The following is a 1,089,473-nucleotide window of genomic DNA, read 5'->3' on the forward strand; positions in this document are numbered from 1 at the left end:
GTACACTCACCCAGCTTAATAACCAGGCTACAGTCTACATAGACTGCCAGTACACTCACTCAGCTTAATAACCAGGCTGCAGTCTACATTATAGACTGCCAGTACACTCACCCAGCTTAATAACCAGGCTACAGTCTACATTATAGACTGTCAGTACACTCACCCAGCTTAATAACCAGGCTACAGTCTGCATTATAGACTACCAGTACACTCACCCAGTTTAATAACCAGGCTACAGTCTACATTATAGACTGTCAGTACACTCACCCAGCTTAATAACCAGGCTACAGTCTACATTATAGACTGCCAGTACACTCACCCAGCTTAATAACCAGGCTACAGTCTACATTATAGACTGTCAGTACACTCACCCAGCTTAATAACCAGGCTACAGTCTGCATTATAGACTACCAGTACACTCACCCAGCTTAATAACCAGGCTACAGTCCACATTATAGACTGCCAGTACACTCACCCAGCTTAATAACCAGGCTACAGTCTGCATTATAGACTACCAGTACACTCACCCAGCTAATAACCAGGCTACAGTCCACATTATAGACTGCCAGTACACTCACCCAGCTAATAACCGGGCTACAGTCTACATTATAGACTGCCAGTACACTCACTCAGCTTAATAACCAGGCTACAGTCTACATTATAGACTGTCAGTACACTCACCCAGCTAATAACCAGGCTACAGTCTACATTATAGACTGTCAGTACACTCACCCAGCTTAATAACCAGTCTACAGTCTACATTAGTGTGTTTTTAATTTTATTAATTTTATATTTTATTTTATTATTTTTCTCTCTACGTGACTTTACCAAATAATATGGACCCCCCCCCATCCCCTTTACATTTCCCACAACGCACACGCGGCGTCTGCCACATGGCGGCGCTTCCCTATTGGTCAACGGGCGGGTCGCGGTTCTGGCTCCTCCCCCTTCCACGCCACGCCCACGCCAATTGACCAATGGCGCGCGAGAGGCGCCAGTGCGCGCTAGGAAATTCGAGAGCGAAGGGTTCGCTGCGAAGTCTCCGTGGTGCAGAGCTGCGGTGTCGGCTGCTTCGTGCTGCTGCTGCCTGTGTCTGTCGTGTTGTGTGTGTTGTATGTGTTGTGTGTGTGAGGCTCTACGGGGTGACCAGTGCGGTGCCACACCACCCACCACACGCCACACCGCATCTATCAACGGGAAGATTTTTTCGTTCAACGAGCACCGAACGCCGTCGGGGACGTGCGGCTCCGCGTTGGGTCGCCTCGTTTGGAAGGTGAGTTCCGTTGAGGCCTAGCGCACCCACCACTACCAGCACCCACCACCACTACCACCCATCCACCACTACCCACCACCTCCACCACCACCACCTCCACCCCAACTACCACCACCCACCAATTCCACCACCACCCACCACCCCACCAACACCACCACCAACACCCCCCACCACCCCCACCACCCACCACCACCACCACCCACCACCACCACCCCCCCACTACCATCCACCACCCCCACCACCACCCCCACCACCACCAACACCCCCACCACCCCCACCACCCACCACCACCATCCACCACCCCACCACCACCACCCACACCACCACCACCACCCCACCACCCACCACCACCCCACCACCACCACCCACCACCACCACCCCCACCACCCACCACCACCACCACCCCACCACCACCATCCACCACCCCACCACCACCACCCACCACCACCACCCCCACCACCCACCACCACCACCCCACCAACACCACCCACCACCCCACCAACACCACCCACCACCCCCACCACCCACCACCACCACCACCCCACCAACACCACCCACCACCCCACCACCACCACCCCACCACCCCACCAACACCACCCACCACCCCCACCACCACCCCACCAACACCACCCACCACCCACCACCACCACCCCACCACCCCACCAACACCACCCACCACCCCCACCACCCACCACCACCCCACCAACACCACCCACCACCCCACCACCACACCCCACCACCCCACCAACACCACCCACCACCCCACCACCCACCAACACCACCCACCACCCCACCACCCACCCACCACCCCACCACCACCACCACCCCACCAACACCACCCACCACCCCACCACCCCACCACCACCACCACCCACCACCCCCACCACCCACCACCACCCCACCAACACCACCCACCACCCCACCACCACCACGAGCCTTGCCCCGCACGCCGCTTGCCTGGCTCGGCGATGCGAGAGGCCCCCCCGGGTGGGGCCGAGGGTCGGGGCGGCCCCCCTCGGCCCCCTTTGGCCCCCCTCGGCCTCCCTCGGCCCCCCTCGGCCTCGCTCGGCCCCCCTCGGCCCCCCTCGGCCTCGCTCGCGGGGTTTGGTGTCAGTGTCTTTCGCCTCGCCGCTGTGTGCGGGCTTCGCGTCCCCTTGCGCTGGTGTTTTAGTGGCGCGTTCAGTCGGGTGGTCTCGTGTCAAAAGAGGCACGAGTGGCCGGGTGTATACATTGTGAAGGTACCAAGCGTCTGAATGCGACCCTGGTGTGTGTGTGCGTGCGGGTGTTGTGAAGTGTTTGGGAAGAGGCTGCTCCTGATTTGTGTTTTGGGTGGTTGTGGACCAAAGCAGAAGCGGCGACATGGAGGGGTCGCACACGGAAATGTAAAGTGTTTACGTTTTGATTTACAACCACTGTACGTGCCAGGGGGGGGAACGCGTGTGTCGATATGTCCAGGGGGAAGAGGAGGGACGTGATTGTGTCTGATGTGAAGGTGAGGTTTCAGGGGCAGGAGAGAGGGCGAGAATAAGATTTGCATGTGGACAGTATCGACAGCATTAAGGTACAATTTGAATGTATAAACCTTTTAAGTTGGAGACATTTAAGACGCTGGGAACGGAAATTAGTGTCGGGTTGATTACACATTTCCCTGTACATAATTGAACGCCAGTTTTTTTTATTCGACTTGAAGATTTAACAAAAATACAACCTCAACTCGCTTCCAATTGTTCACTTGATGCCGCGTTCAAAACAAACCAATCAGTTTTTGTTAATGAAATAGGCCATGGGAGTGGACACCTTGCAACCCCCGTGAACAGCAGCAGGGATTCTGTTTTGCAGAGTTGTTAGTTTGGAAGGCGAAGAGCCAAGGTTGGGGAACAAGACAGGGGGAAGGTGTTGGAATTTGAGACGACTTAAGGATGACATCTAGAGTTGATTCGTGCCTCATACATAAGCCCATGGGGTTTGTATGTCCCCACCCCTGGGGTTTCTCCTACAGCTGACAAACATCCACTGCAGCTGGTCTTGCCCATTGGAATCCCAATGATGGAAATGACCTGCATATTACAGAAACATGTAGGCGAGCCGGACTCATAGGGAGGAGCACTGGTCCGGAAAGCATTTAGAACAATGGATATCTATGTAACGTTATAGACACATAAAAAAATACGTATTGAAATTGTATTTTATGTACATTTAATTCAACTCTGTAAAATGTGATAAAAATCCATCTTTGAAATAAAAAAAGCAACCTACAGTATAATACGGTTACTGTGTTGTGTGTATTAGTTTATGGAAAGTGTTGACCATTGAAGTGTGTGTCCCTACAAGACGGCAATCATCAGACTACAGTTGCCGCAAAAGGTTTGGTGGGGAGGGATGACCCCTTAAACAAATCTGAGCAGGAAAATGAAACGAATAAACCTAAAAACGGTAAAAAATACTAAAACACCCAATAACTGAGCAAGAAAACCAACCATTCTAACACGGAGTAACACAACTGCGTAAAACATCCGCTTCTTTAAAAAATTCTACAGATGCGTTATAGTGAAATAGACGAGTTTGAAATGCTAACCCTGTCACTAAACATTTAGTGAAACACACGTGCCAAAGGCAGCCTGAATGGCACGTATAAAGCATGTACATGCTGTCTGCTGCTGAAGACAATTCCTTGGGAAAAGAGACGAAGCAAGGATAGGTTGATGGTCAGTCAAATAGAAGAGAGACCATCTCTTAAGCCTGGACTAGAACAGGAGGATGGAGTTTTTGCAGTGCCGATGACCAGAAGGAAATGCCAGGAAACGGGGGGCAGAAACGGAAACGGGCTTGGTTTTTTTTTACATTTTGTCAGCTATTATCCGCCTGTGAGATTTTAAGGTATTGAGAGATAGTGAAACTCAGTTTAAAAAAAAGTATTTTTTCCGCCCCATCGTGTACTATTATATACCTTTGTACAGTGGTTTAACATAACAAATAACAATAGTAATGTGTGATAGGATTAAGCTCCCACAATGGTTAAACAGGCATAATGCGCCCTTTGCTGCTCGTCAATCATGCATATGAGTTGTCATTTATGAATCATGCCTCAAGGTGTGGACTGAAATAGAATAGTTAACCCCACTTCGAACGAGATAGTAGTACTCTGTGACGACTGTAAAATAATGCAGCTTTCCATAAGCCATGAGTCTGCAATTAAAATCACTTTCCGTATAACCATGTCCAGACATGTGTTAAAGCAGCTGAACGCCCATTATACATTGCATGTTTTAGGTTTCCAGGTCTGACGTGCTTTGTTTTCTGTTTGCAGTGTTACTGCGTTGGTTAAAATATTTGCAATGGGTCTGTCTTGCCATGTATTGTGTCCATGAGCAGTAGTCTAGCGGTTAGCGCGCTGCGCTACAAATCGGGCCACCCGATTTCAATTCCTGCTCACGGCCGACATCAGTGACCATTATCTGAACTGATTCCGGGCCTCCCCTAGGTTGGCTCAGCCTCAAATGAGTACCTGGTGGGGCGTGTAAACATTGCCACTAGGGAGACAAAGGTGGCTGGGCGTGGTGCTGGCCACCCTACCCCCTCGTACCACACCGGCCTTCATAGGTACTCGCTAACTGCACTTCACCCAACACTGTGTTCAGGCTACACGGGGGATCTTTGTGTACATGACAACATTTGTTAGCGTTATGTAATATTTTGTGATGTTATTTTCGTTTTTACATTTGGCATGCACCACATATGATTTGGTAATTTGACATGCATTAATATTGCATGTTTACTACCCCAGAACAATGAACTTAAATGTGCCTCACCAGTTACATCTTTTATGCTATTGAATGTTCCTTCGTTCATTGTTCTGTCGGTTCAATGTTGAGAACAATACTAGAATAATAAATTAACGTGTTGTGCCATTTAATTGAATGTAGTATCCGTGAAACACATGCTATATGTTTGCTACTTATTGCTATTTTTCTACACAACCTGGTTATGCATGTTGAACATTTCGCACCTTATGTAGCCAACCGCGGTAATCGGAGGTGCGGGGGAAGGACAACAAACTAAACACAAAAAGCAGTTGAAACAGCATGCACAATCATATTCATTGCACCATACTGGTGAGTACACATCTTATATGTCCTCATTCACATCAGAGAGCTTCTGACTTGGCCATCTGCTCCGGCTTGCAGAATGTAGCAGTTCAGCTGCTGAGGTCCCACTGTAGCACATCAGGCTGCTGTAGCTTGAAGCTTAACAGTTTGCTATGCGGAATTTGTGTTCTTTGTGCCCTGGGGTTTGCACAAAGCAGCGCTGCAGCATCACTGTTGCTTGAAGCATCGCAGCGTGATGTTCCTGCTCCCTGGGTGGAGGCTGGTTCCGGATGGGGGTCAGCACCATGGCTTTTTGCCTTGCATCGTTCTTGCAGACACAGTGAATTTAGACGTGCATTTTTTTCGGCCATAAACACAGCAAAGTGAAAGCACCTTGATGTGCACACTGGGCATTATATATTTTCTGAAATGATGGACATTGATCAGCAACGCAGTAGTGCTTTCAATGAACCCAGTAAGCCCGCCAGATCACTTAACACATCCACCTTGATGATCCTTGCCCAGCTTTGATGATAGTCTACCTTCTGGGGCTTTTTTAATTTGACCTTGTGTGGTGAACAGAGAGGTTTGCCGTGAGTTTTCACACTGGCAGCCTTGGCAAGAGTAGTTTTTTTTCAAGAAGTCTGTAAGCATTTCATTGGATAAAGAAGCCTGGAAATTAAACCCTTTAACTGTTGAGCCTGTGGAAAATGTAAAATGCCTGTCTCACTATGCAGTGTAAGCTGCTTAACAAATGTACTAAAGATTAACAGCGTGTTCATAGAGGTTATATCTACAGTGCAGTTAACAAAAAGCGTAATGGTCTTATTATTGTTCATAATGCTCTGTTGCTTTTCATGACGATAACTTGACATTTTCACGCGTAGCTATTTAACATGATTAAATTGCACATTGTTTGTATATGATTCATATTAAATATGCATCTGTAAATAAGTGTGCATGTGTACAAGAACGTGTACAGCACTTTGGTCAATCCCTCGTACAGGCTGTGGGGGTTATTTAACCATACTTCACCATGCCGGTCAGTGAGGGTTGGTGAAGGCAGGGAAAATAGACGTGGGAGCATTGCAGCACAATACAGAAATGAATGTTGCTGCACTGACCTTTGTTGTTCACATTGTAGCCCCCACATCCCGATGACAACCTGTTTGTCAGAATCAGAATCTTTATTTATACTGGAGGAATCGGATGACCTGTAAAGCTCTTTTTCACAGATGTCCAGTTGGGGTGGGTCAGAATGTTACACGGTGGTTGCTGCCCAATCACTGTCCAGTTTCTGAGATCTGGCCATCTTGGGTGTATTCCTGGTGATTTGGTCATAGACAAACAAATGTGAGCAGCACTTGCAGTTCTTAAGCACAACCGTGTGTCCAGGATAAATTTGTTATTAATTGTAATGTTGTTCTCTAAACCCTTTCCCTTGTTATGAGATGTATTATTTGATATTCTTTGGTTCTTTCTGGAAAGTCACGTAGGTAGAGAAAATATATATATACATCACGACGTTTCGATCGCAACGCAAGCGATCGTCCTCAGATCAAGATATATTTTATTTACATGAAAATGACGGTGCCTGCCAATGGTGCAGCTTTATTCGATCTATAACCTCACAACTTTCAATCTGGCCTTATTGGAAGACTTGTAATGAATATTTAATATTCTCTCTGAGCCAAAGTGGATGAAACTGCATATTGATTTGCTCAATACCTCCTGTGAGTTATAGAATGTGAGCGACACGGACCTTCTAATACACCGTAATCCATAAAGTAAATATATTTACTAAATATGGAAAATGTTTTGAATACAGTGGAACAATTATGTTTCGCAGTTTTATTTATTATTTTTTTTACTCTTAACTGTTTTAATTACTCTCAGAATGTTCTCTCAGACAGGAATTAAATTACGGTAATGTACTAGTTTTTATAAATCAGAATGGGAATTGCAAGTCTATGCTTTTTATATAGAAAGCATTGAATTACCACTGCATTGCAGTATGATATCCACCTTAAAATAAGGATGCTTTATTTTTAGCCATAGTTGGACTCATTACCATTTTCTAACATGGGATGTGAATTACATTTTTCTGGATTTCTGAGACCCTAGTTTTATTTGTTGAATGTCATGATTTTTAATTATGATTGATTCTATAATATTTATAGTGTTGAACAGCCTTCATTTAATTTCCACATTCTGACATTCACAGCTTGACACCATGGATGGTAATTTTGTGTGAAATTAAACATCAAAGCTTTTGACGTAAGTGGAGCAGTCTTGTAAACGTATTGAACATGTTAGGCAGGAGTGGGGGGAGGTTACAAAATCACGTGCAGTTATTCAGTGTACGAATGGATAACCTTTTTATCTATTTTGGGTGTAGATAAATTTTTACTAAAGATAATGTGGCTCTTCATCCACGTGAATGTCACCTTGAACAACATTGTGGGAGGGAGATAATGTTGTTTGGGTTTGGAGGTTTTCTATGGGATTTGGCCTCATGGAATGGGGACTAGTGTTAGGCTTAAGTGGGTCAGGATAAGGTTTAAAGGTTCATGAGGTTATAGTTAAAACCAGGATTTACCTGCTCTGTGTGAGAGGTGTGGCATTTGTGCATGCCTGGTACTTGGTGCAGCACCTTGGGGCACTCCTTAATGCAGGTCTGAGAGGGGGTCATTGAGGTTTTTTTTTGTAGTTACGCAGCAACTTAAATGTGTTGGCTGCTCTAGAGCCACTGAAATTGGGCATCGTTCTCCAGCACGGTTCACTGAATTTGTGGATCATTTCTTTGTGTAACAAGTATAGGGGGAGGTAGGGAGATTTTGTACCCCCCTTTACCTATCAGTATTTAGCAAATTACTTACAACATATATGAATGAAAACACATCGATTATTATACATTGTGAGGGTAAGAAGGGAAATGAATAGTTGAATCGATACATAATTTGCAGCGATGCATCAAAATTATGTTTCAGAATAATCAGAAAAAAGCAAACCGTTTCACCTACAACAGACACATTTACATCATGAGTATATGTATTTAGTTCCATGGACTTTAATAATATGTCAAGATTGGGGAATGCAACATCTACAGTACTGTACTTAATGTTGGGCTCATAGTTTTAGTGTACTCAGCTTAATGTAGAAATAGTACATTGATGTTGCTGTCACTGTGGTATATTAAAAAACATGAAAATTACTGGGTCTGCATGCTTTTACTATCGTATTTTTAATAAGTTGCATTATAATTCTGAAACATTTTACTTGCATAAAATGTATTTCATCACATGACGGCATTTTTTCAACATACAAATACCATACACACAATACAGTAAATGACATTTGTGCGTTAAAAATAATGCTGTAAATTAGTTTTTCTCGTAGGCATCTTGACATTACATTGAACATTGTACAGCATTTCCAGCTTGGATGTTTTGCCGCATGAGGATTTATTTGCAGTGTTATGTGTGTGTTTATTTTTCTGGGCTGTCTCGCATGCAGCCGAGCGTGAAGGGGGGTGAGAGCCTCATGTTGATCTGGCAGCAATAGGATGGAGCCGGCCACGCCTGACGCAGCAGCGGAGAGTGAGCACACCCTGGTGAGTGGCACCTGTCTCATGAGGCGTGCGTGATCGGCCACGCTCTCACATTCCCCGGGGGTCAGCCCCCCTTAACCCCCACGGCTCCGTAGCAGGACTGAACCCCAGACTTCCACAAGGGCTAACGTGCGCCCAGAGCGTGTCTGCTGTGGACAAAATAATAAATGTTATTTTCTCCCAAAACACTTGTATTCATCTCAAGAGGCTTGATGTGGGTTCCCCCAGGTTGGCATGTGTTAGGTCTCCACTGGGAATTGTTTTGGAATTGGAGCTCAGGTTGATTTAATTGGATTGCCAAACTAATTCCACTCCTTCCTTGAGGCGTTGGTTTAAATATCTCCAGTTACTAAGTTGATTTTGTTAACATTAAGTGAAAAAAACCCTCAAAAATTCTGAATTCCCACATATAAAAGCCATGTTTGCATTTATCAATTATTGAAGCTGTACTGTTTAGATTATCTTGAAACGAGATATTTATCCTCGCTGGATCAAAGGTTGCTTCAATAAAAGATTGCGTTTTATGTGTTCACTGATGCCATTTGAATGATTTTTTTTGCCTTATGCTCAAGACTTCCACATTTTCGTGATTTCTCCAGTATTTATGTATTTCGTGGTAAGCATTGTAGTTATGAAATAGTTTTAAATATAATATTTCCTTACTTAAACAAAGCCCACTTTTGAGGTTTACATTGGAAATAGTTTTTATTCAAAAAAGGAAATGAAGAAAAACAACACCATAGTCTTTTACAAAAATCGTGTACAGTTACCTTAGCTACAAATTATGTTTTGTGCAAATAATTTGCTTATATTCTGTGCAGACTCGTGTACGCGCTTGCTTCAAAAAGCTTCTACTGTAGGCAAAATTCATATGCACTGAAAAGCTTTTTTTGCTCTTAAAATAGCAGGCACCACGAATATAATTGTCTGGCACACACCTCATACGGTTTCTCCATTTCAAGCTGTACCTCCCAACTCGAGCCTAGTTTGTTGATAATACTCATGGCGCCTTTACGTCACGGTACAGAATGGCGCTTCCTTCTTTGTATGGCTGATGTTGGTGTCACGCAACAACCGTAATTCAACATTGTCGTGGTTGAGCCAGATAATTGCGTTAGCAGCAGTGGAATGCATCGTTGCGATGCCTCCTTCGTATTTGTGAATTTGGCGTTGAGTCGTTATGTTTTATTATTTGTTCTGGGTGACCACAGTCGCACATATCGAAGAAATTGTTATTTTCCATTCGTGCTTCCGAGCCTTGCATCCCTGTGAAGTCAGTTGGGCAGCTCTGCAGCGAGCATGTAAGAAATCCCTCCCTGTTAGGCAGGTCTCACTTTTCAACGATATATGTGCCACTACCCACAAAAACACTCCAGACTATGCTCATGTGGTTAGTGACTCACGCTCATATCCGTGAGCATGTTGACAGCATTGGAATCTGTCTCCATTTTTGCTGTGCTATTATTTGTTATAGTAGCTTGTGCTGTACCCAAAGGGGGAATTTACCTTTAGGCAGTCTCAGCAACCTCAACCAGATTAGCACCTTGTTCTTCAGGGAGTGTGGACACAATTATTTTGACAGTTTTTAACAATCGTATCTTTTCTGCTGCATGTTTGGTAAGGTTATAAGAGATATGTTCTCTCTGCCCATGAGTAATGACATGTATTAAATGGGTTCATTATTATAAGCAAGTACAGTTCTGCATATTGGAGCTTCAAACATTATTTCGTGATTGTAAATCTTTTTCAGTGTGGCCTTGGTATTTATATTGGAAATGGGGTTAGGTTCCCGTGTCTGGCTTAACATACGGGAAAAAATTAATGTTTTGTAACGTTAATACTATACCATCCACATAACTAAGATCCATATACTTCATGAAATTGTGCAATAATACAATATTTTATAACACAAGAACATAGAATAGACGAAAATAAAACACATCAACACAAAACGTCATGGTCACTTGAGCGTTAGTGATACGCCATCTAGGCTTTCGTATGAAACGTCCTAAACGAGTGAACGGCTAGATGCACATGGTAACGTGTGCACATTTGCGCTGTGCGCGAGCATGCCACCGATGGGTTACATAACTGCTTCGGTGTGCACACGGGGCCCCTCCGCCACGTTGCCAAATCGTGAATAATCCAGGGAAAAAAGGTGCAACACTTGAAGTGGTATACAAATATGAAATTGCGAATATTTTAATTTCGTGAAAAAAAATCCACGGAATGTAATGTTTTCCTGTACTCAGAATGCGTACTGTATATAGGTTTTATAATTTTGATTCTGTAAATGTTGCTTTGAAACGACATTGAGAATCTGCTATGAAGTATTTGTACTGTATCATGAATAAATAAATATATGCAGCATACCGTAATTAAGTGTTCTACCACATACAGACACTCCCAGGGTGTGTTCTGGGGGCCAAATAGTTCAAACACCTCTGTGCAATGGCCAGCTGATGTAACACAATGACGAGAAATGTCAGCCTGCCCAGCATTCATGTCACCTTATTTCCTTGTGTTCTAATTATTATCACTTGGTAAATGAATGCCTTAGCATTGTTTACCGTCAGCCATTGTTAGATGTGAAACTGAGACGAATGAACATTTTTATTTAGTCATGGAAAGGTGGGTTTTATACAGTCTGACCAATGGTTGGTTGTAATTCCACAGGGTTTGCAGAAAAAATACCGCATGCTAACCATTTCCTGCTGGGTATGTTTACGGTAACTTGATCTCAGAAGACAACATTTATTTTACAAACCACTGTGTACATATAGCCCATTGTCTAGGGAAATGTCAAGTTGTTCAGGTGTCTTGTGATGCCATGCCCCCTTGTTAAGCCTCTAATCATATGTACTCCTCATTTGACTGCTGCCTCATCTAGTTTGTTTTCTCGGGAATAAATATACCTGTTTAAAATCCACTTGGTAATTTTAAATGAGTAGCGTACCTCGGAAATATGTGTACATTCATGTACACAGTTTGGTTATTTGAAACTGATTGTTAAGGTTTAGCTAAGTCTTCTGAATACCCTCCTGGATACTAAACCACTCATCGTGCTGTGCGACCCAAAGCTTCTTCATGAACGAGTCTTCTGTGCGGTGTGTATGGAATTTATATTCTTGCATATGGCAAGATGTTGCGGAGTGAAATGCCAATGTTGTGGTCTGCTAGCATGGCCAGAACCACACTGGCTTGTCTTTTAATTTTCCACTTATGATGGAGATGTGCATTGGCCTGTTGTTTTGATGTTGTTGATGATACACCAGTGTCTTTGAGCAATGTTAAAGCCAGGAGATGCGATGTTTGAGTCTGTAATGAGTTGGCTATTCTGGACGTCCACGTTGTTCCGCTCTGTTCACCAGCATCCTCATGAATTTGGGTGAGATTCTAGGATGGTGACAGCACGATCCCAGAAGGGGGATCGGGACTTGAGTTGGGGGACGAGGTACATTGTTGAGGACTTGGTTAAGGAGTATGTTGTCGTTGGTATGAAATCACGTGAACTCCCTTGTGGTTTTTGTTTCTGGATATTTCGTGGCAGAATGTTCCTATCTAAATGTGTGGAGGAGATGGGTGTCTTACAGGCTGACCAACTGCCAGTTGTTGGGGAAGTTAAGGTACACACCCAAAAAGTAATATTTGTTACTGAAAATTTACTTTAAATTGTCTGTAATCGCTCGGTGGGAGTTACCTGATAAATTAAATATTTTAGTTTTAATGCTATGAGTAATTTCACACTTAAGCACAATTATGTAAGGCTTTTCTGACATCTCCAGCCATGCCCGTGGGTGCCTCATTCTTAATCATCATCTGAAACACATAGGCGATAAAGGCCCATTCCGCAAACCAGTGTCCTCATTCCACCGCATTGTAGAAGGCATCATGCAAGGTTCGGCCGGTGTCATGGCAGATCTAACGAACCCACGGGTCTCTCACACGGCCGTCTAGATGGTGCCAGTCGACATCCTCTCTTTGCCTGGATGGATAGAAGAAGGGCATGCTCGATGTACAGTGTAAATGTTAGCATTCTGCACACGGCCAGGATGGTGGAGAGAGCATATAAGGGTATGGTGGTGGGAGGGGAATGTTACTGGCATTAATTTGGTTCAGAAATTGTACAGAAACACTGCATTGTACAGTTTTTATTTACATCCCCGAACACTTCGCCGCTCACAGATCAACAGAAAGCAGAGGCATCTGTAACTTTTTTACAAACAAAAACACATTTCATTGGTGGCAGCTGGACTATAGAGGAAAAAGACATTATTTTTCAAATGCATCTTGTTATTAGTGTAAATCAACGTACAGTAAATCCATAAAAATATAAGGGAAGCTAAAATAAGGATATATCATTTGTGATTGTTTTTAGTTTCAGAAACAGACCCACTGAAAATTTAAAGGGCTGACATTTTTAACCTTTTATTTTTTATTAGAAAAATGTAATTCTACACATGCTTGAGATTATATGACAAAAAGTCAAGATGGTCATCTGTATGTGAAAAATTTATATTTTCAATGGATATGAAGTTTTGTGTGCTAATGAAAGTTTGATATGCTCATGATTACAACGTCATGGAAGCATTTCAAATACAATTTAAATATATTTTGGCACTTCTCTGCAACTCGTGTTTCATGTACTGTTTTCAGTCACTCAGCCCTGCAAGCCATTTAAAACTATGAACAGTTACTTGATTTCAACCATTGCACATTTGTCAAATGTATTTGAAACTGGTAACTTAAGAGACCCCAATAATCGCAGCTGTCTCGCTGAACACGTATAATCTTGGGAATAACTTGTTATTGCTTTGAGACTTGCTTTTGCTTTGAAAAATCAATGGTGCAAGATGTAACACCTCTAGAACAACGTGTTAACTCATACACCATGACTGCTCCTGACCTTTTAAGCACTGCCTTCAGAGAGCCAAGGTGCCAACTTTATTGGCCGATGTATCAAGAGCCCTCTGCATGGAATGCTGTACTGTAGATCGAAAGTGTAGAGTTTACAAATTGCCCAAACAAATGTGCTGGTACGTCTGCCACTTCGTATTTGACAAACTGAACGAACGAATGTTTATAGTGAAATCTAGAAATGGTAAATCATCACCGCCTCAAAGCGATACATCACTTAATGGAGAAATGCCTTTTGTTTAGGCCATTAGGTGACCGAGAAGATGTGATTGCCATTTGCATTCTTGCTCGCAGAAATTGTCTGACCATATCAATACATAGAAACTGTAGAATTTCTGTGCGTTTTTTACGTGCACGGCAAGATGTCTACAAAACTGCACTTTCAAGTAGAATTCTGTCTCGTGCAGTGTTTCTGCATTATGTGCGTTAATGGTTAATTGATGGTTTTTTTATGCGTAAGCACAGTGATATGTCACGAAAAATGAATCGTAACATTTGTGCCACATCATAAAATGTGTTCAATAAAATGTAATACATCATAAAATTTGTGAAAAACTATTTATTTATATAAATCTTTCATTTAACGACGAGCACCATGATCGTTAGTCATGTTCTATTCACTGGTGGATAAAGGCCTCCACCAGTTATTGCCGCTGCCCATGGTCTCGTGGATTCACTATCCATCCCTCTCGCACGAGCTAATCTCTTTCCCCAGGAAGCAAATCATTTTTCAGATGAGGATAAATATATCCCAGATGTCACAGTTGAAGTGGTAACCACTGCCCTTTGCAGTATCAAAAATGGGAAAGCTTCCGGACACGATGCAATACTGTTGGAAATATCGAAGAAACATGACAAGGTCCTGGATCAAAACAAGTGGACAAATGTACTGAATATATATTAACGTAGCCATTAATTACCTCGATTTCTGGAACGATGCCTCAATTTTTACTTCATAAAAAATGGAGACAAAGCTTATTTGAAGAAATTTCGACCCATTATCCTCATTCTGTGCATACACATTGTTCACAACATGATAGAAAATGCAATAATGGACAATTTAGAGGCCAACCTACCACTTGAGCAAGGTGTTATTATAGCGCTCGCTCTGCCATTGTCCACATAAATGCTATCAGATTATGGAAGAGGGAAATTAATATCAGATACCGCTATGCCTATCTTTCCTATACGTGGAAAATATTTTTTATTCGGTAGAAAAGAAGCAGACAACCAAACGCTAACCCAGGCCTCATTAAAATATATAATAATTATAAAAAAACGTTTATTAAGGTAGTACAGTTACTTTGAGATTGAATGCGACAGGAAACACAATACAGATCCGAAGAGTGTGGCAAGGAGACGCTGCTCGCTGAAGCTATTCACAGGGACGTTGCACAATATTTTTCAACAATTACATGTGAGAAATAGAGGCATACGCATGAATAGGGATTGTATTAACCTTCCCATATTTGCTGATACAAGCCATAACAACCAATATAAATTAGCCACAATAAATTATTAAAGAACTTCACAAAGTTTGACCCAGTTGGGATCCCATTAAACATGAGTGACTAAACTGGAAAACTACGGAATTATTGCAAACATGCCTCAATATATAACTCGTTGGCACAGAAAAATATAAAGCCCAACTAAAACAATTTGGTTTATTTTTATGTTGGGCATTCATGAATGATGTAAATATATTTTATAATCAACATCTTTTTATGCTGGCCATTGATAAATGCTCTACATGAAACAATTTGTCTGGCCGGGAGCTTAAAGTATCTACATTCTAGATAGTTATTATATATTAAAGACAATGCTATTTTATAAAGAAACTGGGTGTTTGTATATCTTTCAAATTATGGGCCTTCTTGATAAACGTCAAATGACATTTGTTTTTTCACAGCAACATTGAACCAGTTTGGCAGACTTCCAGTCTATCAAACCGTAGCGTATCGTAGTGCATTTTATGGGCAATAACACTTATTTGGCAAAGTAATGCATTAGTTATAATAATAGTTTTTTTACCCTTTTATCTGGCAACAAAACTGACACCTTTTTTTACAAGGATTCATGTTTGCATTGACCACAATACCTGTGGTCGGAATGCAAACAAAAAACACAACTCTCATAATGTATGCACTGTCCTTGAAGTTGATTGGTCCACACCCGAGACAGCTTTTCTTAGAGCCTAGTCTCACATGGTGTTGGACCAGATGACGCCAAAAGGCGCACAACCCAAAGACAATGCACCATCAGAGTATGAGAGCTCGGGGTAAGCATTTACACCATTGGAACCTCCTTTGCCTTAGTGTTTGCACATGCACATCCTTTTTTGCCAGACTACTGCTGGATGAGGGCCTTCTCATGCCATGCCAGTCGTGGGGGTTGTTTGACCATACTTCATCACGCTGGTCTGTAAGGATTGGTGGCGAGCATAGACATTGTAGCATATTACAGTACAATGGATTTTGATGTACTGCTCTTTACTGAAAATGTAGCCCAGCATCATGATACATCATACTTGTTTAGCTATATGTATGTTGAACTTCCTTCACACCGTACATAGCCAACTGCGCTAATTGGAGGTGGCTGACCATCCAAGCACTAGGCACGCAATTTGCCTACTTAGCTTCCGAGATCTGATGATGTTGGCTGCATTCTAGGTAATTTCGTCACAGGAGCAGATATGTTTAGATTTGCCTATATAAGGTTTTACAGCTTTGTTTTGTTGAATTGATAAGTGTGAGGAATTGTCACGGGACAATGACTTTTGTATAATTGCTGGAATAAAAAAGAATACGTTTATTTTATTAGCCTACAGGCATTACAGAGCTATTTATCCCAGTGTGAGTGTTATTTTTTTCAACACTGCAACCGCATCCATGTATAACCTGATATGTTTATAATCATTAAATAGCGATGCCTTTGGCACTACACAACACCAAATTACAATGTACTGTAAATATGGAACATCTGATACTTGGTATCAAGGAACAGCAAACATCCGTAAAAAATATGATTTGCAATTGTAAATAGAAAAGGCAGAAAAGCAATTATTGACTTCTCCAGTGCCAAGCACTCGCATTCGGAATTTCCTTTGGTCACTAAGCTCGCAAGTCCTGCCAGCGCTCGGTCTTCACTGCAGAACCCACCCTGACTGACCAGAAAAGGAAACAACAGGATGGTAAGGGCGTATCCCCTGCTGTGTAGAACTTCCAGAAATACAAAAATGGATGTCGGCGTTTAGCAACAGACATTTACTGTGGGATTACAGACAAGACAGCACTGGCAGTGCACATTATGAGTTTTGGATATATTTTACATAATCGCAATTTTGACATGGTATTTTTTTACAACTTTGCCAATAGCACTGTATTTCATATATTTTTTTTATATGTATAGCGAAACTAGCACTGCCTACGCATTTGCACAGGATCCAGTGCTGGGTGGGCGGTAGGTGTGATAACGCCCGGCTCACTGCCGTGGGATGCGAGTGATGTCATCACGCTGATGTGTGCGGTGACCGCCCCACCGCACACTTGTGTGCCAGCCAGCAAAACTTGTTAAGTGCACACGGCTATCTTAATTTGCTTCATCTACATGCACTTGAATTTATCTCCAATCCAACTTTTCAAAAACATCGCGTGTCCCTGTGATTTACGAAATTTCAGTGTCGCTCTTCCATTTGGGATTTTTTTTTCCTTCTAATTTTTTAATATTTGTCTTGAATTCAGATGTTGCTTTTTGGAGAGCTTTGATTGAGTACTGCATACAATTATTTTGAGTTGCCAAATCTGTCATAGTATCTTAACACTTAATTATGCTCACATTCCACTGATACACTCCACTGACATGCCCAGCTTTTCGCCTGTCATGCGTTTGCTCCTTTTTGTTCGAGCCATGCTGCCTCTATTTGGCCTGAGCCTTCAAACAATGCAGGGACTGAGCTCAACCGCTCCCTAATTAGGCAGATAAGTCGGTGCTGTTTCCATATTGTTCGTGAGTTGTGGTCGATGTAGCAGAAGTGTCATATTCAGTGACATGCACTGAAATTGAAACCCATTTCTGTGAAATGTCAGCTTTTCAACTATTAATGATCGTAGTTGATCTTAGCAGTCAACGGTGTCCCTGGCATTTTGTGTCCTTTTATTTGGCTTTCAGCAAATGAGGTTTACCTCTCAGAAAGGCTTTTCACAGAAACTCCAGAATATGTTTTATGAAGATCTGATTGAGGAAATAAAGATTTAAACGTGAATCGTGAAAGTATTCACGATGTTTGATTAATTAATGTGATACATTTACAACCAATGGAACTGAACCACCAGACATAAGAAAAATAACTTACGAAAGAAGCCTGGAAAAAAAGTTGAACTAAAGATAAATATTTGCAAACTAACAGTAATAAATAAATAAATAAATCTTTTGCTGTAAACATCTTCGTTGGAGGGAGAGAACTAGAATACTCAAAAGTTTATTGACATCTTTGGTAATCATTGAAAGCAGTCGAGCATAAAAATGATGAAATCCGAAGGCAATTGAGAGCATAATAGAGAGATTTTGGAAAATTGTTTTTGATGAGAGTAATTCCATTGTGCCGAAAGATGATCATTTTTCATCGAAGCATATTATTACCTGCTATTACTTTAAGGATGGGAAACATGGAATCCCTCAAGTAACATGGAGATTTATTGAAGGTATGCACATAAACATGGAGAGATGCATTCTGGGAATTACAAGTGAGTCATAAAGAGTAAACGTTGATCAGAGAAGCAGTGAAAATTAGAGACATTGACCATGAAGAAAAATAAGTTCACTTAGGCTGGACGCATTATGAAAACGAATGGTAGCTGGTAGACGAGCATGGTGATGAAATGTCAGCTGAAGGAAGAAAACAGGCCTGAGAGGGTGACCACTGGAGCAGCCAATGCATGGATTGTGGCATTGCTCGGTGCGGATGACCTGGGGCTCCTTAATCGGCAGTGGATAAAGCATAGCAATTGATGTTTCATTTTCGGATACCATAATATATACTGTTGAAATGATACGCACATGTTAGGTTATGTATGCAGTGAACGGTTAGCAGACGTTCTATTTCCTTTAACCTGTGAAGGACGTTTTTCTTATTTATGAATGGACTATAACATATACTTATAGTGTGCGCTATGGAACGTTCAGAAATTGACACCATCTGTAAACAAGGCAAAATGCGTGGATGATGAATTAGGAAAAGGAGTGAGGGTCCGGGCTCAACGCGTTGCAGTCAATTTTTCAACAAAGCTGAATGTCGGATCTTTTTTTCCCACTTCAGCAATTGTTTCTTGCTGTGGTTATCCCACCTGATGACGGACGCTTGTGTTGCGCCCGAAACGTCGTGATGTAATTTATTTTATTTTATACCTGCGTGACTTTACCGAAAGAACCAAAGAGTATGTCGAATGGATTGTTTATGGTATTACCTTCGAATGTAGTCACTGTTGTGTCAATTTATCACTTGTTTCCAATTGATTACTATCACTTTGACTGCTACTCATAATTGTCGTCGTTATCACCATCATCACTTACGCTTACAAGGGCTGCTCTATCAAGTTAAAAACGTGATAAAGCACCGTTTGGTGGTGTACTTTCTTGCTCAACAAAACAAATGGCCTCAACGAACGTTAACCCTTCCGCACATTCCAATTCGTCCTCTGTGTAATGCACACTAACCTCGTAACGACGCGATATTTTTTATTGACCGCTCGCCCACGTTTCCCTCTCTTGCTGTTTCTTCCTCCACACCCCTCCCTCTGCGTTTCTCCTTCCCTCTTCCTCCTTCCCTCCCCCTCCTTCTCACACCCACTGCCGGCTTCTCCACTTTCCACTGGACCGCTGCCCACAGGACTATGGGGCAGAGGCTTCTCAAGCACGCGACAGCCATGCATGTGAGTAGCACGCGGTCCCCGTTTCTCACTCGGTACCTCCCGTTTCCTTTGCACGGGGCTCTGGGGTGGTTGTGAAGCGGAACTTCCAATCGTACATTTCAATGGCCTGCTGAAGCAGATTGCATAGAACTGCTTCTGTGATCAATTTGAGTGACCTTGTAAACGAATCTTTAGAACTGCTTTTTGTGTTTCGTTTTGTGTCCTTTCCCCGCACCTCCGATTAGCAGGGCTTGCTACGTACGGTGCGAAATAAGTTCACTATACATACTACGGTTCATTTGTGTTGGCGGGAAAATATATAGCAGCATCAAGTCTTGACACGGTGGATATGTTTTGGTCTTTTAGTGTGTTTCATAACTCAATTTTTTTTAGGGAGTGCCGATTTATTATTGTTTTTGTATTTTCGCAAGTGATTATATTGCCAAGTTAATATATTTTTTTAATCGTTGACTCAACATGTATGACAATATAAGACATGTATTTCACACTGGGCATGGTTAAGTTATGATTGTTATGGTTTGTTGTTGCAAAAAAATTTTTTTTTAAAGGACAGTGTTACACACTGTGTGTGCAGGAAGGATGTTGCGATATTGTTTGCTTTTATCAACAAAGGTAAACTTAGGACGTGGCACAGTATGTTCATAATTTATCGGCGTGTGGTTATGTTGTGCAAAGAGATGGACACGGTTTGTTGTGATCCTAAAATTGGCATTATCCGAAACGGGCAACTTCGCTTTAGTGACATTCACGTGGATGGAGGAGGCCACCACTCTCCATCCACCGAGAGGTCAAACATTGCCACTCGGGCACAATGCAAGGAGCGTGTAATTTCTTTATCAATTTCACCATATATCCGTCAATTAAGCGTGGCGGTTGTAGGTTGATGAGCAGTGACACTGGAATGAATGACCTTGTGACCGCCGCATGCTGACAGGATGTGCGCTCAAATGGGCCTGTGTTCCCCTTGCTCACCGTGGCGTTCGCCTCCCTACCTCAGGTGGAACGTGACGCCTTCGCGAGCAGTCCTCGTGATTGATGGGAGGAGGGGGGGGGCTGTCGTGTGCTTGCGACCGAGTCGGTGGTTCAGTTTTCACAGCCACCGTCTAATTTGTATGTGGAAATCGCGAAAGCACGCCGTCTCATATAAGAGGCGTGTGAAATAGTTTCTTTCATCAAGTGGCATGGTCCATATCTCGAACGTATAAATTATGCACAAGTTTTAAGAACTTAATAATAACTGTTACTGTGAAATTAAAGATGCTCATTTATTCAAAAAGGATAGAAATTCACTTGGCTAAATGACATACATTGATTGGTAATGCCTTTTATTTAGCTAGTAGCGTTCTCTTACTTTTTTATTGAAGTTGTATTGCACAGTCAGCAATTGATCTTCTGCTAATGAGTTCACATGAGAGGGGGTTTCCTCTAATGCATGTGGCCATATATAGTCCCTGCAGTGGCGTTGCAACTCACACTTCTGTTTTTATCGATGAGCAGCAATTTCCCTGCTGCTTGTCACAAAATGACGAGTGTAAATGAATTAGCTGAGACACATCATTTATATAACACAAAATAACTAAGCATGGTTGTGGAGATTATGAATAACTATAAGTCAACAGGAAATGTGTCCTTCATGTAATCATCTCTCTACATTAATAATGAAAGTATTTTCCCGCAACCGCTTAGCCCCATTGCCTTCTGGAAGTGCACCATTTCAGCAGCATCAATCCAATTTAAGCGAATTCTGGATCGGTTTGGACGTACAGTGATGATAGTTAGATAATTAGCAACACTGTATGACTGAATGCGCAGCCATGAATTTTTATAGACTACACAGAGTAACTGTAAAAATGATGGAGATGAACATATGGATAATTTCATGGTCACATAGAGTTGAAAATATAACATTTTCTGTAAATACATTAGCATATACACTTACTATTATTCAATAAATAGCTACACTGTGCATGGCTGAAATACATCCAGTAATTTTTTATAGAATACATATTGTGGATGTAGACAAATTTTAAGATGGACAGATGAATAGTTGCATGGCCTATGAACTGTTTGGTTCAACGTTCACAACGCTTTGCCATCCACACGAGCAAGTGTTTGTTGCAAGCTCTTTTGCCGCATGTGTTTGTGCTTGCCTGTGGTGGCAAGGCTCGCGTTAGTTTTGCCAAGTCTGCGCAATCGGAGTGGCCCTCAGTCGCCATCGTATCCGCAGGCGAGTGTAACTCACGGTTGTTATGAACGTGTTACAAGCTTCAAGTGTGCACTTTGTTTCGGTTTTTCTTTCTTAGGATCCACCGTGCTCTCGTTAACTTCTTTGGAGATTGAGAGCTTGCCTACGCTAGTTTTTCCAACGGTAGTGGAAAATTTAACCGGTTATACCATTTCCTGTTTCGTACAAATGGCACCTATTTAAAGATGGATGTGCAGAGGCATGCTTGATAATCGTTCTGTGCATGGCACGATAATCCCACTACATTATGAAGCAGCAAATCAACTTCACTCACTACGAACGTGAATTGGTCACAGCTGTTGCAAATTTAAATACTTATTGACTACCACTCATTATTTATTTGTATCGTTCTAGGTGTAATTCAGGACATAAAAATTGCAATCTGGTATTTTAGGGTAGTCCTGTAGATTAATAAAATCGCACGAGAAAGCCCTCCAATATAGTAGTTTTGTCAAATGGCTGTAGATGATTGTTATTATATTGTACCTGGTGATTGTTGTATAATCTGATTAATCATTTATACACAGCAAGACATGTTGTAGTGTAAGCAATTAAACATGAATAAGAAGTATATAAATAACATGATTTTGGAATTGCTTCTTCAAAATAATAGAAAATAGGCGGTTTGCCATTTTTTTATGTCTTTAGTGTCCCATTGTGGTATTGTTTTACATTTTAAATTTGAAATGTCTATATACTATTTACTTAAAAAAATATCTTAAAATAAAATAATCGCAGCAAATGTGGGCTTGAAATGGTATTTCACACACAAAGATGGCGATTGAAAATTCTGTAGAGATTCTGCTTATCTTATACATGTCATGAGTTATAAAAAAAACATTTTGTGAATAGATAGGTTTTGTATGCTTTGCTTAAGGTCAAAATAATTATTTAAGTTTCCCATCTGCTTGTTTAAGCAAATGGAACTTGCAGGCTGCTTTTTAGAGGTTCATTTGCTGTCGTTATTTTATGAACGCATTGAGCTGTTTTTAACATGGCAAGTGGAGGCATTTGATGAAATGCACACTAAATATGCATGCACTCCAATTTTTATTTTTTTTGGGAATCTTAAGAGCACTACTGTATGTGCAATTTGAATATTTTAAATCCCTCTCAAGAGCTGTGGTGTGCCCGATGAACCGGGTGACCTGAGTTCAATTCCTGGCCATGGCTAACATCGATGGTGAGTGATATCTGAACCGGCCTTGAGCACCTATCTACCAACTCGCATTGGCCAGCGTGGGGAAGGAACCTCAAACGACCCCCATGGCTGACACGGTGTTGGGGGAGGCCTTTATTCCACAGTGGATTGTCAACGGATTTAACGAATTGTTAAATATAAATGCAGATCATATGTAATTGTTAAAGTAGTGTTTTTGATGTCTTCATTTAATTTACTTTCATTGATTAGAATAATCATTTTGTTGGGCATCCCACTTTGATTTTGGACATTGTGCTGGTATTTTTAACATCTCCTTGTGCGACATATTCAGTTTTTGTGTTGGCTGCCATTATGCACAAAATGTGAATATGCTTTTGTCTGTACAGACAGGACTGTGTTCCCATTCTGGATGAACACCTTTGCCAAAACACAAATGTAGCTGCAGCCATTTGTACACCCCAGTAGTGATCTTTACATCAAAGAATACACATTCATTTGAGTAGGGAATAATCTGCATTTACTTGATGAAGGTGAACAGCTGCATCAAATCGTTTGGACTATAATAATTCATTTTCCTGAATGTAAACCCGGCTAGTGTCGAGCGTTGAGATATGTTGCCAAATGTATGGGTGTTCATCTTGTGCCATTCGTGTGTCACCTTCCAATAACCTTGCCACCTACTTGTAAAAATATTGAGCACAATTATTTCTCAACCTAACCCTGATAACATTTATTTCTTATCCCTCGGGTCAATCAGTTTTTTTTCCATCCGTCTTTTTTGTTTTCTTCCTGTTTCAGTCTTATGAGTTATTGCCCTGTGCACGTACAATCCCGACCGTAATGCAGCATGCCCATTTCTGTTGGAGTATGAGCTGTTTGTTTTTATTTGTGCTTTTTTTGTGTGCGTGCTCGCGTGCGTGTCCGTTGTGCGCTGCAGTCCTACAACCCCTGGACAGTGAGGACACGTTGGCAGGGAAACAGAGATTGAGCCTTCGCCCGGGAAAAGAAAACATGGCAACTCCCATCCCCAGCCCGGCACACGGTTGGTTTTATTGGCCCGGACAGACAGCTGATGCTGGCTGTTAGTGCTGCCGCTCTTATTTCTGCAGCATGGGCAACGAGTAGGGGCACTTAACAGCACTCCAAGTGAACGGCCACAGACTGAGCTGACGCAAGGAGTAGAAAGTCACATGACAGGGTTTTCTGCTTGCGTGTTAAAAATACTTTTTGCGAAACGCTGCATGGCATAAACAAAAAATATAATGATAACAATGGGAGCAAACTGCTTTTACTGCACGTGTTGGCAGCTTACGTAAAAAAACACTAATATAACATGAGATTTAAATTGCATATCGGGAGATACGCATTTGTTATTGTTGGTTACTGGCAGGAAACTAAGTTATGTGAGTAAAATTCAAACTGCTTCATGCAACATAATTTTTATGAAAACACATACTTGGGCATTTATCCCGTGCCCTCTATATATTTTATTATTGCTCAACTGTTCATATGTGCGTTTCTGCAAGCTTCAAGGTAGGTTTAATTATTGAAGGTAAGTGCCCCCAGCAAACGCAAAACTTTAACTGCTGACAAAAATCTGCATGGTTTTATGTGGGTGTACTGTGTTCTGTGGTGTTTGGATGTCGTGTTGTGTCTGTGATGTCCTTGTACATTTCCGTATGTTAAAACTGCGATATTTAAGTATCCAGCACTGCAAGCAGCAGACCTCTGGAAGGTGTGTGATCAACCCAGCAGTGGGATGTGACAATTTTTTTTTATCTTGGACAAGACCCCTGTAGTCCTTTGAGATTAGCCCAGCAGTTGCTATTTTTGTACCGATCAAAAGGTTTAGCTTTCTGGGGGAATTTAATATCCATCTGCTAGAGATATGTTCTATTGCCTGCTTGTTATTAAGAACATCTTTGGAGTTCTGACGCTCACTGTTAAAGAATGGCGCAGACTTGACTGAAACGTAACGCCTATAGATGACCTTTCTCCAAAATAATAATAAAATGATTCAATCTCCCATAAAGAAAAAAGTGAGTGGGTTTCTTAACATTCCACTAGTAATTGGTTCATTAGGCATCTTCCCAATTAGAAGCACATCCAGCTCTGGTGGCTTCTTGGAGTGGTCTGTGTCAATTGGAGCCCCTCCTCCTCCTTGTGTTGCAAAGTCTGGATGCCATGGTGTGTGGAGTGCAAGCTCTGTGCTGATCGAACACTTCTCGTAGTACTTTATCTAAATGTGGAATCCACATTTATGCTGTACCGCCTTTTGCTGGCAAGCCAGGGTATGAGACCTCAATGCTCACGGGAAAGGAATTTTGAAGACATTTTTACGAAATTTGCTGGATTACAGGCGTCTGCCACCTTTGACCAGTTATATATGATATCAATCATATACTACGAATATTGCATTATATACATTTTCGAAGTATACAACCACTTATATTGGCGTAATAAATGTCCACAAAGTTCAGGAAAACTGCTGATGAAGGTACAGTAAACCCTTAATATTTACAGGTTTTATAATCGCGTTTTTTGCGTATTCGCGATTAATTTACTGTTGTGCTATTTGATATTCGCGGGTATGTATTTTAAATATTGGCGGCTGGAGCATGCGCTACCATTTGACAAGAAGTGTTATTTTGTAGTGAGGCAAGAGAGTGGTGTAGATTTAGACCACAAAATATTTCCCACGCAACGCTCTCCCCCCCAGTCTGCCTTTATCTGCCGCACTGTTTACACACGGGCACTTTCCTTTACAATGTTTTGGAATTACTAAGTGTGCAATATTCACTTATTTATTGATTGCTATTTGCACTTTTACATATTTGTGTGTGAATCGTTATTAAAGGTAAGTTAAATAACTATACATTACTTGTGTAATTGTGCATCATGTGACGGCTTCATAAAATATACATTTAATTAAAAAGACAAACATTTAAAGATTGTATTGAATTTATTTAATCAAAAATTTGTCTATAGCACATTTGGAGTAAATTGACGATCATCTCCCAAAAGTTTTCCTTGAGATGAATTTTGTTGAATCAGCATTTTGATATTCTTAGGTTTTTTCGGTAAAGTCACGTAGGTAAAAAAAAGTAAAATTAATAAAAGTAAAATAAAAAAAAATTAAAATCACGACGTTTCGGAGGCAACACAAGCTTCCGTCTTCAGCTTGTGTTGCCTCTGAAACGTCGTGATTTTTATTTTATTTTTATTTTACTTATAGTAATAAAAAAAAAACATTTTACCTACGTGACTTTACCGAAAAAACCTAAGAATATGAATCCTTGCAGTGACGAAAGCTTCAAATCTAGAATCAGCATTTTGATGTTGGTTGGAGTTTTGCATCTTGACAAATCAACATAAAGTTTTCCATCGGGGAACAAAACCAGAATTGTTGAGATAAAGTCCAACATACTCAAAAGTTTGTCCTCGTGACTTATTGCCAGTGATAGCAAATGCAGGAATGATTGGAAACGGTCTTCGCCCCAAAATTAATGGTAAATTCACATCAGACGGTGCCAGATCAATTCACGAATCACCGGACGTGTGCTATTGCATAATCCTTTTTTGGGGTTGAGATTTGGAATCGGCATTACAATGGTTCCTTTTTTCAAAACCAATTTATGAGGTGGCATTCCAGATGATGGTGTTCGCGTGTGCAGATATTCTACTGGATAATTTGTGACATCACTCGGATCCACGTAGCCTCCCCAGCGTTACACAGTGTACAGTATCAGGCGTTAGGCACAGATCACCTAAACTATATGAATAAAATATGTACGAATTAATATATACATTCAGTTTATATGTTTATGATGAAACATAATATGTTTATCCCCCCTGATCCAATTTTCCTCGTAATATTTTAAAGATGAATATTCGCGGGACGTATCCCCTGCGAATATTAAGGATTTACTGTGCTGCATTTGCACTTTGGTGAGGTGGTCAGTGTTTATATATCTGCAGTGTAGTGAAATACGCGGTGCGCACAGTTAACCGAGAGCAACTGAGGGCAAACAGGTGCGCGTGAGGTTTGCACGGGCAAAAACCGCCAGTTGTAAGGGGCGAAACAGGTGCAAACGTGGTCGACCGGTTGTGCACGCTGACACCGGAGGTGTTGTCAGGGAGACGGGAGATAAGGGTTGATTGATGGGCCGACAAGCGCCAGCCTAAAGAGACGCACGAGAGGTCTTGGATAATTAGCAGAGGAATATAAAGTCGTGTGCGTGAGCGGAGCGGGGAGTTGTTGCCGGGGACCAAGTGTGAAGACATCTCGCCGCTGCCGCTACAGCCGTCAACGCAACCTCAACCTTCATGCTGTCGCCGGGCGGGTGATGGCTGATCCCCCTGCCCGGGACAGATGGGTGAGCGGGTCTGAGGGAGCGTAGGTGAGGGCAGCGGTGGAAGTGTAGAAGCTGCTGTGTGCGAAGACGCTGTGTGCGAAGACGCTGTGTGCGGAGTCGATGAGAGCTGCTGAGTGCAAGGGAGGTGAAAGGTAGATAAGAGTGGGGAGAGGTTAAACATAAGTGACCGTGACCGTATAGCTCGTTATAGGAGTGCCTACAACTAGTGCAATAATCTATATATATCAAAGTAAAAAATTGTCTGTGGGTTTGTGGTGGGGTTTGTGTGTGGGTTTGTTTGTGTTTGTGCGTTTGCGAAGGATTTGGCTCTCCAACGGTGGGGTTTACGTTAAATAAAAATAGCCAGGTACCACGCCGTAAGCCCCAGCCGTGAGCAAGCACTATTCCTTTTTCACATCCGTCAACTTGTAATTAGTTTATTTAGCGATTTAGTGCGATTTGTGTGTGCTTTCTTTTTATTTATGTATGACGCATGCACGACTGTACCAACTCACGCGCCTTTGGTGGAAGGGATGGCCCATGCCAAGCTGCACGGCTTCGGTGGGACTGAGGGGGACATTTTATTTCGTGTTAAAATGCTATTCAAATATACTAAATGCTCAGGTAAATTCTTCACTGTGTGATGTCCCCCCCACCCCGATATGTGCAGTTACTACTATACAGTTGGTAGATGCTACCACTATAGGCCGTAGATATTACTGCAGAGCGGCCGGGGAGATCGTGGCTGGGGGGGTGGTCAGGGGTAGCAGCCCAGCCCCAAACTGCCAAGATGCCACCTCGGCTGGCTGGACAATCTAGGCGAGGCTGGAGGCTCTGCACGGGAGTAGGCCTCACCACGCCACTCTGTCAGGTGAGTACTTTGTGCTATAGAGTCGATAAATACTGCTATAGAGTCAGCATGTACTACTGTAATGATAGCAGGTACCACCACAGTAGGTATGCACTGCTGTAATCATAGCAGGTACTACCACAGTCAGTACGCACTGCTGTTACATTTTTAAGAGTAGTTTTTAAATATTTTTTGGCAACGCCGGGTATATCAGCTAGTAGGTGAATACAGTGTAAGCAGGTGACTTGTTACAACGTGTCGGTGTGAGTATTTTTTTAAGACACTACATATCTGTAAACTGTGCTGAATCTGTCGTGCTTTTCAACACCTGTCGCATTTCACAATTCTGCACATCGTTGCGAAAGGTTAAGTGCACTTGTCAGATTTGGTTAAAAGGTCATAGCATTTTGAATGCATTAGTTTACATGGTTGCCTCGCCAAATCGGTGACAAACCAGTCATGTGCTAGAAACACTTGAGCAACAATCCCATGAGTTAAATTGTGCTACGTATAAAAAATGTTATATATATGTGAATTAATAAATAATTACATTTAACAACTTATACATTTTTTATTCTTATTTTGTCCACTGGCTGTGGTCGTGTGACATGAGAAACTTAATGGAATTTTATTTGGAGTTCTTTGCAGGCCTGGCTTTAGCTCGTCTCGGACGGGGTGGGGGGGGGGGTAATACTATCGTGTGGGCCATCGTAACAGTGGTAGACAAGGGGACACGAGGCAGAGGTCGCAACCGGGTACCCGATACCCGTACCCTACCCGATACCCGGCTACCCGTACCCGGCCAGGTACGGGTACCCGTTTGCGACCCTGGTGCGGCCGGGTACGGGTACGGGTAGACCGTGACTCACTGGTGAGTAACTGTTTGTCACTCATTTCCCAACGTCTTGTCTCTTCTCACAATTCAAGTTCCTAGAATCAACCCACCCGCGCCTGCAACATGGCTTCATCCCAGACGTCGCAATCAGGTACCCGATATCCGTACCCTACCCGTACCCGGCCGGGTACGGGTAGGGTACGGGTACGGCCTGGTATGGGTACGGGTACCTGTTTGCGACCCTGGTGCGCCTGGGTACGGGTACAGGTAAGGAATCAAAACCCGTTTGCGACCTCTGACACAAGGTGGTGGAAGGGCCCACCCCAGCATCCACCTCGTGCCGGCCTTGTGCTGAGCCGTGGCGTTGGTCCCATATTTGTGCCGTCTGAAATGTTGCTATTACAGTCTTTCCAGTGGGAAAATAAGTTATCGGTGTTTGCGTATCAGTTAACAGGTCCATTACCGTGTACTGACAGCAGAAAACTATTTTGATAAGTATTTCTAATGAGGATTGTTAGAAGAACCCAAATAAATCGAAATTGTGTCCGTCAGCCTATGACCAAAGCATCCATTTTATTGAGGTTTCTAGGTTATATTCCATTTATATTTGAATATTTGAAACCAACGTTAGTTTGCAATTTTAAGTGGAAAAACTGCATACCTACTGAACATATAATAATATAATAATTTACAGCCAAATGTCAATCCATTGCTTGATCTAGGCCTTTGCACACTGAGGGTCATGGAGGAGGTTACTTGACCATACCTCACCACAGGGGCCATCCATTTAGTACGTTTGCATGGAGGGGGAGGGGGGGTTAACCCAAATGCGTACGCTTGCGTATGGGGGGGTCTGCTGACAATGTACGTACGCATAGGAAACAGGGGGGGGGGGGCGGGTGAAGCCTTGATAATAATTTGTCTACATTGGCCTTCAAATGAGCCACAGTTCAGTTTCTTCTGCTGTCAGACAAGTACTACCGGGAGAAGTGGGACTGTGGGAGAGGTGTCACTTGTATGCCACCGTGCCCCTGACTGCAGCTATCACGCAGCTCAGCTGTGAGTCTGACGTAGTCTGGCGGCCTGCCCCATGGATTAGACATCCTTCAATCTGGCCTCACTGCAGACTGCCCCTGCCTCAAGGTGCTCTGTTCGTGCTGCTGCTGTGCCCGGACTACAGTACTGACACTGTTCTGTCCATCGGTCTACTGTTACAGCAGATGTTCAGTCGACGCACTTTATATAGAGACTAGTTCACCGAATTTTAATTGTGTTTTAAGATAATAATATACGTTTTTTGAATAACCAGTCAGGATTGATAATACGGTCAAGTATAACTGTTTGTACAAAGCTGTGTGTAAAGCTTGGCCGATATTTAATCTGCGTGGATTAAATATCGGCCGTTCTATAGGATTCGAGTGGGGGGGGGGTGCGTCAAGCGTACGTACGAACGCAGGTGGGGGGGGGGGTGTAAAAAGTACACGTGCGTACAGGGAGGGGGGGAGGGGTCAAGTTTTGACAGATTTTTGCGTACCTACTGAATGGATGGCCCCTTATTCCGTGGAGGACCAGTTCAGATATCACTCTATTGATGTTAGATGTGGCCAGGAACATAACTTCGCGTCGTTTTTCGCACACGGGGCGAAGAACAGCGCTAGCTCTCCACCCAGATGAAATAATATTGATATTTTGAAGAACATTGTGACAAGCAGAGTCGGCTGCGTAAATAAGCCTGCGTACAGAAACACTCACGGACACACGCGCACCATACGTAGAAAGTACGAGGAGTGCAAGGATTCTCCCTCCTCGCGAATTGGGGAATTGTGATTCTGCATTATCATTCAATCCGAAAGTCAAGTGGAAAGTTCACATGCTTCGATTACATAGAGAACGTAGACGAATAATTTATTGATTAATCCATTGTTACCCCCATACAAAACTGTTACCAACGTGCTCCCATGGCGAATTTTGGGTCATCGAACCACTGATAGCAGCATGTTTTTTTTTTATAAAATTCACGTTTGTTGACAATCTTTCCAAAAAACAATAATTGTTGGCGGGCATTGTTGTTGACAATGGTGTTACAGTAAGGCTCTTGGTTAGGAGTTTATGGTTAACGTGAGAACATGTGAAGTGGGTTCAGACGAATAGATGGTGTATTTATCTTGCAAGCAAAGCCGGTTTGAGCCTGGAGAGTGATTATATGGATGACCACCATAAGCTGTGCGACTACATGGTGGGAAACGAAGCCCACTTCAACAGCATTAATTGTCGTACGGTTAGGCTAAGCACAATGTTCAAATAGCCCCGATAACTCATGACATGGAGAGGCGATCATCCAGCAGTGGATTGACAAAAAGTGCTGTAGATGAATACTGCAGTCAGTCGTGTATTGCCTGCCCTTCGTGTTTATTTCGCTTGTGATGCAGAGTGGTATTCAGGACCACAAGGCAAAATGTTATAAATCAATGACAAGTTGAGTTGCTTTCACACTCGTGGTCAATCAGTAACTAGATTTCAATAAAATTTTATGCTTATTGACTGCATAGCACAAACATGATTGTGCCATATGCATGGTTAGGTAAAGCTCTTAATGTGATTAATCACTTTTCGATTTAAAGCTTTCGTGACTGCAGGCATTCATCTTCTTGGTTCTTTCGGTAAAGTCACATAGAAGGGAAATAATAAAAGAATAAAAATAAAACAATAAAATAAATCTCACGACGTTTCGGCCACAACGCAAGCAGCCGTCCTCAGGTGAAGAACAGGTCTGTCGGAAAGGACAGCGTAATTATTTATTGATGAAATAGTATTATTTTGCTGACCCAGCCCACTTGAGTTTGATTCCTGGCCATGGCTATAACATAAATGAAGATCTGGGGCCCCTTTCACCAGCGTCCCCTTACCAGTATGGTGCTGTATGATTTACATACATGTGGGAGGCATTTGTCCAGCGGTGGATTTACTTGTAGAGATGAAAATTATTATTTATTTAACAAGAGGAAATTCGTTGTTTTGTGGTTCCATTTTCACTGACTTCCCAAGGCCACAACTCATTACTTTGTTTAGAATGAATTTCCTGCCGGGTCAGCTTTGAGTTTAGAATAAACACTGCACTCGTAATTTTCTTAAAATACTCTATCACTTCAGAGTCCTTTTCTGTTCTCGTCTAGAGAAAACCAGCTTGTTGGCTTTGCTCCGGTTGGTATCACATTGAGAACATATCCCAATGAGCTATTTTAAGTCATCGTTCATGGCCCCATAAATGTAAAACCAATGTTTATTTCTGTTACCCGCACACTTGGTTAAAACAGAATATTGTATGGCCGTAAATGTGTTTATATATGAATAACACACTATATTATCCTGCTAAACACAGCCATTAGCTTTCATACAGTCACTGGATGGTCAAGTATCTCAAGAGCCGAACAAGCATTTCAATTGAGTATGTATCCTAGCTACGGTATAACCCCCCCTGTAGACCCGAACTTGGCGTGGTCTTTTTTGGCAGCTTCTATTACACTGATTGATTCGCACAGACTTCGTGGGGGCAGTGGTAGAGACACCCTTGTCTGTACTGCTATGCTCTGCATGATTGAATACCCCTAGCATAGATTTAAACGAAAAGCTTGTGGCATTTTGGAGATTAAGGCAATAGCACTTAGTGTGCCGGCAAAACAGAGGGATTGTCGGGATTGATGGCATTTAAGTGATGCCACGATAGAGAACGTAGAATAACCCGCATGTATGCTGGCCAGGGCTGATTCCGCTTATTCATAGCGTCGTCATGTGATGTGTGCTGCTTGGGACTTTTGGACTTGATACTCTGATCAAGTGTTCATTAAGTTGCTCGCCGTGTTGAAATTTGAAATGTGCTGAGCGCAACTGCACTCGTGTTCCAGTCGCAATGCATAGCCTCTCTTGCTTGCCATATTCTTCATACAGTGGGGATGAGCGTTTAATGCATTAATTGATACGGAAGCCTTTTTCTCGAAGTAGCGATTGATTTTTTTATATCATCGTAGACAGTTGCTTGGTTCATGGAAATTACCTGCAAACAGTTTAGCTCAATGTGATATTCCATTTTTAGCAGAGTGTGTGCATATATTGTTTTTGGCTCGCATTACATAGTTCTTTGCAGGGCAGTGTATATAGCTGTATTATGCGCTTTTTCAAAGCATCCAAGTCGGGTGATGACATGTGTAGCTAAAAATCTCAGCAAGTGGAAGTCACCCAAAGTGCACTGTGCAGCAAAAATAAATGGCTCAATTAAATGTCAGGAAAATGTCAGCTGCCATTCTTAGTCATGTCTTGTGGAGGGACACTTTTGTTATTTTTTACAGTGTTGTGTTGCATTGAAACACCAGCCATCCACCCATTTCACCTTCATGTCGCAGTGCATCTCCAAGTTCACCTCAATTCGCTATGTTTCCATTACTTCAACGAGAAGCAGTAAATCATATGCTGAAGATTTAGGTAAACTTTGTTTTCTACATTTATTCGCTCACTTTTTAATTGCACAAAGTAAATGCACCTGATTCTAAGTCGAGTTCATTGATAATTGCAGGTAATTAAATAAAATGTGCCATTTCGGCTATAACGAGAACACACATTGACCCACATTTTCAAGTTACATCACACGGTCTTTCACATTCATTATGCAGCTAACTGTGCATCTAGAATTTCTAGCAGAAATGTTCATCAGAATCAGAAGAATCCGAATCTATATTTATCCTGGGGAAATCTGATGAGCTATGAAGCTCTTTATCACAGATGTCAAGTAGGGGCACGGGGTCAGAAAGTTACAACAACAAACAACACAAAAAGCGATCGGAGTGCAACGTATAGGAAAGGAAAACGAATAACTAAAAACTAATATATAAAATAGATAAAGTATATAAGTTCAAATTTCATAAGTACATCAATTCCCAGGCTTGGGCAGGGCAGCAACACAACAACAAGAACACTCCCAGACCACACTCACGTCAACACACGGTCCCGTCATGAAATTGCGCATTCAAATTGAACTATCGATACATGGGAAATGATGAAAGTTACAAATCACATTTGCAAATGCAGTTTTATCGTGAACATAAGGCAGATCTGAAACATTGTAGGACCAATACCTCAGCCGTGGCTGAACATTGTTTTACCGCTGTGGGAACATAGATTTTGCCAAGACGAGGGTACTCTGCAAGCCCACTGGCTATCGGCAAAGATCCGTTCATGAAGCTATTCAGATATATAAACACAGACACAATTTCAACCGAGAAGATGGGTACAAACTGAGCAATCATTGGAAGGACGTTATTAACCAGTTTTGGTCATAACTGGCTGTGATGTTCCCTCCCTACCTACTTATGTTAGCAGTTATTTTCGACTCTGAGTTACATTCGCTAACACAGCCACCGTTAGCTGTATTAGTAAATGGCGGCTTGCCATCCTTTTCCACCTCTGTGGCGATGGCTCTTTCCGAGCTCTCTCCGATTGTACATTTACAAGCAAATTTCTTACATTGACGTGCTAATCTCTCACAATACAATAGCCACCCCCACAGCTTCGTTTGTCAAGATTTTTCCGATCTTACATTTACATGCAAATTTCATCTCTAGCTCCGCCCACTGACCCTTGGGCTACACGCATCTCAAACCTTTAACTCCTTACCTTAGCAGCGCTCCCACCATATATTCCCAACAGCTCTCCCGCTATATTGTTCACCTGATGACGATAGCTCGTGTTGTGATCGAAATGTCGTGATATTGTTATTATTTTTATTATTTGTTCTGTCTACGTGGCTTTACCGAAAGACCCAAGAAAGCTTTAAGTCAGAATTTAGTCTGAGTGTTTCATCAGTAACTGATCTGTAAGTGTCACTGTTGTCAAAGTTGTAGAATGATACCTTAAATAATTAGCAGATGCATTTGAATGGGAAACCAATGTTTGTTTTTGTATAAATACCTTCTTTTTTGTTTGATTTTCTTTGAGATGTGATCACTATGGGGTTGGAATATAACGTTTTAATCAATCAGTAAACACAAGTATTGATTTGAAGCTTTCGTGACTGCAGGAATCCATACTCTTTGGTTCTTTCGGTAAAGTCACTTAGGTAGAAAAATAATAGATCACGACGTTTCGATCGCAACACAAGCAATCGTCATCAGGTGGGACAACCACAGCGAAAACTGCTGTAGTAGCTACTACAGCAGTTTTTTCTTGCTGTGGTTGTCCCACCTGATGACAATTGCTTGTGTTGCGATCGAAACGTCGTGATCTATTATTTTTCTACCTACGTGACTTTACCAAAAGAACCAAAGAGTTTAAACACAAGTATTTGAAGCACTCCATTTGTTCAATGATGTTGTTTCTGATATCAGCAATAGTTGAATGGAATGAAACTTGATTTTTGTTTGAAGAAAATAGCATGATCTTCAGTTTTTTAGGATTTTAGAGCAATTTTAATGATGACATTGATTTTAAATTCAGTGGAAATTGTGTTGGAGATTGTTTGACTTGGTTTGGAGATTTACCCAGTGCTTATATAACAGGGTCATCAACAAATGTATTTGGTTCTGAGTGAATTGAGTTGAGTCCGAGATTGTTGAAATATATTGAGAACAGGATTGGACCCAGCATGAAACCTTATGGAACACCCTTTGTTATTTGAATATTTGTGGACGAGATGTTATCACTGTGCACTTTTTTTGAGAATGGTCTGAGAGGTAACTCTTAAACCATTTTATTGTATCGTCTGAACATTTTAATTGACCCAGTCTTGTGAGTAGAAGATTATCGTAGAATATCATCGTCAGTAGTTGACCCAGTATTGTGAGTAGAATATCATCGTCAACAGTGTCAAAGGCTTTTGACAAGTCAAGGAATAGTGCCCAGCAGTTTATACACTTGTGGGAATCGAACCGATGATTCCGTGTAAATTGGCTCAGTGGCGATCACTCAAGACTATGGCATTGCCTACCACCATTGTTCAGAAAAGCATACGTGGTAGCCATGTCACGTTGCTTGATTAATGCATTAATATTGATTGCTGTTCTTACGATTCATGCACGTTATATGTTAGATTTAGGCAAATTGAGCTCATAAAACTGTACGAATCGGAGTGGAAATAGCAAGGTAAAGATATTAATGAAAAGGTAAAAATGCGGTGAGCGCACAAGAGATGTTTTGAAACAATTGCCTGTTCTCAAAATATCTAATTTATCTTACATAATTTTGGAACTGAAAATTGTATCAATTCATCACATCTCTGGGTGGGATGGAATGTGGTGGTAGGCATGTCTAGTACATAGGTTGGCTGCATGTGATATTCCAAGCAGGTCATTAACAGAACTGTATTAATGACCATTGGATGTTGCTTCATCTCGATGATGAGCTGGCACAGTAGTACAGGACAAAGTCACTCACCTCGGAGGGAAAGACGAAATAAAAAGCCAACTGGCTCTCAATTTCTTTGAATCAGCAAGGTCATAATTCCTGTCTGCATGTTTTTGTGCAAATACATTGTGGGAGTTTGGCCTCTGCAAGGTGGAGCTCATATGGCTTTTTGAAGATCAGCACAACTTAGTGACGTGCCTTTATTTCCATCGGCGGGCACTTCGGAAACCTTGCACAACTCAAAAACACCACATTCTTCATTAGCTCAGCGTTACGACAGCACTATACAGGAGGCCGACGTTCAGGCAAAGGTACTTTACAGCAGTGAGAGAAGGGATATTGGCTTATACTGGGAGATTTTTAATGCACACTCTGGGGCCTTGAATAAACAAGGATATTTTTTTGTATAAATTGATGAACAGTTTCAAATGTTACTGTTCTTAGACATTAAGTATGATTAAACCCTTATGCAGTAAAAGTCGAATTTTTAAACAAGACACAAATGTGTAAAAAGCACACAGCCTTCATGCATGTGTAAAAAAAACTGAATTTCATAAAGAAGAGCATTGTCTTGATTGTTGCATTTCATTATGGGAAAAACAAGGGACTTTTCTAACATTCAATAGACACAAGATATAATGTTAGGTAAATCTATATATTTTATATTCATTTAGCCTCGCTGGATGAATATTTTTCAGTTTGAATACAGCATGTGTGTTCGATTATAGTTACATTTTTACTTGAAATCAGATGAACATCACGGACAGACTTATTGTAACTCTGGTCAACACTGTTGAAGTGAAGCGCCGCTGGTTTTAACAAGTCACCACGTCAAGCTTGTCGCAGATAGCAGATATAAAGAGCTAGTAAACTGGTAAGACTGGTTCGGTTGTTCACCTATCATATGCTAATATTCTTCAGAGAGACGCTGTCGGTCGTGGGAGTTGTTTGACCATAATTCGATCTGTAAGCATTCGATTAATTGATGATGAATATTTACTCAGTATTAAATTCAAAACGGTGGGCTTTCTCAACATTTCAAATATTTCTCAATACTGTGAAGTACAATCTCCAACTATAAGTCAAATCACCCAGCCGTTTCTCTTCCTCTTCTACCCTGAAGAAAGGCCATTGTCAGAAATATAAAAATTATACTTTGTACATGTTTCTGTTAAGATAGTTTTAATGACACACGTGGTGAGTTTAATTTTTTTTGTGTCCACACACATCTGCAAATACATTCCCTTAAATGTGTTTTTGTTTTATTTGCACAGAGCGCTCCTTTGTCTTGCCACCCCCCCAGCTCTTCCCAGAAATTTAGCCTCTGCTTTTCACTCCTTTTCATTTGAAGGAAATCAAAACTTACCACGCATCCTCAGCTTGTGAACTCATTGTTTTTCCCAGTTTTTCACGTAATTTTTGTCGTTGTGAAAGGCAAAAAAAACATTTTTACATCATAAAATATTCCTGTAAGGAGAGCATCGTTAAAAGAAACATTTTACTTTCATTCCTGAGATTTCTTTTTTACCGATTCACTATTCAAAGAGGGGAGAATGTGTTAATAAATGGAGTAGGTTTTAACAGGCCTCACTTTAATTCACAGTACAGTATAGACACAATTGCCCTAAACAAAGATTGATTCCTTAGGCTTTACAAACACGACAGTCTTATAGCCACATTCAGGCCTTGTTACACCAGTGTATTGCCTGGGAAAGGTGACAATGTGGTGCATCTAATGAGAGATTGTGCTGTAATACATAGAATATTGGCCGATGTTTGTTTCAAGAACTGTGTTTGGTGGTCAATGTAGGTGCACATTTTGGCGTTTTAAAGGTCAACTACAAATGATTGTTTTTTATTATCTCCTCTGAGATCAAACGAAGCTTGTGCTGGAGGCCCCACGGGGACAGACGTCTATGATGTCTGCTGACCAAACCCCATTTGGCGGAGCCAAGAGATTGAACCTGCATCCTCGGAATTCCTCTAGAAACAGCAAAAAGCCACTGCGAGTGGCCACGGGGAATGTTCGAACACTCAATTCGGAGGAGAGGCTGCCACTCCTCCGTCAGGATCTGGATCACTACCCACCTGGATCTCTGGTATTTAGGAGGTCCGGTGGACTGGTTCTGGCCCCTGTCACTGAGGGGTGGACAGTTTTCCACTCGGTGTCAGAAACTGCCAAACAACAGGGAGTGGTTCTTCTTCTGAACAAAATAATGAAGGGGGCGTGGGAGCATGGCGTTGAGGTGTGGGAAGCTGTACGTTCCAGGCTACTGTGGGCTCTCCTCCCCATCAATGGGATGCGAGGAATGGTGGTGGTGATGGGGTGGTGGTTTTACCCCCCCACCGATCATGAACATCAGTGGAGGGATGCTGGCAAGGCCAATGAGTCACATGCCTTCCATGACTTGTCATGGGTGCTAGCTAAAGTGGCCCCTCAGGATAAAGTGTTTTCCCATTGGGTTACTTCAGTGCCCGAGTGGGTCATGACGCAGGCACCCGGGCTGGAGTGATTGGAAGGCATGGGCCAGGTGAGCTCAATAACAACGGTAGGAGTCTATTGGACTTGTGTGCCGCCCATGGGCTTGTAATTACCAACACTCTGTTTTGGCATTGGTGCATCCACACAACATCATGTATGCACACTGGGTTAAAGCAAGAACATCTGCTGGAATACAAAGTGAAGGAACAGTGGATGCAGGCCAATGTCCTTGGCACCTGGACCTACCATGGAGCTGATCTGCCCACACGATCCATCCTGGGTTTAACCAGGCTGGATTGTGTGAGGAGCTCACAAATCCTTGAAAGATCTGGGCACAGTCTGACCGGTGAGCTCCTCTGGTAAGCAAGGCTGTGTTGACTAGGGCCATGTAGCCCGAATGCCCAGCCACCACATGCCTAATCGGCTTTTGTGTGGCTGGATAGAGGGGGCTGAACGGGCATGGCACAGGCTACGGAAGAGATGGACTGATGTGGTACAGGAGGATATTGAGCTGAGTGGACTTGCCTGTGACTAGTACCAGCAGTGTCAAGATCGGCCTCTCTGGAGGAGGCTCGTGAAGGACGCTACTGGGCAGTTGGGAGGCAATTGCCCTCCAATTACAACGAGCAGAGCTCCAGGTGGCTAATACGAAGCAAGTTGCCACAGTATTAGACACAGGTGATGCATCTGCCAGTCATTTCAGTCCATCAACCCATGGCACCTGGGTCTGTCCCCTGACCTGCCAGCGAGCCTCCGACAACTCACGTGGCCTCGAAGTGCACCTAGCCTATCACAAGCGCCGTGGTAATGTCACATCCACTTAGTTGTGAATGTCGATTGTTATGTATTTGGTGGTGAACGGTAGTATACTGGTTAGCGCAGTGCACTACGAACTCGGTGACATGACATTGGTTCCTGCTCACAACCAATAAAATTGGCAAATATTTGAACCAGTCCTGAACCTCCCCTAGGTCGACTCAGCCTTAAATGAGTACCTGATGTGGTATGTAAACATCCGCACTGTGGAGACAAAGACAGGGCGTGGTGCTGGCCACCAACCACCTTGTGTGCCATGTTTCAGCCTTCATAGGTGCTCGCGAACAGCATTTTCCTCAAGCCTGTTGAAGGCGATAGGGGGGATCTTTGTACTTGCGTGTATGTGGTCACACATGCATTACTGCCCGTTCTATGTTTTTTTTAATGTCGCTAATGTGGGCAGGGCAACAATTGTGATTCAATGGTATACACACAATTTGACACCAGAACCTTACATTTGTGGGCAATGGGAATATGAATGCAATATTATAATGGATCAATACGTTTTTTGCTACTGTAATTTAACATAAATGTATCTTTTGAATTGGTATTCAGTTAGCGGTAGAGCAGCTTAAGAAGGGGTAGGATGCAGAATGCAAATGGCAGTCTAACATTGTGCTTATGTGTTGCAGGCAATGCCATTTGTACTGGCAAATTTAACCAAATGCAAAAAATACCTGCCAGAGCACTGTGTGCCAAGAGCATTTGGATGGTTGCTGTGTCAGCAGCGAGGGAATATCCTCTGGTCAGCATTCATGGTGACATATGAAGCTGATAACTTGTTTGGCCACCAAATGTTCCACAGCTGTCGAAAATCACTTTGCCTTAACCAGAGCCTGTCAATGAATTATTTAATGCCCCAAGTTAAGCTGCATATAACAGCACTGAAATGCATGATTTAAAAATGTATCTTTGCGATTAAATATCGTGTCTTATTCTTGCTAATGATGTAAAATTATCAAACGTTCTACATTTTTTACATTGCGTGAAGATATTTTGAATCTAATTAAATCAGAAATTATTGAGCAGGCCTCATCATAGTTGCTCGTGATTGAAGGGGCAGCTTGCTTACTAGCGTAACCTGAAAGATAGGGCGGTTGTCTGCATGTGGTGATCCAGTGCACAATGGTGATGTATTGTTTCATTACACTCGGGTGATTCTGAGCTTTCTTAGACACCTGATGCTTCCCAAAAAATAGATACATACAAATGTGCTTTAACCGAGGATACAAATGTGTTATCATGCTCATGGAAATTGTCCTTGGTGAACTTTCCGGAGCGTCGCTGTTTGATGTAGATTTGCTCTTTTGAAATGTATAGTTTTAGCCTTCAAAAATTGAGCCTAATGATTCTATCCTAGCAGCACTTAGATGGCTATGAATCAATGCTGACGCATGGCAGTCTTAGATTGACAGCGGGCATGCTATTTATAGGAAGTTAGATGTGAGATATATGAAATGGATTTGTGCTATTATCTCCGTTAGGCCCAGCAGGGCGTACTGTGAAGAGGGAGGGGGAGGCCTCATCGTGACGGTAGAAGCGAGCCGAAGATAGCAGGTTTTCTGGGAGCTGAGTGGCAGGCACGGAGGGGGACACGCTTGTTTCCCCAGCTTGATGCCTAATGCTGCACATTGATGCTGCATTCTCAGGCCATTTTTCATCACGAATTCTAATCTGAAGACATTGCAAAAAAAACTCTTAATTGTGTGCTACAGTGTTCCAGGTCATGCCCTCTTGTGAAAAATGTCCTTCTCCAAACGGAACAGGGTCGTCTTGTCAAAAACTGTTTCGACCCCCACCCCCCAGAGCTCTTCAGCGTAACGATATAATTTAAAAGCCTTTTGGAACTACTTGTTAGTTAGCAATATAGTTGTTCGGTTGATGAGTGAGCCAGTTTTGAGTCGGTTGATAGTTTCAGGATTTACATTCAGAAACAACTCTCACAATTAAGGCTTGTGCTGAATTCCGAAAGACTCTGTAAATGTTTTTTTTCTACCGTCAAAGCAGAAAGGTGTGGTCATTTGCAAATTTTTACTTTAGATGGTAAACTGATCGAAAGGGTATTTTGTACAAGTACCTAGGCATCTGGTTAGATGAAAAAGCTAAATTTTAAAGAGCATATTGAAATATTGGAAAGAAATTGAAGTTGAAATTGGGTTCTTATTTTTAGAAACAAAACTTGCTTCTCTAAGTCAATTAAGAAGGATCTTGTGCACGGTACATATGTATCTGTATTGGATTATGGTAACATTATTTATATGCGAGCAGCCGCCAGTACCCTTAAGGTGCTGGACACAGTACACCATGGAGCACTTAGGTTCATTACTAATGCAAGTTTACTCACTCACCATTGCGAATTATATAACATGGTGAAGTGCTCTTCCCTTCACACCAGAAAGCTGCAACACTGGTACGTGTTTGTGTATAAGGCAGTACTTTGCCTACTCCCAACATATCTTTGTTCACAGCTCACACAAACATCACAACTCTACAGCCTTCGTTCTGAGTCAGTGCTCTCTTTAACAGTTCCAAGGACAACGACTAAAATGGGGAAATAATCATTTTCCTATCATGCTCCTTAGTCCTGGAATGAATTACAAAGATTGTAAGACCTGAGAAGAGGATATTATTGTCTCATTTCAAAGCTCTGATAGAATAAAATGTCATTGACCATTGTAATTGTTTTTAATATTTAGTATTGTACTCTTTCATATTGTGTCCGTATGTGTGTGGGTGTGGTGATTTATTTTTGCTGACGTCTTTCCAGGTCCACCTCGCAAAAGAGGTTTTTAACCTCAAGGGTTTTTTTTACCTGGTTAAATAAAGGTGAAATAAAAATTCCTACTCGTGTGATGATTGTCAAGGGATTTTCTCGAGTGTGATGTCCATAGTGGAGTTAAAGTCTCACTGTAAAATTCTATTCAAGAGCATTCGTTTGTCTGCCTGTCATGTGAAGAGTACCAACATTATATTTGTAGTCCAGTTCAGGTCTTCTTCGAAAAACAGAAACTATATTTAAATTGTTAACATAGCATTCAAATAAATGGATTAATAATTATACATTGTGCATCATTAAATTGAGACCACAAGAATTGAAACAGATGCTTTGGCATTAACGAAGCAAAGTTAAACATTTAGTCAGAGATCAGCCCGCAGCGCTTGTTTACTGTATTTATAAGTCAGGGAATCTTTTGGAACAGCAGTGTGAATAATTAAAAGGCGCAGTTCAAGTTGTGAATTCTAAACTGACCGGCTCAGAGGAAAATTCCAAGCAAATTGCAGCTCTGATCCGAGCGCTGAGCGATGCACAGCTTAGGTTTCTGAAATTTCAGCTCCGATGTGGCAGTGTGCCTTTTTTCTTTCCATGGAGAGATGCTGATCTCACAGGGATGATTGTGCTGCATTAGGCACTGCTGGCTCCACCAGGATGACTTTAATTACCTTACCGGAATTACTCAACTGTGTTCTGCCGTGCTTACCAAGAGATGGCTGTGATCCCTGTGTGAGTGCATGCGTGTACCCGCATGCATCATTCTCACGCTTGCGAAACGGCAACTACATATTTCCTGCCTGTTGTCCCGAGTACCCTCCATCATATCTCTCTTAGCATCCTGCCCATTTTTTTACACTGTCCTTCCGAACGTGCTATATTTGAGTTTATTTCTTCAACATTTAGTTTGAAATTGGCGACTGCTCTCTTAAATCGATTGTGAAAGCATGTGCGGCCTCATTGTGTTGTATTTTATTTTACCGACCCAACATGCGGCTGTAGCTACGTACTATTAGCGATCACCTGTCTTAAAATTCGTTAAGTGCCAAGGAGGACCCGATAAATCACCGTCTTTCTCGTGTGCCCTAAGTGGCATTTCCACTATCTTCCTCCCTGCCTTTTGTTTAATTATTTTTTCTCAGAATAGGATGGTGTATTGGCAGAATAACCAGCTTCCTCTATTGCAAGACTAGTGAAATGGAAAGCCCCTGCAAAAAATATTGATCGCATTATTATTAAATCACAGAACTTTGCAAGGAAGAGGGATGCCTCTGGCATGTTGTCTTGGCCTTCTTTAGTTTCCACACAGCATGACATGCTGTATATATTGATTTTAACTCAAGTGATTCTTAGGAGGCAGCAGACGTTTTGAACAGATAGTGGCACGCATACTGGAAGGGTGGGATCCAATCGCAAAGTCTTGCCTTGCAAACAAAGCAGCAAGTGGTACCTGAACGCCACTAAATAGGAAGCAGATTTTACCCAATGCACAGTCGTACCCAGTTTGTATACATGTCAAAAACTATGGATAGTAATGGTAGTTGCTTGCCCTATGAAGGGCACCATTGGAAAAGTGTAATTACAGTTTATTTTCAGATGGCAACATTGTCTTTACCTAAAGATGTTCACTTTCATAGAGGCTCTGCTGCTTATAATATTGTACAATATGAACATTTTATGTTTGTACTTTATTTCCAATTTGAGATCATACACATTGAATTACATGTAAAAAGAAAACCAGTAACATGAACACCTTAATAATTAGGTTATACTATAAAAGTATTGCCGTTATCACATCACTGTTTTTTGTTGCCATTCTTGGTGTTGCTTTAAAGTGTGCTGCTTTCCTGTAGCTTGCCTCCATTGGAACTCTCATGTAAACTAAACATTGTCTAATTGAACACTCGTGGGGTGGTTGGATGTTAAATAAGTAAATAGCTGTCAACGTGGTCACCAAGCGGTGAGTACTTTGGTTGCATTCGGGGTAAAGCGAGCAGAGCCAGACGTACTTTTACGGGATGGAATGGCAGATCCCAGCACTTGCACACCAGCTATCATCTTCATCAGCATCAGCCATGATCTGGCCACTGCTGGATACAGACCTCCCCCAAGCCATCTCTAACTCTCACAGTCCTGAGATGCATCAGTCCATATCGCTTTTTTGTGAAATTTACAAAATGAGTCACTGTAAAATAGTAATGGAAATTAACTATGGGAAATGTTTTGGAAGTACCAAGTTGAGAAGGCTGCAAAGTGGGGCTCGATAAATATGCGCGAAACAAGAGTCATATACAGCACCTCCTAATAGCACGTTTGGCTACTTATGGTGCGAAAGAAGTTCAACATATGAACCTTATGGCGGGACTACGGGGTCCCAAATAAACGGATGTCAAAATCGTAATTCATTTCTTTTTGGCAACTCCGTCCCACCGCGCACATAAACGCCACGACCCACCTGGTGCGGATCATTCTGTTGTCATGCCGTCCAAGAGCAGCGAGGATGAATGCGCAGAAGAAACAAAACTTTGAAACTTTGGTTAGCGCATCGTGTAGAGCTTGTCAAGAGGAATAGATTGCCGTATCGTTCGCCTTCAACAGACATAATGACGTCGCAACGCAGTTTATGCGAGTGCCTGGGGTCCCGCTATAAGGTTCATATATACATATAGCAAATTTGCTATAGAATGGAAGAGATCTGTTGATGGGACACAACCGGCATCCAGATCAGATTGAACAAAAGCTGAAAGATGCGCAAAGAAGTATGGGAGAGGTGCATGCTTGGAATGTTACACGGAGAGATGGAGAGAGGAACACATTTATTAGAGCATGCAGGTTTACATATGTCATTCTGACTGTTAGGAAAAGTTAGTGGACTTCGGCCCGGCATGTTGCACACTGTCCATAGCACATTTGAGAACAAGGTGCAAAGCCAGTCAATAACGGGATGTTTGTCTCTACATGATCGCCATGTGTGCAAGGGGGAAAAGGAAAGCACACCTATCAATGGATGCCACACATTAGGTTCATGAACTTACACCCATGTGTTCATGTTATAATGTGCAAGTGCTAATCATGTTAGTTTGTAGCATAGTGTAACATAAATGGACATAAACATGATTATTTTCAACTACTTTAGCCAATTTTATCCAAAAACTATAGATGATGGTATTTTAATGTTAGAAGCCATGTGGTAAGTTCTGTAGCATTTAGTGTCAAGCTTTTGCAATGATTATTTAAATGTGAGGTGTCGATCGATGGACAAACGAACATAATATGCCCTGATAATAGCAAATGGTAGCTTATCAGCTGCCTTAATGACAACTCTGTTGATGCAGCATAGTGTGCAGAAAAAGACACTTAGCATTTAGAGACCTTTCATACGAGAATACAGTATACAAATACATCATCTCAGTGTCTTTCAAGATATTTAAGGCAATAAATAGTAGAAATGTACCAGTAGTACAATAAAGAGCCTTTGATTTGTATCCCATGGGGCTCAGTATATGGTCCAAGTGCAAAGGAATGTGGCGTGAAAGATTTCAGAGTGACTGATCACACTGTGGCCTGGCCAGCGCAGACAATCATTAATGGGTGCTGAGTGTCGCCAGTGGGATGCCTTATGCCCGGTTAGTTGACTATTACCGACACTGCCGTTCTGAACGCTGCTTCGTTTTGGGTGATCTGGTGACCTGGTGGTGTGTCGGCAGCACCCGTACGAGGAGATTTCACAGTGTTCCCTGCAACTAGATGTGGTACTTTACAAACCAATGTAAAAATATGATTTGTAGACATCTTCAAGTCTATATTTAGTGTAATAGTTTGGAAATGTTCTGGCGGTGTCTGATAATACAATTCTTCGTGCAAAACTCAGTGAATGTTTCTGTTCTATAATAAAGTGAGGAACCCCATGGACAATCCACCAATTTAGGAAGTTCTGCACACCGTGTCAATCGTGGGGGGGGGGGTTGTTTGACCGTACTTCAACACTGCTTCGTAAAGCTTGGTGACGAGCGGTCACAGGACCGGTTCAGACATCGCTCGCCGATGACACAAGTCGTGGCCGGGATTAGAACCAGTGTCACGAGGTTTATTAGCGTCGTGAGATAACCCCTACACCACCGCTGCACCCCATTTTTGTATATAGATGACAGTTGTTCTGCATCCAGGTGAGAGCCCACATACCAAAGGTCTGTTTAGCAAATGAAACCTGGGGTAAAATACAGGCTATATAAACAAAAGCTAACAATTTTCCAAATGGTATTTTTTAAATTTAGTTTTCTCAATTGTATTGTAACAGTGAATATTGACATCACGCCATGAGGTGAATAAACTTCTGTTCAGCACACTCGTAGGCACCAGTGCGTCTTACCATATTCGGGAGCAGTCTCTGTTATTGCCTGGCTAGTGATTAGAGGTAACTTATGGCATCGTTTCAGTTGTCTTTTATCCATGTGTCGTGTTGACCATGGAGACACACACTTGAACTTGAAGGCAACACGTTTATTACAACTCCCCAACAGGGTAACTAACGAAATGTAAATTGGTTCTACTGCTAGGTGATAGCTACACGGTTAACTATGTGAGCAGCGGGTTAACTACACGAACGGGTCAGCCAGCATACACGCTGCCTGACCCACGATGCCGAGCGAAGACCGAAGAGACGTAGCACCCAGGGTTGATTCCACAGCCCCCCCCCCCCCACCGAGCGTGGGTTATTGCCCAGGTTAGAAACCAGAATTTTACCAGTACCTGACCATCTCATACATAAAGATAAGCACCTAAAATAATAAATAAATAACCTGAAAAGAAGGCTTTATTCGAATTATTTTGTGACATTTTCACTGTCTGGACTGTTTGGTCAATTTCGACTGGAAAAGCATGTTATGAAATGAACTGTTACTAAAAGACGTTTACACTTACTGTAGTCTGGCATTCGCACACATCATACCAAACCCACAGTTGTGTACATGGCAAGCACAGACATGGAGGCTGAAGACTGCGTCTTGCGGTCTCGGATTCATACAACGCCGTCTGGCAAAGTTGGCATCCTCAGTGGATTGCAATGTGCGTTGAAACTACACACTTCCTCTTCTTGGTTCTTTCGGTAAAGTCACGTAGAAGGAAAATAATAAAATAATACAAATAATACCGAAAGAACTCAGAAGATAAATCCCTGCAGTCACGAAAGCTTTAAATCGAAATTTACACACTTCCTGTTAAGACAGTTCTCGTCGGCATCTGAGTTCGCCGTGTGCTTCTGCCGTAACACGTCATGTCACACTTGCTCACACCCACATCATCCCACTCTCCATCTCGCTTCTTCTGCAGTGCTTTTATGCCCCTTTTAGCCACAGACATGCACGTTTATGAGTGGAAATCAAAGGGTTTTGAAAACTGTACTAATTCTAGTCCAGAGATGGTGGGTATGGCATCAAATGATTGGCATCATTTGCGTGGAGAAAGAGAGAGTGGTGAGGACATTTTGGAGCAGGTTCAGAAAGAGGGAAGTCGAATTAGAACAATCCAGAAAAGGTAAAAGATGTGAGTTTGACACATTCTCAGAAATGAAAGCTCCATGAAGGAAGGATGTTGGTAAAGAGGCGAAGGGGTAGAAAATGAAGGATGCTGTTTGACACCTTCAAGGGAAGGGGGGGGGGGCATACGGTGACTTGAGAAAGAAGGCGAGAGATTGGGCAGCATGGAGGGAGCTTGAGTAAAGGACATGCTTTTGGGCAGAGGACCAAAGACACCCACAGAGAGAAACGAATTGCATGTGAAAAGTGTCCCTGTAAAGTACGGTCATCGGATTCAGAAAATGTACTTTGGTTATAAAAGTGACCAATTAATTCAACTGTCGCGGTGGTGCAAGACAGACGGTGACGCACTTTGTTGAAGACTCATTTTCTGACCCGTCCCTATTGGACATCTATGAAAAAGAGCTTCATAGCTCATCGGATTTCTCCAGGATAAATACATATTTGGATTCTGTCAGCTAACCAAGCGGGCAGCGGCTGTCTGAGGACATCACATTATGCAAATGATGAAGCTACTGCCTGGCTTCTCGGCACAAATACGCGCACTAAATAAAAATAACAATATCCTCTTTCATTTTTGCATTGCAAGGTGTGTGTTGAATATTAATGTTAAACCATGTATATCAAACTGCTGCAAGGCATTGTCTGGCACACAGATGATGTAAATAGAAAACGTATTAGCATTATTATCGAGGCACAGATTTGGTTGTGCTTTTAGCTTTACTTCATGGTGATAACAACATATATGATGGGCCGTTTTTGCTCCGTTCTTGTTTTTCATTCTGACCGGACATTGTGTCTGTTGTGTGTTCCTGTGGGGACGCGTCCCGGTGATGTTTGAAACCTCGTTAGCCCCTGCGTTGCTTCTGTAATGAGATTCCGTGACATGCCGCTAAAGCGTCAGCAGGCAGCCGGCACCTGCAGAAACTTGCCAGCCGTGTTGTCTTGTCGCGTTCGTTGTGTGTGAATGCACGTGTTGATTCACCTTCGTTGCGTGTGCCATCTATTATTCTTTTATCTTCTCTATGTTCATGCATCCAGTGGCATATCCATCCATCAGTGCGTTCATTTCCAGGCGTTTCGCTGTAAAGGTCTCGCTGTGATGAAACGCCTCATATTTCAGTGCGGTCATCTTGCTTTCCGGCGTAATGTAATTTGAGCGCACCTAATAACGTTTGACAAAATTGCTCCGCTAATTTCGGGTCGTTTCGTGTTATTCTAGTGGTATTGTGATATTTGGGCAGAAGTGTGTTTTGAGGCATTTCTCAATAGCTATTTGAAACATCCCTGTGGTTATTCAGAAGTTGAAGAGACTGGTATAATTGTATGTGCTAGCTTAGAGGTCAAATTCAAACTTTTGCAAAGTTGTATGTATAGTGGCACAGGAGATTTGTTATAAAGGGGTGGAGTTATTGGCATTGGTGTTACACGTCACTGGCGTGGGAAATTATTGAATATATTTTATCTTGAAGCCTTTAAATCGGGAACGTTTTTTTGCGAAGGCTCTAGAAACATGAGCCAGAATCCGTTCGCAAGTTTATACCTGTGCCCTGGGCTCCAGCGAGCAGTACCTGCCCTTAGGCTTCTCGTGTGGTGCAGGGTTGCAGCAGACAGCCGGGAGTTGTCTGTGTCTGGGGAAAGCGTTTAATGGTAAATAAGGGTAAGGTTACCACTCTCATTTTTTATCTCTTCTTTTTTTACAGCACTCGCTCATCGGCCCTCCATAGTTTGTGAGTCGCACAGCCAGTTTAATATATTTTGTTATGAACCGTGGGACTATCTGCTTGCTAATTGTTTGCCATAGATTCCGTGCTCCGTTATTATATTAGCTTTCAGGATGCACTTAGTAGTCCTGCCTTTAAAAGACAGTTGGACATATTGCATGTGTTTATTAGCTTACGAAGTTTATATTCTTGGTTCTTTCGGTAAAGTCACGTAGAAGGGAAATAATAAAATAAAATAAAGCAAACAATTAAATTCTCACGACGTTTCGATTGCAACACAAGCAATCATCATCAGGTGACTTTACCGAAAGAACCAAGAATATGAATCCCTGCAGTCACGAAAGCTTTAAACCGAAAAATACGAATTAAGTTTGCTATTTAGCTGCCTGTGTTGGTCGTCTTGATGATAGCCACCAGTCTGTTGTGCATTCAGGAAAAAGATATCCACAATGCAAAGTGCTTCAAGATATGTGAATCATGTACAATGCTGCTATCCCTTTGCGAACTGCGCAAGAAAATGTGTTTCAAGGTAATCGGTTTCATAGAAAAGTTAAATTAGATGTAAACTCACGTCTTTTTAATGCAGTTTTGAACAATGGGCATCCATTTTTTTTACCAGGAACATCTATGAAACTTTGTGTACATTCATTCACTTAGCAAATGCAGCAGCCATATAGAGCTTAGAGATTAAAGCGTGTAACGTGATTATAAAGTAGACCATTAGTATTATTGATCTGTTGGACTACGCTTCATTAATCTAATGCCCACGGTATCTCATTATAAACTAGCTGCTATCACACAAATTGAGTTACTATGCGCAAATAGCTTTCCGAAAAGAATTAGTTGACTGATCAATTAAATAAATAAGCATATAAATACATAAATAAACATCATCGCTGTGATTACATTCACAACAACAATCCATTTAAATTCACAACACTCCTTTTCAGTTAACTTCGATAAAAATGCTGCACTTAGGCATGGATAACCGCAGTAACATTAATTCAAATGCATTTTTAAATCGAAAAATCAAATGCATTTGCTACCTGCCTGGAACAATATTCCATAATATAATTTTACGCTTGGTTTACATTTCGTAACGCATAGTCTGCATAGCTAGAGTTTTCTTGATTTCTCTCTCTGTCGCTTGCAGTCACGACATTATTCTTCAAATTGTATTTTTCTCCACCTCACAAGATACCGATGAAGCACGTTTCCTCGAGTAACATTTACTTGAAAACGTCAGCAAAACAGCATCGCTGCCTGGTTATATAGCGGCAAAAGCAAGTGCTCCGAATAAATACCCGCACGGACTCGGTTAGATAATGGCAGGACACCACATGCGCTTAGTACAGCACAGTTACAATGAATATGAAAAGGCCTTCTCGTTAATTCATTTGTAAGCTCCACACTCCGCAGTCCGCAGTGATTGCCTGTGATGGAGGGGGTGTGTTCAGTTCCCATTGAACTTAGAAAGGCCATTGACAAGTGCTGCAGTTTCTGTTGCGCGTTACGAGTGCAGTTGTCTTGCTCGTAAATGCCTGTGTGCATCGGTGCATTGTTGTTAGCAACCACTGACCGCTTCGAGTCCAGTGTGTGCCCGCTTGGTGACCAGGCGAATTATTACATTTAGTGTATTTTTGTTAAGGGTGGGCAAGCAAAGTGCATTTTTAAGACGTTGCGCATGGGTTTTGTTTAGCCCGTGAAACAACGGTGATGTCCTGCAGAAGCAGCGAGCACTGTGGCAGTGCTCATCTTCGTTTTTACAGCCCTGAGCCGCTGGTGGAAATTCCATGTTCATATGGCCAGGGGTGAGTATAGCCCTAGGACAACCGCTGTGAACGTCCCCACAAAGTCGTACTCGTTTTAATCACTCCCGGTTGCAATGATGAGACAACGATAACTGTCATAAACCTTTCCTCATCAGGCCTTGCAGTGTAATGTACGTTTTAGGAAGTGTTGAAAATCTAAAATGTGCAACACGCCGAATGGTGACATTGTCTGTGCATTAAAATCGACGGCATACCATGCGCACAGTGTGATTTACCCCTTATTGTTGCTGCTGCAGAAATATATATATGTTCCGTATTTAGAAGCACGTGTCGGATGAAAAGCATAGCAAACATTTTTTTTTAAGATGTTCTTGTTTTTGGTCACGTTAAATGGTGTGCAGATTACCACTGCACAAACCAACATTTTCCAGCGTGCACACAGCTCCCACGGGGCCAAGCGCAGGTCTGAGCAGGTCTCTGCAGTGCGCATTGAGACACATGTGGGAGGCTAAGCTGGCTCTGGTTTCCACGGCTTTCTGCCCTCTCTTGTGATATTGGAATGTTCTATATTTATCCTTGCAGGCATGAGCACTATATTGCATACAGACTGATATGGCATAACTCTAAAACCCTTTTTTGTATCAAAGTGAAAGGTCACAAAAACGTTGTGTGCAAGACTAACGGCAGATAAATGTGTGTAATTTGCTTCTAAATTTGGAGTGGCATGCAATCATGCGATACTCTTCTGGTCGGTGTCACGAGTTATAGCTTTGGACAAGTTAATAGTCATTGATATACTTTTAACATCCACTTAGTTGATTACCAAACATATCGGTCTTGTTGATAGGCACAAGAGTAGGTCCTACTGCATTCAATGTTCGCCTGGTTTTGTGATGTGTAGTTTACACACTGCCCGCCCGCTGCAAGAAAGCATTGTCTATATACCCATTGTGGAAAGTCAACTTGCTCCGCAGTGCCTGGTCTTTGGAAGAACGGTTGTAACCTCCTGGGGTGTTTGCTCAGAGTCGCTGAAGACGTGTGCTGGTTCAACGGATTCGAGATTCAAACAATTGTTTCCAATATTTCTGCCTGCGCTGCTGAAATACACGGCTGCGTTTCTGCATATTTACAGTTGGTGCCAAATGCATGGAAGTAGCTCGCATTTGTTATTTCCTCTTAGCATACATTCTGACTCCAAATGATTGTGGGCAACTGTTTGTAGAAAATAATTTTCAAGGGTTAGCATTGAAAACATTCAGTACAGTGTCTACTCAGGGTGGTCCGATGCATCCATTCATTGATCGAAATAAATATCTTAACCCTTTCCGGTTCCAAGACAACTGCAAGTTGCAGGGTGTGTCCCGTTCGCCTCTGAATCTCGGACGTGCAAGAAGTTAAGCGTTCATTTACTTGGAGAGGCATAGCGCCGTTGTTTGCAAAGACATTGCATTCGCCGCAGAGAACTGGAGCGACACGACCGTACTCTGATAGCTGGCACCAAACTGTGCCACATGTCCTCCCGCTTGGCCTTGTGGGAGCCTTGGTACCGATACATTAAATTTAGTTTTTTCATATTTTCGGAACAAAGACTGATGACGTACATGTACACATACGTCATGGGAACGGGAACGTGTTAAGCACACGATACATGCACCAAATAGTGCGTGTAATAATGTATTTGTTACACAATGGTTAACTTGACCCTTGCAGTCACTAGAGATGCTACTATCCACCACAGTATTGAAAAAACATCCTGAATCACAGCAATTCCAAACCAAATTTACAAGTAACATTTCTAATATGGTGGTTTAATGTTGTTACATTAGACCAAGTTTCTTTACAGTTTTGTCACTGTTGTGTAATTGACTTTTACGTTTTTAACACTACATAGAACACGTGTCAGCCATTATTTGAACTTCTTTGCTGATGCCTTACAAAGCTTTGCCAAACGGCCTTGTATGTGTGTACGTTGAACTTCTTACGCGTCGTACGTAGCCGACCGTTCTCATCGGAGATGCGGGGAAAGCCTTGAGGACTCTGAGGTTGTAAATTTGAGGTCGCTCGTTTTATATATTGCTCGTAAGGCCTATACAGCCCTTAAATCTTGCTTTATTTTCACTGAACTCACTTTACTGATGTGAGAAACAACAAGTCTTAACGAGTTTTATTTGAATTGGTTTGGCCTTTCAGCTTAATAATGATTATACATTTCAATTAATAGGGATTTTTTTACAGTGTCCATATTAACGCACATGGCATTGCAGTACTCTAAAATCCCACCTCATTTGAAACTCATTAAATTCCTTAATTTATATCTACTGATATATTTCTCTATACACAATTGTGGCAGCCTCGCCTGCCTTTCCCATAAACAATTACCCCCCTCCCCCGCCCGTAGAAATGCACAGCTGTCTCTTCAGACTCCTTTGCCCTAGTTTAGATATAAGCCTTGAATAATTGATAAGAAATATGGTTCATATTTCCCTACTCCGTCTGCTGTTGAATAAAAAAAATCCCATTCTCAGCACGACTGCGGTTGTAGACGGTGGTGGTGCTCTGCTTGACAGGAGGTGTCTCGCACATGAAACTGCTCATCCTCCCTTGGGGGTGGTGGCAGCGTCGCGGGCGGAGACATGCGTACGTGGCACGGGCGGCCAGCACATCCTCGTGTTTGTTGCTGATTAAACACAGGCTCCCCGACCACTTGTGCCCTGCGGATTACAGGGGGCGGCCATCCGCGAGCACGCACGTACACGCGTTCGCACCCGTGCACGCGCGTTCGCACGCACGCTCGCTCGGAACCCGTGCGCGCACGCCCCTTTGCTGTTGGGCTGAGCGTCGCTGCGCCCTGGGCTCGCCGTGATCCGGGCGTCACGTCAGTATAGCGCCGGGGCCGGTTCCACGGCTTGTTCACTCGCACGCAGCCACTCGCACTGTGCGTTCCTCTCGTGTACGCGCACACGCGCACAGCCAGCCTTACCACCGGACCATGTAAGTATGTATAAAGGGGTTTATTATTGTGTGGTGTTACGGTTTTTGTTGAACTCTTAGTTCTTGTCAAGAAAAATAGCTGAATTAAAGACTCGTGTTCACGCAGTTGGGGTAAAATCAAAGGAACATTTAAGTTGTTGGGTGGAGTAAAGAGCATTTTTATATTGGGATGGCAACATTTTACACGTAGACAATGCTATAAAAACAGGTAGTTAATGTTTAAAAATGTGGCTGATATTTCCAGTGTTTTAAAAATAATGAATGTACATTTTGTATTTTTCTCTTGATTATTTTTGCTATTTTTTAAACCAGATCTCTGCTGACTATTATTATTTTCATTTTGAGGACTTATAGTGTTTAGTGCATACAGTGGATATCTGATATTCATAGCAAGAAATCTTTTAATTTTAATGAATGTAAGACGGCTTGTAAGGAATAGATTTTTATCTTTTGAAAATATTGAAGTAAAAGCGATTGAAACAGATCGTGAGAATGAAGATCAGCTACATTCATTCCACAGCGAGGATTATATTTAGAGTGCATATGTGTAATGCGTAGGCGTCGGATATTAAAGATGGGGGACTTTTCAGATAAACAAATGTAACTTTACAATATCAATCGTCCAAAGAGCCGGGGATAAAGGGAAAACATAATACATCAATCTGAGTTAGATGGCAGATGAGGAAGTTATTTAATTATGCTTTGAATGATGCGGCTTTCTTGAACAAATTCCCGAATGTGTCTACTGACGGTTTATATCCAGAATAAGAAAAAAAAATTGAAACAGACATCTCGAGTATGAAATGAGAAGGTAAACTTTGAATAGTGAACAAAACAGGAACCTGTTTCACTCGCATTGCTATGCTATGCGCTAATAAGTGAGGGCAGGGCTCATTGTACCAATAGATGACAGCCTCATTCAAGACTGCTGCTGGAATGACAGCCAAGAGAGGTGACACGTATAAAGGATCAACTGAAGTGGACATGCGATGATGAATTTGGGACACGTGTTGAAAGCCTCTCGCCAATGGTGTCGGCACCGCAAGGCACACACTGCAGTGTGGATTGAAAATCGCTGCCTATTTGTTTTTAAATAAGCAAAAGTCCATGCAAGACATTGCTTTGATGTTGCAATGTATTTTAATATTAGTTTTTTACCCAAATTTAATCTTTATTGTATCGGGCAATATAACCCCATGAGACTAATAATGATGAATCAGGATCTCTCGCAGAGAAATACACAGCCCTCGAGTACAGAACACCGATATAAGCAGACTAGCTTTACTACCCGGCTTCGCCCGGGACTTGGATTCTTGTCTTAAATTGATACACGGCCTACGCGGAGGGTTGGGGGGGGGGGGTTGGATGCGTGACGTCAGCAGGCACACTGCGTGACACTACCGCATGCGGGTGACATCACAGATGTGCAGGTGACATCACAGATGTGACGTCACCGCTCACTTGCCATGCAAAATATATCCATTATTGCGCCCCCCCCCCCCCCCCCCCCAAAAATACAAAAGTCTATTTTTATACTTTTTGCATTGTGTACAGTCTGGAAACTACCCACATGCCAAATTTCAAGTTTGTTGCATGCCGGGAAGTATGCTAGACATTTTGAACAGACACACATATTCACTAATTTCCCTTTTATATATAGATAACAAATAACTAATTCTGAGATCCCCTTAAGTGGTCCACACAGTAAGGGGACATCCTTACCCACCCACCCTGTTACAAAGTGTAATGTTGGTTCCATGACAGTAAAACCCACGTGTTTATTTCTCAGAGCTAAAGAATGTATCCTTATGTATGTATTTTGAACGTCTTTCTCACCATACGAAGCCAACAGTGCTAATCTGAGGTGTTGGGACAGGACATCAAACTGAACACAAAGCACTTCTAAAGAAATTAGTTTTCAATTTAGATTTCAAAAATGTATAGCTCCAGTGGCTTCCAAATATTGGAAGGAAGAGCGTTCCAGACGGCCATAGAAGCGCATCTGAAAGCACACGAGGCGGTGACTGTCTTTATTCAATGGGTTAGCTAAAATCCGTTGCAAGGATGACCAGAGTTTGCGTGATGGTTTATGCTCCTTGAAAAGACCAGCAAGATATAGTGCGGGACCAATGTGATGCGATGGGATTTTTGGATAGTCATTGGGGGGCCGGACTGAGGTCAACTCTCTACACTTGAGAACCCGGTCAAATCACAGCTTGTGGCCTGGTTTCAAACTCATGATCTCAGGGGTGCCAGCTCAATACTTTCACCTCTGAAACCACCTGGCCACCTCTACAGTGATTGAATATCTACATGTGGTGGAGTGTTAGAGCACATGGCTGTAATTTGACGAATGGCATAGAGAGAACTTTTACATCTTTTATGTTTTCTTTTTTTTTATTATTATAATCGAGTTATTCTGTTGGTGTCTTAATAAACCTCTAGAGAACAGCCAGGAAGATGACATCACAGAACTGCTTTTAATAGTTACTCCAACCATCTTTATTCACACTGAGCATTACTACACCTTTTACAACATCCTGCAGTAAATATTGTTCATCGCACGTTAAACCAGTATTTTTTTTTAATTATCAGAGCTGCAGTAAGCAAGTGATCCACCAAATCAACTGTTGTGTGCAGTTATTGCAACTGGGCTGAGATCATCTACTCGCTGCACTTAGTCGTAGGCACCTGGCCAGCTATATCCAAACCCAGGATCTCAGTATTGCTGACCCGGTGCTTTGATCCAAGTGAGTCGTCTGGCCATCTCGAGAACCTTTTCAACATGTTTTTAAAGACGACATTTGCACGAGTGGGGGCGACAGGTGATACTCCACCGTGTGCACGCAACTACTGAGAGGGCATGATCGATTCTTAAACTGGCAGTGCAATTATCACCATCTTGGAGTCAACTCCTAACTATTTTTATTTTACCAGTTAAGGCCCACTCTTTTTTCAGAAGCGACCTGGACGCAAATGATAGCTCAACAAAATGGCTTCCCACGGGTAAATTGATAGCAGCCAAATACTCCTAAACGCATACTGTCTATATGTGGAGACAACAACCGGAGGACACACGACCACAGGGAGAGCACATGCAAACTTCAAATATACAGCAGGCATCAGGGTCCCGTAGAGAAGACCTGCACTTAGCGGATATCTTTCACGTGGCTTTTCTTAACAAAACAGCCGGTGATTTGGAACAGCCACCTGCCCGACATGACCGTGCGCAACTCGATTGCCTTTAAACATATACCACATCGTCGCGGATGCTCATGTACGATTGTTCTCTCTCCCTTACACATCGGCTGATGCTGAGAGACGTTTCGTTGATGAAAAATGTATCGTGTGCTCCGACATTTCTAGCGTCGAGCTCCGCCGGGGAACACTGTATTTCCAGTAGTGCAGGTAGCTAACCATCCACAAAATTCCTATCCCAATTAACACTGTTGCGGTGTCCAGAACAAGAGGAGCCCAATTATCTAAAGTGCAAGGCTGAGTGTTAAACAAGGGGACCACCGAACACGCTAACCTACCCCCTTAATCTTTAGAATGAGAACTTTAACTTTAAGATAATATCGGTTTTCTTTACAACAATTAAGAGCCTTTTCATGGTATGTTTGTTGTTGTTAGGGACGTAGGTTGAAAGTATGAAAACGTCAACACAATTAAATATTCAATGAGGTATTTCCTATATTTTAAATGATGTATAGTGCAGAAAGTAAGTGACTTCACGCATGCAAGTGTTTATATACACGTGCTTAAATCGTTGCTGGAAAAAAACACGCATGCTTGCACACATTGTCTAAAACACCCAAAATAAGGCAAGCTTGAATCGACTTAGAAACCCAGTTATTGTAAGACCATCCACTTTATCATTATATATCTCACTCACTGGACAAAATAAAACCTGCACTTCACACTGATGTAGGATCATATTCTTTGGTTCTTTCGGTAAAGTCACGTAGATAGAAAAATAAAATACAAATAAAGTGAATAAAAATAAAAGTAATAAAAATAATAGGATCATTGCAGAGAGTGATTCCCTATTTTTTAAAGCTTTTTAAAGCTTGCAGTGTAGCCATCTGACTGTTTACGCTCTTTAAATGACTCGCCACTCCGAACCCGTGTGGTTTTATTACTGTAATCATACTCTTTGGTTCTTTCTGTAAAGTCACGGAGGTAGGAAAATTTAATAGATCACTACGTTTCGATCGCAACAACAAGCGACCGTCTTCAAGCGATCGTCACCTGAAGACGGTCGCTTGTTGTTGCGATTGAAACGTCGTGATCTATGAATTTTTCTCCCTACGTGACTTTACCGAAATAACCAAAGAGGATGGATTCCTGCAGTCACGAAAGCTTCAAATCAAGATTCTCTAAAATCACTTGTGTGGGCAACTCTCCCCCAGAAATAGTTTGTTTGAAGAATGGGCAAGTATGAGGCTATTTATAACAATGAGTTATGTTTTCATAGTACAGTGGTTTGATTTAGATGGCCCAAATATCCATTGGCTGGATTCCAAGGAGCACCCTGCTTATTTTATGATTTCTTAAAGTAGTGCATTTGGGATGAATTCCCTCAGCTGAGTGAAACTAAGCAGAGGAGGCGGTTTTATAAAGTTGGGGTCGATCCGCTTACCTATAGGTCAGGCTTGTGCTTGCGGATTGTAGAATGGCATGTATGTTAAGTGATAGGTTTTTATTGTGACTCAGTAGTGGTTTTGTTTATCCTTTTCATATTACGCAACTCTTTTTAAGTAGACTACGTAGGTTTTTTGCAGCCGACATAATTCATAGGAGATTTGATCTAGGCCACGTAATAATTTGGCCAAATGTCTCTGATAAGAGCATATACAACCCGACTGTCAAACACATTAAATTGTCACGAGGTCTACAGGCATTTAGCACGGCACTTATTATTGTTGCAGCGAAACCGATGAATTTAAGAAAAATTCTTCCAACCAAATCTAGCAATAGATCACGACGTTTCGATTGCAACACAAGCAATCGTCATCAGGTGGGACAACCACAGCAAGAAAAAACTGCTGACGATTGCTTGTGTTGCGATCTAAACGTCGCGATCTATTATTTTTCTACCTACGTGACTTTACCGGAAGAACCAAAGAGCATGGATTCCTGCAGTCACGAAAGCTTCAAATCCAAATTAGAGACTGGTTTTGTTGTCTTCTTCGTCCTCATCGTTCTTAATGGTTTTGCACAGATATTTTCTTGTAGGAGCAAAAGGGCTCACTGTAGCTGAACATGGCTTTTAATTTCAGAATGCAATGGTCCTCTCGCTTTGATGCTTTCGCGCCTGCGACGCACAAGCGTTGTTGTTCCTTTGGGTGTTGGAAGCGCCTAGGCCAGAGTTCCAACCTGGAGCTCAAGACCACAGCTCGTTCAGCCCCCCCCCCCCACAAATACAAAGATCCACCGTGTAGCCTTTCACAGATTGTTGAGGCAAGTGCTGTTCGCGAGTAGCACCTATGAAGGCCGGCACTGTGGCACATGAGGGGGTGGGTGGCCAGCACCATGCCCGGCCGCCTTTGTCTCCCTATTGGCGATGTTTACACACCGCACCAGGCACTCGTTTGGGGCTGACATAGTCAAAACACCTCTCACACATTGCACTCGAGTCTCTCTCAGAGTCTTGTACTTTTTCTTATAGTTTAGTTGTTATTTTTCTGAAAAATGTTTTTCACGGTATTATTGTTGTTCATAAAATGGAAGTTTTTTTCAGAGAAAAAGAAAATCCACTGACAAATTGAATGCTACGAATGTTACCACAGAATCAGTTTTGGTTTTGTTAAACTAACTATAGGTTTTACAAGTAAACAAAGGCCACTTAATATATTAACTTGAATTGTTATCCTGTTACTGCTCTTTCTTGCATGCTTGAAGGATGAAGATTGTATTTCAATTATAGTAAAATAATGTTCACAACACAGTCATACGTACAATTTAATTGCAGTGGATGGTGGTAGTGAATTTAGCCACGTGAATTGTCTATACACTAGTGTATTGAGTTTTCATGGGGTTACCCTTGAGTTTAAATGGGATTCTTTTCAATAGGCTGCAGGTCTAGTATTTTGTTCTGAGATAATGAACTATGATTTGGCCTATAGGGAAATTTTAGAAAGTGTCTGGCAGATGCTTCTCGTTCAAATCGACATGGATTATGGGGTTGGGCAGCACAAATTTAAAGGAATTGTCCAAATGATGCATGGAAATCCCTCGATATGACCCGATTACCTCCACACATAGCACCATATGCACAGCCAGTGCCGACACTGACCTTTTAGGTAAGGATAAAGGCATCTAGCCCATTATAAAATACATTAATATTGAACAAAGTGTGCAGTCGGAGAATTTAAGTGATTTGCAAGCAGAAGTGTGAGTTGTATTAATTGCTTCTATGATGTTCTGATGCCCTTTAGCTGACCTATCACCTCAAGGCCAACGTGGTGGAAAACGAATTTGGGAATGTATTTTGTTATTATTACGAATACATTGTAATTGGCGCACAATAAAGTACAGTGCTTACAAACTGCGGTTTACCCTGCCCATTCACTTAAACTGTTTGAGTTGACAGAATGTCGGAATAATTCTAATTGATAGGCTATAAATAAAGAGTGTATACAACGTCCAGCCGCATCTTGTGCAAAGGGAAACAAATAGGTTTTGACATTAGGATCGTCTTTTCTTCTACTACCACCACAACATGAAGGGTTATAAGATACGAAGCGCGATTCATGTTTATTTGCATGTTCTATGTAATGCCGTGATGAAATTTGGCTACAAGTTTGTCCCTTCAGTGTGCCAAAACTGTCACATGTTGACTTAGCTGCACTCTGCCTATTTTTCTCAAGCTAAGTACTTAATTTTGTTTTATTTTCCGTACATATAAATAACTAGTGGGCAGCCTATCCTACTGACGGTGACATCACACTCAAATTACACTTCCCTGACCCGTTTGGAATGTTCACTACTCTCCCGACCCGAACCACATAATTGTCATCAGTCACCAGTCATCTACTCACCTGAGCCTCACCAACTCATGTGACTTTCACCACTCACCAGTCATCAACTCTAAATGACCCTCACGATTCACCAATTTATATGACACGGGTAAAGGCTGGCTGCTCCCACCCATGCAAACACCCCTCCCCAAAGGCACATGCCTACCAGTTGCATGATTTTGAAATGAGGCTATGGGGCTCAGTGCATTCCTGGTTGTAATGTGAAACGATTTCGCGGATAAGCAGCGCTGGGGCCGATAACCTGCATAATCAGGTAAAAGGGTCCATTTTGTTTGTAATTTTGACCTCATTGGAAAAATCTGTGCATCGTAAGCTTCCAAATGACTCATCGTCCATTGAAATTGTTGAAGCGGTCTAGGAGGACTTTGCTGTATAGACATGCATCCAGATTAGTTTCTCATGTACGAATGTGCATGTACAGGAGTTGTGTTCATCTACTGCTGGATGAAGGCCTTCCCACGCCATGCAGGTCCGCGATGGTTATTGGACCATAATTCACCATGCTGCTCAATGTAGGTTGCTGAAGGTTGGAAACATGTACCGATACTTGTGAGAATAGAAGCACAATGCAACAATGTATTTTGTTGCACTGCCCTCTGTTGCCCACAATGTAGCCCCACAATTCTGACAACCTTATTGTTCATGGTGGTCACCGATCTAAGTTCCGTCCATGCTCAGCCCTGCGAAGCTTCTGAGAGCTGATGGGACACATGAGCAAGGTGGTGATTCATATGCAGATTGCAGTTTATATAGGAATAACCACGGATCAAATTTTTTTTTACCATTTTGCACAATATAACTAAAGTCTTTCATATTTATGTAGAGTACTGTTAGGTTTTTTCGGTAAAGTCACGTAGGAAAAAAAAGATAGAGATAAAATAATAATAAATCAATTAAATCCCGACGTTTCGGAGGCAACACAAGTCTCCGTCTTCAGGTGGGACTGTCACAGCTAAATTTACTGTATCAACTTGATGCCTCCGAAACGTCGTGATTTAATTGATTTATTACTATTTTATTTCTATTCTTTTTTATTTATATTTTTTACCTGCGTGACTTTACCGAAAAAACCTAAGAGTATGAATCCTTGCAGTCACGAAAGCTTTAATTCTAGAAGTATTACATCCTGTTGTATCATGTGCCGCTTTACCTTGCGTACATTTTGGCCATAACTGTTCAGTTAAACCTTGTGTTGGCCTTCATTGTGTGCCATGAATTAGCTTCAAATGTTCAGCGTCGTCTAATGTCATACAAACTTTTAATTAACAATGATTCAAAACTTATATTAACATTTAAGCAATTAACTCAAGCCTTTATCGCATTACTGAATGTTCTAAAGATTGGCGCTGGCCGATCTATATTTAACCGCATTGTGTTACGGAAGTAGGGCGAGCCATCAGCAAGGTCCAAATTGGAATGAGAAAGGCATGTGAATGAATATGGTAATACACTACAATGGCATCAAGGCTGATACCTATTCTTTACGTGTGATCTTTTAATTGGCCAATCACTTATCCTGTGCTCATGTGCCCAGAAACGGTGTTGGCAGTGGTGCAAGAGAATTCGTACGCTCAAGATTGATTTTCTGTAAAATTAAGCAAGAATGGGAAAAAGGTACTGTATAAGAAACTAACAATACACAACTGGCCGCTGATCATAGCTGCAAATATAGATATCCTTTCATGTATGTATGTATGTTTAAAAAGAAATTCGTACCTTATGTAGCCAACTGCGCTAATCAGAGGTGCGGGGTAAGGACAACAATATGTGCGGTTTTCTAGAGGGTTTGGTTTTTATATGAAGTCAGCGTTCACCTTGTTAGTTTATCAGTTGGTATATCAATACTTTAAACAATAATGCCTACCTGCTTAGTTTTGTCCCCGCAGAGAAAATCTATTATTAATATAGATAAATCTCAACCGGCACCCATTTTTCGACTCATTTGCTCCATACGGCATAAAGAATCTTAATAACCCGTCGTGTCCATTTCCTGTAAGTGAGCCCCGGTGGCTGGGGATGTGACAATGCACAGACTAGAGTACCATCTCTCCGGCTAACTCCCTCCGGACACGTGTACACGCAGTGCACATATGCACCTCTATGCAAACACACAGGCAGCAGCTTTTGTATGCCGCTGTAATCTCTCGAGGCTTGGATTGGACCATTGGCTTGCACATATTGGGCCCCTGAGGGTTTTTTGGCTGGTACATTATTAATGAGCCTCAGTACCTCAAAGGGGGAGAGTTGAGAACGTTTCTTTGCACACGTGAGAGATCCCTCTGGTCCCTTGGCAAGAGAGAGAGACAGCGTGTACTGCTCCCGTAGACACATGAAGAACATTTCCTCCATTCATATCCTCATCATCACTGTTAACCATGCTTTATCCACTGTGGGATTAGAGCCACTCCCTAAGCTATCACTGCCTCTCATGGCCCTGTGTTCACTCCTTTGGCTGCCACTTCATCAATAGCTTCAATGGACATCATCGGATGATGTAGTCCTGCCTAATTACTTTATAATCGGTCAATACGATGTCTCGAACTTGTACATATTTTGTAATACAAATGTACCTCTTTGTCTCTCAGAACATCTACCTCTATGCTTCTTTGCACACTTTTCATGTAATATGCACTGATAAAATATTATCTCCATTATGCACGTGGATATTTAACTTTTCGTAATTAAGTTCAGTAGTCCAAATGCCTTCCATCCTGCTGTTGTCCTCTTCTTTATTTCATCATTGATTCATGCATGTAGCGCAAAGGTCCTCCTACGTAAACATTCCATATGCAGCGATATAGTACCTCCTATATGGGCACAATTATAATATTCATTATAATTTATTAAGAGCGAAAGTAAATTGTGATGCGGGGGTATGGGATGGCAAGTTAATGCCATCATCTCTTGGGAACGATCATGAAGCTAGAGTGGAATGCCTCGGGCCTGGCCTGCCTTTGTCTTATCAACACTTTATTATAAAGTGTCTGATTAACTTGTGCACAGCTAATGCCATGGTACTTTACATAATTTGCAGTAAGCAAAATAAATATCCCGAAATAGTTAGGGACAGTTTCAGTGGATTAAATTGGGAGTGGTTCAGGAGTTTTCAAAAAATCCTCGTATTTAAACCACTTCAATATTTCAGTCGATAATGTCAATGCACATTTTACTTTAGTAATTTCAATAATTCATGGATTGAAACATTCAAATGAACCCTGTGTAATGGTGGTGCATTTTTTTATTTTTTAAAACGGGTTCACAAGCCTTTATTGCCATCAGTCAAATGAGTGTGCAAATGCATTTATACACATTGCACGGAAAGCCAGTAATGTGGGAATCGGGGGGATTTAGGTTTGACTTGGAAATACATTTTAAAGCGCTTCAGAGTCCTTGGTGCAGAGCTGGCTGTGGGACATTTGAGACAGAGATAAAATAGAGCCTTGGATCGTTGGGGACAATCATTCGGCCTCAATTGTTAACGAGGGACTGTGCGGACATCCGCCCTGTGACCTTCTGCACCACACGGTTGCATCGTTAGATTGTGTGCCGGTACATTTCCTTCTCTAACAGTGCAGTCAAACAATGTCCATGGGGCAGACAAAAGCAGCAAAGCTGGGTTTGTTTGTCAGTGCATGGAGGCCATTGAGCTTCCTGGTTGAACAGAAAGCATTTTAACAGAATGGGATTTTCAAAACATTGCCCTTATAGTTTTCCACCGGCAAACATTGAAACACCCAGGTGAATTCTCTCGCTAGCAGAAGCTGTCACAATATAAATGTGATACGGCACAGTGTTGTTCTTTGTGTTGTAGTGGCAAGTTGTAATTTTGTGACTTTTGCAGACATACAAGGCAGTTTTTTCTCAAGTATTCTCTTAATAGATGAGTTTTATTTGCGGTCATACATTGTTGTACTGAATTATGAATGAAAAATTCAATAAGTGTTTGGTATTTATACTATGTAATGGAAAATATTACTTTGATTTTAATTCTGTATTTAGTCAAGTAATGCCATGGCAGTACATATGTCGGCTATAGCCTGTAAAAATTAGGATAACATAACATGATAATATGAAGTTGTGTTTATACTTAACATAAATCTTCTCAAAGCCATGTAAAGTGTTGCCATTTCAAAAAATATACAAGAATATGTTTGCAATGAAAATCACATTTCGCCATTCTTAGCAGTGAACATTTATGTTGATTTACAACTGTTAACATAGAAGTGACTTATATGGACAATCTTCCCCTTCCACATACTATCATCTATGTATATAGTTAGTATAGTAAAGTCTGTCACGGTTACATGACTTGAAGAATCTGAGTACAGTTCTACATTATTTTATAAACATTGCATATTTTCATACATTTGACTATGCACTCAAATGTAAGCAAGCAGTCAAGAAATACATATTTTAAGTCTTCTCCAGCTGTTTGATTGGCAGCCATGCATGTACGGCATGCGTGCACGTTTACGGATGTGTACAACCTTCTGGAAACGGTTCAATTCTAAGGCGGGCGTGAGTTACTGGACACGAGTACATCGTAAGGCACGCGCGAGTTTTCATTTGGCGTGGCAAGCCACGTTGGTTAACTGCCTCTGCCCGCCACGGCCACATATCTCTTAGCGGCACGGAGTGCTGCTAGCATGCGGGAGGAGACGAGCGGCGCGTCGAGGATGTCTCTCCACGCCAGGGCTTCCTTCCCGCCGCCCCTACCCTCCTCGGCCACCGCGCTACCTCTGAGTAAGCGCCATCGAACCAGCCGGCTGGCCTCCTTCGAGGGGTTCCACCATGTGTGGCTCTGCCCAGGTGTGTGTGCATGCACCGCGCGCTCGGACGTGATTACATTTTCGCCACGACATTCGCTCTGAGCTGCACGTTCGCCCACATTCCCAACCGCTTCCCTTGCCTCCCTTCCGCTGTGCAACAGAGCCGTGGGCTCGGGCAGGGCACGGTGCTGCTCAGCAGATGTCGGGGTTGTTTTTTTTCCCGGCGCACAACCCAAAACTTGCTGCTGACGTCACATTATCGTCTCTTTCCTCGTATCGAAATAATTACCCTCGTCGCTGGCCTTCTTGGCCTTAAGCCAGATTCAGGTGTTTCGTGAGCCTAGAAATTTACCGGTTTTGTAATGGCCTGGCTCGTTAATTGCCCAGATCGCCGGTATAGTTGGGAATCCACTATGCCGTGATGGCCTTGCACTGCCGTGGCTCATCAGGGCAGACATTGGCTGCCGTAAACCTAAAAAAAATGTTTGCGTTACTTCAGCAAGACTACACTCACATTTTGAGACATGAGGAATTTGCGATCTCGTCCTTTTTAGCAGTCACAGTGGTGGACACAAACGGCTGTTCGCTAACTCCTGTGGGCAGTAAACGTCAATTGGACATGCGTGCCAGGGACCAATTCCTCCATTGAATGTCTAAATGGGTTTAAGCAGAGAATAGCCAGCATTGACATTTGTAGCACAATGTGAACAGTGATGATGCTTACAGAACAAAATTTAGATTAAATTTGCATAAGCACCAATTAATGGCAGGAATAGCTGAATTAAATAATTACGAAACACCACCACGCAATGATAGTCACAAATCAGATAATTGCATTTTCCTTTTTATATTCATGGGTGTTAAATGGAGCAGCATGCATCATTTGAAGTACAACCGTAATTATTGTTATTCGAGAGTACTGATGCAATGTTTAACACGTGGTGCTCTGAACCCGGAAACCTAAATGTGTATCCCGACCACGGCTAACATCAGTGGTGAGTGATATACGGACTGGTCTTGGGTGACCCTCTTAACCAGCTGGCTAGGATGGTGAAGTATGGTCACACATCGCCCTTGACGGACATGGTGTGTGGGAAGCTGCCATCTAGAAGTGGATTAACAAAAACATGAAAATTGCAATAACAGTGACCGACTTTCACTTCACAATTGCAGTTGTGGATTGCACAGTACTGCCTGCGTTGCTGCTGGGGGTTTTCATGAATACGATGAGAGCGATTTCCAGGTCACCTTTTTGGCAAAATTGGCGTGCATGTAATGGAGGCTGTTTAATATGCTCCGTGCATTTCAATGTCACTTAATTCTCAGATGAACTTAAAGGAACTTTTATTTTTGCAATTAAATGAAGCCAGTTTTGTATGCTCAGAATTTGAATTGCACATGCTTTAATTTACTCGGTGAAAATGTTTAATTGTCATAAGCGCGATGAGTGCATGTATTTTCTTGTGCAATACACACTGTTTCACGAGGTTCATTTGTTTCACGTAAATACTCTTCTAGAACCGAATGTTCTTATTCCATTTCCATAAAATTGAAATGGAAATGAGTATTACATTTATTATATATCTCCCTTCAAAGTTCATTACACAGAGAGGGGGGGACCTTTTATTAACATATTGATCCGTGTATAAAATATTATCTCACTTTAATCAAACTCATTAGTCTAATTCATCCGTGTCGCACGATTGTGTTCTTGAACTGCGTTTATCCGGACCCTAAGAAAAAATTCTAATTTACTTCGTATTGCTGTGTCAGCATTGGGGGAAAATCGATTACATTAATTCTATGAAGAAAAAACAAACATACGGTCAATGTTTTAGCCCAGAGGCATTGGTCACTAATCACTGATGAATGAGGAGCCATTGTTCATGCAGAATGGTGACCTCGTGGTCCGAACATTGACTATTGCGTTTTTTTTTTTACCCATTTGCTGTTTTGACATCTTTTTTATTTGAAAGAAAATCACGGAAATATACTCAGTTATTATACATTATGATATTAATGCTCAGGCTTTAGCCTAAAAGGTCAGATCCCTCATGACATTGAGCCAATAGATTAGCTGTACTCATTACTGTAGTCCAATATGGATGTGTTTATAGCGTATAAGATAATTCCTTTGTAATGTATATTTTGATGGTAATATCACAGCGCTTAGTTGTAATGGGATGCTGCAGTCAAATTGTGAAATGGCAGTGGGAAAAATGCAAATGGTTCATCCGTGTTGTTATTCACAGCATTTTGGTGTAAACGTGTTCTAGGACTAGGCTTAGCTGTGGCAGTTGCTTAAATGGCACCTTGTGAGCAGGATTTAATGAGTGTCCTGCCTGCCGTGTTGAAAAACGGCACAATTTAAAGTGAAACGCTAATCTCAGATGAAAGTTTGAATTCTACTTTTCCAATCGCCACCTATTCTGTTTAACGGGTATTCATATTCCACATACGTACAGTGCCTACAGGCTGTGAGATTATACTAAATGGATCGCACACCTTTCCAAGATGCACTGCAGTGATTGAGTATTGGATCAGAATTATTCATTTGTGTTCTTTGTCGTTGATGCTGTGGATCGTAGTTTGTATTGTGTTGTGCGTATCTGGGTATTTATTGATTAAAAACTCCATGTTCTCAATGTTGTGTAAGTATTGATTTGTAAAATAAAAGCAGTTATCTTATTACAAGTGAAATGTTGGCTTGAATATACATGATAATTTATATTGACAGTCATGTTTGGGTATTTACCATAATCGATGCACTTTTTTGTCAACACTTTTTTCCTTTCAAATGAATTAAAAATGTAATATCCACAACTGAAATGTACACGTGACTAAATAATTCATACCACGTAGCTCGTGCTTGTATCAACAAATCAATCACTGCTTCTCAACAGTTGCTTGTGCCCCTGCGTGTGTTGCCTTAAGTTTTTATGTCAGGATTAACTTTTTCCGCGCTCTTGTTTCTCGTGCCGCTTATGAATTGTGATGAACTGACGTTCGTTTGTGTCTCACCGTTTACCAGGGAGTGAGAGGGAGAAGGAGGAGTCGGACATTTCCAGGGACGACTCCTTCACAGTCACAAAGAGCAAAGTGAGAACGACCGTTCGTTCGTCATTAAAATCGTGCAACGCGTTTTCGCACGCGATGTTTTTCCTATGTATCTGCAATGACAAAATATTTCATCTGATCTCTTGCAACTTCGCACACTGTTTAATAAATGCGTGGAATGATGATTGTATATTTTGTGGTGCGTTGTAACGCTGGAGAGTACGTTTGCGTATTTCTCTTCTTTGTTCCCCCACTCCGCTTTTAGTCGGAAAGCGGCTTGTACAATGGCAATGAGACGTCAACCCCAACAGTCAAGCTTACCAAAAAAGAATCTCTTAAGGTAGACTTTTTGCTTGTTAATTTATCCTGCAAGAAGATACTTCTTCCGTTCTTTGATTGTACTGTGCTCGTCTTTCCTTTTGCCACACATCTACAAATCTAAGGTTGATATGGAATGAAAATTCTTACTGGTAGGAACCTCCTGGTTCCACCAGCCCACAGGGGATTATTGTGTCCGTCTGTCATGCATCAAAAAATGGGGCTGGGTAGGGGAGGGTGGAGAGGGGCTGGGTGGGGAGGGTGGGGCTGGGTGGGGCTGGGTGGGAGGGAGGGGTGGGGCTGGGTGGGAAGGGGCTGGGTGGGGAGGGGAGGGTGGGGAGGGGCTGGGTGCGGCTGGGTGGGGAGGGTGGGGCTGGGTGGGGAGGGTGGGGCTTGGTGGGAAGGGGCTGGTCACCCCGTGGTGCCCTTATAAAACTCAAAGTTTAACCTACTCACGCCGGCTTGTGCCCACCCTCACAGTCGGGCATATTTGCGGAATACACCACGCCGCCGTTGACCCTGGCCATTGACCGAGCAACCCAACGTTCCTACCAGCTCCCTCCGCAGGAGGAATGTGTTGACATCTGTTTGTGACATCCAGACATTAACATCGCTTGATCGGGTAGTTTTCTTTTACAAAACCACGATTAAAAATACAAATTTGACATAATAGCAGCAAAGGGGATATTCTAGTGCGCAATAGTGCCGTGCGGTGGTGGTGTTTGGAAAGGGATTGTCGCAAGAAGCTTGAAGCAGAAAGCCAAGTGTGTGCATGCACTAAGACTCGGAGCACTTGAGTGGATGACTAAATACCATCCAAACTTTAATCAATTTATCAAAGGTCCAGAGATTCGCTGGAGAAAAATCCACAGCGATTAGAAACATTACTTTTTTTTAATAATCGCTGTAAAGTGCCTTGGATAATCTAGGTAGGATAAGCCACCCCGCACATCTCCATTGTTCTGACATATAATTCGGCCTTCCATTGGGATATTCAAGCCCTCTCTCCACTTGTGATTTTGAACACTTGGCTCCAAATCTCGCATCGCTGGGTCTGTGGGGGTCACCACGTGTGAAGTTTCCACAAGTCTCACGGGGTCTGATTTGTGCCAAGCAAGCACATTTCTGTCAAGCTTGCCTTGTCTGCACCTGTCGACTCCTTGGGGAAGGCCATTATACATCTGGAAAAGAGATAAACTTACGTAACACAAATGTTTTATAATGTTCAGCTCACGTAATTTCCATAAATTTTTCCTCATATATTAAATAGACAAATCACGGTTGTGTAAAAAATATATTCTTTTGTATAGTAATATCTGTAGAATAACTAATTACAGTTGAAACTTGTGTAAATGACGTACAAGAAACCTCCTAAAAATACCATTTTGCTCAAATTTTCAAATAGGCGCTACGAAAGTAACGACCAGTCTGATGTGTATAACATGTCAAGGATCAGACGTGGGGTTTCACATGGTCTTAAAAAGGCAACGGAATTGGAAAATGCATCGGATGAATCACACTCTGAAGTAGCAAAACTTCATACAGAAGTTTTGTGGGCTACACATTTGATGTTGTCAAAATAATGAACACTTTGTTCCTAACATGCCACGGCGCTTCCTTGGATTTTATTTTAATGGCTCCACATGCAACCATTTGCACAGGTCCTTTGTCGCTTTAATAGCAAAACATTATTTGCAAAATACAATAAAACTGCAGTCGATGTACTATAATTCAATTATTTAGAATTGAAGAAAGTTAAAGATCTTTGATTGTTATTGATATTTTTTTATTGGCTGATGCTGATTTTGACTTGTGTTTTCACATTTTACAAACCTCAATTTTCAGGTTCAAAAACAGAATTACAAGCAGGAAAAGAAAAGGGCTACTAAAGAGCTGCTTAGCAACCTGAAGGACCCCACCGTGGTGATCATGGCAGACTGGCTGAAGGTGCGTGATTCACTGATTATTTCGTTAACCAAGAATTTCTACATTATTCGGAAAATATTTTAATGAATGTTATCGTTGGAGCACTGCTTAGAAGAATAATCAAAATGTTTCTCGTGCAAGATATATTTGTCCATGACAAATCAACAGGATGTAAATTACCCTGAGTTTTTTAAATATATGTTTTTATAAATTGGGTATTGTTTCGAGGCCTCGCTGATCATCTGCACATTGGCACATATTACACAGCACCAACAAAATTCTGCGCATTAAAACGACATTCCCAAATAACCGGTGTTGCTACTAAGAAACATGCATATGTGTCTTCTTGGTTCTTTCGGTAAAGTCACGTAGAAGGGAAGTAATAAAATAATAAAAATAAAACATAATAAAATATTTTTTATTATTTTATTACTTCCCTTCTACGTGACTTTACCGAAAGAACGAAGAAGATAAATACCTGCAGTCACGAAAGCTTTAAATCGAAATGCATGTGTTTTTTCTATTTTGGCAATTGAATAGACTGTCTGAGGCACGGTGCCAAATTAATTATTTGTGTTGTGAGGGGCTGAGCCGTCAAGGTGGGTTAGTCCCAGTGGTTAAAATTAATATTGCAGAAAGATTTTTTTAAGGTTTTTGGGGCGAAGGACTCTTCTCGATTTGAAATGATTCATTGATGATGGACGGACATTTTACGTTGTGTGTGCCGGTCTTCTCTTTTCCATTAAAAATGGTGCCATCCACGATTCATTTCGGACGATTGATTGCACAGGTATCAACTGGGCACATTTTAAGTAGAGCTGGAATATACCAATGATTTAAGCAATCAAATAAACCAGCGAACATCGGTTCACTTGCTCAACTGAGTGGATAACACCATTTTAGTTGGGAAAAAATTCTCGCCGCCACATGTGCCACGGGACAGGAGGTGATGGGCAGCGCTTTTAACATCTTGGGCATCATTAGCCACGTCACGCTGGGCATGGTTTGTTCGGGTTTCCCACCTTCTGCAAAACAGGATGTCAGGGCACCAATTTTGTACCACAAACAAAGTATTCATTTCAAATTGTTTTCAACTGATGAGCAAAATCTTGCAACGATTGGCGTAACAATTGCATTAAAGAATCTTTTTAAAAATATTCTCTCGTATTCTGATTTGCAATATACAAGTTGCACATCCTCATTGATTGCGTGAGCCAACATTATTTTCAGAATGATCAACAAGTAATTTTATACATCTTTTGGCACTAATTAACACTACGGTATTTGTGTTCGAAAGGGCCTGGAAAACGGCATTCTTCATTGCTATTTTTTTCAAAACGGTAATGTCATTTGACTGTGTTGCAAACATGATGCTTTCGCTTTACTTTATGGCTCAATGCGTGCTTCATGACCACATGCGACATTTAACACTGGAATGGAATATTACTAAATGTGTTTTGCTAATTAGGCAAGTTAATCCGCTTATTTTGTTGCGAGTGTGCACAGTTTTCATACTGTATTTTGGAGCATGCTAAGCACTTTGTGATGCGATGCATTTCTTCAAACTAATTGATGCCAGTGTGTGTATGCACACGTGATAGAAGATACAATCTCACTGCTGGAATTGGTTGTTTTTATTAAACCATATCAACACAGGGTTGAAGAAACAATATAAAGTATAGAGTTAAGTTGATTAACGTGAAGCACCTTAAAGCTTTGCTCCACTTACTACTGTTGGAAGCATTCGCTCAAAATGGCATTCACACCAAATTATTTTGTCTTATCTTTTCGTATAATTTGGTGTTTTGATTTTCACTGTTGAATGTATTGTTACTACAGAGTGTGCATTGCTTCAACATCTGGATGGCTAAGAGGTCAGAGCATTGAGCCTGGTGCTGCTGAGATCCTAGTTACGAATCCTGGTAGCCACCTGTGATTGAAGGTGCAATAGTGTGATTGTCTTAGCCGAGTTACCAGTTATTGCAAGAAGAACCAATCACATGATGATTTTTTTTACTTCATTTGGATAAACTCTTGTTTTGAAAAAAAAATGCAATGATTATATCTCTTCTGTAGGGTATGTGGATTAAAATGTTGCTTGAAGGAATTACAGAAATATTTCCAAGTTATATGATTCTGCAAGTAAGTTTCTAATATTTGTGGTGATCCACTGTTCTGAAAAATGTATGAATGGATATGCCACCTCAGGACATAATTCTGCTAGTGCAATTATAATAACATTGGGAAAAAGCCAAACACATCTTGGTCGGGGTGTATCCATTTAATATAGTAGCCATTGCATGCAGGATGAGCACCAAATAGACGGTGAATGATGGAGAGCAACTGACAAATCGGTACTTCAACTGTACGAGAGACACATTCGGTACTAAATGACGTGTAGCATCCTCGTTCATGGCACGGAGCATCAAGCGGGATAGATGTCCACCTTCGGTAAACAGCCTGCGCGTGGCAATTTCAAGGGCGATGTACGACATCCTGCTGTTGGCTGCAGATCCGTGGCACGTTGAAGAGCTGGACCAAGCTGTGGTGCGTGCTCAAACCCGGCGTGCTGCTCATATACAAGAGCCCCAAGAACGAGCACTGGGTGGGCACGGTGATGCTCAACGTGTGCCAACTCATCGAGCGGCCCTCCAAAAAGGACGGCTTCTGTTTCAAGCTCTTCCACCCGCTGGATCAGTCCATTTGGGCCGTCAAGGTAGACCTGTTCATAATCAACGTTTTTGGGTTTAGATCGCGTTATTTATAAATGTGTCGTAACCCTCCACAACCCGACACGGCCAATCAGTAAAAAAAGTGTCACGTTGACAAAAGACAAATAGTTCACTGCTTTAGCCCACCGGTGTGTTGAAGCGTGAAACCACAACATTTACAATTTGAGTACGACGTTTCGCTGGTAATTGCCTGGCTCACTGACCTCTCTCACAATCTGCCTGTGCCGCCAGCCTCTCAACCCCCGTCCCCTTCTCTGTCCTTATGCCTCTCTCAGTTTTCCTTCAACGCCTCGTGTTTACGCGAACCACCCCCCCCCCCCTCCGTTTCATTGCTTCAACCTGGCCCGGCCACTGACCCCGCTGCACCTTGCCTTGGATGTCTTTTCAAGTTTGTGAACGCGGTGGTGCTTTGCCTGAAACCCTCGGGTATTCCATTAGCGGTGTATGAAAACAAAATGTATTTTACCGACTTGGCAGGGTCACGACAAATGTCATGCATCCCCGTACGCAGCGTTATTTCACGTGCAGGGTGAGGGTATATAAATACGCACGCGTGGTCCGCTGCACAAAAGGTGAAGCCAAGAAGTGTGATAACCTTGGGCAAATGATGTTAAGGTGGTTAACGGGGAAGAGATTTTTAATACCCTTTGTTGCGCATTTTTAAAAATATAGTTTAGTGCTATCTTCGTTCCGCCGCAAGACTAAAAATATATATTTTAAATGAATATTAAACGTACCCATGAATTTAGATTGGTGAAAGGCCAGTGGAAAACTACTGTAATGTTTGTTATTCATCCTGAATGAGGTGTTGATCGGTCAAGTCATTGGGGAAGGTGACATGTAATGAGATGTGGCCACAGGATTTAGGGGACTTGATGAGATATTTTAAGTTATGTTGCAGGAGTGTGTGATCTAAAGGGGGGACATTTTGTTCTGTATAGTGTGGTAGGGTTTTCTCGGGCTTGGTTAGTATTCCTATAATGGTGGTTTGTTTGGGCGTGCTCTTTGCCAAATGAAATGTTTCCTTACTATCTTTTTGAGATTATGTGTAAACGTAATTAGTATGATAGCAACGCCCCCGACCCCCATCCAGGTCATTAAGGCTTCATCCATAGGGATCAAAATGTCAATCTTTTCCTGAAATCAGGCAACATGTACACATACCTCTGTTGCCTCTTTGCCTGCCTGCGTATTCTTCCACGTAGTATGTTCGCCCGGCCTTCGGCGAACATATATAGACGTTCTGTGTTCCTTGAGCGCATTGTCCTGCAAGTGTGCGCGGAGTTGTTATTCTTGCTGTCGAGGATGAATGCGTAGAGGATGATGGGGACAATGTGATGACATTTAACATGATGAAAAGAGACTGGCATCCATGTCATTGCTAATTCCCAAATATATAGGACCATGCCATGTAACAGCTTACCCAAATGTGTTAAATGACAACCCATGATATGTACTGGATAATGTATTCAATTTGTGCAAGCATTGATCATCACTTATAAATCGCTTATTTTCATTCAACAGCCTGGGTAGTGTCCGGTGAGATATGAGAGTTATAATAAACTTCTATCCATTTTTCCGAGTGAGTGCTTTCCTCGTAATGTAAATCTTACAATGAAATTTGCTGTAAGCATTTCATTCTATAGTATAGTCATCGTATGCAAGTGTATATGTGTATGTTTTAAAAGTGTATGTGTGGCATTAGGTTTTAGAGATTGAATTTCATATAAATGATGACTAAATTATCGTGTGCAAAATGTTCATCAGAAAGATATGCCCCTAATCTGAACTCCAGTTTATCTCTATAGTTATAATTGCTGCAAAGCAATACTTTCCACACGGACAATGATAACATCACATACAATACAAAGACAAAGTCCCCCTTCCCTCCCATATAGGCTTAACAGACTGTTGGGCCAAGTTCTTTTAGTGAGAACGTATTAAAGGCCAGCATGGAAAACAAGGGGGTGGGTGACCAGTACCAAGCCAGACTCTCTTATGTCTCCCCAGTGCTGATGTTTACACACCACACCAGGTACTCATTTAAGGCTGAATCAGCATAAGTGGCAAATATCTGGTGTGCTGTGTAAACAGTAGCACTGGGGAGAGCAAAGGCGGCCAGATGTGGTGCTGCTCACACCATCCCCTCGCATGCCGTCCCTGGCCCTAATTGGTGCTTGCAAATAACACTTGCCCACGCAGTCTGTTAAACGCTATACAGAGGTATCTTTGCCTTTGATGTGCAGCACGTACACGCATACATCGTCGTAAATCTCGCCTGATATTTGTGATAAAATGGTAACATACCCTTCTCGCTGCAGCACATTTTTGTCCAAAAGCAATTATCTCTGTTTGCCCTTGAGCAAGCCGTGCTGTCTGCCCACACTGCTAGGGCCCGGAGGGTGAGACTGTGGGCGCCATCACTCAGCCGCTGCCTGGCAGCTACCTGATCTTCCGTGCCATCTCCGAGTCAGACGGTGAGCCCACGCTGCGCCGCACACGGCGATGTCCTTGCACGCGTCCGTCTGGTGTACCGAGCACCCCAATTACACTCGGGATCATCGTTTGTGCATTGGCGCCAAGTTCGTTGTGAACTGAATGAGCTTTGATCATTTCCTTCCTGTGTGGTAATTAACTTTTATTTTTAGATATGTGTGGGTTTTGTTCAGACTTCATTCCCATGTGTTGTAGTTAAGTGGGAGAAGTTAACTTCCCTGTTTATATTGACACACAAATAGTGATCAGAATCCGAATCGTTATTTATACTGGAGGAATCTGATTAGCTATACAACTTTTTTTCATAGATGTCCGGAAGGGGCAGGTCAGAAAATTACAACAATAATACAACAGGAGTACAAGAAAATCACAAAAAGATCATGTTTTTTTTTATTTTACCAGGTCAGCCCCACTGAGATTATTTTTCAGACTGCGACCTGGTAGCAAATGACAGCTCAACGAAAGTGGATTATCATGTGGAAATGTATAGCAGCCAAATAATAATAAGCAGAGTACAGAGTGACAAAGAATGGAACTTAAACACGGAGACCTGTAGATATGCGGTTGTTTACTGACGGTCACTTCAGTGTGATTTAACTATTGATAGTGGACTGGGTATTGCTGTGTTCACAACAAGCACTGCCTGAGGTCGGTTCTCTTGGCATCCATCCTCCTTCCATCCACATGGGTAGGCCGCTCACAACATCTACTGTATATGTTATTCCTTTTTTAATTTTTCTGCTATTTTATCCAAAATGTCCAAATGTCGCCATGTCGTGAAATATCCTGTTGCATCGCGAGCAGAGCATCACACGCTGCTTGCTCGTGAATGGCCCACAGAAGTGGATGTCACAGAGCTGCCTCTGATCTCTATACAGTAGACGACAGCCCTTTCCCACCTGCTGTGCCACACAGGAATTGATGTTCATCAGATGATCGTGAAATCGATATTATTAATTCCTAGAGCTGGATTTGATCCAAATTATAAGCAGGACCAAATTTATTCTGATAGTTTTTTTTCGTCTTCTTCCAGCTGAGACATTTAAATCACTTGACTTGAAAACGTGGTTTAAATACGGGTGGCTACCAGGAATTAAAACTCAAACTCAGATCTTAGCTCTGCCGGTTCAGAGCTCTGAGCCACCCAGCCACCTCACAATCACCTCTGCACATTTGCACGCTTTTTCTACGTCCTTCCCTCCGCTATGTGCACGCACGTATGTATGTGTGTTGCACTTCCTTTGCACCGTACGTAGCTAACCGCGCTAATCAAAGTTGTCATCTCGCTGTAGGCCGCTGCTGGATGGACGCCCTTGAGCTGGCGCTGCGTTGCTCCAGTCTGCTCAAGCGCGCCGTGGTCAAGGATGGCAAGGAGGCTGAGCTCAACAACTCGGTGGATGGAGGCCACATGGGGCTGCTGCAGCTGCTCAGGGCCAGCGCCCCATTCAGCCCCCAGGAGAAGTACGGGCACGCAGTTTTGATAATGGGAAACTTGGCCTGATAATGGGCAACTGGGCAATCGGGTGGTGGAGAGGGTATCAAGAAAGCTATAGCCTCATTTGGTAACTTTAAGTGTGTTTATAAGATTAAGGTGCGGCTTGCCAACCAACTATGCCACCTTATCCTCAATTGATTATTCCAAAGCTGCTCTCTCCCAGGGGGATGGATTTATATTCTCCAAGGTTTCCAGCACACAGTGCAGATGATATCTTCTTGTTATTATTATAGCATAGGTAGAGTAAATTTGTCAGATTCTTGACATTGTGTGGATTGTACAATTGGGGCGTAATTGGTATAAAAAAAACACATTTGGGAGAGGAAAAATTTGAGCACAACTTAGCATTAATTCAGCATTATGAATGTGTGCGTTTGCATATCTTGAATATATGATTGTCATTACCTACTTTGGCACATCACATAATTTCGAGCTCTCTCCGATTGTACATTTACAAGCAAATTTCTTACATTGACATGCTAATCTCTCACAATACAACGGCCCACCCCCACAGCTTCGTTTGTCAAGATTTCTCCGATCTTACATTTGCATGCAAATTTCATCTCTAGCCCCACCCACTGACCCTTGGGCTCCACCCATCTCAAACCTTTATAACTCCCTGCCTTAGCAGCACTCCCACCATATATTTTTCTTGCCTCAGCAGCTCTCCCACTATATTTTTCACCTGATGACGATTGCTTGTGTTGCGATCGAAACGTCGTGATATTGTTATTATTTTATCAATTTTATATCTACGTGGCTTTACCGAAAGACCCAAAGAATACACATCACAGTGATGACAGACATCGTGCTTAACTGTGGAAGCTCATATCGTTCCGTACCAGGCCACTGCAAACCACAGCGCCATGGGGGCATTTCGCGACAATGTCATCTCGCTCTCGCCACGGCCTCTGATGTCACGACGCATCACGTTACACCTCGCACCGAGTCTCGGCCTGTCCCTTCTCTTCACGTCTCTGGCATCGAGGCTTCGTTAGCAGATGTGCCCTTTAATATCCCCTCCCACAGGATCTGTGCTCAGCTCATAGAAGGAGATGTGATCTTTTGCAGTGGGTTTTCCCATCATTGTACAGGGAGGTAAAAAAGAAACCGATGAGTGCGTTTAACCATAGTTACGTTACAACCGGCATACATTTTATTTCATAATGTTCTAGTATACAAGTTACTTCCTGAAGATGACTAATCTTGTAATGATTAATCCAGCACTTGTTCTTAAATGATTATTTTAAACGTATATACTTATATGCTTAACAATATGTATCATTGGTGTTTGAAATGACATTGCATCAGACTGACGTGTTTTATTACAGTATCAGGTTACATTGCAAAAACATACAACATTAACCCAGTTCATTACACCTCTCCCCCGATCTCATGTTTATTATATTTATACCCCTATTTAAGGTGGATTAAAACATGTTCATCGTCTTGCCTATTTTTACCGTGACATTTCATTTTTTTTTTTATTGTCCTGGGATACAAAATGTAGGAACATTTTTCAGAAACATAAACAGGTCACACTTGCGGCACACGAAGCCTATATTTTGCAGTGGGCACTGCTTCATAAACTCCCAATGTCATAAACATCTCTACAGAACCATTTGACCATTCATGAGCAGGCCAAGCAGCATGCACTCGTCCTGGCGGTACTGCCCAAATGCTCGTGCTTGAATATCATGTTGCGTTAAAACGGGAATGGTGCAATTATAACGGCTTTTCTGTGCATCAAAATCTATTGCAAAGCCAATATTTCATTACATGCCTAATTAGAGCTCGATGTTTTTGCAGACGAGTAATTCGCTATTAATACGTAAGCTTTCAAGTTAATGCAGAATCATCGCAAGCAAACATATTTTGCCGACCGTTCAAAGGGTGCTCCGGTGTTCACCTTTGCACGTTCCACAATTACTAATTGGTCACACAAATGGGTTACAAGACCTCAAATTTATGGGTGCCCCTCTGCAGCCTCGACCCACGGCATGACCCTGTGTTTAATCGCGCTAACATGGCAGCCTTGTCTGCACCTTGCTATGCACTCTTACCCCACGTGTCACTTCTGAGTTGCGAGTTGTCCGTAATTATCACTTTCTACGAGCAATTCTCTTTTTCCCACAGCTTTACCGCGCCCCTACCCAATGATTTATTTTTTTAAATCTTATATTCTATCAAAGGTGATGAAAAACACGTTCATCATCACCATGATAAATGTTGTGCATATTGAAATGCATGTATGTTATTGTGCTCATGCATTGTACACATACAGTGCATTTACAGTTGGTGTAGGCATTTTTTACCATCTGTGTAAATCATAACTGTTTCTACTGTAACATTTTATTTTATGTAATTTCTTAAGGTCCTTAAATCTCAGATTCACTTAGCTATATTGGTCAGTGTGCCCCTTCAAATTTGCCTGGGGCCGTTAACATCTCTGTTTGATGTCCTGAACCAAATTTAGAAATTCCAAGTAAATCTGGCAACAGCCCCCCAGGAAAAAAACACTCTTTATATACAAAATCAGGAGACAACCCTCAAACTACAAAGACAGGCTGGCAGCCCATTTGCTTTACTTGCCACCTTCTAGTTCAAGAGGCTGGGAGTCTCACAGCATGATGAATTCTGCGTGACCCACCCAAACCCACCTCCAAGGCACCGGATTACCGGCATGCATCACCGATGCCCGTTGTATTTTGTCCCCAATATCTTCCTTGCGGAGATATTTTGTTCCATCTCAATTTCTTTGTTGCTCTGGCCCCTCCAGGCTGCGCTGCGTAGGACGAGTGGCATAAATGATAAAAATATGACCGACGTTTATGATCGTGATGATATGGCATTGATCCGTGCTCTCATCCCTCCGACTGTCCACCTCGCCCCCACGTGCCTCCCCCCGTTCCTCACGCGCCATTCCGGGTGGTCGCAGCTTGAACGAGAGCGAGATCGAGAGTGCTCACTTCGGATCGCACCACCTGCCCTGGGAGGGCTCGAGCCGCTCCAACGGCGGCGACGGCGACGGCCAGCGCGAGGAGTCGGACGAGGACGGCACGGCCGACAAGACGGACGACAGCGACTCAGACGTGTCGGACCGGCCTGACGCCGCCGTCGTCACCGCCACGCCAAGCAACGGCTCTCCTGCCAACGGCTCCCCGGGGAACGGCTCCCTGGGAAACAGCTCCCAGAGCAATGGGTCCCCCCCGGAGCCTGTGGTGGAAACGGGTTATGTGGCCGAGCTGGGCGAGGAGTTTGGGGAGGTGAGCAGCCCCCCGCCCCGCCCCCTCCCCCGCTCGTCATCGGCTACGGTCGATGATTGCAGAACCGCACCGATGACGACACAGAGCATCGCGCTCATGTTAACGCGGAAAGAGAATGATACTTGTCAGAACGCGTGGAGCATTAAATATTGTTCCACCCATCGGAATGCTTTTTGATTGTGCAAATGATTTGCAAATAATACATAAATGTTAGATTTTTGGATGAGGGAGAAAACGTTACTTTGCAAATGGGAGTGAAACAATTCTAAACAATCCAATGAATCTGTCAAAAGAGGGGAAAAATGAATGGATTCTTCAGTGGAATCCTATTCCCGAATCATGACAATTCATCATCATTGCGGGTGAATTGTTACACGCCAACTAATTGGTCTGTAGAAGTCAATGCGCAAATTAGTTGTTGACTCACTTGCAGTCCTTAGAGAGCTGTCTAGCTCGATGCATGGGCTTTCTCTTCGTAATTTGGTTTTGCCCACGCAACAAAAAAACACGTGAAAATCTATGTAGAATCCTCCTGAAAGAGACTTGTGCACATTTCCTTTAGCAAGAGACAGATGTTTGAAACAAAACCCCACCTAACAAAATAATCCATTATCGTTACTCCCACAAGTACAATGCTACCAAAAAAAGAAACCCTGCAATGGCAGCTGTGGACGAGCACAAATAAAATATTCTTCCTTACAACATAAAATATATCATAGGCCAACATGTTTGGCAATTAATGTTCTTTAGAGCCAGTGGCACTTCTACCTGAAGGACGGGCCATCACTTGACACATCTGTATTGTATTTTTCTGTTGTAATGTGCTGTTTGTGAATAAAAACATGGCTGTTTTTAAATCCTTTATATTAAGTTTGCTTGCTTGCTTGCGTGCTTGCTTGCTTGCTTACGACCGTGCAAATCTTTCGGTCGTTTTTTAACCCACTTCCCGTGATCCAATCGAGCTGACATTTTGCACACAGACTCGTTGTGCGAGACAATTAATGTTCGTGAAATTTTTTTTCCAAAATTTTACACTGTTTAGTGAAAACAAATTCAATATTTAATTACCAATTGCTTAATACTGGCAGACAATCATCTGACCCATAGGTGGCAGCCATCTCAAGCCAGAGGACGAGAGGACTCTAGCCGCCACGCATATAAAGGATTTATAGTGAAAAACTTTGTTTTTACGGGTTATACTTATTTTGACTTGCGCTGCAGAAGTGTGGGTGATCAGCGTTTGCAGTTTGACCTCTCAGTTGGGGTGTTTGCGCGCATGCAACACAGGTTGGCGAGGCGGCTCAGACCGAGACCGTCTCGGAGGAAAACAAAGGCTTGATCTGGACACTCTTGAAGCAGCTGCGGCCTGGTATGGACCTGTCCAAGGTGGTGTTGCCCACTTTCATTCTGGAGCCGCGTTCTTTCCTGGACAAGCTCTCCGACTACTACTACCACGCCGACATCCTGTCGCAGTGCGTACTGCATCACACGGGGAGCACACCCCCCCTCCTCCCACACAGTGGCCTGATCTCTGCATACATATGGAGAGACGCAGATCCACTTTGCAGATTGAAACTTCGTTCCCCCCGATGAGACCGGGTCTTTGTTTCATGTAGTATGGGCACACAATGAGGGATTTAACTTCTATGCCCTTGTGGGCTCATGGTGAGTGAAGTGAAACGTCGCAGCAGCCCTGCAGCAACTGAAGCGTATTAAATGTACATCCCCTGCCTGCCAACTCAATTTGTTTCAGAATATTGTGAAAAAATTAAACTACACTGTTGGCCAATTTTGTTCAGGATGTGCACAGAATTAAGTCTTGACGCATCACTAAAAATCTCTTTCGAGTGTTGTCCAAAGTTTTACTCGTATGGCTATGCATACGACATGAAGTCCATTCATGTTGATCTACAAGGCAGTTGTCTGACAAATGTGTCTATTTCAAGAGTTTTATAAACTTGTCTTCACATCCGTTTCACCTGTCGCATTTATCTTTATTTTTTCCGATGTTTATCGTTGTTTTTTCCCCGTCTTTTCCAGAGCTGCTGTGGAGGAGAATGCATATGATCGTATCAAGCAGGTGGTGCGGTGGTACCTGTCTGGCTTCTACAAGAAACCCAAGGTATGAGTCATGTTGTTAATCTCACACAAGCAGCTTTATTTCGTTTTATACTGTTCGGCCAAGTGCTGTTAGTACACACCTATTAAAGATGGCACATCAACACAGGGAGGGGGGGTGTGATCAGCACCATCGGTACAGCCAGCTGCCTTTATCTCCACAATGCTGATGTAGGGATGCAATACCAAGTACTCATTCAGGCTAGAAAGGGACTCGAACGATGTTCAGATCACAGTTGCTTTTGGTGTGCTTGGTCAATACATTTGTAGTGATGTATATTAAGTCACTGTGGTGTTAGTATTAGCCACTGTGAGAAGAACTGTGCATCTTTGAGCCTCTCTCTGTCAACAGAGTGCGTATGGCATACGGGACAGAATAGGTGAACCCGAGAGGGCACGTGACCAGGAGAGGATAAGGATGGGGGCCAGAAGGGGACCGAGGGGACACGTGATGTGAGGTCCCAGAACCCTCTGGGAAGATCCCGAAGGGGGCGTGGCCGAGGGCGGCGCAAGGCCACACTCAGGGGATACGAGGGGATCCTGTGAGCCGAGCGGGCTGTTCTCTGGGATCAACTCTTCGTGCTACTCTCAGTTCTTTCGGTAAAGTCACGTAGGTAATAAAATAAAATAATAAAATCACGACGTTTCGAAGACAACACAAGTCTCCGTCATCAGGTGGGACCGTCACAGCCAGATTTTCTGCATCGTGGTGATTTTATTATTTTATTTTTATTACCTACGTGACTTTACCGAAAGAACTGAGAGTATGAATCCTTGCAGTCACGAAAGCTTCAAATCTTCGTGCTACGCTAATCGGGCTTCGCTCTTAGATCTTCGCCACATGACATCGTGGACCAGGCAGCGTGTTAGCTGACCTGGTCCGATTATCTCGTTATCCCATCGAGTGTGTATGTAGTTACCCTGTTGGGGTGCATAATTGACGTGTTGCCTCCAAGTTAGAAGTGTCTGCCTCCATGGAACCCATGTCATATTTTTTAGGAAATTATGTAAAAAATTCCTGTAATGCTTTGAAAACCAAGCCAGGTATTTAGGCCGCATTCCAGTATGCAATACTATGTGCATACTTGTGTGTTTGTTTGTGCCCCATGTGTGTTTGTTTGTGTGTCATTGTCCTGTATGTCTGCTCCTTGCAGGGTCTGAAAAAGCCGTACAACCCAATAATTGGCGAGACATTCCGTTGCATGTGGATCCATCCGCAGACCAGCAGCAAGACTTACTACATCTCTGAGCAGGTGTGTGCAGGGTTAGACGTTGGAACGCGCAGCTCTGGAACAGTCCGCAGATGTGGTCACGGCGAAATAAATGCAGGTAGCATTCAGCTTGGTCATGGCTAAATCACATTAAGGTTGGTGAGCTCGTTCAGGCCATTCCTTCAACTCCCTATTTACTTCCAAGTTGTGGAATTATACGTCACTGAGCGTTTATAAACCATGCGCTTGGCAGCAGAGTTCAGTGGAATTTTCACGAGAGCTGAAGTGAAGCAGTGTATTTGTTTGACATGTAACACTGTCACAAGAAAAGGCTTACTTCAGTTGAATAGACATTGTAATGTGCTGCTCACTGGGCTATAAGGCTCTTTTTAGCAGCGACCTGGCCACAAATGATAGTTCAACAAAGTGGCTTATGTGGAAATGTATAGCAGCTAAATACTGAAAACGCATGTTTCTAAATGTGGAGGGTAAAATTATTTTGAGAGTGTATGGTTATTTGAGTTTGTACACGAGCTGGTGAATGAGATTGCAATATGTTATTGTTTTAATGCTGAGATGCAGGGAGCAAATGAAATGAACAGTGTTAAATCTTGTTGTGTCCTAGGTCTCGCATCACCCTCCCATCTCTGCCTTCTTCATCAGCAATAGAAAAGACGGCTTCTGCATAAGCGGAAACATCTTGGCAAGATCAAAATTTTACGGTGAGAACCTTTAACACCTTCAAATGCAAAGCATGAAAACACATTCCTGCGGAGGGAGTTGGTAGGAACGTTGGGTTGCTCGGTCAATAGCCAGGGTCAACAGCGGCGTGGTGTATTCCGCAAATATGGCCGGCTGTGAGGGTGGGCACAAGTCGGCGTGAGTAGGTTAAACGTTGAGTTTTATAAGGGCACCACGAGGTGACCAGCCCCTCCCCACCCAGTCTCACCCCTTCCCCTCCCCACCCAGCCCCTCCCTCCCCACCCAGCCCCTCCCCACCTTCCCCTCCCCACCCAGCCCCTCCCCACCTTCCCCTCCCCACCCAGCCCCTCCCTCCCCACCCAGCCCCTCCCTGCACGACGGACAGACACAATAATCCCCTGTGGGCTGGTGGAACAAAGTGGGTTCCTACCAGTATAACCAAAACAAAATAATATCTTCAGAAGAATAAGTGTCCTAACGGTGCATATTAAAATGTAATATATGAGCATGAGCAGCATTCTTCGTTATCTCGTCTGTATTTCCGATGAGCTGTCCAGGTTTATATCTGCACGTCATTTGACTCGGGCTTATTTTTTCAGGCTCGTCGTTATTTTACGACAAGCTTTCTGTTGAGCTTGGAAGTTTCGACGCTGCCCACGTTCAACCGCGTTTTGCCCTTTCTCAGGAAACTCGCTCTCTGCCATTTTGGATGGTGAGGGGAAGCTGACATTCCTCAACCGGGGCGAGGAATACTTAATGACGATGCCCTATGCGCATTGTAAAGGTGAGGCATCGTCGCCCGGTTGTGCGCACATACTTGATCAGCTGTCATTGCATCCTCAAGTAAACCTGCCACAGTTATTATCCCAGCAGAACTGCTTGCTTTGGCACGTTCTTCAATACTACACCTCGTGTGTTGATTTTTTTGTTGCTGGTACAAAACACGATGTCCCCCTAATCATCTTCGTCATACTCATTATCAACAAATAAACTGCAGAGGGTCTTTCACAGCACAAATTGAGGAACATTTAAATATGCATTATATTGTTCCAGAAAACCATTCTATCGTGTAACTCTGTTAACCCTGCCTTCATTATTACCTTCACAGAAAGTGCCCAACTATGTTTTGGGATTATAATTACTTGTACTTTTATGATTATGCTTTACATTTGGCCTTTGTGCAGCACACTATTTCACTCGGGTTCTGGAGAACGCGATTTTTATGCAGTCATGTCCAGTTGTGCCTAGGACACACTGTCAGTATAACTGTAAACATTCCATAACCCCGTGTAATATTAAATGGCATTAAGCACTTGTTTTGTAATGATATTCTTCTGCTTTGCACCGCCGAGAGTAGCATGCCAAGCAATTGTGCACAAAGCGCTTTTGAAATTATCACCCAGCCTTTGGTTATAGATTAATAAGTATCTGCTGTGAAAGCTGGTGCGGCGTCTTGGGATTAAATGGAATGTTAAGTCGATACTGATGGGCAGCTCATAGCCATTCAGAAATGGGGCTTGAGTTGCATGCGAGCTCGTGGAAACTTTCCTTTTGAACCCACAGGCATCCTTTACGGCACCATGACGCTTGAACTTGGAGGCAAAATTGTAATCGATTGCGAGAAGACCAACTATAAAGCCGAGATTGAATTCAAACTCAAGGTAAACAATGTGTTATCTATCGATGTAAAGCTTTCGTGACTGCAGGGATTCATCTTCTTGGTTCTTTCGGTAAAGTCACGTAGAAGGGAAATAATAAAATAAAAAATAAATATTTTATTATGTTTTATTTTATTTTATTATTTCCCTTCTACGTGACTTTACCGAAAGAACCAAGAAAATGTGTTATCTATAAACACCAATACAATAGTTGTGGAAGTGTGTTCACGTTTATATTTTTACCTTGTCCGTACGGTGATTTAAAGGGATTTGGCGCGAATAAAATCTTTCCCATAATAGTCTGTTTTTGGGTGGTAATAACCTTTTGTCTTTAATTGAAAAAATAATTGCAGGTTTTGTATTTTTCGTCTCGTTGACATGCAATGTTGATGAAACGTACCTTTTTATTTTGGTTCGCGACACTAAATAACAGTTTGGTAAATGTTAGGATTGCATTTATGGTAATATCGCAGAGCACCCAAAGGTTGACCACGCATATTCTGTGATGGTTACTTTTCAAAGCTCGCTTTCAATGTTGACTCGTTATTTTATCATGTGTAATTGCTTGAAATCTATTTCAGCGTGGTTAGTAAATTAACAGGTTTTTTAATCTATTGTTTTGTAGAGGATCAGATTGGCAGTGGTGCAAAAGCACAAAAAAATTAAACGCACCACGTACCTCATTAACACTGGCTTGTAACGGGAAAAAAATGTGAAAGCTTTAATAACCCGGCACAGTTTTTATCCAGCAGTGGATTGACAAGTGGCTGTAAATTAATATTGTGCATGCCGGCTCTGTTATGAGACTATTCATGACCCATCTGGTGAGTCATTTTTGTGTGTGTTTGTGCACCGCTGCCAATGGCAGACCCTTACATTGATTTTATCTGGCAATAGTGAAATATACAACGGGCCAACTTTTTTTAGGACAATGGCACTCTGGAGGCACTGAAGAAGTACCATTGCCTGAGATTACTAGCCTACTTTTTTATGTTTCTCTCATAAGGCGGTGTTCACGGTAGACATGGTGCATTGTTTGCGTGCTTTGTCACAATTCATTCCTGCAGCCATTCCTGGGGAGCTCGGACAGCGTGAACCAAGTTTCTGGGAAAATAAAGCTTGGCAAGGAGGTGTTGGCCACGCTGCAGGGGCATTGGGTGAGTTGCTTCTTCATAATTACAGCAGGCACTGAAAGTACACACACACACGGACCCTAGGGAGAGACCTTTTTAATGACTTAATCACTCTGCCAGCTGGCAGTAGTACTAAACATTCTGGCTTTTATAACTCTCCACGTATATTTTTTGTAAGCAATATCTGTGGTTGAAGCTTCACCCATTACATTTGAATTCGGGAGTTTTTTTCTATTATGGCCTATGAAGTGTTTAGGGTGAAATTATTGCATGTCAGGTGGACGTTGTCAGTCTGGTGGTATACATCATCGCTGTTTTCAGAATGGATTACCTTTTGGTGCGATTGCAGCTGTTCTGGATTGGAAACAAATATAAGGAAATATGGCCCAAATTTCGATTTAAAGCTTTTGTGACTGCAGGGATTCATATTCTTGGTTCTTTCGGTAAAGTCACGTAGAAGGGAAGTAATAAAATAATACTTTTCCCTTCTACGTGACTTTACCGAAAGAACCAGAAATATGGCTCGCCAACAGATAATTATTATAATAATTGTACTGTAAGTAAAAATGACTCGCGATTTTTAAGGGATTGGCAAAATGGCCAATTTGGGTGAGAAACCTATGGTTTATGATGTTTTCGTGACTGAGAACCATTTAATAACAAGAGTTGCTGACAAATCATTGAACTACAAATTAATCTACCATTAATTTAACAAGCACCCATTAACTTACATAATCTGCTATCGATGGCCTGTTCTTCAACTCTAAACTTGACTAATTAATTCCACTAAGCCCAGTAACTGTACAAAAAACTGTCATACATATATTGTTTTATGCCTACTTTGACACATTCCAATTCTAAGGACGAGCACACTTCATTTTGATTGGTATGCGACAAACAACGCTTGCAGGGCAAGTAGTCAGAATCAACCATGTACAAATAAGAGGCAGTTGAAGAGACTTTGGAAGTATGTATGCGGTAACTTATTCTCAAAGGCGTGACTCTACCATAAATATATGCTGGTTTCTGCAATGGTCCCTAATGAAAGATGCTGTAATTTGGAGAAAAAATGTTAGAGCACTTGTTCGACAAAGGGAACTTATTCTCTCACAAGGCCACGTGATTCCTCAACATTAGCCCCACTGCGTTCCACGAGGCCTATGACGACCAAACAAAAATTTTAATTTGTGCAACGTCTAAATATGGCCGAATCTCAAGATGCTTTCAAGAGGTCAAAACGTACATTAAGAAAGAAAGGGAATTGGGTTTCGGAAGGGAGGGGAGGATAGGGCAGAGAAACTAGAGATAAACGATGGAGAGCAACACCGTGGCACAGCCCTGGGACATAGCAACGAGAACCAACACAGGGGATCGGGGACAGCCAGAGGATATCCAGGGCAGCACTGACAAGTCCCAGGACATCCACTGGGGTCCCGGACAGGCAAGGCAGCATGTTTGAGGGGCCATGACAGCCTGAGTGTTGAGCATCCTTGAGCGGCCTCAATGTTTGTTCTCACCCCACTCAGGACCGGGAGGTGCTGATCCACGAGCTGTCGTCTGGGGTCACGGAGGTTTTCTGGCACCCGACGTCAGATGTGCGGCACCAGCGGCTGCAGCGACACACGGTCGCCATGCACGAGCAGGGCGAGTTTGAGTCGGAGAGGTGAGGCCGCGCGAGGCACGGGGGGCGGCCGTGCCGCCTGTAGCTTTTTGAATTTTTCTTTGCATCTTCCTTTCACATGGTTGTGAATAGCGCCGGTGTAAATGAAAAAAAGTTCACAATTGGAACCTCATTTGCCAGTAAAAAATATGATAATTGTTTTTTTACCCTTTTATCTGGCAACAAAACGGACACTTTTTTTTTACAAGGAGTCATGTTTGCCTAGACCACAATATCTGTAGTAATAATGCAAACAAAAAACATAACTCTGGTAATGTATGCACTGTCCTTGAAGTTGATTGGTCCACACCCGAGACAGCTTTATTTAGAGCCTAGTCTCACATGGTGTTGGACCAGATGACGCCAAAAGACTGCAGGTATTGTGGTCTATGCAAACATGACTCCTTGTAAAAGGGTAAAAAACCAATTATCATGAAAAAGAGTTATTTTATGGGACTGGAGATTGCCTGGGGGGTTGTTTTTGGGATCAGTAGACATCAGTAGACATCAGAAGCTGCCTCACTTGTACTCGGGCTCCCGTTTAAAAATAATTTGAGACCTTTCCATAATACCAGTTTGTGCAATTATTCAACACTTCAAATTTGTCAACTGAATGTAACTTATATTTCTACATCCAGTTGGTGTATTATTGCAATCATTGTGGTGTTCTATTTAATTGGGAAGAACCAGAAAAACTCACTTGAGATTAAACATAATTTCCACAGGTCCTCCTGTGTATTGTGTAATTGGAAAACAGGTGGTATTAAAATAAAACTGAGTTTTTTTTCATCTCTTTGGTTCACTTATTCTTTGTATAATTCAACCCTCATTTACCAATGGTAGAATATATTGGAGTAGCGAAAGTGTGTGCATGCTGCTGGTCTAAATGTTGACAAGATCAAATTTCCCTTTCACAGTAAAATCAAGTGGCACTAAGTGCCTTCAAATTAGGAACAAAAAAAGTCAATATATTTTGTGATGTAGACATGTTGATGCTTTCTGAAGCAGTTTTACCTCATTGTAGTCAAAGGATAAGTTACAGTACAACGGCCACATAGTTTGAAGCTGTTTGCATCAGTGAAAATGTTTTGGCAAAATAAAGGGATAGGGAATAAACTCGTGTGGATTTAAGAGCCATCTGTAAATTATCTCAAAGCCAAATCCTTCCTGGACTCGAACATTGCGGTATAATGCTGTACAGACGAAGAATGTCCTCCTGAATGACTAATGTGTTGTATTGTGCAAAGTAACGTGTTGTATTTTTGTATTGTGCTGCGTACTTTGTTATCTGTGGTTTCTGAGTGTGTTTTGATGACTGTTAGCAAACCATGCATTAGTTCCTCATTGTCTTTAAATGCAAAAAAAACTATAACATTTTTCCATTGAATTGTTAACAAGCTGATGAATAATCTCCAATTAATATCATCTCCAGGATAAATAAAGATTCTTATTTTGTAATTTAAAAAAATTATGTAATAATTAATTGTTGCTAGCTAGACGCGACCTACAAAACCACGATTGTAACCACGATCTGTGCTGCATAACATCTGTACCATCCCTGGACACCCATGATATAGACCCTAACAGCTCATTTTGCCCTTTCTGTTGAAATAAATAAAGTCTTAAAGTAAATGTCAAATATAAAGCTGTATAATGTGTTTTTTTTATTTGGATGCGACTCTATTGACGTGTCATGGGATCTCCTTTGCCAGTACCAAAATATACTAATAGGGTTTTTCCCCTTTTTTCTGGCAACAAAACTGACACCTTTTGCAAGGAATCATGCTTACATTAACCACAATACCTGCAGTCAAATGCAAACAAAAAACAATACTCTGATAATTTATGCATTGTCTTTGAAACTGATTGGTCCGCACCAGAGACAGCTTTCTTTGGAGCCTAGTCTCATATGGTGTTCGACCAGATGACGCCAAAAGGCGCACAGTTCAAAGACAACGCAATACCAGAGTAATGAGAGCTCGGGGTGAGCAGCTACATCATGGGATCTCCTTTGCCAGTACCAAAATATACTAATAGGGTTTTTCCCCTTTTTTCTGGCAACAAAACTGACACCTTTTGCAAGGAATCATGCTTACATTAACCACAATACCGGCAGTCAAATGAAAAAAATAAAAAAAAATACTCTGATAATTTATGCATTGTCTTTGAAACTGATTGGTCCGCACCAGAGACAGCTTTCTTTGGAGCCTAGTCTCATATGGTGTTCGACCAGATGACGCCAAAAGGCGCACAGTTCAAAGACAACGCAATACCAGAGTAATGAGAGCTCGGGGTGAGCAGCTACATCATGGGATCTCCTTTGCCAGTACCAAAATATACTAATAGGGTTTTTCCCCTTTTTTCTGGCAACAAAACTGACACCTTTTGCAAGGAATCATGCTTACATTAACCACAATACCTGCAGTCAAATGCAAACAAAAAACAATACTCTGATAATTTATGCATTGTCTTTGAATCAGTTTCAGTGACCAATCAGTTTCAAAGACAATGCATAAATTATCAGAGTATTGTTTTTTGTTTGCATTTGACTGCAGGTATTGTGGTTAATGTAAGCATGATTCCTTGCAAAAGGTGTCAGTTTTGTTGCCAGAAAAAAAGGGGAAAAACCCTATTAGTATATTTTGGTACTGGCAAAGGAGATCCCATGATGTAGCTGCTGACCCCGAGCTCTCATTACTCTGGTATTGCGTTGTCTTTGAACTGTGCGCCTTTTGGCGTCATCTGGTCGAACACCATATGAGACTAGGCTCCAAAGAAAGCTGTCTCTGGTGCGGACCAATCAGTTTCAAAGACAATGCATAAATTATCAGAGTATTGTTTTTTGTTTGCATTTGACTGCAGGTATTGTGGTTAATGTAAGCATGATTCCTTGCAAAAGGTGTCAGTTTTGTTGCCAGAAAAAAAAGGGGAAAAACCCTATTAGTATATTTTGGTACGGGCAAAGGAGATCCCATGATGTAGCTGCTCACCCCGAGCTCTCATTACTCTGGTATTGCGTTGTCTTTGAACTGTGCGCCTTTTGGCGTCATCTGGTCGAACACCATATGAGACTAGGCTCCAAAGAAAGCTGTCTCTGGTGCGGACCAATCAGTTTCAAAGACAATGCATAAATTATCAGAGTATTGTTTTTTGTTTGCATTTGACTGCAGGTATTGTGGTTAATGTAAGCATGATTCCTTGCAAAAGGTGTCAGTTTTGTTGCCAGAAAAAAGGGGAAAAACCCTATTAGTATATTTTGGTACTGGCAAAGGAGATCCCATGATGTAGCTGCTCACCCCGAGCTCTCATTACTCTGGTATTGCGTTGTCTTTGAACTGTGCGCCTTTTGGCGTCATCTGGTCGAACACCATATGAGACTAGGCTCCAAAGAAAGCTGTCTCTGGTGCGGACCAATCAGTTTCAAAGACAATGCATAAATTATCAGAGTATTGTTTTTTGTTTGCATTTGACTGCAGGTATTGTGGTTAATGTAAGCATGATTCCTTGCAAAAGGTGTCAGTTTTGTTGCCAGAAAAAAAAGGGAAAAACCCTATTAGTATATTTTGGTACGGGCAAAGGAGATCCCATGATGTAGCTGCTCACCCCGAGCTCTCATTACTCTGGTATTGCGTTGTCTTTGAACTGTGCGCCTTTTGGCGTCATCTGGTCGAACACCATATGAGACTAGGCTCCAAAGAAAGCTGTCTCTGGTGCGGACCAATCAGTTTCAAAGACAATGCATAAATTATCAGAGTATTGTTTTTTGTTTGCATTTGACTGCAGGTATTGTGGTTAATGTAAGCATGATTCCTTGCAAAAGGTGTCAGTTTTGTTGCCAGAAAAAAGGGGAAAAACCCTATTAGTATATTTTGGTACTGGCAAAGGAGATCCCATGATGTAGCTGCTCACCCCGAGCTCTCATTACTCTGGTATTGCGTTGTCTTTGAACTGTGCGCCTTTTGGCGTCATCTGGTCGAACACCATATGAGACTAGGCTCCAAAGAAAGCTGTCTCTGGTGCGGACCAATCAGTTTCAAAGACAATGCATAAATTATCAGAGTATTGTTTTTTGTTTGCATTTGACTGCAGGTATTGTGGTTAATGTAAGCATGATTCCTTGCAAAAGGTGTCAGTTTTGTTGCCAGAAAAAAGGGGAAAAACCCTATTAGTCTATTGACGTGCTTTATTTATTGTCATTACTGTGCATTAAAGTGGAGTTGCTGCCATAGGGTAATGGTTAGCTCGATAATCTTGTAATCCTGAAGATCACCTGTTCAATCATCCACTGCTGTGGTTGAAACAGTGGTGCAAGTTTTTCAAATGCCACTGCCTCTATTCGCCCAGCAGTATAAATGGGTACACTAAAGTCGGTCGAGCGACAGTTTGCATATGGTGGGTTAAAGTGTGGTGCTACTCTTATCTCTTCCAAGACATTTGATCTGCATGAAAGAGTAGGCCAGATATCCTCTGGAGGGGCTCTCTACTTCTCCCTCTAGTAGCGGCCCTTCTGTCGGCAGTGGCGTGACCAAGAAATTTGCACGACTGCACCTCTTTACATTGATCACTTTCTGAAATAAAGGACATTTCTCTATGGAGACAAGTCCAAGTGTGAATGACTGAGCGTGCCGTGTCGACACGCCAGGCTGTGGCAGCACGTGACCAGGGCCATCCAAGACAGGGACCAGAACAGAGCGACGCAGGAGAAATTTGTGTTGGAAGAGGCCCAGCGAAACGCGGCCAAGGAGCGCAAGGAGTCGAACTCGGAGTGGACACCCAAACTGTTCCGGCAGGACCCCATCACAGGCGCCTGGTGTTATAAATATGCAGAGTGAGTGGCCTTTTGCAACCTCGTGACTCTGCGACTTTACGTGTCGTACCATCAGCACACGGACAATGTTTACTTCCATATTACGCTATCTTTAAAACATTCACAATGTCCTTCATGCCAAGGATTGACCATTGCCTGAAGCATTCTAATTGGTAAATATTGTGTCATTTTTGATGGGCAATAGTTGAATTTCAGATTTGAATGTCGTTAAGCTATCCCCCTTTGACTATAATAGCCTAAATTTTATTATGAGACTTTGTAAAACTGAACAGGCATGCAGTAAATGTTAAGTATGTTATTTTCACATTGCTGGATATACTCTCTAGCCCTTTGTATTGCAGGCTTTAACTAAATGTAATAAAAGCAATGACCATTTCTTCTAAAATCACTCTAGGCTATACAAGCACACACACGTGCAACCACCACCGCCATGTTGTGGAGCCATTCCCCCCACAGATGCATCCAGCCACACCGTGCGTCGGTTTTAATTGGGCGCCGTCGGGCACGGGGGTCTCCTGTTGTTGTGGCTGACAGCACCAGGCCCTGGGATATGCTCAACGACATGGTGCAGTTTGAGAGAGACGGCGTGATCCAGACGCACATGCGGCACAGGGCGGCGCACAGTGTGGTGAGCCTCGCCGTGCCGTCGGCATCTCACAAGGGCTTTCAGGCGATGGGCCCGGACCTCAAACCACTCAAGGGTGGCCTGCGACACCGGAAAAACCCCTTGCCAGACCACCAGCACTTGGACTCGTCCGACAACGATGGTACAACGCTTCATTCCTTGCCGTGCGGGCATCCCTGTCGTGTCGGTTTGGTCAAAAGTAGAGCTCGTCGTGTATGTTTTATTCTTGAATGCTAAATGATCAAATTAAGTGGTTTAAATGCTGTATATCAATCGGGGTTAATCTAGATCATTGCCACTCAGTTGTCTCATTTGTATTCGTTTTGAACAAATGCATGTCGTAGTACCTTTCCGTCAGAAAATAACAAAATAAATATGTGCGCGTAGTTCAGCTGTTTTCTGCACAATTGTCGATTGCCATCTATTGGCTGCAACTATTTCTTCTCCCTGTCTGCGAACAGACGTGAGGTCGCATGGATCGAGGTCTCGCAGGAGGCATGGGCTGGTGGAAATCCACGAGGCCATCGATTCAGTCCGGAAAACACAGGAAGAAATTAACAAGTATGGCTTTGGAGTGTCATTGTTGGGCTTGGGATTCAGGCAGTGATAAATGACAGCTTTCAAATCCTACGTTTCCCCTAGATCAGTAGTTCCCATCCTGTTGGAACCCATGGACCACTAACCACTGCTTTAGACCATATGCTAAAGGAGGGGGGGGGTGAGCTGTTGGTATGAATTGCGTAAATACAAACCTTTTTTACGTGTGATTATGCATTCATTAATTATCAGGTGTGCGTCATGCCCACCGCAGCATTATACACTTATTGCAGCAACTGCCTGCAGGTGCAGTGTTCATTGCATTTTTATTAACCTTGCAGTTTAATTTGCTCCAAGCGCATTTTACTGCAGTGGATAACATAGCTAATCATAGTTTTCAATTTGGTGACGCTAATTAAATTTGATATCTACTTGTTTTTATTCTGTCACATTTGTAGGACAGGTGCTAAGTGATGTGCCCACTGATATGAGTGCTAAGTAAATATTAACAGTTTACATTGTTAACATATGGTCTTACAGTTTACATTATTAAAAGGTCGCCGGCCGTACTACTTTCATATTGTGAATTTTAATCGCATTTTGTGGCTCCATATGTATGTGTGTGTATCGACGCCTACATGTGTGCAAAGATTTGCATTAAATCGCGTGGCTCCGAGTCTAATTGCCTCCACACTAACCATGTGTCCCGTGTGCACGCACAGGAATCTGGCCTTCCTCGCTCGCAGGGTGCTGCCCAACCACCCCGCAGAGGAAGAGAGCCTGTTGCAGGCTCGAGACTGGATGCTCATCTTCCTGCTGTTGCTTTCCCAGCTCCTCATCACCTACATTCTCAAATAGGATGCTCGCCACCCTCTGCGTGCATGCCGGCAAATTCCCAGACACGTGCCCCACCCCCCCCGGGCTGCTGTGAGGTGGAAAGCGGCAGCCGTCGGAGCTGAGTGGGCTGAGCCCTTAGGCTGAACACAGAGTGGATCCTTGACTGCGCGCGAGAGCGCTCGTCCAGAGCGGACGTGTATGCCGGTCTGCCGGGGACTTATTAAGCAGTGCACGGTGGAGTCCTTCGACGTATCAAGGGGAAGCCTTGAGCGGAGCAGGGTGGAACGCTTTGTCAGTGGCTGTCTGCAGCAGTCATAATGTCCAAGGCCTCTGCTGCGAAAGGAAAATTACGAAAAATGGAGCAGCTGTGGCTGGACCCTTGCCCTCTAATAATGCCTGTGCACACTTACAAATATAATATATATTTTGATTGCCAAGAGCACATCTTTTACACTCCATTTGCGAGTTATCGCATCAACGTCAATTAATATTGCAGTTAATGTTATTGCGTGGTTGTCTTCGTAAGTGTATAACTATATTATACAATGTGGAGGCTGCTGATCCACCAAGTGGGCGTGTGTGGCTTCTCGATTCTCTGAGCTGTTCGTTGCTCATCACATTTACAGCGTATATGTACCTGGTATATATAGGGAGCTTTGCATATATTACACCCATGTTGCAGCAATCAAGTTGTCTTTCAAGTCACAATTTTTATAGTTGTGATGTAACTAATATATGAGCAAGTGGAATGAGTTGGGGTGAGTTTAAAATTACACGAGGAAGAAAACACGCGTCATCTTTGGTAACGAACGTTCATTCTTGTCTTGTTAATTCTTTTTTGTTGGCAAAAACACTGTTTGCCAAGGCTCGAGCTCGGAGTGGAACAAAACGAATTCACTAATTCCCATTGCTCACGCCGGTTTTTATTTCAGCGAAGAAATGAAGGTGCAAGTGAAATAAACGAATATGTCTTCCTTAGTGCCATTTTAAATCCCACAGTAGCTGGTGTTTTCGAGTCGACTGTAATATTTATCTTGTCATGCCGCCACGGTCAATACGCTCAGCCTGAGCGTGCTATCTTGTCTGGCAGTTGTGCGTGTGTGAGCGCGTTTCAGCACTTGGTGAGGTGGGCTACGGATGATTATCAATTTTTGGTATTGCCCATCTTCCCCTGCCTACAGATGTGCATCAAAAGGATCTCAAGTAGAAATACTCTTCCATTTGCTTCATTTCCCCACTTTTGAGTGCTTCAAGCCTTACTATTACCTACTTTACCTTTTACAATTCTAATCCTATTACGATTATCAAGTCAGCCGCATGTTATACGTCGTTACTGAACTCTGCATACTGTGTGCATTGGCAGTGATTGTATTTTAGGTGTCTGGTAAATGTGTCAATTATATTTATACATTTTTCACTGTTTGTGGCGCTAGTAACAGCTTACTTTAATGTAATTAGCCATCACTGCCAAGAAGTCTAGTTACAGAAGGTTTATGACATACAGTAGTAAATACACTGTCACACATTGCACATGCACTAGTAAAACACAGCTTGAGCGATTGTTGGCCACCAGTATTGCAGTTATTGTGCAGTCTGGCAATACTTTGGTTAGGGTGTGTATGGTATTAAAACGAGACACCCTGGATTTCTCTGAAGACCTGCAAAGCCATGTGACCAGTTCACATAAGTGTGTGTCTGTACAGTTAATGTTAACTTTAAACGGTACACCTACTTAATGTTTATTTTTTTTTTGCAGAATCCTGGGTGACTCGTTGTGACACTGACTATAAATTAAAACGCTTTTACTTTGCACCAGAGGATAAATGTGATTATTTGTACGTACAATTGGGTCCACGTGTAGTCTTAACCATTTGTCTTAACTGATCAAAACACAGGAAATGTAATTTAAAGAGAAGGAAAAAACGATGTAAATACTTGTATACAAAAAGGTGAGATGGACGGGATTCCTGTGTACATTTTTTACTTGCCATCTGTTTAAAAAAAAATCTGTTTAATGTATTGTTCCGCTGGTATATTCATCTTGCATATGCCACATTCTGGTTACCGTGAATATATAAATTAATTATTTGGAAATTCCGAAGTTAATAGACCAGATCTCACTTTACCACTGATATAAGGTGACGTCTCGTAATTATAATCATTCCTCGCCATGCTGTGTAAATCCGTGTCTAATTTGTCACTTATTTCGTTTTTGATAGAAAGTTACATTTTAAGAGGTAAAGAACATGATGTTAAAATTAGGTTATCTTGCGTCCCAAAGCTGGAAATCCTTGTACTTAAGTGCTGAGAGCTTGCCTTTGTGCGTGTGAGAGTGAAATGAGCTTTGCCCAAATATATGCAACAGGCAATAATATGTTACATGATCACCTGGATATATTTTCTACTTGTTACATTTACTGTTATATTGTGCTTAATGTTTGCATTTTTATTTTCACTCCGCCACTAATATTTAATAAAAAGTCACAACTTCTGTTAACAGCAATAGGGTAAATCTTGATTGTAAGCCTTTACTTTGTTATAGTACGCAAGCTACGCGATGACACATGCATAAACGGTGGACACTGTAAACATGCACACACACTCGGTCATGCTTGTGCTAACCTCTGCAGGACCCCCACAAGGGGATTATGACCCACAGAAGAGGACACACCACTTCATTCACCAACATTTTTGCTTAAATTTGAATAAAAATAAAGCACCCCATGACCATTGAAGTAAACGTTTTTTTTGTCTTTCGCTCAATTCACGAAAGTGCACCGGAAAGTTTACGGAATATTGCTAGAAAATAAGTTGGTACTTCACAATTCTGATGGTGGCACAAGAGCTGGTCTTGAATATGTATGGTGGTGGCGATGATGGTGATGAAACCTTTGTGCAATAGCGGATGTTATTCCATTACTCTCGCTTTGACTAAATAGCACAAGACGCATCCACGTTGTTATTGTAATGTGTTTTGCCGGTGAAGTAAAGACGGTTTTTTTTAAAGAATGGAGTTGATGCTGAACTTTGTGCAGCCTTGTTGATATAAGCAATGTGGCACCACGCCTCTCCGAGGATATCTCCAGTCTTGCACATGTAATGGTGAACTTGTAGGTTTTGCCAAACAGCCCATTTCAAGTACTCAATCTCAGTGCCTTGTTTTAGTCAGTCTAAATATAGAATAATGGGGGTCTTAAAATAAAACATGATGTTGTATAATGCACCACTTGTCTTCATAAAAAAACGCAATGCTTATGGATTATGAAATAACCATCATAAATTGTTACAGTTAAGGTCGTCGATGTACATTTAATGCAGTACTACAAGGTATATTGTATAAATGACTTTAAAAAAAAACGTTTACCATTATTGTGAGAGAATATGTACACTGTTAAGCTAATTTTAAGTAATGCATGCCATTCAAAATAACATGTTGACATTTAATAAATATTAAATACACCTGATAGTTGTCTACTGTGCAATTAAACAGTTGTCTTACGTGAAGGGGTTTTCTCCCAGTGGCGCTTGTTGGGAATATATTAAATAAATATATTTCCATAAGGATGTATAGATATGCATCTTACGGGTGTCATGTTCAACAGTGGTATTTATTTATTGTGAATCAAAACCCAAGCTAGCTTACAAAATATAACTAGTTAAAAAAAACACGAGATTCAGATTACTATTTGTATTAATGTGTTTATTAAAAGCTAAATACCTGTTTTAACGTGAATTGCATATTCGCATGAATTGATGAAAATGTAACAAACATTGGAACACGGTGCTAATTTGAATTTAAATTGGAAATATATAATCAGCCAATGTCAATCCACTGCTGGACGAGGGCCTCCTCAATTGACCGCATTCTCTCAATCCTGCAATGTTTATCATCCACCCAGCACCTGCACAGATGGGCAGATTTAATAGTTCCGTCACATCAGCCGACGTCCTCTCGTGCATCTCGTCCCTTCGCTGCAACTCCGTGGCCCGTCTATTCCTCTTCGTCCCCAATCTTCTGTCTCTTTCTCTCTGTCCCTCCTCCGTGCCGTTTTCGGTCCTCCCTCCTTGCAACTCCTCCACTGGAATCAACTTCCCTTGTACATTTAAGGAACCCCCCCCCCCTCCGTTATTTACCGCATTTCATTGTTCATTGCTCTCTCAAAGCCTCAGCTCTTTATTGCTCATTCTCTTCCCTTCACTCCTTCCCATCCCTCCTCTACCCTTCGTGATCCCTATCGCTGTCACTCCTTCCTCAATCCTTGTATGCCCCCTGTCTTCTAAATCACGTTCTGTCCCCGTTGTGTAAAGCTGTCAAGCGCGTTGAGTGAAGCAGCTCTAAAAATATTCATTTTATTGGGTTATTCTTGACCATCTGATAACATTACCACTGGAGATGTGTCCTCCTGCAAGCCCCACTCACAGTTTGAATGATATAAGTATGTTCTCTCATCATGTGGTTCCTCTTTCTGTTTCACTGTAATACCATGCTTCTCTGCACACTTTAGTTTTAGTTCAATGTCTATGTCGTGACCTTTCTGAACCACGTGTCATAGCCGGCAGTACACAGCGTTAAAATATACTTGGGTTTTATATTTAGCGATGTTTATTAAAATAACTTTAAGACAATGGACATGCTTTAGTATTCACTCATACGGCCCAGGGTGTGTAAGGAAGTTTAGAATGTTACTAAATTTAGAAAGGGTGTGTTTGATATCTGTGAATGTAAAGCACAATACTCATGCATGTTTGTGTTATCTAAGCTAAACTATTTTAAACTATTTTTTATTTTACCACGTATGTCCCACTGAGCTCTATATCTCCTATTCTAAATCGACCTGGCCACAAATCATAGCTCAACGAAGTGTGTTATCATGTGGGAATTGACAGCAGCCTTTATACTCTAAACGCATGATTCTAAATGTGGAGGGAAAAACCGGAGAAAAATCCACGCGACCACAGGGAGAACATGCAAACTCTAAATATATCGGCGTCAAGGTTGGGTTTAAACCCATGACCTATATACCAGGCGAGGTAGTGAACATCTCGTCGCCGTGAAACTTCGCGGTGATCTCGATCTAATTCATCACGGTGGTCAGATGATGGTAGATAATTCCTGCTGATGTCACCCGGCTATTGTGGTCTCATGTGAAGATCCGCTCATCTTTGTCATAACATTTGTCTGAGACTCAAACCATAAACACATGACACGGACAAGATGTTGCAGGTGTACATATTAACACGATGCAATTTGGTTGTAATACTTTAACACCTATTTTAGGAATGTTAAACACCATAAACATACCATTAATTCGAAACCATTGAGGCATTCACAACGTTTCATTACGCTGTTATTCATTTCACATCCTGAAGCCAAGAATAGTTTCTCAGTAGCTTATATAATTACATGCCATGCCAAGCCTTATTCCCTCTGCATTAGCCCACAGTAAACTTGAGTTTAACATTAACGTCTTTATTAACGATTTTTCAGAACTGGTTAACATTAACCACAGAGTGAAAAACAGCATTCGGTCTCATTGGACTTTCGCCTGGTGAAAGGACCGATTCAGCAAATGGTCCTGGTTGTGTGATGATGTCCACAGTTTTATCGCCTGGCCCAGGAGCTTTCCCTTTGTCACAATGTGAAGGTGGAAGAGTTTACTTCTTCGAGAGTGACATCTGGAGCTTGGTCATCTGCATCTGAGAATTGGTTTGATTTCTGGGATGTATGGATGTTTTACTGCCATTGAGATTTATCTGAATAAGTTGTCCACTAATTAAAATAATATATCTGCCAGTTGCATATTTCTTCCTAAGTCTTAGCATTTGTGAGTTGCCCATCATCAACCTTTTTACTGATTTGACGCTCCAATTATTTGCTGTGGCATCTTAAGTCATCTTTGCGTTGTAGTCGGATTCATTTTCTCATGTTTTTCCTAATTGTCTTTTTTGAGATGTGTTCAATATTTTGTTTGGCATCTCTATTAATGTGTGTAGCTCTTTTCCTAAACAAATTTTTTTAAATGGATTTAGAGATTGCTATCTGCTTTCTAAATCTTTACCCCACTCTTAATATACTATATTATCCATAATATATATTATGCTAGTTGATGAATTATTTAATCTATGTATTATGTTATTCTCCTCGAGGAATTATAATATTTTGTTCTGGATTCGTCTAAAACTTTACTGATGTTCATCATCTTGGTTTTCCCTGAAATTATCTTTGACATCTCTGGCAATGTTCAGTTCAACTTTATTTGTTTCGCCAGGAGACAAGGATTGAGTCTCATTTGCAAGCGAGACCTGGGTCACCAAAATGACAAAATAAAATAAAGCATAGCAATGAAGCAAATAGAAATAAGAGTAAAAAGAAGTCACGTGAGAAATAGAAAATATTCATGTAAAACAATGTTAAATATTAAATTCCCTGTCGTGTAAGTTGTCTCGGACAGATTATTTGACTTAGTACGTTGACAAACAAGTTACACAAACATTAAAGAGATTTTGCGTGACCTACAGCATGTGCAAACATACACGGATATATGTAAAATGCAATTGTAAGTGAAGTTATCTTAAATAATCAATAGTTTTGAGTCATGTTGGGATGGCGATGGGAAAGTAACCGAGGACATTTTTCAAGGGATGGAATTGCAGGTGTTTGGGACATTAACGAAGAACAAGTGAGAATCATGGGAATTTTTTTTCCTCCCAATTTTGAAATGTAATGTGTATCTCACCAGTCTGTGATCACATCGTGTGTGAAATGTAAGGACACAAACGTCTCTGAAAATAAGGGTTTACCCATCGGATTCAAGTCATTCTCATTTCTAATGTCACCGTTAGGGCTTCTCCGTGTCAACTCCCTAGAATCCTTTTTGAAAAAGGAATTCATCATTTCATGTTGCTGCTGCACGCCCTAAAAGATCCTCACATCCTCATTGCTCACTCCGTTGCCAGACTTACCAGTCACCCCGTTTCTGCACATTTTACTTTAGATTAACATCACCTTTTGGTGTTCGAATGTATTTTATCCTAATATAGTAGTTGGGTAATTGCTTCATACACTTTATCTGCTTCGTCATCACGGCTTGTTGCTGGAGCACCTTTTGAATATTTTGTTGAACGTTGTTGAACTTCTTTCGTACCGTGATAATCAGAGGTGCGGGGGAAGGACATCAAATAACACAAAAAGCAGTTCGAAAGAAAATCTTTTCAATTTAGATTTTTAAAAACGCAGTGGTATAGTAATCTCTACAACCCACTTTTCTTCTCAATGGGCTTTCACATGATATACAGGCTGCTTCAATTGATTTTAACACTTCGGAGAATTTGCAACAACCCCACAAGAAATGTGCCACCGAGCTCTGGAGACCACCTGGAGAAGATTCCGGGCACGCGTTGACAATGATGGTGAACAAGTGCAGACTCTTTGAAGCTATTAACATCCATTTGTTATCATGTTACAATGTATTATCCGTTATTTTTCCTTTAAAAATGATAGTCCCATGTAAGTGGTTCAATCTTGCCCGAAGACGACCGCTTGTGTTGCGATCTAAACGTCGTGATTTGTTTTATTTTATTTCTAACTACGTGACTTTACCGAAAGAACCAAAGAGTATGTCCCATGTAAGTGTTAAAAAAAAATTTGAAACACCCTCTATGAAGCACAAGTTATATTGGCGTGGAGTGGTGACGTAGACGTTAGTGCACTGCACTGTGAACCCAACGATCTGAGTTTGATTCCTGGCCATGGCCAACACATGGCAAGTGGTATAAGCCTCCCTACTAACTGACAGTGACCAACAATGTGACGTATAGTCAACAAACCCCCATGATAGACACATACATCATACATCAATGGCGTCAATCTTAAATGAGACATTTTCACAGGAAGCCCTAATTTCTCTTTAATAAAGCACTCGCCATGAACATTTATATAAGTGATATTGTAATTAGTATTAAAGAACTGTCATCTCAAGTGTGCTTCAATCCACCTTATTTTTAATGACCGATTACTGAAATCTATTAGGCATACTGTTTCTCAACGTGCTCTGTCATCGTTCAGAACAGATTGTTATTATTGGAACATGTTCATAGTGAGCTCTCGTCTGACGTTAATAAAGGGCCGCCTATTATCAGTACTCCACTTGTGGTATTGCAATTACTATTCACCACATGGTTTCAATGTCAGCTGTCTTAAAAGAGAACTTTTTCAGTGATCTTTCACCAGTATTTAATAAAGGACTCAGTGTTGTCATTAATGGTATTGGAATGACTGAGCAGTGGTGACAGCAGCAGCAGCCCCTGAGTTTTAATCCAGGTCACGGCTAACATCTGTATCTTAACCAATCCTGGGCCTCCCTTCGCTTCCCCACACTAACCAACGTGGTGAAGTACGGTCAAACCAAACCCATGACCAACATGATGTGGAGAGGCCTTTGTGCAGGAGTGGATTGACAAAATATTGTAAACCATTCATAACAATTATCAGAATCAATCAGAATATTTATTTGCACTGGAGAAATCCGATTTACTCCAAAGCTCTTTTTCACAGATGTCCAGTCGGGGTGGGTCAGAACGTTACAACAACAATACTAAAAACATGATAGGAGTCCAAACTACAGGAAAGGTAAACAAATCACTGAAAATATAGAAACATTTTTTTTTACACGTAAAGCCCACTTAAGTATTAACTTATTTTACGGAAGCGTCCTGGCCACAAATGATAGCTCAACAAAGTGGCTTATCAATTTGGAAATGTATAGGAGCAAAATAACCTAAATGATCTCAATGCAAATAATTGAAATAATTATGAGTTACGATAATAAACACGTCTTCTCAATGGGCTCTCACCTGGTCATACGTGGACATTCGCTTGGCTTGTTGTCAAACCCACTGCTGGATGAAGGCCTCACACAGGTGCAGGTCATGGGGGTCATTTGACCATACAGGCAAAGTGGGAGCAGACAGGTAAAGTAAATAACTATTGCTGCACTTACTTTATGTGGCTCACAATGGAGCCCCAAAGCAAACTATAACACAACCTATGTTATATACTGTAAATGTAAAAACGATGGTTGCCAAGCATCTCAGAGTGGCTGGGAGTCTCTACAGGAATTGGCATGGGTCTCCCAGTGACTATTAAAAGCAATCCAGAAGATTGTAATTGGATAGTTTAAGAACATTTGTGCATTAAACAATATATATCCCTTTCGATTTAAAGCTTTCGTGACTGCAGGGATTCATCTTCTTGGTTCTTTCGGTAAAGTCACGTAGAAGGGAAATAATAAAAATAAAGCATAATAAAAATAATTCTCACGACGTTTCGGCCACAACGCAAGCAGCCGTCCTCAGGTGAAGAACAGGTCTGTCAGACACTGTCTTTCCGACAGACCTGTTCTTCACCTGAGGACGGCTGCTTGCGTTGTGGCCGAAACGTCGTGAGAATTTTTTTATTGTTTTATTTTATTATCTCCCTTCTACCTGACTTTACCGAAAGAACCAAGAAGATGAATATATATCCCGTACTAGCTTCAGTCAGAGTTGGCAACCTGAGTAAAAACTGTTCGTGATTTAATTCGTAATCATACTCTATGGTATATAACGTTCTGTCCCAACTCTCATCCCCACTACGTCTCTATCCTCTGCATGTACCGGGAAGAAGGGCCATTTCCCTAAATGTTGCTTATTACATACTTTTGAAGGCCCCTGTGTTATTGACGAACGTGTTGAGATATTGTTTTGTTGTGTATGTATCCAAGCTCAGCAGAATTGGCTCAATACAAGCAACGTCTTGACTGCTTTCGTCACGTATGTCAAAAATGGTCCAGGGTTTGATTGCATTGAACGAGCCGTGCTGATATTTCTCCACTCCCAGAAGGCCTTTGTGGTTGATGGGAAGTGTTAAACATACTTGTATTCTTCAAAACGATGCTTATGATTATATTGTGTTTTATATGCAGATCATGTGGTCGTCAATCCAAGCCACTATCCGAAGCTCAACCTTGCTTAGCTTCCAAGATCGAACGAAATGAGGCGCATTCCTTGTGAATTGATCGCAGGCGGTCATGCGTAAAGGTCGACATTTTTCATCGAGCTCTTGTATTTAATACATTTAAAATCATGAATGTTGGCGGTATGAGACCTGTCGCCTCGTCAAAGTAAGTGCCATCTCTTTTATAATGAGATATTTCTCAGTGAGCTCTCGCCTGGACTTAATGAACGACTAAAAATAACTGCCCACATTCGACAATAGAGTGCTTGGTTTTTTAGGCAGTGTTATAGACGAATTTGTTGTTTTGTGCTGTTGTTGTTGTTATTTGTGCTTGTTCACCACAGCTGCCAACGCAGCAGCAATCACCGAACATGAAAAAAGACTAATGATTATTGCCACTAATTGTGTTGCAAATTACAATAAGCGACCTGTCATCCTAATGGGCCCTCACCTGGCTTGTAAAATACAACGCAAGGCGCGTGTGTGTGTTGTGTGTTGCGTGTTGTGTTGTGTGTAGTGTTGTGTGTTGCGTTGCGTGTTGTGTGTTGTGTTGCGTGTTGTGTGTTGTTGTGTGTTGTGTTGTTGTGTGTTGTGTTGTTGCGTGTTGTGTGTTGTTGTGTGTTGTGTTGCGTGTTGTGTGTTGTGTTGTTGTGTGTTGTGTTGTTGTGTTGTGTGTTGTTGTTGTGTGTTGTGTGTTGTGTTGTGTGTTGTTGTTGTGTGGTGTTGTTGTGTGTTGTGTTGCGTGTTGTGTTGCGTGTTGTGTTGCGTGTTGTGTTGTTGTGTTGCGTGTTGTGTGTTGTTGTGTGTTGTGTGTTGTGTTGTTGTGTTGTGTGTAGTGTTGTGTGTTGCGTTGCGTGTTGTGTGTTGTGTTGCGTGTTGTTGTGTGTTGTGTTGTTGTGTGTTGTGTGTTGTGTTGTTGTGTTGTGTGTTGTGTGTCGTGTGTTGTGTGTTGTGTTATGTTGTTATGTTGTTGTGTGTTGTGTACTCTGTGGGCCACCCACGCCCTCGTGAGCCGTTCCAGGCTTCATCGGTGCTCGCTGACAGCACTTGCCCCAATAGTCTATTAAGGCTACACGGGGGATCTTTGTCTTTCGTGGGTTGGGGGGTGTGGGGGGAGGGGAGTTGGGGGGTGAGGGGTGGGGAGGGGGGTGGCGAGGGAGTGGGGGGTTTGGGGATGTGGGGGTAGGGTGGGGGGTGCTGTGGTGGGGGGTGGTGGTGGGGGGATGGGTGGTGGTGGGGGGAGGGGGTGTGGGTGGTGGGGGGAGGGGTGGTGGGGGGTGTAGGTGGGGGGAGGGGGGTGTGGGAGGTGTAGGTGGGGGGAGGGGTGGTGGGGTGGTGGGGTGTGGGTGGAGAGTGGAGGGGGTGGTGGAGGGTGGTGGTGGGGTGTGGGTGGAGAGTGGAGGGGGTGGTGGGGGGGGGTGGTGGGGTGTGGGTGGGGATCTTTGCTCTGCGCGCGTCACCGCGCCCCCAGGCGGCACCTGTCAAGGCTGCCCCCCCCCCTCTACCTGTCGCACGCAGCTCGTGTCTCTTTAAACAGCAGCGGCAGCAGCAGCAACAACACCCACTTAATAACACAATTTAACTCTTAAATAGTCTTACACGAGAGAGAAAACGACGCAACGAGGACCACCAACACCACCATCATCATCGTCATCAGGTGGAAGTGGAGCGCTGACCGACCGAGTGGATTGAAGGTAACTTCACCCCGAGCAGCGCCCGCACTCGGGTTCCCGTACAAGCGGCTCGCTGTCATCCCCCTGCCCGCACACTCACCCACTTGTTAGCGTCTCACGGCGTGTTGTGTGTCGCGTGGTTGTCGTGGTTGTTGGTGGTGGTGGTGGTGGTTGGAGTCGTGAGTGAGACGGTGTTTTTTTCTTTCTAGTCGAGGAGTCGGACAGACGGGGGACTGACTGCGTGGGACGATGTCTGCGAGCTCGCCACTGCTGCTGTTGTTGCTGTTGCTGCTGTTCGTGTGCGTGGGGCAGCGTGGGGCAGCCCGGGCAGGTGAGAGAGCTTCCACGAGGGTTGGGACTCCCAACTCGCACGCACAGCTACCACCAACATCACCAACATCACCATCACCACCACTACCATCACCACTACCATCACCACCAACATCACCAACACCATCACTACCATCATCACCACTACCACCATCACTACCAACATCATCACCATCACTACCATCACCACCAACATCACCAACACCATCACTACCACCAACATCACCACCACCATCACTACCATCATCACCATCACCACCAACATCACTACCACCACCATCACCACCACTACCACCAACATCACCACCACTACCACTAACATCACCATCACCACCACTACCATCACCACTGACATCACCACCACCACTACCATCACCATCACTACCATCAACATCACCACTACCATCATCATCACCACTACCATCATCATCATCACTACCATCATCATCACCACTACCATCATCACCACTACCATCATCATCACTACCACCACCATCACCACCACTACCATCATCACCACCACTACCACCATCATCACCACCACCATCACCACTACCATCACCACCACCACTACCATCATCATCACTACCACCACCATCACCACCACTACCACCATCACCACCACTACCACCATCATCACCACTACCATCACCACTACCATCACCACCACCACTACCATCACCACTACCATCACCACTACCATCACCACTACCATCACCACCACCACTACCATCACCACCACCATCACCACCACTACCACCATCACCACCACCACCATCACCACTACCATCACCACCACCACTACCATCAACCACCACCATCACCACCACTACCATCACCACCACCACTACCATCACCACCACCACTACCATCATCATCACTACCACCACCATCACCACCACTACCATCACCACCACCACTACCATCACCACCACCACTACCATCACCACTACCATCACCACCACTACCATCACCACCACTACCACCATCACCACTACCATCACCACCACCACCACTACCACCATCATCACCACCACCATCACCACTACCATCACCACCACCACTACCATCATCATCACTACCACCACCATCACCACCACTACCACCATCACCACCACTACCACTATCATCACCACCACCATCACCACTACCATCACCACCACCACTACCATCACCACTACCATCACCACCACTACCATCACCACCACTACCACCATCACCACTACCATCACCACCACCATCACCACCACTACCACCATCACCACCACCACCATCACCACTACCATCACCACCACCACTACCATCATCATCACTACCACCACCATCACCACCACTACCATCACCACTACCATCACCACCACCACTACCATCACCACAACCATCACCACCATCACTACCATCACCACCACTACCACCATCACCACTACCATCACCACCACCATCACCACCACTACCACCATCATCACCACCACCATCACCACTACCATCACCACCACCACCATCACCACTACCATCACCACCACTACCATCACCACCACTACCACCATCACCACTACCATCACCACCACTACCACCACTACCATTACCACCACTACCATCACCACCATCACCACCACTACCATCACCACCACCATCATCACCAAGATCATCACCACCATCAGCACTGCTGATACAAACACTACAGCCGTACTCGCATTACAGTGATACTACAGTGATACTATATACAGCCATACTCACTACAGTGATACTACAGTGATACTACAGTGATACTATATACAGCCATACTCAATACAGTGATACTACAGTGATACTATATACAGCTATACTCACTACAGTGATACTATATACAGCTACACTCACTACAGTGATACTACAGTGATACTACAGTGATACTATATACAGCCATACTCACTACAGTGATACTACAGTGATACTATATACAGCCATACTCACTACAGTGATACTACAGTGATACTATATACAGCCATACTCACTACAGTGATACTACAGTGATACTACAGTGATACTATATACAGCCATACTCACTACAGTGATACTACAGTGATACTATATACAGCTACACTCACTACAGTGATACTACAGTGATACTATATACAGCCATACTCACTACAGTGATACTACAGTGATACTATATACAGCCATACTCACTACAGTGATACTACAGTGATACTATATACAGCCATACCCACTACAGTGATACTACAGTGATACTATATACAGCCATACTCACTACAGTGATACTACAGTGATACTATATACAGCCATACTCATTACAGTGACTATTGACTTTGTTAAGCAACTCACACTCAACTGAATTACACTTTTATATACCAGCCACCCCCCCACCCTCACCTCCCACTCAAACTTGTCAACTCCGAGCTCTTATTCGGCCCTAACTTAACACATGGCGAGGCCGCTGATCTACCCACGTGCTCAAGAAGCTACCCGGTCCCCATTCCCAGAGTTATTGTTGAACTTCTTAAAGTCAAACAATGTTCGTGTAAAGTCTGGTGGCAGGCAAGGTGGTGAGAGCTTTAGTTGAGTTAATGAGTCGTGAAATAATGATGTGGCAATTATTGCGTTGACTGTGGTGCACAGGTAATAATACAAACTCAACACATTTGCCAATAACGCTGCCTTAAATGAAAATGTGTAATACGGTGTACCTACTATAATCACCCAGGAATGTATGTCATTAACGCTCGTGACGTCACTTCACAACGACCAGCCCCCCTCATTAATATTCATGAGCAGGTGACGTCCTCCAAATGGACCCCCCCCTCCATTCATAATAACTAGCGGGTGACGTCACTACACATGGGGGGGGGGGGGCGAGGCGCCTCCTCCCCCCTCCTCGGCGTCCACTCACAACCCTCACTACAAAGGCAGAACCCTCACGTCACGCTGATCTCCGTCACGCTGTTGAGACATCGAAGTAAAAAGGACGTCATGATGAACAAGGGATTATAACCTTTAAATGAAATAGGTCTGAGTCACCGCGCCCTTACAAATTGCACATTAATGCAATGAATATCACGTCCCGGTCTGCTTTTTGCTTGCAAGTTTCAGATTTGCTGAAAAAGGCTAGTATGAATATGCTATGAATAAGGACCATTGCCCGAAACGTCGCCTGACATATATTATTTTAAAGGCAGTGTTGTATACATAAAAGCACATCTTATTTCTTACCATTCTGTCTAGTGGCTCACGTTTGTTGAAAGATGGTTTCACGCTGTGTCGCAACCCCTATTTAAACAAGGTCATGATACAGGACTGTCTCAACACACACAGACACTCTACTGAACTCGTGTGAACTTAAACTCAACGCTCATTCGCCTCGTTTATCATCTCCGCCTCGACTCAACCCCAAATCACACACTCGCTGCTCAACACCCAGCTCGTGCCGAAATCTTCATCGACTCGTTCACTTCAACTGAACTCTTCACGAAACTAAACCTCGCGTACTCCTGATCCTTATTATCAACGGGAATTTCATCCATCATCACCCACGAAAATCCCATCTTTGTCGTTTTCATCATAAACTGTACACTAAACAGTTTTTTTTTTATTTTACTCGGTAATGCCCACTGAGCTATACAGCCCTTTTTCAGAAGCGACCTGGCCACAAATCATAGCTTATCATGTGAAATTTATAGCAGCCAAATACTCTAAACGCATAATTCTAAATGTGGAGGGAGCAACCAGAGGACACGCAGACAAATCCATGCGACCACGTGGAGAGAGAAATGCAAACTCCACATTTCCAGGCGTCAGGGTCGGAATTGAACCCATGACCTCCTGTATACAAGGCGAGGTCGTTAACACCTGACCTTGAATGAAAGAGGGGTAGGAGACCTCAAGTAAGGCCAGGTTGTCATCTGGCCTTAAACCATCATCAATATGCCTTCACGATGATATAATTGCCATCATCAGTAGTATCAGAAATATGACTTGCCTTCATTATCATTATCGCCATATTAACTATCTGCATAAAATTGGTCATCATCATAGTCATTACATCGTAGCAGCAGCATCAACACAACTTGCGTCAGTTCTCATCTATAACATACCACCATCTTCATGACTACATCTCAATTATTATCAGCAACATCAAACTAGGACCTCCATTATCACATTCTAAATAAGTGTACAATTTTCGATACAATAAATGTACTTTTTAAAAATAAAATCGATAGCCATATAAAACACAGTACAGTAAAATTAAGTTATTTTAAATGCCTGTGTTGAATGAAACTATGAGCCGGCAATTATTTCTGTCTCCTACCCCTCTTTTGCATCTGCTTTAAATGTTTAAGAAGTTAAGAGGACATGCTTACAATGGGACTTGGCTAATGAAAGGGAATTGAGAATATTTGTTAACCTGTAGGGGACTGTTTGGAAGCATAACATGTTTAAAGCCCTGGGGTCTTGAACCTAGTTTGGAATGTTCTTGTCTTAGCAGACTGATTAGATAATTCAGTACCAGCTCTCCGTTGGGATCAAAGCATTTCGAATGGTAGAGCCTCATACGCGCACACGCACAGCGCATAGATCACGAGTTTTCTCGCTCGCTGCCTGTGTGCCGAGATTGGCTGAAAAGCAGTGGAGAGAGAGGGCACTTTTCACCATCTATCTCCAGCTGTCTGCAGCCACTTGTGTTTGAGGTTGCTCATTAAAATGGTCAAAACTTCTGAGCCTTTGTGAAATTAGTGGCAGGCTCCATGAAACACTGGATGTATCTGGGCAAATTAAAAAACCCACTTCTGTCGAATTTTATGAGCAAAAATAGCGACGCAGGCCATACGCTTGCGAAACATCGGAGTGACTGCCTTTCTGTAATTAAAAGTTGCTTGAACGTTATTGAACGTTTCTTTGTTAAAGTTCAGCAATGGAAAGAAAAGTGATGGCTAATAGTAAATGATAATGGAGTGGCGGACAAGGCATGAAACGTGCTTAAAAACACGTCCGTTCAGGAGATGGAGTAATGAAATCGGCTTGTGCACAGGTCAACGGTAGAAAATGACATCGCAGAATTGTGATCGATGGCGTCGACTTGCGCAGGCCTTCGTCCAGCACTGGATTGAACTTGGCTGATGATCAATAAAAGTATAATAAATTGTACTCTTTGGTTTTTTCGGTAAAGTCACGTAGGTAAAAAAAGGAAAATTAATTAAATCACGACGTTTAGGAGGCAACGCAAGCTTCCATTTGTACCTGGGTGTACCTGAAGACAGAAGCTTGTCACGAAAACTTCAAATCTAGAATACAGTAAATTGCTTCATCATGTGTTTTGTGCACCTGGTCACATGCTATAAGGTTTCACGACTGATGCCATGTTGCAAAGTCTGGTTTAGCAAGATTACCCCCAATCAATGTAAGCTCTTTGTCTGCACTGTACTTTCATTATATTGTTATCAGATTGAAGGTGTAAGATGAAGGCTGGTTTGACCCTGACTTGGCCAACACTAAGCACTGCCGTATGCACAAGGCCTCAGAAAATGTGGCATTTGTGTTGCACATAATGTGAATGTACTCTCACACTACTCTAAATTGTATTAGCTTATATATGAAAGGGGTAGCACATTACACGGTGTTGATGCATATGTAAGTCATGTTGCCTTTTAAGCCACGTTTACATTAAACCATGGCTCTTGTTTAAATAAATCTCCGAGCTTGATGCATTAAACATAATATTATGGTGATACTTCGTTGGCAGTCGTTCACAAGCACAAATAACACAATAAACTTCAGCACTGTTTAAAAAAAGAAACGTAGAAAAAGGCATATTATAGAAATAAAAAAGTATATACTTGGCATATCATATACTTTTCTTTTTCAAGGCAGTTACTGACGATCGTGTTGAGATTTAAAGCTAGAAGAAAGATCACCGCGTGAAAAAAGCAATACTCAAGTTGGTGGAGTCCACTGAGGTTTTTGGACTTGAAGGGCACAGGCAATGATGTTGGTGTATTATTTTGATAGATGGAGTCCTGGAATCTGCTCGTGTGCAGGTGCTAGATGGATAGCTGCACTGCAAGGCTGTGATATGGCAAAGGCTTGAGGAGGCCTTCAGCCAGTAATGCCGTGGTCATCACATTATGGATGATTGGTATATTTCTTCAACATTTAATCTGGAGGAGTTGAGTTACGTTTCTAAACTGGGTCTGTTCAACGTAGATTTAACGAGACGAGGATCGCTTGTCATTAATGTTTATTTGTGTTTTAGTAATTACAAGCGGATCAGCATTACTAATCTGCAAGTGCCTTTCAATGCTGCGAAGCAGAGGTCGCAACCGGGTACCCGATACCCGTACCCTACCCGATACCCGGCTACCCGTACCCGGCCGGGTACGGGTACGGGTAGCCGTTTGCGACCCTGGTGCGGCCGGGTACGGGTAGGCCGTGAGCCACTGGTGAGTAACCGTTTGTCACTCATTTCCGGTAGGGTACGGGTAGGGAACGGGTACCCGTACCCGGCCGGGTACGGGTACCCATTTGCGACCCTGGTGCGGCCGGGTATGTGTACGGGTAAGGAATCAAAACCCGTTTGCGACCTCTGCTTCGCAGCATTGAAGATCCCGAACAAAATTAGCACATAAAGTTATTTGTCAGAACTGCGAATCTTAAGTACATTTAAAAAAAATCATTAATTGGCTTTTCGTCATTTAAGTCATTGTGGGATTATTGAGTTGATAATAGCATTAACATGCATTAAGAGTGGGTTTCAGGAAATGACCTTATGAAGGGTGGATTTTAAAAATGTGTTTTTTTTTTATCAAGCAAACCCTTTAATTAATGATCTATGAAAATAAGTATTTTATGGGATTAATTCCACTGTATTTTATCAGATTATTGCCCTGTTAAATTAATCAAAAACATTTGCTTCATGATCTATAAGGTCCCAAGTGGACATATTGGAACTGTCATCTAATTTTCAGTGTGCTTTCTCACAAGCACAGAAAAAAACCCCGTCTTTGATCATTTACCTGAATGTTCTTGAAAGTTGCCCAGAACAGCTCTTCATTGTGATTCATAATAGTTCTTTTAGAGTAGAATATTAACGAGCAACGGCATGTCATGAATGTGGTAATGGATAACTGATATAAAAAGGTAAACCATAGAAGTATGCGACTTTAGAGAAACAAGTAAAAATGACGTTTGTATAGACATGTATTTTTTTTGTTATAAACATTTAATTATTTCGTAAAAAATAAATATATATAAGAGTTTAGTAACATTTGTATAGACATACTGACTTTGTCAGTAAAAAAAGTTAACACATTCATCAATAACACTGTTTTGGGAGAAAATATATAAATAGGCGACGTTTTGGACAATGACCTTCATAGCACATGGTTTATGTGCTTGCCCAAAATGTTGCCAATTTGAGATTTATTTTTCATTTATTGATTGTGTTGAGTTTGTTAATTCTGCTTGTGCACCACTGCCAAGGCACCATCAACAGATACGATGTTTATACCTGGACCATACAATATTTGCGAGTGTTCTTAGAGTTGACTTTTTCATTTGAACCGTAAATGATGTTTTGACACTCACATACCCATGTTAAGGCATTGTCAGGGTTGAAAGAAACGAACAACATTGTGGCAGATGTGCATGATAGAAGATGGAATGTTCAAGGATGCATCTAATGGTGCTGCCAAAACAAATTCGCAGTTGATCCATAAACATAAATAGTTACACATACCAAAGGTGAAACCCCAAAGAACGTTTCTAATATGCCTGCACTATCCCTGAAGCTTTAAACTTCACAATGCCAGCACAAGATAGACCAGTCAGAAGGTAAATAAATACAATGAATACAGTAATCTTATACCACAGGTTGACTCATTTTGTAAATCTTTTACTGAGTTTAAAGTGAACTTTGGGTCTGTGTTCTCTTTGAAATATCGAACTTTTACAAAAGCTAGTGTGTGCTTCTGAGCTTTTGGCGGTGGCGGTGTAGTTCAAAATCTGAATCTTTATTTTGACTGGAGGAATCCGATGAGCTGTGAAGTTCTTTTTTTACAATTTACAGAGAGGGCCCTGGCAATCGTGACTCCCTGCTCTCACCATGGAGTGTTCAGTTGGCACAGTTTACAATTTGCCGACCTGTTAAAAATCAATTTTTTCCACTGTTGATTTTCCTGTATGTTGGTCCATATTTGTACACGGTAAACGATTCGCCAACGGATGTGAATTTTTTTTCAAGGTTTGAGACAATTAACCCATACAACATTACTCCCAATGAACACGTTTTAATATCCCATGCGTATGTTGAATTTATTTAGGTTTTGCTGGAGCATTTAATGGTTTCTTGGTTCGCGACCAATATCCATAATAGAGATTTTTTGGGTTAGATCGCGTAAATATGTGTCGTTAACACCCGCCACCACCCGACACAGCCAACTAGTAAGGGTTGTCACGTAAATAGAACATGCCAATTCGTCACTAGTACAGCACACCGGTATGTTGGAGAGCAAAGCCACAACATTTACACTCTGAGTACGACGTTTCGCCAGTAATTACAACTAGCTTCTTCAGGCAACAGCCAGATTTGTGGAGAAGTCCACCTGTTTCTTTCCTCATATAGAGGCGCAGATGTGGTGACCAAACTTCTGCGCTTTTGCGCAAAGTGTGGGGGGGGGGGGGATTTGACAAGGTACATAAAATACAGAAATTAATATCTGGTCCAAAATATGTATTACTGAAGCTATTAACAGAAGGTGTGCACAGGATTAACTGCACGTGTGGCAAATGTTATGTTGGGCAAATAGAACGAATGATCAGCACGAGACTAAAAAGGACATCAGATAAATATTCAATACTCTCAAATACATCTGTCATCAGTAGCAGAACACCCGTGCCAACAATGAAAATCAATTGATTTTCATAATGTTGAAATTCTGTGCAAAACTAGCTACTGCTGACCAAGACTAATTAGAGAATCTATCGAAATTGAAAGATTTGCTTCGACGCCTTAGTGAAGCGAATCATCAAATAATACATTGTTTAAATGCATGCCTATACAGGGCACCATACTTCAATAGGGATTACCGTTGGTAATGCTATTTTAATACACACAATAGACAGGAAGGACAACATCAAAGGGCTCGCATAATGCGCACGCATAATGTACATTAACTCATTAATCCCCCCCCCCCCCCACTTTGTGCAAGAGCGCAGAATTGTGGTCACCACATCTACGCTTCTATACAAGGAACGAAACAGGTGGACTTCTCCACAAATCTGGCTGTCGCCTGATGAAGCTAGATGTAATTACTGGCGAAACGTCGAACTCAAGAGTGTAAATGTTGTGGCTTATCTTTCCAACACACCGGTGTGCTGTACTAGTGACGAATTGGCCACGTTCTGTTTACGTGACAACCCTCACTAGTTGGCTGTGTCGGGTGGTGGTGGGTTTTCACGACACATTTATATATTTACGCGCTCTAACCCAAAAAACCTCTATTATGGATATTTTTTGCACATTACTCACCCGGGTTGGGAGACTGAAACAGTATGATATGTAAGTGTGATTCAACAGTGCACATATTTCTCAGAACTGGCACGTGCTGTGTTGTCTCTCCCACAATGGTCTCTTGGCCGTCTCTGCAGGCTCTGCTTCCTGCCTGGCCGATGATGAGCCTACGAGCAATGAAGACCTGTTGGCCGGGCAGGAGAACGTGACACTGAACTGCCCCATTAACGGCAACTGCTCCAGCCCCCAGTGCCCGGTGGTCTGGCTCAAGGACTGCCAGACACTCAACCTGTCCGTGGAGGGGCACGTGCACGCCATCGACGTGGGCCTGCACTTTGTGAGCGTTGCTCTGGCCGACTCGGGGAACTACACATGCCGCGGCAGCGGAAACCTGGTCAACTCGAGTCACACCATCATCCTCGCCGTGAAGGGTGCGTTACTCCTTTTTTAAATTCTTTATATTAAGTTCACTTGCTTGCTTGCGCACTTACGACCGTGCAAATCTTTCGGTCGTTTTTTAACCCACTTCCCGTGATCCAATCGAGCTGACATTTTGCACACAGACTCGTTGTGCGTGACAATTTATTTTCGTGAAAAAAAAATTCCAAAATTTTACACTTTTTAGGAAAAAAAAATTTAATTACCAATTGCTTAATGGTGGCAGGCAATCATCTGACCCATAGGTGGCAGCCATCTCAAGCTAGAGGACGAGAGGACTCTAGCCGCCCGTTTCAAAGACCAATGTGGGCTGGATTGTGGCCCATTGAACACGTACTGTAATTTAAAGGATTTATAGTGAAAAACTTTGTTTTTACGGGTAAATTTTTTATTTTGTACGTCAGGGGGTGGGGGGTGGGAGAGGTTGATCGGCAACATTTATATGTTCATGTCGAGATATTCGACCCGGCTACTCCTGAGGCCTTCCACTGGCTTGCCAACCTCGCCATGGAAGGTTGGTTTACTCACCAGGACTCTTAAAGAAAAATGTGATTGCGTTTTTATGTTGTTTCTGGTTTCATTTTCTACAAGTGTAGCACTTTGCCTCGACATAGCCATTGGCTTGGTGTTTAATAGTCTCACCCCTCCAATCATTCTCTGAAAATATTGACTGCACAGTTGTGATAAATAGAAATTGGTACTGTGTGACCATGCATATCCGGAGTAAAATTGTAAGAGTGATGACTTTGAGTTGAACTTCCTTAGCTATTTATTGCTGTCTTCTCATTGGTCATCCTGTAGGAGTCACCTGATCTGTTGTGAAACCACATTGGGCCCACCCATCAGGCAACGGCACTTTTTTTGAACAGACCCTTAGCTGCTGGGTTTTATGTTTTATCGAGAAAAGATACAATTTGTTGAAAGACAAACATGGATATCTTTTATTTAACATTTTACTAACAACACAGTCCTCGTTGCACCATCAAGATAGACGATTTCTAATAATTGGCAGCTCATTTTGAATTGGCCATGCTCAAAGAATTTGGCCAATTGGGCTGACACTACATTTGGTTTTTCTTTGATTCACAAAAGTGCATAAAGAGTGTCATTGGTCACCTAAATTTAACACAAAAAGGGCTTCGTAACTAACCCTAAGATTTAATATTCCTTCTAAAGTAGAGTACACGCAACCCTTTGTGCTGTGTTATCTGTCCACCCGGCTTCAACCTGTCACGCTGTCAGGGGGCTATGCTGAACAAGTTCTGGTCAGGGCAAGGTCTTCGTGCAGCCAACTTTCACCGTTGGGGTATTCATGACAACCCATACCGCAGCTTTAGCTCTGTACAAACAATTTCGCACATTGTTGATGACTGTCCACTGACTACGAGAACTACATATGTCCACCGAGGAGGCTATCGCATGGCTCGGCACTACGCACTCGCTCAATTAATGAATCCTGCATGCCACCTTTGTCCATAGGGCAGTGCACGATTACCGTTTTGGTCAGTTTTTTTTATAATTTTGGAAGATAAAAATTCGAAACTTAAGAATGCATCAGAATAAAGGTGGTAATGAATTGATTTAAAGCACTATCAACCATTATTTAGCTATCTATCTTATTTATATATTTCAAATTGTTACATAACATATCATGGGCTATGTCAAGATATCCATGGTTTTATGGCAACAAAGCAACTTAATCTTGTGTTGCCTAATTTAACGTGTAAAATCAGTTACATCTTTATGGCCATGTAACTGCCAATTTAATTGTTAGCAATTCGATAAGACTATAGGAGAGACACCAACCACACTTAAATGTTAGGCAGTGAATACGCTTTATTATTCATGAATTCTGTGTGGTCTCATAGGCCGTGAAAAGCACCATGTGTGTATGTGTTTGGTGACTAACATTGCAGCCAACTTATTTTCTCTTTGCTATTGGTTTTTTATGATTACTTTCCACTTGTCACAGTACTAAATTAACTCAACGTTTAATTTCACAAGTCGAAGAAGTTTTCATTTAATACCACAACTGCTCGCTTTATTATGTTTACATAGTGACAGGCCTTATATGATAGACGTTTATGAAATTGGCTCATGGGCAGTGCTATCTAATGATATAAATTACCACCCACCCCTACAATTGTGTTCATTGTTAATGCTGAAGGTCACGGTTCAAGTCAATATCATATATTTTTAGTCCCGTTTGGATGGTCTTCTACTATTTGTAATATGTTGAGCAACTGTCCACTTAATTCATATAACATTTTAAATGATCATGAGCATAAATGGCTAATAATTCTCACACGCGCTATTACAAAGCGTCTTCCACGAGCATAAAGATTGATTTTAATGGGTGCATCGTTAAATTGCCTCGTGTTTTCCCTTCACTGGTTCTAACGTTTTTAAATGCGTTGTGTGTTTTTTTTGCACCGCCTGTTAAAGCCGTCGCCCTGGCAATGATGATGAAGTGAATGCTGTGGTGTTGCTTTGTGTTCAATTCCAATTCTCACGTCTCAAATCCATGCCCTGAATCAGCCAGCCACCCGTGATCTCTCCCGTCGTTCACGAGAACACACTTCTTCTCCCAACTAGCTCCAATCTCCACTATCGATCAGAGTTCTCGCCCTGTGACAAATGTAGAAATTGAAAAGAATGATGTGATGAATGTCCTACTGGGATGTACAAGTAAATACGGATACCAATTTGTGTGTGCGTCCAATGGTCCAGTATTCAGCACGGTTGCTGCTAGATTGAAAACTAATTTCTTTATGACTGCTTTTTGTGTTTACAATAGTTATATTGTCCTTCCCCTGCACCTCCGATTAGCATAATTGGCTACGTACGGTGCGAAAAAAATTCTAAGTACATACAAACAAGGCTTGACTTATCTATGTATATAACTCCCACCTATGCCTCATCATCAATGTATTTTTTTTCGGATGACTGATGTTCATTTTAGAGGAGCAACTATAAATTTTCATTGAGGCGGTTGAACCCGATTATTTCATCAGGAGTGCATCACTGTGATGCCTCCGTAATATTTGTGAATTGGGCATTGAGTCGTTTAGTTCTACGGTGATTTATGAAGAGGAAGGTCCTATTTGTAAAGTACCATAGCCAAAATTTGACATCAGTCAATGAGCTATATAGCATCTCTGAAACCAATATTTGAATATGAATAATAAGTATTCGTGTCTGTCATAATATGGGCTTCTATGGTGGGCAGAGGCCTTTCCCCATGTTCTTTCATTCCTTTCCTTAGTTTTGTGTCTCCATCCCTTCCGCTGTCTTCCTCTGTTTCTTTTGCCATTTCTCAGTATCCACTCTGTCGTTAATTTTTCCATCTCACTTGAAATTATTATTCCAGGCACATAAGAGCACGTCTGCGTTATTCACAGCCAATTCAAACACATCAACAATGAGAACAACCGGTATTGAACTTCATTGCAAATCAGAGAGCACATGGTATAGCTCACGAATTGTAGTATTGTCTTGAAATCACATGGTCCCACCTCCTTCAAGCAGTCATTCCAGAGGTTTACAGCACAGTGATGTTTGCGCTGTTTTGAATAAAAGTTTTTAATTAAATGATAGATTCATAAGAGTGTGCATGTGAGCTGGTTTAATAGGCACTGGCTAGCAAATGCCACGAGTTGCTTAATCTGCTAGATATATTTAAGAACACTTTTTTTTCATCAAAGGGAGTTGCCTTCAACATTAGTGCTTCTTTGCCTTGTAAATATGTTTAACATTTTGAAAATGAATCTTGGTCAAGAGCTAATGTATGCGCCACATTTGCTAAACAGGTGCATGTTGAATTAAAGGTCATTTTATATGCAGCTGAAGCAGACTTGTGAGCGCTTAGCACGCTTGCTCTGACTATTGCACTTCTAATCTACTTTTGCTTTCTTTGTGGGATCCCAGTATTCGAGGTGGAAGTAACAAAAGTAAGCATAACATCGGCCTACTTGGTGGGCATCTTGCTAAATAGTCCTGCCATGGGGTCAAAGTGAAAATTAGAACACACCAGGAAGGTGAAGGTTTCTGGAGAAGAAAAAAGTTGTGCATACATTTTGTCCTCGGAGGTACTGTATTAGCAGTGATAATGTTACGTTCCAAACTGCACGAGTTGATGTCACATGATGCATGGCCCCATCGGGAGGGGAATCGAGGCAATTGTATCATTGGTGACGTCATCTCGCGATGTCGTGTGCTATGTTATTTAATTCGCCTTTTAGCACTGGTTTTATCACCAAGCTTTGGCCAACCCTTTGGTCAAATTTCATAGCGTAACATAATTTAAAGAAGCGAACATTTATTAAAATATTGTGAATTGATTAATGTTTATGAGCGCTGTGTTGATCCTGTCACCACCCCCCCCCCCCCCGACTCATTACAAAGAGACATAGGGATAGAGCGAATACGTCAAAGCTTGATTTCATCGTCGGTTGGAATCGGTTCGAAAGCTAAACCTTGAATTGAAGGCAATTACCAATGGCCATAGAATTTGTGTTACTTCACTGCCTTGTGACAATGCACGTGTTCACTAAGCACTCAGCACTTGTGCAGTAAGAGAAAAAATAGGCGAATGGTAAAGGCGCCGCATCATCACGTAGATTTTTCTCTTAGCGATTTCACATTTGCTGGGCCTTTTACAGCAAGGCGTGCACTCTAAAAAACAGACTATTAAGCTGTTACATTTTATTATTCCCCCCATTTTGCATCGTATATGGGTTCCAGAGACGTCTGGATAATTGGAAAGCCATTCCAATAAATTACTCTTAACCGTTTTAGTTTTGAAAAGCAAATCCTCTAATATTCTGTCTGGGCCATCAAAACATGTTTGATTATTCTGCTGTGCAACCCACATTTGAAACAAAATGCGGTATTGTGAATTCAAGTTACTTGAATGTGCAATACTTTTTGAATGATTATCTTTAATAATATCCATGAGACTAGCATGAAACTTTGAATGGGCACTATTGCAAAATATGTTTAGAAAGTGTCTACTGAAACTACAGCATTATATTGATTTATTGAAGGTCAGCGTCTGTGTATCTTTTTTATTGCTTTAAGCGCTTTTATATTCTGAATAGATTTCTATTGTCTCTGTTTATGCAATTCCTTTTTCAATTAGTTTTTATGTTTGTTTGCTAAACACAGCAATAAATACTTCGGGGAAATGCATATGTCAGGTGGGATGTTGGTGGGAGGATAGAAAAGAACATGAAAATATATGAAATGTCAAGTTTAGCAACAAGCAAGCCTCTTCTGTCAGGTGTGTGGGAGCAGTACAATGCTATTGCATGTGAAGCAGGATTTATGTAACAGCATGAAACTGATAAGTTTCTCACCACACAGGGATGCACAATCATCCATAACGAAAACTGCTCTTGTTCCCGTGCTTTTTAAAGATGCTTTGCCTCATTGATCCTTCATATTAGAGATTAATTTCTGATGGAAAATGGGATGTTTGAGAGAAATTTCGCATCTTTTTCAGATAATTTACACCTTGTTTTACTCTTTGTCATGAAGCTCACAACATTTACATCATTCAATGCTTTGCGACAACATTTTTTGCAGGAAAACGGCATCATGTCATTGATCTCACTTCTCTTTGAAAAATAATCGTAAACAATATTCTTTACAGATCGTCTGAAATTTCGTGTCTAGGCCTACAATTTTTTGTGGGGGGTTAATCTGAAAACTGGGAGCACATGACTAATATATGTATTTACCATTTATACACACCATTTCAATACCCTCGACACTACACCATCAAACAATGTAAAATAGTTGGATTTTTCATACATTTCTACGATATTGCGAAAGCACACTTTGAGCTTGCTGGTGTGCAGTTGAAAAACCAAAGCTGAGTAATGCAAATCAAAGCGATTCAAAGTTAATGTATTCAAACTGAAACGTCCACCCACAGAATTGACAGCAGCTCCATGCATGACCTCCCCTTCGCTGCTTTCCCCACCTGGGCCGGAGCGGCACAACATGCCGATGGGCGCATCCCTGTCTCTCAACTGCACCGTGGAGATCGGCACCAACAGGAGCGATGTCACGTGTCCGACCTGGGTCGTTTGGCGCAAGGACGGCATTGCGCTGCCTTCAAATTCGTCTGCTTACAACATAACCGTCCAAGACGCCAGGTGATAGTCCTATTGAATAAATAAATAGTGTTTATATTCTGAAGAGCATTGTGTTAAGAACAAGGTATGGCATTGGAAAACTACCACAGAAATACATCTGCAGTCAAATGGCTTACATAATACAACAATTGGGGGCCAGCTGTTCAATTTCCCAGCGTTCAAGGCACCGCACTTAAAATTGTGATCTGTCACTTTAAGCTAATCAAGCCTACTTCAATCAGCTGCGGCCCAAAATGTTTGCCTCCTGTATTAATTTATGTTATAAGGCAGTGTTAATAATGAAAGTTCCAAGTTGTATTCATTATTCTGTAATGACGCAAGATAATTCAGTTTCATAAATGTCCCACTTAGTCATGCCATGTCAATTATGTTTTGCTGCATTGTATCCATTTAATTAACTGCACTTTAAATTTCACACACAATAGCTGAGTTATGCCAATTTAAGTAAAAAAAATTCTCCTGCCCAAGAACCACTACATCGCTCTGAAACTTTGGATATGGCTTAATGACAACAGGTGGTTGTGCTGATTTCAGACCTCATTTCTCAGTGGTTCTTCCTCAGGTGTTGTCATTTGTGCCTTGAGCCACTGAGCCACGCTTGGTAGGCCGATAGTTGATTTAAATGTGTGTGTGTCTGTTCATGCGACAGGTTTTCAGATGAGCTCTCAGCTGTGGTCATCACAAGCCGCTTGTCTGTGAGCACTCTGGAATCTTCAAACTTTGGGGCGTTTGGATGCCATTTCCACACTACGGCTGGAAATATCAGTGCAAGCTTCGTTGTGGCGATGGAAGGTGGGTTATGATAGCACGGTGAATAGAGGTACAAAACAAGTCCAGCCAAAACAACTACAGCCAATCCATGAGGATTTACCCTGACTTGGAAAACGATCAAGCATTTTGGCATCAGAATTGCCATCAAAATCCATGCTCCTGTACCGTTCCCATTCTACTGTAATGTGCACTGATGCCTACTTTATTGAGGGTGATATTGGCACATACAAAAACATTTGATTGATGGATCTGCTGTAAATTATGAGATTTAAAAAAAAATCTGAACTCTTTCAGTCTATGGGGCATGGCATGATGTCAGGTACAGCCCTGGAAAATCACCTTCCATAACTAATGCTGAAGTCTCTTCAAAAGGCTTGTCTTACCCAACACCAGAAACATCGTAATTAAATTAATGTAGTTCAGCACATTTCCATAATTAGAATGGTTATGTAATTGTGTGTCTTCGAATTAAGATAGTTAAAATTATTAAACTATTAAAACTATTTTTATTTTACCATGTAGGCCCACTGAGATGTTAGCTCTTTTTCAGAAGTGACCTGACCATAAATGATAGTTCAACGAAAGTGGCTTATCACGTGGTAATGTATGCCATCCAAATACTCTAAAACGCGTGTTTCAAAAAATTGAAGTGAAACCCAAAGTGTAAAATTTTGTAATTTTGCGCATTTGACGAGCAGGTCAGAGCCATTAACTTGCCATCTTTAGTTTGTGTTTTAGGGTAGCGGGGTGAGCGTGGGTGTTGGCCTCTGGGTCGATCATTTGGCGGTGCTGTGTGTGCAGATAAGGGCCTTGCTCCGAGCCACGTGGTGAGCGCCGTGGCCGCCCTGGTGCTGCTGCTGCTGCTGGCGCTGTCCGTCGCGCTCTACTCGCGCTTCAAGCTGGACCTGCAGCTGTGGCACCGCAACACTTACGGCGACTTCGAGACCAACGGTGCGCGCTCGTGTGTGCGGGGCAGCACACTGCGCTATGAACGCGTCGACCGAGTTCATTCCCGCTCACAGCATCATCGACGATTATCTGAATCGGTTTTGGGCCTTCTCTAAGTCATCTCAGCTTTAAAAGAATACCTGGTGAAGTGTTAAACATCATTGGAGAGACAAAGGTGGGCGGCTATTGTGCGGGCCACCCACCCCCTCGTGTGCCATGGCACCTTTTGTAGGTGTTCGCTAACAGCACATGCCCCTACAGTCTGTTAAAAGCGATACGGGAGATCTTTATAGCTTTGGGGTCATGAATAATAAGTGGCAGAAGAGCAATAGAGATAGGGGCAAGTTTTGGTCATCGTAAACAACAGCGGTCATTGATCCGGTAGAAACATTGGTACTTTTAAACTTTACTTATTTCACACCAACACCCATTGTTAATGATGAAATATGAAATGGTTACTTCCTGGCCTATTGGATGTAGCTTATATTTGTGTGTGCGTGGCAGCGACACTATACGGGGAGAAGTGGTGCAGTGGTTAGGGCACGCCACTAAGATACTGGCAGCCGAGTTTGATTCCTGACCATTAAGATAACATCAGTGGCAAGTGTTATAGGGTGTAAACATTAGCAGTGAGGGAACAAAGGTCTCCGGGCATATTGTTGACCACACTAGCCCCTCATGTGCCTTCCTAGCCAAATTAGGTCCTTGCTATCCCAACAGTTGTTCATGGCTGCACAGGGAGTGTTTGTCATTGTGCGTGCATCTTTCTCACTTCCTTATTCTGAAATCTAAAGCGGAAATGTGCAGATGTGCACTTTGATTAATGGTGACATAGTTGAGTGGTTCGACCTCTACACTGCGATCTATCTCTGGCAAGGTGAATTTGAGTCCGAGCAGCGCTGCTGGCTCTGGGTTAAGCGTGAAACAAACGACAGAGGGTTAAAACAAAAGTGAATTGCTGTTATTTTCACTGAGCATTCCCAACAATAACAGGGGAAACCTGACACCCCCCGTGCGATGGCGTGTGCATGCGCTCGGTATCCCTTGCCCGCTTGCCCGCGTGCTCGTCCCCGCAGACGGCAAGCTGTACGACGCGTACGTCTCCTATGTCAACACCGAGTTCGACCGCAAGTTCGTGCACTTCACTCTGCGGCCTCACCTGGAGATGTGCTATGGTTACCGCCTGCACACGGATGACAAGGACATCCTGCCGGGCTTGGGTATGTTCTCCACTCGAGCAGTTGTGTACCCGTTAATATATGCACATGTAATGGAGGAGCTTGTGCATGCCCTACTATTGCACAATGCGACCTTGCCTTCGTGGCTGGAATGTGGATATGGTCTGTTGCTAAGTCTATATTACCCAAGTACTAAGCCGACGCTGCTGGCTTCCATCCATTGTTTGAATCTGATCAGCATTTGCATGAATAAACCACATTTTCAAATGTCGAGTGTTTGATACTCTCAGCCTGGTCACCCCTGCCAAGGTCGGTACAAAAATAATTTGTATAATTTTATTTCATTTAAATTAGCACAAGCTAGGATTGGGGCTAAAAATGTATAAACACGTGAAATTATTGACGTGCAAAAGATAGAGCATCCCATTAATTATTAAAATGAGCCGTGTCGTGTTGCGCGAACGAGTCCTATCCACATTACTTCGCCACTAGTTCTGCAGCGTCTTATTCTGGGGCCTTTCCATCGCTGGGGCTTAACATCGGTCTCCTGCTGTGTCGTGGTGGCAATAACATTGCCTGACTTATTGGAGAATTGGCAGGCACACCCACACAGTCATTATGCATGGTATGCACTTGAGAAGGAGCAGGGGGATAGAGGCTTGAACAACCACGCTGCCGTCACGAGCCATGTGAGTGTCATTACGCAAACCCTTGGTATATAGCTGGAGGTGTTGCTGTAACCGGAAACTATGTTGTTGGCGTAAAATAGATTCTGACTTTTCCTTCCCCGCACCTCCGATTAGTGCGGTTGGCTGTGTACGGTGTCAAAGAAGTGGAACACACACACACACATGTGACGGAGGTCATGGTGACGATGAAGGGGCACGCAGGGCAAGATAACTAACACAGGGGATGTAGACTGATAAAGTCAAGGCACCTGCACCAGTCATTGATCTAACAAGTGGTATGATGGACACAACATGATGATGACCTGTATGAATGAGATCAATTTCGTCAGCAGCAGCTGATTGGACACAGAGTTGACAAGCTGAGGATTTGCTGTATTGAAGTTGTACATCTGTGAAACATGCTTAGTTATTTATTTGAAAACAATTTAGTGCTGCAGTCCGTTAAGGAGTTCTTAGCATGCCAGCAATGCTGCGTCCCCATCGCAACTGTTTATGGATACTTTACTGTGTATGGCTACTGTATTGTACTGAACAGGATTTGTAACATGCCACAGAAATAATATCTGTATAGGACGTGGAATGACAATGCGAGCGCAGAAACGCACAGCAGGTGCAGGCTTCGAATTAAACCTTTATGTTCGCAAAATAAAACTTACATCGCTTGGTGTGTGCGGAGTGGAGAGCGGTGTCACCACAAGTGACCATTATCTGAACCGGTTCCAGACCTCCCCTTGGTCGATTCGGCCTCAAATGAGAACCTGGTGCGGTGTGTATACATCGCCACTCTCGTGTGCTGGTGCCAACCTATACGGGAGATCTTTGTCTTTGGAGTGGAGAGAGAAGGGTCGCAGATATACACGCATCATGCTGTGATGCTGTTGACCTAAGCTTGATTCCCGGGCCACAGACATCGTCGGTGGCAAGTGGTGCCTAAACCTATGGTCGGCCTCCTTTCCAAAGTAGACTAAGACCTAATATGCGCACTTTGTGACAAAGGTGCCGACCACATTGGGTTTGGCTTAATATGTCATCGCTAACAGCGTTTGCTCCGACAGTTTGCTCCGACAGTTTGTGTGGCTACGTGGGAAACAATTGTCTGTGTGTGCGTTTACTGTGGGGAGATATGTGTCCTTGGTTGTGACTCGTTTAGAGGAGTTCAAGTAAGAGGGCTCAGGAGATTACTCAGGAAACCGCCCTCATGTTATAATTCAATATCGCACCGCTCCTTTTAATGGGATTCTGTCAGTTACGCTTACTTCGTTTGGCCAAGATAAGCGGGCAGCTGTAGGTAGCGGCATACTCTTCTATAATTATCAATGCATTGTTTTTTAATGTGCCTTTACTGGAGGATTAACGCATTAATTTTTTTGTGAACTTAACATATCAGCTTCTTGGTTCTTTCGGTAAAGTCACGTAAAAGGGAAGTTAAAAAAAAATAATACAATTCTCACGATAGGTCTGTCTGAAAGACAGCGTCATTCAGACGCTGTCTTTCCAACAGCCCTGTTCTTCACCTGAGGAACGGCTGCTTGCGTTGTGGCCGAAACGTCGTGAGAATTGTATTTTATTATGTTTTTTCCCTTCTACGTGACTTTACCGAAAGAACCAAGAAGATGAATCCCTGCAGTCACGAAAGCTTTCAATCGAAATTCAACATATCAGCGTTATTCTACTGTACATTGGTGAAAAAGAGCTTTATAGCTCATCGGATTCCTCCAGTGTAGATAAATATTCTGATTCTGATACAGCAGGAAAGTAATGAAGGTCAGCATTTCGTCTGGCGGTCGTCATTGTTATTGTGATGAAACCACACTCTAAAATTGTTTTTATTTTTTCGGATGCACATCTTGAACAAATGAACCTTTTACTGTAAGATTATGCGGCATTCATTACGTCGAGAGCGCTGTGGTGGCTTAGAAATGCGCTTGTGCGCCGGATGGTAGGGATTCCGCGGAGATTCGATGCCCTCGTCGTTTTTCGCTCTTCACGTGGCAAGTTTCCATTTACCGTTCCATTCTCTCCCGGCACGGAGGACTCGTGCTGAATAATTAAGCAGCTCGGCACCAAACTTAAATGAATAAAAGACCCTCTGTTAATACTCATGCCATCACCGGCCCTTATTGGCACCGGTTGCCAAGCACTGTATATTACGCTTCACATCGGTCTGTAAAGAAGGATGTGTTTTGTTACTCGCAAAGGCTCTGTTAGGGCAAAGTACACCGTGAGTTTATCACAAGCACCTGTCCCCCTGCTCACTCGCAGCCTTTAGTCCTGTGGGATTACTTGCATGTGCGCGTGAATCCGCGTGTGCGCAAGCTGCAAGCGGGCGTTCACATGTCCCTGTTTGTGCAATGATGCGTGTGGCAGCCTGCCATGTGGATGAGCCTCATGCACTGTTGTCGCGACTGTCGAATTTATAATGAGTGAAAACAAACAAAAGGACGCAAATAAATAAGGTTAAATTCTTTCGAGCAATTTAAATTGACCTTGACGCATCTCAATATGGGTGGGTGTTTTGCTGATTTTTGTGGGTGTATTGTGATATTGGGCTGAACCAGTGGCGCAGTGGTTAGCGCTCTTATCTATGTAATTAGCGAGTGATATTAATCCCCCTTTACCAATCCGCACTGACGACAATTTGTTCAAACAACCTCCGTGATCAACACGGCGTGGGGATTCGTTCTACAAGCAGTTGATTGGCAAAGTACGGTAATATTTTGATTGCTGTCATATACATGCGTGGCTTTATATATTTGGTTATACCTGTGAATGGAAGCTTGTCTTATTTCAAATTCAAAACATGCCTTTTTGACTTTGCAACATTACATAATCTCCTGCCACAGTGGCAATCCTATGGATTCTGGATCACTGTCATTGTGGATGATTTGACTTAGCTCGAACTTTCCCAGTTGTGCAAGTACCATACTCCGATTAGCATGGTTGGCTCCGTACGGTGTGTGGAAGAAGTTCAACATACATATGTCTATACATACTCGTTGCTCATACAACTGCTTTTTAACTTTTCCAGACAGTTGCTAACGATGTACGGGCTCTTCAACGTTATACGAAGCGTGACGATCTTTCTGTGTTTATGTGTCTTCGTGTGCACGTGTCTATGTTCACACGTCCCACACGATGGCAGAGCCGTCGCCCGAGCTGCTCATGAACCTGAGCCGCTGCCGCCGCCTGATCGTGGTGCTGTCTGGCGCGTACCTGGCCCAGGAATGGTGCTCCGAGGCTTTCCGGTACCCAAGCATTGAAATTAAAATCAAAGCAATCCTTTGGTCATCCGAAGGAGTATGAGTTTCAAACTGTAGATTGAAATTGGAGAAGCTACCAACATATTGTGACATCATAATCGTCATCAAACGTGCTCAATCTATGATAATTGGTTCTTTACCCTTCTATCTGGCAACAAAACTGACACCGTTTTGCAAGGAGTCATGTTTGCATAGACCGCAATACCTGCAGTCATAACACAAACAAAAGAACATAACTCTGATAATGTGCACTGTCCTTGAAGTTGATTGGTCCACACCCGAGACAGCTTTCCTTCGAGCCTAGTCTCATATGGGTTGGACCAGATGACGCCAACCCATATGAGACTAGGCTCGAAGGAAAGCTGTCTCGGGTGTGGACCAATCAACTTCAAGGACAGTGCACATTATCAGAGTTATGTTCTTTTGTTTGTGTTATGACTGCAGGTATTGCGGTCTATGCAAACATGACTCCTTGCAAAACGGTGTCAGTTTTGTTGCCAGATAGAAGGGTAAAGAACCAATTATCATATTTTTACTGGCAAATGAGGTCCCCATAGTGTGCTCAATCTACTCTTGGATGAATTCCTTCAAGTCGTTGCTATCTCTCATGGTTCTGTGATTTAACAATCCACTGAGCGCTACCACAAAAGTGTATTTACACTATTCTATTTTCTAAGTGGACATACTCTCAAACACATTCCATTCCTTGGCAGTATTGTGCATCAGCAGGCTTGTCCTATGTTATTTTCTGTGGTTTGCAGTGGCTTACAGTTTTGTAGCGGTGCCTCCATGCCCAAACAGAGAGTTTGCTGGTGCTCCTTTGCATTGGCAACCGCTAAGCCAGTCATAATACTCTTTGGTTCTTTCGGTAAAGTCACGTAGGTAGAAAAAAATATCACATTTCCATGGCAGGGGCCAGTTTTTACAAAAAATAGTGGTGCACATTCTACGAACAAACCCCCAACTTGTACTTCACACACAAAGTAGCTAGATTCATACACTGGCCACTGTGAACAATGTATGGCAAAAATATACAAGTGTTTCAATCACCAACAATTGGGCAAATCGCCAAGGTTGTGTTTATTTAATGATGTGTTTATTTCGGACTTTTTTTTTAAATGAAATACCAATGTCCATCTGGCCCTCATTTGCAACCTACCATGGTGCGGGACAGTTCTCCTTCCTTGCACTGCTTGATTTGGAATGCCCTCCCACTATCTTTATTCCCATATCTCTATGACCTCACTCAATTATAATAAATATGTTTCGTTGTTTTCTGCTACCCTGTACAATAACCGTCTCTTACTGGCTGTCTGCTTTGTACGAAACACCTTCAGGCCTGTACTTGGCAACTGTAAAAAAAACAACATCTGTGTAAATGAATCTACCCAGGGCCGGATTAAGGTTATTAGGGGCCTAAGGCTAATAGGAGGGGGAATACATGTAATACATATTGAAAAAAAATATAACAACTCATCAACATAATGTATTTGACTGAAGGTAGAGCTGTAAAATATAAATCACTCACTGCACTCATATCTGCAAATAAACAAAACAATTTCCAAGCTTTAGCTGTGGCAAAGTCATGATGTCATTGTAATTCAAAGACAAAAAAACTTCCGATGGCTGCGCTACCATTGCTCACCTCTTACTTCAATATCGAATGGAGGGCCTAACAGAGGGCCTACAAAACATGAGCCTATGGGTTAATCCGGCCCTGCATCTACCACATTCTTTCCTCCCAAGGCAATACCGACCTTTCTTTCTCTTGTTTGCCACGTGGTCACGATCCCGGCGTCTGCCAGGGAGGGCCTGCTTCGCCTGCAGGAGCTGACGCCACGGCCTGTGTTCATCACGTTCGACGATGGCCGCCGTGCGGCCCCCCACCCGGCCCTACAGCTCTTGCACCTCTCCCGCCCGCACCCCGTCATCTTGCCATGGGACTCCACCTCCGCGGTCAGTGGCAGCGCTAGGCGCAGGCAAACCGAGCGACGGCTTGGGACACCCCAAGTATAGCAAGGGGCCTCGGATTCACGACAAAAAAGGGGCGTCTAATATCGGCTCAAATTCAGATCCTAATAAATAAGAGAGATCAATTCTATTATCTATCATCTCGCTACAATTGTATTTTTCTCGACGTTTGTCGTCTCGCCAGGATTTCATAGATTGAAACAGGAGTTCCCAAAACTAATTTCTGTTTGGGGTCCCTAATGGGGCAACACCACCACTGTCTTCGATACTACGCCTCTCCCCCCACCCGCTCTCACTGTGGCGGTCCCTGGTCCCACTATCACCTTAACCCGGTGTAACAGGCTAAAATAACCTCTGCCCCGATTAAACCCGGGTATAGTTTGGCCCAGGCCAGAGTATACCCGGGGGGATAAAGTGTCCTCGGCTAAACTAGACCCCCCGGGGGTTTAAACTAGACTGGGCCAGACCATACCCCTCCAGGCCAGAATATTTCCCATGTGAAAGTTCAAAGGCAATTATCCATACAGAGAACAGCCGACAACGAACTTCAATCGATATCTAAAAAGCATATAAATGGAAGTAAGAATCTCAATTTGATCAATTGAAGCATTTTTAGAAGCAGTCGAAGCCAGTGAAGTCGAATACGCGTGCAATTCCATTGAAGTGTTGTCGGAAGTCACGGAATAGGGTTAGGGTTAGGAACTAAGAACTACACGACTACTTGGACCGAGATGTCAATGAATATGTAAACACCTCTGGCATCTCTTGTGATAGAGTCTGGGCAACAGATGCTGAGATCATGGCCACAGAAAATTAATGTGTATATCGCTCAACACTATTACTATCATGGGGGTATGATTTGGCCTAGAGGGGCATCATTTGGCCTAGGCCATAATATACCCCAGCGTATAAATTGGCCTAGGCCATAATATACCCGGGTATAATCTAGCCTAGGCCGTTTTAACCCCGGGTATACTACGGCCTGTGGGTATACTACGGCCTGTTACACCGGTCCCACTTGCTATGAGCGGTCTCTCAGTGGTGAGACACAGAGCCTGTGAGCACAGTCGAGAGGGAAGATCATAAACCAGATTTCTTGAGACAATTCCTTTCTGGGCCTCACTGTCAAATGTGGCTCTGCTCTACCAGTTATGCTGGACAGTTACATTAACATTGACACTTGTGGTCGGCAATAGCTGTGAGTGTCCTTGTACTTCGTGTCCATGATGCAGTTATTGGCGATGCCTGCAGATACTGCATTTGTAAGAATGTTAGGTATTTACGTTTTCTTGCTTTGTTCAGAGTCGACAACACAATTGGCATTGTTCAATTAATATTTTACTTTTATGGACTTTCGTGTTCAGCCCAGATACAGACAGGAAAGTGTGGCTGGTTTGGAAAGCATAGAAGACTTTTTATTGGCATAAAATATTTATATAAGGAAATAGATTTATGTATTTTTTTTACAAGGAAGTTTTGTTTAACCATTACTATCTCACAGAACTCGTAGGGTGAGCAGCAAGCATTCCTTTGGCTTTGGCAGAGTAGCAATGGGGTGGAATGTTGCAGCTGTACACTATCATGTAACCGAGTCGGTGTTTCATCGCCATCAGGGCCCTTAATTGGGGTGAACATGAATGAGAGGGTCTTTTAAAAATAGTGCACGGTGCACCCTGGGATTGAATGGGTAAAAGTATTAGGTTGAACGAACAGGATCGTACTATAACTTGTTCAATATTAGAAATAATAACAGCAGTTGGGGCACATTTGGAAAACATAATCTTCGTCTATTGGGGTCCATTGATATAATTTCACCTATTAAAGCTTTTTGCAGGCAGAAACAGCACGGCTCGTTTTTCATTACAACAAAAGAGAAAAGGTGGCTTGCCATTCCTCTAAAATTACCTGTGCATGATATCACGGCTATTTTTAGACATTGCCTGTGAAATATGCTCTACCAGAAGATTATGTACCAACTAGCTTTTTTGCCCGTCCAAGGACGGGTGTGAATTGCAGTAAATCTGAAATATTCAATAGAAAAATTGTTTAGCTCATAATTATTACCTGCTAATGGTTATTGTGGAGGGGTGCGGCATGTGGAGTGACGTCACCCGCTCATGATTATTAATGAGGGGAGGAGTGCGGCATGTGGAGTGCGCGACCTTCTTGTGCGTTAGTGTAAATGTCCACGTGGGCATGAATATTAATGAAGTGGGGTGGGCCTCATGTGGAGTGACGTCACGCGAGGGGGTGGGCCTCATGTGGAGTGACGTCACGTGAGGGGGTGGGCCTCATGTGGAGTGACGTCACGCGCGGGACGGACAGACATTTCTGGGTGATTATAGTAGGTAATGAATACAAAACCCCACTGTACCATATCATATGAGACATCTGATGAGAATTCCAAAACCAAGCCTCCTCCCTCCCCCTAACCTTCAAAGCAAAATACCACATTTCACAAAAAGTAACCTTTTCCAGTGCTGTCAAGGTTATGTGCGTGGCCTCGCAGGAGTTGACGATCATCAAATGGGTGTGAGCAAACGGTGTGGAAAAGTTTTGGTTTTCTACACGTATTTTTAGTTTGGAGAAAACCGACCTCCACCGGCCACTCGAGGGTTGTACTTCTGTAAATAGATTACGTCCTGTAAAACGTGGGGCAGTTGTAACGTAGGCATTGGTCCTTGTACTTTACATGAATACTGCGGTACACACACACACGCACCTTCCCTAAAACCATGTCAGTAAAACGTTTAGGCTCGTGACGATGTGCATATTCATCGTTTAAAATGTATTCTTATCTTCACGTTAGATGCATAGAATCGTGTGGGTGAGAATCAGTTGTTTCAGGTTTATATACATTTTATAGTTTCCCTACAGTCAGTCGAGGCACTGCATTCCTGATTTTTTATTATTATTGTTGAATTCAATCGTGACCCCATATCATAATGTATCTAATTACTAAAAGTTTTCAGGCGTGGTTTAGTGACTTTACGTTTGAGAGCTTGTAATTTATTGGTAATTTGTTGAGGAAATATGTACTTTTGCATTCCTGTTCCAGCAGTCCACCAGCCCTGCCCCCCCCCCCCTCTCAGCATTGCATCACCTTTTTTAAAAAAATGTTAAAAACCTCATCCTTGTGAATATACCTTTTTTTACTCAAAAGGCTGAATCTGACTGGTATTTCCAGTTTTCATTCCAGGATGTAACTTTGTAGAGTCAAGACTGACGTGTTCTCTCTTTGCGATAACAGAATCTGTGACATTTCACATCCACAGCGTAAAAGCTTAATTTGCAATTTTTAAGTGGAGCAATGCATGCTTTCAAGCTTGGCTGAGCAACTATTTAAATATGAAGGCATGCTTGGGGCCATAACGAAACTTCACATTCATAATCACTTCCTCTTTAGAGACTACTGTCGTAATTAACACCATGATACATTTACTTCCAGCAATTAGTCGATCGCAAGTTGCGTGTGGTGGGGTAAAGTGTGGGTAACTCGATTATTCCAGGAGACGTCTGCCCAGTGTGGAAAAGTAGGCCAAATACTCCCTAGAGGGGCTGTCTCTAGTGGAGGCCCTTCTGTCAGCAGTGGGATGAGTCAGCAATTCCAGGGCTACACCATTACCAGCTTTTTTACCCAACATTTACTGTAATTAACACCTAACTCGTTTGGTAATGAATGCCCGTGTTGTTTTATTTTTTGCATAAATAATTGCCAAACTTGTTTAGCGTTGCAGGATTTGAATATCGGCTTTGAATGACGCATGTCGATGCAGCATGTGTGCCAAATTGAACTCGGTCACCATGTGAAAATATTTACAGGCATGCTGGGCTTTATTTAGCCATGGAGAACATGATATAAACAATGCCTTTTTACAGAAATTATATTGTTTCTACTTTGTTTCGCGAAACGTCTTCGTTATTAAACTGTCTTCATTATGCCAGCGGTAATTATGACTAGTAATACATCAAATGTCTGTGTATATGTCTGTAATTAAATTCTCATCCAAGCTGAAAGTCTCACAAATATCAAAGCTCATCCAAATCTTTAACGCTGCTCCTTATTAGGGTACCTCGGGAACGTGTTGATGCACATTTATTAATTGGCATTATTAATTTGTCTATGCTCATTACGTCTTGGCTGGCAGAACAACACACCACCATGTTCCCCCCCCTCCTTCCGCCTGTAGCCTTAAGGCTCACATTTCTACACAGTCGAAATATGCCATCATGTAAGGTGCCGTCCTCTGTCATTGAGTCTGCCACTGAGGTATCCGAACCTGTCTAACCTCCAAAACAACAGATCCTGCTCCTAAAATAGCATCAGCTAAGGCGTGCGCACGTACAGGTGTGGAATTTAACTACAGTGCATTCCTTTTGGTTGTTAACGCCTGCTCTCCCCAGGGCTCTCAAAGTTAATTACACACAAATACAACTATGCATGAAACATCTCACTCGAATTTACCCCGGGGAGGGCAGTAAGTATCATATGCCCACGAATAGATCAGATCGCACACTAGATTTTGATCAGCCTTAGGTATTAGCTCTGAATGTCAATACTGTACTCCTGTGTGCTACATATCATTCGGCCATATATTTTTGCGTGCATGCTTTTGTGGGCATGTGACAAGAGGCATTGTTGTCACATCAGCCAGTTCTTAGCCACAGCACGTTGTCAGTACACACTGTCAATATGTATACTACACAGCATCCTGGAAGAACCCACTAACCACCTCACAGGGGGTGGAGTGGGGTGGCAGCGATGAACACACTGCGCTCTGAACCGTAGCAACCCGAGTTCAATTTCCAGCCACAGCTAACGTCAGTGGCGGGTGACATCTGAACCGGTCCCGAGTGATGTGGAGACATACTGTGAAATAAAACCCCCATGACCCGAAAGGCATGAGAAGCCACGGGCTCGAACATATTGTATCGGTATCGTTAATAAATACTGCATCTGTGCAGATAACTGCATGCTGGTTTTACCCATTTGTATGGAAACAGAAGATCACAGCCATGCCGTTGTGCTGTGTCATGCTTGTGCACAGGGTTTGTTACATAAAACAACAGCACTCCCTTAAAACCAATGTCGCCATTCAAATAGAATGTGTGTATCCTGAAGGCTCTGGCACCCCGCTATATTGATTGCTTCATTGCTGTACTTGATACTGGTAGGAACCTCCTGGTTACACCAGCCCACAGGGGATTATTGTGTCCGTCGTGCAGGGAAGGCTGGGTGGGGAGGGAGGGGCTGGGTGGGGAGGGGCTGGTGGGGAGGGGCTGGGTGGGGAGGGTTGGGTGGGGAGGGGCTGGGTGGGAAGGGTGGGGCTGGATGGGGGGTGGGGCTGGGTGGGGAGGGGCTGGGTGGGGAGGGTGGGGAGGGGCTGGTCACCCCGTGGTGCCCTTATAAAACTCAACGTTTAACCTACTCACGCCGGCTTGTGCCCGCCCTCACAGTCGGGCATATTTGCGGAATACACCACGCCGCCGTTGACCCTGGCTATTGACCCTGGCCATTGAGTGAGCAACCCAACGTTCCTACCAGCTCCCTCCGCAGGATGTGTTTAAATTTGTTTTGCACGTTGCATTTTTTTTATTACACGCTTTCTATTAACTCACTCTGTTGTTTTTGTCGTATCCTCAAATTTTCTAACTCAATTTTAACCCACTTCCCATATTGATGCCGATACTATATTCTATCAAGAAATTAAAAATATATTTTTAAACATTCATTTTTAATATGTTATGTTTCGGCTTGGGTCTAATTGTCCACGCTCAACTGACGTTGGCTGTAAATCACCACGGCCCCTTACGTTGTGGCAAGCCTCGCGGCCACTTCATAGAGTCGTGGAGTTCTGCCATTACGAGCACGGTACATTTCATTAAAGCGTGTTTAAAAAAAAGTATTTGTAAATATTACTTACTAGAGACCCAGGTGACTCTTGCAAATAAGACTATCTCCTGGTGTCTTCAGTTCTCACCTGGTTCAACAAAGCGAACGTGAAACTCGATTGAAAATCTGAATGTAAACATGCTTACTGCACGAAGTAATGAGCAATACAGGTGACCTTGACAACACGCTGTAAGCCACATCTTGATAGCAATGCTTAACTGCATCAGGAATTTAACGCCAACACGTGCTAAAAATAATTTTTTGATTGTGACTCACCTGCATTGGCTTATTGAAATGAATAATGACACTATAAATATTCTTAGTTAGCATCGCTAATTATTTACATGAGGAATTCATACACAGTGATTCCCTTTAGGTTGGTAATCCCCAAGATAGGCATCCTATATCTGTCAGTCAGTGGACATTTTCAAAATGCATCTTAAAACCTATTTATAAGCTTCCGCTTATTCAACGTTTAGTTCATTAAGTAAATGGATTCTTAAAATGTATTTAAAATATTATTTTCATGTTGAGTGTCTACTGCTGCTGCTGCTGCGTCCGCACTGTGCAGTGCAGCGCTTTGAGATCCTTGATGAAAAGCGATATGTAAATTAAATAATTATTCTATTGAGAAACACATTTGGATGTATGAAGTTCAAAGGCCATCATGATCCCAGAATTATATTGGCATTGCTGGCATTTAGTGATCTCGTTGCTGATATCACGTAGCCTGTGGAGATTGCCAATTCTGGCATATTGGGCACTGGGTATAATGCCAAATGGCGTCTCAGCCCTAATTTCAGCTCATGGTAAATCTGTGTAAAGTGAGATTTATACCTGTGTGTATGTATATACACATATGTGTGCATGTATGTTCATGTTTGTGTACGAGTGTGTGCTTTGTGTGTCAGTTGGAGTGGTGGCACAGTGGTTAGCACAATGTGATGGAAACTCGGTGACATTTGTCTGATTCCCAGCCACAGCTCACATCAGTGGCATGCCGGCCCTGCATTACCGACCTGTACTGATGAGCATGGTGAAATATCTTAAAACAACCTCACGTGACTGACATTAAATGGGGGAAGCCTTCATCCAGCAGTGGATTAACAAATGACTATGTTATTTAATACTCTTTGGTTCTTTCGGTAAAGTCACGTGGGTAGAAAAATAATAGATCACGACGTTTCGATCGCAACACAAGCAATCGTCATCAGGTGGGACTACTACAGCAAGAAAAAAACTGCTGAAGTTGTGTTTTGTGAGTCTACATGTATTTGTGTATGTATGTATGTGTCGTGTGTGTATATGTATGTGTGCATCGTTCTACTTGTGTAGGCCGTATGGATATATATTTTTCGTGAAATTAGAGAACCCATTTATGCTGTGATGGAGCATCATGAGTAACATAAAAACAAGAAAAGACAAAAGTACTTCTTTGCTCATAAAAATGAAATATTTCTTAGTTTATCAGGCTACAAGCCTTCTGGACTATTGCTTGTGAGTCATTACTTGTGCCATGAGGCCCATTCAGCAAAAAAAACACAATTGTAAGTAAATTGTTTACGATTTTGCTTTTTAGAGTTTTGATGTTCTTTGCTGAATGGGGGCCATGGCTAAGAAAATGGCTTTTGCCAATAATATCTGGAAAGACGGATTACTTTTTCAATGTACGTAATGCATCCAATGAGTCTCAGGAAGCTGAAACCCGTCCAAAGTTTGTTGTTTTTCACAACATGCTGCTGTAAAACATTGGTTTACAAGGCCATGAAAAGATTTTATGTTCACATATCGAGACTGCTTTTCTGCGTTATTTATTTATCATGCGCATGTGTGTATATATGTTGAACTTCTTTCGCACCGTACGTAGGCAACCGTGCTCATTGTAGGTGCGAGGGAAGGACAACAAACTAAACACAAAAAGCAGTTCTAAAGAAATTAGTTTTCAATCTAGATTTTAAAGTGCATAGCTCCAGTGGCTTCCGAATATCAGAAGGAAGAGCGTCTCAGACGGCCGCAGAAGTGCATCTGAAAGCACGCGATGCAGTGACCGTCTTTGTTCGATGGCTCGCCAAAAGCCGCTGTGAGGATGACTGGTTTATGCTCCTTTGCATGTGCGTGTGGGTCTCACCAGACTGCAACATCCAAGTTCTGGAAGCAGCTGTGCCTTGCGCTGCCCAAGACTGTGGAGATGCGTCACTTCTCGGTGGGTGGCGGTGGCGCGGGTGACCCGCAGGTGCAGGCGGTGGGCGACCGCGACCCCATGCTCATGCTGAACCCCGAGTACCTGGACAGCCGTGGGGACGGACTCGATGGTGGCGGGCGGCAAGGTACGACCCCGGCTACGGGCACAGCGACACGCACGGGCAGTGGTAATGGGCCCCTGGTGCAAATTACAAATTAGCGGCCCATCATACAATTTCGCCCAACTTTGCAACCTGGTGCTTGAGCACCTCCAACCGTTGTGCATTTGCACCGCCTGCACACTTGATAGCTACGCTATTGCACGTGGGAAAAAACACGACATTTATGATGTTATAACTGGAGGCTTTTTACAGTGGTAGTTCCTAGACATGTAATTATTCACCCCCCGCCGGCAATATGATGGAATGTCACGGTTCGTGGTCGTTATACGATCGAGTGACATTTTCTGTCTCATTGCGTACTGTCTGTTCTGTATTAAATAATAAATATTTATTGCACTCGCGTGTGCTATCCTGTGTGCACACGCGTGTTTCATACACATAGTTATCCATTTGTAGATTTTTTTGCCGCAAGTGATTTCAGGCTTCTACAAAAGAATTGTAAGGTTAGCGCGGATTTATATGACAATTATGCTCTTCTTTTAGAAAAGCTTTTTACTAAAAATTGTAGTGTTTCTGCCTTTTTTTTCTGTTTCACATTATCGCCCACATGGCCTAGTTTTGTTGAACTATTACTCATGCGCTATTTGGCTTCTGAGGGGAACAGGGAATTTTGTGTTCTGCCACCAAAATATCTCGATTGTCACATGGTGAATGCTCATTAATTGGACCAGCTTGCCCAGATTTTTGATCATATTCAAACAATAGGGGTGGAACTCTTGTAAAATGTACATTTTATGTTTAAATTCCTAAGCATTTCACATGCATTATTACAGCAGTGAAAATATTGCTGCCTTTTTATAACTGCACCTCAACCTCCAATGAGCATTACTTTTATTAATAAGTCAAGCGCTATACATGCAAATTCTTCACACAGATGGCAACCTACATGTGTGCTCGCAGGCCTCATTCTCGACCATTAACGACCTCGCTTGGTATACATGAGGTCGTGGGTTCGATCCCGACCCGAACGATACTTATATAATTGGAGTTTGCATGTTCTCCCCGTGGTCACGTGGATGTTTGTCCAGGCCCTCTGGTTTTTCCCTTCACATTCAGAAATATGCTTTTAGAGTATTTGGCTGATGCAAATTTCCACACGATAAGCCACTTCGTTGAGCTATCATTTGTGGCCAAGTTGCTTCTGAAAAAGAGCTATATAGCTCAGTGGGCCTTACCTGGTAAAATAAAAAATAGTTTAGTTTAGACTGACTATAAAAGCACTTTCATAAGCAACCTAGCCATCGTAAACTTTACGACACCCAGACCGGGCTGTTGATGATGAAATCTATCAGCAGATTATGGCAAGATGGAGCAGTGCACACTGCCCCTTTTGTTCTTCCAGCTCTCTAAGGCAGCCCACCGTCTTTGTTCAACATGAATGTATTCTCTCGTGTTATAGCGTGCCCTCGACAGGTCTGCACAATGCGGAATGGTGATGCCGGGCAATGTTGTGTACCCACCATCCCTGTAGGGTCACGGGGGCTGGAGGCTGAGTCTTCCTGTTGAAGGCCCAAGCCCTCTTGAAAATTCTCATAGTCAAGGCTTCGCAGGCTTTCCTCATACACATAGAGGGGGTGAGAGCTCAAGAAGAATGCACGATAGACAAAAGGAGATCATATAATTACTCATTTTATTTAGCTTATAACACGTATTTAAAGTTTTCCTAATATTGACAGTGTCATGCCTCCTACCCTGAGTTCTGGTATGCCCCCTTTTAAACAAGATCACGCTTACAGGCTCGTGTGCCTCTGCCCTGACACAGATTCCCGGCGTGGGCGGGCTGGCGATGGAGTGGCTGAAGTCGCCATCCTCTCGCTGTCTGAATCCACGCAGTCATCGGCGGTGGTGTCACGGCCCAACCGTGGCCCCGACGAGCTGGATCCCAACCTCGACATCGAAACCCTGGAGTCACGCAACTATGGCGTGCGCAGGGACTTCTACTGTCTGGTCACCGAGCAGGAGATATAACCTCCGGCCGGGGCTCTGTGGGAAGTGATATTGATGCATCATCTGTTCAGGTCTAGTCCTGTGAGTGGACGAGGACGTCTGTGGTCCGTAATGCGAGCAAAATAAACTCAATCTGGAATTGTGGGAGCTATCCAGGTTACAGCGTACCGGGTCTTCGGAAGAATAATGAAGTCTTTGTGTTGTGGCGTCTAGCAGACTTGAAAGTCCTTTGAGTGACCTTACCTCTGCCAAGGGAAACTTATATATAACAAAAATGCAGTATATTCATTTGAAGTCTGAGTCGAACAATGTTTTAGTTTGTGGAGCTTAATCCAGAGCAATTTACTACGATAATGAGCCAAGAATGTCTGTGTGTCCTGCACGTGACGTCACTCCACGTCGGCCAGCCCCCCTCATTAATAATCATGAACATGTGACGTCCTCCACATGGACCCCCCCCCCTCATTAATAATTATGAGCGAGTGACATCATTCCACATGGAGCACCCCTCCCCCCCTCATGAATAGTTATTAGCAGGTGACGTCACTCCACATGGGGGGGGGGGGCGAGGCGCCTCCTCCCCCCTCTTCGGTGTCAACTTACAACCCTCACTACAAAGGCAGAACCCTCACGTCACGCGATCTCCGTCACGCTACTGAGACATAACAGTTAAAAGGACGTCATGGTGAACAAGGGATTATAACCTTTAAATGAAATAAGTCTGTGTCACCGCGGCCTTCCAAATTGCACACGAATTGATGCAATAGCACGTTGCGGGCTGCTTTTCGTTTGCAAGTTTCAGATTTACTGCAATACACCCGTCCTTGGACGGGTAAAAGGCTAGTAGACTATACTTACAAGAATGATGGTGGCCTTTTAATGTCATCTATATTTCTAGAACTTAAAATTGAAGGGACACATACATTGTTGATTGTAAGAATGTGAAATTGTTTTTGCCTGTCAATTAATTTGTAAATGAATTATGTGCCTGGTATACACAAGTATATTGGATAAGTATCTGTATGTGGCATTGTGTCGTTTCACATGGTATTTTTACACTGCAAAGGTAAGCGTCAGTGTTGAGGTTATGTATAATTTTATGCAAAATGCTACCTTCGTTTATGAATGTTTTTTTTGCTAAGCGTGTGCGTGTGCAAGCATGTGAGAATTCTAATATGTCTGTGTGACGTGTAGACCAGGTTTTGGAGAGAGTTTAATATTTTAACTCTTTTTTTTAAAGGGAGAATTCTCCCATATTTAATGCTGTGGGTGAGCATTTGGCTCTTTGAGAGTGGCGTCTGGAGAGAGCGACAGTTGAGCAGCTTTATTACGGGTACCTTGAGCACCACGGTGCCTCGGCTCCAGCACAAATATTTGCATTCTTTAAAATGTCGTATCTGCAGTTTGTCAGATTTGTTTATGGCTTATAAAAAGACATTTTAAATTGCAGTTGAGAAATTTGACTTCAAAGTGACCTAGATTGTTAGTTTAAAAATTAAATCGTGTAGTTAATTTGGTGAAATCTTTTTTTATTCTTATGACAAATCGTGACTCGTTTATTCATTTCTGAAAAAAGGGGGTATTGCAAAACTGAACCATGTCACTACCGCATACCAAACTATGGATTGTGTTCAGAACTGTGTGCCTTCATGTGCTTTCGTAATACCCACGAGCGAGATGGTGCACATGTGCTTCACGCTCATTCTCCATTTCCTCTGCTATTATTATTACAAAGAGACTAGAACGTTTTAGGTCTTAGGACGTCGAGTAAACCGACTTGATTGAAATTAATTTAAACGAAGCAATGCAGTGGGGGAAAAAATGTGTTTAATCATGACGCTGCTGTATATAATTTGCAAATATATTGAGCATAAAAATGCAATATAATGTAAGTCAAAAATGTTGTACTAAATATGCAGTTTCTAAGCACAGAAAAAGCACCTCATTTCCATACTCTGATAAAAAAAATTATTTTGTCTTGTCCATTAAAAAATATTAATATTACCTGTAATGTTTGTCCCTTTTAAGAACTTTAGGAAGTTTGTTAATTGTTTTGTATGTATAATAAATGATAATTTAAATAAAGTGGTAATTTATCAGTCGTGTTGACTTGCACATTTTCTGAGGCATACATATATCGATATAAACGTCGTAGTTTTTTGTTATTTTCTTTGAACCGATCTATACGTGACTTTGCCAAAAGACCTAAAGAATATGAATTTCTGCAGTCACGAAAGCGTTCAGTCAAGATGCACTTGCGTTGTCCCAGTTATACCCTTGTGCACAGGTATGATCATCTTGGAATACTTAATATTTTGAGTAACCTACATGAGACAATTGAGGTAAAGCGCGCACATGTGAAAGATGCATAACCATCGCACCATCGTCAGTGTGAAAGTCACTGCCGCGTTTGGAATAGCGATCTACAAACGAAAGTGGGAGATACATCCATTCTACAAGGATACACCCTAGAAAGCTCCTCCTTGGCAATGCGTATGGTCAAAGACAGCTGCGATGCAGAGCCTGAAGGTCAAATATGCCATGTGGCGGCACCAATTATTCATTTTTGCCGATTTGTCAACTGCGCCTTAAGACGTCCCGTGCACAAGCGCTAAAATACAAAGCAGCCGTATAATACAAAGCAGCTATATAATACAAGACAGTCTTATAATAAAAAGCATCTATATATAATACAAGACAACTAAGACGAGGCAGATGACGCCGGCATCCGCTGGATGACTTCTGCCAGTGCCACTGCGGCATTGAGTCGACAACCACAACCACTCAGGAGTCTGGTGGGAAGAGGGAACGCGCATTGCAGCTTATTACAAATCGTCGCGGCAGGAAACACTGCCGTCTGCTGGAAGGAAGGATTGGAATGATTGCTGTGTGCACAGTGGAGTACTTGGAGAAGAAACGAATTTGCCTTGCCAGCGTGGTAGTTGAATTGCTGCACATTTGAACCTGAACACACAAAATATTCCTGCGGAGGGAGCTGGTAGGAACGTTGGGTTGCTCGGTCATGGGCCAGGGTCAACGGCGGCATGGTGTATTCCTCAAATATGCCCGACTGTGAGGGCGGGCACAAGCCGGCGTGAGTAGGTTAAACGTTGAGTTTTATAAGGGCACCACGGGGTGACCAGCCCCTCCCCACCCAGCCCCACCCCTCCCACCCAGCCCCTCCCCACCTAGCCCCTCCCCTCCCACCCCCCACCCAGCCCCTCTCCACCCAGCCCCACCCCACCCTCCCCTCTCCACCCAGCCCCACCCAGCCCCTCTCCACCCAGCCCCACCCTCCCCACCCAGCCCCACCCAGCCCTTCCCCACCCTCCCCTCTCCACCCAGCCCCTCCCCTCTCCACCCAGCCCCACCCCTCCCATTTTTGGATGCACGACGGACACAATAACCAGGTGGTTCCTACCAATATAACATGTGTTGTGTAGTACTTCTTGACACCCAGTAGACTTGTAGAACCACACTCTGTCCACTGCACACTCACTGGTTGGTTTCACTCTATGCACTCGACGCTGACACCCGCTATGGCGCATGTCAGAACTCTGTCCTTTAGGGGCCGTCCATAAATGACGTCACACACCTAGGGGGGGGGGGGTGGTCAGACATTTGTAACGATTTGGAGGGGGGGGGGTTGAGAAATGTGACGTCACATCAAAATGCGCACCTTTAAATAAATATAGACAACACGTTCTACTTAATTAAATATACTTTCAATAAATGTTTTCTCCTACAACATCAGTGTGCAGCGCCACATTAAATACGCACTACAACGACAATAGTTTAAAGCAATTTGAAGCATGTTTTATTTGGGGGGGGGCAGAGCTTTGTGACGTCATATTTGAGGGGTGGGGGGGGTCTGACTTTTTGTGACGTCGTGTGACGAAGGTGGGGGGGGGGTCAAAAATCGTCCAAAATCGCGTGACGTCATTTATGGACGGCCCTTTCCCTTCAGCTGTCTACCCCCTCGTGTGCACCGGGCGAGACGTCTCCATCTCGAGCCCTTCTTCGGCGGCGGCTGGGGATGTCGTCCACGCAGGCTCTCGTTCCTCTCCCTACGGCGACCCCGGCGTCGTCACGGGGTCCCCCTTCAGTAGCCCCGAGCTCGGCGGACCCGCCTTTGTTCCCGAAGGTACCCCCCCCCACCTCCTTACAGCACCCGTGACATGACGTCATTCTCCGCTGTCATTGTAGCTCTACACGTGTACAACAGAAATCAGTGCATTGTCTGTGAAGCCACCGGGCGAATATTGACCAAGTGCAAGACGCGGTAAATCAAAAGGACAAGTTTGAATTAAAAAAACCGCCCCAGCGTTTAATTGTAAACATATTCCAATCTTCCCAGCCATGTTTTTTGTTTAAACCAAACCACACCCAAAAAACGATTCATCACTCCTAAAAGTCAACATTAACACATTGAAATGTAACATTTACATTAACTTCACATTATCGCGTACAGTGTACACACATGCAGTGTGTATATATTAACATGTCAAGCAAAGTTTGTATAGTTACATTCTCTAAAATATTCATTTCAATTTGGCACCATGCAATGAAACACCATCACGTAATTTTCTTTTATCACCCATATCTTATTGTTAATTATTTTAATAAAAACAACACCGAGCAGATAATAACTATATAACATAGTGAAGTTACTTTCATTTCCCGGTCTAAATTGCACTCCTAAAAGTAAATGGGTTCTGTACAATTGTTCAAATGTAATCTAACCCCTCCGTTTGACGATTCATTTTGGTATTGAGCGAGATTCTAAATCAGTGGTTCTTAAACTGGGGGTGCACCATTGCACCCCCTGGGAGTGCGAGATGCCCTTTCTGGGGGTGCGAGACACGGGCAGATTTTTGTTAGAAGGTAAATAATCGAAACACAAATTAAGCACAGGCACCAAAAGTACAACTACCTTGTTTCGTCAAACCCTATGTATTGATTAACATTACAATTTTTTTTAACTATTGAGATCCAAAGTGGGTGCAAGGCTTCAGTGAAGGTTAAGAACCACTGCGCTAAACCAACCTCAGTGTAACACGCAGGCTTTCGCGACCAATATCTTCCATAATACGGGGGGGGGGGGGGGGGTTAGATCGCGTATATAAATGTGTCGTTAAACACGCCACCACCCGACACAGCCAATTAGGAAGGTTCGTCACGTAAACAGAACGTGCCAATTCGTGACTAGTACACCACACCGGTGTGTTGGAGAGCAAAGCCACAGCAATGCAGGCACGCTGCGAACTTGCACATTAACTCGTGCGCGCGCGCACGCGTCACCGTTGACGTGCGAACGTTGAGCTTGTGACGTCACAAGACTCGTGCACGCGGCTTTTGCTCCATCGGTGACATTAGAGTCGAACGTCGATTGTCCAGCTGAGGCCCACTGAGATCCATACAAATATTACATCCAGTACATTATACACTACATACAGTAGGAACAATGTCACACTCTTGTATGACATTGTTTTTAGGTTTTGTGTATGTTGCGTTTTTTATTTTACTATGAAATTGCCATAGATAAAAATATAAGCATCCTACTTAAAAAAGTGACTGTACTGACTGTACTATACTTACCACTCCAATCTCGAAGACTGCATGGGGTTATGTATATATGCAGTATTTTCATTAAGTTGTATGTAGTGTATAATGTACTGTATGTAATATTTGACACAAATCAACCATTGCTACCTTTTTGTCATGTACATGATTCCGATCGTCGGACTGGTTACAGCTTTTGGCGCAGTTTTGCCGCTTTCTCCGGGACCGCCAGATAATGTTGGAAGCCGGATAATCGCTTGCCGGATAATTAATCGATGATCAACTGTATTTGCCAATGCAATAACTTAGCATTTGGCCCGCATGCCTCGAGTTCACAATGGACAATGTATAACGTACTGAACTGGCACAGCAATGTATAGCGCGTCACTGCAAGGTAAGTTTTTAGTATAACTTTCTTTCAGTACTCGTGGTCAGTGCTTATATTCTGGTAGGTACTGTGGTAACTATTTTTTGTGCGCGTGTACGTTGAGTTAAGTTTCCGTCACAGTTGTACAATTCCCCAATAGGCATGCATTTGTGGCAAAACACATCTTGCTGTGTGATTTGAAAATGACATGGAAAAGTGTCAGAGCAATTAGTATCGCATTCAGTTTCAAGCAAATTTGCTTTACTTGTTTTTTAAATACTGTAATGGATAGCTAAAATGATACCATGTGTTAATGATAAAATGTTGGGATTTCAACTGAAAAGTGCATAACACCGCAGCAGGAGATTTTGTTCATATGTATTTCTTGTGATAAAGGTAGCAGAGGGCTATTCAGAAGATGGTTTAACGAGCAATGTTTTGCAAGTATACAATGACAGTGCACTGGCAAATGGTATTTGGTGGCATTAGATACTGATTAGACTTTAGTAGTTTTTTGCAACCTTTTACATAACGTGTTTATTAACACGTTCCTTCGGAGTGGGCAGGTAGGAACTTGGTTGGACAGCGCATTCGTGCACGACAGACAAATATGCACGACAGACAGACAAATAATCCCTGGTGGGCAGTGTGGAACCTGTTGTTCCTACCTGTATTAGTGTTTTGCACCCCGAGGACTGAAAACTGGAACACTTATCCTCCTGCTGCAGGTTACACACACTCTGGCATTCCACAACTGTCTAAAAGTATAATTGAAAGCAAAATTATCCATAAAATTAGCTGATTAGGCTACAGCAGCACTGAGTTGTTGGGGAATGTTGAGACTTCATTGGGTTTCGAGGTGCGTCGCTCCATCTGCGTGCGTTTTCCTGTGACGCTTTGGAGGAGGGTCCTCTTTACCCTTGGCCTTCTCCTTAGCCTCCTGCTTCGATGGGGCGAGCTCGTCAACTGGCGTTGTGATGCGGCGCGTTTTGGTTGTCCCCAACCTTGGTTTTCTCGTTAGCGTCCTGCACGAACAGAGCAAACTGGCGGAAGGCGCCCTGACCTCCACTGAGGGTGCTTTGGAAACGAGCATAAGACTTGGCCAAGTCGCTCACCGCAGACAACGGCACCCCGCTCAGCCCGGCCTTCTGCAGGCAGCCTGCATCCGAGCTGTCATAGCCTGAGTTTGGTATCAGAAGCAGAAAAGCAAAGGGGGTTAGATTAATATCTGCCAGCAAAAGTGTTGAGAGGATAACTTTTGAAAGAGAAGTTCATTACAAAAGATTCAACTGTGTACAATGGTAACAATCGGACTGTAATTGTCCTTTTAAGTATTTTGAGGGTCCTGCAATGGAATGTTTGGTCAATACCATTAATGAGTGCTTGACACGTGAGAGAAAAAACAGATTCTCCTGAAAAAAAACCCAACACCTGATGTGAACACTCCAAAGTGTTACACTCGGACTCGCAACCCAATTGTGATACTGCCATCATGTGGTCATCTCTCAGTCCTGTCGGTTTGGCTTGGTGGTTACACAAACCTTCGCTATTCACCATGAGCCACCACGTCCAGCTCCATTATGAACAATAATGGGATAAGTTATTCTCGATAACAACTTACAAACTATTTTATTATACTAGATCAGGATCTCCCTGGTATTTTTCTGTACACAGAAGAGTTTTAAAACTATGTCAATGTTGGTAACGGTTCCTTACCAAAGTAGGCAACTTGCTCCCAGCCGAGGCCAAGCTTCACTCTCCACGAGTTCAGCTGGGAGAGCTTGTCAGCAGTGCCCTGCTTGAGCTTGCAACCAAGCTTCTCTGCGAATTTTGTGTGCACCGTCAGATTAAGGTCCGAGAGAAAACGCACCTGAGGAGAAAGACAGTGACAAGCAAATAAAAAATGGGTAGCTCACTCCTCCCGAAGTCTTGTCATGTGACACTGTCAAGGGCAGCGAGGTGCCTGTATGAACCAACACAGCAAGTAGGTTGTCGAGCAATCCATAGCAAATTTGCATTTCATAACCTGGAAAGTATACATTTATCTGGGCATTCACTTTTCCTCTCGCACGTAACAATACCCAGGTGTAATAATATTCATTAGATATTGAGCGTTAGTTTTTGTTTTAAATAAGTGTCATTGATGCGATGAGCCTGGCGCCCGTCCCCATACCTCCACGCCCTTCCCCTGCAGGGTTCTGATAGCCGCCATGTCGCTCGCGCAGAAGGTGCTGTGCTCCTCCCCCGACGACGACACCCGCAGGTGGTCGTCAGTTAAGCAGCCGTCGATCGCGCTCACCACCAGCTGTATCCCTGCGGCCTGCTGCTCCCCACAGTACCCGTAGCTGCCGCGCACATCACATCAAACGGTTGTATAAACCCCACCGGTTTAACACGCGGATCACGATGTCCGCGGCGGAGCTGCCGAGCAAAAAATTGTTCAGATGTTGACGAGCAGGGATAATGAAGGTTCTGCGTTGGCAGTGCGGCGCAAGTACAAACCAAATATATACGAGCAGGCTAATGTCCGTTTTAAGGCGGGTGCTTCATACACCGTGTGACACACAGGGACAGCTTCCACTGGGGGTACCCTTGGCTAAACTACAGCAGGGCACTGGAATGGTTGAGATGAGAAATGATGGTAGGCGCTTTGTGTTGTTTAAGCATGGTTTGAATACCAGGATGTCAAGAGTAAAAAAAACACTTAAGATTAAGCAACACAAATGATGAAAACAACAAACGCTACAAATGGTTATACTGCCATTTAAATGTAATGTAGCCAATAACATAACCAGCTCTAATGTAGCTATGATTTATTGCAACTGACTAAGCAAAGAGTAGCCAAGGGTGGTTTGGAAGATGTGGCTCTTCAGAGAGAACCTTAATTGGAAGTGAGACTTTGCAGTACAGTTTGTCAGGGGGAAAACAAAATAGAATGTAAGGCTAGCAAAAGATGAACAATTGCTAACTCAAGGGTGGTTAAAGTTGGGATAGATGAGGAAGCAGTGAAAGCTGGACAGGATAATTCAGTAGTAGGATGGAGCATGTATGTTGAACTTCTTTAGCACTGTACCGAGCCAACCATGCTAATCCGAGGTGCGGGGTAAGGACAACAAACAAAATACAGCTCTAAAGAAATTAGTTTTCAATCTAGATCATGTCAGACAAAACGTATCCATGTGTTCATATGGGCTACCTTACCAAAGAACACGCTGCTCGGCGATGGGCCAGTCAATGTCGATGTCAATGTCCACGCTGTGCTCTGCCTTCATCTCATAGTAGCCAACCTTGCCGTGCTGCAGAGATGGAGGGGTTAAAATATCAGTATGCGCAGATGCAGTAAAAGCCCCGTGCATTGTAATGCAGTGCATTTTATCACTGGTGGAGTCGGTAGAAACTATTGTGTGAAATAACCACATGTAGGATTGTAGCACAGTAAGTATGCTGATAGGCTTATGTGTATGAATTGTATCCCGTGATATATGAACCAGTCCCGGACACCATCCCCCCCACCAAACTCCCCAGAAAAAACTCCCTCCAACAACCCACACTGACCAGTGTAGTGAATTATGGTCAAAGATTGCCCGCGACCCACACGGTATGGCAAGGCCTTTATCCAGCGGACATACAGAGTCCACAGCGTGCTTTTATATGTCGACTTAACTCATTATAAAGCACTGCAGGCTCAGGATGATTGGTAGGCGTTCACCTGCAAGTAGCCGTCCTCTATGATTTTCCGTGTGGCGAGATAGATGGAGCCATTCTCACACAGCTCCCCGCTCCAGTCCTGGCGCCGCAGCCTTTTGGCGGGGTTGTGCCCCAAGGGAACCGTCACCTCCCCTTCTGCTCACACAGCGGAGAGGAATTAAGACATCGCTGAGCCAGTGCAAACCTCTATTATTAAGCACTGCGGAGGTTTTCGCAGTTGCGCTGTGTTGCTCTCAAATGCGTTTTCGAGTTTGTGCCGAGTGTTATTCGACGTGCTGTCCGACGTGAAGCCATTAAGCAACGGCGTAGTGGCTTGGATATTCATCACAGAGTCCAGCTCCGATTAGTACGGTTGGCTACGTACTGTGCGAAAGAAGTTTAAAATACATACATGTTGCTCCATGCACCGGGAGCTTCTTCAAGAACAGACGCTCCCAGCACGTGGAGCAAAATGTAGGACATGACGCAGAAAAATACGTGGTATAATCCGCAAACACATCAGGGCGCTATCGTTACAAAACATCAGACGTCTAGCAATTCACCCTCCACCCCCAGGGATCTATGAATTGTCACAACTGAGACTGAAAATTCAATTCAGGAATCAATCATTTTTCTTATCCCGTGGCGAATTTAGTGGCAGCTTGGTTTCACGAGAACCCATTAAATTCAACAAATCGAAAAACATTTATTCTTACTCACGCCATTCGATGTATTGTAAGCTTAGGGACTGATGTTACGCCTACACCTTTAACATCTTATTTTATTGTGGTCCCGCTAAACCTGTAAATTAATATTATCCGACTTAATGCCTTGCTGACGCTGATGAGTCGGCATGTGCAGGCAGCCCACTCATGGCGAATCGAAACCATTCCTGTCTCTGCCAAGTCTGTCTGGTTTGGGAAATGTGAAGCCCAGATCCAACCCATCTTCCTCAATATTGTCCAATCATTTTTTCTGTTGGTGACCTCTAGTCATTGCTCCACTGTTGCTATAGGAGGATGCTTTGCAATCTCTCTTTGTACATCTAATGTCTTTATTCCCAGCTCTTTTTCATTATCAGTATTTTCATCTCCTGTCTCTCCTTGATATTCCCATCATATATTTATCAGTATAGCCATAATGAATATGAAAGTCAGACTAATTTCAAATGAATATTGGATATTTAGAATGTGATTATTTGTCTCGACTCTCATCAAGACTGATCAATTGTTACAATTGGGGGTCACAATTTAATTCAGAAATCACTTTTTTAAAAATCTAAATTCCTATAACATTTGTATTTTTCTGGCTTGTTGTATCTCATTATCTCCATTGACCTAAATTGAGCATTTGGTAAATAAGTGTAAAAGTGTAACGAGTTTACTCTTAGAAATATAATTGGATGCATGTTACAGAAGCATACAAATCAAATCGAAACACAAATCGTTGGCTATTGAACAAAGACTAAGGTTGCAAGAAAATGTAAGAAAATCAGTTACATTCATAAAAATGTCCAAAGACATTGATATCTAGTGTTCCAAAAAAGTGGTTACCAATATATTGCAAAAAAGCTTTTCCATTCAGTCGTAAGATGGAGACGCACCTTCAATTAGCATGGTTGACTGTGTATGGTGTGAAAGAAGTTCAACATACATACAAAAAGCTAATTGCTATTAAGTTAAATTGCTGCTGAGCCTCCGAGAGGCTTCACCTTTGATGTTGACCTCCTGCCAGCGAAAGTGATGTCGCCGCACAACTGAGAAGATTGAGTCGTATTGTCCACTGCGGAACATGCTGATCACCTCCTGCAGGTGCTCAGGGTGAAGGCAAGGCGAAGTGGCTTGGATATTCATCACCGAATCCACTTCTAGGGAATCAAAAACACACACACGTCATATCTAGTCTTAGAGTTGAGTGGCGTAACTATTGAGTGCGTAGGTGGTACAAAAGTGCTGGGACCCACAATCCAGAAAGACCCAGGCACCGGATTACGAAGAGGGACAAATTAATACAGGGGGCCCCATCCATTTAATTCCTTGCACCAGGAACCACGCCAACCATGCTACCCCACTGATAACAGACTGGGTAAGTCAATTTCTCCTTCCAACATTAGGAAACCACTGGAGCTATGCACTTTTAAACCTCGGTTGAAAACAAATTTCTTTACCCCACACCTCCGATTAGCATGGTTGGCTACGTATGGTCCGAAAGAAATTCAACATACATTCTCGAGTACGTAATTATGGCTGACATAACACATATGATGGCTGTAGCCTGTACCACGAAACTGGTGTCTCCTAACTGCTCTTGATGATCACACTACCTACCACACCATGCGCATTGAGAGGCAATGCCATGAGACCTCTCCCCAAAAGTTTCGGGAAAACTTACATTATCTGTGATAAGTATTTGTTTGTTTTTCCAATCAGAGTATGGGACACACACAGTGGAAACCACTCACCGTCATGGTGTTTCAGAAACTCCTGAATAGTCTCCAAGGATGAGGTGGAATCCTTGGACACTTCGGGGGATCTCCGGTGGACTTTGGCTCCAAATTTCTTCGCCACTCGCTCAATGTCGTCATTGTCAGTCGAAACCCAAATGCTGTTGAGTCACAACATTTAAGACCTTTAAAACTAAAGTGTGCTCTTATCCACCACTGTTTACTTTGTGGGATTAATCAGACAACTGCAGATCAAGCAAATACATCTTACCACGATTAAGCCCACAGTTAAGTCTCGATTATCCCTAGTGGGCGGATCATCCGGGTTGCGGATTGGCCGTGATTGATTAAAAAAAAACCTAAAGCATTGCTACACAAGCCCCGGGTTTATTAGATGCTCATCACCCGTTGGGGGTTCTGTGCTCACGTGGCCACAACTCGACGAGTCAACCGATTCACTTTAAAAAACAATTAAAACAAATTCTACGTCTTCATTCCCATTCCACGTAGGCTAACAATAATTAGTTTACACCCCACTTTAAGCACATTTTGTAGAACCCGAGTTGTTTTTACCAGGCCACTCCTCTTCCCATTACCCTAGATAATCAATAGGCGAATGCTGGTATCAATTATTTTTTTTCTAAGTCTTTCGTATAATCTGAGTGATCTTTGAGCCCAAAATTGATAAGCCTTATCTCAAAGCAGATGAAGGCCTTTATATACTGCAGTGAAAACAGTGCCATTGTAAATGACAGCAAATGCTTGTACATTTGCAACGATGCCTGCTTGAAGTAACCTTTGAATGGTTTATTGCTCAAGTAAATATTTTAAATAGTTGCCGAGAACACGCAAATGGTCAGGAATAGAGCCCCTCAAAGTGGGTGTGACACCTTGAGTGGTAGAACTATAAAACATTTTAAACGAGTTTCCATTCGGCTAGTTATTTTTTGTTCTTAGGGGCCATCCATTTAGTATTTACACAAAAATCTGTCAAAACTTGACCCCCCCCCCCTGCTGCTTCTGAAATACCGTATCACCAGTACAACTACACACTGCATACACATTCATTCACACTCCTGATGTACAATACACATACCCCCACGGATAGACGCGTCAACACACTGACACGTCGCTCACAAGCACACCCCCAGAGTACACAACACAGGGGCCCCACAGTTTACACGCATAACCTTACACACACCACACGCCCCACACATAACCCCCATACACCACACACATACCCCCCCCCATACACCACACACATACCCCCCCCATACACCACACAGATACCCCCCCATACACCCCCCCCATACACCACACACATACCCCCCCATATACCCCCCCCCATACACCACACAGATACCCCCCCATACACCCCCCCCATACACCACACACATACCCCCCCCATACACCACACACATACCCCCCCCATACACCACACATACCCCCCCCCATACACCACACAGATACCCCCCATACACCACACACATACCCCCCCATATACCCCCCCCCCATACACCACACAGATACCCCCCCATACACCCCCCCCATACACCACACACATACCCCCCCCATACACCACACATATACCCCCCCTCGCCCCACACAATCCAAAACGCGTACCCTCCACACATTTCCCAAAGTGCACACCACTCCACAACGCGCAACCATCCCCAGGCCGCCCAACTGCCCCACCAAACAACAACCCCGTCCCCACCACCACCACCCCCGTCACCACCACCACCACCCCCATCACCACCCCCGTCACCACCACCACCCCCGTCACCACCACCGTCACCACCACCACCGTCACCACCACCACCGTCACCACCACCACCGTCACCACCACCACCCCCATCACCACCACAGTCACCACCAGCACCACCACCAGCACCACCGTCACCGCCAGCACCACCACCGTCACCACCACCACCACCCCCGTCACCAGCACCACCACCCCCACCACCGTCGTCACCACCACCGCCACCCCCACCACCGTCGTCACCACCACCACCCACACCACCACCACCACCCCCCGTCACCACCACCACCACCCCCACCACCGTCACCACCACCCCCACCGTCACCACCACCGTCACCACCACCCCCACCGTCACCCCCATCGTCACCACCACCACCACCACCACCCCCCCCCCGTCACCACCACCACCACCGTCACCACCACCACCACCCCCACCACCCCCACCACCACCACCACCACCCCCACCCCCGTCACCTGTCAAACACCGCCGAGTGTTTGGCCGCGCGCAGCACCCAGCCGACGAGCGGCACTCCGGCGAGCGGCTTGATGTTCTTGAGCGGGATCCCCTTGCTGCCTCCCCGCGCCAGCACCAGCGCAGACAGGTGCCCTCCGCTCGGCATCGCCGCTGCTAAGTAGTTGCCCTCACACCGCGGGGCCGAGCGAGAGACGCGAATTTTTGTTGTTTTCTTGACGGAGCAGCCGCGGAGCGCTCCGCTCCACCGGTGCGATGGAGTTGGGAGTGTGTCGATTCGGCGATTCGCACGAATCGTTTGTGTCGATTTTAGAAGAATCGAAAGCTTCGATTAGAGGTTGTTGGGGTGTGTTTTTTTCTCTTCTGTGCGCGAGAGAATTGTTTCTAGGCCGGCGAATCGTGGGAGGATCGGTGCGGGCAATTCAATCTCGACAGGGTATAAGTGTTTCTATACAAGCGAGATAACGTTAATCGATTCTTAAATCGAATTGGTGGAGCCGCAGATCGGGAATCGATCCGCCGAAGGTGCAAACGTGGAGGCGGGCGAGGCCGCGACGGCGATGACGTCATCTCCACAAGCCGAGTTTGTATTTCCCAGAGCATACAAGCACCGACACAAGCCATCTCATTTCTGATTGGCCAATACTCGCCCGGAGAGGGCGTGTCCTTCAAAAGTTTTGACCAATTGAGGAGCGCCGTCGCTTATCAACACTGCGGAATACAATCGTGAGTCACGAGTGTTGCGAAATGTGAACCCCCCACCGTGTCAAGCGGCTGCGAATGTTGACTTAGTGGGGGGGGGGGGGTCCGTATTTCGCAACGTTCTCATGCGCAACGTGTTCAAGTTCAAGTTCATTTATTAGGTATAGCCCTGTGAGCCATTCAGCTCTTGAATCGGGTGCAACCGCAACAAACAAAAAAACATGAACAAAAAACATCTTAAAGTGAATATGTGACTAAGTGCAAACAGAAAATCCAAGAAAAGACAGCAAAAATATTGCAGAAAAAACACCGTACACCATGTGCAGGCACCCGCCTTGCTCACTCCACTGCAGGATGAAAGCCTCCAGACGTGGCGGGCGCCGCGGTGGCCAGATGTCATCTTATATTTATAAAGCGTCTTTATTGAAGGCGCTTTTACAAGGGATATGAGTGGTACAGTGGGGTGGGGGGTGTAGCTTTAGGTCAGGGGTCGGCAACCAAAATAACAAGAAGAGCCATTTCTTTCCAATTCGGTACAAAATTCAGTATTTCAAGAGCCGCAATGCATCTGAGTACATACTGTACATACGTACATATCGTCAAGAAGCAGCCCGTAAAGAGCCGCATGCGGCTCCGGAGCCGTAGGTTGCCGACCCCTGCTTTAGGTGATACGGTGAATCGGGATGGGGTAATGGGGAAGGTGGGTTCAGTGGGTAGGGGCATCACGGTGGGGTCACCTGTATTTTTGTATTCATACTCTTAGGTTTTTTCGGTAAAGTCATGTAGGTGAAAAATAAAATAAATAATTGAAAATAAATCAATAATTTATTATTTCATTTCATTCTTATTTTACCTACGTGACTTTACCGAAAAAAACCTAAGAGTATGAATCATTGCAGTCACGAAAGCTTCAAATCTAGAATGTATATTTGGAGTTTGCGTGTCTCTCATCATCATCATCACGGTGGCTATGAGATGTTAATTACCTCGCCTGGTATACAGGAGGTCCGTGGGGTTCGATCCCGACCCTGACGTCTGCTGGATTTTTGGAGTTTGTGGGGTCTTGACTCCTGTTTTCTAACCACGCGTTTAGACTTTATTGGCTTACTGCTGTACATTTCCATGCTATAAAAGCCACTTAGTTGAGCTATCGTTTGTGGCCAGGTCGACTTCTAAAAAAGAGCTTTATAGCTCCTGGTAAAATAGAAATAAAGTGTTTAGTTTGATTGTGATTCACCACCCTGATCCAGTGTGTGCTGAAGGCGAGGAGCGAATTACAGACACGTGGATCTTGTCGCCACGTGCAACCTGTAGGACCTGTTATTTAAAACTTACAGTGGTCCCACAGACAAGCACTATCCAGGCTCGAGTCTTCTTAGTTTACGAATAATAAATGCACCATATTCTTGGTTCTTTCGGTAAAGTCACGTAGAAGGGAAATAATAAAATAATAAAAGATAAAACTATAAAAAAGGATTGTTTTTTATTTTATATTTTTATTATTATTAAAACAATTAGAGTTTTTTATTGTTTTATATTTTTATTGTTATTAAATAAAATAAATGCACCGTTTACAGGATACGCTTTTAGCATGTATCTGCTCTGAGTTCGTTTCAAATTGTCAAAGTAGTTTCACCTGTTGGCTAACATTAAACATTTTGCTGTACATAATATAGGTGCTGTACTAGTGACGAATTGGCACGTTCTGTTTACGTGACAAACCTGACTAATTAGCTTTTTTATTTACGCTATCTAACCAAAAAAAACTTATATTATGGATGATATCGGTCGCGAAAGCCGACTAAGTGTTAAACTGATTTTGCTGGACATCTGCGAAAAAGAGCTTTATAGCCCATCGGATTCCTCCAGTATAAATACAAATTCTAACACGTAGGCTTTCACGACCAATATCATCCATAATACAGAGGGTTTTTTTGGGGTTAGATCGCGTAATATTTTTAGAATGTATATGCTAACCCAAAAAACCCCTGTATTATGGCTAAATAAAGATTATTGGCACGGAAAATTGAAGCCCCCGCGCATTTACAAATCGCGTTTTTTTTTTAAGGGAGGGGTGCCTGCGGCGCTTTCCGTAGTCGCCGCATAGACACGCGATTGGTTCCGCGTGAGACGACCTCTAAGCCAATCGCGGCGCCGTGCGGCGCTCCACGTGATCCTGCCTCAGCCAATAGGACGCGTTCCGGGGTGCTGGTGGGGGTGGTGCGCGCCCACGTGGTCAGTCCAGAGTGGTCGTTCTGCCATGGAGGCGAGAGGGGAGATGAGCGACGCAAAGACGCGCAGGGGCAAGGCTCCTAAACACAAGATGCCGAGCAGCAAGCGGAGGCACGGGCAGACGTTCAAGAACCCGCACGCGGCGTTCAGAGAAGGTGCGGTGCGCGGCTTCCTCGGCCACGTGGAGGAGGAGGCAGGAGGCGTGAGGTCCGAAACGTCGCCGTCTCTTGCCTCACGTCGGGGCCGGCCGGCCCAGGATCGCGACGTGGTGGGGGGGGGGGATAAAATTAGTAGCAGTTTGTGCCGAGTCAAAATGTACAGCTGTCCTCATTTGTTTTTCCTTGGAACCTTGCTAGTTGAGTAGTTTAAGGCGATTTCCATTCGGTCCCGTAACGACAAAGACGTGAAAACTAAAGTATCAAAGTATGAAAAAATAATAGGTTTTACCCTTTCTGGCAATAAACGTTTTCTGGGAAAGGGTAACCCCTATTTTTTCATACTTTAACAAATTTTGTAGCTGCTCACCCGAGCTATAAATGCTCTCTGATAGTGGCATTGCCCTTGTACTGTTCGCATTTTGGTGTTCTGTAGTCTGACACTGGCCTTAAAGAAGGCTGCTGTCTCTGGTGTTGGGTCAATCCGTTTCAAAGACAAATATCAGAACGTGTTTGTTTACATGTTCACCACAAGTGCCGTATGTGGTTTATGCAGACTTGATTCCTTGCAAAAAGGTTTCTATTAGGTGTTTGAACACCGTAACGCCTGTTTTATTGCCAGAACGGGTAAAACCTATTCTTATACGTTAATAGCGGTAATCGAGTCATTAAATAATGCAAAGCGCTGATTACACAACTTGGGGGTCAACAGTAATCGCCCCTTTTCGGAAACGATAGCAGCTGGCTCGCTGTATCTGAACACGTGCGCTGCTACAACATCTGCAACCCCGTGGCGATGTGGGCGCGTTCTTCGTGAGGTTCCTTTAACACCAGGGGTGTGGGCGAGAGGCATTCGAGCCTGATGTTCTGTAGCGTCTAACATTTATTCAAAGTATTGTTTCATATTTATTTTCGTACTCCCCGCCCCCTATTTAAGCAAGCTCGCCCTACTGCGTTCCGTCGTCATTATGGATAGGATCAGAATCCGTATTAATACTGAAGGAATCCGATAAGCTATGAAGCTCTTATTGTACAGATGTCCAGTTTGGGGTATGTCAGAAAGTTAGAACAATAAACAATACAAACACGATAGGAGTTCACAGTATAGGAAATGTAAGCAAATCACTTTTGTGTAACTTGTTTATTTTACCAGGTAAGGCTCGCTTAGATATAAAGCTCTTTGTTCAGAAGCGACCTGGCCACAATTGATCGCTCAACGAAGTGGCTCATGTTGAAATGTATAGCAGCCCCGCCGGGGGATGAGGAATTTTCACCACTGGCTTTAGGGTCGCCCCCAAACCCCCGCAAATGATCGCGTGAGCAGGGGACTTTGATTTCGAATTAAAACTTTCGTGACTGCAGGGATTCATCTTCTTGGTTCTTTCGGTAAAGTCACGTAGAATGAAATTAATAAAAATAAAACATAATGTAATTCTCACGACGTTTCGGTCACAACGCAAGCAGCCGTCCTCAGGTGAAGAACAGGTCTGTCGAGAAGACAGTCTGAATGTTTCAGATTCTGTCTTCGACAGAATAGGTCTGTCGAGAAGACAGAGTCTGAATGTTTCAGACTGTGTCTTCTCGACAGACCTATTCTTCACCTGAGGACGGCTGCTTGCGTTGTGGCCGAAACGTCGTGAGAATTATTTAATTATGTTTTATTTTTATTTTATTATTTCCATTCTACGTGACTTTACCGAAAGAACCAAGAAGAACAGGGGACTTTGCTTAACGCAACCAAGTGAGAGGCCCAATTGGATGTGTTCCAAGGATCATGATTCACCCGGCATACCTTGAATATGTACAGATTTCGATTTAAAGCTTTCGTGACTGCAGGGATTCATCTTCTTGGTTCTTTCGGTAAAGTCACGTAGAAGGGAAGTAATAAAATAATAAAAATAAAATATAATTCTCACGACGTTTCGGCCACAACGCAAGCAGCCGTCCTCAGGTGAAGACCAGGTCTGTCGGGGAGACAGCGTCTGAAACGTCGTGAGAATTATTTAATTATGTTTTATTTTTATTATTTTATTACTTCCCTTCTACGTGACTTTACCGAAAGAACCAAGATGTACAGATTTGTGGGGAGGACATGAAGATGGCCCAGGACGGGAATGAGAAGCAGACACCACATGAGTGGGGGAATACCAGAAAAAAACTATTGACCAACTGGACCCTGCCAAGCAAATGCAGAATTTCCACCACTGGTTTTGAATCTCATCACTGATCGTTTGAACAGGGATATGCTTTAGCGTGAATTAAACCATAGATAAACCATAGTGGGCTACGAAATTAACCACCTCAATCCTTGCTAAGCTATGTGAAAGACCACTGAGATGAATTATTTCCTGTAATGATACATATTTAATGTGCATTTCGTAACCCCAGGGATTCCATAATGGTTGTGATATTGAGTCTACATATATTTAACTTATGTGTGGACTGCCTACCCCTTGCGTTTTTGAGCATGGAAACACTTCGTTTAGGCATTGGTCATTGTGAATGTGTTGTCCGTTACAAATCCCCAAAAACCTAAGTAAAATCTATTAACCGCTGGGGCATATTTGTTGGGGCCCTAATTGAACATGGGTTATCATAGGTAAATAACTCAATTATTAACTATTAAGCTTCCAACATTGCATAATGAATCTGAAAGTAATGTTCACCAGTGCTCTTGACTTGGAGTACTATTGTGGTCAGACTTCCAGTCAGATGTAACACTTAATAGTAATTATTTCACTAAATAATACAAATGTTATTGTTTCTGACAAGTTTACATTTGTTTGTACTATTTCAAATCTTAATTTCTTCCTACGCTTGATGTGGCCATTTCTCAATTTCTCTCCTATAGATATGATTGCAAAAAAGAAGGAAATTGTTGTGCATAGGTACAAGAAGATGTTGCGAAAAATGGGGCAAGGGCCCTCCCTCCAAGGCCGAGTGACAACACAGCAGGGGCCGAGCCAGAGGGCAGAACAGGGAAAGGGGACAAGGTGGGGCCGGCCGGCCCAGCCATGGATGGAAAGGGCTCAAGCGGGCAAGGGGGCGACACGACAGGCGACCGAGCAGAGCCCATCACCGGAGGTGGAGGCAGACTACCCCGAGCACCTGCGGCATCTGTACGAAGCGGAGGAGAAGGCACTCAGTGTCGCTGAACCAGAGATGACGAGTCGAGTGCGGTAGGCATGAGCAGTGGCGCAAATCTGACTTGATGCTGTCTTGCCAATATCTTTATTAGGAACGCGACGAAGCATCGATTTGTCAATTTAAATATTGTGTATGTGTAGTATAGCATGCTTGCAATTATACGTGTAAGTATTGATTGTATTTTGTTAATTATGTTGAAATGTTATGACAATTTTGGGATGGAGTGAACTAGACTGCACAAATGAGATAAAAAACTGAAAAAATATATAAATGGGACTATAAAAAGCTGAAAAAATATAAATGGTGTTTTAATCATATCATTACACCAAATCGTAACAGTTAATATCACTGAGGATAAATAGTTTTATGCCTAATGTTTGACTCAATTAAACGTAATTTTTTTTTTAAAACATTGACTTAATTATCAGGGTTGCTTGTGATAATACTTTAAACTGGCATTTATATCATTCACATTTGAATTGTTTGTATATAGTTATTTCCAAACAAATTTCTTAGAAGTTAACGAAAATAACTTTTGATGGAAGTTGATGTACAATATTATTTATGTTCTATCTTTCAGAAAAAAGAAACCAAGTTTATATCAGAAAGCCAAACAAGAATATGAGAGAATAAATACAGAAAAAGCTAACAAAGCAGAGGTAAGATTATTGCATGAATTTTACACGAATGCAACAAATAGCAACTGTGATTTACACCATTGGAACCTCCTTTGCCAGTAGCAAAATATGATAATTGTTTTTTACCCTTTTATCTGGCAACAAAACTGACACCGTTTTTTAGTTTGCATTCCGACCGCAGGTATTGTGGTCAATGCTAACATGACTCCTTGTAACATAAAAGGTGTCAGGTTTTGTTGCCAGATAAAAGGGTAAAAAAACAATTATCAACTGATGTTTATTAAGCGACATTAAGCATTATTTAAAGTAAAATGTGTATATGTCAACATGTTTACCATTATGACAGTGAAAGGGTCATTCTGCAACTGTAAATACATTACCTTAAGTAGGTCGCCTCTGTAATTTGAATAAACAAAGCCTGATTCCTTTGCATGAATTAACGCGGTCTTCAGGAAATCCAGCGGCGAAAGGAGGAGAGGGAGAAGGCAATAAAGGAGCACAAGCAGCGCAGGCAGGAGACGTTTCGCATGCTCTCGCAGAAAACCAAGAAGGGGCAGCCAAGGCTGCAGCTGCAAATGGAGCACCTCCTGTCGAAGATCCAGGCAAATCGTGATGCCACTCAATGACCACTGAAGCTTGTCACCGAAGTCATCGACTAAACGACTGATATTTAGCTTAAGTATTCTCTGCCTATATCTGATCGAGGCCAATGTAAAAAGCTTTATTTTTTTTGAGCGTGTAAAATAACCATGAAATGAAATACAATGCAACGACATCTGTATTAGTCGGAATTATATTGTAATTAAATGTAAACATTTAACAGAAACATTTGTGAAATCCACGTGTTTAAATCTGTAAAACCCACCTAGCCTAGTTCATAACAGTAAAACTTGTCTGTAATCGCATTTTTAGGAAAAGGGTTTAAAGCATCAGGTCCTGTGAGAGAACGGATGTTTGCAGAGCTTTAACTAGCATTTCTAATGTGTGAACCCGGTGCAGGAGACAATATTTCTTAGTGTGGTCCAAACAAAGACAATCTAGCTCAGAGGACACGTTGCAGAATAGCATTGCACAGCACAAAATGTGTCAGCCACCAGCATTGTGTTGTAGAAGGAAGTAAAAATTGAGTTTTTGACCTATTTCTGTGGACCTTTGTTCATGTGCTTCCCTTGTAACGTGAGCTATTCATGAATTCTGGACTATTTTCACAATTTGGTATGACATTTTTCTGGTAATTACAACCAGCATCATCAGGCAAGATATCTGAATATTTGGCCGTCTTGGGCCTTAAATAGGAGGTGTGATGTCATCAATGTGCATCCGCAAGATGGCAGAAAGTGATACAAAGTTAATTGTATATGTATTTTTTTATTCGCTCTATTTTTTGGAAATGCAAGAGTTGTGATACAGCATGGGGATGTCATCTTTTTCAACCCTCTGATTTTAGGATTCCTTTTTAATTGTGACCACAATTGACGTAAACCATTGAGGTGCATCTTTAATATTAAGTTTCTGGTGAGGAGTCCCATTATCACATTAAACAAATCAAAACTTGTATATTTGATTGGATGCGTGTATCATGAATGGAAGACGATTCGATGTAATCAGTTAATGATTACGTGTCTATTGTAATGCCTCCGAAGCTTCTTTCAAGTTATGCATATTGCACGAGCGCTTTTCAGATTTCTATTTCTCACAGTTCCTTTTACATGTATAAAACATTGGTTGAATAGACTACATAATGTATTGCTTCGCGATGTTGATATTTGTTTGGAAACTTTTTTCAATAAAATGTGGAACTCGACTTTCTCTTTTGTGTCTTATGTCAATTGTGTTATCGGTGTCTTGTGAAAACCCACTCATAACTCTCGCAGAGAAGTACTCCCCTTCTGAGAGAACAGTCCCCTGAAGAAGATATCACAGATCTAAAATAAAATTAACCCGTAAAAACAAAGTTTTTCACTATAAATCCTTTATATGCGTGGCGGCTAGAGTCCTCTCGTCCTCTGGCTTGAGATGGCTGCCACCTATAGGTCAGATGATTGCCTGCCACCATTAAGCAATTGGTAATTAAATATTATTTATTTTTTCCTAAAAAGTGTAACATTTTGGAAAAAAAATTTCACGAACATTAATTGTCACGCACAACGAGTCTGTGTGCAAAATGTCAGCTCGATTGGATCACGGGGAGTGGGTTAAAAAACGACCGAAAGATTTGCACGGTCGTAAGCGCGCAAGCAAGTTAACTTAATATAAAGGATTTAATCACGCGACCTCTTTCACACCAGGAGCGTCACTTTACAATGTACCCTACTACAGAGAGCTGCCATTCACAATAGTCAAACCGAAGTTTATTATTCCTAGCACTTGAATTTAGCGCATTAAGTGAAGAGTTAAAATGCATCTTATTTGGGGGGAGTTGTGTATTCACTGGGGACTGGGCTGAGATAACGACCTGTTGAACGGTTAATCACAACTGACTGGATTTCAAATCCACAATCTCAACAGTGCCAGCTCAAGTGTGTTCTCACCTCTTGAGCCCACCTGGCTTTGTTAATTTAGCAAAGAGAAAAAATAATCGTTTTAAAAAATGTCCATGTTGAATATTCCTGCTTCAAGAACTTAACGATTTTAAAGTTTCCACATGAAAAAACGTATATGGGTTTTGTGGACTGCACATGCCAATAAAACACCACGGTGGTAAGGCCGTTGGATGAATTCGTCCAGTATTTTCCACTTGGAGGAAATTAGACTAATTAATTGGAGATGCGCACATTCATAATACAATAGATGCACGTGCCCCTGATTTAGAACCCGATTTGATATGCTGCAGCTTAGCTCGGTGGAAGAGCATCGAGAGAGCCTTGTGTGAGCTCAGTGTTTGTGAATAATGGGAGGGGGAGACCTTGGGACCTTATTGAAAAGGCCCCGTTGCTGGGAAAGTCAATCTCGGCTGTAACCACAACACTGCAGCCCCCTTCCAGAGGGAGGAGGCCGTGCAGAATAGAAGGGTGTAGATTTAGATTTTGTATCTCACTAAAAACGAGTATAGTCGTTACCCTTAAAGTGTTTCTTTAACAGTTTTCCATCAAAATGTTTTAACGTCAACAATTGTGGTGGCACTACTGCTGTTGAACAAACATAACTATCTGGTAAGTTGTGTTAAAGTGGATTAATCACACTGCAATAGACGCTCATTCAATTATTAAAATCACACGGTAGCTGTTCATTAAACTTAGTCACGACTGTCGTGTTAAATCTCAAGTTGTAAAGGAATCCATTCTGAGTAAATGAAGGTACAGTTGTGTATTCGTGCCTGTACCAATATGAAACAACCTAAACTGGAAGTGACGTGTAAACCTGTGAAATAAGCGTTGATGGTGTTTATTTGTTTATGACATTCATCATGCAGTTACAACGTATCCGTGGGTGTTATTAAGCACACGTGTTGGTCGTGTACAAGTTACAAATGAACCACCATCAACTTCCAGTGGGATCCCGACTAACTATATCCATAAAACCGTGCGAATCGGTCCGTATAATTTTACTGCCCATTACACAACTATTTAGTTTAATCAACAAAAATCTAAATAGGTTAAGGTTTGTTAAATTAACAGTTCACAGTGCTTTTAGTGTACAGTACTGGAGTTTTATTTGTGAAACAAATGTTGAGGGTTGACAGTGATCAATCTGCAGGCACCACCAAATTCGTTTGAGAACCACTGCAAACACGATCCTGTGCTATTATAATTATTATTATGACACACCACTCTGTCATCCACTCTCTGCAACGTGTGATATATGACTGCAGTAGATCATCTCTTGTTTTTAAAAATGATAATCTTGTTTTTTATATTAACTACAGACCCAGAGTGTATGCAGTATATATATGAAAAATACATGCTTGTTCCATTAGCATCGAATCAATTATAGCTCGTTCATATATGTAAAGTGTCCTGCAACGATACAACCAACTCGGCGACAAATCACAGTTGTATTGAAATTTCAAACGCGTGAAGGCTGCGACAGTGGGGGCGGTAAGAATCGATCCCCTTGGCGAGTCGATAAATTGGCCCACGAATTCGTTGTCACCATTTGATCAAGAAACGTTTCATTCGCATTGCGCCGATCTGCAGCATCGTCGCCAGTGGCCGCAGAGGCGACGCGCACCAGGTCAATTCCGCGTGACCCCGTCGAATTATAACAACAAATCACGGGGCCCAACGACTCACATTCTAACACACGCTCTGTGATGTTAATGCACCTGTCGTGATCCTAAGAGTCAAAAACACATTCCTCCTGCGGAGGGAGCTGGTAGGAACGTTGGGTTGCTCGGTCAATGGCCAGGGTTAGGCCTCGGCAAAGTAAGGTAAATTACCTTTATTACCGGGTAAAAGAGTAAAGATTTCGACATGCCAAGGGGTAAGGTAAAGAGTAGGGTAAAGGTAGCTCAGAAGAATTACCCGGTAGGGTAAGGGTAGGGCGAATAATTACCCGGTAAATACAGTACCTTGTTTACCGCTAAAAGTTCCGTGGCGCAGTGACGCAGTCCGTGGCCTCCATTTTAAAGTGATGGCGGAGCACGTGGAGACGGTCCACGTGCTTGAGGTCGAGGTACGAGAGGACGAGGATGCCAGCAACGGCTCTTTTGGGGTTGCTGCGAACAGCAATCGAAAGAGGCAGCGGTATGCGTTCCCGTGGGAGCACACACTCGATTGGATGGAGGGTGATCCACATGCATAGCAAGGGAAGTGGCAGTGCGTGCACTTGCGGCAGTGCGTGCACTGCCGCAAGTGGTTTTCCACCCACACGAACGCGTCGGGGTGGAAAGCCCACCTCAAGAAACACAACGTGCTCGCCCCAGGCAGCGAGGTCGGGACGTCGGCGTCGGCGAGCCGCCTAATACAGCAAATGCTGAGCCGGCCAGCAATCCCGGATCGCCTCCTGGTAAAGTTTGAGAACGCGGTGGTGGATTTTGTTATCCAATGTGCAATCTCTTTGCGAGCCGCCGGCAGCGACAAGTTCAAGACCTTGGTCAACACATTGACGCAGGGATACGAGGGCCCATCGACCCGCACCATCATTCGCAGGATTGTCGAGCATCACGCCATCATGCTGCCCATCGTCGGGGCGTTCTTCTCCAACCTGAACGTCGCCATCTCGCTCACCATCGACGGGTGGTTGAACCGCAACCTGAAGGGATTTTGGATGGTCACGGTGCACTGGATCGACAGCAAATCTGGTGCGTCAAAATCCATGCTGCTGACAATCCTCGATGTGCAGTCCGGAAGGGGTGTCGGCAAGCGCATTGGGGCCGCTCTGTTTGAGCACCTTCCAAAGCCTCGGGCACAATATCTCGACCAAGCTGCTCGCTGTCACCAGCGACAATGGCTCCGATGCGAGCAGTGCTGTCAAGACGTTGTTCGCCCTGGTCAACGTGGATGCCGGATATGAACAGTTGCGGGCTTGCTACCATATTCGATGTGCGGATCATTCCGTCCAGATCGGTGTCGTCCAAGTTCTAAAACTGATCAAGTCAACAAATGCCGAACTGCGCAAGGCGCTCGTCAATATCAGGCGCAGCAAGGTCGTCCGGCAGTCGTACCGCCGCGAGGCCGAGATCGCCAAGCTCGCCAGCAAGGAGCCGACGCACCAGGACTCGCCGACCAGGTGGCATTCGACGTTTGACATGGGCGACGACGCCATCAAGAAGCGTGTCCCATTGGACATTATCATGGCGCGCTTCCAGGATGTGATCGGTGTCGGTGCTTTATCTGAACTGCAGTGGGCAAACATCGAGGGCGTGACAGCATTCCTGCGAATGCCGCGCCAGGTCATGGCCTCGTTGTCGGCGGACCACAATTCGACATTGGATCTCGTGCCGGTGACGATGGAGCACCTCGTCCGTCATTGCGATCACGGTGAAGCCGCCCTTAGAGCGATCGATGAGCCCTTGACTGCGACGGGGATGAAGGCCGAACTGGTGCGGTACCGCCACCTACTGGTTCAGGAACCCGCCATTGTGGCATCCTACATGAATCCACAGCTGTCGAAAACGACAGACCAAGACGAGCTGGCTACACGGAAGGCCACAATCCGCTTTGTCCTGCAGCATCGCTACTCGGACGTGCTCACGATCTCGCCGAAGGCAGTTGCTGCCCATATGGAGGAGCGGTCGCTGTTCAGCACCCTGTTCAGCAACGTCGGCAACTCCATAGACGACGGCGATGAAGTCGATCGTTTTCTGAGCATGGGCGTCACGACCGCCAGCGCCTTCATTGACGTAATGCAGTGGTGGTTTCTCCGCAAAGAGCTGCTCCCTCTGCCCACTACAAGATGGCCTGCGACTACTTAGGAGCGCCGGCGACGTCAACTCCCTGTGAACGTGCGAATAGCAGAGCCAGGCGGGAGTTCACATGCGTTCGCCAGTCGCTGTCAACGACGCTCTTCATAAAGTCCATGTGCTTGCGCTCATGGATTATGGCCGGCTGCCTGAAGGTTCCGTCTAACTGGGCTGGAGCGGCGCAGGATCTTATTGCCTGTCGTCCGTCCAAGGATGATGGCAATGACGAACTTGATCGGGTTGTTGATGAGATCGCCATTGACCAAGACGACTGGGACGAGGAGGTTATGGAGGACGGTGTCGTCGACAGCCTAAACGCCTGATTTGAGAGTATTCTAAATGAATAAAGCGTCTTCTTGGTTCTTTCGGTAAAGTCACGTAGAATGGAAATAATAAAATAATTACAATAAAACATAATAATATAATTCTCACGACGTTTCGGCCACAACACAAGCAGCCGTCCTCAGGTGAAGACCAGGTCTGTCGGGGAGACAGCGTCTGAATGAAACACCACCACGCTTGGAGCGTATATTTAATCTGGGTTGGAAGGGGGGGAAAGAGCGCCTTGACAAAAGAATTTGCATATCAAGAGGAATTTAGCATATTTATGGGAAATGCAGGTATGTGAATAGTACTATTTATGCCCGTGTATTATGCAGGATTAGCAGCATCAAAGGGAGGGGATATGGGAAATGCAGGTATGTGATTAGTACTACTTATGCCCGTGCATTATGCAGGATTAGCAGCATCAAAGGGAGGGGATATGGGAAATGCAGGTATGTGATTATCACTACTTATGCCCGTGCATTATGCAGGATTAGCAGCATCAAAGGGAGGACATATGGGAAATGCAGGTATGTGATTAGTACTACTTATGCCCGTGCATTATGCAGGATTAGCAGCATCAAAGGGAGGACGTATGGGAAATGCAGGTATGTGATTAGTACTACTTATGCCCGTGCATTATGCAGGATTAGCAGCATCAAAAGGAGGGGATATGGGAAATACAGGTATGTGATTAGTACTACTTATGCCCGTGCATTATGCAGGATTAGCAGCATCAAAGGGAGGGGATATGGGAAATGCAGGTATGTGATTAGTACTAGTTATGCCCGTGCATTATGCAGGGAGGGGATAGGGGTAGCAAGCGAACTTAATATAAAGGATTTAAAAAGAGTCACGTTGACAAAAGACAAATGGTTCACTATTATAGCTCACCGGTGTATTGAGAGTGAATCCACAACATTTAACATGTTTGAGTAGTACGACGTTTCGCTGGTAATTCCATCCAGCATCATCGGGCAATTTGCTAGAATAGTGAAGCCCTCCACCTGCTCCCAGTCTTAAATAGAGCAGCAGGGTGACGTCATCATTTAACTCAGGGTTCATAACTCCTTTTAGGAGTCCCAATTCCAGCGCAGTGCAATTATAATAATATTCTGCACTATATATTAATTTTAATACTAATCACCGTGTTCTATACTCAGGAAAGCCACATTGAGATCTAAACACTTTTACTGGTAGGAACCTGGTTACACCAGTCCACAGGGGATTATTGTGTCCGTCGTGCAGGGAGGGGCTGGGTGGGGAGGGTGGGGCTGGGTGGGGAGGGGAGGGCTGGGTTTGGGAGGGGCTGGGTGGGGAGGGTGGGGAGGGGCTGGGTGGGGAGGGTGGGGAGGGACTGGGTGGGGAGGGGCTGGGTGGGGAGGATGGGGCTGGGTGGGGGGTAGGAGGGGTGGGGCTGGGTGGGGAGGGGCTGGTCACCCCGTGGTGCCCTTATAAAACTCAACGTTTAACCTACTCACGCCGGCTTGTGCCCGCCCTCACAGTCGGGCATATTTGCGGAATACACCACGCCGCCGTTGACCCTGGCCATTGACCGAGCAACCCAACGTTCCTACCAGCTCCCTCCGCAGGAATGTGTTTTTCTTTTCCGAAGGGTCCTGCATCGGAATGTTTGGCTCGTTCCGTTGATGAGTGGTTGGCTTCCCCATATTGTTACAGGCTCATGTTCAGGGGTGCCACGGTGGCTAGGAGATGTTAACTACCTCGCCTGGTATGCAGGAGGTCTGAGGGTTCGATCCCGACCCTGACACCTGTATATGGGGATTTTTCGTGTCTCTGTCTCTCTCCGTGGTCGCGTGGATTTTTTTTTTCATTCTCCGGGTCCTCCAGGGTTTTTCCTCCACATTTAGAAACATGCGTTTAGATTATTTTGGCTGCGATACATTGCCACATTGTTAAGCCACTTCGTTGAGCTATCATTTGTGGCCAGGTCGCTTCTGAAAAAGCGGCTAATAGCTCAGTGGGTTTTACTTTATAAAATGAAATATAGTTGAGTTTTTTTGTGTGATTTGCTGACCTTTCCTACACTTTGCACTCATATCGTGTTTTTGTTTTGTCTGTTGCTGTAACGTTCTGACCCGCCCCGAATGGACATCTGTAAAACAAAACAAGAGCTTTATAGCTCATCGGATTCCTCCAGTGAAAAAAAACCATGCTGATTCTAACAATGAGACCACGAGTCAGGCTCTGGCAATGACCGTCGTACAAGTGACAGATCCTCGGTGTGCCGCACTTGGCGTGTCGGTCTCATTTCATCCATGTCCCTCCACGTGGCAGGCGGCGAGGAGATGTCTCTGTCCACGAGGATTCGCGGATACACCGCCTGGACCAACCTGCGCATGGCGGCATCTGGTTGCAATGGTCTCCAACGTGCTCGCTGAAGCTCTTCACTGGGACCAACCTCCGAGCTCTACTCCTGAGTATGGGGTGCAACCCAGAACGTCGGGGAGGCACGACACAGGTTAATGTTAAACTCGAAACGAATGTGAATTGGACACAAATTACTAGTCGTGGCATGGCCCGCATTTGTTTAGCATGCCGCCTTTTGCTCTAGTTTGATGCACATACAAGGTGCTTAAATGTTTTTTTAACACTTCTTTGAATTTGCAACAATACCACAAGAAATGTGCCTTCCGGCCTCTGGAGACCACCTGGAGAAGATTCCAGGCAGCGTGTTGACAATGATGGCGAACAAGTGGAATCTCTTTGACTTTTTGAAGCTATTAACATGACATTTGTTATCATGTTACAGTGTATTTAACCGTTCTTTTTCCAGTAAAAACGATAGTCCCATGTAAGTGTTAACATTGTTTTGAAAGCACATTGTATATAAAGGGGAAAAAAAAACTTCCACTGCTGTTAAATACTGTATCGTCAATATTTGACTTGATTCAAATGTTGAAGGTGGGCTGAGGCCTGAGTTGAGACGTTGCAGGCCCGACTGAAAACTCATTTCTTTAGAACTGATTTTTGTGTTCAGTTTGTTGTCCTTCCCCCACACCTCCAATTAGCACGGTTCACTACGTACGTTGCGAAATAAATTCAACATACATACTATACATGAGAGGCAGCATTCTAGACTCGGATATTAATCGGTGGAGTTGTGGCTTAGTGGTTAGAGCGCTGCTCTGTGAAACCTGCTACTTAAGGTCGTTTCAAGACCACAGCTAACATCAATAGTGAGTGATATTTGAACCGACCTGGGCCCTCTTTAGTCAACTCCAAATGACCAGCGTGGTGAAGAATGGTCATACAATCCCCATGATCGACAGGGCATGGGGAGGCCTCCAATACAGTGGATTTACAAAGGTCTGTTAATTATATTTGTACATAATTATATGCATAACACACAGATGCAAGGCATGCAATAATGCGGTTGTTCACACGGTGTTCACCAACACCATTGACCTCAAGTCTTTTGCCAGGCACTTCAGAAACTCATGAATTAATCAAAAGCATTTGACAGATTAGCCCCTTAGGGCTTAGGGCACGGCAGGGTCCCTTAGATGATATAACACACACAAAACATATACAAATGCGGTTCAATATGAGCAGGTTTTGTGTACTTGCGCTCCCCTGAATCAACTGTGTGGGTGAAGTGATTTTAATGTTGTAAATGTTCGTGTAACCGCAACCTAGTACGAGTAAGAAATCCTGTCTTTCTAGTACATATTTAAATTTTTCGTGGTTACCCAGAAAAGCTTAATTGAGTCCCATGACTTGTTCAGCAGAGTCCTGCCAAGCTAGTTGCAGCAGTAGGCTATGGTTGCCATAAATATATTCCAATTGAGTACTTTATATATATTTCTTGTTGAGGTAACATGTATGCTGTATGTGAAATAATATGACAGAGGCGTCCCAGGACCGGTTCAGACTTTGGATATCACTCGCCAGGAATGAAACCTGGAGTCGTTGGGTTCATAGGATATGAGTGTGTGAACCACTGCACCACCATTCTGCCGGAATTAGACATGACCTTGGTATGATGATATACTGTTACATGCTTCAACGCTGATACACCTGAGTTGGGTAATTTTATTGACAGAATCTCCTTAAACATATACTGTACTGTAGATATTAAGAGTGTATATCATAATGTACATACTTCCAGACCGTTACTCAATCCGCTTCTGAAGGCCAGTACGGCTATTACATTCTTCAGTGAGATGCAGATTATAGCTGTCAGTGAGTGTAAAAGCTGTGCAACATCATCTGAAGCAGGCAGCGAGATTACAGTTTATATTAATCAAGTATGAATGTCTACGTTAGGCCAGTGAATTCAGCTCTATTGAGCCGTATCTGGCAGGAATACTGTTCGCGCATATCAATTGCAATCACTATCTGCTGTAACAACTCTCCAAAAGCCAGGTCTGAGAGACATTCAGTGTTTTTGTTTGATGATTTGCGATGCTAGGAATGGGCAAATCTATTGCTAATCTTTGCCTGCACGAGCTGTACATCTTCAAGTGTCTCCCGTAATATACCTTCATAGTAAATTGGTATCCCGCGTAGCTCTATGGTCTCCAAACTGTATCGGTAGATTTTCCTGACGGCTGGAACTGCTGCTGCAGGCAACTTATCTACCTCATCCCTCCTTGAAGTTTGAATCAAATTTAGAATGGATTCTATCTCACTTCAGTTTTAAACATGGCTGCAAATGATGAGGCACGAGGCCTCCTTTGAGGTCCCATTGGTCCTTACAGAGGCCCCCCATGGATTTGAGGCCACCTGACCCACCCCCATCTTGGCACAGCGAAGGGTTTATGTTTGCCATAATTGTCATTAGCACTGGAGCTATGCATTTTAGAATCTAGATTGAGAACTCATTTCTTTAGAACGTAATTTTGTGTTTAGTTTGTTGTCCTCCCGCCGCACCTCCGATTAGCACGGTCGGCGACGTACGGTGCGAACGAAGTTCAACATACATACATTGCCGTAAAGGAGGTGAAACAATTGTTTTCTGTCACCAAAATCCAAATTGTACGTTGATGTACATTTTTTTAAATAATTGCACCATGGACGACATAATACATCTATTGGACATTTTTTAAAAGTGATTTAACAGTTTGTTTCTGCTTTGTTGTACTATATTTATTTAACCCCAGGTCTCCCTTGAAAGATAAACTTCTGGTCTCAATGAGCCCTTACCTGCCCATAAATAAAGGTCATCTGTGTACAGTATATATCTTGAGGTTGAGCGGTAGACCATTGGTTTGCGCCCTGCGCTGTGAACCTGGCCACCTGAGTTCAACTATTGTCCAGGGCTAACACCGGTGGTGAGACATATCTGAACCATCCAATGGTGCCCCCCTTCACCAATCCGCACTGACCACTATGGTAAAGTATGGTCAAACAACCCCCATGACTGATGTGGCGTGGGGGAGCCTTGATCCAACAGTGTGTTGACATTGGGCTATGTTTTTTTAAATCTAGATCCAGTGGTCAAAATTTTTATGTAGAAGTCCCAGCATGACACCTATTTGTATTGCCGTTTCCCTCTACGTAAACATCGTAGTAGAGGAACAGTTCTTAAAAAGTGCCAATATACATGTTTGGTGTTCTGAGAAGTGTCAGTATGTCGTATACCGACACATGTTAACCACGGTCTATATCTGAATTACTTTCACTTGGCTTAACATTACCGCATGTCTCATGCCCTAGATGAATTAATTACGTGCTGCCCTTACTTGCGTTGTATGTGTGCAGGCCTGGCTGGTCATGCGCCACAGAGGTTGCAGGGCCTGGATGGGCTTACAGAGCAGCAGAAGGAGACGCGGGCCCGTTGGTTTGTGGAGGAACTCAAGCGGGCCGGGGTGGTGGCAGCCGACACTTCGATAGACGCTCGCATGTTTGCCCTGGGCAGCAACGAACATGTGAGCCGTACATTGTTAAACTGTGGTCACATATAGTGGCTTACGTGAGTGTTGCACAGCCGGTTTGATTTGTATGGTAGCCACTTTCGGATTTTGGAATATTTACTTATCTTTTAGAAGAGGAAAAAACAGCTGATGATTTTTGTTTACAAGTTTAACGTGCATTTTCTATTGATAAATTGTATCTGTTGTGGTTTTCGGGATTAAGTTAGATGGCTCTGTGGCTTCAATTTTGGTCCTCATCACCAGCATGCTGTGTAGGCAAGTGCTGTTTGGTTGGGTTTCATTCACTATCCACTCCCGGTCAAAGTAAATTGAGATTAATTTCACCTAAATTCTGAAAAATTACAGTTACTGTTTTCACCTGGACTCCATTAGTACTTTCAAACAAAACGAAGGCCCCATACTAGGATTTGTTTTACCTGTTCAATGCGGTAATAATAACGTGATGTATTTACCAGCAAAATCTCACTGAGTCACAAGACTCTTTTGCAGGAAGATCCTGAATTGGGATATGTGGTCAATTATTTGAAATTATATATTTTTTGCATGTAGGAAGAAATCAAATGAGCTGGAGAAAACCCATGCATATAAGGCAATTAACCTCAAAGGTTCACACAGCTGGGTTCGTGAGCCCATTTTCTTTTATGCCAACCCCTGGCCACATCACAACCAAATTTGTTTGGAAGTTTAACAAATCTACATGGCCCACCAACCCTTGACTCCAAAGTGCTGAATTCCAAGTTCGAGCAAATTCCTCCACCAATGTATCCTTTAAGGGAACACTTTATTGTTTACAAGAATGTGTGTTATTTCAAGGTGTTTTCTACGTGCTGAATGCAGGAAACACGTGTTTTCTTAACTTTCTGTCTTATTAGGTGTTTGACTTGTTTTGGGACCTTGTGGCACGTGACATCTGGTTCACGTGGGAGAGGTCCTGCCACCTGCAGCTCGATGACGATGAGGCACTCTGCTCCATCCCCTTCAAGGTGCTCTCTGCGTTGATGAATTCCTTGGTTTGAAACCAGGCAGCCGCATCTGATAAAAAATGTTACTCTCATATGATGAGCAAATGGTAAAGTGATGCCTTCTAAAGACGGTTACTGCATCGCTCGGTTTTCGGATGCACTTCTGCGGCCCTCTTGAACGCTCTTCCTTCCGATATTAGGAATCCACTGGAGCTATGCACTTTAAAATCTAGATTGAAAACTTTTTTCTTTAGAACTGCTTTTTGTGTTTAGTTTGTCCTTCCCTCGCACCGACAATTAGTGTGGTTGGCTACGTACGGTGGGAAAGAAGTTCAACATCCATACGTACGTAAGTGTGTGGACCAGAAGCAACTTGAAGGGACCTCAGAGGTAGCTCTGTGATGTCTGCTTCCGTGGGCCATTCTCTGTCACGAACGGTCGCGCAGCTATTGCGAGAGATCCGAATGGATACTTCGTCTGACGACATAATGCAGCGCAATCCAGATGAACTTGGTGTCAAATGGCAAAAAGTTAAGCGAAAAATAATTCACGCACAAAACAACAATTACAGCTTCAACAATGTTCATTGGCATTTGAGGGGAGATGCGAATACTCTACGAATTTTAACCTGAACCTTCTTGCCCTATACTGTGGTCTGGAATGCAGTGGACACCCAGAGTCCCTGCTACGAACAGAAGTTTAGGGTCGCTGAGCTCCGGAGAGAGTAATTCTCTCCTGCGAGGCACCTCTGGGTTTGAAAGCCTGCCAGGACATAGCCTGGGCTCTTCCCCTAAAACCTCCTTCAACATCCCTCCAGAGTCTGAGCCATTTCCAGGTAACACCTGCATGCGGCCTGTCGATGAGGCGAACAACACACGATTGCATTGTCAATGAGGCGATTGCATTTGCTTGAATTAAATGTGAATAAAGTACAACGGCGCATATATGACTGTCACATACCCAACCTGATCAATTGACTGCCTGCCCACACAGTGATGTATTAATGCATGTAACTCTCATTTTCTATAGATGTACAAAAATCTAACTTTTCACACGCAGTAAAGTGTTCTTACTCTTGCATACATGTGTTTCCTTCCAAGGCCCAGTGAAGCATTTCCCATGTTTAAAGCAGTCCGTGCGTCACTTTTTGTGCAGCAACCTATTTGTGGTGCATGGTGTAACTGGCATCTTCAGTAGGTGTCCACAAATCTGACCTTTTCACATATCCTCCTGTACATCAGGAACCATTTGGGGGTACCCTCTTACCAAACCCGCATTGACCAGCGTGGTGAAGTATGGTCAAACAGCCCCAGTGACCAACACAGCGTTGGGGAAGACCTTCGTCTGGCAGTGGATTGACAAACAAGCTGGAAATGATCCATTTCCCCAATTGTAAAAATGGGGGTTGTAACCTCGTCAGGTTTCATAGGCGGTGTGGTCTTCTCTGTAGGTCATGAGGAGGCTCAAAGGTACAACACGAAGCTTCCCAAGGGAGGCCGTGAACACTACCCATCACCGGAGAAATGCATCCTCAGCATGGTCAACGCTCACCTTAAGGTGCTTCTCAAACTCGGTCTACAGAGACACGAGACACATTTCACGTAACGTTAAATAATTAGCAGCGTCCAATATAGAGGATATAAAAAAAAATGAAAACCAGACAATGCCTTCTTCATATATTTATCTACCCCCCATGAAACAATAAACCAGTCCAGAGTTTGCTTGTGCTGAATCAATGTTGATGAAATAATACAATGCCAGAAGGCCGTGTGGCCGATTGGTTGTGTAAGATATACTTACATTTGACGTAGGGAGCGGGATATATGAAGGAGCCAATGTCTGCGTATATATTTTGCTATTGATATTCTCCAAAATTATGCTTATGATTATTTAGAGTTACGTAATATATAATTTTGAATCAAGATAGGGCCGATATCTTGCCTGTATCAGCCATTAACATGTGCCATACCTTGACCTGTAACATATGGCAGTTCACCAGGATTGATTCAAGCATGCCTGATTCTCAGTTTCACGTAGAGGTGTGTTGCAAGACATGTCAGTCAAGTATTCATTATGAAATAGAGATTTTTAAAGTTTGCGTATTGGTGAAAACATATGCTCCATTTTCACTTGAGTAATGATGAAGAGCCGACATAGCATAAAGAGAGAACAAGTCGTTTGTATTCATCATTGGTCGATTGTTTCACGAGCTTGATTACATTTGAAGAAACGGCTGATAAAGATCCATATGCTGTATCTTATCGTACACCAGAGCTACCCGATCGTAACAGCTTGACAGTAATTCTTCCTAATTACAGGTCATTCCTCGCATTTATAAATCCCCCAAGTCCCTTGTAATGTTTTAATGGCACAATTTTAGTTTTTTGCTAACAGAGAGCGCCATCGTGTGGCATAATAGCAAAGTGCACAGGATTTTATAGTTTGCGATGAAGGGAAATGTTTAACACGTAGGCTTTCGCGACCAATATCATCCATAATACAGTTTTTTTGGGTTAGATCGCGTAAATATATAAGTGTATGGTTACACCCGCCACCACCCGATACAGCCAATTGCTAAAGTTTGTCACGTAAACTTAACAGGACTTTTCCACAAATCTGGCTGTCACCTGATAAAACTAGTTGCAATTACTGGCGAAACGTCGTACTCAGATTGTAAATGTTGTGGCTTGGCTCTCCAACACACCGGTGTGCTGTACTAGTAACACATTTGCACGTTCTGTTTACGTAACAAACCTTACTAATTGGCTGTGTTGGGTTGTGGCGGGTTTTAACCACACATTTATATATTTACGCGATCTCACCCAAAAAAAAACGCTATTATGGATAAAGGGAAATGTTTCCCAACTAAAAATGTGTTTTTCTGTTCAGCGTCATCTGTGTTGCTACCTTGCTCCCAAGGGGTGTGCTTATACCCAGCTTCTAAGCATTGCGATCTTAATACGGTATCGATAACGAACCAGCAATGTGCAGTATATTAAATCTCGAGGAAGGAAAACAGCGTTCCGCTTGTTGCATACAAACGTATCCCGTCAACCGAGCGAGAATTTAAACCGTAATCACGTGTGCGCGTGTGCTTAGGTGGAGGCAGAGGGTAGGCAGGGGCTGTTGGTCTCTTGTATGGAGGACCTGCTGAACTCTGCAGTGCTCTGTGGCCTGGTCAACATCTTCATCCCTGAGACGCTCCCCACTGAGCTCCTTCCCAATGACCGGTAAGGGAAATATGGGCGCTGGGGTAACTCCACTCATGCGGGTCAGAGAGACTCAAACTAAGTTAGAGCAGTAATGTTTGGCTTCCGCAAAGTGCGAAACTCAAATATTGGGGGCCCCACCTGACCGATTGCCGCACCCTCTGAGCTGATAATGTCGTCACGCCACTGCTCCCCACAAAGCATATACACACATATACTCTAGTAATCTCAAGTCAACGCACGAATCCTGTTTACATTGCATGTGAGTTGTGTGTGTGTATGTGTTTGTGCATGTGGTGCGGAGAGTGGTGGTAGTAGAGTGGTGTTCACAGTGCACCATCAACCTGGTCACCTGAGTTCGATTACTAGCCATAGATAACACCAGTAGCAAGGTTAACCTAGCCTTTAAGAAAATAAAAAAACTATCTCCATTGGCTCCACCCTGGGTGAAAAAAATATATAAACTAAACTAAAAATAAGGGCCTAGTTAAGTATTCACTATTGGCATATCGGTACTGGGGAAATAACGGACACACCACCTTGTCATGTGCCCCAGTACATCTCCTTGCTAGCATCACTCCCCAGCCAAGAGCATGTAGGGATTATTAGGGAGTCTTTGTGGGCTAGTGCTCACTTAAGGGATACTTGCTCCACCAGTCTCTTTGGAGAAATGGGGCACCTGTGTCTTTGTGGTGTGTTACAAAGATGGACGATGAACTTGGCTCTGAGGACAATGGAGGAGATGCTTCACATCTCCACTTCTTTTGCCCCCGAAGACCTGGTCGAGGTGAGACTTCTGGAACTGCAATTGTGCCTCGTAATTGTGTCATAATTACTCTACTCTTAGGCACTAAAGCTGCGACAATCGATTCTCCATCTGTAATGGGAACAAGGTTAAAGGTGCAGCCCTGAAATGGCTCGCTCACGGCACTGATAGTGGATGGCCCTCCACTAGAGGGAGGACTATAGAGCCTTCTCTGGAGGGTATTTTGGCCTAGTCTCCCTCTGGGATTCGTTAAATGTCCAATAATTGAAATGGCCGAGACCTCCAGCAAAATTCTTCATTTAATGTTTTCTCTCTCTCTATACAAACGTTCACACTTTGTAGAGTGTGTGGTGTTCACAATGTTCAGTTAAGGAATATATGGCTGAATATGAATTATCAACATATGACCTCATATAATAATGCATTACTTTTAAAACCCCAGTTATTATGGTTGGTTCATAACATGTTTACACCATCACATATGCATGCAACATTATTCCTTATTCCTTAACAAGGGCAATCTGGGTAACATGAAGACAATTGATGCACACACAGTGTTGACAGCAGGTTTTATCCGCAAGCCATTTGACTGATCGCTTGGGGTGAAGTAAAGTGAGGGAACTCAGAGCTCCTAAAAACTGCCTGGCCAGTGTAATGAGAGACCTCGTCACGTCTCAATACAGGATGCCCTCTGCTAGCAGTGCTGTGGGCACTACGGTTGCAACCTGTCCTGGGTTGATAATTGGTCTTTTTACCCTTCTATCTGGCATCAAAACTGACACCTTTTTTACAAGGAGTCATGTTTGCATAGATCACAATACCTGCAGCCATAATGCCAACAAAAAACATAACTCTGATAATATATGCACTGTCCTTGAAGTTGATTGGTCCACACCCGAGACAGCTTTCCTTAGAGCCGAGTCTCACTGTCCTGGGTTTTTCCACGATCATCCTCTATTCGGGGTAGCTGCCGTCCTGGGAAAATTGTTGAAGTCTTCCTGGGACGTGATGTTTCAGTTGTGCAATAAACGCATCACTCGAGACAACACAATTACACAGGATGTAATTCTCCACTCCATTGGTATTGAGATATCTTTCTTACACTGTTACGCCCCAATATTAACCTCGCTGCGTTTTACCTTGGGGCTGACTCTCCATTCCGCTGTCACAGGCTGACCCTGAGGCCGTGTGCGCTTACTTCTGCTTCCTCTTCATGGGCGGGTACAGGCTGAGGCAGAACGTGGCCGTGGCCCGCCGCAAGGTGAGCGTCTCATTACGGAGGCCCCCGTGTCTCGCCGCTGTCTATCACTGCTCTCACCGGACCGCAATGTTCCTCCGAGCGAAATCAGCCGTGCATATCAACAGGTGTATGCGTGCGAAAATAGCCCCGTCAATCCTCCCCACACCGTGATGGTTCTTCTTCTTGGTTCTTTCGGTAAAGTCACGTAGAATTGAAATAATAAATAAATAATAAATAAAATATTAAATAAACAAATTAACATAAAACAGAATAAAATAATTCTCTAGTGAGAATTATTTTATTATGTTTTATTTTTATTATTTTTTTATTTCAATTCTACGTGACTTTACCGAAAGAACCAAGAAGATGAATCCCTGCAGTCACGAAAGCTTTAAATCGAAATTTAACCGTGATGTTTGTCAGGGTGATTTGACCATACTTCGCCACGCTGGTCAGTGCGGGTTGGTGAAGGCAGGGATAATAGACATTGGAGCACGGGTAGATACAACGGATATTGTTGCACTGCCCTCTACTGACAACTTGCATTTTCTGTTTGCACTTAGTCACATTAACTTTAAGATGTTTTCTTGTTCATGTTTCTACTTTTTGTTTGTTGCGGTTGCACCCGATTCAAGAGCCGAATGGCTCACAGGGCTATACCTAATAAATGAACTTGAACTTGAACCCCGCAGACGCACACACACAATCATGTACCCACAAACACATTCCTCCTGCGGAGGGAGCTGGTAGGACACGTTGGGTTGCTCGGTCAATGGCCAGGGTCAACGGCGGCGTGGTGTATTCCGCAAATACAGTATGCCCGACTGTGAGAGCGGGCACAAGCCGGCGTGAGAAGGTTAAACGTTGAGTTTTATAAGGGCACCACGGGGTGACCAGCCCCTCCCTCCCCACCCAGCCCCACCCCTCCCACCCCCCACCCAGCCCCACCCTCCCCACCCAGCCCCTCCCCTCCCCACCCTCCTCACCAGCCCCTCCCCACCCAGCCCCTCCCCACCCAGCCCCTCCCCACCCTTCCCTCCCCACCCAGCCCTCCCCACCTCCCCAACCAGCCCCACCCCTCCCCAACCAGCCCCACCCCTCCCCACCCTCCCTCCCCACCCTCCTCACCCTCCCCACCCCCCTCTCCACCCAGCCACACCCTACCATTTTTGGATGCACGACGGACGGACACAATAATCCGCTGTGGACTGGTGGAACCAGGAGGTTCCTACCAGTGTAAAGTACATGTATGTAGACACGTACGTGAACATACACACAAAGATAAATATCGCCCATATAGTTCCATGCACAGTGCTGGGGCAAGTGCTCTCAGAGAGCCCCTATTAAAGCTGGCACGGCACACGAGGGGGTGGTGTGCCCAACCCCACGCCCTGGCCAATTTTGTCTCCCCAGTACATACGTACACACAATACACAGACATAACACTTCCTCGCTGTTACAATAAGTAGTCTTCACGGTCGAGTAAAAAAAACAAACAGGTAAGGGGCCGTCCATAAATGACGTCACGCACCTGGGGGGGGGGGCGGGGTCAGACATTTGTGACGATGTGTGACGAGGGGGAGGGGGGGGTTTGAGAAATGTGACGTCACATCAAAATGCGCAACTTTAAATACAGACAACACGTTCTACTTATTTAAATAGACTTTTAATAAATGTTTTCTCCTACAACATCAAAGTGCAGCGCCACATTAAATACGCACTACAATGACAATAGTTTAAAGCGATTTGAAGCATGTTTTTTTTGGGGGGGGGGGCAGAGCTTTGTGCTTTGTGACGTCATATTTGAGGGGGGGGGGTCTGACTTTTTGTGACGCCGCGTGACGATAAGGGGGGGGGGGGTCAAAAACCTGTGAAGGTTTCCTGTCTTGGTTGGGAAGTTGGGACTGCGATCTGGGATGTGTAGTCGTCGCCCTCGTAGACTCTTTTCTTCGTGTTTGTATGTTTGTGCTTTTTGATTTGGTGGCATTACTTAATTTGTGTATTCATTTTTGTTTTTCCTTGGTAGTAGCCAGTAGGGTTGGTCTTCTTTTGCGCCGTGCGTATCTAACCGTGTGTATGGGATTTGGTCATTATATATTTCGCTGTTTTTTTTTGCCCGTCCAAGGACTGGTGTATATTGCAGTAAAAATGAAAAATTCAATAGAAAAATTGTTGAGCTCATGATTATTAATGAGGGGGGGGGGGGGTTGCCCCATGTGGAGTGACGTCACCCGCTCATGATTATTAATGAGGGGGGTTGCCCCATGTGGAGTGACGTCACCCGCTCATGATTATTAATGAGGGGGGGTTGCCCCATGTGGAGTGACGTCACCCGCTCATGATTATTAATGAGGGGGTTGCCCCATGTGGAGTGACGTCACCCGCTCATGATTATTAATGAGGGGGGGGGGTTGCCCCATGTGGAGTGACGTCACCCGCTCATGATTATTAATGAGGGGGTTGCCCCATGTGGAGTGACGTCACCCGCTCATGATTATTAATGAGGGGGGTTGCCCCATGTGGAGTGACGTCACCCGCTCATGATTATTAATGAGGGGGGGTTGCCCCATGTGGAGTGACGTCACCCGCTCATGATTATTAATGAGGGGGGGGGGTTGCCCCATGTGGAGTGACGTCACCCGCTCATGATTATTAATGAGGGGGGGGGTTGCCCCATGTGGAGTGACGTCACCCGCTCATGATTATTAATGAGGGGGGTTGCCCCATGTGGAGTGACGTCACCCGCTCATGATTATTAATGAGGGGGGTTGCCCCATGTGGAGTGACGTCACCTGCTCATGATTATTAATGAGGGGGGTTGCCCCATGTGGAGTGACGTCACCCGCTCATGATTATTAATGAGGGGGGTTGCCCCATGTGGAGTGACGTCACCCGCTCATGATTATTAATGAGGGGGGTTGCCCCGTGTGGAGTGACGTCACCCACTCATGATTATTAATGAGGGGGGTTGCCCCATGTGGAGTGACGTCACCCGCTCATGATTATTAATGAGGGGGGTTGCCCCATGTGGAGTGACGTCACCCGCTCATGATTATTAATGAGGGGGGGTTGCCCCATGTGGAGTGACGTCACCCGCTCATGATTATTAATGAGGGGGGTTGCCCCATGTGGAGTGACGTCACCCGCTCATGATTATTAATGAGGGGGGGGGGGGTTGCCCCATGTGGAGTGACGTCACCCGCTCATGATTATTAATGAGGGGGGGTTGCCCCATGTGGAGTGACGTCACCCGCTCATGATTATTAATGAGGGGGGGGGGGGTTGCCCCATGTGGAGTGACGTCACCCGCTCATGATTATTAATGAGGGGGGGGGGGTTGCCCCATGTGGAGTGACGTCACCCGCTCATGATTATTAATGAGGGGGGGGGGGTTGCCCCATGTGGAGTGACGTCACCCGCTCATGATTATTAATGAGGGGGGTTGCCCCATGTAGAGTGACGTCATCCGCTCATGATTATTAATGAGGGGGGTTGCCCCATGTGGAGTGACGTCACCCGCTCATGATTATTAATGAGGGGGGGGGTTGCCCCATGTGGAGTGACGTCACCCGCTCATGATTATTAATGAGGGGGGTTGCCCCATGTGGAGTGACGTCACCCGCTCATGATTATTCATGAGGGGGTTGCCCCATGTGGAGTGACGTCACCCGCTCATGATTATTAATGAGGGGGGGGGGGTTGCCCCATGTGGAGTGACGTCACCCGCTCATGATTATTAATGAGGGGGGGGGTTGCCCCATGTGGAGTGACGTCACCCGCTCATGATTATTAATGAGGGGGGTTGCCCCATGTGGAGTGACGTCACCCGCTCATGATTATTGATGAGGGGGGGGGGGGGTTTACCCCATGTGGAGTGACGTCACCCGCTCATGATTATTAATGAGGGGGGGGTTGCCCCATGTGGAGTGACGTCACCCGCTCATTATTAATGAGGAGGGGGTTGCCCCATGTGGAGTGACGTCACCCGCTCATGATTATTAATGAGGGGGGGGGTTGCCCCATGTGGAGTGACGTCACCCGCTCATGATTATTGATGAGGGGGGTTGCCCCATGTGGAGTGACGTCACCCGCTCATGATTATTGATGAGGGGGGTTGCCCCATGTGGAGTGACGTCACCCGCTCATGATTATTAATGAGGGGGGTTGCCCCATGTGGAGTGACGTCACCCGCTCGTGATTATTGATGAGGGGGGTTGCCCCATGTGGAGTGACGTCACTCACTCATGATTATTAATGAGGGGGGTTGCCCCATGTGGAGTGACGTCACCCGCTCATGATTATTGATGAGGGGGGTTGCCCCATGTGGAGTGACGTCACCCGCTCATGATTATTAATGAGGGGGGTTGCCCCATGTGGAGTGACGTCACCCGCTCATGATTATTAATGAGGGGGGTTGCCCCATGTGGAGTGACGTCACCCGCTCATGATTATTAATGAGAGGGGGGGGGTGCGGCATGTGGAGTGACGTCACCCGTTCATGATTATTAATGAGGGGGGGGGGGTTGCCCCATGTGGAGTGACGTCACCCGCTCATGATTATTAATGAGGGGGGGGGTTGCCCCATGTGGAGTGACGTCACCCGCTCGTGATTATTGATGAGGGGGGGTTGCCCCATGTGGAGTGACGTCACCCGCTCATGATTATTGATGAGGGGGGGGTTGCCCCATGTGGAGTGACGTCACCCGCTCATGATTATTAATGAGGGGGGGGGGTGCGGCATGTGAAGTGACGTCACCCGCTCGTGATTATTAATGAGGGGGGGGGTGCGGCATGTGGAGTGACGTCACCCGCTCATGATTATTAATGAGGGGGGGGTTGCCCCATGTAGAGTGACGTCACCCGCTCATGATTATTAATGAGGGGGGGGGGGGGGTTGCCCCATGTGGAGTGACGTCACCCGCTCATGATTATTAATGAGGGGGGGGGTTGCCCCATGTGGAGTGACGTCACCCGCTCATGATTATTAATGAGGGGGGGGGGTTGCCCCATGTGGAGTGACGTCACCCGCTCGTGATTATTGATGAGGGGGGTTGCCCCATGTGGAGTGACGTCACCCGCTCGTGATTATTAATGAGGGGGGGTTGCCCCATGTGGAGTGACGTCACCCGCTCATGATTATTAATGAGGGGGGGGGGGTTGCCCCATGTGGAGTGACGTCACCCGCTCGTGATTATTAATGAGGGGGGGTTGCCCCATGTGGAGTGACGTCACCCGCTCGTGATTATTAATGAGGGGGGGTTGCCCCATGTGGAGTGACGTCACCCGCTCATGATTATTAATGAGGGGGGTTGCCCCATGTGGAGTGACGTCACCCGCTCATGATTATTAATGAGGGGGGGGGGTTGCCCCATGTGGAGTGACGTCACCCGCTCATGATTATTAATGAGGGGGGGGGGTTGCCCCATGTGGAGTGACGTCACCCGCTCATGATTATTAATGAGGGGGGGGGGTGCGGCATGTGGCGTGACATTGTGCGTCAGTGTAAATTTCCACTTGGACATGAATATTAATGAAGGGGGGGGGGGCTCTTTTGCAGTGACGTCACGCACGGATGTAGCACTGTGCTGCGTAGATAAATTTTTTTTACCGTCACTTTCTATAAAGAAACTTCATATTTGAAGTGACTTTGCGTAATAAATGATTTAACTCAGCTCTACCTTCCTCTGCGTTAGTGTAAAAATGCACCCACTCATGAATATTAATGAGGGGGGGGTGGTGGGCCTCACGTGGAGTGACGTCACGCGGGGGGGTTGGGCCTCATCTGGTGTGACGTCACGCGGGGGGGGTTGGGCCTCATGTGGTGTGACGTCACGCGGGGGGGGGTTGGGCCTCACGTGGTGTGACGTCACGCGGGGGGGGTTGGGCCTCATCTGGTGTGACGTCACGCGGGGGGGGTTGGGCCTCATGTGGTGTGACGTCACGCGGGGGGGGGTTGGGCCTCATGTGGTGTGACGTCACGCGGGGGGGGGTTGGGCCTCATGTGGTGTGACGTCACGCGGGGGGGGGGCTGGGCCTCATGTGGTGTGACGTCACGCGGGGGGGGGTTGGGCCTCATGTGGTGTGACGTCACGCGGGGGGGGGGGTTGGGCCTCATCTGGTGTGACGTCACGCGGGGGGGGTTGGGCCTCATGTGGTGTGACGTCACGCGGGGGGGGTTGGGCCTCATGTGGTGTGACGTCACGCGCGGGACGGACAGACATTTCTGGGTGATTATAGTCGGTCATGAATGTGCAGCGTTGTGGGATGGCTGTTGGCATGAATGACGCAATATAAAATTAAAGTAGCACTATTATTAATCTTGGTTCTTTCGGTAAAGTCACGTAAAGGGAAATAATAAAATAATACAAATATAAAACAATAAAACAATTTAAAAGCACTATGATTGCTATAACCAAAGCCACCATGAGATTATATGAGCTCCCACGTGGAGTGGCATTGTATGCAGCAGAAGGGCTGCGTGCTCACCTTGCATTGTGTGCTCCACGTGTGCTCACACAGGGCTCGCTTGTGCACAAGCTCAGCTACTGCGAGCATCGGCTTGAGTCAGTGCCCGTGCACACCGAGGAGCCGGGTGACCTGCAGAGCAGACTCCAGCTCCTCGCAGAGTCCGGCAAACACCAACGAGGTGACCGACGGTGCTGTTAAATTTCGATTTAAAGCTTTCGTGACTGCAGGGATTCATCTTCTTGGTTCTTTCGGTAAAGTCACGTAGAAGGTAAATAATAAAAGAATAAAAATGAAACATAATGAAATAAAATTCTCACGACGTTTCGGCCACAACGCAAGCAGCCGTCCTCAGGTGCTGTCTCCTGGGTCTCATTGGAACGCTATCTTTCCGACAGCCCTTTTTTTCACCTGAGGACGGCTGCTTGCGTTGTGGCCGAAACGTCGTGAGAATTTTATTTTATTGGTTTATTTTTATTATTTTATTATTTCCCTTCTACGTGACTTTACCGAAAGAACCAAGAAGACAGTGCTGTTGTAAAGGATGGCTCTGGGGGACAATGCCATTGATGGGTTAGTGAATCAGTAATACCCCTTCATGGGCAGGGGTGCAAGGTTAGTGCTGTCTCCTGGGTTAAATCATAATGATTCTCGCTTTCAGACGGTTTTGTGGTCGAAGGGTTTTCATTTTAAAATAAGTCCTTTCTTTGAATCCTACCTTTCACTCTTGCCAAACTTTTTAAAATAATCCTTTGATACTGGCTCTTTCAATATCCGACCTGCTTTCTCTGTTCTGATACACCGTGCAGGCTGAGGTCAAATCCAGCCCCTCTAGTTTGCCCTGCCGCCTCCGATCAGCATGGTGCACTCGTACTCAGCAGCGGTTGCTGTACCCTGCTGTGTTGCTACAGAGCTGGACTGGCTGGAGAGCACCTACCCGACGGGATTGTGCGAGGAGTTGGCGAAGCATGTGAAAACCGTTCAGCGGGACACAAGGAGGATCATTGCCCGCAAAGCAGACATGAGATTTGAGGTCATCACTGTGCCCCGGTACAATGCATCACTTATTAGAAATTCCACATTCATGATGCAATTCGCACCTCCGATAGGCAAGGCTGGCTACGTACGGTGCGAAAGAAGTTCAACATACATGCCGCGCCAACCTGGTGTTTGGCACATCCTGGAGGAGCGTTGGTGGAGCGGTTAGCGCGCTGCGCTACGAACCTGGCGACGCGGGTTCGATTCCCGCTCACGGCGAACACCAGTGACGGTTATCTGAACCGGTCCCGGGCCTCCCCTAGGTCGACTCAGCCACAAATGAGTACCTGGTGCGGTGTGTAAATATCGCCACTGGGGAGACAAAGGCGGCCGGGCGTGGTGCTGGCCACCCCACCCCCTCGTGTGCCGTGCCGGACTTTATAGGTGCTCACTAACAGCACTTGCTCCTACAGTCTGTTAAGGCTATACGGGGGATCTTTGTGCTTCCCATGTTGTGTACGGTAATTGGTATAATAATCATTATAATGTAATGATAATGTGCGGTCCTGTATTGGTGCATTGTAGGATGAAAGCCTCCTCGTAACCGCTCTTCACCACGCTGGTCAGTGCGGGTTGGTGAAGGGGGTGTAAAAGACCGGTTCAGATATATCACTTGCCACTGGTGTTAGCCATGGCTGGGATTTAATTTAGGTCGCCGGGTTTATCCGACACTGCGCTAACCATGGCACCACCGCCTTACCCCTAACAATTGATGACATGGAGTGTCATGACTGATTTAGGAAGGCCCTGCTTGAAATGTTTGGCGAATTCCTTATTTTGTGTATTTTTTCTCTGCTTTACAAAATGTTGTTATGAATTTGAACAGAATAGAAGCGAAATTTATAATAACTTGGCATATAACACTTTCAGTCACAAATCAAAGAAATGTTATACGTTCAGATGACAGCTGGTGAATCCACGGAACCATAGCAATATGACGAGCAGCCTTATGCATGCTCACTTAAAAATCGCATGTTAGCATTGCTTAACCACCAAAAGAGTTATCTTGATTTTCACTACAAGGAATGCTATACTTCTCAAAAGCAGCTTGGCACATAATTAAATGTTAATCAAATATAATGCACCATTTAAGTTTCATTCCAAGTTTCTATTCATTTATCCATTCATTCATTCCACCATTCATTCCTCCATCCAAATGCATAAAGAATTTGGGCAAGCCATCCACTAGCAATGAGTCATTGTTCTCGTTTTAAAACCCAAACACGCGCTCTGGCATTGGTATCGACATGTTCCATTTATACCCCCGCGCAAGTCAGCGTCATGTACTCGTCTCAATTATTAACTCTTTGAGGTTAATGCCGTTATGTCGGCAAATCAATTCCCACGAGTGTAGAGCAATACATGTAAGAGGTACGTGTGCGTGCGTGTTCGCTCTGCAGGGCGATGACGGTGGCTGACCTCTCCTTGACCCTAGCCGTGGACCTATCATCCAGCTTCGGCTTCTGCTGTTGCACCGCCACGGAGAGCTGCCCCCCGGACCGTCGCATAGTCCTCCGCCAAAGAGACACCGGACGATTCTTTGACAGTGTCTCCAAAAACAAGAAACGAGGTGGATTGTTGTAACCGCCGTACGAACACCATGTGCACGTGTACATTATATCCATTGCGTCTGTCATCCCATACCTCAATTGATTTGCGGCAGTGCCTGTTATACGCGGATGGATTTGTGCAATGATTAGCGTTTTTATATATATAGCGATAAAAGGAGTCAACCAGAAGTAATGACAAATCCATTCTATTAGGCACATTTATTCGTGGAAAGAACCTAGGAGTCACCCACAAGTGTTAAAGTCATTCTTAATATCCGCATCTCAAAGTGGACGTACGTGTACAGCTCTTCGTCAATCCACTGCCGGATGAGGGCCTGCCCATGCCGTGCGGGTCATTGGGGTTATTTGTCCACACATCTCCATGCTAGTGAGTGTGGGTTGGTGGAGGAGTGCAAAACAGATGTTCCAGAACACGTAGAGTACACCAGTGGGTTCTTCTGCACTGCACTCTGCTGCCCACATCTAGCCATGGAGCCCATAATACCTGAGTTTAACAAGTAGGCTTTCGCGACCAATATTATTCATAATAAAGGTTTTTGGGTGACCTGTTATGCATGTTCGTCACCCATCCAAGAACTATTTTGGCTCATCTCCCGCTTTTAATTTTCGAGATCTGACAAGATCGGTCACAATCCAGTAGATTTCCCAAAAGCCTGTACAAACATAGTAACACATCGATACACGTGAATTTGTTCCGCGCGTACATGTCGGCAAGTGCTCAGTGTGGTTGGCAAGAAATAATAAGCTTTGGATTTCATTCCATCGAGGATGTGAAAAGATGACACGAAGTGTGTCCTGCGTAAGCCAACGCTTATTGAGAAGCGGCAACTGACTCGGTACATAAGAATTCCACCTTAGTGCATTCGCATGGGGACTGCTTTTGCACTAAGCGTCACTGGCGCCCCTTCCAGACGTAGTTGCTTGTGGACCTGATGGCGCTTGTGAGTGTTCGTGCAGCCTGCGTGCATCCGAGACTTTAGATTAGGACTGTAATGTCTGCTTGGGCCAGCGGCGAGTGATTTGTGAGCAGCCCCGCGCCTCCACACTTAGCGTGAGAGCCGCTGCTCTTATATTAACACTATTGATCCCCGTGCGGACAGGAAATTAAAATTCCACATCTCGTGCTTGGCTCGCAATAACGCCTACAGTACAAACCGTATGCAGAGCGTGGTGAAATCTCATCACAGCAGCGTGGGATGAAAGCTTCTGTTTGAGTGGGATAACATGACGCATATTGCGGAGATCATAACGAAATGCCGATCGAAAGTCTCTGCATGTTTTGAGGAGCCACAACTTTGTGAATCAAAGTAAATATGATGCACGTGTGAGTACATAAAAAAAATCTATAAAATGCACAAAGGCCAACTTGCAGTATCATTCAGCGTTCATAGTGGAACGATATTTATTTTAGATACTTTTATCTATTTAAACAGGTACTATGTGTTGGATGCCGATTATTATTCCTTACATCTAATCTACATTTAAATGTATTTCAAAGCCCATTAAGAAATGAACAACGCACACTTCCATTTTGGGCTGGTAATTCAAATGTCAGGGGTCCTCATTTGACGCAAAGGTTGCCAATACCCGAATGTAACTCTTTTTAGTCACCGAATAGTTAGTGTGGTTCTAAACCATTCACGTCAGCCTTACCGCATAGGCTTTCATGAACGAGCCTCTCGCTATCTCTCGTCGCCTCGTGGAGCCTTGCCGCCCTTCATATATAGCACGTGGAGTGAAGCGTTCATTCTCCGAACAACGCGTGGTTACAACCAGAAAACGCATCGCAGAGCGGTACAGCTCACGCCTTTGATGGGTGCAAATGTGCTCTGGCCGGGACTTGGGCCACATTCACGTCGGTTGTGGGACACCTTGGTGAAGAGCGCTGGCTCGACGCTCCAATTCTAGACAGCGGCAACAAAGTCGTCCTCGGGTTTTTCCCAGCGTCAAGTTCTCCAGTCCTCGGGCAACACACGCAGGATGTTTATATTGAAGACATTAAATGTGACAGTTGTGTATGTATGTTTGTTTGCAACCGTTTTCACAGACCAAACCGGGACACATATCTCAATTATCCGAGGCCTATCACGCAGTATACGTGAATAAAGTAAATAAATAATCCAACCACATCTCGGTACGAATCCATTCCTGCCACCCGAATCTAGATGCCAATTCCCGAATTATCCGGGTCAAACTTGGACAGATGGCAACCCTACAGTCGTGGTTTCACTATCCCGCACCTCCGATTAGCACGGTTGGCTATACTTTTAGTTTTTTCGGTAAAGTCACGTAAGTAAAAAATGAAATTAAAATTAATAAAAGTCCTCTTCTTCCTAGCGTTGTTCCCGCTGTGGCGCAGGGTCTGCTTTTCGGCATTGTCTTCTCCATTTGGCTCGGTCCAGGGCATCTTCAGGGGATGCGTTGACCGTCTTCATGTCTTCCTTTATTCGATCCATCCATCGCTTCTTCGGACGTCCGCGTGGACGGCGGCCCTCTGGCTCAATACGCACGGCAGTCTTGGCCACTGATGACTCTTCCTTCGCATCACATGGCCGTACCACCGAAGCCTTGCCTCAAGCATCTTGTCCGCAATGGGGGCCACACCAAGTCGCTTCCGAACGTCTTCGTTCATGACACGAAGACGTTCGGAGGCAACACAAGTCTCCGTCATCAGGTGGGACCGTCACAGCTAGATTTGCTGTATCAAGACCTTGATACAGCAAGACCTTGATACAGCAAATCTAGCTGTGACGGTCCCACCTGATGACGGAGACTTGTGTTGCCTCCGAAACGTCGTGATTTATTATTATTTTATTTTTATTAATTTTTATTTCATTTTTTACCTACGTGACTTTACCGAAAAAACTAAGAACGGTTGGCTATGTATGGTACGAAAGAAGTTCAACATACATTCATACATCAGAGCCTTCTTTACCAGACCAGCACATACAAGTTCACAGAGATTCCCAGGAGAGCTGATCTGGTCGGTGCTTTGAGCTAACATATAATTACACTTTGCAATTCCCATCAGCAATTGAGCTATTCCAATTATGAATTATGTCAATTCAGCAATTAGGTTTTCCCAGCCACTTGTAATACAAGTGTGGCCTTCCAGGTTAGGGTGCGTGTTGAGAATATCTTCTCTCTGTGCACTATCAAGGGCCTCTTCAGGAGTTGAAGGGTGTGTGGTGACAGCTTGAGAGAAGAAATGCTCAACCCAGAAGATCACACTCCGATATAAATTAAGTCATCCGAAATTCCAAAATAATTGAAGTGGAGATTACTGCCTTCTGAAACTGTCGTCATGATTTGAAGCCCTGTGAGCTGCCGCTGGTCATGAGGCCCCGTCAGCGGATTTTTGTCGTGCTTATAGCGCGAGTTGAAGAGAGAGCTCAGCTTCTCGCCGCCACTGTCCCGCTTGCTGTCCTCTCACTGTCAGTGTTGATTAGGAAGATGCTGAAGCTGCCGCTTTTTGGAGCAGTGGACCTGAACCCTGCACACCACCCACTGGTATGATGTGAGTATCGTTGGCTTGGGAATCATGTGGGGACACACATTTAAGCTCAAGCCCAGTGCTTTATCAAGTGGGATCACTGAGCTGCTTTGTAGATGATGCCTCTTCCTTTTCTCGTATGGTGTCTTGCAGGGATAAAGTAGCAGGTTTTTGGAAAAGCAACAAATGTTATGAATTGATCTCAACGTTCTGTAGCCATTCACTGGCGCTGGTTGTGAGCTGATGGATTGTTTTGGTGCCACCGTTCAATGGGTTTGATGGGCAGCAGTTATGTGATGATGCCTATGCATCGAGTGTATATAAAATATTAAGATCCCCCGTATAGCCTTAACATAATTTTGGGGCTAGTGCGTTTAGCGAGCACCTATGAAGGCTGCCACGGCACACGAGGGGGTGGTTGGCCAACACCATGCCCAGTCGCCTTTGGCTCCCTAGTGGCAATGTATACACACCGTACCAGGTACTCATTTTAGGCTGAGTCCACCTTGGGGAAGCCCAGGACCGTTGAAGATAACTGTCACTGATTTTGGCCATGAGCGGGAATTGAACTCGGGTCGCCGGGTTCGTAGCGCGGGCACGCTGACCACTGCACTACCGCGCTCTCCAATTTCTCTGTGAGCGTATATATGACATCCACACGCTAAGTCAAGTGCTCCAGTACAACGTTGGTACCTGCACGTGAGATATTGCAAAACGCCGATGCTGTCGCGCGCCCCGTGACCCCCAGAGTAGTGCCGTGTGAAGAGGCACTTTGATTTCACAGCCCTCGCCTGCCCCAAGCAAAGTTCTGCGCAGCGGCACCAGTCACACGATGGCAGCAGCGATTAGTGACGGTCACTCCGCCGCTAAGTTGCCGCGCGTGGGCGGCCTACCGGCTGATCCTGCATGGCCCAATGTAGCGTTGTCAGCTTGATGAAAGACCAGCCAGTCGCTTTTCTCACCCACGGGGTCCCAAGTGACATGGCAGCTGGCTATTAACGCGCGTGAAAAATGACCCCGTTGGGTTCACGCTCGCGGTCGTTGCCGCTTTGTGACTGCAAGGGGGCGCCGTGTCAGCCTTGGCAGGCGGATTAACCGGCTGAAATTAAAATCGAAAACTTATTGTATTCCACTGTCTGCATGACAAACGCTGATTAATGTTTTTTTTTTATTCTCGTCATGAAACTTTAATGCTTAGCACACGAAAATGGCATTGTGTGCGCTTGCAAACGTGCGTTTTAAACGTTTAATGTTCAATGTTCGACGTTTTTTTAAGCTTCTTGAACGTCCTTAGATAGTTGTTGGTATCAGTGAAAAAATTATCGAACTGGCTGTGAGCAGTCCGAAGCTGCTGGCACACCACCGTGCCTTCGAACTCAAACGCTCGCCTCTCTGCCCGTGCTCTTGTCAGTGCATTCACGTGAAGGGCCAGACCGATTCAATTCACACACGACTATTTCAAACTGGAGTTTTACAACTATTATTACGAATCCCTCTTTGCCCCAGCATGACAATTGCACAGGTGTTCCATTTTGATACCGCACAGCGGCCGCTGTCAGCCTCAAATGTATGTAATTCACGGCCACAGTCCCTCGTAGGTATATACAGCCTTTTCGATCGGACGTAATTTCTAAACTGCATTCTTGAGTTGTTGTGCAAAGTGGAGAAGACATTTCCGGCAGGAATTATCTGGGCAACGCAGGAAAATATGTTGGTGGCTGTCAACTTGAATGAAGCTCTGCTTTAACGCAAAAGCAGCAGTTGGCATTTTTTTTTCTATTCTTGATGGTTGTACTTACAACAGTTACAATTTTTTTGTAGGCTCAAACCAATTATTTGGGTGCACACTGAAAAATGTCAATATTTATTCACTGCTGGTTGCAGTGTGATTGCCCCCATCAAAACGATGCTTTGTGTGCGACATTGCAACTAGTGCTTACGGTTCGTAAATATTTTACTCAAATAAATAATAGTAACAATAAATTAGTAGGCCTCCCCACACTGCATCGCTCATGGGGGTTATTTGACCATACTTCACCACGCTGGTCATTGTAGGTTGGCAGCAATAGTCCAATATCTAACGTCAAACATTGTACATAAAACAACAAACCACAAATAGGACCTGTATATTGAATATGAATGCTTTGAAGGAAACGAGAGGCTATTTTTTTGTTCTCCACCTTGCATGAATTTTCACCAACATGACTGTGATAGCCTGTAGTTATTTTGGCCGAGAGACATGATGGCATAAAAAAAATAACCCCATGGCAGTTGTATTATTTATTTACCGTATTTATTTTTACGCGAATCGAACAAAACGGGAGTGCAGTGAGCGATCATTAAAATGTATAAATATGGGCGTCCCAGTCAGGGCCCGCCAATTCAGAAGCCAGGATGGTTATTGTTGGCGGTGAGGGTGGGCGATTAAGAAGCAGGGGGGCTAAACAGCAGGAGCCCATCCCTCCGTAGCAATCTCACCAGCGGGCCGTTCTGCTTCGGCGAGTCGTGGGAAGGTTCCCGCGGATAGAACCATTGGCAAAACAAGGGCGGCGCTCGGTCAGCTCCACACAGATGCGTCAACACCTATTATTGATCACAGACTCCTGTAGAGTAAAATGAGTAAAATTTTTTTTTCCTCTCCATTTGGTCGGCTCTCAGGAAGGTCCGATGTGCTGCCGTGTTATTGGAAGGTTCAGGAATTGTGGAAAGTGCGTGGCTGGTGCTGAGGTCGTGCCATTTTCCCTGCGACTTAAAAATCTGAGTTGTTATTTAATGTATTGTAGCATGTATCCGCATTCATAATCAACGTTTTTGGGTTTAGATCGCGTTATTTATAAATGTGTCGTAACCCTCCACCACCCGACACGGCCAATCAGTAAAAAAGTGTCACGTTGACAAAAGACAAATAGTTCAACGCTTTAGCCCAATTACTAGTGAAACGTCGTACTCAAAAATTGTAAATGTTGTGGTTTCACGCTTCAACACACCGGTGGGCTAAAGCAGTGAACTATTTGTCTTTTGTCAACGTGACACTTTTTTACTGATGGGCCTTGTCGGGTGGAGGAGGGTTACGACACATTTATATATAAATAACGCGATCTAAACCCAAAAACGTTGATTATGAATAATATTGGTCGCGAAAGCCTACGTGTTAAACTGTATCCGCATTATCAATGGCTCCGATACATTAAACCTGATTTGATACGTAAGTATCTATTCATGGACTCTTTGTACTTATTAGGGGTGGAATGGATGGATTAATCAATCTTAAGCGCACAATATGTGCATCAATTTGTATGTGTAAGAATCAATGTTTTTATTTATTGGCGTATGTTATATGTAATTGGTTACGTGACCCCTTCAGTAAAAAGAAGTGCTACAATTCACCATTATGTTACAGAAAATATCCATCCTTGAATCAAATCACAGCCCTAAATTGTAATCACTGAAAGAGGGTTTTTTGGCCAAAGTATTCCATTTTCATGATTCATATTCAAGGCAAATGATATTACTTCACACTACTTTAATATCCTATGCATGGTTAACTGACGCTTTACCAAAGCTGGCCAGAGCACTTTAAAATTATGTACTACTCTGTGAGAATGACGATTCAAAGGGGCACTGTAGGAATAAAACAGTCAATACTTTGCTTTGTTAATAGATGGGCCTCGGGGGCATAGCATGATTGGAATGGGCCCTGCTACGAGGACCCCTAATCCACCTTCCTCCCTCTTCGTACCCCGGTACCTGGGCCCTTCCAAGCCAATTGCGCCCCAGGTGCAGTTGCACCGCCTGCATACGATAGCTGTGCTCACATGTCAATACCGTGGAAAAGGGCTCTTTAAATGAAATCTAGGAGTTAATTTGAGTTTGATTGAACTCAATTCCTCACCTCCTGGCATGGCGTTTGTAACAATGGGCACATTTCTTAATTGCCCCCCCTCGCCTCTGTCCACCCAACGAGTATAATGGATACACAACAGTTAGTCGACCGGTATTTATGTATGTTGAACTTCTTTTGCACCATACATAGCTAACGGTAGGTCGTCGTGTGTGGTGGGGTCAAGTGTGTGTGCTCCCACCTTTTACAAGATGTCTGAGCAGCGTGGAGGAGTAGGCCAAATACCCTCTACCGGTGCTCACTGGAGCTTCTTCTCGTGGATGGTGCTTCCGCCAGCATGAGCATGAGCGAGGAATTGCAATGCAGCACCTTTACCTTAACGCATTTCACGTGCTCAAAGTTATGGTCTCGTCAAATTGTGTCTCGTTTCAGATTTACTTTGAGAACACCTCGAAGAGCAAGCGTCTCGGTGCCAACACAAAGTAAGTTTGGGTACATCCGGTCATCTTCTCCAAGCCATTGGGCCGCATGATTGAGGAGCGAGATGTCCTACTTCAATATATTGCTTGTTTTTATTATTATTATACTTATTCAGTGAGGTGAGCCCTGAATTATAAATAATAATATTTATCTTCTTGGTTCTTTCGGTGAAGTCACGTAGAATGGAAATAATAAAATAATAAAAATAAAACATAATAAAATAATTCTCAGAATTCTCAGAATAATGTAAAATAAAACGTAATAAAATAATTCTCAGAATTCTCAGAATTATTTTATTATGTTTTATTTTTATTATTTTATTATTTTCATTCTACGTGACTTTACCGAAAGAACCAAGAAGATGAATCCCTGCAGTCACGAAAGCTTTAAATCGAAATAATAATATTTAATTATCTAACCAGGAAAGCCACAAAGGCTCTCTTTCGGGAGGGTCCTAATTTGGGATGTTCGGCCAATACTCATGAGATTGATGTTAGCTGTGAGAGGAGGCTGGAGCACCTGGACGAAACCCTTGCAGAACAAGGGGAGAACGTATAAACTCCACGCAGAAAGGTGCTCCAGTTGGGAATGTTACCCAGATCCTTGCTGTGAGGCGCAAGTGTTATCACTGTGCCACGGTGGCGAGACGTTAACTACCTCGCCTGGTACGCAAGAGGTCGTGGGTTAGATCCTGACACTTGGATATTTGGAGTTTGCATGTTATCTCCATGGTTACGTGGATTTTTCTCCGGGTTTTCTGGTTTTTACTTATCATGTGTGGCCAGGCCGCTTCTGAAAAAGAGCTATATAGCTCAGTGGTAAAATAAAAACGATTAGTTAAGTTTTCTGTAAAAATACCAGAGGTGTGGACTCGAGTCATGTGACTTGGACTCGAGTCAGACTCGAGTCATGAATTTGATGACTTCAGACTCGACTTGGACTTGCATAACAATGACTTTGTCCCACCTCTGAGGTGTGGACTCGAGTAATGTGACTTGGACTCGAGTCAGACTCGAGTCATGAATTTGATGACTTCAGACTCGACTTGGACTTGCATAACAATGACTTTGTCCCACCTCTGAAAAATACATTGGCTTTTTTTTGTCATTGAGCAAAATTGAACACTGGATCCATCAGCCACATTTGTCCTTGCAGTGAGGTTTATCCAGATGGGGCTTGCACAGCAAAGATTTCTGTGAAATGCGCATGCATTAAAAATGGTAAAATAACACAAAGTGGGACGGCCCCCTGGGAGTTTTTATTGACGGATCGTGGGAGTGAGCTCATGATGCATACCTACCATGGATCGGTACATCTGTCCCCTATCGATCACTCCATTCCCATGGATTCATTCAATCTTTCTTCCTTGGTGGCCTTCATGATTTGCATGCTTGGCAGTGAGTATTTAAGTGCGTGCTGCTATTTGAGACATGCAAGGTACAGTAATGTGATGGCAGCTGCTCCATCAGGCATCAGTATAGGAGAGGGATAATAAACCTGCTACATTTGGATTCCCACTGATAGTTGTTGCTTGAAAGCGAATCACAAACATAAGCTAAACACTTTATTCATATGAATTTAAAACGTGATTGTTGCTGTGTTTCATGGCCTTGTAATTTAAGCAGATGAAGCGATGATTGAAAGAGATGGACTGAGACCAAGGTGTGCAAGAATTGATTCTGTCTAAATTGACCTGGAGGAAGTAAGCACCGGGCACGTGACCCTCTTTTAGTTGTGGGTGTCGAAGCCTACCTTGAGTAGGATTACGATTATTTTTTTCGAAGGGTTCTGCTTATGATGTTTTGCCTATTTAACTTTCAACACTTCTACTTATGGGAGGAAGCTCAACTGTCACGAGCAATGCAATATAATACAAGGAGATAATGCACACATGTATTGTATTTTCATTAACCTACTTGCTATAGTTTTTGTATAGGAACCACATTACCTTGTAGGTCAGTTTCTTGAGTACACTGGCTCCAGCCCAGTGTCATTCACCAACACCCATCCAAGTCACCGGATTTTAGGCATCCACCTTCAAATCTGGCTGAAACATTCCGGTTCGACACACCAATAGGAATATTACATTGAGAGTCAACCGAAGCAAAGCTGAGTGCTGCGGTATTATTGTGTTACTGGAAGGCTTGTTTTGGCAGGTTACTGAATTAATTAATACAATAATCACATATTAAATTAAGTAACTAAGCAGTCAACCAATTAAATAATGTATTGAGTTATTAATTGAGCAATCAATCAAGAAATTAATTGATTACTTCATTACTTTATATATTTTGTTACGTTAAGGTTCATCCCAACTCATTGCTTGCAATGGGCCAGTAGGACTCTCACGTTGTAACTGAACACATTTCGTATGAACAAGACCACAGTCTGGAAGCAAGGTCTCTAAGATTATCCACATCTTTATCTGAGACAATATTACTCGGTGTTTTATGAAACCCTACGTGTAATATCCAGATCTAAATTTGTACTTTCGTTACCCAGTATACCGCTAAGCTAACACAGCCACGTACATTTACATTTTTAACATGACTGTTGATTCAGAGTGACAGATTAATTACCAGAATGAGACCTAAAAAGCCATAGCTGCCAAAACACCGATTTAATTTCACTGTTGAGCGCAGTAAATTTTTAATATTTTTTTTACTCACCAGTACTTTACGTTATGGCCGGCAGTTGAACGTCAGGAGGGGATTGGAAGCGACAGTTGATTTATGAACAACATCTTTTTTTACAAGAAATGCACAAATCTCACTAATTGCCTGCACTCGTACGTATCGCCACCGACTTCTCGATTGTACGCACTGGATTGGTGTAACTAAACAACACGCCGTGTTTGAAGTACATTGATGATTTGGCAGCACATAAAGCCAGGGGGATCACTGGGGGAGCTAGTCTCCCCGCAGTGTATGCCATACGCGTGACTTAACCTTGTACACGGACGCTTGATGGTGAATATTTGGTTATCCAGGGGGCTGCACCATCCTTCTGCACTCCTCAATCTTGACACCTCCTTCCGCCTAGAGATCCCCCCGGTTATGAATGTCTGCTTCAACCACTGGCGTATGTTCTTGGTTCTTTCGGTAAAGTCACGAAGAAGGGAAATAATAAAATAATAAAACATAATAAAATACAATTCTCACGACGTTTCGGCCACAACGCAAGCAGCCTGTCCTCAGGTGAAGAACAGGTCTGTCGGAAAGACAGCATCTGATTTATTTTATTACTTCCCTTCTACGTGACTTTACCGAAAGAACCAAGAAGATGAATCCCTGCAGTCACGAAAGCTTTAAATCGAAATTTCACTATCGTATGCTTTTTATGGCTTGTCTATTTTGGCAGCTAGATTCTCACTGGCAAATGGTAATTTTCACGGAGAATTACAGGGATTACCAGAGTGTACCATCTGCTGTAACTTGGAATTTAGAGGGCCTGTGATATAACTTGCAAGGGCTACTTTCTGATGCTGTGCACTTGACACGGTCCAAACATCTTAAAATGTGAAAGCTCGCAACACAATAAAAGTTGCACACGAAAAAACCGAAATTTTTCTCCCTGGTTTGAGCGAAGGAATCTGAACGAGCCGTCGTGCGGTGAAGTTGAGCGCAACACTTTAAATGATAGCGTACGCTGGCGTCAGCTCTGTAGCACGGGAGGGGGTGGAGGGAGCTGAGGCCCTCCTATTTAAGATTTTAGCCCCCCTTCTGGATTCTAATAGTCACGCTAAGAAAACGCTGCAACAATATTTAACACGACTGGCTGATTTTCATGGAAGTTCGGCAAATTTTTGAGAGCTCGAGCAGAATGTACGACAGATTAAAGCAGACCAAATCGTCGCTGTTTAGCGACTGACATTTATTTAAAGATTGTTTAGCAATGACTATATCACCCCGCCCCCCCCTTCGTGTTTCTAGCGCCCCAGCCTTCACACGAGTTCATGCTGCGGTGTTCTTCCCTTCCTGCCTCCCACTTGCACAAGGTTCCTGTACGAGGTGTTTGTGAGCGACGTGGACTGCGTGGCGGAGAGCGCTGTTGCGCGCCGTGCAGGAGCCCGCGCCGCGTGCCGCCCGCAGCGCCGCCGCATTCCTTCGAGTCGCCCGCCTGCCGCTGCTGGACGCTCGTGACCCATCCAGCGGGGACGCCCCGCTGCACGTCGCCGCCCGCCGAGGACATGTCGTGAGAGGGGGGCGGGCGGGCGGGCGGGCGGGCTTTGCCTCCCCACCCAGACTTTCTCAACCTAGAGCTCTTGATGCACCGAGGCAGCGGTTCTCAGCCCGTGGGTTTGTCAGATCAGAATCTTTTAATTAGACTGGAGGAATCCGATGAGCTATGAAGCTCTTTGTTTTTTTACAGATGTCGAATATGGGCGGGTCAGCAAGTCACTTGATGCAGCAAATCTGGCTGTGACGGTCCCACCTGATGGAGACTTGTGTTGCCTCCGAAACGTCGTGATTTTTATTGTTTTATTTTTATTAATTTCATTTTTTACCTACGTGACTTTACCGAAAGAACTAAGAGTAAGTTACATGCCTTCAGGGAGGGCCCAGACTGCGGAAATGGATACCGTGCAGGAGAAATTTGTAACGTCTGCTGGGAACATCAGCGCCGCATTGTGGCGACAAACCACATTGAAAATCAACATAAAACAATTATATTCTAACCCCGCATTGACTAGAGACATGCTCTGTAATACAATTCTAGAAACCTCAGTTGGATGTTTTGGGTCTGGAGGGTGTGTGTGGGGGAGACGCAAGCAGCAGTGGTCTTGATTGGGAGGCCACTATACTGAAGACTTTAAGAACCACTGCTAGTGCCTTACGCACACACGGAGACTGAAGGACATTGCCAAAGTGCGAATGTGGTGAACAACTGTCCCCTGTTACTTCTTTTCCGGAAATGTCTCTGAAATTCACTCTGGATCTCCCAAAGCTCTTGAGCATATATACAATTTTAACATAATCCTGTAAATGTCACTGTTTTTTCTGTATGATCATTCTGAATATTACTTGGGAACAATCGCTGGCAATCAACACTGGCAATGGTTACCGCACTGATCTCTATTGTAAAACATGTTGGTACCCAATCCTGGGCAAATCGCATTGCGGCTTCCCCTGGTGGGCAACTCGGGTGGCAGGTTCCAATCAGATTATAGACAGAGGTCACATCGTGGACTCGAGGTTTGTGCACTCTGTAGACCAATGCTTGGTTATTTAAACATGCGTATAGGTAAACTCTGTTTTCATTGGTTAGACAGAACATCGTCACTTTACGCCATTGCCTATTACAAGTTGCTATAGTTGCCCATAGTAAATGCATTTCAAGTGATGATTGCTGGCAACAGTTGCCTTAAATTTACCGAAATGTATCATGGCCCAGATGGGAACATCTTTCACATTGTCAGTGGCTTGCAACCTGCCATTTACCTTAATTAAAAATAATAATCGAAGCATCTCCCTATTTAAACTAACATACTTTAATTTATGTCCTTGGACCACTGTTGGATATTCAACATTCCCATGGTGGGAGCCAGCCTTCCTATTCGACAAACACAGATTATGATCTCACAAAGTGGAACTCGCTTCATCGACAATGGAACAAAAATGTAGGGCAGAGTCTATTTTACTCTACACGTTCCCCCCCCCCCCCCCCAAATAATTGTCACCCTCTACACTCGCTCTATTTCACGCACGTGTACATACGCGGCACCCTCTTTCATAACTTAGAAATGCGTGGACACGTTCAAGATGGCACACGGGGTAAAACACGCGTATGCTTCCACGCGACCTGCAGACGTTTATACTCGCCGCAGACGGCGATTACGCTCTTAACAGGATTGCTGTGCGGGCGAAGGTCAAAGTGAGACCTGCCGTGGCTGCGCGCAGGAAATTGCCGAGTGCCTCCTGCAAAATGGGGCCGACGTCGATGCGCGGAACAAGACCCGGGGCACGGCCTTCTCCCTGGCGGTGGAGGCCTCCCACCGCACCCTCGCACAGGTTACAGCTCGTCATGTTTAATTGCCAAACCGCTCGTCAAATGCTCTGTCCGGTGCCACGACTTGTTTCGTCAAAGCGAGGTGATGCATGCAAAGTTAAAATCGATGATCAGGTTTCCAAACAGCATGCGGTTTGTTTTAACATGTTCATATTGAGAAATTAAACGGGCGCATCGTTTTAGTGCTCGGAATAAAGTGTTAAATGTGGTTTTCTGTAAGTAAGCTTTGGTGTAAAGTTACTCTGCTTTATGTGGCATTACAATTGCTATTTATTGATAGTTAAAAGTGCTTTGCTCGTGGAAAAATTGCAATGTCAAATATGTATCCAGTTTAACATGCATAGCACAATAATTTCAGTTTTCCACTTCACACTAAGAAATCTTCAAGCCTATTGTAACCAAATGAGTGGCAGTACTAATAACACATGTAAAAGAAATGCTATTATTTTGTGATACGTATAACATAACGTTAATCTCGCATTGCACTGCACGTAAAATGTCAGTGCACTTCATCGGATGACAGAAAATTGCAATGTAATTGTGTGAACGAGTGCATATAAAAATACAAATCCAGTTATCGTAATAATATGAATCATTCTGAAAAAATAGTTCAATAAAGAAATATAATCTTAATACTCATCCTAAAGATAGTGACAATCAAAGCGGCAGTGTTGATTAAATCATAAACTCTTGTATTGTTCTCATTCTCATCAGGCGTAGCATCCTTTTATAGAAAAATTCTGCCAAAGTGTGAGATTGTTGAAATACGCTGACGGAAACATGCCAGTGTGCATTGAATGAATATATGACAAAGAGAAACAGGACATTGTTAAAGACAGTTGGCATGTACCGCATTTTTATAAATTGGCCTTGTCCAGTGGCATCCGTTTTACTTTGTCCTCACATGATTTATTTAAGAGTCTTACACCAATCATATATTTTACATATACTTTAAGTCGCTTGTTACTCGCCTTATGGCAGTGCGACAAATTAATTTATCTCGGCGTGAGTAAACGCACTAAATCATTTCCGTAAATGGAATTCCTTGCCGTAAAAACGCACCACAATCACCAACCCGCCGTTGTTGCTCCTTGGTCTCCCGTGTGCCGGCGTCAGCTGCTGATCGAGTGGGGCTGTGCTGCGGGTGCCGAGGGAGGGAGGGTCCCTTCTTCACTCGACGGCGGACGCACGAGACAGCTTCGGAAACAAATGCTGGGTGGGTGGCGCGTCTCCCCGTTGGCGCAAAGCGCAAACCAAAGTCGGTAGCATTGTTACAGTGGCCTTACAATGGAAATCCGATATAATAGGCGACGTTTGTGGGTGCTACGGTGATTGATGCTTTTGGTGCCGCTCTTCATAGCATGCAAACATTTTACGTGCTACGTTGAAGCGTCGTTTCACGAAATGTCACCTGTTACATATTTTTCATTTCAAGGCCAACAGTGTTATTGACGAATGTGTTGATTTTTTTCTAAATTTCATTTGCGCTTGTGCGCCGCTGCCAACGCAGCGTCGCCAAGTGAGTTAACAGTGAGATCAAAGTTTGCAAGCTTACAAGACAAATTACCGAGTCCACTTGTTTGGTGCTGGGTTGGCTCAGTGGTGGTGACGTGGGGGAAACCAGGCTGAGCTTGACAGCTCAGTTCATGAACCGAGTTGGCTCCCTTCCCCAGCGGTCAAGGAAACGAAGTTGTAGCTTCATTGAGTGCCCAGCTAAAGCAATGGATGCCACATGAGAGCATGCGAAATCACATTCCGCTAAGGGGGGATGCAACCTCTTCGATCATTTCCGCTTAGATTTTTTTTTTACTTTCAGATAAAAACAATCATCATGATTACACGCATGCACATTGTAACGTGTTTCTTGATGAACAGTGGTTGAGCTATTTGATAATGATAATCGTAATCACCATCTCTTAGATGAAAACGTCTCCTTGCTCGTTTTCACTCGAGATGTTTTGTTGTGCTTAGAAGCACACTGACTTAATTGTTTCCTCTGCTCCCCTGTTGAACGTTGTGTTTTTTGGGTGTAAATCAATTCCGTTTGTTCAGCCCTCCTCCCATAAAATTGAGGTTAATTCAGTGAACGGTGGTGTACAAAGAGTAATGAATTTATTTACCAGCATGTGCTTTCCAAATGACTGAGCTCACTGTTGCAGGCTGTGTTTACTTCATTAACCACTCGTAATGTCGTCCATACCCCTCTAAGGCAGTCAAGAAATAACTTGCTTTATCCCTTTATGTCAACGCACATTTTGAAACTGAAATTCTAAATAAAGAAAAGGAAATTCTTTGAAGACTGAAGCAAATGTTTAATATTAGGTTTCAAATAATCACCGAAACTATCGGCCTCAATATATGAAAAGCTGCAATTTTCAAAATGTGGACTGATGATTAAAGAAAGCAATGTGTGAATGTTTTGCATTTTTGATCATTTTAATACTGTAAAATTTTCCTAATTTAAACTATAATTAACATAACGTTGATCAAAGAACTTCTAATAACCTACTGACAATAAAAAAAAGTACTAATGCTCTTAAGTGACAGCCACATTCCTATGCTCCCTGACAAATCCAGGAAATTAATTCAGGGCCAAAGTCTGCTGAACGTTCTTGTTAATGCTTACATTTTCACAGTTAAATGTTTGTGCTGCTGTTACTGCATCCTCCAAGCTTTAATTACACCTGCATTCTGAGAATCTGAGATGGGAGGGCAGCCGGCCATGAAACATATCTCCATAGAGGGCTTGATTATGGAAAACCATTCAAGTATTTGTGATTGCACGGAGAATTTTAAACCAATCAAACACCACGATGGAAATAACCCCCCCCCTGCCTCCCCCCCAAACCTTGTTGCTGTGTATCGCTGCATTCTGCATTGTATTGCATTACAACATATTTCATTCACATGGAAGCCCCACTGTGACTGCTGATGTGCTCACCTAAAATTGGGTGCATGCTGCCCACCCCCAAACCACAAACAGCATTGTCATTCTGTCTCGTGTGACACGGACTAGTATGCTGCATCATTATTTCACGTGCAGCGCAGTGGATTTACCTTGAGTGATCCCTGCCACGCACACACGTGTCCCCCAGTGGAGTCTGATGTGAAGCAGCTGCTCCTGCTTCTTCCATCGCACTTTTCGGCCATTAAACTACAAAATGTATAATTACAGTACAGGCCTTTACAAAAAAAACTAGCTCGTACGGTAATTTATAAAAAAAATTACCCATTGGATAAGATGTCAGATAATCCGCCTTTTTACAATTTTTGTTCAGAGAATCATGCTCAAGATCACGATCCGATTAAGTGGCCATCACTGCCGAAGCCTTGAGATGTCATTACACCAGGCCAATGCTTCTGTTCTGCCAGGTCCTACAGCCGTTGCACACCCAACCTCAAAGGGTCACCCGCACAGAATAATACCCCCCATTTGTCCTTGGCTTCTCCTTGATCTCCGACCATTGGTGACCACTCCAATGCACGTCTCACCGACTTGTCCTTAACCCTTTTCCGATCCGAGACGACTGCAAGTTGCAGGGTGAGCGTCCCGTTCACCGCTGCATCTCAGAACGCGCAAGCGGTTCGCCGTTAATTTTATTTAGAGAAGCATAGCGCCCTTGTGTTTATAGACGTTGCACTCACCGCAGAGAGCAATAGTGACACGGCCGCCACTCCATAGCATAGTCTTGTGGGAGCCTCAGTACCGATTAAGTAATTTTATTTAAGTTTTTCTTCCAGTCCGTGTACGTCATTGGAACGGGAAAGGGTTAAGATTGTGTTTTGGAAATACAACATATGTCCAACATAAGGTTGGTGAGATTTTTTTGGTCAGTCTACCTCATTTTTAGTTGCCCTTTGGTAGCATAGCAAGATTTAGTACGGACTCATCTGGCAAATTTCAATTGATGGATGATAGTCATTGCACACACATTGGGTTGTTGTTTTAAAGGCTACTTATTGCTATGAATGGGAAATATTACTTCTGTCCATCCACGTGTTTTATTTGAAGCTACAACATCCCTAAATTATTCTCTACAAAACTTACCACACAGCTTACCAATATCACTGCCTAGATCTGTATAGCTTTGGGGCAATATTATATCCATTGTATGTGCAATTGAATATTTCCCCCTGCACACTTCTCTGTGCAGTCGAATGATGTGACAAAATGGAGTCCTCAATGCACTGCCTTGCCATATTGCTTTTTGCTCTCTAACCTACAATGTTTTGTGCTTACAGCTGCTAATCTGGATCATCTAATGTCGCCACACAGATGCATGTGTCAGCATGTTATTGTAGTCTCTAGAGAAACCCGCGTATTGTGATGCAGGTTTGATGACATTGCCAAAGCCATCTCAAAATACGTATGATACCTGCTATACCTCCGTGCCGAGCACCAAAGGCATTGACGCTATATTAAACAAATTATGGTGATGAACCTGCTTTATGTTGGGCTGTGCTGTGGAATTTATGATTCTCCAGATGGGTAGGGGTCAGAGGGCCTGATTGCATCCCATTTTCTGACTGCCAGTTTTCTAATGGGCATGCGTGTTAAATTCTCTTGGATTTGCAATTCAATGTCCAATATAGTGCTCTTTCCCATGCCTTAAACACCTATTTTACTTCGAAAAAAGCCTCAGAACATTATTTAGGTGTTAATTGTAATACTTTAAGTATATTTTAGTGTAACCGTCCACTGGGCCATGTAATTACAGTAATGTAAATGCGATTGAAGAGGCTGTTGATCACCCAGACTGAACAGCAATTTGAATTAGCTTTATTATCCTTATCAAATAATCATTTTGTGAAAACACAGGACGGACAAATACAAGTTTCCGTGATGCATAGGGAATACATTGATGTCGCAAAATCACAGATGTCCAGTAAAATCTGTGAAAAAGAGCTTCATAGCTCATCGGATTACTTCAGTCTAAATAAAGATTATGATTCTGAATTGTGACCGATATAAATATACCGATGAGGTTGTGGGCGAGGGAACAAATGTAATAACTGGCTCTACAATAAAAATACGCAACAGACACAAGATACATACGTTTACTGTGTGGTGTTGTGGTTAAAGCACCTAACATAATCCAAGAGTGGCGATTTTAAATCTCATTGAGGGGGTCGATAAAATCGTATCACTTTCTGGTGTGTCGAGGGTGGTTGTGCTGTGGATAGGGCTGGTTTCTGTCATTGAGACGGTGACGAGTCCTCACGAGATCCTGTGATGTCATTCGCAAGAGTGGGCCATTGTGTGCTGGTGTCACAGTCCAAATATGAATAATTCCCCGCAAATTACGCGATTGGAAAACGCATAGTGATAATCGCCCCCTACTGCAAAGAAATTGGTAGTAAACTACAAGTTCCTGGGTAAACAAGCTTGATAAAAATATAATAATAGGAATTTGGAATTATCAATCGTGTAATAATGGAGCTCAGTTTAGCAAGGAGACACTTTTTTGTGCATTTCCTTCAATGCTATCCCAATTGTGCTCTCAGCCTCATATTGTGCGATGAACTCTCCATTTGGATCTCTCACAGAGCAGTGCAACCCTTCTGTTAGAGAATGGCCCATGGAAGCAGATATCACAGAGCTACCTCTGAGATCCTTTCAAGTGACACGTGGTCCACACACTAGAAGTCAGCAGTTTCCCATCCCACTCTGCCAATGAGAGTATTTTTAAATACTTTATATTAAGTTCACTTGCTTGCGCGCTTACGACCGTGCAAATCTTTTGGTCGTTTTTTAACCCACTTCCCGTGATCCAATCGAGCTGACATTTTGCACACAGACTCGTTGTGCGTGAAAATTTATTTTCGTGAAATTTTTTTCCAAAATTTTACACTTTTTAGGAAAAAATAAATTATATTTAATTACCAATTGCTTAATGGTGCCAGGCAATCATCTGACCCATAGGTGGCAGCCATCTCAAGCCAGAGGTCGAGAGGACTCTAGCCGCCACGCATATAAAGGATTTATAGTGAAAAACTTTGTTTTTACGGGTTAATTTTTTGTCACGCGACAGTCAAAATTATATTTTTAATTCTCAGAGCTGGCTTTTTGCCAAATTCATTGTAGAACCAAATTTAGTCATTGGTGACTGTGCTGAGACCTATTAACTCTCTACACTTAAGAACTTGATTTCATCGTAGGCGACTGCTTGGATTTCAACCAAGGATCTCGATGGTGCCAGCTCAATTACGTTTTTTATCATGTTCAGTAATCACAAATCAACTAACTATGAAAATTCGTTTTTAACCAAATGGAGTGCCTTTTCTCCATATAACATTTCATTCTGATGCTATGATTAAGCAAAAATGTTCCAATCTCTGCCACTTCTGCACAGATTGGCAAAACATCTGAAAGCATGACTTAAACCCACAAAAGTAACCTTCATTAAATGTTTACTATAAATAGCATAGGGATTATAATTTGTAGTACAATTGCTTCCAGCTGCATATGCATGTTAGGAATGCTGCACCATATTGGCATAGACTTTGGCTACAATCCTGGCTGGATCATGAATTATGTACATTTCCCATTACAGTGAGTCAAGAAATGAAGGTTCTGTTAGGGGTTCATGAAGGCATGGATGTGGCCAATGTCTCGACGAAGGGACCATGACTTCCATATCTCAGTAGTGTGGGCATGGCATTTCATGGTGTGGTGCTGGAAAACATTGTCATCACAATTCAAGTCAAGTCACCAGCTGGAAATTGCAGACTCCAGTTTTTGACTTCAGCCACCGAAACTCAATTCTGCCATGTACTCCAGATGTGCAAATATGTTTCCATGAACTGTTTATCAAGCAACTTAGCAGGCTCAGTAGTGACTGGTCCATCTGTCTAAGTGTTTTTTTCACGTTCGTTTTTTTTCCTCTTTAGAGTATGGAGAATTTTGGAGACAAGCTGTGTCATCAATTATGAATGGAGATACTGCTGAGCTGAGAGCCATAGTTGGAGACCACATCAGTGGCAAGCGACAGCTGACGAGCCTGAGTTGCAGGTAATTAAACGGCAATGATAACAACAAAATAATCATATTGTATCACAATATTTAAACACATATTTCTTAATTTTACACTTGGGTTTTCACAGCCAATAATTTTATTCAGAATATATTTTAGGGTTAGGCCACTTAATGATCGGGACAAATTTTTGTCATGTTATCCTTCATCACCGGATATACCCAAACAAATCAAGTTGTCAGGTGTACATGCTTTTAACGCACCAATTATTGCTTTGGCTCACCAGTAAATTTAAGAACAATTCTCGCCACGAAAATGTATCAATTAGACGTGACATTTCACTTTAAACTGCACCAAGCATCCTGCTCAGGATGCTTGAAAAAATGTTCGTCAAATTATTACATGGCCTCATTGGAAATCATTATCGTGTATGTAACTACAAATATTTTCTTGCTTAAACTTAAAGTAATCGTTGAAAATTTTAATTATTGGAGATGATGCCGGTAAAAAAATGTTCACCCTTTTTCAAGAAGGTATGTTTGCAGGTGTGATTGGTTTTTTAATGCAAGATAATTACTTTGCTAATGTGTATTGCCAAAAATGTGCAGAATGCCTAAAATAATCTATAAGGTAGAAATAATTACATTAGAATTATGTACATAAATTTTAGGAAAAATACACATACAGTGCATAAATAAAAATAAATAATATAAACGCGAATGCATTCTCGTTGAGGGCATGTGCCGTGCCACCTATATTCAGTGGTGAAACATTTTTTTGCATGTTTTAATCCGAGTTTCTGCAGATTTATATTTTATATAGCAACACGTGAAGATTTAATTGGCTTAAAAATCTAATTACAGGCTCAACACAAGCAAGCACAAGGCATAAATAGCGTAGCTCGGTGTTTCATTACGACCATTAAAGCAATGTGGGTGCAGGTTTGGAAGCCGCTCAAGCGAGCCCTGCACTGTGCAGGAAATGGCGTAAAAGAGCGGTGAATCGGGTTGTTTACAAACTGAACAAAACTACTCTGAGAACATTTCACCGCCTACGCGTAGCATGTCAGCGAAACAACAGAGGGCTTGCTCTTAAGGATATAGCAACATGTCAGACTCGATAATGTCTGGAATTGACTCCAAATGTTTGCAAAACACCAACAGATTTTTTATAATTATTGCTGTTACCGTTTAAGTGGAAATTCTGTACGCTGTTTCATTCCCAAGTAGCCCTCTTAGATTGAGCTCTTTCAGAAACTTCAATTGGCAGATTTGCATAATAAAGAGACAAAATAACCCTTGCTAAACTGATACAGGTGTAGATTCCTTCACATGTTTTGCCTTTGAGCCGGTTGCTCTCATTTGGCAAATGTGCCTGGGTACACTGAGAAAATAATGTCCCAACGAGCAGATGGAGCGATGAAATTGGCTCGTCTGCAGGCACTAGGTGGATTGCTACATCGTAGGAGAGGCAGAGATGGCTTGAGGAAGCCTTCACCCAGCAGTGGATAGGTCATGACTGATGGTGATCATACTATCTCCGATTAGCACAGTTGGCTACGTACGGTGTGGAAAAAGTTCAAACTACATGCACGTGCACGCAATGCTAGAGTTGGCTAAATGAGTTCTATGCTGCCGGGGCTGTTGTTTTCCATGAGAGACTTGCCTGGTAATGACCTCATATGCCTGTTCGTGGGTGGGAGATGATTATTTGTAGAGACAGTTCCTCATGTCGTCTTTATTTGAGAGTGTGCGTGTGTGTGTATAGGTGTGTGAGTGTGGGGAGCGGTGGAGTAGCCGTTGGCGCGTTGTGCTACGAACCCGACGACCATGTCCACACATTTGTTTTTATACTATGAGATCTCTTTTACCAGTTGCCAAATATAGTAGTAGGTTTTTACCCTTTTAAACTGGTACAAAACTGACACCTTTATTCAAGGCATTATTGCCAACATGATTCCTTGAATAAAGGTGTCAGTTTTGTACCAGTTTAAAAGGGTAAAAACCTATTACTATATTTGTTTATATGTTCATATCTATATAATTCTATGGTCATACCCGTAAAGGATTTTTGCTTGGGTATTGTGCTGTGCGTGTGCACTCTGACGCAACAAAATACATTAAATCAGCAGAGTTTGTTTGGCAAGCCCGACTCTGCTTACGAGATCCCGAAAGTTGAAACCGGTCCGGGAGTTTGCAAATGTAAACAAATGTGGCTGGGTAACGCGAGTCTCGAAGGCCAGTAAACTAAAAAATATTCGAAGTCTGTGTGGAGATACACATCCGAGGTCAATGCATTAAGTATGTTTGACATATAAGCCCATGTGTTTTCTTTACACCCACAAAATTTAACGGTTCAAAACTGTCATATTTACAAACCCATAAATAAATAGTTACTAAAGAGTGCCACGTTACAGTGACCAAGCAAAGGCCGTTTCGCATTGGGATCAAACCAGTTTACACAACAAAGGCCCATTCCTAACAGCGTGTTTCAGCCGCACCGAACCTCACAATAATAGTATCCAGGTGCCTACCTTGGCTCCTCCCACCCTCAACCAGTATATATACAAGGACTGTGTTCTTGGAATTTCTCTCACTTGATACAGCTATCGTGCTGTGACGGTCCCACCTGAAGACGGAAGCTTGTGTTGCTTCCGAAACGTCGTGATTTTTATTTTATTTTTATTTTACTTTTATTAATTTTAATTTTTTACCTACGTGACTTTACCGAAAAAACCTAAGAATATGGTATCAAACCGTTTATGTGTTACTCCATTGGCAGTGGTGCACAAGCACAAACAACAGAAACTCAACCTTCGCCAATAACACCGCGCTCACGAGGAGCACACTAAGGATAGATTCTGCCATGAAGAAGGGCCACCTTTTGAAACAAACGTCGCCATGCTATGTTCTCCCCCGTATGACAGTGCTCAATGCTCACAACGTCCACTGCAAACAGATGCCACAAGAGGGAGACACGTGGGGTGTTCCCCGCACTGCACAGCAGGCACCCTCACCGTGTCCTACCTGTGCCGGTGGCACTCCCCTAGGTCCACTCAGCCTCAAACGAGTACCTGGTGCGGTGTGTAAACATCGCCAGTGGGGAGACAAGAGGCGGTCGGGCGTGGTGCTGCCTACCCACCCGGCCTTCATCATAGGTGCTCCCTAAAGAGCACTTGCCCCAACAGTCTGTTCAGGCTCTGGTGTGTGGGTGTGGGTGGTGAACTTTGTGTGTCGCCCTGCCCCACAGGTGCATCAATGGGAGCAGCCTGCTGCACACAGCCGCTCACTTTGGGGACACGGAGACCATCCAGGTGTGAGGTCACACGGTGTGGCTGGGCCATCATGGCCTGTCGTTGAACTCGGATGGGAGGGGGGGGTCTTTCTACCAAACGCTCATTTGTGGTCCGAATTTCGGCTTCGTCTGGGTTTGGTGCCACGCGCTTGAGCCGTTCTTTCTGCTCTCACGTTTTCGCCCTGCAACGTTCGTCGCCGATGTCCCCTGCGGCTGCTGCTGCTGCAGGAGGTCGCCCAGCTCCTGTCGATGATCTCTCAGTTGTGCGTGGCGAGAGCTTGAGAGGAGAGATGCTCAAACGCGCGGCTCCACCCGGAAAAGCCACACGAGGATTACATGGTTTAATAATTATATGCATTGCTACGTAACAATAAACATTATTTATACGTGCATACTGAAGCACTGCGCATACTTTGAACATGTGCTACGTACGCGTTCGCGTGTATCTGAGCACGCGTGTGTGTATACACACATACACACACACGCGACTCAGCCTCAAATGAGTACCTGGTGGGATGTGTAAACATCGCCACTCGTGTGCCATACCAGCCTTCATAGGTGCTCGCTAACTGCACTTGCCCCTACAGTCTATTAAGGCTATATGGGGGATCTTTGTCTTTGTGTGCATGCACTGGCCAATGGTGCTCGTTTAAGTGATGAGCTGCCGAGTTTAAACCATTTTACCACAGCGATTTTCAAAGGTAATCATACCGCATTAGAAAAATGTGGAATATTTTTTGACACTGTTCTATTTTTATTTGGAAATAGAAATATGCCGTAAAAGGGCTTACGGCTTAATAGTGGTTGCACACGTGTGCATCTTTCCTTTACAGTCATACGTATGCAGTGCATCGATAATTATCCATTGCATAACTGTAAGTTCCAATAACTGCATCTATTACCCAAAATAAAAAGTCTTTTATTTTTCTCTCCATCTCGAATCCGTCTATCTCAGTGAAATACAGCACAGGAGACATTTAAGCAATGCCTTCTGATTAATGTGTGGAACCAGCACACAAATGTATTTGTTTTCACATGCACTCACGCCGATTTTCACTCATGGGTTCTTTAATTATTACGTACAAATGCATTTAATTATTAATTTGCTGCGGTCCCATGCCAGCCCAGCCCCGCATTCGTTCTACAGCATAGGCAGGGAGAATCGCTATTGATTCAAGCGGCGTTACATAAAAATTTACCCCGGTTTGGCAATCGACATACATTTATAGTGATTGACCTCTGGAGAGTGATGAGCATCTCATGCTTGCGTTCTCACTGGGAAATGATGAAGGCGACCTGCATGAGCACTGAGCAGCGGTGCCTCTTGTTGTAGCTGTGTTACTCTTTGGTTCTTTCGGTAAAGTCACGTATAAAGATAAAACAAGAAAATATTATTTAATTTATTATTTTATCTTTATAAGAAATTATTATTTAATTTATTATTTTATCTTTATACGTGACTTTACCGAAAGAACCAAAGAGTAATCCCTACAGTCACGAAAGCTCCAAATTAAGATTGTAGCTGTGTTGTCCAGCATTCAAATATGTTGCAGGAGGGAAGAAAACCGAAGAGGGTCTTGCACGGCAGATGACCTGGTCCGCACTTTCCTCCCCTGCCGCTTGTGCCCGCAGGATCTGCTCGGATGGGGTGTGGATGTCAACCTGCTGGATTACAGGGATGCCACGCCTCTGCATCGCGCTCGGCACGGCCCAGCTACTCAGGTACCTACCTCGCCCTGTACAGCTGTGGACGTTGCCAGCCGTCGAGGTGGCCAAATTTCAGCCTCCCGTGACTCTGCCAAGTTGTCAAGTGCAGAGACTAAATGGTCTCGGCATGATCAACAATGACCGCACAGAAAAAAGCCTCATTACATTAAGTTTGGGGTTTAACTTGAGGTGGCTCAGAGGTCAGAACGATTCGCTGGCACCGCTGAGATCCTGGGTCTGAATCTCATCGGCCACATGTGATTATATTGCAAAGCGTTGATTATCTCAGCATGGTAACAAATTACTGCACCAAAAACCTTAATGTTACATTTTGCACCGCACTTAATTTTGCGAAATTAAGCTCTGAGAATGAAAAATATTTGACCGTCAAGTGAGAAACGTCACTCTTGTGTCGAACAGAGGTGACTTGAAGTGATCTCAGAGGTAGCTCTGTATATCCACTTCAGTGTTCCATTGTTTGACACGAAGGGCTGCACTGCTCTGCGAGAGCTCTGAATGCATACTCTGTCTCAAAAAATGACACCAAGGACAGATTCAGGATAACATTTGGGGAAAAGATGAAAAAAAATGTCACGCACACTTTAGAAATTTCTGCTGTCAGATTAATATTCATCATTCTTTGCTCCAGGGCTAAAATAAATTCTTTGATCATACAACTTCATTGTTAGGGGACTGTGAAAATCGTAATCACTGTCGTCATCATTATTCGTCACTGTCGTGAATCACTTTCATTCGCTTATTTCTATCGTCGTGATGATCGTCATCAATTGTCATCACCAAACATCATTATTTCTCATCAAACATCATTGTCCTGAGTGTGCAAAGCTGAATATGCGCCTCTCTCATGCCTATCGCCTGCTTGTGCGGGCAGAGATATTCTAAATGATCAGCCCCAGCTTGGTACGTATGGTCAGTTTCGTCTCCTTGGAGCCTTGTTCTCTCAACGTACAGGCGTTGTTAGCCTCAGCAGAGTCACGTGTTTGATTGATATCGCTGATTGGAGATCTCAGAGATGACTCACCAAGCCGCCCTGGTTGCTGCTTAGTGAAAATAAAAATACCCCCTTGACATTATTCACAAAGTAGGCCACCGTGTGCCGGTTTTCACAGCCCAAATCTTAAACCGGATGATTAACAAAACTAAAATATATTTTCTTCACACTCTCAAAAGAGCTCGGCCTGCATTGAAAAGTAATACTGGTAGGAACCTCCTGTTCTTAGGTTTTTTTCGGTAAAGTCACGTAGGTGGGGCAAGTGTTGCCTCCGAAACGTCGTGATTTTTATTTTATTTTTATTTTACTTTTATTAATTTAAATTTTATTTTTTTACCTACGTGACTTTACCGAAAAAACCTAAGAATATGAATCCTTGCAGTCACGAAAGCTTTAAATCTAGAAGGAACCTCCTGGTTACACCAGCCCACAGACGATTATTGTGTCCGTCCGTCGTGCAGGGAGGGGCTGGGTGGGGAGGGAGGGGCTGGGTGGGGAGGGGAGGGTGGGGAGGGGCTGGGTGGGGGTGGGAGGGGTGGGGCTGGGTGGGGAGGGGCTGGTCACCCCGTGGTGCCCTTATAAAACTCAACGTTTAACCTACTCACGCCGGCTTGTGCCCGCCCTCACAGTAGGGCATATTTGCGGAATACACCACGCCGCCTTTGACCCTGGCCATTGACCGAGCAACCCAACGTTCCTACCAGCTCCCTCCGCAGGAATGTGTTAACGGGCGATGCTCAGGTGGGCTCCGAAGTGAAGAGTGCTGAACTGGCGTTGCTGGGATCCTCGGTTTAAATGTGGGTTATCACCCGTGATGAAACCGGATTCTCAAGTGAAGTGAGTTCATGTTTTCAGCCAAGTCACCAATCGTCACACAAAAACACCCCATGATATGTTATTTGGTATTGCACTTGGCTTGGTTAAATTTCAGCTATGAGAGTAAAAGAATATACAGATATGAAAATCAATTTGACTGTCATGCGACAAACCATCTGTGATAATAGTAGAGCGTGTGTAAAAGTGTCACCCTGCTGTGTAATGGATAAAGGCTCTTCTGCAGTCGCCATCCTCTGATGCACCTCCGATTAGTACGGTGCGAAAGAAGTTAAACATACATACACACAGTGCAGTGCTCTCCTAGATTCCGAATCGATATTTCATCTCGTGACACGAAACTGATGGCACAGTTGGAATACATTTAGGCACAAAGATAAAAAAAGAATACAAGATGAAGAGGAAATTAATCTCAGTGGGATTTTTAAAGAAAAACAAAGGAATATTAGTAAATAATTATAATAATTATAAAATAAGACAAGTAAGCATCTGCTGTGTCCTTGCAAAGAACAGAGAGACACTGCACAACAAGCCATCCTGACGTCACTCTGGAGGCGCCAGATTGTTTTTCCAACTTCAGGAGCAGAGACGTGCTGCCGACATCTCACGTTAGTCACTTCAGCGTGACGGACATCAGTTGCCCCCACCCCTGGCCCTGCTTGGAGCATGACCTCGACAGATTGAGATTATCTCTAGATTTGAAGCTTTCGTGATTGCAAGGATTCATATTCTTAGGTTTTTTCGGTAAAGTCACGTAGGTAAAAAATTAAAATTAATGAAAGTAAAATAAAATAAAAATAAAAATCACGACGTTTCGGAGGCAACAAAAGCTTCCGTCTTCATGTGGAACTGTCACAGCACGCTTGCTGTATAAAGTAAATAAAATCAAAAGCGTGCTGTGACGGTTCCACTGAAGACGGAAGCTTGTGTTGCCTCCGAAACGTCGTGATTTTTATTTTATTTTACTTTAATTAATTTTAATTTTGTACCTACGTGACTTTACCGAGAAAACCTAAGAATATGAGATTATCTCGTGAGGTGCACACTTCGGGTTCTGGCTCGTCTCACCACTTGTGGCGAGAAGGGCACCCTGGCGCTGGCGCTGTGGCGCGGCTCGGACGTGCCAGTGGGAAATGCGTTTTACAGCGCGGTGCTGAGCTGTGCTTGCTATGTTCTTTCGGTAAAGTCACGTAGAAGGGAAGTAATAAAATAATATTATTTATTTTATTTTATTATGTTTTATTTTTATTTTATTATTTCCCTTCTACGTGACTTTACCGAAAGAACCAAGAAGATGAATCCCTGCAGTCACGAAAGCTTCAAATCGAAATGTGCTTGCTTTGTTGCTACTCACTGCAGCTGCTGCTGGAGCACGGTGGGGCCGTGAACGAGCTGGATGCGGACGGAAACTCGGCGATGCACATGCGCTGCTATGGGGAGCCGGGGCAGCCCAGCGCGCTGGACGCCGCTCGCCTCCTGGTGAGCGCCACACTGGGTTCTTTTTATTGGAATACGCCACAACTCGGAGAAGGGCGAGACCTCTCGCACGTTTGTAGCTCCGTGCTGGTTAAAATGCTGTCGGTACTGAGTCATTGGTTCTGCAGCACGTGTTGAAATGTCCAAACATTTTTTGTTGCCGAAACGTCGTGAGAATGATTTTATGATGTTTTATTTTTATTATTTTATTATTTCCCTTCTACGTGACTTTACCGAAAGAACCAAGAAGATGAATCCCTGCAGTCACGAAAGCTTTAAATCGAAATGTTCAAACATTGGTATGTAAGGTTTTTAAGCACTAGGCACAGAAAGTTTGGTAGTTGCCATTCATGAAGAAAAAATTATCCAGTGTGAGTAAGCACAGTCTTCCTTGCCGGTTCATTTCTCATTTTCTGTACACAACCCCACTGTGTGTCTCATTGTCTCATGGAACTGCTGCCAACAGCATAAATTGACAAGTTTGCATACTGGAAGAACAAAACAAACTATATTTGTTTCATGGAATGAAATATGCATTGCCTATCACACATGTATACAACATAGCCTAGTTTGGGCAGTTTGGAAATGCAGACTTTGGGAACTATTTTTAGTTTAACCGCAGGGGTTTTAACCCCCCCCCCTCCCCTTTCTTCCATTTAGACAAAATCCATTCTTTTTTTTATGCCGGAACATGAAACGTAACTAGAATGTGTTTAACCTGTTCAGCTGTCAATGCGGCTACATTCAGAATATCAAATTATAAATCCCAAAATATACGTATCATCCAAGCATAATGGGGACTATTGAGGGCAGGTGAAACATTTTCTCGTGATACCTGCCGAGTCTAAACGTGTACAGCGAAACACAGACCAGTGCACTGTAACCGCAACTTGACTCTGGCTTCAGCAATGCCTAATGCATCTGGAGATTAATTTTAAAAATCTGTTAAAGTCATGGATGTGGGTGGCAAAGGTATTATGTGATGGCTCGCGCCATACGTGGTCATCATTATCGTCACTGTATCAACAGCCATTGTCTCTCCACTGCTGGATGAATGGTCTGTCCACGCCATTGCGATCCCTCATGATTTTGCGATGGCACAATCCATATCATGCCTGCACATGAGCGTGACTCATCGCTTCATCTCCTGGGGATGTTCCCTCCTTTTGCTGTCATTCCATCATCAGTCTCATCCATCGGCTGTCATCTCTATTACTGATGCATCCTACCCAAACCCACTTTCCTGTAGTCAATAGGAATACAGTATGGCCATACACACTCGCTCATGATGCTTACACATATGATATTAAATGGCCATTCTAAGTAAAATAATGTGCAGAATTTTTACAGAAATAATAACAGCAGGTCTCTGTTGGATGAAGGCCCTCCACACATCACTGTGGTTGTTTTGACCATCTCTATATAACTATCCTTTTGCCCATCCAAGGACGGGTGTATTGCAGTAAATCTGAAACTTGCAAACGAAAAGCAGACCGCGACGTGGTATTAATTGCATCAATGCGTGTGCAATTTGTAAGGCCGCGGTGACACAGACTTATTTCATTTAAAGATTATAATCCCTTGTTCATCATGGCCTCCTTTTTACTTCTATGTCTCAACAGCGTTACGGAGATCACGTGACGTGAGGGTTCTGCCTTTGCAGTGAGGGTTGTGAGTTGACACCGAGGAGGGGGGAGGAGGCGCCTCGTGCACCCATGTGGAGTGACGTCAGCCGCTAATTATTATGAATTGGGGGTGGGGTCCATTTGGAGGATGTCAGCTTACAATGATTATTAATGAGGAGGGCTGTTTGATGTGGAGTGACGTCACCTGCTCATGATTATTAATGAGGGGGGCTGGTCGACGTGGAGTGACGTCACGAGCGTTGCACACGGACATTCTTGGGTGATTATAGTAGGTAATTATAATGGAGGAGGGATGTCCATTTGGAGGACGTCACCCGCTCATGATTATTAATGAGAGGGGGGCGGGTGTCCATTTGGATGACGTCACCCACTCATAATTATTAATGAGGGGGGCTGGTCGATGTTGAATGACGTCACGAGCGTTAAGAACAGACATTCCTGGGTGATTATAGTAGGTACTAGCTTCTTTGCCCATCCTAGGATGGAAGCTGTAATATTTACGAAAAAAATTATCAGAGTATAATTGTATCTTGTGTTAATTTAATGGCAGTGAATCTTGCACGAAAGTATGTCATCAAACACTTCACTGCATTTCATCTCATTGTAGCACTGTATTAATGGCAGTGAATCTGCCACAAAACGAAGTCATAAAACACTTTACTGCAGTTCACTGTAGCACTGTGTTAATGGCAGTGATTCTTGCACAAAACTACGCCATAAAACACCTCACTTCATGTCATTGTAGCACTGTATATAACTGACCTTCAATTTGTTCAAATTCACTGCTCTGATACTTTATTCTCTTCTGCTTTCAGTCACTGGGGTTGAAATAAATTAGAATTCGATACAATTTCTGGAAAATCACCGAGAAATGTCTATTTTACCATAATGTAGAAGCATAAATTAGACTTACATTTTGTCTCAAGTGTTGAAGAAATATATAAAGACACTAAATCCACACTGTGTTGCTGTGTATAATAATTTATTAGATTCACTTTCAATAAAGAAACATTAAACTTAAAGCGAATTTGCAGAAAAAAATATTTCCGCTCAACCTTCTTCTGCTTGAGTGTAAAAATCAACCCGCTCATGAATATTCATGACGGGGGGTGGGGCATGTGGAGTGACGTCACGCGCGTTACACACAGACATTCTTGGCTCATTGTAGAAGTAATCATATGCTTGTTGGTATTTCTGTAACGCTGGCCAGGTGGAGAGAAGGGGGGTTGATTGGGCTGAGGTGGAGGGGAGGGGCTGATGACCTCAGAGACACTGGTTACTACTATAATGAGCCAAGAATGTCTGTGTGTAACGCTCGTGACGTCACTCCACATGCCGCACCCCTCCCCCCGTCATTAATATTCATGAGCGGGTTGATTTTTTTTTTTACAAATTTCTCCTGATGACGATTGCTTGTGTTGTGATCGAAACGTCGTAGTTTTTTGTTCTTTTCTTTGAACATATCTACGTGGCTTTACCCAAAGACCCAAAGAGTATAGTGAGAGGAGTTAAGACGTCACGCAAGATTGGGGTGACGTCAGGTATGAGATGGGAGCAGCGATGACGTCATGTGATACTGGTGAGTTGTAGCAGAGGGTGATGACGTCATGCTCAATTGGGGTGCGTTTGTGATGAGAGGGGGTTGACGTCACGCGACATTGGTGAGGTAAAGAAGAGGGATTTAAGATTTTAAAAAACCTACATATTCACCACACTTTTACCGGTGGAGTTCCGCGGGTACCTGCTTGTGTTTCACTAACCTTGGATGTGGCTGGAAATCTAGTTCAGTGCACTCAGAATTTTATCAAATATAAAATGACACCTTTTAAAACAGCACAGTAACTACAGACAGTCAATATTAAGGCTAAATCTCGGAGCTGTAGAGATTATCAATAGAATGTCCGTTTAAAATTAATATAACAAAAATAACACGTGGATGCACTGCATATTTTCCATGTAATGGAATGTATAATCAATATGCATATCCTTAATTTGTGCAAAATAAGATCTGCAAGTACGAAGCATTTATACTGTGAATATATAAATAATGCCTAAGTGTGCATAATGATTCCACAATTTAACCTAGAAAATGATTACAATTTTTTATATAGAACAGCAATTATTTCCAAACAGTGATTATTTAGCATGCAGCCAAGAGCTAGTTTATTTGTATGCTAAGTTACGTGCCTCGGTTATGTACAGGGTTAGCATAAGAACGTGTTATTTCCATCAGTAATGAGCTCAGGTTTTTTTTTTCTAATTGCACATTTAAAAAAAATCGTCTGAAGAAAGATTGTAATTTTTTTCTCAAAAATTAACTTGTCACCGGGCACAGGAGTCTTAGCGCTGAGCCGGAAAAGTGACAGCATGCAATTTCAGACAAAGGATCTGATTTCGACCTTGATATGCAGCTAAGGTGAAAGTAGGCGCACAGAAATGTAAAGTTTGCTTTGCAGCGTTAGGCCTTCTGGAACGGGTTTGTCTGCTCTGCAGGTTACACTTCTTCCCTGAAGAGTTTTCATTTCGCAAAAAAAGAACAATCATCAAACTCGTATTACGGTAGTCGTGCAATTATCTGTGGTTATCGCAATAAAAAAATAGTCATTTCGCCAACATACAATTTGGTCATCTTAATGAATACTCATTTAAAATCTCCAACCATTATAGAAAACACAAAAGCCAGCATGTCACTTTGCTGGCAGAGCCAGTGCCAGCATGACATTTTTGGCCGCAAATCTACATGACAACGAAGCGTGGCTATCGAGATTAAAAACACAACATGCGAGTGCAGAACCACTGTGTAGAGGGCTCCAGGCATATCCTGTGCAATTTCTCACTGTCAGATTGTCTTGACTAATGGCAAAGTTGGAATTGCATACGTATACTTGGGAAAAAAATAAAACCCCATCATCAGTTGATGTCATAGAAAGAAGTTTCTGAGTTTTCCCCAAGATAATGACATGTTTGAAGTTTAGAGGTTGCGAGGAGGAGAGTGCTGCAGTGTTTTAGGTTATAAGAATATAGCGGAGAAACGTTTGCACTTGTGTGCTTTGTGCAAAAAGATTACTTTTATTATGTTGAGAATATAATACACTGCGAATAAAATGGTTGAAATCCCCCCTCCCTCCGCCCCCCACAATACCTTAAATGCTTGTTTCAAATAACTTTTCTTCTTTCCATTACGAACAGGAAATGTCATGTTGGAACGATGAGGATTGCTTAAATTTGGTTTCAAGAGCCATAGAGCAATAAAACATACCCTACACTGTAACGTGCAGAAAATGGGTTTAAAAAATACGAATTTTTAAAATGCGAGGTAGTTAGGTTATTCATAATTAGTTGGTTTGTCGTGAAAGAATTTTATTTTATTTTTGATACATTTGATAAAAAAAAGTGTGAACAGTGGTGAGTTTAAAAGTTGAGGCCAGAAGCCACACGTACAGGATCGTCTGTCTCTGTTTCACGTTTAATGGAACGCATTGTCTGTTTTGACTTGAAAAGTAGATTGATATTAAAATGCATTCATCCATTACTCTACCATCTGCTTGATGTGGCCTTTCCTGATTAATTTTTCACTTATTTTTTGTGTATCTTTTTTTTTAAACTGGAGACCAGCTTGTCTTTAGCCTGTTAAAAAAAAATTAAAGATGCAGCCCGAAAATGTCTTCCTCACACCACTGGAGGTCTAGAAAGCCCCTCTAGAAGATATTTGGCCTACTCTTCCATGCTGGCCAGACGTCTTGGACATGACCTGCTGATCGAATAATTGCGGTTATACCAATTTATACTGCTGGGTGGATTTATTAAAAGTCTACATCATTTCAAGTGCCATGCCGGGAGATCGATTAGAACCTGCAAACCTGTGGATTGAAAGGCTAGTGTGCTCACCGTTACACAATGTCTGTTCTACCATCTGCTACATTTACTATTGTTTTATTTAATTTAGTATCGATCACAATGACAGTGATATGATCAAGATGAAGATTACAGTCATGCTAATAACTTGAGAATACCAATGACTAATAAATCATAAAATATATACTGACAGGTTTTAAAAGATTTCGGTTGGGATGATAAAAACATAAATAATCCGTGATTACAATGATTTATGACTGCGTCAGGATGCAGTCCAATGTTCATTATCCACCATAATATTTTGAGAACATTCAAACGTGGAATGAATTCACATTTGTTTAGTGCAGGGAAGAGATCCGTGCAGGCAGTCTCAGCATTGCCTCTTCTAATTTATTTCATTTATCTTGTACCTACAGGCCATATGAATAGTCATAGAGTTGCTCCTGGCATGGAGCGGTGGCACAATGCTGCGTGCACTGCACTGTAAATCTTAGTCTCCTTCATCAACATACAACTGTCCAGAGTGGTGGGGAAACGTAGCCATGCAACCTCTGTGACCAACACAGGTATGGGAAGGCCACCATCTAGCAGTAGATTGTTGTAGAGGTGCTACTTAATTATTTGGCTTAGTTCCTTCATATTACAGGAAGATGAGTGGGAGTCTGTGTTGCAAACATTGAGGCATAACCTGTAAAGTAAACAGAAGGTTCGGGAATAAAAAGGCTACTCCTTATGATTATTATCTCCGATGGAGTAATTACATTGCTCTGGTTCACAATAAGAGCAGGGCAATACATCGTGTGGAATTCTGATAATGGTATTAGTTTTTTTATCAAAGTGTGTATCTGTGCATTGACGTACGGTGACTAATGCCCTCATGACATCGCAATTTAATTTCCGCGTTGTTAGCATTGCAAAGGTGGTTGCGGAATACCGCGGGGCGATGCCTCAATCGGCTCTCGTGTTGTCCGGGTCACGTGGCAGCTGTTTTAGCAGGAATTACTGCTATTTTGCGATGAACAACCCCCATCCACGGCCCTTGCCGTGCAATTCTGCTGCCTCGGTCGGTGGCGAATAAAGTCCAGCTGTGTGATTACCCTCTAATATTATTCATAACAATGCCCCAGGTGAGTGTCAGTTCTCTGTTTGATGTGGGCCTGACTGCCGTGGTGAAGTAGAGTTAAACTCTTACTTCCTCACATGACTGACATAACTCAACCGTGGCCCTCAGTCCCCCATCAGTTCTGAATCCGCCGACCATGGCGTGTGATGGAGCAGAGGTTCCTAATAATCATTGGGTACCAGGGCCGGATGAAGGTTCCCGTAGTCCCTAGAAACTTATGTTTCGTAGGCCTTCAGTGATAAATCTCTACGGTTGGAACTACTGTCCATCTTCTTGGTTCTTTCGGTAAAGTCACCTGAGGACGGCTGCTTTCGTCGTCAGAATTATTTTATTATGTTTTATTTTTTGTATTTTATTATTTCCCTTCTACTGTGACTTTACCGAAAGAACCAAGAAGATGAATCCCTGCAGTCACGAAAGCTTTAAATCGAAACTACTGCCCATGTTACTACTGCCACTGTCACTCACTTGTTCATCTCCCGTGTAAATGTATCTCACCTTATGAAGAAAATAAAAGATTCACATTACTCTGCCTCTATGTATATACACTGTGCCTATCCTTGCTATGTACATATATTTATTGAAGAAGATATATTGTTTAGATGTTTTATCGCACGAAAAAAAATGATCAAATTTGTTTTTCATAGGCGCTTTAGTTTTCATCGGCCCTAGGCGCAGAGCCTACTGTGCCTATTGGATAATATGGCCCTGCTGGGTACGAACAGAACACCTCGATTTGATTATCACTCCTCATGCTCGTGCTTTGCAAATTAATTCCATAACAATATTAATCTCTCTTGCTGTAACTACACTTTAGCAGATGTCATAGCTGGCTGCGTAAATTTATCATACTTCGCAGCTTTTCAACTTCATTAATTTTTTTGGAAAATTGCTGCTGAAAGACACGCTGAGATGGCCAAAATAAACCTTTGCCTAACAACATGATTGTTTATTTTATACCATGAATCAGTATTAGCTGGGACAATATAAACACTTTTAATAATTCACACTGTGTTAATTTGTATGCAGCAAATCAAACGGATGAGTTGCTGCATCGGTATTCACAGCTTGCGTCTTTTCGCCTAAGAAACGCTTTACCTAAAAATACCATCATACATTCATTAGATCCCAGACCGTTCCTTAAGTACTAAGCAAGGTCGGGGCTTTAAGGGAAGTATCCATGGAATTATTACGCTCCAACAATGAAACTAAAATTTCCACCTCCGCCTCCACCCCCCCCCCCCTAATTATATATCTGAGCAGTGATTTTTTTTTATTTTTAACACGTAGGCTTTCGCGAACAATATTTTACATAATAGAGGGATTTTTTTTTACTCTCCAACACAACCGGTGTGCTGAACTAGTGACGAATTGGCATGTTTTGTTCGCGTGACAACCCTTACTTTTGTCCAGGTGGTGGCAGGTTTAATGGCACATTTATATTTATGCGATCTAACCCAAGCAAACCCTCTAGAATGGATTTTCTTTGTTAAATACATTGGACTGTTAATATATTGTCAGTTGGACTGACCCACATTTTCATTTACGCTGCCTCTTGGGCATAGAGTTGAAGCTGCCAGGATTCATACCCAAAATGTAATTCCACGTAGCCATGATGCAGGTGCGGCCCAAACTGTCCATGTGGGATTACGAGTATCTGTAAACGCTGTGTCTGTGGCCGCCGATGGATTTAATGAAGTGTTTTGCACGGACGGTCGGGTGTCACAATGAATTTGCTATGCTTAAGCAGCAGCGCATCTAATTTTGCTGAACGTTTGCTAAATGAGCATTGCCAAACTGCATTGCTGAGCCCTGGAGGTTTGTTGGCTTCAAGATGTTTTTTTTTATTCTTCTATGGTTCAAACGAAATTAACTATTTTTGATCGAAATGTTTTTTCTGATTGTGAAAGCCCAACAAAAAATTGCAGCCCTGGTTATTTTTAACAAACAAATGGTAATTATAACAGCAATGATAAAAACATTAATTACTTAAAGGAGGTAACAGAATGTTACACCTATTGTTTTTTTGTTCCCCCCCCCCCCCCCCCAACATTTGAGCAACACAGATTACAATATGTAACGTAATTTTTAGTTCCTGGGTACTAAGTGTTTTATTTTTTTAATTGCTTATGCCTAAAAAGTATAGAAAATTGCTATTATTCCCCACAAACTTTTATTTTGTGACCAGGACTTTGTGTCAACGAAAGACACAAATGCACACCACGTTTTCTCTTTGAAAATAGGTAAATTTCAAAATATCACTGTCCTGGTCACAAAAGCAAAGTTTGTGGGGAATAATAACCATTTTCTGTACTTTTGAGGCATAATCAATTAGGAAATAACACTTACTATCCAGGAACAAAAAAAATAGTTTTGTTACACAGTGTTATTTTTATGATAGCAATTTATACTTTAAATAATGCATAGGAAATGTGTGGTTTGCAGTGCAGTACTGAAAAATGTGGTCTTGCGTTTTTACGCCACAAAATTCTGACACACTTTCCAGCCGTTGCCTTCGTGCTGCTTTACCAACTTTTATTACCGTGACATTTATTCCTTCGTGATGTTAGGCTTTTTGGTATTTTATTTTATTTCGCTTCTTTATGCAGGAGAACCTCAGTTAGTCTCATGATTATTTAGGATGCTCTCGCCAAGTATTTTTTTGCAGTTGGCGGCGAAGCTTACAATGTATATTCCAATGAAGAAATTTGTGGGTACGTTACAACATTTGGCACATTTTTTTTATTTGTTTTATTTTACTTTTATTAATTTAAATTTAATTCAAATTTTTTACCTACGTGACTTTACCGAAAAAACCTAAGAGTATGAATCCTTGCAGTCACGAAAGCTTCAAATCTAGAATGAACACATTTGGACCATCACACAATGACCTACTCTTGCGAATGATGCCATGGGATCTTTAACTCATACTCTGAAGCAGACGGCACGAATTTCTCTTAACAGATAATAAAGCCACAATTATAACCAGGGCGGCCTTTGGATTCGAACCGTGATCGTGTGCAACAAGTGGCCAATGGACTGCCGCTGGGCCGCGTCACCAACACAGGTGTTCTGCAATTTGACAAGGAGATAATCTAGGTATAATATTCGGAACGGTTAAGTGCCAGCCTTATCGGGAGTGTGTGCAGGCATAATCAGTGCACGGTCGGATGGAGCGCTGTGCGCTTATAGCCATGGTTAAGAGTGTGATAGCAAACCAACTTAATTGATGAAATACTGACTAAATACAAAGACACTCTGTTGATTTGGAAAGCCACTGGCAAATGAAGATTTAATTATGGTCTAAAATAAGTAATGCATGCACTAGCACGTAGCGTCTTTAATTAAAACAAATTGAATGAGAAGTGAGAATAAAGTGAAGTAAGTTTCTCACACTTTAATAATGATTTCTTAATGTGTGGTCGACTGTGTATTTCAGCGTTAAATATTGGCTAAATCAGCTACAATTAACGAAAGCGTAATTAGTAGAAATATATAGTGGTGGTGAATGGTCATGTAGTTATTTGTTAACTTATTTATTTCTGTTCACAACTTTAAAAACTAATATTGATATTTTTCCCCAACAGCATTTCCTATTATCATTATGATTATTATTATAAAGCAGAATTATTATGGTAGGAAAACTGAAGACTCAAGACAATATAAACTTGAATTGTAACAGATGAATAGATTTTGGGTATGTTATTCCAGTTCTCTTTAGGTTAAACAGTATTTGTTATTTGAATAAATTACATTGTGTATCATTCGTTTTTTTTACCTGTCATAATTAATACTGGGGTGGAGTGGTGACGAAGCGGTTAGCATACTGCGCGATAAACTCGTTTATCTGAATGCTATTCGCAGCCACGGCTCACGTGAGTGGCGAGTGGTATCTTAACGTGAGTGGTGAGTGATATATTAACATGAGTGGCGAGTGGTATCTTAACCTGGGACCATCTCACTAAAGTGCGTTGTAAAGTATCGTCAAACAACCCCCACAACTAACAAGGAATGGGAAAATCTTCATCCAATAGTGGATTGATACAGAGCTAAAAAATATATATTGCTAATCAATGCTACATCTGTCAACACGGCTTCATTTCTTTAAGGTGTTACCCAGATCTGGCACCGCAGTGCGCTGGTTTCACTTTCTGCTATGGTCTATCTCAATTGAGATTCTTACAGCTCATTTAAATGCTAATGCACAATTGAATGTGTAGGTGGATGGATTCCTAATTATGTGCATTATTGCGTGTCTCCAATTTTGTGCTCTTTTTGTCTTATGTCGAAACACGAATATAATTATAAGGGCTCGTGTACGAGTTGGGAGTGCTGTAAAATGTTCCAAGCCCGTGCAGCCTACCCGTGTGAAATAGACTCGCGTTGACGGGCACACAATTTTGTGCAGGTGTCCTTAAGCGGTGAGTTGATCGCCTTCGGACCATGGGCACGATCGAGAGGTCGATCGGGGCCGATCAATTTAATTATACGCTTGTGCGCTAATGAAACACTTGCAAAAACGTGCAAGGCTTGCGAAGTCTGAAACTCGCAAACATTGTTGGTGTTCACAAACCCGTGGAGAGTCACGCACTTAATCTTCTCTGTAGGGTTCTGTGTTCATAGGAAACGATCCGATTTCTGTTCGCTTCATTGCGCCACTTCACATTATTTGTTTTGCTTTTGGCATTTTGGTGACCCAGGTCGGTCTTGTAAATGAGGCCTATCCCCTGATCTTCTGAGTTCTCACGTGGAGCGCTGCGGTGGTGATATGTTGCTTCCCTGGCCTGGTTATAAAGGAGGTTGTGGGTTCGATCTTGACCTTTAACACCTGTATATTTGCAATTCACATGTTTTCCCCTGAGGTTGCGTGGATTTTTCTTCGTGTTCTGGTTTTTCCCTCCAAATTTTAAAAACACGCTTTGGGAATATTTGGGCTCCTATAACTTTCCACGTTTGATAATCAAGCCACCGCGATGGGCAATCATGTGTGGCCAGATCGCCTCTGAAAAAGAGCTAATAGCTCAGTGGGGTTTAGCTGGTAAAATAAAGTAGTAGCAGTTGACTTTGGGGCATTGCATGGCAGTGGAATCTCGGAGGCGGTAGTTTGAGCTCTGACTTTTGGAATTGATTGGGGAGGGAGGTGAGATTTTAAAAATAACACATTTCCTGGTAGACGAATGTAACATTTACTTTAACGATGAAAACTACCCAAAGTGTTTGGGGTATGAACCATGTATATCTAGATGCTCAATGATATGTAGATGCTGAATGATTTTAGCTCACATCCTAGGAGGAGGGGGCTTTGTATTCGAATTGAAACCACTAAGTGTGATAAAAAGCATTTAATGTAATGACACATTTATCCAATTTGCAATGTTTTGGTGACCCCCAACAATTTCGATTTAAAGCTTTCGTGACTGCAGGGATTCATCTTCTTGGTTCTTTCGGTAAAGTCACGTAGAAGGGAAATAATAAAATAATAAAAATAAAACATAATAAAATAATTCTCACGCTGTTTGTTAATGCTACCCCCATCCCCTCCCTTTGATGCTGCTAATCCTGCATAATGCACGGGCATAATATGACTTTGAAACCCCCCCCCCCGCCCACCTCCTACGCATTTCCCATAAATATTCTAAATTTCTCTTGATATGCAAATTATTTTGTCAAGGCGCTCTTCTTCCCCCTCCAACCCAGCTTAAATATACGCTCCAAGCTTGGTGGTATTTCATTCTTCACCTGAGGACGGCTGCTTGCGTTGTGGCCGAAACGTCGTGAGAATTATTTAATGTTTTATTTTATTATTTTATTATTTCCCTTCTACATGACTTTACCGAAAGAACCAAGAAGATGACCCCCAACAAGTCTCTTGTGACGCATTACATGCACGTGCGGTGACTTGCTGAGCGGTTTCGTCTACTTTACACGAACAACATCGTGCCCCGTGTTTTCCTGCCTGGTCAGAGCAGCTGGAGAGTGGAGCATCGCTGCTGCAGCCCAACAACCGTGGCCTGCTCCCCTGGCATTGTGCCGCCATGCAGGGCCGGTGCGACATGCTGGCGCTGCTGCTGGCCGCGTGGCCGGGGGCTCGCGAGAACCTCGTCCGAGAGGGGGCCTCGTCTGCGTCACCCAGCCCGGCCTACCTGGCCACGGCGTGCGGATTCTTGACTTGTGCTCGCTGGTAACTTGGGAGGGTGGGGGCAACGTGCGCTCGTTGGTAACTTAGTGGGGGGCAACGCTACGTGGTGGTGGTGCTGGGCGCTGACCAGCCCCTTACCATCCGGGAGGTTGAGCTCCCCCCCCCCCCCCTGCCGAACACTGCTCCCCCCCCCCCTTCTGACTTTTTAGAGTTGAGTCCAAATTTGTTGGGACAACCTTTCCGCTCTTGCATAGAGGGTGAGAGCTGGAGCAAAATGCATGATAACCAAAAGCAGACCGTGTCATTCATTATTCTGTTCAGCATTTAATTGTGTTTAAAGTCTGTTCAACATTGGCTGTTTCTTGCCCTCCCTCAATTTCTGAATGCCCTTCTTTAAAAAATGTCATGCTTCCGGTTTGGCCTTGGCCGTGTCAGAATATTTTTCTCATAAAGCCATAGTCATAGTGTCGTCATACTCGCGCAAGAACTTGGCGGTGTTCACCTCACTTGGTTGTATTGAGCCAGAGGTGGAAATTCAACGTTATTATGACGGAGGCCAGTCCAACTTGTAAAGGATGACCATTGTTAATCTTTGAGACGTGGTACTATTATTTTATTAACCACAGAGAGATGATCGGCTGAGTCAACCGCTAGCCAGGATGTGAACCAGCAATCAATATAATTTGAGTCAAACACTCTTATCATAACATTACTGTCTTGTGTTGGTTGGTGCTATTTTTTAGTGAACTAGTTTTTTTTTGCCCATCCAAGGACGGGTGTATATTGCAGTAAATCTGAAATATTCAATAGAAAAATTGTTCAGCTCATAATTATTACCCGCTAATGGTTAGGGGTGGGCCTCATGTGGACTGACGTCACGCGCAGGATGGACAGACATTTCTGAGTGATTATAGTAGGTAATTATCAAAAATACCAATGGCGAATTACATGCCCGGGAGATTTTTCACCGCAGAGATTGAGCGATGAAATCAGCTCGTGTGCAGGTGTTAGATGAATTGTTATACCGCAGGACCCTTAGAGATGGTGATGGCTTGTTGAAGTCTGCATCCAGCAGTGGATTGATCATGGCTGATAAATATTTAAAAAATGTGGGCATTAATGATAACCATAATATAATGATCACCATTGCATAGTTGATTATAATTTTAGTGCATTAACTTCCAATTACATGAAAATAATGAAGAGTACATTCGGTGTAATTAGGAACATTTGGCTAACAATTAAATTAGTAATTGTTTTATAAGTATTGCAGAGTTCTAAGGAAGATATTAAATAATGAATTCGTTTTACTTTAATCCCAACGTTTATTCTGACGTTGCAAACATTTGCTTTATGAAATAAAACAAACAGCCCTGTTTGTTTATACATCTTAATGGAAGTCCCAGCGAAGAACATTCCATTAACTAGGCACACATAGCTGTTGCAAAAAATGTTGGGCTCGGGCATGCTACGTCTGGGATGCTGTCGTGTGGTGTAATGGTTTGCACACTGTACTTCAATCCAGAGGTCACCAGGTCACTCTCCCAGCACGGCAGTTAAAACAAATCCCACCGCCTCTCTTCACCAAGCAGGAAAAATGGGAACACTACAGTCGGTTGGCAGGTCACGTGTGGCGGGGTAAAGTGTGGGTATTCCCACCTCTTTCAAAACGTCTGACCACCTTGAAAGAGTATGTAGTACGCCCTCTAAAGGAACTCTCTAGAAGGAACTTCTAGAGGTGGTCCATCCACCAACAGTGGCACGAGAATGACATTTCAGGGCTACACTTTTGCCATCTACCTTTTCTGCAATGTCCATCCTAATGTTGTGTGTCCACAGGCTCTTCTCACAAGGCTTCCCGTTCAAGGAGAGCGAGGCAGACAAGCTGCTCCTGGGCATCCTGCACAAGGAGATTGAGCTGTAAGTTGCTCACGAGGCCCTCGTCACTAAATTGCGAGTCTAAGAATGGAGCGACGGTGCTGTCTGCCGCATGATGGTACCGTCTCTAACCAGCTAACTCTGCGCCGGCTATACCCCCGTGATCAGTGCTGTCACAGCCGAAATGGCACAGAGCTGATGATTTGATGTGTACAGCCACCTGATGTTTTTTTTGGCAATTTTCATGTCAGATACCCCATCACCTTATAATTAGCAAATTTGAAATATTTCCTCAACTTGATTATAAAAAATAAATACCAGCCCAACTTAACTGTCTTTGTTTCACAAGAGATAATGAATGTCAAAGATCTTATTTCGTGAAATGAAGGCCTTTAATTGATTGACAGAAAAGCAAACCCACTTGGAAACAACTTATATGAAACCCAGAGATCAATTAATCACACCTGACATGAATGATTGATAAAATATAGAGGTGACCGGCTTCCTCTTGAAAAACTTGACCCCATGCCTCACCACTCAAGTCCACTTCAGAACATGGCACCCTGCGGGGATGCCGAGTTAACCCACAGTGGGAGCAGCGTGCCGCTGCCCACAGTGACTTGGGTGATGTGTGTTGTTGGGCCGCCTCAGGTTCAATTGAGAACTGACTAACCACCCACCCACTACTGCCTGTTTAGAAGTCAGATTGCGTCGCTCACCGATCTCCGTTCGGGTTGTACCGCGAGTCGTTCGGCACGACGTTCCGATGTTATCACTCCTAGTGCTGAGAGCTTCTGCTCCTGAATAAGCTCCCCAGCACATGGACCGAAACGTCGGACGTCGTGCCGAACCACATGCGGCGCAACCCGAAAACAATCGGAGAGCTGTACGACACAACTGCTAAAAACCTACACAGCGGTGTAAGTTTGTGCTTTTCTACTCCCACACAATACCGCTTTGTTTTTAGTATTCTGTGGGCCGTAGCTTCTCTTCAAACAAATACGCTGCTCTGTGGAAAAAGCTTCTGCTGTTCCGCTGCACTTCTGTTGAAATCGAATGCACTTTAACAAGACAATATGCATTACCGTGAGACAAAATTCACAAATCAACTGCAGAAGTGTGTTGTTGTTTTCTGCACCAGTGCAGAAAATCTGCTTCGGTGGGAAAAAAACTAATATTTGTCCTGTAGTCGCCAGGGCTATGGTATGACTATCCATACAAGAAGTTTAAAGTGCCTGGGCGAATGTACGGTGTTTTTTTTTTACAGTATCTTGTCTTATGATGTTCACAAAATATCGTTTACTCATTGTTGTTATTATTTATATTTTATCAACCATTGATGTCAACGTGTTATCATATACAGCACAATTGGAGTGATGCAGTAGGGGAGGCCTGTTATATAATTAGCTGTTGGGGATAGGGATGGGGGTACTCAGGGTAGGGTTGGCACCTATCCTGGTATTTTCAGGATCGACCCTTCATTTTTGGTCGCTGCTGTTCTGGGAAATCTTGAAGTCTTCCCGGAACATTACAAGTCCCAACTTTTGTCAGTTGAGTACAGTAATAATAATACGGCAATACACAAATCAAGACATTGTATTGACATAAAGTTCTCCCCCTCAACTAGTATTGTGAGATCATCTTCTCATGATATGTCCCAGTTTTTTGTTGTGCCTCAGAGGTGGCAACCTGAGAACTAGGACAGATTATGTCAACCACGTGTATCTGCACAAACGGCTCCTCTCGTACTCGAGTGGTACAGCACGGACAAAAAGGGACAATACGATCACTTTGCTGTCACTTCTGGCTCACGTCTCGTATTCACCCACAAGCTTGGATAAAATCATGAGTTAGAGCCTTCTGAGTAGATCCTCTCTTCCATGCAGAAGCCTCACAATATGATTAATTTTGAGGCACTGCCAGGCCGCTCCCTTTTATCTCTGCGGCGCATCCGATTATATTATAGGAAGAATTGTCACGTGGATAATCGGGATATTGCACAGATCGAATCTGGCGCAACAGATAAAAGGCAGCCTGGAATATTCGGTGTATGGATAAGGGAAGTTTCACGGCATTTAACTTGAGCAATAAGTAACATTTAGATTTTTGTTTTCTTCCAATGTGCTCCCTTCCTGTGTGGCTCTTTCCATGGGGCACGGAGTAAATAATTTAATGAACGGTTGAATGAATAAATAATGTCTTAGAAATCTGTGTTGTCGCTCAAATAAATTGCACAACAGTAGCACTATGCCAACAACACAATAACTGAGCATCTGGGGCATTAACCAAAGGGCACTGCCCTTAAAGAGAACCTTAATTGTCTGACAGTAATTAAGTATGCAACTGCAACTGCAGATTTTATTCAAAATATTAATTGTGTACAAAACTTCTGCAGGGTTTTAAGTGACAAGAAAAATATATGGATGTAATTAATTTAGACATTTTAATAGCTAGGCAATAGCTTCCCAATATATTGCAAGTGTATTATTTTGTATGCAGATAAAAAGCTAAACAAATATCCGTGAATGTTTATGCAGAGGATGTTGAAAAATTATATGCAGTGCGTGTGTATGCATGTACTGTATAAGTGAGCGGTAATGTAGCGGTTAGCTCAATACGTGGTTAGCGCGCTGCGCAATAACCACTACAACACCCGAGTTCAATTCCCGCTCACGGCCAACACCAGTGACGATTATTTGAACCGGTCCTGGGCCTCCCCTAGGTGGACCCAGCCTCAAATGAGTTCCTGGTGCGGTGTGTAAACATCGCCACTGGGGAGACAGAAACGGTCGAGCGTGGTGCCGACCACCCACCCCCTCGTGTGCAGGCCTTCATAGGTGCTCGCTAACAGCACTTGCCCCAACAGTCCTGTGCTATTGCCAATTGTTTACACAGAAAGCCTCACCACGTCTCAAGGCTCTGTTTAGGGAGTGTCCTGCACTGATATATTTGGCCATTACCATTAATTATTGAGTTTCCATTTGACTTGTTTTTATTAAAATATTAAATACATAAGTGCTATTTATTCCGATAAAAGAGGTTTAAAAATATGTATCGTGAGAATACAAAATTGTATGTCCTTCCATAAAACAATTATACTTGCGGACAGGAAAAATCAATACATCCTATTTATATTCTTTTCAAACACAAATTTAGAGAACAGTGAATATGTTTTAATTCAAATTAAGCCACACTGGATGGATTCTATACAATTTCAGACCGTTTTATAATCAGGAGCAAACTATAAATACAATTCTATATTGGAAAATGTATATTCAATCAACTTACACTCATACATGTTAATCGAATTTGCCGAGCTAATTCTCATCCTCATCATTAAAAACACGCCCATTGGAGGCCAAGGGATTGAGCCTGGATTGTGCTTGTCTGGGCCATCATCCCACGTTAATCAGGTGTCATAGGCTCTACATTGTCAGCAGAGAGCCGTGGGTGTTGTCTATGTTTCCCCTACATTGGCAACCGACACTGACTTGGTGTGGTGAAGTATGGTGGAATAACCTATCGTGATCTTCCTCTCTGTATATATATGTGCATCAGACAAGGGAGGTGGGTTCAAGGTTTCCTCTTTTACCATGTGCCACTTTTTAATATGTTGTTATCAAAACCTTCGGATCATCTTTACAGCCACTACAGTGTGTAGACAGCGTTTTAATATAAATGTTGAAACTGTGTAAATGTGGAATGGTGCAAAGAAATGTCAGGACGTTGTGAAGCGCTTACATCCAAGCATTGTATATCCCGTGTTAAATGCCACCTGGATCTCATTCTGTTTTTTGCGTTTGTAAAAAAACAATTTGGCCATCTTCCAGTTTACCTATAATGAGCGTCCCAAACCTTTTAAAGTTTCTGTTTTGTTACAGACTGCAAAAATATGTCCCGTGCAATTTGCTTCCTTTGGTTTCACTTAATTTGCTCCTTTGGTACTCTCCGCTGTGTGTGTGTTTAACTTATGAAACCCTATATAATTACGGTCACATATTGGTTCAATTTCATTTGAGTATTTTTATTATTTCTCTGCAAGCAGCAGTGGCTCATGACTCCAGTGTGGAGAGTCCACAAACCCTGTTACTGGTCGTCCAATTGCAGGTGACACGTCATCATCATTATCATCATGAACCATGATCAATACATTGCTAGATGAAGGCCCAAACCCACTTACTTTTCTTAACAGGTTATTAGTTAACATTTTATTAAGAGGTGACGTGTGTTGATGGTGACATGTTTAGTGATTCACCACTCCCTCCCCGGCGATTGGATGATTTATTGCAATTCAGGGTGATGACTTTATTCAAACTATATTTACGTGTTTACATTGAGGTGACTGTAGTGGCCTCTAGTGGCTACATGAGCCATCTCAATCAATCTACATACAACACATGTAATGCAGTATATGAAGCTTTGTTAATCCGCTCCTGGACGAAGGCCTTCCCATGTCGTGTTGGTCGAGGGGAATGTATCCACTTCACCACGCTAGTCAGTGTGGGTTGGTAAAGGGGAGGCCGAGGGGGAGTTCAGATATAAACTAAACTATTTTTTTTTTATTTTACTAGATAAGGTCCACTGAGCTATAAAGCTATTTTTCAAAAGCGACCTGGCTAAAAATGATATGGAAAAACCAGAGGACCTGGAGAAAAATCCACGCGACCACGGGGATAACATGCAAACTCCAAATATACAGGCATCAGGGTCGGGATTGAATCCGCGAACTCCTGAATACCAGGCGAGGTAGTTAACAATCTGCTACCGTGGCGCCCACATATCACTCACCACCGATGGTAGCTGTGGTCAGGAATGAAAAAGAATTAATTTTAAACAGATTTTTTTACACACATTTTTCAATGAATGTATCATTAACTTAAAAATTGTTAATAATCAATAAATGAGTGCATCGTTGCACCCGTAGTACAATTATTAATTTGAATGTGGAGGCAATGCATTGTGCATCAGTACTGGGTCATCAATCATTTCCTCTTGGAAGCTGCATGGATTTTATGGGAATCTCAAAGTGTAATATTTCTCTTTCCTAAACGAGAGCCATGCACCACTACTGACGACACCCCAGAAACAAACCAACCCATCACGTGATCCCATGTTGCACCATAACAGTCACAGCTATGCTGAGTGTGATTGTTTTTTGTTGTTGGTTACTGCCACTGCAGAGATCATAGTTCATTGAATCTGTTACAGTTCCTGTTCTGGACACATTATTCACTTACACAAATTACAATCTTGGGAACACTCAAAGGTGCCAGTGGAAGAGGAACACCATGATCTGACTGGACATCAAACATTGCATTCCACATGAAGCTGTCTCATCTGAAAGAAGCAGTGATTGACAGAGGAGTGGAGACATGACTGCGAGGAAACATTGATGGTAATGCCCCAAAGGCCCAAAAGTCCATCGGACTAGAAGAAATCTCCCAAGAGGAACCATGCAGAAGGTGTTCACTAGAGGCTGTCTTTTTTTCTTTTCTCTGTTACGACAGAGATGATCCGAGAGAGACGGTGGAGTTTCTGTTGAACAACGGTGCAAGTGTCAACGCTGAGACTCCACAAGGCGACAGGTACAGCCGTGCACACACACACACACATGTCGCACTCACTCTGACAAACGGCACTGATAGCCTCGTTTTGCTTTGGTGAATGAAGGCTCTCCGCTCTCAGCGTTCCTCGCCGCATTGCACTCTTTATTTTCACTATTGTACAGCTGAGAAAACACGAATGTGCGTCTGTCATAATCAGTGCATTGAATATTTGGCACCAATAGAACAAGAAAACAGTTTACACATCACTTTAGAGGCCCAAAAGGAGTTTGCTTTTTGGTTAAATTAGCGCATTTCACTGGTTTAGTAAAGGACAACAAATGTAAATAAGTACGTGCCCATTGTTTTGATATGTTGAAAGACAAATGAGGTACGTGTATTTTGAACTTCGTTTGCACAGTACGTAGCCAACCATGCCAAACGGAAGCGTAGAGTATAGTGTGGTCAAAATAATTGTACTTGTGTTTTCTAACTAACTGTGGTGACTTGGGCTGTTCCAAATTAAATGGGCACTGTTAAATGCTACAAGCTGCTGCTGTGCTTTCTTTGCTGTTAGCCCCAGGGATGGTAGCCTTGTGTCTTGTGTCTGGGATGGCATCATGAGGGTACCCTCGTGAGATTTTGGCCTCAATCAAATGCTCTGAGAATGCTTTGTGCTTGAGCTTTAGAGACAGAGGAGCTCTCCATCTGCCAGTAGCTTCATATTGGCATCACTCTTGTTCCAATATTCTCACGCTCTTTTTAGAATAAGATCCGTTGTCATACACTCACCATTACTGTAGCATGACTATACATCACCCAGAATGCGCATGATCTTGTCAGATCTTGGAAGCTAAGCAGGATTGAGCCTAGATAGTGTTCGGATGAACAGCGACCACCGTGACCAGCGAACAAGTATATATAGGGCAGCGCAGCAATATGGATTGTGATTTTTCACTCCTCCTAACCTTCACCAACCCATACTCACCGGCGTGGTGAAGTAGAGTCTTGTCGTCATATATCCCTCATGGCCTGCAAGGCATGGGGAGGTTCTCATCCAACAGAGGATTCCAAATGGGCTGTTCATGTACCATTACAGAGTTGTACTTACTCCTACGCAGGAGCGCTAGCGATAGACGCTGTCCTTTGCCGCGGGCAAGTGGACCACATGCGATGATATTGGGATCCAAAAAGCGAAGCTTTTAATTTGGAGGGGCCATGTGCTCCGAGTCCCCACACACGTTGTGGTTGATGCGCCACTGAGATCGGCGCTGCAATAAGAATACGCTCACAGATGCACATTGTATTAATTTCAAAATGTCACACCTTTCAAGTGAACATTTGTGTGGGATCCCATTTTGATTAGCATGTATCGCGCGAAAGAAGTTCAACATACATACATTTGGACCAAGACTATTTTTTGTAGCTCTGAACCAGCAGTAGGAAATTTCCCCAATCCCATGGTCGAGGCCAGTCTATCCTAAAGACAATCAGTGTTCATTTTCTCTGGGTCTTTTCGGTAAAGTCACGTAGATAGGTTCAAAGAAAATAACAAAAAAACTACGACGTTTTTTTTCTCCTGATGACGATCGCTTGTGTTGCGATCGAAACGTCGTAGTTTTTTATTATTTTGTTATTTTCTTTTAACCTATCTACGTGATTTTACCCAAAGACCCAAAGAATATGAATTCCTGCAGTCACGAAAGCTTTAAGTCAAGAATCAGTGTTAACTTACACAATGTGTACGAGATCAGCTGTGAAAGATGCGCATTGAATATGCCACTCGCTGGCTTGGATTTGAGCTCTTGCAAACCCTCCTGTTAGGAGTTAAGCTCTCTGTGGACCATTCTAATTTTTTTTTAAACTGCAACGTGGATCTGATTGTCTGTCCATAGTTCCCAGATTTCACACACAATTTAGATAAAAAGCATTTAATGTAGCTGTCCCAAAGAGTTTGGAAGCACCTAGTTTCGTCTCTTGGTATCTCCATTCTGCCATCTCTGTCCACATTAAACTGACTCTTTTAAAATCACGAAAGTTTAAGTTTGAATGTAATTTTACAACAATTGCTATTAAGTTTTCTTTCTGTAATTGTTAAATGTTTTGATGTTGTCTGCCAGCCGAGTCGCCCTTGAATAAGAACTTGTTAGCTCAATCGGGAAATACACTTCTGATGGCATCACCATGTCTGTAATTCTAGATTTGAAGCTTTCGTGACTGCAAGGATTCATATTCTTAGATTTTTCGGTAAAATCACGTGACTTTACCGAAAAAACCTAAGAGTATGAACCATGTCTGTACATCTTATTATTCTTCATAATTGTATGCCGTGCCAGATGACCGTTTTTTTCACTACCATGGTCACAAATCTTGGGGGTTGTCTGATATAAATAATGATTTGTAATGATCTTGTCACTTCTCAAACTCATTGAGGATGGCATGTGTTACTCCGGGCAGTGTCATTGGCTTTACAGCCCAGGAGATTGGCTATAAAAGGTTTCTTTATTTTGATTCAAAAAGTTTGGGCAAGAAATCAAACTGTTCGCTCTGATAGCCCAATATAAAAGAAGCGCTCACAACACCATACGGATACAGACCACTTCTCTCTCTTGCTCTTTTTAAGTATAAAGTAAAACAATGTTTAAGTAATTGCCAGTTGTGACGATTTTCTACCTAAGGTTTCAACGTATGCACAATCTGTACGAGTGTTTATGCAGTGAAAATTAAATCCTGCGATAATGCAGCTATTCCTGAGCATAGCATGCTGCTGGTAGTGCAATGGTTAGCGCACTCGACCAGAGTTTGCCGGTTCCATCTCCCGGCGCGGCGTTTAAATCATGGACAAGTTTTGGTCGGAAATTTACATTTGGTGAGGTAAAGTGTGGGTACCCCCCGTCTCTTCCAGGACAGACTTGTCAGCATGGTAGAGAAGGCAAAAGATACCCTCCAGAAGGGCCTCTCTAAAGCCCCCTCTAGTGGAGGCCCTACCACTAGTAGTGGCGTACGCAAGCAGTTGCAGGGCTGTATGTGGCACATTAGGAATGGATCACTCTTTTAAGTGTGTCCTTGTGCAGCAAGGGAGTAAAGTGTGGTTCTGTGAAAGTCCTGATGTGCTGTGCAATGCATCAATGCATGTGTGTACAGCAGCATGTAATGTCTGAGTCGGGCCTGTAGGTGGCTGGCAGGGTTAATGAATAACCGCACGTGTAAACCAGCCACGTGGTTAATGGCGTCTCGGAAGGATGGCTGCGTGTAACACGCGCTGTTGCATTTTACAGAGTGACGGTGCTGTTCTTCCCAAGATTCATATGAACCACAATAAATAAATGTGCTTGCCCTCGATTTGGAGCACCTGCCCACGTCCTTCATCTCGAGTGTGCAACATGTACCTTTACTGAAACACATTATGACCTTAACAGAGATGGCCTACTGCCTCCTCTTCCCACTCCTGCAACGCAATCATATTTTTTGTTGTTGCAATCAATGGATTAGTGGTAACTGCAGGTGACACTGAGCAAAGCATATGGATTCAGTAAAAAAAAAAACCCGCATAGAACCAGCTCAATTTCAGTAAAAATATGTTGTATTAGCTAATCGTTTTAATTTATCTAGCACTGGTGGCCTTATCGCACAGAAGCACGTGTGTACTTATAAGGCGGCTCACAGTAATTGGAAGCAGATGTATTCCTCGCATATCGGCGTTCGCGGTACTGTAGGGAGAGCGGCGTTGCCTTAATGGACCATGGTTAGGGCTTCCACCTGTCCAGGTTTTAACCAGGATAGTCCGGGAATTGGCATCTGTGTTCCGGTGGAAATGATTGAATATCTTCCACGATCCGGTGTATGTATGTATGTTGAACTTCTTTCGTACCGTACGTAACCAACCATGCTAATTGTTGTACCGTGTTAAACATTGCAGTGCACTGCTCAGTATTGTTCGACTTAGGCTTTGTTTATTTTATTTTTATTTCTAACTACGTGACTTTACCTAAAGAACCAAAGAGTATAAATATGTCTGGGTTTAGTCTGCGGAAAAAGGTGGAAACCTGGGCAAGGTAGTAGTTCTAGATTTTAAGCTTTCGTGACTGCAAGGATTCATATTCTTAGGTTTTTTCAGTAAAGTCACGTAGGTAAAAAATTAAAATTAATAATGTTCCACCTGAAGACGGAAGCTTGTATTGCCTCCGAAACGTCGTGATTTTTATTTTACTTTCATTAATTTTTAATTTTTTACCTACGTGACTTTACCAAAAAAACCTAAGAATACAAGGTAGTAGTGTCTGCCTGGAGCCAGCCCTGTCCTCAATGTAGCGCCATGCAAATGACTTTATATGCCAAGGACTTTACACGTCCGTGCCCAGTGAGAAATCAATCGTGGGGCGTTCGCTGTGAGAGCCAGAGCAGAGATTAACAACTACACTCGCTGATTGGCTCATGTATTTTTCAATGCTGAGTTAAAGCACCTTTAATTAGAAGCCTGGGGCGTGTTGGTGACTGGCGAATAACCGCTGGTAGATGCGTGTCTGGCTGTGGGGCCTGCCCACCGTACACCATTGGCACACTCTGGAGAACAAGTAGAGGGACACGGGAAGGTCGTTCAATAAAAGGGACAGCTCTTTTGGGCCACAGTGAATTCACAGCTCTGGGATTAACCTTTTTTCTTGCAAACCTCACACTACTTTGAGTTAATATGAACTCTTGTCATCATCATCATTATCACCATCCCACCACGTTGTGTAACTGTCATGCCTGTACGTGCAAAATATAAAGGCTTAGAAATCCTTGCCCGGATGATGTGTGGCATTAAGGGAAGTCGTGTGAGTATTGGGAAACAGGGTCGGTGAGGTTTAGACGAGTGTTTTACCATTGCATTACTTTATATGTAGTGAAGCCAATTTAATATATAAAGATGCATATGTATATGTCTTTGTACGTGGAGAGCGGTGGCGCAGAGGTTAGTAGGCTACGAACCCGGCAACCCGAGTTCGAATCCCGTTCACGGCCAATACCAGTGACGATTATCTGAACTGGTCCTGGGCCTCCCCTAGGTCGACTCAGCCAAACATTAGTACCTGGTGCAATGTGTATACATCGCCACTCGAGAGACAAAGGTAGCCGGGCATGGTGCTGGCCACCCACCTCCTCAATTGCCATCCCAGCTTTCATAGATGCTCGCTAACAGTACTTGCCCCAAAAGTATGTTAAGGCTATACAGGCAAGGGGATCTTAGTCTTGGTTTGTATGTATAAGAACACTCACTAAAAGATAAGGATGATGCATTCATTCGCTGATTAATATCCATTCTTAAGTCACAACATGTGCCTCACATCACATGTATGAGAATTCACATTTTTCGATTCACACATGTTGTATGTAATGGGTTCACATCGCCTCTCTATAGCTGCTATAGGCTGCTACATTCATCGTAATAAAAAACAATAGAAATCGATTATTGAATTGACTCATGAGCTAGAGTCACGGTTGTTGATGATGAAAATGCATTTAATCGTGGGAGTAGGAAGGGATGGCTAATTGTTACACACTCTTCCTGAAATCTAATCTTTATTGCATCAGTTGAGAAGGTATAACAATAATATTTTATAATAATGTATAGTCCAGTGCCAATCCACTGTTGGATTAAGGCCTCCCCATTCCAGGACCATTTCAGATGCCACTGTCCGCTGAAAGTATCTCTGGCCAGGAATCGAACTCAGGTGACCAGGAACCACTGCTCCATCCTGACAAGACGTAATACTGAATATTGATTCATATAAATCATAGGGAATTATGATCACCCCAATTTTACATTGGAATAGTCTAAACAACTGTGAGCTCATACTTGTCAAAGTATGCATCTATTTTGAGTCCCAATGCAACTTAAATGTCACGCTAGGGTTAAGCGCCTCTGTCAGTGAGCAATGGTTGCTTTGTCTGTACTGGCAAGTCAAGCCCAGAACCACAGATATCTCAAGTGCATACCAGAAATAGTTTTCTTAATACTTGAATGCCAGTGCATGAACATATCAATAAATCAGTGACGAAGGTATACAGGGGGTCGTGGGTTCAATCTCGACCCTGACGCCTGCATATTTGGAGTTTGCGCGTTCTCCCCGTGGTCGCGTGGATTTTCCTCCCGAGTCCTCCGGATTTTCTCTCCACATTTAAAAACACGCGTTCTTAGAGTATTTGGCTGCTATACATTTCCACGTGATAAGCTACTTCGTTGAGGTATCATTTGTGGCCAGATAGCTTCTGAAAAAGAGCAATATAGCTCAGTGGGCCTTAGCTAGTAAAATAAAAAGTTTAGTTTAGAATTTCCACGGGACTGTTTTAGCATTTCCGATGTAATTTGCACGCGCTCTGCTAGACTGTACTTTGTCGTGAGATTTAATTCAGCGTTGCACATTTACTAATTGCGCATGTAGGAAGCGAAGTGCCTTGTAAAAATAACTTTCGAAGGGTTCACTTGTTTTGAAAACATGAAGGACAGATTGCATCAACCCTGTGATTGGCGCTCTCACAGTGCAGCGAATTATGTGAAATATCTGCTCGGCTGAAATTGACCCTTCAAAAAAAAAAGCATGAGATATTTTAATGATGTTCGAGTTGTATTTCGAGACTTGGCTGCATAGAAAGCCCGGAGACTTCAACAGGCTGACAGTTACGAGGTGTTTTTGCATTGTCTGAGAGACTTGTTGTTTTCGCCCCCGTGCTTTTGTCAGCCCGTTTTTTTTTGCGCGTTAGATTTTTCTGATTTGCCTCCAATAGCGTTCACGGTGCATCACCTGAATCCTAAGAAGGTATTATTGTGAGCACAATCTTCAGCAGGCATTGTGAGTATATTGAACTCGGATATTCTGAGATTGCATCACTTTTGCCATTACGAGATTATAGAGTACAGGCGTTGATACGGCTTTGTGATTTACAAAACAAGTGCATTGTGCGCTTAAAATAAAGTTTAGTTTCACCTCGCACAGACTCCAGCACAGTTTTTTCTAAAGGAGACGCCCATTGCTTAATTGGCTGAAGGCATTCGTGAGAGGAGCTTGCCTCCTCTGTAAAGTTTTGCATTGCCTATGATGCCCTTATTTTAAAAAAATACATTGGGTGTGATTCACAAGTTGGCAGAGGTGTTAAGCTGGGTGGAGCTCTCTTGTCTTTGCAAATGTTCCGTGAGCACGTCACCACGACAGGGTGACCTGCCAGGATCAGCTGGCCCTCCACCATCATGTGACTCATACCCCATACAGTCTTTATTCCATCATAAACACTGCAATGACATGGTGCGCATTCAAAAATGTCACGTATTTTTTTTAAATATGGGATTGAAATAACTGTCAAACCCAGGCACAGTATTTAATTCGGAATGGTCTGGCTAGACATTTGGGGTGGAGTGGTGGCGGCAGTGGTTTGCGCACTTCTTTACGAACCCAGCGATCCAAGGTTGATGCCTGGCCAGTGCTTGACATCAGTAGTGAGTGAAATCTGACCGTGTCTCTGGGTAAAGAATATTCACGCAAACCCCCGGACTAATGGTGCACGGAGGCCTTCATCCAGCAGTGGCTCGACAAAGGGCTGTAAATCATTGTGTCAGTGATACAATTACTCTGATTCGCATTCTATGAGAGTATTTTGTACTCATTGAGCGCAAATGTGGCAGCTGATATAGGTGATGGTGCTCACACTTTACCCCATCCATAAGCAATCCACCAATCAAATTACAAGAGGAAAACTGAATTTACATATGATCAGGCAGAGAGCAATTTTACAGACGATTTAATCAGCTCAACCTGGATTTTAATTCAGCACCTAGAGTGTGTGAAGCTTGTTTTGCTGATCTCTCCACTATACTCACAGCAGCTCCAAAATCATTTCTAAATCAATTTCAAATAACATTTCATTGATTTCGCTGGTAGTGTGACTGTGTGTGCGCATGCATTATATTATGCGTACGTACCGCGGTCTGCACGCGTGTGTGTCAGTGTCTTGTGTGTCTAGTGGGGAGCGATAGTGCAGCGGTTAGCGCGCTGCGCTATGAACCCGGCGACACAAGTTCGATTCCCGCTCACGACCAACACCAGTGACGATTATCTGAACCGGTCCCGGGCCTCCCCTAGGTCGACTCAGCCTCAAATGAGTACCTTGTGCGGTGTGTAAGCATCGCCACTAGGGAAACAAAGGCGGTCGGGCGTGGTGCTGGCCACCCACCCCCTCGTGTACCTGTTCCTGGCCTTCATAGGTGCTCGCTAACAGCACTTGCCCCAACAGTCTGTTAAAGGCTATACAGGGGTTCTTTTTGTGTGTCACCCTCCTCATGTGTCGACTAACAACGACTGCGCCCCAACAGTCTTGTTCAGGCTAGAGGTGGGATCTTTTTTTAAAATCCTTTATATTAAGTTCGCTTGCTTGCTTGCTTAGGACCGTGCAAATCTTTCGGTCGTTTTTTAACCCACTTCCCGTGATCCAATCGAGCTGACATTTTCCACACAGACTCGTTGTGCGTGACAATTAATGTTCGTGAAAATTTTTTTCCAAAATGTTACACTTTTTAGGACAAAAATATTATATTTAATTACCAATTGCTTAATGCTGCCATGCAATCATCTGAACCATAGGTGGCAGCCATCTCAAGCCAGAGGACGAGAGGACTCTAGCCGCCACGCATATAAAGGATTTATAGTGAAAAACTTTGTTTTTACAGGTTATACTTGTTCGTGTGTGTGTTGTGTGTCTCTTCGAACCGGCAGTCCACTGCACCTGGCGGCACCGGAGTGCCCGGAGCTGGTGGAGCTGCTGATGGAGCATGGGGCCACCGTGGATGGCGTGGACGCGAGCGGCCAGAGCCCCCTGTTCCAGGCCACGCGCACCGGCAGCATGGCAGCCGCCGCCCTCCTGCTGAGCCACGGTGAGCCGAGCTCACGGCCGCCTCCGTTGTGACTCGTGCAAGCAAAGCGCACGGCGGTGGCATGGGCCACCGGGTGTGAAGTTGCAGGGCTGAAAGATTTAAAATCGCAATTTGAAACAATGCGATTGGCAAAGCGCAAAGGCTGCGATTTGAAAAGTCCTATTACTTTCATCTTCTTGGTTCTTTCGGTAAAGTCACATAGAAGGGAAATAATAAAATAATAAAAAGAAAACATAAGAAAATAATTATCACGACGTTTCGGCCACAACGCAAGCAGCCGTCCTCTAGCGTTGTGGCTGCTTGCGTTGTGGCCGAAACGTCGTGAGAATTATTTTATTATGTTTTATTTTATTATTTTATTATTTCCCTTCTACGTGATGACTTTACCGAAAGAACCAAGAAGATGAATCCCTGCAGTCACGAAAGCTTTAAATCGAAAAGCACGATTATTTATATATATGTTACTTCCACACATTAAAAGTTGACCGAAGTTCAATTCGAATTGGCTAAGCCAGTACCCAAGTAACAGTTTGCTAACCACCATACCACAGAGCTGCACATGTGATTCATGAATTCAAAACAAAACAAATACTAAGGATGCCTCGTCACTTGCAAATGTTAGTGGCCAGATGGCCTTGAGGTTTTGCTCTTTGATGGTCACAGAGCAAAACCTCAAGGCCATGTCTGTTCTGGCAGTCCACCCCAGTTCACATCCCCAGCCACTAATAAGAACGTGTTGTGGGAACAGTTTTAAATAAATTAGCTGTCCTATCTAGGGAACATCCCGTCGGGTTAACTTGTGGATATAAAACATCCTGTGACATTGTTCTTAAAAGTAAGCTATTTCGTGCCGGTATATTACAGCTACATCTTTTTTTCTTCGCTAAATTGTCCACTATTTTTGCTACAACGGGCCAGTATGCACGGCTCGGGGTCTGTCACAATGCAGTGTAAATGATGGACTGCTTTATGCACGTAAAAAAAAGAACCTCCACTATGTAATATTATTGTTACGTTAAATATATTTACATGCCAATTTAATTTATTTTTTAAAAGATCGCACAGTGTTTCAACGGTGCGTCACAAAAGACTGTACAGTACACGTAACAACAGAGGGTGGTAAAAGATGAGGGAAAGAATCGCATCATATTAATCGCCACGATAGGGCTCGAAATACAGATTCAACACGCAGGTTTGAAAGTAGGCAAACAAATCATAGGCGTGAAAGTCGAACGCACCGAAGCCAATAAACCTATCAAACATGCGCCTGATCTCTGCCTGGTAACATCTTTTACACATCTGTCAGCAAAAGTGCATATGGGCCTGTCCAAGATGTAGTAGGGGTTTGTAAAATGTTTATGGAGGGGGCCGAGAAATATGTGTGAGATAGGTGATACACTCCACTGTTTTCATCCAAAGGGAATGTGGAAAAAGATATAAAACGGAAGAGGAGTATTTTTTCGTTTGCTTTATTGAAGTCATATTCTTGCAAGTGAGCCTATAAAAATAACTGCACCGATGTTGGAATAAAGTAGGTACAGTATTAAAGTACAGTATACAAATATGATGGTTGTTATTTCATTGATTTTTTTCCTTCACTGCCAATGAGAAAGGGAATGAGAAGCCGCGTTTGAATACCTGAAATGTGGCGACATTTTTGGACACTATCTCCAGAGCAATTTGACCAATCTTTTCCTCTGATAGGTGCAGTGCCACAGAGCTTTTCTCATCATCACTGTGCAAGTGACACAGACAAATGCAAAGGTTAGAATTTCCAGAAGAAAAAAAAACCTCTCCCCATTTGTTGTTATCCTCCACTGCCTTATTTTCTTTGCCCTAACCTGTTATCTACCAAAGTAGTCCCCCATCTCTCAAGAATGTTTACGAATGCTTCAAGACAACAGTGCAACAGAATGCAACGAGCTGTTGTTCGATTCACGCAGAAAATAGTACAGCACCAGAGTTTAAGCATTGTACAAAATATCAGCGAACATTGCCACGTAAAGATGGTGATGTCATAAAGGGCTGATAAGAATATGCTTTTTAGATTCCTGCAGAGTGTGTCTATTACAAATGAAGCAAAGTAGTAGTGTTTCGTTTGAGTGATCGAGACGAAGTGCCTCTGACAAAAAGCCATTGTCCGGGGTGTATTGATGTCCTCGCACATTTAAATGTCTGCCACCTGGCTTTTAATACTCTGCTGAATTGTACACTCTTGTGTTTGCATTCAAAGCTCGCTGCTTTTGAGAGACCTCCCAATTGTTTGCTTTTAAATGAGGCCCTAAATCAGTGCACGATAATAAATTACCGGCGCTGTCCCGGGGCAGGAGAATGTGGCCAGAGCGTGCGCAAGAATAAGCAGGGAGGAGAAACCGCTGAACCTGAGCCGAGAGTCGATGATGCAGAGCACAACCCAATGATGTTTAAATAATAACACGCAGTTCTTCATTGTGAAGTCGAGATATACTTTTGTGAGAAAACGCAGGGAGTGTGGGCCAGGCTATCAAATGTGCCACACATTCACACAAAGGACCGTTAGCTTTCGGATGCAATTTTTTTAAGAGCACAGAATGTGCACTGAGGTTTGAAATTCCCCACATTGGCTTTAAATTTTTAAGGAATTGTCACCCTGCAGATATTCTGCAATGCACAGTATTATTTAGGTTGTTTCATGTTGTGCAGGGGTTACGGTTTAATTCCTCTCCCACATATACATACGTGCCACCTCCCCATGTCACCCTCATCCTACAAAGCACGGTTGTATGGGAAAATAACTGGTGAAAACTGACTGTAAATGTCCACGCTCATGATATTTCATGAGCCCAGTGTTAAGACTTCAGCATGTCACTGCCGGAAACATTTACAAGGACAGAGCTTGTTCGGCAGTGGCCATCCTCTGGAGAGATTGACACGTGGCGGGTTAATGTGACATTTCCAAACCCCCTGGATCACGGCCTTTAAAAGAGAATAGTGTCCGTTGCCATTGCTCGCTTGAGCATGGAGAGTGTTGACTTCAGCGGCTTGACTTGAATGCATGGAAGACTTTAGAAGGAAAGTGGACGCACGTTTTGAACACGCCCAGCCTAATAAAAGATTTGGCCGTCCTTTGTCGCGCGTGAACTGCGCTCCACCCGTGCCACCGGCTCCTGTTACTTTGTCCTGCCACGTCGCGCCCCCCACACATCGCTTGGAGCTCAGCTTCGTCGTAGCTTCGTCGTAGCTGGTGCGCGCAGGCGAGCGCACGTGCGCACGGCGCCCCGCCATAAATTCGATTTCCCATCCGTGCCGCGGCGCAGGCAAAGCTGTGATTATTGTGCACGGTCAGGATTGCCGATAACGTTAAATCACGTGACGTGCGCGGAAAGTTAGAGCGGCCGATGTTGGAGGCGCTCGCTGTTATTTATGACAGCGGGGACCCGCTGCCTTTGTGCCGCGTGCGCCGCGTCTCGTTTGCGCGTTGATGCGAGGCCGCTCTGTGCCCGCTTCTCAGAGCCCCGGTAGCAGTGGCCACTGCGTCGCATGATCACAGAGGGTGGCTTTTATTTTTTTCTCCGAGTAGGCAGTGACACAGAACCAGTCCATTCAAAGACCGTAATTCTAACGTGCACGTACATGTAGAAGTTATGTTTTTTTTTCATCAATCCACTGCTGTATGAGGGCTTCCCCATTCCATTTTGGTCATGGGAATTTTAAACCATATTTTACCACGCTGTATCTACGTACACTAATTATACATGCAGTTATGTATGAAAATATAAATACGTGTAAATATGTCATCATTATCACCAGCCATAATCTATGCACTGTTGGATGAAATCATTACCATCCCTCATAGTCTCTTAATGCCACAATCCATCTCGGCGGCAATTTACTCGGTTGTGTTCCCTCCTTGCGGCTGCCATCATCGCTCCATCTCCGTGGCGGCCTATGAGGAGTTAAAGACTTGCATTTATCGGGCGCTTAAATGCCTCGGCATCTCAATATAGCGCGCCGCGCTATAAACTGTCTCCGTAGCGAGCGCACTGACCATTGTTGTAAAAAGGATCTCAAACGAAAATCGTGGGAGAAACCATTATTTATGTTCTTCATTGCCGGTAACTTTTTTGTGACAAAAGCAACAACATATGGATGCTATGACCGCTGAATTCTGACTCATCGTAACCATGTTGCATTTCTACAGACATTCTAGTTTTCGCTCACACTCGAAATTACTCAAGAAATTGGAAACAAGAACCCAAAGTTGAACTGTTCTGAAGAAAATAAAAAAACGCTTTATACTCAGGGAGGTTTATTTTGTGAATACAGAATTTATGCAGTATTCCCTCGTTATTCGCGAGGGATACGTTCTGGAGATACTCGTGAATAGAACATTTCACGGATAATGATATTGGCCTACGAAAACTTGTCTTTTTAATGAATTCCCGTAAATAAATGCATCCGCTATTAAATACATGAAATTATCATAACGCAAAAACTATTAAATTGGCAATAATAAACATAAAGTTAATATGAAAGTATTAAATAATAGTTTAGAAATGAACTTACCTTAGATTATGATGATGCTGCGCAGTAGCATCATCACTTTATGTCATCACTTTCTCTCTCTCTTTCTCGATGCAGTCGTGTAGAGTTCCAGATGCCATTCGTGGATAGCCAAATTTGCGGATATCAAGTTTGTGAAAAACGAGGCAATACTGTGAAGCAGAATATATTGATTGGAGTGGTGGTGCAAGTGGTTAGTCCACTGTGCTATGAACTCGCCCACCCGAGTTCAATTCCCTTTGGTGATTGGGAGACCTCCACACACTTTCACGGCGTGAAGATGGCCTTCAGCCAGCAGTGGATTGACAAAGGGCTGTGAATTAGAATATGTATATTGCTGTATCGACTGTAAAAAAAACACATGCGGGCTATATAAATGCTGTACAGCACAGCAAAAATATATAGCGATGCGTTGTGACAGATGAGTCTGGGTGGCTTTGGGAACTTGATGCAGCGTGTCGGTGTATGGAGCCAACTCGCTGCAGGCTTGGGGGTGTTAAGTCCTCAAGGCACACACACAAATAGTTCCATCTCACCAGAATGTTAGTTTCAGCCTGGCCACTGACAACAGAGTGCTGCTGGACGGAGGCCTCCTCATTTGCCTCGTCACTCTTGGGGGTTGTTTGACCATAGTTCACCAAGCTGGTCACATGCGTGGTTGGTGAATGGGGCTTCAGATATCGCTCACCACTGATGTTATCCATTGGTCAGGAATCAAATTCGGGTTATCCGTAGGGTTCATAGTGCAGTATAAGCATCAATATGATGATACCATTATAATCTGACCCCCAAGTCAACTCTGTGTCTTCCATATTTATCTCTATATATACACAAAACTTTTTTTCACTGTGTCATTTTAATCTCTGTGCTCTGAAAATGTATTAAGTGCACCCCAGAGACAAAGCACTGTTGTGTTCATTTCTGAAAACTTAAACATAGAGCAGATCACTTTTATTTGGCCAAGAACAGCTCTGGTTATACACCATGAATGGCTCAAGTCTTTCACCCTATTGTACTCTCAGAGTTCAGTGCAGTGTGTAAACTAATGAAAATAGTTTTAATTTTGAGGACCTCATTTCAAAATAATTGAGTGTCACCATAAGTGACCGTGCTGACGCGAAGCTTGCTGCACGTGACAGCGCCAGAGAGGCGACAGGTTTGTTTTTCGCATGGACACCCTAAGGGCCTGTGAATACATTATGTGAGATGTCCTGGCTTAATTCTCAAACATGACTCGTACCCTCTCTGAGCCACCCAGCTGACCTACCCCATATTCTCTCCTTCTGCTGTGTGCAGAAGAAACAACAATGTCCAACTACACAATGCTTTGCTGCTGCTGTCAATGAAATAGACAGAAGCAGAGAGACATAATAATACTTTCATGAAGATATATAGATACGTATACACACACATTTCGGAGCAGTGTATCGAGAATGTGAGGTGTCAGAACATCGTAAATCTTTCCTCCGCACCCTCACACTTTCGTTGTCGTGAACAAAGAGATGAAAATTGGCGCATTGCGAGCAAGGCATGGGATTGCATCCGGTGAATCTTCGGTGACTCTGCCGGAATGGGAACGGAAATTGCAACGAGCTCAGTGCGCCTACAGAGTGTCGCTCACCCCAGCTGATGGATGGCACTCTAAATGACACTGTGAATAAAGGCGGCGTCGATTCAGTTCTAACCTTCCGAGGCTCCCTTTGCTAAGTCTCGGGTTTTCGCAGTGCCACTGTATAAAACGTGATTGGGATAAAATATTGTATGCAGGACTTTAGGCACCTTGTCACATAACAAGGTAATGTGACTGAATTCCAACACTTAATTTGGAGCATATATCAGCGCGGATTTTTTTTTTTACTTCTCAACGAGCTGACACACATTCAAATTGAATTTAGTTTTAGTCGGCAGTGGAGCAGTGAGACCTTGGTCACGTACACTCGTGTGCGCTATAGGTTGATAATTAATTAAGCCCTCAAATTGTTGGCGATGCCAAATTCATCTCTTCCTTATTGACACTTATTTGTGAGAATTAAAAATATGGACTTGCGTTTATCGGCATTAACAATTATTTTACACCATGTCATTTTATTAAGTAAACGTAAATTTCGCTTTGACTTCGTAATTTGAGCCAAATGGAAACGTTATGGTAAATGTAACACCATGCATGGCGTTCCGTTATTGATTTTTTTACACATATCATCTGCTGTGGTATCTTATTTTGTATGAGGAAGGTATTAAGGAAGAACATGTGAAAATATTACAATACTGGTTTCACCAATGTTTAATGTTGATAGGTCACCGATAGGATTGAAAGATCTCAATATTTGGAGTCACTAGTCTCTTTGAGGATATATTTCTTGAAATAATATTACTTCAGGAAGCATAATATCAATTTCCTCAAATATTCCAGTTGGCAGAAACTTACAGACATCTTATGTAAAAAATCACAAGTGTGTTCTTTACCTTAATGAACGTGTTATTGTATAAGTCCATAGTGTAGTGTTGATCGTGGTTGTGTGTGCTCAGGAGCTGACGTGAAGATGCGAGACAGCCAAGGCCTGACTGCATTTGACTACATCCACGACCATGCTGAGTGGATTGAGAGCCGTCTCTTCACAGACGAGACTGTTACTTGGCTCAAAGGTACCGCTATCAAGTTTATGAAATAAAAATTCTGAACATGTTTTATTTCAAAGATCAGCAGGAGGGTTGTTATGAAGTTGCGGAGCTAGCAAAAACATGAAATACTTTTGTCTTGTTTTCTGAACTGTTTTAGCTTCCATACCTCTCACACCTCTCAGTCAATTACTATTTTGTTTTATTGTGTTCAGTCGCAATGATTATTGTTACGCTTGTTTACCCAGTAAAGCCTTGCTGAGTCGCAGGATTCATTTTCAGGAGGGTCCTGCAAAGTTTTTCGCTGTCGAGGGCAATGTTGCTCCCAAATGAGTAATTTGCAGTTCATTTTTCAGCTTTGAAATGTTTGGCCAATGCCGGGTTTCACCGTATGTATTTAGCTATGGGAGGAAACAGAAGCAGAGCCTGCAAACTCCACACAGAGAGGCTCCCGAGTCAGGAATTATTGCTGTGAGATACAAGCATAACCACTACGCCAAGATGCCATGCAATATAATAATTCTCATTATTTGTCGTCAACAGCCCACAATCTACCATGTGCTTGAAAACTAATGACCTAAAACTTTCAGTGGCACATCCTGAAAAGGGATTACATTTTTTATAGTGTGTGTGTGTGTGTGCGGACACGTGTGAATGTCAAGCGTGCATGTTCATCGGTGCTCATTAGCATTCGTGTAGTCAAAACCGTAAATCACATTTCACTTCATCTCACACGCACCTTCAGCTGGATGAGCAATGTGGAGCCTATTGGGGTGCAGAGAACACGGTTGAATTTTCGTACTGCTGGTTCGACCGGCACCACTCGGTTGGGGCAGCGTAGTCCAATGCGAGACACTGACAGGGGCAATTGTTTGTGTAATTTTCCCAATGGTGGACAACTTGAAAGGATCCCAACACATTTAAACGGCTGTATAATTGCACTGCCATTGCCAAACAAATGTTGCCACTATTCTGAGAAAGTGTCGGTATATTGCATAAATACTGTGCCCTTGTTTTTGCAGTCAGCACACGATTCTCTTGGACATCATTAGGTCATTTAAATACTGTCTACTTCCTTACAATGGCAAGCGTTCCTTAATGAGGTCAAGTGCTTTTTAAGCGAGCACCTATTAAGGATGACACTGCATACGATGCAGTGGCATAACCATACTTTGACACTTTTGATTTCCCTAGTGCCGATGTTGACATTCCGCATCAGGTACTATTTTTGTAGCTGAAACAACCTAGGGTAGGCCCAGGTCAGGCTTAAGAACCAGTTGTCAATGATGGTATGAATGGCCAGAAATCAAGCAAAGGTCATGGGATTCACAGGGCATCACGCAAATCACTGCGCCACTCCTTCAGACATGCATGCACACACACACTCAGACATACCCAGAACAGCATTGAAGGGTGCGGGCCAAAAATCTTAATTTAATTTTATCAGCAGGAAACAACCTCATTTCAAGTGTTATGGCTTATTTTTAAAGCTACTTATTTTCGCTCAGTTTTACTGCATATTAAAATGTACGATTGTGTGTGTGTTTTTTTTTACCCCACGGCAGAAGGTCATGTTGTTTTGTTCAAGCTGAGCCGAGTCATAACATCTCTCAGTACAATTTCTGTTCGTGGAAAAGTGCCATCACCATCTGTCTGCTGAGTGAAATGGCAGGGCTATTGCCTGGCGTCACCGGGCCAGGCAGGCCACCGGGGCGGTCCTGCACGTTAGATAATCAGCGCCGAAGCCCTCTGCAGGGAGTCGTTAGTTCTGACTGTAGATCACTGAGTGGCAGGCAGCGACCCCGGTGACCTCGCCCCTCGTCGGCACAATCGCTTGTGTACTTGCAGGTGGCATTGCTTCAAATTTTCAGATGAATTAACATAAATATCAGGCTAATGTCAACGATTGCTTTCTGGACAGTTGAGTCTTTGTGCACTCATTGCAACTTAGCGAAATGTAGTCGATTAGCATTTACAAAGAGATAATTTAGTAATGGTGAGTAATCCGCCAATTCAGCCACGACTTGAGCACGCAGTGACCTCGCCTTACAAGCAGTGCTCACATGTTGATTTCAACCTCACAATTCAGCAGACGCTTCATTTCATGTGATGATGCTCCTCCCGGCAATGGATTTCATATCAAGAATGTAGACAGTTCTTTGCTATTTATTGGCTAAAAGATTTCCAAACAGATAAAATGTCGTAATGGACAAAGTATATCTTTGCATCTGTTGACTGCGAATTATAATCACTCCATCATAGTCAAAAGTGAATCAATTAGCACACAACAATAATAATAAAAGTTCGGCACATGTTAAAAAAAAAGATTTATTTTATCACGAATTTGGCGAGTTAGCCTAGTTTATGAGCCAAACTAAAGTGCTCTTACAAGACAAGGGTGATATGAACCTTATGGCGGTACCCCGGGGTATCATAGTGACCCCGGCTCTCGCATAATGTCCGTGATGCAGTCACTGTTAGTCTGTTGATGGTCGACGATGCGGCGATCGACTCATCTCGACGAGCTGTACACGATGCACCGCTACGGTGCGTACCGCGAGCGTTCAGGGTTTCAGAGCAATCGTCCTCGCTGCGTTTCGACATCGCGGAGTAGCACTGATTGCAGGACTGATTGGTACCCCAGTCGCGGAGTTAAGTACACCCCTGGAAAAAAATAGTGTCCCAGAAATTAAATATTGTATTGCTTCGGCCAGTTTGTATCATTTTGTACCCCGGGGTCCCGCTATGATAATCATATGTCGCATTGATCGATGCAGTCATGTCCAGCATGGTAAATTAAATTCCATGTCAATTTTAATCATTCCAAACATAATGTTCCTGTTATGGTGGGTTTTCTCGTCAATTACCGATTTGATTATCATTTCAAACACCATTCTTGAATTTAGATTGTTTCAATATACAGTACTTTCACGGAAAAATTTCTAATTTTTTTCTGCTCATCAATTGAGAGCACTATGAAATGATTGTGCTTGCTTGCCAGAACTATAGCCTGCAAAGGTGTTCGTGCTTTCAAATCAAAATAATGCAATGTTATTGAGGAATTGTTGAGTTGTAATTGTGGTTTAACTTGCTTTGTAACTGGAGATTCGGTGTTACAAAGGCGTTGTTCTTCAGGTGTCTCACATGGCCCTTAAAACCAGTGAACACTGCTCAGACAAGGCATGAAGATGTTAAAGCGAGGATAAATCCAGTGAACACTGCCTAGACCAGGTATTAAGATGTTAAAGCGAGGATAAAAGCAGTGAATACTGCCCAAACAAAGCATGCAGATGTTAAAGCGAGGATAAACACAGTGAACACTGCCCAGACAAGGCATGAAGATGGTAAAGCGAGGATAAACACAGTGAACACTGGATATAAAATTATCCATCAGTCAATTATGAATGAAATGGGAAGTTGGATTTCAGCCAAAATTAACTATATGGTACAGGTAGTGGAAACAAAGTTGGTGGGTGATGTATGGTGCTGGCCATATTACAATCTCATGTGCCGTGCTGGTCCTAATACATTCTGACGAAGAGAATTGCCTTGACAGTCAGTGCTGGTTGATTAAGGAATCATTGTCTCTTTTTTTTGCTGTGCGTGTTTGTGTTGTGTGATTGTATGCAGCATATGAGCTGAAACAAGGCAGAGATCTCATCAAAAGCATAACCAGAAAATTACAAGTACGAAAGCGAAGTGTGCAGAGCAGTGGCGTCCTTCACAGCCAACTGTCGAAGACCTTTGGAGACTCAGTGTCCTCCTGGATCAAGTCAATGCCACCGCTGTGCTTCGGGTCTGGTCTCCAGGCCGTGCTGGCCGAGGAAGTTCCACGCAACCTTTCGTTGCGCCCAGAGCAAGCGGCAAAACGCAGCCTCGGCCATCACATCGACAATACTGCTGTTGCTGTACAGCCAACCGCGAACTTGATGATGCACTGCAGCAGAGAGGCCACTTTAAGATTAAATCCTCAGAGCAAATTTTCTCATCTGCACCGCCAGAAAGACCTTCAATCTGAACTGCAAAGCGACGGAAATGTGGGCCGTGAACCCAGGAAGCACGGCATCCTCGCAGGCCAGTGTTCTCATTACCTCTGTGGCAGTGTTGCACCTGCGGGGTCAGGAGGTCGTACCGTCCAGGAGATTCTGACAACCGCCTTGGCAGAACTAAATGGGGGCGATGTTGTCGCGACACCCAGGCCCACGATTGCCCTGCCTTACACAGAGCTCCCCGGAATGCTGCCTCGTGAGCCAATTTGCCAAAGAAAACAAAACCTGCATTGCTGAATGCGCAAATGAGGCCCTTGCAGCCTGGCTTTATGTCCCACATTAGCATTTGATGCTATGACATGAGACTTGTTTACACCACAAGGCTGCCACATTAAACACACATTTGTATTTTACAATAGATTACTTGAATAAATGGTTCATTAAGTTAACAAGCAAATGAATAGCAATAGGAATGCAATATCATGAGTAAATGAAAAACTATGTATGTCAGGAAATAGATAAAACAATTAAAATAAACAGGCCAAGGCAGAGCCAATGCTGGCTGTGTTAATGATGCTGGCATCAGTTCTTAATATCTGCATTTACTTTAATTTTCAAGGAAGTGAATATGCAATATGTATCTGTAATTGAAGATGACAATATAGTTGTGTGTGCTGATGATGAACCGGCTGCATTAATGTAGGTCAATGCTCATGCCTATTGATTGTGCATGTCTCGTATACATCTTTGTACCCTATAGTGAGCATTTAAAAAAAATCCACACATTCTTTCCCCTGAAACCTGTGAAATGAGGCACCGGGGCTGTGTTTGAGAATTTTAATGACTGTTTAAAACGTAGGCTTTCGAATTGTAAATGTTGTGGGTTTACTCTCCAACACACCGGTGTGCTGAACTAGTAATGAATTGCATGTTCTGTTTACGTGACAACCCTTACTAATTGGCTGTGTCGGGTGGTTCCGGGTTTAACGACACCAAAAAAACTATTATTGATTATTTTAATGACTACAGTCTTAAAAATTTCATTGGAGGTCATCACAATTAATGGATTTTTTTATTTTAAAAAATCTGAGATATAATTGACGTGTGAACGACATGACATTTCACCCGGATAGATTTGGGTATTTTTAAAAATAAAATACACCGTAAAGAAATGCATCCATATGTGGACCTCAAAATAACACGTAAAAAAAATTGTTTAAACAGTTCACTATATACGTTTTTCTTTTAAGTTAACGCAGATATTATTGCTTAGTCTATTATGCATGTCCAATGGAATGTAAAATGATCTGCGTTGAACGTGTTTATTTTTGTCAAAGATTGTTTTCATCTCAATCCTATGATTCAGTATAACCGAGGCAAATTAATAAAACGATTATGCAAACAGCAGTGTGCAATCATTTTCCTAGGAACATCTAAATGCGTATATCCAGCACAGATAGGAGTTAAGAACATCAAGTAATATAGCAGTTTCAAAGGGTCAGGGCACTTTGGCAACATTCAAATTTACTCCCGTGGTGTCAGCTGGAGTGGTTTTCTAAAGCGTGATATCTCACGCAAGGAGCAATGCCTTAAAGACTGTGCAAAAAAACTCATCTGCATTCACCGTGCTTTATGCATGTATGTTGAACTTCTTTCGTGCCGCACGGACCGTACCGTGCTAATCGGATGTGCGTGATGAGTCTTTCTAAGGCCTCGTCTTTCCTCTCCCAGGCTCTGTGTCTCGAGTTCTTTGCAAAATGCCTCCGGCCTCCGTTTGCTCATCAGCACTGCGTGTGCGTGTGTGCCCACACCGTGTGTGAATCGAGATGGGTTTACAGTCGGGTGTGAGAGATTACAGAAAAGCTCTATTCCTGAGATAAGGCAGTGCATTGGACTTCGCCGGTTGCAGTTGTGCTGCTAAGCCCCGGCTTTTGTTAGATAATGCGTCTGGCAGCATCTAAATTTGGATGAAAGCTGTCTTTCCATTAAACTATGACTGTGTGCGGCAATTTTCAGGAAACTGGTAAAAGAGTTACGCTGACAGACGAGAAGTATATTTGCACATCGTTTACATATTTTACAGATATATAGGGAGCTGAATAACCTGTCGCGCTGGCTGTCCACCCATGGCAGATCACCTTGAAGGTCAGTTTACAGACCTACAGTGCCTCAAACGATCAGGGTCCAAGTGATTTGCAAGACCTTTGCCCCTGCTGCTGCTGCTGCCTCCGCTCCGCTCCTTTCTAACCTGGCGTTGAGTTTTCATTTCATGTTGCCTAAGCCGATAATTCTCATCGGAGTTCAATTATCATTTTGTTTTTTGTGTACATTTTGTGAAATGCGCTGTTTTATATATATATATAAGTTAATACATTGATTATTTGAAGATGCTCAAATACTCTCTGTCAGGCGTGTCGGTATTGAAAGATTAATAATCTCGGCTACATATGCAAAAGCTACAGCACCCATGGGTCTTCCATCTGAAATGGTTCAAATGTGTTCGCATTTAAAATATTCAACCTTGGTTTAAAACATGCTAAATAAGTGGTAATTTATACTTTTCCAATACTTCCAAGACAGATTGCTACTGACAGTCAATCTTTTTCAACATTTGTGTGTTGTAATTTAAATATTGCATACATAAAAGTTAAGTAATAACATTTAACACAGTTGGAAAGCTTCATTTTGTGCAGGGCATGGATAATTTAAGCTAAACTGTTACAGAAGTAAGAGGTGATTTTCTCTCTGCCCTTAACTTTGCAGTTATGCACTGTTGATTGGCTTCTGTGTGACGTTAAGACAGAGCTGTACGACAATCAATCAATCCTTTTACTACAGAGCATGTTTAAAGCATGAGGCCAATGCATATTGATGTCCTGTTTATTGACTCACTTTCATTCGGTGGCAGTTTTACTCACAAAATTGTCTGTCAACGCATATACTCTATATAAAACAAATTATGAGAATCTAATTGCGACAAATAACATTGTGCTATGAGAGAGCAGCTATTTAAGATAATTATAAACAATTTCTGTAGTCGCGAGTGCTTTGTGATGTATCAGTAGTATGCAGGATCTTCCAGATGAGTAGTCCATCCCCAATGTATGTACGTTGAACTTCTTTCGCACCGTACGTAGCCCACCGTGCTAATTGGAGGTGCGGGTATATTGTGGAGCTCTTCATTTAAGAGGCCCTCTCTTGTCGCTATTTTCTCTTCTTGCCCCTCTTCACTGGAATAAACTCACCCCTCCACATGAAACAAGTCACATTCGCGCACTCGTTTCCACTCCCCACTCAAAACTCACACTTGTTGTGACGTAGCCCACCCCACGACCCCTTAATCTCCCCCTCACAATCACCACCGTTCATTTTCCCCTCTTCGTATTCTCATTACATGGCTTTCACTCATTGCCCATTCATTCAATCCATCTGTAGAGGACCATTCATCATCGTTTACTGCCATCAATTTCGCTTTCACCAAATTCACGCATCACAGATTTGCCCATTGCTTCCTCTCATCTACTTCGTTCACCTCATCTCCACCATTACCTTCATGCACGTTGCACCGTTGTTAATTCCTCGTAAAGCGTCTTGGTTAGGGCGTTATATTAATTACTTTAAGATAAGATGAAATAATTCTTTTCAGGTGCTGTTCCACAAAACCTATGCTGTAGCTCACATTTTTTTGTTCTTTTTGACGTTGGTTGGCACAGACGCACCATGAATCATATGCAAATGCCTCATATGCAAATGAGCCATACATGCCTCAATTAGACCGCTGTGGCTGACATTGCTTCGGAACTTATTCTTCAAGATTTGGAACCGTCACCTCGAACAGATCATAAAATACCGCGCATCCAGACTGATACAAAACCAATGATGCCCCCTCCAGCCTTGACGGACTGTCGGAGGCAAGTGCCGTCGGCCGGCACCTTTGAAAACCGGCACGGCACACGAGGGGGCAGGTGGCCGGCACGACGCCCGGCCGCCCTTGACACGAACATACTGACTTGGATGCACCCACAGCGCTCTGCACACACGCACTCGCAGAACGAACGTCACAAATTACAAAAAGCAGGTCACGTGATGTAGGAGATTATACTCTTAGGTTTTTTCGGTAAAGTCACGTAGGTAAAAATAAATAATAAAAAGAAAATAATAAAATGATAGAAATAATAATAGAAATAAAGTAAAAAAAATATATATTATTTCTATCATTTTATTATTTACTTATTTTTTTTCTACGTGACTTTACCGAAAAAACCTAAGAGTATGAATCCTTGCAGTCACGAAAGCTTCAAATCTAGAATATAGGAGATTGTTTATTTCATTACGTTGTGGTGCGCATAGAACTGCACTTTCATTTCCCCAAATTTCAATATATTCCTTGTTACACAACCAGTTATTGTGCTTTTCCACACAGCAAAGCAAACCCCTATATGAACTTTTAAGCTGTAAAGAAAACAGGGCAGTAAAAAGGCGTTATAGCCGTAAGGGGTTTACAACAACTACAGCTTTGCCTCAAAAGATTTACAGAAGCTGCTTTAAAATTTTCACACCATTTTCTGAAATGTTTAGTTTCTGTGTTTTGGCCAAGTAAAATATATGGCCATCTAATAACAATAAACCTGTTTACAGCCCCACTGGGTTCAATCGCAGCAGGGGGGGGGGGGGCTGTTTTATTTTGTTTCCACGATCCATTTTCAGTTGAAGCCTAGCCCTATTTCATAATTTTATTTCCATATTCTACCAAGTATGCAGAGGTTGCCCGGTGTCATTCTTCGATCTTCTGCCACAGCAGTTGAAACAATAGGCAAGGTTTATTAAATGCAACCACCCCTCTTTGCACCCAGCAGTATAAATGTGCATAACCATATTTAGTCTATCGGCATGGTCATATGTGGTGGGGCAAAGTATGGGTAGTGCCACCTCTTCCCAAGAGGGAGAACCTTCTGCCAGAATTGGTGTGAGCAAATGAATGCTGGGCAGCACATTTTTTTTTACCTTTTATGCCACCGAGTAATGGTGATAAAGGACAATGTCATGGCGTCAGACACAGTTCAACGATTGTTAACATTTGAAGTTCATGCAATTTTAATTTTCCACCCGATAAATACCGACAGGGTTAAAGGTGGTTTGTTTATGGCGACTAGTGGAGGTGCTTTTACCACGTTATACATCGACAGTGACAGCAGACGGCCCTTGCAAACCAATGTTTGCCACTCGGGCATGCATTTCAGCCGCACGGTTGTTGTGCACTGCGCACATTAACAAACACATTATCTGGGCACGTTATCCCTGTGTGACATTTAAGTTCGCTTTATTGCAAGATGGGAGATCAGTCCAACGATCGGCAAGCCCCGCATGTGGTGGGTGGGGTAAGGTGTGGTGGCTACTTGCAACCTATTCCGAGACGCCTGGCCAGCGTGGAAGATTAGGCCAAATACCCTGCAAAGGGGGCTCTCTAGCGCTCCCTCTGGCGGGGACCCTTCCAGCAGGAGTGGCACAATCAAACAGTTGCAGGGCTGTATCCTTTACTGAAAGGGCATGGTAACCTGGGAGATGTCCCACTCTCTCCTCTGCCCACTCCTGTTACAGAATCATAATTGTGTTGTTGGAATCAGTGGATTTGTGATAATTGCAAGTGACACTGAGAAAATAATTTGTATATGATATATAAAATATGCTCTGACTCTTGTAGGTATAATATTTGTTTTAATGCCAGTAGTACTGTACTTTACAGTCCCGATTATGGGATTACAGTATTAACTTTTCATAAATCCTGAGGGGGGGGGGGTACATTGTATACCTCATTCAAATTTAAGAGCATGCACCGCAATTGAATTGCAATATATATTTGATTAATTTTCGCCATTTGCATAATAGGTTAAATATATTTAGCAATGGATTTAATGAAATGTTTTCCCTATTAACAATACTGTATGGAGGTAAATTACCCTGCCAAAATATAATTGATGAAAGAAAAACAAAATTCTTACCCTTCACAATTCTGTTTTCCAATTAAATTTTCATCACACATCGTATGTCTATGAATTGAAACAACAGTTACACCAATTAAGTAATTTTAGTTTTTGAATTAAAAGACTCGTCTCTGCCCTTAAAATATATGGAAGCGTCAGTGTATTATTTCAAAATAGCTTTAACCTAAAATAAATACAGTGTGGAATTAGAAGATGCAGTGCTGGATGATGATAATAAAATAGACTTTAAAACAATAGCACTCGAAGAGGATGATACCTTGTAATGTACCCTAAGCAGCACAGCAAACTCCACACCACCTTGGTCGGCCACTTAGTTCCACAGATAAAGAAGGCAACGTGGCGGCGCACGTGGGCTGTGTGCGGTGAAGTTGGTCACGGATGGGCTTTGTATCACGGCGTTTCTCATCGGGTGGTAAGAAATACAAACGGCGAGGCGGCCCGCCTTGGCACAGACACCGTCTGGCATCTATCCAGAGACAATTATTCATTCAACTTTGGACAGTTGTAATGTCGCACGAGTGCTCCTGTGATTTGTCACGGGCTGTCCAGACGCCGGTGGTGTTTACGGAATTTCGTTTTTTTTTAGCTGGACTATGAGGAAGGGATAATGGAGAGAGGGAGGGTTCTCCATTGGCAAAGCTTATGGCTTGCAGGAGGTCCTGTGTCTGTGCGAGGTCCAACGAGTGAAGCACATGGTTGGTCGACCTCATCCAGTCGTTGCTTTAGCAATACTGAAGTGAAGACAAATATATATCGGGCTCCATTGGTGATTACTGTTGACAACTCTAAAATATCTTCTTGGTTCTTTGGGTAAAGTCACCGAAAGAACCAAGAAGATGAATCCCTGCAGTCACGAAAGCTTTAAATCGAAACTCTAAAATAATGCTGAGGACAGAGCTAAAGTGCAAATTTCTTAAAATCCCTGCCCCTGTCCACCCAGTAGTGTAGAGTATTTGGCTGCTATAAATGTACCGTGGTTAGTCACTTCGTTATTGCCACGTCGCTTCTGAAAACTAGCTATAGAGCTCAGTGGGCCTCACCTGGTAAAATGAAAGTCGTTTGATCGTTAGTACTTAAGATTCTTCAAAAATGGTACAAACATTTATAATAATAATAAAAGTACGACCTGATTTGCATCGCCTAAACCCACACTCGCATTGCTGACAGCAAAACCCGTCCTTTCTCGTATCCGTCGCCTCTCAACCTTCACTTCCACCTGCCCTGCACACGAACTACTTTGCTTTGGGCATAAATAAATGTACTGCAGAGTACAATACTTTATTAACGAACGGTATTTTGGTGACTTTTATTTACGTCGTTTCGATATTAGTCACACCTTTCGGGAACGTGCATCCCCGACGTAAAATAGTAAACCGGGTATTGCTCTATGGCAGGGGTCCTCAAACTACGGCCCGCGGGCCACATGCGGCCCGCTGAGGACATTTATCCGGCCCATGGTCACTAATTGGGCTGAGCTTGTGAGCACTAATTGGGCTGAGCTTGTGAGCACTAATTGGGCTGCGCTGGTGAGCACTAATTGGGCTGCGCTGGTGAGCACTCATTGAGCTGCGGCGGTGGGCACTGATTGAGCTGCGGCGGTGGGCACTCATTGTGCCCACCGCACTGCGATCTGTGAACAAAACTGCAGGTGTAATTAACTTTTTAATGGCACCCGCACCAGTGTGAGCCTGGGGTAAAAGCGGAGTTCCCCCAATCAGACTGCATTGATGGGCAGTGCAGTCTGTATGTCTCTGTGTGGGCAAAGTTATTGCTGGTATATTGTTTTTGTAGCGCTGTATATATATTGGTATTTTACTAATAGCAATTTTGACTCCCTAGGAAACAATGATGTCAAGAAAGAGAAAAATTTACTCGGAGTGCAGGATATTTAAATAACAGTGGACTTATGATTACTTTTTCATGCAGTACAAGGAAAGAGCTGTGTGTCTGATATGCCAGAATATACTGTCTGTGTTCAAAGAATACAATTTACGTCGACACTATGAAACTCAACATAAAGATATATATGATTGTTTGGTAGGAGAAGTGAGAAAAGATAAAATATTAAAACTGAAAAATACATTAACAACTCAGCAAAATACTTTTGTAAAGCAGAAGCAGCTAAATATTTCATCACTGCAAGCAAGTTTTCAAGTTGCTAGCTAATAGCGTGCACTGGCAGACCATTCGTGGAGGGAGAATTTGTTAAAGAATGCCTTCTTTCTGTTGCCAAAGAGATGTGTCCAGAGAAGGCCGATTTATTTAGTACAGTGAGTCTTTCAGGACCTACAATTACACGGAGGATTGAAGAAATGGGAGACAATTTGCATCGGCATTTGCAAAACTCCACAAAAAAAACTTTCCTATTTTTCCTTGGCACTCGACGAAAGCAATGATGTTCGTGATTCTGCACAACTTCCAATTTTTATTCGTGGGACGAATGACTATTTCAAAGTCACAGAAGAGCTTGCTGCACTGCAAAGCATCAAAGGAACAACTACAGGAGAGGATATCTATGAAAAGGTTTGCCAAACTGTGAATGGTTTGGAGCTGAACTGGGCTAAACTAGCCAGCGTGACAACTGATGGTGCTCCTAGCATGGTGGGGTCTAAGAAATGAGTAATTGCTCGCATTAACCAAGAGATGGATAAACATAACCATTCTCATCCAATAGCCATACACTGCCTCATCCACCAACAAGCGCTGTGTAGTAAATCACTGAAGTGGGACTCTGTTATGAAAATTGTGGTATCTTGTGTTAACTTCATTAGAGCTCATGCACTAAACCACAGACAATTTCGGGAATTTCTGTCTGAGCTAAATGTTGACTATGAAGATGTTCTGTACCACACAGAAGTCCGTTGGCTGAGTCGAGGGAGAGTTTTGAAACGTTTCTATGACTTACTTCCACAGATTACAGCTTTTCTGCTTTCAAAAAACAAAGAAGTACCAGAGCTCAATGATGGCACCTTGCCTTTCTGACAGATGTAACAGAGCTACTCAACAGTTTTAATGTGAAAACTTCAAGGAAAGGGGAAGCTCATCTGTGATATGCAATCACATGTCAAAGCATTTGAAGTAAAATTAGGCCTCTCATCAAACAAGTGAAGGAGGAAAACTTCTGCCATCTCCCCACAACTCAAAATCTATTAGCGGAAAAACCATTGGTTGCATTCCCAAACAAAACATGTGTGGATTCACTGGAAAAATTGCAAAAGGAGTTCCAATTTAGATTTAAAGAGCTTCATCTCCATGAACAGGAAATACAGCTTTTCCGTAACCCATTTTCTATTGACATTGAAAATGTGGATACAATTTACCAAATGGAACTGGCTGAACTGCAGAATTGTGACTCTCTGAAAGACGCATTCAAGTCAAGCAGCCTTCATAATTTCTATGCATCTCTCCCCTCTGAGACATATCCTCATCTCAGGAACCATGCACTCAAAATTGCAACCATCTTTGGCAGCACTTATGTCTGTGAACAGACTTTTTCCAGAATGAAACATTTGAAATCTCCAACCAGACCTAGACGAATGGATGCACACTTGCATCACTTGTTATGACTAGCAGTGACAAATATGTAACCGGACATTGACCATCTCATTAGCCAAAAGCAGGCCCATAGTTCCCATTGAAATACTGGCAAGTTTGTTGATTTAACTTTACTTGTTCTTCATTTTAAATATTGTATTTTTCCCGTTTTGTTTCTTCACTTCAAAATAAGATATATGCAGTGTGCATAGGAATTTGTTCATAGTTTTTTTTAACTATAGTCCGGCCCTCCAACGGTCTGAGGGACAGTGAACTGGCCCCCTGTTTAAAAAGTTTGAGGACCCCTGCTCTATGGGAACCTCATTTGCCAGTAAAAATATGATAATTGGTTTTTTACCCTTCTATCTGGCAACAAAACTGACACCTTTTTACAAGGAGTCATGTTTGCATAGACCGCAATACCTGCAGTCATAATACAAACAAAAGACATAACTCTGATAATGTGCACTGTCCTTGAAGTTGATTGGTCCAAAGGTGTCAGTTTTGTTGCCAGATAGAAGGGTAAAAAACCAATTATCATATTTTTATTGGCAAATGAGGTTCCCATAGTGTAGATTCTTACCCCGAGCTCTCATTCTGATGGTGCATTGTCTTTGAGTTGTGCGCCTTTTGGCGTCATCTGGTCCAACCCATGTGAGACTAGGCTCTAAGGAAAGCTGTCTCGGGTGTGGACCAATCAACTTCAAGGACAGTGCATACATTATCAGAGTTATGTCTTTTGTTTGTATTATGACTGCAGGTATTGCGGTCTATGCAAACATGACTCCTTGTAAAAAGATGTCAGTTTTGTTGCCAGATAGAAGGGTAAAAAACAATTATCGGGGTATTGCTGTGTATATTGGACTCGTTCATTCCTTTGAAAGTTTTGTATTTGGATTTGCATTGCGAGTTGACTCCAGATGCGCTGGAGATAATGCAATGTCTACAGCACGTCACTTGCACGAGCTACACCATCTTAACGACTCACCAAAGCAATTGCTCAGTTTGTCAGCCAAGGAACCAGATTACTTGGAACAGGTTTGTGCAAGTGCCTGGTGTGAAAATAAATATTTCCATAGCAATAACAAATGAAAATGTATGGGTGGAACGTCACGCTTTAATGAGAAATACAATTGGTTTAGTTTTGGCAATGGACACAAGTGGGATGGGCTACGGATATTGTTTCTGCATAGAAATTGCTTGTGTCAGCTCTCCTATTGGTTTCTCAGGATCTCCCTCGTCCAAACTAAATTATAGTTAGTCTATTTTTTTGGACATAAAATCCAGCATAATGCTAAAGCATATGAAAATATGTATTTTTCAGTGATCATAAATTAACGACGCAGCGACTTCAGTTTTTTCAGTGCCAGGTTTGCTAAAGGTAATCGCAGCTTGGCAGCAGAGTAGGCAATGGAGTTTTTTGCCTTATTAGAAAAGCGATCTGAGCGTTTTCCCAAGCGTGAATCATGCACACTCTCATGCTAATGTGAAGGGAACTGCAGCACTGACCTTGTGTGAAGGAATCCCATGCACACCTGGAGTATGTGTGGGAGAGTGGAAACACTTTTTTCTGGGCAGTCACTGATAACGTGAAGTCTAAAACTGATTGTGGACATTGTAGTTAATCAAATGGTGGTCATATTGAACATTCATAATGGTAGGGACATAGACGCGATGTATTTGAAAGTCAATGTTATGCAATTTTAAATCTAAATTGAAAACTAATTTCTTTAGAACTAATTTTTGTGTTTAGTTTATTATGTCCCCCCCCGCACCTACAATTAACACAGTTGGCCATGTACGGTGCGAGAAGTTCAACACACATACATACATTTGTTCACGACAAAGTCTTCCACTGCATGGATCCAACCTTTGTAATTTGGACATCGTTAATTTCTGTATTTAAAATTCCTCTGCATTGTTTGTGTTGTTGGCTTTTTCTGGCCGATGTGAAATGGAGCAATTGAAAGGCAACAAAAAAAGGAAATAACCTCTATTTAAATATAGTGTGAAAAATAATTGCATACTTGCGTTTGATCGTTTGATTACAGTTAGAATTGGCATGGTCTCATACGAGTCCACACCAATTTGCTTGTCATATCACATTAGAAATGTACGGTGATGCAACATTTACTGTATTGTACTCTACATTTGTTATTAAGTAATTTTTTTCCAAACAAACTTCAAACTCTTCTCGCTCCCCCTTTTATTTAATCATTTTAATTACAGCCTTCGTGATACATACGCTCATACGCTCAACAGATATCTTCAATTATTCACTGAAATAATATATCAATGTGCTTTAAAAGAGCTCTTAATCCATATGTATATTATCTGCTGCAACACATGGATCAAAGACATGGACATTGAGAGGAAAAATGAAACAAAAGCTGAGAAGTGGGCAACTAAGTGTGTGTGTGTGGGGTGGGGGGGCTTACCTTCTCATTGGTGCCGGACGACAACGCTGTGGTGGGCAATGCCGTGGGGGGAGGGCCAATTTAGATTGGCCATTCCCCTCATGGCATTTATAACCCCCACAGCGGCCAAATGGGGGCTCTGGACAGGTGCGAGGGGCTGGTAACCCCTCCACCTTCAATGAATTACCACCAAACCACGATAAAATTTTTTTTATTAAGCTTGTGTCAGAGGCCCCGGGGGGACAAGCATCCATAGCATCTCCTGGCCAAACCCCATTTGGCGGAGCCAGGAGACTGAATCCTTACCCTTGGGGCTCTTCCACAAACAACAAAAATCCACTATGGATGGCCACATGGAATGTTCGAATGCTCACTGCAGAGGAGAGGCTGCCACTCCTCTGTCTGGAGCTGGCCCGGGACCGCCTGTATCTCTGTGGTATTCAGGAGGTCTGGCGGTACTGGCTCTGGCTCCTGCCACCATGAGAGGTGGACAGTTCTCTACTCGAGTGGCATTATCTTTTCATTGGTTGCGTAACGCTGTGTGGAAGCTACCTGGTCTGTCGCTCCGCACGAAGCTTCAGGTTTTCTCGGCCACAGTCATTCCCTACCTTCTCTACGCTTGTGAAACGTGGACCCCCGTAATGGAACATCTTCGCCGGTTAGAAACATTTAGGCTGGCCTACCTACGATCCATCCTGGGTTTAACCAGGCTGGATTGTGTGAGGAGCTCACAAATCCTTGAAAGATCTGGACAAAGTCCCATCGGTGAGCTCCTCCGGCAGGCAAGGCTGCATTGGCTGGGTCATGTAGCCCGCATGCCCAGCCACCGCGTGACTAATCAGCTTTTGTTTGACCGGATCGACGGGGCGAAACGGGCGTGGCACGGGCTAGAGAAGAGATATCGTGATGTGGTACAGGAGGATGTGAAGCTGAGTGGACTTGCCGATGACTGGTACCAGCGGTGTCAAGATCGGCCTCTGTGGAGGAGGCTCGTGAAGGACGCAGTTGGGAGGCAGTTGCCCTCCAACAACAACGGAGGGCGGAGGAGCGATGCTCACAACAACGAGCGGAGCGCCAGGTGCCTAAAGCACAGCAAGTTGTCACAATAGGAGGCACATGTGGTGCATCAGCCAGTCATCTCAGTCAGTCCACCCGTGGCACCTGGGTCTGTCCCGTGACCTCGTGCCAGCGGGCGTTCGACACTTCATGTGGCCTCAACGTGCACATAGCCTGGCACAAGCGTCGTGGTGACGTCACCACCGCTTAGTGGGCGAATGGCGGTTGTTGTTAGAGGTGCTTTTAATTACACCAAGAGATATAAAGATGTAGACATAGATCAGAGAACAGACGTAAGTTACAGACATTGTATTGACTATTTGGAAACGTTTGCGAGGGATGATGGCCACTGGTCGAGACTAACTATGGAAAGACAGCCAAAGAAGGCAACCACGCCTGATAGGGACGTCCAGCAGGAAGATGGAGAGATGGAATCTGCTGGTGTGTAGTAGGAGTGAGATGGATGATCGTGGCTTGAGGAGGCCTTCGTCTAGCAGTAGACAGATCATGGCTGTTGATGATGAGCGTTTTATAGAGTAAACTGTTTTTAACTCTTTTTCACACATTGGTAGTTTCTGTGCGGCGACATTTTCAGTGCTTTTCTCTTCAATTCAGCTTCATTTTGTGATTGAAAAATATACACATCGCAGAGCCCAATGGATTATCAATAGATTCATTATTTTCCTTGGCTCTATTTAGCCAATGAAGGACTATGCTAGTTACATACGAGATATATGTTCCATATTTATAAACCCTGGGGTTTCGGGTGAAGCATATATGTGTAGTACAGGGAATATATGTGTATACAGTCTGGGTATGTGTATAATGTAATATTACAAAATTAACTAAATGTAACACATTTTCAGCGCAGATCGTTCAAATTATTTGTAACGGAATGGCAGAATTTGTAAGAGCTCGGTGCACCACAAGATGTCCTCTTTGATAACTAAAACAATAATGCTTAGGTATTGTACTCCACATCAGTTGCGCTATGAAGCAGGGTACATTGCAAAATATTTTCTTGCCTACTTTCAAAATGCATCTTTTCTCAACGATGTCTGGGCGCCCACTGCAACCTTCCCTTGCAGAGCAAATGCCATTCTTATGCCCAGCCTACAGCCTGCAACCCACACCCTGCCATCAGAATTAATGTCTCAGAAGAAATGCTAAATTTCATATCAGCGTTTTAATCCATGCTAGTGTGACCTCATTTATATTTATAATCATGCCCGGCCTCTGTGCCCGCACAACCTTGTGACATAATACAGTCAGCTCTGCATACGTGTGCCACCACCCCTCTAATGTTCAACGGAATGCAGTGCAATTTAGTTTTGTATAAAGTCTACGTATGTCAATATCTCAATGTGTTGTATGGAATGTAGGCTGTTTAATCACGCACACAACAAACATTCTTCTGGAGATTGATACAGATTGGCTTCATTTTGGAATTAATGAAATATGGAATGTGCATTCTGCATTGAGGCCACGTTAACCCGTATACGTTTTAAATGCGCTATATCAGCTACAGAGGGTGCATATGCTATGGAGATTACACAAGTAAAATGAACCTACAAATAGGTCACCATAGTAGACAGGATAAAGGGTTCATCTTCTTGGTTCTTTCGGTAAAGTCACGTAGAAGGAAAATAATAAAATAATAAAAATAAAACATAATAAAATAATTCTCACGACGTTTCGGCCACAACGCAAGCAGCCGTCTTCAGGTGGAGAACAAGTCTGTCGAGAAGGCAGAGTCTGAATCTGCATTCTCGACAGACCTGTTCTCCACCTGAAGACGGCTGCTTGCGTTGTGGCCGAAACGTCGTGAGAATTATTTTATTGTTTTATTTTTATTATTTTCCTTCTACGTGACTTTACCGAAAGAACCAAGAAGATGAATCCCTGCAGTCACGAAAGCTTTAAATCGAAAGGATAAAGGGTGTACGTACGCTATGCACATATGGTCTTCACGAACTGAAAATGTCAAATTGTGAGAACATGTGTAAAGTAACAAACGCCTGAACAATTAGAAAAAATATGTACCAGTAAGTTAGCTAAAAGCCACAAGTATACAGGGAATGTCCATTTTTAGATGTGAAAGGTGGACTAATCCACTTTCATTTCAATTTATCCCGAGCAATTACAGCACCAGATGCTGTGGCAATGCATTGTTCAACACACCACTGTAATGAGGGCAGGTTCAAAAAAAAAGATAGCGGTTTTAGCAAGCGGAACTGCATAATACATAACAGTGCATTGGAACAAGCGCAAAAAATCCGTACGTAATTGGTAATGCTGTCTTTCTTAACTTTGGAGCTTTCGTGACTGCAGGAATTATTCTTTGGTTCTTTCGGTAAAGTCACGTGACTTTACCGAAAGAACCAAAGAATAATGCTGTCTTTATAAATTATATATTTTCTGCAGGTTTGAATATTTAGTGTTGATTATAATGTGGTGCATTAAGTAACACAACAGGTACTCTGCTGAGCTGCCCAGTGAACGTGTGAGTGACGTATCGTTTGAGACATCAATCTGACAATACAAGTCTGAGCAACATTGGCTGCCGTGAAGAGCGACCATCAATAATGCAGTTTTTACAAGGGTTTCAGAGCGTGTTTTTGCAACGTGAAATGTGGGTATGAAACCACCCGCTGTGAAGGCCTCCACAGTGGCTAAGTTCTCTCTTCACTGCCGAAGCTTTGTCGGAGGCAAACAGCTATTCTCAGGCCAGTGGTAGAGGCAGCTGTGGGTGATATGGGCGGTGTTGGTTTAAATGGTGTTTAGGGGCCGTCCATAAATGACGTCACGCGATTTTGGACGATTTTTGACCCCCCCCCCCTTCGTCACACGACGTCACAAAAAGTCAGACCCCCTCTAAAATATGACGTCACAAGGCTCTGCCCCCCACCCCTCCAAAAAATAAAACATGCTTCAAATCGCTTTAAACTATTGTCATTGTAGTGCGTATTTAATGTGGCGCTGCACTCTGATGTTGTAGGAGAAAACATTTATTAAAATGTCTATTTAATTAAGTAGAACGTGTTGTCTATATTTAAAGTTGCGCATTTTGATGTGACGTCACATTTATCCCCCCCCCCCCACACTCGTCACACATCGTCACAAATGTCTGACCCCCCCCCCCCCTTAGGTGCGTGACGTCATTTATGGACGGCCCCTTATACATTTTTCGTTGCGAGTAAAAAGGCCATTCCAACACACGATGTGTGCCTCCCTATATGGCACCTGCCACTCTCCGACGAGCAGTCACAATCAATGTACTCAACGCTGTGACGTAACCTTTACGTTTAGCGTTCACCTCTTACAAGTCAGCCCGAAGGAATGATATTTTTCTGGATCATGGTATAAATATCCAATGTAAAAATACATATTATAGATTTGAATCATGAAGTAAAGTAACACATTTTAAGTATTACGTTTGCACAAACCATCATAATTTGTATGCTTCTGTATTTTTTGCATGGCACTGGGACAAAATGGCCTATTCTTGTGGAAAGTATTGTTGCTTTGTTTGATTGGTTTAGTATCAACTAAGAATGGTACACACTGTGTGCTGTCCACAGGTGTACAAAGAGAAAGAAGCCAAGGTTACGTTTAAAAATAGAACGACATTTTTTGGCTATTATTCCGATTATGCTCAAACTTGGTAGTTTTAATGAGCAAATTGTGTTTATTTGTTTCCTCTTTAACATTTAGCCCCTCACAGCCAACCAAAAGAATTGCATCAAAGGTCTTTCTGAGAAGAGATACTGACACACAAAGTGTGCGGCTAAGAGAGGCCAAAATTTTGTCAAATTGCTTCCCCCTACATTCGCAGTCCTATTTGGCTGTTTTCAATTTTACAATGTGTAATTGATTGTTTCCACAGAAACCAACATAAACTTAGCCTCACATTTTTGCAAACGGTGGTGTTTGAAAATTCCCTTATGCATGCATTTGTCACCTGGGCAACTGTACTCCATCACTTCAATCCTCTCATGAAAAATTTAAGCACATGCTGATTTTATGTCCAAGCATGAGAAAGTTTAACCATTTATCGTGACCGTGGAGAATAATGATTTTCAAATGACTGATTTCAAATGTTTTAATGTCTTTCTTTTTCTCATTATTTTGGTAGTTCGTAATAGTTTTTAAACAAACCGTAACAAGGGCATGGTTGCAAAAATAATTTGCCCATTTTTCCTCATTACTGTAATAAGCGGATACAAGATTCAATTCTTCAGTACAATTTTATTATGAGAAAGGGAAGCACTTGCACCGAGGGATAAAAAGATGAATTTGAAACTACAATGAACCTTACAATTACATTTAATGCTATGTGTTTTATAAATGGACCTCTTTTATTGGGTCCGTGCTAAGTTTTGATGTATGAACAAGCTGTTAATATTTTTCACTTCATATTGTAAATCTGGCAACAAAACAATGTTGCTTTAATGAAACAAAGCATTCATTTTACTTAAACATACTCAAGGAGCCTGTATAAAAAAAACAACTAATTTTTATGTGGGGAATTGACAAAAGAACAAATATTTTACCTTACAACCTTTTAACATAAGAATTTTCCAACATGACAAATGCAGCAAATACACGCACAGTGGTACAATACAAGGGTCTAGGATTCATTTAGTACAGCGAATACAAATTGACATCTGTTCTAATGTTCTTTATTTATTAAGCAAGATAATGATGCACAGTGAGGGCACTCACCATGATTACACTGTCTTATTTCACACCAACGTACATCATGAGAACAAATCCCATCTTGACAAAACAACTTGTTTTTGTGAATGAAGCCTCATTATTATTGTGTAAATAAACATAAAAGACGAATGAGATGCAATTTGTGGAGAATAATGACTGATGTAAATGTAGAGGCCACATGAGTAAGCTGCATTTATTAAAGTTGTATCTACTGCTGACCACACAGTATTGATCAGATTTTGGGATAAAAATTTAAAAGGAAGTGATGAAATATATACTGGGGAGTTGGACAAGGAGACATGCTGTCGCAAAAAAAAGTTATTCACTGCGACAGATGTTTTATGAAAATGTATGAAATTTAGATTTGGGAAATAAAGGCGTAATTGTAATTGGAGAAAATACTACTCATCTCATGCGTGAATGATAGAGGAATTTAATGTCGAAGGCTTAAAAGAGCATCTCAAGTTACATGAGCAAAACTAAAGTTGCACTAAACAATGGAATATATCTATCGGAAAAGTGGAAAACACATCAGAGTATGGATACCTATAGTGTTATACTGTAGTTAAAATTGGTCGATGAAAGATAACTATTCCGGAGCAAAAAATACAGAGAGATCCTTCAGACCACGGGCTTAACTGATGGGCGATTTTGCCCACGGATGTAACGTACACGCAACGTGCTCCCGTCTCTGTGATTCCCGAAATTTGTTCAGCTGTATGAGAAAATGTTCTCTGCTACCAAAAACAATATTTGTGTGAAAACGGGCCTACGTTTGTACATTTTGCTCGTGCAAGGCAATGGGGGCAATGGAGCAGAGTTGATCGAGCTGCAGGGGCTGATTCAGCAGTCGTCACTTTTGACCGCTTGAGACTGTGCAAACGAGGCCGGTGCAGTCAGTGAGCTAAGGAGAGGAGGAATTTCATAAGAGTTTTTTTTTTCCATCGAGTATAACTTTTAATACTGGTGCTGGTTGAAAAGGGTATTTAATGATGAAGAATGTTTGTTTTGACTGGACCTGGTTTATTGAATAATGACTACATACATGAGAAAAGAGCGATGTAATTGTTTCAATGCAAGGACGTGTGCCTCTATATTTCATCATTACAGGGTGGCTTGCAAATGGGAACTGTTTTGCTCCCATATTTGGGTAAAATTTTCTGGACCGTTCTGTAAAGTGGATGTTAAGCACCCTGTAACAACATCCATTGTGTGGCCATGTCAAAGGCAGATATCCTCTGAAGCTAGAGATCTCATCTTCATCATCATCTGCTGTCTTATCCACTGCTCGACAAAGGCCTCTTGAAGGCGCTGCCACCATTCATCTCACTCCTGGACATGAATGTTTCTCATCGCTCCATCTGCAGTGGTCATACTCATGGACACGTTTTATTCTTTGGTTGCCATTCTATCATCAATCTCGCCCCTCAGCCATTACCCCTTCTAGCAATTGTGTGCTGCCTAACCCCATTTACTTTTCGAAAGTTAGTGTGATGTCTCTGACTTGTTTGTTCCGTAATCCACGTGTAATTTTTCTGTGCCTCAGTATAATTACTATGCATCTATCCATGGTTTTCTGAGATTTTATTCGTGACAAATGAGAATTTAACCAAATCAAAATCCTGTATAATTAGACAGATCTTTTAAAACTTATAATCAAATGAGTATCCATTGATATAATTAAATGATAAAGATTTTACAACACAGTAATGGTACTTTTCACCTGCATCTGTAGGGTGAATGGTAGGCATCCCATGATGACTCATTAATTATATTTTACTTGCAACACATGCATCAACTTATGCATCTAAGAATTACTTGTTATTTGGGCCAATGATAAGCAAATTATTTGCTGCTACATCTGTTAATTGCGATTACAGATCTTTGAAAATAAAACGCAATAATAAAAAAGAGCCAACGGAGCCATAGTAACGAATCGTGGCAATCCATGGAATCGCTTTGTGAATGCTTTTTGGGAGATTGACAGCATGTGATTGAGGGTTTAGGGGTTATTTGGGATGTTGATATGAGGCGATTGGCAGCTTGAGGCATTTATCCAGCAGTGGATTAATTAGGAGCACCTGCTCTGGATGTGAATTCCACTCGGCCACGTGGCAATAGCTCCTCTTCCACCCCCATGATGCATTATGGGTAACATTAACTATTTTTTTTTATTAGGCTTCACTTTTGTATTGCTTTACTCATCTTTACTGTTGTGCTTTGTGCATATTCCCTTGAGCTGTACTGTATTTGCTTTGTAACACGAGGTCTCCGTTCAATAAGGGTCTTTTATTCTCAATGGGCCCACATATTCTATTCCTATACAGTCCCCAGCCGACTACACGACATAGAACTTATTATATTTTACTTACAACACATGCATCAACTTATGCAGTGATTTTGCCTGTAACGGTTCCACCTGAAGACGGAAGCTTGTGTTGCCTCCTAAACGTCATGATTAAATTTTGTTGTTTTCATTCATTTTATTTTTATGTTTTACCTACGTGACTTTATCGAGTATGAATCCTTGCAGTCACGAAAGCTTCAAATCTAGAAAAAAAGAGAACTTATTATTTAACAGTAATGGATGTTTGTGAAATCATTTAGATATTTTTTTATGGGACCAAATTGTTTTCACTCCGATTTCAATCTCTTTGATTGCTGTACTTTATTTTAGCTTGTAATTTTTGGATACCCAGAGCAGTTCAGCAAATGAGGCTTTGCTTGCTCTCCCGAGTTTTCACCTGGTTAAAAAAACCACAAAAACGTCAAACCATACTTGCATCCGTCACTGCAGGGTGACAACCTTGCACTGCACGCAGGTAGCAAGGCAGCACGTGCACTGGCCCACGTGCCGCAACGTCTCACAGGGCTCTCCCCGCCACCCTTTTTATAGGGGACGGGACATCCCCGCTTCAGGCGTGAAGGGGGAGAGAGAGGGGGGGGTGTTCGCTTTTGACCAATCACGAAGTAGGATTCGCGGCTAAAGGGAGGGGGTTGCGGATGACAACGAGAGGGGCGGAGTCGAAAAACATGGGGGGGGGGGGGGCAAATCCCATGACTTTAAAGGCGTGTTCTTGGTTCTTTCGGTAAAGTCATCACGTAGAATGGAAATAATAAAATAATAAAAATAAAACATAATAAAATAATTCTCACGACGTTTCGACCACAACGCAAGCAGCCGTCCTCAGGTGGAGAGCAGGTCTGTCGAGTAGACAGTGAGAATTATTTTATTGTTTTATTTTTATTATTTTATTATTTCCACTCTACGTGACTTTACCGAAAGAACCAAGAAGATGAATCTATGCGGTCACGAAAGCTTTAAATCGAAATTTAAAGGCGTGGCCAGCGAGTACAGGGGGCGTAGCTAATTAGAAAGGGGGCGGGGTTTAGATTGCAGGGAGTGGAGACGGGGGGGGAATCTGGTCAATGGCTTTGGGCCGTATTCAAGCACGAGGTGGGTTCAGGGGGGGAGGGGGCTTTGGTGACTGTTGCAACGAGGCGTGGCTAACGGACAAGAGGTGGGGGCTAGGTGGTGTAAGGGGCGGGGCTAAACGAGGCACCAGGTGAGGGAGGGGGGAGTGGCGCAAGGGGCGGGGCTATAGACGCAGGAATTTGCACACATTCCCCCCCAGGTAACGGGGCGTGGCCTCTGAGTGCTAGGGGCGGGGCTAGTAATCTAAGGGGCGGGGCTATAGACGCAGGAATTTGCACCCCCCCCCAGGTAACGGGGCGTGGCCTCTGAGTGCTAGGGGCGGGGCTAGTAATCTAAGGGGCGGGGCTATAGACGCAGGAATTTGCACCCCCCCCCCAGGTAACGGGGCGTGGCCTCTGAGTGCTAGAGGCGGGGCTAGTAATCTAAGGGGCGGGGCTAAGGGCGCTAGAGGGGCGGGGCCTGAGCCAATAAGGGGCGGGGCTACACAGCCGAGGGGCGGGGCCCCCGGGAGTCCCGAGCGGAGCGCTCAGCTTTGGCAGCAGAGAGGAGGAGAGCAGTAGGGGAAGAGGAGGAACACCGGGAGACGACAACAACAACCAGAGGACACAACACAGAGGACACAACACGGGGGACACAGCATAGGAAGAGCTTCTATTGTAGTGACAGTACTCCAGAGGATTCGAGGAGGAGGAGGAGGCAGAGGAACCCGCCGGCGAGGTGGAGTTGATGCAGCTCATCACACGACCTCATCCCGGAGGAGCGGCGGCGGTGGCGGCGGCACACACCTAGACCCCACGCGCGGGGACGAACACGAGACGCTGACAGCCGAGGCTGGAGGGAGGGTGGGTCGTCCAGTTCCCTGCACGGCCCGACCATGATGTGCGAGGTGATGCCGACCATCAGCGAGGACGCGGCGAGCTCGACCCGCACCTCGCAGGACGACGCAAGCTTCGAGCGCCTCATGGTGGGCATGCTGGACGAGCGCGACCGCCTGCTCGACGCGCTGCGGGACGCGCAGGAGACGCTCGCCCACACGCAGTCGCGTCTGCACGACGTTTGCCACGACCGCGACTCGCTGCAGCGACAGCTCAACTCGGCCCTGCCGCAGGTGAGAAGGGTTGAGGGAGGGAGGTAGCAGCAACAGCAGCAGCAGGAGGCTGTTGGATGGAGCGGCGGCCACCGGCACGCCGCGGAAATCCACGCCGGGTTTTGGCGGGCAACCCGAGCCGCTCCGCCGGATCGCGTGGCCGTGTTTTGTTTTGTGTCGCCCTCCGGATTGGTCGGTGGCCTCGTCACGTGGCGCCGCGCGGCCAATCGCGAGCGGCGAAAGGGAAGCGCGGCCGTCTTTGCGAAGGGTGACGTAATGGTTTTCGGGGAGGCCGGTCGCCGGGAAAACCCGGAGCCGACTTCCAATTGGAACGTCCCCGCGTCAGTGACGTCCACGCACGTGCGCGTGTGTTTCATGGTGGGGAGCGGTGGTGCAGCGGTTAGCGCGCTGCGCTATGAACCCGGCCACCCCCCAGGTTCGATTGCCGCTCACGGACAAACACCACAGTGACGATTATCTGCACCGGCCCCTGGGCCTCCCCTAGGTCGACTCAGCCTCAAATTAGTACCTGGTGAGGTGTGTGGGAAAACTCGTCAATGGGGAGACAAAGGCGGTCGGGCGTGGTGCTCGCCACCCCCCATCTCGTGTAACCGTTCCGGCCTTAATAGGTGCTCGCTAACAGCACTTGCTCCTACAGTCTGTTAAGGCTACACGGGGAATCTTTGTCTCTGTGTGTGTTTCGGACCACGTGCGTTTCGGTAGTTGACGTTGGTCAATTAAATGTGTCGCGAATTAAATCGAAACGTTTTGAAAGTGAAACGTTCTGTGGTGGTGTTCATTATTCCGATCAACAAAAAAACCCAAGTCGGAAGTGATTTCCTGCTCCGGAGTGCAGTGCTCCTCTAAGCGTTCACAGGTCTCCGAGCCACAGTGGTCGAAATGCAACATTTCGCATGGCGGGGGCGAGTCCTCGCCACTGTTGATTTCCCTCTACAAATCGGTACCAATTTTATCTACCGGGGAGGGATGATGGTCTGAGTCAACACCCCTGCCCCGCCCCCCCAAGCAGGATTTGAACTCAACCGCTGGGCCATGTGGTTGGGTTTATTCTCCCATGGGCTCATGCAATTGTCCCACACGCAGATCGTTATGGGTCCTCGAGGTGCGCACAGAATGCAGAGAGAGAGAGAGATGCCGATTATGGCCATTGAGGGCCCACTGCTGCTGGCAATCATTGACAAAAAATGGTAAACGAATAAAGACACGGGGTTCCATTATTAATAAAGATGCTGGTGATTGTAAAACTCGTGGTGCTTCAGGTGTCTGCGTTGTTTTACGGGGTCAGCAATAAATGTGGCAGAGCTGAGCTGTAATAATGATGTCATTTATCTCAATTCCAATTATTTAACTAGCAGAGCTGAGCTGAGTGCCTAGACTTCTTCTTTAAGAGGGTCCTGCTTTGGGATGTTTGTTCGATTCGTTTTCAAAGAGCGTTTTGCATGCAGGAGGAAACCGGGAGTGCCTGGGGAAAACACAACGGGGCTCATGCGCGGATAGCATATCCTCATCACTGCAACCCAGGGGGTTTGGAGATTTATACATTATAGATTTGAAGTTTTCGTGACTGTAATGATCTATACTCTTTGTTTAAAATAAAGCAAATAGATTTATACATCTTTGTGGCCCGCCAACCCTTTAATCTAAGGGCATGATTACAGGCAATATTCCATTACACCAACATTACCTGGGTTTTTAAAAATCCAAATTTCAGTCACCTGCGATTAAAGCTGGTTACCTTGGTTAGTGAGTTGATAGTCCCATCGCAGTCACCAACTACTCGACAAAATAACCGCCATCGTATTAAATGTATGGTTTCCCTTAATTCGACATATGTATCTTCTCCTTCGGGCAAAAAAAAAAACATTTGGTTTTATTGTCAGGTGGTGAACACTGCTATAACGGCATGAGAGAACGTTCACTGCCTACTGTGGATAAAAGGCATTTGAAAGGTTCTTAGAAGTACTATACTTGTGTGATGTCGTCTTCCAGTGCTCGTTTTCTAACATGAGGTGATGCACTGCTTTCCACGATAGCTTTGAATGGATATTTCTTTGACCCGTAACAAGATGCTGACAGCACGATTGCAATATAATTGGTGAAAAGACAAAAAAGCATACATTTTCCTTCATATCAAAGTGAGAGCTCAATAGAAATGTTCCTTTTATATGGGAGTCCTTTGGTTTGTGTTATAGCAGAACTCCAATTTTCACGTTGACATTGGGGGGGGGGGAGGTCCGTATCACAGATCCTGTTATCTGCCGCACACTCTGGATGTGCCATGCGTTACAGGAGGAGTTGGTTGCGTGACTCCGTTAATCCGCAAATAAACACGCGGTTAACAGAGAAAGCATGGAAACGTGACTTGCAGCTCCATGCATCCGTGATACATTTGCAGATTGAGGCTATGCATTTTTCACGATTGAAATGGACCAAATGCACCATATGGGTCCATGTTAAGAGATGTTAAAAGATATATACATGGTTATAAAGTCTATGTAGATTTTGTTATGACCAGGTCAGAGCCGATTGAAATGACATACGTTTCAAACAGAGACGTCTTATGTATCTGTGACCAGGTATTAAGTGCTGCAGGAAACACATTTATCAGGCCCAAACAAGATGTACGTTAATTTTTCTCTTATGTAATCGGAAGCAGATATAAAGAATTTCGTTTTCAATCTCGATTTCAAATTGCAAAGCTCCAGTGGCTTCCTAATAAAGATTAATTGATAAATCCGCAGTCTCTTTGTTGATGTTATATTTGTGTTGCTATATCAGTGAAGTAGTGGAAGCCCTTTGAGAGAAGTTCCTATTGCAATGGGACTCAGGTCTTGATTTTCAGGTACCCTCATTTTCTTCTAGGAGTGTTCTGACCAAGCCCACTCAGATACATTGTTGTAACTGTGGGCCATCGATGATACAGTTGATGAAGTTCAGTAATTGCTTCATGAAAAGACGGGAGCCCATTAATGTACTATTTCCATTTTTCAATGGAAACCATTGTAACCGACAATGGACAATTGGGGACAGGGATTTAAATGTATACTTTTATTGGTGTCGATTTTAGAATAAAGAAAATAATTATTTAAACTACTATCATTGATAATTTATGGGAAAAGTACCATTATGCATGCATATTCCGAATGGTTAACAAATACATGTGACATTAGTAAAATGAGTACAGTACCACCTAGTGGGAAAGTCAGCAGTGACGATTGTGTTCAGATTAACCTGGCACTGCATTTACCACATGTGGAACTTCAGCTACTCGCATCAGTGCAGATGGGTACAGTACTGCTTTTAGTGCTTCTCAGAGCATTGAGAAAATGTTGGCTTTTTGGTTTGTGCAGCATTTGTTTGACTATGTTGTAATATTTGGAGTTTTGGAAATATTTTGTTTAAAACAGCAATTATTTAGCTATGCAATTTGTTTTCTGGTTGTACCGGGTGTTGACCAACATGGTGTCCAACGTTTTTATCCACGTATTTGAAGCTTCTACAGTTGCTTCTTCAGAACCTGAAGAGGGAACTGAAGTGGCTGAGATCTTTAGGGCACAACCTAAACACACATCGGAGAGCCTTGCAGTACAACCGCGAAAACATGTGCAGTGGTAGATATAGCATATTCTATATTCTGGAGTTTGCATTGGAAATATACTGTTATTTTCAGGTAAAGAATTTCAACATGGACACTTTTGCAATTTCATAGTCAATACTGAAAACAGCAGACAGCACACAGCACAACCCAAACAAGCAGTAAAGATGGTAATTAATCATAAGTGTTCTCTGTTTTGCTAAATGGTTACATTTTTGGTGTTGTTGAGCACAGAGTGAGCTGTAATAGTACTGAATGGATTGGCCATGGAAAATGATGGTGTGTACTTAGCCACTGGGGTGGCACGTTCAGTTTTGTATCCCTGGGGAAAATTACGATGGAACCTGCATCACAGTACTCTAATGAATAAAATGTCCCATGCAGATGTCTTTATGGAATTCCCAGTGAGCCCTCCAATTCTTTACAAATTACAGGCAGATAAATATTTATACTGATAATAGAAATGTAAACAAACATGTGAATTGTATTTAAAATATACCATGTGTCTGTAATTGGCTGTTTCTTTGTGACATTTGGATGTTGTGGGGCAACTTGTAATGTCATGTTAGTCATTGTTGCTATATTTGTTGACTTGCATGGTTAAATATAATTTCTCATATATTTGGAAAGAGTTCATCGTGTATACAAAAAATTAAAGGACAACATGACAACATCTTCTTGGTTCTTTCGGTAAAGTCATGTAGAAGGGAAATAATGAAATGATAAAAATAAAACATAATAAAATAATTCTCACGACGTTTTGGCCACAACGCAAGCAGCCGTCCTCAATTGAAGAACAGGTCTGTCGGGAAGACAGCTTTAAATCGAAATATGACAACACTTTTACCAAATTTCCAAAACGTAGAGTATTATTGCAGCACTGCTGTCATGGGCAATGTTGGCCCATGTGTCCCAAATTAGGTTTTTTTTGGAAGATGGTGGTTGTTACACATTTGGAAATTAAACCACACTTTTCCCCCATATACTTTATGATTTAAAATGCGTGATGTACCAGCAGGTCAAGGCTCAAATCAAGATAAAATTTCTCCATCGGTGATTTGGTGACCCAGAGGGAATAGTGCCATTTCGGGTTAATCTACCAGACAACTGGGCAGGTTTGAGAAAGTGAGAATGCTGTTTGAACTGCCTGGTCGATGAAATTGCTTGTATGCTTTTCATTACCTGTCAGGTTATTAGTAATTTGCAGAATATAACCCATCATTTCCTTAAAAGTATTGTTCTTATTTTTTTCACAAAAGCAAAACGGGTTGAAATGTACACAAACTTGCACAGTGGAAAGCTTTTTTACGTAGTAAGTTAATTATAGCACACGAGGAGGGAGCTAATTGTACATCTTTATTACTACATTAACTATGAGAGGTATGTCTTGTTTTGTGACTGGAAAAGTTAAAAAGGGAAAATTGTTCTGTTCTTCATTTATGGTTTCTCAGTGAATGCATACAGGAGCAGAGACGAGAACAAGAGAACAGGAAGGAAAGAAAAGAGAGGCTGAAAAGCACACGGCTGAATGGTGTAGAAAGTATTTCGAAGAAGCAGTACAATTATTGCAAAACAACCATGACCATTCCCAAAAACCCGTAGCACGCTCACAGATTTTCTCCAAGGCAGGCCACTTTTCAGTGATGATAACAGCAAAGTTGTTTCGTGCCAAAGTTATACATGGCACTGCTTGTTCCTGATTCACAGTCGGGAATAATTTGCGGTTGATGTGATCTGGCCTCATTTAAAAAGAAAACACCCGCTGTTTGAAACATTTTTTTTCCCATGGTGGTTGGGTATTCGGGAGTGGGGGGGGGGTTGAGTGGCTATGACAAATTGACACCGCGCCAGGCCAGTTCTGCTTGCCCACATCCGCAAACTTTCAACCAAAGCGTCAAAAATTGTGCTAACTTTTTCTGAGCACTTCATCCACAAGCACGGTGGGGCTATCTTCGTTACGCAGTGTGTGAACTGAAGCCCATGGCTCATCGTCGATGTCACGCAGCCCACGTTTTGATTAAGCGTGTTTTGTTGCCACACCAACTCCCCCGTATGATTTGTCTTGCAGCCAACTAAGTAGGCATGAACGTTCTGTTTAACAAACTTCTTTCAACTCCGTGACTAAAGTACACCCTGTACATAGTTGTACTTGTATCGGGAAATGGTTTTGAAGTCCAATTGTGGAATAGATGTATGAATGATAGAGGCGATTTTATCAAGGGTATTGAGTGCAGTATGTGGATGTGTGCTAACACGTATTAAGCCAGTTCCAATACCTATCAGCAGTTCATCATTTGGGAAATGCCTTCTCTTTATATATAACGTGTGTGTGTATATAAGGTTTGTATATATAGGGTACATTTAACCATGCATGCCTATTTACTACTATAATGACCCAAGAATGTCTGTGTGTCCTGCACGTGACGTCACTCCACATTGGCCAGCCCCCCTCATTAATAATCATGAACAGGTGACGTCCTCCACATGGATCCCCCCCTCATTAATAATCATGAGCGGGTGACATCACTCCACATGTAGCAACCCCCCCCCCCCTCATTAATAATCATGAGCAAGTGACATCACTTCACATCAAACAACCCCCCTCATTAATAATGATGAAGAGGTGACGTCTCCAAATGGACGCATCCCCCCCCCCCATTAATATTAATTAGCGGGTGACGTCACTCCACATGGGGGGGGGACGAAGCGCCTCCTCCCCCCTCCTCGGCGTCAACTCACAACCCTCACGACAAAGGCAGAACCCTCACGTCACGTGGTCTCCGTAACGCTGTTGAGACATAGAAGTAAAAAGGACGTCACGATGAACAAGAGATTATAACCTTTAAATTAAATAAGTGTGTCACCGCGCCCTTACAAACTGCACACGAATTGATGCAATGAATATCACGTCGCGGTCTGCTTTTCGCTTGCAAGTTTCAGATTTACTGAAATACACCCGTCCTTGGACGGGCAAAAGGCTCGTGCTAAAATATATAGTATGTAAAATACAATACATATGGTTCCGTTTTTGAACTTTACATGTATTACACATAAAAGCAAATATAATTGTTTTGTAATTGTATCACTTTCGTGACAACGCCTCCATTACATTTCTTCAAAACCTTCCTTTTTCGGCGCAATTAAATGTATCAAGCGTTGATTGGTCATCATCGCACCAGCAGCCTGTCAATTTCTGCATCAAAATCCTCGCTTGCTCATTTCCATTTGTGGTTAATGAAGTTGGCTTAAAAGTCTCATTATTGCATTTGCACCAACTCTATTGACGGGCACACGTGCTTGCAATGGCATGCAAATGAATTGCAGTGAAGTGTGACCGCAGTTAAATGGGCTGTTGAAAGTCAGAGATAAATTGAACAATTATTCAAATACAAAGCTAAACGCTTGACCCCCCCCCCCCCCATTTCCCAGTGTCTTGGTAAATAGAATCTGCATTCTGTTATTTTATGTATAACACTATACTTGAGAATAGGTTTTCCCCTTTTTTCTGGCAACAAAACAGGTGTTCAGATGTTTAAACACCAAACTGAAACCTTTACAAGGAATCATGTCTGCATTAACCACAATACTTGTTTTCCTTAAAACCCTCTGCTGCTACACCACCCAAATTGTATGGCTTACCAAAAATCCATAAAGAAGGGACAGCCCTTCGTCCTATCGTCTCCACCATTGACTCACTCGCCTACAAACTGCCCCGATTTCTTTTTATCTTACAAACATTCACTGGTAAGACCACCTCAGCTGTACTCAACTCAGCTCACTTGGTATCATTAATTAAGGACATCTCACTATCTCCAGGTGATTTGCTCGTTAGGCGTATTTTGTTTGCATTCTGACCACAAGTATTGTGGTTAATGCAGACAGATTTCTTGTAAAATATTTCAGTTTGGTGTTTTAACATTTTAAAACACCTGTGTTGTTGCCAGAAAAAAGGGGAAAAACCTATTCTCATATTTTGGTACTGGCAAAGGAGGTCCCATAACGTCGTAGCAACACTATACTTACAAGTGATGTATGAATTGAAGCATAACAGACATGCCATTAAGGATTCTGCACTGGTCCAATTGATCAATGCGTGTGCCTTATTTATACTGCATAAGGTGGATGTCGTTCACTAAGCAGTGGCACTTTAATCATTTGTATTTGTCACATTGTGCTGTGCACTAACGAGTTGGGCGCTACCGCTGTGTAGAGACCATGTTTCCTCTGCCTGCTGGTATTGGACGCCCCTCGCAGTCCACGGTTATTTCATTCCCGCATGTGCACGGAAAGGGCTGCCCCCTTGTTATGCAAATAAGAGGGCACTGTTCTAATTTACGTACCGCATTTATTTTTGGCATGACGCGTCTTGGTTTGTGACTGCAATTTTACAATTCATCATCATCAACATCATCATCATGAGCAACCAGGCTTCATCCAGTGCTGGATGAAGCCTGGCTGCTCACAGGGGCCTGTGATGCCACAATCCATCTCACTTGATGCACATGAAGCTGATCTCAATGCTTCTATCTCTGAGCTTGGTCATCTTGTGTTTTTTTTCCTTTTGTGATTCTATCACCATTCGCATCCACTGATCGTGTCTCACAACACACATTAAACATGTTTTAAATGCATGTCTATCTACATAAAATGTAATACAGTCAGTAAATATGGTGTGGACATATCAAATTCTGAACCATAAAAGAGTATTCACAAACTACTATTCGTGCTATATTAAATATAGTCGTACAAATTAATACATTTAAAAAATGTTGATGTGAACTATTCGTCTGACTGGCCTTCATCAACGTGATTAACACATACATTTTAACATCAAAGCTGGCCACATTCCTCATTACCACTGCCTTATAACAGGAAATAAATAATGGGCTGACATTTTGGGCATTGGCCCTTCTTCTTCATAGCAACGAGAGGGCAGAGCGAGTTACCTCCAATGACGAATCTGTTATCACAGTCCCTTCCAGCTCATGAATACAATTGAAAATTTGAAAAGCGTTGTATTTGTATGAATGTAATAATATTCACTTTCTTTTTCAATACTTGGACTGCCCATCGTGTGTTAGATGAGGTGATTTAAAAGTATATAGCCAAACAGGAGAGGTGCTGCAAAAGCTGGTGCTTATGTCACTATAATACATTACTTTGAGAAGGATGGCCATTTTTATAGCATATATTAACCAAGTAATATTTACAGTCTTTTTGAATCCTCTTGTATTCGAGAGTACTGAAATATGCAGAATTTTAAAACAAACCTACAATAAACTTTGGGAAAAGCGTAGATAATCCTGAGTACTCTGGAGAAATATATACGAAAAATATAAGGATATTTGGAAACAACCCATATTCATCACTGCCTTCCAGTGCCTTCCACATGTTTCCACAGTTAAATAATCACTTGTGATATAAGACATGTGCTCATACATTGATTGGTGCTGTGAACAAAATGTATGGCTGAGCAATGCAAAGTTCTCCAGGTGAGGATTACAGATTTGACAAATCAGTGGACTTGAGTGTGTGACCATGTAGAGTAATAACAGCTTCATCAAGGCCATTCATTGCTTTTTATATCAGACCAGAGACCTTTTGATGATCACTTTATATACTATATCTGCTTTGTATATGCCTACTGGATATGCCGTGGTTTTGAGCCACTGTTATTTTGAAATGCAATGATGCCGAGTCTCTGTGGTACTGCATATCTCTTATGTGTTCATTAAATTCCCAGGGGTTCTCCACTACTGCCCTTAATGATGTCATAGGTGTTGCTGAGGTCCAGGCCAAACTCGTGACAAGTTCAGCTTCCGAATCACACAGCACCGTATTTTTGATATTTGCAGCGTTTATATTGTGCTGGGTTTTTTGTTGTTGTTGCTTCAAAGAAAAGCACAATCGCATTCTGATGAAGGGGAAAAAATCACATTCAAGGTGCCATTAGAAAAAGGTGTCTATGCCTGCACATGTCTAAATATAAGCTGAATATCCATTGCAAACGCCAATGATTGATTGGTTTACAAAGAACGAAAGCTATGCTCACGTTTGCTCTTTGCAATAGGCATACAACTATTTATGTACAGTATAATGAATTAAGACAATATGTTGGGGTCGTGATACATGGATTTAATTATGCGTGTAAGAGTTCATTATTTCCACTCGCTATGTATACTCAACTGCATTATTGTGCATTGCTTGTGTTGGAGTGGTGGGGCAGTGGTTTGCTCACTGTGATGTATACCAAGGTGCCCTGAGTTCTATTGTTGGCCATGGTTATACTCAGTGGTGGGTAATATCTGAACCTGTTCTGGGCATGACCCTTTCCTAACCCGCATTGACCGGATAGTGTGGTGAAGTATGTTGAAACGAGCCCCGTGACCAACATGACAAATGACTACTACAATGAGCCAAGAATGTCTGTTTGTGTGTAACGCGCGTGACGTCATTCCACATGCCGCACCCCCCTCATTAATATTAATGAGCGGGTGGATTTTTGCACTCGCACAGAAGGTCGAGCGGAATTTTTTTCGCAAATTCGCTTTAAGTTTCACGTTTCTTAATTGAAAGTGAATCTAATAAATAATTCTATGCAGCAACAAAGTGGATTTGGTGTCTTTATTTATTTCTTCAGCACTGGACACAAAAGGCTAGTCTAATTTATGCTTCTACATTATGGTAAAATATACATTTTCTCGGTGATTTTCCAGAAATTGTATAGATTTCTAATTAATTTCAACCCCAGCGACCGAAAGCCAAAGAGAATAAAGTACCAGAGCAGTGAATTTGAACAAATTGAATGTCAGTTATATACAGTGCTACAATGACATGAAGTGAGGTGTTTTATGACTTCGTTTTGTGGCAGATTCACTGCCATTAACACAGTGCTACAGTGAACTGCAGTGAAGTGTTTTATGACTTCGTTTTGTGGCAGATTCACTGCCATTAATACAGTGCTACACTGAAATGCAGTGAAGTGTTTGATGACATACTTTTGTGCAAGATTCACTGCCATCAAATTTACACAAGATACAATTATACTCTGCTCAATTTTGTCGTACATATTACAGCTTCCATCCTAGGACAGGCAAAAGGCTAGTGCATATATATAGCGTCTTGTACAGCCACAGTGGGTTCTATGTGCATAAATGTAGGAACAATTGATTCTTGAAACAAATCATGAGCCCCAGAATTGTGACAATTCATTGAATTGTTGGTTAGGGATGAATCGTTATATATCTAGTTGGCAGGTCCACACTCGCTCGGATCGGTGGCCCTGAACACCTATGTTATAAATAGACATTGTGCTTTACACACGTATGTGCCGTATTCATTTAAAGTGACATAAATTATTGAAGTGTTTTTGTTTTGCTCGCCATCTTTCACGCACCTCAGCGTTATAAAACATTGATTTTCATCGTCATGCTTTTTGCCAGATACACTTTGCAAATGAGATATTGTATCTCGATCTAGGTGAATTTCTACCCGGTTATAAATAGATCATTTGGCTCTGTGGTACCTGCTGGAAAACATAGAAATAGGACGTCTACATTACATCTGATTAGCTGGAATTTACATCACTTAGGATATAAGACAACTTGCATTGTTAACTAACAAGATATATTTTAAAGCAATGGTGAGAAATACCCACCTTAAGTTACCAACACTGTCTCTGCATTGTCTCTGCCATCCAAAGCACCACAAGCGTTTTTTATCAATACCAAATGTCAATGAATGATGGCAGTGAAAGTGGCACCTGGCCACTCAGGAGGATTATTCGTGAGTCTTGCTCAATCCAACACATTTCCCTGCTCATCTCATGCTGTGGGGCTTATACGGCGATGGAGATCGCTGTCTGTGTAGAATTATATGGAGGGAAGTATGGCCTCTTCTCAGCTTCCCAGCTGGATTGTTGCCTTCCTGGTGCTTATAAGAGGCTCCCTGCAAAACTGGGACATTAGCAGCCAACTATATTTCTTCGAGAATGTGTCTGCTGTGGGCCAATGTGTTTGTTTTGAAAAAGATTGGCATGCAATTTCTAAGGATGCTCTAATCTAGCTGCGCTTTGATGCCATCCTGCAGATGTAAATAATGATTCCGATGCTAATTGTTGCCTCATGGCTGTTGAGCCTTAAGGGACTCCTTCGAGCATGACGCTTGGGCATGTAACCTCAGCCAATTTTCCAAATTTGGGTATAAACACACACACTGGCAAAGGAGGATGTAAGACTCTACGCAGTAAGGGTTAGTGTAACCATTGTGAGACCATTGCTCTGTGTTTTTTGTCAGATTTATTAAAATTCATTATCGTCAGGGCATTTCTGCTGCTTCAGCGCCTTGCAGGTTTGAACATTTTATTATAAAAGAAATGCGGTCTTGCCAAAAACGAAAGAGGCAGTGTTATGCAATGCAATTTAATATGCTACAACATTGCAGTTACACTCTTTCCCACAGTGGGGGAAAAATTTGACTTTTAAAGAATCTTAATTTTCAAACTGTTTAAGCAAACTCCAAGGTCCCACCGTGCACACTCCTTAGAGAATTGTAGAGCTGACAGATTTACGAAGTCGTCCACTGTGCCGGGAAGAAGCGTGCCGGCTTCGCGTTCATTAACCAACCTCGGCGTCGCTCTCGACTCGGAAAGCTGAATATTTCCCACGCCAGACAAAGCTACGGTTACCAAGCAAAGTACGACGAGAGAGAGAGAGCCCGATTCTCATCGTCCACTTAAAATAACGGGAAGCTCTCTATCCCGTGTCCCCATTCACTGTTGCCATGAGCGCGCGTAATTCCAGACTCGGGGACAAACGTGTGCCGGTAGTCAGGGACATCCGTGCAATCCTCGTAAGGAAGTCCCTACAATTTTTCGCTTCCTGCACTACTGCTGCCTATAAAAGGCATTACAAGCCACCAAGTCACGAGAATATGATACCGCATGTAAAATGTATCTGTTGCCTGATTTTTCAGCTGGCAAGTAACCGCTCCCGGTACTATTGAAGGGCATGAATGTTCTAACAAAAGTACAGCCGCAGAAGAAACGTTCAAGTGCCTTTTTGCCATGGGTCTGGCATAATGCCTTTGCTCAATTAACCCATTTTTGGGGGGCGATTGAATGTGGCAATGTTGACACTTTCACAATGGACACATAAAGTTAGGAGAATGTGGCTGCCAAAGCGAAGTCCCAAGTATTCTGTGATTTCACTTAATGGTGTTGTAATGCGTGCAATGCTTACCTAAGCTATCGTCAACATTGCTAAAAGAACAGTGCCATCGGAGCCACATGTTTTTTCCAGCACCACTTGTGCAATAGGTCAAGGCTGTGAGCCGTCTTGTCTCTCCAAGGGAAATGATCCTGGGAAAAGCTTAAGAAAAATGAGAAGCTTAATGCGATGGGACAGAGCAATTGTACTTGCTCCTGGCAATTGAATTTCGTAAAGACTACAAGAAAAAGTTAAAATTGCTGCATTTGCCCTAGTTGTGATAAAAATAAAGAATGCGTCATTGAGTTTTCTCTGGGGCTACAATCACAAATGTTGTTTCATGTGTTTTTGTATGCACACTGTTGAGAAGTTGATGTGCGGTAAAACAATTGTGTCCAAGGCATAACAGACGGCTCTTTGGCACGCGTTGGAATACAAATCTCGAACTTAATTCATCGTAGAAAGTGTAAACCTTGTAACGAAAACAATACAGGGGTTGTACATCAAAAGAAAAAAAAATTAACACTGATAGCAGCAAATAACTAGGTTTGGATATCATAGGAAATTAAACGGTCTCTTTACTGTATGTTGATATAACAAACCTAGTCTGCCAGTGTGATCGTTATGATTTACAACGTTGCAATATTTAAAAATAACTTTCCCAAACGTGTCTGTGTGTGAGTGCTTTTTTTGTATGTTGGTTGGACATTGAGTTGTATGTTTAGTCTGCGAGCTTCCCTACACACACACAGGTGCCAGGATATTGCCTAATGTAGACTGGCTTACAAAGGCCCACTGTAAACATGCAAAACGAACGTGTCTCTTTCCCTCTTGTATTTAAATTTCAATAAGTAGTCAAATGTAAGCATTGACATGCTTGTGCATTTTTTTACCGAATTAAAATATGGCAATGGACTGCTCTTTTGGCCAAAAAAATAGTGCATTTTGTTTAAAAGGAACCCTTCTACAGATTGGCATTATATAATAAGGCCTAGGGTTTAAGCCCGTGTGCTTCTTTTTTGCAGCATATCGCGCTCATGCATGGGTTTCATATTAATATTGATGAGCATTGTCTGTGGTTTGTAATTGTATTTATGAAGCGCTATCTGTCAATGGTGAAATGATTTTCAGCCTAAACTTAGCATTGCAAATAGTTTGGAATTTTCTTGTATTGCTGTAATGTTAAAATATAATAGTATGATGATGCAAACATTCTATTTAGATAATATTTTTCATAATTTGTTATTTCATTTCACAATTGGGGTTTAGTGCTGACATTTAACACTCATTGAAATTACCACAACGTCTGCTTTGCTATCACTCATCACTGTCATCCGTTCATTATGTCGTCTCTTCCTAATCATCCCCATCATCAATAAATCAATCATCGGTCAGTTCTCTGTATCCAATCCGTGACCTAGCCCCTAAATCTTCATCTTCCGTTTGTTAAACGAATCTATCTGGAAGTCGAAGCCGGTGTTCTAAGGTCCATCTTAACAAGATCTTCCCTTTGTAAGCTTTGCTTTGCTTAGTTTTCCGTACCCCTTGCTTTGCTGGGGTCTTATGGCCTTAGGGAGCCTCCTTATCTGTTATTTGGGAGGCTTAACATGCCCTGCAACATCTGAATTAGCACACCGAGGCGCCTGCTCAGGCTTCCCTTGCAGGTCGCAACGAGGCAGTACTCTCTTGCCTGTTAAATGACGTAAGGATGCCTGCAGTGCGTGTTGCAGTTTCTTGTAACCGTGTGAAATATGTTAATTGGAATAATCTGTCCTCTTCGTACATTGCTGTATTTACCTCGCAGCAGAATGACCCCCCATGGGAACCTTGGCAAGCCTGGCACGGGTTAATCTGCTCTAGGAAGTGTTCGTGAATAGAGAATTCAGGTGCTGCGAGTCATTCTCGAAAATTATTCACGACACTGGCATATGGTGACCCATTTTTGTAAATTACGTGGACTCTTTTCTTCCCATCCACATGCTGCCTCCCTGTAATGCTCAACGCCCTTGTTTGATGATGCAGTCGTACCGTAACAAACTATCCGGGGGAGTTGCGGCTGGATTCGGACTGGAACGCGACGAACGCTGAAGAGAGCGCGCCACTCGCTACAACACCAGCAGCAGCAGGAGAAGAAAACTAAATCGCGACAAAAAATTGAACAAGGTGGATGATCCTGAGAGCATGTGGCTGAATGCTGGCTGCAGGGATTCCCGTGCATGCGAGAGGGGGGTGACGTGACGAGGGTGGGGGACAGGTGTAGCAGGGGGGTGAAGTGGGTGGTGAAGTGGGTGGTGAGGAAGCGTTCACCGTGCCCTAGCAGGGGTCTCCCTTGGGTCGCTTGCATAACCGGGCCCTCTTGGCCGCTGTCTCGGCTCACGCTTCGTGCGGCGGCTGCCACCGCCGCTGCCGCTGCTGCTGTTGCAGGGAGACGAGCGTGGGAGTTGACGGCTCCGTTCTGAAAATGAGATGGGGCTGGTGTGACAGGCTCGCCCAGAATTACGAGAGGGGCGCTGGCCTATGCGCGTGGCTGCGGGCGCGAAAATGTGGCACGGGTTGAAAGGTGTGGGGTGATGGAAGGCGGTGGACTGGAGGCGTGAAAACAAAAAGACAGGCCGTGCAAATGTCAACATTTGATAACATTCACACTGTTAGGCAACATCGTTGGTGGCATTATCCATCATTAATCATTGTCATCGTTATTTGCTTCATCGTCATCAGTCTTTAGACAGTCTTGCAGAGTGTTTCCATCAGAACCATTGGCACAATCACAACTCTCGTCATCATCGTTATCATCTCTGGCATCATCGTCGTCATCATCATATATGCAACTTACCTTTTCCATCTTCATTATAAATGTCTTGTGGAAGTTAGGCAATAGGTATTTCATTCAGCTGATCTTTCAATAAATTCCTAGAAATAATTTTAAATGAGTGACATTCTTCAAATTGGCCATGAAAATGAAATTGCAATATCCTGCTTTTGTGTGTTATCATCATGAACTCTGTAACATCAGCATATTATCACGTGAAATATATTGTAACAATGAATTACAAAAACGCACGTGCTTTGTTTTTAAAAAATGGCCGAGCAGCCACTGAAACCAATAGTGTCTGTTTAAGGGGGACCTGGATCACAGAAATCGATCATCTTGCACACTTTTGCCCCACTCGGGGCATTACTATGATTTTTTAAAACGAAAGCTTGTGTTTGTCCTCTTCGTAACAATGGGCATTTGCCACAGAGTATGAGATGGCTATTTATAAGACTATCTGATAGCTTAATTTCTCCATACATTTTTATTTTTTTACATTCGATTATAACATCTACCATCGCAAGTCAGGCTTGTATGCAACGAAATACAGACAAAGGTCCCTCCCTCCTCCTCCCACGAGGCTGCCGTTTAACGCATTGCACAGAGTCGTTTAAACGTGTTCTCTGGTGAAGGCTGCTGCGGTGACATGGTGGGATCACTGGGGTTTCATCCAGCTCCTCTGAGACCAAATCCCATCACCTGCTGTGATATGACCGTCATGACATTGAGAAGAGAAGCCAGATTTCCATATCCTTGTGCAATGTGGACTTGGTAAGAATCAAATTCCGTGGCAGAAAAAATTGTACCAGGTGAATAATTTCTTGGGAGACAATTGGCTGGAATGTAAAAACTTCTTCCTGTTTTCTTAGTCACTTCAAATACACTATTGTTACTTTTTAGGAACCAGCTATTTGTGTTAACTGAATGGGCAACTTTATGCATGAAATGTATTGTTACGCAATACTAAGTTCATGTACTGTCATAGAAAGTAGTTGTGTAATGATGGATATGGTTTATCGATAATATTTTTTATTGTGTTCATGATTCGTGGATCAAAACGTGCATGTCAGAATCAATTATTGACCGTTTGTAAAAAAAAATTACATGCTAATGCAATATTTGTGCTCGTGATACGAACAAAGTTTTAAAATGAGTAGGAATGAATAAAAAATATCCTAACGGCACTTTAATATGACACGAATGATTGGTTATTAATTATGATAATTGAGTTGCTTGGAGGGTGAATTGTTACAGGTTCAGTAGAAATGTTTGTATTGAAAATGTGGAGTGGTGGTGCCTTGGTTTGCCTACTGAATGATGGACACAACGACGAGAGTTCGATTTGAGGCCATTGCTCATAACAGATGATGATGATGATGACGACGATGGATCAGAATGCGGAGCAATTATTTTTTGAAAATGTACAGGCCTGTTTAATTTTATCTTTGGGTTTACCACCTCCAGTCTTCAGGGACGACCACCATGCTCTCATTTCACACATCTCTCAGCGACAGGGAACTGCAGTGTTATTAATATACCACACGATACCGTGGTTATGAGCATAACACGGTTTCCTAGCAAGCATGGTATACAGCATTTGACACTCATCACAGCCAAAAGATAAAACTTGACCGTCACTTTTTAAATACGGTAAGTAAAATCCGGAATGCATCTGCTCGAATTAAACCCTCACCTTTACAACCCAATGCCTAATGCCCATGCAATTGTTGAGCTTAGCGGCCGTGACTACACTACAGTAGTGGATGTTGCAGGGGACTGTAGCTCTTTAGCATTCTGTGGCCATGCCTAAGGCTCAGAGCATCACGCTAAAGCACATTAACGAAACACGGCCACAGAAATAATAAAGCACACATAACGGCACATAACAGCATTAACGGGCCAAACTTGTGATGAGAAGCCTCAACAGCAATATCATTGTCTGCTTGTTCAGATATTTTCCATTCGGCTATGCAGTGTGGTGCACAAAATGCACACTCAACTATACAGTAATATATATATGGAGTGTGCTTCTCCGTGGTCTCGTGTATAGTCTTATCTATTCATATTACCTTACAAGTAAATGGTAGCCTGCTTCACCTTGCATTCTGTCAATTTTAGCGTCTCAATCCATGGGATGTGAATTATTTGGTTCACTAATGATGAGGTGTGAACATACGAGAGTGTTGCGTGATTTGCACGCGACTTAAAACAACGTAGAACTTCCGAGTCTGAGCCTGCCCCGTGAGGGATAATGACGAACTTCTGTGCCGTAAATCTTGGGGGCCCAAACTCGAAAATGTTGGGTTACATCGCAGAACCATGAGAAGTGGGGATGGTTATAGGAAGCCTTTATCCGGCAGTGTACAGATAATTGCTGCTGCTGATGATGATGCGGATGGGGAAAATATGACACACACTACCCCCCAAAATAATTGTTTGTTTCGAGAAGCCCTCGGTGTATCCCACGAGACGCGAGGTGTTTCCTCTACGCGGATACCGCTATCACGAGCTGCACACTCGTTGGTATTTTGTTTTAACTCTCAACTCGTAAGTCGACAGCATGGCCCCTTCTCTGCTCGCACCCTTCCAGAGCCGCCTCTGTGTTTTAACCAGAGTTGGCGTTTGGCAGTGCTTTGATCAAGTGAGACGTTCCAGATTAAGTAGGGTCCGCTCCCCAGATTAAAGTACAGGGCAGCAGCAGCAGCATCATCATCATATGATAGGCTTTCACCCAAAGACTCGACATGGCCACGTGACAATACATCAAACACCTTTTTTACTTGTATCCATTCATTAACTACAACAGAGAGGGCATCGCATTGTGACGCCAAACACTAATACTCGTAATGCATTTATGAAAGACTTACATGTACTCGGTGCCCTGCATAAGCTACAGTATACCATTTAATAAAGCAAAGCGCATATGCTCTGGCTACAGAGCTTAGGGCATCATCAATAGATGGCTTTGCTGAATTTAAAGCTGCTTTGTTCTTCCGCGGAGTAGAGATGGACCAGGTGTACGAATGTGAGAAGTGAACTGCTGATTTACCTAGGGTCTAGGAACGATGTTCTTGTTCTGTGAGTCGTATCGCATCCCCTTGGATTCAAGGTCTCCTTGTTTCTACAAACACAGTAGCGAAATGGCCCACTGCTCTCTTATTTTAGAAGTTAATGTTTTATAACGTGTCAAATCATATCAAATCCCTTCATCCCCTACCAGCTCATTTATTAAACAGTGCCATATTCGTTTTGACTTTTGTTCGTTCCTCACAGATTGCGACCACCCCGGCAGTTCGGGAGGGAGGTGAACGGAGAGAGGAAACCAATTTTAGCCCGAGCATCAGTTGATTACATTCTGCCAGCAGGCGTTAAAGTCTCGACCGCTTGGCTCAATTTGATTTACAATTGGCCCCTCCTAATCACATTATGCCGCTGTCACAAATATCAGAGAACGGATTTCATAGCGAGCAGCAAAACAGTCGGCGGTTCGGTCGTTACCGTACAGAGAGTGTGTGTGTGTGTGTGCCGTAGCCCTTTGCTGGCTTTTCTTGTAACCCTCCAAACCAGCGGTCGGGAACCTATGGCTCGCGAGCCATATATGGCTCTTCCAGTGACGGCATATGGCTCCCAGACAATTTGGAGTTGGAAAAAAAAAATCAGTTTGGAACTGATTTTAAAATACTTGTGATATTGCTTAATAATACTGTGTCATGTTAAAGTAAACAGAAATTAGTTTTGAAGATAAATTTCACGGGTCACGCCTGCACGAAGCTCAACCTCACCACGTATGAACCAGACTACAAGGCCATCAGCAAAACCATGCAGCACCAGAAGTCGCATTAAAAGTAATACATATTTAATTTATTATACGTTAAAAATACTATATGGCTCTCAATGCAATATATTTAGAAATATTTGGCTTTTATGGCTCTCCCAGTCAAAAAGGTTCCCGACCCCTGCACTAGAATCATGACAGGTAGTGGTCGACAAGCACACGGACAAGTGATATCCATTACACTGGTCAACAACAAAAACACATTTTTTTCTACCCTGGACTTTTGCAGCTGTTTTAGACTAATTTCAGGATGCTGATTCCAAATCTGATCTCAGATTTGCTCCGTCACATCATTTTTATGCTATCGGCATACCCCATTTTCATTGATTTCACCCGAAATTAACTCCGTCACTTATGATTGGAAGTTGTTGCGAGTCAGTGACTGCTTTAGTGTTAAAATATGGTGCTGTATTTTTAGGATAGTGTGTTTATAATATCATTTTATGTAGATATCCACATTTATTTAATATTTTTCTTCTGCAGTTTTTATTGAAAATGCAATATTTGATATCTCAAAAATCTGATGTGATAGACAAAAACTGATGCCAGCTTTGGAATCAGCACCCCAAAATGACCTTAGCACCGTTGGAATACCTTATGCCAGAAAAAGTGTGTTGACCAGTGTTATCACTTCCTACTTGGCTCATTGAGAAGCTGGTGCCACAGCAGTTGCACAGCAGAACTCTGTCCACAGTGAAAGCGGGTGATGAACATCACGGGATCCTTCATCATCCACACATTCATTCCACCTTTTGCCACTTACTATATGGATTTGTGTGTGCTGTGAAGAAGGGTTACTGCCAAAAACGTCACCTATTATATGTTTTCCCTTTTTAAGGCCAGAGTGTTATTGTTGAATGTGATATTCTTGGTTCTTTCGGTAAAGTCACGTAGATAGAAAACAAAAAATAAGGAAAAAAACCAATAAAAATAAGCAATACAAATAAAAAATAGTAAAATAAAATAAAAAATGTATTGAAAAGAATAAAAGCAAAATAATCCATGACGTTTTGATCGCAACACAAGCAGTTTTCATCAGGCGGAGAGAGTGAGTTTATTTTGTCACTTATTATTGGGATTAATAGAAAGAATAGGAACCCGACTGCAATACGATGTACATATAGCGTTTACTTGCAACCCCATCTCCAGTTGCTTCACGTGGGGGGTAGGGGGGGGGGGAGAATTATCTACGTGGATACATGGGTTGGAATTCAGAGAAGTTCTCCTGGTACATGTCTTCGAGTACAAAACCTTCACGTAAACAAAAGTGTTAGTGTCACGGCACACTGCTGGGGGGCTCTGCCTGCAATCCGAGTTTTCCTCCAAAAGTGTTCGCACAACATTCTCGTGCGGGATGTCATCTGTGGGTCACGAGCGCAAATTTTAATTTCCACACGTGCGCGTATACCCATGGATCGTGTGTGTCCCCAGCAATGGCCCGTAAGGACGGGAGACTTGACTGAAAAAACCCCACGTCCTTTTCGTCCAGCCTTTTGATTCACCCCCCCCCCCCCCCCCCATTTTCGTCCGTGTACACTTCACATGTTGAAGGGAAAACTCGCGCTCCGAATAAACGGGAGAGGATTTTTTTTTTATTAAATGAGCATTCTCTGCGGCATCAGCGGGGTTGAAACACGGCGAACACTGTATGGCGAGTCAATTTGCGCGACCCGGTGAAATCGAGCGTTACGGCACAAATCCATCGTAAGGCTCCGTTGCTGCCGGCGTACCTGAACCTTAATCCAACTCGCCCGTGCAACCCCAACAGCGCATGTTAAACTAATTTGCTAAATGAAGCTTCCGCAAGTGTTAAGGCCGCTTGGCTTCGTGTCTGCACACGACTGGTTGCGGTGTTTGTGTTCGGAACGGTGCAAAAACTGCTCGGGTGATTTCATGATGGGAATACGTGTGTAAGTGTTCGGTAGTGGAGCGGTAGGCGCGCTGCGCTATGAACCCGGCCACCCGAGTTCGATTTCCGCTCGTGGCCAACACCAGTGACAATTATCTGAACTGGTCCTAGGCCTCCCCTAGGTCGACTCGGCCTCAAATTAGTACTTGGTGCGAAAGTTATTCACTTGTTGACCTACATTTTTATATTTTTTTATTTATACAGGGTGTTTCAAAGAGATGGACTCGATTTGAAATCGCTATATCTCTGCAACCACGAACCGCCCATGAATGGAACTCTTACCACTTGAAAGGGCGGGGCCTAGAGAGGGCGGGGCATAGAGTTTCAAATGATTACTGCGAGATGCCTCTCCCAGCGCACAAACAGCCCCTAGCCTCAGTCATTCGCAAGACGGTGACCCCGCAACACAACAAGGCGTTTTGCGTTCTGCAGTTCAGCAAGACTGAATCCGTAATTGTGGTGCAGCGTGCGTTTCAACGGCGTTTTGGCATTGATCCGCCAATGTCAAAGAGCATTCGTCGTTGGTACCGACAATTTGAGGAAACAGGCTGTTTGTGTAAGGGGAAGAGCACAGGGCGACCACGCACCCCGCGCAAGTCCACTTGTCATGCCAGCCGAGAACTTGCGATCCCTCATACAACTGTCTGGCGTGTGTTAAGGCGACGTTTAATCATGAGCCCTACCAGTTGCAAATGGTACAGGCTCTTCGTGCAGGTGACAAAGGAAAGCGTGTAGAATTTTGTGATGCGATGTTACAGAACATGGAGGACGACAGCTTTTTACCGCGTTTGATTTTAAGTGATGAAGCAACGTTTCATCTCGGCGGTAAAGTTAACCGTCACAATGTGCGCATATGGGGAATAGAGAATCCACACGAAACTTCTTGGTTCTTTCGGTAAAGTCACGTAGAAGGGAAGTAATAAAATAATAAAAATAAAACATAATAAAATAAAAGAATTCTCACGAATTATTTTAAAAATAATAAAATAAAATAATTCTCACGAATTATTTTATTTTATTATGTTTTATTTTTATTATTTTATTATTTCCCTTCTACGTGACTTTACCGAAAGAACCAAGAAGATGGATCCCTGCAGTCACGAAAGCTTTACATCGAAATCCACACGAAACTGTAGAGCATGAGCGTAATTCCCTGAAAGTGAACGTGTTTTGTGCTGTTTCTGAAAGAAAGGTTTATGGCCCTTTCTTTTTCGAGGGAAACACAATTACGGGTGCAAGCATATCTCGAATGCTGCAGAAATGGCTCTTTCCACAACTTGATGAAGATTCCTATGATTTCATTTTTCAGCAAGATGGAGCACCGCCACATTGGCACCTGCAGGTTCGACGTTTTCTAAATGACACACTGCCTCAACATTGGATAGGTCGCATGGGACCCCAAGACTTGGTGCTACACTCTTGGCCCCCAAGATCCCCAGACATGACACCCTGTGACTTTTTCTTGTGGGGATACGTCAAAGACCGTGTTTTTGTGCCACCGTTAGCGACTAATCTGAATGACCTCAAAACAATCACGGCAGCGGTGACTTCAGTGGAAGAAGACACTTTGAGAGGCATTTTGGACGAATTCAACTATCGTCTCGATGTTGTCCGTACAGCAGGAGGGCACATAGAGCATTTGTAAAATGGTTAGTAAAACTTGATAACTCATTAAACCGTTTGTAACTTTTTGTGTAATTGTAACATGTTGCCATCGTGAAATATACTGCTTTGAAATTGGGTCCATCTTTTTTAAACACCCTGAGTAATACTGAAAATTAAATGTAATGTCCTGCTTTGGGAATACTCATATTTTGCCAACAAAAGTTTGTTTTTGTAGTAACACGTGGGCAGGTATTAATTTGTTGCCAGAAAAAAGGGGAAAACCTATTCTCAGGTATTTTCTCTTCTGTAATGCTACGCTTCCAAATGATGACTTGCTCAGGACACATCGTCATTGAAGTTTCACTATCCACTGTAACGCAGCATGCTTTGTCAATTCCCTTCATACTTTTAATATTTAGCAAACTGATTTGGTTGCAACCCCATATGCAACTGGGGCACCAGCATGAATATGTTCACGTATGTTTACAAAAATAGTTTTTCCTTAAGTAGAGATGCTGCTTTTGTATAACTCTATTCCATTTAGTGCAACACAATGTATCCAATACCTGGCTATAATCCAGGCAGGTCTTGTCATTCCATCTTCCGATTATAACACGGCGATGATTTGGTGATATCTTGGACTAGCTGTAACTGGCCAACGTGCACCTGAGCACAGATGGGCACATTAGCCAGTCATTTTCCATTGTTTTCTTGATGCAAAGCAGGGCATATTTATTTCCCCAGTGACGCATACTTCCTGTCACTATTTTTCTATATCATTATTAACACGTCTGGTGATATTTTAACAACTTTATTAAGCTGCAGTGTATACATACTGTTTTCAAATAATATATATACAGCGCACATACATACGTACAGAGTATACGTAGATACTGTAAGTGCACAAAGATGCTTAGAGAGATGCATGCTTGGAATTACACTGAGAGATAGACTAAGGAACACTTCATGTTGACAATTAAGAAATGTAAATGGATTTGGGCCGCACGTACCACTGGACAGGGCGATGGCAGGGGACGGAACAGCAGCAGCCAAAGGAGGAAAGCGCTTCTAAGAGGACGACGACGATGACATTGGAGATATGGGGCAAGATCTGTTCGTGTGCAGGAGAGAGATGGATGGTAGCAGCACTGGACCATGAGGGATGGCGATGGTGTGGGGGAGCCCTTCATCTAGCAGTAGATAGACTGGCTGATGAGATATCTACGTTATTAGTCATTTTTGTGATATTTTGTCATGCCCCAGTGAGCCGTAGTTAATTCTCAACTCCATTGACTGTGGAACTTTATTGGGATTGGAAATCCGAATTGTGCAAGTCAACGACCTTACTGGTTTACCAGTGGCCCACTCCCTTGCCAATCGCATAGATAATGAAACGCGATTACGTAAACTGTGCGTGCATGTGTTCTGTGAAAACCCACACATAGTCATCATACATCACGTCCCAAGCTGTCACCTTAAATCTCGGCTCGCCATTCACCAACTCCTCTGTTGCGTAATGTTGCTATTGACATGTAACTAGTTCTTTAACCTTCAAAAATCTGGCCGTAAGCAGATTAGTACCGCTTACGGGAACCTCTCTCGCCCGCGCCCTTGCCATCCTGCGCTAGAAACACGACGCGCCTTGTGCAAGCTGGCGATATTGGAGGTCGTTATCGCACGCGTGTGCAATGTGCAGTAGGTCCCGCCTTGAGCATTTGCCACCCTGAGCTGCAAAGTGGTCTTACCGGATACTGGCTTTTAATTAAGCCGAGGAACGGCTTGCGCAGTGCCCAGCATCTCTGTAAAAATACATGCTGCTGTTATGAAATAAGCAGTGACTCAGTGTGGTGATGGAGATGGGTTTGCATTGACTGTACTACTGTATATGTTAACAGGGTTACGTTGGGAGCGGGTCTGTGTCCGCAAATTTGAGTTTTTCACTCGGTCTGGTGACTTTTGAAGTTATTCGAACGACAAACATTTTGTCCAAGTGACCACCGAGTCAACATGGAGTGCCGGGCCAACGTTGGTCCAGCGGTTCCAACCACATGCCAACATTGTTCCAACATTAAATTTGTACTGGCTCGTGCCAAATCTAGTGCATTTTTGGAGAGTGTGATATGCAGATTTGAGAGCAATTCCATGCACTCTGTAAGGAATCCTGCAATCAATTTACCACGTGTGTGTTATACTGTGCTTTGAGAATCGTCTGGTGATATTTTAACAACTTTAGAAGATCTAGTAACGAATTGGCATGTTCTGTTTCCGTGACAAATCTTTACTAATTGGCTGTCTCGGGTGGTGGCGGGTTTAACGACACGTATATTTACGCGATCTAACCCAAAAAAACGCCTGTATTATGGATTAGAAGATCTTCTATAGAGCCACATCTATGAACTTTCTGGAGGCCGGTCATGGTGACGGTGCTGTTTTTTCTATGGCCTTTCCATTAGTCTTAACGATGTTCGCGTTGGCGGTTCGTGCGCGTTTCTTGCCCGTGAGGGCAGCTCCGAGCCCGTGCAGGGACGTGCCAGTGCCAGCCTGCCATGGTGAACTTGGCCGCATACGGAATTGGCTTTGCGCTTTGCGTCAGGAAGGTTGAGTTCCCGCGTGTTACTCTGTGCACACACATTAGTGCTGGAGGGCACCCCGCCAGAAGCTCTACGTGGGGCCAGGTATCGAGAGAACAACTATTCATGTGGTGCACAGGACTTGCATTATTCCAGCGCGTTTTGCATGTATTCTATCACTGCCAGGACGATGTTGCTCTCCGTACTGCTCGCGATTCGTGAAGAAGTATTGAATGGCAGTGGGCTCTCGGATGGTTACAAACACATTCCTGCAGAGGGAGCTGGTAGGAACGTTGGGTTGCTCGGTCAATGGCCAGGGTCAACGGCGGCGTGGTGTATTCCGCAAATATGCCGGACTGTGAGGGCGGGCACAAGCCGGCGTGAGTAGGTTAAACGTTGAGTTTTATAAGGGCACCACGGGGTGACCAGCCCCTCCCCACCCAGCTACACCCCTCCCACCCAGCCACTCCCCACCCTCCCCACCCAGCCCCTCCCCACCCAGCCCCTCCCCACCCTCCCCTCCCCACCCAGCCCCTCCCTGCACGACGGACGGACACAATAATCCCCTGTGGGCTGGTGGGACCAGGACTTGTAGCAATGAAGAATCTTAATGGACTCTCACCTGGTTAAAGTACTAACTGTCAACATTTATTTTATTTTACCAAGTAATGCCCACTGAGCTATATAGCTCTTTTGCAGAAGTGACATGGCCCAAATGGCTTATCGTGTGGAAATGTATTGCAGCCAAATGCTCTTAAACGCATGTTTCGAAATTTGGAGGGAAAATTCCGGAGGACCCGGAGAGAAGAATCCACGTGATCACGGGGTGAACATGCAAACTCCAAATATACACACAACAACAATGTTGTTAACGTGGAAGAGATAACTGCATCTCAATGGGCTTTCGTCTGCTTAAAGGACCGGAATAAGTAATGAATCCTCAATGGCCTCTGAGATGGTTAAATTAAGGACCTGAATAATACGGATGTCTCCTGATATGATCAAATGAAAAGACCTGAAGAGATAATGATTTTTAGACCGCAAAAGGTGCGATTGTTATTGCGATGATGGGAATACCAATCTTATGGTCACAATCACACCTTGTGCTGTCTTAAAGAAATAACTTTTTAAGTTTAGTATTACTCTTCATTTGTTAACCAGCCTCTGCACGCAGTTCTGTTTGATGTTATTCCCTAAATTTTTACAAAATGTGTTAGAATTAGAACGTACTCTTTATGCATTAAAACCAATCAATGCGTCTTTGAGCTTTGTTTGAATGTGTTAAAAGGTTGGGAATCACACCACAGATTTCTATGGGAATGTGTGAAAAGTTAGATTAGTGCTGTGTTATATTACGAATGAGTCGGTGGTAAGTTGTGTGAATTATTGGAACATAGGTGCTAATAGCTGAAATTCAGAACATCTTCATTGGCGATGAGAGAGTATAACACCCTCCAAGGCAGTGGAGCAGCGTTGCTGTGTTTCAGGATGTGAGTGAGTAATGTAAGTGATGATGATATTTACGGTAGAAATGACAGCCCATCCTTCACTGTGGTATGAAGTCTGATCCAGGTTTATGCTGGGAAAAAATGTTGCTAAAACATTAAAATGCGAGTCCACCCATGTTTGTTACATAATACAGAATATAATTGTTTTAATATATACCTACTTGGGCCATAGGGGAAAGTGAAACTCATAGCAGATGCTTTGTACCAAAGGGCATTTGCTTGAACTTTGACCTGGAGCTTTCATGACTGTTAACCAGCATCATTGTTTTGGTATCGGAGTATAGTGCACTTTTCGTAAGATAATATCCAGCAGTGGCTCGATCGTAGCTGCTGATGACGATTGTGTTGATGGTGACGATGGTATTACTGTATCTAATGCATTGGGCATCATTTTTAAAAAGCTAATTGTCAAAGCAGTATGTTTGACTAATTTTGTAATGATACCTGCATCAGACTGGATGGGCATTGATGGCAAGGCCCCAGAAGGATGACTATACTTTAACACTATTGTCGTATATCATTTCATCGCAATAGTAAGACGAGGAATGTTACGTAACCGTGGGAACTTTATTTTGCATAGCTTAGGCCAAATGTTGGGGAATATATTAAGTTACAGGGCACCCATTTTGACTGATGGGAGAGTCTGCACAGCTCGTCGCTACTTGCAGCACTCGCATTTCCTCGCAAGCGTCGTCTGAGGGGAGGGGGGGATCTTAATGTCCTGAGCATAGGCACTGGTTGAGTGGGTGGATTAAGGAGATGAAAAACGTTCAATTCGTAAGTTCATTGTGTGACCAATCTGTGTTGGCAGATGATAGTGTCTCAGTGAAGCCAGCTTTCGTTTTCAAGCTTTTTCAGGAGGCCCCCTCTCAAATGTGAAATATTGAGATTTTTTTTTGGCTTTTTTTGGTAGCTTTGGAAACTTCCCCATTATACAAAACGCACCTCCCCATGAGCACGGTTGGTTACATAAGGTACGAAAGAAGTTCAACATACACACTGCCCATAGACTATCACTGCCCATAGACTCAACACTGCCCATAGACTAACACTGCCCATAGACTCAACACTGCCCATAGACTCGACACTGCACCTCCGATTAGCACGGTTGGCTACGTACGGTGCGAACGAAGTTCAACATACACAGCATTTCAGCACGAGGACTTTTTAAATCCTTTATATTAAGTTCGCGTGCTTGCTTGCTTGCTTAGGACCGTGCAAATCTTTCGCTCGTTTTTTAACCCACTTCCCGTGATCCAATCGAGCTGACATTTTCCACACAGACTCGTTGTGTGTGACAATTAATTTTCGTGAAAAAAAAATCCAAAATTTTACACTGTTTAGGGAAAACAAATTAAATATGAAATCCTTTATATTAAGTTCGCTTGCTTGCTTGCTTGCTTACAACCGTGCAAATCTTTCGGTCGTTTTTTAACCCACTTCCCGTGATCCAATCGAGCTGACATTTTCCAAACAGACTCGTTGTGACAGACAATTAATGTTCGTGAAAAAAAAAATCAAAAATTTAACACTTTTTAGTCAAAAAAATTTATTTTACATTTATTCAAATAGAACTCATTCATGGCTTTGGCTGAACGTCACAGTGTAAGAGCCCAGAGCGTAACCCCTCCACAGGCCGTGGCGGAGTAGTGCAGTTGGTAGTGCCCTCGCTTCCCATGCCAAAGGTCGCGGGATCGATCCCCGCGTCCTCCACAGGCGAATATATTTTTAAATCCTTTATATTAAGTTCGCTTGCTTGCTTAGGACCGTGCAAATCTTTCGCTCGTTTTTTAACCCACTTCCCGTGATCCAATCGAGCTGACATTTTCCACACAGACTCGTTGTGTGTGACAATTAATTTTTGTGAAAATTTTTTTCCAAAATTTTACACTGTTTAGGGAAAACAAATTAAATATTTAATTACCAATTGCTTAATACTGGCAGACAATCATCTGTCCCATAGATTGCAGCCATCTCAAGCCAGAGGACGAGAGGACTCTAGCCGCCACGCATATAAAGGATTTAGAGTGAAAAACTTTGTTTTTACGGGTTCACTTGTTTTGTCAACTATACACTCATATTTTGATATTTAAATGGAGATTATGGCACCATTAACACATCATATGATAAATGATCACGTGTGAGTTCATGGGAATATTTTAATACATAAAGGAAAGCAATACTGTCACATGTAAAAAAAAAAAAATTCATCTTCAAAATGGAACTGCAAATGCTATGCTGTTTGTCAATTTCCGCTTCACAACTCCCTTTCATCAAGGCTCACTTGGTGTTGTCAATCACGCTCTGAAAATCGGAACACAATGGCCAATGTATAATGTACTTGAATTAATATAAGTCATTAATAGCCAAGGGATAGTGACATTGCATGATTGAGCATGAATGCCAGCAGGTCTGTTTTAAATGCATGTCATTTTGTACGGAACACAAAGTAATTATATTACAAATAATGCAAGTTGTCCTCTTATAGATCTATGTATTTATAAGTTGTATATTTTAATTCGACAGAAATGTACAGAATGCCTTGTTTTTGCTATTCATAGAGATGCTCATTCAAAATGATAGAAATTTTTTTTTTACCTTAACGTGTTTTCCTCCGAAACAACTTCTATTGTACGTTTGTGTACAGCCCTGCGTGGTCATTCTCAAACGTAGTGTGAGTTTTTGCCGACTAATTTTTCATGTAATCTCTGCTCGGAGACCCTTTCATACACGGTCTCAAGTGTGCAATTTTAGGTGACCATCAACCGTCATTCATTTGTGGCACCTTGGTATTTCTTGGGTCAGTGTGATCCAGTTCAAAATCGATCATGCCCACGTGATGCCCGTACTTTGATGCAAGAAAATCTGCGTGCAGGCTGTTAATAAACCCCCAAATAAACACCAGCACTTGAATGAGGGGGAAGAAAAAAACCTACCATGAAAAATATAAAACATAAGAGCTGAAAAACCCCCAAAACTCTGGCACGCACGCACACGGTAAGGAGGATGGTGTGACACGAGGCTGCCTGCACGCTTAAGCGGGTTCTGAATTTGACACGTGCTTAAGTGCGTGCCAACAAAAAAAAATCCCAGCATTTCCTCGAAACTTAAACAGAGAAAAGTTTGAGTTGCACAAACCCCCCCCACGGAGCGCCATGCCTCCCATCTGGCGTGCACCGTGAATATATTCGATGTCATTCGCATAAGGGGCTGTCCATAAATGATGTCACGCACCTGGGGCGGGAGATCAGACAATTGTGACGATGTGTGACGGGTGGGGGGGGGTGAGAAATGTGACGCCACATCAAAATGCGCAACTTTAAATAAATATAGACAACACGTTCTACTTAAATTTTGATTTAAAGCTTTCGTGACTGCAGGGATTCATATTCTTGGTTATTTCGGTAAAGTCACGTAGAAGGGAAACAATAAAATAATAGAAATATAATACAATACAATTCTCATGACGTTTCGACTGCAACACAAGCAATCATGTGTGATGATGATAGTTTAAAGTTATTTGAAGCATCTTTTAATTTCAAATTGGAAATATGTTTTTTTTGGAGGGGGGGGGGGGCAGAGCTTTGTGACGTCATATTTGAGGGGGGTGACGCCGTGTGACGATGAGAGGGGGGGTGTAAAAAATCGTCCAAAATCGCGTGACGTCATTTATGGACGGTCCCTAACCAAGTGCGGTTGGGGGTACTTTGATTAACGGACTGCTGCACTTTTGACGAGCTCGTGCATACTCTGAAAGCTACGGCCAATGGACGCAGCTGTCGTGAAACGACGCGGATTTTCAAAGGGCATTAACCCCTAACATGTTTCGTGCTGGACATGCCAGTTGTGAGTGGCAGGGAGGGGGAGGTTGTGACCTGCACTTTACCTCGCCGCAAGTGTGAGGCCGTCGGTGCGCTAGCAGATGATGTATTCATCTGCAGGTCTTTATTGATTCACTGCTTTAATGTGAAGGCCTTCGCATGCCATGTTGTGTTGGTCGTGGTGATTAGTCGGATGCATGCACGAGTGGACCCGTTTAACTACGGATGAATAGAAGCAAGAGTGGGGTAGGCAAAGGTGAGGAAAACTGCCTTCCCGTTTTACTGCCTTGACCGGAATTTGAACCTGATCAGGAATGCTGCCGTGGTGTTACGGTCACCAGCGTGGTGTTAAGGTGAGCGTGGCGTTACGGTCATCAGCGTGGCGTTAGGGTCATCAGCGTGGCGTTACGGTGAGCGTGGCGTTACGGTGAGCGTGGCGTTACGGTCATCAGCGTGGCGTTACGGTGAGCATGGCGTTACGGTCATCAGCGTGGCGTTACGGTGAGCGTGGCGTTACGGTGAGCGTGGCGTTACGGTGAGCGTGGCGTTACGGTGAGCGTGGCGTTACGGTGAGCGTGGCGTTACGGTGAGCGTGGCGTTACGGTGAGCGTGGCGTTACGGTGAGCGTGGCGTTACGGTGAGCGTGGCGTTACGGTCATCAGCGTGGCGTTACGGTCAGCGTGGTGTTACGGTCAGCGTGGTGTTATGGTCATCAGCGTGGCGTTACGGTGAGTGTGGCGTTACGGTCATCAGCGTGGCGTTACGGTCAGCGTGGTGTTATGGTCATCAGCGTGGCGTTACGGTGAGCGTGGCGTTACGGTGAGCGTGGCGTTACGGTCAGCGTGGTGTTATGGTCATCAGCGTGGCGTTACGGTGAGCGTGGCGTTACGGTGAGCGATCGCCGGTTAGATCCCATCTCCTCTCTCCACCCAGCAGTGGTAAATGAGCACACCAACGTTAGTCGATCGGTATAGGTCACGTGTGGTGGTGGGGTAAAGCGTGGGTACTCTCACCTCCTTCCAAGCCGTCTGCATTGCATGAAAGAGTAGGCCAATCGACGTCTGGAGGGGCTCTTTCCGAGTCCTCTCGAGTGCATGCGCTTTGCCCCCCCCCCCCATTCGTGGTGCAAGAAGGCAGTGTGCAGGGCTGCACCCTATACCTCTTCACCTGCCGTCCGTTGTGCCTGCAAAGCGTTCTACTGTGGTTTGGCGTCCTTGACAAGCCACAGAGGCGGAGGAAAGTCTTCCGAGAAAACGTCGTGACTCAACAAAAGGGGGCCAAATTTCTCATTCACAATTGTGCGCGCACTCCATTCGATGACGCTCATAAGGAGCTGGCCATAAATGACGTCACGCACCTGGGGGGGGGTCAGACATTTGTGACGAGGTTGAGAAATGTGACGTCACGTCAAAATGCGCAACTTTAAATATAGACAACACGTTCTACTTGATTAAATATACTTTTTTATAAATGTTTTTTCCTACAACATGAGTGCAGCGCCACATTAAATACGCACTACAATGACAATAGTTTAAAGCGATTTGAAGCATGTTTTATTTTCAAATTGGAAATATGTTCTTTTTGGAGGGGGATGGGGGCAGAGCTTTGTGACGTCATATATGAGGGGGGGGGGGTCTGACTTTTTGTGACGCCGTGTGACGAGGGGGGGGGGTTCAAAAATCGTCCAAAATCGCGTGACGTCATTTATGGACGGCCCCTAAAGTCCAGCGGGCACATTGCAAATGTCGTATGGTGAAAAGGCGGGGAATGTCGTTGCAGTGAAAACTTTGTTTCTCATTAACGGCATACGTGGACAGAAGTGTTGCGCCTTTAATTCGGCTCGCTAATTAAATGCCACGTGTAGTTTATGGGATTTTTTTTAAAATTGAGTTTGAATGTCACGAAGAAATCTTATGGAGAATTAGCTACATTTGTGGGTGTGATCCATGTTCATTTTTGTTTTGTAAACGTATGTACATATAACTGTACTATATACATGGCAAGTCAGTGTTTGGAATACTTAAGAAAACACACATATATATACTGGACACTGAAGGAAACATGCAATGCCATTTTTCGAGCAATAGCATTTCACCAAGAATAATACTCCACAATTAAAGTTTCGAACGGCGACTGGAATGTGTTTTGGCAACTGGAGAGCTTTGGAGCATTGGTGATAATGATTTCTTTTCACTTGGTCTCCATCCATCAACATTCTAACGTTTAAATCACCCTTTGTCAGAACATCTGAATTCCCTTCATCATTACACGCAGTAAACGTTTTCCAATTATATTTTTTCAGTTGTTTTGGAATCATCGATTTATCCCCCCCCCCTCCTCTGACCCCCCCCCCTCTTAAATACATAAATGATTTGAGCGTGCATCTTTTTTGTCAGTGATGAATGATGGGTAATTTCAGGGCTATTATATTTTTCCCTCCCCCCCCCCTCTCTTCTCCTCCGAGCCTCTAATAGATGGTCTCTCGTCAGCATTCCGGAAAATCGCGAGATGATTGGGGATGTTGACGTCTACTTGCGTTGATGGCAAATGTTTCCCCAGACAATGAGCAATCGATAGGCGGATTTGCTCGCCATGCAAGTGGTATGCTTTCCCTGGCAACTCTTAAAGGTACTTCCTGCCGAAAGAGACGCTTAGACACGGCTTCAGAGCCTTTTATATTGTAAGAATAAAATATCTTTACATTATCAAGATTAGAGCCCATGAATATTGACAGCTGGGCTGATTCACTATTGGATGTACATTTCAGACACTTGAAATATGGTGGGTAGTCATTGTTATTTTCATTAAGTGGGATTTTAGTTGTAATTCAGATATATATCATGTGTCCATCTTGCTTGAAATAGAAAAATACTCGTGAAATGCCATGGTGTTGGACATACTCAGACTGACTTGCAACATCATACTTGAATGGCGATAGCATATTCTATCTCGTGTGTGCGTCAAACCATTTACTTTTTTTAAATTATAAATAATTCATTTACACCCCATACCTATTACTGCATGAGGATGATTCAGAAACGTGTATCAAACCTTTTGAAACAGTCTGCATCAGCAGCAGACCATGCTTTCCCACCTGATGACAGACGCTTGTGTTGCACCCGAAACGTCGTGATCTATTTTATTTTATACCCACGTGACTTTACCGAAAGAACCAAAGAGTATGTGTATCGCAAGATTGCCTAATCTGTGGGTCTGCCCCCAACATTACGGCAGGGTTAAGTGAGAAGTTTAAATTGTCTTTACCACGTTAACAACATTGAACAGGACGTAACTCCAGCGTTGTGTTTTAAAATTCAGCATTGAGTCCATAATTACGAACACCGGCAAGCTTTTCTCACATAGCGGAGTTCATGACTTACGAGAGCTGTTTGGGGCCGTCGCTTATGGTTGTTGTAAATGTTTCGCTTCAACTGACGCTTTTCCACTGCATTCACGTGACGTTTAGACATTGCAGTAGAAAATGCGCGACCACATCAGACCGTGTTGTGCAGTGCAAGTCAAGTTCTGCGGCCGTCGATCAGTAAGAAATAAGCGTGCGTCGTTAATATCGGTGTTCGATTTGCGTTCTACAGCAACAGTGTGGCCGCTCCATGCATCGGTCTGCAAAGTTGGTATTTTCCCAGGGCACTGGATCACAATCGTATACGGGAGGTCGTGGGCTCAATCCCGATCCCGACGCCTGTATATTTGGAGTGTGCATGTTTTCTCCGTGGTGACGTGGAATTTTATCCGGGTCCTCTCATTTTCCCCTCCACACTGAGAATTGTGCGTTTAGAGTATTTGGCTGCTATACATTTCCACATGACAAGCCACGTCGTTGAGCTATCATTTCTGGCCAGATATCTTCTGAAAAATATCTAATTAGCTCAGTGGGCCTTACCTGGTAGTATTAAAAAAGTTCCCTTTTAAAATATTTTTTGGTAAAAATGAAGTTTAATCGTGGCCTCGTACGACGACATCTGTGCGTTTTTAACAAATACCCTGGATCCTGTTTATGTGAATTGTGATGCAGTCTTTTCGTTAACGTGGTAAATAAACCGGTGCGTCAGACTCATTGGCGCCTATTTTAGACGCTTATCTTATTAAAAATTAAGTACAGTATTTGAATTCGTGAATACCTTAATTTAATAAATTAGTAAATGCAGCAGTGCACTTTGCTTGATTTTGGAGGCACGGCTGCATCTAATCAATTAATCATAGCAATCACAGTGGGAATGAATATATATCTTGAGCACAATTTCCAAATGCAGAATCTGCACCTGCACAGTTTGACGTTCTTTTGTCTAGACGATCTGTGTTGTAAATGACAACAGCAGGTGTTGGTTTCCCTAACCCACAGGTCCCTGTCGGCAAACGTAATTAAATGCATAGTCGGTATTCAAACGGCCTGTAGAATTAGTAAACAGGAAATACGATCCCCATCAGTCCAGACGCACAAACTGCGAGACACCTATGGGGCCACCATGAACCCATTGGCTTGGGTTTACGAATCCACAGGGCTTCCCGGCTGTAATTGGGATGCACACTGTGATGTTCGTTACAAGGGACAACATTGGTAATTGTTCAATTCTATTTGTAGTGCATTCATAGAGCATACGCTTAGCATTCAACGTCAATACATTTAAAATAAAATACTCTCAATGGAATTTAAGATGTGGAAATATTTCTTTGGCGGGGGGGTGGGGGGGGCTTGTTTTATTTTTCAGGTTGTATTATATTTAAGAAAATGTTATAATAATTTATGGACCATTACAGCTGCTTGTAGACCTCCTGGAGGTTTGTTTGATGCGTCGCCACTCTGGGTAGCACGGGTTTGACAAAGTGGAGATGCAGGACCGGTTCGGATGTCACTCGCCACCGATGTTAGCTGTGGGTGGAAATCAATTTCGGGTTACCGAGTTGATGGCACAGTGCACTATGAAACGCAGTGCTCTATAAACCGCTGCGCCACCGCTCCACTCACATCTAAGTGTTTTTCCATGTCAATCGGTGCATATTATTACCTCCTGTGATGTGTGGTTTAGAAACACCAATTTCGAAAAACGTTTAACAACTGAAAATGCGCAAATAAGCATGGAGAGTTGCATGCATGGAATTACACTGAGAGACAAGTGGAGGAGGAACACGTGGATTTGAGAACATACACAGGGTGGTGACATCGTTGAAATCGCTTTAGAAGAATAAGTGGCCTTGGACAAGACACGTTGCTCAAAGGAATGATGGTGGATGGTCAAGATAAATGACCGAGGAGATGGAGCGATGAAATCTGCTCTTGTGCAGGTGCTGTGTGGATTGTAGCACCTACAAGATCTGGAGAGGTGGCGGCATATTGGGAAGGCCTACGTCCAGCAGTGGATTGGCCATGGCTGTCCATGGATTGACGATATTCCTTATAAAGTTGATGATTTCAATGTATGTCTGTACTTTTAACTGCTTGCACACCGTACGTAGCCAACTGTGTTAATCGAATGTGCGTCCACATCACAGTAATGTTTTTATGATATTCCTCGTATCTTTGTTGCTCGTGTTTGCTTGTGGGATTATTGTGGTCGGTCTTAATCGGATCTGCTTCGCATTGATGGAGGAATCCTGGGTACATGCTCAATGAAAACACAAGAACCCAAACTCTCCGTGCCCTGCGTGATCACACGGCTTATTGACTCATGCCCACCATTAACTTGAGGTCCTGGCTTGCTCTTACATGTCTTGTGGTCTCCCCTGCGTGCACGCCTATGTTACACGTTCATGCTATACCAAATTTTCATCCTATACCAAAATAGTGCTCGCGTATTCAGGCAAATTGCCACTTTACCCGTTCCCTGGTTTTATTCGTTATTAGAGGTGGAACTAATTACACCGTGGGTTGATGGAATACATATTTTGTCTGTAGCTTCATAGTGAATGTAGCAGCCTCTTTGTGGCTGCATAACCCCGAGAATTCAACAAATATGCATCTAAAATGTATAATCATCCCAGACGCACGATTCCGTGCACTCATGTTGAGAGTAAGAATTTATATTAATATATTATGCGTCGTTACACATTCATGATTTAATATACTCTTTGGTTCTTTCAGTAAAGTCACGTAGGTATAAAAATTTAAATCAATTACATCACGACGTTTCGGGCGCAACACAAGCGTCCATCATCAAGTGGGACAACCACAGCAAGAAACAATTGCTGAATTGGGCAAAAGGGCTGCTGTGACAAGAGGCTATATAGGTAAGAGGGGGGGGGGAGGAGCCAGGGAGGAGGGATCGAGAAGGTGGGGTAGGGGGAGTGGAGTGCTGCAAGCTTATACAGGTAGTCCCCGACTTACGATGGTCCGACTTGCGATATTTCGATCTTACGATGGCGATAGCGATATGACAAAATTGTACGAAATTTTACATTTCGCGCGGCAGGCAAACGCAGAAGTGTACGAGGTACGATACTGTAGGTTGGGATGCTGCCGGGATGTACTGTATAAACTATATAGTATATACACTACATAGGCCATTTCGACTTACGATAAACTATATAGTTTATACAGTCCGGTACTGTAAATTGGTCTGTTTTGCTAAATTATCACCATTCTTTAAGACTCCTGGGTAGGCTAGGCCATTTTCGACTTACGATATTTTCGACTTACGATGGGGTCGTCGTAACGCATCTCCATCGTAAGTCGGGGACTACCTGTACCTACGTGACTTTCCCGAAATAACCAAAGAGTATGGATCCCTGCAGTCACGACAACTTCAAATCTAGAATGATTTAATATGTTTTGGAGAAATATATTTGAAATTGTTCTTTCAAGCCCTCGTTGCTGACTGATCAGGGATTAATGTTGTGCCCCCAAATAAACCATTTTTATTTCGGGGTATTAGAGTAGAACTTGAGTCCAGGATCACAGACGCGATTCTTGATTTCGTTGATATGATCACTGACCACCTGGTCTACCCAGACATACACATCACAGTATTTGCTTTTGTCAAAAGTCACTCTTTGTGGAAACTGCTTGAAAGATACCAACCGAGACCGATGGTATAATGTCATCCGTTCAGTGTTCAACCACTGCACTGCACATCACCAAAGACCGCTTCTCTTCCTGCGCCTTCCCTTGCTCTGCTCCACTTTGGAATCGCCTCCCATCGTCTTCTTGGTTCTTTCGGTAAAGTCACGTAGAAGGGAAGTAATAAAATAATAAAAATAAAACATAATAAAATAATTCTCACGGCGTTTCGGCTACAACGCAAGCAGCCGTCCTCACCTGAGGAGAATTATTTTATTATGTTTTATTATTATTATTTTATTACTTCCCTTCTACGTGACTTTACCGAAAGAACCAAGAAGATGAATCCCTGCAGTCACGAAAGCTTTAAATCGAAATTCACTTCCCATCGTTTGTTTTCTCAAGCTCTTATAACATTGCCCAGTTCAAGAAATGTATTAACTCTCATCCATTATAACTTTGGGTCAATTGCCTAGAGGGGTATTGGGTCAATTGCCTAGAGGGGTATTGGGTCAATTGCCTAGAGGGGTATTGGGTCAATTGCCTAGAGGGGTATTGGGTCAATTGCCTAGAGAGGTATTGGAAAGCCACTGGTGCTTTGCACTTTCAAATCGAGATTGAAAACGCATTTATTTAGAACTGCTGTTTGTGTTTCGTTTGTCCTGCCCCCTGCACCTCCGATTTGTCACGGTAGGCTACGTAGAGTGTGAAAGAAGTTCAGCATACATATTTTGGGCCTGTGTTCAGCAACTGTTTATAAAAATATGTGAAGAATAATTAAAATAAGTTATTTGAAACATGAAGGTAATTATGACCTATTTTATTTGATTGCACTGATGAGCCAGTTTATTCTCTGATGGCATCCCATTGTAGATTGCAGGAAAGTTACACAAATTTTGAAGTATGTAGACTGTGTTATTGATTCATTCGCAAATTAGTTGGACTATGAAAATAAGCAATACATTACTGTGAACTTTAAGGCGGCTGAACAATACGGATATCCAGGGTCTTAAATGGATTGCGGAAGGTTGAGATTGAGTGGAGAAACAAGCCAGGCACTTGACAACTTGAACAATGTGTCACGTGTCTTAGAAGAGAAATAACTTGGCAACATAAACCGTGAAGGGAATTGCCAAACTCCTCGGCCAAATGTGGAGTTTGAACAACGCGCGCACACAAACATGCACGGCTACGATTCAGGAAGTGCACATATCAAATAACTTCACTTTTTTTACTCGTGCCATATTAATAAAGGGGAAATGTCTATTTTCAATGAATTCTGTTAATTAAAGCGAAACGTGTATTACAGTAATTTTAAAACGCATTATTGTGTATATATAACTGATTAAACGACCGTGTGGGTTTTACATATATAACGGTATTTGCGTTTTCATTTCATGCACACGTACACACCAGGTCTGTAGAATGCCACGAAAACACTTACTTAAGTGTTATAGTAAAGTTAATTTAAAAAAAACAGCTCTGTCCAGACCTGTCCAGGCGTTTCTGGCAAGTAGGGAGCTCAGGATTGTTGACTGCCAGAAGTAGAATTTCCACATTGTGGTAACGTTTACAATGATATAATCAATACAAATTGTGGTTTGGATTGTGGTTTTATCATTGTCCCCTTTGCGTAGCCATGTCGTCCAGCAGTCTGTGAATGTAACTGTTCTTAATAAAATGCAAAGGTACAGCTCTGCAATTGCTTTCTCACGCCACTGCCGACAGAAGGGCCTCCACTTGAAGCAATATTTGGCCTACTCTTCCATGCTGACCAGACGTTTTTACTGCGCCGCACGGGAACTGCCGATAGACTAACGGTGATTTGATGTTGCGTATAATACAGCAATTTCCTCCAGTGTCTAAATGCGACGAGCTCATCTCAACGATGTGCATAGTGGGGGGCACACCCAGGAGGAAAGGGGAGATGATGATTATGTGGATTCAAGGGCAGACGGGCAGGGAGACGGGGAAGGGTTGGTATTCGAGATGTGACCACAATCTTCCCGGGGTTCACTTGCAAGTTCATCATGTGCATCTCACCTGTCTCTTACCTGTGTACATAAAATACACGAGTTACTATGTGCGTATTTAAACAAATCCCCGCATTCCATTTGCACAGTTTTCACATTATACATATGTTTGGAAAGTAAAAAAAACCCCAATATATGTCCCTGTAATGTAGCAGTTCTGTACGTATTCTTAGGTTTTTTCGGTAAAGTCACGTAGGTAAAAAATTAAAATGAATAAAAGTAAAATAAAATAATAATCACGACGTTTCGGAGGTAACACAAGCTTCCGTCTTCAGGTGGAACCGTCACAGCCCGACAGCTGTATCAAGTAAATGAGAGATTACAGGAGATACCACTCCGTATATATAACGTGACTTTATCGACAAAACCTAAGAATATGAATCCTTGCAGTCACGAAAGCTTCACATCTAGAATTAAGTTCTGTACGTGTAAATCTGCTCTGAATGGTGCCACAGAGCCCTCAATTTCGCACAACGTGGTAATAAGTTGACGTGCAATCTGAACACCCCTAAGCCCTTGTTCGTATCATCCCCATGCTCTCTCCAGCATCTGGTGCACATCAGCGTAATGTGGGTTGGCACAGCCTGATGAAACACTGTTGGGGTGTTTTTGAACCAGATCCAAGCCAGTCCAAATTCCATTCTATTCCCACTCACTTGCTGTGTAAGCCCCTTGTTTTTATGGCTTTCATAGACTGTTCACTTTACCGCCTATCTCACTGGCGAGATGCCAGACTGACTTAAACAAAAAACTGCCAAGTTCACTGTATGTGGGAGGAAGGAGCCCTGGAATGCAAAAGCTGAACCGGTGGTCTGGTGAACTAACTGGGCACCGATTAATATATTACTCATCGTTAGCCATAGGTCAGTGTTGTTAAAAAAAGGACATCAAACTTTAGCTCAGATTCTTTGATATTCATGGCAAATTGCTGTGCAAGTTTCGATTTTAAGCTTGCGTGACTGCAGGGATTCATCTTCTTGGTTCTTTTGGTAAAGTCACGTAGAAGGGAAATAATACAATCTTTTTTAAATGTTTTATGTTTATTATTTTATTATTTCCCTTCTACGTGACTTTACCGAAAGAACCAAGAAGACGCTCTGCAAGTGTCTAGCAGTTGAACTTCCATCACGTGCAGGTGAAACTCGACAAGTAGCTCCGATGGCACACGCAGGTAGCAGACGTGTGCAACATGAAATCCACCGTTCAGCTACTTAATAGCAATTGACCCAAGTGAGCGCTGGGGATGAAGCTCTTGTATACCACAGGGACTGCGGTTTTCTAAAGCTTCCATGGGCACGTAGGACCGGCCGCTATTCTTGTCACATACTTTGTTGTGGCACAAAAGGTGTACGATTTCATTTAGGATGTGACCCAACGTGGCTGCAGGAACCTTTGGTGCGGCTGTTGTTTGAGGTCATTCCGAGTGAGCTGCTGTTGTGCTCGAGCATGCCGACGAATCGGATCAAACGTCCCGCGCTCGTCACTTGTGAAATTCGAATCGCGTTGTTCCACATTCACAGACACTTGAAACGTGCTCGCCCATGCCAGGTGGTCTCGGGGACAGATAAAAAGAACCCATTGGACGCACTTAGCAGGGGTTGAAACGCACCTCTCTCGTTAGCTTCTGAGCCAGCGGTTTGATGAAACTCCACAATTCGCACCGGCGAAGCACTTGGCCGCATTGTGACCACAGGGTTTTTACGGACGGACTGAGTGTCCCGGTGGATAGGGCCTCAATGATCCACCGTGCATTCTCGTCCGACGGACGATCGTGCACTCGCTTGGGCTATGCGGAGTGCGCTGTAGAGGGGTGCACATTCCGTCGAGGGTGATTTAAGATTCCTCGACACGGCAAGTGTTTTAATGGGTGCGAGGGAACATTTTTTTTATTCAATAAGAGAATCGGCCAGATTGGTTCCTTGGCCCTTTGTGTTCGTGAAATGTTTTCATATTGTACCCATTCGCTGCTTCCTTTCATGAAGACACATTCGTGCTCGGTCTTTGTGTTCTGCGATTTTATCGTGGATTTTTTAATTCAGTTTCTAAGGCATTTTTGTTGGCCTCTGCACAAAAATGAGGAATTTAACGAGTACAGAGTGCATTTAAAAATGTATGGAGGCGTTTGTCAATCTACTGCCAGATGAAGACCCTCCCCGTGCTGTGTTATTCTTGGGGGTTGTTTGACCATACTTCACCATGCTGGTCACTATGCGGTTTGGTTTAAGGGGGGGGGGGGTAACGAAGACTGGTTCAAATATCAGTCGCCACTGATGGTAGCCGTGGCTATGAATCGAATTCTGGAACGCAGTGTGATAGATACTGCACCAAAATTTTCTAATTGAGTGTAAGCACCGTTTAATCGTGTACAAAATAACTACGTTGACAATATGCCTCATTCCCTTATTTGTCTCTCCAATACTTGTATTTTTTTACGTCCCATCAGCCACACGGTCATCTGGTTTAATTAAAGAAAACTCTGGACTGGATTCCACGTTCAGTGCCTCATCAGCAGTCAATCTTTCTTAAACCAAAGCTGGTGAATTGCCATATGCTCCGTGAGATATGGGTCTTCCTAGTTTCGACACAAAACTACGTCACACGTAACACGTTAATTAACAGTTCAGTCATTAAAGTTAATCACATTCGGGTGATAATTTGTTTAAATATAGCCAGAATGTACGCCTATTTTGGCAGCGTCAGTATTGTTTTGCACGCACTGCAAAACCGCCCGCGTTGTGGAGCGGCGCGCGTTTCCACGTGCAAGTTCTAAGGTTGTCGCTCTCGCTCAGAGACGTCGACAATTTGGGACAAACGTATAAACGCAGCCATCACGACGTGAAACACATGGCTTCCTACTAACTGCAGCCGCCGGTTTAAAAAAATGAACCCATAAAAACAAAGTTTTTCACTATAAATCCTTTATATGCGTGGCGGCTAGAGTCCTCTCGTCCTCTGGCTTGAGATGGTTGCCACCTATGGGTCAGATGATTGCCTGCCACCATTAAGCAATTGGTAATTAAATAGATTTGTTTTTCCTAAAAAGTGTAAAGTTATGGAAAAAATTTTCACCAAAATAAATTATCACGCATAACGAGTCTGTGTGCAAAATGTCAGCTCGGTTGGATCATGGCTAGTGGGTTAAAAAACGACTGAAAGATTTGCACGGTCGTAAGCGCGCAAGCAAGTGAACTTAATATAAAGGGTTTAAAAAGAAGAAATGGAATGACGCCGTCAGAGCAGTGATTTATTTCCGAGCGCTTTTCAAAAAAAATATTTTTATTCTTATTTCAGTTTTTTTTTCGTCAGTGATTTCAAAGCCGAATCGTTTTTTTTAAAGCGTTTCAGTTCTGCTTACAGTGTCTAAACAGGACAGTTTCTTCCTCTTTTCTTCAACGATCGAAGGAAACCACTTTGCTTGTGTTGCCAACAATTATAGCTCCTTGAGTGCATTCACAAAATAGGGCAAAGTAACTTTGGGCTGTTGATGGATTTCACAAAGTCAGTGGGGTTTACAGCCTGATGACCCATGACAAATATCTTTACCCTGTGTCCTTCATGCGTCTGCTTTTGAATGATAAAGTTATCACAATGTCAGCATTTGTAAGAACACATTAAATATATAAAAAATATATTGGGTAGTTTGTATTTGGCTTTAAACTACTGGTCACCCCCCCGTTTTCTGTACAATTTGATAACTTTTCATGATTCAGGGTCCCAATTCATTTCAATTGGCAATGTTGTTGTCTAAACATTTTAACATTGTTGTGAATGTAGTACCTCTGCTGCCTGCAGGGCTCACGTTATACCCATTACATTGCAACACGTGAATCATCTAAAGCAACGGCACTCGTATCTCGCGTGCACGATTTAATCCTCGTATCACGAGCGTAAGAACAAACTAAAATCGACGAATCATTGGATGCCGGTTGTTGGTATGTTCCTCTTCACTTGAAGTACTCTGTTTCGTGGGGGGGGGGGGGGGGGGAACTCTGGCTTTCAGGGAAAGTATGCCGAGAGGAATTCATCACCGATGACTTGAAAGTCGTTGACCTCCAGACGCGTGCCCTGCGTGACGGGGCTAACCTGCCTCGTGTGCTCGACCTGCCAGTCACGGACAGCGCTCATGAATCCCAGGCTCGAATTTACGCTGCATTTCCCCAGAGTAGAGAGCCATTAGAAATCCACGGATGCAACATTTTCGGATTTTTTGTTGTTGTTGTTAAAACCTGCACAGAATAAGAAAAAATCACACAAACACGTGACCACATTGTGCAACTGTGCGCAATTGCCCAGTGAGCCGATGTCTGATGTGATGTGAAAATCACTGTAATGTTGTTGAAATAAGTTATGACTTCCTCGCATTTCTTGTAGCCATGTGCTCTTGGGTTACTGCAAGCCAAAGTGCTCATTGGAAAGCCACTTATGGGTTTTTAGCTGCCCTTAAAAATTGCCTTTCTTTGTGTTGTGGGACAACTGTACAGTTTTGTTCCTATGATGGGAACATGAGTGGCATTTATTTGGGTGGGCAGAATAATTCTATTAAGCCATTATTTGGGCAACAATGGTTGAAATTCTGGATAGCTGTGAGCCAAGGTGAAAGTGAACGATAAAGCAACGTTGTGTACGTTAGTGTCTTTGTGATAGAATAAATATGTACAGTACAGTAAATAATGTCGGGAGCCACGGTGGTGTGATGGTAAGCACACCGGACTTGTAAATCAACTATGTCTCTTGCTGCGGCAGTCGAAGCCTTGTGCATGTTTCTTAAAATTCATTTGCCCCGTCTCTGTCCACCCAGAAGTATAAATGGGTACCCCACGTTAAATTTCGATTTAAAGCTTTCTAGACTGCAGGGATTCATCTTCTTGGTTCTTTCGGTAAAGTCACGTAGAAGGGAAATAATAAAATAATAACAATTAAACGTAATAAAATAATTCTCACGACGTTTCGGCCACAACGCAAGCAGCCGGTCCTCAAGTGAAGAACAGGTCTGTCGGGAAGACAGCGTCTGAATGAAACACCACCAGGCTTGGAGCTATATTTAAGCTGGGTTGGAGGGGGAAGAGCGCCTTGACAGAATAATTTGCATATCAAGAGGAATTTAGCATATTTATGGGAAATGCAGATATGGGATTAGTCACTACTTGTGAAATGCGTAGGAGGTGGGCAGGGGGTTTCAAAGTCATTATGCCCGTACCCCACGTCATTCAATCGGCATGGTCGTCTGTGGTGGGGTAAAGTGTGGGTACTCCTACCTCTTCTGACATGCCTGGTCAGCATGGAAGAGCACCCTCTAGTGGATGACCTTCCGCCGGCAGTGGCATGAGTCGGCAATTTCAGGGCTGCACTTTTATCTTCTGTACAATTATTTTCTGAAGCGCATATGTTTTTGGTACCCCCCCCCACCCCTATGATGCTTGTAATTGAAGAAGTGTGAAATATTTTCCATCTGTGGTGCGCGTGTGTCTGTGCGTACATATTTCCCTTGACGAGTCCCAGTCTTATTTCGATATATTTCCATGGTGAACTGAAAGCAACGAAAAAACCCCTACACATTTTTGAAGAAAAAAAACTGATGAAGAATTGAAAACATTGAAAAATATTCCAGCTGTGTCCACTTATAATATACTGCCATTGTAGCAAGGTAACCTTGACAAATGTGAGCGAATAACTCTCAATGGAAGCAATAATAATGTTTGTAATATTAAAAAGTATTAGGCCATTCTTTTTCTCCAAAGTAAAGCTTTTTTTTCTCCAAAAAACAATCATCATTGGTTAAATTCATTTTTTTTCAAGTAAATCACCAGCCTTGAATTCATTGGCCCAGAGTAACAACAATATTCTCCTTTGGGGTTTTCCGATGTGTTTGCTAAGCAATGTTCTTTCAAAGGCATTACGTTTTTGTGGACTCTTTCCCAAAGTGTTTTGTTTCATTTTGTTTTCAACTTGAGTTCAATTCGACACATTTCTTATGAAGATTATTTTGACTAAAGCGAATCATGGCACAATATCGCTTTAGGTAGCATGTAGGCTTTATATCACCATCATCATCGGTTGAATATCCATCACAGAAAGACATTCACTCATATACTTTTCTAGCTCTGCTAACAGCTGTCACACACTGTAACACAACTATCTCTGATATAATACACCCGGATGTCTTTCTTCATCTGTGGAGGACACGCAGATTGCAATTGGTCTGAACACAGGTTGACGTGATGTGCGTGCAACGTGCTTTTCCCCTTTGAGATTGCAGTGCTGTTTTGTCTGCACAGGACAATAGTTCCAAGTCTGTCCTGACCCAAAACAAAACGAGGATCACGATGCCAAACTGTAAATATGTTGATATGATTTTCTGGGGGATGTCGAGTCGACAAACTCTGAACTGTTCCGTACAATGATCACAAATGGCGAGTGAAGGCTCGTGCCACGAAAGGTCTTGGCCGATGCAACCTGCGGCATAAGTATCAGCTGATCAGCACACGCCAAAGCTGTTTTGGTCAGCTATAGCAGTGCAGCCCGTGGCCCAATGGTTATCTGCCCACTGCGCGAGTATCTGCCGTGCATTCACAATGTAGCCCAGCCATTGCTGTCCTGTGGATGCTTAGGCGGTCGTTTGCGTTCGCATTCATCATACAAATAATAGCGTATGGCCCCTTTTGTCAATACGTTACCGGATGAAGACCTTCCTATGCCATACTTCATCATCATTGAGATTTCTGCTTGGTGAAGGGGACATCCAGCATCGGTTCAGATATCACCCGCTGATACTGAAATGTTAGCCAAGTCCAGGAGTGTAAAGCAGGTTCATCGTGCTGTGCAATGAAAACTACTATGACCTTGCTCTAACCATTTGCATTTACCAGTGCATGGGTCATTTGCGATACACAGAATATTTATCTTAAATCATAGTTGAAGTGTGTTTTTTATTGATACTGTATTAAGTATAGACCCAATTATCAACTTATATTTATTGAGCCCGGGTAATTGGTGGAAATTCCACATTACTATGACAAGAACTAATAATTTCATAGACTGGCCGCTATTTGATTATCACAAAGTCTTGCTCATTTTATTTACCGGTGAGAAACGAATGGTCATCACACCAGTAATTTGAACTCATGACCGTCCAATTATGTGCATTGCTTTAGTCAAAAATTTTCCTTTTGATGTGGCCAGGGGATGGCAGTGCCGAGTGCTACCACCTCGTATGCATGGTGGCTTCTCCCAGGGTTCTTCAGTTTCCTTCGACACAAACCAAACCCACCCATTACTTGTCATGGCCACTCACCTCCAAACACAGGACTGCCCTGACAACGAGTCTCGAAACCCAGCGAGGTTTTCCTCGGCAAATAAATGCCATTGTTGTACCCTAAGTTTCAGATTCTTACTTGTGGAGGTACTCATTTGCTCAACAGTAAAACATTTAGGCATTGTGCCAAGAAGATATTAAAAGGTGTTTTGTTGCAAGCTAATCTTCATATTTCAGGAGGGCGTTTGGTACGAGCTTTGTCATTATTACGTTTCTAAAGCTATTTAGAAAAACGTAGAGGTTTAGGGATTATGTTGGTCGCATCAGGATCCTAATGTATATACATTACCAGGAGCCAACGACTTGTCACATTGATAAATGAAGGTGCTTTGTTTAGTTATTTATTTCTCCTGCTCACGTTGTACGCGGTTTGCATCGTGAATAGATAGGCTTTCGGATGGAGTGTATGTCGTTGGGTGGCGTTCCATAAACTTTCGTCAGAATCCTTACAAAACATTTTGTAAGGATTTTGACAAATCTGTTAGGTTCTACCTCATAGCACAGTGGTGCTGTCCTTTTTGGCAGTCATCCACTAACTGTGCAGCAAATTACTGTAGCCCCTTAGCTGGGATATCCAATTATTTTAGTATTGTATTTCCGATTATTTTTTTCATCGATATGATTACATGCTTATCTATGTTGTTACTAATATCAGTTATTTACATTGACGAGACACACCCATCGTAACAGAATCATGGTGCAGGCTGGGAAACCACAAGTTTCAAACGTGACGCAAAAATGTGTAAAAAGCAAACAGCCATCGTGCGTAAAAAAAAAATCATCATTTCCTGAAGAAGTGCATTGTGGTCCTTTATATAGCATTTTGCATCGTACTAGGTCCCATATATTCGACATTACAAAAGAGATGATTGTAACAAGACAAACGAATCGATTATTGAATTGTATTGTGACCCTGAATTGTGATAATCAAATTGCTGGGGGTGGAATTTTCACAAAGCTCATCATGCACAACCTCACTGCTCTAACGGAGACTTAACTTGTTTCTAGTTTATGCTCTGCTCTCCCCAGCGCTGCTTCTTTAACCCAATGTAAAACCAGTCCAGTCGATTAGTGCACAAGCAAGAGCATTTGTCACGTGTTTGCAAATTAAAAACTTGGACGAATAAGAAGCCAGACACTATCTTGGCGTTGATTTGTCGGTTCCTTTGCTGGCCCTTGCGAGCTTTGGCGGTGCCAACCGTCACTTGGATGTTGGATTTTCAAAGTTGTATTTTAATGAACGATTTAATCCCATCCCATCAGTTGTGTGACGGCATCCCCTTGCAGACGTGTACGCGTGGCTCTCGTCGCAGAGAGGCAGCTGAGCCCACCATTGGGACGGCTGTGGCGTTAAACGGGTGTGACGGTGGGGGACCTGTGTGGTGACCAGCGCACCTCCACGTGACCGCCGCTAGCGGGAGGGGATGGTTGGCATTAATTTTCAATTCCGTCATGAAATGTTTACATTTCACATCGTATGCATGTTTTTAAAACAAATCTCATTTCTGCATTCCCCCCCCCCCCCTCTCTTTCTTCTACCTTCCCTGTGTCCATCGCCATATCACCACAGTCCGTCTTGATTTAAAAAAAAATATAAAACTTACCCTGAACCCCTCATGTATCCGTGGAATACGAATGACTTATTGTATTGTGTGTTTACTGTGTTCTATTGATCTACACGTTAAATCTATGTATAATTTTCGGAAAATACCAATCGGATGTTGCAGAAACGTCTGGTATACTCATTGAGACACGCATCAACTTCGTGTTATGCTCATGGCTGTATTTTCAAGTTGTTTGTTCAATGAACGGGCAATGGCAATCAAAATGTGTACGTATCATGCTTACTTAAGCATGCCAGTAATGTTAAACACAGCATGCTATTTACAACGGCGATTACATTTACAATGTTAAGTAACTTGGAGTAATTTGGAGCCCATTGTTCAATCCACTGCAGGATTGTCTGTCATGTCGGCATGTTTTGAGCATTCTTCACCACAATGATCAGTGCAGGTTGAGGAAGTGGCCATCGTCTCATAGCCAGTTCAGATATCACTCGCCACTGATCCAGCAACCCGAGTTCGATTCCCATCCACGTAGTGCAAGTGCACTACCCGCTGCATCACCACTCTTATCGGCATGCAAGACTTGACAAACGTGTGACAGTGTTGCGTTCCGATGTGAAGATCTGTCCAACTACTTGCCATTTGCTGAGAGCTCACTATTATGACACTACATTGGGTTTGTAGTTTAATAATATATCCATTCGTGATTGTCCATTAAAATGTCTCCAATGACTCAATCAAGCATTGAGATGACACTGTACTCTGTTGGTGGCCCCAAGCCAATTGTGGGATCCCACACTGCCATGGCAAAAGTCAGATGGCAGGGCGTTGACATGTCCTTGACGAAGCGCTGTTGCAGCTTGTCATTGAGGTTGATGGTTCAAATCCAGCGGCCGTCCTGTGTATTACTGCGGTTGTCATAACCGTGATAAAATGTGCTGTTTGGCCGACGTCGGGGTTCCAATTGCCAAAATTCGAAAATTATCCGCAAAATTATTCAATGAGAATTATACCTCCGAAATCGTCGCCCCCTACTGGCAGACTAATGCCCCAGGTGACTTTCAAACAAGGCTACCCTGGTCTCTTGAGTTCTCACCAGGTTAAACAAAATAAACCTGAAACTTGAGTCTCTCCAATGCCGTTGTCTTCCCACAATGTTGTACTAATTTTGAGGAATTATTTAAGCAGTGCAACAACAGCCGCCATTCGCCACTAAATAACGGTGACGCCACCACAGCATGTGTGCCAGGCTAGACTCACTTTGATTCCACGTAAGGTGTCAAAGGCTCACTGGCAGGAGGTCATGGGACTGACCCAGATGTAATGGATCAACTGAGTGAGTTGACTGGCAGTTGGGTTAGTTGGCTGAGATGACTTGCAGATGCACCAGCTGTGTTCTCCACTGTACCAACTTGCCGCGTTTTAGCAGTGGATAACTATGTATATACTGAATACATATTTAATACCGGTCCTGGGCCTCCCCTATGTCGACTCGGCCTCAAATAAGTACCTGGTGCGGTGTGTAAACATCGTCACTTGGGAAACAAAGGCGGCCGGGCATGGTGCTGGCCACCCCACCCCCTCGTGTGCTGTGCCGGCCTTCATGGGTGCTCGCTAACAGCAATTACCCCAACAGTCTGTTCAGGCTATACGGGGATCTTTGTATATACTGAATGCACACATATGCACAAGCATACGTACACATGATTGTAGCTTTTTCGTTTTAATATTCATACAAAAGTGGAAGGAAAATGGAGAAGTGATACTGACGAGAGAGCAAGAGAACCGTGACGGAGATTAATTTGATGCCATCGTCGCTAAGAGCTGACAGAAGTGACAGATGATGATGAAGCTTAATATCTGTCAAAGCTGAGACACTGACTTTTTTGTTTTAATGTCTTTACTGCTAAAAAACACGAGTATTTTTTTTATAACCCAGGCCACTTGGAATCTGTCGACATCGGACCTTGGATGTGCCCTGACAATGTGCGATGTGGTGACCCTGGTCGGACGTGCCGCTGTAGTGCGCGTGAGACGGGTTTTGACACGTGGCATTGACTTATAGCGGTGGGAAGTGTTCAAATTGCTCCATGTGATGCTTTTGTGAATGCTTCGCTTGCCATAATAAACAGGCCATTTATAATGCATGCTTTGTCCCACCAGCTGTATGCCAGGCCTATATGACACGCAAGAGTGGTGTAATGTTAAAGCAGAGAAGCTCATTTTGTTAATCGTTCACTATGCATGCTTGTGTTTCGGCAGCAAAGGACAACGGCAATTTGTTCAGAATAATATTTCTAAGTAGAAATCGGCAATATAATTTTTAAGGAAAGACGCATTCTTTTCCAAGATATATTTGCGTTAAATAATTTTAGATGCTATCTGACAGACATTGAAAAGTTATTGCCATTTTTATGGTTTTAACATGAATAGCAAATTAAATGTATCTACTGTGATTAAGGTTGCACCATGTGTGGATCAGATAATCCAATTTAATTGTTTCCCTCATGATATTATCTGCGGTCAATTGGTTCGACAAACGCAATGCAAAGGTCTGCTGAGTGCACATGTGTATCACCCACAGTCTGCTGCTTGCCTGAGGGCTACATTTTATGATTTTATGATCTTTATATTGGAATAAGAATAAAATATAATTAAAGCACATCAACCTGTTTTGAAATAGCAACAATTAATCTCCTGCATAGTATGCAGTGAGAGTTTACAAGGCGATAAATACTTTACATCTTTAAACCACGAGACATTTTATAATGATTGTGGGCCCATATTTATTATCTCCTTTTATATAAAAAAAATTTATGATCTCTTGGCTTTGTCTCCACGTGTTGTACACTTGACATTTCAATAAACATATATGGTCCAATCAATTACGTAAAGTCACAGCCGGCATTCATTGACTGCGTACGCTATCATAGTTACGTAAGTTCTCAGTTCACCTTGAAGCAACTGAGTTTTCGACAGCCAAAATTGACCGGCTCCTTCCCGCTTATGGCAGAGTCACTTGCCTCTCTGTGCTAATGAAAAACCTAACAACTATATAAAACATACAATTAATGTAAATTATTGCAGATTGCTTGGTTTTTCTTAAATTTCATTTACCTACGACTTGTAAAAGCCTCAATTTACGTCCGGACCTGAGATATGCGCCGAACACTTTTACTGGGACGGTAATGTAACATCTTGAAGTTGTGAACGTAGATGGGCCGTGTCCGGGAGGTCTTCATCCGGAAATATGCTGAGTGTAATGATTTGACCACTGTGACCTGGTGTAATGGCATGTGACCCTTTGCAATCGCCATGACCACACTTTACATGGGACAGTGCATCTAAGATGTGTTTTGTGTTATATGTTTGATTAACAAAAAAACTCACAAGCATTGGAGGTATACACTTTAATGCATTTTTAAATTTACCGAATGTTTGTTTATTTGGTTAAATCCAGTACGGTGTTGCAAAAGCTGTGTGTGAATATATCCATAAAAAATAACAACCGTCTCGAATTCTGGTAATAAAGTCCATGATTCGAGAACTCTTTCACAGGCACACCACGCCGCATTAATGTAATTAGCGGAGTGCCAATCAAGCAATTGGAATTCGAAACTATTCACATTCCAAAGAGATAAACTTCGTATCACGATTGCCTGGATTTTGATTTTCAAGTAAATTCAACGTACTTTGCTACATCTGACCTGATACAATTCCACAATAGAGGCTTGGATATGCTGTATGCAGAAAGGATCCCCTCATTATTAATATTCTTCGTTATTTAGATATAAGCAGATTTTTACACTTGAGACTTTGGTCACAACACTAACCCGTGTGATGTATTATTATACATTTTATGTAGTCCTATAAATAGAGGCAACGTCTTGGGCAAGATCAAGGAGAGGTAACGAGAGGCAATGGTGCAGACAGAGAATTACGTGGATATTGTAGGCATTAGTCTTGAGGACATCCCCGGTTCAATTCCAAACAATAGGAGATCAATGACGTTAATCAATGTCCAGTGAACCGTTGCAATGTTGTGTAACAACAAATGTCAAAGTCGTCATTGGTTAAGAGCTGTGGAGAATGGCAGCCATGTTGTCACTTGTTTCTAAAGGATATATTTTGCCTTTATGATATTGAAAAATCTGACTTATCAACTAATTGTTACCAAGCTGTCCCCACCACGAAGTGCATTTCCTAAAAAAATATATTTTCTAAAGGCCTTTCCTCCCACCTTGCATGCCTGCTATGGACCCTGCATTATTATCTAGTGTGTCGGAGGTCGTTTTTGTAGCGTTAATATTTGATGAAGTTTGAACCACAGAGGGCTATATTTTACCGCTGAGAGGGCCAGACCTAGATTTGCACGCATTCAGAAGTGACCACACTCCCCCGCCTGCTTAGGACATTTGCGCTCTGTCGTATTGGGAAGCGCGTTCCTGAAATGCATCCGCACAAAGGGGGTGGCGATAATTTACTTCGGTTCTTTGGTGAAAGGGGGACTTTGCCGTGTGTGTGTGTGTTTATAAGCTGCATTTGTTCAGGGATGAAAATGCGTCCATGAAGCCACGTTGATGGTCACGTGTATTTCCATTGAATTCACACGGGGTGTTAACGACAGCCCACTGTGCAAAATGCCAAAATAACAAATATTGCTGCTCACCTTGAAGAAATGAGGCCAACATGTTCATCTTGCATCGCACTCGCCATCGCAGTAATTCTGGGTTCGCATTGAAAATGGTCAGGGGGTTTCCCCGGAGGTGCAGGTACCGCAGCAAGGTGTCCCGTTGTGACTTCTGGACCCCCTCCCTCCCACCGTCATGCGTTCACACCGCAGAAAACTTGTGCCCTGCATTTACACTTGACTGATTATTTCAGTAATCTATTCACCGCTCAATGACAGCTTTAATACTATCGTTCGTTCCAGGCGTGCCGGAGTGCGTTTTCACGAGCCGCCGGCCGCCATTTGGTGTGAAGGGGACGCTCGTCACATTAGCGTTGCTCTGCTTGTTCCTGTGTGCGGGAACCGTGCATTACAAGGGTGGGAGGGTGGGAGGGTCGGCAGGCAATTTGTTTCGGAGGGTCCTTTCACAATTTCACGCTTTCCACGAGCCCCGGCCGCGGCGCCGCGCGGGTGGTCGAGCATCTGAATGGACACGCGTGCGCTCTCACTTTGTGTCGGCTCGCGCAGTGTGAAGCTGTCGCACAATGCCCTCCGTCACTTGGCGAGGTCGCGTACGAGGTCACGGAGGGCCTCTTGGTATCCTGATGTCGATACGCAATGAGTAGCGGTAAATATAGGTGTGTAACTGCGTCAGTGAATGCGCACCTTTGTCTAGAACCAGCCCACCGATGCAGTGTCTTCTTGCAAGGAAGAGCCGGGGTGGGGGGGTGGGTGCGTATGAGAATGTAATAAGAATATCAACATGACTGAAAATATTTAAGAAAAACTCATCTTGAAATGTTTTCAGAAAGTCACCAATTATAGATATCAGTAAATTACAATGTGGTGATGCAATGCAAATTGTGACAATAAAGATGTACCTTGCTATCTTTTTTATCAAAATTATGCAGTTTTACAATAGCATTCTACAGCATGTAAAATTTACATGAGTGTGTGTCATGGTGATTGCATTGTTCATTATGATGCTTTACTCCAAACCATAGCACAAGAGCACACTTAAAACAGAATTCACCACTGCAATATCGAGAGCATATAAGGTTTCTTGATGGTCCAAGGTTTTTTTTATCCATTGTTGAGCACTTTTTTGTAAATTGGGGCTTGTAGGTCCAACCCTTTGTTCAGTATTCCATCTCTGCCCATATCTTTCGGTTTGACAATTTGTACAATACATAACCTGTACAAGATGGTGGTGAGGCCGCTGCTGTTGTATGGGGCCGAGTGCTGGGGCACAAGAAAGAGGGAGGATCAAGCTATGTCAGTCACAGAGATGAGGATGTTGCGGTGGATGATGGGTTTAAAAAGGAAGGGCAGGGTGAGAAATGAAGAAGTGAGAGGAAGACTCAAGGTGGTAGAAATCACAGAGAAGATGAGAGAGAAAAGGCTGGTGTGGTTCGGTCATGTGGAGAGACAGCAGGAACATTATGTGGGTCAGAAGGTGCAAGGTGATGCAAGGAAGGCAGAAAAAGAGGTGAGGCGATGTGGATGTGATCGGACATGGTGGCCCGAGGAGCGGAAAGAGAGATTGCACAGGACAGGGCAGTGTGGAGAAGGTTGGCAAGGACAGTGGGGACCCCACATGAGTGGGACCAACGCGTGGAAGAAGAAGATCACGTCTATCATACGCATATGCTGATTGGTACAAGAGCAAATCTGGACGAGGTTACAGCTTAAAGATCAGTGGCCGTTAACCACAAAGGCCTCGTTTCTATTTGTTGTCAATGTTTATGATTTTTATGTTTCTTCTTGAATATTATATTTTCCTCTGATAACTGTGGGTGAAAAAGTGCATGCACACATGCACACATCACAGCCTGAATACAAAGTTTCATTCTCTGAATGGGGTACTGTGCATTAATATTTCATATGGAGCTTGTGGGAAAATAAAATCTGGTGTTTTCAAATTATCCTCCTGGTCAACTGGGTTTTCCAAAATTCTGAGGCCTCCATGAATAGCTTGACTTTGGCGCACAACAAAGGTCAGAGGATGCATGGAAATGACCAGATTTTGCAAGCCCCCAATTTGTCTTGATTTGCTACAAGTGGCATAAGTACACGTGGGAACAGCTGCTCGCTTTATCTACCAGCTTGTAAAAAAAAAGTGTAAATACCCCCTCGGGTAAGGTAATGATTGCACTGCATCAACAACAACCACCATTGGCAACTAAGTGGCGGTGACGTCACCACGACGCTTGTGCCAGGCAATGTGCACCTTGAGGCCACGTGAAGTGTCGAACGCCCGCTGGCAGGAGGTCACAGGGCAGACCTAGATGCCACAGGTTGACTGACTGAGACGACTGGCTGATACACCACCTGTGCCCTCTACTGTGCCAACTTGCTGTGCTTTAGCCACCCGGTGCTCCGCTCATTGTTGTGAGCGTCGCTCGTCTGCCCTCCGTTGTTGTTGGAGGGCGACTGCCTCCAACTGCCAAGTAGCGTCCTTCACGAGCCTCCTCCACAGAGGCATCTGACTCATCGGCCTTGCCTGCATCCCTCCACGGATGTTCGTCTTCAGTGGGGGGGGCATAAGTAACCATGACCACCACTCCTCGCCTCTGGTTGATTGGAAGGTGAGCCCAAAGTAACCTGGGACTTACAGCTTCCCACACCTCACCGCCACTCTCCCACGCCCCTCATTCTTTTGTTCAGAAGAAGAGCCACTCCCTGTTGTTGGCAGTCTCCTGCTCCAAGAAAAGGACTGTCCACCCCTCATGGTGGCAGGAGCCAGAGCCGGTCCACCGGACCTCCTGAATACCACAAAGATCCAGGTGGTACCGGTCCAGCTCCCGACAGAGGAGTGGCAGCCTCTCCTCCGCAGTGAGCATTTGAACATTCCACGTGGCCACACGTAGTGGTTTTTTGTTGTTTCTGGTGGAGCCCCGAGGGTAAGGATTCGATCTCCTGGCCAGGAGACATCATAGACACCTGTCCCCCCGGACCTTCCGGCACAAGCTTGTCAATTAAATGTTTACGTCGTGGTTTAGTGGCACTGCATCAGGCATTGTGGTACAACCTCTCGCTTTCTGATGTATAAAGGTTTACAAACCTTTTGCCTGTGAATTCCATTTCATTTGACGACTTTGCATTCAGGTTCATACTCAAATGCTATTCTGGCAGAATAAATAATAATAAGCCATCATTTACTTTCTCTTTTTTTACGTGGACACATTCCTTCATGAGTCCTTACATCCAGCTGTGATTCAAAGTCCTCGCCTTTGATTTGGGCCAGTGGAATGTGAAAGCGTTCAAGCCACCTTGAGCAAAAGTTCCGGTGGGGGGAAGGGCCTGCTTAACGCGCAGGGCACGTCCCCAACACGATTTTATTTGTAAAACGTCCACTTGGAGACCCTGTGAGTGTTTTCATCGGGCACTGCAGTTTCACACATCTGCCCATGCAAAACGTCCAGCTGCGCATGTTGGTCACCGGCAGCGTTTAAGAAGACCCCTATCAATCTAAGCTTCATAATTGATTGTTTTATTGCTTTCCGATATGCGTACGTTGGTGGCCGCTTGACAAATCGACGAAGATGGATGCAAAAAATATGGTGCGGCCGAGTGGACTGAAGTCACAGCCACAGTCTGATTGCTCTCTTAAGACAGAATAACGTCTCTCGGTGCTGCAGGGCTTATCCTTATGAGTTCCGTGCAACTTCTGCCTTCTGGAGAGTGATGTTGATTGCCAGGCAGTGGCCTCTTTTAAGTGAGCTCTTCCATTTGTCACGTAAATGCATCACGTGTAACACGACTGAGACGAGGCTAGTCCCACTGTACAAAACATGGAAGCGGAAACTGATAATCTACAAGTACAGTTGAAGGAAAAAGCCGATGTTTGGACCGCACGCTCCAAAAGCTCTGCTTGTAGCTCGCGGCAGGGCAATTGTACCTTCTGCTCTTTTGAGTAGTAAGCGACACAGGATGTGGTGAAAATTGAGATTCGGCCGTGTGGAAATAAGAGAGTCCCGTTCCATTGAGGTTTTTTTTTAACAGCTCTTACTTTTCTGCGATGGTGCCCATGTTTTGTCTAGCGCTGATAGCATATTGTTTGACATGCATAACAGCAAACATTGTCCCTGTTTGTGCAATGGTTTTGAGAACGCCACATGCCCTATTCAGGACCTTTCAGCAGCCTCCGGCGAGGGAAAGAAGCCTTTATTTGTAATGTATTCTCATGTTTCGTAAACATCAGTACGCGTACTCTTTAGTCTATCCACTGCTGAATGATTACATGAAAGTTGTTTGACGTACTGCAACCACATTGGTCAGTGTGGGTTGGTGAAAGCTTGGGCCCAGGGACTGGCTCATACATCAATTGTTATCGATTATCCATGGCCAGGAATCCCACTCAGGTCACCGGGTTTGTCATGCAGAGTGCTAATTACTGTGTCAGCAACCCACCACCCACAGTGCTTATACTGCAATATACGGTACCGCACATCTAATTTTCAACTTTATTTCTACACTGCAGTATATATCTCATTTCAACGTTATTTCGAGTTAAAGTAATGTCAGTGACTCACTCTGCAATATGTCTGTTTTAGATGATTCATTATAAAGTTGATTTGAGCATGTTGATTGAAATCCTTTAAAGATAAATTTGGAATCTTGCATGTTTAGAACATATACTTTAAATGTCCCCAAACCATTTTAGACTTGATTGCAGTTATTCTCAGCATCCACTATGTCGGTATGTGTCCGTATAAATGTCAATGTACACATTTATTCATGGAAATTTACTGCCTTGACATACAGTATATTTATCGCATGCAATTTTGGACTCCCCTGAGTGATTGGGAACTGTGATATTTTCACTGTAAACCAGTTTATGGGACATAGGCCCTTAAACATATACGATCTCTGCAGACCCTGACCCTTTATCATGTGAAACAATCCCTGACAAACGGGAACACCTGTGCAATAAACGGCGTTGACAAGCAACTCTTGACACTGTTATTGTTATCATTGCAGCTTGTACACAACGACATTGGGAGACAAGGCTCTTAAACCTATACCATGTGTCACCACATGTGACCTACTGACACTGGCAATGCACCTCCCCTGTTGGTTTCTACAAATCTCTTAGGCAGTGTAAACGACTGATACATCTCAAGCAGTATCATCTGGACATTTTTGAAAAAGAGCTGTCTATATCATGGGACCTCCTTTGCCAGTACCAAAATATGATAATAGGTATTTCCCCTTTTTTCTGGCAACAAATACAGCTGTGTTAAGATGTTAAAACACCAAACTGAAACCTTTTACAAGGAATCATGTCTGCATTAGTAGCCGACCGAAACTGAATTTCTGGTTTCGGCCAAAACCGAAACCAGACCGAAAGTAAAAAAAATTACTTTTGGCCGAAACCAAAGCCGAAAGTTTAACTACACTTTCGGCCGAAACCGAAAGTTTAACTACACTTTAGACCGAAACCGAAATAGAAAGGTATATAACCGAAGTTACCGAACACAAGATTTATGAAATATGTGATGATGTAATGCTACTTTAATTAAAAAGAACTCTAGAACTAATCATTCAGAGCCTGCAGTCAGAGTTGCTAAATATCAAATCTTTAGGTGTTACTTAGTTCAAGGACAGTGCATACATTATCAGAGTTATGTTTTTTGTTTGCATTATGACTGCAGGTAGTGTGGTCTATGCAAACATGACTCGTAAACAAGTATAACCCGTAAAAAAAAGTTTTTTCACTATAAATCCTTTATATGCGTGGCGGCTAGAGTTCTCTCGTGCTCTGGCTTGAGATGGCTGCCACCTATGGGTCAGATGATTGCATGGCAGCATTAAGCAATTGGTAATTAAATATAATATTTTTGTCCTAAAAAGTGTACAATTTTGGAAAAACAATTTCACGAACATTAATTGTCACGCACAACGAGTCTGTGTGGAAAATGTCAGCTCGATTGGATCACGGGAAGTGGGTTAAAAAACGACCGAAAGATTTGCACGGTCCTAAGCAAGCAAGCAAGTGAACTTAATATAAAGGATTTAAAAAGGTGTCAGTTTTGTTGCTAGATAAAAAGGGTAAAAAAACAATTATCATATTTTTTTACTGGAAAATGAGGTACCAATGGTGTGAATGCTTACTCCGAGCTCTCATACTCTGATGGTGCATTGTCTTTGAGTTGTGCGCCTTTTGGCGTCATCTGGTCCAACCCATGTGAGACTAGGCTCTAAGGAAAGCTGTCTCGGGTGTGGACCAATCAACTTCAAGGACAGTGCATACATTATCAGAGTTATGTTTTTTATTTGCATTATGACTGCAGGTATTGTGGTATATGCAAACATGACTCCTCGGTCGTATATACATTAGCAGACCATGGTTGCGGCTGTAACCTCGCTCCCAAGCTGCTGCTGCTGACGTGTGTGTGTGTTTGCAGCCTATCGCATAGGATTGCCTAGCGCCGACTGACCGGCCGATAGGCAGAGTGATAGACTTAGCACTAGCGTTATATTCTAAAAATAGATCTTCGGTTGGCGAATGATGACCGAAAGTCAATATCAGTTTTGGCTGAAGCCGAAACCAAACCAAAAGTCAAAAATTTACTTTCAGCCAAAACCGAAAGTAAACCAAAAGAGGCCAATTTGCCAACCCGAAACCGAATTTCGGTCGGCCTCTAGTCTTCATTAAGCACAATACTTGTGGTCAGAATGCCAACAAAAAACATACTCTGATAATATATGCATTGTCTTTGAAACTGATTGGTCCACACCAGAGGGACAGCTTTCTTTTGAGCCTCGTCTCAAACGGTGTTAGACCAGAGGATGCCAAAATGCGCCTTTTGTGTTTTTTGTTTGCATTCTGACCACAAGCACTGTGCTTCATGCAGACATGATTCCTTGTGAAAGGTTTCAGTTTGGTGTTTTAACATCTTAACACCTGTTTTGTTGCCAGAAAAAAGGGGACAAACCTATTATCAGAGCTCTCTATAGCTCATCGGATTCTTCCAGTGTAAATACAAATTCTCATTCCGATATAAATTAAGATTCTGATTCTGACGAGCGTGCCCGTGTCGCGTCACGTCACGTTAGGGGAGGAGGGGTCGGCGCAGTGGGTAGTGTCCGCACACTCTGGTCCCGGTGATATGGGTTCAATTCTAAGGCCATTACACAATTCACTCGTGGAAATTTCACATATCCCCAATGGTGGGGCCGCGAATTCCAGAGAACAACAACCGCCTTGTTCACCCCGCAGGAGATGAAGGGTTGACCTGACCCCCCTACCGAAATTTGAACTCGTACCCTTTGGATTGCGAGTCGTGGCCCCCGCACTCCTGCGCAGCCCATCGTTAGCGGACGTGTGCATCAGTCGCGGTCGGTATATCTGAAGTTGTCATGGGCCTTCTGTAGGTTGGCTAAGTTATAAATAGGTACATAACTGCACCTGGTGTCACCTGCGGCCCAGAGGCGGCTGGAAGTGGCTCTGTCCGCGCCTTCTCTTTGTTGGGTTTACGTGTGGGTTAGCGCGCGTGCATCTAAACATTCATTTACGGACTTGCTGGCCTCTAGGAGATGCAGCTCCATTACTATACTGGGATTTATCGGATCGGCATTGGAGGGACTGGTGCTAAATAATTCTCAGCAGCTAATTATAAACTCGGGCAGAGATGAGAACATGCTGGAGTGGACGCGAGCGGAGTCCTCTCGGCCCACACGCAACTGCTCTGTCCTAGTTCCTCAAAGTTTACAACACAAGTGGTTGTTCTCACCCGTAGACGGTGCCGAACTCTGCCCACAGTGGTCAGGGAGAGCGTTTGTCCGCGAATGACCACCTGGGGCACAGTGCAGAAGTGCAGTAGTCGACAACGGTGGCTTTACTGTAGTGCGGATTCCTAACAATGATCAAACTGGTATACTCTACAGTACAATTGTCTCATTGTCCTGCTGCTGGCTAACACGATATGACCCCGGTTGTAATTGTTTTGCGTTGGTCTCAAGCAAGGCTCGTGTGTGTTGTACACCCAGTGTGGTGCTGTCACGGGCCATGCAAGCCACGATGGGAGGGCAATTTCTGACGTCGGCTCAAGTTCAAGTTCATTTATTAGGTATAGCCCTGTGAGCCGTTCGGCTCTTGAATCGGGTGCAACCGCAACAAACAAAAAACATGAACAAAAAACACCGCCTGCCTGCCTTCCAGATTGCCTGTAGTTTCTCCGTAATAATGAGATGCAATTTTGCCTGAACTACACGATATAAAATGAAACATTATTGCATTTGGTCTTGTTTCGCATGTCCTTCTATTACCGCGAGGCCGCTGCTTGCAATTTGCACATTTGTTGAGACTTTCATTGATACTTAGACGCACGGTTTGGCGCACGTCGCAGGGTGTGATCGCAAAATAATATTTGAATTGATCAGTTAATACATGGTGGGTATTTACCCCTCGCCGGGATCAGAACTTGTGGATCCGCACACCGGGATGCCATCTGCTCACTTGCTGCACTGTCCTGCGGCTGCACAGGCTCGGGGTCCCGATTACGCTGCACAAGACACGACAGAGACTCAGCATGGGCAAGCTTTGACTATGCTATGAATTTCAGGTGTTTATGGTGCATTTAAGCTGGAGTGATGCTTTGGATGTGACAGCTTTGACACAACTAAATTGCTCTTGGTACATAATTGCTGCAGTTAGTTAAGCCATTATGGGTGATTGTATGTATAGGAGTGCATTTGTGTTGGTGCTAAGTGCTGTCTTTTGTGTTGGATGCGTCCTTTTATAGGCCCTTCGGACAAATCCTGAAATAATCATCTTGTATCCCTTAAGACAAAGATAAACACCACTCCGGGGGTTGCTTTTCTTCAGAAAATTTAAATCGTCTTGTAATTGTTGTGGGTTTGTTCCAAGCATGATCTGTTTGTAGTTGTGCGTATTCATGTGAACGGGCGATCTTGTGTAGCAGTTAGCGTGCTGCGCTATGAACCCGGCGGCCCACGTTTGATTCCCGCTGACGACCAACTCTAATGATGATTATCTGAACCTGTCCTGGGCCTCTCCTAGGTCGACTCAGCCTCAAATTAAGACCTGGTGCCATGTTTGAACATCGCCACTAAGGAGACAAAGGTGGTCAGGCGTGGTGCTGACCACCCACCCCCTCATGTACCGTACTGGCTTTCATAAGTGCTCGCTAACAGCACTTGCCTCAACAGCCTATTTCAGCTATATGGGGGATCTTTGTCTTTAAATATATACACGGTACAGTACTGTGTGATATATTTCCCAAAGGTAATGTTGGTCGTGGGGGTTGTTTGACCATACTTCATCCTGTTGGTCAGTATGGGTTGGTAAAGAGGGGCCCAGGACCAGTGCCACTGATGTTAGCCGTGGTTGTGAATCGCACGCCGGTTTCAGGATTTGTAGCGCAGCGAGCCCAACCACTGTGCCATTGGTACACAACACACAGTACATCTATACTGTCTATACAGACTGCATATATTGCATTGCAGTATGTTAACAGACCATATGATTGCTTTCCTAAAAGTATACTGCTGTATTGTATGCCATGTCATACAAGAAAATAACATTATCTGCTGCTAATTTGCAAATAAATATCAACTTTCAGATAACTGTGACTTTCCAAGTCTCTTCCAAAAGTTTAGCAATATTTATACAATATAACAAGGTGAGAGATAATTAATTGGTTAAATAAAGTATATTACATTGGCATTACCTGAGTGAACTGCTTTGACAACACTCAACATAATGACCTTCTGTTACTGCAAGGCAGCAACATAGCCTCCAAATATATCAACATCTGAACTATATCCAAAGGTTATGCAAAACGTTGCGCTTTGAGGTTGTACCCTGATCAGATGCAGCCCATTTGTGTACAGCTATGATTTATGCATCCAAAATCCGCTTAAATTTTACTTCCTTTTGAATTGAACATCCTGCACGTCACGCTGTGAAGGTATGTGCGTCAAATTAAGGTTTCTTATCTCCCTAAACATTTCCATCCAGATAAATAATAAATGCCAATGCTGTGGTTTGGAAGCAACAATGTTGGCACGTGTTGCTGACAGGTGTGTGTGTGTGCGTGCAGCTTAAAGAGGTGCTGTAAAATGTCTCTGTTGATGCGGTGTTGGGGTGTACATCGATTTGTGCAAAGTGTAAACGGGATGCAGTCCAACATTACCACGCTGGCAGGTGTTTTGCGAAGCTTCGAGACCATCCTTGTATCTGTGAAAAGATTAAGCTCTTATACTATGCGTCGTATTGTGCCAACTGTAAGATCCACCTGAACATGACACTTCATGAGCTATGTCCTTTGCAGTACAATTGATCAGGCACACACGAGTTTGCCACAGGAATAGTGCATTTTTACGAGATTACATCTTGACCATGAAACTGAATTCGTGATGAACTGACTCAGTCTTCTGTATACACAATCTGATTTTCTTAAGTGAGCCCTCATTGACACGGATATGCCCTCCCAATTGCTAATCATATCAAGTGGCATTTGGGCCACAATTATCTTCTGATAAATCAGCTCTTGTTCAGGTGCTGGGTGGATTATTCCATCGCAGGATCGTGAGAGATGGCGACGGCTTTGGGGGTGGGGTGTGGGAGGCCTCCATCCAGCGGCAGGGCGATCATGGTTGATAACCATGACCCACGATAGGGAAGTGACTCACGGAAAGTTGGCGTGGCTTCAAAAGTTCCCGCAACCTCCGATTAGCACGGTTGGCTGCGAACGGTGCGAGAGAAGTTCAACATACATGCATGCATCCTCCGTGGGCAGCCCTGAACTGCATGGAGAATTCACGCAGCATAGGTAAACACGCCGGCGATGTGGTGTGGCTCCACGCAGCATGCTTGGGTAGTTGGCGGTGGAGCAGAGGCGCTAAATCAGTGGCGCGATGTGAATGAAACATGAACGAGGGCGGCGCTGGAATGTGCGCATACATTGGGGCGAGGGCTGAGAAGAGAGAAAGCACCCCTGAGGAAGTGGAATCGAGCCCATATTTACTGCCCTTCAAGTCCTGTCAGACCGCCTGATGAATTGCCCACACATGAGCAGGTGTGCAGCTCACTCTATGATTTCCCTCAACTTTATTGCCGTGTATAAAGCAGGCTTTTTTTGTTGTTCACATTTTATGACCCTTTTTATGTGAGTTTTTTTTCTTTCTTTATCACCATGGTTGCCCTTGGTGTGTTGTGATTGAACGTGTATAATACGAGCAAATTGTTAGCCTCCCTCTCCACTGCTTGATGAAGGTCTCTGTTAATTTAGTGGCATGTCGGGAAACTTTGCGACACTGTGGGTCATGACCTCGAGTTCGGGAGGTGGCCAAGTGGTCCAAGGATCAGAGCATTGAGCCACCTGGGTGACCCTGGGTTCAAATCTGGGTTCAAATCTCAGGTTCAGCTGCCTTTAATTCTACCCGGTTCTCAATTGTATGGAATTATGATTCTCAGCCCATCCATTGATATTTGCACCAAAAAAAATGTCATGAAATTCGATTTTTGACTTAATTTGGCATAACATCCCAATCTTAGAATTTTAAACATTTCTTGTCACTGTTATGCCTTGAAACACTCTATAGTATGACATGTCGTCAAGTGCCCTGTGCCCTACTGTGGGTAAAAGGGATCTCATAATCGGTTCTGTGATGGCATCTTGTGTGAGCAATTCTCTAACGTGAAGTGATGCTATGCCCTGCCAGAAATCTAAGGGTTTTTTTTTTATTCTTGACCTAACACCAATATCACAATTGGTAAAAATATTGAGAAGTATCTTTGAATTTAGTTTAATTATATAGGAGTTTGGTTGCACACAGAGACACCTGCCCATCATTGGTTGATGTTGACTATACTCTTTGGTTTTTTCGGTAAAGCCACGTAGGTAAAACAATCAATAAAATAAAATAAATGAAAACAACTAAATTAAATCACGACGTTTCGGAGGCAACACAAGCTTCCTTCATCAGGTGTAGCGAGAGTTATTTGTGATGAGACTTTGTTATATAGGGTCAGAGGAGGGGGAGGAGCCAAGGAGGTGGAGGAGCCAAGGAGCACGGGTGCAGGATGGGGGGGGTGTTTGGGGTGTGGGCGGAGCCAGGCAGGTGATAGAGAAGGAGGGGGAGGAGCCAAGGGGGACGGGCGCAGGGTGGGGGGGGGTGTTTGGGGTGTGGGCGGAGCCAGGCAGGTGATAGAGAAGGAGGGGGAGGAGCCAAGGAGGACGGGTGCAGGATGGGGGGGGTGTTTGGGGTGTGGGCGGAGCCAGGCAGGTGATTGACAAGGAGGGGGAGGAGCCAAGGGGGACGGGCGCAGGATGTGGGGGGGGGGGTTGGGGTGTGGGCGGAGCCAGGCAGGTGATAGAGAAGGAGGGGGAGGAGCCAAGGAGGGGGAGGAGCCAAGGAGCACGGGTGCAGGGTGGGGGGGCGGAGCGAGGCAGCTGATAGAGAAGGAGGGGGAGGAGCCAAGGAGGACGGGCGCAGGATGGGGGGGGGGGGGTTGGGGTGTGGGCGGAGCCAGGCAGGTGATAGACAAGAAGGGGGAGGAGACAAGGGGGACGGGCGCAGGGTGGGGGGTAGAGCCAGGCAGGTGATAGAGAAGGAGGAGGAGCCAAGCAGGATGGGGGGGTTGGGGTGTGGGTGGAGCCAGGCAGGTGAAGCCAGGCAGGTGAAGCCAGGCAGGTGAAGCTGATACGAAACGACGGAGCCACGGATGGGGGAGGGGGGACGCAGAGCGGGGGAGAGTAGCGGTTGAGGTTTAACATGTCATTAACATGTCATTAACATGGTTAATCACATCTTTCCAATGATTGCTCAATTTGAATCCATCTTCTCGGTTGAAGTTATGTCTATGTTTGTATATCTGTATGGCCTCATGGACAAATCTTTGGTGGTATCCAGACGGCTTGCAGAGTACTTTGAAGGAAGCTTGTGTTGCCTCCGAAACGTCGTGATTTAATTTAGTTGTTTCATTTATTTTATTGATTGTTTTACCTACGTGACTTTACCGAAAAAAACCAAAGAGTATGAATCCTTGCAGTCACGAAAGCTTCAAATCTAGAGTTGATGGTGACTGTCATTCACTAATAAAAAAACTAACCTTTTTGGTGCAGCAATTCACAGGTATGTATGTTGAACTTCTTTTGCACCAAATATAGCCAACCATGCTAATCGGGGGTGCTGATTAACATGGTTGATAGTAGATGCAGAACATATGTAAAATACGTGGCAAGGATTTCTACACCTGCCACCGTTTTGCACGGCAGCACCTGTACACCAAGCCAATTGATGTAATCATGTAATGCGTTTCTCTGCACGTGCACCTGCTTAATTGGTCCATTCATGTTTCCACTTTGGTCATCTTCTCAACCAGGCTTGCAGTCTTGACTCCCAGTCCGTCAATATACAACGTTTCACAGGCAGTTATACACTCCGGACTGTAGAATACCTTGGGGGAAAATACTTTGGAATAAGGCAATTGCTGATAGCCGTTACCGTTGTTTTTTTCCTTGCTGGATTGAATACAATCATACGCAAGCGATCACTCACTTTGCCATGCAGGACAACGTTGGCCTTATAGATGTGAACATGAGCCTCTTTCTATTTTCAGATGACAAAGAAAGCATTGCTGATTAAATAACATTTTATTTTGGATGCCCAAGATGTGTGTAAGCATCGAGCAATTCGTGTCGAAATGCTCAACTTGTTATTTTCCAGCCAAAGTATACATTGGGAGACAATTGAAATCAAGGGTTAACTTTATACAAATTTTATTTTCGGAAACTCTAAATGTGTACGCTTTGCCAAACTTTTGGAGAATCGTTAATATTTAATTTGAGGCTCTTAAATTTTTTCCCCCAATTGCCAGGCAGTACAATTACGGCGGGTTATGTTTGGTTAGACCTCAGGTAAACCCCAGTGGGGGCCGGAGAAGGTGGCTTTACTGATGAGAGTGTGAAATGTATTTCATCAGAATTCACTTGACGCTGCTTCTTCGTTCTGATTGCATCGGGATAGAATACATTGAAAGTCTGAAATTCACACCCGTCTAAATCTTGCCCAAGTTATGTCAAATGGTAGTGTTTGTAGCCTAGCAATAAAGGACTATGTGTTTGCTGACGGTGGGAAACTAAACGGGGTTAATGCTGTGAAGTGTTTTTTATTGCCACGTTAATATTGCCACCTACCTCAGTGCAACACACGCAAGCGGACATTAGTTTAGAAGGAGCAATTGCTATCGAGTGATGTCGTTAAGTAGTTTTACAATGGCACATTTGTTTTTGTGTCCTAAACAAGGAAAAAAATGGGGAGATTTGTTAAAAGCGGCGCCCTGAACGTCATGGTATTTTTCTGGGGCCAATTTCCTCGATTGGTCCAATTCTTTAGTCCACTTTAAAGCTTACATGAAAATCGGCTGACAAAAGTAATTGACGAGTCTAATCGCTGTGAGCCTGCATGGTGCTGCAATTATAGGGCATTCGTAACTCAGGATGATGCTCCTGGCAATGCAGGCACGTGGAATATACAACTACAGACCTTATGGGCCTCACATATGCTCACCTCTGCATGTTGATCAATATTCTCAATTTATTTTCTCATTTCGCTTTACGATTGCGTGTCATTGGCGCATGCTTTTAACCCGGCGTGCGTAATTTTGGGGGCTGGTGGATCGCGTAAAGATGTAAGTCTTAATTCACTGGTTCTGGAAAGATCCATACGAGACACCCAGCTGCTGGACAATGGAATACCTGCGGGAAGGGGGGGGGACAGTACATCAAGTTGATTTTATCACTTTCGGTGCCCAGTTTAAGAGTTCTACTCTCACATGCATGTGTTTTATCCAGGCATTCCTGCCCCCCCCCACCCGAAAAAATACTACTCAAAAAGGAAATGGCTGAACAGCTTACGTGTATTCCTGATAAAAAGGACATTGAAGCCTGAGAGAGGCATTTTTTGGATGAAGATAAGAAGTGACCTCTTAGTTTTGATAAAACATTGCGTGCATCTGTTCAATGATTGAAGTGGGAGAACTGTCTGATGTTGACATTCTAATCCCTCCCGTAAAGCTGTTTAAAAGAGTTTTTTGCTGGGTTTAGAGTTATTATTGCCTCAGCTTTTATTGAGTGTCCCAGGATGAGCAGAGAACACATTCCTGCGGAGGGAGTTGGTAGGAACGTTGGGTTGCTCGGTCAATGGCCAGGGTCAACGGCGGCGTGGTGTATTCCGCAAATATGGCCGACTGTGAGGGCGGGCACAAGCCGGCGTGAGTAGGTTAAACGTTGAGTTTTATAAGGGCACCACGGGGTGACCAGCCCCTCCCCACCCAGCCCCACCCCTCCCACCCCTCACCCAGCCCCTCCCTCCCTACCCAGCCCCACCCAGCCCCTCCCCACCCAGCCCCTCCCCACCCTCCCCTCTCCACCAAGCCCCTCCCATTTTTGGATGCACGACGGACGGACACAATAATCCCCTGTGGGCTGGTGGAACCAGGTGGTTCCTACCAGTAAAATGTAGCAGCTTATTACTGATAGCAGTTATACAGTGACTAATCATACATGTTGAGAAGGCCATGATGAAAATTTTTTATGACATTAAAAATCTTCCCTCATCACCCCGGGTTGTCTGTCCCCCACTCCCCATCACCCAGGATGCATTGGGTACATGGGCCTGGTGGATATTCGCGTGTGGTTGTTTCTTGTCGCCCAACGTTCTGCGGCTGGCCTTTGTTTTTGTGTGCCGCAAAAATCGAGTGAAAATATTTTAAACAAATCTTCACTCGTGTATAAAAAGGGCAGATGCAAAAATGTCACCAATCAAGCAATGGCCAAATGTTTTGCCACTTCGTGTCAATAATTAACATTTACTGCAAAAATCTGACTTTTAACGTAGGTGACGATGTTTTTATGCTCTATTTCGTGTGTGGCCGGGTGTTGTCTCCGATACATATTTTAGCCGCCGCAGTGCCTAATTGTTACTTCCATCCAGAGGTCGCCGGTTTGATTCCGTCTTCCGGGCCGGCGCGTGAAGCGATGGGACAATTTTATGAAATCCCCTGGCCTCTCTCGAGCCAGCAGTATAAATATGTTCAACCACAGTTAGTCGATCGGCAGGGTCGCCTGTGGGTGTGCCAAAGTGTGGGTAGGCCCCCCACCTCCTTCAAAAGACGTCCAGTGGAGGCCCTTCTCCCAACAGAGGCGCACGAGCAGGCAATTGCAGGGGCGCACATTTATATTGTTTACATAGTTTAAGATCCAAAAGGAGTGATGCGATGTTATTCCTTGTTTACGGGATACGTGGAAACAGCCCTTTTACTTAATACGCTGAGACTTATTACGAATTCCTGGAAATGTGGGTATTGTGCATTAAAGTCTGGCGAAATTATATTCCACTAGACACCTCCCTTCCCTCAAAGAAATTGGGTGTCCTTGTGATCTATAGGCTCATTATCCAGAGATTCCCTCTACATAAGTACGTATTCAGTTCATAGTCATAATAATATTAATGTTTTAACACTGAGAAATCAGAAAAACAAGGGGTTTATTTCCTTCTCTGATTGTACACCTTCTCGTTTGAAATTTTTTTTGTGCTCAGAAATGATTTACCAGTGTTATTGTTCTCATAATTAGAGTGTTAGGATGAATTAAATGCCTTTTGGTACCTTGCTTTCCACATGTTTCAGCCGATAGAGCTGCTGCTTTGAATTGTTCCTCGCACCAAAATTGCCACTCCACAAAATGACTTTCATAGGAGTCGTATGTAGACCCACATCTTTCTCGTAACGAAGTACAAATAAAATAAACAGTATATTTTTTTCTGATTGAAAAATAAGGAAAGTGGCATTTCGGAAATTGACCAGCACACCTTGTGGGCCATTTGAAGTCCATTTAGCAAAGAGAAACGTTTATTTAATTTTAGAAATGAGCACATTGACTGCGAAAGGAACGTTATGTGTATAACTGCCTTTTGTAGCTGATGAAAATGCATTTGGCTCAGTGGAAATTGATGCAGTTATCCAGACAATCACAAACTAAGTCAACATGCATTAAAATAATCTTACTATAACAGGACAGCTATATTTGGATGGCATAAATAAAGTAGCTAACTATATTTTAGAAGGTGAATTATACAAGAAAATGTAATCATATATTTTCCGTGACATTTGATGATGTTTTCCAAAAATTTGATTAGAGAAATGAACGCACAAAATAAATGTATGAAATACGAATGATCAGATTTGCTGATGAGATGGTCATGATAACAACCAATGAAAATAACGACAGAACATGATTAAATAACTTAATCATATTGTGTTTATATACCTGGGGGCCATTATTTAAGGCAATCTGGGTGCTACGGTGGCGAGATATTAACTACCTCGCCTGCTATATAGGAGGTCGTGAGTTCGATCCCAACCCTGACGTCTGTATATTTGGCGTTTGCGTGTTCTCCCCTTGGTCGCGTGGGTTTTTCTCTGAGTCCTCCAGATTTTCCATCCACACTTGGAAACAAATGTGTTTACAGTGTTTGGCTGCTATAATTGTCCACATGATAAGCCACTTTGTTGAGCTACCATTTGTGGCCAAGTCGCTACTGGGCCTTACCTGGTAAAATAAAAAAAAATTGTTAAGTTTAAAAATAGTTGCAAATAGATTCATACAAGAGTAGGCTGGAGTGTTTTTTATTTTTATTTTACTTGATAATGCAAAGCAACAAACCAATGTGCCTAAAGCAGAACATGTTCTAGCAGTGCATATAACTTAGTCTGACATGGATCACTGATACAAACATGGAACAAGATTTTAAAAGTGTGCAAATAAGGGGGGGAGGTGTGCATGCTTGGAATTACCCTTGTAAACAGATGCATTGATTCGAGCACATAAGCAGGTTAATTTACATTCGAACTGTTAATACAAATGTGGGCTTGGCAGGATACGTCACGAGAAGAGAATCATCGCCAATGGTCGAGGCTAACCTTGGATTGGCAGCCGATGAAGTGAACACGCCTAGGCTATGTGTTCACCATGAACATGAAGCAGTGGGATCAGCTCTTGTACAGGAGCTAGATATATTGATGCATTGTAAGACTACGAGGTGTGGCAATGGCTTGGAGAGGCCTTATTTCAGCAGTGGCTAGGTCATGGATGATGATGAATGACCCCAGGGAGAATTGAATTTGAGTACAGAAAAAAGCCGGATAACAAATGGCAATGTGTAAAACAAAGCACCATTTATTCATACCACTAGTAACCATAGTTCAGTGGTTGCTAATCGGAGGGTGTCGGCGACCAACCTATGAAAACCGGTTTTAACGTAGCTACTTATTAAAACTCCATTGAAATATCTCCCAGCTCAATTCAGGAGACGTTTAACATTTTTACAAAAATATGGTAACCTGTCGTGCTGTCTCTTAAAACGCAGTGGATCACAGTTGTCTGCAGTGACACGAGGCCGCAAATTGAAATCGCGAGGCAGTGCAAGCCCTCGGAGCTCTCACAACAGTTTTCTTATTGTTTGATGCATGGCTGCTTTTAGCTTGCACTCGTGTATTCTTTTTTTTACAAGGTATGCCACGTGTCAAGCTGCAGCACTGTACATATCCACTCTGCCTTGTGCTCCTAACACTACGGTAATTTTTTCTTAAGACAAGTACCATTTTGTGTTCTGCTGTTTGATGATCGGTTCTGGCCGCTTGACATTTACAGGCCTCTGGGCCGAAGCTCAGCAAGTGTGTACAAAGTAAATAATTCAAATAATAATAATAACAGTGTTCTGTACATAGGTCACAACGGGGGAGCGGCGGGGCAGTGGCTAACGCACTGCACCATGAAACTGGCGGCAACCTGAATTTGAACCCTGCACGCGGCTAACATCAGTGGCGAGTGATATCTAAACCGATCCCACCCTCCGCCGCCACCATCCCTTCACTAACCCGCGTGTTGTCCAACAAGCCCCCATGACCGACATGGCATGGGGGAGGGTGGGGGGGAAGCCGTTATACGGCAGTGGATTGACAAGGGGTTAAAACAAACAGAAACTATGGTGAGAATAGCACGGCACGGACACCTACGATGGGAAACCTCAGGCCGGCATTTCCCACAGCCGAGGCGTCTTGCAGTGCTTTTGTTCATCACGTTTTCTGCGTCGCGTCTTCAAAGTGTTTTTCATACCATAATTAATTGACCAACGTGAATTTAATATGCGCTGCGTTACATGAGCAACAATGCCACGGTATAATGTCAGCCACGTTGGTGTTCATACTCAGGGATATTTTGTTGGTTACAGCTCGGCTCTGGTTTGGCATCCAACACTCGAGAAGAAGCATGAGCGACCCAGCTGTGGCTTGGCTGAGGCTCGGATCAAGGAAAATCCTGAGCATGGCTGGGACCATGCTCAGAGCTGGCTCAAGTTCAGCACATGATGGCCTTTGTGCTGGCTCGCTTGAGCCAAGCAAGCCGAGTCGTGACTAAGAATATGGGCCTCAGGCTAGGACAAAAGCACTAATGACAGTGCGAGTGACGTGAAAGTAATTGTACACTCTTCGGTACATTTTTGCCCAGTATATATATTTTTACTTCAACAGAACTGTCTGAGTTCAGATGCTATGTCGTCTGTGGACAAGATCAAATACACACAGTGTACAACTGGGCAGGCGATAAGACCTTAAAAGGCATACCAAGACATGTCTAGAGATACAGTGCCCACATCACCACCACCAGCCTGCCTACACTCGGATTACAGGTGTCTGTTATCCATAACTGGCCACATGTTATTTGTGGTCTGAACTTATCTTGGGTCCATAGGGTCATTGGTTATCTGATCATCATCATCATCACAAGCATTCCATATTCCATTTGTGAGAGTTATCGCGCCCCCTAACATGACGGACAGCTAATGCACGACAGCTTTTTAAGCTGCATCGGAAAGCGTAATAAAACCCATGGAATTTGCTAAAGCTTTCTTGCGTGAATACATTACATTCCTGTACGTTAGTAATCATGCTTGGTTTGTAGTGCCTGACGTGTGGGGAAGGTTGAGCCAGTTGGACTGTTGCCTTACAAATGCATCTGTTATACTGGTAGTATTCTCCTGGTTACACCAGCTCACAGGGGATTATTGTGTCCGTCCGTCGTGCAGGGAGGGGCTGGGTGGGGAGGGGCTGGGTGGGGAGGGTGGGGCTGGGTGGGGAGGGGAGGGTGGGGAGGGGCTGGGTGGGGGGTGGGAGGGGAGGGGCTGGTCACCCCGTGGTGCCCTTATAAAACTCAACGTTTAACCTACTCACGCCGGCTTGTGCCCGCCCTCACAGTCGGGCATATTTGCGGAATACACCACGCCGCCGTTGACCCTGGCCATTGACCGAGCAACCCAACGTTCCTACCAGCTCCCTCCGCAGCAGGAATGTGGTGTTCGAGTCGTCATGAGTGAATTGTTTCCACCTGCTGTGTTCGCCCCATTTTAACGGAGTTCAGCCTTTGCCAGAACTTCACCTGCATGGGTCCCCCAGCCTGCCTCGCAGCCTCTCCGAGGGCCTTTAATACAAATCTCACAGCAGCACAGCCACAATTACAGATTGTCATGGAATTCGCTGCACTAGATTAATGAGCAGCACTCTGCACACTCCACGAAGGAGTGTTTGTTGTTTTTTTATCATTTCGTCTCGGTGAAGTTTCAGGAACGGTGCCAATTTTCCCAGTCGTCGCGTCACAACGTTACCCAGGCATGGGAACCATCATAAAAAATGTGGCTCTTATTCTGTTGTACATTTATGTTTTACATTTTTTTCTCATTCTCATTAAACGTTAACTTTTTTCAGTACATAAGCAGCATTTCGAATGGTTTGAAATCAATATATTTTTTCATTGTGTTTATTGACTTTATATTCTTGACTTAGGTTTTACTAATATATGCAGGTTTCTGGCATGCTTGATGATTTATTTCAATGAGGGCACGAAGACAAAAGGGGGATGTTTTAAAAATTCTTATCAGAGTTCTAAGCATGCCCGAAGTTGCTGGAGGTGCTATTGCAGAAGTAGTTGCAGATTAATTACTTGTTTAAAGCTCTTGAGAATTTGATGGGGTTGGGGAAAAAAACGTATTTCAGCTCTTCATAAACAATTGTAATTTAGAACAAACAGTATCATAGAGGAAGTCAGCAAGAATGCTAATATTTACCATCTGCTATTCCTGTACAGCAAAATGCAGAATGCTCATTACACCGACAGCGAGCAGACAGTTCAATACAAGAACAACATATGGTATAGCATAATAATAACCTGACGACGCAGTCAAGGCAAGTCACTTCAAACCGGCTCGTGTGCCAAACTTTTATATTCAGGGATTTGCCACCACCAAACAACCTCCAAAAGCCAAGCAACAAAAGAAACCTTGTGCGTCAGCTGGGAAATGTAACGTGTGCAGCGTGTATACATACGGCGAATGACAAATAATAACAGCAGTGATTTACAGCCCGGGATGAAGGGGCCTGCCTTGGTTGTTCGACCATATTTCAGCACTGCCGCTCCGTGCAGGTTGATGAAGACAGATAGGGTCGGAAAGAGGGGCTACTCCACAGGCTGCTACAGATGCCACTCGCTGTACAGACTGGTACAGATGCCACTCGCTGTACAGACTGGTACAGATGCCACTCGCTGTACAGACTGGTACAGATGCCACTCGCTGTACAGACTGGTACAGATGCCACTCGCTGTACAGACTGGTACAGATGCCACTCGCTGTACAGACTGGTACAGATGCCACTCGCTGTACAGACTGGTACAGATGCCACTCGCTGTACAGACTGGTACAGATGCCACTCGCTGTACAGACTGGTACAGATGCCACTCGCTGTACAGACTGGTACAGATGCCACTCGCTGTACAGACTGGTACAGATGCCACTCGCTGTACAGACTGGTACAGATGCCACTCGCTGTACAGACCGCTACAGATGCCACTCGCTGTACAGATGCCACTCGCTGTACAGACCGCTACAGATGCCACTCGCTGTACAGACGGCTACAGATGCCACTCGCTGTACAGATGCCACTCGCTGTACAGACGGCTACAGATGCCACTCGCTGTACAGATGCCACTCGCTGTACAGACGGCTACAGATGCCACTCGCTGTACAGATGCCACTCGCTGTACAGACGGCTACAGATGCCACTCGCTGTACAGATGCCACTCGCTGTACAGACCGCTACAAATGTCACTCGCCACTGATGTTAGCCATGGCCAGCAACGGAATTCAGGTAGCTAGGATCATAGCCCAGTGCACTAACCACTGTGCCACTGCTCCACCTACAGTTAATATATATGAAAAAGAGCTTTATAGCTCAGTGGGCCTTACCTGGTAAAATAAAAATATATTTTAGCTTTAAATAGTGTATCAGTTCCACTGGGTAACATGTTGACCTGCATGTGTGGGGTCTAACTTGCCCTGTTTGTGTGTGTGTCTTTCTCTGGCTTTTTCCGGGCGATGTCCGTCATGCGCTGCCCTTGTCACCGCCGCCTGCACCCTCCCCTCCGATTGCCCTCGCTCAGGTACGTGACTTGCCGTTCACACTGATGCGCGCGTGTGTGATGAGTGTGGGTGCGACCGTGCGTGTGGATACAAGTTTATTTACGCAGAGGAGGCAGCGGGGACGTTTTCAAAACACAGCTAATAATGTGCGAACTCCAATTTACCATGTATCTCTCATTCTTATTCTGTAAAGTGGCGCCTATTGCCGAGGCACCAAATGTGTGATTTGGTGAACAATCTTGAAGGCTTGTGTGGATATATTTAGTATTTTATTTCCCACTTCGTGCGTGTGTGTGCGCCATGGGGAGCAGTAGTGTCGCGGTTTGATTCCCGCTCACGGCCAATGACAGTGGCGATTATTTTAACCGGTCCTGGGCCTCCCCGAGGTCAACTCGGCCTCAAATGAGTACCCGGTGCAGTGTGTCAACATCACCACAGGCTTGGTGCTGGCCACCCTCCCCCTTCCTGGGTGCTCGCTAACAGCACTTACCCCAACAGTCTGTTCAGGTTATAGGGGGGTGGGGCTCTTTGTGCCATTGTGTGTCCATGGTCTTGTGTATGTTCATGATGCATTTTGCCACACGACTTCAGTGCAGCCTTTATAGGTGGTAAGTTTGAACACTAAGTGAGTTTTAACAGTCTGTTTATTATAATCGTGTTAATTTATCAGCAGATGCCATAGCCCAAGCCTACACAGTTATGAAAAATAAATATTTCATTTTGATTTGAATGCAGCTCTTGGTCACCTGCAAACTTGAAAAGATAAACAGCAGGTTTGCAAAGCAAGGAGAATATACAGTTTCTTGGGTGGAGGGAAACTGAAAGGGCACACTTGCCTCGCCATTGGTATGCTAGATATGAACAGGAGCTTACAGATGAGAGGCAGACTCGTCTTATCTTTCATTTGCCACCTTTATTGCAGTTCGCATCATTGAGAGATGGGAGGCCCCTGCTGCCGGATCCGAGAGCCAAACACAGAAAAAGGAAATTCCAACGTTTAAAAACTTTCAATTTGAAACCATTGAAAAAAGAAAAACTTTCTCCAGCTTATCTGGGATGTACAAAATGCCTCCTTGGCATTTTTATTCTTTCGAAACTTTCCAAGGTGGCAGGAAATCAATGCCATGTTGGTTTTCGTGTTAAACTTCAACTTTTCTGTTTGGTGACCTTAAGGCACCTGTTTGGCTTCGTTTGCACAACTGCATTCCTCCCTTCCCCCCCCCCCTTTGCTTTCACTCGGAGAGATCAGCCCCACTGTCGTCACCGTCGCCGGTTGTGCTCCTCAGTCTTGCGAGCGCACATTGCGACGAGTGCTGCCACGGTGCAGTGATTTTTTTTTTACCAAGCTCACACAAGAGGTACACAGGCACAGCGAAGGTGGAACAACACGAGGACAAATGGGCTGTAATTGCCGGTACAGCCCAATACAAATATTTTTTAAAAATGTACACATCGGTTTGCACTTCTTTGAGAGCACGGTTATTTGTGTTCGTGACTTAATGTACAAAGTGTGGGAAGGAGAGATGTCCCATTTTTGAGAACACATGGCATTGCGAGACCCAATCGGTGACTGAAAAACTTTTTGTGATGATGATGAGGAAGATGGGGAGGGGGGACAAGTGACGTTCAGACACCAATGCAAAGTATCACGGCCACAAATGCGTTTTTTTAAAATCCTTTATATTAAGTTCACTTGCTTGCTTGCTTGCTTACGGCCGTGCAAATCTTTCGGTCGTTTTTTAACCCACTTCCCGTGATCCAATCGAGCTGACATTTTGCACACAGACTCGTTGTGCGTGACAATGTATTTTCATGAAAAAAATTCCTAAATTTTACACTTTTTAGGAAAAAATAAAAAATATTTAATTACCAATTGCTTAATGGTGGCAGGCAATCATCTGACCCATAGGTGGCAGCCATCTCAAGCCAGAGGACGAGAGGACTCTAGCCGCCACGCATATAAAGGATTTATAGTGAAAAACTTTGTTTTTACGGGTTAATTTTTTCTTTCCCTACTCCACCTGGAAATGCGAATCTCTCTCTGCTCATCTGCAGTCCGAGTGGGCAATGCCACCGGTCCAATTACGGTGTTCATTAAGCTGCTGCCACGGGTGTTGGTGAGCTTCGCAGCACAATGTTACCCAGCTGTACTTGCAAGCATGCACCGTTGACACAGCCGTCGTACTGATGTCCCCCCGCGCGGAATGCCGTGCAGTAATATGCAAGCGTCTAGTCGTGATGACTCTATATATTTAAATGTGATTTATTAATTTTCAAATGGAATTATTTTAAAGAGTTCCTAGATTTAACGCTGTTCATATGACCCCCTATTGTGTGATGTTTTTTTAAAATATTTCAAATCATTTCAGATCATTACATTGCAGAACTTTAGACTAGATAGTAAGCAGCTACCCTCCACACGATGCAGCTTTGTAGTCTAACATTGTATTTGTTTAATATTTACATCAGTTTTTCATACATTACATGTCAGCACGTAATATTTACATCTGTTTACCTCTACCATTGATGAAGGGTTTGCTGGTTACAGTACTCACATCTGTTAATGAGAAACAAAAACTGTTCATAAGTCAATTAAAAACCACTCGTGTCAACTTAAAAGTTCTTAAGGAGCCATACTTTATTGAACAAAGTGCAATCTCCAACTATTAATTTGTAAAACTTCCTTTTTCTCTTGTTCCAAAGAAGGACCATTGTCTGAAAATGTAGCTTGTTCATGGCGAAGTTTATTGCTCTATGTCCATGTCAGTGCCTGCCTCGGTGCTGGTCTATCACTGTCAGAATATTTCTCCCATACCTTTAACTGCCGCTGGAGAGGGGACTTCACCAAAACATCTCTACCAGACGAGGTAGCCTGCTCACGTGATAACCCCAGACACCGCACTTCTATACTACTCAGGTTGAAACTAGTTATGCAAGAGCTCTGACCATTGGTTGATCTGTCCATCTGTCTATCATGATACATTCTTGTAAAGTTGATCGAATATAAATTGCATTTTAGTATAAAAGTGTGTTTCTATTAGGTACTTACTGCTTAGATAACTAGCCAGATTGATCAAAGGTTTCAACGACTTGGTAGCACAAGCCATCAATTTAAAGAACCCGCCTGGGCATCCTGTCCTTGCCTGCTGAGTTGCACGCGTCCCTCCTGGAAGGGGCCATTGTCTCATCGTGACCTATCGACCCAACTTCTTCCTCCGCACCCGGCATGAGCGGCTACCGTTATCGCAAGTTAACGTATTCTCGAGGGAAAAAAAATGCACATTGGAAAGCGTGACAGAATCCGTGCATATTCACGCATTTTCTCCCTTGCTTTTGTTTGCTTGGTAACAACGGTGGTGAAGTGCAATTATTCATGCTCACTTAGAACTGGCAATGCAAGTCCCCACATTTTATATTGGCTTCTGTGTTCCCTCGACCAAGGACGCACTTCATTGCCTGAAGCAATTGTGAAGCATACGGTATGTTTCTCAGTTATAACAATGCAGTATTTGTTCACGATTCTAGTGGTCAGAGATTGGCATGTCCTGTGAGCAGCTGTTGCTCAGGTATGTTCATATTATACAGTGACTCAGAAAACCAGGTGTAGAGTGGCACGCTCATCTTAATAATTAACGTGTATATATATATAATTAACTGGCATCAAATATGTGCGTGTCCTTATTCTGTTTGTCTTATCATTATCAGATTTCTGTGCATCACAATATTCGCCGTTCACAATCGGCGGTCGAGCTCACTTGAGTGAGCTCTCGTATGAGCTGTTCCACAGTAAGCACGTGCACCTGATAGGCCCATTTGATTTCATTAGAAGGGTACACACACACACTACGACTTTAAGGAAGATCTCTGCTCCCTTTATTGCAGCTGGCAGTGAGGGTTATTGTACATCGTGGGAGAGGGCGCGCCCTGTTTAAGATGCATCTTGCGTGCCGTGGTGGTAAGGACAGGTCATGTGTGTGTGTGTATGATGGTTTCGGAGACTGTTTTTGTTTTGAGTTCGGCTCAAGAGATATTTAGGTAATCGCAATTCCAAAACATGTAAATGCCCTGCAGATAAAACGTGAAATCAATACGACATTGTCTGTTCGTTGGCGTTTGGGAAATTATGGCCCGTGGTCATATTTCTTGTAGCTGTGCCTGAAAAAATGAAAAAAGGATTTAAATAACTGTGTAAGTATGAAACATGAACACCTTTCAGAAATAATATAATATCCTAACAATACCATTTCACTGCTGTGGAATCACATTTTCTAAACACAGACATAAATTGTTTGCATAGAACCATCAGTTTTATTTTATTTTCTGTATTCATTCCTACTTGGTGGGATGGTTATTCATCGGTAAAGCAGTGCACAAACAGTTGTCCTTAAAGCTTCATGCATTTTTGGCCTTTCATGTAGAAAAGTGCTGCTTATAACCCGTAAAATGTGAACAACATCTATAAATCTATAGCACATGGTGTTAATGTAATGCATTCAGATTTATTTCCGTGGGAGTGTGAGCTGCATGATTTTCTTTCCTTAGATCCAAACGCTTCCTTGGGTCGCAGAGGGGTCTCAGAAGGTCCCGCAAACACAACATTCTCTTTCCACTGCTGCACTGCAGCCATGAAATCCATGTCCGTGGGCCATGCCACACAACCACCGTACAATCTGTGCGCAGTGAAAGTGTTGTCCAGGCTGGGGACTCAGCATCACCGCTGCTAATTATGTGTCAGCAAGCTTGTACCTAATAATAAACTGTCTTGGTCTTAGGACTTAATTTTTAGGTTTACGTCTTTTTTAATCATTTATTAAATCCTTTATATTAAGTTCGCGTGCTTGCTTGCTTGCTTAGGACCGTGCAAATCTTTCGGTCGTTTTTTAACCCACTTCCCGTGATCCAATCGAGCTGACATTTTGCACACAGACTCGTTGCGCGAGACAATTAATGTTCGTGAAAATTTTTTTCCAAAATTTTACGCTGTTTAGGGAAAACAAATTAAATATTTAATTACCAATTGCTTAATACTGGCAGACAATCATCTGACCCATAGGTGGCAGCCATCTCAAGCCAGAGGACGAGACGACTCTAGCCGCCACGCATATAAAGGATTTATAGTGAAAAACTTTGTTTTTACGGGTTATACTTATTTCTACTGCATTGGTCTAATGGTTGAGGGCCTTTAAGACAGGTGCTGGCAACACGTTACTTTGTTTAGCTTATTAGTTTTTCTACGAATAGAGTGCTTTTGGCTCAACGGAAACTACTAATTTATATCCTTTATCGCCCACAAAGTGTAATTTGTTTACCCAGGAAAGCCTCACCAAGACTTATCATGGTGGCTCCACCGTTCAGACGTTGAGTACAAGTTCTATTTTTTGTTGGGGTCTTTTGCACGAGGGAGGGAATTGGAGTCGAGAGTGCACGAACACGAGGGAATGCGACGCTCAAGGTGGTTTTTGTTGCCTGTACTGTTGTCCACACGCCATGCCTGTTGCTCAACGCTCTAATTCATACCAAAAAAATTATTCTAACTCTGGTGTGTATTTACAGAGATGCCAATGGGTCACGTGGGAAGTTTTGGTGCGTGGCATGAGTATTTTCACGTGGCAGTTGAAATGTTTAATAATGTATTGGCGCTCCAAATTCTGTGTAGAGAGAACATATTGAGATGGTAGAATAACATTCCAGTACTTCAAATACATGTTAAAATCCCATCGAAAAAACATGTGAGATTAGAATGCCAAAGGCTTCAGTAGCTTTGATTTAGTTTCTAATGTTGTTTACCACAGCTGGCTTTCAAACTATTGGCTTAGATGTAGGTACGGTACACTGTGTTTAGGCTTGCCTCGGGAATGAATAATGTGTTTTAGCCAGATGGCTTAATTTAGGCATACATTTTGTGATATCCATTTTAAATATCAAGCTGTTATTGGAATAAACGGATTCATTTTGGTGTGTCCAAAACTTAAATGTACTGGCCCACGATACTATGCCGTTTCATGTATTGTAGAGGGATGTCCAGCCACCATCTGCGGGAAATATGTTATGAATTTATAGTCGCATCACTCCAATGATCGATTGTGGTGCGTTGTCACCTTGACATCAGCACACATTGCCCTAATCGTGAAAATTATGTAACCACAAACTTTAAGCCCCGGTCTCCATCACACTCTCGGTAGCAACACACACATTTCCGCTCGGCTGCGGCATTTGAACCGTCAAGTGTTGAGCGTGTGAAGTACAAGCCAACCCAGCCACGACGACACAAACTATTTTTTATGCCAAGCATTTAGTGGTTAAATAAAGAATTTCCTCTCTTGCAGGGAATGTCATATTTGTACGCTTTTGGAACATTCAGAGTTATTTAAAAAAATAAATGATGAATCCATAATCTTTACCGCTCTTACAGGGAAATATGATCTATGTAGCCAGAAATGTGATCCAGCACACGGCTATCAAAACAACATTTTCGGGGTTTTTTTGTGTGGAGGGGGAGAATTTACTGCTTTGACCTTAACCATGAAACAGGTTACAAAGTTGTCAGTCTGGTCACGCGGAAAATTGCCGCACTTAAGTGTGGAGGAAACCACACCACCCCCCCCCCGCCCCCCAAAAGGCTGGTTTAAACAACAGGGGAGCCGGTGACATGCGGCCCATGTAAAGTGTAGCAGGCAACTGAGGAGTGGCATTTTTCACCGTGGAAATTGCGGTGCCTCAAATTCCTGCCTTGACTCTTGACCGTGTGACTTTGGTTGCACATGTACGTTCGTTGTCATGGCGAGAAGCTTTCTTGTGGATGTGCAACACACTTTTTGTAATGATATAGATTTTCTCAGTTAATCAAATTTCTGCAATTACTGCAAGAAAAAACATTATACTGATGAGTTTTCTAATGCATTTGTTTTGATCGTGCCCCCTCCCCGCCCTTGCATTATTATTTTCTTGTCGCCTGGCACTAGTGGATAGCACTACGTGGTATAGCTGTGCTTTGTTTAATGCATGTCATACCTTTTTATGAGACTCACGTTGAAGTCGGTGTATTAGTGTGTACTGTTGTCATCGTGGGCAAGACATTTGCGCACAGACCTTTGAAAAATGTTTTTTTAATTGAGTGCACGGTGCACAGTCCTCATTCAACAAACAGCAACACTTTGAGCTTGCAGTGTCACCGTGTGAAGGCTTCAGTTAATTTGGACTGCTCTGCACAAATACCTTCAACGGCAAACCTGCCAATCTCCCATCGATTGGATTCTACTCTCTGTTGCATGCGGAACTGCAAGGGTGGCAAGCCCACGACAATAAAGGACGCAACGTTTTGCCTCGCCAAATCTGGTTACGGCCCTTCGACGCGCACTAGGCTCGGGGTGGCTTTTTCAACACAAGGACATTTCAGTGTTGTAACCCTTATTCCTTCTCATCTTGAAAATTAATGGCATTCATTTCGGTGTGTATCCTGAACGGGCACCGTCGAACCCATTTCTTCTAGTCCCAATGACCTTGTCTTCCCTGCTTCCACGGCCAGGCCACAAATGAGACGTGACATGTGGGGAATCTGTGTTCCCGGCAAGGTATTTAAAATAAATACGCTTTTCCTTTGAGCCTGGTAAACAACCAAAGCCCCCCCCCTCCCCATACATATCTCCAGACAAACGAGCGAGCCAACGATTTGTAGCTCCCCCGCCGCCGTGTTGTGACAGCTTTGACTTATTGAACTTGGCATCGTCATTGGGCCCCCTCCCCTCGTCCGGTCTGCTGCAGGTAAACTTTTTGTTTTCGAGTTGACCGCTCTTCAGGCTTTAAGCAGTTTATTAGACGAATATTAATCTTGCTAATAGCCTGTGTTGGTGCGTTGTCATGCAGAGCGGTAGCAAGTGGACAGCCCACTGCACTTTGATCCTTATTAAGCTCTTCATTAAAGATTATTTTACCATAGTTTACTCACAATTGGAGATGGAATATGATGATGCAAGTGACAGCTCTGCAAGGCAAAAATGAGCGGCGTACATTAATCACAACCTGAGTAAAGAATGAAATGGACAAGTAGACAATATGTCTCCTGCATTTTTACCTGTCTTTCCACGTAAAAAAAAAACTTTACTAAAGCCATTGGCCATACGGCCTTCTGGGAGTGCATAATTTCAGCAGCGTTGATTTAGTACAAGCAAACTCTGGGCTGGTTTTGACGTAGTGTCTTATCGGCAGCCAGCCTTGCTTGAATCAATGCTGGTGAACTGCCAGATGTTCGAGGCAAGGACCTTTTGATATATGGGTCCTAGTTTGAAGCAATGTTATTATCATACATAACACAATACTGTTGTGGAAAGAATTGCTCATTTTCGGTAGAGAAGCAAACTCCAAATTGTGAGATAGTGAGTTGAAAAACGAATCGGGGTGAGCTGAGCCCATCATCTCACATGGGACAGTAAAATACGTACCACCTGGCGAGATTGCATCACTAGGTGTAAAGTCAGCAACTGTTCTGTAAATGCATACTGGTTTATACAACCGGAATGTGGAATGTCCACCAATGGATCAGTATTACCAATGGAGATGAGCAGCATCCAATTCTTGTCTGAGCATCCAGACCCCTTACAATCGCCCCTTTCTCTTAGTAAGCAGCCACTTTTATCATTTTACTTTGATGAGACATTCTCGTTGCTTGTGCAGCTAACATTGCATATCCAACTCCCTCCGGACTGAGATTACAGGCAGTTATGTGGAAAGGTCAGATATGTGAACATCCATTGCAAATTATAGGTGCACTGCGCGAGTAGGTTACTGGACAACAAAAACGCGCGGGCTGCTGAAAACATGGCAACATGCTGTCCAGCGCTTTACAAGTGAACAAATGTATGCAAGGTTACCTGGTGTGAAAAGGTTGGATTTGTGAACACCTGTAATGACGGTTACATCGTGCACAAGTACTGCGCTGGGTGGCTATTTGGTCAGGGTGCATACGCGATGGCTGGATATTATGCGACGTGCTTTATGTATTTAGGCAAGTGTAAAGACAATTATGGCGGAGATAGGCGATACAGTTCAGTCTTAGCCTCAGGTTACTTACCTTTAAATTATAGCGCAGGTGGTATTCTGTTTGCGTTACATTACCTTTCAAGGTGAATCTTGCTCGTGTTGTGCTTGTATGAATCTCGCCTATTTTTCTACATCTGCGGATGTGGCTCTGTAAACAATTGTACATGCTTGTTGTCTACCGGGATACCATGCATTGCCTTTCAAAAGTTTCCTCTCAGACGGGCTTGTGCAAACGCAGCACAGTGATTGTCAGACATGCAGGGCTAAACAAGCCACTCTTTTATACGTATGTAGAGTAATAGCGCCGGCTAGTGGGCAGCAGCGGCAGCTGGGGTGGGGGGGGACAGACGGTGCACACGCGGGGGAGCGTGTGCATGGGGGGGGGGTTGGCAGAGTGGGGGAACTGGGGCAGGGGTCACGAAGGGAGGCACCTGGAACCGGCGGGAAGGTTCGAGAAGGGAGGCGCGGTCAGGGCGGGGCCAGGCCACGCCGGGAGGATAAAAGGGGGGCCGAGAGCGTAGCTCGCGGCTGTCGGCTTTGGGAGTTGACTCATCTCGTCGTTGCTGCCGTCTTCACTAGATATTGCGCTGCTGGAAGTTGTTTGCTGTCTCCGTCAGTGCCGTCGATGTTACCCGGTTAGGGTTGTGTTTAGGCTAGGGTTGTGTTTAGGCTAGGGTTGTGTTTAGGCTAGGGTTGTGTTTAGGCTAGGGTTGTGTTTAGGCTAGGGTTGTGTTTAGGCTAGGCTAGGCGACTGTGGGGAGTGTGAGGACGAACCTGTGGAGTGTGGACGAGACCGTGTATCCGATTGAATAAAGAAGGTGCCTCCTGGAAACTCTCGTCTCTGAATCGTGACACTACACATAATGTATTGTTGAGGAAATATCGCCATGGCACAGCACGTAACATTGTATTTACGTGTGTATTTTTAACTTCTTTCGCACAGTATATAGCCAACCATGCTAATCGGAGGTGCGGGGGAAAGACAATAAACTAAACACAAAAAGCAGTTCTAAAGAAATTAGTTTTGAATGTAGATGACTTAAAAGTGCATAGCTCCAGTGGCTCTTTAACATCAGAAGGAAGAGCATTCCAGACGGCCGCAGAAGCGCATTTGAAAGTGCGCGATGCAGTGACCACAACATTGCATGTTGAATGCTGCGTAGGTTTTCACGATGGTGCTGTTTGGCTCTCCGATATGTTTTCGGTTTGTACCATTTGTTGTTCAGTATGATGTCTGACGTTTTGCTCCACGTGCTGGGAGCTTCTTCAGGAAGAGTGTTCATAAAGGAGCGCCCAACACGTGGAGCACATGGTGTGAAACGTCGGACATCACCTGGAATGACACGCGATATAACCCAGTAACATTGGGGAGAGATGTTCTACTTTTGCAAGCAATGTTAGGGCATCTTCTTGGACTTCCAAAAAAGTTGGATTTGTTGTGCTTCATGATTTTTCTGCAGCATGTTAGTAAGCAATTGGGGTTGTATTCAATTGTATGTATGTTGAACTTCTTTCACATCATACGTAGTCACCCGTGCTAATCTGTGAATGTATAAGCCAATGTCTAAATGCCTATCGGTAGGCCACTCATCTCTGGCCAGCCTCGTAGTGGTTTTTAGAGATGAAATTTTGCAGGCTGGAGGAGGTGAGGTTGGTTTGTGGAGGATTTCTCATCTCTGTGATGTACTTTTCTGGGAAGACTTTTGAGCACACTATTTTTTTTTCAGCCACAAACACAACAACAAAAAGTATAACCCGTAAAATAAAGCTTTTCACTCTAAATCCTTTATATGCGTGGCGGCTAGAGTCCTCTCGTCCTCTGGCTTGAGATGGCTGCCACCTATGGGTCAGATGATTGTCTGCCAGTATTAAGCAATTGGTAATTAAATATTTAATTTGTTTTCCCTAAACAGTGTAAAATTTTGGAAAAAAATTTTCACGAACATTAATTGTCTCGCACAACAAGTCTGTGTGCAAAATGTCAGCTCGATTGGATCACGGGAAGTGGGTTAAAAAACGACCGAAAGATTTACACGGTCGTAAGCGCGCAAGCACGCAAGCAAGCAAGCGAACTTAATATAAAGGATTTAAAAAGACACTCTCAATGGAGAGAATTCCTCCCCCCCTGCCCCCCCGAGTGAATGTTTATACATGGCCAGAGGCTGATGGCCACTTTGACTTGTATTGCAAGCAGTGCCGAAAACTTCTCATAATACGGGGGCATACGGTGTGGCTACTTTAAAAAAATGTTTTATAAGCCTCGGTGAAAAACCGCTTTATTTGCCTTGCCTTTGCAAGACATTGTCGTTTACTATATGAGCCGAGTACTATTGGGCACGAGCATTTTCACATAGTATACATAAGGGCTAGTCTCTTGTTGCTGATCTGCCGTTCCATTATTCAATCCAGAGCCGCGTGTTTTAATTCAAGTGACAAGCCAGAGGCTGTGGCATTTGAATGCGTTATCTGTAATGAGGCATGGCTCTGCTGTGGTTCGGACTGCAGCGGGGATGTTCTACGGTTTTAAGCATGTTGCTTAATGAGATATGCTAAAAGGATAATTTTAATTATTGTTAAAGTCTCACCCTGCAAATTATAACCCAATTACCTATGGTTCCTTCTAATAACCCGTATAATTTTACACCCATTGAGATGCAATTTATTAGGCAAGATTAAATACCGTTGAAATAACTTTGATGAATCTTCATGGAGAATGCACTGAAGCATTGCATTTCGCTTGCAAAAGTGACCCATCCTATAAATTCACTGTGTCTTCAACTGTGAAAAATGTAACATTTGAGAAGCTGTGCATTGCACTTAAGAAATAGTAAATGTCCATTAGACACCCATGCATATGCGATCGTACACACCATTGTAGCATTATAAACCTTTTAACACCAGTTATAAAATGGTAATTCCTTTACGGCATATTCATTGTGAACCTGGTCAAATTAGTAAAGTACGGTATTTAACGTATACACTATAGTTATTATTCGTTATCACTGTTATTAAATTGGTTAACACACCATTGGGAACCTCACGTGGCACCGTTGGCAGTGGATTAATGAGGCATCTGATGGGCCGAGATTAGAAGCACTTGACAATAAAGCCATTTTATTGGCCTTGTAATCTATTCAGGGCGTTTAAAACGTGTTTTGACATCACAAATATTTTGACAATATTAAAGAGGGTGTGACCCCGTGCAGTCTCATGTGAAATTTGACAACCTGCAGACAGCCACGTTGGCACCTATTCTTCTGCTAAACACACAAACTAAATATTAAAACCGAAAATAGAACTGTGTAATTGTGCTAATTTAGATGAAGCAAAAAATAGAAGCAGCTGTCCGTGCAATACTTTGTGGGCATATCTTACGGGCCACATAACAGCTGATTGTTGTACAGCATTGTTTGCTATGGACCAGTCTCTCTCGTGGTAGTCACAATGCTCCGTGTTTGCCTCGAGGCTTCTTTGCGGAGAAAATGAGAGTCTTGTTTTTGCAAGTGGGTTGGGATTTTGTGCCTTTTAAGGCCAGAGATAATTTACAACTGACCTTCTTCCCCCAGCCTCAACACCAAACCTCCCATTAATGTCTCGTAATGCGACAATCTGCGCTGCAGATTGCATCCGAGGGTTTCCACCAGATTGTGTTTCGCCGACCGAGAAGTGCAGTGATTGTACCTCTGTTTCTCTGCGTTAATGTAGCGTTGGTGCCCTCTAGTGACAAAACTAAATGCAGCATTTTTTTGCAGTCCGTTAATCCACTGCGACCTACTCGATTGAACTTCAAAGTGCACCTAACCTGGCACAAGCGCCATGGGCGATGTAAGGATAACTTAATGGAGTCTATCGTATTGTTACTGCTGTGTGTTGCTGGAATATTGTTGAAGCTAGTATAGATTGTTTTTGTGATACAGGTCGCTCCACATTTAGATAACCCAACTGATGTCTAACGAACCCCTGGTCTCGTGCTGTACATGATTAGAGACGTCTGTGTGTTGGATTAGCCGAGGTGGAACAATGTTCATGGCCATTCCGTTCACCTGACATGACCCCAACTGGGTCTCTTCTCATGGAGTCAACTCAGAGGCTGTGTGTGTACGCTACATGGGCATGACACGGCCTGGAAAAAAAGAGATGGACTGATGCAGTACAGGAGAATGTGGAGCTGAGTGTACTTGCTGAAGACTGGTACCAGGGGTGTCAAGATCCACCTCTATGGAGGAGACTCATGAAGGATGCTACTGGGCAGTTGAAGGCAGTCACCCTCCAACAACGGAGGGCAGAGGAGCGACGCTCACAACAGCGAGCGGAGCGCCGGGTGGCTAAAATGCAGCAAGTTGACACAGTTGGAGGCACATGCTCAGTTAGTCAACCCATGGTACTTGGGTCTGTTCCGTGACCTCCTGTCAGAGAACCTTCGACGCTTCACGTGGCCTCAAAGTGCACCTGGCACAGGTGCCGTGGTGACGTTGCCACCACTTTGTGGCGAATGGTGGCTGCTGTTGTTTTTGTCCACGACAAAACCGGGAGATAGCCACGAGCTCGCCTTGTGCATCTTTGAATGTCATAAGCAACCATCACCGGCTACGTTACACAAAGTGTATCGGGAGAGCGTTGAAATATTTAATATAGTGTCTTGAGATTGGCGGCAAACGTGTAGAGGCTTTGAGATGAAATGTTTATCCAATAATTTCCCTTTTTATTTTTTGCGGAATATAGCGTTGTGTTTCGATCTCGTTCCACGTACCGCAGCGATAGCGTTTCCTTTCGTTATTTTTCACGGTTACGCATTGCCGTGTGGTTGACAAAACCCATCTTGCGGACCGAATGTCCCCCATTTTACAATCGCATTTCTCACAATAAAAACAACAACAACACGAGGACAATATTGTCAGCAGGGTATTCCGGGAGGGGTGGGGAGGGCATGTTTTTCTCCCACGTCAGGGTGTTGGTCAGATAATAAATCGTGGCTTTGCATGGCCGAGTGGCGCGTGTGCATGTTATGAACGCGTTGAAAAAAAACACGTGTCGTGTAAGCTGGTGGAGGAAATACAGTGCATGAATACCCAATGCGTGGGTTATCCATTAGGCCAGATACGCCATGATATGGATCCCTCGTCTACAGGGAGCCCATAGAAGCACCGCTTCAAGGTTTTCTCTATGCGAGCCATGACGGTGGAACCCATGGGTACGGCTGACACTAACGAACAGCGGCCATTGAGCCCGGTTGCCCAGCGGTCAAAGCAGGCTGCTGCCTGTGGACAAGATTCAGAAGGAGATCTGTTCAAATAGATTCAGAGGCAGTGACTGTGTTGCCATTGAATTTTTTCAGCAAATGCTGCTGCTACTGCACAGCTTTTTTGTTCTACTACTGCATAGGTTTGCATGCATACACAGATCAAACAACAAACAATGCAATCATACAACAACCCGACAATACCGGTTGTTGTATGATTGTATTGTTTGTTTATTATTGCTGTTATGAGGGTGATTTTGGGTTGCTATAATTGCTGGTGATATTTTCACTCCCCCGGAGAAGTAGCAAACTTGTTACCATTCAACAGTTTAACAACAAATTTTGATTCCAAGTAAACTCCATTATTTCGCAGTATGCCGGCAGTGATCCTTGTTATACGCCGCACACGGTCATCGGGGGCGTCGCGTGAAACAGGGGCCCCACCATAACACATTTCTGCGGAGGGAGCTGGTAGGAACGTTGGGTTGCTCGGTCAATGGCCAGGGTCAACGGCGGCGTGGTGTATTCCGCAAATATGCCCGACTGTGAGGGTGGGCACAAGCCGGCGTGAGTAGGTTAAACGTTGAGTTTTATAAGGGCACCACGGGGTGACCAGCCCCTCCCCACCCAGCCCCTCCCCACCCCCCACCCAGCCCCTCCCCACCCAGCCCCTTCCCACCCAGCCCCACCCCTCCCACCCCCTATCCAGCCCCACCCTCCCCACCCAGCCCCTCCCCACCCAGCCCCTCCCCACCCTCCCCTCACCACCCAGCCCAACCCACCCCACCCAGCCCCTCCCCACCCAGCCCCTCCCCACCCAGCCCCTCCCCTCCCCACCAAGCCCCTCCCTTCACGACGGACGGACGGACACAATAATCCCCTGTGGGCTGGTGTAACCAGGAGGTTCCTACCAGTACTAAACCACAGCGGTGCGAGTACTGAGAGAGGTAGGGATTCGGTTATAGACCAAAACCTCCAAATCTCCTGTCGCAAAAGAACGCACCGTTACAGGACGAGAGTGTGCAGTGTTTTGATGAACGGGTTTCTCAGGATGTGGGCAACCTTCTAAAGTTTAGAATTGTCTGCAATGAGTAAGTGGATTATTCTTTGGGTCTTTCGGTAAAGTCACGGAGATAGGTTTAAGAGAAAATAACAAAAAAACTACAGGTTAAAATAAAATAACAAAAAAACTACACTGAGTAAGTGGCTTGTTTATTTTGTAGGAAAGATCGTGCTAAAGTGAGAGGGGTCTCGTGGGAAACAAATGATATTTTTTCACTTTCTATTCAAACTGGGAACGACTGACTCATTGAACCTTGACAAAAAAAGTGATTTCAATTGAGGGTGTGTATATGTGAAATGTCCCATAGAAAAATAGCGTTAGTCACTTTCTTTTAAAAGAATCACCCGTATGTGATATGGCTTGAGATAAGCCTCACCCTGCCGATGTTTTTGTTCAATGTTGGCGTCGGTATGTGCAACTTACCGCTTTGTGTCATGTTCCCAAGCCTGGGCCACACAAGAATTCGATGGAGGGAACACTGATAGCATATCCTGTGTTTCAGAATGTGAGCTTATTGCGGATGGACCGCAACGTGGCGTTCACAGCATGGGGCAAACATACAGAGGTGTGCCCCTAATGTGAAACACAAAAAAATTAACCCGTAAAAACAAAGTTTTTTCACTATAAATCCTTTATATGCGTGGCGGCTAGAGTCCTCTCGTCCTCTGGCTTGAGATGGCTGCCACCTATGGGTCAGATGATTGCCTGCCACCATTAAGCAATTGGTAATTAAATATAATTATTTTTTTCCTGAAAAGTGTAAAATTTTGGAGAAAAAAATTTCACGAAAATAAATTGTCACGCACAACGAGTCTGTGTGCAAAATGTCAGCTCGATTGGATCACGGGAAGTGGGTTAAAAAACGACCGAAAGATTTGCACGGTCGTAAGCGCGCAAGCAAGCAAACAAGTGAACTTAATATAAAGGATTTAATTAACATGCGCATGTGTAGCCATCGCGTTTGTGTTATCCACTGTTGGATGGAGGGCCCCCCCCCCGCGCCATGCAGCTCGTGTGGGGGGGGGGTCATTTAACCATAGTTCACGCTGTCAGTGCTGGTTGAGTAGAGACGAGGAAGCATATAAGTGCAGTACAACAATGGATTTTGATGCACAGCCTTCAGCTGCCCCTGGCGTCGTCTACACAACAGCCTATAACATACTCTTAGGTGTTTTCGGTAAAGTCACGTAGGGGAAAATAAATACATAATAAAACAACAGCGACTAATAGAAATCAAATAAATATGTTATTCTTCCTATTTTTTATAAGTAAATAATAAAATGAACTTCTTTCGCACGGTATGTAGCCAACCGTGCTAATTGGGGGTGTGGGGGAAAGACAACAAACTAAACACAGAGCAGTTCTAAAGAAATTCGTTTTCAATCTAGATTTTAAAGCGCATTGCTCCAGTGCATTGCAGTGCTAAATATAATATCTGTAGACAAAATGTGTAGTGTTTCAGACTGAAGTTTCCATGCTTAAAGGAGATGAGGTATCATTTATTTTCCGTTATAGTGTAGAACTAACTAAAGTTCGAAAAGTAAGTGGGCATGGGCAGGACACATTGTAAGAAGGGAATGATGGCTGATGATCAAGAGTAGTGACGGAGTGGCAGCCCAAGGAATGGAATGAGTCCAGCGGGAAATTGAGCGTTGAAATCGGCTCGGTGCTCATTTCAATGCTGATTACGTTGAGATATGGAGACAACTTGGAGTAGTCTTCATTCAGCAGTGGATTGATCATGGCGGATGATGATGGTGATGGTAGCCGTGAAGGTGAGCAATTGCTCACTTGGGGGCTTCCCCTCTCCCGAAGCGTTAGGCCAAACCTTTGCGCTGACCAGATTTGCGGTAATAGATGGGAAGGTAGCAGCGCTGCACTCCTCTGAAAGCCAAATAACATTCGAAGGCAAAACTGGAGGATCATGGAGAGATTCATAGATTCGTGCAAAGGAATGATTTCACCTTTCGGGGTTTGTGGTGGAGGCAGGTAGTAAGGACTAAATGACATTGCACGATGTGTAATGGCTTTGAGACCCACCCCGGCTGTGGGAGGGAGGCAGTGTTTGTGGAGAGGTGGGAGAGACGAGGCTTCAGAAATCGAATATTCTGGCAGTGTCCAGTGCGGTGGCAGGAGCCACCATCTGAAACCTCACAAATAACCTTGTCACAAGTGGTTTATATCAGCCACGCACACAGGCAATCCTAACTGTTTATTCTGAGAATTTTTTGTTAATAATGTTTTATTTATTTATATTATATCATTGCATTCCTTCGAGCTGAACATCACTATATTAATATAATAATTCACCTCTAGACTTTATGGCTTTCCATTACTTGGTTATAGGAATGACTATATATTCTGTTTGAAACATATTACTTTTGACCCAGCTGTGAGGCTGATAAACTGAAATGATATTATTTTGTTGAATTATATGAGCAGTATTCCAATAAATTGCGACAGTGGTTTCTTTCATCGAGCCTTATAGGCACCAATTATTTAAGATTAGTGTCAAGTGGCTTAATTTGCATCGGACATTGTTTGCGAATGCTGTCGCACAACAAAGAAACAGTGTTTCCATTTTCATTGTGTTGAGAAATAAGATCTGAAAGCGTTTTTTTTATTTTCAAAGGATTCTAATATTTTTAGGTTAATTAAAAAATATGTAATTTTAAAAAAAAGTTTTTGCAAAAGTTTAACTCTGTAAAATAGAATGTGCTTCATGAGCATATCAAACATGAAAAAACACATTATAAAGCTCAATGCTGTTTGTTGTGGAGCTCAGATAGGAATTTATCATTAATGCCAGATCATCATAAAGCCATTTGCTTGATTACGTTCCTGTCTTGTTATACACCTCTACATAGTCCCCGTGGTTACCTTTTGAAGCAGGTGATGATGGGCAGCTTGTCAAAGTGATATCATATTTAGATATCATTAGACCTCCTTTGCCAGTACCAAAATATAATAATAGGGTTTTTCCCCCGTTTTTCTGGCAACAAAACAGAATTTTTTTACAAGGATTCATGTCTGCATTAACCACAATACTTGCAGTCCCTTGGTGTGGACCAATAAGTTTCAAGGACAATGCATATATTATCATAGTGTGTTTTTTTGTTTGCATTTTGACTGCAAGTATTGCGGTTAATGCAGACATGAATCCTTGTAAAAAGGTTTCAGTTTTGTTGCCAGAAAAAAGGGGAAACCCCCTATTATGATATTTAGATATTTACTGAAAACAAGCCCATTGTGCTTGGATCGATTCCCATAATGCAGCTGGGGTTAACGGTTCAGTTGCCTGAGCCACAAACGCCTCCGTTTGATGCCAATGACCCTCTGACATCATTTATAACAGTGTCATTGTCTACTTATCTTATCGCCCAAGCTCAATATTGTCTGATTCTAAATTATACAATGTGCCCCTATTGGTGGTGCTCTTTTGTGTGTATCAGTGTTCTCATCTGCCAAATTGAAATGAGACTGTTCATTGTAAAAGTACGCCAATAGATACGGAGCGGATGATGAAAATGAAGAATTCTGTAATACCAGTAACATTTCAACGAATGCAGCTTGAGAAGCTGACGGTCCTGAGGAAATGTTTTCTCGGTGTTATTGGGTTCAATTATTCCACATTTTACAAGCGGCCGTTCTCTGCTATGCAGCGGTGGATGCGGTATTGCTTTTACAAAGCCCTTAAGTGGGGGTTGCCTTGACAAAATGGGTGACATTTGACTGTCATTTGCACATTGAAAGAAAATATCTTTGATGCTATGGCTCGGTGTCCCCACTTAACCTTTGACTCCACTGAAATGAGACAGGGTAAGACTGATGATAAAACGCACCTGCATGTTCATATAGAGAAAATGAGCTAATAAATTATGTTTATTAGCATGGCTCGCATCTTCTCCCAAGTGTGATTTGTCTGTGAAGTATATGTACATGCACAGTTTACCGGTGCGTGTCATACAGTGTAAATGTGTTTTTTTTCTCCGTTAGGAAAACCACACACTACATTGAAGTAAACTCCTTAAATTGGATTGTACATTAAAATAAGAACCCCGTAATTGCTTTTTAAAAATACCACTAACTTAACAAACTGGTGACCAAATGTAAATGTTCTTTTTTTATGAATGCGGTGTTTTTTATTTATTTTTATTGCTATAATTGCAAACCTATACGGATGGTTTAATTGGCCGTGTCGCGATAAAAATGTCTTGGAATAGGTCATTGGATGCAGCACCGCGCTCTGTCTTTGTTCACCTTCAATGTCGCCAGGCGGTGGCGCTGGAATCTCGTGGAAATGTCCACCCGTGCATTTGTATTTGGCCATTGCAGAATTTCAGATTGCTAATTGTTTTTGATGCTTTTTTGGGGCATTATTTGTGAAGGTGTTAATCTGGTGGGGGGTTTTTTTAATGAAAAAAATGTGATAGTTTTCATTTGAAAATTTTGATTTAGAAAATGAATTAAATTTTATGATCTGGAAGTTTTCATTGCAATTTTTGCTCCAAATGCGCACTTTAATTACCACGCGGATGCCCATGCTCTTCCTGGTAATGCAGAGCACATGGAGGAGCACATGGAGGTCACTAATTGTATCTATTGTCTCTTGCACTTAATTGTTATGAATCATTATTGGATTCCGCCCAAATGGAATTGGGCAAACATCCCAAAAAGAGCCTTAATATTCAATAATGCTTTTATGGATAAAGGACATGATTATTATTTGTATTATTAATGTTACAAATGCAGAACTCTTACATGCCTTACATTGTTACCTTGCTTCTGCTCTGACAGTCCAACAACAAAACATTAAACGTCGCATACAAATGCAGGAACTCAATCGTTCCAAATCAAGTGATAAATAAAAAAATATCTTTAATTGAATATATACTCTTAGTTCTTCTTTCGGTAAAGTCACGTAGGTATAAACTAAATCACGACGTTTCGATCGTAACACAAGCGGTCGTCCTCAGGCAGAAAAAATGTATATATAATCCAGCAGTGGAACTGCTGAACTAGCGAGAGAGCTGTTACAACAAGGAGGTTATATATGTGGTGATGGGCAAGCACTCTCATGTTCACGTCCTTTGGATTGCACTCTCATGGTGCTAATCTCTCATTAACACTGCTGTTGTGCGCATATGCGGGCATGATACTCTTATGCGGCGATGGAAGCTCATTCATGCTAATCTCCCTCCCTAATCCCTCTCTCCCTAATCTCCCCCATTAACACAACTGAGGTGCTTGCGTCCGGGGGTGGAATTCCTTTCCAGCTCAGACCCTGCTTGCTTGCCCATCGCCACATATATAACGTCTTGTTGTAACAGCTCTCTCGCTGGTTCAGCAGTTCCACTGCTGGATTATATATATATATTTTCCACCTGAGGACGATCACTTGTGTTACGATCGAAACGTCGTGATTTATTTTATTTTCTACCTATGTGACTTTACCGAAAGAAGAACTAAGAGTATGGATTCCTGCAGTCACGAAAGCTTCGAATCTAGATCTTTCATCGAACAATGACAAGCACTGTTCGCAAAACCATGTGCGAGCCGTCGACTTCCCGAGTTCAACATTTTAAAACTGCATCCCGATCCATTTGTAGAGGGGTTCAAATAGGTGCACAGTTACACTGGACGCTCTGCGAAGACCTTACTTACACATCCAGAGGAACGTTCACATGCTGATGTAAAACGTCCATGCGGTTACTTTTCCCATGATTAAGCCTTTGCGTCCCGGTGTGACGGTCAATTATTCCTGGCCAGCAACAGGTAATAAATCTCACTTTATTTCTAACACAGAGTGTGGTCGGTCTTCAATTTATAACCAGCTTGTGGTGCTGAGCATGCCTGTGATGTTTGGCAGAAAGGCAGCAGGGGGAGAATTAATCGAACAAATGGACAGATGGACGGACGGATATAAATGTGAAGAGATTTGTGATAAACACAGATACACGAACGCACAGACAGGAACTGAGCTGCAAGCCAAGTCGGATATTTAGATGATCAGTGTCTAGAGAGAAATAGACAAGTCTGATACAGACTTTGTGATGGGCTGTACCATCGCAGGACCTTGAGGGATGGCAACGGCGTAGGGAGGCCTTCATCCAGCAGTGGATAGACAATGGCGTTTGATGACTATACATGTTGGTTAAAAAAAAACAGTTAAATATATATTTCTCATCAAAATAAAATTATTAATTTAAGCATTCTTAAAATGGGATTTTTTTTACTTCAATTAAATACTAAATCAGTCATTTGTTCTCTATTGCCTAAGTAAATCGTTTCCGTCTTTTGATTTACACTGCCTATCGTCAAAGACAGTATACGTGTTCTGTGTGTGCATACAAAGTACAATATATGTACTTATGAATATGGATCCAGCTTCAACCATATATTCTCGTCCATAGGTGTACGCTTACGCGTGCACGCTTGTCCTTACACGGAGCTACTCGGGTCTGCATATCTATTCATGGTGAATCAGGTGGTGGGCACGTGAGTGATGCTGCATCCCGTGGACAGACGGGCGGTTTGCTCGAGAAAGACACGGGCTTTCAATCAGCTCGCGAAGGTGGGAAGGGAGGGCGGGCGGGCTGGTGCCCAGGCGGAGATGAGTTGCCGCTGACCTTTAGTGATGGTTGCACCTTTAATCCGTCCTGATGAAAAATAATGCAAGCGGCCGGTCATTAAGGCGGACCTCAATATGTGGAGGGGGGTGGGGCACGAGGATGAATGCAAATACCCCCGCCACCACCACCGCGGCTGAATTATGACTGCCACGGCAATCCCGTGTGACCTTTTCAGCGGTGTGGCATTAACCCCCGATTGTGTCACACACGTGTACCACAACAGGTCCTGTCGCGAGTAGGGATGAGTTTCGGATTTAAACGATTTTATTTTATTTTGGGTTTTTAAAGGACAATTTCGGATGTTCTGTACACTGTGTTGTGTGTAGTAATAGGTTTTTACCCTTTTAACCTATTGCTATATCTTGCTACTGGCAAAGGAGGTATCGTAATGTGTTGTGTGTGTTTGTGTTTGCACGCTAACAAAGTGACACCTCTCGATGACGCCTGAGACGCTATTTTGGGCTGGAAAAGCATGGAAGTTCAGTTAAATTATTAACGTAACTTCCGATTAACATTCTGAAACAATTTTTGGATTACACTTGATTATTTTTGGATTTATTCAAAAGTTGTGGCATGCAGATCCCTCGCTGGGAGATTATTATTATTTTTTTATATTTTTTATTTAACAAATTCTAGATAGAAAGTCATTGTCGTCGTTCTTTTCTAATGTTTATGGTTGTGTGCATGTTGAAAATGAAAAATGTAACCTTCAAAAAGTTTGATGGGACTTTAAGAACTGGTGGTCTCAATTTATATGGAAATTGTCTTTACGAATGAATCTAAAGAATAGTTTTGTGGCTGGCATGGCGCGCTTAAAAAAAGTAAAATATGCTGTATTTTGTAATACTTTTTTGTACAGTGGTCAGTATAACATTTTAACTTTAGTGTGATTTATAAAAATGTTATCATCCATGATCAATCCACTGCTGGATGAAAGCCTCCCAAATTATATTCTTGGTTCTTTCGGTAAAGTCGCGTGACTTTACCGAAAGAACCAAGAATATGAATCACTGTAGTCACAAAAGCTTTAAATTGAAACCTCCCCAAATTTTTGCTATTACACTTTTATAAACATCAACTGTACTTCAAAGCAAGGCAATAATGTAGTTCCACTTGTGAAATGGTATAAGATTGGAGATAACAGCAGTCCGTGTATAATGAACTGCTGAATTGTGATTATTTTTCACACTTATTTTGTTCGATGCCATTGATGATGGCCATACCGACTGGCCCAGTGAGTACATTCACAAATAAAGTAAAACTTCTCGTCCGTGCTTATAATGCACAGTATTCCCCTCGTTATTCACGAACTCGCAATCCGCGATGTTTTGCTGTCGGCGAATCCCATCTGGAACTCTACACGACTGCATTGAGCGAAAGAGAGAAAAATAAAGTGATGAGTTCAATTGATGAGAGAGAATGTGATGCGAGAAAGTGACGGGATCATCATTACTGCATCCTTCTGCGGCCCATCATCACAATTGAAGGTAAGTTAATTGATAAACTATGATTTAATACTTTAATATTGATTTGTATCTGCTTTATGTTTATTACACCAATTTTTTTGTCTTGTGTTTTTCATGTATTTAATGTAGTTCATTCAATAGATAGGTTTTTGTAGGCCAATATCATCATCCGCGAAATTTGCTATGCACGAGCATCTCCGGGAACGTATGCCTCGTGAATAACGAAGGAATGCTGTATAAATAATGGGAACGAATCCTTCAAGCTCACATCCAGGTTAAGTTCACTCACCTACGAATCCATCACGCGATAGCTGGCTGCACAATGCATCCACACGGCAATAAGCAATGCTTGTACATGAACCCACCGGCCCCACGGTGAAGATTCACAATCCAACTCTGGACCAGGCCAAACCCCCGTTTCATTATTAAATATGTTATGATGAGAACGGCGAGTACTTTGATTGCAGGCTCAATACTGAACAAAAGTTTTTTTTTGAATCTTCAAGTGGTGTTGTCTCCACACAATGTTCTTTTCTGCCACTGTGCAGTGATGTAGTCTGACAATGCTTTGTATGGACACCGTCTTTCTGTACCTTTAATCAGGAGATTAGAATATGTAGCTTTCTCATTGGGCTTCTGAAACTCTTATTTACTGATGTATCCTGATAGAGCTGTGTGATGATTTGAGGACTAAAGCCTACTCAAAATAGTGACCAGGCCACGTACAAGCAGCCCAGGTTTGCAATTATTTCGTGTAAACTTCCAAAATCTGAGATTTTGGAAGAATTTAACTGGGATCAACACTTCCACAAATGTAGTTGACCCTTCACTGCCTGGAAAGTAGAGGTATTCTGACAAACAGTCGGTTCACCTCATTGCACACAGCAAGGGGATTTATTCTACCAAGATCAGGGGAACCAGCTGGAAATGGCCAGCTCTTTAAAAATGTGTTTCTGTGGAGCTGCACATGGCATGCTTGGCGAGGGTGCCATGGCCATGTAGAGTAAGTAAGTGTTCCTTCAAAGGCGTTTAAGAGATGACGGGTATTTATGTGTTTGCTTCTGTATAGGATTCCATCTTTAACCTTAAATGGTAGGTTTTAGGCGAGTTATGTTTGGAAAGATGATCTTTTCCGGTGTTATTTTTGCCTGAAACTGCCCTCGTAATTTTCTCCGTGCATTTATAGTCAATTGTCAATCCACCCCTGGAGGGAGGAAGCTGTGTATGCCCTGGTCAGTCTTAAGAGTTGTTGTTGGGGGTTGGTTGATCACGCTTTTACCGTGCTGGTCTGGTTGGGTTGTTAAAGGCTCAGGACCATTTCAAGTACCACTCGCCAATGTTCTTAGCTGTGGCCAGGAATCAAACTCACATCGCCGGATGTGTACGTAATGTGCTAACCACCGTGCAATTTTTCGATTTAAAGCTTTCGCGACTGCAGGGATTCATCTTCTTGGTTCTTTCGGTAAAGTCACGTAGAATGGAAATAATAAAATAATAAAAATAAAACATAAAATAATTATCACGACGTTTCGAGACAGACCTGTTCTCCACCTGAGGACGGCTCTCTTGTGTTATGGCCGAAACGTCGTGAGAATAATTTTATTTTTTATTATTTCCATTCTACGTGACTTCACCGTGCAATTGCTGTTGCATAGGTTTGAAGTTTTTTTTTACTCTAATGAATAAACAGCGATTAAAGACTCTGATAATCCTATTTTCCATGATAAATAAGCACACAGTGTGTCTCCTTAATATCGTGGTTCATTGTGGCATATCGTAGTTAAATACCACAGGTATATTTCTTCTGAGAATGTTTGCTTTGTTACTAATATTTTACAGGGAGTGTAGGTAGGCTGAGTTTGCGTCTGACCAGGAGTCTGTTGTCGACCCAGGATTATTGATGCTGTATGACTGCCCCACATTGTTCATGTGGAACAGAGAGAGCGAGAACTTGGATAAGACTAATTTAAATGGCCTTGATTAATGGTATCTCTGACAGAATGGGAAAAAACCCCAGTTTTTAACTTAAGCAATACACGTGCCATTACTATGTAGACAACGCAATTGCAATATTGCTTTTGAGCGAGATAAGAAAAAATACCTTGAAAACGTACATCAATTGGTTGAATGAGGCTTTCTTCCTGCTGTATTTGAAAGCCATTCTATTGAATGTGGGAGAAAATATAGTGGCAGGAGTAATGCCCAGGGCACCATTTTCTAGATAATACAGTTCCTGGGAAGGGATAGAGTTGTGATTTGAGCTGCAATTATACGGCCAAGTTTGTAGCTTGCCTATACTGCATTGCTCAGTCGCTGTTGTATCAGGCAGTTCTCTTTATTTTTGATGCAGAAATAACAATTTGAGTCAACATGTGGCATAAAAAGCCTAATTGGCAAACCATTACCCCTATTCAATCATCACATTGTGACTGTCAATGGAATGGGAGTTAAAGGAGGGAACGTGCGCTGGAGGAAAACCATTGCGGAGAGGGAGCGACGAGATGGCTTGTGCAGGGTCGTGGTGGATTGTTGACGATGAAAACCCGCGAGCGATGGAAACGTCGTGGGGAGGCCCTCAGAGTAGCGCATACACAATGCTGCTGGAAGTGGTGACCATGTATTATGTAATTCAGCGACTTGGAAAGTGGAGTTGGTGGGTTTCTGGGAGATTATATTAGTCACATCAAGGTCCTTATATAACGCAGAAGACCAAAGTTGGTTGTTGATTCCACGTAGAGGTTGAGTGGTTTTTCTATCGAACACATGGGTACTATCCAGTCATTTTTATTCGCACTTTTTAATCATATACACTGCTGTAATTAAGCAGAAGTGACGTTATGAATTTTTGCGTGTGAAGACGCATACGCCGTGAAGTATTGCACTTGGACAATCACAAGGGTGTGATGAAATGGACAATGATTTAATGCCTTGGGCAATCAGCGATTTCGATTTGAAACTGAACTTTAAAAAAAGCCCTATCACATTCAGCCACGTTTGCTTTTTCAGCACCCTCTAAGCAACTCTGCAGAATGTGCTGGCGAGGGTTGAATGGGGTCCAGGTACATGGCACCCAGGTGTGTTTTAAAAGTAATAAATGGTGAAGGTGTTTCCTCAACCATGACATTGCATGCCATTCTGGACTAGAGCACCCTGGAGCAGACATGGATTTTATAAATGATGGGACAAGCTGTTTTGGTGAGAAAGCACCTTTATCATTGGTCGTGTTGGCCCAAATCTCCGGCTGGGCGATTTTTCAATGGGTTGATTAAAAAGAAGGGTCTTGGCACAATTTTACATTCTTGAAGGGTCTCAGTCGGTGCATTTATATTGAAAAGTCAACTGAGTTATGATGATGAGATCCAGTTATGATGATGAGACGCACACTTGGACCCGTGAGTAAGTGGCTGCAGTAAGACACGCACCATTTCTCGCCCCAGATTGAGACACCTTCAAGGTCACTGGCAGGCGATGCAGCCGACTGTTTAGAAGACTGCATTCCCAGGCACGATTAGAACTTATTTTTAAACTAATGGCCACGGCGTTTGTGCTGCAAGTAGAGGTCACTTATTTGGTGCTACAAAGGCATTTCAGAGCTACAACATCAGCGGTTGCGGACATATCCTGATAAATAATTTCAAATTTAGCTCTTCACTTGAGCCGATCACTGCAAGTTTCCTATCATATTTCAGCTGCTTTCACATTTTCTCTTGATAACCTAGGCATCTGAAGAAATGCCATGGTGCTATACGATTGCCTGATTTGATCTGAAAGAAGTGTTATACTTATTTGACACTCAAATATTTTTCATCTTACAACCCTTTCCCAAAATAATGTAATTATTTAAGTTGATGATGAACTTAGTTTTATTTTAGAAGGTTCATATTTCCACATGTTATTGCACCATCAATAGTCTTTTCTTAAACGTTCTGATATTGAAAAGTGCCAGGAATATATGCAAAAAAACAGATTTGTTCGTAAGCAATACCTTTATAACTTATTCTAAAATTATTTTTTTCTCTTCAAAATGGGGTTCTGGCCAAACTTTTCTCCTAACCAAAAAATCCTACATCTATATTCGCGATTTCACTTCCATCTGCCTTCTCAAACAATGTTCTATGCATACATCAAATTAACCATGCTGGTTATAATTAATCTTACAAGGTATCACGTCTCGCTGCGATATGAAGACATTGGCCTGATGTGATTATAATAACTGTATAAACGGCTGCCTGATGGGAAAGAATATACTGCACTGTATAAATGAAAAATAACCTCTGTATTGTTTGAAAAGCTGTATTGTTTTGTTGCCCCAGTTTTTCACCTAGAACTCTGTTGTTATGAACCACATTTGTACTTTTTGCTAGGTTGTCCGTAATAGTTCAAAAGCAGTCGATTAAATGATCAGTTTGGTATCTACCATTCTTTGCCATCTATTTGGTAGAATATTTTTCTAACTTAAAATGTTTGCAAATAAAACACATTGAGATATGTTCACATGACATGACACCAACCCAACATACATTTAGATGTTGTTAAGTCTGTGTTATTCAGCTTTTAGTGTCTCGCTCTTAAAGTATTTTTAAAGTTTTTTGTACACCCCCCCCCCCCCCCCATTACATTTCGAATTAATAAAGGGTCCGCTTTATGAAACATGTCTTCTCCGTAATATTGTGGTGAGGAGGGGCCGGCGCTGATGGGGTTGCAGCGAGACCTCTCAGGCCTGTCTGCTCTCTGCAGATGAGCCATTAGTCCTGATTTCAGTCGCAGCTGGCTTCTGTCGCCACAGGTTCACTCTTATCCATCGGCGGCTCCGATCCCACGCCCCAAAACAGTCTTGCCTTCTGCCGGGGTGAGCTGTGCGTGGGCATTATCCCAGCTGAGCTTGCAGCCTTAAGCTGGCACTTTCAATCTCCGAACTGCCAGCAACGTGAGGGAAAAGCATAAATCTAAGCAGCCCTTATCCACAGCCAATATCCTCTGGTGTGTGTCCTTTCCTTTTTTCTACGTCTTTTCTCGTATTCGTGATGCAGACCGTGAGATTCCAATCATTGTTCTGTTCGTTACAATTCTTGATTGCGTTACACTTTGAATATGACGTAAGCTTTGAATAAAAGGCTGTTTACCTCGCACCATGGGGTATTTTTGTGGTGGACATTGTGAGAACGTTGGCTGAGGGAGTGGGACGGAAAGGGCCTCCGTTCCTGGGCACCCAACACATCAACATTCATAGTCCAACACTGAATAGCTCTAAACGCAATGATGCTTAATTAAACATTGACTTTCTTTAGCAACGAATATATAATTTCAACGAAATGAATAAATGGTTGTTTTGTTGTCATTATGATCCACGTTTGTTTATTGTTTCAGTTGTCAATTTAAATAGCATTTAAATCGGCTAGAATTGGAACAGTCTTCAGGTCCAAGCTGATGTGGCAGATGGGTTTATAAACTGAAGCTTTAGTTGGAGCCATTCGTTACGGATTGTGCACAGAGACATTTTGTGAAACCCCAATTTCCACCATCACCGAGTTGTTTGTTGGACCCACTTATGTCCCACTTTACAGGGTGCACGTGAACTAACCTAGATAAATAAAACATTAATATCTGTGTCATCTTGTAGTAATGTTCCCCGAACACTCATTTGTGTTGCACTAATGTCAATAACTGCAAACAAATCAGTGCCGTGACATTTTTTGGAGGCAAACTTTTTCTATTTGGTAGAATGGAGAATGAAATGGAGATCTGTATTGTTCGCAATGAAATAGTTTCCACCCACATCAGAAGAAATCAATTTTTGGCTTCTTAACATGTAAAGGGTTGATTGTGTTGTATGTAATTACTAACTTAATGATAACTTAAAAATGCAATGTTTCCCTCAAGCACCATGGTTCGAAAACCTAATTACAGTGCAGGAAAATTATTGTTAGAGCGTATACAACTATGCATATTTTACTGGCTGCAAATAGATTGGCTAGCACATTTTAAATGGTTGACTGCCGAATAAGTTTTTGATTCATTATAAGAGTGCTTAGAATCTTACCAGAATATAGAAAAACGTACCCATGGTGTTAAATCATCCAGATAAGAGCGGGAAGGCTAACGCATTTGGCAGAATGAACCAAAGCTGAGACTCTTTTTCCCTCGCCCTTTGTTTCATGACCAGGTCTTTTCCTTTTCTCCTTGGCCACCGCAAGCAGCAGTTATTAGGTGCGACAGTCAATCAGCAGCAAGACATGGTAATTACGCTGATCAATAGGCGAGAGCGTCAGGCCTGCCGTCTGTGCCAAGAGCGATCCACGTACTGCCCCACCACTCACGCACGCACGCACTGCCATGGCGCGTGCCTGCCTGCGTCCTTACCTGTGCGTCTGCCTGCCTACCATGTTCATCCGTCCGTTCGCGCGTCTCGCCATCGAAACGGGTGCGCTGGGAGTGCATTTATCCATGCGGGTGTGGGGGATGTGTGTGGGTGTGTGTGTGGGGTGTTGGTGTGCCAAACGCCCACCACCTTTTCCAGATGCCCCCCATAGTGAGTGGGAGATGCTTTGCTTGTGGTTGCCTGGCTTCATTGCAGTCTCTCCAAGGGTGTGGCAGTCGTCATGCATGCACGAGTTTTTTTTTAAATCCCGCCGCAGTCACGTTACAAATGTGGAGAATCAATCCCAGGGATAGGTAGAGTTGGTTTCCATCGTCGAGTCAATGTTAACGCCTTTGGAGGTGCCTTTTTGACTGCAGGCTAAGATTGTTTACTGGAGTGAGGCCGCAGCTGTGTCCCATTGAAGGGCAGATGATTGGTGTTACTAGCTGCAGCACTGCATGCTCATTACACCAATCTCTGTTCGATTTCACCCGTCGGCGCCCAGATAAGGTCTTCATCAAGTTGCCGCTGCCCGAGCAGGTACGCAGCACTGCAAGTGGAATACTATCTGTGCCTGTGGCCCTCTTCTTCATTGTTTGCGAAGTCTGGGCACAAGCGCGTACCTGGAGCACTCAGGTGGTGTTTTAAATGCGGTGCTCTCCAACGACATTAGTGAGTTTGGCAATATGATCAATGAATTGTCTTATATGCTGGGTTGAGTGTAGGAAAAAAATGAGGGCTCACAACTTGTGAACTCTTTTCGAGGGTAAATCTGGTTTTTACTTTTCAGTGGAGGCTAGTGAAATGCAATGTGAAGGAATACGTATATAGTTTCATAGAGGAAACGTTTTTTCCAAAATCTCACCGTCCTCACAAATGGCAGCTGGAATACTCTCATAGGCAGACGTGATGGGATTTCAGTTGCGCTCGGCTTAAACTTGTTTCATGGTCAAAAACGTTCGCTGCTATATAAAATATTGTTACTTTCAAGGTGGCTGCACTGTTTAGTATTCCCTCAGCATGGCGGAGAGCAATTAGTATTTTCTGCACAAGGTGGCCAGGCAACTGCGGGAGCTTTAGTACCTTTTGTTGCTTATTATGCTGTCCATTAAATTTCGCTCTTTGTGGTACCCATTGTCACTGCCTGACTCCATTTAAATGTGTCTGCTCACAACACCGTCTCAGCACTCTGCGCTATTGCGCTCGGCAGGGGATTGGGTTGTGTGCCTTTGCCCCCAGGGTGCCATTGGCTCAGATGTAGGACACTCGCCTCGGACGAGCAATCGTCACCGGTCAGACATCCCAATTCCAGTGCCTCCATTGTTGAAGGGTTTGGTGGATTTGACATGAACTTGTTTTGAGCATGAAACATGATGTCCCTTCTCTCCGCAGACGTTTATGGTTCTCCCATGTTCTGTCGAGTTGCGCCACGTGTTGTTCTCAGTGACGTCTAAAACGTTTCACTCCACGTGCTCGCAGCTTCAGGAACTGAATCCGTCGGACATCATTTTGAACAACCTTATAAGATTTTGATTTAAAGCTTTCGTGACTGCAGGGATTCATATTCTTGGTTCTTTCGGTAAAGTCACGTAGAATGAAAATAATACAAATATAAAACAATAAAAATTATCACGACGTTTCGACTGCAACACAAGCAATCACCATCAGGTGTGAAATCCACAGCAAGAAAATTTGAAAAACTGCGACTTTTTTCAAACTTTCTTGCTGTGGATTTCACACCTGATGATGATTGCTTGTGTTGCAGTCGAAACGTCGTGAGAATTTGTATTGTTTAATATTTGTGTTTTTTTATTATTTCCCTTCTACGTGACTTTACCGAAAGAACCAAGAATATGAAACCTTATAAGAGTAATACAGCACAACAGCGAAAACACATGCGGTAGTATTGGTGTTTCTCTTCTGATCAGGAACTCACAGACGTCTGCTTGAAACGATCTACAGTATTGATATTGGGTAACCGTGCTTTCGAGCAGACGAGAACATACATTTTGGAACTTGTGAGCCCTAGAATCCCTCGTGGTACATGACGTAGCCGGGCGAGGTGGCGAATTCCTGTGATCCAGCACTTTTGATGGCAAACGTTGGTGAATCACACAGATTTATGAAACTTTCAAATCTGTCAGGCAATGAGGTGGTCAGAATATTACAAAACAGCATGTGGGTTTGTGACTTTGTTTATGCAGACGTTTTGAGTGTTATCCCCGTGTATATATGCAGTGTCTCCAGCTACGGTTTTTCCTCCTACATGCTTATGACTCATTAAAATGTAGTTGGCCAACCATCCCAAAACAAAATAAAAAAGTTGGTAAGCTCGGTGTAAGGTTTTTATGGATTGAGGAATTATGCTACGATTGCATTATTAGATGTTTTAAAATATTTTTTTAAATGTATAGATTTTAAAAAATTAACCCGTAAAAACAAAGTTTTTCACTATAAATCCTTTATATGCGTGGCATCGGTTTTATTTTATTATTCATTTCTGTTTTTATTGAGTAAGAGTTTCATTTTTATCACATTGGTATTTTAAATTAAATATGAAAAAAATTTTTTCCAAAAAAGTGGAAAATTTTGGGAAAAATGTTTCACGAAAATAAATTGTCACGCACAACGAGTCTGTGTGCAAAATTTCAGCTCGATTGGATCACGGGAAGTGGGTTAAAAACGACCGAAAGATTTGCACGGTCGTAAGCGCGCAAGCAAGCAAGCAAGTGAACTTAATATAAAGGATTTAAAAAAGCGTGGTGATGAAATTGTGGATTGAATACTAGGTAGCTTAGAATGCCAGTGAAGTGATGTAAACCGATGGCGAAGGGCTGGGAGAAACTGCACCGAGCCAGCGTGTGTGGCTGCAAGTTCAATAAGTGTACCTCAGTGGCACTACGTTATGTTACGGTGTATGTCCTGGCTGCTAAAATTAACCATCTGCTTTCAGGCACTATCTTTCCACTCCTTGGCTATAAAGCGGTAACTTTGTGAGATATGATGGTTGGACACCAACTCTGAAAATGTTCCCGTGAAATTAGTTTTTATTGTTCTAGAGGGAGTGGAACGATCTGTAAGAGTAAACACACACGGTTAGCCATCTACTGCCGCACCTCCAGTTAGCATGGTTGGCTACGTAGAGTGCAGAAGAGGTTCGACACACGTTCGGACTGACGCTTATTTCTCCAAGCAACCTATTGCAACAAATGTTGCTGTCAAAAAACCATCATTGCGGGCCATGTTGTAGGATGTCATACCAACGTCAATATCACAATCCATATATCGGGTCTCTCAGAAACAACTTTTGGCATTCAGTGGCCCCAGGGACGAACTTGAGAGTGTTGCTTTGTTATTCATAACCGCAATGGGCACTGCCTGTGGAACCAGAGGGAAGAGGGCCACAGTATTGAATGCCAGGCTTTCATTACATCTCAAACGACACCACCGCGATGAATTATAGGCACGTTCTTGGTAATTCACGCTGAGCTAAGGTGCCGTATCGTCAGTGATCTGTCATTGCTGCCATCCCCTGATGCAGCATAGCTCCTGAACATTCTGTACCAAATCACAGGACTCAACCCAATCCCTCCGTAAATGAAAACCGTGGCGTCTTTAGACATGGCGACACGTGCGCCATATTGGATGTGCTACTGAAATATATCAACATGGTGGTCAGATAAATGTTTTGCATGTTCAAACTTACAGTGACATACTTTACACGTGTATATTATTTGTATGTGTAAAGTTATCATTTTAAATGGTATTTTAGACAAATTCCAATGTGTTCCACTATCTCACGTAAATATTTGCTCAGATAAGTGGTCGTTATATGCAGCAACTTCTCCTTACCATGGGAATGTGGACTTCCCTCTCCTCCACTTGGCTTGAGGCTGTGGGATAGGGAAGAGTGCTCATTTGAGTGGGAAACCACCTCGACTTTAAATATTGACTTTGAAATATATCGACAGTTTATTTATTTTTGTTACATCTCGTCATGTCAGTGAGGAGTTAATAAATAAATAGACATTGCAAGTCCGCGTAGACGGTGCCACTATGGGACACGCTTCAATCTGCGGTGGTTCTCTGCCTAAGCCTCCAGTCGGGAGGCTCATTTCTGTCAGTTCACATCTGAACCAGTTGACGTTTGCACCGCTGCGACACGAAACTGGGCTCCAGAGGGCCAGCAGAGTTGTGTTTGGAGGACGCGTCATTGTTATCGCTTGGTTGGTAGACCAATGAATTATTCATTCGGGGCCTTTGGGCTCAATTGCAAAACAGCAGAGTGCTATGATGATGAGGGGTATAAGCAAAAGGTCAGAATCTTTCTGTAGAGCGAAGTCCGCTCGTACAGTTATTACAGAAATGTTGTCATTGTTATACCTGCTGAGTAGCAGGAGTGGGCATTTCTTTTATTCATGTCTCTAAATGTTTCTTAAGCCTTTGGACCGCTACGTTTTTTAAATACTTGTCCATTCTGTGTTTTAATTTTTATTTTCTTGATTTTTTTTTCATGGTCTTCTGTGCTCTTGGCCGTTTTATTCATTTGGACGGGACTGATTTTAGAATAACATAATGTCCCCTCTGTAGCACACTCTGTTAGCATTCCACTCCTCATCCCAATCCCTGTATTTTACATGTCCTTGCTCTTCTTTTCTTACTTTTAGATCTTTTCGGCTGAGAAGGGGCCATTCATCCACTCCTGTTCCAAGATTCTTTCCTTATCGCCTAACAAATCTCTTACCTCTCCGAGATTGAAAATGAGAAATTTCTTGTCCGCAGTGTACAGGATATTTATGTTTTACAATTTAGTTTACATAATACTGCCTGTTGTGAAATAGGCATTGAAGACCTTGTGACATAATTTACTACTTCAGTGGACTAATGTGTACAAGTTGTCACCACGTGAATCCCAAACTTTCCATTTACCCATTGCTAAATTATTCAATATTACAATAATACCCCGAGAGATGGATGCTCCGCTATGCTGACATGCTTACAGAAATGTAGACGCCTTTTTTTTTATTTTTTCCTTATAAAAGGATGTAATACATGTCAAGCTCACTTGAAATAAATGTATCTATTGAACTTGACTTTACACAAAAACGAGATTGGGTTTTTTTGTACAAGTCGTTTAAAAGAAAACGGGACAATGAATGAATGGAGTAGCTATCAAACTCAGCTCGGTGACCTGAGTTTGATTTCTGGCCATGGCTAACATCATCTGAACTGCCTTTACAAAACTTGCACTGAGCAGCAGTGAAGTCTGGTCAAATGACCCCCATTACTGACACGGGGTGGGGAGGCCTTTATGCAACCATTGGTTGACAGAGGGCTGTAAATTATTGCTTTTATTGAGTTTTTTTTTTTAAACAACGTTGTTGGCAAGTTCCTGCTAGGACATACCCAATTTCATGGCAGTCATATTTGGTAATCTCACTTTGATGTTTGCTCTCCCAGCTATGACCATTTTTTACCTGTTCCAGCACAAGAGAAAAAATCGGGTGACAATCTGCACAGCAAGAACGTGTTCATTCTGCTTCTCTGTATTCTCGAAGAGCCTCGCAACAATATGTGTGCACAGTGCCAAGGTCAGAGATGACCCATGTAATGAACGTGTTGCATTCCAGACCGCCAATCACTCACTTTAATTACTTTGGCCTACTCCTGAATACTGTGGCCTGGAAAAAAACCTGGTTAGTATCAGGAGAGTGGCAAGAATTATGAGCCAAGCCTTAAAGGCTGGAGTTAAACCTAAAACATGACAGACCGCACCATGTGCATGCAATCTTTGTGTTTTAGAGGGTGATTGCAGAAGATTAACAAAGGACGTTTGGCTGGTGCCTTTTGGCTGGGTCACCTTTTCGTTTTTGCTTTGCACCTCGACGTTTATTTTTCGTAGCACAGTGAGGTGTCTGATCAGTTCAAACATCTTCAATTTCATAATTGTATTCATAATCATAAGTCTTGCCTATTTTGAATTCATTCGAGTTTTAAACTCTGCATCAATGTGGACACTCAGCTGATAAACTTTTACTCATCCCTAATTTATATTCTCCATGGTTTAAAATGTAAAAATTTTAATTATAAACATCTGTGTAGTTTTAAATTACACATTAATTTACGTTTTCCAAGAAGTCGTCTGTACTAAAGATGAGTTTGGGCTAAAACAAAGTTAGATCTTTAAGGTCTATTGCATCTCTATTTGATATTAAGATCCTTTTGATTATGTTCTCCTGTAAAATGTGTTTGCGCTAACGATAGTGAAGTAACTCAATGGCACGTGTGATGCTGCTTCTTGTGGGACAAGCGTGGCAGTGACGGCAGCTGTCGGATAAATCCAAAGCAAGGTTGTGCGGATCATCCAAAATTGTACAACTCAAGACTTCGACTTGATTTCAGTTGGTAAGGCTCATTGAGCTACGCGGCTCTGATACGACGATGACTGACTCGGGCCAAGACCGTTGAGAGTGTTGGCAGTCACAGGACATTGCAGGGAGGGAATGTGCAAAAAAGAGCAAACAAACATTGAAACAAAACATACATACAACATACTGCAAACAGGATAAACAATAAATAGTGCTATTTCGATTTAAAGCTTTCGTGACTGCAGGGATTCATCTTCTTGGTTCTTTCGGTAAAGTCACGTAGAATGGAAATAATAAAATAAAAATTAAACATAATAAAATACAATTCTCACGACGTTTTGGCCACAACGCAAGCAGTCGTCCTCAGGTGGAGAACAGGTCTGTCGAGAAGACAGGACGGCTGCTTGCGTTGTGGCCAAAACGTCGTGTGAATTTATTTTATAATGTTTTATTATTTTATTATTTCCAGTCTACGTAACTTTACCGAAAGAGCCAAGAAGAAAAAAAAATTGTGCTTCAATACAAATCTAATCAAAATTTGGCCCAGAATTTTCAGATTAATCTAATTGATTGGAAAAATGTCCTTAATCTATTCCTGCTTTTTAAACCTCTTCGTGGTATTTATACATTAATCATATCAGGTAACCTCGTATGTGAATAAATGTAAAAAAAAACAATTCACTGCATTAAATATTCAACTCTCAAGAGACTTAACAAAAGCATTTCCAGATATATTTAGGTATGAAGTAATGCTAGTGTATTTATTAATTAAAAGTTTACGCTAATATATTACTTTGTAAAGCACTGTGGCATTATAAATGTGTAACACAATTTGTTTAATTGCTCTGTGGCTTATCTGCTCTGCACAAAGGTGCGGGGTTCAATGTTATGATGCAGGATAAGGGTGTTCACACCACGCTATGCTTTTTAAGTCTCCTTTTATTTCTATTTTTCTTATTACTGTTCTGTTACTATCAATCTAATGGGGACGTATGCACTGGAACAAACCGCTGAGAAATATGTTTCTTTGGTATCGCTCACTGCTCTATGGATTATCTTTATTCCCAAGGATTACACTGGTCAACACACTTTTTCTGGCATGAGGTATTCCAACGGTTTTAAGGTCATTTTGGGGTGCTGATTCCTAATCTGGCATCAGTTTTTGTCTATCACATCAAAGTTTTTGAGATATAAAATATTGCATTTTCAATAAAAACTGCAGAAGAAAAATATTAAATAAATGTGGATATCTACATAAAATGATATTATAAACACACTATCCTAAAAATACAGCACCATATTTTAACACTAAAGCAGTCACTGACTCGCAACAACTTGCAATCATAAGTGACAGAGTTAATTTCGGGTAAAATCAATGGAAATGGGGTATGCCGATAGCATAAAATGAGATGTGATAGAACAAATCTGAGATCAGATTTGGAATCAGCGCCCTGAAATTAGTCTAGAACAGCTGCAAAAGTTCAGGCCAGAAAAAAATGTTTTTTTTTGTTGACCAGTGTTATTGGCAAATTTTGTCACCACATTTAACTGTGCCATATAAAAAAAATAGTTATTTCAATAACTAAATTAGGGATAGGTTAGGTAAAGGCGCAGCCCAACAATTGCTTGCTCACGCCACTGTTGGCAGAAGGGCCAAGACGAGAGGGAGCTCCCGAGAGCCCCTCTAGAGGGTATTTGGCCTACTCTTCATTGCTGGTCAAACATCGAGAAAGATGTTGGAATACCCACAATTCACCCCACCATATGCACCCTGCCAATAGACTAACTGTGATGTAGCCATTTACACTGCTCAGTGAACAGAGGTTGGGGTGGGGATTTGAGAAACTTGCACCATTGTTTCAAATGGGCGAACCGGTGACCTTTGGATTTCAATTCCAGTGTGCCAAGAATCACAGTACGGCAACATCCCCTTAAATAAGCACCCTTCCTCGAATAATTGAACAAGCACTGTGGCATATAACAAACAAATAAAACCACCTAAATATTCTATTTTTGTTCATTGTACTAAATCGCATTGCTGAGTTGCATCGGAGCCCCATGAATTAATCATCTTAAAGCAGAGAGCTCTGGGCGGGGGGGGGGGGGAGAACGCGCGAGTGTGCATCCACTTTATTTTACAAGGAGAGATCACTTCACGTCCCGACTGGCTGCTCCGCCTCGTATGACCGATGCCCTGGGCCTTCGAAGGGTGAGTGCAGCACGGCGAATGCCAGCTAGCAGTCGACACACAACTGAATAGTGCATCGTGTACAGCTCGTCGAGATGAGTCGATTGCAGACCATCAACAGACTAAAAATGACTGCCTCACGGACATTATGCGACAGCCGGGGTACTGTGCTACCCCGGGGTACTGCCATAAGGTTCAGATGTTGATGGGAGGCACGACACAGCCGCGGTATGGTTTTGCTGTGCACGTACCATACTCGTATGCATGGGTATAGAAACGTACGTTGTGCACAGTGGCGATGGTGTTTGCTCACTGTGCTCCAGGCTCGGTGGGCCCTAGTTGGATTCCACAGCTCTGCACAGTAGCGATGGCAAGCGGTATCTGAACCTGTACTTGATCTCCCAAAGGTCAGCGTGGTCTTGAATGATGCAAAGGTGGCCAGGGGTTGGTGCTCGTGGAAGAGGTACCCACTCGCTCGTGTACAATTTTGGCCATAATGGTTGCTCGCAGATAGCACGTGCTTCTATAGTCTGCGAGACTCACAAGGGGATCATTGTAAATGAGTTTGTATGTGCTGTATAGTCATTGCTTTCCATTGTGAGCACAATTTCCGGATATATTAATGATTTTAATCGGTGAATATATGGATCAGTTGTACCCCTATTTAAAAGGCAGAATTTGAAATGACCTTGGTCGTGACCTATGTCCAGCTTGTGGTTGTGCATGTGCCACAATGTGCTTGTATGTAAGCAGCAGAAACTATATATTTAGTGTCTGGCTCTCAGACTTTGGTTGGTGCCTCGGTATGTAAATCCTTATGTGTACACGAGTGCAATTTGGTGCCACGGTGGACGCAAATCTTTTAATTTGATGATGTGAACGATAGGAAAGAGCCAACAGCTATTCATCATTGCCACACGCACAATCCTCACCCCCAGGGTCAGCTGGAGCCAGGAATAATTTGAAGCGCATTAATGCGGTGAACGGCGCACGAGGATATTAAATAGATAACGGGCACCTTAACGTATTAATTTTCCCGCAAGAAATTGCCAGTGCTTCGAGGACCGAGTGACTCGTTCACTGTGATTTGCCCTCGAAGCTCTTTGCTTTCTGCTTGAATAGTTTGTTGTAAAAAAAAAAGTGTGGGGCTATGCTCCGCCGCCACTTGGCTTCAGCTGGGCGTTGTAATGCCCATGTGACTTAACTTTGAAAGCCAGGAAGTGGCTGGGTGGTCATGGAGTCTGGGACCGATGTCAGAGCACCACGCCAGCATCGCTAAGTCGGCATGGAACAATTCACTGCACCACCCTCTACACCCCCGTAGATTTCGTAAATGCCTCGATTTGGGGGTCGCGATTTGATTTAGTAATGGGTTTTTTTTCTCGTCTTGATTTTACTTGGCATGCAATGAGCGATCCGCCCAAGGAATCAGATGAAATACCACGATTTGGTTTCTGTGTCAATCCGAGAGTTGTTTCCTGTTTGTCTCATTTTTACCGTCTCATTTTTACCATCTCATTTTTACCGTCTCATTTTTGCCATCTCATTTGTGTTGTTTGTTTGTGTGTTTTTTATATATTATTAGTAGTTTTGGTCACTCCTCCAGCCTAAGCATAACGTTAGCATACAGTAATTTATGAATCTCAAATAATTTTCTTACACATACAATTTGATGCGTGAAATGTGATTGTAAGGATCAATTTTGATTGATTAACAAATGCATCGTTACAATGCCTACTGCTGTAGAATTACCCAGGTTTGCCTCCCGAGATTACACGGTGCTTTTCGTTTTTGCGAGACTAATCTCATCCTGGCCAGCAATACAAGATAATAAAAAAAGTTTTGCCCATTTGTGTAAATATGTGGCCGCGCTTTAACGAGCAATGGGAGGTGTTCATCCCATTTTGATTTTCTGGGCCAATGGTGGAGATTTTCATTTCTTTGGTCGTGGTGCGTCTCTCCGTAGGACAACTGTCGGTTTCACTCAACATAAACCATGATGATGATGAATGTGTTTAACATCTGACTATAAAACTGTGTGGCTCTTGATAGAGCAATACTCTCTCTTAGTCCTGAAACATGGTGGGAGGAAAAAACAAACCAAACATTTAAAAGTTGTCAAAAATACTTTGATTTTCGAATTGGGAAATATTCTTCACAAATTCGATTAGACATATTTTACGTTTGTAAATGCGATACCAACAAACAGCAGTAATGTGTGCATTCAGTAATCGTAGCCCAGCCTTTAGTGTCAAGGCTGGTTGGTTTTGGTCAAGTGAGCGGCTTGCAAAACTGCAGTCTGCATTCTAATTTTAAGCAATGCAAATGAATATTGTCAGCACATTTGTTTTAATTTATGCCCCTAAAAGTTGCTTTGCCTTCCACGTCGTGCATAAGGATGGTTGCTCAATGAGGCTTAAGAAACCCTTTGATATCTGATTCTCCAGAATAATACATGATCTGCTTCATTGTACAGTAATTTAGAGCACTTTCTTATTATCATCATCATTGCTATCCTCATCATCACTATCCCTAATAAGATTAGTCCATAAAAAAAGAGAATTTATACTTTTAATACTGAATAGACCCTCATCTGCAGCATCATCTTTGCTAGTACTCTGTGGTTATATAAACACATTGTTGGCTATGTATAGACAGTATGTGGCAAGTGTGTCATTGCACACATTCAGCTGAGTCCATTTATGTCTGTACCATTTGTGTTTTTTTTAAGTCTTGCGCCGATAAAGCAAACATTAACAAGGGAATTACATCACATGTTGGCACTCCATTCATCTCATTTGTCTTCAATTTCCTGCAATTGCTGCTTGGGAAGTGTGAATTTCCTCCTATTCATTTTAAATGGTTATTTTAATTTTGATGTAATCTAAAGTAACACAAATTTTCCCTGATGTAATTTTTTACAGTAATTCTCATTTTAACGGTTTAAAAACAATTTTCGCTTACAGAATATGTTATCGTGCAGTTGTTAGCAATAGCTGAGGTCGGTGTAGGAGTCTCGCTGGAGATTCGACCCACCTGCATTGCTTTATTTATCTGTTTTACTCTCAGACCCACGTAGAAACATGTTAGCCAAACTTTTAAGCAAGATCATCCTAAGTCTTGTCGTTTTTCTGAGTAAAAACAAATCACTTATCCTTTACATTAATGAATATCAACAATCTTTTGCTCGCATTGCATTTATTCGTGCTAAATCAAAGGAGACATAGCCTTCAACCGCTGTTGAAAATACCCTTCATCGTCACTACGACACTGCTCCTCTTCACCGCATTGATGTGGGGGACGCACATCATTGCGGATGTTGTTACACAACGGGCCTACGCATTTACTTCGTTTATCCATGAAAAAAATGTGGATAATCGGATGAATTTGCCACGAGAAATCTGTCGTGCATATGATTTATAGATAATAGTAGTGATATTTCTCTGCAGTAAAATTCCATGAAAAAACACGACTTAAACCCCACGGATTTCTCGCGGATAATAGGATTTTGTTTGCAATTCCACTTATCCACGGGAATATCACGGTTAATAATGCAGGGTGTAAAACATTGCGTGTAATCACGGATACTTGTAAGAACATGGGTGCAGATAATTGGAGTGTTTTGCTGACCCTCTATGTTCCGTGGATAATCGGAGACACGCGGATGATATGGTCGTGGATAAGACGAGTTCTAGTTTACTAGCATGTGTAATGTCATCTTGTGTAGGTCTCAGTCTTAAAGGTCAGAAACCAAGGGAAAGATCTACAGCCAGATGTTGGTGTGGTGCATGATAAGACCTTGGGGGCCGTGTGAATATGCAACAGTCATGAGATCCGACGGAAGGAAGTGATAATGAAGTGTGGCAGATTCAACAACGTTGGCTGTGCCTACATTATGAGCTCAGTTAAGTGTATATGTTGATATGGAAATAACATCAGTCGCGTTGCAGCTATATTAAATTTATGTTGTGTTTTTTTTCTGTACCGATTCAATAACTGTGGTCGCAGAAATTGAATTTTGTTTACATGAGATTAGGGCCTGTGTACAGCCTGTAATGGATGCCTCATTTCATAATTTGATCAATTTGCATTATTGACGGATACGGGCCTCTGTAGGTTTTCAGAAGTAAATAAATATACACACGTACACACGCAGACGATGTCATCGATTGCATCTGCGTTTGTGCGAATTCACACGCTCATCAATCGCAGTGCATCAGCCAGGGCCCCCTGTGGGATAGGTCGACAATTATTACAAATTTCAGCAGAGTGGTTGTGGGCACTAAGCCAAATGTCATGGGTGGTTGCAACATTGCATTTTAACCGCTTTTAAATGAGATTACAACCAGCCCAGTGCTGGAAGATTGTCTCCAGGAAATATCATGTGGCACACGCATATCTCTTCGTCATTATTTACTTTAAATGTGTGTGCATGTGTCTTTGTCATTTTTTGTGTTGGGGGAGCGGTAGTGTAGCGGTTCGCACGCTGCGCTACGAACCTGGCGACCCGAGTTCTATTCCCACTCACGGCTAACATCGGTGACGAATAGCTGAATTGCTCCTGGACCTCCCCTCAGTCGACTTTGCCTTAAATAAGTTCCTGGTGTATGATAACATCGGCACCGGGAAGACAAAGGCGGCTGGGGCATGGTGCTGGCCACCCCACCCCTGAATGTGCCGTGCTGACCTTCATAGGTGTTCGCTAACAACATTTGCCCCAACAGTCTGTTAAGGCTATATGGGGGATCTTTGTCTTTGTGTAGTTCAGTGGTCAGCCCTTGCTATGAAATTGACAACTTGAGTTTGATTCCCCACCATGGACACTGTCATTGGAAAGTTGCATCTGAACATGTCCTGAGCCCTCCGTAGGTAGACTCAGTTGAAATCACTACTTGGTGTTATGTGCAAACATCAGCACTGGGGAGACGAAGATTGTGAGGTGTGGTGCTGGCCACATCACCTCCTCGCATTCTGTACCAGCCTCAATATGACTTCTGTGCCAATCCGGCCAAAACAGAATTTGCCTCCATAGTCTGCAAGGATGTCGAGGCGTTGTTGTCTTTTGTGTGCGTCGAGTGTGGGTCATACTGGAAATCCAGCTTCGTTTCCTGGGAATGAACAACGCCAGTGGGAAGTCGTATACGAACGTTCCCATTAGGCTTGCAACGATTCACCGCCTTTCTTCCAAAGCGATCGAATTAATTGTCACAATTCAGGTACACAATTCAATCATCGGTCATCTAATTTGCATCGTTTTTTTTATTAATCTGTCTTGTATGTACATTTTTGTTTCTCCGCGAGTCTAAGTGAAATAATTTCCTACAATGTGCATGAATCGCACATCATTGATTCTCGCGAGCACGATACTATTTATGCGTTACTGAGCTTAATGATCGCTTGAATCTCTGAATTAATACATTGTTGCATGCCGATATGCCTAGGCATTTCTTTATGCCCAAACTATCGCCATAACTCTCAAGGAATAGTGAGGCCTTAATCTAAAAGTATATTGACATTATTAAATTACATCTACCATGTAAAAAAAAATTGCAAGTCATTTTACTTGACTACTCAACCTATTTGCCATTAAAATAAATCCATGGAAAAGCAGTAAATGCTAACTCAAGATCTTTTTGAGGCCAAGACTGGGACTCAAACGTCTCTCTTTTGAGTGTAAAATCACTCGAGATGCACATTACGTGTGGCGCGCTAATCTGCTGCCTGTATTTGAAGACATGCCTCTCTTCCCGCATCACGCAAAAGAGCAAGGTGGTGTGGAGGGTTTGTTTTGCAGCCTGATATTCCAACATCTCTACTCTGGTTAGAGTGAGATGTGCTCCAGTGATTAGAAAAGGTCGGCGCCTAACACGACAGTTTAATTTGGAATCGCTCATGAGTAGGCCTAAAATCATGTTGTGGTTTCACCTAAAATCACAAAACCAGCATAATTCAGCTCCTGACAAAATATACATTTAGAATGAAAATGTAGAGTAATACAATTGATTTAGTTTTCAGGACATTCTAGTGTAATTGTTTTGTTTTAGGTACGTCAAATCGAAATGAATAAGAACAGACTGTAAACAAATTGATGCAAAACAAGTCACGTTGTTATAAATAGGTTTTTGTTTGTCTGCAATCATCTTATGGAATGGCACGATGAAAAATATAAATCCAATTACCGAATCGAATGAATGCTTTTCAGCAAAATGGGTACGTTTGACCGGTGCAGATTATTTTTTTGTATATTTACACAAATGACCTTGTTTTAGTTACTTTGGGTGAGCCGCTTCTGCGCAGGTTTAACAACAACGATGTTTCACCCACAGCTGCCCGCTGTTTCGCCCGCTCTCAATGGTGCAGGCTCCGATCTGCTGCGACAATTGAGAGCGCACGATCGTCCAGACGATTGTCACGCGTGCATCCAGCGTGATGAATAACGCACGCGACAAGTTCGCCAAGCTGCGCGACAGACTCGCTCCAGTTTTAGCGCCGAGCTTCAGTTTTGACAGAGATGCGGAAGGGGACGGGGGGGGGTGGGATGCGGGTGAAACAAGAAATCGGTTTGTGCGGAACACCGGTGGGAATTGGGCTGGAGATAGATGAGCGCGTTAACGTTCTCTTTGGATTGAAGACGCTGCTCCATATTGTACTGCTGTGCTCAACAATCGTGATGGAGCGGCAGCCACAATGGAATGGAATACGTCCAAGAAATCACGTCCATCGTGGAGATGGAGCGATGAAATTGGCTCCCGTGCAGGTCCGAGGCGACCTACACTGCGTGATCGTGAGAAACGGTGACAGGGTTGGGGCAATGCCTTCATCCAGCAGTGGATCAATCGTGGCTGACGATGACGATGGATGCTCTGAGTGTGGAAGTCACACACTCAGCTGATTTGACATCGCCGTGACAGCGGTGCTTTGCCAAGCGGCCTTTAGCGTGGACCGCGTGCGAATGCGCTGCCCCGTTTCTCCCTTTCCCTACCCGGCACAATCGGCAGCACCCCCCAGAGCCGCACACCTCTCGTCGTTCCGCGGGCCACATCTCCCTGCAGCTGCATCCACCCCCTCCCCCCACTACTCCATACCTCGCCAACCCCCTCCTCCCCACCAACCCCATCCTATCTTCGCTTGACGATAATCAGCGGCGGCAGATGGGGAGGGGATTCAGATTCATGGGTTGCCTCGTATTCATACGCTCTGATAATACGGAGCCCGCGGATGCTGCTCTCTGTAGCCCGTTACATTAATCTGCAGCTGGGAAGGCAGGACGACAGCGACGGGGGAGGGAGGGAGGGAAGAGAGACAGACGCGGGGGAGAGGGGGGGGGACCGGGACCCTCCCCCCTACACCCTTTCCAAAAAACCAGAAAGCAGCCAGCCTGTAGCTTCACACGAAGGAGGATCGATTGCCCCAGTTGTGCCTCCTCCACACTGGGTCCGCTCTGCTCCTCTCTGGTGCACCGAGCAGCCGGCGTGAATGGGGGACAGGCGTCGTACGTAGGCTACTGCCCCTTGCCGGACCCCCCCCCCCCCACCCGCTGGATTGTGTTTCGCTTTGCGCTCATCGGCTTCCTGGGAATGGTATTTTCCGAAATGAATCGCGGGACTTCTCCCATCAAGATCCACCTGCCCAACGGGACATGCTTTTTCACGTACCAGGTACGGTGCCGCGGGCGCGTTGAGGTGCATCAAGACCCCCCCCTCCCCCCCCATCAATTATCTCTGCACGCATGGCATTGTGTTAGTGTCTCTTGCTGAGCGGGTACCATTGGAAATGCTCCTGGAGAAATGGGGTGGGAGTTAATTCGGATGCATTGTATGCAATGACAATGTGCTGCTATATTTATGATGAGGATGGGTCAGATTTGTAATTAAAAACTGCACATTACAGTTTGTATTGTTTTAAAAATAGCAAGTGATAAGCTCTTTGGCCAGGTAAATTTCTATTGCACGATGTCAATTCATTACCCAGTTTTGGTCCTTCGATCTCGATGCATAAACTCAAATACACAAGGATCCAATTGTTGTTAAATTTGTTCTCAAAAATTCCATGGTGCTATACCGGGGTTTAAAACCATTCAGTGTATTGCTGAAGTACAATGTATGTTTTCGGATGGACTGCATTTGTGTTCGTTGTTGATGCGTGATTTTTTTTGAGCCAATGGAAATCGCCAACATGCAGTGTCCAGAATGGGGTCATATACATTAATTTGTGTAGGCGCCTGTGATTTTCATCGGTAAAGTAACCCAATATGCCACCGTGTTGAAAATCGGGCAGATTGGCACGCTTGTAATTCGATCATTAATAATAACCACGGCTTCTTTCAAACGAATCGCGGTCTGTGGTTGGGGACATCCATCGCGTTTCTTTCTTTCCTCCCTCAGTCCCTTTCCTCCCCCTGCAAATGACTTCTTTGTTAAATACTCATTGGGTGTTTAATTTGTAAGTGGCATGGGGGATGTTTTAAACGGGGGAGATTAATGATGGGAAACATGACGTGCCTCTGTTTTTGGAGGTTGTTTTTTTGTTTGAGCTTTTGGTTAATTATTATTAGTAGCACGAGCGAAAGAGCAAACATTTTACCACTGTTTTATTATAAATCGTATAACTTTCCAACGTTTTACACGGCAAAATCACATTTATTGACTCCAGGGAATTTGGGGAAAACATCCATCATGCATTTTTAAAATACAAAATATTGTTTTTATTTAACAATAATAAATACACAAACATGACTATTCTAGTTAAATATGGATATCCAACTGGTAACTTGAGTATTGCCATACATTTTCTTTCAATTTTCATGGAAATGTTTTGGTGCTTACTTTGACATCGAGGTTGAAAGTTGGTAGAGTGTGCAGAGTTAGCAATGGATTCATTTCCAAGCCATTGCTTTGCTTACATCACTTTTAAATGTCCACAAGGGAAGCCTTCATCTGGCGTGGCCAGGGTTTGCTTCTCATATGTACAATAGAAGCATTTTGATCTGGATGTCAAGTTGAGGTTCCCAGCCGATTTCAAGTCACTTTGCGGGTCTATTGATCAAGGCATTTCGGGGATAAACCGTCTGATAAAGAAACGTATTGGAGATGTGCATGTCTTTAGATTCAGATGCGTTCCATGTCTCTACGAAGCCAAATTCTACCGTGTTATTTTTGGTTGAAGTACAATGAGAGATGTTGAATAGATCCATTGAAACCATTTAAGTTGAAAGAAATCCACGCTGTGTTTACGTGGCGATATAACTACCGAGAAGTGCGTGTGCTGTTCACACATGTTAAAATCTCATCATCATCATGTTGTCAAACGTGTTGCTTTAAGCTCGGTACAGTTTACGAGTGCACGCTTACGTGCTCGCAAGCATGCACGCGTCTGCTCTTAGTGCAATTTAAAAAGCGCCCGTTTGCCTTTCACACTGAAAGCATTCCCATCAAGGAGACGCGTGGAGCTGTTGCACGCATTACACATCCCGCGGCTTTAGTGGCGAGGCGCCGAGACACGCACGGCACCGTATGTTGGTGGGAGTGCCTTGCATCCTGTGGGACCCTGCCCTCATCTCCCTCCTGCAGGGCAACTCCTGTCTTCCCTTGCTTTGTCATGGAACCCTGCCGAGGGGGCACTGGACATTAAGACTCCTAACATCCACCCAGAACAGAAGATGTCTATGACTTTGCAATTGACTTCCACCCCACTTCCCACCCCATTGTTTAAATGTTAATAGTAGCTTCACGATTTGATGCACGTGGTCGTGAGCTTAAGAATTGATATCGAGCTGGGAACTGATACATGTATACACCCCTGCTGTTAATCTTAATGCAGCTATGGCATGGGCTAATGTGTTGACTGCATATTTGCAGTAGACCCTGAACGATGATTATGTGAATTTTTTATTTAAAGCTTTCGTGACTGCAGGGATTCATATTCTTGGTTCTTTCGGTAAAGTCACGTAGAAGAGAAATAATAAAATTACAAAAATATAAAACAATACGAATTCTCATGACGTTTCAACTGCAACACAAGCAATCATCATCAGGTGCGAAATCCACAGCAAGAAAATCATCAGGTGTGAAATCCACAGCAAGAAAAATTTATTGCTGTGGATTTCACACCTGATGATGATTGCTTGTGTTGCAGTCGAAACGTCGTGAGAATTTTTAGTGTTTAATATTTTGGTTATTTGATTATTTCCCTTCTATGTGACTTTACCGAAAGAACCAAGAAGATGTTTATGTTGTAAGACCGCAACGTCTAAGCATCGCATTGGAACTCAAGTCTTATCAATTTCACGTATAAGTTACAAGGGTTAACCTGAGGAAGGGGCCCAGTGTTGTATTGAGCAGAAGTGAATGACCAAATGAGGTGAACAATTAAAAAAAAAAAACCTTTGTGCACAATGAATGAGATGGTGTGCGACTGTGTGCAGACAACGAGACTGGCCTCTTCACAGCAGTGATTTTGTCATTCAGTACAAGTTTGCGACTTGAGTTTTCTCTGTATAAAACCTGCAACCCATCGTTGAAGTTGACACTACAAAAATGGAACGTTGCATAATTAAAACTGGAGAAATGAATTGAGCACGGTCGGCTATGTGCGGTGCGAAACAAGTCCAGCATACGTTTACATGAATTCTGAGTTCATGGGCCTGTGTTGTTTCTCGTGTGAACTACCTGCATGAGAGCTGCGCGCTCTCTCGTCGTGCATCCGTCGCGTGTTCCTTGCCAACTCCCACGATTCGTCGAGCATATCACAAGTGAGCAAATCGTCATTTGGTAACTATTTCGCCTGATAGAGCTGGCCTATCAGGTTCTCTGATTACATCAAATATGATCATATATAGCTTTGCTGTGCAGAAATGTTTTTTATTTTTCTCGGTACTCTCTCTCGTGACTATAATTAAATATAAATATTTTGTCAAAAAGCTTTCGGATATGTAATTGGAATACAGCTCTGCAGAGTGGAATTCACCCCAAAGCAGCTTTCGCTCCCGATGAATCCCGTGCAATAACAAAGAGAATGCACCCTTTGTTGATGTAATGGGAGACATTTTGCGTTTCCATGAACGCGTAACGTCCAAGACTGAGGCGTAGGGGACACGATCATCCGCAGCTCCACGCCGCATGGGATGTGCCGTTTACAATGCTGTCGTGGGCGTGGATTGGGTCATGGTCCCTTCGATGTAGTATTTTTAGGAAATCCGATACATCTCGCCAATTTTCTTAAAGTAAGTGACAGCTTGTCAGGCAACATGCTGCTCGCGATTGTGCTCCGTTGCACATACCACACGTGGCGCTTGTTAAATGCCCTTTTCGGATGCCTGTATGCGTGTAAAATTTAAAATACTACAAACTTAAACAACATCGACCCCACAACGATATATAAAATGTTGCGGAGTGATGCCTTTTTCAGTGCATCCGTAGTACACAGCTCAGCCATGCACGGATTTGTTGTGCACTGTTGCATTGCTTATTTCATCATGAGTCACATGAACCGAACCACAGTAATTTTGTTGCTTTCGCAGTTTTCGCTGCGATTGAAGTTACATTTCAAGTCCTAAGATACAGCAAGTTACCTCGAGGAGGGACTTGACACCTATTTGACATTTTTATTGCCCAATCCGACGTCACCGCTCGCAGCAAAGCTTTCCTTGCCAGCGTAATATTCATAAGGCGTCTGTACTGCGTTCGATGTAAAAATAAAACCCATAAAACACAGGTGCAACTTTCACAAGATATGAACGTTGACAAAATGTGCGTCCCGTTTTTCAGATGCAAGCGGTCGTCATGGCCAACGTTGTTCATCACCTTCCTAATCTATGCCAGATCCAATCTTCAATGGTCATTCTTCCGCCTTTTCACCGGCGAGCTGCCGGGCTTGATTGCTGACCTCTGGGCGCCAGGTCATTGCCCTTCTCGGGAATCGCCTCCATCCAATCGGCACTGCATGCCCCGACCAACTTTAACCTCCTGTTCTTGATTACATCTGAATCATTTTGTTGCCACGTTTTTCCTTTTACTTCCAAGTTACCTGCCCTACTCTGCCGTGAAATTTCTATTATTGATTGTTGTGCACCGGTAGTCAAAGGCGGCCCAACGTTTTATTTTCTGGTTGTATCGTTCAAAGATTAGCTCTGCACAGTAATTGCAGCAGTTACCTCTTGCCTCAAACACACACCTGGGTTGTAACGCGAACGTTGACCTATTCTTCCAAAGTGCCTTGCGTAGTTTATAACAAAACGGTTGCTCCTAGGACATTGTATTCCTTGACCTCCTCAGAACGCTCTGTATTTTGCAAATCACCAACCGCTCAGTCCTCTACTATCTCCATATTAGCACGCTCCTTTTTACGCTTTTACAAACATCGTGTTTGGAAAGTTGCTTAAATCTGCCAAGAGCTGCGGTGCTCCAGTGGAGGTCCAATCTAACAAACTCGCACCAGCCACATACTCGGAGTGTCTCGGGTGCAAATCGCACTCATTCTTGTCCGTTAAGACGGCTCAAACACTGATGTTTACCTCGGACCACAATAACGTTTTCTTGAAACCAAACAGCAGTTTGCTTATCTTACCCAGAATATCATTTTTCTATTCTGTGGGTCTTTCGGTAAAGTCACGTAGATAGGTTCAAATGAATAAAAAATAAAATAAACAAAACTACGACGTTTCGATTACAACACAAGCGATCGTCATCAGGAGGATAAAAAAAAGTCAGAATATAATGATTTATTATTCTGTCTATGCCTGTTTATCCAGGAAAGCCCTCACTGAGTCCCAAAACTATTTTGTAGGAGGTTCTTGCTAAGTATTAATCCGAATTGAGTAATGTGTCAGTAATTTTTCACAGTTTGGACCATGATGCTGATGCACAATGACAGCAGAGGGCTCGGGTATTCGTGGGATCTTTAATGTCCGCTGGAGCAGACTGGGCGTGTTTTTTGTTTACGATGCAACCACAGTATTAATCAGGGCGGCCGTTGGATTAGATACCAGAGCCTCTGCTTTAAGCATCGGACACATCCCCGCTAGGGCACAGCAAAGCCCTAACAGTCTCGACGTTCCTATAGTTCCCGATGTAACACGTGCTTTTATAGTCTCGATGAAATCCTGCAAAACAATAAAAATATCCTAATCCCCCAAAGTCCTTCTCTCTCTGCTCTAAACTCTCACCGGTTTTCCCTGAAGTAGCACTTATGTCTGCTTGTTTATTCTGTTCAGCAAAACTCTAGTAAACACCTTCCCGGGGATGCTTTGTAAACACATACTTCCAGGGAGGTAGTTTATTTTTGTTTTAATATCTATAATCCCTTCACCTCCAGTGTTTCGTAATTAAATTGCATTGCATTGGTCTGCAAAACTTTGAAACATGAATTCGTATTTTTATTCTGCATTGGTAAATTGTAATTTAATTAAACTGTGATAGTACACTGTGGTATGAATAATAAAGCGTGTCTTTATAGCTGGCCTTTAATTACTTCTGCAGTGTTTAGTGTGTGCACCATGCAGATAGAAAATGCCGGGGTAATAAATGTTAATAAGCAGCAGGTTCAGCAGACTATGCATTGCCAGTCTCGAGTCCTCTGTCGAGGTTTTGCTGAGCAGATGTAGAATAGTGCATGCTGCATCCTCCAAATGATGTATCTAATCATAACTAGTATTTCACAGGCATGCATTGAACAGAAGTATAACATCACAAACACGACATTAAAACAGAACGTACAAAGAGGGAGAGGAGCAGGCCTGAAATTACTTGCTCATGCCACTGCTGATGGACGGGCCTTCCACTAGAGGGAGTGTCAGATCTTCCTTCTGAGAAGGTAGTGGGACTTCACTCTTCTGTGGTGGCCAGATGTCTTGGAAGATGTCAGAGTACCCACACTTTACCCTACCACACAAATCCTTGCCATTCATAGTGGACGGGGGGTGGAGTTGGAGGGGGATTTAAGAAACCTGCCTCTTATTTCAGTTGGCGCACTCCAGTGTGCTGACCGTTATAACAAAGCAGCATTCCCAAATGTAGAGGACAATTTTGTTTTATTATATAACAATGCTACTGGAGTTACGGCGTGGGTAGTGGGATGAAAATGAAACGGAGTTGTGGTTGGAAAGAGTCGGTAGGACGAGGGAGCGACAGGGGGCGAATGGAGTCAAGGGCGACTAATCGGTGAAATTTCACTGCACAGAGTCTTTATGTTGTTAGTTTTGTCATTCGCATATATGTACACATCTATTGAACCGCTTGTAAAATGTCATTTATTGTACATCCACATCTCGTCGTTAATACAATACAGCTGGATAACGGCCTCCCCCCCCCCCCCCCCCCCCCCCCACTATGTCAGTCAAAGGAGTTGTTTGACCATATTTCACCGTGCCAGTAAAGACATCACTCACCCATTGATGTTAGCGGTGGCTGGGAATCAAACACCGGTTGCTGGGTTCATAGGGCAGTACGTTAACTATTGTGCCACCACTCCTCCCTCCTTATAACATAATAGCGCAATACGTTCAATGTCGCATCGTTGGCTTTTGACATAATCGCGTGCGATAAATCCAATGCTTAATTACCTCGAGAACTCCTAACAATTATTTTGGAAGTGGCTTCGATGAGCACACTGGTGCACGCCTTTGCGAGTAACAGTTTTCTTTCGGGCAATTATAAATCGCCGTGGGTATTTATAGATTAGCCCTGAATGTGGCACGCATTGCACTGCATTGTGATGTGGGCGGCATATGAAAAGACAAGCCAGGAAAATGATTATATTCCCCTCCGGTGCCGTGAGCGATTTGGGGTTATTGCGTAGGTGAGTCGGTCTGTTGGATTGTTGATATACTTACTGGGCGTGCGATCGAAAAGTCGTGATTTATTTTATTTCTACCTTCGTGACTTTACCGAAAGAACCAAAGAGTATGGACAATCTTTGCCTTTGGGTTATTGATTTATCTCAAGCTGATTGACTCGTTTCTCTCCTTTCATTCTTGCACCCGTGCTCGTACTACCGCGTGATTTTTATTTTATTTTCCTTCTTATATACCTCGCTGGATTTTCAATTGTTTGTGGAGCCCTCAAAATCAAATGGCGTGGGGCCATGCTAGATGCACTTGTGTCCAATTTAAGTGATCTGTTATTACTCCTATTCCATGTATAAAGTGTCACCAAGTGCTTTGTAATCGTTTTGCTCAACCGTGAACAGAGGACACTTCTTGGACGGCGATGTTTTACAATTAAACGTGGCAGTAGAGCAGTTGTTCTTGCTGTGTGTTTGTGTTCGGTGCATGCGTGAGTCAGCCTACTGTACTTATATGCACGTACACACGCATTTGCTTTGGGGTGGGCTCTGGTTGTGCTTGGAAACATGAGCTGCGTTTCCAGGCGCTGTCCTTCAGCACCACCAGGCCCCTTTTGTTCCTCTCTGAATCATGCCACCCCCCCCCCCCCCCCCGGCTGTTAATCAGGTGACAAACAACCAGCAGATCTGTTCCTCTGAAATAAGCGTAACGGTTCAGAGATGATCATGAATGCCCGCTCAACACAAGGCACTGAAGGACAGTGCTCCTATCACCTCAAATGTCCCTCCAACTCCATCCGATCAGACATTGCTTTGTTGTACAGCATTACCCATCTGTCTCTCGTCAGACTTGTGCCGTGAGGCAGTGATACTGATTCTCAGGCCTGTAACGAAATCACCCCAATCTTGGAGGTGAAACAAAGTTGTAGCCTCACCGGCACATGGATGGGGGAGATGAACGAGGAATGGCTGGTGTTGTCGGTTTGGACTGCCAGGTGACCAGGAGATTGCATTTTCCTCCCACATGAAGCCAAACACCTATTAATGAAATTGACCAAGCATTCTAATGCAGGACCTACCTACAAAATCGTCTTGAGACTCGGTAAGGCTTCCCTGGATATAAAGGACATACATTTTAGTCTTAAAACCCATGCTTTTTGCTTATATTTAGCCTCATAAAATGCTCACCAGCTGTTGCATGTTTGAAAGCCTTTAAAAATAACTTTTTGGATATTTCGTTTTGAAAAATGTCCAGTACATCATCATATTTTAAGAAACAAATAATGAATGCTGACAATATTTTGTCTGGTACGAATAATGTATTACAAAACTATGCATGCAATTGTCTTATTTAATAGCTGTCTTTATGGACAATGTTAATTCGACATTAAATGTACGTATTTTAATGTTTGTACATACTTTTGAATCCAATGTCCATAACACTTTTTGACATGGCTTTTCATAGCGGTTAAACTAGTAATGATTTAATTGCTCCTCAATCCTTCCTTGTGTGTCAACGCAATCCAAAAAAGTGTCCTAGGCAACAGAATGTTTTCACAACAGGTATTATTCTGATTTATACATTTTATTTGCCAATGTATCACAACCCAAATGGGAGTTTTGTAAGGGTCAGAACCTTTGTTTGTCTGTGTCATGGCCAACTCAATCACATGCTGTGAGTCATTTACCCCTAGTTCGCTGGCCAATCTCCTTACAAACAGGACAGCTGAATTGAAATACCCTCTAAATTAAAACACCAAGGCTCGTCAAGTCTCCATGCAGCTGGAATGAGTTGATCTGTATAAATATTCTCATAATTATAAGCGCAGCACTGCCCTTAACGTTAGGATATGCAAAGGATTGCCATTATTGAGCTGGGTATAGCCCTGTGTGAATGCCTGAATTAAGAAGATGCAGGGTGTTCTTGTAGACAGGATTTACATACTCTGGTGGAATGAACCTGAGTTGAAGATATCTGCTAAAACGATCATTGGCTCAGTGCTGTTATTGCACCTCAATGCTCAGTCCTCTACCAAGCGTGTGCATACGACGTTTGTAGCAAAATGTAAAGCAATTGTAAAATCGTTAAAAAAATAAATTTTCTCACATATGCTGCATGTTCCCTGCAGTGCCATCCTCTCAGTTAGGATCGCCGATGTAGTAAACAACAAAACGGCACATTAAACATTCATCGTGGCAAGTCGGTCAATATATTTTTCACATGTCTGTTGATAATCTTTATCACTTGAACAAATACACTGATCAAATATTAATGTTAAAATACTTTTTGTTGAATGACAATGCAATTGTTTTATTTTGTAGCTTAGCCTAATGGTGAATAAGCATTTGTGCCATGCGTGAATTTCTAAGATTTCTGAAGAAACCATCATCTCCCAAATGCTACAACCCTGTCGAGTCTAGTATTCAACAAACTTATCACTGAGCTAGTTTGTGTGAGGTTGGATTCCTCCACAGCTGGCTCGTGAACAAAACGCACACATGAATGTATCCAGTCTCTTTACATCTCAGAAACTAAGCAGGGTCGACCCTTGTTAGTACTTGGATGGGAGGCTGCCCTGGAGAGGTCACGTGTTTTTGTAGGTTTGCGTTGCAAGGTGGTTCAGGGATGGCAGTAGAAACAGTGGGTTCTGGAATCTATCTGTGCGGAACTTTGAGTGCCCCCCTCCCCCTTTGTACATGTTGGGTTTTCTCCTCGGATTACAATTCCCTCCCACGTGCCAAATCTCAACCACTGAAATTGTCCAAACATCCCAAAGCAGCACGACCCTCCTGAGTAAGTCTTGGGATTCAAGGAGGCTTTCCTGAATAAAAGGTAATTTTAGATATATGGTGTAAACTACCAAAGTGTGTATTCTGCTGTAAAATGTATTTAAGAGAATCTATGGCATTTGAGAAAAGCTAGCCCACGAACCAGTCACCATATATAGCCAAGTCATCATAGGATATATATATAATACTGCAGTTCTACATACAGTTAATCGCTAACTTGCTTTCCACGATTTTGGCTATCCACGAATCGCATCTGGAACTCTACACGACTGCATTTTGAGAGAAGAAAGTGGTGAGATAAACTGATTCAAAGAATAGTAATAATAGGTTTTTACCCTTTCAACTGGTACAAAAACTGACACCTTTTATACAAGGCATCATGTTTGCAATAACCGCAACACAAGCAGTCAAAATGCAAACTAAAAGAAACAACTCTGATAATGATATGCACTGTCCTTGAAGTTGATTGGTCCACACCCAAGACAGCTTTTCTTAGAGCCTAGTCTCCATTGGTGTTGGACCAGATGACGCCAAACGGCGTACATGATGCCTTGTATAAAGGTGTCAGTTTTTGTACCAGTTGAAAGGGTAAAAACCTATTACTATATTTTGCCACTGGTAAAGGAGATCTCATAGTGATTCAAATAATGTGATGTGAGAGAATATGATGATGAGAGAGCTAGAGAGAGAGAGAGAGAACTTCTCAAGTTTTGAAGCATTTGCAGACGTTGCGCGTAGAGTTTTCGTAGAGCCAATCTCATGACCCGCGGACATTTACTATTCGCGAATAACGAGGGAATGCTGTACCCACATGCTCTATCCACTGCTCTATGAAAGCCCCCACCCCAAGTCACCGCAACACATCAACGGTCTCTTGGTGCAACAATTCGACGCGCACGAGCTCTCATTGCTCCGTCTCTCTGTGGCGGTTGTCCACTCGGGAATATCCCCCCTCTTACTTACTTACCCCTTCTGTTACCACTGCTTCGTCAGCCTCAATCATTGGCCATCATTTCCTCCAGCGACAGCACGTGGTACTGCCCCAGCAGTTGCTTTTCCGAAACGTCAATATCCTTTGATGGCAGAATAATATACAGTAGCTTAATATTATACGGAGGCTTTCAATGTTGTAAGATTGCTCTCCGACAACGAAAACGGAATTGTGCTGCTGAAGCCGTGATGAGTTTGACACTTATTGATTGTTGTTTTTGTCAGTTGGAGGTGCGTTTTAAGACGAAAAAAATTGACGACCGAACCCAAAAGTAACCAATTATGCCTCGGTAGCTTAATAGATTACAGGTGCAACAACATTCATTTCCAACTTAAACTGCTGTTTCTACTTTTTGACGCAGTACAACCTACTTATTATGAACCATATTAGAACACGCTTAGAACAACTCTTGAAGGTGCCAAACTATATCTTTTTTATTATGGGTATGCTCATGGACGCATTCAGTCCTGTGACATTCCATTTGCGTCTGACATCTGTTCGTGTTTTCCATCAATTCCTAATGCAGGATCTTTTTTGCATCATGGATTTTGCATGCATTTTTTTATTAACTTTTTAAAACAGTTAAATGCAACATTAAACGATGTATACAAATAGCCGACCTGTACTTTTATATCCTTTATGCACACATCATTTGCTCTCCCATGCGCACACAAGGCAATTACACTGTGATCTGTATGGAAACAATGTCTCTGCAATTTGGTCTCTTCTAAATAATCACGGGGGCGTTTTGTTTTGTACCGCATTCATCAAGCACTGTACAAACACCATGCTCCATTGGCGAAGTCTTAGATCCAGAATTTTTTTAAGAGTTCCAATCTCACCATCTTCCGACACACATGCTGTATTACAGTTCCCCCACCCCGCCCTCTCCCCCCGTGCATACCAGGAGGGAAGCACTGCACCCCCAGGTACGTCTCTCCAGTCAATTCAGATCACTTCGATGGTTAAGTCTTCTCAAAAGTGCCAATGCCGACTCCGTGCGCAAACCCATTTCTACACGTCAACATTGATTTAGCTGATGTTTGTCCTTCGTTATTGCACACAAGCTGATTTGCGGGTATGTGCACGCTCGAGACGGGAGACGCCTTGTGCCGCACCAGCTTCACTTTGACCGGGTTTCCTCCCCGGCTCGCTGAGATGCCACCCCTGCTAATCTTGTGTTTGTGCTTTCGCCCTGGGGCCACTTTTCTCCAGTCACAAGGCACTGCGAATATTGCCTTCCAGATGGTCGGCAGCAGACCGTGTGCTTAGCAGTGCGTTGCGGGCAGATGGCCCGAACAGGAACCTTGCCGTCTTCGATCGGTCCCATGGCCATTGGCAAGGGTTCGTAAACGGTCCGCCTCCCTCGGAGGCGGTGGGAGGATTCCATCTGTGAGCGATGCTTATCTGGTCACTCTGCGGTTTGGTCGGCTCCGTGTGCCCCACCACCTGATTGAGATTTATGTGGCAATTTCTGCCATCCACAAGGATGCATATTGTCACTCAAGCGCCCCCCCACCCCCACCCTGTGCAGCAGAACTAATCGGGTTGAGGGATGGGGGCAGCCACAGCCACACGGCTGCTCGCCCCGTGCGTTTAAAGTTCATCGATGCAAATGCCGCCTCACAGACGTGTCGGTGCATACGACCAGCGGTTGGTGGGTTTGCTTTCCATGCTCTGAGAGTGTGTGCAAGAGATAGGCTGGCCTCCGCAGCTAGAGAACACTCTAAATGGAGCAGAATGAGACCGCCGGGAGAAATTCTACCTCGTCTCATTCTGGACTTGTTCTCTGCCAGTGTCTGTTTGCCATCAGTGAGGGGATCACAGCACGAGCAGCAAAGCCTCGCATGATAAACACGAACGCGCAGCGTTGGCAGTCTTGTAGAGCCACAAGATGACTGCGCTTGCCTGCCGTCGGCAATGCCATTACACGCTGACTTATAACTGAAAGAGTATTTAATAAGCCAATGTTTCGGAGGGGTACGGACGACGCGAGTCTGTTGACATTTTATGCAGCAGTTCACATCTACGTTGTGCTTTAAAGAGACCAAAACATTTAGCGGGGGGTCGGGGTTGGGGTGGGTTAAACTGTCGGTATGTGCATTATTTTCCCTGAGCAGATATTTGTGATCATGATGAACCATTTTGTAACATCACAAAGATAAAAAAAAATTGTATGTAAATTAAAAAACAAAAACACCTTAAATCTATAATGTCCTTGTGTCTGTCAGTGTATTTTTTAAGTACTGGGAGGGTCACAGGTATGGAAATATAAACATAATGATGTTCTAGACTTCCCATCAAACAGACAGTAATGCAGCACTATCTAGCATCGCCACGGTTAATACATGAAAAAATAACATCCCAGTCTTCTTCGTTCGTATGGCAGGATGGAAAAGCAACAACTTTGAAACGTGCTATAGTTGAATGCTAAGTTCCTTCAACCAATCCGACGAGGCAGTCGATGCCGTATGGAGCGGAGTAACCCCGCCAGGATGTTGCACCGATGGCGCATTCGTCGGTGATGCGTTTGTTGGTTTTGACTTTTCCACAGTCGCAGTGCGGTGTTTCTCTGGTCTTCCGTTTGTGGAAGGTGGACGCGCATCTGTCACATTGTGTCCGAGCACGGTCATCGTGGGAGATAGAAGGCTGTTGCTTCCACAGTCTGGGGTTGTTTGTATGGATGTACGTTGAACTTCTTTCTCACCATACGAATCCAACCATGCTAAATGGAGGTGCAGTTAGCACGGTTGCCACATACACAATTTATTAACAGTTTGCCTTTAAAAGCTATAACCCCCTTTTCCTGATGACGGCCGCTTGTGTTGTGATCGAAACGTCGTAGTTTTTTGTTATTTTCTTTGAACCTATCTACGTGACTTTACCGAAAGACCCAAATAATACATACACAATTGTTTTCCACGTCTAAAATCCCAGTGAAAGAATAACTACGTTTGGGCAGGACTTTGAATTTGGTGATATAACATTTCTCTGCGTGCATGTCGCTGTCCACTGACTACTTTGTTAATTCTAACAATTAGCAATTCCTGTTAGGGTCATATAAAGTGATGCAGAGAGAGCATTGGGACAGGCACAAAGTGTCAAGTTACAATCATTACATACATTGAAAGTGCCCATTGCAGTTAAAATGTCAGAAAAAAATCTGCCATGGTCAATCCACTGCTGAATAAAGGTTTTCCCAAATCCGCCATTACACCTTAATCCTGCATTATCATAATCCACCTCGCACCTGCACATGAGCTGATTTCACCACTGCAGCTCCTCAGGGCATGTGCTCTGGGACGGGTCGTATTTTTTGGCTGCCCACTCTATTATTATTTTGACCGTCGGCCATCAGCAAACTTCCCCACTAAAAATGCAATGAATAAAGTTTTTATTACCAAGTGGGATACGGTCGTTTGCATGCCGATATCTGAAAATGTTGTATATAAAATGTTAGCCGGTGGGCTGCCCACTGGATATCAATAGGAGTAGTTATACATGAGTGAACCAGTGATCGTGGCATTTTCTACCAACACATTTCAAACGGCGAAGCAGTGATGTAGAGGTTAGCACATTGCATGATGACCTCGAAGAGGTGAGTCACAGCTAAGAGTGACTCACCTCTTTGAGTGATGTCTGAACTGGCCCTTGGCACTCCTTCACCAACCCGAATGGAACAGTATGGTGAAGTATGGTCAAACAATGCCCACAACCAACATGGTGTGGGAATGCCTTCAGCCATCTATGAATTGATGAAGCAGTAACGAATTGTCACGTTTTGTTTACGTGACAAATCTCACTAATTGGCTGTGTCGGGTGGTGGTGGGTTCACGTCACATTTATATTTACGCGATCAAACTAAAAAAAAACTTTCTTATGGATATTATGATTCATTAAGAGCATTAAGAGTGGCTGTTTGGCAGTTGGTGATGTCGACATGGAGCCCAACATGGGTGTATGTTAGCATCTGCTGCGATGATTGCCAATTATTGCTACTCATCTCCGTTGTTGAGTGTTTTTGATATGAAAACACGAGTTAACATTGGGAGCCTCGGCGCAGTGTACACTACCCCTGAGAGAATGCTTTCCTGGCAAATGGGGCGAATGCATTTGCTCATGAGCCAGTTTGCTTGGAGTTCATGGCTCCTTTAGAGCATCACCAAAGTGTCTCCTCTACTGGGAAGTGCACATTCAAGATCTTGTAATATTTGCAAGAATCAACCATTAAAAGTGATTCAATGTACACGGTCCCAAAACCTAATAACAAAAAACGCATTTGCTCATCCACTGGTCAAGGAAGTTGAAAGCGTATGGGGTTACTCATTATTTACCTCGCCGCAAGCAGTTTGCCAACTGACTTGATGCATTGTATCATAATTTAACTTGAATGAATGTGACAGTTATAGGTGAGGTATAAAACCTTGCCCATTATTTCAGCATCGGACTTAAAGGGGCATAGTTTTGGCCCATATGCCACAGTGGATGAGCCAATTTAATTACATAAGCAGCTTTCTTATGTACGGTGCGGCCTGAAAGTCCACATGTAGATCACACATCCAACAACTTTGTAAGTGACTCTGCATACTTGTGGGATTTACTAATTAAAAATGGCAGTACATCTTACAAATCTTGTTATGGCTCTACTGCCTCTTTAGCATATTTTCATCAACCACTGCTTGATTTTCATTAAAAACTCCAGGATGACTTTATTGACACGTGTAGTTAATACCGTGACATATTCAAGGGATGTTTTGACTGACGGCAAAGCGGTTTTCACTTGAAGAATTAAAAGTGTACCGAATGATCTTCCGTTCCTACTGGGCTTGCGCCGATAAGAGCTGAAAGTAAATTTGCAATGCTTATCGTGTTAGACATGTAGAAAAATTGTGCTTTCAAATTAATATGTACTATTATTAGTTTTTTGCACGTTGAATATTCACCATTGTTGATCTTTGTGATAACACCTTTACACGGGTATAATAATTGGAGCCATTATCTATCATTTGTTGCGAAATAATTACCACGGGCGTACATTACCATCGCAGGCCAACAATTAGTGAAAACAATAGCAGTCCATGAGAAGTCAGAAGATCAAGTTAATATGTTGTATTCAGACGCTGTCTCCCCGACAGACCTGGTCTTCACCTGAGGACGGCTGCTTGCGTTGTGGCCGAAACGTCGTGAGAATTATTTTATTATGTTTTATTTTTATTATTTTATTACTTCCCTTTTTCGTGACTTTACCGAAAGAACCAATAAGAAGATAATATGTTGTAGTCTGTTAAATCCAGCAGCCACCTTCCCACATTGGCCATGTAGCAGCATAATGAAAATTTACTTTCACAGCCGTTCGATGCAGTGTGAGATGGTGCACTTCAAAATAGGTGAGGATGAATCTGGTATGTGCCACTAGTATTTCCCAAAGTATCATCAATACAACCACACCGCCGTCACTTCGACCACACCACCGTCACAACAACTCCACACCGCCGTCGCCACCACTGCCACCTCTACCATCATTCCACCAACACAAATACAATCATCGCCACAAGTACCAGGACTGCTTTCAATCACCACAGTACTCATGTGTTTGTGCAAAATCATAAGAACTTGGTGCTAAACCTCAATAAATTGCTTTTGAAATGGCTTTCCCATTGCTTGTGAACTGCAGAATCATGGCTGCCATAATTGACTTTCGCTTGCACCGAGGAAATATGCATACATTTAACACATGTCAAGCCTCAAAACTAATGGGTATTAATTATCCATGCTTATACCCCCCCCCCCCCCTGCAAAAAAAAATCTTCAACCTAAAACATTGGAAAACTCTCCCATGAAGTACAGGATATAAGTGTTTGAGTTTTAATTGCACATATTCAAAAGAAAGGGATTTTTTTTAACTAGGCCCCTTTAGCTAATATATGAACACCCTCATTGCTCAAATTAATTAAGCTTGCAGGGTTATTTTTTGTGAGGAGGAGTTCTTATAATAGTGCAGAGGCAACTATTTTCTCTAATGAAAGAAAATGGTCCCATAATAATCTATCACTTTAATTATTGTTTTTGCTGAAAAGCACCCTCCCGTAACTAATTTTTGGGCAAATATCCTTCACTCATTGTCAAATTAGATATGGTTTATTACGTAAATTATGGAGCCCCGGGCAGTCATGAGGGCTTCGAATAAGTGCTTATCCTTTAAAGTCCTTGCTGTCGGCTCTATTTCAAATTGCTTTTAAACAGTTGCATCTTAATACATGGAAAGATTGCTCTTTGAAATTGAATATTGCTCAACAACTGTGAATAATATTTGCCAAAATCATTAAACCACATTTCACAGAAGTGTGTACCTGGCATAGGAGATGTGATCTTTGGTAGTCACACCATGAACACAATATTTGTAACCCTTTAATTATTAAACGGTGGATGTTTAGGGAATTAATAAATGAAGCAATTGTAGTACACCATTTAATTGCACGCATGAAGCACGTTAAGATAAATGCTTTGCCTGGGAAAGCATTGCAGGTCGCTACGTTGTGAGATTCAGGGAGGATTTCCCTGCTATGCCAGCAATCGGCCTCTCCACAAGCTCATCTCAGGATATGCAGTTCAGCTTGAGTCATTTATAGGGAGGCCCTCATGGGTACACGGGTCAATTTAAAGTTGTTGCAATTCCTCACTTTTGAAGGTGGGAACTGGCCTGTGCATTGCAATTGCCTCCAGTAATGCACAGAGAGAAGCAATAACAGCAATATAGGCTTTCCAGATGGGTTTATCCATTAACTTGCAGATACCAGGTGTGTGTATGTGATGCAGCATTAACAAAATGCCCATGCTGTGTTGTTTTGTCCCCAAGATACGTCACTTGCAGGGGAGCAGTGGCAAAGTGGTGGGCACACTGCACTATAAGTCCAGTACACACCGAGTTCGATATCGTAAGTGGCGAGCGGTCTCTGAACCACTCTTAACCCCTTCCCCTGTCTGTCACCAGCCCGCACTTCAGCTGCAGCTGAATTTAAGAAAAATTGTTATCTGCAGCTTCCCTCTGCAGTGCAGTGCAAACGGCGAAGCTCATAAGTTCTGGAATGGGGGGGGGGAATAAGGTGGCCATACATTTCGGTGACCCGAACGGGGAATTTCTTTGCGTTAAGATTAAGTGAGTGAGCGAGCAGTGGGCGGTGGCATGGACCAGAGAATGTTTTTTTTTCTACAGTGGAACAAACACCTCATGAGCAGCCCGTACTGAAGGGATGCTCCAACAATCCCCACGAAGGACAAGAAGGCTGATAATTGTTTTTTTTACCCTTCTATCTGGCAACAAAACTGACACGTTTTTTACAAGGAGTCATGTTTGCATAGACCACAATACCTGCAGTCATAATGCAAACAAAAAACATAACTCTGATAATGTATGCACTGTCCTTGAAGTTGATTGGTCCACACCCGAGACAGCTTTCCTTAGAACCTAGTCTCACATGGGTTGAACCAGAAGACTAGGCTCTAAGGAAAGCTGTCTTGGGTGTGGACCAATCAACTTCAAGGACAGTGCATACATTATCAGAGTTATGTTTTTTGTTTGCATTATGACTGCAGGTATTGTGGTCTATGCAAACATGACTCCTTGTAAAAAAGGTGTCAGTTTTGTTGCCAGATAGAAGGGTAAAAAAAACAATTATCATTTTTTTTACTGGCAAATGAGGTTCCAATGGTGACAAGAAGGCTCTTAACTGCAGTACGTTGCATGCTTCTTCCCTGTCATCTAGGACGGCCCACAGGTTTGTTTGCAATCGGAATTCCGTAAACTTTATTGGTAGTGACATGATTAGGTGGCTCGTTGTGCAGAGCCTTGCCCATTATTGTCCTGTTCGTGTGCCGTGAATTAATTTAAATCACGTTATGGTTGAGTAATACAACATCCTAGTTAATGTATTGATATTTTGTTTGGTTAGTTCCACAGTAAAGATCTACGTTTAGCCAAAATTGCCCATTGCATCAACTTGTTAGTTGTAATTGTGAAATAATGAACTCGTGGCGGAGACACAAATATGCAACACTGACGTTGCATTTCACGGCGCCTATGTTAGTGTGACACAGTAGCATTACATTGGGAAAATAATACACCCATTGTACATCTCTCTACATGAGTTGCTAGAGGGGCTTATGGTCAAGAATAATGTTGAAGTGGCAGCCGAGGAACGGAACCGATCTGATAATACGTCCAACGGAGAGATCGAGCGATAAAATCAGCTCGTGTGACGGTCCGAGATGGATAATTATTACATTGGAAGATCATGAGAGATGGTGACAGCGTGGGTAGCCTTCATCCAGCAGTAGAATGAACATTGCTGTTGCAGAGATGCACTCACACATTGTGTGTTCAGGATGGCAAAGACAGATATCACCCGTATAGCCTTAACAGACTGTAGGAGCAAGTGCTGTTAGCGAGCACCTATGAAGATGGGCACGGCACACGAGGGGGTGGGTGGCCAACACCACGCCCGACCGCCTTTGTCTCCCCAGTGGCTAGGTTTCCAGACTGCACCAGGTCGTCATTTCAGGCTGAGTCGACCTATCAGAGGCACATGACCGGTTAAGATAATCGTAACTGGCATTGGCCGTGAGCGGGAGTCCAACTTGGGTCGCCGGGTTCGTAGTGCGGTGTGCTAACTGCTCCGCCAATGCTCCCCACACAGCACACGTGATACATCGGGCTGCCTCTCGCGAAGCTAAATTGAACGCCACTCTGATTAGACTATTAGACCACGCTAGTCCACACATCAGATGCGTCCAATACGGTTAATGAGAATTGAATAGGAAGGTATCGATCAATTAATGACTTGCATTGGCTGCACCTACTGGTGGCGAACAGCAGATAGCCATCAAGATGATTTGGCTAACCAGAGTCGAGTCCAGATTGAGCTTCACCAGAGAGCGGTGTACATCTAAAAGGTACTGTTGTTGTTTCTCCCCGAGTTATTTAAATGGAAATACAAACATTCCATCTTTCACTGGGCTGGACAGCTTACTGCATAGCTTACATCGTGCATCGTTATGTTGGAGAAGCCATGGGCAGGTACAGATTAGTTAAAAATTAGGCACGATTATTTTGATAAATGCTCCACACTTAAGCCGTTGCATGGCCATTAAGGTCAAGGTAAATTGTGTGTACATAGCCTTCTCACACCTATTCATAAATGCAGAATTTTATAATGTATTATTCCCGGCGAGGGCCTGAAATTAATGGCCCTCCGTGCGTCACGTGGCCCGCGATACTCGCTGACACGGGCCCTGCAGTGCTTCTGAATCGTGCAGAGAAAGAAAACCACCTGCCCTGAGAGGAGATTAAGCGCCTACGCATAGTGGCACGTGCTGAACCGGTGTGTGGCCATTGATCAGGTAATCGACAGGTGCCCATCCGGCAGTCCATACTCAACCGTGGTGCCTCCTTAATTTCGGAGTGGTACCTTTTCTGTGTGTTTTTTTTGACACTGTCCTTGAGCATGCAATGTTCCATTATGGCAATTTAAACAGATCCCCTTTCATAATTGGATTGCCCTTTGTAATTGCACTGTGCCCTTTCACGGGGCATTGTTTTATTTGTGTGCCACTGTTACAACCGTGCCAGCGTCATGGCGCCAGCCTCTGTTGCCGTGCACATAACCTTTATCGAACAGTTATCTGCGCTAATGTGCACGTCATTAGTGTTTTTTTTATATTACATAAAACGTGGGTTTAGTAGAATGTATGTACTTTTATAGTGGCGTAATGAATACATTTACATACTTAATGCAGGGCATAATGGGATATGCATGCAAGTTTAGAAATGTCATTGATTTTTTTCTTTCGATCATAGTACCCTACAATGGCATTCGTCAGTTTTATAGTGGTGACGGGTTATGACTCAGAAATCTGTGCCCTTAGCAATGATTGAGGACTGTGCATTTTGATGAAAACAGCTATAACATATCAGTGTAGTGTTGAGGGCACAAGATGTGCTTATGTTTAACTTTTCTTGACACAAAATTGTCTCATTTTGGGAGATGTCAAAGGAAAATTGTTCACTGCTTAAAATCCTGTGCAATCTCTGGCATATCGACTTTTAAGTCTCATAGATTGGCCTCATGAGGGTTTCCTTTGGCCTCTTGAAAACAATAAAATTTGTTTAATTCGCAAAATTAATTCCAGCGAGTTGGCTTTGAGGTTACGCAATCCTTAAGAAATAATAACCACTCACCAGCTCCACTCTCTACTGAGTACACATTCCGTGTCTCTTGCATACTGCCTAAATGCAATGAAATAAATGTATTTGAATTCACAAAACCGTTTTGTTTTATAATGTGATGCAATACATGCAAAGTTATCTCTAGACACCTGACAATCATGCAACCCAAAAAAATAAAGTTCGTTCAAAATATGTTTTTACACGTAATATGTATCTTGTTAAGCAACATAAATGATCATGAAAATGAAACATTAATCACCTGACTGAAGACATGGTGTTGTGTAAATCATACGAGTTCTTCGCTATTCAAGGTAGTATCATCAGTAATGGAGAATTAAACGCGATCACCATTCACGACTCTAGGTCGGATGCCCACGCCATGCTACATGACGGCAGTTTCGGCGCAATCTTGACTTGCAATTACCACCAGAATCACATTTACTACGACCAACTGTGGCTGCTTGGTATTGCATTTGCAGGGAGTTGACGGGCTTCTTTCTTGCCAGTTATAATGAGTTAATTGAAAAGTGTGTTTGAACATTGATTGGTGTATACAACCTCGGGTGGTCATGTGACCTCCCGTCTGTGATGTGATTAGAAGTTGCTATCCCTGTTGCCTATGTTCAGATTTGTCCAGTTTTTGCACCACGAAATATTTTCCAGCAGAAAATGGTGCCGCAGCTATAGCTGGCAACCGTTGCCAGCGATGATTGCACTAAAATGTGTGGAATGTATCGTAACCTTTTGGGGATTGCTTCAGACCTGTGCTGCAGTTTGGCATTTGCCCAGTTGACAGGGTATTTTGCTGAAGAATGCAATGCAGTTCTCCCCTGTTGACATGCAAGTTCCCTTATAGTAATACAATGAATAATAATGTACTTTTTCTTGTCATGGAAAGCCCCACTGAGTCTTTATTTCAAGTTGTATGTCAATTCACAATCGTTTTTTGTGGGATATAGACACACGTACAAGATGCCTTTGTACAGGCACTGCACACTGCCAAACATTTGTGGTAATATTCGGCAGTGTGCAATACTTGCATATATAATATATGGTCACGTGCAAACTTGTGTACAAATAAATGACTTTTTTTGGTTTCGAGGCAATTAAATTATATTGCATTGTGCAAGCTATAAAACAAGTGTGCCATCCGAAAAAAAATCCTCTAGGCAATACAAAATAAGGCATGGGATTTTATTGTTTTTATACACAGCAAGAAGTGAAACATTACCCTTCAAATTTAAATTAGCTCTTGAATTTGTTTCATGGTCAAGATGCACAAACCTGCTTTGCGTTTACAAATAATTTGGATGCATTCTCTTTTAAGTTATTCGAAGGGCACGCCGTCACTGCGCACAGCCGCACGATATCACAAATGGAAGTTTAGAAAACCGCCGCTGTCTGTTTGTGCTGTATACTTCTTTTTTCCTCTTCTTAGCGGTGTATTTTTTATGTCGAATGCGAACTTGTATCTCTTGGCATGAGCAAAGCATTACGATTGCATGCATTTGACCACGATGATGCTGATGGCGCAGACACCACGCAGTGCATTTATTGAGCGTGTTTTTATGCAGGCTGAGAAGCATTATGCTGTAAACCGCTCGTTTACAAGCAGACTATTTTTTTTTAGGGTTTTGTCAATGATGCATCTCTGTCCGCAAATGTGGTCATTACGCCGGCATGTAACGGCTAACTCGAGCAAAGAGCACCATGAGCACCCTAATGCTCGAGAACAGGAACCAAAACAACCCTAACGTCATTCTGTTTTGCCAGCCTCCTCTCCATTCCCAACCACGTGACCCCCTTCGCCCAGAAGATCGCAAAGCTTTGATTATTAGTTATTGGTTTTTATTTCAGCATTGATTCCTTTTAGCGTGCACACACGCAGCGGAAATGGCATCCGGATGCAATGTATACTGAAATAAATGGAATTTTTTTTTACGTGAACTATCTGATGCAAATAAACGTTTTTGGGTTCGATCGCGTTATTTATAAATGTGTCATAACCCTCCACCACCTGACACGGCCAATCAGCAAAAAAGTGTCACGTTGACAAAAGACAAATAGTTCACTACTTTAGCCCACCGGTGTGTTGAAGAATGAAACCACAAATTGTAAATGTTGTGGTTTCACTCTTCAACAAATTGTACATGTTGTGGTTTCACTCTTCAACACACTGGTGGGCTAAAGTAGTGAACTATTTGTCTTTTGTCAACGTGACACTTTTTTGCTGACTGGCCGTGTCGGGTGGTGGAGGGTTACGACACATTTATAAATAACGCGCTCTAACCCAAAAACGTTTATTATGAATAATATTGGTCGCGAAAGGCTATGTGTTAAATTATCTGATGCAAACGCCGGTATAATGCCACCCTGTTGCCAGTGTTTGGAAACAAGTGGGCGAGCAGGATTGTGGTCTAAAAAGAACTCGGCCCCTATCCCTTTGCTTACGTTTGACCATTTATTATTGATAACGTTTCAGTTTTGAGCAGCGTTGTGGTTGAATTTGGGTTCAGCCAAGCATCTTGGCTGCCATTTAGGGCCTCCTTAGGTCTTTGCTGCTCCACTGACCCAAAACCTGTTCCTTTCATTGGGTTTTAAGGTTTTTTTCTCTCTTTTGTAAAAATCTCTTCCAGAGTCACGCATATACTAATTATATAATATGTTTTATATATATAGAAGATGTCGGCAAATGCCACCGGCCATGTCTGATTGAAAAATCAATGGCTGTCAAATATTTCACTCAATACGTCTACAGTATATGCATAAGTATACGTGAAACAATGTGTGCACGTATCACATGTCGCTCCTTAAATAATTAGCGGTCACGTGACATTTGTCAAAAATGCAACCCTGTATTTAATGTACTATAACACTGGTCAACAAAAAAAAATTCTGGCCTGGACTTTTGCAGCTGTTTTAGACTAATTTCAGGGTGCTAATTCCAAATCTGATCTCAGATTTGCTTTATCACATCTTATTTTTATGCTATTGGCATACCCCATTTTCATTGATTTTACCCGAAATTAATTCTGTCACTTATGATTGCAAGTTGTTGCGAGTCGGTGACTGCTTTAGTGTTAAAATATGGTGCTGTATTTTTAGGATTGTGTGTTTATAATATAATTTTATGTAGATATCCACATTTATTTAATATTTTTCTTCTGCAGTTTTTATTGAAAATGCAATATTTGATATCTCAAAAACCTGATGTGATAGACAAAAACTGATGCCAGATTTGGAATCAGCACCCCAAAATTATCTTAAAACCGTTGGAATACCTTATGCCAGCAAAAGTGTGTTGACCAGTGTTATCAACAATCGTGTTTTTCTTTTACACGTGCCTCGCAGTAGAACGTCGGGTCAACTTGCTGCTGTACGGCATTCACGAGTGTACAGGTTAAATGTTATGCTAATGGAACGCACAATTTCTTTGATCTTGTGGTTAGCTTTCGGTACGTTGACTGCACTCGGTTTTGCATTGAACGGGAACTTGTACTTGCCAAACCGTATTTTCATTGTATTTTCTTGCCTTATTGTGCACGAGTAGCATCCACGTCATTTTGTCCTTGGGTGTGTGTGTGTGTATATAAAATGCCTTTTATTATTATTGAACTGCGGTTTACAATAAGCCATGGGAGAGAAAAAAACTACGCATTGAACCACAAAAATAAGATGTTCTCGGCCTCTGATGAACCAGTGAAGGTTATCAATAAAACAACAGCTTAAAAATTAAGAGTTCTGTCGTACATTGGCGGTTGAAGCTCTTCAACCCTACTCGATGTTTTTTTCGGTAAGTCACGTAGGTAAAAAAAAAGATAACTAAATTAAATCACGACGTTTCGGGCGCAACACAAGCGTCTTTCTTCAGGTGGGGACAACGTAGCGAAAGCACAACCGCTTAGGTGTGCCAACCCTGTTAGGCCATTGAGTGAGGAAATTATTCCCTGGCCTTGACCCTGTTTTGTTGGTGTTGTTTCTCAGTTGCATTAATAATTTTTAACAACGGGAGGGAAAACAACAACACACACTTAAAGATGTTTATTTGTCATAATGAGATTTGTTTTTTTATATTCTTGGTTCTTTCGGTAAAGTCACGTAGAAGGGAAATAATAATATAATACAATATAAAACAATAAAAAATTCTCACGACGTTTCGACTGCAACACAAGCAATCATCATCAGGTGTGAAATCCACAGCAAGATTGTTTTTATTTTATTGCTGTGGATTTCACACCTGATGATGATTGCTTGTGTTGCAGTCGAAACGTCGTGAGAAATTTTGATTGTTTTATATTTGTATTATTTTATTATTTCCCTTCTACGTGACTTTACCGAAAGAACCAAGAATATGAATCCCTGCAGTCACGAAAGCTTTAAATCAATATTTGTTTTTGTTTGTGTGCAATAATGGCCAGTTGTTTTTTTACTTTATGTCAAACTTACGGAATATATGAACAAAGCAACTCATTACTAGATTGCTGAATCTGCCTTGCGTGAGGAAGAAAACAACAAAAAGTTTCTATGGTGTCGCATGAAGCACGCAACTTTTTGATCTCAAGTGGTCAAAAAATGCTGCCATTTTATCCTTCATAAATTTCACACTTTTGTGCAACCCTATTCAGTATATATATTTAGTAATAAACTCGATACATGTCCATTACAATGGAGTTATTCTCTACCAGTTTAGGCCTCCTTGGTACTGGGTTTATTATATCTTAATAAAAAAATCCAGACATTGGTAAGGGGGAAATACATTTCAGATGTATTGTCTAAAAAGCATTACATTTTTTACATCCCATATTTGTTTTCTTTAGAATTATTTGCTGCACTTGAAAGGGCCTGGGTCCTCTTTCGAAGGACCTTTGTTGTTGTTGAAATTATATTCCTACAATTCAGCTGATAATATGTAACCTTCAGCTGTTAATTCCAGTCCAGTGTTCATGACAAGCGCTCTCTTCTTCTACAAACTCTATCCCAGGTTTTGGCCATTTGTTCTGTGGCTTGCTGTGTTTTCTTTGCACTGCTCTTCATTGTTCTGCATGATAAAATATAACGACTGAAGAATAATACAATTCTAAAGTCCACCTGCTGATTGTGAAAATTAGATATTTTTTTTATTTGATAGAGCATTCAAATTCGAGAAGTGAAAACAATTTGTGTGCAAGCATGCACGTGTTTTAATTTAAATTGAACACTGCAAGCAGCGATGAGGTGTGCCATGTCACTGTGCAATGTATAGTCCCGTAAATTCACCCCCCCCCCCTTACGGTTCAATGATATGAGGTCACAATTTGATTCAAGAATCAATTCTTGTTTTCAACATTGTGGTGCATTTTAATGCCTATAGTGACAGAAAGGGGTCACAACTAATTCTATACGAGTACAACGTATAGAATGAAAACAATAATGTTTCACACGAACGATTCGATTCGATGTTTGTAGAGTGAGACGAGTCGATGACGCATTATGCACCCAATAATGCACACGTATGTAAACACATACATGCTTACACATTAAACAGTATAATGTGAATGTTATGCAACATGATTAAACAATATAAATTCGAATTTTATTTGCCACTGTACTTTTAGAATATGTCACAGCTTCGAGGAAAGTATAATTGGCTTAGATGGCCCCCTTCAAATTGCGCACGAACCAGTGTGAGGCCTTGACATTGGAACTCGCTCCCTACCACGAAGTGATAACTTTCCACAGCCAAATATGAACCATTGGAGAGGGATTTGTGTACATTTTTCTGTTTTGTCAGATAACTTACACAGTCAATTAGCCTCCACAGCAACAGGGAGTTCCATTAATATTAATAATGAAGAAGGATTTCGGCTCAAACTTTCAGCGTCTCGTAATGGACGCACGGAGGAGGAAAATCAAACATTTACAGTCACTTGAGAATTTAGGCAGTGTACTTTGGAGCATGACTGCGCACCATCAATTACATTTCCATTTGAATTATGAAGATGGCATCTTACAATAGCAGGGAGAAACAACCAATTATTGTAATTTAGCAGTTGTATGCATTCGGTCATGGACAGCATTTTTTAAAGCATTGATATAAATATAGTAGAAACTATAACGTGATCATTTTAATAGCTCCATTGCACTTCCTGTTGTGACGCCACACCTCAAACTCAGAGAAAGGGACACCTGGAATTTTAATTTGAAATCTTGGAAATATTCCAACTATCAGTTATGAAAATTATATATGCATTGTACCAACACATGGACTGTTTATTTATTATAACTAGTAAGAGTCCACTGAAACGCACTCTTAGAGGGCATCTAGGATAAATATAGACCAATCGAGCCCTTGCAAAAAATGTCGACCCGACCTAAACCTGAACAATGTTGGCATATCTTGCTAACGTTCCCTGTCACGGCATTAGTTGTATTTGAATAACATTACCGGTGAAAAAGCGAATTGCTGATGTAAATACCTAAACATGTGTCCAGAGGAAAGGTAATTTAGCGCTGAAGAATAACGATTGCCCCAGAGGTTAAAGCAGCCTGCGGCCAGGTTGTTTGGATTCACTCGAATCGGCGATGTTGAACCGAGAGGGCGGGGGGGGGGAGGCTCTCGTTCACGGATGGATATCTGCCCTGAATAATAATAACAACAACCATTATTTCGTTAAAATCAGCAACAACAACAAAACCTAGCACACGTGTGCGCACACTGCGGTGGGCTCTTAAACCTGCCTCGTGTGTCAGCAGGGCAAAGACTGCTCCAGAATCATGGCTGCTGACCTCCAGTGCATCAGCCACTGGCTGCACCCCAAAGCCAGGCTTGACAGGGCTGTACAGAGCTGTGTCGGCGCTGTGGAATATATTTGGCTGTTTATATTTATTTATGAGCGCTCGTTCGACGGAAGCGTAGAGGCATCCCCCGAATTACAGCAGAGCGCCAGCAGCAACAGCAACTGTGTGGCGTCGAGGGCACAAACAGAACCGGCAGATTAAAACCATAAATTAAGAGCCAAAAAAGTCTGCTTGTGTATGAAACAAGGAGACCTAATAAATAAGGCATAATGCCAGTTGTAATGTCCAAAAAAAGAACCTATTAAACCGGTTATATATTCCGAGGAATAAAAATGCCACTCGCATGGCTCTTTAAAAGGTTTCCTCATAAAGAAATATTCACAGCGAATCTGCTGTGAAGGCCGTGTTGAGAGACACATTTATCGGTGGTAATCACTCAGTGTCACTGCTAAGTCTGGAACATCAGGATGCACGGAGCTGTAGATTCAGACATGTTGTGCTAGCTGCTATACATTGGTAGAAGCTGAAGGATGTATTTTGATCTCTGTTTCTCGAAAATCTGAACTCTGATTGTGCTAGGCCCTTTGATCAATGCACAGTAGACCCCCCTATAATTTTTCTAATTTTAACTTGCGTACAAAGTGCATGCTTGTGTGTAATGGTGCACAGTGTGTCATGTCTGCTTTTATATGACGATGTAAATTTACTTGGCCACTACATTTCATATATACTTGATGCTCTTTGCCTTTTGAGAGGAGTTTTGTGGGCCGTTATTGTGTAAGGGCTACGATAGAAGATTAGTTTATTGTGTTTTCCAACATTCACTTCAAGTGTTTCCCGCCTTTCAGCGGCACAAGGGAAATGCAAAAACAACGACAATTGCTTCTCCTGCGGTACCATCAGAGTGGGTAGCCTCAGACACCATGAGATGTGGCAGACATGAGGTGACAGAACAGATGCCCAATGAGGCCAAGGACAGCAAGGCCATAGGGCTAAGGTCACGGCACCTGGAGGACAAAAACTGATGTGCCAAAAGGGACGCATGCGTAACAAGTCATGGCTCGGAGACGTCAATCTTGAGGCAGAGTGGACAGCTGTGGAGGAGTGAGCAGTGCCGCCACCTTGGGGTTGAATGAATGCTCCGGGGTGGCTGTTTCAATAACAGGTTAGCCACATTATGGGCAGGTTGCTGGAAAGGTGGGATAAGGAACATTTGTTATCACCTACGAACACGGCATCTCTGTTTGAGCACGTGGATGTTTCATCAGATAAAGGTGCTCCGCGAAATCTGCAGCCTGGCCACTCCCGGTGGCTTTGATGCCATCGTTTTTATTCTTGATAAATTGTTCCAAAACGACGATTCCTCCAGACGGGTCAAGGGAATTGAATGGGATCACACGAGAGGATCTCCAGAAATGATGTCTGGGGCTCAAAGCGTGACCTGCAGGCGGCAGGCTCAGGTGGCAGACACTGTGACCTTGTGACGGTGGGAAATGCAAACGAGTGGAATCTCTTTGGGGTGGTGAAACTAAAGACAATGAGGTATTTGAAGACCACAATAAGACCACAATTGGCGTGACCACTTGAGATTCTTTTATATTTGAATAAAACGTACGTTTCATTGCATTTCACCTCCCGATGGCAGGTGCTGAAAGGAGAGCTCCACTGTGTCTTGTTTAGGTGCACAGATATAGTATTTTTTTTATGTAAAAGATTCATATTCGTGTATTGGTTGATGTAATATATTTTTATTTGGGGGAGGAAAATAATACAATGGCTGAAGCTAATAATCCTCACAGTCTCTGTTATTGTTTTAAATATACCCTAAGCTTATATTTACATTTGAAAACTTCAAATTTACAATGTACAATATTCGTACTTAATGAAATCCATAGCTTTAAAACATTTCTAAAAAAAATCTGTGCACACTTTATATGTAATACCTGTCTGCTGCGATAGCGCCAAAGTGAATATGGCTTTTCATTGCGCAATCATTGGTGGATCTTGCCTGAGGGGTCAAAGGTCCTTGGAAATCTCCATGCCAATCGTTAGAGCCGGGCGACAGCCTTAATAAACAGTCTGCAGGGGCAGCTGTGCGCTGCGGTGTGACCCCACGCCTCTACCGTCTCCCCACGCTCTCCTGTTGGGCAAACCTCACCCGACCTCGGGTCACTGCCTAATTGATCTCAGCAGACTGTCTGTGTCAGGTTGGAAATCTCGCTGGCGATAATCTTCCAGTTCTCTGTCTGCGGCAGGTGAAGATAATTAAACTGGAAGCGCACGCGAGAGCAGGCAAGTTGCCTTGCACACTCTATTGACCTTTTGATGTGTACGCTTTGGTCCGCGTGCCCAGTCAGGCCTATCCCAAAGCCATCGATGTGCTCGGAAAAATGATCTCGCCGTCGGTTGGGGAGGGGTGCAGGGGATGGCTCACTCGCCCTTAAAAGTCACAACACGGAGGCTGAATCGGAAGAAGAAAAATTGCTTTGAAATGTGATATTATCCTGCGGGAATGTGCCTGACTGGCACAAATAATAACCTCGTGAACCCGAGCCACTGATTGAATCATTACTACTGCATGTGCATACAACCAGTTCTCCTTTGGTTTATGGAACAGTTTGCAGTTATACGAGGGGTTTGCAAATCGAGGGGTTCGCAGATTTCTGTTTTATGACACGGGTATTAATACATCATAACTTGAATAACTGAGTTTGCATGTTATTAAAAGCTTCACTATCGCGAGCCATATTTTCTCAGCCTCCCTTCAGGCATATTTCCACATTTATCTGATTCTAGCTTTCCTCACCGGCTAATATATTTTTGTTACATATATTCCATTTTCAATTTTCTCTTTTTTATTTTGTATACAGAACTTCCAATCGTGCCATAATACAATTAAATAATTTCATGACAAATGAATTGAATTTCGTTAGAAAAGCACAGCACACCATGTTTGTATTTACATGAAAGTAGCTGTAGAGTAATATTTTTAAATACGCAATTTTAAGGTTGGCCAGTGCCATAAAAGTAACGTTTACGTAAAATGATGATGAAAAAACTTTCTACAAAGGAGGCACTAGGGTGGGACTATTTACGACGCTTCACATTGCAATGGCTTTACAGTGAAATAGAGTAACAGTTGGAATATCTTTCGAAATATTTACAGATATACACTATTTCAAAACATTGCATGGCTTTCTTTATTGTCATTGTCACGGTGTATAAATGGCAGTAAACAGTTTAAACAATTCCACTTTATTTTTTTAAAATGTATATACAAACCTGTGCTACTGTTTACCACTGAATGCAGCCTATTTAATTGTACGGATTGACGGCTCTCACAGTCTTCTTGGTTCTTTCGGTAAAGTCACGTAGAAGGGAAATGATAAAATTATAAAAATAAAGCAGTAAAATATAATTATCACGACGTTTCGGCCACAACGCAAGCAGCCGTCCTCAGGTGAAGAACAGGGCTGTCGGAAAGACAGCGTCTGAATCTGCGTCTGAGTCTTTCCGACAGACCTGTTCTTCACCTGAGGACGGCTGCTTGTGTTGTGGCCGAAACGTCGTAATAATTGCATTTTATTATGTTTTATTTTTATTATTTTATTATTTCCCTTCTACGTGACTTTACCGAAAGAACCAAGAAGGTTGAATCTCTGCAGTCACGAAAGCTTCAAATCGAGGCTGTCACAGTGTTTCTCCATACTCCTTCATCGCGTATTTTTTTTGTCCATCTCTTAATTCTTCCTGGCAGTATGCATACACGTGGAAATTATGCTCTGTCATCGTGGATTTTCTTCATACACGCTGCAGAGTTACAGCCTAGCTGTATTACATGGGCACTGTCATAAATAGAGATGCATTAAAATCTTAAGTATTGATGATGTGATCCAGTGGTTCATGGGTCAGAGCACCGAGCCAACACGGCTGAAGTCTGTGTAACCAATCTCGATTTGAAGTTTTCGTGACTGCAGGGATCCATACTCTTTGGTTCTTTCGGTAAAGTCACGTAAGTAGAAAATAAAATAAATCACGACGTTTCGATCGCAACACAAGCAATCATCATCAGGTGTGCTTGTGTTGCGATCGAAACGTCGCAATTTAATTTATTTTATTTTATACCTCTGTGTGACCACCCATCATCTTCTCCGTCTCTCTCTCTCACTCCTTCTCCCTGTCCCCAATCCTGTTTTCGGCTCTTCTCTCTTCTCGCACCCCTCTCCTGCAATCAACTTATCTTGTATATTAAGCAGTCCCCTCTCCTTAACTTCCTTCCATTCCTCTATTAAAGCCTCACCTTCTCTATTGATAATTCTCTTCACTTCCCTCGGCCCTACACTCCTTCAAGTCCCTCCCCTACCCTATCATAATCCCCTAGTAGCCTCTATCGCTGTTACTTACTCAATCCTTGAGGCACGCCCCTGCCATCCACATCATTCCATTCCGCCACAGTTTTGCAAGCTATTTCAACTGCCTTGAGTGAAGGTGCTCTTATTATGTTTTATTTTATTATTTTATTACTTCCGTTCTACGTGACTTTACCGAAAGAACCAAGAAGATGAATCCCTGCAGTCACGAAAGCTTTAAATCGAAATTTGAAGGTGCTCTCTCTAAATATAATCAGATTAGATTAAACCAGATTCTCTAGTGTAGTCAGCTCATGTTCTCAGCCCCCCGTCACCAATGACTAAGTGAAAAACATCCCCGTTCGATTAAATTAGTACTTTTCTAAATAAAATGTGGCTAAATTGCGGAGAATTAAAAATACTGGCTTGATTGCGACGCGGTGAATATATATATATGGCAGGGCTTGTGGGAATGCGTGTCGATGAAAAAGGTGGCCTGAACGGATCTCAGAAGTTCTGTGATGTCTGCTTCCACGAGCCGTTCTCTACGACACGGAGGGGGGGGGGGATGCGCTACGCCGTGAGAATTCCGGACTAATAGGTCCTCTCAGAACACACGATGCTCACTGCACAATTGTAATATCATTCAAAGACAACTATCTTGCCGTCTTATTTTCTACGGCTGATGTAGACGCAGTGCAACGACTACAATTTCACATTCAGGTGTGTATCGCTGTGAGGTCTACTTTGCATTTGTGGGTCGGCATTGTGTCGTTAAATGTTGCGTAGTCTGTTCTGGATGACAACAGTCGCACACTGGAGAGTTTTTCATTTTACATTTGTGCATCAGGTATCCGCATCTGCCATGGTGTGTGGGGATGCAGTTTAATTTTATTTTTTTTTACCTACGTGACTTTACCGAAAAAACCTAAGAGTATGAATCCTTGCAGTCACGAAAGCTTCAACTCTAGAATTAAGTGAACCATGAGCTTTGTGGAAGATCAAACCCAGGGATTTTCTGTGTTGGATCTTTCACAAGACCCAAGTATAAACGATGCACCCCAACGCGAGTATGTCACAACGATCTTCTGATGAGCAAGTATAAATGTACCATCAATTGTATTAATAATGTAAAAAATAATATGCCTTTGCGTGGATGCTTTGCGATTAAAATCATGGTTATTTGACCACATTCAATAATGCAGATAATAGGTTTTATCATGAAAGTTAACAGCATGTTCTATAATTTTCCATCAATCGTGCATGAACCGCATTGGGCCATGCATGATCCCGGTGTTGTTAGTAGTCCCGTATTAATCACTCATTCTGTTGTGAAATTTCTAAATATATCACAGTCTTAGTCCAATCAAATAATTTGGTTTTTAATCCCGAAATATTGTTTTGGATTATATTAATTGTTCCTCAAACTTTTTCTCCAATACACTTCTCACACTAATTCCCTCACACCATCTCTTTTCCCAAGTTACACATTACTAAACATGTTAACGCGTTCATTGCAAATTTAACTATGGCTCAATCTTGATTTGAAGCTTTCGTGACTGCAGGAATCCATACTCTTTGGTTCTTTTGGTAAAGTCACGTAGGTATAAATGCATCAGCAGCAGACCATGCTTTCCCACCTGATGACGGATGCTTGTGTTGCGCCTGAAACATCGTGATCTATTTTATTTTATACCTACGTGACTTTACTGAAAGAACCAAAGAGTATTAACTATGGCTGTTTGTTGTTGGCCGCCTTGGCATTTAGGGCCTTTGGGCCTCTGCTCGGCAACCGTGATCAACCAAGATAGTTAACATCTCGCCATGGTGGCGAGATGTTACATACCTCGCCTGGTGTACAGGAGGTCGTGGGTTCGTTCCCCGACTCTGACGCCTGCTGTAATATTTGGAGTGTGCATGTTCTCCCTGTGGTCGTGTAGATTTTTTTTCGGGTTCACCGGTTTTTCCCCTCCACATTTAGAAATATGCGTTTAGAGTATTTGGCTGCTATACATTTCCACATGATAAGCCACTTTGTTGAGCTAATATTTGTGGCTAGATAAGGCCAGATAAGGCCCACTGAGTTGTTATATCTCAGTGAGCCTTATCTGGTAAAATAAAAATAGTTTAGTTTATGAATGATTTCAACTTGGATTCGCATGGGCACTGCGATGTTTGCCAACGCAAAATACATTAAGCACTGAGCACTGAAGCCCTCTTGTTTCACTCCATCCGGCACTGCCGTTTTGTCAATTTATTTAAAAAAGCATAAAAAATACTCAACAAAGCAAAATCAACGATGTGAGTTGTGTCGTTGAAACTGACAGGAAAGTGGGGTGAGCAGTGTTTTACGCACGATAAAGCACAAGCTGATGATGTTAGTTATATCATGGGTAGTGTCTGGATATATGTTGTTGTAAGCCCTAGGCTGCGGATGACTTTCAGTCTTATGTGCGTGGGGGTAGAGTCTGTGTGCGTGTGCACTTTTCCATCTGTGTGTATGTCTGCGAGTGCATTTATGCACAGTCTTATGTCTAGAAACAAGCTATTATTCAGTTCTTGAAATATCCTTTGTTCTATACTACTTGCAAATAAAACAATGCTAAATTCACATAGCTATTGGTCAGACACAAATAGCATTAATACGATTAAATTAAGGCAGATGTTGCTATGTTAGTATTCATTAGTTCGACACAGTTTATTTTTGTAATCATTTCTATTTTCCTTTATTGCTTTACTTATTTTTTTTTGGCATTTGTAATTTTCACGACCCAGGTCACACTCGCAAAGGACATTGCCTTTGTCTCTTGAATTCTCACCTGGTTAAACGAAATCAACTTAAAGCTTAAGTAATCATGAACACAAATTATCTTTGAACTTATATTGCAATGTGTTTTCCTAATGGTCTGTTTATTGATTAGTTTATAAAGATCAACTTGAAAATTTGTATTGAGTTTTACTCCAGACAGTCCACCTTTGTATTCTTGGTTCTTTCGGAAGAAGCAATAATATTAATTCCTGCAGTCACGAAAGTTTTAAGTCTAAAAGTACACCTTTGCTTACAACTGTTTACATGTGGATACTGTTTCAATGGAATGTAATTGCACGCTACATTCAATGGTTGCTGCAACCTTTGTTTCATAAGTGCACGCAGCGTGGGAATGATGCATGATGCTCTATCCTGGGCTGACGTTCTCAAAGCTTGGGCCCTCTCTAATTAATGGAGTTCCACTGTGCTATTTTTACACACACGACAGCCACGACTCGTCAAGAAACCGACCTAATTGCAGGGACATCTGAATGTTATGTAGTGGCTTGAACCAGGCTGTCAAATTAATGTTCTGTGTAATATTTTTCAAGAGTTTTTCCTTTTACTTTTCAGCGTCAGCACCCCCCCCCCCCGCCCCCTTAGATGTTTAAAATAATTATAATGACTTATTTGCCCGGGAAGCAACACTGAGTACACTGACTCTTTTTAAGGAGTATCCTGCATTGTATGTTATTATATTAAGATGTATTCAGCCAATGAGTGAGTTGTTTATGCGTCCGATATGAGGAAGCCACTGGAGCGATGTACTTTGAAATCTAGATTGAAAACTCACCTCTTTAGAAATACTTCTTGTGTTTAGTTCATTGTCCTTCACCGCACACCACCGATTAGCACAGTTGGCTACGTACGGTGCAAAAGAAGTTCAACAAACATGCATGTTGGAGGAAACCCACACATACGAGGGGGAAACACTCTATCCCATAGAGATGGGATGGATGATATTGGTCCACCTCCTGACCAGCCCGACGCTGAATGGGGAGGGGAGTTTCACAACATCCGTGTGATCCACCAAGCCCCTCGCTGCCTCGTTGCTGGATTGCGGGCACGTGCCACCACCGCTCGGCTAAACGGGTGGCAGCAGTCTCTCCGCGGTGGAAGCTGCTGTGGTCAGAGAGGGCAGCCCACGAAGGCCAAGTCTCGGCCGGTGCATGCGCCCTGTCATGTGACCTCGCTGCCAGCACCACCCTCTCTCAGAGGTCGCAACCGGGTACCCGATACCCGTACCCTACCCGATACCCGGGTACCCGTACCCGGCCGGGTACGGGTACCCGGGTACCCGTTTGCGACCCTGGTGCGGCCGGGTACGGGTACGGGTAGGCCGTGAGTCACTGGTGAGTAACCGTTTGTCACTCATTTCCCAACGTCTTGTCTCTTCTCACAATTCAAGTTCCTAGAATCAACCCACCCGCGCCTGCAACATGGCTTCATCCCAGAGGTCGCAATCAGATACCCGATACCCGTACCCTACCCGTACCCGGCCGGGCACGGGTAGGGTACGGGTACGGCCGGGTATGGGTACGGGTAAGGAATCAAAACCCGTTTGTGACCTCTGCCCTCTGTACCTGCCGTGGATTGCTGTGGTTGTGCTGAATACCTTTCCAAGATGTTTTTTTATTTTTAGCAGTCGAGCTCATTTTGTATTCACAATCACGTGATTAGATGCTAGTACGTCTATATTTCAGCAGAGGTTCGTCTCCGGTTTGTGGTTGTTGCGCTTTTGCTTACACTAACCTCTGTTCTGTACACTTATCGGTTTCGCTTCCTGTGAGAACAAATAAATCATTGGTTGGCTAATGGATTTGTTATTCCCGAGTGATGGTGGCAGTGAGGTCACGTGATAGGGCCCTGCTGCTGCAGGAAGCGAGTTCGCGGTTTTGTGGTGTCCTCTGCAGGTGGCGGCGACCGCTATGGGCTTACACTTACTGTTTTTGGAATCTATACTTCTCTACGATTGCCAACAATACATCTTTAAAAAACAACTCTTACTCAGGTGTTACATGTTTTACAATTTCCATTACCTTTATTCAGCTTGTTTCTTTTGCATTGCTCCGCTTTCTCCCTCCCCTCGTCTCGATTCCCAACACCTTACAACCTCGCTCTCAAACCGAAGAATCGTTTCAACTCTTTATATTTTACACACTTTAATGGTGCTGTTTGTTGCTGGCTGCTTGGAGTTTTGGGCCTTTGGGACCGCGCTGAGCAACTGTGATTTTTGTACCGGAAGTATTTATTTAATAAAACCAGAAGGTTAAGCTTAATGTTATCATGCGAATAAGCAAGCGATATAGATTTTTCTAAAGTATTTGAATCTTTTCCAGGAAGCATTGCAACATACAATGTCCTTTTAAAATGGGCAATACAAATATTTTATGGGCTGCATTTAAAATTTGCAGGAAGGAAGGAATCGTTGAATTAGATGGGTAGGATCTAAATAGATTATATTAAATATCAATATTTAAATAAAACAAATGTATTCAGGAACCGAGTGGTCTAGTGATGGTGAAAAGCAAAAACGGGCATGTCAGGATGTGTACATATGAAACCCCTTTCTGGGCACAAAAACATCGAAGATTAAGAGAGACTTTAAATCCCCCAGTAAAGTCGTGGAAAATCAAACAATCTTCCAATGACAGCGACGAAAAACAAAACCTCCTGCAATGAACACATCCTATGAGATCAGCCTTCTCAACGGGGTGAGAATATTGATCGGACAGAGCCCTCCCAAGTCATGTGGCGCTGTGGTTAGAGCATTCGGCTTGCAATTTGAAAAAGCGCGAGTTCAAATCTTGGTTGGAGGTCAACTCAGCCCCGTCATCTTTCTGCGGTCATAAAATGAGAAACACTATGGCAAGTCAACAGTGGTTGTCATAGAAGACGTTTCCTTCCACAGGAATATAAAATTCCCAAGGCTTATCTCAGGGCTGCCGAAGGAGATAAGCGCTGACCCACGCTCACTTGAGCAGAGAGAGGCGTGAATTGTCTTTGACAACTTGGAAACGATATGTGCACTTGTAATTCTTCTATTTTGCACAGTGTATATTTGAAAATGTGTCTTATTGCGACTGGGTTTGCAAAAGCAGCAGTGAAATCCCGAATTCTAGTGGTGCGGCGAGAAGCTTAATGTTGGGCAACTCCTTTGCCCCTCCATGTGCAACCAAGCGGGCCTGCGAATAGCCCAATCAATGGACACGGCGCTAAGTGGCACGAAGAAGAAACGCGACAGGACGGCGACGGTGACGGTGATCATGAACGAGTGCCTTCTCGTGCTGATGTGTGAATTTGCGAAGCGGCCAAATGAGCCCCAAGCTCCCCACCCACCCACCCACCACCACCTCCTCCTGCCCCTTGTGGAGTTGTGGCACTGAGGTGGAAAGCGCTCGCCACAGGGTGTTGTCTTTGCGAGGGCAAACGAGCGGAGCCCGGGATGTTACTGGGATGTGAACAGGCGATAAGGACTGCAAATATCAAGTAAATGAGAGTGAAACGAGTCGTCCTGAGGAAAGCGAAAACGTATAAAAAGGAAATTTTAGTGGAGCTGCATTTACATCTGGAGCAAAGCAGTCTGTTTGGTTGAATGTAGCACCAACCTTTAGACCTACACACTCTTAACACTGCACATTTATTTGATAGTCTATTAATGTTGGAATACGATGAATTGTGAGATGAATTTAGTTGTTTTGTTGAAAGTGGGTTATTTATGTGATTCAATACTTTCAGCAAGGTTTTTAGTGGGGCTCTGAGCAACGGTTACATATGTACTCACATCGTCATATGCATTATTACTTTTAAATGCAGCACTGTGGAGACCGAATTAGCTTTTAGACCACTGCATGCTGAACAGACTACCTCGTGTTTGAGTTTTAGCATTTGAGACATTCACTGTAAATCACTGCAATGTACTCACATCTCAAATTCACTTTTAAAATCTGTCAAATATCCACTTTTGTATTGACACACCACTGTCATTGATTGCAGGCGTTGTCAAGTATTGTCGAAACGTTAAAAACGAAGTTAATCGAACTCCCACGCACAGTCCAATCATGAGAGAGACGGGGAGGGGGGTTCTCGTTATTAGACTCGACAGAAATTTATTTTATTTAGTTTGCTCTTCTCTGGCTACTGTTGCAGTGATTGCGTGTTAGAAGGTTCATTGGGTACAACATATTTAACAGCAGGAAGTTTCCAGCTGACTCGATGTGTTTTTTTTTTGTCGGCTGGCTTCTATTGGAAATAAACTGTGTGCATGGGAGATGGGCTTAAAAGTCATTGTCAAGTGGCATTGGGGGTGCACCCTGGTCTGGGCTGCAAATGGAAAAAAAGGGTGGCCTGTATGTTCTCTGTTCCATGGAAATGTACTTTATGCTTTTATTTGTAAAGCCCCATATCCGTCATGCACGCCTCTCTGCATTCGTGGCGGCGAGTGAATGGTGATTGAATGCAGTAATCCAGGCCGGTAATTACCTCGTTTAATACAAAGCCTATTACAATATTTAATACGTAAAGAAATACTTCTGTGTCACTGTTGTACAAGTGAATAAAATGCTTATGAGACTACTGGGGACTAATATTTTACGCGGTCTCTTTCGGTGTAAAAAAATGTGTGTAGCTAAAACCTAAATGGGAATAAAACACGTTATCGCTGTAGCATCATTTAAGCTCAGAGTTCAGTGAGACGTGGCATTTTCATTGTGGCTGCCCATAAATATTGCCAACCTGTAACGGTGTTTCACTGTTATGGGAAATACTTCATTTGCCAATTATTCATTTCCAATTAATAAATATTTGGGTGGAGAGGGTGAAGCAGAGATTTGAGTTTTGATTCCCAGCCACGGCTACCTTTGGTGCCAAGCGATATCTGAACTAGTTCTTGGCCTCCCTCCTTCACAAACCCGCACTGAGCAGTATGATGACAACCCACGATCGAACAAGCCCCTATGATCGACAAGGCAAAGGCGTGGAGAGGCATTCGTCCGGCGGTCATTTGATATCGGGATATAAAAATATATATTATTACTCTTGATACATGTATTCTAGAAAATTATACTACGTTATATCTGTGCGCTGCTGTATATTTTACGCAGCACAATTAGTACATACATAAAAATGAGCAAATTCTGATCCGAATTGTGACGATTCTTCAAGTGATGAATCATTGCACGCCTCCTACCCCCTTCAGGGGTGTCGAGAGTGATGGGGGAAGAGTGTAGCACATTGTGTAGTCATAACATCACTGCCAGAAGGCATTTTTTTTACCTTGAGGATAATAAATGGTAGAATTATTCAATTGTAAAAACAATCTTACATTATTTGAATTTCCATTGCACGAGGGACCCCATCAATTAAGACAATTCTTTAGAACGTTACCATGAGGACCAGTTCAAGCATACTTTCAGAAAATGGAAATACAAATGTCTGTGGGCTTGTGGAAGATAGCCGTAACAATCTCTGTGGCCCTTTGTAAAGCCCCACTTGTTTGTGCTTTCGAATCGCCTCTCCGTTTGGTGCCAGTGTCAATTGTAGCGTACACTTGGACTAAACCCTCACTTAACTCCCCTCCACCGCAGCTCAGAGCTCTGGCAGCAAGGCCAAGGTTAGAAGGTCATCAAACAGAGTATACCTTCACAGGAAATTGTAAAGCGCACCCCCCAGCAAGTGCAGCTGAGAGCTGTAGCAGCTCGGAACAGAGCAGCACAGCCCTTCCTCATTGCACATGCACATGTGATCATTAGGGCTTCTTTGGAAATCTTTTTGAAGATTCTGGCAAAAAAAAACACATGTTAAAACTGAGCTTTCGCACCCTTCCCGTTATTTGTGAAGCCCCCTGATCAAAAGGCAACGACGCTGGGTTCTGTGATTTTGGTGTCCTGACGGAACCAGGGCTTCTTCACCCCGGCCACAGGAACATTATTCTGGGTTTCCTTATGCTGCTGAATTATGCACATGAAGAATGAGCGAGTGTGTGTGTGTATATATTGGCCCCTTTGCATTGTTTATTGCAACTGATGGTTTCTCAAGGCTCATTAATCCTGGCGACGCGCACGGTATCCTGCACCAACCCTCCTATTGCACTGTGAGCTTTTGTGGTGCGGAAACGGGCTTTGAATATTGTTCTGGTAAAACGCTGCACGGTTTAACTGTTGCTCAACGCATTTCTACTAAAGAGGCATTCTGTTAAAGGTGGCAAATGATTGAGGCTGTTGCAAAATAAGAGCTTTTGAATCTGTCTGTCTAAAGTCGCTGCTAATTCTAGTGCAGCTGGACAGTTTTTTGATGTGCTGAACGTAGCAACGTATATAGCACTCTCAATTTCTGTTATACTGGTAGGAATCCACTGATTCCACCAGCCCACAGGGGATTATTGTGTCCGTCCGTCGTGCAGGGAGGGTCTGGGTGGGGAGGGGCTGGGTGGGGAGGGTGGGGAGGTGCTGGGTGGGGAGGGTGGGGAGGTGCTGGGTGGGGAGGGTGGGGAGGGGCTGGATAGGGGGTGGGAGGGGTGGTGCTGGGTGGGGAGGGGCTGGTCACCCCGTGGTGCCCTTATAAAACTCAACGTTTAACCTACTCACGCCGGCTTGTGCCCGCCCTCACAGTCGGGCATATTTGCGGAATCCACCACGCTGCCGTTGACCCTGGCCATTGACCGAGCAACCCAACGTTCCTACCAGCTCCATCCGCAGGAGGAATGTGTTTTTGTTTACTACGCCATGTGGCTGCACAGCACCAACCATGGCAGCGATGACGTAGTGACATCATCACGTTTGGGTACTGATTGGCGGTTGTATAATTGTATTGCTTGTTTTGTGTGGATGACACAGGCGCACAGAGGGCACAAATCCACCTTTTGCAATACACTGCAATACCGTTCGAATTGATGATGCATCTAAAACTGTGCAAATTCATCTCAAGACGTGGTGCAGGCGAAGGGGGAATTGCGTGGGGCGGGGGAAAGGTAAATCAAAAGATGGGAAAGAGGAGAGGGGAGGCATAAGGAAAGGAATAAGTGGGCTACTGCATAACAATGGCGTTGTGTGGGAGATGCCGTGAATGATACGTGAAGGAGGAGGAGAGAGCAACCTTGAATGTAAGATCTTGGAATGGGGAATGAGTAACGCCCAATAAACCTGCCGGAACTCGCCCAACCTCCATGCAGGGCACAAGTGCTTCAAGTTGTCCCATTTGTTCTGTCATCATACGTATTCAGAACGTCATTTTCCCTTTCAGTCTCGCTTTAAAAATATATAAATCCATGACATCTGTGATCCCAATTACCTCACGTAACCCGTTTTCATCTCCCTTTAGGCGCTTGCTGGGTGTGTGCGTGTGTGCCTTATCTGTGCGAATGCACCGAATTGACATAAGTGCCAAAATCTAATGTAGAAAATGCTATTTAATTGAATTTTGACATTTTCCATCTGATTAACATGGTAACCTTCCATAGATCTGTTGACATTTCATGACTGTAGGGCTAATGATGGAGCATTGCTTTGTCCATTAATCTGTAGGAAGTTTTTCTGATGTAGGAATATACATATATAAAACACTGTGGCTACTGCAACTTGAGAACACAAATAATGTACCACCAAAAAAATGTTGTGATTAATCAAATATTAATCATCTCAGCTTCTGGTGTTTATTTACAAAACGGATGACGTGGATGCCCCTCGCATGTCCGTGATGTGTCTGGGCCCGCTGCTCCGTGTCCGTGATGTGCGTGCGTTTCGGAGTCGGCCTGCAGTCAGCAGCCCCCGCTGCAATCTAACCGCCATTAATCCAATCAAGTTTGATGAACACACAACGACGGCCCGCCTGCGCACCCGCTGTGTCAGCCAGGGCATCTTATCCCCTGTCCCTTATCTCCAGTGGTCTTAGCATCGAGCGAGCGGTGTCTTAATGCACCGTTGCCTGTCGGGGTAACGCGCGCACAGCTCGCTGCTCGTTATCGCGGTGCGAGCGCGTGCAAACACACACAAATGCGAGCAGCACCAGGCCTGTTACAATGCGACCGATTTTAGAATAAGAAGTGAGATAAAGCTCGCGATGCGTACGCTGGTTTGCATGAGAAGCGATCGTGCCAATTTCACGTAAATATTTCCTTTAGGATAATGGCTGGAATGGAATGAATGAGACGTGAACAAATTAGACCGACGGCATAGACGAGGTGGAAATCAGGGGCTCTGTTGTTATTGTTGCTGCTGCTGCTGCCGTGTGACATCCCTGCCTGTACAACACATTGGGAATTCCTCTTCTCCTGGCTGTAGCGGACGCTTAACCAAAACACAAAGCCAGAGGCGAGCTCTGAGGGCGACCTTGAGCTCCACGGTTGGAGCCACCCTCTGCTCTTCCTGTGTTGGGGCTTGGCACGTGCTGCCCGGTGGCTTGTCGGGCACTTAAAATAATTACGTGCCAACTGTGCCCCCTGCTTGCGGCTTCACGCGAGGAGCGTGTCGCACTGAGCACTGCCCAGCTGTTCACGCTGGGAGCCGGGATCTGTTGGCTCGGTTTAAAATGACACGTCGCTCGGAGGGGAGGGGGGCAGATCCCACACACGTTGCGTAACATCTAAAATGAGTTCCGAATCTCGTCAGTGGATGGTGTCAATCTTTGATGCGTCAACACGAGTAATACAGGCGGTAAATTGCATATTGCTAAACTTTAAAACCAACTTGCGTACGAAAGCACCCGGTTTCCGCACGTGTAATACATCGTGTATAAACTGTGTGCTTTTGTTCGTAGGTAAGTGCTGGTTTTAACGTTCACATGTGAAGGGCTGACGGTGCAAAACTGTCTTGGCGGTCAACTCGGTCCATCATCTATCTGCGCTCTAAGTAACACTTTGTTCGAGGGCAACAGTGGCCACCCACTGAGGAGACTGATTCTCACTATGGACATGTGGAATTATAGCCACCGGTTCAGAGCCACAAAATAAATTGAGAGCTAATGCAGTTCTCATTTGAGTATGGAGATACTTGGACTCTCTGACTTAAGTTTTTCCCCCATCGGATGTGTGTAGAGCATATATCAATGTAAGCATAATGCTTTTGCGTTCCTTCCCTGCATCGCACACGCAACTAATTGTATCTAATTTGTAAATGAGTGCACTGAATGTTGAATGAGTCTTGTACGCATGTACCGATTCACCTCACTGCTGTCTGATAAGTCATAATTGCCCTCTTGTTTGCACAGTTTGTAATTGCTCGCTCCTGGACTGTGGTGGTTTGTTTCATAAGATGATTACTTTTGACATGAGATCAAGATGACAATGCCATCATGGCCAATGCTGTTGGTGCCACGCTGAGAACACTACATTTTTAAAATGAGTTGCTACAATTTCAATATGCACTATTAAGCCAGGGAAGGCAATTTAAAACAAAAAATTCACTCACATTTTCATGGCACACAAGTAGAGCGGCCAGCGAGATGCAAGCGTTGGAGGTGGCACTTTACACAACATCCACTGTCACGTCATTGTCAGGTCACGGTGTGGTGAGGCTCTCTCACTCAATATGAACTCACTAATGTTGTGTCTGAATGGAGAGGCTGGCCCTTGTAATTGGGATGTGCAATTTCCCCCAACAATCTCAGAAATGGCAGTGGAAATGAGCATCACCCAATATTAATTTTAAACTATTAAACTAAACATGTTTTTTTTATTTTACCAGGTAAGGCCCACTGAGCTATAGAGCTCTTTTTCAGAAGCGACTTGACCACAAATGATAGCTCAACGAAAGTGGCTTTTCATGTAGAAATGTATAGCAGCAAAATACTCAACGCATGTTTCTAAATGTGGAAGGAAAAACCGGAGGACCAGGAAAAAAATCCACGCGGCTTCAGGTGTCAGGGCCAGGATCCATGACCACCTGTATACCAGGCGAGGTAGTTAACATCTCGCCACCATGGCGTCCTTAATATGGGCTATAACTTAAGTATAAGACTTTATATTGAGCTCAACATTTGGCTGGCACATTTCATATCGCCTTGTCTTCTAAAACTTCTGGCTTCGCCCTGTAATACGCGCCCATATTATGCGGCACTTAAATTTTGAATAAGTAATATCCCTGAATAAATGAAACGCTTAGAGGAAATAGCAAAATGGAAAGCCCCAATCTTGCATGAGTAAGCCATGGAAATGGCAGTAATCTAGCAACGTAGCCACACTGTCTTTAACATAATAACCTTCTGGACTATAATCATGGAGCCAAGTATCCTGGACATTACCCATGTGAAATGTAATTGCTTATTGCTGACCGGGTAATCCTTATTTCAGTGTAGTTAAAGCACCACGTCATTCGATTAATGTAACATTTTTCTACCTTCATAATGGCAGTCTATGCACCAGCCCATATGTTTTTTGGGTCCTTTTAAGGATGCTTAACTGATAGATACATTTCAGACTTTTTTTTAACCGTACAAAATGTTTGTAAATGTTGGAATTTTCCACACGAAACCTACGGATTGAAAGTTGGAATCGTTTAAATATCCCAATGCAGGAGGACCCTCTTTAGGCTAACGTGGATAAATAAAGGACGCAATTATGAATATGTAGGTGTATGTATCTATGTTGAACTTCTTTCATACCATACGTGCCAACTGTGCTAATGGGTGTGAAGTAGACATGGTTAATATTACGTTTACCTCATACTCTTTGGTTCTTTCGGTAAAGTAACGTCGATAGAAAATGAATAGATCACGACGTTTCGATCGCAACACAAGCAACCGTCATCAGGTGAGACAAACACAGCAGGAGAACTGCTGACGCAGGAGAAAGCTGCTGACAACACGAGGTTATTTTGGCTTTGAGGGGGGCTCCAACCCAAGGGTAAATGGGGCGGAGTTAGAGATGGAACTTGTATGTAAAATTAAGAGATAAGCATGTCAATGTGAGACGGCTCCAGCAACTTTGTTTTTTTTTAACGTTAAGTCGTTACTTCAAGGATTTTCCCCCCCAAGAAATGTACATTTGCTGTGAGGGATGTATGCCTAATGAAGCTACATTCTTAAAATTCTGGGAATTGTTTTCTTAGAAATCACTCCACCATCACACGACCGCATATTTACCAAATATCTCCTTTCAACGAGCGTATTAAATACATGTTTTCCCTGCAATATTACCCTAATGATCTGTTTCTGCTATGATGTAGTAACCATTAGCAGCTTTCATTCTTTACATATAAATATGGTTGATGATGTATTCTGCAGTTCCTCTTCCGCTGTTCCAGATCAGCCCTCCTGCTGCGTAATCTGGTCCAATAATGAGCCATCTATTTTGATGAGTGGCATTCATGGGTCTCTGGCTTCCATCAATCAGCAAAGCTGCATCCTGTTGCAGACGTATAACAAATAATGAACTCTTACGGGAATAGAAATGAAGCATCAGCAAAAGTGTCTATCGACTGGAGAGTGCATCACGACATCTGGGACCTGTCATTGTTGGGATATTGATTCACCTGTACTTACATTTTTGTTATCAAAATGGCAGCCTGCAGTCAATTGAACTTCCTTTTTAAAAAAATCTGCATCTACTTAAACGTTGTTATTGCTGGACACTACGAGCATGCTAATGGGAAGCAATAGCAGATTGTTAGGCACGCGTTTACCGTACAGCCACGATGTTCAGAACAGAGTGTTTCAGCTGCATAGGACATAATTCCCAGGAATGAATGAGAACAATACAATTGTAATTATCGATCATTAGTTCAACGAATCAACTTTGCTTTAAAGGATAGTCGTGGTTCACATTTCTGCAGTGGCTATCAAGCAATTGGACGTTGTGACGAGGGTACACGCTGTGTACCTGAGTTGACGCAAATGAAAAGCAAACATTTCAAATTTTGTTAGCTTCATGAACTTGGGGAACGTGAAATAAAAATTTGGCTGCACGCTTGTCAAGAGCGGTTTATTCACAATGAAGTATTTTTCAAGGGAAATTGTAATGATGTTTATTAATACCGCGGTGCTACGGCAACATTAAATAACGCGTATTTTAACTTGCGTTATTTGAGCACAATATTGGATGGCGTTTTAATATAGGGGAAGTATGCTGGCCAAGGTTAAAAAAGGCAATATATGAATACAATATTAAAATTGCAGACAACAATTTTGTAGCTCGATTTTCTGAAACCCACATTTACATTTTGTCTTATACGTATATTCAACCCATATTTTATTAACTCCACGTGCTGTTTTGGCAAAAGCTGACCCTGGTTTTTACCCATGCATTATAAGTAAATATTTTTTTTGTTAAGAAAATTCAAATGTTATGCAAACTAAAACCGCATGATAACTATAAACAAGTTTCGATTTAAAGCTTTCGTGACTGCAGGGATTCATCTTCTTGGTTCTTTCGGTAAAGTCACGTAGAATGGAAATAATAAAATAATAAAAATAGAGCATTAAAGAATTCTCACTAATTATTTATTTTATTATGTTTTATTGTTATTATTTTATTATTTCCAATTATACGTGACTTTACCGAAAGAACCAAGAAGATATGAAACAAGTTTCAATCAGTGATTCCTTTTGTGAATTATTGCGTGAAAATTGATCACGAGACTGAGGAAGAACGTTCATCCAAAATACAAATAGTTGACTTTATCTTTTTCATATTAGAATTGAAAGGAAAACCATTGTCAGCATCCCCCTCCTAGACCAATATTAGCTTATTTTAAATTTTAAAAATGTGTGTGTGCAGGTAAATAGGTGGCTCAGGGATCAGGTTACTGAGCTGGGCACTGCTATTTATCCAGGTTTCAAACTCGGCGAGCTACCTGTGATTAAACCAAGATCGCAGGTGTATTCATTGGTGATCAATTTCAACCCAAATGATTGCTTAAAACAAAATCACATTACTGTCGTGTTTTTATTTAACTTATTTCATATCTGAAAATTAAACAGCTAAGGTGTATAACGGGTGTGTCCCTTGTGTGGCATTCACACGTGGTTTGGTGATGCCATCTCCTGAGGCCCTTCTCTGAAACAGGGTGGGGGCATTGCACACCTCGTGGGTTCCACACAAAATACAATTGTCTCGTGACATAACGCCGATAGCACTATCGGGGAATATAATCGGGATAAAAAAGCAACAATAATGTTTACAAAACGAATGCAACTAAAAGTTTGTGAAACTGTAACTTGTACACTATGCGTTATTGCTTTCATGTCAAAGGCCGTCCATGACTTGGATAACCGATGAGGCGGGGGTGATGATAAGGCTTATCTAATTTAAGTTTGACGCCGCTATAAGCAATCATAACCACAGTATCGCGACTGTTGAGCCCTCGGCACCGATCATAGGGGGTTTGAGTTCGTCTAAACCCAACTGCTGACACCACCATTCTGACCACACGCAGTCATCCCTCTTCCGAGCAACGAAGCGGGCTGCCTGGGATGTTGAGCTGTCGTCGTGAGGAGTGGAACAGTGGCGAGTGCGAGGCGCTGCTCTTTGGCGTCGGTGTTAGGCTTTGCTGTTGTTGTTCTCTACTGATGGGGGGGTAACAAAAAAAACCCACCCTGTGTTGGCTGTGGCCACAGAGACGGAGCAGAATTCGTGTTCGAGAAAGTGAGATCACATTACGACGCATTCTGTTTAGCGTTTAACATTTTTTGTTTGTTTAATATTTACTGTGGTGGTGGTGGTGGGTAGCCCACTTCTCCCCCTGGGTTTTGTCTGCCCCCCACTTTAAACAAAGGTCGGGCATCTCTCAGTCTTCACGCGTGGAAAGTCTTCACACTCGGCTCCTCCGGCGAGGGTTTGGCCTCGGAGCGCAGCGAAGTCCGCTTGTTGGGAGGCTTAACAAAAAAATTGGCTTAGGGAGAGTTGTTAAAACAATATTTTTGAGTTTAATGTTTGTTAGGGCAAACATTGCTAGAGCAAACATTAAACTTATGTGTTGGAAATGTAACATGTATCATAATGCTATTCGTTTTTAAAGATAATTTAGGTTCGAAAATTTGAATTGCTCTTCCCAGCGAGCTGTTTTATGAAATGCCACAATTCAAGGTCACAGTTGGAATTGATATCATCAATTCCTTTTTTTACATGGTGTTGAATTGTCGTGCCCCTACAGGCTCCAAGGGGGGGGGGGGGCACCTAGAGCATATAACCTATGACATATAGTATGTACATATGAAAAACAAACTTTAATTTCTATACATGCGATTCAATGCCTGTGTGACGATCTTAAGAAATACATTTTAATTGATAAATCTATGCAAAGTGGTGCTGCTAGCGAGCGCCTGTTAAAGCTAACATGACATATAAGCAAGGTAACATTTAAAATTAGATGCTCACTTCAGCTTGAGTCCACTTACAAGAAGTTCACACGACACTTTACACTGGAGGGCTGGAGATATTTTGGTAACCTCTAAATCACTATTCGTACTTTATTTGGCTTTTTTTACACATAACCAATACATTGTTATTTAAAAATGTGTACATTTTACATAGAGATCTTTATCTATGCCAAACTTCATTTGATCCGTTTGCCACGTGCATCCAAAACATAGGTATGATTAAACATGTTTTAAAGCAGAAAAAAACACGTGACATCCATTTGTCTTTAAAAGAAGAGCCTTCTGGGAAATGATCTCAGTCCGTCTACCTATCTCTGCCAAAATGAATAAAGTAAGTAACTTGTAAGCATTATTCGGCATTAAAATATTTGTTTAGACATTTGTAATGACTATTTGTCTTCGAGCAGTGGTGCAGTGAACGCTGTATTTTGTGTGGACCTGGTGACTGGAGTTCACTTGTTGGCCATGGCTACATATCAGTGGCGCGTGATATTTGCACTATCCCTTCAAGCCACGGTGACCAGCGTGGTCAATTATGGTCAGACAACCCCTCGATGATCGACAGAGCATGGGGAAGCTTTCATCCAGAAGTAGATTGACAAGAGCTATAACGTATTATTCAATTCTCTCCCCTCCATCTGAACAACTGCCACAATCCCTGTCCGTGGTGCTGACGTTAAGAAAAAACTGCCACTTTTTTCAAATTTTCTTGCTGCGTTTTTCACACCTGATGATGATTGCGTGTGTTGCAGTCGAAGCGTCGTGAGAATTTTATTGTTTAATATTTTTATTATTTTATTGTTTCCCTTCTACGTGACTTTACTGAAAGAACCGGAATATGAATCCCTGCAGTCACGAAAGCTTTAAATCAAAATATTAGTGGAGTTCATGTGAGTTGTTTTACCCTAACTCCACCACGCTGCTTCGTTCAGGTTGGTGAAGTCGGGGCCCAGTACTGGTTTCAGATATGATTTGCCTCTAATGTTAGCCATGGCCAGGAGTTCAACTCGGGTCATTGGGTTCATAGGGCAGCGTGCTCACCTTTGTGCTGCCACCACTTCCCACTGTTGTTAATCATGATTGATGCATAGCATATGCATATTAAATGTTGCATACAATTTATTTTAGTACATTATCCATGCATGAGACCAATGAATTGTTTGCATATAGTCACTATTAAATATGTATGTTCATTTTCTACCTAAGTAAAAATAATGAACAGAAATATCATTGTTGATATTCTTTGTTTTGAAATATAATATTGAAATGGCTTGCTATACCTCACTGAGCCTCCTTCCTCTGCTACCTTGTTTAAATAATACCTTGCATGCACATATGAAACCATGAGTGTAATTCCACAACCATACTTGGCTGCAGCTGACATGCATTACACAGCAACCAAAATGGTTGCATTAACACGATAAAACCAGCATTTGGACAATAACGACTAAAGTGCCCGTAAGTGCATCCACGGTAAAAATGTGGTTAACGTGTCGGTAAGATTTATTTTGGGGGGGGTGCTGCATTGCGCTTGCTGTGTTGTTGCCGAGTCTTGCGTTAATTTTCACCGTCGGCAGGAGTCTGTGTCGAAGCCATTTTCACGCGGTGAAGGCTTCAGAATAAGCACCACCATGCCTCACTCTTTCGCGTTAATTCCATTGTCATATTGCGAGGTATTATTCTGCGCTTTGCACATGTATGCCACGTCAACCACACTATTTTAGTGTTACAAAAAATATTTTTTAAATCAGTAGGTAGCAGCAAGTCCTGCTGGATCCAGGCTCTAATCGCAGGACAGATACAAATATATAGATATCATTACAAGAAAGTGGACACCATCTGTCAGTTGTAATATGCAGAGTATTAAAATGAACCCATTATATCGGTTTGGTATATATCTCTTGCACAAGATAAAAATGGACGGACAATCTGTTATTTTATAACAGGTTCGAGCTTATTGTGAACATGTCCACTTCAATGGACGTGTCAAGTATTTCCTTAAACATTCCGGATTATTTTATTGTTGACGCATGGTATAACTTTAAATTCTGACGTTGAGAAAAAACAATTCTGAGAATTGTAACGTGAAAAACTGACACAAACCACTATCAAAACTAAAATGTCCACATAAACCAGGATTTGAACATACAAATAAAATTGTGAGTTTAATCGAAGCTGAGATTGCAAAGTTAATTAAAACTGTCCCGAGCACTGGTGGGGATCGGATGTGCTGATAAACCTGGGGTTTTTTCATCCCACTGCTTGGCAGATATTATGTTTTAAATGTAACAAACTCTCGATTCTGACAAGGGTGCTAATGCTGAGACGTCTTGTGACCTGATTAAAACGCTGTGGATGTCTTGCTCTGAATTCCATCCTGATAAGTGATCTTTACAACTGAAATGCTTCAGGCGAGTGCATACTCTGTTTGGGGTCCTATTATTTCATGCCAAAATGATGCATTTCCCTTATTATTAAAGATTTAAGCTCACATCTAACAGATCTTGCAGTTTAACCAAAGATAAACCAATTCAGAGGATTCCGATTCAGCTTTGGGGAATGTGCATAAGAGCTCTGCAAGCCAATTAAGCTTCAAAACAAGTAGTGGCTGTTAACAATGAGAAAGGCCTTGTGATTAATGATTGATCTGATGTTTTCCAATGTTTTTTTTTAAAGTTCTTCAGCCAATTAATGCATTCATTTCGAGGGGCAGCCACCTTTACTGACGATACATGATGCTCTTTTGCCCCAGCAATCGGTCGGTTTGAAAATTTATGTAAATGCCTTCAGATCAACATTTTCTCACTACGGCGTAGATATTTACAAAAAATATTTTCACGCATCGTTGTCGAATTTTCACCGCAGTTGACCGAGCAGATGTTGTCTGTTTTAGGACGTCATTGTGTTCAGCGCCACTCTTAATTTTTTATTCCACTTGCCAAGCAATAGGCAGACAACTAATGCCGATATCAAATGCATTTGAAATAGAGGCTCCATATAGTTGAACAATAGGTGGCATATCAAGTGTTGTACTTGATTTAATAGATGAATCTTGACTTAAACCTTTCGTGGGTCTTTCGGTAAAGTCACGTAGATAGGTTCAAAGTAAATAACAACTGCCCGATGTTTCAAAACAAAAAAACTACGACGTTTCAATCGAAACGTCGTAGTTTTTTGTTATTTTCTTTGAACCTATCTAAGTGACTTTACCGAAAGAATATTAATAGATGAAGTAATGTAAAAAGTGGACTTGTTATTGTATCAGCTTTGTCAACTTGTCGAACTGATCTTTTGGCTCCTTCTGTACATTTGGTGCCACTGACGGACGCTACAACAGTGGCCGTGTTTAATTAGCCAGTGGCGGCCCCCCCCGGCATAGCGTAAAGGTTTGGTATATATCTCTTGCACAAGATAAAAATGGACGGACAATCTGTTATTTTATAACAGGTTCGAGCTTATTGTGAACATGTCCACTTCAATGGACGTGTCAAGTATTTCCTTAAACATTCCGGATTATTTTATTGTTGACGCATGGTATAACTTTAAATTCTGACGTTGAGAAAAAACAATTCTGAGAATTGTAACGTGAAAAACTGACACAAACCACTATCAAAACTAAAATGTCCACATAAACCAGGATTTGAACATACAAATAAAATTGTGAGTTTAATCGAAGCTGAGATTGCAAAGTTAATTCAAACTGTCCCGAGCACTGGTGGGGATCGGATGTGCTGATAAACCTGGGGTATTTTCATCCCACTGCTTGGCAGATATTATGTTTTAAATGTAACAAACTCTCGATTCTGACAAGGGTGCTAATGCTGAGACGTCTTGTGACCTGATTAAAACGCTGTGGATGTCTTGCTCTGAATTCCATCCTGATAAGTGATCTTTACAACTGAAATGCTTCAGGCGAGTGCATACTCTGTTTGGGGTCCTATTATTTCATGCCAAAATGATGCATTTCCCTTATTATTAAAGATTTAAGCTCACATCTAACAGATCTTGCAGTTTAACCAAAGATAAACCAATTCAGAGGATTCCGATTCAGCTTTGGGGAATGTGCATAAGAGCTCTGCAAGCCAATTAAGCTTCAAAACAAGTAGTGGCTGTTAACAATGAGAAAGGCCTTGTGATTAATGATTGATCTGATGTTTTCCAATGTTTTTTTTTAAAGTTCTTCAGCCAATTAATGCATTCATTTCGAGGGGCAGCCACCTTTACTGACGATACATGATGCTCTTTTGCCCCAGCAATCGGTCGGTTTGAAAATTTATGTAAATGCCTTCAGATCAACATTTTCTCACTACGGCGTAGATATTTACAAAAAATATTTTCACGCATCGTTGTCGAATTTTCACCGCAGTTGACCGAGCAGATGTTGTCTGTTTTAGGACGTCATTGTGTTCAGCGCCACTCTTAATTTTTTATTCCACTTGCCAAGCAATAGGCAGACAACTAATGCCGATATCAAATGCATTTGAAATAGAGGCTCCATATAGTTGAACAATAGGTGGCATATCAAGTGTTGTACTTGATTTAATAGATGAATCTTGACTTAAACCTTTCGTGGGTCTTTCGGTAAAGTCACGTAGATAGGTTCAAAGTAAATAACAACTGCCCGATGTTTCAAAACAAAAAAACTACGACGTTTCAATCGAAACGTCGTAGTTTTTTGTTATTTTCTTTGAACCTATCTAAGTGACTTTACCGAAAGAATATTAATAGATGAAGTAATGTAAAAAGTGGACTTGTTATTGTATCAGCTTTGTCAACTTGTCGAACTGATCTTTTGGCTCCTTCTGTACATTTGGTGCCACTGACGGACGCTACAACAGTGGCCGTGTTTAATTAGCCAGTGGCGGCCCCCCCCGGCATAGCGTAAAGGTGCTTCCCTGCAATGTCGTGTTCAGGCTGAAGCTGGTGGAAGGGCCTCCCCTAGAGGGAGCTCTAGAGAGCCCCCCTCAATTGTATATTGGCCTACTCATCCACACTGACCAGACGTCCTGGAAGAAGTTGGACTACCCACACTTTACTCCACTACAGGCCATCTGCCAAACGACTAATTGTGGTGTGAACCGTTTATATTGCGAGGTGGACAGAGGCTGTGGGGGACGATTTAAGACAGCTGCCCGATGTGTCAACTGCCGCCCTGGGAGATTGAATCAAACTGGCGACCTCTGGATTCTTAGGTTTTTTCGGTAAAGTCACGTAAGTAAAATATTAAAATTAAAATTAATAAAAGTAAAATAAAATAAAAATAAAATAAAAATCACGACGTTTCGGAGGCAACACAAGCTTCCGTCTTCAGGTGGAACCGTCACAGCACGATTGCTGTATCAAGTAAATGAGAAATTCCAAGACATACTACCCCGTATATATACTGGTTGAGGGGGGGATGATTCAGCACAGGCCCCCTTTTTTATTATTATGGTAAGGTTGGTGCGGCGTGAGACTACGGTTAGTCTACATAACAAAGGACTGAGCCTTTGTTATGTAGACTGGCTGAGAGGGGGGGGGGGTGCCAGAGTTGTTAAAGTATAACTGCTGCTAATGGCGACCTCTGGATTGCCCCTCTGGTGTGATGGCCATCACACCGGGGCTGCGTCTTCCCACGGCGGCGGTAGCCTGCTCATCTACACAGAGAGGACGTGTTAGAGGACGTACACGGTGGTCATCCCATCGCAGACGCTTTGCGATCGCAAAAGTTACCTGTGCAAATGATGTGCTCCACAAAGACAATTGGGGACTGTTCATTGTCTGTTTCTTGTGAGTTTTAGGCAACCGGGTGCTGACCCAGTGAAATTCGTCTGAGCCAAACTATTGCCAAGCAGTAAATGTACATGGCAATGTAATGACGGTGGTAATGTTCCCTCTTCTGTTAAATTGAGCACGATTTGTATGTAAAATCAATGTGATCCCATAGACCTGGAAACTACATTGATTTCGCAAACTACCGGACAAGGCTCAATGGGTCTAACATTCTGCTGCATACGTAATCGGTGCTCTTCGCTTGAGTGATTGAAGACGGGCGATCAATCCTCGTCGGAACATTTGCTGGCTGTTCTGCACACTTAAATATCATTTCACGGGTTGCGACGTGTTAAATAATCATTGAATCGTTCTAATGGGAGGGCATGCAAATGTTTGCATCGCATATCCATTGCATCATAGAGTGAAATTAAATATCATCTCTTATTATTGTTCATTGTGTTCAGGCGTGGATATCGATATTTACTGCGAATATCGATATCGATTCAATTCCCTCGTCTGGTGGAGTGGGGGGTGTTTAATTGTTGCCTGTAAATGTGTAATGCTGCACAGTAGCGTCGGGTGGACCACATGGGGACTGAGCCCCCCCCCCCCATCCGCCCCCCTCGGCTAGAGGCTCTCGGGGGCCCTCCTTCTAAATTAATTTCGGTCGTGTCAAAAATATCTACATTGGCACAATTCTTGATAAAGGAGGGCAGAGATGGAGCAGAATTTGTGTTCGATAAACTGAGATCACATTTCTTTAAAGTTCGTTTAACATTTACTGTGGTGGTGGTGGTGGTGGGTGGCCCACCTCTCGCCCTGGGTTTTTGTCTGCTGCCCCCCCCCCCACTTTAAACAAAGGTCGAGCTTCAGGGTTGGGGCACTGTCTTGTGAGATATTAACACCGAGCTGAGCTGCTATTAATGTAGCCTATCAGGAATTACCCTAAGTCTCGAAACCCCAGCCGACAGGGAAAAGGCAGCTTTGTTTGGTATCGCCTATGTGAATGGTTGAGGCAGGAGATAAATTATTGCCAATTTGACGCGCTTTCCTCCAAGATGTGAAGATCATAGCGCCGACTTCTTTCAATAATCCCTAGGTGCACTCTTCCACGCGCAAACACATCGAAAGACACAGCAATATTTTATCGCTTAGCACTAAACCCATGGCACGTGTAGCTAATCACGCTGAAGCATTCTTGATCACAGTGGTTTTCTAAACCAATTAACACGCTGTAATGGAGGTCATTTATCAGTTTTCTGTCGCACGGCATTTGATTTATAAAGCCCAGGTGATGTGGAATATTTACACGAGCTGGGCTACACGGCCTCCCAGTTCAGTTCCGAGCAGTGCGCGCGGTGCAGCAATCGATTGCTGCCTTACATATTGGCTGATGGGTGGTAGTTGGCTGTAATGATGCTGGCCGGAGACCACTCGTTACTCATGCACACCACCCCCCAAGGGAGTCCTTTAGAATTAACCAATGAGTGTTAATCAGAACGGATCCTTGAGCTGCAAATATTGTTTGAGATCTCCTGTGTGTTTCGGCCGTTGGCAAGTGTGCGTGTGTCGTGACGTTTAATCCATTTTCACTGGACACAGTCGAATCGGAGAAAGGCCGGGTGGCATCGTGGGTAGAGCATGATGTGACTTGCAGTGGGAGGGTTTCTGAGTGGAAATCCTCGGCGACGATTGACTCTGCTCTGCATCCCATCGAGACTGATGTAAAGCGTGCCGCTTTGTAGAAATTCCATAGCGCGGTTCTCCTGCGGAGCGTTTATTGCTGACACTCCAGTCCTCACGACTCCCCGCAGTGCACCTTCCCACTATTACCGATCTTTATTGTTCACATGCAAATCAAGCTGCTGCAAGTTGCACGTAAATGATACTACAGCCATGAACCAGTGGTATAAATTCCAAATTTCTAAGGTGCCGAGCGAGTCTCGCCCATAGGACAACTGCTGTTCCGACTTTCCCACAAAGTCTTAGGAATTGTATCAACCCCCGGAGGGATGATGGGCCGAGTCATCCCCGGGACGAGGATGTGAACTCGCAACCTTCCGACTGCGAGCTGCGCGCTCTGCCACCGAGCCATCTCGCCGGCTGTCAAACATAAGGACGTGCAAATAGGATCGTAAAAATTATTACAACTTATGCATAAAATGGCCATGATTGAATAGCGGACCACACGAGCATCGATAGCAATTAACAGTAAATCGCATGCTTTTCAGTTGTGCCTCTTTCTTAGTTTTGTACGCCTGCATTTCCGTTTTGTGCGACAGTTTTTTTTGTTCAACATTTATCCCGAGGGTTGTATCCAATTTGCTGTCACTATCACTCACGCAATCTTCGCTCCAGCAACTGCCCTTACGATAGTTTTCCTGACTGAGCAGAGGATCGTTGAACTCCAATTTTTGTAATCAAGTTCTCTTTCTCCAAACGGATCCGTATCGGGTGGAATGACAGCGTCGTCATTGAGCTGGTTGGTTAAACATCCACCCCATTTAACGCACCGTCAGACGTGAAGGCAAATGCTCGCATGGAGGCACGGACTCTAAAGCCACGCATTAATTCCCGCACCGTTCTTTTCTAATTGTATCAATAGCTTGAATGCTCTTTATAGCTCGTAAAAAAAAAACGTAATACCTTTGTGCAAGAAAAAAACGCGTTGACAATTTTTTTTATATAAATGTCTGTTATTAACTTGCAAAGTTACCGGTGTTTTTAATATAATGCATAATTAAATTTGCAATAATAGAGCCAAGGGGGTTTGGCTGAGGTCGGCACAATAACTCGCAATTATAAATTAATACGATAATAAACTGACGGTAAAGTGCACACCACAACGTTTAAAAAAAACAATTAAATATGCATTATTGGAAAATAAGTGTAACAACTTAATGAATTTGTTTTCACTACTTGCCTGTTGATTCACCCAGCCACTCCGTGTGAGATGATTAATTCCGCCGTGTGATTGGCCGTCCGCCCTTGCGAAAGGCCGTTACGTAGCAGTGCTGTAAAACCAAACGGCACAAATAACCAAAGAGCCTTGATTCACAAAACCCCAGAACAGTCATGCCCAAGATGCTGTCATACAGATGGCATGTTAAAAAAAAAACTTGCTGTGTACCCAACAGTAATGCTTCTACAAAGGCTCATTAGGGCTCGGCATTGGTTATTTTTTTCACGAGAATACAGTTTGCAGATGGGCACAGACTATTCGCTAACGGAATAAACAGCCACGTTTCGCGAGGGCCTTGCCAATGCATGCCGTGCCGCGGGTGCTCTCGATTGATGCGCCCGCCGAGATGCCCTCACTTATTGGAGCGGCGTGCACACCGGCATGGGTGGAGGGGGTCGTGCGACATGATGAGATGTGGATGCTCGCTCACGGATATGACTCAGACGCTAACAACCTCAGCACCGAATTAGAGCCTGCCTTTAAGCGACGGGTTGACGATGTTAACCATGCACGTGCGGCTTCGGGGAGGGAAAGGAGAGAGTGTAGAGAAGATGCTGCCTCTTCTTGGTTCTTTCGGTAAAGTCACGTAGAGGGGAAATAATAAAATAATGAAATTAAAGCATAATAAAATATCATTCTCACGACGTTTCGGCCACAACGCAAGCAGCCGTCCTCAGGTGAAGAATAGGGCTGTCGGAAAGACTCAGACGCTGTCTTCCCGACAGACCTGTTCTTCACCTGAGGACGGCTGCTTGCATTGTGGCCGAAACGTCGTGAGAATAATGTTATTGTTTAATTTTTATTATTTTATTATTTCCCTTCTACGTGACTTTACCGAAAGAACCAAGAAGATGAATCCCTGCAGTCACAAAAGCTTTAAATCGAAAGATGTTGCCTCTCTCTGTGTGGTGCTCGTAATGCATTGATCAAATACATAGCTGGCATTTATTGTGATCAGATGTCACTCGCCACTGACATTAGGGTGGCCACAAATAGCACTCAGGATAATGTCACTGGTTTTATAGTGGTAAATCCCTTTGTGAGCTTATCATATATTTCATGTACAAATATAGTCTAAATAGCAAAGAGGTGTTTTGACATTGCCTATAGCCTTGGCGTGCTGAGACGGATACACGTACAGTTTCATACTAGCTTTGAGGTTTAAGCTCTCATTTGAGATTTTAAAAAATTGTATTAAATAATTATCAGAGAGCATACCCAAAATGAATTAAGCTCATTGATATTTTGGCTAATTCATAAGGCTCAGTCTTAGAACCCTTTAATGTCTGTTTTTTTCTGGTTCAAATCCATACGAAGCTTATTCTGCTCTTTATTGAGCTTTATTAAGTCATGCAGGGCATTGCACAGCCGCTGAAGACACATCTTAGACACGTGCGGTGTTAACATCCCTGTACGTTCAACGTTGCAGTGGTGGTGGTTGCAATGGGTTTTGCGAATTAGAATTTCGGCACAAGCCGAAATTATATAAAATGGAAGGATCCAATAGCTTGTTTTCTAAGCTGACTGGGGCTGATGCGTGCACAGGAGACCTAGGGTTTCCAGGAATCAAGGCGCTGACAGATGGCATGGGATTGCAACAGCTCAGACTTGTGAAGGCTCACATCTGCGGTCAGCAAGCGCCGCATGACTGTGCCACGGCTGCCACAGGTGTAGAAAAACATAGGCGTGGGAAATATGTTTTGAACACATGCACACCAAACTCCATTCTATCTCAAGCAATTTATTTTCAGAAATTTTCAGATGTTGAGAAGGTCACGTGCTGGACATCTTGGGACAGGCAAATGCAAAAGCTGGCTTTGATTGTGCACCAACAGGAAACCATGGTTTAGGCAATTTTTTTTACGTTCATAAATTAATTTTGGACCAATGTCACCTAATTGGAAGAGATGTAGTCAGATTTTTTTTAAAGAAGGCTATCGAGCATGTCCAGATAATTAAATACTTAATTTGATTTTAAAACAAGCAGTGAATTGAGTCCATTGACTCCGTGAAACAGTTTGGTACAGAAACATGTCACTTCACACGGGACTAACACGGGGCTGCTGTCAGGAATATTATAGACTTTGCCTCAAAGGCAATGAAGACATCGTCACACAAAGTGGTACAAATCCATTCGGCAACATACACAACAGCGGATTGCTTATCTCTTATTGGACGCCACGGTTGTGAGATGTTATCTCTCTCTTGCCTGGTTATGCAGGAGGTTGTGGTTTCGATCCCAACTCTGACGATGCCTGTGTATTTCGAGTTTGCATGTTCTCTCTGCCCGTGGTTGCGTGGTTTTTTTCTTCGGGTCTTCGAGTGTTGCCCTCCACCTTTTAGAAACATACGTCGAGATTATTTGGCTGTGGCTATCAATTCCCACGTGATGATGATATTCGCCACTTCGATGAGCTTTCGTCATCATGCGTGGCCAGGTCGCTTCTGCAAATGAGCTCATACCTAAGTGTGCTTTACCTGCTAAATACATATTTTTTTTGCATCTGATGGATCAGAGACCACCGAGTTCCAATATTGTTTTCTGCTGGTTTATATGTTCAGTTAATGCCGTATATTTTTGCAAAAAAAATATCTTATTAAAATGGCTTCGTCCAGATTGGTGCTTTTTCTTTGTTTGGGGTGGGGGAGGAGGGCAGTGGGGGTGGGCGGCTGTTGTCATCAATACGTTTTGTCTGCCCAACAAACACCAATTTTAAAATCACGAATTAACTTGTTGTTGGCACTTTATAACAATGCACTGTACGTAATACGCTCGGTTCACCAGCCTTTATATTTGCATATGCGAGCTATTTGAAAAATTTAATGTTGCTGGTTAACATAGCTTTGGAAGGCTAACAGGCCTAAACACAGAACACCATATTTTATAGCGAAGATACCGAAGGGATTTCGACGTCTTTAATTCCTACAAATAATTTTGCATCGCCTACCTTTTCCCCTGGCAATTTAACCAGCAGTGGTAGACCAAGAAAACGTGTTAAACTGAGGCCCAGATGACTGTTAGGCAATCGTCACGTAGGCTTTATCACGCACAGCCTTGCACAAGGCTCCACAAATGTGAACATTGCACCGGGACCCAATCGAAGATGTCACTCACTGTGGTTAGCAGTCGCTGCAATGTAATATAAAAATTACATTTGTTTGGCGGTTACTTGCGTGGCAGACAATGTAATCAAGCAAACAAGGTAAGGCAAATAAAATGCTGAAATTTAAAGCGGTAGGAATCATTGGATATTTAGAAAAAATATATCTACAAATATAAAGAGAAAGGAAATAGGATGTGTCGATTAATTCAAGATACAGGGAATATAATTAGTGGACGGCAAGAGTGCTTGTTTTTAAATATGCATAACGCATTGAGGTTCCTGCATGAGGCAATGCAGCAAGTAGGTTGTTTGAAAACTAATTTCTTCAGAACTACTTTTTATGTTTAGTTTGTTGTCCTTCCCCCGCACCTCCAATGAGCACGGTTGGCAACATATGGTGCGAAAGAAGTTCTACATACTCGTAATTATCAGTCTGATGTTTTCCCACGCAAGAGTGAAAAGGTGAATCTGGTTCTCCACTCAAATGCACATGGGCAAGAGCTTATCTCTTGTTTTTCACTCCTGAACCAGTGGTGCAAATTCCACATTCCTATGGTAAGGATAAAGTATATCCATAGGACTCCTGCTGTTGACTTCTCATGGAATAGAATCAATTTAATTACCATCAGCCCTCGACTGGGGTTCAAGCTCACAGCCCTCTGATTATGAATCGCACTCTGACCACTGTGCCACTCGGCCACACCGATACTCACAAAGCAGCTGGCTTCCAATCCAAAGCAGAGCCCTTGTGAAAATAATCTTGATACATATTGATGAGCTCCAAAATAAGCAATCAAATTATATTGTTTTGTTCGTGAGAGCGGATAAAAGTAGATTAAACATCCGTTCAGAATACCTTGTTTATTTTTATTTTGGACATGAACCAGTTTCTGTTCCACATGACGCCCGACGTTTTTGCCCCACGAGCTTTTGAACTTTCTCAGAAGAAGCACAACCTTGTGATCCTACGCAGTCGTAGCATCATCACGGCACGAGTCTGCTTGTCCAGGACAGGGCCACGGGTGCAGTTTCCTCGAGGTGCACCAGCCGAGCAGAGCGGCCATTCCCAGCCCCGGGCAGCGAGTCACCTTGGGAAGACCCAACAATGCTCAAGAGGCAGCAGCAACAGCGGAGGCAGCGGCAGCAGCAGCTCCGCCATTCATCAAGGCAGTGGAGCAAAAAAATGGCATGTTTTATGGTGCATTTTCATGCCTCTCCACCAAGGCGCCCCTCTGTGATTGCACTCGCTAAGCGGCAGTGAATTTTGTAGATTTTTTAAAGTTTTTGTATGTAATAATAAGAGACAAACTTTTTTTTGAGGATGCTCAAAATAATGTAGATATGTTAGCTTTTAGGCATTCGTGGTGTGCTTGTTGACACAGTAGTAGTGGTGGTGCGTGCGAGCAATCGAGGAATTAAATTGTAGTGTTTGCACCATGACAAGAATGCACCTTAAAAAAAATTGCATCCACTGCTGAATGAAGTCCTCCCTATGCCGTGTTGGTCCATGGGAGTTGTTTGGTGAAGGTGTGTGCCAGGACCAGTTCAGTTATCGCTCGCCGCTGATGGTAGCCATGGCCGAGAATCGAAACCAGGTCTCCGGCTTTCATCATTTGGTGCACAAACCACTGCTCCACCACTCCGCCCTGCTTGCATTGGTATAAGGCAGGGGTCGGCAACCAAAATAACAAAAAGAGCCATTTCTTTCCAATTCGGTACAAAATTCAGTATTTCAAGAGCCGCAATGCATCTGAGTACATACTGTACATACGTACATATCGTCAAGAAGCAGCCCGTAAAGAGCCGCATGCGGCTCCGGAGCCGTAGGCTGCCGACCCCTGGTATAAGGGAACAAGTTGAGAAGTGCAGAATTTGTTGTATCACCAAATTGCTTCATTCGTTTCAATGAAAGCGAAAAACCCCAACAAGGTTTTCTTGTTCGGATATCACAAAAAATGGTTTATACAAATCCTGTAACGTGTGGAACCAAATTGTAAATGGATATTTCCATATCGGTCATTTCATGTAAGGTGTTGAATGTACATAATATTTTGGTGATTATTAGAAAATGTACCGTGACGTTACATGGGAGTGAAACTGATTCCATCTCCTGGGAGGCAGTAACACTGTAGATTCAACCCACAAAGTCACGTTGTCAGAATAGCCCACTGCCTTCTGGGCTTGCTGCCCTGGGGCAGAGCCAAATATATATTTTTTGGCAAGTCCTACAAGATTAATTTGGTACAAGTGACCCAGCCAGGAACAATGTGATTCCGTGGCATAATTTGAACGCAGCAATTCCCTTGATCAGAGCGAGGTTTGGAAAATTACATATTTTTACACTTTCACTACAGTGTGAAGGCACAGCTGCAGCATCACTAACAGTGATAATGAGGACGCGGGTAAGAAAACAAAAACTGTGCAATATAAACGATGTCGTACGTGCTTGAGGCAATGCTTTGCATGGGTTGCCCAGCCGCCCTTGGTGTGCACGCAGTAATTTAATGTAATGCTTCATTTTTATGGTGGGCACCGTCAGTTCGTAGCTCCACCAGCCAGTTGCCAGCGGCGCTGGGCTACATTTTATCACCGGGACTTGGGTCGCTCCTAGAATTCCCACTCTTACAGCCCCCACACTCTCCAATGACTGTAGCGTTCTGAAACAGCAGGCGGAATGGCAATTAAAACCAAGAGTGTACGAATGGCAGCAGTCGATTGTCTGCTCTGATTTTAAGCCACGTTCAAAATACTGAGGCACATTCAACGGTGATTTGACTCAAAAATATATAATTGTATGTTTCCCCAAGTTTACCTTGATTGTGCTGTCAACATCGTGTCATGAAATGATTCAGAATTGATTTGGATCTCTCCACAGTTGAGTGTACCATCCCCAGTTGAAGAGCAGTTTGTGGAATGAGATCACAGAACAACTTCCGGAATATCTTCAAGTGACCTCGTTATCAATACCAGAGGGCGGCACGCTGCCACCCACCCTGCTGGAATGTATCCGAATTAAGTGCCAAATCTTCACGCAAATATAATACGCTGGATTTTTTTGTGCAGTCAGTGATAACTCGGTTTTTAATCAGGGGTTTTAGCTGCCTGCATTCTCAGCAGGGCCAGCTCAGCGATCAGACCTTTGACCCCTCGGCCACCTCAATGAATACACTTTTAAAAGATACTTCATAATGAGGAATGGAACAATTTATTTCTGACGATACGATGAATTGCAGTGATTTAGAGTCGCAATTTAACTCAATAATCTATTATTTTGCAACGTGGTGAATGGTAGTATACGGAGTGGCTGCCGAACTGACATGAACCTATGATATGCAAAATAAAATCGTCAACCATCATCAATCCACTGCCAGATGAAGTCCTAGAACAATTGCTGTCCCTTGCAATCCAACTGATGTAACAATCCACATAGCGTCTGCACGTGAGCTCATGTCATTACTCTTTCTCCCGGTTGGACGTATTTGCCCCGGTGGACAACATATAAGAATCTAAAAACTTCTAGATTTGAAGCTTTCGTGACTGCAATGCTTCATATTCTTAGGTTTTTTCGGTAAAGTCACGTAGGTAAAAACATAAAAAAGTAAAATAAAATAAAAATCACGACGTTTCGGAGGCAACACAAGCTTCCATCTTCAGGTGGTACCGTCACAGCCACGACAGCTGTATCAAGTAAATGAGAGATTGCAGGAGCTACCACTCCGTTTATATAATGGTTGGAGAAGGTGGTGACTTTACCGAAAAAACCTAAGAATATGAATCTAAAAACATTGATTGCATTGCTCTACCCGTAATTATTACCCCTGAATTTAATCTTACTCTGCGAATTGATTCATTATGGCTTTTTTTGACGAGCAAATATCCAGGCCACGTGGTTGGCTGCTCGCAGCGTAGGCTGCAACGCGAAAAAAAACCCCAGCGGCTCCTTCAGCAGCCCTTGTCAATTTGTGCCCCGGAGGTACAAGAAGACGTCCGTATTTTTGGGAACATCTCTCGTACATCTCCTGAGCATCTTTTGCTTGCGCTGGAGAAAAATGAAAATAAAAAAAACACACACAAATGAATGAATTGCAATCCTTGCGTTACTTCCCCGCGTGCACCGTGATGATCTTTTCACGTGGCCGTGTGCTGACTGGATAATGCAAGCCATCAATTACTGCCTCTCTTATGGTAAGTGCCGAACGAAAAGTGCACAGACAGGCAAGGTGTCAAGCTCCAGATGCTGTTCTAAACAAGCACATCTGGGAATTGAGTGACTGCGGGGTTTTTTCCCCCCTCCCTCCCTTTGTGGTTTTTTCGTATCGCCGTCTTTTTTTCCCCTTTGTTACAAATGACACAGTATTTCGGCAAACTGCTCCGCGTGTCTGATTAGAGGCGGCAGTGATTACGCAGACGAGTAACGCTTCGCGTGCCTGGGCGCGTGCATCGTAGCCTGCGCAACATAGCGTGCGCGCTGCAGTTTGGGGAAGTTATTGCTCCGAGCTACTCAAGCGGGGTTGCAACGAAATGAAATAAATGTAAAAATTGTCTTTGTTTCTTCGTCAATGCAGCCATCCACGGGGACAACTCTTTTTTTTGCTGTTGTTCTTGCTGCATCGTTGCGATTTGCAATTCTTGGCACGGGTCACGGACGTGTCCGGAGAAGGCTAGCAGACGGTTTCGTCGTTATTGCAGGGATGCCAAGTGTAGTCACATCACACCACGAAATAGTTAAACAAAAATCAACCTGTACCACTACGATACGTGTCGCTATTTTTCACTGTGAGTTGCAAGCTGCTGTGGAGGGATGGTAGGGTGATTAAAGCACTGCGTTAGGAACCTAGACATCTTACTGAGTTTAATTCCTGGAAATGGGGGGGACCCCCCCCCTCACCGCCGTTTCCCCAGTCACACTGACGTGGGTGGTAGTCGGTTGACAAAGAGCCGTTAAATATTATTGTTCTTTATAATTATCCAAGCAGCCGCTCATTTAAACATGTTTTAATTGCGCTTCAAGAAAACTCGGCGGCTCAAAATGCCTTTGGAAATGTTTTGCTCTGGCCAGAGGAATGTGAGATTTCTTGTGGCCCAGCTCCTTTATGCCCAGACGTACTTCTACTGTAAATTGCATCATTGCGTGATAATAGAATGTCAGAGTTTCCCTTCTGCAATTTGACGATGTCCCGTTGACACTTATTACATGCGTAGCGACCGGATAGAATATGGGGTGAGCATGAGTGATAGGGAGGTGTGGCAAATCACAGAGAGAGAGAGAGAGGGGTGAGGCGTATGCAACATCGAAGTGTGAGCAGAATGAAGGAAGGTGACCACGAAAGCAGCATTTGTTGATTTCTAGGGAGACGGAATAGATTGAGACTGCGTGGAGACATGTTACCAATTACCAGAGAGGTGCCAGGTGGGAAAAAACAATAGGGACAAGTAATTGGGAGGAATATAAAAATGAGATGATAAGACGGCTGGGGAAGCTCTGGGGTTTGGAAGATGAAGGTATCGTGGAGCCGAGCTGCCACCATAGGTGATCAAGGGAAGAGCAGGGGAGGGCCAGGCAGAGGTCGCAAACGGGTTTTGATTCCTTACCCGTACCCGGCCGCAACCAGGGTCGCAAACGGGTACCTGTACCCATACCCGGCCGTACCCGTACCCTACCCGTGCCCGGCCGGGTACGGGTAGGGTACGGGTATCGGGTACCTGATTGCGACCTTTGGGATGAAGCCACGTTGCAGGCGCGGGTGAGTTGATTCTAGGAACTTGAATTGTGAGAAGAGACAAGACGTTGGGAAATGAGTGACAAACGGTAACTCACCAGTGACTCACGGCCTACCCGTACCCGGCCGCACCAGGGTCGCAAACGGGTACCCGTACCCGTACCCGGCCAGGTACGGGTAGCCGGGTATCGGGTAGGGTACGGGTATCGGGTACCCGGTTGCGACCTCTGGGGCCAGGTAGTGGCAGAGGAGGGCCAGGGAGGGGCAGGGGAAGGCCAGACAGGGGAAGGCCAGGAAGAGGCAGGGGAAGGCCAGAGGTGGGGGGCAGGGGAAGGCCAGGGGGGGCAGGGGAAGGCCAGGGGGGGCAGGGGAAGGCCAGGGGGGGGCAGGGGAAGGCCAGGAAGGGGCAGCGTGTTTGTTGGAACATGTAAAGTGACACAAACACATGCGTCCGGGGCCGGTAACATTGTAACATTGTTTGTTCTATGTGTGTCAAATTATCATACACCTTAGATAATAAAAATTAAAGTAGAGATTTATTCGGCTGCCGAGCGTTCACTTCACATGTGTTTTTGGTGGTAGCTGAATAATAAAAAATACCGTTTGGAAGTAGAGGTGGAAAGCCTCATTAATCAAATAAATTGCTGAGGAGGTTCAAATATGCTCTGTCGGCATAACAAAAGCTATTAAGTGTACCCCACGTAGTTTGCAAAGCAGCTAAGGTTGCATTTTAGCAAAATGTTCCTCAGCTGACCTCCAGCAACTTATAGTTTATCTGATTTAAATCAAAATGTATCTGATTTGTTTAAAGATTCCGAGCATCCATTCACGAACAGCTTTCTACATGGAGTCGCTGCGTCCGAGGTCAGCTGAATGTTGCGTTCGCTCTTCATGCGCGACAACTCTTTTTTTAAATGTATCCGTTGGTGTTGACACCCGCATCGTCCCCATTACGCTCAGCAATGGGGGCACTGACGCCGCCAAGATGCTGCCACTGCAGAAAAAGAGAGTCCACTCGAAGGGGAGAAGCCAGAGGTCGCTACCGGGGACCCGATACCCGTACCCTACCCGATACCCGGCTACCCGTACCCGGCCGGTTACGGGTAGCCGTTTGCGACCCTGGTGCGGCCGTGTACGGGTAGGCCTTGAGTCACTGGTGAGTAACCGTTTGTCACTCATTTCGGGTAGGGTACGGGTACGGGTAGGGAACGGGTACCCGTACCTGGCTGGGAACGGGTACCCGTACCTGGCCGGGTACGGGTACCCATTTGCGACCCTGGTGCGGCCGGGTACGGGTACGGGTAAGGAATCAAAACCCGTTTGCGACCTCTGGGAGAAGCCCCCTCACTGAAGAGGTAGCCGGAGTCGCGTAATCAGCCAGATGGGCTCGCTCGCTCACTTCACTTTTCTGCACCAGCAGCGAAAGAGGGCAGCTGAGTTTGACGTTGTCTGTCGGTGAGCATAACGTTTAGGAACATTGAAAAAAAATATTAAGGTGTGCTCATGAATCTACATGTAAATGAAGGAATGGTTAAATCAATAAATGAAGGAAAGAATTGTTAAAGTAAGATGGTCTAGAAGATATACAGCGAAGAAATCCACAACTTACAACTAGTTGCCTGTGGCCCCTTGATCTGTTTCCTGTTGGTGAGAGCATTCATTACATGAAGCTGTCACTGCACACCTGTTAAATATTAATTCGCCAAATGTCTCAGGAAAATGCTTGTGGTGGTCACATCCGCAGGATTATTTGTCCACAATTCATTTCATTGAGTTGATCTGAAAACATTCCAGGTTATGTTTCATGGCTTGGGGTGGCATGCAGCAGAGTCCCACGTGCGAGTTGTGATTGCAGCACTGGCTAATCTGAGCAAAAAACACCCGTAGATCAACGCTACCTTCCCATAAATCTACATTTGCTCGGAAAGCACGATTTGTTTTTGGAAGCCTTTAAAAAAAAATCACGTTTAAAAAAAATCTCGTGACAACAATACGGTTATAGGTTTGTGCTTGGTTGTACGAATAATTAATTTCAATTTCCAGACCGTGTGGGTCACTCAGATGCTGAATGCAGTGACTGCACCTGTTTGGTTCGTCCCAAACATGAGAAACTGCTGAATTGATTGGCTTAGAGACACGGGCATATTTACAAAGCTTAGCACTTAACACAATAAAGTGCTTCCAACTTTTAAGTGGTTTATTAAACCACAGTCACCGCTAGGCTGAATGTCGCTGTTATGTGGTTGACTGCTCCCACAGGTAAAGAAGCCAATTTTAAAATAAAATTACAGGCTGCTTAATGGACCATAGGTTTTTGAAGATTCAATTGCCACCTAGGCAGTCAACTTTAGGTTTTTAGAGACGTCACTCTGGGGAGACGGGCTTCGGTGTCTTTACTGTGATGGCTTATAATTTGGCCATGATGTGAATACATAATGGGATTGTTTTGTAAGGTAACATAGTATTTTCATTTACCTTGAGTCGCTTCATTGTGTTAATTTAACATAGGTAGATAAATAAATACGTTTGACTTCATAAAATGTTTTGCAATACACTTGGGCCCTTTCCTCCTATTAACATTAGGCGCCTCATAACCTTACTCCAGCCCTGGATGCATGCATCGTTCATGAAGGTTTAATCATATAGATGCGTATTTGTCGGCTCTAATTTAGTCTGCTGCTGCTGGTGTCGTGCAATGGTTAGTACACTGGACTTGCATTCCAGAGTTATCCCAGTGTGGTGGTAAGAGCAAAGGGAAATATCAAAATAAATCCCCCCCCCCCACACCTCGATCCGTGCAGCAGGATCAATAGGCACTCCACAATTAGTCACTCGGAGGTGGAGTCTGCTGTGTTTAGGTACGGTACTGTCACCTCCTCGGATTGTTTGGCTGCTGCTATACATTTCCACATGATAAGTCACTCCGTTGGGTTATTATTTGTGGTGAGGTCGTCTTTGAAATACAAGCCTAAAGCTCGGTGGACTTTACCTTGTAAAATACAAATTTTTATTTTTTGTTGTTTTAGTGATTTGCTTACCTTTGCTATACTTTGCACTCCCATTGTGTTTTTGTTTTGTTTGTTGTTGTAACAATCTGACCCGCCCCTCCCTGACATCCGTGAAAAAGAGTTTTATCGCTCATTGGATTCCTCCGGTATGAATAAAGATTCAAATTCTGAGACATCTGAGCAGCTTGGAGTAGTCCAAAATACCTTCTAGGGGAACCTTCTAGACCTCCCTCTAGTGGAGCCCCTTCCACCATGAGCAGTGTGAGCGAGCAATTGCAGGGCTGCACCTTTACCCAAGTTTAGTCTACCGCTGAAATTTCTGTCATTAAGTTTGCGAATGTAGAGTGTTAAGTTGGAGGCTTCAAGACCTATCACACTATTGAAGACACTTAGATTATATTGCAGGCTGTATGAAATGCCAATGTACTGCCGTACAAAGGCTCATAAAAGGTAATTGCATGAGACACTGGAAATGGGTTCTGACATCGCAACTCTGGGCACAGCCAAGATGCGTGATCTTCTTTTGTGGCAGATTTCACCACAAAGGGGAATAAGTGCTTTCTTTTTTCTGTTTCTGACTTCCATAGCGCACGCATTGTTAGAAAACATTTTTGTTCAAGTCATACAAGTCCCATTTAATATGAATCTATACATGTGATATCTGGACCTGTCACTCTGAAACACACTAATGTAAATTGGTCCATTGAAATGACAAAATACGCTGTCAAAATTGAATTACAGCAAAGAATGCTTTGACTGATTTTTTTGTGTCTATAATGGACATTCATTGGGCCCTAACCTCCAATTATATGAAGGGCAAAGTGCTTTATATCCTTAAAAAACATATATCACTGTTCAGACTATAGTATACACTTTATACATTACACATTATTATTGTAAATCCTTTTGTATATATAAACAATTCGCTATAATGTTTGCCTGTTGAAGATGTCGTGGACTATTTCCCACCTGATGACGGACGCTTGTGTTGCGCCCGAAACGTCGTGATTTAATTTAGCTGTTTTCATTTATTTTATTTTATTTTTTACCTACGTGACTTTACCGAAAAAGCCTAAGAGTATGAATCCTTGCAGTCACGAAAGCTTCAAATCTAGAATTAAGATTGTTTTAATGCCAAAATAATCCTCGGCCAGTACCTTTTCCAAATGTACAACTGTCATACGTTTACCGGAACGCCAACATATTTCTTGTATTGGTGGTCGTCTAAATAGTTTAGAGTGGGCAGGACTTGTCTTGTTGTTGTCTCGAATACCTTTAAATGTCCACACAATGTAATGCAGACACAAGGGTATGATAGTTACATTATGCTGTATTTGTATGAACATATGATTGGCCATATGTGCCTGAGCGTGCACATGTGCCTGAGCGTGCACATGTGCCTGAGCGTGCACATGTGCCTGTGTGCACAGATGCGCAAGGCGTTTAATTGATTAATGAAGCCAGCATCCCATGTACTCGTATTTTGACATTGTATCACATATGTCATTGCAACACATTTCATTATGTTTCATCATCCTTTTACGTCAAAGTATATCGTTTACTATATACACACACACACACACATGTAAATTGAAGGTAAAAACATACGTAATGTAAACAAAATATGGGTATGTTTACACAACTAATTTCACAAATCTCCCTTCCCTGACTGGACAGGGTTCGGAGATTCTTAATGATATGAATCAGATGTCATTTAAATCCCAACGCTTTCGTTGTATGACCTTGTGTCGTCTTGTGCGCACGTCTGTATGTGTGTGGTGTGGGGACTGGCCGCATAATGAGTCGCGCACTGCCACACATCCTTCAAACCTGGGTTCTATTCCCGTTCATGGATATCATCAGGAGCAATTGGTGTATGTGCCTGTCCCGGATCTCTCCCGAGTCCTTAAATGAGTTACCCGAGTTCTGTGTAAACATCAGCCCTTGTGTTGGTACAATGCTGTTTGGGTTATTTGACCATTCTTCATCACTCTCGTCAGTGTGGGGATTGTGAAAGCGCGGAGCAGAAACAGGTCACAGTACAGTACAACAATGGATTTGTCTGCACGGCTTCCTGCTGACAACATTTCAGCCTAGAACTCCTCCGGTTAGACACTTGATGACCGCCCATGTGACAACGTCGGGCAGATTCCCCGGTCGTTCGCTCGTAATTTTCGTGCTCGCGAACAACTCTACCCACCGTGGTCTATAAATCTCAACGGCGGGGGGCCTTTGTTCTCTGCTTGGTTTTGCGTGTAGGAGTTCGCGGCGCTGACGAAAGAGCTGAACTCGTGTCGGGAGCAGCTGCTGGAGCGCGAGGAGGAGATTGCGGAGCTCAAAGCCGAGCGCAACAACACACGGGTGAGCTGCCGACCGACGCCCACGCATCCGCTGGCCACTAATTGCTCCCAATCTCGCTTCAGTGCTCCCCCACCTTGCACCACCCCCCCGCCCTACAACGACAGCAGCCAGTCCACCATCTCCGGCAATGTTCGGAGCAACCCCCTTTGATAACCCAAGCAAGCGGCGGAGGAATCATCGCCAGTGATGGCAATTGCATAGGTGGGCGCATGGCTGAGAAACAGCAGATAGGGGAGGAGGAGGGTTTTGCACGCTGTGAATTGTCAGGGAGGGCGGGCGTGCGAGAGCAGTGGTTCAACGCATTTCTCCACAATTCAATGGGACTGAATGATGGGGTGTTTTTGTGGCTTGCACTGCTGCCTCGATGCTTGCTTTTTCGTTGTTCCTGCTTGTTGCTCTTCACGATGTCCAACGGTTTCGCTCCACGAGCTGGGAGCTTCCATAAAATGACAATCTGTGGTCTGTTGAAATTGTATCAGGCGAGCTTCTGACATGTTGCTGTCACATCCATGAATTATGTTGTTATTAAGCTCATTGATGTTCAAGCAAAGTGGTTGCAGAGGTCTTAAAACAATGCTAAAGTATGTGGCTCAGCAGATTGTTCCTGTACCGATGGAAGAGAGCTGCATCCTGCGAGAGATAGTGTCGTTTCAGTTACCTGAGAAAATACTCACGGAGATCAGTGACGTAGCATAATAAACAAATTCAACACATTCGTCAATAGTTATCGAGCACGGTTGGCATGGTCCTTGGTTAATGGAATAAAATCGGGTCGCCTATCTAATTTTCCCTCCATTTGGAGCCTGGGAGCTGGGCCCATTCAGCCCATGGGCCTCGGTTTCTGTTTCATTTATTAGGTACTAGCTGTACTACCCGGCTTCGCCCGGGACTTGGATTCACCACACCCGGGCCGCCTTTGTCTCCCCAGTGGCGATGTTCACACACCGCACCACTTACTCGTTTGAGGCTGAGTCGACCTAGGGGAGGCCCAGGACCGGTTCAAATAATCGTCACCTGTGGTGGCCGTGAGCGGGAATCGAACTGGGGTCGCCGGGTTCGTAGCGCAGCGCGCTAACCACGACACTGCAATGCGTTACGCTTCCACATGCACGGGTCACGTGACAGATTTGACGTCACAGCTCACTTGTTGTGCAAAAAATAAATGCATTATTGAGCTCCCCACCCCAAAACAAAAGTCGATTTACACAATGGGAACCTCATTTGCCAGTAAAAATATGATAATTGGTTTTTTACCCTTCTATCTGGCTACAAAACTGACACCTTTTTACATCTGGTCCAACCCATGTGAGACTAGGCTCTAAAGAAAGCTGTCTCGGGTGTGGACCAATCAACTTCAAGGACAGTGCACATTATCAGATTTATGTTTTTTGTTTGCATTATGACTGCAGGTATTGTGGTCTATGCAAACATGACTCCTTGTAAAACGGTGTCAGTTTTGTTGCCAGATAGAAGGGTAAAAAAACAATTATCAAAAGTCGATTTTTTAAATTTTTGCATAGTGTACAGTCTGGAAAGTACCCACATGGCAAATTTCCAGTTTGTTGCATGTCGGGAAGTACGCTAAACATTTTGAACAGACACACATAATCATAACTTTGCTTTTTATATCTATGGAGATAGCCCTGTGAGCCATGCGGCTCTTGACTCGGGTGCAACCGCAACAAACCTAAACATGAACAAGGAACATCTTAAAGTGACTACGCGCAACATAAAGATCCAGGAAAAAACAAGCGAGAGGAGGTGCAGTTGAACCGCCTGCATACTCGATAGCTCACACATGATGTGGGTAACATATGGGCACACCATCATCACTAGTACAAGGCCAAGGCAGTGTTAGCTACCTTCATAGTGTAAACTCTATAAACATTAATGAGATAACATATGTTCGAAATAACAGGTTGGGAAATAAATGTATAGCTTGAATAATAAAATTCAAAATGTCACCATTTAAATGTCAAAATTAAAATGTGCTTAATTAGTGTCAATTTAAATGTTAAAAAATGCCCTCCATATGTTGTCAGAATAGGTTTGTGAAACCGAATAAATTTGTTTTAAATCTAATATTTTATATTGATATCATATTGTTAAATATCGCATGCGTTAGTTCAACACTGTGCTAAATGACCTCGCTTTCACGCACGTAATTCCCATTACGTCCCCCTATTCCCTTGCCAAAACTCCTAGGGTACTTATAGAGTCCGCACGATCGCTAATTTACCATTTATTGATTAATAAAGCTGCGGGAGCGATGGTTCGAATTTCCCTCGTGTAATGCGAAATATTTAATATTGTTCTTGTGCAGATAATGCCATTTACCGCTGGTGTCTCTGCAGGTGTCTCATTAGTGTGCGATAATGGCTGGTCCGTGGCAGCGATCGAGTCGGCCACGATGCTTCACATTTGCATTCCTGGAGATGCCGCCTCCTCGTGTGTCGTAAAGCATCGTTATGGCTACGGGAAAATCTGTCGCTGAAAAAAAAACTACGCCGGCCATGGGAATTCAATTGGATGCTGAGAATTAAACAGACGCGGCCCCATGGAGGTAGTTAGCCGTTATTCACCCGGCTCAGTCAAAAAAAAATGTGTAAACACCATCGCAAGCCGTACCGCAGAGGATGGCTGAACCAGGTGCCAGAGGTCCGGATGGAGTTTAGTGAATGACAAACAGCCGGGTTAATATGTAAATTGTACGTGACTTTACAGCACGTCTGAGGTTAATAAGCTCGTACAGCGCCAGGGAAAGAAATCTGTGTTGTTTTAGTATGTTTAATGCAAAGGCTCGCTTAATTCTGGCATTTGTGCAGAATTAACTTGCTCAGAAAAAAGGCCTAGCATGTTCTCAAGGAGAAAGATTGAGGAAATCTCCTCCTTGAGCTGTCGACTGCCCCTGTTGATTGTGCAGGCCATGCGCTCGTATGACCCTGGTGGCTGAAAATCCAGGAGGTCGGAATGCTTATGTGAACCAGGCCAATTTGCACTGAGTTGGTGGTTCACTTCCCTGCCGTAATGATGTCGGACATTATCCAAGCATGCATCTCTACTGTTAATTAAATGTTTGAGCATCTGATAGCATTATAATAGTAAGCTATTCTGTGCCAGTGTCTGGGCTCAAATGCCAAATGTAAAAGTGGCGTTTAGCTTCATGTTAAAATTAAACGAGTCACTTTCCTATATAGTGCCCTGGTCTCTCGTGAAAATTGTCATTTGTATCTCAGTAGATTCCCGCTTGCTTTAAATACATTAGAGTTTCACATATGTATTTTTGCTATAATCAGAGCTGCATTGCTATTTTCTAAATTGCTTCAACTGTTCCTTGGTTTTAAGATTTTTTTTGGGGGGGGGGGGGGGTGTGGAATTAGGTTGCATTAAATGCATCTCATAGTGCTCGAACATTATTTTGCAAAAATAATTGCTTTTATTAAATTCATCTTATGGTCAAGGTTGTGTTGGGCAAGAATATCGAGACAGATTGTTGGCAGATTCCCCAGAAGCAAATAGAACTGGGATCTCTGCCAACGAAGGAATGGGAGCTCAGCCAAGTCCCACTGCGCTCTGTCCCTCCCTCAACACCGGCTGGAGCCCTCCAACGATGGCACTGGTTAGGAATTCCCTGCGTGTCGCACACATTGTCATTGTTTGTATAAATTATAGCGCCATGTGTTTAATTACGACCAATCTGCATGTTTCAGAGGGCACATTTGTTGGAATAATTGAATTTATTTGCAGCTTTAATGAAGATGTACAGCAGTGGTAAAATGAAAAATGTGTATATATATAGGAACAGACGTTTAAAAGTCCTGTCGGTGCAAACTCACTCGGTTGGATTTAAACGTGAATACTACAACCTTCAGCGTGAAGGCCTTTGGGATTCTAAGTATACACAAATACGGACTTCCAAACTAACCCGTTACTCTGTCGTGTTTGTGTAACATTTGTATGAATCTGTTATTAAAACACTTGATAAATCAAGCAGGGCATTTTGGTACATGGACAAGTCCTGAGTATCCAATTTCAATCATTACATTCTCCATTCATGAATAACGTGGTTACCAAGGGGACCTAGACATTGTTTTAAATCAACCTGGATTGCTTACACCCTTTGTTTAAAATGCACACCATATGCACACGTAATGTAATGTTAAATTGAATGAAGATATAAAGCTATGTGCCCAACGTTATGTGTTCCTTGCATCAGAAACTACATTTCAGCCATTGCAAGTGACTTTCATTGGCCATAATTTCTGACATTAAGTCAAGGGTCCTGTTGTATTACCATCAAAGATAAAAATGCATCCCCCGGGTAAATACAAACCCTGCCACAAGCTTTATCTTTTATTTTGCTATATGCATTACATTAAAGCAGCGTTCTGGATCATCTGAATTTATGGCGCGTAACGTTAATTTAGTTTTATTTATTCTTCCGCACGCTGCACATTAATCTTAAGAGGGGTCCTTCTGTCTTTATATTTACGCGTGCAACATTGCGCATCTGTGTCAGCCCTAGAACATCATACCAGGAAGTAAAACTTTGTAACAAGGATATATAGGTGTTGAAGTGACATTCAGATTAACCACCAAACTGTTACCATGGCCCCTTAGAATATGTCATGGATACGTCATAAGTGTCCTGCGTGTGAGCGTGTGATTCATCGCAACATTTGTTAAAGCCATTGACAGGAGGCCAGACAGTAACTTGTGATTTTATTGCATAAAAGTTACGGGAAATTACCCATATAGCACGCTGCACGTTGAATAAAGATGCCCGTGGACATATATTTATTGTGGTGAACACTAACGGGAGGATGTTTTCCAAAACCTTATCCAACACATCCCAAGAAACTTTCAGGATTAAGCTAAGTGTTGTAAAACTGGAATTCCAGTTTTTCTTTTTTTAACATTGATGAACGCTGCTCAATAAATGCCCCTCTCCAAGCCCGTCAGTCCTCATCGCAGGATTCTACGTACCATTCCGTGCCACGTGAAGTTTTGTTAAACGCAATGATAACCTCTGAATAATGGGAGAAAGCATGAAACGTTGGGCCCAAAGTTGGTCCAACGGTTTCAACCACGTGACAATGTTGACCCCCACATTGGGTCCTGGGAAAAAAAAACTACGTTCCCAAAAAAAGAAAGGTGTTAATTGGTTGCATATCACTGGCTTGCACTTGGTTCAGAAACATTGACTTTGACAGCATCTGAACAATGTGCAACGAAAGGTGGATGGGGGTGCGTGCTTTGAATTTCACTGGGAGACTTTGTAGAGGAGCACCGGGATCAGAGAACATGCGCAATTTAGAGTCGTCATATTCACTGACCGGTAAAGAAAAGTAAACGGAGGTGGATAGGGCCCTTCGCCAGAAGGAATGATAGCCCAGCGGACGAGAGAACGATGGAGTGGAAACCGAATGAGAACACACCGAGAAGGCATCTACTGTGTAGATGGTGAGATGAAATTGGCTCGTTTTCAGGTGCTGGTGCCAGATGGATCGCGCTGCAAGGCAAGACCATTAGCGATGGCTACGGCTTGGGATGGCCTTCATTCCGCAGCGGATAGATAATGATGATGACGATAATCGCTGATTACGGGTATGAAGTGATGATGGAGAAGTCATGCGTGATCCATAATTGCAGTGCTTTTGGTCTGCCGTTATTTAATATCCAACTTATTTTCTGCCAAGCACGAGAGCGAGTTTGCCGCAATAGCGTTCCACTGTTTAGCATCGTGTTACGCAATGCATTTGTCGTTTTTAGTTTTTACTGGGAGCAGCATGGTTGGCCACAGAGAGAACACAATTGGGATTTTTTTTTCATGAAAAAGCCATGCTCTGCGATTGTAAATGGCTGAAACGTGGTCAAGAAGATAAGCTGGAGGTGTATTGGCGGTCTGAAGCGTCGCAATGTGTCGTCGTATGGTAGGAAGCAGTGAGCACATTTCTTACGCGATCCAATGACTGCAAAAGTATGAATCAGAGCCTTGCGCATGCATATGCTTTTCAGATACATTGAGTGCGGTAATTGATGATGGGAGGTCTCTTTTATTAGCATAAACTTGTGGGTGACTTTTATATTCACTTTAAATTAAGAAATATCTTGACGTGGGTATATTTATTTTAAAAAATGTGTTTAATTGTTTCCTACGTATAGCTCATCTCCTTTAGTTACCCACTGTTGGCCATTATGCACACACCACATATATGCCTTCGTGTACAGTACTGTATAATCCTCGTGCTAATAATGTATCGGTGTTCTTTTGGTCATAACAAGTTGGTGTTTTTCACGATATCACATATGATGGCATTATTCCCTTTTACTTGCTGTTGAAGGGAGAGAGTAGAACTATTTTCACGCACTAAGAACAGGGTCCAAGGGCACCCCAGGCCCCATAGTGAATGGCACCCTTATCATTGTGGACTTAATTCAATTCACAATATAAGTCGTATTTATACTATTGATGTATCACAATTAAAGCCGAACTGACTCTCACAACTGAATAGTGCATTTGGGAAATATAGGCAATTCATTTTAAAGCCATGTTTTAAATTGGGATGCAGTAGCATTTCTACCATACTTAAATCCAAATTGTGTTGTATAAACTCGAATTAGAAAGTCTATCCTTGTGACATATCCCCACACACTATGACGTACGCAACACATGCTTTAAGTAGAGGTCGTGATCAGGACAGAGGGAGGGTGGTGATCAAGAGTTGAGGAATGGGAAGGAGGGTGTACTTGAAGTGAAAGGGAGACTTCTCAACATAGCGTTATACCCGACTGTGACCAAATCACAGTCGTACTCTGTGGGCATTTCCAATGCAACTGCCTCAAAGGCTGCTGACTGAACTTGAAGCCATCGGTTATATCAGCTTTAGCCCATCTTCTTGGTTCTTTCGGTAAAGTCACGTAGAAGGGAAATAATAAAAATAGAACATTATAAAATACTTCTCACGACGTTTTGGCCACAACGCAAGCAGCCGTTTTTTTTTAAACAATTCTTTTGTCAAGGCGCTCTTCCCCCTCCAACCCAGCTTAAATATACGCTCCAAGCCTGGGGTGTTTCATTCAGACGCTGTCTTCTCGACAGACCTGTTCTTCACCTGAGGACGGCTGCTTGCGTTGTGGCCGAAACGTCGTGAGAATAATTTTATTATGTTTTATTTTTATTATTTTATTATTTCCCTTCTACGTGACTTTAACGAAAGAACCAAGAAGATGAATCCCTGCAGTCACGTAAGCTTTAAATCGAAGCTTTATCCCACTTATGCTGCACTTTTTTACTTCACATTTTGCACTGAAGCCCACAGTTATTGTTGTGAATCTTGTAATTATATTATTAAGCAAAATAGTCAATGTTCGATTTTGGGTTCCTAACTTATTGAATGGTTGTGCGTGGCATTGAATGGCCGCAGTGCATCCCTTGTCTGACGTGATTTTAAACGGCTGTGGCACAGTCACGAATACGTGCTTGAGCCTCTGTCCAAGCAATTCACATTTTATTTCAAAAGCTCTTGCTTAAAAATAAAAATTTGCTTAACATTAAAAAAGATCATGTTGGCTGTGTCTCCAGCAAGGATCATCTTCGGGTGAATCACCCTAGAATACATTTGTGCAAGGCTCTTGGGAGTGCTGAAAGGGCGGCAAGGCATGCTGATGCACTGCCCTGAGTAACAAGTGCTCACTCGTAGCACAGTCCCCGCAGACCTCGAGGGCTTGAAACGAACATGGCCTGCTTAGCAACGGCTGTTTGACTCTGGGGGGCTCGCACCTGCTAGCAGACTTCCGATTCGCCACTGCTGAGCTCCTCTGGGTTTGATTTTTGGAACTATCACTTGAGATAAAACCAAATTCTTACATGCGGCTAATTGAATGGTCTAGCCTGGTTACCAAAGACTACAGACAATCCTCCACTAATTTGAGTGATAGATGCTCAGCCAACACCCGATACAGGGCATGAAGAAATGACATCTGCAGGATGCCTGTAAAAAGTGCTTGTTTTTGGTTGAACATGGGAAATACTTGAGTTCTGTGGTTAAAGTCTTTCATTGTTGCAATGTGCTGTTCCTCCCAAGCGTAGTTTCCGGAACAGGCCACCGCGTTGGTGTTGGTTTTCGCCGTTGTGCTGCTCCTAGGCCCTGTGATGCATTTTCGGGGTTGTGCCGCATTTCGCTCCGCATCACCGCGACAGAGCCCCCGTGCCCAGCAACAAACAGTACGACCCGGACGCACACCGGAGGAGCAAGACCTATCACGATTGGCAGCCTGTTACACGGTCTCCTCTTACCCCTGTGCCCTCCCCTCGCCGGTTGTATCCCACACGCAGCTCCTGCTGGAGCACCTGGAGTGCCTGGTGTCTCGCCACGAGCGCTCGCTCCGCATGACGGTGGTGAAGCGGCAGGCGCAATCTCCGGCAGGCGTCTCCAGCGAGGTGGAGGTGCTCAAGGCCCTCAAGTCACTCTTTGAGCACCACAAGGCTCTCGATGAGAAGGTGCCCTCTCACGACGCGTCTCCTCGATTCCCCCTCCTGTGTGTGTGTGTGTGACGTGGGATTGCCGCGATGCCGTCGCTCACGATGATGCGATATTAGGTTTACGATGACGATTATCGCAGCATCAGTTGACCATAACATTCTAGATTTGAAGCTTTCGTGACTGCAAGGATTCATACTCTCAGTTTTTTCGGTAAAGTCACGTAGGTAAACTTGATACAGCAAATCTGGCTATGACGGTCCCACCTGATGACAGAGACTTGTGTTGCCTCTGAAACGTCGTGATTTTTTATTATTTTATTTTTTATTAATTTCCATTTTTTACCTACGTGACTACCGAAAAAACTAAGAGTATGGACCATAACATTGTTTGCAAGTTTCATAGTGTTTTTGTCATGCTTTGCTGTGTGTATGTTGCACTTATTTCGCACCGTACGTAGCCGACCGTTCTCTTCGGAGGTGCTGTACTTTCCAGCATGAATAACGATGATTTTACTTAAGTTCTTCAGCTCCTGTTAATTCAGCATAAGACTTCTAATCTAGAAAAAAACGGTTACATTTACTCCAGAAATGGTGACGCTATATTACCGCCATGCAGTCAGTTACTCTGAAAAACATTTCAGGAAGCATTATTTGCTGGGTAACCGATACTTATTTAAACGTTCATCGAGTTTGTTATTTCATAAAACATTTGTCAGCATAGAAAATATTTCTGAGAGATTATATGAGCAATAACAATCGCAACGCAACAATCATTTGTGGGATTGACAATACTATTATTGCATTATTGTGGATATCGCATCTTGTGATATCGCGTAGTTTCACCAAATTGCGGCAACCCCAGTGTAAATTGACCTGTACACCCCCCCCCCCCTTTTCTTGTCCAAATCATGGTGAACTAATCCGATGTACATAGAACACACATCGCGCCTTGGCAGTGAAACATTCAAAGTGCATCTGCAAACTTAAACGAAAGCAGGCGACGCTCATCTCAATTGACAGTCTGAAGCCAATGTTGGAAATTTCATATTCGTATGACAGGGATCACTCTCACCGTACGACAAGGACTGGTGACTACCCACAGAGTAGTATCTATTTTATCGACCCCAGATAATCGATGTGCTGAGTTAACACTGAGCCTGAATTTTTTACTCGCAACCCTCCGAATATGACGTTGGCGCTCTGCCAGCGTCGCACAGATGGATAACCATCTGTGGTTGAAGCCGGTAAGGAAATGCATGCGAGGTTTGTCTGTCCGCACATGTGTACGTGTGTGTGTGGGCGTGCTTAAGTGCATGCATGTGTGTGATTATTTCACCAGAAGCCGAACAGGCAACCGAGACAATTTGTTTGACGCTGATAGTAAATTGCTTTTCATTGTGCCTCTTAGAAAAATCAATCTCCTAAAGCCATTATTTTTAAAATACACATGCATACAACTTGCATACATATTCATTAGACTGCTTTTTGTGTTTAGTTTGTTGTCCTTCCCCCGCACTTTTGGCTACATACGGTGCAGAAGTTCTACGTATATATTACGGTCGTCTTTTTAAAAGGCACCGCAGAAAGGATTGCTAGACATAGTTCAAGCAATGCAATGAATCAATGTGTTGCATACATTATTTTGAGGCTTGCATTATCGCTCACAATGTGAGCAGTGGCTGGGGGCCGCTGTGAGTGTAAAACATGCAACAAGCAAGAAATGTGGTCCCACAGTGCAGATAACATCATCTTGCCTTGTTATTCTATGCGGTGTAATTATCATCTGAATCGTGGCTTTTCAATTGAACAAACTTCAGCGGATTGTAATTAATTTTACTTAAAATATTGCCTGGGGGGAAATTAAGTGTTTGGCAGGTGATTATTTTTCATTTTTTATGTGATTAATTATACATTCATTATAAATGAAAGGCAACAATGAAGAGCAGAGTGAGGTGAAGTTTGTGAACTTCAGAATGTATTACTGACCGAAATTGTTTTCCTAAATGCAGACATTTTCCTGGACAAAACGGTGACAGAGATTGCTCACTTAGCCACGTAGTCCGTGCTGCATCACTGACTCCATCAGGCAACCCAGTACCTCACGCCTGTGGTGGTCTCTGTGTTATCACCTGGAGCTCTTCCCAGGTGACACACTTGCAGCACTTGCAGATGCTGAAATCGTCTGCACTTTAGCTCATCAGCAGTAATTCTTTATCTTTATTTGCCATTTTCTGGGACTATGACCTTGCTGCCCCCTTCTCTCGTGGCATTTACCACAGCTAATGCCCAGGTCTGAGCTCTTTAAAGTAATCTGGATTGCTTGATTTCCCAGACTTTTGTCTGTAGATTGGACCAATTGTTTGTTCCATATGTTGGGGTGAGGGCGGGGTGTTCCCAAACGCGTAATTTGCTTTTCCTTTTCCAAACCCTCGTTTTTATTTCGCTGTCACATCTTCCATTGTTTGCGACATTATTATTTTCCAGAAAACAAAACATCATGATTCTGTCCCGTCTCTCTTTCCTTCCACGGAGATAGTCGCGATTGACTCTTCCACATATTCTCGTGTAGGCTGCCCCAATTTGACCATTCGGCTGGACTTATTGTGACAAACCTGCATCAAAGTCTCGAATAGTAAAAGCTGCCACAACTTCCCCCCCCAGGCAAGGGGGGGGGTACTCATTCATAGCTGGCTAATGAGTGATTGCTACGCCTGTGCTCATACTTGTTCGTAGAATTTCTATTTTTTTTTCTTTCAACCCTTTGCAAGCCATAATATTATTTCGCACATTGAAGAACACGAGAGATGGCATTGGTATGGGGATGTTCTCATCCAGCTGTCCGTGGACCAGGACTAATGATGATACAGAGCATTGGGACCCACGTCAAACTATACCTCCATGTGTCATGAATATATGAATAGTTGGTGTGTGGAATTGTGCCCAGCATGCAACCTCATATTGTTGCCTGTGACATATTACCTCAATATTTTGCCTTTTTTTCTTTGCTACATTTGACGTGTTATGCCTTGCCCCTCAATCGTGACATGGCGATGTTTTGACTTTGGACAGGTTACTTGGCTTTGCAATTGAGATGAACGTGCATCCTCTATGACGGTTTTATATGTGTGTGTGTGTGGCGTGCGATGATGCAGCAGTTGGCGCCCTCCGCTACAAACCCAGCGACCTAAGTTTGATCCCAGCCACACCCAGCACCAGCCCTTTGCCCTCACACTGGTTGACTTGGCCATCACAATAACATAATTACTGGGGAGACAAAAATGTCCAGGCGTAGTACTGGCCACACACCACCCCCTCGTGAACCATGCCAGTCTTAATAGGTTATTGCTGACACCACTTGCACCAGCACTCTATGTAGGTCGTCTGGGTGATCTTTGTCTTTGAGTGTACATGCATCTATATGTGCATGTACATGTGTATGTTTCTTCGTGTGTGTTGTTTGTATTTAGAAATGACATGTTTTTAGCATATGCGTGTTTGTATAATAATTGCTCGCACCATGTGGACTTTGACATTGGCCGCCTTGGTACGAGTTGTGGCCTTGATGTTAACACCTGATACAACTGAATCTGAATCTGGCCTGAGCCTCCCATAGGTTAACTCGGCCTAAAATGAGTACCTTGTGCAGTTTTGCGAACATCTGTGTCGGAGATACAAAATAATAATGAATTGTTATAGGCCCAATCACGCCGACGCGCGCCAGCCTTTGATAGATGCTCACTAACAGCACCTGGCCCCAGTGTGTATCAGGATTAATGGGGATCATCGGTGTCTTGGTGTGCGCGTGGGCAGGTGCGGGAAAGGCTGCGGGTGGCTCTGGAGAGAGTGGCAGTCCTGGAGGAGGAGCTGCAGGCCACCAATCAGGAGGTGAGGTTCCTACCCCCCCCCCCCCCCCACTCTACTACCAGCAGCAGGCTTCACCAGAGCTTCACTTACACTTAGCCCTACCACTCGCGCCGCCTTGACTCCGCAAATCGGCACAAACGTGATTCTCAGCCAGCTGTGTTAGTGAGCCACGGTCTTTCCACAGATATCAAAGAGCACTCAGGTCCCCCGCCGCTCGGGCTTTTGCGATCGTGCCAGCTCGCTCTCCGACGTGTTTTCGGGCTGTTACCACTTGCCGTTCGGCCTGATGTCCGACGTTTCAGTGCACATGCCGGGAACCTCTTCAGTTTTAGTTCGGCAAGAAGGTACAACCTGCAGAGCTTGCCATCACTGGAGTCTGGTGAATCGCGGCCCCTTTAGTGCCAGGCTATAATTATAGAGCAAGCAAGATCCTAGCTAGCTTGGAATATTCACACACGTGGCCTGACCTTGAAGTTCAGAAGAGGTCGGGTCACCAAAGATGAGGATATTGTTAGGTCTGGTGTTCGGAATTCTTTTCACATATTTTAGGTCTGGTGTTTGGCATTCTTTTCACGTATGGAACAGATTTAGGATATCCAACTGAAAATTAAAGAATCAATGATGTGTGGTCAAAAGCAGTATTTGACTGTAATTGATTTCACTTTACACCTCTCATATGTGGGCTCCAGTCATGGAGGTGGACTGGGCTGTTTTGGGAAATGGTTTTGTGAGAAGAAAGGTGGTCCACGCTGGCCTACAAAACCTTCAGTTCTATTGATTAAAGCCGTCAATTATAAATATTCTACAAGAATCACATCCACATTGTCCTTACTGTCTCGGTAACCTGGGTCGTGTTTTACATGCCTCAGTTGTGGCACGCTTGCATGCGAGTGTTTTTTTTGTCTTTCACTGCCTCATCGTTTTTCACATATCTCCCGATGTAAAAGGGCTGTTGTATTTTAATGGGCTGTCTTTTGCCTTTACGTGATTGATTAATTGTATAGGAAGGACTGGATTCTGCTCAGCACAGTGAGTCACGTATGTATTCCCTCAGCCTTGGGAGGGGGACCAGCATGAGCTGCAATGAAGGAGAATAGATTTACATGAAGCATTTCAATGAATGCGAGCGGTCTTGCCTGAACGGAATTGTGACGGGCGCACTTGCCAATTTTTAATTAACCGCTTAGCAAGATTGATTATTGATCATTTGTTGTGTGAAATACATTTTGGCAAATGTTGTCTTAGTGGGAAAATGTTCTCTTTCAAGATGACTTGGTAAAAAACGTTTTGAACTCATACCTATTTGAAATGTGGGTAGTGTTGTTACCCTGTTCTTGCTATTTGAGTCTGCTTGGTTAGCAGATTGTCTTAGCTCTCCCTACCGCTGATTCTTTATGACTTTGACTTTGGCTGGCACAACCTTGGCTTTATATGCACATAAAAATTCGTTATTTTTTTTATTTTATTGCTTTTTGCATTACTCCCGGATGATGGTGTATCTCACTGGTGCTTTATTCACAACGAATATAAATATATTCAAGTGTCTAATTAACCAAAAATTAGTAGCGGAATGAAATTGGACGAAAATGTGAATTAAATTAAGAATGGTTATAACGGGGGTATATTTTGTCTGCGAGTGGCTTGCGTTGGGCTTGAAATTGCTCATTGAAACGACATCTTTCCTGTTCAAATATATAACCAGTAACACATTGGAATGAAGATGTCGGCTAACATGTTGCAAGATATTTTAAAGTGGTACTTTAAATGTAACCCGTCAAACGAATGTGTTATTTCTCAAGTGTACTGAGTGTTGTGGCTTGTCAAAGTTGTCACGAGCCATTATGGAACCAAGTGAATGCGGCGTCAAAATATTTAAAGCGTAAAAACTTTGTTTTATTACAAAGATGTTACTACGGTGGCATATTTTTAGCTTCACAGTGTTAATGTGTTTACTTGGGTAATGTTGGGGACGTTGTAAAAAAAAATTACTTTTTAATGTGAATGGTTGATAAATCCAGTGAAGGATGAACCCCTGAGGCGTATTATTCAAATACCTGGCAATTCACCAGTAAAGTAAATCGGAGCGATCTGAAATGTGCACCCACAAAGTCACATACGCATACATAGACACTCCACCACACTGCTTTCCAAGCTCTATGCCTTTTTAAGTGCAATTTGATTGATCTGTATTTACTGTGGGATCATGGCAAGGCCAAAATGTTAATATGGATTTGACTTATGACAAACCAACAGTGGTGTGATCTAGGTTAGGGTTATACCTTGAAAGGATTGGCTTTTAGAGTCAGAATTGAATGGTAATGTTGTGTGCAGTGTTTTGGTTCATATTATTTTTCTTAAACAAATCAGTAGCGAAAACAGCAGCGGGGAAAACTACTTAACGTCTCGGTTATGGTTAAGTTGTCTATTACTAAACAAATACATTGTTGCATTGCTTATGATTGCTTATCCAGATTATTACCGTGAAATTGCTGCATTATGAGCAGATACACAAGCTTTGGGCTATGGCAATAATATGCAACCAATGATGATAATAATTCTACAACAGATGTAACAAATGTTGGAGCATGGTACGGGGGGGAAAAATGAAGGAATTATATTTGAGCCGTTGGCCGTAATTGAAATAATGCAACTATATGTGGCTGGTGTGCAAATATGGCAAGTGGTGCAGTGAACAGTTTTTTCAGGACTGGTCACCGTTATTCACGTTCAATTCCATATAGGGAGAAGCGGCATTGTAAAGATTGTAATTGCATTTTATATATTTAAGTAGATACCTGATTTTATGAGCAGTACAATTTGGTGTTAAAATGTAGCATTGCTGTCAAAAAGTTGTGGTACTCGACAGATATAAGATGCTTCATGCCTCCACCAGAAATACATAAGCAGTGGCATCTCCCATGTAACTTTTCTCTGGTGCATTTAGGGAGTTTAATGCAGCTCACTTGCACACAAGGAATTCCGTAGGTGTATTACACATAAGATATGTAGGGACCTACCTGATGGGCACAGAAAAAAATAAACACTTGCAACACCACTGTGTTCGTGTTCAGCAGCTGTTTAAGACAGCGCACCGATTCATAATAATTGTACCTTGCAATGCACCGTGTAGTATTAGCTCGCTGTCATAGAGAGAGAATGACTCGGAGGCATGAGGAACCACGGACAAGTAGGAAGGCAGCCATGCAGTGAGCAAGTGCCAACATTTGCCCAAGCTCTGGGCTTCTCTGTGTGAAGGTGTTATCGGCCAAATAATAATGAGTGCTTCAATTGGGGAGGAAACCAGAGCGCCCGGAGCAGACCGGCGCTTGCAAAGGGGAAACACTCCGTCACATACAAACGGAACGTGGAGACCATATTTTTGCCCTGCTTTGTTCTCCTGGCAAGCCAGGGATTAAGCTCCCTCATTGATGCCCACTGGAAGGCAGTTTTGTAACATTTGTGCGGTCCACCAACCCTCGCTCCCTCCACAGCGCTGGATTGCAGGTGTGCGCAGCCACCTCTGCCAGGCTGGATTGACATTCAGATTTAAGTGCCGTTTACTTGACTCAGGCCCGTTTTGCTTCATCAGGGACATTTTCTGATGGCTGTTGCTGATTCAGGAAATCCTCGAGTCAAGTTTGCAAGTGTACAGGGGGCAGATTCGTGGTTTAAAGCCACCATGAAGAAGTGTAGGAGAGATCAGTTTGAATGAAGCGGCAGTGAATTTGGCAGCTTCAACAAAACAACGCTTGTCTGACACGAGCAGCACGTCCGGTATATCTCGATCATCGCTTTCCTTCGTGGATAAAATGAGAACAGATGTCGGTGTGCCGTACATCCAATTAAACTGTAGCTGTAAAACCGTCAGCGATCCGTTTAGTATGCAGATTGGGAGGTGATGAATGGATGACAGCTGGAAGCTACAAGGCCATGTGGTTTCTCGGTGGGGGAGTGCTCTGGCCAAAGCCCTCGGTTTATCCCCCATAAAGGGAGTACAAGTCTGTTAAGTACCTTATCAGTTGGGTGTCTGGGGACTACAGAGTAGGGTGTAGAGAGATAGGGTCATACAAGGGGCATTGCTTAATTTCATGGGGTATCCATTGGGAGATACAAGGAACATTTGGTGTTCTCTCGTAGAGAAGAACAGTGGATTGGGAGGGCGAGTGGTGCAGGGGGCGTTCCGAATGATGGGGAATTGGGTTTTGCGCATCGGGTACCAGGGCGGAGCGTAGAGTGTGGGACAATCGGAATAGTTTTGGTCTTGTAATGTGCGCTCTCAATGCGTGTTCTTTCTTATTGAATCGTCATCAGCCATTGTGTGTCCACCGCCGAATGACGTCTCCTCCACACCATCGTTATCCGTTATGGTATTGTGATTGCAACAGTTCACCCAGCTCCTGCACATTAACTGATCTTGTCGCGCCATCGCTGTGGTGTTCGTAAGCATTGGGCAGATTTATTCTTGAACCGCCATTCCATCACCGGTTTCTTGCATTGGCCGTCGTCAGCCTACTTACTTTCCTTAAAAGTCAATAAGGTGCCTCCCGATTTGTGTTTGTTTCTCCTTCTGCCAGTGTAATTCCAAGCGTGCTTTTTTCAGCATTTTTAGCGCACTCTGCAACTTTTGTTTCAGTTTCATCGTCCATGTCCACGGTGTGTTAAAAGTATTTTGAATGCTTCATGTTTATGTAGAATTCAGTGATCCGTTATGGGTTATGTTGTATGTTGTTGAACGCCTTTTGCGCCTTACGTAGCCAACCGTACACATAGGTGCTTTTGTGGTTTAGGAATGGAATGGGCTACTATTTAGAACAAGTTAATAATTTTATTATCAAATGTGCAGGCGATGTTTTGATTGCTTCTCCATCACATTAAATGTAATAAATAATATAAATCTTGAGGAATTTAAGCTTTTGACTGCATCTTTATCCTGCGCTTTTGATTAGACTATGGCAGAAAATGAAACGTTTTTTTCTTGCGAAACCTAACATTGAATGGTAGTGGAATTTTGTTAGCCAATGTTGGCAGTCATCACAGCTGCCTTGTATGTCTTTTAATGCATTTGGAGTGGGTGCATTTGTTTCCACAGACGGCTTTTTAAATCATCTAAAGCCACGGCGCTAATGTGAAACAACCAAGCGTATTCCCTCGCAGGCCCTTTATTTCAGTGGAGAGTGCAGTGATTTTTTAAAAGACAGGAAATGGCATGTTTTGCAAGAAACACATCAGTCGGGACAGGGCATGGAATGTTGCGCCTGGTCCATGACCCATGGGTTAGCAACACTAACGCCCCCTCCACTTCATTCAATCATGCAAACAACAAACACCTATGTTTACTGGATTTGAAATGCAGTGTAACTCCTCTTATCCGTAACCCTATTACACTCGGCTCCTATGATCCCTGGGACCTGTATGGTCTGGGAATAGTCATGTTATGTGCACCCCCTTTTATTCCTAGCTACCCACAAGCCATTCTGCAATTGTTTCTGCACTGCATTGCAGAACGGCTTCCTTACTATCCATGTTTTCTTACGGATTCATCAAGTTCATTGGCAAGTTCATCCTATCTGCAATTGTTCTGTGGATAAATGGAGACAATTCATGAGACAACCTCACAGATAAGATCTGGGGATGTTTGTTCTCCACATCACCACGGATAAGATGGGTTCTACTTAATTGCAGTTCAGAAACTCAATGATTTAAAACACAATTGGTGACACCACTGCGTGAAGGCCGTGGGGGGGAGGGGGGGGCAGTATGAATAGAGTACAAACGATCTGCAGTGACGTGAGATGCAGAATATTTCTCATCGGTGTGGCACATGCAGGTTAAGATGAAGACATTTTTTTTTTATTTGGCCGTGCACAACGTGACCAAAACTAAGTCGTACTGATAGGGTCTCGCTTGAGTGCCGGCAGCCGAAATGATGTAGCTTGACAACCTGACCCTCAAGCAAGGCAGAGAGGTATGCAGTTGGCACATCCGGCGCACTCGCAAAAAAATACACATTTTGCCCGCACAATACATTAATGGCATACCCCCCCTCTGAGCCCGAACTGAATTCGGCTTGAAGAAATTAGCGACATCCTGCGTGAAAGTGTCGCCAAGCTTGTGCGGCGCCGGTGAATGATTCCGTTTATGCCGTGCGTTTCCTCGCCGGTCATTGTGTCATCGTGTCGGGCGGCAAAAGTGGCCAGGCACGATGCTCAGCGCCCCACCCGTTCAGTTCCCGAGCAAGTCTGCAATTACACGCTAACAGCACTTGCATGATCAGCCTAACGGTGGACTGGAAAATAAGCTGAGGCCACAGGGATAACTTTACTTTGATGTTGTTCTTTGGAGGTGAATGAAATGTGCGCGAGTTGTTAAACAAGATACACTTAAACTTTGCGGTTTTACGTACTTTAAATGCTGATAAGCATTACTTAATGCATTATCTCAACAATAGTTATTGTATTGTGTTGCGCTATTCTTGGTATACGCTCACTTGGTCATGAATAATAGTATATACACAATGTCTTGAAATATAATTTCACTGTGTTTCTCATTTAAACCCTGTATCTGAGTGCCCCACACTTCATTGCAAGAATGCCATATATCAAGTGAATGTTAATGAATGAATCGGATGTCTGTACCATATGCTGTTCAGTGTGGATCTAATCGCAAGCATCTGTTCACCTCACAAGTGTCCAAATGCTCCCTATTGCCTGGCATTATAGATGCGTATAAAATATCAACCTCCAATGAGCACGTAACGCTGTTTCACTGGAAATCTTTGAAAATATATAAATTGCATACTTGTCAAATGTTCTGTGAAGTTTACATTGTTTTTGCACTTCAAGTCCGTTGTTTTCAAATCATACCATTTTGTGTGTATGTATTTTGAACGTCTTTCGCACCGTACAGTAGCCGTTTTGCTATAGAGCGGGAAAATATACGAGACTGACATCTTTTTTGCGTTCATGGAAAATTATTTTCGCATGGGAAGCAATTTGATTATCAAGAATCTAGATTGCTCTGACATGATCTAGAACATATCCTGGTCTGGAGATGGCATTTTTTAGACACAGCCCTTTACAACAATTACTTCACAGCGATTACACTTTATTTCAGGGTGCATGGAGAAGACAGCAGAAGCTCTCACGTGGCCCACGACCACACATCATCGTGATCACATCATCGTCATCGCACTGTGTGCATAGACCAGGCCTCGGGGAGCCTGCCTGGTTTGATACGTTGATACTCTTAGTTTTTTCGGTAAAGTCACGTAGGTAAAAAATGAAATAAAAATTAATAAAAATAAAATAATAATAAAAATCACGACGTTTCGGAGGCAACACAAGTCTCCGTCATCAGGTGGGACCGTCACAGCCAGATTTGCTGTATCAAGTGAGGCAGGGATTCCAAGATGCAATTTTTGACCTACGTGACTTTACCGATAAAACGAAGAGTATGAATCCTTGCAGTCACGAAAGCTTCAAATCTAGAATTTGATACGTTGACTCGGCGAATGCAGAGTGCTGTCGTCTATGAAACATCCCTTCCAGTACAGAAGCACGGCTGTCTTGCATTGTTGGTGGTCAGAATGCTGAGGTTTATGAGATTGTTTTGGAGCTGCGTAACATCTTCTCGTTCACATTCAGAGTTGTTGTGTGTGTGCGCGTTTTCATTCACAAGTCCCGCGTTGTTGCCTCGTGCTGTTCTCGGGACGTGCTGTGGTCTTATGAGGGAATATTTAAGCCTCTCGTCCTGTCTGCTTACCCATGCATAAAGATGACATGCCTTGCACAAGTGGGTCATTGTGTGTTGTTGTGGCGTGGCTAAATGAATCATCTGTCTTAAGTAGGTTATATTCAGAATGCAGTGCTTGCACTATGATTCTGCAAATGATCTTTTGAATTACACTTTAACTTGGTCAAGTACAGGATCACATTTGTGAACAACATGCACTGTTGGATTACCGACTGTTCTTTCAATCATGTTAACTGTGAAGTTTATTTGTATATTATTTTATTCTTCAAATTTTATTCAAATTGTACTTTTGTCATCATGCCACTGGACAAAGTATATGTTCAGCTCTCTCTTAATGGGCTGTGCAACCCTGTGTAAGCCCTCGGAAAAAAATATCATAAAACAGCTTCTACGATTCATTGGTGCCTTTTTTTAATATGCAAACAAGTGGGCACATTTTTTTACACATCCAGGTATGCAAAACTATTAATTTGGTTGGGAGCCAGACCAATATTATTTACAAATTTTCAGCGGTTGGAATTTCTCCAAAAGAAGTCAACCAAATGTAATGTGGTGGGTTTTTTTTGCATGTCGTTTTCGGTGACCAGGCTAAGACCATCAACTGGCATCACTTAAGAACCCAGTATAATGACTGGTGGTTTTGCCTCAATTTAAAGCCAGGATCTCAGCAGTAGCTCTGACTTGCTGAGCCACCCAACCACATCTGCAATTTTCTTTGAATTTTTGTATTTTTAAATCCTTTATATTAAGTTCACTTGCTTGCTTGCTTGCGCGCTTACGACCGTGCAAATCTTTTGGTCGTTTTTTAACCCACTTCCCGTGATACAATCGAGCTGACATTTTGCACACAGACTCGTTGTGCGTGACAATTTATTTTCGTGAAATTTTTTTTCAAAAATGTTCCACTTTTTAGGAAAAAAAAAATTCATGTTTTATTTAAAATACCAATGTGATAAAAATGAAACTCTTACTAAAGAAAAACAGAAATGAATAATAAAATAAAACCGATGCCACGCATATAAAGGATTTATCGTGAAAAACTTTGTTTTTACGGGTTAATTTTTTATATGATAGCCCTCCTTCTCATTATATCTCTATCGTTAGCATTACAGTGGAGTGGTGTCGCACTAGTTGGCGTATCGCGATATGGACATGGCAACCTAAGTTGGATTCCCAGCCGAAATTGACCATGAGTGGCAAGTTATAGCTGACTTAGTTTCTGGACTACCTTAACCTGCACTAATGAGCATTGTGACATGGCATGAAGGAGGCCTTCATCCAGAAGTGAATTAACAAATGCCCATTAATTTTAATATAACATTTTATCATTTTGTTATTATGTGTTGTGCTTTACTGTTTTATTTTTAAACCCGGGACTCTATTGGGGAAGATAATTGCTGGCTAAGTTGGTTCCTATTTAATAATAAAAGGTTGTATAACATTTCAACATGTTTATACAGTTGTAAATATTGGATTGACCAGGACAGAATTCACGTGTGTAGCATTGGTGAAATCCCATTCTCCCCCATTCCTCAGTGGTGGATCTAGGGGGGTGGGTGAAGATGACTCCCACCACCCCCTCCCCTTCCCTCGAGACCTCAACAATTTGTATTGTGTTGATATTTATCTGAGAAAATGCATTGAATGTGTCTTTTTTTATTGTTAATTTAGAGCCCTACTTAAAAGTCTTGAAATGCGGGACTGCCCCGATACTCCCCTTGGGAAATGTCTAGATCGATCTCCTCTGCACCGTCACCTACCCAGCCGATGCTATGGCTGGTGGACCCAGAGCTGCTGGGTATTGGGGACAGTGGTTTAGACTTGGTGTCCATTTTCTTGCAACATTTTGATGGTATTGCAGCACCAACATTAAACTTTAATTTAGATTTTGCAATTTTATTATCATCATCCTCATCCTCATCTATGGTCAGCCCACTGCTGGATGAAGGCCTCCCAAAGCTGCCATGACGTCTGATAATATTCCCATTTGCATTTACATTTTAAAGTGATCCTCCAATAATTACAAATCCCGCGTGTCTACCCACTCCAGATAATTAATCCGGACCTGGTAGTATGGAGAAATGTTCACATGACATGTATTGCTTTTCCTGCCTGTATGTGTCAACCAATATGTTAAATACGACAACAGCAGCTGCCATTCACCACTAAATGGTGGTGGCATCATCACAGAGCTTGTTCCAGTTCCCGCTGTACGTCTGCATTGTGCCCTAAAATACTGGGCCAATTTCTCAATGCAACACTTGTGGTCCACCATTCCGACAGCGCTCTGTGCTTTATTTACTTGATGGTCTCTGCTCATTATTGTGCCACCAATATACTTATTAAATATACACACCGTCTACCCTGCAACTGGCTAATGCGGCTTAGCTGGCACTGCACTCGCCATGAATTCAGAAATAAATAAATGTTATTGTGTTTTTTTTAACGAGAGCATTTCCATAAGTCCTATTATGTCAACATTTTCCTATGAGAGCAGAAATTTTCAGTTTAATTGGCTGGGGAAAAAAACATGAATTACAGAGTAAACACGCTGGTAGAAAACACCGCCGCACTGTTGCATTTATTAAAGAAAATACCCATCTGCAACGTCCCCTGTGTGCGGTTTATCGACATTGTCCCGGTAATTGAAATACACGCATAGTGAAGCACATGCCTTTCAAAAAGATGAAGCATGATCTAAGATGGCTGGGGTGCAGTGTGCGATGTTCTTGTGTGTAGGAGTGATGGCAAATATCTGGCACTGTGAAGTTATCGCTTTCAATCGCAGTGCCATGCGCACATGCAGATGCTTGTGTGCATCACGTAGAATTACGAAAAAAAGAGCCACTTTCATCTTCTTGGTTCTTTCGGTAAAGTCACGTAGAAGGGAAATAATAAAATAATAAAAATTAAACATAATAAAATCATTCTCACGACGTTTCGGCCACAACGCAATCAGCCGTCCTCAGGTGAAGACCAGGTCTGTCGGGGAGACAGAGTCTGAACAGACCTGGTCTTCACCTGAGGACGGCTGCTTGCGTTGTGGCAGAAACGTCGTGAGAATGATTTTATGTTTTATTTTTATTATTTTATTACTTCCCTTCTACGTGACTTTACCGAAAGAACCAAGAAAATGAATCCCTGCAGTCACGAAAGCTTTAAATCGAAAAGAGCCACCTCTCAGCCTGATACACTGTTGGAGCAATGACTCTTTATAATCATAATAATTACAGCTCTTTTGTCAATCCACTGCTGGACGAAGGCCTCCCTGATGCTGCGTCGGTTATGGGAGTTGTTTGACCGTACTTCGTCGTGCTGGTCAATGCGGGTTTGTAAAGGGGCGGGGGGGGGGGGTGAGGAACCAAGACCGGTTCAGGTATCAATCGCCACCAATGTTGGCCATGGCCGATCGATTTCTGTTTTGTTTGTGTTCATGCTGTAATTGTCACCTTCTTTACAGTCCAATACTCTGCCCACATGCTGGTGCCTGCTTTACTTCCTTCAATAGGTTGCTGTCTTTGTGGGGACATTTTTTTCTTGCTGTTCTTGATTGGTGTTCTGTGGTGAGTTTTCTGACAGCCTCACATGTCTTTTGGCTGTTGGTGAGAATAATGAATTCATGATCATGGCTTTGAGTTTGGAGACACGCTCTTCCTTTACTTCCCTGAGTGCAGTTCTGACAGCGCTGTGGCCTTTTTTTCTCCGTCACATATCCCTACACTACATCGACTACTCTATTAGATGCCAAGGTCTCTGATCTTCTCGTAGTCACCCATATTTTGCCTCGCCTTCGTTCTCTCGCAAATAACTTTCAACATTTTGACTTACATATATCCTGGTCTGTTCTTATATGAGCACATTAGTCACTCTATATTTGTAAAAATATTATCGTCTAAAGTGATTTGTAATTTCTTATTGTACGATGCCCAGCATAAAAATAATCCGCCCATAGGAATTTATGCTGAAGGGAATTTATTATTTAACATTCAATGATGTTTGCACAATATTTTTAGATTTCTCACTTGAGAGTAGTTTTTGCTCTTGCTTGATTGTTGTGCTTCATTTGATTGGTTTTGGGTTTTGTTATTTTGGTTGATACCGGTCTTTCTTGCAAATGGACTCGGCCTGGTCTCTTGAGTTCTCACCTCCTAGGTTAATCAAAATAAACCTGAAACTTCTGCCACCAATGTAATTTTTTAAAATCTTATTTATACTTGACTGGAAATGTCTTGACGACAGTTTTTATTTAACGCAAAGCAAAACAAAGACAAAGATTTCCCATTGAGGTCTTCACACACTTTTTGGGCAAGTGCTGCTAGCAAGCACACGATGAATGCCGGCATGGTTCACTTGATACAGCAAATCTGGCTGTGACGGTCCCACCTGATGATGGAGACTTGTGTTGCCTCCGAAACGTCGTGATTTTTATTATTCTATTACTTTTATTAATTTAAATTTCATTTTTTACCTACGTGACTTTACCGAAAAAACTAAGAGTATGAGGTGGTGAGTGGCCAGCAGCACGCCCGACCGCCTTTGTCTCCCTAGTGGCAATGTTTAGAAACCACACCAGGTACTCATTTGAGGTTGAGTCGACCTAGGGGAGGCCCAGGACTGGTTTAGATAATCGTCACTGGCGTTGGTCTTCAGCGGGAATCGAACTCAGGTCGCCGGGTTCGTAGCGCAGCGCTCGAACCACTGCATTATCACTCTTCACATGCTCCAACACACACTGGCACATAAACGTGTGTTTGGTGAGCTAAAAATAAAAGGGCATTAAAACACTGCAGAAGACAAAATATACACGTTAATCAATGCCTTCGCCAATTGGCTTTTATCAGACTCGATTGGCTTGACAGTTCTGATGAAGACCTATTGACCGAAACATTGACCGGCTCTGCTTTTTGTTCACATCAACGCATTGTGTTCCCCCATAACAGCAAATACCTGTGAACAAAAAGCCTTTCAGATCCAGTCCAATTGTACTCGGGAAAAAAATAGACATTTATTGGTCTCCCAAGATTATGGGTGACATTTAATAACGACGAAGAGTTGTGATTGAGAAAAAATAATGGGCTGCATTGCTGATTTGGTTATGGTTGATCCAGATCTCCCTGTGGATTGACCCTGACCACTTTAAAAAAAGAGGCTCCTGGTATTGTCTCGATTGGCTCACCATCCTCATCAGGCATGATCTATCCACTGCTGGATAAAGGCCTCTTAAAGTCGTCGCTATCCCTCATATTTTGGCAATGTCACACTTCATCTTCCTCTTGTCCACGAGCTGACGTCATTGCTCCATCACTGGAGTGGCCGTCCTCCTCAGGGCAGTTCTCTCATTTAGCCATTCGACCATCACTTCTTGTGATGAGTCCTACCCACAGCTCACCTCCTCCTCTGAACAGTCGTTCTGATGTCTCAAACTTCTCTTTGCATTTCCCAGCTTGCATCTGCCCATCATTCCCTGCATGCTTTTCAGCTTGGGCTCTTGCCATGGCCATGAATAAAGGTCATCCTCCATGAAGTGCAGTAATAGTTTGAAATATTGTTTTGAGAACGCAAGTATATTTGCAATTGTGTGTTATTGTCCTTTTGTGTGTGTGTGTGTGAACGCGTGAAAATAGTGGCGCAGTGGTCAGTGCACTAAACTCCCTTCCATCTGAGTTTGATTCCTGGCTGCGGCTGATATTCACTGGCAAGTGGTAGTGTAATTTGTCCTGAGCATCCCCGAGGTCAACTCATTCTTAAACAAGAACCCTGTTGCAGTGCATTGTGTAAACATCGACATTGAGAAGACGAAGCTGGTTGGCCGTGGTTGTGGCCACACCGCTGTCACGTGCTCTTCTAGCCAGAATAGCTGCTAGCTGACAGCGCTTTTGTCCCATCAGCCGGTACGAATACATGGGGGATGGCTTCGTCTTTGTGTGCATGGGTGCATCTGAACTCATGCGCGTGCAGGTTATTTCCCATTTTCACGTGTGGTATTTTTAAAAAACTGAGTCAGCTGAGCTCCTTCAAGCTGTTTTGAACTGCAGAGAGTAACATCTTCAAAGGATTGTGCAGCTCTATCCCTGTTTGCCTGCTGCGACTTGTGGTTAAGTTGAGCACTCGGAAACATTTTTGGAGCGAGCAGATGAGTATTAATATAATTGGTGCGTGCGGCGTAGCAGGACTTCACAAGGCAAGCTTAGCACACCATATGAGTCGCTCGTTTACTCTGGGAAAACTGGGTATTTTGTAAATGCCTCTGAATGTTACGGCTGCTACAAAGCTTTTACAAATCAAGGAGATTTAATGTTTATGATTACCAACTGTGTTTACTCAACCAAGGCATGTTTAGTCGCCTATACCCGTTTGGTAAGTTTATTACATCATAGAATATGGCATTTTCAGCTACGTGAAAGCAGAAATAGCGTTTCTCAAAGAAAGTACCAGTACTGTACATGTATTTCCGGTTTTACCTCGTTAAACAAAAAAATGTTTAACGAGGTAAAAACTGGGCTATCCAAAATTTATTATGATGCTTGATTCCTTATAAAAACAAATTTTTGTGACGCTCCATTAATGCAACTGTGATATAGCTACATGATTTAATACAAAATTATTGCAGCAATGTCAAATTAAGTGGCACAATAGAACACCTGCTTTTTGTGTTTAGTTTGTTGTCATTCCCTCACACCTCCGATTATCACGGTTGGCTTCGTACGGTGCGAAAGAAGCTCGACGTACGTATATACCCGACCATGACTTAGTAGTTTTTTGTTATTTGTAAAACGTACTTTCAAATTTGTGTTGGACAGCTCTCGACGCGCACCATAAGTATCTGCATGTTTTAGCGCCTTGAATTTGTGGCTTTTGTCTTCACGCCCCCTTCATATTTCACGCCCCCTTCATATTTCATGCCCCCTCAAGGAGGGAATGAGACATGAGAGTGGCGTCGCCAACGCAACTCCTGACCATCTTTCTCTTCCTCGTGGTGATTGTTCGAACGCCATAACCGGGTGCTCGCATTAGGCCGAGCCAACTTATAGGAGGCCCAGACAGAGCATGGAACACCAATTACCATCGGTGTTGTTCATGGCTAGAAATTGAACTCAGGTTGCCAGGATTGCAGCAAAGTGCACTTACCGCTTATCAGGCTGCACACCACAAACACCACACACCACACCGTGCTGTTTCGCACTCTACATTGCACGTGTAAATGCGCCGGTACCGTAAAAATATTACGCGCGATGCAGCCGCGCATATCGAGGTGCACATGCGCAGCAAGAGGAAAACACGCACATGTACGGACGGATACGCTCAGGGCTCCTCTGAGCCCTTCATTCTGCAAAGTCACATGATTGTCACGATCTTGTCGAGTGTTATCCCTCAAGACGACAAATCACCACGATGGCTGCTGTCACTCAGCAGCCCGTTAAGGCAGCGCGCAATGAATCATCGGCGTCGTTTCGCTTATTAAATAGAACCGCAGTGCAGAGTAAACACTCCTGCTGTTGTTGGTTCTTTCGGTAAAGTCACGTAGAAGGGAAATAATAAAATAATATAGATTTGAAACAAACAAAAATTCTCACGACGTTTCAAATTTTTTCAAATTTTCTTGCTGTGGATTTCGCACCTGATGATGATTGCGTGTGTTGCAGTCGAAACGTCGTGAGAATTTTTTATTGTTTTATATTTATATTATTTTATTATTTCCCTTCTACGTGACTTTACCGAAAGAACCAAGAATATGAATCCCTGCAGTCACGAAAGCTTTAAATCAAAACTCCTGTTGTTCTTAAGGTAATAATAATTTTAACAGTGAATGTTGTTTTATTTTTATTATTGTATTATTTCCCTTCTACGTGACTTTACCGAAAGAAGCAAGAATAATACATATTGTGTTACACTGAGTTTCAGTAGAATTTTGGTGCTTGAAATTGTTGCTATTTTCGTTGTAACGGTGTGCGAGTTGCCCTTGGTTCAACGTGCTTTGCAATGCTTGATGGCAACCTTTCACGTTCACGTTTTCTGCGTCCGGGGAAACTCTTTGTCGCCACTTGTGCAAGGTCGCACGATTATATAGAAGCGTGTTTTAGCGACAATATGGAATGAGTTTAAACAACAACAGCAGCAGAAATGACAAAATCTTCCCCGAATGCAGTCGCTCTCGTTTGATCTCGGAGGCTGAGGGCCTCGGTTCGTGTCTTGATGGATGGGCACCGGTGCACACCAGGTGTTGTAGGTTCATTGCTGCTAAGTACCAGTAGGTAGCATTACAGCCAATGGGTACGGCCACCAGATATGAACGGGCCACTCAGTGGACCGAGTAATTTTTGGCGGATTGTCCGTTGAGTCCATCTGTGTGGAATTTTGTACGGTCATATGCTCGTATTTTTTACTTCATTTTTAAATGTAAATCTTTCCACAATAAGACCGCTTGTATGTTTTTCATTGTTGCATGTGCAATTAATCGGTCGGTGTTTATATTGCACTCTTTACATCAATGAAGGTGTATCAAAGCACTTTGCAGAAAAAAAAATTACTTGAACGCCCCAATACTTAGAAAATGTTAGTTTCAAATAACGAAGCATTTTAACCTAGGCAACATTATGTAGGTTAATATGCACCTATGTCCATAAATATATATTTAGTCCTGTATCGTCATGCACAGCGAGATGTGTATACCCGACCGTGTGCCCCCAATATCACAAACATCTGCGTCGACTTTCCCGCTGCCAGGCCCAACAGAAATAAAATATTAATAACAATATTTGTGCCTACATGCATATTGCATTATGCAGTGGGAGGAAAACACACACGAGTATAAACACTCTTGTTTGCACGTGTTTACTTTCTTCCTTCACGAAAATAAACCTCATTGCGCACGCGTATAAACACAACAGTACGTGAGATTATGACTGCTGGAGTTGCTCACGCCGCTGCAATGCATCTGCCAAAAGCAATGAGAATCTCGCCGTGTGTAGTTCATTAGAACGACTGCGTCGCCTAAATCATGCTCATCGAAGCTCACTGGAGAGGGACACTATACCACCTCCGGCATTACGTGCGCGCATAGATTTTCTTAGCCTTCGTTAATTGTTGCAAAGCAAATTCCTTCACACTCGCGATCGTGTTTTGCCTTTGTGCGTCCCTCTCCTTTGTTGGTGACGAACGCATCTCTTGTTTTTTTTTCCCCTTCAAATGTTTCATTTTTTGCAGTCTGACGGCACAAGTAAATTTTCGTTTGGCGATATGTGGAGTTTGTGTTTTGTTAAACGTGTGCAATGCGTTCAGTGCAGCAGTTCCCTTCGGAGTTAATTTACTCTCCTGATTGGTTTGTTTGGTGTTTGTTTGGTTCCCTGCGTTCAAATGAATCATTTATGATGTTTGATTGCGTTCGATGCTGCTTGTGCACAATTCAGTCTGAAACATGAGTTTATAGTGACAAAATGATTGCGTAGCAAAACAATAATCACCATCATGTATTACTTGATGTCGCACCGTGCACAATTCTAAAACAAGTATTAAGAGAACGGAACGTAGAGCCGTTCGTTTAAAAAAAAAATAATTCGGAATAACTCCTCCGTGTATTTTTTCTAACGTCGAGCAAAATTATATTTTGCAATCTTGATTTGAAGCTTTCGTGACTGCAGGAATCCATACTCTTTGGTTCTTTCAAGTAATACAGATTTGGACATTAACCTGATTTGCATTTCACTGATGGTTGCATTGACTTCTGATTTGCTAGATTAAATTTCATTTTCCTTTCATGTCCGTGGCAGATTGCTACAGAACTACCCTGGGACGTCTGAGCTCTGCAAGCAAATCCCCTCTAAACCGTGCTGCATGAAAGCTAAAGCACTTAAGGCCGTTGTATATGCCGCAGTATTGTCAGGTTATTGAGAGGCATCCTACAATCCAGCAGATTTAGTGTCGCCACTTTGATCAATCTTGCCGGGGTCACATTTGTGTCACCATGCATCAGCCACGATTCCCTGTGAACCGACACGTTAGAGGAAATTAAGTGTAAGGCTTGTGTGACCCACGAATACAGCTGAGGAATAGATATTGCCTGACCGCTGGCTGGGGCAGGGTAGACGCATTTGCTTCTCTGTGTGAGTGAGTTACAGCCCCATGGCTTGAACTGTTCCCGACAAAATTTTTTCTTAACTATGTCTAAGAATATGTCTAAGAAGCCTCCAGACAGGGGGCTGGGTAGCTCCGGGATGGGGGGGGGGCGGTTAATATCTATCATATCAGAGCAGTGAGGCAGCAGTGTTGAGATCTTCGGTTTGAATTTGGAGAGCCACCTTTGTTTAAAACCGTGTTCGTTAAGCACAGTGAGTTGATGGTCTCCGCCACCTGCCCATTAATGGTTGCATTGAAAATAGAAAAAAAATCACGTTTACTTCGGTTTTGCACGTATACATATTTTTTCCGCTCTAAGGAATTAGAAATTGCTTTAGATTGATGGCCAATGAAATCTATCTGCAGGACAATACATAGGACTGCATAAGTAGTTACCCGATGCTGTTTTCTCATGCAGGGGAGTTGCACTTCTAGCTGTGAGTTTGATTGGAAGTTTTGTTGTCTCATTACACATTACTGATTGCATAAGCAACCGTTTTTCATATATATACAAAACCCTACTCGTTTCCGATGGGTTACTCTCCGCAACCTTGTGACCTGGACATAAATATGTACAGTATATACTACAGGAATTTCATTCTAACTACCATTTAGTCCTATCATTGCGACATGTTCAGCAACACAACTACCACTTTGTGGTAATTTTACCCTTTTGGCCCCGCCCCCCTCCCTCCCGATACGTTCCATTCATTGGCTACCACATTCTGATGAGCCTCCCCCCTCTCCTCCCCCCTCAACTCGCTTTTAAGGGATTACATCTTGAATCATTGCCTCACTTGATGCAGCTAATCTGGCTGTGACGATCCCACCTGATGACGGAGACTTGTGTTGCCTCCGAAACGTCGTGATCTTTATTTTATTTTATTTTTATTCATTTTGATGTTTTACCTACGTGACTTTACCGAAAAAACCTAAGAATATGAATCCTTGCAGTCACGAAAGCTTCAAATCTAGAATTAATTTGACAGTGGTTATTATATGGGGAGACTGCCCCAGTTATAGGACTGTGGAATTTAAGCCACTGCCCCCGAGTAAATATATGCAACGTGTCGTGCCTTTTTGAGCAATGGAAACATTTCAATTCTTACTCGTGTAACATTTTAGGTAACGTTAAGTTCCACCCTGACTTTTGCTCGTGACCTTTGAGCTGGATATGAGCCACTGTGACAAATTGAACCCGTGTGACAAAATTCGTACAAACTCAATGACAGCGTTGTATCTGTGACTTTAAAATTAAAATAATACATACAAATTTAAATATAATTATAATATGGACACTGTGCCTGTGTGTGCATGTTGAACCCCTTTCCCACCGTATATAGCCAACTGTGCTAATGGGAGGTGTGCGGGGGAAGACAAGAAACTAAACACAAAAAGCAGTTCTAAAGAAATTAATCGGCCACACCAGAAATACAGTTGCTGTGTTTGCTGTTTTCCTATAACGCCGTAGTTGCGTTTCTGAAGAAAAGAGCATGATGGTAAAATCGCGTTGTTATAATAAAAAAAAGTATAATATAGGGTAAAGCATAGTCCACGATAACGCGTGAGATGCGCCTGCAGGCTGGACAAAGGCTGAGGCACATGGGTCGCATCTAGAAGCATCCAGCAGCATCCAGCAGCATCCCACCTTGTGCGATGCTACGCCGAGGCAGCCGTACAACCTCTTATTCCTACTCACGCGACATAGTTCTGTTCACTCAATCGCGTTATAGCCAATCCGCGTTATAAAAACACGTTTCCACTATATATTCATCGCGGTATATCCAACTCGTGTTACGAAACACACGAGTTAGAGGAGAACAGACGGGTACGTGTGCCTGTCATCGAATCGCCCAGAATATTCCTCATCTCCTCCCATCTCAGAAGCTAAGCAGGCGGAGGGGGGCGGCCTGGATAGTGCTTGGATGTGGCGACCATCGTGTACACCGAGTTGACGTTGGGGTGCTGTGGAGCTGTGCTAGGGCGGTGATCAGCAGAGGGCGATGCAACAAAATGCATTGTTGTACAGGGATTCCATGCTCCCTGCTTCACAAACTTCCACTGATCAGTACGGTGAAGTATACTCCAAATATCTTTATTACTCGCATGGCTTAGGGAGGCTCTCATCCAACGGTGCACTGACAAAACGGCTTCGCCGTAGTAAGTGAGCATGCGTAACAACACCAGCCACCAATCACCACGAAGTGGCGGTGACGTCACCATGGTACCAGGCCACGTGCACCCTGAACCGGTCTTTGGCCTCCCCTAGGTCAACTCAGCCTCAAATGAGTACCTGGTGCGATGTGTAAACATTGCCACTGGGGAGACAAAGGCGGCCGAGCATGGTGCTGGCCACCAACCCCCTCGTGTGCCGTGCCGGCCTTCATAGGTGCTCGCTAACAGCACTTGCCCCTGCAGTCTGTTAAGGCTATACGGGGGATCTTTTGTCTTTGTGTGAGTATGCACACAAACATTCAGCATTATTATTCCTTGGTTCTTCAGCTCTCTGCCCAGATGTATGTGTATGTGTGTTGAACTTCTTTTGCAGCGTACGTAGCCAACCGCGCTAATCGGATGTGCCGAACGACAGAACATCCACGTCAATGTAGAGTGCTGGAAGATAAGAGGGGGGGGGGGGGGGGTGGGAGTTCGAGAAGCGCAAATGCAGTTAGGTGCTGCATAGCCGCGTCTGTATCCACCCCGGCCAGGCGCGGCGATCTGCAACGCTCTTAATGGGAAGAAGCAGGCATTTCCCAGCTGCTGATCGCTATCACGTTGCCAATACGGCGTTGGACACGGCTTGGCACGTAATAAAGTGTAGCGCACCCTGCCTGCTGCTTATCAGCTGTCCCCTGACCCAGCAAAGTCATGTCCTGCACTTCCCCTCGAAGGAGAGGCGAGACGCACAGATTATGGTTTCGCATTTATTCCAGACCAGCATAACCTGTCATGCAGTAGTAATCCCTTTGAAATCAAACCTAAAAAAACCAAACCCTGTCTTCCCTGCATTGGTACGGAAAGCAAGTGACAGTGCAGACGTGGACAAGCCGAGCACCTGAACGCCTTGAAAGTGTGTAATTTAGTAAAGTCGCGTAGAAGGGAAATAATAAAATAAAATAAATAAAACATAATTAAATAATTGTGAGAATTATTTTATAAGGTTTTATTTTTATTCTTTTATTATTTCCCTTCTACGTGACTTTACCGAAAGAACCAAGAAGATGAATCCCTGCAGTCACGAAAGCATTAAATCGAAATTTACGTGTAATTTAGTTTTTGATATGCAGGCGTTTTGGATGGGAATGTTTGGGGAATTTGTTGGTTCGATGCTTGCTGTCCTCGGGAAGCACAGAGTTGCCTGCCCGAGGCAGCTCAAAGGGCCTGCCCTGCTGGAGCATTCGTGTGCGGTACAGGTTTGTCAGAGGTCGCAATCGGGTACCCGATACCCGTTCCCCCCCGATACCCGGCGACCCGTACCCGGCCGGGAATGGGTACGGGTACCCGTTTGCGACCCTGGTGCGGCTGGGTACGGGTAGGCTGTGAATCACTGGTGAGTCACCGTTTGTCACTCATTTCTCAACGTCTTGTCTCTTCTCACAATTCAAGTTCCTAGAATCAACCCACCCGCGCCTGCAACATGGCTTTATCCCAGAGGTCGCAATCAGGTACCCAATACCCGTACCCTACCCGTACCCGGCCGGGTACGGCCGGGTACGGGTACCCGTTAGCGACCCTGATGTGGCCGGGTACGGGTAAGGAATCGGAACCCGTTTGCGACCTTTGAGGTTCGTGCTTCAATTGTCAGCTGCAGCTTGGCAGGAAGCGAATGTCGAGTTTAAATGTCAACAGTCATTTGGCAGCATGTGATTCGCCCTGCTGTGTATATAATTGCGAAGTAAATTCGAGGTGAATGTTTTTAACTTTGATCTTTTGTCTCTTTGTTCAGCGGCGAGTAAAATATCCTCCACCGCAGCCTTTTTTACCCAATGATATCCTGGTCTGGGACTCTAGGAAAATGGTTGGCACTTACATTTGGGTGTTTAAGGGACTGCCGGGTGCATGTGGCCAGATGCCATTTGTTTAAAGGATGTGATATCCTCTCATTAAACCACACCATTTAACACTGATAATTATCACACAATCACAATTAATCACAATGGCTCAAAAGGGTGGCAATGTTGCGTTTCCAACTGTCACAGATTTCCCAGCATCCATTCCACTTTTTAAAGTACGGTAGATGTCTTCCGAAATCTGTCAGTGTTTTCATCACTCAAAGGTGGCAACCCCGGTTGTATACATTGGCAAACCACTGTTAGAACATCACGTGGCCCCAAGAAGATAAAGATTGATTCGAAACGATTTACTGCGCCGACATTTGCTGCATTGCTCTTTATGATGCGCCGTTGACGTTCGGGACGGTACATCCATGGCGGTGTTTGTTTTGTGATGTAATTCATCGCTCGCTCAAAGTGCCGGCACCAGTGAACACAACCATTTTCATACAATAACATAGTTGTGTAATGGACATAATGCCTGCAGGATGGCACCGTGCCTGCCTCGCAATTGAATGGTTGTAATTTTGCGTTCCAGTCGGGGGTCCACTCAGCACCGAGTTAAAATGAAGACCACATCTTCTTGGTTCTTTCGGTAAAGTCACGTAGAAGGGAAGTAATAAAATAATAATAATACTAAAACATAATAATAATACTAAAACATAATATTTAATTATGTTTTATTTTTACATAATATTATATTTTTACATAATATTTTATTATGTTTTATTTTTATTATTTTATTACTTCCCTTCTACGTGACTTTACCGAAAGAACCAAGAAGATGAATCCCTGCAGTCACGAAAGCTTTAAATCGAAGACCACATCGTGAGACGTTCACAGCAGTTGTCGTGCGGATGGACTTGACCTCACCAAGATAAATTTTGAATTTGTACCTCTGTCTCAAAGGTTCCAGCAGGGAAACACCGCATTTGGCTGACAAATAAATATATGGGCAGAGAGATGCATTTACTTGTAAAAAAAAATATTAATCACTAACTCTAATTCGGGTTTTTGTTTTATGGTATTGGTGAAGTGGTTAGCACACGGCACTGAGTCCAACCACCCGAGTTGGGTTGGTGGCCACGGCTAACATCGGTGGCGTGAGACATCCATACCGGTCGTTAGTCCCTCCTTCACCAACCGGCACTGACCAGCAAGGTGAAGTATGGTCAAACAACCCCAACGACCAAGACACACAGGGAGGCCCTCATCCAGCAGTGCATTGACAACGTTTTTTCAATTACGGTCACTTATGTGTTTGTGATATGAAACTACAATTAATTAAGGCTCTAGCGATCATTCGATTATGTGTGGCATCTGTTCAGGAAGTATTGCTTATTACGTGGCAAAAAGTTGGACTGTTTTCACCATCTGGCCAGGCATTATGCGAGATGACTGCAGAGGTAGGCGAAAGAGATGCACATCCGATGTAAACGTTAACAGTGATTGAACAGCTGGTACTGAGATCCAAAACAGCAATACAATTCGCCCGCAGGTGCCTGTGATGCAATTGACATGTGTTGTTTGATCTAATGCTAAGTTTAGCAATGATCTTATCGAATGCTCTTTGTGCGGACATCAATTCGCTCTGTTTGTGTCTCTTCGTCGGTTGAATCACTTCATCGCAAACGAGAGAGCAACGCCTGCATTTAATGTTGTAATTCAGCATTGTTACTGACTTTGCCCACAATAAGAAGGTGTCCAAAAGTGAACGATGTAAACTACCGTGTCGGCGTGTTTCTGATGTATGTCGACTCGGTAAAGTGCCGAAGAAGCCAAACGGTGCCCAGTTGCAGTGCTTCTACTGCTGCTCGTGTTGTTTGCTGTTTAAGGTCACGGCGTGATGCTTTGGTCGCCACTATGTATTCACCGGAGGAAGCAAGCGCAGTGTGGAGACGCTTCGCAGCCATTGTCGCAGCTGGAGAGTTTCCAGTTCAATCGTTTGTCTGCGGAAAGGACATTCTGTTAACCGTTATGCTTGGGCTGGATTGGGCAGACTACCCTAAAAATGAAACTTAGACTTTCACCAAAAGCCACGCAGCATCTCTCCGGCAGCTGGTCATGCGACAACGATTGGCCATTCACTCGGGAAATCTTCCAAGCGTGAGCTGATGTATAAGAATATTTGCTTTGGGCACACCCAGGAGGTGGCCTAGGGCTGCGTGCAGAGTTGTCTGTTGGTAAGACGGCAGCCTCCACCTACGGTTGCGCACAGCGTGACGTAAGCCACCTGCGCAGAGGACCCGGTGTTTGGTAAATTGAGTCTGTGATAAAACCCGTGATTCCACGGAGCGATGGAAGATGAGAGAACATTGAGGCGCATTCTCGCGTCCTAGCGTCCTCGCGTCATGAGTCTCTGTGTGCCCGAGCGCTGTATTGAAGGACCTTAAAGACGATGGCGGCGGTGGAGGAGAATGTGTGATTTTTTTGTTGCTGTTGGCTCAGCGCCGTGGTGCGGCGTCACCTGGAGAAATCTTGTGAACGCGAGCGTGAAACCTTTAGAAGCCCCGGGCCAAAGCATGGGGGGCTCGCGGGTTCCCACTGTGAGGCCCCCCCCTCCCCTCCCTTGGGTCCATTCTGTGCATGGATTGCTCCATGGGAGCGGACCTCATTGTCATTGGGTTGTGGAGCATTGCAGAGCTACTGGCTCATGGGCTGTGGTCGCAGTCGTGCTGACATTGACCTTTATACACACGCCTGCACACACACGCACACGCCTGCGCACACACATACACGCCTGCACACACACGCGCACGCCTGCGCACACACACACGCCTGCGCACACACGCACACAAAGAACATGCGCGCACATGTGCTTGTCATTTTTCTCTCCCTTGTAAAACCACTTGCTATTTGTGTTCATTCTATTGCATTACAAAGTATAATGAAATAATTGGTGCCATTTTTGGATCCACTACCAGATGAAGGCTTTCCGTGTATTGGTCATGGGTTTTGTATTTTATTATTATTATACTTCACCACACTGGTCAATGTGAGTTGGAGAAGTGGGAAGTCAGGGGTAGGGCTAGTTCATGTATGGATTGCGACCGATATTAGCTACGGTCGGGAATTGAACTTAGTTCGCCAGGTTCCCCATTGCAGTGTGTGCTAACCATTGTCCTGCTGGGTGAAATCACGTGTGTAATTTCATATACACCTGTGGAGCCATGTTTCTGGGCAGATATGCAGGATACATGCCTGTTTAGCCATCCGTTCTGACGGCTGAGCAATTGAAATGGGCTGAGTAAACAGCATAATCTGGTGGGTAGTAAGTACCAAAGCGACTTAGGTGATGTTGTAAGCCATGGAGCCAACATAAATTATGACAGTATTATAATTGGAAATAATTTCCTTCAGGTGCCATTGTGAACAGAGGTGCCAAACAGCAAAACGGGCAACACGATCATTAAAATAATGTGAAAGTTTTAACTTTTATTAGTCCATAAAAATGGAACATTAGTGCAGTGTCATCACACGCAATGATAATAAGCGTTAAATAGTTTAACTTTTTTTTCCTGCAGGTATTATGAACAGATTTGTGGGTGTAGGTTTCCTGGATTTCTGAGGCTCAGAGGGGGCGGTGTGTCAGAGTGATGCAGCGATGGTAAAATCAAACCACGGAATGACTTCTATTTGCCGGAATCTTTTTCGCCAGTGCGATGTCGAAACGTTTCAGGATTTCAATCTTTCCCGTTGCTCACGCCCGCTCTCGTGTGCGCTCTGATTATTCTCCCGTCACTCTTATTCCCTCACGCGGTCCTTCATTCTTAGCGGCGGTGGTGCTGTTTTAATAGCCTAGGGCTTGGCACCGGGGTATTTGTCACTGTTTATGGGCATTCGAATTCATTTATTCCAAATAATGGGGAGGGCATTTTAAATGTGATCAGCAGCCATCCCCGGTGTATTATTAAGCATTTCTTTGCTAAATTCCGTACACATTTTAACGGCAGATGTTTAAATGCTCTGACCCGAGCGCTCGTGCCGAACAGCCAAATGGCATGAGAAAATATTGTATGTCAGTGACGATTGCCATTAGTCTCATATTTCTAGCTCGGTTGCTGGAGCAGCAGGACTTTCAATGATGATGATGCTATGAGTATATATCTTAGCTCTGGTAAACTCAGCCCATACTCCCTCCAAGCTGCACTGCTCAGTAAGAAGTCAACATTGGTTGCCTTTTCAACATGCGAGCAGCTGCCATATAAATGTACAATGATCTCCACTGGCTATAGACCACCAATGTAGATAAACACCATCTAAAAACATGTCAGCTCAGCAACACATTTTTATTTTAACAGCCAAAAGCCACAGTGTCTACTTGTTAAAATTTAGTGATGGATTGACGCATATTACCATCGGTAGCCCCAAGCGAGTGATGGAAACTCTACATTTCCATGGAAGTGACCTCTTTTCCTACAGTATGAACACAGTTTTCTTCCCACGAAATGGTACGAATTATTCTGAGCTCAGAAAGAGAATGGGCCTGGTTAAATGGAACCAACACGAGTTTGGTCAGTGACGCGGCCCAGCATTAGCATGTTTGCCACTTTTCGATTTAAAGCTTTCGTGACTGCAGGGCTTCATCTTCTTGGTTCTTTCGGTAAAGTCACGTAGAAGGGAAATAATAAAATAATAAAAATAACTATTTTATTATATTATATTATTTTTGAATGTTATATTTCTTTTATTATTTCCCTTCTACGTGACTTTACCGAAAGAACCAAGAAGATGTTTGCCACTTGTTGCAGAGGCTCGCCATTCAAATCCAGTGGTCACTCTTTTTTAATTATTATTACTACTACTACGGATGTAATAACCACGTATGTATGGTGAACTTTTTTCACACCGTACATGGCCAACCGTGCCAATCAGAGGTGCACAGTTGGCTAATCGTGGTCAACCGTGCTAACCATGATGGACATTAAAGATCCCCTGACGTCATTCGCAAGAGGAGGCCATTGTGTGCCGGTGTCGGTGCACAAATTTGCCACGTTCAAAAATTACACGGCTAATTACTCAGTCGGGGCCATACACAGCAAGCATTGGCCCCGACTGGCAGGCTAATGCCAGTAAATTCTTGCAAATGAGGCCATCCTGGCCTCTTGGGTTCTCACCTGGTTAAACAAACTTGAACGCTCACTCTTAGGGTGCGCGCGGTAGTTTGGCTTGTGTTGTTAACATTGTGCCACTCATTGCTTTGCGTGTGTCCCCACAGCTCATGCTGCTGCGCGAGCAGGCGGCTCACGCCCAGCGCAGGGCCGGGGATGGCTCCGAGGACGCCACGGAGATCGAGACTCCGCCAACGCAGAACTCCGCAGAGCTGCGACCCCTTACCTCGCACGCAAAGGTGGGACGGCCTGGCCGAATGACAAACCTACATTCGGAAACCGCGCTGGAACACAAATTCATTTTACAGGTATCGTTAAATTAATTGCTTGATGCATGGGCATGAAAATATGAAGAACATGGCAGCCAGCTGCTGTCCCCTCCCCCCCCTCCTCCCCCTCCTCCCCACATGCCCCCAACTTTTGAACAGATGGGACAAAGCAATATGCTGCGTCCTTTCAATTAATAGCTCCCTGGCCCCTTGGCTACTTGACATGAGCCCCCATGGCTACTTGCCCCAACAGCTTCCAAATGTGTTCCCGCACGCCTAACATGTCACAGTTTAAAGCGTGTTCCTCGAGTGGTTTTAAATACAAGAGAAACTTAATTCTCGCCGATGACACTTTCATAAGTCTCAAGTGCAAAGTGTGTCAAACGCTGCTTTTAAGATGGGCTGGGGGAAGGGGGGGGAAATATTTTTTTTTGCTTAATGAAAAATCTATTTTTTTTACTTAATGAAAAATCTTTTTTTTTTTACTTAATGAAAAATCTATTTTTTTTTACTTAATGAAAAATCTGTAAGTTTCGTCGCTGTTTTTTCACCAATTTCAAGGTCCATGAAGTGAGAAGAGAAACGCCACTGTTGGTCCGGTATCAGTGCTGATCTGTCCACTCGGGTGCACTTTAAAACTTGGCCATGGTCAATGTGACGAGTGGTTATCCTACAAAACTGGAGGAGGTCTCATTCTGGGTATCGTTCCGTGACGTGCGGATTAATTGCATAATCCAGAAATCGCAGTCATTCCACTTCTGCTGTTGCCACATTGATTTATTTTTCTTGAGCTTTTGATCCCAACTGCCGCTCATTGTAATAACCGCGTGCAATAGACCGCGCGCTTTTAGATGTGCTTCTGCGGCCGTCTGGAACGCTCTTCCTTCCGATATTAGGAATCCACTGGAGCTTGTGTACTTTTAAGTCTAGATTGAAAACTCGTTTCTTTAGAACTGCACTTTGTGTTTAGTTTGTTGTGGGCGAGTAAAGAGAGGGAGGGACTAGGAACAGTTGAGATATTTCTCGTCACTGATGTTAGTCATGACTGCGAATTGACCTCGGGTTGTCGGGTTAATTGCCTGCTGTGCCACCACTCCCTGAGCATCAGATGACATATACAGCATTAAACGGGGAAGTATAGATCCATTGCGCCACTGCTCCTCCCTTTTTCCAGAATGGCAGCACATGACAAAAAAACATTATTTCTACTGCTTGATGAGCTTATAATAACAGGGCAAATAAGGAGAGAACCTGGTTCAATCACGCGTGGCTTTTTGGGATTAAAACCAAAGATCTCAGTCGTGCTGACTCAGATGTTCAACATCCTCTTGATCCCCGATACCTAGACCATCGATTTTAAATGTAAATAGAAACACAACATTGAAAGAAGCACAACACTGTCGCCCTTCATATGCATGAAGGCACTCCTATTTGTAAACATCTATAAAGATCAAATTGAAAGAGCAAAAAGTTGTTTTATTTTGTATCTTATGAACAAGTACGTAGGGTGTATGTCTAATGCTATGCGACACTAATTTGCCGTGACCAAACTAAACCTGAAAGCTACTCCAGTCAAGTGTGTCATTATGTATGTTGAATGTCTTTCGCACCGTTCGTGACCAACCATGTGAATCAGAGGTGTGGGGGAAGGGTAACAAACTAAACTCAAAAATCAGTTCTACAGAATTGAGTTGTCAATCTAGAAGGAAGAGGGTTCCAGACGGCCACAGAAGTGCGTCTGAAAGTGCGTGGTGCAGTGTTCAGTGGCTAGCTTTGTTCAATGGCTAAGCCAAAAGCCCTGTGAGGATGACCAGAGTTCGCGTGAGGGTTTATGCTCCTTGACGAGATCGGCAAGGTATTGTGGTTTATCTTTGGCAAGCACTTTGTGTTTAACGAGTGTGACCTTATAATGTGTTCGTTCAGCAACTGGAAGCCAATGCAGCTCAGCGAGCACTGGACCAATACGGTGGGATCTTGCAGTACCCGTCACGACACGCGGAGTTGCTTTGTCGAGTCTTTTTTTTTACTCACGTGTGCGCCCCTGTGGACTCCAGGCTCGCGTGACCAATGGCACCGCTCTGCGGGACATCGAGGGGCCCGGGCGGCTGCTGGAGCTGCAGGATCTGCTGGACAAGCGGAACGTGGAGGTGGCGCAGATGAAGGAGCGCCTGGGCACGCTGTCGGCGCGCGTCGGAGAGCTGGAGGACGACGTGGACACGGCGAGGAGGGACCTCATCAAGTCCGAGGAGATGAACACCAAGTACCAGCGCGACATCAGGGAGGTCAGCTGATGACAGCTCACGCTCTAGAGGAGTGACATGGCGTACCTTCAGGTCTAGAAGGGCACTTGAGAGCTTGCTATAGCGCAGGGCCCTTCTGTGGAAGTCGTTGCTCGGCTGTAATTTTTTTGTACAATTTTCATCAACGTGGGCAACACTGCCGTGTCATTCAACATTGGCGTCAGTGCCACGTTCGTGTGCATGGACATCAGGACCGTGTAGTCTTTAACGTGCACAGTTCACAAATACGAACTGTTTAAATGTCTTTCTCAGGCTATAACTATGGCTGTAGCTCGTGCTTAACAGGGGTGCCACATCTTCTTGGTTCTTTCGGTAAAGTCACGTAGAAGGGAAGTAATAAAATAATAAAAATAAAACATAATAAAATAATTCTCACGACGTTTCGGCCACAACACAAGCAGCCGTCCTCAGGTGAAGAAGTCGTGAGAATTATTTTATTATGTTTTATTTTTTATTATTTATCACTTCCCTTCTACGTGACTTTACCGAAAGAACCAAGAAGATGAATCCCTGCAGTCACGAAAGCTTTAAATCGAAAAAGGGGTGCCACAATTCTCAAGTTGAAGTCCAGCCCCGGGGGTCACCATTGAACACTCAATGCTGCTCTGTGACCTGCGCAGGCAATGGCCCAGAAGGAGGACATGGAGGAGCGAATCACCACGCTTGAGAAGCGTTACCTGGGGGCCCAGAGAGAGGCCACGTCGCTACACGACCTCAACGACAAGCTGGAGAATGAGCTGGCCAACACAGAGGACCTACTCAAGCAGGTGAGTCATTCAAGCCCCCCACCCCCTCCCCTCTAGGCATTGGGCAGTGTCTGTACGTGACCGGTACGTCTGTGTTTTTTCGTTGTCCTTTCCCCCGCACCCTCCAATTACCACGGTTGGCTACGTATGGTGCGAAAGAAGTTCAACATTTCCAGCATCTCATTTTAATCATTCACAATGGCTTCCAGTGTTGATGGGTTTTGTTTTTAATTCCTGAACCGCTTGTGCTGGCGTTTCAGTTTACGTTGATTTTCAGCGACCAAAATTGTTTTGTTAATTCTCTGTCTCTCTCTCGGCACTTAAACACATGAGGTAATTATAGACCCGATTGTTTTACTTTATAACACATCATATCCCATTTTTTTTTACATTCTAACAACGTATACACGTGTAGTGTTACTAATTTTAATTGAACAACAATTCGGATGTACAGCGTCAATGCACGGTGGTTCTCTCCACAGCAGAGGCTCCGTCACATCGTGAACCTGGCAGCCTGATGTCAAGTTATGTGTCGCTTGACATCCATCAGTAAGTGAGCCATACCTGAACTGGTCCTGGGCGCCTCTTTCACCAATTACACTGGTCAACAAAAAAAAGCATTTTTTTTCTGGCCTGGACTTTTGCAGCTGTTTTAGACTAATTTCAGGGTGCTGATTCCAAATCTGATCTCAGATTTGCTCTATCACATCTCATTTTTATGCTATCGGCATACCCCATTTTCGTTGATTTCACCCGAAATTAACTCTGTCACTTATGATTGCAAGTTGTTGTGAGTCAGTGACTGCTTTAGTGTTAAAATATGGTGCTGTATTTTTAGGATAGTGTGTTTATAATATAATTTTATGTAGATATCCACATTTATTTAATATTTTTCTTCTGCAGTTTTTATTGAAAATGCAATATTTGATTTCTCAAAAACCTGATGTGATAGACAAAAACTGATGCCAGATTTGGAATCAGCTCTCCAAAATTACCTTAAAACCGTTGGAATACCTTATGCCAGAAAAAGTGTGTTGACCAGTGTTATTATTATTGTCCTGTGCTTTAATCCCGATGGGGCAAAGTGATAGGAGTCGTTTAAAGACACCCGAATAGCCTTAACAGACTGTAGGGGCAAGTGCTGTTAGCAAGCACCTATGAAGGCCGGTACGGGACACGAGGGGGTAGGTGGCCAAAACCACACCCGGCCACCTTTGTCTCCCTAGTAACATTGTTTACACACCGCACCAGGTACTTATTTGAGGCCAAGTCGACCTAGGGGAGACCAAGAACCGGCGCAGGTAATAGTCACATGAGCGGGAATCTAACTCACTGGGTTCGTAGCGCAGCATGCTAACTGCTACACTCCTGCTCCCCAGAATAGTATGGGCACACCTAGACACTGCCTGAGTCGTAATGGACCCCAGAGCCAATGATGTTCTGCCGGCAAGAGTCAATTAAGTGGAATTGTTTGCTGCTGGCTGACAGTTCACATGTCATGGTGCACCACATACCTGCAGTGAATACTTAGTCGTAATGATCTGTCACAGCAGCCTTGCTCCAAGGCACTGGTGGATCAACGTCCACATGGCTTACGGATGCCCTCACCGCAGGAGACGTGGCGCCTTGCGTTTTATTATCCTTCCCTTGGCTCTGCCTTCCTTTGTGTGTTGGTTTGTTTAGATGTTTGGAATCTGCTGTCTTTGTATGAGACAGAATTGCGGTATCTTCTCTGCTTTGTCGTCTGAGTGGGGGGAAGTGCATATGCGTTAAAGATTGGCTGGAAGAGGAGCAGTTCTCAATTCCTGTTGACTCACTCCTTGGGCTCCTACTGTCCATATTTACATCGCAGCCTCTTGTCTATTGTACCGTGTCCATTGGATGTCAATTGACATCTGTGAATTTGATACGTCAATTGAATTAGAAAAATCTACTTTTTTTCCTGCTGATGTCTTAGCCCTAATAATTCGTGCCGTCCGGTTCACACAGGGCGTTGAAGACCCTCTGGCGTCATTCACAAGAGTAGGCCACTGTCTGCAGGCAGCATGGTCCAAAGTTGCCAAAATGTTAAAACGTGCCCGCAAATAACTCAATTGGTATCATATACATCGCAGTGAGGCTTCTCTTTTGTAAAACAAGCCTCATAAATCAATGTAGTTATAATAAAATAATTGCACTCTTTTTTTTGTTTCGAAGGAAGCAATGGAGATACAAATAAATGAGACAATTTATACCAGATGTGGTCTCAATCTTCGACTGAATGTTCTATTAGTTGAATAGGTTTATTCAAACAGGTTTAGTGTATCTGCTACATCTCTTTGCTCTTCATTTGGCCCAGACACAGGAGCTAAATCAAGAAGAAAATCACAACGTTGTGGCGATCAAATCGATTGTGACCTTTCACGACTTTTCTCAGCAGGACGGAGAGGTTTTGGTTCCTGTTGTGTGACTTTCTCCACTTTACAGACCAGGTCCGCAGCGCGGATGCGTGAGCGCGTGGAGCACGTCAATATAAAACGAGGGAGATGAGGCAGGACAAAGCATTTATACCCCCCCCCCCGCCGCCCAACTCCAATCCCACCCTGCAGAGCAGGCAGGAAATTCTCCCTTTACCGCTGAATGAAGCCCTGCTGACAGGCATGTCCTGACATCGACCGTGCTGCGTGGTGTATTATCCACGTGTTGCTCTAACAGCGTATACAGCAATCCACTTACGTTTGTTGATCCAAAAATATTTGTGTGTGCGTGCGTGCTTTGTGGCTTCTTCAGGTTCATCTTTTAGCCAAATTACACGGTATATGTTGCCTCCATTGTTGCAGCGGCAGGCCCAATTTATAATAGATGCTGTTGTGTTTTTTTATCACAAGGAGAATTGCGATTAATTTGAATTGGTGGTTTTTCACGCTTGCACATTGTGATGAACAGACTCTGAAGTTGTAAATAAATAAATAACTGGCTTGTCAGAAGTGTATTTCATCTGCGATTTTGTTATCTAATATTGTAGCTTCAGAGTTAAATAAATAAATAAAACCAAAGGGACACAAAAGGGAATTTGATGGAAATATTATAAGCCCCATTAAAAGTGCAGCACGGACAAAAATGCGTTTTATTTATCCTGCCCGGCATTTATTTGCGTTTTTGAGGACTGTTCAATTATGTCAGCCCCTACAAGATTGTAATCATGAATTACTCAATGGAAATATGATTTTGGATGAAATATTTACATTGTTGCTTCTAGGCTAGGTCAGAATGTTAAATGTAATGCACCTCGAAATTACTACAATATTAATGTCAGAATTCAAAATAATACAAATAACTCATACCATCACTGAGAATAAAGAAGAATGGAAGTCAAAATGCATAATCTTTTACAGTTTTTACTGAATTATGGTAAATAATTTGCTTTATTTAATTAGTCACAGTTTGTTTAATTTCCACAATTAAAATAATCAAGAACAATTCTTAAAGATGGATTCTGCTCCAGAAATATGATTAACCTCTAATTGTTTACATGTGTTTGATAACTATTTCGCCAAGGAGTTAATCAATATTTAAATGGTAGTAAGGTAAAAATGTATTGTATTTATTAATTATAAAGATGTTAAATTATAACTCGTATGCAACATGTACATCGGCAATGTCGCTCAACTTTTTAGAATCAATTCAGAAATGACTGTGAAAATGTTTTCTTTGTCATATGTAGCCTTTGTGCCGTAATATCTTGTGATTTTTGAGATAATAAAGAGTTTAATAGAGGATGATTGTGATTCAAAATATCCATTTCTAGCAATAAAAAACTCAAGTTATATATTTTTTAGATGCATGGCTATTGAGACGTGGAAATTTATTCAATGCAGAGTTGTGTTTTATATATTTCATGTTTTATTATTTTTTTATTTGACACATTTACAAGATCATTTACCTTTATCAGCACGAGGCAGGCTAGCAGGTTTAGCTGGTTATTAACGTGCATTGCAAAAATGCGCTTCAGTTTTTGTTTCTCTTCTCGTGCGTCTTCATCACGTGCGCACGCCTGCGGCAAGAAGCAGGCTTGCCCCCCACGAGCTGTAAGGAAAAGTCGAGAGCAAACGAGTTCACGCTAAATCACTCTCGCGGGCTTATACCGAGCCACCGTGCTGATCGCAGAGCCCTGCCCACGACCTGTTGATGTTGACTGTTAGGATGCTTCTCTTAAAGCTTTCGTGACTGCAGGGATTCATCTTCTTGGTTCTTTCGGTAAAGTCACGTAGAAGGGAAGTAATAAAATAATAAAAATATAAAACATAATAAAATAATTCTCACGACGTTTCGGCCACAACGCAAGCAGCCGTCCTCAGGTGAAGAAACAGGTCTGTCGGGAAGACAAACTCTGTTTCTTCACCTGAGGACGGCTGCTTGCGTTGTGGCCGAAACGTCGTGAGAATTATTTTATTATGTTTTATTTTTATATTTTATTACTTCCCTTCTACGTGACTTTACCGAAAGAACCAAGAAGATGTTAGGATGTTGTCACGGCCCATGACGGGTTCTCCTGTGTTCCCGCATCGCCTCTCCGTGTCGGACTGCACGTACAGGCGCCAGGTTCGAGTACGCAGGACACGCTCGCACGAGCGCGTACGGGCGCAAGGATGTGGCGATACCACGATGTGCATTGCACGATACAATCTGTCGTCTGCTTTGATTGTTATGTCGTGATTATCGTTGCTCATTTAATAAATATTAATTTTAAAAAAATCTTAGCAAAATGTCTTCCGAATTATAAACTCAATCGTATCATCAAATGTTTTGCTATTATCTATAAAATGAACGCCTTCTAATATTTTTGCAGAGTAGGTCATGGCATGGAGATCATATGACGTCATTCTTTTCATAGTTCATTTAGTTATTTAAAGTATGATTCGTGTAACTGATAGCATGTGCATTTTATAGCGCTCATAGATATTAATAATCGGAACCTCTTATGGCATGCTTAAGTTGGGTGAAATGAAGTGGAATAACTTTTAAGTACACTTCATGGTTACAAGATAGTGCAGCAAAGTACAGCATCAATAAATAATACATGTGAAATACAAATACCCAGTTATGGGAAACTTATACCGCATTAAACATGTCACGAAACAGCAGGGGGTTGGGTAGGTCTTGTAAAATATTCCACGAGAAATTAATCTGTGATGATGTCAGCCTAAACATCGTGAATGATATTGTGAAATCCCAAGCGTGCACGCACGTGCATCGGCTCTTTTCTCTCCATCTCTTTCTCGGTCTCCCTCCTATTCCCCCATTGCCTGCGGTGTATATCCGTGCTCTGAGACGCTCGTTACGTTGAGGCTGCATTCTAAATGTGTGTGTATACGCCTCTGTGCGTTTCCCCCTTTATGTGGGGAGCGGTAGTGCAGCGGTTAGGGTGCTGGGCTGCGAACCCAGCGACCCGAGTCCGATTCCTGGTTACGGCCAACACCAGTGACGATTATCTGAACCAGTCCTGGGCCTCCCCAAGGTCGACTCCGCCTCAAATGAATACCCGGTGCGGTGTGTAAGCATCGCCACTGTGGAGACAAAGGCGGCCAGGCATGGTGTTGGCCACCCACCCCCTTTCGCGTGTCGGCCTTCATAGGTGCTCGCAAACAGCACTAAAGCAACACGGGGGGGGGGATCTTTGTCTCCCACCTGTATGTGCGTCGCAGAGTGAGGACAAGACGCGGCAGCTGCAGGAGAGGCTGGAGCTCGCCGAGCAGAAGCTTCAGCAGACGATGCGCAAGGCCGAGACGCTGCCCGAGGTGGAGGCCGAGCTCGCACAGCGTGTGGCCGCGCTCACCAAGGTACGGCCGCTGCCTGGGGGGGGGTGGGGGGCTCTCACCGACATTTGTTCCGGACCGTGCATGCCTGACGGCCACCGCCGAGTCATCGTTGCGGATTACTCTTCCGGCATCACCAGTAAGATGCATGTAAACACGAGCAAAGAGAAACGGAGTGTTTTTTTCCAGCTGCCCCCCTCTCCACCCTCCGTCCAAAATGTACATTTTGCAAGTACGTATTTTTTGGTGCTGCGTAGGTGTCCACGTTTGTGCTGCACAGCGGCTCCGGTGTGTTCTCGGGTTCGTGCCATGCGTTGTGTGACACGATGTCCGACGTTTCACTCGGCTGTCTTGGGAGCTTCATTGGCAGTGAAAATGCGGGGGCTGGAAGAAAATCGTCGGACGTGCTGTGTGCAAAGTGTGGTACAAACCAAAAATACATCCGAGAACATTTTAGCGTTGCTCGTCTTTTGATTTCTCACGCTCACAGTTAGGCTGTTTTTAAAGAGTATGATACTCTATAATGTGTGCACGACGTGTTGGTATGTTTCGAGTTCACTTGAATAATATCGCTTCATCTATGAATCCACACTTGTATGCTATAAGAATTAGTTGCGTAGATACAGCAGCCAACAAAATGGAATATCTGTGTTTGGCACGCACTGTTCCTAAACATATAATGCATGCGGGAGTTGTGGAGTAAATGTTCTGTGTAGACAGTTCATTTGATCAAATCGCTTGTGGTCACTCATGCCATGCCCAAAATAAGCATGCTCCATGTCACAGAACTATAGTCCTATTTTTTCATCTCACGTTTGTTCTCTTGTTTAATGCTTTATTTATCCTTCCTCCATACCATCACTTTAACGCAATACCATTATTGCAGTTCGTCGCTCAGACAACCTCAAAATAATACTAACAGTGCCTCTGCTTCAATTACCACGTATACCTGTATATATCACTCAAAGTAGTTAAAACATCCAAACCCTAATGAGGAACATACATGAATGTATTCTGATGAGTGGAAATGCAATTGTTTTTGAAGCGGTTCATTTTTATATATATATATTTTTTTACACACCGTCGCAGGATGTTGCTGTGTGCTGTGTGCTGTGCATGATGTTAAGTTGCACACTGAGGGTCACATGTCCCCCCATGTGCATTAACACTGTGTCATGAAACTGCATGCAGCATGCACCGTGGGGGATTCAGGCTGGGACGTTTGATGTCTCGGAGTTCTTGTTAATTCTCTTCCAGCCTGCTGCACTTGTTTTTCTTTTTCTGTGCTGTCTCTGTGCTTCTCATGACTTGGTAATAGTGCGTCGTACCTTTGAATATGTTTTTTTGAAACCTTGTTCTTTCAGACGAGAACATAATCCATTCTTTAGATGAGCTCTGCCAATGTAATTCACGGATTATTTCAAACGTATGCGTTTCTTTTTTGTGATAGCGCAAATATTGTAATTACATAACGTACCTTCTGCTCACTTTGGCCTTTAGAGATAAAGCGTGGATGAATCATTTACAGGAACAAAATGTTTTGAAGAATTAAACTGCTTTAATGGTTGTGTAATATATATTTGAAGGTTGTAGAAAATATAAGAGTGTTTGGTTTTAAAGACTTTTAGTGAAATTAGCTGTTTTAAAATATCAAAACCTTTTCGATGTTGGGGAAATTTTGTTCAGGCAATCTTTAATAATACTTGTAAAAAACAAACAAACTTCGTACGGTGTTTTACATTTATGAATTTGAAGCATAACTAATTTCTAGTATAAATTTCAATGCTTGGAGAGATTTTCATCTTACTCGATGAGACATTTTATTTGTCGTATTGTCTTAATTGGACTCTGCTTTGCATGCGAGTAATTTGTGCAGGTAAGTGGGATGAGGCTGTTCAGCATTTTTCACGGTGCTGATTGTGCCTCAATAAGTAAAACAATATATTCCCGTAAAGTTGTAATGATGGCTTGCAGCATTATTTGCAATTAGTATGCAAGCTAAATTTAGGACGTTTTACCACCAGCCGCTTTGTCAGTTTTGTGTTTCAACCTGCAGCTGTGATTATGGTCTCACCTCTTTGAGCTGGCGGTGTTAATTTTTCAGAAGAATATGTTGATTGAAGGATGAGCCTTTAAATGAATAGTGCTGATGTGTAATCAGGGGAGCTCACAAATCATATTTTTTTGGTATTTATGAGTCCTATATTTCCCCAAATATTGAATGAATTACCCTTTCTCTTAAAATGCACAGGTAACCTTCACTGGGAGTTAAGTTACAATAACATAGCATTTCTTTTAATGGCCACAAATTATTTAACAAAAAGTACAAATTGCATATCAAACCCTCATATTAGACATGGTGAAACATCTTGACCCGAACTCCGTGAATGATGCCGTTTGTAAAAACAGTTCCAATTGTGTCACAGTCTCTCGTAAAAAATAACAAAGATATTTATTAAAAATAACTGAAATATGGAACTCGAGATGTCAAAAACGAACGCACTGTTTTGGAACATTTATCCGGTGGAAATCAGTGTCGAAGCATCGGCGTTCAAGAGGTGTGACTGTACTTAAGTATTTCATTTTCATTTTGTTCCCTCTTGAATGTGTTTTCTTTCCTATTGTTTCCTCCCCTTTCCTTCTCCTCGCTCTCTCAGTACGATCCCTCCTCTTCACCCGATGACTCCACTATTCTGGAAGTTAAACTGCAAGACATGAGCATCTTGCTTAGGAAGGTAGAGCGTGCCCAGCCTCCTCTCCTCTTCTGTCTCCCTTCACTCCGTCTCCGCGCTCACCGCCACCACCAACGCCGCCTGGCTTTCAAGCAGGGCCAATAGAAATCTGCGGAAGCACTCGAACTTCCTCTTTTGTGCAACGTATCCGTCGATTGCAAGGTTCTTGGAGACCGCCACCTAAACATAACGACTCGGTAGTCTAATCCCATCTATTGCAGGCTTGTTAACAAAAGAAAAAAGCATTCTTAAGAGATATGTATACGTAAAGGGGTTTTTTTTTTAACGAAAATTTACATTGAATGAAGTTGGAGCAACTGTGCATTTCAATTGGCCTTGCATATTTATTGTAGATGTTAAAATGGGAATGTAGCTTTACCACGGAAAGTATGTTAAGTCTTATTAATACTAAAAATGGTTTTCCATTATTAAGATGTGCCAAAGCTATGGCCTTTTGATCAAGTATTATTTTGGAGATTCTTAGACTTGCATTACTTTTCCTTTGGAGAACTTGACATTTCAGCTCTTGGGATGTACTTCATATTCAGCCATTAGAATTGTACAATATGCCTGGGCTGAAAATGGCGGACATTTATTTACATCTTTCCAACGCGATTCTGTTGTCGATGCGCAGTCACTGTGGATAATATGACGCTTTTAATCTTCATGAAATCACGACTTTTCAAAGTGTACGGCCGTCTTAACTTTCTGCACTTTTGATTCAAAGCATAGTGTTGTATGTCACGCTAGGAAATGAGATCTACATTCACTGTTGATCCACTGTATAGTTAATCGTACACTTCAAGATTAGCGGAGAGAGATCATGGAGATGAGCAAATAAAAGTACCGTGACGAACGATGTGAAAGATATTAGTTTTCAGGAAATTATAGAGGCAGAGGGATGACGCAATAACTGAGATGATAAAGTGAGCAGTGCTTATTGGGTTACCTTGGATGATGGAGGCACAAAGAGAACTTAGGGTTGTATTTGTTTGTCTCGGAGAAGAAGAAAATCAATTTGGATCAATTCATAGGGCTCAATGTGACTTTAACATATAGACGTTTTGACACACAACTAAAAAAAATATTGGCAAGATCTGGTTTGTTGTTTTGTCTTGTAATTTCAATTTTACATCGTTCACCGGATCAATTTTGTATGGACAGATCTCTTTGTTAGTGGTGGAGTGGTATCATTAATTCCTTGATTAACTTGGGCAAATTGCAAAGTAGTTTTGGATAAACGCATGGATATCCATCAGTACGCGTCTTTGCATGTGTGTGTGCTGAATATATTCAGCGCAATTTTAACTTATTTTCATTCGTGCATTTAGAGGCTGCTTACATTCGCATGGAAATATGTGTGGATTTAGTTGGTCCTTGCCAACCATTTGCGAATCCAGATTGAGTCCGCTAATCCAGCTTCTGTATGTAAAGTTATTTTATATGACAGCATTCGCTGAACAATAGCCTGCTTTATTTAACGTAATAGTTGCAATTGTTTGATGGGTGTTTAGTGATCCAAGCAAACCGTTGGCAACAAATTAAAGCGAGCAATGGGGAACTTAAAATTAAAAGTTGTAATTGTTATCGCAGTCACTCAAATTATAATGTGCGAGCAATTGTACAATAAAATAGACAATAATTATCTGAGCGGAAATATAAGTACGATCTTTATTTGTTTGATCTATTAGGTCAGACATTCTAAATCTGTGTTTCACATATTTACCTACATGTTTATTAGTCGGATCCTTTTTAACCTACGCGTGTAGTGTCCTCCATCGCAGACTTCGAATCACTCATCTGCATTTGCGCATTAATCCCCAAGAGCCCGTGCCACTTCGGCATGACTCGCGCCCCCCTTCCATGCATCGCGTGCACACCGCTTTGCCGAGCTCTCCAACCTCAACCGCGCGCTCCGACTAACTAGCAGGGGAGAGAGCATCGCACGGCGGGCCTTGACGCTGCCGCTCTTGCCGCGGTCAAGGTTTTCTCGCGGCATTGCCATTCACCCATTGCAACCTTTTCATTCATTGCAGCAAGAGAAATGTCCCTTTAATGCTCCACTCTCTGACTTCTGATTTTTGCTTTTTATCACCACCATTCTCGTTTTGGTTGACAGGCGGAGGAGCGGCACGGGGACATCGAGGAACGTCTACGGCAACTGGAGACCCAGTTGGAGGAGAAGAATCAGGAGGTGTTGAGAGTGAGTTCCCTGTCCCTCCCTCCCCTTGGGCATCACTCAGAGAGCAGAGAGCATCAACTCTCACGGTCACCTGACTTCAAGGGCAGCCACTATCTTGCGAACCGTTTGGCTGGTATTTATTTCACTGCCATGCGTATCCTTTTATTAATCTTCATCATTAACCGTGATCAATCCACCACTTGATGAAGTTCTCCCCAAGCCATCGCCGTAATGTCATGGTTCAGCACGAGCTGGTGTCATCGCTCAAGTTCTTGAATAGATGTCCTCTTGGATGGATTCCATTTCGTTCATTTTGTTATTGTGTTCTTTTCAACTCCTCTGTATGTATTCTATATTTGTTTGTTTCCCTTCTCGGATGCTATCTCATTATTTAGATAATATTCCTTCTGAAGAATTGTCCTGTGAGTGTAAAGCCGCTGGAAATAATTGGTTGGTTGGCCAATCCATTGCGCCCTCTTTGACGATAGGAAAGCGCAACACAAAATTCCTACGGCTCCTTATTTGTAGATACATACCCAGGATGTGCATCCGGAGCTTTCTGACAATGAGCTTAAAGCTTCAACAGCTAGGAGAAAAAATGACTTTGTCTGTAGGTTCATGGCTCTGCAGCGTAATTCCCATGCTTCGTAATGCAATGTCATTGTTGTAAAGTCACTTCAGATGAATCCTTAAAATTACTTCATTTGTTTCCCACGAATGAAGCTGCATGTTCATGATGAGCAGTCGAGAGAACACATAGACTGGGGTGGTACGTATCTGCAAAATATAGGTTGGAGTATTTACAGTTTTTAGTGTTGTTTGTATATATTTTTTTATTGCGCCTTGCATTCAAAACTTTGAAGCAAGGGAGCTTGGGTAGAACACACGACAAGAAGGCATGATGGTCAGCGGTCGAGATTAATGTTAAAGTGGCAGCCAAAGGAGGAAACGTGCTCGAAAGAACGTCCACCACGCAAGATGGAGCGATTAAAATCGGCTCGTGCGAAGGTACTAGAGAGATTGGTGCATCGTGGGACCATCCGTGAAAGATGGCTCTGGCCTGCGGAGGCCTTCATCCAGCAGCAGATCGATGAATGCTGATGATGAGTGGCTTCCTCGAAGTGACTCGTGCAATTTAATTACACAAAGCAGCGTGTGGTAGCTGCCATACAATGGTATCTACAGAGTGCTATCGTGCAAAAAGAAAGGTACTGAAAGAAATCCTTTGAACTCTAGCATACATTAACATGTCTAGGCATTACCTTACCACTAGCAAGCTTAGTAATTATACCAAAGCGAATATTCATTTTGAGGTGACGATATGTTTTCACTATGCTACGGCTATAAATGTTAACATGCAATTAGTATCCGTGGGTCTCTGTGTAATTTAACACCTAATCCTATTACACGGCAAGGCCAGTTACTTGCAGTCACTTCCCACATACACCGATGTTTTGCACTGTGACCATTTAAATAATGTGTGATTTATATGATCATCTCGGGATTCTCTGTGAGTCTCAAGACTCTTTTTTATTTCTGTAAGGCCCTGCTGGAGTTGTTTTGGTGCACAGCACCCGTAAATGAGGGGAAGACTTGTAAACTGCACGCAGTCAGCAACTGAACTGTCATATAGGAACCTTTCTAATTTAGCAAGTGGCTGATTAATGTGTAATTACAGTACTTCCACACTGAATAAAGTCAACTTGACGAATTCATCTTCTTGGTTCTTTCGGTAAAGTCACGTAGAAGGGAAATAATAAAATAATAAAAATAAAACATAATAAAATAATTCTCACGACGTTTCGGCCACAATGCAAGGACGGCTGCTTGCGTTGTGGCCGAAACGTCGTGAGAATTATTTTATTATGTTATATTTTTATTATTTTATTATTTCCCTTCTACGTGACTTTACCGAAAGAACCAAGAAGATGAATCCCTGCAGTCACGAAAGCTTTAAATAGAAATTTGACGGATACATATCGTATTCTTCAGGTCGCTGCTGTGTGGCTCGGGAATAACAAGCAATGAGCTGGCGCTCCTGAGGCCTAGGTTTAATTCCAGGCAGCCACACGTGATTGAACCCGATTCTCAAGTTTTGTGCGTTGATGATCTCAACTAGGTCACCAGTGACTGCACCAGGATACCACAACATTCAGGGAAGCCATTACGTTAATTTAGTTTTTAAAAAAATCTGTAAGTTTTGACACAAATATGTACATTTCATTGACGTCAAATGACTAATTAGGAAGGGCTTTTAAAGGTGTGTGTCTGTTGTCGATATAGGTCTTGTAAAAGAGGCTTGAAGAAATACTTCTGTGATGTCATCCTCTCTGACGCAGGGTGATCCACTGCTTGCTGTAGAATGGAAATGTTTAATTTCATGACATGATGCTGAGATCACAATTGATCAATACAAATGTATGTATATATGTTTAAAACTTGAGGATTTAAAACAAACGTCAGCACACTTAGGAGTCAGCTGATCTCTGGCATTTTATCAGCCAACTTAATTATACTTCTTTTTTAAAGATGCGAAATATGCATAATTATTAGAGAGACAATGCTATATTTCACTGACAATTGCACAGTAACCTAATTGAAATTCACCTACTGGAACATTTTAGCTGTTGGCTGGCCTGGGTAGTGAGGAGATTGAGTGGGCTTGGGTCCAAATCCAAAGTTAGTTTGGTTGAAAGTCTGCAATGCTCCATTAAGCATTATCCTTGATTCAGACGCTCACAGTCTCATGGCAACTCATTGTGGGGGCATTGTCCTCTGTGCTGCTGCTTTGGGCACAACTTATCGAGCCAGTAAATTGCTGATGGCTAATCGAGGTTGAAATCACTCGGGGCATGGGTGAACATGTGACAGTGGCCCCCTCTCTGGGGTCCCGAGGCAGTGGAATGTCTCGCTTCAAATGGACACCAACTGTTGACTCTCCCATGAAGTAGTACAACACACTTTGTGGGCCCAACAGGCTGAACATCTGAGTTGATGCCCGACGAATATTTTCACTCGCAAGCTACTCATTGTAAATATAGTGCATTTTCTAAAGTACTTGCGGACGGCGTAACTGTCATTTTACGTTTACATATCCGACCTTTTCGCTCACACATGTGACCTTACCTCAGTCCCCAACGAGTCGTATATGTGTGTATGTATGCTGAACTTCTTTCGCACTGTACGTGGCCAACTGTGCTAATCGGAGGTGCGGATATGCGACTCTTGTCTTGAAAATTCATACTTTGCAGGATGCCCCAGCGGGGAGGGCAGCTTGGAGAGTGTTTGATGACCTCCCCCCCCATCTCCCCCGGCCGCCGCCACGTGCGTGCGTGTGTGTGTGTGAATGCAGGCGAGGCAGCGAGAGAAGATGAACGAGGAGCACAACAAGCGGCTCTCGGACACGGTAGACAAGCTTCTGTCCGAGTCCAACGAGCGGCTGCAGCTGCACCTCAAGGAGAGGATGTCATCGCTGGAGGAGAAGGTACGTGCCGTCGCCCAGGGTGTGGAAGCCGCCGTGGCCCCGTCGTAGCTGATAAGTACTTTTAATCGCCGCCACAGGACGCAAGGCTTAAAGGCCCGAACTGCCAAGTGGCCACTTGATACAGATATTTTGCTGTGACAGTTTCACCTGAAGACGGAAGCTTGTGTTGCCTCCGAAACGTCGTGATTTTATTGTTTTTATTTTTTATCAATTTTAATTTCATTTTTTACCTACGTGACTTTACCGAAAGAACTAAGAGTATGCCAAGTGGCCGCCAGCTCACTTCTCCCGCTCACCCTGCACCGCGCGAGCGCGAAGGGACGAGCCCGCCGTGTGGGGGTTTACGTCCCATTGTTTCAGCGGGGAGCGACTAACATCGACGTGGTCGCGAGAGAGCGCGTGTCACAGTTTGGTGGGCGAAGGCCAAGTGAATAGTTACGTGTTTGTTTTTTTTTCATTGAAATAAACAAAAAACAAATACATTTCATGCCCTATAAACTGGATTGCATCAACACATCCATAATTTTAATAGTAATCTATTTTAATCTGGCTTTTGACTTCATATGTACCTTACGTTAAGATGATGTTGCTTAACTAAGCGTTGGTTTTGAATGATTTAATTTTGAATGATTTTTCTGGGCTAATCTCATTTCCTTGATTGAAAGCCAATAGTTGTTACAATAATTTTTCAGCTGCAGCTGATTATTTCATAGACATGAGCAAAAATTTGCTTGCACAAATCACAAAATGGCAGGTTTCAAGTCAATGCATTCGCTTGTTCAACGACATTGAATTTTATTTTAATCAGTAACGATTCTCTTCAACTGTCAATTTGTCACTTGCTTATTTCACAGTTGTATGTGTGTGTGTGGCATTTGTAATGATGCATTCTCTTCATGTATTTGTTTAGAATGCACTTACCCATGAACTTGATAATACAAGAAAACAGTTGGAAGAGGCCCACATGGATAAGGTAAACAAAACTCTTATATTTTAGCGGTTTGTATTTTGAGTGTTTATTTCATGGCCAATTTGCGTTATTGTGTCCGTCGTGCAGCTCGTTCAACTGTTGTGATATATGTATATTCTATACTCTCACAGAGCACAATTGCATCCATTGTCAATGAACATTTAAAATCCCACTGATTGCCAGTTAATATTGAAAACTTTGGGGGTGATGTGGACAGTGGCTGACAAACAGACCCCATTTCAAACGTAGTAAGATGTGATTTTAAAAGAATAATAAAAGGCATTAATACAGGAGGTGCTAAGATGTTCAACCACCAAATGCACAGCTATTTGGCCTTCTTTGGTTGAGCAACGGTGAGACAAGGCCATAGAGGAGGCTGCCTCTGGTGCAGGTCAATCAGTTTGAAGGACAATGCATACATTATTAAAGCATATTCGTTTGCATGTTTTACCACAAGTACAGTATATGTGGTCAATGCAGACTTGATGATGCCTTGTAATAGATGTTAATTTGGTGTTTGATCATCTTAACACCTCCTGTATTATTGCCAAATAGGGTTAAACCTCATTTTTTAAAATCATCATAATACCGGCAGAAAGGGTTCTTTAGATCGAGGCATATGTGCAAGATGAAGCGCCGCTGACAAAGTCGCATCGTATTACGCGAGACGTGAATTTGTGCGACATCAATTTCACTCCGGCGGTCTCGCTGCGCTCACTTCGGACAACAAAAGTGAGGCCAAGATGAATCATTAAAGCAAACCGACGCCGTAAAAAAATATTCTTCCTCCGCAACCATCCGGGGCACGGCACGTCCACGCACAGCAAGTTCAATTCGATCGCCGCTTCCCCTTCGTTTGTCGCGTTCCGTTCCATTTTCGTTCGCGTTGTCTATCCGTGCGCAAAACCCTCACCAACAGCATGGGGCGTGGGATCCCTGTGGCTTCCTCATTGGCATCGCAGCCTCTCCTCAAGAACGAGCTGTGCCTGCTCCATCGCACTTGAGTGCGCCGCTGTAACCGGGGCTGCGTCGCGGATGATTCAAAGTCCCTCCCTCAGCCTCTGCTTTGTGCAGAAGTCAAGGTGGGGGTTAGGGGTGCATGGGTTATGCCACCATACGAGAACGGGAGGCACGTCACTCAGAGTTTTACACGAGCACTCCATTAGGGCCTGCAGCCTGCTCAGGTTATGGGGTCAAGGGTTAGGGTTTGTGGCAGACCAAGGTTTCGGCTTCGCCCGTCCGTCGCCTCTTCGTATTCGTGTGGCATCCTCGCTGGGCACCCGGCACAGGGGACGGGCTAGGGTGAAGGGGTGAGTTTGTGTGTGCACCGAGTGTCATCATGCTTGTGATTTGTCTGATGACTATTGCAGATTTATTGATGAACAATTTTATATATGTATATATGTGTAGACAATAAGCCTTTTTTCCAGCATCAGCTAATTTGAAAAGTTATTTTAGCTAAGTAATTTATTTTTGATTCAATCTTCCACAGCTTTATATATTGTGATGTCTCTTTCGTACACACACGTCTGCAACAATGTGTAGTTATCATCTAAACGTTTCACAACAGCAATCATCGTCTCGTGGATTTAATTTGATTGAATCAGGAGCTTGTCTGCCTGGTGTGTCCCCTTTTTGGAGGAACACCTGCGCAGCCCTGATGGCTAGAGGTGTCTCTCTGCTTGCCACACCCACCGTTTGGCTCCACTAGGACCTTCCTCTGCCGTCTATGTCATTGGCGTCCTCTCTACGCCATTCTTTGTTACCGAGGATGGCTCCTCGAGCTCCCATCATGCTTTGCACGAGCAAGGCTCTCACCTTGAGCAGGAGATAGGTCTTGGTTAGATCAGAGGCTTCAGAATGAGTGTTGCACTTATGGTTACCCTCCGATTCTAGATTTGAAGCTTTCGTGACTGCAAGGATTCACACTCCTAGGTTTTTCGGTAAAGTCACGTAGGTAAAAAATAATAAATAATGTAATTGAAAAAATAATAGAAATAAAATAATAAATCACGACGTTTCGGAGGCAACACAAGTCTCCGTCATCAGGTGGGACCGTCACAGCTAAATTTACTGTCTCAAGTGAGGCAAAATTCCAAGAGTCAAGCTCTTAAATACAAGTTAAGGGGGGGAGGAGGGGCTTATCTGAATGTGGTAGCCAGGGAATGGATTAGCACGGTTGGCTACGTACGGTGCGAAAGAAGTGCAATATATATGTATATACCCTGGGTTGGTGGACCAGTACCAAGGGAAGAGGCTCTGTGATGCTGTGCCTCGCCTGTGGAAGGTGATATCCATGCAGAGCCCCTTGAGCCCTTGTGGAATATGAAGTTGTAATTGTCGCTCATTTGGAATTATATTGTGTGAAAGGTGAAACACGTTTGTGTGAATGAACTAAATCCTCCAATGAAAAACTTTTTTTCTGCAGCATTGGGGAAAAAAAAACTATATTCATAGCTTAATTAATATCAAAAGTAATTTTGTGTGTAAATCGTTTTGAAAAAATTCATGAAATGCTGTTTGTTTAAATGTAAGCGTATTATAGTTTTAAAATGTGGTGCAAAATATATAGACCTGTAAAATGTGTTCCCAGTCTCTTTTAAATTACAACTTTAATGAAGCCGTGAACTGAAGGAAGAGAATTGGTGGTTATTGTAATGTGTGAATTTTACATGAAAAGTTAACCGCCTTTGGGTATGATGAATTCCACATTCCCACGCTGGGAACCATTCTATTGATAGGCTGATCACTTTTGACTGCCCACAAAGTTATACATATTTTATTGACCCCCCTAAAGGATGAATGACTGAACTCACAATATTACAATTGTGAGTTGAAGGCCTCCCCAGCAGTAGCACTGTGGACTTATCACGAATTGAGACTCTTGCTGTTTCTGGGGATCCCAGGTCACAGCATAAGGGCTGTGGCTGGGGTCACGTTCTAGAGGGGAGAGCCGTGGTACAGCGGTTAGTGCGTCGTGCTACGAACCTGGCGACCCGATTCCCACTCATGGTGACGATTATCTGAACCGGTCCTGGGCCTCCCATAGGTCGACTCAGCCTCAAATGAGTACCTGCTGTGGTGTGTGAACCTCGCACCACGTACTTGTGTGCTGTGTCGGCCTTCATAGGTGCTCGCTAACAGCACTTGCCTCAACAGTCTGATAAGATACCCTTCCCGCATAACTTGTATGGACCTGTGTCTATCACAGACACACAGTCAACATTCAATGCCTTGGTAAGTTCCAAACAAGGTTTGATTGCCATGATGTACCCACCATATGACAGGACCTATACATTATGAGATGAGATTTATGTCATAATGGATTCAGCCGAGACACGTACACACACTCTGCTACAGCTCTCAGCTCTCTGTATCAAAATGCATGATTAGTTTGAAAAGGGGATTGACCTCTCCCATAGCTTTTTGGGGGGAATTTTGAGGCTCCAATTCAAACAGAAAATTGAAAACGTAATAACCAGCTTACTACATGCTGCTCTGTGCAATAAGATGGTCTGAAAGCATCTCTGTGGAATTTACAAAAAAACTCTTTTTTCTTGCGACAGAATAGAAACAGTGACATGCAATAGTCCCTTGTATTCATTTCATTGCTTTAGGTTTCCCTACCTTTTGTATATCCTTATTAAGAGTGACAAAGGCTTACAAATGCTTGACTGCTTCACCAACCTTGCTGCTGGCTGCATGATGTGAGTGCCATTTTTTCGCTTATTCGGGTCAGCAGGTGCGATTGACTTAAAATGATTTCAAACTACATTTACTCTTTGAGAGACGGCACTTCATGGAGTTCACCTGTTTGCGATGAGCACTGATGATCATCACAGTCGCCTCGCTATGATGCTGAACATTAAATTACTGCAATACAGCTGTAACTCTTTTCTATTCGAACAGTGTTGTATGCAAGTTATACATTGCGTGCTATGGACCTTCGAGAAAGTTATAAAGTTAAATTGGTTCAATGACCTGCCTGCAATTGCTTGACAAAAGGTCACAAGTGGCTGCTGGTCACACCCTTCAAGATGTTACATTTGAGCAAATAAGGCCAGCACAGCACATAGACACGTGATGGGCAGCTAAGTTCCTGGAGCTCATAACTAATCCCGTAGTTCAGGCTCCTCTAAATCTGATATTGAGTGAGGAATTGTTTTCTTTGCAATACCAATTACTGTACTGTATTGCATAGCTCGGGTCACTTGATTGCCTTGATTTTTTTCCAAGGAATATTTGACCGTGAACTCGCAGACTGGACTTCTGCAGTTCACAAGGAGAGCATATCCAGTCAGATGCACGTTATCCACCCTTCCTTCTTAAGAGATGTTCCTATTTCCAGTACCCCCCAACTCAATCCGTGGATGTAAAATCCAGTTTGCCATGCATTCATTCTTCATATTAACCTGCTCTTGTCTGTGATAATGGGAGTGACACACAAGTTGTGGAAAATGTATCATATGAGCTACATTTATATGTGGTTAGCCACATGAATAACGGGAGTAATTTACACAAGTAATTATTGACAATAGGATCTGTTAAGAGGGCCCACCATATCACCACAGATAAGAGGTTTTTGACCGTACTGTGTTCGGACCTAAAACAAAAAGTCTGCTTAACACGTAGGCTTTCGCGACCAATATTCTCCATAATAAAGGTTTTTTGGGTTGGATCGCACAAAACAAAAATCTACTCGCAGGTGCAAGGGTTGAACTCGATTGAATGTTAGCAGTGGTTTTTCGATGGATTCATTTGTCCCTGCCATATCAATGAGGAATTTCCACCACTGGCTGAGGACCACCAGCGGGAGATGAGAAGGGAATCACTGGGCTTGCGATGGACATGCATCCACCAGCAGCCACACCCTCTTTCCCTGGAACCACTGTCTCTCCCTTAACTCCATTACTCACAATATGCACGGCATTATTCCACTTGATTTTGTCTAACCGATTTTTGCAGATCAACAAAAAACAATACTGTACTGCAGTCGTGCCCAAGTATGTAAAATGTAGTATTACCTTTCAGATTCGATTTTAATTGAAAATGTATTTCTTGAGAACTGCTTTTTGTGTTTAGTCTGTTGTCCGTCCCCCGCACCTCCGATTAGCACGGCTGGCTACGTACGGTGCGAACGACGTTCATCACGCATTAAATTTGGTTTAGCAAACAACGTATATATATCTAGATATATGATGAGAACAGATTTCCAAGGAGAGAATTCCATCTTTCAAAACGAGACATTTGAAATGCACGGAAGAGAGACGTGCTTGAATATAAATGGCCACAAGAAAATCGGCGGTGCACTTGTTGAATGAAAACTGGATGATTCGAGCACCTGTGCGCTCTTGGGATAATGAGCTTCACAAATTGTCGCAAATTATTTAGATGGAAAGAAAAGTTACGTGTTTTTTTTTTCCTACCTGACAATGTTATGTTGTTAAGAGCAGCTTGAAATAATACTGAACAATGTGCTCCTTATTACTGGATAGGCTTGGATTCTCTCAACAGTCAGTGATTTGTGATGTCTTTGCCAGTGTCCTGTGATGTTCAACGCACAAGGCAGGCTTTGTAAGCAGTTGATACAGCCGCTTATGAAAAGCCCACTGCCAGAAAGCAGGATTAACCTCAGATATATTAATTGCAACACATAACAGCATGAGATGAAATATATGCATGCATGATTCATGTCGCCATTAGGAAAAGTGTGCAAATATTTACAAGGCATTAACATTTAGCCATTAAGGGGGGTAATAATGTAGAGCCTTTAGAGAAATTATACAAATATATGCATTAATAAGCATAACATTAACGTTCCCACACACCAATTGTTTGCTCTCCTGTTTATATAACCACACATTTCCTTTAGGTGAACTCAGTTAGGGGTAGGAGAGATGGTATGGTCGTTCATGCAGTGTGCCGCGAATCTGGTTATCTGCGTTCGATTCCTGACCGTGGCCAGCGTCCGTGGCGGGTGGTGTCAGAACCATAGCTCCCTTCCACCATTCCCGTTCACCAACCCGAGCTGACCAACGTGGAGAAGGATTTTGGTCAAACATCCTCCGTGACCGACATGGCATTTGAAGGACCTCATCCAGCACGGTGCTATATTTAATAGCTTTCAAGTTTAAAACCTTTTCACTTCTATTTGCTGTACATGCATATACTGGAGTACGTTTTATAAAAAGACTTGCACCAAATAAGCACATGTGAGTGTATGTATTGATTACTCCGATAATGCGGGTGCTGAACCAGCAACTGGTGTCGGTAAGAAAGCTGCCATTGGTAAGCAAGCTGCCATTGGTAAGCCGGTTGCCATTGGCAAGCCGGCCACAGGTGGCAAGCCAACTGCCATTACTGGTAAGCCGGCTGCTGTTAAAAGCCAGCTGCCACTTGTAAGCCGGCCACAGTTGACAAGCCAACCGCCATTGGCAAGCCGGCTGTCGTGATAAGCCAGCCGCTGTTGTTAGGCCCGGGCGCTGTTGGCAAGCCGGCCACAGTTGGCTAGGCGGGTACCATTGGTAAGCCGGCTGTCGGGAAAAGCCAGCTGCCCTTGGTAAGCAGGCTATCATTGGTAAGCCAGTGCCACAGTTTGTGCTATAATAGTTTTGTTTATATCTTCCGGCAGGAGCGTATGGCGGACGAAGTGGAAAAGGTTCGTCTGGAGATGGAGCAGTGGAGGCTTAAAACAAGCTCCATGGTCGACCCGGTCATTCCACGGTACTCACTCGTTGTCGCTTAGACATCGCACTCACGATTTCAACTAAATTAACTGACTCTCTATATAGAGGACCGCAGAGTTTGGGGGGGGGGAGGAATTTTGACGCTGGCTCACTGCCCGGCTGCCTTCCCACTTCTCTATGATTCCTCGTGCCTTCGAGTCGTTCTTACTCTGCGAGAGTGAGCGGAATGCCGTGCGGGGCATTACAAGTTGGAATCATCATTTCCCTGCAGCAGGGCGCGTTATTGGAACATGTGCCTTTTGTGTATGAATAACTCAAGGGTCATTCGAGGGGGAGGGGATTTTTTAAGCAGTTTGGTGATATCACCATTCACAGGGCCATTATCTTACACACGGGGTAATGTAGTATTCCTTCAAGAGTTCTTAATGGATATTTCAATGGCAAGAATTTAATAATGTTTGGGGAAAATCTAAAACCGCAAATTATGCAATTGTCAGTCTCGCTCGGTTGCCATCCTGATCCTTTCTACTTGGTACCAATGGTTCAAATGACATGGTAATAACAGAAAGATTGTGAACAACATTCACAACATTTCTACTGCAAACACAACTAATATTTCTGCCTATGGTGGGAACCTTTGTAAAAAGAAAAAAAAAACACCACGTGAAGAAACCAGTCATAATGATGTCATATATAGTTAATTTAAAACATGTGGTTTTTTTCTTTAATTATAAAACCGTGGTTTGTATAATGAACGAAATTAAAATGTTCAGTTGTTTAATGGCCATCGCCGTAGAAATCTGGAATTTCCACCGCCGCCTCTGAACCGTTAGCGGAGCTTAGCGCCACCCCACACTTTGCCTGCACAGAGATAAACTTTGTGTTTTAATATAAAAGTGTCAGATAGGTTAGGTGTAATATTCGTAGAGGGTGTTAATGGCACTGCATTTTCACACGTTTCACTGTACATTGTGCCAATCCTGTGTACTTCATATACTGTACATGTGCCACCAAGCTGGTCAGTGCGGGTTGGTGAAGGCGGGGAGCATATACCTGAGTGCATAGACGTCCAGTTCAACATTTCTAGTTGATGCACTGCCATCTGCTGCCCCAGGACAGGGCCCCCGTATAGCAGCCTATAACACCTGTTTTGCATGGCATTTACTCACTTGTACAAGTGTAGCGAGTCACTTCAGAGACACTAATAGTAGGAGGCATACACGTTTATTCGACACTTTCCACAGTATAGGAGATAACTATATATGGGTCAGGACAGCCGGCACACTGCCTGACCCAACACCGACGAGGAGGTGAAGACTTGTGAAGACGATGGGTTCCATTCCCAAACCGCAGCAGCCCCGACCTAGCGTCGGGGCCTCCCTTTTATCCTCCCCATCGTGGCCTGGCTCCGCCCCCCACCACGCCCCCTTCTGGAACCTACCAGAAGATTCTGGGCTCTGCCCCACGTGTCCCCTCTTGTCACCTTTACCCTACATCAGTGCCTGTCACGTGCCCTACTGGCAGACCGGCCGCTGTATCCTCAAATGCCCTTCACTGCCAGCAACCGGCGCCGCGCGCTCCAGGGCACACTTCACCTGCCCTGCTGGTAGACCGGACTACTACACCCACGATCCCGCTCTCTACCAGTAACCAGCGCTACGCGCCTGTAGTGACCCATTCTATGTCACTACACAAGTACCATCCACTTTCAACCCTGCTTAGCTTCCGAGATGTAGCCAGATCGGGCACATTGCGGGTAATGTGGTCATTAGGGTTACTTATGGCATTGCCCAATATAAGTCCACATTCATGATGGTTCATGACCAAACGACCAGCCCCGTTCTGTGTACAGCACTCAAGGCACTGCAGACAGAACTTTCCACCACCCAGAGCCTATGCCGACGACTTCGTTCAATTTACAAAATGCATCAGTGCATTATACGAAAAGCCTGTTATTTAACTTGGTGTTGGCGTACAATTTAGATATGCAGTTTTTTTTCCTGTCATAAAAGTGTGCCATTGCTCTGAGCACCATATAATTTCCCGTGCAGCTCCGGTATTATTTATATCAAATTTCTGATCGTATATTCTTCGGCAGCTCTCCTGCCCCTAAACCGCTTAAAGTAATAACATTATCACCTTAACTAAATGCTGTTGCTCTGTTTGGCTCTAAAACTTTCCGATGAATCTCGGTCATTTTTGCAAATGTGCTGTGGGGAGGAGGGGGAGGGAGCGGAGGGGGCAGCTCTACAATAAAGGCAAGATGCATTGTGTAGTGATCGTACGCACCCCTGGGCGTGCTTGTCAAAATGACAGAAAAATGCTTGAAATTGTTTTATGATCGTCTTCCATCGTTAATATTTGAATACATTTGTTAAATTTGTAACCTGCAGCTTACAGGCATCAGATAAGCGATAAGTATTTTCATTGTGTCCAAGAAAAGTGAATTACGCGACATTAGGATTGCGTGCAGTCCAATATAAAATCTGTGATTGGAAAATCCACTCCATTGTTTGGAGGGAAAGCAATCAAATATGTTTGATAACAAGTATGCATCGATTCATAATTATAGCAACATTTTATATTTTCAAATAAGAAGTCAAAAGCATACATTCAGAAAGATAATTTATCAATCTAATTATTTAGTGTGTATTTTATTTGCAAGTTGTAGTTTTTTTGGTCTTGGAGCTTTTTGACTGCCATTTTGAGCTGCTGTCACGACAATTGCATGCAGTTACGACTTTTGCAAATTGTCACAAACCCTTTGTAGCGACGTGCATGCTTTTGTAATGTTCCACGGCATTACCAGATGGATGTGATCGAGTTTGCACCAAGAATCTCATTCCATCTGGCTCCGTGGCGCACGCCCCAACTACAATAGTAGGCTATCCATCTGGCTGCAATGGCGTCCAAGGATAACCTTGTCCAGAAATTAATTCTCATAGAGACCGCATTCCAAATACTCTCAATGTGGGCTTTAGATATGTGAATAGAACGGGAAGAGTCGTAGTGGGCTTGTTTTGTTAATTTTCAAAGCCCGTGCTCGCTCTCAAAGGATGAGTGGCAGACTGCTTTAAAATGAACGTCTACGCTGATGACAGTGACGGTCGATGTGTGCGCCTTTAAAGCTGACCCAATGCCATACGCCAGTTGGGTGGCTACGTCACTTTAAGCATTGTCTAGCCGGTGATGTATGCCCCTTGGTTGAACCCTGCTTTGAAAGGCAGCCTTTGACCTCACTGGTGGTGGGTGAGCGTCCTCTAAGCAGGTCAAGGTCCCACCAATTGTTCTTCAAAATCCTCTTTGAGAATCCGATGTTCTATCCGAATAAGATCCAATGAATAATTTATGTTTATTTTATATATATATATGTTTTTAATATATGAGTATGGTGTTGTTTAGTGATTTTATTCCTTCTGTTCAGTGTCAGGTGTGGAGATTTTTGCCCTCTTTCCTTTGTTTGAAGGTCACATCTTGGTAGCTCGTCAGATATTCGCTACTCGCTGGGCTCATCAGTTATTCTGGAGGCACCAGGAGACCCGTTTGGAAGCTCAGCGGTGCTGCGCCGCCAGAAGGGACGCCTGTCAGCACTCCGAGATGAACCGGGCAAGGTATGCTGGGAGGGGTCAGAGGTCAAATAAGCACGTGGTAGGCACGGGGCGGTAGTGGAAAACAGTTGAGGATGGCCATAAATTCACAGCTAAAGCATGCATCACCACAAGCCAAAGCAAAAAATGTTAAATGTACATCTTGACTAAGTGGTGCATTTATATTCTCACTGCAACGAATGCCGGCGAGAGAAAGAGAGAGAGTTAGGCATAGTATTGCAACATTGAATCATTGTTAAAATTTTCATTAACATGATTAAGTACATACAGCGCTTTGTCAATCCAGTGTTAGATGGAGGCTTTCTCATACGATATCGGTAATGGGGGGTTGTATGACCGTACACCACCTTGCTGGTCAGTGCGGTTTGGTGATGGGGGGCGATGGTGGGGCAGGACCAGGATCAGCACGAGTTCAGATATCTCTCGCCTCTGATGTTAACCATGGCTGGGAATTGAACTTGGGTTGCTTGGTTCAAAGCAGGAGTGTGCAAACCACTGGACCACCACTCCACTCTGTTAACTGTTTTAAAGTGTTTAAAATATTTGAACAAAAAAATAAAATGTTCTCCTTGGTTCTTTCGGTAAAGTCACGTAGAAGGGAAGTAATAAAATAATTATTTTATTATGTTTTATTTTTATTATTTTATTATTTCCCTTCTACGTGACTTTACCGAAAGAACCAAGAAGATTAATTCCTGCAGTCACGAAAGCTTTAAATCGAAAAATAAAATGTTGTTTACTGTTTCCCCAAATTATGTCCTTAAGGCAGGAAATGCAAGGTATTTAATTAAAATAAATGTAAACTTACCAGTATATAAATGTTTAAAATGTTTAAACATATCCTTGTTTCACGTTAGAATACTTTTTGCAAAATAATGCAATATCTGTAATGTTCTTTCGTTGTTGTTCACCAATGTTGTCTCTCTAATGTCTGAATTGCTGACTCTGTCTGGACTCTAACGCTCCTGTAAGTTCATCCCTCTGCTTTGCTATTCTATAATGCTATAACATGCTGCGACAATTGCATAAATTGAGTCATTCATGGATTGCTTGGCTCCAAAAAAGTTTAGGCCGTAATCGTCATCATTTTGTTATACACTAAAATATAACAGAGAGTATTTACAGAGAATAAGCTTTTGTTCAGCACCGATCTCAATACACGTACGAATTATTTAATGACTCTCATAATTCGCTTGTCCCAGGCATGGAGCCATCACTTTCACAATGTCCAATCATCTGTTGAGAATAAAATAGGAGGGGTCATTATAAGTCAGTGGGATACCTAAAATGGGTTGCGCTGTACTGATGAGAATGTGCAGTGCACAACTGAATGTGCAGTTCAATTTGCAGCACCATGGCCAGTTACATCAAACACCTTCGGTGAAAATGTTTCTCTTACAATGACGGAGATTAGAAAATCAAGGATAAATTGTATTAAGCTGTTTCACATCACAAAGTATCGATCTCAATGTGCAACACCCAAAACAAACTTGCAGATGCACGTACATTGAGCCACAAAGATCTTACAAATTTTATCAAATGCGTGAGACTTGTCTGCGCATTATGTAAACCCATGGCCATCCACATATTTCGGCCTCACTTCGCTCCTCCACCTCATGCCCATGTACAGGGCCACATTAATAGAGTGGGTTTAGGGTTTGCAGCCCATGGACTCGTGCATTTTTGAGGGAACCCCAAAAATATATACACAGCTATATAATGGTATAAATGCAGTAATATATGTCTGTGATACGTCACGTAGGTAATTATTTAATGGAGGCCATGCCATCACTACATATATTACGACGAGTTACGTGACAAAATTAAGATAATTTATCCACTTTTACTTTGATTTAGCTTCACAATTCATATGTTACATTTAAAAACGAGAACTGAAATAACCAAAGCAAAGCAAAAAATCGAGTGTTTGCCATTGGGCATTGCTGAAAGTTAAACATCAAAAGGCAGGAAATTGAATATACAAAATAATGGGCCCCTCAAAACTACAACGGCCCTAGGCCCCCATAATGCCTAACATGGCCCTGTCTGTGTGCCCAGGTACAAACGCTGAATGAGCAGGAGTGGCAGCGCATGCAGCAGGCGGGCGTGCTGGCCAGCGTCGCCCAGGCCTTCGAGAGCGAGACGGAGGCGTCCGACCAGGAAGACGACCGCGATACCATCTTTAGCTCGGCCGACCTCCTGTCGCCCAGCGGCCACTCGGACGCGCAGACGCTCGCCCTCATGCTGCAGGAGCAGCTCGACGCGATCAACAACGAGATCAGGTAGCACGGTCCCGCCGAGGCTGCCCGCACGCACTCGCGCTCCCTCGTTCGCTCGTTCGCTCGCTCGCACACGCGTACGTGCATTGTACACGTGGCCCCCTCTGGTCAGAGCACCTGACCCGCATTTAAATCCCGGTTGAAGTTTGACTGAGAACATGAGCACTCAAGGGTGGATAAAATCAATCGTCATAATCAGACTTCATCCCGCCACTGCTGGATTGAAGCCCCATGCCCCAAGTCTTTGTGTTCCCTTACAGTCTCATGAAGCAATAATACATCCATCGATCTTTTGCATGTGAACCAATCTTATCACCCCATCTCCATGGTTGTTGGCTTCTTGGGCATGCTCCCTCCTTTGGTTGCCAATCCGTCTTCAGTTTCGTCCAAGAGCCATCACCCCTTAGCAATACGTGTTGCCCAAGCCAACCTTTCTTAAGTGTCCCTACGATGTCTGGGCTATGCATGATTACTTTGATGCACCAAGCTCGTCTTTCTGTCTCTCAGTGTCATTCTGAGCATGGATTTCTTCCAAAATAAATGGGCACACCAACATTTGTTTTACTGTCAGGTCACGTGTGGTGAGGAAAAATGTGGGTACTCTGACACATTCCTAGATATCTATCCAGTGTGGAAGAGAAAGCCAGTTACCTCGAGGGGAGCTCTCTACAGCTCCCTTCAGCGGAGGCCCTTCTGCCAGTGGTGGCATGAGAATTGAATTTCACGGCTGAACCTTTACCGTTTATTACAAAGCAGGTCTCATACCAAAGGGCCTGCATACATCAGCTACAGATATATATATATAGCTTGCATCAAATTTTCTCACCATGTATTTACATGTTTTGACGTGTTATATCCACCATGCAATCTCATGCACCCATAAAGCAAAAGCATCGGTCAAGACTCGGTGACATTTCACTGGCCCCTGCCGGGGAAAACATTCACGATTGCTTTCACTCACAAATCTGCAAGCAGGGGGGGGCTCCTAATTGTGACATTTTCTCACAAATTGGAGCCAGGGAATAAATGCAACCCTGAATGCGGTTTCCTTGAATGAATTTCCCAGGAGTCGCTGGCCGAGGGATTTTTTTTTTCTCTCCCCAGAGGGGCCGAAGCTGCATGTGGGCAGCCTTCCATGTTGGTCAGAAAAATCTGTGTTTGTTTCTTTGACCTTTGTTTTATATAGATATGAGAAGACTGCCAAGAAGAATATGCCCTATATCCAAGAGCAGTTCTAAATTTAAAGGGCTGTTCAGTCACATCAATTTGTTTGCACGCTTCGTATAACCTGCACAACTCTTCTTTTGTTAAATCAAAAATATTTCAAAAGCAAAGTGACATTGCTTCAGATAAGTTCATAAATATAGTTTAATGTGCCTTCTAAGAACATGCATTTATGGAAAAAATTACGGTCACGTAAAGAGGCCTATGTAACCATGAATCGTGTTCCCTAATTTGATTGCTTAACGTTTCCTGCTACTGTAAGAGTGCAATGTGCAACACATTTTCACTTCGCTTGCAGGCAGATGACAGCAGAGCAGTTACAGAGCATTGAGTGAAGGAGCTCTGTGATTCTACATGAACACCGATTACATCCCGGTTGTCTGAGGTGGTGGCAGCTTTGGCCATGATGACGTCTGAAAGTGTGTTATTCTGAACTGCTTTCACTAACCAGCATTTAAACTATAAACTCTGTAATATTCATAATTGTACATTATTTCAAGCCGGTCTGTGGTGTATCTCAGCTATGAATCATCTGTTCGTATTTTTGGGGTGTGAATTGGAAAGCAATGGTGACTCGCAGGCTATCAAAATGTAGACAAAGGCATGTTTGTAATTCATTATGATCACCACTGTGGCATGTGTTAAAGACATTACACTTAAAATAGATATTTCATTGTTGTTTTTTACAACACTTAAACATAGAGCAGCCGTGTTATGGTTGGCTTGACTGACATCTTTGCATCTTGCGAGACACATCGATAAGGATTTTGCTTCGATCAGAGTGCAATATGTTGTTCCCGAGCTCTGTAAAGAATGCTGGCTCAAGCATGATTGAGGCTTGAAGATGGACTTTCTGTTTTCACTTGTCTTGACGTAGCCATGTGTCAGTGCACACGTGACCATATGAAGTACAGCAGTGTTGGGAGCAGTAGTGTATTGTTTAGTACTCTGCGCTATTAACCCCGCGACCTGGGTTCATTCCTTGCACTCGGCTAACGTTGGTGACGAATGTCTGCAGAGGTTGTGGGCCTCCCATAATTTGACTCTGACATGAGTACCTGGTGCATTGGAAAGTCAAAGGTGGCTGGGTGTGGTGCCACAGTACCCCCTCATGCACCATGCCGGCCTTCACAGGTGCTCGCGGACAGAACTTGCCCCAACAGTCTATTCGAGGCTATACGGGGGATCTTTTTTCTTTCTGGGAAGTACATGATCATTGAACTGATGGGCATGCAGGTGTATTTGAATACGAATGATTATATTATCAATCGCTATTTAGTAGAAGCGCAGATGAGCATATGCCAAGGAAGCATTGTCAATATAATGAGGAAACCGAGCTCACGCTGGGTGGGGCACATGTGCAGGATGTAGAAGAGGATGTTGCTAAGACAGGCATTGGAGTGGTACCCAGAATGCACTGCCCAGGGGGGAAGACCTTAAGCCAGATAGTAGAATACTGCACAGTGACAGTGGACCTTGGTGACCTCTCGACCTTGAACTGCTAATACATTTATTGACATAATTTTAAATTGCTCCAATTAATCATCTTATCGGCCATCATACCTCCCCAAGCTCACTTAATTTCTGAACAGTCTGCAATGGATTAGATCATGGCTGATGTTGATGAAGTGACATAAAAAAAACCCAAGTGGTTTAAGCTTGTAGACGAAATAAGTCAAAACCTGTTGAACAGCGACTAAGAGGATTGTACGGATTGTTGTGATTTTGTGGAGCGAGTTGTAATGCATAGCCGGCGTAATCTCTTGCAGAGGAAACCCTGGATGGGGCTTCTTGCTGCTCACAAGCTGATAGGAATTTGTATCCTGATCCCACTGCAAGACATTGAGACTGCAGTGCTGATGTGCTTGCTAGTGGGAGGGAAATAATGGATTTGTCCTGTGGACATGGCAGCATTTTAAATCTGGCACAACCACAGTGCTGTGTCATTGCAGCAAAGCCACGTCAAAGTTCTTGATCTGCCTGGCATGGGTAGCATGGGGTTGCATTGATGGCGCAGAAATTTACAAAGTTTGAACATATTCAATCATGTTAATACATCATTTGTGTAGAATTATGTTGGCATGATCTTGAAAATATATCTGATCCAGTTCATTTTGTTTCTGTCTTGGATAATGTCAAGAATGGACAATACCCTCTGCAAAGAGCATGTCACAGGGTTCATCTTTTTATATACAGTATATGCAAGATGTTACTCTTTCCACAGGGCAACCACTGTTGACGTCTCACAAAGTAATAGTAATTTAATTTACCCTGGATGGACAATGCGCTGAGTTGACCCCCTGGCCGACATTTAAACACACTAACTGGCAGGCTGACATTGTACTTACTTAGCTTGCCAAGTGATACGGTATCAGGTGGTCAGGGAACTTACTCGCTGACAAACTGACATATCACCTTTTGGCCAGACAAAAAAAGAATGTACAACATCATTATAATTGAGTGAAATTCAAAACTAAGCCAGTATATTTTAAAATCGTGCACGTTTTACACAGCGAAGCATGATTGCTCGTGTTGTTTTAATTTTCCCGCAAACGTGCACCGAACGTTGCAGAGTGATGACGATCCCACGCGTTAATCATGCCGGGCATCTAACACCGGGGATCCACTCGCATGCAGAGCAGCGTCAACCCTCGTCCGCAGCTGTGCCAAACGAGTTTTAGCCCTGATTTAGCGAGGATTTGTGCAATCCCGAAGGAAAAGAAAATGTAAGCATCCGTGGAAGCGCTAACATTGTAAAATTGTGGAAAGCAATTTGAACAATCGTTGATATCTGGAATATAATTACCTAATTATTTTTAAAGTTATTCGCAATGCAAAATTTTGATTGTCATTTATGTACAGGTATTACTAGAAAATCTAACTGTTCTTTTGTGAAATGCAGTTCATTGTGTTCACTCAGTTTTACTGATTCCATTAAAAAGGCCATTTGTTCTGTTGTGCTGATGCTGTGCAAATAATGAATATGATTACACAAGCATTAAAATCTAATCCATTATAGTGGCTGCATGTAAATACATGCATCCATATTAATTTAAAATAAAAAATAATTCTATTGGTGATTAAAGCTGTCAATGTCTACGTATCATCATAGATGTTGGCCCTTCAAAATGACAGATGGAATAGGAAAGCAATTGTTTTAATCCTTGGTACATAAAGGGATTGAAATCTGTTTAGTACACAAAGCAAGGCCAAAGTAATCTTTTGACTCGGGCTCAAGTGCGTAGCTAACAGCTTAGTGCTCAACAAATTAACATTTAAATCAGCGCAGAATCCCCATTTTGCCACCAAGCAATCAGCAATCCCAACCGCCGGGTGGCAAAACGACACCGTTGGTACCGTCTCGTCTAGTGTAACATTTATTCTTTCCGTTTTTAAGAAAATTGTGAATATACCAATCTTACGTATTCTGAGAGGGTCGTTTATGCCCCTGTTTTGGTTCCAGCGGAAATGCCAAGGTTGATTTGTGCGGATAGCATTGTGGACATTCAGACATGACTCATATTGTGTGGTGCAATCCACCATCCAAAGCTTTCACGGACATTGGAGATGGCCCTTGTCTTTTCTCTGGAGCAGTGAGCGAGAGGGAGAGACACGGCAGAAGATTGTGACATTGTCAGAAACGGTATTTTGCAATGCGGCTCCTCGAAGTTCCATAAAATTAAATTAGGATATAATTATTGTTCTATGGTGTTTGATATCAATCAACAAATCAAACCTCAGGGAAACGTGTTCGTTTTCCATTTACATTGTAAGACCCCCTCCCCCCGTCCTCCCAACAGTATCAATGGGTACACAAGCTATCGATCGGCATAGTATCCCAACTCACTAACTAAATAACAAACTATTTTTTATTTCACCAGATAAGGCCCACTCGGCTATATAGCTCTTTTTTAGAAGTGACCTGGGCCACAAACGAGTGTACATTGATAGCTGCCAATTGCACGTTGATTCTAAATGTTATCCTATGGCAGCATTGACGCTCTTCCCGAAACCACGTCGCGCGTTCCCCCAGGCTGATCCAGGAGGAGAAGGAGTCGACGGAGCAGCGCGCGGAGGAGATCGAGTCGCGCGTGGGCAGCGGGAGTCTCGACAGCCTGAGCCTGGCGCGCCTCCGCAACAGCGCGACGGCGGCGGCGGGGGGGACGTCACTGCCCGTGTCGCTCACGGGGTCGTCGCTCGCCAGCTCCTCGCCGCCCGTCAGTGGCCGCTCCACGCCCAAGTTCACGCCGCGCAGCCCCGCGCGCGACGCAGACCGCTCGGGCGCCGGCGCAACCCTGGTACGCTCGTGCCGGTTCCACCCTGGTCCACTCGCGTGCGAGCGTCGTGCTGTCCGCGTTGGGCGCCCCGCGTCGCCGGTCAGCGTTCACAACGTGGGGAACCTGCTCGCAACGCCGGTCTCGAGGGCTGCTGCCGTCACCCGTGGTTTTTGTCGCAAACTGAGCTCTCGATTTCCGAATCGAACTCTCAGTCGAAGTGGTAAATGGGTAAAGGTGCAGTCCTGCAATTGCTTTCTCAGGCCACTATTTGTAGAAGATCCTCCACTGGAGACCGCTCTAGAGATCCTCTCTTAGAGGGTATTTGGCCTGCTCTGCTACATTGGACAGACTCCTTGGAAGAGGTGAGAGTACGCAAACTTAACCTCACCGTACGTGTCCTGCCGATCAAATGATTGTGGAGTACCAATTTTTACTGATGGGTTAACAGAGGCAGGGAATATTTTAAAGAATAATGTCCATTTTTTTTTACTATCGCATCCAGCAAATGAAAGTGAACTGGAGACTCCTGGGTTAAGTGAAGTAAATACTTTGCTTAATTACACCGGGTGTAATGTTGCCCCCCCCCCCTCCTCGTGTGCCTGTGCCAGCCTTAATAGGTGCTCGCTAACGCTAGGCTACATGGGGGATCTTTGTTTTATTATGACTTTGTGCTGGCCTGGGGAGCAGCAGTGTAGTGGTTAGCGCACTGCGCGACGAACCCAGCGACCTCATTTTAATTTTCCTCTCATGACCAATAACAGTCGTGAATATTTTAACCGGTCCTGGGCCTTGCCAAGGTCGACTCAGCCTTAAATTAATTCCTGGGGTGGTGTATAAACATCACCACTGGGGAGACAAAGACGACCCAGCGTGGTGTTGACCACCCACCTATTTGTATGCTGTGCTGGCCTTTAAAGGTGCTCGCGAACAGCACTTCGCCGAACATTTTCTTAAAAGCTACGTGTAGGATCTTTGTCTTTGTATGGCACAGTGCAGGCCACAACACACCATCAACAAATGAGATCTTTGTCTGTGTATGTGTGTGTGAGTGTTCGTGTGTGTAACTGTGTATATGGAACTTCTTTATCACTCGCACACAATACCCCACTCTCATTCCGCTCACAGCATGACTCAATTCTCATGTTTCACCGCACTCGCGCCTAGCCTAGCCCACACCGTTAGCTTAGCGGTTGTGTCAATAGAAGGCGAGCTCAGATGGAAATGCTGGCACTGCACCCGTGGCAGTGTGGCTCATTTAAAAATTAATGGTGTATTTTAAACATTCAATATAAAATAACTCTTAGCTCCCTCTGTATTGAGCTAATACACACACAGAGCCTCGCTTTTGATGGCTGCACGACAGAGTGAATCGGGCATGTGAATGAATAATACAAGTACAGGGGGCAGCCCACGTGACTCTCCACGGTGAAGCGCACGTGGGTGGCTGAAAGGAAAACTGGAGTATTCGCAATTCTTTTTGAAAAAAAAAAAAACCTCACGTGCTGTGCACTCGCAACATTTGCTGGTAGGCCGATGACTAATGCGGACGAATGGTTGTCGAGCATTATAACAGTATCGGCGGCAGGCTTTCTCAAGTTGGCCTGTTTGCTAGATGACCGCATGGGGGTGAGTGCTTTGAAACGTTTTAATTCTAATGGCACGTCATGCATAGGCAATAGTTTCTAAACACGGGGCGAATATCATCATCACCACGATGCCATTTGATGCGCGGGGAGGCCTTTGGTCTCAGTCCAGCGCCGTTTCCGCTGTGGGCATCGTTCAACATGGACCCAGCCGGGTCGCTCAGCGGCAGCGAGAGCAGCTCGCAAATCCGAAAGTTTCCGAGTTCAAAGCCTGCTTTGGGGGTTGACTTGGCGCCTTTCTGCGGAGTCGATAAAACAAGCACCAATTTTGTGGGGGAAGCTTTTAAAGTGGTTGTCCTATGGGATAGCCTTGCCCCCACCAGAGGAATGGGAATTTCTGCCACTTGCTCAGGGCTCTAAATAGATGGGCAACCGCCTCATTGCTCATTTGTGCAAGAAATTACTTTGTCATGTGACCTCCTTTGCCAAGTACCAAATTATTCGAATCGGGTTTCCCCTTTTTCTGCCAACGAAACAGGTGTTAATATGTTAAAACACCAAACTGAAACCTTTTTGTTGCCAGAAGAAAGGGGAAACCCTATTCTCATATTTTGGTACTGGCAAAGGGGAGGTCCCATGATGTAGCTACTCACCCCGAGCTCTCATTACTCTGATAGTGCATTGTCTTTGAGCTGTACGCCTTTTGGACGGCCTCTGGTTTAACACCGTTTTGAGACTAGGCTCAAAAGAAAGGTGTCTCTGGCGTGGACCAATCAGTTTCAAAGACAATGCATATATTATCAGAGTACGTTTTATGTTTGCATTCTGACCACAAGTATTGTGGTTAATGTAGACATGATTCCTTGTAAACGGTTTCAGTTTGGTGTTTTAACATCTTAACACCTGTTTTGTTGCCAGAAAAAAGGGAAAACCTATTCTCAAATTACTTTGTCTTTTATTTTAGAAAAGCTGTAGCAAATTATCAAAATAAATTCGAAACAGTAAACAGTGTTAACTGTCATTCGCCCAATAGCAGACATTGCAGCGTACTTGAATGAGTCATGCCGGAGCAGGTCATCAGTATTCTTTTAATCGGTGGGTCCCAGTCGGAATCCTGCGATTCCTTATGCAAGTTTTATAGTACCGATCAGTGCTCTTGCTTATGCGTAGGCTTTGTACTCTGCAAGGCGTGAGTGCAGGAGCACCGCATGGACATCAAGAGGCATGTGGATCGCCTGGGGGTCAATTTCACTTGCCACTGAACCATGTGCTCGATGGCTCGACTGCAGTGGCCGGCAAAAGCCTTCGCAAAATTCAAGTTAAACACAACTAAATAAATACGTATTTTTTCCCTTCCCCCCCCCCCCCTACAATCCAACCATGGTCATGGGTTCTCATTCTTCACTTGTGGCGCTGAGCAAATTGGCAGAAAATTCTACATTCCTATGCCAGGTCACCAGTTTATTGTTTTGAACAAAAATTCTCAAGGCAAAATAATAAGGCATGGCGGTTTTACATCACATAAATAATCAATTGATGGTAATTACATCAGAATCAGAATCTTAATTTAGACTGGAGGAGAAATCCAATGAGTTATGACGCTATTTTTCACAGATGTCCAGTATGGTCGGGTAAGCAATTTACAAGAAATAACAATCCCCCCAAAAAAAACATGAAGAATATAGACCATTTTAAATGTGTTTACGTGGTTTTGTGTTTGTCTAATGTGGGTTATCATGCTGCTGGTAGGCACGTGTAGATGACGTGCAGAATGAGGGGGGTTAGCGCAATGGATGTAATGGTATGACAGGTGGGAAGGGCACTAAGGTTAGACGAGTACGCAGCGTGCCGGCTCTCCGTCAGGCGAACACGGCCCGAGTATAATTCTTCCTCTCATCGTAAGCATTTACTCTCGACGACGACGACAAAAAACTATTTAAATGAGTGCCCGAGACCATTGCCGAGAAATGAACCAACCAGAGCGCCTCGTGGCCCATGGCCGCCTCCTGTTGGGGGGGGCGGGGGGGGCAGGGGGGGGGCAGGGGGGGGCCCTCGCTATCGACGACAATTACAAAATGCTGCGTTTCAGTCGGTGTTTTCTATTTCTTTCCCCCCCCCTGCTGCCCGCTTTCTATAAATGTAATTTTATCACGTGAATGTTTAACGCCGGTCCCTTTTGAAGACGGACGTGCATCAGCACCGGGTCACGTATTGCGAGGCGGTTTAATTGCCGCCGTAAAAACCTGATCAATTTTCATCTTGGGTCAAGACAGCGTAGGGGGAGGGGAATAATGAATTACCACACATTAGCCTCTTGAATTGAGGTTTTTTTACCCCCCTGCCGTGACCACAATGCCGACCGCGATGATTACCGCTCATAATTAACCATTTTCACCTGTAATGCTCTGAACATGTGGATTTAATGAAATTAATATATGTGGTAGGCTTGCTGGAAGGTCCCCTCCACATGCACATCATCATTAATTGCATGCATTCGTTAATCGCGTGTCCGTGCTCTTGTTAGGTGTGTTGCAAATGGTTTAGTGGTTTGCCGAGGCATTTAGAATATTTAAAATAGATTAGATAATGTAATGGGTGCTCTTTAATTACCTCAGAAAGTGTCACAAATTCTCAAAACTTTTTATTTATTTTCGAGTCGGTTCGTCAATATACTTTATCGAATGAGGAGATTAAACGTTTTGTCTGTTGCATAACAGAACGCTTACACTTTAGATGTTTTTTGTTCCTTCGTAAAGTCAATCCTGCTCCAAAAAATGTTGTTAAATTGTCCACAAGAAAGTTAATCTCTCTTTCATTGTACGTGTTCAAAGTGGTAATTACAAAAAAGTTTACTTTCATAGGGTTTTATAATTGCAAATAATAGTGTGTGGTATTTTTAGAGAGTTTTGTATATTTGTTTTTGGTCAAGGAAATGCATGTTAGCAAAGGTGTTGATAATTACTACACATTCAGCATCTTAAGTGTTCAACAAATATGTTATTTCAAACCGTACCTTTTCGTAAATGTGTTTACTCAGCTTGTAAAAGTAATTATCAAGATACCCTGACGTCAAATATTTCTGGCTACATAGACAATAATGTTTAAATCAAGCATGCAATATCGTGCGCTTTTGTGTAATACAGTATTTGCTTCCTTTAAAAAATCACATTGTTGTCTTGCCATTGTGCCAACGTAGTTTTAATCATTCACCCCGTGACTCGTCGTGCGTTGTCATTCACTTTAGTGGCGACGAACAGTTTATGCTGAGGTTTTTTTTTTGCTTTATGCCTCTCCTCGATCAAGAACCCATTTGAAATTCAAAACGGTGGAGCTCCACACCTTGACAGTTTTGTCACGCTGTGCTCTAAAGCCAAAGGCCCCATCTCCGGTGCTCCGTTTCCATTGCGTATGCTCTGTGCCAGCATGCCCTCTAATCCCTGGCACTCAATACGTAAATAACTGGCGAAAGGAAACAAGCAATGCCATCTCATACTGGGCTCGCAAAATGTAACTCTTTTATTGATGACCCACACATTTAAGGTACACATGGATACCATATTTCTAAAGACGCCATTAGTGCGGGCCACTTATTCCTGAACCAAAACGAATGTTCATTGTTTTTGTGTAAAACATAGCCATCACGTTTCCTAGCTCAGCGTTGTGAACATAACGTGCATTGAACAGTGAATTATCGTGTCGAATAAATATCAATGATGAAACTTGTCGCTTGGAACAAGGGAACCTCATGTGGCGCATGACGTTGGTTTTGGCTGATGTTCCTTCATTTAATATTGTTTCACAAAAATCTAACGGGTTTCTTCTCTCACAGGAGTTGCCGTATCTGGAGATGTTATGTCCGTTGATCCCCCAACACCATCGTTTGCTCTGCTCGTGGCCGCTGTCTCCATGACATGTGCGTGCGCGTTGTGTGTGTGCGTCTCATTCCTGTGTGTAGCCCACCATCCAGTCCGAGTCTTCTCCCCAGCCTACAGTGACCTCATCCTCTTCAGTCTTTCAGTTTCCATCATCTGTGCCTGCAGCTGTCAATGCTCCCTCCCCCCCCAGTCTTCCCTCCACCGCTGTTCCATCGCAGGTATTTCCATGCAGCTTTGCTTTATGTACCTGCTAGGCATTCTCATTTTCCAGTGGTGGTTGAGTGGGTGAGTTGAGGAGCGTTTTTAAAAGGACGCATGCGTCATGGGCGCTTTTCATTTGTAACCATGGTGCAGAAAAGCCTATTGCCTATCACCATGTTTGTATTACTGTTATCATCCACTGGCAACATTGCAGAACTGGTCATAGATATTCTATGGATCATGCAAGGTAATCCATTGGTGCTAAGATTCGAGCGCTTAAAACACAAATGGAATCTTTAAATTCAATCCTGGCCTCGATTGACTTGTTATACCTTTGAGGTCAATAAAATTAGTAGCGCTTTACACGTGTCGTCGTAAAAAGTGAGTGTCAAACGTACGGGCCTATGCTCCTGCCATTGTAACGTTGAATTTCCACCACTGATTCGGCGCTGCTGTTGGAGACAAGGTGCCACCAAACTGCTCACTTGAGGAGGGAGACTCTCTGATTTTGACTTGACGTTCAAATGAAAGTGACACGCCCGCTATGATGAACCGCATCCTTATCTGCCGAACGCTCGCCTGGCATTGCACGTCAGGCGTGGGAATTTGACACGCATCCAGACATCCAAGTCACTTTTGTGACCCGGAAAAAGAGGGCCCCAGCCAGCGCATGCATCCCGGTGCCGCTCTCACTCGTCTCGAGCGGTGATGCGGCAGCGTGCTCGCCGCTCGTGGCAGAGGTTCACAGTTCGAATCTAGCGGCTGCCCTGATTAATACTGTGGTGTGTAAAACCATAATGATACTACGTGCCGTCTGCTCTGCTTCGCAGTGGATGTTAAAGTTCCCTGGACTTAATTTACAAAGAGGAGACCGTTGTGTGCTAGTGACATGGTCAAAGTTTGGCAAGTATGAAAATTACCCGCAAACTAATTAACTGGAGATTTGTACATGCAATCATTGTTGGCAGACATGCCCCAGGTCGCTCTTGAAAATTAGACTGTCCTGGCCTCTTGATTTCCTACCTGGTTCAACAAAACTTGAAACGTCTTCCCCCCCCCCCCCCCCCCCCATTGTATAGTCCTCACGCATCGGGATTCGGTATTCATTCGGTGAAGAAACTTTAGCGAGTGCTTTATGGCCCCCGAGTTTCCTTCTTCTTCACTTGCCCCACACATAAACTCTCGTTGCCGGCAGACCTTGACACTGCGCAGACGTGGCTGGCAGGGAGATAAACGCAACGTCTTGTATTTTATTTTAACACCTTTAAGCTTGCTTGGCTTCTGTGGCTGCCGCCGCCGCCGTTGCCTTGTTTGCAATGACATTTATCTGAATTATGCACACACGCGTGTCAGGAGGCAATTAAAACGGCGATTTTACCCCGAGGGCAGCCACCGTGCATGAATAAAATAGTTACATTTGAGTAAGCTTCATGTTAATAGTGGCTTTTTTGCGTTTGCCTTTATTGAGTTTAACATTCCCTTCACTTGAGCTTTTCTTCATAAATAGGTGCAGTTTTAGCAAAGCCGTGTTTTGGTATTTGCAGCATACATGTGCTATCACAACTACTTCCGCGAACCAGGCAACACATTTTCTTGGTTCTTTCGGTAAAGTCACGTAGAATGGAAATAATAAAATAATAAAAATAAAACATAATAAAATTATTCTCACGACGTTTCGGCCACAACGCAAGCAGCCGTCCTCAGGTGAAGAACAGGTCTGTCGAGAAGACAGAGTCTGAATGACACACCCCAGGCTTGGAGGGTCTATTTAAGCTGGGATGGAGGGGGGAAGAGCACCTTGACAAAATAATTTGCATATCAAGAGGAATTTAGCATATTTATGGGAAATGCAGATATGCGATTAGTACTACACAGACCTGTTCTCCACCTGAGGATGGCTGCTTGCGTTGTGGCCAAAACGTCGTGAGAATAAGTTTATTATGTTTTATTTTTATTATTTTATTGTTTCCATTCTACGTGACTTTACCGAAAGAACCAAGAAGATGAATCCCTGCAGTCACGAAAGCTTTAAATCGAAATTCAGGCAACACATTGTTTGACGTCATATGACACGTGTTGGATGGTTGTATGACTATTAATTTTCTATATAGGAAGATTATGTTTGTTATGAGCAGTAGTTTTTTTCCCAGTTGCTATGTATAGTACAACCCCAAACGTCCAACACGCAATGTAGCCTAGCATGAAATGTCACCATTGAATAGATACGTTAATGCATTTCTTATTGCATTTATTACGATTGTAAGAAGTTGTGAAAGGAGATCATGGGATGGAATTCCCAAGTTAAGCAATAAGGGGAGAAACAGAAAGAGAAGTTACCTGAATTCTGTGAAGTGGTCAGTGTGATAATCACAATTGAATGTTCCATTCCCATAGTTGACACACAATGTTTGTGAATAATTACCAATTCCGGACATTTGCTGCCGTGTGCACCTTAAAGAAGCCATTAGTTTGCAATTAAATTGTAAATGATAGAAATTAAAAATAAAACGGATCACCAATCACCCCAAGTTTCTTAAGAACACCTGAGCAAACACATTTATTCATCTTATTTCACGTTTAACAGTTAATTGACATATATTACAATGAAGAAATTATAAAAAGCACATTCATCATGGAGCATTTTAAGTGTGCGCACCATTACAGTAAATCCTAAATTAGAAACTGCCATTTGTATGAGTTTGTAAATGATTTGTGCAAAAAGTTCCATTACGTTTTTTTTATAAACCTAATTAGTTTGCACACATTAATTATTGAGGAGCCATCCCATCCTCTCAAGAAGACAAATGTTTAAAAAAACACTAAATTCGAATTTAATATATTTACACTGCAACCAATTCCTCATTGGCAAAATGAGTGTCGTTATTTAACGTTTACCACCAGATGCTCCAATTCCATTCCGTTTAGTTACAATTCGCTAAAAAAATTGTTCACAATATTGATTTAATTATGATTAGTTGCTAAATACCTTTTCTCTTAAATGTTTTGAAAAATGTATTGTGAAGGGTTTTAATATCAGTTTTAACCCCATTCAAATATGTATAACTCCCTCTAAATGATCTGTGATGTGTAATTGAAAGTTAATCATCCTCAGGACAATTATACTTTCCGCATGTTTAATTTTCATTCTGGAATGCGTATTTTTGAGCATTTAAAATGTTTGTATTTTTTTACTGCATCTAAATGCTTGTACGTGTAATGACTTGAATTAAATTTGCTAATTTAAAACATATTTTAATTTGTAAAACAAGATATCTGTACATGTTACGAGAGCCTTACTTGTTACTAAAAGTTGAGTATATTTTAATGAGTTGGGGACAAAACGTCACGATAACTTTGGCTGTCAATTTAAATTAGGTGTTTCTTTAGTTGAAAGGGTGTACAGTTGTCGACACAGTCTCATGGTGCTCGTAAAAATTCAAATCACCTCTGTGCCTTCAGAAGGTGTTCTCAACAAGCTCAAAACAAATTATTTTCGAATTATTCGCAGATAGGCGACACGGTGTGTGCCCTGTCAAACGTGAATGCGCCTGAGTGATATATTTCCATAACTGGGGGAGAGAATGTGAAAAAATATTTGTATGCGACCGCTGTTGATTCATCACATTGTTACATTTTTACGGCATTCCGTACGCTTGTGCTGATGATGAATGTATTTTGCAGCAAACAAAATGACTTTGAGAAATACGAAGATAAAAAGAATTTCACAGTAAAATGCACGAAGACAAAATTGAAGGAAAGTAAGAATGAAAACCGATTTAAACTATGATACGAACAAACTTTGAGCCCAACAAAATATGGTTTTCACCACTCCAACAGTTAGCCATTTTATTCCAAACATCTACCTTTACAAGGGCTGAAAAAAAATGTCTATCTTTTTCAAACTGAATATTTCCATTTAAAAGTGAAAATGTTCCAGATAGCATTGAAATGTTTCTACTCCCAAGTTGCAAAAAAATATAATATTCTGTGGGCTTGACAGATTAAAACTGCCGTACAAACTTTCACTTACCAATCCTCTTTTCCATAGAGCGCGAGAATTCTCTTCGGATTATTTAAGTATTTTCACTTGCAGCGGTAATGTCAAATCCATCATTAATATATTTAATATACCCTAAAGGCTGCTGTTTGAAATTTTACTGCGTTAGCTTTAGCCTCCCGGGCAGTTGCATAGAATTTTCTCACTTGGATTGCGTCTGAGGGGCCTACGCATATGACTCTATTTTAATTCTAGGGAAAGAGAAAAAAAATCAAACTAATTACAAAAATAAACACAGCATGCAGGTAGTCACACCGCTAACAAAGGCAGCTATGCCCAGTTTGACTTGCTATGTTCAGCTTATCTCTGCGGCCCAGCGCTCTGGCCCTTCGTGACTCATTTCTAAGCCGTCCCCAGGGATCACGGATGCCTTGCATTACATCAGCAGTGCCTGACAGCTCAGTAATGTACCTTCACGACTGGCCTGTTTTATTGCTTATTGTTTTCTGTTCTCCCCTTTTCCGTTCGCTCACTTGTCTCTGCCAAGCGAGTGATTTAACGAAGTGTCACGGGGAAAAAGGTAGCACGCCCAGCGCTCAAACGGTTGCCCGTGTTGTGTCGCTGCCTCCATTTGAAACCTGGCTGCTGCTGCTGCTGCCAGTGCCGGAGTCGCTGTATATTTGGCTGACGTGTGCCAACAGGGCGATGATAAAGCTGGAATACGTTAACAAAAATGTACCCTCTACTCAAATTAATTCCTTTTGTGTTTCTTGATTTTTTATTATATTCCCTACTCGCGTTATATTAATTTTCTCTTTCAAAATGAATGGACCGAAAAAAAATCTATGAAATGCAAAATATGCTTTTGAAACTCATCAGGAAACTGTACGATTTCTATCTCTGTGGAGCACAATATAGTTAGTTGCATCTTTGGGCCGTCATAAATTTGAGCGTTGTGTGATATTAATGCAAGGGGTTTCTGTGGAATGAAAAAGAGAAGGATGATAGGATAGAATGGAGATGCATAAAGCCTTTTTATATAGGCAAGAGGAACCCGTTCTTTTGTTGGCACACAGCATACTATCCCCTCAATGATTGACAGCTGTTACCAGAACTTTATGAAAGTGCTTATGTCAACTGGCTTACATTTTGTTTAGGTTTTGTGTAGCCTTGCGAATGTGTGCATTAACATTCACCAAGAGCCGGTGACGAGTGACAGTTTCCAAATTGAAATTATTTGCCTGTAGATAGCTCCATTCTAAGATTATGAGGTCAATTGTGTTATGATATTCGGCAATAGTTTCACGTGCAGCTTAGAGAAGTCATGTTTAAAGTTGGGACAATGCACTCCACACCAAATAGAATATTTCTAGATGAATATTTCAAAATGAAACATTCCCAAATTTACATTTCTATCAGGGCCCCATGGTGTCGACAGAAATGCAGTCTCCAACTATCATCCGCTCAAAATGTTTGGGCCCTCTAGCTCTCTGTATAAAGAGGGGGACCATGTCCAGACAAGTTACCTATCATATATGTTTTCTTCGTTAGGGCAAAGTTATTGACAAATTTGTTGCGTTTTTGTCATCTGTGCTTGCGCCTCACCGCCAAAGCAGTATCAAAATCATTTTCTATAATTTTACCCATGTGAGGGATGTTCATAGTCACAGCCTCGCATCTAATACTCCGACCCTCTCTCCGTCCATCCCTCAATCTCCCCCCCCGCCGCACCCCTCCCCCACCACGCCAGCCGGCCGGCTCGCGGGACGATGCGCGGGAGGACAAAGCCACGATAAAGTGCGAGACGTCTCCGCCGCAGACGCCGCGGTCTGGCCGCCTCGACCGCGTGTCGCAAGCTCTGCACTCGGCCAGCCAAGAGGACATCCGAGGGTAAAGGGCAGCGCCGTTAGAAACCCCTCCGAACGCGCCGGCTGCGTTGCAGTGGCGCTTTTGTTTAGGCCGAGGAAGGCATGTAGGCGCTGGTCATCCGCAAGGTGCCCGCTCGGAGTAGGGTTATCCGTTTTGCTGACGGAGGCAAATCGCACTGTCCTGTTGAATTATAGTCCGAACAGTGTCTGGGTGGGAGTGACAGAGCACGGAGCGGGCGACGATCTTCTCCGCCAGTGTACTTGCCTCCGCATCATTAAAACGCATGGAAGCACCCGGCAACCGTTCACATTCCACCGTGATTCCCTTTTACCGTGAGGATGCCATTGGGGTTTGCGTTAGAATGTCTTCCCGTTAGCCAACTGACACAATTGCAATGCATGGGAGACGAATGTTGAATGGGAAACATTAAACCACTAACGAGCGTAAATGGGGCAGACGTGCGGTGGTGGTCGGATGGGGTTTGAGATCACGTTTCAATTTTCCCTTTGCCGTGTGCCCGGAACGTGATTTGCTGTGAGCAGGTCGTCTGGCTTGCAGGACGGAGCCAGCAACCCAAGCTCCAGCAACAGCAGCCAGGACTCCCTGCACAAGGCTAAAAAGAAGGGCATTAAGTCGTCCTTTGGCCGCTTGTTTGGAAAGAAAGAAAAAGGGCGACCTCTCACACCCAGCAAGGAGCTGGCATCACCTGGCCAAGGTGGGCAGAGCTGCTCCTTTATCTTATGGCTGTCCATTGTTTTGGACAAATGCTCTGTCTCTTTCTTTTATGGGTCATCAACTCAACGGCGGGTCTCTGGGGTCTTGGTTATAAAAGCCTGTGGAAAATTTGTGCCGGTCTTGGCATGTGCAAAGAAGGATGCTAAACATTTTAAAATTTAGTTTTGAGATTGTAACATGTTCTGTTGTTGAGCCGTTCGTCTGCACTGTTTACACGCGTGTGTTATTTAACATAGCTACATATTTGGCCGTTGTTATGTTTTGATGTTTAAAATATAAAATACTAAAACTGCATTGATATATAGAACATAAGAGAGAACCCTGTCGTAGTTGTAATTTTGTGTCGTGGTCATAAAAACTATACAGCAATACAATTATTTCCATATTGTGGTAAAATCTATTCGTGTAATGTCATGGTAAATTGTGGTCGAGCGGCACAACCCTCGTAATTTTCTGGCTCACTCCAAAGCACCATTAACCCGTTCCAATTCAGTTCGTTTCATTGCCTCCTGACCAAGATCCATCAGGAATCCCCACTTTATGACTCATGACTGGACACATTTCCAGCTTTAGGGTATTGTGGTGAGTGTAATTAAAAATGGCGAGCCGGGCTTCAACCGCGTTGAGATTATGACAATGGTATACCATGCGTGCCCTCATCACAGAGTACGTGAGAACAACTCAATTGAATAATCGTTTTTTCCTGTGCAGGGTGGCACTGCGGGTAAGAGTGCTAAACGAATAACGGGAAGGATGCGAGTTCAAAACCCGGTCATCAGGGCTCGTCCCTCTCGCATCTCACTAAAATGAGTACCGCTTTGTGAGAATTCAACAGTGATGTTGAGTGGTTTCGAGACTTTCCCTCCACCATCGGAATGTGGGATTTCCACCAGTGGATCGGGGAAACGTGCTGCTGCATGTCAATTTGAGCAGGGAGACAACTAGACTTGACTTTGGTTTTTTTATGAAAAGGAGGGTGGAGAATGCCGCTTATTATAAGTACAAACAAAGCGTAACGGACACGAACATGTGTAGTTGTCATCGATTGTGTAAGAGCCAATTACGTAGCTTTATTATCCGTAGCACGCGACAGTGATGCGGACGTAAGGCAATGGTTGAGAAATCACATTTTTAGCCCCAGAAAATACCAGCGCATGTATGGTTTGTGTCAGACCTTCTGACAGATCTGGCTGTATTTCGATTTAAAGCTTTCGTGACTGCAGGGATTCATATTCTTGGTTCTTTTGGTAAAGTCACGTAGAAGGGAAATAATAAAATAATAAAAATAAAACATAATAAAATAAAATTAGGACGCTGTCTTTCCGACAGCTCTGTTTCTTCACCTGAGGACGGCTGCTTGCATTGTGGCCGAAACGCTGTGAGAATTTTATTTTATGATGTTTTATTTTTATTATTTTATTATTTCCCTTCTATGTGAGTTTACCGAAAGAACCAAGAAGATCTGGCTGTGGCAATGTTTGAATTGTTTTTTTTTACTATGATAGGGGTATATTTTCATGCACCATCACAATACTTTGTAATTCCTTTAGAATTTCTAAAATTATTTCTTTTACACTCATCTTTCTTTTCCCAGATAAATGGATTTGGTAATCCGTTGTCATGGATTCACACGGCAGTGTTAACTATATTGTGTAAGTTTACCCATGTCCTTAAAATATTCGGATAAAAGGATTTTCACTTTATTTTTTATAGTGGTGTTAAGCAGCATAGCATAATCTTAAATTCAACTCTCATTGTACCAAGGGATATGGCAAATAAATACAAACATACCAATACACTTTGGCAACAAGCAGTAAAACAAGATTTGATAATGAGGTGCTTATAGAAATTTGGTATGTGATTATTTATTTGTGTTTATTTATGGGTGTTTTTTTTTTACGTGGCCAAAATATGATCAAAACACGTTAATAGTTTCTCATATACACATACATTGTGTAATACAGAAATGTATATATTTTTTCCTTGTTTACTCAGCAAAGCCTCACTGAGTGTCATGGCTGGCTCTCCCTCCCCCTCCCCCCTGCTCTTCATTAATGTCATCAAGTTCGGACTGACACCCTCCTTATTACACTTATTTACCCAAGAAACCCATCACTGCATCTCAAGACTCATGAGGAAAAAGAAGTTTTTCACAGTGGGGGGGGGGGGGGGGGGGACTGGTGATTGCTTTGTAAAATCGCATTTAATCATTTGCAGTATCATTTTTTGTTTACGTTTTATTAAATAATATTTGGTCTCTGACGCCAGGTGCACAATGGCCCACTCTTGCGAATTGGTGTCACGGGGAATCTTTAATGTCCGCTCGCACGGCGCGTATTTAACGAAACAATAGCCATGTTATTAATCGGGGTGGCCCTCTCGGCTCGAACCACGAGCCCTCCGCGCGAGACCGCTGGGCCGTTTCACACCGCGATTAGAGCCTCGCAACTTTTCAATACTAAAAAAAGGTGATAATTGTACCCACCAAAAACTTCTATTACCTTCGCAGTGAATTTACATAATGTCCCCACTACTTGGGGTGACCTTTTGCAGGTATGATTTCTCCCTTGAGATGAGGCATTGGTCCCTTGAAGCCCAGCCATGGGGTTCACATTTCCAAACCTCATTTAAAATCCAATTTGGTGTTGGCAAGACCAGACTGTGTGCATTCCATGCACTTTCAAAGTTGATTATGCGGTACTGGAGCTCAGCTATCTTTGCCATAGCAGACGTTTTGCTTCTAAACCTCTGAAATGTGCGATGCTTCTCAGCAGCTGTACGCCAATGAGGATACTATGATGGGTGTTATTGTTCGCTTTTGGATGTCGTGGTATTACATGAACAAAATATGATTATAGAGCCCTTGTTTACAGATGCTGTGGAACATTATTTTTTAAACTATTTGCCATGTGAATGCAGATAACAGAATATTGTGTTTATCTGCCCTGAATAACACACTCAGAGATTATTCCAACTTCTTATGTCCAGCTCATATGCTAGATAACTCAACGAATTATGACCAGTGGTTGATTACACATACACGTGTGAGTTCAATTCCCTGTCCTGATTGTGATTCCCAGCCACGGCTACCATCAGTGGTCAGTGATAACTGAGCTCGTTTTGGTCCTCCCCTCCTTCACCAACCTGTACTCACCAGCATGGTAAATTATGGTCAATCAAACCCTATGGCTTGACACGGCATGGGAAATCTTTAATCCAGCAGCGGATCAAAAAGGAGCTGAAAAAAATCGTCCAATAAAGATTGTAAAGTGGCCATCTGCTGAGATGAGCAAAAAGGGGTGGTGCTCGTCCCCATTGGAGGCTATTGGCTAGTGGTGGGAATGCTACGTTTCCATGGTAAGGGATATGTAGGATAACCATGCAAGACTCCTTACAAACTGGTACTTATTTCATCAACCCCAGAGGGATGGTGGACTGAATCAACCACCAACTGCCAGTTGAATATATCTGCCTTCTGATTACGAGTAGAGCTCTCCACCTACAGTGCCACCCAGCCAGAATAATAATGTTAACATAATTAGAGCGATCATGCACGACTTCCCATGATTCAAGGCTCTGCTTCCAAACAAGGCCCCGCAAGTCGTATTTGACGAGCGAGCGATGACGACGCTACGTTAAGCACACATGTAATGCACCGAGATGTTTTATTGCTAAGAGCATCTCTTTGATTGTGTTTTTTATGCAAACAGGCGACTGTGAGTATACGTTTTTAAGGTTACTTGTCATTTGATCCGTGATTAAACGCGGCACTGCATGCTAAGCATTACACAAAAGTAACCGACACATTACTGAACGTTTTGTGCAGAAAGAAACGTGTGCATGAGCGTCCGTGTCGGTTCACAAATGCATTGTGCACGGCTACGTTGCTCCATTATCAACCAGCCTCCCTAAACCTGCTGAACCGGCCTGCCCTAAGCAAGCATGCATGCACCCTGGCCCCCCGTGCTCTGCTTCATCCCCATGCTGACCAAGCTCCGCCGGTCCCACCCACTGGTGCGTTCAGCCACCGCGTGACGGCCACGTCAGATGTGTGTGGCCGAGGCTCTGTCTGCATCATCATCATCATGCTGTCGCCAAGTGCGTGCCGGCAAAACGAGTGCGCATGGCTGCGGTGCTTTGTGTGCAAAATGAGCTTTTCGTCACACTGCCACTAAAAAAGGACAAATGTTTAATATTGGCCAAGGGTCCTTCTGCAATGCAGAGATTTTGAGGGGATTTTTCTTTTTTAGAAGATTATAATCAGTTGTGCTCGTGCATCACAACCAACGCAGGCTCACTTTGTTATTCGCTTCTCTTCATTTGCTCTGCGATTAATATTGCGCAGAATTGCCTTTGTCGCTTGCAGTGGCTGTCTTATTTGGAAGATGTGTCAGTAGATGCCATAACAATTTTGAAAAAACGAATAATTCATCATTTGTTTATTTTCCTCCCTGATAATATGCATTTCTTTCTCAGAAACGTGGTTGTTGTTTTACTATCATGTCTGAATTATGATAAGCATCCTTAACATGTCTTATTTTAAAATAAAAGAACATGCTCGATAAGTCTAACCAATTACAACTTTATTGTTGGAGGGTGGAGCAGTGGCATAATGGTTAGCACACTTCATTGTCAACCCAGTTGATTCCCAGACATGGCTGATATCATTGGTGAAAAGTACCTGAACCTGTCCTGGGTCCCCCCTTCATCAAACGACAATGGCTAATGTGGTCAAGTATGGACATACAACCTCATTAATTAGAGCATCAGAACCCACATCTGCTACACTTAGTGATGCCTCTGTAAGCTGTGTTGTAAGGTGTGTCTCGTTGACGAATACCAAAGTGAACATTTAGCTCGCTGTCATGTTTCTGTGGCTGGGCCTCGTGTTGCCCGACCTGGTGTCCGAAGTTATTGCTCCACCTCCTCCACGTGCCGGCAGTTTTTACTTCCTGAAGACGCTGCTCCGAGCACTCGGAGCAAAACATCAACCCAAACAAACGGCACAACCGCGACAACCTACAGGGGAAAAATGGGGACTCTCTTTCTCTGTCGCAGGGGGTTCGGCTGAAGGTGAGGGAGGCTCTCCGGAGGGTGTTGGCCTCGCAAAGTTGGGCACCCAAGCGGAACGGGACCGGAGACTCAAGAAAAAGTGAGTGGAACCTCACAGGAGCCCTGCCATTCAGTCAGCCAGTTCACATCTTAGTGCCAGCGTTCAGTGTTTATTTAAAAAGTCGCACGTGTCAAAGCGGTTTCCTGTTTTTTTTGACCATCGGCATTAGGCTGTGTTCAGCTTTGTCGTTTTAATCCACATTCTGTTGGTGTGTGCCAGTCCCTACTTAGATTTAACAGTATTGTAGGACAACCACACTAGTTCTCATGACACTTATGTATACATATGTAGAACGTGGTATATGCTACATGGCATTGGTACCAAGTAGTCCAGTGTATACATGCTCTGTGGCAATTTGTATAAAATCGATAGTTTGATTTCCAGGGGAACACCAATGACATTCATTGCCCCCCCCCCCTGCTTTAGTGACCATAAATCACGTGCATAAGATCAGTGCTTCACTGAATGCAGTTCATTTTCAGATTTAGAGTTTGAGATATGACCGAAGCACTCGGTGGCCAAGCCTTGCGAATAATGTGGTTTGTGTCGTTAGCCACTGCGCTGTACAGCCACTTAATTATTAAAATTAAATTATAAATTGTTGTAATTATGCCCGTGGATATTTTCTGCAAATGTAATATATTCCAAATCTTGAATGTTAGTTATATTATGGCACGTGGTTTCTGTTTTATATTCACCGATTTATGTTTAGATGTTTACATATTTGTACCTCCACCCCTTTCTGTAGCATGTCTTGCATTTCCTCCTAGTCTCAGCTGGTAATTAGTATAGGTGGAATATAAAATAAGGTTCAAGTATATGTGTGTATTAGTCTGCCGTGGTATAATGATTAGCACGGTGGACTTGCAATACAGATTGTTTGGTGATGGCAGCAGCGTACAAGCTCAAATAATAACAACAAAATCAATACATTCGCCAATGGCACTGCTGTAAAATATAACAAATATATACATGTTATATTTATGTGTCGGGCAGTGGCCCTTCATAGCACATAAAAGCATGATTACATATATAATAAATATACAATAATATTGAAAATATAATTGGTGAGGTTTCGGGTTAAAAAAAAATCACGATTATAAATTTTTCTATTTTAAGGAAGTGTTTTAGAAAAATGTTTTGAGTTTTTGTTGTAAATCTAGAGGTTACTGTTTCGTTCTCCTGTTGCAACAATTGGGCAAGTTTCTTAAATTCCTCCCCCCCCTCCGTACAGTAAATAGGTTCACAGCACAGTTAGTCAATCGGCAATTGGTGTGTGGTGGGGTAAAGTGTGGCTACTTCCACCCTCTAGAGAGGTTCTCCAGAATTGCTTCTAGTGTAGGCCGTTCTGCCAGCAGTGACGTGAGCAAGGGAGTGCAGGGCTCCGCCTTTATCACGTTACAAAGTAAGGTACAAGTGCATGCGTTTACTCGGAATTAAATTTGTACGTTATTCACTATCCAGTAATTGCTGTTGAGACATTGGAAGTGAAAGTATTTTTGACATGCTTACGTCTGCTTGTCAAGCCTTATTGTGCCCCAGCATCTGTCATCACATCCCATTGTGGACATGAAGATGAACATGATTGCTTGTCTGTCTTTAAAGCAAGTAAAAGCTCGTTGCGAGCAGATGCCTCTTCTTCAAAAGAGACCTGGGTAAAATATAAAGAGACTAAACAGTAAAAAAAACCTATAGAAAGTAACAGGCTCCCGATTGTGGGAAAAAAAAATCGAAACAGCAATTAAATAAATGACGTCAACAATATTTAGAAATATAAAACAGAACAATACACTGAATTCCTAGTGTATTGTTTTTAAGCTTAGGTAATCATATAATAAATTTCGATTTAAAGCTTTCGTGACTGCAGGATTCATCTTCTTGGTTCTTTCGGTAAAGTCACGTAGAAGGGAAGTAATAAAATAATAAAAATAAACATAATAAAGCAATTCTCACGACGTTTCGGCTACAACGCAAGCAGCCGTCTTCAGGTGAAGAATGAGACACTGCCAAGCTAGGAGCTTATATATAAGCTGAGTTGGAGGTGGAAGAGGTGGAAGAAGGCGCTCTTCTTCCACCTCCAACTCAGCTTATATATAAGCTCCTAGCTTGGCAGTGTCTCATTCTTCACCTGAAGACGGCTGCTTGCGTTGTAGCCGAAACGTCGTGAGAATTGTTTTATTATGTTTTATTTTTATTATTTTATTACTTCCCTTCTACGTGACTTTACCGAAAGAACCAAGAAGAAGAATCATATAATAGTTTTTACTCAACTATTGAAGAAGTGAATATTATTGATTTCAGACTAAAGAAAAAAAAGTTCAGGTTAGAGGTCATGGAACAATACGATTTTCAATCGTGCGCGACCAGAAATAAAACTCCCAAAAATCAATTTTATTCCTTGAAATCTGTTCACAGTCACTTGTGAAAAACATTCTGAGAGGTCAGTTTGACATTGCTACTGGTCATTATAACCTTTGGGTGATTTTATACACAGTGGAGGCCTCTATACATATAAAATATGGTTTTCTTTAAATTGGATACAACTCTGCAGAACTGCAATCATCTACCTTTTATGGTATGAACTCATTATGAAATAGAACATCTGTTTAATAATATTTAATTCCGTTTCATGCTTTGATGTTTATTTGTATCACCTGTCAAGTAAGCACCTCTCTGCACTTGGCAATTTTACGAGTTTATATTTTTATCTTTACATTATTTTTAGCTTAGTAGCAAACAAAGACTTGTGAGAATGTAACAAATTTGCTAACAAATACTAATTAAGCAATAGACTTGAGCTGGCAATTAGAGCCCGAATTGATGATTGAACTGCTCCGTCCTAAAGGTTTGATTGCTAAACTATGACGAGCTTAGCAGTAAAGGACACTTATCTGGGCATTAGCACAACACCAACACCGTCTCAACCTCGAACAATATTTTATATGTTTCTGTTAACGTGTAAGCCTCAATGATTTTGTTCGACTTGTTGACCCACCAGTGTGTTTTTGCTGTCTTAATTATCGATTGGCATGAGTGAGGTTCATAGGGTAACACAAAGTCACCCTGTGAATCAACGCCGACATGACTGATAGGGTGCAACAGTGAATCGCATCGGGCTCTTTTGCTAGCCATGTAACGAGATGCTTAGTCGCACGCTTCAGTTTTTGATAAGCCAGGAATTTCCAAAAATAATTCCCTAACATTTTCGCATAACACTACTGTGTTATTAAGCCTCACACATATTTTATCCAGCCATGCCTTTTATGGGCTTTTGTAGCTGCATTTCTATGATTTGGCATTTGATGTGTGGCAGCTATTGAGTTTAAGTACATCCTTTTTTTCTATCCCGCTTCACATTTGCAGCATTCAATCTACTCCTACTTTTAAGAGACACTTAAAGGCCCCACCTCATTCGCCTGGCGTTCAAATGACACGAAGCTTGGCTGTGCGCCTCAGTTACGAACCTTAATATTTGCGAAATATTGTGCGAGTTACAAATTGCCTTCTCGTTGAGGATATACTCATCATACCATAGGAATGTAGAATTTCCACCACTGGCTCGCAGCCACCACTGGAGATGAACATCTCATGCTTTTCTTAGCAGGGAGATACTTACTTTTGATTTCGCATTAAATTCACATGCAGATGCTCTCGGCCGTTGTCAGATTGCGTGTGCTCACGAATGCCTAATATAATTGGCACTAACAGAGTGAAACCATTATTTACATCAGGGTTCTTGAGTAATTTTCAGAGGGCGGCCACTTTCGCCGATTGAGACATCAGTGTGAGGGCCGCTACACATTTGATTGAAAGCATTGGGGTTTGATAGCAGCACGACGGGGGTGTTATCACGTGGTGTGTATCGTCGGGGGCCACACGTCAGGGGCTGCACTAAAGGCCACCAGGGGCTCTCAGTGGCCTGCGGGTCTTGCAATCAAGAAAACTGATTTACATCAATATGGAAAGATTAATCATCGGTAAGCTTCTTCTTGGTTCTTTCGGTAAAGTCACGTAGAAGGGAAATAATAAAATAATAAAAATAAAACATTTAATAATTCTCACGACGTTTCGGCCACAACGCAAGCAGCCGTCCTCAGGTGAAGACCAGGTCTGTCGGGGAGACAGCGTCTGAATGAAACACCACCACGATTGGAGCGTATATTTAAGCTGGGTTGGAAGGGGTGACTTTACCGAAAGAACCAGAAAGATGAATCCCTGCAGTCACGAAAGCTTTAAATCGAAATTCATCGGTAAGCTGTGAGCATCACACATCGAAAAACACAAGAAGCCATAATATCAACAGATGGTACGATGAATCGTTTACAAAACAGTTGGGCATGCCTTATAATTATACACTTTACTTGCTGTGTTTAATGTTAAGTGTATTTACATATCTGCCCCATGTAGATGCTAGGCTACGGCCATGGCTCTACACACATATGTTTATCCGTGTACGGCCCAGGTTTCGCTGCCTTGTGTCTCCCAGTCGTGCCTTTGGCATGGGTGTAAGGACTGTGCCTGGGCCGGCCTCCACTCGGCCATCATAGTTCCACCAGCCCTCCGCTCGTGTTGCCCTCTACACCATGCTGGAATCGAGGTGGAATCATGCCAATTGCTGGCACACAGCTATCAGAAATATGTTTCAACGGTGATTCTGGTCAATGATGGCAGGATTGTATTCACCATGATACCGAGCATGATCACTCTTGAAGCATGCTACATATGCATTTTCTATATGTTTCCATTGGTAATTGCTAAATAAAAAGTTTCAAAGTATTACATTGGCATTGGCCATTTAAATGTATGTCCGATTCCTGTGCAATACATTTCAGTGGCTTATTACATAGGAATTGATTATACGTTTCCACGGTGATAGCATTAAGCCCACCAGCCCCCATGGGTTCTCCATTCTTGCCTGAAAGCCACACCAGGCCCCATGCAGCCAGGGCCTCCCACAAATCAATGATTCCACCTTTCCCATAATATTGTTCGGAATCATATGCGATTTTAAAACCTCAAATTGTGATTCAACACTGCGTACCGCGAGATTTTCCCAGCTCTAGTGACTGCCCCATCTATAAAGACATTCCACACACAATCTGGGCATTTACTAATAAAGTATTCGCGCTTGTGGAATTATTAAATTAAAGTATAATCCTGGAGGTGTGATCGCCTGTGTCTATCGTGTAGAGTGCCTCGTCACTGTGCCTTGAAATAGATATCACTTTCTGGAAACGTGCTTTGGGTGTGTTTTCAGAAATGGAAATAATATGCCACACCAGAATACCCAGCACAATTGTTTTTATTAATTGTTAAAAGTAAAACTTGTGACTGCTCTGTTAATTTACCAAACTAAGAATTTTGTTTCACGCGTAAGCAACCATGTTTGCCACACGCATTTTTATTCCAATGACATGCATTCAAATCGTGTTCTCACAACCTTTATAAAGCAAGTGAAACATTGAAAATCTTTCCAGCTTCTACTTTAGTGCTGCAACGGTGTTCACGCCTGACAAAAAGAAAAGTCAAAGTAACTTGGATTTTTTTTTAATGTTCAGGGCCAAAAATGACGTCGTTAATTTGTTTTATTATTTTATTAATATGTGACCATGAAACATCTCACGGTTCCTATCGTGAATTCCATCTTGTTGCCGCGAAGGAAAGGTTCTTTTCAGATCTACAGACATGGCCTTTCGTTCAACATTAATGCAAAGCAGTCCATTGCTCATAAAAAAAACTATCACATTAAATGGTGGGATCGTTTGGTCTAATTTAGTGGCTGGAATTAAAACTGCAACTTGCTAATGCTCTCTATCATTAACAGAGGTATAGGAAATGCAAATGTCAGCGCCCACCCTAAACCCAAATGCACTGTGCTATAGTGAAGACATTGAGTGCTAATTCCACAATCATTTTCTGTGACCAGGAACTTAACGTTCATTTGCAAACCTAACAATCACTTGTTCTAGCCAATCGCTTGTGGGTTTTTTTTCCCATCGCAGAACCTGTTAGCAATCAAACGTACTGCTTGTTTCGAGCACACTGCGAAACCATGAGGCAGGCAGACGCGCAGACACATTTGCACAAGCATAAAAGACAAAGAAAAAGATCCCCCGTATAGCCTTAGACTGTTGGGGCAAGTATTGTTAGCGAGCACCTATGAAGGCCAACACACACGGCGCCCGTGGGCGTGGGTGGCGAGCAGCACCATGGCCAGGTTTGTCTCCATAGTGGCGATGGTTACATTCTGCACCAGGTACTTATTTGAGGCTGAGTCGACCTAGGGGATACCCAGAACCCTTTCAGATAATCGCCCCCAGTGTTGGCCGTGAGCAGGAATCTAACTCGGGTCGCCAGGTTCGTAGCGCGGCGCGCTAACCTCAACACTTACTGCTCGCCACGCATGTGCACACGCGCGCACACGCACGTATGCACTGAAAATCACAACACAGACACTAATTAATGATTCCAGCCGTGTGGCGAGAGAGGTACGGGCATCAGCGTTTCATTTACTGAGACTGGGCGGGAGGAGCTGCGAGAGTCCATTCTGAATTACGTTTATGGGCCCCCATTTGGCTTTTGATGGACACGAGACTTGTTTAATAATTTGAAAACTTGTGCAGTGTTCTTAACTGCCGCGGGGCTGTTGGCGCTGCCCGTGAGAGTGATGGGTAAATCACTGGACGGATCGCAGCCTCGACTACAAAAAAGATTTCGGGCAGTCTGTTCAATATGGACAGCAGCATAGAGGGTGGGATTTTTTTAATCAATATAACATTACCGGCACTACCTAAGGCCGATAAATCTTTATCTAAAATGAAAGGCCCAGCTGCTTGTCTCATTGCCCTTGCAGGCTGTTATGAAGAACAGTGATCTTACCATTCACTTAATCCCTCGTGATCTAATATGAATGGAGCTTATGGAGGACCCACGTATCAATTTGCAAGGTCAAACGCTTACATAATTAGACTTCTCAATACAGATTTGCCTGTTCTTTCTTTTGCTTGTGTCACCAGATCAAAGAAAGTCGTGCTGATAGTTGTTTGTCTCTGCTGATTGAAAAGCACTGGATGTTACAAGAGAATACATTTCTCAATGTGTAACTCGGAGACGGGAGGGAGAAGTCGGCTTTCAAATTAATATTTCACACATTTAATGAAGTTCAACGACTGCATGATAATGAATACAAACATTCATAAGAGAGCTCACAAGTGAAATAACCTTCACCCGAATATTTAAGCTTCGTGGAAGTGCATATTAAATTTGTGAGAGTGTGCCATGTTTACTTAACGTATTTCTTTTACTGCCTTCATCGATAAAAATTAATGGTTATTTTAAATTAAGCACATTTTTCCAAGGACATAAAAAGAGCAAAAAGTTAAACATTATTATATACGTGTGGTATCAGCAAACAATATCAATCTTGCCGTTTAATTACGTGAGAACACTGTGATGAGATGTTAACTACCTTGCCTGGTATACAGGAGGTCGTGGGTTCGATCCCCACCTTGACACCTGTATATTGTATATTGAGAGTTTGCATGTTCTCCCCGTGGTCGTGTGGTATTTCTCCAGGTCCTCCGTTTTTTTCCTTCGCAAATTTCCACGTGATAAAGCCACTTCATTGGGCTATCATTTGTGGCCAAGTCGCTTCTGAAAAAGAGATGTATAGCCCAGTTGGCCTTGCCCGGTATAATAAAAAATAGTTTATAGCTTAGTAGTTTAGTCGTGTTCTATACACTGCTGGGTCACGTGCTCCTGATGTTGCCTGGTGTCCGTCATGGTTCTGCAAAGGCACACAAGTCATCTTTATCTTGTGCGTAAGCCGATCTCTCCGCTGAAAATGACTCAATTGGGAACGACACTTGGTCAACATCACCTCGACTGTGAAAACTTTGCAGAACACTTTTGATCACGTCTTGAGACTCGGTGAGGCTTTCCTGGGTGGCAGATTTGTGCCAGGAAGGTGTCACGTATTTTGATAAAAAATAACATTCACTGGACCTGACTAAATAGGTATAAGAATCATCAATAATCAAAGTAATAATGGAGATTGCAATGTGCCTGTATTTTAGCAGACGTATGTGCGTATAGTAATAACACGTTCACTCTGAAACATTTGTTTTCACGATTAACAATGCGTTATAATGGAAACTTTACATGCTTAAAAGTTCCAAATAATTGTAATCCTTGTCTTTGTTCTATTCATTAAAAAAACCTTCCACAATCTGTAAGCATATTCTTCGAAAGACTGTGTTTACCAATCTCTATGAAACAATTTACAGAGATTGTGTAAAGATTCGTTTGAATATTATCTAATGTAATAGCAGTCTCATTATTGCGTTGTATATTTCTCATTATGTTATGCACATTGATGAATGACAAAATGTAATTCAATGGTACTTGAGTCTATCTGTATAAAATTGGTTTGGAATGAGATGCCCCGGTATGACGCTAACATGGCAGGGCACTGTCTTGGTTACTTGTTATCGCGTATGCTATCAATTGGGCACAGAAAATTCTACCCCAACATTGGTGTGCATTTTACAGGTCAGAGCCAAACACATTAATGTATTTGCGTCATCCGCCATCAACTGTGCTTCTCTCCTGTATGTTATCATGTGGCTATGACTGGAGTCACCGATTATTTGCACCCATCGCTCACGGCGGAACGATCCTTCACAAGAGGCAGTTCTCTCAATCAAGCATTCGGTCTAGTCTTCCACTATTCTTAGACGAGGTGGAAGTACCCACAATTCTCGACCCCGCCATGGTGACCTGCCCATCGACTCACTGTTGTGGTGTACCCATTTTTATTGCTGGGTGGACCAAGGTTGGGGAGGTGGTGGGGGGGGGATTTATTTTATTTTTATTAATTTTAAATTTATTTTTTTACCTACGTGACTTTACCGAAAGAACTAAGAGTACAAATCCTTGCAGTCACGAAAGCTTCAAATCTAGAAGAAATGCTCACATTCATTTGCCTCGTCAAGATATTGAACCAGTGTGACCTCTTGGATTTGCAAGTCCAGTGTGCTAACCGTGACACCATTGTTGCATCCCGTTGCTCTTACAAATTGTACATCGATCTCTCGCCCTTGTGTTCACTGCGTCCAGGCACGAGTTACTGGAGGAGGCCCGGAGACAGGGCCTGCCCTTTGCCCTCTGGGATGGGCAGACTGTTGTGGCTTGGCTGGAGGTAACACCACCCATTCGCCACGTGAACAAGGACACAAAACCACACACACATGGATTCTATATCACTGTCGAACTTGCCTTTGTCCTCAGATGTATTATTTTAAATTTACAGATTAATATGCAGAGGTGGGACAAAGTCATTGTTATGCAAGTCCAAGTCGAGTCTGAAGTCATCAAATTCATGACTCGAGTCTGACTCGAGTCCAAGTCACATGACTCGAGTCCACACCTCAGAGGTGGGACAAAGTCATTGTTATGCAAGTCCAAGTCGAGTCTGAAGTCATCAAATTCATGACTCGAGTCTGACTCGAGTCCAAGTCACATGACTCGAGTCCACACCTCAGAGGTGGGACAAAGTCATTGTTATGCAAGTCCAAGTCGAGTCTGAAGTCATCAAATTCATGACTCGAGTCTGACTCGAGTCCAAGTCACATGACTCGAGTCCACACCTCAGAGGTGGGACAAAGTCATTGTTATGCAAGTCCAAGTCGAGTATGAAGTCATCAAATTCATGACTCGAGTCTGACTCGAGTCCAAGTCACATGACTCGAGTCCACACCTCAGAGGTGGGACAAAGTCATTGTTATGCAAGTCCAAGTCGAGTCTGAAGTCATCAAATTCATGACTCGAGTCTGACTCGAGTCCAAGTCACATGACTCGAGTCCACACCTCAGAGGTGGGACAAAGTCATTGTTATGCAAGTCCAAGTCGAGTCTGAAGTCATCAAATTCATGACTCGAGTCTGACTCGAGTCCAAGTCACATGACTCGAGTCCACACCTCAGAGGTGGGACAAAGTCATTGTTATGCAAGTCCAAGTCGAGTCTGAAGTCATCAAATTCATGACTCGAGTCTGACTCGAGTCCAAGTCACATGACTCGAGTCCACACCTCAGAGGTGGGACAAAGTCATTGTTATGCAAGTCCAAGTCGAGTCTGAAGTCATCAAATTCATGACTCGAGTCTGACTCGAGTCTGACTCGAGTCCAAGTCACATGACTCGAGTCCACACCTCTGTTAATATGACCTGCTGTGACATGGATATTCACCAATAAAGGAAAGAAAACGTGTTTTTTTAGAAACGTGGAGAGGTGCGCGCTTACAATTACTTTGAGAGACAGGAAGATGAATGTACACATTAGAGAACGCACAGGTTAAATGCATCATTCTAACTCTTGTGAAAAGTGAGTCGGCTTATCCTTACAGACAGAGGATAATGCATTAACACTCTCAACCTTAGTTGAATAGCGTAAAAAAATCACGATGTTGCAATCCCGTTAAAATAGCCTTGCAATTCGGCCTTCTGGAGGTATTGAAGGACTGCATTGGACACACTCAATACACAATGGTATACAAGTACTGATATTTTAATTTTCTTCTCTTGAAACATTGCCTCCTCCCTCTTTGTGCGTGTCTGTGTGTGTATATATATATGTAATGGGGAACAGTAGCACATTGGTTATTGTACTGCACTATGAACCTGGTGATCCGAGTTCGATTCCTGTTCACCAGCCCTGGGCCTCTCCTAGGTCGACTCGGTCTTAAAATTAGTACTTGATCCGAAGTGTTAACACCACCACCAGAGAGACAAAGGTGATTGGGCGTGGTGCTGACCACCCACCCCCTCGTGTGCCGTGCCAGCCTTCATAGGTGCTTGCTCATAGCACTTTCCCCAACTGTCTGTTGAGGCTATACGGGGGTCTTTTTTTAAATATGTAAAAACAGTATATAAACAGCACATTCAAGTCAAATGTCTCCCTGCCCAAACCAGTTTTGGGGATCGCAGTCCCTCTGAGTTGGAGATAGAAATTCCGCTTTTCCGTAGCAGGAGCCAGTGTTTCTTTATCTGGTGACCACTTGGGCATATATAATATGTAAAGTAAATGATAGTTATGCGATAAATAATAGTTATCCGATTAGTGTGGTTGGCTACGTACAGCGTGAAAGACGTTCAACATACATACATTATAAAGTACTTAGTCAGTACAGGATGAAGGTCATTCCACACTTTGTGGGTCGTAGGGGTTATTTGAACATGCTAAACCATGCTGGTCAGTGTGAGTTGGTCAAGGATGGGGTCCCTGGACCGGTGGTTCAGGTACCACTCGCCACTGAAGTTTAGATGGTTGGGATTATAGTGTGGCACTGCGGAATCATTTAGCCCCGTTTACAGTATGTAGTTCAGTGCTTTGTTTATTTCATAAAATCTTGAAAAGGTATTCTGTTGAATAATATTAATGGATTATTGTATTTATGAGTGGAAGTCATATATACAATTCCATAAGGGATACTATAGAATCCTTTAAGAATTTCAATTTTTGGAGGATTCCTGAAAATAATTTCGGTAATCTGATGTGATTTTTCGCAAGTGTAGATAATGGAATAAAAACAGCTCTTGAGTGGTCTATAAGAGCTGTCTGTCAGGATCCCGTCGGTCACCATAACCAGATTACCGGACTAATATTCAGGTGAGGGCCTGGGTAGGCCATTGCTACAACCAATTTTAGATTTGAAGCTTTCGTGACTGCAAGGATTCATATTCTTAGGTTTTTTCAGTAAAGTACCTACGTGACTTTACCGAAAAAACCTAAGAATATGCTACAACCAAGTCTGTTTTTTTATAACAGTCCAATCTTGAATTTCGATTTAAAGGACGGCTGCTTGCGTTGTGGCCGAAACGTCGTGAGAATTATCTTATAATGTTTTATTTTATTATTTTATTATTTCCATTCTACGTGACTTTACCGAAAGAACCAAGAAGATGAGTCCAATCTTGATCAGTATACAATTGATTTGCGTTCACCTATGTATGCGTGGCGCAGTGGTTGGCACACTGCACGATGAACCAAGCTGCCTGTGTTCGATTACCAGCCACGGCTAACATCAGTGGCGATTGATGTTCAAACTGGTCCTGGGTGCACTCCTCCATAAGCAACCGGCACTGATGAGCGTGGTGAGGAATGGAAATCAACGTGACCCAAACGGCCATGGGGAGGCCTTCATCCAGCAGTGGATTATCAATGGGCTGTACATTAAACAAACAGCAAGTGCAACACGGTTTTCCCAAGCACGCTAATGTAAAAATGCTCGGTGAGTTTGCATTTGTTTATTTTACTACAAACCCTTAACATGACTTATTGTACACCTGAGATATTATCAATGTACATTTCGTTATTTTACTGGTTTATTGTATTTTAGGCAGCAAGCAGCAGCAGTAGCGAAGAGATGACAAAAATATTGCTTCACGACTGATCTGTATTTTTATCTCTCCCCTCTGTACAATTAAAGTACTGGCACAGCGTGTCGTAGGGCCCGTAGCTGTGGGATATTCTGTGCAGTACTCGGTGATAAGGCACGATTATATCGGTGCCGATGTTCACAAACAGATATAAAAACAATTTTGCAAGGGAAAAGCAATTGAAGATTTTTTTGGGGCATTCTATTATGGGCAGGAATGTGTTTCTAACCGGCTGTCAGGGGGAACGTTATTGCGATGAGCACACTCCATTTCAAAAATGTTTTTTTTTACACGCGTGTCCAGTGTCATTTTAAAATCACGTAGGATCTCAGTTGAAGTTGAAATGAACCCTTTACTTTTAAGCATGTTTGTGCAATTCTTTTGAAAAGAAAATCGTTTGAGAATGCTGGAATAATGTGTATTGCTCATTCGTTATAGCTGCAGGATTTGTGTAATATGGATGTCGGTAAACTTCTTACGGTCTATGTAAGAAATCTATTTCACATGTCCTCTTGAGGATTTGCAATTATGATAATACATTTTTTATAGTTTTGTTTTCATGGATATTCTCAAATAACGTCTGACATATTTTAATTTATTAGCATTTAGATTTATTGTTTTTCCAATATAACATACTAGGCAATGAAACCCAGGAAATTGAAACTTTAGGACCAAGTGTTATTGAAGCACCAGCAAAAAGTAAATTTTGTTTTGATATGAAGTGGCATTCTATCCCAGGAACGCTTATGAAGAGGTGAATGTAATACGCTCAACTACATTTTTGTGAATATATTTTAATTCTAGAAAATCGACAGCTCGGTGTGCTGCAGATGTAATCTGCACGGGTTCAATTTATAGCTTGGGTGCTTCCCAGCATAATGTATATACCGGCGGCAGGAAAGAAGGAGACATTTGCCCTCTTGGTGTGCCATTACCAGAGGTGACCAGAGCCAAGACCTTTTAAAATATTTATTGTTCCCAAATTATTATTTCGAGTGTGTTATCACTGGAGCCGTGTCAAGACACAAGGGATTCGTTCAGAACTCTTGACAGGGCATCCCCACCCCATGTCACAGAACGGTCTTTTGTAGAAAAATATCGCAGAAATGCTTCTGATCTATATTTTTTAAATGACTTGTCCACGCTAAAGGGGGAAGCACTTTCCTACCCTCCCTGCCACAAAGAGTAATGGTCATCGCACGATCGTCAAACTGATCATTTTTGTTGTCATAGAGCTGGAATTTTTTTTTTATGATGTACAAAATTTAATTGAAAATATGATGCGTTTTTGTGCAGTCACTGGTGTTCAGCCTGAGACCAACAAGTTGCTGCACTTGGTCAGGGGGACACTGCCTTGATTTGAACCCAGGGTCGCAGAATTCCAAGCTCTGCACGTTGACCTCTGAACTAGCCGGCCACCTTGCAGAGCCAAATACATGAGCTCAGGAAACTTTCCTCTTTACCAATTTTGAATCCGGGCACTGCATCCCCCACCCCCACCCCCCACACACCTTGAAGTTAGTGGCAACAACAAACGTAATAATAATGAATTTTAATCTTGCAGATCATTACATTGTTAACAAAAAGGCACACTGTGGCCTGTAGAACATATGAGAACTGCAGTGTCACAACACCCCTAATCCTCTCCACAGTCGGTCCACAATATCACGACGTGTTACCCTCCCCCCACCCCCACCCCCCACCTCTCAATATTCATCCTCTCCTTTCTGTGAGCATGGCGAGGATCCTAACAACAGAGCAAGTGGCTCGGCATCAGGCCAGCAAGGCCGTGGTTATTGTCCCTATGTGTGCGTGTGCACGTGTGTTTCAGCTGTGGGTGGGCATGCCGGCGTGGTACGTGGCCGCGTGCCGTGCCAACGTCAAGAGCGGCGCCATCATGTCGGCGCTGTCGGACACCGAGATCCAGCGCGAGATCGGCATCTCGAACCCGCTGCACCGGCTCAAGCTGCGCCTCGCCATCCAGGAGATGGTGTCGCTCACCAGCCCCTCGGCGCCACCCACCTCACGCACGGTAGCACCGCGCTCGCTTGTCTCCCGTCCCTTCCGAGGGCTCGTTAGCGACGCCGGGGCCTAGTTCGTGTCTCGTTGGTGTCTGCCAAAGTGCTCGGGCACTGCTCCTTGTTGTAGTGCGGGCCCCAGTGCCTCGCGCGCGCTCGCTCGCTCACTGCTCCCGCTCACGAACCAACACACAGACACAACGACCCCGCATTTTGCTTTCAGTGAGCGAGCATCTACTCAGGCCGGCAGAGCACATGCAGGAGGAGGTATAGACCTACGCCATGGCTGGCCACCTGCATCTCCCCAATTCTGATGTTTCTACATCATTGTCATCATTGTCATCTTGAGTCACAGTCAATCCACTCTCGGATGAAGGTCACCTGCACACGAGCTTATTTCATTGCACCATCTCCTCGATTGACATCCTCCTAGACACGTTCAATTCCTTAGCTGCCACTCTATCATGATTCGTCACCATCGGCCGTCATCCCTTCTAGCTGTGATGTGTCCTGCCTCAAGCCCCACTTACTTTTCTTAACAGTTTGAATAATGCCTTTAACCTGCATATTTTCTTTAATCCCTGTGTTGTTCCTCTTTCTCTGTCTCCCTCCTTCTCAATGTTGTACAATGTATCAAATATTAATTGTTGAGGCTGAGTTTGCCTGGGGGATGCCCAGGACAGGCTTAGATATCTCTTGCCACTGATGTCGTGCATGCCTGGAAATCCAAAGTCTGGATGATAAGAGAAGAGTGCATAAACCTCTTGCTTCACGCACCCATATGCAAAGGACTTGTACTATATAATGTGTGTAGTTCCAATTGTGCATTTTTTTCATGTAAATAACATTTTGTGTTTTTTATTTTCAGAGTATCATGAAAAAAATATTTTTTCAGAGTACCATAATAAATAAAACCACTAACCTATTTTAAAGAATCAACTGACTTGATTAAAATTGTAAATAAAAAAAATTGTATCCATTATTATTATGAAGTACGGTTATGAAACGTAATGCTCGACAAAAATGTTTTTTATTCAACACAAGTTTGTAATGTAACCAGGAAGGGCCTCTTATCATTGCGTAATACATCCGTGATTGGTCTGATCAACCGGTACATTGCTGCATCACATGATCTTCACATGTCACCATGGCGTTATGAACTATCACCGTGGTAACATGATTTCACAACATATATATCTGGAAATGCAATCAGAGCAGTCAGTCGCAGTTGTATAACCGTACTTGGCAATTATCGTGTTGCCACGTTACTTGTCAGTGTAAACAATATCATAATTGTTTGTGCTTTGAATCTAGCACCAACTGCGAAATGTAAGGTGTAGATTAGGTATAAATGTGCCAGTGGACTATAAATCAAAAATATCAGACCCCAAGTGGCCGCAGTACATGGCAAAGGATCTCTTGAATGACCTGGGGATTTCTCGTAAAGACGGCGGTTTATAGGGTAGCTTACAGCACACTGCGAGTCTCTAGCAATGCAACACATCTGAGCTCTTAGCACAACAAAGACCTTACCTTGAAGGCCTCAGAAGGTCAAGCTATTTGACTCTTTAGGGTACCATATCAAACCCACTTTGACCTTATTTCTCAACGGCTGTCAGCTTCCCTCACTAGAAATACTTCACGCAAACTGACCATTTAAGAAGAGGTCAAATACTGTCTTGTTTAGGGTTACGTCTGATTATCGACTTGCCCTTTTTGCAGTCTAATGGCTCCCTGACCTTCGGCCATGTAACCCTTGTAATTAGTCAGGGACTTGGTGATTCTCGCGACACATGCTCAGTTCGGTCCTCCTACCTATCCATTTCTCAAACCAGCCCCTGATTACACAGCCAGAGGAAGCATCTGCCTTCCTTATGCCTATTAACCTTTGTGAGGTTTGGGGCTAAAGGTGATCCCATTGAAGCCGTTTGGCAATTAAAATCATTATCTGTGGATTCACCAACGTCACCTGGAACATCACAGTACACAATACAGATGCATTTTAGCCTGTTTACTCACGCGTTCGTGAAGATGGTGTCTTTAGAGAATGTGGCTCACGTCAGCCATTTGACAATTAAATAAAGTCAATCGCTATGAGACATCTCCTTTACCAGTGGCAAAATATAGTGATAGGGTTTTACCCTTTCAACTGGTACAAAAACTGACACCTTTATAAAAGGTATCATGTTTGCAATAACCACAACACAAGCAGTCAAAATGCAAAAAGAAATAAACAACTCTGATGATGATAATGATATGCACTGTCCTTGTAGTTGATTGGTCCACACCCGAGACAGCTTTTCTGGTTATTGCAAACATGATGCCTTGTATAAAGGTGTCAGTTTTTGTACCAGTTGAAAGAGTAAAAACCTATCACTAAAGTCAATCGATCAAGAGGGTTTTTTTTTGTTGTTGTTGCAAGGGGGTGGTGGAGCCATCTACAGACTTCAATTTTTACTGCTTTGCATTCTAGAGAAGGTGGTTACACAACCCTAAGGATGATCCCTACCCTTGGAAAATTCAAATACGTGGGCCGGCTGCTAGAAACTGGGTTGCGCGGTGGTCCAGTTATTTGTACACCGGACTTTGCAGCCAGCAGTCTGAGTTCGACTGCTGGCCATTGCTAACGTCACTTGCAAATAATATCTGTACGCCGCTTCACCGCCCTGCGCCAACCGGTGTGGTGAAGTATGGTTGAACAACCTCCATGTCCAGCTTGCACGGAGAAGCCTTCAAGAAGCAGTGGTGTGACAAAATGATTTAAATTGTTTATTTATGGTAATGTAAACAAGCAAGAATCCTCACGTGGGCAAATTGGCCACACATCTTCACATAGCGAGTAACCAATCAACATTAATACATGCTGCATATACTGTATATTAGGGGTAGAACGATGCATCTATTCATTGATTAATACCGATGCTCAAGCTCACGATGCAAGAATCAAAGTGTGCATGTGAAAATCAATGTTTTGCGATTCATACATTAGGCTCACATGACGCCTTCAGACTCGTATAGAGACCCATAGATTGATATAGAGACCATAGACTCACTAAGAGACCCATTAGCTTGCACTAGACATGAGTTCACACAGACCCATAGGCGTGCAATGGCCATGAGTTCACAATGCGTTCCACTGCTTGTCGTGGTGTGTTAGGTTATTTACATCTGAACACTCGTGGCTCATGGAACATCCAGGAAGGGGAGTAGAGTCGGCGCGAGATGAGCAGGGAAGGGATGTGCGGGACGGACGTACCCCAAGACGGACAAAGAGGCCACGGCTCAAGATGAGCAGCAGGAAGCAAGGAGGATTGCCGGTGCAGGAAGGGAAAGGGGGTGAGAAGGAATGACTTGGCCAAGATGTCAGCGATGGGAGGGGAGGGAAGAGGAGGGAAAGAGTAGGAACGAACAAGCGTGACTGGGCTACGCGGAGCAGCGTTTGTTCTCACAGGGGGCGGGGAGAGGGGAGTGGCCGCACAGAAGTTATGTGAACTACGGGAGGCTAGAGTTGATTTAGTTAGACAGATTTGAACTTACAATTGAACATGCAAATTAACGACCGCTGTGGCATGTGTCTAATGGGGGTGGGGGTGGTGGGAGACTGCTAAATCCCAACAGAAACGCCCAATGCATGGGTTTCATTTTGCACATTACCATTCAGGCTTGTATATGCAGTTTGAGTCTTAGCTCCCTGTTAAAAGGAAGTCACTGAGATATATTGTCAGCCGTTAAAGCCACAGCACACAGGCGCAGGGGCAATAGGATGATCAAACGGGAAATATTCACTGACGTGAGCGGACGGCTGTCGTCAAATAGCGGCGAAGCAATGCGGCTTCTGCCTAGTCATTGGCGACAAGTTCATAATTTTCCCCATGGGTCTCTGTCCATGAACATAATCTGCACGTCTGACCTGCGAGTGCAAAAATTATCATCTTGGCGGTCTCTGAAGTGAAATCTTACAGCCAGTCTAAGCGTAGCTGGGAATTACTGATTCTTCTAAGGGTTAATTGAATTTTATTCCCTCGGACGCGAAAATGAAAATTTCTGCAAATCGATTTCGTGTTCTCGAGGGTGCGTAGCATGTAGTGTTTTACAGGGACAATATTTTAATCCAAAGATGATTTACAAACCGCTGAATTGTGGTGACTCCACATCGGAAAATGTAATTTCCATATAAATAAATAAGTTTTATATGCTTCATCCAAACATAAATAATGCTGTTTGGTCAATGTTAGGCGCCAAAGGAATCAGCCTCGGTTCCCATAGTAGTTATATTTGTATAAGTTATTGTGTATTCGCACCGGTAAAAAACATTTTAATTTTACATTATGGCATGCAAGTTGTCAGCAGTTTTATAGGCAAACATTTCTCATTTGATTTAAAATGTTCCTTTAAAAAACAATGAGTTATTGGTAGCCGTTTGTATTTTTTATATTTTACTGAACTGATAAATCTTGTGGTTTAATAAGTCCTGATGGGTCACCGGTGTAACTGCTGTTGTTAGCTCACTCAGGTGCACTTGTTTAAGGCTCATACCACCCAGCCCGGTCACACGTGCTACATTTCCACGGCTATTGGCCATGCGGAAGCGATCTTAAAATAGTTTCAAAAGCTTGACCTAGACTTGTGTTAGCAGGCTAGGGGTCTCCGAGCTAACATTTCGTTTCTTTTGTAATTCTCACCGCGTGCTTTTAACCAACACGTGGCCTTGAGGTTGGACTAAGTGACCACGCATCCCCTTTCCACAGTGACACTATGTCTGCACGTGTGTATGTTGAACTTCTTTCACACCGTGCATAGCCAACCGTGATAATCGGAGGTGCACTACGATGTCACTACAATGTCACGATGGTCCTGTCAGCCGGGTTAAAATTGTTGCAGCTTCCTTCACGTGACGGTGAGCTCGTGAGCCTGGGTAACCAAGTCCGCTTGTTTTGGGGTTCTCAGGTTGAGTACCAAAGTTGGTACCATTCCCAGTACTCGTTGGTTCTTTCGGTAAAGTCACGTAGAAAGAAAATAAATTAAATAATAGAAGACGACGTTTTGATTGCAACGCATGCAATCGTCATCAGCTAGAACTAAATTTGAGAGAGAGATAAAACACAGACACGGAGACACACAGACAGACACACAAGCAGAGAAAGACAACACAGAGACACACAGAGAGAGACACAACATAGACACACAGAGAGAGACACACAACATAGACACAGAGAGAGACACACAACATAGACACACAGAGACATAACATAGACACACAGAGACACACAGACACAGAGAGACACGCACAACATAGACACACAGAGACCCAATGCCTCTGTGTCGTGGCCTCAAATAGAGAGGAGGGGGGTTGGGTTGGAGCAGAGAGAGAGAGGTGGGTCTGCGAGAGGAGAGACATTAGCATGTCAATGAGAGAGCTGTGTGGAAATCCACCCCGCAGCGGCAGGGGGAGAGAATAACCCAGCAGTCACGAAAGCTTCAAATCAAGTTTGAAGCATTCCCAGTGTTTCGTGGAAACACAGCACCGTCTCTCGCATCATCTCTCACAGCACCTGGTATTACTCACAGTCAGAGACAGATTATCGCTGCTGCTGCTGCTGCAGGAACACCTCACTATGGCCAATGATTGAATTGTTACATTCTGGTCCTGTATGAGAAAGTCTGTTCATAGGCAGTGAGGACAAAGGAATGGGGTGCCCTAATCAACGATCAACACCCGGAGTGTACTATTAACGACTGATGTGAAATGCACAAACTTTGTGCCTCTGGTTGAATTGAATGATGTTGTGTAGGGACACCCACCTACATCATAGCATGGTGCCTGTAGCAAGACATGTGAAGAGTAGGGTGACAACCTGTACAGTAATCTCTCATTTAACACGGGAGATGTGTTCCTGAAAGGTCCCGCGCGAAGCAAAAACCGCGCGATAGGCGTGGAGTTGCCGCGCTGAATGGCATTTGCTCTGTCACTTCAGCCTGCAGTCGTCCCGTGGCGGGACAAAGAACCGAGATGGGGGTACGCCGCCACGTACCGTATCACTCCGCGTACTCTACCGCACTGCTCGGCCGCGGAGCTCAAGAAAGTAGTTAGTCGTCAACAAAAGGCGTTATGCGTTGCGCTGAAAAGCGTTCCTCGAATGGAAGGAGCGCGTTAAAGTGGAAACGCGTTGTGTGAACACACATTAACCGAGGACTTGCCGCATGTGTACAATTTGAAAGGCATTTCCTAACTTGAGTCGCTATTCTTGAGGCAATTTTTCTAAACAGCAAGAACTGGTCAAAGAAGTGACCGAACATCCCAAGCAGTACCCTCTCAAAAAGCCTTGACTCAACGACGCATTCTTTCACGACTATTTATCCCGATTTTCCCCCCTGCCCCCATCTTCCTGCAAGCGTAGCTTTACAGATGTTAAAATGCACACCCGTCAACTTTCCTGATTTAAAAAAAGAATGTGAAAATGAAACTACATCGCTAAACAGTCCATTATTACAGCATTGGAATCGACATCGCAGTCTTCTTATTGATTCTGTCTAAGATTTAGTGAAAGAGATGCCACAGAGTTGAACATCCGTCATATCATTTCGGCATCACCCCCAGGCTAATGCCACAACTGGTCCTTCTGCACACACACACACACACGCCGCCATGGAGCGTCAAGCACGCAGTGCTCCTGCAGCAGACGTTCCGAGTACGCTGACCCCCCGCACCTCTGTCCTCTAGGCCGGCGCTCCGGTGGCTTGCGATGCAACCCGTGTTTTTCGCTTGCGGTGCCCGCTCGACGCCGTGCTAACCCTCTGCTTTGCACTCTGCCCTCTCTCCCCTTGCGGCCTCCGTGTGTCGGTCGGCCGCCTCCCCCTCAGACCACAGGCAATGTGTGGATGACTCACGAGGAGATAGAGACGCTGGCGGCGGCCGCACGAGCGGTCAGTGCTGCGCCGCCGCGTCCTCCTCCTACCCTCGACCGCCACACGCTCCTCCTCCTTGACCACCCCCTCTACGAGGCAACTTGAGCTTTGCCCCTTTTCGCTCGACCGTCCCGTTCACCGTGGCCTTCTCTCTGGCGTGCGCGCGCGCGCGCTCGCCCGGTCGTATGCCGTCGCTCTCCCTCTTCGGCTTATCCACTCTGCTCGACTGCTGTTATCTTGTCTCCTTCTTTGCAACTCCCATGCATTTTTCATTCTCACTTCTCACCCATCTCGCTCTCTCTCTCTCCACTGCCCTCACCACTTCTTGTCCGTCTCCTGTCATCTCGTCACCTCCCACCACTATCCAGATTCTATTTTTTTTCACTTTCAGTCTTTTTACTTGCTTATGTTTTAAACTTCGTGGTTACATACACCGCTTTTATGTAACACACGTTTCATTCCACTTTGTTTAGTTGAACGACTTCTTGGCGTGAGAATTTACCAGAGAAAGCGTTTTGTGCCTAATTCGAAGCACCACTACTGCTGGGCTGCCTTGAAAAGTTATACTTGGTGGATTCCTGTCATTTCAGTAACTCATCGTGCCAAGGTGCCAGGCACTCAATCGCTCGTCACATTCTAACTTTCTAGAGCTCTTGCTTAAATCCGATTCTCGTTGGGTTCTTCTTCAAGCGGCTTGTACGCGCTTCGTTGCTCTGAACCTGACTTGGTAATCTCTGTGATATTCTCCTGCCGATTGTATTCACGATTGTCTCGGCTGCGATGTCGTGCGTCCGATTTTTAAACTGCATGCCCTCTAAAGCTGCCTTTGCCTGCTGCAATGGGGTCCCCCTTTTGTTCGCAGGAGCACGCTGCCTGTGCCGTGCTCCGTGGTGCATGCTCTGTGTGTGCTGCACGAGTGTTTTGTTTTACCAGTAAGCAGCATTGTGTTGTTTGAAATGTGTTTAAACACAAGCATGTTTTCCGTTATACTCTATATGCATAGTTTCCTCTCTCCCACACCGATTAGGAATGTTGTATCGCACACCTTTGGGAACAAGCAAACATTTTCAAATATCTGTGCATAGCAAATGCTGCACTTAAAAGTCCAACGTTCTAAACAATGTAGAATCAAAACGTCCAATGTCCTTAAAGCATCGTCATGTTGAGGCTGTGTTGCCAGGGTATTAATCATTCCAATTTTCCCGCTGAAACGTTAAAATAATGAAACCATCAATAGTTTAGAATGTTCAGCTTAATCGATGGCATTCACGTCCTCTGATTAGTTATCCCACACAAGTAAATTGACATTCTACTCCCCCCACCGGGTACCGGTCTCACAGTGTGGCAGTAGAAACAATTGAAACAATGGGGCAAGTTACAAGAATAGGTTTTACCCTTTCTGGCAATAAATCAGGTGTTAAAATGTAATTTTTTGATATTGGCGAGGGAGGTCCCAAAATGGGACAGGTTTCTTTGAAAAAACTCCACCACCTTACTCCCCCCTGCAGTGTAAATGGGTTCACCACAGATAGTCGATTGAGAGGTGATGCGAGGTGGGGTAAAGTGTGAGTACTCTCGCCTCTTCCAAGAATTGGATGCTATTTGCCAAATTACCCTCCGGCGTTACCCTCTCGTGCTCCTCCTGGAGGAAGCGATTCTGTCAGCAATGAACTAAACAAATATTGACACCATTGGAACCTCATTTGCCAGTAGCAACATAAGATAATTGTTTCTTTTACCCTTTTATCTGGCAACAATACTGACACCTTTTTTACAAGGAGTCATGTTTGCATAGACCACAATACCTGCAGTCGGAATGCAAACAAAAAAATGAGGTACCAATGGTGTAAATGCTTACCCCGAGCTCTCATACTCTGATGGTGCATTGTCTTTGGGTTGTGCGCCTTTTGGCGTCATCTGGTCCAACACCATGTGAGACTAGGCTCTAAAGAAAGCTGTCTCGGTTGTGGACCAATCAATTTCAAGGACAGTGCATATATTATCAGAGTTGTGTTTTTTGTTTGAATTTCAACTACAGGTATTGTGGTCAATGCAAACATGATTCCTTGTAAAAAAGGTGTCAGTTTTTTTGCCAGATTAAAGGGTAAAAAAACAATTATTATAAACAAATATTGTTTTTTATTTCCGTCTACCATTCTTAAAAAAACACATGGATGAGTGCATCATGCATGAAAACGTTACACAAAGGCATCTGGAAAGAAAAGAACATGGATTTTACATATATCTTTTTTTTTACAAATCCTACGGGAATTTCAAAATCTAATTTGTGAAATATTCAAATAGGATATTGATGTTGACTGTAGTCTGGCCAATATTCATTGCAGATGGAAATGGTGCCAAGACTTGTGTGTGGGCCCTACCATTTTAAGCATCCAATCAATCGCTCTAAGCCATAAACAGTGAGATGTAGTTCAATTGCAGCTTTGAAAGGGAGTGATGATTTCGAGGCAATGTACCAAGAAATGTGCAGTCATAAAAACCCACATTTCTCCGCATTATTTTGCCCATAGTTATTTTTCTTGCTCCGAGACAAAAACGGCAACTTTGTTTTCTTCATACCAGATTCGTTTTGACGTTATTTTGTACGAACATTGTATCTGAATATACTGTTTTCCATCTGATCATTATTCAGTGCTGGTGGGGGAACCAATTAAGCGGGGAAATGATGTGTCCTCCCTAAGGATAAGGGAATTAAACTTTTGTGTTATTCTCATATATATAAATAAAGCCCTTCACCGAAACACTCTTAAACCTCCTTTGCAAGAACATCTTCATCTAAGAATTTGCAAATGAATCTTACATGGTCCTGATGGAATTACAGTATTTATATTCACAGCCCTTTAGGAAGATTACATGATTTGTTTCAATTCCACAATTTATTTTTTACCTATAGGACGTTCTATACCATTCCATGCTCTGTAAAATGAATCAATGCCGTAATTATAATATATAATCAAATATGCTCAAAATGTCCCCCCCAATATTTGTTTTTAAATGTGCTATGCTATTTAAATAAAAACAACAATTTGCTAAACCTTGGCCACAATATCTGGACTTGTCTTCATATAACAATGCATAGATTTCTGTTCATATGATTGTGGTTTTGGTTGTACTTTATTAATCCCTCATCTCTGCCATTACATGCAATGAAACAAGAAAAGGTCAAAAAGAAAAAAAACAGAGCCATGTAATACAATACACCATTAGACATTATTGTTAAATATAAATAAAAAGTCAATCCTATGTGTTAGTGCATTTTAAAATATTTTAGGCAGGAAATTCGTTTTAAAAATTATATTATTTTTTCTGGGGGGGGACCCCAGACCCCCTGGAAGATTTGGTCCCCCCCAATGTTGACTCCATGGCTACGGCCTTGCAAGGAATACGTACGCTTAAAGATCGGCGATGAATATTAACACAGACTGAGTTAACAATCGGTGCCGGCATCGGTTTCTTTCATGAAACAACAACAGTCAACTTTCAAATGTCAACTTTTATACTTTTCCCACGAGATTCAAATGCTCGTGTGAATTTCAGGCCTCTGCTGCTGCTTTATCGCAAAAACTCTTATAAGAGGCCAATAGTTTCAGTGTTTTGTGTTTGATTGTATCAGGCTGCAGCATTTGGCATGAACTGAGATGGCATTAGAACCACGTAATATTGCTGTTGCACATGCGTTCTTCCATGAGTACGTGCATTTATCAAAAGTATTAAAATACAGTCATTTGGCGTGACAAATACTAACCACAGCAATGTTATTTGTAAGTGTTATTTTACAGTCATTTGGCGTGACAAATACTAACCACAGCAATGTTATTTGTGTTATTTGTCTCTAAGCTATCTTATCCTTCCTAGTATATTTAAATTGCATAAAGCCAAGTATAGCTATTTTAATTATAAGGGTAATTTTCTGCCCTGGAAACTAATTTGAGATAGCAATTGTCACTTAGTCAAGTTATGTAAGGCTCCTTTATAGAGAGTTGTACTGACTGTAGTCATAAAATTCCGCGATTATGTGCGTGCGTCTAGAAATAAGCTGGACTGACCAATTCCTCTGATCTAATTTAAACACCTGTTCGTGGTGCCAATTTATTTTGTGATAATATCACGTGTCACTGAAATCTTGCTCTGAGTTTCAGAATTCATTTGCGATGTTGTCGTCTTGCAGAGCCACGCAAGATCTCGCTTGAAAATGCATGACACTGGTACCTTGTGCACTCAATCGGTCTGCCTAACAGTGGATGTAATGAGCATGCGTTGATTGTATTTCATCCGCTGCTAGGCGAAAGGGTTTAACGAGCGGCATGCCAATTCCTAAACGAACGTATATGCGCTGGCAGTGCGAGGGTTGCCACCCCATCATGGTTTTCCGAGGATTGTCCTCGGTTTGAGGTAGCTCTCCTAAGAAATCTTACGTAACAATACACCACTCCAGTCAGTGCATATGAATGCAGTACTCCCCTATTCCGATATTGTGGGATATTCTTCTTTCCATGATACGCCCTGGTTTGTTTTGTACCTCGGAGGTGGCAACCCCCCAACTCCGTGTGTTTTCAAATGAGCTCTTCGACTCTGGCAACTGTGGGTGACCAGCTTCTGCCTTCCAGCCCTCTCACGCCTTTCTGTCGCTCTTCCCCGCCCGCACTAATCGCTGCCTCGGTAATGTCAGGAGGATGAGGAGGGCAGCTGGGCACAGGTAGGCTCACTTTAACGCACACATCGTATGTATGTGTGTTGATCTTCTTTCGCGCCGTACGTAGCGCACCGCGCTCATCAAAGTGAACGTTTCCTTCGTGAGGCCAGGCTGTGTGGGCCTGTCCTCCGTGGTCAAATGCACAGTGCTTGGAGGTGTGTATTCGGCAGGGATTTGGGTAGGCTGCTTTGAAAGTAGTCATCCGAATTGCCTTTGAAGGTAATGCAGAACTTGCCGAGACGGTTTAATAATGGAAATTTTCTATAACGTTTGAACATTTGGTGATCCAATTACAACATTCTTAAGGGGTAGTTAATTCATTTGTCCCACTGCAATGTTTCAGCACCTTCAAGCTAAGGGCTTGGTAGAATTGGGCCCACCGGCAATCAATACAATAGCTTTGAAAGAGTGTGTTTTAAGATTAGAGTATATCAATGATTTAAAAAATGTAAGCGCCGTTTAAAAGAGAATAACCGTATGCCGGTTTGAATTTTTAGTGTAAATTCCACTACCACAAGATGTGTGGTTATTTCCACCTGCAAGCCACTGTTCGCTAAGTGCTGTGAACGAGGACTTTAACATTCCTAGATGTTTTACATTTTATTTGAGTTTCTATGTCAGATTCCTTTTTATTATTATTAGTTTTTGTTGTGAAGAATCACTGCCAAGAAACGCATTTGTGTATTGCTTTTAAAGTTTCAGGAGGTATGCCTGCATGAATACACATGTGGTATAACACGTAGGCTTTCGCGACCAATGTCATCCATAATAGAGGTTTTTGGGGATAGATCGCGTAAATATATGCATTCTCTCTTGTATTATGAAAGCAATTTTGTAATGTTCAATCTTGTTTGACCTCGTACCATGAAACGTAAATTAATATCAGGTCTTGAAAATAAAATCTAGAAATACTGTTTGAACAAAAAAAAGTGTATTTTTTAAATAAATCATAGGGCCTGACATTATACTGTAGTTTAAAAATATAAATTAAAATAAATTGTTGCAAAAGGTTCCTAAAATGTATTCATGCTCTTACAAATATGCATATGAATATGTGCATATTGGTTTGGGCACTCGAGTTTCAGTTGTAGTTGGAAAAATAAATCTGCTTCGACTGGTAACCAGAGGCAGGTAATAGCAATTACATGGTCATGCTGCGTTGGTATTGGGTGCACAACCACCATTTAGAACAACAACAAAAACTCAAACGCAAGCGTCAAACAAGAGGATTTCTCCACTACTCTGGCTGTCGCCTGATGATGCTGGCTGTTTTAATTGCCGGCGAAACGTCGCGGTACTCGAATTGTAATTGTTGTGGGTTTACTCTGCAACATGCCCATGTGCTGTAATAGTAACGAATTGGCATGTTTTGTCTACGTGACAAACCCTACTAATTGGCTGTGTTGGGTGGTGGCGGGTTCAACAACAAATTTATATTTACAAAAAACTAACCCAAAAACCTATATATTGGTCAATAACACTATGCCCCTGAAAGAGAAAATATATAAACGGGCAACGATTTGGGCAATGGCTCTTATTCATAGCACGTGAAATGTGCCGTTGCTTGAAACGTCGCCAAATTAATATATATTCCATTTTAAGACACTGCTTTTGGTTTTAATTGTTTTTGTTATTTGGCAAGAGCCCGGTACAGAATGCGAGCAATGAAAAGGGAAGGGGGAAACAGAAATTTCCGCGGGCAGAATCCCCGAACGCAGAGCTCACGGGTTGGAGTGGGAAAGGGAGAGAAATGGGCTCCTCACCATGCCCGACTTGCGTAGGTCACTGAGAGCGGTGGCGACGCGGACTCATTTTAAGACACCGTTATTGACGAAGATGGTCGGAAGTAATTTTTTCTCGGGTTTTTTTTTTCTTTTCCCCGGTTAACGATGGTCCCGTTTGTGTTTGCTAAAGAGTTGTGGTGTGCGCGCACACATGCATTCATGTCACTGTGGAGCTGTAACTCCCGGAGCGCGGGTGTGTAATATTATATGCATTGACAATCGAGCCTGGAACCAAAAAAAATGCCTTCAGGGCCAATTAATTATGTTACACGTGACCAAAAAAAAAACCAATTGCTTTCAACTTGTCATTGTGGTTTTAGAGTTGAGACTCCAAAATTAATGCGCATCTTGTTAGACTGGGAAATAATTTTGCATTTAAAATTTCCAAAGCGCAATCACCGCTTTCAATTCAGAAATGGTGTTGGGTTTCTAGTTTATTTCCCACCGTGCTTTATTGCATTAATAAATTGTGCCCCAAACTTTTTAGACTTGTCAACGGCAGACCTGGTTATTGTTGGGAGCGCTGCGCATGCATGACGCAAACAATTTTAAATTACATTAGCATCTTAATGAGATGAGGACATGATGAACCTCCCTAATAAATAGGCTTTTTCGAAGATGTGTGTGTGTGTTTGTGTGTATATATTTATTATTTACATCCAGGTTATTGCTTTATCTTGGCTCTATAGGAATGAGGAGCCAACTACATGTGAAAATATTTACGATATTTATGCAGGCATTTAAACGATGTCTACATGTTTTAATTTTGGAAAAAAAATGAAGGATGGGTTTAATGGTGTGTGTGTGTGTGCGTGCATGTGTGTACGTGTGTGCTTGTGTACGTGTGCGTGTTGCTTCTCTGTACATTTCACGCTTCCTGTTGCTCTGCTTTCTCAACTCGACACGCGTGACATCGCTTGTGCACGTGCGGCTGCGTATCTTGGCGCGTGCCCATCCACGTCCGTCCCCTGCCACCTCTGCTCCTGCGCGTGCTGTGTGTGTCGTGCGTACTTGTTTCGCTCGGTGCGTGCTTGCGTGCTGGCATGCCTCTTCGCCCAGACGCTGGCGTACGGAGACATGAACCACGAGTGGATCGGCAACGAGTGGCTGCCCAGCCTGGGCCTCCCCCAGTACCGCAGCTACTTCATGGAGTGCCTGGTGGACGCACGCATGCTCGACCACCTCACCAAGAAGGACCTGCGGGGCCAGCTCAAGATGGTCGACAGCTTCCACCGGTGAGCGAGAGACCATGGGACGGGCAAGGCACTCGCCTGCCTTGCCTCGCACTCTAAAGCGGCTGGATATCTGAAGAGTCGGCAGCGCCCGCCTTGAGCCAGTTCACTTGCTTGAGAATGGAAATCTGGCGACAGCTGTCCAGGCATTAACGACGTTCACTGTCCGCCATAAAGGCAGGCCTAAGTGTCTCCCTGCTCAAGCGAGCAATGGGGCGATGCTCGTCCCTTGTGTGTCGGTATTCACGTTTGTGCTGTATAGCTGTCTGGTGTATCCTCGTTTGTTTGCCGTGTGTTGCTCGAAAAACTCTGAGGTTTTACTCCTGCAGAAGCTCCCAGCACCGTGGTATAACGCGAAAACGCAATGGAGAGTGACGCTCATCTCAGTTTCTGTGGTCCTGAGCCAGTCGAGGATATTTCACATTCTCATGATGGGAGCCGGTCTCTTTACAGTCCGGACCACCACCATTGAATTCCCACAAAGTGGTGCGCATTTTTCCTCCAAAAAGTGGACATTCACATGGAATTGTCATTGAGCGCAACAGTCATCACCCTGAGAGCAAAATACCCTCAGTAATTATTTTGTTAATTCAATGCTTTATCAACCCACCAACCTTGAATTCCATTTCTTGCCATGTCATTATGGGAGTGATAACCTTAACAGGTCCTGGCCCCACTTCCTGCGCTTCAACTTGCACTGACCAGTGCGGTGAAGTATGGTCAAACAACCCCAACAACCGACACGGCATGGGGAGGCCTTCTTCCCACAGATTGATAAAGGACTAAAACATATTTTTACTTAATTCTTACCATGAAATACACTTTCAGTGGCAGCCCATGAACAAATGTGTGTTAACAACAGGTGGCAACATATATCGCCTTCATATGCATCACATTCTCTTGCATTGGCATAGCTCTCCAATGTTCAGGACTGATGTTTGTTAAGTTGGTTGAAGTTTATAGTGAGCAGAATGAAGGCCCCTACTTCACTGATCGACTGTCGGTCCACACCACATGGATGCTAAATCACAGTGCAGCTGCGGGAGATTTTAGTTGCCCCTCTCCATGGGGGAAGAAAAGGTCCCTTTTGTAAAAGGTAGCGAGTATAAAGCTGCAGCCCTGCCACTGCTTGCTCTCACGTCACTTCTGGCGGAAGGTCCAGCAATAGGAGGAGCACAGTAGAGCCCCCTGCAGGGTACTTTGGCCTACTTTTTCCACGTTGGCCAAACGACTTAGAAGAGGTGTAACCCCCATCACGTGCGACCTGCTGGTCCAGTCAAATAACGGTGGTGTTACATTTCGATTTAGAGCTTTCGTGACTGCAGGGATTCATATTCCTGGTTCTTTCGGTAGAGTCACGTAGAAGGGGAATAATAAAAAGATGTATTATTTTATTATTTTATTATTTCCCTTCTACGTGACTTTACCGAAAGAACCAAGAAGATGAATCCTTGAAGTCACGAAAGCTTTATATCGAAATTTAAGTTCTTATTCATGTTAAGTCTAACTTGTCAGCCTCCTTTGTTAACTTCTGGTTTAATGAAGTGTCCCATGAGGATGATGGGCAGAGTCAACCACCAACCCGAGCCCACCTAGAAACATCGTGGGACCTCCCCTTTGCCAGTACCAAGATATGATAATAGGTTAAATTTCGATTTAAAGCTTTCGTGACTGCAGGGATTCATATTCCTGGTTCTTTCGGTAGAGTCACGTAGAAGGGGAATAATAAAAAAGATGTATTATTTTATTATTTTATTATTTCCCTTCTACGTGACTTTACCGAAAGAACCAAGAAGATGAATCCTTGAAGTCACGAAAGCTTTATATCGAAATTTAAGTTCTTATTCATGTTAAGTCTAACTTGTCAGCCTCCTTTGTTAACTTCTGGTTTAATGAAGTGTCCCATGAGGATGATGGGCAGAGTCAACCACCAACCCGAGCCCACCTAGAAACATCGTGGGACCTCCCCTTTGCCAGTACCAAGATATGATAATAGGTTAAATTTCGATTTAAAGCTTTCGTGACTGCAGGGATTCATATTCCTGGTTCTTTCGGTAGAGTCACGTAGAAGGGGAATAATAAAAAAGATGTATTATTTTATTATTTTATTATTTCCCTTCTACGTGACTTTACCGAAAGAACCAAGAAGATGAATCCTTGAAGTCACGAAAGCTTTATATCGAAATTTAAGTTCTTATTCATGTTAAGTCTAACTTGTCAGCCTCCTTTGTTAACTTCTGGTTTAATGAAGTGTCCCATGAGGATGATGGGCAGAGTCAACCACCAACCCGAGCCCACCTAGAAACATCGTGGGACCTCCCCTTTGCCAGTACCAAGATATGATAATAGGTTAAATTTCGATTTAAAGCTTTCGTGACTGCAGGGATTCATATTCCTGGTTCTTTCGGTAGAGTCACGTAGAAGGGGAATAATAAAAAAGATGTATTATTTTATTATTTTATTATTTCCCTTCTACGTGACTTTACCGAAAGAACCAAGAAGATGAATCCTTGAAGTCACGAAAGCTTTATATCGAAATTTAAGTTCTTATTCATGTTAAGTCTAACTTGTCAGCCTCCTTTGTTAACTTCTGGTTTAATGAAGTGTCCCATGAGGATGATGGGCAGAGTCAACCACCAACCCGAGCCCACCTAGAAACATCGTGGGACCTCCCCTTTGCCAGTACCAAGATATGATAATAGGTTAAATTTCGATTTAAAGCTTTCGTGACTGCAGGGATTCATATTCCTGGTTCTTTCGGTAGAGTCACGTAGAAGGGGAATAATAAAAAGATGTATTATTTTATTATTTTATTATTTCCCTTCTACGTGACTTTACCGAAAGAACTGTGGTGTTCACAACTTGTACTGCTGAGCAGACAGAGGCAGGGGGACTTAAGGAACTTGCATCATTGTTTCAACTCCCGTTCTGGCAGATTAAACTGGTGACCTCTGGATTGCAAGTCCAGTGTGCTAACCATGGGAACATCCCTACATTGAGTGGGTGATTGAATGAGATGGTGAATGAGTGAATGATTAAGATGAGTGAGCGAGCAAGTTCAAGTTTTCAGTAGATTTTTTTTGTTTACCAGGTGGTAACTCAAGAGAGCAACAGGATAGTCTCAGTATAAGATTGACCTTGGTGATGATCGAGTTGGGTGGGTGTTTGGGTGAGTGAGGAAGTAAATGGTTGTGTGTTTGCTTACAGATGCATTTGCATACAATAATACTAATAATATGGAGGATACAATTTTTTTCCTGTATTGGCATTGCAGTGTACATTTGCCAAGTTTGCGTTCACAAACGCAGGTGCATGACGCTTGTGCCGAAAGGGACTCTGTCCAAAAACATTACTCTTAGGAGAGGGCCCAGTTCCGAGTGGCCACCAACCCCTGCCCGCTGCTTAGCAGCAATTAGAATGCATCTCGCGGTGAATTATTAATTTACATCCCACCTTTTTTCCCACCGATGCATCTCGTTAATTCATCCCCAGGGCACAATTTCCATTGAGTTTCCATGGGCTAACTGAGCACATAAAGGAAATTCTGATGAAGGTGATAATTTTAGAGGGGCGGGGGGGGGGGGTGTGTAAGGGAGGAGGGGGAGAGAACGTAATTACGGACAAAGCTCCCCTCCTCGGCGTTCCCAGCCGTTTTCAAACACCGGGCCACTCGAAACAATTAATTCTCACCTTTCACACGCATCGAGACATCTCTTTGTGCCGTTGAACACTGGCGAAGGGCCCCTTTCACACCGTCATCTGCTCACTGTCTTAAATTATAATTATTTAATAAATCATGATTTGTTAAGCACAGGTCTAAAGGCTCCCTGCATACGTGAACTTGGGTGGAAAATTACCATGGTGCCGAATTCCAAAGTGTGAAGCGGTGGATGGGGGAAAAGCAGAGAAAGAAGCTTGATTTTACCTCCGATGTTGGTAGTGGTGGTGGAACACAGGTGGTGCATCGGCCAGTCATCTCAGTCAGTCGACCCTGCCACCGGGCGTTCAACACTTCACATGGCCTCAACGTGCACATCGCCTGGCACAAGCACCGTGGGTGACATTACCGCCACTTAGTGGCGAATGGCGGTCGTTGTTGTTGTTGGTGGTGGAACACATGGTAGATGGGCCAGCTTTGAAAGTCTGGTGAACAGAGTCCATCACCTGGGTAGAGAAATCAACGAGCGAAGTTCACGAGAATGACAATCATGTTAATAGCTCGAGAAGAGTGGTATGAAGGTGGGTTGTGATCTCTCGCATGTGCATAGCATTCGAGCGGACAGTGTATACCCGTTGCAACCGGTGTGTGTAAATTAATGATTTCTTAAACCAGGAACGATGCAAGACGATACAGGAGCGCGTAGACTTAATTTCAATTGTGCAACTAAGCCAGCCACGTGAGTTTTGTTAAGATTGTGGTCCCATAGGTTCCTAGACAGTAAATATATCATAGCTTATGTTATAGCCTGGACCCAAGATATTTCGTTTACGTGCAAAGTGAATAGCACATTTGCGTGCAATAAAACTGTGCCGTAAAAACAACGTTTGCATTGGAATAGTCTCAGCCTTTTAATGCATAATACATGCGCACGGCGCAGCGTTTGTTTTAGCCTCGTGCAGAGGTCATGTTTTTAGTTTAAAATAATCTTGTGCACACATCTTGCTTTTACCGCACAGTAGACTGTCCTGAGAATTTATGAATTTGAAATTTGGAAAACATTACACATGGTTACGTAGCATATATGTAAAAAAAAAATCAGGACATGTAAGACAAACCGTTTGTCCCACGTAAATGGAAGTAAAAGCCTGCTAAAATTGCACACAACTTGCAGCATTGAGTGGCACAGTGGTAGTACTTGTACCTCACAGCAACAAGGCCCCGAGTTCGGCTCCCAACTAGGGCGCCTTTCTGAGTGGAGTTTGATTGTTCTCCCCTTGTTCTGCATGAGTTTCCTCCAAGTTTTCGGTTTTCAGAATCAGAATCTTTATTTATCCTCTCATCGGAGAAATCGATGAGCTTATAAAACTCTGTTTCACAGATGTCCAGCAGAGGCGGGTCAGAAAGTTGAAACAAATAGTAAAAAACACGATATGAGTGCAAAGTATAGAAAAGGTAAGCAAATCACTAAAAACAAATAAACAAAAACTATTATATTTTAGTAGCTAAAACCCACTTAGCTGTTAGTTCTCTTTCAGTAGGGACCTGGCTACAATGAATCGCTCAATGAAGTGGCTTATCATCGGTTGGAAATTTATAATTCTTGGAATTTCTCTCACTTGATACAGCTATCGTGCTGTGACGGTTCCACCTGAAGACGGAAGCTTGTGTTGCCTCCGAAACGTCGTGATTTTTATTTTATTTTTATTAATTTTAATAGTTTTACCTACGTGACTTTACCGAAAAAACCTAAGAATATGAATCCTTGCAGTCACGAAAGCTTCAAATCTAAAATTATAATGGGAGTCGCGCCATCTAAAATAAATTAAAATAACTCATATTGGCCAAACGTCGGACTGCTGAAAATATACCTTCAAATGACTCAGTTGGGTTTACACAAAGCAGCAACATCACCCCCAATGTGAGAACTTGGTAAGACCCTCCAGGAAAAGTTTTGAGACTCGGTGAGGCATTTCTGGGGTAAACAAGTGAAACAATGACACGAAAAAAATTATCTCGCTCTTACATTCCGAGGAGCTGCCAGGCGATTGTTGTTGATTTTCAATAAATTTTACTTTTTTGCCTTAATAAAAAGTGGTTACATTCAGACCAAAGCAATAGGGCCTGTGTGTTTTTAATCAAATACTAATAATAGGACTGTTTTTCAACTGCCGCTATTCTTTCTTAATGTGCACATCTCAGGAAGAATATATCCGACTTGCACATTTTTTTGGCGGAAATGTTTTTAAATTATTTCAGCACACTGTACATCACTGTCGGGTGTGATTTAAAAATATATATTAATTTTATTTGCGTGTGTTACTGTGTGTGGGTGCATATGGCCTTGATTTTAAATGCACATTTGAATGCAGTTTATGCTGGGGAAATTAATAATTTACCAAACGACAGCTTCTAGGCATGTGCAATATTCATGTGCATAGGGCAATTCAGATTTTCCTCCGCCTTGAGTGAATCACTTTATAATGATTATATACATATGTTCAGGCTATAGTACAATGTAATTCTATTAAAAGTATATTCATATTTAAACATTTAATATTTATTAGTGTATTCATATTTTTAAAAAGCACAAGACAGAGGATATAATTAATTGTATTTAATAGATAGGATCCTTGCCAATAAACATCAAACAGTTCACCAGAGTTGGTTTAAGCATAGCAATGCTATTTAAAACATATAACTCCCAGAAGGTCATGGGGGCTATGGGTTGTGTAAAAATACTTATTTTTATGTATTTGGAGGGACAGATTTGGGAGGAGGCGTTTTGTCTGCTTATTTATTTTATTCTAGGCAGGATTGCTGAAGAACAAAGAGCAATATAACGGCAGTAGTGCAAGTGTCATGACGACTTCGACGCACTTGTCTTGAGATGGTTTCTCTATTTAAGGAGCCACGTGCTCGCACTCGAACAGGCGGAGACTCTACTGCTCCAGCCCCGAGTCTCCCGCACATCTCCCTTATATACGGTCCGAGGCCAAGCCCCCATTCCCGTACCTTCTCGCTGGTTCTAGACCGCTCGCTCTACCAGCAGACTCCACCTTCCTCTTCCGTCACCTGGCCACACTCCTATTCTCGATCATTCCCGTGGCCACCAGTCCATTCGTACTGCAGGCTGACTCCCCTGTCATTACCTCCTGTGGCCACTAGTCCATTCATACTGCAGGCCGACTCCCCTGCCATTACCTCCTGTGGCCACCAGTCCATTCGTACTGCAGGCCGACTCCCCTGCCATTACCTCCCGTGGCCACTAGTCCATTCGTACTGCAGGCCGACTCCCCTGTCATTACCTCCTGTGGCCACTAGTCCACTCATACCGTAGGTTGACTCTACTGTCATTACACAAGGACAAAGATGAGACGGTGCATTGGTTAAGCTGTGATCCAGGCAGTGTTTTTATCCCCATGCATTGGGCTGGCTTTAGACTTGCCCTTGGATTAATACGTAAAAATAACATGTAATATTCTGTTAAATGTGACCTATTTTACCACGATCGTGTCATGCCCTAAATGAAACGCACGTGTCTTAAAAGCTAAATATTTCATAGTATATTCAACTAATTAATTAATGGATTTATATTGACGGTTGAAACTAAATGTATCACTCCGTAATGTATTATGGGCATCGTATAACAAGTTTGGTCCTTGCTGTAGTATTGGGGAATGTTCACTTTGGCTCAGGGCTGGCAAGTGTAGATGACCACTGACCACCCAGTGCCCATATAAGCATGTCTGACGTCTTAAACTTCACCAAAAAAACAAACAAAAAAGACATAACGAAACTGGATTTCATAAACTTTGTGTACATATGCTCACATGTGTGTGTATGCGCACACGCACACCACACACACGCACACTCCCCATACAGGACAAGTCTGCAGTATGGCATCATGTGCCTCAAGAGATTAAATTACGACCGGAAAGATCTGGAAAGGAAACGGGAAGAGAGTCAACACGAGATGAAAGGTGAGCCTTCCTTGCTCATCACGCGTCGTTTGTCCAAAGCAATTTTCCTGATTCTCTCTATTTTTTTTGCAGACATTTTTAAGTAACGAGATGCACGTAATTTTTCACGGGTTAATGAGCCGTGTACATTTCCCTTTTATCTACGTGACAATAATCACATTCACGTCTCCCCACCGATGGTCGCGATAGAATTTCAGGTATGCTCGGCAGTGCATATTGAGTGTTCACGACTACCCCATGCTACGATAAGCCACCAGGGTACGCTAGCTTGCCTCACGCAAGTGGACCCTAAACATGTGTGCAATGGTCTGCATTGACTGGCAATTAATCAAGCTATACTCTTAGGTTTTTTTCGGTAAAGTCACGTAGGGGAAAAAAAAATCAACATAAATAATAATAAAATTCCGATTTAAAGCTTTCGTGACTGCAGGGATTCATCTTCTTGGTTCTTTCCAAGAAGAATAATAAAATTGTAGAAATAAAATAATTAAAAAAGATTATTTTTCCTTTTATTTTTTCTTATTTCTTTTTATGATTTATTTTTTACCTACGTGACTTTACTGGAAAAAAACCTAAGAGTATGAATTCTTGCAGTCACGAAAGCTTCAAATCTAGAATCTCCAAAATCAATTAATCGAGTGTTTCGCTAAGTTTGGTGTGAAGAATGGTAGAATGGATTGATGCCCCGGCTTCAGCTTATGCCGGTGTGGATGTTTAGACTTACCCAACGACTCACATCTAAAGCAGCAAACAGCTCTGTGGAGTGATTCATGCAGCTCGTTTTGTGTGCCAGCTCAAACCTCTTGACCTGATTTTTAAAGACAGATTCAGGTGCCATCCAGTCTGTGCACAAGACCACGACAAACTTTATTCCCCAGTGGAACTACGTGCACTCATCTTTTCACTGTTATGAGCAGTAGCATTACTTATTAACATCATCGTACCATCATCATTTGTCACGTTTGAAAAATATGCTACCGAGATCTTGCGACAGATTTTTCAGTCTGGTTGGGCCTTTAATTTGCACTTCCCTCAACGTTAAGTTCGTCGTTCCTTGCGTTCAAGCAACTGGGTTTAGAGTTTGTATATTTTTCGCAAGTTGTGTACGGGGAAGGGAAAAAGATGAAGGTTTTTTTTTATGATGATGATGAAAAAAACTATGGAAGATTCTTTTCACTGCGTGGGCGATGTAAATTTCCAAATTCAGGTCACGGGCCGGGTCCTGGTGCATCCAGTGCGCATCTGAGAACACAAGTGCCACCCTTCCATCGCCTGTGATGAAAGTTTTTTTCGGAGATGGAGAGAGGTGACATCGTCCTGACAGCAAACACGTCAAAGTTTACGGCCGTGTTGCTTTCCCCTTACCCAGCGAGCGCCTATCCACTCACGCCCGCAGCTGTACGACTGCACCTAACCCAAGCCCAGCATCAAAGCTTCCGAGTGTGTCATCAAAGGAAATGAGCACTGTTTTTTTTAAAGTGCGGGAGCGAAATTTGTGCATGCGCCGGCACAGAGGCTGCGGATGCTGTTGAGATGAAAGCGACGTGTTGTTGGCTACGTTTATTGCTGCTGCGTTGTTTTTCTTACCAAAGCCGGGGACATTGCCATTGAAGATCACAAAAGCAAGTGGCCTCGTGTAGAGAGCAGCAAAAGCTGCACTCGAGCACATGCACACAGGGCTCCCGAGCTTTAGATGGAGAAAAACAAATGCTAATTGAGATCTCCCTAATAAGTTCACAAGCCGTTTGTGTTTGGAGACACGGTGTGTGCGTGCGTTTCATTGTTGTCACGCGGCTTGCTCCTGTTAGTTGTGGACGTGTGTCAAATCATCACGTGCCCTTTTTCTTTTGTTTTAATCCGATCAAAAAACATTCATGAATGCCATGGTTTTCTATATGCCAGTAATTTGAACATTGGAATTTTAATTCTAAATGCAATTGACACGTCTAGCACACAGAATACAATGTAAAGCGCTGCAAATGATTGGTTACAATGATGCACAAATTAACAGGGCATTTAATACCAAAACCAATTCAAATAACAAGAGCATTGAAACTGCCCAAGTAATTAAAACGATCAAAATACCGTACATTGCGGGAGTAACTGATAAACTAGCCAGATGTTTGTCAAACCAAAACATCCGAGTCAGATTTGGCACGGTACATAAAATACATAATTTAATATCTGGTACAAAGATGTATTACCGAAGCTATCAACAGAAGGTGTGTACAGGATTAGCTGCACGTGTGGTAAATGTTATGTTGGGCAAACAGGACGATTGGTCAGCACGAGACTAAAAGAACTTCAGAAAAATATTAAATGCTCCCAAATGCAAATGTCAGCAGTAGCAGAACACTCGTGCCAACAAGGACACTCAATTGATTTTGATAATGTTGAAGTTTTGATAATGTTGAAGACTAATAAGAGAATCTTTCGAAATTGAAAGAAATCTAAATAACTGTAACCGTTCGGATAGCTACCGTCTTAGTGCTGCATGGAAGCGATCATCAAACAATACATTATTTAGATGCATGCCTACAAAGGGCAGCGTACTTCAATAGGGATTACTATTGGTAGGGCTATTTTAATAAACAAAATAGACAGCAAGGACAAGTTCAAAGGGCTCGCATAATGCACATGCATAATGTACGTTGCCTCAGTAATCCCCCTCCCACATTGTGCAAGAGCGCAGAAGGGAGGTCAACACATCTACGCCTCGATATAAGGAACGAAACAGGTGGACTTCTCCACGAATCTGGCTGTCGCCGATGAAGCTAGTTGTAATTACTGGCGAAACGTCGAACTCAGATTCTAAATGTTGTGGCTTGGCTCTCCAACACACCGGTGTGCTGTACTAGTGACGAATTGGCCACGTTCTAACTTGATTTGAAGCTTTCGCGACTGCAGGAATTACTCTCTGGTTCTTTCAGGTAAAGTCACGTAGAAAGAAAATAAATTAAATAATAGAAGACGACGTTTCGATTGCAACACAAGCAACCGTCATCAGGTAGAACTAAATTTGAGAGAGAGACAAAACACAGACACGGAGACACACAGACAGACACACAAGCAGAGAGAGACAACACAGACACAGAGAGAGAGACACAACATAGACACACAGAGAGAGACACACAACATAGACACACAGAGACACACAGGCATACACACAGACAGACACACAAGCAGAGAGAGACAACACAGACACACAAAGACAGAGACACACAACATAGATACACAGAGACCCAATGCCTCTGTGTCGAGGCCTTAAATACAGGGGGAGGCAGAGAGAGAGGTGGGTCTGCTGGGGCAGCTGCTGGAGCAGAGAAATTAGCATGTCAATGAATCCACCCTGAAGTGACCGAGGGAAAGAATATCTAATGACCCTACGAGAGCGTCTTCATCAGGCGGAGATGATGAAGACTGCTTGTGTTGCGATCGAAACGTCGTGGGTTTTTCGCTTTTGTTCCAGATTTTTTGTTTTTATTTACGTGACTTCACCGAAAGAACCAAGAATATAATCATCAACAATCAACAAATCAACAGCGGTTGTCGTAATGATAGTCGCGTCCCCGAACATAGTAATGTGGATGATCCAACACCAACTTAAGCTCGGTTGACCGAGAACAGCCCACGCACTGGCTCGAGCACGGGGACGTCGTTGCCTCTGAACGAAAAAGTCACAGCGGCGGCGGCGCGGCATCAGCGTCACGTGGATGCGGGGGTGGCGCTCGTGACGTGTGTTTCAGACGTGATGGTGTGGAGCAACGAGCGCGTGATCCGCTGGATCCAGTCGATCGGCCTGCGCGACTACGCCAACAGCCTGGTGGAGAGCGGCGTGCACGGGGCGCTCATCGCCCTGGACGACACTTTCGACCACATCGCGCTGGCTCTCTCGCTGCAGATCCCCACGCAGAACACGCAGGTGCAGGAGGCGCGGCACGGCCTCGCGGCCCCGGGATCGGTTCGGCACAGGAGGGCTTCACGTGCCGCTCGTTTTTCAGATTTCGGAATCTTTGTTGAGACTCGAGGAGGAATGCAGTGATCCGGAGTGGTTGGGCTGCGCGTTGTGACCGCGAGCTTTTGCCACTCACTACTGGGGGCATCTTTAACTCCTCAGGGTCGTAGTTTTTGGAGTAGCTGCTTCTGTGACCTTACACATTAAAACGCCATATTTATATACATATATAAAAACAATGTACTTATTGATTTTGCATTTGAATGCCTAATTCCCACCTAAGATTAAACCTGGGTCTCAAGCAGACAGGTTACTACTGGCCTTGGTATATTGTATTTACCAACAGCTGCTTCTAAAAAGCATCGTATAAATGTTGAATTCGTTGAATTCAGCCAAGCCTATTTCAGATAGATATTTGACGATGACTGTCAATAGACCACACGATATTAAATGGCTTATGTTGTAGCTGTGGTGAGAAAGCACTCCTGAAGAGACACTGGATGTAGTTTTTTGTTGTTGCGATGCCCTGCAGTCGGGAGGGAGTTCACAGAACGAGTGTCTCTTCACTTGGTGTGTCTGCACTCCGAGTTACAATAATTGGTGATATATATTCGGCATGTAAGGGTACAACAATTCATCTTTTGAAATGTATTGAATGCTCATCATATTAAGCTGGCGACCTGAGTTCCATTCCCAGCCACGAGTAAGCCAATGGTTAGTGCCAGTGCTGAGTCATGTCTCATCTGGTCTTGGGATCATCCTTTTCAACAAGCCACGTGGTGAAGTATGGTCAATCAGCCCCCATGATCCAAAGTCATAATGAGGCCTTTATTGAGCAACAGTCGATGAAGGGATATAACTTTATGTAATTTGTGCACATAGCCCATGTAGCCACTAGATGGCGAAACATTTAGCACAATGCTGAAAATATAAAATGTCTTCTTGAACCGTGACAATTCATTCAATCGCAAGGGGTTAGTGATTATATGCCATAGATATATATATAAACACACACACAGTGGATGAATGAGCATGTTTCAGATAAGGGTTCTATTACCTTCACGGAAAAACAAACACAACTCTGATGCACACTCAAATCCTTTCAGCGATACCAGCATCAGCACCACTGTTTTCCAACCCTGGAACATTTTGAACGCAACCAGACGCCTGCGACGTGGCCTGCCCGCTGTCCCTGCGTGCCCTCAAAGTGCACCCCAGACACAGGCACCAGCGTGACATCACCACCACTTAGTGGTGAATAGCCGGCGGTATCGATGCCGGTGCGCGGCGCGCACGCGCGCACGGACGCTGTGTCGGATACGCGGGTGACACTCGTCCGTTTGTGCTGCAGGCTCGGCAAGTGCTGGAGAGGGAGTTTAATAATCTCCTGGCACTGGGCACCGAGCGTCGGCTGGAAGAGGTAAGAGGAGGCATCTCGAGGAAATCGCTCATCGTGTTTTAGTTTCTTCCGCCGAGAGATGCGACTGCCACTGATCACAGCCGATGTCTGTCTCGATGGTTTCCGTCACTGCTGGGCCAGCCGCTATCAACGTGCCATGAAACGGCCACCCACATCGTGTTTTAGTATCTTCCGCCGGGAAATGCGACTGCCACTGATCACAGCCGATGTCCGTCTCGATGGTTCCGTCACTGCTGGGCCAGCCGCCATCAACGTGCCACCAAACGGCCACCCACGAGTGACTAATTGGAACTCATGGAAAATGTGAACTTGTCACTCTTGTATCGTCGCAACTACCATGGCCACTGTTCTCATGAACTTCACTGGTTTACTCCTCCAAACGTTGAGAGGACTCTGGAACCCAGTCGCTGACTGCTTTGCCTCCTCCGTCTCTTTTTGCCAAGCTCTTATAATCACCTTTCCCAATTAAAGAACCTTGTTCACTCTTCACTTTTTTTTACAACTTGGCAAGTGCTGTTTGTTGCTGGCCACGTGACAATTTGGGCCTTTGGGCCTGTGCTCAGATACTGTTTAAAATAAAATAAAAACAAGGTCATGAACATCTCAAAACTTATTTTTCATTAAAAATCACGCCAACGTGTCTTGATATAAATAATAAACTCAGTGGTTAAGATCGCGTGATCACATAGCCGCCTTTTTATCGTGAATGTTTTTGTTGGAAGCATGGGGAAATCGGTTCATAATTGGGAAAGCGGACGTATAAAACGTGGGGAAACTGCTAAACGCGATCGGAAGTCACATGTCAAACTTTGTGGGAAACAGTGTTGTTGTGAACCTGGTGATCCGAGTTCAAGTCTGGATCCACGGCTAACATCAGTGGCAAGTTGTATCGGAACCAGTTTGAGGCCCACCCCTTACCAACCCGTACTAACCAGTGTGGTCAAGTATGGTTAAATAACTCCCACCACCAACACAGCATCCAGTAGTCGATTGATGAAGGGCTGTAAATTATTATAAAGTTGTATTATTATTATCATTTAAAAGCAGGATGATACTTTGTTTAAAACTCTCTCCATTTCCATTTTAGAAAATAACAATCCTTACAAGCACCTAAAACCTACATTCATTACTTTTCGCAGCACATGTGAAGAGGACGCAATGCGATGGGCAGTATATTTGTCTTTATTCAGTCAATACGTATTGGCACTGGCAGCAATGACTAATCTTACGGCCCTTTTGCACGACCACATCTCAGCCGTGGCAGCTCAGAGTCCTCACAGGACAGGTACATTTTTTCCATTGGCTATTTGCCGAGCCGTGCCCAAACCAAACCATGAAACTCTATCCTGACAACACATCTGCCATCTGGCTTGGGGGCAAGCAGAGCGAGGCGTCGGTTTAAACGTTTTAGTCGTATTTTGCGTCAGTCAGTTGCACTTGAACATGTGACGCTGACGTCACGCACGCGTTGACCGTGTGTGTGACGTTTGTGGGACGGCTCGGGTTCTACGGTGGAAAAAGTGCCCGGTGCCTCCTAAGCCGCACGCCGGCTTAGCAAGGCCCTGGCTCGGTCGCACGGTAGAAAAAGAAGTTTCGTTGTCCTCGAGCAGTGCTGTCCTGTACGTATGTATGTAGTTATTTCGCACCGTACGTAGCCAACTGTGCGAATTAGAGGTGCGGGGGGAAGGACAACAAACCAAACACAAAAAGCAATACAAAAATGTTCATTCGAGATGAAAAAAAATGCCCAATTGCGAGGTCTTTAAAGCTACACTATAAAGTTTTGTTTGCTCACATGACAGCTCTTCCTGTGTGCACGTCCGGCAGCTTCAAGACGGTTTCCCCCTTGTGTTTTTTTTTGTCCTCTTCTCCCCAAAAGGACGCCCTCTTTCAAAACGAAGACAAGAATTTCCAGCGCGGCCCGTCCTGGCGGAAGCGCTTCCACCCGCAGGAGGCGTCGGGCGTGGGCGTCATGGTGCCCGGCTCGGCCGAGACACTGCCCGCGGGCTTCCGCGTCAACGCCACGGCCGCAGCGTCCCCCACCGCCCTACCCAAGAAAGCGCAGCCAGACGGTCCGACCGGGGTTCACGGGGTCGCACCAGTTGTTATCTTCCTCGGCCAGTTAGCAGAAGGTCGGTGGGTTCGATCCCGACCTTGACGCGTGTATTTTTGGAGTTTTCGTGTTGTCTCTCTCCACGTGGTGGTTGTGTGGATTTATCTCCAGGTCCTTTCGTGGTTTGTCCTCCATGTTTAGAATCGTGCGTTTAGATTAGTTGGCTGCTCCTATTAATCAATTAGCTATCACGTGTGGCCAGATCGCCTATGCAGAACAGCTAATAGCTCAGTGCACTTTACCTGCTAACTGAAATATTTTAGTTTAGTTTGATGAGTCTCTACTTATATATACAGCTTTCTAATGGCTGAAATTCCAGACGAGTACTCCTATACACCCTATAAGTTATTTCGTAATTATAGCTGGAGCATCACTATATGTATGACCGATTATGGGCTAAAATTGACAGTTATGTTCCTTTTAATTTTCACTGAGCTTTATAGTGAATATCACATTTAAAAACTATAACTGAAACTATAAGTAATTAACAATGCTCCTTTTTAAGAGAGCCATTAGCCAAAGGGTCACCGATTTACGTCCGTATTTTCCATTTAAGGCACAGTCATCGATGAATGCGTTGAGTTTCTAAATAACAACAGTGTGTTTTGCATAGGGCATGGGTGGAGGTTAAACCATTAAAGAGGAGCGTATTGAATTCACGAACACAAGCCCTCAAAACTCTTTGACTGCCCCCATCAAATTTAATCCGGCCCTGGGCAAGACAGCCACCCCGCGTGACTCAAGCATGCCGCTCTGCGCAGGTGTGGACAATGCACCGCATGTGATCCACCTGATTTGTGAGATATTTGCTTTGTTAAGACAAAAAAGCCACTGCTGGGTTGCATTGATCGCAGAGGCCTGGTTTGTGAGTAGATTAGATGATATAGTGGACGCAACTTCTGTGGAGTAGCTCTTTGGAGGCAAGGATTGGTGGTGAATCTCATCGATTTGTGAGGCCAGGAGATTGCAGAGCAGCAAACGGGTTGTAAACACGTCAGTGGAGACCTTGGACTTTTTATTTGCTCAATGTGTGTTTTGCGGGTTTTTCCCGTAACATGAAAGACACTGCATAATGGCAGTGGCTAAACAGGTACCTATGAAACAAGAGTCTTGAGACTCAGCGAGGCCTTATTGTTACATTATCTTATAATATACTAGCTGTACTACCCGGCTTCGCCCGGGACTTGGATCCACCACGCCCGGCCGCCTTTGTCTCCCAAGTGCCGATGTTAATACGCCACACCAGTTACTCGTTTGAGGCTGAGTCGACCTAGGGGAGGTTCAAATAATCGTCACCGGTGGTGGCCGTGAGCGGGAATCGAACTCGGTTCGCCGGGTTGGTAGCGCAGCGTAGCGTTAAGCACTACACCCACCGCTCCTCACACACCACACACGCACAGACACACACACAGACACACGCAGACACACACAGACACACACAGACAGACACAGACAGACACACACAGACACACAGACAGCACGCTAAGCACTACACTACCGCTCCCCACACACCACACACGCACACACACAGACACACACACAGACACACACACAGACACAGACAGCACGCTAAGCACTACACTACCGTTCCCCCTACACAACACACGCGCGCGCGTCCATAGGTACACATACACGCGCTTGCTGCAGACACACACGACTTTCAGGGTGCGTAAGGCAGTAAACGACTGAAATAATAAAGCGGCAATGCTGTGCGAGGAACGCCTTAGACCAGCAACACATTTGTGTAATGCGAGCGTAAACACACAAACACATACAAACACATACACACACATACATACACACACATACACACAAACACATACACACATACACACACATACAAACACACAGACATACACATACACACAAACACACACATACATGCACACAAACACATACACAATACACACACACATACATGCAGACACACAGACAGACACGTAACACACATACATACACACACATACATACACAGAAACACATACACACACATACATACATAGACACACACATACATACACACAAACACATGCACACACGTACATACACACATACATAGAGACACGCAGACATACACATAAAGACATAAAAAAAACCCACATACATACACACACACATACACACAAACACATACATACAAAGACAAAGATCCCCCGTATAGCCTTAACAGACTGTAGGGGCAAGTGCTGTTAGCGAGCACCTACATACACATACATACACACATACATAGAGACACACAGACATACACATAAACACAAACACACATACACATGACCCGGCTTCGCCCGGGACTTGGATCCACGATGCCCCGCCGCCTTTGTCTCCCCAGTGACGATGTTCACACACGACAGCAGTTACGCTTTTGAGGCTGAGTGGACCTAGGGGAGGGCCAGGTCCGTTTCAAATAATCGTCAGCGGGGGTGGGCGTGAGTTGGAATCGAACTGGGGTCGCTCAAGCAGCTTAATGACTGTTTGTACAAAGAACATATAAAGAATCGATTATAATAACCAGGCAAGAGTCCACATTATAGACTGCCAGTACACGCACTCAGCTTCATAAGCAGGCTAGAGTGTACATGATAGAGTGGCAGTACGCTCACCGAGCTCAATAAGCAGGCTACAGTGTACATGATAGACTGGCAGTACGCTCACCCAGCTTAATGAGTATTTGTACAGTGAACATTAAAGTAATCGATTGTTGGCGCGTTGGGTTTAAAAGTAATATTAATAGCACACATTGTGGTGGGGGTGTAGTGAAGAGTAGGAAAAACTTTGATGAATTTACCTCAGAGTGGCCTGGTGGGTGTCGAGGCCTAGTAGCGTGCAAAGCCTGCGGCCTCGCCTAAAATTGTCGGCTTGGAAAAGGCAGGGTACGGGTGGCGTTCCTTCCCCCCCCCCCCTAGCGCTCCAACAATACTGTGTAATGGCTATTATTTAATTAAATACGGAGCTTATGAAAGTGGCGAAGGCGTGGCTAGCCGTTGGCAGGGGCAACCGCCGTCCAATGAAACTGCAGCCCTTGGCGAAGGCGTGGCTAGCCGTTGCCAGGTCCAATGAAAGCGGCGAAGGCGTGGCTAGCCGTTGCCAGGGGCAACCGCCGTCCAATGAAAGTGCGTATGGGCCAAAGTCCACACACACACACACAGACAGACAGACATGAACGATTTTATATATATAGATGAATACATTTTATTAGATCGACACTGCAATAGATATTTTCCAACGGCACTTGTCCCCTGAGAAAGCGTGTATGAAGGATCAGTTCCTTAAGTATATGTACAGCATGAATGATAATATTTAAACGTGCACTATATACACATATAAAAACAATATACAGTAAGAAATCGGGGTCGGCCTCATCACTTCCTATATCCATCGCTCGTAACACCGTGCAGATTAATGGCAGCTTTAAAAAGTGTGCGGAGCTAATTTTGCACGGCTCGTTCTGAGACGAACGCTCTCAATCTGCCATGCACAGCGCCTCCGAGGCCCCATGTGTGCCGCCTTAGCCCCCGCTGTGTTTGCATAGGCACTGCTGCTCCAAGCTGATTAGAGGATAATGAAGCGGTGATCTGGGTCTGCACGCAAGAGGTCCCCCCCCCGCTGCCCTTCTCTAAGTCCCGGCAGGTCTCGGATAACGCTTTAGTAGAGGAGGGCTCCGCTGGGCAAAAATTATTTGGTGTGCGGACATCTTCAGCGCCTTTGTTGATACGAGCGGTCGAACCTGCATCCTGAATAGAAGCTTGAGCATGCGACTGCAATCGTCCGATTGTCATTTGGTACCTCAAAGGGCACTCGGCGAGGTCATGGAGATGCGTTGGCGCAATCTTCCGACACACCATTCAACAGTCCATTCAAACACGGCAAATCGCTCATGCTGGATGATTGTGTTGGTCCGTATATAACCTCTTGTGTTCTGGTATGGTTTAACGAAAAATAACAACAACAAGGAATGAAAGAAATAGGCAAAACAAATTCAAAATACATGTTATCATAGTTCTATCAGGTTTCTGCGATTGCTCAAAGGCATGGAGCGGCATGCAGGAGAGAGCGTTTCAAAGTAGCACTCTCTCCTCTCATCCCCCCCCTCACCACGGCAACCTCCTCTCCCCACTCACTGCCTCCGCGTCTGCGCTGTGATTTTCTGCTCCATCCAAGTGCAGCTGTGAAGTGCAAACATGCCCCCTGTAGAATGGCGACAGATATTCATTCCCATTTAAAATTCAAAACGAATGGCCTGTATGAATGACGCACGGGTGTACCTTAGCGGTAGTGTAGCGGTTAGCGCACACAGCATGAGCAACCCGGCGGCCCGAGTCGGATCCCTGCTTGTGGCCAAAACCAGTGCCATTTATCTGAACTGGTCCTGGGCCTCCACTAGGTGGACTCAGCCTCGAATGAGGACCTGGTGTGGTGGATAAACATCATCACTGGGGAGACAAAGGTGGTCAGGTGTTGTCCTGGCCACCCACCCCATCGTGTACCGTGCCAGCCTTTATGGGTGTTCGCTAATGGCACTTGCCCCAAAAGTCTGTTAAGGCTATACAGGGAATCTTTGGTTATTTTTACATGAATGTGTATGTCTGTGCGGAGCGGCTGTGCAGTGGTTAGCTTAATTTACTACAAACCCGGCTAAATGGGTTACATTTACAGCAACAGATAAAATCAATGGGAAATATCTGAATTAATTCTGCACTTCCCCTCGGCTGACTTGGCTTTAAATGAGTACCGCATGTGTAAACATCAACACTGGGGAGATGAAGGCGGCTGGAAAAGGTGCTAGACACACCCACCCCCTCAAGTGTCGTGTTTACCGTTATAGGTTCTTTTATCAGGCTTGCCCCAGCATTCCCAACAGCAGGATCGTTGTCTTTTTACACTATTATAAACTATTTTTTATTTCACCAAGTAAGGTCTAACTGAGCAATATAGATCTTTTCAGAAACGACCTGGCCACAAATGATCGCTCAACGAAGTGGCTTATCACGTGGAAATTTAAAGCAGCCAAATACCCTTAACGCATGTTGCAAAATGCGGAGGGAGAAAAGCCGGAGAACCCGGAGAAAAATCCACGCGACCACGGGGAGAAAATGCAAACTCCAAATATTGAGGTGTCCGGGTTGGGATTGAACCCGCGGCCTCCTGCATACCAGGCGAGGGAGATAACATTTCGCCACCCCTGGCGCTTCACGTGTGCACACCATGCACGTGTATTGGGCACGTGGTGGTTCGTTTGCTGTGCTCCAATCCTGTGTTGGCTCCGGCTCGACTCCTGGACACCAAGGCCTGATTCCACACCAGTGGCAGTGGACATCTGAACATGGTATGGGCCTTGCCTGTGTGCATTCAGCCTAAAATCCAATATAGTGCAGTCAACATCAACATCGGTACTGGGGATAACAAAGGCGACTGAGCATGGTGTTGCCTACACCACATCCTCGTGTGGCATGCCTTGGAGTTAAATAGGTGCTCGATAACAGCCGTAAGCCTGGCAGTCTGTAAGGGCCATCTTTGTGTTTGTTCTGTAAATAATAATAAAAACATAATTTATAGCCCCTTAGTAGTAGGTTTTTACCCTTTAAACTGATACAAAACTCACACCTTTGTACAAGGCATCATATTAGTAGGTTTTTACCCATTTAAACTGATACAAAACTGACACCTTTATTCAAGGCATCATGTTTGCAATAACCACAACACAAGTAGTCAAAAAAGCAAACAAAAAGAAGCAACTCTGATAATAATGATAATAATATGCTCTGTCCTTGAAGTTGATTGGTCCACACCCGAGACGGCTTTCTTTAGAGCCTAGTCCCCATTGGTGTTGGACCAGATGACACCAGAAGGCGTACAACTCAAACACAGTGCAATATCAGAGTATTGAGAGCTCGGGGTAAGCATTTACACTGAGATCTCTTTTACCAGTGGCAAAATATAGTAGTAGGTTTTTACCCTTTCAAACTGGTACAAAACTGACACCTTTTTTCAAGGCATCATGTTTGCAATAACCACAACACAAGTAGTCAAAAAGCAAACAAAAAAAAGCAACTCTGGTAATGATAATAATATGCTCTGTCCTTGAAGTTGATGTTGCACTGTGTTTGAGTTGTACGCCTTCTAGTGTCATCTGGTCCAACACCAATGGGGACTAGGCTCTAAAGAAAGCCGTCTCGGGTGTGGACCAATCAACTTCAAGGACAGAGCATATTATTATCATTATTATCAGAGTTGTTTCTTTTTGTTTGCTTTTTTGACTACTTGTGTTGTGGTTATTGCAAACATGATGCCTTGAATAAAGGTGTCAGTTTTGTACCAGTTTAAAGGGTAAAAACCTACTACTATATTTTGCCACTGGTAAAGGAGGTCTCATAGTGTTATAGCCCCTTGTCAATCAACGGCTGGATAAAGACCCTCCATGCAGTGTCCGTTACATTGGTTGTTTGACCATACTTCACCACTTTGGTTTGTGTATGTTGGCAAAGGGTGCAGAGGGTTGGGCAGAACCGGTTTAAAGAAACCTCGCAGCTAATGCCAGCCATGGCCAGGAATCAAACTCAGGTCACCGGGTTGATATGGCAGTGGCACTTACCACTGCACCAACACTCCCCACCCCCTTCCTCTCGTTGTGTGTGCGAGCGTACCAGCCTCATACGATCTACTAGTTTGCACTTGAATCATTCAAAACTATAGAGAGTGTCGACAGCCTTCTGTTTTAGTGTCATCAGGGGGCTTTGATGCATTTGTCTCTTGATAGTCAGACGGGGTTTCGTGTGAGTCTGCTGTTCAGCGGAGTACATAAGTGCTTCGAAGTGCTGTCACTAGAATAAATGTCCAAAGTGTTCGGCGCAAGGAAGGATCTATCGTACAACGTGTACTTTAGCATTGTTAATTTCATCTGAACAAAACGCATTATTTTAATTACGCGTACTGTATCCATAACAGGGAGGGGGGGGGGTGTTTGTGGAAGAGCATTTTAAATGAGTCGATAAGCATCTAAACTAATTGAGAATTCAATGTGCAGGTTTTTTTCTGCCAATATTCGTACTGTAATTGATTGTTGAGTTCGACCACTAGATGTCATTGTGACCTGTCCCAAAAATAATGTATTTAGTGATGTTATTTATTTGCAGTAGAGAAAGTCGGTGTCTCCTGACTCAAATACGCTTGGGGTTGTACTCCTCTTCGTTTTACAATCCTGAGCCGATGTTTGAAATCCCACATTCCTATGGCGGGCGCCAGTCTCATTGACTTCCCCCAAAGTCGTAAGAATTTTTTGAATACAGAGATGATAGGCGAGGTTTATGGGAAATTTTGAAGAATTAATTTACTGGGTTTTGAAACTTAATTTAAAAAAACAAGTATCACCCAGCAAAGCCATTGAAAATGCATTCGCATGTTAAATGATCTGACAAATTGGATTTTGTATTTCTCTAATCTCAATAACGTATACCAACTCATTAATGTTGCAGGTCAAGCCAGCGTGCATTGCTGTGCCGCTAAAAAATCCTATTACATACGTTCCTAGAAATCTGCACGCGAGATGCAGCAACGCATTGTCCAATTCCCACTGTCCGTAGCAGCCCAGCTCTTAATGGCTCTGAGCCCCAGGGCTGCTTGCAGATCCCACACGCGGACTACGTTGAGTGCACGGATGCGTTCATGGATCATGCTGGCTTTCTGGAAGTCATCACTTTGTGTTTAATTGGCCTAAAGTGGAGCACTAATGTGATCGCTTCAGAACAAACGGCATTAATGCCTGATCTCTGGCTATGTTGCCCGTGCGGAGCGGTAGCGTGTGGCGGTTATGCACACTGCCTTACAAACCATGTGACCTGAGCTCTGCTGCGTGGCAAGTGAAATCGGAATCCACACTGGCTCTCACTTAGGTCAACTTGACCTTAAATGTGTGTACAGAGTGCACAAAAGCGGGCTCTGTGTAGTGCTGGCCAAACAAGCACCGCATGTGCCCATGTCATCCTTAACAGGAGTTCGCCAAGACCACTTGCCCCAGTCGTCTATTAACAGCTATTTGGGGGATCTTTGTCTTTGTACCAGTGCAGTGTTTACATATGAGCACTGTTTTCTAGAAGCTAATTTATTGGAAAAAATAAATAGGGCCACTTTTCAAATGTAAATAAATGCCAGTTCTCTTTTTAAATAGTAACATTTGTCATCTTTCGGAGACTTTGTTTTAAGTTGCACAAGTGTTTGGAGAAGATAACAAATATGGTCATTAAACATTTTACTCGCAGCATGATGTTAAATGCTCATCACACATTGCTGAGAACAAACTTGTGGGTTTATTTATTAAATGCAATTTTTTAATACGCTAAAATTCTATAAAAATGCAAATATAGATCAACATTTCCATCATTTGTGGAGATTTTTGACGAAACTGGAATTATACATAACCCAATCCTGTCTTTATGTATCGCATCGATGACCAATGCACGTATAATTCATTGATTCTTTCCAAAACTTTCCTGCACGGAACTTCAAGTACACACGTCCCAACGTCCCACTGAGATAACAGTTGTGCTGCAAAAGTAACATCGCGCAAGTGCAACATATTTAAAATATTGATACCAACAGCCTCACGAGTTTCTGTTCACAAGAATAACTTCTCAGGGTACACCAGAGTGCCGGGTTTGTTGCTGAAACGTGGAAACTTATGCCACAAAGCAGAGGGGCGCGCCGTAGTGGCAGGATGTTGACTACCTTGCCTGGTATGCAGGAGTGCGTGGGTTTGATCCCAACTCTGACGCTTGTCTATTTGGAGTTTCCATGTTTCTCTCTACGTGTTGGTGTGGATTTTTCTCCGCGTCCTCCAGTTTTTCCCTGAAAATTTAGAAACGCACATTTAGAGTATTTGGCTGCTATCAATTTCCACATGATTAACCGCTTCATTGAGCTATCATTTGTGGCCAGGTCGCTTCTGAAAAAGAGCTATATAGCTCAGTGGGCTTTGCCGGGTAAAATAAAAAAAATAGTTTAATAGACCTCGGGCAAAGATGTTTCTCCAACGCTGCCGCAAAACACCGGCGAAATTACGCGATGCCAAAAGATGTCGTTGCAGTCGGGGGTGAGGTCCGAAGGAGCTGAAACTATTTCTGTGAATCTTAACGGCAGTCTCCTGCCGACAGTCGTTTATTGATGAGGCAGGTGACCTTTCAGCATGCGTGGGATGCAGATGTACCGCGCTCCATTAATTGTCAAGCTGCCTAACATGTGTTTATGTTGTTTGGTGCATTGTTTCCTTACCACGGATGGCTTTTGCCAGCATGATGAATGGCAGTGTGGCAGCGCATACTAACAGAGAGCTCTGTGTGCTTGTGTTGTGTGTCTATGGGCACGTGCGCGTGCATGTGCGCCTGCGTTCAGAGTTTTTGGACGTGTAAATTATTTTACGTGCTCTTAAAGTTTGTGTTTACGGCCTGCCGTGGTTATAGTTGAATGCGCGTGTGTGGTTTTGTCTTCGAAACTATTTGGTTTATTATGCTTGTCTGCTTATGGGTTTGTGTGTGCGCATTCATGTCTGAGTGTGCGTGTATATGTTTTATATATATAGATCGACTCGTGCGAGTACCTGGTGCGGCGTGTAAACATCGCCACTGGGGAGACAAAGACGGCCAGGCATGGTGTTCACCACCCACCGCCTTGTGTGCCGTGCCGGCCTTCATAAGTGCTCACTAACAGCACTTGCTCCAAAAGTCTATTAAGGCTGAGAGATGTTTGTCTGTATAGGGTAAATCCTCGCTTAATTCGTGGTATTCACACTACAACTCGTTTTCACTATATCGCGACTCTTCCGTGATTGACCACGCCATCATAACGCGGAGTGCAGCACCGTTATAACGCGGTTTCTAAACGGTCAATGACAAACTACTTTCTGGAGCTGCGCAGATGAGCGATGTGATACAGTACATTGAATGATACATGACAATCCCGTCAGTTTTTAGTCCCGCCATCTTACTGTGTGTGCGTACATCGTTTCTCGCCAAACTTTATCGTTATATTATTTGTAGGGGAATAGTTTTCGCTTAACGCGTTTTTCGTTTCACGCTGCACTCTTCACGAATGCATCTACTTCGTTAAACGAGTACTCGCTGTGTGTCCAATTCTTGCCTATATAGTCTACAAGGTTACATGGGTGGTTTAATTTGTGTGTGTACATGAGTGTCTCTTTGTCTGTCTGCTTGCATATGTGTTGTGTATGGGGAGCGGTGGCAATGATGGCCAGCGGTCAAGACTAACAACAGAATTGCAGCCATGGGTGGGAACATTCCCGGGAAAGACGTCCACACTGCCGAGATGGAGGGATGAGATTGGCTCCTGCAGGAATGAGGTGGATTGTTGGGCCCGCAGAACTCTGGGGAGTAAAGAACGTAGGAAGGATTTCATCCGGCATTAGATTAAACATGAGCGGTGATAACGGTGTGTGGACATCGCCAATGGAGATGCAAAAGCGGTCGAGCATCGTACCCTACTGACAGGTGCTGCATCTGCCAGTCGTCTCAGTCGGTCAACTCACGGCACCTGAGTTTGTCCTGTGACTTCCTGCCAACGGGGCGTTCGACACATCACGTGGCCTTAAAGTGCACATAGCCTGCCACAAGCGCCGTGGTGACATCAGCACCACTTAGTGGCACATGGTGGTTGTTGTACTGACCACACCGCTCATTACGTCGTCGTCTAGTAGCACGAGGTAATCGTAGCGCTTGTTGCCACGATGCTCTCTCAGGCTATATGTGAAATATGTGTATGTATGTGCGTGCGTGTGTCTGAGTTTGTGTGGTAGTGTAGCGATTAGTACGCTGCGCTGCGATATGAACCCAGCGGCCCGAGTTCGATCGGCGCTCACGGCCAACACCAGTGATGATTATCTGAACCAGTCCTGGACCGCTCCTAGGTCAACTCAGTCTCAAATGAGTACCTGGTGCGATGTGTAAACATCGCCACTAGGGAGACAAAGGCGGCCGGGCGTGGTGTTGGCCACCCACCCCCTCGTGTGCCGTGCCGCCCTTCATAGGTGTTCGCTAACAGCACTTGCCCCTACACTCTGTTAAGGCTATACGGGGGATCTTTGTTTTTATCTTTTATATACGTGTGTGCGTGTGTGCGTGTGTGTGCTGGTATCCCCAGGTGCAACGGCGGGGACGCAGCGGGCTGACCCATCCTCGGTCGTGCGGACGTACTCGTGCTGATACCCGAGACGTGCCACGGTCCCTCGCGCCATCCAAGTGAGTGTCGGCCTAGCCGAGGCTACGGCCCCCCCCCCCCCCCCCCCGCAACGTTCACAACACGTGACAGTGTAACATCGCTGCACGATGGGTGCGGCTGCGTCCCGCATGTCGCTTGTCCGTCTGTGCGTTCACCCTCGTGGTTGAGACGCAGCTCCCCGACGTGTTTGCCGGGTTGTACCGCGCGTTGTCCGGCACGATGTCCGCCGACGTTTCACTTGCTGGGACTGAATTTTGAAATCGGCCAGGCCGGGGATCCCGGCGCGTGTGGGAGCGAAACGTCGGACATCCTGCCGGACACATCGGAGAGCTCTCCAGCAAAAGCCGTGAAAATCTACACGGTGGTTAAACGTTTCGAAAATATTTCGAAAATAGTGATTTTGCAACAATGTTAGAGTCGCATTGAGCGCCAATCAGAATGCACGAATTAAAATAGGTGGACCAATGAATCGATTCCATGATTAATATAAATGATTAAGCTCATGGTACATGATAATTGGTTTTTTACCCTTCTATCTGGCAACAAAACTGACACCTTTTTTACGAGGAGTCATGTTTGCATAGACCACAATACCTGCAGTCAGAATGCAAACAAAAAACATAACTCTGATAATGTATGCACCGTCCTTGAAGTTGATTGGTCCACACCCGAGACAGCTTTCCTTAGAGCCTAGTCTCACATGGTGTTGGACCAGATGACACAAAAAAACACAACTTTGATAATGTATGAACTGTCCTTGAAGTTGATTGGTCCACACCCGAGACAGCTTTCCTTAGAGCCTAGTCTCACATGGGTTGGACCAGATGACGCCAAAAGTCGTGGTACGTGCCTCGATTCGTAGATGTTGTATGTCATGGGTTCTTTTTACCCTTGCAGCTACTCGAGGTGCTACATTTACCAATTTTTTTGTGATCAATTCTTGAATCAGAACGTGATCTTAAATCGTGGGATTGAATCACTGGTGGGAGAGGTGTCACAGCGCTATTAATGATATAAAATAATACACTAAAATATATCATAATCATACAAGGCACTATTCTGCATTGCCCCATATCCCAAAGTAGTCTGATGTTAAACAAGAGTGGCATTAAGGTTGTATGTAATTTCAGAGGGGGCTGGGTGACTCAGTGGCACTGAGCTGGCATTGCTAGATTCGAATCTAGGCAGCCACTTAAAGCAGGTTCACGAGTGTAGTGAGTTGATGGTTCTCCGCCCAGTAACCAATGACTCCACTAAAAAAAACTTACATTAAGTTTGGTTCTGCTCCTAGTTTTTGCATTTATATCAACTGAGAACGTGTAATATACTCTGGTTCTTTCGGTAAAGTCACGTAGGTGAAATTTTTTATTAAAAATAAGAATAAAAACAATAGAAATAAATAAATTTAATCACGACGTTTCGGAAGCAACACAAGCTTCCGTCATCAGGTGGGACAACCACAGCAAGAAACAAAATTACTGTAGTGGGCAAAGAGAGCTACTTGTCACGGAAGCTTGTGTTGCTTCCGAAACGTCGTGACTTAATTTTTTTATTTCTAAAAAAAAATACTCTTATTTTTTTCACCTACATGACTTTACAGAAAGAACCAGAGAATATAGATTCTTGCAGTCACGAAAACTTCAAATCTAGAACGTGTAATATCTGTTTCAGTGTCATGTGAACTGCAAACCTCTCAGTGGCAGAGCAGTTGGGAAAGGGGCCACCTCATTCTGTGGATCAGAGATCACGTCAGGCAATTTCAGAGATAGTTCTGCGATATCGGCTTCCATGGGCCATTGTTTCACGTGAAGAGTTGCACTGAGAGAGATTCTAATCAATAACCTGTCTCGTGACATGACACTGATAACACAATTGTAATTTAATACAACTGGCGGGAAAAGACAAGCTATTTAGTACATTTGCCAGGGAGCGCGTATTGCAGTGTGAAATCTTGTTTGCGAGGAGGTAATGGGTAGCTGGGAGGTGAAATCCCCTTATAGATTGTTTCAGCATTGCATTAGTTTGGAAGTAGTCTTTTCTCATTCCATTTTGAGTGTAAAGCTGAATGTTTTCTCAGCAGCACCCCACAGTTGAAATGTCCCAAGCGATTTGAGAGTTCTTAATTACTTGTCACTTCTTTCCCCCTTGTACCATGTGCCCGCAAGTTCATTTTTTCAGTCTCGGTTTAAAGCTTTCGTGACTGCAGGGATTCATCTTCTTGGTTCTTTCGGTAAAGTCACGTAGAAGGGAAGTAATAAAATAATAATGACTTTAAACCCCTCGCCAAACCTCTTACGCATTTCACAAGTAATGCTAATCGCATATCTGCATTTCCCATAAATATGCTAAATTTCTCTTGATATGCAAATTATTTTGTCAAGGCGCTCTTCGCCCCTCCATCCCAGCATAAATAGTCGCTCCAAGCCTGCAGCGTGCCATTCAGACTCTGTCTACTTGACGGACCTGTTCTCCACCTGAGGACGGCTGCTTGCGTTGTGGCCGAAACGTCGTGAGAATTATTTTATTATGTTTTATTTTTATTATTTTATTACTTCCCTTCTACGTGACTTTACCGAAAGAACCAAGAAGGCATTTATTCAGTCGTTTGGTCATTTGTCCAGAACGGTGCTCCTTATCACAGCGCTGAACTTCACGGACCTGTGTAAGAGATGGCATTCACCTGCAGTACCCACTCATTATGTTAAAACTATTAACTATTTTTTTTATTTTACCAAGTAAGGCCCACTGAGCTATGTCGCTACTTTTTCAGAAGTGACCTGTCCACAAATGATAGCTCAACAAAGTGGCTTGTCATGTTGAAATGTATAGCAGCCTACTACTCTAAACACATGATTCTAAATGTGGAGAGAAGAACCAGAGGACCCGGAGAAAAATCCACGCGACCACTGCGAGAACACTGCCGACTCCAAATATAGAGGAGTGAGGGTTGGGATTGAACCCACACCCTCCTGTATACCAGGCGAGGTAGTTACTCAAACAACAAGAACAACAACAACACGTGATAGTGCATTGGCAGTGCTGTAGAAGCTAAAATAACAAAAACACAGTCCATCTGTCTCAAGTCCTGCACTATTTTTTTCTTTTTTATTGGTATTAGTTTATTTTATTATTTTATTTATATTTTCTATCCACGTGATTTTACCGAAAGAACCAAGAATATTAAAATAAATTATTATATTATAAATCATTAATATTACAGGTGACGTTTCAGGCAATGGCCCTTCTTGACGGCAGACGAAATGTGTTGATTTATTGTCACGCAGAGAGCACTTCTCAGCTAATTGTGCGCTATTGCCTGCCGTTGGTTGATTGGCGGATGTATCTGCTCGTGTTGCTGTCATTGTTGCTGCAGTGAGCGCCCTTTACCTCCGCTGATTGTGGAGTTCCACTTGACGACAGCGGTCGGTGACCTGGCATCACCGCCATGAAGTGGGGCCTTGCCAAGTCAAGGACATCCCTCTATGCCTCCCGGGAGGACCTCTCACACGCGGCATGGACCAAGCGCGCTCCTTGTACAATCTTTTGAAAGATCAATTGTCTTTCATTTTGTAATTTCTCTTCATATTTATATTGCCATCGATCCAGACCTTACGATGACTGTATTGTGTAAAATTCTTCACTTTCGGTAAAAAGAACCTTTTACTGTCTGCTCTTGCATATCATGTACACAATGACATTAATCTGCTTGGAAATTTATTTATCGTTTTACGTTTTTTTTTGCTGGCGACGGCTGCCTTTTTTCGTGCTGTTCCACAGGTTGTGTACGATACTAATGTATGTATATGTACCTAAAAGGTCGAATTGTGCTTTGAGGATGTTTTGTAAATTTATCGGGAAAATGTAATTACCAGGTAATATGCAGATTTTCTTTTTGTAAAGCTGCACAGGTGTGTGTGTGTATGAGAGAGAGAGATGTCGGGAAATGTCAACAGCACAAAGAGTGCTGCACCCTCGCTGCGGTCAGGTCTACGCGGCTACGTTACGTTTGTTTTTTTCCCGCGACGAGAATAGTCACGCGTGTTGGCGGGCGTTTTGAGCGAGCGTGGTCTACTTTATGAGCGAGGACGTCACTCTTGAACCTATACCCCCCCCCCCCCCCCCGGCACGGCTGTCGGGCTCACTGCATTCGCCAACCTCATGCGTATACGTATTTTTCTTTTTGTCGAGAAATGTCTATACCTCTCCTGAACAGTGGCTGGCAAGATTTTGCGATATTTACCCACCTCACGTTTGAGTCGCGCATTCACTCGCACGCAAATGTGCTTATGTTTTGATTGGTGTTGAGTTCCCTATCAAATGGATCCCTGGATTTCACACTGGCAAATATGTAAATCCTCGTTTTTTTTGTTTTGCGGTTGACCAAATGGTGTGTTGCTATGACTGCTACCGATGATTTATTTTAGAATCATTGCTTGTTCGCATTGTTTGATTTGAAGCAACATGTATTCTCTGGGAATGCACTCCAACAATAAGGTGTTTTAATTAAATAAAAGTAATATATTTTAGGTATGCTGTTATCATACATCATACACACCAGCCTGTCTCCGATTTACAATGTGGAATCCAATTTTGCAGGCATAGGCCAAATTGATCGGCTTTTAAGATGGGGCAATGTTTGTCAGTCGGGCGAATTAGACAACACCAAACCTGCATTCTGGGTACGTGGAGCTGTAAGCCAAAATAAATCCTTCCCGCTAAACCTCGTTGGCTGGCTGGACACAACTCTACTCCACTGCAAATGCCACGGTTCTACAGCCACAGAGAACCAGGTTTTGCGAGCCCAGTGGCCCACTCCACGTGGTCACGTTCCCACGAGCCTCGAGTCTCTGTGGACACATCGCCCACTGCTGCTACTCCCCCCTAAACCCATGCCTCCCTCTCCGATACTCCCCCCATTCTCGAAGGTGGCGGTCTGAAAGTAGTCTTAAAACGTTGGTTTTACACAAAGTTGAATACAGGCGTCGGTTAGGTTCGGCAGAGTCAGAGGTCGTCAATCTCGCGGCCAGGGAGTCGCATGCGGCTTGCGTCGTGACGTTATTCACGTGCATTCCGGCTCTTGAAATATTGCTGGGATTTTTTTTTGTTACCGCACTCGAAAAAAATGCCTCTTGTTATTTTGATTGCTGACCCCTCCTGGGTTCGGCTGAGTGAAGCTTGAGTCCACTCTTTGTGTTTATTTCACCATGTGCTTTTAATGTAACAGGCCTGGCAAGACGATCAAGTGATGTTCACGTTGACCCCACGATGATGATGTCGTCACGCCAGGTTACGGGGTCGGCCCAGATAAAAAGGGTGCGGCACGGGCTGGCACTGCCTGATAACCCATGCCCGAAGATAGGATGCCAAGCTTTTGCTCTAGGATTAGTTCAGTTAAGGAGGACTGCCATGGGGATTACGTTGCAGAGATCCAGGCCGGTTCCCACTGACCATGGACACGACGAATGAGATCTCCCGAGGAAGCAGGAGGAAGGTAAATGTGGCTGCAGGGAGTAAAATAAACAATGCGACAGTCATGTGGTGAATTACTCTCTTGAGGGAGGATTCACAGGCAGATCATGCAGGCTCAGCTCAACAAAGCAATTTCTACACGCAGGTTTTTTGTGAGTGTAATTGGGTAATGCATGCTGGTCGAGGTACGTAGCGTCCATTTCACGGTGCCAAGTAACAGCAGTTTATTTAAAACCCCCACTGACAGTCTCCTCCTCTTGCGCAATTATGTGTTCTCGTGTGCAATTACACGTTCAATTGTGCAATTACATTCTATGATGACATTCTATGAAAGCACAGTGTGTCCGGCTTGTGTTTCCGTATTTTTGGAAACGCGGGGCAGTATTCCCAGAGAATTTTCTCCTTTTTGACCGCAGTACAATCGTGTTCCTGCAAAACACGGCAATGCATTTTAACATCCACGTCTCACCCCTGCAATGCATGGGACAGCTCCGAGCTGAGCTCGCTCACCGGGAGAGAACGCGACGGTGTGACCGGTTGGATCTTAGCGCGTGCAGTGGGGGTTCACGGTTGAATCTCGAACCCCGTGTGGGTTGACAAGACTTGGCACGTTTTCATGGGACCCTGATATGGTTGTACCCGCTAGTCGCACTGCCAAAGCACAAGTGCTGCACTGCCGTGCAACTCGACGTTGGGACTCTGGGCGGTCAAGTCGAGCAGCGCCGGAATTTAAAGTTACGGACGGTTTCTTTGGAAACTTGCCTAGAAAGGGGTTCGGCGATGCATCGAGTCATCGATTGGTAGCGATTCTTGAGGTGTATACGACGCACGCATCGCACCGCGTGCGTCATCAATGTTTTTCACTTCATACATGTTGTACGTAAAAGGTTCAAGTGGATCCCTACAGGGCAGGGCTGCCCAGAGTTGGGGGGGAAGGGGGGGGGCTAGGCCTCGCACAACAGAGGGGGGCCCACAGTGGGCCTATGGATGGTGGAATAATGGGGGCCTCAAGTGACATTTTATCCCGGGCTATTATTGAACCTCTGGGCAGCCTGCCCTACAGTCGCCAAAGGCTGCTGCTACATTCACCACGATGTAAAAACAAATATTAAAGTGAATAATTTCTTAAATCTGATCGTCGCAATTCATTATCGAATTATGAGAGCGGTGAATTGTTACACCTCTGCTAATGAGGCACGGAGTGTGCAATCTTTTTAATATTTACTTTACCATCTGTAATGAAAACTTGCCAAGCAATTGATTAACTTTATTTAAAGAAGGACCAAAATATACTTGCATGTGTTCTATTCTGCCAAGGTGTTAACCCTACAGGTGTGTTAGATATTTTATTGAATAATCCTCGCACCAAAAGAAAATATTTATATGTAATCAACGGTCATCATTGTCATCGTTGGCCTGATCATGCGCATCGCCATAATTAGTATCTGGCACGGTCATTGTCATTTGCATCATCACCTGCATTAGAAGTTGTGAATCAAGAAAAATATTATTATGATGCCATCTTTTTTTTATGCCACAAGACCTCGGAATTCACCCGACCTGGGCTCCAATATTGTCTGGGTCGCTGGTGGACTGCGGTAGGTGGCACGCGCGACTCGTAGCCACAGCCATAGCGAGGGGTAATGCTGAGATGTGTTTGTTTTTGCCTGCCCTGAGAAGAACAACAAAAACCCGGGTCACTGATCCAGATAGACCCCAGGTTTAAGTTTTTAGCCCGACTGAACCACCCCCCCCCCCCCCCCGTTAAACCCACAGCGATGCCACGCAGTCATATAAAAAACTAGGAAAACATTAGGATGGGGAAAAGACAACATGTATGTTTATTCTACGGTTAACATAGTCTCTGCCCTTGCTTTTCTGGCCATCCAGCAAGGAATGAAAGTGTCCCAACTAACAGCAACAAAACGGTAATCCTCCTGCGTGGTAAAACCAGTTTTTTCTATTTGCCCGACTTTTGTAATGGGTTTTTTTGTGCTGTGGCCAAGCCCAGGTGCTGTTTCTCACGGCAGCACGAAGGCGGCCAAATGACTGCAGCAAAGCCACTCGCCCCCCTCCTCCCCCCCCCCATGCCTGCACCCAGCTTTGTAAGCAAGTCAACGGCAGGTTTTGTACAGTGTATGTGTCCTATTCATGCTCCAAAAGCTGATCTGGAACAGTGTTATTTCATTTTAAGAGGTAATTGCTTCTCTGGTCAATGCCACTGCCAATAAAAAAGAGGATGAAGGTTCAACAATGTCTCGTGTGATTATTTAATTAACTATATGAATTGCGGTTGATTGCCTCGTCTTTCAGCATGTTATGCCTCGACCCAAGATGCTGCTAGGGAAGATCTTCGAGGTATATTGTCTACGGTGCAGCAGTAGTAGGATCGGGGAGAGGGTAGAAAGTGTTGGTGAGGTTGGGTGCTATCGGTGGCTTTGGCCATGATGAGATCTTGACCCAAGACTCTAAGAAGAGACTGGAACAATACAAAGTAAATGTGTCTTGACTAGCCACTGTTTGAGTACATGGCCTGCTAAGAGAAATGCTGATATGAAAGGAACCGTACAAGATTGCTGGAGTGGCACAATTATTTTTGGTCCCTAGACCTGTCTGCGCAAACGATTGCCCTGACTTTAGTGGGCATCCAAAGATTTGGAGATACAGAAGAGGTCGTTTAATGATCATATTTTCTGTACTATGTGGTTGCTTTTGCTATTGTGGTAAAACATCGAGTTATTTTATTTTAAACCATGTCATTTGGTTTTCTGTATTACATCACATGCCGTCTGTGTGCTTCAAGATTCGAGCTTCGCAGATCATAGCGGTGCTTTGAGAAACAGCCTTGGGAAGACCTCTCGAGACATGAGTGTCGGAGCATCCGCCGAGAGAACAACGTAGGATCATTCACCCTCCGGTATCAACCCCCAGGGTCCCTTCTGGAAAAACCACCAAGCGAGTTTGGTATCTCCAGGTGTTAAGAGCAAAGGTTGATCTGATGCAGCCATGAGGCCTGTGACCATCTCTCGGCCTCCACCTATGAGGTACAGCAGAACTATGAGAGGCACGTAGTTCAGTGATACTGGTAGGAACCACGTGGTTCCACCAGCCCACAGGGGATTATTGTGTCCGTCCGTCGTGCATCCAAAAATGGGAGTGGTGGGGCTGGGTGGAGAGGGGAGGGTGGGGAGGGGCTGGGTGGGGAGGGGAGGGTGGGGAGGGGCTGGGTGGGGAGGGGCTGGTCACCCCGTGGTGCCCTTATAAAACTCAACATTTAACCTACTCACGCCGGCTTGTGCCCGCCCTCACAGTCGGGCATATTTGTGGAATACACCACGCCGCCGTTGACCCTGGCCATTAACCGAACAACCCAATGTTCATACCAGCTCCCTCCGCAGGAATGTATTTAAGTCTTTGGATTCTACCACAGAAAATATTTCATAATTGTACAAAACTCGTATAATTATTCTACTTAGAATAAATATTGACTTGTGGAAATATAAGCTTGGAACGAGTATATTTAAATGTAATAGTCGCAGGTCAACAAGCAGAGTAGGGTTAATGTCTTTGGACATTAATCTTTCAAAAGTAGTTTTCACTTAACATCTCTTCATACTAAAAAACATTTCTTAAGTTGCTGTCAAGAAAACGTAATCGGCCACGTTTTGGACGACGGCCCTTCCTCACAGCTCATTTCTCTTTTTCAGGCCACAGTGTAATTGATGAACGAGTGTTGTTGATTTTGCCTGTGCATCACTGCCCATGCAGCATCACCAAAATTGTCAGACTATCTCACGTGATAAGGTCATTTCATGCAGCAATAAAATAATCCGATGGCACCTAGAATGTTGGATATACACCATTGTTTATTTGTCACAGATGTACATATGAATCAGTTTCATTTCAGTAATGCCCTTAAATAACATGGCGATTTTAACTGTGCAAATTTGTATTGTCAACATCATTCCATGACTGTCTTGCATATATTTTTAAATACATGTTTGGTTACTTGGCATGGCCTGTAAATAACAATGAGAGCATGGTGTGATCATTGGTCTGGGTCATTTTCACAGAGCAGGCTAAAATGCATTGTAGAGTACGATAAAAACGTGTAATATCTAACGCGGTATAGTGTCTCGTTTTCATATGTATAATATCGAAAATAGTGGATACATTCCAGTAACATTGAAGAATGTCAAGACAATGTAAGTGTTTTCACATTACATTATTAAATTACAGATTTCCACCTTCCCTAGGCACTTTATCGACTACATTTTGGTCACGTCATTTTTGTTGGTCAAAAACCGTTATTGTACACGAGTGGATTAATGGCCTCTGTGCAATTCATCACCATTTGCATCCAGTGGATAAAAAAAACACGGCCATTGATGTATGCACACTCCACAGAGGGTGTCAAATTGTATCGCGATTAACACAGATAAGCAGCGATGCCACCAATTGTCGCTGCTAATTGACTTGCAAGTAGAAGACCCTGTAATCCAGACTTCTTTCAAGAGGTATTCCAATCAGTGCATTCTACGAAAAGCATTTTCTAAACTTGCACACGATTTTCTCGTGAGTGCATATGTAATACAACGTGCTCTTCAGAGCAGTATCATTATCTGCAATGTCAAGTGGTAAACGATCACTGACAATACTCAAATGTACACCGCAAATATTTATATTTTCAATGGCTTTAGGCAGAGTGTTGTTGGTGAGTGGTACGAGTACATGGCCTGTTTTACATCAGCATCCTCTGTAAAACTATAGTATATATTGTGGAATTAAAAAAATAAACCATCTAATCCCAGACATTTGCTGCTGTGTTTGATTGCACGCTCTCTGACTAGTTGTAAGACAGTCAGCAAGGTGCCTGGGAATGTAATTTGGAAACTCGAAGTTTCTAAAGGCAATGTATTCAAACAAGACGAGGATAAAGAATGACCAAACTTTGAGACTAATTTAAACGAGTGTGAGTGCACGTTCAAAGGGTGTAAATCCATTACATTTGGCAAAAGATGTTTGTTTTAAAGCATTTGAGGTATCAATATGTATTAACACTTTAGGCCATGCAGACAACAATGGTTTTAAAACAACTTAACTTATTGCAATCTTATTCGACCAAAATACCTGCCTCCCAAGATAGGGAAACTGATTTTTTAAAGAGTTTGTCGAACTTAAATGTAATTTATCTAAAGTTAAATGTTATCTCTTTTCTTATAATTTAGGCAAATAAGGCCTTTTGCCAACCACTGTCTGTTTACACTGTAGTGACACCAAAAATGTATTCTATGCGTTGCTTGCCTTTAGGTATCTTATTGTTTAAAATATATATATACAGGAAAGGGTAAAAAATAGGTTTGTTTAAAGAATACCTCTTGCATCTGTCAGAAAATGAAGTATTTCAGTTGTGTAGCCCAGCACCAAATTGGCCACTTACAATGCCCGTGTGTGTGTGTGTCAATCTAAGGTAACTGCCCTTCCACAGGCTACGACTGCTCTACAACGCGAGACCCCAGTGCACAGGTCCCGGTTTGGTTTGTGGCATTTCACAGCGTTCACTTCACATTTTTCATGGCCTCCTCCAGCTCTTTAAACACGAGCGGCTCTTCGATGGTGGAGGTGATCTGGGGGGTAAAAACCAAAGCAGAACACATCCGGAAGCGTCAGTACCGGTCGGGTATTAAGTCATGCACCTAATGAATCACGCTGGCCAATGTATTTTCTTGTATTAGCACAGTCATACAATCCATTTTTATGCATGTTCACATTGGATAAGATCACATTTCTTTAGCTGTGCATTCGTCATCATCGTAAACAGCCATGTTCTATTCGCTGCTGGATGGCGACCTCCCCATGTTGTTGCCAATCCTCATTGTCTTGCAAAGCAATAATCCATTTCACTCCTTGCACATGAGCTGATTTCACTGCCCGATCCCGATCTCTGTGGCGATCGTCCTCTTGGTGTGTTCCCTCCTTCGGCTGCGATTCCATCACTCTGTCCATCAACCTTCAAGCAATGCGCCGTTGGAAAGCCTGTTTACTTTTCTAAAAGTTAATGCGATTTCTCCAATTTGCATGTATTGTCAGTTCCGTGTGTTTCTCTCTTCACCTCTTATTGAAATTTCCATATTGTACCCGTCCATGATTCTTTGTGTACATTTTCAGTTTATGATCCATTTTATTTAGTGCCTATCTTACTGATGCATATGCCGTAACAGAATGTAATTTTCTTGTTAAAATTTTCAAAATGTAACTTTCTAAAATAACTTTAGCCTACTCTCACTCACCCCTTTATTTCACTATTTTAATGCCAGCAACATGCTGTGCATTACTCATCACGTAAATAAATGCATTAATGCTACATCACAGTAAACTCGTGCACACCCAGAGCATAGCGAAATGTGAAATTAGAATAAACCATGTGTGTGGAATGTTGCTATTTTACAGTAAAACAGTGTGCACATGCAACGACATGTCAAGAGAGTCGTAAATAAATGATCGATACCAGCGCTGAACTCAAACCATCTCTCCCTGGTATGATCAGCTACATCGCATGGCAGATGCACGAGCTACCTCCTACATCAATAATGGACAATTAAGAACAACCCACAGTGCAACTGCAGCCATCAATCTCAAACCGTGGATCACAATTTTGATTTAAAGCTTTCGTGACTGCAGGGATTCATCTTCTTGGTTCTTTCGGTAAAGTCACGTAGAAGGGAAATAATAAAATAATAAAAATAAAACATAATAAAACAATTCTCACGACGTTTCGGCCACAACGTCTGAATGACGCTGTCGCCTCGACAGACCTGGTTTTCACCTGAGGACGGCTGCTTGCGTTGTGGCCGAAACGTCGTGAGAATTGTTTTATTATGTTTTATTTTTATGATTTTATTACTTCCCTTCTACGTGACTTTACCGAAAGAACCAAGAAAACGTGGATCAAAAATTGACAGCAGTTCCCGCTTCTATCATTATTCGCAATTCTAATCCTGAAGCCATCCACCAGCTCTGCACTCTCGATATGAACAAATAAATGTTGCTGATCAACTCCCCGACATACGAAATAACCAGCTACTTGCATGGGCCACATTTTACAAAACTAAGCACATTGCACATTTACCATCATGAGAATTATCATACAAGTGGTTGTCAGTCTATCGCTGGATGAAGGCCTCTGCATGTTGGGAACATGCTCTGGTCCTGTGTGATTATATTCCCATATGTGTAATCGCAAACTCATTCTACCTATATCCATACATAATTCGTGTAATAATTTTATCGTTTCAGAAATAGTTTGCACATTAAATAAGATGTTTAATAAAAAAAAACTAGTGGCAATAATTACGACGTAGCGAAATTTTGCAAAACAGATGATACGATTATCGCGGGCATTACAGCGCACGTTGTATCGTAACATCGCCATATCGCGGCAACCGCAATTGTGAGCGAGCGCTATCAAGGCGTCAGGGCTTGCGCGTCCGTGGGAGCGAGGGCCTCACCGTGTAGGGCTTGCGGTTGACCAGCGCGGCGATGGTGGAGCGGGGAACCTTGCCGGAACGCGTGCGCGGCAGCCGCTGCACGAAGATGGCGCGCCGGAAGGCGGCAACGGGGCCAACGCTGTTACGCACGAGGTCCACGACCTCCCGGAGCAGCTCGTCGTGCTTCTTGGTCACACCTGCTCGCGCGCAGACACAGACCCACACCCCGCGTCGCCTTTAGCCGACTGCTGGTCACTGGTTTATGGACGGAGCGGTACGTGAGGGGGTGATTCGTCACACTCCGACCAGTTGTCCCCTTTTCAACTCGTTTTGCGCCGGCGCTTGGGAATTCCCTCGCCATGCACGCTTGGACTTTGCGCAGCTGCTCGGCAGACATCTCGCCATCTTAACGATAAACGAAGTGACACTCTTGTGCCAAATAGCGCCGCAAAACCTTTTGCATTAACCTAATGCAAGCAAGCGTGCAAATGACAAACGCGCGAGCCCGTGCATTCATCATGGGTGTTCTCCGCTCACAAAGCAGAAGGCAATAAATAGATGGCGCGTGTTTTTAAATTGTAAATGATTTAATCCACCACGGGTGGTTAACTGCTACACTCGTCGCATATTACACGCTGTTTATTACACAGGGCTGTACTTAATTATCGCCATATTTCTTTTACGAGAGTGCTGAGATGTGGATAGGGAGCGGGGAAGAGAAACCGCAACGTGCGTTCTCGCTTGAGCCTGCAAAAGTGGCGGTGACTGCAGATGGAAACAAATATCCGCGACTGGCAGCTTGATTAAGGGAGTAGGGGAAGAGTGGAGAGATGCTTAGCCGACGTTAAATAGCGCAACTTTCCCCGCCGCAGTGTTATTGATAACATCGCAATTGAAAGTTGCACCGCTCAACGTCAGCGAGTGTGCCGTGCCGCGCGTGTGGCTTTACCGCTCTTGAGGACACACAGCGCGAAGGGCACGAGGCCCTTCACGGAGTCCTCCAGCCCCACCACGGCGCAGTCCACCACCGCCGAGTGTTGCAGGATGGCCTGGAGGGGTCAAGCGAGCGTGGGTGAGCCACACGTGGCAGTGATGATCAAGAGACGATCAAGTTTAAACTTTTTTTTTCCACCAGGTAAGGCCCACTGAGCTGTCTAGCTCTTTTTCAGAAGCGACCTGGTCACAAATGACAGCTCAACCAAGTGGCTTATCACGGGGAAATTATAGCAGCCAAAAACTCTAAATGCATGCTGTTGCTAGATTTTGTAGAGAAACATCCCCGCGACCACAGGCAGCACATGCAAACTCCAAATAAACAGGCGTCAGTGTTGGGATAGAACCCACGACATCCTTCTGTACCAAGCGAGGCCGTTAACATCTCGCCACTGCGACCAGTAGCACGTGGAGGGACGCAGGCTAGGCAGAGGTAGGCAGTGAAAGACAAGGCCAAGGGAACGTGAGAGCAACCAATGACAGGCAGGGCACGACAAGGGCAGACGAGGCAAAGCAAGGTCAAGTAAGGCCAGATGAGGTTCAGGTACACAGTGGCTGGTCAGGGTAATGAAAGAGTGCAGGTGAAGACCGGTAACGTGAAGAGAGGACCAGCAACTAGAGGCAAGGTGAGGCAAACGACAAGCAGGGACCGCTATGGACAGGAAAACAAAGCCAAGAGAGACAATTGTACCGCAGGCACAGACCAGGATCGCTGGACAGGACATTGTAATCAAGATACACGAAGGGAAAATCAGAATATGTAGACACTGGAGGAGGAATCCGATGAGCTATAAAGCTCTTTTCCAAAGATGTCCAGCAGGGACGGGTCATCAAGTGACAACAACACGCAATAAAAAACATCGTAGTGTAGGCAAGTCATAAAAATAAATTAATAAAGTACATAAGTACAAATTGCACAAGTACATACATTTCTGCCGATGTTTCAATACCAAATGCAAGCTTTAGCAGGGCAGCAAACAACAACAACAACAGTCCCAGAACACACCAAGAAATCGCACAGTCTCTCAATGAAACTGCACATTAGCATTGAACTATCGATACATGGACACGGATCAAAGTTACAAATCGCGTTTACAATTGTGGTTGTATCCAGCACCAATATTCTGCTTCGCGATATGTTGTGAAGGAAGATTTACGACGTTAAGGGAGGAAACAAGGTCAGGGAAGCCGTGGGTCTCCAGAGGCAGCGTTACAGGAGGGGGTGGGGGAAAGGTGAAGTAAGAAACAGAAGACGTGGACAGCAGCCACTGAAGATCAACAGCAAGCGGGAGGGTTACACGAGGACAGGAATTAATAGTCGCAGAGGTTTTTGCAACAACAACAACGACGACTAAACAAGCCAATGAGTGGCAAGCTGGCAGGCACAATCAGGGCCAGTGAGGTTTGGATAAAAGCGGATGGATGTGAGCAGGCGGAAGAGCCGAAGAAAGAGAAGACCTGTAGAGCAGGGACGGAGGAGGGGAGGTCGTACGAGGGCGGCCTTCAATAGGCACGGGGAAACCAGGAGGGTCACGGGGAGATCAGAGAGGAACAGGTGAGGGTGGACCTGGTCGAACGGAACTCGGGTAGAAGGAACCAGATGAGTTCTTACGAGGCAGCAGTTGTGACAAAATAAGGAAGGGAAATCCGACCTTAACTTCAAAGAAAACATGGCCATGTGCCTGGGACTGATGAAAGAGACAGATTTAGAGACCTGCTCCAGCCACCCTTTGCCTGCATGGATTTGATGTTTGTGAACAAGCTGTTACCCATGAGGTCAGGCACGTGAATGCTACTTGAAGAAAATGCGAGCGCTGCGATGTAATCCTCGGCGTGACAGCAACCGCTGTACACGTGCTGTTATTGCCACATGCTGGTACGTTTGTTGATTGCTAAATTATTTCACAAAGGTTGTGTCACCGAGCCGTAAGATAATAATCAGTACATTTCTGTTGTGGTGCTATACAAAAATAGGCGGGCATGAATACGGATAGAAAATATGACACAAAGCACACTCAAAATAGGACGCACTTGTGCAATATTCATTACAAAACTCCTTTGACATGGATGAAACTCAGGGCACACAAAATCAGTTGGCAGATTCTTGACAATGGCGAGGAAGTCAATTGCCATGTAAATTAAGTTATGCGACAACCAAGCCGGATGTTGAGAACCTGACAGTTGTTTTTGAAGTTATTTATTTACCTTCATTGGACTTAATTCCAAAGTGCATTCAACATTCGTGCACGTTTTAAGCATCACACACAATCAAATACATCTTAGCTTCAGTAAAAAAAATGGATATTACTGAGCCGGGTCTATGAGTTTGCAGGTGCTCACAGGGTGATTGATTTATAGGAGTCCTACTGATTTATCATGACCCTCTTACTTTAATCTCGACAGGCAATGAAATATTGTGAAAGCAATGGTGCCATCATTTACAGAGGAGAGTGTTAACAGATTCAATAAGTGTGTTGTAATTGGTGGTGCCTTGCTGCCGTGGTGTCACGGATAGCACACTCGTGATGAGTCGCTTCCAAACCAGAGCTCGCTTGTTCGATCTCCCAGCATGGCAAGTGAAATGAAAGGCAAGATTTAATAATCCCGCACCCCCCCCCCACCCCCCCACAAGGCCCCTGTCCACCCAGCTGTATAAATGGGTTCACCACACCATTGGAACCTCATTTGGCAGTAAAAAATATGATAATTGGTTTTTTACCCTTCTATCTGGCAACAAAACTGACACCTTTTTTTTTACAAGGAGTCATGTTTGCATAGACCACAATACCTGCAGTCATAATGCAAACAAAAAACATAACTCTAAGGAAAGCTGTCTCGGGTGTGGACCAATCAACTTCAAGGAGAGTGCACATTATCAGAGTTATGTTTTTTGTTTGCATTATGACTGCAGGTATTGTGGTCTATGCAAACATGACTCCTTGTAAAAAAAGGTGTCAGTTTTGTTGCCAGATAGAAGGGTAAAAACCCAATTATCATGGGTTCGCCACAGTTAGTCAATCGGCAGGTCGCACGCGGTGGGGATAAAGTGTGGGTACTTCCACCTCTTCCACAGCGCCTGGTTAGCTCAAATAACCCTCGAGAGGGGCTCTCAAGTGGAGCCCCGACTGTCAGTAGTGGATTGTGCCAGCGATGCACCTTTACCACGTATTGAGGATGGTGGGATAAAATTCTGTTTTCTCAAAAACATGTCCCCATGACGGCTTAGTAGGCTGTCTATAAATGGATCACCCTGCAATGTGCTTTTGTCGCACCATCAGTAGCCAACAGTGCGCTAATCGGCTGCACACAACACACCGGCCGCGTTTACTTCGACAGCGCCGCGTCACGCGGAGCGCCTCCTCGCCGTGCGACGGCGCGTCAGGGCATCGTCTCGGGTTGGGGCGCCGCACCGCGCCGTTGCCGCGTACCTCCTCGATGGCGCCCGACGACAGCCTGTGACCAGCCACGTTGATGACATCGTCGACACGCGCCATCACGTACACGTAGCCATCCTCGTCCATCTTGCCGGCGTCCATCGTGTCATAGTATCCCTGCGGTGCGTGCGTGCAGGGAAAGAGAGCAGGAACAAATAGCATTGTTGCGGGATTCAACGCACGTATAATGAGCGTACGAATCAATATTTATCAATGTCTCATTGCGCTCGTACCAGATTGCATTCATTTATAAGCACGCGATGCAAGACCGTGTGTTCTCTGACTATGCACTAAGGCAGGTAAATCTGCCCAGGTCGCCGTGTGTACGTACGGGGAATGACTTGAAGTACGTGTCTTCATACTTCTGGTTGTTTTCCCAAAGCGTGGCCATGCAACCAGGCGCCAGGGGCAACCTAAACAGCAGCACGTAGACATTAATCACCACCACCGCCACTGTCATCATCACTATTATCATCTCGTAATTACTATGCAAATAGGTTTGTGCAAGACATGACCTAATTCTCAACACGGTGATATCCTCACCAGTAATAATAAAGTCGTGACTGTTTTTTTTTCTATTTTCGAATTAACTTTGTAATCAACTTTGGGGCCAGGTGATGGGCAGTAAATGTCAGTGCAGGGAAATTAATTGTTGTACTGTGCTTCTATGCTTCCGAGTCTGTGCTCCTGCCTTCGCCAGCCTGCACTGACCAACGTGGTGGACTATGGTCAAATATTACTCACAAATAATTCACAAGGCATGGGCAGGGCCCTCATTCAGCAGGAGATTGACAAAGGGACTGTACGTGAGGAATGCTAAACACCATCAATACCAACACAGCACCCATTACTGCCACCTCATTAATCCCCATCAACGACAGTGAGTGATTATTAAGATTATAATGATCGAGTCTGTTGTAATTATCCTCATGTTTAGCATAATAATAATAATAATTGTATCATGGCATTGTGGTCAATTGGGAACAGTGATTTGTGGATTCCTTGTATTAAATAATTTACATTTATATGTGAGAAATAACTAAAATAGAGCAACTAGAATGCGAAAACACCAACAATGAATGGTCATATCTTGTGAATAACATTTTTTAATTTGTTGTAACTTCATTTCAAACAGAAAACATGTGCGGAAGGAGGAGCAACGTGGGACACTAGCCACTTGCAGAAGAGCCAGTCTAGAGTACTCCCGGCATGCTCCCGCAGATTTCTAAATTCAAACTCCACATGCAACCGGCGCTGCGTGACCACCGTGTGTATCCTGTCTCTACTCTTTGGTTCTTTCGGTAAAGTCACGTATAAAGATAAAATAATCAATTAAATACTAGCATACGACGTTTCGATTGCAACACGAGCAATCATCATCAGGTATAAATGAAATAGAAACACAAATCTAGTATACTTAGAAATGTAATGTAATACAACAGAGAGTCGGATAACATAACATCCTGTCTCTCTCGGTCATATGTAGATGTTTGTATCTGGCTCTTAGCAGTGACGATGTGGAGTAATCGCCTACCCCAAACGCCAAGCATCGAGTGGACTATAAGATCCTGCTGCTGGCCTATGTGTTAGCCCCACAACATTCACAGGAACTTATCCATTTTCAAACTCGAACGATGTCCCTGAGAAATCTAGATTTGAAGTTTTCGTGACTGCAGGGATCCATACTCTTTGGTTCTTTCTGAGTACTCCAAGGTCAAGGTTCTGTTCCTGGGGTAATCGGGGAGTTACCAGTTGCAGTTCCCAGACTATTTAACGCGTTGTCTTTGGCCATAACTGCAATCAAGAGTCGTTAGAGCTATTTAAGTCTTGTCTTGAAAACTCAACCTCTTTAAATTGGCATTCATCCGCTAGTTCTGACCATTTACACTGGCCCTGTTGATTTCCTGCTTTCCATACATGCCGTATCGGGATCTACGGATGGAACGCACCGTACAAATTATTACAATAATAAAAAGAATTGGTATTTTATTTATATAAATCAGAGGAAAAAAAGACATGCACTTATATGTTTAAAATGCCACGTTTCTGTAACCGCTTCTGGGGTGTAAGGTCAGCACAGGCAGTCCCCGACTTACGAGTGGGTACCGTTCCCGAGACCCGCTCGTAAGTCCAACGTTTCACAAGTGGGAACACAATAATGTGCTGTATTTAAATGCACATACGGTCAGTTTTATGAAACATGTTACGGTTCAACAATAAATGGGGAAGCATTTTTAAACTCATAAATAGGAGGTAATATTGTAGATTTTCACGTGACACTGCAAAATAGTTCCGCGGTTCGGTTCACAAAGCGCGAGTTCGCGTTTGCAAGTCGGACTGGTTAAATAAGTATAACCCGTAAAAACAAAGTTGTTCACTCTAAATCCTTTATATGCGTGGCGGCTAGAGTCCTCTCGTCCTCTGGCTTGAGATGGCTGCCACCTATGGGTCAGATGATTGTCTGCCACCATTAAGCAATTGGTAATTAAATATTTAAAAAAATTCCTAAAAAGTGTAAAGTTATGGAAACAAATTTTTATTGTCTCGCACAACGAGTCTGTGTGCAAAATATCAGCTCGATTGGATCACGGGAAGTGGGTTAAAAAACGACCGAAAGATTTGCACGGTCGTAAGCGCGCAAGCGCGCGAACTTAATATAAAGGATTTAAAAACAATCTTACGGAAGCTCATTCGTAAGTGCGGCTGTTCGTAAGTCGGTGTTCGTAAGTCGGGGACCGCCTGTAATGTGGCCGCTCGTGCAACGTCGCCGCTGCGTGTGATGGTGACAGCCGGCAGAGGGCAGGACACCCAACGCTCACCTCGTCCCGATCGTTTGCGCAGCACCATCATCATAAGCTTCCAAGATTTATTTTTAATCAGCAGTTAATCAACGTTCCGATGCATTGCTACCACAGATTTCAGTGAAGGTGCTATGATACAAATTCAATATGTCAATGAATTCGTGGCTCAATGGAGATTGTATATATGCGTGTAAGCGCAGGCTTATGCGGAGAATATATAACAGATCAGTGCCTTGCGGGCATAAATATTCTATTGAGGCACTGGGCTGTAATGCTTGATACAAGTTTATACAGCAGGAATATAATAAATCCAGAAGCTTATTAAATTGGCGGTTGTACGAAAAGACAGTGCATTAATGAGCTCTTATTAAATACCAATGAAAGGAGGCACATGCATTGAACTGTTGACCGCATTTGTTTTAACAGTAAAGGAAAAGTTTTTACTGTCATTTGCAAGCATTGTGTAAAACGGATATGCATGCCAGCTAAAAATGCACGCACAAATATTGTTCTTCATTGGTATGTATGGCGCGTTGGAGAGATAAGCAACTGATTTCTAGAACAGCAACAGAAGTTATACACTGATGTCTCGATTCATTAGCTATTCCAGGGCACAGGTTGTAAGCTGATGCATTACATAAGATACACGTTGTATTCCACGCTAGGTATACATCATAACTGATACCATTGCCAGGGCAGAACAAATGCGGGTATACAGCCTCTTTCGTCTGAACGTCGGTCAAACAAGCAGCCAAAGACAATGATTGTTCATAACCTCGTATTCTAGATTTGAAGTTTTCGTGACTGCAAGGGTCCATACTCGTTGTTTTTTTCGGTAAAGTCACGTAGGTAAAAATAAAATTAAAATAAATTAAATCACGACGTTTCGGAGGCAACACAAGCTTCCGTCTTCAGGTGGCACCGTCACAGCAAAATTGCTGTGATACAGCAATTTTTTTCTTTTTACCTACGTGACTTTACCGAAAAAACAAAGAGTATGAACCTCGTGTTCGTTCAGTGTTAGGGATTCTCTGGAATGGACTTACTTGACGACAATGTTTCCCAGGTTGCCTCTCTTTGACTCCTGGTTATTGCTGTCCACCACTTTCACTGTGGAGATGACGGCACATCAAGGCACCATACTTAAACCTCCATGCAGTGGACACTTACTGCAATGCGGTATTTAACGGAACATGAGCATGCAATTGTCTCTAACTTTTTTGACGAGTGATAATACCAACTCTTTTGATAATACACTGAAAGTACAGACAGTCCAACATTTATTACCGTACTTTTAAACATCTACACCAGTGGGGGGGGGGGGGGTGACACGTGCCCCCCCAATGATCCGATCGAAATCCCTAATTTCGATAAATCGGCATTTTGCGACCCCCACTGCCACTGTGTAGCATATTATTACGTGCTATGGACTCTTATGAGATTATAAGACAATAGTCTGAGTCCATAATTGTCAATAAGTAACGGCAAAGCAAAGCAATTAAAGTGACTCAGAATTGTGCGCAGTTGTGTATACAGTACACGACTTCCCTGAAGGCAAACACCTTCAGCGAGCGCGATGCCGATCACACACGGTTCGAATTCGAACCTCGATTGTCGAATAAAAAGCAAGGGACAAGTCCTTACTTACTACAACTCCTATCATTTTTCATTGCTGGAGGGGTTGCCCACCCTCCCTGAAAATCCTGGCTCCGCCATTGTCTATAATCACATTCAACATAATTAATTTAACTTAATGCATTGTGATGACCATAATTATGAAAAATAGTTAAACACACAATGCTTTGTTTCAGTATCAAAACTTTGAATAACAATTTGGGCCATAAGCCATCTTTAGGACCCATGTTGTCCAGCATGAATGTGGAAATAAAACCCTGAAAACTCCACAACATCAGGGGTCATGTAGTAAAGATGCCAATGCTGATTAATAGTCGATGATCTCAATGAAAAACAGAAATAAACACGTGAACAAAAGAAACGTTTTGAATATCCATCTGTACAAGCCAGGCATAATGGTATCTAATATTAGTTTGCTTTTTTTTCCTCTAGGATATGATTCATAGTAATTATGTGGTCAATACAAAACAAAACTTTCCACATCCACGTTGCTCACGTGGTCGGTAGGCCTCTGTGAAGTCTATTATGTTCATGAATGTTGTTGTGTTCAGGTGCTAGGAGGCTAAAGTTCCTGATTTCTTGAATCAGTGTTGTCTGCATTTTTGAATAGAAAACTAACTCGGGTACCATTCCTCAATTGAGGCATTTTATTTAAACGTAAACTGTTACCAGCACGTCATTTTGTAAACTAGCTTAATCAGAGCTCAAATTTAGCATTCCCAAGAGTTCAGTTAAGTAAAGGATGACCATTGTTATGCAATTGGCTATTAGCTTAATAATAATTCCCCCCTACTGGCAGGCTGCAGTCCAACTTCAGGCCAGGCGCTGAGTCACCATGTTACCACGGACAGGTGCCACTCGTGGGATGCCCTTCAAAGAGAAAAAAGTCATAAATGAGATGCGATGCAAGTCGCCTTTCTTGAATAAAGCGCTCCGTGACGTTCCAGCGTAAAAAAACCGTCACGTAAAAAAAAAATTCTTTATCGTAACCCTATGGAACAGTCAACATGGTTGTGTTATCATGGCTCGCTTTCACGTGATCTGGGGCTGGGCACCTCAATGTCACATCTGAAGGGTCACTTACCGTCGTATCCCGGCACGGCTTTTCCACACTGCCCTGCTGGCGGGTACAGAGATCCGCCGAGTCCTACGCAGGTGGCCGTTATGGCCGAGCCCGTCTCTGCAAGCGCCCAGTAAGGGCAGGACGACACAAGCAATCGTAAGTCGCCAGCCGAGCGCTTCAAAAGGCAGGCGACAGCGCTGCCCGCGGTGTAGCCTGTCGTCGGTGTAGCCTGTCGGCGATGATTTGCGTCGGGCCTCACCTGTCTGCCACCAGTGGTCTAGCAAGGGGACATTGAAGGTAGCCTTTCCCCAGTTGAGAGTCTCCTTGTCGCAGATCTCACCGGCAACAAACATCGAGCGGAACCTGGGACCGCAAGGAGTTTTTGATATACAGATGGTTAAATATACAGGTACAAGATTATTTGTTGAACCGGAAGTATGGTACAGCTTTATCCATACGCCATGACGTTATACACTGAATAGTGCCTTGCAATCATCATTGTCATCATTATCATAAGTAATCGATTTATTTAACCAAAAACGCGTCATCTAAGCTCAAGGCATCTTTCATGATTGCCCTTGATATATTTGGTACATTTCTGCAGGAAGTGTGCTGCATTGGATTAGAGATGACAGTTGCCAGAATGGGTGCATGCAGGCTTTCCACAAACATTGCATGAAGAGTACTCATTATACAGTGGCATATCAGTACTCTTGATTATGCATTTGAGGATGATGATGATGATGATAATCTTGGGGGCAGTGGCCAAAACCCGGACTGAGAATGCCAAGTGACGATGCTGACGATGGGCACATGGCTGAGCTGGAGAGGCGGTAGGGGGGTGAGCCTCACCGGCTTATGTCGTACTGGCGGCCGAGCGAAGCTGTCGGGTCGTGCTGGTTGATGACGCGCAGCGCTGTGGGCGACGTGAACATGGAGACGACTTTGTGCTGCGAGATCACGCGGAAGAAGGCTCCGCTGTCCGGCGTGCCCACGGGCTTGCCCTGCCCAAGCACACAAAGACAAAGATCCCCCGTATAGCCTTAACAGATTGTTGGGGAAAGTGCTGTTAGCGTGCACCTATAAAGAGCGCAACGGCACACGAGGGGGTGGGTGGCCAGCACCACGGCTGACCGCCTTTATCTCCCCAGTGGCGATGTTTACACACTGCATCAGGTACTAATTTGAGGCTGAGTCGACCTAGGGGAGGTGGCCCAGGACCAGTTCAGATAATTGTCACCGGTGTTAGCCATGAGCGGGAATTGAACTCACTGCACTACCGCTCTCATACAAAGACAAAGATCCCCCATCTCGCCTTTAACAGACTGTTGGGGCAATTGCTGTTAGCGAGCATATACACATATACACACGTGTAATCAACTGTATCCCCAACTATAACTCTAGCCCTAACCCCAGCCTTAACTCTAACCCTAGGTCTAACCTTAACTCTAACCCTAACCCCAAACCTTACTCAAACCCCAACCCTATGTGAAGTTCATAGTGCAAGACTGCCACAGTGTAGAAATGTAAAATATAAATTCTAATTCCACACCTGTCTACCCGTTATCAGTGCCGATCTTATTACAGACCAATTCAGACATTAATGGTCACCCCGTGCCCTTATAAATCTCAACGTTCATCCTACAAAATCCCATCGCAAGGGAGAAACACAAACAAATTGACCATTTAAAACGGCATCATGTCGTACGGACCTGAAAACTCAATATCCCTATACAAGAATACAGGTAAACCGTTTGGGTTGACATGTATGTAATTCATACAACCTCTATACATTGCTGGAACAAGTGTCATTCGTAAACACCTATTAGGGGTAGCATGGCACGAAAGTGGGGCTGGGATATTTGCACAGGGTTGGTGTACGGTGATTTTTCTGCAATATTTTGCTGTCTTTTCTTGGATTTTCTGTTTGCACATAGTCACTTTAAGATGTTTTCTTGTTCATGTTTTTGTTTTTTGATTGTTGCGGTTGCACCCGATTCAAGAGCCGAACGGCTCACAGGGCTATACCTAATAAATGAAACTTTGAACTTTGATGTGGTCACCGCTGCACCTGTTCCCCATCTCACCTCGTACAGAACGGTGGTGTTCCCGTGCAGCAGTGGACCGTAGCAGATGTAGGAGTGTCCCACCACCCAGCCCAGGTCAGAGGCAGCCCACCACACCTGCAGGCCCGAGCACGCACGCCCAACTCCACACTCAATTCATCACAACATTGGCTAAATACACTGTGCTACCAATTCACCGTTTGCAAACACTTCACGGTGATATTCGGAGAGCAAAACCACAGAGTGGCAACATTTACAGATATTTTAATTGGGGTCAAGGATTCGATTTTTGTACTACACATAATCGAGCTTGTTCCTTTAGAAAATGGATGTTTACCAATACAATCATTCCCCTACATATCAAAAATCATTAAATGCACTGAGCTAATGAACGAAACGTATATTTTTAATGAGGTGAGAAAACGTTTCTTAAATTTGCAAGCCAGACACATAGATTGTCTCGTCTCGTGACATTATTAAAATAAAAATACCATTGTGCTGCATTTATTAATTTGAAGTCTACAACTTTTAAAACCCCAATTTATGTAGATGTATGTCTTTGGATATTATTTGTTTAATTGTTTAAAAAAAAATTCTGTCTGAACTTTCATATACTTACGACTGAGGACTAAAGGAGACATACAGAATGCAGCAAAGTATATTTACCTAAATAATTGGACAACGCTTTGATGAATTCCTCTTCCAAACAGGGTTTGATATGGGAGAGTATCACTTGAGTTGGGATTTATAATTAAATTGTTAAATTACATAACGTATACCCTACATAACCTCGCCCTTTAATGAGAAAAATATTAACGAGTAACTTTAGAAACATTTCACTGATCAATGTTAATAGTGCAACATTCAGACCATAATTTTTTCCTGAGCGTTTCAGCAAAAATAACTTTTTGATAGAATAATAATCTTATAATTCCATCGCTTACAACCGTGTATGTCAGAAGAACAAAACTGAAAATATATATTAACATTTCATGAATTCTATATTTTCTAAAACTTACTATGACTCTTGACTTAAGGCTTTCGTATTACTGCAGGAATTCATACTCTTTGGGTCTTTCAGTAAAGTCACGTAGATAGAAAAATAATAAAATTATACAAAATCACGACGTCTTCACCTGCAGACGATTTTAATATTCCTCGTTAAAAAAAATCTGCCATGAGGGGCATGTCAGACTGAATTTTTCCTTAAAACACATTTACTGTGGCTGAATATTATTATACTGCCACTATTTACAATGCAGTTACATGTATTAATAGCAAAAGCTGTTTCAAGGCTCGCTCTCTCTACCCTCATATTTTATGGCACAGTACTGCTATCTTTGTGTTGAACAATGCTGATAGTAGAAACATTCACTTTGATCTCCTGTGAAGAGAGCACTGTTTATTTGTGTTTGAAAAACCACAAGCAATTACCTGCCCTGCAATTGGCATACGCCCTCCTTTAATTGTTTTTTTTTTATACATTGCAATGCACGATTTATTTTCCACGACTATTTCGTCCGCGTTGTTGGTTCAGTTTACCAACAGTTTGTCGGTGCTTCATTTAAATAATCAAACACGCCAATTGTTTGTATCGTATAGTAAAGATTATTCCTATATTTGTTTGCATGAAAACGTGGGTTATGAATTGTACGTGCCTGACAATACAGGCAGTGTCTTTTAAACGGACGTTACAAAAATACATTAAACTATTGTAAAGTGGGCAAACAAACCACAGCATCGATGTGTGTCTAATTAGGATAGGGATGCCACTGTAGCACCATCACCGATCACGCACGGTGAGCACGTGACATCTCAAAGGTGACAGCAAAATGGCTGTAAAACTGGAATGTTGACTTACATTTTCCTCCTCCTCCACGGCCCCTCAGTGTAAAAATATGAACACTTCCTGCGAATAATTGCTTCAGCATGCGGTTCATAAATAAATAAATAATTGCGCCTTCAGAGGCAACAAAAATATTACTTGAGTGTCTTGCTCAACTTGCTTATCAGTGCCCTTGTAAAATGCAATAGAATCTTTCTTCTGGACACTCTCCTTTATGGGGGTTGGGAATCCTTGTCAGGGTAGGAAGGTCAAAGGGCCAAGGTTTTAAACCGTCACCAATAAAGCTGCTAGCCAGTACAGTACTATGGAATCATGGAAGTAGCAATTCCCTTGCATTAAATGCCGGTGTGAGTATTATTACGACAGCTGAAAGGATCTTCTTGTTGTAACCTCACACTTTGATCGGACAGTGCTGTTGCCTGTAAACTAACTTGTGGTGATGTGGAACTCTTGCATGTAGCCTCAGATGACTGGGCAAAACATAATGCTATACTATTGTTATCACGGCACTCAGGAGGTGAATTTGTCAATATACCGCATTTATATTCTTGCCAAAGTGTAATTTGGTCAAATAATGTTGCCACTTATATTATACATTTAAGCCTGAAAGTGTGTTGATTGGCAGCAGTCCATAAAATTAAAATACAGTACTGAAATTGGGAAGATGGCTACGCCTCGCTAAAGATACTCAAAATTTGAATGAATTGGTCCATGATTTCGATGTTGGAGTAAATGCAATGTTTGGAAATATGTTTGTGCAGTCAAAAAAAAATTATTACGTAGTTCAGGTCTGTGTAAACAGGCGCTATACAGATACGCAACGGGTTGCCTTTATAACCTCACCTCGCCAGGCTTTAGGCCATAGATGGACGACATGCTCCAGTTCAACATGACAGCATGGCCTCCAGTAGGCCTCACAACGCCCTGCCATTACCAGACACACGAAACAACAATCGTTCACACACCGCCAGCGCATTTCAGTATCAATTATTGATACTTCGACTTGAAGTCCACGTTATTTTCAGATGTCAAGCAAATGAAATTGCATTTTATATATATGTGTAAAATGTGTGAATGCATGTTACTGTTGATATCGTTGATGATATTTAGGCCATATTAGCACTCACAATTAGCTATTTTAAAATGTTACTTCTGGACAACAGAATTGAGAGAAGATAAAAGAGGAGTTGCTAGTGTTTTCACAGATGTCTACTGGAGAGATGTCTACTGGACATCTGTAAAAAAAAGCTTTATAGCTCATAAGATTCCTCTGATATAAATAAAGATTCTGAATCTGTGTTTGTGGCTATTAGGAATTGGTCACAGATTTAGGCATGTAATATTATAAAAAAGTTATCTAAGAACACAAAATCTTCCTATAAACTTAACCGCACCATTATTACATTGCTAAGATCGAAATCTGAAAACAAAAGTAATATTGCTTTCTGGGTGATATCATTACCTCATTAACAATGGAATCTAATGGACACTTTATCTTAATGTCTGTGTGTCCTCCCATATAAGTTAAGGTCTCATCATCATCTACAGAAGTGATTTATCGCCTTCTGCATGAAGGCATGTCCAATTCATTATCATCTCTCATGGATCTTACGTACGTATATTGAACTTCTTTCACATCGTACGTAGCCAACCGTGCTAATTGGAGGTGCGGAGGAAGAACAACAAACTAAAACAATCTATCTAGCTCCTGCGCATGAACTGATTTTATTGCTCCATCTCCGTTGTGGATGTCCTGTCAGGCATGCTCCCTCCTTTACCTTCCACTCCCTCATTAACCTTGACCAGTGGCCATCACACATTCGAGCGATGCGTCCTGCCCAAGCCCAGTTATTTTTATTAACAGTGAATGTGATGTCTCTGAATTCTGTACGTTCTCTGATCCATGTGTTCATCAGTCCCTCCAGAAAAACGCGGAGTTTTTTGGTGATTGTTGCGGGCAAAAATCGTTGATTATGCGGCACGTTTTCTTAAAAAATGCGATGGAATATGCGGGATATTTATGCAATTTTATGCGATTAAATTGCGGGAACTTGCAAAAACTGCGGTTTGATGAAAAAGAGAAAAAAAAGTGATTCCCCCAACACCCTATTCACTCGGCTACTACTTTAATGTAAAGAGTCATTTCTTATTACTTCCTATGATAGGCAAGCATACTACATCACAGAAAGTGCTGGGAATATTTAAGTTCTCATCTTGTTTTATTTCAGACCTTAACAAACAGATGGCTCAAACTTACAAAACATTGAGTCGAACAAGTTCTGTAGCTTTACAAAATGAATATGCTACAACTTCTGTAAAAATGAATAAATAAAATATTAAAAAATAAAATGTGTGCTTCCTGTTTTACAGAGGTAGCTATACAAAACAGACATCTTCTGTTAAAATAAGTGTTTTCAGTGCACAGTAACGTAAGCAATACAGTAACAGTACAGTCTTACAGTAATGTAAATTTACATACTACTAACAAAAAGGTGCAATCTTACAACTGTAATGAGTGACGTCACTTCATAACGTTCCCATGGCAACAGGGGAAATGGCTGCGCTTGTGTGAAGTAAACGCAACATTTTTCAACTTTCTGCTAAGATATATGTGACTTTTTGCAACGAAAATGCGGGGATTATGAAATCATGCAAGCCCGCATATTTTGCGCGCGGAAATCTGCAATTTATGCGGCGAAAGTGCGGCGTATTTGAAAAAACGCGCCCCCCGCATAAATATGCGGACTTTGGCTGATTTTGCGTGGAAACTTGCGATCGCATAATCGCGTTTTTCTGGAGGGACTGGTTCATCATTATACCCCTCAGTGTAGGTTTTATGTAAGCGTAATTACTTTATAAGACATTTTAATAAGCAATTATTGAATGAGTATATTTAGGTAAGCAATTAACGATATTTTGGCTGTCAAAAAAAGTGGTCATTTACATGTGTAATGTATATTTGTGTGTCCGTTACCATGGCCCACATAATGACATTCATGGCTTCATCACACGTGCTATGCGCGCCCCATGGCAGGCGCCTCATCTGCGATATGAAGCAGTTGTGTGTTGGAGGCAGGACAGTGTCTGAGGCCAATCCTGATCCACCCATCGTTCTTGCATAGCGGGAGGCACCGTCGTGCTCGCACCTTGGGGGCTCCAGTTGTGCCGGACGTGTAGAGGATGTAGAGGGGGTGGTCCGACGATACGGGTACGCAGTCGTGGGGCTTGGCAGCCGAGACCTCCTCCTGCCAGCACATGTCCCGGCCAGGAACCAGCGATGCCCGCGCCTGTCACCGCACAGTCAAGGAAGAGCAAATGTCAGGAACATCTTGACAGGCACAATAATCGTTTTTGCCTTTTTTTTTCTTTACATTTCCAAAACGTCACGGAAGATTTTTGCTCGCTGTATTTTATTGCAACCGTGCTTCGCTGGTGGTTAGCAGCATGGCATAGTAATGCAGTGCAACACGGTACGGGAGTGGTACAGAATGTTGTTGCCAGACGTGGCGTGGTGTTCGGGAGAGCTTGAAGCATGGGAATGAGCTGCTCGTCCAATGTTCCTGCTCAACAGTATGAAACGGCAAGCAGCTGCTGTGCGGAGGAGTGGCATGGTGTGGCCAGGAGGGCACGTGTTCATGATACCATGCCAGGCCGGCTGTAGACAAGGACTTTCTCAGGCTTGTGCGTGGCGATGTCAAGCGCTGCCTCCAGGAGCGGCTTGTATGCAACCTGACGGCCTGGTTCAATCCCAAACGAAGCACTCAGCACCATCTTGGGCTGTAGACAAAAGACAAAGATCCCCCATGTAGCCATACCAAGCTTTTGGGGCAAGTTCTGTTAGCGAGCACCTATGAAGGCTGGCACGACACACAAGGGGGTGGGTGGATAGCACCACACCCGCCGCCTTTGTCTCCCTCGTGGCGATGTTTACCACACACCGAACCAGGTACTCATTTGAGGCTGAGTCGACCTAGGACAGGCTCAGGACCGGTTCAGATCATTGTCACTGGTGTTGGCTGTGAGAGGGAATCGAACTTGGTTTGCCAAGTTTGTAGTTCGGCATGCTAACCACTGTGCCACTGCTGTACAAACACAGCCACACTAAACAATGGGTTAAACAATGGGCTAAACAATGGGTTAAACATGGATGCCTGGATTGCTACACCAGAGGCTTCATATTGAAAGATAATGACTATACTGCAATTCTAAAAGTACAATGTTAAAGGATATCATGCTGATGTAATCCCAAACTATTGATTTAATTTTTATTGATTTAATGTTCAAGGCTCGAATGTGCTAAGCTACAGCCTTAATGTCGGAGTAAGTGATGCTAATCTGTAATCTGAATGTTAAATGCTGAAATACAATACTAAAGGCACAATGCTGCAAAGTGCCAAAGATTTATGGAAAAAAATATAAAACCAGAAATACATCTATCATCCTTAATCTTGCAAGGTACAATGAAAGACATCAATGGAGACATAATAACCAACATATTGAGTACTTAAGTGGATATATATAATGAATGGCAATCAGACAGGGAAATCGATATTTGTGGAAAAAAGTGGATTACTTGACCTTGAATATTTACAATTACACTATATGGTTACTATTTAATGTGGGAATTGCAAATCTCCAGTAAATGAGACATATTCAGATAGTTATTAATAAGTAGGTCATATCTATCGTAAGCCTATTCATCCCATCATCACTTTGTGGGAGGTCAGAGGTGGTGAAGCTATTGAGAGAATGAGCCTGGGACCAGGCAAACAAGATTTGTACTGTCCTGGTGATGTTGCAATTATATACCAACAAGTCGGTTACGGAGGAATTTGATTCATGAATGTTTAGCCAGTTAAGGTGCTTCACAATTATAATCGACTATTTTTGACATAGATTGAAAATAGCAGATGCCCCAATAACCTGCCTGCCGAAGGCAGGAAACCCCCAAAGATCCACGCCCAGCATGATGCGGCTTGCAATGCCTATGACCTCAGTAAGAAAACCCTGCCCATCACCTCCCGTCCAGCGGCAAGCGTGAGAACAAAAGTTAGACTAATTTTCCAAATATTTTTGTCCGATCTGATAACACAATCTAACCGTTATCGGTAGAAAAATGGATTTATATAAAAAACGAGACAGCCCACATCTAAGAGAACGTTTTTGACGCCCGGACACCTTGGCGTGGTTGATGCGGACGGCCAGCTCCTTGGAGGCAAAGCCTCCAAAGATGAGGCTGTGGATGGCTCCAATGCGAGCACAGGCCAGCATGGCAAACATGGCCTGGGGGATCATGGGCATGTAGATGACCACACGGTCGCCCTTCTGCACTCCGTTCTTCACCAGGACGCTGGCAAGACGAGACACCTGCACACAGGCGCGTGCGCACACACACACACACACATGCGTACGCTCAGACACGGGGTCACCAAACAGAATGGTGCTGCCCTGTACTAGCCTGACCAGATACTTTGGCATTGATATATAGCATAGTAGGCTCGCACTGTGGACAATGACATCTATTCAGATCAAAGAGTGCCACACTGCTTTTGAAAAGAGCCAGGTAGCATTAATGATGGTAGCAATAATGTGATTTCTGTCGGTACTCAAACACCACCACCAATAGAAGTCGTTATTATTCATTTAGCACTGAAGTGAATATATGTAATTTACCATCACGAGGATTTAAAAAAATAAGATATATATAGTTAGGTATAATGATTGGAGGCATTTGTTTGCAAAATATATATGAACAAATTATACAAGCACATGCATGCATGCAACCCACATCCTTCACTCAGTCATTATAGTAGTCAGTTTATGTAAATAGGACCTTTAACACAACATTGCACACGCACACAGCCATAACAAGGACAACACAAGAGCACAACATTCTTAGGTGTGATTGCACAGCCATGCGTCCACATGCATGCACACGTATACATGGACAAACATGAACGTGCACGCACAACAATGTGGTCGAGCAGGTTGCACATCATTTATCACCGCGTTGAGACCCGGTGTTATGTATCTGGGTCAGATGTACAGCTTGCAGAGCTGACGTTTCACTGCCCTCTGCTCAGCTGGTGATTTGTGCACTGGTGTATTGTGATGCCAGTGCTACTTTTTTATGGGAGTCTAATATTTAATGATGGATATGGTCTCATAGCTGATAGACCACATCTTTAAGTTAATCCAGTCCATGGGTAAAACCGCTCCATGTTTGCGGAGGGCAATTAAGCCTGGCGGATATCGCTGTCTTTGTGGAACCAATGGAAAAATGCCCAAAGTGCTTTCGTGGAATTAAAAGGCCCTCTGCCAACATATGAATTGGCCCCATCTCTTTAAATCTGATCATTTAAATTTAGATTTGATACATTTCATTGTGCAAGAGTCCACAATGTGCTGCGCCTGACGATGGTCGGCGAGGTTGGCTTTCGAGAAATGTTTCTCAACTCCAGTCGATAACAACCTCACCACGATCCTCTTTTTTTATGACCAACATATTTATATTCATGTGTAAATTAACCCATTAACACACCGCGCACTGTGTGCGAAATGCAGTTGAGAAACACGGTTTTTGAGAGCAGTGACTAAATAGTTGACTTTCATTTTTTTGTGTTCAAGGTGAAGGGGGCCCCTTTTACCTCGCTTAGAGCCTGGCGGTATGTGATGGTTTGAACGATGCCTGTGACGGGGCTGTCGTGGATGATGGCAGCCTGGTCTCCGCGGCCAGCCTCCACGTGCCGGTCCAGTGCATTGTAGCACATGTTCAACTGCCCGTCCACGAACCTAGCAGGGCCCACACACCGCACCGCCGTTGGCACCAGCATGTCTCCTTAATAATAGCACCAGCGCGCAGTGCTGGCACGAGGCACCAACTCAGCAAAAGTTGAAGGTGCCAAGCAGCTCAAAGGGGGCCCATGGGTTCATGCAAAAAAAAAAATGGAGGGCACGAAATATCAGCTCAAACAAGAGATGCTTATTAAAATAAAAAAAAGCTCAAATATAATCACGCTTGCTAAACTAATCAGAAGTATTTCATTAATGTAATGATTTCACCCAACCGTGATTTACAGTGGTTAAGTTACGCAGCTTGTCCACTCTATGTTTATCGTCACGTGATGCAAACATAAGTAATGTATGCTTTTGGGCCCCCAATGACCCAGCACCACCACCACCAATGCCAGTGCTCTGCCATGAAATACAGCCTTCAGTTACAAAGCACCACAACCACATTGGTACACCAACATACTAAAACACGCTGCACCAACGGGTAAATGAATTGATGTCAACCCTTGCACACATTCAACACGGCATCATAAGTAGCACAACCACACCAGCACGTCAACATGTCTATGAACCGCACTAAAACGTACTGCTAATAGTTGCACACAACGCAGAACACTTATTGATGCGTCATGTTTTAATGGATTTTGAGTCACCAGAGCAAGCATCTAAACCTTTTATACATACAGAGCTTGAGCATAAACAGCCATGCAGTGTTAAATGAACATACATATTGCCTGTTTATGTATTGTCTACTTTAAGGTAATGTGGCTCTGATGTTATTTAAACCTATAATTATCTAAATTAAATTCCAAAGAATACAAATTGGTAAAAGCTAATTTTTTTATTGGATGATTTCTTGAAAATGGAAAATAGAACGTGTCATTTGTCACGCATTAAAGTTAGACTACATTAAAGCTTAAACCAATTAGACTGAGGAAAACACCACAAAAAATATCCTGCATACCACTTTCAATGTAAAAAAAAATCCATTCAGGACAAAAAATACAAGGCCATTGTTTATCATTTAATCACCATTTAAGTTCTTGCAAATTCAGATTCGGAATCAGAATATGTATTTACACTGGAGGAATCCAATGTCAGTCATGGGGGTTGTTTGACCGTGCTTTTCCATGCTGGTCTGTGTGGGTAGCAGTGAAAGGGGATGCCCAGAAATAGTCCAGAAATTGCTTGCGATTGATGTTAGCCATATCTGGGAATCGAACGTCAGTTTCTGGATCCATAGAGTGCACTAAGCACTGGCACCACTATACCCCAAGGTTACTCTTAACACCCTATAAAACACATTCCTGCGGAGGGAGCTGGTATGGAACGTTGGGTTGCTCGGTCAATGGCCAGGGTCAACGGCGGCGTGGTGTATTCCGCAAATATGGCCGACTGTGAGGGCGGGCACAAGCCGGCGTGAGTAGGTTAAACGTTGAGTTTTATAAGGGCACCACGGGGTGAGCAGCCCCTCCCCACCCAGCCCCACCCCTCCCACCCTCCACCCAGCCCCACCCTCCCCTCCCCACCCAGCCCCTCCCCACCCTCCCCACCCAGCCCCTCCCCACCCTCCCCTATACCCACCCAGCCCCACCCTCTCCACCCAGCCCCTCCCCACCCTCCCCTCCTCACCCAGCCCCTCCCTCCCCACCCGGCCCCTCCCCGCACAACGGACGGACGGACACAATAATCCCCTGTGGGCTGGTGTAACCAGGAGGTCCCTACCAGTATCATTTTAATGGCAACAGTACAACTTTGAATAAAATACATGTTGCAAAATAAAACGTAACTTTGGGACACGATTTTTGTATAACTATCACAAGTGATACCAGAGAACAGCTGAGTGTAGACTACCAGTTGTTAACAATTAACTTTCTCAACGCTCACAATGAAACATCGCAGCACCAGTTGGACTTTGCCCATATGCAATATTAGAGCTTGCAGATGCAACATTAAGCCGTCCAGCATTTGCCCAGTGTTGCCATTTAAACGTCACGAGGCAAGAATGCATTTCTGCAATGGTGATCACACTGGACTTGCAATCCAGATGTCGCTGGTTCGATCTCCCAGCGGGGCAGCTGAAACAATGGGACAGGTTCCTTAACATCCTATCGATTTTCCAAATTGTTTATATGTGACAATTATTCCAATATAAAAGTTAACTAGAAACCTGGTAACACTAGTTAGTGTTGACTTTGATTGTAATGTCCATGTCTGTACTACAGTATACACATTGAGTGGCTGGACAGCCTGGTGGTCAGTGTGAATAGCACTTGAAGCAGCTTAACGCTGCGCAATTGTCCAATTCCCACCGTTACTCTGAAACATTTTTCCAGGTTATCAGACCACATCACGCTATGGAGAGTAAAGTCGATAGGAAAGACCTTGTGTCAGTATCACAGGCTAAATAATACAATTAATTACTACTATACTCTCATGTATTATCTCTCAAGCCTCCTTTGCCTAATTGATCATACATTTCAATGGACTTGCCTGATTAAATAACAGCCAACCTAACTGTTATCATGCTGATCAGTGTGGGTTGGTGAAAGTATCACTTGTCACTGATGTTAGCCATGTCTGGGAATTGAACATTGGACACCGGGTTCAGAGTTCAGTGCACAAACGACTGCACCCTGGCCTTTATAGAATTTCAGTTCGGCTCAAATGTTTGATGAAATCTGTTTGGCTCAATATGCATAACAATTATGAGTAATGCATCGACATACAACAGTACATTGTGGTGCATTAAACATACAGCACTGTAATTGGATAAAAGCGTGATGCTGTGATGGCCAACATTAATAATGATCGTATGCGCCAAGCTATTACTTTGGCAGTCCAGCGTGGGTGTTGGTGAGAATGAACACGTTTTGCTGGTAGATGTTGATATTTAATTTGTTAAATTGTATTCACTTACTCACACAAAAAGCTCCCTTGATGGGCATAATCTCATTTCAACGGTGGAAATTTTAAAAGAGGCATATGAACCTTATGGCGGGACCCCGGCTCTCGCATAAACAGCGATGCGACATCATTTTACGTCTGTTTAAGGCGAACGATACGGCAATCTACTCCTCTTGACGAGCTCTACACGATGCGCCCATCAAAGTTTCTATGACTACGGCAATTTCGGCAACGACATGACAACAGAATGATCCGCGCCAGGTGGGTCGCGGCGTTTATGTGCGCGATGTGAAGGAATCGCCAAAAGTAAATAAATTAATTGCGATATTGACTTCCGTTTATTCGGGACCCATGGGTCCTGCCATAAGGTTCATATGCTGTATAATCTTAAATATCTCACCACACATTCGCATATATACAATACTGTACAATGCATCACATGCAATTACTTAATAGAACATAGTAGCAGACTCACATCCTGACGAAATAGCCAAAAACTTTGCCCCATTAATAGACCACAGCTGGCAAACAATATATATAAATCAAACCTGGGTCCTACATTCACCAACTCGCACTGACCCCCGTGGTGAAGGTCAAACAATCCTCGGGGACAAAAAAGAACATTCACCATCACACGATTTGGATTGCATAAAACCTTCAACCAGTTTTCAAATTCTTTTCAAAATCTTTGAAAACTCTGGTTACGTGGTGTGTAGATTTCTTTTTTGGTCAATATAACCAGAATTGTTTAAGTTCAAACCCACCAATCCGGTCAGCAACAAGTCACCCACTACAGAATTCTTGTACTAATCTAGTCATCCACCAGTTGTGAGCCACCAGTTGCCACCTGTTGCACAACCATGCAACACCCCCCCCCCCCCGCTTGCACACCAAACTCACCAGGCCAACACTGAATCTTTCTCCTCCATATCTGGACGTCGCCGGCTTACACGCTGACTCAGCCGCTCTTTGTCTGAACTTTACAAAAGTGGTGTGAGCCGAGTTCAATGTCGCATGTCAGTTGTGAGGAATGCTTCGGTGTCCTCAGTACACCTCAATGCCACCTCACAGTGTATTACCCCATTGATGAATTAGCCACAACTTCGTAGTGTTTAAGTATTGCAACCTCTCACATTCTGCTTTATCTGTGCAATTTGCATCCGTATCGTTATGCTGTGGTTTCTGTGGTTTCTGTGGGCTCGTGTCATATGAAGGCCATATTTGACTCTGCGGTTAGATGGTGTGGAATGTTGACCTTTTTAAGGTCAGGCCTTTTTGTTAATGTGAAGTTATTTTTGGTTACGAACTGGATTTTTCTTAAAAGCACAAATAAAACAATTCTACATTATTTTTTGAGAAACTTTTCTTAATTGTATTAATTTTGAACCTATCTGCGTGACTTTACCGAAAGACCCAACGAATATGAATTCCTGCAGTCACGAAAGCTTTAAGTCAAGAATTATTAATTGGTTTCATATTTTAAAAATAGTTCATGTAAGGTAAAGAAATACAAGGCATATCCACTGTAACAATGTATAGTACAGTACATTTGTAAAGCTGTATTCAATTTGCAATCGAATAAGCTCATTAGTTAAACGTACTCTGCATGTGCTTTCTGAACGTGTACTTGTTTAGCATAGTACTTGTTACTGAGCATATTACTTAAAATATATACAATATATGAATGCTGTTAGTAAACACTTACAATATCGCATCATGGGTACCAATTACCGTATTGCATATTCATTACTTTCATGCATTCACTGCCACGTTGGACACAAGCATCAATCGTTCCGCATGTGCGCAATGGTGCTTCATGTGCAGGCAGCTTCAAATCTGTAATGTGCTTGTGATGTATCCTGTGTCACTGCTCGCGTGCGTTCGTGCTTGGAAACGTCTGCCTCTGCCAGCACCTCTCACCAAGTAAGCAAAGAGTGAACTCGTGGGGAACAAGCGCTTGGCAAAGCAGCTGTTTTTGTAAAGCAACGAACAGTATGTTCTCGCATTGACAATTGAGGCCAGAGAAGTCAACAGCGATCCAGTGCTCAAATAACGTCATTTGAATGGCATGCATTGAAACGGGTTAATAAATGCTCATTACTCTTGGGTTCTTTCGGTAAAGCCACGTAGGTAGAAAAATAAACAGAAGCGGTCGTCCTCATGCGGAAAAAATAATCCAGCAATGGAACTGCTGAACCAGCGAGAGAGCTGTTACTACAAGGTTATATATGTGGCGAAGGGCAAGCAGACGGGGTCTCAGTTGGAAAGGCATTCCATCCCCGAACGCAAGCACGTCAGTTGTGTTAATGGGGGAGGTTAGGGAGAGAGAGATTAGGGAGAAAGATTAGCATGAAATGAGCTTCCGTCCCCGCACAAGAGCACCGTCCCCGCATATGCGCACAACAGCAGTGTTCATGGGAGATTAGCACTATGTTGATGGGAGAGATTAGGCAGAGAGATTAGGGGGATTAGCAAGTTAATGTCATGTCCATGTGTAACACAAGCTGTGGCACTGCCAACTGCGCTGTGAGAGGCAAGCGCGTCCACGCAAGAGAACCACCGCAACGGTGGTCACGCCAGCGAGACACACAGCCCATCACACAGCCAGAACCATCGATACATCGAGGCTAAGGGAGCAGAGGTGGCCATGTTAGTGAGAACCCAGCCCGTTAATGCAGAGGCACTTAACAGGGTAATGCAACTCAGAGGCGGAAATAACAGCCAAACGGCAGGGAAGAATGGAAGCACCGCAGCAAGTTACAACTTTGCTTGGTTAATAACGTCCTTCCAATGATTGCTCAGCTTATACCCATCTTCTCGGTTGAAATTGTCTCTGTGTTTATATATCTGGATGTCTTCATGGACAAATCTTTGATGGTAGCCCGAAGGTTTGCAGAGTACCTTGGTCTCGGAAAAAAACAATATGGTGTGAGCCCACTGCGTTATAACAATGATCAGACACGGCAGAGGTATTGGTTCTGCCGTGTTTCAAATCTGCCTTGTGTTTGCGAACACGGTCCGTGACATGTCATTTCGTTTCCCCAATGTAACTGATGCCGCAGACACAACTTAGTTTGTAGACACCAGGGTATTGCATGTCAGGAATGATATCCTTCAGAGATGGGATCAAATGACGGATTTTGTGTACTGTATTGAATCGGACCTGGATCTTGTGTTTGTTTACGATTTGGGAAATATTTTTGGAAACACCTGCTATGTATGGCAAGGTGATGGTTTTGATTGGGTCCTCAGATGGTTGTCTCCCTATGGTTGGGGATACAGCTTTGCGGATTGTGCGGTCTAAGTATCCATTCATCTTGAATGCTTGGTGTACGTGCTCCAGTTCACTGGCTAGGTGGCGCTGGTCGGAGATGCAGTGCGCCCTATGGTGTAGTGTTTTGATGAGGGAGTTCTTCTGGGCCGTGTGGGTGGCTTTCCTGTAGACGGAATGTCCCAACGAGCCATCAGGCCTCTTCTCGATCAAAAATGCTCATTCTTTGCGGCATAAAATATATACTAAAAAGGAGGCATACAGTTCTTGTCTGCATTCTGACCACAAGAATCGTGGTCAATGCAAACATGAATCCTTGTAAAAGGTTTCAGTTTGGTGTTTTAACATCTGATTTGTTGCCAGAAAAAAGGGGAAAACCTATTATCATATTTTGGTACTGGCAAAAGGAGGTCCCATGATGTAGCTGCTCACCCCGAGCTCTCATTACTCTGATAGTGTGTTGTCTTTGTGCTGTACGCCTTTTGGTGTCCTCTGGTCTCACACCGTTTTGAAACTAGGCTCAAAAGAAAGCTGTCTCTGGTGTGGACCAATCAGTTAAAAAAAACTATGCATATATTATCAGAGTATTTTTTTTGCATTCTCACCACAAGTATTGTGATTAATGCAGACATGATTGCTTGTAAAAGGTTTCAATTTGGTGTTTTAACATCTGTTTTGTTGCCAGAAAAAAGGGGAAAACCTATTCTCAGTTCTTAAAAAGTTGTAATTCCGACTTCAGCTTCATATAAAATTGCATGCTCAAAAGCAGACTCGTGTAAATTGGTTTGCCTGGATGCGTCGAGTTTAATGTTGAAGATGGATCTGTCATAATTCGTGAAAGGTGGGAAAAAAAGTTGGTATTAAATTCCCTCTTTTCACAATGGCCACGGTTTGATTGACATGTACACTTGTCTGATTATGGACTTGGCAACTCTGTGCAAGATTTCAGAAAGGGCAACTTAAGAAGAGACAAAGTCACACTTGCAGGGTATCCCAACAGCAGCGCCCAAGGTCACATACGCCTCAATAAACAATTTGTGAAAATCATCTTCCACCTTGACAGACCTTAATAGTAATATTATATGAATAGGCACAATAGGATTCAGGTCTCTATTATAGCATTGATGCACGGGAGGAAGTAACCGTATCAGACTGATGATTACTTAATCTTCTAAAGGACCTAAAGCTTCAGGAGCGAAAAATAATTACTCACCACGCTATTGAACTTTTCAGCAATTACCCAGTAGTGTTTAAAGTGAAGTCAGTCCGTTGATTTGGCTAAAACCTCTGATGTCAAGCTTGATTGGTAAAACTTGTTTTTTTGTCTAGTTTTTCACCTGAGATATGTAATGCCACTCAAGCAGCAGTTGTTGTAACCTGTATAGCTACTGGAAAAAATACCAGACGTATGGTTTAACCCGACTATAACGGTGAATGCTTATAGCCACTTAATCTCGCATGACATAATGGTCAATTGTGATGTTGTAGCACTAACAAAATTCAAGTATAAAAATAACTACAACAAGCGATGGTCTTGTTTATACAGTATTGTATTGTTGTTTTTAAAAGCAGAACTTCCAAAGTGGCTTCCAAGAGGAACTATCAAACGGGAGGTTCAATAAACATATTTGCACGTGATAGAGAGGCAAAGAACAATTGCACAAAGCACATCGGCAAACACATTACATTGTCAGGGGCTTATCAAGCACTCCCCCGGTACTGTAGCGGTGTTCACAATCAATGATTAAAATGTGAGATAAGTGAGAGGATCAAGTACCATCTTTGTATAGTTCAAAAATCACGTTGTAGGAATAGAATGATAAGCATCACAAAGCAGTCTGTTATGCAAATTACTTGATCAGCATTCGGAATTTCAATCAGTGCCAGAAGGTAAGTGTACAGGTGGGGTGGTGTAAAACACTGGCAATGTACTACATAAGTATTAAGCATGTCAGCTACATGATCACTTACCATATACATCAGTATAGGCTTACAATACGGTACATATGTTGTTGTTTACCTGTACACAATACGTATGTGATGGTCTATGCCAAAATTACCGAGTACTCTCCCAACCTCGTCAGGTCTCTGAAGCTAAGTGGTATTTGAGCCTGCAACATACCATGCATAAAGCAAATTTTGTCGGCTCTTACGGGGGCTATGTAGTCAGCAGAGTGCAGCGCAGCAAACATCTACAGTTGTACTCTACTATGCCCCAACGCGCACTGACCAGCGTGGTGAAGTATAGTCAAGTAGCTTATAAGGCGTGAAAGGAGGTCTTCATCATGCAGTGGATTGACAAAAGTGATTCATAGTGGGTGCATCACGAGTTCCATACCAACATGGTTGTATGAATGTACAGGACTTTGTTGAACTTCTTTCGCACCGTACGAAGCCAACCGTACTAATCCGAGCTGCTCACTAACAAGCACTCGGCCCTGACATTCTACACACACGGTGGATGGATGACGTTGTACATGTAAGAGTTATTTGCAGGACTTACATGAGCGGGCATGTCATGGATTATCTCCCGAATACAAAAAACTAAAATTGAGCCTTGGTGAAGTTGCATCTCTGGCAGCGCAGTGGTGGAAACTCCACCTTCCTTTGGTCGAGGTCATGTTATGCAAGGTTTTATAGAAGTCGACAAACCACGTCTGTCAACCACAACCAATGAGTTTCATGAGAGAGCAAAGACAAAGATCACTCCCCATCCCAGTGTAGCCTGTAACAGACTGTTTGGGGAGAAGTGCTGTTCGCGAGCACCTACGAAGGCCGGCACTGTGGCGACGTTTACCACACAACCGCACCAGGTACTCATTTGAGGCCGAGTCGACCTAGGAGGGAGGATGCCCCGTTGACCGGTTCAATGACTCGCCACTGACGTTAGCCGTGAGAGGGCTCGCACACAGACAACAACAGCACACGCACAACACCCAACCGAGGAGCCGGAGCCAAAGGCAACGAACAAACTTTTAAACTTGATTTGGGGCTTTCGTGACTGCAGGAATTACTCTTTGGTTCTTTCGGTAAAGTCACGTAGAAAGAAAATAAATTAAATAATAGAATACGACGTTTCGATTGCAACACAAGCAATCGTCATCAGGTACGAATGAATGAGAGAGAGAAATTAGCACTCTTTGGAAGAACGATAATCAACCAGGTAGGTTGTTGACTGTCAACCAGGTAGGGTGTTGACTGTTGTGTTAGCCGACTCTCTGTGTTGTATTGCATTATATTTCTAAGTTTACTAGCTTTGTTTTTCTTTTGTTGTTTCTTTCGTGGCTTTACCGAAAGAACCAAGAAGATGAATCCCCGCAGTCACGAAAGCTTTAAATCGAAATTAGTTTTTCTCATTAATTCGTACCTGATGATGATCGCTCGCGTTGCAATCGAAACGTCGTATTCTACTATTCAATGTATTCTCTTTCTACGTGGCTTTACCGAAAGAACCAAAGAACAAACGTGTGTTTACCAGCGCGTGTAGGGGCTCTTGGAGTCATCCAGCACCCGATCGAAGCTCTTGGTCCACGTCACCCCCTTGGCAGCTTCTGCCCAGAAGTGCTCCGGCTCAGACTTGGCCGACTTGAAAGCGGCATCGTAGTTGCTGCCGCTGGAGGATGATGAGCTGGCACGGGACTGCTGATGCTGCTGCTGAAGGTGAAGCTGATGATGGTGAAGCTGATGATGGTGCACCAGCGACAGCTGCGAGACGGCGGGCAGGTGGCAGCGCTGGAAGGGGGAGCGGGGAAACCAGGCAACTGCGGTGCAACCTGCGCGGATCATCTTTGATGGTGATGTTCAGGGGGGCAAAGAGAGATGATGATGATTGCAGGAGGCTCTGGCTACCGAGGACTGCCTTGAGTCAACTCGTGGACACACGGCGCAAGTGTCCGAGCGCGTTTTGCCGAGGTCGGAGATGGGTCGGGTCCCTTTTTATTGAGTGCGGAGCTGCAGGCTGAGTGCGGGTGTGCAGAAGAGGAACGTGGAGTTTGGAGCCATTTGGTTGGTTGGTGGTTGATGATGGCGATGAGTTTCTGCGTCCCTGGACTCGATCAATGCGGATTTTGCTCGGATGCGCACGAAGGCATGGGCCATGTGGGACCACCACCAGCAGCACCAGCAGGGACGCGACTACAATTCCGCCGGTGGCCACCACCAACCAACCCACCCACCCCACCACCACCAACCAACCCACCCACCCCAACACCAACCAACCCACCCCACCACCACCAACCAACCCACCCACACCACCACCACCAACCAACCCACCCACCCCACCACCACCACCACCAACCAACCCACCCACCCCACCACCACCACCAACCAACCCACCCACCCCACCACCACCAACCAACCCACCCACACCACCACCACCAACCAACCCACCCACCCCACCACCACCAAACAACCCACCCACCCCACCACCACCAACCAACCCACCTACCCCACCACCACCAACCAACCCACCCACCCCACCACCACCACTCCTACCAAGCAGTGCTGATACCACTACAACGGAGCATACCCAGCACACGCCTGCACAAAGCCACTACCGCCATGTACCAACCTCCACGTTTCTCCCCCAGCCCCCCTATACATGTTTCCCCAGCCCCCCAAATCTACCACCACTTTTCTTCACCGCCCTGCCAAGTTATTCCAGCTACGCGCCCCCTCTCGTTTACAATGGGGGCATTGCTCTCGACGCGTTCGCGTGTAAAGTTAAGAAAATCGATGTGGATATACAAACTAACAACAAAAAAACCCACGTGTGTTTTTAAACTTTCTCTAGCTTGCAAACCACAAAGCTAAGGCGTCGCTTCTTCTCTTCCCTCTCATCTGCGCTCTTGCCACAACAGCAACAGCAGTAATCATAAACGAAAGGCGACGAAGCGAGTGGCGCAATGTTGGAAAGCTGACATCCACCCCCACCACACACCCCTTCCCCCCGTGGTGGTGACGTGTTCACGAAAAGCTTTGTGGTCGTGCTAAGTACTACGACAAATATCCACCACCACTACCTCCCCCATCCCCCGTGTCAACTAAAACTTTAGGGGCAATTCTAGATTTGAAGCTTTCGTGACTGCAAGGATTCATATTCTTAGGTTTTCGGCAAAGTCACGTAGGTAAAAATTTTAATTAATAAAAGTAAAATAAAAATAAAATTAATAAAATAAAAATAAAATTTTCTTTTTAAAAATAAAATTGTATTTTTATTTTACTTTCATTAATTTAAATTTTTACCTACGTGACTTTACTGAAAACCTAAGAATATATACTTTAGGGGCAAGTTGCTGTTGAAGGGCGGCACGGCACAACTACTGAGCGGGTTGTCAAGCACCACGCGCGACCGCCTTTGTCTCCCGAGGGGCCGTCCATAAATGACGTCACGCACCTGTGGGGGGAAGGGGGGTCAGACATTGTGACGATGTGTGACGAGGGGGGGGGGAGGTGAGAAATGTGACGTCACATCAAAATGCGCAACTTTAAATAAATATAGACAACACGTTCTACTTAATTAAATAGACTTTTTAATAAATGTTTTCTACTACGACATCAGACTGCAGCGCCACATTAAATACGCACTACAATGACAATAGTTTAAAGCGATTTGAAGCATGTTTTATTTTGGGGGGTGGGGGGAGGCAGAGCTTTGTGACGTCATATTTGAGGGGGGGGGGGTGTCTGACTTATTGTGACGTCGCGTGACGAAGGTGGGGGGGGGGGTCAAAAATAGTCCAAAATCGCGTGACGTCATTTATGGACGGCCCCATACTCTAAACTCTAAAGGCTTCTTGTCCTCGAAACGTGGAGGGAAATAAATCGGAGGACCCAGAGATAAAATCCACGAGAGAGATACGCAAACTACAAATATACAGCAGCAGGCGTCAAGGGTCGAACCCACGACCACCTGCATACCAGGCGAGAGAGTTAACATTTCGCCACCGCGGCACTCAAACCCTGTACATTTAAATACACCACGGCGGCGTGGTGTATTCCGCAAATATGCCGACTGTGAGGGCGGGCACAAGCCGGCGTGAGTAGGTTAAACGTTGAGTTTTATAAGGGCACCACGGGGTGACCAGCCCCTCCCCACCCAGCCCCACCCTCCCCACCCAGCCCCACCCATCCCACCCCCCACCCAGCCCCTCCCCACCCAGCCCCTCCCCACCCCCTCCCCCCTCCCCTCCCACCCAGCCCCACCCAGCCCCTCCCCACCCTCTCCACCCAGCCCTCCCTGCACGACGAACCAGTGGGTTCCTACCAGTATAATGTCCCAGTAATCTAGATTTGAAGTTTTCGTGACTGCAGGGATCCATACACGTTGGTTCTTTCGGAAAGAACTAAAAAGTATGAATGTCCCAGAAATAAAAGATTTAATTGCCTCGACCAGTTTGTATCATTTGGTACACCGGGGTACCGCCATAAGGATCATATACTGATTGTGATATTGGCCATGCCCAACACCAACAAACTCTCAACTCGCATGAATATTAAGCAGGTTATGAATATATATTTTTGGTTCTTTCGGTAAAGTCACGTAGAAGGGAAATAAAAAAAATGTTATTATTTATTATTATTTTATTATTTCCCTTCTACGTGACTTTACCGAAAGAACCAAGCATATGAATCCCTGCAGTCACGAAAGCTTTAAATAAAAATGCAGGTTGTGAATATTAAGCAGTCTATGAATATTAAGCAGCCTATGAATATTAAGTAGCAACGCGTCTTCCGGGAAAATTTCCATATCGTGCCACGCCCATAAGCTAACGTTGACCAATCACAACGCCTTCAGCTCTGTTGGACCGTCCAGGTCAAACTCTGCTCTCAGCCAATGAGCGCGGAGCGAAGGCGAAAGAGGCGGGGCGGTTGGGGGAGGAGGCGTGACCAAGCGAAGCCAATAAGAGGACGCCGCGGAGGGCACGTGGTGCAGCCGGGAGCCAATAGGCTGTCTCGCTGAGGCAGTGGGAGGGGCGAGGAGGCCCTCTCCTCCTCCCCGCACCCCGCGACTCGCAGGGCGACTATGGCGACGGTGCCAATGGAGCCGCTCCGCCTCGAGAGAGGTGAGCGCCGTCTTCGTGTGGCGACATCGCCGCCACAGCCACCGACGTTAGCACGGGGCTCCTACTACTACTACAGCAGCAGCAGCAGCTCGTAGTTACTCTCTGGCGTGTTGAGTACTCTCCGCGGTCATCTCTGTGTGTGATGTTGTGTTGCGATGATTGAGTGGCCGGGCAGTGTTAAGTTGCGGTGTGAAACAAAAAATACCCGCGCAGATTCGATGTCTGGTTCCGGATAACGTCAGTGGCGAGCAGCCGGTGGTGGTGGGGTGGTTGTGGTGGTGGTGGGGTGGTTGTGGTGGTGGGGTGGTTGTGGTGGTGGGGTGGTTGTGGTGGTGGTGGTGGTGGGGTGGTTGTGGTGGGGTGGTTGTGGTGGTGGTGGTGGGGTGGTTGTGGTGGTGGTGGTGGTGGGGTGGTTGTGGTGGTGGTGGGGTGGTTGTGGTGGTGGGGTGGTTGTGGTGGTGGGGGTGGTTGTGTGGGGGTGGTTGTGTGGTGGTGGTGGGGTGGTGGTCGTGGTGGTGGTTGTGGTGGTGGGGTGGTTGTGGTGGTGGTGGGTGGCGGGGTGGTTGTGGGCTGGTTGTGGTGGTGGTGGTGGGGTGGTTGTGGTGGTGGTGGGTGGCGGGGTGGTTGTGGGCTGGTTGTGGTGGTGGTGGTGGGCTGGTTGTGGTGGTGTGGTGGTGTAGTGGTGGTCGTGGTTTGGTGGTGGTCGTGGTTTGGTGGTGGTCGTGGTGTGGTGTGGTGGTGGTGGTGTGGTGGTAGTGTTGTGGTGGTGTGGTTGTGGTGGTTGTGTGGTGGTGGTGGGCACACCACATCGAGTATCCAACGCACGATGCCGGCGACTCTGGAAATGTATCCCACAATTCGGCACACCGCAGAGTCCAGGATTATTGCCCCCTGTCGCTACGTCCGTGGCCCACTATCCTTAGCAAGTCACCTGCCGTCACCTTCAGTCTGTTAACGACCCGGATAAATAATGAAACAATGTAACCCCTGGTGACAAGTTCCATCTGAATCTGTCTCGAATGTCTCTCCCCTCTCAGTCGGCTCAGCCCGGTGGCTGCGATGCTGATAGACATCAGATCTGGGAAGATAAAGGCGGCCGGTGTGTCGTGCTGTTCTCTTAATAGGCGTTAGCTATAAATATAACTTGTGTGCCCCCCACCCCTAAACCCTCTGTTAAAGGTTGTTATATTGTGGGTGCATGTAACTCTAACCTGGTTGATAGTTAGCAGGGAGTGTATACATGGATAGGCTGCGAGTATGCGAGTTGAAATCCCTATCTTATAAATCCCTTATAATATAAATCCCTTATAATATAAATCCCTTATAATATAAATCCCTTATATTATAAATTCCCCACGGGGTCCGTCTCCCTTTTATCGGCCCATCGGGGTCAATAAAAACCCAGTTGAGGGTAGGCAACAGAAGGTGGCCGGGTGGCCTTTAGGGTTGCCTATCCAATGTCATTGAGAGTCCTAGACACTTAGTTCCTGGGTTCATTCACTGGGTTATGGGTGTCTCTTGGCCCACAGAAAGGCACCTTGGTGAGATTCGAATGTGGGTTTCAGCCATCCGTGCTTAAACTGGCTTCTTTCAGGTGTAGTGATTTGTTCAAACATTGTATATTTTTTGTAACTCTTAAGCTTAATCCAACTCCTAGAATGAGTAGTTTGGGTTTACCAATAAGCGACACACGCCTTTTTGTGGTTTTATAAAAAGGTGTGTCGCTAAATGGGCAAAACATTCCTTTGAAGTGACTTTCCAAGGAATTCTGATGCCATCATCATCATCCAGGGCTGTTCTTGACACACGGTGGTGCAACGCTCACTGTGAAAGTTCCCACATGGTCATCATGTCTTCGTGTAATGGACAAGAAACTGATATAATTGAACCAGGTGGATACATATATATCCATATGGTTGTAGTATAAATTCACGAAACCCCCCTCGTATAAATGTGGACTTTCCATCATTGGCTCAGAGCTATCAGAAATGATTGGCACCACCCAATTTAGTGGTTGAATGGGGGGCACTGTGACTTGGTAATATACATTACTGCAGTTTTTAAACTGTAAAACACACTACGTCCATATATTCTCATTACGGTGTGTATACCATGTGGTGTACATGAAGAATACTCTTAAATGTACGCTTACAATTATCTGTCTTGTAAGGCATATACTGTAACAACTTACCATGACGTGAGTTTGTAATATAAAACGTATTTATGGTGTACAGTATTGGAAAAGACTGATCGATACATTACGTTAAACTTCTTTCGCTCCGTACGTAGCCAACCGTGCTAATCTGTATTTGTACCATCTGTATATTTGTTCTACTTTGTGTATTATTGTAATGAGCCACGTTCTTCAAACTTAGAGTGCCCTAGGTTTCACCCTCTCGCCTATCCTTGCCGGAGGTCGTGGGTTCGATCCCGAACCTGACGCCTGCTTTATATTTGGAGTTTGCATGTTCTCCCATGGTTGCGTGGATTGTTCTCCTGGTCCTCCGGTTTTCCCTCCACATTTAAAATGAACATGCCTTTAGAGAGTATATGGCTACTGCTATACATTTCCTACATGTTAAGCCACTTCGTTGAGCTGTCATTTGTGTCCAGGTCGCTTCTGAAAAAATATTTTTTTTGCTCAGTGGGCCTTACCAGGTAAAATTAAAAAAAAGTTAGTTTTTGTTGTAGTTCAGTTTCTGTAGGGTTCTGGATGCTTTGAATTCCTCAAGATGTTGGACAACTTTAAAAAGGCGCGATGCCCTTGAGTCAAAGTTACTGGGCTGGCTTTTCTCACTCTTCATCTCGTTGGGTAACACGTCGACACTGTTAATTATTTGACGTGACCATACCTTGATAGAGGAGGAGAATGCCTGCTTTTAAGTGACTATGCTCTTAAAGATGGCAAAGCTTAAGTGAAAGCCCATAAACAATGTTATATTCGTTGGTTAAGGCAATATCTGTCAAATACTGCATTGGAGGGTGCATGGAATTATCCACGCGAGTAATATGATTACGCATGCATCACATTTTAATTCAGGGTCTACAATTTCCGACAGATTAATCTGTCATTTTCTTATAATTAGATTTTCCTCAGAAGTGTACCACTTGTGCTGATCTGTGTGTTTTTAGCTTTGTGCTTTCCTGGTGTCTTTATGTTCATGTGTTTTTAGACCCTTCTCATTTTGTTATCATAAGCAAGACCACTGGTCCTGTAATACATTTAACTTTCATTGAGTACTGTATATCAAACTTGATTTGAAGCTTTCGTGGCTGTAGGAATTACTCTTTGGTTCTTTCGGTAAAGTCACGTAGAAAGAAAATAAATTAAATAATAGAATACGACGTTTCGATTGCAACACAAGCAATCGTCATCAGGTAGGACTAAATTTGAGAGAGAGACAAAACACAGACACAGAGACACACAAGCAGAGAGAGAGACACACAACATAGACACACAGACAGACACACAAGCAGAGAGAGACAACACAGACACGGAGACACAGACAGACACAGAAAGAGACAACACAGAGACACACAGACGCACAACATATGTCTACACATGTCTATGATGTGTGTGTCTCTCTCTGTGTGTCTCTGTGTTGTCTCTCTCTGCTTGCCTGTCTGTGTGTCTCGTGTCTGTGTTTTGGCTCTCTCTCAAATGTAGTTCTACCTGATGACGATTGCTTGTGTTGCAATAGAAACGTCGTATTCTATTATTTAATTTATTATCTTTCTACGTGACTTTACGGAAAGACGCAACGAGTACTGTATATCAGTTTTATATGGCTTGGTAATGCTTTCATTTCAGTACTCGACCTCACAATCATAAAATTGTGAGTTTTAAGCCCAGGACTGGAGCCGACTCACCTACGCTATTTGTCCCTTTGGGGTGAATACAATGAGCACCACATGATAGGATGTCAGTATTAGCTCTTGTTCCATAAGGCCTGTGTGAATAAGAATGGGAGACAAGCCCCCACCATCATTAGTGTACCAGTTTCCAACACTAGTTCAGGAGCACAGAGATGAACACTAGTCAGTTCTCATTGGAGCATGGATATGCTGAATATGTTTTGTTATATTGATGGTCGTCGTGTAAAAAAATAATGCTGATGGTTATGATGAATGTTTTTTTAAAGAACATGGTCATGATGATGTTAATGGCGATGATTGTGCTTTTGAATTATGCATATAATGTGAGTTTTGATTTGTGAGCTTTTCTTACAATTGGATTTTAATGGGGCCTATAAAACAGAATTCGGTGATTAAGTGTGTGTGAGCGCTGAGCCTGCAATTACTGAAGCTGTCTGCACCCTTCCATCAGATTAATTGATTGCTGGAAAAGGATGCTTCAGTAACCAAAGCCAATAAATGATTTCCTGGGATTGTAGACCATTCCTTTAAATGATACAAAGTCGATTAATTGTCTCTAATGCTATAATCTCGAAAAAAATGTTTACCTATTATTTATCTTGTATTTAAGCAACGTGCATGTCTAAACTTTTTTGTAAACACTTGCGGGCTTGAATCACAAAGCTCATTTGCTGCGTGTGCTGCAAAGGCTTGTGGACTTGGCATGGGTGTTGGTGAACTGTGGCTTTGTCTGTAAGGCCCTGCTAAGGAATTATATATGATTGTGCCAAATTATTGTTCAATTGGTGCTCCCTCAATGTCGACCCTGAGTAATTCCGACAAATGTCCATTCTGAACCTTGACACAAATTGAATGAAATTGAAAATGTGCAATTTTTTTTACCAGCAGTTCAAGAACTTGCAACTTTGTGATTTCCTTTTTAGTATTTCTTGAGCTTCATGTCACATAGACTTCACATCAATGTTTGTCATTTGGGAAAATTGACTTGCGCTGGACACTTTGCACAGTGTGTAACAATCCTTTATCTTTTACTGCATTGGAGCAAGGTTCTGTTCCATAACAGGAATATTTAATGATTTTCTAGCACCTTGTTATTGAGCCCCACTGCATTGTGCATCTTACAAGGAAGGGCATTGATTTTCGTCACCGATTTCCCGTGGTGTCTCTGCCTCTGCATGCTTGTAATAATGCTAATGATAATATTTCTTCCCTACAGACATTGCGCGAGCAATAGAGCTTTTGGAAAAGTTACAGCGGAGTGGCGAGGTGCCTTCAGAGAAGCTGCAGGCACTTCAAAGGGTTCTGCAGAGCGAGTTTTGTACTGCCATACGAGAGGTGAGCATTGCAGACTGTTGCCTGCGTCATCATGCAAAGGACCATACCTTGTTACACATTTTTCACGTTTTAATTCTCTGGGGGCAGATAAGCCGAAAAATAGATTATAAGCATATTGCTTGAGGTCTGCCGCAGTGTGCGCACAGACCTATCATTTGAATACACTCTGCTGTTCAGGTGTATACTTAATATTTGGGCTCATGCTTAATTTGGTAGATGTAATGTTGCAAGGTTATAGAGGGATGTAGATTCCAGTTTTTATACCCGAAAATTCAACACTTAAAATTGATTCAGATATTCAACAATGGATTAACATGTTCTCAGCTTCGAAGCTGAGAAGCATCACAGCTGACATTCCTAACATTATAATCAGGCAGTTGGTAACATTGGATTTTTGCCATGCAGGGAGTAAAAAACAAATACTTAATAGGGTTATATTCTTGACCTTGTCTTAAATGGTTGTTTTTTACATAATGTGTCATTAACTTTGTAATCTCTTTGTTTGATTAAGAATAGACTGCGGTTTGTCGTAAATGTACATTTTGTTAATTGCAGGATTATTTCTGTGAATGCTATAATAATGCACTTCCCCACATACTTTTGGCAGTCTAAGATACCACCACTACATGACTCCACATGGTCTAAAATAGAAGGGAGTAAGCACAAAGCAGCTACGTACTCATTAAAGTTACGCTTTAAACTGCATGCCGCTCTGCAGCTATGTATCACAATCTATAGTTTTTATTTCTAAACAGTAGCAGACAATGGAAATTACCACCATGTTGGACTTCATCATATTCGTTCTCTCTTGTTCTCTCTTGTTCTCTCTTGTATACCGAGTTGGCAAACACCATCACCTCCGCAGCTATGTATCACAATCTATTGTTTTTATTTCTAAACAGTAGCAGACAATGGAAATTACCACCGCTGGACTTCGTCATATTCGTTCTCTCCTGAATACCGAGATGGCAAACACCATCACCTCCGCAGCTATGTATCACAATCTATTGTTTTTATTTCTAAACAGTAGCAGACAATGGACATTACCACTGCTGGACTTCGTCATATTCGTTCTCTCCTGAATACCGAGATGGCAAACACCATCACCTCCGTAGCTATGTATCACACTCTATTGTTTTTATTTCTAAACAGTAGCAGACAATGGACATTACCACTGCTGGACTTCGTCATATTCGTTCTCTCCTGAATACTGAGTTGGCAAACACCATCACCTGCTCTATCGTCAGAGCCAGAATGGACTCTATTGCAACGCTGTCTTCTCCAGCATGTCCACAAAAACATCTCAAGCGTCAGCAGTGCATCCAAAATTGCCTCGCCCACACAGTGCTCGGCACTGGACATGACCCATGAGTTTATCCGTTCCACAGACGTTCTAATTGTTCTTCACTGGCTTCCAGTTCAACAACACATCTTGTACAACGTCGCTGCCCATAGCACATGTATTGGGTCAAATGGCCTAGTAAGTATATTCTTGGTTCTTTCGGTAAAGCCACGTAGAAGGGAAATAATAAAATAATAAAAAGAAAGCATTATTTTTATTTTATTATGTTTTATTTTCATTATTTTATTATTTCCCTTCTACGTGACTTTACCGAAAGAACCAAGAATATGAATCCCTGCAGTCGCAAAAGCTTTCAACTGGCCTAGTAAGTGCTTGTCGTCTCATCGTACGCTCCATCTCACAGCCTCTGATCTGTGAAAAGTGGCCTCCTTGTCCGAACCCCAACGTCTCTCGAACTGGACGAGGCAAAGGTCGCTGCTGCTGTCACAGCTTTAGTCGCCTGGAATTCAATCCCTCGTTCACTGTGCAACATTGGCGTTGGTGTCGACCTTCTATCTGAATGTGAAGACTTTTCTTTAATATATTCACCCACGCCTCTCTGCTTTTTAAGGTCAATTTGTGCTTGTTATGAATATAACAATGAATTAATTGGCGAATATGCAGGCTAGATGTTACCGGTGATGTTTACAGAGTGAGTCACAATGAGCTGTTTTTTTACCTGCACCCATGGGAGGCTAGCTGCACGTGGAGCCTGTGTCCCCATTAGCACAACTGGCCAACAGCTTGCTTTATATTGGCCTCTGTCTTATCTCTGAGGGTTCACATTTACAACTGCAGCACGGTTGACAAACAATGGGCCTGTTCAGTAAACCTGCAGCCATGTTGTAGCTCATACCCTTGTAGCTTTGTTATCATTCCTGTTGGAATTTAAAAAACAGAACTAGGTTGGAGGAAAAAATGTGTAGCTTTTTTGGATTAAATAATATAGCGTGTAAATCCAAATGCTAAGCATGTTGTCAGCAGTGCCTGTGTTTGTGAAAGACATCCACATTTTGTGTTTCTGACCGCCAACGGCATAATGTGTTGTGTAGCTGATCGTGCAATTCAGGTGCATCTTACGGCAGTCAATTGGAGTTCATTCATTTCAAAACAATGATAATTATATACTGAATATAATGCAAGTCTTCCCTCCTACCACACATCATTTAGGTGGATATCAAAGTGTCCTATACGCGGTTCATTAGTAATATTGGACTCGAATTTGGACATCTCAACAGTGTTAGTACACACACCAGTACAGTTAAAATTGAGCAACTCTGGATATTGATTACCTCACCATGAGCTGTGTTTGATCAATTAGTGTAATTGCATTGATGCTGTTCATTATACTGTATGACGTTGCTTGCTATATTGATCATCACTAGGAATCCCGGCTTATTTGAGCATTGAGGCCAATTAATGAAATCTACACTTCTACTCTGTGCCCTCAAACTCGACAAATCACCAAAGTAGTGATCTTTCCTAAACAGAGATGACAGCAATGGCCTTTCCATATCTTCTGACTCTTTGAGTTTTGACAGCGACGTGCAAACTTGCAATGATTGCCCTGCCTTTTTCCCGATGCGTAGCAAGCGCGAGTTTGTTGTTGTTGTGCGTGCACATGTGTGCGTGTTGTCAGGTCTATGAACATGTGTACGAGACAGTCGGCATCAGTGGCAGTGCAGAGGTCAGAGCAAGTGCCACCGCAAAGGTAAAACTGAAACCCATAATCCGACAGCCCGTAGCAAATCTACAATCATCATTAGACCTCCTTTGCCACTATCAAAATATAATAATAGGGGTTTTCCCCTTTTTTCTGGCAACAAAACTGAAACCTTTTTACGAGGATTCATGTCTGCATTAACCACAATACTTGCAGTCAAAATGCAAACAAAAACACACTATGATAATATATGAAAGCCGTCCCTTGGTGTGGACCAATCAGTTTCAAGGACAATGCATTTATTATCATAGTGTGTTTTTTTTGCATTTAGACTGCAAGTATTGTGGTTAATGCAGACATGAATCCTTGTAAAAGGTTTCAGTTTTGTTGCCAGAAAAAAGGGGGAAAAACCCTATTATTAAATCTACAATCTTCATTAATGGTCGCTTGCTGTAGAGGTGACGATTGATGTCCCTACTAAGACTAATGGATTGGATGCTACTGTTTCCAGCTCTTTAAGATCGTAACTGATTCCATGCACAAAAATATGGTTGCGTGTGTGATTTGTAACACACTTTTCATGAAAATGTTTCAATATACATCTTAGGGAATTTACGATTTGCACATTTTAATGCATACAATTTTAAAGTAAAGATACTGATATATTAATATTTAAATATTTAGGTTTATACAAAATGTGTTTTACTCTGGTCTATTGTTGTTCTGTATAAATGTCATTCAATATGTATTGAAATGCAAGTTGAAACCTATTTATTACTTACTCTGGCTTGAGTAACCATCAGGCTAGATATCATGCTAGTTTATTGAATGTAGATTTGATTAAAATGTGTACAGCAATGCAGTTTTACGATGCCATTGCAATATACAACATGCTGTGCTTCATAAGTTGCATTACGTGAAAAAGATCATTACAGATGGCAAATATACTTAGCGGTAAGGAGCAATACACATTCAGTTGATGCGTTATGTAAATATGAAGAGGTTTTTCTTCATGTCTTTGTTCTTCCATGGGCAAGGATATAATGAGTGCAGTAATGTAATTTATTTTTATGCTGCATACCATTATACATCGTATCCCTTCACTCATTCCAATGCAGTAGAACCCTCATTAAAATGGGCTTCATGAAAGCATGTTTGTTTATTCGGAAGGAAAAAAACATGAAAATGAATTCCTCCATAAATAATTGGTGCATGTAAAATTAGTTTTGTTGAAGATTTTGGCAGTTGCTGCTTTTTATAATGGCTCTTGCTCTATCGTGCACTTGCTTACATCATCAAGTTCTCGTGGCACTGCAATGCCAAAGAAAAATGACACTGCTTGCACTCGGAATGGGCATCATTGTGCCTCAACTGTCAATGTGTGTCTGCACCAAAGAGTGGTATTTCAACAGAGGATCCTACCACTAACCCTTCACCCCTGTCCATCAAACCTGTGGCTACATAGGCAGTCCCATATAATGTTGGCCACACCACTCCCTCTTGTAGCTCGCTGGGTTCATTGAGTACTCGTTTAAAAATCCTACACTGAGTGGACAATCATTTCTTTACATAATCATGGCACCCACTGCTTGAGGCTTGAATGAGGTTACAGCGGTAGGCAATTGGAAAGTTGTACGTTAAAATCTCGGTTCGTGATCTTCGCATGGCTGGGAAAGCAGTTGTAGTTTCATGTCGAGATTAGCGATTCATTCAACGGCTTCAAATGAGGTGGAGCGAGTGGTCGCGATACCACAATGGATCTCTCTCAGGCCAAGGAGTTCAGTATGTGGGGAAATCGTCTGACTTGAGTGGTGGCCACAGTCACAATTTAGGCTGCTCCTCACGTTCCACTTGTGGAGCAAGTGGCTTCATCTTCCCTGGCCCTATCCTCAAGTGGTTGAGGGTTGTCCACTTCGGCCTATTACACCTGGGGTTTAACAAATGTAACGATGTGGTTGGTCAACGGTGGTCATGCTGTGGAGATCCTGGCTCCCACCATGGAAATTGTGGAATTTACATCGCTGGCTCAGGCTGCCAATGGAGATGACCACTTGGCCATTACTGATTTTATCAGAAAGACACTGCCTGTTGAGTGGCCCCGAAAATTCTCAGACTTTACCTCTTGCCATTAATGGCAACTAGATGTGTAATTTATCATGATTTCAACGTATGCGCTGCATAATATTTTTGCACGCTGTCGTAGCGAGAGAATGACTCGGAGGCACGATGAGGAACCACAGACAAGCAGGAAGGCAACCACGTGACGAGTCTGTGCCAATAATTACCCAAGCTCTGCGATGAAAGTGTTATCAGCCAATTAATGACAGTTTATATATGGGGGAATAACCAGGGCACCCAGAAAAAAAATCCATGCATGCTTGGGGGAAACACTATCCCATACAGACAGAACAGGTGGAGTGTGCTTTTTTGCTGTATTGCCTTCTGGCAAACCAGAGTATGACCCCTCAATGCCCAATTTTTTATGATCTGGTTTAGAGGCATTGGGATTGCACCATGTATGTTGAACGTCCTTTCGCACCGTACGTAGCCAACCGTGCTAATCGGAGGTGCCGGGTGAAGGACAACCATGGGGTCCGCTTGCTGTGCACATGCAGTCGCATCCTGTGCCCTCTGGAAGTCTGGAGTGGCAGAGCAGATTAACTGTTGTGTGTGCGGGGGCCGTGCAGGCCACCGTGGCGGCATTTGCGGCAAGCGAAGGACACGCGCACCCTCGCGTGGTGGAACTTCCCAAGACCGACGAGGGCCTGGGCTTCAACATCATGGGTGGAAAAGAGCAAAACTCACCCATATACATCTCCCGCATCATCCCCGGCGGCGTGGCCGACCGGCAGGGTGGCCTCAAGCGCGGGGACCAGCTTCTCTCCGTCAACGGCGTGGTGAGGACAGGGAGCTCGTTCACCACTGCCATGACTTTGAGTTGTAAACTTTCACCTGCGCTGAAATGATGACACTCGTATAATGCAATTGGCCTCGAAATGACGTTTTCATCAGGATACCCATGTCACAATTTGAACAAGTATGGGGCATGATGCTTTGTTGGTGATTCTGAGCCAGTGGGAGAAGTTCCACATCCCTATGGAAGAGGCCTCTCAATACAACAACCGCTCTTGAGTAGTATCGCTTGGTGAGAAGTCACCAGTGGTGCAAACACATTGCTGGTTGGTGAAGGAACAATTCACGTTTGGTGTAACGGTTACCTCCGGTGTTAACGCCTTAATGGGATTTTCACCATGAGCTCAGGGATGAGAGGGGAGATGACTACTTAGGCCAATGCTCAGTTGAGCAGAAAGACACTTTGGGAAAGAACGACTGGCAATTGGCAAATCACAAATGCCTCAGGGCTGCAGACAGTAAGTTAGGGAACTTTTAACAAGGGATCTTAAGGTAGAGTGGGGATAACAGTGGTCAGTTTTTGGTAGCTTGAATTTTAACAAACTATTTGGTGGTGCTTCGTGACAGTGGTGCACAAGCATAATTAGCACACATTCTCGCATTCGTCAGTGCCACTGCCTTGTAAGAACAAACAAAATATATAATCGGCGATGTTTTGGGCAATTACCCTTTGTCATGTTGTGTGCTCTGAAGTAGGGCCTTTGATATGTTTTTATTTGAAGGCAGTGCCATTGGCGAATTCCTTTTTTTTGCTTAAATTATTGCTTCCAAGGGAAATGACAACACTAATGACACGTGTTCTAATTTTAATGTACAGTATTCTCCCCTGTGCTCAATAGTGATATTTGTATGTACAGTAATCTCTTAAGCGTCTTATATAAACAAGACACACAATTGCCTCTTTAATCTAGTCTCTCCCAATCCAACGCTCACCACTGAATGACAGAACATTCTAGGCACAGATGGTTCATAGTTGGATCTTTACATTAAACCTATGAAAGACCCCATGAGGTCAGCCGTGTTATACACAGCATATAATAACGGCAGTGATTGCCTTGGTGGTTTTGTAATGGGTGCTTGCATCTGGCCTGGCAGTACAATCTGATTCTGAATCTTTGCTTTTAATAGTGTCATTATTGTATGTTCACAGTTAAATATTCTTTAACCATATTTTAACCACCGCCATATTAAACCTTCTTTTCTCACCATGCAACATGGTGCATTGACAATGCTTTTTCCACAATTTACACGCATGTGAATCCATTGTATCGCATGGTATAGTATGACCATGACACTAGCTATACCGTCTTGACTGTGTTACAGGGACCGTGTTGTGCTTGTCTGTAATAATATACGTCGGTGCACCAGCGTTGAAATCACCTGGAGTTTGTCCGGCTATGCGTGCGTGCCATGCTAATGTGTTCCACACGATGTGCTCACTGGGTCCGAGAACAGATGATGGGCTATTGCAGCTGGCGACATTCACCCTTCTTCATGTGCACGTTCTCCGCTAATAACTTTTAGTTTTTTGTGCATTTAATCTGCATTCGGAAGAAAAACGGCCCCCCGACTGTGACGCATGCGCCTTGGAGTTCTCACACTGCAGGGCGTGCGCCTTGTTGGCGTACAGCCCCCCGACTGTGATGCCAAAACACATTAAATGGCACGGAGTCCCACATGGGTTTGCTCATGGGTCTGCTCGTACGTTTGCGTTAGCAGTGAGTGACGACGAAAGTGCCGTCCAGTGAGATGCGAATTGGCTCGCCGAGATCGCTCTTCGTCTCGAAAGATGCTGAAGTGTTTATCGCAAGCTGCAGCGCGTATAAAATTCACGTATCGTGACGGGTACTGAAAGATCCGACCGTATCTGTCCGTTCCCCGCCGAGCTGCATTGGCTTCCGTTTGTCGAACGAATAAATTATTAGGTCGTGCTCATTACACACAAAGTGTTTGCCACAAATGAACCACAACACCTTGCTGAGCATAAAAGCCATCATGCAAACTCTGGTCATCTTCGCAGCGTCTTTTGGCTAACCATCGAATAAAGGCAGTCACTGTATTGCGTGCTTGCAGATGCTCTTCCGCGGCCATCTGGAACGCTCTTCCTTCCAATATTAGGAAGCCGCTGGAGATATGCAATTTAAACTCTTAATTGCAAATTAATTTCTTTAGAACTGCTTTTTGTGTTTCGTTTCTGCCCTTCCCCCCGCACCTCAAATTAACATGGTTGGCTACGTACGGTGCGAAAGAAGATCAACACTGTGAGAAAGAGTAGCACAGCTGTGAGCAGTTTCCTTTCAGCTTTTTTGTGTGAAGCCACTTTCATTCTTTTGCATTGTAGGAATCTAAAGTAGACTCTTGTAAGCGTAAATCCGTTATAGTGGAGGGCCTGGCATTGTGTGTGAGCTGGGCTGACAAAAATGGCCAGGCACGCGCGGGTGGTGGTTATGTGACCCCATTGTGGCCATGCTTTACTTTATTGGGTGCTCACCCGTAGCATTTGTATGCACCGTCTATAATGTTAAACAGTGGTGTCCTCTGTATTTGAGTGTTTCCATGTATTTATGTGTGTTACATTTCAGCAACGTTCATGTGCGCGCACCTGATAGTTAGTTGACAGTTCATTGCTCTTTTAGTGTTCACAGATGTTTACGCATAACGCAGCGGTTAGCAGACTGCGCCCAGCAACCGGCGTTTTATTTTCATCAATGGCCATTAGTGGCAAGTGCTGTCTGAATCTGTCACAGGCTTCTCATCTCTGCAAGCAGGGCGCCGGCTGCACCACCCCCTCGCGTGCCTTGCTAAGGCTGGTATTAGTCGGTGATTGCTTACAGCACATGCGCTTCTGCAGCCGCCTGGAACTCTCTTCCTTCCGATATGAGGAAGCCGCTGGAGCTGTGCATTTTTTAATCCAGATTTACAAACTAATTTCTTTAGAACTGATAATGGGTTTTTTACCCTTCTATCTGGCAACAAAACTGACACCTTTTTTACAAGGAGTCATGTTTACATAGACCACAATACCTGCAGTCATAATGCAAACAAAAAACACAACTCTGATAATGTCCACATAACTCTGATAATGTGCAGTCCTTGAAGGACAGTGCACATTATCAGAGTTATGTTTTTTGTTTGCATTATGACTGCAGGTATTGTGGTCTATGTAAACATGACTCCTTGTAAAAAAAGGTGTCAGTTTTGTTGCCAGATAGAAGGGTAAAAAAACAATTATATTTTTACTGGCAAATGAGGTTCCAATGGTGTTCTTTAGAATTGCTTTTTGTGTTTAATTTGTTGTTCTTCCCCCGCACCTCCCCATTAGCACGGTTGGTTACGTGCGGTGCGAAATAAGTTCAACATTCATACACACATGCAGCGCGTGCTCCCGCCGCGAATAAGGCTGCATGGGGGAATCTGTCTGCGCTTGTTCAGAGTGTGGAGGGCGAGCACCACGAGAAGGCCGTGGAGCTGCTGAAGCAGGCGCAGGGGACGGTGAAGCTGGTGGTGCGCTACACGCCCAAGGTGCTCGAGGAGATGGAGGCTCGCTTCGAGAAGCTGCGCACGGCACGGCGCCGGCAGACGCACAACAACAGCTTCTCTTAGGTGTGGATTGTACCCCTCCCCCGCGCGGTTAACCCTTTCCCGTTACAGAGACGTCTGCAAGTTTCAGGGTTGGGTGTCCCATTCACCTCCGAATCTTGGAGCGCGCGAGCGGCTTGGCATTTAATTTTATTAGGAGAGGCGGAGAGTCGTTGATTTTAAACACATTGTGCTCACCGCAGAGAACTGTAGCGACACGACCTGTATGATAGCTCGCGCCAAACTGTGCCACATGCCCTCCTGTATGACCTTGTGGGAGCCTTGGTACCGATAAAAGTGATTTTGTTATAGTTTATCTTCCGGTTTCGTTTTGCTGATGTACACGTACGTCATTGAAAAGGAACCGGAAGAAAATTTGATGATGTACACGTACATCATCGTAACGGGAAAGTGGTTAACCCCCCCCCCCCCCCCCCCCCACGTGTCTCACTGCTCTCCCTATTGTTGTCCATAGGCCTCGGAACACTGGGATGCAAACGGTCAGCAAATGGGAGACAAGCTGCAGCACCGCAACATTTGCAGCAGCAACCTTGAAGCAGGTGTTGTTTTCCCCATGTTTATTCAAACTTCATTGATTGGATAAGAAAATGTGAAATTAATAAGGTATCATCAAGTGAATAAGGTATTAAATGAGTACTGCCGATAGTTGACTGAAGATAATCGACTGCTGTATGGATTTTTTTGCGAAGATGCAATAATCTGTCGCACGCTTAATTCTGCCCCTGCTGGGCTGCAGATTTAAATCTTTGTCTCTAATAGATTGTTGCAAAAGTTTCCCCTGATAATGTTGCTGGCCATCTGCATCACAGTGTCCAAGGCATGTTTCAGGCATCCAGTGTATTCAGAATTGGTGTGTATAGGGCAATGGCATTTTCACCTCTACCCCCTCTTGTTTTATCCATTGCATTTTTAAAAGCAATGCCAGGAACCCCTCTAATTGTATTATACACCGGGGACTATTCCATCTAATGCAAACGCTGAGTATATTAAACCTTTATTTTTTAATTGTAGAGTCTATAAGAAATGAACAAACTCTTAATGTGATGCAACACAGCCTCCTTGCCTAAATTTTATATTAATATATAAATGAAACTTAATAGAAGAGTCAGAGGCTGGAAACAGACTGAGTGAATGACTCAAAACTATTCCAATGTTTATCCATAAACAGCTGCCCCCCAAAAATGTATAATTTTAATATACATAGAGATGATTAGTTCTTTATTGTAATCTTACCCCTGCAAAAGCACACATTTGAAGGTGCAGTCTGACATTGCCAGGAACAGAATCTTGCTATTGAAGGCGAAATTTGTCCCGTCATGGATGTCTCGGGGGAAATTCACCGTCAAGTTAAAACGTATTCATAACGTTTTGTTTGTACTTTGCTATTCATCTCAATATACAGGGTGCTTACATTTTTTTAAACACTTATATGGGAGTTAAATTTCGATTTAAAGCTTTCGTGACTGCAGGGATTCATCTTCTTGGTTCTTTCGGTAAAGTCACGTAGAAGGGAAATGATAAAATAATAAAAATAAAATAATTCTCACGACGTTTCGGCCACAACGCAAGCAGCCGTCCTCAGGTGAAGAACAGAACAGGTCTGTCGGAAAGATGCTGTCTTTCTGACAGACCTGTTCTGTCTTTCCGACAGACCTGTTCCTCACCTGAGGACGGCTGCTTGCATTGTGGCCGAAACGTCTTGAGAATAATTTAATTGTTTTATTTTTATTATTTTATTATTTCCCTTCTACGTGACTTTACCGAAAGAACCAAGAAGACGTTTATGGGACTCGTCTTTAATGGAAAAAGGACCGATAATACATTATAACATGATAACAAATGTATATTAATAGCTTCAACAAGGCAAAGAGTCTCCACTTGTTTGCCATCGTTGTCAACGCGTGCCTGGAATCTTCTCCAGGTGGTCTCCAGAAATCGGAGGCAGCACATTTCTTGTGGGGTTGTTGCTAATTCTCAGAAGTGTTTACATTTGTTTTGAAGCACCCTGTATGTAGCCGCTGAGCTTCTCCAAATCCCAGTAAAAAAGATGAAACAAAATTCTGTATGGTCTAAATTAATTTTAAACATAAAAACAACACCGGTTATTTTTGACTGGCACTTGAGCCTGCTTGACAGGCTTCATCCATATCTGAAGCCTGTTTTTTTTTATTTTGAACCAGTCGCACAACAGCATGCCGACATTGTTCAGGCTGTTTGGTGTAAACTTCCAGTCTATTTCATAGCCAGCCCTTTGTAAGTTAATTTTAATCTCAAGTCACCGACTGCACCTTTAAATAATCCTTTAAAACCACTTGTATATATAATATATATTACCTTATCAAGTGTGTAAGTGTCTGTGTGTGTGTGTGTAGAGTAAGTTTTATTGAAACACATCTAAAAGGCCAACCAAACCTTGGCAGACTTACAAATATAGAATTAGATAGAAGGGTTATATTTTGTCATATCCTATTTTTACAGTGAATAACATTTGCCGTACATTATGGGCCAATCTCAGAGAGGTGGTGTGATACCTTAAGCACAAGGTTTTGCACAATGCACTCGGTTTCATGCTAATGTGAATTTTAAGCCTGTGAACTCGCCCGCTTATTTTACGTGCACACACACATGGCTACGTTCCTTGACGCGTACCTGCATTCGCATCTTTCGGACCGTTTCGATGATTCTAAACATAAAGCACATTTTCACAAGGGTAGTGAATATGGAACACTAATACGACGGCTAACATTGTCTTTTCCTCACAACAAAGTCGGTGTAAGACTGCATTTAGGACTGCCACGTAAAGCCAGGATCAACTGCAGGTAGATGAGTGCATCATGGTAGTGGGACTTGCCATTACTTCATTGTTTCTGTAGGCGTCGCAGTCCAGTAATTTAACGCTTACCTCTAATCTTCACACACCGGCTGGTTAAAGTATTGGGACATTGGCCAATGGGTAACTGGCATGTGACAATATTGTAAAATAGCCACCTGTAAAACTAGAAGGCCGTGTGGGCCCACAAATGCAGTGAATTGGAAAAAAACCCCACAAGAATGGAAGCTGATGTTGGGGTGCATGGGTTCGTGGATGGTTAAGCTGCATGCCCCAAACACCTTCATTCTGTCTCCACCCGTGTTTGTGAGCAAAGGGAACTCATTTAATACGGAGCATGGCTTGGGGTTTCCCCTCGCTGGCTACATACACCATCATCTTCTTGGTTCTTTCGGTAAAGTCACGTAGAAGGGAAATAATAAAATAATAAAATTAAAACATAAAAACATAAAATAAAACATGTAATTTTTCTTTTATTATTTCCCTTCTACGTGACTTTACCGAAAGAACCAAGAAGATGAATCCCTGCAGTCACGAACGCTTTAAATCGAAATACACAATGTTGAAAATTCAATCTTGCAATAAAAAAAAGTAATAGTTAAATACAAATCCCTTAGTGCATACGACCATCTTCATAAGTAATAGCTTGCAGAATTACTTACGTACTACTTAAGTGGATCTTTTTTTGGCTTGAATATAATAAGGTCCTGTGAATTAATATATATATTAACAAAGCAGTAATTGGCCTTGGCTCATGGACATTAATGGTTCCATCTAGTAGAGTCTCATAAGTGAGGTAGGCAAACCATTGATTTTCTTCTGTTATTGGTTTGCGTTGAATTTCCAGTTCTCGCATTTGCTAAGGTTCATGCATTGGTAATATAGGGTAAAGCAATTTTATTTCCAATTATTTTTTACTTTCTTTCTTTATACGTAAAACACTAACATCCACGTTAACCTGTTGGAAACTGAAATATCAAGTCACTGGATTTAATAGTGATGTCTCGCAAAGGTGTCTTTTGTGATAAAAGTAACATCGTAATTTTCTGGCTTGCAAAAAAGAACATGTAAACAATGCACAGGAAGGAATAAAGTTGAGAAAAAGATCTAACGGATGATTATTGAATTACCTTTTTAATATTAAAGTAGGCTCGTTCATATCACATCCAGTAAAGCCTCACTTCTGTTTTAGCAGCAGGGGGTGCACATTCCAGTTTGAGGTCATACCAGTAGATAGACGTATTGTGGCATGGCAAGCCTCTCCATTTCCCCTGACACAGCCATTAAATTACATGCAGCTTTGCACACAAGTCTTACACGCTTTGATGCAGCAATTAATGAATCTGCATGCTTCGAGGGGAGTCGCATTCGCCTTTCGGCCACTTCTCTTCACACCCCCCCCCCCCCCTTGCTCTGAGCAGTCTCTAAAGGGTGGAGGATTTATGACGAAGAAAAGTGCATCGCAGCTTTACCGAGTGCTTGCCAAGATTAGCCTGCTGACATTGTTTCCTGTTTAGCACCTTGAGTATACGACCAAATTAATGCTTGGCTTCAGTATAGTGAGTGAAAGTTGCTAAGGAGCATATCTTGCTTGGTTCATTCACGGTTTTGCACTATCAGTAAAAGTGTTACGGTTTTCCTGAATTGATTTTTTTTTTTTACAAAGGCAGACTTCTGGGAAATCGCAGATTAAGCTTCAAAATATTTTTTAATTCCCATTTACAGTTTACAATTGGCATAATTGAGTGGTCTATTTTTAAATCATTAACTTGCTCGCAGCTGTTGGTCACTGAAAGAGCCTCACTATTATCAGTATACAGTATTTCGTAAGTTTGCATGTTAATCAAGCGCTGCTCTGCATGCAAGCGCACACTCCTGGCTGATGTGGAAATTAATGGGGAGTTGAGCAAAGAACAATGGTTGGCCAGACAACCGCTATAATTTTCTGTAATTTTAGCAAACCACCAGTCCAAGTGCTTTGGGAGTGACATTTAGTAATCTCTGCAGGCGTGCAGTTACCAGCTTGTTTGCATGGAAGTGGTCGAATGCTATAGCTTTGCTAAGAGATGTAGATTGTAACTTTTTGATCATGTGCTTACTGCTTGATGTGCATTTTGATATGCTGTTATGGTGTTAGCAGTCATATCTTTAATGATACGTGGGATTTTATGCACATTTTGTAATTTTTTTTGTAAACCCTTGCTCGATTTCCTATTGCCTAAGTTCATTAATCACCTGACCTGGTGGCGTTGCCTCGTAACATTCCTCATTGAACGTCGTGCATGTGATTTTCTTCCTGCTGTTGTGACACATGAGCTCGTATGGGGGTGTTTATAACATTTTATCCTGAAGATGTGTACTTGTTAATGATCATATCAAACCCTAAAATGTTTCTGGTTGTGGTGTAATAGTTATAGCAGCTCAGGAGATGGTGTTTTTTTTATATATATAGTGTACATATATTCACATGTTTGCTGAAAGCAAATGTAAAGTTCCTCGTGTAATATTGCCTATTTACCAACATTGTTCACGTTAATAAAACAAATGCTTAGCACAAAATGCTTCTCCCGTTGTCATTTAGAGAAAATAGAATTGGAAATGAATGGCTCCTAAAACCCACACCACGTCATGAAAATGTTCACAGATTTGGCCAGTTCCATGACTCGTGTTATGCCGAGGGCAGGGCTTTCATGCTCTGACCAAGCCACTTGGAAGACATTGCCCACCTCAGCACAACACGAGCAAGGATAATTAGTTGGCAGGGGATGACAGCCTGTCTGCCCCAGAACCTTTGCAGAGGGCCTTCCAGATGCTCCTCTGTGAAGTCCCAGGGACATTCACTTCACAATTGCCCATGGACCTGCCTCCAGCGACTAATTAGGTAATGAAGCAGAGGACCTCTCCGAGCAGGATCTTCACCAAGTGACATTGCAGAACAATTGGATCTCCAGCCTGGGGTTGCAGTTTCACCAGAGGTCACCCGAGAGATGAGGGTGAGCCAGGGACCACCTTCCAGCCTCAAAAGACCCTGCTGTCATAGCGGTCACCCTCTTGCAGGGCTAGTTATACAAACAGGGGAGCGAGCAGAGGTCGTGTTTCGAGGGGGCAGGTTTCTTCCACAAGCCATGGCTATAGCATATTAACCCCAGCTTCAACTCTTCCATCAACTTCGATTATACCTGGGTGATGGCGAGCCAGGAGTTCATGATAACATTGTGGCTATCTTGAGATAGTGACGTCATTTTCGTGCTGCTGCGATCTCAGGATTTAATGGGGGTTTTTTTCTCGGGCAGAAGCCCGCTCTCCAGTCTGCAGGTGGCGCTGGTGTGTGAGATCAAAGCAGTGGGGAGCGGTAGTGCAGTGGTTAACCTGCTGCGCTACGAACCACGATCACCCGGGTTCAATTCACGCACGCGGTCAATACCAGTGAGGATTATATGAACTGATCTTGGGCCTCCACTGGGTGGACTAAACATCAAATGACCTGGTGCGGTGCATAAACATCACCACTGGGGAGACAAAGGTGGCCAGGCATGGTGCTGGCCACCCACCCCAGCTTGTGCCTCGCCGGCTTTTATAGGCGATTGCTAACAGCACTTGCCCCAACAGTCTGTACAGGCTATATGGGGGATTTTTGTAGTGTAGTACATTTCTGGCAGAAAAACATTGTGGTTTTTAAGCTTCAAAACAGAGGATTCATACATTTCCACCAATCATGTGTACAATGGACACACATTTTAGTCACAGAAATGTATTACATTTTTTTAAACAAATACAATTTTACGTAAATTATTTTCCGAGTTCGTAGACTCAAAAGATCCGACATAAGGCATACTGGTTTACAGCAAAGTACAAAGCAATGCAAACATTTTCTTGGGCTAAACTCCACCAGAAAGTTGACATCTGACATGAACAAGTATAAAATGGGTGAACTGGTGCAAGTGAAGCGATCTTTATTTTCAACCGAACGATGTGGAGTCGTTTGACCGCTGTCGCTTGTGATTGGATGCGGACAGGTAAGAAGGTGCCACCAGTTTTTCCCATGTTTTACTTTGAGAACAGCGTGTAAATAAGATTGCACACAGACACAATTCATGCAAAAGAAAAAGGTGGGTTTAAACAAACTAACTTTTTTTTAAAGAAGGCATGATAATGTTGCACTCTATAATGCCACCCAGTGCGAATGAAAATCCACATTCAGGACACGTCTCATCTATGTTTGAATGTTTTATAACAACAATGGCTTTGATACGTTACTGTATATATGCTCTATTGATATTAAACGTAAAATAAACACATGTTAAGTCCCAGTAATACAGTATTTAGGATAGCATTGAAAATAGTTTCATTTTCATAATCTACTGCCTGAAACACACGAGGGCTGTAAGGATGTTTTTTTTATCACGAACGCAGGGTGCAGTGCTGCCCAATACCTTCCATTCTGATCTCATTTATAAGCAAAGATAGCGACAACAGCAGTGTTCAATCACAAAGGGAATTTAAATGTACGAGAAAATTACAACATTCTAATATTAACCATTTAGCCAAAACGACCCCTTAAGCAACCTTCAAATCCAGAAAGCTTGAACACAGTACTGCATTTTCAAGATACTGAACATAACCCATGTGGACAAAACACAAATAAAATAAGTATGTTATCAGTTTTCATTTCATAAATTGAGTTTTAAACCGTACACGATGCAATAATCTCGTAATTTTGTTTAAGTAAAAAAAAGATGCACTAACGATGAACACTGCTCTGTATTTATAGTCTCAGTTTTAACATCTTTAAAGCGAAAGTCTCCTCCAAGTCCACGTATTTACAGCGTCTTGACTTGTGCACACACCATTACGTTGTCCCAGGTTCACGTATCTCCCTGCCCTACCGATGTCGTCCCAGGAGTGCACACCGCTTGCAACTCTTAAAACACGATTTTTCATGAATCCTAACAATCCACCGGCAGTCTATTCACACGATTTTCACAGTGTAAGAAGCGTGTATACAACAACAACCGCTTTGAAGTTAGCGGCGGAGAAAGCACGACCTTAAAGTCTGCATGGATGTTTTACTTTATATATATACACACACACATAAACCAGCATGAACAACTCACGGGAAAGGTTGTAACCCATCATTTGATGGAAATAGAAAGTGTTCTTTACACAAGTACTGGCAACATGTTATTTTTTCTTCAACATTTGAGAAACATTTCAACATTTGTTTTACTGGTGCCCAAGTGTTTGACTTAACTGTAGGAATGAAAGGTCAGTGGCAATACTGCCTTAATGGTACAGCGTTGTTTGATTAGGCTAAATCAAAGGGACATAAAACCTCATCAGAGACGAAATAACCATTGATCAAATATAATGAGGCCTATTCATCCACGAGACGTGATAGAGGGCCATGTTCGGGAGCAGTGAATTTGCACATTCATAATAATTAACACAATTGATAGGTAAATGAACTGACAAAAGTAGTTTTAAATCAGAATTAATGAGACGTATCTATGAAGTACATAAAAAAGTCAAACATTGGTTAGTCGTGATTCGTGATCGGGTAACTAAATTGCTGTTCTTGCAATTTCCCAGTCATGGAGTGTGCTTGTGTTAAAATAACAATAGGATCTGATGCTTGTTGGAGAAATACGCGCAAATATTAAACGGTTAGTGCTAAAACGTATTAACATAACAAAATACTGCAACAAATCAAACAAACGAGCGAGGTTTCAGATTTTCACAAATTCCCTTAACTAACACTTATATTCTTCATGTTGTGACAAATTCTCAATTTATTTGGCACTCAAGACATCATCACAGAACTAAGCGAAGAAAAGCAGAGCGGACATGCGTTGCGTAACGGTGAAGCATCATGAATAAGGTGCCTGCAGTTCACTGCAACTGCTCTTCACGTGAATGTAACTATACCGGCTCTGTATGCCTTGGTGTTTTATAAGCAAAGACACACACAGATTCCCAAGATAATTTAAATATTGCTTAGCTTTCTTTGTGAGCAATTTGGTGCATAAAGCAGTGTATGCATTACACAAAGTTATTGGTCCATCAAATTCAGTCGTTTTAACCATTTTAGAAATCTCAAACTAATTATCGGTACAGATTTGTATTTATTATCATTTGAACTTGCAGCATATCAATGCAACTTCATTCCAAGGCGCTGTACACAATATAAAGGGGGGGGGGGGGGAGTGGAAGCATGTATGTCGGATAAACCAGTGGGGGTGGGAAACATAGGTAATTAGTGCAGATACCAGAAACGTGAGAATGAGGGCCCATACGCGTGCGTGTGCGCACCTGCTGGCCTCGTTCGCACAAGGCTGTGAACAACACTACCCCCAACAGGTTACACACACCCTCACCCCGCCGAATCGCAGTTCAATGCACTGACCGTACGTTCATATTATCTCATCCGAAACGCGCGAGCGGATTTCCTGCAGCTGCAAAACAAAAACTACTTCACAAACTCGAACGCACCATGAACAATTCCCTTTCACGTGACCGACTATTGGACGTGATGTCACGTTCAGATACCTCCAGGCACGGTGTCTGCATGCTCTCAATGAACTCGTACAAATTTTGGTTACGGATAAGCGTGCACTCTCCAAGAGCACAAAAAACACGTTGCGTTTGTGTGCGCGCATTACCCTTTTCACTCGCGCCTCTCTCGTTCAGACGAACCATTCAACAGTTTCTCATCGAGCGATGTGCGATTAGCAAGTTGCCACAGGCTGGTGTCTGAAGTGAACAACAATTCACACACTTCACCTCGCACGCTCCAGCGCGGTGTAAACTCGTGGAGTGTTACATTCAACAATAATGCCTGGCATTGCTGCCTTCCTCCGTTGTGCGCCTTGCTGGCACGCGGCAAGTCACCCCCCCAAAAGGCACGTGACATCGATCCAAACAAACGCGCACAATCCCGTCCGGTTAAAGCCTTCCTACAAGTGGCCCATAATGCCTCATCTGTTCATCCCCCAGTAGTCGTCGGCTGGGGCCGTGTCCACACGAGTCGCAGCAATTCGCCGACGAGGGCAGGCGCATTTGCCTCTGCTTACGTCGCGTGGGTGTGTTCCACACCCGCACGGGATCAGATACCGGTGCGGGCATGCTCATTTGGTCCCCCCCTTCAAGCCCTCACAGTAATGGGAATTTCAAGGCCATAGTTACTCCATTGTTGTCCTTCAGAATAAGCTGCATCGTCCATCTGACAAGTAACCATCGCGGCATCGTCACGGCCTCGTTCTCAACATCACCGCCTCGTTCTCAACATCACCGTCTGTTTCTTTATTCATGGGCGCTCACAAATAACGACGTGCACCACTTTTGTCCAGAAAAAAACAGAGAAACTTCATGAATTCGCATTTACACGACATTTTTTTTTTATAGCTGCAGGTTGTTTAGCAGCATTGCAAAAAATAGCAAACAATGGAATAACTCTAATTTGTCTGGCATAATTGTATTGTTAAAAGGTCAACTGCAAGTGCCTTTTAATAATAATTTTAATGTCCATTCTTGCCCCGACTGAAAGGTTAGGAAAATGTCGTGGCTTGTTATTTGCTTAGTGCATTATGTATTTATGTTACTAGAACAGCGAGCTACGACATCAAAGAACTGACATTGCAAGGTATTCAAAGCCATTACCGAGGATCTGTTGACCTCAACAGCTGGGAAGCAAGCAGAAGCCACCGTCTCCAAGTCAGCTATCACAACTGCAATGTTGCTGTCGATGTTGCTCATTAAAACTGCACGAGCATGCTTTTGCTCCGCTTAAATCATCTTGTAGACACAACAGCAGTGTCAACGTTCTCAAACCTGCAACCCCATTCGTGACTTTATATTATCTCACTGCAGTGTGCGGTTGCACAAAACTATTACTTACTTTCATTATTGTACGAGGTGGTGTCCACGGAAATAACCAGTGGCCATACGCTGGGCAGTTCTAGAAGTTGTCGTCAGGGTCGCCTCAAGCTGAAACATCAATATGCGTGTTGAGGACTGCCAGCTTCCTACTGACAAAAGAAATCTGGATTTAAACCCCCAAGAGGCGGTATCTGACTGAACCCATTCGGAGGCTTGCGGCGCCTGTTAACATTATCGACAAGACGTATTGTCAGTGACTGCAATGGTATTTCATGCAGCAGATGGTTGCTTGGAGGTTTTCACATGCGAATATCCACGAGTCATTTACATTGTTTGGAGCAAGAAGGCACTCGGCTGTGCTCGCGGATAAAGAAAATAGTGGAATGCACTAACACTGGCAAGTGCGAACCAACCTTGTACTCCCACTTAGGAGCAAGGTTATTGGAGGGGAGTTATGGCTGGTAAATGGCTTAAGCAGTGTGTGACTGAGATGACACGTCAGAACTGTCGGTGTTTCCACAGTCAGTCCTTCGCCCTGCTCGGCATCGTCTTCAGTCGCGTCCCTCCCACTCCCGTCGGCTTGCCGATTGATGCTCGATGCCATCAGCCGCTGCCCCCATCCACAAAACTATAACATTTAAGCCAGCGACCACGGGGTCACAACGCATTACATCTGCGAGCTACGCGGGCTCAGCCTGTGCAGGCACTGCCTCAGCAGACTCGGTTATTGTTATTTTCGCGTTCAGAAATTTAGCACCACGGAGTTGCTGCTGCTGCTGCTATTATTGCCGCCTCCGCTGGAATGAGCAAAGCGGCCAGGCGAACCGGCCTCAGTGCGGGCGAGTGGGCGCTTGCTCCTGCGCTCAACTCGCCGACTTCAAGCGAAACCCCTCCAGTGCGCGCAACTGTTCTCGGAGCGGGAGGTTGGTCGGGCGGATCCCAGGCCGGCTACTCTCCCAGCGAGCCTTGCAGGGGGAACCAGCCCACGGTCTCGTGGTCCAAGTCCAGTTCCCGCAGGGACAAGCTGAGGCCGCCCAGGAAGATGTTCTCACGCAGGGCCTCGGCGCTCCACACGCTCAGCTGCAGTCGCCGCTGCTTCAGAGCCTCCTTGCTGAAGCAGTTGTACACGAGCTGGGGGAAGGGGGCACGGGGCCAGCAGCTGAGTCGCAGGCTGATACTATGCCAACTCACGATCATCACCTTTAAGGTGCGGTTAGATCAGTGGCTGTCTACAGAGTGTGAACTGTGACATGTGACGATCGAAGGGTGATTGTGGCCAATGTCGCAAATGCCCCCGTACCTCGCAACCTCTTTTTTTTCACTCTGCCAGAAACACGCCTGATCTAAGGTACTCAAAAGTTTGGCATGAGGAAACGCTCAAAAAGCAGTTTGTAAGAAAAATACTGAGCATCAAAATTCAGCAACTTCTCATGATGCTGGGAGTGCAAACGAGAGATACATCTCGAAAACAAAACAGCAAAAGTTACAGGTGACATTATTTAGCCTTAAACGCACAATGGGGAAAAGCTAAATCGGTCCCGAATAATTTGCTAAAAATACAGCTCATACAAGACGGCATACCTGTGTGAAGAGTGCGAGACATCCGAATGCTTCTCTGCTTGTGCACCCTTACCATTTCGTTGTAGGTGGGGTTGAGTGTCTTGCGGGCGATCTTGGTCTTCCTCTTGGTGACTCTGTTTGGGTCGGGAAGCAGGTAGGTCTTGACGTACGGGTCTGGATCGGCTCCATCAGTGAACACCTGGCGTAGATTACATGGACACGCACCAACGGGATGAGCATCTCCGTCGAGTCAAAGTGCTCTTGCTGCCCAAACAACCATGGTTGCGATGCTCATCTCTGTTGGCAACCCCGAGCCAGTAGTCAACATTCCACATTCGCATAGTGGGGGCAAGTCTCTCCCTATGGATGGATGAACTTTAGCAGAATTCCCACAGGGTCATTGAAATAAACTCAACTGAACTGATTTTATCAACTGCAACGGTATGATGGGGCTGCATTTTTTCATTTCCATTTCTATGTTTATCGAGTTGGCACCAGGCTAGAATTCGAAATTGCATCTTTGATTGAGAGTTGAGCAATCGTATCACAGCAACACCCGGCCAAAGGGGTTGACAATCTAGCTTAGTTTTATTTAAATTAATGTGTGAGTCTGTAGCCATATTATCAACACTGCGTGCATACACAGAAATCCCAGTGTAGCCATCGATCGTTGGGGCCAGTACTTTTAGTGAGAAGAAACCACAGAAATGCACACAAATAAATAAAACAAGGAAGTCACTGGATCCTGCAAAATATGTCCTACATAAATTTCTAATTCATATTCAACGTTTTTGGGTTTAGATCGCGTTATTTATAAATGTGTCGTAACCCTCCACCACCCGACACGGCCAATCAGTAAAAAAGTGTCACGTTGACAAAAGACAAATAGTTCACTGCTTTAACCCACCGGTGTGTTAAAGCGTGAAACCACAACATTTACAATATTTTTTTTTACTTTCTAACTTTGCTCTGTGTGAACTGTATTCATATCACATTTATAGGATTATTAAACTTAAATGGCAAGAGGGCACACCAGAGGCCAGTTGTGACCCTTGAGATGAATTGACATTTCATGGGACAGTTGAGCGAGTGACTTTAATAGGGCCGATTTTGCTTCCAGAATGTAAATTCAGAGTTTCGTTGGCAGCAACCATAATTAGAAATCCACTATAAAGAATAGAACAGTCTTCATGAAGGACGGCGACTTGTTAGGATAGTTTATAAAAACAAGCATAGAGAATGACATTTAAGCAGGACAGATTTCTCAGAGAATGTATTTTGCTTAATTGGGTAAAAAATTAAACTCAAATCGTGAATGTAAAAATAACACTTTCATTGTGCCCTATTTAGTTGTAATTTTATAGCGATGACATTGCAATCATTTTCCATATTAATGTAAAAATGGTATGGGGAATTTTTGGGCTGAAATACATTTTGTGCAACTGTCTTCACTGACTGAATGAGTGCAGTATTACATCTTACTGTAATTATTAATGATTCGTTATAAAACTTAGAACGCCACAGCCATGGGTACCCTTGACGAGGCCAGACAAGCAATCAGTGGCAATCGCTTTGCTAGATAATTACAAATGTGAATTTTCAAAAAGTACAGAAAAATTATTTTCATTAAAAAACTTAATCGCAATAGGCAGTAATAAAAGTTACATCGTATGATGCACTGCAGCTCAACCTCTATATATCAATACATATATTAATACACTTTAAAGGAGGTTAATTGTCTCGAAAGCATCCTTTACATTTGAACCTTAAAATACACTGTCCCATAAGTCACGCGTTTTAAAGAGCTTATCATATAATTAAACGTGAGTCATAACCACTGTGATTATTCATAGCTTATCAAAAGCGATAAAAATATCCGAATGTAATTTATTTCATTTGAAGTTTTAGCCTGAAAGCGTATTTAATTAGGTAATTATGCACCATCATATTAAACAGTGAAATGTCTTTTACTTTGCAACACAGGCAACACTTGTGTCATGCATCAAAATCAGCAGACAGCCGTCAGCGTTCATAAATCCCTTGACCCAACTCGTTTGTTCGGGCAAGGTCGGCGCATTGTGTCCTTGGTGTGCACACTCATACTGAGTTCGGTTACGTGCCATTGCAATTTAGCGCACTGCCTTTTGGGAACAAATGGAAATTCATTTACATCATAAATAGCTTCGATTAGATGGCATTGTGGTAAGGGGGCAGGCGTTAAAAATGCATGGTACAGTTTTTTTGCAATGTTCCAGAAAACACAGTGGTTAGCATGAGCTTCCAAAACAAAACTATTTGGTGACTCTACTACATTGGCAGTGGTGGCGCACAAGCACAAATCACCAACACATTTGTCAATAACACTGTGGCCATGAAGGGAGAAGCATATACAAGGTGACATTTTTGGCAATGGCCTTCCTGCATCACACAATATAATGTGCTCATTATTTATTCACAAAATTATATTCATGCAGTGTTATTGAAATTCGTTTTTTTTTCCAAAACAGAGATCATATTCAATATTGCTCAAACCAGATCACAGCTTGATTTTTGCAATACACGGAAGAATGATTTAGGTTATTGTAGTCATGATAAAAAATTCTCACCTCAGTGAGGGTTGGATACGTACGGTGTCAAAGAAATTCAACATTCATACATTCAACACCCAGAATGTAAAATAAATGTTATTGTACTCTTTGGTTCTTTCGGTAAAGTCACGTGGGTAGAAAAATATAATAATAATAATATATCACGACGTTTCGATCGCAACACAAGCGGTCGTCCTCAGGCGGAAAAAAATAATCCAGCAGTGGAACTGCTGAACCATCGAGAGAGCTGTTACGACAAGGTTATATATGTGGCGAAGGGCAAGCAGGCGGGGTCTGAGCTGGAAAGGAATTCCATCCCCGAACGCAAGCACGTCAGGTGTGTTAATGGGGGAGATTAGGAAGAGAAAGATTAGGGAGAGAGATTAGCATGAAATGAGCTTCCGTTACCGCACAAGAGCACCGTCCCCGCATATGCGCACAACAGCAGTGTTCATGGGAGATTAGCACTATGTTGATGGGAGAGATTAGGCAGAGAGATTAGGGGGATTAGCAGGTAAATGTCATGTATATGTGTAATACAAGCTGCGGTGCTGCCAACTGCGCTGTGAGAGGCAAGCGCATCCACGCAAGAACCACCGCAACGGTGGTCACGCCAGTGAGACACACAGCCCATCACACAGCCAGAACCATCGACACATCGAGGCTAAGGGAGCAGAGGTGGCCATGTTAGTGAGACCCCAGCCCGTTAATGCAGAGGCACCTAACAGGGCAATGCAACTCAGAGTCGGAGATAACAGCCAATCGGCAGGGAAGAATGGAAGCACCGCAGCAAGTTACGACTTTGCTTGGTTAATAACGTCCTTCCAATGATCGCTCAGCTTATACCCATCTTCTCGGTTGAAATTGTCTGTGTTTATATATCTGGATGGCTTCATGGACAAATCTTTGATGGTAGCCCGAAGGTTTGCAGAGTACCTTGGTCTCGGAAAAAACAATATGGTGTGAGCCCACTGCGTTATAACAATGATCAGCCACGGCAGAGGTATTGGTTCTGCCGTGTTTCAAATCTGCCTTGTGTTCGGGAACACGGTCCGAGACATGTCGTTTCGTTCCCCCAATGAACTGCTGCCGCAGACACAACTTGGTTTGTAGACACCAGGGTATTGCATGTCAGGAATGGCATCCTTCACAGATGGGATCAAATCACACATTGTGTACTGTATTGAATCGGACCTGGATCTTGTGTTTAAGATTTTGGAAATCTTTTTGGTAACACCTGCTATGTATGGCAAGGTGATGGTTTTGATTGAGTCCTCAGATGGTTGTCTCCCCATGGTTGGGGAAACAGCTTTGCAGATTGTGCGGTCTGAGTATCAATTCATCTTGAGGGCTTGGTGTACATGCTCCAGTTCACTGGCTAGGTGGCGCTGGTGGGAGATGCAGTGTTTTGATGAGGGAGTTATTCTGGGCCGGATGGTGGTGGGAGTCAGGCTTTAGATAGGAATCTGTGTGGGTGGCTTTCCTGTAGACGGAATGTCCCAACGAGCCTCTTCTCAATCAAAACATTCAGGAATGGTAGCTTGCCATCATTTTCCACTTCCATGGTGAATTTGATGGATGGGTGTATGGAATGGATGTGGTTGAAAAATTGGTTCAGTGCTGGCTGGCCATGTGGCCAGATGACGAAAGCGTCATCTACGCATCTCTTCCAAAGGAAGGACGTAGGGTGGATGTCAGGATGGCATCTGTTTCAAATTTCTCCATGAAAACATTCGCTACCACCGGTGATAAGGGAGAACCCATAGGGGGTACCTTGATTTTATTTTTGGAATGTACCATTCCAGATGAAGTAAGTGTTGGCAAGGCAGTGCCTCACCAAAGTTATTTTATATTTAATTTTTCTACCGACGTGACTTTACTGAAAGAACCAAAGAGTATGGATTCCTGCAGTCACGAAAGCTTCAAATCAAGATGACATGTTATTGTTTTGCATTTTATATTGTAGTAATGTTAAGTGGGGCAAGCGTGAAACCAACTTGCTGTCTGGATGTGTTTAATAAGTTGATCCTGGTTTTACTACTGATTCCACTTTTTTTTTTGTGACGGTTCCACCCTGAAGACGGAAGCTTGTGTTGCCTCCGAAACGTCGTGATTTTTATTTTATTTTACTTTTATTAATTTTAATGTTTTACCTACCTGGTGACTTTACCGAAAAAACCTAAGAATATGATTCCACTTTGTTCCGAGTCACGCAGGAATGGTTTAATTTTCAGCTGTGCTGGAACCTCTTTTACCGGCATGCCACGCAAGTAATCCGAGCATTACAATATAATGCCGTTGTAAACTGTTATTATATATATTATTGTTATATATAACCAGTCCATTGAGCGTATTCACTTTGTGCGCATATCACCCATGTCGAAGACACCATCAAATATAGTCGAAAGTCAGAATTCTGTCAACATGCGCTCATTCCCTGGCCATGCCTCTCGTTAACATCGCAGGAAGTCCATTTGCCTACGTGCCTCGGCCACACCCAAAAACTAAACTAATTTTGATTTAACTAGGAAAGGCCCACTGAGTTGTATATGGTAGCTCTTTTTCAGAAGTTACCTGGCCACAAATAATAGCTCAAGGGAGTGGCTTATCATGTGGAAATGTATAGAGGCCAAATACTCGAGACGCATGTTTCTAAATGCGGAGAGAAAAACCGGAGGACCCAGAGAAAAATCCACGTGACAACGGGGAGGACATGCAAACTTGAAATGTACAGCAGGCATCCGGGTCGGGATTGATCCCACGACCTCCTGTACACCAGGTGGGGGAGTTAACATCTCGCTGCCGCAGCACACCTACTGATAGCCAGCTCCCAAACTGTGCGTCTCTCTAGCGGTTGCCTATCCACATCCACGGGTGTTTGATTTCGAGTTCCAGACATTCTTACGTGAAGTTGATCCATTTTGTTCATTAACCATCCTCTAGACCAGTGGTTCTCACCCTGGGGTGCACACACCCCCTAGGGGTGCGAGATGCCCTTTCTGGGGGTGCGAGACATGGCCTGAAGAGAATTCATCAAAACACAAATTAAGCACGGGCACATAAGTACAACTAATTTGTTTCAAACCTACGTATTTATTAACATTACACTTTTTTTAACGATTGAGAACCAAAGAAGGGGTGCATGGCTGCAGTAAAGGTTAAAAACCACTGCTCTAGATATTTTTCCGCTGACAGTAAGACACGGGGAAAATTAGGTTTTGTTTGAAGAGCACTGCAAGGTGAGAATAGTTACACTTTTGACGGTTTGCGCGTTTGTGTTGTATGTACCACCCTATGGTGAACCTCTTTTGCACCGTACATAGCCAATCGTCCTTATTGGGCTATGGAGATGTTGAGAAGAAGACAAAGAAGATGCAGCCAGAAGGGCTATGGAGATGCAGAAGGAGATGGGAGCCCGAGGGTGAGATGGAAGAATACGGTGGCACGAGATAGAAGCCACAGAGCGGACGCTACGAGACAAGGGGGCACAGCATAGACGCGCGTGGAGGATGGATAAAAAATAAAAAATAGCGAGCTGAACAAGCTGCAGAGGCGACGTTGGGAGGGCTGCACTGACCAGGTCTTTAATGTGCATGACCATGATGAACAGCGCGGCATTGCGGTAGGACACGGAGAGCTTCACCTTGCCCCCCACTTTCTCCGCCGTCAGCGTTTGAGGGAACGGCTCTGCTGGGAACAGGGGGGGCAATGCGTCAACCCTCTGCACGGCGCAACACCCCGCCAGCTCGGAGTGGCATCGCGTGCGACGCGTCAAATTAAACGTTGCATTCGCAGCTCGAAATTAAATTGCTTCGCTTTTAAAATCGGCAACGTTGTACTTTAAAGATGTTATGTATGCACAGTGTGGAATGAGTGGTATGACATGATCAAATATAGTTTTGTACAATGGCGTACAAAAGAAATGCTGCATTGTGAAAATGAATGGCAGTGAACAAATGTAGTTTTACACATTTTTTTTTAAGATTGTGTTTGAGTAACTATTGCATCATTAATGAGGATTTACATCTCACCATTTAGTCTGGTCACCTCTTCCTTGACCTTCTCGTCTCTCAGGATCGGATGGAAAAAAGTGTACAGGAGGTCGCACTACGTAACAAGCACACGCATACACACGCGCAAACACAACATACACACGCGCAAACAACACATTAGGTGTACTCGTTACAAAAATGAAAATTAGTCCGTCATCGTGGTTTTTTATTTTACATTTCTGCATGAAATGTAACTTTGATAAAAGAGTTTGTACTGTGGCTTATCATTTCAAAAGCCGCAGTTGTTGCTAATGGGTCACCTTTTTAAACAATATGTATTTTATATCAGCACCTAGAATAGGAAGGCATAAAAAGCACTAATTGAACGGTAATGCATTCCACACACGCGACAATTCTATTGCACATTAACATGCACACACAGATAGGGGAACACGTTATTCTGACAGGCTAAAGGTTCCAGCAGTAGATTTACTGACTCGATCACATTAGGCAGGATGTGGGTAGATTCTAAAAGCTGAAGTTAATCGGTGAAACATCCCTGCGCGCGTCTTTGCGGGGATTCTTTAAAATGCTGCACGGCGCTTCCATGACAAACGCTGCACATTGGCGGCTTCTGTTTTGCAATGCAGTCGCACACCGCTGAACCATTACGCTAAGTCACGGCCCATGTCGCTACAGAGCAGAGTAGAGGCGTGGGATTCATGACCCCAGGCCCTCGCCCAGGGAACCCGAAAGAGGGGATCAGAAAGGCAAAGAAAGGAAAAACAAAGCACCGACGACGAAAATGACCAAGGCGAGTGTGTTAGTGACCATTGTAAATAGAGCCAAATTTTATGTTCTTTTCCAACAGCCAGTTGTTTATACGAATACAAAATATTTAGTCACGCTTGATTTACCACTGCCATCCAGCCAACAAGCACAGTGCCTGTTACTTGTTCAGCACAATACATTAAAAAATATGATTGTGTAAAACAATTTTTATCGCTCTGCGTTAATAAAGCCATCAAGTACCATATTTACTCAGTTTCGCAGCCAATGTGAAACCGAGCAAAATCGAAGAGAACATCGTTTTAGGCAACATCACCAAATCGAACTTGCACCGTTTAACTTCAGCTTGAGTACAGAGGGCGAGGAGGCCGGTGCGAAGGACATGGCAGGATTGGAAGGCATCGACGCAACCCATACACACCGCAGTGATGGTGGTACCGGGGAGTGGGTCACCGCGATGTTTACCAGTGAAGCAGTGGTGCTGGGCCTACCTCCGTGATGTCAGATTTGCACTGCACGAGTTCCTGCAGGTAGTTGTGGAGGTCCGTTTTCCTCCGGGAAGCCACCTCCTCGACATGCGTGCGTCCCAAGATCAATTTATTTGGAAAGCTGAAGGAGCAAAAGGAAAAATTGCGCATGTACACAACATCGTCACACGACAATGAGAACCGAGGCAATGCCAGGCTGCTATTAGCCTGTGTCTACGTTTGAACGAAATCCGTTTGCAGATGTTTATCTACCTGGGCAGCAGCAATGATGAGAAGAGCATGCAGAGCTTGTTGTGCAGTTCCTGGAACTCTGCAAAGGTCCTCAGGATGAATGTAGGAACCGGCATGGCCTCCCGCACCACCTTCACTACGTAAATCTGCAGCGTGATTGGTGGAAGCGTTAGAATGAGGCAATAAGTGCAAGCAAGGACATCCCATGCATGCGATAATATATATATATTTCACATTTCCTTAAAGGATTCAAAAAAATTTCTGCATACATCTTTAGACAAGCTAATCATCTCTTTTTCCACAGATGTCCAGTAGGTTTCCACAAATGATAAACTGACCAACTGCAATCGCTTACATGTGATAGCAAATGCTTATCAATTAGTTCTATTGAACAGCGAAAATCTCGCGTCACCCAACGTAATTTTTTAATGAATACAACAGGCTTTTCAATTCAACACGTGGTGATTACTCTTGGCAGTAAGCCCTCTCAGCCAAACGATGACTTAATTTACTCTCAAATATAAACAATATAGAGTACGCAGGTCAATGCTACCAAATATGAACTAAACTATACAAAGTCATACAATTTATTTATTTAGTTTACCAGGTAAGGCCCACGGTGGTATATAGATATTTTTCAGAAGCGGCCTGGCTACAAATGATAGCTCAACGAAGAGGCTTCTGTGGAAATTTATAGCAGATGAATACTCTAAATAAACGCATCTAGATTATCAACATGGAGGGGAAAAATCCATGCGATCACAGCGAAAACATACAAACTCCAAATATACAGGCGTCAGGGTCAAGATCGAACCCACGATCTCCTGTAAACCAGGCGAGGTAGTTGCCAACTCGCCACCGCGGCGGCCGAATATCATTGACACCTTGAACATTCCTGTGAGGTGAGTGCGCCCGTGCCGAGTCGCTAGCGATGCGGTGACCGTGACGCGGTGGGACGCACGTAGTATTTCTCGGGGTTGTAGCGCTTCTGGTACGCGTAGACGGACGCCTCGCAGATGCGCCCGTCCGTGCGCAGGCTGTGCTGCTTCGAGTTGAAGGAGAGCGTGGGCTCCTCGTTGGAGGTCTGCGGGCCCGAGAAGCGCTGCGCCAGGTTGTGGATGAAGAAGTTCACCTTGGTGGCCATGCTGCCCAGGCTCGACTCAATCAGCCTGAGAGCCAAAGTCACACGCCGGCCAACGAACAGCCCCGTCACACCTCGCCGTCACAACAATCTGTTTGAAAAGTAAAATAACTCTTCTTCATAGTAAGAGAACAACTGCTGTTCTCATGAAGAAGGGGCATTGCTAGAAATGTTGCCCATTATCTATAGTTCCCTTAGAGGCGAGTGTTATTAACAAATGTGATGAGTTTGTGAATATCAAGCTATTTCTATAGCTGTATTGACTAGCTAGTTCACCAGGTGAGAACCCACAAAGCCAAGTCTCTTTTTCAAGAAGCGATCTCGTTCCATGTCTGAGTTGACCTCCTCCGATAATTTATTAACGTGAATAATGTAGATCCCTTTGTGAATCTACTGCTGGATGCAGGGCTCTCCGTGCCCTGTTGGTCATGGGGAGTTCTCATTCGACCATACTTCACTACGCTGGGCAGTGCAGGTTGGTGAAAGGGAGGTGGCAAAACCAGTTCGCTTCTGATGTTAAGCCCTGGACGGAAGTCAAACCCAGGACGCTGGGTTCACAGGGCATTGCATAGTCCACTCCACCAGCGCTCACTCCACCCGGACATGAATTATAGCTTTGAAATTATCATCATCCTATTTCCATTTATGCGAGCACCAACCGAGATTCATTATTTATAAAATAAATAAAGGCCTGGATAATTTTTCTTAACAGGGGCACTGAGACTTGTTAAATACGTTCATATGCAGAATACGAGTCATGACATCGGCATAGAGTAGCATGTTTAATTATGTAGCAAGGTTTTCGAAGCCTGCTACATAATAACATGAAATGCATCGGGTGGTTGGAAAAACTGGATTGTTAACGAAGGTCATGCGGTAAAAACTAAGCTGCATTATGCTTTAAAAAAAATCGGGGGAAAAAAACGTACCTCCAATTACCACGATTGGTACATACGGTGCGAAAATTCACCATACATTATGAAATGCAGAAGCATATGCAACAGCAGAGAGACATCAGCAGATGGTGCTATGCCGTATAGAAATCATTCACCAGAGCGTGCGGAGTAAAAACATAATGGTACGCGCTCTTCAAGAGCATCAATGCATTGTCTTACCTTGTGAACTGGGCTGTTGCCTCCGTGTCTGTAGCCTGTGGCATCAGCGCTTCATAAACGTATTTCAAATCCTGAACATCGGCAAGTTCTGGTATTCCCGATGACATCATCTATCCAGACAGCCACAGGTAATGAAAAACGAGGTGTACAATTTTTCTAGAGCTGTGTGGGGCTTCAGTTTAACCGGGCAGTAAAACGATAACATAGAATCAACCGACAGCAAATATGTTAGAGAGCAGGAAGGGGTTAGAGGTGGTACAATTTAGAAATAATTTACCAAAATTGGCTTCATGCTCAATGTCACAAGAGAGATTAATTTTTAGCCACTTTGAAACGACAATGTTAAGCGAGTATCAAATTCTCTGCACAGTGCACTGGAGCATGGAATCAGCTAAGTCAACACTGAAGGTGTACAGATTAGGCTCCGCAAATGCAGGATAATTGCGTGGATAATTCCCCAGTCCATATCCTCACCAGTAACCCTTTCCATGAAATCTCAAACACGTTTGATATAAGCATTTTACACATGAATGTGAATATAAAACGTTGCTGCTATAGAAATCAATAAAAAATCTGTACATCTTCTCAATGATAGGCAAACAGGCCATTTTTTTTTTACTTAAGCTAATATTCATTACAAAAAATTGGATTTAAAGCTTATACGTGTAACATGTATGCTGCCGCATCTAAAGCATACAACACATAAAATGACCGAGCATATTAGCCATGAATACAGTGTTTAGTTAATCCACTGCTGGAAGAAGGCCTCCGCACGCTGTGTAGGTCATGTGGGGGGTTATTTGACTGTACTTTACCCATGCGCTGGCAGCGAGGGTTTGGTGATGATGGGGAGGGCAAGAGTATGGGAGAATCATGGATTTTTCTGCAAATGGCCCGCTACTGCCCACCACATGGCTGTCACCGCTGATAACCCCTTTGCTTGTGCATGGTAGTCAATAATCCAAAGCACCATCCAGGCACGGCCTTGCTGCTTAGTGAGAACTGACGAGGTCGGGCGCACGATGGGTGATTTGGTCAGAGGCACAAGAGCGGCCATGTCGGTGTACACTTTTCCGAGTGAGCACAATAACGCGTGCATAGAACCAGCGACCATCTGTGACAAGGAGCTTCATGGCCCATCGGATTTCTCCAGGATAAATAAAGATTCTGATTCTGACCACAGGCAACACCATTTACGACTATGGCAGCAACGAAGACGACTCTTGGAGAGAAGAGGGGAAGCCTTTGGCAATCACTGCTGAGAGCACTTGCGATCGTACCAGGCCGAGGAGGTTGAGGAAGAGGTTGGTGTGCTTGCGGATGAGGTTGTAAGCCTGGCAGCACAGGTCCACAAAGTGCTGGAAGCGGCTGGTGGGCCTCTCCCCACCATTGATCACGTATGCCATGTCCGACGTGAGCACAAACGGCGCCCGGTCACTGCAGGGTACGGACAGCAGTCGGCAGTGCTTATGCGGCTTTAACAACAGTGGGGCGTCATGGTGGCGAGATGTTAGCTACCTCGCCTGGTATGCAGGAGGTTCGTGGGTTCGATCCCGACCCTAACACCTGTTTGTATATTTGGAGTTTGCCTATCTCTCTCCCTGTGGTTGAGTGGATTTTTCTCCAGATCCTCTGGTTTTCCCTCCACATTTAGCATAAGCATTCATTTAGAGTATTTGGCTGCTATACATTTCCACGTGATAAGCCACTTCATTGAGCTGTCATTTGTGGCCAGGTCGCTTCTGAAAAACATTTATACAGCTCAGTAGGCCTCACCTGGCAACATTAAAATAGTGTAATAGTTTTAGTTTAATAAAGGATTGCTAAACTACTGCATAGATGTTCTGCGATTGTGTTGTGTAGCTCTCCTGTGTTTTACAGTTGTACCGCTCGTGTTGTTGGGCGCGATGTCCTACGTTGTGCCCCATGTGCTAGGAGCATTTTATGAACCTAAACTCTTGTGAGTCGAACATTCTCCAAATCTGCAAGTTACTGAGGAAGGCAGGTGGGTGTTGTGCACGCGCGTGTGTGTGTGTGTGTATGGATGGAGACCAGTGGGGAGTGGTAGTGTAGAGGTTAACCAACCTGGCGACCAGAGTTAGATTCCCACTCACGGCCACACCAGTGACAATTATGTAAATTAATTGTCCTGGGCCTTCCATAGGTCGACTCACCCTCAAATGAGTACCTGGTGCAATGTGAAAACATTGCCACTGGGGAGACAAAGGTTGTGGTGCTGGCTACCCATCCCAAAGTGGTCGTGCTGGCCATCATAGGTGCTTGCTAACAGCACTTGCCCCAACAGTCTGCTCAGGCTATATGGGGGATCTGTGTCTTTATTTATAGCCCAGTGAGAGCTCAGCTGGCCCTCCCTCACCGCTTGATGTTGCCGAACATCTGCGCGTGACCCAGGAACTTGCCGAAGTCGATGTGGAACATGTGCCCCGTGGTGCGCAGCATGATGTTGTCGTTGTGCCGGTCGCAGATGCCCAGCACGTACGTGGCCACGCAGCAGCCGGCGCATGAGTAGATGAAGTTCTCCACCGCCTGGTGCACAGCAGCGGCGGCACAGACGACGCGGTTCGACCGCTCAGCGGGGAACGTTCGCTCATCGGGGATCCCGCGCAGATTCGGGATTTCATAAGCAGGGCAAAAACTGGACCCATTCCTCAGGTCCTCTTACAAAGAGAGACCTTCGGATCTGCAACGGGCTCTTGTATGGTTGTAGAAATACATTTAATTGAAGTGATAATTAAAAACACTCCAAACAACCCACATCATGTTGGGAATATACCGGTCAGTGTGGGTTAGCGAGAGGGTGTCGAGATATCACTCGCCACTGATGTTAACCATGGTCCTGGATTTGAACTGAGGTCACTTGGCTCTTAAGTGCAGTATGCTTCACTTCACCATCCTTTTCCTGATGACAAACGCTTGTGTTGCGATCAAAACGTCGTAGTTTTTTGCTATTTTTTGTTATTTTCTTTGAACCTATCTACATGACTTTACCGAAAGACCCAAGAATATTCACCATCCTTTTTTCAAAATCTTAATCAATACTTTCAAGGATTAACTATCAATCTATTTAATTATTTAAGATGTCATTGTAGGTCAAAGACAGTTGTTGATTTAGAGGTCTCAACTTGACTACCACAAAATTATGGTTAACCTATTACAATAGTCAAATAGTCAGATCATGTTAAAACGCATCTGAGAAAGTGATGGAAAACCAACAATCCCACAGCAATGGCCTCGCAAAAGTGCAACTCGCTGGGCGCAGCGGCAGAATCAATGTCAATTCGTAACACACTGCTTCCATGTATGCAGAAAAGATGCTTCCGTAGAGCCAAAATAAAAAAAATAAAAGGTCAAGAGATAATCACTGCAAATGTCATCGATGCCACTACACCACATTGTCAATTCCTTCCTTTTGCTACATCAAGAAAACAAGCATAGCATCGGAAACGGGGATGCCTCCCGTAACCTTCGTTCAGGTGCGAGCCACGGAACACGGCCGCACCGGAGTTGCACTTCCTGCGGTGAGAGCGAGCGATGCCCACCTTCTCGTACTCTTGCTCGGTGGGGTTGTGTTTCTGCAGCCACTCGGCCAGGGGCTTGTCCTTGAAGGAGCCCGTCACCCCGTGCTCGACCTGGATCTTCCGCAGAGTGTCCGAGGCCAGCACCAGCTCCACCATGCCTGCAAACGAGACGCGTGCATGGGCACACGCGCAACCCACGGCAGACGTTACCCTGTGGGAATGGCCTGGCTTGTAGCGATTGAACGCCATGCGATTCGATTAACTGCCATAAGACGGAGGTGGGTGGGGGGGGGGACACCACGATAAAATACAATAGTTGACTGTTTTTGTATGTATTTAGAACTTCTTTTGCACCGTAGGTATGTAATGCCTGGTGGCTAGAAGGGCCAAGGGATCCAAAATAAAATATTACGTGCATCGGGGCAAAGAATCGGGGCTGTGCAGTTGGTTCGTTGAGCTACTTGCAAGGCGGCAGAACACCAGCTCCATCGTACAATTTAACCGCTGCTCAACATTGGCAGTCCCGTCTACTCATCGCGATGGCACGTGCCAAGTATAACAATCTGTAATTAGCTAACCAGGATAATGTCCACTTGTGTGAAGGACATTAAGACTCCATGATGATGATAAGAATAGGTCAACACTGTGCTGTACCGCAGTCAATCTGTCTGTTCAAAACAATTCATGAGAGACTGTGGCCACACTGACCCCGCTCCTTCCCAGTGGAGATGCACTTGAACAACACCATGCGCATGTCCAGACCCTCCTGCAGCCAGATCTTGTCCATGATCTTGATCATCTGCAGGGTCAGCATGTCCTGCCTCAGGTCGTCGCCCACCTGCCCGAGACAGAGACAAAGACCTCTTCTCTTATCCACACAGAGTGTTAAAGCACAGAGTGTTATGTAAGTGAGCATCTGCCTGGGGAACACACGCACATCACCTCTTATACATTGGGAGAAGTTAGTGGGCACATTTGTTTATATCAATTAAAATCGAGGATTTTTCTCTTCATTCTTCCCATACACGTCCACTCAATTTGAGGTCTCTACCCATCTGCCCACAACCACTGGCCGTCTCTCCCACTGACTCCCCTCTGGCCAAGTCCGGACTAAAGACTTTCATATTCTAGTTTGCCTTTGCCCAAGTTTTTCTTGACCTGGGCCTGGTGCTATTTTAATTCTATGTCTTGCAGTACTTCACCGTATGTATTCTCCATCCTTAATATGTTCATTATACACCTGTGGTGTGTTAATCGCAGTGATAAAACCATTATGACCCTACTGAAAATTCCTTTCTCCCAGCATGTACCCCCGGTATAATGTAGTTGCCTCTACCACCTGCCCTGTGGCACAATATCTCGAGATACAATTCTACGTGTTTAATTATAGACCAACAATATGCATAATACTGTAGGCTGATTAAACACACAGACAGCACCATAAATATTTAATATTCGCATTGAATGTTGATAGCGATTCCCAATTTCTGTGTATTTATTTACAATTATTCATCATTATTATGTTTGGCATAAATACATTAAATTGGGTTCATATCGTGTTTGTTTCGTTATTACGTTTGATGTTCCACAGGGGAAGGGAGACTCTCCTAATCCCCATCCCTCACCCTTCCATAGTCCCTCCCCCTTTCACGAGAGCAGTATTCATCTTCTTGGTTCTTTCGGTAAAGTCACATAGAAGGGAAATAATAAAATAATAAAAATAAAACATGATAAATTACAATTCTCACGACGTTTCGGCCACGACGCAAGCAGCCGTCCTCAGGTGAAGAACAGGTCTGTAGGAAAGACAGCGTCTGAAACGTCGTGAGAATTGTATTTTATTATGTTTTATTTTATTATTTTATTATTTCCCTTCTACTGTGACTTTACCGAAAGAACCAAGAAGATGAATCCCTGCAGTCACGAAAGCTTTAAATAGAGCAGTATTCTTCTCTAATTTTCAGAAGGGCTCCACTTTCGCCGATAAGATATCAGTGAGAGGGCTACCACACATTTGAAACCATTGGGTTTGACAGCAGGATGGGGCGATTAGAGGGGGGGGGGGGGTGTTTTCACATTTGTGTAATTTGTGTATTGTTGAGGGCTGCACGGCAGGGGCCACACTAAAGGCCACCAGGGGCAGCCAGTGGCCCGCGGGCCTTGCAATGAAGAGCACTGCGCTAGAGCATCACCTCACATGACTGGCACCACAGTTTCTGGTTAGTAAATTGTAGTGTATACTATATGTAGTATAAAATACACGTCGAGTTATTATTCCACACATTTTTGCATCAATAGATCTTAGTTGCGTTGGAGAGTGTTATTTTAGCAGGATTTTGGTCAGAAAATATGTTGTTAGTAATGCAAATTCGGTTAATTAAATGGGACCTTATTGCGAAAATACGCTTCGATAATACAGTACGATTTTTCACTCTATGTTCAGGTTTTCAAGGACGCAACCCAAACGTGTTTTAACGAGGTATGCCCACACAAATTTCAAATAATAAAAGCTGGACTTTCATTTAAAACCTGTTTGTGTGTGTGTTCTGAGCTCTGGAGCCCAGACCCACTGAACTCAGTGCCACACCCTCACCAGTTGTGACTTCACACTGCAAGCGAGGCTGGGCGTCTCACCTTGAACATGATTTGAATGTCCTCTCCAGATGGGTCAGCATTGAGGAAAGAAACTTTCAGAGGGACAGCGTTGGAATTGAAGAAAGAGCAGGCCTAACGGAGAAACACAGACCCTTTTTTTGTAAAATGAAACATACAATAAAACACGCAAGGGATATTTTACATGCCAGTGGTGACACGCAGCAATGCATCGCAGCCGAAGAATCAGAGTGTGGCAACGTTGTGGGCACAGGGAGTGCATCTATCACACCTCCCCAATCGTGTTTGTGGGGCTCTTTAAGCAGCTGCCGATATCGCTCGTCCCAAGAAACTCTAATTATATTGCATGTCTACGATACAAAGTCTACGATAGGCTGAAAAACACACCGAGGACCAGTGGCAGGTATCACTGAACAATGAAAAAATACAATGCCATCGTATGTCAGAGTAGAATGCAATGGCCGAGGTGTGAATTAAAGTATTACGGCAACAATATGAGAAGCCAGAAGGTAAGTGCAACACCTTTTGGTTGACACCGCGGATTGCCAGGCTGGGGCAGATGGGCAGACGAGAGCTGCCAGCGTTTCGGAAGCACGTCTGCTGTACCTTCTCCATGCCCTCCTGCAGCATGGCCTGTCGGGACACAGTGACCACCGTGCACAATGTTCATTTGGTTATTAGGAACTAGCTGTACTACCCGGTTTCGCCCGGGACTTGGATCCACCACGCCCGGCCACCTTTGTCTCCCCAGTGACGATGTTCACACACCACACCGGTTAATTGTTTGAGGCTGAGTCGACCTAGGGGAGGCCCAAATAATCATCACCAGTGGTGGCCATGAGCGGGAATTGAACTCGGGTCGCCGGGTTCGTAGCGCAGCTCGCTAACCGCGACACTAGAATGCGTTACGCTTCCACATGCGCGGGTCACGTGACAGATTTTACGTCACAGCTCACTTGCTGTGAAAAAAATATATGCATTATTGAGCTCCCGCCCACCCCAAAAAAAAAACCAAAAGTGTTTTTTTATAATTTGTGCATGGTGTACAGTCTGGAAAGTACCCACATGACAAATTTAAAGTTTGTTGCATGTCGGGAAGTACGCGAAACATTTTGAACAGACACACATTCACAACTTTGCCTTTTATTTATATGGAGATGAGGCGATTCACCCACACGGCGATTTGTCGCAATGCGAGGTCGTGATTTGATTTATTAAATAATTATTATCTGTCTAGATTTTACAGACAGATAATTATTCTGTCACCATAGCAGCTGAAATTAGTATAGACTCATCATATGATATCCATAAATCATAAAAGATTAATTCTTATGCAACCCCATTCAATGCATGCATTATGAGCATGAGAATTGATCTTAATCAATTGGTCTATGATGATTATTTACTGAGCATGACCGCTTCATGCTCCTCTTTACAATATGGCTGAACAGGACCACATGTTATTTACCCTTTCTGGCAATAAAACAGCTGTTAAGATGTTCAAACACCAAATAGAAACTTTTTGCCAGGAATCCGTCTGCATTAACCACACGTACTTGTGATGAACATGCAAACAAAACATGCTCTGATAATTATATATGCATTGTCCCCGAACTGATTGGTCTACACAGAGACAGCCTTCTGTAAGACCATGTCTCACCAGTGTAAACCAGAGAACGCCAAAACGACCACATACCCAACATGCACTTGCACTGTGCAAATGTGGCATTTCCCCAGTTGTATGTAGGTATGTTGAACTTCTTTCGCACTGTACGTAGCCAACAATGCTAAATCGTAGATGCCGGAGGGCAGCCAATGGACACAAGCACCACTCCATTGCTAATCTGAGCAGGGTGTCACAGAAATGACCAACGATCACTACTGCTGCGACTACAGCTTTGGTCAGAACCTGCAATATAACAATGTCGCTGGAACTCAGCTGCCGGCGTTCGGTGTGCCCTTACCTGTCTGGTGGAGCCAGTTGCCTGCCGCACCTTCTCGGCCACGGTGGCCAGCGTGTGCACGAGCCGCGTCTGGCTCTCAAGGTCGTGGCGCAGCGTGCGCCCGCAGCAGCAGAGCAGCGCGCCGAGCACACGGTGGGAGCGCCCGCCAAAATGCCCGTCTTCCAACGTGTCCTTCAGAAGCCTGGGTGATGCAGCCACAGAAGGGGGTGAGGGGGGGATGGCAGGATAAGTGGCGATGGGGCGAATCAGGACAAGGCTTGGCCGATGCGGCCACCTGATGTGCAAATGAACCTTATGGCGGTACCCCGGCGTACCGGAGTACCCCGGCTCTCACAATGTCCGTGATGCAGTCATTTTTAGTCTGTTGATGGTCGGCGATGCGACAATCGACTCATCTCGACGAGCTGTACACGATGCACCGCTATGGTGCGTACGAGCGTTCAGGGTTTCAGAGCAATCGTGCTTGCTGCGTTTCGACATCGCGGAGTAGCACTGATTTTGGATTTATTGGTACCCCAGTCGCAGAGTTAAGTACACCCCTGGAAAAAATAGTGTCCCAGAAATAAAATATTGAATTGCCTCGGCCATTTTGTATTATTTGGTACCCCGGGGTACCACCATGAGGATCAAATGACGCATCAAAGATTCGGCGGCCTACGAGTGCGGCCACGAATCCCAAACCAGACCATATTGTCAAGATCTGTTTTCAAGGAGGAATGGACAAACATGAGTGGATAACAAATCTAAAATTACATCTTTAATCTGCTGTTGTTAATCCATAGGAAAGAACATGGGGCGGTGACATAACCCCGCGTTCGCGCGTTCGCCGCTTGTTGCAGAGGTTCACATGTTGGGCCCAGGGGCTGCCCTGGTTAATACTGCGTGCGTGTGTAAAGACCGTATAAACGCGTTGGTCTGCTTCAGAGTGGACAATGAAGCTCCTGTGACGTTATTAAAAAAAAAAAGCGGCTATGCGCGCTGGCGGAATAGAGAATTTTTTCTTTTATAAATTGCTCGCAAATTGTTTCATTGCCACATGGCAACATTGCCCCGTACTGGCAGACTAACGCACATTTGCGGGCCGGTGTTGCCTTCGCCTTGTGCCGCACAGGGATAGCTGCCGCAGGGTGTACCCCTTCAGACTGCCACAGAGCATTTTGTGATGTACTGCATGGAATTCCGCAGAATACAGAATATGTAGTGATGAAGATGATGGGGGATGGGGGAAGTCGAGTTTGACCAATCACGCGAGGCCAAGTTGAATAATCTCTAATCTGCTGAGCAATGTGGCAGCTGAACATCTGCGTTACTGGCCCTGGACTGGCAGCAGAAATTCCACATTACCATGACATGAGCCAGTCTGTCTAAAAGATTACTGCTGTTAGAATCTCACTGATTTAGATTTTGGTCAATTAAGTTATAGATTCCTAAACTCAGAAATACATTCTAGATTGTATATTACATTTTGTAGGGAAAATTATGTTGCACACGAAATCCAGATAGGTTTCTTATCTCTGCTGTGTTCTCCAAATTAGAAGTTTTCAATTATTATTACGCATTGTCAAGGATAAGTGAAGTACATATGAGAGACACCAAAGGCAAATCTTGGACATGGCGATAGATGACGCCACAACTAAAACAGTACACTAGGTTAATATTTTATATTGCATTCTTACATCATGCACTGTGTGCATCCAGTTTGATTTACTAAAACAAATAAACATTATACCTGAGCAGGCTATGCTAGTAATGCTCTTCATCTGTGTCAACAAAGGGGATGACAAACGCAATTAGACTGCATTTGAAATACGACTACAACGCTCTGAAAATAAAAAGGACAGACATGTAACACAGCAAAGCAAGGCAGTGTGCACCTGTTGTGCAAACCAGTGGACTATTATTACCCACTTATGTTTCAAGTGCAAGTTCTGCCGCAATATAGTGACCATGATTGAGTGCAGCAGATGTTAAAATGTAACCGTCTTAACAGGTATTAAGTGTTAGCTGTGCAAGGCAAGCAATGGAGAGGCATATTACTCACCAGTAGAGGTAGTGGGCTATTCGGATGTTCGACATGGACCTTCCCAGTAGAAACCTCATGAGAGCATTGTCCAGGTAACACTCGTGCTTCAATGCCTACACAACGCAGATCACGTATTTAAAAAACACGAGAACTAAACCGTTCCTCGCACCTGCAACGGTGATATTTAGTGGTAAACCTTACGAATCAATCAATATGTACATAAAATAACAAATTTCTTTAAAAAAATGTAATTAATTAATTTTTCCCCTACGTGACTTTACCGAAAAAACCAGAGTATGAATCCTTGCAGTCACGAAAACTTCAAATCGAGAACATTTTTTTTAAGTAAATGGACACCTCATGAGTCTCCATATTATTTTAAACAGCTTCTGCTCAACATGTTAAACCAGCTGAGTATAGAGTGTTTTAGTACGTGGAGGGGGCACCAAGGTAGTGGGGGTAACCCACACGCAGGAACATTTAAAAACCAGTGGCCAGCAACCTACTTCCTGTACTGCCACCGCATATCCCTGCAGGTGAGAGTCTTTTGCACGCTCCACCCACTTGAAGGTGGAATGTGCAGCTTCACAGGACGGAGCATTATGTACTCTTTGGTTCTTTCAGTAAAGTCACGTAGATGAAAAATAAAAATAATAATAAAATGAAAATAACTAAATTAAATAACGACGTTTCGGAGGCAACACAAGCTTCCGTCATCAGGTGGAGCAGCCACAGCAAGATTACTGTATTCACTGCAGTAATTTTGCTGGGACTGTTCCATCTGATGACGGAAGCTTGTGTTGCCTCCGAAATGTCGTGATTTAATTTAGTTATTTTCATTTTTTTTTCATCTACGTAACTTTACCAAAAGAACCAAAGAGTATGGATCCTTGCAGTCACGAAAACTTCAAATCTGGAGCATTATGTATTCGTGATTATTTGCTCTGACTGACAACGAGGGTTGCGTGTGTTTATGTGGAGCAGAGTGACGGCACCTGCAGCAGCTGTGGCAGGTAGTCGGCAAGCTCGTCATCAGACACGCACGCGATCCACTCCACCGCCGTACGCCGTACTTCCTGGTCCGCAAAGCTGAAGACGGGAACACGTGGGCAGCCAGACGAGAAAGCGTGCCGGCACGTGGGTGAGCGGGAATTACGGTGCAAAGCGGTGCAATGGGCTGCTGCGAGTTTAAGGACATGAGTCCTACTGGTGACAATGTTTTTCTTTCGGAAGGGTTTAATGCATTTCCTGTCAAGTGAATGGCTCGCATGTGAGAAGTCTATGACACCACAACATGCTGGAACGTTGACAAAAATGGGCAGCTAAAACGTGGGGCCATGTTAATCTCTGTTAGCGGCCAGATGCCAGTGGCTGAAATAACAAGATTCCCACGGCAGGGATCAATTTTGATAGAACTGCTGACTTTTTACCAAGTGGCAGTTATTTTCTAAAAAGATGGCTTAACCCCTAACTGCTAGCCACCGTGCCATTCGGCCAGACGACGGCATTATTAGCTCCACAAAGAAAACAAGGCTATTTGTAGTAAAAACTGTCCACCGAGGAGATGGAGCAATGATATATTTTGCGTTAAAATGTTGAACTTCTTTCGCACCGTACGTGGCCAACCATGCTAATCAGAGGTGCTGGTGTGAAGGTGCCATGTGGATCTTTACACCGCAGGACGGCGAGAGATAGCGGCGGCTTGGGAAGGTCTTCATCCAGCAGTGGATCGATCATGATTGACAATGCTGATGATGCTGATGATGATGACACCGATGATGATTACGACCGTACGGGCTTTACTTCATCGGGAGGCTTACTTGGAGTGCAGCAGCATGAGGGCGTGCACAGGCGAGAGGGCGGGCCAGTGTCCCAGCAGGGCATAGATGTCGGGCAGGGCTGAGCACTGCCAACTGGGGGCGCTGGCTAGGAGCCAAGGCAGCGCGTTCGCCTGAGCATGGAGGTGGTGCCTCTTCTCCCACAGCAGCACCTTGTCGTCCTCTCCCAGCCTGCGCGAAAGCGGCGGCGGATGACACCATCACCGTCACCGCCACCATCACCGTCACCACGGAGCAGAAACAAAAGACGCGCCCCCCCTCCCCCCCCGCTTGTGAAGACCGCTGCATCGTGTGCCGAGTTTAACCTCGTGTCTAAGCGATCCGCGCTGCGCATGCAGCTCATCCACCAATGCTATGTAGTGACGGATGTGCCACGTTTTTCGCTAAAACTTTCTTGAAATGCAATATATGGTTTTCCTTTAAAGCATTGTTGGCGAATGTGTTGTGTTTCTGTAAGCAGTGCTTGTGCACCTACTGCCAACAGTTTCACCGAATGATTAGTCTAATTATGTAATCATCAGGTGGATTAGAACTGTGGATAAGTCTACTCAGCATGTGGTGAAATGCACTATGTGGATACAACGATCCTCACCCGTGTATCGATAGTTCAATGTCCAAGTGAAATTTTATTGAGATACTACTGTGTGGTGTTATATTGGTGTGGTGTAATCTTGGTGTGGCATGGGGTTGTTTTTGTTGTTGCTTTTACTGCCTTGCCCAAGCTTGGTGCTTACCCTTTTTATATATTTTGCACTCCTAACGTGTTGTTGTATTGTTTGTTATTGCAACTTGCTGACCCACCCCAAATAGACATGTGTTAAAAAGAGCTTCATAGCTCATCGGATTCCTCAAGTCTCAATAAACATTCTGATTGTGAAATACGTATTTGGCAGTTGAGAACAACGATTCACAAATGCCCGTTTTGGAAACCGCAACCCGCTACAACTTCTCCTGCGTACCGATTAACATGTGCGTGCAATATGTAGGCACATATCAATTTATCAAATATGATTCTTGAGCTCATGACACACGTTACAGAATTTCCTGTGTAAGACTCGATTACTGTCAGTTGACAAATGCACTTTGAAATTAGTTCACGTAAACGATGCAGCCACTAGAGGCTCTAAATTAGCAAAGGAAACGCGAGAATCGATTCCTTAAGTCAAACACTACCTCACATCGTGACGGTTCGCAAATTTACGAGGGGTGGAAACATTACATGCCTATTAATGAGCACACTATAATGTACACCTCAATATGAAGGATGACTAACCAGTTAATAAAATATATTGGCGAAGGGTGGTGGGTCAGGTGAGATAATGAGTTCGAGGAACGAAGTTTATCAACAGCTGACCTAAACGTTCTTGGGGAACCCACATCCAAAATGGCAATGAAGCGTCATTTGCCAATTATAAATGCCGATAAACTTTCGCAAGAAATGCTAAGTATGCTTAAAGTGATGCTGCCCCGGCATAATGGCTAGCACACTGGAATTGCAATGCAGAGGTCGCAGATCCAATCTCCTGGAGCACCAGTTGAAAGCAACAGGGACAAGTTTATTCAATCCCTATGACCCACCCGCGCTCCTGTCCACTCAGCAGTATAAATGGGTAAACCGCCAGTTAGTCAAATGGCCGTCTACTCACGGTGGTGTAAAGTGTGGGAAGAGTAGGCCAACTATTTCATGAGAACCTCTTTAGAACGCCCTCAAAGCGTGGCGCGCTTACACCAGCGGTGGCAGAAGTAACTGCAAGGCTGCATCCTTAGCTTTTCTATGTGGATTTATAAAGGTCCAAATTAGACTGCCAAGTTAGACTATTTTCAGAGTGCATCCAGGAACAGAGGTATTTTCATTGCAGTTGCTAAATTATATTATCCAAGAAAGTTCCTGGTTCATTGTCTCTCATTGATATTTTAAAATGTCAATAAAAAACTAGACACATAAATGAAGTGTAAAGCAATTTTGGAATTTTTGCCATTGCATACTTACAGTCGCGCAGACGACCAAGGTAAAAATATTCGGAATGCACGTCCAAATATCTATAAATATATATAACGGACGTATTTACGTTCACATGCCTTCACGCACCCTGAAGCAATTACGGTTATATCGGTGAACCTAAATATGGAGCAAAGTGGAAAAGTGCTCGGTAATTCAAATACCAGCTCCTTCCATAAATAGCGGGTCGGGCAAATCCACATTATTTTTTTAGGCTGTGGTTGGTGCAACCCACCCCAGCACCGAGTCCTTGGACATGATCGCTTGGAGGCTCTTCCTTGTGTCGGGGTCCATGTCCTCGAAGTTGTACTGCAGCCACAACCCCCTTGCCATCGGAGTGGGGAATATGATATCCAGCTTCGTCGGTGGGAAATCCAGCTGTGGGAGAGTAATGCGTTGCACGGAAATGTGAACATCACACACACACACCTGCTTCACATTTTAAGTTTTCTATCAGCTCCGTACAGTATTTCCCTCACTGCTCGTGAATAGCAATAGCTCACGGATAATTATGTTGGGCTCGGAAAACCTATCTTTTGAATGAATTACCTTAAATAAATAAGCCATACAACCCATGCAAATTATGACAACACCAAATAACTGGTAATAATAAAAACCATTAAATAAATATTAAAGTATAAAAGAATAGTTTATAAATGAATGTATCTTTAAATTATGATGCTGCGTATCATCAATTTACCTTATCGCTTTCTCGCACCACATCATCTCTCATTGCTTTATCTCATCACTTTCTTTCTCTCTCTCTCGCGCGATACCTGGAGGATGACGCTGTCTGGCTGCAGCAGGTGGGCAGCGCTGCAGCTGGCTGCGTAGCTCGCCTGACTCGGTGGGCCCAGGCACAGCAGGTTCGTTCCGCTGGTCAACACTCTACACAGTAGCCATGGACATCGCGCTTCAGAAGGCAGTGGTTTACGTGTGTCGCTTTGTATTATTAAATCGTTTGTAGATATCTATACGAAAATAAAACTACAAATTCTGAGGTTATTCTAAGAACTATTAATTTACATACGCACAAATGCAACACCGATTAGCACGGTTGGCTACGTATGGCGCGAAAGAAGTTAAACATACGTACATACTGATGAATGAGACGCAAAACACCATTGGGGAAAAGTGCTATTAACTAGCACCTATAAAGGTTGCAATAGCATGTAAAGTGATGGTGTTAAAACATTTTGTCGTCATTTATACGAAACAAATTGTTTACACGCACAACTAAATGATGAATACCTTGAGGTTTTAGTCAGAATTTATATTCACTGCACTACTCAAGCAGAATCAAGACTTATTGTAGGCTGACTTGACCCAGGGGAGACCCAGCCCAGACTCAGATACGAACTGCTCCTGGAGATAACTGATGTAAAGGAGTACTGCGGGGACCCAATGAGGGGCAACCGTGGGAAGGGGGCCAAGCAAAACAGGGAGTGCCAGAAGGGCGAGAGAGGGGGGTAAGTAGACAGAGTGAGACGTCTGCTAGTGGGGGGGGGGGCAGGTAGGAGGGGGGTCAGTAGACAGAGTGAGACGTCTGCTGGTGGGGGAGAGCCAGGTAGGAGGAAGAGAGCCAGGTAAAAGGAGAAAAAAGGGGAACCTGGGCAGAAGGGGAGGGGTCAGGGACAAAGGAGAGCCAGAGAGAAAGAGAGAGAGGAGCCAGGTAGCAGGTAGAAAAGCTCTTGGGCTGGAAAGACAAAGAAGGCTACAGGTGGAAGAGTACGATGTAGCCTGGACGAAGGTCGAGGGAGTCGGAAGACAGGTTTAGAGACAGGGAGTCGTGAGTACCCACGACAGAACTAAGAGTGCGGATGTTGGCTTGAATAAACGGCAAGCAGCCCAGAATATTCATCCCTGGTCTCCGTCTGAGTCTACAATCCCACAGGGCATCACGAAGCACGACTCTGCACTATTATCAGTAATCTAACCCGGGTCTCAACTCGATTGCAGTGCAGTGTGAGAACCACTATACCAAAACTTCCCACATGGAGAAACACACACACACACACGCCACATTCTTACATTCAACAAAGCCATTCCAAAGATTTTTTTCGGAATTTCTTAGAAATAGCAGTGGCCAGAGGTAAGAAATGCATTGTCTAGAGGAATGTGCACGAGCTGGCAAGCACTTATATATTCACAAGCACACTGCAACATACGTGTACGCACCACAGGCAGTAGTAAAGAGCTCTATGCGCATATATGACACGAACATAAACCATAAATCAAAGGTGTATGACAGCACCTTTATGGTGATGTGGGAAGCTCAACGAATTCGTGACCAGGCCAACAACTGGCTTAGTATTGACTAATGGACAGCAGTCTCGTGAAAATGTACAAACTTTCGCCGTAATACGAATACTCCTGGGCTAGTGGCGTCGAGTCTGTAACACAGCACGGCAATGGTAATGAAGCCACATCATGGAATATTAATGTGCTTCAGAGTTGTGACGAAATAGCTTTGCTGCCGCTAAGCGCAGCACGGCGTCCGCAAGCCTGCGGCAGCGATGATGATGATGATGCATCAAGCCGCGACGATCCACGGGGAATTGCCGGCGCGATACTCACTGCCTGAAGTTGAAGAGCGGCATGGTGGCCCAGCCCAGCGGCTCGGGGCTGCGACGCTGCTTGCTGCTGTCGGGGGAGCCCCCGGAGGCGGATGGCTGTGGGACACCTTGCAGGGATACCCTGAGCACCGTCTCGCGCGGCAGCTGGGACACCTGCACTGGCAAGTTCACCCTGCGCGTCCGCCGTAGTGAACACGCACGCGCGCACATCACAACAACAGGATGATTTAAAACAAAATAAGGGACCGAGTTGGCAGTGGGGCATTCACAAGGGGGCAATGGACTGCATTTGCTATTAGCAGTCTTACAATGTAATACATACAATAGGCCAACAAGTGTGTGCAATGTATGTATGTAGAACTTCTTTCGCACCGTACGTAGCCAACCGTGCTAATCAGAGGTTGCGGGGGAAGGACAAACTAAACACAAAAAGCAGTTCTAAAGAAATGACTTTTCAACATAAATGCAATGCCATTTATTCGTTACGGAGAGTGCATTGAAACTGAGGAACATATATTTGTAGATCACATTTAATTTTAAGTCAAGATGTTACCTTAATCACTCTGATGACAGTGGTTTTGAATGGGTTTTACTTGATATATAAGCAACAGATGTTACTGTATATTACCTATTATCTATTTATTTTGAAGAGCATTGTGAGAAACCAAGTATATTAAACGTAATACTTCCCTGCTGTTTTCCTGGCTTCCAATTTGCTAAATTTTCCTTAGAAGATATTTTTTCAATAAACTAAAGGTTTTGGAATCCAGAGTTTATTGCACCAAGAAAGCAGACTTATGTTTGGCTGCTACTGATCACTCGCATTCCTGAATGGACTACTTCAGTTTTGTCAATTAACTTTGGTTAATGCGTTTATTCCTTGAAGGCAATGTTTCCGTTGGGTTTCCAGGTACAGCCAAGTATTTCACACAATAGCTTCCTCTATTTCAGCGGTCGGGAACCTATGGCTCGCCAGCCATATATGGCTCTTCCGGTGACGGCATATGGCTCCCAGACAATTTTGAGTTGAAAAAAATAATAATAAAAAATAAAAATAAAATCAGTTTGGAACTGATTTTAAAATACTTGTGATATTGCTTAATAATACTGTGTCATTTTTAAGTAAACAGAAATTAGTTTTGAAGATAAAATTTCATCGGGTCACGGGTCCCGTGACCAGAAGTCGCATTAAAAGTAAGACATATTTAATTTATTATACGTTAAAAATACTATATGGCTCTCAATGAAATATATTTAGAAATATTTGGCTTTCATGGCTCTCCCAGTCAAAAAGGTTCCCGACCCCTGCTCTATTTCATTGCCGCTTAGAGCAAAGCCACATATTTGAAGACAAAAAGTGTGGTCTACCGTCTGCGGGGATGAGTCTCACAAGTGAACGGCACAAAAGTTACAATGGCACGCGAGGAGGCAATGAGGCCATCGCCATGCAAGCTGTCTTCGCATCTCCCCCGTCGTTGTTATTGGCAAAGACCACATCAGGTGCTCATTTTATGACAAGCAAGATTTTGTGCAAGACCAAAGCTAGGCTGAAATTTAACACAAACACACGAGCATACAAGCAAGTGTGCCTGCAGACACACAGTAAGTATGCAAAAAAATTCGTATGATACGACATAAAGGTGCAGATGGAACACATGCATTTACGCAGTCTCACGGGGCGGACATCATGAATGCAGGCACGTGGACACAATCACGCACACAGCCGCCAATGCCGGCAGTTCATTAGCTCGCAGCAGGGCACTGCGGACTGGGGATGTGAAAGCCAGTGTATATTTGCACAGCTGCACTTTTTACTGCAAGACACGCGAGGCCACACTTACAAGGTCGTATCTCGTCACGTGAGAATCATTACACACATCAGAGACTTCACGGTCAAATTGTGTTCGGTGTCTGTTGCGTGTTAGAACCCGTGTCGACACTGCAGCATTTGCGTTCAGTGTGGTTTCCTGCCCACACACAAAAAACTGGTGCGGCTGCACTAATAATATTGACACTTGGCCACAGCTCGGATTGAAGTCACCTCATCTGTATCTTTAGAATTACCCTGTTATTATAATTACAATTGCTATTATGTTTCAGTCCGCAAAGTAATTTCACACAATTTTCAGAATCTGTGGTAAATATTTGTATATGTCCAATACAGGCGTAATTGGGAACACACGTGCGACTGCCTGACCAAAAGTGACATGTTATTAACTGCAATTAATCTAACTCTAATGAACAACAGATCTTAGGCAGCCTGGGGTATTGCTCTCTCCACCCAACTCCATCCCACGCTGCACATTTAGAAGCCAACCTGTCGCCAGTGGAAATAAACTCTGCCCTTGCTAACCACAGCAGCTTTCTTTGGCAGCTTTTGTGCAAGTCCAATGGAATCTCACTGGAGGACAGCATTATTGCCAGCGTCACAGGAGCACTCAGTTTCGACTCCACTATCTGCATCAATGCAATGTAAGCCAGCACCATATCTTCCAACATCCCTGGGACAGCTGTGGCAATTGGATCAATGGCACAATTTAAAAATACCCCATGCAGAGGGCGTGCGGGTGGCGGGGATGCCAAATGCCATGCAGGAGCATTGAGCTTCACCACTGCTGACAGCCTGGGACTGAATTCAGGCACACACCTGTGATTAGGCCACATTCTCTCGTGTCGCAAGTTGATGCCATCAGCTTGGTCACCACTGACTACAAAACCCCGTCATACCGCACACAATGAGAACTGGTATTACAGTGAGTCTATAATGGCATTTTACATGTCGTACAGATGTCCTGATGGCTATGCATCATACTACATCATATGCTAATACTATAGGCAATGTTTTCTTTGCAGCTGTTCCTTTTGCTAGATGTAATGTATCAGTAATTAACATTACTATGTTATGAGTAAACACCAATTTTGGAAATTGCTCCTTATTTTATGATGCTCTTCATACAAAATGTCTTCTTTCTAGTTTAAAAACGATTCCTTCCCAATTATGATTATTCCTGTTTCTTTCCCTCGTCATTTTCCCCAAATGTATCCCGACTGTGCTATCGGCATCGTGCAATATGGCAACGTGTGCATTGGGATCCCTCACAGAGCAGCGTGACCCTCCTTGCGAGTGACTGGCCCGCAGAAACAAATACCACAGAGCTACCTCTGAGATACCTTCAAGTGACCTGTGAGTGGGCTGAGACCCCCAGCTCAATAAACTTTGAAAACATGGTATAATTACAGGCGGCTTCCTGGATTCGCACCCACAAACCCAGCGGAGCCACCCAGCCTCGTTTTCCCCAATCAGTTTCCGAATGACAGCTCAATTAATTGCTTGGACATGCATGAGAGTATCTTCTTGGTTCTTTCGGTAAAGTCACAACGTTTCGGCCACAACACAAGCAGCCGAAACATCGTGAGAATTTTTATTTTATTATGTTTTATTTTTATTATTTTATTATTTCCCTTCTACGTGACTTTACCGAAAGAACCAAGAAGATGAATCCCTGCAGTCACGAAAGCTTTAAATCAAAATGCATGAGAGTACTTTTACATACCAAATAAGAAAACATTCACATTCATCAACAGCAGAGCCTTAAATAAAAAGTCCAGGTGATGTTTTGGGAAATGGCCCTTCTTCGTGGCGGAGTGAGTAAGGATTGGAGACTGCACTTAATAACATGCAGCTTGATGAAAATGTAATTTTAAAGATGTTTTTTGATGACCAGTTTTAAAAAAAGGTTCGTGAAAAGTTACCTAGTAGTAGATATGGGGTAATAGAAAAATCCTTCAAGAATGAAGTGTATGACTAAATAAATTAATTTATGTTGAAAGTAAAATTATAAAATGTTTGCTGGCACATTGCATTGTGGGAAGGCTTGTTTTTTGTGAAAACAAGGCACTGGAGGGCCCATTACCCGAAACTTCACCTATTATAAATGTTTTTTTTATGTTTAAGGTTAGTGTTGTTGAGGAATGTGTTGAGTTTCTTGTTAACTGTGTTTGTGCACCACTGCCAACACAGTGTCAACAAATAATTTGTTTGCATACTCAATAGCTTATTTGATATGTAGCTTTCCAAAACGTAGGTTGTTCATATATTTAATGCGTTTACTCTGTTGTCGGTTTGACTGTTAATTCGCAGGCATAATGGAACATGTGGCGAGCGAGTGATGTGCTGTGCGTGTACGCGTGCGTGCGTCAAAAAGAATAACACCAGACTCACTGATCATTCCAGCGGATTTGGTGGAAGAAGCTTTTGTACATGCGGCCCGACTGACACTTGTACGGCTGCAGGATCGGCCGGCCTCCATGCGTCAGAGAGCACACGATGTTGTACTTCTCATAGCTGCAGAGAAACAAACCGCCATGGCTTTCTACACGTCTGTAACATTTGCACAACTTTGAACTTTTTTGGTTGATGGGCGAATCGGGGGTCGTGTTACGGGACGAAGAATCCATTTGGAAATCTCACAGAGAGAGTGCCCCCCACTGAAAGCAGAAACGATTTATCACAGAGTATTGAAAATTCCCAGAGAGACTTTATCCAAATAAAATAGTTTGATGTGGAGTCATTGAGACCATCAACTCACTGAACCTGAGAGTCTGCTTTAACTAACGCAGCTTGCTGGATTCAAACCCAGGAGCTGCTCGCTCTGCTCTGAGCAGCGGCTTGACCTCAAATACATCCAACCACCTCTGTATACACACTAATATGTTAAGACAAACACCAGCTCTGTACAACGCAGTAATGACATAGCCAGCAGAGGTCCCCCCTTCTTTCTAGCAGAGCCCCATATGTTACCAATATGTGGGGGGGGGGGGGGGGGGGATATGGTGGTTGAAATATTTTCAGAAGGAGATGACAAAAAATACTGCATGCCAATTCTTCTGTAAGGCTTCATGTAAACTCTTCTCACTGCACTATATTATTCATATACACATATTGAGCTGATATGCGACATGAGTTATATTAAAATACACTTCAAAAAGAAAGCAATAAAGGATATTAACGTTTGTAAAATACCACTGTCATATTTGTATGAGTAAAGCATATACATCACATACAGAATATAAATGCCAAACATCACGTTTAAGCCCAAATATATTTCTACGAGTCTAAAAGGAAATTCAACAGCCGGGCATACTTACAAACACATACAACCTGGTGCTTTGAAGACAGGTTTGTGGAATCTCACAAATATCGATATATGCATGAGAACCACCTGCACGTCTTTTACATAGGCAGAACAGCAAGTAGGCTGCTGTTTCAGCAGCCTGCTTGAGTAATTGCACATGTGCACGCACGAGTTCTCTGCAGGTGCTTCCCACAAATAAAAAAAATACTCCAAGGAATTGTCCAAAATATACAATACAAGACCATTCTTAAATATTGCAGAGACTCAGCGAAAGGTCTCATGGGCTATGAGCCACGAGTAGAAAATGCACATTCCTACAATGGGTGCTGCTGCTTTATCCAAGTGACGGCAGAGGTTGAATTCCTACAAGGTGGGATTGACTTAATCCGCCATGGAGGAATCACTGTGATATGCCGAGATGACTGAGTTAAGCCCTCAGACTACAGTGGCTGGGTGGACAAGCAATGCATTTTCATTGTCTTGCTCAGAGGTAGACGCAATACAAAAACAAAACAGGCTTTAATGCTGTCTTTACAACGCAAGGCTGGTATGTCCCAGGCTCCTCGAGTGAAAGTTAAAACTTCCTGAGAGTAGGAAAAAAATACTTTAAAATTATTAGCTCTGCAACGTGTTTTTCTTGTTGTACCGTATGTTGAACTTCTTTTGCACCGTACATAGCCAGCTGTGCTAATCGGAGATGCGGGGAAGAACAACAAACTAAACACAAAAAACACAAAGTGTGCGGTTCGGCACGAAGTCTGACATTTCACTCCACCCGGAACGGAAATCACGCCGGACTGGGCGCATCTCCGGAAACACATCGGAGTGCTGTAGAGCATGACTAACTATGCAGTCGGACTTTAAGATTATGGCCCAGAATAGCATCATGTCACTCGGGTGACATCACTGCAACGTTCACTCTGATACATAAATGTGGTGACGTCACTAGAGCACTTTCTCCACGCGTTAGCGCTCTGCCTTAATCAAAACGGCCGCCACCTGTGTAGTCGGCTTGCCTACCTGTTGATCCAGCCTACCTGTTGATCCAGCCTACCTGTTGATCCAGCCTACCTGGTGATCCTGCCTAGCTGGTGATCCAGCCTACCTGTTGATCCAGCCTACCTGGTGATCCAGCTGGCCGGCACGTGGTGCGCGGCGTGCAGCGTGAAGCGCAGCGTGTCGGTGACTCCGGGCGCCTCCCGCACGGCGGCGTCACGCGCCACGATCCCCTCCGTCGCGCCGGGCAGGAAGTCGGCATCGAAGGCGGCGCAGTAGAGCTCCACGAGCTCGTAGAGTGCCGCCGTCAGCCGCTCCGCCTGCGTCTCCACCTCCCCGCTGTTGCCCGCGCGCCCTGGGGGAGCAGCACGCCACGTGGGTTGAGCGAGGCCCCAGGAGTCGGCCAGCGCGCACACTCTCCAGCGTTGACTGGACATCTTTGAAAAAGAGCTATTTTGCTCATCGGATTCCACCGGTATGAGTAAAGATTCGGTGATGCGGCGCTTTGGAGGCAGGTTGGCGTATCATGAAAAACGTTAGCATCACTTGTGATACTCCAAACCTGCAGGGTTTATGGGTGGGCCAGTAGTACATCAAGTAGGTTGCTCAGCTATCTACACTTAGGTGTTCATCGATAAAGGCTTTATTTTTTTCTTATTATGAATCAACAACATATTGTTGTCAATTGCTTATCACAATAAATTTATGTTAAATGAATCATTTATATCAAATTAATTACTACCATAGTTACAAAGCCAGAAAACATGTCAAACAGATGCTTTAAAACATGCACTAGAAGGTCAATGAATTGGAATAGATTACTTGAATTGGTCATGGTGTATTTACGCGCCACGTGGTTAAAGCATTACAGTCGCAGCGTTACACGAGTTGATTAGCCAACGCTATAATGAGCAGCTTATCTGGTTAAGCCGGACTAAGTAGTTAATGTCTCAGAATGACATAGATCAACAACGCAGATTCAAGACAAGTGGATGAGTTGTTATTACTCAAGAGCATTGTCTGCCTCGATAAGAAGCGGGAGAAGTACTTTTCCATAAGGTGCCAGATGGTCTTCCATATAATGTACTGTAGCACATTTTTCACAAGCAACTATGTAATATTTACATTAATTAGGTGTTTGTTCTTAAAACCCAATAATTAGCATTTGTGAAAAATATATTCACTTAGTTGAAGCTATGCTCAAAAATGTTCAAGACTAAATCGGTAAATGGTAGGTCTTTGTTACGGAAAAATACAGATAACTAGCAAGCAATGTAATGACCATGATAATATCAGCAACTAAAACGATGCCAGCACTTGCTTCCGCGCTTTCGCACACTGTGCATCTAACGTCGGCTCGATTTCTTGCGGAAAAACACAGGCAGCGATAACTGGAAGCAAATGTTCAGCGGCGGGCAAATTTGCGCGTGTGTGTGTGCGTGCGTGCGTGGAGCGAGAGTGTAGTGGTTAACGAGCTTTGCTACAAACTCTGTGACCCGAGTTGGATGTGCGCTCACGGCCAACATCGGTGACACATATCTGAACCAGTCCTAGACCTCCCCTAGGTCGACTCAGCCTCAAATGAGTACCTGATACGGTGTGTAAACATCGGCACTGGGGAGACAAACGCAGTCGGGCGTGGTGCTGGCCACCCACCTCCATGCATATTGTTCCGGCCTTCATAGGTGCTCGCTAACAGCACTTTCCCCAACAGTCTGTCAAGGCTATACGAGCGATCTTTGTCTTTGTGCGCGTGTGTGCATGTGCACGTGTGTGAGCTGGGCTCGTTCCAGGGCTGCATTCCTGAGTTCCTTACTCGCATCTTGCTTTCCCGGCAGGGTGTGCGAGCGCTTGTTCTCCACCGAGAGCCTCTCGCTCGCTGTCGCCCCCGTGGCCTGCACGCACATGCACAACGTAGTTGCAGCACCGGGTGGCGCACAAACGCTCAAAGGGGGGGGGGGGGGGCACAGCGCGTATCCGTCGACGTGTGTACACGAGCGTGCCGGAAAAATGCAGAATCAGAATATTTATTCATACTGGAGGAATCCGATGAGCTATAAAGATATTTTTCACAGATGTCCAGTAGTGTGGCTCTTCCACACGGCTTTCCTGCACTGTAAGAATGACATATTGTCCCGTAACATGTAATTTCCGGGCCTCCCAATCAAAAATAAAATATTAAAACACGTGGCCAAGTTAGGCATTCCACTGTAAATACCAAAAGGAACGCGTTCGCCAGTATTTGGTGGTGCTCGCCAAATGATTAGTTGGCCACTCTGATTTGGTGTGCCGATGTGAATTGACTTGTCAATGAATAAAGGGTTATGGTCATCATGACCAATCTTTGGGTCACCACATCTAACCATCACTTTCTTTCTGCCAGATTGTGTCATTGTTGTGCACTCAACACCCACCCCCTCCAGAGTCTGCTCTTCCACTATGTACTGTAACACTTTCTCATCGGAATCCAGTTAAAATAATAATAATAATTGAATTCCCTTGTTAATCTGGCAAATTATTATTACATACAGGCAGTAGAAGGTTGATTGGAATGAGAATGTTTGAGTGAGAATGCATGGTAAGTAAGGTTTCAACCAAAAATAACTAATCTCTGTGCCATTATAAGTGAGTAAACATTGCTCCAAGGCAAACAGCAGAATGTGCAATTCATTATATAAGTGCGTTTACGTACATGTAATTAAATTTCACGGAACAAAAGAGAAGCATATTTGTATTGCAGTCACAATGAGTGTATCAGAGTATATATTTAAATGCAAAAATAAAGAGAACGTATATTAACTGATATGCAGGATACAGAAATACATTTTCAGTTTGCAATCCACTCTTTCTGTTTGTTAAATGTGTAAGTGCTCACGTTTAACCATGCAATACAACAAGGGGATCATGTAGTTAGAACTACTGGCAGAAGCCAATCTATTTATCACACTCTTTTACGTGCATTCAAATCAATTGCAACAGCAATCAAAACCATGCATTCCAAACTGGCTCCATCAAATCTAATCCCGGTAGCATCTTTTTACTTCTCAAGAATGCATTTGACCTACCCATGTGAATGGAAAACTATTCCAGAGCATCATGCATGCTGCACGATGGCAATGTGAACTCAGCAGGAAGTCAAGACTCGCACGCACAGCAAAACCCAGCGGTAAAAACATGCTGCTAACGCAGGCCGGGTCTCTGCTCCAAGTGAAAGGACAGTGTGGATGGTGATACATGGAAGTGTAAACAAAAGTAGATCGTTCTAATTTAAGAGGTAGAACTGGGAGCATTAGATGAGATTATGATGAGTGGAAACACTCGGGGGATGCGACGATCCACTAATTATTTAACCTCGACTCTTACGCTCACGACAAATACATTGAACTGTGCACGCAAAATCCTGGTCATTTCCAATTCATATACGAGTAAACATATACATGTGCATAAGCAAATAAGAATACGAAAATAAATAACACAAGCACCGCAAGTTCAAAATAAGAACCAACTGATGGGTATGACCTGTAACGCCGGACAGAATGTACCACGCGCGTGGGGCATGCACATAAATAACATCTTTAAAAAAAAACACACACACACACAATCAAGCTGTGTAAAACTAAAAAAGAAGCAATCCATGAAGTGAATCATCAGCCTGAATCATGATAATTCTCGAACTGTAGAGGGGAAAATAGTTACATGCCTTGTACGTGAATTGCATGGATGTAAGGGTAAGAGAGAGACGGCAAAACTGGACATAGTTGAGGGGACAGACCTCTATAGTCGTATGGCGTGGGCGGTTGGCTGCATGCCGCAGAGCCTGCACAGCCTCCGTGACGGCCGGGGTCTCGATGTGGGACAGCGCACTGCACACGGCCTTGGTGGCATGCGCCACCCTTTCCATCCCACGGTGCTGCTCCCACTGAAAGTATGCAAGCATGGGCCAGTGTGGTTAAGAAAGGTCAAACACAACCCCCAAGACGACCATGGCCTTCAAGCAGTGACAGATTGATAACGGACTTTAAATTTGCTATTCTTATTATTATTGCTGTGCCCAGGTTGTGTTTTCGGGCTGATGCCAGCATGAAAGAGAGCGATTAAGTAACAGGTAAGGCAGAAATATCACATGTATATGTGTAAATAGTTGTATTCAGGTGCATAAATAAAAGTCAACAACTCAACGACAATTTGCATGTAAACCTGCAACCAGGAATTAACGGTTACAGCGCGAGAAGCGACACCTACGTGACATCTATCGCCACGTTTGTGCTAAACAACAACGCGGGTTGAGCAACCCCCATCGCAAAGAGAACTCGAGAGAGAAAATACTCGTCAGCGGGATTTATATTTTATGGGGGGGGTATGCTTTCCAGGCTCTAGGGTACCATGTCACTCTCTCAATCAGTTAAAAGCATCAGCAGTAGGCCATGCTTTCCCACCTGATGACGGACGCTTGTGTTGCACCCGAAACGTCGATTTAATTTAGTTGTTTTCATTTATTTTATTTTTTACCTACGTGACTTTACCGAAAAAACCAAAGAGTATAAAAAAGCAAGATACTTTGCACGGAGCGGTGCTTCCGTAGCATAATAGTGAGCACACTGGACTTGCCATCTAGAGGTCGCCAGTTCAATTTAATCACTCAGCGAGGAAGTTGAAACAAAGAATGACATTTCTTTAATCCCCCACCCCCACCCTTTCCCTCTGCGCGTCTGTCCAGTTTTCAGTTTAATTTATTAGGATTTACCCTGTGAGCCATTCGGCTCTTGATTTGGGTTCAACCCAAACAAACAATAAAATTACAAGATACACCTAAAATTCATTGTACACAAATCGGACCATCACATACGTAAACAATAAAATCATTACAAAAAAAGCACAAGCCCGTCCATGCTGCGTACAGAAAGCGCAAAAAAAAAATCCATTTCGATGTTTGATCCCAATAACAATCATAATACAATACAGATAACAATTTTAAGTATAAATCTATACTAAATAAAAAAAAATCGGGCCAAACCAAGCCCCTCTAAAACTTACGAAAACAATGCCTGCATTCGACTGCAGGACACAATTGGTCAAGCAGCAGGTCACGTCCGGTGCAGCAAAGCGTGGATACCTCGAGCTCTTATAAAACATCTGACCGGTTGGTGCAAGGGTGGGGTCAAAAATGCCCTCTCTCTAGAGCTCCCTCTTCTCGGAGGCACTTCCGCCAGCAATAGGCTGGGCACAGAAACTGCAACCATGCCCCTTCACCTTTGACTCTGAATGGGGAGGATGTTGTCACGAGTCTGGGCCAATTTTGCATGCCCCGTTCTTTTGCAGATGTTTCATACACAGTGCTGACAACCTCAGCCAAGCGGACGCACACTTTGGACACCGAGTTACACATTGCAGACAGTTGTTTTTATTTACGAAAAATGACCAGAATTTTAAACAAACCTTGGTTTGCAAGAAAATGTCCAGTTCATTGTGGTACGCATCCATCAGCTGTGATAGCCCTTTCCTTCAACAACACGAGTACAAAGATACGAACAATAGTTTTAACATCAACGATGGCTGTGAAGATGAGTATTAAATAGTTTGGAAAGGCAGCCAGATATTCAGAGAAAAAAAGGTCTGGACCTTGATTGCCAGCTGCATGCACTCTGAAAGTTAGAAATTCCATTCTGCATGTACTTTTAATTTGTATTAAACACGTTTTTCTATATATAATAACGAATATTCATACTACTTGTTCATATTTTAAGGAAGGCACCGACTTGTTGAATCATTATGTTTATTATCTTCAATATTGTTTCGACAAACAACTAAGCATAAGGCTCGTCTCTATATTTCTCTTTGCCGACATTGGGTACAATAAAGCATGTATGCACACAGTTTCACAACATCTCCGTGGCGAGACGTTAACTACCTCACCTGGTGTGCAGGAGGCAGAGAGTTCGATCCCGACCCTGACGCCTGCATATTTGGAGTTTGGTTGTGTGTAATTTTTCTCCGGCTCATCCGGTTTTTCCCTCCACATTTATAAACATACGTTTAGAGTATTTGTCTGCTATTAACGCCCACATGATAAACCACTTCGTTGGGCTATCACTTGTGGCCAGGAAGTTTCTGAAAAAGAGCTATATAGCTCAGTGGGCCTTACGTGGTAAAGAACTAATACTTCTTCTTCTTGGTTCTTTCAATAAAGTCACGTAGAAGGGAAATAATAAAAATAAAACATAATAAAATAATTCTCACGACGTTTCGGCCACAACGCAAGCAGCCGTCCTCAGGTGAAGAACAGGTCTGTCGGAAAGACAGCGTCTGAATGTCAGACCTGTTCTTCACCTGAGGACGGCTGCTTGCGTTGTGGCCGAAACGTCGTGAGAATTATTTTATTGTTTTATTTTTATTATTTTATTATTTCCCTTCTACGTGACTTTACCGAAAGAACCAAGAAGATGAATCCCTGCAGTCACGAAAGCTTTAAATCGAAATGTTTATAGTTTAGTTTAAATACTTTAATAGTAAATGGGGCCCAACAAAGACAGTAGTGGCACCAACCTGGAGACGGTGTGCTTCAGAGGGTGGCTGTAGAGATGCAGGTGCTGCTGCAAGTCTGTTGGATCAGCGTCGTCTTCGCTCTGCGACGGTCAATCCACGGCACGAGCACGCGAAACCCCCGAGGACAAATAATCACGGGCGCAATTTTAGTTTGCACAAACTAAACTACAACAACGGCTCAACCTGGTGCAGACACTGCCATGTGATCCATAATAGAGGTTTTTGGGTGAGGTCGCGTAAATATATAAACGTTAAAACCCGCCACCACCCGACACAGCCAACTAGTAAGGATTGTCACACAAACAGAACATGCCAATTCGTCACTAGTACAGCACACCGGTGTGTTGGAGAGCCAAGCCACAACATTTACAAACGGAGTACGACGTTATTAATTAATTACAACTAGCTTCATCAGGCGACAGCCAGATTTGTGGAGAAATCCTCTTGTTTGGCGCTTGCGTTTTGAGTTTTTGTTGTTGTTCTAAATGGTGGTTGTGCACCCAATACCAACGCAGCATCACACTATTACTGTTTCGTTCCTTATATAGAAGCGTAGATGTGTTGACCACCCTTCTGCGCTTTTGCACAATGTGCATTACGCAAGCCCTTTGAACTTGTCCTTCCTATCTATTGTGTTTATTCAAATAGCCCTACCAACAGTAATCCCTATTGAAGTACGCTGCCCTTTGTAGGCATGCATTTAAATAAATAATGTATTGGTTGATGATTCGCTTCCACGCAGGACTGAGACGGTAGCTAGCCGAACGGTTAAAGTTATTTTTATATCTTTCAATTTCGATAGATTCTCTCATTAGTCTTGGCCAGTAGTAGCTAGTTTTGCACAAAACTTCAACATTATCAAAATCAATTGAGTGTCCTTGTTGGCACGCGTGTTCTGCTACTGCTGACAGTAATCCCCCCCCCCCCCACATTGTGCAAGAGCACAGAAGGGTGGTCAACACATCTACGCCTCTATATAAGGAACAAAACAGGTGGACTTCTCCACAAATCTGGCTGTCGCCTGTTGAAGCTGGTTGTAATTACTGGCGAAACGTCGTACTCAGATTGTAAATGTTGTGGCTTGGCCCTCCAACACACGAATTGGCACAATCCTTACTAGTTGGCTGTGTCGGGTGGTGGTGGGTTTTAACGACACATTTATACATTTACACGATCCAACCCAAAAACCTTTATTATGTATGATATTGGTCGCGAAAGTTTACGTGTTAAATTGACTGCCATGCGAGTCAACTTTTTAAACATGTCTCAATGACAACTTGAAGCAATGTATGTTTTTGTCTTGAGAAATGGCCATTATAATTACCATTGCAAAAACATACAAAGATCTCCCAAGATATTTTAATCACACATTACATGTCTACATACAATGCTTCTTGTCATATTTTGAGGTTCTTACAGTTTATTTATCGCCACCATCCCAGAAAAATTCCACGTCTTTGTAGAATAACCCTTTTGTGCGATGTAGGTTGAGCTAACAAAGCAGAAGACGTTAAACAAAATATTTAGCTCAAGAAACATAAGCAACTTTTTCAACCGAAGCTTGCTTCATCGTTTTTTTTTTTACTCCGAAACAATGCAGTGCTCCCTCACCCACATACGATGCGTAATGTTTTATTGCCACCAAATAAAAACATTCCGGTCTGGTGATACTGCGGCAGAGCACTTGACTCGCATGTGGAAGGTTACGGGTTCAACTCTGGGTTGCGCGTCAAGTTAGCTCATTTACTGTTGTGCTTACGCCGGTTACGTGACCGCCACGGTACGGCAAACGCTCGTCATAAAGAAAGGGCAGTGCGCACCATGAGACTCAGAGCTGTAAACAGAGACGAGGACTGCCCCGTACTAGTTTCATCAGGAAGATACAATCCAAAAAACAAACATATCGTATATAGCTCGGCGTTGAGGCCCGTGAAGTCTCACACAAGTAATAAACTTCGGCACTTTCATTAAACAGTTGACATTATAGTCAGGGGCACTTAATGACATTAGTGCAGTGACAATTTATTCAAAAGTAAGGAATGGAACTACATCGAGTAGGTCACAAGAGTGCTCCCGATCTCGAGTGCTCTTAACATAAAGGTCTTGAAAGCTTGGACTTGAATGGGGTCTGGCAGCCAATGGCACTGATGGCTAAGGGAAGGGAGTTCCAAATATGGGGAAAAGAGGGGAGAAAGCACACCCTCCGGCACCTCTCATTAGCACAGTTGGCTATGTATGGTGCGAAGAAAGTTCAACATACACACATAGATATAATAAGCCACGGTTGGCTGCGGAGTTTCGACAAAAAGCCTTGGTTGCTGGCAGGAGGGGGGGGGGGGGGGGGAGTGCTGGGAGAGGAGTAGAGTGAAATGAGAGGGCAGAGAGGTCATTGGGGGCAAGTCTTTGTAGGATGTTGTATTGAACCAACTTGCGTCGCATTACTTTATTATTTTACCACACGGCGGTGCTTAACGTGGCCCCATTAGGCAACACGGGGATGCAGGAGGATGTAACAAGTAGGGCCTGACCGTGCGTGCGAGGTCGTGCCGCATGGCCGAGACGTGCAGCAGCTGCAGGCGGATGTCCGTGTCGAACTTGCGGCACAGATGGATGTGTTCGTGGCTGCCCAGGCACTGCCGGCTGCGGACGGCAAACACAATAGCGTGCGAGGTCTCTCACTGGGGCTGTGGTCAGGCTGGGGAGTGGCACGTACAGATGGTTCCCTCTGATTTCCACGTGAAAGTTCTTTCAACGCTGCACCCAGTAGTGGTTGGCTTACAAATACACCGAGTGGGGTTTTGGATGTTTGTATATGCTTTGAAACAATGAACAATTAAATACCGGGGATATTTTCATTTTTTTATTTTAACTGGAGTATGTGTGCATGTGTGAAAATAATCATTTTGAAAAATATCAGATTGTAGAACGTGAACAATTGTAAACACATATGTTTAAGCGGATATAACTGAGAGCAAAAACTCGATTTTATTATTAATATTTTAAATTACAGACACTCATGTCCCCTTTGAAAATGGATGCTCAATCCATGGAGACTCTAACCTAGTATTAATATTGATTGATGAGAGCAGGATGTTATTTTTAGTTCAGTGGTTTCTGACCGGTGACAAAAATAGAACAGAGAAATCGTGAAAGACCTTGGGCCCTGGTTCTGAATAAAAAAAGCTACCTTATTGACTAGGGGTATCTAGAGGGCCCCAGTGCTCTCTGAACATACCTCTGCAGCACCTCCTCCCGGCCACACACGCGGAGCACGTAGTCGCTGGTCACCACCTTGCCGAGGTCGTCGTGGGTGCAGCACAGTGCCTGAATGACGATCAGCTCCACCGGGGAGCTCACTGTCCACCACCCAGAGCAGAAAACATCCATTAGAAAACATCGCCACTGACGCTCGTGCAGCGGGAGAGACAACTAACACTTCATCTTCTTGGTTCTTTCCGTAAAGTCACGTAGAATGGAAATAATAAAATAATTAAAATAAAACATAATAAAATAATTCTCACGACGTTTCGGCCACAACGCAAGCAGCCGTTCCCATTCTTCACCTGAGGACGGTTGCTTGCGTTGTGGCCGAAACGTCGTGAGAATTGTATTTTATTATGTTTAATTATTATTATTTTATTATTTCCCTTCTACGTGACTTTACCGAAAGAACCAAGAAGATGAATCCCTGCAGTCATGAAAGCTTTAAATCGAAACTAATACTTCGTTGGTTTTCAATTGTCCCGAATCACAGAGCCGAGCCAGTCAACGTTACAAACAGGAAGCAGCAACAGGGGAACAGCCATGCTATGCAATCGAGGGAGAGAGCGAGACGCTCAGTTGAGTTTCTGAAGGAGATCCCAGCACGGAGAGCGAAACATTGGATATTTTGCCGAACAACATAAAAGTACAAACTGAAAACACATCGGACAGACCAAAGCTGTCTACGAAAGACGTGACATTCATTTGCCGTTCAAATCTTGCGCATCTGCAAAAGGCCTCAAGGCAGAGAAATGCCTCTATCCACTTTCTCATCTGGATAGAACAGGGTATGACCAGAAGAGAGTTGTCTGAGAAGTAGGCCAGTAAAAGATACTTGTTTAAGAATTAAAATCAAGAAAACATTGTCCAATGTGCATGACAGATGATAGCTTGACATGTGGACTACTTATGTGAAGGATACTGTAGATTTTCCACAAGGCAATTCTGTCACCTTGGTTGCTTGTTTTGCTCAGTGCAATGTCGTGGTTGATTGATGGCACATTTATATATATATTTTTATTGGAGATTTTAATTTAGTGTTTCTTGGAAAACGGTGTGTTTTACCACTGGCACTTTTTACGTCTAATAGTGCACTTTTTGTTTCCTTAATTGGCTAAAATTTTTAAAAGATGCATTTTTATATTTGACACAATATTATTCCTTAGTTTTTTAAACGATTTATTAATTTGTTTTAGTTATTTATTTTTCTTTCTACGATGTGCTATGTCTGTCACGGAAACGGCGTGTGGTTTAGATTGATGAAACCCCACTTACAAGCTTCTTAGCTCACAGGCTACTAAAACATGCCTTACTTAGTTTTACATATACAGGAGCATTCATTTTGTTGCAAAATAATTTGTATCTTAAAACACGAAAATATTCAAGGGCAATGACGCCTAATTTTATTTCGTCTTATAACTGGAGAAAGGAAGTTTGGATGTGAAAGCATTTTAAAAACAAGTTCATACATTTATATTTAAAACAGAATGTTGCCCCTGCCTTGCATATAATGTTGAACCTGAAATAGTATTACAGATTTACACTAAATTACGACTAAGGTGGCAAGAGTCAGCATATCAATCAATTCCAATTAAAAATTACGACTAAATATATGAACAATAATTCACGGATGGATATGGGAGACTGTTGCAGGACACCGCGAAGATGATGTCTATTGATTATATTATCTGAGAGAAGCAATTGAATATGCCTTGTGAAGGTTAATGTGGGCTTTAAGATACACGGTACTTTAAGTTGAACAGCAGCCAGCACATTCAGCTGGGTCTGCAAGCACCGCAGACGAGCACTGTATATTAGGCAAGGCTAATGGCACTGGAAGGCTGTGTGCGCGCCGAAAGACCACCGTGTTAATTCACCGTGCATGTCCAAATGTAAAATGACATTGAGAAGAACATCAAGTGGCTGCAGGCCAACCCAGAGTAAAGATGGACCCAGTTGTAATGTTCGATGTCATGACTTCCCTATCAGATGACATTTGTTTTAACAAAAACGTTTCCTGCTCAAATACAATCAGGACTTAAGAAGTGTAAGAGGACTTATATATAAACGGATTGTCGTTGCAACGGGTAAAAGGTCATCAGATAATAGGATTTGTAGGTTTCGCGTGATTTGGTAAGCCAGAGCTTTGAAAGAGGATTCTTGCTTCCCAGATCTCTCCTTTCTTCCAGGTGACCCTTTCAGCTTTATGGATGTGGCCTGTACCCATTATTGCAGTCTGCAATATTTACCAGACTGCGCTTTGCCAAATTCAGCTTCAGGCTCCTTGGCGAGCAATGCCAGACACTCGCAGTCCACACCGTCATAAACGATGAACGTTTAAACATCAAAGGTTGGTTAACCTCAATGCCTTCTCATACAAGATCTTTTTTTATCCATTGAAGACCTTACATCAACCAACCAATTGTATTTTGTTGTAGCCATGTGACAGTCATCACGACTCCAATAATGTAATAAAACTGTGGTGTTGATTGTAAAAGTAGAAACTTGTACTCTTAGTTCTTTCGGTAAAGTCACGTAGACGGAGACTTGTGTTGCCACCGAAACCTCGTGATTTTTATTGTTTTATTTTTATTAATTTTAATTTAATTTTTTACCTACGTGACTTTACCGAAAGAACTAAGAGTATGAATCCTTGCAGTCACGAAAGCTTCAAATCTAGAAATAGAAATTTGTACATGGAGACACAAGTTACACACTTTAACACAGATAATAGTTTAACACTTAGCCTTTCGCATCCAATCTTCTCCATAATAATTATTATCCAATATTATCCAATGTACTAATTGTGGTGGCGGATTTAACCACACATTTATATTTTAGGCAATCTGACCCCAAAAAACCCCCCTTTATTATGGACCGAGAGAATGCGCAGAGAGAGAGAGAGAGAGAGAGACGCGATGAAGGACAAAGGCTCCTGACCGTCGCAGGTGAACGTGACTGGCTGCTGCAGGCCTTCCATCTCGATGGTGACCTTGACGCTCACGTTCTCCTTGCTCAGGTCTCTCTCGAGGAGCACAGGGCTCAGCACGAAGCCGAGGTTACTGCACGACATGTGAGGGTGCTCTTCACGAAGCCTGTGGCGGGGGCGAAAAAAAAAGGACAAAAACACACACACGCATCTTGAGGTTCAGCTATTTTAGTGCGCTCCTACACAAACTTGTTACTCGTAAAACGTCCAGTTTCGCCGACAATGGAAATGCGTCTGCTCAACGACGACTCTTTTCCCCATCCTCCTCCGATGCATATTTCGGAAGCTCATTCACGACATCAAAACATTTTAAAGACTCTCACTCACAGCCACGTACCTCACCATAGAACAAACCCACATTTTTGTTTGGATAAACAATTGTCACCACTGCCAGTGCCAAAGAAAATCATCGGTAGGAGGAAGCAGAGATAAAAGTCCTTAATATTTTTGGTGAGCACTCCAGATATTGAATAGTAGATGGGTTCATTTGCAACTTACAAATGTCTCTTCATATTTACAATATTTAAATTGTAAGTCATGTGTAGTTTTGTAAATATGTACTCTGATGTTTAATTAATGCAGGTACAGAATTTGGTGGTCTGATTTGCTAACATCGGTAATGCAAATATTGATTTGCATTGCAATCTCAACATCGGTAATTACAAAACTATAGCATAACGTAGAGATAAATAACACGAGAGCTTGCCAGTCATTAGCTATTGATTTACCAACTGTTCGTAAGAAGTTTAATATGAATGTAAGGTTCCAAATGTAGTAATCAACCCACTTTCATTCTTGATTGCCAATGTAGTCTATATCCGTTCTTCCAGTAAACGCATTCACTAGATCAAACCAAATGTAAGTACATTCATAAACAGTACATTTCACCATTTTAGCACGATTACAAATAAGACAAAAAGTGTTTTATTTTTTCGCTATTGTGTTCAAATTGTGATATTAGCATCACCTCTATTTTGAGACCTCAAAAATAAATGCATAACCCATTGTGTGTAGACAATGGCCTGCAGAAGATCTCACAAAACTGCTTCTGAGAATCCCTTTTCATCCACACTGCTACGTGCCCTGTTATAGATAAACGTTCATGGCAGGGCAGTTTAAACCGAGATTCTTTTTCTAAATTCTCAGTGCTGGAATTCAGTCAAATTAAGTGAACAAAAAATATAATATGGTTATTTTTTTGGGCAGACTTTAGTGACCAGGCTGATACCATCAACTCAACATGATTGAGCATCCAATTTAACCGTGGGGGGGCATGGTGGAGTTCTGCAGATTCAACCACAGGATTTCAGGCATTGCTAGTTTAGTGCTTTGGCTCGTGAGCTACTCAGCCAATTTTAAGGCCACTGTCCTCCGGTTGCCAGATCAAGGGAAGCCAACTTACTTTGTGATCATGTCGCAGAAAGATGCCACCTCTTCGTTTTTGCGATCCGACGATTTAAACAGCGCATCTTCTGATGAACCATCCCCTAGGTTTGAACACTGAACACATCAGAACCACTCAGGGTCATTAAAAAAAAATTGTCAACATTAAATTCACAGTTACTAGAATAACACGTGAGTGGCATGTCATTTTAACCATTTCTTTAGCCATTAAAAAAAAATCACTTTTTACTTAAGTACTTTTATATTTATTAGTGTAATATCATGTAAATGAACAGCACTGGAAAAATTGAGTTGAACGCATTATTTTAAATGATATATATATAATTAGCCTCAGTCTGGAAATGAAAGGACAATTATTGCACAGCCATTTAATATGATTTTTATTCATTCTAATTTTGCTAATTGAATATTCACTCAAAACAAAGGCCCCTTGTGAAAAGGCCGGCTTCCTGACAGATATTCTATAAAGACTATTTCCCCTGAAAGAAATTCAAACGGGCATAATCAGACTATTGAGAAGAGAGCCAAAGTGAAGAAAAATTCAATAAAAAATGGATATTAAAGTAAAGACATTTTACACAAATTTGAACATGATAGTCCGGTATTCAGATGTTTCCATTATTATGCTGGCTCAATTTACAAAGTATACATGACACCGGCAAAGCCATTCAAACCAACATTTTCAACGTTTCAATCTCCACTTGTTGGGAAAAAAAAAAATCCAGTATGGTAACCCAAGCTGCAACCCAGCTGTACTTTTTTAAACTGTCAGAATGTGACAGCATGAAATTCTAATAACAGTAACTGTGAGTAAATTATGCAATTCAGACTGTTGAAAGAATGTAACTTATGAATTGCTCTGAAAAGACCCAAGGAAACTGGAAAATAGGTAGGAAATGTTGCATTAAGCACCGGTAAGAAAAACGTATATCTTCCGAAAAAAAAAAGGATTTAATTCGATTTTTTATTTTACCAGGTAAGGCCCACGGAGCTATATCGCTATGTTTCAGAGGCAACCTTGCCACAAACGATAGCTCAACTTAGTGGCTTCATGTCCAGTTTATCTGCCATTCCACGAGCCCAATTGGGGCCACGTGAGATGTAACATTTAATACGTAACAACAGACTTCAGGCATAAAACACAAAAGTACCTGCCTGATCGAGATGTTATATTATGTACATATGGGACAGTATGAAGAATATCATTGTTTGTATGAGAACAAAACTAAATAAGAATGGTTGTCACTTGAGTGACAGATATTCGTAGCCTTATGTTATGTGCAGTGCAATGCACTTAGGCAGAACGTCTACTTTTCCACGTCATCATGTGTGACGGTGAAAATGTGTTTTCTTTCCATGTCCCAGTTTCCGATATTACACATAGAACTTAATTCCAATTGCAAACAAGTTGCCTGAAGTTTGGCCAAACTCCTGCTCTGTACAAAGAACTTTTAAAATGTAAAATGTTTTGCTAGAAGAACCCAAGGTCACACGTCATGCTGTCTACTTGGCAAATGTCTTGCATCACGTGAACGCACGCAGTTGCCGGGTCTACGGTGCCATTCATTACTGAGTAACCCCTCGCCCTTACAGCCATGAAAAGCATTGTTCATAGCGCTAATGTTTTCAAAGCTGAGAACTTTGACGCCTTGGTATTTTTTTTAGTGTTGGAGCCAAATATGTTTGACTTTACCAAGTCCGGTGAAGACAATCTGGTACGAACAAAGTCACTGAGTGACAATAACAACATCTGGTTAATGTTTTCTTTTAACCAGAAGTCAGCAAACTGCTGATACATGTTTAGACGAAAATAATATTTAACTCAATACACTTTGCTGTTCAATATCCACTGCACATAATGAACAATCCTACATTTTGGTATATGGATGCAATCCACGCAACTTGCTGACAATACTGTGTGTGTATATCTATATAAAAACATCATTGGGAAAGCTTACAAGGCTCCACAAAACACAGTTTTACCGTACTGGGTAATGCATTCCACATAAGTGCTATCAGTGCAGACAGCAGGCGTGTGATATTAAAATGAAGCGATAACAAATGAAAGCTGGTCTGCTGACCTTGTGGTTTACATGACTGCAAGGAGTATCAATGTAGTAGGCGTCTGGTTTACACTAAAGTATAAAAAACTGGAAACCCTGTAGGCACGGATTTATTACTGAAATCATACAGTTTTTCATACGCATTATTTTGCTCATGATAAATGCATACAACAACGTGCATATAGCAACTATTTACAATTCATGGGAACGAAATGCACATAGTACGCTGTTGCCATTCTTGGGCTTACTAGGTGTACTTACGAGATGGAGCGTACGAGATGGCGAATAAAATACAAAAATAATCGGCGCAAGACAATCGAAACGTCACCGTGAGTCGTGACAACTCAGCAAATCGCTGGGGTGGTAAATCGTCAGGTGTACGTATGTGTGTTAATGGTCGGTTCGGGGGAAGGACAACAAACTAAAATCCAAAAAGCAGTTCTAAAGAAATGAGTTTTCATTCTAAAAAAAACACAGCGGTGTTTAGTGAGGGCTGTACCTTGCTAGAGATGTTACTCTTTCCCCGAGATCCTGATTCCGACGGTGCCTCGTCCGACAGTGTCCTGGAAAGTGGCCTTGAGGCTGCCGGGCTCATGGGGCGACCCTCCACGGGGCCGCTCAGCCGATTCCCATCAGAGTTGCCATTTGCTTCCTGTGAATTCAGCGTTTGCAGATGGACATGCAATTTGTTCCCATTCTGTCAGATAACATTCGAACCGCTCATAGCTCTTCGGCACAGCCTAGGACGCAACCTTTGTTTAAATGAAACTTAACACGCGAGGATTGTGAATGGTTTTGATTTTTACAACGATGCACATGTGCTGCTATTCGTGTCAATCCACTTCGGGATGAGGACTTCCCCGTGCCATGTGTCGTGAGGGCGATTTGACCATTCTTCACCACACTGGTCAGTGTGGGTGCAGAGGGGGAGGTGAAGGCAGGGATAACTTGCTTTCACGTAAACATGCAAACAATTGCATGATTGATACTGGTCTTTTTTTCATTATCGTTAATGTTCATAGTATAAAGCCTGCTTAAATATTTTAATACCTTAAGTTATTTTTATCCCTCAACAATGAAACGTTATAGAAATGGGATGCTACACAATGGTTGCTGCAATGGAAAATATTTTCATCCACAAAAAAATCCCAGCAAGGGATTCAGCAAACAGCAGGACAATGATTTTCCTGTTTCAATCGATTACAGTGGGCAGTGGTTTCTTGTGAGTTACAATAATCCATTTCCTCGTGACCGTTAGTGAAATCCAGTTTTATTTTTGCTGCAGGAATTCAAATAAAAATATGTCAAATAAATAAGGGAATTACCTATTTTTAAAAATGTCTACACGAGGAATGGTAAACATTCATCAGAGTAAGATATTAGTCTGTAGAGTACAGAGGCTCTCACTCTCATCATTCGGTTGAAATTGCAAGCAGCTGACGGCATGTCCCCAAATCCCAGCAGCTAAATATCTAGAGAATTACAACATCAGTATCTGCTGTTAACAAGGCAGCGTTAGAGACTGACGTTTTCTGTGAAGGTAGATCACTGCGTGCCTCATCAGCGAACAATCCCTCGGCAATTACTGGAGCACCAGAAAACAAGACATAACAAATCCACGCAACTAACAATTTACAAAAGTATACAACAACAAGAAAGTAAGGGGCTGTTGGCAGCGATGTACAGGCATGACTAAACCCCCCCCACCACATTCGTTATTAACACATTCCCAAGGTCCCCATTCAAAGAAAAAAAATACAAAGTACATGGATACTTTCAAATTTGATACCTAAACACGAAATTGAAATTCATTTTTTTTCCTTCACCTTCCCACCATTCCTTTTCAGTTAATCAAATGTTAACAACATCCCGGACGTGAACACAAAACTGCACCTGCCGCCAATCAAGAAAGCGACCCACCCACCGTGACACTTTTCTGGCTGCCGGCCTGGCTCTGCGGCTGCAGGAGAACTGCATCCCAGGGGTCCTTGTCAGGGGCGGCAGCGCCCGCCGCGATGGCCCCGGTCCGGCTCTCAACGCCCTTGACTCCGCCATTCATCTTGGCCGACTCGCCGACCGTCTGCGGCAGCTTGCCGATCGGGTCCAGGTCGAGCCAGTCGCAGCCTCCAGAGCGCGGGGTCTCCGGAGACTTGAGCGACACGGGGTTCAGGTCCAACGCTTCAAAGTCCGAGGGGGACTTCTGGCCGCTTCCCTGGCTCTCGCTCTGCCTCGTCTTCTTGATGGTGGCGATCTTGTTGTAGACCTCGGCCCACTCGGCCGTGTGAGCGGCATGCGTGTAGCCGGCTCCAGGTGGCGTGAAGCCCACGACCGGGCGGTGCATTGGGAAAGCAGCGAGGCTCCCAGCGGCGCCCCACTGTGGAAAAGCGGCTTGCAGCTGTGGGTACGAGTACGAGACAGCCGCCACAGCATGGTTTCTGGGCAGGTTGGAATCTTTGGCAAAGCCGGCCATGGGCTGACTGTAGCCGGATGGACACAACGAAATTTGCTGCTGTGCCGCGGCGAACGGCAGAGCGCCCATGAGGTGGTTTGGTGGGAGCGTCTGGCTCTGTGGCAAGCTCCGACTCAGCGGCAGCATCTGAGTTTGCAGCACAGCATGGCTTGGTGCAGACAGGGGTGAAAAGGAGGGCAGCGGGGTAGAGGGAGCACGGCCAGAAACCGTTGGCAGTGCTGGGGACACGACTGGCGCTGGTTGAGCAGGGGTGATGGTGCTCGTTCCGGTGCCCGTGCCATTAACGAGCAGTAGCAGTTCCAGGTCAGCCAAGTCCTTGGCCTCGGCTGCTTTCTGCTGCCACCGGCGCTCCAAGTCACCCTCTGGGAATGAGATGAGGTCGCTGTCCAGCTGGGACCGCGCAGGGCCTGTGGAGTACACGCACGCGTTTTACCGTTAACCTGGCAAAGCTGACTTAAACTACCCGAGTAAAACTGCACAAAACCTCAACTGTGACTGTAAAAATGTCACAGGGTACACCATCTGGCATCATCATAAGCCACGCTAAACCTACTGCCAGGTGAATGCTTCCAATTGCCTCCTCCGATGCTTTACCAATGCAAACAATCACGCACATATTCCTATTTTATTGCTCCATATCTCCCTTTTTCTGCTCCGTCATTTAGTTGTTATTCTCCAGTTTCCTCTCACATGATAACCCTCGATAATTGACCGGATCATTGCACGATTGCCTTTCCGCTTGTCTGTGGTTACTTGCCCCTCCAAGTCGTTTTCTCTATTCGAGCGTGGGCATTACAAGTTCAAAATTGTTATACAATATAATTTTTTGAAGTTTTGATGGCTGGCTGGCTGGCTGGCTGACACGCGGATGGACAAGTGTGCGGTAGTGACGTCACTGCACACATTTCCGTGATTACGTCAACCGCAAAAAACAGTGCCGAGCCGGGTTGCTGCGGTGCTGTCGTGACGCATGCCCCCTCCCACCCCTACACCATGGCCAAGCATCCAGTGCAAATGGCCGGGCAGTGCTAGTTATTATTGCCATTCTCATGACTCTTCCCAATATTGGTTGTCGATCTATCACCGGTGTTGTTCATAATACGTAATACCTTTGGCAAAAACCAGTGATAAATAAAACCAAGCACAGAATAAATAGCTATGATCCCTTCCTTCCGATATTCGGAAGCCACTGGAGATACGAACTTTGAAATCTCGATTGAATACTGATGTCTTGAGAACTGCTTTTTGTTTAGTTTATTCTCTTTCCCTTACACCTCCGATTAGCATGGTTGGCTACGTACGGTGCAAAAGAAGTTCAACATACATGCATACATACTTACGTAATAAATCCAAGTGTAATTTGCATTACTCCTATTATTTACAAATGTAATGTTTTTGTCTTTCATCCCGTGTATCGCATTGGGAATAATACATTACATATTGAAAATACTGTACGCACCATGAACTTAATCATGATTAGCCGAATGTGTCAGAGTGCAATTCCAAGGGTCCACATGTTCAGTATTGCCACTCCATACCATCAAACATTTCTTAGGCATCCTTTATAACAGCATGTTTACAAGATCACGTTTAAAAACGGCAGCTTCCGCAAATGTGATCGCACAAATATAAGGTGACGCCAGCACTTTGTAGGCTATTGTGCAATGCTCCGGTTGTAATATTTGCACAATAGGATCTTACACGTTGGCACAGAGACAACCTGTGTCATTTCCTGCCAGGGATGTGAATATAAAAATGTCCAGCTATTCAAATGTGCATATTGCGTAATATGCAAGCTTACATGTTCATGCTTCATGGCATAGCCAATCTGTGCAAGCAACCCGGACCAAATGAATGCAAAACCTATACGGGTTATGGATATCAAGGTGAAAATGGAGACCACCTCAAGCAATGACATTCAAGCATAGAGGATATATTAGTCATGATAAATCCCCATTAAGTCACACCAGTCTTATTTTACATCCTGAGTATTACATAAGTTATCTTCAGGCAACAAGCACTTGCACCGGACCAATCTGAGTAGCATGAGTCAATCACCATTTCATCATACCATATCCCATCACGTGTGTAATACACAAAGGATGTTTTAACATGTTGTAAGGAATACAAATTATCGAGCATTTCCTTCACGCAATGGCAAGAAGTGTGTTGTTATGGTGTTTGGCATTCAGGACAAAGAATTTGTACTATTCTCTCCGAATCAAATGACACAGATTTGTTTCCACAATATTCAGAGCACGGAAACTGTCCGAAAGCCAAATGCACATTTATGACATTTTGCATGGCCGAAGCCTGGAGACATCAAATTTCAGGCAGCGGCAATGATCCAGATATTGGAATTCTTGATCGGACATGACAATTATAATACACAGATTCATAGGACTCGATGACAAGGTCCTTCTGTGTCAAAGGGCAGAACGTTAAGAAGCCCAAGCACCCAAAAATATTTCTCCTACACCAGCAGAAGAGCCTGCCCTTATCAGAACGTTTTACAACCATGAGCAAATTGTCCCAGCACTTTGCAGTAATACAGCATCGATTGTTGGCAGCTTTTACCAGCAGGCCACTGATGTAAATGCTACCCATTCATTACGACTTGAACCCTATATTCTCTTGAAACCTGATTGACCGACTATAGCAAAAATAACCATCTGGATGGAATTGGGAGTAAATTGACTTCGGAAGAAATTGGCGAGAACATTTTATTCCCAACCCCAGGAGATGACACTCGTGTGACCACGTGGACAAGTGTGCCATGTCGATAATCAATGTATCTAGAATTGTGCTTGGTAGAATTACCAAATGAAAGGCCTGCAGTGTCAGTCTTATATGGAGCTGAGTTGCTTGCAAAGATGCTGCTCAATTCGTCTGCCAACTATTCAAACAGTTCAGTATTGCGAGAGCTTTGTCAAATAAAGCATAATTAAGAATTCCAAAGAATGCATAGGCAAAGAGTTAAAACAACCACAACAATAAAGGACAGTACAAATCTATTCGAAAAAAAAAACAGAATTCAGGTTAAGTACAAATTAATTAGTGGAACATGATACACACGTGTGCACTAATCATTTCAAGGTTATGTTTAACACAATTTTCCGAACCTGCTGGAATGGATGCCGCATGTTCTGCCCGTTGCTCACTTATTTTGATTCACGTTCATTTTACATTTATTTCCCAAATTAAGAAAATACATTCTTCAAGGCCATCAGCAAATCTCTTTAGTCCTCCATATCCAGTGAGCCTCACTCAGCCTGTCTCTGCTTCTTAGTTGATGATAAGCAACTTGGATTATACTGTACTGCTGAGGTCATGATTTACACATTTAACTTGGAAAGATGTAGCTAATCTTAGTTATTAATTGCATGTATACGTGATTAAAACATCGCAATTTCAGATTCTCAGTTTGTCAGACATCCACCATAACTGGAGGATCTCCCTCCAATTATTCCACTTTCGAGGGATTTTGCTGTAAATAACGCTGCCTTACAACATAAACATTGCCCATCCTATGGATGAAAGGCTACAACCATGTGAAGTGGAAGTTTCTATGCTCATATTCTTAAGTTTTTTTGGTAAAGTCACGTAGGTAAAAAATTGAAATTAATAAAAGTAAAATTTAAATTTTTTTACCTACGTGACTTTACCGAAAAAACCTAAGAATATGAATCCTTGCAGTCATGAAAGCTTCAAATCTAGAATTTCTATGCTCATTCGGGGATGCCAATGGAGCTGTCCACTACCCCAATGCTGACTTCACCATAGACACTAACACAGTCGACTGTTTCACGTAAAGCTTCTCTTAAAGAGCAGACAAGCCAACAAGGATATTTTAACTAACTTATAGATTAAATCTAGCCGGGTAGTACCGTTGTCAAAACGCTCAACTCATAATCAAAATGTAGCAGCTGCAAACCCCAGTTGAGCTTGGATTCAGCCTATAATCTCTAATGTAAGTGATCAATACAATTGACACTACTTCATGGAAAGTCAACAGTGGCCATTCTATAGACACTGGCCCCGCCAGCAAGGGCATGCCGGCTCAACGCCACCAATGACAACGAGCATCCAACCAAATTCCCGTTTGGGAAGACCGCATTTTACAACGTCAACAAACGCACCACGCTCCACACCCCCCACCTGAAGCGCCGCTTGCCGGTGCTTCCCGTCTGCTGCCCGCCGATTTCGCCTCCGCCTGGCCGCCGTGCTGGCTCACCGCACCCTTTGCTTTGCTCTTCTGGAGCTTGGCCAGCGCATCAGCCTCCATGCGCAGCGCCTCCTCCATGCCCACGCTCTCGGCCGAGTAGGCGCGAACACGGGCGCCGGACCTCGCCGAGGACGGTCCCCTCCGCATCATCCCTCCACTCTCCAGCTGTGCCATTGCTCCTTTCGCGCCGCCCCGTGTGTCACGCACGCTCCGTCAAGTCCTTGTTTTCGCGGCGCATGGACGGTTACCCGTGGTTCTGGTCACGTGCGCAGCTCAACGGGACGTGTTCAAGCGAAGAACGCTGCCCATTCAGTTTGCGGGGGATGGGACTCGGCTAAGCGTTGCTACGGTACTGCATGTCCTTATGGTGCTTTGTAAATCCAGAGGAGATCCTGTAACACAAAGATGAACACATTTCAACCATCGCCTTGAAAGTGAAATATCTCACCATTCAAACGAGCATGTGGCAGTGCATTGGTAATTCCACATTCTTATTGTGGGGACCAGTCATCATTCCAATTATTTACTTTAACAAAGGGGCATTCATTCTATCAACCCCACAGAGAAGAAGGGCCAATGGTTGATTCATAATTTTCACATATTTGTGTCAAGTAAGCATTATACAGACCTTGTCTTTTGGGAATATTTATCATTTAGATTAGAGATGAGAACCCTGTTTTAAGTGATAACATTCCTGCTGTTCAATGTATGTCATTGATTTCCATTTTATGCAACCAGGAACTGATAAACCACAGGAAAATATGACATTGTGAGAAAATAAATTTGAAGGGGCAGATGAGAATGTACAGAATGGTGATATATTACACAACAAATACTTGAGGGTGAAGTTAAATGTCACACAATCAATTCAGCTATAAAACAACAAAAATATAATTAAATGGGACAGGTTAATCTGAATGGTTAACGAAGGTTTCTATCAGCATAGCGAAGTGCGATCGATTAACCCCGACAACCTGCATGGCTTGGAGAGTCCCTCATCCGGCAGTTGACTCACAAAACGGCCATATATGCAATAGCTTCTATAAATAGTGTCCCATTTCTGTGTTGAAATGTCAAGTGACCTTTTCGTGTCACCAGTACAATACATCAACAAATCGACTGTCACCGTGGCATGTTATTTCAACGGTGTCATAATGGGAAAAAGCAAGACGTGCAAAGGTTATTTGGCTTAATTTTAACAACCAAACCATGACATCTAAATATCTATACCCAAGGGTTAGGTAACACTTCAACTTTACCGCATTCACATCTCATGACAGAGTGAACTACAGTCCGATGAAACTCAAAGAGGAACCAGTGCCGGCAGCTGTAACACACCTTACCAGAGCACTCTCAACAGATTTTTAAGATGGTAGTTTCTTGTCAGCTGGTGGAACGTGCCACTTAAATCAGTCAGTTTGAACTAAGTTAATCGATTACCACAAAAGCACTGCAATTGCTCTGCTGAATTACAATAAACGCAGTGGCAAGGATGCTGAAGAGTCTGTGACATGATTTTCAAAAGGGGCCCCACGGTGGCGAGATGTTAACTACCTCACCTGGTATGCAGGAGGTTGTGGGTTCAATCCTGACCCTGACACATGTATATTTGGAGTTTGCACGTTCTCCCCTTAGTAGCGTGGATTTTTCTCCAGGGCCTCCAGTTTTCCCTTCCACATTTAGAATCAACATCCATTTGAGTATTTGGTTGCTATAAATTTCCACGCGATAAACCACTTTTTTGTCTCCCCTAACCCAGCTTAAATATACGCTGCCAAGCTTGGTGGTGTTCATTCAGACGCTGTCTTTCCGACAGACCGGTTCTTCACCTGAGGACGGCTGCTTGCGTTGTGGCCGAAACGTCGTGAGAATTGTATTTTATTATGTTTTATTTTTATTATTTTATTATTTCCCTTCTACGTGACTTTACCGAAAGAACCAAGAAGATAAACCACTTTGTTGAGCTATCCTTCATGGCCAAGCTACTTCTGAAAAAGAGCTATATAGGTGTTACCTGGTAAAATAATAAAAGTATAGTTTAAATAGTTTAGTTTAAAATTGTGTAATTACATGCCATTACTCTCAGTCCAAATCCATGACGAGAACGCGAAGGTGAAATGGCATATAAAAACCATTCCTAACGTTATCAATGGCACAAACAAGTTACCAACCTCAACCATCTTTCATTTTGTTTCAATAAGGACAATGAATTTATATTAAGTTAATTCGTACATTGTTATCTTTTAAAAAGTGAAGGTCAGAAATGTAGGCTATAGCTGTGTAGAAACACTCAATTTGTAAAAAAAAACACTTGACATTAAATATTAATCGGAATATATTCAAGTACAGAAAGTGGAAACAGAATGATGAATATTTAACGTAAAACACAACATCAATGACTATTACATAAACAGTACTTACAGATAAGAATGAAGATAAGACTTGCATGGAAAGAGGCATTATAACGGTGACCTTTAGAATTGTATCGAGAGCTCTCAAGACTCAGGAGCCCCAGAGAAGGAGTATTCAAATTACAAACGAAACTTGTTTTCTCCACGTACTTGCTGTCATTGCGCTAACATCAACATGAGCACATTCATGCGGAGGGAGCTAGTAGGAACGTTGGGTTGCTCGGTCAATGGCCAGGGTCAACGGCGGCATGGTGTATTCCGCAAATATGGCCGACTGTGAGGGCGGGCACAAGCCGGCGTGAGTAGGTTAAACGTTGAGTTTTATAAGGGCACCACGGGGTGACCAGCCCCTCCCCACCCAACCCCACCCCTTCCACCCCCCACCCAGCCCCTCCCCACCCTCCCCTCCCCACCCAGCCCCTCCCCACCCTCCCATCTCCACCCAGCCCCACCCCTCCCATTTTTAGATGCACGACGGACGGACACAATAACCCCCTGTGGGCTGGTGTAACCAGGAGGTTCCTACCAGTACTAAATTATCTTTACATATCAAACAGTAACACGAGATCGTAACACGGAACAATGATGCACCCAAATACTTAAGCAACGCAATTACCGTTAAGTTTACATGCCAAAACTTCGCATTGCTGTCATGCCCATATGTAGTTAACCATTCGGCACGTGGCCAGGTAATACAAAATGTTTTTCAGAACTTTACAAGCGCTGACATCAAAAGTAAACTTAGGCCCTACTTGTCACGACAGCTTTAAATATGTGATGCATTTAACCGTGGAGTGAATTGATGACACGTAACCCAAACACCTCTATTATGACTGGCCATCCTGATAAGTCACAAAGAACCCTCTTTGTAGATTGTGAGGAAGTTAAGAAAAAATTGCAGAACACGTGCAGGCGTGGTACCAAATTTGGCAACAGCTACATTTTACATCATAATTAAAAGGCATCAAAAATATACCATCTGAAACGAAAACATTGCCTAAGCTTATATGCTTTTGCCCTTCTTTGCTCAATGCACACAAACTTTCATTTTAGATATGACAGGTTTAAGTTCTGCATGGTGACTTTTTATAATTCCTGGTCAGTCAAACAAATAAGTAAAAAAAAATCCAGCCTCAAAGCTGTAAAAGAAATACATAAGCGGTGACACATCCCTTTTCCACAATTTCTAAATAAACACAGAAAAAAACCGATCACAAAACAATCCGCAGAGAGGAAAGCAGGTAGACATGAGCGGTTAGCACGGCATGGAACACAAGCATTCTGGAATGCACTCTTCTCGGTCAAAAGCTCACTAATGTGTGCTGCGCCTGGTTTTATGCTTGCATCTTGGACACAATTCAAAAATAGCACTGCCGGCACAAATACATTCTTAAGCAAAAGGGAGCAGAAACTATATCCAGGTGGTATGAGGAACAAATAGTTTGACTGGGTTTCAATTTTGAGTTATTTTACAACTCATAAGAACTGATTCCATCAAAAACAATCACCGTCAAATTCAAAGCCTAAGCGCTCATCATAAAATGTAACTCAATTACTATCAAAGGATATTATGTAAATGCGAGAGTAAAAACGTGTCTACCTTGACACTTTCTCCACATCCCATGTTGCAGGAATTGACTGAGACAGTTGTTCAGTACCACAGCACAGTGCAGACGAATCTCACTGGTATCTCGGATTGTACTTTTTTTTTTGAGCTCAGAGGTTTTTAGGCATCTCAGAAGGATGATCGGCTCCATGTATCAGAGCACTGTGCCAGGACCAATGAGATCCAGGGTGTGAATTATGGTCAGCTACCGCCAGATTTTGAACTGAATACGCTGAAATCTAACACTGGTGACCCATTCAACAGGCACGCACAGAGCAAGCGTTTCAACTGCAATTTCAACAAAATTTAAGCATGATGTATTTAACGCATAAGAGACTTGAAGGTTAATGGGCAAAGGCTTATACAGTATGTTGCCGTCAGGGTCAATACGGAGAAGACTTGAAGCCCCGATGGCTGTAGGAAGATCCAGAATCAAATAATTATGCTCAAATTAAAACTATTTAAACTAAATTTTTTTACCAGGTAAGGCCCACTGAGATATACTGTATAGCTCTTTTTTTAGAAGCAACCTGGCCACAAATGATAGCTCAACATTTCGCCACCCTGGCGCTAACATCATGAGGATGCTTATGGTGGGAAAAAAATGTAATAAACTAAATGAAAATGCTTTTTTATATAGCAGGAGTAATATTGCACTGTGAAAAGAACCTATCAAAATTACTACCTACCAGAACCTACCGATGACAACACACAAATAGACAGTTAAACATTTACGAACATGCCTGCTCATCAAACGTATTCCAATAACATGTTTGACACCTAACACAAGGCCCAACGTGAAAAAAAGTCACGAAACATATTTCCTTTGCCAGTGCGTCAGCAACACGACAACAAGCGGATGTTTGTGCTTTTGTGTAAATACTGTTTTTTCTCCATTGTTTTGCCGACAAAGGCAAACGTGCACATATGGATAATGGAAATGTTCTCGGAGTCTTACTCTGGCCGGTGGAAGCACATAACAACGCCACTTGGGAGTTCTTAATCTTTACATGAAGCAAATCGATCACGCTGCCCACAATCTGTGCACTGAACCTTGCTCCCCATGACATTAATGGCATAATCAGCCATCACGAGTCACCACTGGGAAATGGTGTAGGTCCAATGCTGAACAAGGAGTTAAGTTGTGCGTGTAGTCAAGAAAACATTGCATTTTAATGCATGCATACATGCACTGTGGTGTACAATTGTGACCAACTAAAACTGAAAATTCAAATGGCAGGTGTATTAGCATGCCATGTTTCTTTCGCAAGTAGCCGGGTGACATTAAAATATACATATAATTACATATAATTAATAAAATATAATAAAATATACATATAAAATATACATATAATTCTTACAGTCAAACCGGAAAGGTGACATTGTAAAGATAAGAAATACAACATTCTTTGGGCTAGAATGTAGCACCTTGACCTCATTGAGCACTATTGAGATAGCCACTACTCTAAGTTCTCTAATTGAAATGTTGTACAGCCACTATGCTTTGGACTACCAAGACATATTGCCATTACCTACCGAGTACAGTGCCTTTGTTTGCATACCTGAACTGTAAATGTTTGAGAATGTAATACTGACCATGCCCTAGTTTGTTTCATACTGTTGTTAAATAGCGAGTAGAACATCCGAGTGCTTCCTCGTTGTACACGTGCATTCGCCGCAGAATCTCCGGTTTCGTTCGAAACATCAATTGCAAGTGGAATCGGCCAGACATCCCAAAGCATAAAAAGTCTTTAGAATCATTTAGTCATGCCACTATTGTCATAAATTCTAGCTACGACTTTCCTTCTCATGAGTCCCAAATTTCCTTAACATCTAGATCCTGGCTATGTATGAAACGAAAGACGTTCAGCATACATACATCCTCTAAATAGGGAGTTCAACATCATTCATGCTGTACAAAATTTGCCCCCAATGGAAGTGGTAAATGTCGAATGCCAGAGAGGGCACTGGGACTACACGTTCAGTGGTGGCTACTGAACTTTTCAAATTCAGGACCAAATTTGTTATTGTTTTAAGAAGCGTACCGACAGATGCAACAATAAAATAGATGACATGAATAACAGTGTCATCAGTGTACCGTGTATTGCCCTGACCAAAGAGGCACCTCTGCTGGCTCAGCATAGCCGCTCTTATAATAACACGAATATTAATACTGCAGGAATAATAGCACTATGAAGGTATGGCCTTGCTGAGAGCGATCACCATACATGCTGTAAAGTTGGAACAGAGTGCAATGGCATGGAGCCATCCGCTAGCATTCTTCAAACGTTACCGCTTACTTGTAAAAAAAATTGTTCGTTATATATTAAAAACTAACTTTGAAGTTTTAGTATTTGTGTGGGCATCCTCGTGTGAATGCTCAGAGCCGTTTTATACACTGGTGGATGGGGGGTTTGTTTGACCACATTTCCCCATGCTGGTCAGAGTGGGGTTGGTGAAGGCAATGAGGTGGTGGGTGGTTGGTGGTTCATGCTGGGTGCGCTCATGACCATTTTCAGAAGATACAATGTCACCGATTGCCTTAAAGCTTCCGTGACTGCATGAATTAATATTCTTGGGTCTTTCGGTAAAGTCACGTAGATACTCAACGCCCCCTTGTAGTGCTGCCACTACAATATCAGGGATACTACCAATCCCCCTAAACAGTGCTTTAAAAACGTTGTATCTTAAATTATGAACAACAAACTCGCTTTATAACCAAGTGTCATATTAATACTACGTGCTTGAGTGAAACATGGGCAGTAGATGTTGGTTGGCTTCCTATCATAACAGGAACGACAATTTCACCATCGGCGCTGGACGCTATATACTTTACAATAGCAGAGTGGAATTCACAATGTCATTGTCAGTCAACGCCATCCACATTAGCAACCGCAATAGCATTGACACACCGAGTGTTTAGCAACGCAGCGGACATCACATTAGGTAAGTCAAGTGACATGTTTGTTGCATCTACTGCTGGATGAAGGGCCTTCCCACGCCAAATTACGGATCGTGGGAGCTACTTGACCATTCAACCATTGGCATCTGAACTAGTGCCGGCTGGTGAATGCGGGGAAAGCCAAGAGGTTACCGGTTAACAAAGGAGTTTTGCTCCACTGCCCTCTGCTGCCCAACACTGAGAGCCCCCCCCCCCCCATGTAGCCTGCCTATAGCACCCTGGTGTTGTGCCTGGTGGGCCCTCCATACAAACACTATCCAAGCTCAAACCTGCTTAGCTTCCCACACCTACAGTTCAACGTGAATACCGAAGCGCTTGAATTTCGGAGAGGCGGTCACAGATGGAATGCCAAAACATGTTCATTATCAGAACTGTCATCATCACCACCACCACCCCCCACCACCACCACCCCCCACCACCCCCCCACCACCCCCCACCCCCCCCACACCACCCCCACACCACCACCACCACCACCCCACCACCCCCCCCCACCACCCCCACCACCACCACCACCCACCCCCACCACCCCCACCCCCCCCCACCACCCCCACCCCACCCACCACCCCCACCACCACCACCCACCACCACCCACCACCACCCCCACCCCCCACCCCCACCACCCCCCCACACCCCACCCCCCCACCACACCACCACCACCACCCCCCCACACCCACCACCACCCACCCCACCACCCCCACCACCACCACCACCCCCCCCACCCCCACCACCCACCCCCCCCACCCACCCCCACCACCCACCACCACCCCACCACCACCCCCCCACCACACCCACCACCCCCACCACCCACCACCACCACCCCCACCACCCCCACCCACCACCACCCACCACACCACCCCACCACACCCACCCCCACACCCCCACCACCCCCACACCCACCACCCACCACCACCACCACCACCACCCCCACCCACCACCCACCACCACCACCCACCACCACCACCCACCACCACCACCCCACCACCACCCACCACCACCACCCACCACCACCACCCACCACCACCACCCACCACCACCACCACCACCACCACCACCCACCCACCACCACCACCACCACGCACCCACTCACCACCACCACCCACAATCAATCCACTGCTGGATGAAAACCTCCCCAAGTCGACTAAATAATCCACCCTAGCGCCTCATGTCACCGCCTATGTAGACGTCTCCTCTAGGAACTGCAGTTTCATTAATTATTAATATTAATGTATTAACATTGGAATGGCAACGTCCACTTAAAACGAAGTGTGTGCCAGGGCACGCTTTGGAATCTCTTTATAGATACAATAACAATAAATACTGCATCCACACCGACGTTGTTTTAATACGGTGGACATCGCACGTAGATTAAGACAAGTCGTTAGTGAAATATCTAACAGAGTTCTTATGCAGACACGTTACATTGTAAGTGCCAAATCCATATTTTGACTATTACTGCTATACCACTGACAGCGAACGAGCTTGCATTACATTGTTAACCTAATTCGTGACTACATAACAACATGACTATTGTCGTCTTCACCGTTACCAGCCACGCTCACATCCACTGCTGGACAAGATTACGCATCGGCAGTGATGATGCTGTGTCCAAGTCCCGTGCGAGTCTCACCTCCTCCTCCTCCTGTGGCCGCTCTCTCTCTCTCTCCAAGCGGCTCCTCTTCCCTTCACCTCGCCACCACGGACACGAACTACACAGCGGCGCGTGTGAGCGAGGCCTTGACCAACTCACGAGAGAGAGAGAGACGCCGTCGACAACGACGATGATGAGGAGACAACAACGACGATGAGGAGACGACGACGACGACGCAGTGTAACCCCTTGGCGGTCTCACGCGGGACGCCGAGGCTAACAAAGGGGAGGGGGGGGGGAGTCGGGCCACTCGCCGCGATGCGGCAGCTGCCGCTTGCTGCTACTTCTGCTGCCGCCGCTTGCTGCTGCTACTGCTGCCGCCGCTGCCCACAGCGACTCGACGCCGGCAACCTCCTTGCCTCCCTCACTCCCTCCCCCCCCACTTTGCTCAACACTGACAGCGAACGCGTGACGTCACCGCGCAGGGGCCCGTCGTGACGTCATCACGCACGTTGCCGTACCGCGGCACTCGCAAAGGGACCGTTAGGGACGTCATCGCGCCCGCACGCTGGGGGACGTCGCCGTGCGCGCGATGACGTCACGCACCCCGCCCCCCGCCGAGCGCCCGCCCCGCCCCCCCAGCCCCGCGAAGTCTGAAGAGCTATCGAGCGAGTGACGTCATCAGGCAAAACGCCGACAGTGTGCGCGCGATGACGTCACGCACCCCGCCCCCCGCCGAGCGCCCGCCCCGCCCCCCCAGCCCCGCGAAGTCTGAAGAGCTATCGAGCGAGTGACGTCATCAGGCAAAACGCCGACAGTGTTCCTTTCGCCATGGCGCGTGACGTCATGGCGTTAAGGTCGGATGTTGCCGAACGTCGCGGATCGCGTGCGCCCGGTAAATGACGCCATCGCGTACGATGACGCAATCGCGTAAGGCCACGTTCACGATGGAGACTGTGCGGTGATGTCATCACGCAAGCCCCTGACGTCACCGCGTTAGTTGTCGCTGAGCGTATGCCACGTACAGTACAGTGGAGGCGTGAGGGTAAGTCCGCTGAATTTTATCGCCCCGGTGTTGTTGGTGTTTCCTGTCGCGTTCATTTCTCCATACATCTCTGCGTCGTGTCTCGTTAAACAAACGCAGTATTCGTGGCCAGGGCGTTGTTTTGTCGGCCTGCCAGGTCACTTTGCCGGGGCTGCACTGTTGATGACGGCGCTCGCTGTCACGCAGGTGATGGTGAAGACGTTCATTGTCGCGCCGAAGACGAGAAGCTGCTATAAACAACACCTCGCGGTGTGGCTGTGTGTGTGGTGGTGTGTTTCCGGGGCTGCGTGACGGCTTCGTTGCTGTGAAAAATCATTTAAAAGTCTCGGTTCAGGCGCGGCGCCATCCCGCCCGGCGTCACAACACCGCGTCCACGGCACCTTGGTCGAGCCACGCGGTCGAGGCGGGAGCCCTGAACATAATTACAATTAAACTTAAACATTGTTTACCACGTAAGGCCCACCGAGCTATTTACTGTAGCTCTGTTTCAGCAGCGATCTGGGCCACAAATGATAGCCCGACGAAAGTGGCGTATCGTGATGTGGAACATTTCTAGCAGTCGAATGACTCGAAACGAATGGGTTTTTTTGTATGTGGAGGGAAATAACCCGGAGAATAATCCACGCGACCACGCAGACAGAGAGACACACACACGCAAACTCTTAATGTAAAGCAGGTGTCTGGATTGGAATCAAACTCACGACCTCCTGTATACAAGGCGAGGTAGTTAACATCTCGCCACCGCAGCGCCCCACCCATGCCGATTGTTGTGGTTTGGTGGCGGGGAGCAAAATAATGTTTTTCTTGGTTCGTTCGGTAAAGTCACGTAGAAGGGAAATAATAAAAATAAAGCATAATAAAATAATATATTATAAATAATAAAAATAAAACATAATAAAGTAATATATTATTTTATTATGTTTTATTTTTATTACTTTATTATTTCCCTTCTACGTGACTTTACCGAAAGAACCAAGAAGATGAATTCCTGCAGTCACGAAAGCTTTAAATCGAAAAACTAAATTATGTTATTTAAAGAAATCGCCGTCTAGCTGTGAGGTAACAGGTGAGCTTTAGAGTCACGTTTAGATTTTGGCAGAGTTCCAGGTGATGTGTCCAATGACGTCTGGTCATAGAAGTATATTGTACAATAATATATTTTACTGCACTGTCATATACTCACAACGTAGCCCCACATCCCATGACAACCTGTTTGTGCTATGAGGAAGGTTAATTTCTCGAAACGTCGCCCGTATATGGCTTCCTTTACCTCGCCTGGTATGGAGGTCTCGTGGGTTCGATCCCAACCCTGACGCCTGCTGTATATATGGAATTTGCGTGTTTCTCTCCCTGTGGTTGCATGGATTTTTCTCCTGGCCCTCTGGTTTTTCCCTCCACATTTAGAATCATGCGTTTAGAGTATTTGGTTGCTATACTTTTCCACATGATAAACCATTTAGTTGAGCCACCATTTGTGGCCATGTCGCTCTTGAAAAAAGAGCTATATAACTCAGTGGGTCTTACCTGGTAAAATTAGAATAGTTCAGTGTAATTGCCGAATTAGTTTTTTTGGACCTGTAGCAGCACCACTGCCAATGCATCATCACCACTTTTGTGTAAGGTGGCCACCCAAATCACCACTAACCCTGATTTTTCTGTATTCCGACTACATTGACGTTAACATTAATGTCGTGGCATTAGTGTTATATTAAGCAAGCTTATGGCTGTAAGGTTTAAGTATACTTATTTGATCAAATAAGCTTCAGGCCTGTGCTATTTGTTTATAACCTAATCAATAAGCACTCTATGCACACGTGGCAGTCAGACCTTTGGAGTAAGCAGACATACAGTGCCAGGTGTACACATTTTGGTATCATTGTTTTTGTCCTTTGGATATTTTGGCCTCTGTTATGGGAATGTGTAACTGGCACAAATGGAAATGAGCACCATCCTATGCCCCCTTGAGCATAAATACACTTTGACTACAGTATTTACATGTCAGTTATATGACATGATACTGTATATTAAAACGGGATTACATTAGTTTGACACGTAGGCTTATTTACATTAATTAGCTAATGGAAATGTAATACAATTAAATGCATGTGCTGTTTCTTAGAAGGTTGACACCATGTTAGAGCATTTAATAGACACCACTGGGATCCTTTGTTCTAATTCAGGCAGCAGTCGGTAATTAAACCAGGTGCTAAAGTGTAGTGAGTTGATCGTCTCAAAATACACAAACAACATAATTCTATGTTATGGAGTTTTTCATGTAGCATATTGCAGCTGTGAGAATGACACATTTCTGGTTTATTTCCATTGTAATACTACTACTTTGAGGGTCATATAAAGGTGTCCGTCCTACTGTTGGGTAGATAAAGGCTATTGATTAGTTTTGTGACTTCACATTGCAAAGCTATTCTCTGACACAACGAGCTACGTATTGAGTTACAGGTGCCTATTTTATCACGTGACACTAACAGTAAACAAATAACAATTACAATAATGTGCGACAGGAATTATAATCATGTATTTGTGCTCGGCCTTTTTTCATCGTGTGTTCCCTTGCAATTGAAAGAGATGTGTGGTCTCAGTGTACGTTAAATTAAGTGGATATTTGATATATTTAATCAGGAGGAGGACATACTCTTGTACGGCCAGAATGCATTTCCAATCATCAGTGTCAACAGGCGGCAGTGACCAAAGAACATGCATTGGATATGAACACTCTTTTTAGAATGACGTTAAGTGAACGATGTTTTATGACCATATTGTAGTAGCAAATATTGTTAATATTTTACTCTATATTAAAAATGAAGTGTATTTTGGACATCCATACAATAAAGCTGAAAACATTTTAAGCTTCACTGAGCAGCGTATATACTGCTGCAGCAGGCTGTGTGACCTTAAAATGAAATGTCTCTTGCAGATGAGAATGGCACTTGAATCAAGGGCTCTGGCCCTTACCCTCCTGCTTGCATTGCTGAGTTTCGTGAGCGCTATTCCTATCGACAAATCAAAACTAAAGGAGCATAATGAGGTTAAGGATACAAAAGATGAAAAGCAGATAGAGGTGAGTTCTACCTAACCTTCGAGCATTTTTATTTGCATTTGTCATTTAAGAAAGTCATTATTTAAGAAAATATCGTGGAGAAAATCATGTTGATGTTTTTTTTATACAACCGTTTAAGGGTTTAGCTCACTGTAGCTCTAGTGGTCCACGGAAATATTGCCAACATAGTTATCTTGTACCTTGGGCGTATTTATATGTAATTATCTATAGTGTACAGGGTGATACATTTTTAGATACCCCAATAAAATAAGATGGAGAATTAATAGAAAAAATGCATTTCATTTAAAAGCCTCTACCTGTCGGCCACCAATGTAAATGCACTCCTTTGTAAGATAGAGCCATCAGCTTAACGATGATCAGTCACTAGTGGAGACGAAACGGAAGGGAGCCGTGAGAAATCAGTGGGTAAACGATGTTCCAGTATAATACAGTACTCTTACAGCTCTCAAATTGCACCACTACCACGTTGTCCTCGTATTGCACATTTGTTTGTTTAGAAAGCATTTTTACAGTAAGTTCCAATGGCTGACCTAGCAGTTGAATGGCTGCCACAACAAATAACATGTACGAGAGGATAACCTAGATAATAATAAATATTACTTACATTTTATATTGCATCATTAATGCTGATAACATCCCCATAACGCTGTATATTAATTACACACGAGGACCAAATCCCATATACAGCCACTACGAAGTAAATGAAAACCCTACTACCAAGCAAAATCAAAAGTTAATTAAAGTAATTAAGAAATTGCACCAAAACAAAAGTGATTTTGATGCACTTAAGCAATGGGGCATTGCACAGAACTGCCGGTCTCTTTGGAAGCATAGTGTACATCATGAGGTAGGCCGCAGATGATGTACACTGGAAAATGAACACGAAAAATTGTGATGCCGCTCAGGGAGAATCTGACACGCGTCTCTCTCAGGACACTGGGCTCTACTATGACCGCTACTTACGAGAGGTGATCGATGTGCTGGAGAAGGACACCCACTTCAAGCAGAAACTGGAAACAGCTGACATTGAGGACATTAAGGTAACCGGTTTCCTATCACCTGCATCTCTATTCAACCAAGTCTAGAATCAGGACAGTGCATCGTTTTATTACCTTGTAATTACTTTGTGCCAATCACCGGTCACCCTGGAATTTCACCTGATCTCGTCATGTCTTGGAAGCTAAGCAGTTTCAACCTGGATAGATATTGCACAGGTAGCAACCACGCATAACAGATATCGTGGACTTCTGTTATGCAGAGTGCAGTGTAGCAAATGCAATCCTTGCACTGTACTTTGCAGTCTTTTATATACTCTAACCATCACTAACCTGCATCGAGCAGGATGGTGAATATGGTAAAATAACCCCCTCGACTCGGACGGCATAGATACCCTAATCCAGCAGTTGTTTGACAAAGAGCTCTACAGCTCCAAATATTCCACAGGTTTTGAGATACAATGGATTTATCATACATTGATTTTATGGAAAGGTTTTTTGTGCAATTGGAAATTGAATTGTGTTCTGACATGTTCAGCTTTCCCTTGGTTTTGCAAAGCCTCAAGTTCTTTATTTAAAATAAGTAAGTGTGGCATATATTTGCCAGAAATATACAAGCATTAAGACATTTTAGCCTTTGTGATAATATAGGAATTATCTTGGTGTGTAGAGGGTTGGAAAAAGACGATCAACAATGACTTGACAATAAGAATGTAGAAGATGGTGCTAAGCTTTTAATAGGGGCTTACCCTCTCCTCCCAATAATACAGAGTTTATGAGAGGGGACCAAACATACTTTTCATTTGGTTCCCAAAGAATATCTTAAGGGCGTGCTCACTGCTTTGACGTGGTATTGAACTATTAATAAAACTTCCACATTTTTAAATTTATTTTTTAAAGGAACGTTCTATTTGAACATTTTCCCAAGAGTTTTAGAAAGTATGCATGTTGAAAATGGAAATATCAACAAGCACAGGATGAAAATAATTTTGTTTAGCAAGACCTGTTTTGACAGGTCACAATTTATTGCAAAAGTTTAGTAGAAAGTTAAAAAAGTTATTTCGATCATTTGACAATTACTCTAAAAGTAATGTCAATGGACATTTTCTTTTGCATTGTTTCTGTGAAAACAGCTCTGTTCTGGCATACAGTACAGTGTAGGTGTAAGAGGTGAATGCTCTGCAGAAGGAAAGCATTTAGTCTTAAATCATATTTTGCTTTGCCAGATATGTTGTTTCCGAAAGTGAATGATTATTATTTTTAGAAAACATAGTGAGTTCCATAGCAATTATTACAACTATTATCGCTCTTAGCTTAAATAATTGTGACAAAAAAATGTATTCTTACAATTAAAATGTTTGAGTGTTTATGTGGGTTATTGGAAATATTTTCAAGTTTGCTGTTTACCAAGTTCTGTTTATAGAGGAGAAAGGACATGTGTGCTGTTCTTTATTGCAGTTAGTCATTGCGTAAAAACTACTATGGCATGAATCATCCTCCTTTTAAGAGACAAAAAATAAAAACAAATTGCATCACATCCATTTTTCGGGAATGGATTGTAAAACATGAGTGTGCTTGCTCCGTACAAACTCATTCAGAAGCGCTTTGAATGTAGTCAGGCTTCCTACGGCTGGTAAGGCTTCATGTGGCTGCAGATTAATGTAGAAAGCTATGCGGCGTAATCCCTACGTTTCCGTCAACTAGAAAGCTTCCAATGCCATGCCTTGTAGACTGATTTAGATGCAAGCATTTAAAAAGCACAATCGAAAGACAAATCCTATTCAATGTACTTTGATGTTTGTCAGTTGACCTAGAAAACACTGTCATTGGAAACAATGATATCAGTGAATCACTACCCAACATGTTTTAGGCTGTAAAAGGGTACACAGGAAAGCAAAGAGCTCATTTGAGTCTATGCTTTACAGCAAATGTAAATTATTTGTCTAGCCATATGATTTCATTGAATTTCGCTGGTCTCTACATTTTCCTCATTGTTCTAGCTCAAATATTTTCGGTTAGAAATGTCAAAGGTCATAACAGGGACCGCTGAAGGTACATCCGGTACAGAAAAGTGTTGATGTCATCAAAAAAACATGTGATATCTTGGAGTTTAACCAGTGGGAGTTCACTTGGCAGGAACTGGATTAAGTCCAAAGGGCCCCGTGCTGTATTCGGGTCATTGAGTAATTTTTTTTTAAAAACCCACTTTGTGTTCCTCTACAGAACTTGACCATGAGCATTGCAATAGCCTGCAGTGCAGTTCTTTGTGGTTATTTGATTCAATCTATTGAATTGTGTCAAAAGAATGTGGGATTTCTCATTCGGATTCGGTGAACTCAAGAAGTTAATTACTGGAGTTGTAGTTGTGAATGTATTATGAACAAATTAATCTTTAAAGTTGCTAAAATGCTTTTAACTTTATTGTAAGCTTTTAATTGTTTAAATTCAAGTTATTTTTTGAAATGTGTGCGGTCTATTCAAATGCTGTATAACGAACACTGCCACTCCTTTTCACCTAAAAGTAGTCAAATATTCACTTTTGGATTTGGGTAGTTTGGAATAGTAAATACTGTTTATCATTGACAATAAAAGTTATTCCTGTTTTGGAATGTTTAGCCTAAATGGTTGGTGTGAACTTGGAGGGAAAAAACCCATTCAAAATACATTAAAAAAACTCCACATATTTGAAATTTTCAGCCATCATTTTTCATCATAACATCAGTTTCCTTCCTAACCTCGCTCTATAGGCTAATACTTGGTACCGTGCCAGGTGAATACTTACGCAAGTGGTCAGGCTATAGCCTCCGGCAAGAAGCACACTGAATAGGTGGTGTAATGGGGAGAGATATTGGTTATATCGCTGAGTGTGACAGACATAGCTCTGAAAACATGTGTTCATGTACCAGGCAAGATTTGATGGCAAACAGGCTCATTTATTGGACTGGGTTATACAAAATGTTTCATGTTCTCTATTACTATTTCACAATCCTCCAGCCTCGTACAACAGACATAAAACGAAGCCATTACATAAGACATGTTCGCCAGTAATTACAACAGGGGGAATGTCACTAGTTACGACTACTTATATGTACTATCATTTAAAAGTGTTTGAGTTGATTTAAATTTCATATGAAATTGTGCTTTGCGCTTGACTTTAGTAAACTTCAGCCATGACAAAAACCCCTCTTAACTCCCATGTGAAGGCTAAGTTTCAATTGGATTTCTCTGTTATCTTTTGCTGCAGCCAGATTCACCTAACACAGTCCACTGGGGAGTCTAGAGGAACCATTACCGTAAACAGAGTTGACATTTAAAGGTGCGATGCTGAGATTTGTTACAGCACCTCAGTGTGGCACCCCCACTATTGCCCCAGTGGTACAGCCCATGTGAGGGAGTGAACTGAACGCGTGGCTGTGTGTGTACGCACGGGAAGGGCAGGAGACCGGGCAGGATGCGGGGCCATTTCCCACAGGAAGCACAGCCCATTTAAGGCCCTCCTTCCTGATCTCACACATGCTGGATCACTCCTGCAGCAGTTCGCTTACATACGTTCAGCCATACATGCATACTTGAAGGCAAACAGAAAGACTGCCGGAGTAAATGCTGAGAGATCTATTGTCTGTTATGATGACACCCAAAACATTGTCCCCGTTTGCTGTTCTCAAAAGTGTTGATTTTAGGTCGGTTTACCATGCGAGGTGTGTACATTCTAGAACTGTACATTGCCAGAAGTCATACATGGGCCACTGAAATTTTAGGTTTAGTAACCCAAAGTGAATTGTAGCAAGATCATTGTTTTGTATTAACTTACACATGAGCACATTGGTTAGCGGAATGTCCATCAAAAATAAATAACAGATAAATAAAACCTTTTCATTTTCAAGGCAGGAATTTGTGTGGTTTAAATTTACATTTTAAATTCACCGCATGAACACAATACCTTTGTGATGACAAAAAACTAATGCACATTTACCCGCTTGTGATGGATAAGGGGAATTTGTCATTTACTTTGCATAGCAGACATTAACTGAGTTAATCTGCGTATCTTGATTATAGGTGGTTGCATTTTAGAGGTGGCGAGGTGGCACATTAGACCATGTCATGGTGCTGAACCACTGGTACAGATCCTGGGTCTTATTTCTTGTCTCAGCTACCCTGAGTATGAACTGTATGTAACAAGGTTTTCAAGTGCAGTGAGCTGATCTGAGCCCAGTCACCAATGTTTGCACAGAAGCAAAAATCTAAACAATTTTGTTTCACAAAATTTGGCAAATTCCATTACTGAAAATGTTTTTTTTTACAATTTGATTGCCATGTAACACACATGTTAGCGTACCTTATACAAGATGCGCCCCCATTGTGGATAAATATTCTATTGACGGGAACCTCAAAGTTAGTTCTGACACCAGAGTTCTGAATGGAAATTAAGGATCGTTAACTCGATTGGAATATTGTGATATATCAATAATAACCTTAAATATAGACCGTTTACATAACACTCTTGTTACTCCTTTATTTTATGATCCTGCAAATGTATAATAATTATATAAGACATTATTTCCTGATTGTTAAAAAACATTGAATAGTATTTCTAGATTTTAAGCTTTCGTGACTGCAAGGATTCATATTCTTAGGTTTTTTCGGTAAAGTCACGTAGGTAAAAACATTAAAAAAAAATCACGACGTTTCGGAGGCAACACAAGCTTCCATCTTCAGGTGGTACCGTCACAGCCACGACAGCTGTATCAAGTAAATGAGAGATTGCAGAAGCTATTTTACTTTTTAATGTTTTTACCTACGTGACTTTACCGAAAAAACCGAAGAATATTGAATGGTATGTCTGCCACCTAGTGGTATATTATGAGTCCTACACATTACTTTTTTAAGGTAGACAAAAAACTAAGTCAAAGATGTCCTATAACAATAGGTTTTACCTTTTACCTTTTCTGGTTATAAAACAGGTGTCAAAATGTTCTATATTTTAATATTGGCAAGAAAGTTCCCATATTTAAAGATGTCCTGTTTGTTGAACTGCTTTCACACTTCTAGATTTGAAGCTTTCGTGACTGCAAGGATTCATACTCTTAGGTTTTTTTGGTAAAGTCACGTAGGTAAAAAATAATAATGAAATAAAAGAATAATTGAAAATAACTAAATTAAATCACAACGTTTCGGAGGCAACACAAGTCTCCGTCTTCAGGTGGGACCGTCACAGCCAAATTGTAAATTGTAAATTTGGCTGTGACGGTCCCACCTGAAGTCGGAGACTTGTGTTGCCTCCGAAATGTCGTGATTTAATTTAGTTATTTTCATTTATTATTTTACTTCATTATTATTTTTACCTACGTGACTTTAAAGGCTGAGTCGACCTAGGGGAGGCCCAGGTCCGGTTCAGATTATCACCACTCGTGTTGACCGTGAGCAGGAATTGATCTCAGGTCACTAGGCCTGTAGCACAGCGTGTTGAGAATTGCACTACTGCTCCCCACAAGGTAGAATACAAATGTAGGGCATAGAATAGTAATGTAGCGGCATAGCGCTGGCTGCTGGCAGGGAAGGGGATCTGCGGCTTACGGCAGCCCTGACGTCAGCAGGCCAATTGATACACCAGAGGGGGATCTCGGGGAAAGGTCACAGAAGGGGCACACCAAGAACCAGCTGGTAGGTTCTAGAAGGGGAGCGTGGCCCGGGGCCGAGCCAGGCCACGCTGACAGTCTAAGAAGGGCCTCTGTAGGGGACCTGGGGGCTGTTGACTGTAAGTGGGATCCCCGCCGTGCTGCTGAAGTTCGTCGTCGTCACCATTCTTCTCTTAGTCGCCGCAGTCTTCGTCGCTTGATATTGCGCTGTTATACAGTCGTTGGCTGTATCGGTCAACGCCATCGGTGTTAGACGGCTAGCGTTGTGTATAGGTTAAGATGTGTGTAGCCTAGGCTACTGTAGGTGTGTGAAGGGAGATTGTGAGTAAGAAGTGCCTCAAAGAATTACTGCCTCCGAATTGAACCACTACACATGTAACAACATGCAAGTGTATTTTTTGTGAACATCATCGTTGTCGTGTGTACGTATCCATGAGTTATTTTCTTTGCCCTTTAATGAATATCTGCACGCATACTTTAACAGAGCACACCTGCCTTTACCAGATATTGTAGTCGTAATCACTCGGTACTCTATAATTGGCCAAACATCTAAATTGCAGGATCTTCTTGACAGAGGATTGTAAATCGGTGAGGCTTGCCTGGGATATTAAAGGGACTATTCTCTTTTTAATCGTATTCCAAATTGAAAATTATTTCCTTCATTTAGAAACGGGTGAATTCTCAAAAGTAAATCTGCCAACCTGTCCAGTAAATATACTCCTGGTGTTATTGTATTAATATTGTGCAGATAATTTTGAAGTTTTGAGTTTGTGCTATGTCACTGGCACGCATTTATTCCTTTTGTAAATGATGTCTCAGGATTTTGTAGGTCCATACTTAAAATATTAACCATCGTGTCCATGGGAACATATGGGAATCAAACTATTGACCTGAGTGAAAATAAACTCAGTACAATTAGCACAGGGCGAATTCGGCCACTTGATGTAGCAATTAGTACTGTTTTGCATTTACTTCACAAGTTTATAATTGTGATTAATGTCTGAATGTATTGGTTATTAGCTTATATATTTTCTAAGGAGAAAATTAGAATCATGTTTGTTTGTATATGCATGCAGCATTGATTAACACCACTAAATCCTTTACTGTGCACTTTATATTCTTTCTAGTTTTCTATATCTGAGCAGAAAGTTGCTTTGGTAATTTTTTGTGTGTGCAATTATAAGGCGTACACCAACATTTTACCACCGCACATACTGATTACTTAGCTCATAGACTACCACCGGAAATCTGAAACGTGCTTTTAAGTTAGGTGACATGTTCTGCAGTATTGTTTGAATAGCGTTCACAATCTATCAAATACATTGCTTTATATGTCATCCCTACCATCTCTGTCAGGTTTGTTTTCTTTACAAAACCGGCTTGTCCAAATGGGCCCTCACTTAGATATCAATAATGTGTTGTACATATGTATGGACATACATGCAGAATATTTAAAATTTCTTATTTTTTCTCTTATCAATTTTCTTGAACTGCAAATCGCTGCAAAAACTTCATTTGAAGGTACTGTACAGTACTGCGAAAACTAATTTATTTTTGTAATTAGTTTGTCCTTCCCCCGCATCTCCGATTAGCACGGTTGGCTATGTACGGTACAAAAGAAGTTCAACATACAATATTCTATCCACAAATCGTATCTGAGACTACACGACTGTATCGAGAGAAAGTGGTGAGATAAGTGATGAAAGATAATGTGACGTGAGAAAGTGGTTTGTTATGATAATTATAATATGTTTAATAGCTCATATTATTTATTTATTCGTAAGCAGCAGATATCATCCGCGAAATTTTCTCTTTACGAGCATCTCCAGAACGTATCCCTCGCGAATAACGAGGGGATATTGCACATTTTTCGCATAGGTTGAGGCTGTCATTTCGGATTTCCGCCACCAGAGAGCACCGAGCATCTCCAGAACGTATCCCTCGCGAATAACGAGGGAATACTGCACATTTTACGCATAGCTTGAGGCTGCCATTTCGGATTTCCACCACCAGAGAGCACCGAGCATCTCCAGAACGTATCCCTCGCGAATAACAAGGGAATACTGCACATTTTACGCATAGCTTGAGGCTGTCATTTCGGATTTCCCCCACCAGAGAGCAGCACACCCTTGCCAATGCTTGAATGCTCTTTTCGAAGCGACGCTGCACAGCGCTACCACTGACAAGATGAGTTACATTGTCTCATTCCTACGCATCGTATGCTAACCGCACAAGTGTGAAGCTCTTCTGATGTATAAAGTATTTTTTTTCAAATATAGGAATAAATGTTTGTTTTCAGTGATATCTGCACTTGTCATGGCCTCTCCTGCCTCAATTTGCACTAAACCACACCTACCGGCATTGGAAGACCTTCATACATCAGTGGTTTAACACAAGGGCGGCAATTCGTTTTTTTAAATGATCTTTCAACAAAATTAATTCAAAGTTTCAAAATTATGCAGCCTGAAACTATCCCATACACATAGAGATGTGACTCGAGAGTTAAGATTAATTTATGGACATCAGGTTGTGTTGTGCAATACGTTCCATAAAAAAAGTATATTTAAACTCAGCCGTCATTTACACATGCCAACTGGATGATGAATAAAACTTTGTATTCTCCTGCCGCATTGAAGTTCATCTGTGAAATCATTTTGTGATCTCGTGATTGTTGCCTAGGAACCACTCATTGTACCTTTTGAATGTCTAAAAACGTAAGCAAATATTTGCGTCTGGAATGTTTACATAATAAAGGTTTGTTGTTTTGTTCTTCAGCACCAAATAGAATTCCGTCTCCAGCCACAATTGCAGGAAACGCGTTGGAACAGCAGTGATTTCAACATTTTGTGTATTCGCGTGTCGCCTTGGTTCCTGGCTGAATGTGTACAAATATCTATGGACTTTCAACAGCTATTGCCTATAAGTGTATTTCTTTTGAGTCTTATTTTAAAGTGTTTACAGTCACTATCATGAATGATCCTTTGTAATATGGTAGCTATTAAAAACAATTGTGTTGCACAATAACTGTGTAAGATTGCAGTGGTGATTCTGTTATGAACATGCTACTATTAAGCTTTAGCAAGTCTATCCGTATATGGCGTGGTGATCAAACAAGTTAATTTCTGTGTTTGTACTAACACGGGACATTGTGAAAACACACATAGTGAAGCTTCACTTAACCTTGATTGATGGGAGCATAATAATGCAAATAAAGTAATAGCATGATATATATGAGAAGAGTTTCTGTATAGCCTAAAAGCTATACCACCAGTGTTGCATAGCCGGAATCATATGATCAGATTTTGTTTAAGTACAAAAACAAGTGTATGTGTATGTACGTCTACACTTAATCTGGCACAAACATGGTGACATCATTGGAACTTGGTGACATTTGGCATGTTGCACTTAAGTATGCATGCGGGCATGGATTGCATTTGTCTTTGTGTGCCTCTGAGATAACAAAATTGTGAAATTTGTATTTAGAAAATTCACAATGCTGTCACAAAGGTAACCTCGATGTGCTTTCATGTAAAATAATTCAAGTCTGTGACCATTTCAAATGGCTGCTGAATGTTAGGAAGAAAAACAAATATAGCTATTTAAAAATTATATTTTCAGGATTGTGAAAATATTTTAACTTGAGTCTCGCGTATGGATGTGTAGGCAGCCACTGCATAATAATCAGAAACAGGTAGGCAACGAAGGTCCCTCATGCAATCAATCAGTGTCCACGTTCCATCACGTAGAAGGCCTCATGCAAGGTTACAATGGTGTCACGGCAGATCTGACGAACCCACGCATATTCCATGGACAGCCGACTGGACCGTGCCGTGATGGAGGCGATAAAGATCCACTCTTGACCTGGATGGATCAAAGTAGGGCACAGTGTGAGCGAGTGTCCTTCAATCTTGCAAAGTGGACAAACAGACAGATACATATTAAGCGACTGATGTCATGAATGGCAGGAAGACCAGTCTTCGAAGAGACTGGTGTTGTTAACAAAATCAAACCACATCACTCCAAGAAGCTATGCAGATGTCAGGGTTGGTTCGATCCCAACCCCAAAGCCTGTATATTTGGAGTTTGCATGTTCTCTCCGTGGGTTTTTCCCTCCACATTTAGAAACTCACTTTAGAGTATTTGGCTGCTATAATTGTCCACATGATAAGCCACTTCGTAGAGCTATCATTAGTAGCAAGGTTGCTTCTGAAAAAGAGCTCTCTAGCTCAGCGGGCCTTACCTGATAAAATAGATAGTAGTTTATTGCAAAGTCTGCAGCCTGTTCGAGTTTCACTGCAGGAGTGTCCACGTCTCAGTACCATACAAGTAGCAGCCACCGCACAAGGCAATGCAAGCACTCATGCTTCTGTCAGCGAGAACAGTTAGTCTCCTTACCAGTCCCAGACACTAAGAGGTTATGGTCCCCGGAGAGATGCGATTGCTGGAAAGCGGGCACTCTGTCACTAGCTGTGGACACTCTGTCAATACCACATGGTGTTTTTTAATGCCATGCGCTGATGGCCTAAAGAAAAAGCGTATCCGTCACTGCACTGTGGAAGAGGGGGCCCGCATTTTGGGGCATCTCTAAATGAGAAGAGGCTGTGCCAGCTGTAGGTTGTTGCGGCCACTCCCCAAGGACACTGGGTTGCCACTGTTTTATTACTTTGACGAGAGGTTTACAGATTTTGGGCAATTGCCAGTAAGAGGTATGGACAGCGAGCCTTTGATAACACTGGTCAACACACTTTTTCTGGCATAAGGTATTCCAACGGTCTAAGGTAATTTTGGGGTGCTGATTCCAAATCTGGCATCAGTTTTTGTCTTATCACGTCAGGTTTTGAGATATCAAATATTGCATTTTCAATAAAAACTGCAGAAGAAAAATATTAAATAGATGTGGATATCTACATAAAATGATATTATAAACACACTATCCTAAAAATACAGCACCATATTTTAACACTAAAGCAGTCACTGACTCGCAACAACTTGCAATCGTAAGTGACAGAGTTAATTTCGGGTAAAATCAATGGAAATGGGGTATGCCGATAGCATAAAATGAGATGTGATAGAGCAAATCTGAGATCATATTTGGAATTGGCACCCTGAAATTAGTCTAAAACAGCTGCAAAAGTCCAGGTCAGAATTTTTTTTTTTTTGTTGACCAGTTGTATTGCTTGGGCTCACTGCATGTGACAGGAGCAGTGGCTGTTTCTGGACCTCCAGACACCATGATTAGTGTTGGTTTCAGTACAATCAATACGAAGTTCATCTTGTGCTCATATATCTTTTGTCGCAAAGCCGGTACAACATTTTCTTCTGATTTAGCTTGTTCGGGCCACATTGATGTCAATCACAATACTTGTGCAAGCAGTCTCATAAATGTTTGTGACGTGGGCTTTTTTTCCAAAGGTTTTATTTTAGTCACTGTCTTCATAAAGCTGCACTAGCGTTTATATGTTCACTGCACAAATGTACACCTATTCCTCTCACAATCACGAACTCCCCCTTGGACTCATACATGTTGCGCAGTAAACCCCTGCACGGTTTTTGAAAGGAGCAGGTTGTAATAAATAGTTTTTTATACAATTATTCGATCAGAGTAATATGTATTATTTGTCTTAGTGTTCTGTAAATTAAAGCTCTGCATGTCTAATTTTATTTTTAAAATTATCCCATTTCCTTCCATAATCTGTCGTAAAATTGATGTTTATTATCGCTGATTGACAGTACCGAGGTCATGCCTTTTGAACAATACCATATTTAAGCATTTGTCTTAACGGGTTGTTCCCAACTCCTGTTGAAATAAATATTATATTGCACTGGCTACTGCTTTTGAGTGTCTGAAATTTGCCCCTTATATTTCGGCATACTAAGATAAATGTGGTGTTTTAGTCAAAACACAGATGGGAATCCCACAGGACACATCACAGCCAAGTGGAAGGGCATCTGGAAGCAGAAGATTTCTGAGCAAAGCCGACCGTACCTCTCCCAACAGCCCCAACCAAACCACCCCGTGAAACGCTGTGAACATGTGGGCACGTTATCCCACAGTGGCAGCCCCTGCCTTGACCTATGCCAGTGGCCTTTCCGTTCTCATCAGTGGGCTTGAAGGAATGTGGCAGGCTCATCCAAGTCACTTAAACCATTTGAGGGCAGCATTTTCTGGCAAGTGTTTGGCTTGGGAAACTATATATTTAGTATGTCTGCCTTGAGCTACCGGTTTTTGTCGTTAAAATGTTGCAACCTCAAACAGCACCATCAAACTTTTTTCAAAGGCGCTCCAAAATAGGTTTCCCAAAATCAGTGTGCAAAGTGCCGCACTGAATAGGGAATTTGTGTTCACGAGATGCTTGTAAGTGCATGAAAAAGTAGTGGCCACCCCTATTTGATGGTCTGGTAATACTAACTACAGAAATACGCTGCATTGTCCTATGTACAAATGGAAGTATAATCCCTCTATAAGATGACATATACAAACATACATACATTTACACATTAATCCTACGCAGGGAAAACGCACGTAAATGTATACACATATATTTGGATATTGCTCAATATTAAACAGCTTCGCAAAGCCTTTTTAGGTTGTCACATCTGCCATCTGGGGAGTTACTCTGAACTGCTCTCTAACTTGATATCAAGTACAAAGCCATTGGCTGAAAGGTACGATCGGCAGTGCTTGCACTGTGTCGGGTGGGAGTGTGATGGAGTGCAACTGTTGGGAAGCAGATGTATTAAATCTGGCATCAGCTTTATAAGTGCACGATCTAAATGTTTAAGGAGTTACTTGATGTATGTGGGGGCTGCTTGTGATACCCACACCTGCACTTTTGGACCGTTTGTGCCCCAAACATTACCTTGGCATAGCAGACTGCTCAGCAATTGGGAAGAAGTAATGGAGTGATTGCAAATATGATTACTAATTGGACTGCAATGCCTGCACACAGTGACCTGCCCGAGTGGGTAAAGCCAGAATGTTAATGCATTCCGCCTATATTTTCTAACCCTGTGCCAATTTGATTACAGTATATTTCAGGAAATACAGATCATCAAACCAGCAAAACCTGAACCCAGTCGAAAAAGTTAGAAACACCTGACCACCAAGCCACCATTTGTTACACACATTTTTGTTTCTATTTTTGTGTGCGGTTCGAAGTCGGTATTATTCTGTTAAGGATCTTACTATAGACACCTGAGATTCAAAAACCTGAGGTCCCGGAGGAAAATCGATGTGACCATGGGGAGAGAGAACATGCAAACTCCAAATATACAGGCGTCAGGGTCGGGATCGATCCCACGACCTCCTGTATACCAGGCGAAGTAGTTTACATCTCGTCACCATGGCTCCTTTTTTTTCTTATGAAAAATATTAAGCTCATTATCTTGTGAAGGAAAATATGTTGCCACTTAAACTTTAAGCCCATATCATTATGGGTTCACTTGAGAATTATGGTAAAGATAACCCTTTTCTCTGTTTTAAAACACATGAGCGTATCTGGTTTATCATGCATTTTAAACCTAAAGTGAGAATAGTGAACTTAATTGTCACAAATCTCCAAATACGATTCAGTACATGAATCCTAACCAACACAGTGTTATTTAGTTTTATATGGTTTAAGCTTCGGTGAACTTAACAAACTGTTAATTAAAAATAATGACAGGTATTTTCCACAGTCTCTGAGATGAAGGGTGACATTTCAGCCACCTGGCATTCTTTATTCTCTAAGGAATGGCTAAAGGTGATAAGAACTTCATAGAAATCCATTTCGTTACCCTTTACACGTGAGAGACACACACCTCTTTAGAGATATATCTGAAAAAGGCCAATCGGCCAGTATACCGAGATCTTTCTTTGCTCCCGATTGCAGTAAAAAAGGGTTCTTGTTTTTGGAAATGAACCTCTTAATTATCTCAAGCTCCACACACCACACATAATAACTACATTGTCTAAATTTATGCTTGCATTTCTCAAAAGTTAAAATCTTTGCCTGAATCTTGTGTCTTATGAACTCCTGGGTTTTGCTTTTGGACAGCATGTGAGAGAAGGCTTTGTATATCCGATGCGTAATCTCGGAGGGCTGCTGGCCCTGTCACGTTTGTTTTCATCACTAATCTTATTTTCAGCTCATCCGCCTCTTTCATGTCAAATTCCTAATCGCCACTTTTGTTTCAGAAGCTCCAGTCCTAATTTGCAGATCACTCAGCTCATTCACAACAATTGATGCCCTTGCACATATTACTAAAGATTATTCCTGCCGTATTTATTCAGTTTTCTTTTGGTTGTAAGAGCTGTGGTGGTTTGTATTCACTTTAAAGAGGTGCACTTCCCAGTAACACAACTGACCTGTCCCTCTTGCCATTGTCTCACCTGAAATTAGAAAAATTGCATTTGATGCATTCTGGTTTTTTTGGTATGTTACCTCGGCATATTTGTCTTCGGGTTGTGTCATTTTGATATACTGAACATTTAATCCATGATAGGCACCATTCGAGTGGGACTAGGAGAAGCACAAATATAACCGTGACAAAATAATACAAGTTCGTTTGTATATTTTCTTATATAAAATTGTTGTCAAGATTGGCATAAACTATGTTTTTTGAGCAGTAGTTGAAAAGGTTTGAGAATGGTCTTTTGAAATGATTCATACATTAATCATACTGTAACAAAAAAAGTTTTGCTGGCTGGTTGCCTGGCTGACCTCACGCCAGCCAGCTCACGTTCTGGCTAGAGGTCATACGCCGCCCAGCGCGAAGACGGTGGGGGTGGGGGGGGTGTGGGGGAATATGCGGGTAGGGGGCACCCTGGGGGTTGTCACATGTGAGAGCGGGGCACCCTGGGATGGGGAGGTAGGGACAATGGAGGGTGCGGGAGGACCATCGTGGAGGGAGGGATGGGTGGACGGACAGTCGCGTCCCAAGGACGTGCGGGTTGCTGGTACTGGTCCACACATGTGCCGGTACATACTAGCATTGTCATCTCTAACAGCAGCACACTCGTTGTCTTGTCTTTACATTTAAGATGGCACTTTAATGACTCATAAAGGTAGGTTATTACTTTGTGAGTTTATTATGTAGATTGTTCAGTATGGGTACCTTAATTAAGATGCATTGAAGATATTCGTTTTATTGTACTTCAGCTGTAGTTTCTTAGAGACTGATTAACCTCAAATTAAATGTAATTATTATAATTGTATTCCCCTTTGCACCTTTTGAACTAACATATAGCAACACACGTTATTTGTACTCGATGGTGGCCAACCTTGGCCTTGGACCATTGCCACCGTATCAGTTGTCCTACATAATAGGTGCTCGCTAACAGTGTTTATCTCAACAAACTTACTAAACAATTAGAGGCAACTATACCATTGTCATTCTAGCGCATGCGTCTGTTGAATTATATTGGAGCAGAGTAGGTAGAGGAAAGTTACCAAAGTTATTAATGTCATGCTGCCAAAATTCAGTTTTAGGTTTCAGAGCAGTGTTGCCTTTGCAGGTTATTGTACATTTATAAAATACAATTTTTTACGTTTGCCCTTCTGAAAAAGGCGTAATTAATTCAACGTAATCCAAAGTGGGCATTTCAACACATTGCCGCTGAGTAACAACTTATTTTTAACCTAATTACTTCAGTGCCTAAAGAGAGATGAATAGTATTGGAATACAAAACGTGGTTGATTATTTAACATTTAGGTCCTTAAATGACCGCTGCCTTCTTCAAACAAACCATGCCCTAGCATGTCCCCCCACCCCCCTGCCTTTGTGTTAATGCTAGGTTACCCAAAGTTCATTGTCATCTTCGGCCAGAGAGGCATGACTAATGTCTCGCGACAATCTGCTGGCATGCCTAAGGGGGGGTATTAAAGAGCCTGAAACCAACGATGCCTATGCACAGCATTGGTGGCAGTAGGAGAGTGCATCCAGACAGGCCCTGCGCGGACTGACATCACACGGGACCTGCTCATTTGTAAGCGCTCCGCAGGGGCATCTAATTCCTTGCCTGGCTCCCAGAGCCAAATGAATGGATTTGGATGATGTGATGGTATGATCGACTTGCTGGCAGCCAAGAATGGAATTCCAGGTTTCATTAGGTTAGAGGATTAGCCGTGACCTTGGGGAAAGGTAATGTGAGAATGCCTCGAGGAGCTTGCAGATACAAACATTTTAGACAGATTTTTTTTTTTACTTCTCTATTTGAACGCTGAAAAAAATGTTCGTATATTTAAAAAAACACTGTTAGCTGTGAAAGCTGCATGTGTATATAACAACTTGGAAATGAATAAAAGAGCGACACATGCATTGGGAGAACAAGCAACATTGTAACATGAAGGCAGGACACTAAGCTTGACAGGACAAACATTGATGGGCAAAACAAGTGGTCAGAAAGTCAACCGAGTGGGACGACAAATGATCGAAGGGGGGAGGTGAAGCACTTAACTCGGGCCACGTTTGAAAGTGAGAGGGATTGCCGCTGAACCGCCTTGGAGACTTTCGCACAGGAAGATCTCCTTTTAGGGTTGAAATGAGAATTGGTGATTTTGATGATGATTGTTTCGTGAGGGAGGAAGAGGGGCAGAGCAATCAAAATTAATGGTTCGAGTTTATTAACCCTTTTCCGTTCCGAGACGTCTGCAAGTTGCAGGGTGGGTCCTGTTGACCGCCGAATCTCGGATCGCACAAGCGGTTCACCGTTAATTTTATTTAGAGAGGCGTAGCACCGTTGTTTTTAAAGATATTCTAATCACTGCAGAGAACTGTAGCGACACGACCGCACTCTATGATAGCTGGCGCCACACTGTGCCACATGCCCTCCCGCATGGCCTTGTGGGAGCCTTGGTAACGTCTTCCGACTTGAAGACGTGTACCGATAAAGTTATTTTAGTTCGATTCAGTTCCAATGGTGTACGTGTATGTCATCGGAAGGGGAACGGATTCAAAGGAGGGCCAAATGGAGAAATGCAGTTTTTGTTTTGGTGGCAGTTGTGATGGCATACGATGATGCTGACACAAAAACAACGTCTGTACGTTCTTGGTGGCAGTTGTGATGGCATACGATGATGTGGACACAAAAACAACGTCTGTACGTTCTTGGTGGCAGTTGTGATGGCATACGATGATGCTGACACAAAAACAACGTCTGTACGTTCTTGGTGGCAGTTGTGATGGCATACGATGATGCTGACACAAAAACAACGTCGGTACGTTCTTGGTGGCAGTTGTGATGGCATACGATGATGCTGACACAAAAACAACGATCCGACAGCAGCTCCTCAGCCTTGCACAAACGTGCCCCATTATTTCTGGGCAACCTGTCATATTGCACTTGATTGACTTTTCAAAGACGTTTGGTTGTGGCTCAATTGACGTAACCATTGATTGACTGCAGGTGCTTGCACAATTTGCGTGCAATGGAGTTGTTTAAAGTATCATTATTTTGCTTTGGTTAAGTCAGCATACTATTTTGTCGAAAATATTTGCTGTGACGTTAGTACAGCACACTTCCTTTTCAATTTGGATTAATTATTCCAAACTTCACAATATTGCTAATGTTGACACTTTTTCAACCATTGAAATTAAGATATCATCTTTAGTTGTGTTTGAATGGGGAATCATGCTGATTCATGTTTTATATGTTAAGCTTTGTGAGCAATAGCGAATATTTTTTTCACGTATTATCTTTAAATTCCAGCATGCTCATATGTTAATTGTATTGACTTGTTTTATATTTAAAATGTTATCTTTGAAATATGTTTTAATTGGTTTAGTGTTAATACCATACGAGAAGACATGAACTAGTTTTCTATTGAATGATGTTTAAATAGGAAGACAGTTTAGTTATCGCGTTCGTGTTTCCTCAATTCTTGTCAGAATGTGCTCAGAAATTCGCTTCCAAAATGTTTACAACACGCACATTTTATTTCGCTGTAAATACAGTTGCCCATACACATGGTGTAGAGTTTCACACTCCTGTAGCCACAATGACTCTTTGTCTCCTGGAAACAACCTCAAACCATGATCATCGCCTCCTGCATATGTTTTATTTTTTCAATTAGGATATTTAAAACTCTCGTTTCACCCCAGACCTTCCTCCCCTTCCTCACCCTGACACCATGGGGTAATGAGCACAATACAGGAACTGTCTATGATTGCGTGCCGCTGTAACAAAGCGCGATTTCATAGCCTGCGCCCAGCCTTTCATGGGGCACGGCAGGTGGCAAGTGACAGCGCTCTCGTTTGATGGGTTCCCAGTTGGATGCCTGCAGGAGATTTGCCAGGATGCTGTTTCCTTTAAGGGCAATCCCCATAGTTGGCACGCTTGAATAAAAATTGACAGCCTCCATTCCTCAAAAAAGTTTTTCACGTTTAATTTTGTTTTGCATTTTTGTTCTCGTGTGTTTTTTTCTCTCTTTTATTTTTTATATATATAATATAAAGGCAGACACTTTTTAGACCTTAAAAAACTGAAAGGTTCCAGAAAATCTGTCATTTATAGTAAAATCCATTGAGTCCTGTTCTTGCAAATTAGGCAACAAAGCTTGGGTTATTTCACCATTACTAAGTCTATAAACATATGTGTTTACATGGTCTTAGTAAGCTATCTGGTGCATTTAATGATTGAACAGAACGTCTAAAGTGAACTCAAATGTTGTACATTGCACTTATTGCACTTATAGATTATTTTTAAAAGGTTTTCCAAAGGTTTGTCGTGCATGTACGTGTGTGTGAGTACCTAGTGCAAAGTATAAACATCCTCACAGGGAGACAAAGGCAGCCAGGTGTGGTGCTGGCCACCCAGCTCCTCGTGTGCCGTGCTGGCTTTCACAGGTGCTCGCTAACAGCACTTGCCCAAACAGTCTGATAAAGACTACATGGAGGATATTTTTCTTTTGAGGGTGTGTGTGCAGGGTGGATGAAAATCAGTGGTTAAACAATAATGAATACACTGGTTTACACTTGTGATGACCGAGTAACTATGGTTCAATTCCTGACTAGGGATAACATATCATAGAAATCACAACTTACCCTATAATTAATTGGTAGCTCATGTTGTGTGTAACCATCATTAAGACAAATATGGTCTAGGTATTCACTACACCACTCTTGTTTGTGGCATACTGGCCAAAACTCGTGCTTGATAGCAGCGCTTGTACCAACATTCCATGTTACTAACTGTGGGATATTTGCCTTTGTTCTGTTTATTTGTGGTTGTGAATGCATTCGGATACATGTGTTTTTCTTAACAGGAGTGCAGTTCTTCACTTACTCTACTAGGAACTCGGTGACCTGGGATTGATTACTGGCCACACACATCACGATAAAATTTTATCTAAACCTCGATAAACTCATCCTTAAATGAATATTGTGCACTGTGCCAGTCTTAAAAGGCGCTCGCTAGCAGTACTTATCCCTACACGATATAGGACGATGTCATCTCTTTCCTACTCTACAACCACGCCAGGGCCAAGCTAGCTCAGGAGGTGCCAGGTTTTTCTACGACACAAACCGAACCATCCCACTCGTATCACACAAAATTAATGCTTTGAGGCGTATGTAGGTGAGGTGCTGATGCTGTGTCCTCACAATGTACTTACTTAGGTCACATATAATTAGTCGTTTGCCCTGGCCTTACTTGGCCCCAAGATAGATTCAGACGTCTTGTGAGGCCAGCGTGTCACGGTTGGTTTTTGGCTAGGCACGGCAAATAGCCAGTGGAAAACCACCCTTGGCGTGAATTTACCCACACTGGCTCGGCTTGGATGTGTCAGAGGAAAAGGGGTGTATATCTTCATATTGGCTGTGTGTGTGGTGAGCAGAACGGACGCCTGAGCAAGGAGCTGGACTTTGTCAGCCACAACGTGCGCTCCAAGCTTGATGAGCTCAAGAGGCAGGAGGTGGCTCGTCTGCGCATGCTCATCAAGGCCAAGATGGATGCGGCACAGGGCAAAGGTGTGCTTTATTGTCATTATTGTTGATCCGACCATGTCCATCCAGTGCTCTCTGACCCGCATTGGTTTCCGGTTAACGAACAAATACATTCTAAGGTCGCACTGGGCACACACAAAATGCTTTCCACAAATGAACTACAATACCTTGCTGATTTCGTCAAGGAGCATAAACCATCACGCGAACTGCAATCATCCTTTTAGTTTAAAGTCACGTAGGTAAAAAGAAATAAATTAAAATGAAAACAACTAAATTAAATCACGACGTTTCGGAAGCAACACAAGCTTCCGTCTTCAGGTGGAACTGCCACAGCAAAATTGCTGTAGTGAAATGTCATGATTTAATTGAGTTGTTTTAATTTATTTTATTTTTTACCTACGTGACTTTACCGAAAAAAACAAAAAGCATGGATCCTTGCAGTCACGAAAACTTCAAACCTAGAACTACAATCATCCTCACAGCGGCTTGTGGCTAGCCATCGAACAAAGATGGTCACTGTATCGCGCACTTTCAGATGTGCTTCTGCGGTCATCTGGAATATTCTTCCTTCCGATATTAGAAAACCATTGGAGCTATGCACTTTTAAATCTAGATTGAAAACTAATTTCTTGAGAACTACTTTTTGTGTTTAGTTTATTGTCCTTCCCCCGCACATCCGATTAGCACAGTTGGCTCCGTACGGTGCGAAAGATGTTCAACATACAGGGATTGTTCATGATAACGTTAGTTTCATATTGCACCTTGTAATGAGGGTATAGGTTTAGCATAGTAGCATTAGCCTTGCATTACAGGAGACAATGCCATCAAATCAGAATGAATACTTGCCCTCCTGGTCCGCTATGCAAAATGAAGCATGTTTGAATTCCGAGCAAGGTTAGTGTCACTGTTTGTGGAAGGGCTTCCACTCCAGGGAGCTCAAGGGGGGGCCCCTTTGGCCTACTCTTCCCCGATGGCCTGGTGTCTTGGAAGATGTGGAAGTAGCCATGTTTTACCCCCACCCCATGCAACCTGCTCATCGCCTAACTGTCCAACTAGTTCTCATAAACATTCCCTTTTGTGGTGTACACAAATTGAAAAGCAAGTGTGTGAGTCTTAGCTACATTGACAACCACACTACCATTGCCTCTACATGTAGCTCGCATGCCACAATGTAAATTAGATGCTTCATAGAAAATCAAGCACTTTATTCTCATGGCAAAAGGTTGAGCACTCACTTGGAATAGGAATTCACAAACGGTAGTGTGCTCTCGTTAACACAGTGTTGCCTTGGAATGCATGATGTGAGATTGTTCAGTGCATCAGTGCATCACACATTTCTGCGATGTATAGATATCGGGTGAGTGAATGCCTACACTGTCGGACAGCAGTATAGGATGGCCATCCAGTGGCTATTAAGTCAGACTAGTTATCTCAAGTCTCTAAAAATTCAAGTTGTGCTGACCGAGAATTTATCAGAAGAACAAGAGGCAATGTCTACGATCCGCACCCATGACTCATCCCCTTGCATGTAATTGATGCATAACTTACATTATGTGTTTATTTCATCAAGCCCGTCAAATTCAGGTTTTGGTATGAGTACAATAAAGCCTTGTTATCTCAATCAACAAGGTCGTCGAGACGGGCTGTTCGGTCACTTGTTTTGCTTATTTATAAAAAGGCACTTTTCTACGAAGCAAAGGGTGGGTGTGATCTCTGGAGGTTACTGATATTCTAAATTAAGTTATTTTGGAAATGTAATGCAATGAGTATTCTTCATCCTTAGCCGCTGTTGTCATTGGCCGCACATTTGTTAGGGATATCCATCACAGCCTGTTCCCGGCCACAGTGACTTGTTTGCCTTGGGGGAGGTGTTGGTCCTTGCTTGCTTTGCCTTTAAGCAATGGTGCATGTGTGGCTTTTGAAGCCAGGTCATGCATGTCATGAATGCCATGCGGTAATATCATAAAAGGGTTGTACTTCGAATAATTTGAGAGTTATATTTCTTATGATTTATTTTCCGAAAAATAAGCAAGGACCTGCTTTTAGCAGACAACGACTTATCATGCAATATTGCAATTTCTCATCTAATATAAAAAGACAATTTCAAGGTATTTCCCCCCCCAACATTTTGTATTTGCAACAGAGGAATGGAAAAGAAAGGATGTGTTTCTTGCACAGACATAATTGTATGTTTTCACGAACCACTGCAGTTGATTCAGCACATTAATTTTTTTATAGAATTCCCATGTACACATATAGTTAATTTGATTTGATTTTAGGCTTAGATTTTTCCAAACTAGATGGGCACATATACATTAATCATATGCCTTGGCCGTTTTTTATGAACAGTAGATAACCAAGTGTCATCCAGGCTCAGCCCTGCTTCGTATCTGAAATCTATTGCATTCTGGGTGATTTGGTCATAGTCTTCAAAATAAATGTTGTCAGCTGCTGTGGGCCTGCATTGTCCGCAGTGGGAATTGCAGCACAATGCATTGTTGTACTGTACTTTGCGCCAACATATGCGTCCCCTGTCTTCAACTCACACTGACCAGAATGGTCATGTATGGTAAAATACCCCCATGACTCTCATGTCGTGGGGAGGCCATCATCCAGCAGAGGATTTATGAATGGGATGGACATATAAATGCCTGTACATAGTGCCAATAATGTAAACTAGTGATGTATTAGGTAAATATATAAAGGTAATAGTTCAGTTTGAGCTAATCTCATGGGAAATCTCATGGGAGATTTCGCTTGCATTCTCAGCTGAGAGTGGTAGAGATACCCACACTTTAAACCAACCAAACGTTAGCTGCCTCTCAAATTACTACAATATGCATAATTCAGTTTAACCCAAAAACGTTGATTATGAATGCATAATTCACACGTGGGGAAATACAATAGGCAGTGAGTTATGGTGTTAAACTTAATCCAGATCACATTCACAGGCCAATCCTGACCATTTCTGTTTATAAACGTTGTACTACATTGATGTTACATTTTAATTGTGATTTTTGAAGTGGTATGTCTGCCATATGTTAAAGCCTGGCTCTCTCATTTTATCTTCACTCTCCAAATACCACGTCTGAATATTCAGCCAAAGTAGCTGTGTAGAGTTTGAGCTCTTTCAGACATTGTGCATTATTGAGTAAACATCATATAATCCCAGGTGATGCTTATGTGAACATTGGCTGAAGCATCGAGAGAGAATTTCATTAATTCAAATGCGGCTCTTTTGGTCCAGCAGTCACATGGGGTATTGGAAAAATCCATACAAAGAAAGTCACCACCTACAAAAATTCTGACGTGGCAACAAATAATACCCTTTTGGCTTCAAAAGTTAATTATATTTGGCTATTTTATGCAAGCACAAACATTTGATTGGTATAACTGCTCTGATGAAATTTTGTCGTAGAAATTTTTATTTGGGGAAACACAAGTTTATTTTTCTGGGTTCATTTACACGTTTACTCCTAAATTGAAGTAATGTTTTTTTTATCGAAGGTAAATATTTTTCAGGTATTATGTTGCGAGTTAATCCTGCTTCTCTGAAATTTATAAATTGGTTTTTGAAATGCATATCCGCTTAAGTTTACTCAAGTGTGTGATGAAAAGCGTGTAATTTAAATCTTGAAATTGGCACTTGATCTCATTTGGTGAAAGTTGTTTACCAAAAGTGGATGCTAACATTTTTATACAAGGAAGGTAGGGAGGAATGTTTTTAATATAATACTAAAATGGGGTTATATATTTAGCCATGAGCAGCTGTCAACGTCTGGCCTTCTTCGTGCCCTTTTTTACAAAGCATCAATGAATTCAAGAAAAATAATAGAACCTTTGTAGATGCGGTTAATATTTATGCATGTTTCTTAAGGCCCCGTTCTAAAAACCTAATAAAGTAATCTCTGTTCAGGACTCAGTCACTCAATTTTCCCTAAAATTAGACACAAATATTGCAAAACTTTAATTCTGTGCATGGGACTCATGAATTAAAACTGTCGGGAAAAACATCCACTTTATATTCGGATCATTGTGGCTGCATAATTGGTGAGTATATGCTCTGACCATCCACTCCAGCAGACTTTCTAAACGGGGAACCTACTCGCCTTCATTTTTACATGACTGTGTTCATGTTTAAGTGAACAGTATCAGATATATGAAAGTGCATTACTATTAAATTTGTTATTCAGGGCACGGTGGCGAGATGTTAACTCCCTCGCCTGGTATGCAGGAAGGAGGTTGTGTGTTTGATCCCGACCCTGACGCCTGTATATTTGGAGTGTGCGTGTTCTCCCCGTGGGTGCGTGGAGTTTTCTCCCGGTCTTCCGCTTTTTCCCCTCCACATTTAGAAACATGTGTTTAGAGTATTTAGCTGCTATAAATTTCCACGTGATAAGCCACTTTGTTGAGCTATCATTTGTGACCAGGTCGCTTCTGAAAAAAAGCTATATCGCTGAGTGGGCCTTTCCTGGTAAAATATTTTTTTTTTGTAAATGCGAATGTTGGGGAGACTTGTTCATTCACAAACTTTGTCTCGCCAATAAGCTGGATTGATTGATTTCTTGAGGTGGGGTAAAGTGTACCGGTAAACCATGCTCTCTCAATCCCTCTGGAATTGGACAGCGGGGAGTCTAAATGCCCCTTGAAAAGTGGCAGGCGTTCTGCTGCAGTGGCAAGATATTGTGGAGCTGACCTTACCCCTTTGATGCCATTGCTCTGACATTAACCCACCGCTGTGTTTCCTCCGCAACGTAGACCTGCGTATGGATCACCAGTCTTTGCTGAAGCAGTTTGAGCATCTGGACCACAACAACCCACACAGCTTCGAGCCTCAGGACCTGGAAAAGCTCATCAAGACCGTATGCCCCACACCACTGCATGATATTTACTACTTTGTAGCACACATTCACAGTGGCATTCAACCTTTAACATGCCAACAGTCTGCAGCCAAGTCTAGATGTGTACTGGATTCTAGGCATGTAATGAATCTCTGCGCTGCTCAGGGATTCATTGGAATGTCACGATTTAGAATCGCTTTTGGATTCAAGAATTAATACTTTTTTTATCATGGTTCAATCTTATAAAAAAAATTACAAAAAATGTTATTTGCACATCTTGGTTTTCCCCATTAGCATACATTTAGAGGTAGAATATGATTTATGAATATCTTAAAGAATAAATTCTCACACACGCAAATCAATGCACATATTGTGCATATAAGAATCGATGTTAAATAATGAATAAAATCATTGTTACATGCTAACTGGATACCAGTGCTGTCACATGAAATGGGCTCATAGCTCCTTATTCAGCGAGTGGCATTGCATGTGTCGATGAGATCTGTACTGGACTCTACTGACTGTGTCACACAGCCCCTAGTTTAAACTTAAAAAAGGGAGATTAATGATTCCTGGCTTGCAGGCCATGTCTGAGCAATGAATGCAACTCTCTATCCTACTTTAACTGCACATTGTGTATGCATTAAATTGTACTTCATTGCCAATTAGAGAAATGATGATTCTTCCATTATTACTTAGCTTTATTTTTCCAGAGAATGAGACGTCTTGTAACAAGCCGGTGTAAGTTGGTCTGGAAAAAAATAACACACTTTAAAAAATGAAAGGTCACAAAAGCAAATACAAAAAATGAACACACTTAAAAGAATGAAAGGTCACAAAAGCAAATACAAAAAAAAATACACACTTAAAAAAATGAAAGGTCACAAAAGCAAATACCAAAAAATTGGCTGCACATTGCACACCATGAGTTCTCTACTTTAATGTAAGAATTTGGGTAGTGATTCATCATTCTGTCAGAGTCATGGCGGCTTATTTGGAAACTCAGAGGGCAGGGAGATGTGCGATGGGTACAAGAGTGGTCACGTCTATTTGGCAGCGTAACGTTAAGGAAAGCCTAGAAAGCCATAAATACATCTAGCATTCTGTCCGGCTGAGGTTGGTGGACATCTAAGGTGGTACCTACTGAGGCTTTGAGGCCCCCTCAGACCTCTACGAATAGACATACAATCAGATAGTCCCATGCCATGTTGCTTTCCAATGATCCAGCAGATTGCATGTTCCTTTTACAATGCTATAATTTACGGAGTTATTTTTAAGAACTCTCAGTCACTGAAAGATTCCCATGATTTTTTTAAACTTAAATATAGCTTTCATATGGGGATGTTTTTAAAGTGCAATAATGCATCTGTACATAAACCTCTAAGAAATAGTTCTTAATAGTGTATTTGTCTGCTTGTCACTGGTGTTTGGCCAATGTTCATTTAGTCGGTTTGAAGTGGTTGAGACTGTTTTTTTTAATGCTTGAGCAGAAGTTATGCTTTGCTGGATCCTTTAAAATTGGGATAAATTTCCATTTCTTCGTGTGCGGAAAGAATTAGCTTTTCTCCGCCAATCTGGCTTCATTTACTCGGTTCATTGCAACATGACCCATTTCAGTTGTTTGTTATGGTTGACGCCTTATTTCACGCCGCAGAGTTATTTAGTTTAAGTTCACAAAGACCGATGTTCTTTTGATGTACTTGAGCGATGTTTGTTTGTGAAGTGTACGTTTACTTTGATGATCTGGAATTATTTTCGATGGTGAATTATTTAGTTTTTAGCGTAAAATGCCTTAATATTTACAGTAATTTTAAGGAAAAATTACGCTTATTAATTGAGACTTTCAAAATCCTCTCATTTATGGCCTTTTAAATACCTTTTCTAAATTTCTCCTGAAAGTTTTTTAAATTAGGTTTTTAAGTCTTACGTCTTCAAACACAAGATACTTATCAAATACGTTGCAGCTCTGTGGAAAACCATATTATTTTATTATTTCTCCAAACAGTACATCTCCACAAAGGAGCTGAGTGTACCTCCCTCGTGGAGATGTATTGTTTGTTTCAGCATTTTCGTTAAGCTAAGCATGAGTATCTGTCCAGAGGAGTTATTTAAAGGAACATCAGGCCATAACCTGCCCACACACACAATTTATTGAATGTTGTATATCCACACAGCACCAGACAGAACATCTCCTTCTGAAGGATAGCATGTGCTGTGGGTTTAACAATGATGTACCCATAGTACTTTTTCATTAAGGCAACACATATGGGTATTAAATGGGGTAAGTACTGGAAAACTTTGGTTTTTAAGGCTTACTGTGAGAACTTCATGCTATCCGATCACTCCTAATTGTACTACCTTGATGGAACTAAGTAAATAAGGATGACATCTGTCAACAGCTGCCTGGGTTTACCCATGAAGAGTTATGAATGGTTGTCTTTGGTAATGCAGGCTACACATGAGTGCTATTGTGCAGCTGTTGTAGCTTGTTAAAGCCTTTGATGACATCGAACGATGGTGCATATATCTCCCAGAATCCCTCGTATTGTGTTCGCAGGGACTAAAATATAAATGAACAGAATGTGACTTCTAATCACATAACTACTGCACCGTGATCAAATTATTATGATGGTCTACAAAATTGTTACAGTATCTTCAATGACACCCATACGTATGCATTCTTATGTCCCTTTACAATGTGCCACAAGTTTTAAGACATTGTTTGTTTAGGGTCTCAGGGAAGGAATGGTCTATAAATGCAGGAAATGTGTGTGTATTTAAATATTGACTCCTGAGTCAACCTGCCATTTCCCTAACTCTTTGACTTTGCTGTGTCCATCAGCAACTTTAAAGTTCACGTTCTTAATATCTTTCCAGTCACACCCAGCGACTATTCTAACCTGTGGCAGTTTTATGTCTCCGTCTGTTTCCCCTCTTTGGCTTAAGGCAGGGCCCACAGAGCCCTGGCATTGTCCAAAACTCTGAGGAAAATGTAGGTTTTTTTCCTCATTTGTCTGGTGATTGACGTCACTTAAGCAGGCTTGTGTATGTTTAAAGAAATTGATCCAAAAATAAGCCTCTTCACAGGTGCAGCTGCTATTCAACACAATGGAGCTCTAGTAATCATTGAAATAATATAATTTATAGCCTGGCGCGACTGCGATGTTCTTTTTGCATGGGAGAAGTGAGGTAAACACATACGCACAATGGATGGCGGCCGTTAAAAATATGGCTGTCGTGCATTTTCAGTGACAGCTTCAAGCGATGGAAAATCTTACCAAAGTGGTGCTCATAGATGGATGGGTGGCTTTTGGGGTCGGATCACTTTGAGCCGGTACTGCTGAGGCCCTGGGTGGATACCCAACGCTCATGTTTAAATTTGTACCAACTCTTGATTAAACCGAGTTGTCAAGTGTAGTGATTTGATGCTTTCAGCCTGGCCATAAATATCCGTACAAAAAAATATATCAAATTGCATACAGCTTTTGACATACTTTGGATAAATTTCAGTTCTGCGAATGAAAAAAATATATCAGTTTGAATGTCACGCGATGGGAATTTCTCCATATCAGGTGGCGTGGCAAAGTGTATCCCTAACGTGGGGATTAAAAATGTCAGTTTTAGGCATCTCAAAATACCTTCTGTCAGTTCTGCTTCTACGGGTCATTCTCTGATGCACTGGATGATGCGATAGCTCTGAATAGATAATTTAGCTCATTAAAATAATGAATAAAAAACGGTGTTGATGAAAGCATTGTCTTAGTAAACAAATAAATGTACATGTAATTCATACCTGCTCCCCAACGAACGACCCCTGACCCCTGCCAGGCAACGAAGGATTTGGAAAACTACGACGCGGCACGGCACGAGGAGTTCAAGCGCTACGAGATGCTCAAGGAGCATGAGCGCCGCGAGTTTCTGAAGACGCTGGATGAGGAGCGGCGGCAGGAGGAGGAGAAGCGCTTCCTTGACATGAAGCAGAAGCACAAGGACCACCCCAAGGTCAACCACCCGGTACGGCCTCCTCTGTGCACCAATGTAAACAAAAACAAATACCTCTCTCTCCACATCCATCCATCTGTCTCTCCATTCATTTATTGTTCTATCCTTTCACCTATCCATCTTTTCAGCTGTTCATCCATGTGTCTGTGAAAAAAGAGCTTTGCAGCTCATCGTATTCTTCCAATATAAATAAATATGATTCTTATTTTGACATGTCCGTCCTTCTAACCTTCCATCCATCGAGACACGTTTACGTCCATTCACCTGTCTTCGACCATTTTCTATTTATTTTCCAAGCCATCCTGTTCATCTATCCATCCAGTAATCCAATAACACATCCATCATTTCAGTATGAATATACATTGTGACCCAGATTGTGAGGAATTACGTCTTTGGTTATTGAATGGAGTGATTTTTTTTTTCTATAGTCATCTTGTAATTTTAGCTTTTAGAGCTTCTGACATTGGTACATTCCATATTGACAAAATTGTTACGTCATGAAGTATCAACAGCTCAATCTAATCTATACATCTGTGAATCATACAAGCCCCTTATCAATCAACTAGTCTGTCCTTCAATACAAATAATGCAAGACGTTTTGTTGGGCCGTATGGATCGTGAACAACAACTCTGCACAAACCATTACTTAATTTGTTTCCTACAGAACATATGATACTTAGAATGGGCTATATATATATCACAGAACATCACACCACTTGTTACCACTAAGGCTTTACAAAGATCAAAGTAGACTACAATGGAAGTTGCTGAACTATATTATTTATGAGACATTGTATACATCACACCAAAGTATTCGCATGAAGTTGCTCAGTTCATGGGGTTTCAGTAGCATTACCCATGTTACTGTTGGGTTTTTAAATCCTTTATATTAAGTTCGCTTGCTTGCTTAGGACCGTGCAAATCTTTCGGTCGTTTTTTAACCCACTTCCCGTGATCCAATCGAGCTGACATTTTCCACACAGACTCCTTGTGCGTGACAATTAATGTTCGTGAAAATTTTTTTCCCCAAAATTTTACACTTTTTAGTACAAAAATATTATATTTAATTACCAATTGCTTAATGGTGCAATGCAATCATCTGACCCATTGGTGGCAGCCATCTCAAGCCAGAGGACGAGAGGACTCTAGCCGCCACACATATAAAGGATTTATAGTGAAAAACTTAGTTTTTATGGGTTATATTTATTTTAAGCCTCCATTGAGGGTGTCACTGAGTTCAGACATGCCACCACACATTGCGCTCACTTCCACAATCGGCTTATTGTCACTAATCATGGGATCCAGCATTCTTTGTTTTGCTTTAGCATCTGGCATGGCTCAACTCTTAATTATTAAAGTGAAACTTTCTGTCATTACTAACCTGCTGTGCCTTAGTAATCATCACATCGTGTGTGTCATGAAGTGTCTCACTCGAAGATTAAAGATCTTGGCTCCACATTCCTTTTACGAATACGAATTTTTGTAATTCCCTGTCCCTTGATATCAAATCATTTTCTAAGTCAGTTTTTTTGAAAATACATTCATAACATGTTTATTGAAAGCAAAGAACATAGGCTCTATCAAAATAGACACTTGAATGATTGCAGGTGAATCCGTGTGCTTTTTCTTTGCGAGTCATTTTCCAATATGATGTGGACCCTGCTATAACTTGGAGAGACAGAATGGAAATGTTTTGCACAGTATCTACAACTAGATGCTTTGCAATGTAATTGCTATATATGTGTGATTAGTTAATAAGTATAAACATGAAAACACGTTTTTCATCACTGACATCAATTATTCGCAGTGTTTTACATTAGCAATGGGATGGTGCACATTTCATGTTCAATTTAGTCTCTACTTTATCACTGTTATCCTTAATTAAGCTTATCTGCGATGTACTCTGTCTCACGTTTAGAATCGCCTCGTTAAACACGAAACGGTAAATTATAAAATAACATTTTACATTGGTGGTGGAGTTCTTCAACTTCCCTGTTGAGGTGTCAGCCTGCAAAAATGTCAAAGCATGCCACATCCACTTAGTTTGACAAGCGCATATGGAGGGATGTCATGTGGAGACAGACAATGTCCACTTGTATATGATAAAACTATGAACTATATTTTTTATTTTACCAAATAAGTCCCACTGAGCTATGAAGCTCTTTTTCAGAAGCAACCTGGCCATAAATGATAGCTGAACGAAGTCGTTTGTCACGTGGAAATTTGAAGCAACCAACTGTTCTAAACGCATGATTCTAAATGTGGAGGAAAAAACTCGAGGACCCGGAAAAAAAATCCATGCAGCCATAGGGAGAACATGCAAACACCAAATATACAGACGTCAGGATTGGGAATCAAAGCCACGAACACACAACCTCCTCTATACCACGCGAAAGAGTTCAGATCCATGTCGCACAAACAGCACTCGGAGTGTGGAAGAGGCTGAATGTTGATCAACCAGCCACTCTGGTATCATTATTATAAAGAGAACAAAACACAGTGGTTCTCATTCAGTGTGCAAATTGTCACGCAACGGAGCACTCAACCATCGTAACCCCGGGGATATTTTAAAGCTAGGTAATTGCCTAGAAAATATCCAGTATTATGTGTTGTTAACCAGATATTTTTAGCAAGTTCTCAGAAGATTGCATTGCTGTTGCTGGCCCGTACTCCATGTTAACCTCTTTTTTTCTCCTTTTCTGAAACGCACTTTTGTGTTCGCTTCCCTGATAACAGTAAAATGCCCGTGCCTTGAGGTCATGCCTAATTGTTAGATTTTTTTTCCCCCCACTCAACTTACTGCAATAATGGAACCAAAATGTTGTACTTACAGGTGTGAATACATTCGATGTTAAAGTATTGCTTATGTTTTTTTACACCACGAATGTGTCAAGACTAAAATTGACCGCGCCGTGTGTTTTCTCTGTGTTACTATCATAACCAGTCGGCTACATGTACAAATTGGCCAATTTTCACATCAAAACACAAGTTGGATCACTGGACATATCTGGAGTTGAGTGTCCTGCTCCTACGTGCTGCACTTGATAGAAAATGCAACGTGAAGCAGTCGGAATAATTTATGGTTCCGGCACTTGCTGATTCACTCCAGTAACACGCTAACCAGTGGACAGGCGCCTCCTCATTGCTTTTCTATCGCTGCTACCATGATTATTTTTACCATGAACTTTGCTTGTTGATTTCTTACCAGACTGACTGTTGTGTTGCACCTCACTCATACTGTGCTCAATCGCCTCCACTGCAGGTCACGACACTTCTCTCTTTGCTTCTTTGCTCTCGCTGCTTGACTTTGGAATTCCTTGCCCATCATGTTTCCCCAAGTTCTTACAACCTTGCTCAAAGAAATGTATTAACTCTCATCTATTAAAGCTTTAGACGTGCTGTTTGTTGTTGACTACTTGGCATTGTTGGCCTTTGGGGCCTCTGCTCCGCAACCGTGATTAAAAAATAACATGCGCTCTTCAGGCAGTGAGATTGCTTACACTGTGTAACAAAAATTGTTTTTGTTCCTGGGTAATAAGTGCTATTTCCGAATTGCTTATGCCTCAAAAGTACAGAAAGTGCCTATTATTCCCCACAAACTTTGCTTTTGTGACCAGGATAGTGATACTTTGAAATTGACCTATTTTCATTGAGAAAACAGGTGAATTTGTGTCTTTTCGTTCACATAAAGTCAGAAAAAAACAAAATATAAATCAGAATTAACATGTATTTCTACTAAAGTAATACAAAAATTACTAGAAACGATTTAGTTCGAAGTGTACATTCAAACATTGTTACCTTTTAGAGGATTAAATTTCAGTACCAACAATAGTGTATTCATATTAGCGAAGGCATATTAAGGTTGGTAGGGAGGATGAACAAATGCTATTAGTGGCTTCGTTAACTAAATTACATCGGATGCCATTTGTTACTTAAAATGCCATTCGTGGGTACGTGAGGGCAAGCGCGTGTCAGGTCTTCGTTGGGCTTGAGGGCTCTTTCCAGGAGGATGGCAGGAGCCCTCCTGTCGCCAGCCCTCCCTTCTGTACGACACCCTGCTTAAGTGCACATTCTGTCACGTCCCGGCTACTGTTTACAGAACAGCTCCAGCAAAAACCTGTGTGCTCTCACTTGAACTCATTACAAGAGCTGGCGACAAAAATATGAAATACTTGACCGTATTCCCAGTACATGTGTTGTCGGTGGTGACATTACGTACGTTTCGTACAGCATACGCATAGTGTGTACGTAATTTAAGTGGTCAAACACTCTCGGAATTTAATTCCTACATTAAGATGAGACTTAAAAACAATTAAAAAAATGTTAATATAGAATATACACCCTCGTGAAACAAAGGAATTTTGGCTAGCCATCGGACAAAGCAAAATTGCTGTAGTGAAATGTCGTGATTTAATTTAGTTGTTTTCATTTTCATTTATTTAATTTTTTACCTACGTGACATTACCGAAAAAACCAAAAAGTATGGATCCTTGCAGTCACGAAAACTTCAAATCTAGAACTACACTCATCCTCACAGCGGCTTGTGGCTAGCCATCGAACAAAGATGGTCCCTGCATCGCACGCGCGTTCAAGTGCGCTTTTGCGGCCATCTGGAACGCTCTTCCTTCCGATGTTAAGAATCCACTGGAGCTATGCACTTTGAAATCTAGTTTTAAAACTCATTTTTATAGAACTCCATTATTCGTTTATTTTGTTGTCTACGTATGGTACTAAAGAAGTTCAACATACGTACATACAGAGGAGTAATATCCTCACGGGAAATATGCTATTGGCAAGCAGCTGCTAAGGTTTGTGTGCCCCCTGTGTCTTTCCATGCAAGTGTTCACCTGGTGTTCAAGGCTGAGTTTATGTATGTGTGAACCAATAGCGATGTGACTGATAGAATAGGTATATATGGAGGGACAAGTATGTGAGCATTTTGACTTAAAGCTTTCGTGACTGCAGGAATTCATATTCTTTGGGTCTTCCTGATGACGACCGCTTGTGTTGCGATCGAAAGGTCGTAGTTTTTTGTTATTTTGGGATTTTCTTTTAACCTATTTACGTGACTTTACCAAAAGACCCAATGAATATGTGAGTATTGTCTGCTTACAGTATTTATTCAGGTCCAGGTACCACTTGCCACTGTTGACGTGCATAGAGAGGAATTGAATCTGGATCATTGGGATCACAGTGCAGTGTGCGATTGACTATGGCACTGCTACTCATTCTTGCTCTTCTCTCACACAGTCTCCCTCCACACAACCCACGCACACGAACATAATCATACATTCGCACACACGATTGATAAAACAAGTCATTAATACTGAGTACTCGGCTCAAATTCTATACCGACATGTTCTATGTACAGATACTGAGCAGTGGTAGTATATTTTCTGTACTTTAGTGCCCAATTTAAAACCTGCCACGGAGCTCTTTTATGCTTTCACGCCATGATAACACACACGGTGAGCTGTGCGTTCCTGTACACGTGGCGTGTAAATTGACACTGTACAATATTAAGCCAGCGATGAAATTACAGTTTCTGCTGCCAGTTTCCAGACACCCGGTGGTGAAATGCACGCAGCGCCTGCCAGGCTGCCACAAAACACAATCTGTTTCTGTAATTTCTAATCAAAGGCTCGTAGGAAGTTCGGTCTGATTTTGCAGCGTTTTTATTTGAGGTGTTGACGCAATGTTGCTTAAAATAACGTTCGGTTCAAACAAGTTTAGGGAAAGGAAGAGCTTGTTCGATTTGTGTTTTTGATAATCGCTTTTGATAATGTGCAGCTTGTTCCAATAGACATGGCCTGAGCTTATATGCAAAATGTATATTTTTCAACTTTACACAAATTACTGTGTTGCAAGTGACGTCATAGTCAAATGATACTCATAGCCTTGCTCAATTTATGAAAGCATATAAATAAATAAACTAAAAAAATGCTTACAAATGCCACTTCATCAAAAATCAACAACATTCAGGCAGCCCTGTTGCTGGGCAGTCGTTTCCCCTATGTTGGTTTGCCACGTCCATTTTGTCGGGGAGACTAGAATGTTATTCAAGAAAAGAATGTATAATATTACAATTTTCAAATACAAGTTAATCTGGCTCTAAGGTACACATAGGACCCACCGATATAAGCAATGGAAGTGAAGCATTTGGATTTTAGGCATGTCTGTTTTGCAGCGCCAACAATTTTTTTTTACTAATACGCCTCAGTTCATATCATCACCCCACCCCAGATGTATCCCCCACAATATTGCCATGCTAGAATAATTCTCGCTTCTGTACCTTGAGATGAAGTCATCATTCCATCCCCATAGTGGTCGTACGCTCGTTTGACTGCCATGGCGTCACCAGTTGCAGCCATTGGCCATCATCACTTCTGGCTCAGCCCACCACTTTCCTTAACAGTCAGTGTTGTGTCTAGAGATGAGTAGTGCTACAAACCACTTGATTTTTGAAAAAACAAAGTTAGCTTGACTTGTATTTCCATTTGAATAAGCATGAGCTGACATACAGTTGAATAATGTATTATCTGTCCGATCAACTTCGACATGTGATCATCTGCACCATTAGGATCACATCGTAAACAATGTTTATTGTCCCCTTCAAAAGGTATGCATGGCACATCGTGTGATTATTATTCTCTGGCAACCATTTAATTGCAGCGATATAATCTGGAACCTATCAAATAGGAGTGCTTTACTTTAATGAGTATTGAGGCCAAAAGCCCCCCAATGATTGTCGTTTTAATGTAGCCTGAACAGTTAAATTGGCCATTAAAATATACACACCACACATACCGTTCAATGTGTCGAGATTACCATAACCATCACATTGATAATAGGGATTTACTGAACATAAAAAAGAACCAGAACACCCTTGGTATTTATTTCACTTAGAGCCAGTGTTTAAGACCAAGCCATTCACTCTGCCATTGGAAAGAAAATACTTTTTACTCTTTCATTTTAAAGATTACAGACCTATTTTATCCTGTACAGAATGCGGCCTGAATTGCTCTTAAGTAGCATGGTTTAAAATACCATAGGGGGACATTTATTACTGCATTCTTTCAACGGGCACAGAGTGGTTTGCACTCCACATTATGCAGCTGGACTTGTAACACTGCCAGTGTGTTTAATTCTGGAAGGAGAGCTGTGCCTATGGTAACTGTCTACACAAATGGTCTTGATGCATGGCATTGTGGGTGGAACTCATTTTACATTTCAGGCCAAAGCTATCACCGCTGGGTAAAAGATGGCTTGGACAGCCTTGGTCATTGACAGTGAGCCACTTTGCCCAGGCATGGCATGTCTATTTCCTTCATTTTCCAAAATTAAACCTCATGGATGTTCAGGCCATACAACTTGTTTTTATGCTAATTTACAAATGGCCAACTAAACACCTAGGACATTAATCATCATGACATCTCAAATAAATTGACTGTCATAAGTTAATTGTTTGCAATATTGCGACAGGTTTTCACCTGTTTCTAAAGAAAGAAGTTTAATTGCATTAACATTTTATGTCCGGATGGTACAAGGTCCATCATCATACAATTAAAGCAACACGCAGTGCAATAAATCTGCCACGTGAAAAAACATTGTGCTGTTTATACTGTCATGAAATAAATAGCTGTGGTTGCAGCCTTCAACATGAGAATGCATTGGTAGATCATGCATGCTGGGTCAGGTTCCTATCTGCTGCTGAATGAAAGGGAACTCGCCGTGAACATACCCTTACATCAGTACTGCAGCTTGACTTGTGAAAACCTTCTTTTCAACACCACCCCACCTTAAAGTTTTCGACATTGTGTGTTTTTTATTAGAAGTGCCAAAACTTAACTTTCACACCCATCACATTGTACACAAGAATCTTAGAAAACGTTCATTGTATTTTTTGCACATGTCCATGACCTCATCCATTGTCCATCTGCATGTTCAATCACTGATCCACTGTCATCAATTTCTGTCTCGTCGTGGAACATTGGTGGTAGTTCAGTGGTGCGTGTGGAACATTACTCGTAGATCAATGTTGACCCAACTGTGTTTGTCGGCCGTGTTTGTGCACAGGGGAGTAAAGACCAGCTTCAGGAGGTTTGGGAGGAAAGCGATGGGTTGGACCCGGAGCAGTTTGAGCCCAAGACGTTCTTTAAACTGCACGGTGAGTGTCAAGATATCACTCAAACCTGTCGCTGTGGGTAGTTACAACATACCTATACATATCGCACTGGAAGTGGAATTATTTTAACCGGTTGCATTTGTTTGATTCAACTAGTCTTACCTTGCCTTTGCACTGTGCTAAAGATGGGGGTGCTTTCTTTTTAACTTGGGCAACCATAATCAAAGGTGTATTGGACACAATTGGTATTACGGTAGTTTAAAACTCTAAACGAAAACAGTGAAATGTACCTTTTTACGGCGTTGCGCATAACCAACTTTTGCAAATAATGGAGGCATTTTAAAAATTTTTTATAGATGACTTATAGTGGCAGTTTTAAAATGTTATAAGTTTATATACCTAGTTAAAAGTATAGATGTAGTTCAGTGAGTAATATGGTATAAAAAATAATGCCTTTTTGTTGTGTTTACAGTGAAATGATTTTTTTACGTGTTTAACATAACAATAGCTGTCACCCATGGTCTAAAATACCTCCAATATGTCAACAATAACGTTAAGTGCCTGCACTTATAGAAAAAAAGAAGCAAAATAATTCTTCCCATTTTAGTAAACACAATGGAATGTTTCAGCGGTCTTTCTAAAAATGTCTCTGCCATTAATTTAATTAAAAATATTATCACAAACAAATAGTCACACTTCAAGCACAGTGCCTTTATATGTTGCTACTCCAGCAGTTTATTAATATATCCCCCAGTGAGCAGATTGTGTCTGTTGCTGAAAGTGCACAAATAATGGTTATCTCTGAGACACCTATCTGCCCACCCATGAGAGAGGGTCATTATCAGCTCAGATACAGGCATTACTGGGTGATAACAGCCCTTTGCCTAAAGCCACAAGACCATGACAGCAATCGGGGGTTTTCAACTTATGGCCCATGAGGCCAGCTTGACTCTGAATTTTCAAACACCCTGCTGCAATACATCTGTGTGTTCAATGAGGCCCATCCAAGGAAATTATAATCGTCTGTCGCCATGCAGTTTATCATTATGGCTTACCTTAAGTGAAATTCAGAGACCCTTTTGGTAGTATTTTAAAACTGATAGATAATGTTCATGTTTAAATTGTGGAACAATGTTTCAGAGCATTTGAACGAAGAAACGACTGGCTTCAAAATCTGCCACTTGAAATCTGGCACAAATGTACCACTTTCTTCACTTACAAATTAATTGGTAATCCGTTGTGGTGACTGACCAGTCCACTAATTTATGATTGTTATTTGAATTATGTTGTGTGTCGATATAACATTCTTCATGCAACTCTCACCATGAAGAAATTCGTTGAATTTCGTGTTATAAACTGGAGCTGTCATTTAGCAATTCTGAGATCAGGCATTTCGTTCCCTACATATTATGTTTTCCACGGGCAATTTATAAACATTGCCCATTGTGCCATTCATAGGTAAACATAGCGCTAAACCCCAAACCATACATATCACTGCAGCATGCCAAATTGAATGCAGTAATGCAAGCAGACTTTCTAAATATTATGTTATTGAATGATCGTAACAAAGCACCAAATTCTTGTACTTGTTATATTTGACAATTTAAGCGGCAGCTTGTCACTCTCAAACGATCTTGCCTGTGTAATTTTAGTGCACTAATTGCGCATGATTCTTGTTCAAAGGTACCCTTTCCACCGGCCAAATAGAAATTATTGCACGTGCAGGTTGTGAAATCCAGTGCTGGGCCCTAATGTTAAATACCAGGAGTGTGTCCTGTGGACACCTTTTTCATATAAATCACCGGGACGCAGGCCGGTGGAAAGTTACTTTGAGCACTGAGTTTCTGTGTGACCTGCGATCTTAAAATGTCCACTGCTGCGGCCTCCTTCCAAAGTGATCGAATAGGAGTAATACCAGATGTCGTTTTCCCTAATGGCTATGTTGGGTCTAAGCCAGATAAAACCCTACAATTTACCGGCAAATAGTTTGGCTTAGATGTTTCTGTATTGCAGGTGGCTGTCAGGTTTTTAAGGCTGTTGTGAGAATAAAAGAATGCCCGCTTAAATCTGTCCCACATGTCCACAAACTCGTCGTCACGTTTCCGTGAAGTTCAAAAGAGTTTTCTTCAACTCCCCAAGTCACTGGGATGTAATTTAAGCCTCGACAAGAGGGCCCAAGAATTAACGAGTTGCCACACAATTGAAATTTACGCGCGCTTGTTTGTTGTCATGATCCTAGTGAAACTGCACGCAGCTGTGATATGGTAAGGATACGAGGCCATGCATAATTACAGTGGCTATTAAGGGGGCAAGTAAAGATGGGGGGGGGGGGCAATTTTTTGTATGTAGACCCCGAGATAAGATTCCAGCCCATCACTGACTGCCATAATCTTATTGAGTGTGCCCACGTTTACCCTCAAGATGCTGTGCAGGCCCTGTCAGTTAAAGGTCAGCAGCTGCAAGGAAGGTTTGGTTTGATTAGTCGACAAAGTGTCATAGGCAACGCAATGGAAATTCCAAACAACTAACAATATAATCCGGTGAACGTTATGGGGGAGGTAAGCGAATGCACAGTAGGATCATAATTTTATCACAACATACACAGCAGGAGATTTCGCACATGAAGTGATGATAATATAAGAAGAAAAGTGATATATTTCTGGATTTTGCCAACGAATATTTTTATTGATAGATTTTTGTAATCTTCAGTTTATTTACTGCTGTAATTAAATAATTTGAAGATGTTGCTTTTATTCTAGAAAGCCTTTTATCTCACTCTCAGCAGGTTATTTCAATTATGATGTGAAACGCTTTGGGATGGTCCTGTTTAAAAATCACTATCATCACCATGAGATGTGGTCTACCCACTGCTGTATGAAGCCCTCCGCATTCCATGCCATCGTCTTATGTTCCTGTGATGCCACAATTAATGTTACTAGCACAAGTTGATCGAATTACTCCATCGCCATGGTGATCACCCTCTTGGTTGTGATCTCTGCTTTGGCTGCTCATCACTCATCTTATCCATCACCTATCACATTGTATGTCCGTCACAAGCCCACTTTCTTTTCTTATAAATCAGCATCATGATCCTGATTTACATTTGTCCCCTGATTACTTTACTCACCTGCTGCTTTTCAATGTTAAGTTCAGCATTCCAAAAGTACCCTTGCTTGATTTTGTCATAATTATGATTCCGATCCAACCTATAATTACCATCAGTGTTGTACTCTGTGTTTGAAGTTGCGTCCCTCCAACTGTTATTTAGCAACTTTCGATTACTCTAGTTTTATAAGAGAGCAATATAATAATACATTTTTGGATCAAGAATAAATTGTCATACAAACTAAGCAATTCCCTAACTGCATAAAGAGCAGTTAGGGAATTTTGAAATTAGATACTGAACTAAGCTGCATTGTTACTTTAAATACCTTATGAGTATGTACTAATTGTATAATATCACATTGCATTAATGTTAAAGATTACTCAATAAGTAAATACACCACAAATGTTAGTGTGCACATTTATTTAGTAAACCATTTGCCCTAAAATGTTTTGCTGTGTCTCATACATATGTAATGATGCACGCAGATTGAGTGATCTGTTTTGTTATTTTATAAATGCACAGGTAAATGCCTAAACTCGTATCCATTTCAGTTATTTTCTACTTTCTGCAAAGTGCTTTGGGTGTTGTCTACATTTCACAAGTCTGCAGATTAATATAAACAGGTGCCAATCTGCTTGTTGTGAACGGGCACAATGTGCATTGCATGAAAGTCACAATTTAGACTCTTCATTTTCAAATATGCGTGGTACTGTAAGTGCCCACAATGCTCTCTCGTATTTGACATTCAAGTGCGGCTGCTGTCCGAAATGCATTCCTCGATAGAAGGGCACGAGTAGGCCACCACTGCTGACGCTGTTGTACACGTTACTGAAATGTCTGTTCTGCGTGTCTTTTATTAAAAGGCACGGTAACATGGAGAGCACTCATTGAACAAAAAAGAGAGCTCATTCATTTTCAGCAGTGGGTTCCTCCAATCAAGGATGTGTCCATCAACTTGTTCTTCCATCTGTCAATCACACAGTGTTTCAACTCCCTCGTGATGCACACACAACCTTTTTCCGCAGCCTTGATATGAATAAGTTCTGCACATACAGAATCAAATTTGTTTCATACAAATCAATCAAATTAATCATGACTTAAAGGTTAACATTTGTTAAGTTCATTAAACATATGTCAGTTTCCTTTTTTTACATGAAGCTGACATTTCAATATCCAGGGTAAAGTTTTTTTTTTCTTTTATAAAAGTGACAAGAGGTGGCTCTAACTGCTTTGGAAAGGTCGGTATGCCATGGGGCTAGACATTTTTTCTTTGACAGTTGAATGATTGTTTGTGGCATGTTGGCTATTAGGGCTAGGATCACAAGGTATTCATTTATCTTGTCTAGAGGCCAATAGACCTTGTCAGCAAGGCAACCTTGTTGATGGCTTGCTTAAGATTAATCCCATTGAAAAATGTTTGCATAAAAGATTCTAGTATTTGCACAACACATTCGCTTTTCAAATCTTCAGACGTTGACATGAACGTGTGGTTATATGAATGTGTATGTGCATAAACATATATAGAGGGCCAGAGAGAAAGTGAACCCCTTTTTTTACATTTCATGACTAAACCAAAATAATTAAACCTCGGTTGAAACAGTTGAAAGTATTCCTACCAATACATTCTTTTAAAAAAGACTGAAACATTGATCTTAAGTGTAAACAGACAAGTGTTAAAGAGGGCTGTTTCAGCCAGATTTCTAGTATCTCTGAATCTGAAATAAATATGATGTGGGAATGAGAGAAACACATATTTTAATATTCTTCCCAGATACAGATCAGGATAGATATAATTATTTAAAAATTTCCTTCGTTTACCTGAATCGTCTTCCGCCGCACCACATAATATAATGTTCGTGCAAATGTTAGGTGTGCATATATCTGATGATAACATTCCATCTTACTATCTGGCAAAAGAAATGAGCCAGAAAGCAGGTGTCTGGTTTTTTTTTGTCAAGGGCCTTGTACCCTCCGTTAAATGAGAATGCAGGTTTACATCATCGCGATAGAGGAACCTTTATAGAAGACTAGCGGGAAGTACCCGGCATTGCACCGGTCTTAAAAATATTTAAAAACTACTCTTAAAAATGTAACAGCAGTGCGTACTGACTGTGGTGGTACCTGCTATGATTACAGCAGTGCATACTGTGGTGGTACCTGCTATGATTACAGCAGTGCATAATGTGGTGGTACCTGCTTTCACTGCAGCAGTGCATACTGTGGTATCTGCTATGATTACAGCAGTGCATACTGTGGTGGTACCTGCTTTCACTGCAGCAGTGCATACTGTGGTGGTACCTGCTATGATTACACCACTGCATACCGGCTGTGGTGGTACCTGCTACGATTACAGCAGTGCATACCGACTGTGGTGGTACCTGCTATCACTACAGTAGTACATGTTGACCCTATAGCAGTATTTATTGACTCTATAGCACAAGGTACTCACCTGACAGAGTGACGTGGTGAGGCCTAGTCCCATGCAGAGCCTCCGGCCTCGCCTAGATTGTCCAGCCGGCCGAGGTGGCACCTTGGCAGTCTGGGGCTAGGCTGCTGCCCCTGCCGCCCCCCCCAGGCACGATGTCCCCGGCCGCTCTGCAGTAATATCTACGGCCTATAGTGGTAGAGTAGTAGCATCTACCGACTGTATAGTAGTAATTACTGCACGCATCGGGGTGGGGAGGACATGAGACAGTGAAGAATTTACCTGAGCGTTTAGTGTATTTTTATAGGATTTTTAACGCAAAAGAAAATGTCCCCCTCACTCCCGCCGAAGGCATGCGACTTGGCATAGGCTATCCTCCCCACCAAAGGCGCATGAGTTGGTTTGGTCGTGCACGCGGCATAAATAAATAAAAAAGAAGTAAGCGCACAGAAATCGCACTAAATCACTAATAAAACGAATTCAAAGTTGACGGATGTGAAAAAGGAATAGCGCTTGCTCACGGTGGGGCTTATGGCGTGGTACCTGGCTTTTATTTTTTCACGTAAACCCCACCGTTGGAGAGCCAAGCGCACGAACACACAAACCCACACACAAACCCACACAAATTTTGACGTTTATATATATAGATTAAAGCTAAGTCATACAAGTGAGAGTCACAAAGATACAGCTGGATAGCCGAGAGGTCAGTGTTATTACGAATGATCCAGGTTTGCACAGATTATTATAATTCTGTCTATAGCTGGCCGAGTAATTTCAGATTTTTAAGAACATTTTCTGTCATTTCGAGAAGTATTTTATCATGTGCTAATTCAGTCGTCCGGATCCACTCTTTGTATCTTACCTAAAAGTCATTTGTAGGGGAAAAAATTCTGGTAACAACAGTTGTCCATCATACAATTAAAAAAGATCAAAGTATAATTTTGCAGAGTTTTTTCAAATTATTAAATACTGTGGTTATTACACTATCTTATACCCTAATCCTGAATGCAATATTATACGGCAACATTTACACACCCTGTGCTAGGTCCAAGCAACTTCGTAAAACAAAAAGCAATTGGAATTAATGTGGAAAACTGCACCAACTCAGCCCAGTTATTATTTGTATATAAGAACATGCCCATTTGTCTCAACCAGTTATAAACAACAATAACATGGCTTTTCAAAATGATACACACAGACAGTCTACTCAGCCAGATTCACACTTCATTTTTATGGATTACTGCGATTTATAAATTAATAACACAATTCTAGAGATGCTGTGTGATTGCAAGTTCTAATGCACCATGTCAGAGGTCTTGGGTTGGGAGCCCTTGGTGTGACAAATGAGTCATGAACGATTTTCCATCTCTATTCCCAACCAAACTCTGCCCCCCGCCCCCACGGCTTTGACTTCTGAAACAGTTTACGTGTGCACTGTGCAGTAATTTTGATGGGCATAGGTGATGGCAGAGTCAACATAAAAAGACGTTCTTAAATCAAAAATCACCTTTTTTTATAAAAAATTTTTGCTTTTTGGTTTTGCTCGTATAAAATTCGGCACAGCTAGATTGTAAAATAGCACTGTTAGTGTTAATGGGAAAACCTGTTCTTTCATTTTCACACCTTAAGGTGTATTTTTATAAGTACTCTGCTGTTTTCATCACAATTTAGCTGTGAAATAAATGCGTGTGTACACAGTTACTGTTATTTAATGATTATTCAAATCATTTAATCCTTTGAAGAGAGCATTATAAAAGTGATTCCACAGCGACCGTTGGAGTATTCTCCAGAGGTGTGGACTCGAGTCATGTGACTTGGACTCGAGTCAGACTCGAGTCATGAATTTGATGACTTCAGACTCGACTTGGACTTGCATAACAATGACTTTGTCCCACCTCTGAGGTGTGGACTCGAGTCATGTGACTTGGACTCGAGTCAGACTCGAGTCATGAATTTGATGACTTCAGACTCGACTTGGACTTGCATAACAATGACTTTGTCCCACCTCTGGTATTCTCACAGCACTAACTTGAGTAATCCGTTCGCATGCTCCTCTGAATTACATCATCCGATTTGATGTAATCCTAAACAACAAGCAACATTTTTTTCGCAAATTGCTGTTGTTATTTGTGACCTGTTTAATTTCTCCCAACAGATTCCAATGGTGATGGCTATTTGGATGAGCAAGAGCTGGAGGCTTTGTTCACTAAAGAGGTGAGGAATGCTTAATGCAGGGTGCTTCAAAAAAATGTCAACACTTATATGGGACTATCGGTTTTAATGGAACATGATGAAATGTCTCCACTTGTTCGCCATCATTGTCAACACGTGCCTGGAATCTTCTCCAGGTGGTCTTCACAGCCCGGAGGCACATTTCTTGTTGTTATTGTTACAAATTCTCAGAAGTGTTAACATTTGTTTTAAGCACCCATCACAATGGTAGAGATTTGTATGTGAAATTTACAAATTGTGTTCACATATTTATATTTTACATTAATGTCGGGAAAGAAAAGACGTGTATATATATATATATATAATTCCTGGAGAGTGAGCGCGCGCATTTCATTTGGGGTGGTGGTGGAACGGGTGGTTAGTGCTTTGTATGTATTTTGTCGAACTTGTTTCGCACCATACGTAGCCAACCGTGTTCATCGGAGGTGCGGGGGAAGCACAAAAAAGACAAAAAAGCATCTTGTGGTGTATAAACATAAACATTGGAGAGGTGAAGGTGGCCAGGCATTGTGTTAGCCACACTCAGTCTTAATTGAAGCCATGGCAGTCTTAATAGAAGCTGATTAACTGCCTTTGCCCTAACAGTTTGTATGGCTATATGGGAGAAATTGGCATGTGTTCGTTTCATAGAGCACAAGTTATTAAAATAACATTAACTTATACAAATTATTTATTGTAAAATCTACTATTATACTGTGCCTACCACAACCCTGTTTTGGCATATAGTTAAAATTTTTAATAATGAGTAGTTACACTAAATTACAGATACCACCATACTTATGCTGTCTCACTCAGCAGGCGTATGATGAAGTTCAAACACAACTTCATTAACTTAACCCCAGCCATGAGGGGAGAGGATGGCTCAGAGTCCCACAGGCTCATGCTATCACCGACTCGAGACTGCATATCGCTTAACTGTCCGGTGCAACGGGGCAGATGTGACGGATCGCACAAGGACCCATGAACCAAAGCCTGTGACCGTGGTCCCATGACCGCCACTGTCACGCATGTGTACTTGGTTTTGTTGGATGGTGACAGTAACCAGAGCACGTTTCACACTGGTGATTTATTTATTATATTTTGCAGGTTGCTATACAGTGCAACGAGATTTTTTTATTCCCAGCAGCGATAACGTTGTAACTTTATTTCGTCCATCCAATCTGACATTTCCCACCTCTCCACGTCGGTAAAAATGTTAGGACTTCAACCTATTGCTGCGTGTGTGTAGAATGCAGCCTACGGATGTTTCTCAGAGATCCACACAATCAGTACTGGACTTCCTTTAAAGCCGGATTATTTTTAAATTGGCAGTAGTGCTTGCGGCCTACTTCCAGTCTGGCCATCAAAGCCAGGCAGATAGAAAGTGGAAACGACTACAGGTGACCATTTCACAGAATCTTCCTACAGCCCCCTGAATCGTGGTGGAAAGCCTGTCTTGGTGCAAACAGGGATCACTGAGGTTCTTCTTCTTGGTTCTTTCGGTAAAGTCACGTAGAAGGGAAATAAAATAAAAAAACATAACAGGGGCAACTCTACAGTGGCTCGTGGACACAGAACCGCAACCACCTCTGCCTTCACCTGTCACTGCCCCCTTCTGAAGCGTCACTCAAGAATGATGCGCAGCAGCTCCTCTCCAACCCTCCGCACACCCTCAACTGTCCTTGGTTGACCACCCAGGAGGAGTTGGCTCTGCCGGTGTGAGATAGATAAACATTAGAGGTAGACTCCCATCACTGTTGCATTCGACTTCTCCCATCCACCCTCTACCCAGCACCGGTGTCGTCTCATCCTCCTGTGGTCAACAAACTTCTTCTCCTGCACACGGCCATCCCTGGTTTCTCAACACATTGTCAGGCCCTCTCGTATGATGTGTGACTTGAGCATCACATGTTTGAGAGACAGTAAACTATGCGAGTGTCAAGGTTCTTGGTTGTGGCATGTAGACTCGCCACGGGCCCAATATACGAACCCTACTGGAAGGCATTGAGGTCCTGCTCGCGTGTAATGGGCTGTGCATAGAAAATGGCTGGTTCCATGAGCCCTACATTTTTTGCTGGATTCAGAAGGGTTTGGTGGAACCCCATGTCAATACTCATCTTGCTGCTGTGCCAGTTTTTTCGAAGAGGGATCAAAGAGTGTTGCTTTGGTGAGCATTTATTTATTTCACCATATTATGCAAGAGGTTTCTGCTCAGGAGACCCTCTGATAAAGTCACCATGCTGCCCATTGGACCTGTCCATGATGTTAGACTCACTTTGTCATCCCCCTTCCGAATTGGTAGCTTTTTCTGCATTGAAACAGTGTAGCTTGGAAGATGGCTTGACTTAAAGCCTTCGTGACTGCAAGAATTTAATATTCTTGGGTCTTTCGGTAAAGTCACGTAGATAGGTTCAAGGAAATGATCAAAAATAACAGAAAACTACTACGTTTCGATCGCAACGCAAGTGGTCGTCTTCAGGAAAAGGGGGGTTAGCTTCCAAGGGAAACTGCTTATAACCTTTGGTTTCAGTAGCTCTCTCGCTACATTTCTTCCTGCCTCAGCAGTCCGCCTGCTGTATTGTTTCACCTGAAGACGATTGCTTGTGTTGCGATCGAAACGTGGTGATCTATTAGTTATTTTTTTATCTACATGACTTTACCAAAATAACCCAAGAGTATGTTTATAAGGGTTTAAATTGGGCGTAGCCCAAATGTCAGCAGCCAATTATAATGTAAGTGTTTGGCAGCGAGCCTGGCGGTGGTTCGTTTTCCACCAATCAAAGGGCTGCCAGGTGAAAATCAGCATGTTAAAGAGAGATTAGCATGTTAATGGAGGATCGCAGAGTCGCAACCAAGGGGTCGGCGCGAGAAGTGACTGAAGAAAGCGCAAGTTTGAAATGGGCGTAAAGCACAACTAACATTGGAAGGTGGTAGGATGGGAACATCATAGCCAAGTATGACTTAAACTGATTGCTCAGTTTGTACCCATCTTCTCGGTTGAAATTGTGTCTGTTTATATATATGGATTGCTTCATGAACAAATCTTTGTTGATAGCCAGTGGGCTTGCAAAGTACCTTCGTCTTAGAGAAATCAATTTCGTGTGAGCCCACCGCATTAAAACAATGATCAGCCACGGCCGAGGTATTGGTCCTACCGTGTTTCAGATCTGCATTATGTTCACGAACACGGTCCGAGACATGTTTCCTCAATGTAACTACTGCCGCCGACACAGCTTAGTTTGTAGACGCTGGGGTATTGCATGTCAGGGATCACATCCTTCACAGATGGGATCAGATCACGAATTTTATGTACTGTGTTAAATCGAACCTGGATCTTGTGTTTGCTCATGATTTTGGAAAAAAAATTAGTGACCCCTGCTATGTATGGCAAGGTGATGGTTTTAATTTGGTCATCAGATGGTTCTTTCCCAACGGTTGGGGTGATAACTTTACAGATTGTGTAGTCTGACTATTCATTCATCTTGAGAGCTTGGTGTACGTGTTCCAGTTCACTGGCTAGGTGATGACGGTCATAAATACATCGAGCTCTATGGTGTAGAGTTTTGATGAGGGAATTCTTCTGGAATGGATGGTGGTGGGAGTCAGGTTTTAAGTAGGCATCCGTATGGTTGGCTTTCCTGTCGACAGTGTCCCATTGAGCCATCTCGTCTCTTTTCGATTAAAACATCCCAGAATGGTAACTTGCCATCCTTTTCCACCTCCATAGTGAATTTGATGGCTGGGTGTATGGAATTGATGTGGTTGAGGAATTGGTTCAGAGCTGGTCGGCCATGTGGCCAGATGACGAACGTGTCATCTACGTACCTCTTCCACAAGGACGGACGTAGAGTGGATGCCTGGATGGCATCTGTCTCAAATTTTCCATGAAAACATTGGCTACAACTGGAGATAAGGGAGAACCCATTGGGTATCCTTCAACTTGTTTGAAGAATGTTCCATTCCAGGTGAAGCAGGTGTTGGTGAGGCAGTGTCTCACCCGGGCTGGTACATCAGCATTCAGTCCTTGTTGGAACAAATCCTCAATGATTGCAATGGTGTCAAGCACAGGAACGTTGGTAAACAAAGAGACCACATCGAAACTAACGAGCAAATAACCTGGAGATAGTGAGATGTCTTTAATTAACGATTCCAAGTGAGCTGAGTTGAGTACAGCTGAGGTGGTCTTACCAGTGAATATTTGTAAGGTCTCAGAAATCGGGGCAGTTTGTAGGTGGGTGAGTCAATGGTGGAGACGATAGGACGAAGGGGTGTCCCTTCTTTATGGATTTTTGGTAAGCCATACAATTTGGGTGGTCTAGCAGCAGAGGGTTTTAAGGGAAACCGCTTGATTGGTTCGATCAAAGATGTCGAATCAGTGATATTGTTAGTTTTCGTAATGAGGCGGTTGTTGGGGTCTCTTTTAATTTTGGAATAGCTACCATCATTAAGTAGGTCTGAATATTGTTATTGTATGTGGTTTTGTCCATGATAACTGTGGCATTGCCCTTGTCGGCGGAGAGGATAACGACGTAATCTCTCTTTTTTTAATTGAGAAAGCTCAAAGCGCTCATCCTTACTGATGTTGCTAGTAGGTGTCTTAGCATTTTTGAGGATTGCAGCGATTTCCGATCTTGCCACGTCTGCAGGAATGTGTCCCAAACCCTAAAGGGCTACGTCGACTGGGTAATGATATCATCAACTGGGATGTGTTTAGGGGTGACTGCGAAATTCAACCCTTTGGCTAGAACCGATTTTAGGCTGTCGGAAATTGGACTGTTACTCTGATTGATAACAATCTTGTCAACGTCTAACTTTTTGATATGTGGATCTCGCTTCTTCTTGGAAAGGAGGTTGAACTTGGAAATCAGGTTATCTTTGCATTTAGCTGACATTGAGGTGGCTGAAGAGGCTGTGATATGATATTATATAAAGAGAGAGCTGTTTTGTCCACCAATCTCGCATTCTTTACCAAGGTGGTGTTTGCTAATCCTCTGAATGAGAATCCTGTCCTCCCGTGTTAATGTCCAAACCTCTTCTATAACAAGGAAAGATAACTTGATGTGTCCAAGGCTATCAGGTATTATTTGAAAAAGTCTTAACGAGATTGCAGCATGAAACACATTTTGGCCTTCATGGAAAAACATGCAAGGTTAAGGTGGCTCCCAAATACAAATAGTTTCTTAGAACAAAGAATGCATTTTGGTTGGTTACAAGTCAAGGATGCTCTGCCATCTTTAAACGTGCTTTGTACGAGGGCGGTTTCTGCCTCCTTAAATCTGGCACTCACTGATTTGGTTACTGACATTCGTAAAGCATGCATTCGGGCTTCTCCTTATATGTTTATTAAACAGTCTGACTGAACACAGGGGCATCTGCTGAGGCCAGGTTTTATAAAAGCTATGTTTTACTTGCTGATTCTGGATTAAGCGGTACGAACGAAGTTCTACATACATACATACTAGTCTCTGGAGAGCCTGCTATCTCCCCTAAATATACTCACCCAGATGCCACAAGGTTCCTCCTCAGAGCCTTGAGTCTGGGTGCATTTGATGTGCTGTTTTTGTCTTGGTTTTAACGGGGATGCTTTTTTTGCATTATGGCCAATGTTTTTCATTCGGCAATTGGTGTTCCTATTGTGATGTGTTTGTTGTTCATACCACTGGTTGTAGCTCTTAGTTGTGACATGCTTTGGAAGTTTCTTAACTGTGTGTTCATGCATGGGAACTGTGGTCACGGGCTACCAGTCGTTAGTGCCATCACGTTCGGTCACAGGGCCCTTGGTCTGTCATGGCGGCCTCCGTTGCACTTGAAAAGTGAAGGTGTGGGCAGTGTCGAGGTGGTGACAGCACAGGGCTGTGGGATTCTGGAATATTCTCTCCCTAATTGCTTCAGGTGAGTTCATAAAGTTGCGTATTTTTTTTACTTTAGCAGTTGCGATCTGAATGTGAGAGAGTAGCAGTTTGTTGTATGTTGTTGTTTGAACGGGTTACAATATATGGTGTAGCGATTGTCCGAACACATTTTTTTAAATTTGAGCTGATAGGCATAACATGTACGGGTATCAATTCTACCGTTTGTAGAGCTGCCACAAGATTGAAAACTATTCCCTCTTATCAACAGTACAAATTGTTTGGATGGAGTGTGTATGTTTGTTTAGCTCCTATAAATGACATTCCAGTGATGCCTGTAATCTTAATTTATGTTGGTATGGGATAAAAAAAATTGCAATGCTAACACTACACCCATTGCTATATCAAGCTTCAGCTCTATTTCAGGAGCATAACTGTTGAATGCAGGAAACTGTTTCGTAAGCAATGCTCGCAGCTTTACAACTTTCAAATTTTATAGAGTCGACAAAGTTAATTAATTGCTCAAGCAAGGATAATGTGTTGCCATTCAGCGAAGCTGACAACTCATCCATTCATCAGTTTAACACGTCAGCTTTCGCGACCAATGTCATACATAATCGAGGTTTTTGGGTTAGATCGCGTAAATATATAAATGTGACGTTAAAACTTCTCCACAAATCTGGCTGTCGCCTGATGAAGTTAGTTGTAATTACTGGCGAAACGTCGTACTCAGATTGTAAATGTTATGGCTTGGCTTTCCAACAAATCGGTGTGCTGTACTAGTGACGAATTGGCATGTTCTGTTTACGTGACAACCCTTGCTAGTTGGCTGTGTCGGGTGGTGGTGGGTTTTAACAACACATTTATATATTTACGTGATCTAACCCAAAAACCTCTTATGGATCATCCGTTCATATTTATGTATTTTGTCCCCTTTTTACAAAATGTATATAGTCCTGCATTACTTATAGCTTGTGCTATAAATATAACCATTCTCTGAGCAACCATTGTGCTCATAGTAATGGGCGGATTTATTGTCTGCCACGATGTCTGGAAAAGCGCCATCTACGGAGACACTTTCTTTCATAAGAAAAATCTGCAAAAATGTACGGATAAATGGCATACTGCAGACACTCCCTGGCAGAGAGTAACCACATTGTGAAATTTCGGTGTGGCTGCTGTAATGCCTGCATCAGACCTCTACACCATGAAGTTATTTCTCATTAACAGGTTCTATCGGTCACAAACAATGACTGCCTTGTTAGGCAGCCCTTTGCAATATACAAAAGAATTTGAGTGGAAGGGTGGGTTGGCTTGCCTCCAAGCCCAAAACCATGGGGCTGTCTTCTGCAAACGATGCAACTATGAATTCACATTTCTAGGCAGTGTTCTTTTTAAACTTATAGTTCAAGTCAACAGCAGTGACATTTTGAGTGTTCATATCATTTGCATTCATACATTACATACAATGCACGAGTGTGTATGTGTAGCTGGAAATTCACAATTTGCCAGTCTGACCATTGAAATCATGCAGATTTTTCAATGTAGTTCAATGCTCTCAATTGTGAATTAATTCCACCCTTGTTATATTGCTAACAATATCGAGAATGTCATCTGAGAATTTTTAGGTTGCAGTGTCGTGGCACTATGATGTGCCAGGCTGGCTTTCAAATTAATAATTATTTACACAAGTAATTGCATGCGCAATTATCCAGTTTATTTGAGTTTCTTACGACATGCCTGGATTGGGGATATGGTTCTATTCGATTATGAAATGATACAATTTTTTTTATCACTTTACCAAACTCATCTCCCATAGCTGAGAGCGAATACTAAGCTAGGTATTCATATCGTAGGCATTGCCACACAGGTTGTTTGTATTTTTTTGTAGCACCCACAGTCTTTAAATTTAACAGTCCAGAGAAATTGCTGCATGTCAGCTGAGCCAAGCTAAGCTCTGCATACGCATGCAAGTTTTGTTAAGGTTGAGATTATTTTACATTTGATAGACACCAGTCCAATATTAGAAATCATACCATCTGTATGTACCTGCTGCCTGCTTTGCTTAGACAAGTTTATGTAATTGCACGTGATTTTCGAAGACACTTTGATGTTTAAAGATTTATTCATTTCAAAAGTAAACTATAAGCCACCACTGTAATTAAAACCTTCGAAGTGAAGTGTACTTGCTTTGTTGGCTATGATGAAATGAGGTTCAATGACCAATTTCATGCAATGGACTTTTTTTTGGAATCATAGGTAACTCAGTTGGGACCATCCTGTACCAAAAAAGTGAACCTTTTTATTCCTCGTGGGCAGCTGCAGGGCTTTGGTCATTTATGCAGGGATTTATCGAGTGAAACCAAATGCTACAAAGTGGATGTTTGCAAGAATAGGCCATTGTGTGACATTTTACATTGAAAGATGAATTAGTAATGACTTTCCCAACCTTTCACATACAAAACAGATCATGCATGCGTGTGGACGCCCAATAGATTAAATGAAGGACTTTAAATAAGCCCTAGGTTTTGAACTACGGGTCATCGAGGTTTGTCTCCGTAATATTATTTACATTTAGACCTCTGAGAAACCCATGCATCCCACGTTTTTTTATTTAATGCACGCCACTAAGAAACATTTATTGTTGCTTCAACAGGCTCTTTCATCAGTACAATTTGTCACGTGGTGAAAGATTCACGTGATTGAGTGGCCCACGGTAGACATTAATAACTTCTGTCAACAAGGCATTCCACTCCCCACCCCCCCAAATCCTCGAATGTAAAATATTTCATCACTTGTACCTTCATAAAAAATGTATTCATGTAATGCTTTTGCTTTAAGCAATTTTCGAAAAACAATCTATACCCTCACTGCTACCACAATCACCATCAATTTCATCATCATGGTCAAGATCAACCTTCATTCCCCGTAATAAATGTCATGGCTTGTTTTGGTGACACTTTTTACAAAGCATAGTAACACGCCTTTCAGATGTATTTCATCTGCATTTAGTTTGCGTTAATGTGAATAGACTCCTTAATGTTACCTCAATTTATTTTTTATCTGCTGTCATTTAAATTACAGTGGGCTGCTTATTTGAATACAATTTCCATGCAGGGGTAACCAAGTATTTTTTTGCAAAAACATCAGTGCATCATTCTGATAAACACCATTGGCCAAGAATGAGGGCTCGAAGTTTTTATTCCCACAAAAGGCATTATATTTCACACAAGTCTATCATCAACGAGAGAGAGTCCTGCATTCTTCGTTGATTGTTACATAACAAGCATTAGTCAAATCTGTTTGGTTGGATCAGCAACAGAGCTTATCGAAAGGTTGCGAGTTCAAATCCTGGTTAGGGGTTGACTAAGCTTGTCCATCCCTCCATGGTCAATACAATGGGCCAACAGTGGTCGTCCTTGCTCCTTCCATAGGGAATGTGGAATTTCCACAATTTGGCTCGGCTGTAAATGGGAGATGAGTACCGCCTCGGTGCGCATTCGAGCAGGAAATCACTTTAGACTTTGTAAAAGCAGTGATTTGAGTATTTATGTTCACAAGAAAGTGGCTTTCATCCCGCGAGCCTGATGTGTGTTATATCTGCTTGTTTGGCTTAAGGAATCTAGTTTGAGAACTGCCCAGTTGCACCTTGTACCTGCAAACATCGTGTTGTGGTAAACCTATTTTCAAATGTTTTCATCTGAATCTTTCCTATCTAGTAGCAGCCTGCCTTACATTTGTTTGCTGTTTTTATTTTAAAACGGTTGATAATGATCTCTGCTCAGGTGTGATGGCATATTTATTCATAAACCATCACACGCTTTTCAGCGCCTTTGGAGATGGGCCATGCAGGTGTCTTATCATCATGTCAGATGGTTGTTGAGATTATAGTCGATGGCATGTGGGTTAAAAAAGGTATAATTATTAAATGCTCCATAAGAAAACTGAGAAGGGTGCATTCTAATGAAAAATGTGTTAATGCCTTTCATATATACTTATGCCCCGTTAAAAATGCAAACCTTCATATAGAGGCATGCTAAAACTCAGTGCAACTCTAACGTGAAATTGTGCTATATGGTCATTATTGTAGATAATAGCAGAAACTCGTATGCATGCCTTAAACTTTATGGGGGAATTCTTCAGTGTAAAAAGGAGGCACACTAACACCGGCAATGCCAGTGCTGTACCATGTGTCTCTATTGGTCCTGCCGGTTAAGTTACCCATTCAGACATGCTTTAGCAAATCGCTTCCACTAGTATGATGTCCATTCACTGTTTGGTTTGAGTATATTTTTCCAAACTTTTCGTGGCAAAAATAAAGTGGCAGAAGGGAGGTGTGAGTTATTTAAGGATGCATTTATGTCTGCATGTGCTTTCCACTAATCGAATGCAGGTGACAACACAATGGTTATTTACAACGACAACAAAAGGATCTTGGTCAGCAAAGATTGACATTGATACTAATTGATACCGTCATTCTCTCCTGACAGCTGGAGAAGGTTTATGACCCCAAGAACGCAGAGGATGACATGCAGGAGATGGAGGAAGAGAGAGTGCGCATGAGGGAGCACGTCATGAATGAGGTACACAGGGCTCTGCACACCCCACAAAGAAAACTGCTTCGCTTAGAAAAGTTTTGCAGGTGGCCGAGTGTCAAATAAAGTTGGAGTCAAAAATCTACTCAAAATCTCCATCCTTAACGAGCGGTTCCTATCATTGGACCCATTCTATCTACGTGACACCCACTGTTGTTGGCTTCCCATAATCACTCTGGTGTACTCATTTGAATGACTGCAGTGGAATCATAGGCCTACATTGTCACTCGCAACCTTCCAATTGGCAGTCATGTGCCACAGTGGCACCTGTCTGGGTTCCTCTTGCCGCATTTCCACTTCCAATGAGAAGTGTGCTGCCTTTGTTGTTGACCAAGCCTGGACCCATAAACCCACATGCATTCTCATCGCGGTCCTTCCGGGCTCGTTGACACCCAGGGGCATGGTTTTCTTACTCTGCCACACACTTACCCAGACCGACTGATGATCAGAGCACTGTGCCACTACCGCTTCATGTCTATATTAATTTCAACATATAATCCAGCCGACCTGTTATGCAACCATGTTAAAGTGTCCAGCCAAATGGTACGAAATGCCCCTTTGTTTCTGGCTGATTGCCACAGCTTTGTGTTTGTGGCGTCGACTCATAGAGAGAATACTTGAATTACATGCGATTGTGCTTTGTTCGCCAGCATTTCCTACATTTGGGGACCAGTTTGTAAGTCATCTTACTCACTTTGATTATGGGCACGAGCATACACATATTGCATAAGCCTCTTATTAAACTAGGAAAGCGTTGGCTGGGTTCTATTGATTAATTGTGCTGTTCACTTGCAGTTTGTTTTGTAGATGGCTGCATCTGTAGTTCTCGCCAATTAATGCAAGCCAAAACTACAAAGCATGCTTCTAAGATTTGTAACATTAACAGCTTAAAACTATAAATATCTGAGTGTAATAAGTTATTTACTTTTACTACAATCTCAATGACCTGATTTAGATTCCAGACCCAAATGCATAATCTCACTTGACGAAGCCTACAATGCCGCCTCCTGCTATGGAGTGATCACCAGCAGCAGCACTGGCGAGACTAAAGCGATTGCCCGCGTTGCTGGCCACATTGCCCTGTCATGTGCCATGTCGCGACCGTAAGAGGTGCTTACAAACAACACTAATTCGAGCAATCAATGGGACGTCCGGGCAGCTTCATATTAACATCGGTTTTATATGTTAAAACATATTTCTAGTATGTTTTTATCCAGTTTTATCCTGATTGTACTATCAGCATCACATCAGGAGACAAAGTATCGTTTCAGAACTTTAGCAGAGCAATGCGACCCTTGGTGTTAGAGAATGGCCCATGGAAGTTGATGTTACAGAACTACCTCTAAGATCCCTTCAGGTGACCTGATTAACAGAGAAATAGGCAGCACTTTCCCACTCACACTGCTTATGAAAGTAAAGTTCATTGCATGACAACCAACATTCTCAGAGCTGGAATTTTACTAAATTAAGTGCAGAACCAAATTTAATGTGAAGGGATTTGTTTTCGTGCAGTCATTGGTGACCGGGTTGAGGCCATCAATTCAGTGCTCTGACCTCTGAGCCACCCGGCCCACATCTGCATTGGTTTAATATTTAAAGTAAAACTCTTAAAACCAGAGAAGAAATCAAAATGATGACAGGAAAAGACTTCCATACATAAGCTTGTTCAGTCCTGCATTGGATAAATTATGGTTGTGTGTATAAGAACGTACACATGTGTACACAGTGAGTCACAGTTGCAAACATATGATGACCACCGATTGGTCATTTTATCAACTGTGCGTGACTGAACTACACTGTGCTGCTTAAGTGGAGAATTTCTGTAGGTGTTTTGGGCAGAGCTGACTTGTTTATTTACACGTTGAGAAACGTCGTCCATCATCATCTTGTTGATCCTGGCAGTTGGAAATTTTAGATGGGAACATTTTTGCACGAATTTATTTCCCCCGTTAAAAAAAAAAACTTTTTAGCACGATTTACGTTCCAAAATGTACCCTCTTAGTGAAAAATTATCACAATTGCTTTACTTTTTTTAATTGAAACGCATTGTTTGGAAGTGGTTTTCAATCGCGCTCCTTTTAACAACGAAATGACAGGTTGCGTGCATGCAGTCCAAGCAGTGTAAGGAGCCAAATGTTGTCCATTATAGAAATGGTTTATGAAAACCATATGTCCCACATAGCAATGAAATGACTGCCCCTGGGGTATACAGAAGGACCTTTTCAGCTACCCCCCCCCCCACCTCTCTCTTACAGGGAAATTAATATGATCAAAGTGCAATTGCACTTTTGTTCATTTTAAGTATGCTCGTCTGTATGAATATGTTTAGGTATTGCGTATGAGCTTTTGTAGTTGCAAATTGAATGTGCGGATGTATGGTTTTGGAAATGGCAGTTTCCATATTTGAGTGCCTTTGTTGCTTCAATAAGTAATGGGTAACTGCCCTGGCCACAATGTAGCTGTTCTAATTGAGATTATGTTTTTTTTTATACAGACAGACATGATTGATATTTGCGTGGTAAATATTATATTGAACTCACATTTTAGGCTTATTTTAGCAGTGCTTGCTTCGTGTAAGAATTTTTTTTAGAAAATAAGCTATTTCATGAAAAAACTTTGCTATATTCAAATTTGATGGTTGTCGTGTTACGACAAGGGTAAATTAAAAGTGTTCCCATATATGGGTTGTTTGATATTTCGATGTAGCCACTTATAACGTCAAATGTATAATTTTACCATGTCAAGGCAATGCTTGTTTTGTACAGTCTGAATTCTCAACCTTATCGATGAACTTACATCATTGTGTCGGTGCCGCATGTGATCACTTGTAAAATAGTATGATAGCCTTACAGTTGAATCGAAAAGTGGCTTTGTATTAAAAAATAAAAATAGTACATTCCTCAGGAAATTATTTTAATCACCACTGGCACGCACTGGCTGTTGAAAACACGTGTAAAAAGCTTACATTTACTAAATTTGGTCCTTGATAAAGTATAATGAAGAAACATTCATTTTATAATTACATCAATAGTGACACCTCTTGCCAGCTCTTGACTTAGTTTTATTTCAAAAGGCACTTAAAATAACGCGTAGGAATTGCTTCATATCTTCATCAGGCCTAAATTCTCTCCTACCGCTGCTGTAACAATTCTAATTGTTCGGGCTGTGGTAAGGTAGTGACAGTTAAGCTATATTCCTCGAACGATTTTACGCTCACAGGAATTCACTCTGCAGTGGGTGTGCAAATGCCACGACTAGCATACAGATTCAGAATATGTATTTATACTGGAGGAAACCAATAAGCTATAAAACTCTTCACAGATGTGTTACAATGTGTAGGACTGACGGAAAACTCGAGGCCCGTTAAACCATTCGTTGAGCAACATCACTGAACAACTGGACGACAAAACTTCATTGCTGTGTTGTTACACGGTAAAGGTTTGCCCAGAAGACAGTCAGCCTGGGTTGTCATGCCTTGCCGAGTGCCGTGAAATCAGCTTCGTTTCTGGACGCTGTAGCCAACATTGCTCCGTGTGCTGCCCCCTGAAAGTTTCCCTCATCTTCCCTCATCTCCATCATTGCTCCATGTGGTTCCCCCTGAAAGCTCTCCTCATCTTCTCTCATCTCCTCTCATTTCCCCTCTTCAACAATGCTCCATGTGGTCCCCCCTCATCTCCCCTCATCTCCAAGATTGCTCCATGTGGTTCCCCCTGAAAGCTCTCCTCATCTCCCCTCATCTCCCCTCATCTCCAACATTGCTCCATGTGGTGCCCCCTGAAAGCTCTCCTCATCTCCCCTCATCTCCCCTCATCTCCAAGATTGCTCCATGTGGTGCCCCCTGAAAGCTCTCCTCATCTCCCCTCATCTCCCCTCATCTCCAAGATTGCTCCATGTGGTTCCCCCTGAAAGCTCTCCTCATCTCCCCTCATCTCCCCTCATCTCCAACATTGCTCCATGTGGTTCCCCCTCATCTCCCCTCATCTCCAACATTGCTCCATGTGGTCCCCCCTCATCTCCCCTCATCTTCTCTCATCTCCAACATTGCTCCATGTGGTCCCCCCTCATCTCCCCTCATCTCCCCTCATCTCCAACATTGCTCCATGTGGTCCCCCCTCATCTCCCCTCATCTCCAACATTGCTCCATGTGGTTCCCCCTGAAAGCTCTCCTCATCTCCCCTCATCTCCAACATTGCTCCATGTGGTCCCCCCTCATCTCCCCTCATCTCCAACATTGCTCCATGTGGTCCCCCCTCATCTCCCCTCATCTCCAACATTGCTCCATGTGGTTCCCCCTGAAAGCTCTCCTCATCTCCCCTCATCTCCAACATTGCTCCATGTGGTTCCCCCTCATCTCCCCTCATCTCCAACAATGCTCCATGTGGTTCCCCCTCATCTCCCCTCATCTCCAACAATGCTCCATGTGGTTCCCCCTCATCTCCCCTCATCTCCAACAATGCTCCATGTGGTTCCCCCTCATCTCCCCTCATCTCCAACATTGCTCCATGTGGTTCCCCCTGAAAGCTCTCCTCATCTCCCCTCATCTCCAACAATGCTCCATGTGGTTCCCCCTCATCTCCCCTCATCTCCAACATTGCTCCATGTGGTTCCCCCTGAAAGCTCTCCTCATCTCCCCTCATCTCCAACAATGCTCCATGTGGTTCCCCCTCATCTCCCCTCATCTCCAACATTGCTCCATGTGGTTCCCCCTGAAAGCTCTCCTCATCTCCCCTCATCTCCAACATTGCTCCATGTGGTTCCCCCTCATCTCCCCTCATCTCCAACATTGCTCCATGTGGTGCCCCCTGAAAGCTCTCCTCATCTCCCCTCATCTCCAACAATGCTCCATGTGGTCCCCCCTCATCTCCCCTCATCTCCAACATTGCTCCATGTGGTGCCCCCTGAAAGCTCCCCGCATCTCCACCTAAACAGCAGGAAGCGTCAATTTGCACGCCTGACCTTGAACGGAAACGAGGACACCACCCGACTTTGGCCTCTCAGTGCAGTGCACGCAAAAAAACATCGCCTTTGTTTCTGTTCACATTGCTGCTGCATTTCTATTTCTATTTATTCTGAATGTGCTTTTATTCGGGTCTCTGTGGCAATCAATGCAGCATCTCAATAGGATGTTTTATTTAATTGTATAATGATAGCGGGTGGTTTATTTTTTCACAAAGGACATGTAGGGTTTAAATGGCTGTTTATCAGTGAAACAAGACAAATTAAATTGCATGCTGAGTAATACTTCATGCTCAACAGTGCCACAGTCTGGAGGGGATGTCAAAGCCGAGCAAGTTTTAACTAGTGGTGTAGGTGGAATGACATTTCCTACCTATGACAGTCAATGATATTGAAAATAGTCGTCATTCAAGAATAGTCTCATGTGTTTCTACATAAACAAAGCCCATACATCATAGAGCGGGTTTAATAGATTCTCCCATTTGTTTTGTTTTACAAGTTGATAAAAAATTATTAACTCGTACTTTTCTGATTACTTTTCACCACACTCAACAATGGGATCAGCTATAATAATATGTTTTTACCCTGTTAACTAAAGAGTGTTAAATGTGGACGTCGTCACTTCATTGTTTAACCATGTGCTTTTGCAAACAATTGCGCATGAGCAGCACCTCGTAGTGCGTTCACAATGTAACAATGTAATGTAATGTTTCAAAGTCGCCGTGCAAAGCTTTTGTTTTGTTAAGTATGATACGCAAAACTCCTCTATCTGTTTTAACTCATTCCTGTATACATTAATACCCCAATTTCCGTCTATCCCTTTAATGCCATTTCGCAAACACGTCACTTCATTAATACCGCTGCCCGATTTGCATCGCCTCAACCCACACCTACGTCGCTGACAGCATCATTCGTCCTTTCTCGTGTCCGTCGCCGCAGCCTTCACCCACCCTGCAAATTGCTTTGCTTTACGTCGTTTCGATATTCGTTGTCGCACCTTTCAGGGACACATCGCCGATGCAAACCTGGGGTGTTATTGTACTACTTATGCACAGAGCCATGTTTGAGACAGGTTTTCTTTAGACACTACAGATACGTTGTTAATTTTGGCATTGCCGCGTTGGAGTGATTGATGCATTATACAATGAAAACACCTTGTGTGTCTAACAAATATTCAATGTTATTGCCCATAGCAAAGGCCTAGGGAACTGTCTCTGGCTCTCGAACACCCTTGCACATGTTTTGCATTGCTGTTGGTGATAAAAATTGAATTAAAATAAAGCGACCCCATTTGAATCGTGTAGCAAATAAATAAAAATCACAATCTGGATTCTGGAGAAGTCGAGCTGGTCTGTTGCATAGCAATGCTTATTAATATAAAAGTTACGTGTGTAGATGAGAGTTTGCCCCCTTTTCAAAAACAAATGCTAAAAATAAATTGATCACAAGCCAGTTCCTCTTCATTTGTGCCAAACTACGACAAGCACATTGTGTTTGTCATCTCAGTGATGCATCGTAATTTTTATCTGTAATTGTTTTGTCCAAAGGTATTCGGAAAAAATTGTTCCTGTTCGTCGCAAGGGTGAGACGATTTAGAATTCTGTACAGCTTGTCTGTCCTAAGCTTTGACGCAGCTTTGCACGCTCATCTCGAGGCAGGGTTGCTCCAGCTGCCCATATCCGAGCGCTCGACTAACCGCAACGCAAAAGAATGCCCATTTGTAAGTGAATGCCACCTCCCTTGTCTCGTGGTTTGGCATCGTAAATGTTGATTTCTAGCCTCTCAACCAGCGTGGATGCATTATCCCTGTTTTTATGTGGGAACGGCTCGAGTCTTTAACGTGGCTTTATAGGCTTTAGGTTTTACCTTCACTGGTGGTGTACTCCGCGGGCATTGCTCTTTTAGAACAGCTTGGTTCAAGTTTGAGCAAATGCCGGATCAATGTAGCAAATGCATGACTTTCACTGTAATTTAGAAAAAGGATATTTGCAAATGGTTAAAGCCCGAAAAAGACCGGCTTCTTACGAGTTATTGTAATGCTGCAAAAAAGATTTGCTTTATAAGGATCGGAAAAACCGGAACCAATAACAGTGCAGTCTTCACCGACTGGAATGAAACTTTTCAAGATGCATGGTACACCATGTGCACATAGCCCTTTGTCCCCTCAATAAAACATGCAGCATTTCTCACGTTGGATGGTTTGTTGTCTTTTGTCAGGCCACAGTTTAAACACAGCGCTTCCAGCCGGAGATCTTTATAAATAATTATTTAATTGCGTCGTCTCCCGCCGTCCATTCTCGGCGCAGCAGTTGCATTGCACGTCGTAGGTAGCGCTGTTCCGCAGAGAGGAAGAGAGGCAAGCCTTGACTTGGCCGCACGGCAGGCATTTCTGACCCGACTTGACCGTAGCCGTAGTGAGCTGCCTGGCCCCGAAAACTGGCACTGGCCAGATTGTGGGCCTGTCTGTATCGAACAGTTTTAATTAGCAGAGCGATGTATAGCGCCTCGAGAAATTCCATCCGGTCACCCAGACGTGGAGAAAAAAATGTACAATGCCACAAACATTGCACGCGTTGGATCCGCAAAAAACATTTACTTATTTTTCCAACTCGCATTGTTGTATCAGTGCACGAGTGCTTAATGTGTGGAGGGGAATGTTCACTTGTCAGCCCATTGTTTGGTAACATTCAATCCTGAGACTAGGCCAAACCTTTGAGAAGTTAATGCAAGCAAAATATACATACTTTTGTGCTTCTGGTTTGAAAAAAAATACAACACAATTATTCCTAATAATAAAATATATATACATTTTGTTTCATAATTGTATTTATGTATAGTGTATGGATGAGATTTTTTCTTATAGATAACATACATTAATTGTAGTGCATCCAAGCAGTGACAAAACATGCTTGGTTTTAAGTGTAATATTTACTCATTTATTCAACCCTTATTTTATTTAGTTAACATTAGGTTAAGTCCTCGATATACTAACAGCCACATATCACTGACACAACCCATTTTAATAACTGGTTCAGGTTTCGCCCGTGCACGCATATATAGGGAGAGGCAATGAACATTATGTACGCACGCTGTATAATATCTGTTTATATAAAGAATGTCTGGATCGACCATCGAGTACTGTATAATAAAGGTTGTCTGCTGCTATTTACTCGAGGCATCTATCAGTGCAGTCACCATGCAGTGCAGACACTCTTGACCTCATGCTATCGTCAAGTCTAATAACACTGAGTGCCTCCCACCTCCAGTGGAGCCGTGAAGCCTCCCAGACATGGCTCATGCTGCGCCCAGCCCCCCTCTTTATGGTAGCATCGCTATGGCTACACCATTACAGCAAGTTAAATGCATGGCATCCTGCCCCTCCATGCCTCCTCGGCTCCCTTGCCATAATGGATGCCATATTTACCGCCTACGTTATTGCTCGTTGTTCTGGCTGTTGTTAACCCTTTCTCTGGCGGGGGGGATGTTACGTCACCCTTGCACGCTCGTGTCAGGCCTGTGGTTGCCGCCTGCCAATTCGAAATGCTTTTTAGCAAACGTGGCCGCGTAAAAATTGGTCCGCATCAGCGGTGACTTCGAGTCTTTTTGGGCTCACCAAAGCAGAAGGGCAGTGCCCTTCTGCTTTGGTGAGCCCGGAGCTGGGAGAGTTGTTCCCACATTTCCACAGCAAAGAGGCTATTCACTCTACAAGATTCCCAAGTTTGACTTTGCACGGTGTTTTGGAAGTATTGTCGTGTTCAGAGAAAACTAGGAAAATGCACAATACTAGTGGCTGCAGCTGTGCTCGAAATAACTCTCTTCAGAATAAAATTTTACTTTCTTGTAACCAAATATAGCATGTGCCTTAATAAAACTACTCTGTATCAATATAACCCCTACCATTCATATGGTAGGGGTTATATTGATACAGGCTACAAATGGGAGCATGGAAATACCTCGACTTATATCCAATATGCAGGATATTATGCAATAAAATCGCGCAACATGTTGTCCATGTCAAGATTTGGATCTTATCTGCCCAATCTGTAGACTAGTTCAACATTTGACATTCATGCAATTCCTCAGCTAAATCATAACATTTAAATAAGAAATACAATTTACAACTCCAAAAATATGACAAGGTAGTTAGCAGAACAAGTAAAAGCATTGTTATACAATGTATTACACCAATTTGTATTTTTTTTCCAATGTAGTACAAACAGAGATAGTATCACTAAAATAAGTTTAAAATTATAAAAATGATATGCTGGTGCAGGAAATGATACGTCTACGGAACATTAGAGGCTAATGAAGCAAACGCATGGATATAATGACTTTGCAAGCTACAACCATTGTTTATTGGCATGTAATTCATAATTAAAGTCTGTAAAATTATACAGTCGCTGGGCATTTTGGATGCATTTAGAATAACTAATTTGCCAAGTCAGTAAAGCATGAAAAGATAAATCTCAGTTATTATCCATACTGCTTCAAATATCCTTTCTTATGGCTAACTGCAGGGTGTCCATAAAGATCTCATCAATTATTGGACATTTTTATTTAGACAGCTGTTTGAAGGGCATGGTTGAAATGTTGGCAACATATTCCTTCAAATATTTAACTCTTGTATAACCAAAAAGCTTGAGTTACCTGCAAATGTGCAAAACGGAAGGATTCAAAACGGAAGGATTCAAAACGATCAGAACCTGAGATGTTCGCGGATGCCTGGGGCTCTCTCCTATCTAGGCACAACGTGTGTCGTTAATGCCACAGCTTGGCACGTGAAGGTTTATACTGGTAGGAACCACCTGGTTCCACCAGCCCACAGGGGATTATTGTGTCCCTCTGTCGTGCATCAAAAAATGGGAGGGGTGGGGCTGGGTGGAGAGGGGTGGGTGGGGAGGGGCTGGAATGTGTTATGGATGGGACTGTTCGATAATATCGTCACTCCTATCAAGTGTGTGTGTTCATAGTTTCATCATCCTAGCTCAAACTTGTATCTGGTAATTATTTAATACTGTGTAATACCTTTACATTTGTGATCTGTAGCAATGGGTGGAAATGTATCATTTCCTATTTCTCTCTAAAACACGACCAGTCTTGACTTCCTATTTAGGAGTACTCCTTTTATCAACCGCAGAGAGACAATGGGCTCACTGGGCACGTGGCTGGGATTTTGCACGGATCGTCGAGTTGACGTTTTCTGCTCACAGTGCAACCCGGCCAGATTTTTTATAACACAGTGAAAGTCAAATATATGGCTGCGCACTTATAAAAAAGTGTTTAGGTATTTTTACGTTGAGTTTTTCATGTAAACTTTGACACTCCAGCATGCAAATACCTCTTTGGAGACTTGAAAAATATCCAAAAATATTGCCTCTGTATTAAAATAAAAATTATTGTAAAGCATATGTTTGCAATTAAACATTTGGAGTTGATTTTGACATGGAAGTGTTGCCCATATATTTGTGACCATGTTAACGTGCTATTAATTGTCTAACCATCAAATGTAAGGCATGTTAAAGTATACTTTACTCCTTACACATCTACCACCTTTCCCACCACTCCCCACCCCCTTGTTTATAGGCAAGTGTTTGTTGAAGTAGTTCTTTGTCCACTGATACCCAAATGACTTTTGTAAAGGACCTTTTAAAGGTCCGTTTGGCGAGATGTTAACTACCTCATCTGGTATACAGAAGGTATATTTGGAGTTTGTATGTTTCCCTCCCCGTGGTCAAGTGGATTTTTCTCCGGGTGCTCCGGTTTTTTGCTCTACATATCAAGGAATGCAAAAAACTAATTGTACAATGAGTCTGCTGATCCCATGTTCCCATTAGAAATTGTGTTTGATTCTGAGAGTAGTCACGATTCTAGGCTCGGTATAGTGAGGCTCTCCCAGCTCTACTGTGCATGTATATTGATTAATCCATATGGTGCATGTGTGATGACTATTCTTGATAATTTCGGAAAAGTCACGTAGAATTTTTTTTAAAAATAAAACATACAAAAATAAATTGAAAACCCACGATAAATAGTAATATAAAATGTAAAAATTTAAAATTTAAATAATTATAAAACAATAAAAGCAAAAAACCCACGACGTTTCGATCACAACACACCGGTCTTCATCAGGCGGAGAGAAAAGAGGGGGCAAGCCTCTCCAAATGCAACTGCTGATGAGGGTTCCAGAGTGAGTGGGCAGGGGACAAGAGCTGCACAAGCAACACCCTAATGCAGGAGCAGAACAATGGGGGAGTTGGGATGAGGAGAGCTCGTGCAGCGCAAACAGCATGGGCGGGGCAGCCAGTCAGCCAGCGCTAATGTAGAAGCAGACAATACGGGGCAGAGAGGGGGGTGCAAAGATAGGGGGGGAGAGAGGGGGGGTAGAGATGGGAGGGGGGGCATTGCACACAGCGTTGGTGTATGGTGCTTTTTCTGGAATTTTTGCTGTTTTTTTCCCTGGATTTTCAGTTTGAACATAGTCACATAGTCACTTTAAGATGTTTTCTTGTTCATGTTTTTGTTTTTTGTTTGTTGCGGTTGCACCCGATTCAAGCGCCAAATGACTCACAGGGCTATACCGAATAAATGAACTTGAACCTCGCTACACACATCCACACTGCTGTCGGTAGAGGTTGACAAGAAAATACAAATCAAGTCATGACCCAAAGTGGTTGATGACAGCTTTCCAATGATTGCTGAGTTTAAAACCGTCGTCTCGGTTGAAATTGTGTCTGTGTATATGGATGGCTTCGTGAACGAATCTTTGTTGATAGCCAGTCGGCTTGCAAAGTACCATCATCTTAGAGAAATCAATTTAACGTGAGCCAGCCGCATTAAAGTAATGATCAGCCACGGCAGAAGTACTGCCGTGTTGAACAAACACAAGATCCAGGTCCGATTTAACACAGTGCATAAAATTCGTGACCTAATCCGATCTGTGAAGGACAAGATTCCTGAAATGCAATATCCCGGCGTCTACAAACTAAGCTGTATCTGCGGCTCCTGCATTCGGGTGTTGCTTGTGAAGCTCTCGTGCCCTGCCCACTCACTTTGGAACCCTTATAAGCAGTTGCATTTGGAGGCTTGCCCTCTGTTTTCTCTCCGCCTGATAAAGACCGCTTGTGTTGCGATCAAAACGTCGTGGCTTTTTTAAATCCTTTATATTAAGTTCACTTGCTTGCTTGCTTGCACGCTTACGACCGTGCAAATCTTTCGGTCGTTTTTTAACCTACTTCCCGTGATCAAATCGAGCTGACATTTTGCACACAGACTCGTTGTGCGTGACAATTTATTTTCGTGAAATTTTTTTTCCAAAATTTTACACTTTTTAGGAAAAATAAATTATATTTAATTACCAATTGCTTAATGGTGGCAGGCAATCATCTGACCCATAGGTGGCAGCCATCTCAAGCCAGAGGACGAGAGGACTCTAGCCGCCCATTTCAAAGACCAATGTGGGCTGGGTTGTGGCCCATTGAACACGCATATAAAGGATTTATAGTGAAAAACTTTGTTTTTACGGGTTAATTTTTTTTTTATTATTTGAAAAATTTGTAATTATTTTTTTTCCTATCTACGTGACTTTACAGAAAGAACCAAGAATATGAATTCCTGCAGTCACGAATTTTTAAAATCAAAATTGTGATGACTCTTTAGTTGAAAGGCTGGAAATTCAAATCTTGGTTGGTGGTCAAGTTGGACCTTTCATCCCTCTAGAACAGGGGTCAGCAACCAAAATAACAAGAAGAGCCATTTCTTTCCAATTCGGTACAAAATTCAGTATTTCAAGAGCCGCAATGCATCTGAGTACATACTGTACATACGTACATATCGTCAAGAAGCAGCCCGTAAAGAGCCGCATGCGGCTCCGGAGCCGTAGGTTGCCGACCCCTGCTCTAGGGTCAATGACAGTGTTATATTGTGGATAGTCAACACTGGTTGGCCTTTAGATAGTTTCACCATTCTCATAGCAATGTAGAATTTCCCCGACTGGCTCAGGAATATAAACAGGAGATGTTCACCAGTCCACTCTAGTGAGACATTACACTATCTTAAGATGTATGATTACATATACACGTAAGTTCACACGTGAAAGGCGTACTTTGCCACATGCTTGCGCAAGCGTATATGAGCGCTGCCATACATTTGGTTATAATTCATGTTAATAATTTTTCTAAATTACAACTGTTCTCTGGTAGGCACTCCTGATAAAAATGTAAACTTTTTTTGATGTACGCCCACTACTACAAAGGGCACGCAAAGTAATGTCAAGGAAAGTTACTGGGCCCTGAAGATTTCCATCATCCCCATTGCCATGGCTGCCAAGTGTCTGGGCGCCTATGGAAATTCCACCGCTGATCCCACATCCCCTAGTGAGGGCAGGAATTGCCAGCACGTTGCGTTGGTCATGACCCATGGGGTGAGTGGAGCAGTGGGGATTTCAGGGAGATTGCCTGCAATGAAATGTGCTTTCAGTTGTCCCATGCATACACCCCATGCATGATTGACCACCGTAAATTATCGTGAAATAACTTATTTCATACTTTCTCATATTTCAGCCAAAATAATTTCATTTCCAAGATCCAAGGCAAATCAACGTTTATCCTTGCTCGAACAAGCAATCGGGTGGCACTTGATGGTGGCACTGAGCTGCTGGTGAAAATTCCACATTCCCCTGACAGGGGCTGTTGTTTCCATAGCGCAACCAATGTTGGTTTCAAACGAAATTATATTCATTGCAATGCCATAATTTTTGCTTCAACTTCACTTATGCCTATGGACTCTGGTCTCATTGAACAGAACATCCATCTTGGTTGTGTACGAATCTATAGTCATTAAAAATCACAAGCTGCTTGCGCCGCTTGAGAACGAAATAATGTCAAAAAACTGGCCCAGGACCACTTGGAAGATGAGATATACCCACCACGTGATACCACCCATAATAAAATACTTCAACCACATCCAAGTCAGCCTCTTTCTCAACTAGATCCATGCAATTTAGCGCGGGTCAAGTACGATGCTGCGAAATAAGAATAATAAAAAATACGACCCAAAAAAAGGTGATCGCTATGGCCTATTCCATCATCTTGTTTCTTCCTGTTTGTTAACATTCACAATCGTGCATTGTGGCATGCCTTATGGGAAGGTTCTGCAGATTTCATTGGCAGTGAATATTACTGTGATGTCAGTTTGTAGCAACGTTTATTTGTGAGCGGTAAACCGAAACGTGTTTTTTGCCTTATCAGTTGCTTGGTTTTGTGATTAAGCACACTATCTCAACCAATCAAGCGTTGCTGTATTATGAAGTCTTTTCAGTTGTGATTCGTTGGGTTGGTTTGGCAAAACCCTTGTGGTCATGCATTCAACTTTGTGATTGGTTGCTTGCAAGCTTCAATGATCATCCGAGTTTACTGTGGAGTGATGGAAAACATTTAATATGAGTCACTGTCTGAGACTGCAGTTAGCAAGAGTAACAAGCGACAGGTCTGGCCTGCACATTGAACTCACACTTCCAGTAGCATAATGTGGTATTCTGTCTATATTCCGATTAATTTAATAATTATTCTTAAGCCGAACAAGCTGTAAAATGTAGCTCTTTTTCGATACACAAATCTATATCTATACATTGTTTTGCTTGCACTTCATTTCAGAAAGATTGTTGCTTACATTTTAAAGCTGTCCATATTTTTTACAAATTTCCCTAAAAATGTAATGACAATATTGTTCATAATTAGAATTAATGATGCCTAAATTTGGATTTTTTTTTGCATTTTATTCAATTTTACGGTTATTAACTGGACTTTAGCTTCAGGATTTGAAAATATTTCCCATTGAAACCGATGTTATTAAACTTTGCAATCAGGAAGTCGTTCTTGCAGTGTCCATGATTAGTTCACGCTTTTTGCTAATGCTAACACACCATTTAATTAACAATAACACTGCATTCAAATTCCCATTTTTTTAAATTAAGTGCTAAAGTACTCTACTCTATTCTGGATTTATTAATCGGACTGTGCATTTTAATTGACCGCAGATGGCTTTATCGTTGTACATTTAGATGCTGTATTTTTGTGTTCGTTCCGTGAAATTTTGAACTATATCCCAAATCAAAGTGCACCGCATCCGAGAGATAAATTACACTGCTTTGATCATCACAATGAGCCAGCTCGAGTGTTTCAAAGTGTTCATTTCAAGTGCAGCCAAGTGATTTAATGTAAATCTGGAAATAAACCAAGTGTGCATTGGACTGCGTTGACCACATGTAATGTGGCCCCTTTTGAAAACGCTTCGCTTCATTTCACAAATAAAAGCGGGACTCAATTCATCCCTGATCTCACATTCCATGAAGATTAATAGGAAGAACCCTGTTTATGGTATAATTTAGCTGGGAATACGTAAAACATTTTGACATCCAGCCTCCTTGGAAGCACGTATTCTACTGAGGCTGTGTTAAAGCATTCAATGTTATGAAACTCATCGCTTTGGGGGCTTTACCAAAATGTGCCACTATGTTTTATGTACCAATAGCATAGGCCAAATTTACAAATACTGTGTATATACGGTAAAACATCTCCATGAAACAAAGATGTTGTTTTACTAGTTTAACCACTTATTTTATAGAGTTAGGTATTTGAACCTTATGGCGGAACCCCGGGGTTCCATAAGCCCCCGGCACTCGCATAAACATTAAATTATAATGTAAACAAAAATTTTCCTCTTTTTCACCAATGGGTATGAAGGATGGTGGGAGGTGTTGTCTTGTTAAACTATGCCTTTAAAACTGAAAACTAGTTACCTTTATTTAAATACAATATCGAAAAAATAATATACAACCCTCTGTCAATCATCGTGTTTCTCAGTGTGCATTTGTGAACACACTTTGTAAACAGTACATAAAATAGTACGCGTTTCCAATGCGATGTTCATATTGTAACGAGTGTTTATACCAATGTTACTCTACAGAGTAGTGGGTCGCCGCTCCTATCCGCATTGATACGAGCGGTATGTGGCGACTATGGCTTAACCGCAAAAAAAACCTATCTCCACAGATGCATACAGACAAGAGAAGTATTATCAAACAGGAGGAATTAACGGTGCAACGCATCTCATCTGTTAAACATCTACAGATAATAGGATTGTCATCGATTGATCCTGGCTGCAGACATTGATAGGTCACAAATAATAATGTAGATAACAGAGCAGTTTCATTGTATTATGCATCCCGTTATGACAAATAAAGGACTTAAGTCGCGTAGGCAGTTTGAGCAGCTTTGGATAAGACTAATGATCCTGCCCATACGCGAGCATGGAGTGCGTTCGCTTGTTCAGCTCTTCAGCGCATTCGTCCTCGCTGTGCTTGGATGACACGACAACAGAATGATCCGCACCAGGTGGATCGCGACGTTTATTTTCATTACGATGTTGCCTTCCGTTTATTCCGGACCCCGGGGTCCCGCCATGAGGTTCATTTATTGCAGCAACAAATTTATTAATACTCTTTGGTTCTTTCGGTAAAGTCACGTAGGTGGAAAATAAAATAACTCACGACGTTTTCGGCACAACACAAGCGTCCATCATCAGGTGGACGCTGGTGTTGCGCCCGAAACGTCGTGATTTATTTTATTTCTACCTTCGTGACTTTACCGAAAGAACCAAAGAGTATGGATTCCCGCAGTCACGAAAGCTTCAAATCAAAATGTATTAATATTCATGCGTATAGCACGCTAAGTTTGGGGTGAGCGGACAACATCTCAACAGAGGGCAGTGCAGCGAAATCCATTGTTGTACTGTACTTATAAGTTATCACATCGATGTTCTCTGCCGGCACTAATCATCGCTGACTGGGGCAGTTAAGTTTTCTCATGAACCCCTGCACTGTGTGGGGATGCCCTCATGCAGCAGTGGATGTGCAAGCAGGCCGTATATGGACAACATATCATCGTTGCTCGAACTGGGGAGTGTTTTGAGAATACTTGTTCAGGTTTTGGTAGCTGTATGCAATCACTTGATGTAACAATTAGGCACCCCTCCCTGATCCAATAAAGATTGAATTATAGCCACAGGTTAATCAGATTGCAACATTCCGCGAGGATTTACATGATTATACATTCTTACATGACCGTTTCCGTCTCAACTGCAAGATGTTTTTTTTTTTAAACCAAATGCTCACTTGCCTATTCGGAAACGTGAAAGGTTTGGATTCTTAGAAACGGTCTAAAAATATCTATTAACAAAAAAATATTTGAATGTGTGCACCGGTGGTACCTTTCATGGTGTTTTTTTAAACAGCTGAACACTTGTTTAAATGGAGCTGGGCATGTGTTTTGCAGGTGGATAAGAACGCAGACCGGCTGGTGAGCCTGGACGAATTCTTACAATCAACACAGACGAAGGAGTTCACCGAGCCAGAGGGATGGGCGGTAAGTGCGTGCGTCTGTGCGTCTGTGCGCGTGCGTCTGTGCGTCTGTGCGCGTGAAGGCACACACACACACACGCGCTCGTTCCTGCCTGGGGCCATCTGTGATGTGCACGTGTGTTTCCGTTTGCACAGGTGTGTTAGTGTTGTTGTGTATGTTGGTTGGGGTTTTGTGTGTGTGCATAATGGAGCAATGGAAATTGGTTGGTTTGCGTGTATATTTGAATGTTTAAACTCTAATTTTACGATGAGGACATATCCAAATGTCCTTGATACCCTGTTCTAAACGATAACACATCCGTCCCATTAATGAGATCATAAACTGCACAACGACCTTTTGGCTTTCTGAACCAAACCGATTGTTGCCTTGTGTGCAAGTGTAGCATTGCATGCACTCGTGTGCATTTATGTCGTGTTCCCATGTTTATGCATACAGGATTATTGTATATGTGTTCCTACGTTAAGTTGATGATCCTTCATTACTCAGTGTCTTCCTGTTTTGTTCCAAACCTGTGTAAATAATGCACGCATGCATAGGTTTGCATGTATGGATGTGCTTTACCGTTTTAGGCAATGAACCCTTTTACAAGTGATTCATCAACACAGGTTCATGGCACAGCTGCGTTGTAAACGTAGTTGCGCAGGCCTCTAAAGGCTTGGTGCATACATTGGGCAGATTTGCCCTGGGGCTTTTAAAATAACCTTATTGTTCAAGATCCATCAAGTGCAATATATTTTTCGAGCTACCATTGGCTTTCAGTTCATGCAACCAGCCATGATTAAGCTCCATTTGAAATGTAAAGGGAAAGACAAACTAATAATTAAGTCAGGTCGTCAAAGCTTGAATGCTTTGCAACCACAGATTGCAACTGTACTCCTTTGCACCGTCTTTACCTCTGTTAAGGCCTTAGTTTTTTCATATTACTAACTTTGTTGCAGTTTTCATAATAAACGTTTTTGGGTTAGATATAGTTATTTATAAATGTGTCGTAACCCTCCACCACCCGACACGGCCAATCAACAAAAAAATGTCACGTTGACAAAAGACAAATAGTTCACTACTTTAGCCCACCGGTGTATTGAAGCGTGAAACCACAACATTTACAATTTTTGAGTAGTACGACGTTTCGCTGGTAATTGCATCCAGCATCATCGGGCAATTCGCCAGAATGGTGAGGGGCTCTGCTCTTGCTCCCGGTCCTAAATAGAGCAGCAGCAGCAGGGTGACGTCATCATTTAACTAATTTGTTGCCGTTGTAAGTGTTGTAGTTGTCAACAAAATATCACATCGATTTCTCAGTTCATAGAGCATGGTGTTGTATGTTTAAAGGTTGCGCACAACACCCAAAAGGACATTGTGTCTTTTTTTAAATATCCATGCCAGACAAGTCTAACATACATGTATACAACTGATTAATATGTATAGAACACTGTTTACATGCCCAAGCCAGGGAAATACTTGGGCTCACAAATTTGATTGAATCAGGTACCTTCATGTTTTCTCACCTTCATATAGTTCCATTTGTACCATTTTGCTAAATAAAATACAAATCTTACTGTAATCATTCTTACACGCTTCCTTCCACCGCACCTCTGATTATCACGGTTGGTTACCTACAGTGCGAAAGAAGTTCAATATACACAATGATCTTGTGGAGAAGCCTCTGAAAATTAACAAAAACAGTAATTTAACAAGGACTTATTTATTTGTACTTTTGAATGTTCCATCAACCAACTCAGTCCGTTGAAGGCCACGGTCATCGGCATTCGCGAAGTAACTTTACAGCTGCAGATATACATATTGCCACACTTCCCGCTTGATAAGCTGATGGCTAAGGTGTCCCGGAGTGTCATTCCAATCATGCACTTTTCAGATGTTTCAATTTCTTTGTCATTGTCCATGTTACTGATGTTGATTTGAAGCTTTCGTGACTGCAGGAATACATACTCTTTGGTTCTTTCGGTAAAGTCACGTGACTTTACCGAAAAGATCATGTTACTGATCCACGTGATATAGTTGAAAGCCGGTGTTTATTTCCCAGAATTGAGAGTTGTTCGACAATGAGTTTGTATTACTCACCTTCCCAGCAGTGAATGTGTGTGTGTTTTTGTTTCAGCAAGCAGTGGCCTAATGACAGCAATATTCTACCAAATATAGCACAAACACCTGGTAGGTTTTAGCTAAATTGTCCAATAAACGTTCATTCAGACGATTTAAAAACATTTTCAGTTGACACAAACCTAAGTAGTGTGTATTAGTAAGCATTAAAATAGGTAGCACATGTGTACGATTTTTTTTTACGTGCTATGAAGTTTACAGAATGTAGACGTGGGTCATTCCTGCAGGAATTGTATTTGATTCCTGCTATTCCATTCTGCACGATTCTCTCAGAACTTAAGATTCCCCTTTGAGTGAAAAATCGGGTCTTCTCTTCGTGCCTGAACTCCACGCCAGAAGTGTGGTGGAATGAAAACAATTTCACCCATAAGTTCCAATGGATTTTCTTGTTGATACCGGCTGGCTGTTATCCGGTTCGATTTGAGTTGTTCGGGCATCACCACAAACGACTATAGGTTTCAATCGTGATACATGGTGGTGAAGGTGTTGTGGTCGAAATGTCTATTACATTGGCGTCGTACATGTGTTCCAATGGTGAGTCTGCGAGGCTCGCCAGGGCCATGTCTTGCCTGAATGTCGAGATGAGCTTCTGCGCTCCCTGTGCACCTGAATCGGAGTGGAATGAGGCTCCACTTGGCAGGCTAAGCCCCATGGTTCCCTCCTGTCTTACCTGAGTGCCACACCAAGCTCAATACTACCCCCCCCCATACAATTCTGCTCATTCCACGATCTTGTGATGAATTGTATTTGATTCACGTAATGACATAATTCCAAATTTTAATTGGTGGGAATTGTCCAGCTGACAGTTTGCGCAATAAAACTTCTCCTTTCCTGTACTTTGCACGCCTGTCATGTTTTCGTATTGTTTGTTGTAACTTTCTGACCTGCTCCTACTGAATATCTGTGAAAAAGAGCTTTATAGCTCATCGGATTCCTCCAGTATAAATACAAATTCTGAAGTGGTGGGGAGAGCCTTTCTGGTTCTGGGAAATATGTTCAACGTACTACAAATAATTACATATTTTTGAAGAAACGACAATTGTGATTAATTTAACACGTAATAAACAACAAAGATATTAAATGAACACTGCATAACTATTCAATATATTTTGCAATTTCGTAACAAATTCATTGTTGATGGAATTTACTGCGGGTTGCTTCAAAATCACTGTACAGCAGAGGATGAAGGGTGAGGTTCACTCGATGTGGAAGGTGGAGTAGAATTTGTGATGAGCGTTAAAGAATTTATTTTGTTTATTTTTAAAAATAAATAACGTTGAACAATATCACAGAGCACCACGCAGACTCCAAGCCATCCAAGGACACATGTTTATTGGATGCCATACAACAGATAAGCTCATATTTTTATAATTACTAGTCCACATATGTTCATAGTCTCTTACCACCCCTAAACTCTGAACTGTGTTCTGGTTGGAATTTTTCTTTTTAGGAAGCCTTCTACCTTATCCTGAATTCCGGCTTACTGGCAACCAGCTTTTAGTTATACTGGATATGTTATAACCTAACAGGTAAAAAAAAATGTTCAAATTTACAATAACCCGATTAGACGTTTGGGTGAAATTAACCACTGCTTTAAATCCTATTTTTATAGCTATAAATATAATTTTATGCACATGCCGTGCCTTGTATGTTACGGGTCACGTAAACTGTATACATTTATCACCTACGCAGCTGCACTGCCTTGGTGGATCTCTGCCGCTAGTTGGGTGGCCAAAAGCAAGACAGATCACATATTGGTCTGGAAAGGAAGGTGGACCACATTTTCTTTTGCATGGTATAAACACGAAGATTTATGACTACCATTAGCATCTTGTAAATGGAAGTTGTATCCTGTTAGTATTACTTTATGCCAGAAACTCTGAATCCGATGTATAATTGTGTTTGATCTTTGCAAAAAGCTTGTTAAAGATTGCATCGGATTTTGTGGTCATTGTCAATATTTAGTACTGATAGCCCAGCCTATGCTTCAGATGCTCATAGGGTTTCTTGTAAGTCGATTGGCAATGAAAATATAATGGATATCGTTCATAACTGTGATTGATACTTTCTCATGCCGTAATCTAAAGCTACTATGTTCACCGTGCAATACTTCTCATTTAGTTTAACCACACTGACAGCTCTAACACAAACCCTAGCCACATCCAAATGTTGGCACAGGAGTTGCTTCCATTTGTTATTATTCGTGTCTCAGACACATGAACTTTGGCATGTGACACAGGCTACACTTTTATAATTTAACAGCATGACATTGCGTAATAAGTGTTCCATTTAATCTCTATTCCCAGTTGATTTATAATTCCGTGATTTTGTCCTTTTTTCTGACATTCTTTAGTGCAGACGGCAATGATGGCCAGTGTCAATATAGAAACCAGCAGGAACATTTTATAAGGCAACTTAACTTGAAAAAAAATTGTACATATCCTTTTGTTCAGTATGCATTTTTCCATAAGAGGGACACATTACGCTGGTCAACACACTTTTTCTGGCATAAGGTATTCCAACGGTTTTAAGGTAATTTTGGGGTGCTGATTCCAAATGTGGCATCAGTTTTTGTCTATCACATCAGATTTTTGAGATATCAAATATTGCATTTTCAATAAAACTGCAGAATAAAAATATTAAATAAATGTGGATATCTACATAAAATTATATTATAAACACACTATCCTAAAAATACAGCACCATATTTTAACACTAAAGCAGTCACTGACTCGCAACAACTTGCAATCATAAGTGACAGAGTTAATTTCGGGTAAAATCAATGAAAATGGGGTATGCCGATAGCATAAAAATGAGATGTGATAGAGCAAATCTGAGATCAGATTTGGAATCAGCACCCTGAAATTAGTCTAAAACAGCTGCAAAAGTCCAGGCCAGAAAAAAAGTGTTTTTTTTTGTTGACCAGTGTTATCGGTTGTTTGTAAAAAAAAACACTTGTGGTGATATTCTTCACAGGCCATTGTTCACAACGTGTGAACATTGCATCCCACTTTTCACTGCACTGGTATAACACTCTCAAAGCAGTGTGATCCAGACTCAATTGCAAACTCAGACACAAGCCTGATCAAATAAATAATAAAATATACAGACATGTTTTTTTCATTTCAATAAAATAGTAACGTTTAAGTTGTATCAGTCAAAAGGTCTTCGAGACTCATGTTTTCCATCGGCATTTATTTAAACATAAAAACCCTGAAATAGGTTTCATTTTTTTAGTCTTATCAGCTGGATATGGCCTTTAAAATGGTGACTAGCTCACCTGGTGTAATATCCACGAGGCCTTACATGAACATTATGGGGCCCTCTGAGTGCAGAATCGCAAAATTGTACAAAATAGCTCTACACTCATAGCTATGTATTGGTAACAAAATAACCTTGTACAATATTCTTTGGGTCTTTCGGTAAAGTCACGTAGATAGGTTGAGAGAAAATAAAAATAAATACTGTAGTTTTTTGTTATTTTTTGTTATTTGCTTTCAACCTATCTACGTGACTTTACCGAAATGCCCAAAGAATTAGAATTCCTGCAGTCACGAAAGCCTTAAGTCAAGATTTTAAATAACCTTGTATAAACCTGCAGAATTTGTTTAACAGTTTTTACTCGGCTGATCAGGCTCGGGAATTTAAAACCGATGCATGGTTTGTCTTCTTAAACAAATACATTTGGAGAATATTGGTTGGAAACGCCTTCGGCTAATGGATCTACGTAGTGATGATAATCAGCCATAATCTATCCACCGCTGGATGTAGGCCTCCCCATTACATTTACAAATCCTGTTGTTCCTGTCGATTACTTAATATCAGATGATAGCCCATCAGAACCAAAAGTCAAATTTTCAATGGAAATGAACCCACATTATCTACATTCTAACCTTCTCCCGTCTTTGTGACCTTAAGGAAGACGTTCTCCCAAGATATTTGTTTCAACTGAAGAAAATTCTGAACAGTCATTACAAAACGAACTTTAAAATGTAGGTTCGCACGCATTTGATTTGGTTCCCTTCACCATTTAAAACTGCTGAATAATGTATGATTAAATTAGTTTATTATTCATTTCTGCTAACCAAGATCGTGCCGTATAAATCCGTCTGTATGCGTCATGTAAAATATTGTCAACAAAACGGAATGGCACTTTCGTTCATGGGCACGTATTTGTTTTAGAAATTTACGGCCGCTCTTGACACTTGCTCCGAGCCACAGGGAGACTGTCCGAGAGCCAAGTTTCTGAATTGCAATATCCATGCAGATTTCTGTTTGCCCGTGGGATCACACCACCATGATGCCAGCTTGGCACAGGATTCAACTTGCCCAGAGAAAAGGCTTGCTACCATCAGCAGAATCATGTGCAACTTGGCTACGGGTACATTTAAAAAAGAAGCAAAGACCCATTTACCTCAAGCTGCTTCTTGTTGCCCACTCTATTGAGTAAAAAGGGCTCATGTAAGCCATAAAATGCAGGCACTTATCGTGAAATAAAGGCACCTCTGTGTGAGAACACACCATCTTCTTGGACATGCAGGGAAGAGGCGACCCACGGTCAGGTTTCATAAATTGGCAGCAAACAAATACAAGCCTTAGACTAGTAGCACAGATTTAGTTCTTGGATATTGGGGTCAATCTGCACTATTATTCGTACGTGCTACGAGTGCTGTTATGAAAACATGGCTTTTTGGCATTGCCGTATTTAATCATAGGGGGGAATGCTTAATGATTTCTCCACATGCTCCCCTTTCATTGTTTTTGAACACACTGTGCCAAAGCTGCCCTCCTATTGAGGTCAATTGTGGAGCCCTCATGGAGTAAAACATGAATACTGATTGTTTCATGACTAGAGCCTTGTCGTTGAGGTGATGATTTGCCATAAAATATATTATTTTTAAGTAGGTCCATTTTTTATTATGTGCGAGTACGATTTTATCATTCATGCAAACAGGCTTTGTTTAATTAACATTAATGCATCTCGAAATTAATGCACTGGGCCTGTGCCATACATACATACATGCGTAGATGAGTCCTTGCTGCTCCTTAAAGTGTTGCAAAAATATTCTGTAAAAGTAAGCAGACTCATTGCTCCCTGTAGCTCCCAGCAGCTCCCAGCTGAACGTTTGAAAATGAATATTAGCATTCAATTTAATCTCTAGAAAGCCAAAAAGAGAATGACAGCTCTTTGATGCAGAAGGTTTTCAGAATTCCCTCTTTAGCATGTGTTGAAAAATATCAAGATTAACTAATACACATTTACACAACCTTAAGTGCTGCTGTATGATTATCAAGAGTAATGGAGCAGTAATTACATAAGCAGCAGCGTCTTAATTGGGAATCCATGAGGTACCTTTTTATTTAGTGGTGTTGTCCTTGTGTGTCCTACCTTTTGATAAGTCAAAACCTGCACTGTACCTCCAGAAAAGCCAATATAGCATGCTTGCTGTAAATTACAACCGCTCCCAATGTAAACAACAGAGCCAAGCATGTAAACATGCAGCTTTCCATCGAACAACAAGGCTGGACACTGCACTGTATATGTTATGCGCGCGGATTCATAGTGAATTACATACAAGCTATTGATGCTAACATTTGTGCTCGATGTTATGTTCATATGATGCTCATGAGTACATGAAGAGTATGGTTTAACATAATTAATTTTTCGGTGTGCTGATTGTATATGTCCATTGTATACAATGCATACTACACGTTGTTTTTGTCATTTCAGTTCATACATTTTCCTCATGCAATGAATGAATTCTATACTGCCACTATTGGGCAGTTATCCACAGTTAGCTGTGGCTAAGACGTTTGGTTTGTAAATTGCTTTAATGATTAATTCACGTGTTTTCAATGCTCCGCGCAGGGGCAAGATGTTCTGTATTCAACATTAGTGGCTTTTCATAGAAGGGGTTTGTTTTTGCCCATGTCAGCTATTGTATACGAATAGGTTTTCCCCTTTTTTCTGGCAACAACACAGGTGTTAAGATGTTAAAACACCAAACTGAAACCTTTTACAAGGAATCATGTCTGCATTAACCACAATACTTGTGATCAGAATGCAAACAAAAAACATACTCTGATAATATATGCATTGTCTTGGAAACTGATTGGTCCACACCAAAAAGACAGCTTTCTTTCGAGCCTCGTCTCGAATGGTGTTAGACCAGAGGACGCCTTTTGGCATCCTCTGGTCTTATACCGTTTGAGATTAGGCTCAAAAGAAAGCTATATCTGGTGTGGACCAATCAGTTTAAAAAACAATGCATATATTATGAGAGTATGTTTTAAAAATAATATTACATTCTGACAAAGGAATTGTGGTTAATGCAGACGTGAATTCTTGTAAAAGGTTTCAGTTTGGTGTTTTAACATCTTAACACCTGTGTTGTTGCGAGAAAAAAAGGGAAAAACCCCTATTATCATATTTTGGAACTGGCAAAGGAGGAGGTCCCATGACATCTATTGTATGTTTAAATATGATATCTGTAAAACACCATTAATCGTTCTTGAGCTTTAAATAGTTCGCACAATTCGTTTTCGTAACACTCATAACTTGTTCTCAAATGTAAACAATTCATCACCCGGGCGTGAGCAGTGACCGTTAAGAAAGTGAAGCCACTGTTATTGATTCATCGCCATTATGCGTTTGGTTGAAATATTGCATGCCTTGGAAATGACTTCTCTTGTCCCACGTGTTGTTGCTATTAATCATGCCACCTAGGTGGAAGCATTGCGTTGTTGAGCTAAGGAAAGCAGGACTTTTTTGTGACGTTGACGTGGGCACATTTTTCCACGATTAAATTTCCAGTCCCAAGCATGCAATTTCATCACCCCCCCCCCTCCGTTCCCCCCAGCGCCCCTCCCTCCGTCCCCCCCATCCCCCCCTCCGCCCCCCCATCCCCTCCTCCGCCCCCCCATCCCCCCTTCTGCCCCCCCATCCCCCCCTCCGCCCCCCCATCCCCCCCTCTGCCCCCTCCTTCCTCCCACCTTCATTTCACAGGCATTGCCACTGGTAGCAATATTTTTAATGCATTGCATCTATATTAACAATTCTGAACCCTAATGCCAATTAGCCTACTAACCTGTTGTGTACGTGGGGAAATTAGTTTTAAAAATACACACTCGTTATCCTAAATAACTTGTTTAACCACGAGAGAGTATACAGTTTAAAACGGCTGGCCTCAGAGACCCATTCACACAGAGGTTGTTAACGATAGTCCCATTTGGGGTCCTTGGGCTGAAAAAAGATTTAGGGTCGCAGCTAGACCGCCTTTGCGCTGTTATTTCCGTAGATCTTTCCCTGGCAAGTATCTACAGGGTACCTAAAACCAGTAAATTAGAAGCAAGGTGGATTTAATATCTAACATACTAAGGATCTGATACGCCCCATATAGCTCCTTGTAAAATGTGACTGTCGTATTTAAATAGTAAAAAAAAAATGGTGTGGATACTCAATGTTCACATTAAAATTCCCAAACCTTCGTTTCACTGCCCTGTTTTAGAATGCATGTATAATGGCCAAAATAGAGTTAACGTTGAGAAATTATCATTTAATCATTAATATGAAGGAGGCATTTTTTCTGATGGCTGTCGCATTTACATCACCCCTTATATTCTTGACGCGGTTTAACATTGATGAAGGCAAGTAAGTTAGTCAAACAGGACTTTCTCATTGTGGGCATTGCCAAAGGCAACTTGCCTATTTAGCATTCTCCCCTTTTATTTAGTAATTCGGTGCCGCATGCTATTCAGAAAGGCCTTCTTCTGTCGCACGCAGACTTGTGCACCACTTGGCAAAAACACTGACACCATGGTGTTTTAAACCCCTAAAGGGCTCTTTTGTAAGTCCACTGTCATATGCACCATGTGAAAGGGTGATGAAAACTTAGAATCACTAGAACGTTGCGAAGGAACAAGACGATAGAGCTGGTCTTTTTTTTTTATAACAGTCCATGCCATGGTATGCAATCGCTGCCCGACTGCTGTTATCTATTAAATCCATTGACAGCTGAACTCCCCCACCAATGGAAAATATAGTATCTCCTATAGTTATGGGCCCATTGTACATAGTCATGTATTATAGCCCCCTTGTCATTGAATTTCCAGATGAAAGCCTCCCCACTCCTCGTTGATCATGGGGGTCGTTTGGTGGCACTGTGCCATGCTGGTCAGTGTGATTGGTGAAGGGGTAGTGGACCCGGAACATTGCAATGTATAAATTGTATAGAGTGCATATGCACTCTGCATTGAAGATGCTGTATTTTGTGTGAAAGCATTATTGAAGGGATGAGTACATTATTTCAGGATACGGTAGAGTGTAAATTGTTTTAAGTTCTTTGGGCAGCACTAGCGTTAAAAAAGTTTAGCGTCATCAGCGTCAGCAATTCTCCTTCGACTTTTGGACGATCGTCACCTCATGGCAGTACCAGAGTCTTCGATGCTGTGTGTCTACAGTTGCATCTTGCTTCTCTACATGCGAGCCAGATTCATATGGTACCTTCCCAGAAACACTCGTCATACTAAGCTACCACTTTTCTAGTCCTATATATGTTGTTTTACTTGACAAAAGAATATCACAGAAAAGCCAATGATGTATAACAGTTGACAAATTAGCTGCACGTGGACAACTGCTGAGGTTTGCAGCATCTCCCCTACACTGTCATCTACGAAGGATCGCATAGCGGGCAAGGCGTTCGCCCCTCTCTCCCAGCAATCCCACGTCAACGCCACTCACCAAGCCTGAAGCATTGCACAAATACAATAGGTCTCCAAGTCCAGTGAGTGCCTCTCCCAAGTCAACACAGCCAGTGATGAGTACCTGCTCCTGACTTTGTTGCACTGAAGGAGTGTGTTAGAAAGAGGGGGCTGTTTGGGGATAAGTGCAGTTATGCGCGCGGGGGTGGTACTGGCCACCCACTCATTGTTTGCCAGGCGTGAAAAGAAGTGTCCGCTGGTATGGCTTTACCCCTGTGGTCCTCAATACTCATTAATAAGGGCTCCTCCTTTATCTGTTACGCAACAGCTCACCACTTCGGCTGGTCGTGTTGCCCAAGTGTCGTCTCCAAACTGCCACACGGCTCCATCGCGTGTGTGACGGCTCGAACCGGAAAGAGAAAAAACAACACTGGCCCGCATCACCACTGGAGAGGGCTGCACGCTAAGTGTGGACATTTGAACATCCTATTGTCGAGTTCACAATATTTATAGGCTGATCCCACACTTGACTGCCACCAAACCTGAAAGGTCGCGTTTTAGCCATCAGGAAAATACGCACAGCAGTGACATGTTTTTAAGATGGCTGTGAAAGAGATAGTTTTTCTGATTAATGTTGTTTTTCATATGTTTGGAGTTTTTCCAATTGTGCTTCAATGTACATACGTTTTTTTACTTACACGAAGTAAACATTCAAAACATGTTCTCCCCCTTGATGTTATCGAGAAGAGCTGTGGTGTGAAAGAACCACAGGTCTTTGCATGGTGTGGCTTCCCAATGCCCATGTTTTTGACCTCGGTGCATTGCCTTCCCGTGTTTTCAAAAACCCTATCACGTTTTCCCCATCTGTAAACAAGGGCACGAGACCCAAAGGCTAACATCAACATTCCTGAGAAATGTACAAGCATTATGCCGACCAGAACATGGTATGTTGTGAATCCATTGAGAGTTTATATCACGAAATAACCCATTTTCCTAAAGAGCTTTAAACCTACGTTACATACTACAAGGACACCTGTATGAATACCAAACCATGATATGCAGTCTGCAGGCTTGATAGAGATGTTTCAAATGCCTTGAAGAGCAGAGGTGTATTCTAGGGTTGTCTTAATTACAAACAACTAGTGCTGAAAAAATAACACGTGTTCACACTGGCCACATTTAGAAACACGTTTAGATTATTTTGCTGCTTTAAATGTCCACAGGATAAGCCACTTTGTTGAGCTATCATTTGTGGCCAGGTCTCTTGAAATATAAGTGAATACCTCAGTGGCCTTTGTCTGCTAGGACGGGGATGGTTTAGTTTTATTTGTTTGGGTAATTTGTTTACTTTTCTTGTACTTTGCACTCCTATCATGTGTTTGTATTGTTTGTTGTTGTAAGGTTCTTACCCACCCCGACTGGATATTTATGAAAAAGGGCTTCATAGCTCATCGATTTTTCCAGTATAAATAAATATTCTGATTTTGAAATCTCATCACAAAGTCTATTTGTGGAACATGTATTTTCCCACATTGTAATTAAAACACTTAAATCTGAGATGAGAAGACCTGCATATATCAACGGTGTATACATAACTTGATACAAATGCATATACACATACATTCACACTGGACATCCAAGCAAACACACACATCGTCATAGATACAAAGATACAAATCATCAATATAGCCTTAATAGGCTGTTGGGGCAAGCGTTGTTAACGAGCACCTATGAAGGCGGGAACAACACACAAGGGGGTGGGTGGACAGCACCATGCTTAGCCACATTTGTCTCCTGAGTGGCAATGTTTATACACTACACTGGGTACTCATTAAAAGCTGAGTCGACCTAGGGGAGATCACAGGACCCGTTTAGATAATCGTCACTGATGTTGGCCGTGAGCGGAATTAAACTCGGGACGCCGAGTCCGTAGCGCGGTGCGATAACTGCTACACTACTTCTCTCCATATGTACATACCCTGATATACTTACGTGCACATGCACACACCCATAGATATACAACTATACAACAACAGCTGTCTTACGACGCACTCACGCCAAGCTAGGTGCGCTGTGAGGCCACGTGGAGTGTGGAAGGCTTGCCAACAGGTCACAGGACAGACGCAGGTGTTATGAGTTGACTGACTGAGATATACTTAAGTGCACATGCATAGATATACAAATATACAACAACAGCTGTCTTACGACGCACTCACACCAAGCTAGGTGCGCTGTGAGGCCACGTGGAGTGTGGAAGGCTTGCTAACAGGTCACAGGACAGACGCAGGTGTTATGAGTTGACTGACTGAGATATACTTACGTGCACATGCATAGATATACAAATATACAACAACAGCTGTCTTACGACGCACTCACACCAAGCTAGGTGCGCTGTGAGGCCACGTGGAGTGTGGAAGGCTTGCCAACAGGTCACAGGACAGACGCAGGTGTTATGAGTTGACTGACTGAGATATACTTACGTGCACATGCATAGATATACAAATATACAACAACAGCTGTCTTACGATGCACTTCCACCAAGCTAGGTGCGCTGTGAGGCCACGTGGAGTGTGGAAGGCTTGCCAACAGGTCACAGGACAGACGCAGGTGTTATGAGTTGACTGACTGAGATAAATGGCAGATGTTGGTGCCATTACTGGACTGGCTTTGAACAATTTTTACTAATTGATGTAATGATTGTAAGTTCTTAGAAGTTACTGGATCGCATGCAATTGATTGGACTTTCAGCATGAAGGTCGTAAACTGTAATAAGAATGAGAAGATGAAAATGTGAAACTATTCTTGGCAGAAGCTGGTTTCCTGGTGCCTCATTGTTGTCTGTGTTTGGACTTGCGATGGTGTTCCCTAGTGCACATGTGGACGTTATGCCTCACGTTAAACTTAGCCAAGCACGCAAAGACGCGTGCTAATTTTGGAAAGAAAATATAAACTGCAATGATGACATTACATCTTCATTGTTCAACTTACGATCTGGTCCAAAATGCAGTTGCCTGTTTTTGTCCCGAAAGCAATGGTATATATGCAGTCTAACTATTCGTTATTATGTTTTTCCATGGTAATGACAGCAGTTGTCACAGCAATGACAAACCATGGGCTTTGTAATGACCAAGTTGTCGACAAATCGCTGGACTCTTATCCATAAAATGGGTAGTTATTATCGCTAAGTAGCTGGTGACTCATTTTCACTCCCCTGCAGAAATATAATTGATTGTTGAATTGATGCATGATTTAACGAGTAAATAAATGTATTCAAAATTAGATGACTCATTTATCAAAGTGTCCAATTTATTATAAAGTACATCTACTGTCAATAAAGAGAAAGTAACAGGAACACATGGGTCAGGGAACATATACAAACGCACTTTTTAGGCATATTGACATTTAAGAAAAGTAAATGGGCATGTCATTGGAAGTCTGAGGACAGAGTGACAGCCAAAGGATGGAACACGCCTGGGAGGATGTTCACCACAGATAATTAAGCGATAAATTCAGCTCATGTGTCAGAACAATACAGTGCTCCCTCGTTATTCGCGAGGGATGCGAAAATGAATATTTTGACTGAATTACCTTTAATAAATAAGTATTTATTACGTGGAAATTATCTCATCACTTTATCCCTCATAATTGTATCTGTCATCACTTTTTTTTTCTCTCGATGCAGTTGTGTTGCGTTCCAGATGTGATTCTCGGATAGCCAAAATCACAGATAGCAAGTTCATGAATAGAGGGAATTCTGTATTAATTGTTGCTTCACAAGACCATTAGTTGCTTGGGAAAGCCTTGAGTCGCAATATCACGGGTAATTTGTGATTAATTACTCGTGTTGTGATTTAAAACCAATCCTTATCTATTTTTTCTTTAACCAATAGAGAGGTAGACATTTTACAGCACACGAGTGCATTGAAACAGCTCTGATTGGTGAGTTAATGCTTCAGAGATCAGGAGATTAAGCTGGCACAACTTGAAATTTTGGGTTCAAATCTATGCAGTTGTCGGTGTACTTGATTTTACAAAATTTTAGGTCTCAGAATTAAAAGTGTGACAAACGATCTTGTATGGGCTAATGCAACCTCGACCTTCCATTTGAAGGATACATAGGCCACTGGAAGTCCTGTGAAAATTGTATTTCTTAGACTATCCTCTGGCACGCAGAGCACACTGCTCTGTGAGCTTCCCGAATATATTATTCCTCTCATGACGTGAAGCCAATAACACAATTGGAAAACAACTTGGAGAAGAGACCAACATTTAAAAAAAACCAACTCCGATAAAGACAGCAACCATTTGCATCCCCGACTTCAATATAGTGCACTGAACAAGTATATATGAACTGAAAAAAAAAAATAATAAAATGAAAATAACTAAATTAAATCACGACGTTTCGGGGGCAACACACCTTCCGTCATCAGGTTACTCCTACTCACTACAGTAATTTTGCTGTGGCTGTTCCACCTGATGACGGAAGCTTGTGTTGCCTCCGAAACGTCGTGATTTAATTTAGTTATTTTCATTTTATTATTTCATTATTATTTATATTTTTCATCTACATGACTTTACCGAAAGAACCAAAGAGTATGGATCCTTGCAGTCACGAAAACTTCAAATCTAGAAGTAAAAATGAACCCCTCATTGAGAGCTTCGATTCATAAGCATTAGTGAATGGTAAACACATGCTTGCAAAGAGAAATGCATCATGGGTACTTAGCGCCACGCAATCGTGTTCTCAAGGGGCACTTATAAGGGGGACAGGCTTGCAAGAAGAGTGCACTTGTAAAATTTGCCAGCTCAATAGCCACCTTTGAAAGTGAGTATCGTTTCCATAGACAAATGCTTAGTTGTGCCAACATACATATTCATATATTGACTAGGAAATCTATTTGATTTTCTAAATTCTAATCTCACTGCAGAGGGATAACACCATTGCTCATATGCTATCTATGTTTGGAAACAGTGGCACAGTGGTTTGAGCACTGAACTAATCTGATAACAGAGTTTGAGAGTTTGATATCCAGCCACAGCCAAGACCGGTGGCAAGCGATATCTAAACTGATCCTATCCCCATCCCCACCCCCCAACTAGCACTGACCAGCGTTGTGACGTGTAATCAAACAGTGACCATTACCCACAAGTTGTGTGGGTGGGGAGGTATTCATTCAGCAGTGGATTTACAAAGGGCAGTCACTCATCATACACAAGATGTGGTTACCACCATCCAGAGAAACAAATGTTTCCTTGTTTCTGTTGTCCTTTACAGTACAGTGGAATGTTTTCCTTCCACACACATCCATGGGTGTCTGGCCTTTATTTCCATTTCTTATAATGCATTAATATTTCATACATAGACACAAGGCTGCTTATTTCTATGCACAAGAAACATCTGTCTTTCCATCCGGCCCATCCATTCAACTGTGGGGGAGACTTGCGGTGTATTCAGAAAAGCCACAAAACCAGTCAAGTACCATCATTTCCAAAAAACAATTTGAGCACAAAAAGCAATAAACACATCATGTTATGCTGCCTGCCAGGACAATGAGCATGCATCGTTTGTACAAATCGAGTCAAGTTTATTTATTTGACCAGGTGAGAACTGGACAGACCAGGCTTTGCACGAGTGCCGTGCGTGTGGGGGTAAGCCGACTTCACGCACCACCGCTCGCTGGTCGTTGTAATTGCTTATTTCCAAGCACTCGTGTGTTCCGTATTGTCATATCCCCTCACAAAATGCAGCTTCTCTTAATGGGCCGGCTTGACAGTTTATTTAGTACAGTTATTGCAAACAGAAGTGCATATCTTACGATGATCGCATATAAGTGGGGCTTCAGGTAAGCCTAACGTTAGGTAGTTGAGGCGCTTGTTTTAGTTAGTATCTCATCCCAGACATTTTAACCGCCCTTGTACGTCATTGCTCCTTGTGAAGACGCACGTGTTCGCACAGCTGGGTTTTTTTTTCACCAATGAATGGCAAACGGTACCTGCGGGTGAATTTAAAACATAGGTTTTTACTTAACTGGGTGAAATCCTGAGAGAAAATCTGGTTCCTAGCGCCACAATTTAATAACGGAAATTTAATTTATAAACTGTGCCATGTTTTAGTGCAGCAGGCCAGCCCAGCAAAGCCAAGGGCACAGCAGACATCGGGGGGCAAGAGCTCATGCCTTGGAATTTGCCGCTATAAGAACATGCATTCCAGTGGCGCGCGCTGCTGCTGCTGCTGTTGAGATCCCGGTGGCTCCCCAGAGAAGCCGTGCTTGTGTTGGATTTAACAGCAAGAAACTTGGCCTCGATAGTAAAGCTTGGTTTTTTTTAGCTGCCTATCTTGGCTGTCAATGTAAACGCTTCATTTGCGGCTGACAAAAAAATGTTGGCATTTGACTGTCAAAATTCAACGCGCGCGCGTGCCGTGTGTTGCCACCTGATTTCTGGAATATATTAGAGTTATATAATTGCTGCGACATTATTAATCGTTTTGAGGTTTGGTTTTGAAATAGGCACGTTTGCAAAAATATGTTCCCTGATGCTGTGGGGGCACAACGCTGCTCGTATAAATCTGATGATTTGTTCAGATAATTTTTATTCTAGTATTTGGCCCGGGACAAATGGTGACGTTAAATAAAGCCGTGTTGTTTCATTAGTATATCAAAAAGATTCAGATTGAAAAACGAATAATGATGTATCCATATATAGTTCTACACTGCATCATTCATGCACTGGCATCCACACTTTATTGTGCAATCGCTAAAGCCTAATATTTAACGCAGGGCTATCTAAATACATATTTCATAGAGGAATGGGAACCACTCCATCTCAACCTTCTCATAATGGCCAGTCACTCCTCCTCTGCTGCTTCTAAAGTCTAAAATGGTTTGCCATTTCCTCTCCGTCATAATGTGATGCTTGCCCGCTGATGAAACATGCTGTTTACAACTGAACTTAAACCTTGATTCACTATCCCTGTCTGCCCCTCATGCATCTGTGGTTGCCCTATCATCAGCCTGTATGACATCAAAAGGAGATAGCTTTGTATTTTGATCCTGTATAACGCCAAATTGTGTTGAAAAGATACGTTCTCAGGTGAGGTGATCTCATCTGTAATGTAGACGTAGAGGTTTTCATAATATCTATATTAAATACCCCCAAAGACATTCCATCAACACATTGTTAAACATATTATGAAGCCACCTTCATGTATTCATACAATATAATTAATATTTTTACGCGTTTGGTTAGTAAATTCCAAAAAACTAAGGCTGTTCAATCTAATAATCTTATTTCATAAAACCCATGTTGAAGGGTTTCAATTTCTACTGCTCTCAAATGTACCATACAGTAAGACCTTGGATTGCGAGCATAATTCGTTCCAGAAACGTGTTTGTAATCCAAAGCACTCGTACATCAGTTGTGATCACGTGACGCTCGGCAGACAAAGCGTATGCACGTACTACTCGTATTGCAAGACCTCGCTCGTTTATCAAATTATTATTTATTTTAAAAAATTGCTCGTCTTGCAAAACACTCGCAATCCAAGGTTTTACTGCATAACCATTATACTGTTTGGCTGGTTCAGACAGTATTAGTGATCTGGTCTTAAGAGGCCAAAGCATGACACACCACACAGTTATATATTTCTTATTTGAACATCTGACAAGACAGTTTACTGACAGATTAAAGGACCTTTACAAGAACAATCACGACAATGTATACACACGGTGGCACCCACTCATGTGTGTGTTATTCAATGGCCAAAAATGTCTCTTGTTTCCATATTATGTCTGAAATTGCATACCAACAGGGATGCCTCCTCCACTGCTATGGCGCTGCTTGTCACTCGCAAACTTGCTTTGTACTTGTAATTCCATATTAAAAAAATTGCCCCAGCAGTTAATTAAGTGATCATTTACTGTTGTTCTCACGCTTATTCCATGGAGATGGGTCTCCACCAGAAATCCCATTGCTTATGATACCAGAGTATGTCACAAAGAGTTCAGTTTTAAATGGAATGCTCACTAGATCGATCGTCTTAAAGTGTCAAGACGCTCTCGCTTGGGATGAGTGTCAGAAAGAAGCAGTGGGAAATCTCTCCCCGATGTTATTGTTCCCCATCTTCCCCGGTGCTGTGCACAAACGCTTGGCTCGGTGTGTATAATCTTTGTGGAATTATCTTTGTATTGAAGCCACGTGTACTTTAAACTCTGCCGGCTCTGCAAAGGATGGTGCTTGTTTACCTTTCGAAATGTTTAAAAGTGTCGGTGATCTGCTGTACATTTGATTAAAAAAGATACATGCAGTCAATTGGGACCATTTCGGATTCATGCAACACTGCTGAATTTAGTGTGCGGAATGTTCAATAAGGGGAACATTTTCTGTTTGGACGGTGTGTGGTAATACAACACGTGCACACATGCTTGCACATGCATAATTGTACTTGTGTGTTGAAAATTCTATATTTACATTAGAATAAATATAATTAATTTAAATTACATCATGATCTTGGGTGTTGAGATTTTCAAAGTCAAGCTGTAGCTACGCAGTGGACTGGCACCCTTCTCATGTATTGTTTATATAAAGCAGCTTTAAAATATCATGGTATGTATTCTCACCCTCAAGGGAAGAAAAAAACAGTCTTGTGTGACCACAATTGTGCAGTTTGATAAAGCAATGGCTTTTCGAAATGGAAAGTGGAAAAAAAGCTTGCTTAATAACGTCAAAACCCCTTATTAACAGTGGTTCAGTTTTTAAATGGCTGGGGGTCATTACATCGAAGGAGTTAAGGAGTCTGGGTGGTTGAAACGTGGATGGGAGAAGATGAAAGGAATTGCCTTTCCTGTGTCTGGTTTCCTGCATTGAATGTCTGTCCAAATAGACACGACGCCACCACTATATCCGCACTCTGTGATGTGACACACCAGCTGTGCCTGTTGCCAAAAGTTTAATAGGAAATGTGTCTGTCAATTTTTGTTGTCACAGCCAAACATACATTTTACTTAAAAATATCACGCCAATTGAACCCAATAGGCTGCCAGAGAAAGTTGCTATTAGTAAGCTCCTATTGAGGCCGGAACAGGATATGAAATGGTATTTAGCAACATGATCGGTTAACTTTGTCTCCCCACTGCTAATTTTAGCAATGCATACCCAGGTATGCATTTATGGTGAGCCGACATAAAAGAGGTCTAGGAAAGATTGAATACCATTTTTCAAGTGTCTACACAGTTAATACATAAAATAAATGGATGTAATGAATGACAGACATAAAATTTCTGCTTTACACCTGCATGTGCTTGTGAAGGCTTTAGTTCTGAAATCGTACATTTTGACCATTTAGAAAAGTGGGCTTGGGCAGGACACATCACTGGATGTGATGATGGCCGACGGGAAAGACTGGTGACGGATTGGAGCTCAAATGAGAGAACAGTTTAAGTTCAAGTTTCAAGTTCATTTATTAGGTATAGCCCTGTGAGCCATTCGGCTCTTGAATCGGGTGCAACCGCAACAAACAAAAAAACAAAACAGGCCCGAGAGGACAGTCACCGAATAAAGGGAGCAATGAGATCAGTTCAAGTGCAGAAGGGAGAGATAGATTTTTGTTTTGCGTCATTGTGAGGAATGATGATAGCACGGGAGAGCTTTATCACAATAATCATCATTAGTCACCAATCCACAGCTGTAGTGGGGCCGCACCAAGAGAAGGCCCCTACAGGCTGGCATTATTTGAACGTGTCGGGCCCCTTCTTGTTAGGAGGTGAACGCAACTAACTAACCTCGTTGCGCTTGCCCTTCTTCCGCGTGCCAAGCAGACTGTGGACGAGATGGAGGTATACACGGAGGAGGAGCTGCAGCACTTTGAGCACAAGCTTATGGAGGAGGAGAGCCAGCTGCAGCAGAAAGCCAGCGAGCTGCAGCAGCAGCACGAGGAGCTGCGCAAGCAGCAGAACGAGCTGGAGGGCAAGCGCAAGGAATACCAGCAGGTACTGCAACTAGATGGGCCTAAATTTCGATTTAAAGCTTTCGTGACTGCAGGGATTCATCTTCTTGGTTTTTTTCGGTAAAGTCACGTAGAAGGGAAGTAATAAAATAATAAAAATAAAACATAATAAAACAAAATAATTCTCACGACGTTTCAGCTACAACGCAAGCAGCCGTCTTCAGGTGAAGAATGAGACACTGCCAAGCTACGAGCTTATATATCCAACCCAGATAGATGGGCCTACCTCAGACCGGAGCGACGAAACTCAACGATCAATTTTATTTTAACAATTCTATAGCTACTGGTGATGCAGTTATTCTGACTTCTTGGATTTTAGTCTGGTTTTCTGGATTTTCTTCAACATACTGGATGCAGTTTCAAGTGAAATGCCGTATCCAATTTATAAATCCTTGATTTGTAGACATTTTTTCTTAAACTTTACCTGGTGAGCTGAAACAATAACAATTGCCGCATTCAAATGCTTGTACACCTGACAACTTAATTCGTTTGGCTGTGTCAGGTGGCGAAGGGGCTTTGGACTCAAATTGGCCAAGTCATTATGTGGACTAACCCAAAAATAAATTGCAAATCATAATAATTGCTGCAAAATCGTGTGTTGAGTTAACTTTCTGATGTTTTTTCGAGTTATTACCGCGTGTGTTGTTTGACACGGTATTTCGCACCATGTGCTGAGAGCTTCTTCCGGAACAACAAATCACATCAGAGCTATGCAACATGACTGTGAAATCGTGTTGTTGAATTTCACTTGTATTTTAATATTTATATATGTATATAATTTCAACAATCTGTAACAATAGTGCAGCACTTATATTTTTAAGTTGCATGGACTATCCTTTCAATGAGTTATTAGTTTAAATTAGTGGCTCTCCCAAGTTATTAATATATTTTATGCATGGAGGGGCTGGGTGGGGAAGGGGATGGTGGGGATGGGCTGGGTGGGGAGGGGCTGGGTGGGGAGGATGGGGCTGGGTGGGGAGGGGCTGGTCACCCCGTGGTGCCCTTATAAAACTCAACATTTAACCTACTCACGCCGGCTTGTGCCCGCCCTCACAGTCGGCCATATTGCGGAATACACCACGCCGCCGTTGACCCTGGCCATTGACCGAGCAACCCAACGTTCCTACCAGCTCCCTCCGCAGGAATGTGTTCTTGATTGCGGGGTCTATTCAGCCCATTAACCTTTCAGGGGGAATAACATGAGAATCAGCTAAGTGAGAAGACAACAGTCACCATATTGTGGATAAACTGGACCCTGTTATTGGAATATAGTTTATTTGGCTATAGTTCTGTGCTGCCAAACAGATTTGAGTGCTACCCCAATGGTCGAAATACACTTTGACCCTGGCTTTATTTAGGTAGGTTCAGCAGATGCTAGCCGTGGAATGAGTTGAAAAAGTTTCAGTATGTTAACGTAATCAAGTAGTTGTGACATCTGACCTCAAAGAGTGTTGGCTGAGTTTAAGTCGTTATCTCTGTGAATCAATTGCGAGTACCATGAAGCTTTGAAATGTCAGCAATGATTTTCGCAAAATGATCTGTTGACCCCCACTTGATCACATGCTTCCCTATACGGAGGCGGTGAAACAGATGGAGAATAAGAAGCAGCAACAGCAGCAGCAAGGGCGGTTGCCACCTCCAGGACAACCCAACAGCTTGGGGGATGTGCTACACCCCGGAGAAGAGAACCCCGACGCTCAAGGTAAACATACTTTAGCCCTTTTCATCCTCATTTTTGTCCCCAACCACGGGCTGTGTACATCTCAGCTATGTGTGTATGTAAAACCTACTTTTGCACCGTACGTAGCTTAGCTAACCATGCTAATTGGAGGTGCAGGGGAAGGACAACAAACTGAACAGAAAAAGCAGTTCTAAAGAAATTAGTTTTCAATCTAGATTTAAAAATGCGTAGTTCCAGTGGTTTCTTAGTGTCGGAAGGAAGCGCTTTTTAGATGGCTGCAGAAGCGCATCTGAAAGCGCACAATGCAGTGGCCATCTTTGTTCAATAGCTAACCACAAGCCACTGCGAGGATGACCGGTGTTCACGTGATGGTTTATGCTCCTTGATGAGATCCACAAGTTATCGTGGTTCATTTGTGGCATACACACTTTGTGTTTAACGAGTGCGACCTCGTAATGTGTTCGTTCGGCAACCGGAAGCCAATTCAGCTCGGCGAGCACTGGACAGACATGGTCGGATCTTGCAGTACCCGTCGCGACACGTGCTAAACATCACAGTGAATTTATTTGACAGGGCTCAGAAGTATCAGACTCAGAATGTTTATTTAGACTGGAGGAATCCGATGAGCTGTTAAGTTCTCTTTCACAGATGTCCAGTAGTAACTACAAGGCTCCACAAAAATCAAGCTGAGGTCACCTCTTTTGCTTCAGAATTGAGTTTATCAGAAACGTGCCTTAAAAGGCTGGCCCTGACAGTCTTTACACAAGCGTACGTGTGTGTTCATTATGTCGAGGGCAGAAGTATCTGTACATATTTATCTGAAAGGCACATGCTAAGAACATTAAAGGATAGTCCTCTTGTAAACATTTTAAATCAAGTAGAGAAACCTCTTAAGATAAAAGTCGCCACGCTCACAGTTAATGATACAAATGAAGTTTGGATTAGAATAGCAGACAGTCTATTCATATTCATGAATGATGCGTGGGCATAGCTGAGGATTTATCTGGGCAAATGACAAGCATTTTCAAAGGCCTGCGTTGATGGCAGGTTCCACAAACGTGCTCCGGGTTATACTTACCAGCCTACACTGCATCTTTATAAGTGGCTCTTGTGAAGCCCTCTGTGTGCTGCTAGCAATCTCTCGTATATTTGTCTTTGTCTCTTTGTTTATTATTAAAAATCCCATTCAAATTGCACTCTTTAAAAATAAGACCATCTTGACATTTGTTTTTCATTCCATATCGTGATTGAGAATGTAGGGTGGCAGCACTACATTATTCTTAGTGTTTTCTTTATCAGCATTGACAACCAAGACGTTGTTTTTATTTTGACCTTGTGTTTCAAATTTAACAAATGATATCCGGATTGTTACCCATGAAGCCTTATTCTGGGGCCAAGCAGACGAACCACTCAGGCATGTAGTCACCAAATTCAGTTTGCTAACGTAAACCAAAAAATACCTTCATGCAGGTGAGAGGTGCGCTTTTGTCGTTGTAAGTTGGGTTGCCCTCTTCAATGCAGTTGCTGTGTGGGATTTCATCAGACATGTGATCTGCCATGGGACCAGGAGAAAGCCTTTAAATGAACTGAGACAGGTTCATTTCATTTCAAGAACGGCACGATTCTCTGTACCTCCTGGGAGTGTGCTCTGATTGTGTTCTTGTGCGCACATCCGATAGCTTATAGACATGCGTGGATATTAAATGCCAACATAAAAGCATGCAATTGCAATGTCCTGATGTCTCGGCCTCGCTGTGTGCTGCACTGCACCACTATCCGAGTAGTTAACCTCGCATTCAATAACCCTTCGGAGCCAGGGTGAACATCCGACTCCAACGTATTTAATGAATAGAACAAGGTAAAACTGATGGAAAAACACAGCACAAAATACAGAATCTGTTAATACTTGTAACATCAATACAATGAATGAGCATTGCAGCATCATAACATTGTCTTAGATAACATGAAACTCAACAATAGGCCCTGGATGGACCAGACACCTACATTAGCACTGAATAGCTATACAACAAGAGAATAAGCTACTGTGTTAAATAAGATCACTTTGTGTAATCACCATACTGCAGCCTAAATGTACAGTGCTGCATATAACACTGAACTGTGGATGAGATACTTCTTCATCCTTGCTCTCAAGAACGCATTAAAGTTACATGGGCACAAGTCTGGCTCGACTTATTCAACTACAAATAACATTCACAATAACGCAAGTGGCAGGCTTCGTTCTTAACTAGGCCTCATATTCATCATAACAATTTAACAGCATTATAAAGGCATTTACAGCATTATAACGGCAATCCTAACATTATAACAGCATTCCCAGTATTGCAAGAACATAAACGAACTGACAGACAATGCTTCTTCAAGTCCCACAATGAACAGATGCACCTGTCTTCACTGATACGCTAATTGTGCCTCCATTTTGTACTCTTTGTAATGGCTGACACTCCTGCCTGGCCTCGTGACTTAGGGATCCTTAACTCGGAACTTTTTAAGTTTACTTGCACTGACCAGCATGGTGAAAGAATGTCTGACATAGTGTGCAAAGGTCTTCACCAAGCAGTGCACTGACAAATAGCTTTGAGTTTAACACGTAGGCTTTCGCGACCAATATCATCCATAATAGTTTTTTTTGGGTTAGATTGCGTAAATATATAAATGTGTTGTTCAACCTCCCACAACCCAACACAGCCAATTAGTAAGGTTTGTAATGTAAACATAACGTGCCAATTCGTTACTAGTACAGCACACCGGTGTGTTGGAGAGCAAAGCCACAACATTTACAATGTGAGTACGACATTTTCAACTTTCAGTTAATATGAAATATTGTAAATTGTTGTAATTCGGGGTTTTGGGCGATGAAATTGAATGCAATGGCCTACCAAAAAGTCACGTATCTTTTTAACGTCAATGCAGTATTATACTGGACAAGTGCGTTAATTGACTTGACAACTCATTAAAACTAGCGCAGCGTTGAGAATGCTTAATTACGAGGACATTTGGCCACCAAGCTAGGTTTTAAATGCTGCATGTCCTACATGGCTTCCTGATTACTTACACTCTTACTGTTCTTTGTGTGACCTTGCAAAGCAGCTTTGACATCGTGACACCGGCGATGTGGCTCATCGATAGAGCGTGTGGCTTCGCGAGAGGAAAGTTGGCAGTTCAATTCCTGGTTGCTGCTTTTGACTTATCCCAGGGGTCGAAATCCTGCGAATCCAGAGTCCACAGGCGGCTCTTTAAGGACTGCTTCGTGACGTTGTTTTTCAAGGGGCACCGTCTCGTATTCACATGCATTGCGGCTCTTGAAATATAATATTTTTATTACCGAATTCGAAAAAATGGCTCTCCTTGTTATTTTGGTTGCCGACCCCTGACTTAGCCCATCATCCCTCCTGAGTCAATTAAATAAGTACATGCATCACTTTGCCGCAAAGTCAACAGCGGTTGTCCTAAAGATACTCCTCACCCCTGCCATTGGAATCTTGAGTTTCTGCCACTGGTTCTCGACCGTAAGAAGGATATGGACACAGCCTCCAATGCTTACTTGAGCAGAAGATAACTCTGATTGCGAGTGCTATTGGTAGAAATGTTAGGCTGTATTCTCCTTCATGAGAGTGCAATACGTTTTAAAGGAATTAAACAGTTTTTTGGCAGATCTTTAATTCACAAGGCTACACCAATAATTTTCACTGCCACAAACGAGATTAAAATTTGAGGCGAGATTTCCTTACCCAACCATTGGTTCTCGTGCGAGTGTTGCTGTTGGCCCAGCTGTGATCCAGCGAGTGGGTGTGTACTGCCAGAACTGATGATAGCTATAAAATAGCTTCCTCAGGTCTTTATCTGATGCTGGCAATTACTGTTCTTGGCCAGTTTGATTTATCTTTATGGGAACGAAGTTGTTGTTGTTGTGTCAATAAATAAAATAACTCTGGCACAGGTAGGAAATGCAACAATTCTTCAAGATACAATAAGTATTTACCGCTTTCATTGAATGATTGTAGACAGGGTAGCTCAAGTTTGATGTCCTATAGAGTACACAGAGGTACTATAATGCACAAGGTGATTGGGTGGTGAGAGCAAGCATCATTTAATCAGAAGGTTGTGAGTTCAACTCCTGGTAAGGGGTTTAAACAAAACTATTGACTCTGGAGTCAATAAAATAAGTCATATTTAGCGAAAAATCAGCAGTGGATTTCATATGGATTCCATGACCACTTCCACAGGAATGTGGAATGTCCACCATCGTCTCAGCGTTGTAAGCAGGAGACAAAGGACTCCACTATGCCCAAGTGGAAACCACTCACTTAAAAATAATACTTTGAAGCAATGTATTTCTCTTATCTATTTACTTTTAGCTTGACGTAATCGTCCTTTATAGAGTTTAAGTGTGATTAAACCTTTTACTGACAAAATGAGTTCCGGACATTAATATTGTATTTGTTACTAAACCCCCCCCCCCACTCTACCCCACCCCCCCCCCCCTCCTAAAAAAATGGGGAAGGTTGTTTTGGGATTCCATTTTTTCGACATGAGCTTGGACATGATTTGTGGTGGTGACAGAGTTCTATTTTTAAATAATTTCTGCTATGGTTTAAGAGCCACAATTTCAAAACACAGTGGCTTAACACTGAATTATTAGTAGCCAGAGCTTGATGTGTGAGACCGCAGTGTCCTGTGTAAGCTCTGTTTATTGCAGCGCAGAGATGAGTGCATTTAAACACGGACTCTTCAATCGCTGCACACACAATTTACTCCTTACATGCATTTGGTCGAAGATTTAGTTTTAATTCGGTTTGAACGGTGACACAGTTAAATCACGACGTTTCGGAGGCAACAAAAGCTTCCGTATTCAGGTGGTACCGTCACAGCAAAATTACTTGATACAGTAATTACTTGATATAGTAATTTTGCTCTGACGGTGCCACTTGAAGACGGAAGCTTGTGTTGCCTCCGAAACATCGTGATTTAATTTATTTTAATTGTATTTTTTACCTACGTGACTTTACCGAAAAAACCAAAGAGTATGGACCCTTGCAGTCACGAAAGCTTCAAATCTAGAATTAGGTGACGCAGTTGTTTGGAACATGGTTATGGACTCGTCAGCCTGAATTTTATTTCTGGCCAAAGCTGACATCTATGCCGAATCATATCTTAATTGGCACCATACTGTCCTACTTTCATCGACACTGACCCACGTGCTAAAGTGCGGTAAAAATGTCTTCAAAACCCCAGTTACCGACATGGTGTGGGAAAGCCTTTATTCAGCAGTTGTTTGGCAAAGGAATGATTTTTTAATGCTTTTGATAGTAATCAAATATATAGTAATATAACCTGGTGGCTCATTTTTTATTATCAACTTTTATTTGTATTTTCTTTCAGTAAATACCAAAACTGCTAAATGTCTGACTCCTTGCCCTATATAAAAGCACTGAAAGTGTGATGGTCAAACGAAAACCCCCCAAAAAAAATACAATTTTGCATCATATCATGGTGACTTTGCATGGCAACTAACACCCCTCTAACAGTTAAAACAGCAGGCCCCTTCCATATTTAAGTGTCCACGGGAGATATATATCCTTTCACAAAAGCCGCGCCGCAAATATGCTGGTATTTGAACGTGTGTAGGTGCTTGTGTAACGTGATATTACTTGAGACTGTGCGTGCGTCTGCAAGCCCTCTCGTAGGAGGCTCCCGTCTTGCAGCGCGCGGCACGAGAGAGCATCGTTCGCTCCAGCTGGGCATGAGGGGGCCCTGAGCTCTTTCGCTGCTGCCGTGCCCGATAAACATCCCCCGTGGCTCTTATCTGATGCGGTTCTGATTGCGTCTCTTCGGTTTTGGATTGCCGTCCATGCAGTAGTCACGCCACTTAGAGGCATTCCACGTCTAATTTTAGAGATCCGGGAAAAATTGGTTTTGTCATGCTGTCTGGTCATTAAATTATTCTTTGAGCATTTTTTTTACCCATCCATCTGCCTCTTGAGAGAGTCCTACACAACATGTGCTAAAAAGCTGAATGTCACTTTCAGTGAATGTGTGCATAAGCTTTTTAATGGTATGGAGAGTAGATTTTAACACTTCATGATTTGTGCATAAAATTGAACCGTGTTTTAGTACTTTCTCAAAATTGAATGCTTTCAAGCAGAAAATCCTTACCTGTACTTAAGAAACCAGATCGACATAGCCAACTCAAAATCAATGATAATTACAGACCTTCATTGTACCTTTGAAATTGTGTGCAAATACTCGCAGACACTCTTATTGATGCATGTACAGCCAGCATGGGTTCAATCCAGCTGCTACAAATGACACACTGATGCCCACACCAAAATGTTGCTTTTCCTATCTTGCCATAAAATTCTAACATTCTCCACATATACCTACATATAGAAGCCTATTTGCTAGTTGCCTTTAAAGTCCTACTCTTTAACCCCATACAATGATATAACTAATAAACCAAACACCAGTGTCTTAACACTGAAGTGTGGCATTGAGACCAAACACTACAACTGCCGCACAGACATCAATGTACATGAGACCCCATGACATTAAAATGGTACATAGACAAACGTTGAAAAAATAACGCATGTGTCCGTTTGTGTATATTTATAAGCACATAAATTTTGCGTGCGTGTGTGGCTTGTGAATGTGTGTGGGTAGCAGTAATGTCGCGGTTAGCGTACTACGATTCGAACTCTGCGACCTGACTAATTTCCGCTCACAGCCAACACCAGTGACAATTATCTGACCTGGTCCTGGGCCTCTCCTGGTGCAATGTGTAAACATCACCAAGAGGCTGACAAAGGCATCCGGGCGTGATGTTGGCCACCCACCCCCTCGTGTGCCCTCCTGGCCTTCATGGGTGCCAACTAACAGCACTTGCCCCAACACTCTGTTTACCCTTTTCCGTTCCGAGGCCACTGCATTTGCAGGGTGGGTCCTGTTCGCCGCTGAAGCTCGGAACGTGCAAGTGGTTCAGTGGAATTTTATTTAGAGAGGCATAACGCCGTTGTTGTTAAAGACATTATACTCACCACAGAGAACTCTAGCGACACGACCGCACCCTGCGATAGCTGGTGCCAAACTGTCCCACACGGACTCCCATATGGCCTTGTGGGAGCCTCGGTACTGATAAAGTTACTTTATTTTAGTTTTCATTCCGGTTCCATTTCGACGACATACACGTGCATCGTTGCAACGGAATTGGAATAAAAACTGATGACATGTACGTACGTACTAGACCTCTGCTATGTTGACTCAGCCTTTAAATTAGTACCTGATGCAATGTGTAAACGTCATCACGCTGACGTACGCGCACGTATGTCATCGGAATAGGAAATGGTTAAGGTTAAAGCTGGGGGGGGAAGGGATCCTTTGAATTTGCGAATGTATGTTTTCTTTCTTCCAGCTCCCGGTCATCCGGAAGCGCCACCTGCACCCATCCACCACCAAGAGCAGCCTCCTCAGCACGTGGAGCCTCCAGCGCTGCACGTGGAGCCTCCAGTGCAGCACGTGGAGCCTCCAGCGCAGCACGTGCAGCAGGCAGAAGGCCAGGGACAGGGCGAAGGCGATGGCCAGGAGCAGGGGCAGCCCCAGATTGAGTAGCCAGTCGCAGGGGCACCATCCACCGCAGGCTGATGGCCAGGGCAGGGCAGCTGAAGTGGGCGAGGGAGAACCAGCGCGAAGGAGACGGGCCGCATGGAGCCAGGGCACAGCAGGGAGTGCGTGGCTCCTATATTCCATCAATCAAATTTTACAGTAAGACTCATCAAAATTGAATATTGATTCCTGCTTTCCCTCTATTTTATTTTAATTTAGGGTTATTATTTTAAATTTACCTTCTTTTGCACTTTTTTGGTGTTTGTCTAGACTGTCCTGCTTAATAATAGACCATATGGCAGTATCCAGTGGTCGAAATGGAAATGTAGAATTCCCAGTATGATAAATATTTATCCTACAGCAGCCCCATGTTCGTTTTCCTTCTGCGGAAAGATTGCAGTATCGGAATAGGAACCGTGTACGGTGTTCTGAGAAGTGGCGGCATGGCGTGTCACCGTTTTATCGTGGCCCATTTCGACTACTGGCGGCGGTATCTAACAAATGTTGCGTCCAGTTGCGGCAAGCGCAGTATTATTTTTCAAATATTTTAATTGAAAGTAATGTGATGTATAAGGGCGCCTTATGGTTTGTTATTGAGTTGAACACACGTGTAGATTACACCAAATGTTTCTGCTTTTACAGATTCTATATTTACTACTGTGTTTTACGTTGGACAGGGTTCATATCAACATTTGTTAAAAATGCTTTCATTTTGCTGTAACGATGACTTGCTTTATCTGGTACTGTGTGATATACGCTGTGGTTTATTGACGCTGCACTTAATTTTAAGTGGCCATTACTTTTGTCTCGGCAATTTTTTGTGGTATAGGAGATTAATAACAATGACAGATTCACAACTTAATGCCACAATTTCTCTGTGTGTGATGAGAGGCGCCACTTAAAATGAAGAACACAAATATGTCATTGTCATGTGCTGTATTCTGTTAGGAGAAACGTAGTCTTCACCACATTGAAGCAATGTGTCACATTTGCTTTCAGGTTCTTGTAATTAAAATGTTCTTATAAAGTCAAAGTGTGAATTGAAGTAAACGCATTTTGCTCAACCACTGAAATGGTACATTCAACAACCAACGACCTGGCCTCACGATTAGTATTAGATTTCAATAATCGTGGGACACAAGTTGCTTGGCCAGTTTACCGGTTTTTGTACCACGTTTGATTTGTACCCCTGTGAATCGTACCGTACCACGACTATTGCAGTGTCTTTTGCGTAACTCAACGTTTGTGCCTGTTCGTGCATTTTTTTTTATTTTAAACAAAGAGATTCTGGTCGAGTTCTGTCTAACGTTTATCAGCCCAGAAACGGAGGATTGCCAAAATGCAACGTGAATGGTTTAATAAATAAATGCAATTATCAAAACACTTGCATGGCGGCCTTTGACTGGATGTGCGGTGAGATGACCCAATGTTGTGTATTGCTAATAAAAGAGTCCTGAATTTGCATGCTAAATACGATGCTGCAGCATTTGAATTTTAGCAAGCACGAATTTAAAACGTTCAGCTGTTTTAGCTCAAGTTCTGGGTAATGGTCCTTCACAGTCGGGAGACAGATGGAGAGCGGAAGATCGTGCTGTCACTGCAGGGGAGTTGTAGAGTTCAAGTTGAATTTATGAAGCAAGTAAAATGTGACCGCATTTTAGGATGCCGCATTTGTTGAGACACGCATGTCGACATAATTGCGAAAAATTTGAATTTTGTAAAAAAAAAATCCCGAAGGGAGAGGGACATGCATAAGGCTAGACTGCTACAGGAAGGTCGGCAACCTCGATTTTCCAAATTCTCACAAAGAGGAGTTATATAAATGTATACAAGATTCCTATCTACAGTACAACCTACCTACCTATTCACACCTCCGATGAGCATGGTTGGCTATGTACAGGGCGAAAGAAGTTTAACATCCCTACATACATTCTAAAGCAACGTGTTTTCATTTGCCCATTCTTGGGTCCACTCGTGAACCTGGCGTGACATTTCATCGGTCGGTCTCTTAGCTCTGGCTCTACGTTTAGCCGTCGCGTCACCCCTGCTGTGAAACAGTCGCTTGCCTTCCCAGCGCGATTTTCATGTTGCACAGCTGTGCTGCTCCAATTCGACGAGTTCAGGGGTCCCCAGCCCCCGGGCCGCGGACCGCTATTCCGGTCCCGTGGCCTGTTAGGAACCGGGCCGCACAGCAGCACGAGGTGAGAGCGGTGAGTCCGCGCGTGGAACCCGCCCCCATTGTTTTATTATTCACCACTTACGTCCGCGCCTCTTTCCCGCACTCTGCACTTGTCACAGTTTTGGTGAGCCCACAAGCTCTAACCCCCAGTAGCCAACATGAGTAGAAAACAAACGTAGCTGGAGAGCTTCTTTGAAAAAGGGGGAAAGGCCCAATGATGACTCCCCCCCCCTCCCCGGTCCGTGAAAAAATTGTCTTAAACGAAACCGGTCCCTGGTGCTAAAAAGGTTGGGCACCGCTGGTAGTTGATACGAAGCGCAGGTGCGGTGCAGGGTTAGAACGTTTAAAAAGCACACTGCGCTCTTTGCGGTGCATAAGATTGTTGGAAAGTAAAGTGGACAATCGAGAGGTTTTGAGAATAGTATGACAGTTTAACTTGTACATACGTACCCTATATAACGCGTTGCTGTGGTTTCACATTAAGCCTTAAAATTCAGTCGTAGGTTTTTAATCTTTTAAACTGGTACAAAACTGACACCTTTATTCAAGGCATCATGTTTGCAATAACCACAACACAAGTAGTCAAAAAAGCTAAGAAAATTAAAAAGAAGAAACTCTGATAATGATGATAATATGCACTGTCCTTGAAGGGTAAAAACCTACTATTATATTTTGCCACTGGTAAAAGAGATCTCGTAGAGTAAATGCTTACCCCGAGCTCTCAATACTCTGATATTGCACTGTGTTTGAGTTGTACGCCTTCTGGTGTCATCTGGTCCAACACCAATGGGGACTAGGCTCTAAAGAAAGCCGTCTCGGGTGTGGGCCAATCAACTTCAAGGACAGTGCATATTATTATCATTATCAGAGTTGCTTCTTTTTGTTTGCTTTTTTGACTACTTGTGTTGTGGTTATTGCAAACATGATGCCTTGAATAAAGGTGTCAGTTTTGTACCATTTTAACAGGGTAAAAACCTACTACTATATTTTGCCACTGGTAAAAGAGATCTCATAGACCTTAAAATTCAGTCGAAATGAAGTTTACTCATTCATTTTTGGGAATTATTTTACAATACAAAAAAGTGCACTACAAATGAAATGCCCTCTTTTGCACGAACAATGGCAGAACGGATGATGTACCCCACATGGAAACTGCTTGCATAATTCGGAGAATTCCATTCAGTGGATCTGTGATTTGAGAATACGAATCACTCCTTGAGTTGTAACGCCCCCACTGATTGTTCTCGCAGTCGAGTAATCAGTGGTTGCATCTGGCGTGGCAATTTTAAGAAACCGAAGGGATTTCTCTTTGTCTCCTCTAAATACCGTCTGTCTCTTGCTGTTTGCGTTGAAAATGATCGGAAATGGAAAAGGCCTGCTCAAGCGACAAAAAACAAACCACAGACACTCGCGCAATTGTGACGAGCACAATTGACAAAGGCGGGGTTTGGCTGGGGAAGCGTGCTTTGTCAGAAGATGGAAAGTTTTTTTAATGCGATGCTGGCTGCAGCAGCAAGTGAAGTCATCCGCTGGGAATTCCATCTAGATTGTGCAAGAGACGAACATTGTCTAACAATCACATTTGGTCAAGAGTATTTTTACATTTCCCATAGCCAATATCGAGAAAGTATTCTCTGTCTCAGATGCTAACGTGTATATTTAGAAGAGCTAAATTTAAACGTAAAATGTACAATCTGTAAGGAGTTTATATTGTGGTGTGATAAGTTGTGGGTAATGTATACAAAGAACACTTGGTGGAAAAAAAACCTAAACACATTCTCTATACTGCGAATATATTTAACGTATTTCGTGTCAGTACTAAAGTATTACTTTATAACCGTGCTTCGAAGTATATTAAATAGTAGTTTGGTGCAATTATAATTCGTCTTACTTTTTAGATCTTTCGGTAAAGTCACGTAGAAAATAAATAAATACATTTATTTATTGTACATACATTTATTTATTTTCTTTCCTGCAGTCACGAAAGCTTCAAATATAATTCGTCTGCTTAAAACATTTTGACAAATTCTAGCGTTGTGAACCTCTCTGTTACCATTTATACTTCCCTGTAATGTAAAAGTACCAGCTGAACTCTCTTCTGAAGTAATTTTTTTTGTATCAGTGGCTCTGAACTCATCCCCAAAATACCTTCCGTTAATCAAACTGCGATTGTATATCTGGTCTATTTGTAAATGTGAATTGCGCAGTAGACATACACGCTTCGACTGGAGTTGCCGTCGAGGCCTGGAATTATAAACGGTTTTCATCCTATTCTTGGTTGTTTCGGTAAAGTCACGTAGAAGGGAAATAATACAATTCTCACGACGTTTCGAATGCAACACAAGCAATCATCATCAGGTGTGAAAACCACAGCAAGAAAATGTAATCTTCCCATCCTAACATTTTTCCGGAATATTTTTTATCCACCAACCAAACGTGAAATAGAATTGCAAAGGAACATTTTGTTTATATACACGTTTTAATTAATGTGCAATATTTTCAAGTCATCTCACACTAACCGCACTCCTCTTATGGACAAAACGTGTCTTACATTTATATCATTTAGAGGGTAGTTTTTTTTGTAACTTAATCCCAAGTGGTTCTACGTTGCAGTGCTTCACCAGTGCACTGGATGCTGAAGGATGCCCTCGTCACCACCCTGTACGGTAATTCGTCACATGGACCCATAGATTTCAGAACTTATCCTTCTCACATTGCCCATGTGCAAGGCTCACCCAGAGTGGTGGCACCCAGTGCCGGATTAATTATCCTCGTAGCAAAAGTAGCTGCACATGCTACGGGCCCCGCACGTTCAAGGGCCCCGCGCTAAATGCTTTCAAGCTATAAATTCCGGTTCGGTGATTCTGCACTTGCTCTATTACTATAGTACTATACTGCCTTCAACTTTTATGAACGACTTGGTTATTTAAGGTTAGCGATTTGTCGTATTTTTCTGGCTGTATAGCAAATGAAAAAATACCATTACTTTACTATGCAAGTTAAACATTTGTGTGTTTTAATATTTACGTGTTTTTATTTAATTTAGGGCCCCTTTATAACATGCTACAGGCCCCGCACGAGCTTCATCCAGCACTGGTGGCACCAATGTGCGATCGCGACTGAATGACAGTAAATCGGTTACAATTGGCAAGTGATGATTTCAGATCAAACACGAAGGGAAGGTTTTGTAAAATTTATATTTTAAAAACTAAACCGCAGTTGCTGAGCAGTCCCAAAATGTCAAGCGGTCAGCAACGAATAAAATGTGTTAAAAGCGGTTTCTGGAATTGACCTAGGATAGAAGAGGTTGGGAATCGAGATAGGAGTGAATTCTAAGGGGCCGTCCATAAATGACGTCACGCACCTAGGGGGGGGGGGTCAGACATTTGTGACGATGTGTGACGAGTGGGGAGGGTTTGAGAAATGTGACGTCACATCAAAATGCGCAACTTTAAATAAATATAGAATTGTTATAACAACACTAATTGTCATAGCAACACTCCTACAAACATCAGAGTGCAGCGCCACATTAAATACGCACTACAATGACAATAGTTTAAAGCGATTTGAAGCATGTTTTATTATTATTTGGGGGGGGGGGGGCAGAGCTTTGTGACGTCATATTTGAGGGGGGGGGGGTCTGACGAGGGGGGTGGGTAAAAAATTGTCCAAAATCGCCTGACGTAATTGATGGACGGCCTCCAAGTCGGGAAGAAACAGAAAGAGATCTAACCCAAAACCACCCTGTGTTATGGATGATGTTGGTCGCGACAGCCTAGCACGTGTTAGACGGGAAGGGAAGAGGTTAAATTTCGATTTAAAGCTTTCGTGACTGCAGGGATTCATCTTCTTGGTTCTTTCGGTAAAGTCAAGTAGAAGGGAAGTAATAAAATAATAAAAATAAAACATAATAAAATAATTCCCACGACGTTTCGGGTACAACGCAAGCAGCCGTCCTCTTGTGAGGACGGCGTGAGAATTATTTTATTATGTTTTACTTTTATTATTTTATTACTTCCCTTCTACGTGACTTTACCGAAAGAACCAAGAGAAAGAGAAGAGGTTGTTCGCTGCCGTGTGATGGATGGACACTGCGCGTTGGTTGTGACAAAATCGTGTCGCTGTGCAACCACTTGCTTAACTTGCTCCCGTGTAAATAATCGCACTGGTAGCCACATCAGATCTAAAATCGTTTCCACGATGTACACGTACAGCCCTCTGTCACTCCACTGCTGGATGAAGGCCTCACCACCGTGATGTCGTGGAGGTTCATCTTCTTGGTTCTTTCGGTAAAGTCACGTAGAAGGGAAGTAATAAAAGAATAAAAATAAAACACAATAAAATAATTCTCACGACGTTTCGGCCACAACGCAAGCAGCCGTCCTCAGGTGAAAACCAAGTCCGTCGAGGCGACAGAGTCTGAATGAAACAGCACACGAGCTTGGAGCATACATATAAGCTGGGCGCCTTGACAAAGGAATTTGCATATCAAGAGGAATTTAGCATATTGATATGCAAATTTTTTTGTCAAGGCGCCCAGCTTATATATATACTCCAAGCTCGTGTGCTGTTTGATTCAGACTCTGTCGCCTCGACGGACCTGGTTTTCACCTGAGGACGGCTGCTTGCGTTGTGGCCGAAACGTCGTGAGAATTATTTTATTGTGTTTTATTTTTATTCTTTTATTACTTCCCTTCTACGTGACTTTACCGAAAGAACCAAGAAGATGAATCCCTGCAGTCACGAAAGCTTTAAATCGAAATTTAAGTCGTGGAGGTTGTTTGACCATATTTCACGCTGGATAGTGTAGGTAGATAAAGGGAGCGATTGTTGTGGGTGTACAACAGTTGTGATACCCACAATGTAGCCCCGCAGCCTACACCATCGGTGTACGCGTGGCGGGTTGCCCGCTAAAGCACTTTCCAGGCTCAAGCCAGCTTAGCTTTCTCGACAGTATCATGAGATTGGGAGCGGATGATTTGGGCACATTCGTCCAGACGTTCGATTCAGTGCCAGGGGATGCAGAACAGAGGTCGCGTTGTCCTCTGCCTGACCTGACATGCTGGTACCATCGCTCATTCAATGCTGGCTGAAATAAATATACATTATATGTAACCATTAAATCATACTCTTTGGTTCTATCGGTAAAGTCACGTAGGTAGAAATAAAACCAAATTAATCACGACGTTTCGAACGCAACACAAGCGCCCGTCAAAAACTTTAATCAACTCTTGCTGGTGACAGCTCCTCTTCACAGGGCAGCAGACATCGCGAGTTTCACCTGAAGAACGGGCGCTTGTTTTGCGTTCGAAACGTCGTGATTTATTTTGTTTTATTTCTACCTACGTGACTTTACCGAAAGAACCAAAGAGTATGGATTCCTGCAGTCACGAAAGCTTCAAATCAACATTAAATAATAGCATGCAAACTTGTGGAGTAAATCATGAAACGACATCCCCCCAACACCACTTTGTTGCGTACTCGCAACGCAAAGTCCCCATTGCTTTGCGCATCTTTTTTGCGGATTCCGCTTTAAGTTCCGTTTACGAAAACGAACCCCAGGAGGAGTCGGTTTTGTCGGCGGCTCGTTTGTCCGGCTCAGTCCCCCAGCAAATCTTTGGAAAACCACGCAAAAAGCTCTTTCGCCTATTTACAGCCCTCGATCCAGAATAAGTCGTGTCAGAAGAGAATATGGTCGTGGGAACAAGATAGTGTGTCTCTGGGGCTTCACTGGACTTCAACATCGAGCCGAGATGCGAACCACCCCGCGTCGTGTCTTGCCAAAGGGACTGGTGCTTCGCGTCTCCGCGTGCTTGGGTTATTGCTCATGCTGGGAATGCCGCCAGTGCGTCTGCAAGCGCCAGCACATTTGTTTAAAGGGGCTCATCGGCGTGGAACACAAAAAAATGTGCTTTTTTCTCTCGAGCGTGTGCCCTGGTAAATGATAACTGGAGAGAGGAGATAGGTTTACAAAAAGGCGCTGCTGCATCTTGCTTGCACCTCGCGGTAACTCGGGAGAGGAAGAGATGCCCTTGTATTTCTTTTTTGTTTATTATGAAACGGGCACCAACATTGCGGAGCGAGGATGATTAACAGCTGTGGGAAGCGTTTGTAAATCGGCCTTGGGTGCATTTTTCAACAACAACACAACGTTTCGATTTAAAGCTTTCGTGACTGCAGGGATTCATCTTCTTGGTTCTTTCGGTAAAGTCACGTAGAATGGAAATAATAAAATAATAAAATGAAACATAATATTATCTCCATTTTACGTGACTACCGAAAGAACCAAGAAAGCAACACAAAGTGTTGGGCCATCATGTGGCCAAGGTTCAGGTTCAATAAGCCGGTCTTGAGTAAGTGAAGTAGTGATATTCATATTCTTGATTATTGTTTTATTTTTATTATTTTATTATTTCCCTTCTACGTGCCTTTACCGAAAGAACCAAGAATATGAATCCCTGCAGTCACGAAAGCTTTAAATCGAAATTGAAGTAGTGATATTATGAGGCACGCTGCATGCAGCTCAATTAAGACTCTCTTAGGCATGGTTATTTTTTTTGGAAACCACGAGGTGATACTTATTGTGGTCCATACTCTTAGGGGTTTTTCGGCAAAGTCATGTAGGTAAAAAATAATAATAAAATATTAATAAATGAAAATAACTCAATTAAATCACGACGTTTCGGAGGCAACACAAGTCTCCGTCTTCAGGTCGGACCGCCACAGCTACATTTACTGTATGAAGCTTCAAATCTAGAACTTACTGTGGTCTTAGCCAGTTATCAAACCTGCCTTTGTGTAAAATGTGGTATCACAAACAACCTCCATGACCGACTTGATTTGGTGCGGCCTTCATCTCGCAGTGGATTGACAGAAAGGGCTGACATTTAAAAACAAATGTTTATTTTAAAAAAGATGACACCGATTGCATGTTCACAGACGAATAGAATGTTTATTACAAAATAACTTCACATTATGAACAGTAACGCAAAGCATCATCACGCAACATGTCACACGTATTTTACACTGTACATTTAGAAATGCAATGCTGTTAAATACACGAAGGCTACAGTTTGGTGCGGCGTTTGTGTCGTATGTACACGATTGTAACGCGATCGCCAGCCGGGAAAAAAAAATTAACAAAAAACCACCACATTTCTTTGGTAGAACAACACTACGTTGTTCGCAGAGCCGACGGGGGGAGCTTTTCGAATGCCCTGTCTACGTTGGGAGGGCGAGAGAGAGAGGGGGGAGGGCCCACGTGCGTTTCCCATGCGAATGCGCGATAGGCAGCAACAGCATCGACGCACAAAACGCCGCGGGGGCCCAAAACGACACCGACGAACTCCGTGAATGAGCAAGAGATGCCAGCACTTAAAACAGCGCCATACAGCAAGATCCTAAAGTGCTTGTGAACGTTCTCCCGTACAAGAGCATTGGATGCGCCACGTGTCGTGAACGGTCCGGGTATGCAGCTCCTAAGTGCCTTATATTTATGGGAATCGAATAAGTTAATGTTTTGGGGATTTAATAAAATGTAGGATGTTTGCGCTAATAGTAGCTCATATAATTCTATGCGATCTTATCATCATTATATATATTTCAAAAATGTACATATTTTTAAATTGGTGACGATATTTTAGTCACCCAGTAAAAGCCTGGAGACATTTTCAGAATAGGTCTTAAACTTGGGCTGTTTGGCCAATTCCGATCGTCTTGTTAATCAAACCGTGATTGGTGTTCGTACATATGCAACCACGTTGAGCATGAGTTTTATTTTTTAACAATACGGTATACAGTAGTACTCTTTGGCTCTTTCGGTAAAGTCACGTAGATAGAAAAATAATAATAAAAATTCACGACGTTTCGATCGCAACACAATCAATCGTCTTCAGGTGAAAAAATACAGCAGAAGAACTGCTGAGGCAGAGGAAATATATGAAACGTCGTGATTTTTTAAAATTACTTTTCTATCTACGTGACTTTACCGAAAGACCCGAAGAGTATGAATTCCTGCAGTAACGAAAGCTTTAAGTCGAGATTTATAATACGGTATAGGTATTTTAGAGCCGAGAAAACATCCAACCAAACAAGACAAAATTTACTTGACATGACCATATTCAAAACGTGAATCCTCGTACGTAATATACTCTCTACATCAGCATCATGGGCAGGTCTTTGCTTTGGTCCACATGGGCAGATATACAAATGAGATGTTCTATCAATTACACAGTTGCTGACCCAATGTCACTGCTCGTTTCACCAAGTCGACAGTCAGGGATAATTGGCCGGCAGCATCTGGGAAGAAAACGCCGGGGGAGGGGGTGCAGTGGTTTGCAGGCGGACGCAACTAACTCTGGTGACGCAAGGTTCAATTCCCGCCCGTGACTAACATCAGTGGCGAGCAATATCTGAAGTCGTCCTTGGCCCCCATTCGCCAACCACCCCCACATTGATCAGCGCGGTGAAGTATGGTCAAACCACCCGCACGGCTGGCACGGTGTGCGTGAGCCTTAGTCGAGGACAAAGGGCTGTAAATCATTATTATTGTTATTATTTTACCTTGCTTAATCTTAAATTCTCATCGGTATAGAATGCCACTGTCAGAACAGTCAATACGGTCTTATGGAAACACTTTGCAACTATACAGTGGCGGCTTTGGTGGTAGAGTGTATAGAGCATCACTGTGAAATCTAATTATTTGTATTGCTAAATACACTGCTTACAAACCCCAGGCGGTGAACTGTCTCTTAGAAACAAAATTATGAGGCCAGCTATGTTAAAAGTAAATATCTTTTCATTCTCACAGCCCGAACATTTGCTGAGACTGCGTGACAAGTGAGCTTAGTCTTCACCACCGAACACAAGATTTGTGTTCACGCGACACTATTAGCTGACGACGGACATTTGAACTCTTGACTCAAAATAAAAGGGCAAAATTTGGCTTCAGATTTCATTTCCCTATAAAGATAAACTAAACATTAGGTAAGTAAACAAACTTAACATTTGAAGAAATGCTACAGACTTTATCGCCCGCTTAAGGATGCCAGTCTGCCTTTGAAATATGAAGCCACAGAACAAGTTCAGTGCATTTGCCAGAAACTGCGATTGAAGGATTTTCGTGGGTAGGGGCTGGGACACAGAGGCACTGACACTAAAAGGGCCCATGTTTGCTCTTAAGACACGCTCGATAGCCCTGAAACCAGAATGCAAGCCACTGTAACACTCAACACCAAATGCTCAGGTTTGCCCAAGCACCGTGCTAAAATGTATTCCTGGGCCAACAATCCGATATGATATATGGGCGGTGTTTCTGGACAGCGTGGCGTTTTTGAAAGAAATATTTTCTGCACGCGTGTGCGTTCTCTACACCTGCACATACCAGCACTGGCTGTTGACAATGAGCTGAATGGATGGTTCAATGTGTTACGCTGGCTTCCTGTATGGTTTATAATTCAAGCATTTCTTAATGGCAGTTGACCGTCAACACAGGGGCAAAGCGGCCAGCTTGCAAAACTCTTCCATTTACTGCGTACAAAGTTCAAAAGTTCGGTCTACTATTCTAAAGTCCCTAGCTGCTGTCTGCTGTCAGTGAATACTCCGAAGGTGGTGAAGCATCGTCCAGAGCGACGGCGGCTGCACTGCGGTGACGGGTAAGCAACGCTCGTCTTAAGTGAACGAATGATGCTCGTGTGCTTGTACAATGCACCGGCTTGTCTCAAAGGACCATGACGCGGCGGACTGGACACTCTGGCCCGCTAGCAGTCGTGGAAACTACTGCCGAGAAACGTGGGTGGCTCGAATGTCAGGTAAGCTTCGGTCCTGATTGTTCTTTGCCCTGCTCAATGGTATCCCGGTATTGTTGACCTTTCCTTTCCTCGAGGTCATATGCTTTCTTGCCGTTAGCTTTGGTGAACAAGTGTGTTCGACGAGCCTCGCCTACGGAGCTCCGTGTCATCGTCTAAAGTGCTCCTCTTTTTCCAGACAAATCCGACTTTTTTCTCAGCTTATTAACTTCCATTGCTCAAAATAAGTGCCCTATCTCATACTCTTGTCAGAGGACTCCACCCCAAATGATTGTGAAATTTCCATTGCTCAACTGAAGGGGAAATTCTCCACTTGAGTCTGGGGTGTTTCCCAGCTTAGCCTATAAAGTGCTCCCCCCCTTAGCAAACATTTCTGCCCCACCCAATTTCTGGCTAAATGCCAGAATCTACCCAGTTTTTTTTAATACATCTTCTTCTGTGCAACCAAATTAGCGTCACCGCTCACGTAAAAATAAACTGGCTCGCCTACTTTTCCTGCTCTGCCCAGCCATAACAGTCGTTAAAATCGAATGTCTCTCCTCCGTGCCACACATCCAATACACGAGCTCACTGCTCAGTGTGTCCGCTCAGGTTCTCTCACCGTAGCGCAATTCCCCTCTCCACCACCCAACAATCCTACTGGAGATCTGTGAAAGAGAGCTTCATAGCTCTTCGGATTATTCCAGTACAAATGAAGATTCTGATTCCGATTCTGATCCACCTCCCACCGATCCACCTCCCATCACACCACCGAACTCTTCCTCAGAGTAATCCACAATCCCAACGCCTCTACGTCAGCACTTACACTGGCCACCTCTGGGCTACAAAAATCCCGGACATATCACGTGAAGAAGAATATCTCACAATTATGGTAATCCATTCTTTTGATTGGTGCGTTACTACGCAAGTGACAAAAAACCTGGACTTTTACTGTCACAAAATAGCTGACTGAAAAATATGAGGATCCTTGGAAACAGCCAGGATGGATGGCAACCCTATCCGCAGCACCACATCCTTCAATTACTTTGTGACTTTTCATGAAAGCCTCCGAAGTTTCAATCAAGTAAAAAAACGAAACGACCACAGCATTGCACACCATGCACCGTCGGCGCTCAAGAGTCCACAGACGCGTCCAGCGAGCGGGCACGGGCGGGCGCTACACGGACTGGCGGCGCTTGCCGAACACGTTGTTGATGAGCTTGGCCATGGACTTGGAGCCGCTGTGCCTCCGGCGGTCGCGTGAGTACTCGAGCGTGGCGCGCAGCAGCCGCGCGAACATCGCCGACACCTCGGTGCTCTGCTCGGCGGCCGACAGCTCGCAGAACTGCGCACGGCACTCGAGCGCGAAGAGGCGCGCCTCCTCCTCCTCGACCTCGCGAGCGTGGCACAGGTCCTGCTTGTTGCCCACGAGGCAGAGCATCGGGTGCGCGTCGCTGCTGGGGGGGGGCGGTTCGGGGGCGGCACAGACGCAGCGTGGCAGGGCACGGGGCGCGCGTGAGCACGGCAGTGGTGAACGCGTGGGCCCTCTCCCTTCGCACCGATTTGGGTGCGGAGAGCTATCGGGCACTTCGATGTCATCGGTCTCAACTGGGGAAAAGAGCCATCCCCGGGTCGCGCGCGTTTGGTGACCTCTCTCATTAAAACTATTTGCCCGAAAGACGTGAAACTTGACAGGATCGTACACTTCTATGGCACCAACATTCCTGCTAAACAGCATCAAAATGTACGAGTGATTTATTATTTTATTTCTATTATTACTTTTTTTTAACCTACGTGACTTTACCGTAAAAACCTAAGAGTATGAATCCTTGCAGCCACGAAAGCTTCAAATCTAGAATGGGCTGATCCTGCAATATTCGTATTTAGGGAGTCTCATGTGTACATCAAAGCAAGGTAGTTACTAAATTGCAAGTCCCGCTTCATCCCCCTCTATATTTTTGTATAGCTGCCGAGATCTGTGATATTTGAATATGCAGTGGTCTTATTCTACGAATGGAATTACGTTACAGTCCAGACCAAAATGAGCACCGGCCCACGCTCATTTAATTTGAGCACAGAGGCACTTCTGACTTCATCGCCCACTTAATCACAGAATACTACTCGCAAGCTTTAACAGAGGTTTGAGCAGCGCTTAATAAAACAAGAAAATCCGCCAAGCACGGACTCAAATATAATAAAATTTTACGCACTTCAGTGTTAAAACTATGCATTTTGTGCGTGTAATATACCGATTATACATTAGGCTTTTACTACTCCAGAGAGATGGAAAATCACAGTTTGGTCAAAACGCTGGAAGCAAGCCAGCGCCTGTAGGCACATTTATTAGGCTCTGGTCGAGTCTCAATCCAGCCAAACCATCCGAGTTACCTCTTGTACAGCTCCTGGTGGGACTCCTTGATGCGGTAGACCAGGGACTGGGCGGCCAGGAAGGAGGCCTTGTCGCTGATGTCGTACACGATCAAGAAGCCGTCCGCCCACTGCACCTGGTCACCCAGGCCCGTGCGGCCTTCTCGCAGCTGCGGGCAGCAGAGATGGCGGCGTCAGTATTTGAGCTAAAAAGCCTCAGGGTTAGCACCGTATTAAGTCATGGCTCAGCTCAGGCTTGGCACTGGCTCAAGAAAGCGGGCTTAACGCCACGTTTAATTTGAGCCGGCTCCGAGCGTGGTCCCAGCAATGCTCAGAATTCCCACGAGCCAAGCCTAAGCCAAGCTGTCCGTGTATCTTTGAAAGCAAATGAGCGGCTCACGCCCGAGCTGATCCGTGTTAAGAGGCCACGACTAAGAATGGGGCCCTCACAGTCGAGGGGACAGGTTATGTCAGTGGCAATAATGGGACCAGAAAGCACCACTAAAAGCTTTCCGTGGCACGCTTCCGTAGCGTTTTCTTTTTTAGAACAAAATCAAAACATTGTAGGAAAGTTACATTCATGAGTGTATCGGAAGCTTTCTCATACAAAAGACACAGCAAAGAGTCCCCATTTAGCCACACACACACCGTCAACGCTCGTGTTTTTAGCAACCACCTATTGTCATTATGGCCAGCATGGCACATGGAGGCCGCTAATGCGACTCCTGTTTCCCGAGCGACAATGTTGATATGGCGAACAGGGGGCTTGTTTACTGGCCGAGTTGACCGTAGGCAGGGTGTTGACCTCCAAACAAGGTGTACTTATATTCATATTCTTGGTTCTTTCGGTAATGTCACGTAGAAGGGGAATAATAAAATAATAATAATAAAAAAACATAAGATAAAATAAAATAAAGAATTTTATAAAATAAAATAAATAATTGTTTCTTAATATGTGTTATTTTTATTACTTTATTATTTACCTTCTACGTGACTTTACCAAAAGAACCAATACTATGAATCCATGCAGTCACGAAAGCTTTAAATCGAAATGTACTTATATTATCCAGAAACTGATTTCCAAAGACCAGGCATTACATATGAATTTCTGGAATTGTAGTAGAGTGCAGTAACCACATTGTCACAACTTCCACAAAGACTAAGATCCCCCGTATCGCCTACACAGGATATATGGGCAAGTGTTGTTCGCGAGCACCTATTCAGGCTGACATGGCGCACGTGGAGAGAGTATTGCCAGCACCACTCCTGGCCACCTTGGCTCCCCGCTGCCATATTTACGCACAACACCAAGTGCTAATTTAAGGCTGAGTAAGCCGAGAGGATCCCCAGACCAGTTCAGAAAGGTTATCACCAATGTTGGCCATGAGCAGGAATCTAACTCGGGCCGCCTGCTTTGTAGCACAGTGCACTAACAACTCCCACATATAATCACATGCACACACAGTGTTCTATAAATGTAGGTAATAATGGCATTGCATTTGCTGTGGTAATGGTGCATAAAGTACAGCACTCACTAAGATTGGCACAAACACGTGTGGGTGGATCCAAGATCGGTGTAAAGCCGCACAGCAGAGGGAAGGAAATCGGCTCACTTTAATCGGGGGCCCACACACCTCATAAGTAAACACTGGCCTGCCCATGAGCTTTTACTACTGCCGCCCCAATGCCCTGGCAGAGTTCCTGGTTTGAGATCAACAAGTTGACCGATGGCTTGTTCGCCGCACTGATAATGTAATCTGAAAGCGGCAATAATGGAATACTGTGTGCTGCGATGAACGGCTGTTATTCAACACTGCCAATTTAACCAAGACGTCCAATTTAATTTGCATGGTACGTGCAGCTGCGAGCCGTAACAAACGTGGCATTCACGCTTGCTTTCGTTCGGTCAAAACGGGTTTGCATTTTCATTTTTATAAACCTGGCTCATATTTAAATCAATCCATTCACGTGTTGCCGTTGTAATACAAGCACACGATTATAACAAAATGCTATTGTAGTGTTTGTACAACAAAACTGATTTTTGTGGAAACATTGTGTTGTTGCTTTTTGTTCATTATTTTTTCGTAATAAAAACATCAAGAGACAATATCCACGTGCACCGCGTCTTGATATCTCTTGAAAATGACACGCTCATCAAACTGCTCTAACACCAACTCACATTCCGATAATTCAACAGAATGTGACGGCACGTGACAGTTCTACACATCCAGCCTCACATGACCCCCCCCTCCCCCAATCTATCCTCACGTTCATGAACTGGCCGACTGAAGCAGCAAAGTTTCCAGTGCCGAGATCGTGAACTTCAAATCCCAGCCAGAGTCGCTCGCACTCAGCCCCACCGTCCCCTCTGCGGGTCGGCGAAATGAGAACCACCTGGGTGAGCCTCTGTCACGTGATGCCGAGTCAACAGTGGCCCGTCATGCAAATTGGGCCTGGCCGCCACCATAGATGGTGCTGGTGTGTAGCCCCCGCAGCCGCTTGCTCGTGCCACTGCTGGCGGCAGGACCCTCCCCACGAGAGGGAGCTCTAGAAAGCCTCCTCCAAGAGCCTCGTTTGGCCGACTCTTACACGCCGTGTTGGCCAGGTATCGCACCCGAACTGTCAAATTCGGCGCATTTTTTATTTATTTGTATTGTTCAAGAACACAACATACAAACGCCCGTCAGGGGGAGGGAAACGCAGGTCAAGAACACATTTTGGGGCAAAACCCCTCTCGCAAAGGGAACCTGCTGGAAGCACTTAGGCTTTTCACAGCCCCGACGAGTATCGTAGGGATGAGGATCGGGAGGAGCATATTTGCAGGGGAGGGAGTAACTCTCCGTGTACTTATTTATTCAGCTGGGTGGACAGCGATGGACGGGGGACTTAAGAAACTTGCCTCAGTATATCGACTGGCATGCCTGGAGATGTTAACTACCTCGCCTGGTATACAGGAGGTCGTGGGTTCCATCCCGTCCCTGACGCCTGTGTATTTGTAGTTTACGTGTTCTGCCCGTGGCCGCGTGGATTCTTCTCCGGGTCCTCCGGTTTTTCCCTCCACATTTAAAAACATGCATTTAGAGTATTTGGCTGCTATAGATTTCCACGTGATAAGCCACCTCATTGAGCTGTAATTTAAAGCCAGGTCGATTCTGAAAATAAGCTACATAGCTCAGTGGGCCCTACCTGGTAAAATAAAAAATAGTTTAGTTTCATTTAGAAACCGGTGTTCTTTGGATTGCAAGTCCAGTGTGCTACCCGTCACAACGCAATGTCCCCACCATAGGAATATGGAAATTCCAACACTATAAATACTTTAACAATGTACGATTATGAACTTACAATGTACCGTGGTAACACATGAAATAGGGCCACTGTACTTCGGTTCACCAGTGGGCTGGAACTTAAAAGAGGTTCCCTCTTCCCCAGCACGTTTATTTCATCATCACAGTCAACTCGGGCGGAACCAGGAAAACAACGTACAGCAAAAAAAAAGTAATATTTAAAAAAAACTTTTTTTTAACACGCTTTTATTAAATGTACGAGTAATGGAAGAACTCCACGACTCTAGGAAGTGGCCCTGAAGCTTGCCATAACGTGAGGGACCGTGGCCAATTACAGCCAACGTCAGTTGAGCGTGGACAATTAGACCCAAGCCGAAACATAACATAAAAAAGGAATGTTTAAAAATATATATTTTATTTTTATGATAGAATATGTATTGTCATCAGTATGACATAAGTATACCAAGTTTGCAGTCGATACCACATTGGGAAGTGGGTTAAAATTGAGTTACAAGATTTGAGGATACAACAACAACAGACAGAATTGGTTAAATGAAAGCGTGTAAAAACGTGGCAATTCAATTTGCGCTGAAGGTATAATAAATAATAGACAAAGATCCCCCGTATAGCCTTAACAGACTGTTGGGGCAAGTGCTGTTAACGAGCACCTATGAAGGCCGGCACGGCACACGAGGGGGGGGGGGTACTGTGGCCAGCACCACGCCGGGCCGCCTTTGTCTCCCCCAGTGGCGATGTTTACCACACACCGCACCAGGTACTCATTTGAGGCTGAGTCGACCTAGGGGAGGAGGCCTAGGACAGGTTCAGATAATCATCACCGGTGTGAGCGGGGAATCGAACCCGTGTCGCTGGTTTCATAGAACGGCGCGCAAACCGTCACACCACCGCTCCCCATATAATAAATGAGCATATATATATATACACACACACTCAAGTAAAATACACAAGGTCACAAAACGTTGGCCGACGTTCGTGCCGACGTGCGTTGGCGTCTCACCTGCGAGCACGGGTCAAAAATCTCCAGGTTCATCTGCCGCCCGTCCACAGACAGGCGTTTCCTGTACAGGGAGTCTGGAAGAACACACGGACAAAAAAACAAAGTCAGACGCCACGGCGAGCCACGGTCGCAACGAAAGAAAACAACCACAACACGCGTCTCGCACAATGGCAGTTCTTGTTCCACGGCTTCCTGCGCCGACGCGCTCGTACGTGCCCGTTAGTCGCCGTTAGTCATCGTCGCGCTCAAATAAATCACGGGGGGAAACAATGGCAGTAGCAGCAGCAGCAGCACCAGGTAAAATAGTTTTCGAGGCGGGAGTTCACTGCAGTGAACGCATGTGCTTGCGTTTTCATAATGCTCGATGCGGTCACTGTGTTCGTATCGGACGAATTATTAAATTCGGGAGGCATATCGATAACACTCGTGCTCCTCACAAGCAAGAAGGTCCTGGGTCCGATTGCCGAGTTCGGCACCTTTCCTGTTTGGAGTTTGTGTGTTCTCCCCCGGATGTGCACGCTCTCTGGTTTCTTCCCATAGTGAAAGAAAAGAACCATTCAATGTAACCGGTATCGGTCAAAACATCCCAATGCTGCAACATGACCTGGAAATTACTCATTGGGAATTACACGTAGCAGTAACATCACCCCCGTACTGTGAGTACGTGACAGGACCCTCCTTTAATAGGTCCTTGAGACTCAGCGAGGCTTCCCTGTTGTAAACAAGTGTAACAATGATAATAATAATAAAAACGAATATTTGTATATATTATGTTCATTAAATTTTCATCTCTGGAATTATTGTGCAGGTCTACAAAATAACAATAATCTACGGGCAATTTTTTTTTATTCTACATATTAAAACAGGGGTCCACAACCCCGGGGCCGCGGACCGCTATTCCGGTCCGTGTCCTGTTAGGAACCGGGCCGCACAGCAGCACGAGGTGAGAGCGGTGAGTCCACGCGTGGCCCGCCCCAATTATTTTATTTACCACTTCCCTCCACGCCTCTTCCCCGCACTGCGCACTCGTCTCAGTCACAGTGTTGGTAAGCCCACAAGCTGCTAACCCCTAGCCAACATGAGTAGAAAACAAGCGTAGCTGGACAGCTTCTTTAAAAAGCGAGAAAGGCCCAATGATGAACCCCCCCCCCCCCCCCCCCCCCGGTTAATGAAAAAATTGTCTTCCACGAAACCGGTCCCTGGTGCCAAAGAGGTTTGTGACCGCTGAGTTAAAGGATAATAAAAATGCAAGATGGGTATTCCAGCGTGTATATCACAATAAGAATGCCAAATGTGAATGTTTGAGGCAATCCATGAATATTATTTTATCTTATTCATAAAGCAAAAGAGCCGTGAAGGGATTTGTGGGATTCCTGAGCCGATCGCGAGGCTGCTCCTGACAAGATTGCCTTTGGAATCCCCCTGATGCCTTGTGGGCCTTACGCGCGTTGTTTTTGCAGCGTAGATCGCACTCTGCTAAAGTAATGCAGCAGAGCAGTTGGTGCCCACAGAGTGCAGTTCGGATTCCCCTGTTAGAGGGAATGGTATTGGCCACAAGAGGGTTGACATCCTCAACATCATCCCCCTTTGCAAATTCAAAAAACTGTCAGGTGGCACGATGGGATGTCTCCTGCTTCGGCCCAGCTTTCGGAATCATTCAGACAGGGGCAATCTGCTAACTTAATAACTGGAAAAGACATTAACTCACAGTGGCCTACTGCTGCGCTAGATACGTGGAGTGTTTTACGTCGGTAACAATACGTATAATAATAAAACTTATGAATATTTATTGTACGTGTACATTCAGCACAATTATATCCTTTATTTAAACTAAACTTAGTTTTATTTTAGCAGATAAGACCCACTGAGCTATTAGCTCTTTTTTTTAGAAGCGACCTGGCCACAAATCATTGATAGCTCAACGGAGTGGCTTACCACGTGGAAAAATTCACGTGGCCACGGGGGGAGAGAGACACGCAAACTCCAAATATACAGCATGCGTCTGGGTCGGGATCGAACCCACGACCTCCTGTATACCAGGCGAGGTAGTTAACATCTCGCCACCGTGCCGTACAGCTGGGGCCTTGCCGATACAGATCGCCGCTCGTGTTTCTAAATGATAAACAATTGACGGGTCACGTAAATGTCTCACAGGTCGATTAAAAAGCGTCGCTTCAAGTGGCTAATCTTGAGCGTGGCCGCAACGCCCCCGAGGCTTTTGCTGATCATTCCGACGTCGACCCTCGGGGGGGCCCCCCCTGTCTCCTTCGCTGACCCACTTCAGCCATTGGCTGTAAAAAGTGGCGAGCATATGGTACGCGGTCGACCTGACACAATTCATTAGAGGCTGGCTGCCAGAGAGGGCAGGTGCTGGGTTGGGTAAGCCGCCCACTGGACTAACAAACGTTGCTCTGCTTCAGCTGCTGCTGCTGCAGAATGATGTTTTTTGTTTTTGTTGTTGCTGTTGCTGCTGCTGATTGCGGTTGCCGACCGCTGAGCAATTTCAGGAACCAAATGAATCGCCCACAAACCACGAAAAAACACGTTCTCCGAGTTAGGCGCAGGCAAGGCGTAAGGAGTTTGAGATAGAGGTGTAGCGGTGGACAGACGCATTGATTTGTCGATTCTAATACAGGATATTCTTATGATACACATGCAGAAACCCGTGCGTGTATGATGCAATGGTTACAGATTTAGGCAAATATACAGTAATGTTACTTTAATTTTCATCAACTGAATAAAATAAAGACTGGAATAAGTAATATAAAACACGCTTTTATGAAATGTACTAGTAATGGCAGAACTCCACGACTTCAGGAAGTAGCCCCGAAGCTTGCCACAACGTCAGGGACCATGGCCAATTACAGCCAACGTCAGTTGAGCGTGGACAATTAGACCCAAACCGAAACATAACATATAAAAAAGAATGTTTTAAAATATTTGTTTTTTTTATGATAGAATCTAGTATTGTCATCAGTATGACATAAGTATACCAAGTTTGCAGTCGATACTACATTGGGAAGTGGGTTAAAATTTAGTTACAAGATTTGAGGAAACGACGACAACAACAACAGAGAGTTAAATAAAAGCGTGTAAAAATAGATGCTGGAACATAATCGCTTCCCTCGTGGGGTGGGTAAATGGGGTGGGTGATTGTTCCATGGCTGTAGAGTTGTGTGTACTCCATGGAAACTTAGGTGGAAGGACTGAAACATTTAAAATCAGCAATATCTTCTTCGCTTCAAAGAGCAAGTCACAGCGACAAGATTAGAAGGCCACTGGAGTTTTGCAATTGATCCGGTGGGACGGTATAAGGGGGGCGCCCTTCCTGTTTCACCGTGTAAATACCCAACCTCTCCCCAGCAGGGCTCTCTCCGCCTTCTCTCTCCCAGCAGGAATGGCAAGTTGCCTACAAATTCATCTCCAGGGACCTTTATGAACAACGAGCCCACCTCCTCGAACGCATTTCAATCACAAGAGCGACTGAGCAGCAACAATCGTGCTCAAGGCAAGGGTGGGCCTTCACCTGCCTGTCGTGCAAGTGGCTGGGCCAACTAGGAATTGAACGCGAGCACATTTTTCGTAATGCTCACTGGAGTAAAACTCGGGGGCCAATTTACCTAAAAGCATAACCACCACTGATCAGTAAGCCCAGTGTTTTCCCATAAACCTTCCCTCTAGATCACTACTCTACGTATGCGTCCTTATCTCTTCCGTGGGAATGCCGGGGCACGTTTTGGGACAATGAGATTTTTGGTTACAAAGATTGACTGTGCCAGAGCCCGATTGTGAACGTGACGAGATTGTGAACGTGAAGAGATTGCTCATGCGTCCAGACGAATGTGATGGTAACCTTAAAATGGGCTGTGCTACCACAGGCCACTGACGTGGACTCAGTTTAACATTAAATCCGATGTCACAACCGACACACTACTTTTTAAAATACACAGCATGTCAATGTTATGCAATATTACATGGATAAATATAAAGCAAAATACGTGGAACACAACACATAACACACGTCCTACATTTATCCACACTCTACAAATGTACGTAGTTCTACAAATAATTGCACGTAGTTCTTTACTTTAAATATATAGCACGTTTCAGACATGCATGCATGCAATACATTTCAAATTCAAAGGACCTGCCATATTCAAACAACCAAATGGGCAAGTGCCCGTCCCTATTCGTGGCCCTCGTGCAATTGAGGAAACTCCACATTCCCATGGTGTGACCCGGTATGCTCATCGGACAACCACTGTTGATGTTTACCCATCGACCCCGGAGGGATGATCGTCTGCGCTGACCCCGACTGGGATTTGAACAGAACCCCACCCGAAGCACCACGGCGGGTAGCGGTCGTACACGTGCGCGTGTCACAGACACGATCAGTGCCAGGAGGTGTGAGCGACACGAGTTCTGGGAGCGACGAATTATATTGGGCAGGTACGGGCTAGTGAACTTCGACAGACAGACAGACAGGCAAGTGCCTTTAAATCAAGATTTGAAGCTTTCGTGACTGCAAGGTTTCATATACTTAGGTTTTTTCGGTAAAGTCACGTAGGTAAAAAATTTATAAAAGTAAAATAAAATAAAAATAAAAATCACGACGTTTCGGAGGCAACACAAGCTTCCGTCTTCAGGTGGAACCGTCACAGCCACGACAGCTGTATCAAGTAAAAAAAATATACAGCTGTCGTGGCTGTGACGGTTCCACCTGAAGACGGAAGCTTGTGTTGCCTCCGAAACGTCGTGATTTTTATTTTAATTTTATTTTACTTTTATTAATTTTAATGTTTTTACCTACGTGACTTTACCTAAAAAACCTAAGAATATGAATAAGTGCCTTTAAAGTTGCAATTTGGTTGGGAAAGGCCTCCACAACTAAAAGAAGGCATTCGAGGGCAGGCACTGTGGTCACGTGTGCTTCGGACAGGGCTGAGCTGCCAAGCGCTCGGTCGTGTGTGAGATTTTCACCAAATGGTATCGAAATGCAGGTGGAGACAAATTCACGAGGCTCATTCGGTAAGCGTGATATAGCGTGGCCATTTGAGCGCTGACTTTAATATTACATCACTCAGCATCCAGGTTTGACCAATCCAGCAGTGTTTATTATGGCAACTAACTAATTCGTCCGATCCGCAGTTATAAGTTATAATAAAATCCATTAGAACACAAGCAGCTTTGAAATGATCACAATCTGGCTTATGATAGCCACATAATTACCCAGGAATTCGGATGTCCCTATCTGACTTCCATTTATAATAAGTGCATTGCCATACACAATAAATAGCCTATCTGTGAAATGAATACAAAATAAGCATTTTGTAATGAGAGAAAAACAGCCTGGAATCATACGTGTGTTGCGTCTGTTATCAATGTGGGCTTCACAGACAGCACGCCAAATGATCCAACTGTGCATTTGCAAGCTAAACACTACAACATGTGCACAGTTTTACACGAAATAGATCCGATTGTTAAGAGTTACACCACGGTTTTTTTTTTTCAAAGGAAATATAATAATCACGAAAGTTTAAATATGTTGAGGCTGCGTAGGAGCATGGGAAATACCCACAATACTGCACAGGCGTCACCGGACCGCTGGCTTGTGCCAACCCAGCCGTTCTCAACGTTGCTTTTGTAAAACAACAACCGTAATCTACTTTACACATCTTGTGAGATTGTACATGTTCGGATGCAGCGCTTTAAACGTGTGGCTCTTGCGAGGGCGTTGCCATTTAAAAAAAAAGATCCACTCTTTCTGACGATTACATTACAGGAGATCATCAACTATGCATGTAAACTGTAAACCTATACGTTGCACTCTAGAATGGCATGCGTGCTACTGTACAGTGGATATTTTCCATTACATCCATGATTCCGACCACAATTTTCATTGCCCTTGTGATTCTATAATTCCGTCCCAACATTTCTGTCAGGGCCGATGTGATTCTTCCCAGGCTCGAGGAAGAATGGCTTCCCACCATCGATAGCCAGCAGGGTCAGCTGCAAGGGCGCCCGCTGTCTGTGCCACCGCACCTTTGCTGTCACCCTGCACTACTACAACTCCTATGCAGCAACAGCAGCCTCCTCCTCTATACACCAAGGTGGCGGAGCTTCACCACCAGGCCATCGTGTCTCCGTGGCAGCCCACCGTCCCTCGGGAACTCCATCCCTTCTACACATTTTGCGACATTCAATATACAAACCTCCATCAGGAGACCCTTAAAGGCCCCATCTCGATCACCTGCCATTCGATCTACAAACCTCCATCAGGAGGCCCTTAAAGGCCCCATCTCGATCACCTGACATTCGATCTACAAACCTCCATCAGGAGGCCCTTAAAGGCCCCATCTCGATCGCCTGACATTCGATCTACAAACCTCCATCAGGAGACCCTTAAAGGCCCCATCTCGATCGCCTGACATTCGATCTACAAACCTCCATCAGGAGACCCTTAAAGGCCCCATCTCAATCACCTGACATTCAATCTACAAACCTCCATCAGGAGGCCCTTAAAGGCCCCATATCGATCGCCTGACATTCGATCTACAAACCTCCATCAGGAGACCCTTAATGGCCCCATCTCGATCACCTGCCATTCGATCTACAAACCTCCATCAGGAGACCCTTAAAGGCCCCATCTCGATCACCTGCCATTCAATCTACAAACCTCCATCAGGAGACCCTTAAAGGCCCCATCTCGATCACCTGACATTCGATCTACAAACCTCCATCAGGAGACCCTGAAAGGCCCCATCTCGATCGCCTGGCTTTCGGGCGACACCGATCTTGGTGGCTCCGTGCCTCGGAGAGTCGTTGTCACTTGGTGGTGTCCGTGGAATATTGCGCGCGATCAATTGCATTCTTATTAACGTTGGGGGAATAGCGAGCGAGAGAGAGAGACAAAAAAACCCACGTTGACTCCGCAGAGTGAACCTTCATTTCAAGCATGGCTTATTTCTTGAAATCCTTGAGAATGGCCTCTAAGAGTGTGTAGAGCCAGGAGCGCGGTAGACAGTAGCTGGGCGGGGAGCGGGGTGTGTGTGGTTGTGGGTCGAGGTACAATTCCCACTGGCGGAGCCGTTTGCGGTTTCGTTTTCCGTGCATTTCTATCAGATTACGGCGCATTTTGAGTCCCGCTGAGGCTCAGTGAGAGTGTGTGTGGGGGGGGGGGGGGGTCTGCCTACAGTGGAGGCAGCGTGGGCAGCTATTTCACTCACTTTCGCACGCAGGGAGGGGTAACGTACCATCGGGTCGTACATTTCAAAGGTGACAAATAAAAAAATCTGCTATTCTCAACCCCACTGCTGGACTAAGGTCGACGTTGTCTGTTGCCTTTTCCAGCTGTGGGTTATTTAACAAAGGGTGATAGCAGTGTTCAGATTTGTTTCAGAAACCCAGACTATACAGTAGTCTAAAGATGACGCAGTGAACTCAGAAGCTAGCATATTATGAATGCACGTACCGAGCTGTGGGTAGGGGTCCAGAGTTATGCAGTGAAGGGTGAGAACAAAAAGAGAGAGAGGGGAAAACACATTGGGCCGGTCTTCTTGGTTCTTTCGGTAAAGTCACGTAGAAGGGAAGCAATAAAATAATAAAAATAAAACATAATAACATAATATAATAATATATTTTATTATGTTTTATTATGTGAAAATGGATCCCTGCAGTCACGAAAGCTTTAAATCGACATTGGGCCGGCTTCAATTCGTGGTCTGTCGCAGTTGTTGACTGCATTTGGTAATTGCGCAATGACAAGTGAAATGTGTGGCGCTGTATTTCGAGCATGTTCCACCCGGTGAAGCCCACTGAAGACACGGTCCTCGACAACACGTGCTAGGAACGAGTGTTTGGGGCAACAGGTTGAAAATAGACTTTAATGAGTGGGCAATTATAGACTTCTACTCACAAGCAATGGGGCGGAGCAGTGAAGCAATGGTTTGTGGACTGCGTTATGAAACCTGCTGAGCCAAGTTCGATTCCTGGCCATGGCTAACATCAGTGGCGAGTGATATTTGAACCGGTTTCTGGGCTCCTCTTCATCAACCTAAATTGACCATCGCGGTGAAATTCAGTATAATAATAAGAAACTCCCACAACACAGAAAGGGGCTGTAATTTATTATTTTCATAAAAACACAGGTCTCCTTCTATCAAGAGAAATGTTATTTAATTGGGCTCTCACTTACTTATCAAGGCCATTTATCCATCTATTTACAGACCTTGCTAGTTAGGCAGGTATATCAGAGTCTTTGCTAATCAATACCTAACGCTGAAGTAAGCGACGTAAATAAATGGATTGGGTAACATCTCAATGTAAGAATTTGGTGAAAAGAAGAGTTTTGAGACTTGCTTTCTTGGAAAATCAAATATTTGGTTTCGCCAAAAGGTGAATTCAAATGCGCTCGCCAAACAAGAGCAATCCTTCCGTTAAAATGGGGGCAGAATTGGCGCCAGGATTTCAGCAACACTAATATTAATGAGATGATCACGTAACGACCGTGAATGACGTCCTGTCGAAGGCTTCATTAAATTGTTAAAGTTGTGTAATGGCAATCCTGCACAGAACCCGGATCCGGCTGGGGTAAACACATAAATATTGAAACTAGATTCGAAGCTTTCGTGACTGCAGGAATTACTCTTTGGTTCTCTCGGTAAAGTCACGTAGAAAGAAAATAAATTAAATAATAAGAATACGACGTTTCGATTGCAACACAAGCAACCATCATCAGGTACAAATGAATGAGAAAACAAACATTGCAAAATTGGAAATAATTTAATGCAATACAACACAAGAGAGTCGGCCAACACAACAGTCAACACCCCACCTGTTTGATTATATTTCCAAGTTCACTATGTTTGTTTTCTCATTCATTTGTACCTGATGATGGTTGTTTGTGTTGCAATCGAAACGTCGTATTCTAGCACGTAAATATTGCTCGCGCATTAGACAGGATACAAATTACGGTTACAAATGAAACAAATAAAGACGGCGGCTGCCTTTTTGGCACCGACCATAGGGGTGGTCACACAAACAAGTGCTTCGTGTTTCCAGTTGGCAGATTGATGGTGCGGTCCATCGCGTGCATGTGTGTGTGTGCTGGAGAGTGATGCACTGAAGCCCGCACATCTGCTTCATTCAACATTAAGCAATCTGCGAGTTACCAAACTGCTTCGAGGTTATATATAACCTCGCAGGTACATTAATAACATCAACAGGGCATTTTGTTTTATTAGCCGTCGGTGACTGAACCGGAGTAAAGAGGCAAAGGTGTAGCCCTGCATTTGCCTGTTCGCGTCACTGTTGGCGGAAGGGCCCTCCACCAGAGAAAGCTCCAGAGAGCAACTTTACAGAGGGTATTTGGTCTACTCTTCCACACTGGCCAGACCAATGGTAAGAGGTGGAAGCACCGAGACTTTACTCCACCACACACGACTTGCCGAGGTGGTGGGGAAGGGGAGGGGGATTTAATAAACTTTACGAAACTCGTGATATAAAGCAACTCAAATTTTGGGGATGCCGTTGTCCAGCAGATTGACACCAAGGCGGGTAAATGACTATCACGTTTTTACATTTCTTTATCTCCTGAAAACAAAAATATCTATCGGGTTCTGCTCTGAACTTGGACTGCATATGGGCAGCTTCACCGACATGTCTACCGGGAGAGTCGAGCAGGTGCTGGACAACACCGGTGCAGCCCAACCAGAGGTCGCAAACGGGTTTTGATTCCTTACCCGTACCCGTACCCGGCCGCACCAGGGTCGCAAACGGGTACCCGTACCCGGCCGTACCTGTACCCGGCCGGGTACGGGTAGGGTACGGGTATCGGGTACCTGATTGCGACCTCTGGGATGAAGCCATGTTGCAGGCGCGGGTGGGTTGATTCTAGGAACTTGAATTGTGAGAAGAGACAGGACGTTGGGAAATGAGTGACAAACAGTTACTCACCAGTGACTCACGGTCTACCCGTACCCGGCCGCACCAGGGTCGCAAACGGGTACCCATACCCGGCCGGGTACGGGTAGCCGGGTATCGGGTAGGGTACGGGTATCGGGTACCCGGTTGCGACCTCTGAGCCCAACTGGTCACGTGGAAAGAGCACACCACGGGGCTTTGTAGGCTGCGTGTGGGAGTGTGCACGCATGCGGGGAGCGGTGGCGCAAAGGTTAGCGCCGCTGTGCTTAACACCAGTTACGATTATCTCCTAGGTCGACTCGGCCTCAAATGAGTAGCTGGTGCGGTGTGTAAACATCGCCACGGGGGAGACAAAGGCGGCCGCGCGTGGTGTTGGCTGCCCACCCCTTCGTGTGCCGTGCCAGGCTTCATAGGTGCTCCCTCACAGCACTTGCCCCAACAGTCTGCGAAGGCTATACGGGGGTCTTTGTCTTTGTTTGTATGTGCGAGGGAATTTTATTTATTGTGTCGGTCCAGTGCGCCGGTGTGCCGCTCGTAACGTGGGGGTGTGTTGACATTCGTGTGAAATCATTGCAGCAACATAAATGATCAAATTGGCACACAGTGCAAGCTCAGTTTGTGTTTACATTTTCACGGCCGCGTGTACACATAGAGACGCTTTGCTTGTTTTTTTTTCCAGTTGGGGGGCAATGATTGATATAGATTACAATGAATTAATTGGGCAATGTGTGTGTGTATATGCACACAATACAGTATTATATAAATTCAGTGTCTGTGATTATGGAAGTCTTTTTTTATATATATCTGCCTCTGGTATAAAGCTTTATGTACATGTGTACAGGTACACCGGTTGTGTCAATCAATCGCTAGATGAAGACTTCCATCCATTATTTGAGCATTCTTTGCCACGTTGTATCAGTGTTGACTGGTGATTAATGTTCAAGGTGCAGAGAACCAATGTGGAAGCACAGAAGTACAGTACAACTGTGGGTCTGCTGTCAACCATGTAGCCCCGCAGCCTATAGCACCTGTTACGCATGGCAGTCACCCACTGAAGCACTCTCTAGGTTCAACCCAGCTTAGCTTCCAATATCTGACCAGACCCGGCACATACCTGGTGATTTGGTCAGAGGCTATATAGGGATGCACATTTTTGTTTGTTTCTTTATGGGCTAGAAGTATTATAATTATTTGTGGCTATTATACGAGCACAGTGGCCTGCAATTAAATCTTGACTTAAAGCTTTCGTGACTGCAGGAATGCATATTCTTGGGTCTTTCGGTAAAATCACGTAGATAGGTTTGTTATTTCTTTTGAACCTATCTACGTGACTTTACCGACTGGCCTACAATTGTGCACCATTTTCAAGGACCACTTCACACGACTCGGCAGAAATTACTGGGCAGGAGGCAGCAGGAATTTGAACAGGAGGCTGTACAAACTGGTCCAGTGGCTTGCACGCAGATGCGTGGGACATACGGCCACCTTGTATAAAACGCAGTTGAAACATCGCCGGATTTCATCAAGACTTAAGCGCACGTGTAAACCAGCCACATGGGCTAATGGCGACTCGGAAGAATTGCTGCGTGTAACACGTGCTGTTGCATTTTACAGAGTGACGGTGCTGTTCTTCACAAGATTGCTATTAACCACAATAAATACATGTGCTTGCCCTCGATTTGGAGCACCTGCCCACGTCCTTCATTCCGAGTATGCAACACAGGTCCAAAACAAGTATAACCCGTAAAAACAAAGTTTTTCACTCTAAATCCTTTATATGCGTGGCGGCTAGAGTCCTCTCGTCCTCTGGCTTGAGATGGCTGCCACCTATGGGTCAGATGATTGTCTGCCAGTATTAAGCAATTGGTAATTAAATATTTAATTTGTTTTCCCTAAACAGTGTAAAATTTTGGGAAAAAATTTCACGAACATTAATTGTCTCGCACAACGAGTCTGTGTGCAAAATGTCAACTCGATTGGATCACGGGAAGTGGGTTAAAAAACGACCGAAATATTTGCACGGTCGCAAGCAAGCAAGCAAGCACGCACGCAGGCAAGCACGCAAGCGAACTTAATATAAAGGATTTAAAAAACCACGAGCCTGGGCAGTGCTTGGATGGACGACCCACCATGGTCGAATGACGGGTGGCGTTATAGACATTATGGGCAGCAGAGGGCAGTGTACAAAATCTATTGTTTTCTTAGCCCCCTCCTCCTCCCCCTCCCCCCACTTTCACCAACCCACACTGACCAGAGTGGTGAAGTATGGTCAAATATTCCTGACAGCCTGTTCAGTATGGGGAGGCTCTCATCCAGCAGTGGATTAGATCCAGCAGTACACGTGCAAGTGGAAAACATGACATAGTAACTGCTGCGCGTAATAAATGAGTGTACGTGCTGTATATTTTCACACGTACATGCATCGGTATAACGAGGCTACATAATGCCCCCCCACACACACAGAGTGTCACCACGTGAACGGGTCGACAGCGCGCCAGAGTATGAATCCAGAGCAGCCGCTGGATGTGAATAACGATGACGAAACGGCGGTGAGCATCTCCAATCACACGCGGGTGACGATCACTATTGGAGACGATTACTGGAAGATGTCTTGGAAATCGAGCCCATTGTTTTTTGAGCCTGAATTGTTGGAAGGAGCTTGGAGGCGGGAGGGGGGAGAGAACCCCACTCCGCTCGGCAAACAATAGCCCACCCACACACCCCAATTAGACTTTTAGCCGGCTACGGGATTTCAGGAGGAAACGGACTGCCAGAATTCCCCAGGTGCAGATTGTGCCACAAGTACTCATTGTACGGTGGTACATTTAAAGTTGGGCTTTCCTCGGTCAAATGCATTGCGGGTTTATACACTGGGAGGTCACTGGGCACATATGCACAAAGACAAATATATCCCATATAGCCTCGGCAGACTGTTGGGGCAAGTGCTGCCAGCAAGCTCTCCTATAAAGGCCGGCACGGTGCACGAGGGGGGTGGGTGACCAACACCACGCCCGGCCGCCTTTGTCTCCATAGTGGCGATGTTTAACACACCGCACCAGGTACTCGTTTGAGGCTGGGTCGACCTATATGTACACACGTGCACGCACAGTTGACTTTAACCAGACGCTGGCTCCTGTCCATGGGATCGAGGGGAATTTAAAAGACCCCCATTCAATATCGTCACCACCACCCCCACGTGCGTTTATAAAGCACAATACACACATCATGTGAAAACACAGTGAGTTATATATAGCAATAAACTAGCAAGACGCATGGCCCCCCAAGCGAGGAAAAAAATAAGTTATAACTGAAACTAAGAAGTTAATGTATAAGAAATGTAGTCGTCAGATAGACTTAAAATCGATATACTTTATGTACAAAGGGCTTTGATGTAATGCAGCCCTTGCAGTCAGTTAACTAATGCACTCTCAAACAACTCAGCTCTTCTGAAGGCCGAAAGTGAACCAACCAAATAATTTGCCCTTTAAGTCTATATGACCTTTCGTCTGCCAATGTTTCCTCTGAGACCACACAACGCCAACACTGCACTCACAAATATCTGTAGCTGACAATTACAGACGGGGAAAAAAAAGACTCATCATATTTTACAAACTTGAAGTGCAGTGTTCCTCCATCGCTGTGGAGCGGCAAATCTTGATCTGTTCTCGACTAACGCAGCAAGCAGAGCACGCTCTAGGGTCCTGGGTGTATTGCCCAAAGCAAACCGCGTGTCACTCTGCTAATACAGAACAAGAGTGAATATTGATACACAGGGCTGTGCCCACCTTTTAGCTAACACCTGTCCCGTTGGCGTTTATCCTCTTGTAGGTCAAAATACACTACTTACTCCTCTACGTGCTTTGCAATGTGTAGCAAAGCCAGAAACAATTCCTTTGTTTAATTTTTTCACCTAAGTGACTTTACCGAAAGAACCAAAGAATATGGATCATTGCAGTCACGAAAACTTCAAATCTAGAATGAATTCCTTTCCTTACGATCAAATTTATTTGATTGGGTGTATATGCTTGCTATCCGAGTGCGTGACTTACAGATTTTGTGACTGCAGGAATTCATATTCTTTGGGTCTTTAGGTAAAGTCACGTAGATAGGTTCAAAGAAAATAACAAAAAACTACGAAGTTTCGATCGCAACACAAGCGGTCGTCCTCAAGAAGACCGCTTGTGTTGCGATCGAAACGTCGTAGTTTTTAGTTATTTTTTTCTAACCTATCTACGTGACTTTACCGAAAGACCCAAAGAATATCGGTGTACGTTTTAAGATTCTAAGCAGTATTCAGGTCTGTGAGATCTTGAAACTTCCCAGCGGCATGCGGCTTAGTCCATGAGCCCAGAGCAGTCAATTCACTTGTCGGTTCTACCCGAGGTGGCGTAACTTTCGTGATTCCAATTTCCTTATGTGGCTAATAACAGCGAATTATGTGACAAGCATTTGAAATGAGTGGGTTATCATGCAAATCCACTCGTATTAGTCATGTAAATAAATAGCTACCACTAAAGTTTGTTACCTTAGATAGTACCAACGTCTGCTCCGGGCACGTGTACACAATAAGCATACACCATCAGCAAATACGGTAGAGGCAAGATGCATGTAGCATTGTGAATTCCTTATAAAGGGCGTCCCGTCGTCTTACCTGAATTGGACGCGTATTCCCCAATGAAGCGCTTGGTAAGATATCTCACGATGAGGGCTGTAGGAAAAACAAGAACGAGCGAGATTATGAAAGGCATCGGATCTAGAAACTTCCCAAGGGAGAGGTGCTCCAGTCATGGCAAGCGTATTTTTAAAATTAGGGCCCTTACATTCATACTAATAATCAAAACACATTTAGTGAATATTATTCGGTTAATATCAAGTAAATTACCAACTTTCAGCATCTCAAGGGAGGGAAGGGGGCGCCATTGCTTGAGGCATCAGTGAGTGATTCCAAAGTACAAACGCGGCCATTCAATTCAGTGAGTTTTTATGAAAATGAACCTCATCTCATTTGTATACCGTCCTGTATTCACGTAAATAAATATCCCCTAATGTTCTATCGTTGGTCGCGAAACCGGTGGCGTCAATTCCACATTCATGTGACGGGACCAGGCACTCCCTTAAATGCAGTTCAAACAACCCGTTTGGCTTTCACTTTCCCTGAAGCGACGATCGTTCTCCTACCCCGTAGGAGAGATGTTCCTATTGCTTTGACTCGCGCCCGAAGATTATTTGAACTCATAAACCTTTTTTAAATCCTTTATATTAAGTTCACTTCCTTGCTTGTGCGCTTACAACCGTGCAAATATTTCGGTCGTTTTTTAACCCACTTCCCATGATCCAATCGAGCTGACATTTTGCACACAGACTCGTTGTGCGTGACAATTTATTTTCGTGAAATTTTTTTCCGTAACTTTACACTTTTTAGGATTTTTTTATATTTAATTACCAATTGCTTAATGGTGGCAGACAATCATCTGACCCATAGGTAGCAGCCATCTCAAGCCAGAGGACGAGAGGACTCTAGCCGTCACGCATAAAGGATTTATAGTGAAAAACTTTGTTTTTACGGGTTAATTTTTTTTAGTTTGTGGAGCCTGCGTGCGGCTACAGCGATACAGACACAAAGACAAACACAGCCGCATTGCTAAGGAAGCTGCAACGCCAGCCAACCAGCTGGCAACCATCAGCGTTGAAGGCTTCGTGTTAATCACCGTGTGATCTCACGCAGAATGCAAACAGCTCCGTAAACGCGGGCGTGAGGATTCCGTGATCAAATCCAGGGGCCAACAAACGCCTCTCAGGCTGTCTCATCGTCTCGCCTGTCTCATCATGCCCACGGCATCATCTTAATAAAAGCCTGCTCCGACAGCATCGCAACTGCGCACCCCGTGACCTCCACCACTCTGCACAGTTCTGCATCACACCAAAGCCACGCAGGTCCTCACCACATCCACGACCCAACACTCGATCCCATCAGCAAACATTGCACCAAACGAGATCCCAAATCACTGCGCACCGCAATCATATTACACGGCCACACAGACGCTTCGTCACGATGTTGAACAATTTCACCATTCACACATTGAGACGCGGCCGCTGTATTATTACATTCACGACCCACTATTCATTCACGCTACCACTCATCGTAGATAAAACACCTGCCCCCCCCCTAGCTTACCAGCACCCCATTACACCAGCCCACCGAAATCCCTCATCACAACACTCAACGACAGCTCATCATACCACGCGTGACCCCATCACACGAACACACACACAGCAACATACACCAGCCACACCATACTATATTACTGCACAGCCACGCATTTCATCAGAGCGCACTAACATAGAGTCGCATCATCCACAGCCCTATTATTACACCACCCAAAGCCATCACCAACAGCCATCAACAGCGCATCACATCATACAACCCCAACGCGCCATACAACACTCCACAACCCATCATCAAACCCATTATCCGGCACCATATTACACAAACCCGGGCACTATAATCAGCTCATCACAAATCCGCACCAGCATCCCATCCATCACACCACCAAATCTTTCACCACAATACAACCACTCCCATCACATCATCACCCCCATCACAACCACCATGCAAAAGACAAAGATCCCCCGTGTGGCCTTCACAGACGATAGGGGCAAGTGCTGGTATCGATCAGCACCTATGAAGGCCCACGGCACACGGAGAACGTGGGTGGCCATCACCACACCCGACCGCCTTTGTCTCCCCGAGCGGCGATGTTTACACACCGCAACAGGATACTCATTTGAGGCCGAGTCAACCTAGGGGACGCCCAGCACCGGTCCAGATGGAGCTGGTGGCCGTGAGCAGGACTCGAATGCATGTCAACACTCCAACTTCTTACCTCGCCGCAGAAAGAACACCCCCGCCCTAGGCACACGCAACTCTCGCATGCAATGTGGGGGGCACATCTGCGTGCGGTGTGGTGGTGTTCGCGTTTCATGGAGCGGTGGGACAGCGGTTAGCGCACTGCGCAGCGGACACGAGTTCGACTCCCTCTCGCAGAGCGACAAAGAAACCGGTGGCAAATATCTGAACCGGTTTTGTGCGCCGTGAACGATGTCACCTGGTTGCCGTGTGCGAACATCAGCACCGTGGGGAGAGACAAAGGCGGCTGGGCGTGGGGGCGTTATCGGCCCACGCCGTCGTAACAGGTGCTCGCTAACAACACTTGCCTCCCCACGCCGACGAGTTGTGTTATAGAGTGAACGCGGAGGAGGTATCCGTGTGTGTGTGTACGTCTGTGTGTGTGTAGTGTTGTGCGTGTGTATAGAGTGTACGTATGTGTGTGTCTGTAGTGTGTACGTCTGTGTGTGTGTCTGTGTAGTGTGTCTGTTTACGTCTGTGTGTGTGTACGTCTGTGTCTGTGTGTGTGTACTTCTGTGTGTGTATGTTTGTGTGTGTGTAGTGTTGTGCTTGTGTGTAGTGTGTGTGTCTGTGTGTGTACGTCTGTGTGTCGTGTGTCTGTGTGTGTACGTCTGTGTGTGTCTGTACGTCTGTGTGTGTGTGTACGTCTGTGTGTGTGTAGTGTACGTCTGTGTGTGTGTAGTGTGTACGTGTGTCTGTGTGTGTGTCTGTGTGGTGTGTGCGTCTGTGTGTGTGTAGTGTGTAGGCCTGTGTGTGTGTAGTGTGTAGGCCTGTGTGTGTGTGGTGTGTGTGTGGTGTGTGTGTGTAGTGTGTACGTGTCTGTGTGTAGTGTGTACGTGTCTCTGTGTGTGTGTAGTGTGTACGTCTCTGTGTGTGTACGTGTCTGTGTGTGTGTGTACGTGTCTGTGTGTGTGTGGTGTGTACGTGTCTGTGTGTGTGTAGTGTGTACGTGTCTGTGTGTGTAGTGTGTACGTGTCTGTGTGTGTGTCTGTGTGTGTGTGTCTGTGTGTGTGTAGTGTGTGTGTGTGTGTGTCTGTGTGTGTGGTGTGTGTGTGTGGTGTGTGTGTGTCTGTGTGTGTAGTGTGTACGTGTCTGTGTGTGTCTGTGTGGTGTGTATGTGTGTATGTGTGTGTGGTGTGTATGTGTCTGTGTGGTGTGTACGTGTCTGTGTGTGTGTGGTGTGTACGTGTCTGTGTGTGTGTGTACGTGTATGTGTGTCTGTGTGTGTATGTGTCTGTGTGGTGTGTACGTGTCTGTGTGTGTGTGGTGTGTACGTGTCTGTGTGTGTGTGTACGTGTATGTGTGTCTGTGTGTGTCTGTGTGTGTGTGTGGTGTGTACGTGTCTGTGTGTGTGTACGTGTCTGTGTGTGTGTGTAGTGTGTGTGTCTCTGTGTGTGTGTGTCTGTGTGTGTGTGTAGTGTGTGTGTCTCTGTGTGTGTGTGGTGTGTGTGTGTCTGTGTGTGTGTCTGTGTGTGTGTGTGTGTGTGTGTGTCTGTGTGTGTCTGTGTGTGTAGTGTGTGTGTCTCTGTGTGTGTGTGGTGTGTGTGTGTGTCTGTGTGTGTGTGGTGTCTGTGTGTGTCTGTGTGTGTCTGTGTGTAGTGTGTGTGTAGTGTGTGTGTCTGTGTGTGTGTCTGTGTGTGTGTGGTGTGTGTCTGTGTGTGTCTGTGTGTGTGTGTAGTGTGTGTGTCTCTGTGTGTGTGTGTGGTGTGTGTGTGTGTCTGTGTGTGTGTCTGTGTGTGGTGTCTGTGTGTGTCTGTGTGTGTCTGTGTGTGTCTGTGTGTACGTGTCTGTGTGTGTGTGTAGTGTGTGTGTCTCTGTGTGTGTGTCTGTGTGTGTGTGTAGTGTGTGTGTCTCTGTGTGTGTGTGGTGTGTGTGTCTGTGTGTGTGTCTCTGTGTGTGTGTCTGTGTCTGTGTGTAGTGTGCGTGTGGAGTGTGTGTGTCTGTGTGTGTGTGTAGTGTGTGTGTCTCTGTGTGTGTGTGGTGTGTGTGTGTCTGTGTGGTGTCTGTGTGTGTGTGTGTCTGTGTGTCTGTGTGGAGTGTACGAGGAGGAGGACTGTCTCACCGGACTTGCCCACGTTGTCGCTGCCGAGCACGACGACTTTCACATCGTTCATCGTGGACGAGCCCCGTGAGCGAGAGCGGCCGCGCGTGGCCACCTCCGGCCAGGTGGTGGCTCGGTGGTGATGATGGTGATGGTGGTGATGGTGGTGGTGATGGTAATGGTGGTGGTGTTGATGTTGATGGTGGTGATGATGTTGATGGTGGTGATGGTGTTGATGATGTTGATGGTGGTGATGATGTTGATGGTGATGATGATGTTGATGGTGGTGATGATGTTGATGGTGATGATGATGGTGGTGGTGATCCACGCAGCTGATCTCTCTCTCTCTCGATATGAATCGCGAACTCCCAAACCACGACGGTCTCTAAACAACAGCGCTACTTTAAAGTCCTCCGACTCGCTCGCCAGACGCGCGCAAAGAAACTGAAGTTTCGCTCCTGCCACGGACGTCTGACGATGATGATGAAGACGACGTTGACGATGTTGAGCCCCTTCTGCTCCGTGTCATTCGCTAATCCGCCCCAGCCGAGCCTGCGTGTATCTCCCCCCTCTCCACGCTCGTCGTCGATGTTCACTCTGTGGTGGTGGTGCCCGTCTCTCTGTCTTGCGTGTGCTGTGTGTGAACCTGCCCGGCGTCTCTCTGCCTTGTTTTAATGTTGTCGCACTTATTTATTTATATGCTATTTTAAACCGGCAGCCCCCATAGGCAGGCGCGCCGTGAGTGACCCACACGCGCACCCAGCACCACCAGCAGCAGCAGTAGCAGCCCAGCCTCTCGCTATTACCCCTCCCTACAGAAGTCCACGTGTATCCTGTGCCGTGTGTAGACTGTGGATGCATCTCTCCGTGTGGGTGTGCTCGCGAACAGCACTTGCCCCAACAGTCTGTTAAAGGCTATACGGGGCATCTTTGTCTTTGTGCTCGCTAACAGCACTTGCCCCAACAGTCTGTCCAGGCTATACGGGGCATCTTTGTCTTTGTGCTCGCTAACAGCACTTGCCCCAACAATCTGTTAAAGGCTATACGGGGGATCTTTGTCTTTGTGCTCGCTAACAGCACTTGCCCCAACAGTCTGCCCAGGCTATATGGGGCATGTTTGTATTTGTGCTCGCGAATAGCACTTGCCCCAAAAGTCTGTTAAAGGCTATACGGGGCTTCTTTGTCTTTGTGCTCGCGAATAGCACTTGCCCCAAAAGTATGTTAAAGGCTATACGGGGCTTCTTTGTCTTTGTGCTCGCTTGCGTTTCCCGAGTTCAATTCCTGCTCATGGCCACCAACACCAGTGACGATTATTATCTGAACCAGTATCGGGCCTCCCCTAGGTCGACTCAGCATCCAATGAGTACCTGGTGCGGTTGTGACAAACATCGCCACTGGGAGAGACAAAGGCGGTCGGGCGTGGTGCGCCCCCCCCCCCTCGTGTGCCCCTCGCTAACAGCACTTGCCCCAACATTCTGTCAAAGGCTATACAGGGGATCTTTGTCAACAACAAAGCCTTCATCTTTGTCGATCACAAAGATTCCCCGATGATCAAAAACTTGGGGCCGGGTGCTGTTCGTGCGCCGATCACAAGAGGGTGGCCAGCACCACGCCAGGTACTCGTTCGAGACCGAGTTGAACCTCGGGGATGGTTCAGGACCGGTTCGCACAATCGTCACTGGTTGTTGGTGGCCGTGAGTTCGTGGGGCAGCGCGCTAACCGCTGCGCCACCGCTCCGGTACAAGCGTACAAAGACAAAGATCCCCCGTGCAGCCTTAACAGACTATTGGGGCAAGTGCTGTTTGTGGGCGCATTTGAAGGCCTGCACGGCACACGAGGGGTTGGGTAGACAAAACCACACCCGGTCGCCTTTGTCTCCCCAGTGACAATGTTTAACACACCGCATCAGGTACTCATTTGAGTTTGAGTTGTCCTCGGAGAGGTCCAGGACCGATTCAGATAATCGTCACTGGTGCTTGCAACACCGTTCCCCACGGTATCTATATACACACACACTTTTACTACCACAAGCATCACCGTCATTATTATTCCACGCTCTGTACTCTGCCGTCTCACCCTCCTGCCCCACTTTCCCATCTCACTCTCATGTTCCACTCTCTCTCCTAGCCCACTCTCTTAACTCTCTCCTGTCACAGCAGCTAATGCGCTCCCTTCTCGCTGACTAACACTCCGATCTGATGCCGCTAGTCGGGGCCCCTACGCACAGCAACTAAACAATGCCCCCTCTACTCACTCCTACGCGTTTCTTTATCAGCTGTCCTAATATAAAAATGTATGTTTACAGTCATTGGGTTGCAGGCCTACCCACGCCGTTTCAGTCAGCCATGGGGTGGAGGTTTGGGGGGCGGGGGGGGGGTGTTTGACCATATTTCACCATGATGACCGATGCGGGTTGTGTGATGGGTAGGGTTGCCAGGAAGTCTACCGTAATTGGCATCGATCTCCCCCGGTGATGAGTGAAAACAATCCGGGAGATGTTGGGCGGATATTTGATCGTGAACTGGTTGAGCAGTCTTCTTGGTTCTTTCGGTAAAGTCACGTAGAAGGGAAGTAATAAAATAATAAAAATAAAACATAATAAAATAAAATAATTCTCACGACGTTTCGGCTACAACGCAAGCAGCCGTCTTCTTCTGGTTGAGCAGTACCATACAATGAATGTCATCACGTCGTGTTGTCACTTCGGAAGGTTTATAGCTGCGGCGGTCCAACTGCTCAGTCGCTGATAATCATCAATGATAATTGTCCCAGAAATGTAAAGTTCTAAACCCAGCGAGGTTGGTTTGAGAGAACGGAGCTTGACACGAGGTCGGGACGCGTTGTTCCCGACTACACTTGAAGAGGAATCCCAGAACTGTCAGGAAAACCGACGAGACCTGTCTGGAAATGTTCTGATAAACGTCGGAGCCGTGAGTGAACCTCTGGACCAGTGTGTGTCCTTGCAAGGCCCGTGGGCCACTTGTGGATCTGGTGGCATTTGGTGCGGCCCCTGACGCACGCCACCGTGCTGTCAAACCCAATGGCTTCAAATGCGCGTGGTAGCTCTCACACGGATGTCTTATTGGTACTGCATTATACATAGTATATAGTATACGTAGTACAATGCAGTGTTCACGTTACAATGGTTTATAGTACCGTTAAAAATAATGGAACGTTAACCACTCAAGCATTTACCTTAACAACCGCTCAATGATTTTTTTAAGGGTTGGAGTCCATGCTGGCGACGCCGTCAGAACTCTTATGCAAGTGTTCGGTCGGCACATGGTATTTTTAGTATGAAACGAGAGTTGTGAACGTTTACCAACCCCCCACTATTTCCCAGTGATGTGTTGGTAACGCCATACATGGTCTGCATGATTTAAGCCAAACTCTCATTTTAATGTAGATGCATCTTCCCCGGGGGGTCGTTCAGCTGTCAAAACACGCCGACATGCGGACAGAGTCTTGTAGGCAGGTCACTTATTCGTAATTATAAATGTCAGGAATATGCTCCTTTGCGTCCAAGTAAGCACTCCCACCCGCGTGTATTTTTTAATGTGTTAATGGTAAAATGCTTCCAGGATCATTGGGGTCGCGGTGGGGGATTTGAACAGTTTACGACGTTACACAAGATCAAGGTCAAAGATTCAACAGTCATGAAAGCATTGCAAAGCACATTATTGCGTTGTTTGTTTAGGACCGAAGTAAAATATGTGTGGAAGTAAATCGCATGTAAACATAACTCGTATGTGTCTCCAATGCAAAATAAAATCTTGTTTAGTTATTGGCTTACAGTACCAAATATCCAGCAGCATATGTTTAAATAAGCAAACTCTAGAATGGTTCTGACCTTCTGCATCTCATAAGCAGTGTGGCCAGTTCAACAAATTCTGTTGGGCTGCCAGATGTTATTGGCCAGGGCACTCCGCCGACACGATGCTCCCGTAAATGTAGACGTGCATATATAAAATACTGCATATGCATATTGAAAATGACAATATCTGGACAAGAGACACGTGCACATGATCAAATTCCATGATGATTTGAATTACAGCATGAGGCAGAACCTGATTTTATCAGATTTTTAATGAAGCCCATGGCTTTCATTCATTTTAAATCATATACTACGATGAAAATTAACACTGGTCAACACACTTTTTCTGGCATAAGGTATTCCAACGGTTTTAAGGTAATTTTGAGGTGCTGATTCCAAATCTGGCATCAGTTTTTGTCTATCACGTCAGGTTTTTGAGATATGAAATATTGCATTTTCAATAAAAACTGCAGAAGAAAAATATTAAATAAATGTGGATATCTACATACAATGATATTATAAACACACTATCCTAAAAATACAGCACCATATTTTAAGACTAAAGCAGTCACTGACTCGCAACAACTTGCAATCATAAGTGACAGAGTTAATTTCGGGTAAAATCAATGAAAATGGGGTATGCCGATAGCATAAAATGAAATGTGATAGAGCAAATCTGAGATCAGATTTGGAATCAGCACCCTGAAATTAGTCCAGGCCAGAAAAAAATGCTTTTTTTTTGTTGACCAGTGTAATCTATGCCTCGAATTTCTCAGCTGGCTCGATCGTTACTAGCTGCGGACCCGTTGCCATTAAAACTAGCCGCATAACTGGCTAAACGGGATTTTCCGTGTGCCAAATTGAAATGTAATTGAAACGGCGGAATACGTTCGAAAGACGATAGCGACACCTAAGAGATGGGCGTAACGAATAATGAAGGCTAACATGGTTCACTTGCAATTGCTCGAGCTTTTCATTCTGTGCTCCTCTAAATGTAATTGTTTTGGCAGACTATTCTTGAATATATATATTAAAAAAAGAAACCTGACAATACATATTATATTGGTATTTTATTAACTACAATTTTGTACTGAGAGTACTCTGAATACGGGATTGTAAGAAAGACATAACAGTGACAGCTGTCTCCTATTTTCTGTTGCAGAGAAACGGGCTCTCGGTGTTCTTATATAGCAAGTCTACGTGATGCATAATGTTCTCAATGCTGTCACCACGTCTAAAACTAATTTAATTTCATTGTGGAATCGCCCACACACAATTAATATCGTAATTGAAACGTTTGGTAGCAGCAATAATCGCAAATTGTCACAATGTTTTTATTAAATCTTGACTTAAAACTTTCGTGACTGCAGGAATTTATATTATTTGGGTCTTCCGGTAAAGTCACGTACTGTAGATACGTTTCGATCGCAACACGAGCAGTCATCATCGCTTGTGTTGCGATCGAAACGTCGTAGTTTTTTTGTTATTTTTTGTTATTTTTTGTTATTTTCTTTGAACCTATCGACGTGTCTTTACCGAAAGACCCAAAGACAATGTCCTTATTTGAATCTGATAGTATACAGTATACTGTAATTGTATTCATATGGATCATATGTATTATGCCATGACAATTGTTTGAGTTGAGTAAATCAGTTTAGTCAATAATTGTCCAGCTTCATTAAGTAGCCAATGCATCAGCAGCTCAGAGGAGCATCGGGAAATGTAAGCAGTGTGCCCTATTATCACATTCATCTGTCCCCGATAATGACCGTGTGCAAATTCCGCGTGCAGATTCGGGATAAAGGTGGCAATCGAAGAGCTATTTCAATGCTCGGCACACCTATTGAGTGACAGTATTTAGTTTATTGATTCCATCTACAATGGGCCATTTGTTCTGTGGCAAACAACAAATGTATCACTCCATAAAGCAGCAAACGTTATCGCAGGTCAAGCTAATTGTTACCCCGTGATAACATCTAATTTTGGGCATTCCCGCACGGCTCAGGTCACAAACGCGTGCAGAGAGGGCCTTTTGTAGCGATCGCAACGGGACGGCCCGTGCCACCAGCCTCACCCCGACCTCTACCCACAGTCCCTCGTATTTGATCTCTGCACCGCGGGCAGGTGCAGCGTGAGTTGAAGCCACCTTGGTTTAAACTTTAGGTTTTAAGCTCACAAATAATACCGAGGATGATAAAGCGATGGAATGATAGCCATGAATTGTATGCAAAATGTTGTTCTCTCTTCCACGTTGTTTTTCAGTCCTTTCTTTTATGTTTATTCTCTCGTTTACGTACGCACAAGCAACACGAGCAATAAATTAGTAACAATATCTATATTTATTGCTCACATGAACCGTGGACCTTAATCTCCACAGACTGGACCAATACGCACATTGTTTCGTGTGCGTGCGGTCCCCAGTCTTTAGCAAGAGTCGTGCACTGATTGCTCTTGCCCTCCCTACCCACCAGAGGTGTGGACTCGAGTCATGTGACTTGGACTCGAGTCAGACTCGAGTCATGAATTTGATGACTTCAGACTCGACTTGGGCTTGCATAACAATGACTTTGTCCCACCTCTGAGGTGTGGACTCGAGTCATGTGACTTGGACTCGAGTCAGACTCGAGTCATGAATTTGATGACTTCAGACTCGACTTGGACTTGCATAACAATGACTTTGTCCCACCTCTGAGGTGTGGACTCGAGTCATGTGACTTGGACTCGAGTCAGACTCGAGTCATGAATTTGATGACTTCAGACTCGACTTGGACTTGCATAACAATGACTTTGTCCCACCTCTGCTACCCACGCCGCGACATTACAAGGTGCCTGCGTAACACGTGGTATTATGGTGCCGTCATCATCCAGGGAGCAATCATCTTGATTAGATTTCCTATTTAAAAAGAAAACAACCCACACATTTTCAGTCTCGTCCTCTCATTTGACTCCAATATATATTATTAAGATTCATGTCACAACATAGACATTACCTCTCCATGTGTCTCTTCGTAAAAAAAGTCATGGTCGGTTACGTCCTGACTTAAAGCTTTCGTGACTGCAGGAATTCATATTCTTTGGGTCTTTCGGTAAAGCCACGTAGATAGGTTCAAAGAAAATAACAAAAAACTACGATGTTTCGATCGCAACACAAGCGGTCGTCATCAGAAAAAGGGGGTTAGCTTCTAAAGGCAAACTGTTTATAAAGGTTTGAAATGGGCGTAGTCCAAATGTCAGCAGCATGGGCGGGGCAGCTGATGTTAATGTAAGTGGTGAGGAGCGACCGCGACGATGGTGGGTTTTCCACCAATTAAAAAGCTGCCAGGTAAAAATGTGCATGTTAATGTAAGATCAGTGAGCGGCCTCCACGGCGAGCGTGCTGAGGTGGCTATGTTAATGTGAGAGATTAGCATGTTAATGGGAAATCGCAGAGTCGCAACCTCTAGGTCGGCGCGCAAAGGTGGCTGTGTAAGTGTGAGAAATGTAACCTGTGAATGTAAAATTGGAGAGATGAAAATAACAACTAACATCGGAAGGTGGTAGGATGGGAACATCACAGCCAGTTATGACTTAAACTGGTTGATAACGTCCTTCCAATGGTTGCTCAGTTTGTACCCATCTTCTCGGTTGAAATTGTGTCTGTGTCTGTATATATGGATGGCTTCATGAACGAATCTTTGTTGATAGCCAGTGGGTTTGCAAAGTACTTTCGTCTTAGAGAAATCAGTTTCGTGTGAGCCCACCACATTAAAACAATGATCAGCCACGGCCGAGATATTGGTCCTACCGTGTTTCAGATCTGCCTTATGTTCACGAACACGGTCCGATATATGTCATTTAGTTTCCCCAATGTAACTACTGCCGCAGACACAGCATAGTTTGTAGACCCCGGGGTATTGCATGTCAGGGATCACATCTTTCACAGATGGGATCAGATCACGAATTTTATGAACCTGGATCTTGTGTTTGCTCATGATTTTGGTAATCTTTTTCGTGACCCCTACTATGTATGGCCCGAACCGTTGGAAAAGAACCATATGAGGACCAAATAAAAACCATCACCTTGCCATACATAGCAGGGGTCACCAAAAAGATTTCCAAAATCATGAGCAAACATTGCCACGGTCAAATAAAACGTACATCAATGTACTGATGTTAGTCACTTTATCTCACACTAATTAATAGATTGCCCTTCAAGCAAGTCTTACTACAGTGCCGAGTATCTTCATGCAGCAAAGACAGAGAACAAAGTGAATAAATAAGCATGATGTCTGTAAGAATATTGCACATCAAATTACTCGCGGGCAGAGGGCATGCGTGCTTTATCTGAGATTTATACAATTTTGCAAATTAGCAGGCGAGAAAACATTAATTTGTACAACTGAGAACGGTCCCATAGACTTAGCATCCCACTGCTTCGCCTAATCAACTCACTGGAGCCCGTGCTCTGTGCTCACGGCGATCGCGATGGCAAATGTACGACACAGATTTTGTTTTGTTTTATCGCTCAAAGCGGGTGTAGATTAAAAACCGTGTCGTACATTGAACCTCTGATTGGTAAACACGTACAGTATGTAATTGTGTAATAAACATATTTACGTGCGCATTGAGGTAAGTTGTTCTATTGCAATATTTCAATTTGACGTTTAGCGTTCATGTTTTTCATACGTTGTGTGCATGTTTTGCTTTTATTGAACGTCATGTTTATATTTTTTTATCTCTTGTGTATTTGCATTTTATTGTTGTATCTGTCGCTTCGTTTTTTGTTCGTCATCCCTTGTAAAGTAGATATCATCATCTAAAAACGTAAATATGTTTTGTGTGTATATATGAAATTTACTGTTATAATTTTACAGCAGTTTTTAAATTCACTTTTGGATGACGGCCTCTCAATGCCGCATCAGCCTTGGGGGGGGTGTTTGACCATACTTCACCACGCTGGCTGCACAGGTTGGTGAAGGGAGGCCCAGGACCGGTTCAGCTATCACTCGCCACTGATATGAGCTGTGGGCAGGAATCAATATCAGATAAACAGGTTCAAACAAGAGTGCATTAACCACGACACAATTGCTATGCCCCCACAAATGTTGTTATTGAAATTGTAAGGCTTAATTGACACACACACAACACCCATGTACGACACGCAAAAAAAATAATATTCACGTAGTATTTAAGAATACAACTGCGTTGGTTTGATAACTAAAGTGTTGCAGGGCATCAGTGTTTAAAGTGTATACAGACAAAAACTGTAGCTAACATGCTGCATTGACTGAGTTCACATCTGTGACACCACGGCAACATAATTGACGAAACACATAGAAGCAATACGCCAAAAGTCAGTGACATCAAGTGTGTTGGTTTTAAAATAATTTACGTTACAACAAATTGTTGATTGTAACGTACACAGCCTCCGAGCTCTTGGAAGTGAGTGAATGTGGTCTGGAAATGATTGATGTGATGGATCTTGGGTTGTTCAATGACCTAGAAAAACAAGGCTATAGTGAAGAGTTTCACATAAATGTTGACAACAGTGCTACTACACCAGTTCACATTCACCCCTGTGGTGGGTGATGACCCAATCAAGCACTTAAGAGATAATTCTGAGCCACCGTTGTGCTGTCAGACACATCGTACTGCAGTACTCAAAAGATTAAACACAAGACACTAAAGATTGCAATATCTTGACGGTGAGAAAGAGACGACACTTTGTTCAATAAATGTGTTTTCAGCATCATCTCCAGGAAAATGTATCTAGCTATATGGAATGACAATAATTCTTCAACGATACTTCATCACAATATAATTATTTTCAGGGAGGTGGATCATCGCCACCTGCAGCTGCAGCAGTTTGGAGTTAATGCAGATGCAGCTATTAGCTGCATGAGGCACAAACCTGCATGCCAATTAGGTGGTAGGTTTCATACCTATCTGAATGAAGTTTTAGTGTTATGCACAATTTTTCTGCAGTCGTTAATTCTACGAACACTTTTCGAGTAAAATCTAATTTGGGCCATCAATCAAATATTTTTCCTGGGTAAACAATATCAAATCAGCTTATTAAGGGGGGTAACCATTACTGAAAATGATATTTGCAAATTCAAGTCAGTGGAGTATCCCTGCTGTGCACTTAAGTCTCCACACAGCGGCTTTTGGCTGGCCATCGAACAAAGACGGCCACTGCATCCCGCGCTTTCAGATGTGCTTCTGCAGCCGTCTGGAACGCTCTTCCTTACGATATTAGGAGGCCACTGGAGCTATGCACGGTTAAATCTAGATTTAAAAAGAATTTCTTGAGAACTGCTTTTTTGCGTTTAATTTATTGTCCTTCCCCCACACCTTCGATTAGCACGGTTGGATACGTACGGTGCGAAAGAAGTTCAACATACATACGTACATGATGACGACACAACAGTTTTGCTCGCTGCATCCTTACCAAGACTGAATCTTTAAATTTCGATTTAAAGCTTTCGTGACTGCAGGGATCCATCTTCTTGGTTCTTACGTGACTTTACCGAAAGAACCAAGAAGACTGAATCTTTACATAATAATTAGCAATCTCTTACCTAACGGAGCGATTAATTTAGAAGCGAAAAGGACGGCGAGTGGTGTCATTCCCGTTTGCCCCACAGACTCCCAGCTCCAAAGCTTACAAAGCATAATTAGACGCATTTATTTTTAAGCCCATATTTATATGCTTCTCTTAATGCCCCAACATGTTCCAACTTGCTGGAACGCCTCTTCACTCAACAACACCGAAGTCTACTGAGATCCATTTGACTGAGCATCGTTACGTAACTGTAAATCAGATGCCTGCCTCTATGGATTTTTAGGTATTTTGTAACCATATCAAACAAGCAAAGCCATAGCCGACAGAATGGTGGTCATCAATGCACTTGTGGAAGCCTCCCGCAGCTGTATTATTGATGTAACCAGGAGAGGAAATAACCCAATTGAGTCAGAATCAGAATCTTTATTTATCTTGTATTGGAGAAATCCGATGACCTATAAAGCTTTTATTCACAGATGTCCAATAGGGGAAAGTCGGGAAGTTACAACAACAAACAATACAATTACATGATAAGAATGCAAGGTAGAGGAAAGGTAAGCAAATCACAACAAAAATGATTTTTTTCTTTACCAGGTAAAGCCCACTGAGGTATTAGCTTATTTTTCTCAAGTGACCTGGCCACAAATGATAGCTCAACGAAGTGGCTTATCACGTGGAAATGTATTTCAGCCATCGCCTATTTTGCAATCGGCACCTGGGTTACATCAAGAATAAACCAATCTCCAAATGCTCCAGACACAATCTGTGCAATGCATCTATTTGGTGAAGGTTCACTTAATGTTGTACATCTTAGTTGTTCCTAATGGGCCATAAAGGTTGATCCACTGCCACTTGGTTCCATTAATGATGGGATTTAATTACATAAATTACGTTTTAGTGCCATCAACAGACATATCGAGGCCAGAGTGTTTATTTTCCATCATCCAATAGTCAAAGGGTGCGTGTGCTTAAATAAGCATTGGTAATTGCAGACTTGAAGCAGTAATGAAAATTCCACACTTGTGGAGGGGTCTTTCATCTGCTGACGTGCCTACGCAACTTGTTTAACATTTGGTAAATGATACACCACACAGTCTGCAGAGCAGTCCAACATCATACTTGAGCAAAATAAATATTCATCGAACAAAGACGGTCATCGCATCGTGCGCTCTCAGATGCGCTTATGTGGCCGTCTGGAACGCTCTTATGATATTATGAGGCCATTGAAGCAATATACGTTAAAATTGTAATTTCTTTATACTGATTTCTGTGTTGAGTTTATTGTCTTTCCCCGCACCTCCGAGTAGCCCAGTTGACTATGTATTGTGCGAAAGAAGTTCAAAGTATAATACACACACACTACTATACACTAGACACTACACTACTATGCAGTGCACTATACACTACACCACTAAACACGACACCACTATACTACAATCAGAACCAATTTCTTTCCAACTGCTCGCTTAGTTTGTTGTCCTTCCCCCGCACCTCTGATAAGCACGGTTGGCTACGTACGGTGCAAAAGAAGTTCAACATACATACACACGACTCTACACTACATACTATACACTACACTAAATGTATACACTACTATACACTACACTAAATGTATACACTACTATACACTACCCCACTATACCCACATTGAGAACATACATACAAATTTAACACGTAGGCTTTCGCGACCAATATTATTCATAATCAACGTACTCAAAAATTGTAAATGTTGTGGTTTCACGCTTCAACACACCGGTGGGCTAAAGCAGTGAACTAATTGTCTTTTGTCAACGTGACACTTTTTTTTGCTGATTGGCCGTGTCGGGTGGTGGAGGGTTACGACACATTTATAAATAACGCGTTTTAACCCAAAAACGTTGATTATGAATACATACAAATATTATGTCTCTTCTTGGTTCTTTCGGTAAAGTCACGTAGAAGGGAAATAATAAAATAATACAAATAAAACATAATAAGATAATTCTCACGACGTTTCGGCCACAACGCAAGCAGCCGTCCTCAGGTGAAGAACAGGTCTGTCGGAAAGACAGCGTCTGAATGATTCTGTTCTTCACCTGAGAACGACTGCTTGCGTTGTGGCCGAAACGTCGTGAGAATTATTTTATTATGTTTTATTTGTATTATTTTACTATTTCCCTTCTACGTGACTTTACCGAAAGAACCAGGAAATAGAATCCCTGCAGTGACGAACGCTTTAAATCGAAATTTAAATATTATGTCTGGGTTTTTTTTGACCGGTGACCGATCCAACCGCATTAAAAGTAGCTGCTAAGCATTCACATCTCTGCACTTCACACCGCATCCCTGCCTCGACGGCGAGAGAGAGAGACGCGCGTGTCGTCGTGTACATTGACTGGTTTGTGCCACTGCTTCGGTTGCGTGCGCTATGAGCGGGCCTGCTTGCCCTCGACTCTAACACGCACGGCACTCGTTCGCTCGCTCGCGTGGCGATGTTTGTTTGCTCTCGAGACGTCTTTGCGGACCCACAAATCAGCGAGAGGAAGTCCCTGGCTCCACGGGCAGCCCTTCCGGCCTTCTGAGCGTCTCGTCTCGCGGAGGAAGTGTCTTGCCTGGCAGCACAAGTCTTGTGTTTTCCAGGTTTAACGGACAAGGCATTTCATACAGACACTGGTTACCTAATCTCGATTGTTTTTTTTTTGGGACACAGCTCGGCGTGATGTTTGTTTGGTACCCGTCCTGGCGTTACCGTTTTTACCAACCCGCATTGACCAGCGTGGGTGATGTATGGTCGAATAACATCTAGAAACGATGCTACATGGGGAGGGCTGTATCCGGCAGTTGATTGACAAAGATGTGAAAGTTATTTTAAATTGTAAATTGTATGTACTTTTTAACAGTGCGGTGAATCTGAAGGCCTCGGTTGATACCAGGTTATTATGGTGACCACCAGGGGTATGATGACAAGGGCACTGAACAGAGAGCAAAATACAAGGCCAGCAGGTAAGATACACAGGCAGCCTCTTCCTCTATAGTAGCAACATCTTACCCAAGGAGAGTAATGAGAATGTTGAGGATCATAATTACCATCATTATCATCATCATCAACGTGACCATCAATACCACCGTCATTAGCAGCATTATCTTCACAATTATCGAATCCATTTTCCTCGCTGTGTTTGCATGGCTTGTACACTTCTATATAAAAGTGCCAATGCTCAACCACTAAAACACATATTGCAGACATTTGTACAGGGTTTGTATCGGTTAGCATGATTTCTATGTGGAGTTTTATAGAGCCTCGAGGCAAATACAGTAAAAACAAGACATATAACGGCAGAGCAATGCAATACAGCATATCACAGTAACAAATACTGTAACATGAATTGACTACAAAGCTCAACAATCAACGTACAGATTCCACTTGGGCTCAATTTACATTTTATAGCGTAATTGTAATATTCCCCAATCACCATAACATAGTGTTGAGTTTATTCTGGAGTGCGTCGTAAATACAATTATAAGTACTCTCTTGAGTTATGATATTTAAATAAATATATATTGTTTAATTAACACAGTCCTACGGAGGGAGCTGGTAGGAACGTTGGGTTGCTCGGTCAATGGCCAAGGTCAACGGCGGCGTGGTGTATTCCACAAATATGGCCGACTGTGAGGGCGGGCACAAGCCGGCGTGAGTAGGTTAAACGTTGAGTTTTATAAGGGCACCACGGGGTGACCAGCCCCTCCACACCCAACCCCACCCCTTCCACCCCCCACCCAGCCCCACCCAGCCCCTCCCCACCCAGCCCCTCCCCACCCTCCCCTCTCCACCCAGCCCCACCCTCTCCACCAGCCCCTCCCCACCCTCCCCTCCCCACTCAGCCCCTCCCTGCACGACGGACGGACACAATAATCCCCTGTGGGCTGGTGTAATCAGGAGGTTCCTACCAGTAAAACGTTTAACCTGGATAATATTCGTTTCAGAGGCAGAAGCTCGTTTACAAGGTTGTGCAGGGTGTTTGGTGTCAAATACATGGGACAAAAGGTGGGGACTTGGGGAGGCTTTCATCCAGCAGTGGATGGAGCTTGGATGATGATGACGACATGTCAATAAAATAAAATCAAAACGTAATCGTATTTTGTTGTGTATTATTCTTCCAGAGAAACAATGCAGGAATATTAATAACAATGTTATTGTTGTGTAACACTCTTCCATGGAAATGATGCATTAATTTTAATTACTAATTACCATGGTCAGCCTTGTCTTAAGGAATGTTTGGAAAACAAAATTTTAAAAAATAATTGAATTGCAAGGACATGGTTTTATGAAAGAACTACAGCTAGACTTAGCTTCGTAGTGACTGAGCAAAGCTCTAACGAAGTGCAGTTCTGCAAGTTCATGGTTGTATACAAAGCCTGAGCACTACGATAACGACGATTCGGAGATGTTTATCATTTAGGGGACACGCACAATGATCAGAATGCCAAACAAATTCACCAGCCCTAAATCGGTCTAGGCTTTCAAATAGCAAACGATATGCACTTGTTAAACTGAAATAAGTAGCACCTGAATAAACGTTGACTTAAACGTGAAGGTGATGATTGGAAAAAATGTTTATCCTCATTGCTCTCACCGACTCGTTAAACTTTGACCTTTGACATAATATTTAGTCGTAAATTATAACATTAATTTAGTTTTAACTGTTGTAAAGAGAAGATAAAAGTGTAAATCCATGCTCAAGGTGAAATTGGGTGCTGATCCTTTGTCTTGGCAGTTTTGAAGCAGGGATCATTTTCTCTCGAGGACACCCACTGTTGACTTCTCATTGAGCAGAGAGGGTGGACAATCCCAGGGGATTGTGGTGGATTCAGCTTCAACTACCAACCAGGAATCGATCTCACGATTACGAGACAGGCCGGCACTCTGCCACAATACCAGTCAAACATTAAATAAACAAAACATTGATTTATTTTGATTTCTTAAAAGGATTGTTTGTTTTATATGTTTTAAGTATTTTTGTCCACGACGGAAGTTTTCTCGGGGATCTAATTTCATCAGTGGAGAGCGATGTGAGCGAATGCTGCTGGCTTTCTCGAGCAGCACTTGCCCCTAACAGTCTGCCGAAGGCTATATGGGGCACCTTTGTCTTTATTCGGCTGGCTGCTCCCTCAGTCTCAAGACGTTTCCTGTCGGAGGAGTAGCGCCACGGAGTCCTTCGGGTGTTTTCACAAACACAAAAGTGCGCGTTATTTTTTTCCCCCCGGGTCGAACTCACGGCTGCCAAAACAACAGGGAGCTGCCCTGTCCCACAAAGAAGCACCGCTGGGGCTAACGCAGCCATCATTCTCACGCGGTTGAGGCTCACGCGGTCAAACCTTCTCATTTAGCCACGCAATATAAAATGTCGCCTATTCCCAATTGTAATCAAAAGCCATTTACTTATAACCTGCCGGTAATTGTAACAATGGAAGTATCTAAGTAGGTAAGGGAAATCGGTTAAGTTGCTGGAAGGAAATGACATTGAATTCACGTGTTTTGCGGTTGTACCGCGTGTCGTTCGGCATCATGTCCGGCGTCTCAAGGAGGCTCCCAGCATGTGGAGCGAAACGTCGGACATCGTACAGCCCAAAACACACATGAAAGAGTTGATACAGCACAACCACAACAACCGGCACTGTAGTATTCCTAGGGTTTTGTTTCAACAATTCACCCCTTTTCTGTTTCGACAATTCTCAGTCTTCGTCGTCAATTTGTGGCCACATAAACCACTGCTCCATGAATACCCAGTTGTTATGGGCAAGATCCATGCATGCATGAATGCACTTCTGTAGGGCCCAAAAGTAGCATTCCTCCAACAACATTCAACAAACTCTGTAGGAATCTTAATTTTGGAGCTTTCGTGACTGCAGGAATTATTCTTTGGTTCTTTCGGTAAAGTCACGTATAAAGATATGCTATTATTTAATTTATTATTTTATATTTATACGTGACTTTACCGAAAGAACCAAAGAATAAAATTCTGTAGGTGCAGGGGACTTCCTGTGTATGGGGGCCCCCCGAGTGCAGCTTAAGGCGATACTGACACAAGTCCAACGTAGCTGGTGGCACCTTCCATGCCTTGTTCCCTTGACCAATGTGAACTGTGCTGGCACCGGGCTGGGCCAGAACGGCCCAGCAACCCATTTTTTCCACTGCACAACCGAGCCATGCAGGGGTTGCGGCAAGCCGTCGCAGAGCGGCTCGGGAGACGCCATCTTGGTTTTGTCCATTGCAGAACCTGAGGCGTGCCGCGGACGAAACACGGAATGAATGAGTCGAGACGCATGTCGACAATAGCGATGTATGCATGTTGAACTTCGTTCGCACCGTACGTAGCCGACCGTGTTAATCGGAGGTGCGGGGGAAGGACAACAAAATAAACACAAAAATCGTTTTTAAAGAAATGAGTTTTCAATCTAGATTTAAAAGTGCATAGCTCCAGTGGCTTCCTAATATCCAGACGGCTGCAGAAGTTCATCCAAAAGCGTGCGATGCGGTGTAAACAGCGATGTTGTGTCCTCACTGATGTCAAATGGAATGAACCCGTCATTCACCATGCCCCCGGCCCTCATTGGCCCCGGGTCAGATTTATATCGTGAGATTAACGTATCACGGTTTGGTTCATGAAATCGCCAATGGAAAATCACCCGAGCAGTGATGGCTCGGCCATGATTGGCCAGTGAATAGAGGGGCGCACATTACCATGGAGGCCTAAGCCTAGCGCCACCACTCCCACCGAGTTCAGACCTCGGCCCGCGTGCTCACGTTTCAACCCGTGCCACGCGTGAGAGTCGCAGGGTCAACGTGGAGGCGAGAAGCCCACGCACGAACGCCACTCACTTCGCTGCATTCTTTAATGGGAATGTGGCGGAAATTTGTAACTTGGCAGAATAAAAATCGAACAACCCGTGGCTACGTGAACAATTATTACAAACGAAACTTCCGTAAAGATTGTTGCGTGACCCGTACCTCATTGCCACAGAGGGAGGGCGGGCAGGTGGGTTGGGCATGAGGGAGGTGACTAGTGCATGAACCTTCACGGCTCCAGCAACCCCAACTCCTCGTGGTCAATGAAATGAGCCATTGTTGCACCATTGCCATTGGGGACCCCAGAAATCACTTCATCTGCTACCAATTGCTCTGACATTTGCGTGAGCAACATCACAAGACCTTCACAACGCGCACGCCTCCGTGGAGAAAAGCCACTTAACAATTCTAGATTTGAAGCTTTCGTGACTGCAATGATTCATACTCTTAGTTCTTCTTGGTTCTTTCGGTAAAATCACGTAGAAGGGAAGTAATACAATAATAAAAATAAAACATAATAAAATTATTTTATTTTTATTATTTTATTACTTCCCTTCTACGTGACTTTCGATAAAGTCACGTAGAAGGGAAGTAATAAATAATAAAAATAAAACATAATAAAATTATTCTATTTTTATTATTGTATTACTTCCCTTCTACGTGACTTTACCGAAAGAACCAAGAAGATGAATCCCTGCAGTCACGAAAGCTTTAAATCTAAATTTATACTCTTAGTTCTTTCGGTAAAGTCACGTAGGTAAAAAATGAAATTAAAATAAAAAGAAAACAATAAAATCAATGATGCAGCTAATCTGCCTGTGACGGTCCCACCTGATGACGGAGACTTGTGTTGCCTCCGAAACGTCGTGATTTTATTGTTTATTTTTATTAAATTTTATGTCATTTTTTACCCACTTAACGATGTTATGAGCACATCTCGAGAGCTTCGAGCCGGGCGCTTTGTGGCATTCCCCGTGGACCTTGCGCCACTGCTGAGGATCCCTCGTGTCTCGCAGTTTGACATTCCACGTCCCGTCTCTGCAGCCTTCTCGGGTTTCACGCGGACACACGGGAGATTCTGAATGGCGTTGAGCGCAAGATGCCCCCAGCGTTGCTGTGCGGCATGGAACGCCACGGGAACGGTTGTGCATTTAGGGGCCGTCCATAAATGACATCACGCACATAGGGGGGGGCAGACATTTGTGACGATGTGTGACGATGGGGGGGCGGGGGTTTGAGAAATGTGACGTCACATCAAAATGCGCAACTTTAAATAAATATAGACAAACACGTTTTGCTTAATTAAATAGACTTTTTAATAAATGTTTTCTCCTACAACATCAGAGTGCAGCGCCACATTAAATACGCACTACAATGACAATAGTTTAAAGCGATTTGAAGCATGTTTTATTTGGTGGGGGTGGCAGAGCTTTGTGACGTCATAATTGAGTGGGGCGGGGTCTGACTTTTTGTGACGTCGTGTGACGAAGGGGGGGGGGGGGGGGTCAAAAATCGTCCAAAATCGCGTGACGTCATTTATGGACGGCCCCCAATGTGCAATACGGACGAGACACAACTCGATCTGTGATGCTCTAACAATGTCTCTCATAGGCTCGGTGCTTTCAAGGCGTAAGGCCATCTGAATTGTGTCTGTTATCCAAGCGGCAGTGATACAGGCAACAGCAGTCCTAGTCAGGTCCTCTGACCATTGTCCTTGCCCCGTACCTCCGATTAGCACGGTTGGCTACGTACGGTGTGAAAGAAGTTCAACACAGCAGTGCATACATCTTGTGGATATCCATTTGTTGTTGTAAATACAAGTGTGGTATATTTAAAAAGCAAGACCACAGACACGCGCTCCCCCATCGTTAGGTGTGTTTTTTTTTCTTCTGAGCGTTTCTGTAAACATGATTTACAGTTTGTAAATGAGTGAGCCGCACCAGAACCACTTACAGGCAATAGAGAGCAAACTTTAATCTGCGCCGTCCCTTTGATCTTTCAGCGCTGGCGAAGCTGAGCATGCACAGGAATAAATTGTGCGGTTTTTTTTACGAGCTGGAATGATGCCAGTACCTGCGATGGTGCAGCCGGTCCCGTGCGCGAATTGACTGCAGATGAAACGGAGTGGGTGGGGGGGGGGCCGTGGTGTCATCAAACATATCGTGTTGTCATCGCACGCGCGGCAGAGCCCGGCGATCGCGAATTGATCAGCGTGCCGTCTAGACACCTCGCTACCTATTCCAAGAAAAGTCTTCCTCGAGATGTTCTCCAACGACCAGTCGTCGGGAGTGGCTGCGTGAAGAAAATGCACATCGCATGCCAACGTTGGTTATCTTTTTTCTGTTCTTCTTATGAGCTCTGAAATTGTATTGGTCAAAAGTACCGTCGAACATTTCCAGAAGGATCGTTTGATTCTTGTTTTACAAGTCAAAGTGTCTCCCTGCGCAGGGGTGGGTAGGGCTTTCGGGCATCTGTTGGTGGTCCTGAGCTATTCGTGAAAATTTCACATTTTTATGGCGAGTGCTAGCGTCTTCATGCAACGCTCACTCTTGATGCCTCGCAAAACTGTCACGGCTTGACTCTAAAGGGTTGACAGAATCGACTCTTGGCCGAAGACTTGAACTCCTGATTTGATTTCGGGTCAAGGTTTCTTCCACAGTGCCACCTGACCAAACACATCAGGAAGGCATTGGCGGGGAGAACTGGCTTAGGAGGGATAATGCCAGTTCAGAGGATGGGCAAATGGAAGGCAGGATCAGGTGGATTTCAGCTGCACAGATTCAGGTACAAGAGTTTTAAATATTGGACGTCCCTCTTCTCATTTGATGTTGCATATCTGAAGTTTATGGTGAATTTCACACATGCTCTTGCCAATGTATACAGTTTTTTATTTTAAACATGCGTTGGTCTTATTCCCAATGTATTCCAATTGTGCAGTTAACATCATGTCATGAGATTAAATATATTTATTTTTGCAATCTTACAGAGCAGAGCGCCCTGTGAGTTATAAAGTGGCATTGGAAGATATATTTCACAATTTTAACTAAAAATCCTTCAATATGCTCATTGATCCATTACACAGTAGAGGCCGCACTTGCCCATACTCTCTGCTATGATTTTGCTGCATAAGTCAATATGATGCTTTGCCATTCCTAGTACTGAAATGTAGCCAAGTTAAGTACAAATGCAAACGTATCATTGTGGTTGTCATTGGTTACAGAGCTGAGACCATCAACTTGCAAGACTTGGGAACTAAAATCAGGATCTCAGCGATGCCAGCTCAGAGCCCTGACTTATGAGTGACGATTAAAATTTGTCAAAATTGTAACAATCAACAAAAATCTTCGAAGATTTAAAACATTTTGATCAAGCACAATTGGAGTTAAATTTCGATTTAAAGCTTTCGTGACTGCAGGGATTCATATTCTTGGTTCTTTCGGTAAAGTCACGTAGAAGGGAAATAATAAAATAATAAAAATAAAACATAATAAAATTCTCACGATGTTTCAGCCACAACGCAAGCAGCCGTCATCAGGTGAAGAAACAGAGTTGTCGCAAAGACAGCGTCCTAATGTCTTCCGACAGACCTGTTCTTCACCTGAGGACGGCTGCTTGCGTTGTGGCCGAAACGTCGTGAGAATTGTATTTTATTATGTTTAATTTTTATTATTTTATTATTTCCCTTCTACGTGACTTTACCGAAAGAACCAAGAATAACAATTGGAGTTATTTATTAATACATCTCCATTCGGAGGTAAACTGCATTTTTTTTGTCATGTGCCTTTTAAATATCAAGTAACCTTTTTAAGTGCCATTGTTCAAATGCAAATGGCACATTAATCTGAAGTGTACAACATTCCGAAGCAAAGGCCAACTCTCTGATGTTTGTCTGTTGTCAAGTAAATCTCCTGCCCAAATTTGAACCACATTTGAAAAAGTTTTGTTGCTCCAAAAGTTACCAAGCAGTCTATAATACGCACGCTGAGGTCCATCGGTTATATTAACCAAGAAAACACCCGTGGAAAGACTTTGTTTAATCGATGTTCGGTTAGGACATTGAGTGTGTGATGGTCATAAAAAAATGCATGCAATCTTGTAAGGTTTACAAAGTAAATGTAATCCATGCTTCTACAATTTTTTTATTCTTTGCTTTTTTCGCTTTTTCAATATTTGCTTTTTTTTATTTTTTTGTTTGGAAAAATATAGAAAATGTAACCCGCGTTTCTACCGCTTTATTGCTTTTTTAGATTTTAGTCCAAAAGTAATTTACTGTACCTGTTTCTGTCCGTTTCAGCTACAGTTGTCGCCATAAACGTTGTTTGTCACGCCATCATCTCCTGTGTACCGCGAATAGAAACACGTCTAACTCAACTTGCGCCTTTACAACCACAACTTGCACGCGACGTGTAAAGCACTTCGTACATATGGTGTGCGCAGTGAAACAACCTTATAAAGCCCCAAGCGCGAGTGGCTGTCCAAGCACAAGACCTCTGTTGACAGTGGTATGGACACACAGAGGGCCTGCCATACTTTGCCACAATCGTCATGAACACACGGTAGCAACACAAACTGTAGTCGCACCGCTGTATTCATACGGTTGAATACGGTTGACTTGTTTGATAACGCACACAACTGTCGTTGGTCACATTAAGAAATTGGAACCGCTAAAGTTGCATCACCTTAGGTGGTACCAAACAAGTGAAATATCTGGCCTGGGTTCAGGGACTAAAAAAAAATCAAAATGTATTTCTGCTCAAGCAGACAATATATTGGTACTTGTTTACAGTATTGAGGGCCCTGATTAAGTGATATAATTCTAGATTTGAAGTTTTCGTGACTGCAAGGATTCATATTCTTAGGTTTTTTTCGGTAAAGTCACGTAGGTGAAACATTTTAATTAATAAAAGTAAAATAAATATAAAATAAAAATCACGACGTTTCGGAGGCAACACAAGCGTCCGTCTTCAGGTGGAATTTTAATTTTTCACCTACGTGACTTTACCGAAACAACCTAAGAATATAAGTGATATAAATTCCATATTGCCGTGGCAGAACGTGATTTATCCATAATAATACCACTGTTTACTTCCTACAAAGTGGTATTCGTTTGGTGGACCCTCGAGGAATGAAAGGTTGAGTAGATATCAGACTGGAGTTAGAACTTATTGGCTTCATTAGCAAGCACCCTGTACACGTGCTCTGCAATGTCGATATATATTTTTTAATCTTTTGTTTTAGCTGCTGTGCTCACACGCACGAAGGATCTCCCGTGCGAAAAGGCCGGGCAATCGGCTAAACGGGATCATGCGTGCAACAAATCAAATACATGAAAACTCAACTACTAACCATATATAGCACCACCTAGCTTTGTTTAAGACCGCCTCATAGATAGGCACAACGTTTGTAAAACAAGGTGTTATGTTTAAGACAGTGATCATATTCCAAGCAACGTTTGGCTGTGAGTTGAGTGAGTCAGAGATCAATTTTTGGAGCTTTTGTCATTTCAGTGACTCTATATGCAAATGAGGCACATGCAGGCCAGATAATGCAAGGCAAGCAGACCCATAGACTCGCATTCATTTAAATAACAGAGGTGCACACTTTAAAATAGTTCAAATACAGAAAGGTCGTTTTAAAGATGACCCCTTGATATCCAGAGGTTGATTCTCGTCTCGGCAGAGTGTGTTTTTTCGTATTTTGAACAGATAGGATATGGCAATCTGGCGAGAGCATGCCCTGGAGATAAGAGTCGATACTGTCTGTGGAGTTCCCGTTGCTCCTAATTCGTTACAAAGCATTGTCGTCTATCCCGGCCTATTGTAATTTATTCCAAATTGACTGCGACCAAATTCACCAACCCGTTACCCGAGATTTAAAAGCAAACACGTTGCATACGCAAAGCAAAACCGTTCGGGCGCCCCAAATTATGATGGGCGCACGCGAATGCTGGCAATCGTTTAGAATAAATTATCATTTATGTAATTGGGACAATAATTACAACAATTTTAAGGAATCCACACGCGCGCGCGCGCACTGACGCACGCGCACCGACGCACGCGCACGCGCGTATCTTCATTCGACATTCAGAAGAGCACTTCAATCTGAGCGCTCGCATATTGAGAGCACGCGAACCCTCGTCGGAGCACGCGAGAGGCGCGTGTTGCTCAGACAACAACAACAACAACAAAAACAACAACAACAACAACCCCGCAGCAACAGTGGCACATCCCGCAAAGGGCGGCGCAAGACACGTGGCGCGAGTGTGTGCACGTGCGCGCGTGTGTGTGTGTGCAATCCACCTGGGACTTATTAACCAAATGATGAACGGCGCAAGTTGATGGATGCTCCCCGGGGCCTGTGGGGGTGATTTTTTGCGGTTGAGCATAAACATTCCGCCTCCCGAGTTTTAGGGGGTGACATCGCGGTGCGAGTGCGTGAAGGGGAACGAGATGGAAAGACTCGAATGTTGAGAAGGGGCGAAGCGATCGCGCACGATGAATAATGTGGCGCTGTCAGAGCGCAGAAGTAGTCGTAACCTCAACTGAACTTTGAGTTAGTCGGCCTTTTTTGATGTCTCTACCTCTTTAATCATACCGGTTGCTTTACAGTGCTGCGGAAATCGGCGTTTTTTCCCCTTCATATTTTAGATTAATTAATTTCATTGCTGCGTAGCCAAGTCGGTCAAATGTCATTTTAATGTAGATGAATAGCAATTCCCTAGACGAATTGCATATCATCCAGCTGGTTATGCGGTGAAGTTTAATTTCTCGTTTAATATTTCCCGTGTAACTTGTCGACCGGAGGAGGCGCATGGCTAGTAGCCACAGCCATAGTGAGAGCTAGACGGGATGTGTGGTGTGCCGGGTGCGGAAATATGTTCCAGGTTCCCAACCTGGCCAGACCCGGCTGCAATTAAGCCCTGTACATGTATGTGATGTACCATTTAAAGGGCAGTTGCATCCAGTTCAGTGAGTCGCATAGCTGTTCAGTGTTTTGTATATAGTATTATTTCCACGGTGTTATCTTTTGGAAAATGTTGAAGACCACGTGACAATTATTTGCAAGACTAAGCCAAAGCTTTGCCGAAAGACCCAAAGAATAAGCCAATGTGTTTCAACCTCACAGCCAAAGGGACAAGCTTAAAAAAAAACACACACACCACAAACTTTCAAACAAAAATACAGGTTTCCTGTTGAGTTAAGTTATCCATATTTTTCTTGCAAAAAAATGAAAATCAAATTATATCTTTAACTATTTACATATTACATTTAAATGTTATTTTCAGATCTTTGGCAATACCGTACACATTCGTCTTTAAGGTGAACCCGGTAGAAAGGAAGACTTACATCTTTGTAACATCATAAATGCACTTATTGGAATGTTTTTGTTTTTCATTTGCTTTTAAACCTCCCAGCACAGCTGAAAGCGATTTTGAAAAAACCTGTCGAGCCAGTAGTGTTACACTCATTATGAACGCGACTCGGTACAATTGCAATGCAGTCGGTGGGAATTAAGGGGCTAAGTTTTATGTTTAAACCTATTGCTTGTAAATACGCCGTGCAATCGTTTGGGAAGGGAAATCAGCCATAACCCACCCTTTACCTAGCGCAGGCCACTACATTACATCTGCTTGGAATGCAGACTTCTCAGTGCACATCGTGGTGTACCGTAATAGGTTGGCCTTAATCACATACAATATGTTATACTGGTAGGAACCTCCTGGTTACACCAGCCCACAGGGGATTATTGTGTCCGTCCGTCCGTCGTGGATCCAAAAATGGGAGGGGTGGGGCTGGGTGGAGAGGGGAGGGTGGGGAGGGGCTGGGTGGGGAGGGTGGGGTTGGGTGAGAAGGGTGGGGCTGGGTGGGGGGTGGGAGGGGTGGGGCTGGGTGTGGAGGGGCTGGTCACCCCGTGGTGCCCTTAAACGTTTAACCTACTCACGCCGGCTTGTGCCCGCCCTCACAGTCGGCCATATTTGCGGAATACACCATGCCGCCGTTGACCCTGGCCATTGACCGAGCAACCCAACGTTCCTACCAGCTCCCTCCGCAGGAATGTGTTTATATTGCTGCTCTAAAGAGCAATTTTGACCATTGAGAAGCCATCTGAATTACTCTTTGGTTCTTTCCAAATTAAGTTTAAGCTCCAAATTAAGTTTAAGCCATCTGAATCCCTACCATCACTGACCTCCGCCCACCACTAACCCCCCCCCCCCCCCCGTGTCCAGAGGAAGGAGGCGGGGCACAAAGGAAAAGGGGTGGACCTAAAAAGGAAAGGCGCATTAGAGCTGAAACAGGAAGGGGTGGGGCCTAAGGATCAAGGAGGTGGGGCCTAAAGAGGAAGCTGTGGGGTGTACAGAGGTTAAAACTTCTCAGTTGAGTGCTGTTAATAAATTTATAAATAGTCTGTTCTCCAATAACGTGGTAGTTGTGTTCTCGAAGAACATCGCATTATGATAAAAAAAATCGCGTTATAATAACCATTGCGAATGTGCTCACAAGGGCAATTATAAGCGAAAGTTTAACATAAAAAAGCATTACAAATCTCTATCGCTTGGACTCGTGCAGTGGTTTACAGGCGTACAAACAGCAGGGGAGCACCACAGGATACCTGTGCGCTTTGTTCTCTGGGTTCGTCATGGAGCTGAACCACGCGTGGCCACGCTGGGTTCCTCCGCAGCCGGGCAACTCGGGCTCCATACGGACTGTATGCTGAACTTCTTCTGCACCGTACGTAGCCAACCGTGCTTATCGGAGGTGCGGGGGAAGGACAACCAACTAAACGCAACAAGCAATTCGAAAGAAATGAGGTTCTCAATGTAGTACTGTATAGTGGGGTAGTGTATAGTAGTGTATACAGTAGTGTAGTGTAACACGTAGGCTTTCGCGACCAATATTATTCATGATATAGGTTGAATTTAATTAAATGATGACGTCACCCTGATGCTGCTCTATTTAAGACCGGAAGCAACAGGAGAGCTTCACCATTCTTGCCCGATGAAGCTGATTGTAACTATCAGCGAAACGTCGTGCTACTCAAATTTAAAATGCTGTTGATTCTCTCTTCAGCACACCGGTGGGCTAAAGAAGTGAATTATTTTGTTCTTTGAAAAACGTGACACATTTTTTACTATTTGGCCGTGTCGGGTGGTGGAGGGTTACGACACATTTATAAATAACGCGATCTGACCCAAAAACTTATATTATGAGTAGTGTAGTGTATAGTATGTAGTGTATAGTAGTGTGTATGTATGTTTAGCTTCTTTCACACCGTACGTAGCCAACCGTGCTTATCGGAGGTGCGGGGGAAGGACAACCAACTAAACGCAAAAAGCAGTTCCAAAGAAATTAGTTAGAAATCGAGATTTTTTTTAAAGGGGGCGAGGGTGCCACACCTTCACTCACCAGCAGAAGGCAGTACAGCAAGTTGACCAATCTCCATCTGTTTTCATCTGTACAGGGATGGTGTATTGCCTGCGTCACGTGTGTGGGTTGTCTCTGGGTGCTTTTACTTCCTTACACACCTACAAGCACTCATACATTGGCTGAAAACATCGTACAAAATATATATTTTTAAAAACTCACTGCAGGACCCTCCTGTAAAATAGTTATTGGGAACTAAGTGTGGCTTTCCTGGATAAATAAGTAATAATAATTATTCAAATTCTCGGGGGTGACACTACAAGGTCGATGTGAAATAAACAAAGTTTAATTGCAATGCATTATTTTGTATGTGTGTATTTACAGCTCTCATCCCAGTGTATTTGAGGGAAGGCTGCAGCACCCATCACTTAATTGTACTAATTTTTGTGCCAACATTTTTTTTACTTGACATTATGATTGTATCTTCTTGGTTCTTTCGGTAAAGTCACGTAGAAGGAAAATAATAAAATAATAAAAATAAAACATAATAAAATAATTCTCACGACGTTTCGGCCACAACGCAAGCAGCCGTCTTCAGGTGGAGAACAGGTCTGTCGAAACGTCGTGAGAATTATTTTATTATGTTGTATTTTTATTATTTTATTATTTTCCTTCTACGTGACTTTACCGAAAGAACCAAGAAGATGAATCCCTGCAGTCACGAAAGCTTTAAATCGACATTATGATTGTATTAGCATAGGGAATGGACGTGGGGGGGGGGGGTTCGGCCCCCCTCCTCCGATGCTACAGAAGCCGCCGCACTACCCGATTGTGGAGGGAGGGGGGGGGGCAGCGTGCTTTCCGATCGGAAGGGTGACCCGGGTTAGGTCGGAGTCTGTGCGGTTGGCGTCAATGGGGCGCTGGCCTCCTGTTGTCACTGAAAACATGGAGGGGGGGGGGGGGAAGGGGTCAGCCACCAGCGGCTCAAGGGTCGTGTGGGCTCAAGGGTCGTGTGTGCGAGCTGCCCAGAGGTGTTGTTGAAAAGCGTATTTGCCTTTTTGAAGCTTTCTTAAAAAAAAAAGCTTTGTTGGCCTCGATTCAATGCGCCACCACCCCCCATGTTTTCTTTTGCGCTGCACGCCATTCTGTCGCTTTTGAGCTTCATTGGAGAATTCTTGTACCCGGTAATACTGAAAGTGAGAACGGAATTATTTAAGAAGCTGAGCATGTTGTCCGATTATGTGCACTTAAAAAAAAGACTTTGGAGTCGGTGTGTATATTATTTTGCCAATGGGTCAAATGAGTCAGAGCGTATTTAACTTGGCAGCCATATGTTTTGGCATCATTCAATTTTTTGTCATTGATGAGCAGCGTTTAGTTCTGTATAGTGCTATGGAAAGTTATTGCAATCATTATATCGTTGTTGTTGTGTCTTGACCCTCCAGAGCATGTTCCAGTAGGGTGTAAGTTCACTTCTGAAGGTAAACGCTGGTGTATTTACTTCAGAGGTTGTAGCCGCAGGTTCACAAGGAAGTAACTGGTCGACATGTCTCCTCCAGGTCTGGTTGTCCTGGGTGCTGGCTCTGTATGAGACAGGTCCAGTCTTTTGAAGAACAGTTGCAGGAACCCACTTTTCCTTAGTTGTGTAGTTCCGTGCATAGACAGGATTTCTGACAGAGAACTGTCTGTCCTTAGACCGCCTTGCTCGTACAATGACTTGATCTTGCTGCTTGTCTTGGACGAAAGTTTTGGTGGGTGTTGGTCTCAATAGATCAAGGCGAGTCTGGAACTGCATTTTCATGAGTAGGTAAGCCGGGCACGTTCCAGTTATTGCATGCGGAGTGTTGCGATACTTGAGCAGGAAAGTGTCGAGTCGCTGCTTCAGCGGTGCCTCCCTTCTGGATGCTGTTAAAGCATGGTTGATTGTCTGAACCATTCTTTATGCCAGGACTTGAGAGGATGTGCTTGATTCCATTTTTCTGCAGGAAATTCTGAATTTCTTTAGATGCGAAAGATGACCCATTGTCCGTGACTATCTGCTCAGGCAGTCCTAGACGTCCAAACATCTTCCTCAGAATCTCGATGGTCTTCTCCGATGTTATGGTGGACACGACTGAGACCTCTGGCCACTTTGAATGGGCATCAACGGCAACCAGCAACATCATTCCTTCCACTGGTTCTGCGAAATCGAGGTGAACACGCTGCCACGGACTCGCTTGTCAATCTCAGAGATGCAGTGGGGCCAAGCTTGAAGTGTTTCTGTTGATTTGACATGAAGTGCAGGATCTGGCTGTGGTTTCAATATCCTGGTCTAGCACCGGCCACCAGAAATAGCTACGCGCTAACTCTTTCATCCGGACGATGCCGCAATGTCCAGAGTGCAGCTCATCCAGGACAGGTTTTCTCAGCTTAGGCAGTATGACCGCGGTCCTTTATAGCTCCTTTAACGCAGCTGCTGTGCGTGCGTACGGTGACGGGACTCCTTTCCATCTCTGACCCCGCCTACTTACTCTTGGGTGACACCCACCTCAAACCTAGAAAAAAACCTCTTGTTGCAACAGCCCTTTCTTGTTCAGCAGTTCTACTGCTGTATCTTTCTACCTGATGATGATTGCTTGTGTTGCGATTGAAACGTCGTGATTTATTATGTATTTTTCTACCTACGTGACTTTACCGAACGAACCAAAGAGTGTGGATTCCTGCAGTCACGAAAACTTCAAATCAAGATTGAATTTGAATATGGTTCTGCACTTAATTTATTTCAATGCCAGCTCCGACAATACAATAAATATATTGGTTTAGCATTCATGTGACGATCAAACGGATATTTTTACTCTCGATGGACAAGTGGGTGTGAAAGTGCTGCCCCCTACTGTGTGAAACAGAGAACACTTAAAGGGCTCTCAGAGGGAGTTCTGTGAAATCTGATTCTTGGGGCTGTTCTCTAACACGCAAGTTGGTTTGCATTGCTTTGCGAGAGATCTGAATCGTCACTTGGGTGGCATGATGCCGACAGCACAATTTGGTTAAATTGTGGGGGAGACACAAACAGACATCGAATCTTTGTTTTCTCCTGGCGCCAGTAGTAAAAAAAAAAACTTCTTTCGTATGGCAATGTGAAATAAGCAACATATGTGGATATCGAGGTTATTACGCTCTTTAAAAAGCCTTTGTGGAGGCTTCGTGGATGTCAGCGATATTGCACAGAAATCAGTGTTGGATGTGATCCACGGTCTTGGCTCTGGTGACCGCAAGCAATAACATTGCGGACCGCTCTTCATTTTCCATCTGCCGTGCGCCGTTCCGCAGCAGTGTGAAAGCGCTCGCCACCATTTCCTGCGCAGGATCAGACCCCGGGGGATCCCGTGTGGGGGTTGGCAATAAGCTCCTGGTTCATGAGTGGTGTTGTACCTTGATTCCCGTCACCGGAAGGATCTCTCGTGGGGGTCTTTGACTCTGTAACCCCTCCTCCCACCCCCGAAGGGTGACCAGGACATGAGGCGCGACTTTGTGTGGGGGGGGTTGAGAGCTCCTCCGTGGGGTATACGCAGCTCTGGGTTGTCCGTGATGTGCTGGTACACCTTACAAGGTCAGGGCATCTCTTCGCATCATGGATGGGTGGATGTGGGCTAGTACAATCTCTTTGAATTAAGCTTCACAGCCAAACGTTGGCTTAATACGGTCACTCTAAATTTCACACTTCATGGGCATTGTTAAATAATGGAATGAAAGGAAACAAACCATTTTGGTAATTTCATTTTCTAAAATGTGGGAGAAGGAAACAACCAAATATTTCTCCATTGGAATATTAAGACATCTCATGGGGCATCTGGATAGCATCTCAAGAATTCAATACAAAACGGTTATATAACAAAATGAGCATTTTTTTTAAACACATGACCTATAGATCAGAACAGACTGCTTGGAAATTGCCTGCCTTCAATGATAAATCACATTCAATGAAGCCAATCCTTCCATGTATCTTTTTCGATTTCACAATAAACGCACTGCTATATTTTGTTTTAACGTGGCATTCTGAGTACAGCCATAGCCCATTTATAGCCAAAGTGAACGTAGGTCTTTTGTCAAAGTTATGAATCCTGGCGTGGACATGCTCGCAACATTGAATAGGCAGTACTGTACATAGCACGTGACCTCTTAAACCCGGAGTCTGACCCCCTGACCCTAATACTATATCACGACTCTGACCTAAAGTCTGACCCCACGTCCATTTCTCAGATCAGACCGAACAATGCCCTCAACCATTACCCTGTGGCCTATGGCATCTGCTTAATATAGTTAAATGTTGGAATCTAAGCGAATTGAGGATAGTGCTGGGAATTGGCAATCATCATGCATAAAGCAGGATGTTATAGGCTGCTGTGAGGCTTTGTGATGGGCATCAGAGGGCAGCAGATGTGCAAAATCGATTGTTGTACAGCGCTTATATGCTCCCGTGTCTAACCTATATGGCTTGAGCACCCCACGCTGACCAGCATGGTGAATTAAACCCCGACGACCCACACGGTGTAGGGAACCCTTCATCCGGCAGTGGATTGACAACACCCCTCTTCATGCGCATGCAGAACTACAGTGCTGAGAAACAGTTCGTCAACCCCAATGACAATGATGGAAATTCCACAGTTTTACCATGATAGCCTTCTCGAATAAAAACCGTTTTTTCTTAAATGTTTAATAGGGTTTATATTAACCAATTTAATGTCTTTTGAATCCAAATTGTGTATGAATTAAACAAACAATGAGTAATTAGGGTTCAGGGTTTGTGAAAAAGTAAATGAACCCCTGATTTCACGAGCTAAATGAAGGGAATAGTTAGAATCAGGTGTTTGAATAATTAGGTAGATCAGGGGTGAGTTTGGGAGGCCCCATCCTGTATAAATATTACAAACTGTGTGAGTTTGGTCTTCACCATACAGGTGTGTTGAAACAATTCATGCCACAATCAAAATAAATATCTTGAGGACCTCAGAAAAATTGTTATTGATGGTCACCAATCTAGAAAGGGTTACAAAACAATTTCTAAGGATTTGGGCTCCACCAATCTACTGTCAAACAGGCTACAAATTGAAAAAATTCCAGGCCACAGTCACTACCAAAATCTCTCCAAGAACAAACTGGAAAATCATCAAGGAAGTCACAAAAAACCCAGAGAAGCATCCAAGAATCTGTAGGCGACTCTCACCTCGACTAATGTGAGTGTTCATGACTTCAACATCCAGAAAAAGACCAAACAAGAATGGTGTTCGTGGAAGGATAGCAAGGAGAGAACCACTGCTCTCCAAAACGAACATTGCTGCCCGTCTGAAGTTCGCCACCGAGCACATCGATGATCTACAAGACTTCTGGAACAACGTTCTCTGGACAGACGAGTCGAAGGTAGAAGTTTGTGGCCTCAATGAGAAACGTTATGTTTGGCAAAAACCGAACAGTTGCTTTCGAACTGAAGAACCTCGTCCCAACCGTCAAGGGTGGTGGTGGTGGGAATGTGATGGTTTAGGGCTGCTTTGCTGCTTTAGGACCTGCACGGCTTGCCGTCATTGACACAACCATGAATTCTGCATTGTAGCAGAAGCTTCTAGAGGAGAATGCCATCTGTCCGTGAGCTGAAGCTGAACCGAAAGTGGGTCTTGCAGCAAGACAATAATCCTTAACATCAAATCAGATCTACAAAAGAATGGCTGCAGAAGAATAAATTCCGCGTTTAACAATGGTCTAGTCAAAGTCCGGACCTAAACCACATCTAAATGTTGTCAGGACCTGAAGCGAACTGTCCATGCAAGACAACCCTAAAATCTCACCGAGTTCAAGGAGCTCTGTAAGAAGGGATGGGCCAAAATGCCTTAAATGCGATGCGAGAGATACTGACCAACGGTTACAGGAAACGCTTCGTTGCAGTCATTGCTGCTGAAGGCGGTGTCATTAGTTACTGAATGCGCATACTTTTTCACACATGGTTATTGAATGTAGAATGATTTGAGGATAAATACATGTTGAAAAAGTATCATGTTTCTGTGTTATTTGTTTAATCAGGTTATTTTTATTATTAGGGCTTAGATAAAGATCTAATCACATTTTAGGTTTTAAATATGTTAAATATGTGAAAATCCTAAGGGGTTCACAAACTTTTTCTCGGCTGTATATATGGGCACGTGTGCTATTGTATTGTATAGCTGTCTGAGTATCTTATATGAGCACAACGTAACCACATGCATTGCATTTCTGATAAGTGGTGCCATGGTGGTCAAGGCCATATACTTGCTGGCTTGGGTTCGCTTTTTAGGTTGGGTGTTTGTTTACACACGCACGTGTGAGTATTTGTGGATCTGTGTCCGTGTTGTGTGTGTCATAAGCACATACACGAGAGGTGACAAACTCCGCTTTAGTAGTAGAGTTTATCCCAGAATTGCGAAGTGGTATACAACTGTGTGGAAGCAGTCTGGCCTGTCGCACCAAATGAAACTCTGGGTTTTCTCAGCCACAATCTTGCTTACAAAATGTGGATCCTCTTACAAGACACTTTGTGCTTCCTTGGAACTTTCAAGCAAGCCTGCCTACAGTTCATTCTGGGTTTAACCTGCTATAATTGTACAAGTAGCTCACACATAGTTGGAGGATATAGTCATAGTCCCATTAGGGAGCTCTCCTGGCAGGTGAAGATACATTGGCTGGGTCATACAATCTACATATATAGCCACTGCACAGCTTCTGTTTGGCTGGATAGAGTGGGCATGACATAAGCTGAAGAGAAGAGATAAACAGATGTGGTACGGGAGGACTTGGAGCTGGGTGGACTCACAAATAACTGGTACTAGCCACGAGCAAACGGCTTCTTCTGTGGAGGGAGCTCGTGAAGATACGACTGGGCAGTTGGCGGCATTCTGACTCCAACAACAATGAAAGTGCAGGAGTGATGCTGACAATGATCTGAGTGCTGAGTGGCTATAATACACCACGTTGGCACATTGGGGAGCACGGGACAACTTAGTTAACTTATAACACCTGACTCTGAGGGCAGTGCTGATATCCAGCTCATCCACAGGTGGCAGATCGTGGAATGACCTTCAGTTAAGGCGAGATGTGCAAAATAAGCAGAGGTCGCAGACCAAGCAGCTTGTAGTACCACCAGGATGTGGTGGAGACAACAGATGGCAACGCTGCTCCTCTTGAAGAGTCACATAAATCATCTGACGGTGTTGCGACAAGGTAAGTTGAGGCCACCATTATAATAAGCCTGCCCATAAACATGTGTCCACAGGTTCCCATCGCAGAGAAGGTGGAAGAAGCTGTTAGGATTTTAACGACTGAGAGGGAGCATGAAGGCTTCAGTGGAACAATATCTCCAGACGTCTGGGTCTCCTTGCCATTTGGTCGAGGTCCCGTTCTATCGATGACCGTGTGGAAGCTGGTGTTTAACGACTTAACGATAAAAAAATAAAATCGCGCGCGGATTTATGCATTATGTTGAACTTCGTTCGCACCGTACGTAGCCAACCGTGCTAGTCGGAGGTGCGGGGGAAGGACAACAAACTAAACACAAAGCAGTTCTAAAAAATAAAAGAGCTTTCAATCTAGATGATTTAAAAGTGGATGGCTCCAGAGGCTTCCTAATGTCGGAAGGAAGAGCGTTCCAGACGGCCGCAGAAGCGCATCCGAAAGCGCGCGGTGCGGTGACCGCCGCCTTTGTTCGACGGCCATCCAAGTGCCGCTGTGGGCGAGGATGACCAGAGTTAGCGTGATGATGGTTTCATGCTCCTCGACGACATCAGCGAGGTATATTGTGGTTCATCCGTGGCGAGCGCTCCGTGTGTAAATGAGCGCGGACCTTACGCACGGTCGTCTTCCACGGCGTGATCGCAGGTCGATTCGATGAGCCAGGGCCACCAACACTCACTCTCAGAAACACGCGGCGCCCGGAGCCGTGGGACAGAGACTGTCGATCCATCAGTCACTTTAGGACCCAGAGTTAAGACGTTGATGGAAAACGATCATCCTTCGACTCTGAGGGATAGCGGCAGAAGAAGAGGAACACCTGGTTCAGTCCCCGTGACCCCAGCTCGGCACAAGTGATTTACAGTTATTATTATTGTTGTTGTTGTGTGTCTGATTAGTAATTAGTCTGATTTATAATGAGTAATCCGTCGATATGCATACACAAATAAACCGTTGCTTGCCATTAGCGCTCCGAGAACGATTAAGGGCGCTTTATTAATTTTAATGATTAAAATTGTCCGTACAGCAGACACCGAGCTGCAGTCGTTGTGGCGTTCGTGCGTGTAAGGGAGCCGGATTTCGCAGTGGCACGACTCATAGTGCCCAGCTCTTTCATCGATGACTCCGATGACTCCGCGGGCCTCTTAATGACAGGCGCAAGAGAGCTCGCAGAGTCTCCCCGGTGTGCTGACCTCCACAACATTCGCGTCGTGGTAGCGATGGGATGGACTGACACTTCAACCGAGGAACAGAGTTAGAGGCGCAGCTCTGCAGCCGCTTGCTCACGCCGCTGTTGTGGCAGAAGGACCCCCGCTGCGTCTCTGTGCGAGTCGGTTTGGTGGAGTGGGAGCGTGCAAGCCCGTCCGCGTGCGCTGCACTACGAACCCGGCGACCCGAGTTCGAGTCCCGCTCACGACCAGTAACAGTGGCGAATAGTTGAACCTGTCCCTGGGCATCCCTTAGGTCGACTCAGCCTCAAATGAGTGCGGTGTGTAGTGAACATCGTCACTAGGGAGACAAAGGCGGCCGGGCGTGGCGCTGGCCACCCACCCCCTCGTGTGTTGCCCCGGCCTTCATAGGTGCTCGCTAACAGCACTTGCCCCAACAGTCTGCTGCAGGCTATACTGTGTATCTTTGTCTTTGTCTCTTCTATGTTCATGAAGCCATCCAGATATACAAACACAGACACAACTTCAACCGAGAAGATGGGTACAAGCTGAGCAATCATTGGAAGGACGTTATTAACCAGATAAAGTCTTAACTAACTGTGATGTTTCCATCCTACCTGTCTATGTCAGCTGTTATTTCCGACTCTCTATGTGTCTTTCTCTCCGATCTCTACTCACGTGACCCGGGGCTGCGGCGGGGTCCACTTTCTGCCCCGCCTCCTCCCCCCACCTCCTCTCCCCCCTACTGTCGAGGCCTATATAACCTCGTGCCACGGCAGATCTCTCGCCTACTTCAACACTATACACTACACACCTATACACTACACTACTATACACTACACTATACACTACACACCTATACACTATACACTACACTATACACTACACACCTATACACTACACTATACACTACAATACACTACACTATACACTACACTATATACTACACACCTATACACTACACTATACACTACACTATACACTACTATATAACTTGGTGCCACGGCACTACACTATACACTACACTACACACTACACTATACATTACACACCTATACACTACACTATACACTACACTATACACTACACACCTATACACTACACTATACACTACACTATACACTACACACCTATACACTACACTATACACTACAATACACTATACTATACACTACACTATACACTACACTACACACTACAATATACACTACACACCTATACACTACACTACACTATACACTACACTATACACTACACTATACACTACACACCTATACACTACGCTATACACTACACTAGACACTACACTATACACTACACACCTATACACTACACTATACACTACACTATACACTACACACCTATACACTACACACCTATACACTACACACCTATACACTACACTATACACTACACTATACACTACACACCTATACACTACACTATACACTACACTATAGACTACACCATACACTACACTATACACTACACTATACACTACACTATACAACTACACTATATAACTTGGTGCCACGGCAGATCTTCGCCTACTTCAGCAGTTTGTTCTTGCTGTGGTCGTCCCACCTGATGACGATTGCTTGTGTTGCGATCGAAACGTCGTGGTCGATTATCTTTCTGCCTACGTGACTTTACCGAAAGAACCAACGAGTATGGAATCCTGCGGTCACGAAAGCTTCAAATCAGGATTCTCTTCTATGTCTTTGAACTTTCACCTCTGTGTCTGTCTGTGAGTATATGCGTCTCCGTATCCCTGGGTGTCTGTGCGTGTCGCCATGTTGACACAGTAGGCAGCACAGGTGGTAACATCTGTCAGTCATCAAAGTCAACCCATAACACCTGGGTCTGCCCCTGACTTCCTGTTAGTGAGCCTTCGATACTGCATGTGGACTCAAAGCGCACCTAGCCTGGCACAAACGCTGTGGTGATGTCACCGCCACTTCGTGATGAATGGCGGCTGTTGTGTCTCCATGTTTCCGTGTGTGTGTCTCCATGTCTCCATGTGTCTGTGTGTCTCCATGTGTGTGTGTGTCTCCATGTGTCTGTGTGTGTGTGTCTCCATGTGTCTGTGTGTGTGTCTCCATGTGTCTGTGCGTGTGTCTCCATGTGTCTGTGTGTGTGTGTCTCCATGTGTCTGTGTGTGTGTCTCCATGTGTCTGTGTGTGTGTGTGTGTCTCCATGTGTGTGTGTGTCTCCATGTGTCTGTGTGTGTGTCTCCGTGTGTCTGTGCGTGTGTCTCCATGTGTCTGTGTGTGTGTGTCTCCATGTGTCTGTGTGTGTGTCTCCATGTGTCTGTGTGTGTGTCTCCATGTGTCTGTGCGTGTGTCTCCATGTGTCTGTGTGTGTGTGTCTCCATGTGTCTGTGCGTGTGTCTCCATGTGTCTGTGTGTGTGTCTCCGTGTGTCTGTGTTTGTGTCTCCATGTGTCTGTGCGTGTGTCTCCATGTGTCTGTGTGTGTGTCTCCATGTGTCTGTGCGTGTGTCTCCGTGTGTCTGTGTGTGTGTCTCCGTGTGTCTGTGCGTGTGTGTCTCCGTGTGTCTGTGTGTGTGTCTCCATGTGTCTGTGCGTGTGTCTCCATGTGTCTGTGTGTGTGTGTCTCCATGTGTCTGTGTGTGTGTGTCTGTGTGTGTGTGTGTGTGTCTGTGTGTGTGTCTCCATGTGTCTGTGTGTGTGTGTCTCCATGTGTCTGTGTGTGTGTGTCTCCATGTGTCTGTGTGTGTGTGTCTGTGTGTGTGTGTGTCTGTGTGTGTGTCTCCATGTGTCTGTGCGTGTGTGTCTCCATGTGTCTGTGTGTGTGTGTCTCCATGTGTCTGTGTGTGTGTGTCTGTGTGTGTGTGTGTCTGTGTGTGTGTCTCCATGTGTCTGTGTGTGTGTGTCTCCATGTGTCTGTGTGTGTGTGTCTCCATGTGTCTGTGTGTGTGTGTCTGTGTGTGTGTCTGTGTTGTGTGTGTCTGTGTGTGTGTCTCCATGTGTCTGTGTGTGTGTGTCTCCATGTGTCTGTGTGTGTGTGTCTCCATGTGTCTGTGCGTGTGTCTCCATGTGTCTGTGTGTGTGTGTCTCCATGTGTCTGTGTGTGTGTGTGTCTGTGTGTGTGTGTGTCTGTGTGTGTGTCTCCATGTGTCTGTGTGTGTGTGTCTCCATGTGTCTGTGTGTGTGTCTGTGTGTGTGTGTCTGTGTGTGTCTCCATGTGTCTGTGTGTGTGTCTCCATGTGTCTGTGTGTGTGTGTCTCCATGTGTCTGTGTGTGTGTGTCTGTGTGTGTGTGTGTGTGTGTCTGTGTGTGGGTCTCCATGTGTCTGTGTGTGTGTGTCTCCATGTGTCTGTGTGTGTGTGTCTGTGTCTGTGTGTGTCTGTGTGTGTGTCTCCATGTGTCTGTGTGTGTGTCTCCATGTGTCTGTGTGTGTGTCTCCATGTGTCTGTGTGTGTGTGTCTCCATGTGTCTGTGTGTGTGTCTCCATGTGTCTGTGTGTGTGTCTCCATGGTTGTGTGCTGGTGTCTCCGATGTGTCTGTGTGTGTCTGCATGTGTCTGTGTGTTGTCTGTGTGTGTGTCTCCATTGTGTCTGTGTGTGTGTCTCCATGTGTCCGTGTGTGTGTGTCTCCATGTGGCTGTGTGTGTGTCTCCATATGTCTGTGTGTGTGTGTCTCCATGTGTCTGTGTGTGTGTGTGTCTGCCATGTGTCTGTGTGTGTGTGTCTCATGTGTCTGTGTGTGTGTGTGTCTCCATGTGTCTGTGTGTGTGTGTCTCCATGTGTCTGTGTGTGTGTGTCTCCATGTTCTGTGTGTGTGTCTCCATGTGTCTGTGTGTGTGTCTCCATGTGTCTGTGCGTGTGTGTCTCCATGTGTCTGTGTGTGTGTCTTCCATGTGTCTGTCGTGTGTCTCCATGTGTCGTGTGTGTGTGTCTGCCATGTGTCTGTGTGTGTGTCTCATGTGTCTGTGCGTGTGTCTGCATGTGTCTGTGCGTGTGTCTCCATGTGTCTCTGTGCGTGTGTCTCCAGTGTGTCTGTGTGTGTGTCTCCATGTGTCTGTGTGTGTGTCTCCATGTGTCTGTGTGTGTGTGTCTCCATGTGTCTGTGCGTGTGTCTCCATGTTTCTGTTTGTGTGTGTCTCCATGTGTCTGTGTGTGTGTCTCCATGTGTCTGTGTGTGTGTCTCCATGTGTCTGTGTGTGTGTCTCCATGTGTCTGTGTGTGTGTCTCCATGTGTCTGTGTGTCTGTGTGTCTGTGTGTGTGTCTCCATGTGTCTGTGTGTGTGTCTCCATGTGTCTGTGTGTGTGTGTCTCCATGTGTCTGTGTGTGTCTCCATGTGTCTGTGTGTGTGTGTCTGTGTGTCTGTGTGTGTGTGTCTCCATGTGTCTGTGTGTGTGTCTCCATGTGTCTGTGTGTGTGTCTGCATGTGTCTGTGTGTGGGAGGGGATTGGTGGGGGGGATTGGTGGGTGGGGATCCCAGGAAATATGAAGCCCTGTCATTACCTAAGCATCTGTTTACAGATTGAGTTCTAGCAGTGTGCGAACCACAATTACTGAAGTCACGATGTGTTTATAGTTTACAGCACACAGGATACATGCCCACCAGTTCAAACACCAGCCCAACACCTTTAACACTGAATCATTCTGCCACTGCGCTTCATATTTCTTGCCCCTGATGAGAACTGCGGATGGAGTCGTAGGGCAAAGTGGAAAATAACTCCCCGTCAGATTACATGTTTTTCTCCCTGTTTGTTTGGGTAAACACGATGTGTCTGCTCGGAAATTTGCCCATGACTTTGTGTAGAAAAGGTTGTTTTAAAGGGCATCAGTAGACCATCTTACCCACCCATAAATGGGTAGGAAGCGCTACCTAACTAAAGCAGTTATTTTTGGTCTGAGACTGATTTATGATATAAAAAACCCCCATTATATAACACTGGGTGATACGAATACAGGACGATTTGCACAGTACGGCCAGATTAGTAAAAATAATCCACTGCTGGACTGAGGGCCTCCCCACACCCTGCAAGCTGAGAAATATTTGGCCAAGCTAAAGACTTTGCCGATATTGAACATACATTGCAAGGCAGATTTTGAAGACCCCACACAGAAAAGTGACTATTGTAAATACAGACGAAAGGGCTTTACCCGTTCTATCTTAATTTTGGAGCTGTATATTTAGTGTAATTTTATCTGTCTACACTCGTTTTGTATCGTTCTTAGGTTCTGCTCTGTCTGTGTGTCTCCGTTCCTCTTTTTTTATGTTTTGTCTTTCTTTGAATTTTCACACTTAAATTCTAACTTAGCAATCTTTGAAATACGTAATCGACCAGGCAATGCGTTAATTGTGTGTTGACCGACTCTCTGTGTCGTTTTACATAACATTTCGATACTTTGCTAGGTTATTTAATTTAGTGTGTTCTGTCTCCCTCTAAGCCTGCTTACCTTACTCCCCTCCCTTCGTACTCAATGACATGTAAATGTTTTCCCTACCCCCTCCCTCTCTCTGCCTCCGCCCCCCTCTGTCTATTTAAGGCCACCCCACAGAGACGATCACCTCTCTCTGTACCTGGGTTGCTCTCTCTATGTATCTTGGTGATATCTGTCTGCTTATATGTCTGTCTATAGTTTTCTGGTTATATTCTATGTCGCTATTTCATTATACCTGATGATGATTGCTTGTGTTGCAATCGAAACGTCGTATGCTATTATTTAATTTATTATTTTATTTTTATACGTGACTTTACCGAAAAAACCAAAGAATAATTTACCCGTTCTGGCAATAATACAGGAAGGTGTAAAGATGCTCAAACACCAGATAGACCCTTCTTCACCAGGCATCGAGTCTGCATTCACCACACAGGTGCCGATTTGATGGTTGAGCATCGTAACACTCAGGGGCACAACTCCCGATTACAACTGGGCGCTATGTAACATACGACTGCCCCCCTCCCCCCTCTTGCCCCAATACTCACTTTTTACTGAGATAGCTACGGGTGTTTTTTTGTTGTTAAACCCGTATACAATAATATGTAGGCTATAACTATATATTATTATTATTCTAACAAAACATTTTTTTTAATGTACTTGTTTATCTGCGTCGCATGCGCTGCATACTCCAAAGTTGCGCCCCTGGTGACACTGTGTCATTGCCAGGAAGGGTAAAGCCTCTTCTTTTTTCATCATCTTGATACTGGCAAAAAAAGAGGTCCCATCGATAAAGTGACTATTGTTTAGTGATTTAGCTGAAAGCACGAAGAAACTAGGGCATTTCATTGCAAAAAGTCAAAAGTATCCGTCCAACGGAAGAGAGCGGGTCCTACTTTGGGAACGTGGAATTTCCACCGCAGGCTCAGGGCGACCAACAGCGGTGATCACCACCCCATCGATCGCGGAGACAATTTTACTTGCGTAAGTTCGAATCTTTCATTGTTAGGTTACAGATTTTGTCGCGGTGGGAATATTCTTATAGATAACATTGCAGCGTCCAACGCTCGCTTTCAGCGATAGTGGCAATTGGTGGCGTTTCGACACGCGCCAGTGCAGCCACCGGAGGCCGAACTGATGTCCACGTTATTATTGGCCTTGCTACCTGCCACTGAACCATTCCGGTGTTGCAGGGGATAGACATTTTTTTTACCTTTTAGCGTTCTTAAGAGAGCACTGTTCCATTACTGGTTTTCTGGCAATGCACAGGGCCCTAAGGAAATCGTCTCGAGTTTTAGAAAACTCGCTGTAATCTTTGGAATGCTATCAATCTCTCACCAGCGCAACTCATCAGATGCTATTTTAATCCAAAATAAAACCCGGACAAAGATGTGTTATATATAAAAAGTAAAATTAAGTGAAAAGTTGGAATGATTATAAAATTTAAATTGCATTAACCTAAATGGTCGTTTGCCACGGGGTTGTGAATTTTTCTACAAAATTTGATCAAATCTTATTTTTTGCTCAAGTGCTTAAGTCCTTTTTAAAAGTTTTTATTGGCCCCAAACATGAGAAAACGATGTGTTTATCGTTATAATTTATGGTGGGAGAAGACTGCCCGTTCTCTTGCTGGGTTAGACCAAGTGCCATTTGCAAGTGTACGGCCTTTACCATGAAGCTGCTACCAGCCGTGCCGGCGTTTGCCACGTGTGTGGGTTTCATCAGCGTAACTCGGGATGACGGGCACTGCCTGGCAGTGCTTGCTGCAAACAGCTTTAACGAATACTGCTTTAAAATGTTTGTCTGGTAAGCGGCCTTCGGTTTATGGACCAGTGTTATTTTATTCATTCTAGATTTGAAGCTTTCGTGACCGCAATGATTCATATTCTTAGGTTTGTTTCGGTAAAGTCACGTAGGTAAAAAAAATTAATTAATAAAAGTTAAATAAAATAAATTAAAAATCACGACGTTTCGGAGGCATCACAAGCTTCCGTCTTATTCATATGAGGCCGACTCTCGTCTGTATATTAATACGTATGGATATGGAAATAATCCATGTGTATACATAGTGATCAGTACATTTTATTGATATCACAATATATTGAAAATAAATGTTTAGGTGCACACAGTAACACGGGGGATGTAGCCAAGTTCGTTGAGCTGCAGGGCTTCCTATCAAGAGATAATTGAACTGTCAACAGTCAGGCTCGTGTCAGCAGTCACATTCCTTTGGTGAGACTGGGTGATGAGGATGATGATGATCATTTTGACCTTTGATTGCTTGGGTCCCTGATCCTTGTGTTACTCATTCTGTCTCTCAGCGTAAATCCAAGCATGCTCCTCTCCATGATTCTTTGTACCCATTTCAGCCTTTGTTCCATTTTCCTTGTCATCCTCGCAGTAGCTTTTGGCGAGCCATCGAACAAAAATGATCGCTGTAACGTGCACTTTCAGATGCGCTTTTGTGGCCGTCTGGACTGCTCATTCCGATTTAAGTACTTTTAAATCAAGATTAAGAAGGTGTTTCTTTAGAACTGCCTTTCGTGTTTAGTCTGTTGTCCTCCCCCTGCACCTCCGTTTCGAACGGTCGGCTACGTACGGTGCGAAAGAAGTTCAACATACATACATGCTACATTAAATGGACATTCAGAACAAAATGTTGATATTGTGACAGATGTTTTTTTGCTTTAGTACTATTATTTATAACGTATGTTATAATAATAATATAACAAAGAATAAACAATAACTCCTATAAAACGTTGGGTCATATATTTAATGAATCATTGCTTTAAAAATACCTCTCGAGTAACTCACCGTGTCTGGCGAGGAGTGAACAGTACCAAAACAAAACAATATTTTCCCTTTGCTTTTTCTAATTTCAATTAGTCAATAAATCAGTATGCATAGCAATAATGCAGCAGCTGGGCAGACGAACCCTGCAGGCTAGTGCAAGATTAAGAGTCTGAAAATGTCGCTTTAGTCCTTTTCTTTTTTACCTTATAAGTCAAAATATACCGCATATTTTCTAAATTGCTCGTCATGGCAACAGACAGACTTTTGTTAAACCGACCACAAAGAGGTAACACAGTACAGTGGGAACCCTTTAGTACACCGCCTCATGCTTGTGAAGTCCCTCTTGATTACAGACATTCTCAGGTGTACGGAAATGTGGACGCCACGTGTAGATTTTATTTGGAATGAGGAAAAGCAAACGCGGATGGAGGGAACGAATCGAATAGTCGGTGGGCTGAAAGAAGTTCCACAGTTTGTCGACAAAAACTGGGCCACTGTTCAGCTAAAGGCAAAGCGAATTTAAGGAAGATGTACCAAAGTTCGTAGCAATAGTTTGAATGTTTTATGTTTTATATTTTGTGTATGGAATCAGAACGATTGGCTCTCTAGAGCTCCCCCTAGTGGAGGCCAGTCCACCCGCAGTGGCTTAACATGTGGAAAATTATAGCAGGCAAACAATCTAATGAACCTGAACCCATGTTTCTAATGGCATGTTTTCACCAGCCGTGGCGTGAGCGCCATTTGTGGCCAGGTCGCTTATGAAAAAGCTCATAGTCCAGCGGGCTTTTAGCTGATAAAATAAAAAAAATAGTAACATTTGAAATCTTCTTCTTGGTTCTTTCGGTAAAGTCACGTAGAATGGAAATAATAAAATAGTAAAAATAAAACATAATAAAATAATTCTCACGACGTTTCGGCCACAACGCAAGCAGCCGTCAGGTGGAGAGCAGGTCTGTCGAGTAGACAGACCTGCTCTCCATCTGAGGACGGCTGCTTGCGTTGTGGCCGAAACGTAGTGAGAATTATTTTATTATGTTTATTTTTACTATTTTATTATTTCCCTTCTACGTGACTTTACCGAAAGAACCAAGAAGATGAATCCCTGCAGTCATGAAAGCTTTAAATCGAAATTTGAAATCTTGACTTAAAGCTTTCGTGACTGCAGAAATCCATACTCTTTGGTTCTACGTGACTTTACCGAAAGACCCAAAGAATAGTTACATTTTATTTAGATTTGTTTGTGATTTGCTTACCTTTCCTATACTTTGCACTCATATCGTGTTTGTTGTTTTGTTTGTTGTTATAATATTGTGACCCACAGCCTTCTGGACATCTGTAAAAAAAATGTTTTATAGCTCATCAGATTCCTCCGGCGTAAATACATATTCTGATTCTGTATATATGTTGAACTTCTCTTTCACCGTACATAGCCAACCGCGATAATCGGAGGTGTGAATGGCAAGGCTGCTCCTTTTTATCCCTTTTATACAATTGGATTCACTGTGCGTTGATTTATAATAGAGAAGTCTGGAAACGTCCAGAGAAATCTGGCCAAGAATTGAGAAAACTCAAAGAAAGCTGGAGAAAAACCATGGCCATCAGACCATTGCTCCAAGTGGCTTTCAAATATTTCCACAGTTAAAGGATCGCTTGGGGGTGGCGGGGTTGAACGGTGGAGAAGCGATGTCATAGAGACATTAAATAGATGCGTGCAGTGTAGCGAGTGGTCTGTGGAGCAAGACGAAGCGTTCTTCCAGGCCAGGCTTAAAAGCCTCGGAACATTGACTGGATCAAGCACATTGCATTCAAGGCAACTTTGTACAAATCAAATAATTTCATAGAGTTCACTCATTGCTGTGAATGTCAAACCGTACACTTTTTCGATCACCCGTCTTATATAAGTGACCAATGTTATTGATTCGTCTTTTACACATAGATGAGGCCCTATGGTACAGTGGTTAGAGAATTGCGGTATAAACCCGGCCACCTAAGTCCAATTTCAGGCCATGGCGAACACGAGTGGCAAGCGATACCTCAACAGGTCCCGAGTTACTCCATTTACCAATTCGAACTGATCAGCACGGTCAAGTATCATCATCAAACAACTCGCCATGACCAACCGTGGTGTATCTTCACCATCGAGCGGTGGCTTGGCAGACGGCTATGAGTCCAGTACTTGTATTATTAATTAACATCGATAGGTGGTTTCACTGCAACCCTCTTGGGGTGCTGCAGTAATCACCTGCATGCCTGTGCCTCACTGGGACCAAGTCAGATAAGCCCGTGCCGTTTCTCCCCAGGAGCGTGCATGTGAACGTATAATAAGTATTATTTAAAACAACTGTTTTTTTAAACACGCTTTAATGAAATGTACCCTACTAGTAATGGAAGAACTCCACGACTCCAGGAAGTGGCCCGAAGCTTGCCACAACGTAAGGGACCGTGGCCAATTACAGCCAACGTCAGTTGAGCGTGGACAATTAGACCCAAGCCGAAATATAGAAAAGATTGTTTAAAAATATTTTTTACATGTTGTATGATAGAATATAGTATTGTCATCAGTATGACATAAGTATACCAAGTTTGCAGTCGACACCACATTGGGAAGTGGGTTAAAATTGAGTTAAAAGATTTGAGGATACAACGACAACAACAACAGACAGAGTGAGTTAATAGAAAGCGTCTAATAATAATTATAATAAAAAGTATGCACTGCACATGGGGTTGGCAGCGCTGCTTGCAGACCACCCGATCTATCATACAGGTTTTCCGCGCGAGTCCCACGAGCGGGTTTCTGCCCGCGTTGAGGAAACCTTTTCTTTCCTCCTCTTCAAACGCCTTTGGGTGGGAATCCACCCACATCTACACACACCTCAGCTGTTTCCGTCGCTGCAAAGAGGCCCTTGCCGTGACAAATTTTCACCGACCATGGCAAAATTAAAGGCAGTTTTCCAGGTTTAAAAACACATTCCTGCGGAGGGAGCTGGTAGGAACGTTGGGTTGCTCAGTCAATGGCCAGGGTCAACGGCGGCGTGGTGTATTCCGCAAATATGCCCGACTGTGAGGGCGGGCACAAGCCGGCGTGAGTAGGTTAAACGTTGAGTTTTATAAGGGCACCACGGGGTGACCAGCCCCTCCCCACCCAGCCCCACCCATCCCCTCTCCACCCTCCCCACCCAGCCCCCGTGTATAGGCAACGAATCCGATCACAAATCTGCCCACTGACTCACTGCAAGGTGTGCGAAGGCAAGGGTTGATGAATAAACGTGTTTTGTTGTATCACAAGCTGGGTTTGGAATTTAACCTGGCTCCTCAGCACTGTGGCTCTTCAACGACCACTGCTAGGGCTGTTTTATGAATGCGCTTAGACTGTAGCTTTTAATTCAAAATTCACAAAATGCAGTGCTTTTGGACATACCTAGTCAAATGAATTTAAAGAGGGAAGTATCTGCCAAAAATATACTGGGTCAATGTTTAGGAAACAGCTACGTTAGGAAATCCCACAGTGGTGGTTTCTTCGATCGCTCCAGGCAGACGATGAGGTTGAGTCGACCCCTGACCGGGATTATGAACACGCAAGCCCTCTGGTTGTCAGGGGGGGAGGGGGTAGAACAGCGCCACCACACCATTTTCTCTTCTCGTGTGGCTATGAATGGTCAGTAAAGACGTGGAATGAATACTTACCAACTCCAACTATTTAAGTGGGAGACTGCTGCTTTTAAAACACATATTTACTGCACTCTGCTTGTCAGTGCTAATCGAAACATTTTATTATTACTATAAAAAAGAGCATTTGCCGTAATTTTTGCCTTGAAATTCGGTTTAGCGGTAAAAAGGTTTAAAAATTGTAGAGCCGTCTAAAACCGCTTAACTCGGTGTGGTTGGCAAGTATGACATGGTGCACAGCGACTAATTGTTCTCTAAAATCTATGATCCATGCTGTGGTTTCTGGTCAATTAGGATGGCCGGCCATGTGCATAAAATCTCAGTGAGATTTCATTTCCGGCTCACAGCGTTGCTGACCAGAACGGTTGAGTGAGACTGCGGAATAAAAAAAAAATCTCTCTAAAAATAGCCAGTTCATTTCCTACGTTAAATACCTGAGTTATATATTTTTTTGTTTAAACTCTGCCCAATGCATCGGCTCATATCAAAGTTGTATATTCCATAAAAGGTTTGTTAACAAACCCAGTGCTCTGGAAGAAAACAAAAGCAATGCTGTCTCACGATTGATTCCAGATGTTCTCAGACTTCAGCCCATGTTTCATTTTTGGAGCTTGATTAAGGGTGCATGTATTTTTGAAAATGCGATGGAATGAAAATCACCACTTGAACGGTATACGCTTTGTTGTGGTTCCCAGGACTAAATCATCCTGAGTTATTGTGCTTCTCAAATTAACTTGCGGACGGCCTTTGGTTTATGTTTGTGTACTTCAGTGAAAGAATATGTTATTGTGAAGTGTTGTCTTTATGGCCAACCTAAGTGCACAACTTAAAAATAATTACGTTTCAATCATATTCTATTATATCCTTTCAAAGGTCACACTTGAATATCTGGGAATATAAAGATATCATCTTAGAGAAAATCCACTGACTTTCAAATTGTTTTATTAATCAATAATGGCCGAGACGGATGAAGTTAGGGAGGCAACCCAGTTATTCTTGCATCAACTTATGAAAACAGCAATACACAAACACGTACTGCAAGCAGGGTAACTCAAAGCGAGAAAGAACACATCATTCAGTAATCTTACTCCTGCAATGGTCAGCCACTAAGGTCGGCAGCCACCACTTATCTGGCCCGGAGTGAGCGCCGCGAGGATTGTTACATAACTCGGGGCGATTCTGGGTTTCATCAGTGCAGATACCTATACCCTGTTGGGTAGTACTGGTAGGAACCTCCTGGTTACACCAGCCCACAGGGGAGGGTGGGGAGGGGCTGGGTGGGGAGGGGCTGGGTGGGGAGGGAGGGGCTGGGTGGGGGGTGGGAGGGGTAGTGCTGGGTGGGGAGGGGCTGGTCACTCCATGGTGCCCTTATAAAACTCAACTGTTTAAACTACTCACGCCGGCTTGTGCCCGCCCTCACAGTCGGGCATATTTGCGGAATACACCACGCCGCCGTTGACCCTGGCCATTGACCGAGCAACCCAACGTTCCTACCAGCTCCCTCCGCAGGAGGAATGTGTTTTTAGTTGTTCAAGTGCCATAATATATAATCAACGACTCGGCACAAGAGACACTATGTGTCGAAACCGGTCGAGAATTTGCTCGTCTTCAGTGTCACTAAAATTATGCACTCGCTGCAGGTTGTGCAGCTCATGGGTTGTGTCAGAATCTTTCATTTTTGATGTGCAGATGAAGGGTTCAGGAAAGGTTTATCAGCTACTAATGAAATATTGAACGGACGAACCCCCCTTTTGAATTCTGCTCTTTGATTTGCATTGGTTATACGGTACAGGACCCACCATTTTCTACTCCATAACATCCTCATTGGCAAATCTGTGCTATACTTAGCTAATTTATTATCCCGATTGTCAAACCCAAGAAACCCAAGGCGTCCATCAAATTGCCTTTTAAATACCCCTACAAGAATTGGAATGTGGCAAAGCCTTTGCAGTTGTAGCACCAACGTTTAGGAGTGATCTTGTTTCCTCCCTTAATATCGTAAATTTTCTTTTAAGAAATATCCTAAAGCACAAGATTAGTGCTGAGTACAGTCACAATTTCAAATGTTACGTGTAACTTTGATCCTTACCTGTGTATAGTGACGTATATTGGCTCACTACGGCGCACAGTGTCAGTTACTTATAGAGGGGAGAACTGGAGCGTAAGTAGCCCTCTCTGCCAGCAGGGTGTGCTATGCCATGGTAACTCGTCCATAAGGAGAATGGTTCTCGCGGCGGGCAGAGTGAAGCATGTTAGGACGTAGCAGCCCGATTGGCTGACAAGGGCACGTGACAGGACAGGGTAATGATGTGGGCCAAAGGTGACAGAAGGGACGTGTGATGTAAGGCCCAGAGTCTTCTAGGGAGTTCTAGAAGGGGGCGTGTCCGAGGCGGAGCCGGGCCACGCTGAGGGGCATAAAAGGGAGGTCCCGAGGTCCGATCCGGGCTGTCTACAGGCATGGACCCCGTGGTGCTACGTCTCTGCGGTCTTCACGCTCGGCATCGTGGGTCAGGCAGTGCGTTAACTGACCTGACCCGGTTATGTAGTTACCCCGTGGTGGTTACCGCTATATAGTTATCCCGTTGTTACGTTTATGTAGTTACCCCGTTGTGGTCATAGAATAAACGTGTAGCCTCCAAAGTCAAAGGTGTCTCTCACGTGAACCCACTACACGGGAACCCACTACACGTGAACCCACTACATGTGTATCGATAGTTCAATGATAATGTGTGAGGGCCTCCACACCGCCTGCAAGCGGTGTGTTCACTCGTTGTGCATTGTCGGGGGCCGCGCGTCAGGGGCCACACTAAAGGCCACCAGAGGCCGCCAGTGGCCTGCGTGCCTTGCAATGAAGAACACTGCTGCAGATATTGCTATTCTTTTATTATACAGCAGTAGATGCATCTTTAGCCTTCAGAGATAAAGTATATCTTTACCCCACATCCTTCTTAGTTTATTCAAAACATTCCTGTTACAGTGGCCAATCTGGTCTTAACCTCATTCTCTGAACTTCTGTCTTCTGTGAAGTCTGCCTCTACATGTTAGACATATTTGGATGAATTTGTGGATACATTTATTATCTCATCCTTGAAACGTTTTAGCTTTTCATAGTTCACGCGAGGTGTGATGGCTATAAAAAAAAACGTATTTGCAGCACACCACAGCAGCTGTATTTGCATTAGCTAAAGCCTTCGTGTGCTTCTGCATCAGTAAACATAGTCCATTACTTTCTAACATAAGGCATTGGTTAATTAAATTGGGAGCAATCAATTACCATCACAATCGCTGTAGAGAGGCTTCAGGCAAAATGATGTATACTTACAAGTGCTCGATTGTAATTAATGAAATCACCGCGACAATTAAGATGTCCAAAGTGGCTTACAAAAAACTCAATTACCTCTTGAAAAATTGCACATTGAAGGCGCCAGACCACAGGATCTAGGTTTATGATCACTGAACATTTGGTGTTGCGCTATAGCAGCGGATTTCGGAAGTGGTTTCAAGGAGTCGGGTCATTCAAACTACATATTTTTTTATTTTACCAGGTAGGACCCACTGAGCTATACAGATATTTTTTAAAGTGTCTTGGCCACTAATGACAGCTCAACGAAGTGGCTTATGCGTGTTTCTAACTGCGGAGGGAAAAACCGGAGGACCTGGGGAAAAATCCATGCGACCACGGGGAGAGAGACACGCAAACTATAAATATACAGCAGCAGGCATCACGGTCGGGATCGAAGCCACGACCTCCTGCATACCAGGCGAGGTAGTTAACATCTCGCCACCGAGGCACCATTGAGCATGTGTAGTATAGTCGGGGAAGTTGAGATGGCCCTCATAGCGGAGAGTTTTGTTTACTTTGCCCAGTCACTGATATTCACGAAGTGGAATGTTCCACGTTGACATCTCCACCTGTGTAAGCCATCCTCTTACTCTCGTCAAGATGTGAAGCACCCCGTTTCCCATGCAGCAAGAAACCTTAAATGCAGGCAGTCATCTGCAGCGAGTGCAGGGAGGGAACCCGCTCAAAACTAAAAAACAAATGGCAAATTCCCTAAAAGAGGATATTTTTTCCTGTGAAACTGCATTAGCAGTGGTGCATAAGCACATATAACCAAAAAACTCAACACACTCTTCAACTGCAAATCCCTAAAAGAAAAAAATATTTATATAACATGCAACACATCCAGGAATGGCCTTTCTCCACATCGCATGCATTCTGCAGGTAATTGGGGGAAAGGTCACGATGGCTGTCCTCTGCCTTGCGAGCAAATGTACTTGCTCTGCAGGCATACAGATTATCGCACCTGTGCGCGTGTGTTGTGTATTGTATGAGCGGAAGCCGAGTCGTTAGACGACTGCGCTACGAGCCCGATGATCTGAGTGCCGATGCCCGTTCACAACCAGGCGTGGCCGAGACCAGCTTGCTGCCAGCAACCGGCGCCCGAGGCGAATCACGCAATCGGCGCCCTCACGCATAAACCTCAAGGGCAGATCTAGGCTGAGGTTTTTTTGGTAAACTGGGGAATATTTGGCCCCTATTTTTCGTTTCAATGTGTTTTTTAAAGCGTGTTTTTTTTTTAAACAGAGGCATAATTATTCGCTTTGTCTGTCTGTTCGTCCGTGTGTCCAACCAATACATTGTCAGAAATGTTGAGAAATTAATTATAATTCGTATTCCCTCTGTACTTGCACGGGAATTGAAATCATGACATCGTTATTTTATTTTGTCTTTTTTTTCTCGAACTTCGCGCTCCACTTAACTTGGCGCCCGAGGCGGCTGCCTCGTTCGCCCACATGGACCAATACTGTTCTCAACCTGGCGAGTGTTTGAACTGGTCTTGGGGCCCTTGAGTTCCGTGCTAGCTCTCACAGGTGTTCACGAAACGGCAACTTGCTCCGACGGTCATCTTAAAGGCTATGACAAAGGGGGGTGGGGGGATCTTTGTTTGAACTGGTGTAAAAAAACATTAATATCGGGTGTATTTCCTGTGTCTCTCAACCGCAACTATTTCAACACCACTGAGCGCAGGTGGCGTGTGGGCACGTACGTTGGAGAGCTGCGATTTCTGGGAAAACACGGCTCGTGGATCCGGGCACCGCGATAGTCGATGGGCAGGTGTGAAGTGTGAACACTATCGCAGCCTCTCCCCCTCCCACTCCCGGTGACCATTTGTCACGACTCGGACGACAAAGTAAAGAGAGCCACGTTCCGATTTTAAGCTTTCGTGACTGCAGGGATTCATCTTCTTGGTTCTTTCGGTAAAGTCACGTAGAATTGAAATAGTAAAATAAAAAAAATGTTTTCTTTTTATTATTTTATTATCACGTAGAATTGAAATAATACAATTTTGCTATTTTTATTATTTTATTATTTCAATTCTACGTGACTTTACCGAAAGAACCAAAAAGAAGAGCCACGTTCATTTGGACACAGCCACAATAAGGGACCCGAGGCTTCGTGCCTTGCCTTCCAGTTTGTAAATCCCTCCCAACGCCCCCACTCCTCGTGCTCTCTCCTCTCATATTCCTCAGCCCCCTTTCTCGAACCTTCTTCTCCTTGTGCTTTACCTTTATCCAATCTTCTTCTTGGTTCTTTCGGTAGAACCAAGAAGATGAATTCCTGCAGTCACGAAAGCTTTAAATCGAAATTTATCCAATCTTTTATCCTTCCCCTCTAACGGATACTCTCTGTTTTACGATTTCTCGTTCCAACCTCATCCCCCCCCCATTCCTTTAAAAGTCTGCCTCCCGACCAATCACCCGCGGGAGGCCTCTCTCTTCAAATCGGAGACTTTTGCCTATTTTCAAAGAGGCGTCAGGATGCATATTGGCTTGGGGTCATTTTTCGGTCATTATACGGTGACGAGCAAAGAGCGAAGGGCAGGCGAGCGATGGGGAAAGCGTTTCAGTGTTGTCACTTGAACAATTGCATCTTTCCTATGTGTGGGGGGTTCACCATTGTGCGAAGTGCTTATTCATCTTTCATCTTCAGGTGGTAGTGAAACGGGTTGATTCAGGTGGACCCAGGATGTCGCGTGCCACTTCCAATGTCTCTCCCGTCGTGCTCGTTTGTACGAACGAATCAGGTTGGGCTCGCTCGGGGGTGGTGTTTGTCATGCCGATGCACGTGTCAACTGTGAGCGGCATCTCTGTTTAATGTTGATTAAAAAAAAGAAAATTTTTCCTTCGACGTTTCGCGAATGTCGGTCATGACTTACGAGCCAAACGTGCCGCATTCAGGCAAAGCAGCTTGCGGAGTGAGTGGCGGCGTTGTTATTGTGCCGTGAGACGCCTACAGCTGGCTGCTGCCATCTGGTGATTGTGTTACCGCAGTGATTTTTTTTGGGGGTGCACAAATAATTAATTCAGAAATATTAATTTACGGAAAAAATAAAACAGGAGGCAATAAAACAGATGTTCAAAAACCAAATAGATACCTTTTGCAAGGCATCAAGTCTGCATTAACCACACATACTTGTGGCAAAACATGCTAACAAACACACTCTATTAAAATATGGATTGTCTTTGAAAATGATTCGCCGACACCCGAGACAGCCTTCTTTATCGACTTGTCTCACCACCGGTGTTCGACCAGAGTACGCGAACAGGCGAACAGGACAAAGACATTGCAAGTATCAGAACACGAAGAGCTCGGATCGAGCAGTGCTTGACCCGAGCACGTTTTGGCACACGTATGCGTGGTCAATGCAGGCTTTATGCCTCGCAAAAATATATCTTCAGGATTTGGTGTTTGAACATCTTAACATCTGTTTTATTGCCAGAGAGGGAACAACCTTTCATACATTTTTCATCATTTTTGGTTCTGGGGGAAATGTCCCTTAGATGTAATAATTTACACTTTAAAGTGCGTTTCACCTAGAGATCAAACGACGCTGCACACGAGCACACGCAGGCTCACGCCAATCAGATCCAACCCAGAAAAACCAAGGATTCCAGAAACACTCAATGCCTCTCGGAGTAAGTTGCGTCTTAAGGCGCGATTTGAATAAAAAACTAGAGCAAACGTCCAGCGGAAGTGAATTCTACAGAATCTGAATATGTAGACTGGAGGAATCCGATGAGCGATGAAGCTCTTTTCACAGATGTCCAGTAGGGGCGGGTTAAACAAAAAAAATGCAGTGGCAGGGTACACAGCGTCCAAGCAAACAACATGAACACGCAATGCAATAGAAACATAAACACGCAATACAATAGAAACATAAACATGTATTACAGTAGACATCCCTTGACAGGCAAGAGACAGGAAAGGGTAATCGAAGGAGCGATTTAAATAGATGGAGGAAAGTAGTGATGGCTTGTGTGCAGTGTTTACAAACTTCCGGAAGAAATCTTAAATATGAACAAAAAGCTTTAAAATGTCAACTTATAAACACGTACCTAAAACGTTAAATTATAATTTCGCACCACAGCACATGAATGTCTTTTAAAATTTACTAAAATATCAGCACCAACCGAATATAATCATTATCATCACAACCATCGCCACGATCATCAGTACCTAAAATTGTTGTGTATTTCCCTGAAATTATGTTTGTTTCGTTGTGGCAATTCCCTGTTGTGTTTATGCTCATCAAACATTATGAGATCGTCATCATCACTCTGCCATGACATGTTTCCAATAATACCAAACCGATTTTGAAGAGTTTTCACAGGTGCTGTACGGCTCTCCGATGTCTTTCCTGCGTTGCTACCGCCTCGCGAATTGAGATTCTGAATGGGGGCTTCAGAAACTGAATTGAGTTGCCGAAGAAGCTCCCAGTACGTGGCGTCAAACATTGGGCGTCATGCCCAAACCGGAAAACACACACGTCGAGAGGACAATACAAACCTTGCCGGGCCAAGTACTCAGTCGATAGCAACTCTCGTAGCGTGATCATCTCACGACCACGGCTCTATATAAACTCACAAACCCTGGGCTCACGGGGGAGAGGGGGACGCATTGCAACAACCAGACCACCCAGCCTCCGCTTGTGTAACGAGAGTGCAAATAATTTTTTGGGCCGCTCAAGTGTCAAGCCGCTCCGTTCATTGCCCACTGCTCTTCTTTGGGACCTGCTTCTGTTTGCGGGGGGGGGGGGGGAGCGACGTGGTTTTAGAGGCAGGGGGCCCATTCGGCTCTCTTGTCCGATGTTTGCTGGGATATTGCAACCTGACAAAATGTTTGCTTGCTTGGCATTGAGTGCCCCGGCATATCGCAGTCTTACGGGAGACATCTGCTTTGTGTGCGCGCACACGGATTCATTCCGTGCGTGTAAACTGCCGGGTTTCGTCACGACCCCAGGGGTGTGAGTGCTGCTATGTATTGAGACATTGTGTGAGCACACGCGGGCGGCTTGTGAGTGTGTCGCTTCGCCCGAAGAGATACAATGAATATTTATTTCACTATAGGTGTGAGATTGTGCGAAACACCGGTTGTTGATGCCAATTTAGCTGGGGAGGGGGGGCTTCATTGTATTGGTTCCTATAATTATCCCCCCCTCTGCACCCTTGACAAAGTCGATGAATTAGTCATTGGCGGTGGCTGGGTGGATCAGGGTCTTGACACGCACGGCGGGGTTTTCTATTTTCCCCTATGAACACTCACGCTCACGACCCTCCACGAACACTCGCCACTCACATTAACTCGCCACTCACTACTCACCAACACAAAGACAAATCGACTGTTGGGGCAAGTGCTGTGAGCAAGCGCCTATGAAGGCTGGCACGGGCAGACGAGGGGGTGTTGTGGCCAGCACCACGCCCGGCGCTATGTTTACGCACCACACCAGGTACTCATTTGAATGCTGAGTCGTCCTAGGGGAGGTCCAGAACCGGTTCAGGTAATTGTCACCGGTGTTGGTCGAACTCGGGTCGCGGTGTTCGTCGCGCGGTGCGCTAACCACTACACCACCGCCTCCCGCGCCATACGGCACAACCGCAAACACCTATGCAGGAGTGTTGTGCAAGTCACCACCCCCACCGTCTCTCACATTCCAGAGAGGCCAAGCTGCTGCCCGTGACCTTACTTGCCACCAGAAGCAATCATTATTCAATGCTCAAACCATGACCTTTTACCCCCCCCCCCCCCCATGTACTTGCTCTTGACCACTCAATGGTGACTTGTGCTCATCTTGACATCGCAACGCTGAGCAGCCATAGCTTGTAAAAAGTAAAATACTTTATCATTACGTTATGCGTAGAGTCAAATACTTAATGTTCTGTGATGGACCCATTGACCTGAGTTAGTTAACATCTGTGGCAAGGGATATTCAAACCAGTGCCGGAACAACTTTCCGCCAGCTTCACCAAGTCACAATGACCAGCGTGGTGAAGTATGACCGGACAACCGCCAACTACGTGGGGAAGCCTTCATCATCCATCCAGCAGTGGATTGACAAAGGGCTGTGAGTAAATAATTATATATTTGTCTTAGGTGCCTGCCTTTTTAACAAAAAAATTAGACAACGTAGCTGATGGCCATTCAAATGGAACACGTCTATCAGCTAAATAACTTCATTGAAAAATAAGTCGTTTAATAATCATACAAATCGGAACTAACAAGTCAAGCAACCAGACGTAATGTGTAAACGTACTATAGTATTTGTAATGTTTTTTTTATTCTGTCACACTTTTTTCTGTAACAATGACTTGTTTTATCACCATGTTTATTCACAATCATGCTATTTATAAACCCACACGCTTCAACAAAAATATATTTAGATTCTTATCTACACGATAGACATTGATGTGAAGTCAAATAAGTTAAAAGTCTCGGCTGATGTTTAAACTAACGCAGACTTCACCGCAGTCAACTGAGGACAACTCCTCAGCTCCGGTCACGGCTATCACCACTCCTCTGTGACTTTGCTATAGAAAGTCTGCGTACAAAAGCCATGCCACTTCCGGCACTGGGTGTGGAGTCTCGGATATTAACACTGATAATGAATCACTCCTGACTCCCCCACTTCACTCGTACGACTACTACTACTACGTGGAAACATTTTACAATTGTGTGTTTTTCTTCTCAATTGCCCGCACCATTTCTAGATTCTATGGTTGTATAAATAGTGTTTTACTTAAGTAATGGTCATTGTTATTCTTCATTCAATACCATTGACCTGTTCTCCACCTGAAAACGGCTACTTGCGTTGTGGCCGAAACGTCGTGAGAATTATTTTATAATGTTTTATTTTAATTATTTTATTATTTCCCTTCTACGTGACTTTACCGAAAGAACCAAGAAGATGAATCCCTGCAGTCACGAAAGCTTTAAATCGACCATTGGCTCTATTACATGAGAGTAAATGAAAATGTTGCCGTTAATGTTACACCACCCTCTCGTTTGGCCGCGGCACTTGCCACGCCAAATAAGTAAGCCAAGCAAATGTTGTGCTACAAATGTTGTGTGACATATTTTCAACACGTTCGTCAATAACTGCGCCTCAACAAGGAAACATTAGATAGAGGACTGTGCTAGGCGACGTTTGGGCAATGGCATTTCATAGCAGATATTCTTAGGTTTTTTCGGTAAAGTCACGTAGGTAAAACATCAAAGTTAATAAAAAATAATCTTTATTTTATTTTATTTTTTATTAATTTTGATGTTTTACCTACGTGACTTTACCGAAAAAACCTAAGAATATGAATCCTTGCAGTCACGAAAGCTTCAAATCTAGAATTTCATAGCAGATTTTGATCAAACACAGGTGGCCATAATGAAAAAAATAAGAAGAGGTTTTACCCTTTCTGGCTATAAAACAGGTGTTAAGATGTTCAAACACCAAATCCAAACATGCGCTGCATGTTCACCACAAGTACGTGTGGTTAATGCAGGCTTGATTCTTTGCAAAATGTTTCTATTTCGTGTTAAGCATCTTAACACCTCCTGTTTTATTGGCAGAAAGGGGAAACCCTATTTTAATTTTTTTCTTAATTTGATACTGGCAAAAAGGTCCCAGACATGTTACCATTATTCCACAAAGTGTGTCACGTAAGCAACATTTAATATTTAACGTCGGAGGTTTTATCCATGTTTTTTTAAATATATTTGGTGAGTATATGAATGCTTTCATTTGTCAGCACTGCTTGATCGCGGTACATTTTCAATAAAGCAATTATAGAATTGCTTTTTAAAAACTCGTGTTGAAAGTAGACATTTAAAAATAAGTTTTCTGTGATTACATATATTAGTAATATGCACTTTGAAACTTGCTGAAAAATGTTGTTAATATTAAATATCAGTCTACAAATTTTAAGTAATGTATTTTTTATGTATTACGCATGGATGTCTTAAAGGAGACTTCAGATATTTTCTTCAGTAGGTTTGTAAATAGAATGTCTGACCAAGTTTCTCTTTATCCATCTAAAATAAACTTTACACACATTCTAAAACGTTACCAACTATAATCAGTAACTTCTACACGATCATGCTCGCTTTTATCCATCTTAAATCACTCACTTTATTAATCACCACTGCCGTATTCCAGCTAAGACTCTGTATGTACACGTACAAAGACACAAACACACACACGCGCACCAATCCTTCGCGAACGTTTCGCTTCTTATAACAATTTGTATAAGCGTGGCGCACAAAAAGCCGGTGAAGCTCCAGTGACAACAGGGCCCATAATGTCCCGTGCAGGGCAACGCGTGCGCGCGCCTCCTCTTTAAGCCTCCGAAGAGGTGCACGGCACGTGCGATGTTTGCTCTTTTCAGTGTCGTCAGTCACCACGGCGACCAAGATGACATCACGACTCAAGACTCCGTCCGCGCCTCGTGCTGCGAGGCTTGGGCACCGATGGTCGCGCTCTGCGCAGGGAAGTGGCTCCGGGTGGAGGGAGCACACTCAAAACAGTGCCCGCTACGCCTTGTGTCCGCGTCCTCCCCTCCCTGCCCCCCTCACCACCCGAACACCAGCGCACACCACCCAACCCTCTCTCGGTAACCCCCCTACCACCATCCCACCCCCCACCTCTGGCAAGCCTGGGATGGCATGGCGCAACCGGGCGGTTGTGCCAAGTGATAGAGCACCCTGCTCACCGGCTGAACTTTTCTCGCATCCCAGCAAGAGCCGTTGGTCATCTGATCTGCCCTTGCCAGGATTCAGGTGAGTGAATGAGTAAAACGACTGCGGTGTCCAATGCTATTATTCGAAAATGCAATAAAATGTGACTCAAACAAGAAGTCCATGCCAGAGCAGGAATATGTGGATTAAGTACAAATCAGTCATTGAGAACAGGGAATACGTAATTGTTTTTTTAAAATGATTTCTTGCTCAAATGAGCATTGAGGCCTTTCATGATAAAGGCCGCGTTGAACACTCCGTATAGTAAATTTCGATTTAAAGCTTCTTTCGTGACTGCAGGGATTAATCTTCTTGGTTCTTTCGGTAAAGTCACGTAGAAGGGAAATGATAAAATAATAAAAATAAAACATAATAAAATTTCGATTTAAAGCTTCTTTCGTGACTGCAGGGATTAATCTTCTTGGTTCTTTCGGTAAAGTCACGTAGAAGGGAAATGATAAAATAATAAAAATAAAACATAATAAAATTTCGATTTAAAGCTTTCGTGACTGCAGGGATTAATCTTCTTGGTTCTTTCGGTAAAGTCACGTAGAAGGGAAATGATAAAATAATAAAAATAAAACATAATAAAATTTCGATTTAAAGCTTTCGTGACTGCAGGGATTCATCTTCTTGGTTCTTTCGGTAAAGTCACGTAGAAGGGAAATGATAAAATAATAAAAATAAAACATATTAAAATATTATTTCGCTTCTTATAACTCCGTATAGTAGTTTACGAGTAAAATAAATATTACTTTCAATGAAACATTTAAGTGATGTATAATTTGAACTTATATCTTTGGGCACGCTATTGTATACATTACCGTGACTTTTTTTAAATTCGCGGCCAAATATTGACATCGACTTTCACAACAGTTTCTTTTTCTCTGATGGCTTTTTTTTTCCAATGTTCAATGATTGTTTTTAATTCCGTCGGTATTCAACGCGATAACAAAAACAAACCCATTTGAGCTCGGTGTCTTTTATTGTGCTTTGCAAAGCGGAACGCCACACAACGTGCTACTACCGTGAACCCTGCGATGGGCAGTCTCGACACGAGCCCGTTATTGCATAGCAACTCACAATCGCGTTCTTATTTGTCCTTTTGCTTCGCACGCACCTACGCGGACATTTTTTTGCCTGCTCGGCTACCTCGCCAGGTACGCAGGAGGTCGTGGGTTCGATCGCGACCCTGACGATGCCTGCTGCTGTATATTTAGAGTTTGTATATTTCTCTCTCCCCGTGGTAGCGTGAAATTTTCTCCAGCTCCTCCGGTTTTTCCCCCTCCACATTTAGAAACGTGAGTTTCGAGTATTTGACTGCTTTAAATGTCCACATGATAAGCCACTTCGTTGGGCTATCATTTGTTGCAAGGTCACTTCTGAAAATGAGCTATACATCTCAGTGGGCCTTACCTGCTAAAATAATGTGTTTCGTTGGTAGTTGATTGCTGCACTCATTTGTAAACGTTTGTGTGACTCAGTGACCATTTCTTTTATAATGATTCAGGAACATTGCTCAGGTACCTTCTTGTGACCCTCTTCTCTTCATGAATTGCTTTTGAAAGTGAGTAAGACTCGATACGTATCAGTCAAATCGCCAAAGCATGGCCCACAGGAATAAAATAAAGAGTTTAAATCCCACGCCACCCTACAGGTATTTAACATGTACGCGATCTTTTCTTGACATGAAATGTAAAGGTGCATCCCTGAAATGGCGCGCTCGCGCCAATGCTGGCAGAAAGGGCCTCCACGAGAGGGAGCTCTACAGAGCCCCTCCGGATGGTTATTTGGCCTACTCTTCCTTCTACATTAGTCAGACGTCTTGGGAAAGGAGGAAGTACTATAACTGACCTTTACCCCACCACACGTGACCTGAATATCAACTAACCTTGGTGAACCCATTTATGGTTAAATTTATAAACATGCATGTTCTTGGTTCTTTCGGTAAAGTCACGTAGAAGGAAAATAATAAAATAATAAAAATTAAACATAATAAAAATAAGTCTCACGACGTTTCGGACACAACGCAAGCAGCCGTCTTCAGGTGGAGAACAGGTCTGTCGAGACTCTGTCTTCTCGACAGACCTGTTCTCCACCTGAAGACTCTGTCTTATCGACAGACCTGTTCCCCACCTGAGGACGGCTGCTTGCATTGTGTCCGAAACGTCGTGAGAATTATTTTATTATGTTTTATTTTTATTATTTTATTATTTTCCTTCTACGTGACTTTACCGAAAGAACCAAGAAGATGAATCCCTGCAGTCACGAAAGCTTTAAATCGAAATTTATAAACATGCATTTAGAGTATTTGGCTGCTATAATTATCCACGTGATAAGCCACTTCGTTGAGCTATCATTTTCGGCCAGGTAGCTTCTGTAAAAAAGCTATAACACCTCAGTGGGCATTACGTGGTGCAATAAAAATTGTATTTTGTAGTTGTATACCGCTAAACAGGAGGATTTCTCCACAAAACTGGCTGCCTCCTGATGATGCCGGTTGTAATTACTGGCGAAACGTCGTACTCAGATTGTAAATGTTGTGGCTTGGCTCTCCAACACACCGGTGTGCTGGACTAGTAACGAATTGGCACGTTCTGTTTACGTGACAAACCTTCCTAGTTGGCTGTGTCGGGTGGTCGTGGGTTTAACAACACATTTATATTTACGTGATCTAACCCCCCAAAAAACTGTATTATCGATGATATTAGTCGCGAAAGCCTACGTCTTAAATTTTATACTGTTATAGGTGAACAGAGCTGTGGGGGGGGGGGGGGTTAATAAACTTGCCAATTGTTTCAACTGCCGCACCGAGAGAAGTAACAGGTGGCTTCTGGATTGCAAGTCCAGTGTGCTAATCATTACAGCACAGCAGCATACTTTGTCTGTATAATGTATGTGGGGCACTCGTGAACTCGGTGACCTGAGGTCGATTCGGAGCCACGGCTAACATCAGTGGCGTTGGACATCTGAACTGGTCTTCAAGATTAGTCTTGGCCTCCCCACCTTCAGCAACCTGCAATGACTAGCGCGATGAAGTGTGAGTTAACCCCATGACTAAAATGGTTGGGTAGGCCTCGATCCGGCAGCAGATTGATAAGGTGGCTGTAATTTACATATTTGTTCTTGTTATTTCCAGTTTTACAAACTTTAAATTGAGAGGGATCATTACAGTGCTTGTTAATTTCCAAATAATTCCATGTTTTATATGTATAGTTATACGATCTGAAAGAGCCATTGTGTCTGCATCCAATCATCTTGGTGAAAATGGTGATGAAAGAAAAATGAGTGGACACTATGTCTTTCAAGGCTTGGCAATGTCACTGTACTTCCATGCATATGTATCTGTGTCCTGTCAGAGTTTAACAATTAATGCTGGAGATGAAAGTGAAAAATGACACATAACTTTGGATAAATAAGAAATGGTATTTGAGTCGTCCTGGGTGCAACGCATTTCTTTTCATTTTTTAAATAATGTAAAATTACGTAAAAAATATCCAGCAATGTGTAAATCCACTGCTGGATGACAACTTTTCCACACCGTGTAGGTCAAGGCATTTGTTTGATTATACTTCACGATGCTGGCCATGACTCACCACTGATGTTCGATCATAGCAGTTCGCTAACCACAATTAACTGGACCACCACTCCACACCATGGATTATGTATTTCAAACCCAGCGCATGTGTGGGGTTTTCCTTCGAAATGCAGTGTTATTGAAAACATCATTGATGGAAAATTAAGGGTGGGGTGCCTTGGCTAGTTCACCAGCTACACAGTTCAGGGATCGAAGATTTTATATTCATTTTTCAGCCCCTTATGGAGACAATACCAAACAAGCCCTGTTGTATATGTCATTGATAAAGATTACCTGGCATTGCTCGCATGGTTAGGTTACTCTGCACCAGTAAAATGAAGACGATCGCTTGTGTTGTGATCGAAACGTCGTGGTTTAATTTTTAAAAATGATTTTACCGAAAGAACCAAAGAATACGTGTACATTATAGACTGTCAGTATGCTCTCAGGTGAAGAACAAGGCTACAGTCTACATTATAGACTGCCAGTACACTCACCAAGCTTAATAACCAGGCTACAGTCTACATTTTAGACTACCAGTACACTTACTCAGATTAAAAAACAGGCTACAGTCTATATTAGTGTTTTTTGTTTTTTCTAAAAAAAATTTTACTTTATTTTTCTTTATTTTTTTTCTATCTACGTGACTTTACCGAAAGCACCAAAGAATATGAATTCCTGCAGTCACGAAAGTTCTAAGTCAAAATATAAAATGGTAAAGTTTAAAACATGAAATAGTAAATCTGTCCCTCATGAATTTGTCCATGTGGAAGATTAGATAGCACAACCATCTGAGGCAGTTTCTACGGGGCAAATCTACTTGAAGAAATTGTCTGAAATGTGTGAGATTATAGTATTTTATGGTATTCTGGGTGGTGGGTTGCTGGTGAGGGTGTGGGTTTTGGCACTTGCAGTTGGGAGGGCTGGTGGGAGAGAACCAGTTGATGTGAAGGATGGACAGGGAAGGGAGGTTTACGTGGCAGGGATTATATACAGAGGCTGTAACAAAGCCCCCTCGAGTGGAGTTACATTTCAGTCTGAGGCTCGTGTCACACAGCCAGAGGAGAGCTTGTGTGGCAAGCATTGTGTTCCCCAATGCTCCTGTTTCGTTTTGCAAAATGGAGTCCAAATATAGACCACCCAGCTCATTCATTACGCCAGTAAAACTCGTGGCCGTTGCATTGTGATAGTGTTGGTATGAAAATAGGGAAAATTAATTATTATAATTCATTATTGTAACCTATTTAAATGTACCAGTCGCGATTGTGTTTTATTTACATGTAATTAAAAATGTATGGGTAATTAAGCTCGCGTAAAGGATGCAGATATTTCTCATATTCATATTCTTGGGTCTTTCGGTAAAGTCACGTAGATGGTTCAAAGAAAAAAAGAAGAAACTTCCGACTTTTTGATCACAACACAAGCGGTCGTCATCAGGAGGAAAGAGGAGGAACCTGCTGAATGCACTCTGTTTTTATAGGGTGTAGTCCTAGGGTCATTAACGAAGTGGGCGGGCCTAGTGATGTTCATATGAGAGATTAGCAGAGGTGGGACAAAGTCATTGTTATGCAAGTCCAAGTCGAGTCTGAAGTCATCAAATTCATGACTCGAGTCTGACTCGAGTCCAAGTCACATGACTCGAGTCCACACCTCAGAGGTGGGACAAAGTCATTGTTATGCAAGTCCAAGTCGAGTCTGAAGTCATAAAATTCATGACTCGAGTCTGACTCGAGTCCAAGTCACATGACTCGAGTCCACACCTCTGCAGATTAGCATGTTCATGTGAGAGATTAGCATGTTCACGCGAGAGATTAGCATGTTCACGCGAGAGATTAGCATGTTCACGTGAGAGATTAGCATGTTCATGCGAGAAATTAGCATGTTCACGTGAGAGATTAGCATGTTCACGCGAGAGATTAGCATGTTCATGTGAGAGATTAGCATGTTCATGTAAGAGATTAGCATGTTCATGTGAGAGATTAGCATGTTCATGAGAGAGATTAGCATGTTCATGTGAGAGATTAGCATGTTCACGTGAGAGATTAGCATGTTCACGTGAGAGATTAGCATGTTCGTGTGAGAGATTAGCATGTTCATGTGAGAGATTAGCATGTTCATGTGAGAGATTAGCATGTTCATGAGAGAGATTAGCATGTTCACGTGCGAGATTAGCATGTTCACGTGAGAGATTAGCATGTTCACGTGAGAGATTAGCATGTTCACGCGAGAGATTAGCATGTTCACGCGAGAGATTAGCATGTTCATGCGAGAGATTAGCATGTTCATGTGAGAGATTAGCATGTTCACGTGAGAGATTAGCATGTTCACGTGAGAGATTAGCATGTTCACGTGAGAGATTAGCATGTTCACGTGAGAGATTAGCATGTTCATGCGAGAGATTAGCATGTTCACGTGAGAGATTAGCATGTTCACGCGAGAGATTAGCATGTTCATGTGAGAGATTAGCATGTTCATGTGAGAGATTAGCATGTTCATGTGAGAGATTAGCATGTTCATGAGAGAGATTAGCATGTTCATGTGAGAGATTAGCATGTTCACGTGAGAGATTAGCATGTTCACGTGAGAGATTAGCATGTTCGTGTGAGAGATTAGCATGTTCATGTGAGAGATTAGCATGTTCATGTGAGAGATTAGCATGTTCACGTGAGAGATTAGCATGTTCACGTGAGAGATTAGCATGTTCACGTGAGAGATTAGCATGTTCACGCGAGAGATTAGCATGTTCACGCGAGAGATTAGCATGTTCATGTGAGAGATTCGCATGTTCACGTGAGAGATTAGCATGTTCACGTGAGAGATTAGCATGTTCACGTGAGAGATTAGCATGTTCATGTGAGAGATTAGCATGTTCACGCGAGAGATTAGCATGTTCATGCGAGAGATTAGCATGTTCATGTGAGAGATTAGCATGTTCATGTGAGAGATTCGCATGTTCATGTGAGAGATTAGCATGTTCATGTGAGAGATTAGCATGTTCATGTGAGAGATTAGCATGTTCATGTGAGAGATTAGCATGTTCATGTGAGAGATTAGCATGTTCATGTGAGAGATTCGCATGTTCACGTGAGAGATTAGCATGTTCACGCGAGAGATTAGCATGTTCACGTGAGAGATTAGCATGTTCACGTGAGAGATTAGCATGTTCACGTGAGAGATTAGCATGTTCACGTGAGAGATTAGCATGTTCATGTGAGAGATTAACATGTTCATGTGAGAAATTAGCATGTTCATGTGAGAGATTAGCATGTTCATGTGAGAGATTAGCATGTTCATGTGAGAGATTAGCATGTTCACGTGAGAGATTAGCATGTTCACGCGAGAGATTAGCATGTTCATGTGAGAGATTAGCATGTTCATGTGAGAGATTAGCATGTTCATGTGAGAGATTAGCATGTTCATGTGAGAGATTAACATGTTCATGTGAGAGATTAGCATGTTCATGTGAGAGATTAGCATGTTCATGTGAGAGATTAGCATGTTCACGTGAGAGATTAGCATGTTCATGTGAGAGATTAACATGTTCACGTGAGAGATTAGCATGTTCATGTGAGAGATTAACATGTTCACGTGAGAGATTAGCATGTTCATGTGAGAGATTAGCATGTTCACGTGAGAGATTAGCATGTTCATGTGAGAGATTAGCATGTTCATGTGAGAGATTAAACATGTTCACGCGAGAGATTAGCATGTTCATGTGAGAGATTAGCATGTTCACGTGAGAGATTAGCATGTTCACGCGAGAGATTAGCATGTTCATGTGAGAGATTAGCATGTTCATGTGAGAGATTAGCATGTTCACGTGAGAGATTAGCATGTTCACGTGAGAGATTAGCATGTTCATGTGAGAGATTAACATGTTCATGTGAGAGATTAACATGTTCATGTGAGAGATTAGCATGTTCATGTGAGAGATTAGCATGTTCATGTGAGAGATTAGCATGTTCATGTGAGAGATTAGCACGTGAGAGATTAGCATGTTCACGTGAGAGATTAACATGTTCACGCGAGAGATTAGCATGTTCACGTGAGAGATTAGCATGTTCATGCGAGAGATTAACATGTTCATGTGAGAGATTAGCATGTTCATGTGAGAGATTAGCATGTTCACGTGAGAGATGAGCATGTTCATGTGAGAGATTAGCATGTTCATGCGAGAGATTAACATGTTCATGTGAGAGATTAGCATGTTCATGTGAGAGATTAGCATGTTCACGTGAGAGATTAGCATGTTCACTGTGAGAGATTAGCATGTTCACGTGAGAGATTAGCATGTTCATGTGAGAGATTAGCATGTTCACGTGAGAGATTAGCATGTTCATGTGAGAGATTAACATGTTCATGCGAGAGATTAGCATGTTCATGTGAGAGATTAGCATGTTCACGTGAGAGATTAGCATGTTCACGTGAGAGATTAGCATGTTCATGCGAGAGATTAGCATGTTCACGTGAGAGATTAGCATGTTCATGTGAGAGATTAGCATGTTCACGTGAGAGATTAGCATGTTCATGTGAGAGATTAGCATGTTCACGTGAAATCGCAGAGCCACCGCTACGCAGAGGTCGGCGTCTGTAGGTGGTCACGTGGGCGCGAGAAATTCAACCTGCCAATGTGAAATCGGACAGCCGAAGCCACGAGGGGAGAATAAGTATAACCCGTAAAAACAAAGTTTTTCACTATAAATCCTTTATATGCGTGGCAGCGAACTTAATATAAAGGATTTTAAAATATATTTGCCTGTGGAGGACGCGGGGATCGATCCCGCGACCTTTGGCATGGGAAGCGAGGGCGCTACCAACTGCGCTACTCCACCACGGCCTGTGGAGGGGTTACGCTCTGGGCTCTTACACTCTGACGTTCAGCCAAAGCCAAGAATGAGTTCTTTTGAATATATGTAAAATATTTTTTTTTTGCCTAAAAAGTGTAAAATTTTGGGAATTTTTTTTCACGAACATTAATTGTCTGGCACAACGAGTCTGTGTGGAAAATATCAGCTCGATTGGATCACGGGAAGTGGGTTAAAAAACGACCGAAAGATTTGCACGGTCCTAAGCAAGCAAGCAAGCACGCAAGCAAGCAAGCGAACTTAATATAAAGGATTTAAAAATATAAAATTAACATCGGAAGGTGGCAGTAAGGTAACATCGCAGCCAGTTAAGACTTAAACTGGTTGATAACGTCCTTCCAATGATTGCTAAGTTGGTACCCATCTTCTCGGTTGAAATTGTGTCTGTGTCAAAATATATGAATGGCTTCATGAACGAGTATTTGGTGATAGCCAGTGGGTTTGCAAGTTTTAAGGAAAACCGCTTGGTTGGTTCGATTAAAGATGTCAAATCCGGTGATGATGTTGTTGGTTTTCGTAACGAGGCTGTTGGTGGGATCTCTTTTTATTTTTTGTATAGCTAGTATCATTAAGTAGATCCTGAATTTTGTTATTGTATGTGGTTTTGTCAATGATGACTATGGCATTTCTCGTTTGCATATGATTAATTATTTGTGTTTGCATCGTAATAATTTCATTACTGTTAAAGTGTAATAAATTACCCATCATTTATTCCTCCAAATTAATGACAACAAAATAATTTTAATATAAATAATAAAAATCTTAATATTGACAATATTATATTGCAATAGTTGCTATAAGTAATTTAAATTCAATTGGCATAGTCTAGGCCTGATTTACTTGGTCAAATATCACTTTTAATTTATTTTATTTCGAACCAATCGAATTTCCCGAGATTAAAGGGAGCATGTCGCGTCTTGGTGAAATAATATTTTGAGAATTTACGTTCCAATATAAATTAAATATTTTACTTTGTTTAAATATCTATTGACTCGGCAAGACTCACATAATAAGGTCGTGTGATTGGAATTGGTTAACAGAGATTACTTCAATTCCTTATGCCAGTTTAGCTTAAATAGCTAGAGACACTTGAATATGGATTAATTACTTGATTCTCTAGGAAATTAACTGCGGTGTTGAGTTTTAATATAAATATAAAATCAAACACCGTATTCCCTGGACTTATAAGGCACGCATTTTTCTCGTGCATTTTAAAGGAACATTTGGGAGTGCGTTTTATAAATTGGCATCTGTGTCTCTTTGTCTTGTCCAGATTCGTATAATTTTTTTTGACACAAGGCACCAAAGTTTGAGCTGTGTCTTACTTCCCGTCGTATCTTATAATCTGGAAAATACCATCGTCTTGATCAATTCCCCTTCATAAATGGTCATCAATATAGAGTTGCCATTCATATAAACTCACAATGTGAGAATGCCTCACTGAAACGATAGCCCAGTGCTGAAGCTCACAGTCAGCGGAGTCTTTTGTAGTTGGGACAGAGGTTGGGTTTGTAAAGGGAGCTGTTGAAAGAGACAAGGGTGTCTGTCTTGCCATCACAGTTAAGAGGTGGTGATGTGGTCATGGACAGCCTGTACGTTTGATCTTCCACAGCAGAGTAAGCTGATGCTACTGACTTGCTTCTCGAGTGAAGACGGAATAAATGTATGAAACCGATTTGTGGGCAGGTTGCTTGCATTTATGTTGGCAAACCGACAATTAGACACACTGGCTATTAACAAGCCTGGATAAGCGTGTTACATTCGGTCCACAGAAAGCACTTGCAGTCTATTTTCCTCCCACTATTCCTGTAACATGTAAAGTGCGTACCGATACTTGCCATTTGTATTGTAGTGACAGATTGAGACCAACCCCCGTAACTCTATAATATCTCAACTTTCGCTGGACGCCAATAAAACAGAGCCTCGCAGCGTATTGGGCCCTTCCTGCTAAAATGAATAAAATCTACCTTTTATTGAAAAATATTAAATGAGGACGCTCACAGTCAGGTTGGTAGATGTCCAACACTTGCCAGGTGGCCATACATAGCAGCGCTTCTGAATGCACCACAAATGGACATTTGCACCATTTGTTGGCTCACGAACGGGGACAATGCACTTTTGGGTATCTACATTTTTTCACAGCGTCTCGTTTGAGAACATTTACATTCATAATTTCATTAATGACAAAATATAAAAAAATTGGTGGTCTCACGAACCGGACAATGCACTTTTGGGTATCTACATTTTTTCACAGCGTCTCGTTTTAGAAAATTTATATTCAGAATTTCATTAATGACAATATAAAAAATCATTGGTGGTCTCACGAACGGGGACAATGCACTTTTGGGTATCTACATTTTTTTGAGAAAATTGATATTCATAATTTCATTAATAACGAAATATCATCTTCAAGCAGCCGTCTTCAGGTGAAGACGGCTGCTTGCTTTGTGGCCGAAACGTCGTGAGAATTATTTTATTATGTTTTATTTTTATTATTGTATTATTTCCATTCTACGTGACTTTATCGAAAGAACCATGAAGATGAATCCCTGCAGTCACGAAAGCTTTAAATCGAAACAAAATATCAGTCCATTGTTTTTGTAATGAAGACCTCCCCATGCTGTGTGTTTGACCACACTTCACCACGTGTAGAGGAGGCCTCAGAACCAGTTGAGATATCATACGCCACTGATTTAGACATGGCCGGGAATCAAACTCAGGTCGCTGGTTCATACTGCAATGTACTCACCACTGTTGCCACCACTGCACCCCTAATGTGGTACTGTATATTTAAGATGATATGCTTCTTCAATATAGTGCAGGTTGGATTGTATTGTGTTCACTGAAGAGCTTAATCTTAATTATTTTCCATGTCGAAAGCTAAAAGTGCTTTAGACATGCGACGGAAATTCTTGCAAATTTTTTGTACATTTGCTGATCATGTAACTAGACGGAATAGGCCTTTGAAGAACTTTGAACAAAGTGTTTGAAACCTTAGTAAATGTTCAATGGCTTCATCTTGAAGTGCCAATAGGCACCACTTCCACGAAGCATCATGTACAGCTTAAAAAAATATTGTTAGAAAGAGGAGGGTGCAGCTCAGTTGAGCACAGAGTGCCAGGCTAATGAGTGGCAATGATTTGACCTATGAACACTGAACACACTTACACCGATTAGACAGCAGCATCAGTCTTGGGCCCATGTGGTTACAATCCGAAAAGTTTAAACTGGGCAGCTGACTCTTTGATTTCATAGCAAGCTTGTGATTAATGTGAAAGTAAGAAGGTAAAATCCCATCTTTCACCAAGTAATAGATCAAGACATTGCTGGAAAATGGATATTAAGGAACCTGTGATACGTAGTACAGGAGAGGGTCATTGGGAGCCTATGTCCTGGTCCGCATTAATAATATAAGTACGATGGCTAATGTGAGGTGAAGCAGTTGCCATGTGGTTAACGTAATGTGCGATGAACCCAGCGACTTGGGTTCAATTCCTGGCCATGGCTAACGTGAGTGTTGAAATGTGGTCGAACGACCCCATTGCCAACAGGTGCGGGGAGGCCTTCATCCAGCAGTGGCTGTGACTCAGGGCTGATGTCTAAATCGGTCCTGGGCTCTCCCCTTTACTATGCCACATTGCTTAGCATGGTGAATTATGATCAAACAACCCCATTATCTACACGATAGTGTGAGGGAAGGCCTTCATTCAACCGTGCGATAAAAACAGGACTTTAATTAAAAAAATTATTTGGCAAATATTTCTTACAATGTTTGTGGTGGGCTGGAATTGAAGGTACAACCGCGTAAAAATACAAGGTGTGAACTTGTAAATATGTACGAATGTGCACATATCACGGTCGTCATCATTAGCCATGGTTTATCCACTGCTGGATAAAGGCCTGCCCAATCTGTCGCCATCTCATTGGGTTTCACAACGCGGCAATCTGTCTCGCGCTGATTTCATTGCTACGTGGTGCACAGGGGCGCCACGGTGGTGAGATGTTAACTATCTCGCCTGGTGTACAGGAGGATCGTTCGTGGGTTCGATCCCGACCCTGACGTCGGTATATTTGGAGTTTGCGTGTTCTCTCTCTCTCCCCGTGGTCAACGTGCGTTTAGAGTATTTGGCTGCTATAAATGTCCACGTGATAAGCCACTTCGTTGAGCTATCATTTGTGGCCAGGTCGCTTCTGAAAAAGATCTATATAACTCAGCGAGCCCTACCTGGTTAAATAAAAATGGTTTTGTTTATAGTTTAGAAGAAACTACGTGAATAATGAACTGGTGAGAGATGTTCTGTGATTGTCGTTCAGGGTATAGAGTACAACGTCACATCCGACCATCGCATGTCCACCCTGATTCTAATGTAACCACCCACACACAGAGCAGCATGTAACTGTCATTTGCCACAGATGTTCACAAAAACAACTTTTTCACATGCAGTCACGTTTCTCAATGTCACATTAATTTTCTCACTCTTTATGTAGAGTGGAGAGTTTCCCCCATGTTCTAAGTAGTCTTGTGCTAAATTTCGATTTAAAGCTTTCGTGACTGCAGGGATTCATCTTCTTGGTTCTTTCGGTAAAGTCACGTAGAATGGAAATAATAAAATAATAAAAATAAAACATAATACAATAATTCTCACGACGTTTCGGCCACAACGCAAGCAGCCGTCCTCAGGTGAAGAACAGGTCTGTCGAGGAGACAGAGTCTGAATGACAACCCCAGGCTTCGAGCGTCTTTTTTAAGCTGGGATGGAGGGGGGGAGAGCGCCTTGACAAAATAATTTGCATATCAAGAGGAATTTAGCATATTTATGGGAAATGCAGATATGCGATTAGTACTACTTGTGAAATGCGTAGCAGGTTTGGCGAGGGGTTTTAAGTCATTATGCCCGTGCAGTATGCAGGATTAGCAGCATCAAAGCGAGGGGGTAGAGATAGCATTAATAAAGAGGAATGTTAATAGTATGTATCTGCAGTAACTAAACCACCACGTAAACAACTAAAGTATAAACGACATAGTATCATCAGTATACTAAATATACTCTTCAATAAGCTGAGCTACTAACAGTAAGTAATACATTACAATTGTACGCCGCAAATTTTTTTCATATGTTCCCAGCTAAACTTTATTCTCTTACATCACACGGGTATACCCCGTACTATATACTGCCATAGACAAACCCAACATTAATTATATACTGTATTATTATAATACACCACTCTATACCTTATACATTGTAATATTACACTATGTATTATTCTACCTACCCTGCTGTATATTCACATATCTGCCCTTTTCACTTGTCCACCTGCACCTTTAGTCTCCAGCCAGTGCGATCTGTGACTATGGCACTTTAGTGGGATGGGTGCTCCTTAAAGCTTAGGTGAGCCGGACGCGCACACGTTCTGCATTTGTATTGCCGCAAAGTCACCCAGGCGCAGACTCCCAGTGTCACGTGTCCTCCAGAAACCCACTTAATGCCCCTCCCCCCCTGCCAGGCCCTGTTACATTTCGATTAATAGCTAACTTACCCATTACCAAAAAAACATGCTGGTGGTGTCTTGCGATTAAAGTGCCTGTTCATCATGCTTGATGGTGCAGGATGTGGTTTTTTTTTACGCAAATACGTTTGGAATGTGACCTCTTCCTGTGTTAACGTAACGTCTATCAACTCAGGCCAACACGAGGCGTAACGTTATAGTTGAACACACACGAAATTATATGTGTGTGTGTGTATATTGTGTGTATGTTGGCGTGTTTGATAATGGGGAGCGGTAGTGTAGCGGTTAGCGCTCTGTGCTATGAACCCGGCGACCCGGGTTCGAATTCCGCTCACGGCCAAAACCTCCAGTGGCGATTATCTGAACTGGTCCTGGGCCTCCCCTAGGTCGACTCAGCCTCAAATGAGTACCTGGTGCGGTGTGTAAACTTTGCCACTGGGGAGACAAAGGCGGTCGGGCGTGGTTCTGGCCACCCACCCCCTCGTGTACCGTTCCGGCCTTCATAGGTGCTCGCTAACAGCACTTGCCCCAACAGTCTGTTAAGGCTATACGGGGGATCTTTTTTTGTTTGATACTGCACCAAGCTGCGCCTTTACAGAGGAGCTGCCGGCGTGACCTTACCTGCAAGGCCCCCCGCCCCCCCGTGAGAAGAGTGTGTACACACTGCCTGCTAAAGCCTCCACAGCTGGTATGACAATTGCTACATGGTGGCGATGGGGCCAGCACGCACGCACGTACACGGTTGCTACATTGCTTTACAACTACAGTACCGCACAGCAGTGGGTGAATGACATTTTCTTGAACAAGTGTCCCTCTATGTATTCCCCTCCAAGCTTTGTCCACAGTCTGGCGTAGCGGTGGTATTATTCTCTGTGTACTGTCAGCCTTGTCCGCAAACGTGCATTGAAATTCAGTCGGCCAAGCATTCCATGGCAGGGAAGTCCTAAATAAGGGGTCTAGATATTCAGTGATGCTTTTGTGGATAAATAAATGGAAATAAATCACTCACATATGAACGATACATTTTTGCAGTATACTACTATATTTTTTTCCGTAAAATTCTGAATACTTCCTCTTGTCATGAGGTTTGACAGTTTGATTTTACAAGTGTGTTTACAGACACAGTACGGTATAGTGAACAGGTAATTCCAGTTTATAAATTACTCTGTAAATTATTTTTCATTCATTCATTGTCATCTTCAGACGTGAACGATCCACTGCTGGATGAGGGCCTCTCCGTGCCGTAGCGCGTACACACGCGCCGATTTCATGGCTCCATGGATTGTGGCCTCGCACCGCACAGATTGATATTATTCACGGGTGGGTTATAGTCTACACCAATCCGTTACGTATTCTTACGCATAGGTTGCCGAGGTTTTTAAAACGCGGAAGTGGCTGGGGCTTATTTTTTGGCGGCGGTTTGTAAAGTAAATAAATAATCGCGTCTATACAAAGCACCTCACAGCGTTGCGCGTATGTCTCTAATGTTTTAAAAGTTCATAAAATTAACAATCTTCTTGGTTCTTTCGGTAAAGTCACGTAGCAGCCGTCTTCAGGTGAAGACGGCTGCTTGCGTTGTAGCCGAAACGTCGTGAGAATTATTTCATTATGTTTTATTTTTATTTTATTACTTCCCTTCTACGTGACTACCGAAAGAACCAAGAAGATGAATCCCTGTAGTGCGTATTTAATGTGGCGCTGCACTCTGATGTTGTAGGAGAATTTTTTTTTTTCAAATTTTCTTTCTGTGGATTTCACACCTGATGATGATTGCTTGTGTTGCAGACAAAACGTCGTGAGAATTTTTATTGTTTTATATTTTTATTATTTTATTATTTCCCTTCAACGTGACTTTACCGACTGTTATATATGTAGTTACGATGTAATTATTACTGTTATATATGTAAGTGTGTATGTTATCCACCATTGTTAAAAAAACGATTCGATTTGAGATCGAATCATTGCATTTTTTTTTTAAATTAACCCAAAACAATTCGTCAGTTATACTTTTTTAATACACTGTGATCTATCGTATAACGCCTCCACTAACTAATTACGTTAGTTTTTCACACACGAGTGTACATCACTACACTATCACACATCGAGGCCTACGTCGGGGCCTACGTTGGGGCTTACATCGAGGCCTACGTCGGGGCCTACGTCGAGGCCTACATAGAGGCTTACATCGAGGCCTACTTCGAGGCCTACGTCGGGGCCTACGTCGAGGCCTACGTGGAGGCCTACATAGAGGCCTACGTCGAGGCCTACGTCGGGGCCCACGGGGGCCTACATAGAGGCCTACGTCGGGGCCTACTTCGAGGCCTACGTCGGGGCCCACGTGGGGGCCCACGTGGGGGCCTACGTCGAGGCCTACGTGGAGGGCGCTCGTAAATGGAAGCAGAACAATGAAGCTGATGGGCCAAACATCTCGTCTCTCCACGTCCATATCACGCAACTATTCAGCCTCGGCGCCTCCAGGCCGCACGGCCGCTGCTGCTCTGCTGTAGTACACACAGCTGCTGCTGCTTCGTGTATGACTCCTGCAACTGCAGTTGGGTCGGCTGCAGCTGCTACAGCAGCTACAACAACAACAACAGCAGCTGCAACAACAACAACAGCAGCTGCAGCAACAGCAGCTGCAGCAGCAGCTGCAGCAGCAACAGCAGCAGCAGCAGCAGCAGCAGCTGCAGCAACAACAGCAGCAGCTGCAGCAACAGCAGCAGCTGCAGCAACAGCAGCAGCTGCAGCAACAGCTGCAGCAGCAACAGCAGCAGCTGCAGCAGCAACAGCAGCAGCTGCAGCAACAGCAGCAGCAACAACAGCAGCAGCAGCTGCAGCAACAACAGCAGCTGCAGCAACAACAGCAGCAGCAGCTGCAGCAGCAACAACAGCAGCTGCTGCAGCAGCAACAACAGCAGCAGCTACAACAACAACAGCAGCTGCAACAACAGCAGCAGCAGCTGCAGCAACAACAGCAGCTGCAGCAACAACAGCAGCAGCTGCAGCAACAACAGCAGCAGCTGCAGCAGCGACAGCAGCAGCAGCTGCAGCAACAACAGCAGCAGCTGCAGCAACAACAGCAGCAGCTGCAGCAACAACAGCAGCAGCTGCAGCAACAGCAGCAGCAGCTGCAGCAACAGCAGCAGCTGCAGCAACAACAGCAGCAGCTGCAGCAACAACAGCAGCTGCAGCAACAGCAGCAGCTGCAGCAACAGCAGCTGCAGCAACAGCAGCAGCTGCAACAACAGCAGCAGCTGCAGCAGCTGCAGCAACAACAGCAGCGGCAGCAGCAGCAGCAGCTGCAGCAGCAACAGCTGCAGAAACAACAGCAGCAGCTGCAGCAACAACAGCAGCAGCTGCAGCAACAACAGCAGCAGCTGCAGCAACAACAGCAGCAGCTGCAGCAACAACAGCAGCAGCTGCAGCAACAACAGCAGCAGCTGCAGCAACAACAGCAGCTGCAGCAACAACAGCAGCTGCAGCAACAGCAGCAGCTGCAGCAACAACAGCAGCAGCAGCAGCAACAACAGCAGCTGCAGCAACAACAGCAGCAGCTGCAGCAGCAACAGCAGCAGCAGCTGCAGCAGCAGCTGCAACAGCAGCAGCTGCAGCAGCAACAGCAGCAGCTGCAGCAACAGCAGCAGCTGCAGCAACAACAGCAGCAGCTGCAGCAGCAACAACAGCAGCAGCAGCAGCAACAACAGCAGCAGCTGCAGCAACAACAGCAGCAGCTGCAGCAACAACAGCAGCAGCTGCAGCAACAACAGCAGCAGCTGCAGCAACAACAGCAGCAGCTGCAGCAACAACAGCAGCTGCATCAACAACAGCAGCAGCTGCAGCAACAACAGCAGCAGCTGCAGCAACAGCAGCAGCAGCTGCAGCAACAACAGCAGCAGCTGCAGCAGCAACAGCAGCAGCTGCAACAACAACAGCAGCAGCAGCTGCAGCAACAACAGCAGCTGCAACAACAACAGCAGCTGCAACAACAACAGCAGCAAGATGGCGGCGGCGTGTGCGGCCACGTGTGCGTTGTGCTGCATGGGTGTGGGCTGTGCGTGAGAGTGGGTGAGGGTGAGCTGCGTGTGAGTGAGCTGTGTGTGTGTTTAAATTTAGTGTTTTAAAGATGTCAATTCACCTGCTGTGTATCTTACTACTGTCCCTCCCGGCCATATCTAGTGCCACACTCAACTCTACAAATGGCTACCCGCGTTACTTCGCGTCAATACTTATTGCTAAATTTGCAACTACACCTGCTAATGAAACAACTTATAGACACTTCTACACTCCATCATTATATCCTTTTAAACCCTATCTTTGTCCCATTACTTCACCAGCACTCCTTCCAAACTTCATTCTGCTCTTAAAAATAACACCATCTGCGAGCTGCTGCTATTCGTCCAAGGTTCGTCGCTCTTCATCCTTTCACAGAAAATACCTGTGCAAACTATTAATTCTACTTTTCTTATTTCTGGGTGGTATTGAGCTTCATCCTGGACCAAATGTAAAGAACTCATATAATTCTGTAGATTTTTCTGGCAGAAAAGGTGTTGGTGTTCTACATGTCAACATCAGAGGGCTTTTGATTAAATTAAGTCAACTAAAACTAGAAGTAGCAAATCTTGACCCGGACATATTTTGCCTAACAGAAACATTTCTCACTCCTGCCGTCAATGACTTGCAGATTACGATTGACAACTACAATCTTTTTCGGCTTGACCGAGGATCTAAAGGAGGTGGAATTGCCATCTATGTTCGTAATACTATTGCATGTTCACCAGCTCACTCCTTGTTTAAAAAATGTTGCTTTGAAGGTCTGGCTCTCAGAATAACTCTCCCTAATAATCAACACATATTGGTAGTGTGCTGCTATAGACCGCCTAGTGGGAAGGATGTTGAAGCTGCATCTGCACTGAGAGAGCTTCTTGGGGGCCTCCCTAAAGGTGAAATAGTTTTAGTGGGTGATCTAAATTGGAATTGGCTAAACCCGCCGGCCGTGGCCACAAATTTTGCAGATGAATTTAACCTGTTTCAATTAATAAATGTCCCCACAAGACCCAACCTAAAAAATCCGGGACAGTCATCTCTGCTTGACGTCCTATTGACAAATGCCCCTCACAATTTCGCACTGACTGGTGTTCTAGGTAATAACCTTAGTGATCACTCCTTCATTTTTGGGGTGAGATCATCAGCCAGACCCAAAGCCCCCCCTAAATTGGTTGAGAAGCACTCCATGAGACACTTCAGCACTCAGGCATTTACTAATGATGTGCTTCACTCGGATATTGACAAGGTCTGTGATATTCCAAACCTGACTACGGCTTGGGAGACCTTCAGGTACACGTTTCTCCAAATTCTTAACAAACATGCTCCGTTGGTTAAATTTAAAACTAAAGGCAACCGTCCACCATGGTTTGATCCTGTGATTACAAAGCTCATGAAAACTAGGGACAAGGCTTGGGCATGTGCTCAGAAAAGTAATTTGGTCAATGACTGGCTAGAATACAGGATTTTAAGGAATAGATGCGTCAAAAAAATACGGCATGCAAAAAATAACTACTTCTCTTCCACTCTCCTTGAATCTCATGGAAATGCCAGGATTTTCTGGAAAACAATCAAATGTATCGAAAAGGCATCCAAAACAGATCATCTGCCCGTTCAGCTTAACCGAAATGGGGAATATTTTTCAGATCCCCAAAAAATAGTTGACAATTTTAACCTTCATTTTTCTGAAGCTGGTACCCTATTTGATAATGTATTGGGAGTCACCCCTGCTCATGCAAATTCCTACACTCCTGTCCAAACATTAAGCGAATTTAGTTTTCAGCCAATCCACGAAAGTAATGTTCTGAAACAACTGTCCTACCTCAAAGGGTCCTCCTCTACCGGAGCAGATAGTATTCCCGTCTTTGCTCTACTAACTGTTGGTCACCTAATATACAAACCTATAGCCCATATTTTCAACCTGTCCATCAAAGAAGCATCAGTTCCTCTAGAATGGAAACATTCCTATGTTCGTCCACTTCACAAAGGGGGCCCTAAAGATGATCCAAATAACTACCGACCTATCTCAATTTTGTCCCCGTTGATGAAAATTTTTGAAAAATTATTGACCTACCAAATTAGCAGTTTCCTGTCCGCCAACAATCTATTACATCTAAAACAATCTGGGTTCCGAAAAAAATACAGCACCACATCTGCTGCATTAGACTCTCTGAATCACATTTACAGTAGCCTTGATAATAAGCAGTACTGCACCTGTCTTTTTCTTGACTTGTCCAAAGCTTTTGATACAGTAGACCACAACATCCTGCTTAGTAAAATAAGTTGCCTCGGTTTTTCCGAAAACACAGTAAAATGGTTAAAAAATTACCTCTTTTCTCGCACCCAAACTGTATTCACAGATGGTTGGAGGTCAAACAGTGTTAAGATAACAAAAGGGGTTCCACAGGGTTCCATTCTCGGCCCCCTCTTGTTTTCTCTTTATGTAAATGACTTGGGCACTGAACTGGATTATTCCAGGGTAAATCTTTTTGCAGATGACACGGTACTAATTACTGCTGGCCGCTCTCCGGATGACGTGATTGCTAAGCTCCAGAGTGATTTCAACAAACTACAACATCAGCTAGTTGCTCTTAAACTAGTCCTAAATCCTGCCAAAACCAAGGTGCTATGCTTCTCACCAGGACTAAAGCGGGAAGTTATTTTTCCCCAATTACATACCTTAAATAATGATCAAATAGAGCAAGTCAAGATCTATAAGTATCTTGGGGTCATCCTGGATTCAAAACTGAATTTTGAAGATCACATTGATTATATTGGGAAAAAGACAAAAATTAAAATTGGTTTTCTATATCGACACAAGCACTGCTTCCCTCCTATGTTCCGTTTGGAATTGATTAAAGCTACCGTACTGCCTCTACTTGATTACTGTGACATTGTGTATAAATCAGCCCCAAGTACTGTACTTAAGAAGCTTGACTCAATGTATCACTCGGCCTTAAGATTTGCATTGAACTGCCCATATAGGACTCACCACTGTGATCTCTACATTGGGTCAAACTTAACATCTCTGAATGTTCGACGGCTTGTGCACCAGATCTTATTTATTCATGATGTACTTGCAAAAAAATCTGCAGATTACCTGCTGGATCTCGTCTCTGTTTCAAAGAACAAATTTGACCTAAGGTCTACACTCATTTACCAGCTTAATATTCCCTATTGCCGTACATATACTGGAGGAAGGGCCTTTGCTATTGATGCCCCCAGGGTCTGGAATGCTGTTGCAAATAAATTGAAACTTGAGTCACTACCTATGAGATCTTCACTCAAAACTGCTTTAGAGGAGTTGTACACCCCTAGCTGCCAGTGCTATTCAGTGACCTAAAATAAAATGTTTCGCTCCGGATGATCGCTACAAAGTATGACCTGTGTTTTGATTTAGTGTGCTGATCTTAAAGGTGCATTGAAAAATTACAATACTCCGATTGATGCTCCTGCTGTTGTGGAGTGACTCATGCAGCCAGCTATGGCTGCAGGGTTTTGGTAGTACATGTTGTTTATGCCATTTATTGTGAAAATTCCGTCAGTTCCTATGATTGCTTTTTCATTGCCTTCATGGCTTTATTTTGGTGATTTCGAAAAGTGTATTGGTTTAGCCATGTTTGTGTTGTTGTAGTACAGAGTTAGACTGATGGCCTTAATCTAAGTTGTCTTGTGGTTGTTGTTGTTGTTTGACTTGCATCCCACTGGGATTTTTGCACACAGCGTTGGTGTACGGTGTTTTTTCTGCAATATTTTTGCTGTCTTTTCTTGGATTTTCTGTTTGCACTTAGTCACATATTCACTTTAAGATGTTTTTTTGTTCATGTTTTTGTTTTTTGTTTGTTGCGGTTGCACCCGATTCAAGAGCTGAATGGCTCACAGGGCTATACCTAATAAATGAACTTGAACTTGAACTTGAACTTGTTGAGCATGCATTTGATTGTCTATTAAAGAAGAATGGCTGATGTAAACAAATGAACGTGGATAAATAAAATAAAGTACAATTATACACAACGTAGAGTTTGTGTGTCGTTTCTAAACAAATCCAAACACAATTGCACGACGTCTCTGTCGTTGAATTACAAAAACGAGGTGTAGATGCTGCGTAAAATTCGCGTTTAGTTGAAACACACGGCGCTAGTGCAGCTAGAAAGTCGGCTTCGTACTGCGTGAACGTCGCGTGGTTTCAACGCAACACGCGTCGTTGTTGTACAATATATGAATATTCCGTGAGGACTGTGTTTTAGATAGATCACAATATGGCACCGTGTGTTCTTCGCCCTTAGCTGACAGGATGAAAAGCCACGTTGTGCCCAGGTGCTGGGTGGATTGTTTCATCACAGGAGCGCAAGAGACGGCGACGACTTGGGGAGACCTTCATGCTTGCGATGATGACCGTGATGACAGATTGAGAGATTTAGGAGATCGATTCCCAGCTCTTCCCTGTCACGTGGTAGATTTTCCAAGCGCACCAACATTTTAATTACCGAGACACCGTGGACGTTATCGTAATGATCTTTTAATCAATGTCCCCTCCTTCGACGTACGAATAGTAAAACTACACGAACCTTCTCTTGAAGCCCTTTCGTGGCTGGCAGACTTTGACATTGGTGTTTAGCTCCTGAACATATTGTCACATGCAATAGAATAATCATTATAAATACTGTACGTTTTCAAATGACCAAATCACATGGAATGTGTCAGATCTTGTTAGATCTCAGACGCTAAGCAGGTTTGATTCTGGATAGTGGTGGGATACGTGACCGCCATGCATAAAACAGGTGTTACAGGATGCTATATAGACATTGTACATATGTGTGTTGAACTTCTTTTTGACACAAATGATAGCTCAACGAAGTGTCTTATTTGGGTATATGTATTTTGAACCGTGCTAATTGGGGGTGCAGTGGAAGGACAACAAACTAAACGCAAAAAAAAACTGCTCTAAAGAAATTATTTTTCAATTTAGAAAATGAGTTTTCAATCTGTGTGCGGTTTCTTTGCGTTCTCTGTTTTTCTCCTATTTTCAAACTACTCATTCAAATGGCATTGGCTAAAATAAAAAAATCCCAAATGAACGAACCTCATGAAAGAGCCAGTCGGGCTCTCTTGGGTCGATAAAAGCTAAAGGCGCAACCCTGCAAGTTCTTTCTTACATCCACTGATGGTGTAACGTCCTCCTCTAGAGGAAGCCACAGAGAGCCCTTCCAGAGCATAATTTGGGCCACTTTTTCTCCCTGGCCAGCCGTCTTGGAAGAGGTGAGAGAAGTCACACTTTGCCAGCATGTGTGAGCTATCTTATCGACGGCGTTATACCCATTTACACTGTTGGGTGGACAGAGGTAGGGAATTGAAGAAACTGGGTAGGTTAAATCACTTTAATATTTCTGTCATTTTTGTAAATTTATTATTCGTGTACAATTTGTCTTCACGTTAAATATTACGAATGTTGAAACCCATTTTGAAATGTTATTGCAAAAAAAAAAAGTATCACTTTTGCTTTGTAAATGTTTTTATATTTTCGTGACTGCAATGGTGTCCACAGATGAGCGAAAACGGAGTTAACTTCTCCTAAGTGTGTATAAATGTGCTGTAAAGCTCGAATCTACCATCAGCAGAGTTGTAAAAAGCCCATAAAAACACTTTAACAATCGTTAAATATTTGCTCGCTTTGTGATCTCAAGGTGGAAATGACCATCGGTGTTTACATGGAGGCTGGCTTCTTTATACCGACCGCTAATGCATTGAAACCAAACACTGTTTTTTTTTTACTGCAGGGAGGGTTTTCCCAACATTAATATTGATCGATTGATATGTAAATGTTGAGTTAAAGCTGCATAGCTCTCTTTTCAGAAGAAATCTGAGCACAAATGACGGCTTAACGAAGTGGCTTATCATGTGAAAAATAATAGCAGCCAAATACTCTTAAACGCATGTTTCGTAGAAACCTACCAGAAATTGTGCGTGATTTTATTAGACCAGGTTTTAAGTTTTGGTCAGCTGTTCTGATATACAGTACAAATAAAGCTGATACTACATTTGCTCTGCATTCTATTCTATTCTTGCATATGATGGCAATATGCCAATGTCGAGGTCTTCAAGCCATGACAGGGCTTCAGGAGAGAAATACAGTGATCCCTCGTTGATCGCGGTTAATGGGGACCGGAACCCCTCGCGAAAAGGTGAACATACGCGAAGTAGGATTGGCCCCCTAGGAATTTCCGTATATGTGTGTGTGGGTATCAGAATGTTTAAAATATGTATATTTATACTTAATATATATATTTTACTTAAATCTATTTAATTATAAAACCTTCATATTATACATTCACTCGCTCTCTCATACGATACGTATTATAGTGTTCTACACTCACCAATGACAGTAGTATCTTGAGACTTGACTCCAGTAATGACGACGACGACGATGACAATGACGATGACAATGACGACGATGACAGACCTGTGCAGTTCGATGAATGTGATGATGAATGATGATGGTGTTACTGCACAGGTATAATGAGGCCTTTAAATCAGTTCGAAAAATCCGCGATGCACTGAGGCCGCGAAACTTGAACCGCGAAGTGGCGAGGGATCACTGTAGTGCATTGTGATTGGAAAATGGATTTAACAATGGTAATCCCCGTTACTTATTCAGGTAAGACTCGATCCGCACTCGAATAAATTGAATATTTGGGAGAAATACATTGCTCTACTGCCACCTCCTGGCCAGCTCACAATCTCATGCCCGACACACCTGGTATGCCCTGGTGTCCTCCCTATAAATAACTAGGCTCGGGCCTCAAACATTTCTGAGACCTGCTGAAACCGGATGTATGCTGGGTTCCTTGGTCGTGTAACTGCGAAGTGTAACTTAAAAACCAGACAATGGCAGAAGGAAACGCTGCTGATATGTCTGGCCACAGAATACGTTTCTGTTCTTAGACACAGCTGATTGAGTAAATGTCCAGTATTTTTTTTGTGTGTGCCAGCACACTGTTCTAACCGTGCGATTGTGAACATAAACAAATCAAACGTTCATAATAATCATAAAAAAAGACACGCGTGAAATAACCCTATATGCTGTGGATGGAAAAGAACACCTCCGCTATTTACATAAGCACGGCTTTGCAGCTGGGCCGGAAAAAAAAAGCAAAGGCTGATTTTTTTTTCGCAACACACACACACAAGAGTTGTTGTGTTGGTTCCGCGCGTGAATAGTTAAGGGCACTGAAGCCAGCGGGCACGTTAGTGGCTCCAGATAAATCCGGCTGGCCCATTAAAAGGGAGGCCCTGTCGTCATGGTGCCAGGGGGTAAAGAGACTCTGGCAAGGCGGAGCCTCTTGGGGTCTTCGACGGACGCTGAGTCGCCGGCGAAGTCAGGGCCACGGCGTCCGTGTGGATTAGAAACAACGCCGTCCACCCGATCGCCTTCTGGTGGGGGGGGGGGGCAGAGTTTCTGCGGCTTTTCTTTTTCACACGTGTGTGCCACTGCTTCGGTGCCCTGGGCGCACGTGTCTCTCCAGGTTGGTTGCGATTGTGTCACGCGTGGGTCCACGTGCGCGCGCGTGCGTCTCTGTCTTGTCTCGCTGTGGGGGGTCACTCTGTGTCAGTGCGACACAGAGAGACGGGAGCGAGTGTCGTGTTATTAGCTTGCACTGTCATTTAATGTTTTAAAGGTCGATAATATCGGATTTCAGAAATTTAATGTTGCTTGCGTGAATTTGCGCTATTATTGGAGATGATTTATAACCAACGTTTAACTATTAAGAGGTATTAATAACAATGCAATTTGGTTGAAGGTGTAATTGTTGACTTGAAAATTGGTCGTTTTAAGCCTTCGTTCCTTTGGTGTCCGTAACTGACCCACCATCTGGGGAAGGCTGCGTCAGCTAGAGGCAATTCTGTGGTGGTCATCGTGTGGACATTCTGATTCACACCGTAGGAATGCGGAATTTCCACCACCGGCTCGGGACCACTTAGGGAGGATGAGCAAGGTTCAGTGGGGCTGGCTTTGAAAGTGGAGAAACGGTGACTTTGAAAGTGGAGAAACGGTGACTTTGAAGTCTACGTTTGGCATAGCCGCCGTCTTTATTGTCTTCGGCTTAACTGTTTATTTCTGAGATAAAGAGTGGGGAAATCCCATCAGCTCGTGGTTTTTAAAACAATTGTGCCTGCATAATTATTCCATTCATATCGTACGTGCCCCTCTCTACTCGTGCGTATGGGTCATTAGAATAACACCACGGGTGATCACTTTTGACACGAATGCTATTGCATGAGTTTATTACGAAACATAAATAAGGAATGATATTAAGCAGAGCGAATTTATCATCATTCTTACAGTTTATAATATTTACTCAAGTGAAAAAATTCAATATACAAAATGGTAAGCATAAACAACTATCAAAGCAATGTATCTATCTCATATACAGTACGTACGTCAATAGATGTGAGCTTATTGAAATGCAATGTATTTTTTCCGGAAGAATTTGTAAAAAATAAAATCTGTAACACTGATATAACAAGTCACGCAAAACATAAAATAGATATACTGTTGATATCCATCACACACTGTTGCTGTAACAACAGTAATAGTTTCATTGCAACTCACAACCACTGGGAAATTAAACAATCTGAATTGCCATGTATGCACTTTTTTGAACCGCAATTCGTACACAATCGTTGCTTCCTTTGTCTCTACAACAAACATCTCTTTAGTACCGTCGCTCATAGTGGCAAGTCGTATACACATTCATACATTTGTTAACATTAGTAACCCTTGGAGTGTACACGACCATCATACGCAGTTTTAACAACACGGTCACCAAAACCCGGAGACGCGCATTGTTGATTTCAGAGATCTAGGAGCCAGCTGCTTTGATGGTTATGAGTTTAACATTTTACGTTGTGGCAATGAGAACCACCGTCACATCTGATGGCCCTTCCATCGTAGTTCCCGTACAAAACGTGTGCTCGGCGTTTACATCATTTCCCACGCAGCGGTGTGCATGACGAGAAACTTAATTTGTCTAGATGCGAGTCATCCTGTCAATCACAGCAGAATTTTGTCGTACATAGGGCTCGTTCTAAACAGGAGGGACGCGTTAACGATGGTATCGATAATCGAATATGTATAAACTTTGTGACTGAACATGTTCATGGACAATCAGTATGTTCTAAACTGTCTTCTCATTCCGATATTTTTTTGTTCAGTTGCAAGTTTGGAAGAAAAAATATTTAACGTGAAGACAAATTTGATTGCCGTGTTGGGTATTTTTTGCGAAGTCTTGAGGTTGGGTTGGGGGCATGATAAAATAATTGTCCAATTCACTGCTGATTGAAGGCTTCCCCACAACATGTTTGTCATGGTTGTTGTTTGACTAGGGCCCTCACTACCCTGGTCATTGCAGGTTGATGAAGGGGAGCCAAGGCTGGCTCAGGTGTCGCCGCATCGCGAATGTTAAGCCTCGGGCCCGGGTATCAAACGTCTTCCGTCACATGGGCTATGAAGAGCAACTCTTCGAGATCCAGTTGTACGTGAATGCACTGCGCCACCACTCCGCTTGATTGTAAATCGGGAAATTTCCATAGACAAACACTGGTATCGCTGTAATACTCCACTCGGAGTGTGCGATTATTGCAAAATACGACTGTTGTGTTGTGGAATAATGAATCGGTGGTTGTCCTGTGGAAAGTCTCTCTGGAATTACCACTGCCAGCTCAGTGCCACTAATGGAGATTGGTGATGCCCCAGTGCTCGCATGAACATGGGGACATTGTCTTAGCTTGATTGTCGTATAATATCCGTGAAATAATTACTAAACTATAATATAGTAGTAGGTTTTACCCTTTTAAACTGGTACAAAACTGACACCTTTATTCAAGGCATCATGTTTGCAATAACCACAACACAAGTAGTCAAAAAAGCAAACAAAAAGAAGCAACTTTGATAATGATAATAATATGCACTGTCCTGTATTATCATTATCAGAGTTGCTTCTTTTTGTTTGCTTTTTTGACTACTTGTGTTGTGGTTATTGCAAACATGATGCCTTGAATAAAGGTGTCAGTTTTGTACCAGTTTAAAAGGGTAAAACCTACTACTATATTTTGCCACTGGTAAAAGAGATCTCATAGTGTAAACTATAATGTTTTTTTGTTATTTTACCAGGTAAGGCCCACTGAGCTATATAGCTATTTTTTAGAAGCGATCTGACCACGAATGACAGCAAAACGAAGTGACTTATCGCGTGGGAATTTATCGCAGCCAAATATTCTAAATGTGGAGGGGAAAACCGGAGGATCCAGAGAAAAATCCACGCGACCACGGGGAGAACATGCAAACTCCAAATATGCTGATGTCAGGGTCGAGATCCAATCCACGACTTCCTGTATACTAGGCGAGGTAGTTAACATTTCCCTACCGTGGTAACTGTAATACAAGGTAGAGGTACAGCCCTGCAATTGCTTGTTTGTGCCACTGCTGGTGGAAGGGCCTCTGCTAGAAATATCTTTAGAGTGCTGTTCTAGAGGGTATATTTTTTGGTGAACTCTTCCAAGCTTGCAATACGCCTTGGAATAGGTGGGAGTAACCCACACTTTCGGTAAAGTCACGTAGAAGGGAAATAATACAATAATAAAAATAAAACAATAAAATAATTATCACGACGTTTCGGCCACAATGCGAGCAGCCATCCTCAGGTGGAGAGCAGGTCTGTCGGGAAGACAGTGTCGCGAGAATTATTGTATTATGTTTTATTTATTTAATTTTATTATTTCCCTTCTACGTGACTTTACCGAAAGAACCAAGAAGATGAATCCCTGCAGTCACGAAAGCTTTCAATCGAAATCCTTTACATCATTCTGAAATTTAGTCGAGCACAATTATTACCGCACGCTATTATTATTATTACCATTACGTAATTAGTGCTCGTGAAGCCTTCTTCGCAGGCTGTCACGCCGCTCTGTTGCACAAGCGGCGCTTAGTCTCGCGTGGCTGGGCCGTGCTCGTGCCAAAGTGTTCGGTTTTTGGGGTCAAGAGTTCGCCAGGTCGATGACAATCCCCTGCCCCCCACACCACTCAACACTTGGAGAGGGCGATCTCGTGCACAGACATGAGTACACAAACCACGAAAACCATGGGGCACATTTGGAAAATCATTCTGTTGTAAGGGGGGGGGGGGGGGGGAGTCGCGTATCAGACTCGAGGTACAGTGAGACCTCGGTTCACGAACTTTATTCGTGAACTGACTCTGGTCGCGAACCGAATTGGTCGTGAACCGAGGCACATTTTCCCATAGGGTTCAATGTAAATCCGGTTAATCCGTTCTGACCTTTTTTTTTGGTTTTTGAAGAACAAAAATATTAAACAAATTACAATACACATTAGTACTGTACAGTATAGTAATGTATAAAGAGAGAACACTAACCTTGCTTGAGATGACTTCAGTAAGCACTCAAACGGGTGAACTGTACAATACAGTAAGTACAGTACAGTAGTACAGTACAGTACTGTATGTGCTAAAAAGCACACCAAAAAGCAAAAAGTCACTGAAAGTGTCTTCACAGTACTCACAGTACTTCTTTCTGTGTCTCTTCTTCTCTCCACGATCTTCCTACAGGAATTCACGACCATGTGACAGCCTGGAAATAGCATTAAAATGGCCGCGGCTCCTGTTCGTGAACAGAAGCGGAGTTCGTGAACCGGAGTATATTTTTATGAACTTTTCTGTTCGTGAACCGAGTTGTTCGTGAACAGAAGCGTTCGTGAACCGAGGTATCACTGTATATGCGGATACGTGGAATTGTCCGATATGTGAACGTCTGTTGAACACGACGTTTACCACCGTCGTACGCACAGATTTGTTACTAGACACAAGACTAAAGCGCAGACTCCTTTAAACGTTGCAAGCGGGCTTTAGGTACGTTGAACTTATTTCCCACCGTACGTAGCCAACCGTGTTAATGGGAGATGCGGTGGCAGGACAACAAACTAAACGCAGAAGGCAGTTCTCAAGGAATGAGTCGTTCTAAAGAAATGCGCCTGGGAAGTGAGCGAATGTACACGAGATGAAGAAACACCGTGTGAAAATGTCGGATTTTGGAACATTGATATAAAAATAAGCAATATAAAAAAAACTTTTTTTAAAAAACACGCTTTAATGAAATGTACCAGTAATGGAAGAACTCCACGACTCCAGGAAATGGCCCCGAAGCTTGCCATAACGTAAGGGGCTGTGGCCAATTACAGCCAACGTCAGTTGAGCGTGGACAATTAGAGCCAAGCCGAAACATAACATATAAAAAAGAATGTTTAAAAATATCTATTTTATTATTATTTATGATAGAATATAGTATTGTCATCAGTAAGACATAAGTATACCAAGTTTGCAGTCGATACCGCATTGGGAAGTGGGTTAAAATTGAGTTACAAGATTTTAGGATACGACAACAACAACAGACAGAGTGAGTTAATAGAAAGCGTGTAAAAATATTGTTTAAAAATGTATTTTTTATGATAGAATATAGTATTGTCATCAGTATAACATAAGTATACCAAGTTTGCAGTCGATACCGCATTGGGAAGTGGGTTAAAATTAAGTTAGAAGATTTGAGGATACAACAACGACAACAACAACAGACAGAGTGAGTTAAATGAAAGCGTGTAATAAAATTACATTTCACCTCGTGCACAAACACTGCACTGGGTGTGTGGGCGGTTACTTGGTCAGGGCGGATATGCGACGATCTGTGCTGTATCCTTAATCTTTCTATTGCGACCACTCACGACGAGTATCTGAAAGTCGGGTCTGTGAGATGCATACGCCGAATATTCACGCACAGTGGTACTGAACGTGTCAAACATGAAGCTAAATCTTGACTTCAAGCTTTCGTGACTGCAGGAATTCATATTCTTTGGGTCTTTCGGTAAAGTCACGTAGATAGGTTCAAAGAAAAATTACAAAAAACTACGACGTTTCGATCGCAACAGAGTCGGAAGACGAGCGCTTGTGTTGCGATCGAAACGCCGTAGTCCTTTGTTCTTTTTCTTTGAACCTATATACGTGACTTTACCGAAAGACCCAAAAAATATGAAACTAAAAGCTCTGAAAAAAACCTCCCATTCTTCTTTGCACTGCCGATGAAACGTGCTTAGGAATGACCATCGGTAACGTCACTTCTGTTTCTTAATATGTATTAAACAATACGTGTACATGTAACATTATATTCACCTGCAGGCAATGTTTTTTGCCAATGCGTAGTAGTATTTCCCGTGCCAATTTGATCCATTTTGCCAGTGTCGCAATGCAGAGTGGCTGAGCTCACCATGGCTAAAAGCACCAACGTCATGAGTGACAGCCTCTCTCTCTCTGGAGTGTTTACCTTCAGAACAATGAAGCTTTTCCACTGAGGTCACTTGGGGCGAGCATCATGTGCCGTGTCACTGCCGACGACGCTTCGCGTTGCCAATTCTCGCTTCAAATATCAGCGTCCTCGTTTGACCTTTTTAAAACAAGGACTTTTACAATTTTAGTGCCGATGAAATCGTTTATTTGGAAAGACATAACGGAGAGCGGTCTGCTTTGCCGAGAAAAAATAACGTCTGTCGGTCTAGGTACATTTTTCAATAGTGTTTCCAGTAGTGTCTGTTTCAGCAAGACAACTCTGGACCCGTTTTGACTTTAAAGTCTCATCAGCTGTGTGGGCAATTAAATGCTGCGGAGTTGCCTACTATTGGAGGCAAACCCACTCTGTGAACACTTGTTAAGCACATTCAGCACAACACAGCAATGGAAGTTGTTTGTTATATTTGTTCTATATTTTGGCCAAAGCACTGTATTATATATTTTGATCAATGCACCATCTGCGATGGGTTTGACATTCTGAGGTTAATTATTAATGTTGGTCGAGAAGGCTCATTCATAACCTGATGGTCCTAAATGTTCTTTTTATCTGTTGGTGAAACAGATATTTTTTTTGTCTGTTTCTTGACTCGTTAATACCTGCAGTCCAACAAGATTGTGCATAAAAAAACATGTTGGAAAGTGTTACTGATTAATGTGTTCAGTGTTTTGTGTGTTATTGTTAGCAGTGTGGAAGGAATGACAACTGCTGTAAACATCCTGTTTGGTGGGTGAAGTGTGTGTGGTCTTCATTGTGTCCCTGTGAAGGCCGTGTCTAAATACTGCGTGGGGCACATTTTGTGAATGTGTCACTGTGAATGTTCGTGCGTTCATTTTTTAAATGTAGTTCCCCGCTGAGCAGCCAATATGTCCCCTTTGGGAACATGCAAACATATTGCAATTCCGAATATGTTTTAAATATACAAGTATTACAACTGAACAAATAGATGTCGCATATGCATGCACTCTAGTTTAATGGTATGTGCCCTGGATCAGCTTCATTTACATTTTGCTCATTACCGTCAAGCAACCAACTCCGCTATTATTTATTGTAAATTATATATATATTTAGTAACTGCTGTGAATCTTAATTATGTTTCTCGCTCATGTATTTGTGTGCATGTTTTTCTGCGCGTGTGTGTTTACGTGGGGAGCAGGAGCGCAGCGTTTAGTGCACTCTCGGCCAACACCAGTGACAATTATCTTAAACCAGTCTTGGGCCTCCCCTAGGTCGACTCAGCCTCAAATGAGTACCTGGTGTGGTGTGTAAGCATCGCTACTGGGGAGACAATGCCGGGGGGCGTAGTGCTGGTCACCCACCTCCTTGTGTACCAGAATCAGAATATGTATTTATGCCAGAGGTCGCAAACGGGTTTTGATTCCTTACCCGTACCCGGCCGCACCAGGGTCGCAAACGGCTACCCGTACCCGTACCCGGCCGGGTACGGGTAGCCGGGTATCGGGTAGGGTACGGGTATCGGGTACCCGGTTGCGACCTCTGATTTATGCTCGCTAACGGCGATTGCCCCAAACCGTCTGTTATAGGATATACGGGGGGATCTTGGTCTTTGTGTGTTTACGTGAACGTGCATAAGCTGTAGGCTTTGTGTTTTCACATTTCCCTCAACTAAAGCAAGTGTAGTGAATCATAACGAGCATGAATGAGTATGTACTCGCATGTTAACAACCACGCTATAGCGCATGCACAACTTTGCACAATTAAATTGGATTAGACCCAACACGGGTGTTCGTTTCAATGCCGTAGAGAGGACACACACTATTACATCTCCCCCCCGTGCAAAGCTTTGCACGAGCTGCTGCCATGCATCATGTAAAGCAGAGTTTTATTTTGTTCACTGAAACGACCCCCCCCCCCCCGCCCAGTTGATGCTGGTTTCTCTGTCCGAGCACTGAATGAATTTCACGGGTCAGTGGCACTTAAAAGCTCTCAGTATTGAGCGGCGTTGCAACGCTGTCTTGTAGTGGAGGATGCCTCTCTGTTACGCCTGGATAGGTTATGCCAGTTCAGGCCAAGGTCATGGTCAACAATTGCAAACGCTGCACGTTAGGTCTCCAGGAACTTCACACCGAGGTTGAGATGATGCAATACCGGATTGCTTCTGTGTTGTGTCCATTGGCTGTCAGACCACAACGTCACCAACAAACACCGTCTACTCCACGTGACAAGGTGCTATGGAGAGTAAGAAACATTCCGAGTCGTCTCCCCCCCCCCCGGTGTTAACAAAGTTCGACAAATATCTGCAACACGCACAGCAGGTTATGAGATGCACATCCAATGGCTGCTTTGAATTACGAGGTAAAAGTGCGTCTTTTTATTTAGAAAATATGACAAATCCCTTGATTTAGAGATAGATAGACCGAGTTCATTACGAAACTGTGTGAAAGCCCATCGTGTATATATTGCTAGGGATACATTGGGAAAATACAAGCACCATAATTGGTCATTTAATTTTAATTTCCATCGAGACGCTGCTCATAATTATTTTCCATATGTTAAGAACAATAATATCTGAATTTTAATTTTAAAATTTTTAATGTATGAACAGTAAACGTGAATACAGTATAATAAAAAGGCAATATGGAGAAATTCAGCTGGAATTAAATCGATGTGGTTCAGGAAGCATGTTAATTTACTGACTGAATAAAAATACAATGCTGGATGTCGCAAACGGCTTTGTTGTAAAATTTCTAAGTTCGGGTAACTGATGTGTTATCATAAAAAGTAACATTTTGGGAAGGTCTCATGTCACTTGATTTCATAGTCCTGTAAACTTCTGAAAGGCATTCTAGTTCCATCCAAAGAAAATTATAGATATTTTTTTTTACGTCTAAACGTCAGCAGGCAGACAACACACAGATGCACACGTTTAAAAAAATCGACATTAACATAAAACCACTGATTTAAAGCTTTCGTGACTGCAGGGATTCATCTTCTTGGTTCTTTTGGTAAAGTCACGGAGAAGGTAAATAATAAAGTAATAAAAAATAATAATAATAAAAAATTATTATGTTTTATTAATAAAATTGTATAATATTTTATTTTTGTTATTTTATTATTTCCCTTCTACGTGATTTTACCGAAAGATTTGTTATATTTTTATTATTTTATTATTTCCCTTCTATGTGACTTTACCGAAAGAACCAAGAAGATAAAACCACTAGTTGCTGGGCACGAATCCCAAACTGGACGAGACGCTATTGTCCACCGTATTCTTTATATTGTCGCTCACGCTCGTGAAGGCTGACAGACGCGGCGTGGCTAAAGCAGTCGTTTTCTTTTGACATTCGCCGCCCCACCGTTATCTCACTCCTCTGCGATTGGCACTGACCTTGCAGCCCGCCCGCCACCTTTTTCTCCCCTTTGGTTATCCTCTGCTTTCAACCTGGGTGCTCCCATCACTCCGGGATTACAAGTGCCAGCATCCTGGCCGTCGTCCCGGTGTGCGCGCGCACACACAATCATCGGTCGGTCGTTGTGTTATGCAACCCGGTGCATTGCTGGGTCAGCCATCGTGGGCCCCGTTGCAGCTGCAGTGCAGTGGCCGCCACCTCCGCTCCCAAGTCGAAGCGGTTGGACGGCGTTATAAGCATCGTTTTAATCTGTTCCTTGTTGCCCATGTTGTTGTTGTCGTTGTGTTTTTTTTAGCGGTGAGGATGCCGGCTCAGAGGGGGCCGGTGTCTGGGGCTGAAGGGGCAGTCCCTCACACGCGCATCGCCGATGAAAACGCAGTGCAGGTAAAACCGCAACGAGCGACGCGGGATGTTGATAAAGGACTAAAAAGAAAATGAATTGGTGCTACTTTCTGCTAGGGTGTGCACAAGCGGGCCGCGAATGTGCTTGAAGGCATTGTTGGATTTGATTCGATAGTCTAAGGTCAAAATTGTTTCCCTGAATCAAATTACCATTTTGGGGTGGTGGTGCTCCTCTGCGTTGGTGGCTGCACATCGTGGTGTAAATTCCATGTTGTCGTGGCAGGGGTCACGGTAAACATAGGGTGACTTCTGTTTAACACGTAGGCTTTCGTGACCAATATTATTCATAATCAACGTTTTTGGGTTGCACCTGATGAGTTGATGAGTTAATGATGACGTCACCCTGTTGCTGCTCTATATAAGAACGGGAGACTGGAGCAGAGCCTCACCATTGTGGCGAATTGCCCGATGATGCTGGATGCAATTACCAGCGAAACGTCGTACTCAAAAAATTGTAAATGTTGTGGTTTCATGCTTCAACACACCGGTGGGCTAAAGCAGTGAACTATTTGTCTTTTGTCAACGTGACACTTTTTTACTGATTGGCCGTGTCGGGTGGTGGAGGGTGACTTCTGTTGACATCCCACATCGGTTCCCATTTTAACGACTCTGGAGGGATTGTGGGACATGGACATTTCTAAACCGGCAAATGAGCTCACAATCTTCCCACTGCAAGCCATACACTCTCAGAGCTCAACGTCGATTGCAATCAGCAAAACTGTCCTGAGTGTATTATCATTTAATTTACATGCTACAGTTTACATTTAATGTGGACACAAACGGTGAACACTCGGGTAGATTCCATGGAAATGCACACACTTTTGTATGGCACACAAATACGTAGGTAAATGTAGATATTTGCAGCCCTTTGTCAATCCACTGCTGGATGGAGCCCTCCTCATGCTATGTTGGTCATGGGGTTTATTTGAATGAACGATATTGGTTGTCTGCGTGGGTTGATGACGAAGGTGGGAGACCAGGACACGTTCAGACAGGGATCACCACTGATGTTGGCGCAATGCACGAACCACTGTGCCACCGCTGCACTTGTATGCATGCGTAAGTAGTGTAAATACTTACGTAGATTGTGTATGTAAGTTAATGCGTAGATACACAAATCTCCATATATATTAAAGGCAAAGTTGTGATTATGTGTGTCTGTTCAAAATGTTTAGCGTACTTCCCGACATGCAACAAACTTGAAATTTGCCATGTGGGTACTTTCCAGACTGTACACCATGCAAACATTAGAAAAATACACTTCTTGGGGGGGGGAGCTCAATAATGCATATATTTTTTGCACGGCAAGTGAGCTGTGACGTCAAATCTGTCACGTGACCCGCGCATGCAGAAGCGTAACGCATTGTAGTGTAGCGGGTAGCGCGCTGCGCTCCGAACCCGGCGACCAGAGTTCGATTCCCACTCACGGCCACCACCGGTGACGATTATTTAAACCGGTCCTGGGTCCTCCCCTAGGTCGACTCAGCCTCAAACGGGTAACTGGTGTGGTGTGTGACCATCGCTACTGGGGAGACAAAGGCGGCCAGGCGTGGTGAATCCAAGTCCTGGGCGATGCCGGGTAGTAAAGCTCGTGTAGTATAAAGAGGACCGACGAACCGACTGCCAAAGACTACAATACAGTACGGTTCTCAGCACAGAATACATACAGCAAGTACTGTTTTGTGTATTGGTTCAGAAAGTTAAACACACACACATACAACACACACTGATACATTTAATACGTATGCACTTAAACACGGGGTGTTAATTTTTTTGTTACATTTGCATTAAATTATCTGCGAGCGCAGACCATGGCTCCCTCTGTTAGTCGAGCTGATGTTTTACTGTCGACTTGCAACTTATGATTATCATTGGCAGGCCACGGGAATGGATAAAATGAATGTAAAAGGGAAGAGAGTAGACAAAGAATGGGAAATGAGAGGAAAATAATGGAGAAGAATTGAGAAATGGGAGCAAAGGGTCAGGAGAGATGAGGATTGGGAGGAAGAGGCTTGCAGGGCTTCTGCTGCTGCTGCACGGAGCGGAGTGTGTTTTCACAATGGGCGGTGGGGAAAGGGGAGGGATTCAGAGTGGGGTTGGCCACACAGAAGTCACATCATTTACCGGAGGCTTGAGCTGGTTTACATATATTTGTTGATTATGTTGAACTTCTTTCGCACTCTACATAGCCAACCGTGCCAATCGGAGGTGTTGGCGAAGGACAACAAACTAAACACATCAAGCAGTTGTAAAGAAATTAGTTTTTTTAATGTTTACTTGCATTATTGTATTCAACGGTGGCTATCAATGTCCATATTTCGTAATCCTTGTTGATGTTTTCATAATTTTTAAAAAACCTATACATTTAATTACTGAAGTACAGTGCATTCTTCCACTATCTATTTTATTTTACTACCAAAAACGTAGATAATATTCTAAACATTTTAGTCAAAATTACCTTACAACAAATATATGTACACGTATATGTTTAACTTATGGGGCGCACATTTTTAATGTATGTTTTCGCAATAGAAACGTTTTATAGATTGCCCTATTTAATGAAAAATAGAAAACGTTAATTGTAATATAATCAGCGCAATGCGATTGTATTATTTATTTCATGTCCCGTCGTGTTCATTTAACAAGCAATGCATACTTAAAGGGGTACTATTTGATTTAAATCTTTCGTGACTGCAGGGATTCATATTCTTGGTTCTTTCGGTAAAGTCACCACGTAGAAGGGAAACAATAAAATAATAATGGAGGGTGGGTGTCCACACCTGATGATGATTGCTTGTGTTGCAGTCGAAACGTCGTGAGAATGTTTTTGTTTTATATTTTTATTATTTTATTGTTTCCCTTCTACGTGACTCTACCGAAAGAAACAAGAATATGGGGTATTATTTATTTAATTAGATTTTTAAAAATCGCTATCAGTTTTTGCCCTTTGCTATCACGTGTAAGTACAATTCCAAGTATTCTCACATAGAATTGCCTTCATCCTTACTGCCCGATTGGACACGTCACCTCCCTATTGCCTGTTGTTTGCATTGATTTGTAATCTATGCAAATTTTACATTCGGACTAAGGGAGTGAACAAAACTACAAACAACTCAGAAAAATAAACAAAGGCAGAGCTATTAAAAGGCTGCTGCTAAAGCTGTATTTATTAAATATTTTTGAACTGGATCAACATCGAACATAATAGCTTCATTTTCAGATTTAACTTACAATTGTTTAAATCATTTAACAGTGTTTAAGGTACGGCATCTTAAGACTGCATTGAAATTACATGATATTAATTTTATTTGTTTTTGTTCAAAAATAATGTAATGCAAGTCACTGCAAACGGGCCTATCGTTTGTGTACTCTGATGTACTGTGCTGCATCTACCACAGCGAATGTTAGTCGACTGCTGTGCCGTACAAAGACATTCGAACTCAAAGAGAAAAGAGACATGTGGCTGGTTTGAAATGTACTACGATAATGAGCCAAGAATGTCTGTGTGTCCCGCGTGTGACGTCACTCCACGTCGGCTAGCCCCCCTCATTAATAATCATAAACAGGTGACGTCCTCCACATGGACCCCCCCCCCCCTCATTAATAATCATGAGCGGGTGACGTCACTCTGCATGGAGATCCCCCCTCTCATTAATAATCATGAACAGGTGACGCCTTCCAATTGGACACTCACCTGCCATTAATAATAATTAGCGTCTGACGTCACTCCAAATGGGGGGGGGGGGGGGGCGAGGCGCCTCCTCCCCCCTCCACAGCGTCAACTTACAACCCTCACTACAAAGGCAGAACCCTCACATCACGTGATCTCCGTAACGCTATTGAGACATAGAAGTAAAAAGGACGTCGTGATGAACAAGGGATTATAACCTTAAAATGAAATAAGTCTGTGTCACTGCGCCCTTACAAATTCTACACGCATTAATGCAATTAATATCAGGCGCGGTCTGCTTTTCGCTTGCAAGTTTCAGATTTGCTGCAATACACCCGTCATTGGACGGGCAAAAGGCTAGTTTAAAATACTCTTCGATGTGCTGTGTATAAGTACATTTAAATCTGATGATATTTAAACAATTTTGTTGCAAACGGCTGATAAAGTTTTGGATTATTGAATGGTCTTGTGGTACGTTTTGCAAATGAAGAGTGCTGCAGGGATACTCTAAGGAATAAGAATAGGTTGTAAAATGTCTTTGTGATGCTTTTGGAAATTGAAAATAATTACCAGCACCCTGTCCTGTGGGACTATCTCCCACCACTCCCAGGCATATTCGGATGTTTATGTATGACTCCATAGCATTTCTTAAAGAAGAGATGTGTTTGAAGAATATTTGTTTTAATGGAAAATAATGCCATTGCTTTTCAAAAAGCAACCTTAGCACACTTCACTATTTACTTTTGGAGGTTTTTTGTTTTTCAAAGCCAAAAGGCAAAAGCTCCGCTGGGAAAATGAGGCAACGCTCGTCTTGGTTGGTGGCTCTGGACCAGTGGTGAAATTTCCACATTGCCATGATTGAGGTAAAGTCTGTCAATAGGATGGCCGCTTGTATTAGGGCGCCATGGGGATACGATGTTAACTACCTCGCCTGGTATACAGGAGTGCGTGGGTTCGACCCCAATCCTGACGCCTGCTGCTGTATATCTGGAGTTTGTGTGTCTCTCACTCTCTCATCATCATCACGGTGGCTATGAGATGTTAACTACCTCGCCTGGTATATAGGAGGACATGGGTTCGACCCCGATCCTGACGCCTGCTGCTGCTGAATATTTTGAGTTTGCGTGTCTCTCACTCTCTCATCATCATCACAGTGGCTATGAGATGTTAACTACCTCGCCTGGTATACAGGAGTGCGTGGGTTCGACCCTGACCCTGACGCCTGCTGCTGCTGTATATTTGGAGTTTGCGTGTCTCTCACCCCGTGGCCGCGAGGATTGTTCTCTGGGTCCTCTGGTTTTTCCCCCTCCACATTTGGCTGCTATAAATTTTCACGTGACGATAAGCCACTACGTTGAGCTATATAGAAAAATAGCTATATGGCTCAGTTGGCCTTGCCCGGTAAAATAAAAAATAGTTTAGTTTTATGTTTTCAAGAGTTAATAAAGTGAGGAAAGGGTTAAGCGAATGCGTGTGTGCGTGTGGAAGAGCGGGGTTATCGGGGGGCGCGGTGCTAAAAGATCAGAGGATTAATGTGAATAAAGGATAAAAGCAACATTGACCTTGGAAAGAAAAGAAAATCCTTTAAAGAAAAAAAAAGGGGGTGGGGGGAGGGGGGCAGCCGCCGTTGCTGGGACGGTTCTGCGTGACGGAGTTTTGAGTGTGAAGTGTGGAGCGTTGAGTGGCTCCAGCCCCGGGCTGGCTCTGTATATACACCTGGCCCGGTTTGCACACCAGCGCGAGAGAAAGAACGGGCATGGCCCTCCTCCTCTCACGGGCCAGCCGGCGGGCTGAAAGAAAGCTTCTGCACAAAGCCACATTCCAGCTCCTCACCTCCAGCCGCCCTGCCTCAAATCCCACCGGACTGGCCTCTCCATCCACGGGTTTTTTTGTCTCATCCTTACACCCTCCCCACACCCACCCGCCCGTCCGTCCGTCCGTCTGCCCCCACTTCTCGAGTGCTGCTTCGGCTTCTCTGTTCGCAAAAAAAAAGAGAAAAGGCAACGAGAAAAAAAAACATTTTGATTTGAAGGAAAGAAGAAAAAAAAGAGGGGACCTGACGAAAGAAAACAAACCTTTGTCAACACTTGTGTGCGTGTGGGCGCGCGTGCGCGTGCACACTGGAGCGTAGTGCAAATGTTGGCCTTAAATGCTCTCTCCCGCCACCCCTATTTGCTGCCGTTAGAATCCTTAATGATTTTACCTCCTTGCTGCTGAATTGGCAGCGCAAACAACGTGCAAGTCGCCTAACAGCAGCAATGTCACGCAGGCGAACTCTTTGCCTGCCCGCTGCTTACTAACAGCAAAACAATTGCCGGCGTGAATGGGTTCTGTTCGACGCGTCGGCTTTTATGGATGAATGGGGTCTGTTTGTTGTCAGCAGTGCAAGCATTGCGAGATATAAAAGGCTGTTTCGAGAGCGGTGAGGTATTTTTGGTTTCTGAACGAATTTCTGAGACCTGGTTTGAGCTGTTGTATCTCGGATGCAGGATGTGGAATCGTAAAATGTAAAAAAAGAACGTAACGCGTTCGGCAATAACGCCGCCCTAAAGAGGAACAATTAGATGATGGGCGAGGATTTGGGCAATGGCTCTTCTTCATAGCAGAGATGTACAGTCGTAGCAATTGAGTGAATAATATTTGGAGACTGTGCTATATACACCATATAATCCAAGGGCCCCTGATGGTGTAAAGAGAGATACAGAGGCCAGAGAGCAGGGGCGGTTTCTTCATTATGGCGATTGGGCGACGCACCACCAATGTCATTCAACCACAAAGTTACACTAGCCGTTACTGTGCCTCTGGATATAGTCCAATCAGCGTCATGTCACGTTCTGTGGAGTACCGCCTCTTTTTGGGCGATTTCACTCCGGCTGAGAATCGCCCCGAGTGGCCCCATAGACTTACATTCAAAGATGTTTTTTTTCGAACGGCGGGCGCTGCAATGCATTCTCTATGGCTTCCGGGAGGGCTCGCCCTAACGTGCTTACGTCATCATACGTGCTTACGTCATCATACGTAAGCACGTTTCATCCAACAATAGAATTTGTGGCCACCTAGTGGAATCTTTAATAAAATAAACTTGAGTGGTTTGTTTTAATAGTGAGTATAGAAACAAACAAGATGTATTGTAAGAGTCACTTTATTTTTCATTAATATTAAAGAAGTGAAGTTGCCTTTACATGCTTAAGCTGTTAAATTATCCATTGCATGGGTGGACCTTATCCTTATCAATCATCCAGACATTTGCCCCCCTTGAGAGATTTTGCAGGAGCGGCCACTGCCAGAGAGACTGAGTTAACAACAATGATGGACTTTACACCATGGGGCTCTGATAGAAAGCCATTGGTAACAATGTTTGTGGTGTTTGTTTCTAGATGAACAGTCTTATTATGTCTAGCTGTACCCATTAGGTAAATGTCCATATGCCAATTTAAGACTTTATCTCGAAACATATTTATATCATGCATTGATATCAGGTCCGCATGGTGTGTATGCATGTTGAACTTCTTTCGCACCCTACGTAGCCAACCGTGTTTCTCGGAGGTGGGGGGAAGGATGACAAACTTAACTAAACACGTGGTGTATAGTGCAGTCTACAACTATTATTCATCACTCTCTCTGACCTCCACCAGCTCCCCGTTATGTAGAATGATCAATGGCCAATACCTTGTCGATTGTATCGATGATTTTATCGCTAACTTTTCATCTGCAGCGTGTTGAGTTTTTGTTATTGGTGCTTTGTACACCAATGCCAGAGCAGTATGAATCTTCCGTCAAATGTTTGGCGTTTGTTATCAACAGTGAGCTGTTCTCGTTCACTTATATCGATCAATTGCTTTATTGCCTTTGACATTTACAGTGATCCCTCGCCACTTCGCGGTTCAAGTTTCGCGGCCTCAGTGCATCGCGGATTTTTCAAACTGATTTAAAGGCCTCATTATACCTGTGCAGTAACACCATCATCATCATCATTCATCATCACATTCATCGAACTGCACAGGTCTGTCATCGTCGTCATTGTCATCGTCATTGTCATCGCCGTCGTCGTCATTACTGGAGTCAAGTCTCAAGATACTACTGTCATTGGTGAGTGTAGAACACCATAATACGTATCGTATGCGAGAGAGAGAGAATGTATAATATTAAGGTTTTATAATTAAATAGATTTAAGTAAAATATATATATAAAGTATAAATATACATATTTTAAACATTTTGGTACCCACACACACATATACGGAAATTCCTAGGGGGCCAATCCTACTTCGCGGATTTTCACTTATCGCGAGGGGTTCCGGTCCCCATTAACCGCGATAAACGAGGGATCACTGTATTTTTGCTTTTCTCTGCCAATTAGAGTCCACTTGTGCTGTCAGCATCTTGTCACGTGTGTTGAAGTTCTTTCGCACCGTACGTAGCCGATCCCGCTCACAATGGGACGATGGCACATTCATTCGCAATGATCACAGTCAGCAACACCCCACACGTTCTCAGAGTGGCCCCTGAAGATGACGTCGCAGAACTACTTCTGAAGCCAGTTTAATGTGTCTTCTTTATTCACACAAGGGACACACTTTTTACACCCCCTTTGAAGAGTGTTCGTATCAAATCACTCAAATCCAACTTTTCGTTTTAGTCTCAGAGCTAGAATTAGCCAGGTTAATAAAAAAAACTGTTTTAATAAGATCACCGTTTTTGTGGAGTCATTGGCGACTGGGTTGAGAACATCAGCTCCCCTGCACTTGAGAGACCTGGCTTGGCCATGGGCCGTTGCCCAGATTTGGACCCAGGATTTCAGAGGTGGCAGCTAAGTGGTCTGACATGGGATTAGTTTCCCTGAACCACCTTACCCACCAGCTACTCTCTTGCCTTTTTGTAATTGCATCCAGTATTTGTGTTACTAGCCAGTGGATTACTAACGCTAGATTAGTTGATGAATTTATACTGTAAGAAAGCCATGATTTGGCTATCGATCTTGACTTGGTGGCAGTGCTCTAGAAAATTATTTGTGTGAGGTCATATTACTGCCGGCAATTCAGTGTTCTGCTGTTGTTTACCAGATTTTTTAAAAATCAAAGTCAGCTTTTCTTTGCATCAAAAGTGCGTAACTTTATTGAGTACAGTATAGCAAGTTTCATGTGAAGACTAAATATATAATACATGTACGTGTGTATGTCTGTTCGACTTCTTTCACACCGTACGTAGTCAACTGTGTTAATTGGAGGTGTGAGGAAAGGACAACAAATGTGAACGTATCTGTGCCTGCCACACTTTTCCTAAAATTATTGGAAAGTTAGAAAAAATATATAGAATTATATACTGAAGTGATGAAATGAGTTCTGTGTCAGCAGCTTAATTGGGAAAATGAATGCAAAAAATACAATACAATATCACATCTAAATGCAACTACATTCCAACAGCCTGTACAAAAGAGTGTGGTGTGGATATCCTGGTGAGAGACGGTACATTTATTAACTCATTTTATAATTGAGAAGGAGACTGTCAATGATAGTCAGAGGAAAATATTGAGCCTTTACTTGATGAGGTGTTAGTGAATTCCACACTCCCACTGGCGCAAAGGTTGACCGAGGGTAACATAGTCCCAAAAATGTATTATGCGTGTCGCACTTATAAAGGCACGCGTGATTTTAGGTGCTGAGTTAAATGTCGACTCGAAGGCGGCAGATGGAAGATGCAACTTCAAGAGATTAAAACAAGCTTGTTACTTGAGCAGAGTCGCCAGTGCATTATGCACCGTGGTCAATGATGTAACGCACAGTGTGCTGCGTGAAGCATTGGCGCGTGGATACGGTGAGGGCAGGAGAATGGGACCATGGGAAAGAGAGGAAAGAATTGGACGCTAGCAGCAAAAATGACATTTGGGAAGGTTCGTCGATGCCTTAATGCGTGTCTGACCGATAATGTGGCAGTTGACTTATTGTTGGAAAGGCATATCAGGTTGTTTAAAACTTTGTGCTAACTTACCTGTGAAGGTGCGTGAGTTAGGCTGTTACACATTGTATTGCATGCTTTAGTTGTGTGTGATCTGAGACATCATAGGGGTGCATACTCTTTGGTTCTTTCGGTAATGTCACGTAGGTATAAAATAAAATAGATCATGACGTCGTGATCTATTTTATTTTATACCTACGTGACTTAAACGAAAGAACCAAAGAGTATGAATTCCTGCAGCCACGAAAGCTTCAAATCAAGATCGTAGGGGTGCTTTCAGTGTGAGGTTTTTTTTTTGAGGAAGTACAAAAAGGGTACCGGTACATAAAACATTGAGCACATCGAGATGTTATGTAAGTACTGCTCTCCGAATGTGTTTTTCGGGCTGCGTCGGGTGTTGCAACCCAAAAAGACTTCGCAAAGCCACGAAACGCAACCGCTAAAAGCTTCTCAGGAGTGTCGCATTTAATGGCGACGGGGTTTTTTTGTTGCGTAAAAAAAAATCCGTTTCGTAACAGCGTTTGAAATCTATTTTAATTAAAGAAATAACTTTAATAAAGACTGTTGGAACTAGACGTCCTGGTTATAGATTTTGCCTGGCAACGGACGTCACAGGATCACGGTGAGGCATTTGCGTCATTATAATGATTCATTCACTTGGCACAATGTGAAAATGTTGCAGACGGACCACGAGCTGAATCATTTGCGAAGCGTTTAGTTTCGTTTGCTTTAACTTTTGTTTAACCAGGTGAGAACTCAAGTGACCAGGAGACTCGCAGATGTAGTTTGTACAGTCTATAGAGGATATATTTCACGTAAGAAAGATAAAAACGAAGGTGAAAATATGGGTTATGTGTCACTAAAATAGTACATTCATATGGATGGAAGGCTTGTAAAATACTTTTTCATAAATTGGAAAACTGCATTATACTTTATATATGCTGTACATTTCCGTATGCAGAAATGCCTCTGTTAGGCAGACACTACGGACGTGAAAGTTCAACTAATTTTTTTGGTCTCTTCCCCACTTTACGTATTTGTTACCATCCCTTAAATTCACAATGTCGTTATTTAATGGACTTTAATTTCCAAATTCCACAGATAATTGTCCCCCCTAAGAACACGACGTCTCGGCAAGTGCACACGTTGGTTTAATTCCGCGTGTGATTGTCATCTCTACTCATCCGTCAGGGGGCCTCCTGAGACCCAGCAGCAATCGTTGTTGTCTTAAGCGACCCGTCGACCACACACTCAGTTCACTGACTTTTGACAACGTTCCAACTTTCGATTTAAAGCTTTCGTGACTGCAGGGATTCATCTTCTTGGTTCTTTCGGTAAAGTCACGTAGACTCTGTCTCCTCGATAGACCTGTACCTCCACCTGAGGACGGCTACTTGCGTTGTGGCCGAAACGTCGTGAGAATTATTTTATTATGTAAAATTTTTATTATTTTATTATTTCAATTCTAGGTGACTTTACCGAAAGAACCAAGAAAACGTTCCAACTCTCTCAACTCTTTAGTTGTCACACAAAAAAATACCACAACTAAAACTCATGAATGTCTTCAAATATTTAATATCATAATAATTGCTCTATTTGATATTAATTATCTATGATGTGTTCCATAATACAGGTTTTTTGGGTTAGATCGCATAAATATATAAATGTACAGCACCGGGTGTGCTGTACTAGTAACGAATTAAATTTTGACTTAAAACTTTCGTGACTGCAGGAATTCATATTCTTGGTTCTTTTGGTAAAGTTACGTAGATGGAAAATAATAATTAAATACAATTAAAATAAAATCATGAATTAAATGTAAAAAAATGCCTTCATATGGCGGAGAGAAGACCGCTTGTGTTGCGATCGAAACGTCGTGGTTTTTTTCTCTTATTGAAAAAAACAAATTAATAAATATATTTTTCATTTTTCTTTTCTATCTAGAGTACGTGACTTTACCGAAAGAACCAAGAATATAGTAACGAATTGGCACGTTCTGTTTACGTGACAAACATTACTAAGTGGCTGTGTCGGGTGGTGGCGGGATTAAGGACACATTTATATACGCGATCTAACCCCAAAAAAACCTGTATTATGAATGATATTGGTCGCGAAAGCCTACGTGTTAATTATGATATGTTAATAATATATGAATATGATCGTCTGAGTGCAGCAGCACATATTTGCATTTTAAAAGACTCGGTTTTACCACTGCGTAGGGTTTTCGCAGTGGAGCTTCGCGTGTGTTTTTTGGGTTGTGCCACGCGTTGTCCGGCACGATGTCCCACATCTCGCTCCGCCCGCTGATTCCTGAACCACCTCTTCAGGCACCGAGGAAGCTTCTGGAAAACCGTCGAACGAAGAAGGTCACTGCATAGCGCGCTTCCGATTTGAGGAAGCCGCTGTAGCTATGCACTTTCACATCGAGATTCAAAACGAATTCCTGATTTTTGTTCTTTAGTTTGTTGTCTTTCCCCCATGCCTCCGATGAACACAGTTGGCTACGTACGATGCGAAAGAAGTTCAACATACATACATCGGGGAGCTAAGAGTCAGCTTTATCAACCCAGACATGCATGAGTCGTTCCTTCGGCTCAACAGAACCTAGTGGATGGAACGCGGTGGCTTCATGCTGCACTTGCATGAGCTTCTCTGCTGACGTCTGTAGACTGCATATGTGTTTAATTATAATCAGAGCCACGGATCGCTTGTTCAGCTGCGAAGAGTCTTGCACAATTACAATCCAATCCGAGGTACGACAGTCCAGTAATTAGCGAGCGCTCTGCTCTACAAATGCAGCAAATATGACGGCCAGATAGAACACATTTTCAAACTCTCCTGGGTTTCCTCTAGGTCAGTCCAGCCTTAAACGAGTGCCTGGCGTGGTATGTGAATACCAGCACTGGGCAGACAAGGGTGGATGGCTGTGCCAAGCTCGCTTGAGTCGGCTTATGACTTTTAATGCGCATGTTAGATGCTTTTTTAATGCCAAAATGCCCTTTGTTCAGCAGCAGAAGTTTACAGATTTTGGCTTTTAAAATGACAGTGGAAGGAGAACGTTTAACAATGAGTGAGCCTGGGGGCACACACTGTAATGACTAAAGCTGCTGCACCATTATTGTTCAATTGTATCACCTACCTCTAATCGATTGAGAAATACACTTTGCTGCTCAACATCATTGGAATCAGCCATCGTCAATCCACTGTTGCATGAAGGCCACCCCAAGCCGCCGCCGCCACCTCTCACGATTCTGTGATATATTAATCCACCCGACATGCGCACTCAAGATCATTTCATCGCTCCATCTCCCTAGTGGACGTGAACTTGGGATGCGTACCATTCCTTGGCTGCCGCTCCATTGTTATTCTTGACCGATCGGACTTCGTCCCGTCTAGAAAACGCGTTCTGACCGAGCCCGACTTACTTTTCTTGACGGTTTGAGTGATGTCATTAACCTGCATATGTTGTATAATCCAAATGTTTCTCTGTCTGCCTCTCAGTGCAATTCTAGTCATGCATATCTCCATGTTTCTAAATCAACATGACAAGTCAAGTTGCGAGCATAAAGAAAACTGACCTATTTGCTCTCGCCTTTGCTTGAGTCTGGAATATTTTTTTGGTTTTGTTCGGTAAACCGCAAAGCAAATGGGAAAATAAATACAGAGAGAGAAAGGAAGTAATGCTTCGTAGTTACCGCATTGACTGCGGTATTTAGGGGCGTATCCAGACGTGAGAAATCTGTATGCACAGTGGAGGCACAGCAGGGTCAGGGCTCGTGGTGTCGGCAGTGCGTGGGTGGGGAGAGAGAAAGGCAGAGTTCAGGTGGGGAGCGACAGAGAGAGCCGTGGCGTTGGAACAATTTTTCGATCTGCAGCTGATATCTCTTTTTCCACTGAACAACCGGGCTGGGAACGGTTCAGGAGGTGGCAGTTGTCTTTGTTTCCACTGCATAAGACAAACTGACGAACCGTGCTGCCGATGTCGCACGCAGTGAACGTGTCGCTAGTGCTGACCCCGGCCCTGCTTGGCCCCGATGCAAATCAGACGTCTTGTGAGACCAGCCTATCACAGTTTGGATCCGACTCAGCACAGCAAATAGCCAGGGGAAAACCATCCACCACCGCAAGGGCGCCGCGCTGGCTCGGCTCGGATGTGCTGGTGGAAAAGGAGTACGGGTCTCACCACTGTGTTGTGAGCCGCTTGCTCCATGCATAGCACGCGTGCTGAAGCGTGTGATGCACGTGTGAACCGTACGTTGCACTTTAGACGCATGCAAAGCACCTGTGCTCACATCAATGTATTTATTTCTCATATATAATAGTTTACGTTTTCCATGGTATTCTCAGGCCTCATTTTTTCAGGAGGGTCCTGCTTTTGGTGTGTTTGGAAAATTCGCGTTCTGAGTATTTGTGCAATGTGTGATGAACGCAGATATGAAGAACGCTCAAAAGCCACTAACATAGAGCGTTCGAAAACCAACTATTGAAGCGTATTATTTGGTTTTCAGATAGTCTATAATTATATGTAGAACTAGCTTTTTTGCCCGTCCAAGGACGGGTATATATTGCAGTAAATCTGAAATATTCAAGAGAAAAATTGTTCAGCTCATGATTATTAATGAGGGGGGTTGCCCCATGTGGAGTGACGTCACCCACTAATGATTATTGGGGAGGGGTGCGGCATGTGGAGTGACGTCACCCCCTCATTGTTATTGGGGAGGGGTGCGGCATGTGGAGTGCGAGACCTTGTGCGTCAGTGTAAATTTCCACGAGTACATGAATATTAATGAAGGTGGGGGGGCTCTTTTGCAGTGACGTCACGCACGGATGTAGCACTGCTGCGTAGATTTATTTTTACCGTCCCTTTCTGTAAAGAAACTTCATATTTTAAGCGACTTTGCGTAATCAATTATTTAATTGAGCACGTTTTTTCCTGCAATATTTTGCTGTCTTTTCTTGGATTTTCTGTTTGCACTTAGTCACATATTCACTTTAAGATGTTTTTTGTTCATGTTTTTGTTTTTTGTTTGTTGCGGTTGCACCCGATTCAAGAGCCGAATGGCTCACAGGGCTATGCCTAATAAATGAACTTGAACTTAAAAACGGGTGATATCGACTGCGATGCTGCACCACGGGCAGCAGAAGGCAGTGCAGTCGAAAACATTGTTGTACCTTACTTATATGCTCCCGTATCTATTGTCATCTGTGCTCCTCGCCTTCACTGACCTGCGTAGTAAAGTACGATCAAACAAGCCTTAGGTTCTCATCCAGCAGTGGATTGACGAAAGGGCTGCACATGTGCGTGTACAATATTCCACCGTGTATGCATGTATGGTCACCCTTGAAATGGAGAATTATTGTCTCAGAGTGGCCTCTCACCTGATTCTCAATAAAAGTCACCGATTGATTTATCGATTGCAAAGCAGAGCATAACGGGCATGTGTTTATCCCCCTGTTATACAATCAACTGAGCAGTTGTGTGGGCTCGGGACACGGGGACTTTTAGAGCCAATAAATGTCACTGCGAGACTTAGCGCCCCCCATATAATCTGGTTGCTAGGTTGTCTGCCTCACTTTCCACAGGAACGGGACAAGGGGCCCTGAAAGTTCATGCCCAGAGCTAATCGTTGATTCCTTCGCACCATGCATTCCCCACCTAAGGAAATAATCACCCCTCGCCATCCTGCCCTGTGTATGCTTGTCCGATGAAAGTAAGGCTATGGCAAGCAATGATCCATTTCACACTGCTGTGTGAACCGGAGGTGAGACTTGGCCCATAACAGTGGCGGATGCAAAAAGCTCATCACAGGCGGTTGTTTTCTTGGAAAGACACGATAACAAACCAATCAACCGTTGCTAATGTCCTTCACCGAAGAACACCGGCCAATTTGTGTCCCAAATGGCACATTTACCACGTGCCGCCAGAAAAGAGAGTGGAGCGAGCCTTCTGGTGGACACCAGAGGGTGGGCAACACTAGCGAGGATGACCATTGAGCTGATCCAGAGCGAGCAAAGGGAGATAACATCTGTTAGGTGCACTTGGGAGGAGCACCTGCGGATTGGCGTCGGATCGTGATGAGTTGCGTCAGCAAGACGGGATGGACCTAGCCAGGACCTAGGACCTTGTATGAATACACTGTGTGGAATGTCGGGTGAATGATTAGGTTGTGCGTTGGTTGCATGCCCAGAGTGCAATGTTTGGGTTAATGCATAGGTTGAGTTGCTGTGGTATAGATAGCGTTGTGTTGGGCAATGGTGTTTGTGACTACACATGCAATGAGTGAGGATTGAACATTCTGTCGAGGTACCATCGTCATCTTTCTCGGTTGACTCGCCCTTGCTGGACATCTGTAAAAGAAGAGCTTCATAGCTCATCGGATTCCTCCAGTCTAAATAAAGATTCTGATTCTGAGTTATTTTACTTTTTTGTAGCCTTTAAACTATTCTTGAGAGGGTTGATCAAAATGTTATACCGGATTGTGGTTTTCATTTGTAAAAAGAGAACCAAAAGAATATGATTCACTCTTTCTGTTATTGTTCATAAACAATAACAGAAACAATTACACATGTTATTGCCCTTCTTGGTTCTTTCGGTAAAGTGACTTTACCGAAAGAACCAAGAAGATGAATCCCTGCAGCCACGAAAGCTTTAAAACATGTTATTGCATTATTTTAAAAAATATATAAAATGCAGATTAATATGATAATCATTCACAGCCCTTAGTCATTCCACGGCTAAAGGAAGGCCTCCTAACGGGATCGTTTGACTGTACTTCACCAACCCAGTTCAATTCTGGTTGTGGATTGGTGGGGCCCAAGTCCGGTTCAGACATCACTCAACAATGATGACAGTCACGGCGGGGTATAGAATTTTCTGGGTTCATACCGCAGCGTGTTAACCACTGTTCAACCACTCCCATCGATGATTAATGTATTTAAAACCGAGTACATTATAGTGTAGGTTGCGGAAGCATGAATAATTAAATGTGGACGTAAGTTGTATAATGCATCTGTGTGCGCGTGTTCATACTGCACACGATGTGGCCCTTTTGGGGATAATTACATTAAGCAGAATACATTCATATTCACTCAATATTGGAATCAAACACTCATTAATATTACTCACTGCTGTCAAGCTATAAAATGTAAATTGAAAATTTTAACAGATGCTGCCTAATAGAAAACCCTCACGATCGAACATGCCCATCATGCGATGTTCAAATTTTCATCTTCCTTTTAAAATGTTAAAATGGTCAAATTAAGCCGAAAATGTCTTAGCCAGAAAATATGTAAAAGTGTTGTATTTTAATGTGTAACACATGTGAATGTTTTTTGGGCATATCTCCAAGATGATACAGCTGAGTGTGTGAAATATAATAAATAAAACAATACCTTATGCCATTTAAATGTTATTCTAATATAACAAAACAAACAAAAGTATTAATATTCAAAAGAATGTCTACCGTGTTGCCGGAGGATTATTTTGAAATAAACCTCAGAACGATGTAGATTTTTGTTGTCAGTGCTCGTTAAAATTTCATTACGACAGCAAATAAGGCCACCGCTTTTTGCTGCAGACACGGAAATTGATGTTTGATTTTGTAGAATTTGGATGTTAGTCTTAATGCCCATTTCCAATGCGCTTCGCCTCAGTTGCTGTTTGAGTAACACATGGAAGCCATTGTGTATGTTTTGTTATTGTGCGTGGCTTGGTAAATGTCAACAAAGTGTTTTTTTCTTATTTAAAGACTTTTGAGTATGAAATTACATCGTACACAATCATGCAATAGATAGACGCGTTTGAGTAGACGAGCGTGATATTCTTTAACCTGGAAATATTCCTGCCCGCAAGAATATCGCTCCTGCGGGAAGGTCCGCGGAGCTTTGTTGTGATTGCTGTTGTCGTTTTTGGCTTGAAGTGGGCGCGTGTTGTTTTCAGAATTACTACCGATTGGGTCGACAGCTGGGCAGTGGAAGCTTTGGGACGGTGTACGAGGCCACTCATGTCGAGACCGGAGTCAAATGGGCCATCAAGACTGTCAACAAGGAGAGGGTGAGCTCAACACTGACACGTGCCCTTTTCAGCGCTCCCAACGATTGTCTACTTACCATCAGTCACAATCAAGCCCTCGTGCCAAGAATGCTCTAAGGCAGGGGTCGGGAACCTTTTTGACTGGGAGAGCCATAAAAGCCAAATATTTCTAAATATATTTCATTGACAGCCATATAGTATTTTTAACGTATAATAAATTAAATATGTCTTACTTTTAATGCGACTTCTGGTCACGGGACCCGTGACCCGAGAAATTTTATCTTCAAAACTAATTTCTGTTTACTTTAAAATGACACAGTATTACTAAGCAATATCACAAGTATTTTAAAATCAGTTCCAAACTGATTTTATTTTTTATAATTTTTTTTTTCAACTCAAAATTGTCTGGGAGCCATATGCCATCACCGGAAGAGCCATATATGGCTCGCGAGCCATAGGTTCCCGACCGCTGCTCTAAGGGGTGGGGGGGCGGTGCCTGCCAATGTATCTGTACTATCTTCCTTATTAAGAGTAGTATTGTTTGAGGCTTCCGCACGCTGTGTGAAAGGTGACACTTTTTTCAGGTTGTATTTTTGTACACACATTGGATGTGCCACAATAAACCACACTTTTATCTCACGAGCTGAGAATGGCACACCGCCATTGTCATTAACACTGCCTTAAGATAGGAATATAAACTCAGTGTGAGCTACGATTTTGGACAATATATATTTTTCAGAGTGGATAAAGGCTGCTGGCTTTCTTAAAGCCTTTGAGAGCAAAGATGTATTCTCTCTGCTTTTCCTGCTCTGAATATGGGACATTGCCCCATGCATTGAATCCATCTGTGTGGAGCTTTCAGTGCCAAACCCTCATATGTGTGGGCAATTGAAGGTGCTTCTGTTTTCATGTCAAGCAATCCATGTGGAATTGCGCACACATTCCAATGCAAGACCCTCATAATGCATTGTGTTTAGGATTTTCTAGGTACAAAAGGACATTATAAATACTAACTTGATGTAATGTAAATCTCTCCAATGTATTTTCCGGGTTGTTACCACATGCTGTTCGGCACGGTGTCCTACATTTCACAGTATTGGTTCAAAATAAGCAAACAATACTAAATGTTAATATGTTCCAAAGCACACTAATTATATTATTTGATTAACAGCCACACATAATTTAAGTTGAAGTATAGCTGCATTCAAGATGTGCATATCCATTGCAGAAACTTTGTCATAAAGTGTAAGTGTTCAAACTTAACGGTCGTACACTTATGTAACCACAGGAGGCCAATAACTTAAAATTAAATTCACCTCCGATAGTTAAATCAGACCAGACCCCATAACGTTAGAATTTACATTTATGGGCCTAGGTATAAAATATTAATTGGCAGAGCCTTCAATTTAACCATGGAAAGCAATGAATAAGTTACTTATTTAAGTCCTTCATATATATATGAAACTTTGGAATTGGCAACCATCTTGCCAGAATATAAATTTTGCTTGAGGTGCGAGATCGTGCGAAACACGGGTTGTTGATGGCAATGAGTTCAAGTTCAAGTTCATTTATTAGGTATAGCCCTGTGAGCCATTCGGCTCTTGAATCGGGTGCAACCGCAACAAACAAAAAACTAAAACATGAACAAAAAACATCTTAAAATGAATATGTGACTAAGTGCAAACAGAAAATCCAAGAAAAGACAGCAAAATATTGCAGAAAAAAAACACCGTACACCAACGTTGTGTGCAAAAATCCTAGTGGGATGCAAGTCAAACAACAACAACAACAACCACAAGACAACTTAGATTAAGGGCATCAGTCTAACTCTGTACTAGAACAAACAAACATGGCCAAACCAATACACTTTTCGAAATCACCAAAATAAAGCAATGAGGGCCTTCATTGTCTGGGGGTCGCCTTCGTTGTCTTCCTTCCTATATTGACCCCCCCCTCTCTCTCTGCACCCTTGATAATATCAACGAATCAGTCATTGGGGGTGGCTGGGTGGATCAGTGTCTTGACATGTATGGTGGGGTTTTTTATTTTTACTCTTAATTTGGGATACACAGAGTGGCGCAAAAGTCAGGATACATCGGGTGATTATATTTTAACAAATCACGCAAGGCTATCTATTTATTTTAAAATATTCAAACTGACTGCCATTAACATTAAAGCTCCTGATAACTTTTTTGGCAGAGGAAAATCCAATATTTCTGTCAGGGTGCAACGTATTAACGTCTTCAGCAACTGATTGGCACCTGCTGCCTTCATCTTCTTTAGCTCGTTCGTCTTCAGTCAATTTTCTTTCCATTTTTAAATTTCATCTTAAGAGGAAGACAAAACATAGCTATTAATAATGATAATTGATCAAATATGAACTGATATAATAAACATTGATTGTTTTTTGTTTATGCCAGTGTTAAAATATTGAAATTATCCTCTGTGTCCTGACTTTTTGGGCCACTCTGTACATACATATATTTCTCCAATATACTAGAAGTTTAGGATACGGGATTTGTATACAGTCTAGTAAACTCTAACTTCTTCTTGGTTCTTTCGGTAAAGTCACGTAGAAGGGAAGTAATAAAATAATAAAAATAAAACATAATAAAATAATTCTCACGACGTTTCGGCCACAACACAAGCAGCCGTCCTCAGGCGAAGACCAGGTCTGTCGAGGCGACAGCGTCTAAAAATTTATTGAAATTATCCTAAAAATTTAGACGCTGTCGCCTCGAGAGAATTATTTTATTATGTTTAATATTTATTATTTTATTACTTCCCTTCTATGTGACTTTACCGAAATAACCAAGAAGATGAATCCCTGCAGTCACGAAAGCTTTAAATCGAAATTTAAACTCTAACTTGTTTCCCAATAGCCACAAAACGAGATTCCGCACATCCTCGATCAGGTCACTGTTGTGGTATTTGGTTAACAGAAACAAAAACCAATAAACAATCGCCTGGCATTTTTTTGACAACGGCCCTGCTTCAAAGCAGGGAGAGTGAGAAGAGGGCCCTTCTTCTGAACAACAATGGACACCATTGCCCAAAAACGGCAGTCCGTTATTTTATTATTTCTGTTGAACGCCCGGCGCTACTGATGAATGTGGTCAGTGTTTTTTAGTACTTGTACTTGTACACCACTGCCAGCACGGATTGGGCTGCTCCTGCGTGTGAGCAGAGCCCATTGTCCGCTCCGCTGTGGCCGTCTCTGTGCTCTTGTTTCACTTTGGTGGCGTGGCAGGGAGACACGCTGCGGGATGCAAGGGAATGGTTTTTGGAGGGTTTTCTTTTTCCTTCCCCACAACGGTTACCGAGCGCAGGCCCCAGAGGCCCAAGACACCAAGCTGCCAGCAAATAAGGAGCCCTATTAACGTTGCAACAAAAAAGAGTGAATACCTTTGAATTGAGTAAGGTTGTAAGAAATTGGGAGAAGAGATGATGGGAGGCAATTGCATAGTCGAGCAGTGCAAGGTAAGAAGCAAAACGAGAAATGCTTTCACCTGCGGTACGATGGACGACGGCGGACGAGACGAAATGGTCATTCTACTGAAATTGAGTCCTCAGCATGAGCCGAGGAATCAATGAGTGAAGTTCGTGGGAACATGAACCGTGGCAGTGGTGACAGACGGGTGATCAGGAGGCGACTGAACGCCAGTGAGCGAGTGACCAGAGTGAATCGGTGATTGCTGGATCATCAGTCAACCTGATTGCTTTACGTTGAATTCTACCAAGTGCGGTGAGGTAGGAGAGCCACGTCCTCTACACCAGATACGACAGTAGGAGTCACACTTTCGGCTGACTTTATGCTTCGGCATAGGAGTGATAACAATAGCTAAGCGTACCGTGGCTTTAAGAATTCCATAACACACACACACTACCACCTCACTTTACCCAGAACAACGTGGATCTCTGCTCCTGTGTACCCAGGCCGGGAGCTCTGGGGTACGGCTCCTGGAGAGAGAGGTGGCCATTCTGAAGCGAGTTCAACATCAGAACATCATCCACCTGGAAGAGGTGCTGGAGACCCACAAGGTAAATGGGATACGAGTCATGATCGTGTCTCTCAGCGGCGCTCGCTATGCATACAGTCGTTGCTATTTTGGTTATGATCTTGCAATTATAGTGTTCGACTCACATTTGGAAGGCTACAATCCTTTCAAGGGTCAACTCAGCCCCATAATCCCTCTGGGGGTGGATAAAACAAGTCTAACTTTTTGGGAAGTTGGCAGTGGTCATCATATAAACTGGCCCTCACCCATGGGAATGTAGAATTGCCTTTGCTGGCTAAGGGCCACCAATAGAAATAAGTGGCAACTGAATGCTTGTTTGGGCATGGAGACACTTTGACTCGATCGTACTTTGTGGATGTTTTATTTAACTAAGAGCAGCACATGCAGTCTTTCACTGCTGCCAGCATCGTTGTGAGTCTTCTGCCAGACGAGGGCTTGTGTCATCTCTAAAGGACAGCACGTAGTCTGCTGCTGCAGCTGTTGTTGGCATAAGGCAAACTGCTAGAGATCCATTGCACTATTAACTGACCTTGCCTTGTAAGGAATTTGAAGGCGTTTTGACAACATCCACAGGTATGGCACGACCTCGCATGCTGGGGGGAAACGAGATACCTTAAGTTCTGTTTTATCTCTCGGTTAATTGCAGGGGAAGCTGTTTGCTGGTGTGAACTGCAGGTTGTGTTAACCGTTTACCTGTCCTCCGTTTCCTTCCTAATCCCCTGGTATGTGGCACTCTGGGGGCAAAGGCCACCGGTGGCCATGTCTCGGCACCTCTGACACTTTTACAAAAAAAAGCTACTTCCATTGGCCGCGCCTGTCAAAGAGAATTAAGGAATGCTCTTTCACTTCTCAAAATTGGGTCTCGGCGGAGAGCCGATTGCTGTGCCGACAGCTTCGGTGTGGCTGCCCTCTTGAGTGGGTAATGTCTCTAAACCATTGCTGCTGTTAGTCACAGGATACTGCTGTTTTTGCACGGTTCCGTGGCCATGTAAGCTATCTGGGCGCTCAAACCTCAAGCCGGGGTTCGCTTTATTTCTATTGCCTAAGACATTGATGGATTTGCAGGCGAATTGGTCCACGTAAAAAACACCAAAATGAAATTGAAACCCTTACGTTAATCGAGAGTTACACTTATAGATTTAAAGTCTCCCTTTATCAATAAATAAATGACATTAGATTAACAGTGCTGTCGCAGTGTCATGCTGACGTTGAAAGTGGCCCAAATCAGCCGCATATTTTTCGTCGCATATATTTGTGTTAAGTTTTGTGGTGATTTCCCGGCCATGGCTAAAACATTCTGGGAAGGGACACAATGATTGTCCAATGGTGAAGCTGCTCCCTTCTGTGTTACGTGTTCTGGCGATTTCCCGGCCATGGCTAACACAAGTTGTAAATGACATCTGAACCAGTCCTCGCAACCCCCTTCACCAACCCACAGGGACGACCGCGGTGAAGTATGGTCAAACGGGTCCCGTGGGCACGGCCAATTAATTGACCCAAGGGTTGGATATTATTTACTCTTTGTTCTTTGTGTTATGAAGGATAACCAAATCGATTTTGCAAATCCAATTTTCAGATACGATGAATGAGCACTTACATCAAAGAAAACGTTCCTCAAAAATCAATACCTTTTGATCAAGCATGGGAAACGCACCTTTGTTGTAACACCAGTTCAACGTGAAGCCTTGTACAAACAATAGTACTGTCATGTGATTATTTCCAGTGATATTTTAATTACTCCACAAAAGAGAATTGGTGAGGAAATTGCTCCACACGGTGTCTTTTGGCAGTACTGGTTTTATTAGGCAAGATCTGTAGGAAAATTCGGAATATAATATGGACTCGCCTGTCCCATTGTGAACACAGCCAAGTTGAGAGTGAATAACGCAGGCGTTGTGAGGGTGTCTTGTTCCTGCTGTGATTAATGTTTGATGGCTGAGCGACGGATGAGGATAGTCTGAATGTCTCCGCACCACAATACATTGCGCTAACAAGGTCCAGAATAAAGAGCAAAGTAAAGTTGGAATATAATACACGCTGTCATTTAAATACACTCGTAGTGCAGCACACGATAGGCATTGGCGCGTTCAATATGCCGTTCTTTTGTACAATTCCTTATTATTCAGTTGGTTTACAAAAAGAATGTTCTCACATTTGCTTTGGTCCTGGCTGTAAATCTTCGGCTTAGCAACATCGTTGAGATATGTAGTAATCACGCTGTAAAGTGCATTATGGATGCTTCACTAAATGCATGGATTAGCAATACAAAAAATTTGAATGGGCGATTTCCTTCTTTTTACAAAGGTGAAGGTTCAGTGGTTTGCATATTAGGTAGACTCTTTTCATGAGAAGGCTGTCAGATGAATGTCGAATAATTCCCTGCTGTTCATTATACACATATATAAACCATTTAAACACGTATTCATTTACAGACTCATCATGAAAACATTTTTCGAACCATATCTTTCTATGTTAATGAGAGGCCACTAAACAATGAAAAATGTAGTCGTAAAACACGAGTTCACATTTACAACAACATTTTATTTAAACAATGTTTTTGACTGCCAATCTAACATAAAATAAACACATTTAATCATTAACACTGAACGTCTCAATAAGGCGTTTTTTTACGCGGAGAGATGTATAAAGGAGGCTTGTTTATATATTTTTTTTAATGAGGGAGAGACAGATTTATGCAGGCGACACATTCTCTACTCATCTACGTGGTTATTTATCTTCGCCACAACAATGCGAACATCTTTATTGGGTCGTTGTGCGTTTTAAAATTAGGCGAGCGAGTCGTTGATGTCACGTGGCCACAAAGAGATTCCAAGATGTCGCTGCTTTATTTGCTCAAACCAGTCACTGGGTGGAGCTCTTCGTTTACTGTCAGGGCTCTCCTCTCGTATTCGTACAAAAGGGAACAACAGCTTCACCATTGGACACTCGCTGTGTTCCTTGCCACAATGTTTTCTCTTCTTATTCTTTTTCTTCTAATTTTCTCATTTCCAGAGTCAATATTTGGTAGTGAGTCTTCCCATCCGTTTGAGCACCTTGGTCAGATGTGTTGCATTTTGAACACATCATCAGCAGCAGCAGCCATGGTCGGTCCCCCACGTATATGCACGAGATGTCAAATAAGCAGTGGTAATCTCAGTCCATCCACCCTACGTAGACCGTTAATAGAAGCATCACTTGCTGGAAATTCTAACAGTGATCATTCTTTGGAGAGAATTGCCTCTGACATAGAAATGTGGGATCTCCTTCATTGGCTCAGGGCTGCCCAAGTTAAATTAGCATTTGAGCACAAATATACTTTCACCTTTGCCTGTAACAGCACACACAGGCTGCCTCGTATTGAATGCTATTGGTCTTTCTACCCCAATGGAGTTCATTTGTGCTATTGGAATCATTGCATGAGACAAATAATCCATTGGGAAATCTCAAATGGCAGTGTTACCCATGTGTTTCTGAACAGCCCACACAACGCCATTTGTCACGGGATTTCTGAACATCCTGCAAGTGGCGTATTTATCTTTTACGCTTTCGCACGGGCTCCCCTATGAGATCGTCGTATGTAAGTCAAGCCAATATTACGATTGTGCGGGACCAAAATGTTACGTGATGGGTTTTAGTGTGTGTCGTCACTGGTGGCTGAACCGAGACCATCAACTTGACAGGTAAATTGGTCATGGTGTAGGCCAGCAATTACTTGCTCACACCACCCTTGGAGGAAGGGCCTTCACGAGAGAGAGAGCTCAAGAGAGACCTCCGAAAAGGCATTTTGACATCATCTTCCAAGCGGTCCAAGACATCTTGGAAGAGGTGTAAATATCCGCACATTTTCCCACCACAGTTTGTCGTCCTCCCCCCGCACCTCCGACAAGCACGGTTGGCTACGTACGATGCGAAAGAAGTTCAACAATACACCACATGCTTATGCCGTGGCCCATCGACCTAACTTGCTTAACACGTGAGAACACGTTTTTAATTACGGGTGAGCCTGCCCGAATTGAAACCCGGGACCTCACCTGTGAGCCGCCGCGTCCACCGCTCCAGGCTGTCTTCTTTTTTATTTAACGAAGTGCCTGCGGCCGCGTTGCGCGTGCAGCGAGTCTACCTGGTCATGGAGCTGTGCGAGCTGGGGGAGCTGCGGGCCGTGCTGGAGCAGAGGAAGCGGCTGTCGGAGGCCGAGGCGAGGCACGTCGCTCACAGTCTGGCGGCAGCCATCGCGTACCTGCACAAGCACGGTGTGTGGCCCGCGGTGGAAAACGTCAAGGCGGTGGTTCATGTCGTTTCGTGAAGTTGGGAGATTTTTACATGCTCGTCCACGAAGTGTGTGAGTTCGCGTGTTTGTTTGTTAAAATGTAATCTTGAGTCGACGGTTGATTGTGAGTGGACGGCAGTCGTCAAGCGTGGCGATTGCTAACGACTGGCTACGATTTGACGAGACAAAATTTGAATGAAAACGCAGACGAAGATAATTTAGTCACATAATCAGAGACTGCAGTGCACTAAGGAAGATCAAAAAATGGTAATTGGCTATTTACATTTTTACTGATGTCACTTATTGTCGAACTTGTCAACTAACTTGTCAATAAATGCGTTTTAGTTGTAGTCCTTCCCCAGCACCGCCGATTAGCGTGGTTGGCTACGTGCGGTGCGAAAGAAGTTCAACATACATACATAATTTTGAGGGGGTAACATTGCATGCCCCTCACACCAACGATTAATTACTAATAATGACTAATAGTGACTGCTCTAGGCAATGAGACTTTGAAAATGACTCGATGAAATTCACAGACTTATGGCTTGACTAAAATTCCATTGACTAAAATGAAAAAAGGCTGACTCCATGAATGTCAAATCTAACGCTCAAACGAGTGTTGGGGCTGCATTCAAACTCCCATCGGTAGCCCGAAGCCAGCAGTGTAAATTCCACATCCACGCGGTGGAAACCAGTTTCTGTATATAGTGTGACCACTGTTGACGTCCCACAAAGTGGAATGCATTTGATTCTAGATTTAAAGCTTTCGTGACTGCAAGGATTCATATTCTTAGGTTTTTTTCGGTAAATTCACGTAGGTAAAAAAATAAAATTAATAAAAGTAAAAATAAATCAAAAAAATCTCATTTACTTGATACAGCAAGCGTGCTGTGACGGTTCCACCTGAAGACGGAAGCTTGTGTTGCCTCCGAAACGTCATAATTTTAATTTTTTATTTTTATTTTGTTTAACTTTTATTAATTTTAATTTTAATTTTTTTACCTACGTGATTTTACCGAAAAAAACCTAAGAATATGGAATGCATTTCATCAACCGCAGAGGGATGATGGGCTGAACCAGCCTCCATTTGAACTTGCAGCCTTCCAACTTAACCAAAGAGCTAACCAACCGGATAATAGTGATTCAATTTTATTTACCCAGGAAAGCCTCACTGGGTCCATAAGACTTTTGTTAAGGCAAGTCCTATTAAGGATGTTTGGCCAGGTTCTTTCTTGTGTATTTGAGCTTATAGCAGGAAACGAGTGACCAGAAAAAAGAACAAAAACAGCTCCTGTAGGCCACTGCGAGGGAAGAATACTCGAAACACTCAACTCCTGCAGAGATAGTTCAGAAGCATTCTCGCTGGACTGGTTGTCACATGTTATCACTGCTGAAGTGGACTGATTTTTGAAAAGAAAATAGCGCAGCTTGGTATTTTCAGCCTTAGTCATGAGCCTCGTGCGGAGAAATCAGATTTCTCCCCGTGGAAATCACGCATTAACACATCACTCCACGCCTCCTCGGTACTCACGGCAGACAAAACAATCCTGCACGCCGTGAAAATGTCATTAACTGTGACTTTTATAATGAGCTTAAGAAAATAAAGGGCCACCTGGACGAATGGTGAAAAACGAACCCGCACAATTCCTTAATATGAAAAAATTTTGACCTTCCATTGGAACCTCATTTGCCAGTAAAAAATATGATAATTGGTTGTTTACCCTTCTATCTGGCAACAAAACTGACACCTTTTTTACAAGGAGTCATGTTTGCATAGACCACAATACCTGCAGTCATAATGCAAACAAAAAACATAACTCTGATAATGTATGCACTGTCCTTGAAGTTGATTGGTCCACACCCGAGACAGCTTTCCTTAGAGCCTAGTCTCACATGGGTTGGACCAGATGACGCCAAAAGGCGCACAACTCAAAGACAATGCACCATCAGAGTATGAGAGCTCGGGGTAAGCATTAAAAACCATTGGAACCTCATTTGCCAGTAAAAAATATGATAATTGTTTTTTTACCCTTCTATCTGGCAACAAAACTGACACCTTTTTTACAAGGAGTCATGTTTGCATAGACCACAATACCTGCAGCCATAATGCAAACAAAAAACATATCAGAGTTATGTTTTTGTGTTGCGGAAGATCCTAAGAGTAGCGGAAGAGAGATCTCACGCGAGCTTGTGTGGTTCCATTGTTTGTGTCTCGTGTTTATGGAAGTGGGATTGAGTTGTGTTGTGTTGCGTGTTGTCATCCGGGTTAATCTGGGATTATGTGTGGGTGTGTTGTTGAATAATTCACAGTAGTTGCTGCTTTGTTTTATTATTTTATGAGTAATGTAATGTTTTATTGACATATTACCAAGAGACACTATAAACATTTCACCTAATGTTGTAACTGCAGTAATGAAAACAAGTTTCATGGGCACAAGATGTTTACAAAAATATTTGATACAAAAACATACTTCAAGATTTTAGCTATTTTTGGACTAATTGTTAAACATCATTCTTATATACTAATGTTTGTTGGCATAGCATTACGAGGTATGACTCCACTGGACACTACGTAATGGAGGATGTCCTTAAAGACATTTATTAAAGACTAGCTTGTTTGCCCGTCCTAGGACGGAAGCTGTAACCCAGCTGTAATATTTACGAAAAAATCGGGCAGAGTATAATTGTATCTTGTGTAAATTTAATGGCAGTAAATCTTGCACGAAAGTATGTCATCAAACACTTCACTGCATTTCACTGTAGCACTGTATTAATGGAAGTGAAACTGCCACAAAACGAAGTCATAAAACATTTCACTGCAGTTCACTGTAGCACTGTATTAATGGCAGTGAATCTGCCACAAAACTATGTCATAAAAAACCTCACTTCATGTCAGTGTAGAACTCTATATAACTGACCTTCAATTTGTTCAAATTCACTGCTCTGATACTTTATCCTCTTCTGCTTCCGGTCGCTGGGGTTGATCGTGTCAACACAGAGCGGTGGCACAGTGGTTCACACACCCCGAGCAATACCCCGGCCAGCCAACTGAGTTTGATTCCTGACCGTCGCTACTCTCGGTGGCGAGTGATATGTGAAGCGGTCCTGGGCCTTGCAGAGTTCGACTCAGTCTTAAAAGTGTCGAAAAACCCAGCACTTGTGGCAATCAAAATCGGCCAGGTTTGGTGTTGGTCACATGACCCTTATTAGGTGCTCGCTTTCAGCACTTAGACCAGTGGTTCTTAACTTTGTTGGAGGTACCGAACCCCACCAGTTTCATATGCGCATTCACCGAACCCTTCTTAATTGTAAAAATAAAATATGATTTTTTCAAATTCAAAACATAGGTATATGTTTTACTGGTGCACAATCATTTGAGTCGGGTGTGTGTCTTAACCTCCGCCGAACCCCTGAGACTGACTCACCGAACCCCTGGGGTTCGATCGAACCCAGGTTAAGAACCACTGACTTAGACCTAACAGGGAATGGCTTGACGGCGACATCAGAGCCTGGTGCCAGGAAGATGTGTGGCACTCCTCAAGCAAAATTGGCGCAAAACAAGAAGGTGGAAACAAATGATGAAATGTGCAATGGACACTCTACGGGCTATCAGCCCATAGATCGTGATGATCATGATGATAATGTCAGCACTGGCCCCTACAGTTCGTTAAAGTGCAGTCTGTTAAAGGTTGTACAGGGGATATTTGTACTTAATACGATAGGAAATTTGTACATCTTTTGCCACCAGTTGGATGATGTGAAATGTGGGTCTATACCGCCACCTGCTGAGTGGCACGTAAAATATGGAATTTAAAATCAAAGCGTCGCTGACACGTCTACACACAGGACATTAGTTCACATTCTTCATATATATTTTAAACCTGGAGCCTATTAAATAAAAAATACTTATTCGTGATGAAAACTGCATAGCCTGGAGCGCTGTTGGCTCACGCTGGGTTTTTTTTTTATTTCCGTCCAAGAGAAAAAATTATACTCGACATTTTTTTTCTGCAGTGCCGTTTGGCTCATGGAGGGGGCTAATGCCAAAGATGGGAAACTCGCAGAAGCCGCACGTGGTTCCGGCTCTGATGTAGAGTGTCCGACCCTTTGATTGCCGACGGGAGAGGCTCGGAGAAAACTCGGAGGTGGGCGTTGCGGGAGGTCAATCCCAAGACCTTGAGTAAGAGCATGAGGTCGAGCATAAGCTGTCTCGTGGTTTTCCTGTGCTCTTTGCAGGGACCTCTGATGAGACTCCCACAGCCATCCTTAAGATGTGTTAATGAAGCCCACGTGATGTCCGCTATAGCAAGGGTCCCGTTAAACAAAAGGTTGTTTGATAAATAGAACCCCTCCACAGGGGAATGCTGATAGCCCAAGGGCAGCTTATAGGTATGTTAATGACTCATCGATCCAAACGTATAGTTACCGTAATGATACATACCTGAAATTGAGTGTGTCAACAATCGACTGTTTACAATACGCACAAATGACATGCAAAGTTACGTGATCGTTTTACATTTAGGCTGACGGAGTGAACAAAACCGTAAAAATGGCAGAGCGTGTATCGTGGTGAATAATTGTCTCTTGCTGACGGCACCAGACATCGTGCACCGGGACCTGAAGCTGGAAAACATTCTGGCGAAGAGCAGCGAGCCGCACGAGGGAATCGACCACCTCGACATTCGGGTAAAGTCCCCCCCCTGTTGTCCCCTGGGCCCGCAGCTGAACGCACAGGAGGCAGCCACTTAGACACAGGGATCAACGCCATATCCTCCAGAGTAAAAGCACGGCCGCTGCACCCAGTTGGCTTGAGCGTGGGTCTGCAGTTTCGTTGCATGACGTAGTAATTAGTTCGTTACGCGGTGAAATTCCACGTACATTTCCGAGACCTATGCAGCACTATCGCCAACACTTGCACAGTATGATTGTTTTTCGATTTAAAGCTTCTTTCGTGACTGCAGGGATTCATCTTCTTGGTTCTTTCGGTAAAGTCACGTAGAAGGGAAGTAATAAAATAACAAAAATAAAACATAATAAATTATTTTATTTTATTATGTTTTATTTTTATTATTTTATTACTTCCCTTCTACGTGACTTTACCGAAAGAACCAAGAAGGTATGATAATTGGTTTTTTTACCCTTCTATTTGGCAACAAAACTGACACCTTTTTTACAAGGAGTCATGTTTGCATAGACCACAATACCTGCAGTCATAATGCAAACAAAAAACATAACTCTGTATGCACTGTCCTTGAAGTCCTCATTTGCCAGTAACCCATGTGAGACTAGGCTCTAAGGAAAGCTGTCTCGGGTGTGGACCAATCAACTTCAAGGACAGTGCATACAGAGTAATGTTTTTTTGTTTGCATTATGACTGCAGGTATTGTGGTCTATGTAAACATGACTCCTTGTTAAAAAAAAGGTGTCAGTTTTGTTGCCAGATAGAAGGGTAAAAAAAACAATTATCATATTTTTTACTGGCAAATGAGGTTCCAATGGTGGACTTGCACGGTAGTTTAAATCAGTGGTGTTCTGTTGCATCACTCGCCGTATTATTCTACTGATAGCTGAGGGGGGGGAGGGGCCGTGGTTAAAGTGCGACTTACAATCAGATGGTTGTAAATTAAAGTTCTGGGTTTGGCAGATCGACTTGGGGTTTTATCCTCTTGGTGAGACACCTTTTGAGTGAAGCCAACAATGGAATTACCAGCCCCAATTAGTGAGTATCTGCCGCATGTTTTCCGAAAGGGCATCGTCGCTATTTTGCGAAGTTGTGACACTGGCTAATGATGAACAGGTTGTGAGTTCACATCCCGACGAGGGTCAGCAGTCCATCTTTCTGCATGTGTCACTATAGCGAGCACCAACTGCGATGGCAATAATGGTTGTCTTATGAAGGGACCGGCCTCTCCTTTGGGAATGTGCGATATGTTCAAAGTTTAAAAGAACATGGGGACGCTGAGTTTAGTCTTTTTATATTTATATATATCAAATTTATAGCGTGCATACAGGTTTAATTTGTGGTACTACATATAGATGTGGACTGAAAAGCACGTCCTTTATTTTAACCTCACACTCATGAAGTTAAGGTATATTATTATTTATAACAATATAATTTCACATGACGTTCACGGAAATGATCCCCCTATGGAACTGCGCAGCGAAGACTGTGCATGCTTGAGAGGGCGCAGGTTCAGTTAAAGCTGCCTCACTCAAATTTCAAAATCCTCTAATTGGATTCTATAATTGGCACCTTTAATTTTTATTTCTCTCTACCCCCCCGATGTTTATTTTGAGACCCCGATGCTGCACGGCTCCTAATTGCCTCCTAATTTGCCTTCTAATTGGCCGTTGCTGCTGGTGAAAAGTCCTCCACTGTGTTAACTCAGCATTAAAAGCTGGGCCTAGTGCTGCTGCTGCTGCTGATATTGGGGTTAAATGCGGCCAGGCGAAATGTTTGTTCCCCAAACTCAAGTGTGTGCCGAGGGAGTCGTGGGTGTATTACCAAGGGCAGGTTTTATTTGGGGCTTATCCCACTCCTGGGGTTATCTCCACGGAAAGGGTGCTTGGAACTTATGACGCAAGCCTCATTTTGCTTTCTCAGCTACAACTTTGCGCATGCGAGCCTTTGTGGCCATTAATGAAAGAGGGCGGTTGTCTGCAGAAGTTAATTAGATCTTAGTTATTAATGCAAGCAACGAACGGAGTGTGGGTTTACATATGATTGAGCACACACAAACACACACTTTGTACAGTGGTGGATACTTTATAGGTCTTTTTGTTTTATCTTTGCTCATGTACACACACGCCTTACTGGTTTATTGGTGCATGTTAGTGTGGTTTGGGAGACAATTGAGGAATTTGTGTGGGTTGTAACGTGAGGTGTTATAGGATTGAGTATTGATTTTATGTATGGCACCTTTTCACTGCTTCTTGTCTTTAGAACTGTTTCTCGTGTTTAGGTTGTTTTCTTTCCCCGCACCTCCGATTAGCACAGTTGGCTACGTACGGTACAAAAGAAGTCCAAAAACATACATGCATGCGGCGTTCTAAATCGAATAATATGTTATCATGGCATAAATGTGTTTTATAGTAAGTCAGAATTCAAAGTTTGTCGCTGTTCAAATGAGAAAGGAGGCGGTGCTTATACCTGTCGGTGGCCCTGAGGGAGTGGTGGAAATTCCACATTCCTATGCTGGGGGCCAGTTTTCGCTCCAGTACAACCGTGACGATTGCTTGCTATAATTTACAAACGTAACATAATTCACTTCCGTGTAAAGTGTTGGTACATTATTACACCTAAGACCACAATGACAATATATACGCGGCAAAAAAACTGCACCTGAACATGCTTCTTTGCAGAGTAACAAAAAACACCCCCAGCAAATGACATTACTCGTATTATATATTTTATTTTATGTAAAGCAAAATTTACATTCCGCACACTTTGCCTCCGAGCAGCATATGTGGTGTATGCATTTATATGCAGGTATGAATTCCAGCATCCAGAGACACCTTTGTATTTGATGCTGTATGAAAATAAATGCACCACATTGTATATTAATTCTCAGAGAGCAGGGGGGCGGGGGTGGAAACGGTTCCACAGAGGCGTCATTGCATCTGGAGGTGTAAAGTTTCGTGTCACTTAATACAGCTCCAATTATTCTGCAAATGACTCAAACATTTAATAATGCAAAGTAATGGTTGCCAAGCTGATTTGTGTAACGTGTGAGTCATTATTATATTAAGCAGATGCATCAAGCCATGATTGTTCATCTGCCGGTCCGTGCATCATTATGTGCATGTTTGTGAGTGCCAAAATTATTGATAACGTTACAAGTCACCGTGACAGACATAGGGGAGGAATGATTATTTAAAGCAGGTGGATAAGTATGAGTTGGGGGATTTTTTTTACACAATGCATGTTTTAAAAACGAACCCCGACAAACTGAAATCAGACACCACAGGCATCGTCGGTGTTAGTTACAAATGCAGACAAGTATCAAGGGAATGAACAATACTTTAGAATTATTCACAATATTCGAACTTATTTACACTTAAAAAATAATATTTGTAAACATTTTTAAAATACGAGGTAGGTAAATCAAATAAAACACTCTAAAATGCATATGGAGGACATTTTTATGCTGTCAATAATTAATATAAAGCCACTGTGGGTTAGTCTAGTAAAACAAAACATATGAAGGCATTCGTGAATGCCTTTACCATTCGGCTTCTCTCATAGCTGTGGTAGTTTGCTGAAATTTTTGTTTCCGATTTTTATTTTTAAAGGTCCTGCTCACGGCCAATGCCTAGCATTGGTCATCAGTTCACTTTCACAAGTGTAGCCGCACGAAAACAAAAAGGCATCTAACTTGTAGTTGGGATTTTAAGACCGGCTCCAGTTTGGAAAACGCGTACAGGATCCTCAGCTATTCACAACTCTTGTAGTTAGGGCATTCATGAGGCCAAGTAAAAACATAAACAAAACATTTCTCACTACAGCAAAGGCTTTTTTATGGCCCAGGAGGTGTACTATACTAACACCATTATCACAAAATAATGAGTTACAACAACGGGTGCTTTCACTTGATTCTGTGCTCTCAAGGTAAAAACTAATTTTCATCCGCAGCTCCGAGTCCAACACTGGGGGGGGGGGGGGGGATTGGCGAGTTCTGTATAAATGTCGGGTGTTCTTTAGACCAGCAGAGGGCACCCCTCTGGATTCACCGATTGAAGAGGCCGTGTCGCATTGGTGTGGCTCGCTGGCGTCGGGCACGTGCGCGTCAATTTTGCCCAGCGCTCATCCCACAGTTGAGTGTGAAGATCGCAACGGTGGGAACAGAAGTTGGGGCTCTTCGAATGCCTTCTGTAGCGCACGACGCCGAAAAACGGGAGCTCGGATTTAAATGAAAGAAGAGGAAAGTGATGACACGAGCGAAGGGCTGCAGATACACGACGAGGCAGCTAGGGGCTAAGAACTGGAATAACAAAGTAGCATCTATAAAATACACTAACGCCGACCTCAAAGTGAGATGCAAAAGAAACGAAAAGTAAAAACAAATTTGGAAGCAAAACAACAACAATAATTGACGGGAATATTTGTCCATTTTCTTTTTTACTCGCCGTAGAGAGAACAAATTATTATGTGGGCCCTTTTGGATTGGTTGTGGAATAAAGTTTTCTGCTTGGCTGTGATCGTTCTACATAATTGACCTCACAGAGATGCACGGCTTTACACCTTGGTTCATGCCCGCACGAACCTAGAGCGTTTGTTCAATCCACTGCTGGATAAAGGCCTCCCCACTGCACTCACTAAGGACTGTCCTGACTTGGGGAAAATGTATACCGTCCGTACTTATAAAATTGTACATATATATAACCCTTGGATCAATCCACATCTGGATGAAAGTCTGGCGGGTTGTCGGACCATACTTCACCACACCGGTCCGTGCGACGGAATAAATAATAGCCAGCGTACAGCCGCGATGGCTACCTAATGGGCGTCAATTAACGTGGAGCCAAACAACGGTCCAAGGGAATATTGCTTTGCGATTTGGAGCACGTGGAAGCGGTTATGTATGCGGCGCGCACAGGCGACGGACGCGCTGCTGTGCTGTAAATACTCAGCGAAGGGAAACGGGCGTGCGGCTCGCGGACGGCTGATTTTCAGGAGGAACGCCGGGGAAAACGAAACGCACAAAAGAAAGACGGCAAGAGGGCTCGCCCGGGAGGGGCTGTGGGCACCGGCGCAAGGGGAAGGCTAGAAAGGAAGAAGAAGAAGGGGGGAAAAATCCAAAGCCCTTCTCTCATTCATTTTTAAATAAAGGCAGCGTCCGCGCATCTTTGTCAGCGGAAAGGGGGCCGGTGCGCTAATTAGCTCCGCAGAGTCCCATTAAGCGGGCGAGGCCCACGGAACGGAGCAGCCCGGCCTCTCCGCCGCTCACCCTTTAATCAGCCGGCCACCGAGCAGCGCGTGGGGAAGCACTGCTCTCTCGCTCTCTCTCTCTCTCGCTCCATATCAATCTACCCGCCCCACAGGTGACGGACTTTGGGCTGTCGGCGGTGCGGGAGGGAAATGGAGCTGCCTCGATGCTTCAGTCTCCGTGCGGAACGCCCATCTACATGGGTAGGGCAACGTCTGCCCTTTGTCCCGAGTCCTCTGTTTCGCCGTTGCCCTCCCCTTCACTTAATCTGCATGTCTCTCCATCTTTCGATGATTCCATGCAAAAATGAGTTGTCATTAACCCTGTACGCAGTCACTGTCTTTGACTCTGGGCCTAATTTATCTGTTATTTTATTTCGTTATGTTTTACAATATTTCCCCCCTTCGGCATTTCAGTGTGGTACAACTATCTATCTCTCTCTCTCACTGTCACTTTCTTCAATAACCAAGCTTTGGCATGCAATTATAATGAAGTATTTTTGCATTTGAGTTTTATTCATTCGACCCGAGCTGCTATATTAATGCTAAACTTTCTCGTACATAAACTTGTACGAATGTGAATTTCAATGGGACTTTTAACTCGTCCAAAACAACAATTGCCACACGTTTGCAAGTCTTCGTTAATGACGTTTTGTTATGCCCACGATGAACAAAAGTGAGACACGTCAACAGGAAAATGTAACAATACGCTCACTTAGTATGGGCTGTTTCATTCGTATCCTATACTCAATAAAAACCCACCAGGATTTTTTTAAATGTCCCATATAACCCTGCGTTGAATGTGAAATGTCTGTGGGACTTGAATAAAATCTCCTTTGGATCCATAAAGCATTTCAGTCTTGGGGGACTACTGTAGGGAATGTTCATTAGGATGAAATATCTGATTTTCCGTTAATAACCGTGCGGGTTTGCGTAGCATTTCACAAAGGTGGGCAATATCAGTCCATATATTAACAGAAACCTGCACGTACACCCCTTCCTCACTACGTGAGATTCAGCATGTGGTCAGTCTACTTTATAAGGTAATGCATCTCGTTCTGCTCTTATCAGGCCTCGTTTAAGTGCTGCGAGGTAGGAAGGAGCCATATGTATCGCAACTCACGAGTCATCACTCCCAATGTCCTGTTCTGCAGTCTTGCAGTGTGCGCAGAGTGACAGATACAGCTTATTACTGATATTGATGCGTTGATGACGTTCTGCCAAGTTGCTTTGGCTGTAGGCTTTCCGTTTTAATAATGCGTTTGTTTTAACCCGTGCTTGCCCAAGAGTCGCACACAACATGCCCCAAGCCCTTGTGGAGCGTCAGCAGTGGGCCTTTGTGCTGCTGCACAAGGACTGATGTTCATTAACAGTGGAATGCTCACCTCGTTTGAACAGCGCCATCCGATGTGCCGAGTCTTTTATCAATCCGCTGATGGGCTACTGCCTCCCCACACCTTTCAGTCGGGGAAGTTGATTGACCATACTTCACCACGCTGGTTAGTGCAGGTTGCTGAAGGGATTGCCTAGGACCAGTTCAGATATCACTTGCCATTCACATGAGCCGAAGCTGGGAATCAAACTCAGGCTATCGGGTTCAGAGCACACTGCGCTAACCACAGTGCCACCACTCCGATTATTTATCGTATACGGCATACACAGCGCAATTGAACGCAATGTTATTGTTAAGCTGTTTTTATATCGGGAAAATGACGAGGCTTTAGTAGGTTAACGTGTTTGGGTTTGAACCAATATAAGGATCTCCCATCCAAACTCATCATCTGATTGGCCAATTACTGTTTAGCGCTAACCACTGTGCCACCACTCCGATTATTTATCATATACGGCATACACAGCGCAATTGAACGCAATGTTATTGTTAAGCTGTTTTTATTTCTGGAAAATGATGAGGCGTTAGGAGGTTAACGTGTTTGGGTTTGAACAAACATAAGGATCTCCCAATCCAAACTCATCGTCTGAATGGTCAATGACTGTTTAGCGAGCACCTCGCAAGGCAGGAACAACGCACTGCGTGGTGGTGTGGCCAGCATCCACATTAGGATGCTGCTGTTGCACCATTGCAGATGTGAACACAATGCGCAAGATATTTGTGCTATGCTGAATCAACGTAGGAGAGAGAGGTGTGTTCTAGGTTGAGACACCATTGCCAATGGTGTTGTATATCATGGTCACATATTAATTCCAAGTCACGGAGATCTTAGAGAGTGGTGCACAAACCCCATGCATGCACATTTAACAATACGGTGATAATATACGTTGACATTATTATAAGATAGCGTGTTTCTACATTAGCTTTATAATATAGTGCGTTTCACGTTATGTTATAAAGCTAATGTAGAGGCGAGTTAGAGTTAAATATGAACATTTTTAGCAATATTTATGTATACTGAATATAGCAAAAGGTAAATTCCCATTAAATGTCTTCCTTAAATACGTTATTTAACGTAATGCAATTTACATGCAAAAAATTTCCATTTCTATTCACATTCTATCGTATAATCTTGTAATATTCTTGAGTCTCTGTTGAAAAAAACATTCACGTCCGAATGATCTTACAACAAGGGTGTAAGTAAACAATTAACATCGTTATCACTTAAAATGTTTCTGCAAAACCCTTCACAGTTTCAGCACCTTGCTTTGGAGAGCACTGCGTCCTCAACAAGTGATACTCTGCAACTTTATTTTGCCAGTGGCCAAATATAAACACATTTGAGCGTTATGTATATTAAAACGCACGTTACACAGCCGTTGCATTGACATCACAGTACGCAAGGGTAAATTGCTGGTTTATAGAAGTAAGTGGCACAAATGCCCTCACCAAAAGCACCGCGTCTGCTGCTGGGATAGATATCGGTTCTCATTGTGAGGCACAGTCTAGGGCCCTGAAGGGTTCATAACTTCACGAAATCTGTTTGTCTTGCTTTCCCTGCAGGCTTCTCTATCATCATTGCATCTGTTGGCTGCCTTGGAGGTCTTAATTCTGCCCTCACGCCTGCGTTTCACGAGTCTCCCACTGTATTCTCAGGCTGCTGCTGCTGTGTTTTTTATTGAGGGCTCTTTTTGCTTGTATATACATATATATTTCCACACTTGCCACGTTTATTATCTTCAGAGTTAAGATTTTGAATATACAGTCCTGCTGTTCCAAGACTGTTAAATTGTAACCAAAGTGCACGCAAAGCTCGTTCTTAATTGTGATCTTCATTTAACTTATTTGTGTGGGAGACGTAAATAAAAAGCATTAGGTTGCTTGTTTCTTGCATAGAACCCAGATTATCCACGACTGATGAAACCCCAGCTTCTCAGCACTGTTAGATTCGTGTTGCAATGCATTGCAACGTCATTTGGATTTGCGATGCATTCAAATACGACCACTTCTCAAAAGAGGGCACAGGGTTAGGGAGGAGAATGCCGTAGGAAGGAGAAGAGGCGGTAATCTGATGGGAAGGGGGCTAATAGGCGACGTGACTTAAACGAGGATGGCAGTGGAGATGTTGAGTGGACAGGGGGCAATCACAGGGCAACCACCAGTGAAATGAACACCTGCCGCTTTGTCCATATTAAAAATCAACGTCGTCATCATCATCGTTTGTCCCTTCCGAACGAATCTCCGCCATGGCTTTCTTTTTTTGTTGTCGGCAGTATAACGTCTCAATCACGTGTCTTCTCGCCGTTTTCTCACTGCCTCCATCACCCTGGTTTGCTATCTAACCCTATTTGAGTTTGGACTTGAATATGGAGATCATTGAAGAGTATGGACAGCCAATGATAGGGATTCCAGACTCGGCTGGCAGGCGGGGGGGGGCTGTAGTAGAGAGGGAGAAATTTCCCAGGGCCAACATAAGCTGCCCTTCTTGGGGATGGGCTCTTGAGGCCCGGTCGTCGATGCATATTTACCGATGCACGTTAACGCTTGCGCTCTCTCGTATACGTTCCCACAGCTCCCGAGGTGATCCAGAGCCAGGACTACAGCCAGCAGTGCGACGTGTGGAGCATCGGCGTCATCCTCTACATGCTGTAAGGCCCCCTCCTCCCCCTGCTCCCTTCGCTACAGCAACAGCCCGAATAACTCTTAAGGCTGAAAACGCTGCGACCACCAGCGTCACGAACACCTGCTGCTTTGTGCATATTAAAAAACATCATTGTCATCATCATTTGTCCCTTCTGAACGAATCTCCACCGTGGCTTTTTCTGTTGTCGGCAGTGTAGCCGCTGCTTTCGATCTCACTCACTTGTCTTCTCGCCGTTTTAACACTGCCTCCATCGCCCTGGTTTGCTCTCCAAACCTACTCATATATCCTTCCACTGTTGTGTTACGTCGACCCATACAGGATCCTGTCCAGGCTTACATTAACAATGCGCCAGCTAAAATCAAACACGCTAGTAATACATTCAAGGAAGGGTGCCTCCCTCCACTCTGTTAGGAGACTTCACTTTATTAAGAAACATGCGTATAGATTTGCACGTTAGCTGTTTGCACTTATGCCCGCGCTTACATGGCTATAATTCTATTGGTGGCCATTCCATGGATAGACTGGGCCCCATGATTGGGAATGTGGAATTGTCACCGCTTGCTCCAGGCCACAAATGGAGACAATCGCTGTCCCAGTGCTCTTTTGATCCTGGAGACGTGTTGACTTAATTTTACAATTCGCTTGTAACAGTCAGAAAATGTCTAAATCATTCGAATGGTTCACATGGGGTGTCAGTTGGAAGATAATGATTACAGGGTTTTTAGAAAATATGGCGTATTCATGGAATGGGTCAGTGATTTGACACATACGCAAAAACAGAATGCACTAACACCATCCCAGCCTGTGTCAGTGTCTGTGTGCATGTGACAACATCATCGTGGGAGAATTTCTGCAATTCTAGAAATGCTTCTATTTGATTCACAGTTCTAATTGGTTAACATTATATGCTCAAGTAAAAATCCACTTTGTGGTCATACTAACGATTGCCCACATCTTTAACGTATCAGAATTGTATGCCCAAAATCGTGGAAATGCCCATAATTTCCATATCCAGTAAAGTTAGGATAGCAATAGGATATCAATACACACCAATAAAGAAATAATTCCAGACATTCTCAATCCGCCCAAAGGTGAAGGACTACCCATACCGTGTCAGACGTGGCGGTTCTTTGGCCGTGAGATGGGCACCAGAACGAGCGGTTAAAGTATCACTCGCCACTTGATGTTGGCCATGGACAGAGATCGAACTCGGCTGTGCTGGGTTCATAGCGGAGTGCACTAACCGCCGCGGGAGCGCTGCAACTGAATAGCAATACTCTTCGAATTTCGATTTAAAGCTTTCGTGACTGCAGGGATTCATCTTCTTGGTTCTTTCGGTAAAGTCACGTAGAATGGAAATAATAAAGTAATAAAAATATAGCAATAAAATAATTCTCACGACGTTTCGGCCACAACGCAAGCAGCTGTCCTCAGGTGAAGAATAGGTCTGTCGAGAAGACACGTCGTGAGAATTATTTAATGATGTTTTATTATTATTACTTTATTATTTCCATTCTACGTGACTTTCCCGAAAGAACCAAGAAGAGGATTCTTCGAATTGTTTTTTTTTGTGATCTTAGCAATTAGGTAATGATGGGGTCTCCCCACACTAACCGCTCTCTGCACAGTGCGATTCTGGGGTGTTGGCTGGGCTGTTTCATGCCCGCTGCCATTGTTTCGCTCTCATCTGTAAGCCCCCTGGCCAGTACGCGACGAGCGCCTGCCTCTCGCCTCCCGTTCCGCGGAGCGCCTCACCGCTGCGCTCTGCTGGAAACGTCTCTGAAGCCGCCAGTGGGGTCCCAGCGGCGGGTTTGCGAGTTAGATCCAATGCTCGAGGTGAACAAGTTACGTTGTAATCTTTCATCCGTCGTCGTGCAGTGGAAGCTACTTTTCTCGGCTCGTAATCGGCGTAATGAAGTGTGTGACCCACGCTCGCTAATGCACTGTAAAGATGTGAGGCTTTAATCACGTGGACTGCTGATCATCTCGCCAGCGAGCAGCATAACAACTGGTTATTTAAGCCACTAGCAATTATCTTAACGACCTCTTAAAGGTCAGCTGCACGTAGCCTACAGTAGCGAAGACTTCAGATGCTTACCCACATATCTCTCCTCTCTCTCAGCGTTGAGTCGCAACTCTTCTATTCACGTTAAGCAGTGGCGGGTCTTGGCTAGCCTAGATAATTGAGTTTACATCGTTCGTGGCCTTGTTAAAATTAGCAATCTTGTTTGATAGCGGAATATTCGAGTGTCATCAGTACCTCGGCAATGGAAGGATTTGCAAGCCGTGGATTGTGCTGACATGCATTGTATTAATGCATGAAAAATGTAATTACGTGCATAAAGGGTAGGGCCAAAGGTTCCTTTCTCCCCGCTGCATTAGGCTCCTTTTATTTCAGGAGACAGACAGCCTGAGCCAATGTTGGATTGAAGTCTGGCGGTTGCGCAAAGGGGGTTAGTGACCAATTTGCGCGGCAAAAAAAAAAATGCCTTTATAGTTTCATACCAATTACGGCTGTAAACTGAGACACTTTTGTTTTCAGTGGGGCTTTTCATTTCATGCGGAGAAGCGCTGCCACTCAATTCATCACAAAGACAATGGATTTGCTTGATCAAAATATGAACTCCGAGGCTAAAAAAAACAAATTTAAGAGAGATCTGGGAGGGTTTTTTTCTTTGTTTTGTAACCGTCATTACGCGTCGTTGGTTGGATCAAAAAAGCCCTGGAATGATGAAGACCAGAGTTCACACGGACTTAAGAAAGTGTTAATTCTTATTCTTAGGTTTTTTTCGGTAAAGTCACGTAGGTAAAACATTAAAATTAATAAAAGTAAAATAAAATAAAAATCACGACGTTTCGGAGGCAAAAATCACGTCGTGATTTTTATTTTATTTTACTTTTATGAATTTTTATATTTTACCTACGTGACTTTACCGACAAAACCTAAGAATATGAATCCTTGCAGTCACGAAAGCTTCAAATCTAGTGTTAATTCTTAATTGGTTTCTTTTAGGTAAGGTGTGTGTCGTAAACCCTCCTCCACCCGACACAAACAATGAATAAATGTGCCACTTGAATCAAATGTGCCAGATGTATTACTGCTACAGCAGCAGCAGCACCACTACCGTTGTTGTTGTTGGAGAGCAATCTCACGACATTTTTATTTTTATAATTTTTTTATTTGACCAGGTAAGGCCCACTGAGCTGTATAGCTGTTTGTCAGAAGCGACCGGGCCACAAATGATAACTCAACGAAGTGGTTTATCACGTGGACATTTATAGCAGCCAAATACTCTAGACGCACGCTTCTAAATGTGGAGAGGACCTGGAGAATAATCCTCGCGATCATGGGGGGAACATGCCAACTCCAAGTATACCGCAGGTCGGAATCAAACCCAGAACCTCCTGTGTACGAGGCGTGGTAGTTAACGTCTTGCCACAGTAGCGGTTACACGGATCACGACGATTCACTGGAGATCACATCCAGCACCATGAGGTTGTTAACAGGAGCTCAGATTTCGATTTAAAGCTTTCGTGACTGCAGGGATTCATCTTCTTGGTTCTTTCGGTAAAGTCACGTAGAAGGGAAATAATAGAATAATAAAAATTAAACAATAAAATATTCAGTTTTATTTTTATTATTTTAATATTATGTTTTATTATTGTATTATTATGTTTTATTTTTATTATTTTATTATTTCCCTTCTATGTGACTTTACCGAAAGAACCAAGAAGAGGAGCTCAGATGTCGAGTGAAAGCCAACGTATACAATTAATGCATTTCTTGCTAGAGAAGTATGAGTGTGTTTACGTGTGGAGAGTAAGTAATACATGCAAACAATAAACGACGAATTGTACCTCCGCGAAGGGGAAAAAAACACAAAAGAAAGAAATACCTGTGCTTTTCATGTCATGATTTGAAAGTCTCAAAAGCCACATGAGTTCGTGAGTGTCAAATAATTTGTTTAACACTTGTCTTGCTAGACCTGCTCAACTGTGCTCCCCCACAGTCGTAGCTCATACTGTCCTGAGCATGGCATTGCAAATATTTCACTCAACGTGACATTGAATTGTCGCAAATGACTTTAATTACTCGAAGAACGTGATGTTAATGGATACATGTCGTTTCAAGCTTTGCATTTATTATCATTTGCTTATGGTTAACTGAAGGGAAATTTTCCATTTTCAAAAGAATGCCTTATTCTATGTTTGATGTTGTGGAATGAAAGGAAAACATTCCCCAAATGAGTTTGGTGAAATTTGGTTTGATATCTTTTAAAACGTTTTAAATAGAATTTTTATTATTAGCGATCCAGTGCTTATTGTCGCACTTGCACTATGAGCGAGACCTGAGTTCAATTCCCAGTCACGACTAACATCATTGGCGAGTGATATTTGAATCAGTCATGTGCACTCCTTCTCCAAACCGCACTGACCAGCCTGGTGATGTATCATCAAACAACCCCCCATGACTGACACAGCATGGGGAAGCCTTCATCCAGCAGTAGATTGGCAGAGAACTGTAATATACAATGGTTTGCATTATTAGTATTCAAATCAAAATAATTACGTAAATAAACAGACTTTTATTTTTTTTAGAAATATAAACAGTTAATTCTATGTTTTTCTGCGGGCTGTCATCACAAGTTTTGGAAGTGGCTGTACTTGACACCACAAAAAATTCTTATAATTTATTATAATTTTTTTCTTTAAAATCTCATAACCTAACTTTAAATTCAAAATGAGAGCACTTTACCTCATGTATATTTCTAAGAGACAATTAAGAAGTTGTTTAGACTCACAGGCATGCATTCGATAACCTTGCCCAAAGCACTTAAGCCTGCCGTTTGTCAACATTTTGTATTCGTGTAAATATATGCCCACAGAAGCAGATGAGAGGGCCAATACTTTGGACGAATATAATCAATATGAGGCAACATCTGGTGGTTAAACGGTTAAAAAAAAGTACCGCTCCTAATAAAAGATGAAATGCAGACTTCTGCATTATACAAGCTTCCCTGTGAGTAATTCATCAGCATTGCGACAGTTTCGTAATATATTATTGATAATGTCATGACGTGGATTTTGTTTAAACTTTCCTCCTGTTTGCCACATTTCACAGATAAGTGTGGACATTAAAGGGACTCTTTAAATTCAAGTCCCGGATTGATGTCACATTTGGATTATCAACGTTGCTCTGCTTGTGTTTTATCTTACCGCAAACACAGGTACACATTTCTCATGCAAGAAATCCCAGTGCTTTGCTTGCTCGTATAAATAACGGAGCAACTGCCGCCTGTATGCCGGTACACAGAAACAATTCCATGATTGCGGTAATTATAACAAAGCATGGGTGCCTGTTGGAATACCATAGCTTTCATTTGGTTTAACAGTCTATTACAGCGTGAAACTTAGTTCAGTTTTCCTTGTACCTCTAATGAGCAATGTCTGGTCTTCATCTTCAATGCAGATATTGAAACAGTGGTGGAAATTCTATGTCAATGTGGCAGGAAACAGCCGCTTGGAAGGGTAGCAGCTGTTTACACTCTGCTATGCATTGTAACTTTATGGGATGTTACTTTATTTTATCCGCCCCAGAGAAAGAATGGGTTGAGTCGACCAAGGCCGGGGTTTTACCCCATTAGCTTCTAATAAAAACAAACAAAAGAAACTATCCGAGAGCCATTAGATACGTTTGCTAATACATATTTTGTATTTCGTCAGCACACGATAAACATTATTAAAGCAAACATTATGGAAGAATGACTCAGATGTTTCGTAAGTTGGGTTACATAAATGGCGTTTTCCTTCATGGCAATGGCATAATTCGTTTTGTGTTCATGACGAGTTCATATAGAGTGCTATCATTCTCGTACATAAAAGATGTTTTACGATAATCAAAATATATTACGGCTAGGATGCTTCTTTGAATGAAGAATTTAAGTAATATTTTTTTTACCGAGGGATTTCTTTGCGATTTAAAGCTTTCGTGACTGCAGGGATTCATCTTCTCTCCAAGCCTGGGGTGTGTCATTCAGACTCTGTCTTCTCGACAGACCTGTTCTCCACCTGAGGACGGCTGCTTGCGTTGTGGCCGAAACGTCGTGAGAATTATTTTATTATGTTTTATTTTTATTATTTTATTATTTTCATTCTACGTGACTTTACCGAAAGAACCAAGAAGAGGATTTCTTTGCATTTTTGTGCAGCTTGGAATAGTAATAGTTCTATATGCAGCACTACTTAATGTGTAACGATGGGACACGCACAATGTAATTAAAGACAATTATTTTTGACATCCAGAGTTCAATTTGTGAAAATAAAAATCAAATTTAAAACATTTGCTGGTACACATTTTAAGTAATGTACTATTATACGGATTACTTGGAACAGTTAGATATCTTCACCTCTGTTTTCTAAATCACAAGAAACTAAGAACAAACACTTGACCCAAGACATTTTTCATTTGTATCTCTTTTTTTGAGATATTTTTCAAGTCCCTCATGCATTTATATTTCATCTTGTACACCGCATTCATCGTGTGTGTATTTCTGTCGCTATCGTTAATTAATTTCCCCTGCATTTCCTCGTGATTAATATGTGGCGCACCCCACTGGCATATACATTTTTTTTCAAATCTCTTGATCATTTTCCTGCGTGTAATAACCACTCGCCTTGGCACACGTTCAGGTGTTGAGTAAACAGTGATACTTTAATTAATTAACAATGCTGTGCGATGAGCCCAATAATAAATAATGGATGAGCCACTGAGCTAGTTAGAATTCTAAAAACCCTAATACAAATTTCACGTTGTAATTTATAATTCACAAAGCCGCTACATTGTTTTAATAGGCAGACTGAAAGTATAGGTACTTGAATAAAGCGAAATGCAACTAATCATCAGTGACAGCTAGGTAAGGCCTACTGAGCTGTCTAGCTCTTTTTTTAGAAGCAACCTGGCCACAAAGGAAGTGGCTTATCATGTGGAAATGTATCGCAGCCAAATACTCGAAAACAAAATTTACTGTTGGGGGGGGGGGGGGGGGGGGGAAGTGGCACAGTGGTTCGCTCATTGCATAATGATCATGGCAACCTTAGATTTTGTTCCCAGCCACGGCTAACATCAGTGGCAAGCGATATTTGAACCGGTGCCGTGACCCCATTTCACTTACCCACCACACTGACTGGAATGGTGAAGTATGGTGAAATGAGCACCATTACTGACACAAGGTAGGAAGCCTTTCATACAGCAGTTCATTAACAGAGGGCTGTAAATTATTTGTAATGAACCAAAAAAATACTGTGATCTCTTTTCTTTTTTCACATACAATGGAACCCATAATATAGTTTTTTTTCGGGTTCGATCACGTAAATATAAATGTGTCGTTAAACCCGCCACCACCCGACACAGCCAATTAGTAAGGTTTATCACGTTAACAAAAGGTGCCAATTCGTTACTAGTTCAGCGCACCGGTGTGTTGGAGAGTAAACCCACAACATTCACAATCTGACTAACAACATTTCGCGCCGCTGTGCTGTACTAGCTAACGAATCGACACGTTTTGCTCACGTGACAACCCTTGCTAATTGGCTGTGTCAGGTGGTGGCACGTTTAGCGACACGTTTAAATTCACGCGATCTAACCCTCCCAAAAAAACCCCTCTATTGTGGTTAATATTGGTCGCGAAAGCCTCCTCCTGCTGCGTGTTAAACTGACAAATGGAAACCATCTTTAAAACCGTGGCAGATGGCTCTCTGGCCGCTCTCCTCATTTGCGACTTTATAGAACACCACCCTGGCACGTCCGAAGAATTCACGGCAGGTAATGAGTACATTTCACAGGTGGCCGAGTAAATTTTTTTCATCACTACACACTTTTTTTTTTACTTTGAGAAACATACACAAGTGCTCATAAAACGAATATAAAACCGATCGTGCATTGTTGTGGTACATTATGGTCAACAACATGTATAACCAAAGCTCTGTTCTGCATGCATTTAATTAGCTTGATTCCGCTGATGAGACCCACAAGGTTCAAACCAGTCCAGAAATAAAATCGGCTGGACAATATTGTTCTGGAAAGACAAAAGGCCTTTTACTAACAATGCATTTATTTGTATGTGTATGTGAAGATAGAATGGAGGTTTGTTTATGTTAAAATAATGAGGATATTTGAAAGCTGTTTGTCAATCCACGGCTTCCCCATGTCATGCTGATGTTCATCATAGGTGTCAATTGAACATACTTGACCACAATAAGCAGTGAGGTTTGGCCAAGATGGGCAGGGAGGGGACCAGAACTGGTTCAGATGTCAATTGTCACTGATGTTAACCACGGGCAGAAATCAACAACTCTCTGGGTTCATAGCACTGTGTGCCAACCATGACACCGGCATTCCACCTCACACCATAAATAACCAACTTCTATTCTGTCTCCACAAAATATTTTCTTAATTCTGTTAGTATATTGGCCTATTCTACATAATTCAACCAGAAGATTTTTTTTTCTAGCAATTTTTCTAGCACGGTCGGTTACGTATGGTGCGAAAGAAGTTCAACATACATACATACAACTACTGCTGGATTACCAGATGTTATTGATAAGTGCCCTCTCTGCACCGTGAGCCATCAGCACAATAACAACAATATTGTTTCAGTTAATATATTAAATATGACGTTAAGATAAGCCAAGCAGGTGTCACACTATTTTTCTATTTAAACTTTCCTCCTGGCTGTCGCCTGATGAGGCTGGTTGTAATTACCGGCGAAACGTCGTTCTAGAATTTTAAATATTGTGGGATTACTCTCCAACACACCGTTGTGCTGAACTAGTAAATAATTGGCACGTTTTGTTTACGTGACAGACCTTAATAATTGGCTGTGGCGGGTTTAACGACACATTTATATTTATATTATTGGTTCTTTTAGTAAAGTCACGTAGAAGGGAAATAATAAATAATATAAATATAAAACAATAAAAAATATTTATATTCTTTTATTATTTCCCTTCTACGTGACTTTACCGAAAGAGCCAAGAATATGAATCTCTGCAGTCACGAAAGCTTTAAATCAAAACATTTATATTTATGCAATCTAACTAAAAAAACACCTCATTGAGATAAGTAGACGGTTTCTTTGGAGTATTCATGCTTTGGGGAGAGAGTCAAAGTCACGGAGGAAACCCCCTTCATGCGAGAGACGAACACTTGAACTCCACAGACAGAGGGAGAGTCACAAACCTACTTGCTCTAACCTCCACCAGCAGACACCTTGATGGGCCTTTGCAGCTGGGTGTGTCTCACACGTATGAACACGGCACGATTCAAAATATTCCACTTCTTAGTCTGGGATTATGGGCAGAACAACAGATGTAGATGACTCGACCGAGAAGTAGGTGGATCTCTCATGGGAATCAATTCTCCCGAGGTGTGTGCCCCCTGTTCTGATGGCCCCTTGATGAAAAAAAAATCTGTGTCTGCTCGGTGGCTCGTGCAAGCTGCGCTTGAGAGTGAACGAGAGGGAGCAGCGAGTGAGAGTGGATGTTTGCCCTCCCTGTGTGTTTTAATGAAGGCTGTGTGGCGAGCCTCCCTTCATGGCCCATTCGCAAGAGAAGCTCTTTGAGCTGATCATTAAGGGAGAGCTGAGCTTCACCCAGCCAGCCTGGGAGGAGGTCAGCGAGAACGGTAAGTCATCTCTCGAGTGCTATCTTGCTCATCACAATGTGCCGCTTTTAACTTTCGGATGGGGCGGCGTTAGCGTAAAGTCGCGGCTGCACTCTGGGATGTCCGTGTGTGTCCGTGTGTCCGTGTGTGTGTGCGTGAGTACGCGTCCGCGCATGTGTACGTGTCCGCGCGCGTGTGTGTGTGTGTCCGTGTGTGTGTGTGCGCGCGCGTGAGTACGTGTCCGCGTGTGTGTGTGTGTGCGCGTGCACACCATGTGCCCTCGTGTGCCTGCACGTGAAACGCACGCGTTTATTCCATTCTATTTCATTATATCGTTGCGCCAGGTAATTCACGCCTAATGTGTGTAGCTATGCCTTGGGATCAGCAGGTGTGTTTTTGAAACCTTCTGCGTTCAATTCTCCACTTTCATGGCACCCAAGAGCTTAAAATAATTGGGCATCAGCTGTCCCACTGCATGTTCCCGAGCACAGACTGGAGTGCATAGCCATAGGTTGAGTGGGCTGATCCTACACCTAGGCTTTCATCTGCTCCCAGCGTAGCCCGTGTCACTTAAAAATATACCGCGGCGCTCTATAGGCAGGCCAGGGAGCCGTACTCGGGGGGGGGGGGGGGGGTCAGTCCTTTGTCATTCCACTGCTAGATGAAGGTCTCCCCACATCTTGTAGGTCAAGGAGGTTGTTGCTTGATGATAATTCCCCACGCCGGTCAGTGCTGGTTGGATGAAGGGGAACCGGGGGTGGTCTGGGTGGGGGGGGGGGGACAAAGGAGTTGAACCCAGGATCGGAATGTTCCAGAAATCACTCACCGCTGATGTTAGCAGGAGGCCGGGAATCAAACTCGGGTAGTTGAGAACCAAACTGCCACCGCTCCACTTCAATGCGATGATTAAAAATATAATGCCATGATGTATTTGTGAACATTTCTAATTGCCAATTAGGATACTGTTACTGCAGGATTTGGTTTGATTTTGAGGAACGTGTGATGCAAAATGCCGTTTGCCTTTGCTATTGTATCATCAGCTGATAGATTTTAGAAGCTGTGTGTGTGTGTGCGGGTTATTCATTGGATTATTTTTTGTGTTAATTTTCTCATTAAATATTAGCGCATTGAAATGCAGTTTATCATGATGACTTTTAAGAAGAGTATATTTCGCACCAACTATCATATTCACTAATTATCCTTCCCTCGCACCTGCGATTAGGATGGTTGGCTACGTACGGTGTGGAAGAAGTTCAACAATACATGCATACAAAGTCTCGGGGTCATAGTTCATACAAAGCAGCCGGAATGTAAGCTTCTGACCCTTGAGTTGAAGTGCATGAGGATGATGCTAGGAATTTCATGTCAGTATTGGACACGCAACCTGCAAGTTTTAAATAGGAGCCGGCAAGGAATTTCTGTAGGTGACTTCAGGAAGGAGACGTTAAGCTGAGAGCGAGGCAGGATGGAGGAGGCCATGATTCCGAGGGAGGCATCAGGGTGGCACGCAGATGTTGGGATATGGCAAGAGTGCACCTTGGATGACTTGCATCCCACTGGGATATTTGCACAGGGTTGGTGTACGGTGATTTTTTTCTGCAATATTTTGCTGTCTTTTCTTGCGGTTGCACCCGATTCAAGAGCCGAATGGCTCACAGGGCTATACCTAATAAATGAACTTTGAACTTACGTTGACATTGCAATAACTGCGAGGTCTAGCAGAAGCAAAGACGCAATGGCAACATCATTGGCAATTACGATCTCTTTATCTAACCAATAATTTACATTTAATCAGATATTTTTTTTGTTAATATGCAAAGCTACCTCTTTCTTATCATTCCTAGATTTGTTTTGTCATTGTTGTGTTGTCGCCAATGTGTGTGTTCAATGAAAAGAACCAAGAAAACACTTTTACTTGGATTTTTTAAAAAGTTTAATAATGAAAGCCCATGAGTAAATGAAATGTCTTAATCTTTGCTTACGTTTCAAGAAATAAGACTGTATTGTTCAACACATTTTTCTCTCTTTGTCTGGCCATGGTGACTCAGCTCAGTGCTCAGCAAATGCTACCTTGTTATCCAGCCTCGATAAAGCCCTAATAGGCTGGTCACATATACTTTTTCCCGCGATTTCATTATTCATCATCATTGCATGTTATGCTACCAAAATTGAATGGCTATCCTTCAGGCTTAGGCTGGAGGTGGACTGCATTCCGATAGCATTAAAGTGTGGCTCACGGCTGGGCACACTATTTTATGTGACCTTGATTCCTTCTAATTTTTTGGTTTTATCGCCATGGAATGATGGACTTTAAAGTTAGAAAAGATTTAACAGGGGGAAATAAAACTCTTTATTTTGCTATTCACTCGTCATTCCCTCGACTTGCCGACTCACGGAGAGATGAGAGTGGCATTGAGCTGTTTGAGTCACATTGCTTTTACAGGAGCTCCCACGGCGTTGTACGCCTCTTGAAATACTTTATAATTGTGCACCCTGCCCTCTGCACAAATGAGGTGGGGGGGGGGGGTGGAAGTCAAATCTTAACACCGCCATCGTCATCAACAGGCGGGTTCGTTAACCCTTACAATTTATTGTTCTCTGGATGCCAACAATGGCAGTCACAGACGGAAACACACTCCGTCTGTGAGACGCCTTCACAAGAGCAGAGCGACCGCACCAGAAAGGGAGGAACTTTGCAGTCGGGCAATTAAGCCCTCATGAGTGTCTTACCGTGACATTTCGTGGACACACTTTATCTGTACAGCATGTTATGCATCACTTTATGAGATATATATATATACATATATATACTATGCAAGATATAATATGGAAATGTTCATGATAATATTCTTCAACGGAGCACGGCCTTGACGTGACAAAGAGACTCGAGGGCCTTGTAGAACTGGGTAGCCGTCCTGGCGCCGTGGCGGTCACGTGCTCGGCGAGAGACGACACGAAATGGGCTCCCTTCATCAACCCACATTCACCGGCATGGCGAAGTGTGGTCAAACCATCGCCCCCCTCGCACCATGACTAACGCACCCTAACCATGGCCCTCTCGTAATAATATTTTCCTCCGTGATGGGTGTGGTTGAAGCAAGTGACAGTGTTTCGGGCTAATCCTACATAATGCACGAGCATAATATGACTTTGAAACCCCCCCCCACCTCCTACGCATTCCACAAGTAGTGACTAATCCCATATCTGCATTTTCCATAAATATGCTAAATTCCTCTTGATATGCAAATTCTTTTGTCAAGGCGCTCTTCCCCCTCCAACCCAGCTTAAATATACGCTGCCAAGCCTGGTGGTGTTTCATTCAGACGTTGTCTTCCCGACAAACCTGTTCTTCACCTGAGGACGGCTGCTTGCGTTGTGGCCGAAACGTCGTGAGAATTATTTTATTATGTTTTATTTTTATTATTTTATTATTTCCCTTCTACGTGACTTTACCGAAAGAACCAAGAAGAACAATGTCTACGTTGCGAACTTCCGAACTACCGAGTCCAAAGTGGTGACCCAGGCTCTCAGAGGTTCCCGCTCGGCAGTTTGGCATCGCGCATTCTCCACGCACGCAGCTAACTGTCGCGATTCGTCTTGCCAGTGAAATGTATGACGTGCCCATGGTTCTGTGTTGTTGGGACCTAAGAGCCATTGTGGCGGGGAAGGCTTGCGGTAGGCCGGCCGTTATGTCACGTTAAGATGAAATAACACCGCAAACGCTGATAATGTCGCGTTGGGAATGAAACGTGGCTTTCATCAGGGTTTGGACGTGAATGGCCCTCGTTTGGCAAACCTGTTAGGGCAGCCCTTAGTGAAATAAACCTGCCACCGGATGGCAGCCTCCGCTCCTCTGATGTGTAAGTTGTGTGTGGCAGGTGCGCACAGCAATAAACAATGGCACTGTGAATTCACCGTATAAAGATATTAAACAACACAATGACCACTATCATGGCTACTACTCTTACTACTGCTCATGCACATAGCCTGTCAAAAACCAAAATGTCATTACATTTTTTTTCACGTGATCACTATTACCGTATCACTCAATAACGTCAGTGTCTTTCTGTTCAGATGTGTGTGAGTGATTGCTCGTCTCCATTACTGCCTCTGAGCCAGTGGTGGAAATTCCACATTGCTATGGCAGGGATCAATCTCTATACAGGACAACCACTGCTGATGAATGGCCCACGATAGGTTGAACTGACGTCATCTGGGATTTAAATTCATGATCTGCAAATTTAATGTTGGGTGGAGCGGTGACAGTGCTCAGCGCATTGGACTGTGCAACCTGAGTTCGTAGCAAAGTGGGAAGAATTCACCTGCTCAAGTTAACGCTTTTTAAATGGACACAAGTAGAACTTTGGCATAAAATGACCACGTGGCCTCACCCAAAGACAAATCATTGTGTTGGCTAAGTTAAGTTGAAGATAATTGACATGTACGTTCCAACAACACGCCACAAAGCTATAGAAGTACAGTACAGGCAGTCCCCTAATACGAACGTCCAAGCTTGAAACATCTGCAATTACGAATTAATCGCCAAAAAGATGTTATTTTTTTGTTACAATCAAACTTATGAATATGCAACGACATAATCAAACGTTATACAATCTAGCGCCATTCACAATTAAATTATCAAAGTGCTTCATGAGTAAACATGAAATTGCATAAATAAAATGTAATTTCCACGTAATAAAAAGTATACACATAAGTTCAAATTATACAAAAGAGATGATAAAATACATCTTTAGCTTAATTTAAAAAACCGAACACCTTCCTTATCAAACGGTGTTCATGGTGCACTCCACATCAACAAAACGTCAACCTGCACACTGCACCACAAACACCTGACATGCTGCACCACGAACACCCTGCACGCATGATCACGTGACCCAAAACCCTCGACTGAGAATCTCAAACTCAGACTCTAAACCCACAAACTTATCTCAGGAACCCATAAACCAGGACTACGAACCCACAAACCCGGTCCGCGAAACCACATTGCCTACTTCCCACATTTGTATATTCTTCAAAACGAGCCTGAATGATTATTCTTGTAACATCATTGTGATACCATTATGATATTACATTCTGTGTACACGGAGTGTGGTTGCAACTTGGCCTCCGCTCTGCCTCTCTCCTCCACAGCCAAGGAGCTGCTGCGAGGGCTTCTCAAGGTGGACCCGGCTCACCGGCTTACGGCCAGCGAGCTTCTGCACGACCACTGGGTCACGGTAGGTACTAAGAGTAAACTGTTACAAGTGATGCTTTTTTTCATTTTATGTTACCAGGCAAGGCCCATTCAGCTGCTATATTGCTCTTTTTCAAAAGCGACCTAGCTATCACAAATGATAGCTCAACGAAGTAGCTTATCACGTGGACACTTATTGATTCTAAATGTGGAGGGAAAAACCGGAGAACCACGGAGAAAAATCCACGCAACCCCAGGGAGAGAGACACGCAAACTCCAAATATACAGCAGGCATCAGGGTCGGGATCGAACACACGACCTCCTGCATACCAGGCGAGGGATTGAACATCTCACCACTGCGACACGCGAGGCCATCTCTGCTGGCTGGAGGTGGCGTCCCGTTTGGGGATCAAAACATTTATCACAATACCAGGACTGTGAAGAATTGCACACAAATGCATTGTCTTGAGTCGAGTATTAGGATGCAAATTACAAAAAAATGGAACCTTTAATGTCCCAATAAGACATACAGATTCCCCAGGATAACAGCTTTCTCTAATAAAAGATGATCCTGGGAGAGACAGCATTGGTGGCAACTCTACTGTTGACACGGCAGGTATCTGTGATGTGAGTGTAATGCAGTTCCAGTGAATGTGTGTGTGTGTGTGAACCTTAACTTTATTTGCTGTCTATGTGGGTATAGAGTATGTTGGAGTGGGTGCACTGAGCTATAAAACCTGTCACCTCTAAGTTCTAAGTCCTGACCATGCCTAACATTACTTCTCAGAGGTGTAACAACTTCTCCCGGGCCACTGCAAGGTGAAATCAGCCTTGACAAAATGAGTATTTGCTGTAGCATGTGAACATCGCTAGCGGGGAGATGAAGGTAGCCTGGTCACAGTGCTGGTCACACCACCCTTGCATGGCCGATTTGCCTTGATGGGTGCTCGCTAACAACACTTGCCCCAACACTCTTTACGACTATATGAGGGAACTTTGGCTATTTGAATACGATATGTATGCACAGCCCTTTGGAGGTGAAGTTGATGGATCAAGCGTATTTGTAGATTTTATCAGCCGAGCAGTGGCGGCTATGCACATGGCCTGTCATCCAGCACTGTGGAGGCAGTGCGGGTGTATGGATTGCACGGATGTGGTGAAACTCCCATCCCATTGGACGCTCAGGGGGAACCATACCCTGGCTCGCCAGGAAAAGGGAGTACAGCAAGTGGTCCAATTACAATCTGTGTCCATCTGTATGGGGATAGGATGTTGTCACCTCGCGCGCGAGGGTTTTCTCCAGGTGCCCTGGTTTCTTCCGACGAGTATAAACACTCATCATTAATTGGCTGGGAAGATATCTAAATACAAACCTAATGCAGGACCCTGCCTGAAAACGAATCATACGTCTCAGTGTGGCTTTCCTGGATCAGTAATTAAATGAACATCATTGTATTAAATTTCGATTTAAAGCTTTCGTGACTGCAGGGATTCATCTTCTTGGTTCTTTCGGTAAAGTCACGTAGAATGGAAATAATAAAATAATAAAAATAAAATATAAAATCATTCTCATTATTTCCATTCTACGTGACTTTACCGAAAGAACCAAGAAGATCATTGTATTACATGATGCGACTCCCTCACTCAGGGCTTATACGCGACCAGCAGGTGGCAGTGCAGAAAATGCATTCTGACTTGGTAACAAAATACAATATTTCATATTTCCCACACAAATAATAAAAATTGCAGCAATGTATTACATATCTGTACCAAGGTCACATTGTCTACTGTTGTAGATGTCTCTTTCTCGGCTTGACAGACGCGTGAAATGGGTTTCGTCCAGTCGCACGAAATCTTTGGACAGTGTCACTTGTAGCTTTGCTCTCCAACACAGAACCGGCGTGCTGTACTAGTGACGAATTGGCGTGTTCTGTTTACGTGACAAACCATTGCTAGTTGACGGTGGCGGGTGGTGGCGGGTTTAACGACACATTTATATATTGGCGCGATCCAACCCAAAAAAACCTCTATTATGGATATTGGTGGCAGCATCCAACTTGGCTTAAATCGAAAAAAGTGTCCTGAATTCCTAACTTCTTGGCCTCGTCAACTGAGCTCGAATCCCACTGATCCTGCATTGAAGATGCCTCGTGCATTACACACAAAGTCTATATTCCAGGACTTTAAGCCGATGATGTCCCGAGGAGGAGAGAGAGAGAGAGAGAAAAAAATCCCCACATTTTTAAGGCATTAAAGCTTGGGTATATTCGCACTTGCGTAAGCTGACACGTCTAACTTTGATCATATTTTACGTTTTTGATCACGTATTCATGTGTCCTTAATGAGTGCCTAAAAGAGAGAGTGGGCACGCATTTATATCACTGGGTTAGTACAAATTAAAGTATATAGCGTATTAACATATAGAATGGGCTGTCTGCCTTGCATTTAAAGGAAGCACTTTGTGACGGGCCAAATTGTACTATTCCTGATGAGCGTTTAGTATGCGTCAGTTGACCCCAGGAAGCTGTGTGGATTTGTACAAAATTAAGCAATAACCAAATGGTGTTGTATTTATCTAGGTGCTATGAATCACGTAATAATGGACACAAAAGCTCCATTGCTCATCGCCTATATATTTGATATCAAGGGCAAAAAATGCAACGCTGCATGGATCTCTATTTAAATTTGATCATCTTTGTTTTTCCCCGCTTAATAACTGGATTTGGGTTTTCATTCGAATGTAGAAGCGTAGCGTTCTTATGCACATTAATTATTATTAATAAAGGTTTGCTATTTAATTACTGCGTTTCTTTATTGCAAAAAAGCAATTTTGTGGTGAAAGTAATGAATTAATAAAAAAATACAAATTAATTTTTCATACGTATATAATTATACGCACGTCAAAAGTTATTTTAAAATGAACCAATGCGATGATTTTCTTTTGCAATTTTCAACCAAAACTAAAAAATGCTCCTTTTCATCGTAGCTGCTGAATTAAACATGATGTGGGTAAATTAATTTTCTCCGACAATGTTTGAACGTGCAAATTCCATGCAATGCAGGCAATATAAAAAAACATAATTACTTCCACAATGGCACAATATATAATTCCGTTTGATCTTATTTGACTAGCCTATCAAGCTGCACAACTTTTGCGGGGTGGGATTTTTCTCATACTTGTCTTCGATGAGATTTGACTTCACCCAATAGCGAAGCGTGCGTACAATTTTTTAGGTCAAAGTCCTCTCTGTAATGCATTGTTATTTATTAATTTTTCGTGCTATGTTTGTCAAATTAATTGTCGTGTCATATTGGTGGAGAACTCGAGGCTCGCAATCGGAAGGCTGACAGCTTATGTCCCACTAAAAAGTTTACTTGGCTCATGATTCTCGTGGGGGTTGATAAAATAAGTACTTCTTTGTGGGAAGTCAGCAGAGGCTGTCTTGTAGAGAAGTTGACCACCACCATGAGAATGTGGATTGTATACTTATGATCACGGGAACTCTCAAGCGCTAAACATTTCTCATGCAGGGCTCCAGGAACGGAAACCATCAGCGGACAGCGCTGCCTCGACAAGCTGAACTTATCTCTGATCCACTCGCATGGCGTGTGTGGGCCGGGTGCTGCCCCCGCAGGGTGACACCTCAAGCCTCGGCAGGCCGCTCAACGTGCTGGAGATGATGAAGCGCTACAAAGAGATGGGCGGCGGCGAATGCGATGGGGAGACTCGGTGGGAGGGAGCAGCCGTGCAGCGCGACGCCACTGGCGGCGATGGCGGCGTCGACGGCGCCGGCAATGGCCTGGGACCCGGCGGGGAGCTGGAGGCTCGGGGGCGCTCGGAGGCCGGAGACGGACCTGCGGCGAGCGAGAGGCACGAATGCAAGTCGGCCACGGACGGTGATGTGGCCAGCGGCGGTGGAGGGAGCAGTGGCGGAAAACCACCGACTCCGACTAGAAAGGTGGACATTGCCGCATCACAGCATCGTCATCATCATTGGGAGCATCATATCACTCGCCACGTCGGCTTTCGCGGTTGTGCTCTATGATAGCTGTCCGATGTATTTCGCTCCATGTGCTGCAACTGAAGAAGCTTTCAGAACGTGGAGTAAAACGTCGGACATCATGCCGAACAGCATGCGGTACAACCCAGAAACACATCATAGAGCGATTGTGAGCAACATAATTCACCATCATCATCATCAACCTCTTTTAGAAGGTTTTTTGTCACAGAAAGCGATTTGTGAATTGCTACGAACCTCCTTCCTCCCACCCCCCTCCCACAAAGTCCATAACCTCTACTTTAATGCAATTTAAATTACGTCTTTGATCACGTATCAATGTCCCATAAATTTTTTTTTTTTTACATATTTTATTTCTCTGGTGTTCCCAGACAGCTCTTTTACCAGCCCTAATAATAAGAGAACCCACACCAAAACAAATATCATAGTGATATACTCCTGTTCAGAGTAATAATAAACACCAGACATCACTCTGCCTATTCTTTCATTTACATGCTTCAACGTTGTATTTTAGATTCAATTTCCAAATTGTTCAGGCCTGGGGTAAGTTGACATTTAGCTTTTTTGTGTCAGTAGTTATTTACTTGTCTGTATCACAATTTCAGATACACTTTGCCTCTGTGTCTGCTTTAATAGATGGTTAAAAACAATTTTTTATTAAAGTTTTTTTTAAAATCATCGGTTTGGTCATTACTGGCAACTCTAAACCCGACTCTTAAATGTCACCACGAACAGTGGGTTCTTGGCAATGTCTGCAGTAGTGGTTATGGGAATGAAACTTTATTCCAGATACTCAGATTGCCAGCAACAACCTGCAATCATTTGCAAAATGCTAGTAGTAGGCAGTATAGTTTGAATCTTGATATATAATTTCACGCAATAACTCATTGATTTTTCAATTTGAACCACATGCTAGACATTTGTAAAAAAAAAGTTGCTATATGTTTTATTTTTATCCAGCCATCAGAATTCTGCCTTGTAGCACAGACACCCAATTTCAAGCCGTATTAAATTGGATAATGATGCATCACCAATGGGTAATGACGCATCACCTGAGCAGGTGGCAAAGCCACATTGGGAATTTGGAGTGACCTCCATGCAGGCAGGAGTGGCAGCAGATCGGCACGGAGACAGTTGGCATCCACTTATTTTAAGTGCCTGGCAAAACTTTTTGCTCAGGGGCTCATACATCACGTCCCTTAAATACAAGGTAGCCCTATCACCTGTCTCGTTATTGGTCTGGTTCGCGCTAAATTGATATAATGGCAGATTTGTGAGCTAGTAGCAAATTTGTGGTGTTCCTCGCAAAGTGCGACATGACGTGTTGTTTGGGATTGATTGCAACTGGAGCGGTGCTTTACCACCAGCAGCAATGTCCGCTTGCGTGCGTGGGGAGCGGTGGCGCAGCGGTTAACGCTCTGCAATACAAACCCAGCAACCCGGGTTAGATTCCCGCTCACGGCCAACACCAGTGACGATTATCTGAACCGGTCCTGGGGTTCCTCTAGGTCGACTCAGCCTCAAATAAGTACCCGGTGCGGTGTGTAAACATCGCAACTAGGGAGACAAAGGTGGCCGGGCATGGTGCTGACCACTCACCAGCGTGCTATGTTGGCCTGCACAGGTGCTCGCTAACAGCAATTGCCCCAAAAGTCTATTAAGGCTATATGCAGGGAGTACAGGCGATGCATCTGCCAGTCATCTCAGTCAGTCAACCCATGGCTCCCGGGTGTGTCCTGTGACCTCCTGCCAGCGAACCTCCAACACTCCACGTGGCCTCAAAGTGCATCTCGCCTGGCACAAGCACTCTAGTCACATCATCACCACTTAGTGGCGAATTGCAGCTGTGGCTGTTGTGTCCACGGTGCACGCTGACAGCTCTCGCCCCAACAGTTGTTTCTTTACGTGTTCACGGGGCGTATTTGTGTAGCGTCTGGCTGGGTTTTTGCAGTTGCTTAGGCGCACTTAGTTTACGTTTTGAAAGTTCAAATCCCATTTGGGATCGGCTCAATGCATCGTAGCCTGGCAGCGATGAGCTGACGAGCAGTTTTCTTCGGGGTCAAAAGCGGTTGCCTCACGGACAGACTGAACTCTGCCAGAGGTGGAAATTGGAATTTGGAATTTCCACCTCTGCCTCGAAGTCACGAACAGACGATGTGCCGCATGCCACTCCTCGAGCTAATCATCCACAGCCCTTTGTCAATCTATTGCTGGATGAAGCCCTCCCCGTGCCGCATTTTCCATAGTGGTTGCTTGACCATACCTCACCGCTGTGGTCAGCGCGGGTTGGTTCAGGGGTGTTGGGCGGTAAAGGACCGGATCCGATATCACATGGCACTGATGTTAGCCACGGGAGGAAATCAAACTCAGGTCGCCGGGTTCACAGCTCCATGCACTAAGCACTGTGCTGTGTATGTAGCAATTTTTTTCGCACCTTACCTTAACCAACCACGCTAATCGAAGGTGCAGGGGAAAGACAAACTAAACAGTTCGAAAGAAATTTGTTTTCAATTCAGATCTTAAAATTGTGTGTTTTTTCTCTCAAAGCATTTTCTACTTTCATCGTCATCATCATCAGTGTTGGTCAATCCACTCACTGCTGAATGAAGACTGCCATCATTCACAGTACTGCTGTGTTCTTGAGGCTTGGAACTCCCCCTTCTTCTTCTCCAACGTCTCCTTCTCCTTGTGCTGTCCTGTTTTATGCCTCCAAAGCCCCCTCTCTGGAAGCTTCTATCACCCTGCCCCCCACTCCCTTCGGTCAATCCTCACCCTTGCCTACGAACGGTTCTCATCCGTCCTTCTCCAGGCCACCCTTTCATAATAAAGGTTTTTGGGTGAGATCGCGTGAAGTATAAATGTGTCGTAACCCTCCACCACCCGACACAGCCACTCAGCAAGGGATTTGTCACGTAAACAAAAAGCGACATTGAGTTACTACTTCAGCCCCACCGGTGAGTTTATTACCTTTCAAATCTTTCCTCCAATCCCTTTCAATCTTCGCCTCCGGAACCAATCACCAGTGGGAGACCTTGGCCGACTTTCCTGATTGTTTGCCTGACAGTAACACTTGTGTTAGGTAAGCGGTCTGTTATCTCGGTCGTTACACACACACACACACATATATATTGCACAGAGGGGTCCAGCAATGATTTAAATGCACTCACTTGTAAGCAGAAGGACACTCTTGTATCCGCATTTAAGTGCTTATTTTTCAGTAGATCGGCTTATTGGCTCACCAGGACCAATACTATCCGCAAGGCTTTGATTTAAGCAAGAAAACTCGGGGCCAGTTTGAACCCTCCAGGTCTCTTCACAACAATGCATAACGAGTTTGATCTCGGTGAAAGGGAGAATTAACCCCTTCGAGTATGCATACGCAATCACCTAATAGAACGAGAAACAAAAGTCCGGAGAATAAAGATCCTGCTGACCAAAATCTATATCCATCAGGGTTAATCAGCACCGAAGCTCTGAAGTCAGAATCAATACAACTTTATTGGCAGGATGTATTATTCATACTGGGAGAGATGCCTTTGAACAAGGCTATTAAGTTTTTAGATATGTTAAATATTTAAGCTTGAGTAAGTGTATGCTGCGTTTGTGTGTAGCAGTTGTGCGGAAGAGCTGTAATGCCTTGGCTTAGAGCGGAGTATATTAATTAGCGAGTGCTATTTCTTTTGAGTGCGCAAAATAATTAATGGCAGTGGCGCGGGGTGAGCATTCATCATCATCATCATTGCCGTGGTCATGCGGGAACACGCGCATGGGACGCGGGCGTTCTAGGCCTAGGGTGAAAAAGACCTCGGCACCGTGGTCGCAAGGGGCAGCGATCATCAAACTTCCCACTTGGGGCCCAGAAAACTCTCTTGCATCGTTCACACGCCGCTTTTAATCACAGGTTCAGGTCAGGTGTGGCCGATAGCACTAATTGAATGATTGATAGTTTTAATTTACGACTCACGGATTGCTCAGAAATTAGGCAGGCCGTGTGACCACAGCCTCGTCTACTGTTGCCACCTGTCCTGGTTCTCCCAGGATCATCTCTATTCTGAGGTAGCTATCCTGGGAAATTTTGAAATCTTCCTTGAACGTGAAGAGGGCCGTTTTTTGTCAGTTGTGTAATAATAATACACCACTCAAGACAGCGCCTATGCAGGTAGTTCTCACAGTTTCGAGTATTGTGAAATATTATTTTTGCCGTGAAGTCTCCTGGCTTTTTGTACCTCAGGTGGCAACCCCAGTCTCGCCGGTTGCGCTTGTGTAAACTACTGAGGACACGCAAACATTGAGCACGGATTTTCCTTAAAGTTCTGCCCAACTGCAATTGCATTCCGCAAGGAGAGAGTGGTTGGTATCGATGGACAATCGCAACCACAAACCTCTGCAACAAGTGGTCATCGCGCGACCGCTTGCCACGGGTGCCACGGGTGCCACGAGCTGTCTCGTTCTCTGCAGGGTTCCCAAGCATCCATCAAGAAACCCTCTGGGCCGTGTATCCAGGGAAAGCAAGGCAAGAGAGAAGTCAACACCAACGGCGTCGCCAGGCCCAAGATGGTGAGTGGTAGAGCTCCAGATATCCTCCTCCGGAAGGTATTTTGGTCTCCAATTCCATGCTAATTGGAAATCTTAGAAGATGTGAGAGTACCTGCAGATCCCACTGGAGGTGGGATTTGAAGGTGGGATCTGGAGGTGGGGGTTGCTGCATCGTGCAGAGCATGCCAGGCACCCACCGGGCCTGCACAATTTTCTCTGTTCTGATGGAGTCGCTCGCCATTTACAGATTTGATTATTGTTGTTGGCGCCAACCTGTCAGATTACGAGACGGCCCATCGGAGGCAGTGCAGCAAAATTGGTTGCTGACCCCTCTGTGTGTGTGGGTTTTCTCTGAGTGTCCTAACTTTGTTTCACGCGAGAAAATACTCTGAAAGCTTGCCAAACATCCCATACACAAGCTTCCTGAAAAAGTATTGATATGTGTGTATGTATGTTGAACTTCTTTCGCACCGTACGTAGCCAACCGTGCTAATCGGATGTGCGGGGGAAGGACAACAAACTACCCACAACCAGCAGTTGTAAAGAAATGCGTTTAAAATCTAGATTTAAAAGTGCATAGCTCCAGTGGGCTTCCTAATATCGGAAGGTTATTGAGTTTCATAGGTAAATGGGAAAGGTGCAGAGGGAGCTCTATACAGCCCCTCGAGAGGTATAACTTGGCCTACTCTTCCACGTTGGCCAGATGTCTTGCTAGAGGTGGAAGTATCCACACTCTATCCCACCACACACGACCAGCCCATTAAACCAACGTAAACTGACTTTGAACAGAACATAATGTGAATATCATGCAATGATAAATGGAGTGCTGACACATGAAACACGTTTGTTAGCATGTATAGCTACATGCAGCGTTTTGTGACACAGCTTCAAGGGCAAGCGTCAGAGCACATAAGCAAATGTTGGGGCATGAAAGGACTTCATATTCTTAGGTTTTTATCGGTAAAGTCACGTAGGTAAAAACAATTAAAATTAATAAAAGTAAAATAAAAATAAAATAAAAATCACGACGTTTTGGAGGCAACACAAGCATCCGTCTTCAGGTGGAACAGTCACAGCGCGATTGCTGTTTCAAGTACTTGAAACAGCAATCGCGCTGTTACTTGAAACAGTAATTGTGCTGTGACTTGAAACAGCAATCGCGCTGTGACTGTTCCACCTGAAGACGGATGCTTGTGTTGCCTCCGAAACGTCGTGATTTTTATTTTATTTTGATTTTACTTTTATTAATGTTAATTTATTTTTACCTACGTGACTTTACCGAAAAAACCTAAGAATATGAATCCTTGCAGTCACGAAAGCTTCAAATCTAGAAATAAAAGGACTTAACAAACACAGCGACAACGTCAGGCCATGTGTTGGAGCACAAGGATGCACGTCAGGGCGGATAAATATGATATTTTGCAAAGTCATGCTTGCGATAAAAAAAATAAAACCCATTTCAAAATGACATATTTCACGCGACAATTCCAAGTGCCTTTTATTTTTTTACATAAAAGCACCGCAACTTGAAATAAAATACTTTGTGAAGCTCAAAGTGGCAATTGTAATAGCGGCCAGAAGTAAGAAATTGTTAAAGCTACTTTACACGACAAGCATATTAACCATTCATTGGGCGCCCTTTCATGCGTCAAAGTGGCCGTCCATGAGTGCCATCGTAAGACTCGTGAGTCTGGTTGGTGTTGTGTTTACAGTTAGTACTTTGATGGATGAGGATTCACGCGTTGATATTTTTTCACGTCAGAGTTCTGACTAATGTTCGAGCGGGGGAGAGTTTATTCGTTCTAATTAGAGACAAGGGTTAGCATCAGGTTGAAGGTGATAGAGCGATTGTTGGGTTTTGTTTTTATGGTGGCTTAGGTTTTATGGTGAGTATCTGAGTAAGAGCCAAGTCAGGAGTTTGTGTTTTAGTTTGTTACATTGGCGGTAGGACACGGTGTTTAGTCTACTGTGTAAGTGCCATTCGCGTAATCCCAACCCTACGAATGATGAGACACGGCGTGTCAAAACCAGTCCAGATCTTCCTTGTATTGAACCGATGCCGTTGAAACGATGCACTCCCAGAGAATGCTTTGTGGTTGATGGGAAGCGTAAAAACTAGAATTAGATTTTTTATGTGGAGGGAGAAAAATATTTTCTGCCTACTTATTTTGCCTCAAATATAGAGTTGGTATTAAGATTAGCTTTAGAGTTTTTTTTTTAATATTGAGCTCAGTGTTATAGTTTATGACGAGGAGTGGTGTTTGGTTCACTGTATTATTTGTGATAACACTACCGTGTGTATCCAGTCAGCTGACTGATGTTGGAACGCTTCTCTTGCTGCAGCAAGGTTGCAAATTCAAATCCAGGTTGGGGGTCATTTCAGCCCATGAGATCCCTCCGAGGTCAGCAAAATAAAACTACCACTCTTCGGTAAGCCAAACAGCGTTGGTCCTTTGGCTAGACGGGCTCCCACCGCCGGCTCAGCAGCACCAAGAGAGTCGAGTGCCGCCAATCTGCCCCTTGCGAGCGGCGAGACGGTCACTTTCACGTTATTGCACTCCACCGCCTTCGACTCCGAGTGCTGCTCCGATCGCAACGGCGCTGGCATGCATTATTTATTGAACAAAAATCACAGTTTCTAAAGCGCGGGGGCCCAAAGGTTCAAACCGCCAAGAGTCGTTCACAACAGATAACAGTTGATGTGTTTCTTGAATTGAGCAAGGTTACGAGAACTTGGGAGGATGGGAGTGAGTCCCAAAGTCGGGCAGCGCGAAGAAAAACCATGGAAAGAGGAGCATTGAGGTGCTCGAACACAGCAGAGCGAGCCCTCAACATGGACGGCAAAATCAAGGAGAGAAGTTCGCAGCAACGGTAACCATGGCAACTGGCCGTCTATGGCCGAGCGACCGTAGTGAATCAAGCCGGGTCATCGGTCAACCTCGACCACTTTCGTCGGACATAACCGCGCCATATTTAACCGTCGTCCGTTCACGCCGCCCCCCCCCTCTGCCCCCCCAGCCCACGGTCGGCCGGCGCGCCAGCATGCCGTGCACGTCGTCGCGCGGCCCGTCCGCCGAGGGCCTTCCCCTCGGGGCCGGCGCGACGGCCCAGCCGCCGCTGGCGCCCACGGTGCAGCGCGCCACGCTGAGCAGCCGCGGGGAGGTGCGGCGAGGGCCGGGGTCGGCCCCGTCGCCTCGGCCCGAGCTGGCGTCCGAAGGCGGCCCCACGGCGGGCAGGCCCGGCGGCGGGGGAGGCGGGAGGATCGCGGCACCGTGCGGCAAGAACGCGCACCGCAACTACTAGGACTTGGGGGAGCGCCACTGTTGCCGGCTCGCAAGGTTATGCTGCGGGGCTGCTCGTATCTGATCGAAAAGTCTATTCGGCCGACTGCTGATTGTGCGTCGTAAAGCAAACTGAGTGCTCGTGTTATTGTTATCGTCGTGATTATCGCAATTGCCTTTGGTTTTGTTGTCATTGTTATTGTTTGCCTGTATCTTGTGTCATAGGCTGGAGTGCGGTAGCTTCGTCGGTAGGGCAGCTCGGGTCTGATTTCGTGAGTTCACGAGGTTGTGAATTTAAATGTCGTCACCATCATCGTGATCCCTCCAGAGTCGTGAAAATGACCACTACCGGGTAAGGCTGCACGACTCGGTGGGGAGTCAGCTGCAGTTGGCCACCGTTCCTCGTGGACTGAGAAATAGCCGAGGACCAACAATGGAAATGAGCAGCAGCAGCTCATCCTCATCGGAGTGTGCAGGCATCTTGGATCTTTAACTGTTTCGCAAACGAACAACGCAAAGGTGAAAGCGCACTTCTGCTTGCGTTCGAATTGAGCGCAAAATGTGTGACCCAGTGCGTGCGCGTGCGCTGAGCGACGCGGGCGCTGTTCAACGTGAAAGATGCCATGCCTTGTGAAAAAAAAAAAAATGCCGCCGCCAAGTCGGAGCACAGAGGTTAGGGTCAGAGGGAGTGCTGCTACGGCGTGTTCTCACAGGCGCCGTGTCTCCTGGCTGATCGCACAAGCCGCTCCACCCGTGACAGACCCACCTTCTATGTGCGGCAATAGGCGAGTCCATTCTTTTTCACCGCGTCAATTTTTTTCACATTCCGCACTTACAGCAACGCACAACGCAGCGACGCACCGCGCGTCACATCGGACTCAAGGCGTCTGGGCGCAACCTACTATAAACTGGTTAAATGACAATGTACCCTTATTTCTAAGATCCCACAGATATCATAATTTTGACCGTGATAGCTAGTTTTGAACTGTTAGAGAGTCTGCATGTGTCTACGTGTGTGTGTGTGTCAGCGCATGATCTGGTAATTGTGATCGCCACCACCAACCTTGGGGACAAGCATTTTGTCTTTGTGCATTGCACGAGGCTAGCCTCACCGACGATGCTTCTGCCGTTCGCTTGGCAAAGACTTCAGAGGCGGTGCATGTCCCAGTCCGGTTGGCGAGGGCCAATTAAATGAGACGTGCACCGAGAGACAGATGCGTTTGGGTTTTTTTTTTGTGGGTGTTCGAGTCCACACGAACACCCGCTCGCTCATACTCCCACTTGTTCAGAGCGCGCTGCTGATTTCTTTTTGCGCAGTGCAATTCAGCACCAATTTTGCGGAAGGTCTTGCAGAATGCCAGGGTGCGTAGGATTCTATTACCGATTGCTCATAAAGCTCGATTGCCGATTTTTCAGCAACGCGGTCAGTCCAAGTTCTCATTTAGACGATCACGTCGGCTGAAGTTTGCAGGCAAAGGCACACGCACAAGCGTGCGCATACAAGTGCGCTGGGCAGCTTTCAGCCCTTGAAATTGGACAATGTTATTTATTTCCTAAATAAGCCTGTGGGAAACTGTTTGCACCAGATCTGATCCGAAGGCCTTGACTGCTGACCCCACCGTTAAATAAATGTGACAGCATTACGACCGCACAGCTAAGAGAGGGAGTGCGCCTTGGACACCATTACCCTGTATGCATGAGGTCTTAAATCACCGAGCTCTTATCAATAGCAATAGTGGACAGTGCTAATGGGAGTGCCTTTCCCATTATCTTGGTTATAGGACATAGAACTCTGCTGAAGGTTTGTAGAAATGTTGCTGAATATATACGCATATTGACAATAATTCTTAAGTCGCTGAGAGCTATACAAGTGTACAAATGGAACACGATACCTCGATGTTGTTTTTTGTTGCCGCAAAATTGGATTTTTATTCGCAAGGTCCAGTGCACTAATGTGCACGCTGTGGACTCAAATAATTGCGGTCGCAAAAAATGGTAAAATATTCTCAATCCCGGCTTGAGTCGCACCGTTAAATTTCACAACTCGCATTCCTGTTTTGCTGTCGCCAAATTCCTGACCACATGCCAGCAGGCTAGAGATGTGCGGGTGGCATCAGTGGATTGCGTAGATATGGAACCACTGTGCCGTTGGTGGAGCTAGTAGTAAACAAACCCAACAAAAACGTAGCCCCAAGAAGCTCAAGGTACCCTTAGATTCAGAATCAATTTCTTAACTCTATCTTGTTTGCATGTCCCTTCTCTCATCTCATTACATATATATTTTTGTCAATGCGGTCTTTCTCTTATTTCACTACAACCATACCTCTAGCCAATAACCATTCTCTCATCTCACTTAAAGGGGGGCCCTCAAACAATAAATTCTGCTTAGGGCCCACAATGGGCCAGAAATGCCACAGGAGGCAGCACAGCAAGTAGGCTTAGAATAGTCTGTGCAGATTTTGAGCATTCTATGTTCATGGACATTGGTTTCTCCAGGCACTCTGGTTTCTTCCCAAATACAAAATTACAATCACGTTTCCCCCCCCCAAACATCCCATATAGAACACTCCTGAATGAAGATCAGGGATTCTGTGGGTTCATCCTGATAAAGACTTTGTTCACATTTCATTTCCTGCACCTCCGATTAGCACGGTTGGCTACGTACGGTGTGAAAAAAGTTCAAAGTACATATCCTGATTACACAATTTAAACTTATGGCGGTACCTCTGGGTACCATAGAACCCTGGCTCTCGCAATGTCCGTGAAGCAGTCATTTTTAGTCTGTTGATGGTCGGCGATGCAGCGATCGACTCATCTCAACGAGCTGTACACGATGCACCGCTATGGTGCGTACAAGCGTTCAGGGTTTCAGCGCAATTGTCCTCGCTGCGTTTCGACATCGCTGAGTAGCACTGATTTCGGACTGATTGGTACCCCAGTCGCGGAGTTAAGTAACACCCCTGGAAAAAATAGTGTCCCAGAAATAAAATATTTAATTGCCTCGGACATATTGTATCATTTGATACCCCGGGGTACCGCCATAAGGATCAATTAGTGTACACGTAACAAGCAAACCAACACCAGTTATTTGTGGGCACATGTAATATATAATATCGCTCGTTAATAAACACTGCACACATAGCCATACACACCAGAATCAGCTGTTACGTTTTGGGGCATCACAGTTGGCGTGTGCGCAGCCTCTAAGCAAACTTGTTTATCAGAGCAGTTTTGACGCCCTCTAACCAACGTTTGAAAGCGTCAATGCTACTAGCTCTGTCCATCTGTCTCTCTGTGACAGGGGGTCACGATGACTCTCGTAAAGATGACCGAAACAAATATTAATACCATTTTACCATCAAGTTGAGTTGCTAATTGGGACAGCCGATTGTAAATCATTCACATTCATGAATGGATAAAAACCCAGCACTAGATGGATAAGCCCTTTCAGCCAAGGCATTGACTTCACACGCCAGGCCCACTCCTCGTTCACGTCCGCAAAAACGAGACCTCATATCTTGACCCCAAATCATGACAATTTATTTAGCGAGGACATTGGGCATCTATTTAATATCTTATGCCCGATGTCCAGATACCTCGGCTATATATAGACAAAAGCATTCGTTGTGTGATGTACTGTACAAGCTTGTGATCTCCCCAGTACCTAAAGAGCGACGTCTCTTTAAAGTCAGGCTCAAGAGACGTTGGCAGGTAGGCTGTCCCCGTCCGTGGCTATCAACAGCGTGCGCCTAAATACTCTTAACGCCTTTGACAAGAAGCACACGCGGGCATATTTGCAACGCCCGCAATACCTTACAAAGCTTGGGCTGGATTATTCTCACTTGACAGCAAGGAGTCATGTCTACAACCATGCCACTCTCGACTTAAACCCTGGTAAACCCACTCATTTCGTTTCTGTCGGTAGGACACTGGGAAGCTGAGGGCTGCGTGATACCGTTAAAGACAACTTTACAAGACAAAAGGGAGTCGCGTCAGGTCTGCCGATCTGTGCTAATGGAGCGACGCATACCACTGGTGTGGCTGTGAGGAATTAAGATAGGGTGGGGAAAGTGAGGGCATGCTGCTGCTGCCGTGATGCGTTTCTATGTTGTGACCAAATAATAGAGGACACGGCTGCCTTGCCTGAAAGCCCCCATGGTTGTGAGCACAGCAGAGTTATGCAGTCAGCGATCTGAACACAGTGTGGCTGGCCAATGGGTCAAGGATGCACGTTTGTATCGGCAGCAGTCGAACCCAGATCACTCACTCTTGGCTGGAGCGGGAGGTGGGAGGGGAGTGGTGGCGCTGTGGTTAGCGCACTATGCCGTGAACCTGTCTTACCCGAGTTTGATTCCTTGGCGATGGATAACATCAGTCGACGAGCGACGTTTGATTCATGACTGCCCCCTTCCGCCTCTTGACCAACCCTCACCAATCCGCTTCACAGCATGGGGAGGTCTTTATCAAGGCAATGGAATGATTAAGGGCTGTAACTTATTATTTTGAAACTGTATTGTATATTTCATCACGGGCTCGTGAAAGCCACGGCTAAGTCTCAACTGTTCCGGGAGGGCCACGTGACATCGTGGGAAGATTATTGCTCGTAACATCAGGCAACCGAGCAGCGATTGTTTAACAGACCACACTCTAAATCTTGACTTAAAGCTTTCGTGACTGCAGGAATTCATATTCTTTGGGTCTTTCGGTAAAGTCACGTGACTTTACCGACAGACCCAGAGGATGAGACTTACACACTGCTGCCTGTGCTACTGGACAAAACATTGTTCCAGAATCCCCATAATCTGATGGAAACGGACTGCTCATTGGCTCCTGTTTGGGAACGAGCTCAGTGTTCTAATTGAGAAGTGTTGTAGTGAACCATACGGGATGTTTGTGATATTATATAAACCAATTCGCAAATTTAGTATTAAAGCAACTTAATACCGTGTTTTTTACTTTCAATCTCACAACGACTGCTGTAGGTGTAATTGAAATAACGTGCACTAACGGGCATGAATCAGTTCCCCGATGATATATGTTGGAGCACACAAAAAATTGGCTAAATTTGTTCAAATTCGATTTTCTTAAAATTGAACCAAACCTAAACTACAATCGATTTTTGTCTCCTCAATCCAACCAATCAACCATCAACCCACCACAGGAACCGGTGATATGCTGCCGTGCATGCTTGGCTGTTTGGTTTATGGGTTAAATCGGAGAATAAATCTCACCCCGGTGTGTTCTTGAACCGTGTGTGGTGGCCGGTCCCTTGCCCGTCCATTCCCAGGCAAGGATTGGCTGCGTGCCCACTGGACTGCGATGTTGCAATGAGTTGGAGGTACAGCGAGTGGCTCCGCGAACCTATCTGTGCACAATGTGTTCAGTGCTATCCCCTTCTGTGCGTGGCACGTTTTCTACCAAAAGAAATAAACACATTCCTTAAAAAAGGAATTGGCCAATCATCCTAAACAGGACCCTACTGCAACAACATCGTCTCGGGACTCATTGAGGCTTCTCTGAATAAAATGACGTGATCGTTATTTAGGTAAAGAATGAATGCATGCAAATGAAAGAAAGAAAAGGGATCTCACCTGTAATTGCTTTATGAAAGGCGCACAATTCTCATTTTCTAGATTACCGAAAGGGAAAAAAATCACCTGCAAAAGAATATCTATTTTGTGATATCATAGCATTTAGATTAAGATTAGGAACAAGGACTAGGCAATGTTTTTTCTTTCTTACATTGTGCGAGGGGAATAGCAAACCTTGGGCCATTAAATCACCCCCAGGTCCTGACAGTTTGACTGCACAAAGAATCAATGTACAGTTGTTAACGTCTACTTGAGGGCAAATTAAACATCAATGGGGTCACTGGTCATATGTGCCATGGTTCAATGGAACATGGGCCCATCTTATTTGCTGCTTCGAGCGTGGCGAGGACCAGCGGGTTGCCAGCACCGGCCACCCGCAGCATCATCCCCCCACCACCTTCCCCCCACCTTCTCCAACCCGCCCACTACTCCCGCCGGCACGGCGAGTCAAATGCGCGATTACGGCACGAACCTGGGTCTTCGGCGAATATCGCCGCCGCGGTGACGTATCAATCACGCTCGCGGGGAGATTTTAGCGGCGCGTTCTCCGACCGCGTCGCGTTTGTCATCTCCTGCGAGAGCGAGCGAGCGTACGTGACGGCGAGAACGTAACACCGCGGCGGAGGCATTGCTCACGCATCGCGCCGAACCGCTGCCATCATTTGGCTTCGGCGTCACCTTTTGCCGCATCCGACTCGTTTACCCGAGACCCACAATCCAAGTGCCCCCCCCCCGCCCCCGCTGGACTCTTCGACGTTTTCTCAACGTTTCCTCGTTTACGGAACCACGCACGTGTTGGGCTGGTCGACAGAGTGGTAGAGCTGCACGGATTATTTTTCATCGGAAAGTGGTAGAATGTTAATGGGTTCTCAGGAGGCATCTTTCTTACTTTTTAATGTTGTCTTTTTCACATTGTGGAAGAATCCAATTTTACCAATGATTGTGCTGTGGGCATCAAGGCAGAGGGCAAATGCAGTTTCATAAACAGGACTCCTGAATGCAGTGGATCTTCTTGAGGGCACATCTTATCAAATAAATCGATGGGTTCTCTTTAGCTATGCAGATAAATGCAAGGTTTTGATCTATGCCAATGTGTCTAATGGGCCCTTTCAGCTGAATTTGAACAAATTAGGTTAACAAATAAATGTGTACACTGTGCTATGTTGTGCAATAGTGGCGAGACCGGGCAGAGAACACTCCCTTTATGGAGACTTTTAATTCTATTATATATACAGCTCGTGGTAAATTACCCAAGGGAGAAGTGGTGGTGCAGTGGTGTGCGCATTGCACTCTCGAACCAAGCAACATGGGTGGGGGTTTGATTCTCGGCCACGGTAACATCAGTGGTGAGCTATATATATACAGTAAAACCTTGGATTGCGAGCATAATTCGTTCCGAAAACGTGTTTGTAATCCAAAGCACTCGTATATGAGTTGTGATCACGTGACGCTCGGCAGATAAAGCGTATACACGTGCTACTCGTATTGCAAGACCTCGCTCGTTTATCAAATTAATATTAATAAAAAAAAATTGCTCGTCTTGCAAAACACTCGCAGACCAAGTTACTCGCAATCCAAGGTTTTACTGTATATTAACTTCCCACCGCCCTTCACCAATCCACCCTGACCAGTGTGGTGAAGTATGGTAAAAAAAAAAAACCCCTGTGACTAAAGCGGTGTGGAGATGCCTTCATCCAGCAGTGGACTGACAAAGGGCTGTAAATGACGACTAATGTAAAACGGCGCAAACTCGTGATATTTATCATCGCAGAGACACCGACACTTTGTCGTGCTCTCACTGACTGGGGACACCGAGCCAGCGATGTCACGTGCGCTTTCGCAAATACAATATTAAACAGTCCATTCCACAACCTCGCACAACAAATGTCAAAAGTATTACAGCCTTTGTAGTGTGAAACATAAAACAAAGTGCACATATGACCTTTTATTGCAGCAAAAAAAATTCTGGACTATAAATGCAGGATTTTTGGGTTATTACATATAAACTTTTTTTTTACACTTTTGCTGGAACCTGTATCGAATAAATCACACGGGCTGAGCTCAAAGGATACATGAAGGTCTACCGTCAGCCTTTGAGCACAGAGAGTGAAATGTAAGCCAAGGTGGAGCAGACAACTCTGCTAGGGATGTTGTGATCCATGGCCTTCACCGTGCATTTGTGGCAAGTGTAGCTGGCAGGAACGTGTTTCAATAAAACCCGTGTCCCATGAGGCGGTGGGAAGATTAACAAGTCAACACATTCAGCCTGATTCATATGTCTGCAAATGTTGCTTGCTTTTTTTGTCTTCATTCTGTGCAAGCAGAGAAAAAAAACCCCATGCCAACGTCTCCATCGCCATCAGCGGAGAAAATAGTCGACGCCGATGCTTTAGCGTTTTCAACAAGATGACAGTCTGGCCACTGCGATTACCTGAAATATAATCATGAAATGGCACTGATATATACAGGAACCAATTGGCTTAAGTGGGGTAATGGCTGCGTCAGAGAACCAAGAAGATTGGTTCGAATCCACGTAGCCGCCAGTGATTGAACCGCGTCCTCAATTTGTCGGGACTCGACGGGCCTCAGTCTCGTCATCGGTGGCCACCCAAAAAACGCTGCAATTTTAAATTAAGTTTTCACTTAAATTTCATCGAGCTAACCAATGAGAACTAACACCAATAAAAAAAGTATCAGATGATTGACATTGGGTGAATATTGCTTGCAGGATAGTAAGGAATGTAATCTGTTTTTTGGTAATAAGAAGCCTATTTATATGACTTAGAACTAGTTCTCTGGTGTGACGCACCAGCGCTGCTCGCCGACACGACGTACACATTACACAAGTCACATTTCTTAATTTCATTAACAACTTCGATAAGACAAATGGGATAAAATTAGTAAGAAAAATATATAAAATATAAATCACGCTTCATGTTAGGTCTGCCATATTTGGAGCTAACTTTACATTTAAGCGTGAATGTTGCTGCTGGAAGAAAAAACAACCCAGCGTAGCTATTGGTGGAGAAGAAAAACATTCGTTTTCCTGACAGAGTGATAAATAAGCCTCGTCGCATGGCTGAGACGATGTCGGGCTTCCTTGATTGCATTATATTCAGCACCGTGAGCTGTTGAGAGCGCGAGTTTGAGTCAGCCAGGTGAGAGGCATTCAGAAGTCAGTTTGAATCCATTTGAAATTCAGTAATGGAATACTGGCCACTGAACCCAGACAAAGACAGCTGTAGTGCAGCCTGCTAACAACCAAGACCCTCATCATCTTGAGATACAAACAAGTGGGGATATATTACGTAAGGCAACTTTTTTTTTATTTACAAGAAATTAATATTTTATTTGACTGCCCAGAGTTGATGTCTGAATGTGCATCGGTAAGAGAGAAATTGCAAAGACAATGACGATGAGAGTGAAAAGGAGTCAGTGTTTCCCTGCACAACTCATCATGGTGGAGGAATTTTCACATTTCCACGGCAAGTGCCAACCTCTCAGAGGACGTTCACTATTGATTTCTCACAATTGATACCCATTTATCATTCCTCCCCGAATAGGATTTAAACTCGGAACCTTCCGAATGTGGGCCGAGTTCTCCAATAAAAACGCTACCCAGTTGGGCGCGATGATAATTGCCTATGGTATTCTTAGGTTTTTTCTGTAAAGTCACGTAGGTAAAAAATCAAATTTAATAAAAGTAAAATATTTTTTTTTACTTGATTACAGCTATCGTGCTGTGACGGTTCCACCTGAAGACGAAAGCTTGTGTTGCCTCCGAAACGTGGTGATTTTTATTTTATTTTTTATTTGACTTTTATTAATTTAGATTTTTTTACCTACGTGACTTTACCGAAAAAACCTAAGAATATGAATACTTGCAGTCAAGAAAGCTTCAAATCTAGAATGAATTGCCTATGATGTTGATGATGATCGTGGTGGTGGTGGTGATAATGGTGATGAAGGAAATAGTACATGTTTTCACCATTGTAATGTTGGATTTGAAGCTTTCGTGACTGCAACGATTCATATTCTTAGGTTTTTTCGGTTAAGTCACGTAAGTAAAACATCAAAATAAAAATAAAATAATAAAAATAAAATAAAAATAAAATAAAATGTGTTGCCTCCGAAACGTCGTGGTTTTTAATTTTTATTTTATTTTTATTTTGATGTTTTACTTACGTGACTTAACCGAAAAAACCTAAGAACATTGTAATGTTCATGGAAACGATGGTCTTTTTTGGTATAATCTTTACTGATTATGGAATATTGTGTTGTTGAATGTATTCTTTCAGCTGAGTGTGTGTATTCCAGGACACCTGGTTGTATTTCAATGTACATTTTATACTGCTCATTTGAGGCAAAATGTTTTTATATTCATGGTAAACTCACCAAAGATGTATGCACTATATACTACTTTTAAACCTTTACGTTTTGTTTGAAATTGAAATACTAATCTGTGCACTGCAGTTATGTGAAATAAGACTATGTTAACTTGTATAAATTTCTGACATCTGTCCCATTTGGCAGAGAAGCTTGTAAATAATGTAATGTTTGTAGCATTTGTGTGCCTTGACGTAACAATGTATATTGAAAGACTGTTCAAGATGAAATTTTATATTTAAAGTTAAGCACTTTTTCCCTTGTTTGTTAAAGTATCTTTTTTTCAAATCATAAAACCATCCATACAGATCTAGGAGTCAGAAACATACCAGCTGCATGTTATGCAACATAATACAAATATTTTTTAATATCCGGTCCTGACCACATCCTTCACCCAAACCAGATTTCATACCCTGTTGTGGTCAGGACTGACCGTTATAATTAGAGTCATTGACAGAAGTCAGGGGCAGCTGTTGTGCATTGTGCTACGATTCCTGCAACCTGAGTTAGATTCTCGACCACAGCTAACATCATTGCCATGGGATATCTGAACCCGTCCTGGTCAGCCTGGTGAAGTATGGTCACACCCCCATGATTGACACGATGCAGGGAGGCCTTCATACAGCTGTGGATAGACAAAGTTCATTACTAATACCAGCAACATGCAAAACTGTCATTCATTCATGTGCTTCTTTCTGAACGGCACTCTAAAATACTAGAAAAACCCTAATGCGCAGTGGTTTTCAAATTATGAATTAAAATTTAACTAGTGAGTTTCCGATTTACACTTGAATGGAACATATTGGTAAACATGAAATTAATATGATCACTGTGCCACGGAAAGAGATAAGTTTTGCATGCATGATATGGGTGTCGATACCAGTGGTGAATGGTGAAGCGATGGTTGGCGCACTGGTGATCCGAGTTCGATTCCTGACCATGGTTGACATCAGTGGCGTGCGGTAAGGTCACACGACCCCACTGACCCACACGGCGTTGGTAGGCCTTCAACTGGCAGTGAATTAACAAAAGAGCTGTACATTGTCTGATTGTTGTTTAATACTATCCCGCATTTTGTGACTCGCATAGCTACCGGAGTACGGGCTGCTTTCAAATGCTGGCTGCTCTCAGCCGAAGGCTTACGGAGATCTTCATGGCTCTGAGTACTGATGTGGCCTGTCCTTGGGCTACTCGCTACATTATTTTAGTCAAACGTCTTCGGCACTTGTAAAGGTGGCGGTCACAGTAACCAGGTTTTCAATTTGGCAACATGCAAGTATTCCAGATGGACAAACAAGGCATGCGAGATGCATATTTCAAATGTGGATCAATGTGAAATGATTGCACATGGTACATTGTTCTGTGTTATTTAATCCTTTTGTTGGTGGCGGTGCCCCAGGCGAAGCACCAACTACGTATCCCGGCTTCAGCCAAACAAGATGTGATGTCGCTGGTGACATCATCACTGGTGCACTGGTGCTGCTCGAATTGGGGTACTTCCAGATGACAGTGCGCGATATTGGGCACAAAAATCCTTACTTCCGCTGAGATCAAACTGTAGCTATGCAAAGTCACATGAAAGCGAGTGCATGGATTAATTGACAAAGGTTATTCTGCCGTGTCTTGTTAGATGTTAGCGGCAATGTTGCCTACAGAACAATATTGACGACTTGGAAAAGTGCTGCGTTAATCATTTTTAGAGACTGTTGCTTTTGTCTAAATTTAAAGCATAGGAACGAGTTGGCGGTTTGTACAATGCGACAATGACCATGTGTTTGTGGTAACTTCTGTTACTGTGATTTGCAAACGCAATGAGGTGCTGACCTGCTCAGGTGCTTGTCTCATGCACAACCCGTTGATCGTGTGGAATCCTATTTTTACCAGAACACCAACATGACATTCCAGTATAACAAGTGCCCCTAAATCGTATGTATTATAGTAAAAAAAATACATATTGGTCCACAATCACTCAAGCTGTTTCTGAGCAGATGAGGATTCATATTTGATTAGGAATTGATAGGACAACCGATGCATTTATAAACACAGGGAGTGCGGGGTGGAGGGAGAGGCCTTCATCCATCTGTAGATTGAGAATGGCTGGAATTTGTGTTATGCTACTTTAAATATAAACACAACGACCTTTGTGTACCCTTCTATGCCACGAACAAATTTTGTCTGTGAGCATTGCCATGTAATTTTTTAAAAACAACTTTGGTCTTTTATCGGAAATGTTACAAAGCTTATTCGTGGATGGTAATTGTGACCAATTCCTATTCATTAAATATGCGACGAGTGCATGTTAATATCCTTTTTATCAAATGACTATGCGTATAGATATATTCACAATTGCCCCTGATGTTAAATTAAAAACTAAGTGTGTTTTGGATTAAAAAATATATTGAAAGCTGCGGCAAAAACAATTCTACCTTGTTACAAAAATATATACTTCCGAAGTGATTAACGGTGCCTCATTCTGCTTAAATGTAACACGTTTAAAGTAGCATATTCTATTCTAAATAGCATTCTAGACACTCTTCGTGTTATACTGTAGAGGGGGCGAAAAAAATCAGTTTCAAAAACATGTTCTTTTCGTGAAAGCTTTGTTATTCGGTTGTGGTGCTTCTTGCAATAAACGAATGGACTGTTTTTTCACATTGTGACTTTTGTGCACGCATTTTGAGTTTTTTTTACTTATGACTTTAGCAAAAGATAGTTGTGTTCGTAAAGAATGGTTACAAAGGAACCCATCTACCCACGTACGTGTCCAGTGGCTGCTTCGCAAGGAAACCACTTGTAAAGTGTGGGACAATTTCCATGAGACGTTGAAATTATTTTCAAGTAGATATTAAAGATGCTTGAGTTATATTCAATAATGGTTTAATTAAACAAACCTTTTTTGTGCCTGTCTCATTTCCTTTACAATTTAAAAATAAATTGTTTCTGAATGTAAAAATTATCACATTTTTTTACATTTATATAATGATTGTACACATCGAAATGGAATTCTAACATTGTTAGAAGAGAGGGGGGGGGGGACCTATTACGGATGAAATTCCAAAATTGATAAAGTAAAATGTTTAATTGAAACAACAAGTCATTTCACACAAAAAAAAATCCAACCGGTTTTTAAACATTGCCTTTAGATTTGAATGCTAAAAGGATCATGCTGTTGGTATGGCAAAATTAATTAAACATTTAAAATCAATTATAATTCATCATTTGTATTAGGTACAACTCAAAGTCACCTAAAACAGAAAAGGTTATATTCTTGTAACAAAAAGTCTTGTGCTGATAATCACAGATTATAATTGCACTGAACACACCAGTATATATAATGTTGGATGATATCTTTTTAATAAGGGCATATGTGTCTTACACAAATCCTTTAGGACCGAGTAACAGAGTATTTGAATAAACCCAGCGATATTTCTACCACAATGTGGTTAGAACGGTACGACAGTCATTATTGGCATCTAACCCTAAATATGTCCTGTAAATGCACCTAAATAAGTATTCACTTTTTGCGAGATCTTGTTCGTGAAATTAAAAGTCGCCATTATCCCCAGGGCCTGATTTAATAGAATGTTGCCTGCTCCTTCACTGTCAGAGTTAATAGCATTTGATTTCCTCATACATTAGCCCTTTTCACAGAGCCAATGCCACAATGTGCCACTTTGCAGTAAGACCTTATCGTGCCCAATGAGTGCTGTATAATTTCCACACTGGACATCAATTAACAACACCTGGTCGAACACCATATGAGACTAGGCTCTAAAGAAAGCTGTCTCTGGTGTGGACCAATCAGTTTCAAAGACAATGCATAAATTATCAGAGTATTGTTTTTTTGTTTGCATTTGACTGCAAGTATTGTGGTTAATGTAAGCATGATTCCTTGCAAAAGGTGTCAGTTTTGTTGCCAGAAAAAAGGGTATTAACACCTGCTTTGTCAGGGTCTAACGGGGGGGGGGGGGGGGCCGTGCAACTTTCACCGATATGCCTAAATGCCTAAATGCTTCGACCATTTTTACATTACAATTCAAACGCGAACCTTAATTTCCATTCTGAAAAATTCTAACCTTTTTTTGGTATCACTTTACCAATTAGTTGTTTGCCTTTTCACGAGGGTGGCAATATAAACTGTGATTATCAATTGATGGCCGCGTAGGGGCAGAGGAGAAACCGTGCCTCGTGCCGATACAGCGTGAGTTATTAATGAGAAGCAACGCAATTATTTCGATTCGTGGTTTTATGTTTTTCTTCCAGACACCACCACACCGCTTGCTGAGTTGTGCGCGCAGTGCTCACGTAGGACCAGACTTTGACACGTGCCTTTTGTCTCTGCGTGGGAGAGCACAACCCGCATCAGATTCTCCCTCTGGTGCCACTTACCGGCGAGTTACAGAATTGAATATAAACCGGTTTGAAGTGTATTGACAGGATTTTAAAAATTAATGTTTCTGCAAAAAAAAAAAACCCTGCACCGATGACAGAATTGCACCAAGAAAAGTAACGGGCTCAAACAAATAACGCTTTCACTTAATGAGAGCTTAACGCAGACTGCAATTCGCGTCGCGCTGAATTTTCTTGCGTTTGGTCATCTTCTGTGCGGGAATAAATAAATACATTTCATCAAAGCGAACGCGTTGCGTGCATTGCACGCTGTGCAGTTCCTGTGGCGACTCTCGTTTCAGTCAGTTGACGATTCAACCGCATTAGAGATTGGGCACATTCTGTCTAAATTACTTCAGATAGCTGTTTTTCATCCATTTCAAATACAAACACACTCTCACAGATTGTATTGTTTCCCGTTTAATATAGATCTTTATACTCTGTCATTTACCACCGACACACACATTGTTGGGATTAAATAGGATATTTTATACCTTGTTTTTATATTGGTAGTGTGCATTACGTTTGTCGTGTACATTAACTATATTAATAAAACGTACCCTGATGTACCTTCTACAACTTGAGGATATGGTAAAATGTAATCCTTGTTTGACACGAGGCAGGTTAAGGTTTTAAATACATTTAAAATGGGAATATCCATTACTGATTTGCAACAGCTCTTTTGAAGCCAATCTGTTATACTTTCTAGGCAAACATTTTTATAATCTTTTACCAGACCTCATTGCCTGTTGAGGGCTGCATACAAATAACCATGCATGCATTTGGAAAATAATCGATATGAATAATAATATATTACATTGATGCATCATGCGACTGGATGAATCATATAAATACACTAGATTTGAAGCTTTCGTGACTGCAAGGATTCATATTCTTAGGTTTTTTCGGTAAAGTCACGTAGGTAAAACATCAAAATTAATGAAAATAAAATAAAACAAAAATCACGACGTTTCGGAGGCATTAATTTTGATGTTTTACCTACGTGACTTTACCGGAAAAAACCTAAGAATATATAAATACACATTAAAATATTTTTTAAAAATGAAGGATGTATTAAGAGTGAACCAGGGGCGTAACATTTCATAATCTCTTTAATAATAAATTAAGAAGATCCACAACGGTTCAGACAACGACCTTTTGCCCCGAGCGTTTGATGAAAAGACAAACAGCCGGTTGTTTTGAAAGTGTGCCTCTTCGCGCAACACTTTCAGCTGTGGCAGGGCGTTTTGATCGCCAGGTACCCTTTGGTTCAAACAGAAGGGGCCGCAGCCTTTGTAGAGAGTGAGCCCTCACCCAGAGCCGCTTCCACGCACGGGTGACTTTGGTGCCTGTTACACACACACACGACCCATCTTACCAACAGACGCCTCCACCACAACTCCCCCACCCACCTCCTCCTCCTCCCGTTCTTGCAAAGGTCACACCTCTGCGCCATACACCCAGGATGCACATTTAACAAGATATTATGAAAGCCGGCGCTGGACATTTGACCCCCCCAGGGCTGTTATAAAAGGCAGGCGAGCGGAGGATTGCCCCTCCCCTGCCGAAGCTTGGCAAAGAAGGGCAGCCTTACCCCGCAGTCTCAGCCTTTTACTCACGTCACTTTGAAAATGCTTCGGGCCGAGCGTGAAAGTGTAACGTTCGCGCAGAATGGCATGTGAAGGCTCTCTCGCTTTATTTAATTTTTGCGCGTTGTTTTTGCCCCGGCGTCTACGACAGGTTTTTCAGTTAAGTTGCTGCTAGCGGCGCTCCGGGTTTGAGAGGACCGTGCTCGGTAGGATTCAATCGCCATTTAGATGACATCGCGAGGCCGAGACGGGCGTTAAGGTGGACGGAGAGACGCCGCTTCGAGATGCACACGAAATTCGCAAGGTGTGAAAATCATCACGTTGAAAATGATTAATTGAAATTCAATGGCCGGTGTTTTTTTTTTTCGAAACGAAGAGTAGCTTTTGTTTTGAAAAAAATAAATGATATTTTGACGAGCAAGAAACATATTACTTGCTTATTATCGCGACCTGAATTTTTTAAGTATACAATCAGCTAATATTTCAGGTAAACATTATTGCACACAGTTAAAAGCCAGATCTTGTGGCTGCTGGAAAAGTATTTCCAAGCCTGTTTGATTTAAGTAGAATTATATATACACATTACATATCTTACACTTTATATTTCATTTAAATTGACAGTGCAATTTAAATCATTTTGCAATGAAAATGTAAAACTGTCAACTGGTACAAGTTACAATAAAATAATGCTTAAACATCGATGGCAAGTAACAAAAAAATATGTTTGTAATTGTCTGTGGCAAGAACTCTCGTAAAATGCACTATATCGTAAGACAAATTCGCATAAATGTGCTCCCGCTAATACTATATAACTAATGCTAATCGGAGGCATACAAACGCAATATAATTATGAGCATTCAAAATGAGAAGTAAAGTGCATTTTTAGCACATTAGATTGCTCTGCCATAGAAAAACGGGCATTTTAATGTGTGCACTGCTAAATGTATGCAGTTTCATATTAAGTGTTAAATTTATCGCAGACAGATGATTCTTTGCCAACATGAAAATGTAGAAGTCGGCACGAAGCACGTTAAATACTTCACAGCAATTTGAGTTTAAATTAATTACTTGCGTTTTGAAATCGCGGCTTCTTAACCCTTTTTCACGTAACATTACCTCCCCAACGCCGGCGTGCATTTAAAATGGACACGCTATTAACATTTACTTGTTTTGCCCTCGTTTAAACGAGATTCTCACGATCATCTTTAGAACGTTGAACAGACGACTGGGAAAGACTCCTCCGCCTGCGAACGCACGATGGGGGGAGACCAACAATGCACTTCAAAAATACGCCTTTTAACGCAACATTTTTTGTTTCCCACCACTGCGATCCCGCTCGTGCTACCGGCGTCGTGTCCTGAACTCTCACAAGAGCGGTGCGGCAACCCTTCGCGTGAGAGCGGCCCACGGAAGTGGCTGTCACAGCTGAGGTCCCCCCTAAAGCGACCTCTGGTCCACGTAGCAGCGGGCAGACCTTTCTCACGCATTCTCCACAGGAGAGCAATGTTGATCGCATGACAGCCAAAACTATATTTTATTTCTCACAGCTGGAATTTACATAATGGAGCGCAAAAAATTTAATTTTAATATTTTGCGCACTCATCCGTGACCGAGTTGAATCCAACAACTCATTCCACTTGAAAACCCTGCTTCATCAGTTGGCCGCCTGGATCTCAGCAGTGCAAGCTCAACGCCGTCACCTCCGTTGCACCTGGACACCCTCCATCTCACTACTTTCAGACGACGCTCGGATGACTAAATTGCCGGCATTTATTTTTCAAACATTTCCAAATACTCGTAAAATATTTTGTTCGTTTACACATGTTGA

At 43.4% G+C, this 1,089,473-nt stretch overlaps 13 protein-coding genes, 1 long non-coding RNA gene and 1 pseudogene across 38 annotated transcripts; 10 read left to right on the forward strand and 5 right to left on the reverse strand.

The window, feature by feature from the left end:
• Window positions 1-1,027: 1,027 nt before the first annotated feature.
• LOC133350328 (oxysterol-binding protein-related protein 8-like) lies at window positions 1,028-100,612 on the forward strand. 4 transcript variants are annotated; one of them, XM_061564562.1, is made up of 23 exons: window positions 1,028-1,273; window positions 8,875-8,971; window positions 19,770-19,812; window positions 24,157-24,261; window positions 69,581-69,648; window positions 69,872-69,946; window positions 71,770-71,871; window positions 74,363-74,566; window positions 76,975-77,059; window positions 78,371-78,539; window positions 81,512-81,839; window positions 83,127-83,311; window positions 83,880-83,961; window positions 85,112-85,210; window positions 85,794-85,890; window positions 86,556-86,654; window positions 87,434-87,531; window positions 88,596-88,685; window positions 90,188-90,324; window positions 94,964-95,149; window positions 95,684-95,916; window positions 96,236-96,335; window positions 97,034-100,612. In XM_061564562.1, the coding sequence occupies exons 2-23, from the start codon at window positions 8,924-8,926 to the stop codon at window positions 97,167-97,169; spliced, it is 2,769 nt and encodes a 922-aa protein (XP_061420546.1). In that variant the 5' UTR covers window positions 1,028-1,273; window positions 8,875-8,923; the 3' UTR covers window positions 97,170-100,612. The 4 variants fall into 4 exon arrangements, with proteins under 4 accessions (XP_061420546.1, XP_061420549.1, XP_061420547.1 ...); XM_061564565.1 differs by lacking the exon at window positions 19,770-19,812; XM_061564563.1 differs by lacking the exons at window positions 1,028-1,273; window positions 8,875-8,971; window positions 19,770-19,812; window positions 24,157-24,261 and adding exons at window positions 54,528-54,737; window positions 66,407-66,589.
• An 8,011-nt stretch (window positions 100,613-108,623) lies between these two features.
• On the forward strand, window positions 108,624-146,351 carry SIGIRR (single Ig and TIR domain containing). Of its 2 annotated transcripts, none has more exons than XM_061564567.1 (11): window positions 108,624-108,836; window positions 109,025-109,146; window positions 118,785-119,078; window positions 125,024-125,246; window positions 125,896-126,038; window positions 126,819-126,968; window positions 128,042-128,185; window positions 131,975-132,077; window positions 133,898-134,048; window positions 142,088-142,283; window positions 143,791-144,011. In XM_061564567.1, the coding sequence occupies exons 2-11, from the start codon at window positions 109,065-109,067 to the stop codon at window positions 143,823-143,825; spliced, it is 1,521 nt and encodes a 506-aa protein (XP_061420551.1). In that variant the 5' UTR covers window positions 108,624-108,836; window positions 109,025-109,064; the 3' UTR covers window positions 143,826-144,011. The 2 variants fall into 2 exon arrangements, with proteins under 2 accessions (XP_061420551.1, XP_061420550.1); XM_061564566.1 differs by lacking the exon at window positions 143,791-144,011 and adding an exon at window positions 144,082-146,351 and having other exon boundaries at window positions 108,626-108,836.
• Window positions 146,352-148,566: 2,215 nt separating this feature from the next.
• CMAS (cytidine monophosphate N-acetylneuraminic acid synthetase) lies at window positions 148,567-158,852 on the reverse strand. The gene is given in 9 exon segments (XM_061564568.1): window positions 148,567-151,162; window positions 151,164-151,375; window positions 151,912-152,065; window positions 152,369-152,540; window positions 153,397-153,491; window positions 153,905-154,038; window positions 155,594-155,749; window positions 156,344-156,486; window positions 158,562-158,852. Coding segments are annotated over 9 exon segments (1,335 nt in total). The 5' UTR covers window positions 158,708-158,852; the 3' UTR covers window positions 148,567-151,039.
• A 1,100-nt stretch (window positions 158,853-159,952) lies between these two features.
• CCDC59 (coiled-coil domain containing 59) lies at window positions 159,953-167,237 on the forward strand. The gene is made up of 5 exons (XM_061564775.1): window positions 159,953-159,961; window positions 161,369-161,648; window positions 164,500-164,827; window positions 165,376-165,454; window positions 165,886-167,237. Exons 1-5 carry the CDS (start codon window positions 159,953-159,955, stop codon window positions 166,057-166,059), a joined length of 870 nt encoding a protein of 289 aa, XP_061420759.1. The 3' UTR covers window positions 166,060-167,237.
• Window positions 167,238-168,416: 1,179 nt separating this feature from the next.
• LOC133350407 (uncharacterized) lies at window positions 168,417-196,881 on the forward strand. Of its 3 annotated transcripts, none has more exons than XM_061564743.1 (13): window positions 168,417-168,585; window positions 174,399-174,541; window positions 177,828-177,994; window positions 178,873-178,983; window positions 179,629-179,797; window positions 180,413-180,519; window positions 182,062-182,192; window positions 182,877-182,958; window positions 184,109-184,198; window positions 190,697-190,823; window positions 191,554-191,692; window positions 193,081-193,250; window positions 196,691-196,881. In XM_061564743.1, the coding sequence occupies exons 3-13, from the start codon at window positions 177,968-177,970 to the stop codon at window positions 196,765-196,767; spliced, it is 1,230 nt and encodes a 409-aa protein (XP_061420727.1). In that variant the 5' UTR covers window positions 168,417-168,585; window positions 174,399-174,541; window positions 177,828-177,967; the 3' UTR covers window positions 196,768-196,881. The 3 variants fall into 3 exon arrangements, with proteins under 3 accessions (XP_061420727.1, XP_061420729.1, XP_061420730.1); XM_061564745.1 differs by having other exon boundaries at window positions 196,701-196,759; XM_061564746.1 differs by lacking the exon at window positions 196,691-196,881 and having other exon boundaries at window positions 191,554-191,675; window positions 193,081-193,244.
• A 4,129-nt stretch (window positions 196,882-201,010) lies between these two features.
• Window positions 201,011-264,843, forward strand: LOC133350331 (serine/threonine-protein phosphatase 6 regulatory ankyrin repeat subunit A-like). Its single transcript, XM_061564569.1, has 14 exons — window positions 201,011-201,067; window positions 205,063-205,259; window positions 206,966-207,076; window positions 208,191-208,290; window positions 213,966-214,086; window positions 217,298-217,361; window positions 218,975-219,064; window positions 222,255-222,374; window positions 234,965-235,176; window positions 236,974-237,054; window positions 242,520-242,597; window positions 251,303-251,460; window positions 258,529-258,645; window positions 262,249-264,843. Exons 4-14 carry the CDS (start codon window positions 208,284-208,286, stop codon window positions 262,902-262,904), a joined length of 1,704 nt encoding a protein of 567 aa, XP_061420553.1. The 5' UTR covers window positions 201,011-201,067; window positions 205,063-205,259; window positions 206,966-207,076; window positions 208,191-208,283; the 3' UTR covers window positions 262,905-264,843.
• A 19,417-nt stretch (window positions 264,844-284,260) lies between these two features.
• LOC133350332 (liprin-alpha-1-like) lies at window positions 284,261-635,568 on the forward strand. 13 transcript variants are annotated; one of them, XM_061564572.1, is made up of 31 exons: window positions 284,261-284,879; window positions 479,015-479,116; window positions 487,455-487,619; window positions 491,412-491,486; window positions 518,601-518,732; window positions 520,817-521,044; window positions 521,683-521,829; window positions 527,493-527,627; window positions 530,261-530,338; window positions 532,455-532,538; window positions 535,870-536,001; window positions 536,912-536,974; window positions 543,603-543,694; window positions 547,124-547,268; window positions 549,324-549,547; window positions 554,802-555,066; window positions 560,584-560,721; window positions 566,452-566,591; window positions 567,113-567,285; window positions 572,364-572,457; window positions 581,536-581,617; window positions 586,684-586,884; window positions 593,732-593,794; window positions 598,467-598,493; window positions 601,334-601,509; window positions 609,050-609,147; window positions 612,894-613,069; window positions 614,454-614,522; window positions 616,402-616,654; window positions 627,778-627,875; window positions 631,229-635,568. In XM_061564572.1, the coding sequence occupies exons 1-30, from the start codon at window positions 284,646-284,648 to the stop codon at window positions 627,837-627,839; spliced, it is 4,053 nt and encodes a 1,350-aa protein (XP_061420556.1). In that variant the 5' UTR covers window positions 284,261-284,645; the 3' UTR covers window positions 627,840-627,875; window positions 631,229-635,568. The 13 variants fall into 13 exon arrangements, with proteins under 13 accessions (XP_061420556.1, XP_061420555.1, XP_061420558.1 ...); XM_061564571.1 differs by having other exon boundaries at window positions 598,467-598,492; window positions 601,315-601,509; XM_061564574.1 differs by having other exon boundaries at window positions 598,467-598,492; window positions 601,315-601,509; window positions 616,402-616,594.
• A 1,602-nt stretch (window positions 635,569-637,170) lies between these two features.
• On the reverse strand, window positions 637,171-671,790 carry ACSS3 (acyl-CoA synthetase short chain family member 3). Its single transcript, XM_061564585.1, has 16 exons — window positions 671,095-671,790; window positions 661,297-661,441; window positions 659,828-660,016; window positions 658,292-658,426; window positions 657,796-657,936; window positions 655,493-655,573; window positions 652,825-652,920; window positions 651,590-651,741; window positions 650,997-651,100; window positions 650,759-650,854; window positions 649,086-649,149; window positions 645,570-645,651; window positions 645,233-645,355; window positions 641,761-641,860; window positions 640,833-641,008; window positions 637,171-638,951 (listed from the first exon to the last, which is right to left on the reverse strand). The coding sequence occupies exons 1-16, from the start codon at window positions 671,403-671,405 to the stop codon at window positions 638,883-638,885; spliced, it is 2,064 nt and encodes a 687-aa protein (XP_061420569.1). The 5' UTR covers window positions 671,406-671,790; the 3' UTR covers window positions 637,171-638,882.
• Window positions 671,791-674,562: 2,772 nt separating this feature from the next.
• On the forward strand, window positions 674,563-694,801 carry LOC133350334 (protein lin-7 homolog C). Its single transcript, XM_061564586.1, has 6 exons — window positions 674,563-674,683; window positions 679,776-679,894; window positions 682,876-682,947; window positions 685,587-685,796; window positions 689,245-689,415; window positions 689,867-694,801. Exons 1-5 carry the CDS (start codon window positions 674,644-674,646, stop codon window positions 689,413-689,415), a joined length of 612 nt encoding a protein of 203 aa, XP_061420570.1. The 5' UTR covers window positions 674,563-674,643; the 3' UTR covers window positions 689,867-694,801.
• A 1,676-nt stretch (window positions 694,802-696,477) lies between these two features.
• Window positions 696,478-766,674, reverse strand: LOC133350335 (phosphatidylinositol 4-phosphate 3-kinase C2 domain-containing subunit alpha-like). Its single transcript, XM_061564587.1, has 35 exons — window positions 766,266-766,674; window positions 757,593-758,051; window positions 752,889-753,841; window positions 751,464-751,616; window positions 748,900-748,997; window positions 747,449-747,603; window positions 744,483-744,603; window positions 743,776-743,887; window positions 741,248-741,327; window positions 740,141-740,204; window positions 738,477-738,623; window positions 736,521-736,599; window positions 734,831-735,059; window positions 732,796-732,918; window positions 728,575-728,745; window positions 726,774-726,885; window positions 726,233-726,375; window positions 723,981-724,169; window positions 723,156-723,249; window positions 722,179-722,273; window positions 720,138-720,318; window positions 718,696-718,806; window positions 718,195-718,287; window positions 716,269-716,398; window positions 715,582-715,718; window positions 714,399-714,568; window positions 713,302-713,458; window positions 712,022-712,131; window positions 710,727-710,934; window positions 709,787-709,911; window positions 709,538-709,655; window positions 708,297-708,372; window positions 707,843-707,952; window positions 701,751-701,876; window positions 696,478-701,248 (listed from the first exon to the last, which is right to left on the reverse strand). The coding sequence occupies exons 2-35, from the start codon at window positions 757,831-757,833 to the stop codon at window positions 701,066-701,068; spliced, it is 5,394 nt and encodes a 1,797-aa protein (XP_061420571.1). The 5' UTR covers window positions 757,834-758,051; window positions 766,266-766,674; the 3' UTR covers window positions 696,478-701,065.
• Window positions 766,675-767,116: 442 nt separating this feature from the next.
• LOC133350336 (nucleobindin-2-like) lies at window positions 767,117-874,926 on the forward strand. Of its 3 annotated transcripts, none has more exons than XM_061564591.1 (13): window positions 767,117-767,270; window positions 770,203-770,346; window positions 771,279-771,386; window positions 790,792-790,924; window positions 795,659-795,762; window positions 799,570-799,755; window positions 807,820-807,910; window positions 815,555-815,613; window positions 825,950-826,042; window positions 843,340-843,429; window positions 864,060-864,230; window positions 865,826-865,949; window positions 873,355-874,926. In XM_061564591.1, the coding sequence occupies exons 2-13, from the start codon at window positions 770,203-770,205 to the stop codon at window positions 873,549-873,551; spliced, it is 1,500 nt and encodes a 499-aa protein (XP_061420575.1). In that variant the 5' UTR covers window positions 767,117-767,270; the 3' UTR covers window positions 873,552-874,926. The 3 variants fall into 3 exon arrangements, with proteins under 3 accessions (XP_061420575.1, XP_061420573.1, XP_061420572.1); XM_061564589.1 differs by lacking the exon at window positions 767,117-767,270 and adding an exon at window positions 767,351-767,519 and having other exon boundaries at window positions 865,838-865,949; XM_061564588.1 differs by lacking the exon at window positions 767,117-767,270 and adding an exon at window positions 767,353-767,519.
• A 7,736-nt stretch (window positions 874,927-882,662) lies between these two features.
• RERGL (RERG like) lies at window positions 882,663-911,727 on the reverse strand. 2 transcript variants are annotated; one of them, XM_061564593.1, is made up of 5 exons: window positions 911,069-911,727; window positions 906,751-906,807; window positions 892,179-892,252; window positions 887,898-888,046; window positions 882,663-886,963 (listed from the first exon to the last, which is right to left on the reverse strand). In XM_061564593.1, the coding sequence occupies exons 1-5, from the start codon at window positions 911,118-911,120 to the stop codon at window positions 886,687-886,689; spliced, it is 609 nt and encodes a 202-aa protein (XP_061420577.1). In that variant the 5' UTR covers window positions 911,121-911,727; the 3' UTR covers window positions 882,663-886,686. The 2 variants fall into 2 exon arrangements, with proteins under 2 accessions (XP_061420577.1, XP_061420576.1); XM_061564592.1 differs by having other exon boundaries at window positions 882,663-886,966; window positions 911,069-911,718.
• A 17,794-nt stretch (window positions 911,728-929,521) lies between these two features.
• LOC133350408 (uncharacterized) lies at window positions 929,522-932,767 on the reverse strand. Its single transcript, XR_009756060.1, has 3 exons — window positions 932,678-932,767; window positions 932,507-932,568; window positions 929,522-930,523 (listed from the first exon to the last, which is right to left on the reverse strand). It is a non-coding gene; the product is annotated as an uncharacterized LOC133350408 (long non-coding RNA).
• Window positions 932,768-942,816: 10,049 nt separating this feature from the next.
• LOC133350436 (GATA zinc finger domain-containing protein 10-like) lies at window positions 942,817-991,747 on the forward strand (annotated as a pseudogene).
• Window positions 969,830-1,080,141, forward strand: STK33 (serine/threonine kinase 33). Of its 4 annotated transcripts, none has more exons than XM_061564594.1 (14): window positions 995,222-995,444; window positions 997,306-997,454; window positions 1,004,992-1,005,080; window positions 1,022,662-1,022,775; window positions 1,026,691-1,026,795; window positions 1,030,885-1,031,023; window positions 1,035,641-1,035,726; window positions 1,041,082-1,041,169; window positions 1,044,928-1,045,003; window positions 1,054,569-1,054,681; window positions 1,059,812-1,059,897; window positions 1,063,490-1,063,813; window positions 1,068,332-1,068,430; window positions 1,071,428-1,080,141. In XM_061564594.1, the coding sequence occupies exons 2-14, from the start codon at window positions 997,379-997,381 to the stop codon at window positions 1,071,710-1,071,712; spliced, it is 1,680 nt and encodes a 559-aa protein (XP_061420578.1). In that variant the 5' UTR covers window positions 995,222-995,444; window positions 997,306-997,378; the 3' UTR covers window positions 1,071,713-1,080,141. The 4 variants fall into 4 exon arrangements, with proteins under 4 accessions (XP_061420581.1, XP_061420578.1, XP_061420579.1 ...); XM_061564595.1 differs by having other exon boundaries at window positions 997,332-997,454; XM_061564597.1 differs by lacking the exons at window positions 995,222-995,444; window positions 997,306-997,454 and adding an exon at window positions 969,830-969,972.
• The last annotated feature ends 9,332 nt before the right edge of the window (window positions 1,080,142-1,089,473 follow it).

This window comes from Lethenteron reissneri, chromosome 33 (genome assembly GCF_015708825.2).
Source record: "Lethenteron reissneri isolate LAM-NWPU_2019-01 chromosome 33, ASM1570882v1, whole genome shotgun sequence".
NCBI classification, from domain to species: Eukaryota; Metazoa; Chordata; class Hyperoartia; order Petromyzontiformes; family Petromyzontidae; genus Lethenteron; species Lethenteron reissneri.

Bases quoted from the DNA above. Each gene is read 5' to 3' on its own strand.
- LOC133350328 (XM_061564562.1), top strand. From the start codon at position 8,924: ATGGAGCCGGCCACGCCTGACGCAGCAGCGGAGAGTGAGCACACCCTG. The intron at 74,567-76,974 runs GTAGACCTGTTC...CCACACTGCTAG, and splicing joins AGTCCATTTGGGCCGTCAAG to GGCCCGGAGGGTGAGACTGT. The intron at 88,686-90,187 runs GTGAGTTGCTTC...CACCCCACTCAG, and splicing joins CCACGCTGCAGGGGCATTGG to GACCGGGAGGTGCTGATCCA.
- SIGIRR (XM_061564566.1), top strand. From the start codon at position 109,065: ATGTCTGCGAGCTCGCCACTGCTGCTGTTGTTGCTGTTGCTGCTGTTC. The intron at 128,186-131,974 runs GTATGTTCTCCA...ACACGATGGCAG, and splicing joins GGACATCCTGCCGGGCTTGG to AGCCGTCGCCCGAGCTGCTC. The intron at 132,078-133,897 runs GTACCCAAGCAT...GGCGTCTGCCAG, and splicing joins TGGTGCTCCGAGGCTTTCCG to GGAGGGCCTGCTTCGCCTGC.
- CCDC59 (XM_061564775.1), top strand. The intron at 164,828-165,375 runs GTAGGCATGAGC...TCTATCTTTCAG, and splicing joins GAGATGACGAGTCGAGTGCG to AAAAAAGAAACCAAGTTTAT. The intron at 165,455-165,885 runs GTAAGATTATTG...CGCGGTCTTCAG, and splicing joins AAAAAGCTAACAAAGCAGAG to GAAATCCAGCGGCGAAAGGA.
- LOC133350407 (XM_061564743.1), top strand. From the start codon at position 177,968: ATGTTTGCCCTGGGCAGCAACGAACAT. The intron at 180,520-182,061 runs GTGCTTCTCAAA...GCGTGTGCTTAG, and splicing joins TGGTCAACGCTCACCTTAAG to GTGGAGGCAGAGGGTAGGCA. The intron at 190,824-191,553 runs GTGACCGACGGT...GTGTTGCTACAG, and splicing joins GTCCGGCAAACACCAACGAG to AGCTGGACTGGCTGGAGAGC.
- LOC133350331 (XM_061564569.1), top strand. The intron at 214,087-217,297 runs GTAATTAAACGG...CCTGCCCCACAG, and splicing joins CTGACGAGCCTGAGTTGCAG to GTGCATCAATGGGAGCAGCC. The intron at 217,362-218,974 runs GTGTGAGGTCAC...TTGTGCCCGCAG, and splicing joins GGGACACGGAGACCATCCAG to GATCTGCTCGGATGGGGTGT.
- LOC133350332 (XM_061564571.1), top strand. From the start codon at position 284,646: ATGATGTGCGAGGTGATGCCGACCATCAGCGAGGACGCGGCGAGCTCG. The intron at 527,628-530,260 runs GTACGGCCGCTG...TCGCTCTCTCAG, and splicing joins GTGTGGCCGCGCTCACCAAG to TACGATCCCTCCTCTTCACC. The intron at 609,148-612,893 runs GTGAGCCTTCCT...CGTGTGTTTCAG, and splicing joins GAGTCAACACGAGATGAAAG to ACGTGATGGTGTGGAGCAAC.
- ACSS3 (XM_061564585.1), bottom strand. From the start codon at position 671,405: ATGATCCGCGCAGGTTGCACCGCAGTTGCCTGGTTTCCCCGCTCCCCC. The intron at 660,017-661,296 runs GTAAAAGGGGCC...GCCTGTGTGCAG, and splicing joins ACCGCCAGGCTCTAAGCGAG to GTGTCTCGTCTTGCCAGCGT. The intron at 655,574-657,795 runs GTGCGAGCACGA...TGGTAATGGCAG, and splicing joins GCACAACTGGAGCCCCCAAG to GGCGTTGTGAGGCCTACTGG.
- LOC133350334 (XM_061564586.1), top strand. From the start codon at position 674,644: ATGGCGACGGTGCCAATGGAGCCGCTCCGCCTCGAGAGAG. The intron at 674,684-679,775 runs GTGAGCGCCGTC...TCTTCCCTACAG, and splicing joins GCCGCTCCGCCTCGAGAGAG to ACATTGCGCGAGCAATAGAG. The intron at 682,948-685,586 runs GTAAAACTGAAA...GGGGCCGTGCAG, and splicing joins GAGCAAGTGCCACCGCAAAG to GCCACCGTGGCGGCATTTGC.
- LOC133350335 (XM_061564587.1), bottom strand. From the start codon at position 757,833: ATGGCACAGCTGGAGAGTGGAGGGATGATGCGGAGGGGACCGTCCTCG. The intron at 753,842-757,592 runs GTGGGGGGTGTG...TGTACTCCACAG, and splicing joins ACCGGCAAGCGGCGCTTCAG to GCCCTGCGCGGTCCCAGCTG. The intron at 722,274-723,155 runs GTGCCGTCACTC...TGCGTTGTGTAG, and splicing joins ACCTGCCACAGCTGCTGCAG to GCATTGAAGCACGAGTGTTA.
- LOC133350336 (XM_061564588.1), top strand. From the start codon at position 767,433: ATGACGGCGCTCGCTGTCACGCAGGTGATGGTGAAGACGTTCATTGTC. The intron at 770,347-771,278 runs GTGAGTTCTACC...CGTCTCTCTCAG, and splicing joins AAGATGAAAAGCAGATAGAG to GACACTGGGCTCTACTATGA. The intron at 771,387-790,791 runs GTAACCGGTTTC...TGTGGTGAGCAG, and splicing joins CTGACATTGAGGACATTAAG to AACGGACGCCTGAGCAAGGA.
- RERGL (XM_061564592.1), bottom strand. From the start codon at position 911,120: ATGAACGATGTGAAAGTCGTCGTGCTCGGCAGCGACAACGTGGGCAAG. The intron at 888,047-892,178 runs GTGAGACGCCAA...TGCTGCCCGCAG, and splicing joins TTTTTGACCCGTGCTCGCAG to CTGCGAGAAGGCCGCACGGG. The intron at 886,967-887,897 runs GTAACTCGGATG...GCCCCCCCCCAG, and splicing joins CACCAGGAGCTGTACAAGAG to CAGCGACGCGCACCCGATGC.
- STK33 (XM_061564594.1), top strand. From the start codon at position 997,379: ATGTTAAGCCTCGGGCCCGGGTATCAAACGTCTTCCGTCACATGGGCT. The intron at 1,026,796-1,030,884 runs GTAAATGGGATA...TTGCGCGTGCAG, and splicing joins AGGTGCTGGAGACCCACAAG to CGAGTCTACCTGGTCATGGA. The intron at 1,041,170-1,044,927 runs GTAGGGCAACGT...ACGTTCCCACAG, and splicing joins CGGAACGCCCATCTACATGG to CTCCCGAGGTGATCCAGAGC.